The following is a 1,141,791-nucleotide window of genomic DNA, read 5'->3' on the forward strand; positions in this document are numbered from 1 at the left end:
CCGTCCACTCAGCCCGGTGACCTGGTACCATTTCCACCCCACAGGCTCCCCAGCCCCAGGACAAGCTGACGGGCAGGACTCGTGTGTATCCAGAGCAGCCCTGGGACAGAGCCTTTCACAAAAGCCTTCAGACTTCTTGACGCTTCCGCTGAAGGCTCAGCACGGTCTGGACCTGTCTGGGGAGTCTGAACCTACAGGCGTTAAGAGGTCTTCACAGTTACGAATGTCTGTGGGTAAAGGGTGCATCTTCTCGTGGCTGCCAGGGTGTAGCGGCAGAGGAAGTGGGCTCAGCCAGCAACGCGTGCCGTGCGGGGGAGGTGGAGGGTGGACACACTCCCTGGCGCCTGGCCGCCAGAACCTAAAAGAAGGTGGGAGCTATTCCAGAGCTGGTCTTCTGGGGCAAGGAGGATGAGGAGGACTGACATTCCCACTTTCCAAACTTCTGAAGGACGTGGATTCCTGAGGAGAGGAGGTGGGGTGTATGGGGGCAGGAAGCACATGGAGGGGGGCAGACAGGAGGAAGCTGTACAGAGACGGGGTGTCTCTCTCCCCTCCCTGCCCCCATCACTGTCCCAGATCACCCATCCCTTTCTGTTCCACTCCCCTCTGCATCCCTGGTCAGGCGCCAGAAGGGTGGACACCACGGGCCGGCTGTGTGGAGGAGAGGAAGGGAAAGATCATGATCTAGCCTCCTGGCCACTTTTATCCTCCATTCTCACTTCCTGCCAGGGCAGAAAATAGCCCTGCCCCTCTGACTTATCTCAGCAAAGAGTAGTGCCCAGCCCAGCTCAGAGGGCAATGGGACAGGTCCCAGAGGCCCCGAGGACATAAGGAACCTGGGCCCCGGGTGTGCAGGTGGGAAGCTGAAGGACAGAGAAGCGGCGTGGAGGAAGGTGGCCGTGCACCGTCTGGCGTGTGCGGGGTGTGGGGGGCTGGGATGTGGGCGGGGCCATCCCCAGGGCCTCTCTTTGCCTCTCAGCGCCTTGGGGCCGGGATCTGTTTGTGCACATCTGCGTGCGTGCGTGTGCTCCTGAAGCTGCCTGTCTGTCTGTCCGGCTAAGGATAATGTCCCTAAGCGGGGACGGTGTCTGCTTTCCTGCCCTGGCTCGGCTGTCTGTGCCTCCGTGCGTGCACACGTGTGTTACAGGCTGTGGATACACGTTGATACAGGCTGTGGATACACGTTGATTCGTATGTTACTAGGGATCTTGTGTGCACGTCGCTCAGTGTACCCTTACCTGCGTGTGGCCTTGCACGCGCATGTGTGTGTGTGTGTGTGTGTAGTGGTGTGCTCACATGACCTCCGGGCGTGCTGAGGTTACTGAGCCGGCGTGGGCCTCCACGTCCCCCTTCTCCCTGGTGAAATGAAATCCCAGTGTCTCTGCTTTTCTGGGGCACCGCTGCTCCTTTGCTTTACGTCTCCCGCGCCCCCCAACCTGACCTCTTGCTCAAGGCAGGGCTGAGGAGAGTGCCAGGCCACTCCTCGCCCACATCTAGAGCCCTCCTCCCACTTCTTGTTTGCCTCCTTTTTGGCAGTTCTTCCATCTTTGCCATCTGGCCTGGCACTGTGCCCATTCAGCTCCACTGATGGGGAGCCCTCGGGAAGCAAGCGGATCAAGTGGGGACCAGGGCAGGGGCCTGGCAGCTCTCAACAGCTTGGGCCATTCTGTGTGAGTCTGTTGGAAAGGGGTGGTTTTTTGACAGATAAACTCAAGGGCTTCTCCGCTTTGGATTGGAGTAAGGCGAGAGGATTGCCATCTACTCTCCTGAAGGATTCCTAACTCTCTACGTTTTAGTAGCAGCTCACCTAATACATGTTGGTCTCTTTAACATTGCAACTTTGTTGACGAAAGACTTGGGATTCTTGGAAAATAATTAGCCATTCACTCATTCAGTGTCTAGGATGTGCGGCCTAGTTGTAAGGAGCTATGGATGCTCCAAGTAGTGCTTAAGAATGATAAAATGTTACTGTGATTGTAGCTGTAAACTGTTATTGAAGTTTTAATGCAAGCTGTTTCCAAACGAGCCTTTCAAAAGGGACATGCCTTTCTCTGAGTTATATGTGCGGACAGGATAGTCAGGAGTGTGATAAGAAGTGGTTGGACTGATGCAAGAAATATTATAACAGGATTACAGGCTGGGCGGACATGGGGGGAGGGGGCAGATTTCTTGAAAGGCAGCCAGTGAATATCACAAGGGCCTGCTAGGTAGAGAGACTGAAGTGTGAGTGAGCTTGGGAAGAAAGCTGTGGAAGGTGTGGTCCGCACCCCAGGACCCTACTGTCTGGCTGGGGAAATGGGACAAAAACACATGTCATGACCTAAGGAGTTCAAAGGAGCAAACTGTTTCTGTAGGTAAGGGGAAATCATCAGGAAGGGCATATTCGTGTGTGCGAAAGAGAGATGAGTTTGTGTTGCCAGTGTTTGAAGTGGGAGAAAGAAGGAAGTGGGTTATTAAAAAGTATATGTTTCAATTGGACAAAGGAGGAAGTAAAACGATTCACCTATGGGCACAGATTTGATATAGGCAGCTATAAAAGTTAGGTGCTCTGTGCGGCATCCAGCCTCATACCCACCCACCCACTCTTGTTGGAAGCAGCTTGGACTTTGGAGCCCGGATGTCCTGGATTTGCGTCCTGACTTCACTCCTCACTGACTGAGCTCTTGAGTAAAAATCAGGAGAAGCTCCTACCTCAAAGGGCTGTTGGAAGGATTAGAGCTTGTGCGTGTAAAACACCCTGGGAGATGGTGAATGATCAGTAAATGGCAGCTATTATTTCTGACCCAACATTTATGGAGGGAGGGCTGGGGCTACACAGATGAATAAGTCACAGGCCCCAGGCCCTCCCTCAAGGAGCTCCCAGGCGGGCGGGAGAGGCAGACCAAGAACAGCCAGTTATTCTTGGTGGGATACAGGTGGGAACAGCTGACCTGTGGCCAAAGTGCTGGGAAAGCTCCAGTGAGGGGACTCGCCTGGTGGGAAGGGAGGGAGTCAGGAAAGGCATCACGGGGTCCTGAGAAATGATTGAGTTTGCCAGTTGGAGAATGGGAGGAAGGGCATTCCCAGTTGCAGAAACAGCACGTGCACAGACAGAGCCCTGAAGATGTAAGGTATGTGCAGAATTATCACTAGTTTGGCGTGACTGGAGCAAAGGAGCATGGGAGGTGGGCACGTTTCAGGAAGAGAGTCTGGCGTTACTTGCTTCTCAGCACGTTTAAGACCCACCTAGCATTATTTTCATTGATGAAATTGGTATTTTGCAGAGAAAGTGTTTCCTTATTCCCTTCAACTGTTGTACTATGCTTCTTACAAGTCTTAAACTGCTGGAGTCAGAGTCATGGTTGGAGGGAGAACAAACAAACGAACAAAAAAACCCTAGAAAACTTGTTATAGTCATGTCTACAACTTGGTTCCATGTAAGGATTTAAGTGGCTCCTTTTGAAGGGAGTATGCTCCGTATCTTGGGATAATCGCTCAGGGTCTCCGGATAACTTCTGTCCCTAAGATGGCCCATGGACGCTCATGTTCATTAGCATGATTCACAATAGTCAAAAGATGGAAAAACCCAAGTAACCATCAACAGATGAATGGGAGAACAAAATGTGGTGTATATATATATAGGAATATATTATTCAGCCATAAAAAGACTGTAATTCTGATACAAACTACAGCATGGACGGACCTTGAAAACTTTAAGCTAAGTGAAATAAGCCAGACACAAAAGGACAGATATATGATTCCACTCAGATTAGGTGTCTAGAATAGGCAAATTCATAGAGACACAAAGTAGAATAGAGGTTGCCAGGGGCTGGAGGGAGGGAGGATGGGCAGTTATTGGGTAATGGGTATAGAGTTGTTGTTTGGGATGATGAAAAAGTTCTGGAAATAGTGGCGATGGTTACACAACATTGCGATTGTACTTAATGTCACTGAATTGTACTCTTAAAGATGGTTAAAATGGTAATTTTTAAGTTATGTATATTTTACAACACACACAAAATAGATGGCGCCTGGGGGTCGCAATGCAGGGATGGCTGCTGTGGCCTTATGGCATTAAGGAAGGTGGAATCCTAAGACCAAGTCCTGTCTTCTAACTCCTCCGCCTCTGACCACATCCTTCCTCTGACAGCTTTTGCCTGGGGACAGCAGCAGCTGTGATCTGCCCTCTCCGGTAGCCTCATCAGCACGCACGGTACTTCCTTGTCTCACTGCCACCCTCTCTGGGCCCCCTTCGAGCCCTTAGGACGAAATAATCATCTGCCCCCATCAGGGAATCCCAACTAGGAAGGACCCGAGTCAGACTCTCCAGGGGAGCACCTGGAAAAGTTCAACCCACAGGGCCGTCCCCTGCCTGGAAGGACTGTGCTGGTGTGTGCGATCAGCCTACGGCAGCGGTTCCCAACCTTTCTAGCACCAGGGACCGGTTTCGTGGAAGATGATTTTTCCACGGACAGGGTGGGGGGATGGTTTCGGGATGATTCAAGAGCATTACATTTATTGTGCATTTTATTTCTATTATTATTACATTGTAATATGTAATGAAGTAATTATACAACTCACCAAAATGCAGACAGGAGGCAGAGCTCAGGTGGTAATGTGAGCGATGGGGAGCGGCTGTAAATACAGATGAAGCTTCGCTTGCTCACCTCCTGCTGTGTGGCCTGGGGGTTGGTGACCCCTGGCCTAAGGGACCCCCATTATATTACTGTCCCCATTTTACAGATGAAGAAACTGAGAGAGGTCAAACAATCCAGCTGAACCAGGTCGCTCTGACCACAAACCCAGCCCACACAGGAGCAATCGTGGAGATGAGGCTGGGATTTTGTCCTGTACTTGGGAGTTTGAACTTTATTCTTTAGATAACGGGGAGTCAGCGGAACGGGCTGGTGCCAGGGGAGGGGCTCCACAGTACTTCTCACCACCTGACATCATACCTTTTCACATGGACTTTATTATGTCTCCCTTCAATGGAAGGGAACATAGGTGGGGGCAAGGCCTTTGTTTTGTCCACTGCTGTAAACATGCCTGGAACCTTCTAAAGTCCCAGTAAGCATTTGTACAGACTTCTCTGGTGGTCCAGTGGTTAAGATTCCGGGCTTCCACTCCAGGGCGCACAGGCTAGAACCCTGGTTAGGGAACTAAGATTCCACATCCTGCATTTTGGCCGCGAGGCCAAAATGATAATAATAATAATAATAATTAAAAAAATAAAATCCTGGTAAGCATTTGTAGAAGAAAGAAAGGAAGCAAGGGAGAGATGTTAGTAGATAATAACAGTAAGCAAAGCACTTTAAATATATCATCTCGTTGAATCTAACGACCTCGTGAATTAGGGGCCCCTCTCCTTTTTTTTTTTTTTTTTTTTCCAGGTAAGGAAAATGAGGGACAGAGAGATTAAGTCACTTTTCTGAGGACAAGAGCCCAGATTTAAACCTAGGCAGGCCTGACTCTAGAGCCTGGGCATTTAGCACTGTGCCACAGAGCGGGCTGCAGAAAGCTGTTCTGGCCAGAAGGACGGTGGAGGAAAGATGTGAGGCTGAGAAAAGGCCCAAGAGGCCAGCAGGTTCAGCTATATGGCATTTGTGTCTTCAGCCCTTCCTTGCACAGTCTTGACTTCTGGCTTCCCTCCTATGCCAGGTCTCCACTGCGGCCGATGAAGCTCTGACCAAAGGCATCTGATCCTTCACAGCTGTCCGTCCTGCAGCCACAGCCCACAGGCCTATGCCCGGCCCCCACTTGCTCTGGGACTCTGTGCAGCCTCCAGGCCCCTGACCTGGAGACTGGAGATGAACGCGAAGCCAGGACGCGGGTGCGCCCCCTGATGCCCCCGGCCTAGCTCCTCCTCGCCCTTGGGCACGATGCCGGCCAACTCCTCGGCCAACGACTCTGATCTCAGGTGCCCGGACCACCAGCCCATCCACCACCTGCACTTGGTGGTCTACAGCCTGGTGCTGGCTGCAGGGCTCCCCCTCAACGCGCTGGCCCTCTGGGTCTTCCTGCGCGCGCTGCGCGTGCACTCGGTGGTGAGCGTGTACATGTGCAACCTGGCGGCCAGCGACCTCCTCTTCAGCCTCTCGCTGCCCTTGCGCCTCTCCTACTATGCGCAGCACTACTGGCCCTTCTCGGACCTCCTGTGCCAGCTGGCGGGCGCCGTCTTCCAGATGAACATGTACGGCAGCTGCATCTTCCTGACCCTCATCAACATGGACCGCTACGCCGCTATCGTGCACCCGCTGCGGCTGCGCCACCTGCGGCGGCCCCGCGTGGCGCGGCTGCTCTGCCTGGGCGTGTGGGCGCTCATCCTGCTGTTCGCCGTGCCCACCGTCCTGGTGCACCGGCCCTCGACCTGCACGCGCGACGGCCGCCGGGTGCACCTGTGCTTCGAGAACTTCAGCGACGAGCTGTGGAAGGGAAGGCTGCTGCCGCTCCTGCTGCTGGCCGAGGCGCTCGGATTCCTGCTGCCCCTGGCAGCCGTGGTCTACTCTTCGGTCCGCGTCTTCTGCACCCTGGCGCGGCCCTACGCCACGCGGAGCCAGCAGCGGCGGAAGACGGTGCGCCTCCTGCTGGCCAGCCTGATCATCTTCCTGCTGTGCTTCGTGCCCTACAACGCCACGCTGGCCGTGTACGGGCTGCTGCGCGGCCACGTGGTGCTGGCCAGCCCGGCGGCGCGCAACCAGGTGCGCGGGGTGCTGATGGTCATGGTGCTGCTGGCCGGCGCCAACTGCGTGCTCGACCCGCTGGTGTACTACTACAGCGCCGAGGGTTTCCGCAACACCCTGCGCGGCCTGAGCTCTCCGCTCCGGGCCAGGACCTCGGCCACCGAAGGGTCTCGGGGGGCACCCGCCGAGCCGCCCGCTGAGACCTCCCACGCCACCGTGCCGGCCGCCGCCAGCCAGGGGCTGCTCCGGCCCTCCGACGCCCGGGGCTCCTTCACCCGGTGCCCCGAGGACTCGTCCCTCTGAACGCACGTCGTGCCAGAGCGCGGTCCCTTCACCCCACCCCCGCGCCTCTCGCACTCGCAGACACGCAGGGGGTGCACAGGAGGGCTGTGGGTTGGGCATTTGGGCTTCTGAGCGGCAGCTCCAGCTCACAGATGCAGAAGGGAACAAAGTGTGGGGGGCAGGGGCACGGGGAAGGAAGAGCGCGGCTGCAAATGTCTTTAACTAGGTGGTGATGGCGAGCGCATAAGGACCCCTTCCTTAGTACCTAGGAAGTACTGCTGTGAGCCTGCCGGTGCAGAGGCGGGAGACTGGATGAAATGCCCTTGGCGGGGCAGGAAACACGGCCATAGCTGGTAGCTGGAGCAGAAGATGGGTGTCCTGCCTTTAGACCGACCACAGCAGTCTTCGGGCCATAGACGCCACCCACTCCCCTTTCCACCTGGTCTCTGCCTGCCCAGCACTGAGGCGTAATGCAAAAGCGTATTGGATGCCGGCTGAATTGGTTTCCTTCTTGTCTAGTGACTTTTAACAATTTAGATCTGACGCCCAGCGTGGGTGGGTGGGGGCAGAGGGGGTTTTCCTCCAAGTTCCTGGTCACTATTCCCCTTTCTAGGTCCTGCCTTCCCCTTCCACCTCACCCACCCTTTCAAAAGCTCCTCCATTCTAGAGCCTAAATCCACGCCCCCCCCCCACCGTGTGTGTGCGTCTCTGCTGCTTCATCTAGAATAAGGAGAACATTCTCTGTACTAAAGTAGTAGTTCTCCAATTTTTGGGTCTCAGACCCTTTTATACTCTTAAAAATGGAGAATTCCAAAGAGAGTTTGCTTATGCTTTGTTCTTTTGATACCTGACCATATTAGAAATCAAAAATAGTAAGTTTTTTAAAACAGAAATACCCAAGCACACATTCCAATAGCTATGAGAGCAAGTGTCATCACACTTCATGAAGACTCTGGAAAACTCCACCTTCTACTCGTGAGACAAGGAGTGAAAAGGACAAACGACATCTTAGTAGTAGTATTATGAAAACGGTTTTGATCTCGTGGACTTCCTCAAAGAATCCATCCCCAGATCACACTTGGAGAGCCATACCTGTACTGAAGTATTAGAGTCGTGTGTAAAGTCTTCCCAGGCCATTATGTACATTGTTTTTACCGCTGCAAGGAGAGGGCAATGCTCAGCAAATCAATTGCTAATTGTAGTCCGTAAGGCTTGGGGTTTTCTGGAGGGGCGGGCGGGTAGGAGCTGCACACCCAGTGAACACTACCTGGAGCTTCCTGGAGCTGCAGCGGGAGGTGGGGCTGGAACTAGTTGCACAAATACTCTGGAGGAGGTGGAGGGCTTCTCTGGGCAGGGAAAAGGGAACTGTGCCAGAGCCAGGCAAGAAGTTTATGGGAAAGTTAAGAGTGCGATGGACGGGAGGACAGGAGTAGGCTGACTGCTCTGGGCAAGCTGGAGGTAAGGAAATGGAAGTCTGGTTTACAGGCCACCTACTGTTTTCCCTCTTTAGCGGAGTCGGGGCTGGGAGGAATGGCGGAGTTGGCACTATGACATCTTGAGACCCTGACATTAGTGAGATTCGTGAGGGAGTTGGTGCTATGCACATGTCCTGCATGCATTTCTGTCCCTATGTCTCTCAATGCTGTATGTTTCTGTGTATGTGCGTGTGTGTGTGTGTGTGTGTGTGTGTGACAGTGTCAGAGTTTTCCCGGGTGTGTCTCTGTGTGTTTTAGTTCGGACTAAGCCTTTTGTGTGTCTTTACGTGATCGCTCCAGATGGTGATTTACAAGGGTAAAATGACCCCTGGTGGCCAAACCGGAGAACTGACCCAGATTCCTCAGTGGTAGCCGTGAAGTCGGGCTTTCCTCCATCTGGCCGGTTAGAGCCCTCACCTCCTGCTGCTCTAGAGGGGGTTTGATGGTTAGCACCTGCTCCATCTTGCTCCATCCTTAGGGTTCAGGACCCGTGCCCTTCCAGCCCTGGGGGCACCAAACGTCATCACCGTCCAAAGTCTCAGGGCTTTGCCCTATCCAAACTGAACAGAATACAATTTTTGAAAATTACTTGAGTATTTTTATATGAAGATAATGTGAATGAATTCCAAAGTAATTAAAACTCACATAGCAAGTTTCTTCTAACATACTATATAATTTACTTATTTATTTATTATAACTTTTATAGTTTATTTTCTGTCCCCCCCTCACCCCCCAAGTAGAATATAAGCTCCCTGGGGGCAGGGATTTTTGCTTGGTCCGTTCTCTGATGTATCCCCAGGATCTAGAACAGCGCCTGGCGTAAAAGAAGTACTTAATAAATATTTGTTGAATGATGAACAGTTGAATCTATTTTTTAATTTATTTTTTATTGAAGTATAGTTGAATTACAATGTTGTGTTAATTACTGCTGTAATGAACAGTTGAATCTTGCTGTGAAGTAGTTTACTATCTAGTGGGGACTACAGAACAAGTAAACAATAATTATCATTCAAGATGGAAGATGAAAGAATGCAAGGTAAGGCGCTGGCCATTAATTTGGTGGGCAGTGGGCAGCCTCTGGAGGTTCTTTTTTTAAAAAATATATTTATTTTATTTCTTATTTTTGGCTGCACTGGGTCTTCATTGCTGCGTGCAGGCTTTCTCTAGTTGCGGCGAGCGGGGGCTACTTTTCGTTGCGGTGCGCGGGCTTCTCATTGCGGTGGTTTCTCTTGTTGCAGAGCACGGGCTCTAGGTGCGCGGGCTTCAGTAGTTGTGGCACGCGGGCTCAGTAGTTGTGTCGCAGGGGCTTACTTGCTCCGCGGCATGTGGGATCTTCCCGGACCAGGGCTCAAACCCGTGTCCCCTGCATTGGCAGGCGGATTCTTAACGACTGTGCCACCAGGGAAGCCCCTCTGGAGGTTCTTGAGTGAGATTTTGCCCACCCTGACACGCTGGGTGGGATAAGCTGTAGGGAAATGAGGTGGGGAGAGTCTAAGGGGAAAGAAAGACTGGTGAGGGAGCTGGTCTAGGATAAGTGTGCTCGCGGCCTGTGGAGGCAGATGGAAATGAGCTTTCTCCAGTGTGGAATCTCCTCTGTTTAAGCTCTGGTGGACTGTTTCCCCACATTCAGTGTATCCAAAGGGTTTCCATCCTGAGAACAGAGAGGCAAGAATAGATTCAGGATGGGACTTCCCTGGTGGCACAGTGGATAAGACTCTGCGCTCCCAATGCTGGGAGCCCAGGTTCGATCCCTGCTCAGGGAACTAGATCCCACATGCATGCTGCAACCAAGAGTTCGCTTGCCACAACTGAGGAGCACATGTGCTGCAACTAAGGAGCCTGCCTGCCACAACTAAGACCCCATGTAACCAAATAAATAAATAAATTTTTTTTTAAAAGAATAGATTCAGGAGATGTTGCAGGCAGAGGAGGAATGAACAGAAGCTAACACTAACAGGAAGTTTAAGGAAGCCTGTAACCACTGCCTGCCATTTTCACAGGATCCCCCAACTACTGGGTGGCCAGTATGACGGGGGTGAGGTGTGGGAAATCCAGAGCCCTCACCCCGTGTTCTGGAGTTACTTACCCCTTTGAGGCTTAGGAAAATCCAAAGGAGGAAAAGGATAAAATCTTAGATGCTGGAAGAAGAGCGTTAACAAGTTGTAAAAATACTTGCTATGCCAGGACCTCAATTTAGTGCTTAAAATGAATTATTTTATTTCATTATTATAATAACCTTCTGAGTTAGGAATGATGATTATCTCCATTTTACAGATGAAATGCCCCGGAGAAGCTGAGGTCTAAGGTCACACAAGCAGGAAGTGGCACAGCATCTGTTAGACTCCGGAACTCCTACTCTTTGCAGGACACCCTACAGTATCTCCCCTTCCTTTACTGCCCACCTTCTCATCCCTGGTTCCCTTACACCCACCGCTCCCTGGTTTCCTTTCCTCTCCTTCCCTCCTCATGTAGGCCACCACTCTCTCACCTTGAGTCTACTGTGTCATCTCTGCCCACCTCGTGCAGTTTTTCCTCCCCACTCCTAACCCACGCACCCTACAGCATACCTGCCCCTTCCTGGTGTGGCTGTGTGAGCGCTGAGAACTGGGTTCACTCATCGTTCCAACGGTGGTGGGTCCTAAAACACACCGCATCGAGGGCTCAGAAGGGAGTGGCTCATGGGTGGCACCCAAGGCAGGATGGCTCAGCCTTCAGGCACTTGGCCATGACTCCCCTCCCCCAGCTGGGATGTACTCAACATCTCCAAGACAGCACTCCTGATTGTCCACCAACTAAACTGAAGAGGACACTTCCCCTTGGTTCTCCTCAAAGTCTGTCTCCTCTGTAGAACGGTCCCTCCATGCAGTGAGAGTAGTTGGGGGAAGATGAACAATCACTGGTCTTGAGATAAAACAAATTCAGGAGAACCAAGGCAAAGGTAAGGGATCCTAAAAGGGAAGAGATGCTTGTTAGCCCTGGACCATCCTGAGGGAAATCCCTGTGGGGATGCCACTTGGGGTCCCCTAGAAGAAATGGGGAGGGGGAGGTTAATCTCACATGGAGCCTTCCTTCTCCCTTCTTTCAGGAGACCCTGGAGACAAGGGAGGCTGGGGAACTGTCACCATGCTATCTTTTCCAGAGGAGCCCTGAAAACACTGAAAAGTGAAGTTTCTCCCAGGGGCTTGGGGAATCCCGAAGGCTCTCAGAACTTCGCAATCAAACAAACCTGGGTACTAATTTCAGCTCTGTCACTTCTTGGCAATGTGACCTTAGAAGCTATTTAACCTCTCTGAGCCTCCGTTTTCTCTTCTGTGAAATGGGGATCATAATATCTACTTATTGGGCTGTAGTGAGGGTCAATGAGGTCACCTTTGAAAGGCACCTGAGAGACACCCCGTAAGGTGGATCTCTCTTTCCAACCAGGGTATGGGGAGAAGATGCTGTTGGTAAAGTCTGCTTGTGATGCTCAGCGGGAGTGTTTCTGGAAGACAGCAAGGGTTCCAGGTGAATCCTCACCCAGACAGGGTTCTGCCGGCAATCAGAACCAGGGCCGGGGATGGGTGAGCGAGGCAGGCTGGGCCAGCTGCCATGGTGCTTGGTCAAGGAGGCAGGGGCAGTGACTGGCCTGTCGCCCTCTGGGGGCACTCTCTCCCCACCGGCCTTGCTGTCCACCCCACAGACAGAAGAGTGGGTGGGAAAGTGACTGAAAGGGAGAGGAGAGGGGGCATGGGATGAAGAACCAAGCCAGGGAGAAAGGGCAAAAGAGGAGGCTGGAGGGGAAGTGAGGGCCCAGGCAGGCACAGGGTGGGGCCGGGAGAGGGGCCCAGGGCCGGAGGGCGGGAGACAGCCTGGGAGGGAGAGCGCTGGGGAGGGAGGAGGGAGGGACAGGCAGGGAGACCGGCGGCGCTGACACAGCCTCGATGTGTGGAACGGGCTGGGGTTTGGCCCACAGGTCAGGCGTCTGGCAGTATTATGGGATGGAGAGGCCTTAGGAGACAGGGAGAGTATTATGGGCTGGAACAGCCTTAGGAGACAGGGGAATATTATGGGCTGGTGAGGCCCGGTTCCAACTGGAGGCGGGAGGAAGGGGTGCGGGGCGGGAAGGGGGGGTGGTGGTGGAAGGGAATATTATGGGCTGGAGGCCTCCTGCGACCAGAGGCAAGAGTATTATGGGCTGGCAAGGCCTTCAGTGGCCAGAGGGGGGAGCAGCGGGGGATGGCACCGGCTGCATGTGACCGAGGGGGGGGCCAAGTTGGGGGGGTGGCGAGTGGGGGTGGGGGAGCATATTATGGGATAGCTCTTTGTACCTACTGCGGGGACTGCTTCTCCAGAAGATATTATGGGATGTCGTGTGTGGGAGGGGGAGAGGGGCTGGGGGATTATTATGGGATGGTGGTGCAGAATGGGGAGGGCCTGAGGCGCTCTTCTCCAACTGCCCCCCCTCCCCCCCGACCCCTTACTCTCTTGCCATCCTCTCTGAGGTCTGCCTTCTTTCACAAATGGCCCAAGGAGAACACCTGAAATCCACTCCCCCCCACTCGCTCTGTGGGCACCTCAGCCCATCCTAGGCATCCCGCCTAATTAGCAGCCACTTCTCGGGTGCTGAGGGGGAAAGGAAGCCCCTGGGGATGGGGAGAAGGTCCCAAAGCGGGGATGTGGTGGCCAGTGGGCCACACCTCCCACCTGCCCGGCGTCCCCTTGGCTCCCCATCCCCGTGGGTCACTCTCCGTCCCCTTCTCCCTCCCTTCCCCAAAGTGGGGGCCCTCGATCCTCCTCCCCTTCCCCCTCCCCTCCATTTCCTCTCCAGCTCCCTCCACAGCCGTAACCAGTAAAACAGGCGGCCAGTTATTATGGGATGGCTGCTCCCGGCAGCTCTGCAGGGAGGGGGCGGTCACCGCGGAATGTCTCTTGTGGGTGGCTATTATGGGATGGCCGCCTCTCTTTTTTTGGGGGGGGTGGGGGCTAGCAAGGAGAAGGATTATTATGGGATGTGCCCAGCACAGCTGGGTGGGGCTGTCCTGGGTAGGTGAAGCTCTGGGGAAGGGGGATGGGGAAGGAAAGGAAGGAAGAGGGAGGGAAGAAGCTGGGGAGGGTGGGGTGAGCCCTGGAGCCAGACCTGAGGCCTGGCAAGAGTGACTGGCTGGAGAGGTTCTTCAGTGACAGCTGTTTGAAGAGGCCCCCGGGGGCAGGCTAGAGCCGTCCGGATCTGAGCCCTGGACACCTGGGTCCCTAAACAGCTTGTGAGCTACAGGGTCGCTGAGTCCAGGCATGCAGTGAGGAGGTCTGGGTTCTGGCTGTGTGACACACGAGGGAGTAAGTGCTCCTGGGTGACCACAGCACCAAGTACTCCCCTCCCTCCCTGCCTTCCTGGGTTTGAGCCTTGGGACTGTAGCTCAGGTAGGGGTCAGGCCAGGGGAGCTCTGCCTCCTTGCAGTCACACCCAAGGAGCTGAGACTGTGTTGGCTCCTGCAGGACACACGCCTGGGTGGTGCCCCCCAGTCCTGCACCATCTGCATCCTGTCTAGCTATCAGGGTGCACTGTCACTGTGGCTTTTCTGTCCTATGTTGCCTTCCCAAACCCCCTTTTCTGACAGAGCAGGAGAACCCTAGCCCCTTAGACGTCTTATGAGCGGAGTTTCTGGGACTCACAGAACAGAGATGTAGAGAGAAGAGCTATAGAGCATGTGCTGAAAACTCCACGGACAGCCCACTCTGTTATTCCAGGTTCTTCTGTACCATGGGACGGAAGCAGAACTCTAAGGTAAACAGCTAGAGAGGCTGTCCCCCTGGGTGCATTAATCAGGAGATTATCCCACCCTTAGTCTCTGTGGGCCAATCATGCTGGTGGTTTATTTATAATTTATCTGGGAGGGTAGCATGGGGCTAGGGTATGGAGGCGAAGCACAGAATCGTAAGGACCACAAAAGCAAAACACAAACACACACATCCTAGCCCTCTGGAACTCAAGAAGAGAGGAAGGGACTTTAACCTTCCCCTTGTGGTGGTATCATGGAGAGGTGGGGAGTGAGAGGAGCCAGGGGATAGGTGGGTACAACCTGCAGGAATGGGGCAGAGGGGCTGTGGTGGACAAAAGGGACCATGTTTGTAATCACAGGCAAGAGGCTGTGACTACCCAGTTACAAAACTCTCTTCCTGGTTTATATTATGAGTCACTGTAGTAACGTGGTACATATATGGGAAGGAGAGGGTATGGGGCAGATGGAGACATTACAGAAGGGAATTTGAGTCCTGGAGGCAGGCTGGATCCCCTAGAGGAATGGGGAAGGAGGAGGTCGTACTGAGTACCTGGCAGTTCATACACGAATGAGAAGCTTCTTGAAAGGAGGTCTACCCACATTATGGTATCTTAATGAAAGAGCTGCCTCCTCTCCCCCAAGTAAGGAGTACAAGTTTTCCTCTTAGTACTCAGAATAAGCATGGGGGAGGGTTTGCACAAATGAATGGGGCCCAATCTTGATGTCAAGAGAATTTAATGAGAAGACTAGGCAGCCTTGCAGAATGGGGAAACAGCCTGTGTGCCACAATGGATATGCCGAAAGGGTGGTCCCAGGAGTTAAGTCAGGTGGGAGCTGGGGGAAAGCCTTATCAGCATCACTGGTGGTCTCCTTGGAAGCAGAGGGATAGTGATTTCCCGAAGCAAGCTCTTGCCTCTCCTGAATTCATCTCTCCTCGCCAGTTCTCCAGTCCTGAGGTTCCCAGAGGAGGGAGAGTCATCTGGCCAGGCCCTTTCTCTAAGGAAGTGAGATTAGAAGGGCAATGCAGAGATGATGTGAGGTTCGTCCCACTCACTTCTGGTCAGGAAGGGCCTCTCCTAGGAGGAAGTTCTGGTTTCTCTTCAACCTGTCCTACCACCAAGGGTCTTGGACTTGTGTGAAAAGCAGAGGAAGATATTATCTGACTTTGGGGTCTGGAGCAGTGGCAGCAAGGAAGTGGCGCTGGGATATTGGTTTTCACCCAGGTTCTGGTTCTCTGGGGATCAGGAAGAGGGAAAAGTGACAGGCTATAGACTTAGGTTCTCTTAGGGCCAAAAGATTTTAAGATTGGGCTCTCTGAATTTCTTGGGCTGGGTCCCCAGTGTAGCTGCAGGGTAGGTGCAGTTAGGGAAGGGGATGGTATGTGTTGGGAGGCTACCTTGTGGCATAATAAATGAAGAAGGCATTCTGGGATGTTGACTTGTACACAGGAGGGGAAGACGGTGAACGTTATACAAAGATGAGGGTTTTTTTGGGTGGAGAATGGGACCTCAACAAGATGAGGATGGGGGCAGTTGGAAGTATTATGAGATTTCAGGATGTAAAATGAAAAAGTATATAAATAAGAAACATGGGGCATTGAGGGTAAGCAGAACTTGGTGTTCAAGCATGAGGATGACAATCTGGCATGTTGATGAGTCTCTCAAGAAGGAAGCACATGATGATATTATAGGATTTCAATGTTAGAAACGCTGGACGGATGAACATTGCTTTTCAATCAAAATCCTTTAGTATGTAGGGAGCAGATAGGAGATTATTTGACCATCCATCTATATATTTCAAATCCTTTTGAAATACCTTCCGGGCTCTAGAAGGACCGCTGAGAACTTCTACTGGGATCTGATCTCTCCTGAGATCAGCTGGGATTTGTTTTATTCTCTGTAACAGGAAATTAGGAAATAGCACTCAGTTTTCCATTGACACCAGACATTCTATCTCATCTTGGAGTTTGGTTGTTTATGCTTCTTGAAGGGAGGCACTCCCCATGGTGCCCAGCTTTGTGCCTTGCTAGGTACTCCGTCAACATCTGTTGCGTAAGCATGAGTAGCAGTGAGCAGAGAGAGAGCAGTTCTTGGATCTTTGTGTGTATATAGCGGGATCCTCAGTTCACACCATGGTGGGATGTCCATCCACAGGAATGGCCTAGGGGTGAGAATAGACCACTTGACCTGGGGAGGCGGTGTGGGAAGAGGACTGCTGGAATGTTGAGAAATAATCTTTAGTGGGAGTTTGTAATTATTATGGGATGCTTTGGGGTGAACTAAACTTTATGTGAATGGCTCATCTGGCCAGTACGGTATTTGGTTGGTCTTACTCAAACCTCAACTGGAGGTAAGTGTCTGGAGAACACCTGGATTTTGGTGGGATTGGGTGGGGCCCTAGGTTGACTCTCAGTTCCTGCGTGTCTGGAAATGATAGATAAGGGAAGCTAGGGTCCATCTTAGACATCAAGAGGCTTTGTGCCAGGACACTGCTTTGGCTCATTAAGGGATGAAGGTGTGTACAAGTTGGGGTGGGGGAGAGGGCAATGTGGGTAGCCTGTTTCATCCTCGCTGGTGTGGGTGTTAGAATAGACTGACAGCCTTGGAGACAGGGGAGGTATGAGTATGAATATTATGGGATGCCTGGCTGGAAAGGTAGAGGGGTGGTGGAGTGGAGATGAAGCATTATGGGATGTGACTCTGGGTTGTGCTGGGAGTATTATGGTATGTCTGGTTGACCACGGGTTCTTTGCAATTATTATGGGATGTCAGGGTGTGGGTGGGGGAGTAAAATTATGAGATATCTTTCCAGTGTTAGAGGAAAGGAGATTAGTTGTCCCTCCGTGGGGTGACAGTAGGGCTCTTGATCATTATGGGATATCTCTTTGATAGGGGAGGAGTGGTTATTACGGGCTGTGGACTTGAATGAATGTGTGAAGCTTGGGGGTCCTGTTGTGAGGATCTAGCCTGCAGGGGCCGAGGGCAGCGCCAGGGGGTTGGTTATTATGGGATGTCAGTATAGAAGGTGGGAGACATTATTACCGGATGTGTGTGGGAGGAGGCCGAAGTGTCCGTTGTGGGGGGGGTGGTGAGTTTCTGCCTATTATGGGATATCAAACTGGGGGTGGATGAAGAGTGGTTATTATGGGATGTATATGGGGGATGGGGATTGAGTATTATGGGATGCGAGGCTGAATGGCTGGGAGGGGAGCTTATTATGGGATGGCCATGGGGAGGGAGAGGTGACGAATTATTATGGGATGTTAGCATTAGGGCCAAGAGTGAAGAAGTTGGCAAAGGATGGCTATTATGGGATGTCTGGGGGGGGTAAAGGGTTAGTTGCAAAAGGTCGGCAATATCATGAGATGTCAACAGCCCTGGCATATATGTGTATGGTGTGTGCGTGGGGGTGGTGGCGGTGGTGGTGGTGGTGGTGGTGGTGGTGGTGGTGCTGGTGTCCGTGTGTATTATGGGATGGCCAGGGGGTGGGTTGTTGCCCGGGTGACACGCGCGCGCGCGCGCTCGAGGGGGGCGTGGTCAGTGGTTGCCGGAGCGACGAGGGGGCGGGGGTTGCCCGGGAGACCTAGGGAGGAGGGTGGCGGTAGTGGAGGGGGGGTTGGAGTTGGTTGAGGTTATTATGGGCTGTCCGTGGGGGGGCGGGGCCTGTGCGGTGGGATTTCCCGGCCGGTGTTTCGGGCCCTTTAAGAGGCGACGCTGGAGCCGGAGCCATTTTCCCCCCTTCGGCCGCGGCGAGGAGGAGCCGGAGCGGGAGTGACACCGGGCCGGACCCAGCGCGACCTGCGGCGGCTCTGGGGTGAGGAGAACGCGGGGTTCCCAGAGAGACAACCCCTCTCAGCCCGACCGGCCCCGAGGATCCTCCCTCCACCCAGCCGCCCCTCGGGCGTCCCCGGACCCGCGGACCGCCCCCTGCCCGGGGAGCCGACCCTGCCTCTCCCTTTCCTGCAGGGCGCCCAGCCCCCGCCCTCGTCCGGCCCGAGTCTCGCTCCCCGCGACTCCCACCTCGGGCTTGGCCTCCCACAATGCCCGGCGCCCCCCTCGCCCTTTGCTCACTTGCCCCCCGGGACACGTGGCCCGGCCCCCTGCCCGGTGGGAGCTCCGGCCCCCCACGCCCCTGCCTCCAGCCCCCTGGAGCGCCGAGCCTCCACGCCCCCTCGTCCCCGCGGCTCCTCCGGAGAACCCGAGTTGTCCCAGAGGACAGCCTTTGGAGAGCTACCCTGTCTGGGGATTGGCCCCTCCCCAGGCGCAGGGAGGCGCCCCCCCACCCCCCAGTGACCTTGTGTCCCCGAGCGCCTCGCCGCCGGCCGCCTCCCTCGGCCCCCCCGCGCCGCGGCCACTCGGACCCCTTTCCCCGTCACGCCTGGCTCCGTCCAGCGGCTTCTCCCCTCCCCACGCCGGCACCGGCCTGCCCTCGGGGGCGCCGCTCCCTCTCGTCTGGGGGGCTCCAGCCGGGGAACCGGCTTCCGGGCTGCCCCCGGGAGCGTGGAACTAAAGTTCAGCCTGAGTGGTTCGGGTGCCCTGCTCGGGTGGCTGTGGGGCGGCCGGGGGTGGGCGGAAAGCGCGGCGGGGTGGGGGAGGGGGCCGTGCGCGTCACTGACTGTTCTCTTTCTCTCCCCCCTCCCCCGCACAGTGACTCGGGCCAGTGTCGAGGGCCCCAGGCCGCAGGCAGGAGCAGCTGGGCCAATTCCCTGGCCAGGAGCGGAAGGGGATGGCGTCGGGCCTGGGCTCCCCGTCCCCCTGCTCAGCGGGCAGCGAGGAGGAGGATATGGATGCACTTTTGAACAACAGCTTGCCCCCTCCCCACCCAGGTAACAGCTTCCCCAAGGGCCGCGGGCAGGAAGGAGCCATCTGGGCCCTCCCTGGCGACTCTGGTGCGGCAAGGTTGAGTTTCTGGGCTTTCTCTGTGCAGTCGGAGGTGGAGGGCATCCGAAGGGAGTGGTTGCCTTCTGCGGAGCTGTTGTGCGAGGGGGCTGGAAGCCATGTGCCTTCTGGGCTCCGCGGACCGCGATGCAAGCTTGCTGCACTGTCTTCGGGAATGCTGTGCAGATCCCGGTTGAGGGAGCTCTCCGGGCTGGCAGGCTTTGCCTGGCGTGGGTCCCAGGAGGAATGCAGGTAGCTGGGACCCCTGGAGGCGGCGCGGCGGCGGCGGCGGCGGGGTTGAGGATTGCGGTTGGAGGAGACCAGCCGGGCATCTCTGCTAGTAGGATCCTGTAGCTGCTGCTGTGGAGAGGAAAGAGGGAGTGCGGGTTACTCTCTGATTATTTTTAGCTTCTGATCAGTTACCGGCTTTCTGTGCAGTTTCAACCGTGTGAAGTTTGAATTGCGCTCCTCAGCTGGGATCTAGAGCGCTTTTAGTCAGGCAGATTGCTGGAATGTTGAGTGGGGCTAGGGGTAGGATGTCATAGCCTGCAGGATATACTAGGAGGAGCAAAAAGAAGGAAGGTGACACCCTGGGCACCCCTCTTCCCCTGGCAAGTGGACTTAATCCTGGCTTTTTTCCCAGGAGGCTTCTGCCCTGTGCAGGTAGCCTGGGGTTTGGGCTGGTGGTGTGAAGTGTTTGTGTCGGTGTGTTGGGGGTTGTGCTGTCTGTGTTTTGGGGTGGCTCCTTGGACTGGCCGAAACCCAGTGGTTATAACCAGCCTGCATGATTGGAATGGCTCTTGTCTATCCTCAACTGATGATGGATGTCATGTTTCTAAGTGGATGTCTCGCTCCTCTGTCCATCGTTCTTCAGAGCGCTTAGCTAAGTCACCTACTTGTTTCCTTCATCTTTTGAGTTTAGTTTTTTTTTTTTTACATGCCATTTCTTCATCTTCCTTGTTTATATTTTTATTTTAATTCTGGAACCTGCTGGTCCTGTTTTTGTTTCCCATCAAACATCTTTCACTTTTGCCTTCTCTTTCCTTAGCTCCAGCTGCAAGTTGAGGTGGTCTGGGAGAGATGTTTCCACATTTGGCACTTTCTAAGTTGGAAGTCTTCACTTCAACCTGAGGCCACTTAGGAGAGGGTCAGTCTTCTTACTGAATCTTCAGCTGTTGGGATAAGAGTCTCATCACCGTGTAGGGCAAGGTGGTAGATTTCTGTGCTGTGGCCCAAGGTGGGGGTAGGGTGGTGGTAGTGGAGGTGGTCCCATCCTTTCTGTGCGGGGCATGAGAAGTAGCAGTGCCATCCAGCCAGTGTTGGTTCCACATCTTGGCTTCCCATTGGCCCCTTGGTCTGGGGCTGCCCCTGTGTTGACTGGGAGCCTGTGGGCTCCCAGGGTGAACTCTGCCCCAAGCTGTAGCGTGACCCAGTTTTTCCACTTGCCCCACCCCATTCCTGCCCCTTTCCCAAATCGTTCTCTATATCTCAGCCAGTTTGCCGCTTGCCGTGTCAGCACATCTGCCTGAGAAGTTTGAGGGTCTTAGGTGGATGGAAGGGTGTCCCCTTTGCCTCCGTGAGTTTGTCCTTGTCTCTACTTCCAGCTTTTATGGAGGCGTGGCTGATTGGGAAGGGGGGCACCACGGGAATTGCTGGGGAGAAGCCCTTAAGAAAATGATTCTTTCTGGTGAGATCCAGGCTGGTGTCCCATTCCCAAGGGAATGGGAGGGGCTGTCTTGTGCCTGGCCTGATCCTGGGCTGAGGGGGAAAGGGGGAGGCTGATGGTGCTTTGTCCAGCCCAGTGCCGCCTGTTCCCTAGTATCTGCCTCGCACAGGAAGGGCGGAGTCAGAGGCATTTTAGGGCCAGTTCTGGGGGTCAGGCGCAGAGAGCGTGTGTAGGAGAAAAGGAAGCGTTCTGTTGTCCTCCACTCTCTAGGTGCTGCTCCGTTTTTCTCTGTGTTGGATAGGTAGCTACCTCTACTCTGTTAGAGGTGGTTTAGGATCTGTGGCCTGCACTCTGGTAGAGGTGAGGGGGAAACTGAGTTTCAGAGGCGGCTTGTGGGCTCCCATTCCTCAAGGTAAATCTTCTGGGAGTCAGAAGGAAGGTTGTGTGCTCTGACCACCACTGAACTCTTGTTAAATCTAAGCTCCGATGATTGAAAGCATAACGATTGAGGGAGTAACTCAGCCCCTCACATGGTGTCACCCTTCAAGGTGTCTTGGGTCTCCTTGCCTAGGACGTTATGAGAATGGCCTCTTGAGAACAGCGTCATCCCACGGTAGGTGTTAGAAGAGGTGGCATTTGGACCTGGGGCCAGGTAGTAATTTGGGAAGTCTTCTGTGAGAGGGTAGTCTTTCCCCGGCTACCTCTCTCAACCGCATCCCCTCCCCTGCCACTTCCTGTCTGTCCTCTGTTGGCAGCTGGGTGCCCTGGGTTGGCTTCTGTGGTCAGGAGCCATTTTCCCTCTCCTCAGTGGGTGAGGCATTCCCTCCTTCACTCCACTCCCTTCTCCACTCCTCCCTCCTTGGGGGGGGGTGGCTTGGAAAGCAGGAGGGGAAGGAGGAGGGAGCCGGTGCGCTGGTGTGAATGTCTGTTACAAAGGAAACTGCCTCCTGGCCTTCTCCTCCCCCTCTGTGCCCCTTCCCACCTAGGCCTGCCCAGGAGCTCTCAGTATTACCCCAGGCTTTGTGTGTGCTCCCAGCCGGGGAGGAGGTGGAGCCAGATGGGGGGAGAAAGGGGGGGGATGGTGACAGCTGGGCTGATTTGGGCCCCTGGGGAGAAGAGGCTACTGACCCAGGAGAAGCTGGGGAGGAGCAGTGGAGCTGGAGATGGGGAAAGGAAATCAGCTTTGGGAGTGGGCGTGATCCTGGGCTGGCCCCCGAACCTGGGGCTTGGGAGGTTCTGGTTGTTTTGTGCAGTGCTGAGCCAAAAGGGTTAGTGAAGGGTGTGGCTTCTGGGACCCTCGAGCAGGTACTGTTCTGGGAATGTGCTGAGGGTATCTTCTTTAGTTTTTGCCTTCTGGGTAGGACCTCTTATTCTCATTTCCTGGTTTATGGAATACTTGGCGGCTGGTTATCGGAGGACTAGGCCTATTTCTCTTACTTGGTTAACTGTATGCGCTTGATTCAGCTGCGCTGGTGAACACATAGAGGACTCGTGTTAGGGATGAGGGAGAGGAGGCAGGGGTCTGGACAGCTGCCCGAGGTGGGCCTGGTCTGGCCCGGCCGGCCTATTTCAGGCATATACAGCTCTCTCTTTGTCTGTTTTTGTCCTGAGTATCAGCTTCCTTCTGTGGCGTGTATAGCAGTTCTCTTCAGTGGAATCTGGGACAGGAGGTGGGGGAATAAAGTCTAAAGCCTCTGGATTGGGCTCTAACCTTTTGCTATTGATCTTTTCCCTGCCTACCTTTCTTTGCCAAAATATATGTAGAAAACGAAGAGGACCCGGAAGAGGATTTGTCAGAAGCGGAGACTCCAAAGCTCAAGAAAAAGAAAAAGCCTAAGAAGCCTCGGGACCCTAAAATCCCTAAGAGCAAGCGCCAAAAAAAGGAGGTGAGTGGGTGAGTGGATGTTACGGGCGGCAGGAGGAAGATGGGAGGTGCTCCGTGGAGGGCTGGGGCCTTCGTTTCTTGCCCTGGGGCGGTGGGCCGGGTCCTGGGCGTGAGTCTCAGGGCTGTCCTGAGGTCAGCATGTGTGTAGCATGTGTGTCTGTCTCCCTCTCCCCCTTCCCGGCTCCAGCGTATGCTCTTATGCCGGCAGCTGGGGGACAGCTCTGGGGAGGGGCCGGAGTTTGTGGAGGAGGACGAAGAGGTGGCTCTGCGCTCAGACAGTGAGGGCAGCGACTATACCCCTGGCAAGAAGAAGAAGAAGAAGCTCGGACCTAAGAAAGAAAAGAAGAGTAAGTCCAAGCGGAAAGAGGAAGAGGAGGAGGATGACGAAGACGATGATTCAAAGGTGCCTGGACCTCCATCCTCTTCTCTGTACTTCTGTCCTTTGTTTCCCAGACACTCTGCTGCCCCTCAGAATGTTTTCTCTCCACCTGTTTCTAATGATTTCTTGTTAGCCCTCTTACCCTGGACTTGCCAGCCTTAGTTGCAACTCAAATTCCCTTAGGGAGGGTGGGCACTAGGAGTTAGGCTTTGACTTTGCTCTCTCTGCAGGAGCCTAAATCCTCTGCTCAGCTCCTGGAAGACTGGGGCATGGAAGACATTGACCATGTGTTCTCGGAGGAGGATTATCGCACCCTCACCAACTACAAGGCCTTCAGCCAGTTTGTCCGGTAAACAGGAGGGTCTTGGGGGCAGGAGATGGAGAGCGCTTCTGTAATCTCTTCTCACTTCCCCCACCTCCTTTATTTTTAAACTTTTTCTCTTTTTTGTTCCTGCCGTTTTTTCCCCCAGACCCCTCATTGCTGCCAAAAACCCCAAGATTGCTGTCTCCAAGATGATGATGGTTTTGGGTGCAAAGTGGCGGGAGTTCAGCACCAATAACCCTTTCAAAGGCAGTTCTGGGGCTTCCGTGGCAGCAGCGGCAGCTGCGGCAGTGGCCGTGGTGGAGAGCATGGTGACGGCCACTGAAGTTGCACCTCCTCCGCCCCCTGTGGAGGTGCCTATCCGCAAGGCCAAGACCAAGGAGGGCAAAGGTGACATGGGACTCAGTGGGAGTGGGGACTAGTGCGGGCTTGGGATGTCGAAGTTGGAGGAAGCGCGGACGCGCTATTCTGTCAGCCCAAAGATGGAAGCTAGGAGGTGGGAATGAACCGTGGATTAGGAGGGAAACTGGGGAAGCTGGCCACGTAGAAATATTTTAAGTGGGGAATATTTTATTGGGTTGGCCAAAAAGTTCGTTCTGTTTTTTCCGTAAGATGGCTCTAGTAAGCACTTAGTTGTCTTTAACTTCATTCGAAACAATTTCGTTAGGTTGTATTGTGACAGCTGTCATATCAGCGTGCATTAAAAAAAAACTTATCAAAATTGGTGAATTTTTGTGTAGCCATTTTAATATTGAAGATGGAAGAAAAAAAGCAACATTTTCGACGTATTATGCTTTATTATTTCAAGAAAGGTAAAAAGGCAACTGAAAGGCAAAAAAAGATTTGTGCAGTGTATGGAGAAGGTGCTGTGACTGATCGAACGTCTCAAAAGTGGTTTGCGAAGTTTCGTGCTGGCGAATCCTTGCTGGACGATGCTCTGTGGTCGGGTAGACCAGTTGAAGTTGACAGCAATCAAATCGAGACCTTAATTGAGAACAATCAACGTTATACCACGCGAGAGATAGCCGACATACTCAAAATCTCCAAATCAAGCGTTGAAAATCATTTGCACCAGCTTGGTTACATTAATCGCTTTGATGTTTGGGTTCCACATAAGTTAAGTGAAAAGAATCTTCTCGACCGTATTTCCGCATGCCACTCTCTACTTAAACGTAACGAAAATGTTGCGTTTTTAAGACAAATTGTTACAGGTGGTGAAAAGTGGATACTGTACAATAATGTGGAACGGAAAAGATGGTGGGGCAAACGAAATGAACCACCACCAACTACGCCAAAGGCCGGTCTTCATCCAAAGAAGGTGATGTTGTGTATATGGTGGGATTGGAAGGGAGTCCTCTATTATGAGCTCTTTCTAGAAAACAAAACGATTAATTCCAACAACTACTGCTCCCAGTTAGACCAACTGAAAGCAGCACTCGACGAGAAGCGTCCGGAATTAGTCAACAGAAAATGCATAATCTTCCATCAGGATATTGCAAGACTGCATGTTTCTTTGATGACCAGGCAAAAACTGTTACAGCTTGGCTGGGAGGTTCTGATTCCTCCGCCATATTCACCAGACATTGCACCTTCGGATTTCCATCTGTTTCGGTCTTTACAAAATTCTTTTAATGGAAAAAATTTCGATTCCCTGGAAGACTGTGAAAGGCACCTGGAACAGTTCTTTGCTCAAAAAGATAAAAAGTTTTGGGAAGATGGAATTATGAAGTTGCCTGAAAAATGGCAGAGGGTAGTGGAACAAAACGGTGAATACGCTGTTCAATAAAGTTCTTGGTGAAAATGAAAAATGTGTCTTTTATGTTTACTTAAAAACCGAGGGAACTTTTTGGCCAACCCAATATCTTTCCCATGTTCTGCTCTGTGGTGTGTATTTGGATTGTATGATCTTACCTGCTTTCTCCTGATTTAGGTCCCAATGCTCGGAGGAAGCCCAAGGGCAGCCCTCGTGTCCCTGATGCCAAGAAGCCTAAGCCCAAGAAAGTAGCTCCCCTGAAAATCAAGCTGGGAGGTTTTGGTTCTAAGCGTAAGAGATCCTCGGTGAGAGCCCAGCCTATCCCCTGGTGAGGGTGCCGTAGCTAACTGGGAGGATGTGGTCTTAGGTCAGGATTCAGGGTTCACGGTAGGTGCATAAGGATGTGGGGAGTTGGCCGTAGAAGAGGTGACTAGGCAGGCTCCCTTGCTGGGATTCCAGCACCCCTAGTAAAAGGGTGACCCCTTCTCCACCACCCTCTCCTTCCCCTTGGCCTGAACCTCTAACCTTCTCATCCTGCCAGAGCGAGGATGACGACTTAGATGTGGAGTCTGACTTCGATGACGCCAGTATCAATAGCTACTCTGTTTCTGATGGTTCTACCAGCCGCAGTAGCCGCAGCCGCAAGAAACTCCGGACCACGAAAAAGAAAAAGAAAGGTGTGTTTCTCTTCTGTATCAGTATGTAATGGAATGAGGGGGGAATGATTGGGGAAGCATCTCCCTAAGGAGATAGGGGTTGGGTTTAGGGGGGTGGGGGGAGGTAGGTTTTTTCTAATAACTGGGCTTTCCCTCTTCCTTGCCTAGGCGAGGAGGAGGTGACTGCTGTGGATGGTTATGAGACAGACCACCAGGACTATTGTGAGGTGTGCCAGCAAGGCGGAGAGATCATCCTGTGTGATACCTGTCCCCGAGCTTACCACATGGTCTGCCTGGATCCGGATATGGAGAAGGCTCCCGAGGGCAAGTGGAGCTGCCCACACTGCGTGAGTGCCCGGCCGTCGTGGCCCTTTGGGACCCTCGAGCGGAAGGGTGGGATGATGAAACTCTCTCGGGCCTGGGTTGGGGTGGAAGTGGTGGCATTGCTGGCTACGGGCTTTGGGAAGCTTTCAAAGGACTGATGGGCGTGGTTCAGACGGGCGGGTGGGGGTTGGTAGTAATCTGACTCTGTGGTCCTTGACTGCAGGAGAAGGAAGGCATCCAGTGGGAGGCTAAAGAGGACAATTCGGAGGGTGAGGAGATCCTGGAAGAGGTTGGGGGAGACCCTGAAGAGGAGGATGACCACCATATGGAGTTCTGTCGGGTCTGCAAGGATGGGGGGGAGCTGCTCTGCTGTGACGCCTGTCCTTCTTCCTACCACATCCACTGCCTGAACCCGCCCCTTCCAGAGATCCCCAACGGAGAATGGCTCTGCCCCCGCTGTACGGTGGGTGCCTGGCCCCAGCCGGTGGAGAGATGAGGGAGGTGTGGTCCAGCAGCAGGGTTTACCCCTCTTACGTGTAGGTGTCGTGAGGCTGAGGTGCAGGGGAGGTCACTGGAGAGCTAGAGGCCTTTTAGCCCTGAGGCACGGATTTTCCTTCCTCGTATAGTCATGGGATACCTTTGTCCTGGGAGACTGTAGGACTAACTTTGAACAGAGTTGATGCTTTGCCAGCTGTCCGAAGTGGGATGGAGCGGTGTTCTTTCAGGCCAGAATATCCTTTCCTGTCTTGACACCCAGCCTCGAGGTCTTGGTAGCTTGGTGATATAATAGGGCCACTGAATGCTGTTAGATTGCTTAAGAGAGGAATTCTGAGCCCCAGTTCTGTGACTTTTCTGTGCCTACTTGTTCTGGGTTATTGTTGAAGTCTAGCTACTGGCTCTGTTAGGCAGATAGGAGTGATAATGTCTCACAAATCCTGGATGAAGTCCAGAAACAGAGAGGGAATTCTGTTCTTCTCTCCCTAGAAGGGTCCTGGGATTAGGTCTTACTTGAAATGAGGTTTTAATAATCCTTTGATGAGGTTGAAGCTGCCTGTGGGCTATGCTGTGGTAATGATTCGGTACTGGATCATCTCTTTTCCTCTTAGTGTCCAGCTCTTAAGGGCAAAGTTCAGAAGATCCTAATCTGGAAGTGGGGTCAGCCACCGTCTCCCACACCAGTGCCTCGGCCCCCAGATGCTGATCCCAATACTCCGTCCCCCAAGCCCTTGGAGGGGCGGCCAGAGCGGCAGTTCTTTGTGAAATGGCAAGGCATGTCGTATTGGCACTGCTCCTGGGTGTCTGAACTGCAGGTAAACCTGGGATAGAGTAGATGTGGGGCTGCAATGAAGAGGGTAGTGAGAGAAAACAGCGTTGTGGGTAGAAGGAGTGGACGTAACTCCTTGGTGATTTCTTTCTCCTTCCGCTTGCAGTTGGAGCTGCACTGTCAAGTGATGTTCCGAAACTATCAGCGGAAGAATGATATGGATGAGCCACCCTCTGGGGACTTTGGTGGTGATGAAGAGAAGAGCCGAAAGCGGAAGAATAAGGACCCTAAATTTGCAGAGATGGAGGAACGCTTCTATCGCTACGGGATAAAACCTGAGTGGATGATGATCCACCGAATTCTCAACCACAGGTACCAGCGGAGCTGGGCCAGCCTGCGTCTGTCTCGGGCATACTGGAGGTGGGCAGCGTATCCGCGGGGGATCAATGAAGAAAATGGATGTCACCAGTAACTTACACTTGAATGAGACACTCAGTATGTTATTAACTGACTGAATCCTGGTATTTGAGCCATAGACTGTAGATTAGAGATCATTTTTGGTGCAAAGACTGGTAGACCAGATGTCTTTGGTTCTGAATACGTGTGGTGTCTGGCCTCCTTAGAGGTCTGATTTTTGAGAGGAGGTGAGCAGGGTGGCCTTCTGGCTCTGAGGGTTTTCTCTCCTTGACTTTGCAGCGTGGACAAGAAGGGCCATGTCCACTACTTGATCAAGTGGCGGGACTTGCCCTATGATCAGGCATCCTGGGAGAGTGAGGATGTGGAGATACAGGACTACGACCTGTTCAAGCAGAGCTATTGGAATCACAGGTGAGGGACTTTGATGAGTAGAGCTGCTGCTCATTGAGAAGGACTCCAGGCAGCTGTGTGACGTATCTGTCTTCTTTAGGGAGTTGATGAGGGGTGAGGAAGGACGACCAGGCAAGAAGCTCAAGAAGGTGAAGCTGAGGAAGTTGGAGAGGCCCCCTGAAACCCCAACGGTTGACGTGAGTCAGCAGGAGAGGGAGGGCAGTTTGTCTCGTAGGATGACGTGTCTTGTGTGCTGCAGTCTGACGGTGGTGTTCTAAGGCATGATCTCAAGTGATCACTGTAGCTAAGTTGCTTCACACAGACTGCTTCCCTAATTCTCCACATCTCTGTAAATCAGGGGGAAAATACTAGGATTACTTTATTTTCTCTCTTCCTCATCAGAAAAATAAAAACATAGATGTTAGCGTTTATATGACTTCAGGAGGTGTTATGTATGAAGGGGTCACATAGCCGAGCTTTTGTGAAACTTATTTTGGAACCTGGGTCTTCTGACCCTTAATTCATGGCTCAATTCTTCTGGGGTTTTGTGTAATGTAAGGTGAGTCTGGTTAAGGTTAAACGGATAAATCTAGAGGGGGCATAGGATCATTTGCCTGGTGGTTCCTCACCAGTAGAATTTACTGTACTGCCAAGGAGACTATGATGCGTCTTTCTTGGATGTCTGTAGGACCAAGATCTCCGTCTTGCCTTGCTTCCTGGAGGATCCTAAATAAAACACAAAGTTACAGTAACCATTAAGCACCTTTTCCCCACCATTTTTTGTGGCCCCCTCGAGTAGGATCTTGTGAGAGTGTGTCAGGAGGAGGCAGCTGCTGTCTTACGGAAGGAAGGGAATTCCTGGCCAGCTCTTGACTTCTTTATTTCATCCTTCAGCCAACAGTGAAATATGAGCGACAGCCAGAGTACCTGGACGCTACAGGTGGAACCTTGCACCCCTATCAGATGGAGGGTTTGAACTGGTTGCGATTCTCCTGGGCTCAAGGCACTGACACCATCTTGGCTGACGAGATGGGCCTTGGGAAGACCGTTCAGACCGCAGTCTTCCTCTACTCCCTCTACAAGGAGGTAGGAGAGCTGGGGCTGTTAGTTTTTTGTGTGGGTATTTTGTGTTCGTGGTCTTCTCTTACGCTCTGAGGAGACAGAAAAAGGAAAAAAAATTGGTCTCTGGCCCTGGAGAACAGTGTTGAGTGACAGTAAGATAGACGCAAGTACACAGAGACAGACTGGAGGGAATGGAGCGGTGGGTGGGATTAGTGGTGGGTGCCTGGAGCCTCGGTCCTGGGGGACGGATATGCGCTGAGACAAGCAGAACTGTGGGTAGAAGGAGTGTGGAGAGACGTTGAGCGGCAGGGGTGCGGTGTGAGCTCCCTGCAGGGCAGGCAGGGCGTGTCGGTACATGGAGAAGGGAGGGAGATGAGCAGCCGTGCACACGCCCGTCCTCCGCCCATTCCGGGGCCAGGCAGGGGCCGGGTGGGCGCTCGGGTCAGGTTGCGTGTGGGGCCCTCAGTCCTCACTCTCCGTCTCCTCTTCTTCCTCAAAGGGTCATTCCAAAGGCCCCTTCCTAGTGAGTGCCCCTCTTTCTACCATCATCAACTGGGAGCGGGAGTTTGAAATGTGGGCCCCAGATATGTATGTGGTGACTTACGTGGGTGACAAAGACAGCCGTGCCATCATCCGAGAGAATGAGTTCTCCTTTGAGGACAATGCCATTCGTGGCGGCAAGAAGGCTTCCCGCATGAAGGTACCTCAGCGGGAGGGAGACCCACCCTCGGAGAGGGGAGTTGTTGCTCTGGGCCCCTCGTGCCCCGGTCCCCGGGGTGAGGCGAAAGGATAACAGCTGGGAGGAGGGAGACCCCCCCGAGTCCCTTGACTTGGCCTGTACCGGCGGAGTTGGACAGGAGTGACCAGGTTGCCTTCTTGTGCAGAAAGAGGCATCTGTGAAGTTCCACGTACTGCTGACGTCCTATGAGTTGATCACCATTGACATGGCCATCCTGGGCTCTATTGACTGGGCCTGCCTCATCGTGGATGAAGCCCATCGGCTCAAGAACAATCAGTCTAAGGTGAGGGGGGGGGGCGGGAGGTATGGCCTCCAGTTTTAGTGTTCTAGTACTACCTACTCATTAAGGGGAGACCTAGGAAGACAGGAAGGGGAGAAAGGCTCTCTGCCTTCCTTCCTCACTCGTGATAGATCACCCTTGGAGGCCAGGCCTTGAAAGTAAGGTGGAGGGCTTCCCCGGCGGTCCAGTGGTTAAGAGTCCACGCTTCCATTACAAGGGGCACGGGTTCAGTCCCTGGTCAGGGAACTGAGATCCCGCATGCCGCACAGCGCGGCCAAAAAACAAGAAAAAAGAGTTAGTAACAGGAAAGAAGATAAAGGAAAAAAAAAAGTTGGGGATGGGGGCGTAACTGCTGGGCGGCAAAGCAGAAGTCTGTGGACATGTGCCGGAGCCCGCTTCTTATTGAATTCCACTTCTCTCCTGCCTCACCAGTTCTTCCGGGTCTTAAACGGTTACTCGCTCCAGCACAAGCTGTTGCTGACAGGGACTCCATTACAGAACAACCTGGAAGAGTTGTTTCACCTGCTCAACTTCCTCACCCCTGAGAGGTTCCAGTGAGTGTGTGCTTATCCATAATCGGCTCCGAATTCTCCTAATTCTTCCTTTTGCCCGTTTCCTATGTCCCTTTCCTTTCTTCCTTTCCCCCTCTCCAACAGCTTTTTCCTTTCTCTTTCTGAAGCAATTTGGAAGGCTTCTTGGAGGAGTTTGCTGACATTGCCAAGGAGGACCAGATTAAAAAACTGCATGACATGCTGGGGCCTCACATGTTGCGGCGGCTCAAAGCTGACGTGTTCAAGAACATGCCTTCCAAGACAGAACTGATTGTGCGTGTGGAGTTGAGCCCTATGCAGAAGTGAGTCTGAAGGGACGGAAGCGCTGGCTTCGTCTTGCAGACACACTTAGACACCTGTCAGTCTGCACGGTGTTTCCTTGTCTTCTCCATACTCTGCCGCAAGGCATGTGGTGACAGGAGCCAGCGAGGGCTAAAGAAACCTGTTGCCAGGTTGCTGGGGCCCAGAGTTCTTTTTTTTTTTTTTTTAACATCTTTACTGGAGTATAATTGCTTCACAGTGGTGCGGCCCAGAGTTCTTATTGAGTTAATCCTTACCTTGTTTAAAATGATGATAGTGGCGCTTCTTAGGTTTCCTCAGTCCCAAAGTGAGATATGTTGGAAGGAAGATCCCAGACCCTGGGACTGCGTTATGAGTCACATAAAGGCTCTTGAGCATGACTTATCTTGCTGTCTTGCCCACATAGGAAATACTACAAGTACATCCTCACTCGAAACTTTGAAGCGCTCAATGCTCGAGGTGGCGGCAACCAGGTCTCTTTGCTAAATGTCGTGATGGATCTTAAAAAGTGCTGCAACCACCCGTATCTTTTCCCCGTGGCTGCAATGGTACGTTGTGCCACCTCTTGTTCCTCCCTGGGCGGGAACTGCTCCATTTGGGGTTTCTTTCAATATTTTTTCTTTTTTGCTTCTTAGGAAGCCCCTAAGATGCCTAATGGCATGTATGATGGCAGTGCCCTAATCAGAGCATCTGGGAAATTATTGCTGCTTCAGAAGATGCTCAAGAACCTTAAGGAGGGTGGGCACCGTGTACTCATCTTCTCCCAGGTATTGTGTGGGAGCTTTTGGGGGTAGCAGTGGACAGCTCAGTGACATAGGGGAGGGATTGTCATCTGATTAATCCCATAATTAAACTATGCTCGTTCTCCAGATGACCAAGATGCTGGACCTGCTAGAGGATTTCTTGGAACATGAAGGTTATAAATATGAACGTATTGATGGTGGAATCACTGGGAACATGCGTCAGGAGGCCATTGACCGCTTCAATGGTGAGAGGGAAGGAGTGGCTTTGATCCCGGCATCCTCACTCACGGCTCTGGACCGATCACTTGTTCTTCTTGAGCATCTGCTTTTCTGTGTAGTGGTTTAGGGTCTTTTGTCAATTGACGTGGAAGAGTACTTTTGAATGTCTTGATTGGAAGGATGTATTGGATTATTGCTAGGAGATTGTTTATTCCCTTTGGAGTCTTTGTTCTCTCTGCTAAAAAGAAGGGCACTTTATTTAACCCTCCGCATTGCATCTTGAGGCCCAGGAGGGACCAGGACTTACCAAACCCAGATAGCAAGTTAGTGGCAGGCTTGTCTCAGTAGCCACTACCACCTCCTCTTCTTTTTTTTCACTTTTTAATTTGAAATAATTTTGAACTTTAAGTTCAAAAAATAATACAGAGAGTTGGTGTATACACTTCACCCAGCTTTTCTTAATAATGACTTATATAACCACAGTACAATGATCAAACCCAGGGAGTTAACACTGGTGTCATACTACTACCTAAACTGTAGACTTGAATTGAATGTCACCACTGTTGCTGTGTCAGGATCCAGTCCCAGATCCCACGTTGAGCGTAGTTGTTGTTTCTCTTCCGGTTCTTCATTCTTTCCTTTCCTTTCATGTCGTTGATACCTTTGGTGATGACTGGTCAGCTCTTTTGTAGAACGTCTCTGCTTTGTCTGATATTTTCTCATGATGAGATTGACACTAGACATTTTGGACAGGAATCCCAGAGAAGCGATGCTGTGTCCTTTTCAGTGCATCATTCCCAGGGAGGACATGATGTTGATAATGTTCCATTGCTGGTGTTAACCTTGATCACTTGGTTAAGGTGGTGTCTGTTGAATTTCTCCCATGTAAAGTTACTCTTTTTTTTTCATTGTGATTGATAAATATCTTGAGGGAGATACTTGAGACTGTGGTGACATCCTGTTTCTCCTTAAACTTTCACACTGATTTCAGTATCCATTGGTGGACCTTGCTTGTGAGTATTACTTATTAATATTATTAGTTTTGTGTTTGCCTAATGAGGTGTTTTTTTTTTAATTCAAATATAGTTGGTTTACAATGTTGTGTTAATTTCTGCTGTACAGCAAAGTGATTCAGTTATGCATCTATATACATTCTTTTTAAAATATACATTCTTTCTCATGTTCTTTTTCATTATGGTTTATCACAGGATATTGAATACAGTCCCCTGTGCTATGCAGTAGGACCTTGTTGTTTATCCATTCTATATACAATAGTTTGCATCTCCTAATGAGGTTTTACATTTCTGATATTCCTTAACCATTTATTAACTGGAATTCCAGGGACACCTCTAATGGTGTTTTTGGTTCCTCTCTTAGCACCAGGTGCTCAGCAGTTCTGCTTCTTGCTTTCCACTCGAGCTGGGGGCCTTGGAATCAATCTGGCCACTGCTGACACGGTTATTATCTATGACTCTGACTGGAACCCCCATAATGACATCCAGGTGAGCAAAGGTAGCAGCCTTGGTCTGCAGTGACTTTTTGGAAATGCATAGTGTTCTCTGTGAGGGCTCCACCGTCTGGGATTAGTTGTTTCAGGGGGAAACAATAGATTCTTTTCAAATGTCTTTTACCTTATTGTAAGCCAGAGAGTTTGGGTTAGCTATGGTCCTATTTTGGGTAACATGATAGAGGGTGGTATCTGGGGGTAGGGGTGCAAAGGGAAGTTTTGTGTGAGGGCAAGCTGCAGCTCCTGCCTTATGCTGGATTTAACTTAATATGTGGAAGTCAGGGCAAGAGTAGAAGTAAGGAAATAATGATTACTTCAATTTTTGCCTCCGTTTTGTGCACAACTCCAGGCCTTTAGCAGAGCTCACCGTATTGGGCAAAATAAGAAGGTGATGATCTATCGGTTTGTGACCCGTGCGTCAGTAGAAGAGCGCATCACGCAGGTGGCAAAGAAGAAGATGATGCTGACGCATCTAGTTGTTCGGCCTGGGCTGGGCTCCAAGACTGGATCCATGTCCAAACAGGAGCTTGATGACATCCTCAAGTTTGGCACTGAGGAGCTATTCAAGGACGAAGCCACAGATGGAGGTGAGCTAGGCAGGAGCTTGGTTTGGTGTGGGGCTTGGCTTCTCTAAAGGGTATCTTTGATACCTAGGGTCCTGAGACTCAGACCTAGGGTCCTCTGGGACTTGCTTTTTCCACTGCAGCTGCTGAAGTTAACTGGGGGTATGGACCCCTGATTCTTTATAGGAGGAGACAACAAAGAGGGAGAAGACAGCAGTGTTATCCACTATGACGATAAGGCCATTGAACGACTGCTGGACCGGAACCAGGATGAGACAGAAGATACGGAATTGCAGGGCATGAATGAATATTTGAGCTCATTCAAAGTGGCCCAGTATGTGGTGCGAGAAGAAGAAATGGGGGTGAGTATGAGTCCAAAGCAATGCTGTGCTTGGTGATTGGTCCGAAAATTGGAACTGAGACCACGATGGTATTTGAGATGAGAGGAGACCATCTGTAGGCAAATTAGTACGTTGCTGAATTGATATACCTCTTCCTTTGAAGAGAAATTCTGTAGTGTATGAGCAAATCACATTCTCATCTTTGACGTGGCTGTCTGGCCACTTTTCACACTCAAAACACTTGTATTAGCTCCTTTTTTTTTTTAATAACTATTTTATTTTTATTTTTGGCTGCGTTGGGTCTTTTGTTGCTGTGTGCGGGCTCTCTCTAGTTGCAGCCAGCAGGGGCTACTCTTCATTGCGGTGTGCGGGCTTCTCATTGCGGTGGCTTCTCTTGTTGCGGAGCACGGGCTCTAGGCATGCGGGCTTCAGCAGTTGTGGCTCGCGGGCTCTAGAGCGCAGGCTCAGTAGTTGTGGCGCACGGGCTTAGTTGCTCCGCAGCATGTGGGATCTTCCCAGACCAGGGCTCGAACCCGTGTCCCCTGCATTGGCAGGTGGATTCTTAACCACTGCGCCACCAGGGAAGCCCTATATTAGCTCTTCTTTATCAGAATCTCATCTTATTTTCTCTTATGTATTTTATTAGCCCTATAAATAAATTTTGGATTGCTATCTCAAGTCTCTCCGGAGAAAAGGTAGGAGATACAATACATACTTAGCCTATCTCCCTGTGCTTTTTTTTTTTTTTCCCCCTGTGCTTTTTAAAACTTTAGAATTGTTTTCCCTTTTTGTTTTCTTCTGTATTCTTGGTCTTTTTTTAGTAGAAAACGAAACATATTCAGTTATAAATGCTTGGCCTCTGTAATGAATTTTTTCCTCCTAATGATATCTAGGGTATAAAATGAAAAAAAAAATTGCTTTTTCTGGTGGTCCTTGCCATCTTTTCTCATCCTTCCAATTCAGAACCATCCCTCTTGCTGTATTTTTCTGATACGTATTATCTTTGTTCTTGAAAATGATGCTACTAACTTCAGTTGGGTGTAACTGTGGCTGAAAAGTCAAAACTGCCCTCCTGTCAGGGTGGTGAACGCATATGGGAGTGATTGACTGGGGCAGAATGTGCTGAGTGGTTGTAAGGGAGGGGTGGTACTCCCCCTCCCACTGATGACCTCTCCTGATGACTACACAGGTATACAGACAGCCCTCTCATTAGTGGCTGAGGCTGCTATTTACTTTATAATATTTTTAAATGTTATTTTATTTTTTTTTGAATTTTATTTTATTTTTATACAGCAGGTTCTTATTAGTCTTCAATTTTATACACATCAGTGTATACATGTCAATCCCAATAGCCCAGTTCATCACACCACCACCCCCATCCCACCGCGGTTTTCCCCCCTTGGTGTCCATACGTTTGTTCTCTACATCTGTGTCTCTATTTCTGCCCTAGCAAACTGGTTCATTTGTACCATTTTTCTAGGTTCCACATATATGCGTTAATATACGATATTTGTTTTTCTCTTTCTGACTTACTTCACTCTGTACGAGTTTCTAGATCCATCCACGTCTCTACAAATGACCCAATTTCGTTCCTTTTTATGGCTGAGTAATATTCCATTGTATGTATGTACCACATCTTCTTTATCCGTTCATCTGTTGATGGGCATTTAGGTTGCTTCCATGTCCTGGCTATTGTAAATAGTGCTGCAGTGAACATTGGGGTGCATGTGTCTTTTTGAATTATGGTTTCCTCTGGGTATATGCCCAGTAGTGGGATTGCTGGGTCATATGGTAGTTCTATTTTTAGTTTTCTAAGGAATCTCCATACTGTTCTCCATAGGGGCTGTATCAATTTACATTCCCACCAACAGTGTAAGAGGGTTCCCTTTTCTCCACACCCTCTCCAGCATTTGTTGTTTGTAGATTTTCTGATGATGCCCATTCTAACTGGTGTGAGGTGATACCTCATTGTAGTTTTGATTTGCATTTCTCTAATAATTAGTGATGTTGAGCAGCTTTTCATATGCTTCTTGGCCATCTGTGTGTCTTCTTTGGAGAAATGCCTATTTAGGTCTTCTGCCCATTTTAGGATGGGGTTGTTTGTTTTTTTAATATTGAGCTGCATGAGCTGTTTATATGTTTTGGAGATTAATCCTTTGTCCGTTGATTGGTTTGCAAATATTTTCTCCCATTCTGAGGGCTGTCTTTTCGTTTGTAGCTTCCTTTGCTTTGCAAAAGCTTTTAAGTTTCATTAGGTCCCATTAAATTTTATTTTTTGAATAGATAGTATAGCCCTCCATATCTGTGGTTCATCCACATCTGCACATTCAACTGACCATGGACCATGTAGTAACGTAGTATTTACTATTGAGAAATATCTGCATATAAATGGATTCATGCAGTTCAAACCTGTGATGTTCAAGGGTCAACTGTAATTCACCTAGTTCAAAATTCAAAAGCTACAGAAGTATCTCTTTCCCACTCCAGTCCTTTGGCTACCTAGCTCCCTCCCTGGGGATAAGTGATATTTATTTTATAAATTATTTTATGTGCACACAAATTACATATATATGTATATATACATACACATGTATATACACACAAACGCCTTTTTTCCTTTTCGTTTTAAGGAAAGTAGTTTTTTTTTTTTTTAATTGAAGTATATTTGATTTACAATGTTGTGTTAATTTCTGCTGTACAGCAAAGTGACTCAGTTATACATATACATATACATTCTCTTATTTTATATATACTCTTTTCCACTATGGCAGTTCCCTGTGCTATACAGTAGGACCTGTTGTTTATCCATTCTATATATAAAAGCTTACGTCTGCTAACCCCAGCCTCCCACTCCATCCCTCCCCCAACCCCCTCCCCCTTGGCAACCACCAGTTTGTTCTCTACGTCCGTGATTCTGTTTCTCTCTCTGTCCGTGATTCTGTTTCTGTTACATAGATTCATTTGTGTCCTATTTTAGATTCCACATATAAGTGATATATGATATTTGTCTTTCTCTTTCTGATCTTACTTCACTTAGTATGATAATCTCTACTTGCATCTATGTTGCTGCATAAGGAAAGTAGTTTCTTATACATGACATTCTGTACCTTATTTTTGTCCACCTAATAAATCTTGGAAGATTTCATCCAAATCAATACCTAAAGAGCTTCCCCCCCTCCCCACCCCTTTATTCGCTGCATAATATGTCCTCGTTTGGAAGTACCATAATTTATTTACTTTAAAAAATTGAGATATAATTTTTTTTAAATTAGTTTATTTATTTATTTTTGGCTGTGTTGGGTCTTCGTTGCTGTGCGAGGGCTTTCTCCAGTTGTGGCGAGCGGGGGCCACTCTTCATCGCGGTGCGTGGGCCTTTCACTGTCGCGGCCTCTCTTGTTGGGGAGCACAGGCTCCAGACGCGCAGGCTCAGTAGTTGTGGCTCACGGGCTTAGTTGCTCCGCAGCATGTGGGATCTTCCCGGACCAGGGCTCGAACCCGTGTCCCCTGCACTAGCAGGCAGACTCTCAACCACTGCGCCACCAGGGAAGCCCTCTTTAGTTATTTTGACTGCTAATCTAAACATAATTATGAGGAACCATGTCTTGTCAGTTAAATTTCTTTTAAGCTCTTAGGTCCAAGCAGGCACACCAAGTCTTTCAGAGTCCAGTCCTGAAGAGGAGCTAGCAGAATGGGAAGTGTGAGGACCAGGGGTAGCTGGTGGTGCTGACTTCAGCACCCCTGAGTCCTGGCCCCCGCTCTGTCCCAGGAGGAAGAGGAGGTGGAGCGGGAAATCATAAAACAGGAAGAAAGCGTGGACCCTGACTACTGGGAGAAGTTGCTGCGGCACCATTACGAGCAGCAGCAAGAAGATCTGGCCCGTAATCTGGGCAAAGGAAAGAGAATCCGTAAGCAGGTCAACTACAATGATGGCTCCCAGGAGGACCGAGGTGTGTGTGGCCGGCCCCGCCCCCCACCCATGGGCCGTTCCACTAGAGCAGTGGGCCCCGCTCATCTGCCCTCTCTCCCTCCAGATTGGCAGGACGACCAGTCCGACAACCAGTCCGATTATTCAGTGGCCTCAGAGGAAGGTGATGAAGACTTTGATGAACGTTCAGAAGGTGAGGGCTATGCCTTTCTGCTGGATTTTTAAAATATTGCCTTGTCTAATATCCCTATCAGTGTCGCTCACGCATCCTTTTCTTCTTGCAGCTCCCCGCAGGCCCAGTCGCAAGGGCCTGCGGAATGATAAAGATAAGCCATTGCCTCCTCTGTTGGCCCGTGTTGGTGGGAATATTGAAGTAAGTACCGTTCCGTTCTAGGGAAGGTTGGGTGAGTGCTGCTGTCGGGTCTTTGGTGGAGTAAGGTCTACTCCTTCTCTCACCTAGGTTCCTTCTCCCCCCAGGTTCTTGGCTTTAATGCTCGTCAGCGAAAAGCCTTTCTTAATGCGATTATGCGATATGGGATGCCACCTCAGGATGCTTTTACCACCCAGTGGCTTGTGAGAGATCTGCGAGGCAAGTCAGAGAAAGAGTTCAAGTAAGTTGAGAGCTGGAATGACTGAGGTAGAGCAAGGGCTTTTAGTCTCTGGTCACTCCACAGTACTAGTGCAGGCTGTGCAGGAAATCGGCTGTCTCCTCTGCTGACGTTGGCAAGTGAAGCTGTTAGTAATAGGGTTCTTTGTATTCCTTGCTTCCCTGGAAGAGGACCTGGGACATGGTGTGGGGTCTGGAGACCAGCTTTCAGTGCGATGGTGGGCTTTACCTCAAATGGAGCCATAGTTGTTGTCTGGGGTGATGCCTGACTGCAGGTGGGAAAGAATCTGATCTAGGAGTTGGCATGATTGCTGTTTAACCCATTTCTCTATTTGTTTACTACAGGGCTTACGTCTCTCTTTTTATGCGGCATTTATGTGAGCCGGGAGCAGACGGGGCCGAGACCTTTGCTGATGGTGTACCCCGAGAAGGCCTGTCTCGCCAGCATGTCCTTACTAGGATCGGTGTCATGTCCTTGATTCGCAAGAAGGTGAGCCCTGAACCTCCCTCCATCGTTCAGGGGTTTCTAGGTGAAACTGGAGAGCCAGCAGAAAAGGAACCTAGATGGAATTGGGTCTTCAGCGTCTTGTCCCATTGCTGCAGGTTCAGGAGTTTGAACATGTTAATGGGCGCTGGAGCATGCCCGAACTTGCGGAAGTAGAGGAAAACAAGAAAATGTCACAGCCAGGGTCACCTTCCCCAAAGACTCCCACACCCTCCACTCCAGGGGACACACAACCCAATACTCCTGCACCTGCCCCACCTGCTGGTAAGTCTGCCTGGACTGTTGTTCTCTATCCTCTTCTTCTTGTCCTGGCCTTTGCTTTTTCTGCTTCCCTGTACTCAGTTCTAACAGGGGAGTCTGGCAGGACACACAGCAATCTCCCTCTCAGTTTAGGAGGGCTGTCCTAAGAATAGGGCTGGCTCTTAAAGGCACGAGAGGACAGTTTAAGATGAGACAATCTGAGAAGGTGTGACCTTCTCTCTGATCTGGGACCTTCCTCCTAATGAATGTCTATTATTGGTACGCAGAGGATGGGATAAAAATAGAGGAAAATAGCCTCAAAGAAGAAGAGAGTGCAGAAGGAGAAAAGGAAGTGAAATCTGCAGCCCCCGAAGCCGCTGTTGAGGTAAGAGACGGGGGTGACTGGACGCCACACCAAAGGCAGATGGATAAGCCTGTTCTTCCTCTTGGGTGCTGGCCTGTCTGCTTCAGCTTCTTTCTTCTTTCCTTTGAAGTGTACACAGCCCCCTGCCCCTGCCTCAGAGGATGAAAAGGTCCTTGTTGAGCCTCCCGAGGGAGAGGAGAAAGTGGAAAAGGCAGAGGTCAAGGAGAGAACAGAGGAGCCAATGGAGACAGATCCCAAAGGTATGCACATTTTCACACACTGCAGATCCCTGTGAACCACAGTTGCTCTTGGACTTGCAGCCCGGCTGGAGGGAAGTCCAGAGGAAGTGACACGCTGAAGAATCTTGTACCTTTGATTTTAAACTGTGGGCTTTTTCTCTCTCAAGACATCGTTTATGACTTTAATCATCAAGATTTAGGTTCAGGATATAGTGTAGAACAGAGGAGAATACACTTCCTTAGATATGCTCTCAGTGCCATCTGTTCTCCCAGGTATTGCTGATGTGGAGAAGGTGGAGGAGAAGTCAGCAGTTGATCTGACTCCCATTGTGGTGGAGGACAAAGGTGGGTGTTTGGAGAAGCTGACTGTGCTTTTAAAAGGACTCTAAAGCTGAAAGGAAGGACTTTATCTCTTGGACACCCCTCCACCCCCAGGTTCCCCCATCCATACCCATATAATCATTATATCCCAAGCTAAAAGACTCCACCTCTCCCCACATATGGCTGTCAGTGGGCCAGTGGCACCTTTTCCTGGGTTTAAGAACACTTCTGTGGAGAAAGGGTGGAGGTAGATGGGTGTCTTGTAGCATATGGTGCTATGTATGGGTAAGGGCTATGGTGCTGGCTTCTGTCTGGAGCTGACATTTTTCTTCTGTGTGTCCTGTAGAGGAGAAGAAAGAAGAAGAAGAGAAAAAAGAGGTGATGCTTCAGAATGGAGAGACCCCCAAGGACTTGAATGATGAGAAGCAGAAGAAAAATATTAAACAGCGTTTCATGTTCAACATCGCAGATGGCGGTTTTACTGGTATGAAAAAGAGGGGCCCACTGGGGTTAGACGGATTCGAGGTGAAATCAGGGTTCTTGTCAGAAGCCAGGGTACAGAGACTTTACCTCTCCTAGAGAGAATGCCAGGCTGACTGCACACTCCTCTGGGGTCCATGTTAGAAAGCCAGAGGCATATTAAGTTGGTATCTGGGGATCAGGAATAAATAGCTCTTTGAATTCTCACAGATGTTTGCCTTTCTTTTTCTCCCCAACCTTCCTTAAATTCCTCTTCAGAGTTGCACTCCCTTTGGCAGAATGAGGAGCGGGCAGCCACAGTCACCAAGAAGACTTATGAGATCTGGCACCGACGGCATGACTACTGGCTGCTGGCTGGCATCATAAAGTATCCTTTGCCTGAGTTGGGGCCGAGGTCCTTGGTGAAGGTTTCTGAGGGTCCACAGTTTGAAGTTCTTAATTTCCTTGTTTCGTTTTTCCTGAGCAATTAATTTTCCAATAGCCATGGCTATGCCCGGTGGCAGGACATCCAGAATGACCCACGCTATGCTATCCTCAATGAGCCTTTCAAGGGTGAAATGAACCGTGGCAATTTCTTAGAGATCAAGAATAAGTTTCTAGCCCGAAGGTTCAAGGTGAGCAGGACGGAGAGGAATACAGCGTTGAAGTGGCGGCCTTTAAAGTGCGGAAGGGACTAAAGGAGGGAGTCGGCTCATTCAGCCATGCTGATTATTGTGTTCTCCTGTGCACTTCGCGTTGTATCCTGTGAAAGGCTTTGCTCCCAAGTATCTTAAATATTAGAGATCAACACATACAGACCTGAAGGTTAACCAGTTGGTTAAGGGCTGAAGGTGACTGTGCCTGATGCATGACACAGACCAGTGCAGTGGGTGTGCTGGGGGAACACGGTAGGCTGGAGTGTTCAGGAAAGATACAGAGGTGGGACTGAATTGGATCTCTGAGGAGGCAGGGCTGCCAGTGGGCTGGTGGTACTTTTTTCTGGGTCTGTGTGGATGAAGGGTGGGGTAGACGCAAAGGTGTAGAGCTCCATTTTCAGAATCACTAGGGCTGATACGCCCAGGACTGAGGGGGAGTTTTCCTCAGGAATTCAGCAAATGCATATTAAGGGCACCTTGTGTGCAGACCATCATAATGGGATACCATGGAGATGAGACACGTGGATCTTAACGCTGAGTATAATTGGGGGAATAAGAAATGTACACTAATAAACCTTCAAACATCATGTGCTAGGTAATGGGTGGGCCAGGGACAGGCCTGGTGCCTGTTCTCGGGGAACTCTCAGTTTAACGTAGAGGCAGATGTGTGGTCAAATGAATGTCATTCTTTGTGTTGTGACGGAGACTGCTAAATCCTTAAGAAAGTTCTCCAGAGGGAATGTGGGGAGTGGGGAGAGAGCTCACAAATGCTCCAGGGAGAAGATGCCATTGGAATGAAGTTTTGGTGACTGTAATAGCGATTGCCGGATAGAAATGGAAGGCCCTTTGATCAAAAGAATTAGGTTAGGCAAAGACAGAGGCTGTAGAGCTTATGGTGTTTGGAAACAGCAAATAATCCAGGTGGGGTGTAGAAGACACTTGTGTTGGTGATGGTGGGAGGTACACTGGAGAGAGAAGTAAGGCTGGAGGTCGGTAGGTAGGTTTTTGGCACCAGATAAGAGAGTTTGGACTTTACCTTATAGTTCATGGGCAGCCATTGAGGGTTTGTGAAGGGTTTTGATACAAGCAAGGGAAACTGAAACAGAACATTGGTGAGATTACAGAACTATCATATAGTCATGAGGTAGTAAGGGCTCGTCTGTGATGCTGGTTGTGGAAAATGAAAAGGATAAGATAAAGGGAACGAGGGACGTCCCTGGGGGTCCAGTGGTTAAGACTCTGCGCTCCCAATGCAGGGGGCCCAGGTTTGATCCCTGGTCAGGGAATTAGATCCCCCATGCCACAACTAAGATCCAGCGTGCTGCAACTAAGACCCGGTGCAGCCAAATAAATAAATACTAATAAATAAATAAATAAATAAAAGATAAAGGGAATGAAACACCAAGGAATTTACAGGATTTACTGATTTACTGTAGGGGTCAGCAAACTTTTTCTTTTAAGGGGCCAGAGTAATTCAGGCTTTGTGAGACACTGACACTCAACTCTGTCATAGTATGCAAGCAGCCATAGGTGAGAAGTATGAATATGTTCCAATAAAACTTTATTTATCGACACTAAAATTTGAACTTCATATAATTTGTATGAAGCATTATAAACTATTATTTTGACTTTTTTTCAACCACTTAAAAATGAAGAACCCATTCTTAGCTCTTGGACCATCCAAAAACAGGCAGTGGCCCAGATTTGGCCCACAGGCCATAGTTTGCTGACCCCTGAGTTGCTTTACTGAATTTGAGATACAAAGGAGTGAGACTCCAAAAATAACTGAAGTTTTGTGTCTGAGTCACTGAGAAAGTTAAATTATCATTGGCAGATCAGGGAAGTGAGGAGAGGGAGCAGTTTGTAGAAAAAAGTTAAGTTCAATTTTAGACAAGTCATTTGGTGTTTTTCACAAGTAAATATCCCCCCAGTACTCCCACCACCATTAAACAAGTGGGATCAAAGTGATCAAGCGTGCACGAGTGGGATCAGAACAATCAGTGCTTGAGATGCATGTCTGAAAAGCGCCAACTCATTTGTATAGAGGTGCTGGCTAATGCCAGGAGAGACGCTGATTCTGGAGAAAGCTCATAGTTTGGGGCAAGAGGGAGGGGAGCTGGTGAAGGAGACTGGGTGGTATATAGATTGAAAGTAGGTGCTTGGTCTGTTTGGGGATAAGTTAGTAGGCCTGAATGGAGCCAGGTCTTCTGGAAGAAACAACAGTCCATTATTCTCATACTGTCCTTTTTCCTGACCCCTAGTGGATTCATTCTTTTTAAGAACCAGTGGATACTTGAGTAAAATAAGTCTCATAAGTCATGAATCAACATTCTGTCCCTTGGAATGTATTTCAAAGGCCGTTTTACACAGCTCCATCAGGTGACATGTGCAAGTGTTCGTTGCATTATGATTTTTGGTGGTGGGGCCTGGAGGCACCCTAGATGTCTGACATTGGGAGTGTGGGTAGGTAAAATGTGGATTCACATCACCCAGCATTAAGAAACAGTTGGCAGCAACAAAGTACACGTTTTGTAACATAAATGGACCTTTAAAAAATATATATAGTGGGGAAATGAAAAAGCATTTTATAATGTACAGAAAAACATTCTGTAAATGAGAAATGTGCACATGAAACAATACTGTCTTCAAGAAAACCCACAAAAAGACACACAGTAGGTGTATTAGAAGGGTTGCCTATTGAGGAAGGAAAGGAATGGGAGTGAGAGAGAGAGAGAGATGAAAGAAAAGAAACAACAGGAATAATTTTAGAGAGTAAAACAACTTAAGTGATAGGGTAGGTATATATCCATAGGATGGACTGCCATGCAACCATTAAGTCATCTGTATTCTGTAATAACCTAAACGGGAAAAGAATTTGAAAAAGAATGGGGGAAAAAAAGCCATCTTTTATAAAGAGCAGCTAATAACAAGGGAAGAGCCTTACTATGTCACTTTGAGTGAAAACAATATAAATACATATATAGGATCTTAATTTTGTAAAAAACATGTAACAAAAAACCTCAAAATGTTAACAGTATCTCTCGGAGGTGGAATTGTGATTTTAATTCTTTATACATTCTGTATTTTCTAAATTGAGGATTTATCATTTTTGTATAAGAGTGAATCAATAAAGGGTAAAGAGCTTTAAAAACACAGACCTTCAAAGTGGGGTGAAAAAGGCAATGGAACGTTGAACTGGCCAGGAGTGGGTTCTGAAAGGCCCATGAGAAATGCCATCTCCTGTTTCTCTCTTGTCCAGCTCTTAGAACAAGCCCTGGTGATTGAGGAGCAGCTGCGTCGGGCGGCTTACCTGAACATGTCAGAGGACCCCTCTCACCCTTCCATGGCCCTGAACACCCGCTTTGCTGAGGTGGAGTGTTTGGCAGAGAGTCATCAGCACCTGTCCAAGGAGTCGATGGCGGGAAACAAGCCAGCAAATGCGGTCCTGCACAAAGGTAGCCAGTGGCTCCCCTGCCTCCTGTGGACCTGGCCTCCTTCCTCCTCTGCCCCTCCCTGACACACACCTGCTTCTCAGGTCTGAGCCTTTTTTGGAGCCCCTTTCTTTGTCTGGGAGCTTAGGGTGTGCTGGGGATCCTTGCGTTCCTTCTTAGGAAGCGAACATCTTAGAGACAGTCAAGGACAGTAGTTCTTTGCTTTTTAACTCTTGAATGTATTCCAGTTCTTGGAGGTGGAAAGCAAAGCAGAATAATATAGTGTGATCTGGGATAGTTTAGAGGTAACAGGGTGACTTAAGATCTTGTCAAATTCTAGACTGCTTTCAACATTCTGCTTTTAATTAAAGTTAAGACATTGTGAGGGGGATGGAGGGTGAAATGAGGAAAAGAAAGCTGTTATAAAGCAAGAGGGAGACAGCTCCAAAGGTGCAGAGGAAAGATAGTGAGAAGAGGAAACAATAGGAATAGCTATTGAAGAAGTGGAGGAAATAGAGGAAATGGGGATCAAGGGACAGGTGGCTTTAGAAAGCACAGAATCATGGACAGTTGGAACTGGAACATGAGGGACAGGAATTTGAGTGTGGTGGAGCCAGGTCAGTTGACTCGGTGACAAAAGACAATACTCCAGCACATCAGTCACTTGGTCATTGAGAAGTAATGGGTGGAGGGTCCACTTAACGGGAAGACGGACCTCGGTCTTGACCACCATGGCTCACCGCCTCTTTTTCTTCCCCCTGCAGTTCTGAAACAGCTAGAAGAACTGCTGAGTGACATGAAAGCCGATGTGACTCGACTCCCAGCTACTATTGCCCGAATTCCCCCAGTTGCTGTGAGGCTACAGATGTCAGAGCGTAATATTCTCAGTCGCCTGGCAAACCGGGCACCTGAACCACCTCCACAGCAGGTATAGGACCATTTTCATCTGGCCAGCTCTTCCAACGGAGCCATTCTAGAACCTTAACTCTGCTGTCTGTCCCTAGCTTTACATACTGGGCAGGTGGGGCTGGCTTACCAGTGAGTTCCCTTGGGATCAGGTGGGTTCCTGGAGTCTGGAATTCTGACTCCCTTGGCGCTCTCTTCCTATAGGTAGCCCAGCAGCAGTGAAGCTCCAGATGGATGATACCACCTCCACCGCTGAGCAGTGACCTTCCTCACCTTCCCTTGCCCAGCTTCTCCCCTGGGGGCCTGAGAGACCCTCTCCTTCCTTCTGCCCCATCTTCCAAGTTGTAGAGGAACAGCCCCGCTGAGCACTGGGGGAGGGGAGGGAGTGAGGGGCGGTGGTGCCCTTCCTGCTGGAGAGACATGCAGCAGTAGCGCCGGCGCCATCTGCGGGGAGCTGGCGGGCTGGCCTTCTGGGCCCTGGCTTCTCCCCACTGTAACGTCTGTTACACACAAACTGTTGCGGGTTCCCAACAGGCTTGAAGAAAATGATCAGAATTTCTTCCTCCTTTTGGTTTTATTTTGTTGGTTTATTTTGTGTTTTTTCTCCTTTTTTGGGGGGTATTCACAGTGGGCCGGGCCCCTGGGTGAGACACAGCTACCTCTGTTGGCATCTTTTTAATACCAGGAACCCAGCGGCTCCAGCCCCTGAGTGGCTAGAATTAAATAAAGCGGAAAAAAAAAAAAAAAAAAGAACCAAAAGCATAAAAAACCACAGCAAATTTCTTGACGAAAATTGAAAATAAAAGTTTCCTTGTATTTTAGTGCTCTCGTTCAGTCTGGGTGTAGGTGCAGGTGGATGAGTGTTTCTGATGGGAGCCCTGGGACATGTGTGTTTGGAGACGAAGGGTTTCCTTGTGTCCTGAGATTTCACGAAAGAGCCGAGTTCCCGCTGTGCACGTGCCCGTGCTGACAAGCCCACCTGGGCACAGCGGGGCCACCGGAGCCCCCGGGTCCACAGCCCACACCGCGGCCTCCTGGCTCCGCGAGGGTGCGGAAGCGGACTTCTCCGGGCTGTGGACGTCGCGCGTATAAAATGAAGGGGTCTTCCTCGCAGAGTTGGGAAGACGAAACCAATGAAGGGCTGGAACAGTTTTAACAGCTAAGCACCACCTTGCTGTCTCTTTGAAGAAAGGCTGAAGTCTGTTTTTCTGTTAACTTGCGTGAATGAAGTCAGGACGCGAGATGCCTTCCTCCCGACCTCCAAGACGGAAACCTGGGCAAAGAGGACCGTTACCTGAGGGGGAGCGCGGGGTCTGGGGTCAAGGAAGAGGGTTTCCGCGTCGCAGGCGTGGGGTCCCCCGATCTTGAGGCGACGTCGGGCGGAGGGGGGCCCGGCTCTGGCGCCTCCGTTCGAGGGGAAGGGGCGGCTTTCGGGTACAGTATTTCCGACTGAACTCTGCAGTGAGGCGAAAGGCCCACGCCCGGAGGGGAGGGCGGGGAAGCCGAAAACGCCTTGGGTGCACCGCATTCTCCGCCCGGGGGGAAAGCAGGGCGGTCCGCCCGAGAATAGTGCCCGGCCGCACGGCCCCCAGCCCCGCGCGGGCGTGGGGAGCAAACGTTCCGGCTTCCGCGGCGGACAGGAAGGCCGGAAGAGGCGGGGCCTCGGCAGGCGCGTAGGGCGCATGCGTGAGACGTTTGCGTGGTGTGGCGTTGGAGCGCCTGACCTGGGCCGCACGTGGAGTCCCGCGCCTGCTTCCGAACCCCGTCTCGGAGCTGGATTGGCTTCCAGGTGAGCCTAGGCTTCGGGCGGGTCTGGAGGAATTTGGGGAAGGAAGGGTGAGGCGCTGACCTGGACTGGGGCGTGGGGAGGGGGGCGGGACGCGCGGTACCTACGGCGTGGGATCCAGGGCCCGGGGCTCAGCGTGGAGTGGACGTTTGGCCAGGCCTCGAGGGGCTGTTGAGTCGAGGTTCTGGTGGAGGCGATACCCTCTCCCGCTCCATTTCGCTTCGTTTGCGTTCTGCCTTTCCCTTACAACACGCGCTCCTCTACTGTCTCCCGTTTTGTTTTCCCCAGTACCATGGGGCGTAAATTGGACCCTACGAAGAAGGAGAAGCGCGGGCCGGGCCGAAAGGCCCGGAAACAGAAAGGCGCTGAGACCGAACTTGCCAGATTCTTGCCTGCAGGTAAGGGTCTGGCGTGCTCCCTCTCCCGCTTCTCCAGCTTTTGCGCTGTTCTTTTACCTGTAGCGTAACTCTTCCGTTTTTTAAAGTCATTTTGTGTGTTCGTTTTCTGTTCAAGCGGAATTTTCTTTTAATGAGTTACTAGGAAATAAGTAGGAATGAAATACTCTCATTAGCGATTAGAACTTAGGGAAGATGCGACAGGGACACAAGTACCCATGTAAGGAGAGGTGTGGCTTAACACTAAGGGAGTTCAGAGGAAGGGGGATCCTACGGAGTTAGAGAGTTTGAAAAGATTTTGTTTGAAAAGATTTCGTGAAGCAGTTGGGTTTTGAAAAATGGGTGACATTTTAGCAAGTGGAAGTTGGAAGGGTATAGTCCAGTCACTGTTGAACCTCATTGTTGAGGGCATGGAGATGGGAAAGCACAGATCTGGTTCCTGCATGGTTAGTAGTCTACTGCATGGAAGACTGGGTGGGAGGGAAGAATGGGCAGGTAGTTTGTGTTGAGCATCATATAAAAGATGTAGTTTACTGAGGTGTTGGCAAATGCTAAACACTATACCGAAGCCTTTGGACACATTGTATCCTCTCATTCTCAGTGTCCTGTGAGAGAAGCCCTGCTAAGGAAATGGGTGCTGAGAGGTTAACCTGTAGATAATTATTAAATGACAGAGCTGAGATTTAAACTTTCTGTTTCTTGGAGAATATATATGAACAGCAGCAGTTGTAAAGGTAAAATCTATTGTGGTTGGTAACTGATGAGTTGAGAGTAAAAGAAAGGGCAGAAGAAAGTTTTGAATCTGTGTTACCAGAATGATGATGATGCTGTTTCTTGAAATCAGTCTGGAGGGAGGCCCAGTTTGGATTTGGCTGATAAACAGCCAGATGGAAGTCATCTCCTTTACATCTCTTATGCAGCTCCCAATAGAGCACAGTGGAGTGAGTTATAATCTACTGCCTCTAACTAGTGTTCCAATTCTCTTCCCTTTTACTTCCTTTCCCGTTGCTTTTTTTCATTTCCCCTGTAACCTCCTGTTCTGCGTGTTTTTAAATTTTTTTTTTTGAACAGGTAGTGATGAAAATGTAAAGAGGCTGTCCAGTCGTGCCCGAAAGAGGTGAGTGTGCATGTCCAGACTTATGTTACACAGATTAAATTGGTACCACTCATCTTTAGGCACATGCTCCCATGTGATCATGCTGATGGAAAGAGCTGTTAGGGACTGTCAGGTTTCCCTGCACTGGCAAGTGGCAGAGCCTAGAGATGTGTTCCATTTCCTCACTCCTTTTATGTTTTCAGGGCAGCCAGGAGGAGGTTGGGCTCTGCTGAAGCCCCTGAGATGAATAAGTCCCCTGGGGCCAAACCATTGCCTGGAAAGCTATCAAAAGGTCAGTGGAAATAGGAGCTGGGTGCCACGTGAGGAGTCCTCTGGGTCCTGGGTAGGGAGGGGCTTGTTGAGTATTTCTGAAGTGAAAGGAACAGCCAGAGGACGTTCTTGGGGGTAGAAAGTACAGGTTTCATCAGTGTGCGGCTGCCATCAGTCCAGGATTCTTCAAACCCTTTGGAATCTCTGCAGGAGCTGTCCAGGCACCCAGTAAGAAGGGAGCCCCGTCCTTATTTAACAGTGCTCGAGGCAAGAAGTGCCCAGCACCAACCCATAGCAGTGACGAGGAAGAAGAGGAGGAAGACTCTGAAGGGGATGGTGTGGTGAACCAAGGGGACCTCTGGGGCTCCGAGGACAGTGATGCTGATATGGTAGATGACTATGGAGCTGACTCCAGCTCAGAGGACGAAGATGAGGATGACGGTGAAGAGGTGAGCTTTATCTCTCGGGGTCTTCAGAAAGCTATCCTTGCCTTCTAGAGTCTTTCCAGATCCTTGAGACTATCTCTCAGTGACAAGGATAAGCCTGAGTGGAGAAAAGGGATTTTAGTGTTCCATCACCTTTCGTAGCACCTTACCTCCTCTCAGCGCGTGTGCAAGTTTAAAAGAGCCGCAGGATGGAGCACTTGAAAATATGACGATGCTCAGTGCTGGTGAGGATACGGTAAGGCGGACGCTTGTATGGCCTCACTGCTGGGACTAGAAGTGCACACACTTTTTTTTTTTTTTAAAGCATTTGGTATCTGAGAACCTTAAAAAGGTTTTTCCTTTTCACTTAGTAATTCCACCTTAGGAAGGTGATCCAGAATGTAGACAGAGGTTTACTTGCCGAAGTGTAAGAAGTTATTATGTATTATACAGTTTAAGTATATGAGTGTGTTACTAGGAAAATTCAAGCATAATCGAGTCATATGGAACAAAAAGAAAGTTCTCACTTTCACCCCTCTCCCCCAACCCCCCTTCTCTCTACGGAGCTACTGTTTTGCGATTTCCAGGCACCATGTGGACCATAATGCCAAAACTCTGGAAACTTCCAACATGCCTAATGTGCTTAAATGAACTATGGTTCGTTCGTGTGCTAAATTAACGTTTGGTCATTATGTCTGCGCAAATGCTTGTGATCTAACTGTGAATGAGAAAAGGCAAGAAACAGACTTGAAAATGAATCATGATTTTAACTATGTGAAAAATGTAGAGTAAGCGTGGAGGAAAATATGGCAAAATGGGCGCCCAGGGCAGTTTGTGTGTGTGTGTCCCGCCCACCCACCCATGTACATATGGGCATGGGAAGGACAATGTAATGAACTCTTTCAATCCATCATTTTACTTCAGTAATGGTGAATATTTTGCTAATCTTATATTCACTTCTTCAGGGTCTAAATTTCTTTCTGGAAGCAAGAATTATGTTTGTATTTAGGAAAAAAACAGAGGTAGGAAGTATTTCGTGGGCTGGTGGAAGGGCAAGCTTTGCATCACCAGCCTCTTGTCTCTTTATTCAGTTGCTGCCCATTGAAAGGGCTGCTCGGAAGCAGAAGGCCCAGGAAGCTGTTGCTGGGTGAGTTTTGGAAACTCTTAGGGTGGAGAGTAGGCAGCGGCTGGGATGAAGGAAAATTGACGAAGGAGGAGGTGTCTGCTTTGATCTGTGAACCACTCTGTTCTTGGACCTGTTTGTAGGGGCCAGTGGAGTGAGGAGGAGACCTATGAAGAGGAGGAAGAGGAGAAAGTGTCCCCTGAGTCAGGCCCCAAAGAGGATGATGAGATGGAAGGGGACCTGCGGATCAATGTGGACGAGGAGGAGACTTTTGTGCTGCCCCCTGCTGGGGAGATGGAGCAGGATATCCTTCTGGTGCAAGGGGAGCCGGAGGGGGATGCTTGGGAGAAGGCACTTCCAGGCCCCAGGAAATCAGGAAGCAGTTCCTTAACAGGTCCACATGCCCAGGTTCCAGACTTGCAACGAGTTCACAAGCGCATCCAAGATATAGTGGGAGTGCTGCGTGATTTTGGGACTCAGCGGGAGGAAGGTCGGTCTCGTTCTGAATATCTGCAGCGGCTTCGGAAGGATCTGGCCACTTACTACTCCTACGGAGACTTCCTCCTTGGCAAGCTCATGGACCTCTTCCCTCTGTCTGAGGTACCGACTTGCCGTTCTGATGCTCTTCATGCTTTTCTTTCCTCACCCTCTCTTCTCTTACACTGTGTAAGAAGGCAGCCAGCCCCCTTGCTCTCTGCTTTTCTGGCTGCGCCCCTAGGCCAGCCTGACCTGCTCCCTGCCATGTTCTGTCCCAGCTGGTGGAGTTTTTGGAAGCCAATGAGGTGCCTCGGCCCATCACCCTCAGGACCAATACCTTGAAGACCCGGCGCCGGGACCTCGCTCAGGTGAGGGGTGGGCTCTGAGGTTTGCTTGTCTCAGGGAGGCACTGGCTTCTGCGAATCCCAGAGACTCCCCCGTCCCACCCTACTGGGCGTGGGGGGTCTTAGTACCTAGGCACTTCTCGGTACAGGCATGGTCCCAGGAGGCAGACCTAGGCCTAGTGTCACGCTGGGTCTGTCTGGCAGGGCTGAGGACCTCTGTCGATTGGGGAGCTCGTCCCTTCAGCCTCTGCTCCCTGTGACAGGGCTGAGACATCCGCATCACGATGAAAGTGCCGCCGCACAGAGAAGTGGGAGGGGGTGGTCTGCCTCGTAGATCATTGAGAAGCTGGTGAGACTGTGATTCCTGTCCCCAGGAAAAGACGTGACACGCACGCACAAGCAGTATTTTAAGCTCCTCGTTTCCAAGGGTTCAGGGGCCCAAGGTTAAAACCCTGGTGCCAGAGGCAGTGGTGTGACCCTGTGTGTTGTCTGTCTCCTGGTGTCTATCTTCTGTTGTCTCTCCTGGAAGGTAACTTGATAATTATCTTTAAAGTTGCTATAACCAATAATGCTAAGTTTTAGGATGGCAAGGGGGCTGAGGCTCTTGGAAAATCGGGGTCCACTTCCAGGAGATAAAAGAACAGGAGCTGGCAGTGTGCTCCATTGGGATGGAGTTCAGACCTTGAGTTAGAACCTGAGGCTAAGGAAAAGGAGACCACGGGACGGGATGGGACAGACTCTTCTGTGCGCCTGTGATGATTGTGTCCTGACTAAGCTCTAGGGGTTGTGGTGCCACGGGCCTCCCGCCAGGACCAGGGTTTCACATCTCCATCCCCCTACTGGGTAGAGTAGCTTCCGAGGTTTTAACACTTTCATCCATCTTATCTTCAGGCGCTGATCAATCGTGGGGTTAACCTGGATCCCCTGGGCAAGTGGTCGAAGACTGGACTCGTGGTATATGATTCTTCGGTGCCCATTGGTAAGTGTTCCCCGCCCCGGAGCCCTTCCGCCCCTGCCCTCGTCCCAGCATGTCACAGGCGGGTCCTCATCCACAGGTGCCACTCCCGAGTACCTGGCTGGGCACTACATGCTGCAGGGGGCCTCCAGCATGTTGCCCGTCATGGCCTTGGCACCCCAGGAACATGAGCGGATCCTGGACATGTGTTGTGCCCCTGGAGGAAAGACCAGCTACATAGGTATGAGAAGGGCCGGCGGGGCTAGGCTTCAGCTGGCTCTCTGCTTATGAAAGGAGGTGGGGTTGCACAGGCGGTCAGCGGAGTGGGGAGCAGCACAGGTTCTGGAGTGGGCCCAGCTCCAGCCCCACGAGGGCCTCTTACTGCCCACGTGACCTTGGGCATCTGTGGAATGGCGAGGTGATGGTGCTCGTGTTGGCCGTTACGTTATGCTTGGGTCGTGAGGGTTGAGGTGCGCATATGCAAGTCCCTGGCACAGTAACCGCTACATATAATTAGTCGTAACCATTTTATTAAACTGTTATCCCTTGGAAGAAGTAACTTAGCCTGACGGATCAGAAGGGCGTTCAGTAACAATCAGAAAAGTCATCCTGGTGGGCTTGCTCGTCACAGGGCCAGTGCAGACTGGGTAGCCGTGGGGTTGCGGCTTATTTGGGGAAGGGGTGAGACTTCACAGGCAGATTCTTGGGCTAGAGGGTGGCCAGCAGGTGTGGAGGCGCCGGAGCTGCCGGCGAGCACTGTGCCTCCTCCCTTCAGCCCAGCTCATGAAGAACACAGGCGTGATCCTCGCCAATGATGCCAATGCCGAGCGGCTCAGGAGCGTCGTGGGCAACCTGCACCGGCTGGGCGTCACCAACACCGTCATCAGCCACTATGACGGGCGCCAGTTTCCCAAGGTGGGGCTCCCTGCTGTGCGTCTCTCCTGGGGCGTCTCACCTGCTCCCTTCCCGACCTCAGGGCGTTGAGACCTGCCCTTAGGAAATAATCGGTATGGTTCAGGTTGCCAAAAACATCCACTTAGCCTACTTTTTTCCCCAGGTGGTGGGGGGCTTTGACCGGGTCCTGCTGGATGCTCCCTGCAGCGGCACTGGGATCATCTCCAAGGACCCAGCGGTGAAGACTAACAAGGTGCAGGGGGTGGGGGACCAGCTGAAAAGTCTCGGGGGAACGGGGGCTGGCAAAGCGGAGTGGGAGGTGGGCAGCCAGCAGCTCACGTCTCCGGAGGCCACCTTGAGAAATTCCCACGCTGTGGGTCTCTCCGTCTTGGGACAGGATGAGAAGGACATCTTGCGCTGTGCTCACCTTCAGAAGGAGCTGCTCCTGAGTGCTATTGACTCTGTCAGCGCCACCTCCAAGACAGGGGGCTACCTCGTCTACTGTACCTGCTCCATCATGGTGAGGCCTGTCGTGGAGCGAGAGGGGGCAGTGCTGGCGCTGGCGCCCCCCAGCACCCCTTCGGCTCCAGCTCCGCTTTCCCTTCCATCTCTGTCTCCCCCACACGTCAGGTGGAAGAGAACGAGTGGGTGGTAGACTATGCCCTGAGAAAAAGGAACGTGCGGCTGGTGCCCACGGGCCTGGACTTCGGCCAGGAGGGCTTCACCCGCTTCCGGGAAAGGCGCTTCCACCCCACCCTGCGCTCCACCCGCCGCTTCTACCCTCACACCCACAACGTGGACGGTTTCTTTATTGCCAAGTTCAAGAAATTCTCCAGTTCTATCCCCCAGTCGCAAACAGGTAAGCGGTGTGCTCTTTGTACCTCTCCTCTCCACCTTTGCTCTTTCTACCGTAGCTTCAGGAGGCTTTCTAGTGTGACTGTGTGGAAGGGCGGATCTCGGCCTCGCTCTCCCGGCCTTGGCACGCTTGGGTGAAAGACCCCTTTTATCCCAGCTAGAGTTGTTCCCAAGCCTGGGCCCCATTCGGTACGTTAAGGGGTTCACGTGGATGGGGTCTTTTCCTTGATTCTGCCAAATGGCTGCAGTTGTTCGGCACTAAATGCATTCCCAGCGCGAGTGTGGTTTCTTGGCCGAGGGTTGCCTTCCTGGTAATAGACCTCTGCCGGTCCAGCCTTGTCAGCACTGGGTTGGCACGCAACTCCTCAGAACTGTCCGTTCTCTGAGCCCATCACACTAATTGCAGATCGTTTCCTCAGCCATCTTGAGGAGTCTGGCCTGGATCTCAAGGGGGGAAGGGTGGGGTTTTCTGAAACAAGCCTGAGGGCTCTGCCTGCTGGGATGCCACCCTGAGTTGAGTTGGAAGAGGGAGAGGCGGGCTTCTCTGGACACAAACCACGTGACTTATTGAGTTGATTTTTTTTTTTTGTCTTTATAAACAATGCCTCTTAACAAAAGTCACATCTGAATGTTAACAGAACAAAAACCTCTTTAAGAAGTAGCAAAATTTCCTGCATTTTTTTTTTTTGCTGTAACTGTAAAGATACATATTTAATATATCAGTCTTCATTAATGAAGACTAGCTTGTTTCTAGTTGCTCTGTGTGCTTTCTTATTTTCCTGCATCTCATCAAACTCTGCATGAAAAAAATATCTTTTCTGATTAAAAGAGAAGCCCAGTGCTTCAGGTTTTTTCAGGATTCACCTCCTCTTTAGAGTGTCTTGTTACCTGCTGGCCTCAAGGGGGCACAGCTTCCTCTGAAAACCTTTTGGCCCAAGGATGGGTAGTGATCCCTTCTCTTTAATACAGGGTTTAAATATGACTTGAGTAAAGACCAGGTGATATTAAGTAATATGAATCCAGGTAATCTGCTCTTAGGCACCGTCCCAATTGTGTGGAACACTTGGCCAAGAGATAGTACCCAGGCAGTTTCCTTATTTTAATACCTCTACTTACCTCCTCCACTAATGATCAAGACCCAGTGATGAGGCCTGTTTTCTCAAACCATGTGTTTAATTTTAACCTCAGGAAATTCTGTGATATCCACCCTTACAAACCTAGACTTGCCCAACCTGAAAGGGCAGGTGACCCCCCAGCCTGAGTGCAGCAGCCTGCCTGCCAAGAAGGCCAGAGTGGCTGGTCAAGCAAAGCAGCGGCTGCAGAAACGGCAACATCCCAAGAAGGCTTCCTTCCAGAAGCAGAATGGCATCTCCAAAGGGACAGACTCAGAATTGTCCACTGTGTTTTCTGTTACAAAGGCCCAAGCTTCCTCCAAGCTCCAGGATAGCAGTCAGCCAGCTGAAAAAGCAGCAGTGGTCAGGGAACCAAAGGTGTCTGGGAAACTAAAGCAACAGTCACCCAAACTGCAGTCCTCCAAGAAAGCTGCCTTCCGGAAGCAGCGTGCTGCTCCCAAGGGCACCTACACAGAAACACCTGCTGCGCCGTCCCTCTCCAAGACCCAGGCCGCTCTCAAGCCCGAGGACCGTGATCAGCCCCTTGGGAACGCCACCGGGGCTGAGGAGGTTAAGCAGCAGGTGCCAGAGCAGCCTTTCAAGAAAGCTGCCTTCCAGAAACAGAATGGCACCCGCAAGGGACCTAAGACTCCAATCATGTCCCCCCGCAGTTACAGCCGGCCCCCGCCAGCAAAGAGGAGAAAATCTCTGTCCAGAGGCGGCAGCCAGCCCCTGCTGTCTTCGATGGATGGTTGAACTAGACTGGGGTGGCTCATTGCCATTGTTACTGGGTTGGAACTCTTACCTCTGTGAGGATGGCTTCCCCACTGTGGATGTGAAATTTAATACACATTTTACAATCTCTGGCCACTGTGTTTTTTTGAGGGGACTGGGTACTTGCTTTGCTGCTTAAAGGGTAGAGGTGGGAGGGTGGGACAGGGAACCTCTGAAGAGGGGACAGTGTGGTATACTGAGAAATCAGGTCAGTTCCCAGGGACCCAGGGAAGGAGAGTCACGGAGTCAGAGCCTGGGTGTTTGGATTCAGGGGAGAGGAGGGCAATTGGGGTGTAGGCAAGGTGAATTTCGTGCCACCAGAACCATGGAGTACTGGAGGATCTGGGTTTTATGTCCTGCCACTCTGGCTGGATTCTGGGCATGGGCCAGGATCCGGTCGGCTCAAGGCTCAGCCTCAGACCCGGAAAGGTCGGTCCAGGTGCCAGCCTCCGAATGAGCCTTTCATTGGCCTCCTCCCTGGCTTCCTCCGCCCCTCTGACCTCTGCCCCTTCCGCCGAGCCGTCTGATTGGCTGCCCCTCGTCCCCCTGGCGCCTCATTGGCTCTCCTCCCTCGCCCTCCAGCCCTGCTCCTGCAGCGGTCTCCATCTCCCAGCAGAAGGCGCAGCCATGAATCCGTTATTCGGCCCCAACCTCTTCCTCCTCCAGCAGGAGCAGCAAGGCCTGGCCGGGCCGCTGGGGGACCCCGTGGGAAGCGACCACTTGGCCGCCGGCGGGGACGTGCCCCCGGCGCCGCTCGCCCGGGCCGGCCCGGCTCGCTACTCGCCGCCCGGGCCGGGCCCGGCGCCCCCCGCCGCCATGGCGCTCCGCAACGACCTGGGCTCCAACATCAACGTGCTCAAGACCCTGAACCTCCGCTTCCGCTGCTTCCTGGCCAAGGTGCACGAGTTGGAGCGCCGCAACCGGCTGCTGGAGAAGCAGCTGCAGCAGGCGCTGGAGGAGGGTAAGCAGGGCCGGCGGGGCCTGGCTCGCCGAGACCAGGCCGTGCAGACCGGCTTCGTCAGCCCCGTCAGACCCCTGGGGCTGCCCCTGGGCGCCCGGCCGGCTGCCGTCTGCACCCCGTCGGCGCGGGTGCTGGGCTCGCCCGCGCGCTCGCCGGCAGGCCCCCTCGCGCCCTCCGCGGCCTGCCACCCGGCTCCCTCCACCTCCGCCTCCTCCGCCTACTCCTCGTCGGCCCGCTTCATGCCGGGCACCATCTGGTCCTTCTCTCACGCCCGCCGGCTTGGGCCGGGACTGGAGCCCACTTTGGTGCAAGGGCCTGGCCTGTCGTGGGTGCACCCTGACGGGGTGGGCGTCCAGATCGACACCATCACCCCAGAGATCCGCGCTCTCTACAACGTGCTGGCTAAAGTGAAGCGCGAGCGGGACGAGTACAAGCGGAGGTAGGAATCGGGAAGGTGGGGACGGGGCTCAGCTCACGCCACACTGGGGCCAGGGCTAGGTGTTCGTACAGGAGCCGAGAGCAGCTGGGGCCCAGGAATCAGGGAGGAGTCAGTATGAGTAAAGTTCCTGCTGTGTAAGGAGGAGCTTGGAAGTCCACAGACGGAATTGGATACCCGGAGACTAGAATCCCTGGAGAATGCAGAAGTCAAGACTCGTGACAGGAAGGAGGCGTCTGGGAGCCGAATACTGCGGGGAAGCCTTGTTTTTCATCTGGGTTGCAGTGTTTGGAGGACTGTGTTAACCGTGGGGTTTTGCGACGTGTAAAAGAGACATGGGTCTGAGAGGTCACATCCGGGCTACTGCCTAATCCCCCAGGCTCAGCCCTCGGAGCGACTTTGTGATATAAGCTCCACATACTGATCAAAAGTTAGAGACAAAGGATGTAGTTTTAATTTGCGAGTCGAAGGGAAATGAGAAGGGAGGTGGAGGGGGGCTGCACCTTGCAGGTGACGATCCTGCCTCTGCCCAGGGTTTCCCAAAACGGCGTCCGAGGGCGCAGCGCGGCTGCTCTGGTTCCATCCAAACCAAAATGCTGTGGGGACCTTAGGGCATTTCTGGGAATAGGTCAGAAAAGGAGGGAGGGGGGAAGAAGGAGTAAAGAGAATTCCCTAGGGAAAGGGGAAGGGACTGTAGTTGGCCCAGGGCTAGCGGAAGCTGGGGGATCTGAAAGTGCAGAGCTGAAGGCGGAGGAAGTGTGAAGAGGGCAGCAAGGACCCGAGTAGGAGCAGGTTGGGAACGTGGACACACCACACCTTTGACACAAGCAGCTGGGGCAGGCCGGGTCACTCTGAAGATGAAGAGTTGGTTTTCTGCAGGGAGCCCTGCGGGGCAGCAGAAGGCGCCGGGGAGGGGATGCGACGCAGGAGTGCTGGCTGCATCCAAGTGGATCCCCTAGAGGGTTGGTATCCATGCTGTTAGGACAGAAGCGTGAGCACAGCCAGCACTTGGTACACTCTGTGCCTGGGATGCCATGGTTGGAGACGAAGGAGATGACAGGCCAGAAAGAGGCTTTGCCTTCAGGTTTAACCTCTTAATAAGCTACTCTGACCCCTTGTGGGCAGGCCTGGGAATTACCCTTGCAGCCCAGTGGAGCAGAGATTTGTGTCTGGTGGGGATTGGCTGAATGTTCAGGCAAATGACTACTGGGTCGGGTTGGGGGTCGGGGGGCGAACTTCAGGGATCTGTAACCCGCCCGAGTCTAGCAGATCACAGATCAGCAGGCTTGCTGAGGTGGGTCCTGTCCTCGTGCTGGCTGGCTTCCTTCCTTACTTGTAGTCCGTGATTGAAGTGTCTTTGGGAGTCTCAGTTATCCTAAAGCCATCATTCAGATGCCACCCAGAAACTTCCTGCCCCAGCCACTGCAGGAGTTAATTAATGCCGTCAGCAGTGGAACATGGACAGTTCTGGAATACATCCATAACCACAGGAACAACTGCTCTTGTCGGGGTGTTTTGTTTCTAACTGGAAGAGTGTTTGTCCTTGGTCCAGCTGTCCGGGGCAGCAAAGGGTTATTCCTCGGGGACTGATGAGCTCATATCTCTGCAGCACGCTGCTGTGCAGAGGGCCTCACAGCCAGACGTGGGTGGTACGTGATCCTGGCAGTTACTCATTCTTCCACCCCAGATCCCCTGCCCTTGTTCTCCTCTCTTTATAGCAAAGCTAACTCCTGTCTGTAGCCTGGAAGACGTGGGCATAGTATGAGCACTAAACTGGGAAGGAGCTGAGGCCTCCTGGTTCTGGGTTCAGCTCCCCTGCCTTGTGTGACCTTGGGTGGATCTCTTTTTCCTGGTCTCAGTTTTTCCGACATAGGAGTGGCCCCTGCTTCCTCACTTCACTCAGGGAGGCCGTTTATTTGGAAGAAAGATGTTTGCTCGATGTAGAATACATGGAAATTGCTCAAGTTCTACCCGTGTTTAAAGAACCTTGCGAGGGAGACCAGATTTAAATGGAGGTCAAAACGAACCCATTCGTGGGAATGTCTGGCTGGAGTACAAATAGAATTCTAGTGAGCTTCCAGATGGTTTATTTTCAGATTTTTTTTTTGTTTACCCTGTGAGATTTTATTAATCTTAATCCATACCTAACTTCCTTAAGTTTCTACCTGAAACAGTTGAGTTCACCGTCCTACCTTTCCTGATGTGTCTTCTCCAGGGCTATTGTCCCCTTGTCTGTCTTGCTTGCTTCCTCCAGGGATGCATGGACCCCAGGGGCATCAGGGTACTGCATCCCGTGCCCTCACGTTGTAGATGAAGATACCATGGCCCAGAAAGATAAAGGTCTTCTTTAAGAAAATACATAACCTGACACTGCTGGGGCACTTCGCTGGCCCCAACTGTCTGAATGAGAATGCCAGAGCGAGGGCAGGAGGATGTGAGGGCCGGCTGGGCGGGGAGCCAGGAAGGCGGGAGCGGAGCTGGGCTGCCTTCTCCCCGCCCAGCCGCCGGGGTGGGGGGGCAGCCACGGTGACGTCGAGGAGTTATTATTAGGAAGACTGCAGTGCGGATTGGAGCGGGAGAGCTAGGAGAGATGGGCCTGGAGGAGGAGCCCAGGGAAGAGAGCTGAGAGGCACCTGGGAACAGAGATGGAGGGGAGGGGAGGGGAAGACCAAGTCCTGGGCCTGCAGAGTGAGTTCTCCGTGCTGCTTCCTAACCACCTTTCTGGTGCTGAGGTTTCTCTCTTGGTGCAGTTCCCCTCCTTTCTCAGCCTGGAGGAAGCCTTTCCAGGATGGGGGAGAAGTGCTGGGCTATGTCATTGGGGTCTGAGGAGTCCTGCTGTTCCAGCCAACCTTGCGGGGCCCTGAAATCAATCCTAAGCAGGGGTGTTGCCCCCGCCGCCGCCCTCCAGCCTCTGTGAGGAGGAGGAGGAGGGCGCACTGGCCCGCTCCCAGCCTTGGCCAGGAGTGTCTTCTAGCCTACTCATGGTCGTAGGCTCTGCATGCTGGGGCCCAGGAGGTCCTGCCCCTAGCTGTCACCCACCACAGTCACGAGGCACTTTTCCACGCGCGTTTCCCTCTCCCTCTGGGCGTGGGTGCTTAGTGATCCCAGGCTCCTGCCCGCACCCTGGCCCCTCTCTGCGGCTCACCCGGGGCCTCTGGGTGGGCAGTTTCTGGAGCTTGTGGGGATGGACTTCAAGCATGTCCTACCAGGCTCTTGACCAACTTCGCTGATGCCATATGTGTCCTGCAGCTGCTTTTACAGGATTAATGGTACCACAGGAGGCAGGGCAGCGGGCTAGACGAGCTCTGTTCGGGTGCAGGCAGCAGGCGGGAGCCCGGATCTGAGGACCGGAGGTGGGAGACCGGGCCGGGTGGTGTGGGCAGAAGGAGGGGGACGAGGCCGGCCAGACAGCTGGTCGGGCTGGGCCCTGCGAGGGGCCAGAGCAGCCGCAGTTGCTCTTAAATGGTGCGAGGCCCGAGGCTCCGGGAAGGCAGCTGCTGAGCTGGGAGCTGGCGGGGAGCCTGGAGCCGCGCGCTTCTGCCCAGCCCCTCCCCTCTGGGGAAGCCGACCCAGGGCCGGGGCCTGAGCCAGACCGGCAGGGGGCGGGAGCGGAGGCGGGAGGACCCCGCACCCAGGCGCTGGCCCTTCGCTGTCTGCAGGTGGGAAGAGGAGTACGTGGTGAGGCTGCAGCTGCAGGAGCGCGTGAACGAGCTCCAGGAGGTGAGGGCCGCCCTGTCCCGCCTCGTCCCACCTTCCCCCACCCGCCGCCCGCCGCCCGCAGGCAGTGCCGCTCACGCCGGGTTTGCCGGCTTTCTCCCAACCGTAGGAGGCCCAGGAGGCTGACGCCTGCCAGGAGGAGCTGGCCCTGAAGGTGGAGCAGCTGAAGGCCGAGCTGGTGGTCTTCAAGGGGCTCATGAGCAACGTGAGTGCGGCCTCGCCACCCCTCGTCCCTACCTGCCGGGCCCGAGCCGGCCTTCTTATTTGCACCCACTTCACTGACCCTCCCCCCAGTGTATGTGCTTCCATTTTTTTTCCCCTTGCCCGCCCCCCCCCCCCCCCGCCCCAGCTCAGGAGAAGAAGAGAGAACAAAAGTCCCCGTGGCCTCCATCGTTACTCAGGGTGGTTTGCTCACAGTGTGGCCCCGGGTGAAGTCCTGATCCTCTCTGCCTTCATATCTGGGTCTGTGGAATGGGATAGTAGAGTACATACTTTGCAGGCTTGTTCGAAGGTTGTGATGTACTGAGTCAGGACGGCGGCGCTAGTTCAGTGTCAGCTGATGTTACCATTATGGTACTTTCTCCACTCTCATAGCTCCTGGTAGTCAGTCAGTCTCTCCTGGAGCCTCCTGAGTTCCAGGAGGGAGCCCCCTGCGGGTCCCAGCCACTGGGCCACGCCCTTCGGGGGCCCCGTCTGGCCAGGGAGCCAGCTGTCCTGGGCAGAGTGCTGGAGGGGCACCCAGTGTCTGGGAGGATGAGGGGACGTTGCCGGGCCCTGAGGACCCCCCTCACCGCTCCCCATGCTCCCCGCACAGAACCTGTCTGACCTGGACACGAAGATCCAGGAGAAGGCCATGAAGGTGGACATGGACATCTGCCGCCGCATCGACATCACCGCCAAGCTCTGTGACTTGGCCCAGCAGCGCAACTGCGAGGACGTGATCAAGATGTTCCAGGTGAGGGCGAGGGGCGCCTGGGCCCGGCCCCCGCCCCGTCCCACTGCCCGGTGTCCGCGCCCGCGCCCGAGCTCTGTAGGGGGGTGCGGGGCCGCGAGAGCCGGTCCTCCGCGAGCTGGGCCCGGCCCCTTCTCGGAGACCTTAGCGCAGCAGCCGGGCCCTGGCGGGACGAGGCTGGGGGGCGAGGGACAGCCTCTGGAGAGGAGTTTGGAGCCGTCTCTAACGCCGTCTCTCCCCTCCCCTCTCTCTCCCGTCCGCCTCCTCGCCTCTCTGCCTTTCATCTTCTCTTGCTTCCTCCACAGAAGAAGCTGGTTAGTTTTGCTCTCACGCAAGCTTCTTGCGTCCCCGGCCCATTTCTCAGCTCCCCAGGCCTCCTGACCCGCAGGGCTCTCAGTGCAGACCCCTCCCCTCCATCCTCCTGCTCTTCTCCTTTCTTTCTCTCCCCACCCCTCTCTCCCTGCCCCTTTCTCCCTCTCCCCCTTCTATCCCTCTCCCCCCTTCTCTCTCCCTCTCCTCCCTTCTCTCTCTCTCCCTCCCCTTCTCTCTCCCTCTCCCCCTTCTATCCCTCTCCGCCCCCCTGCCTCTTCCCCCTTCTCTCTCTCTCACCCCTTCTCTCTCCCTCTCCCCCTTCTATCCCTCTCCCCCTTCTCTCTCCCTCTCCCCTCTTCTATCCCTCTCCCCCTTCTCTTTCCCTCTCCCCCCTTCTCTCTCTCTCCCTCCCCTTCTCTCTCCCTCTCCCCCCTTCTCTCTCCCCCCCTTATCTCTCTCTTCCCCCCTTCTCTCTCCCTCTCCCCCTTCTCTTCCTCTCCCCCCTTCTCTCCTCCCCTTCTCTCCTCCCCTTCTCTCCCTCTTCCCCCCTTCTCTCTCCCTCTGCCCCCTTCTCTCTCTCCCTCCTTCTCTCCCTTTCCCTCTCTTCTCTCTCCCTCTTCCCCCTTCTCTCCCTCTCCCCCCTTCTCTCCCTCTCCCCCTTCTCTCCCTCTCCCCTCTTCTCTCACTCTGACCCCTTCTCTCCCCCTCCCCTTCTCTCCCTCTCCCCCTCTTCTCTCTCTCTCCCCCCACTTCTCTCCCCCCCCCCACCCGTTCTCTCTCTCCCTCCCCTTCTTCTCTCTCCCTCCCTCTCTCATTGTTTTGCCTCCATTTCTCTCTCTCCCTTTGCCCTCTGGCTTCCAGATCTGGATGTGTGACTCAGGTTCTGCTTTGTCAACTCCGTGTCTCCCTCCTCCTTGCAGCCTGAAAGTTCCCTCTCAGTTCAGTCATTTCACTAGAAGACTTTTTAGAAAAGAAATCCTCTGGGCCATTATGCACATCTTACTGTGGTCGAGGCCAGCCATTTCCCCCTTATCTTACTGCTCTGTTTTCTCTGTTTCTTGTCTGTCTTCCTCCTAGTCTGCAGCCCCGTCCCCATCTGTGTCTGTCTGCCTGTCTCGGTGACGCTGGTGTTTCTGTTCCGTCTTGTAACTGTGTCTTCTCTCTGTCTGCCCGCCCTTCCCGCTGGTCCATGCTTCCCTCCCCTGCCGGCGCCCACGCCCTTCTCCTCATGCACCCGGCCTCGTCTCTGTAGTCTCTGCACTTGTCTCCCATTAAGGTCCCGTCCATGGGGGGGCGGAAGCGGGAGCGCAAGGCTGCCGTCGAGGAGGACAGCTCCCTGTCGGAGAGTGACGGGCCCTGCCACCCCGACGGGGATGAGGAGGAGAGCACGGCCCTCAGCATCAACGAGGAGATGCAGCGCATGCTCAACCAGCTGTGAGTCCCGCAGGCCCCTCGCCGCCCCTCCCCCGAGGCCGGAGCCCCGCCCAGCAGCCCCTCCCCGCCGCCCGCCTTGACGCCGGGGCTCCCTGTCTCTAGGAGGGAGTATGATTTTGAGGACGACTGTGACAGCCTGACTTGGGAGGAGACTGAGGAGACCCTGCTGCTCTGGGAGGATTTCTCGGGCTATGCCCTGGCTGCCGCAGAGGCCCCGGGAGAGGTAACCGCCCTCCCAGCCGCAGGGCCCCGGCTCCTCCTCTCCGGGCGCCAGGCCCGTCTCCTCCCGGCCCACCGTCCACTCCGTGCTCTGTCTTCCCTTTGTGGCCACCATCCGTCACCTGCTTCTCCCTGGTCCTTTGTCCTCGTCCCCTCTCGCACCGGCTTCCTTTAACCTGACTCACTCTCTCCCTCGCCTTGCCTTGTGGTGCCCCATCCCACCCCTCCCATCTGGCCTCCCCCTGCTTCCCTTTCCACTCCAGCAGCCGGAAGACAGTTTGGAGAAGGTGATTAAAGATACTGAGTCCCTGTTCAAAACCCGGGAGAAAGAATATCAGGAAACCATTGACCAGATAGAGGTAAGGCTGTGCGCTGAAGATGAGGGCCCCAGGTTCCCGGTGGGTCGCAGGTGCAATGGCCTCACCCCTGCGGGACCCCAGACACCAGGGCCTCCCCACTTCTTCCTGGCGGGGGCGGAGTGATCTCCCCACTGTAGCACCTCTGGTGGGTCCTTAAGACCTCAGGCTGGGGAGGGCGGCCGACAGATGTGGGTTCAAACCTCAGCGCTGTCACTTACTTCCACTCCAACTTTCAACAGGCCTCTTCTCTCTGAGCCTGCTTCTTTATTTGTAAAGTGGGATTCTTACTAATACCTCCCTCAGGGTTGTTTGAAGGTCAAGTGAAAGAAGGCCCAGGCAGAGCGCGGGGCGGCGTCTGTCTCGTAGTCAGCACGGCATGTAGTCGTTGCTTTATTATCTTTGCTGTTATTATGGTTAGTGCTGTAGCGGAGTCCACTCAGGTGGACTTGAACTTTGCTGCTGCCTCGGCTCAACCTTTGAGCCAGTGGGGAAATCTCCATTCTTATTCCCTAGCCTTGAGGAACCTTCTAGAGATGCGAGTGGAACTGGTGCTTCAACTTAAACTCTAGGCCTCTAGGGGCGGCGGGAAGGATTTGTGGCACCTGGGAGGAGGGCCTATGGGATGAGGCTTGCATGTGATTCTCGTGAGCCCTCCTGCCCGAGCAAGCGTGAGAGGGTCCTTTCCACGCCCTCTGACTTGGGGATGAGGCTGGGGGCCTTCTGGAACTCTCAGCCTCTCTCCAAGCCCACTGCCCTCACAGCGGCAGTGGAAGTTGAGGAATTCTTTTCCTACATCCTCATTCCCCCAACACGCATTAGCTGGCCCTGCTCCTTTAAGCAAAACCTGCTTCCTTTTTTTTTTTTTTTTTTGCCCAGGCAGACAGACGCTCACTTTTAAAGGCACTGCTGGGGACTTCCCTGGCAGTCACGTGGTTAAGACTCCACACTTCCACTGCAGGGGGCGCGGGTTCGAGACCCAGTTCGATCCCCACTTCGGGGAACTAAGATCCCGCATGCCATGTGGCCAAAAAAAAGAAAAGAAAGGCACAGCCAGCTGTGCGCCACTAGCTGAGGAGCTGGGCGGGGAACTGCGCTCCGCTCTCCTGTTTAGGCCCATCCCGCCTTCCGCCTCCTCCCTACGCCTAGAACAGCCTTGCGGGGAGGTGTCAGGAGGGCGGACATGGTGGTGGTGCTCCTGGACATCCAAATGGGACACCTGAGGTCCCTTTAACTCAGTGACCTTTGATCTCTCAGGGGCCCTGGGATGGAGGCAAGGACCATTTCCATCATTGGATGGTGAGACCAAGGCCCAGGTGGAGGGTGGGCGGGAAGTCTTTCCCCCCACCCCTTCCCCTCTCCATCTGCTCCCAGCCTCACCCCTCCAACCTGCCCCGCCGCCAGCGTGTGCGGGGTTTTCAGTGTGGCTTTTGGGGTCGTCTCCTTCCTGCAGCCCTGCTCTGAATGTGTAGAGACTGGCGGCCGTCCTAGCCTCGTATTCTGCTGGAATGTGTTTGGTTCATTCCCTTGTTCCCTGCCCCACTGAGTGATGGGCTCCAGAACCCACCCCTCCTCTTTAATTCCGGCTCTCCTGAGGTGTAGGGATTGGGGTGTAGGTGGCAGCCAGTCTGGACAAGAGCTGGCGGCACCGTATTTCCCTCCTGGACTGAACAGTCAGCGCGTCCTGCCCCTGGACGTGCTCTTGCTGTGGGGGCCCCGACGGGGATCCCAGCTCTGGAACCGAGGCCGTCGTTTGAGCCGTGCTCACTAGGGCTTCTGATCCACCCAGGCTACCATCTCTTTGTCAGGCTCTGTGACTGTTTTCTTTTCTCTCCGAGTTCCCATCCTCTCTGCCCAGTTCAGACCATTCACGGGTGGTTTCCCGCCCTTTCTCTTTGCTCTCAGGCAGTCAAGCAAATCACCTCCGGGCAGTTTTACTCTGCCTCCCCTTGTGGCCCCTGTTCTTTGTGCCCAGAACAAAGAGAGGCAGCACATTGTCTGTGGCCCAGATCTTTCACCGCCTCTGCACCTGGCTCTCAGCTCTACCTCGAGCCTGTGGCGCAGAGGCGGGGTCTGGGAGGGAGACTGCGTTCCCTGGACTCCGGGCCACACATCATGTCACGCATGACGTGTCTTGAATCGGGCTACATCTCAGAGCCCGTCGGACATTCAGCGAGGCAGGCAGTCCTTCCGTTCATCTCTGAAAAGGGCTTACAAGTGAGAAAAGCAGTGAGAGGAAATAGGTGGTAAGAGAGCAAAGCGCCTTTCAACAGGGCCCAGCCGGCCTCTGGCCTCAGGGCCATGAGTCTCGTAGACGCTGCTTGAAGTTAACTAATGACTCTGCTGTCGAGGTGCGGGGCGTGCACGCAGGGATGAGTAGGCCCCGTGGCCAGCCCTGCCAGGAGCTCCCAGCTTGCAGAGGGGCACAGGCTGGGGGAACAGCGCTGTGTGGGGAGTGAGGACCAGAGTAGGCCCTGGGGGGGCCCCGGGAAGGGCAAGGCCATCCCCATGTGCCGCCCGAGCATTCAGGAGCATCCCTTCCTCACGGCTCTCGTCGGGAGTCTATTCCGAGAGCGCAGGCCCAGAGCAGATCCCTTAGTGAAAGCCTCCGTGGGAGAGACTCCTGGGGAAACTGGAAGGAATGATGGAGTATCAGGCACTTTCTGCCTTGCGCTGGTTTAGTTTAAAATCTGAGTCCTTCACTTCCACTCCGGCTGCCTGTGCCCCCGCCTGGGGTGCCCTTGGCAGGTTAGCCTCCCGGGGGCGGGGGACAGGGGCCCTGCTGACCCGGCGGCCCTGCCCTGCCCCCGCCACAGCTGGAGCTGGCCACGGCCAAGAACGACATGAACCGGCACCTGCACGAGTACATGGAGATGTGCAGCATGAAGCGGGGCCTGGACGTGCAGATGGAGACCTGCCGCCGGCTCATCACCCAGTCCGGGGACCGGTAAGGGCCCCCCGGGCACAGGTGGGGAGGGGACGGTACCCGGCGCCCCTCACTGGAGAGCCCTGAGACCCTCCGGCAGTGACTCAGGCCCGTCTTGCCATGGGGCTGCCCGTTGGAGGTCGCCTGGTCTGCTCGCCCCAGCCCAGCAGCTCCCTCCCCCTCGGCAGTTGGACTATACCGGCGTCCATCCGTGGTTGGACTGCCGAAACCTCCCGATGCCGCTGACTCTGGCGGTTCCCCTGGTTAGAAAGGCAGCTAAAAACTGACAAGGAGCACAAGGGGCAGATTTTCATCTAAAGTCAGGGCCACAATTTGTGCCTTTGACCCTGCGTAAGTTTTTTTTTTTTTTTTTTTCCTGCGTAAGTTTTTAAAAATCGCAAAACTACTTCATAGACGTGAAGCTGGGGCCACAGAGCCGGTGCCCTCCGGCTCCGGCAGCGTCTCCTACTGTGACCTCAGATACTTCTGAACTCAGCCTCTCCGAGTCCCCAAGTTAACGTGGAGACCGTTTCTTACCCCCCTCCCCCATCCCTTGCCCTGCGTCCGCCCTTGCCCTGTGGTCCTTCTGCCCTGCCTGAGATGCTGCTCACCTGCCAGGGGATCAGGCCAGGGGTGGTGGGCGTGCCAGCCTTGTCAGGATGCCTCCCCGCCCCGAAGTTACAACTGACGCTCTTTTCTAGAAAGTCTCCTGCTTTCACTGCGGCCCCGCTTAGCGACCTGCCGCCCCCGCCGCCACCAAGCGAGGCTGAGGACTCCGATCGAGACGTCTCATCTGACAGCGCCATGAGATAGGGGCCTCCTGCAGCTCGGCCCGCTGGGACTGACCGAGGCAGAGGGCTGGGTGGTTCACAGACGGGAACGCCGTTTGTCCTGCAGCACCGAGCCTGGCCCCAGGGATGGGGCGCGCCTCCCCAGCCTCCTCCCTTGGTCCTCGGCCTCTCTAGGGGTCTGGGGTGTCTGGAGCGAGGCTTGGCCTGCCCTTCCCGGGCGACTCCCTGCACAGCCGGCTCTCCTGCCTTCATGCGTGGGTGAATGCTACTTTCCCATCTTTAAAATGCTGCCAGAGCACTCGTGGCCCCTCACCCTCTCCACTGAGTAAGGAACGTGATTATCCTTCCTTCCGTCCCTGTGGCCTCGAGCCAGCTGGTTGTCTTGATTCTGTACTGGTGCTAACTGGCCCGGGCACTGGTATGAGGGGGCTTAGGCTGGACGTTCTGTGGCTTGTGCACCAGAGAGGGCTTCCCTCCGCGTCACAAGCGGAGGGAGCGGGCCTGGGCAGGGCGCTCTGTCCTCCCTGTTGTCCGAGCGCTCACGGCCGGCTGCCCGTCGACAGCAGTGGTGTGGCTGTGAGCCTTCCCTGGCGGAAGTGCCGCGCGTTACAGGGGCCTTAGTGCGTCCGGTCCAGCGGCTGCTGGGTCTGGCTGGGTGCAGTATCAGCATCGTGGAGGGAGACAGAAGCTCCTGCTTGTTTCCCAGTCACCGCCGGGTGACAGAAAGGTGAAGCTGTGTGTGTGTGTGTGTGTGCGGGCGCGTGTGTGTGCACACGAGCGTGTATGTGGGTGCACGTGCACTCAGAGTCTCAGTTTCTTCAAGCATCAGCTGCAGGTGTGCCTCCTCCGTGTCTGTCACACGCTGAGACCAACCAGCTGAGCGAGAAGACGTCCTGGACTCGGAAAAGCTTGGCGAACTGGGGCTACGAGACCGAGGGTCCCTCAGCATCGCTGCCTGAGGCAGGCTGGGCTGAGCTGATGTTTGTGTGGAATCTAATAATAATGAAACTGGCGACTATTTATTGAACACGCTTGTGTCACTGTTTCCAGCACTTTCTGGTGGTTCTGGTGGTGGTTATACAGTCCTCTGCGCAGAGTGCACTAGTTATCACTTCAAAAACATGCAGGTGCAAGGCAGGTGCGGAGGTTGTAAGTAACCTGCCCAAAGTAATGGTGCCTCGAGTGGCAGAGCCAGGGCCTCGGCCCTGGTTGGCGGCACCAGCTCTGTGCTTCTACCGCTAAACCCACGTGCATCCACGGGTGACATGACATGGGAGCAAAGCCATCCCCACCCTTCCCATGGACCAGCCTACTGTAACCCCTCCAGCGACACTAGGGCACCCACACAGCTGCACTGCTGGTGGTCACTGGGGCACTGAGACTTGTAGCCGCTGGGCAGAGCTGGGGCCTGCACCCGGCAGGCTGGCCGTGCTCCATGCTGCTGCAGAGGTCAGCTAACTGGCCAGAGGCCAGGCGGAGTCTGCCCTGACTTCCTGTGCCAGTGTCACCCTCCAGGGAGCTGCAGACAGAATGGCATCTGGATACGCGGAGCCAGGCCATTCCTGGGCTCGGCCACAGCCATCTGGAGCACAGCGAGTCCCCGTGGCACCCAAAGACCTCAGAGAGGAACCAAGGTGAGCTGAGGACAGGTGGCTCTTCAGGGGAGCAGTGTCCGCTCCCAGACCGGGGCGGGGCTCCTGGCTGGTTGCGTGCTATCAGCAAGATGTAGTTCTCCTTGGCCCCAGCCCAGCTCCCCTCCCCTTTATCCTAGACCCTGGAGCAAGACAAAACAGTAGCCTGGGTACAGTGTACTTTATTGATGGTACATGACAAGGTAGGGCTCCCTAAGCCCCTCCTCCTCCCCCTCCCCTCCCTCATGGGGTCTGGGATGGAAACCGTGTGGAGATCGGGAGATTCTCAAGTGTGTTGGAGGACGGAGTTGGGACAAGGACTCCCCAGCAGTGGAGGACCTCTCTCTTCCTCTCGTGCTCCTGCTGGGGCTGGTGGTCCAGGGACTCTTACTCCTTGGAGGCCATGTGGACCATGAGGTCCACAACCCTGTGGCTGTAGCCAAATTCATTGTCGTACCTGGAAGGAGAGGGAGTTAAGGGTTGTTTTCCAGAGCCGGCCACCAGGGGGCAGCAGACTCAGTCCCACTCTGACGCATCACCTCCCACACCCGCGCCACACACCAGGAAATGAGCTTGACAAAGTGGTCGTTGAGGGCGATGCCAGCCCCAGCATCGAAGGTAGAAGAGTGGGTGTCACTGTTGAAGTCACAGGAGACAACCTAGGGAGGGAGAGCCAAGCACAGAACCCAGTCTTGCTCACCAAGGCCACGTGGACACCAAGTTCCCTGACCCATCAGTACCTGGTCCTCAGTGTAGCCCAGGATGCCCTTGAGGGGGCCTTCCGCCGCCTGCTTCACCACCTTCTTGATGTCCTCGTATTTGGCCTGAGGAGGTAAAGACAGGCGGTTATTCAAGCTCCAGTCTTGCAAGCCCCAGCCCACCAAAGCTGCTCCAGGCCAAACTTACAGGTTTCTCCAGGCGGCAGGTCAGATCCACGACGGACACGTTGGGGGTGGGGACGCGGAAAGCCATGCCAGTGAGCTTCCTGTAGACACAAGTAAGCAGAGTCAGCACCAGGCATCCCGGGTCCCCGGGTCCCCAGGGCAGAAAAGCAGCAACGAGTCTCACCCGTTCAGCTCAGGGATGACCTTGCCCACAGCCTTGGCAGCGCCAGTAGAAGCGGGGATGATGTTCTGGGCAGCCCCTCGGCCATCACGCCACAGCTTCCCGGAGGGGCCATCCACGGTCTTCTGGGTGGCAGTGATGGCATGGACCGTTGTCTGGAAACAGGAGGGGGCGTGAAGGCCCTGCCTAGTGCTCACCACGCCAACCCCCTCCCTCCTCCCAGGGGAAGAACTAAGTGACCTGAGCAGATCCCTTGGAACCCCAGGGCCATGCTCTGGGAGGGAGAAGGGTCCCACCCTGGGTGTGGACTGAATGTGCTCTGGCAAGCCCCCCATCACTCATACCATGAGTCCCTCCAGGATGCCGAAGTGGTCATGGATGACCTTGGCCAGGGGGGCCAAGCAGTTGGTGGTGCAGGAGGCATTGCTGGAAAGAGGGAGGCAGGTCAAGGGCACGTCCATCATGTACCACGCTGCACGATCTGCCCACTTCTCCACGCCCTCTGCCGCGCTCACCTGACGATCTTGAGGTGGTGGTCATACTTTTCATGGTTCACGCCCATGACAAACATGGGGGCATCGGCAGAGGGGGCAGAGATGATGACCCTCTTGGCTCCACCCTTCAAGTGAGCCTGCAGCAGAGGAGTACTTACAAACCCAGGCTCCCCCTTCCGGGCCTAGGTCCGCTCCGCCCCATCTTCCCGTCACACCGAAGCCCAGGGTCAGTTCCCCTCCTCTTCCACCTCCCTGCTGCTCACCCCGGCCTTCTCCATGGTGGTGAAGACGCCAGTGGACTCCACCACATACTCAGCACCAGCATCACCCCATTTGATGTTGGCGGGATCTCGCCTACAAGGGAAGACAGGACAAAGCTCAGGGACGTGGGCTGCCACGGACGCAAGGAGGTCACCCCACTCCAGTACCTCCTCCGAGGCAAATTTCTTCCTGTTCCGTCTCCCACACTTACTCCTGGAAGATGGTGATGGCCTTTCCATTGATGACAAGCTTCCCGTGCTCAGCCTTGACTGTGCCATGGAACTTGCCATGGGTGGAATCATACTGGAACATGTAGACCTGCGGGGACCAGGGAGGGCGTCAAGGGGCTGCGCCTCAGCCAGGCTCTGCTCCCCGCCACCAGCACGGGTGGCACTCACCATGTAGTGAAGGTCAATGAAGGGATCATTGATGGCGACAATGTCCACTTTGCCAGAGTTAAAAGCAGCCCTGGTGACCAGGCGCCCAATACGGCCAAATCTGAGGGGGACAACAGGTGAGAAGGCATGAGAAGGGAGGAGAGAGTCCTCTTGGGTATGTAAGCAGCCCCAGGCCCCCCCACCCTCTTTCAGAGGGAAGAGGATGACACTTTGCTACCACCAGAAAAGTCCCAGGAGAGCTCACTTTATCTTCCTAAGCAACTCTGCCAGGACAGACTGGCTTCCCAGCACGGCCACAAAGTGAAGGCTCACATCCTGCCCAAGAGGTGACTGGGCTCAAAGACTTGCCCACCCGCTAGTCATCTGATATCCGTTGAGGAGTGACAGGGTGGTGCGCTGCTGCTGCCACCTACAGTCTGGGCACGTGGCAGGCACATGGCATTCATCACACCCACTAACTGTAAATGCTTGTTCCTGTCTGGCCCAGCTTCGGGCTACACTCTCTAGAGAGCAAAGAGTTGTACACTCAGCATCACCAAGCTCAAAGGGCAAGAGCAAAGGTCAGAAGTGAACTGGCCAGGGGAAACCCACCCCTTCCCCAAGTCCCTCCTACAAAAGGGAAAGAGACAGGGAAAACGAATGGTTTCTCAACCCCTAATCCCAGCATTCTGATTTGCTTAGTACCTGTCCTTCCTAGCTCTTTTCCAAAAATCAGCAGTGGGAGCAACAGATGTTTGGGTGTGGGGAGGGCAGGGGGAGGAGGTGGAAAAGAGCGGAAGCCCAGGACCCCAGCTGCAGAAAAGGTCAGGCAGCTATATTTAACCCCAGCTTAGGGTGGAGTGGGGATCTGGTTTCTGGAAGACGGGATGGGGAGAAGGGCAGGATGCCCGAGGCTCACGGACACCTAATCCTCCTGGTGACCTTTACAGCCTGGCCCTTAGGGTTGGGTCAGCTCTAGGCATGGAAGAAATGAGCTTCGAGGAGAGCCGCTGTGAAGACAGGGGCTGCAGCTCCGGGAGCCATTTTGTGGTGGAAAATTTCTAAGTACCCATGACTCAGCTCTCCCAGCGTGGCACCAAGCCACGGCTACCACACCTCTCCGGAAAAAGGAAAGGAAAAAAACCCCCAAAACAACACAAGACCACCCCCATAAACCCACGTTTTTGATTCCTCAGAGAACCATCTAGGAAAAGCATCCTATCATCCCTAGGGGGAAATTTGGCTGGCGGTTTAAGGGATGGTCTAGGGTTAGTATGGTCAGAGTTGAGGTCTAGTTGAACAAGAAAGGGAAAGCCTAGCCTCACCTGGCTTAAGGGATAAAGGCGACTCCACCCCCACGAGACAGGGGTAGGAGGGTTAGTCATAGGCAAGGAAGGAGGCAGGCTGAAGGGCTAAGGAAGGTTTCCTAACGGCAGTTCATTCATTTCCTTCCTAGTTGCAACATGGCGGCTGGTTACCGCAGATGACCGCCCCCCCCCGGCCCCCCCCAGCTGGTTCTGCGCGCAGCTGTGCCTCCTGCATCCCGGGGCTGCGCCCGGCCGGCGGCACGGGCTGGAGGTGGGGGACGGGCTCCTCCCCAGCACGTGACCGCGAAGGGCGCGAAATGAAAGAAAGAGCCCCAGCTGGGGGATTAGAGGATGGGTCCAGAGCAAGAATCGGAGACTCCTGTGTATCTGCCGCAGGCGGAGTGGAAGGCTCCGCAGAGGCGGAGTTAACAGGAGGCGCAACAGCCGGGGATGGGGGGCACGAGGCCTTGCGAGGGCCTCCTCCAAGTCTGAGCACCGACCTTGAGTTCTCCTTGGGGGGGGGGGGGTACGACCACCCCCATCCAGGTCCCGCACGCGCTGGCAGAGACCCAGTAGGGCAAGACCTACAGACGCAATTCGGTGGGGACCGCAGAACTTACTGCCCCACCCCGCCCCACCCCGTAACTCACCCGTTCACTCCGACCTTCACCATCTTGTTTCCGGGACGCAGCTGCGGGCAGAGGGAGGTGAGCATTAGAACGCGGGGCGAAGCGGCTGGAGTCCTGCGCTGCCCTCCCCGCCCCTCCCCCAAGCCTCCATCCCGGACCTGCGCTTCCGCACGTCCTTCCTCCCGCCCCCGCAATGCGGGGGCCCCGCCGGGCGCGACCCGGACCCCGGCCTCCTCAGCCGCACCCCCGGCCCGCGCACGCCCCTTGTCCCTTTCGGGACCGTCCCCGAGCCCTTTGTGGATCCTCTCCGCCAGGCTTTACCTGGCACTGCACACAAGACACAGCTGTCTGTCGAACGGGAAGGAGCAGAGAACGCAGGGGAAGGCTGCAGCCGGGATTTATAGGGAAGGTGAAGGGCGGGGGCGTGGTGACGCGGATCCGCATCGCCCAGTCCCAGCCCCGGGGTGCGGAGGCCTGAGCTACGTGCGCCCGTAAAGTCGCGAGTAGTCGGCCCTCCGCTTTTTTTAGACCAGCCTGGTTCTTCAAATGTGCGCGCACCTTGCGTGTGGGCTGAGGACGGAGAGGGGGAGGGGACCGAGACTGGCCCAAAGGAGGAGGGGACCGGTGATGGTGCTTGGCGGGGATTGGGGGCGGGAGGTTACTGCGGGATTCTGTGGACTCGGGGCCGGGGGCCCTTGTGAGAACTGAGGGATGCTGCACGGATGTAACGGGAGGACCTGGGGAGCCGGTTAGATAGGGAATTGGACCCAGAGCCAGGGACAGCTCGCGGCTGCAGGGTCCCCCTTCCTCCTCCTCCCCGCCCCCGCTCCCCTGCTTTCAAAGGCTGAGAGGCGGGAAGGCTGAGGAACTTCTCGAGGCTCTTCGGTAGTGACACAGGAACAGCAGAGGAAAAGGCTCGGGAGGGGCCTCCCGCAGGGCCCTGCCCAGCCCCCCTTCCCCCCTCCCTCCGCCCCCCTCCGACCCCGGCTTCGGGCCTCTCCGGGCGGGGGGCCGGGGCTGGGTCCTGGGCTGTGAGGGCCTGGAGAGGAAGGAGGCTCCGGGGGAGAGGTCTGCACTGAAGGTCACGACGTCCTGCGGCGCAGGCAGCCTGGAGACCTGAGAATCGGGGCAGACAAACCAGGCCCTGTGCGCACCACCTGCTCTCCCCTAGGCCCGGGCTGGGGCGTCGGGGCGGGAGAGCATCACTGCTGGGGGCTGGCCCGGTAGAAGGCCGGAGGCCTCCCACGAAGTCGCTCCTGGGAAACCTGAGGGCTGTGCCGCCCGGGCTGGGAGACAATGCCTCTTTCACCCTGTCCAGCCCGTCCAGCCCTGGGCCGAGAGCAGGACGTGAGGGCGGAAGTCCCTCCCCATCCTGGGACGTGCAGGCCAGCCCTGCAGCCAGTGCTTCCCCTTCACTGGCTGCGTCCAGGGGATGTTGGGGGCAGGGTGAGGAGTCCAGAAGAGGGAAGATATTGGGAGGTCTTGGGCACATGGTGGGAACAGGCCCCCAGCCCCTTCGCACACGTGATGTGGAGGAAGGAATCCATTCCTCTCCAAGACCAGTCAGTCAGAAGCCTGCACTGTGCTGGGTTTGTAAGCTGAGGATGGAGGAAGGGCTGGTTCTGGGGACTTGAAGGGTTGAGGGTTTAGAGGGGGTGGGGTGGAATGGACATTGCCCATCAGCAGGTGCTGGGGGACAGAATTGGGGCCTCTTTGCTGGCCCAGCGTAACCTGAGACCAGCCCCCTTTTCCAGCTGAAAAGCCTGTGGCTAAGTTTAGCCTGCATGGTGATAACCTTTGCTTAAAAGGCAGAGAGCACTGCCCTGCACCCCGACTCCAGCCTGTCTCTTGCCTTTCTGGGATTGCCCTCCCTCCTTGGGGCCCCAGATCCAAGGCTGGCTGTGGCTGGCAGCCATCTGCATGGTCCACGGCCAGACTTTTGCAGGAGCAGGAAGAGCAGGGCCACAGGGCAGCTAATGGTGGGAGGTGGGAAGCGCCTGAGGAGTCTGCTGGGTAAGTGGAGGGGGGACGCGGCCTCCTCCTCAGGCTCCACCAGGATGGCAGCGCTTTCCCTGACAAGGGCCTTAGGAGCCCCTCCACCCTCCTGTGCTACCCAAAGCATGTCCCCCTTTGCCGCATGCTTGTCATTTCTCATTACTGTCCTTTGCTGAAAAGAGGGCGCTCAGTGCTCTGGGAGCACGACTGATGCAGTGTGCTGTTGTCATGACAGCAAAGACACCAGTGTAGCCATGACAGCAGCCTCACTGCCTCCAGTTCAGGTGACTCAGCAGAGAGGAACTGGGGAGTAGGAGTGGGTGGATGGGGCCTGCATCTGAGGGGCTGACTTGCTGCAGACCCTGTAACGTGGTGAGGAATCCCTGGGAGACAGTCCCCAGAGACAGTGTCTAGAGCTGACGGGGAATCATGACCTGATCTCCCATCAGCCTGGCCAGGTCAGTCACCTATCTTTAGAGATGGGGTCAGGGGCACGAGTCAGGGTGAGGGCAGGACAGAAGCCAGCCCTTGGTGGAGAGGAGGGTTTCTCAACTTCAGCTTCACTGACATTTTGGGCCGGAGCATTCTCTGTGGTGGGATCTGTCCTGTGCATTGTAGGATATTTAGCAACATCCCTGGCCTCAGCCCCCTAGCTGCTGGTAGCACCCCTTCCCGCTGGGTTGTGACCACAAAAATAGTCTCTAGACGTTGCCGACTGTCCCCTGCAGGGCAAAATCGCCCCCAGATTGAGAAGTGCGGATCTGGAGTGTAGACGCTGCCTAATTCTGCACAGCGGAGCAATCCTGCCACGCGTGCAGGGTGGGGAGGTCGAGAGGGAAAGATGAGGCGCTGAGGGGGCGTGAAACTCAGCAGATGCTGGGACAGGCCCCAGACTCCTGGGCTCATCTTCTCCTTCTGGATCAATAACCCTCTATCTGCTGCCTGCCTCTGGGCTAACGAGAAAGATGAAACAAAGATGAGCTTAGGAAAAACCTCTAAAAGTGTATAAAAACATTTATTCATTGGAAAACTAGGAAACTGGCAAATGTATATTCCAAGGAAAGCAGCTCAACTCGGTTCAGTTAGGCTAGTTTAAGAGCAAAGCCGTCTGTTATAAAGACCATTTATGCATTAAAAAAACAAGGAGACAGGCAAACAAGTATTTTACAAGGGGAATGGAATTCAAGGTCACTCTACAAGACACCTGCACAGCAGGGTTGGGAACAGGCAAGGCTGCCCCTAGGACCTGTGCCTGTGAGTAGATGCTCGGCGGATGGGGGTGGTTTTCTTGGGTGTCTCATCGTCTGTCATCTCTGCTGACGGTTCTATTCAAAGAATTGGGGGAATAAGAAAAAGCTGAGTCCCAAAGATGGTGAAACATAGGTCTCAGAGAACAAACGGGACAGTCCCAGACCACACTGCACAGGGAGGAAGAGGACCTTGGGGGCAGGGGGCCTACGCAGCAGGACCCCATCAAAGCCAACCTCCCCCCCGCCCCCCGAGCTGTGCTTCTTCTGGGCCGGGTGTGGAAGGAAGCACCGTACCTTCCTCGCTGGACTCATCACTTGAAAAGATGATTCTGAGTTTCTTTCTTGAAACTCGCTGCTGGGAGTTTGGATGCCATCGGGTAGTACGGCGAGGCTCAGGTGTGACAAAGTCACTGTGTGACGCTGCAGAAGCCAGATGCCGGTGTCTAGAGACTAGAAAAGGCAGAGGCGTGAGTCCAAAAAGGAAAAAAAAAAAAGGAACCTCTATCTGAGAGGAGGGCCCCGCCTGGTCTGTCTTGCGAGGGGCTGCCTCACGTACCAGCAGGCTGTTTCCTGGCTGATGGGGCTCTCTGGCTACCCGCTTGGCCAATCTCAAGTTCCTCTATTGCATCCAAACCTCTGGTGTGACAGGCCCGAAGCTTCTGCTCAAATTCATCTATTACAGCCTGGAGGCAAAAAGAGGTGAAAAGCAGGCCTGGAAATATAGTTATTTCTATGATTAACAAGAAACAAGTCGGGGCTTCCCTGGTGGCACAGTGGTTAAGAATCCGCCTGCCAATGCAGGAGACACGGGTTCGAGCCCTGGTCCGGGAAGATCCCACATGCAGCGGAGCAACTAAGCCCGTGCGCCACAACTACTGCGCCTGCGCTCTAGAGCCTGCGAGCCACAACTACTGAGCCCGTGTGCTACAACTACTGATGCCCGTGAGCCTAGAGCCCGTGCTCCGCAACAAGAGAAGCCACCGCAATGAGAAGCCCACGCACTGCAACAAAGAGCAGCCCCCACTCGCCGCCACTAGAAAAAGCCCGCGCGCAGCAACGAAGACCCAAGGCAGCCAAAGAAAAACAAGTCCGTGAAAAGACATGGAGGAACCTTAAACGCATATCACTAAATGAAAGAACCCAACTAAGAAGAGTATGTACCGTGTGGGTGCGAAGATACGACACCCTGCGAAAGGCGAAGCTGTGGCAACAGTAAAAAGACCAGTGGCTGCCAGGGCTGCGGGGAGGTGGGGTGAACAGGGGAGCAGAGGATGCTCAGGGCAGGGAATCTACTCTGAATGTCGCGCAGTGGTGGGCACAGGCCACGATACATTCGTCTAAACCCTCAGCACGCACATCACCGAGAGTGAACCCTCCTGGAAACCACGCTCTCTGGGCGATGGTGATGTGTCAAGGCAGGTTCATGGATGTCCCGCTCTAGCCTCTGGCGGGGGATGCAGGTAACCAGGGAGGCTGTGAGGCTGTGCCTGCCTGGGGGCAGGGGGCACATGGGGGGACTCTATACTTTACTCAATTTTGCTTTGAACCTGAAACTGCCCTCAATAAAGTCTACTAAAGAAAAGAAAAAAGAGAAACAAAGAACCAGGAATTGGAGACAGAAAGATCTGGTCTTAGGTCACTCTGGTTACTTGGTTGCAGTCAGCTGGGGCTAAGTCAGAAATCCAGAGCCGCAGAACACCGGAATGAACTGCGGCTGGAACGAACGCAGCGGGTGCGCTCACCTTGCCCTCGGGCTTGGCTCCACGCCGCAACTTGCTCACAATGGACAAAAAGGCGCTGAAGATAGACTCGTCTGACAGTTTATCTCCAAAGCAGTCAAAGTTTTCCAGCACCTTGCGGAGGCCCCGCTCTGTGAGGGGCAGCTGTGACACGCAGTAGGCCAGGTCCCGGTACTGGCGCTCGGTCCTGTGGGCGGGACGGCTCTGTGAGGAGCAGTGGGACCCAGCAGGGAAAGGCCTCCTTCCTCATCAGCCTCCCACAGCCCCGGGGAGGCCCCTGGGGCGGGGGGTGGGGCTCTTTCCCTCTCTGGCACAAAGAGCCCTCAAGGAAGGCAGCGTACTGGGCCGTGCGGAACCGCTGACACAGCTTCTCCACCAGGCTCTCGGTCTGCTTGTCCTTGGTGATGTAGGAAAGGAGCTGCCTGCAGGAGGGGAGATGCGGATGTGCTGTCTCTGGGGGCAGCTCCGAACCCACCCACTGCCAACACCAGCCCCGTACCCTCCCCAGCACCAGCCTTCTGTCATCCTCCTGCCTCCGTAGCAGGCCCTTCTCTGCCACGGCCCATGCCCGGGCCTGTCCCTCCTGCCCTCTCTCACGCCTCGGGGAAGGGTCCACCTCACCCTCCTGAGGAATTTCACTGTGACTGGAAATTTATAACAAAAGCAGCTGCCATCCGGTGTCAGGACTTTTACCTTACTGAATCTTTTCAAGAACTAATAAAGGGGAAGTATTTCTGGCCTCCTTTTACACAGGAGGAACAGGCACAGAGAGGTGGTTACTGCTGAAGTCCACACGGCTAAAGAGTAGCAGAGCCAGAAATCACATACAGGTTTGTCTGATTCCTAACGCTGCTCTACAATGGAAAATGTGCCCCAAGGCCCAGGGAACTCTACTTCATAATGGTGTGGAAAGGCTCCTCCTCCACTCCTCCCTCAGGGGCTGACAGGCGGCTGATGATATCTGGAAGGAGGTTATAGATTGCATTGCCCTGTAAGAGAGAGAGTCACATCAGAGACGAGGTGACCTGCATGTCCCCCGGCAGCAAGCTCAAAGCTGCCCCCACCTCTCACCTTGTGGGAGAGCTCATTGAAGAAGTTCTTGGCCAGGGCAGCGATCTGAGGGGCAGGGTCGATGAGCAGCACGGCCATCTCGCTCACCTGCCCCTTCACCTTCACCATGTCCTTCAGGATCAGGTGGGTCATCACCAGCCCGGCTGTTTTCCGCACTTGCTGAGCGGGGTCCCGGAGACTAAGAATGAAATCTGTGTCATCAGGACCAAGACCATGGGCTAAAGCTGACGCTGGCAGAGAGGCCCTCAGTAGGACTCTATGGCCTCTTCCTAGTGCCATTCTAGAAGCAGTTAGAGGCTGTCTAGAGTTGAAAGCTGGGTTTGGGGAAAGAGGCCAAGGCTGTAACCAAGGCTTTAGACAAGAAGCATCAATCCCTTTGGGGCCACCCTCAGCCAGGGCCTGCACAGATGTTCAAGGGAACACTAAAGACCAGGGAACAGTTCTGGGGATTCTCACACTGACTTCACCACAGCCTCCAGGGCTGGCAGGGACGGTGAAGGTGCTGTGAGGTGTCTCTCACCGAGCATACAGATGAGGTGTCCAGGGGTCCACCAGGTTGGGGAAGCGGATGGCCAGATCCCCAGTAGCAATCATGAGGTTAGATCGAACGATGGGGAGTGACGACTTTTCTAGCATGGTGAACAGAAGCCGAAGCTGGGAGTCACAGAAAGTGGCACTAGGGGCAAAGAGAGGATCATCAGGGAAACCATACCATCCCCCATCCTCCTGGAGAAGGCGATGCCCACCCCAAGGCCTACCTGATCATGCAGAACTTGCCGAGGGCAAGTGAAGCAGCTGCAGAGAGCTCTGGGTTGCTATAGAGACCAGGGTTGTTGCACACTTTAAGCAGAAGTGGAACAAAGGCAGCCAGTGTCTGTTTGCCTGGTGGAGGAACAACTCTAGGTTTGGGACAGGCTACTTAGCCGGGGAGAGGGTCACTCAGCAATTCTTCTCACCATCTAGCAGCTCCAGCTCACAGATGCCGCGGATGAGTTCTGCCTCGGTGTCATCAGCCGTAGCCCCAACCAGCCCCATCTCCTCCTCCATGGTGGCCTCAGAGCTTGGATTCTGATGGGAAAGCAGCCAGGGATCATGGGTGAGCAGACCGTTTTGATTTCAGCCTACCCTTCATTTTGCACAAATGGATCTGGGGAAAGGCAAAACCATTCACAGGCTTGTCACGTGTATCCAAAGAAGGACTCCTGAATTAAACCGGAAAAGAACTAAGTCCGTCTGTGTTTAAGTTGCCAAAGCATCCCACTTCTCTTCTGAATTCCTCCTCACAGAAGCATATAACTTCCTATACACAGTAAACAGATGGAGCCTGCCAGACAATGGTTCAAAGTCACAGAGAAGGTCAGACTTTATCCCACTGCTGCAGGGCTCTCTCTCTCATTTGTCTGCCAGACATCACTGCCTCTAGTGGAGAGAACACAAGGTCCCATCAGGTGCTAGGCCCAGTCACCAAGGCTGCCGGAAAGGCCGTGGGAGTGTGCTGGTTCTAACAAACACTGCCTAGGGCACAGCGTGTGTCTTGCCAAGGTCCCTATCTCGATGCTCTGTATTTACCTAAAACCTTCCTTCCTGGGTGATCCATCTTTGTTCTCACTAATTGTTTCCAGAGTAGTAGCAGCTAGGAGGCAGTCTCCATCAGCTCATTTAACAGGAGAGAAGCGGAGATCCCCAGAAGGAAATGTGAAGGACCCGAAGGCCGGAAGCAAATCTGGGAAACGCCTGGGACCCAAACCCAAATGCCCACGCGTGCCATTCACCTTCTCCTTTGGTTCTTTCGTCTTATGTTCCTGTTCTTCCCGAAGAACTCGGCGCCGACAGAGCTCTCCACTCACTGCCTGCTCCAGATGCACCAGCTGCTGCAGAGCCACGTCCCCGGCCAGGGACAGCAGGTTCATCAACAGGAAAGTGGGGAGCACGGGGGTGTCCTCTGCAGGAGGGGGAGTGGGAAAGCAGGGAGAAAAAGACAATCAAATCTCACAGGCCCCCGCAATACTGATGGCCCCCTTGCTCACGCGCTCTACACCCCAGTGAAGGAGCAAGAGACGGGGGTGGAGGGTGTGGTAGCAGTGACTGGCCCGGCCTGAGTGACAGAAAGGGACAGCGTGGGCTGAGGGGGTCGGGAGTGGTTGTAGGAAGTGGTGGTGTCAGTGGCTCCTGGCCAGCAGGGACACAGCAGAAGCTGGCTGCTGCCCGCGGGCCCGCCGACCCTCTTGCCTACTTACTCGGGGCCTCCTGGGGGATGCTCTTCTCTCCCAGCTTCCCCAGGGCCTGCTTTGCACAGCCCTGCAGCATCCGGGCACAGATCACCTCGGGGCCCTCTGCCAGCTGGTAAATGAGGGTCACTGCCGCCTCCTTGAATGGGATCCAGAGTGGGTCTGGGCGGACAACGCCTGCGCAGCAGAAGGGAGAAGTTGCCACTGCAGACAAAGGCCCAATTCTGCCCGAGGCCCTTCATGGTGCTCACCTTTCGTGACCGTCTCCTGCAGTCGCTCAAACAAGCAGTGTTCCTGAGGCAGCCGGAAGGGAGGGTGACGTTTGCCCAGAGAAGGCTGTCCAAAGCAGGGAAGACAACGTGGGTGTGTGTTGAGGGTGGACAGAAGGACGCGCACCCGCCTTAGTTTGGACGTAACCACCCCACGTACCTTCCTCCTGTCAGAGATGTTGGCAATGGCATGGCACACCTGTTGGGCCAACCTGTAGTCCTGTGGAAGCTTCTCATCCAGCCCTATGCTCACCAGTGTGTCTAAGTTGCTTCCCACAATTTCTGGTTTTCCTCTGGGAGAAGGAAGCCAAAGCGTTAAAGCCACTCACGGACACCTCTGCGTGGGGGACACCACCAAGGGGGGTAGGAACCAGCACCCAACTCAGGGCTTCGAGCGCCTTGGAGCGCTACAGAGAGGCTCTGGCATAGGGCTGGCCCCTTGGCATCCCTCTTGCTCTGTTGACCCCACTGTTTCTGCTGCCTGGGGGTAGACTGGTACGGTCACTGTTTTATTCTCCATTTAGGTGGCTGATGCATGCGCAGAGCTCAGCTGGGCCTGACTGCTATTACTGAAGCAGTCTTAAGGGAACCTTCCCTTCCTCTCTCATCCTACCGCCTGCCTGGATCTGAGCCTCACCGTGCCATCACCCCAAGAAGCATGACAGAGGAACAGCGCTCCAGAGGAGAGCAGGGCACCTTCTTGGTTGCCCGCTCCCACAGCACTTGGGTCACTGCTGGTTTCAGTTCATCCTTCTGCACAAACTCACAGAGCTGCAGAGAAAAGAAAAAGGGCTCAGGCCAAAAAATAACAATTCCCCTGATGCTTGGTCCACCTCCTCTGAAGAGAATATCGAGAACCTAAGTAAGTAAGGCAATGTTTGTTTAGGAGTGGGAGAGGAAGGAGGCTCAAAATGTAAAGCAGGGTCTTGGGAGGTGCTTCCGTCTCCGCTACTTTTCTGCTCTCATGCCTTCAAAACTACGTTTATTAAGATGACATATTGAAACTGACCTCGTTGAGTTCATGTGGATCTGTAGTTTGGACTACATTCTGGAGATTTCTAGTAGGTTTTCTTGCTGTTACCACTAACTCAACATGTCTGAAATGGATGCCATCGTCCTTTCTTGCCTTTTCATTTTGCCAACGGCACCAACACCAACAGTCACATATGCTTCAAACTTCACAGTCACCTAATTTTTTATGTATCAGTCACTTAGTCCGACCTATTCTTCCTTTTAAAATTTATCTTCCATTAAAGTGCAATTCTACAGATTTTCCTCCCACCCCCAAAGTCTAGACTCCTGTCACTGCACATCTACAGCAGCCTCCAGGGACATCCCTGTCCCTAGCCTCTGTTCCAACCAACCTGTATGCTGTGACCTCCCCAGACGTCTATTTCATCATGCCACAGTTCTGCTCACCATGTAGAAATAGCTCTCCTCTGCCTGCTGTCTGGGCTCCTGGCCAGCAGCTACTCTACAAGATCTCGGGCCAAGTGCCACCAGCAGGCTCTTCTTTCCCCCAGTGAGGAAAAAACGTGGCCAGCGGTGATACTCCTCCCAGTGGACGCTGGTGGTCAGCACCACCTCTGCCTTTTGTCCCATAATCCAAACCCTTCAAAGCAGCTCTGCCTCACTAAAATGCTGGAGCCCCTGGCTGACAAGGTTCAGGTCCTAGACTCTTGAAAGGCATCCCGGGATCTTCCAGATTTAGTTCCAAACCACATTTCCAGCTTTCTATCTTTTCCAGATGACAGTTTTGAGCCAGAACACAATCGTCTTCATTCTACAACATAGGCAGTGCTCTTTCTTGGCTTTCTGTCTGAAATGTTTTCCCTCCTTTCTGTAATTCTCTAAATCCTACTCATCAAGACCCAGATTAAGTCCTGCCACCTTCAGGAAGCTCTTCCCTCGAGTATCCCATCTCACACTGCTCTCTTTCCCACTCTACTCATCAATAGAACATACCAGGTAAGAGGATGTTTTCTGCAACTCTTATGCCTGAGTTTGAATCTCAAACTTTGCCCCTAAGTAGCTGAAATTAGCCAAGTTCTTTAAGATCTCTGTGCCTCAGATTTCTCGTTGTAAAATGCTGATAATAGTATTGCCTCCTAGGGCTGTTGTGAGGATCAGCAAATTAATATGAGCAAAGTGCTAAATACAGTACCTGGCATAACGTGTTATTATTATTATATTACTATCGCTACTATAACCATTGCCTGGGCCACTTAGCAATCTGCTGCATTGCTCTAGAAATGTTTTGTGTTTTGGGCTGCCAACTAGACTTCAAAGCGAATAATCTTATACTTCTTTGCAGGGCTGAGTAACTTGCTGAACACACAGTAATTACTCACTAATACTTGCTGAATGAGTAAGTCAAAGTGAGGAGACTTACAATTTCCTCAAGACACTGAACGGTCCCAACTGAGGCATCCACTAGCAGCAAAGAGAGATTGTGAATCAAAGTCTGGGCCTTGGCTCTGTGGGAACAGCAGACATCAGGGGTCATTAAAAGACCAAGAAGCTGAACCTGGCAAACAGGTTATTAGGCAATCCCACCACAGTGTCAAATAATAAATAAGTGCTTTAGACTCACAGATATAAAGAACAAACTAGCGGTCACCAGTGGGGAGAGGGAAGGGGGAGGGACAATATAGGGGCAGGAGATTAAGAGGTACAAACTGTTATGTATAAAGTAAGCTACAAGGATATACTGTATGTGGGGAATATTTTATAACTATAAATGGAGTATAGCCTTTAAAAATAGTGAATTACTATATTGCACACTTATAACATTTAATATTGTACACATCAACTATACTTCAATAAAAAGAAAAACAAAAACAAACCAAATAACTGCTTAGGATGGGTTTCACTGGAAGTTCAGCCCCACCCCGAGCCCATTACAGACCTAGTGCCTCTGGAGCTAGAACTCCCCTAGAAGAAGGGTGCCCACCTCCCCCGCCCCCGCCACCACTCCTTCAGGAGGCGAGGCACAGCCTGTGAAAAGCTGATTTCAGAAAAGTTAGCAAAGGCAAACACAGCCCATCTACCTGGCAGAATCCCCCTGAGGTTTGAGGTACAGTTGGCGGTAGGCGTTCAGCACAGCTTCCCGGACACCAGGCTCCTTCGACCAGATGAGAGGCAGCATGCGGCGCACCCCGAACAGGGCCTGGGGTACCCCAAATTGGAACACCATCACAAAGAATTCAATCACCTCCTGTACCACTGAGAGGACAGACACAAATGTCACCTACCTGAGGACAGACACAAATGTCACCTACCTGCTTGGCAAAACTCCCCCAATACTTAAAGACAGAACCTTTCTTAATGTAGCAACATGCGAGCGGAGGCCTTCCTCCTTTTTCCCTGAGGATGCCAACTCCCCTAAACGCCCCGTGAAATACTGTGTGCACACTCTGCAGGGCTACACAAAGCAAACTGAAGTAAGAATCCGGGCCTTTCAAAGGAGCAGACAGACATCAATAAATACGGACAAGACCGGTTCTTCCAACTCCAAGACCCAGTCCTTGCAGAGGGGATGCCGGCGTACCTGTAGTTGTGTGTTCATACATCATCTTGCTTATGATGCCAATGGCCTCTGTGATCTTCAGAGAGAAGCTGTAGGCGTCCTGCAGATACTGCACCAGCATCTCCTGCTTCACCAGCTCATCGTTTTCCCTGCATTTCTCAGGCTCTGACACACTGGGCTTGTCTTTACAGCCAGTCTCTCCTGGGCCCAAGTTCCCCGCAGCCCCCTGGGGATTCTTCTCCTGTGTGGGAGCTGCTGGGCCTAGAGTTAAAGAATTACAGGATGGTTTTCGTTCAAGGGTATATGGGGAAACCCAACAGATCTAAACATCGCTGAATATTTGTTTCTACAATAGGAAAGCTTTTTTTTGCCGTGCTGCGCTACTTGCGGGATCTTAGTTCCCTGACCAAGGATCGAACCTGTGCCCCCTGCAATGGAAATGCAGAGTCCTAACCACTGGACCACCGGGGAATTCCCACTAGGAAAGTATAAATTTAGAATTTATTCCAAAATATGTTAGTTCATTTCTCAAAAAAGATTCCTCAAGTCCTCTACGGTTTGGAAATAAACTTTTATACCCTGTGACTAAATCTTAGGCCCGTGGGCTGCTTCCATTCCAGAGCAGAAGCACCACTAACTTCCCTCTAGCCTCTTTCAGCACCAGGGTGCCAGCCAGGCGAGTGTCTGACATAAAGTAAATGGTCTATAAATACAGTTGAAGTGTCTTGTTTGCTGACTGAAGGAAAAGGGATTTACCTTTGAAGATAGTTCCTAAGAGATTCAGGAACCCGGTCTTCTCTGACTCCTCTGGGTCCATATGACAGAAGGGTTCAGATTCCTGGAAGTGGCCTATGGCTTCTCGAGTGAGAATGATGGCCTGCCTGACAGAACATAACCTGTCACCAATCAGGCACCCATAAGAGTGTCACTGCAGCCTTGTGTCAGGCAGCCTATGTCATGATTCCATCAAGAACCTGGACCTACCGGTAGAGAATTCTGTCACTTGTATAAAAAGGGGGAAAAACACGTCGGTGTGTTTGAGTGTGTGACTACGCACTGTCTCTAGAAGGAGGCTCGCTAGGCAAAGGGAACTAACTGGCTGGAAAGCAGGTTTGGGAGGGATGCTTCATGGCACGTCCTTGGTCGCATTTTGAATACTGTGCCATGTGAACATACTGTCTAATTACAAAAAGTAGATTCCTGCTTAAAAAAAACCAAAAACCCCCAAAACTCTGCCATTAAACTGTTAAAAAGTTACGTTCTAACACGTTTAAATTTGTAACTGGAAGCCAGAACCTCAGCTATTAAGAACTTCACCCAGCACTGGCTGCCAAGGATTGCTGAAGGAGGAGGGGACATCTTTAACACGAGAAGAAGCCTTTTCCTAACTCATCACTAGCATGCTTGGAGGCAGAGCAGGCTGCCTTTTATGCTTTGGCAAAGAGAGACACCAGAGAGACGTAGGGAGTTAGAGAGCCAACTAGCCACCCTCTCTTCAGCCTTTCTGAGCAGCCTAATTAGGTAAGAAGTAAACTAATGACTTGTGGCTGAGGTTTAAGAATACCTGTGGACAGCTGTAAGGCTTTTGTTGCCAAGGTGCTCTCAAGTTCTAGTCACAAAAATCTTTTCTCTAAGATCAGGATTCATACCAGGTTGATTTAAAGATTAAGGCAGGATTGAGCACGTTTGTTATTATTTATCAGCTCACACATTTTGGAATTAGAAAGCCACTAGAGATCTTATGATCTAATCAACTATTTCTAAATAAATAATGAAACTGAGCCCCAGAAAGTTTAAGTAACTTACTTTATAGAACTAGAATTCTACTTACAGGTCGTCTTCTTCAAATGAAGCAGGACTTTGGTCATATTCAATTATAACATGATTTACGTTTAGTTGTTTTAGTAGTTTCTTTAAACATTTGTAAAAGCAGAAAAGCATGCTTAATCGTAGACTTTGCCTTTGGCATAAATCTGGTGTTCAGACTATTACTGCAATGAGAACACCTACCACCATCTGATGGCAGCATACCCTAAGTGCAGTTCATTTAAAAAAAACATTGTTAAAGAATGTACATATGTGTATCAACAGTCACTTTGCTGTAGAACAGAAATTAGCACAACACTGTAAATCAACTATACTTCAATTAAAAAATATATTGTTTCTCAAAGGTTAACTCTAAACCTAACAGGTCATGAGAGAATATCCCATTCTTTCACATACTTGTAACTAGCTTTGGCTAGCAATCGACGGATGCGTCCTTCCACCTCTTCCGCCGTCTCTGTTTCGGCAACCTCCTCAGGCATCCCCTCTCCTTCCTGGGGAAGCTTCAGCAGCTGCTGCAGGGTAGCCTTCAACTCTGGCAGCATGGCTTCCCACTCCTCCCCTGGGTCCAGCACTGCGGCTGAATGAGAAAGTCTCACTTAGACTCTCTTGCACTGAGTTTCCGGCTGCAAGGAGAAGGATGTCTGGGGCATCCCGCAGCAACTACTCACAAGCAGCTGCAGCTCGCCTCTGGGCCCTCATCTCTTGTAATTTCTGGGTTTCCTTCTGCAGCGGTCCAGCAAGGTCAGTATCACTAAGCTACCAAGGTAAAAATGAACATCAGGGTCACTGAGAATTTCACTGCTGTTTCCATTTAATTCCTTCTCTTTTGGGTGGCCCCAGACTACTTACCTTGCAGGAAAAGGGATTATTGGCGAGAAAACTGGCCAGCAGCTGGATGGCGTTTTTACAAACCAGCACCGACTTGTCTGCCAGACGCCCCACTGCTAAGGCCACCACTGCCTGGAAACGTGTCAGGGGCAGAGCCTATGTGGAACAGGAAGACAGGATCAGATCCCGCCCCACACCTTCCATTCTGCTCAAGATGATCGTGAAGTATGCTACATGAGCTAGCCGCTCATTCTAAGGAAACTTTCCTACGGGATGTGAATAGCTCAAGAGGACTGTCTGTAGTGGTTAAGACATACTGTAGTCCTTAAATGGAGCCCAGAATCCTTGTCCTTGATAGAGGAAGACCTTTATTACGGGTAGTAGAATCCTGAATTCTAGACTCCTCTTTGACATAGCTACTTTTCTTTTGACCCTGGATTCCTCTTTTCTTCGGCCTGTACATAGAGGGGTACCGTGTATCTTTATCATGTCAAAGGCCACTCACCTTCTGCTGGACGATTCGGGTAAAGAGTTGCAAAACACGGCTCCGCACAAAGGAGCTGACGTCGTGGCCGTGGGCCTGCAAGGTGTCCAAGAACTGGTCTCGGGTGTCTCGGGCTGCCGCCTCCAGCTGATCACCATTCAGAACCTGCAGCACCATCTCCGCCATGGCCGCCAGCACGGCATTGCGCATCATGTAATTCTGAGATGGATATGAGGCTGGTATGAGCCTCTGCACCCCCATACTGACTGTCCTTTTCCTAAACTCTTGTGCTCATCCAGGCACAAAGAAGGGGTAAGGCCTTTAGGCAAGGTTAAGCTTGCTTTTCTTAGCTCTGACTTTTTCTGGTCAACTGCCCAGCAGGTATTCATTGACTCCTGAGGTCACTAGAAAAACCTGAATCCCAGAAGGGCCTTGTCTGGTCAGAGGAGAATGTAGGGACAAAATAAACAAGAGCCCAGAGCAGTTTTTCCCCACAAGGCTCACCCAGGTAACCATGGTGGCAGCTGAATATGAAATCACATCCATCCACCAACACATGTCTGAAAAGCATTAATTACTTTCATCTGAGGCCTCAAAGCCTTTGATCCTTACTAATAAACACCGCCTTTCCCTCACACTTCCCTTCCCACATCTTACTGACAGGGAAACAGAAATCAGCCCTAGTGCCAACCAAGTCCATTACAGAATCATGGAGAATAGTGTTTGGGGTTTTTGCCAGGCCAAGAGCCAGAGAATGGGGTCTTGCATAAAAAGTTATAGTACATTAGATGAACAAGCAGACTGTCTTTGCTCCTGACATTCACCGAGGAGTGCCAGCATCAGTTTGGGAAGCAGTCAGGCTAACACTGAGGGATAAGACAGATGATGTGGGTGGATCTGAGTACCAGGTGGGCAGGAAGGGGCTTTATCCTGAGGAATGGGTGGGACCCAGAATCACAGCTGAGTCACTCTCACTAGACTTAAGCTGTGGAACTGTCATCTCCCCTACCAGACCTGGGTGAAACCAGTGTGATATTGAAATAGGATTAATAAGTGGCTCTTTATTTAATTCAATAAACTTCATCTGCTTCTCTATAGGAAGGAACTGCCACAGTGATTAGCCTAGACAACTTGACTTCACGTGAAAGCTTCCTTCTTGTTAAGAAACAGCCTTTCAACAATGCACTTAAAACCCCTAGAAAAACCTGAGATCCCCAGGGGACCACCTACCTCTCCATCCAGATGATCTAGTAGAATGCACATGCTGGACATCAGGATGGCCGGGACACGCTCTGCTAGTTCTGTCAGAAAGGCGGCAAAGCCCTTTGCCCCTGAAGGGTCCCGACTCAACTCCTGGGGACACTTCTGTCCAATCTCTCTACACAGGGGAATAAACATAGCCATAGCAGCATAACTTAATTACTCAGGTCCCAGTAAGGGAAGGTAAAGTTGGTATCTAATATCTGAAGGAATCTAATGTTACACAGAGAAGCAATTTCCAATCTTTATACTCTCCCTGAGGGAAATGAGAATTAGAAACTTAGAGAAGGAAGGGTCACCTTACAATCTCTCCTACTATGCTCTTCATTCCATAATCAGTTGCCCACAGACTCACAGCTGCCACCAGTACAGATGCCAGGTGTTCAAAGTGCTGCAGCATCTGGATGATCTTCACAGTGGCACCTGTGGAAGTACTACACATGAGAAATCACGGGCAAAATGAAAAGGGTGGGGCAAAGTGGAGGGCTAACTTACTCAGCATATGGTTATAACGTGTCAAGGCGACACCAAGCAGGTGTGTTATGGCTTCCCGGGTGGAGCGGTTCTTCTGGTGACTAATGGTGGGGTTCTCCAGGAGGCGGTAGCAGCAGCCAGTAACCAAACTGAGAAAGGAAGAGTTGAGATGGTGACATCAGCGGTCTGGACTCAACTACATTGGTCTTGCCTCATTCATTCCATCTCTGCTGCCCCAGTCAGGGTCTTCTAGTTTTCTTTATTCTATCGCCTTCTACACCAAGTTGCTTTGCTTTGCTGACCCCCAGATAGGTACTTCCTCCTTCTGGATTACCAACTTTCAACCAGTTATAATGTCTACACAGAAGCTGAATATATGATAAAAGACAGGACAAGATCACCACTGACTTCTCATTGTTAAATGGCCAACGCAGTCCTCATCTTTATTGACCTTTCAGCTGCATCTGACACAACTGGTCACTTCTTTCTCCTTGAAACATGCCTCATTTGGTACCAGGAGGCCAGACTCCCTTCTCAGTTTCTTCAGCTGGTTCTTCCTCCTCATCTCACTCTCCTGATGCTGGAGTGCCCCAAGGTACAGTCCTTGGACTTCGGCTCTCTTCTAGCTATGCTTACTGATTTAGTGACCTCATTCAGTCTCATGGCTACAAATACCATTTATATAAATACATTATATTCCCAAATGTGTGCTCTAGCTTAGACTGCTCTCCTGTCTTCCTTCAGCTTTGTACATTCCACAACCAAATCTGACATTACTTGGATGTCTAATAGGCACCTCCAGCTTTCTATGTCCAAAGCAGAACTTCTCCTGTCCCCCCAAACACGCTCCCACAGCCTTCCCCGTTATTTCAGTCACCGGCAGCTCCATTCTTCCAAATGCTCAGGCGAAAACCCTGGGTGAGTCACCCTCGACCACACCCTCCCTCAAACCTCACATGCATCTGTCAGCTCATCCCATAGGCTCTCCTTAAAGAACAAGTACAGACTGCATCCACTTCTCCCCATCTCCACCGCCCTCTTGGGCCTAAGCTACTGTCATCTCTTGCCCAAGTGACCGCCACAGCCTCCTTACTGGTCTCCCGCTTTCCTCCTTTCCCTCCAGAGTCTGTTTCAACACAACAGCCAGGATGAGCTTGTTGAAGACAAGCCAGACCACCTCACTGCCCTGCTCGGAACCCGAGTGGCCCCATCTCACTCTGATAAATGCCAACCCGTGATGGCCAATGAGGACCTGCAATTGGCTCCCTGTTGCCCCGACCTCCCAGCCTACCCCTCACCCTGTCTCAGCTGCCAGCTCTGGCCTCAGCGCTATTACTTATACGTGCTCAACACACTCCCTCCTGTGTCCTTGCTGTTTCCTGACCTTGCCCTTGCTCTCCCTCCAGATATCCTCATGGCTCTCATTACCTTCTCGAGGGCTTTGCTCAAATGTCACCATCTCAAAGAGGTCTTGCTAGAACAGCTGATAAAGATTACAACCCTTTCCCATCAAACTTCCCACTCCCTCCACTATCTTTCTCCACAGTAATAAACTATAAGACATACTATATATTTTTACTTATTTAAAAAATTGTCTTCTGATCTAAAATAGAAACTCTAAGAGGGCAGAAACGCTGGTTTTCAGTGACTTTAATGACACCAGCCATGCACCTAGGAGATTCTCAGTAAATACTGTTTCATGAATGAATAAATGGCATTAAAGATGAGAAATTCAAAGCAGTTTCTAATCTTCATTATCTACTTCTGAACAACTCAACGTAATGGGAATACTTCTGTGTATTACAGACAGAACTGAGGGATGAAATGAAGTATTTAAAAGGCATATCTAGTAAAGCAAATGTGGTAAAATGTCAGCATTTGAGGAGTCTGAAGGGTATAGAGGATTCTTTGTACTATTCTTGCAACTTTTCTGTAAATCTGAAATTATTTCAAAATAAAAAGTTAAAAAATTGAAAAACAACAAAACAAAACAAAACAAACAAACAAAAAGCATATCTAGGGCTTCCCCGGTGGTGCAGTGGTTAAGAATCCACCTGCCAATGCAGGGGACACGGGTTCGATCCCTGGTCTGGGAAGATCCCACATGCCGCGGAGCAACTAAGCCCACGCACCACAACTACTGACCTTGCACTCTAGAGCCCACGCACAACTACAGAGCCCGCACACCACAACTACTGAAGCCCACACGCCTAGAGCCCGTGCTCCACAACAAGAGAAGCCACCGCAATGAGAAGCCTGTGCACTGCAACGAAGAGTAGCCCCTGCTCGCCGCAACTAAAGAAAGCCCGCGCGCAGCAACGAAGACCCAACACAGCCAAAAATAAATAAATAAATAAATGTGTGTGTGTGTGTGTGTGTGTGTGTGTGTGTGTATACATAAAGCATATCTAGCAACAGAGCCTCATTCCGCATAGCCAATATCACCTATAGCAATCAACTACCCACCAGACAAACTCCTCTTCGATTATTGAGTGACTCCACAGGTGACGGATGTCCAACTGGAGCAGCTGTGTTAAAAGCTGAAGAATTGGTTGCCTCTCTTCTTCCCAGTCAAAGCCATGGGTTGCCTTGGCCCGGGCTTTCCTACCCTAAAAAAGGATATACTTAAGAAAAAATAAGGAAGCCAAAAGGATCATGATCTGCTAGTCTGAGTGCCCAAACTATCCAGTATTGAAACAAGGTAGAAGGTAAGACGGAAGTATTACAAGTTCCAAAATATAAAAGAGCTGCTTGTCAGCAAAAGATACATTGTGATACTTTTGAGTACCTCCTCATAAACCTTAAACATGGGTCAAGGGCAGAAAGGAAAAGATTCTCAGAATCACTGAATTCCATCTTTCCCACCAATTCCCGTATCTCCCCATATCCCATATCAAGTGAGCCAGGAATAACAAATTACCTTCCCACCAAGGTCCAGGTCCATGAGGCTTGTCTGGCTGGTCATGGTCTCAAAGGATTCCAAGAGGCATATGAGAGCATAGCAGTTCATCTTGAGGGCATTTAGGTGTGCGCTTCTATCTGACCCACTCAAAGTTGCATCATCCAAGATGGCGGGAAGTTCCTGGGAGTGGCGGGATACCACTGCGAGGGGCAGGATCTGGAGTCAGTTTCATTCACTTTCCTCATACAACCCAACTTCAAAACCCCTAGCACTTGCAGCCATCAGATTACCAAAGATCTGTGTTTCATCTCTCAGTGGCTACAACACAAGCTAAGTCCTCTGGGACCCCTGACCCTGATAGCCTGAACATGCCCTATCCCTACTCTCTCACTCCAGTTATCCCAATTTCTCTCTGGCAACAGGAAGAACTGCCTCTATTGAAGAGAGGCAGTTCAAGAGTAGGAAGAGTTTATTGTTGGTCTGCCCTTACAGTGAACACACATAACTCTGTATTGCCCACCAAGATTACAGACCTATAGGTCAGAGGTCCCCGGGCTTAGCCAAACCAACTGAATCACCACAGCCTTGATATCATCATGTGGCAGGAAACAGTAAACAAACAAACAGCAACACACACCTTCCATCCCCTACCCCCGACCCATAAACACCTTTTATCAGGAATTCCAGAGTATCTTCCTTGAGGCCAGGGTCTATACTTCGAAAGTGACTATGAGGGAAAGAAAGTGCGGGGGCGGGGGTGAGACAGGAACCTGCAGAGCCCATTCTAATAGATCAGATCGAACCTGAGGAATCTAATACTTAAAAAAAAAAACACGTGAAATTACTCGACTGAATAAATATGGTGGCAAGCTGGGGTAAATGCTCATGAGTAGAAATATCAACACCCAGAACCATTTATCAGTGAACTATAATTTGGAATTTCAGGACTAACATGCAAAGTTAGGGCAAATAGCCACCAGTTGTTTTTAAAGTATCAGAGGGGTACTTTACTTACTGCAGAATGCTGTAGATGGTATCAAAATGCTCCAGCATAGCCAGGGGCCCCTGAGCTCGAAAGGCAGCCTGAAATGCTATAGAGATGAAAGAAACTAATCAATACAGAGGGGAGAGGCCTTTTTGGTAAGTTCTATTCATGGCAGAAAATGGAGTTAATTGCTTTTCTTGGTAGAATCACAAAAGTAGACACTTCATTTCAATGTAATCTACTATTATAATAACATCTGACACTTTGTCCTGTTTTACAATTAAAGCCTTATTTGAGTTTTATTACCACATCTCTGAACGAGATGAAGCAAATAGTACTGTGCCTATTTTATGGGAAAATAAATTAAATGTCTGAGTAGTTATGTGACTTGTCCAACTGAGTAATGAACACAAACTCAGGATCCTTTTTTTTTTTTAATTTTGAAATTACAAAAGTAGCAAAAACAGTAGAGAGTTCCTGTATTTTTCACCCAGATAATGGTAACATCTTATATAACCATAGTACAAGGATCTATTCTAAACCAAGAAATGAACATTAATTCAATGTTATTAACTAATCTACAGATCTTACTTGAATTTTGCCAGCTGTTCTATTTTTGTCCTTTTCCCAGACCAGGAGCCAGCCTAGGATACCACAATGCATTGATTTGTCATACCTCCTTAGTCTCCTCCAATCTTTGTCTTTCATGATCTTGTATTTGCCAGTTATTCTGTAGAATGTTCCTCACTTTGGGTTTCTCTGTTATTTTCTCATGATTAGATTGAGGTCATGCACTTTTGGCTAGATCACTGAGAAAGGGAGGATGGGTCCTTCCGATGCATCATACCCAGAAGTAGGTGATGTCAATGTCTTATTACTAGTGATATTAACTTTGACCAGTTGGTAGTGTTTGCCTGGGTGTCTCCGCTGCAAAGTTACTATTTTCCCCTTTGCAACTAATAAGTATCTTGTGGGGAGATACTTTGAAAATCCTGTTTCTCACCACATTCTGCCCACTTATTTAAGCATCTATGGATGATTCTTGCCTGCCACAATTATTACTTTTACTAAATGGTGATTCGTCTGTTTCCATCATTCCTTTTATGCTTACTTAATGGGAATGCCAGGCTAAGTATGAGCTGTTACTTTCCCTTCTTTTATGTATCCAATTATTTGTTTATAACAGAATGGGCTCATGAAGGTTTCTTTTATTATGTGTTTTAATCCATTCTTCTTATTATTAATTTTGTTGCTCAGACTGTCCCATACTTGACCACTGGGAGCTCCTTCAACTTGGCCTGTGTCTCTGACATGCTCCCTTCATTCTTGTTCTCTTACTTTCTTGTACCACAAGATGTTCCAGGCTCGTCTCGTACCTTCCCTGGCTCAGTCCTGGAATCAACCATTCTCACTGGAGTCCAGGTTTCTTTTATGAGAGAATGGTATGTAGAAACCAAGTTCTAGGCCCTAGGTAAGATCACTGCTGTTGGAGCTTTTAGGCCCAGTCAGCAGAGAAAAGCAGGATATACATATATGTAGGTGTAAATGCACACACTCCTCTATTTTTATCTCTCTGTGTATATATTAAAAACATAAGTTCACTTATATATTTGCTTAATCCTAGTATACACATAAAACAGTTTCAGAATTGCTAACACACACCCCTTTATAAAATAAATTTACTAACTACCTTACGCTAATTGTGTAAAGTTCTTTTATATACAGTTCACGGTCAAAATACTGGACTTCCCTGGTGGTCCAGTGGTTAAGACTCCGCACTTCCACCGCAGGGGGCACGGGTTCGATCCCTGGTCAGGCAAGATCCTGCATGCCACACAGGGCAGCCAAACAAAGCAAAACAAAAAACCCGAAATACTGGGTTTCCTAGTTACTTAGGTTATTTTCTTCTGCAATCCTTTAGTGTAATTATGTCAAACATCCGTAATACACTTAGGTTCATTTGTTACTACAGATTTTCCTTGATTTATGTTGGGGTTACATCTTGAAAAACCCCCTGTAAGTTGAAAACATTGTAAGTCAAAAATTTAATACATCTAACCCACTGAATATCATAGCTTAGCCTAGCCTACCTTAAACATGCTCAGAACACTTACATTAGCCTACAGTTGGGCAAAATCATCTAATACAAAGCCTATTTTATAATAAAGTGTTGAATATTTCTCGTAATTTATTGAACACTGTACTGAAAGTGAAAAGCAGAACGGCTGTCTGGGTACAGGATGGCTCTAAGTGTATGAGTTGTTTACCTTGTGATTATGTGGCTGCCTGGGAGCTGCGCTTGCTGCCCAGCATCATGAGAAGAGTATCCTACTACATACTGCTAACCCAGGAAGAGATAAAAATTCAACATTCGAAATATGGTTTCTACTGAATACATATTGCTTTTGCACCATCATAAAGCTGAAAAATCTAAGTTGAACCATCGTAAGCTGGGGGACATCTGTACTTGTATTACATTTTGAAAATCCAGCATTTTTTTTTGGGGGGGGGGGTGGTGCTGTAGTTCCTCGACCAGGGATTGAACCTGGGCCACAGCAGTGAAAGCCTGAAATCCTAACCACTAGGCCACCAGGGAACTCCCTGAAAACCCAGCATCTTTTGATTCTCAAACTCAGTGCTCTTTTCATCTTCACTGTACTGCTTCTATATAAAAACTTCAGTATAAAAGGGAGTAGCAGCTAATTATGACTTACAACATGCAAGAGTAGCAAGGCAGTATGGGAGTTAATTTTTTTTTTTTTTTCCTGGCTGCATTGGGTCTTTGTTGCTGCGTGCGGGCTTTCTCTAACTGCAGTGAGTGGGGGCCACTCTTCATTTCGGTGTGTGGGCTTCTCACTGTGATGGCTTCTCTTGTTGTGGAGCACAGGCTCTAGGCGCATGGGCTTCAGTAGTTGTGGTGCATGGGCTCAGTAGCTGCAGCACATGGGCTCAGTAACTGCAGCATGTAGGCTCAGTAGTTGCGGTGCAGAGGCTCTAGGGCAGGGGGGCTTCAGTAGTTGTGATGTGCGGCCTCTAGAGCACAGGCTCAGTAGTTGTGACGCATGGGCTTAGTTGCTCCGTGGCATGTGGGATCTTCCTGGACCAGGGATCGAACTGTGTCCCCTGCATTGGCAGGCGGATTCTTAACCACTGCGCCACCAGGGAAGTCCCGGGAGTTAACTTTTGAACCAAGTTGTATATCTAGCTCTTTCTGTGGATGGGGAGGGAAAAGAATTCTACCAAATTCTTCTTTTCTGCAGTAAGAAGTTGGTTTGCCTAGAAAGTAAAGCTTGAACCTTGTACTACATTATCACTGCTGGCTCACTGACCTGATTCATCATATTGCAGTGTTATGCTGTCCAACTACTCTGCGATGTTTAACAAACTATTTTATTTCTCCAATTCCTACTGACACCCTAGCACTATACTCATAGCATGTTCCCCCCTTTCTTTATACCTCTTCTTATGCTTTGCCTTTCTTCTTTTAGTAGATGACTGCTTTCTACTTTACCAAAAAGAATGAGACCCAAAGCATGGGCTCCCTCATGTAATCCTGCCTCTCTGTCAACAAGTCATTCTGCCAACACCTTCCCATTCTTTGCTTCAGTCTCAAGTGAAAAGATTTTCTGTTCTAAAGCTAAGCTGTCTTCACTGCCCCCAAAGACTTGTCTCCTTTCTTTCACCTCTGGCCTCATCCTCTCTAGGGAATGCTCTTTTCCTGACGTGCTCAGGCCCCTACTTCTTTAAAACAAACAAACCAAAAACGATCAGTGCCTTTCATTTGACTTTGTGCTCATATCCCTTTAAAATTTTGTGTAATCTTTCTCAATTCCCTGAAACCTAGTTTCTGAGATTTACCAATCTAACAGCTATTCTCTCAAAGATTACCCATTACCTATTTTTTATTACATCCAATGATTCTCTCCATTCACATTCCTCCTTACTTCTCCAAAGCAGCACCCGCTGATCTAGTCTAGTCACGCTGCTTAGGTTTATATGTGGCTTGAACGTTTACTAGGCTAAGCTACTTAGCTTACCAAGTCTCAGTTTCTTCTTTTGTAAATTGGGAATAATAACAGATCATACCTCATAGGGCTTTTCAGAATTTTCTGGTAAAGATTAAGTGAGATAATCCACGTGAAACAGTCAGGAAAATACTTAGCACATAATGTAACTCAGTACTTGTAAGCTATCTCCCACTCTTATAAACCTCCTTCTGTAATCTGGAAAATATGGTAAAATGAAAATGAGAAAGAAATAAACACTGTTAACATCTGGCTAATTTTTTTCAGTTTATTTTCTATGCATACTATTTCTATTGTTGAGGTCATATCACGTATTCAACTCTGTTCTGTTTTTTAAAACAATATTAAAATAAGGATATTAAAAAAAACCTTTGTAATAGTTTTTAATGACTGCATAACATTCCACTGAATGTACCTCAATTAACTTACTGTTCCTCTATCATTAGACATTATGGTATTTCTAATTTTTTCCACTTATTATTAACACATTTACTCCCCTTGTAAATCTGGATTAAATCCCACTGACTGATTACTCCATTCATGTAACTACACAAAAAAAAGTGGCTCGAAAAAACATAAAACCAAGCCAACTATTCTCACTTTATGACCTCAAGTAGGCCCTTAGTATTTCTTAGTAAGCCTATAACAAGTTCCCAGGCCTATTTGCTTTCTTCTAGGCAATTATTTCACACCTTTCCTCTGTTCATAACATCAAGATCGCTTTCCCCCAACTCACCTTCAGTTAAAGGCTTCACTTCCTATCTCACTGAGAAAACAGAATCAGACAGAAGAGAAACTCCAACTGCGCCAAGTTCTGTATTTATTGGCAAGACCTGCATCTGTGCCCATAAGCTCTGACTCTTTTTTTTGCTGCTGTGGATAAACTGTCCATGCTCTAATTAAACCATCTCCTCCCCACCGAGCACCAGATCACATACTCTGACTCCTTAAAGGATACTGCTCCAACAGTCATTCACTCTCCCTCTGGCAGCATCAGCTTTCCCCTCTCTCTGATTATTCCCATTCAGCACATACACATGTAATGTTGCCCATCTTAAAAAAAAAAAGTCCTCCCTTGACTCTGCCTCCCCCTCCAGCTACGCCCTATTTCTCTGCTACTCCTTAAACCAAAACAACCAGAAAGGGTTATCTAAACTCATCAACTCTAACCTCTCTCCTCCCATTTTCTCATAAACATATTCCAATCAGGCTTGATTCCCACGGCTCTGAAATAGTGTTCAAGGTTACCAGCCATTGCCACATTGCTAAGTCCAGCAATTAAATGTGTAGCTGATCTCTCCTTTCCCTTTTGAAATTTCTCCTAATTTAGCGTCTTTGTTCACTTTCTGCCTCAACAACTAGTCCTTAGTTTCTTCTACTGGTTCTCTCTCATTTTCCCAGTCTCTAAATGTTGGACTGCCTTAGGTCTTATGTCTTGAAACTGCTTTTCTTCTCCATCAATACTTACTCCAATCTCACAGCTTTCAACACCCTCTACATGCTGAATATTAAATCCCGAATGTGTATCGTGAGCTGGCACCTCTCCCCTGAACTCCACAATCATTTCACCAACACTCTAAATGTGCTCCTCTCGTACTCTACCCATCTCAGTAAATGACAACTCCATTCTTCCAGTTGCTCAAGTCAAAAAGCCTTATTTATAATCATCCTCAATTCTTCTTTCTCGAACCCTGTAAATCCAATCCAGTCCATCAACAATCCTGTTGGCTCTACTTTCAAAATTCACTCAGGATCTAACCTTTTATGATCACCTCCACTGCTATCACCCCAGGTAAGCTGCCTGGTATTATTTTATTAGCCTCTTAATTAGTCCCCTGCTTCTACCCTTCCCCCTTACAGTTCCTGCTCAACACAGTAGATACACTTTTAAAATGTCAGATCATGTCACTCCTGTGCTCAAAACACAATGGCTTTCAAGCTTACTCTCTCTGAAGCTAAAGTCTTTACCATGACCCACAACACCCTAGATCAGTGCTTCTCCAACTGAAATGTACATCCGAATTACCTGGGGATCTTCTTAAGAAATGGATTTCTGATTCAGTAGTTTGAGGATGGGTCTTCCTCCTGCATTTCTAACAAGCTCCTAAATCATGATACTAACGCTCCTGGTCTGAAGACCACACTCTGAGGAGCAAGACTCTAGAATAATCTGTACCACTTCCCACCTGACTTCTCTTTTCCTAGAGCACTCCCCTCCAACCACATTGACATTTCCCCACCTCAGGGCCTCAGCACTGGCTTTCCTGTCTGCTTAGAATGCCCTTCCTTGAGAACCTGTATAGTTAACTTCCTCACTTGTATGGTCTCTGCTCATATGTCACCTATCAGCAAGCCTTCTCTGATCATCCAACATAAAATGCTAGTCCATAACCGGCTCACTGTAATCTTTTTTGTCTTGCTTTATTTTTCTCCTTGGTATTTACAACCATCTGACATACTCCATATTTATTTATTACTTGTTGAAAGCCTTGAGAGAAAGAACTTTGTCACCTTGGCTGCTTTATTTTCTGTTGTATCCCCAGTGCCTAGAACACTGCCTGGCACATAGCATAACACCAGTAAAAACTTGAACAAATTAAATGACCTGACCTTGTGTATTTATAGTAGAACTTGTATTTAGGGTTCTAAATACCAAAAGCAATGCAATTGTTATAAAAAGGACTCTTAAAAGGAACAAGCATTCATGTAACAAAGTGATACATAATAACAACTGAAGAACAGTTTGCTAGAGTGTGCAGCTTGTGCCATTGGTGATGCACAGATCCACGCAATATGGAGAGAATGGTCTCTCTGTGGACACCCATCAGTCAACTCCACACTCTGCCCTCTTCCTTGCTTACCAAATGGTGATACGTTCGGGTTTAGGGAAGCCTAGGTAATGATCTTGATCAGTTTAGCCAATCTGGATAATTCCATTTCCCTTACCAGTAGTTAGGGAAATAGGCACCTGATCCAATTCTGGCTAAGTCTGTTACAAGACTTCTGGTAGTTTTAAAACAAGAAAGAAGAAAAAGCACAAGTTAGAAAAATCCCTTTTTCTACTTCTGCACATCAGAGCAAGGAGCTGTCATCTGGCAACAATGATGGGAAGGCCAAGAAGAGACAAGCTGGAATTATATTATCAAAGTGCTTGATAATTAATGAACCCTACTTGTTGTAGGAGATAACAAACAAAGTAGGTTATTATCCAGATGAGGAAACCAAGGCACACAGAGAATCAGTAACTGTCCAAGGTCAGAGTAGTGGAGCCAGGATTCAAATCCGGGCAGCCTGGCTCCACAGACTTAACTTCTACTCTCTGTAACTCTCCAAAGCAATCTAACCGACACAAGACACTTCCAAGAAGTACAGTGACATTATGGATGGGGTCTTGTTGATAATGCATGAATTGTTCTCGGTCATCTCTAGGTTTCAATGGGCAACTGCACTGTACATGTATTGTGCAGTGTTGCAACTGTGCACATATGCTTTTTTCCATTATTGCACACTCTTGGAAATGTGATCTAGACTCTAAAAAAGTATTACCTGAAACAGGTCAGGTCAAGTCCCAGACATTCTAGGAGCTGTCTTCTCCTACAACTCTTAAAACCACCAGGACTTTATTTTGGCATATGGTAAGAAGTCAAGATCTAAAATAAAATTCTCCCCGAAGACTAACCATACACACCAAGACTGTTTATTGAATAACCTAGAGAAGGTGGTCAATGAATATACTCTTCGTGTAATGCAACGCTAGGGAGAAAACAGTAAGGAACAGGAAAGACATGTTCCGTGCCCCCATGGAGCTTAGTGGTGTAGTGGAACAGACAGACAATATAATCACATGTGGGTGGTTGTTTTGAAGTGCTAGGCACAGTGGCAGCTATGGACTCTTACCTTTAAGGTGCGATGGAAGCTGTCTGATGGACAGTACCTCTTGCACGACATACTGATTCACCCCTCCACTTTTCAACAACTCCTCTGGGGATAAGGGCAGATGGAACTCATACAGATGGGGAGACATCTTTCCCCCAGTGGCTCACAGGGCTAGAAGCCAAACAGCAAACAAGTCAGGGCCTATATCTAAGGGTCGTCTTTTTAATCTGGTTCTATTATTCCCCTCCTCCGATACATAACACTTTTTTTTTTTTAAACATTTTTTTTTTTCTACTTTATTTATTTATTTATTTATTTATTTTTGGCTGTGTTGGGTCTTCGGTTCGTGCGAGGGCTTTCTCTAGTTGCGGCAAGCGGGGGCCACTCTTCATCGCGGTGCGGGGACCGCTCTTCATCGCGGTGCGCGGGCCTTTCACTATCGCGGCCCCTCCCATTGCGGGGCACAGGCTCCAGACGCGCAGGCTCAGTAGTTGTGGCTCACGGGCCCAGCTGCTCCGTGGCATGTGGGATCTTCCCAGACCAGGGCTCGAACCCGTGTCCCCTGCATTAGCAGGCAGATTCTCAACCACTGCGCCACCAGGGAAGCCCCCATAACACTTTTTAGTCTTACATCAAGCTAATAACATTATCTTAGAGCGTGTGAGATTAAGCCTGGACTAGAATCTAATTCTAGTTGTGACTCTGACACTTAACCCCCTGGGCCCCATCTGTCAAACAGGATTACTGATCTCTGATTACTTTACAAAATTGCTCTCAGGATCAAATGAGTCAAGGGGTATTAAAGTATTTAAAGAACTGTAAAGTGGCATACCGATGCGCTAAGTTAGCGCATTGTTATTTCTGTTTTTATGGGCAAAACTTCTTAAGTATATAGACACTGTCTCATCTGAGGCCAGAACAGTGACCCAGTATGGGCTAATGGGCTTCCTGTCTCCAGAATGAGAGAACATGAACATCTACTATTTGTTTACTCTGTGCCAGGTTCTGTTCGGCTATTTGAACGTCCTATCTGATCTAAGACTCCAAATGCCAATCTCATGAAGGGCATAGTAATATAGCTCATTTTACAAATGAGGAAACTGAGACTAAGGTTAAGCGATTTGACCAAATTCCACTGCGGATCTGTGAGACTTACTGTTTCTACCACGTCGTACCACAAGGACACACCCACTAGACCTCCCAGCCCAATACCGCGTCCTACAGCAAGGTGACCGATTTTCCCGGCCTCTCCTTCCCCGCTCCCCCTGAACACCGCACCTTACAAGAGCACTTCGCCCGCCGTTCCTCCAACTCTGGCAGTGGGGCTGAAACGAAGAAAAAACCAAGGAGGGCACAAGACGCACCAATCTGCGAGGTGGCACTCCCGTGCATAGAGAGACCGACCAATACCCGCCAGGCGGAGGCAAAAATCCGCCTCCGAGCCGGGCGCCGCGCGGGAAAAGCCACAGAAATGCAGTTCAAATCTCAACGGCCGCAAGGGGGCCAATTGCGACGCTCGCTGCAGACACCGGCCAATCAGAGCGCAGGAACCGGAAGGTCCGAGGAGGGCGGGGCCTAGATTCCGGCTCCCACCCCCACCCCCCCACCCCCCCCCGCCGCCGTTGTCTCGCGGCCGCCTAGTTCCCCACAGGGTCCTCCTTTTCCGCGGTCGGTGGAGAGGAGGCCCTGGCGGTGCCTGCCGGAGATGCCGCGTTTGTAGCTGGGCAGTGGCCGTGCCCCTGGGACCGTGACCCACTCCGTCACCCCCAGGACAGGAGGCAAGTTCAGGCCGGCAGTTAGAAGGCTTAGGCTCTAGTCCAGGTTCCGCCACGTTCTCTGCCATATGACGTCCAGCAGGTCACTTCACTCCCTCAGCCTCAGATTTCCTCCCCTGTCGATTAGGGGGAATAAAAACAGCTACAGCGCAAAACTGCTGTGGGGCACAGAGAAAGGAAGCTCTGGGTTCCAGGTTCTGGACCTTCATCTCCCTCTGGAAACAGGAAAGGGTGAATTTGTTTGACCTTCAGCTTTGGGGGGCCCTAGGCAACGAGACGAATCCCTCAGCTCTTCCGGCGCTCCAAAACTTCCGGCGGGCAGACCGGAAGCGCCTCGGCTGGGCGGGGCGTCAAAGACCCTCTGCAACGGAACCTGGAGGGCGGGGCTCGTGGCTGGGGAAGGCGGGGCCAGGCTGGGTCTCGCCCGGAGCTGCCTGGGTAAAGCCCAAGATGGTTGCGTGCATGTAGTGTCCTCGTGAACCCAGCGGGGACGGTTCTTGTTCTCTCCTTGAAGGCCACGTCTGGCCCTCCCTCCTGTGCTTGTGAGGTGGGCTGTTGTAGGGGAGAGATGAGAGCAATGGCAGGGAGCCTCTCTTGGGTGGCAGGCAGTAGCCTATGGGGCCAGGTGCCGCTGGCCTGCAGAAGCTTCTCTCTGGGTAAGTGGCTGATGCAGTAGGACGCCCCGAGAACTACTTATCAGTAAGCGGCTCAGATTCATTCCTTTTCTTCCCCATCCCTAGGTGTTCCCAGATTGTTCCATGTAAGGGTCACCCTCCCGCCCCGCAAAGTGGTTGATCGTTGGAACGAGAAGAGGGCCATGTTCGGGGTATATGACAACATCGGGATCCTGGGTAAGACTCGACTCCGTAGTGCAGAATTTCAGAACGGCAGTTATGCCGTAATGGCTATCTTTTTTCACCTGTGTAGAAATGGTACCTTCGTCAATAGTAAGAACAAACACGTGGCTATTTACGTTGTGTTCGGCACTGTTCTGTGTGCCCCGCATGCGTTAACACATTTAAACCTCATAACCTTTTCACTTTGCAGGTGAGGAACCTGAGGCACAGGGAAGTTAAGTAGTTTTTCCAAAGCTAGTAAATGGCAGGGCCAGAATTTGAACGCCAAGCGGTCTTGCTTCAGAGCCTGTGCTCTTGATGCCGTAGCGTAATGTGTCTTGTCTCTAGGTGCTGCTCAGGGAGATGCAACCGTGTTGAAGGCTTAGCTGGTGTAGGCTGGGTTCTCTCCTATTGGAACTAATACCTTCTCTCACATTACACAGGAAACTTTGAAAAGCACCCCAAAGAACTGATCAAGGGTCCCATATGGCTTCGAGGCTGGAAGGGGAATGAATTGCAGCGTTGTATCCGAAAGAAGAGAATGGTTGGAAATCGGATGTTCATTGATGACCTGCACAACCTGAACAAACGCATCAGCTATCTCTACAAATGCTTTAACCGACATGGAAAGTACCGGTAGAAGAGAATACTGGGAACTGTGGAAGAGGTGTATCTATCACCCGAGAGAAAGGGAAAGTGCTTTTCCTTATGAGGAAAGGGATTTGTATGCTCTCAGGAATAAAATGGGACTTCTTTGAAATCTGTTATCCACATCTTTATTTTCCTCTAGATACTACTTTTACTCATTCATGCGACTAGGAAGTGGAACTCATCCCTAAGTCTTATAGTCTTAGGTTTGGACTTCACCACTTGCCCTTTGCAGTCTAGCCATACCTATGGTGTTTAAAAACTAAAAAAATATTGTTGGCATCTTTTGACGTTTGGCCCTTCATGTATTGAAAGTGGTAATTTTAAATTGCCCCACAGTGCCATCATGTTAAATGTATTTTTAAAAACCCTTCCACACTGAAATGAAATATAATAGAAAAATGGAATTATACTTCTGCACTAATCTTGTCAAAAAATATTTATTGAGTACCTTTTCTGAGCTGAGAACTGTAGGAAAACCAAAATGTAATATATCCTCCCCCCATGCTTTTATAGTTATGTGTATAAAGTTATAGTCTCACATGTACACTTGAATATGAGGCATTAAGTACCATATGAGTGGTTTGCTTGAGTGGTTCCTAAGCCTGATTGATCATCAGAATCTCTGGGTAGTTTAACAATTTAAAAAGTCTAGTCCCTGCCCCCAAAGATTTGTGATCTGTAGAGCTGAGCTGAGTCTTGTGGGTCTATGTGGGTGGGTTTTTTTTTTTAATAATTTTTTAAAAATGTGTCCATCAGTATAGGACATATAGACATCCATATAGGATATATAGACATTTCAAATTAAGAGTAATCAGGGACTTCCCTAGTGGCGCAGTGGTTAAGAATCCTCCTGCCAATGCAGGGGACACGGGTTTGAGCCCTGGTCCGGGAGGATCCCACATGCTGCAGAGCAGCTAAGCCCGTGCACCACAACTACTGAGCCTGCGCTCTAGAGCCCGCGGACCACAACTATTGAATTCCACGTGCCTAGAGCCCGTGCTCCGCAGCAAGAGAAGCCACTGCAACGAGAAGCCCACTCACTGCAACAAAGAGTAGCCCCCACTTGCCATAACTAGAGAAAGCCTGCGCGGCAACAAAGACTGAACGCAGCCAAAAAAAACAAACAAAACAAATTAAGAGTAATCAGATGAAAAGTTTTCTCACAGCTTGCTTTTTGTGCTTCTTGAGGCAACCACTCTTATGAGATTCTTTTTAATCGTTCTGGATATATACTGTACATGTACAAGCTTATATTATCTATCTATCTTCTTTATACAAAAAGTAGGATTCCATGCACACTAAGTTACATTTTCACTTAATGTAACTTAGGTATGGTTTTATATCCTCACGTTATGTACCATAATGATTTAACCAGTTCCATTTTGATAGACATTTAGATTGTTTCCAGGCTTTTGCTTTTGCTTTTTCAAAGTATAACTCCTCTAATTTTAGGTAGTTCTAATTTTAAAAGCCAGGTGATTTTAATTAGCTGTGTTTGGAAACCACTGATGTGGGTGATAAATAACCTAGATAAGAGAATGCGTTTGGCCTAATCAGAAGAGGCTTCATTGAAGAGGTTGGATTTCAGTAAGCAGAGAAAGAAGTAGAACATTTCAAGCGGGGAAGAGAAGAGTGATCCGCGGTACATGGTGAGGGAACATAGAATGTGTTGGGAGATGGCTGGGTAGGTCTAGCTATAATGAAGCATAGTATGACACTGTCTGCTTTTTCATCTTTTAATAATTTGCTTGGCCATAAATCAAGTTAAATAAGTTTGACATTACTCAACTGAGAGGAGAAAAATGTTGCTACAATTTTAGAACTGTGTATTGAATAGGGTTAAATTCAGTGTCTACAGAGCCTAGTCTATGTAAGGCTCTCAATAAATATTTGCAGAGTGAAGTAGGGAAAGTATATGAGGGACTTCCCTGGTGGTCCAGTGGTTAAGACTCTGTGCTCCTAATGCAAGGGGCACAGCTTCGATCCCTGGTTGGAGAACTGAGATCCCGCATGCCACAAGGCATGGCAAAAAAAAAAAAAAAAAAAAGAAATGGGCAAAAGGAAAGTATTTGACGTATTGCTTTTAAAGAAATCTTTTATGTGGGTTAAAAGTGCTATTTGTATTTCTTGGGAGGGTTTTTTAGGTTGATCAGAGTCTCTGGTATAGTGTAGACTATTGATTAAAAACATGGCCTTTGGAGTCAGACAGGTCTGGGTTTAAACTCAAGCTATACCACTCTATGTGACCCTAGACAAAGTAGGTAACTTCTATGAGTCTTAGTTTTTTTTAGCCTGTCAATTAAGAACAATACAATACTTTCCTCATAGGGTTACGTGAAGAATAAATGAAATTATGCATGTAAAATAGTACAGAGTTTGGCAAGTGTAAATGGTAATGACACTCCTCTGGATTGTGTGTAGTTGCCAAGAATTAGAAAAACCTGAAGAAATGAACGGAAATAGGTTTTTTAAATTAACTTTTCAATAAAAGTATTGCAAACTAAAGAAAGTGAATTAGTTATAGATATAAATTGAGATTTGAAGGTAAAGGAGTTAGGGTGATTAGGTCTCTTATTTGATCCAAATCCTTTAAAAGTATCAGTTTCGATTATATATTGTTACGTAATATTCCATCCCCAAACTTAGTGACTGAAAACAACAAATTATGAACTCATATTCTCTGGGTTATCTGGGCTCAGCAGGGCGGTTATGCTCCATTTGGTGTTGGCAGGGGTCAACCATGTGGTTGCATTCAGCTGGGAGCTTGGTTGAAGCAAGAATGTCCAGGATGTCTTCACTCACATGTCTGGTGCCTCAGTTGGAGTGGCTGAGATTTCCTTTATTTTTATTATTTATTTATTTATTTATTTTAGCTGTGTTGGGTCTTCGTTTCTGTGCGAGGGCTTTCTCTAGTTGCGGCGAGCGGGGCCCACTCTTCATCGCGGTGCGCAGGCCTCTCACTATCGTGGCCTCTCTTGTTGCGGAGCACAGGCTCCAGATGCGTAGGCTCAGTAGTTGTGGCTCACGGGCCCAGTTGCTCCGCGGCATGTGGGATCTTCCCAGACCAGGGCTCGAACCCGCGTCCCCTGCATTGGCAGGCAGACTCTCAACCACTGCGCCACCAGGGAAGCCCTAAGCTTTATTTTTTTAAAAATCAAAGTAATAACATACATATAGTTAATCAAAAAGAAGGGAAAGTTATATGACAAAAACAGCAATCCCCTGCCTAATCCCAGTCTACCCTCCAAACTAGCTTCCCAGAATGAAAGGCTTTCACTTCTTTGAACTATTCTAGTATTTGTCATCATAATTTGAAATAATATGCCCCCCTGCTCTTCATGGTTTATCAGCTTTAGACATCTATTAGCTTCCTGTTATGAAAGGTGAAGGTTTAGTTCTCTGTGATGATCTTAGTTGAATAGAAAAGAGAATTTAAATAATTCATCTCCTATTTATAATTAAAAAATAAAACCCTGGGAACAGAAGGAAATTTCCTTAATTTGGTAAAGGTGATATACTAGAGATCAACAACAGATATGTATTCCCTTAAGATCAGCAACAAGACAAGAATGCCCACTATTACTGTTGCACTTTAACTTAGTACTGAAGGTACTAGTCAGTGTTATAAAAAAAAGGGAAGAAAGGAGGGAAGGAAGGAAGGAGGGAAGGAATTAAATGGATACGAGGATTGGAAGGAAAGAGCAAACCGATCATTTACAAATTATATGAATTTCGTCTTTAAAACTTCATGCTGAGTGAAAAAACAGAATGAGATTTAAAACATGATATCATTTATGTAAATTAAAAATACATGTGGGACTTCCCTGGTGGCGCAGTGGTTAAGACTCTGTGCTCCCAATGCAGGGGGCCTGGGTTTGATCCCTGTTCAGGGAACTAGATCCCACATGCATGCCACAACTAAGAGTTTGCATGCCACAACTAAGGAGCCCGCCTGCCACAACTAAGACCGAGTACAACCAAATAAATAAATAATTTTTAAAAATCAATCCATTAAAAATAAATAAATAAATAAAAATAAAAACACACGTGCAGAAGACAGTACACATTTTACAAAAACACAAAATTATAAATATCAAACAATTTATAATGCTGTCTATGGCTGGGGAGGGGAATAAGGAAAAATGGAATTATAAAATGAAATGAAATCTTTCTGTGCATAAGTGGAGATCATGTGTCATGAATTGAAGAGTAGCAGTTAACTCCACCTTCTGTACCTGAGGTCCTCCAGAAAAACAATGTTCTATTTTTGTCTTCAGAGTGATTCATGCTTTAAGAAACACTCATATTTGTTTACTCCTGTTGGTTTCTTAAACTTACCAGTATTCATAACAAGTCAAACACTTTAGCACACTCGCAAGTCCCTTTTGGTATTTTCATCACATGTATGTGTAATATCTATGTATGATATTTGTTGTTTGTTTTGGGAATCTAACACATGTGCTGGTTCAAGATAGCTGTGTTAGTTTTCTGGGGCTGCCGTAAGTACCGTAAGTTGGGTAGCATAAACGACAGAAATGTATGAACTCACGGTTCTGAAGGTTAGAAGTCTGAGACTAGGCATCACCAGGGCTGTCAGGGAGAATTTGTTCCATGCCTCTCTCCTAGCCTTGGTGGTTTGCTGGCTATCTTTGGTGTTCCCTGGCTTATAGACATATCAGCCCAATCTCTGCCTTGATGTTAACAAGGCGTTCTCCCTGTGTGTGTGTCTCTCCAAATTTCCCCATTTTATAAGGACACCAGTCATACTGGAGTAGGGGCTCACCCTACAACAATATGACCTCATCTCAACTAATTACATCTGCAAAGAACCTGTGTCCAAATAAGGTCACATTCTGAGGTCTGAGTGTTAGGACTTAAACATAAAAACTTTTGGAGGATGCAACTGAACACATAACTAGAGCCTTCAGTCTCCCCAAGGTATTCTTATGCCTTTGTCTTTGTTAATTGTTGAGATTCATGATTCCTTATAGCTTCCATAGATTCTTCACGTGTGATTTTGGAAGAGGGAGCTGGTGGCCCTTACTAGTTACCTTGTTAGGAAACTGGATTTACACTCCCCAATGCCCTCCTTTCTTATAGCCCCTATCCCTCACACCTCTTCATTATAGTTATATCAGCATTTTGGCTTAAATCAGTAGACAGTGTTTACATTATTAGGACTATTAAATATTGTTTACTACTGAGCCAAGTGGTGTACTGTGGGATAACTTATGTTTCTTATATTTAAAAAAACCTCTTGATATCTTTATTGAGATACAATCCACATACAATTCACCCAATTCAATGGCTTTTAATATATTCACAGTTGTGTATCCAATACCACAATCAATTTTAGAACATTTTTAACGTTACCCCAAAATGGACCCCCTGCCCCTTAGCTGCCACCATCAGTTCTCCCTTCCTCCCAGCTCTAGGCAACCACTAAGCCACTTTCTGTCCCTGTAGATTCTTGCCTGTTTTGGATATTTCATCTAAACAGAATCATACAACATGTGATCCTTTGTGATTGGCTTCTTTATCTTAGTGTAGGTACAAGATTTCCCCATGTTGTAGCAAGTATTAGCACTCCACCTCTTTTATTGCTGAATAGTATTCCATTGTATGGCTATTCCACACTATATTTATCCATTTATCAGTTGGTGGACATTTGGGCTGTTTCTACTTTTTGGCGATTCTGAATGATGCTGCTATGAACATTCGTGTACTAGGTTCTGTGTGGGCACTTTCATTTCTCTTGGTTAAATACCTAGGAGTGGAATTGCTGGGTCACATGGTAACTCTGTGTTTAACTGTTTGAAAAACTACAGGCTCTTTTCCAAATTGGCTGCATTATGTTGCATTTCCACGAGCAGTGTATGAGGGTTTAATTTCTCCAACATTTGGTTTAATCCTCATCAACATTTGGTACTACTTGTCTTTTTGATTATAGCCATCCTAGTGGTTATAAAGTAGTATCTCATTGTGGCTTTGATTTGTACTTCCTTGATGGTTAGTGAAGTGGAGCATCTTTTCTTGTGCTTTTTGGCCATTTGTAGATCTTCTTTTGAGAAATGTCAGTTTAGACCCTTTGCCCATTTTCAAATTGGGTTATTCATGTTTTTATTACTGAGTTGGAAGGGTTCTTTGTATATTCTAGATACCAGTACTGTATCAGATACAAATATTTTCATTTGCAAATATTTTCTCCCATTCTGTGGGTTGCCCTTTCACTTTCTTGATCATGTCCTTTGAAGTACAAAAGTTTTACATTTTGCTGATGCCCTGTCTATTTTTCCTTTTGTTGCTTGTGTTTTGTGGTCATATCTAAGAAACCATTGCCTATCCAAGGTCATGAAGACATACAGCTGTGTTTTCTTTTAAGCGTTTTATAGCTTTAGCTCTTTGATACATTTTCAGTTAATGTTTGTGTATGATGAGGGGTAGGGATCCAACTTCATTTTCTTTTTTTAATAAATTTATTTATTTATTTATTTATTTATGGCTGTGTTGGGTCTTCATTTCTGTGCGAGGGCTTTCTCCAGTTGCGGAGAGTGGAGGCCACTCTTCATCGCGGTGCACGGGCCTCTCACTGTCGCGGCCTCTCTTGCTGCGGAGCACAGGCTCCAGACGCGCAGGCTCAGTAACTGTGGCTCACGGGCCTAGTTGCTCCGCGGCATGTGGGATCTTCCCAGACCCGGGGTGGAACCCGTGTCCCCTGCGTTAGCAGGCAGATTCTTAACCACTGCGCCACCAGGGAAGCCCCCTTTTTCTTTTTCTTTTTTTTGCTTGTTGCTATCCAATTATCCCAGCACCATTTATTATTTAAATATTTAAATATTTTATTTATTTATTTATTTATGTTGTTCTGGGTCTTAGTTGCTGCACTTGGGGATCTTCTTTGTGGCACGTGGGATCTTTGTTGTGGCATGTGGGATGTTTTAGTTGCGGCATGCATGCAGGGTCTAGTTCCCTGACCAGGCATCGAACCCAGGTCCCCTGCATTGGGAGCACTGCGTCTTACCCACTGGACCACCAGGGAAGTCCCCCAGCACCATTTGTTGAAAAGACTATTCCTTCCCCCATTAAATGGTCTTGACACTCTTTTTTTTTTTTAGTTAATTGATTTATTTATTCATTACTTTTGGCTGCGTTGGGTCTTCGTTGCTGTGTGCGGGCTTTCTCTAGTTGCGGCGAGGGGGGGGCTACTCTTCGTTGTGGTGCGCGGGCTTCTCGTTGCAGTGGCTTCTCTTGTTATGGAGCACGGGCTCTAGGCGCGCGGGCTTCAGTAGTTGTGGCACACGGGCTTGGTAGTTGTGGTTCGCGGGCCCTAGAGCGCAGGCTCAGTAGTTGTGGTGCATGGGCTTAGTTGCTCCGCAGCATGTGGGATCTTCCCAGACCAGGGCTCAAACCCCTGTCCCCTGCATTGGCAGGTGGATTCTTAACCACTGCGCCACCAGAGAAGTCCCGTCTTGACACTCTTGTTGAAAATCAATTAACGTAAAGGTGAGATAATTTCTAGTTCTTATTCAACTTTTTGTTTTCCCCTAAGTTTATAATTACCTCTTTTTCAAAATATAATTTTCTATGTATCTAGCTCTAATTTTTTCCGCGTGTCTCATCAGACTTGTAAAGTATTTGTTCATATTCTTTTTCAAATATTTAAACATGTCAGACGCTTTACAGGTTTTTTTTCCCCCTCTGGAGACTGTCCTGCAGTTTCCTCCTTCCTCCTACTTCAGTCAGGACAGGTTGTTTCTGGGTCTGTGGTGTAGCTTTCATTCCAAAGATTTCCTTCACCAGTTTTGGGTGTGGATCCAGCATTCCATTCCCTAGCTCTTCTGCCTTTCTCTTTCCTGTTTACCAGAGCACATCTTATAGTAGCCTACTTGGAAAGAGAAGTAAAAATTTTCACTCCTTGCATATCTGAAAGATGTCTGTATTTATCTTATATTGGTACGTATTGGTCTTATATTCGTTTGGCTGGTATAGAATTCTAGGGTAATGATCATGTTTCTTCAGAATTTTAAAGGCACTGTCATGTCATCTATCTTTTAATACTGTATTGAGTTGCCATTCTCATTCCTGTTCCTTTCTCTCTCTCTCTCTCTCTTTTTTGGGGGGCCACGTCGTGTGGCATGCAGGATCTTAGTTCCTGACCAGGGATCCACCAGGGAAGTCCCTTTCTCTCTTTTTGAAAGCTTTTAGGATCTTCTCTTTTCCCCTAATATTCTGAGATTTCACAAAGATGTGTCTTGACGTGATTCTTTTTCTTTCACTATGCTAGGCACATAGTGTACTATGTAATCCAGAAAAACTTGTTCAATTCGGAAATTTTTTCTTGTATTTCTTTTGTAATCTTTCTCTCTCATACCGTTTTCTCTTTTTAGAACTCCTATTAATCAGACATTGAACTATTTGGCTTGATTTTCTAATTTTCTTACTTCCTATTTCCATCTTTATTGGCTCTTGCTCCTGGTTCTTTGTTCCTTATTTGTTTCCCATTTTTGACCAAAATTTATTTTTCTTGGAACTGTATCTGTGGAAATTCCCCAAGGCCTAGATTGAAGATCAGCTCATCCAGAGACTATCTGCATTGTTTCGGCTGGTGCTTGGTGGCACTGTCAACCTGGAACCATTTAAAATTCTTGCTATTTTGTTTTTCGGACCAGCAAGGAATTCAGGCAGAAAAGCCACAGCTTTAATTATAAATTGTCTGCATATATTTAAAAGAAAAAAGAAAAGATCTCTAGTAGGCACTTAGATTCCAGATGAGCAAATTTTCCATGCAGTCCCCTAGGGGCAGTTCAGGTGTTAGCATATTTTAAATCCACTCTTACATGAGGATATAGTCCTCTGGGGTTCTGGTGTTATAGTGGGGGCCTTCTATTAGATTTCCAACCCTATGCAGGCCCTGGGTTCTGTCTCCTATGCCACAGTGGCACCCTATGAGGTCAACCATGCCTAAATTCAACTTTTAAGCAAACGCCCTCAAGGCAAAACAAGCTTCAGCGCTCAATTTACCTCTCCAGGTACCAGCTTTCACTTAGTTTTTTGGTCCTTAAATAGTCTATTTTCTTGTCAGTTTACACAAATGCAATTTTTTAAAAAATAAATTTATTCATTTATTTTTTATTTTTAGCTGCATTGGGTCCTTGTTGCTGTGCGCGGTCTTCCTCTAGTTGAGGCGAGCGGGGGCCACTCTTCATTGCAGTGCGTGGGCTTCTCATTGCGGTGGCTTCTCTTGTTGTAGAGCATGGGCTCTAGGTGCATGGGCTTCAGTAGTTGTGGCATGTGGGCTCAGTAGTTGTGGCTCGCGGGCTCTAGAGCGCAGGCTCAGTATTTGTGGTGCTCGGGCTTAGTCGCTCCGCGGCATGTGGGATCTTCCTGGACCAGGGCTCGAACCCGTGACCCCTGCATTGGCAGGCAGATTCTTAACCGCTGCGCCACCAGAGAAGCCCTACACAAATGCATTTTTTAAATGATCTATTAGGCAAAGGACCTAGAATTGCTAAACCATTTTGAAAAAGAACAATAAAGTGGGAAAAATAATTCTACCTTATATTAAGGTTTACCATAGCTACAGTAATTAAGATAGCATGTTATTGGCAGAAGGACAGACACATAGGTCATGGATCTGAATAGAAAACCCAGAAACAGACCTGCACAAATATGCCCAACTGATTTTTGACAAAAATGCAAAACAATTCAATGGAGGAAGGATTGCTTTTTCAACAAACAGTCCTGGAGCAATTGAACATACATTGACAAAAAAAAGGAACTCCGACCTAAACTTCACACCTCATACAACAATTAACTCAAAATGGATTATGGACTTACATATGAAACAAAACTGTACAACTCTTAGAAAATAAAATAGGAGAAAATTACGAGACTCTAGGGCTAGGCAAAGTGTGACACCAAAAGTAATGCATTAAAGGACAAGTTGATAAATTGGATCTTAAAATTAAGAACGTTTGCTCTACAAAAGGTTCAGTTAAGAGGATGAAAAGACAAAAGACAGACTGGGAGAAACCACTTATCTGACAAACTACTTTATCTAGACTATTTAAGGAATTCTTAAAACTCAAAGGTAAAAAAAAATGAACAAGCCAGTTAGACAATGGGCAAAAGACATGAACAGATCTTTCACCAAAGAGGATATATAGATGGCAAATAAACACATTAAAATATGTTCAACATCATTAGCCATCAGGGAAACAAAAATTAAAACCACAATGATATATCACTAAATAACTATCAGGATGGTTAAAATTTTTTCTAAAAAGTGACAACAACAAATGCTGGTGAGGATGTGGAAAAACTGGATTCCTCATACGTTGCTGGTGGGAATCTAAAATGGTGCTGTCATTCTGGAAAACAGTTTGGCAATTTCTTATAAAACTAAATATGCGGGGCTTCCCTGGTGGCGCAGTGGTTGAGAGTCTGCCTGCCGGTGCAGGGGACGCGGGTTCGGGCCCTGGTCTGGGAGGATCCCACATGCCGCGGAGCAACTGGGCCCGTGAGCCACAACTGCTGAGCCTGAGCGTCTGGAGCCTCTGCTCCGCAACAAGAGAGGCCGCGATAGTGACAGGCCCGCGCACCGCGATGAAGAGTGGCCCCCGCTCGCCGCAACTGGAGAAAGCCCTCACACAAAAACGGAGACCCAACACAGCCAAAAATAAACATAATAAATAAATAATAAATAAAAATTAAAAAAAAAAAAACTAAATATGCAATTACCTTATTACCCAGTAATTGGGCATTTATTCTAGAGAATATTCTAGAGAAATGAAAATTTATGTTCACGCAGAACTGTACATAAATGTTCATAGCAGCTTTATTTATAATAAGCCCAAACTGGAATCGTTAAACAAATTGTGGTATATCCGTACCATGGAAATACTACTCAGCAATGAAAACTATTTATACACACAACTTGAATGGATCTTGAGGATATTAAAAAAAAAGCCAATCTTAGAAGGTTATATACTGTCTGAGTCCATTTATGTAACATTCTTGAAATAAAGGTATAGAGATGGAGAACAAATTAGCAGTTGCCAAGGGTGCGGGATCGGGTGGGTGTGGCTATAAAGGGATAGCACAAGGGAGCCTTGTAGTAATGTAATAGTTCTGTATCCTGATTGTGGTGGTGGTTACAGGAATCTACACACACATTGCATAAAACTACACACACACACACACACACACACACACACACACACAAATGCATGTAAAAGAGGCAACATCTGAATAAGTTCTGTGGATTGTACCAATGTCAATTTCCTGGTTTTAATATTGTACTGTGGCTAAACAAGATGTTACCATTGGGGGAAACTGGGTGAAGGGGTACAGGGGAACCGCTCTGTACTTTTTTTTTTTTGCCACCTCATGTGAATCTGGTGGGCATATTTAGCCATTCATGCTGCCTGAAACAATTCCTTCCATTCTGTTTGTCTTTGAGGGTTTATAATTTGTTTTCAGTATTTACCAATTTTCATTTTGATGTAGTTTCAGAAGGGGCATGGGATAAACACATATGGTCAATACATTGTGTTTCTAATTGTTTAAAGGTTTTAAGCAGGGTTGTAACATTTGGGTAGACCATCCTGGTGGTTTCTTAGAGGATGGTTATAAGTGAGGGCAAGATGAAACAGAAAGATATTATATTTCATTAATTTTAAGAGGCACTTGGCACTTTTTTTTTTTCATTTTAACATCTAAATTGGGATGTTTGACTATAACTATTAGCCAGAACAGTCATACTGTATTTGTCATACTGGCTCATAAGAATCAAACTTTGCCAAATGGGTGTCTGAGGCTTGGAAGAAAATTCCAGAGACAGAAAAGGAACATTCCTTTAAGAAATGCTGCATCACCAAAGCCCCTGATGGCATGCACAGAGGACTACATTGTGTGGAAATCATGCACATGAGTCAAAAAAATGAATCATAAGAGTCAGTGTCTGAATGTGAAGTTTTATGAACACTGTTACCACGTTACTCTTTTCTGTTTTCCTTTTTATGTATTTTCAAGAGAGTGAACTATGATAAAAATCTACATCTATAGACACCTGCACTTTAAATAAATATAAAATAAAAATTCGAAGTGATAAGAAAGCATTATGTCACAGTTGATTTGCTACCTTTTTACTTACCGGGACATAAAATAATAGTTTTACAACTGATGGCGTCCAGGTAAGGGATAATAATCTGAAGCAGAACAGTGAGACGAGGGGAGAATCCTTGAAATACTAAGAAGGAAAACTTGAATTATTAGAGGACAGGTAAAGAAGAACGGGGAGGAAATCTACGATAGATTCCAGGTTTCTGGTTTGGGCAACTGAGTCGATGTAGTAAGCTACCAGGGAGGGATAGGAGGAGCAGGTTTGGGGAGGGGGAGTTAAAATTAGGATACACTGCGTGAGGGGCTGGTTGGCTGTGTAGAACGGATGAACGGAGCGCTCGTATTTACTTTGGCCACGGGAGCCTGCGGCTCTCCCTTGATGGATTCAGCCTCCTCAGAGCTGTCAAAGGCGGGGAGGTGGGGTGGAGGCCGGCCAGGTCCGAGCGCCAGCGCAGTACCTAGACCACCGAACCTCCGCCGCCCCCCAGGCTCCAGAGTCCAGGCCACAGCGAGCCGGGACCCGCCCACCGCTGTCAGCGGAAGCGGCGTGATTGGCTGGAGACGCCGGCGCCGGGGGCCGTGGGCGGGCCCGGGCTTAAGGAACTGCTCAGCGATTGGCTGGGAGGCACCAAAAAGGCCTAATTCAAATTGTTGGAGCCGCCCTTCCAGGGAGCGGGCGCCTAGTTCCACCCCGCCCCGTCGCTTAGTTAGACAGGTACGAAAACCAGAGCTGTATTGGCCAGATCCTTCCGGCACCGCTCCTTTCCAGAGTCAGGGTGAGAAGAGAGCTGTGACTGGCCGATTTTCAGGGGCGGGCACTCTATGCCTTATCCGGGCTTCGCTTCGGGACTGGCGCCTGTCCTGGGCGTGGATTGGGCCGCAGCGTTGTCAGCGTGATCCGGGGGCGTGGCCAGCGCTAATAAAGACGAGCGGGGGCTACAGCTGCAGTAAGTTTCACCGCAGCTAGAGCTCCGAGTGGCCGTCCAGAAGCGGAGCTCGGCGGTGCGGTCGGCTTCACCGCAGTGTTCCCCGGCCGGGTGTCTCGCCGCAGCCTCGGGAGAGAAGACGGACCTCTCCTCCTTCTGTCAGAGACATGTGAGTTGACCCTGGTTTGGGGGGGGCGCGACACCTTGCCAACTCTCACCCCCAGCGCCGGACTCTGCGGGACTGAAAATGGCGCATTGCAGCAGCTGCGGCGACGCGGGGAACCACCGCCGCGCGCCGCCCGCAGGCCGAGCCACCCCCGGGGAGGGGAGAAAGCACCCCATTCCTGCACCAGCCGCAGCCGGCACCCCATGGGCGGGGCAGGGGCGCGGGGGTCCCACATTCACTGCCCCCTCTCCTCTCACCTGCGGGGCTCCTCAGTCGAGTCTCGGGCGAAGGTGGGGCGCGGAGACACCCGGGAGGGGGCTCCAGGACCTTTCTTGTCGTTGATTGAAGCTGTGCTTGGGGCCTCTGGAAGGACAGTCATGGGTGCACCTGCCAGTTGGTAACTTGGGTTGCTCTGCGGTCTGTAGATTGTGTACGCCCCTCACCCCGACCGTGACGAGTAGCCCCCTCTTGGTAGTGAGCGAAAAGCTCCAGAAACTGATCTGCCAGTTCCCTGGCGCCAGGTGAGCGGCTCACAAAGACTCAAGGGGCAGTGGCATATGATTCCAAGCAGCCATTCATCCCAAGGCCACCCGTATAGGAGGTGTTTTCCTGTCATTGAGTCTTAGCCAAGTACTTGGAAGAGAAATAGAGCTAAGGATCCCCGCCTCCCCGCCCCACCACCTTCCCTCAATACATTCAATTTAGTCTCTAATCATCAATTTAGTCATCTGACCATGGTCACCCCATCCCAAGATCCTGAGGGAGAACTATAGCTAGACACATGAAGAACTTCCCTTTCTTTCTTGGAGTCCTGGCCTGGTCCTAGATGTATTTGTGTTGCTTCTCTTGGTGACAAAAAGGGAAAAGATTTACTTACATAAGGGTTATAACTATCCCTGGATATGTTACTCCTGCGTGTTCCCAACTCCCAAGAAGTAATAAGTGAAATGGTCCTTTCACATGCTTTATAACGATTTCCCTTTTTCTCTATTTGATTTCTACAGTTTTACCTGTATATGATATTCTACGCGTTTTGGCCAAGCCCTAGGATTCCTTGTGTTTTCATTTTGGGGAAGGGGAGCCTCTTCAGCTGACTGGCTCCCAGTAGCATCCATGTGGGATGAAAGGAAGGAGGTGGGGAAACCATGGTGACTAGAAGGGCATCACGAGGTCTCTGACCTTAATCTTGTCATTGGTGCCACCAGCCTGGACTGCTTCCAAGACCAAACACTGGCTACTTCCTACTCGTTGAATTTTCCGCTTTCTCCAGAGAACTAGATTGTGTGGCACAGTAGTAGCAAAGGAGTCTGGTGGCTGCCATGGTGTTGTATCTCTCCTTTGCCTCCTTTGTGCCTTAAAGGGAAATGGGAAAGCAATTCTTTTTTTTTTTTTTTTTAATTAATTTATTTATTATTTATTTATTTTTGGCTGTGTTGGGTCTTCGTTTCTGTGCGAGGGCTTTCTCTAGTTGCGGCGAGCGGGGGCCACTCTTCATCGCGGTGCGCGGGCCTCTCACTATCGAGGCCTCTCTTGTTGCGGAGCACAGGCTCCAGACGCGCAGGCTCAGTAATCGTGGCTCACGGGCCCAGTTGCTCCGCGGCATGTGGGATCTTCCCAGACCAGGGCTCGAACCCGTGTCCCCTGCTTTGGCAGGCAGATTCTCAACCACTGCGCCACCAGGGAAGCCCGGGAAAGCAATTCTTTTAGCCAGGATGAGTCAGGTGTAATCTGCTAGTATAACCTCTCTGAAGGGTTATTCTCTTTTGAGACTGAAATTTACTTACTTAGAGAGGAGGAACTTCTGGGTATTAGTTCTATTGTGAGTAGTCAAGGCTTTTTCTTTTCGGTGACTTTGTGATGGTTTCATCCGTAGTGCATTTACTCTTGGACTGCTCCTGTGAGGTAGGTTTTGTGAGATTCTGCTTCTGTTTGAGGAGTTCTTATTGTAATTTCTTTTCTCCATCAAATTGGAGAGATCGCTCTCCTACCTGTGACTTCTTCCTTGGCAGAGAAAATCTCATGCCTTAGGTTAGACTTCAGGGAATTCTTCAGGAGGTGAATTTAGCTTCCATGTTTTGGGATGTGGAGAGGAGTTTATTTTGAGGATCCCACACTGGATTATTCTCCCCTAAGGCTAAAGGAAAGGGTGTATGGTCTCTGTGCATAGCAGCGTAAACCAAGATTTCTAGTTGGGACATCAGGAACTAGGAGAGTCTCCTGAGACTGGATGCCAAATCTAAAAAAGGAAGGGACAGACTGTCTCTGGTGCGTGTACACTGAGGACCATTTCCAATATTTTTGCTCCCTGTCTATGCTCTTGGAACACTTTTGCAACACAATTGCTTTGGGCCCCAGTTCTATCTAAGTGAAACCCCAGTCTTCTCTGGCAAAAAACAAAGCAAGTAAACAGTCCTGACTCACTGCAACTACAGAGGCCCTTGGTGATTCTCCAAGTCGTCCCAACAGTGGCCATGATATACTAATCATTGCATGAAACAACCAATAACTGGCTCCCCTTCAGCAGAGTCTGTCAGCTTGGCCTCTCTTTTTATATTCAGGCTTTGCAAAAAAAAGAGTTGTTCAGTCTGTAAGCTTGTCCGGAGGGTTGAGTTTTTTTGTAGGTAAGTCTCCTGGATTGGAGTTGTCCAGTTTGACTTCATGTGAAAGGCTTCTGGGAGGCAGAGAAATGCCACTTAAGCCAAGACTGGCCCATTTGTCCCTATGGCCATTGTGCCAGAGGATGTGTTTGAGTTTGGGTCAGAGGATAGCCCAAACGAGAGCTCCTGATGCCACCCTGGATGTCGCTGAGCCCCATCTGTTACAGGATCTTTCATCTTTTGCTTTGGGCCTCTGTGCTGCATCTCCCCACTTGGTATTGCCAAGGAGCTGGAATCCCTTCTATTTGCACGTAACCGTATCACCCTTGCTGTGGTGATATGGGGTGAGAATGTATGTGATTCCTTTCTTGTCTTGGTCACTCTGTGCACTTCCCTCCACAGGTCTGCGCCAGCTCAGCCACCCACCGAAGGGGCAGAAGGGACTGCCCCAGGTGGGGGTCCCCCTGGCCCTCCTCCTAACATGACCAGTAACAGACGACTACAGCAGACGCAGGCACAAGTGGAGGAGGTACGTGGATAGCTTTTTCTCTAAGAGTTTCCAAGTCATGGAAGTTGGGAAACTTCTCTTTATCTAGAGGGGCAGCTAAAGGCTCTGGGAGACAGGGCAGGGCGGAGTTAGAGTTAGAGTTAGGCAGGGCGGACTTGCTGTTCTCTCCCCGGCTCTGGGGGAGCTTAGCCGCTTTGCTCCTGCGCCCTGCTCAGGTGGTGGACATCATGCGTGTAAATGTGGACAAGGTCCTGGAGAGGGACCAGAAGCTGTCAGAGCTGGATGACAGAGCCGACGCTTTGCAGGCGGGCGCATCACAATTTGAGAGCAGCGCTGCCAAGCTAAAGAGGAAGTATTGGTGGAAAAACTGCAAGGTGAATGTTCTTGTCCTCTCCCCCTTATTTTCCTGGGTCTCAACACATAGGAGGCGGGAAAACCCTCAGGCTCCACAATCCTTCCCTCTCGCGATCTGTGCCCTGCAGGAAGGACTCTTGGGAGGCAATCTGGGAAGCCTCCTTCTCGAGCTGCATTACCCGAATTGGCCACCAGGGTACGCTAAGGTGCTCAGAACCACTAACTGAGGGCCAGGGGAGACCCTGAGGAGTTTGGAGGGGTTAGTCAAGCTGCCTTTTCCCAAAGGACCCCTGGAAAAATTCTTACCTGACCCTTCCTGAGTTACACCAACATCGACACAATGGCTGGCGAAGCTATATATTTAAATACCTGCAGCTTTTGGGAGTGAGCTGAACACTTTTTGATGAAAAACGAACCAGTTGACTAAAGATCCAAAGTCTGCACCTGCTTTGGTGTTCCTTTAAAAGCCTCCAGGCAACAGGAACTAGGGAAGAAGGAGCAAGCTGCAGACCCTCTGATGTTTCTGAGAAGCGCCAGCTGTGGTGCAGGGGTTATTGTCTGATGGGGAGGAGCACGAGGGGTTGGGAGGCCTTCAGCTGTCCTGGGGGGCGTGTGGCTTCTTCCACTGTCCGAGTCCCTGGTCCTGGCTCCGTCCTCCTTCCCCAAATCCAAGGGCTTGTTTTTTTGTCAATGTTTCCTCAGATGATGATCATGCTGGGAGCCGTCTGTGCTATCATCGTGGTAGTTATTGTAAGTAAGTATCGCTGAGGTTGCTGGTGGGGTGAAGAGGTGGGAAGGTCCCGGCGTCTCCTCCCAGCCCTGCCTGCCTGCCTGCCTGCCTGCCTGCCTGGGGAGTGGGGCTGCTCTGACTGAGGTATGGAGATCGTGGCCAGGGAAGCATCATCTGGTTCAGGAGGGCGGAAGGGCAGAGGTGAGGGACTTCCTTGCTGGACAAGCCTTCACTCTGCAGGACTGTGGGGGAAGGTGGTAGCTCCTGTTCTGAGGAAGTGGGCTGTGCTCCTTCCCACTGGCTTGGGTCAGAGGGAGCCGTGGGGATGGGACACCTACAACTACACCTGAATGTCTAGTAACCTGATGTAATTTGCCCTCTTGTTTTCTCCTGTCTCTTTTCTCTTTTCCATCTGGGACTTCCTGATTCCTGTGTCCAGTCTACTTTTTCGCTTGAGAATGTGCCACCCCTGCCCTGTTCTCCATTGCCATCCAAACTCACGTCCCTGTCCTGCTGTTTCTCCCCAGAACTTCCCCATCTGCCTTCCTCCATCCCAGCCCTGCTTCTCCATCGCCCACTCCTCCCCTTCCGTTGCTTTCATTTGCGCTCTGTCCTACGACACTGGAAATGCTGCTCGTGGTGCAGTCTTGAATTAACTACCTGAAGAACAACAGCTGGCATCTCCTTCCTACCCTCTCATGTTCTCTCAAGTTCCCCCAAAGCCAAAAAGAGTTGGGAGGCCAAGGGATGGGGAAGGGGTGTAGCTGAGGTGACGTGCTCAAGAAGGGGCCAAGACTGGGACGAGGAGAAGAGTGTTGTGCCCATGGTGTTGCCAGGAAAGGCCAGGCCGCTGGCCGGAGGAGGCTGGGAGCAGCTGGGAGGAGGCCCCCTCACCTCTCCTGTGCCAGGCCTGCAGAGGAGCCTGGGCCGGGCCCCAAGTCCAGCTTGGTCCTGGTGCAGGACCCTTTTAGAAAGTCAAACCTGTTTTTCACAGTTATTTCCCATCTGTTAGTCCAAGATCTTCTATGTCTTCAGGGATCTTAACAACCTTTTACTTTGTCCTCCAGAGACCTAGAGAACACGTATTAATAGCGAAAATATCAGGACTCTCGTTCCCATCCTAGAAACAGTCCCACAAGCTCATACCTGGAAGGGGCTCTTGTCCACGTTTTCTACAGCATTCTGTATTGTTCGTGAGGGCATCAAATAATTTCATTTAGCCAAAGTTTGAGCCTCTCAATTTTAGTTATTGGCATAGATAATGAGAGAATGCCCGTTAGTTATAGAGAAACAGCGAGTCAAGGGCCTAATCTGAAAATACCAGGCTTGGAGGAAGCCACTTCTCACCCTCTTGTTACAAGCGTCCTGTACCTCCCTTGCTGTTGATGGAGGAGGATGAGATGTCGGAGTGAGGAGCCCTGGACCCTCTGGGAGTCCTTCCCCCGACACCACCCCCGTGTACTTGCCAAAGACAGGGATGAGGAGAGGGGCCCTTCCTGAGGCCCGGCCGCTCCTGAGCGTTGGGAGAGTCCGGGGCCCCCGCCAGCCTTGGGGTGGAGGTGGAGCCGTCAGCAGGCGGGCCTGCTCGTTGACTGCTGGGCCACCACGGCGCCTTCTCATCTGGAGCGGCCCCTCTGTTCTTCCCACAGTATGTTCCCCTTCCAAAGCACCCCTGCCCATCTGAATTCCCTTTCCTTTCCTCCTCTTTGCATGGTTTGTGGCACAGACAGTGGGACCTGAGGATGGAGCTGCTCAGCCTGTCTCGGGGGCCGGTGCTGGGCTTCAGGAAAGGGCACTCAGTGGGACAGACCCGGGTGAGAGGGGAGGAGGGCCGGCTGGGAACAGAACGGGGACCGCCCCACGTCCCGTCGTTCCTTCCGTCCACCGGTCCACCAGCAGGAGGCTGGGCCAGGCTCGCTTTCCACGCAGCAGCATTTCGTTCCGCAAAACCATCCTTCCTCTCCCTTCGCCCTGTTCCCACATTCCCTTCGTCCTGCCCCAGGGCGGGACGGAAGAGCTGGACGAAGGCAGTCTGTGTACCCTCCTAACGGGCCCCCTCGAAGGCCTCCACTCTCCTCTGGGCTCCCCTTGCCTAATGCAGGGGGTCACCGCTGGAGAAGAACCACCACTGTCCTCGATGTGTCCCAAGCCTGGAGCAAATCCGCCCTCTTGGCCCGCCCCATCACAGGAATCACTTCTGGGTTTCTGTCCCATCTGTCCCAGGTGTAGTTAGTTGGCTTTGTTCTTCTGGGGACGTTAGCCCTTCTACTCTCTTTCTCACCCTGCCCTGTACCCCCCTCTTGCTGTGTCTTTGCCGCCTCCCTTCCCTCCCACCACCCATGTGCATGAGCAAATATGCAGCTAAGCCTGGGGCTCGGCAGTCACGCGAGGCCGGGTCTCCACGGCCCCTCTTGGGTTTGCCGTGAGACGATGTGGCGTCCCCACTGTGTGTCTGTCATCACCTCTCTGTCTTTTTTTCTAACCCCACTCTCCTACTTGTACAGAAATAACAATTGTACTTCCACCAAAGGCATGTGGCGTATTTACCAATTTCCTGTATCTGAACAAAGGCAAAACAAAAATACAACTTCCTACCACTAAACCGACTTGGCTATTGTTTGGGTTGGGGTGACTGCAGCGGGGCGGAGGCGTCTTGTTTCTCTCTAGTTCCTTTCTGATGGTGCTCTGCGCCGGAAGGGCGGCTTACGGGTGCTGTCGGTCTTCTCGAGATTCAAGAGCCGGGTGCTGGCAGAGGAAGCGGTCTCCGCTCTCAGCCTCCGTGCCCGAAGCAGCCCAGCTCTTCAGGTGTGGGCGACAGGAAGCCATGGCAGGAAGCTGAGCGGGCATCTCACGGACAGACACCCGCAGATCTTCTCAGACATCTGCCGCCTCCTCCCTCCAGGTCCTGGGCCAGGCCCTGAGGAGGCCCCCAGGCGACACACCCTGCTCCCCACCGTCCCCATGCACAGCCATCTTCTGCCAAGTTCCACTGTGCTGACCAGGCCCGTTTTAAAATGACTGAAAGGAGACCTCTGTCCCCTGCAGCTGCGGCAGTGACGGGTGTGTAGGTGTCCTGAAATGCCCAGCAGCTGTCCAAAGGTGCAGGAGCTTAATCGCAGCTCAAGGTTACACTGAGCCACTGAGGGGGGGCCCCAGGGCCGCCTCTGAGGGTCTTCGTTTCACACCTCAAACACTTTGCCAGCGGAGCAGCGAGGCGGGGCGGGGCGGGCCCCAGTGTGGGGAAAGACAGGAAAGTGGAAAAGCTTTGCTTCCGAGGACATGAGGGCTTTTCCTGGGACAGAGTTCAACGATTGTGCGTGGCCGTCCAACCCCATCCTGTTCCACTGTCCCTCATCCGCTCCTTTCTTAATTTTTTTGTTATATTTTCCTACCACCGCGCCTCAAACCTGGCTCATGTTTTAACCTCCACCCAGACCTCCTGCCTTCCTGCCACCCTCTCACCTCTTCACGCTTTCTCCCTTGGTATATCAGCCCAGGGCATGCAGTGAAGGAAGGCAGAGGCCTGCAGAAATCCAGAGCCACAGTCAGTGATCTGTGCCTTCTTCGTATCTTTCTTGGGGCCTCTTTGAGCTCTGGGACTCAGCTTAGAGTCCTTCTGGGAGAATGTGACTCTCTTACATCTAAGGCAGGAGAGTGGCTACCCGGAGTGCCTCGGGGTCCTGGCAGGCCTTGGTGAGGTAGCTAGGAGAAAACGGGAGGGAAGGAAGTTGGTGTCAGTTGGGGTAAGCCCAGGAGCTGGGGGCTGGGGGGGCCGGCTGGAGCTCCGGATGCTTGGGTTTCATCCCTGGTCTGGGTGTGGCGGCACTTAGAGTAGCTGATCTCCAAGTGAGTTCGGTCAGGGCCAGAGCCGAGGGTGCCCAGGTTCTTTCTTACCTTGGCGTCTCTGCAGTCCCAGGAACAGCAGTGCCAGGAGGAAGAGGCTGCTGGCAAAAAGGACTCCAAAGGCCGTCCTCTGCTCTGTAGGGGACAGAGGTGTGGACGGGGCTCAGTGGCGGGAACCATACTGAGTGCTCACGTGCAGCGTCTGCCCCGGCAGGAAGGACCGGGCGCGCGCGCGCACGCGTTCAAGCGTCCCTGGTCGAGGAGCTCCCATCAGGTGTTCTCCTGCTCTCACCCAGGGACCAGCACACAGTGGCGCTGGGACCTGCTCAGGGTGGACGTCCGTGTGTCACTCCGCACAGAATCCTCCACCTCTTCCCACCTCAGGACAACCTTTTTTCAAACGGCTTTGCCCGGGAGATTTAGTTTAGATTAGCTGGTGATAAACTGAAATTTTGTAAACAACTGGGGAATGATGTAAGCTGAGGCAAAACCCCAGGTTCGGGGAAGCTTATGGTCTCATGAGCCACCAAGTAAGGCATTGCGAGGTGCCGACTCTTTATGGTATAAGACCTTTCGAAGACATTCTGTGGCCTCGGATGAAGTTCCAGCTTGAAGGCCTGTTGTTATCTGCCCACCAATAGCAGGAGGGGGTTGAGGCTCTAGGGGAATCAGCCTACCTATTTTTCACATTTTCTGTTTTACCATTTCCTAGGCAGGTGACCTTGGGCAAATTGCTGGACATCTGCAAGTATCAGTTACTCATCCCTAAAATGGGAGGAGAACCTGTGCAGGCCCACATCTGAGTGCTCAGTGCAGGACTGGCTTGATGCAGATGCTCAGTAAATACCATCGCCTCTCAAGCTTCACGGCCACAGCCCCCTTTCCCCACACACCCTTGCCTCTAGCCGTGCAGGCCCCCCAGTTCTTTTTAGCCTGTCTTATAATGAGGCCTTCACACGTGCCGTTCCTTCTGTCCTGGTGTTCCCTGCCCCCGAGCCAGCTCACCCGGCTTGCAGGCCTCCCCCAGGTCATCTTCCCTGACTGCCTAGTCTGTCCCTCCCACTGGGCTAAGCTCCTCGAGGGCAGGATGAGGAATTGTTCAGCCTTGGTCTCCAGCTCTCAGCAGTGCCTGGTACCCCAGAACTCGGGGGGGTAATAAAGTCTCGGAGGACGTGGGGCGGGACCCCTGGAGGCTGTCGCCTTGGGAAAGAAGCAGCCGAGACTGTGGGAAGCCGAACAAGGCCAGAGGGCAGGAGCCGTGAGCCCAGGCGTGGTGGTGGGGAAAGGAGGGCACTCCCATACCTGGTGGGGCAACCCAGGTGTCGGCCCCCAGGGGCTCCTCCAGGGAGACGTGGGTGACTTGGCAGGTGTAAGTGGCACCCACAGAGCCAGGCTCTGCCGTCAGGGAGGAGGAGATGCTGTAGGTGCCTGCCACGCTCTGCCGGAGGCTGGAGAAGGAGGCGCCAGAGACTGGGGCCGGGTCTCCACCCAGCTCCTCCCGGATCCACGTCACACTCACGTCCAGAGGGTAATAGCCAGTGACGCTGCAGATGAGGGTGGGTGGCAGAGCTTCGCTCGCCAAGCTCAGTAGTACTTTGGGGGCAGCTGGAAGAAAGGAGGAGTAATAAAATCCCACAGGCGTCACGGGGACAGCAGAGGAGCCAAGACCCTTCTCCTCCTGCTGAACGTAAGAGCAGGCTGTGGAGGCGGAAGTGTCCTCCTCAGTGAGGTGCCAGGCGGCAGGGGGGATAGTGGTGGTGAGGGGTCCACCTGGATGCAGGACGTAAGGGGGTACGATTCCCACAGGTAACTGAGAAACAACAGCAAAACCAACGAAAGGTTGGCTTGTTTCTTAGCATCATTACAAGCCAGTGGCCTTGTTGAAATAGTGCCCGCGGTCAGGACCGCCCCCACGCCCCTGCTTGGTTTGCGGCTGCTCCTCCTCTGGATGTGGTCCAACAGGACTGGGGTGACTGGAGACAGCCAGCCAGTGCAGGGCAGCAGGATCCTGGGCTGGGAAGCTTCTCAATGGGATTATCTAGAGCCTGACGGGAAACTCCATCTGATGCCATCTGCGCTTCTAGGATGGAGATGGCATTCAGGCTGCGGGAATGCAGTCTGCCTCTCAGGAAAGTGCCCTTGTGTTTGATCCCATTCTGGAAGACACTCTCAATAGGCGTATCCCTTTCCCTCTTCCCGGGATAACTGAGCCCTGGCCTCACCTTGGACGTCGAGCTGGATGATCTGCTGAGCTCGGTAGAGGGAGGTTGTGATCTGGCAGACGTAGGCCCCCTCATCCTTCAGAGTGAGGCTGGGTAGGGTGAGGGAGGCGTCCCCAGCCGTGAGCAGCTGCCGAGGCTCCAGGGTGGCGCCCTCCCGCTTGGCCCGCCCCCGCCCCGTGGTCCAGCAGTACACCAGCTGGCCGCTGCCCTTATGCTGCAGCCGCCACTCCACGCTGGTGATGCCCAAGCCTGGTGCCACGGAGAAGCCACAGTGCAGGGAGGCTGAGGACCCCAGCAGGAGATTCAGGGAGGGGCTCTGTGTTGTCACCTGGAACTCCACTGTGGGAGAAAGAGGGGTGATTGTGGGCCACTGCCTCCTTGAGGCCACCTGACCTCTGAGCTGTGGCAGGCTCGGGGTGTGTTGAGAGGCAGCATGCGTGCGTGGTACTCCTAACCATTTTGGAGTCACTCACCCCTTGCACAATCTGATGGAAGTTATGGACCAGGCAAATACATATGCAAAATTATGGCTTAACTGGGACTTCCCTGGTGGTCCAGTGGTAGAGAATCCACCTTTCAACGCAGGGAACGCAGGTTCGATCCCTGGTCGGGGAACTAAGATCCCACATGCTGTAGGGCAACTAAGCCCGCGCCGCAACTACAGAGCTCGCACGCCTCAACGAGAGAGCCCGAGTGCCACAAACTACAGAGCCCACGTGCCACAACTAGAGACAGAAAACCTGCACGCCACAACTAGAGAGAAGCCCACGCACCACAACGAAGATCCCGCATGCCTCAATGAAGACCCCGCATCCTGCAACTAAGACCCAACGCAGCCAAAAAAATAAAAGAAAAAATTTATATAAAAAAAAATTATGGGTTACTGTTGACCCTCAGGTAAGAACTACTGGAGGGGCTTCCCTGGTGGCTCACTGGTTAAGAATCCGCCTGCCAATGCAAGGGACATGGGTTTGAGCCCTGGTCTGGGAAGATCCCACATGCCGCGGAGCAACTAAGCCCGTGCGCCACAACTACTGAGCCTGCACTCTAGAGCCCGTGAGCCACAACTACTGCGCCTGCACGCCTAGAGCCCGTGCTCTGCAACAAAAGAAGCCACCGCAATGAGAAGCCCCCACTCGCGCAACTAAAAGAAAGCCCGTGCGCAGCAACGAAGACCCAAAGCAGCTAAAAATAAATAAAAAAATAAATTAAAAAGAAAAAAAAAGAACTACTGGAGTTGCAGTCAAAGCTTTTGGAAGCCCGGCTCTTCCACTTAACTCCCTCTGTGGTCTTGGGCAAGCCCCTCAGTGTCGCCGAGCTCATCTGCTTAGAGTAAGGCTGCTGAGGAGACTAAAGGAGACAGAGCTGAAACAAGCACACAGTGGTGGTGTCTGAGCCAAATGTGCTGAACCCCAGTCTAATGAGGAAAACAATCGGACAGATCCAAATGCTGGGACATCTACAAGACAGTGGCCCGGCCTCAAAATCGTTCAGGCTCTGAAGACTGTTCTGGAGTAAAGGAGGCTGAAGGGACAGGACAACTAAATACAATGCGCAATCCTTGTCTGAATCCTGGACTTCAAAAACCAAAGCAAACCCCCCAAGGCTATAAAGAACACTACAAGGGCAACTGGAGAAGTTTGAATTTGGACTTCATATTTGATAGTATTATTGTATCAATTTTAAAATGCCTTAAGTACGACAATCAGGGGTGGACCCAGCCATGGTGGGGGAGGTAAGGACGGTCCGCCCTGGCAGGCAGGAGTGTTTGATCACTGACGTGGTTCAGAACTGCCAGTGTAGGCTGATGGTGAGGATACGTTCTTCCGTTATCTGCACACTGCACCCCCCTTACTGCCCGCACCCCGGGTAGACCACTCCCCACCTTGGGTTGCTGCTTAGGCGATGGTTTTATGATTATGGAGAACATTCATGTCTTTGGTTATAAACTAACACATGCTATCCATGGAAGCATTTGGGATGAAGTGTAGAGATGTCTGCCGTTTACTTTCAATTAGTTAAGCGGAGGGGAAATGGAGAGAAGATGAGGGAGGGGGAAAGGATGTGCAACATGTTAACAACTGGTGAATCCAGGTGCACGGTATACAGGTGTTTATTATTCTTTCACCTTTTTTTGTAGGTTTGAAATATCCCAAAATAAATGAGGGCAATGCCTGGCCATGCTAGGACTATGGTTGATGCTGGACAGACATGAGGACTCCTCTTCTGATGTAGCAGGATAAATTTAGGTTGGACCACAGAATAATTTGAGTGTTCTGGAGCTTTCTAAGGATAGAAGGGTAGGCCCCTAATCTTCTCTGGATGTGGCTGTCTTTTCTTGGAGGCAAAATATTGGATTCCATGAACTTTGGAGCAACCTATCATCATGTTCTCAATTTTCTGTGCCCTCTGAGATGTGCAAGGTTGGAGAGGGCGAGGACCAGGTTCTACTGATAGGAGATAATGAACAAATTCTGCGGGCCTGTGCTCTCCTCTCTCATCTTGACCAGGCTAGCTGTCCCCTGGGAGAAGCCGGCGCTCGGCTCACTGAGACAGCTGTGGACAGCATACGCAAACAGAGCATCACAAGTCTTATGTCCTCAAGTCACCTGGCCAGGTGAAAATTATCCCCATTTGGGGTCTTTAGGAAGAAAGGACTGAGGCCTAGGGGACACCCTGAGATGACCAATGTGCACAGAGGTGGACTTGTCCCCTTCCTTCTCCTACTCTTCCCCCATTTCTGACCCCTTGAAAAAAATCAAAACTTTCTTTCTGCTACTTTTCATTTTCTCACCTTCAGTCCGCACAGTCCCCTGGGGGCTCAGGGGCAGTTTCAGCATGGGATGCAAGACAGACCCATTCTCAGCATCCCCAAGAGTCTTCATCACCATGGAGATACTAGGTCCCTCTCCAGACACTAGCACGTTGGTGATGAACCAGGCTGCCGTCTCCACCGTGGCCTTTGGCCTGGCCTGGAGAAAATAGCGGGAGATCTCACAGGTCACCTCTTTCCCGCTGCAGTCAGCATGGAGCAAGGCCTCGGCCTGGGGAATCTGTATCAGGTTCACTGGGGAAGAAGATGGCAGCACAGAGATGGAGCTGGATAGAGAACACCTGGGCTGATGGGAAGCAGGTGTGGGTGGGTGTCCTTGGGAACTGGGCTCAGGAACTGGAGGGAGCCCAGAAGGACTGGGACACAGGGTGGAGGGCTCTTACCTGAGGCCTCGAAGGTAATGAGTGGGTCGTCCTTGGCCAGTGTGCCCCCTTGGAAATCCGTGAGGCCTTCCAGGGAGCCGTCGTCCGGCACTGGCACCTGCTTCAGCACCAACAAGGCCTTCACCATGTTCTCACTGCTGGCGAAACCTCCACGGTGCCCACCTTCCCCCATCAGGAAGCAGTCCAAGATCACGTCCACTGGCCGCCACTGCCTTTCTACTGCAGGGAACAGGCTGGGGTGAGCACCCTCTAGCCCAGAAAGTTACTTCTATACTTGCTCCCCCCTACCCCAAACTGTCGAGTCATCAAGGGGTAATCTTCCCCTTCCCCGTTCCTAGCTGCCTCTGCGTCCAGCTCTGATCCTGTTTTACCCAGAACCAGCTTTCTGTGAAGCACCTGCTTCTCAACGTACATACTTCTTGGTGTGAATTATTTAAAGTCCTGATTTCCCTTGCTCAGATGGATTTATGAAGCTTATTTCCACCTATCAATGGAAAGCTATCTCTTCAAAGGAATTCTCGGCAAAAGCATATAAATGAACAAAACTGCATTGGGAGAGGAGACGGGCTTGGTTGCTAGGGCGTTGGCAGCCGTCTCAACTTCCCAGTCAGCCCCCAGGGTCTGCTCGCTCCGTGCTTTTACAGGTGGCCTTCCCCTCCCCCACCTCTGGGGAGCACCCCCCCCCCTCCGTGATCTCCTAGCTAGGGGCCCCCCTTCCTCTCCTGAAGGTGTCCGCTTCCAGGCCAGCTCCCTCTCCTGTAGGACAGCGGGCCCACCACATCCACCGAAGCGGCCCCTCATTCCTTCGTTTGGCCCTTTCCCCAGCGTTCTCAGTCTCTCTCCCCGGCACAACTGGTTCCTTCCGTTACCAGCCGCCGTATCTTCCACCTGTTGGGCTCAGAAGGCGACTGGAAGCCATTCCCGGCCCCTTTCCCCTTCGGCGACCTTGGGGAGGGTGGCGACCTTGGGGAGGGTGGCGACCTGATGCTTCTTGAGCCCGACACACCCCACCAGCCAGCCCCCGACTCACCGGCGTCTGCTGCCCCGGAGAGAGCCAAGCAGACCAGCAAGCACCACCCCTCGGAGCCCATGGGGGCTGCTCTCAGGCCCTCCTCCCCCGCCGGCCCTCCTCGTGCCCCGCGCTGGCCAGGTCCGGGCTGGAGAAGGGGCTCCAAACACGCCTGCCTGGCCGACCGCCTGGCCCCGTCAGTCCTCTCCGCCTACTTGGCTTTCGCTTTCACTTTGAGGAAGTGTCACCGAGGCTGCCTTGGCCTCTGGCTGAAGCCATTGGTGCTGGAGCCTGTTCACTGTTCTTTCTTTACACCTTCTCCCCCGCAAAAAAAAATCCCCCGGTGATTTCAGGACCTGACTTCACGGCGTGCGCCCTTTTGCCCTTTTGCTCCCGACCAGCCCCAAGAAAGTCAAGATATGGGAAGGGAGGCAGGGTAGAGGAAGGGAGAGGCTGACGACAGACTCACTCTCCCGGTAGCCGGGACCTTTCCCCACTTTCTATGGGAGCCTTAACTGCCCGCCCCGCCCCAACGCGCCCCAACGCGCCCCAACCCGCGTGGCCCCCAGCGCGCCTGCGCGGGAGAAAGCTCCGCCCTCAGATCGCGGGTCTGCAAGGAGGGTGGGCGTGGCCTGCGTGGGGAAACTGAAATCTCAGAGCTGGAAAGCTGCAGGCACTGAGGTCTGTCTTTTTATTTCGCCGAGTTTCTAGGTCAGCGGTACACTACGTGGGCCTACCGTAGGCGGAGGTATGTCTTCCACCTGGAGCCCGAGCCCTCTTGCAGCACAGGGGTGCAGTTGACACACCCGGGCTCCCGCTTCCCGCCCTCCACCTCGTTCCCCTGGGTCCTCGCCACTGCCAGTCTCGAAAAGGCACATAGGACAGTTTCCCAAGTCGGCACACACGAAAGGGTCCCGATGAGAGGGTGGTGCTGAAATTGGAGGTGCCGGCTCTCGATCCCCCTGGATGGCGGGTGGGTTGAGATGGAGGCTAGGACTTGACTGCAGTGACGGCCCCCCTCCGCCGAGCGCTGGCTCAGGGGTAGGAAGCGGGCTCTGGTTTTCGGTAATCCTCCTGAATGGGGATGGCACTGCCCTCTTCCTCCCTGGGGCAGCTGTAAGGACAAGGCTCTGCAGGCTCCACTGGACTTTCTCTCATGTCTGCAGAGGGAGAATCAGATGAGCGTTGATCGGCGGTGGAGGATGGGTGAAGGGAGAAGCAGTGAGCAAAGGCGGGCTGTCAGGAGGGCCCCAGCTTAGAGGAGGGGAAGAGAAGCCACAGGGTGCTAAAGATGGAGCTGGAGAGATTCAGTGAGGTTCCAGATTGGGAGGCAAAGCCGAGATGGTGGGGTGGGGTGCAGAAACCTGAATTTTGTCTCTTACTTAATCTATATTTTCTTTGTTGATGGAGGAACAGGGCTCCGACTATGGTGAAAGCAAGAAACATTCCAGAGAGGAGCACAAAGATGCGGATGCAATCCGCGCTGCACAGGGACCTTTGGGCTGTGATGGGATGGGCAGGGGTCACAAGGGGGTTTGGGGGAGGGCCTAGCCCTTGACTCCCCTCAGCCCAGCCCTCCTGTCACCCCTGCCTCTCCCCTTTCTCCACCTTCCTCCCCTACCCCCACCATTGGACCACGTCCTTTCCTAATCCCTGGACTCTGCTTCTCTCTCTTCTTACCCCTGTTCCTAGGAGCTTTCTGGCTGGCTCCTGGACCCTCCTGTGTGCATTCTCTCTCTCGGGGTGGGGAGTGGGGAGAAAACTCACGTGACCAGTGGGTAGAGAGAGTTGGGGCAGGCAGCCACCTGGAATCAGCCAGAGTCCGAATATGCTGGCCTGTCCTGGCCTCTGGTATCTCTGGAAAAACAGAGCCAAGATGGGCAGCCGCAGGGGGCCCCAGAGGGCACAAGGCTAGGCTGAAGGCTTAAGCGGGCCTGGGGGAGATGCGAAGGCTGAGACAGGCGGGCGAGGCAACGTATGTGGGACTGGGCATGGGAGAGGGGGTGCTGGTTGGGGTGTGACCCTTACCCCCAATGACCAGACGAAGGGTTGCCTAGAACTTACCTTCAGCATAAGGTGAGTAGGAGGGTTGTGGGTGTGGGTCTGGGGCCTGGGCTGCACCAACACACTCTGTACACTCCTTGTCCCTGCACTGCCAGCCCTCGGGGCAGGCACACTCCGAGTTGGCGGTGAGGGAGCAGTTTCGAATGAGAAGACCTGGTGACAGAGGAGAGGGAGGGAACACACAGGGTCCACTGGCTTAATCCCCTTCCCCCAACGCCCCCGGCCTGCCCCTCCCCCACTGTCACCCAGTGCCTTTGCCATTTGTGTTATTGTTATTCAATAAAAAACTCAGACCTTTTAGAAAATTCACGGTTCAGAAGTAGAAACAGCTTACATAATTCTTCCTCTCACTCACTGATGCTTTTAGAACTTCTTATTGAAGTCTACTTATAGAGAGGTATACATGTCACAAGTGTGAAGCTTGAGAACTGGGACAAATTGGACTCACAGGTGTAACCAGCACCAGATTAAGAAACAAGATGACCAGTCGTGTTCCTTTCTAGTCACTAACACCTTCCCCACCGAGAATAGCTACTGACTTCCTAACACCACAAGTTGGTTTTGCCAGTTTTTGAGCTATATGCATGAATCATGCGCGTGTGCTCATTTGTGCCTGGCTGCTTTTACTCAGCTCTTTGCCAGATTAATGCAGTGTTGAGTGTGATTGCAAATCGTGCGTTCTCACTGCCATCTAGTGTTCCCCTGTGTGAATACACCACCATTTATTCATCCGTTCTACTGTTGGTGTGCATTTGGGTAGTGTCCAGTTTTTAGCAATTGGACATGGTGCTGCTGTGGTCCCCAATAGGTTTTTAACTTTACTGACATCCTTTGCCTCTAAAATATAAATTGTATTCAAGGGTAGAGGGCAGGTGCTGCGTGGCTGCCAATTGGTGATACTGGGGGAGGTAGGTAGGAAGGGCGCTGCATGGGTTGGGCTCACGGGTGTTTGGGGGTGAGAAGAGAAGTGTGACTCTGGGGAAGGTGATGGCACCCGGATGTGGGCCAGGCCTGAGCGGGAGCCTGGTGGGGCAGGGTGCACTCATGAGAACCCAGGGAGAGGAGCCCTGACAGGTGGGAGAGGGGTGCAGAAAGGGACGTCTGAGGATACCAACCCTCCCAGTTTCTTTAGTGTGCGCCTTTTGTCAGGAAAAGGTGTAAATTCCTTCTCATCTTTATGCCCCTGTGGCATCTCCTTTCTGAATTCTGACTCATGGTTGCTACTAGAACTTGGTTTCCTTGTGGCTCACCAGGAATTGTGAGCCAGCCTGGACAAGGGTCTGCACAGGAAGGGCAGTGATGGAGGAGGGAATGGTGGTGGTGGAGACGGGACTAGGTAGGAAAGGTGAAGAAGATCAGGGAGGGTATCTGCCCAAAGGGATGGGAAGGGTTAAAGAAGGGGCTGGGATTGGTTAAAAAATGAGTGAAGTGCCATTGTTTTCAATGGAGTCTCCAGAAACCTGGGAGTTCTCTTCTCCATGTATAACCTGTGCACAGAATTCCATGCTGATTTCAGGCACTTGTCCATCTTACAGATGGGAATACTGAGGTCCAAGAGGACCAAACCCATTCAGCCTCTTTCCAGTGCCCTGCCTGAGTGCTTCAGGGATCTGTGGGCTGAATCTCACAGGGGAGGATCATGGGTTGGGCTGGTCTGGAGCAGAGTGGAGGGAGCTCGGACTGGCTCAGTATTGGGAAAAGGCCTTCCACTGGGGCCTGCAGAGTGAGTTGGGGAGGCTTTGACTTAAAAAAATACCAATTTTGCCCAGGTTGTTGCCAAAAAGAGAGAAGCATCCATGAACAATCATATCTGTAAGTTAAGTAGACTGAGGAACACCTCTCGTGTATTTCATATGTTGCCGTTTGACTGATTTGCAGCAGCAAACCCTTGTATTTATTTTCAAGAATACAGTATTAAAAGGCCTAGTCAGACCAATGCATTTACAGGCGAGTAATGTGGTTCAGCTAAATAGTCCTCCAAAGTGTCCTGCTGGAGAATATTTGTTCAAAGGGGCCACTTTAGATCTGCTGATCTATGTACACTGGTACATACATAGTTTCTAAAATTCTAGCTAAAATGGAGAAATGATGAAAGTATTCATAACACAGCTGCTGCTATTTCATTTCTTAATTTTAAAAAAGATGAAATTACAAAATACATAAAGACACAAGCCACATACACATTCATTTTCCTGAATTGGCTTTTGGACAAAAAAAGGTTGTTATCCACTGACTGGTATTGTTATGTCCTTAGAAAGATGTTTTCCAAGTTCCAGACAAATGTGCACTCTGAGAATACGGCCCGTTCATCAGTGGGGAGGAGGCTCATCTAAGATCTTGGGTCCTACAGCAACTTCCTACTTTGTATTGTCTTGATCCTAGCCATAGACCCCTTCTCAGCAGACCCTCAAATTCTGCTTGCCCCTTCCCTGAATCACTCCATCACAGCTCTCCCTACCACATCAACACACACCGCCCAGCGCGCCCCGTTTCCCACCACGGGCTCCACTTGCCGTAGCCTTGAAGCAACTGAAGCTCCTACTCCCCCCCTCTTTGCTTCTCCGTACCCACTCTGCTCCCCCAAATGCTTGCCCATCTCACCAGAGGTACAGTGCCGGCAGCTCTCACAGTGGGGCCGGGTGTGGTGGTCTGGCGAGAAGGAGACCCCCGGTGTACACGGATCACACTGTGTAGCCTTTTCATGCTGGTCACACTCTTTCACCAGGAATGTTCCTGTGAGCAGAGGTCCAGGGTCAAGGCCCAGGGAAGGCGGCTCCCTCACCCTCTTCAAGGTGCTGCCTCTTGGCCTCTGCAGGATTCTGCTCCTTGCTTGAGCTCAGACTCCCTCTCTGCGTCCCTCCACCCCAAGCCTGGTCCTCTCTCTCCATACTCAGCTAGACCCTGGCAAGGCTTCCTCTTACCTGGCTCACACATCTGGCAGCACCGTTCTCCCTGAGCCAGGTAATGCTTTTCCGGACAGCTCTTGGAGGCTGGGGTCACTGAGAGCCCTGCCAGGGTCCCCAGGACCCACAGCCAGCAGGGAGGTGGCCGGGCCATGGCTACTGCCCGGGGAGCTCTTCCTGCCCTGGCTGCCGACTTCGGGCCTTGGGGGAGCTGGCACCTCCCCAGCCAGGCGCTGGCGCCTCTTCTTTGCACCTCCCGGGCCTGTTTTCTCGGAGTTGTCCCCGAGCTGGGTGGCAGGCTGACCTTTGATGCAGTTGAAGTTCTACTGTAGCTGTTTCTCGCTCAGGCAGCTACCGCCACCCCTCCCCCTTTCCCATGCGCTGGGTACTGGGTGCTGGGAAAGCATTAAAGGGCAAACTCTGTCAGAAGACCTGCTCTCTTCAAAGACGCCCCCAACACGCCAGCCTCTCCGTGACCTCTGTCTCTCTTCCGCTCGTGAAGAATTTAACTCTGCCCGCCGCTTTTATAAAACGTTGGATGTGCGTGGACACGCACGCTCCTATTCAAGCACCTGCACGCAAAGATGCCCACGTTGCCCCCCTGTTCACAGCTGCGTGTCCCCACGCCTCTCCCCACACCGCTTCTTACACAAAGATCAGCAGTTTAGGGAAGGCAGGGAAACCAGAACTGAGTACGGGTCCGCACACTCTTATCTGAAACTCTTGGGGATCAGACACGTTCAGAATTTTTCAGATTTGGGGAAGAAACCAGCACCACACGACACCCTCACGGGGCTGGAGCGGCGCTCACCACCAAGCACAGCATTTCTGCAGCAAGACTGTTGACTCTTTCAGTGGGGATGGATAACAAGTCTAGCCAGCCTCACATCAACTGACGTCTGGTTTCATGGCCAAAAGAGTTTGCTGTGGGATTGATTGTTCAGAGTTGCAAACAAAGGACTTAAACCTGTGTCTCTTCTCTGTCAGGCTGTGTGCTAGGAGCTCACACATGATCATTTAACCGTCCTGCCAGCCTGTGGTGCGGGTGCCACCCATTCCCAGCTGGCCCCCCTCACCCTCCTATCGTCTTTATCCTCCCCTTCCCACCTCTGGCTGTGTTCGCCGTTGGTCCTGGAGCACCTGGGCGTCTGCTCTCCCAGCCGTGGGCACTTGGGATTAAATGTTGATCCTATGGGTCATTGTCTCCCTATTTCTGTGGTTCTCCTGGGAAGACTGATTTGGGGATATTGGAAATAGCTGGACTTTCCCCTCTTTGAGTCCCAGGAACACATGGGTCATACAGCCCACCCCCCCCCCCCACCCCTCCTCTTTCCCCAAAGACTGGCTTGTTTCTCCAGGCCATTTTTTCATTCAGGGGCTTTGCCGTTGTTTCCACACTGCTCATAAAATCTCACACCCCTGGGGCTCCTCTGTTAGATCTGTTCTCTGTCTCATTCTTCGGTTTCCTTTCTCTTCATTTTTTCCATCCTCCTGTCTTTCCCCGACCTCCTCTACTCTTCAGGACGGTCCTCTCAAGTGGGAAGCCACACAGGGGTGTGATTTGAAGAGTTACTTGTGCAAAACCATCCTTTTGACTATATCTGGCCGGGTGCCTGAATTCCCTCCTCAGAGAGCGTTACCCTTGGGACCTGAGGATTTTGCTGTCACGAACAGTCCTGCCCGCATTCCCAGATTATGGTCTATATCTTCACTGTCAGTCTTTTTTTTCAGCCACACGGCTTGTGGGATCTTAGTTCCCCCACGAGAGATTGAACCCAGGCCCTCGGCAGTTAGAGCTCAGAGTCCTAACCACTGGACCGCCAGGGAATTCCCTTCACTGTTAGTCTTTTTTTTTTTTTTTAAAGAAATCTCCATTTTAATTTTTATTTATTTATTTATTTTATTTATGGCTGTGTTGGGTCTTCGTTTCTGTGCGAGGGCTTTCTCTAGTTGTGGCAAGCGGGGGCCACTCTTCATCGCGGTGCGTGGGCCTCTCACTGTCGCGGCCTCTCTTGTTGTAGAGCACAGGCTCCAGACGCGCAGGCTCAGTAGTTGTGGCTCACGGGCCTAGTTGTTCCGCGGCATGTGGGATCTTCCCAGACAAGGGCTCGAACCCGTATCCCCTGCATTGGCAGGCGGATTCTCAACCACTGCGCCACCAGGGAAGCCCCACTGTTAGTCTTAAACTTCAAGGCGGGCATGGAGAGACGTGTGGGGATGGAGGAGACCCTGGAAGAATGACAAGGTGTTGGGGACCTTTAGGGAGAAACTTGCCAAAAGGGGGAACTGAGGATTCTGAGAACTAGCAGCCTCCACTAGACCCTGGGCTCCCCCTCGGGGGGTCTCCGTTCTCTGGGCCAAGGCCCATTCCCTCCTCTACTCATCACTTCTCTGGGCGGCTGGGGGGAGGGTAGGAGCAGGGTCTGCCTGGCTCTCCTGGAGTACTGCTGGCCAGGAGGAGGAAAGCCAGTTTTCTGGCCCTGTCTCTTTTCTGGATGAATGAAATGACTTCATCTGCCTTCTGTGCTTTTTGCACCAACTTCCGGTGGGCCTTGGCCTGTCCTGGGCTGGCACCCTGGACTGGACAGCCTTTTCTCTTCTCTACAGACCCTGCAGGTGCAGCCTGCTGACCTCTCTCCCCCCGAAGTTCTCCACCATCTCTTTCTCTTTTGGGGTTCAGCTTCTCCCCACTCCTGGCTGGGCCGAGATACATGGTCTCTTCCCAGCAACTCCCTCCCTTTCTTGAATCTATGGAGACAGGCCCACAGAAGCCCTTCACCTCTGACAACTTTCATTAGTTTTGAGAAGGTAATCTGGAGCAGGGGAGGCAGCCTGGATGTCAGCTGGGGTCCCCTTGCTCCTTATCCCTAGACAAGACACCCCGCATCTTCCAGTCAGGGCAGGTCCCGGGCAGAGTGGGAAGAGGCAGTGCTGTGGACTTGCACGGATTCCAGTGGGTCCGGTGTGATGGTCACCTCTGCTTCTGCTTCCTCTTTCAGCTGAAGCCTTGTGCCTGCCTCTCTGCTCCTGGGTATTCCCGTACCTCTGCCCCACCACAGGCCCCAGACTGGGGACACAGGGCTTTCTTGAATTTTCCTCTGAACCAACTATAAGCAGAAATCTGTTAGGTGTGGCAGAATTTTGCTGAAGCTTTAGATCTCATAAGGATACAAGTTAAATTGCATTTTGGATATTCTGGTTCTTAATGGTCCTTCCCACGAAGCAGTAGGGGCACCGAGCATCCTGGCTGTCCTCTCTCCTCCTTTTGCCACAGACCGCCTTTCAGAAACCTGTCAGGCAACATCCCTCCACTCTCTTCCTTCCCTAATCCCCATATCAGTCTTGGCCCTTTATAAATCTGTAATCAAGTCCTCAACGGAACTAAACTCTCCCTTAGAAGGAAGTTCTGTTCTCTTACATAGACATCAGAAATCATATTCCCCAGCCTTATCAACCAAACCCTTAGTTTTTCTAGTCTTCTTTGTCTTCCACTCCATTCCTTCTTCTCCCGACACCCCCAGGCCCCCAACACTTTAGATACTCCTTCCCAGCAAGGCTTTGAGACACCAGCTAGGCAGGACAGTGGGGTGGGCTGCTTAAGGGTCTGGGTGCTCACATCACAGTTCTGTAGTTTGCACCCCTGGGACTCTTTAGTCTGGGTGACACAGGGGACTGACCAACTCTGGGCAGTTCTTCCAATCTCTGACCACTTTTCAGTATCTCAATCCCAGCTCCTAGTGTCTCCTAGCATGTAAGGCACCTACTAAATATTAGATGGTCCAGCCTCAGCTTTGTTCCCTGGCAGTTCTATCCACAATTATAAAATCGAAGTTTTGGAGGGCCCAAGGCCACACTGACCTTGTAAATTCCACTCCTCATCCATTTGACAGGTATTTGTTTCATGTCCATTCTGTGTCAGGTACCGTCTAAGTAATGGGACACAATGATGAAAAAAAATAAACAGCTGGTTTCTGCCCTTGTGGGGCTGACACAACAGTGAGAGGCAGATATTGATCAGATAATCTCTAAGACACATGTGAAGTTCTTAGCAATGGCCATTATTGCCGCACCATGAAGGGGAGAGTCAGGGTGCAGGGATGGGAGGGTTGGCGGGTGTTTCAGCCAGGAAGCAGAGTTTAGCTGAGGTATGTGGGCTCTGAGCTCCCACCTACCTGAGAATTGTTTCTTCCTTTGGTTTGGGTTTCCAGACACCACCCTATTCTTCCTTTGACCACTTCTCTTCTTTTGATCAGTGGTAGTTTTTCTTTTCTTAAATACAGATTATATAAAATAAGGGTGATCTGTCCCTTGAAGGCCTGGTAGAATTGTGTGTGTGTGTGTGTATTTTGATCATAGATTTTTCACTACTGATTTAATTCAGATTTCCAGTTTCTTCTGGAGTCAGTTTTGGTAGGCTATATTTTTCTGGAAGATTGTCTATTTAATCCGTTTTAGATTTATGGCCATAAATGTTTAAAATCACCACTAGATCTGTAGTTATTTTCGCTCCCAATAGTTGTTTATAATTTCTCATTTTTTCTTGATACACTTTGCCAGAAATAAGTCTAATTTATTTATTCCTTCAAAGAACCACCTTTTGATTTCATTGTTTCCCTATTTTTTTTTGCTTTGTTTCATTTTACACTCTGGTCTAACTTTTATTCCTTCCTTTTACTTTCCTTGGGTTTATTCTGCCTTTCTTTTTTCTAATTTCTTGAATTGAATGCTTGGTTCATTAATTTAAAATTTTCTTCTTTTCTAGTATATACATTTAAGGCTATAAATTTCCCTCTAAGAATGGCTTTAGCTATGTCTCATAAGTTTTGCTACATTGTGTTTTTATTATTGTCGGTTTATTTTTCCCCATTATTATTTATTTTTGACCTAGGTATTATTTATAAGTATATTTTAAAATGTCTAGATTTAAGGTTTAAAATGTTCTCTTTTATATTAACTTAAATTTTATTTTAACATGGTCAGAGAATGACATCTATACGTGTAATACGGTAGGCAGAATGCTGGTCCCCCAGTGATGTCTCTAACTCTGGAACTGAATATATTTTGTTACATGGCAATGGGGAATTCAAGCTGCAGACAGGATCAAGGTTGCTGATCAGCTGACCTGGAGTTGGGAAGGTTATCCTGCATTAGCTAGGTGGACCCAATGTAATAGCAAGTAAAAGAGAGAAGGAGAGAGAACCAGAGAGGTGTCAGCGTGAGGAGGATTCAGCCTGATGCTACTGACCTTGAAGATGGAAGAAGAGGGCTATGAGTCATGGACACCTCTAGAAACTAGAAAGAGCAAGGAAACTGATTCTCCCCTGGAGCCTCCAGGAAGAAACACAGCCTGCCGACACTTTGATTTTAGCCCAGTGAGAGCCATTTTGGGCTTCTGACCTATGGAACTCTGATAGTAAATTTGGGTTCTTTTCAACTACTAAGTTTGTGGTAATCCGTTATGGCAGCTACAGAAAATGACAACATATAGATCCTCTGGCATTTGTTTGAGATTTGCTATGCGGCCTAGTATGTGACTGTAAATGTTCCATATGTGCTTAAAAAGAGAAGTATATTTCTAATTCATGATCTCCAAACTTTTTTGATTTTGTATTTCATCAATAAAATGATTTTGAGCATGTATCCTCAAATATATGCAATATTTAAATATAAATTATAGGGACTTCCCTGGTGGTCCAGTGGTTAGGACTCTGTGCTCTCACTGCTGAGGGCCTGAGTTCAATCCCTGGTAGGGGAAATAAGATCCCACAAGCCACGCGTCACAGCCAAAATAAATAAATAAATAAATAAATAAATAAATAAATGTCATAGATTATATACTCAAAGATATATAATAATATATAATACTCAAATATAATATAATATACAAATATATATTAGTATAAAATATAAATATAATATAATAATACTCAAATATAAATTTTATATTAGTATAGACATTAAATAGGATAAGATAAAATTACATAGTCACATATAAAAATATAAAAAGGATGAGATAAAGTTGGAGAAAACAATATTTAAAGATAATATTTTTACTGATTTACAACAAAAGATCTTTTTGTTCTCACTGAAATATTAATATATAACAAAATCTTATACAATATAACAATATTTAGTAATAATATATTTAGTAAGAGCAATGTGATTTAATGTGTTTCATTATTTTTTAAAAATCTCGCTACAATACTTTACATATAGTGACTAGGAGCTCGGGGTCTAAGTTCAAATATTTGGTTTTAATGCCTGACCTGGATGAAAAGGGGCTCTAGGTCAGACTGTTTCAGGTGAGTTTTCTGATCTTGAATCTTGAGTCCATCAAGGCTTTTTCTGTTGGAATACTCGGGGACCCAGGTCAAGGGCATGTTCCTTCAAAGTGGTTTTGCGGTTGATTTTACCAGACACTCAAGAGATATTACTGGCCTGAAACTAATTTCTATGTTATTTTCTTGGAGGCAGAGGAGGTTTCCAACCATGTGGATAATATAAATTCGAGGGCTTCCCTGGTGGTGCAGTGGTTAAGAATCTGCCTGCCAATGCAGGGGACACGGGTTCGAGCCCTGGTCTAGGAAGATCCTACATGCCGCGGAGCAACTAAGCCCATGCGCCACAACTACTGCACCTGCACTCTAGGGCCCACGAGCCACAACTACTGAGCCCGCATGCCTAGAGCCCGTGCTCCGCAACAAGAGAAGCCACCGCAATGAGAAGCCCGCGCACCTCAACAAAGAGTAGACCCCGCTCGCCACAACTAGAGAAAGCTCATGTGCAGCAACGAAGACCCAACGCAGCCAAAAATTAAAAAAATAAATAAATAAAATAAAATGAATTTGAACCCTAAATCTGAGTGAGCACAGGCTTATAGTTATACATTTTCAAGACAATTTTTCCTTCACCCAAAAGGCAGATGGAAACAGACAAGCTTCCTTGCTGAGGTTCCGTGTTGGTGAGTGGATTTCTCTAGAGTTCCCCTAAAGGTGTCAAGCTTTATGTGGGAAGGTATGTTTTCCAGCTTCCGGTCTGGCGGGGCCCAGGGTCTTCTCTTCTGGACCCACGTGGGTGTTAAAAGACTCAGCCCCCAGGGGACCAGAGCCTCTCTTTGGCAGCTCATGCACCTCCCCCAGCAACATCCATTTCTGCCTGCTTCTCTGGCACCTGGCATTTCCCTTCCTTTGTTGAGGGCTTAACTCTTCGTGTAAAAGATTGTTATGTAGCTTTTCAGGGCTTTTTTTTTTTTTTGCCGGAGCCAGAAGTCCCCTCTTCACAGGTGTTCTGTGGCCCTCTCCTCCCTGAGCACTCTTTCTGCTCTAGGGCTTGTGATTGTATGTGATATATGGTTTAAAGAATTAATTTTGGTTTAAGACAAAACTGATTTCTGGACTCAGATATTGTGTAAATTGACATGTAAGGTTTGAGTGCTGACTGTTGAGGTTTTCTGACTACGAGTTATAAAGCCACCAAAGGGCAAAACCAGTAAGGGGAAATTCTCAAAGACATCAGGGCAAGGGGACAGATGAGGGTCCCAGGACCCATACCCACCTAGACAGGAGGATCCTGGGGTAGGTGGAGCGAGTATGGCTTTCAGAATAACACAGATTGGTGGTCCAAAAGCACCTCTGCCAGTTACTACCTGAATCATCTCAAGTGAGTCCCAGGACCTCTCTGAATCAAGTCTGCATCTGCTTGGGGATTGTGTCATGTTGGGAGAATTAATTGTAACGATACAAATGAAGTGCCTTGCCCCCTTTGCGTACTCAAGAAATGTTCATTCCTTCCCTCCCTTTCTTGGTGTTTGAGGCCGCAAGTCCCAAGACACGGGGTTGAGGGAACAGCCAATTAATCTGGGAACGAACCAAAGGAGCATGAAAGAGACAAAGACCCACTAGGATGGGCAAGCTGGCCGCGCAGTATGTCTGCTCCACAAGTTACACTCAGGGGGCCCTGGTTATGCAGAAAAGTGATGTTGCAAGGGGGTGGGACCGCTACCCCGCCCTGTGGGCTCCTGCGCCCTGGCATTTCCTGGTTCCTCTTGCCCACCCAGATGAGTGACGACTGTACACACACCAGCCTAGTGATCTTCCCTGCTCGGAGGCAACACCGTGATTTCCCCAGACTTGCACCAAGTCTGAAGCACCGTGAGTCCTGTGAGCCACTTGCCTTCATTTCCCCCGCTGGTCTGTGGGGTGTCATCTGAGCCCTTACCTCTCATGGCTAGTTCATCTCCCAGTGGCGTGCTGAGTCAGCCAGCACCGTCCGGCCAAAGCCTGATTGTTACATTGTCAAGAATCTTCTGAGCTCGTTACACACTGGTAGCCTGAAATTGGCTGTGGTGGGAGTATTTACAGTCAAGTAAGTCAGAAAATGCTACAAATCAAGAGAGCAGCTGTTAACCATTTACCACCACATGGCTTCCACTGGCTCGCTAGGGCTGGGCCCCATCCTTGTGTTTAGTCCTCTTTTGGATCTTGGGAAAGCAGAGTTCTTTCCTATCCGGGCCCCAGGCCCTCTCCTTCTGGCTTCTAGATAGAACTGCTGGTGGTGAGCCCCTGTCTCACTACTCTGATCTGCTTAGGATCCCAAACTAGCAGAGCTGGAAGGGAGGTTTCTGATCCTGTGGGTCCATCCTCTCATTTTGCAGATGTCAGAACCATAGGCCAAGGAGGCAGGATGACTTGTTCTTTGTGGTGAAGTCAGGAGAACACACATGTCTCCTGAACCCTGGCGCAATGCCGACCATAGCACTTACAGAGCTGGCGTGTACTGGTGCTCTGTACACGCTGCTGGACTGAATTCATGCTTGCCGATACCCGCAGCCTGCAGACATGCCTCAGGCGCTCTTCCTGTTCCTTTCTGTGTCCCATCTCACCATTCACTCTCTGAAAACATCCCAATTTCTTTACTTGTCTTTTTCTAAATTGAAATTCAGTTATACAAGTAATATTGATATGTTCATAGCCTCTTTTTTTTTAAATTTTATTTATTTATTTTATTCATGGCTGTGTTGGGTCTTCGTTTCTGTGCGAGGGCTTTCTCTAGTTGCGGCAAGCGGGGGCCACTCTTCATCGCGGTGCACGGGCCTCTTACTATCGCGGCCTCTCTTGTTGCAGAGCACAGGCTCCAGACGCGCAGGCTCAGGAATTGTGGCTCACGGGCCCAGTTGCTCCGTCATAGCCTCTTTTTATAGAAAATTAAACCAGTAAAATCCATCAGTTCCACCAGAAATTATATGCACTACGGATTCTTGCACATGTGCCCCGGGAGATACATGCAAGAATGTTCAAGCACTAATATGTGTGATAACAAAAGAAAAAGAAACAAAAGAACCCATAGGTCCATAAATGGTAGATTGAATAATAAATGATAGTAGATTCCCCTAACAGAATATTCACCCAATGGAATACTTTCGAGGAATGAAAATGAGTGACCTCCATGAAGCCACATACGATAGTATGGATGAATCTTAAAAACATAATATTGTACAACAATGTGAATGTATTCCTTAATGCCAGTGAATCGTATGCTTAAAAATGGTTAAAATGGTCAATTTTATGTTATGCATATTTCACTGCAAAAAAACAAGTAAACAAATAAATAAAACCATAATGTTGAGTGATATTGAGTGAGGGAAGCAAGCCACAGAAAAGGATATAAGTAAGATTCTATATATATGAAGTATAAAACCAGGCAAAACTAAACAGTTTTGTTGTTCAGGGATACACACAATGGGTAGAACTAGAAAGGAAAGTAAGGGCGTGAGAGCCACAACCCGGAGCTGCCTCCCCTGCTGGTGGAAGAAAGGTATGATCAGGAAGCTTCTAAGTTTCTGCTGATGTACTGGTCTTAGCATCGGTTTTCATATCATTATTTCTATATACTATCTTTTCTTTTTTTTTTAAAACATCTTTATTGGAGTATAATTGCTTTACAATGGTGTGTTAGTTTCTGCTGTATAACAAAGTGAATCAGCTATATGTATACATATATCCCCATATACCCTCCCTCTTGAGCCTCCCTCCTACCCTCCCTATCCCACCCCTCTAGGTGGTCACAAAGCACCGAGCTGATCTACCTGTGAGATGCAGCTGCTTCCCACTAGCTATCTATTTTACCTTTGGTAGTGTGTATATGTCAGTGCTACTCTCTCACTTCGTCCCAGCTTAACCTTCCCCCTCCCCATGTCCTCAGGTCCATTCTCTACTATTTTGTATGTTTGGTATAGTTCACAATACAAATTAAAAAAATATATAAATATATTTATATATTCATACACATATACAAATAAAACACCTGATAGAATCAACTGCAAAACCACTTTGAAAGGACATGCCCTTGACCTGGACTTGCAATTTGAAATCAGAAAATGCACCTGTAACAGTCTGACCTAGAGCACCTTTTTTTCATCCAGGTCAGGCATTAAAACCAAATATTTGAACTTAGACCCAGAGCTCCTAGTCACTATATATAAAGTATTGGAGCAAGATTTTTAAAAAATAATGAAACACATTAAATCACAGTGTTCTTACTAAATATATTATTACTAAATGTTGTTACATTGCATAAGATTTTGTCATATATTAATGTTTGAGTGAGAGCCAAAAAGATATTTTATGTTGTAAATAAGTAAAAATAATATTATCTCTAAATAGTCTACTTCTCCCTGGTGAGGAGCTTACCCCTGCCTTTTTTTTTTTTTTTTTAATTTTATTTATTTATTTATTCATTTATTTATTTATTTCTTGGCTGTGTTGGGTCTTCGTTTCTGTGGGAGGGCTTCCTCTAGCAGAGGCAAGCGGGGGCCACTCCTCATCGCGGTGCGCGGGCCTCTCACCATCGCGGCCTCTCCTGTTGCGGAGCACAGGTTCCAGACGCGCAGGCTCAGTAATTGTGGCTCACGGGCCTAGTTGCTCCGCGGCATGTGGGATCTTCCCAGACCAGGGCTCGAACCCGTGTCCCCTGCATTGGCAGGCAGACTCTCAACCACTGCGCCACCAGGGAAGCCCCACCCCTGCCTTTTATACCTGAGATGGCTGTTGGCAAGGACACCTAATTTTCACTTTCTCTTTCTTATTTGGGAATGGGAAGGTACCTCTCTTCTCTAAAGGAAATACTATACAAGCCTGCAGTAATTCTCCTAACACAGAGCCAGAAAGAAAGCCTATGGAATGAGTCATGCATTGGTTCTCTGTACTCGCTAAAAATGATCTCTTGGAAATGAAACAGCCCAAGCCTGGCAGTTCCATGTTCTTCCTGTGTTGCTTTTAAAAGTCCATCTTTTTCCAGATAAAGAAAGGATTGTTAATTGGCCTGGTACCCCAGCCTACCAGGCAGAATTCTCCAAGGGCCCAGCACACTTGCGTTTTGGGTTGTGCTTTGTTTTTTCATAAATGATACATAGTACACATCCTTCTAAAATTTGCTTTTTAAATCCAGTAATATGTCTTGGAGATCATTTCATGTTATACATGTAGAACTACTAATTTTGATAGAGAATGGATGTATGTAGGCTTTTTAGCCATTCTCCTGTTTATGAATATTTAGCTTTTTTCCCAGCATTTCACTATTACAAATATTGTTGCATAGCATCTGCTACTTCTCTGTGCTTGTGAGAATGTCTCTTTAGAATAAATTCTGGGCACTGGAATCGTTGAGTCATAGGGTATGCACATTTTTCACTTTAATAGGTACTGGCGAGTTGCTCTCCAAAGTGGTTCTACCAATTCACACACCCAACAGCCATGAGACGAGAGCACGTCTGCTCACATCCTGCCAGCCTTTTATATTAGCAAACCATTTTAGACAATCGACTTGGGGGAAAATGCTGTCTCACTGTTGTTCAGTGTACATCCTTCTGATTACCAGTGAGCCCCAGCATCTTTCCATGATCATTGGCCGTTTGTATTTCCTCTTTGTGACTGATGTCTTTTCTCCCTGGGTCACCACCAGTGTCCTCAAGTCCACTCTCGGCTCTTGCCTACAGAAATCCTCTGTTTTGGGACCCAAACTGCAGGGCCTCTGCCAGTTCCATGGATCCCTTTGGATGTTTGCCATCGCTCTAGGGGCTGAGACAAGCCTCCTTGTGGCGGGCGAGATCACTCCTGTCCCCCCTACAAACCTCCAGAGACTTCATATCTGTGCGCAGGTGATATCCCTTACCTCATTTGCAAGATGCCAGTGGGACTCAGGGAACCCCCAGACCCTTCTGCTTCAGCACTAGACACCTTCCTAAGACTACACTTTCTTCTGGCCCAGACTGAAGGGCAACTTGGTGCATGTTGACTCTTTTAAAATTGAGATAAAATTCAACATTTTAACCATTTTATAATGTACAATTCAGTGGATTTTAGGATTTTTCCCAATGTCGTGCAAATAACCCCACTATCTAATTCCAGAACATTCCCATCTCCCCTAAAAGAAACCTCAGACCCACTAGCAGTCAGTCCCACTTTCCCCCTCCCCCATCTCCAGGCAATCATTAATCTATTTTTTAAATATATTTATTTTATTATTTATTTGGCTGCATTGGGACTTCGTTGCTGTGCACGGGCTTTCTCTAGTTGTGGCGAGCGGGGGCTACTCTTCCTTGCGGTGTGCGGGCTTCTCATTGTGGTGGCTTCTCTTGTTGCAGAGCACGGGCTCTAGGCATGCGGGCTTCAGTAGTTGTGGCATGCGGGCTCCAGTAGTTGTGGCATGCGGGCTCAGTAGTTGTGGCTCATGGGCTTAGTTGCTCCACAGCATGTGGGATCTTCCTGGACCAGGGCTTGAGCCCGTGTCCCCTTCATTGGCAGGTGGATTCTTTACCACTGCACCACCAGGGAAGTCCCTATTAATCTATTTTTGATCTCTATGGATTTGCCTATTCTCAACATTTCATATAAATGGAGTCATACATGGTCATCTGTCTGGCTTCTTTCACTTTAGCATAATATCTTCAAGGTTTATCCATGTTGTGGCATGATTCAGCTACTTCATTCTCTTTTATGGCTGAATAATATTCCATTGTATGGATATCCCACGTTTTGTTTATCCATTTATCAGTTGATGAACGTTTGGGTTGTTTCCACTTTTTGGCTGTTATGAAGGATGCTGCTATCAACATTCACATACAAGTTTTGTTTGAACATATGTTTTGAATTCTCATATTCCTATGATTGGAATGGCTGGGTCATATGTTAATTCTGTGTTTAGCTTCTTAAGGAACTGACAAACTTTTCCACAGTAACTGAACCATTTGACATTCCCACCAGTGGTACATGTAGTTTCTCTACTTGTTTACCCACACATGTCAATTTCCATTAAAAGAATTATAGCCGCCCTAGTTGGTATGAAGTAGTACCTCACTGTGGTTTCGATTCGCATTTCCCTAAGACTAACGATGCTGAGCCTCTTTTCATGTGCTTATTGGACATTTGTATATCTTCTTTGAGAAATGTCTATTCAAACCCTTTGCCCATGTTTAAATTGGATTATTTGTCTTTTTTGTTGAGTTATAAGAGTTCTTTATATATTCTGGATACTAGACTCATCAAATACGTGACTTGCAAATATTTTCTCCATTCTATGGGTTGTTTTTCACTTTCTTGGTAGTGTCCTTTGATACTCTAACATGTTTAATTTTGATAAAGTCCAGTTTATCTATTTTTTCTTTTGTTGCTTGTGATTTTGGTGTCATATTTAAGAAATCATCGCCTAATCCAAGGTCACACAGATTTACAACTGTTTCTAACAGTTTTATAGTTTTATTTCTTTGATCTATTTTGAGTTAATTTTTGTATATGATTTGAGGTAAGGGTTCAACTTCATTCTTTTGCCTGTGGATATGCATTGTCCCAGCACCAGTTGTTAAAAAGACTATTCTTTTCACATTGAGTGGTCTTGGCACCCTTGTCAAAATCAACTGGCCATAGATGTATGGGTTGATTTCTGGACTCTTGAGTTTACTCCATTGATCTGTATGCCTGTCTTTATGCCAGTACCACACTGTTTTGATTACTGAAGCTTTGTAGTAAGTTTTGAAATTGGGAAATCTGAATCCTCCAACTTTGTTCTTCTTTTTCAGGATAACTTTGGTTATTCTATATCTCTTTCATTTCCATATGAATTTTAGGATTAGTTCATTTATTTCTGCAAAACAAGGCAGTTAGAATGACAGGGGTTGCATTGGATTTGTAGGTGAATTTGGGGCTTATTGTCATCTTAGAAATACGAAGTCCTGGGACTCCTTTGTGGTCCAGTGGTTAAGACTCCACACTTCCACTGCAGGGGGCACAGGTTCTATCCCTGGTTGGAGAACTAAGAACCCGCACGCTGTGTGGTGTGGCAAAAACAAACAAACAAACCCCCCCCCCCAAAACGAAGTCCTCCAATCTCTAAGAACATTGGTTATTTTTCCATTTATTTAGATCTTCCTTGATGTCTTTCATCATTGTTTTGTAGTTTTCAGTGTACAAGTCTTGCACTTTCTTCATTAAATTTATCCCTAAGTATTTTATTCTTTTTGATACTATTGTAAATGGAATTGTTTTCTTAGTTTCATTTCGAATTGTTCATTGTTCATGTAACGATTTGACTTTCGAAGGAGGCAACTGTTTTCCCCACAGAGTTGGAACGTGATGCTTTGGGGGGTAGGTGTGTTACTGTTACATCCTGTGGGCCATTGCTTGGGGTTACCTGTGACTTATCTGAAGTCACAGATGGAGAATTTGATTCTGTGATGCAAAGGGAAACTTATCTGACTCATCTTCCCCACACTTCCTTTTCTTCTAATGTCTCCCTCTACTGGGAGGGGAAGAGAGTGGTTTGGTGGCAGGGGCCTCCCCATCTCTCACAGCTGCTTCCCCTGACCTTGGGTGCCTCTGATGGTGTTCCTGAAGGTCGAGGGCTGTGGCAGCTTTCCCCCTTACGTGTGAGTTAGTCCACAATCCTTCCTTCGTTGATGGGCATCTTGCCCATAGAGGAATGTTGAGGGTGACAGGCAAGGTCCTGGAGGCTGGTGGGGTCAGAGGAGTCTGGGGAGGGAGTATAACGATAAACCAGACGGTGAAAATCTGAGATGTGGAGGACCATTCAAGGTAAATCTGCTGCTTGGACCACGTCCAAGGCCATCTCTCTGCTTGATCACTTGCTGGCGGGTCAGTTGCTCAAGCTGAGTCTGTTTCCACTGTAACATGGGATGCTGATGCTTACCTCATAGGGTGGATGTGAGCTGTTCAGTGTGATAACGTGGGGGCACACCCTACACAGGGCTTGATGCAGAAGGTCCCAGTAAATGTTCCTTGGAGTATGAGTTGGTTATCAAGCTCTTTTCCTTCTTGGGGTTGGGGCAGTGTGAGAGCTCGGGATTCCTGAAGTGGTACAGAGCTCATAATGGAAGGGAGAAATCCAGCAGGAGGAGGTATATGGGACAAATCTCACCTTTACTAGAGCTCGAAATTAGCAATGGGAGCTTTAGGATGGGCAATGGGGAGGCTTCTGCGGCTGAGGAAACCCCATCACATTTTCACAGTAATGGAATGGGATAGGCTGGCCTGGCACAGCTGCAAGAAGCAGGATATTGCAAATTTGTGTCTTTTGATATTTGAGGGCACAGAATAAAAGTCTATGCATAGTTATTGGAATTTAAAAATAAATTAGTTTATTAAAGTAACCAATATCAAAATCTAGTTTCCCTTATGCTCTTTAAGTTCAACTTATAAATTTTGTTATTCTATTATGAATATAATAAAAATTTTAAATTCTTACTTATTCTTTTTCTTTAATTTCGACCAATAGATTTTGTTTGACTATTTATAATAGAGTAAGACAATGATATTCACTTTGTGTGTGTGTGTGTGTGTGTGTGTGTGTTTTTCAGAACACCTTTTCTGGTGTATCTTTTTTCTTTAAACATCTTTATTGGAGTATAATTGCTTTACAGTGGTGTGTTAGTTTCTGCTTTATAACAAAGTGAATCAGTTATACATATATATATATATCCCCATATCTCCTCCCTCTTGAGTCTCCCTCCCACCTTCCCTATCCCACCCCTCTAGGTGGTCACAAAACACCGAGCTGATCTCCCTGTGCTATGCGGCTGCTTCCCACTAGCTATCTATTTTACATTTGGTAGTATATATAAGTCCATGCCACTCTCTCACTTCGTCCCAACTTACCCTTCCCCCTCTCCGTGTCCTCAAGTCCATTCTCTACGTCTGAGTCTTTATTCCTGTCCTGCCCCTAGGTTCTTCATAACCACTTTTTTTTTTTTTAGATTCCATATATATGTGTTAGCATACGGTATTTGTTTTTCTCTTTCCGACTTACTTCACTCTGTAAGACAGACTCTAGGTCACTCCACCTCACTACAAATAACTCAATTTTGTTTCTTTTTATGGCTGAGTAATATTCCATTGTATACATGTGCCACATCTTCTTTATCCATTCATCTGTCGATGGACACTTAGGTTGCTTCCATGTCCTGGCTATTGTAAATAGTGCTGCAATGAACACTGTGGTACATGACTCTTTTTGAATTATGGTTTTCTCAGGGTATATGCCCAGTAGTGGGATTGCTGGGTCGTATGGTAGTTCTATTTTTAGTTTTTTAAGGAACCTCCATACTGTTCTCCATAGTGGCTGTATCAATTTACATTCCCACCAACAGTGCAAGAGGGTTCCCTTTTCTCCACACCCTCTCCAGCATTTATTGTTTGTAGATTTTTGGATGATGGCCATTCTGACTGGTGTGAGGTGATACCTCATTGTAGTTTTGATTTGCATTTCTCTAATGATTAGTGATGTTGAGCATATTTTCATGTGCTTATTGGCCATTTGTCTTCTTTGGAGAAATGTCTATTCAAGTTCTTTGCACATTTTTGAGGGTTTTTTGTTGTTGTTGTTTTATTTTGTTATTGAGTTATCAGAGTTCTCTCTATAATCTGGATATTAATCCCTTATCAGATACAGGGTTTGCAAATATATTCTCCTATTCTGTGGGTTGCGCTTTTACTCTGTTGATAGTGTCCTTTGATACACAAAATTTGAAAATTTCCATGAAGTCCTATGTGTGTGTATGTATATATATATATATTCAGATTATTTTCCATTATAGGTTAGTACAAGATACTGAATATAGTTCCCTGTGCTATACAGTAGGTCCTTGTTGTTTATCTATTTTATGTATAGTAGTTTGTATCTGTTAATCCCACACTCCTAATTTACCCCTCCCCTCCTTTTCTCCTTTGGTAACTATAAGTTTGTTTTCTATGTCTATGTGTCTGTTTCTGTTTTGTATATAGATTCATTTGTATTATTTTTTAGATTTCCACATATAAGTGATATCATATAATATTTGTCTTTGTCTGACTTATATCACTAAGTATAATATTCTCTAGGTCCATCCATTTTACTGCAAATGGCAATATTTCATTCTTTTTTATGGCTGAGTAATATTCCATTGTACATATACACCACATCTTCTTAAACCAATTGTCTGTTGATGGGCACTTAGGTTGTTTCCATGTCTTGGCTATTGTAAACAGTGCTGCTTGCTGAGAGATTTTTGATTACTGATTTAATCTCCTTGCTAGTTACAGGTCTATTCAAATTTTCTATTTCTTTGTGATTTAGTCTTGGTAAGTTTGGTGTTTCTAGGAGTTTATTCATTTCATCTAGGCTATCAAGTTTTTTGGTGTACAATTGTTCATAGTACTCTCTTATAATCCTTTTCATTTCTGTAGAATAGGTAGTAATGTCCCCATTTCATTTCTGATTTTATTTTCTTATCATTTTTGTTGGCCGCCCCTCGCAGCTTGCAGGACCTTAGTTCCCCAAACAGGAATCAAACCTGTGCCCCCTGTAGTGGAAGCACAGAGTCCTAACCATTGGACCACCAAGGAATTCCCTCATTTCTGATTTTAGTAATTTGAGTCTTCTCTCTTTTTTTCTTAGTTCATCTAACTAAAGGTTTGGCAATTTTGTTGATCTTTTCAAAGAACCAACTTTTGGTTTCAATGATTTTCTCTATAGTTTTCCTGTTCTCTATTTTATCTTTGCCCTAACTTTTTTACTTCCTTCTGCTAGCTTTGGGTTTAGTTGCTTCTTCTTTTTCTAGTTCCTTAAGTTGTAAAGTTAGGTTGTTGATTTAAAATCTTGTTTTTTTAATGTATAAACAATTCGCTATAAATTTACCCCTTAGTACTACATTCACTGCATCCCTAAAGTTTTGGCATGTTGGGTTTTCGTTTGCATTTGTCTCTAAGTATTTTATAATTTCCCTTGTGATATCTTCTTCGATCCATTGGTTGTTTAAAAATGTGTTGTTTAATTTCCACAATATTCTGAATTTTACAGTTTTCCTTTTGTTATTAATTTCTAACTTCATTCCACTGATCAGAGAAGATACTTTATATGAAATATATCTTTTAAAATCTATTGAGGGACTTCCCTGGTGGTCCAGTGGTTAAGACTCTGTGCTTCCACTGCAGGGGTGTGGGTTCAATCCCTGGTTGGGAAACTAAGATCTCGCATGCCGTGTGGCGCGGCCAAAAAAAAATTATCTATTGAGATTTAATTTTTGCCTAACATATAGCCTATCCTGGAAAATGATATATGTGTCGTTGAGAAGAATGTGTATGCTGTTGCTGTTGGGTGGTGCTCTATATATGTCTGTTAGATCTAGCTGGTTTATTTTGTTGTTTAAGACCACTATTTCCTTCAGTGGAACAGGATAGAAAGCCCAGAGATAAACCCACGCACATACGGTCACCTTATTTTTGATAAAGGAGGCAAGAATATACAGTGGAGAAAAGACAGCCTTTTCAATAAGTAGTGCTGGGAAAACTGGATAGCTACATGTAAAAGAATGAAATTAGAACACTCCCTAACACCATACACAAAAATAAACTCAAAATTAATTAAAGACCTAAATGTAAGGCCAGACACTATAAAACTCTTAGAGGAAAACATAGGCAGAACACTCTATGACATAAATCACAGCAAGATCCTTTTTGACCCACCTCCTAGAAAAATGGAAACAAAAATAAACAAATGGGACCTAATGAAACTTAAAAGCTTTTGCACAGCAAAGGAAACTATAAACAAGACGAAAAGACAACCCTCAGAATGGGAGAAAATATTTGCAGATGAATCAACTGACAAAGGATTAATCTCCAAAATTTACAAGCAGCTCATGCAGCTCAGTATCAAAAAAACAAACCACCCAATCCAAGAATGGGCAGAAGACCTAAATAGACATTTCTCCAAAGAAGATATACAGATTGCCAACAAACACATGAAAGGATGCTCAACATCACTAATCATTAGAGAAATACAAATCAAAGCTACAATGAGGTATCACCTCACACCAGTCAGAATGGCCATCATCCAAAAATCTACAAACAATAAATGCTGGAGAGGGTGTGGAGAAAAGGGAACCCTCTTGCACTGTTGGTGGGAATGTAAATTGATACAGCCACTATGGAGAACAGTATGGAGGTTCCTTAAAAAACTAAAAATAGAACTACCATACGACCCAGCAATCCCACTACTGGGCATATACCCTGAGAAAACCATAATTCAAAAAGAGTCATGTACCACAATGTTCATTGCAGCTCTATTTACAATAGCCAGGACATGGAAGCAACCTAAGTGTCCATCGACAGATGAATGGATAAAGAAGATGTGGCACATATATACAATGGAATATTACTCAGCCATAAAAAGAAATGAAACTGAGTTATTTGTAGTGAGGTGGAGTGACCTAGAGTCTGTCTTACAGAGTGAAGTAAGTCGGAAAGAGAAAAACAGATACCGTATGCTAACACATATATATGCAACCAAAAAAAAAAAAGGAATGGTTATGAAGAACCTAGGGGCAGGACAGGAATAAAAACTCAGACGTAGAGAATGGACTTGAGGACACAGGGAGGGGGAAGGGTAAGCTGGGACGAAGTGAGAGAGTGGCATGGACTTATATATACTACCAAATGTAAAATAGATAGCTAGTGGGAAGCAGCCGCATAGCACAGGGAGATCAGCTTGGTGCTTTGTGACCACCTAGAGGGGTGGGATAGGGAAGATGGGAGGGAGACTCAGGAGGGAGGAGATATGGGGATATATGTATATGTATAGCTAATTCACTTTGTTATAAAGCAGAAACTAACACACCATTGTAAAGCAATTATTCTCCAATAAAGATGTTAAAAAAAAAAAAGAATTGGGAGTTTGGGGTTAGCAAATGCAAACTATTATATAGAGAATGGATAAGCAACCAGGACCTACTGTATAGCACAGGGAACTATATTCAGTATCCTATGACAAACCGTAATGGCAAAGAACATGAAAAATAAGGTATATATATGTATAACTGAATCACTTTGCTGTACAGCAGAAATTAACACAACATTGTAAATCAACTATACTTCAATTAAAAAAAAAACCCCACTATTTCCTTACTCATCTTTTTTCTGGTTGTTCTATCATTATCGTGAGTGGGGTATTGACATCTCCAGCTATTATTGTAGAACTGTTTATTTCTCCCTTCAATTCTGTCAGGTTTTGTTTTATAAATTTTTTTTAATTGATTAATTGATTGATTGATTGCTATGTTGGGTCTTCATTTCTGTGCTAGGGCTTTCTCCAGTTGTGGCAAGCGGGGGCCACTCTTCATCACGGTGCGCGGGCCTCTCACTGTCACGGCCTCTCTTGTTGCGGAGCACAGGATCCAGACGCGCAGGCTCAGCAATCGTGGCTCACGGGCCCAGCCGCTCCGCGGCATGTGGGATCCCCCCAGACCAGGGCTCGAACCCGTGTCCCCTGCATCAGCAGGCAGACCCCCAACCACTGCGCCACCAGGGAAGCCCTGTTTTATAAATTTTAAAGGTCTGTCATTGGGTGAGTGTATCTTTATAACTATTCTATCTTCTTGCTATATTGAGCCTTTTATTTTATTTTTTTAAAATGAATGAATTCCCTCAAACTTTATAATTGTGTCAACACTTTTTATCCCCTTCAACTTAGAGTCATTCATTGAAAATAAATTATACAGGGCTTCCCTGGTGGCACAGTGGTTAAGAACCTGCCTGCCAATGCAGGGGACACGGGTTGGAGCCCTGGTCCGGGAAGATCCCATATGCCACGGAGCAACTAGGCCCGTGAGCCACAACTACTGAGCCTGCGCTCTAGAGCCCGTGAGCCACAACTACTGAGCCCGCGTGCCACAGCTATTGAAGCCCACGCACCTAGAGCCCGTGCTCCACAAGAGAAGCCACCGCAGTGAGAAGCCCGCGCACCACAACGAAGAGTAGCCCCTGCTCGCCACAACTAGAGAAAGCCCGCGCGCAGTAACGAAGACCCAACCCAGCCAAAAATAAATAATAAATAAATAAAATTTAAAAAAAATTTTTTTAATTAAAAAAAAGAAAATCAATTATACATTTTAATAGAATAATGAGGCTAATTTTATAGCTCTCCCATGCTAAACTCTTTTAAGCATTACAAAAACTTTAAGCAGTAAATATACACAGATTGTCCCAATGATTAAAATGTATATGAAGCTTGGCATGAGTTTGATTTGCTTCATCACTTTTGCTTGATATCAGTTAAGGTTTGACCGGAGAAGCAAAACCGCTGTGAGTGACATGGAATAAGGAACTGGTGAAGGGGTCTGTGGATGTCTGTTTCCTCTGTTTCTGTCTGTGGCAGGCCTGAGATCACCACAGGTCAGCTGGCAAGACGTGCTGGCCGTGAAGCGGTGGGGAGCTTGGAGGGACCAAGTGGAACCTGCATCTGTCCCTCACCACCTCCAGCCTGGATGACTTGGGTTGTCTGCAGAAGGACCTGGTACCCTCTGCCATGGGGAGGCACACATGCCCGGCCCAGGAGTCGGTGCAGCTGAAGGAGGAGACCTGACAGGAGCTGGAGGCCCTGCAGGATTGGCTGCTACCTGGGCTGAAAAAAGTGAACCAGCAGAGCAGCTGTGATGGGTAGGGGCTGGGGCGGCCTAGCACCCACGCTGACCTTCAGAGCGGCGGCTGCTGCTTCACTTCTGCCTTTCCACCTTTCAAACCTCACCCGCATTTCTCTCCTAGCCAGCCTTAACCTGAAACCACACAGGGAGGGAATTCCAAGAAATGTGGTTTCATCTTAGCTAAGTGCAATGCCACCACGGCAATTCCAAACCTTCCTGGAGTTAAAAGGACACCTGTGCACTAAGGGAGTAGCTTTACTATCTCAAGTGGACAATGTATGACCCTGATGTATGACTGCCATCTCAAGAAGGCTTAAGTTCTGTATTTGCCAGAGATTTGAGGCTGGGGTGCTAGACCTGGGGCCAACGTACATCTAGGTGAGTCTTCTCTCCGTTGGGTACACTAAGTTCCCGGAAATGTTTTAACCTCCATTTATAAATTTAATATTTTTTATTTTTAAAGATATAGATATTGCATTAAAAAAATAAAATACAATAAATAAAATAAAATCCCATAGAGGCATAGAGGCTGATGGAAAATCTAGAATTATTCCTTCAACTCTTCAATCTCATTCCGATTTTCCTTCAAAGCCTTAGTTATGATTTAACCTCCAGATACGCTTATAGACTGAATAAATATAATCCAATCTCTGAATACTTATTAACATACTATAAAAAGTTGATATAATCTATTATAGGATATGAAAATAAAATAAGTATATTCTTCAAAGAATTATTTGTCATGCTATAATTAGCAAATTTCTGAATATTTCTTTAGTGTTATTGTGCTCTACTTAAATTATTTTTAATAAACGAAGTTCAAAAAAAAATATTTTTGATTTTGTCTAAGTCCATACCCTTCGGATGGGTTTAGATATTCATCCTGCCTTCTGCACCCTCACTAGAGTACACGGCGGCCTGGGATCCCCACACAAGCCGCAGCTAATTTTTTTTTTTTTTTTTAATTTTATTTATTTATTTATTTATTTATTTATTTATTTATTTATTTATGGCTGTGTTGGGTCTTCGTTTCTGTGTGAGGGCTTTCTCTAGTTGCGGCAAGTGGGGGCCACTCTTCATCGCGGTGCGCGGGCCTCTCACTATCGTGGCCTCTCCCGTTGCGGAGCACAGGCTCCAGACGCGCAGGCTCAGCAATTGTGGCTCACGGGCTTAGTCACTCCGCGGCATGTGGGATCTTCCCAGACCAGGGCTCGAACCCGTGTCCCCTGCATTGGCAGGCAGATTCTCAACCACTGCGCCACCAGGGAAGCCCCGCAGCTAATTTTTGGTAACTCTTCCCTTAGGGCTCAGTGAATACTGGATGTTTTCCTTATCCTGTCTGAACAGGTCACAGTTCTCTAGAGGTGTTTTAATGATATCCATGGGCATCTGCACACCTCTGCAGGGCTCTGTTCACAACCCTGAAATCACGCTAAAGACTGAGCCTTGGGTGAGGACCCTGCAGGCCCAGGAGTAACCTGGGGAGTGGAAAGCAGAAGTGTGTGCTACGATTACCTCAGATCAGGATCTTCACAATTCAAACTACATGTTCCAGGCCGACCCCAGGGAGGTATGTGGGGTCCAGGGTCACCTCTAGGGAAAGGGCTGAGGCTAGCAAGAACATATGCAAAGTTTGCACCAAAAGGAGCAATGAGGCTTCCTGCGGGACACTGGGTGTGGGTAGAAGGGCTTTGTAGGCCGATTGTATAACCAGGAGCTTCAGGCTTTGGCTCAGAGCAGGAGAAGCTTCTCTGAGCCCAGGCAAGAGGCTCGTTGTCCCATCTGTCTGGGCATTGGGTGCCCCCTTGTGGCGGAATAATGATTCTGTTTTCAGAGGGTCCCATGATTCTCAGGAGCTCAATCTTCTGGCTCCAAGGCCATCGTTGTTAAAACATAAGGGCAGGGATGCCAGACAGCTGACATCCCCCCAAAACTTCCCTGTGTCTGCAGAGCAGGCGGGTTTCAGCAAGTCCCAGGGATTTGAGGAAGCCCCTGAGGGAGGGCCCCTGGAATGGCCATATGGACTCAGTTCCAAGGACTCCAGTCTATGGCTGTTGAGGAATCTGTCTTTGGTATGACCCTAAAGAGTATTATCTGATCTTAAAAGCCCTTGTACTCCCCAACCTACTTTATCCCAGACTCTAGACCAGTGGTTCTTACTCAGCTTTTCTGGGTCAAGGGGCTCCTTTGAGTGTCTGAAGAAAGATATTGATCTCTCTTTGGAAAATGCACACGCACACAATATTGTGAATAGAGTTTCAGGGAATTAGTGGACTCTTTAGGGATCCAGGAGATAGTCTGTAAAAGCCCTTACTCTAGACCTCTGCTTCTGTTAGCTTCTCAGAAGCTTGATGCCCTCCAATAGATTTGCTGCCTTTCTGGAGAAACTGACAACGTCTGCTTAAGGAAAATATCTCTGATCAGGGAGGAAGAACTCAGGGTAAAATTTCCTCTCATGAGAGAAGTAACATTAGCTTCAAAGAGGCTAAAGATCTGCCTAGTGTAGAGAAACAGTTGTTCCTTTTGTGAAAATATCTGAGAAAGATACATAACAGAAACAGTTAATGTACATAATGAGATGGAAGGCAATCTACTCTCTGGAAGGGTTTCCTAAAGCAGTTCCTCTTAAACTCTATTTCAGATGGTCTGAAATGTCTCTGAAAGGTCTCAGAGGCAAGACAAAATATTTAAGAGATTCAAAAAACTCACAGTAGCCTGCTTCTAGAATAGAACTTAAACAAATTGATCCATGTTCCTTTAAGCTGCACCTTTAAAGGGATTTTCTTTTGGTTGGATTCTATTCATCTGCTCACCAGCCATTTACTTAACGCATATTGGAAAAGAGAATTCTAGAGTTGGTAAGAACTTCAGGCATCTCTTATTCTGATTCTTTTATTCTCAAAAAAGCATCATGAGGACCAGAGAGGTAAAATGTCACTCATTTATTCATTCATTCAAGTTTACAGATCACTTCCTATGTGTTAGGAACTGGAATTTGTATGAAGAATAAAAGAGGAAAAAGCATTGAGAATAATCTAATGGGGGTAGGGAGGTATGTAGACAAACAACCATAATTCAATAAAGATAATTGCTTCAATGGAGGCTATTCCAAAAGCAGAGGAAGCTTAGCCAAAACCCATACTACATCTGCTAGAGGAAGATCACTTCCCAGCGGAGGTAGAGGTTGAGCTGAGACTTGGTGGATGAGTAGGGGGTTGTCAAGTGGGCTAACTGTGTTTGTTCCAGGCTTTGGAAATGGTGTGCATGTTGGTCCGTGCAATATGGTGCCAGGCCAAGGGATGAGAGGGGCCTGAAACCCAGCCTGCACTCCGCTGGGAAGAGGAGGTCCCTTTTCCTAATTTTCACAAAGGAACAGTATAGACTATCAGTCCTGAGATGTGGGCAGAAGCACAGAAATGTACAAGAGCAAGGTATGCTCTGAGAACTATTAGTTCTCAGAACCATAGCTCAGAATTGTTAGTATAAAAGAAGATGGAGAAAAAAGAAAAAAGAAGACGGAGAAATGAGGAGTCTAGCCAGGTAAGTCTGGACAGGGGTCTGGGCAGGTGAGTGAGGCGACTCTTCCAATCAAGTTATGGAATAGTTCCATCATGCAATGATGTTCCCTGGTGCTGGTTTCTAATCTACCTCCCTCAACCCCCTCATCTAAAATTAGATGATACAACCATCATTCTAGTTTTAATCACCATAGATTAGTTTTGCCTGTTTCTTCTCAGGCTCTATCCACCACCCCACACCGGCCACGCACTTCATGAAAACCTGTTTTTAAAAGCCAGTTAAATGTGGATCTCACCCGTGTTTTCCCTTCTTTTAAGCACTAAATCTCTTCCACTTTTTGCCCTTTGGGGCACTCTCCAATGTATTCAAGCAACTATTTTTAATATTTAAAAATATCTATCTAGGGGCTTCCCTGGTGGCGCAGTGGTTGAGAGTCTGCCTGCCAATGCAGGGGACGCGGGTTCGAGCCCTGGTCTGGGAAGATCCCACATGCCGCAGAGCGGCTGGACCCATGAGCCACAATTACTGAGCCTGCGCGTCTGGAGCCTGTGCTCCGCAACAAGAGAGGCCGCGACAGTGAGAGGCCCGCGCACCGCGATGAAGAGTGGACCCCGCTTGCCACAACTGGAGAAAGCCCTCGCACAGAAATGAAGACCCAACACAGCCATAAATAAATAAATAAATAAATAAATAAAAATTAAAATGAACGCGGCCTCCTACTTTAAAAAAAAAAATCTATCTATTATCTATCTATCTATCTATAAATATAAATATCTATCTATCATCTATTATCTATCTATCCATCTACCTATAGATAGATATAAATATTTATCTATCATCTATTATCTATCTACCCATAGATAAATATAAATATCTATCAATCTATCTACCTATAGATAAATATAAATATCTATCATCTATCCATTATCTATCTATCTATCTATCCAAAACAAGCTATTCTGCCATTTTCAGAACATGGTTTGATCTTTTAACAATGTTGTCAAACTTCAGCTAATCTGTGTACAAGAATATGGAAGAACTAGTTGGCTGTTTTCTGGACTAGAAAATTCAGAAAATCCTGGCAGAGTCTAAATCTTAAAGGAAAACCAGCTCATGCATCCATCCTTCTGACACACTTAGATTCACTAAGCACTTTTTGGCATCAGGCAATTTTACTGGAAGCAGGAATGTGTGAGGCACAATTCCCTTCAAGAACCTGACAGTTTAGTGAAAAACCAGCCAACAAACCAACACTTGTATGGTGTCTAGCAGTTTATGAAGCACATGCTCTGTCACATTTAATTTTCATTGTTCACTTCTGTTGTTCCCCCCACTTTACAGATGTGGAAACTCTGACCACAACCCCTGATTTCTTGCTCAACTGCTCCCTCTGTGCCTGTTCTTCACTCAGGGCTGCCAGTCTGTGGCCTCCTCTGCTTGGTTTCCAGACATCAACTCCCTCCATTTTCACTTCCCTTTCTGTCCATCTTAGATCCTACACTATTTCTGTCTCTCTCTTGTCAACACTATAAAACCCTTGCCTCTTTTTTTTTTTTTTTTTTTGGCCACATGGCATGTGGGATCTTAGTTTCCCGACCAGGGACTGAACTCGTGCCCCCTGCATTGGAATCGTGGAGTCTTAACCACTGGACTGCCAGGGAAATCTCTCCCTTGCCTCTCTGACCTTTAATCAAACCTTTGTAGAAACACCCCAATCCTGGATGAATGGAACTATTTCCATCTCCATGTGTGCAACTGGGTTTCTGAGCACCATGGGGCAGTCCACATGTCAGCATAGATCAGTACTTCAGTTTATCACCAAGTGAGTCCCCAACTCTGTCTGGTGACCCTGCTACGTCCTTCTGGTCAACCTGCTCTTTCCCTCCCTGCAATGACCATTCACGCTTCCTCTATTCAAACTTCCTAGCACTATCTCATTTTTTGACTCTCAACAGATAACTTGGCATCCATCTTTGCCAAAAATCCAAACACTACCAAATTAACAAATACACTTGCATTTGCACCCATCCTCACTCTCCTCTCCCCTTACAACAGACAAAGGTCCCTCCTCCAGTCTAAGGCCAGTTCCTCCACATGCACTCTGAACCCCATTTCTTGCAGTCTGCTTAGAAACCTTCTGCTATTGATTATTCCCTCCCTTCTGAGGCTCCAACCATTTCTTCTCTACTGGCTCCTTCCCCCAAACTTTAAAATATGCTCAAGCTTCTCCTCATCTTAAAAAAAAAATCTTCCACGCAATATTGTTAAGATTTCAGTTCTTCCCAACTTGATCTGTAGATTCAATGCAATCGCAATCAAAATCCCAGCAAATTATTTTGTGTATATTGATAAACTGACTTTAAAGTTTATATGAGAGGCAAAATGACCCAGAATAGCCAACTCAATATCAAGGAACAAAGTCACAGTACTGACACTTCAAGACTTACTATAAAGCTATAGTAATCAAGATACTATGGGATGAGCAAAAGAATTAACAAATAGATCAATGGAACAGAATAGAGAGACCAGAAATAGACCCACACAAATACAGTCAACTGATCTTTGGCAAAGGAGCAAAGGCAATTCAATGGAGAAAGGATAGTCTTTTCAACAAATGGCACTGGAACAACTGGATATCCATGTGCAAAAAACTAAGTTTAGAACAGACCTTACACTTTTCACAAAAATTAACTCAAAATGGATCATAGACCTAAGTGTAAAATTCAAAACTACAAAACTGCTAGAAGATCGTATAAGAGGAAATCTAGGTGATCTTGGGTTTGGCAATGACTTTTTTTTTTTTTGGCCACTCCGCGAGGCTTGTGGGATCTTAGTTCCATGACCAGGAATTGAACCCGGGCTCCCGGCAGTGAGATCCCCAAGTCCTAACCACTGGATGGCCAGGGAATTCCCTTGACAATGACTTTTTAAATGCAACAGCAAAAGTACTATCCATGAAAAAAATTTTGATAGATGAGACTCCATTCAAATGAAAAGCTGCTCTGTGAAAGACACTGGTAAGAGAATGAAAAAACAAGCCACAGACTGTGAGAAAATATTGGCAAAACACAAATCTAGTAAAAGACTTGTATTAAAAATATACAAAGAATTCTTAAAGCTCAACAATAAGTAAACAAACAAGCCAATTAAAAAATGAGCCAAAAAGGGAATTCCCTGGCTGTCCAGTGGTTAGGACTCTGTGCTCTCACTGCCGAGGGCCTGGGTTCAATCCCTGGTTGGGGAACTAAAATTCCACAAGCCATGTGGTGTGGCCAAAAAAAAGCCAAAAAAAAAAAAAATGGGCAAAAAGATCTTAGCAGACACCTCACCAAAGAAGATATAGAGATGGCAAATAAGCATATGAAAAGATGCTCCACATTATATGTCATGAGGGAAATGCAAATGAAAACAACAAGATACTATTGTACTACATAACTATTAGAATGGCTAAAATCCAAAACATTGACAATACCAATCACTGGTGAATATATGGAGCAACAGGAACCCTCATTCATTGCTTGTGGGAGTGCAAAATGGTATAGCTACTTTGGAAGACAGTTTGGCAATTTCTTACAAAGCTAAACATAGTCTTACCATATGATCCAGCAACTGCAATCCTTGGCATTTACTCAAAGGAGGTGAAAACTTATGTCCACACAAAAACCTGCACATGTATGTTTTAGCAGCTTTATTCATAATTGCCAAAACTTGGAAGTAACCAAGATATCTTCTATAAGTGAATGGATAAATAAACTGTGGTACATCCACACAATGAAAAATTATTCTGCAATAGAAATGAGCTATCGAGCCACAAAAAAACATGGAGGAAACTTGAAGCCATGTTGCTAAGTAAAAGAAGCCAGTTTGATAAGGCTACATACTGTATGATTCCAACTATATGATATTCTGGAAAAAGCAAAACTATAGTGACAGTAAAAAGATCAGGGGTTGCCAGGGGCTTGGAGAGAGGGAGGGATGAATAGGTGAATCACAAGGGATTTTAAGGGCAGTGAAGGTACTCTGTGTGATACTGTAATGATGGATATGTGACATTAAACATTTGTCAAAACCCATAGAACTGTACAACACAAAGAGTGAACTCTAATGTAAGCTATGGACTTTAGTTAGTAATAATGTACCAATATTGGTTCATTAATTGTAACAAATGTACCACTAATGCAAGATGTTAATAGTAGGGGAAACTTTGTGTGTGGGGGGGGAGAAAGCATATCTGGAAACTCTCTGTACTTTCTGTGCAATCTTTCTGTAAACCTAAACTTTAAGAAATAAAGTCTACTAATTCTAACAAAACAAAACAAAAACCACCTTTCTTTAATTCCATGCCCCCTTCCAGCTATTGTCATTTCTCTTCTCCCATCATAGCCAAACTTCTTGAAAGAATTTGTCTAACTTAATACAGAAAATAATAATTTACATTTGTTGAATTCTTATCATGTGCTAAACACTTTATGTAGACTGTTGTCTTTACTCACAACAATCTTATTGCATTGGTACTATTTTTATAGATTTGGATCTTGAAGTGCAAGAAGTTTGAGTTACTTGGCCAACTTCACATCGTTAGGAAGTGGTGGAACCAGTATTCGAGGACAGGCTGCTGGACCTTAGAGGTCGTGCTCTTCAATCACTCTGCTCAGGGTCTCCATTTCTCTCCAGAGTCTCGGCATAGCATGGCCCTATGGACACCATTAAACTGTAGTCTGTGTAAATGGTGCCTCCTGGGGTATAATCTGAAAGGTGACTTCTGCAGCTGTGCCATGTGGTGGCCCTGCTTACCTCCCACCCAGCCTTCATCTCACTCCATCCCCATATCTTCATTGGACCTACTCTTGCCGAGGTCAGTGACTACATAAATCCAATGGACACTTTCCAATCTTCATCTTATTTGACCTCTCAGGAGCATCCGAAATAGTTGACCACTCCTTTCTGTTTAAAACTTTTTTTTTTTTTCCCAGACAGCATATTTCCTTGGTTTCTTCCTACTTCTTTCACTATTCCTCTTCAGCTTCCTCTGCTGGCTCTTCCTCTTCTACCTGGCCATTAAATGTGGGAGCTCCACAGGGTCTTGCCCTAAGCCCCCTTTTCTTGTCACCTTCCTACATGCTGTAGGTGATCTTCTCTTATGCTTCAGTTATCATCTGTATATCCAGGACTCCCACATGTACATCTCCAATCTATTCAGCACCAACTTTTGATTGTCTCACAGGCACTTTATACTAAAATGGTCAAAACTGAATCCTTCGCCATGCTTAACCCAAATCTGTTCCCTTTCATTGTACTGTGTGAAATATACATCCTAGCAGAAAATTGCATAAGCCTGTATGTATAGTTTATGAATAACTATAATGTGAAATGACTATGTAATTACCACCTAAATCCAGAGATGGAGCATTACTGGAAGCTCAGAAGTCATCCATCCTCTTTGATCATAATCAACTTCTTCCTTCCTAGAACGATGACTACAGTCTTTGGTGATGATCATTTCTTGCTTCTTGTTATATTAGCTTCACCACTTATGTATGTATGCCTAAACAAGGTCGTTTAGTTTTTTAAACTGTATGAATGGAATCACACTGTATGTGTTTTCTCTTTTGTCTTGCTTCTTTTTTCTCAACAAAATGTTCATGAGATTCATGCATACTGCCATGTTTCACTATAGTTCATGCATTTTCAGCGCTATATAGCATTCCATTGTGTGTCTACACCATTATTTATGATGGTGAACGTTGGGTTCACTTCCTGATTCTATCGACCCTCGTGTATGTGTATACTGGTAACCGTATGCGTGGGTCTCCCTGGGTATATACCCAGGAGTGAACTTGCTGGGTCAGAAGGTGTTGGCAGCTTTACTAGACAATGCTAAACTGATTTCCAAAGCGATTGAACCAATCAACACTTCCTGGACTTTGTGTGGGAGTCACAGTTGCTCCACACACTTATCAACATTTGGTACCATGCATTGTCAGAGTTTTGAATTTTTGCCAATCTGGTGGATGTGGTTTTATTTGTACTTCTCTGATGTCTAACGAGGCTGAGCACATTTTTAAGTGTTTACTAGCCGTTTAGATTTCTTTTTTGGTGAGGCAAGGGTTTAAGTTTTTGCCATTTATATGTCTGGATTCTCACTGTCTCAGCTTTTTTTTCCTGGGTAATTCCCTACTATCTTGTCATTTCTCTGGTACTTTTTCCATGATTAAAAAAAAATGTCCATTATTTTTAGTTTCTTTCAGCCAGAGGTTTGTACTGCAAGACTTAGTCTGTTATTACTAAAAACTGGACTTCTGTTTTCTTTTAAAAAGTACTTTTAATGAAATATTTCTGGCATATAAAAAAAGTGTAGATAATAATATAACTAATCACACATGTGGCCATGACTCAGCTTAAAAAATGAAACATTGCTTGTAAAATTGAGGCCCATTTGTATATCCCTTTCCCCTCTCTTTCTCCCCAGGATAATAGCCTGAATTTGGTTTCATCATTTCCATGCATATTTTAATAATTTTCTACAAATATCTCTATAATCTATATATATTTTGCATGTTTCTTAACGTCGTATAAATGGTATTAAACTATGTGTATCTTTTTACCACCTGGCCTTTTGTTTTTTTTTTGTCTCTGCTACTTATCAACATGGGTAAATTTCAAACACAGATGTATATACGTTATATGTATGTATCTGTATATATATAAATATAATAGTAAAAATGAAAGAACTAAAGTTACACGTATCAACATTTTTTTACTATTTACTATATTACTACATTTTACTATTGTATTTTTTAAAATTAATTAATTTATTTTTGGCTGCCTTGGGTCATTGTTACTGTGTGTAGGCTTTCTCTAGTTTTGGCGAGCGGTGGCTTCTCTTGTTGCAGAGCATGGGCTCTAGGCGAATAGGCTTCAGTAGTTGTGGCATGCGGGCTCAGTAGTTGTGGCTCATGGGCTCTAGAGCGCAGGCTCAGTAGTTGTGGCTCACGGGCTTAGTTGCTCTGCAGCATGTGGAATCTTCCTGGATCAGGGCTCAAACCCGTGTCCCCTGCATTGACAGGCAGATTCTTAACCACTGCGCCACCAGGGAAGCCCTGTCTTTTTCTTACTGATTTTTTTAAAGCATTCTGGATACTAATTCTTTGTCAATTATATGAGTTGTAAATATCTTCTGCTAGTCTGTCCTTTATAGTGTCTTTCAAAGGACAGAAGTTTTACATTTCGATATAATCAAATGCATTAACCCTTCACAATGTTCTAGTTCAGTAAATGACATCATCACCCATTCAGGGCTCAGGCCACAAATCTGGGAGTCATCCTTGGCTCCCTGCTTCTCCCTTACTTCCCACATCCAATCAGTTAGCAAGTTCTATTTACTCTACTCCCCAAGTATCTCTAGAGTCCATCTTCTTTTTATCTCCACTGCTACGAGCCTTATCCAGGTGACCATCACCTTCTTCACATACAACAGCAATGGGCTCCTCCTAACATCTCCACACCCTTCCTCTCTTGCTGCCAACAAATCCATTCTCCCCACGGTAGTCAGAGTAGTATTTAAAGTTGCATATCTGGTGGTGATCATTTTGAAATGTATAGAAATATCGAATCACTATGTTGTGCACCAGGAACTAACATAGTGTTGTAGGTCAACTGTACTTCAGAAACAAACAAACAAACTCATAGAAAAAGAGATCAGATTTGTGGTTACCAGAGGAGGGGGAATTGGATGAAGGTAGCCAAAAGGTACAAACTTCCAGTTATAAGATAAACACTAAGGATGTAATGTACAACATGATAAATGTAATTAACACTGCTTATGTTATATATGAAAATTGTTAAGAAAATAAATCCTAAAAGTTCTTATCACAAGGAAAAAAATTTTTTTTTCTATTTCTTTTATTTTGTATCTGAGATGATGGATATTCACTAAGCTTATTGTGGTCATAATTTCATGATGCATGTAAGTCACATCACTATGCTGCACACCTTAAACTTATACAGTGCTGTATGTCAGTGATATCTCAATAAAACTGGAAGGGAAATAAATAAAGTTACATAGCTGATCATTTTATTCTTCTGCTTAACACCCTTTAGTGGACTTATGATCCAAACTGAAATGCTGGCAAGAGTATTGCTCCTATCTGCACAAGAAAATAGCTAGAAAAACTGCACATGACTTTTCTTGATCTCATCAGAGAACTGAGGTCATAGGACAAACAATTAACCTGGAATCTAGAGGGTGACAGGCACCTACATGGAGAAATAGGACCTGTGATTTGCTTATCTGAGAAAGAGGATTAAACTGGACTTTTTAAAAATTTAATTAATTAATTAGGCTGTGTTGGGTCTTCGTTGCTGTGTGCGGGCTTTCTCTAGTTGTGGTGAGCAGGGGTTACTCTTCCTTGCAGTGCGCGGGCTTCTCATTGTGGTGGCTTCAGTAGCTGTGGCACGCGGGCTCAGTAGTTGTGGCACGTGGGCTCAGTAGTTGTGGCTCGCGGGCTCTAGAGCGCAGGCTCAGTAGTTGTGGCACACGGGCTTAGTTGCTTCGCGGCATGTGGGATCTTCCCGTTCCAGGGCTTGAACCCGTGTCCCCTGCATTGTCAGGCAGATTCTTAACCACTGCGCCACCAGGTAAGTACCTAGAATTTTTTTAAACAAATTAATAAAGGCCTAAGGTTGACTATTGAGAGAGTGTGGACCCCCTGGGAGCTATAGACACAGAGGGGTTTACATTCCCTTTCAGGCTTTTCCTTCAGGAGCCCCACCGGTCACCCACAGGAAGACAGTGGAAATGGGGGAGGGTTCTGAGCACCTCCCCTCCTCCCCGCTGCTGGCTATCACTGTTAAAATTCCACTCCTCTCAGACAAGACTTCATCTGCACGAGAAAGGTCATCAAAACCTGTAGGCTGAGAGCACTGATGGAAATCGAGGAAGGGGATCAGGGAAAAAAAGAAGCTCTTCCTTTCAGGGAGAACAGGAACACATGCTGGGACCAGCAGTGTGTCTGGAGAAGAGGGGGGAACACTCGTGAAGGTCACTGCCCCCAAGACCCAGGTTCATAGTGCCTGCCTAAGACTGCCTGCCTAAGACTCTGGTGATAACACCAGAGAACACGAATCCTCCCCTACTTCCCACCACTGCATGAACAAGCATCCAGTCAAATTAACAGAAATACACCTGGGAGAGCTTGCAAGAGACAGACTCTCTCTGGGAAACAGCACAACAGGAAGATGCAAAGCCAAGTGGGGAGACACAAACAAGGTACCATGAAAGGAACTTGAAGACCCCAGTGCACTGCAGGTAACCATAGCAAAGCAAACTTCAAGCCCAGTCCAACTCCTGACTAGGTGAATGGAAATGAAACTGCACAACTTGGATTGGGACTTGAACGCGTGGGCTGGCACTCAAACCCAGCCAAAACCCAGATTGGGACTTGAACCCACTGTCTTTTAATTAAAATCACACAGCTCGTCTCAGGACTTAATGAAACTCAGGCGAGAGAGGCCCTGAAATATGGGGTGGTTAGTTTTTACAGGCTGGGTAATTTCATAGGCTAACAAGTGGGAGGATTATTTCAACTATCTGGGGGAAGGGGTGGGGATTTCCAGGAACTGGGCCACCGCCCACTTTTTGGCCTTTTATGGTTGGCCTCGGGGCCTGTGGGTGTGTCATTTAGCATGTGCTAATGTATTACAGTGAGCATATAATGAGGCTCAAGGTCCTCTGGAAGTTGAATCTTCCACCATCTTGGACCTAGTTGGTTCTAACCAGTTTATGTCGTATTCTCAACGACGATGTCATTCTTTTAGGGTTGTCCTGCCCCCTTCCCTCCTGTTTCAGAAACCCCGACACTTAAAGGGCTGGCAGAAGGAAAAGAAATGCTCATCTTCAAGCATAAAAAATATGTACATCAGTATCTATGGTGTTATGCAGCATGTCCAGATTTCAACAAAAAATCACAAGGCACACAGGAAGGAAAGATAAGACACAATCTGAAGAGACAAAGAATCATCACAACAAGACTCAGATATGATATCAGATGTGGAATTTAAAATAACTATGATTAATATGTTAAAGGCTTTAATGGAAAAGGTAGACAACGTGCCAAGATCAGATGGATGATTTCAGCAGAGGAAACCATAAGAATCAAATGGAGATGCTTAAAATAAAAACACAGTAACAGAAATGAAGAATGCCTTTGACAAGCTCATCAGTAGACTCTGTACAGCCAAGAAAAGGACTAGTGAACTTGAATATAAGTCTATAGAAATTACCCAAAGGAATACCAGGTACAGCTTTATGGTCATAAATTTGATAACTTAGATGAAATGGACTGATTCTTCGAAAGACAAAGACCAAAACTCACTCAAGGGGAAACAGATAACCTGAAAGAAATCGAGTTGATAGTTAAAAACCTTCCAGTAAATAGAACTCCAGGCTGAGATTATTTCACTGATTAAATTATACCAACACTTAAGAAAGAAATAATACCAATTCTACACAGTATCTTCCAGAGAACAGAAGAGGGAATACTTCCTCACCAATTTTACAAAATTAGCTTTACTATAATATCAGAAGCAGACGAAGAAATTACAAGAAAAAAAATTACAGACACCAGTATTCCTCATAAACATTGGTGCAGAATTCTTCAACAAAATATCAACAATCAAATCAAGTAATATGTAAAAAGGATAATATATTTGGTTAAACATTCAGAAATCAATCAATGTAATACATCACATCAATGGACCAAATAGGAAAAAACATATAATCATCTCAGTAGATGCTGAAAAAGTATTTGGCAAAATTTAAAATTCATTCATGATAAAAATCTTCCAGCAAACTAGGACTAGAGGGGAACTTCCTTAACCTAATAAAGAATGTCTATGAACAACCCACAGGTAACATCAAACCGAATGGTAACAGAATGAATAAAGATCAGGAACAAGACAGGATATCCTCTCTCACTCCAGTGACATAATAAGACATATGTGTTTGGTCTCTGCCCCCAGATCCTGACGCAGAGCTCCTAAAACCCTTTGTAATTTCCTGAGTGACGGGGCTGCTAGGAGCATCTTTTGTTCTAAATTTGGTCTTTGACTCTGGTTCCTGGCAGGACTCCTAAAACCCTTGGGATTTCCTAGGTAATAGGAGTGTCATTTGTTCTAACGAGGTGACTCTGGGTGGGCTCCTGGGTGACTTCAGGATGGGAACTGTTCACCAGAAAGACTAAGCCATGATTAGCAGCTTGGAACTTTCAGCCCTACCCACCCATCCCCCAGGAAGGGGAGAGGGGCTGGGGATTGAGTTAATAATTGATCATGCTTACATGATGAGAACTCCATAAAAATCCCTAAACCGTGGGGTTCAGAGAGCTTCCATGTTGGTGAACACATCCACGAGCTGGGAGGGTGGCACTCCCCAAGCTCTGTGGGGACGGTACCGCCTGTATTCTGGACACTTCCAGACTTTGTTCTATGTACCTCTTTACCTGGCTGCTCATTTTTATCTTTTATAATATCCTTTATAATAAACCTATAATAGTAAACAAAGTGTTTCCCTGAGTTCTGTAAGTTGTTATAGCAAATTATGGAACCCGACGAGGGGGTCTTGGGGACCCCTGATTTGTTGCCACGTTGGACAGAAGTGTGGGTAGCCTGCTAAATCTGGGTGCTTAGTGTCAAAACTGAACTAAATTGTAGCACACCCAGTAGGTGTGAGAACTGAAAGGTATCTTGCTGTGGAAAACCCGCACATTTGGTGTCAGAAGTGTTGTGAATAGAAGCAGATCTTATTAATCTCTGTCAGAGAAGTGGGATTTGCTAAAACAGCCTTGGCTCATGGAAAGTTGTGGTTTGGGAAAGAGAAGTATGAAAGGGTGCAGGATGAGGAAGCTTTGATCCCGGATGGCTACCTAGTCACGCATAGTCTGAAACTGTCACTGTGCTGCGATCAGTTACCACTGGGATTTAGAAATGGTGGTAGACTCAATTCCCAAGGAGTTGGCTTATTGGATACATAAGGAAATGAAAAACAATCAGAAGCATGCTAAATACGCAGTCCCTTAGTTATTGTTAGCTGACATAGTGAAAGTGAAAGTAAAAGAGAGTGCTACAGACTTGATGTTGGACCAAACTCAGATTGAGGTCAGTCTGAGATTTGGCCACCGGCCTCAAAGCTGCTCCCAAGGGAAAAGTTATACCAGGACAACAGAAAGCACCATAACGCCTCTGCTTATGGAGAAGGTAGTCAACATGGGGGGAGGATAAAATGAACAAGCTACTGAAACCAGGGAGTATAGTGAGAAGGAATTGTCTCATTTTGTAGACTGGTATCATCAACTTCCTAAAGAACGTTTACTGAGACAGATTGTGAGAGTATTTAATTTGGGGGCTGTGTCTTTGGTTTTGATGCTGCAGAGTGGAAGATCGTGTTTGGGTTGACACCGGACCACTGTTGAACAATCACAGATGGCTGGATGAAAGCCACTGTAAAGTGTGTCTATCCTGAGAGGAGGGACTACCCAGTTCCCCCTATAAATGCCAAGTGGAACACCCCAGATGAAGCAGCTTATATGCTTCATGTACAAGCCCTGCAGGACTGGCTTTGTGATGCCCAGGATATTTACCTTCTGATGATACTTGTTACCCAGGTCATAGGAAATGCTGTGATTAAAGGGACCCCTTTAGTAGGTACACCTCATATAACCTTCCTGTTGCAAAATTGGATGACAATCCCAGAAGCCCTATCAGACTCGCTGTCTCAACTTCCTTGTGTGATTTTTACTGATATCAAGACCATTAAAGTAATTAACAAGAAAATGGGGTGAGACAGAGGGGACCATCCAGGGCAGTCCCATCGGGGTGGAAGTCTTGAGATGGTTACTGAGAAATGAGGTGAATGATGGTGGACTTTCAACGGTGTTGAAACAAAGCTGTTGATAAATTCTACTGAAGGTTGGGTGGACCAATGGGATCCCCTGCTGGTCCCCTAATATTAAAAGACCCTAAATTAGTTTGTTCCATTTACCCCATTTTGTAGGAGTTTTGAAAATCGGAAGGCAAGGATTATCATGAGAAATGTGTGGGGCAGTGCTTAGCTTAATCAAGGTAAAGATTGGTGGAGAGACCAGGGTCTTCTTGGTTCCACCCCCCAACTGGGGACTCAAGGCCATATGCATGTGAGTGGATAAAATGGCTGGGGTAGGGGGAGGAGGCTTTTCTGGGCTTGACAGGAGAGCCCTATGCACTGTGATTTCAAAACCTGTTGGTGAAGTCATAACAGGGCTAAGATTAGATTAGGAGGATATGCAGATGCCATGGTTGATGGAATTAAGGTGAAAGTTTGGATGAAAATTGATGTTGATGGTAGTTCCAAAACAAAGGGAGTATCCTGCTTGGAAAGCCACATTAAGACTGTCGGACAGAAAGACTGATAGTAGAGGGTCATCTCTCATTGGGATGAATTTCATGCTGTTTTCTAGCAGTGATGAAAGAATTGAACAATGGTAAAAAGCCCTTATGTCTGGCTTTTTACAGACTCATGGGAAGTAGCCAATGGTTTGGCCATATGGTCAAGGTAAATGGGCAACGGAAGACTGGACCAATACGGGGGTGCCTGTATGGGGCCCGGCCAGGTGGAAATCACTCTGGGAATGCCCATCAGAAGAACCCCCTTCCAGATTCAGAAGGTGATTGGAACGGGCAAGCAGACCTTCTGATGCACTCCCTTGAGGGGTCCACCTGGGTCTATGAAATGAGCGGACATGTGGGTGGTGCAGCAATGCAGGATGGGCTGAATCTAGACAGAGTCCTCTTCACATTCTGAGGCACAGAATGCCAACAGGAACTGTCCTCTCTGTCAACAAGAGAGACAGACTGCAGAACCCAGAGACGGCTCTGGGGAGGATTCCCCAGGGAAGGCCCCACGCAGAGCTGGCAAGTGGATTGCATTGGACTAATGCAGGTAGCCCTGGAGGGCTATAAACAGGCCTTAAAAAGAATAGACACTCTGGACTAGGCTTTGCACACTCAGTGGTAGACATAAACGTTCAAAATACTATGAAAGAATTGGTACAGAAGATAATGTACTCATCTGGGCCGCTGAGTTCCATTTCTTCAGACCAAGGGATGTACTTTACAGTCCATCAGGTCCAACAGTGGGTAAAGAGATATCACATCAAATGGACAAACCATGTTGCGTTTCATCCTCAGAGTAACGGTCTAATAGAGAATTGGAACAGGTAGATGAAACATTTGCCATCTAGAACGCGGGAGATAACGGCATGAAGGGCTGGCTTACGTGCCTCCCTGAGTGTGCGCTCACGCTCAACGTGAGGGGGGCTAAGGGGGAGTCCCCTTGGATAGATTCCTCCAATTTCCTGGGGGATCGGGAAAGGGGGTGGGGGAGAATGCTGGTGACACTATACAGCTCTTCTCCATATCACCCCTACTTGCTTTTATCCTGCCTGCTCCAGTGGTCCCAGGGCCAGGGATACAACGGTGGGTGCTGGAAATGGGGATTACCCCTAAGCAAGAAACTGTAACTAAACCTTTAAACTTTTATGCCAGAATTCCTAAGGGCCTGATAGGTAACAGTGAATGCTGCTATGTTGCCTAGTGGTGGGAACAGCCCACTAGTTCTGTACCTGTGTCACCCTCCCCTTTACGAATAATGGGAGTGATTTGCTTTGTCTGGGGGATGGCAAATTATGCTCGGAGACAGAGATTGTCTTTGCCAACAGTTTAACACAGGTTCACTGCAGGAATCAATTTCACAAGGCAATAGCGTACAGGATAACGTCTCTTAATAAGCCAATAAACTTACATACTCCAAACAGATGATAGATTGATTACACTATTTTTTCCAGGACAGGGGGAGATGAAAGGAATAAAGTCCAAATTTAGTTTCAAGGTTTATTTTTATACAGGTTGGTACTCCGGAGAGACACTTGACCAACCAAGAGCTGACTTGCAGCTGCCAGCGCAAAAAAACGAAAGTCCCTACTGCTAAAGCATGTTGTTAGGGAACAAAGGCACCGGTGTCGGGGGCAGGTTGGGCTGCTCGGAGGGTTATCACTCCAGAGGCGGAGGGTTATCACTCCAGGGGCTGTGGGTTATCACTCCAGGGGCGGAGGGTTATCACTCCAGGGACCGTGGCTCTGCTTGCGACACTGCCTACGAGGAGTGCCTCATCAATGCAGGAAGAGGTGTCCCCTCTCTTCCTGAGACTGCTGCGGGTTTAATACCACTGCCCACCAAGAGCAGCCTGGCCACGGCAGGTGCAAGTGTCTCAGAATTGTCACAGAGCTGGATCAGCAAAGGGTAGCTTTTTCCTAGACCGAACTCTGGATATTCCTCACAAACTCTCAGTATTTACAGTCTAGATGTCCTCTTGCCATAGTTGCTTCTCCACGTGTTCTTACTGATAAGCCCCCAGTGGGGCCCCTCAGCAGCTGAGCTGAGTGGTTACCAAAGACAATAGATGAGAGGTTGACATCCTGACACAACGTACTTCATTCTTACATCAAAACAACTTTACTTCTTTTTAAATTAATTAATTCATTAATTTTTGGCTGCTTTGGGTCTTCGTTGCTGTGCGCAGGCTTTCTCTAGTTGTGGCGAGCGGGGGCTACTCTTCGTTGTGGAGCAGGGGCTTCTCATTGCGGTGGCTTCTCTTGTTGTGGAGCACGAGCTCTAGGCTCGTGGGCTCAGTCGTTGTGGCTCCCGGGTTCTAGAGCGTAGGCTCAGTAGTTGTGGCGCGTGGGCTTAGTTGCTCCATGTCATGTGGGATCTTCCTGGACCAGGGCTTGAACCCGTGTCCCCTGCCTTGGCAGGCGTATTATCCACTGCGCCACCAGGGAAGCCCTGGCCTGACTTTCTGACTCCATCTGGAACCACTTTCCTCTCCAGCCACCAGATTTTAGTCTAGACTTACAGGTGCCTAATTCCTCTCATGTCCCAAGGGCCAAGGGCCTTTGCACTAGCTGTTCCCTCTGTCTGCAACATCCTTCCTCGTGCTCTTCAGCTCAGATGTCACCTCCTCAAGAAGGACTTCCATGATCACTCAATCTCAAGTAGCTATAGGGTGACTGTCACTTTCCCTATTTCAGTTTGCAGTATGATACTTATTGTTCCTTATTTATTTATTTTCATTATCTGCCTCATCTCATGAGAGAAGAACTCTTTTTTTTTCAGTTCAGAAGGAAAGGTTTATTCTTTGATCGAAGAGTGGAGAGGTGTGAACTCCTGCTCTAGAGGACACACTATCCCCTGGAACTTTGTCATTTTAGCTCTGTATCTTCGATACCTAGAACAGTGCCTAGCACACAGTAGGTGCTCAGGGTAAATATTTGAGATTTAATGCATGAATGAATACCTCCATACCCAAGCTCTTTCTACCATGACAGTTGCCTTCCCAGCTGTTGGCAACCACAGGCTCCTTGAATCAGGTTTCTCCACAGACCACTTAGAGTTGGTCTGTTCAGAACAGTAGCCGCTAGCCACACATAGCTATTTAAATATGAAATTAAACTGAAGTAAAATTTCCGTTCCTCCACACTAATCACATTTCAAGTGTTTGTCAGCCATGTGTGTCCAGAGGCTACCATATTGGACAACACAGATATTACTTTTTATCATAACAGAAAGTTCTATTGGACAATGCTGATAGACCTCTATGAATAGGACTAACCCCAAAGGGAAGGTTTCGGCCTCAAGCAGGATTGCCTTTTGGGGTCTTGTTGCTCTGAAACGGCTTCTGTATAAGCCATCCTATTTGACTAATAAGCCATTTTATCGAACAGGTGTTTTGAGGGTCACTTCATGATGTGAGGACCTCAGAGGTATGCTACTTGGAACGAGTAACTCTTTTCATGGTAAGTGCATAAAAGTGAACAGATGCCTGGAAGAAGATCTCTTAACATAGAACCATATGACTTTGTGCTAAGAAGTGTGATGGGGGATGAGTTAAGAATGGGTTGGGGAGGGTGAGTGGGCGGCAGTCCTAGATATTAAACTGAATTAACTCTAAAGTATAATTCCTTTAGGATGGATTGTTACATCAGAAATGCCTTCAGGATGGACCTGGAGACTGTCACACAGAGTGAAGTAGGTCAGAAAGAGAAAAACAAATATCATATATTAATGCATATATGTGGAATCTAGAAAAATGGTACAGATGAGCCTATCTGCAAAGCAGAAATAGAGATACAGACGTAGAGAACAAACATGTGGACACCAAGGGGGGAAAGGGAGGGGTGGGATGAATTGGGAGATTGGGATTGACATATATACACTACTATGTATAAAACAGATAACTAATGAGAACCTGCAGTATAGCACAGGGAACTCTACTCAGTGCTCTGTGGTGACCTAAATGGGAAGGAAATCCAAAAGAGAGGGGATATATGTATACATATAGCTGATTCACTTCGCTGTACAGCAGAAACTAACACAATATTGTAAAGCAACTATACCCCAATATTAATTAATTAATTAATTAATTAATTAATTTAAAAAACCAGAAAGAAAAAAAAGAAATGCCTTCAGCTACGAGACCAATAATGTAGACCAAGCTCACTTATGAAAATATGAAATAAAATATTAGCAAACAGAATCCCAGAACTACATTAAAAGAAGAATACTTCAAGATCAAGTGTGGTTTATTCCAGAGAGTAAAGATAGTTTAGTATTAGGAAACAGATTTACGTAATTCATCAGATTAATAGACTTAAGGGGAAAAGTAGTGTAATTGTCTTTGTAGATGCTCAAAAGACATTTGTTTTCTTCTCATAAAAACTCAATATCCATTGTTAATTTAAAAACTCAGTGAGGGCTTCCCTGGTGGCGCAGTGGTTGAGAATCCGCCTGCCAATGCAGCAGACAAGGGTTCGATCCCTGGTCCGGGAAGATCCCACATGCCACGGAGCAACTAAGCCTGTGTGCTGCAACTACTAAGCCTGTGCTCTAGAGCCCGTGAGCCACAACTACTGAGCCCACGTGCTGCAACTACTGAAGCCCACGTGCTTAGAGCCTGTGCTCCACAACGAGAGAAGCCACTGCAATGAGAAGCCTGCACACTGCAACGAAGAGTAGCCCCTGCTCACCGCAACTAGAGAAAGCCCACGCGCAGCAATGAAGACCCAACACAGCCAAAAATAAATAAATAAAAATAATAAATAAATTTAAAAAAAAAACCTCAGTGAAATGGTAAGAGATGGATATTTCCTTAGCATAATAAAATAAATATATCTATTTCAACTCCTGCTTAATAGGGACATACTGAAAATATTTCCATTAAAATCAGGATCAAGACAGTGATGTCCATTAATGCCATTACTACTCAACATTCTTCTGGAGGTATTAGGCGATGCATTTAGACAAGATTAAAATATATTAGAAGCATAAAATTAGACAGCAGAGGTTAATTTCACATTTTTTATAGTTGATAATCTAAGAGAATCAACTGAAAACCTATTTTAGTTGATAAGAGAATTCAGTAGGTGGCTGGGTGAAAAGACAGAAATAAATTCCATTTCTAAGGCACTTACAAAGATGAAACATCTAGGAATGAATTTAAGAAATACTCAAGATCTATATTTTAAAAACATTAAACACTGAGATACTACTGAGAGACATAAAAGGAATCAACAAATAGAAAGGCATATCATGTTCTCGAAAGACTAGCACCAGAAAGACATGAGGGAGTTTTTTTTTTTCTTTTCTTTTCTACTAGATAAACTGATGTTCATGTGGAAAAACAAATAAGAAAATATGGTTGGGACAATTTTGAAAAAGGAGGTTAAAAGGAGCCCCATAGATATTAAGATATGAAGCTAAAATATATAATTGGAAGACTGTAGCGCTAACAAATTAAAAAGCCAGATCTAAGAAAGAGAATTGAAAATCCAGAAGTAAATTCAAATTCACACACAAATTTAGTTTATGATAATGGTAGTGTTTTAAATTAGTGAAGAGAAAAATCATTGTTCAGTAGATGATTTGGGGGATAACAAGATAATATTTCATAATTATGCAGTAGAAAAAAGGTAAGAGAAATGAACAGTTAGTGGAAAATAAATTACAAATGACTCTTTAACATATGAAAGTTAAAGAGTCACAATGAAATGAAAAACTTTACTCACAATAAAAAATGCAAATAAAAATGACATTGAGATACCATTTTTCACCTTTCAGATTGGCAAAGATTAAAATGTTTGCTAACACACCAAGGTTGGTATTTGTGTATGAAAATGGCACTTATAAACTGCTGATGTTCAATCGCTATGGAGGGCAATTTGGCAATATTTATCAAAATAAAGTATATGTATCTTTTGACCCCCAATTTTATTTCTAGCAAATTTTTGACAGCAATACTTCCACATGTGCAAAACGACATAAGTTATTGTAGAATTGTTTTTAATAGTAAAGATTGGAAATTAATTAAAAATCATCCAAGAGATCTAGTTAAATGGTGCAGATATTGGGATCCCATACAATGAGATACTATGAAGATATAAAAGTTAAGGAGGACGTTTTGATACCGATGTGGAATTATGGCCAAGCTATTTTGATAAATGAAAAAGGCAAAAGGAAAAATATGCAAAGAATTTGCTACCATTTGTGGAAAAAAAGGAGGAAGTTATATATGTGTATATATTTGCTTGAATATGCATAAATCAATAACAATAACAACAACATTGGTTGCTTCCAGGGAGGGGACACCTTGCTGGTTGAGGGGCAGTAGTGAAAGAGAAACATTTCACTGTTTACTCTTTGATACTTTTTGAATTTTGAGCCATGTGAATAAATTACCTACCCCAAAAGAGGAAATAAATAAAGTTAAAACTAAAAAAGAAAAGGAAAACTTGACTTACTGTGATTTACACATATGGGGGTTTGCTTTTTCTCTCACAAAAAGAAGCCCAGAAGTAGGTGTTCACTGACTGTTGGTTCAGCTGTTCAATGATGCCTCACAAGCCAAGCTCTTTCTTTTCTTCCAGGATTTCCATCCTCAGAGAATTGGCTTTTTATCTCCATGGCTTTTCTTCATGATAGCAAGATGGCTGCCACAGTGCAGGCATCATGTCCTCACACAAGCATCCCCCAGACAAGAAAGAAGAGACAAGGAAAGCCAAAAACTTTCTCCTGATGATACTTTTTGTCCTGAGAAGGAAGACTTCCCTGTCCATGTCATTGGCCAGAATGGATCCCATGCTTATCCCAAACCAATTCCTAGCAAAGGGTAATGGGTTTACTGGCCCTTGAAATTGGGGAAGGGCCTCCCCTCCTGATATCAAGGAGTCTTTGTCCTAGTACAGAAATAGTGTTCTGTTCCTAGGAAAGGGGCAGAAGTCTGTTGGGTGGGTAGTAGACAGAGTCCACTCAGCTGTCAATGTGAACCACTCCATCTTTTGAAAAGAGAAATTCTTAATTACCCCAAGACCACATACCGCCATATCTCCCGTTGCACTGCCCTACACTCGATTTCGTCCATCTCCCTTGTGGACTGCGGCCTTAGCCTCGCACTGGCCTCCTGCACCCATGTTGACATTGGCTGGACTCAGTGTTGGCTTTCTGGCCACCCTGCGTCGCATGCATGACCGTGGCCTGCTCGGTGACCAGGACGTGCACGGCCCAGTATCCGGCCCTCTGAGGCGCCCACCCGACTCGCCCCCAGCCCGCCCGCCCACCTCTTGGGCCGAGGCCGTGGTCAGGCCTAGCCGGGCACCAACCGAACCGTGTCTGACTTCGACGCCTTCTAGCAGGCATGACAGCGACAGAGAACAGATGGGGCCAAGAAGGGCTTCTCCTGGGACAAGACCCGAGATATGCTTTCGTCTTTGTTCTGCTCACAATCTTCATCATTATGGACTTTTTTTCTTAATCGCAGAGCAGAGGGAAGGCGAGCAGCCCCCAGCCAGCATCCCCTACCCCCAAGAAAATGGCCTTGCCTGTCATCTTGAACCCGTTGTCTTCCATTGGCTACCTCTGTTGGGGTCCGAAGGAACTGCTCTCCCCTTCCTGTTCCCCAGCCGGCCAGCTTAGCCATTGACCCCTCTGGTCCAGGAAAGGAGGCTTTTCCATGCCTGAGAAAGAGGCCCCCAGTGAAACATCCCCAAAGCCCGAGAGTGAGGGGTTTCCTGGAGGCTCTGGGGTGCCTGCTTCCAGATGTGGTCAATTTCTGGAACACTTGCTCTGGCTTCCTTGTAAAGCCCTGAGCAAGACTCGTCTGCTCCTGCTCCACGTGTGTAGCGTGGGGTCTTTTAACCCTGAAACGTGCAACGTGACCAGTTGTGGCTGCCAAAAGAAAAATTCTGGAGTGGTATGAAACTCGTCTTTCTGTGAGTTCCGCAAGCCGCGGATGAGACCTATTGTAGGGTAAGGATGTGATCTGTGGGAACCTGGCCATTCTTCGGTGGTCAGCCCCAGACCCCACTCCCCCTTCTGTTGGTGGCGTGTGGGAGTGGGAAAGAAAGCAAGGTCATGAGCATAAGGAATAAGGCTTCCTGTGCCCACGCTTATCTAGTGTATGACCTTGGAGAAGTTCCTCTGTGGGCATGATGGCAGAGGAACAAGTCGTTTGCTCTCTTGAGGTCTGCCACACTTATTATCCATGTTCTAATGGGCTCAGTGATTAAAATATGATGCCAGTAGAGTCAGGTTTATCCTCGGGACAGTGTGCCTGGCACCTGGTCATCCCTTGACCAGCCGGACCCATCACTAACTGTGCAGCCCATCCCTTCCCAGAAACAGAACAACAAACCGGGAGTTTGAGTTGCCTGAATGTGGGCAGACCCTGCAAGCCAAGTCCTTGAAACATGGTGACTTGAGACTGTGGGAACTGGGGGAGTTTGAGTAGACAGGACTGCTGAAGGAAACATGGTGGAAACTCACTTCCTTATTCAGAGCTGGTTGAGGATTTTTTTTTTAACCTCTATGCCTAATTGGTGCTAAGCAGTGGGTCATCACTTGGCTAGAGGTGTGATAATCAGCTCTCTTAACCCTGAATCACTGCATGTGGGGCGTGAACTAGCTGTGAGATGGTAGGGACTCTAGTGTGTATGCACTGTTGAGTGTAAAGCTGGGGTGGGATGGGGGGATAGAAAACCTTTGCAGGACATCTACTATAAGGGTGAGGGCCTAAGTCTAGGTTCTAAACAAAGCCAGAGGTGCTTTGTTACTATTAATACCAATTTCTGCACTCAGTCTTTTGTGTGAAATCCTTGTATAATTGGGGATAAACCCATAGCTAGTTCAACTTGGTCTCTTGGGAACCATTCTGTTTTCTCTAGCCTTGGAGGTTGGGGGCAAGCTCTTCGTCATGGCTTTACAGTGACCATATGATTCAGTAGTAAAGATTTAAGCCCACTCTGGTTCAGACATGCTGGGCTCAGCAAGCCTTAGTTTGGGGGGAAGGGCATATGTACTTTAAAAAAGAACATTTAATGCTATTGTGTTTCATATTTGGAAAAAAAGAGGGAAAGTCTGTTCTTTTCAAAACACAAACTACAGGAAGTGAAGCTTAGTAAAATGTACAGAGACTAGTGATTCTCAACCAAGGAGTTGTGGCATAACAGAGTGTCCCTGGGGCAAGATTCTATCAAAGTTTCCATCAAATGGGGTTGGGGTTCTTTGGGGGTTTATTTGTAAAAGCACTAGTGGTCTGTGATATCTGGACGTTTCTCATGGGCTCTTTGACACAGACCTCTCAAGTTTGTTTTCTCTCAGTGAAGATCACAGCCAAGAACATTCCTTGGGCCCCAGGACATGGAGGTAGATAGAAAATTCCAGAAGGTTTGGGGTGGGGGATGGGGTCCAGACTCTGTGAAACTTCTAGAACATTCCATGCAATTCCAAACAGGGTAGACAATAAAGTTTATAAACCATCCAAAAAAAAAAAAAGAAAAGACTAGCTGGATTCAGACTTAATTACCCCATTATTAACTACCATTTTATCCGGTAGTTTCATTAGCATCATTTCCTTAAAAAAATTTCCCTCCTTTTATTTTGTTGAAAAAGAAAAGTATGCATTTTTTTTTTTTTTAATCTAAGCACCTTGGAACAATGATTAAGGAATCACGTTGTCTAGTGCTAGGATATGGCAAGAGCAGGAGGATTTAACTCTCTAAAAATACAGCTCACATTATTTACTTCTCAAAAAAGGAAGTTGGATTTAGTACTTTCAAGGTCAACCTTAAATAACCCATCCGTATCCAACCTTGAATAACCCTTCCCACCTTGAAGGGTCCCAGCAAGAGAGTCATAACATTAGACCCAGATGGTGGCCTTTTATGGAAGGAGCAGGTCAGCTGGCAGCAGCTCCCCTCACAGTCCTTCAACCTAAGACCCAGCAGCGTGGTAGATAAACTCTGGGGGCCCAAACATTTACAAACAATAAGAGAGCTTGAAAGATTTAAAGTTCTTTTTGGGGAAAAAAGAAAATACAGGCATATTCAGAGATGTTGCAAGTTCCGGCCCAGACCACTACAATAAAGCGAATCACACGAATTTTTGAGTTTCCCACTGCATCTAAAAATTATACATATATGTAGTCTATTAAGTGTGCAATAATAGCATTATGTCTAAAAACCAATGTACATGGCTTCATTTAAAAATACTTTATTGGGCTTCCCTGGTAGCGCAGTGGTTGAGAATCTGCCTGCTAATGCAGGGGACACGGGTTCGAGCCCTGGTCTGGGAGGATCCCACATGCCGTGGAGCAACTGGGCCCGTGAACCACAACTGCTGAGCCTGCGCGTCTGGAGCCTGTGCTCCGCAACAAGAGAGGCCGTGATAGTGAGAGGCCCGCGCACCGCGATGAAGAGTGGCCCCCACTTGCCGCAGCTAGAGAAAGCCCTAGCACAGAAACGAAGACCCAACATAGCAATCAATCAATCAATCAATCAATAAATCTTTAAAAAAAAAATACTTTATTGCTGAAAAATGCTAACCATCATCAATAATGCAGGGTTGCCACAATTTGTAAAAAAACAAACAGAAAACCCCACACAATACCGCGAGGTACGCCTGCAAGATAAGAAGAAATAAAGTAAAAGTCACGAGTGCTCCTTCTGGGTTGAAGGAGGCCGGCCTCTATCTCTTCACCAACAGAATGTGAACTTGGCCTCTAAATTTATGTCAATTTATGTCTAAAGTGTGTATCTTTCCCTTCATCCAACCTTGCCAAATACTTTTGCACTTTGCCTTGAGCCTGGGGGTTTGAGAGTTGGCTGAGACTTGATGCCGGTGGGACATGCAGGAGGTCTGATGACTTCAGAAAACCAGCCCATTTTACCCGTTCAGAGAAACTCTCTTTTTACCCAACAGGCCTCTAGAGCCAGCCTAATGGGGGGGGGGGGCGGGGGGCTCATCACAGCCATGTGCAGCTGAACTGGGCAAGTGACTTACCCTCTCTGGGCCTCAGTTTCCTCATTTGTTAAATGGGAAGAGTCATCGTACCTACCTCCTGGGGGGGTTGTGCAGGTTGCATAAGGTCACGTTGCACAGCATTGAGAACACTGCCTGCCACGTTGTCAGCGATTGCTGGCCAATACTGTCATCACCTGAATTCCATATCCTGGCCTCTCACACAAATACCTTGTGGGATTATATTTTACAGTTTTGACCTGTGCCTTTGACATGGCCCCAGTGGAATAGTGTTCCTCTGTAAATCCCAAGGGACTTCCCTAGCAGTCCAGGGGTTAAGACTCTGCACTTTCCTTTTTTTTTTTTTTTATAAATTTATTTATTTATTTATTTATTTTTGGCCGTGTTGGGTCTTCATTGCTGCGCACGGGCTTTCTTTTAGTTGCGGCAAGCGTGGGCTACTCTTCGTTGCGGTGCGCGGGCTTCTCATTGTCATGGCTTCTCTTGTTGCGGAGCATGGGCTCTAGGCGCACGGGCTTCAGTAGTCGTGGCACGTGGGCTCAGTAGTTGTGGCTCGCAAGCTCTAGAGCTCAGGCTCAGTAGTTGTGGTGCACGGGCTTTGTTGCTCCGCGGCATGTGGGATCTTCCCAGACCAGGGCTCAAACCCCTGTCCCCTGCATTGGCAGGCGGATTCTTAACCACTGCGCCACCAGGGAAGCCCAAGACTCCACACTTACAAATGCACAGGTTCGATCCCTGGTCAGGGAACTAGAATCCCACATGCCGTGTGGCACGGCCAAAAAAAAAAAAAAAAAAAATCCCAAGGAAATCAATGATCTAGGTCTCCGTCTCCTCTTTATTTGCATGTGGTTACAACTCATAAATACACTCACCGTTTTCCTCCCCCTCCAAAACTCTCCCTTATACATAGAACCCCACCCAAGCCCCTGATTATAAGGATTCCCTTTCCTGTCTAGAAGGGGAGGGTGGTCCTCCTTGTCACTCCATCTTCATGTAGGGTCTCCCTCAGTCCATGTGAAGTGTGGGCCCTCGAAGGGCCTCTGAAGCTTGGGGATAATGAGCACCACGAATCCGCCAGAGGTCCCGGCCGTGCCCTTGAGCGACCACGTGGCTGGTTCCCTTCTGTGCCATGCTTGGGGTACAGATGCCAGGGGGGCAGCAGTTAGCGTCACATGTCCTGTCCGTGCCTGAGGCCGAGCTGGTGCTGCCCCAGTGGGCAGGGGGTCTGCAGTGGAGTCCCGGGCCTGCTCAGGCGGTGGTGACAGTCCTGCAGGGACACCATTCCCAGCCAGTGCTGGCCCTGCTCTCAGAGACGCGTCTGAGGCCCGGCCCCTCGGGGTCCAGCTCTCGGGGCCCTACCCAGGCCCTTGGTCAGTCCTGTGCGGGGAGGGCGGCCTCGAGGAGGAGGCGCTCTCAGGCCTCCCTTCTCCTGGCTTCTCCAGACAACATCAGGCGTGGGTGACGAATTGGGTCCTTGGCCCCGTTATAGGGTGTGGCACCCCAGTGTCTCTGTCTCAGCCAGGTGCCAAGCTTTGCCATCCTCCTGGTAGGGTGTGGAGAGCCCGGGAGGGCTAGGGGCACCCTCTTCAGGGATGGGGTACGGCGGATCTGGGGGAGCGGGGGGGTCTCCGGGGCCCCGTGCTCCCCCCAATACCGGCCCGTTGTAGATGTAGATGTTGCCGGTGACAGTCACAGACCCGCCTGTGACGTGAATGCCATTGGTGCCTGTGGGAAGGAAGGCGGAGTGAGAGGGGTGAGGGGCAAGTTTGAGGGGAAGGCCTGTGTGCCCCCAGCATTGGACCCCAGCTTCCCCAGGGCCCCTATCCGCCATCTCCCCTTCTGCTCTGTCCCCCTCCATCGGCGTTCTTGAGCTCTGTGTTCATTCCCCGGGTTCTCGGTTCTCAGTCTCTTCCCTTCTCTGTAGTCGGGACACTCTGGCTGCTGGAGCCTCCTCTTGCACCCGGTTTAGTCTCCTCCTTTCTGCCTGGCTCACACCCTCTCCCCCTGCCCACCCTCCCTCCCCACCCACTCTGCTCCCTGCGCCTGCCCCAGGCTCACCGTGGGCCACCTGGCCTTGCTCTGGGAGCTCAGCCTCCAGCTCCCTGGCCTGGCTCAGAGGACTCTGCTGTTGTAGCGCCTCTTCCTCCAAACCTGGGGTCGCCGGGACCCCGGCCGAGGCTGGGGTCAAGTCTCCAGAGGTGGGCAGAAGTGGCTCTACCAGGTCAGGGTACTGTGGGTTGACCCTCGGGGGCTCCCAGCTTCCTTCAGCAGTATTTGATTCCTCTCCCTGCAGGACAGAGGCCGAGAACCAAGCAATGACGTGGGCCTCAGACCCCATCTTTCTTTAGTTCCTCCCCCCTCCCCATCCCATGCTTAGGCGGCTCAGCGCCCTCTTCCGCTCCTCATCAGGCTCCCTGCCTCAGGGCCTTTGCACTTGATGTTTCCTCTTCCTGGAGCTCCTGGAGCACTTTCCCTGATACATCCTGACAGCTGGCTCCCTGTTTTCTTCAGCTCTCTGCTCAAATATCAGCTGATCACAGAGGCCCTCTCTGTCCACTCTAAGATAATATACCCCCATCTGTTGCCACTGTCACTGTCGCCCTACCATGCTTTATTTAGCAATTATCACTACCTGAGGTACAGCTGTCTAACTTTATTCTGGCTCCACTGGTTTGTAACTCTGGGAGGACGGACAGTTTGCTTTGCTCACTGCTGTTTCCACTGTGCCTTGAACAGTGCCTGGCACACCGTGTGCTCGATAAATTATTAGTTGAATGAATGAATGGTTGTTGAAGCTGCAGACTCTTTTCCTGCCTGCCCCCCCACCTGGTTCACCTGTCCCCCTGCCCCTCCTTGCTGCCTCCTCAGCCTTCCCCATTACCTCTGGATGTCTCTTGAGCAGGGATCCTGCAATAGAAAATGAAACGGCAGGCCTCAGACCCCCAGGCTTTCCCCCTCCACACACGCCATGATATGGCATTGTCCACCCTGGGCTCCCCAGAAAGATCAGGTTATCATTACCTTTATCTCCAGCCTCAGAATGGGGGGCTGGATGGAGGTGACATCTATGTGGGGGGCAGGTGTTGGGCATCTTGAGGGTGTGAAGGCGCAGAAGGGTCATCCCTGGGGGAGCTGAATATTCCCTCCAGCCCCCCTCCCCCATCTAGGTAGGCACAGACCCAGGCCTGCATCCCTGCCTGCACCCTGCTCCCTCCTACCCAGCTTTCTGCAGAGAGAGGGGTGGCTCTTCCAGGTGCAGGCGAGGACAGTGGTGAGGAGCAGAAAGGAGACCAGCGGCAGCAAGACGGCCAGCACCAGCATCGTTCCTGCAGGACAGCAGACAGGACGGGGCGTGAGGACCCGAGCAGGCTGGGGGGTGGGCAGCTAAGGAAGAGCTCTCCAGTTCTCCGGCCACCCAGACAGAAAAGGGAGAGCAGCTTTCCCCTTCCAGTCCCACAACAGTTCCTAAAGGAGGAGTTGGAGAAACTTCCCTCGGGTTACAGAGAAGGGGCACTAAGCCTGACTACGGGGGGACTTCCTGACAGCCAGCAGAAACTCTGCCGCGGATGGAGATGTTCGGGGTGGGTGCGGGTGGCCACCGGCACGGGGGGCAGCCTTGTGGGTGAGGACAGGCACTTGCAGGGGCTGAAAGTGGGAGTGGGAAGCAATAAGGGAGGGTGGGGAGTCTGTAAGCAGACTCAGGCCACAGGATAAAGTCACGTTTCTGCGGACTTGACCATCTTACAGAGAGACCCACAGCTGCGGGAGCTGAGGTTGTCCTTCTGCAGCTGTGGACGTGTTTACAGGGGTGACGGAGCCGGGATCCTGGCTTCTGAACTCTGCCTGTGGCTGTCTGGCACAGGAGGGCTGCCCGGTCTCCACCCGCGGCTCAGGGCAGGTCCCGGGGGGGAGGGAGGCGGAGGCTGGGTTTCTCAGGTGCCCACATGTAGCCATGGTAACTGCTGCCTTCCTATGGGCCTCATGCTGCCATCAACAGCATGGCGTCTACCGTGCCCGTCGCCTGTGTCACCTGTGCCTGAGGAAGATCGGGAGCACTTGGACATTTGCACACTGGGAGTTTGCCCTTTGTGATCCATCTAATCCCATGGCCTAAGGGAGTCCAGAATGGGAGGTGTGGGGAAAAATTAGACCCAGAGTCTTGGACACCTGGGTTCCTGCCCAGTTGTGTATTTTTCATATACAAAATGAGATTAGCTTACATACTCTCTAAAATTCCAGCTCTAAAATGCCAATCGTTTTTGATACACAGTTAAAAATTAATACGAGGATGTGGAAAATATTTATGATATAGTTGAATGAAAAATTAAGTTACAAACATTCAAATGACTGCACTTTTAGAAAAAAAATTATTTTTTTCTCTTGCACAGACAAATGTCTGGGAAGATATATTCAAAAGTGTTGAGTGGATATGCTAGGTGATGGTTCTGTGGGTGATGTTTAGTTTTGTTTATCTGAATTTTCTAATTTTCTGCAGTCTGCATGTATTATGGCATGGGCTTTGGAGTAAGAGAGACTTAGGTCTTCATAACACCAGTTACCACGTGGATGATCTTGGGCAAGTCACCTAACCTCTCTGGGCCTCAGTTTCCTCATCTAGTCAGTGAGGATAGTAATAAGACTATTTCATAGGATCATTATGAGGGTTAAATGAGTTATTGAAAGTCAAGTGTTCACAGAGTGCCTGACGCACTAGCTCTCAATAAATGGAAGCTATGACTATAAATACTTGGTAATTTTTTAAAGTTAAGGAAATAAACTTCCCCTGATTAATAACAACTACAGTCATTAGAAACATCCTGCAATCCTCTATTAGGCGAGGAAACCAATGACTCCACAGAAAAGACCAAGAAAGCATCAAGTGTAGCATCTTCTCTCGAATAACGGAGGGTGTAACCTACTACAGAGACTTCCAGTCTAGTAAATGGATTATGTGATGGTGGCATGTCCAAAACAATGACGGTGATGTCAGTTACAATTACATCTCCGTGTGGGCGTACTATTACATATAACTTATAAGTTGTGTGTAGGACATATAACTTAAAAAGTGTGTGTGTGTGTGTGTGTGTGTGTGTGTGTGTGTGTAATTAACCTGGCCCAGGGATACTCCAATTTCCCTTTGAGGAGCTTTTCTTCTTGCCTCAATTCTGACTGGAAAGGATTCATCATTTCCCCGTTTTTCTAGATGGCTAGAATTAAGGCATCTTCCCAGATGCCCCCTGCCCCTGCCCCTGGCCCCTCACCTGGCATCTCGGAGGGCTCTGGCGGATTTCTGCAGCTGGTGTCAGACCGGGAGGTGCCTGGCGCTGCCTCTACGAGGCCCTGGTCCTCACACCTGTGGAGGAAAGCGCCCGGCTCAGGTGGGCTCCTGGCGGGAAGTGGGAGGCGGTCCATGGAGCTGAGCAGTGGACGGGGCTGTCAGCAGCCGGGGCTGGGAGGGTGGGAGGAACACGGACCTGGCACCCTCACCTGGTGTGCGGCTGGCAGCGGGCGCTGGGGGAGGACGTGTTCTGGAAGTGCCCTGCCTTACAGGGGACACAGTTGCTGTTAGCCTTCCTGTCTTCATCTGGCAAGAGAAACGCATGGCCAGCCAGGGTGAGTGGGCAAAGGGGGCCCAGTTGTGGGCTTCCTTTATGCCCACTGGACGGCCCCCTCCCTGACCACCCACTGCAATCCGTAGTTTGCAGCATCTTTCCTGATCTCCGAATTGCCCGAGCTTCCTCCCAGGGCTGGGAGGACCCCCGAACCCTGCACCATCCCAGCTTCATTTCTCTGCAGGTCCCTTCTGTGAGCCTTGCTCAGGCAGGGAGAAGAGGCCTGGGGCCTCACCATGGACACAACCCCATGCACCCTGCCCCCTTCAAGATCACCCGCCTCCTCCCCCCGCCCCTTTGCCCCCAGTGACCTCTGACCTTTGAGCTCGGCTTCAGTGCCAGGCGGGCAGTGGGAGAGTGACTCGCAGTGTACACACTCAGAGCCCCAAAAGACGCAGAAGAGTCCTGGCTGGCAGCGGCACTGGGTTTTGTGTTTGCTAGTGCAAGGCGTGATCTCCACGAAGCCCAGCACTGGTGGGGAGACGGAGGGCTCAGCAGAGGGGCTGCGCTCCAGGAGACCCCAGCCCCCATCCCCGCCAGAACACCCCGCTCACTCTGGTCACAGGGGCGGCACAGCTGGCAGATGGAGAGATGGTTCCAGTGCTCGTTGTAGGAATTTTCGGGGCACGTGGCACAAGTGGTGTCCTGGTCGGGGCCACATTCAGCCGAGACGTGTGTGCCTAGGATGTGAGCGGGGCAGTAGGAGTGTCAGGGGACTCGGGTTCCACCGTCCCCTCTGCTGCTGGTTGTGTGACCCTGGGCCTGCCCCGGTGCCTACGCGGGAGGGACGGCCGGGGTTTCTCACTCTCTGCTTCTGCCAGTTGGTATTCCTGGAAGCTGGCGTCCACCTTCCGTCTGAGGCAGCGATGTGGGCTGGAGCCCCCTGTAACCCACCTCCCCGTTCCAGGCTTCCTCTGGCCCCCGCCTCTCACCTGGGGGGCAGCGGGAACAGCAGACGTGATGCTTGGGCTCGTAGTACTCCTTTTCCTGGTCCCGGCAGGTTTGGTTCTCCGTGCGGTATGGGGGCATCTTCAAGGGGAGATGGAGCGGGGGGAGAATTATTCAGGAGTCAGCTGGGAAGGGCAGAGAGACTACAGAGAGGGCGGCCCAGACCCCTCTTCCCTAGCTAAGCCCACCCCCACTCGCTGGCCTGGGTCCCTCCCTCACCAGCTGGGGCTGGGATGCTGCCAGGAGACCCCAGAGGCCCAATATGAGCGGCCCCCAGGCCAGGCCGCAGGGGGAGGCGGCCCACGGCAGGCGCATGGCGGCCAGTCAGCCAGCCGAGCAGATGGGTGGAGGCCTGGGAGGAAGGTGGGAGGCCTGGACGGCCCGGGCAGTGGTGGCAGCAGCCTCCCGAGCCCAGAGGCTGGGACAGGACTCGGCCGACTTGCCCCCGGGGGCCAGAGCGGCCGGGCCTGGCCTGGCCTCCAGGGCTCCAGCCGGGCTCAGGAAGTGGGAGTGGAGCCGCCGGCGCGGGGCGGGGACAGGGAGCGCTGGGAGCCGAGGCAGCTGTCTGTCGCAATCGGGAAGAGGAACAGGCTTGGCTGCCCGAGGCAGGGCGGGAGGGGGTGGCGGGGAAAGCACGTGAGGGCAGCGGGGCCCGGAACCAGGCCTCCTCCCTTCTTTGGAGGCCTGACTGGAGAGGAGGATGCAGGGACAGGCCAGGCCCAGCCGCTGGGAAAGGGGTAGCTGAGTCAGTGGACACTCCTCGGCTGGGCCCCCCGGAAACCCAGCTGGGAACAGATGGAGTTCCAGACACAGCTGTGTCCAGCCAGCAGGACACCAGATCCGAAAAATGGATGGGCCTGGACCGTCAAACTTGGAGGGTGCAGAGACCCACAGAGAGCCTCGACCAGCCAGTCCAGCATCTGGGAACCAGAAGTCCTGGTTGGCAGACTGTCTGGACTCCTGGCTTCCCACCCTGTTGTGTGACTTTTTAAGATAAACTGCAAAGGAGTCACAAGCCAGCCAGCACCCCCTTCCCTGAGTCAACCCAGCCCACACCCACCTCAGTGGACACAGGTCACCTACGAGATTCTCCAGAGGACGCAGCGGCCCCTGCTCCCCTGTCCTCAGAGAAGGCGGTGGTGCAGCATAGACCAAGTTCCCATGAGCAGGGCAGCGGGGCTGGGGCTGGGTGGCCACCACCCTCAGTCCCAGCCTCTCACCCAGGAGCCTTTGAATCCCTTTGAGCTGGAGGGAGCTGACAGCTCACCAGACCGGGCCCGTCACCTTAAGGATGAGGACACGGAGGCCAGGGTGCCATGTAGAGGAGACCAGCATTCCAGGGGGACTCGGTCTGGTCCTTGTCCCTTTTCTTCCCACCATTTCCCTGCAACCCATTAACAGTATCCCCGCCCTCCCGCACCCATGCCAGGATGTCTGGTCTCCAAGTTCCTGTGCTCCTGGCTCACTCCCACTTGTCCTTGAGGGTCACCTGGGCTCTGGGAAGCACCTCCACCCCGGGCTGCCCAGCACCCCTGCAGACCACTCCCTGTGACCCGCTGCTTGTCATCTGCTGGCCGCTGGGCCTTGAGCTCGGCAACGGCCTGCCCCAGATCTGTAACTCTGGGCTCCCGGAGCTTCACACAGGGTCTGGCATGAACCGCGTGTCCAGTACATATTTATGGACTAAACTGATGATGCCTCGCCCACGTCACACAGCCAGTCCGTGGCAGAGCCAGCCTAGAGGCCGGGGCTCGAGATGTCTGTGTCCCAGCGCATTCCAGCAACCAGGCTCCCTCCTCGTGACTCAGGGGTGCCTCCCTCAGCATGACTGGCCGTCTGGAGAGAGATCACCTGGGCACCATCCCTGCCCACTCCTTGGAGGGCTCTGTTCACACATCCTAACCCTGGTTGGTCTGACTGGCTGGACAGGCTCCTGGGGGAAGAGTGGGAAGTCCAGGTCAGGGGCGTGCCCCTGGTGGGGGGCGGATCACAAAAGGGCGAATCAGCCTGCCTGAGCTGTAGACATCTCTCTCCTCTCCTGGTGCGGGCCTAGGACCCGCACTCTGCCGGTGACCATCCGAGGCTGCCTGGGGAGGGAGGAAGTGTCAGAATGGCACGAACTGCTCAGGTCAAGGAAGTGGGGTCGGGGACTGGACACACCACTGAGCTCTTAAATGCAGAAAGGTCTGTGTGTGCACCTTAGATCCCTTTTTCTATTTTTTAACAAAAATTTAAAAATTGAAACTTAGTTGATTTACGATGTTGTATAGGTTTCAGGTGTACAGCAAGGTTATTCAGTTATATATATAACTGAACATATATTCAGTTATATGAAATATGAAACATACATATTTTCAGATTCTATTCCATTCTAGTTTATTATAAGATATTGAATACTATTCCCTGTGTTAGACAGTAAATCCTTGTTGCCTATCTATTTTATATATAGTAGTGTGTATCTGTTAATCTCATACTCCTAATTTATCCTTCCCCCATCTCTTTCCGCTTTGGTAACCATAAGTTTGTTTTCTATGTCTGTGAGTCTGTTTCTGTTTCGTATATAGATTCATTTGTATTATTTTTTAGATTTCCACATACAAGTGATATCATATAATATTTGTCTTCCTCTGACTTACTTCACTTAGTATGACATTCTCTTGGTCCATCCATGTTGCTGCAAGTGGCAATATTTCATTCTTTTTAATGGCTGAGTAATATTCTATTATATATATATATATCACATTCTTCTTAAACGAATTGTCTGTGGCTGACATTTGGGTTGTTTCTATGTCTTGGCTGTTGTAAATAGTGCTGCTATGAGCATTAGAGTTGCACGTATTTTTTTGAATTAGAGTTTTCGTCTTTTCTGGATCTATACCCAGGAGAGAGATTGCCAGATCATATGGTAGCTCTAGTTTTAGTTTTTTTAAGGAAACTCCATACTGTTTTCCATAGTGGCTGCACCAATTTACATTCCCACCAACAGTGTAAGAGGGTTCCCTTTTCTCCACATCCTCTCCAGCATTTATTATTTGTAGACTTTTAAAAAATTAAAAAATTAATTAATTAATTTTTTGGCTGTGTTGGGTCTTTGTTGCTGCGCACGGGCTTTCTCTAGTTGAGGCGAGCAGGGGCTACTCTTCGTTGCAGTGCGCGGGCTTCTCAATGCAGTGGCTTCTCTTTGTTGTGGAGCATGGGCTCTAGGCGCTTGGGCTTCAGTAGTTGTGGCACACAGGCTCAGTAGTTGTGGCTCACGGGCTCTAGAGCGCAGGCTCGGTAGTTGTGGCGCACGGGCTTAGTTGCTCTGTGGCATGTGGGATCTTCCCGACCCAGGGATCGAGCCCGTGTCCCCTGCACTGGCAGGCGGATTCTTAACCACTGAACCACCAGGGAAGTCCCATTATTTGTAGACTTTTTGATGATGGACGACTGGTGTGAGGTGATACCTTATAGTGGTTTTGATTTGCCTTTCTCTAATAATTAGCAATGTTGAGCATCTTTTCATGGACCTGTTGGCCAACTGTATGTCTTCTTTGGAAAAAAGTCTATTTAGGTCTCTTTTTAAATTATTATTATGGAAATCATGCATAATTTATACATATGCAAAAGAGGAGACAATAGTACTGTGAACTCCCAGCCTCAAATCAGGCGGGTCTTATTTCTCCCATAGAACCCTCTCCTACTCTTCTAACCTTCTCTTAATTATTTTGAAGCAAATCCCAGACATATATCATTTCATTTGAAAATATTTTAAGATTTTACTCAAAGACAGGGACTCTTTTTCTTTTAATTGAAGTATAACCTATAAATAACGAAATGCATAAAGTACACTAATCCTATGTGTACAGATCAATGAATTTTCACTTTTGTGTATTCCTGTGTATCTCCCAGAATATTTCCAGCACCCCAAAATGTTCCTGCATGCCCTTTACAGGCAAAGCTCCCTGCTTCACAGGTAAGCACCATCTCAGATCCTTTTAGCTCCAGCAGGCTGAAGTATATTCTTTCTGCTGCCAGCATGAGCTGTCACTTCAGCTTTCAAGGACTCTCTGGGTCCTATGGAAAGAGCCCTAAGATCTGGACTTTAATCTTGGCCCCATCACTTCACCTCTCTGGGCCTCTTTTTTTGTGCCAAATCAACTGCTGCTTTGCTTGCAGATCTGATCTGTTCTCCACCCTTCCCCTGCTCTGTTCTGTTCACTATTGGGAACTACATTTCCCAGAGTGCCTCCCTGTAGGCTCAGCCAATAGGAAGACAGGTGGGTGGAGGACAATTTGGTGGGAAGAGGGAAGAAGCCAGGCGGTTTCTATGCTTCTCTGCTTTCTGACACGGCGTGCAGCTGGTTGTGTTGCTTCCTTCCATCCTTCCACTATCCCATCCTCTGCCAGGCAGCCCCCACTATTTAGTTTCTGCCAAATAGCTCTGGAGGCTTCTGGGTCTGTAAGGCTGCTTTGTAAGTTTGCCTTTCCAGCCCTAGAGATGTAGCTGCTTCCTGCTTTGCTATTTTCTGGGTTGCCTTGCTGTCCCCCACTGGCTTCTCAGCATTTCCATCAACCATGTACCAATTCTCTGTGTTAAGTTTCTTCCATTTGGAAGACTTAGAGTGTTTCCTCTTTCTGGACCCTGATGGACAAATCTCATCCATAAATGGTTATCATGCCTGCCCAGCCTTCTCCGGGAGGATGAGGGGAGCCTCACAAGTCCATGAACTCCTCATGGGCAGACGTTGTCTCTGCTTCTTCCCTTTCGTGTTCTTCATCGGCTTCCTTGAGGTTTTGCTGATTTCCATGGGGCAACACCAGACCCCGACTGAGTGCCCCATAGACCCCCAGAGTGTGTGGGAGTGAGGCTCTTCTCCAGGCCCTCTCCAGAGGGGGTTGCTGGGAGATCCTTCTTCCCAGAGGCCCATGAGGAATCCAAAAGGAGGGTTGATGGGAATGGATTCTTTTTTTTGGTTTTTATTAGAGTATAGTTGATATACAATATTGTGTTAGTTTCTGCTGTACAGCAAAGTGAATCAGTTATACATATACATATATCCACTCTTTTTTAGATTCTTTTCCCATATAGGTCATTACAGAGTATTGAGTAGAGTTCCCTGTGCTATCCAGTAGGTCCTTATTAGGTAGCTATTTTATATATAGTAGTGTGTATATGTCAGTCCCAATCTCCCAGTTTATCTCTCCCCCTCCTTTTGCCCTGTGGATTCTTCTAAATACTCTTCTTTCTCCCCTCTTCCTCGTACTGCTCTCAGCCAACTGCTGTCCTTGAACAGGGTCTGGTACACACTGAGAAATGTGTAATTGATGAGGGTCGTCCTTCTCCAGAATATTTTCACTGGGGACAATCCCTCAGCCCAGTCGTCCTCAACTGGGGAGATTTTGCCCCCTTGAAGACATTTGGCAATATTTGGAGGAGTTTTTGATTGTCACAATTCAGGGGGTACTATTGGCATCTAGTCGGTAGAGGCCAGAGATGCTGCTAAACATCGTACAGTACACAGGACATGGCCACAACGAAGAATTATCCAAGTGTCAATAGTGCCAAGGTTGAGAATTTCAGCCTTAATCCAAAGGAATAAACTTCAAATGGTGAACTTCTAGGCATCGTGCCAGGTGACTGGACTAAGAGTGGCAGGGAGGGATTTTCTGGAACATTATTTTAGGTTAAAGAGAAATTCATACTACATAAACACAGGTAAAAGGACACTGTTTTCCACAGTGGGCAGCCCAGTGTGGAGAGGCTAATTAGCTCTAAGCAGTAAGAATAAAAAGTTACAATTACTTGAGTGACTCCTTTTTACCCTAGAAAGGATAGAGACTGAAATGAAAAGGTGAAGGAAATTTAGATAAATTAACAAACCACAAATTAATGGGTACTCAGAGGAAATTAGGATGTTGGATGTTTTGCGGATATCTTCATTTATTTTTTTAATTTTTAAAAAATTCATGGGACTTCCCTGGTGGTGCAGTGGTTCAGAATCTGCCTGCCAATGCAGGGGACATGGATTCGATCCCTGGTCTGGGAAGATCCCACATGCCGCGGAGCAACTAAGCCCGTGCGCCACAACTACTGAGCCTGTGCTCTGGAGCCCGCGAGCCACAACTACTGAAGCCTGCGGGCCTAGAGCCCGTGCTCCACGACAAGAGAAGCCACTGCAATGAGAAGTCCACACACCGCAAGGAAGAGTAGCCCCTGCTCGCCACAACTAGAGAAAGCCTGCGCTCAGCAATGAAGACCCAACGCAGCCAAAAATCAGTTCTGTATTTCTCTACTTATAATGGTGACTTACGACTCCTATTTCTAGATAATGAAACAAATCTTTTTGTTCTGCCCAAGTGACTCCAAATTTACTCATTTTTTACTAGCTTAATTGCTTTATCCTATGCATTTGAAGGTAAACTTCAAAATGGGTAAGAGCAATCTTTAGAATTTAATTTGTATCTATGTTATACCTAGTACAGTGCTTCAGACAATAAACTGATTAAAATTGTTAATGGAAAAAAAAATGTACTCAAGTATAGTTGATTTACAATGTTGTGTTAGTTTCTGCTGTACAGCAAAGTGACTCAGTTATACACATATATACATTCTTTTCCATTATGGTTTATCACAGGATATTGAATATAGTTCCCTGTGCTCTATAGTAGGACTTTGTTGTTTATCCATCCTATGTATACTAGTTTGCATCTGCTAATCCCAAACTTCCAATCCATCCCTCCCCCACCACCACCCCTTGGAAACCACAAGTCTGTTCTCTATGTCTGTGAGTCTCTTTTGTAGATAAGTTCGTTTGTGTCAAATTTTAGATTTGAGGATACTTTCTCATAGCACATCACTCTCTGTCAAAGATATACCTTGAGTCTTACCCAAGATGCTAATTCTGCTGTCTTCTGCAGAGGGGGGGAGTCAACAAAGAGGGGCCACTAGACCCTGGGGCCACTGGCAATAAACCTAGTGCCTGTCTTCAGAGAACTCATAATATGATCCGTGCATACGGAAACACACACATACACGCATGCACACACGCACACACCGAGATAAGAGTGTACAGCGGTGCGTGTTGGAGCGTAGGGGAGAAAGCGATCACTTCCACCATCTCCTGTCCCCGGGGAGCAAGAGGCAGGAAGACCCCCTGAACTCACAACCCTCATTCCACTGCAGACCCTCTAGTCTCCTCTCTCTCCCTGCAGCCTTTGCACAGTTTATGGCCAAACCACAGGGTTAGAGGATGGCCGGTCCTGGGAGGGGGAAGGAAGGGCTAGGGCTCTGGGAGAGGCTGGGGGAGCTTCAAGACAAGACCTACAAGGCCCCGATGCCCCCCAGAACAGGCCTCCACATCTCTGGAAGTCAGGGAGCATCACTGAGCTTGGAAAGGGGAAGCTCAGCTCTCCATCTGGCCCCACCCCCAACTCCCAGGGTGATGTGGGCAAGTCACTTTGCTTCTGGGACCTCAGTTCCCTGATGCATTAAGCAAGGGGCTAGATGCAGAGCCAGCTGGAAAGGGCTTTGGTGACCATCTGGGCTGCCTTACAACCCCACCCCCTCCCTTTCATTGAGAGCCCGGTGGCCCAGAGTGGTAAAGTGTCATTTTGTGTTTTTTTTACATTCTTTTTTTTTTTTTTTAATGTTCTTTTCCACTGTGGTTTTTCCCAGGAGAAACTATCATTTTCTAAGGCACATAGTTTAAAAGCCAACATGGAAGTCATAGAATAATGCCTAGACCATGGTCCCATTTATGGAAAAAAACTATATATCTTGTTTTTAAAAAATACATGTAAGTCTATAAAAGCACCCAAAAAAGATACAGATGGACACAAATGACAGTGGCTCTCCTGGGCCAAGGGGTGGGAAAGGAATGGGACAGAGGGAGACTTTTATTGTCCTGTAAACCTCCGTGTTGTTGGAAAATTGTGTTGTGAAAAAAAAACATGTTCAGGTATTTTTTTCTGCACCTTAAAAGATAATATTTAAAACAGAGCCATGACACAAGTGCAGGTCTCAGATTTCTGTTTTTTTCACAACAACAAGCTTGCTCTGGCCCGATCCAGATCTGGAATGCTGCTGTCTCTAAGCTACGGCACCCTGGCAGGTGCTGCAGGGACACTGCGCTTGCTCTCCGGCTCAGCCCAGGCCAGGCCTCTCCATCCTGCTCACCCAGACCTTGAGAGGAAAACGGAAACTATTTGCTGTGAGGCCTTGGGCCAGTGGTTGGATTTCAGGCACCAGCCGGCAAATAGAAAAGGCAGGAATGTGCCTCTCTGAACCTCTGAGATGGGACGAGCAGGGTGCTGCGTACCCCACCTGTAGGTAGGATGTCCCTTGGGAAGGCGGGGACGGTAGCGAGAGCTTCTCACGGAGCCTGGGAGATAATCCCGGACCCTGATGGCTGGTCAATCCGCGGACTCTCTGTGGGAGTGTGTGAACCTTCCTGGTGTTCAAAACCAGGTGCAGGGGAGCCCCAAATCCCCAAGAGTCTGTGGCTGGTCTCTCTTGGGGTGTGTGGCAAAAGCCCTAAGCAGACACCGCCCTGCCGAAGGAGAATTCGCCTCTTGTTCTTCACTCTACTGCTGTTTGGTTTTGTGTCCACAGAAAACGGGCTTATCTTTGCGGAGGGCAGTTTCTTCATCTGGAAAATAAAGAAAAAGCCAGCCTTTCCCTTCCGAGGGGAGTTGTCCCCTATACGTGTCAGGGAAGCAATGGGGCGCGTTTGGAATCCTGGTCGACAGCAGCTCTCACTTTAAGAGGCCACAGGAGACAGGCGCAGACAGGGCTGTACCCTGAGCCCTCTTGTTCTGCAAGACCCAGCAGAGATGCCATCTTCTCCGGGAAGCCTTCCCCCTGGGTGAGTGCCTCTCCCTCCCTCCCCGCCGCCAGGCTAGCTAGGCACTTGGCCTCCGCAGCTGTCACTAGGATCCTTGTCTTATGCTGTCGGGGCCTGTCCTCTCCCACCCAGCTACATCAGTGCTCAGGCTGGGTCCCGGGGCAGGCGGGAGAAGGCAGTGGACGCCTCCTGCAGGGACACAGCGGCAGACCTCTCACCTGGCTGTGTGGTTTGGTCTCTGTGCCTCCTGGGCCCTCTTTTTTGGGCCTCATTCTCTGATGCCTTCCCTCTTCACTTGGCGCTTCACTATTCTCTTGCTCGGTTGCTTGGGGCAGAGACTTTGGAGGAAAAACACAGCCCCACATTGAGCTTTTCCTTCCTTCCAGGGCTGGTGCGGCCTTGGGCCAGGCCCAGCCTCTTCCTCCGCATCTCCCTGCACGGCCCACATCCCTCCCTGTCTGCTCGGTGCCCCCTGTCCCTGAGCTCCCTGGGCTCCGGGGTTCTGCCCAAGTGCGCTGCCTGGCCCCTTCACCGAGCACACATTCCTGCAACCCCGTGACCACAACTGGGGACATTACACATTCCTGGCCTGGCAGCCAGTGATGTAAAAAAGAACAGAATGTCCCAGGGCCCCGCCCAGCCCCCAGCCCCACCTGGGCCCCTCCCTGGGCTGGACAAGGTAGGGGTGCTGGTGAGGAGTCATGAGGGAAGAGGCTGGCCCAGCTCGGACAGGGAGAAAGGAGCTCTGTGCCTGGTGCCAGGTGGGGCCGGAGGGGCTCCCACCTTAGTGAGCAGGGACGGAGGTTGCAGACACCCCTTCTCCTTCCTCTCCAAGGCCCGGGGGTGAGGCTGACCCAGGGGTACCTCTGGAGGGACTCCCCCGGGAGGGGCCCTGGCTCCTGGAAGCCCACGCAGGGGGGCCCTCCTGCTCTCCTTCAGGGGAGGGGCTCCTTTGGGGGCTGGCTCCCTCCTCCTCACCCCCCTTCTCTGCCTCTCCTCTGTCCCTCCCTCCCAGTCCCTCACCCTCTCCTGGTCCATCCACCTCCCTGCTCCTGCCTTCCCTGTTCTCCTGGTCTCCCCGCCTTAGTCTCACTCGTCCTAACTTGCCCTCTTTCCCATGCTTTGCCCTCCCGGCTTTGTGTTCAGGATCCTTCTCCTGGTTCGAGACCTCTGACCCTCCCCTGCCATTCTGTCTCCTGGTCTCCCTGCCTGCCAGCTCCCCGCCACTCCGAGGCCCCGACTCTTCTCCCGCCACCTCTCGCCTTCCCTGTCCCCGTGCTTCCGGTCACCTGCCCTCAGGCGCCCTCCTCCCGCTGGAGAGCTCTCAGCTCCGGCTCCTCCTCTGCCCCTCCCCCTGCCCGGCTCACCTTTAATTGAGATGCTAATGAGGCTTCTGTCGCTTCCATCCCTGGCGGGCGGGCGGGCTCCCGGGGCCGGGGCCGGGCTGCTGCACCTGTCAGGTGAGGGGGAGGAGAGGCCGGGCTGCCAGATCCAACTGGAAAGGAAGCAGTCCCAGTCCAGCCACAGCCTGGGAGTGGGGAGCAGGAGGCAGCCCAGGCCTCTTGGAGCCCTGCAGTCCCCGGGGCCGAGAGGCAGTCAGGCCACGGCCCAAGGTCAGGGCCAGAGACCGGAGGGAGGGGAGGAAAAGGAAGGGGGGCAGGACCAGAGAGGCTGGCGCCCGGAGAGGAGACAGGCAAGGAAGGGAGCCGAGAGACACCCAAAGAGAAGCAGAAGGCAGAGACAGGGACAGAGAGAGGCTAAGACACAGACGCCGGAGGAAGAAGACCAAAGAAAGGGATTGACTCAGCGGGCCAGAGACTGCAGTGGAGACAGAAGGGGAGATTCTAGGACAGAAAGCAAAAGGTGGCCTTATCGGGGAAGCAGAGAGGTCACTCCAGGGAGGCTTCAGCTCTTCTGGCCCCGACTCCTGCAGGTCAGCTGGCTCCTGGGGAGGGGGGCGGGTGAGAGAGGGAGAAGGTGGGCTGAGGGTGGGCTGAGGGCATGGCCCCGAGATGATGCTGGAGACACCCAGAACCCAGGACTCAGTCCTGCCCCTCGTCCTCCCCGACCCACCCAAGGGCTCATGAAGGGAGACAAGCGTGAGGAGCCTGAGCCGGGCCCCGAACCTGCGGCCCCCCCGCCGCCCACGGAGGAGGAGGAGGCCCTGCTGGAGTTCCACCACTCCTACCGGGAGCTCTTCCAGTTCTTCTGCAACAACACGACCATCCACGGCGCCATCCGCCTGGTGTGCTCGCAGCACAACCGCATGAAGACGGCCTTCTGGGCCGTGCTCTGGCTCTGCACCTTCGGCATGATGTACTGGCAGTTCGGCCTGCTCTTCGGAGAGTACTTCAGCTACCCCGTCAGCCTCAACATCAACCTCAACTCGGAGAAGCTCGTCTTCCCCGCTGTCACCGTCTGCACCCTCAATCCCTACAGGTCGGTCTCCTTCCACCGCTTCTCCGAGCCTGGGAGGGGGGTTCAGAGGGTACAGGGGTGCCCACTGGGCAGGCAGATGCTCAGACCCAGAGGTAGGAGACGACACTCCTGTCCCGAGACGGACCTCCCTTTGGGCAGGACAGGGAGTCCCCAACCTGATGGGCTGGCCTTCGCTCTGCCCAGTGACGCCTTCCTAGTGCCCGAGGCTTCTCCAGAGCAGGCTTGGGGCACCGACAACTTCCTCCTCCGGCCCTTCATCCTCCCGCAAGTGGGAGGGAGTGCTGATGAGGTCAAGATGCTGAGAAGTCCAGAAGGGCAGGCTAGGGATCAGCCCCTCCTCCGCGTCAGGCGATGAATCTGATGGAGGTTCTGCAGTAGGGCCATTGCAGGTGCGGTGGGGTGGGCGGTGGCAGCTGGCAGGGGCTGGGCCCTGGTATGGTGGTCTTGGTTGAGAAGGGGCGTTTGTTTTGGAGAAAGCAAAGTGGCGGGTGGTGGCAAAGCATTCCGTGAGCCCGGAGGCGGGGGCTTGGAGAGTCACAGAGCCAGGAGAACAGGACAGCCCTGGTCACGCTGTTTCCCCAGAGGCTCAGGTGACCCTACTGGGCTGTACAGTCCACCTGCCCAGGTGACTGACTTTTACGTACTTGGGTGTGTCCTGAAGTTTTGGGTTTCATCACTGTTCTTTGCCAATTTTCAGTCCGGAAGCCAGAGCGGGTGGAGGTGACCATAGAGAAGACAGGAGGGCAGGGCTGGGTGTTTACACACACCCACATTTTCTGTGTATTCACTCAGTTCTGCCACACCTTGGGACACCCGAGGCAGGCCAGACACGAGGCTAGGCACCCGGCAAATGGGTTCACCACTAATTCCTGCAGTTGTTGCCGAGGGCCAGGTACTCTGCTAGGTATTTGAAAGATAAGATGGAAGAGACAGGCATATAAACAAATAACTTCAGCTCACTGTGATAGGTACAATAAAAATCGTGAGGTATAGTCTCTGTCTTCAAGGAGTGTAAGATTTACGAGTGCACATGTGTGTGATCTCAGGAATGTGTGTGTGCGCAAACAAACGGGGTGTGCATGCGATTGTGGGTGACTGGGATTGGTCACACACTGGAGGTGGTATATTCTGTTGTGTCCAAAGGTGTGTCATGAACTAATAAGGATTGGGACCTCCTGTCCTACAGAGAAACATCGCCGGGCCATTTCACTGATTAACCCCCTTATAAGGTCCAGGGTAAGAGGCCAGTTACTAAGAAGCTGCCTCACGCACCAGACACAGCTAAGTACCCCACAGGCACTTCCTTTAATTCTCCCAACCATCCTACGAGGCAGGTACTGTTATCATCCCTGTTTTACACTTGAGGTAACTGAGGCAGAGAGAGATAAGGCACAAGGTCACAGAGACAGTGACTCCACTGTGACTCACCCTGTTTGCCTGATCGCAAATCCTGCCTCTTCTTAACACCCAAGATGTGCACGTGGAATAAATGGAATCTCCGCTCAGATGTTACATCTCTTTTCTGAGCTTGTTTTGTTCCCCTTCTCAGCCTTCTTTCTCTTCCCCTGGTCCCTGTGACTTTGCTTCTCTTCTTCCCAACCTCGGTGCTCCTCTGCCCTAATCTTTCCCCCCTCTTCCCCCACCCTCATCCCCTGGGGCAGTGGCGGAGGGGAGGGCAGGCAGGCGTGAGGCCTAAGCTCTCAATAAAATACTTGCGGTTGAAAGATGTGGGTGAGAGATGGACAGGGCAGGGGTGAATCTGTTGAGGCCTGCATATTTTCCAAGGTTCTGCAGGGAGCAGGGCCCTGAACAGTAGTGGAAAAAGCCCCCAGGGGGCTGTGAAAACCAGAGCCCCAGCCTCTGGGGCCTGCAGGCTGGGAGGCAGGTGTCCACACAGGAACAAAATCCCTCCTGCACGACTTAGTGGGGAGAGAACACAGCACCCTGGAAGGGAGGGGAGTCAGGGAAGGCTCCTCAAAGCCGGACAAGGGTATTGAGCATCTACTATGTGCTTGATCCTGCACTGGGTGCTTTAGGAGCACTACCTCATTTAATCCTGACAAGTCCATGGAGATGGGCATTATTATTTCCAGTTTTGCAGATGGGGAAGTGGAGGTGAAGTAACTGAGCAGGGTCAAACAGCAAATAATAAAAAAAATAACAACCATAATGGCTAACACATACAGTACTTAATATAGTACTTAATAGTACAAACAAATGAAAATTTTCTATTAATTAAATGATTTAATCTTCACAACAGACCTCTAATGTAGATACCAGTATTACTCCCATTTTATAGCTGAGGAAACTGAGGCCCAGAGAGGTTAAGTAACTTGCCCAAGTTCACACAGGGAACCGGTGGTGAAACTGAGGTTCAAAAATCCCCCCCCGCCCCCTCCCTCCCCCCAACATAGGAGCCAGTGCATCCTAGGTCAGCAGCTTGGTCACAAACCAAGTGTGTTGGATCTCAAAGCTCTTTCTCCCATTGCACTTTAAGGAGGAGCCAGGCAAAGGCATCCAGGCTTGGGGGGCTGGTGGGAGTCTGTGGGGAAGAGCAGCAGGAGTCCGGAGGGAGGAGGGAGGAGGGAGGAGGGAAGGATCCAGGCTATTGGTTCGTGTTCCAGGAGAGAGGCAGGGAAGGGTGGATAGGTTGATGCAGCCCGGTGGGGGTGGATGGTAACCTGAGTGTGACCCACGCTGCTGGCTGGCATGGGTACTAGAGGCAGAGGCAAGATGGGTGACTTGGACAGGGGAAGCAGGGAGGAGGTGGAAATCGTGACCAGATGCCCACCTGCAGGCAGCTGAGCGTGGCCAGCAGAGGGGGAGGAAGAAGGGGGAGGGTGGTTCTGGGCTGTTCTATAACTGCCAGAAAAGGGGACAAGGCTGAAGACCTTCGTGCTAAGCAAGGAGGTGCTGAGAATCCAATGCGAAAGGTCAGCTACAGCAATCCCCTCCTTTCTGGTTAACAAAGGGCTTTCTTCACCCCAGAGACAGGGCCAGGCATATCCACATCCATGGCAAACAAAGCCCAAGAACATATTTTTCATCCAGTCCTCGGAGGGATTGAGGCTGATTCTAAGGAAGAGCTTGGCATTCTTAGACAGCAAAGAAGGTCATGGAATCTTCCTTCCCAGAGATGGCAGAGCAGGGGGCATGGCAGTGAGGAGAAGGGCAGTGCCCCAAAGAGCTGCATTGAGGTAGGGGAAGGCTCTGAGCCAGGCCATCCGTCCCTGACCCTGGTCGGGGGTAGACCCTGCACTCACACAGGATCTGGAAAGAAGGCTCTGCATTGGCAGGGACAGAAAGCCCAGACTCTTAGACCTGACACTCTCCCAACCCCCTCCCAGGGATGGACTCCTTCACGTCAGGAACCTTACTACCTCTGTAGCAGCTGTTGCTGGAAAGTTCTTCCCTAGGTAAAGCTGCAGCTTACCTCATCGTCACTTCTACCCTCCGGTCCTGGTTCTGTCTCTTTGGAGAAACTCTAAAGACATCTTCGTCTTTGCCCGATGGCCATCAGTTCAGGTGCACCTGACCGTGCTGCAGTTTGCCAAGTCCACTATCGCGATCTGATCTTCATCACAAGCTTGCTGGATAAGGAGGGAACTGTCAGCCCAGAGTCAGAGGACAAGACGGAGGCTCTGAGACCCTGAAGGCTTTGCAAAGGTCACCCAGCTGCTAGGTGGACGAGTCAGAATTGGAATCTGGTCTTAGGCTCCACTTTTGTTAAGATCACAAAGTCACAGGGCAGGTGAGTGGCAGGCAGTGCTCCTCTGTCTCCTTAGCTTTCTCTGCTTCAACAATAGGTTACTATTATCGTCCGCATTAAAGAACAGTCATGGGGCTTCCCTGGTGGCGCAGTGGTTGAGAATCTGCCTGCTAATGCAGGGGACACGGGTTCGAGCCCTGGTCTGGGAAGATCCCACATGCCACGGAGCAGCTGGGCCCGTGAGCCACAATTGCTGAGCCTGCGCGTCTGGAGCCTGTGCCCCGCAACGGGAGGGGCCGCGATGGAGAGAGGCCCGCGCACTGCGATGAAGAGCGGTCCCCACACCGCAATGAAGAGTGGTCCCCGCTTGCCGCAACTGGAGAAAGCCCTCGCACGAACCGAAGACCCAACACAGCAAAAATAAATAAATAAATAAAGGATAGTCTTCTAATTAAAAAAAAAAAAAAAAAAAAAAAAGTCCGTAAAAAAAAAAAAAAAAAAGAAATTGGCTAAAAAAAAAAAGAACAGTCATGATTATAAAAACAACAGCCGCGGTTATACAGTACCCACTCTGCCAGGTATTTTCCTCAGTACTTTTCATTAACTCATTTAATCCTTATAACCACACTATGCAGCAGGTACTCCCATTTTACAGATGATGAAACAGAAGCACAGAGAAGATAAAGTAACTTCTCCAAAGTAACTTCTCCAAGGCTAACCATCTAGAAAGTGGTGAGGCTAGGAAATGAGCATGGAAAGCTGATTAGATCTCAGTTCCTGTAATGTTCCCTTTAACTGCTGTTCTTTTTTTTTTTTTTAATAGTAATCTTTTATTTATTTATTTATTTATTTATTTATTTTTGGCTGTGTTGGGTCTTCATTTCTGTGCGAGGGCTTTCTCTAGTTGTGGCAAGCGGGGGCCACTCTTCATCGCGGTGCGCGGGCCTCTCACTATCGTGGCCTCTCTTGTTGGGGAGCACAGGTTCCAGACGCGCAGGCTCAGTAGTTGTGGCTCACGGGCCTAGTCGCTCCGTGGCACGTGGGATCCTCCCAGACCAGGGCCCGAACCCGTGTCCCCTGCATCAGCAGGCAGACTCTCAACCACTGCGCCACCAGGGAAGCCCTACTGCTGTTCTTTTAATGACCAGTAACAAACAAATCTCAGAATGTCAAACACACACCTTCCACCTGAGCTACATTTTCTCCTATGAGAGGATGCGGGACAGCCGGCTGGACTTTTATGAGGGAGATAGTGGAGGAATGCTGTGAGGACGTGGACTAGGCAGTGATTGTTGTGGCTGCACACTAGGGCCTCCTGGGACTCTTGCAAAAACCACCTTGTTTGGGCCCCACCCGATCCCAACAAATCTGACTCTGGTGATCGAAGCCCTGCACTGATGGTTCACTTTTTCTTTAACTGAGGCAAATTTACATACAGTAAAATGCACACATCTTAGGTGCTCTTTGAGGCTTGGCAATCAAGATATTGATATTGAACATTTCCATTAGCTGGTGACCCTTTGTAGTCAATTCCTCTCCCACTATCATCTTCTGACTTCTACCACCATCAGTTAGTTTCTTCTGTTCTTAGACTTCATATAAACGGAATCACACACTATGAATTTTCTTGTATGTGTGTCTAGCTTATTTGGCTCAACTTCATGTTTCTGAAATTCTTTCATGTGGTTTTTTGTTTGTTTTTGCTTGGGTTTTTTTTCTGTATCAGTCCCTTTTTACTGCTGAGCAGTGTTGATGGACATGTGGGTTCTTTCAAGTTTTTGACTATTATGAATAAAGCTGCTATGAACGTTCACATACAAGTCTTTAGGTTTTCATTGCTCTTGGGCAGATAGCTAGAAGTGGAATTGGGTGAAACATCCAGAGGGTTATAAGGTAGATGTAGATTTAAGTTTATAAGAAACTACCAAACTGTCCTCCAAACTGGTGGTACCATTTTAAACTCCCAGCAGCAGCAATTCCAGATGCTCCACATTCTCACCAACATTTGATGTTGTCAGTCTCTTACTTTTAGCCTAATGGATGTTAAATGGTACCTCATTATGGATTTCATTTGCATTTACTTGAGGACTAATTATCTTGAGCACCTTTTCATGTGTTTAGTGACCATTTGTATATTTTGGGGGTTCATTTTTAAAACAATTTGTCTTTTTCTTGTTGATTCATAAGAAGTTTTTATATTTCAGGATTTCTCCTTTAGATATATTTTTTAAAATATTTATTTGGTTGCACCGGGTCTTAGTTGTGGCATGTGGGCTCCTTAGTTGTGGCATACATGTGGGATCTAGTTCCCTGACCAGGGACGGAACCCAGGCCTGATACATTGGGAGCGAGAAGTCCTATCCACTGTGCCACCAGGGAAGTCCATAGATATTCTTTATTCCAAGGAATTTTGCCCACCCCAAGGTCATGAAGATATCTTCTATATTTTCTTCTATAGTCTTTATGGTTCTGAATTTTTTGTTTAGGTCTATGATCCAGCTTGACTTAATTTTTGTATATGGACTAAGGTAGAGGTTGAGGTTCTTTTTTTTTTTTTTCTTTCTTTCTTTTTTTCATACAGTATCCAGTTGTTCCAGCACCATCTGTTTTAAAAAAATTATTTTCGCCATTGAGTTGAACTGGTACTTTGGTCAAAAATCAGTTGACCATATATGTGTGATTATATTTCTGGACTCTATTCTGTGCCATTGATCTTTCGTTTATCCTTACATTAGCACTACACTGTTTTGATTACTGTGGCTTTATAGTCTTAAACTCAGGTAGAATAAGTCCTCTAACTTGGCTCTTCTTTTCCAAAATTGTTTTGGCCATTCTAGGGTCTTTGCATTTCCATATCAATCTTAGAATCAGCCTGTGAATTTCTTCCAAAATGTCTGCTGAAATTTTGATAGACACTTGAGTTGAATCTAGAGAGCAATCTGGGGGACCTCATGAGTTTCTTTTTCTATTTCTTTTTTTTAAAATATTTATTTATTTATTTTTGGCTGTGTTGGGTCTTCGTTGCTGCACGCGGGCTTTCTCTAGTTGTGGCGTGTGGCGGCTACTCTTCATTGGGGTGTGTGGGTCTCTCATTGCGGTGGCTTCTGTTGTTAGGGAGCACGGGGTCTAGGCGCACAGGCTTCAGTAGTTGTGGCACATGGGCTCAGTAGTTGTGGCTTGCAGGCTCTAGAGCGTGGGCTCAGTAGTTGTGGTGCATGGGCTTAGTTGCTCCGTGGCATGTGGGATCTTCTCAGACCAGGCCTCGAACCCGTGTCCCCTGCATTGGCAGGCGGATTCTTAACCATTGAGCCACCAGGGAAGTCCCCCTCATGAGTTTCTGATCCATGAACATCTGCAACTCCTTTAATTTTGGTCTTGGTGGTTTGTTTCAGCAGGATTTTCAGTGTACAGGTCTTGCACTTCTTTCATTAGATTTATTCCCAGTGTTTGATGTTGTTTATGCTGTTTAATATGGAGTTGTATTTGATTTCATTTTCCAAATATTTGTTGCTAGTTTGTAGAAATACAATTAATTTTTGTACATTGGCTTTGTATCTTGCAACCTCGTTTAATTTCTAGGTGTTCTAAGTGTTTGTTTTGTTTTGGTAGATTCTATCCCTAAGGCCGTGCTACTCTGGACTTTCGTGATGCAGAATATAGGCCTTGTATTGAGAAGAAGGAATGTGAGGATTTATACTGGACAGTGTTTAACTTACAGTGTTTGGGCCCCACCCGAAACTCATTAAAACTGAGTCTCCTCTGGTGTACGGTGGGCAGGAGGGGGCGCGGCGTATGCAGCATTGGCATTGGCATTTTTTAAGTTCCTTGGAAGATTCTAGAAGTGCAGTTGAGAACCCCAGATTTAGAAAGGGTCAGGTGGCAGACGGACCCAAAAGCTACCCTCGCCGGGGCGGGAAGGGGCGGGGGAATGGGGCGGGATGGCGCGCGCACCGCGGGTCCCTGGAGTGTCTGGGCCCAGGCCGCCCACCCCCCTCCTGCCCTGGGAAGGGGCAGACAGGTTCCGGGTTCCCTTCCAGGCCAGAGCTAGGTGGGAGGAGAGCGCCTCCCGCCTCTCCCTCACGATAAACATGCGGCAATAAACGCCGTCACCGCCGGAGCTCACTGTCGCCTCCTATTATTCCGCGGACACACCTGTCTGCACGCCCCCTCGCCCCCGAGATAGCCTGGGAGACCCCAGAGCTATTCCCCTCAGGCTTCTCCGGGAGGAACCGGCCTCTCGGGTTACAGACAGGGAAACTGAGGCCCAGGGGGGCCGGGGATTGTCGCGAGGCCGCCGGCTCCTAGTCCGACCCTCTGCCATCGCCCCTCCCAGGTACACGGAAATTAAAGAGGAGCTGGAGGAGCTGGACCGCATCACAGAGCAGACGCTCTTCGACCTGTACAAGTACAACTCCTCCAACACCCTCGTGGCCCACGCCCGCGGCCGCCGCGACCTGCGGGAGTCCCTGCCGCACCCCCTGCAGCGCCTGCCGGTCCCGGCTCCGCCCCACGCCGCCAGCAGAGTCCGCCGATCCGGCTCCAGCCTGAGGGATAATAACCCGCAGGTGAACAGGAAGGACTGGAAGATCGGCTTCCAACTGGTAAGGCCCCGCCCACTCGCCCCGCCCCTCTGGTTCAGCCAGAGCCCGGGACTCCGCTCCGCCCCTTTTTCCTACCCGCCTCCGCTGCCAGCGATACAAGGCGGGCCCAGTCCGCTTGCTGGTAAAATGAATAAGGTAAATACTTAAATATGGTTTGAAAAATAAAATTAAATGGCATCTCTCTGGGCGCCAGCTTGTGGAGGCTCCTCGCTGGGGGCCTCTGTGGGAGCGTTTATGGGGTGGGAAGTCAGATCTACTGCGGAAAATGCACTTTCTGAATTCCAATCCCCCCCAGTGGGACTCAGTTGGGACCCTCCAGTGTGATGGGGCACTGGGGCTCCGCCGGCCTAAGACAGAGAATAGGGAGACAGTAACAAGGAAACTTTAAAAATAAATGGGAGAGAAGCAGAGAGAGAAGAAAGAGAGGCCCCTTTAGTGAGAGCGGAGCATGGTACCCGGAGACGGGGGTTCCAGTCCCCGCTCGGCTGCTGGGACGAACCACTTGATTCCTCAGTCTTACCATCTGTGAAATGGGGAGAAGAATCCTTGCTCCACCCTCCTCGGAGGCTGCATAAATGACCCCGAGGTGTGTGCAGCACCCCGAGGTGTGGTGTCCTCCATTAATCCCCTGCTCTCCGGGTCTGCTCTTCTCGGGGCTTCTGTTTCTTCCCACTCCTGGCTCCCCACCCCTGTCTATCGGTCGTCAGGACCCCAGACTATCCATTCCTTGACCTTGGCCCCGTCCTGCTTACCCTTGCTGCTGGTCCTCTGACTCTCTGGTCTCCCGTGTCTAGTGCAACCAGAACAAATCAGACTGCTTCTACCAGACGTACTCATCAGGGGTGGATGCAGTGAGGGAGTGGTACCGCTTCCACTACATCAACATTCTGTCCAGACGGCAGGACACCTCTCCATCGCTGGAGGAGGACGCGCTGGGCAAATTCATCTTCGCCTGCCGCTTCAACCAGGCCTCCTGCAATGAGGCGTGAGTCTGTCCCTGCGGCCTGGCTTCGTGCTCCCCACGGGGTCTCCTTCCCTGCGCCAGCCTGAGGCCCAGCATGGCCAGCACCCCGGAATGCTGGTTGACTAAATAAATGCCTGCAGGTGGGGAGGAGGGAGAAGCATTGACTTCAGGTCCAAACCTCTGCCCCAGGAATTGTCCTGCAGGATTTCTGCTGCTCCCTGCAGGGCTGGGTCTGAGTGAAGCAGCCTCAAATGGATGCCCTGGGAAGGCTGGGGTTGAGGTCCGGCTTTGAGAAACCAAGGGCTGGAAGCGTGGTTCCCCATTTTTCTAAGGCCTCTTTCTCACTAGCATCAAACTCCAGAGTGCCTGGAAGGTCATCTGGTCCCCTGCCCCACTTGCTCAGATGACGCGGCAGTAGTGGTGTAGTGGACACAGCATGGACTGAGTCAGGGACTAACCCTCAGTTCCTGCTCTGGCTCTGTTTCTTCCAGGCCAGGTGACTCTGAGCATTTCACATCACTCTTCGGAGCCTATTTCTTTGTAAAGTGGGGGAAATGAGATTCATTCAATGTTCATTGAACAAATATTTTTGGCTGTCTGGGCTATGTGGCAGTCACTGTTGTAGGCACTTGGGATACGTCAAAGAAGAAGAAGAAAACTCCTTGCCCTTTTGGCACTTTTTCTTTCTTTTTCTTCTTTTTTTTTTCTTTCTTTCTTTCTTTCTTTTTTTTTTTTGGCCACACCCTGTGGCATGCTGGATCTTAGTTCACTGACCAAGGATTGAATCCACTCCCCCTGCAGTGGAAGTTCAGAGTCTTAACCGCTAGACCTCCAAGGAAGTCCCTTGGCACTTTTTCTTAAGTGATGAAGATGATGATAACATCTATCTCCAAGTGCAAGAGATGACGAGTTGAGGGCACTTTACACACTGCAGTGAGTGGTGGGTCTCATTACTCCTGTGAAGTGACACTCACACAGACGAAGTGACTTGCCCTAGGCCACCAGGCCAGCTTGAGCCAAGGGTCCTCCCCACTCTACTGCATTGCTCGCCAGGCATTCTTTTAGTCACATCTCCTGTCATAATGTCCTTGCAAAGAGGTCATGGCAGCTGCCAGCTCTCTGAGGGCTGGGAGAGGCTAGGGGTAAAAGGAGGTCCCCTTCTGTAGCCTCTGGCCCCTCCTACCCCCGCCTTCCCCTCCCTATTCCTCAGTGTTCAGACACCATCTCCCTGCCTCTGCCTGGCTGAGGAAGGGTGTTCAGGCAGCATCTCCACTCTACAGGGACCCCTGCCCTTTTTTGTCACTAGGGCCACGTGTCACCTGCTTCTGCCACCACCCCTCACCTGGAGCACACAGTCTGCCCAGCGCACACCTTTGTTCCTGTCTCTCGTTTCTGTGTTTGTTTGAGGACAGAAGCTGCCACTGGGGAAGTGAGACCAGCACCTGAGCCTGGGTCAGCCCACACCTGCCACCGACTTGCTCTGTCACCCTCTCACTTTGCCTGCCCCAGGCTGCTGCCTCCCCATCAATGGAAAGTCCATCGTTCATCTCAGGCTTGACGCTTAGGTCGCTTCCTCAGTTCAGAGCCTCATCATTTCTCACCGGGGTTATTATAACCCTCCTAATTTGTCTCTCTGCCTCTCAATCCTCCCTTTATTCTGCGACTACAGGAAGCTTTAATACTTCAGGGTTCTGCCTGCACTTCACTGTACTTAACTATTCCAGTCAGGCCTGTTTAAAATCCTTCAGTGTCTCTCTGGCCTTCGGAATTGAGTTCAAGCTCTCTATCATGGCTTTCTCAGTCCTCCCCTCCCCCGTATCCAACACCCTTTCCCCTCTCTCTATAATCTTTTCTTTAATAACAGCTTTACTGAGGGACTTCTCTGGTGGTCCAGTGGGTAAGACTCCGCGCGCCCAATGCAAGGGGCCCTGTTTCGATCCCTGGTTGGGGAACTAGATCCCACGTGCATGCCGCAACTAAAAGATCCTGCGAGCCACAGCTAAGACCCAGCGCAGCCTAAATAAGAAAATAAAAAAATAAGTATCAAAAAACCCCCAGCTTTATTGAGATATAATTCGCATACCACAAAATTCATCCTTTTAATGGCTACATTTCATTTGTTTTTAGTATATTCACAGAATTGTGCAACTATTACCACTATCTAATTATAGAATATTTTCCTCACTCCCTGTTCCTTCCCCTCCTCCAAGCCTTGGCAACCACTAATCTACTTTCTGTCTCTATGGATTGCCTACTGGGGACATTTCATATAAATGGAATCACACAATATGTGGTCTTCTGTGACCGGCTTCTTTCACTTAGCATCATGTTTTCAAGGTTCATCCATGTTGCAGTGTTATCAGTAATTCATGCCTTTTTTTTTGCCCATGTCGAGAGCCATGTGGGATCTTAGTTCACCAACCAGGAATCAAACTGGTGCCCCCTGCAGTGGAAGCACGTAGCCCTAACCACTGGACCGCCAGGGAATCCCCCCCCCAGTTCCTGCCTTTTTTCTGACTAACTAGTTTTCCATTGTATGCATAAGCCACATTTTGTTTATCTCTTCTTCAGTGGATGGACGTTTGGCTATTATGAATAATGCTGCTATGAGCATTCTTGTACACGTTTTTGTATGGATGTATATTTTCATTTCTCTTAGGTAGATACCTAGGAGTGGAATTACCGGGTCACATAGTAAGTCTATATTTAACATTTAGAGGAATTGCCAGACTGTTGTCCAAGTAGCTGCGCTGTTTTGCATTCCCACCAGCGGTGTGTGAGTGTTGCAAATTCTCCCCAGCCTCCCCTCGTTATATCTGTCCTTTTGACTTTAGATGTCTTAACGAATCCCTATACTCTTTTTTTTAAATTAATTTATTTTATTTATTTTATTTTTGGCTGTGTTGGGTCTTCGTTGCTGCGCGCAGGCTTTCTCTAGTTGTGGCGAGCGGGGACTACTCTTTGTTGCGGCGCGCGGGCTTCTCATTGTGGTGGCTTCTCTTGTAGTGGAGCACGGGCTCTAGGTCTGCGGGCTTCAGTAGTTGTGGCACGAGGACTCAGTAGTTGTGGCTCATGGGCTCTAGAGCGCAGGCTCAGTAGTTGTGGCGCACGGGCTTAGCTGCTCTGCGGCATGTGGGATCTTCCCGGACCAGGGATTGAACCCGTGTCCCCTGCATTGGCAGGTGGATTCTTGACCACTTTGCCGCCAGGGAAGCCCCCCATACTCTTTTTTTTTTTTTTTGGCTATGTCACGTGGCTTGTGGGATCTTAGTTCCCCAACCAGGGATTGAACCGGCGCCCTCGGCAGTGGAAGCGTGGAGTCCTAACTACTGGACCACCAGGGAATTCCCCTGAATCCCTATATTCTTTTATTTATTTATTTATTCATTTATTTATTCATTTATCTATTCATTTATTTATTATGGGTTTTTTTTTATGTGGACCATTTTAAAAGTCTTTATTGAATTTGTTACAATATTGCTTCTGTTTTATGTTTTGGTTTTTTGGCCACGAGGCATGTGGGATCTTAGCTCCCCTACCAATGATCAAACAACGGGCCCCTGCGTGGGGAGCATGGAGTCTTACCCACTGAACCACCAGGGAAGTCCCTGAATCCCTATACTCTTTTTTTTTTTTTTAATGTATGTATGTATTTATTTATTTATTTTTGGCTGTGTTAGGTCTTCATTGCTGCGCGCAGGCTTTCTCTAGTTGTGGCGAGCGGGGGCTACTTATCGTTGCGGTGGCTTCTCTTGTTGCGGAGCACGGGCTCTAGGCGCGCGGGCTTCAGTAGTTGTGGCACGCAGGCTCAGTAGTTGTGGCTCGTGGGCTCTAGAGTGCAGGCTCAGTAGTTGTGGCACATGGGCTTAGTTGCTCCGTGGCATGTGGGATCTTCCCGAACCAGGGCTCGAACCCGTGTCCCCTGCATTGGCAAGTGGATTCTTCACCACTGTGCCACCAGGGAAGTCCCTGAATCCCTCTACTCTTAATAGCAAATTTATATAGCTCTTACTGAGTGCTAAGCACCGTTCTGAGTGTAATTTAATCCTCCCAGTATCCCTGTGAAGTAAGTAGTATGATTATCCCCATTTTACAGATGAGGAAACTGCAGCACAAAGAGATCAAGTACCTGGGCTGGTCCTCCAGCTAACACTTGTTAGAGCTCGGATTCAAGTACAAGTTGTTTTGTTCTGGAGTCTGTGCTCTTCACCATCACGTTATACTGCTTCTCATATATATATTCTCATAATGTGCTTACTGTGTTTCTCTTTGTATGTGTTTTTACCAAGTATGTATGTAATGTGGACATAAATGGCATTGTGTTATGTATCTCATGTCACTTTTTTTTTTTTAAACTAAGTTCTATGAGTTTAAGAACGATCCATGGTGCTCTGTCTACTCTGTTGATTCCACCTGCTGCAAACAGCCCGTGGTGTGCATCTGCCACTCTGTCCCTGTCCCTCTCCTCTGAGCAGGGCTCACAGGCCTTGCAGGACTGGCCGCTTCTTCCTTCCTCCCTCCCTGAGGGAAGCCTTTGTTCTGGAAATGCTGACTTCCTAGCCCTTCCCAGAATGTGCACCAGTACTTCACACCCCTGAGCCTTTGCTCTTCAAGGCCGATGGAGCATTCCAGATCATCTAGTTCCATCTCCTCGTTTTACAGATGAGGAGAGTAAGCTTAGGGAAAAATGGCTGCTCAAGGCCGTCCAGCTAGCGCCCCACTCCTGATATCCGTCCAGCCTTCTTCCCTCTCCTACTTTTCTTCCTTCCTCCTCTGCCTCTCTCGGCCCAAAGCCTCGTCCCCCTCTTCTCCCTGCTCCCCTCACTGGCTCCCAGAGGGCAGGGTCGTTAGAACACAGATCCCCTCTGTTCCCGTGTGGGCTCTGGCTGCAGCCCCGCACAGCCTCCCTGTTGGGGGACCTGTGACTTGCTGTCAAATCGTGTTCCTGTTGCAACACAAATCTGTGATTCCTTTCTCTCTGTTCCCAAACCTGTCCCAGCCCAGCTTTGGACCTACCAGTGGGAGGCATGCTGATGTGAGAGGCCCCGTTCCCGCCCTCGGATCTGACCTTCCTCCTTGAAGCTTTGTGCCCACTGGTCTCACGCTCCTCCCCCCGGACCCCCCTTCCCTTCCATTCATTTGTCAGCTAGTTGTTAACCATCCCCGATATCTCCAGTGTGCCGAGATCCACACCATTACCCCAGAGACGATTCGGACTCGAATGAGACGTGGTCCCTGTCCTCAAGGAGGTTATAATCCAAATGGGGGACTAAGAGTTAGACACGCGAGAAGCTAGGGACGCTGCAGGGGTTCATACTGCAGCACAGTGACGGGAGGGTCACAGGGCCAGTGAGGTCAGCTGGCCTGGTGGAAGGAGCCTGGGCTGGAAGATAGCTGGTCTGGGTTTGGGTCCCGTCTCATCCTTGCTGCTTGTGTGACCTTGGGCAGCTGCTTGATCTCTCCGAGCCCGTGCGTCCTCTTCTGTGAAGTAGGGATGATGCCCATTGGAGTGACTGAGGGCTTGTGGGCAAGGCTCCCAGCACTGTGTTGGCACATAGTAGGTGCTCAGGAAACAAAGGGCTCTGAAAGTCTTGCTCTCCCTGACCCTCTGCACTTTCCCCTCTGACCCCCCTCTCTCTCTCTCTCCTGCATAGGAATTACTCCCACTTCCACCACCCGATGTACGGGAACTGCTACACTTTCAATGACAAGAACAGCTCCAACCTCTGGATGTCCTCCATTTCTGGGGTCAACAACGGTGCACCATCCCTGCCCTCGGCCCCAGCCCCTCCCCCGCCCTGTTCACCCACATTTACCCACCTTGAGCCCGTGTCCTAGTGATGCTCGGGGCCTCACTGCAGCATGCCCACCTGTATCCTGGAAAAGTCCTCTTTGTTTTTTCTCCCCCGTGGGCATCACGTGGTGCATTCCAGGTGTGGTAGGAATCCTGTCCCAGTCCTGCCTTCCGCTGCCCCTCATCCCAACCCCGAATCCAGCTCAGGGGTTGCCAAATCCATGTGCAGGTCTTCCTGAACTTGCTGCCCTTGGAGGCTTAGAGACTAGGCAGGGTGGGTGGGTGGGAGGGTGCGTTTCCACCCCCTGATGCTTCTCCCAGACCCCCCTCACTCTGTTCCCTCCGCACCCCCCAGGTCTGTCCCTGACGCTGCGTACAGAGCAGAATGACTTCATCCCGCTGCTGTCCACGGTGACCGGGGCCAGGGTGATGGTACACGGGCAGGATGAGCCCGCCTTTATGGATGATGGAGGCTTTAACCTGCGGCCTGGTATGGAGACCTCCATCAGCATGAGTAAGGCAAGGAGGCTGACTGGGAGGCCTGGGATGAGAGCCTCAGATGAGGGGCGGGGAGAGGGCCTGGGGGGTGACAGCCAGAGAACTGGAAGAGGTCGCGCAGGGTGAGCCTCGAGCGCGTGGAGGTCTTCAGGGGTGAGGGGCCCGGCCGAGTGGGCGTCAGGAAGTAGGGATCTGGGGGGATGAACCTCGGGCGAGAGCACCGAGAAGGGGTGCGGGGCATGCTTGGGGTTCCAGGGGATGCTCCGGGCCCAGTGTCCTTGGAAGTAGTCGCGGGCGTGTGTTTTGAAATGGCGAGGCAGATAGGAGAGGAGGTAAGGTAGGACATACAGCCTGGGACTGAGGGAAGACAGAGGCCAGGAAGAGGCCTTGACCACCAGAGGTCTGACCTCTGACCTCTGACTTCTCCATGTCTCTGCGTCCGCAGGAAGCCGTGGCAAGACTTGGGGGTGACTATGGCGACTGCACCAAGAATGGCAGCGATGTCCCAGTGGAGAACCTTTACGGTACCAAGTACACGCAGCAGGTGAGGCTCAGCCTGTTTCTATGGCGACCATCTCCCCAGGCCTGCCGTGCAGGTCAGCCAAAGCCACAGGGTGTGTGTGATGGGTGATGGGGACGGGTGGAGAGAGGGCTGGAGGTGCATTGCAGGGACTGGTTTGTGCTCCCCTCCCCTGCCGTTTGGAGCTGCGTCGCGGAGGGCAGCCCTGACCCCCTCCCCGTTCATTCTCCCCTCCTGCAGGTGTGTATCCACTCCTGCTTCCAGGTGAACATGATCAGGGAGTGTGGCTGTGCCTACATCTTCTACCCGCCGCCCAGGGGTGTGGAGTTCTGTGACTACAGGAAGCATAATTCCTGGGGTGAGACTGCGGGAGGCCCGGCCCCACACCCCACTTGAGCCCCTGCACCCTCAGTGCCCTGGCTGTGGCTTCTGGCTCCCACGGTCTCCGGCAGGAGAACCTGCCGACTCCTGTGTTCCGGCCCTTCGATGCTCCCCCTCTCCGTTTTCCTCTCACTCTCTGTCTTACTCCTCTGTCTCTGTTCCTCCCTCACAGTTTCTCTCTCTCTCCGTTTTGGCTTCCGTGTGTTTATAATGGGATGGCCCCATTTAAAAATAACTCGCAGCAAAAAGGAAGAAAGAGCACATGAAGAAGATCTCCCCCGGGTTCTGCGCTCTGACTGTAGCTTCCCGGCTCACTCCCCAGGGCACCAGCCTGGCGGTGCTGGGCACTGGCGAGGCAGCACTGGGGGCAGGAAGAAAATACTAGAAGTTATGTGCACCTGCCTCATTCCCTAACATCTTCCATTTTATGTATGTTTTATAATGTACGTAATGTATCAGTTCAGTAGGAGTGGGTATGTCATTTAGAAACCCAATACATAGATTGGAATGGCTTATGGAGGAGTGTTTTACCTACAGGAGGGCACAATCAAAAGAATCTGGAGGGCACTAGATTCTCCTCCTGACCCTGGTCTAGGAGCCGACCAATCCCTTTTCCTTTTTTCTACAGCTGAGTTTTTCAGCAGGGAAGCTGTGCTTAGAGAGAAAGAAAATCCCCAAGAGACTAGAAAATAGAGGGCGGGCGTCCCTGTGCACATGCCCTTACCTGGCACAGCTGACCCCTCCGAGGGGACATGGCAGGGGTACAGCAGACCCTAGAGTTGCGTGCTGCTTCTGTCTTGGCTCTGCTGTGTTCATCTTTGTGCCTACTTTCTTTCCCGGCTCTGCTGCGCTCAGCTTTCCCCCTGCCTGTGCTCTGCAGTCGGCCTTCCGGCCTTCCGATTCCTGGCCCTCTGGCCTTAGAGCATGACAGCGCATCAGAGCTGGAGGGAAGCTCAGAGGGCGTCTGGCCTGACGGGCTTCTTTCTCAGATGAACAAGCTGAGGTTCCTGAGGGAAGACGCGATGTCCCAGGACACGCAGAGCACGGACTCTGCCCATTGCTCCCCCGACCCCCAAACAGTGATTGCTAAGTGGTTGTGCATTTGAAAAAGATCTGCGAGAGAAAAATAGCATTGCTGTTTGCTGAGAAGCTGTGAGATTGAGGGAGAGGAACTTGGCTGAAAACACAGTCTGTTGAGTTTCCTGAGGATGGCTTACTCCCAGAGAAAAGGGCCTAGCTGCTTCCCACTCTTCCTAATTAAAGATTAATTATGTAATTAATAATATAAACCCTGGTAGACAGAGAGATTTGGGTCAGAAATGAAGAAGGACTTCTGGACCGGTGACTAAAAGTAGCAAGAATGACAAAATAACCTTACTTAGAACTTGGGAAATAGGGGTGAAGTGCGAATTCATGGTCCCATTATTTTTTTTCTTGGTAACAGCTTTATTGAGGTAATTCATTTCCCGGATAACTCACCCAGTGAAAGTGTACAGTGGAACTTTAGTATACTTTCAGTTTTTAGCACAGTCATAGAGCTATGTATCAATCATCACAATCAATTTAGAACCTTTTCATCACTCCAAAAAGAAACTATGTACCCATTAGCCCTCTCCATCTCCCCTTTCCCTGCGACCACAGGCTCTCTCACTGCCTCCACTGTCCCACGCCCCTCATAACCACTAATCTACTTACTATCTACCATAAGATTTGCCTGTGTTGGACATTTCTTATATCACAATATGTGATCCTTTGTGATTGGCTTCTTTTCATTAGCCTAATGTTTTCAAGGTTCATCCACTTTGTAGCATATACCAGTACTTCATTCCTTTTTATGGCTGAATAATATTCATTGTATGGATGGACCACATCTTGTTTATCCATTCATCAGTTGATGGACCTTTGGGTTGTTTCCATTTTTTGGCTATTGTGAATAATGCTGCTGTGAACATTTGTGTACAAGTTTTGTGTTGAGTTTTCAATTCTCTTGGGTGTGGAATTGCTGGTGCATAGAGAAGTTCTATGTTTAACCTTTTGAGGAACCGCCAGACTGTTTTCCACGACGGTGGTACCATTTTACATTCCCAGCAGTGAGTGATGAGTTCCAGTTTCTCCACATCCTCACCAACACTTGTTATTGTCTTTTTCCATTATAGCCATCCTAGCTGGTGTGAAGGGGTATCTCGTTGTGTCTCATTATTCTTACACAAAAATTGTTCCCATTTCCTTCTTTGACTTTTAAATGTTTGTCCATATCCTGTGCATCTTTACAGAGGTGTACCCTCGTTGTTTTTATTTTTTATTGGACTTAGCTTAATTTCTTAAACATTTTCTGGTGCTGCCACTCAGGAGGCATCACTGTAACGCTACGTAACACTCTTGTGAAGTGGGCGCCAGGGATCTTGGGAGACCTCTTGGGTGTGGGGTGGAGAAGGTTGAGGGGGCCTAGGGAAATGAGCACGTCTCTGCACCCACAGGCTACTGCTACTATAAGCTCCAGGACGCCTTCTCCTCAGACCGCCTGGGCTGTTTCACCAAGTGCCGGAAGCCATGCAGGTGAGCTTCCCCACTCCACCCCCCCTGGAGTGCAGGGTGGGCAGCTGGCTGCTTGGCTGGGTAGAATACAGGGTCCTCAGCCCAGCTTTGAGTGGGAGAGCCTCACCCCCATCACTGAGCGCCTTCTCCATCCCCAGTGTGACCACCTACAAGCTCTCTGCCGGTTACTCACGATGGCCCTCGGTGACATCCCAGGTAAAGTGTGTGTGTGTGTGTAACATTGTGGTCTTCTGGGCATATGTTTATGGGTGTGTATGACCCCACACCATCCCCGTAAGCCTGAAGACTCTGGGGTGACCCCATTGACACCCCAATCCTTTCCCAGGACTGGGTCTTCAAGATGCTGTCCCGACAGAACAATTACACCATCAAGAACAAGAGGTCAGTCCTACCCTGGTTCCGGCCCCGGGAAAGGAATTTTTTGGAGGGAAAACAGACCTGGGAAGAGGGATCATTGATACGGTTGATTGGAGGGGGTGTTTTTGAGCGGCAGAGAAGTTAACCCTCTGCCGTTTCTTCCCACCCTCTCCCCCACTCCAAAGAGATGGGGTTGCCAAACTCAACATCTTCTTCAAGGAGCTGAACTACAAAACCAACTCTGAGTCTCCCTCTGTCACGGTGCGTCCTGCCTCACTGAGGCTGGGATTCTCTTGGGGATCTTAGCGGGGTGGCTGTCGTATAAACACAAGGGATGGCCTGTGTGGGCCAGAGGGTTTGGGCCTCGAAGGTGGAAAGGGGATAGGGCAAGGGTGAGGATTAGAAGGTTGGAAGGGGGATGCTCGCTGGGGGTGAAGTCTCTGGGGCAGGGGTTGCCGGATGATGGGGAGAAGGCCCCTGAGACAGGTCTGGGTTTCAGCCGTCCCCGTGGTGGCCTGGTTCTCAGCTTTCCCTGGAAGAAACCAACCAGTGGCCACGTGCTCCCAGGGGAGGCGAGCAGAGGCCAGGGGCCCAGGGAGCGGGAGAGGCTGAGCCGGGTGGCCGAGGGCCTACGGGCGGGAGGGCAGGGTTCCTCTGCTGAGTGGTCGGTGTGCCTCTCTCCCGTACAGACAGTCACCCTCCTGTCTAACCTGGGCAGCCAGTGGAGCCTGTGGTTCGGCTCCTCCGTGCTGTCTGTGGTGGAGGTGGCCGAGCTCATCTTTGACCTCCTGGCCATCACATTCCTCATGCTGCTCCGGAGGTTCCAGAGTCAATACTGGTCCCCAGGCCGAGGGCGCAGGGGTGCCCAGGAGGTGGCCTCCACTCCAGCCTCCTCCCTCCCCTCCCGTTTCTGCCCCCACCCCGCCTCCCCATCCTCATCCCCGCTGGGCCCTGCCACCTCCCTGGCCTTGTCAGCCCCTCCGCCTGCCTATGCCACCCTGGGCCTCCGCCTGGCTCCATCAGGCCCCACGGAGGCCAGCTCCTCTGCCCACGCTCCGGGGGAGCCCTGAGGGGAAGGACGGCGTCCCCTCCCCGAGGCAGGCACTTCCCTCGGCGGGAGGGGACCAGCCTCGGCAGGACTAGAGAATGTTTGGGGCTGCCTCTCGGAGCTGCCCAGCTGCCTGTGCTGTGGGGCAGGGAAGCAGGCTGGATAGGGGGCTGAGGAAATTGTCTGGAGAACCACGGGCAGCATGGCCTTGGCTCCTGCCCTCTACCCGCTGGTCCTGCCTCAAGAACACTCTGGTTTCCCCACCCGAGTGCAGACAAGTCCTCTTTTCCCTTGGATCAGCCAAGCCAAACTTGGATCTTTGACAAAGAACTTTCCTAGGAAACAACTGACAACCAGAACAAAACACAAACAAGGGCACACAAAGGCATGCACGGTTTCCTGCTCAAAGATGACTGGATTCAGCCCTAGAATGGCCCTCCACGCTGCTTTCCAGGGACACAGACATTTGCTCCTCTTCTTGAACTTGGGTGGGGAACCCCACCCAAAAGCCCCCTTGGTTAGTTGCTAGGCAATTCCCTTTCCCTGACTCCCAGGGCAGGGGCTGGAACAGCCCAGTGTAGTAAAGACTTGGCCATTCCCAGTCGGGAGTCCCAGGACTCTTCCAGCCTCACGACCCCGTGCCCCCACGGAGACACACCCCAGCGCCTCTGCCCTGCATCCCTGTCCTTTGGAACTCTGTGGATTTGCTCAAGCTATTTCCGTAGCCTGGAAGCTTCTCCCACCATCTGCTGGAGAACTCCTATGCATCCTTTAGACTCCTGCTCAGATACCATTACTTCTGTGCAGGCTTCTGCCCCATCTTGTCTTGCCCAGACGTGACCACTTCCCTATCCTGTGGACTCCCATAGCACACCATAACATCCACGGAAGTGCAGATGCTGCATTTTACTTTCCTGTTCATTTGTGTCTGCGTCCCCAACTAGACTGAGCTCGTTGTGGTCAGGGTTGAGTCTTGTTCATTTATGGATTCTCAGGGTCTAGCCCAGTATCCTGCTTGGAGCAAGTAGGCAGGTACTTAATAAATGTTGTTGCATAAAGAATGTCTGGAGAGCTGGATGGGGGCACCATGAAGGGGTCAGGGAGTGGATGCAAGTCCTGGGCCACCGTCCAAGCACCTGGGAGGTCCCGGCTTGGGGGAAGGGACAGTCTCCCATACCCCTGGCTGCACTACGGAAATGACCATTCTTCAGGGGCCTTAGGAGAGACAAACTGTCTTGCCAGTTCCTCCCTGGGCATTGCTGAGCATCTGCTATGTGCCCATCACCATGTTCAGGTGGGAGGTGAAGACAGGTGCCCTTCCGTCAGGAGGCCTGCTGTGCAGTGCTTGGGATGATGTGCTGCTGTCCACGGCCTGAGCCTCCCTTCCTTCCCAACCTTGGTTACCGCCATCTGTAACCCTCCTCTCCAGTCGCGGAGTACCACTCACCACCCAGCTGCAACATCCTCGTCCCCATCTGCCTCGTCTGCAGCATCCTCACCTGCCTGCCTCCCCATCAACCGCCCGGTAGTGGTGGAGGAGTATGAGAACCAGGCCAGGTTCCTAGGAACCTCAAAGACTGTATATTCTCACCCCCACGTCATCACAGAGAGAGCAGCATTGGGAATCTTCCCAGCTTTTATTTTCACAAAGGAGAAATTGAGGGATGTCTGAACGGAACCCCGGTTTCCAGACCCCCAGTTCCTTCCCCCATTCCAGCATCAGACCTGGAACTCAGAAGTCACCCTTCCTCACCCTCTTCGGGACCACTTCCCCTGCTGCCTTGGTCTTACTCCCCTCAATTGTGATCTCCCCGTCCTGAGGAGCCGTCAATCTTGGGAAAGAGGGGGGGATGGTGGAGGGAGCGGGAAGGTAGGAAAGGTCGTGACGAGGAAGTGATGTGATGACTCCTGACTTCCCTTTCCTAGACTCAAGATGATGAGGGGAAAATGCTGGTGTCACAATGGTTTCCTCTCAGAGCCCTCAGGTTTGGCCTGCTCTTGTGCTCTCTGGCCACAGCCTATCAGTCAGTCCTGCCCCAGTCCTCCCTGTCTCCGTCTCCCCTGGCTGCGTGGGCAGGACCTGCCGGGCACAGCTGGAGCTATTGTGGATGACAGCAATCAGCCACACTCCCCCTCCTTCCCCTTCTCCCCCAGCCTGCGCTGGAGTTTCTCCTGCCAAAAGCATGCCCACCTTGAGCTGTTTCCTTCTCTCCTCCATCCCTCATCTATGTGTTACTCCTGGACACTAGGGTTGGTTGTTTGTTTTTTTAGCTTTAAAAATAGTTTATTTCCTTCTTCACCAACACACAAAGACATGCACCTTCTGACCATTATTCAAGGCATCACAAATTCCATAAAAACTTGTATTAATGTATTTGTCTTACATGATTCAAGATAAAGTGGATTTTAAAAGCAAATGGGTGCCAGTTACGGGGGCCGGGAGGGGACTAGGGCAGGTACCAGTAATACAGGGCATGCGTTTTTCTAGAGTGTTTATTGAAATCGGCAGTAATCTGCACACTTGCATCATATGAGTAGTTATCCAAAATTAGCACATCCAGGAGAGGTGCTCCTAGTTTCTCTGTCCCAGGTTGATCAGACTGGTAGAGAAGAGAGTTCAAGTTGCCTCATTTTCCTTATTGAGCTTATCAGGTGAAGTGACTTGCCCAAGTTCATGATTCTTACAGAACCAGCTTGGAAGCCAGGTCTTCTGTGACTCAGCCTGTTTTCCTGTGACACATAGGGCTGGGATGTCAGGGGCTGGAACCCATGTCACCCTGACTGAGAGTTCAGTGCCCTTTTGATGACTCTGCTACTGTGGGGCCCGTGTGTGTGAGTGTGTGTGTGTGTGTGACACGTGATGGAGAGACGGGGCTCTGTTATCTAAAGCTCTTTATACGCTTTATCCTTTGCTTCATGAGCCCTAACAGCCAATCCTAGTTTGCCCCTGTCCTATTTCTCCATCTCTCCCATTGTCTCCCTCGCCATGATTTCTTCTTCCCCTGGAGGGATTATGTTCATACTCTCACCTCCTCCAAGAGACTGGTTAGCTGTTCATATCCCTAGATCCATGCACCTCTCACCATCTTTTTTTAAACAGAATTTTATTGAACTGTTGAATACCACGTGTCTCAAGACTTTAAACTTGCTGAGTAAATAGGTATTTATCCTAAACAATGAAAGAAATTCTCCTTTTGTGCTGGGCTATGTGTAATGGCATTGACAGTTGGCACAGACTACTAAAAATTCCTTGTAACATTAAAAAATAGGACATTGACACCTGAAACTAACACAACACTGTAAATCAACTATATTTCAATAAAAATTTTAAAAAATAGAGGACACTGAAGTTATTATTGTTAATACAAACTATTAACATTGCTACCACTGATTGAATGCTTAGTATAGGGCAAACCCTTGCTAAACACTTTACATGCGTTTGCTCATCAATGCGTGCCTCCCATTTCTTACATGAGCAGCCTGTGGCTCTTCTGGCTTCTTTACACTGGAAACTGGGAAATTTGACTCTTGCACTTTATTTCAGTGACTCTGCTTCTATAAGAGCTCTGCTTTGGGTCCATTCGTACTGTACTAGGAGCCTCCCTGTGTGTTGGTGGAGGTGACCTTCCTCTGTGTGTCCAGCTTCAACCCTCTTGTTCCTCAGAAGCTGGAGGATGGGGTGGAGTGAAGTCAGCCAGAAGTGGGGGCGTCCAAGCTCCGTTCACATCCACAGCTCCGTTCCTGGGATCACAGAGGGGCGCCAGGAAAGGGCCAGGGAGGGTGGATACCAGCGTGGGGAGTCAGCTAGTGGATCAAGAGGCAAAGGGGTGAGGAGCTCTGATGCCAAGTCACAAAGCCCTAGGACCTCACTCCTGTCTGGTCTCCCTGAATTTCCAGCAACGTCAGCGGCTGGAGGACCCGGGGCCTGGACTGGGTCTAGGGAAGGTCATTACGGCCAGAAAATATTTGGGTGAATGTTGTACCCTTGTTGTGGGATGCATTTGGGAGATGTCCTGCACAGATAAGCATGGCATAAAATACCCAAAGAGGGACTTCCCTGATGGTCCAGTGGTTAAGAATCCGCCTTCCAATGCAGGGGACGCGGGTTCCATCTCTGGTTGGGGAACTAAGCCCACATGCCGCAACTACTGAACCCGCATGTCTCAACTAGAGAGCCCGCATGCTGCAACTACAGAGCCCAAATGCTCTGGAGCCTGTGCGCCACAACTAGAGAGAAGCCCATGCGCTCCAACAAAAGATCCCGCGTGCCGCAACTAAGACCCGACGCAGCCATAAATAAATAAATAAATAAATAATTTTTAAAAATACCCAAAGAATCGGGGGGTGGGGTCTGACTCAGAAGGACTAATGGAAAGCGGTAATTATGTGTCTTAGCAAAATGGGCCCTTAGTCTGAAGTCAGGAGTCTGGGGGCTGGGCTGGCTCTGCAGGGCACATGACCTGCGTGTCTCTGGGCCTCAGTTTTCTCGATTATAAAACAAGGGGGCTGCAGTAGATTATCTCCGAGGGCAATTCGGATTATGTATCAGAATATTTGGGAAAGGGGCACTGGGAATGTACTAGTAATACCTGATGGAGAGAGCTGTAATTCCACAGCATTGTCACGGATGTGATCTCATTAGGCCTCATGACATCATCTTCCCCACGAAGGTAGGCCAGGCACTGTCGCTCTCATTTCAAAACCGAGGTCTTTTGAGAGGTCCCACCATCGTTTGGAGGCAGAGCCAGGATCCGCTGTTGGGAGCATTGCCCAGCAAAGACTGGATGAGAACTGGGGCCAGGGGGCGGGGGGGGGGGGGTGGCCGTGGTCGGGCAGGGAGGTGCGGAGCGGCAGGGCCCCAAGTCAGGGTTAGGCTTTACTCTGAGGTTTTGGTTGGAGGCGTAAATTCCTAAGAAAGTGAGAGATTATGGTGTCAGTGGAGAACTCTGGGGAAAGGGGAAGGGACAAGGGAAAGTGTTCTAAGGAACACTGAGGACTTGTCCGGCATCAGACGCTTACCTGCCGGTGTCAATAAATCCTGCCGGCAACCTCACGAGACAGCGGCTCTCCATTTTGCTAACTGGAACACAGCATCCGAGTTTGTCCAAGACGACCCACCTAAAAAGCAGAGAATCCTGAGCTGGAACCCAGCGAATCTGACTCCAAAACCCCGAGTCTTTCTACTGTTGTTCATTTGGGAAAGGTCGGGCGATGGGGTAAGGGGCAGGGGGCCGGCGCCCCTGGGTGTCTGGGTGGGAGTGGTCAGACCCGCGCACGTGGCAGGGCAGCAGGATCCGGGCGCCCGTGCCTCGGACTGGGTACGAAAGGTTAAGGCACCTTGGCCCGCCCCGCCTCCTCCCGCCTCCTCCCGCCTCCTCCCGCCTCCACCCCGGCTCTTCCTGCCCTGAAGTTGCAACACCCCACTCTCCCTTCCCCTCCCACCTCCTCTCTGCTTGACTTTTCTCGGAGTTCGAACTCAGGCTGCAGTGCCGGCCTTCCGGGTTTGAGGTCCCCGGGACCCGGCTGTGATCCCCGCCCCAGTCTCAACCTTCCACTCCCCTGCCCGACGCCCGGGCTCCACTCCGGACCCTGCTCATCCTGGGACTGTGTCGCTGCCACTGTCGCCTCTGTCCACCACTGCCTGAGCCCTGATGGGGGAGTGAGAGGCCACAGCTGGCCGGACATGGGCCTCCCCACCGTGCCTGGCCTGCTGCTGCTACTGGTGAGACGGGGGACGGAGGGCGGAGTGGGCTGGCGGGCGAGCGGCGCCTGGGGCGGGAGAGAGCCGAGGGCCGGGCCCCAGCCTCAGGCCTGCGCGGCCTGACCTCAAACACTGCCCCATTCATTCGCTGCCCTGAGTCGGGAGCAAGGGAGAAGTTTGAAAGGTAGGGAGGGAAAGGGGCTCCCGGGCTGCCAGGAATGTCGGGGCAGGTGCCCGCGGCGGGGGCGGGGGAGTTTGTTCGGAAACCGAAAGGAGTGGGAGAAAGAAGGTCTGTCCTCTCAGAGTCCAGATGGTTCTGAATTCTGTCCGGCAGGTCAGCAGTCTTGGGCCGTGGAGAGGCGAGGCTGCTGGTGAGCCCGGCTGAGCACACCCTGCTGGAGGGCAGGGACTGGACGCCAGCAAAGTGGGGAAACTGAGTCCGGGAGAGGCCCTGGCTTGGGGCGGGTAGGCTTGGGATGCTGTGTGTTGGAGGCATTTGGGAGGGGGATCGGTAGCCGGATAGGGACCCGGCAACCCCGTGGCCTCCCCAGGCCCAGGCCTCCCACCCGGGGGGCACTCTTCACCCTGGATCTGTGGCCACTGTCTGTGGGCCTGACCCTCCTCCCCCGCCTCAGAGCCCTGGACCTGCCCCCCAAGCCCTTCCAACGGACCCAGACAACAGAGCACTTGCTTTCTTCTTCCACAGCTCAGTTTGGGGAAGTTGGTAGACAGTTGTTTTCGTCACTGGAAAATGTCCCTTTCTCTTGTTTCAGCCTTGTTTCAATGTATCCCTGACCCCTCCACGTCCTGCAGTCATCCTGCGCAGAAACCCGGCCCCTCGCCTCCACCTAGCTGGGGGCACTGCGTTGGCCACTTTCTTCAGGGTTCCTGCTCTTCCCTGGCCCAGCTGCCACTCCCCACCTCTCCTCCCCCCACCCCTCCTCCCCCCACCCCTCCTCCCCCCACCTCTCCTTCCCCCACTCCTCCTTCCCCCACCTCTTCTTCCCCCAGGGTCTTGTACTGTGTCCCCAGATAATTCCTTTCTCTTCTGTCACATCTCCTCCGAGTCTCCTCTCTGAACCTTTCTCTCCAGTTCCTCCCGCTCCCTCTGCTCTAGTCCACGTTTCTAGACCCTAGTTCCCTGCGCAGCTCCCCGCCCCCTCCTGTGGCCCCAGGCCCACCTTTCCCTCCCCTGCAGGCTGTCCTTCCCACAGGCTCCCCCTGCTCCCCATCCAGCTGCCCTGCCTTCTCTTGTCTCCTGGCAGTAAATCACCCGGTCCGGTCCTGACTCCCTCAGGGACTAGCTGCCTGGGCTTGAACAGGTTACATAACCCTTCATGCCTTGTTGTTTCTTTATCTCTAAGATGGACAGAATCGTCACTACCTCATAATGTCGTTCTGAAGATGAAATAGATAGATATATATTAAGTATTCCATTCATTTGTGCCTGCTCGGCGCTAGATACTCTTTTAGGTGCTGGACTTACAGCAGTGAACAAAAATCTCTGCCTTCGTGGAGTCTCTATTCTAGTAGAGGAACAGGGTGTAGCAAACAGAAAGCACTCAATAAACGTTAGCTTTCATATTGTTAATAGTATCAGTAGTGGTTGTAATTAGTGGCTTCTGCGTTTGGGAAACGAGAGGTACGGGGAGCCTGAATGGATAAAGGAATGTGCCTGGGGCTGCAGCTGATCCAGCCCGGGTTGGGGTGTGACAGCTAAGGGACCAGGCTCAGCCTGGAGCTGCAGTGGAAACAGGAGGTGTGCAGTGCTGGGTGAGGCTGTCCACGGGCTTTCCAACTGCCCGCCACTCAATGGGCAATGCAGGGGACTGTGTGTGTGTGTGGCGGGGGCGGGCGTGGAGATGGGGGAAGAATGCAGGAGAGACTGTAACAGAGCACCTAAGATCTTGCTGCTCTCAAACAGCTGACAGTCTTGGAGCCAAGACAGCTTACAGCAAAAAATGATTTTAGAACACTCTGGGGGGAAATGCCCACAAAAGCATTGAGATGTGGTGCCCTGGAACACCCATGGGAGGCAGAACCGGGAGGGGTGTGAGTGCCGTCCTGCTGCCTTTTCTGCTCAGCAGATCTCAGCTCCAGCGTCCGTGCGCCCTGCAGAGATGCAGAGTCCACAGTCGCCCGTCTCTGAGCCAACTGAGAGCACAAGCCATGTATTCATCTCGGCATCCCTGCGGGACCTGCGCCTCTACCGTGCTCCTTAACTGTTTGTTGAATGAATAAAGGATGGAATGAGGGACGGAATGCCTCATAGAAGAGTGGTTTTGGAGCTGAGATTTAAAGCCACTGACTGGCAGCAGGCTGGAAAGAAGGGGGACTGGTTTGTGGTAGAGCGGAGGAACGGAGAGATGGGATTTTGTGTTGGGGGCTGGTGGTGGCAGGAAGCTGACCACCTCGGCTGCAGGCGAAGGACCCTGTTGAGGAACAAGAAGAAGCGAGAAAGAGAAAATTAGAGGAAGTGGGGGAAGCGATGGAGAGAGAATCCTGACTGTGGTCCCAGGTAGAGGAATTCATTTATTCATTCATTCATAAATGGTTCTCTCAGGGCTGCTGCACCTGGGCATGTGTCCAGAATAGCAGAGGTACCTCTGCAAGTTCTCATTCAGGGAAAGAGTGACCCATGGAAATGATGTTTGAGGTCCGGCCCCGGAAAGGAAGATTCCCACACCTGTGGGTGCAGGTTGAAGCTTGAATGCAGATAAGAAAGCGTGTAGGATGGATTGGAGCAGGAAAAAGGCGGGAAGACAGTTGCAGTGATCGGGTGTGAGGCAACCCCTGGACTTGGAAAGGATTGAGAGATGACGGGGGAGGTCTGGCAAGATGGACTACAGACTGGATGGCGGCACAGGAGGGATGGGGGCCTTGAGGAGAGAAGGGTGGCAAAGAGAAGTTGATGATGTGACATTTGTCCAGGTCAGGAGGTCGATGGATTTCCTTTGGGGCGTGTTGAGGGTCTGGAGAACAGCCAAGTGAAGTGAGCATCTAACAGGCTAGAGCAGAGGTTCTCAGACTCATATCTGCCTTTGTGTCGTTCGTAAGTGACACAAAACCTTCACTCATCAGGGATGCTGAAAAGGAGAGGAAAGCTTGTCAGCATCTCCTGGGAGGGTGTTTGCGATTGTGCGTGTGTGTGGGAAGGAGAGGGGAACTCTCCCCTGGAGATAAATCTATTCCTACAGGGAGGCACTGACTCCCATCGTCCCACTTTGGTTTTCACTGGCCTTGACTGGAGTGGAAGACAGATAGTCATGAAATCACCCAATCAAACCACATTTATTTCCCTCTTCCAGTTCTGGGTGCGGAGGATTAGACATTATCTCTGACCAAAACACTCTTTCTCATCTCTCATCGCATAGTTTATGGTCTGTTTGGGGAGATCATATGTACTCACCCGAGGTAGTTATGGTAAGAGCCCAAAATAGGTATAGTTAATTCATATATATTTTTTTTAATTTATTAGATGGATAGATGAGTATGAATGAAAGAATATAGGTATAAATCAGTGTTTTCGTAATGAATAGACTTTTTTTTTTTAAGTAATCTTTTATTTACTTATTTGTTTATATATTTTATTTTTGGCTGTGTTGGGTCTTCGTTTCTGTGCGAGGGCTTTCTTCAGTTGCGGCGAGCGGGGGCAACTCTTCATCGCGGTGTGCGGGCCTCTCACTGTCGCGGCCTCTCTTGTTGCGGAGCACAGGCTCTAGACGCACAGGCTCAGTAGTTGTGGCTCACGGGCCTAGTTGCTCCGTGGCATGTGGGATCTTCCCAGACCAGGTCTCGAACCCGTGTCCCCTGCATTGGCAGGCAGATTCTCAACCACTGCGCCACCAGGAAAGCCCTGTTAATTCATATTTTTAAAGTTCACAGGGTGGGTGTGTATCTCATGAGCTGGAGTCGGGGGAAGCCTCATTAATGGGGGGCTTCCGGGGAGGGAGGCCGGGTCTCAACTGGGCCTTGGAGGAGAAGCTGTCGTGAGCTCCCCAAAGATTTTGACATCAAATGAACACAAGACATTTTAAGTTAATGAACAAATTAACGCAGGACGGCACAGTGAGGCGGCTGGGTCGGAGCTAGACCACAGGGTCGCTCTGCTGTCAGCTCCTCCGCCCCCAAGCTGCGGCCCCAGCACAGGAAGTCACACTTAAAAGCCTCCCTAGGCGGAAGTTATGGGGGAGTTGGAGGGGTGCTGGGCCACCCCTTCAACTGTCTCTCCACAAGCACCCCAGCTTCCTGCCCTTCCCCTGCTCCAGGCCACAGGCACTCAGGCTGCCTGGGGTCTGGGCGCTCCAGAGTTCACCTCCTATTTCCGCTGTTTTGCTGCAAGATGCAGCGGCTAAGCACTGGAGACAGCCAGTGCCAAAGAATGGTGCCTGCTGGCTCCTGGGGTCAGAGTGGGCTGGCTCGGGGGGCTGCTGGGGACTGGGGGGGACCCGGGGAAACGGTGCTGCTTGTCTTTCTTACACCCCGTCTTGCTCGCTCCCTCCCGGAACTGGGTGCTCAGGGCTCTGGAGTTTTGCCTGTGCTGCCAGCGGGCTTGTGGGAGGGGGATGTGAAGCCTCAGAACTGGCCGCCTTTCCTAAGGATTGTCTCAGGACCCCAGGGAGGTCCCCAAGCCCAACCCAGCTGGCCAGAACCAGTCAGGCTGTGGGAAGGCAGTGAACCCGGGTGGGAGGGCAGCCTTGGTTTGCTCCCTTCTGGAACTGGGAAGTGTCAGGGGGGCTCACGTGAGAACCCAGGGAAAGGACAAACCCTTAGAGAGACTGGTTGAACCAGGAGGAGGAGCCTGGGCGGGGCTGGGTCTAAAGGAAGGATGCTGAGGGGTGGGAAGGAGCTGAGTGGCCCTCAGGGAGGGGCGGGTAGTGACCCGATGGGAGGAAGCACGGGGTCGGCCGAGACTTCCCTTTGGGATGGAATGGAATAGGGAGCCGTTTCCCGAAAAAGTGGGCCAAGAGGGACTGAGGCCCATTGCCTGGCTCCTGGGAGGAGGAGGGGAGGAAAGGGGGCTCTGAGTGGGGATTGGAGGGAGGGACCGGCCCACACGAGGATGGGATCGGATCGGGTCCCAGTTGCGGGCTGGTCCCTTCAGCCTTTCTGCTGACTCATGACCCTTGAGGAGCTGGGGAAGCTGCTGGTTCCTTCTCCCTCCCCTAGATCCCCTCCCTCCCTCTGGCCTGAGTCACCGGGCAGAGCTGCTGGGAAAAGATTTCCCTTTCCCGGATCTGACTTAACCCCCAAAGTGCTGGAGATCGCGGTGGGAGGCACGTGGCCTGAGAAGGCGCCTTTCCCTCCTTCCTGGGAAGGACCCCCACCCCCAGCCCAACCCGCCGCCGCCGCCGCCGCCGCCGTTCTTTTTCCTGATGCTGTCTCTGCCGGTTGGCTCTGCTCCCAGCCGCCTGGATGGAATTCCAAGTGCCAGTGACCTTAGGTGCTGTGAGCCCTTCTTCGGGGAAAGGAACCACACTTTCAGGACTGGGAAGTCCTTCCCATAAACACTCCAGACTTTTCCTGTTGCTCTGGAAGCCTCAGCCCTGTTCTCAGGGGAGGTGGCACAGTGCTAGAGTGGCCAGGGAAGGGTGCTGCCTCTGGGTGGGGAGGGCGCCCTACACCCCTGGGGGGTGGCAGCTGGGTTTCTGAGTGTGGCTTCCCCTGTCTGGGGCTGGGGCGGGGGCTTGGGCTTCCGGGCCGCTGCAGCGACACCTAGTGGGGGACTGGGGCGTGACCGGCCTACAGCCTTGGGCTACCAGGCCCTCCTGTCTTGGGCTGGGGTTTCTGGGATCTGATTAGCCTGTTGCTCCCAAAGTTTAACATCCTTGGAGGACATCCTCTTATCTTTACATAAGGCGGCCTTTATAGCAGAGCAAACAAAATCAAGGCCCAGGGAAAGCCAGGAAGAGGCTGGTAGGAGGTGAAACAGCAAAGTCTGGGTTGGAGCTCAACACAGCCTCCTGGCTGGGCCGTCCCAGCTCTGAAGCCAGGGCTGGGCGAGTGATTCCGGGGCGGTGGGCTTGGCCTGGGGCCGGAAAACAGGCTCCCGAGACACCCCGATGTGCAGAGGGCAGAGGGACTCCCTGGCACGCCCTCAGCTCCCGGCTCGGTGGCCTTTGAGCCGGGTCCCCAGCCTCCAGCCGGCTCCAGTTGCATGTAACCTCCATGCCTTTGCCCACTCCCGCCCCACCTAAACCTCATCACCTTTCTACCCCCATCCCTGACCCCGAACTTTCCCTTTTTCTCCGCTCCCCATTTGCCCTGGCCAACCTGGGGTATTTGTGCAGGTTTACTGGTGGAAGGGGATGCAGCCCGGAGTCTGAGGGCAGGATCCTGAGTGAGGTTTTGGTACAGATTTACAAAGAAACTCTTCCCTTGGCTTCTGCCCGCTGTCCAGGAATGGTCCCCACAGGGACGTCACTCACCTCCACTCCAATCTGATGTTACAAAAAACCTTTTTAATGGCATAACATAATACAGGAAAGCGCACAGATCCTAAATGTTCACCTCCGTGAATGTGCACGAAGTGAATACACTGTGAACGCAGCACCCAGATGGAGAAACGCCACCCCAATCTTTAGGGCTACTCGTCGGAAGGAAGGGCCTGTTCCCAACCCAGAAAACTCCTTGAACATCTGCCCTGTGTCCAGCACTAATAGCTGCTTAGGGGAAATAAGGATAAAATACGGCCCGTGCCTGGAGTTTACCAGCCTTGAGCTGGAAGGACAGAAATGAATACACAGGACCACCAGAGGACAATTAAGATGGTACAGTGCCGACAGCCTAGGCTTAGAGGAGAACGTGGCGTGTGAGCGGGAGTGGCCTGGGGAGAATGTTCTGCGGAGAAAAGACTTGAGCTGGGAAGGCTTTAGACTCGCTCCGAGACCCCGCCCCTCCCTCCCCTGACGGGCCTCCTCCATCTGACTCTTCCCCAGGTGCTCCGGGCTCTGTTGGTGGATGTGTACCCCGCGGGGATTCATGGGCTGGTCCCTCACCCCGGGGACCGGGAGAAGAGAGAGAGTTCGTGTCCCCAAGGGAAATATAGCCACCCTCAAAATAATTCCATTTGCTGCACAAAGTGCCACAAAGGTAGGAGAAAGGGATAACCGTGGAACTCCTCAGTTAGGGGGCCCTGCTTCTTCCTTTGCTTTTTCCAGATGTTCCAGAACGCGGGGTCCCTGACTTGGCTGCTTCTCCAGGGCTGGGAGTTTCTCCCTCCTTTCCTCTCCCAGGGACTTCGGGGAGGTGCCCGGGCCGTCCTGGGGCTGGGGCTCCGGGCTGCAGCCTAACCCCGACCCCCCAATCACAGGCACCTACCTGTACAATGATTGTCCGGGCCCGGGGCTGGACACGGACTGCAGGGTGTGTGCCCGCGGCACCTTTACTGCTTCGGAGAACCACCTCAGACAATGCCTGAGCTGCTCCAAGTGCCGGAAAGGTGAGTCTCAGCAGGGGGCGGGGCTCTACACCGACTGGGTCAGGTGGGTGTTCAGAGGGGTGTGCGCGTCTGTCTCCAGGGGAAGGTGCGAAGCTGTGCTGCTGCTGGTGGGCAGGGATGCGTGTGCACAAGTGAACGAATGCATGGGTGTGAGCGTGTGTTACCCAGAGAGACACACCCGGGGGGGACAGTGGGAGCTCATACCCTATCTACTCCCGTCACCAGAAATGTTCCAGGTGGAGATTGCTCCTTGCGCAGTGGACCGGGATACCGTGTGTGGCTGCAGGAAGAACCAGTATCGGAAATACTGGAGTGAGACTCTGTTCCAGTGTCTGAACTGCAGCCTCTGCCCCAACGGCACGGTGCACCACTCCTGTGAGCATGGCCCTCCCCACCCCGCTGGTCACCCCGTCTCTGGAGGGCGGTCTCCAGCTTGCTGTACTTCTGCCCCTCCTAGTTCTCCCTCCGGCCCTCGGGGTGCTGGGCCATCCTCCTTCAGCTGTGCCGCATCTCTCCCTACAGGCAAGGAGAGACAGGACACCATCTGCCACTGCCACGTGGGGTTCTTTCTAAGAGATGCTGAGTGCGTCTCCTGTGCTCAGTGAGTACTTCTGCCGGCTGCTGGGCCCTGGACCGGGAGGGGAGGGGGAGACTGTGGGAGGTGCTCTGGCTCCTTCCCGCGGTTTGGATGGGAGACACTTCATGTCAAGATACCAGACAGTCCTCCCTGCCCCCAACTTGTTCCTAAAATCTCATGAAGTCTCTGTGGATAGAGGTGCATACCCGCAAGGACTTGAAGTTCTTTTTAAACGTTCAGATGTTTTTTGGAAGACGTTCAGATTCTTGGGCAACAGGCCCTACTATGGATTCTAGGAATACACTTTTACATCTCTGAAATCATACTGCATCTTACAACAGTTGACGGTGTATCATGGTTCATTTGGCATGTGCATGTGTGTGTGTGGGATGTAAATCGTAATGTCTCTGATTATTGATCTTAGGTTTAATGCAGTATGTGCTTTCCTCCCCAGTCCTTTTGACCACACCTCCTCACTCCTTCTGGCTCTGCAGAGGCTGTTCTTGCACACTTGCTTGCAAAGAGGAAACTGAGGGTTCTAAAGTTGAATTGCCCTGGGTTTACATCTCAGGCTAGCCACGTATTGGCTGTGTGAGCTTGGGCAAGTGACTTAACATCTCTGAGCCTTAGTTGTTTTTACCTTTTTTAAAGTCTTTATGAGAATATGTTTTTACCTTTAAAGTAAGGATAATGACATCAGGTTGGCAAAGTTGTAAGAACCACAAAAAATAGCCACAAAGTGTCTGACAAGAAACTCTGTTCTTTTTCCCACTAGTCTCTTCCCCTTAAAAGCACTTCTACACCCCTTCCATGTGGTTCTCACCATGAGCTTGTGAGGTGGGCAAAATGACCTCTCCCTGCTTTCAGATTCCTGCTGAGAACTCACCTCCTCCAGTTCCTTCTAGGACCCCTGATGTAGTTCTCATTCGTCCATGCTGTCCAGTGCCAGCTCCAAAACGGGAAGATGTGCTTGTTCTAGAGTGTTCTCTGGCTGCCCCCAGCAAGATGTGTTTTTTAATTGTTCACATGCATGCTAGACCCCTCTCTCAAAGTTAGGTGTTGTCACCAGCAGTGTCATCTAGAGAAAAAGCCCTTTAACCTTTTTTTCACTGGATTCTCATCAGTAAAACAATGATAAAATAACAATTCAATGACAGTCAGCATTTGTCGAGGGCTTACTATATGTCAGGCATAATTATCTCACTTAATCCTCAATCTTGACAGTGGGTAGGATCCCTGTTTTACTGATGAGGAAACTGAGGCTTACAGGTGAACTGATTTGCCTGGAGTCACACTGCTAGCCAATGAATGGGGCTGGAATTTATACCTGACTGACTGCTTTTTAACTCTTTTCCTACATAGCTTCTTCAAGATCAAATCCAGCTCTAAAATGAAATGATTTTGGGATTAACTAATGTTTCTTTCCTCTGCATCAATTCCCAAGATAGGATTAATTTCCATTATATCAAGAGATAGCTAAAATATTTGTAAAGCCAAGAATTTCCAACAAGCTGTATGGTTTTTTTCTTTTTCTTTTTTTCCTGTATTCCTCTTACGGTGGGCCCCTACTCACCAGCACTCTCTCTTCTTTTAGCTGTAAGAACACAGAGTGCGAGAAATTATGTCCAGCTCTACCTGTAACTAGTAATGACTCTCAGGACCCAGGTGAGGAGAACTATCCTGGTGCCCATGCCCATGGACCCTTTCCTAGTCATGCCCCTCCCCATCCATCCCGCCCTGCTACCTCCAGAGCCCCTCTCCTCTGACCACAATCTGCTCTGTTTCCAGGCACCACAGTACTGTTGCCCCTGGTGATCATCTTTGGTCTTTGCCTGGCATCCTTCCTCCTCATTGTTTTAGCATGCCGCTACCAGCGTTGGAAGCCCAAGCTCTACTCCATCAGTGAGTGGGGCCTTTGGGAAGGGAAAGGGTGCTGGTAGGAATGCGGGAGGAGGCTTCAGAGGAGGCGGGAGGGAGGGATGCACAGGCATGGAGGGAGATGAGGAGTGTCCCCTTAGTTTGCTGGCGAGGACCCCACTGACACGAGGTAGTCTTGGACGGCTGGTGAGAGCTCGGCTGGTGAGAGCTCATACTGCATCAGTAGCTCTCTCGTCCCTGGGGCCACATAAGCCCTGAAGCATGTCACCACAAGTACCCACCGCCAGCCCCATGATGGGCGCCAGGGCTGAGAGAGGAAGTGAAATCTTTGACGCTTTGTTTCTTTTTTCTCAGTTTGTGGGCAGTCGGCTCCTGTAAAGGAGGTAAGATGAAACCGGGGAACTACCCGCAGTCTTCCCTGACTGTCCATTGTCATCTTGTAACGCCCAAATCACCCGGAATCACCCTTCGTCCTGGGGCTCCCCTGAGTCCCTCTAGCCCCAACTCCCATCCGGAATCCAGAAGAAGGAGGGATGGGGCTGTTTTTCCTCTTCCCCGCTAATGCTGTGCCTTCTCTCTCTCCCAGGGGGAGCCAGAGCCCCTGGCCTCGGCCCCGAGCTTCAGTCCTGCCTCCAGTCCCACCTTCACCCCCTGTGACCGGTCCAACTTCAGAGTCACATCACTCCCCAGAGAGATGGCCCCGCCCCACCAAGGGGCTGGCCCCATCCTCCCTGCGCCTCCAGCCTCCACCCCCGTCCTCACCCCTGTGCAGAAGTGGGAGGCCAGCGCCCACGGCGCCCCCAGCGCCCCCGCTCCGCTCGCAGATGGTGAGTTCCTCATTCATCCTCGCAGGGAACCCCGGCCGGGGAGGCGGGTGGGCGGGGCGCCCGGGGCGAGTGGGCGGGGGCCGGGCGGGGAGGGCCGCCGCTCCGGGCTCACCGCGCCGCCTCCCTGCAGCCGACCCCGCGACCCTGTACGCCGTGGTGGACGGCGTGCCCCCGTTGCGCTGGAAGGAGTTCGTGCGGCGGCTGGGGCTGAGTGATCACGAAATCGAGCGGCTTGAGCTGCAGAATTTGCGCTGCCTGCGCGAGGCGCAGTACAGCATGCTGGCGGCCTGGCGGCGGCGCACCCCGCGGCGCGAGGCCACGCTGGAGCTGCTGGGCCGCGTGCTCCGCGACATGGACCTGCTCGGCTGCCTGGAGGACATCGAGGAAGCGCTGGGCGGCCCCACCCCCCTCGCGCCCGAGCCCCGCCTTCCCCGATGAGGCCACGCCGTGCCCCCTGCGGGCAGCCCTGAGATGGATGCTTCCTGTCCCAGGCAGCCTGGAAGGACCTGCGAGATGCCCTCTGGACCCCCGTTTTTCTGGAGGGGAAGGGTCTTGGCGGAGCAGGCATGATCTGGCAGCCACTCACCTGGTGCTACTCCCTCAGTGTATATAGCCTTTCTCAGCTGCCTGAGCACTGCCAGCGGGTGAGCTGTGTGTAGTGTGTGTGTCAGAGTGTGTGTCTGTGTGATGTCGAGTGTGTGTACTCGTGAGAGAGGCTGAGTGTGCCAGGAGCCCAGGCGGTGGCTGCGGGGATGAGGGGCGCCATGCCTCATTGCCCATTTTGGACTTGGAGAACCCAGCAAGGCTGCTTGGGGGCCCCTGGTTGGTCCCTGAGTCTGTTTCACAGTAGATAAGCAATCTTTGTATCCATTATGTACACTAATAGAACCTTTGTCCCCCTGCCTGGACAAGCACAGAGTAAGCCGAAGTGTCCCAAGGCAGGGGAGGCACAGAACAAAGGGCCCTCCCGCTGGAGCTGTGGACTTCTGTAAATACACTAAAAGCACGGAATTAAAGCTCTGCTCCTGGAGGGAGTGGCCTTTCTGCGTGGTGCGTGTGGGAGGCGGGGCCAGAGCCAAGATCCTGGCCGGGGCGGGGAGGGGGGGCGGGGGGGGCGGGGAATACCTCAGCCGCGTGCAGCCCACTGACAGAGGAGTCACCTGTGCTCAGTCTGTGACTCCTCACCCCCCAGGTTCTCTTTGCTCCGCCCTTATCTAGTGCTGGCTGGACGGCCATATTTATGCACAACTTTATGTGGGACTCTGGTGTGTCTGTGACACATCAATGTACAGCTCTTAATCCCCAAAGTCCTCAGAGAAGGAAGGGCAGAGTGCCTGGGGAAGTGTCCTTGAGGTAGAATCCAGGGGTGGAGGTGGTGACCAGCACTCTTAGGGAGGTATTCCCTCACACCTCTCTGCAAAGGCAAGAGGCAGGTGTCAGGTAGGCAGACATGGGGTGAAGAGTGAAGCTAAAGGCCCCTCCCCGCCATGACCCCCCTCCGGTCCTGCCCTCCTGTGTTGACCCGCCCCCCAACCCCCCCCCCCCCCGCCCTGGCATGCCCTCTGGCTCCATACTGGCCTTCCCTCCGCTCCATCCCACGCCAGCTTCGCTTCTGCACTTACGATGTGGACAGGGGCGTGTCCAGGTGTACGACGTGAAGCCCCCGCATCCTCTGCAGTTGGACCCGAGTCAGCTTCCGAGGTCTGCTGTCCCCAGGCTCGGGGACGCTCTCAATCCTTTGGCTGGCCAGTTCCTCCCGGATCTCTCGGAGCATGTCCTCGGCCCGGAGCGGGTGAGGGGAGGGGCTGTAGCCGGGTCCCAGGAAAGGCCCCTCTTCTTCCTCGTCCCCTGAGGAGTCCCAGGGGCTTTCCCCAGCAGAGTCAGTGTGGGTCGGGGACGGGGAGAGCTGCCCCCGAAGTCGGGCCCTATGTAAGTTTTCCACTACCACATTCTCTCCAACCGAGGTCCCGTCTTCTTCCTCAGACGAGGTCGGTGGGTCTCCCCTAGGAAGGCTGCCTCCTTTCTGGACACTTTCCTCCGGCAGTTCAGGGGTGCTTCGGCGTTGGGGAGCTTGGGGGTCAGGAGGCAGGGGATGCAAAGGAACATCTCGGAGGTCCAGGGTGGAGAAGGTGAGGCGAGGGTCCCGCCGAAAGGCCCTGGAGCGTAGACGGTTTGGCGGGAAGTGGGACGCCTTGGGGGAGCCTGGGACCAGAGTGCCATAGCCAGAGTCCGAGGTATCATCTGGTACCGAGGGAGCATCTTCATCTGTGTCTTCTGTCACCACCAGCTGGGGGATGACGGTCGAGGACTCAGGAGTCCTACAGTTACTAGCAAATGGTCAGAGTCAGATGCTGAGGGGTCAAATTCAAGTCCAGGGAGTCTCCATTGATCCCTCCATCCAGAAATGGGCCCTCCTCCAAACTTATTTTGGTATCACTTTTACACTGCACTGATTGTTTTTCTCATCTCACTGGCTAGACTGTAAGCTCCTTTAAGGCATTTTAGCCCCTGCACTCAGTCCAGAAACTTGTTATCAAGTATTTGCTGAGTGCTTCCTGAGCTCCCCTGAGGTTATCCCCCAGTGATGGAGTCTTTTTTTCTTTATAACCATGCTGCTCAACAGCTGTGTTATTTTGGGTGAAACTCTCACGCTCTCTGGGGATTTGAACTAGCCGGGTCCCTGCAGCTCTGACATTCCGCAAACCCATACTGGCCTTCACTCTCCATCCCTGGCCTGGGGAACCTGATTCTCTCAGGGAATTTGTGCCTCTCGTGCCTGTTTCCTTCATGCTGTGCCAGGCCTAGGCTGGCTAACCCCATAGGCTGTCTCATGTGGCCTTTCGCATGGCTGGTGCCAACCTGTAGCCTGGGTTCCTCAGTCTGGTCCCAGTGTCCCCAAAAGCTGTAATGCCATTTCCCAACCTTGTGGGCTCCTCTGCCCTCCCTCCCTGCCTGCAGCCCCCCTCCTCTGGGAGGCCTTGTACGCCCTGTAGGTCTTACCTTCCCTCTGTGCTGCTCTCAGAGCCTTCCGCGGAAGGCGTGGAGGGCCTGGGGCCTGGGGACTCCCCGTCCCGGTCCTGATAGAGGGCCAGGAGCTCCCTCTTCTGTTGGATGCACTCCTCGGCCTTCAGCTTTTGCAGGGCGGCCTGGGGTGGGGATACTTTCATTAAGAGCTCTCATTTAGTGAGCACCTGCTGTATGCCAGGCACCATGCTAAGTGCTTTACATACATTATCTTGCTTCACCTTCACCACCGCCCTATGAGGCAGATTTTTTTGCTCCTACTTTACTCCTGAGAAACAGAGACTCTGAAGTTAAGTAACTGCCAAGGTCATGCCGCGGGAAAGTAGGACGGAGCCAGCATTTGAAATCTTGAGCTGGTCCTAGGATGTGTGGGGTAAACATAAGGCCCCTTTTCCTACCTGTACGTTCTTCCTGCCTCTCACATCCCCTTGGCAAGCCAAGGTCTGGTCTGTTTCTTCCTTCAGGAAGCCCTCCCTGATTGGTGGTGATGGTGGCATAATTGCCCTGAATGATGCTGGGCCCTCAGGTTACTCTTTCTCCTACCACCAGGGCAGGCAGGGGCAGGGGCAGGCTTTGTCCTGGGTTGAGGACTCTGTTGTCCTTCAGAGTTGACAACAAGACCATCCCAAGAGGAATGGAGAGAGGATGCATTATATTTTGTCTTCCTTAGCATTTTCATACAGGCGCCACCAGAATAAAATAGTGACATCTGAGAAGTGGTTTATCAAGCACCTCTACATGCAGGCAGTCATTTGACACACACCATCACCCTGCAGTGTATTAGCCAATTTTACAGATGAGAAAACGAGACTTAGAAAGATGAGTGGACCTGATCCAGGGCGCACAGGTAGAGAGAAGCAGAATTGGGACTGGGTCTTTCTCTGTGAGTCCTAGTTCAGTAACTGCACTATTTTTCAAGGGCAGCCTTAGAAAGGGTCAGGAATTACCAAAGGACAACTTTCTCTTGAGGGAGGGGAGGGATGGCAAGGGAACCCTTGGAGAGGCCAAAGGCGGAGGCTTGGCAAAAAGAGGTGGTGGAGGCTACTGGGGGCGGCTCTGATACCAGCACTGGCTGGAATGGCCTTATCATTGTGCACATATTGAAGTACTTTCATGCTGGTGAGCAAAGGGCTACTGCCCAAGCCTCCCACCTTCCTTCGCCAGGATTACCCTGCCCCCCAAGATCCAGCAGCAGAGGGATAACATCTGGCACAGCAGGGGGCCTCTAGGACCCCGCCCCCACCCCCACCCCCGCTCCCCAAGCTCTACTCTGATTGGTTGATGCCCATGCCATTCTGGTTACTAAGTAATTTGAATATCCCCCTCCCCCAACCCCTTCAGGTATATGAACCAGCAACTCTTAGGCAACTCTGGACCTTCCCAAAGCCTCTCCAGAAACACAACGGGGTAGGGGGTAGCTGGGTCTGTACAAGAGACATGTTGGAGAAAAGGATGAACAGGGACAGGAAAATGACCTCAGGCTTGTATTTCCAATTTTCCTGCCCTGGCTTCCCAGTCACTAGCTCATGCAAGGATTCTTAGCAGTCTCATAAGACTTGCTCTGTTGGCCAGAGCCAGGGATGATGGGGTCTGGGGGCAGGAGACCAGCACACCAGGCCAGGTCCTGTGACCTTTTCCGCATCTCCCAGCTGTGCAGAGTGTGGGGAGGAATAACGAGGGTGGGAGGAGCCGCTCTTGGGGTCAGGGCAGGGCTGGGGCAGCCTGCTGAGATGCCCTTTGGCCCCATATGACCCAAGTTCAAGTTTATCTTTGGGATGTCCAGGATAGAGATGGTGTGTGGAGGGAAAGAACTGGAGGAAGGTGGCTGGGGGGTGGTCTGGAAGGAACGTCTGTCCCATACAAGCATCTCCACTAAACTCTCCCGTGGGCCCACCAGGGAAGAAACAGGGAGGCAACGGGGTGGGGTGGGGATGGAGGACCCGACACCTCAGGTACCAGGGATCAGGTACCAGGGACGGGGCTGTTTGAAGGGCCCCTGGCCACCCCCAAAGGCTCTCTAGCAACCCTGGGAGGATTATCTCAGCTTGGGTAAGAGGAGAGACATGTTGGGGGCAGGGTGGGAAAGGAAGAGGAAACTGGTACCTGGGCCAGAATGTGACATCCCCACAAAGCCGGGAAAAGGGAGGGCTCCCCCCCCCCCCGACGCCATGGTTCTTCTTCCTTTGCCCTGGTGGGGAACTGAAGCCTTGGGAGGAAATGCCTCCTCTCCCTGCTGCCCCTGGAGCGGCTCCCAAATTCACCCGCTGTCCTCCCCAAGTCTCCCATCACGGACGAAAACCATCTCTTGAAGGTGCCCTCGGCCGGGCACCCCTGGCCTTTAGAAGATGTTGGCATCTTCTAAAGATGACAACAGTAAACACGTATGGAACCCCCATCAAGTGCCGGGCGCGTGTCAAGCAGCTTACAAACATAACTCTCCCGTCTGTCCTGCAAGGTGGTTCCCATTATCCCTGCAGTTCCCAGGTGGGGCCGGAGCTGAGAGAAGTGACGCAGATAATGAGTGAGAGCTGGGCTGGGGGACCTCCGAGCCCGCCTCTTTCCTCCATTCACCTCTTGGCCTCGTCTCTGATAGCTCCTTGTTCCCGGCACTGGTTCCTTTTCCTCTTCCCAGCCCCTAAACATGGACATTTCCCATGATGCAGTCTCTCTCCTCTTGAGAAGCTCATTTTCTCTAAAAGCTGAAGCCACACAGCCAGACCCGCTAGGAATAAATCTACATATGTACGATTCTGTAAGGCGGAGAAAAAAACACTCTGACCCCTGGGATCAGTAGGTATTCTACTGCCCTCTTCGGTTTACAAGGACTGGTGGTTAACTGCGAAAAGGATTCCCTAAGACTTTGGTGTGAGGCAGTGGCAGGACAAACTCATTTCAAAGTTTCAGGGTTCTTGGTTTTGCAAGGGGACGCGGGGAGCTTGTGCGCTGCTTGGTTAGGTATCGGAAATGACTTCTCCACCTCAGTTAGCGTGGAGTAAAACTCCTGGGGGCTAAATTATTTGTGTAATAAAATGCCAGCAATCTTTAGTGGTTCCCCTGGGGGTTCTAAGGAGAAGGTGGCAGGTCTCTTCTTGGGCTGGGGGGCGGTGGTGTAGAGAGAAGGCCCCACTGCACCGAGAGAGGAGACTCTGAGCCGGCCTGGAGCAGGGGTCAGGGCGGATGACCCACACCCTGTCCCCTACCTCTGGCTTCCTGGGCGCCGTCACCATCTTGTTTAGGTATCCAAGGAAATGACAGCCCCAAGGGCTGGAGGACACAAGACCTTGAGGTTCTGCCTTTCATCATTTTTTCTTTTTTTTTTTTTTAATGGCGAAAACCTCCTGTTTATTTTTTACTCTCATAATTTCGAATCTTTAAATACAGTGTTTAAACAGAGACTAAGCTCTGGTTTTCCTTTTCTCGAATAAGCTCTCCACATCTTGATACGATGCCATAGGTAAGACTGTGGGAAGAATGCTTAAAATTGTTTAAAGAACAAGACTCTTTTTACGCATCCTCCAAAGTTTCAAAGCCCTAATTACCTAACGTGCAAACGACAAATCATTATAATCTACTCATTAAAGCAAGTCCTATGAGAAGCGCTACTTTGATTTAAACTCTTTAAAAATAGTGCAGTTGCATTCTTTAGAAATCGTCTACACTATGATTTCTTAACTTGTTCAAAATGCCTCTTCTTTTTATAAAAAATTGAGGTATAATTGACATATTACATTAGTTTCACATGTACAACATAATGATTCAACATTTGTGTATATATGAAATGATCCACACAACATCTAGTGAACATCTGTCACCGGACGTTGTTACAAACATTTTTTTCCTGCGAAAAGAACTTTTAGGATCTGCTCTCTTAGCAGCTATTTTCATAGTTCACCCTCATTTCTCGCCTGAACTCTAGTCTGTGTTTCCATATTTCCACAAACCCCTAAGAGGTCTCCACTTGGCTGTCTCCCATTACCTCATTTCCAAAGTGCTTCTGTTTAAAACTAAACCTTGCTACCCATGCCCCATGCCACCCAGGAAGCAACAGACAACTAGACAAACAGGTTTCCCTTTCTAATGATTTCAGTTGTCATTGCCAAAGCAGCCTTTCACACAGGAACCTCAGGAGCAAGTCACCCTTGGCCTTGTGGACCTGAGTTACCAAGGCACCATGTTGCCTGCTTAATCTGAATGATTTCTTTGAATCTTCCCTATGAGACAAGGACTGTTATTATTTATATCCATTTTGCAGGTGAAGAAACGGAAAACTAGGGAGGCCACATAACTCACCCAAGGTCACCCAGCTAGTAAGAGGCAGAGCTGGGGTCTGAACCATGGGTTCGGTAGAGGCTTCTATCGGTCTCCCTAAGGCTCACCTGTCCTTCTTTCTTCTTCAGCTCCTTTCTTCTTCTTTTCTTCTTTTTTTGCACCATGTCCCTAAGGCTGTGGCACTCAACCTCTATGTTTCATACCCAAACTAGTACGGGAAATCTCCTGCCACCAATCTCTCCCTCCCCCGGCCCACCTGTCACATGCCGCCTGACAATTCAAGACAAAACACACGGATTTCACCATGGCCTTCCCTTGCTCAAGGATCTATGGTGGGGCTTCCCTGGTGGCGCAGTGGTTGAGAATCTGCCTGCCAATGCAGGGGACACAGGTTCGAGCCCTGGTCTGGGAAGAAGATCCCACATGCCGTGGAGCAACTAAGCCCGTGAGCCACAACTACTGAGCCTGCGCGTCTGGAGCCTGTGCTCCGCAACAAGAGAGGCCGCGACAGTGAAAGCCCCGCGCACCGTGATGAAGAGTGGCCCCCGCTTGCCACAACTAGAGAAAGCCCTCGCACAGAAACGAAGACCCAACACAGCTGTAAATAAATAAATAAATAAATAAATAAATAAAAAGAATCTATGGTGGCTCTGGTGTCAACTTGCCAACCCAATTCAATTCAGTCTCGTCCAGTCCGCACTCTTCTACAGGCCCTGGGGTCCCCTAGAACTTGGCGTCTCATCACTGGCTCCACACAAAACCCTTCCCTCCAGACTCAGACAGACATGCTGGTTGTCCCCCAAATCAACCCAGCCCAATTTCTCCCTTGAGTCTTCTGCTCAGGGTCTTCCCCATCCTTAAAGTCCAACTCAAATCTTCCCTCTTCTTTGGCAATTCTGCTCCTGTAGTGGGTTGAATAGTGGCCCCAGAAAGATGGGTCTAGGTCCTGACCCCCAGAATCTGTGAATGTGAGTGGCCTTGTTTGGAAAAAGGGTCTTTGCAGATGTGCATAGATCCTCAGTGCAGGATCTCAAGATGAGGTCATCCTGGATTTTGGGTTAATGACCGGTGTCTTTCTAAGAGACAGGAAAGGGAGATTGGGACACAGAGACACATGGAGAGGAAGACCACGTGAAGATAGAGGCAGAGAGTGGAGTGATGCTGCCATGGGCCGAGGAACACCCGGAGCCCCCAGGAGCTGGAAGAGGCCGGGATGGAGGCTCCCCTAGAGCCATGGAAAGGAAGCGTTGCCTGGCTGACATGTTGATTTTCAACTTCCGGCCTCCAGAACTGTGAGAGAATACGTTTCTGTTGCTTTAAGGCACCAAGCAGTAACCAATATGGCTCACACTCGGGTCTCCCTTCTTCTGAACTCCTTCGGCTTTTGTTGCATAAATCTGCCCCCCGCCCCGTCATTCCACTCCACTAGTTAACATTTTTACTGCCTCTGTGTCACGTACAGGACAAAGTTCAAGTTCCCCAGCACGGCATCCAGGGATGGGCATGATCTGGTGGCACCTCCCCCCGGCCCCTCTGCCGTTGTGCTGCCCTTGTGCTTGATGCCCTGGTAACGCCAACCACTCAGCTGACGGTGCTCTCAACGCACACAACTGCTTCCGATTCCCGACCTTCGCACACTCTGCTCTCCATCTGGAACGCCTTTCCTGCCCACCTTGTTGCCCTGACGTGCTCCGAGACATCCACCCGCGGTGCTCAGAAAGTAGCTCCTCTGTGAAGCCTTCTCTGTCCTCTGAAGCATCCTGGCCTCTGCACAGTCCCTCTCCCAACCAACCCACCAGACAGAGTGAACCATCCTAGCTCCATTCCGTCCTGCCCTGCCCTAGCTCCATTCCGTCCTTCCCTGCCCTAGCTCCATTCCGTCCACACGTTTCTATTATTTGTATACTTGTTTGCCTAGCTAGGCTGCAGCATGTATTCTGTGAGGGCAGAAATGGCGTTATATTCTTTTCTGATTCCCCAGCACCCAGCCTGTGCGCACTCAGCAGGTGCCCCGTTCATGTTTGCTGAACGGAAGCTCAAGTTCAGCAGTTTTGTTTCACAGCCTCGAAACCTTCAGGGGAGGCTGTCTTGGCTCTCCCAGGGACTGGTACCCTAGCTGGCCAAAGGCTTTCTTCTGTGCTCTTTTTTTTTTATACTTTTTTTTTTTTTTTGCCACACCATGCAGCTTGCAGGATCTTAGTTCCCTGACCAGGGATTGAACCTGCACCCTCGGCAGTGAAAGCGTGGAGTCCTAACCACTGGACCTTCAGGGAAGTCCCTCTTCCATGCTCTTAAGGTTGGTCAAGGCTGTGTCTCCCTCTCGAGGGAGCACCAGAGGGGCAGGAGGTCCGGTCTGAAGCTGTGTGCACCCCACCCTCTCTCTCCCCATCCTCCACTCTTGTGCACCGGATCTGAGCTCCGGGGCCCCGCCATCCCCCTGCTCCCACACCTGGCTTCACATACCTGGGCTTGCTGGGTCTTCTCCAGCCATAGGGCACAGTCTGTAGCTCTGGGACAGTGCACAGTGAGGGCGCTGGAGACACACTGGAATTCGGTGAGGTGGATAAGCAGGAAGCTGCCTGGGTGGAGGAGAAGGTCTGCTTCCAGGGCTGGACTTTATCTGATCCCCTTCCCAACCTCTCCTTCTCCAGCCGATGGGAAGGGAGAAGGAAAAGTTCCCCCCAGGAGAGACATACTTGGATCTCGGAGCGGTCGGCACACAAGCTTCTCCAGCATGAGGGGCGGGCGGATAACCTTGGCTTTGTCTGCCCTGCGAAGGGTCTTGGTCACCAAGAGCACATCAGAGAAGAGGAACAGGTACACATCCAGCTGAGGGCAAGCGAAGAGAGAGACGAGGGTCAGCTGGAGCGGGGGCAGGCGGGACAGGGGTTGGGGCTCACGCATGGGTGTGTGGGCAGGTGCAGAGCTGTGGGATAGGAGAGCTGAGAGCCGTGTCAGTTTGGGCCCATCTCTCACTTTATAGGCAGGAAAGTGGCTGACTCAGGGCCATGCCAGCAAGCAGAGCAAAGCCAGAACCACGCCCTCTTCCCAACACACACAGACACACACACATAGACACACACAGACACACACACAGATACACACAGACACAGACACACACACAGACACACACACAGATACACACATAGACATACAGACACCCACAGACATGCATAGATACACACAGACACAGACACACACACAGACACACACACAGATACACACATAGACACACACACAGACACACACATAGACATACAGACACCCACAGACACACACATAGACATACAGACACCCACAGACATGCATAGATACACACAGACACACACATAGACATACAGACACCCACAGACATGCATAGATACACACAGACACAGACAGACACACACACAGATACACACATAGACACACACACACAGACACACACAGAGACATACAGACACCCACAGACACACACAGATACACACAGAGATACACACAGAGACACATAGACACACACAGAGACACATACAGACACACACATAGATACACACAGACATACACAGACATACACACATACACAGACACACAGACACACAAAGACACACACAGACACAGACACACACACAGACACACACACATAGACACACACAGACATACAGACACCCACAGACACACATAGATACACACAGAGACACATAGACACACACAGAGACACATACAGACACACACATAGATACACACATAGACACACACACACACAGACACACACAGACACAGACACACACAGAGACACACACAGACACAGACACAGACAGACACAGAGACACACAGAGACACACACAGACACACATAGACACACACAGACACAGACACGCACACAGACACACACACACACACAGAGACACACAGAGACACACACAGACACACATAGACACACACAGACACGCACACAGACACACACACACAGATACACACAGAGACACACACAGACACACATAGACACACACAGACACACACATAGACATACAGACACCCACAGACACACAGATACACACAGAGACACACAGACACACACAGAGACACATACAGACACACACATACATACAGAGACACACACACAGACACACACACACACACAGACACACAGACTCACACACAGACACACACACACCCCTCTTCTCCCATTTCCAGCCTTCTGACGCATCCTGTGTCCCATCGTCTCTCCCTTCTTTCTCTTCAGTTCTCTCCCATCTTCTTCGCTCCTCCCACAGCCCCCTCACCTTCCCTTCTCGTCCCTCCTTCATGCGCACAGGCCCCTCAAGCAGCAGCTGCCTGGTGTGCTCAGAAGCAACCCCCAGCATGGGGGCCATCAGGTCCAACGTGGAGAATGGACGCAGGTTCTGAGGGGCGCAGAGAGCACAGGAGGAGGGCACTGGGTATCCCGCCTCTTGGAGGACAGGAAGCATCCCAGTGCCTTCGTTTTACCCCTTTGTACCTGGCCCCTGGGACCCTCACCCTCAGGAAGGAAGGATGGGCACACACAGCCCACGGCACCTCCGCCTCTCCCCGCTACAGGCCTCGGCTTCATCCCTGTTCCTGGGGCCCTGCTTCTTTGGACCCCGCTTCCCTCTGCCTCTCTCACCTTCTCCACCTCCTCGCTGGGCGGCTCCAGGACCTCGTAGGGCCCGATGCGCCGGGCGGCAGCCACCAAGCTCTCCTGCTCTTCGCCCTGGCGCACCCGCTTGTTGATGTGTCGGAGGAACGACTCCACCGCTGCGATCTAGGTGAGGGTGGGGTGTGGAGGGAGGACAGCTCAGCTCCTCGCCTGTACGTCCCACCCAGCCAGCGACCTCAGTGCCACGCTGGCACATACACGTAAGGAAAGAGGCCTCAAGAGTTCCTGGAGATCCGTTCCCACTCACCAGCCCCCGACTCCCGAGGGTACAGCCCTGGTGGCCCTACCATGGCGGTCAGGGCCTCCCGGGCGCGGGCCTCGGGGCTCCTCTTGAGCACAGCCTGGAGCAGCAGTGGGTACTTGGTGATGCGCTGGTGGGGCTTGATGAGGAGGTCCCCCAGCGTCTGCCTCCCCGAGCGCTTGTGCTTCTCACACCACTGCCAGGGCAGGTGGGCAGGGGTCAGGGGGCTGCAAGCCACCCTCCTGCCCCGCCCCAGGGATACCCTCAGCCTCGGATCAAGGTCTGCCGCATCCCCCTTCCCCAGCAGCCCCTCGCCCACCTGCACGAAGGTGTGGAAGAGAGGGCTGCTGTCCTGCTGCTCCCAGGCGTAGGCCATGGTCTGCTTCACTCGCAGGCAGTACAGGATGTAGGGCTGGAAGCGCTGGCTGAACTGGAGGGACAGTTGTGGGGCGGGGAGCGGGCAGGGGAAGGAGGGATGAGGGGCGGGCTCGGCTGCAGAACATGGGGAGCGGGCTGGGGACGGAGCCTGGCCTAGATCCTCAGTCCAGCTCCCGCCAATCCCAACCCCCACCACTTCCAGCCCCCCTCTCTGGATTCCAAGGAGGAGTTGAGGTCCCGAGGGGCCAACCCGCTGCCACCCTCTGAGCTCCATCCTCAGCCCCCACCATGCCCCGCTGCTCTGGACCTCACCCGTCATCAATAATTTAGCTGGACCGTTTTCAGGGCACTGTGGATCCCATTTCAGCCCGGCCATGGGGTGGTGACCTGAGGCTTGCCCAGAGCCCTGCTCCTGGGGAAGAGGGCCACCAACGGCCCCCAGGAGACTGTCCCCCTGCCTCTCTACCCCAATCCAACTCTGCAAGGCCACATTTCCCTGGCCAGTGAACTGGTAGAAAGTCGGATCCTGGGCCTCTTGCTTTCTCTTATCACCCTTCACGCTCTGGGTACCCTGTGGCCTTTCACATCCCCTCCCCCCAGGCCCCTGAGGGACAAGTCGCTTAAGCCCCTGCTGCTTGTCAATGGGCCTCTGTCCCGGACATAAGATTTCATGGTCGATGAGAACTTAGGTGTAGCCCTTCCCTGAGATAGCTGCCCTCTGTGGGCTCCAGAAGCCCAAAGAGCCTTTGGGACAGAGGTCATACTGGTGGAATGAAGGTAAGAGGTGAGGTGGTATTTAGGGGTAGGGGTCGTGCCCTTGGACCCCCTAGAGTCATGGCAGGATGCCAGTGGTATGAGCATTCCAGCGGACAGGACCCCTTGGGGCTCTCCCAGTCCTGCCCCATTCAGATGGGGCCCTTCTCCCCGCCTCACCGACAGGAAGCCGTTTTGCAGGCTGACAGGGTCCAGAGGCTGGCCCGAGGCTCGCGTCTCCTCCAGGGTGGGCCCCAGCACCTCTTCCCAAAAGCTCCGGTGGGCTCGGATCAGGCTGGGGACATTTCCAAACAGGGTCTCAGCTGACACCTGGAGGAAGGAGCAGAACATGCCTCCGCAGGTGACCTGCGGGCAGCACGGGCCGTGGGCAGGCAGGGACGGCTAAGCCCGAGTGGCAGGGGCTGGGTGGGACCTGCAACCTGCTTGGGGTCTAGAGCAAGGAGGGGAGTGGGGAGGGCAGGGTAAATGGGGGTGGCAATTCCGCTCTGTGACCCCGCCCCCCACTCCCTGGGTCCCACACCCCGAGTGCCCACTCACTTCCGTCAGCAGACCCACTCGTTGCAAGTTCAGCAAACCGGCGGCTAGGAGCTGGATGCAGAGAGGGCTTTCAGCACCTGACCTCCTCCTCTCAGACCCCAGCCTAGCCAGCCCTTCACAGCATCCCCACCCCCATCTTCAGTACCGCAAGCCTCTTTCCCAAGACCCCGGGCAGGGCTCAGGTCAGAGGGATCTTGGTGTCCTGCCCCTTCTCCCCAACAGCCGTGCCCTTTCCAGTTTGGAGAACGGGAGGGTGATTCGAGGGACACGGTAAACGGCCGAGGATGGGGTGGGGGGCCGGGGCTGCCAGGGATGGGGCGGGGAGGGCGGCTCACATCTGTCATGATCTTGAGCTTCCGCACGTAGATGAGCTCCGTGGTCAGTAGCTCCCACAGCGCTTCCTGCTGGTGGCAGAGCTCCCGGCTCATCTCCTGGGTGGGGATAGGGCTGGTTCAGCTGGGGAACAAGACCAGCAGCTGCCATCTGCTGAATGCTACCAGATCTGCTGCACAGAAAGCCTTTAACCCTCCCCCCATCCTCCAGTGTGTAGGGGGTGTTGTCCCCAGGTCACAGAGGAGGCGACCGAGGCACAGAGAGGTTTGCTGTCTTGACCGAGGTCTCACTAGTATGTGGCGGGGCCGGGATCTGAAGCTACAGCAAGATGCCTCCAAGTGCTGTCCCTGCAGACCCCACTGCCCAAGGCCTTTCCCTCCTCCGGGGCAGAGGTGAGGTGTGTGTGTGTGTGTGTGTGTGTGTGTGTGTGTGTGTGTGTGTGTGTGTGTAGGACCCCATGGGGACAGACACTGTGTCCCAGGCCCACCTTGTGCCCAGGCACCAGCTCCTTCCAGGACTTCTCAGTGGCCAGGCTGCTGTCACCGTCCTCTCCGATCTCCCAGTGCCGCCGGTCCTCTGGGGGCAGGCGGGGCATCCCAAACATGCTGAACGTGTGCAGCCTCACCTCCAGCTCGTGGGCTCTGGTGACTTCCTGGGGGCGCCGAGAAGGGATTAGTCCTGGCCACTTCCTGGCCCGGGAAGGGCTGCGTGCGTGCGTGTGTGTGTGTGTGTGTGTGTGTGTGTGTGTGTGTGTGTGTGTGTGTGTGTGTGTGTGGTGGCAAGCTGCCCTGAGCTTGAGTGAGGACACGCAGGCCCGAGGGACGAGGATCAATCCTGGCTGGGATTACAGGGTACAGGGTGTTGCCGGAACACGGATGGAGAGGCACCTTGTCTGCAGAAAGGTCCCTGGACAAAGGGGTCTGACCCGGGCTCCCTGACCAGAAAGATAGCTTCCAGGGCTCTCCTGAGACAGAACCCTTCAGAGGGACCTTCAGGTGGAGACCAGAACGGGACTTAGGGAACCAGTGGTCTCAGGAACATTTTGACACTTGCCCATCAAGCGGGCATCTTTACGAGGCAGCCTGGCTTAGAGATGCTCCCTTGAGAGGGTCTCTAGACAGAGCCGCACCCTGCTTCTTGGAGGGGCTCCCGTGTTCTCAGCTCTGATGGTCTCTGGAGGACATCGCAGCTCAGGCTGTGAGCTTGGGGATGGGAGGAGAGGGACCCCTTACCTTGAGTTTGGGGAAGTGAGGTGTCCCAGGCCCAAAGGGGCCTCCATGCCTCTTCTCGGGATCTGGTTCTCGCAGCCTCAGGGGAGACAGGCCTCGGGCCGGGCCAGAACCCTTGGTAAAGGGGACATAGCCTTGGAGGCGTCGGCGACTGGGATCCTGGAGGGGGAGTGGGGGAGTTATGGGGGTGTCCTCTCCCTACAGAAGTCCCAGACAAGCAGTGGGGCCTGGCTTGGCTCCGGACAGCATCCCCTATGCCGGCAAGTTGGGCCGGCTCACCTCTCCCCTCAAACCAGTTTGGTGAGAGCTGCTCTGGCCCTGAGTCACAGCAGCCACTGCCAGGGAGGCCGCTGGGCCAGGCAGGGGCCCACCAGGCCCGGGTCCCCAGGGGGCCCAGGGGGTAGAAGCGGGGCCTCATGCAGCGCAGGAGCACAGGCACGCACATGCCCAGGCTCTGCGTGTGTCCCAGCGTCCCCCTCCAACCCCACTCCCGTGTGTGCTCCCTGCACCATGGCCGTGCGTGCACAGCGCCCGGTGCACACGCGTTCTGGGGCCCTCACAGCCTCCCGCGCACGTGGGGATGGGGGCACTCACATACGCGGCCTCCTCCCCGGGGCATGTCCCATCCAGCTGGGAGTGGCAGCCCTTCCGTGTGAGATGTTGAGGCCTGGGCCAGAAGTCTCCTCCTGGGCAGGCCTGGTCACATTCCTTGATCTGCCCATGGCCTGATTTACCCCACAGACATCCTAGTCTCCCTTCCCACCCTCAGCTGCCTCCCAGGGCCAAACCCTCCTCCAGCCAGGCAGGGGATACCCCCGGCTGGAAGCAGAACTGACCTCAAGGTGGAGGGAGAGGCTGGAAGCTGAGGGAAAGACGGCTGTGCCCCCACGCCCATTTCCTTGGTCAGCACTGGAGGCCGCCAGGAGGGCGGAGCTGGGCAGGCCCTCACACCCCTCCCCATCTACAGAGTAGGAACACCTTGAACCTTTGCTCTTCTTCCAGGCCTGACTCAGAGGGAGGCAGGTTTCAGGGAGCCCACCGGCTCCTCCCAAGTAGAGGTGGGAGTCTGGGAGGTGCCAAACCCTGGGTTTGGTGACCTTCCCCACCAGCTCCGTGCCTGTGACCAGTCTAACAGCACTGGGGGCCCGGCCCCTCCCGGCTCTCTGCCTCACCTGCCCCGTCTGTCTGGGATGGGTGTGGAGTCCCGGGAGCCTGTCCCAGCACGGCCGTCCTCTCCCTCACAACCCACGAAAGAAGGCAGGGGTGTGGGCTAAGAATAGAGCAGTCCAAGGCCTGGCAAGGGGACAGAGACTTGAAAGCCTGGGTGTCCTCCCCCCTGCCCCACCCCGGTCACCTTTGGGACACAGCCTGGACTCACCAGCACGGGGCCTCCTCGGGGATAGAGACTGCCGGGAGTACTCAGGGTGGAGGCCCGAAGCCGGCCCCCATAGGTCTCAATGCGGGAGGCCACCAGTCCTTGGAGGCTACCCTCATTGGGAGGACCAAAGGCGTGCATCCCTTCTCTCCTGGGTCACCTCCCAAGGGTCATAACTCCAATGTTCAGGAGAAAGGGACCCGCTGAGGCTGCAGAGAGAAAATAAAGAATGGAAGGGCCAGCCCTGATCAGTGGTACCAGGCTGGAGACAGAGGGGGGGAGGGGGAGGGGAAGAGAGGGAAGGGGAGGGGGAGCGCCAAGACTACTTGCTGGGAGAGCACAGCTGCCTCATCTATGACTTGGTGGGGGTCGGGCACACGCCGACATGCTGGGTAGGAAGCCCCTTGGAACTATGCCCCCTCCCTCACATTTGCGCATTTGGGGTACCAGCTCCTACCCTGGCCTCAAAGGATGCTGAAGTCCTAAGAGTAGCTGGGAGCAAGGGTCCCTCGGTTCCTGGATGCCCCCAGGTGGGGGGATGCCCCTTGCACCTAGCTACACCCTCCCCTCCTCCATACACGGGAGTGCGGGGTGAGTGTCCAGGGTGCGGAGCCGCAGGGGGCCTGTTGGACACAGCCCCGCCTGCCACCTGTTTTTGCACCGCCCACAAGCTAAGAATGTTTTTTACATGTTTAAATAGTTGGAAAAAGTCAAAAGAAGAATAATATTTCACAACATACGAAGATTATTTGAAATTCAAATTTCCATGTCCATAAATAAAGTGTTATGGGAACACAGCCACACCGCCTCCTTGGCCAGTTGTCTGTGACTACGTTCCTGCTAGCTGTGACAGAGACCACAGCGGCTTCAGAGTCTGAAATACTTACTATCTGGTCTTTTACTGAAAAGCTTGCCCCACCCCTTACCTGGACCCTCCAGGCCACAGACAGCTATCGGCCGCTGGCCTTACACACGAGCCGAGTGGGAGCAGGCTCTATCTGGTCTTCCCCAGCCAACGGGAGCTCCTCCGTGGGGCTGGGAGCCGCGCGCGCGGGGCTCCATCCCCTCCCCCTAAACCTGGATAGAGGACCCGCTCTCTGGGGCGGCAGCGCCTGGAGAGGAGAGACCTCCTAAGCAGGTGCTGGTCTCCCTCCAGGTGCGCCCCAGAATCCCGCGCAGCCCGCCCCTTACGTTTCCTCTGAGTTATGAGCAGGGGACAACAACGTTCCTCGTCTCCCGGGCCCCCTCCCAATAATCCTCCCTCCTAGGGCTCTGAGTCCCTCTTCCTCCCCAGGGTCCTTTCCGAGCTTTGCCCCGGCTTCCCCTTCTCTCGGCCCCGCGCCCCCAGCCCCGGCGCCCCGCCCCCGCCCTCCCGCCACTCACCTGTGTCCGCAGGTGTCCCGGCGCCCGCTGCCCGCGCTGCCAGCCCCCCGGTCGCCGATTGCTCCCCCGGCGATGCCCGCCTCGCGGCCCGGCCGGGTCTGGGACCGAGCGGCCCGCGGGACCAGGACAGCGCGGGGCCGGGCCGGGAGGGAGGGGGCGGAGGGGCGGGGCCGCGGGCTGGCCCCTCCCTCTCGCGCGGGCACCGGACCCGCGGCGCAGTAGGCGCCCATGGGGCCCTGGGGACCGAGCGGCTCTGCCCGGGCTGCGGCCACCACCTTCCCCCGCCGAGGAGGGCTCGCTCCGCAGGGACCCCTCCCCGCTTCCCCTCGCCCCTGAAGTCGCCACCCACCCTGGCTTGCCCGCCGCCCTCGTGCGCTGCAACCCCCCGCGCCCCGCTCCCCACGGCCCGGCGGCGGTGACGACAGAGTGAGCCGCAGCGGGTGCCCATCTCGCTTTGCGCGTGCCGTGAGTGACTGACTAGCCCCCCACTGCCCTGGTCTCGGCCCCGTCTTCCTCCTTTAGCCAGGCAGGGGAGCAGGACCCACCGCAGAAGGGGTGTCGGGGTTCACGGACCCCGGGGGCACTGCCCCCCACTCTGGCTGTGGAGTCCAAAGTGTGACCCTTATCTCTGCTTGCCGGCTCCAGCCATCTGGTGGAAGGTTGGACTTCACCTTTGCTCTAGGGAGGGCGTCTGGTGCCAGGCTGAGGCTGACCCAACACTCCTCCCATTAACCAAGTCTGGGGGGGGGGAGGACAGGGGTATCAGATGGGGGCGCCCTCGCTCCTCACTGGCAAACAGCCACATTGAAGGCTTCAGGAAGGCGTCCCAGCACCTACAGCCGGCAGCAAAATAAAGGGCACATTTTCACATTCCCAGATCAGGACACATCATCTGACAGAAACGCCGGACATGGAATCAGAAGTGTCCATGGATGTGTGGTCCTTGTCTTCTCACAATCATGAAGCTGAAGACCCATTGCACGGGGAGGGGGGAAGGGAGCAGGTCTGAATGCCTCCAGCCCTCCACCCTGTCCTGGGTCTTCCTCCTGTAAAATGGGTACGCGGGGACTTCCCCGCTCAGTGGTTAAGCATCCGCCTGACAATGCAGGGGACACGGGTTCGAGCCCTGGTCCGGGAAGATCCCACATGCCACGGAGCAAGTAAGCCCGTGCGCCACAACTACTGAGCCTGTGCTCTAGAGCCTGCGAGCCACAACTACTGAGCCCACGAGCCACAACTACTGAGGCCCGTGCACCTAGAGCCCGTGCTCCGCAACAAAGAGTAGCCCCCACTCGCCGCAACTAGAGAAAGCCTGCGCACAGCAACGAAGACCCAATGCAGCCAAAAGTAAATTTAAAATAAATAAGTAAATAAATTTATTTTAAAAAATGGCTATGCGGTGAAGTGTACAGACATCCTCTCATTGTATCACTGGGGAAAGGGTGTCCAATCTCTCTCCTCTCTTTGCTGGCATATTAAACCCACAAATGATCTGAAGTGTTCCAATCCTCGACTCTGATGACTCTGTTTGATTTGAAAGAAGAATCTTTATCCTTTGATACTTTCTAATTTCGTCTGCCCTCCTCCTATTTGCCCTCCACTATTCTCCTGTTCTGAGCTTGCTGTTATGCGATTGCTCTGTTAGTTCAGAAGAGCTGTTGGCACCTCCAGCTCTCCGCATCCTACCTCCTGTTTCCTGCCTCCCAGTTGATACGGATCCGTTTTAGGGAGAGAAGTTGTGTGGGGCAGGAATTGCGGTGGACAGAAGCCCTTTATCCCATTCCTCGTGTGTGTGTGTGTGCGTGTGTCTGTGAGAGAGAGGCAGAGAGGGATCCAGGGATGACAAGAGTAGCCATGAGGGAAAGAGAGCCAGTAAACAGGAGGTGCTGATTACTGGCAGTATTAAATGACACCCCAGACACTGCTGGTGCCAAGGGTGTCCTCCCAAGTGGAAGGAGTAAGAGGGGAGTGGAAACTGAGAGAACACCAGAGGCAAGCCCGGACTTACAGGCGCTGAGAGAGCTGGCTAGACTGGGCCAGTGGACACAGGAGCGTTAACCCCTTCACTTGTCTCGAGGCTGAGATCCAACCTCCACCCACCACTGCCCCAGGGCCAGTCTCCAGCCTCTCTGGGAGGAGAGGTTCTCAGGGAATGCTGGAGTCTAGAAGCTGGAGGAGTGGCCGCAGGAACGTGTTGGGTGGGAACCCGGACTCCTGTGCTCTATCTGTTCCATTCCGGCCTCGTCAGATGGTTCGTCTCACAGCCTGCCTCGTCCCTTCTGCGCTGTGGAGAGAAGACCCCTGCCTGCGACAGGCTCAGAGGTGAACACAGCTCAGGGAGCTGAAGGAAGCCGGAAGAGTTGGCAGGTTGGCGGGTTGGCCTCTACTGGGGGGCACCTGGGTACGTGTCTTTCCTCCCACCCCGCCTTCCCTCACATTCCCCCCGCCCCACTTTTTTTTGGCCATGCCACGCAGCTTGTGGGATCTCACTTCCCCGACCAGGAATTGAACCCACGCCCTCCGCAGTGAAAGCAAGGAGTCCTAACCACAGGACCGCCAGGGAGTTCCCCCTAGCCTGAGTCCTATCCCTCCTCTGTGCCTCTGTTTCTGCCCCAGTGCAGACGGTCCTCATCAAGTCCCCAGCTGGACCCCACAGCTAGTGAGGTGTCTGTCTGTCCAAGAACAGAGCTCTGAGGACCAAAAGCCTCTGTCCAGCACAGCAGGAGGGTGACTTCTGGGGCTGGTGTAGTGGGCCCTTAGTCCCTTCTCCCCTTCCTCACAGGCAGAAAGGTCAGGGAGACTCCCTTGATCCCTGAACTCTGCCCAGCCCACACCTCTCAGGGCAGGGCAGGGGCCAGCTGGGTTAATGAGGTGCTAGCAGGCACCTGGCAGCGAGGCAGCTGATGGGAGGTGTGTCTTCCTCCCTCCAGAGCTGGGGGCAGGGGAAGCTGAGGGCTCCAGCTGGGAGGCACCAGGTCATGTGAGGCAGATAAAACCAGGAGGCCAGGCCATGGTGCACAGCTGACAGCACCTCAGACCAGAACTGATGCCCTCCATCCCTCCCCCACTTACCGGCAGTGTTCTCTGTGCAAGGTGCTAGGAGTATATAGAATATGCATTCCTAGTATGAGGACTAGTATAAGAATAGTACAATTCCTAGTATAGAGATAGCCCCTGACTTCCAGGAGATTACAAACTAATGGGGAGACAGATAGACTAATGGAGAACAGAACATTGATCTATAAGTTACATATAAGGAATGAGCCAAGAGCTGGGGGAGTACTTTGGGGGACTAATAACTACATAAGGGAGCCAGGGAAGGCTTCATAGAGGAGGTGAACTTTGTGCTGGGACTCTAAGGTTGAGTAGGAGTTTGTTGACCAGAGCAGGAGGGAAGGGCATTTCTGGAGGAGGGAACAGCATAAGCAAAGACACAGAGAAGTGTTTAGAAAGAAAGAGGGAAAGGGCAGGCTTCCCAAAGGCCTCCTGAGAGCCTCCCCTGTCCTGGGGACATCACACCGCAGTTGCCGATTTCTGGGTGGTGGCTTCGGAGGACAAACCTCTTCCTGGCATGCAAGGACCTCCAAGGCATGGCCCCAGTCATACTTCCTGCTTTCACTTTCTGCTTCCCTGCTCCGTCCCTGGACGTGTCCCCGTTCTCTGAATCTGCCTGGGTTTCCCTGGCTCCACGCCTTTGCTCAAGCACTCCCACCAGCTGGCATAACTAACGTTCCTGACCCCTTGTCCCCCCATCTCCACTTCTGCCTCCTTCAAGGCCCTGATTCCTTCAGGACATTTTCCTGATAATCCTCCAACCAGAGTGATCACTTTCCTCCCCACTTTCAATGCCTTGGCCATTGTGTTTCTTTGAAAGGCACCACTCACATTCTGCCTAATTCTGCTGCTGTTGGCTTATGTGCACACTCTCTTCACTGGACTCCTTGAGGGCAGGGAGCCCCTAGCACAGGAGCCTGTGCAGGCCTGGCATGGGTGTCTGTGGAGTTGAACGGCCTTGACTTGCTAAAGGACCCAGATAGAACGGACTTGCAGGTAGACGTGCCTACGCTGTCATCTCTCTGCCCCTGCCCAAAGGGACGGTCTTTGTTTCTTAAATACCTGGAATTCTTCCCTAACTTCAGTTGTGCATTCCTGGTTCATTACTGCCCCTTCAGCATTTCTTCGGTGGCACTCCTTCTAAAGGCTTCTGGCCCCTTAAGACAACCACACCACGTAAGTTTTACCTTGTGCTCCAATTCTGATGGATGAGTAGTGGGTGTCCTAGAATATCATGTCCAGAAGGATTCTGTGGATGATGAGGGCTCTGGAGAGAGAACGCCCTGGCTTAGCAGTGCCTGCCTTGGTGGGGACAAAGGGCTCCCTCCGCCTCAGGGAGTTTATCAGATGCTTTTCTCACATTAAGCCAAGACTGGGGCACTGGGGGAGTGTGGCCTTGGCCGCTGGTGGAAGGTGATGGGGAAAGTGTATAGGAGCGGAGCTGGGGGCACCAAAGGCCCTTCTTGGGATCTCCTGAGGCAGACCTCGGAGTCAGGTGTGTGACTGTCCGGGTCTGTGCTCTGACCAGGCCCCCTCCTGCTCGTGACACAATGGGTCGTAGCAAGACCAGGAGGGCCTCCGTGGCTCAGGATCCCCGGCACTTCCTCAGCAGGTGAGGCCAAGGCGATAGCACCGAGTCCCCACCTGTGGGAATGCTCCCCACTCCTTTCTCCTCCCAGGGAGCTCAGGCCTTCAAGAATGATGAGAAGGTACCAAAAGTGAATAATCTCTGGAGGCGTTCTAGTTCGTGGCCTTGACTTGCCTCCTTGTCCTCTGGAGCCGTGTTCTCCCCTAGTGGCAATTCCTGGAAGTGCAGGTAGGTTTGACTTGGTCTGGGGGCCAGGAGTGGCCTTTCCCAGCTGGATGGCAGCCATGTGGTCTCACAACCTGACACTCCTCCCTGTGCAGAAAGGCTGCCTAATGTCCTTGGCAGATGGTCCTCACTGCTGCCTGACAACCGCCAGCAAGGCTGCTGCCCAGTCTGTGCCTTTGTTCAAGTGGCTCTGATCAGTGACAGCCCCTTCCTCCAAACAGTCACTTGGTTTCCTCCCTCAGGTCTGTGCTGACACTGGGTGTCCAGCTGCTCAGCCCCAGAGTGACTCAAAAGCACACGGAATGAAGAATTTTAAGGCTTTGGGTCAGTCCTTGCACATGTTTTCAAAGCTAGATCAGCTCGCCCTGCCCCCTGCCCCCAAACCATGGTCAGCTTCTATGAGCTCTCTGGCCCTTGTCACTGAGTCCAGGCTCACAGCCAGCCCTTGCTGTGACATGTGTATTTTGAGGCTCATTTGCCCACAGAGACTGTGTGGGCGTATCTCGTTATGACACTTCTTGCCCAGCCCAGGAAGATGGGCAGATATTTTACTCCTAGAGCAGACGCTGGCACAACAGTCCCAAATTGTTTTTTCTAATTTAATTTGACAACCTTGAATTTCAGGAAGTTCTTTCTCATCACTGACCCAAATACCGCCTGCTCAAGCTTAAAGTAATTTCCTCATGCTCTGGGGAATACCCTTCTCTGTATCACAGGCCCCTCTTTGCATAACTGAACCACAATTCGGGTCATTTTAGCAGCATCCAGAAGCCTTGGATCCTCTCCCCATCCTTCAGAGACCCAGGTTCTCCGTTTGGGGTCACGTGGGCAGCCCCTAGGTCTCAGGAGCCATCCTACGTGCCCGGCGCTGTGCTCAGTGTAGACTAGTCAACCTCCTCAGCACAACCCAGTGAAGCAGGGCTGCTGGTATTATCCCGCTTGCTAGAGGCAAGAATGAGTCTCTGGGGTAAAGTAACTTGGCTAAGGACACAAAGCCAGCATGTGGAACAGCTGGGATCCAATCCCTACATCCAACAAGGCTTCAGAGCGGGCATTTGGTCCAACCATGAGCCTCCACCAGAAGACCTCTGTGAGCATTTGGGGCACATGTATCGTCCTCTGACCTTGCCCCCATTGTATGCTTGTCTCCACTCTGATTTTGCATTGATCCTTTCCATCTGCCTAGGTGACCTTCAGTCATGGCCTCATGTGTTCCTTCCTGTCTTTGTTCAAAGGCAGGGCCCTTCAGAAGGGCTTCTGGGGCAGATGAACTTGACTTCCCCAAGTCTCCACCCTTGTATGTAAAATGAGGATAATAATACTGCATTTTAGGATCATTATAATAATAACAGCTAACTTTTAATACTACATTTTAGGATCATTATAATAATAACAGCTAACTTTTTAATAAAGCAGTTACTAGGTGCAGGAATAATTTAGCACTTGACATGTGTAATTTCATTTAATCCGCACAAAAGCCGCACAAAAGAGTTAGATATTATCCTCATTATAACAGATGAGGAAACAGACTCGGAGAGGTTACATAACACGCTCAAGAGGACAAAGTTAGCAAGAGGAAAAGCCAGGATTTGAACTCACATTTGTCTGACCCCAAAGCCTGCACTTCTCACCGCTCTCCTGTAGAAAATAAATGGGTTACTGTGGGTAAGCCTGCCGTGGGGGAAGAAAATCAGAAGAAACAAGCTGCCTTGTTTCCATCCTAAAGGTCAGCTTAGCATTCAAAGAAACTGCCTTGAGCGGTGATGTTGGCCTTTGGTCAGGGCTGCGTCCTGGAACACAAGGACCTGCGGCTCACCACCAGCAAGATTTCCTTAAAAAAAGCATCTTCACGGGACATCCCTGGCAGTCCAGTGGTTAAGACTCCGAGCTTTCCCTCTCCTCGCTTCCACTGCAGGGGGCACGGGTTCGATCCCTGGTTGGGGAACTAAGATCCCTCATGCTGCGCGGTGCGGCGAAAAAGCATCTTCACACATCACCCCCGTCCCCAAAATATCACTCCTCACAGCATCTGTTCACTTCTCCGCTCTTCTGTCTCCTCCCAAGCCCTCTTCCTGATTGCCCGTCCCAAAGCCCCATCCCCTTGCCTTTATAAAGTCACCTGCCCTGGTCTTTTCTTCGGCAGATTTTTCTGGGAAGCCACCGTGCTTAAAATTGGGTAGTAGGGCTTCCCTGGTGGCGCAGTGGTTAAGAATGCGCCTGCCAATGCAGGGGACAGGGGTTCAAGCCCTGGTCCGGGAAGATCCCACATGCCATGGAGCAACTAAGCCCGTGCGCCACAACTACTGAGCCCGCGTGCCACAGCTACTGAAGCCCACACGCCTAGAGCCCGTGCTCCACAACAAGAGAAGCCACTGCAATGAGAAGCCCGTGCACCGCAACGAAGAGTAGCCCCTGTTCACCGCAACTAGAGAAAGCCCGCACGCAGCAACAAAGACCCAACGCAGCCAAAAATAAATAAATAGATTTAAAAAAAAACTGGGTAGTAAACTCACGTGAGAATGGAACATGCTTGTGCTTGGCATCTGGACTCAGTGCATTTCCAAGGCCAATAGGAAATCCTAATGACTGAGGGGCCAACCGAGAGGTGATTTAGAGAACTACCTTCCTCATGGGCCCCCTCCCCCATCCCATCTCCATTTTCCTTCCCCTCCATCAGAACCTCGCAGAGGGAGGAAGAAGGGGAGCTATTTGTCCCTCCTGACTCACCACAGGACCCATTTCTGCACGTTCTGCACCACCCAGATCAATGCCCGCCCAACCCTCGGGCCTCTGCAGTCCCCGCGCCCTTTCCTACCTTTGAGTCCTGTTGCTTTCATCACCCCTGCCACTCGTCCTGCCTTTGTTGTTACCAAACTTTCCGTGGCGGGTGTCGCGTCTCCTTAACTAGGCTGTGTGCTCCTCGAAGGTAGGACCTTGTCCCTTCCACGGAGCCCATGAAGGCGCTGGCTGCACCAGCTGACGGAACTTGAAATAGATACTAACTAAAGATTGGACAGGTAGGTGGCTGTGGGATGAGGGTTAAGAGTGAGGTCTCTGGAGTTTGCATCCTGACTCCATCACTGTGGTGGGTCATCCCCGGGTCCCATGCCTCCGTGGGGCATCCCCCCAGGCTGACTCTGGGCGTGGCCTGGTGATTTGCTTTGGCCAAAAGAGTGGAAGAAATGATGGACCAGTTCTGATCTTGGCCCTCAAAAGGCTTTGTGCACTTTCCTTCTGTCTTGGAACCTTCGCACCATCCTGAGGATAACCTGTAGAGGACCATGTGGAGGGGAGCCCTCCTAGGCCAGGCCAAGTAAAGCTTCCCATGGACACAAAGGCATGAGGAAGCCCAGCTGAAATCAGCCGAGCCTGGCCCAAGTCAGAGAACCACCAAGCTGACCTATAGACTCACCCAATAATTATTATTAATATTAATTATTATTAACCCAATTATTATTATTAATTATTAATTATTATTATTATTATTAATAATAATTATTATTGTTATTAGACTTTTGGTGGATGATTTTTCTGGGAAAATGCAGTATTAACGTGGCAATGGATAACTGATACAGCCATTTACCAGCTCGGTGACCTTGGGCAAGCTATTTAATCTCAACGTACCTCAACTTCCTTGTCTGTAGAGTGGGGATGTGGTGGCCGTTTTTGATAGCTTGCAATTGAGTCTCTTGTCTGGCGATTACTTCAGCCGAAGAGCTACCTCTCCCAAGGTTCTGCCACCTTCCCCAGGGCAGCCTGCATCTGGTGGCCGGCTGGTGTGTGTATAAAGGTCTGGCCCCCTTGTTCGGGATGAGTCTGCAAGGCCATCCTGACTCCAGAGCTGCCTGTGGGATCAGCCAAGCCTCTGTCGTGACTGTACTGTCTTCCTACTCCTCCCTCTGCCCAGTCCAGCTCTGTTTCTCCTCCACACGGGTTGAATCCAAGAGTGCTTCCAATAAACCTCTTCCATTCATATCTCCATCTGAAGGGTCTGATTTCCTGGAACTCACGTGTGAGAGCAAGGGACCACATGCCAAGTTCTGGCCAATGAGGTGAAAGCAAAAGAATCACATGACAGTTTCCGGAAATGTTCCTTGAGACTGTTGCCTTCTAGAGAACCAACTGGTGGCTGCCCAGGGAGGTGGGGGTAGGAGAGGGAGTGGGAGTTAGGGGTTAGCAGATGCAAACGATTGTACATAGGATGGCTAAACAACAATGTCCTGCTGTAGAGCACAGGGAGCTATATTCAATAGCCTGTGATAAACCATAATGGAAAAGACTATGAACAAGAATACATATATATGTATAACTGAATCACTTTGCTGTGCAGTAGAAAATAACACAACATTGTAAACCAACTATACTTCAATAAAATAAATTTTTAAAAATACCGTTGTCTTCAAACTCTGTGCTTGTTACCACTACGAAAAGAATTTTGGAAAACTGTATACATCCTTGCGTATCTTTTAGACCTAAAATTTTTCTTTAGAGTTTTAAACGTAAATTTAAAAATTTTTTAATCAATATTAACATTTAAAAGTAAAACTATTCACTTTTATTTTAAATTTTATATAAAAAAATAAAGTTTGTAAAAAACTTGCAAAATAATATAATGACTTCTTGTATGCCTTTTCCTAGATTCATTAATTATTAACGTATTAAACTTAAAAAGAAATATTTTGGGGCGATTGTACTTCCCCAGAGAGGTGGCCAGAGCTGCTCTTGACTTCCCTAAATGTTTTCAGAGAGGCAGCAATAGTACAGTTGTTTAGCTCAAGTTTGGAGTCAGGCAGCCTTGATTTGAACCCTAGTTCTGACACTTATTAGCTCTGTGGCCTGGGCAAGTTATTTAATCTCTCTGTATCCCAAAATCTATCTCATATGGTTGTGTGAGGACCCAAGTGAGTTAATATTATAAAGCACTTACAATGTTACCTGACATATTGTATGTTCAATTTATGTTTATGGTACAAATAAAATGCACCAATAAACAAACAATTATTTATTGTTAGAATAATTAGGCTTCAGAGCATATTAACAACAAGAGAAGACACTATAATACTAGTAAGTTGCAGGCTTACAAAATATGTACTTAATGATTGTTGTTAAATGCATTATTTACAGGAGAATCACATAACATTGCTGTTAAAGTTAATCTAATAAGAATATGGTAGGAATAAACAAATGAGCAGAGAAATGACTGATGATTGACAGCAGGCAGGAGACGTATCCAAATTTTTAAAAAAAGAATGATTTTCCATTATCCAATGATTTGGGGGCAAAAGTTAATGAAACATTTTTTCTACAAGTCATTAAATGTTTGCAAAAATATAGAACACTAAAGTGCCTCTGATATATGTTCCTTTTATTTAAAGACGTCGTGTTCAGCTGTTGAAAGTAAATGTGAAACTTTTCACTTCCTCCTCCTGGAAGTCATGCAAATATGCAAAGGCGAACAGACCCAGACAGGACAGCTGAGGGTGCCAGCCAAGCTCTTGCACGGCTGAGAATAGCCAGGGCGCGGGTGCGCCTCGCAGCAGATCGGCATCGAATGCCCAGACGCTCTTTAAGAATCATGAATATTTTTAAGACAGACAGATAAGGCACGGCGCTTGGTCATGTGTTTGTCACCTGCGTGATATAAAGTATGATCACCTTCAGAACTTCACCTGCTTTGTGCTCAAGGGATTTGCCCTCAGGAATCAGGCATTCTTAGACAATTGGGGGTGTATGGAAATGAGTACCATCATTGGGCTTCCCTGGTGGTCCAGTGGTTAAGACTCCACGCTTCCGCTCTAGGGGGCGCGGGTTCCAACCCTGGTCGAGGAAGTTCCGCATGCCTTGAGGCGCAGCCCCTCTGTGACATATCTGAATCCAGAACACCCCAACATGGGCCAAAGTATCTTTTTATTTTAGTTTTTTATTTTTATTTTTTAGCACTGCTTTATGTACTCATTTTCTATTAAATCCTTAAAAAAAGTTTTTTTTTATTCAAGTATAGTTGATTTACAATGTTGTATTAGTTTCAGGTGTACAGCAAAGTGAATCAGTTATACATATACATATACATATATCCACTCTTTTTTAGATTCTTTTCCCATATAGGCCATTACAGAGTACTGAGTTCCCTGTGCTATACAGTAGGTCCTTATTAGTTATCTATTTTATATATAGTAGTGTGTATATGTCAGTCCCAATCTCCCAATTTATCCTTCCCCTCCCTTCCCCCTGGTAACCGTAAGTTTGTTTTCTACATCTGTGACTCTATTTCTGTTTTGTAAATAAGTTCATTTTTACCCTTTTTACGGATTCCCCATATAAGAGATATCATATGATAGTGGTCTTTCTCTGTCTGACTTGCTTCACTCAGTATGACAATCTCCAGGTCCATCCACAAAATATCTTCTTTTTATTAATTTCACATTGTGCCCATAACAAAAATACATACATGACAGAGAAGACATGAAGATGTGTCATAGGCTTGTGGTGATTCGATTAAAAGAGGATTCATCAAAACTGATATTTTGGTGTCCTTTTGTTTGGGGCCACAAAGCTTTTGCATTCCAAGCATTGATAATAATTAACAATAATTCACAACAAAATCCAGGAGGGGTGAGAGGCTGAGGCACACCTGAAGTGTCTCGCGTGGCATGGATTAAACACCTTCCCTCTCCATTAGACAAAATTATTTTCAGCAATAATCATAAAAAGAAACGATGACATTTCATGTTTGTCCTGACTCAACAAAAAAAAGTCTAACCTGTAATTTGCCCTCCTTTTCACTGTTTAAAATTTTTAAACGCATATAAAAAGTCCAAGTAGACAGAGGTAAACAATTCATTTCTTTTGTCTTTATCGTCGAGGTGCTATCATGGTTTCCTTTGAATCTACTGTTCGAACACAGATACGTGTTGCAGAGATGGAGGTGCTGACCTAGCGTGAAGGGAGCTCAGATGATTCCGAAGGAGGGAATCCTCATAAACTCACTCTGGAAAGGGGTACATGGGGCTGAGTTGGTGGGTGTCAGGGGCCCGCTGTATAACTGGAGTTTTCAGGATTAAATTCTATGTTGAATATAATGTTTTTTAAAGGTTAAATTACACAAATACACCAATTTGAAGTTTACATTATCTATGATTGAAAGCCAGTGGTAACCACAACATTTGTGTAAATTCAGAACTTAGACCAACAAAATATTTTTTCAGGGAGGAATATGTTATCAATGAGGATGTTTATTTTTTTTTTTAAACACCTTCCCCCAATATTTATTTATTTATTTATTTTTATCTGGTTGTGCCAGGTCTTAGTTGTGGCAGGCAAGCTCCTTAGTTGCGGCTTGCTGGCTCCTTAGTTGTGGCTCACAGGCTCCTTAGTTGCGGCATGCAAACTCTTAGTTGTGGCATGCATGTGGGATGTAGTTCCCTGACCAGGGATTGAACCCGGGCCCCCCTGCACGGACAGCACGGAGCCTTAACCACTGCGGCACCAGGGAAGTCCCTACTGAGGTTGTTTAGAATAGCCCCGAGGTGATAATATAGAGCAGCCCATTTGGGGGCGGTTAATGTTTTAAAATTCTCTATGGACGGGCTTCCCTGGTGGCGCTGTGGTTGAGAGTCTGCCTGCCGGTGCAGGGGACACGGGTTCGAGCCCTGGTCTGGGAAGATCCCACGTGCCGCGGAGCGGCTGGGCCCGTGGGCCACAATTACTGAGCCTGCGCGTCTGGAGCCTGTGCCCCGCAACAAGAGAGGCCGCGACAGTGAGAGGCCCGCGCACCGCGATGAAGAGTGGCCCCCACTTGCCGCAACTAGAGAAAGCCCTCGCACAGAAACAGACCCAACACAGCCATAAATAAACAAATACTTTAAAAAAAAAAAAAAAAGTAAAAAAGTCTATTAATAAAAAAAAAAAAAAGAATTTAAAATTTAAAATTCTCTATGGACGATGCAGCCTATTGCCTGCCCACGGTGGTGGTTGCGGGGTCGGGGGGAGTCCCACTACCCTCCTCTTGCACACGGTTGATAAGAGGCCCACCTTTCCTTTATAAGGTGGCAGAACAGTCAACAGGCAGGTGGGACAGAGAACCAGCGGATACCTTGAGCGCAGGCAGGAAGGAGGGGATAGAGAATTTGAGTTGGTGGCAATCGATTCTCTTCCAATGGTGTGTTGAGTACTCCTTGGGCCGAGGCAGACGGACTTGCCCTCAGGCTGGCAGAGGGGGAAGGAGCCTGGGCTCTGGAGGACTCCATGGAGAGCGCCCTGATTTCACTGATGTGAGAAATAAGATTCCACTTTTCATGGGGTTTCTGACACTTCCAGGGGTCAGGGAAGGTCCCGAGATTTCAGAGGCCTGAGATCTAAAGGACGAATAGGTGTTTTCTGAGTAAAAAGAAGAGGGAAGAAAATTTCATGGAGCTGGAAGCTCAGATAGGAAAGTCAAGAGCCAAGAACCAGGGCTTCCCTGGTGGCGCAGGGGTTAGGAATCTGCCTGCCAATGCAGGGGACACGGGTTCGTGCCCCGGTCCGGGAAGATCCCACATGCCGCGGAGCAACTAAGCCCATGTGCCACAACTACTGAGCCTGCGCTCTAGAGTCCTCGAGCCACAACTACTGAAGCCCATGTGCCCTAGAGCCCATGCTCCGCAATGAGAGAAGCCACCGCAATGAGAAGCCCACGCACCGCAATGAAGAGTAGCCCCTGCTCACTGCAGCTAGAGAAAGCCCACGCACAGCAACGAAGGCCCAACGCAGCCAAAAATAAAATAAGATAAAAAAGAGCCAAGAGCCAGCGTGGTGAGTTTGAGGAATGGAAATAAGCTCAGGTTCGAGAGGACCTTGGGGGTCGTGAGCAGGAACTCCAGAAGAATGGCTAATGATTCATCTGGGTTTGTTGGCCTGGCCCAGTGCCATGGTCTGGGAGCTCTGTGTTCTAGGAGGTTCTCAGAGGCCAATCCAGAAATCCAGGGCCCTGCCCTCCCGGGGTTGCCCTGGGCAACCTCTGTTAGTAAAGAATCCTGTTTACTACCTTGTGACTCATACTCACCTGTGGTTTCTATAGTTGCCACGAACAATGAAGCATAAATCCATTCCTGGAGGGTGGGGTCCTCAGGGTGAGGCCATCCTCTTCCTTTTCTGGCTCAGAACCTGGCAGAGTTTCCCAGACTATAGCAGAGGGGACTGGGGGAGAGAGAGTTTGTCTACTGAATCTCAGGTGTGGGTTTCCTTGGGAGGGGAAGGAGCTGAGTGGGATAGAGGGACAGATCTCTGCAGTCGGGCCTGGGAGAACACTGAGTGCAGCCCCCAAGCTGATCAGAAGCTCCCTCTCTCTAGATAATTATGGGGAGAGCCCAAGAGATGGAGAGAGAGAGGGAGAGAGAGAGAGAGAGAGAGAGCGCCTTCGGGTACAGAAAAGTTACAGCAAGATTCAGGGGGAGCCAGGCACTTTCTTCACCAGAGACAAACGGGGTTTGGTCCCCAGGGTGGTGGTGGGATGATAGGCCAGATTCAGAAATGCAAAGCTGGGGTTGGAGGGTGGGGCGTGGGGACGTACACAAAGGAACCAGAAGAAAGGAAGCCAAAGGGACAGACAGTCTAAAAGACCATCTCAGGGAGATGCAAGAGGGAGGAGATTTGGGTATATGTGTATATGTATAGCTGATTCACTTTGTTATAAAGCAGAAACGAACACACCATTGTAAAGCAATTATACTCCAATAAAGATGCTAAAAAAAATAAAAAATAAAAGACCATCTCATATGTATAACTGATTCACTTTGCTATACACCTGAAACTAACACATTGTAAATCAACTAGACTCCAAAAAAAAAAAAAAAAAAACCACCATCTCATCCCATACGTTTGCACAAAGTCTTACAGGTTACAAAGCACCTGTGCGTCCACTTTCTCATTTGCTTTTCACAGAAGCCATGTGAGGAAAAGCCAGAGCAGGGAATACAATCTATCCTAGAACAGGGAGACTAAGGTTTATCGAAGTTGACTAACACAGTCAAGGTCAAAACCAAGACGAGAATCTAGACCTCCTGGCTCACAGTCAAGTGCCCTTTCCACTAAACCAATGTTTTTCAAACTTTGGCATCTACAGACCGTTTTAGTGGATGTCTGGTACACACAAAGTACTAAAATTTTTGATACATTTAAAAAATTATCACAAATTTTAAAGTAGCATAATGAAACATTTATTTTAAAAAGTAATAAATCAGGGACTTCCCTGGTGGCGAAGTGGTTAAGAATCCAGTTAAAAAATGGGCAAATGGTTTGAATAGATATTTCTCCAAAGAAGGTATACAAATGGCCAAAAATCACATGAAAAGATGTTTTTAACATCTTTAGTTACTAGGGGAACTTTAGTTACTCAGAACCACAATGAGATGCTACTTCACATCCCCTGGGACAGTTATAACAACAACATCGACAACGACAAGTGTAGGCGGGCATGTAGAGAAAGTGGAATCCTCATACATTGCTGCTGGGAATGTAAAACGTTTCCGCTGCTGTGGAAAGCAGTTTGGCAGTTTCGTAAAGGGTAAAACATAAAATTACCATAGGACTCAGCAATTTCATTCCTGGGAGAACTGAAAACATACGTTCACACGCAAGCTCGTACATGAATGTTCATAGAAGCATTATTCAAAATAGCCAAAAACCAGAAACAACCCAATGTCCATCAACTGACGAATAGGTAAACAAAGTGGGGTCTATCCATACAGTGGAATATTACTCAGCCGTGAAGAGGAGTGAAGTACTATTACGTGCTATGACACGGATGAATCTCGAAAGCATGGTGCTAAGTGAAACAAGCCAGTCACAGAAGGCCACATAGTGTATGATGCCATTTATATGAAATGTCTAGAACAGGTAAAGTCATAGAGACAGAAAGTAGATTAGCAGTTGCCAGTGGTTGGGGGAGGATGGGAATCTGGATTAACAGCTAATAGGTATGGGGTTTCTTTCTGGGGTGATAAGAATGTTCTGGAAGTAGATAGTGGTGCTGGTTGCACGACATAGTGAATATACTAAAAATCACTGAAGTGTACACTTTTAAATGGTGAATTATTATTTTTTTAATAAATTTATTTATTTATTTTGAGCTGCACTGGGTCATCGATGCTGCACGCGGGCTTTCTCTAGTTGCAGCGAGCGGGGGCTACTCTTCGTTGAGGTGCACAGCCTTCTCACTGCAGTGGCTTCTCTACTGCAGTGGCTTCTCTTGTTGTGGAGCACGGGCTCTAGTCTTGCGGGCTTCAGTAGTTGCGGCACGCAGGCTCAGTAGTTGTGCCTCACGGGCTCTAGAGCGCAGGCTCAGTAGTTGTGGCACACGGGCTTAGTTGCTCCGTGGCATGTGGGATCTTCCCGGGCCAGGGCTCGAACCCATGTTCCCTGCATTGGCGGGCGGATTCTTAACCACTGGGCCACCAGGGAAGCCCTAAAATGGTGAATTTTATGTTATGTGAATTATATCTCAATAAAATGCTAAAACTAAACAAGGCTCATGTGAACTCCTTTGCCCTCCAGCATCCGTGTACTTCCTAGGGGTTGCGGGTAGGAAGCAGGTTCTTGTACTTGCTGCCTATTTCTGTGACCACGTTGAAAAGAATGTGTCCTTAGTGACTGCAGTTTGACTCATGGTGAAATTATTTTCTATTTCCTTCAACACTGAATTGGGTTCAGGACACGTATTGAGGGCAGTCAGTGGTTCTCCGTGAATTAAACAGTGTTGGAACTGGAATTCATATGATGATAATAATAATAACTGACCTTCACTGAGTGCTTTCTATTCAATATATGCCAGACATTGCCCTAAATGCTTCATATGTAGTTCTTCACTAATCTTTACCACAACTGTATGAAATAGGCATTGTTATTACTGTTATCAACATCATTCCCAATTTTCAGAGGGAAAAACTGAAGCTCAGAGTTAGACAACCTCCTTTATTAGAATTTAGACCTCCTGCCTTCTTGCTCCCAAAGCCAGTGTTTCATCTGTCCTGATTCCAGTGTGTCTTTTTCATTTACCAAATAATCCCTAATAAGACAAAGTATTTTTCTCTTGCAGTAGAGAATTTTAGAGATAAGCGGAACAGAAACTCATTGACTACTTTGCCATCATATATGTTTTCCCCCTTCTGAAAGCTATTGCATCATCTGGATGTGAGGATTTTCACCAGCCACAAAGAGAACTGAATGCTGGCATCTGTACCTAATGGTGATTGCTCTTGAACCTGGTTTGCCATTGTTCTCTGACATCCAACAGTGGCGATAAAACTGCTTTCTAAGTATCTATGTCACTAACTTCACAACTGGTTTGTCTGTCTTCTCTGGTGTGTGTCTTGTATTCGTGTTTGCTCTGAAGAGTGAGGGCAACTTGGAGTGATGTGCTATATTCCTGGGGCCTTTCTCTCTATCACAAACTTAATTTTTTATTCTGGGAAATGCTATAGTGCACTTATTCTGGAAAAAATCAGTAGGCTCTCACTATGACCGATACACAAGCTTTAATGACTTTGAACCTCGATTTGACATTTTAGAGCTGATAATGCACTGGGGACAGGGGTGAATAGTCAATAAAACCCAGTTTCCAGATAATGTTTGTGGTAGTTCCTATTTGCAGTTTCTTTTTTCTTACTGTGCAAAATAATCACTCACATTTTCCTTCATCCCAGCACCTTTAGACATATTATATCCCCACTGAAACCCAGTTCACAGTTTATGAATGGCATTGTTCTGAGTTGTGAGATCCCTATTACTACCTTAATTGCTACATTTACAAGTCAAGGAAGCACTTTTGAGCCATTCATGAGTTTTTCTAATTTGGGGGTATAACATAGCACAACAGTATGAACATGTAAAGCACATTTTAAAAGGTAAACAAAAACATGCATATGACAGGAAAATGATTCACCAGAGTCTCCTGTCCCCATTAATTAAATCTTTAAGAATCTGAAATCTTTAGGATTGTAATAATTATTAATATAATGAGACGCTGTGATAGCTGTAATCAATGCCACATTTTGAATTTGTGAAAAGTGGGGAACTAAGATGCTTATTACTTTTTCCCTGAAACTACCAGTCTACCTGAGAGCCCAGTGATACAACTTTCCTTGGAAACATTTCAAGCCTCCAAGAGTTGTTTCTTTAAGAAAATTAATTAATTTATTTATTTTTGGCTGCGTTGGGTCTTTGTTGCTGCGCGTGGGCTTTCTCTAGCTGCAGCGGGCAGGGGCTACTATCCGCGGTGTGCGGGCTTATTGAGGTAGCTTCTCTTGTTGCGGAGCACGGGCTCTAGGCACGTGGGCTCTAGTTGTGGCGTGCGGGCTCAGTAGTTGTGCCTCCCGGGCTCTAGAGCGCAGGCTCAGTAGTCGTGGCGCACGGGCTTAGTTGCTCCGCAACATGTGGAATCTTCCCGGACCAGGGCTCGAACCCGTATCCCCTGCACTGGTAGGCGTTTCTTAACCACTGCGCCACCAGGGAAGTCCTCCAAGAGTTTTTGTTCGTTTGTTTTTGTTTGGTTTTTTTTTGGCTGCGCCACACCACATGCAGGATCTTGGTTCCTGGACCAGGGATCGAGCACGCGCTCCCTGCAGTGGAAGCACGGAGTCTTAACCACTGGACTGCCAGGGAAGTCCCTCAGTGCTCCAAGAGACTTTAAATTCCTAAGAGATTGGCTGCGGGGAAGGACAGAAGAAGGGTGGACAGAGGCCATCCGAGGTGCTGAGGGTAGGCTCGGAGCAGGGACTCGGAATCCCGCATTTCTCCCCCGGCCTGGGAATCCTAGGCAACAATTCTATCCCACCGCCAGGGGACGCTGTAGAACTAGGGATGGCGGGGTTGCTTTAGTTATTCCCCAGGCATTCTTGACCGCTAGCACTTCGCTTTGTTTTTCTCCCTTATATTCAGGTTCTTAACCTGGTGACTCTGGTCAGGCTTCTGATGGTCAGTGAACACCTAGAATTTATGTGTAAAATATGTGTTTAGCTTCATTTTTCTATCTAGAGGGAGGTTTTATAGTTTTGATCAGACTCAAAGTAATAGTATCCCCTTGAGAGAGTAGAATGCAATGATGTTAGGTACTAATATGCTGACATCTATCGGTGGCGAGCACTTGTTATATATAATTTAACACAATAATCCTCAAAATTACCTTGCAAGATATCCCCATTTTACAGAAAACAAAACCCCAAAACCCCTGAAGTTCAGAGAGATGAAAGTACTTTGCCCCATGACACACAGCTAGTAAGTGGTGAGGCTGGGATTTAACTCCAGGAATGCCTGCTTCTCACTGTGCTGTTGCTACACCGAGAAAAAAAGCCAGAGACTCACTCATTCATCAGCAAAGATGTGGGAGGGACTGAGTGTGTGTCCAGCACCCTGTACTGGGTGCTGGGGTAGAGGGGGATCGGACAGCTCTGCTTCCTGACTTCTTGGGGCTTAGTGCCTGGAGGTGATGGCAGCGATGGTGGTCATGTCAGCAGGAAACAGGCAGTAAACAAATAAGCCTGTAATTGCAAACTGAGAAAAGTGCTCTGAAGGAAATAAAGGGGACAGCGACAGAGAAAAATGGGGAAATCTACAGATAGTTTGGCCAGGGAAAACCTGAGCATGTTAGTTCAGAGTAAATGGTGGGGATTGCCATGGGAAAAGGTGGAGACAGAGGCTTCCGGGAGGGACGAGCCTGGTCTGGGTACGCAGAGGCAGCTGGTGCGGCTGAACAGGGGACCCAGAGCAGAGGTGAGGGTGACAGAGGAGTAGAAGTCATCGGGGCTTTCTAGACCAAGTAAGGAATTCAGATTCTATTCTCATAATAGGAAGCCATTCTAGGGTTTAAAGCAGGAGAGAAATGCCAGCTAATTTATGTTTTTCTTATTTTTAATTGTAAAAAACCCCCAACACAATGCCAAATTTACCATCTTAACCATTTTTTTAGGTTTACAGTTCAGTAGTGTTAAGTACATTCACATTGTTGTGCAATCAATTTCCAGAACTCTTCATTTTGTAAAACTAAAATTCTGTACCCACCAAACAACAACTTCCCATGTCCGTCCCCCCGGCCCCGCATTCCCTGGCAACCACGGTTCCACTTCTTTCTGTCTCTGTGGATTTGACCACAGTAGGGACCTCATGTAAGTGGAATCATACACTGTATGTGTGTGACTGACTTATTTCACTTAACATAATGTCCTCAAGGTTCATCTATGTTGTAGCGTGAATCAGAATTTCCTTCATCGGGGAGGAAGAGGAGCAGGATCAGAGGCTATGGTGATGGATGGTCCTCCCACGTGGATGTGGCCTGGCAGAGTGAGAGCAGAGTCACGGGGAGAGCAAGCATAGAGCCAGGAGCCGAGTCTTCAGGGAAGGAGGGGAAGTGGCCAAGAGGCCAGAGGACAACAGCAAGAAGGGGCACCAGGAAGAAGGGGAGCGGGAGCTAAAGCTGATCGCCCAGATTCCTCAAGGATGTTTATACAGGGGTGGCAGGGGTGGTGGTGGGACGACACTTCTAGAAGCAGCCATGAGGAGCCAGGGGGATGCAAACCTCACTTACTGCCCGTCAGGTATGTAGGGAATGTGAGAATAAAATCAAGGCTAGGTTTGGGGAAGAATTTTCTGACCTGGACAGGGTATGAAGCATGAAGACCGGCAGCTAAAGGAGCCCTAGGCGGCATCTTTTCTTCCAGGAGAGGTTTGGGAGCAGAACTGACCCCTCCACCACCCTTCATTTCCTGTCTCCCCATTTTTTTTTGGCGGAGTCTGAATCACTGGGCCGCCAGGGAAGTCCCTCTCTCCATCTCCTTGAGGCCTGTTGGGGCTGCCTGGCCTCTTTGGCAGAGAGGTTTCATTCATCTACGGAGCTCCATGAAATGTAGACACTCACTCTTCTAGGCACTGGAGAGACAGCGGTGAATAAAACAGAGGAAAAGAAATCGCGGCCCCACAGAGCTGGCTTCCCAGCAGGGGGATTTGTTTAGGTGGGTTCTCATGCAAAAGCATCCAGCAGGGTAACTTACTCACCGGTGCTGGAATCTGGATGTGGGCTGAGTTCAACCGTGAGTCACATGGGTTGCCTGCAGGAAGGGAGAGGGGGGATGACATTGAGAAAATGGAAAGAGCCCCAGGGCTTGGGGGCTGAGGCCTGGGTCCCAGCAACCTTGAACTAGTCATTTACTTTTCCTGGGACTTTACCTGTTAGCTGATCTGTAAAGGGGCAGGATAATCCCTCATTCCCCAATTGCTGTGGAATTAAAGTGCTGCCTAAACAATTAAGTGGTGTACAAATTGTCATTACAGGGACTTCCCTGGTGGCGCAGTGGTTAAGAATCCGCCTGCCAATGCAGGGAACACTGGTTTCGAGCCCTGGTCCGGGAAGATCCCACATGCCGCGGAGCAACTAAGCCCTTGAACCACAACTACTGAGCCTGCACTCTAGAGCCTGCGAGCCACAACTACTGAGTCCACGTGCTACGACTACTGAAGCCCGCGCGCCTAGAGCCCATGCTCCGCAACAAGAGAAGCCATGACAATGAGAAGCCCACGCACCGCAACGAAGAGTAGCCCCCGCTCGCAGCAACGAAGACCCAACGCAGCCAAAAATAAATAAATAAATATTTTTTAAAAAAATTGTCATTACACCATAACTTAAGCCTTCATTTCCTTCTCTGAGTATGGGTGCATAATGGCAACTGCCTCCCCCAGGGTGGCTGTGAGTATGAATTAAATGTATAAACTAAGCACAAAAGGCTTCCGCAGCTCCTCAGCTCAGAAGGTGGAGACGCGTAGGGGTGAGGAGGGCGGGGCCACGGGGCGGGGGCTGGCAGGGGGCGGGCGCAGAGCGCTGGGAGGGGCAGCGGGGAGTCAGGGCGGCCGCCAGGGGGCGCCACGGGGCGGCGGGGGCGGTGGGGGGGGTAGAGGGAGCGGGTCCCGGGGGAGGTGGGTGACTCACGGCGGCGGGAAGGAAGATGAGTCAGCCGTCCTCTGGCTTCCCGCGCCCGCCGCGCCCCGGCCGCCGCCCGCAGCTGACCCTCGGGAGGGCCCCCAAGGGCGCCGCCCTGCCGCCGGCCGGGCCCGGGCTTCCCCAAAGCGGGGGCGCGCTGGGCCCAGCGCTCGGCGTTTTCTCCTTCGGGGCCGGGGCTGCGGGAGGAGACTTCGTGCTTGTCTGGGCCCGGGCGCGCCCAGGCTGATCCAAGGGCGGCGGGTGCCAGCTCGGGAGCCGGCGGAGGCGCTGCCCGGGGGCTCGGGCTGGGCGGTGGCCCTTCCTGCGGGCGGGGGTGGAGGGGCGTGGTTCCCTGGGGAACCGCTCCCAACGAGGCGGCCGGGCCCTCTGGGATGCTCCGGGTGCCGGGTGGGCTGCGGGCGGCGCGGAGAAACTCGCCCTCATGCCAAAGCCACACGCAGAAAGCCGGCTCTGTACCTTGGCGTGCCGTCTGTTTTCGCCTCTTCCCAGACTAAGTCAGAAGGAAGAGGAACCCTGGTCCCGGCTGCAGGTTGACAGGTGCCCGGTGTCCAGAGAGGGTCTGGCTCAGCACCTCGGGGGTCACAGATGCCCGAGGCCTTGCGGAGCCTGGGCCCTGGCTTCGCTTGGGAGATCCGGCCCAGGCAGGGAGGTGATTTGTCCAAAGGCCTCAGAGAGGAGGCCGAGCTCCTGGGTCTGGACCTCCTGCTCACCAGGCCATGGAAAGTGCTTAAAATAGTGCCTGGCGCATAGTCAGACGTAATGTATAATAAATAATATATGTATATATATGTGTCTCATAGCTCATCTTTATGGGGCGCTTACTGCATGCCCGGTATTGTTGCAAGTGTTCTTCAATGGATTAATTGTTTGATTCTCACCACTGCACTAAGACATGGATACTATTCTTATCGCCATATGGCAGCTGAGGAAACATGCTCAGAGAAGTTAGGTAACCTGCCCAACATCACACAGCTAGGAAGTATAGTGTGGGAGTTAAACCCAGACTCCCTGACTTAAGAGGCCGTATGCATGAGGCTGACTTCAAATATTGTTGAGGTCCAGGTGTTGACACAGAAATTAACCAGTCGATCTAAGAAAGAAATGGGAAGTTTTATTCACGCCAAACTGACGGTTATAACCTGGGAACAGCCTCTCAGAAAGCTCTGAGAACTGTTTGGCCTGTTAGAGGTCAAAGCACAGTTACGTAAGTTTTGAGAGAGGGCTGTATATTAAATGACGTATTATTGACAGTTTACACAATCCAGATCCACTCATACAAAGCGTGGTCATGGGTCATCGTGGCCTCTTACAAGACTAAGAAGGAAGGTTATCTCTTAAGCAGTTGTGACCCTTTATGAGATTAAGAAAGAATGTGATCTCCAAAGGAGATCGGGTTAATGCAGATGCAACACACACACACACACACACACACACACACACACACACACACGAGGAGGGAGGAATCCCAGATGGGCAAAGAAAATTTTTATGTTTAAATTTTTCTTGTCTTACCATAAAATTTGAATTTTATTTCATCACCGGAGTATGCTGCAGATGGTTTGCTTCTCAGGGTGTCTGAAGAGCATAGCGTTAAACCGAGAGCTAGCTCCGTGCTGGGGTGGGGGAAGCCCTGCCCCTCCTGCTGGGGCCTCAGTTCTGCAGTTTCCCACGTGCCACAGTGCAGAAGAGAAGCGCTGGGCATCACTCTTGTCCAGTCGTTGGCTATCCCTATTGTAACCAAAAGTGGGGTCCGGCTGCTCGCTGCTCAAAAGCCAATAAAGAGGCCAGGCTGTTGGAGAGAAGAGTTTGCTTTATTTTGGATGCGGCAACCCTGGGGGGTGGGGGGGAGGGTGGACACCTGTCCAAAGACTGAATTCCCCCCTGCCCCGCCCCATCAATCAGGGGGCAAGAGCTTTTGTAGACAGAGGGAGGGGGCTAATGCAGAAACAGCACAGTCAGCTCTGGCAGTCATCTTGAAATTAATCATGAGGCGGTGTGACCAGCATCATCTTGATTGTTTTAAGTACAGTCAGTCTTCAGTTCCAGGGTTGGTTTGTTCCCATTTCCTTGAGGCCAGTTCTCAGAATTGTGGCAGCTTATGTCATGGCTACAGCCTGGTCATCATGTAGTTCACTTCTTCCACCTGGTGGAGGTTTCAGTATCTATAAGACAGCTCACAGGATATGGCTCAGAATATTATCTATAGCCCTTGAGGAGGAGCTAAAGGTCCTTGACTTTGCTTAATGACTAAATTATTATTATTTGGTCTCCTTTGACTGTTTTCCTTTGCTTCTGCATTTTCTCATTTCTCTGATTAAATTTATTCTTTGGCTAAAGTTTTTCCACAGACAAAAGGCAGGCTGAGGACATGGGGGGCAGGGAACATAGGGACCTACTCCGTTTCACTATGGCCCCAGGACCTGGTCTCCGGCCCCCACCATTCCCCCTGCTCAGTTTGATGGACCACACTCACTGCTTTGGGGAACGTTGCCTTTAGCAGAGCTTCCCAAATACCTGCCAACAGAGTGAGGCCTGCTTGGGGTTCTTTAGAATCCCAAGCTGGGGAGCATGTTAAACACACAGATCCCAGCCCATTGCAGAGCTGTGATTCTCAGCCTTGATCATACATTGATACTCAGTGGACTTGATGCCTAGGTCTTCCCCCACCCCGGAGATTCTGATTGAATAGATCTGGAGGTCCCCCTGGGTGTCGGGATGATCCTCGTATGCAGCTGAGATTGAGCACCGCTGCTCCAATGGTTGGGTCCGTAAGGTTGAGGTGGCCCTAGGAAGCTCTATTTTTAAGAACCTGCTTGTGTGATTTTCGGGTGCTGCCGTGTTTGCAAGCCTCTGATGTGGAACTCACTGTCTTCTGATTGGCTTTGAAGAGTGTCCCATATTCTTCTAATGGGACCATCTGCGTCACGTGTGGGAGCTGCTTCGCAGCTTGTCTCGGAAACTTTGCATCAATTCTCCCATGCAAGAAAGGGAGCAGGGTCCCTGCTCAGCCTCTCCTGGCCCCTGTCGCAGTTTACAGGATTTCGCTCCTTACCAGGCACCAGCATTCTTGCCCACCCAGTCATGTTCATTTCTCAAAGGTTCTGGGCAGGGTGGTCAGCTCCTCTGAGCTGGTGGTCACCTGGAGCTTGGGACCCTTGAACCCTTGAACACCAACCAACTGTGTTGGCAGCCCAAGAACCTTAGGGAACCCTCACTTCCATCCTCTTTCTCCAGGTGTTAGTAGACTGTGTTATCATGACAAGTGAGCTGGGTGAGTGACTGCTTCCCCCCCCTCCTCTGGGACATGTTGTTATCCCTCTTTTTCAGTGTTGCCTTCTGCCCTGAAGTAGTTACATCTGCCATCTCCCAGCTTGATAGCCTTTTCTGTGTCTTTGGCTACTATGTGTTCTTCTGGATACTTGGTGCACATGTTGGGTGATAGGCTTGGAGTCTGGGAACCTGAGTTCTGGACTGTGTGCCCCAGGTCATATCACAGCCCACCCCCCCCCAGTCCTCTCCACTTCACTCTGAGTTTTCTGGCATCTCTCTGCTTCTCCCACCCCAATCTCTGCCCCTGCCCAAGTGCTCCACCCTCCGCCCAGAGCTGCCATCCATTGTTCTCCTTGGGAATGGATGCATCATGGGAAATCACTCTGTCTGGGGCCAAGGAGGAAGGAAAGAGGGACGGGAATGGAATGGGCGGGTGATGGAAAAAGTGACTGCCAGCCATTCCCTGGACTTGGGCCTGGAAGGCAGCTCAGTGTGGTTGCCGTGGTGACAGTCAGACAAGCACACTGCTGTTTCTCTGTCCTCCGAACTGAAGAGTACTTGTTGTGCCTTTTCCTGCCTGTTCTGATACCCTCAGGCCCACATCTGGGATGGGGTACAGACCCCCAGGTTTAACTCTCGTGCCTCAGTTTCCCAGCCTGACCAAAGGAAGTTAAAGAGAATGTGCTGGGTATTCCATTTGCCCCTGCAGACCTTCCAACCTTCCCCACCTGCTCTGCACCTTAGAAGGCTGACCTTTGTGGACCCCTTCTCCTGGGCTCCCTTGTCTTCTGGCTTCGGGTCAGCACCCCAGGGGGCTTCACCATCCTGGCTGGTTTCTCTCAACCCCACCTGCCCCTCTGTGATTAACCCCTCCACCAAACTCTCCCTGATCACCCCTTTCTCTCTGTTTGCTGCTGGGGGCCTGACTACTGGAGAAGTCATCTTAACAAGGAGGAAGGAAGGAGGGCAGTCGCTTAAGGACTCCTTTCTCTGCCGTCAGGCTCTGGCAGGGTGGCTATGTGGGTGGGGTAGCCTTGTAGGTGTAATCTGAGATGTACCCAGAAGGCTGCCCTGCCCAGAAATAGCCAGGCTGAAATCCTGAAGTTCAAGGGTCACTCTTTGGGTTAAAAAGTTTCTCTGTAAAGATCCCACATTCCCTGGGAAGGTGAGCACATTACCTTCATTCATTTCTCAACATGTCTTAGTTTTAGCAGGTAAGAAGCTTGACTGTAAGCTTCAAAATGCAAGGACTGTGACTGTCTTCCTTGTGTAGACATGGGTGGCATGGGGCCTGGTGAAGAGTAGGCTTAAAATAATATCTGCTGAATAAATTCATTCCCCATTCAATACATGTTTCTTGAGCACCTACTGTGTTCCAGGTGTTCTAGGTTCTTGGGATACATTAATGAACAAAACCAATAAAGATCCCCCTCAAACAGAGAGGCAGACAGTACATTTTATATACATACATATACATATATGTATGTGTGCATGTGTCCAAAACCTGCCACCCTCTCTGAAGAACCCCACTGAACCCCACAACCCCACCCAGACTTCCTCTATCCCCACTGCTCTAAGCAGACCAATCTCTTTGTGTTTCCTTGGTATATCTGATCTCAGAGACAGTTGACAAGGAAAACAGAGGCTCCTAACAAATGAGACAATTGTGGATCCTAGGAGTTTTTAAAGTGGATATTTTATAATAAACCCCACATTGGTGAAATTTAATGCAGTATGACTGACTGTATTTAAAACACTCAGGTACTGGGACTTCCCTGGTGGTCCAGTGGTTAAGACTCTGCACTTCCACTGCAGCGGGTGCAGGTTCAACCCCTGGTCGGGGAACTAAGATCCTGCATGCCAAGTGGCCAAAAAACCAAAAAACCAAACCAAACCAAAACAAAACCCAAAAAACCAATCCAAGATGGAGATATAGGAGACTCCTGAACTCACCTTCTCCCACAAATACAGCAAATCTATAGTGACGTGTGGAGAAATTCCACCAAAAAATCCAGAAATCAGCTGAGTGACTTCTACACATTGGATGAATGAGAAAATATTCAAATCAAAATGGGTAGGAAGGGCTGAGACACACTGGCCATAAACCCCAACCTACACAATGCCGTGCAGTCAGGAGGGAGTTCAACCCCCAGTGTCTCCCTGAGGAGCCAAGGCTTTGGATGTAATATCTTGCACCCCAACTTTTTAAGATTTCCACCTTTGGGGGATGGACCCCCCAAAACACCTAGCTCTGAAAGTCAACGGGACTTGCATCCATGGGGCCCACAAGGCTATAGCAAACAAAGCAATAGTTCTTAATGAGTTACACCCCCCCACCCCCAAGGCTTAGTGCAGAGGGAGCAGACAGAAATGCCCATCTCCCAGTCTTTGCCTGAAGACTCCTATTTGCATATCTTAAAAAACTGTTGCCTCAGCGTCTGGCTTCCAATCAGTCTGCATCTAGATCTGCAGACTGAGATCTTCCACTTTGGGACACTGACAGTTCTTAGCACACCCTCAACTACTGGAAGCCATGGAGAACAAAGAAATCAACTTGGACAATCACAAAGTCTTGAAAGACAACCAAGAACTCAGGCTGAGCTGAATGATAAAGTTCATCTGCTACTTGAGACCAGCCTGTCAAGATTGGGAGAGATGGCTGTTCTGACTGTTGCACAGAAAACAACATGGAAAGTCAAGGAAAATGAAGAAACAGAAGAATATGTTTCAAACAAGAGAACAAGATAAACAAGTGGACATAATCAATTTACTTGATAAAGTGTTCAAAATAATGGTCATAAAGATGCTCAATGAGGTCAGGAGAACAACGCATGGCCAAAGTGAGAATTTCAACAAAGAGATAGGAAAATATAAGGAAGTACCAAGCAGAAATCACAGAGCTGAAGAATTCAATTATTGAACTGAGAAATTCAATAGAGAGGATCAACAGCAGACTAGATCAAGTGGAAGAAAGGATCAGAGAACTTGAAGACATGACAGTGGATTCCATCCAATTAGAGGAGCAAAAAGAAAAAAGGATAAAAAAGAGTAAAGATAGCTTAAGGGACTTATGGTACACCATCAAGTGGAATATTTGCATTATAGGAGTTCCATGAGGAGAAGTGAGAGAGGAAGGGGCAGAAAGTTTATTCAAAGAAATAATGGCTGAAAACTTCCCTCACCTGGGGAAAGAAACAGATATTCAGATCTAGTGAGCCTAGAAAGTTCCAAACAAGATGAATCCAAAGAGACCCACACTGAGACAGAATATAATTAAATTGTCAAAAGTTAAAGACAAGGAGAGAATTTTAAAATCAGAAAGAGGATCGCTTCTCGTCCTTTTGGCTAAGATCAAGTGTAAAATCAGCAAGAGGAAAAAAAAAAATACTTGCTACATACAAGGGAATCCCCATAAGATTACCTGCAGATTTTTCAGCAGAACTTTTCAGGCCAGAAGAGAATGGCATGATATTGATATATGCAAAGTGCTGAAAGAGGAAAAAAAAAAAAACCTGCCAACCAAGACTACTACCCAGCAAACTTGTCTTTCAGAACTGAAGGAGAGAAAGAGTTTTCCGGACAAGCAAAAGCTGAGGCTGTTCATCACCATTAGACTGTCTTTAAAAGAAATGTTATAGGGTGTTCTTCAACCTGAAATGAAAGGACACTAATTAGTAACAGAAAAACATATGAAAGTATAAATGTCACGGTGTAGGTAAATATATAGTTAAATTCAAAATACTCGAATGTAATGGTGGTGGGTAAATCACTTATAAATGTAGTATAAAGGTTAAAAGACAAAAGTATTATAAATAACTATAACTACATTAATTTGTTAATGGTTACACAAGGTAAAAAGATATAAATGGTGACATCAAAAACATAAAATGTATGTGTGGGGAAAGTAAGAATGTAGAGCTTTAGTATGTGTCCAAAGTTAAGTTGTTATCAGCTTAAAATAGGGTGTTATAAATATAAGCTGTTTTATGTAAGCCTCATGGTAATCACAAAGCAAAAACCTATAGTAAATACACAAAAGATAAAAAGAAATGACTCCAAAGATACTACTATAGAATATCATCAAATCACCAAAGAAAAGAGTGAGAGAAGAAGAAAGGAACAAAGGAATTACAAAATAGCCAGGAAACAATTAACAAAATGACAATAATAAGTCCATACCTATCAATGATTACTTTAAATGTACATGGACTAAATTCTCCACTCAAAAGATATAGAGTGGCTGAATGCCATAAAAAACAAGACCAACTATATGCTGCCTACAAGAGACTGACTTCAACCTTAAGGACTAATATAGACTGAAAGTGAAGGTATGGAAAAAGATATTCCAGGCAAATGGAAACCAAAAGAAAGCAGGGATAGTTATACCTATATCAGACAATATAGACTTTAAGCCAAAGACTGTTACAAGAGACAAAGGGGTCAATCCAACAAGAAGATATAACATTTGTAACTATTTATGTACCCAGCATGGGAGCACCTAAATAAATAAAGCAAATATCAATAGACCTGAAGGGAGAAATAGGCAGCAATATAATAATAGTAGGGAACTTCACTACCTCATTTTCAACAGTGGATAAATCATCCAGAAGGAAAATCCATAAGGAAACATTATACTTGAGCTACACATTAGACCAGATGGACTTAACAGACATTTACAAAACATTCCATTTAACAGTATCAGAATGCACATTCTTCTCAAATGCACATGGAAGAGTCTCCAGGATAGATCTTATGTTAGGCCACAAAACAAGTCAATAAGTTTAAGAAGATTGAAATCATATCAAGCATTGTTTCCAACCACAATGGTATGAAACTAGAAATCAATTATAAGAAGAAAACTGGAAAATTCACAAATATGTAGATATCAAACATGCTGCAGAACAACCAATGGGTTGAAGAAGAAATTGAAAGAGAAAAAAAATCTTGAGAAAAATGAAAATGGAAATACAACATACCAAAACTCATGGGATGCAGCAAAAGCAGTTCTAAGTGGGAAGTTTATAGTGATAAATGCCTACATTAAGAAATAAGAAAGATCTCCTATAAACAACCTAACTTTATACCCCAAGGAACTAAGAACAAGCTAAGCCCAAAGTTAGTAGAAGAAAGGAAATTACAATGATCAGAGCAGAAATAAATGAAATAAAGACTAAATAGACAATTAAAAAGAGCAATGTAACTAAGAGCTGTTTTTTGGGAAAGATAAACAAAATAGACAAAACTTTAGTTAGTCTCATCAAGAAAAAAAGAGACCTCAAAATTACAAACGAAAGAGGAGACATTACAACTGATACAAATGACCACACAAATACAAAGGATCATGAGACTGCTATGAACAATTATATGCCAACAAATCGGACAACCTAGAAGAAATGGATAAATTCCTAAAAACATACAACCTATCAAGACTGAATGATGAAGAAACAGACAATCTGAACAGACCAATTAGTACTAGTAAGGAGATTAAATCAGTAATCAAATCCTCCCAAGATGGAAAAGTCCAGGACCAAATGGCTTCACTGGTGAATTCTACAAAACACTTAAAGAAGCATTAATAAAAATACTTCTCAAATTCTTCTAAAAAATAGAAGAGGAGAAACACTTCCAAACTCATTTTATAAGGCCAGCATTATGCTGATATTAAAACCACTATACCACTATGGAAAATGGTATGAAGGTTCTTCAAAAAATTAAAAATAGAACTACCATATAATCCAGCAATCCCATTTCTAGGTATCTATCCAAAGGAAAGGAAAACAGGATATCAAAGAGATATCTGCACTCCCATGTTCATTGCAGCATTATTCACAATAGCCAAGATGTGGAAACAACCTAAGTGTCCACTGATGGATGAATGGATAAAGAAGATGTATATACAATGGAATATTATTCAGCCACGAGAAAGATGGAAATCCTACTGTTTGTGAAAACATGGATGGAACTTGAGGGCTTTATGCTAAGTGAAGTAAGCCAGACAGAGAAAGACAAATACTCCATGTTATTACTTATAGGTAGAATTTTAAAAAGAAAATGAAAGTCAAACTCATAGAAACAGAATGTAGAAAAGTGGTTGCCAGGGCCTGGGTGGGGGGTGGGGAAATAGGGAGAGGTTGGTAAAAGGGTACAAACTTTCAGCTATAAGATGAATAGGGTCTGAGGATCTAATGTAAAGCAAGGTGACTTCAGGTGATAACAATGTACTGTATAATTGAAATTGTTAAGACAGTAGAACTTAAGTGTTCTTACCGAAAAACAAAAAAACAAAAAAAAACAAAAGATAAATATGTGAGGTGATGGATGTGTTAATTAACTAGATAGGGGGAATCCTTTCATAATGTATATGTATATCAAATAACCACGATGTACTCCTTAAATATCTTGCAATTTTATATGTTGATTATACCTCATTAAGACTGAAATAAAATAAATCAGGTAGTTTATGTGTGTGTGTGTGTGTCAGTGTTCTTAGTTGCAAAATATAAAACTCATTCATGTTTTGGTAAGAAAAGGAATTTATTTTAGGATATTTGATTCCCAGGGAACTTCCAGGAGGACCAGAGAACCCAGCTTGCAGGCTACACAGACCCTATCTCTAACTAGATCAGCGAAGGCTTGTGTCCATCTCTGGTCATGGGCAGTGCATCTAGTATGGCCAACACTGGTCCCCCAGACACTGGAACCTCCTCTCCAGCAAGTCCCAGACCCCCATGCCTCTATCTCCTTCTTCACCAGGAGATGCAGCCCCACTGGTACCTGCTTCCTCACACTCTTTCTTCACCTCCCCAATTTTAAACCTCAGGTGGTTTCCTCTGGTGGGTGGAGCTTAGGTCACATGCCTGCTACCTAGCTACAAAGGAGGCTGGGAAAGCAAGTTTTCTGGCTTCTACCAGGCTCTGTCAGTCTGTGTGCTTGGTTTTAGCCAACAGAAACTGACTCTGGTTAACTTAAGTGGAGGGAATTTATTGCAGGAAAGACAGGAGGAAAGTGCAGGGAGAGGGAACGGGAAAGGGGGGCAGTCTTTTGAGGAGCATCTGTCATCTGTGCTCTGTCATCCGCATTCTTTCTTTTAATTCTCACATCAACCTTGTGAATTAGGTATTGTCACTCCCACTTCACAGATGAAGAAACTGAGGCTCAGTAAGGTTAAATGACTTGCCTAAGATCGTATAGCTAGTAAGTAGCAGATGTAGAGATAAAATCTAGAAGTTTCTGATTTAAAATCCCACGCTGTTTCTGGGGTTTACTTTTCTCTATTTTTGTGTGCATGGATTGCCCAGAATCTCCAAATACTTCCACCACTGCTGGAGTCCTGGCAACATCACCAAGTGGGGTGGCTGCCAGGGGCTGTGGCGGCAGAGGCGGCAGGAAGCTGGGTTGTGCCTGTGTGGGCCCTTTGTAGTCAGGTATTTATAAACCTGGACCTTCTCCCTTGTAACAAATATCAGAGGTATTTCTTCTGGCTCTCAGACTCGGGAAGGGTACCCTCCCCTCTGTTCATAGGGATACTTCCAGGAGAGGCAGTTCCCCAGGGGTCAGGTGAGGCCAGGCCAGCCTTGGGGGTGAACTAAGGCTCCTGGACGGCTAGGTATCCTCGGGATTTGGGATATACCATAGGACCTCCGGCTCACAGCCCCTTCTGAGAAATACTGTCCTGGATCATGTGGCCCTGTCTCCTTTGGCCATGGATGGGTGGTCCAGCATGAGCACCCACCTGAGGGCAGCCCCACCACAGACTGGCCAGGGGTCCTTGATGGGGCTTTGGTGTCAGGGCTGTGCCCACACCGGTGTGCTGGGGCTGGGCTGGGCCTTGTGGTAGAGGGGGGAGAAGCAGGAAGATGCCCAGAAAGAGCAGAAAAAGAGGCAGCCCACCCGAGAGGTGGTCGGGCTCTGGAGTGCCCTGGGTCCTGGGCAATGTCCCCTTCCTGAGTTATGGGGCCCCCAGTATGGCTGTTACTGGGGGTCCCTGGAATCCTTCAGACCCTTCTTACTGTGAATTCCTTACAAGTACATTTTTAGACCTAATTGAGTGAGTGACCGTGGTGACCAGACGAGGTGAATGAGGACAGTCCCAGATCACAGAACCTGATGTGGTCTGCCCGCCACATCCTTGAGGGCCGCAGCTGGGGCACTGGGGCTGCCCACACTTGGGTCCCTGGCTCCTGTGGTTCAGATTCACAGGGACGCCTCAGGGCCGGAGCCTGAAGAAGGGTAAGATGTGGAGTAGAAGCCCAGGGAGAGGGAAAGGAAGGGCCGGAGGGACCAGGGGTGGAAGGGTGGCCTCCAGTCATGACGTCACCACGGAGCTTGGCGGTGGGGTGTGTTTTCAGTAGAGTGTTACTCACCAGAGTCAAAGCACTAGCTTGTATTTTAAAGCGTATATGTACTCATTTAAGCATTTCAGAATTCAGAAGGCACAGAAGGGAATCCGCTGAAAGTCTCCCTCCTCCCCGTCCGCCAGCTCCCCTCCCCCAGGCAGCCATTGGAGAGTTGTCGGCACCCTTCCAGAAATGTCTCATGCGCGTAGACGCAAGCACACTCACATCCCCCTCTTATTACACAAATGTTAGCACACGATTCCCATTGCCCTGCGCCTGGTTTTCTTCATTGTGAATAACTGACTAACTTTCCCCCTGGGTGAGGGTAAATTCGAGGTCATTCCTGTAGCAGGGGCGGTTTCCCAAGCAACTTTCTGCCCGGCATGGTGGGCGGCAGCCCTTTCTGGCCAGGCCCTTAGGGAGGGTGTCTGTGCGAGTGTGTGTGTGAGTGTGTGTGTGTGTGAGTGTGTGAGAAAATGAGTGTGTAAAAGTGTGTATGTGAGTGTGTGAGAGTGTGTTATGTATGTATGTATGTGTGTGTGACTGTGTGTGCATGTGAGTATGTGTGTGTATGTGAACGTGTGTGTATTTGAGTATGGGAACGTGTGTGTATGTGAGTGTGTATGTGTGAGTGTGTGAGTGTGTATGTGAGTGTGTGTACGTGAGTGTGAGTGTGTGAGTGTGTATATGTGAGTGTGAGAGTGTGTATGTGAGTATGTATGTGTGTGTATGTATGTATGTGAATGTGTGTATGTGAGTACGTATGTGAGTGTGTGAGTGTGTGTGTGTGAGTGTGAATGTGTGCGTGTGCGCGCGTGCCTCCAGGAAGACCTCGGGAGAGCCCTAGTGCAGCAGCCCCACACTGCACTTTGGTTCTAGGTTTGTTGTCTTAACCCTCCTCGGACTTGGTTTCCTTCCCACAAGTGAGGGTGACAAAAATATCCCTGGGGCTGTCGCAAGGGTGGCATGAGGATTTGCTGGGAAACCGTCTTGTGACTCGTCGTGCCCGTGAGGGGAGGGGTTATTCTCGGCGGGACAGATTGGAAGAGGTTCTCCCTTTCCCCTCAAGGGCGGGTCCGCCCTTCTCGGCTGGCCTCCTGCCCACCTCCTCATTATCCGGACGGTGACATCATCTCCTCCGGGGGAGTAAAGGGAAGGTGGTGCCCCAGCCTCCCACTCCCACCCACCCACCTACCCACTGACTGGCATCTGCCCCACCTCGCCTCCCTCCCGCCCTCCCTTGGGCACCTGAAACCCTCCGCCTCTGCCCCCTCCTCCCCAGGTCTCCGCCTCTGCCCCCTCCTCCCCAGGTCTCCGCCTCTGCTCCCTCCTCCCCAGGTCTCCGCCTCTGCCCCCTCCTCCCCAGGTCTTCCACCTGCCCCTCTTTCGGCGCTCCTTCCACTCAGCATTCCAACATGCTCAGAGTTTTCCTGTTTTAAAAAGTAAACCCTCCCCTGACCCCCACATCACCATCAGCTGCTGTTTTTCTCCCCCACTTCGGAGTCAAACTCCTTGAAAGATGAGCTTAGGCTCAGAGCATCACGCCCTCCAGCTCCTTCACTCCTCGGCCCGTCATGTTTTTTAATCGAACGTTTATCGAGCTCTGTGTATCAGGTGCTGAATCCTCAGAACAGCAACCCAAAGAGGTAGGTACTATTACTAAGCCATTTGACAGATGAGGAAACCGAAGGGGAGAGGTTAAGTGTGGTCACATTGAGTACAGCCCACACCCGGGGAGCGAGTGGTTTCAAAACCAGGCCGTCCACCTCCCGTGCGCATGCGTCCAGGAAGCGGACGTGTGCCAGGCCAGCAACCAGCTCCTTGTCCAAACAACGGCACCTGTCGGTGAGTTTTGCCTCTCCCATCCTGCCTTGGCTTGGGACGCTTTGGTTTCTTAAATCTCGGTGTTCCTCTTTCTCTTCCCATTCTGCTCCCTTCCCTTGGGTGAGCGCACCCATTCCAGGGATCACTGTGGACTCACCGACCTCCTTCTTATGTCCCCACCCCAGCCCCCAGATCTGCCTTCTGACCCAAGTCTCTTGCTGCCATTGCCACTCTACTTGCCATCCTCCTTTGGATGTGGCAGAGATATTCTAAACAGCCCCCAACTGGATGCAGGCCGTGCTCAGAAGTTTGTATTTTCTGATTCAGGTGTGGGAAGCCAAGGAGGGCTGCTAGTCAGAGATGGGGAGGGGCCGGGGGCGGGTGGCGTTTGATCAGATTAGGGCTTTAGAAAGACTCCAGCCCTGCATTGTTCACCGTGTCAGTTAACTCCTCTGTAGCACCAGGGGTCTCAGCTTACAGGTCACTTTCTCAGGAGGTTTTTCCTAAGCCCGTCGTCTCCCTGTGTGCTCTCCAAGTCCTCGTCTGGCACTGTCAGATTGCTTCTTACCCTGGACTGTAATTGTCCATTTCCTGGTTTGTGGCCCCGCCCCCCATGTTTGGTGGGTTTGTGGCCCCCCCCCATGTTTCCCTTTAGATCTGATGGCACTATGCCTTACATGCAGAGAGCACTCCATAAATGTGTGCTGAGTGGCACTCTGATGACGCAGATCAAAATGTGGGAGGCAAAGGAGTTGCAAGGTGGTGGTTTAGGTCAAGAGAAATCAAAGTGGGGGAGGGATAAAGTAGGAGCTTGGGATGAACATACACACACCACTGTACATAAAATAGATAAACAAGGACCTACTGTATAGCACAGGGAGCTACAATCAGTATTTTGTAATAACCTATAAGGGAAAAGAATCTGTTTATTTTATCTCTACTGTATATAAAATGGATAAACAACAAGGACCTATGTATAGCACAGGGAACTATACTCAATATTTTGTAATAACCTATAAGGGAAAAGAATTATATACAATGTTGTGTGTATATGTATACACATATATATACACACGAAATATATATACACACAACATTGTATATAATACAAATCTGTGTCCAGCGTCTCTCAGCTTCCCCTTCAGGGGCCGTGAGAAGAGCCTGGGTTCAAATGGGGAGGATCTGGGTTCCTATCCCGCTCCACCACCTGCTGCAGTGTGATCTAGAGAAAGTTCCTTCACCGGTTTGTTTCTCATTGACATAGGTCACCTGAAACCACAGGACAACGGGCCAGGGCTCTGCTCCTGCTCTGTCCCCAACTGTCCTTGTGCAAATGGGCCCCCTCTCTGTTCCCCAACTGCAAGATGAGAGCCGTGGCCAGACCCTTTCCAAGGGCACTTCCGTGTTTAAGCCCCTTTACCTCCATGTATACTTAGATTTTTGCCTCTGAAAGTTCAACCCAGCAGGGAACATCTCTCCCGGAGGAAGAAGGTGGTGATGTTTCACCCGGCCATCGTACACCCACAAGACAGCCCGCCCCTGCCCACCCCAAGGAGCAATGACAGCAGCTGTTTACGCAGATGGAACAGCCCTCACCACAGAGTGTGTCATCCACCTGACCCTCGGGGCTGCTTGGGAATCACACTGACTCTGGGTACCTAGGCTGGAAGATCTGATAAGACCCACAGCTGATAGAACCCCCGCAGTTTTTGTGCAAAGCTTATCTCTTTCAGCTTCACAACAGCCCTGGGGGCAGTGACCTTGACTGCAGGGTGGGCTGTCAGCCTGGAGCCTCAGGAAGAGCTGGTGTTTTTGTTCAAGATTGAAGGCTGCCTGCTGCAGAATGTCTTCTTGCTCAGAGGAGGTTGGTCTTTTTTTCTACTCAGGCCTTCGACTCATTGCATGAGACCCACCCACATTATGGAGGGCAGTCTGCTTTACTCAAGTCCACAGATTTAAGTGTAAATCCCATCCAAAAACAGCCCCACAGAAACACCCAGAATAATGTTTGTCTGCATTGCTGAGCACTGCGGTCTAGCCACGGTGACACATCAAATTAACCATCGCAGGGGCTTTCCTGTTTAATCCCTACAACCCGGGAGGTAGGTATTGGGGTCTCCATGGAAGGTGAGGAAGCGGGGGCTCAGAGCAGTGATGAGGTTAACTCAGGGCTGCGGTGCACGCCGTCGCCCAGGGGCATCGCCCATGACTGCACTGAGAAAGGTCTCTGGGTGTTACTCGAAAACCGGCACCCAAGGTGCCCAAAGCAGGGACCCATGAGGTCATGATTAGAACCTGATGGAAAGGGATAGCCCTTTCAATTTTTATTCATGCCTCTCTGTTCCTTCTAAGACTGACAAGGGTCTGGGCTTGGGGATCATGTATCAACTAAACAATCTATCTATAATAATAATAATATCATCATCTTACTTTGATTTGGTGCTTTATAGTGTTATAGCTTCAGAGTGCGTTAAAGCTGAGCATCTGTAGTGAAGAGGGGAAAATACCTCTCTGCTCTCTGTGTTGTAGTTCATTGGAAGGAATCTGCATATCAATAAGCTAAGCACATCAAGACCACTTATGGTGCTGGAAATATTCCTAGTGGAGATAAGGATGAATCCTTTTTATTTATGTAACAAGTTTTCCCAGGCTTCATTGGATTGTGGGTACTAAAGAAGTGACAATTATGTTAGTAACTAAAGAAAAATAAAACAAAAACAGAAGGGAGGCTCTGGGCAGCTGGGTCAGCACACCTGTCGACATCTAGTTAAGACTGGCTGATTTCTTCATCCTCCATTGTGGAAAGTCCAACGTCTTCCCCACCGTTTCTAAGGTGGCCTGGGGTGGAGTTCGGGGTGCCTTCTCTTGGTCAAGTGACCCTGACTTCCTGCTTCTTCCCGGACAGTGATCCTGTTTGTCAACCTAGCAACCTTTTCCCTTTGTTTCAAAATCCACCTTCTCCCGCCCCACCGCGAGGCATCCGTGTCTGTGGCAGGCCTTCCAGGTGCCCAGGGAGATGGAGGGAATGTACAGAGCAGCAGTGACGGCTGCAGACTGGATATTAGCCCACGTGTTCTTATGAAACGAGCCTCTTGCCGCATTTCTGGCATTTCTGCAACCCGGCTCTGGCTCCGTTATTTAGAATCCCCCCCTCTTTCCCCACCTTCACTCCTCTTCCTTCCTTTGCCCTCTCATCACTATCCTCTTCCTCTCAGAAACAAAAATTAAATTCCTCCCATTTTCTTTTGTGGGGAAATTCCACCTTCTCTTGCCCAGAGCACTCATCTTGGCTCCAGGCCTCGCCCCTGCTGTCCCGGGAGTGGGCAGAGGCTTTCTGAGAATTCTTTCTGAGAGAGGCTGGCCTCCTCCCTCCTGGGTCCGGCTCCTTCCCCCACAGGAGCTGGCGCTGCTCTTCCCAGCACCGGCCAGGTGAGAAGGCCGCCTGTCTAGCCTGGGCAGGTGAATCTCCATTGTGAGGACAGATCCCCATCTGCCTCAGCTGGAGGCCCCCGGCTGTGACCCCACATGACTTTGGGATTCATCCTCCCCTGTCACTTGTCCACAGTGAGTGGGCACCCTGGCTTGAGGGCAGGAGGGTCTGGTCTGGAAAGTGCACTTGACATTCTGGTGTCCGGCCAACTCTGTGCTCAGGTGGGCACCCAGCACAGCGTCCACAGTATCCCCCTCCACTGGGAATACTTCAGGCTCTTGTATTCGGGGCCCCTCCTCTGCCTCTTAGGCACCCATGTACCCTGTTTCCTGTTATGGGCACTGAAGGCTGGACATCAAGCACCAGGGAGTTCAGATTCCCAGACTCCGGAGGCCTTTGCGTTCCTGAGAGGTGTGTGCCTGGCAGAGGAGGCTGGTACTGTGGGCTTTGGAGGCAAACAGACGTGGCTTAAATTCTGACTCCATCACTTACTGTGTGGTTTTGGGCGAATTACTTAACCTCTCTGAGCTGTAGTTTCTTCATTTGTAACAATGGGCGTTAGAGCATCTCTGTCATGAGTGCTGCTGAGAGGATCCAAATTGGTGAGATACGGCAGTATCTTGGCCCAAGACCTACCTGTTCAGGTCCAGGTCCAGGGAGCAGAGAGCCTGGACCCTGCCCTCTATAGCCTCAGAGAAAAGCCCCACGAGAGGCCATTGGGAGATCTGATCTGTGGTTCCAACCAAGCTCATTAATGAAGGCAGCGGGGGCTGTATCCCCTTGGAAGCAGTTCTATGCGGCCAACCTGAGCCCTGGGGGTCCAGGAAGCTCATTCATGCAAGTCAAGATGCTCCACTTTCCTGAATAATCCCCCCAGATAACTCAGCCTTGGGCGTGGCAGGGATACCCTCTTCTGTGTTCAGAGCCTTCCTCGCTGTGTGAGCTGGCAAACTGCACTCCAAGGTGGGCAGCCTTTGTTTAGGTGAATGCTTGTGGTCTCTTAGCCAGAGTTTGGACAGGAGAGGAGGTTAGAAAGAAAAAAATCAAGCTCAGTGTATTCTTGCAATAATTTTTAGTGATACCTTCTGTGGGTGAGGCAGTGCTACCTCTAGACTGGGGTGGGGGCCCCATTTCCCCGCTCCCCACCCAGTGTGCTCTTCCACCCTCTACCCCCTGCATGGACTTGACCCCAGGAGCTCTGGGCCCCGCGGCCAGGCCTCAGTTCCAGGGGTCAGCTTGTGCCGCTGGCCGGTGTGGGATCATGGGAGACTGAGCTGCCGGAATATTGCTGACATGCTGATTTTGTGTGACTCCGATTGTCTATCTAGACAGGAGCCCAGAAGAAGAATATCTGGGCAGGGGCTCAGCCATCCTGGAGGTGGCCCTAGTGGCAGGGCAATCCAGACAATGTCCTGCCCTCCAGGAGCCTATATTCTCCTTGGGGAAGACAAACTGGGGTGACTGGGCTGTGAAAAGAAAGAAAGCAGGTTAAGGGGGAGAGATTACAATGAGGAGGCCAGTTGGGGAGTCCCCACTGATAGGATGGCACTTGAAGAGCAGTGAGAAATATGCCGGTGTGTGTATCTGGGGGAGAGTTTTTCAGGCAGAAGAACAGGAAGGTGACAGCCTGCTTGGCCTGAGCCAGAGAGAAAACGATGAGGACAGAGAGGTAGTGGGGACCAGATCCGGCAGAGAGCTTGCAAGCCCTTGTAAAGATTGGCTTTCACTCCAAGAAAGATACAAAACCCTTGTGGGGTTTGAGCAGAGGAGTACATGATCTGACGTATAGTTTTAAAAGCATGACTCAGACCCATTTGTGTTCACTGCTACATAGTATTTTCATAATGTGACAAAAACAATTTACTTGTCCACTCTCCCGCCAGGAACTCTCTGGCTGCTCTTTGCAATAATAAACAGCCCTGTTAAGAACAAGGGTTTACACGTCTCCTAGCGCACCCATGTAAGCATTTCTGTTGGGTAGGTACCTAGGAGAGGAATCTCTGAAATATCATCTTATGATGTCATAAAAAAAATGCCAACTTGTTTTCCAAAGTGGTTGTAGCTATTTACACTTCTGCTGGCCATACCCAAGAGAGCTGTTTGCTGTATTTATCTCCCCGTTTAGAGCTCCTTCCCAGACTCCCCTCCTGAACTTCATATATTGAACTTCTGACTATGTATTCCTCTGTTTGGATTGCTGACTGATGTAGGTAAAATTCGATGCCTGATTCCCTCACCAGCAAATCTCTTCCTAAGGTTTGCCCTTATCAGTAAAAGGCAGCTCCACACTTTCCACTGCTCAGGTCAAACACCTTGGTGTCCTCCTGACTCCTATCAGCAAATCCTATTAGATTGACCTTCCTAATTAGATCCTCCTCCCCTACTACCCTGGTCTAAACCACCATCATCTCTCACCTGGATTAATCCAATAGTATCTTAACCTGCATCCTCTTCCTTGGTTTCCCTAGAATCTATTCTCCAAACAGAGGGAGCTTTTGAAGACCTGAGTCAGATCAGGACCCTTCCTCTCCCCAAACCCTGCAATGGCAGCCCACCTCATTCAGACTAAAACCCAAAGTCCTTGGAATAGCCTGTGAGACCATCTGTCTCCTGTTTCCTGTCTGACCCCCTCTCTGTGACTCTCTTGATCTCGCTGGCCTCTGCACTGTCCCTGGGACCCGCCGGCACCCTGCTGCCTTAGGTTTTTGCACTGGCTGTTATACTGAAACAGCTTCAATGTTCTGCTTTATTTGTTTATTGTCTGTTTCCCTCAATAAAAAGCGCTTCACAGGCAGGGCCTTTGTTTTTTCACTGTTGTATCTCCAGCACCTAGAACAGTGCTTGGTACAGTGTGGGTCCTGGGTTGCTGTTGATTGAATGAATCATTGAGTGGATGATTATTATGAGCTGTATAATCTAAACCAGACATCAGGAGGGGTGAGAGGCAGGGGCAGGTGGCAAGGTCAAGGGATGGGAGGCTCTGGGTAGGGTGGGAAAATGGTTGGATTTAAAGTTCTAGAGGAAGGAGTTTGAGAGACAGGAGGAGATGAGATGGTGCATACCTGGATTGAGTGATGAAGGAGCTTTTTGTTCTCCTGCCTCATTGGCTACTTCGTCTCAGTCCACCTTTGCTGGTTCCTCCTCAACGATTTGGTCTGTAAGACTGGAGCGAAGTCATGAAAAAAATCTAGGCCAGTGTTTTTCAAAATGAGAGACACAGCCCATCAGTGGATTGTAAAATTAAGTTAGTGCATCTATAAAAATGAAATAGAACAGAACAGGAAGTAGCAGAGATCATTGTGTGTAGGAAGGGTAAGTTTCATATGATAAAGCTTTATTTTATTGAGGTCTGTACACATGGTGCATGTGTGTCCTGAGTCACACATATGATTGGGTCATAGACAAACAAATTTGAAAGCCATTGGCACTGAGAGTGGGTAAGGAGGTGGAAGAACTCAGAGGCCAGGTGATTGGAAGAATTTTATTGTGAATCTTGAAATCACCAATGCTTCATAGGGGTAGTGCTGGAGAGGATACTTTACCAAGGTAAAAACTCTTCAAGAAATGCCCAGGAGTCTGAAGGTGGTCCTTCCTCCTTGCCCCAAGATTTCTGGGTCTAACTCTTTCCAGTGGTCCCCCAACCCTGAGCAGCTGCTGGCTCCTTGCCCACCAGCGATTCCAGCCTGCCTCAGTAACCTAGCAACCTGCCTCCAATGCTGGGTCACAGCCCCGGGGTGGGTTTCCTCACTCAGACCTCTCACTCTTTCCAAGTGTGTTCACTTGGACAGCAACACAATGTCAAGGTCAGTCACCATCTTTGGAGCCCCTCTATGTGCCTACAAGCAACCCTGCAAGGCACAAATTACTTCTCATTTTATAGGGGAGTCAGGAGTTCAGAGGTTGAGTGCCTTGTGCAAGGTCACTCAGCATCAGAGGCAGGATTTGAACTCAGGTCCATCTCACTCCTCAGTGTAGCCTTTGCAAAGCACCTCCCAACCTCCCCCACCAGCTGACTGATCTCCTCTTACAGACCATCCTCACAGCATAAGATTCAGATTTCATGCTTCAATACAACTACAAAGCGCCTATTTCATAGATGTTGGATTCTATAGCTCTGACACCGTTTCTCCAACAGTAGCTGGGTATCCTACAGGTCAACATCGTTCTGACACCATCTACACGGAGAGAGCATCGGATTCCACAGGTTGGGGGCTCAGTCCCACAAGACTGCTCACCGCCCCCCCCTCCACCCACTTCAGATGTCAGTGCACATCCAAGTCGTTAACTGTGCTCTGACTGACTGGCTATACCTCAGAGGTTCCCACTACCCCGTCCGTGGGTTCCATTAATTTGCTAGAATGGCTATGAGGACTCAGGGAACCAGGTTACTCACTAGACTATGGGTTTATTACAAAGGATATTAAAGCATAGGAATCAACAGCCAGATGAAGAGATACATGGGGTGAGGTGTCCAAGGCAGAAGCTTCTGTCCCCGGGGAGCCTGAGGCCCAGCGACTGGCTATACCTCAGAGGTTCCCACTACCCCGTCCGTGGGTTCCATTAATTTGCTAGAATGGCTATGAGGACTCAGGGAACCAGGTTACTCACTAGACTATGGGTTTATTACAAAGGATATTAAAGCATAGGAATCAACAGCCAGATGAAGAGATACATGGGGTGAGGTGTCCAAGGCAGAAGCTTCTGTCCCCGGGGAGCCTGAGGCCCAGCACGGCACACGTGGATGTGTTCTGGTTCACCAACTTGGAAGCTCTTCACACCCCATCCTTTGGGGTTTTTATGGAGGCTTCATTATGTAAACATGATTGATTCAATCATTGGCCATTGGTAGATTCAACCTCTAGCTCATCTCCCTTTAGCAGAGGTCAAGGGGTGGGACTGAAATGTCCAACCCTCCAATCACCTAGTTGGTTCCCCTGACAACCAGCTCCATCTTGAGGTGCATTCCAAAAGTCACCTCATTAACATAACCTCAGGTGTGGTTGAAAGGAGTTGGTTAAGACAGTACACCTTTATTGTTCTTATCACTAAGGAAATTCCGAGGGTTTTAGGAGCTCTGTGCCAGAAACAGGATGAAGACCAAATGCATTTCTTGTTATGAATCACAATATCACAGGTTCTCCCACAGAGCTAAAGTGTAAACATTAAAATTCTTGAATGGCTACTGTCCCGATGGAATGCCAGCCCTGCACCCAGAGCTGTGATGATGGGGATGCAGAGAAAGAGGGAAGACCTGGTCCTGGCGCTGCAGAAGGTTACCATCAGGGGACTTGAGGCCTTAGGGAGCTTCCACACTTAACAAGTGACAAAACTGAGGCCTGTGTCACAAGGCAGGAAAGAGTTAGAAGCCTCGGAGCAGGGAGTAATGGTCGTTGTAATTGTTTACAGACTCCTGGTCCCTCCTTGTCATTTCTTGAGGTTTTAGTGCCCTGTAACATACCTTTCCCTCCAACTCTGTCCCTATAACATCTTGGTGGCTCTTCAGAATCCAGGTCTCCTGCCCAGTAGCTTATACCTTTCACAGGTTGAGATGATAAAAGGAAAACATAGGACACATATGAATCTGATTATGGTGTTAGTGAAACCGAGCAGGACCCTGTGGGGCTCCTGAGCATGGAAGCCTTTCTGTGTCCCCTGTTTCTTGTTTGTAAGGAATAGACTCCAGCCTCCATGACCTTCCCTGAGTTCCAAAAGGCAGAGTCGAACTGTTGCTAGTCAGGGAAGGGAGGGGATGCAGAGACAATGGAGGAGCAGCAAGAAACAATAGTGCAGCCTTGGGGCAGGGTCCTGGTTCGCGTCAAGGGATACACATAACAATATGTTTGAAGATGTTAGCATTCTTTTTTTTTTTTTTTTTTGGCCCTGCCGCTTGGCTTGTGGAATTTTAGTTCCCCAGCCAGGGATTGCGGATTGAACCCAGGCCCACAGCAGTGAAAGAGCCAAGTCCTAACCACTGGAATGGCAGGGAATTCCCAGCATTCTTCATTGCAGAGAAGATCACAGTTTGATAACCTCAAGAAGCTCATCAGGAGACCCCCTGAGGCCATATCAAAGGAACCAGAGAAGTTCACCAAGAGACCACCTGAGACCAGATTAAAGGAATGCAGGCCCTGCACACACCCTGCTCCTTCCCAGCAACTTCACCCTTGAACCATTGCTATAAAACTCCTCACCAAATCCCCCTGGATTGGGACACAGTTTTTGAGGCACGAGCCCACTGTGTCCCCCTTTGCCTGGCAAAGCAATAAAGCTATTCTTTTCTACCTCACCCAAAACCCTGTCTCTGAGATTTGATTCGGCACTGGTGCACAGAGGCTGAGTTTTCGGCATCATTAGGGCCTGTCCAATACCACGTCCTACCCCAGGTGCAGGTGTCCAGAGGCCATGTGCCCCAGGTGAGGCTGGGATCCTTCCCAGCCCTGGGCCTGGGCCTGGGGAATGAGTCTGGTCTGACCCATTATGGTAATTCAGCTCCACGTGCTTTGATTTTAGAATGCGTATATGATCAATTCTGGCCAATGAGATGTGAGGGAATCTCTTCTAAGAAAATTCTGGGAATAGTTTTCATATTCTTGAAAAAGAGTCACAATGAGGAAGCATTATTTCTTCCATATTTTAGACAGAGACTTTGTGGGAGATGAAGCCCTGAGTTGCTTCCGGCACCATGTGACCTCGAAGGGACAAACCCAAGTGCAAACGCTATGGAACAGCTCTACCTCTGAACTTCCTGTCTGTGAGGCAAGTTCCTTACTGCTCCTGATATTTGTAGCCCACAGCTTCCTAACCAGCATCGGGTGGCCCTGCCTGTAAGGACTGTGGAAGGTCAAGCAGAGCGGGAGTCAGTGGCAGCTGGATCTGTGATGGTAGTGTGACCCGAAACACTGGGTTCACTTCTCAGTGGATGTCATGCCAAGACATAACCAAGGCAAAGAGCATGAGAAGGAAGGACTTATTATTTGCAGCAAGTAAGGAGAACACCGGGGATTTTCCCCAAAGCAGTGTCTCCCCAACAGTAAAACAGGTGAAGTTTTTTTGTTGTTGTTTTTTTTTAATTTAATTTAATTTATTTACTTATGGCTGTGTTGGGTCTTCGTTTCTGTGCGAGGGCTTTCTCTAGTTGCGGCAAGCGGGGGCCACTCTTCATCGCGGTGCACGGGCCTCTCACTGTCGCGGCCTCTCTTGTTGCGGAGCACAGGCTCCAGACGCGCAGGCTCAGTAGTTGTGGCTCACGGGCCCAGTTGCTCTGCAGCATGTGGGATCTTCCCAGACCAGGGCTCGAACCCGTGTCCCCTGCATTGGCAGGCAGACTCTCAACCACTGCGCCACCAGGGAAGCCCAAAACAGGTGAAGTTTTAAGCTGAGGGTATGTGCGTATTCATGGAGGGGCTTGGGTGGCTGACAGAGGCCAAGCTTCACTTGATTGAAGTCACAAGGGTCAGAAAAGGTCAACGTCATCCTCACTTAGGTTCCAGTTGATCTCGTGGTGGAGCGCTTCAGGCTAATCTTTACCATTGAAACAGAATGGGGAGTCTTTGCAACTGATGTATTATCTTTGCTATTGTTACTTCTCTTGCCTGATAACAAGCGCTGCATCCCTGCATTCTTTTGTTACCTTAGATTGTTAATTACTGAGACCTGTTCAAGGACACTCATGGTGGCCAGGCTTAGCTCCCCAAATGACTTGGGCCCAAAATGGCTTCTCTTTCTGTCCTACTTTCTCTGCTTACATAACCAGTTAAGGTGAAGCACGGCATCGGATGGCCCTGCCGGTAAGGACTGTACAAGGTCAAGCAGAGCAGCAACCGGTGGCAGCTGGATCTGTGATGCTAGTTGCTGTAATAGACAAGCCCGGAAGTCTCAGTTTTTGTACACAATATTTCTCACTGTGTCACTGTCACTGCACAGTCAGTCCTGACAAGGTGGCCTTTCCCGTGCTCCTTCAGACACCCGAGATCCTTAGTTCCTTCCTCTGGGTCCTTGGGGTTCTACCCATTTAGCTGGTGAGGAAAACACACCTGCTTCTTAAACACACGGCTACCAGGAGACTAGTTGGGCAGCCATTCAAGCAACAACTGCTTCCTCCGGGAAGGGAGCAGACCTCTGACCATCAGCGGGTGTCCTCTGCCACAGCTACTGTGGTGGGTGAAGAGGATCTGAGCTGGCCTAGAAGGAAGGAGGGACCTAGTGAGGAAGAGAGGGAGGGTCTTTCAGTGGGTAGTGCTGGGCCCAGTAAAGAGCTGATTGGAAGGAGACCCGATTGGGGTAGGGCCTGCATTTGGGGTGGAGAGGTATGTGCATTTGGGTAGAAAGAAAGAGACCAGATTATAGTGCCCTGAATGTGTCAGTCTGCTTTGTTTTGTGTTTGGAACTCTTATGCAGATGGGCTCTACCTGTAACAGGGAAGAGCCAAATCAGACTACACGTTGGATCTGTTTCTTTTACTTTAACCTTTGCTTTCCGCTGCTTTTGCTCACTGAAAGGATACTGTCTCTACATAATGGCCTGCCTCGGGGAACCCCGCCCCTCTGCCTGAATGTTAAACCAAAGTGCCTTTGTTTAGGGAAACATCCCGACCCTGTCCCGCTGTGGATGGCTGCAAGAAAGAAGAAATTAACACACCCCCTCCCTGAGGCTGGCCATTCCAGGGGATATTTGCAAAACTTATGACCTTTTTACTTCCTCATCTCCTCCCTCTCTCTGTGCTATAAAAGAAACTGCCATCCAGACCCTGATAAGATGGTTATTTTGAGACTTTAGGCTGCCAATTCACTGGCCTGTCATGTAGGGAGCAGAGTGAGCTTGGACTCAGTAACATATCTGCGACCTCACTGCTAATCACTGGGTTCTGGGATGAATCCCACAGTATCCCATGGCATGGATAAAGGAATGAGCTTTATTTATTTATTGGGGGGTGGGGGGGGGGACAGGAAATATTGACAAGCCCAGGGTCAGCGAGACCAAGTTGGCATGTTTCAGGGAAGAGCCCCTGGCCCTTTTTGTAGGGCAAATTCTAAAGCACCCTTGTTAGTGAAGACCATGTTTACCCCAAGTTCGTGTGCCTGACGCACCGTGAGGCCAAACATACCAAAACGTCGGAGTTTGGAGCAGAGAAAGGTGTATTGCAGTGCCATGCAAGGGGACGGGTGGCTCATGCCTAAGAAGCCCCGAGCTCTCCGAAGGTTTTCGGCAAAGCCTTTTTAAAACCCAGGTGAGGGAGGGGGCGTCACAGGGTATGTGATCCGCTTGTGCACAGTTCTCTGATTGGCTGATGGTGAGGTAGCAGGGCGGTGTCACAGGGGTTCACACGATCAGTCCTTGGGCTCCAGGAGGCCTGGGGCTACACGCTCACGGTCATCTGGTACTTAACATCTTCCGTCTGGTGGGGGGTTTCACATCTGCAAAACAACTCAGGAAATGTGCATCAAATACTGTTACATAGGTCCTTTAGAGGGGAGCTAAAGCAGAGGGTACGGGGAGGCCTGTCCCGGGAAGACCCCGTCCCGGGAAGACCCCATAGGGTCCTGCTCGGTTACAGAGCCGCAAGTTGCTTGGGGTCAGCCAGCCTGGGTTTCGGTGCTTGACGGGCACTGGGAACAGCCCAGCACCTGGAGACCTCGGCCTAGGACGCGGCTGTTCCCTGTAAGCTGTGGGAAGCTGAGCGTGGGGCAGCCCCTCCCGCTCAGAGCAGGGAATCCCAGAGCCGCTTTCAGACAGCCCTGCTCCTGGCAGAGCCGGGCCTGAGGATTTTGTAATCTTCGAGGAGGTGAAGTTCCAACATTCTCATGTTACCTTACCTTCGATGTAGCCTCGTGGGAGGAGTCAGAGCCCCGGGATTCAAAATAACAAATCCATCAGTGCGTGTCTGCTATGTGGCAGGCACCTTATATTTGCACTTAGTAGGTTAGCAGGGCCCGTGGGCTGCAGTGTCACAGCGACTCTGCCTTGTTCCTAACTTGTGCTCCGTGGGGCAGTTCTCCCTGGCCCAGCAGTGATGTGCAGTCCCAACACTTCCCTGATGACTTTTAGGATAAGGTCTACAGCAGCTTCGAGTTGCAAAACAGCCTTCATTCCAGAATGACAAGGTTCAGTCTCAGATAATAGCCACAGCTTCCAATTATAGTCAAAGTTATGACCGTTTTCTTTGGGCCTCGAGGGACCTGCCCCTGGTGGAGGGGCGTGGCTCACCCCTGCTCTCCTAAGTGCTTTTTCTGAGTTCCCAGTCGGTGAAGGTTCAGGAATCCTACGCCAAGGATCAGAGGTGTAGGATGTGGTACTCCCAAAATCAGCTTCTTGGCAGCCGGCAGAGGTACCAGCAGCAGCGGGGACGTGGTCCCTCCTCAGAGTCTGTCCCAGCTCTCAGGGCCCCTCTTCTGAGCTTCTAGGGCCCCGGGAACCCCACGTCTGCTCTCTGTTCCCCTAGCCCTAGGGTTGGTGGCTGTTTCCCGTGGTTATTATTATTGTTTTATTGGGGTATAGTTGCTTTACAATGTTGGGTTAGTGAATCAGCTGTACTTATACCTTTATCCCCTTTTTTGGATTTCCTTCCCATTTAGGTCACCACAGAGCATTAAGTAGAGTTCTGTGTGCTCTACAGTATGTTCCCATCAGTTATCTATTTTATACATAGTATTAATAGTGAATATATGTCAATCCCAGTCTCCCAGTTCATCCCACCCCTCCCCTTTCCCCCTTGGTTTCCATACATTTGTTCTCTACGTCTGTGTCTCTATTTCTACCTTGCAAACAGGTTCATCTGTACCATTTCTAGATTCCACATATATGCGTTAATATATGGTATTTGTTTTTCTCTTTCTGACTTACTTCACTCTGACAGTCTCTAGGTCCATTCATGTCTCTACAAATGACCCAATTTCATTCCTTTTTACAGCTGAGTAATATTCCATTGCATATATGTACCACATCTTCTTTATCCGTTCATCTGTCGATGGACATTTGGGTTGTTTCCATGTCCTGCCTATTGTAAATAGTGCTGCAATGAACAAAACTACAATGAGATATCACCTCACACTGGTCAGAATGGCCATCATCAAAAAATCTACAAACAACAAATGCCGGAGAGGGTGTGGAAAAAAGGGGACCCTCGTACTGTTGGTGGGAATGTAAATTGATACAGCCACTATGGAGAACAGTATGGAGGTTCCTTAAAAAACTAAAAATAGGGCTTCCCTGGTGGCGCAGTGGTTGAGAATCTGCTTGTCAATGCAGGGGACATGGGTTCGAGCCCTGGTCCGGGAAGATCCCACATGCCGTGGAGCAACTAAGCCCGTGCACCACAACTACTGAGCCTGCGTGTCTGGAGCCTGTGCTCCGCAACAAGAAAAAGGCTGCGATAGAGGCCCGCACACCGCGATGAAGAGTGGCCCCCACTTCACGCAACTAGAGAAAGCCCTCGCACAGAAACGAAGACCCAACACAGCCAAAAATAAATAAATAAATAAATAAAAATGAAAAAACAAAAAAACAAAAAAACTAAAAATAGAATTACCATATGACCCAGCAATCCCACTACTGGGCATATACCCTGAGAAAACCATAATTCAAAAAGACACATGTACCCGTGGTTATTATTTCTGCATTCCCTCCATTCTCTTTTTGATTTTTCAGTCCTCCAAAACTTGTTTAACCAATTCCCCATATTAAATTCTCTCTGATGAATTACCTATTTTGGATTCTGTCTTCTTGACCAGACCGTGATTATATACTGGTTATTTAACAATTTCCAACCCACCACAATTGAAAGCAGATGTAAATTACACTGAATATAACAACCAGTTATTTATGAAGGAAATGATGAAATATTTGCTTATGTCAGCCAGGGTTTGATAAAATACTACTCTCCAGGGGAGAGAGATTTGTACTTAACTGAATTGCTATGACCTTTCTTCTCTGCCTTTGCTTTACACCAAAAGTTGCCCAGAATGTCATTCATGGACCAAACTATGAACTGGACAAGAGCTGACGCCAAGTTTCAAAACGGCTTAAGCCACGCCCCCACCCCGTTACTATAGCGACCCACAGGTCAGAGATGTTATCTGTAGGGATAGTTAAGGAGTCAAAAGATAATTGAAGGCAGGTTACAAGCAGAGGGTTTTTGTTTTTTTTTTTTTAACAATTTGTTCCCTTACCTGCTGCTCTGTAAGACAAGCTCAAGAATTTCTGTTAGTCACCAGTTTCTGTTAACCCTGTGGGATATGGTTTCCTTTTCCAGAATGTCATGTAGTTGGAATCACACAGTTGGTAGCCTTTTCGGATTGGCTTCTTTCACTTGGTAATATGCATTTAAGTTTCCTCCAGGTCCTTCTGCAGCTTGATAGCTCATTTCTTTTTAATACTTTTAATTTCCAAAACTACCCCAGAGATATGTTTTATCAGCTCCAACTTAAACATGAAGAAACCAAGGCCAAGGACCATGTTTGCTGAATGCCAGGGACAGGTCTTTTGAATGTACATCTGTTCCAGTGTCTCTGCCCTGTGGGGGACCAGAATTTGTCACCTCCAAATGTGTCTCTTTGGCATGTTAATTTTTTTAAGCGGGTTATTTTCTAAGAAACAGGAGACCTGAAAGAAACTCTGCAAACCAAGGAGGAGTCACCCTTGTGTAAGAAACACTGACATTTATTTTTTTTTTTATTTTTCATTTTTAATAAGAATTTTCTTTTTCTATTTATTTATTTATTTATTTATTTATTTATGGCTGTGTTGGGTCTTCGTTTCTGTGCGAGGGCTTTCTCTAGTTGCGGCAAGCGGGGGCCACTCCTCATCGCGGTGCGCGGGCCTCTCACTATCGAGGCCTCTCTTGTTGCGGAGCACAGGCTCCAGACGCGCAGGCTCAGTAATTGTGGCTCACGGGCCTAGTTGCTCCGCGGCATGTGGGATCTTCCCAGACCAGGGCTCGAACCCGTGTCCCATACATTGGCAGGCAGACTCTCAACCACTGCGCCACCAGGGAAGCCCAACACTGACATTTATAAGGGAAATCTCCATTTCTAAGATGTCTTTCTTGTTGTACCAGGAAGAGAATGACCAGATCTCTAGAAACTCTAGAAACATCATTGGAGAAGCAATGACTTTAAAGTGAATCACAGGGGCTTCCCTGGTGGCGGAATGGTTAAGAATCCGCCTGCCAATGCAGGGGACACGGGTTCGAGCCCTTGTCTGGGAAGATCCCACATGCCGCGGAGCAACTAAGCCTGTGTGCCACAACTACTGAGCCCGCGAGCCACAACTACTGAAGCCCCTGTGCTCTAGAGCCTGTGCTCCACAACAAGAGAAGCCACTGCAATGAGAAGGCCGTGCACCGCAACGAAGAGTAGCCCCCGCTCGCTGCAACTAGAGAAAGCCCGCGCGCAGCAATGAAGACCCAAAGCAGCCAAAAAGATAAATAAATAAATAAATAAATAAATAAATAAATAAATAAGTAAACCGCATCACAACCTTACCCTTGTTTGCGGGCTTTTCCTGGTCACCCCCCCTAACTGGCTCTCCCCGCCCTCCTCATGCTCTTTTGTCTTCTGCTGAGGGTGGTATATAAGGTGAGGCTTACTCAGGTTTCCATCTCCCATGTAGGCGGGTTAGACACTTTTGTTTGATTTTCTCCTGTTAATCTGTCTCATATCAATTTAATTCTTACATCAGCCAGAGGAGCCTGGAGGGTAGAGGAAAATGTCTTCCTCCCCTACAGCCCCTCCCCCATGGCTGTGGGTCCTCTCTAGGCCGGCTTGGGCTTTGTGGTCCTGGGCAAGTCCCTGCCTTGTTTTTTTTTAAATTTTACTTATTTATTTATTTATTTTTGGCTGCTTTGGGTCTTTGTTGCCCTGCGCCGGCTTTCTTGAGTTGAGGTGAGCGGGGGCTACTCTTCGTCGTGGTGCGTGGGCTTCTCATTGCGGTGGCTTCTCTTGTTGCGGAGCACGGGCTCTAGGCGTGCGGGCTTCAGTAGTTGTGGCACGCAGGCTCAGCAGTTGTGGCTCACAGGCTCTAGAGCACAGGCTCAGTAGTTGTGGCACACGGGCTTAGTTGCTCCGCGGCATGTGGGATCTTCCTGGACCAGGGCTCGAACCGTGTCCCCTGCATTGGCAGGCAGATTCTTAACCACTGCGCCACGAGAGAAGTCCCATGCCTCTTTGCCTCTTGATTTCCCCATGTGTTGAGAATGTAGAATAATCCACGTGTCTCCCTTTCGATTGAAAGGAAAAATGCACAACCTAAAAGTTGAGAATTATGTTTTATTTGGTGGATTTTCTGAGGACTTAAGCTCAGAAGACAGCCTCTCAGGTAGCTCTGAGGGACTCTGAAGAGGTAAGGGGGGAGCCAGGATACACAGGAGTTTCTGCAAAAAAACCCAGGTAGTTGGAACATCAAAAATTACTGTTGGACTTCCCTGGCGGTCCAGTGGTTAGAACTCTGTACTTCCACTGCAGTGGGCACGGGTTCCATCCCTGATCAGGGAATTAAGATCCAGCATGCCATGCGGTGCAGCCAAAAAAAAAAAAAAAAAAAAAAGCTTACTGTTAATTAAAGAAAAACCGCCAGACATCTCAAGTTAATGAATTTAGTGCTTTTCTATGTATGGGAAGATGCAAGAGTCTGGGTTCAGTGAAATCCATCCCTTTGATATGCACCTTAACTATCTATGGCCAGTATATATCTAGGGCCTGCTTTTCTCCATCCTGAATCCCCTCTGGTTACAGGGGCCGCTGCAGTGGCTGATGGCTTGGCGGCCACAACATCCTTTGTTTACTGATATAGCAGGCAACATTTTTCATCCACAGGGAAAAATGAAGACTATAGCCTGGGAGACAGCCTCTCAGGTAGCTCTGAGGAAATGCTCCAAAGAGGTAGGGGGCAGGTCAGTACATGTATGATTTTAGTGAAGGGAGATCCATGCAGTGAAGCCCACATTTTGGCAGAAGGTTGCTGCTAGTCACGAGGGACAGATATCTCTGTTAATGATTTTAGTGCTTTTCTAGATATGAGAAGATGCAAGAAATTGGGCTCATAAGATCTTCTCCTGAAAATATCTAACTATCTGAAGGCCTATTCTGCCAGTTTTTCCCAGAGCACAGAGACCCTCATTCCTGATCTCCACCCTGGACACCTTTCAGGATGTGTTGAAGGTCAGTGGCTGCAGTGGCTCGCGACTTCATCCTTGTAGAACCAGATGGTGAGCGATAATTTTTAGCTGGCATCCCTGACTCCCAGGGCAGTACTGAGGGTCAGCTGGACAGCCCAAATTCTGCTGAGATCTGTGGGTCCTTGCAGGGGGTGTTAGAACAGCCCGCACTGGGTCCCTCGCTGCCTGACTTGGCCAAAAGGTCAGCTCTGCCTCCGTGGGGCATTGCAAAGTAGAGGGGATTCTTTCCTGGAATAAGATCTGATCCTGTCTGCATCGCCACAGGGGAAGCAGATGGTTTGGGGAAATCCAATTTGAAAGGACAGAAATTGAATTAGCTCTCCAGGGGTCTGCCAGCCAATGCCTGAGTGAAAACGATTACATTAGCTGCTCAGGCCTCTCCAAGCCAGCATTAAAATTGTGGGTGGGGTGGGCTGAGCCGGAGAGCAGAGAACTTAGCTTGGTGGAATAAAGTCCTAAGACTCCGATGATCCCTGGCTTGGGACCCCGGAACCTGCAGCTGACTCTGCCATTGACTTTCCACGGTTCTTAGACCCTCCCTGTAACTTCCTTTTCCCCAAGACCCACACGCATAATCCTAGCCCTCCCGGAGTGTGGTCACACTTATGTAACGAGAACATCCCTCAACAGGCTTATTTACTCTGAGTATTCCATTGAAGATCCCCTTGGGGTGTGAGTGCTATGGGGCGGGATCATCTAGGGAGGCTGTCCCAGGTGGTCCTTGAGCCAGTCAGCTCTAACCGGGAAAGGTGTCCAAGGAAGTTCTTTTTGCCTGATTTCCTGTGCTTGGGAGACGATGGGGCATCCTGAACGTGGACACTGCTCCCTTCACCATAACCCCTGGGACCAGGGATCAGTGTCCTGACAAGAGGTGCCAGTAGGGATGCTTCTTGGATAGTGCCAACTACCGTTTAGATCCGTTTTTTTGGGCTGCGTCGGGTCTTAGTTGCGGCACGCGGGGTCTTCGCTGAGGCGTGCGGGATCTTTCGTTGCAGCGTGGGCAATGATCTTTGTTGTGGCGCGTGGGCCTCTCTCTAGTTGTGAAAGGGCGCGTGGGCTCTGTAGTTACGGCACACGGGCTTAGTTGCCCCACGGCACGCGGGATCTTAGGTCCCCGACCAGGGATCGAACCCGCGTCCCCTGTATTGGAAGGTGGATTCTTTACCACTGGACCACCAGGGAAGTCCCTAGATCCTTTCTGCTAAGGGAGCTTCATTGTGAGATCAGAGAGAAGCAGAGATGCCGTATGCAGAGCTGGGATGAGCCACTGTCTCGGGCTTCTGTCAGGTCTGTTGTACAATCCAGACTAGAAGCACAGAAACACAGAAGTCATGGTGTGACTGCTGAGATGCTGAATATCCTCCCCCAAACTCCCATTATTTAAGGGTTGGGATGCTCTTTGCATCTTTGTTACCCGAAAAATGGGTTCTCTTCTTGGTGGGTGTCGAGTCAAAAGACTCAACCAAGCCAAAGAGTGGGAAAAGGAAGGATTTATTACTTGCAGCAAGTAAGGAGAACACCGGGGGTCTTTCCCAAAGCAGGGTCCTTTCCCAAACAGCAAAATTGGGGAAGATTTAAGCTAAGGGTCCATGCATATTCAGGAAGGGGTTTGAGTTGAGGAGAATTCAGCCTATTGGGGCAAAGGTGGACAGAGTCCCAGCTTTAGTTGATTGAAATCCTAGGGTCAGAAAAGGTCAACATCTGGGAGTTCCCTGGTGGCCTAGTGGTTAGGATTCTGGGCTTTCACTGCTGTGTCCCGGATTCAATACCTGGCTGGGGAACTGAGATCCCGCAAGACGCACGGTGCGGCCAAAAAGTAAAAAAAAGAAGGTCAAGATCATCATTCCGATCTCCACCTGTGTTGGGGCCTTAATTCAGAGGTATGTATCAGACTGTTATGCTCCTTGGGGAGGAACTAGGACCCTGTTTTATGGCTGAACTATTGTTTCTTGACTGCTTTTCTTGTGTTTTTTGTTCCCTTAAGATCATTGATTACTGAGACCTGTTCGAGGGCAAGCACTGTGGCCAGGCTTAGATCACAAAATGGCTTAGGCCAAAGACGGCTTCTCTGATGTCAAGAAAACCATGCCTGGTTCTCTTCCTCTGGGGACCCCCTACCCTATCTGCTCACATCTTGAACAGCCCAACCATGGCACTGAATATGGAAAAAACACACAACGATTTCAGAGATAAAGCATTATTTTGAAATTTTTTGGGGTTGTCCATGGAAATATTCACCATTCCTGTTACTTTAATCTTTACCAGAGGTCCTCCCCTCGCCCTTGCTCCCACCCCTGCACCCCAAGTGAAAAAAAAAATAGAGAGAGCACTGGTTTCGTGAGTATTCGCTGGGAGACCTACGTCTTTATGAGATCTCTAAGATGCAAGGGATGTAGGAGTTCCTCAAGTCCCCATCTCCAGGCTCTCCGGCTCCCCCACCGCTCCCCATAGCCCAGGGTCCACTGCTCTATTAAGACAGCCCTGGTTTCAGGGAGTTTTCTTGGCATTATGCCAAAATCTGTTGCCTGTGAGTTCCACCCACAAACTCTCGCTGTGGCCCCGGGGACGGCATATACCCCTGTTCCACCTTATAGTTCTCTAGATACTTGCAAACGAAGTTTGCTGTGTTGTTGGTTCCCCATCCTTGCCCAGGTTCGAATCCCCTGGTCCCTCACTCTCTTCTTGGAAGATAGGGTTCTAGGTCTGCCCCCTCCAGGTCTCTGGAGTTGGCCACCTTCCTTTTTGAGGAGGCCCCAGACCGGGGCATCGTACTGCTCTGGGGCCTGACTGCTGCATCCGTGGCTTTATTTTCTCCCTCCATCTGGACACCTGCCTCTCTGGATGGAGCCCAGGACAGCCTTACTTCACAGATTTGGCTTCTGTTAGGTTTGTGATAAGCTACATTTTCATGTCTTTTTCCATATGATATTGTTTTCTATCTTGTATTTATGGAATTGAGGTCTTCCAATCCAAAGGTGTTCCAGTATGTTTCTGTTAAATTTCCTCCTGCGATATTAATCCTGGGAGGTACCACTGTGTAAAATGTGCAATAAGACCAAAAAAGTACAGACCTGGATTCCAATCTGTATCTAGTATATTAACTGGATGATCTTGGGACAAATATGTAACTTCTCTGAACCTCAAGTTCTCCAGCTGTAAGATGGAATAAAACACATCTGGGAGTTCCCAGGAGGTCCAGTGGTTAGGACTTGGCGCTTTCACTGCCAGGGCCCAGGTTCAATCCCTGGTTGGGGAACTAAGATCCCGCAAGCCGTGTGGCACGGTCACAAAAAACCAAACCAAAGCCAACATCAGCGAGACACTCACATCTCATTTGCCCCTTTTCCGCTTTCACTATAGATTGGAAAAACTAGATACTCATGTTCTCAGCTTCCTTTATAGCTCTGAGTACCCATGTGTCAGATTTTGGCTAATGATTCACAAATGGAAGTTGGCTTTCAGTGTGTTGGGAGAAGCTTTTGCATTTTAGATAGAAAGGGTAGTTGTATGGAGCATTTGCTCTCCTCCCCTACTTCCTGCTGTGAATGTAGAGATGTTTGGAGTTGTGGCAGCTACCTTGTGACCATGGGGGACAAGCCAAGAGAATCACAGCGATGCCATTGTTGACAGTGCCTTGCTACTAAATCAACACCTGTGGTTGCCTCTGGACTTAACATATGGGGAATAAACACTATTATCCAACCAGCCAAACATGTGCTTAACTTACTCAGCTCCTTGAAGTGTAAGGATCAGGAACTCTGCTAAACGTATTATACTGGTTGCTTGATCTCATTTACTGATTATTTATTCCTGTTAAGATATATCCTTTGGGTGTTATAATCCATTATTCTAGACCCTGAGATCTCTTTGAACTATAGTTTGTTACCCAAGTTACTGGATAGTTCTCAGAGCTTTGTGAAACCTACAGTGTTTAATAATATTCCAAGTTATCATTAACAACATTGACCAAGGTAGGGCAAAGCAGGGCCCTGTAGCTCCCCAGTGGAGCCCTCTGCCCTTGTATGGGGGCGGGATTCACCCAGCTATGGATCTGCCTACTTGTGCTGTTTAAGTCCACTCATACTTTTCCATCTTGTGCCCAAGAAGCTCATAAGATGCCCTAGCCTGTCAGTGAAATAAAAATTCACTGTACCCCTGGAGCGTCCTAATGCACTAGTTAAAACCTCCTTCCCGGGGTAGGGAAACAACAGAGGCCTGGAACGAGTGCTGAGATACAGGGGGGGGTCTTGGCTCCACCCTTGCACCACTTGACTCTACTCTGGAGGATGAGGGATGTGGAGAGGTGGGCCCTTGTGAGGAGAGTGCCAGGAGTGTGGGGATCTTAAAGCACTTTCTGTCCTCGAAGGGCACCAGGTGAAGTAATAACCTTTTACTATCCAGCTGTCTCTATTCATATTTGTTGCCCTTGGGCTGCATTTCACAGTTGAACCAAGAGGCCAACATACCAGCTATATCCTCTTTTGCTCAAGGAGATTCTTTCTGGACCCACAGCTATTGTTGCTATTGGCTGTCTATTGCCCTTTTGTAACCTAAAACTTCCTGAAGGCCTTTGCTCCCAAAGCCCCCCAGGTCCTGAGAGCTCTGGGCCATCTTGGTTTCCCCTCTGCTGCAGAGCTTCCCCAGGTCCTGGTGGCCAGCAGTCAGGGCAAGCTCGTCCCGGCTGGACGGAGGGCGGCGAGCGCGGACCAGCTGGCTGCTTCCCGGGTGCCTCCCAGCTCTCACGATCCCTCCCCTCCCTCCCCTCCCAGTCCTGGGCCCGGCCTGCAGGTCGGAGGGTGGCCGAGTCCTTATGACATGTGCTGATCCCCCCACCTGACAGCTGACTGGTCAGGGGTAGATATTCCACTGCAACTGGGTCAGGCTTTCTCTCCTAAAAACTTCGAGTGGGGCTGGTGGTGGTTGTCTCTGTGTAAGCCTGGGAGCTGAACACCTGCTCTCTTTCCACGCCTCGTAGACTGAGTAGCAGACACAATTGGTATCTTTGGAGAGCAAAACACAGCACCCAGAAGAAGAGAGCTGCAGGAGTGCCCGGTCCGTGGTTCCAGGATCTTCTACAGCTTAGCTGTGTTTCCATGTTTGGGTTCCATGAGATACTACCTGTGTTGGTTTTTTTTTAAATTAATTAATTAATTTATTTTTGGCTGTGTTGGGTCTTCGTTTCTGTGCGAGGGCTTTCTCTAGTTGTGGCAAGCGGGGGCCACTCTTCATCGCGGTGCGCGGGCCTCTCACCGTCACGGCCTCTCTTGTTGCGGAGCACAAGCTCCAGACGCGCAGGCTCAGTAGTTGTGGCTCACGGGCCCAGTTGCTCCGTGGCATGTGGGATCTTCCCAGACCAGGGCTCGAACCTGTGTCCCCTGCATCGGCAGGCAGATTCTCAACCACTGCGCCACCAGGGAAGCCCCTACTACCTATGTTCTTAATAAACTGTTCGCTTTCGCTGAAGCTAGCCAGGTGGTCCATCATTTATGACAAACGGAAAGACAGGGCATAACTCTGAGGTATTCCTCAGTTTACGTAGCAGCAATCTGTTTTGCTGACTCCACTCTCTCCAGCAAAGAAGCCAGGACTGGGAAGTGTGTACATGGGACCTGCTTTTCCTAGAGGGAGCTGGCAGTCACGAGCAGGGTGGATATTACCTGGTTTTTATTTTTTTGGCATGTGGGATCTTGGTTCCCTGACCAGGTATTGAGCCCGTGGCCCCTGCAGTGGAAGCACAGAGTCCAAACCACTGGACGGCCAGGGAAGTACCCAGGGTGGATATTACCATTAATCAGGGATTGTGATGCCGTGAATTAAGACAGTCTCCTTCACTGTGAGAGAAAACAAACGATTGACCTGTTATTTCCACAACTGAAATAGTAGTTAGCCTTCAAGTGCTCAAATTAGTAAGGGACTGAGGCCACAGAACAGCAGAGAGACCCAAGGACGCTAACGCAGCTTGGATTTTTTTTTTAATTGTGGTAAAATAAAGCTAGCATACAACTTACCATTTTAACCATCTTTAGGTGTACAGTTTGCTGGCACTGAGTACATTTCACAGTGTTGTGCAGCCATCATCACTATCTACTTCCACGCCTTTTTCTTTATCCCACACGGAAACTCTGCACTCATTATACAATAACTCCCCATTCTCCTTTCCCCAGCCTCTGGTTACCTCCAATCTACTTACTGTCTCTATGAATTTACCTATTCTAGGTACCTCATATAATTGGGATCGTCCAGTATTTGTTCTTTTGTGTCTGGCTTATTTTGCTTGGCATAATGTCTTCAAGGCTCATCTGTGTTGTAGCATGTGTTGGAATTTCATTTCTTTTTGAGGCAAACTAATACAGTAAGTCCCCTACACACAAACGAGTTCCATTCCAAGACGACGTTTGTAAGTCCAATCTGTTCGTATGTCCAACAAAGTTAGCCTAGGTACCCAACTAACACAATCGGCTACATACCGCTGCTTTTACACTTGCTTCCGGACATCCTGGGCTTGAAATAAAAATACTGTACTACTATACTCTATACAGTACTGTACAAAGTACACAAAAGAACAACCACTTGTAGAGGATGCACGCACGTGACAATGTACGCCAGACAAGAGAACTAACTTAGGTGACTGGACATGCGAAGGCAAGTTCGCATCTTTGAAAGTTTGCAACTTGAAGGTTTGTAGGTAGGGGACTTACTGTATTCTGTTGTATGGATCTACCACATTTTGTTTATCCCTTCATCTGCTGATGGACATTTTTCGGTTGTTGTCACCTTTTGCCTCTCGTGAATAACGCTGCTGTGAACACTGGTGTTCTGATTTTTTAATGTAATGGCGTTCAGGCCCATTTTGGTTCTCTTTTTTTAATGTTGAGAAAGAGCCCAAACTGAATCAAGGAGTGGAAGAAAGAAACAGGTTTCCTACGCTTCTGTACTTCCCCTCTTGTGGTGTTTCTCTCACTCTGTCGCAATTGCTGGCTTGATGCTCTGAACCGCTCACTAGATTGTAGACTTTCTGAGTGAAGACTGTCTCCTGCACGGTGGCTTGGTGAGGGTGATTGACAGCCCCCAGCATGCCTCTTCCTGCTCCTTTCTGGTTAGCATGGAGCACAGCCGTAGGTGGAAACAGAGCAGCAGGCATTCCGCAGCTCACACGAATTGCTGCTGCTTTGCTGGCTTACTCAGGTTCTCCACATCCCAGCCGGTGTGTGTTCGGGTCCACCGCATCGGGTCCCGGCCTCTGCAGGACCCACACCACCATCATCAAGAACAAGAACAGACGCGGATCTGTCTGTCCTCGTGGGCTCCACGTTCTCGATCTCGCCCACGTTACATCCATCTGTCCTCCCTGACTCTCTGCCCGTGGGCGTCAAGTTCCAACGTCGGAAGCAAAGATCATAGTCTTATAGAGACTGCTTAACCAGCTCCAGCGATTGTGTAAGGTCAAATCCCTGTAAAAAAAGTATTTAATATTCTGCTTCTGTTTCAACCCTGATGAGTATACCCTCATTTTTTCAACCAACAAATCCTGAGTACCTACCATGCACTAGGCAATAGGTGCTAGGTGCTGAGGGTATAGCAGGGAATAAAACAAAGTCTGGGCCATTGGGGAGCTCATGTTTACTACTGTATCCTCAAGACACATCACATTGCTGCAAGAAAGAGTCCCGGGCTAGGCTCCAGTGTTGATGTGTGAACAACGGTGAGATCTTGGATCAAAATCCCTTCATCCCTCCATGCCCTGATTTCTTCACTAGTAAAGTAGGGAGACCAACCTTCCCACCTACTTCTCATGTACGCACAGAGCAAAGAGCAGGTGAAAAACATTTGAAAAAATAAGTAGCTCTAAAAGAAATTTAGGGAAGCAAAACCCCAGAACCACTTTGGGATGTTGTCATCATCTTTTATTATGTATCAAATTGTCTTTAACATAAGTTACAACCTGATTAAACTTGATAGACATTTTTTATCTATTTAAAGACACACACAAAAATCTCTTTTATATACAATATCTTTCGCCTAGAGTCTAGCAAATATAGTACCTTTCATTGCAGGATTTCTGCTTAACATAATAAGCAAAAACAAATGACCAAAAAAAAAAATAAACCGGAGCAAACCCAAATCCCCAAATAACTACAAATATCAATATTGAATAAAGCATTAAAAACACAAACGTAGAATAACTTTTTTGTTTAGAAATGCAGAATGAATACTAAAGTTAGTGGCAAAGACAACCAAAAAAAAAAACAAAACAAAACAAAACACAGAACCCCGAGAAAATAACCAACAGTCTTCAGGGGTGAACTTTCCTGCTCACGGCTGCAGCGCTGACTCTAGACCATCTCTCGGTTCCTGCGGATTGCACAGCACAGGATCATGCTGAAGATCATGCCAAATATCTGGAAGACAGGAAGGGGTGTGAGGAATTACGTGGCTCTGCTGCGGGAAGGCGGAGGGAGAGGGGAAGACAGGAGACATGCTGGCCGCTACAAATGACAAGGAGAAGGTGCCCACGAGGCCAAATGAGGTAAAGGGTGTGAAGCAGGAGAAATGTAAGTAAGACAGTGGAGGGGCTGCTGACCGGGGGGGATTCTGAGTCTGCAGCCATCGGCCACTGCAGGCCGCACAAGCCAGCTCCCTGGGAACTCTCAAGGTGAGCATTCTTAAACTGAATGCTCCAACGCCAGCTATTCCCATAGTGTCTAGAAGGCCAATACTTTCACTTCCCTCTTTGTGTATGTCTGTGTTTTCTATTCTAGTTTTAAAGGTATTGTCATGCCTTTTACTGAAAGCTGCTTCAAGCCTTTCCTAGACGCAGAGGAGGGGTGTCAATTACCACTAAGACAGGAACCGATTCTCTCTCTGGGGGAGTCTTTGCAAGGGGCAGAGGAAGGCTGTGTCCCCTATAGAGTCTCACCACTCCCTCGTGGGGGAAGACTGGTGACCCCAGGGAACCTGGTTGGCCCCTGGTGGCTTCTGGGGGCTCCTGACATGAGAGTAGATTGTTGCAAGCTTTCAGTCTCCTTCTGGTTGTCCACCTTTGGGTGTCTTTCTGACCGTAGTGGGAGGTGAGACAGTTCACCCATGTTGCTTTTACTGAACTACTTTCGTGGGGCAAAGAAAAGCAGGTGCATGGTGAAAACATGTTCTTAAGATTATCCCGGGATCACTAACAGGTCTGGGTGACCTACATCCTTGCTGTTCCAAGTGTGGTCTGTGGACCAGACACAGTGGAATCACCTTACATTTATCCCTGCACCTTAATGGTTATGGGAATGGATTCTGGAGACACAGTGAGTTCAAATCCCAGATGCTTCACTCCTGACCTCAGAGACTTTGATCAATGTACTCAACCTCTCTGTCTCTCCGGGCCCGAGTCTGTAAAATGGGAATACGAATAGTTCCCACTTCATGGATATGGCGAGGCTTAAATTAGTCGATAAATCAGTTGATTAGTTAAAACAGTGCCTGGCCAGAGCAAGGGCTTAATCAATCGTAATTACTAAGATTCCCTCCCGATGCCCCCGGCACTCACCATCACCACGGCAATCCCGATGCCCACGGCGCCGATGATGTGGAATTTGTTTTGGAAGACCTCTTCGATGGCCTCAGGGCAGGACTTGGGGGGGCAAACCAAGACCCAGGTCACACACGGTCCTGCTTCAGGCTCCCCCCTCCCCCCCACGGCACCCATCTCATACCCGGAACGCTGGTGGTCCCAGAGCAAGGGCTGGGGACTGGCTGGTGGATGGAAAGGAGAACCAGGAGAGAGACGGGAGGTGGGTCCCCAAAATTTGGGCAAGAAATCAGGGAAGGAAGAGGGATGAGCCCTTGCTTTGGGGTCCATGTCTTATCTGGCCATAGGGTTACCTCCTATTATTCTGAAGTTTGGACATTCACTCTAGCTCACAGTCATGAGCTGCTCACAAGTCTATAAAGCAGGAGTCCAGGCCTGGGAGCATTGCCCATGCACAATGGCTGGAGGGCCCAGTCGTTGCAGGGAGCTAGAACACTTTGTTATTTCCTTGGCCTTTGTTTTGCTGCCCTTGAGGAAACAGAGGCCCAGGGCAGGGGAGAAAGGAGATGGCCACCTTGGGTCCTTCCCATGGGGAAGAGGTGTTTAGAAAGCACTGGGATGCTGTCCTCCCAGAACAAGGGGGCTGAATGCAAGTCCACTTTGGCAGGATTTGCCCAGAGCAGCTGGGCCGGGCACAAGGGTCTTGCGCGTAAGCTTACCTTCATCGTGAGGTTCTCGAGTGTGTCCTTTTTGGGGCAGATGTCTGAGATAAATTGTTCCACTCCCCCAGCCAAACCACAACAGTCCAGCTGCAGAGGGAAAGACAGGGATGGGGGTGGGAGAGATAAATAAAGAGGACTGAAATAGAGATGCACACGCGTTCTGAAGAAAGGCAAGGAGAAGGGCAGCGTCTTAGCGAAGCCGGTGTACCGCGTAGTGGATGGCTTTCAGCGTCTCCCGCTGGGGCTCGTCCTTGTTTTTCAGCTTGTTGTAGGTGTCTCTGTAAAATTTCTGGACTTCCTTGATCACCTGGGATGCACAGACAAGAGAGGAGCAGAGATGGCTTCTTTATGAACAAACGTCACCTGTTCCGTCTTACTCACGTGCAGCCACAAATTCCTGGAGCGGACAAGCCACTGGTCTAGGACCTCCCCGCCTCGGGGCCTCCGGGGTCCCCCCTCATCTCCTCCCACATCCTCTAGGAACTGCTCCACCCATTTCCCCTTCTTTTTGCACCTTTGGTTGGTCCCTTCAGCCCCACTTGGCTCTTTCCCTTCTACCTAGAAACAAAATTAAATTGCCTCCATCTAAGGAACTAAAAACAAAAATCCTACTCCTGATTCGGCTAGTTTTTCAGGCTTCCATCTTTTTCTCTTCACTCAGAGACTGGGTGACTTTTGGCAAATTACCAAACCTCTCTGTACATGAGTTTCTGCGTACGTAGAATGGAGATTATAATAGTCCCCACCTCAGAGGTTATGGCGAGGATTTAAAGGTGATATTGCATTAAGCCTGTTGCACAGTGTCTGGTGCAAACAGGGGATAAGGACTAGCTATTATGTTATAATACGGAGGAAGTATCGTTATGCTTCTGCACCTGGGTGCACCCGGGTTTAAGAATGCCTGTACCCAATGTCTCTCTTCTTTTGCCCCCCCTGCTAAACACGACAAGACAGCCTTTCCTGAAACACTGTTCTGATGCAGCCCACCCTGGCCCCTGACTGAGCCCACCCTCAGCTGTGCTCAGACCCTTTCTTTGCTGGGAAGGCCCAGCCTCCACCAGCTTTCCTCCTGAAATCCTCTCTCTCCTTCTGGGTTTAGGTCAACACCCCTCTCTTTCCATGAAGCCAGAAGAGAGTCCCCTTCCCCATGCCGGCTTTCAAATCCCACGGGGCTTCTGATTATAAATGACTTCTGTGACACTAGTCAAATGCATGTCTTTCTCCCACATTAGGTGTCAAAGCTCCCTGAAGTGGGGACCACTGCCCACGCATCTCTGGACCCCCCAGCGAGCGGGGTACAGCTCTTGGCTGGTGGTGGCACGTATTTAGAGATGAGGGGAGGGAGCGGGGGAGGGGTGGGTCTGGGCCAGAAAGAGCCATTTTTCCCTGGCCAAAGTCATTTTTCCCTAAGTCGTGTTCCAGAGAAGTTGAGGGGAGGGCTGCTGAGGTGGGAGGGGCAGACACACTGACCCAACAATACTGCCCGAACACCCACTCCGTGCCAGCGCCGCCCAGGGCACGGGAAGCGGTGGCCGGCACTCACCCGCACAGGGTAGTGTGAACACTTGCATCCCCTTCCCTGGGGAGCTCCCGTCAGGGGCACGTCTGATGGCTGAAGGCCAAAGGCCGATGCAAGGGACCAGCTGGGACACCCTTCCACCACCATCATCCCATCCCCCAACTCCCAAGAGACCTTACGGGAAAAACCTACCTCATCCTTGTGGGAGTATCCCCAGATGGCCGCAGCTATTTCAATGGCAAATATCACCAAGAGGAAGCCAAAGAACTGGAAGGGAAAGGGCTGGGGTGAGGCACAGTCCCGGCCGGCCGGCGGGCCGGAACAAGCATCTGGGGGCGGGAAGGGATGCCTGGAAGGGGCGGGAAGAGGTCCACAGAACTGCCAGCGCTCAGCCAAGGCCAGCAGGGGAAAGCCGCAGGAGGAGAGAGTGGCACAGACCCCAGAACTGATATTTCTAAGGTGTCAACGAAGAGTTAGTGATAAAATACCCTCACCTGCTCACAAAAACCACAGAGATTTGAGGAAAGAAGGAGGTGAATACAATCCGGAGTTTGAGGAAAATGGTAACAAATTTTGAAACAAGAAGGGGAGGCGAAGGTACCTGTGGATTCAGGGAAAAAAAGCAAACGTGGTCCTCGAAAAGGGGAAAAACAAAGTCCTGGCATTTAGTTGCCTAAGGGAAGTGATAAGACAGAGGTTCCAGAAAGGAAGAGGAGCAGCGTGTCATCACGGGGCAACGAGATGACTCAGGGTCCTGGGCACCCGCTCTGCCCCGTCCCGCCCCCTGGTCTATGGGATCTTGGGTGGGGGACCTGGGAGACCAGGGTCTGTGGGCACAGAGGGGACACTCACCAATCCCAGCATGCACTGGGACTCCTGCACAGCCCCACAGCAGCCCAGGAAGCCCACCAGCATCATGAGGGCGCCGGCTCCAATCAGAATGTAAACTCCTGAGGGGACAGGGCAGAGGACAGGACAAGGAGCTGTGAGCGGGGAGGTGTAGGTGCTTCCTGATCCCGTTCCCCCTCTGCATCCTTACTGCCCCCCCCACCCCCGTCTCAGGGAACAAGAGTCCCATCCCCCAAACAGCCCCCTCCCGCCTGTCTCTCCTCTGGGACCCAGCCATCAAGCCCCCATTCCCACCTTACCCTCAGCCCTCCTGGAAGGTGCCCATTACCCCCGCCCTAGAACAGAGAACATCCACGGGAGCCCCAGATTCTACTCAGGACAGACCGGTGCAGGCTGTCAGCTGTCTCCAGCTGGATGCACCCACCCCCGCCAGTTAAATTAGACTCTCCAAACTCGGGCTAACTTCCTGAGGCTGTGACAAACCTCCTGCTGGCCTCTCCCTGACACAAGAGGCCAGGAGAGCAAGGCTTCAGCAGGAAGGGGTTGTGCACACGCAGACGCCCACGCTCTGGGCGGGCCAGCTCTGCCACATTCCCAGAGGGGACGCCTCCCCGCCCTGCTGGCTGGTGGCAGCCAGGCCTGCACCGTTAGTGACATCCGAGGGCACGAGAGCCCTGCTCGAGTGCAAAGAACAGCCTGGGTGTCAGAAGACCCTTGTTCTGGTCCCAACTCTGCTACTAACTGCTGCGTGATCTTGGGTAAGATCACAGTTTCCTTATTTCCTTATTAGTAAAATGAAAAGTTGGTTGCTAGAAAATTTCAGAAGATCCCTTACAGCACACCAGTGAGATCTTACAGCTGCAATTCAGTTACACCAGGTGAAGAGTGGAAAGGACCCTCCTCGCTAGAGGGAAGGTGAGTGACAAGGTTTCTAAGCACTCAGTTGGGGTGTCCAGTGGAGAAGCGGTGGTGAAGGGCTGTGAGTTCCGCAACTCTAGCCTGGGACAGGGGAACACAGTGGGACACAGCCCCGGCCCTAGTCATTCCACACTCCCCCAGGGGATGCCCAGAGGGGCCCACCGTGCAGTTATATTCTTGAGAAGCACAGCTGACCTGCGGTGAGCACCCCCTTCCCCGGCTTCCTCCTCCACACCCCACCGGCCCTCCCACGGGAAAACTGGCAAAGAAGTCCTAAGCATCCCTGGCATGCGGGCATGTTCTGCCCACTGCTGGGAGGGGCCTCCTGTCACACATCGTCGAGAGCCCCAAATGCCTGGGTTTGAAAGCCGGCTCTGTGACCCTGGGAAGGCCACTTATCTCTCTGTGTAACTGTCTTCCATCTGCAAACTGGGGACAGGAAAAATGCCCACCGCAAGGATTGCTGTGACGATTAGGCCATATGCTCCAAATGTCCACAACAAGTGCTAGCTACTGCTAATCTTTCTAACTTTAATTTAAAAACTTTTTAATCTTTTTATTAAGGTACAGTTGACGTACAATCAGCTACTGTCAATCTTCACAATACGAAGGACGGACGACAATTGTGAATAATCACGATTGTGACGCCGAGTTTCACAGCCGTGTTGCTCCCTCCCTGCTGTCCTCTCACTGGGAGCAGGGAGACCTCCCTAAAGTAGGGATGCTTCCCCACAATACACAACAGGACACTGAGATGAGAACCCCGGCAGGTGTCACAGTGATTTCACCGTCCCACATCCGTACCCTCCTCCCGGGCCGGAGCTGTGTAGGCAGCAAACCTCGCAGGGGGCCCGTGGCTGAGACTCCCCGGCAGCACAGCGAGGGGTGCACACAAGGCAGTGTTTGTCCTCTGCCCGTCCCCTCCCCGCATCTGTCGTGATGTCAAGTCACGTGGCCTTGCTGGCAAACCCCGATGAATATGGGTATTGTTCCCGTGCACGCCCGGCCCAGACTGGGCAAGGGGACAAATGCAGCTTGTCCTGGAGTCAAGTCCCATCCTCCTAGGTCGTCCACTCCATGGGGCCACAGGCTGGACCTGGGGAGGCAGGTCCGCCCCGCCCACACACGGGCACCACAGAAGTGGCAGCGCTTTCGGGTCTGGGCTCTGAGTTGGGGACCCCGGTGAGCGGGGGCAGTAACACAGACCCCGTTTCTCCCCGTCTCCTCATCTCTCCCCACTGGGGCAAGACAACAAAGGATGAGGTCCCTCCTTTGAGCTCCATCGCAGGGGCTGAATAAACAGGGGGTATCAAGAGATCAGAAGGATTTACAAGCACATAAAATAGCGTTGAGTGGGGCTGATCACACAGACGCGTTTTCTCTCCGTCCAGATCCCAGCCTGGCCAGGCGACCCTGGCACAAGGCAGGGGAGTCAGGTTGGTGGCAACAGAGAGCCACTAAAGGAAAAAGCATTTCCCACACAGAGAGAACATTCTCCTAATGGGCCTGTGGGTTAATATTAAATATTCGATCTTGGGCTCAGCAGATGAAGATTTTAGGACCAAGGGTCTTGCTTTTAAATCTTGCTTGGACAGCGGCAAGGTCTGGGGTGTCCTGGCTTCACTCTCTCCATCCAGTGGGGGATGAAGATGAGCAATTCCCTGGCGGCTGTTTATGGGGATTTTTGACAGCAGCCGTCAAGCCATAGGGCGGCCCAGCTGTGAGCAGCAAGCCCAGAAGCCTTCAATCCACTGCAGGGTGAGGGCTGCCGCTTCAAAGGGCCATCCAGGGCTTCCCCTTGGACAGGCTCCGCCTGGTCTACACCCCGAGCTTGTGAGCAGAGGCTGATGATGATAAATGACAAAGCATTCCCCTTTATGAAACAAGTGGTCTGACTCATGGAAAAAGTTATTTGTCACGGAGCCTTCTCTGGGATTACTGTATTCATTTGCTTAAGGGCTGTTTATTCTGCCTTTTTCAGGCTGACATTAGAGGCCTAGTCCAAAAAAAAAAAAAAAGCTTCTAGTGAAGCAGTAGCATCTGCCGTGTCCTTTACACAAAAGCCTTCTTTTTCACCTGTTTATTGGGGCTCTCGGCCTCGGGAAGGCAGGGGACACGTCAGCCTCCCGTCATCACCCCCATCCCATCTTGCAAACAGTGCTCCCCACACCCGTTCGTTGTGCAGAATAAAATCTGGCAGAGCCTCTGGCCTCCACTTGCTGAGAACAGTTTACTGTCTCCAGATAAGTCAAGCAGGGGTTCCGAGGAACCCTAAGTCTGCTCCCCGATGGCTCTCTCCCAGTCCCTCTGTCCATCCCACTGATGGCTGTTCTCATTCATAAGGCCACAGTGAACTCTGTTTGTCAAGCATGTAGGTGTCTGCCTGGAGAGGTGGGTGTACAGGCCCCTGCCGGTGTCAGGATGGGGAAAAGCGGGCACAGAGCAACAAAACAAACTGTCCCCGGACACGAGCTAGAGCCGGGAAGCCGCATCAGCGCCATCTTGGGAATGGTCCTGGGCGGTGGACATGCTGGGCCTCTGGTTGGCGCTCCCCAGATGCCCTCATTCAGTGGCTCTGGTTCTGGAAGGGCACCAAGGACTTAAGAAGGGCTGCTGGCCTGGGACCAGGAAGAAGAAGTTCCCCAATTTGTTTGCAGCCTGGGATTATGGATACTGTTGACGGCCTGAATCTCCAGGGCCCGAACTGGAGAGAAGGCCCATATAAGGCTGTCAGCCGTTCTGGATCCACTAGAGACTGTTCTGAACGTTGCAAAGTTTCTTTCTTCCCTCGCTTCTCTGCCTGATTATGCATTTGTTCTCTGCTGTGAAAGCTGTGGCCCGCTGGAGAAAAGACATCCCTGGGTCCTTCAGGTTTCCTGAAGGGTCAGCTGCATGGCCAGCCTGGCCTGTGGGTTGCCCTGCAGATGGTCTGTGCCCAAGTGCAAGGGACGGTCACCCCATGATGTCAGGAAGAGCAGCCAGGATGGAGCTGGCACTCTCTGCTGGAAGAGGGGCTGTGGGTCAATGCAAAGGCTGATGTCACAGCCCGAGGGGGAAGGGGACACAGAGAACGAAGCCTCCTTGGCCCTTTGCCCGGGGATGACAATTATTCAGTTGCCCAAAGCACTCAGCGAAGCGCGGGGCCCAGCCAGGCCCAAGTGGTCAGTCGCTGACTGTGTTCTATGTGATGTCACTTGCATCACCCTCCAAGCCCTGGGCTTCTGCCAGCAGAATGAACTCTTCAAAGCTGAGCCCTTTCCCAGGAATGGGGGTCCAGTGCAGAGGGTTTGTATCTGTCTATGAGAGCTCAGGGGGCAGTGGCCACTGGTCCCTGAGTAGGGGCTGCTGTGTCTCTTTGGGATGTGCCTTCAGACCAGCTCCTGGTCACCTCAGGTAGGACCACGGGCCATCAGAAGGACGCCGCAATGACCAGGGGACCTGAGTCCTGGGAGATTCCTGGAGGCAGGCCTGTCCCCTCTGGCTGTGTGCTTGTCACTCTCCTGCCACCTGCCTGACTTTCCTGACACCTGCTGGGCTGCTGGTGCTGGGGGCCTGTCTCTCCCGACCACAACTGGGGCGAAGTCAAAAGGCCTAGGGAGGGACTTCCCTGGCGGTCCAGTGGTTAGGACTCGGCGCTTTCACTGCCGAGGGCCCAGGTTCAATCCCTGGTCGGGGAACTAAGATCCCATAAGCCACGAGGCCAAAAAAAATAAAAATAAAAAAGAGTAGATATGTGTATAACTGACTCACTTTGCTGTACACCTGGAACTAACACAACATTGTAAATCAACTACACTCCAATTTAAAAAAAAAAAATACGCAGAATGAGCCAGAGTCCTAGAGAACAAGAGAGAAGCCGGTCGTTGGAAGCGACCAGAGGTACGGAGCCAGGCGCCTGCAGAGCGTGGGGAGGCCGGGGACTCGCTCTAGGACAATGCCACCTGCTTGCACACGCCTGCGCCCAGATCTGCTCTCCCCGCGGAGGGTCCCCAGCTCCCTGTTGTGACGTGACATGGAGAGCTCAAGGCCTGCCCTCAGCCCCCGCCTCCACCCTGCACTCCCACTGCCCCAGCTCACAGGGTGGCATTCCAGGCCCGCCGAGGTCGCCAAAAACCTCACAAAAGAATGCTGTAGCTAAAACAAGTCAGGGCCCTATGGAAACCTGCTCCCTAAAAACTCTGCGTGTGTAGTTTTCAATGTACTTTTTCTTTTTTTAAAATTTATTAAATTTATTTATTTTTGGCTGCGTTGGGTCTTTGTTGCTGTGCGCGGGCTTTCTTTAGCTGCGGCGAGCGGGGGCTACTCTTCGTTGCGGTGCACGGGCTTCTCATTGCAGTGGCTTCTCTTGTTGCGGAGCACAGGCTCTAGGCGTGCGGGCTTCAGTAGTTGTGGCGCGCGGGCTCAGTAGTTGTGGTGCGCGGGCTCAGTAGTTGTGGCTCACGGGCTCTAGAGCACAGGCTCAGTAGTTGTGGCACACGGGCTTAGTTGCTCTGCGGCATGTGGGATCTTCCCGGACCAGGGCTCGAACCCGTGTCCCCTGCATTGGCAGGTCGATTCTTAACCACTGCGCCACCAGGGAAGCGTGTGTGTGTGTGTGTAGTTTTAAAAAAAAAGTATGCTGTGCTTTTCTTTCCCTTACTTTCTTTCTGACAATAGGGAGACACGCCCTAAAAAACCCCAACTAACACCACCACCAAAAAGAGATGAAGGCGGGGAAACCATCCCCAGATCCAGGCGCCTGCGGGGCCACCAGCTGGAGGCTGGCCCTGGGAGGCGGGAGGGGGTCATGCACCACTGGCCACCGCGTTCTTCCTGAAGGTCTGGGTGATAACGCTCTTCAGACTGTTTGCTCCGTCTTTTTTTAAAAATAACTTCTTTGGTGGGTGGAAAGGAAGCGACCAAACTTAACACTTTGAGCCTGATGACATGACAGCATCCTCCTAAAAATAGGGGGCTGCTTTTGTTTCTCGCAAATGAAGTGTTTCCTATCCCCCAACCAGGCGAGGGGAGAGCCGAGGGGTCTGTGAGCTGACTCAGAAACCAGGGAACTGCCTCAGACAGGCCCTGGCCCTCCCACTCCTGTTAGAGGTGCTTACACGGCAATATTCTGGTGAAAGTGACAGAACGATGCTAGAAAAAGATGCCAAAGGACCCGTGTGCAGAAAGAAACCTGCTAAATCTATTATTCTTCAAACTGGAAGTCTTTGCCCTAAAGCAAAATCACTTTAGAAAACAGATAAGACTTAACATGCATGGCCTGTGCCCCAGTGCAGGGGTCTGAGGGGCTGGTGTCTCTTCTAGTCTCTCGTATTAATCTGAATGTTAACCAGGAGGCAGGACCTCTGGGTCTCTGAGACCCTGTCTGAACCGTGGGAGAAATGCTCCCTCTCCTTCCCCTGGCTCTGTGGGTCCCCAGGACAAAGTTTTTTAAATTAAAGAAATGAACAAGCCTTCTTAGACATGAAATTCAGAGACAAGAACAGAGGTTCTGAAACCCTCCAGGGTGGCAGCAGCTTTGGCAGAGCTGACTTTCACATCAGAGAATGGTCCCAATGCCAGGCTTGGTCAGCTTGGAAAAAGAAACTGCATCAGTCAAATGCAAATGCGTGGGCACAACTACACAAAAGCACAGCTGGAAAAGGACCCGACTGGCAATGCAGCTGGAGCAAAAGTCCTCCCCAGCCCAAGTCCTTGGATCAACACGGACTCTCCACAGCTGGAGGGAACAGCAAGGTCCCCCACTCACCTGTGTAGAAGCTGGAATTATTATTCTCTTGCTCGAAGATGCTCTTGGTCTGCGAGTCGAATCGGAGCCATAGTCCGACGGCGAGGACCGCGATCCCGGCAAGCTGCAAGACACACAGGACGTCGGCGTGAGCCTGGCTGTCAGGAACAGCGCGGTACCTTATCCCAGGTGAGCTGCCCTTGGCCTCTGCCCCTCACCGGGCACCTGGAAGTAGCAGCAGCCAGGTGGGGGTGGGAGCAGGGGATCGAGCCATTTGCTAAAAATACCAGCCAGTTGGGAATAAACAATTATCTACCAGCAGTACAGGGATGGATACCTCGTGGACAACAGAATATTATACAGCAGTGAAAATGAACCAGCCACAGTTTGTGCAATACTACGAGTGCATCTCACGATGTTAAACAGAGGAAGCAAAAAGCACTGAACACATACAATACAATTCCATACAGTTAAAAACTCTTGTTTAGGAGTGCATGTATATCATAACAGAAAAAGAAGGAAGTGATGATCATAAAGTCGAGTGAGTGGTGGCCTGTAGGGAGGGCGGGGTTTCTGATGAGGGAACAGCACTGGGGCAAAGAGGAGGGAGGCGGGTCTAGGGCACTGGCGATATTCTAGCTTTGACTTGGGTGGTAGTGGCCTGGATATTCACTTCACAATTATCCTTCACACTGTTTGTGTTTTCTGCACTCCTCTGTATATATACCAGACAATAAAAAAAAAAACAAAAAAGATCGCCCATCGCATAGGTACCTCCCCGGGCTGTGAGGGCAGCTGTGACTGCCGGACTAAACCATGCTGCTCAGTGAAACCTACCCACATCTGCCCCCTCTCTCCTCACGCAGGGAAGCCTAACAAGCTGACCCACCCGACTCCAGGCTTAGGTGGACAGTTACTTATGGGTGATCCTTGTAAACATCAGACAAGAAATCTCCAGAGGATTGTCTGATCCTATAATTTAGTGAAAATCCCATTTCATAGGTGGGCAAGTTGAGATACTGGACCCTAAAGGGCAGACTCTCCCAGTAAGGAAAGACTGAGGCATCAATCCTGGCCCGTCAGGCACTGCTGAACTTGATGCCGGGGAGGAGGCCCCCTGCCAAGCCCTGCCAGGCCAGCTGAGCTCCCCTCCCCACTGCTGCTGGCCTGTACCAGGGCTTGCTGGGGTGACTCACAGGCTGTGGGTGGTGGCCGGCTGGATGAGGGTGTGTGGGCTCAGGGCCAATGCCCAGCCCCAGGTTTCGCTGGCCCACCCTCCTCATTAGAGGCACCCTGTGTCAGAACCCTCCTCCTCAGGGAGCTGGGTTCTTTGCCCCAAGGGCCAGGACAGCCTGCAGTATAGATAGGCCTCTTCTCTCTCTCTGCTTCTCTCCTTTTCCCAAGACTTTGCAGCGGGTTAGGACATGCTGGGTGGAGAGTGGAGACAGCAACAGTGGGAGGGGCGACCCAAGACTTCACACTGCAGTAGAGTTAAAACCTTGTCTACAGGGAATTCCCTGGTGGTCCAGTGGTTAGGACTCTGTGCTTCCACTGCAGGGAGGGCCCAGGTTCAATCCTGGTCGGGGAGCTAAGATCCCGCATACTGCGTGGCATGGCCAAAAAAAAAAAAAAACCTTTGTCTATACCCGTAGTGGTGTCCACAGTGAGGGTCTGGAATTCCTTAGAGTTCTATTGCTTCAGTTCTCCCATCTGGCAAACAGGCGTGGTGAGCCCAGATGCTCTGGTTCAGTCTGGGTTCTCCTGACTCTCAGGACCTCTTAGAACAAGGGCCCAGCTGGGAAATCTCGGTGCACTGGGGACTAAGACCCAAGACCCTGGTCTAGCTCCCCTGGGGTCTTGGAGAGTTATAAGAAAGAAGGTAGTAGTTCCCCCTTCTCCACCCCCAACACAAGTAGGTCCAATCAGATTCCTGGAAAATGGAAGACAGAGGCCATGGGCTTCTTTGGGGATATGAAAGCATTAACCTGAAAAGCCTGGAGGCTGGAGCTTCTCACGCACTTGCAGGTAGTCCTAGATTGTGGTTAGCACTGAGCCACAAGCCCTGGCCTCAGTCTCCCCTCTCGCCCTTATCTTGGCAGGGCTGTCGCTGAGAGCACCTGGGCCTGAGAGAGCCGTGTCCTTTCACGTCCTTTCTGCTCTAGGCTGCCTGCACTTATCCAAGAATTATCCTCCAGTCATTCTCCCTGTGGATAAAGTTACTCATCCACCCCTTACTCTGCTGGAAAAATTCTTAAACGAGTCACCACAAGAAGAACAAAAACAATCCCATCCAAAAGAACGAAGCTACAAAAGATGATGACGTAAAGATAGTGGTTCTGCTCAAAACAAAACAAAAAAGATGATGACAGCCCCACTCTGCCCAGAAGGTTGTCAGTCCAGGAGCTGGGTCTCTTTGGGAGTGATCCCATGCATGGGTAACGGCACCCGAACGAAACTTCCATTTTTAGTTTTGAGGATCCTGAGCCAGTCATTTACCTTTTACCTGGTCCACACGCACAGGTGGCAAGAAGAACACTGTGTGGAGAACAGTGTCCCAGAAGGTCCCACCCCGGCCAAGGACAAGGCCAGATACAGGAGAGGAGTCCAGGGTCCTGCCACATCTGGACACCACCCCAGACCTAACATCAGGAGGAAGGAAAAGTGGCTGGCTCTGCAGAAGTGGAAAAAGCATGGGACTTCCCTGGCGGTCCAGTGGTTAAGACTCCGTGCTACCACTGCAGGAGGCGCAGGTTCGATCCCTAGTTGGGGAACCCACATGCCACATGGTGCGACCAAAAAAAAAAAAAAAAAAAGAAGTGGAAAAAGCAGTAATAGATCTCAGTTTCTTATGCCTAAAAACTCACCATGAGCGAGGAGGAAGGTTCAAGAAGCCCAGGAGGAAGGGAGGACAGGGGCGGGACTGGGAGACTCGGTTCACCAAAATCACAGAGAAATGAGCACTGCTGCCCGTTTTGTTTGAATTACTGAGTTAACTGGCCTGAAGGGATGCTGTCAACAGCTGCCCCGTTTTCTGGAACGCTATTGGAGAAAGTGCTTCAGTTGGCTGGAGGTCACAGGGCCATGACACCACTTAACAGTGGCCTTCCCGGTGTGCAGGCAGTGCTATCGGGGAGCTCAGAGCACTTCCCAGGAGGGCACACTTTTCGGTGTGCACAAAGGGGTCCCCCCAGCCCCCCACCTGGCTCTCGTCCCCACCTACTTGAGTCCTAGGAGAAACCAAACAGGAATGACCAGCAAGCACCAAAAAGAGCTTTAACCTTTAAAAAAGGGTGCCACCCCAATGTTCAAAGCAGCACCATTCACAGTAGCTAAGACATGGAAGCAACCTAAGTGTCCATCGACAGATGAATGGATAAAGAAGGTGCGGTACATATATACAATGGTATAGTACTCAGCCATAAAAAAGAATGAAATAATGCCATTTGCACCAACATGGATGAACCTAGAGATGCTCATGCTAAGTGAAGTAAGTCAGAAAGAGAAAGACAAATACCACATGATATCACTTACATGCGGAATCTAAAATATGACACAAATGAACTTATTTACGAAACAGAAACAGACACACAGACATAGAGAACAAATGGTTACCAAAGGGGAAAGGGGATGGGGGAGGGATAAATTAGGAGTTTGGGACTAGGAGATACAAACTACTATATATAAAATAGATAAACGACAAGGTCCTACTGTATAGAACAGGGAACTGTATTCAATATCCTGTAATAAACCATGATGGAAAAGAATATGAAAAAGAATATCTATGTATGTATAACTGAATCACTTCGCTGTACACCAGAAACTAACACAACATGGTAAATCAACTATACTTCAATTAAAAAAAAAAGGGTGCCCGCAAGTTATTGAGGGACTCCATAAAATAAGGAAATAGGGGTCTGGGGGCCCAAGAAGCTGACGGTTTCCTCCAGGGTTAATGAACCGCACGTGGCAAGAATGTCAGCCACGCAGAGGCCACGGCTGCAGTCCGCCTCTCACCCATCACGGCAGGAATAGAGCGCGCAGGCCGAGGATGCTCAGACACTTCCCTGCTCAAGGGGTCCTTGAAAGAGGGCAGCGACCTGCCCACCATCACCAACCGGTCTGGTGGGGACAGAAGTAGAAGGTACAGCCCCTCCACTCCCAGCCCCAGGCTCTGCCCAGTCGGCTGGTTACCGCTTGCCAACAAAAGCCAAAGGGACGCATTCCGCCTTCAGGCCAGAAAAGGTCCCACCCATTTGATATCGCAGGGAAGAAGGACAGCTTTCCCCCCGTCGTTTTACTGGAGATTTCTTTATTTCCTCAGGCGCGCTCAGTTTCTTCTTAGAAGACGGGCCAGGAGGAAAACACGAGACAAAACCTAACCTGTGGACATTCTACAAAATACTTGACCAGAATGTCTCAAAACTGTCAGGGTCATGAAAAATGAGGACAGACAGAAACTGTCACAGGCCGGAGGAGACGGAGGAGACAGGACACCCGTCATGTGGTATTGTGGGTGGGATCCTGGAACAGAAAGGGGACCGGGCTGGTAAATCAGGTGAAATCCGATTAAGTCTAGCTTAGTTAAGAGTAACATACTAATGCTGGTGTCTGAGCTGTGACAAATGTGCCCTGGGAATATAAGCTGTGAACAAGAGGGGAGACAGGGAGGAGTACAAGGGGACCCTCTGTAGTATCTCTGCAAATTTTCTGTACCTCTAAAGCTGTTCTAAAACTCTGTGTGTGTGCGTGTATGTGTGTAGTGTGTGTGTGTATGGTGGGGCCTCTCCTTCAAAGCTTCCAGTCTCCTTCAAGAACCTGCCCCATTAATCCACCTCTTTCCTGCCTCTGTTGTCTGTCTTGGCTACTGTTTCACTTTTTTTTTAAATTTAATTTTATTTATTTTTTATACAGCAGGTTCTTATTAGTTATCTATTTTATACATATTAGTATATATATGTCAATCCCAATCTCCCAATTCATCCCACCACCCCGCCACTTTCCCCCCTTGGTGTCCATACGTTTGTTCTCTACATCTATGTCTCTATTTCTGCCCTGCAAACTGGTTCATTTGTACCATTTTTCTAGGCTCCACGTATATGCGTTAATATACGATATTTGTTTTTCTCTTTCTGACTTACTTCTGCCAACACACATGGGCAGGTCTGTCTATCCAAAAAAAACCCAGAAAACAAACCGTCTCCTGCTCCAACTGCTCTGCGCTTTAAACCCCGAGCTTGTAGCTAAACCACCTCCATGTCCTCACTCAGTAAGGAGTCCCCGTGGGGCCCCCTGCCCTTCATGTAGGACAGTGGCCGTTCCTCTGAAAGGCTCAGATGGCTTGGGCTGTCACCAAGTGTTAAGGCTTCTACTCCATCCTCGCACTTTTGGATCTGTGAGCAGTAACAACATTGAACCCTGCCTCCTCCTCCTCTGCTCCTTAGATGGAATCCCTCAAAGTTTCCCAAATAAGTCTCGTAAATCCCGCCTCAGCTGGAGGGAGCCCCTCCTCCTGGAAGGCTGTCCCGGCCACCTAGGCCAGCTGCTTCCCCACCAAGACGTCCTCAGCTTCCTCCCCAGGAAACGCGAGCCCCACTCCGCACTGGTCCTCCCCAGAATCCTCGCTCCCTCCCTTCCTGTTTACACTCTCCTGGAGGGCAGGATGACTTCTGGGTCATTTCAGTAGCTCCCCTGCACCCCATCCATACTTGGGACCAAACAGTCATTAGTAAATCATTATTCAATAAGTGAAGGATGACTTCAATGAAAGAGAAGCTCTGAAGCCCATCAGAATCTCCTCTCCTGGGTCCTCTCACCTTGGACAAGCCTCCTTTCCCACCGGCTTGTCATCCAGACCCATCTTCCAACATCTCCCAACAAGGGTCAGAAACTACAAAGAACAACTACTTGCCCAGAATAAATACTGAGAAAGAGCCATGAGGGTATGTGATGCACGTCACAGTGAGATTTAGGGGCACGCCCACATCAAGTCTTTTGGAAAATGAGGGTTTATATTTATAAAAAGTCCATGCCCTGCTGTGCTCACCGCCCACCGAAGTCCAGTTAGACACTCCAATCCTTTTTTTAAAAAATGCATTCATTTTTTATTTAATAATACTTTATTAAAGATGACTAGATATAATTAAATAAAGTAAACCTTTAACATACATAGCTTTGGATATTTTTATACTTTTAATAGCAATATTCAAGTGGTGATGGGTGTTTAATTCTTTCACTCTAAAATATATGTGACTGGACTCCCCTGGTGGTCCAGTGGCTAACACTCCGTGCTTCCAACGCCCGGGGGCCTGGGTTCGATCCCTGGTAGGGCACTAGGTCCCGCATGCCGCAAGTAAAGATCCCCATGCCGCGACGAAGATCCCACGTGCCGCAACTAAGACCCGACAAAGCCAAATAAATAAATATTAAGAAGAATATATATATGTGACATTTTAGATGTCTGGTGATAGGTGTTGAATTCATCACTCTAGAATATCTGTGAATTTATGATTCTGAAGTTTTTCTGGATGACAGATGTTTGAGAATTGGGTGAAAGTCTCAGAAAAAGTCTGAAAAGCATCGCTATAATTTTCCATACAACCTCTAGAGTTCACACACTCTGAAACCATTCATAAAACCTGGAGTGTATGGATTCCACATTGTGAGTACTTGGATAGACCCTCCAATCCTTGCCGAGCACACAGGTAATCCAGTCACCTGGAGCAGATGCCAGCTGCAGGAGGCGTGAAAGTCCAGCCCCGCCCCAGGCAGGCCCGGCTTCCTGTCCTGTCCTCTTCTCTCCCCTGGCTGAAAGCACAACACGCCCAAGGCACCCACGCAGAGATGGGAATTTCAGTGAGTCACACCAGACCCATAGGGACAGGCCCAGAAATCTTACACTAAAACACACATCTGGGGTTAAAGGAAACGCCTCCAATTCCAACGGGCGAATTGAAAACAAATCCTAAGCAACAAATCCTAAGCGCAGTGTTACTTAGGGGCACCTGGCTTCTCTGGACCCCCTGCCGAGTTTGCAAAGCCGATTCCAGCTGGAGCCCAAGGAGGTGCTTGTGAACCCTGCTGCCCGAAACGCCAGAAGCAAGTGTGCAGAAAGGTGGGAGGTGACACGGAGGAAAAGGGCAATCGACTGACTGCAGAGGTTTCAGAGAGTGTGTGTGTGTGTGTGTGTCTGTGTGCGCGTACGTGTCACCTTGCATCCCATCCCTCAGGTGGAAGGAACCATGTCTCCCCGTGGGGCAAACCCCACTTCAAAGAAAAATCCTCCCAAGGCAAACACATTGGGTGGTCTTGGCTTGGCCCTCTTTCCTCTCGGTTCCCTCTGTCTTCTGTAATATGACCTGATGGGTCACACATTTTTTAAAAGGACAAAACACTCATGGACGCTTTCTCCATCCAGCTGTCTTGGCCCAGGAAGTGCAGGGCAGATCATTCTCCACAAGCAGTTTCCTTTGAGGCTGACCTCAGACTGCAGTGGTCCCGTCTGCCACTTTGGAAGCGGCTAGAGGTGGGCGGTGGTGACAGGAGGGGGTCGGGGGAGAAGGCAGTGCTTTCTTTCCTATGTCCCATTGTCCTTCTGTGAAGCCCTGGCTATTTGGTGACTTTGGTCAAAGGGATGCAGCAGACTTTTTAGTAAGGGACAGGTGGCATGACAGAAAGAACCGTGGGCAAGAAGCGGGGGGCCCTAGCTCTGCCCCCTGTCACTTGCACACCAGTGCCAGCCACGGGGCGATGTGAGAATCACCTGGCAGAGTTCTAAACACGTATCCGCCGCCGCTCCATCCCGGGGCATCCGAGCGCTCCCAGGAGAACGCACATCTCTGCTGAGAAGAGCTGCACGTGTGGACAGGAGCGTGGCCTCTGGGGCTAATTCCGGCGCTGCCACCTAGGAGCTGTGTGACACTAAGCACTCTCCGTAGCTTCTCTGAACCTCAGAGTTCCCATTTGTAAAAAAAGAGTTTGATACTTTCCTGCCTTTGACCCAGGAGGTTGAAGGGGAAGATTAAATGAAGTGATACGTGTAAAATACTCTGACAACCGTGAGTGCTAGAGCCAGCCAGATTCTGTGGGGAATATAATGATGACAACAATAATAATAAACCTTGCGAACGACACGAAGACAGAAGTGGGGAGAGTCACGGCTCTTGGCGGCCTCAGCTGTGTGTCCTCCTCTGATCTGAGAAGGCGGCTGGGTGGGCACAGGCGATTGAGGACAGTGGGGGTCTGTCTTCTGTGGGTCTGTGTGAGCGCGGTGTGCTGGGGGAGATGCCTCCAGAGCTCCACTAGGACCAGCCGGGATGGGGGGAGAGAAGTGGGGCGGGGAGGGTAAGGGACACGGCTGGCCGAGAGTGCAGGCCTCTGTCCTTCCTGGGATCCCAGGCTGCTTCTGTGAGCGAATTCACGCTGCAGGAAGCAGTTACTGAAGGAGCAGATCACAGAGAGGGAGGGGATTTGACCTCTTTACTTCCTTTCTTCGGTAAGATCCATATCAGCCCTGGATTTTTTTGTTAACACACTGGGCTTGGGAGACCTCAGCCTAGCTGCCCCTGGCCGCCCAGAGAGTCACAGAGGCTGAACCCTGAGGATGCAAGCTGCCTCACCACTCACGCCTGATGGACCCCCGGGAGCGCAGATAAGGGCCTCTGTGTTCACACGGCCTTTAGCAACAAGTCGGGCCACCTAGACCTGTGGGCTCCGGCCTCACCCATCTCCATGGCAACCCTGGCTCAGCACAGTGTGCCAAGCCTGATGGGCTGATTCACCGTCAGGAGCCTGGGCCGGGCACTGCTGGCAAGAGCAAACAGGAGCCGGCTCCCCAACGCCTCTCTCACCCTCTCCCGGCACCCTCCTCCCCTGAGCTGGTGTCTCTGGAAGGATGAAACACTTGGGCAGGAGCAGAGGTCTTGGAGTCCTGCCCTCTCCAGGCCCGCCGCACAGGATAACAACAGCTAAAACCAAACTCCATGCTGATCAGAAAAAAACTGCCATGACTTGCTTTCCTTAAGGATCACAAGTAAACTGTTAGGGACTTCCCTGGTGGCGCAGTGGTTAAGACTCCGCGCTCCCAATGCAGGGGGCCGGGGTTCGATCCCTGGTCAGGGAACTAGATCTCCCATGCATGCCACAACTAAGGAGCCCGCCTGCAGCAACTAAGGAGCTGCCTGTCACAACTAAGGAGCCCACGTGCCGCAACTAAGGAGCCGGCAAACCGCAACTAAGAACCCTGCGAGTCACAACTAAGGAGCCGCCTGCTGCAACCAAATAAATAAGTAAATAAAATAAATATTAAAAAAAAAAAAAGTAAACGGTTCGTTCACGGCAGAACTGAAAGATGCCAACCAGGGCATATTACTAACGTTAGTTTTATTAGAGATGAACAGAAAAGCCCCAGAGATCACAGTCCTGAAGAACAACTGTCCCTCACCTTCCCCGTGAGTATGATCATTCTGGGGGCCATCTCGTCCCCTTGGGGCTTCTTCTGAGCTGCACATCTACAGAAGCCTGTGTCCTCAAAGGCCACTGGGAGACTTTTTTCCAGGCCAGCGGTTCTCAACACATGGTCCCCAGACCAGCTGTAGTGGCAGCAGCGTCACCTGGGAACTTGTCAGACGTGCAAACTTGCTGTCCCCGTCCTGGACTTATTTGATTAGAAACCCAAGTGAGGTGAGGCCCAGTGATCTGTGTTTTTTCTTTTTTGGCCGCGCTGCGTGGCATGTGGAATCCTAGTTCCCCGACCAGGGATCAAACCCGAGCCCACTGCAGTGGAAGCACGGAGTCCTAACCACTGGACTGCCAGGGAAGTCCCAGCAATCTATGTTTTAACAAGCACCCCCAGATGATTCTGCTGCCCACTCAGGTTTCAGAACCACCGCTCTAAGGCTTTCATTTAAACACTGAACAATTGGAGGAATGGAAAAGCTCTTTCTGGGGGTTCTGAACCCAGAGAACAGCTTTTGAAACGCCAGTGCCAGAGGGCACGAAGCTACGGAGTGGGGGTGTGAGCCTCCCCTGGGCGCAGGGCTTCTGCTGGCACTGGAAAGCCAGGGAGGGGGACTGGGGCTGAGGACCACCTTGGCTGCTGAATGGTGACAGTTAAGGGGGAGGATACAGGACAGGTAAGCAGGAAGGAAGCAAGAGGTAAGAAAGACAGATACTGGCTAGACAACGCCCTCTTGAACCCACTGAGTGGGGAAGTCACAGTAAATGCTCAGGTCAGAACCTGCATTTGGCTTCTCCACGTGCCTCTAGCCACAGACTCACCTGGTGAAACCTCCTCCCTCAGACGCCAAAATGACTCGGGCAGCCCCTGCAGCAGGGCGCCCTTGGCAAAAACTTCCCCAATTTCTGCAGCCTACGTTCTCCCCAGGACAGGCTGCCGTTGTGTATGGAAGTGGAACTCTTCCTCAAATCACCCCAAATTCTAGGAAAACAACATTAAAAAAAAAAAAAAAAAGAGCACATGCAGAGGCTGACGGTCAATGACCTTGTAGGTTTATCTAGAGTTACTGTTGATTTGACTGTGGCAGGCTTTTCTGTCCATTAGTAACTCCTCCAGAGGCTAGGGAAAGGAAAATAAATAATATAATAATAGTAGCAGTCACTCTTTATGAGCACTCACTCGTGTCCTGCATCACAGGAGGTGATTTAAGTATATTATCTCATTTAATCTGCTCGTCACACTTATTTTATCGGTGAAACAGAGAGGTTAAGCAACTGGCTCAAAAAGACACAGCCAGCAAGAGGCAAGAGCTGACTCTGAACCAGATCCATGTGGCCGGCAGCTCAGAGCCGCACCCTTCCCAACACTGTGCTCCCTCCCTGCCAGCTGGTGAACGGCAAGAATGGGAACCCCCAAGAAAATTTTCTGGTGGGGGGACAAGAGTCTGGTCTGGACACCTTGAATTTGGCAGGATGCTCTGACCTAAACCTTACCCTGCCTGCTGGCTAGACGAGTCCAATTTAGGGCATCAATGCCGGCCAAGGCCAAGGCCAAGGGAGGGAATGACCACGGACTCCTCCTTTGGGTCCGTTCTCTCTCTCCCCTTCCCCTCTCCCTCTGGTGAGCACGGGACAGGTGGTGGCCTCAAGCCCACCCTCAGCGGGTCCCAGGGGAAATGAACCTTTCAGGGCCAGTTCTATCTTCCTTTCTTTGCTTCCCAAGGTGTCCATACAGAAGCAATGGTGACTTTGGCTCTGTTCCCTCTGGGACCTGGCTTCAAGGTGTCAAAAAGTTCTCCGTAAGAGGGATCCAGCCCTTTTGGGAAGTAGGAGGCGAGCGCTGAAGGAGAGGTGCCGAGGCCGCCCCTCTTGGGCAGATTCCACAAGAGGGGCCCCTGCCAAGTGGGCACCCTTATGGGCCACTCCAAGCAAAGTCCCAAACTGGTCCCTCCCTCCCTCACTTTTCCCAAACCAGGGGAATCTCTGAAATGGGCATTTTGTAGACGAAAAGATAAGTTGTCTGTTTCACCTTCTGAAAGAGAGGAAGCCTAGTGGTAAAATTTCCGCTTTGAGCAATGCCCTCAGTGACGCGGCTTCGCAGAGCTGAAGCAATAAGATGGGGACGAATGTGAGTGCTTAGGACAACTTCAACCTCTGAAAAATTCTAAGCAGAGGTAGCTCCTTATGTAATAGTAACTAAACAACAGTTGCAGAAGCTGACGGCTGAGCTCTTGCTATGAGCCAGGTACCATGATAATAACTTGACGTTAAATATCCCATTCTTGCTCCCAAAGACCTTGTATTGTTGTATGCAGGTTGCATGATTACCCTCATTAGGAAAGTGAGGCCTCAGGAGAGTCACCAACTGGCCGCCTCCCCCCAGGAATCTACATTTCCAACAATTCAACCCCTCCTTCCCCCAATAATCCCCCTGGGTCATAACGCCCCCTGCTGCTCTGTGTTGCTCTTTTACACAATGCAGCACCTTGAGGGGGGGAGGTCTCAACAGCAACAAAAACAAAATCCAACCATCCCCCCCCTCTTCTCCCAAGCCAGGACCTCAGGGAGGCAGACTTCTGCTATTTAGTGCCCTAAACACTGAGAAGATTGTGGTACCTACCCCACCGCCTAGATAATTCAACATTAAAAAAAAATAATAATAAAAGTTGTAGGATAAGTCTAAAGAATTAACTTTCCCCAGGTTCCTGAGCACAGGCTCAGCCTGTCTGTGGACCTCTTGGCCTCCCTTTCCGGTGAGGCTAATGCTCCTGGGGGCCTCCTGGGAGGACGCGGGGTGGTGGCTCAATAGCTACAGCCTGTGGGTGTCACCATCTTGCTCTGCTGGCCTCTTTTGGGCAACTGTGTTCAGCTTGCTAACAGGGGAACATTTCCTGGAAGCACATAGTGAGAGATTTCCCAGGGAGAAGAGGAATATTGGGAGACTAGAGTCCTCCTGTTAGGCCCTGCTGCCCCTTCTGAATCTGAGGATGCTGGTGGGACTGCCTTATACTCTTCGAGGTAGTTCCGATCATCCCAGCTTGAGATGACGAAACAGGCTCAGAGAGGTAAAGTAACTTGCCCACGGTCACACAGCAGGTATGCAGCGACTCAGCTGACAGTTCTCTCCCTCTGTCACATGCACAGCATGTGCCAGGCAGGTCAGTTACTTGACTGCCTGTCTCATCCCTGGTGGAAGGGAGGTAGCTTGGTCCCCTCTCTGGGGTGTGGCAGAGGATGAAAGACCTTGTAAGCGTCTTCTCAGCACACCTTTATGGAAATTAGGCAGTGACCTGGTCTGAACAAGTTCTAGACTTGAGAAATCCTCCCTCCTGAGGACTGAGCCAGCATCTTTTAAAAACCAGAGCCCTGGGTGGGACTTCCCTGGTGGTCCAGTGGTTAGGACTCTGCGCTTCCAACGCAGGGGGCTCGGGTTCCATAGCTGGTCAGGGAACTAAGATCCTGCATGTCTCGCAGTGTGGCCAAAAAACAAAAAAAAAAGAAAAAAAGAAAACCAGAGCCCTTATTCTGCCTAAGAGGAGAAAAGTTGTAGCTAATACAAGGTGCCAGTGTTAAGTCGTTTGGGGCTGAGGGATTGGGAGGGAGGCCTCTGCCCAAGGTAACCTCCTTCTAAACAAGAAGTTTCAAGTTTCCACTGCCTGCTGGCCAGACGTGTAGCAGACGTCAGCCAGCCCATAAATCCATTTTCTGCTGAAAGTAGGCATTCTGATCTTAACCAAAATCATCTGATGTGGGGGATTGTTTCGGGGCTGTTTTGCTTTAAATTCCAGAATACCATTGTGTTTTCCATTGTGTATGCCTAACTAAGATGCCTGGTGATCACACACACACACACACACACACACACACACACACACACACACACACACACACTCTCTTGCTGATACACTTTAGCCACACGGACCAGCTAGCTCTCATTCCATCTGTGGAACCTGTTACCACTTGCTCGCGTGGCCCCGAGTGGTGGGAGATGCCCCTTGCCCCATTCCTCTGCCACGATCCCCTCTTCATTTTAGTCTCGATGATTAAACAGCAAGCCCTCCACTGTCTGCTGTGTCCCCCGCCTCACCCGAAGCACTTCACTTGAATCATTTAATTTTCTCAACAGACCCACCAGGTAGGTAATATTAACTGCTGTTTTCGAGATGAGAAGTTTCAGGCACAGAAGTTCAGGAGCTTGTCTTGAGATCACATGGCAAAGAGGTACCTGAGTTACAACCTGGACCCAGAACAGTCTGACTGCAAAGCCCAAATTCTCAATCATTTTGCTAAGCTCAAAGGTCTTGTTGATCCATTCTGTTAATTTCAGGGCCAGAATTTTTCACTTTTATGCTTTCTCCTTCCTGGTCACAGCTTGATTCTATTTCAAAAGTGGCGTCTTCGATCCGTAAAGGCCCCAGGAGAGCCCACATGTAAGAGCAGAGGGCCTATCTTCTCACGACAGGAAGGTACCTGCCATGGCCACCTGGCCTGCAGGTGCCGTCGGAGTCTGGCGTCTCTCTGGGGGAGCCTGATGGACGGAGTCTAGAGAGCGAGCCTGGGACTCCTCTTGCTGGCCGCTGGCTGGAGAGCTCTGGGCACGTTCTTGCTGGCCGGCCAGAACTGAGTGTGGCCACAGCCCTGCTCGGGGAAACAGACGCTCCAGAGTAAGCTGGTACTTTCCCTTCTCGCCCCAGCTTCGCCACCGCTGCAAGCCTGGCAAGTGCAGACACCGCTGCAGCTGCCCATTGGCCACTGTCCTTGGATCCCTATAGGAATGGCCTGAAGGTGGGACCCAGAGCCTTTGCCCGCCCCTTACAGCACCATCCTGCCAGCAGAGGACAAAGGGAATGAGAGGGCATCACTGCAGGCCTGTCTTACAGCCCTGGGCATGGAGGCCCTGAGAGGCATGAGGATCACACCAGCTCCCCATTCTAAGGGTCCCTCCCCAGCTCTGGAAGACAATGTAATTTCTAGTTGAAATGAGTTTTCTGGTCTCTTAAGGGTTATCTGTCTTGGGGAGCCAGGGCTATAATTTGATTGAAGTGGGGAGTGTAAGTAAAGTAGAGTGTGGGACGACTTCCCCAGGCTTGTAGAAAGGAGGCTTTAAAAACTCTGAGCATAGGGAGGGCTTCCCCAGTGGCGCAGTGGTTATGAATCTGCCTGCCAGTGCAGGGGACACAGGTTCGAGCCCTTGTCCAGGAAGATCCCACATGCCGCGGAGCAACTAAGCCCGTGTGCCACAACTACTGAGTCTGAGCTCTAGACCCCATGAGCCACAACTACTGAGCCTGAGTGCCACAACTACTGAAGCCCACGTGCCTAGAGCCCGTGCTCCGCAACAAGAGAAACCACAGCAATGAGAAGCCCACGCACCGCAACGAAGAGTAGCCCCCACGCAGCAATGAAGACCCCATGCAGCCAAAAATAAATAAATACATTTATTTAAAAAAAATTTTTTTTGAGCATAGGGAAAATTCCCTGGTGGTCCAGTGGTTAGGACATCGTGTTTCCACTGCAGGGAGCCCGGGTTTGGTCACTGGTCGGGGAACTAAGATCCCGCAAGCTGCCCAGTGTGGCTAAAAAAACAAAAAAAAGTTTGAGTATAATAGGAACAGGTTGAAATCCATGGCCCTACATCACAAGAAGGCGCTTATAGTGCATCAGGGTGAGCAGGAGGAAGAGTCTTTAAGGGGGATGAGTTTCCTGTCCCTGCAGGACACATTCTGCTGAGGGTGGCTTCCCACACAACAGAGGGGGGCATGGATGTGAGGGGTGCGTGCAAACTGGTACACTGCAATTGTTCATCTAGATGGGAAGAGGTGTTTTTGATTCGGATTTGTAAATAACTTTGTCTTAGTCCATTAAGGCTGCTGTAACAAAGCACTGTGGACAGGGTAGAAGTCCAAGATCAAGGCACCAGCAGATTTGGCATCTGGTTTGGACTCGCTTCCTGGTTCATAGAGGGCTGTCTTCTCACTAGAATCTCACATGGTTGAAGGGAGAAGGGAACTCTGGGGCCTCTTCTTCTTCTTTTTTTTAAAAAATAAATTTATTTATTTTATTTATTTATTTTTGGCTGTGTTGGGTCTTCGTTGCTGTGCGCAGGCTTCCTCTGGTTGCGGTGAGCGGGGGCTACTCTTCGTTGCGGTGCACGGGCTTCTCATTGCAGTGGCTTCCCTTTGTTGCAGAACACGGACTCTAGGCACGCGGGCTTCAGTAGTTGCGACACGCGGGCTTCAGAACTTGCAGCACGTGGGCTCAGTAGTTGTGGCTCGTGGGCTCTAGAGCTCAGGCTCAGTAGTTGTGGCGCATGGGCTTAGTTGCTCCGCGGCATGTGGGATCCTCCCGGACTAGGGCTCGAACCCATGTCCCCTGCATTGGGAGGCGGATTCTTAACCACTGCCGTCACCAGAGAAGTCCTGCCTCTTCTTATAAGGGCACTAATTCCATTCATGAGGGCCCCATCCTCATGACCTAATCACCCCCAACAGCCCTGCCTCCAAATAAAACTGCATTGGACTTTAGGATTTAACATATGAATTCGGAGAGGCGCAAACAGTCTATAGCAAACTATCTTTTAAACTAAACTTCCCAAAGAAGACATACAGATGGCCAACAGGCACATGAAAAGATGCTCAACATCACTAAACATCAGAGAAATGCAAATCAAAACCACAATCAGATATCATGTTATACCTGTCACAATGGCTATTATCCAAAGGACAACAAACAACAAGTGTTGATGATGATGTGGAGAAAGGGAACCTTGTGCAGTCTTGGTGGAAATGTAAATTGGTGCACCCAGTATGGAAAAGAGTGTGGTGGTTTCTCAAAAGATTAAAAATAGAACTACCACATGATCCAGCAATTTCACTTCCGATTACATATCCAAAGAACATGAAAACACTAATTCGAAAAGATACATGCACCCCTATGTTCACTGCAGCACTATTTACAATAGCCAAGACATGGAAAGAACCTAAATGTCCATCCATAGATAAATGTATAAAGAAGACGTGGTACATATATACAATAGAATATTATTCAGCCATAAAAAAGAAAGAAATCACACCATTTGTGACAACATGGATGGACCTGGAGGGTATTATGCTCAATGAAATCTGGAAAACAAAACAAATGAACAAACCAAACCAAACCAAACCCATAGACACAGAGAACAGATTGGTGGTTGCCTGAGGGAAGGAAGGCTCGGCAGGTGGGTGAAATGGGCGAAGGGGATCCAGAGGTACAAATTTTCAGTTATAAAATAAATAAGTCATGGGGGTGTGATGTACAGCAAGGTAACTATAGTCAGTGATATTGTTTTGCAAATTTGAAAGCTGCTCTCATCTCAAGAAAAAAAAATTCTGTAACTTTGTATGGTGACAGATGGTAAGTAGACTTACTCTGGCAATCATTTTGCAACGTGTATGAATGTCAAATCACTACGTTGTACACTGGAAACTAAAGGAATGTTGTATGTCAATCATACTTCAATTAAAACACACACATGCTGTAGAGCAGAAATTAAACACAGCATTGTAAATCAACTATACTTCAATAAAATTAAAACACACACACACACCCCAAACTTCTATTCAATTGAAAAGCAATGAATTCGCAACTATGTATGATTTTGCTGATCTTTCATTTAAAGCTTTAATAAATCAACCTTATCATTTGCTACTGATTCAATCAGTGTAAGTTTAAAGATAAATTAAAACTAAAATGCTATAGAAACGTGTTTTGAATTCACTAAAACGGTCTAATTTACTTTATTATATTTTTAACCCCCAGTCAAGGATTTTCTATGACCCACGTGTGGTGTTGTTTCTGCCCTTGGACACTGACATGCAGCTCAGACTGTGAGGAAAAGGGGCCTCCTCTCAGCAGTTTGGAGGCAGGGGCTCGGTAGAAGTCATGGCCCCCATCTGCCTAGGTCTGAGAGAGGTGAATACTGGGACCTTGAGAGTGTAGCAGGTAGGCTGTGGAGGGTGACTTCCCTGACACAGCCAGGGACACCGTTTCTGCTCCCTTGCACAATGCTTGGCAAGAGGACTGAGCAAAAGGACTGACTGACTTTCTCCACGTCAACAGTCCACACACCTCTCTACGCAGGGATCTTCCCTGGGATCAAACAGATCTGGCCCCTCTCCTCCAAGTCAGCGGGCTTAGCCAGGCTGTACATCACAACTCAGAGGTCTGCGTCTCCAGCGACGCCCGGGAGACGCATCTCCCTTTCCAAAGTCCTCAGGGGCAAGGCCAGAGAAGGCCAGCCGAGCCTTCTAGTTTCCATTTGTGGGAAAGACAGGACCCTGCTCTTTCCCAGCAAAGACAAATCACCCAAGCTCCAGACAAATCGCCCAAGCTCCAGGACTAGGAATACAGAACACTCCTTAAATTAATCTCGAGTCCAAGCCACTCCTTGGGCGAGGATTAAGCTGACAGTCAGAGCAAGGATGGGTGGGGAGGCCAGAGCTCCAGTCAGGGCTGCCCTTGATCCTCGGAGAACTTAGGGGCTCTCTAATGCCCTCCTCAAAGTCCCCCCAGCTCCCCTGCGCAGTCCTGGAGAGCAGTGAGGCAACCCACACCTCATGGCAGAAACGTGGGATTCGGGACAGAGCAGGGGTTGCCTGGAAACCAATATGCGGTGTTTGATATAGGGAGGTTCATGGGTCCCTGGAGAAAAAAGCAAAAAAACGGGGACTGTGTGTTTCTGGAGGCAGGTCCCATTGATTTCATGGGATTCCCCCAAAATGTTCGGACCTGCCAGTCGAGGATGACAGCAAGCAGTACTTAAAAGCTATCCAGGGACGTCCCTGGTGGCGCAGTGGCTGGGAATCCTCCTGCCAATGCAGGGGACATGGGTTCGAACTCTGGTCCGGGAGGATCCCACATGCCGTGGGGCAACCAAGCCCGTGTGCCACAACTACTGAGCCTGTGCTCTAGAGCCTGCGAGCCACAACTACTGAGCCCATGTGCCACAACTACTTAAGCCCGTGTGCCTAGAGCCCGTGCTCCGCAACAGGAGAAGCCACTACAATGAGAAGCCCATGCACCTCAATGAAGAGTAGCCCTGGCTCGCTGCAACTAGAGAAAGCCTGCCAGCAACGAAGACCCAACGCAGCCCAAAATAAGTAAATAAAAAATAAATAAATATATTTTAAAAAAACCAAACAAAAAACTATCCAGAACTAAGTATTTCTTTGGTGGAGGGGAGGAATTACTGGATGGATGTAATTAAAATAAAATTATCTCATCTGGAGACAGGATGCTGCTTTCCACAGCTGCCTGCCATCACTTGACGGAAAATGCAAATGTCCCTGGACCAGCATTACTTTTTCCACGGAATGAAACAGGCAAGTGATCTGCAGTCAGACTTTAAAAACATAAATTAAAAAAATATATATTGTTTAGATTAGCGCTTTTGGTCTCCTTAATTCCCTCAGTTGCAAATGATTACCTCTGCGTGAACCTGGGTTCGACAGGCTCTTCCCCAGATTTTCAAAGCCCCAAACCATGAAGTCATTGCTCTTCTGTAAGTAAGAGGGAAAGACGGTTTCTGCAAGTCTTTGGTTAAAAAGACCTGAGGCGGCTCCAAATAAAGTTCCCCTGACCCCGCCCCCGGGGGGAGGCAGGAACATGGCACAAAAAACATGCAGCTTCCTGAAACTTTTTCTTCACGCTCCTCTCCCCAGACTCTCCAGAACATGCAGCCACCAAGGAGGCAACAGGACCACAGAAGCCACGGTAACCCGTGACGTCGGGTCCCTCACCCTCACAGCCAGACACACCCAAGAAAGACGGTCAAGGCTTGTGCTCTTTGGCAGAAAAGGTGCTTTTGTTAAGTCCCAGGCGTATTATTAAGTCCCAAACTGTGCAACCAATCCCCAAAACCGTGCCTCCTTGTAAAATGGAATCGAACAGGAAAACAGACAAATCGAACACGGACACACAGCTCTGTGTGTTAAGAGTGAAGATTTGCATCTGACACAAAAGGAAGATGTGAGAACGGTGATGTGTGAGGTCTGAAGCCGCAGAAGACTCGTTTAGCAGAGTAAGTGCTCGGGTGAGGACGGCCCTCGAAAGGGCTTCTTATCAAAGCAGTTCCAAACTCAGGTCTGAACCGGCAGCTGCTTCCTTTGAGCACAAGAGGGTAAGGTCTGGAATGGTGCCAGGTGAGTGTGCGTGTGCGTGCGCGCGTGTAGAGGAATTCTCCCCATCCCCCAAATCACGAGTCCAATCTGTTGTTGACAACCATCGCGGGGCAAAGTGGGGGGAAAGCCTCAGGAGTCCGGGCAGGGAGAAGTCTTATTTTCCTGAGCAGATGCAGACACCTGGCCTCCCCAAACCTGCCAGCCTCTGCGCAAACACAGCCGGCTCTCGCAGGGCTCGGGCTGTCTGGGTGCCAAAGGTGGAAGCCATTTCACGCAAGAGCCCCAGCTGCTTGCTCAGTCCAGCACTGAAGGCAAACGGCTTCTGGGTGAAGCAGCAGGTTGGGTGGGAGGGGCTTCTGCCAGTGCCACCCCGCTCGCCCATCCCCCGCCCGGACCCCGCATGCATCCCGGATTTCTCCGCACGCAGTTTTAGTTTCAGAAGTGGGGCTGCCCCACAGTCAGACGGGCGGCCACACATGAAATGGAGTCAGGGTCCTGATGTGGGAATCGCAGAGGTGTGTGGAGGAACGAGGCTGGCAGTGATGCAGGACGAGAAGGGGGGACGTGCGTGGACGTGGGGTGTGCACCTGGCTACCTCTCTCTGGTTTCAACTTCCACACTTCCTCAGGCCATTGCTCCCACCCTCCCCACCTCCTCAACCCCCTTTCCACACCGGGATACGGTTGGAAGTTTACTCCTCATCCAGGGCTAGGCTCCTGGGCTAAGTGCATCACGCGCATGCGCTCATGTAACCCACAGCAACCCCAGGGGGTAGGCACCAGCTCCACCCGGTGACGCGCAAATCCAACCCAGAGCCACTCTGACCACTGGGCAGCACTGCCACAAAAGGCTGAGGGCGACCAAAACAGAGAACCCCCCCAGGCAGAGAGACCCCACGCAGGGGGAGTGGAGGGAACTTGGGGTTAATGGGAAAGAGAGGCACGACTCAGGCCCCAGACGTCAAGAGGCCTCTGAATGAAATGAAGCCATGCTCTGAGTCAAGCCTGGGTACCCACTGCACACTTCCATTTCCTGACTCCTATTTTGGGTTGTGTGGGAATGTCCTTTGCTGTAGGCCCTGGGGGTGGGGCTGGTTTCGTAGACTGAGCTACTGAAGGGACCTTTTTGGACCATTTGCTCCAACCCACTGGTTTTACAGATGAGGAAACTGAGGTCTGGAATTCAAAAGTGACCTGCTCAAAGTGAACTGGGGGCAGAGCTGGACTAACACCCAGGTGCCTGAACTCTGGTCCAGGCCTCTGTGCCTGTTTCCGTGAAGCCTGCCTTGGGCCTGCGAGACACCATTTCTCGGGAGAGAGAAATTCCCTGCTATTCCCATCAGTGAGGGAGGAGACGGGTGAGAGGCAGGGAACAAAGGGGTGAGGGGTGGGGTAGAATGTGAAGGCCTTGCTCCTGGCCTGGACCAGCCCCGGTTCCCCACTGTACAGCTGAGGCTGCCCCTTTGGCATCGTACAATGTTTCCCCATGGAAATTTTTTGGAGGGTGGGTAGGCAAAGAGGTCTGAAGGAAACCCAGAAACAACTGAAAGAGAGCTGGGAAGTTAGGATCCTGGGGGCACTGGAAGAACAGCCTGACTGCTGGCTTAGCTGCAGGCACCAGAGGCCCTACTTGGGGAGGGCAGGCAGTGCAGGCTCTGCTGTCACTGAGGGTCCCACAGGGATGAGAGTGGGGGCCAGGGAAGAGGTACCCTGCTCCCCTCTCCCGCCCCAATCATCCCACTGCTGCTGAGGTGGGCTTCTCCTCTCTGGATCTCTGCTGGACCACCCCTCAGCATCCTCTGTCCATGAGGTCCTGGTGGCCCCTAGCCTCCCAACTCCTGCTCTTCAAGGCCCACATCAGGTCCCAAACACCAAGTTTATACATTCCTGGTCTCAAGGGAGAAAGGGAAGTGATGACGTCATAACAATCCAAGCAAGCAGTTCCCTCAGGTCATAGCTTCTCTTAAAAGTTATTTTTTGAGAGCTTGTTGCCACCCTCCTTTCATTCCCACTCAGCTGGGTACAGCAGTAGGTGGTGATGGAAAGCGTGCTGAACTTGGAGCCAACCAGACCTGCCTTCAAACTTACCTCTGATGCTATCCTGCCACATGACCCTGGCTGAGTCGTGGAACCTCTCTGGGGACTAGTTTCCTGGTCATCAGTAAAATGGGGATAATGCTACCTGCTCTGGCTGTACAATGAGATTTGGAAAAGGACTTTGCAGTAACACACTGCACAAGGGGATCATGGTGTTCCTTTATTCCAGCACCTCCTAGGAGGGAGATGAGGGCTTCATCTCTACAGGGACCTGAATACAGGATGACTGAACAGTAAATGATTCAGAGACATGAAGCTACTGCTGACCCCCATACACCACCCGTTACCAGGTCCCCTTGTTGGTTTTGTGATGGAGACGGAAGAGGACAGGACTTAAGGGACCTAGGGGTTGGGGTATTGGCTGGGTTCCCGTGACGCTGGGCAGGTCAGCCCCTCTCTGGTTCCCGCTTCCTCGCTGTGAAGAAGAGGCTGGACTGAATGACCTCAAAAGTCATTTCTAATTCTATACCCAGCCGTTCCCAGAATGAGTCATTTCTGTTTCAGATGACACAGCCCATCAGCAGCACCTAGCCCAGGCAGGGGCAGGTCTGGATACAGTGAGGTGGCAGGCTGGAGTCAGTGAGAGGCTGAGCAGATACCTGAGTGGCCTGAGAGCCTCTTGCCAGGCTTCTGCAGGTGCCAATGGGGCGGGGGGTGTGGAGGCGCCCTGGGAGTCCGTGGGTCCCCACGCCCCAAACCCTCACACAGCCTAGGCAGATAGCTGAGGAGTAACCAAGAGACTGGCAGGGGAGAGACAGCGCTAGGGAGGAGGGAGAGGAAAACTCCTTAAAGGACAAGGGCGGGGTGGGGCGGGGCTAGTCAGCCTTCGACGTTCTTTCCTAGAGCCAGAGTTGGGGAGAGGGGAGAGCCAAGGCTGGCAGCTAGCTGGCTGGCAGGGACACCCGGGAGGAGGGGGTGCCCACCACAGGAGGGTCTCTCTAGAGCAGACCATGGGCTGGGCAGGGCACACCTATGCACTGTCCTCACTAGAGCAGGTGTTGGGTGTGATGAGTCTTGCAAGGGCAGGTCAATCTCATACCCCGTCAGCTCCAGAGAGAGGATTAAATCTCAGGAGATTTTCCGTGGGGTTCATGGGGAAGCAGCTCCAAGGAAATAAGCACATTTTTGTTACAAGCCTCTGGTGGGTCGCCCCTGCTTCTACAGCCATCTCTATCGAGAGTGGCACAGGGCCCGCCTTTCCAAATGCTTTCCTGACTGCAAAGGGGCAAATACTGTCCACCTGTGAGCAGGGGATGTGGCCCGGGAACCCGGACACCAAGGTCCCCTATTCCTTGCTCCTTTCTTTGGGTGGCCCCTAATCCCACAAGGAGAGGTGCCGAGGGGCCGCTCCCCTTCCCTGCTGCCGGCCTTCGCCTTCCCATTTGCAGACAGGCTGAGAGTGGCCGGCAGCGGGAGTCCTGGAGCTCTCTGGCCTGCGTCCTCCCCAGGTGACAGTCCACTCCCTGTGGCCCCGCCCGGCTGCTGGGTGGGCTGGCGGGGAAGGGGGTGAGGCCGGCACCTGATCTCTCCCGGAAATGGAGAAACACAGGACTCATCCTACTGAGGGCGCCGATAGGCATCTGCCCCACCCCTCCCCAACTCTCCCGGAGTTCTCGCCAGCTCAGATACTTATCGCTCTTCGGGGAAAAAAAATCAAGACAAGCTAGTCTTTCAGGTAGTTTCGAGGGAGCTCGGACTTTCTCACGCCGGCTTAGAATCAGTCTGAGAGCATGGGGGCCTGAAGGTTCCTCCTCGGGGGTGGAGGAGGGATCCCGACGCTCATTCAAGGACTGGGCCCGGGACGCTGACCCCCGCGACCGGCGCGCCCCTTGCTCTCCGGCGTAAAGGTGCCAACAGACCTTCACTGAGCTCCTCCGGCGCCACCTTAGTCCCTTGGCGGGTCCGCATCCTCCCCTCCCCGCGGCCTCGGCCACTCGGGGGGACCCCACCCGGGTCACGAGCTGCACTGCCCGCCACAGTCCCCCTCGGGCAGGGCCTTGAGTCCCCAGCAGAGGGGGTGCTCCGTTTCTCCCTCCTGCACTCGGAGGGGATCGGGGTGGGAGCAAACACACACCCCCCCACCCCCGGCTCACTAGGGCCCCGAGCCCCCTGCCCGCCCCGCTTCGGACCAGCCCCGGACCAACGCGCCCTCCCAGCCAGTCTCGGCCCCCGCCGAGGAGCCAGCTGGCGGCCGCAGTGCCCTCTCCTCCGGCCAGGAGTCTTCCCCTGCGCAGGCGATGCCGGTGACCGGCAACCGCAACCGTGGACCGGGTGCCCGGGGCGGACAGGTGGCCCCGGATAGGAGCGCGCGGCAGTTGCGCTCACTCACCCAGAAGATGAAGTTAAATCCGAACAGCAGATATTTGATGCACTTGGTGCCTCCTTTGACCGGCATGGTGCGCGCTAGACTGGCCTGGGCCGGACTGGTGTGGGACGGGGGCGCTTGAGGCCGGGACGGGCGGGACCAGGCTTCGGACCGAGGTGCTGGCGGCTGCGGGTTGGCCTCAGGGCTGCACTTTTAAAAAGTGCCACTCCTCGGGCGCGCGCTGCCGCGGTGCGCATGTGCCGGGCCCCGCCCCCGCCCCGCCGGCCCCCGCCGGCCCCCGCCCGCCCCCGCCCCCGCCCCCGCCCCACCTGCCCCGCCCCGCCCCGCCCCGGTCCGGTCCGGTGGCCGCGGCCCCTCCCGCTTCTGGCTCAGCCCTTCCCACCGAGTCGGTCGGCCTTGACTTCCCGCCATGCTCCCCGTTTCCTCCCAACAGTCCTGGGGTCTTTCCAGTCCGTCATCTTCGGCTGCTTTCGTCCCAGAGTAAGTGGAGGCCTCGCCCTTCCGGTTGTCGCCTGGTTTCCGCCCTTCCCGAGCCCTCTACTTTGGGAGACCTTCCCCGGTGGTCGGGGCCGAGGTCCCTTAACCCAAGGCCGGCTGCCCGCAGAATGAGGGCTCTTCTTGCTTTGGCCTCGATTTAAAGGGAAGCTGCCTGGCCTTATGTCTCCCTGAGGCGGCTCCTTGCAAACCTTCACTCGTGAAGCACGCTGTTACTGGGCACATCATGCGGAGCAGCAGGAATTAGAAGCTCGCCGTCCAGGTGGGAAGGCCGGTCGGAGGCTTATGGGAGTAATTCTCAGTTACCATCACTGAATAGTAATATGTCTGAGGGCCGGGCAGTCCGGGAGTGCTTCCTGAACTTGAGGTTCAGATGGCCCAGAGGAGAAGACAAAGGCTGTAGCTTGGCTTCTGTTCTTGCCTCTACCCCCCATCACCCGCCCTCTTGCCCTTTGACTCTCTGCCCACTGCTACCTCTTTGATGCTCCAGTGCCAGAGTTCTTAGTTTCTCCTCCGCTCAAAAATGTCCCGCAAATGATAAATGTTGGCGAGGATGTGGAGAACAGGGAACCCTCCTACACTGTTGGGGGGAATGTAAATTGGTGCAGCCACTATGGAAAGCAGTATGGAGGTTCCTTAAAAAAATTAAAAAGAGAACTACCCAGCAATTCTACTCCTGGGTATTTATCCAAAGAAAATGAAAGCACTACTTGAAAATATATTTGCACCCCTGTGTTCATTGCAACATTATTTACAGTAGCCAAGATATGGAAACAGCATAAGTGTCCATCAATAGATGAAGGGATAAAGAAGATGTATATATACACAATGGAATATTACTCAGCCGTAAAAAGAATGAAATCTTGCCACTTGCAGCAACATGGATGGACCTAGAGGGTATTATGTGGAGTGAAATAAATCAGAGGGAGAAAACCAGATACTGTATGATTTCACTTACATGTGGAATCTAAAAAACAAATATAACTAAACAGAAACAGTCACAGACACAGAGAACAAACAGGTGGTTGCCACAGGGAAGGCGGGTAGGGGTAGGAGAGAATTAGGTGAGGGAGATTAAGAGGTACAAACTTTCACTTACAGAATAAATGAGTCATGGGAATGAAATGTACAGAGTGGGGAATATAGTCCATAATTATGTAATATCTTCATACGGTGACAGATGGTAACTAGACTTGTGATGATTTTGAAATGTATAGAAATATCGAATCACTGTGTTATGTATCATGAACTAACACAGTGTTGTAGTCAATTATAGTTCAAAAAGAAGCAAACAAACTCAGAAAAAGAGATCAGATTTGTGGTTACCAGAGGTGGGGAGGGGAGGGGAAGGGGAACTGGATGAAGGTAGTCAAAAGGGACAAACTTCCCGTTATAAGGTAAATAAATACTAGGGATGTAATGTACAATACAATACGTATAATTAACACTGCTGCAAGTTATAAAGGAAAATTGTTAAGAGAATAAATCCTGAGCTGTCATCACAAGGAGAAAATATAAGTATTTTTCTATTTCTTTAATGTATGCGTATGAGATGTGGATATTCACTAAACCCACTGTGGTAATCATTTCATGATGTATGTGAGTCAAATCACTATGTCGTACACCTTAAATTTACACAGTGCTGTAGGTCAATTATATCTCAGTACAGCTGGAAGAAAAAAATACTTTCTGCAGCTCCCCACATTCAGGAAGTTAAAATTCCTCATCTTGCATCTGTAGGGGACACTCTGCCCTCCCCAGCACCCCAGGCCTGCACGTGGCATGTGGTGTGTGCCCTCTGGCTGGCCTGCCTTCCCATCTTCACTTGTAGAAATTCTGTGGCCCCTTAAACGTTCCTTTCCTGTTTCTCACCAGAGGATGAGGAGATTCGCCCTACTTTTGAAATCCCAAAACCGTTTCGTATTTTTTTCAAAATGAAGTTTCCTTTGGTGGTGTTTTTTTAAATTACAAAAACGAAACCTCAATTACCGAAACATCAGAAAATACCAATGAGCAAAAAAAAAAAAAAAAAAAAAAAAGTAACAAAATAACACTCACGAGAAACAGCCAGCGTTACCACTTTGAAGTACATATTTTGCTCTGTTTATGATCGTTGTTAGATCTGTCTCATTGATTCATTCATTCGAAAACACCTTTCAGTATCCTGTTACGAGGGTATATCCTTAGGGCAGGAGGGGGATGACCGTATTACAGGAGGTCAAGGAGAGAGGCTTAAAGGCCAGGGGGGCTTAAAGGAGGGGCCTTTGACCCAAATTGGGAAGCATGCTGCAGAACCCCAGGAAAAGTGGTTGCAATCATGGGAGAATCAGGCAAAGCTGGGGCTGGGGCTGTCTGGGGTCTGGGCTGGAGCTCACAGTTGGGGGAGGCGTGTGGGGAGGTGAAGGTGGGGATGTAACTAGAGGTGCCTCATGGTCTTGGACTTTGCACTCGGGGGTGAGGGGTCACTGAAGGGTTTATAAGCAGGGAACCTGCGCTTTAGGTAGCTGGGTGGCTGGTGGCGGGGTGCTTTTGGGGGCTGAGGGGAGGAGGAGGCAGGAGGTTCCTTGAGGACAAGGACCATTGTCTCTATCTCCAGGCCTTGGCTCAGAGCTTTGGGGGGTTAGACTGAAAGGTGAGGTGTATCAGGGTACCTGCAATTGGGGAGGGGGGCAGCAGGAGACGAAGGTGAGCTGGGGACTCATGGAGGTACGGTAGGAGGCTGTCGAGTAGTTCAGGTGAGAGACCAAGGGGTGGGGCAACGGGGTGGAGGCTGGAGAGAGGGGGGCAAACCAGGAGAGGGGGTAGCGAGGGTAAGATCAGAGTCAGGCCAGCTGGAGCCGAGGAGGATTTCATTCATTTCTTCTTCCAGAGTTTCTGGAGGGCCTGCTCTGTGTCCTATACATACCCGATGCTAAGACGACATGCCTTCTATCTCACCTGGAAGAATCTCAAAAAAAAAAAAAAAAAAAAAAAAAAAGAATCTCAGTGCAGGCCAGACCAGTATAAGCCCCTGGGGTCTTTGCTTGTGGTGTAACCGAGCAGGACCCTGTGGGGCCTTCCTGGGACAGGCCTCCCCCATATCCTCTGCTTTAGCTCATCTCTTAAGTACCTACTAATGGTATTTGATGAACATTTCCTGAGTTGTTTTACATATGCTAAACCCCCCACCAAAGGGAAGACTACTTGATGACCTGAATACATAGCCCCAGGCCTCCTGGAGCCCAAGGACTGATCATGTTAACCCCTGTGACCCCGCCATCAGCCAGTCAGAGAATTGTGCACAAGCGGATCACATACCCTGCGACCCTTGTCCCTTGCCTGGCTTTTAAAAAAGCTTTGCTGAAACCCTTCGAAATCCTTCCGGGAGCTTGGGGGTTTTTTAGGGCATGAGCCACCCGTCTCCTTGTATGGCCCTGCCCTGATAAACCTTTCTCTGCTCCAAACTCCCACGTTTTGGTATGTTTGGCCTCACTGTGCGTCAGGCAAATGAACTCGTGCTAACAGGGGGGAGATGTGGCCTAGGAAGTAGCAGGGGCTGGGGTGAGTACCCAGGTCTGCCTGAGCCGGGAGAGGCTTCCAGCGAGGGGGACACCGCCGCTGACTTTGGAAGGCGGGCCAGCAGACCGAGGCTGGGGAGGGGACTCCAGGCAGAGGGAAGCATGTGGAAAGGCGCAGGCACAGAACCACAGGCAGCTGCTGGGGAAACCACCATAGTGGGTGAGACAGGGAAGGAAGGAGCAGCGGCGGAAGCAAAGTTCCTTACATGTCGCCAAAAGCGGCCACGGGCAGAGGAGTTTTCGTACCCTTTCCCGGGTCACTGCCCCTGACCCACCGTGCCCAAGGATGGTTGGGGTCCAGCAGGGTGTGGGGTGCTGAGGCCGGAAACCAGACAAGGTCTCACGGTGCTGTTCTCAGCCAGAGTCCGCCTGCCTTGGGAGAACAGGTCTAAGGAGAGAAAAGATTTTATCTTTTTTATATTCTTCTCTCCTCTCCCTGCCCCACCTCCTCATTCACAAGCCCAGATGGGAGGAGTTGAGCAAACATTTAAGCTTATGATAGAAACTCCTTCTAAGGGTAATTGTGAGCACTGACTGAGGTCATCCACCTGCCGCTGGAGTGCCCAGGGAATGTTGGCCACTGTTACTATTACTGTTACTGTTTACCCTCAAGAAACCATTGGAGGGGCAGGGCTATGGTGAAACATCAAATGACGTACAATCAAGGAGTCCTGAGAATGTGAGTGAGGAGATCTGAATTCTGTTCTTGATCCCACCCTTTGGTTTATTTTGGACAAGCCACCTCCTCTGTCTGGGCCTGTACAATGACATTTTGAATTAGGAGATGTCAGGTCCCCTCCATTCTGTGGTGCCCTGAGCCTCCGCCCCAAAGTGTGTTTGTTAGAGGCGTTGAGTCCTACAGGCAACCAAGAAAGGGAGCAACGGAAAAAATATGGTTTGCTTTAACTGGAAGGGGAAAATCTGGGTAAGCCCCTGAGTCAGAGATCACATGAAGGCAGTGAGGCCTTCCAGCCTCTGTGGTGATGGAGTGGGAAAACTTTTCCTCCCTTCCCTCAGGACATCCTGTTTCTGGAAAAACCCCTGCTCTGGCTGAGGGTTCACTTTGGCTCTTGTGCCCCACCTGGTGGTAAGATTTGAACACAGGGCTGGGGAGCTGAGGACTGGCCACGCCCGTCTGCCTGGGACCGTTCTTGCTTCCCGCTATGGGGGGCGGCTGGAGAACCCACTCTCATGGGCCACTAAGGCCTCCCAGCTGCCACACTGGTGGCCATTCCTCCTTGCCATGACCCTGCTGACCAGCCCTTCTTTCTAGACACCTCTCCCTCGCTGTCCCTGGGGTTGCACCATCTTGGTTCACTCCCTTCCCTTCTAGAAACGTCTTTGCTGCTCCTCTTACTAAGCTCAAATGTCAACCACTCTGTGAAGCCTTGAACACTCGGTCTTTTCCTCCATGGATTACCTTGTTTGGATCTTTGCTGCGTGACTCATTGGCCTTCATCGTAATCTCTCCTGTGTACACGTTTTGGAGGCGAGCTCCTCTAGATACGCGTGCATTTGGTTAGTTTCTGTGTTCTCCAAGCATCCAGTCCCTTGCTGGCCCGTAGGAGCTCTCTGCAAACTTGTGAAAAAACTGCAAGGGAGTGGGTCTCCCTCAGGCATGGCTCCTCTGTCCTCTGCTCCCCTCTTTTCCCTGGACGTGCATCCCCCCTTGTTCCTCCCACCATTTTTCTTTTGAGCTTAAATTCATCATGATATCTGAGGGCCTGTAGAGCATTTCCCTAACCCTGATGTCCCCGCAGATATGCCCACATCCTAACCCCCCAAATCCGTGAAGATACTACCTTCCATGGCAAAAGGGATTTTGCACATGTGATTACGTTACGCTCTTGAGATGGGGAGGCTATCGTGGCATGTACTCATGGGCCCAGTGTAATCCCATGTGTCCTTAGAAGAAGAGGCAGGAGCGTCAGAGCCAGAGAGGGAGACGTGGAGGTAGAGGCCGAGATGGGAGGGACGCAGGGCCGCAAGCCAAGGAATGCAGGCAGCTCCAGAGGCTGGAAACGGCAAGGAAGCAGATTCTCCCCTAGAGCTGCCAGAGGGAGCAAATGTCATCCTGCCGACTCATTTTGGGCTTCTGACCTGCAGAATTGTAAAGTCATGTGTGCTTATTTTTTTAATTTTTATTATTTATTTATTATTTATTTTTGGCTGTGTTGGGTCTTCGTTTCTGTGCGAGGGCTTTCTCTAGTTGTGGCAAGTGGGGGCCACTCCTCACTGCGATGCGCGGGCCTCTCACTATCGTGGCCTCTCTTGTTCCAGAGCACAGGCTCCAGACGCGCAGGCTCAGTAGTTGTGGCTCACGGGCTCAGTTGCTCCGCGGCATGTGGGATCTTCCCAGACCAGGGCTCGAACCCGTGTCCCCTGCATTGGCAGGCAGACTCTCAACCACTGCGCCACCAGGGAAGCCCCTGTTTGTTTTTTAAAATTATTTTATTTTATTTAATTTATTTTTGGCTGCCTTGGGTCTTGGTTGCTGCACGTGGGCTTATTTTAAAAATTATTTTATTTTATTTTATTTATTTTCGGCTGCATTGGGTCTTGGTTGCTGCACGTGGGCTTTTGGCGAGCGGGGGCTACTCTTCGTTGCGGTGCGCGGGCTTCTCATTGCGGTGGCTTCTCTTGTTGCGGAGCACGGGCACTAGGGCATGCAGGCTCAGTAGTTGTGGCTTGCGGGCTCCAGAGCGCAGGCTCAGCAGTTGTGACACACGGGCTTATTTGCTCCGTGGCATGTGGGATCTTCCTGGACCAGGGTTCGAACCCATTTCCCCTGCATTGGCAGGTGGATTCTTAACCACTGCGCCACCAGGGAAGCCCAGTAGTGTGTATGTGTTAATCCCAACCTCCTAATTTATCCCTCCCCACCCAAGAGAGAGGGATTTAGAGGAAAGAGCAGACCTCAGGGCTTCTGAGTCCAGCTCCGTGCTGATTGCTCAGCTTTCTTTCCTCCCGCTCCACCCAAGATGGGGCCATGTCCTCGAAGCCCTTCCTCAGTCCAAACACCTGTCCCATCCTCCTACCCGCGTTCCTGTCATTCGCTCATCCAGTCTGCACACATCACTGGACCGACTGCCTTGCCATGTCACTGGGCGTGGGCTGCCTTGGGCCGCCCTACTCCCACCATAACTTCTTTTCAGCGCGTTGAACACACGCATAGTCCATGTGGAGACCACCCACGCAGAGTATGGAGTTTATGAAGATCTCACGGAGAACTGGATGAGGGGTGACAGCTTGCATGCCAGAGAACACCATTCTCAAAATGCTTTTTGGATCTTTCTTCAAACTTCCATTCTGTGCAGCCACGCCTGCCTGGTCTCCTGCACCCCTGCCCAGCCCCTGCCAGCCTCCGGCCCTCACCCTCCGCTTCATGCGGAGCCGCGTAGCTCTCACTCGGCATTTCCAGTCTGATCCTCCGCTTCCCACTACCCCAGCGCAGCAAAACAAATCATATTTCTCAGGATCTATCCACTTTAGAAGATTGGGTGGGGGGCGAGGAAGAGTTGTAAGTAACTCATATTTAATATCATCTTTGTGTCATAACTCCTAAAGCTTTGCTTCGCTCATTTTTCCTGCTCGAAAACCTCTCGGCTCCACTTACTGCTGAATTGTTTGCCATCCCACTTATCACCTTCTAACAGAGGAAAGAATTTTCTTAGTATGTGTGTTGTTTATAATCTGCCTCCTTCCGCGGGAATGTAAACTCCTCTAGAGCAGAGACTGTGACCGTCTTGTTCTCAGAAGTATCCCAAGGGCCTGAACAGTACCTGACACAGAGCAGGTGCACAGTAAATACTTTCTGAATGTATGAAAGGCTCATGTCCTAATTCTAAGCTCATCATAAAGGCCCTCTGCTCTCTCGTCATAACCTATAGTATTTACAATTCTGTTCCCTCTCTTGGGACACTGCATGCACACCCACACCTATGGCTGGGTTCCCACCTCCTCTTCCCTCTGCCCCAGTCCCTGGCCCATCCTTTTCTCTTCTACCCCATAAGCAGCCCCCATCTTTGAGGCCAGCTCGGATCCTCGATCATCCCAGTCTGCACTGGCCCTCCGTCTCAGCGCTCCTGTAGCAGTTTCTTTCTGAATCACCCACTAGACTCTGATCAGACGTTGTCCTGGATGGTAATTTCATGTGTGTGTGTTTTTTTTTTGGCTGAGCCGCGAGGCATGTGGATCTTAGTTCCCCAACCAGGGATCGAACCCGTGCCCCCTGCAGTGGAAGCACAGAGTCCTAACCACTGGACTGCCAGGGAATTCCCAGTAATTTCATGTTTCATGCATCTTTTTAAAAAAATGTCCCCCAATAGATGATCAGCACCTGTAGTACCCACAGTAGGTACTCTGCAGACACTAGATGAAAAAATAAGCCCAAGGAACGAACACTTGGATGGGCACAACTGCTATGCGTAAACCCGTTTAATCCTCAAACGGCCCTCTGAGGTTGAGAGTCTTACTATGTCCATTTCACACATGGGGAAATGGAGGCCGCATGAATTCCCTTGCTAGGAAGCAGCGGAGCCCAGGTGGTCTGGCTCCAGGACCCGGGTGCTGAACTACCTCTGCACGGCGTAAGTGGCTGTGTTAACATTGGTGCTCTCTCTGTCTGTCTTGTCCTTTGGTTGTGGAGGTGGGTGAAGGGACTGCAGGTGACCCCCGAGGGGTTGTGCCATCTTGAAGGTGCCCCCAGCAAGCTGAGCGTCTGAGTCTTAGGGGCCGAAGACAGGTGGAGAGTCTGCGCCTTGGTCCTGCCTTTGCTGGAGGCTGTCCTTCTGAGCCTCCCTTTTCACAGCTGCGGAGCCGGGAGGATGACTGCTTTTCCTCCGCCACGGGGAATGGGGATGGCTGCTGACCTCTGTTCTGGGTGATGGTTCTAGATTCCTAAGGGGGATTAGAGGCTGGACACAGGGCCCCTCCTAGATGAGCTCTGTGTGTGTGTGTGTGTGTGTGTGTGTGTGTGTAGCAGACCTGGGATCTTTGTGTGTGTGTGTTCAGGCACATATGGGCAGGTGAAATATAGTTAAGATGAACATGAAGGTAAGAAACTGTGGCTGGTGTCCCCCTGGGGCCTGTGGGAAGGGTTCAGAAAGAGGGGACATCGCCGTGGAGTGCTGCCTGCAGAGAGATGGAGTCTGGACCCCGTGGTGGGGCACAGGAGGCCCCGGTAAGCCGGCCTCTGCCGATTCCCATCACGCATTCCCCCCTTCTGGCATCTTATATGCTTTAGCCATTTTACACTGCTCTTCTTTTTGTCTTTTTTCCTTCTCTCTCTTTCTTACTAACTCTTCTATTTTGGAATAATTTTAGGTTTACAGAAAAGTTGCAAAGATAGTACAGCTTCCCCCCAATGTCAACATCTGAAAAAAAACATGGTTTATTTGTCAAAACTAAGTACAGTACTATTAACTAAACTGCAGATGTTATTCAGATTTCACCTGTTTTTCCACTAATGTCTTCTTCCTGTCCCAGAGTCCAATCCAAGATCCCACATTGATTTAGCACTTTGAATTCGTTTTAATTCTCTGAACGCCCTGGGCTCATTCCCGCCTCTCTTCCTTTGACTCTGTCATTCTCTTCACTTACAGTAAATTTCCTATTCCCAGCAAACTCCTATTCATCCTGCAGCAACCCCTCTTTCAGTCAGGGATAATATGGGGAGTGGTGGTAGGAGTGGGGCTTTGGGATCTGGCTGTTTGTAATATTAGGTGGGGAGAATTTCCACTGCTCCTTCCGTACTCAGGATCTCTTTGACTCTCATTTGTTTTTTTGTTTTTTTTTTGATAAATTTATTTATTTATTTTTGGCTGTGTTGGGCCTTCGTTGCTGCGTGCAGGCTTTCTCTAGTTGCCGCGAGTGGGGCTACTCTTCGTTGCAGTGCATGGGCTTCTTTCTCATTGCGGTGGCTTCTCTTGTCGTGGAGCGCAGGCTCTAGGCACGCGGGCTTCCATAGTTGTGGTGTGTGGGCTCAGTAGTTGTGGCTCGTGGGCTCTAGAGCACAGGCTCAGTAGTTGTGACACACGGGCTTAGTTGCTCTGCGGCATGTGGGATCTTCCCGGACCAGGGCTCAAACCTGTGTCCCCTGCATTGGCAGGCGGATTCTTAGCCACTGCGCCACCAGGGAAGTCCCACTCTCATTTGGTTTTTATGTAACCTTCTTTATGCAAATCCAGGCACATGCTGGTGCATACTATTGCTCACTCCCCGCTCTCCCAGCCATGGTTACTCAAGGTGCTGCATCTGCAGGTGACCTTCACAGGACCCTGCAGACGGCTGAAGGCAGAGCTGGCACAGAGCTCAGGTCTCTCACCTCTGGGAGTTTCAGCGGCTCCTCTGTCCTTCGTGATTATCCGCCTCTATGTTCTTCCGCTGTCCGGTCTGGGGGTGCTTTGGTGTAACACTAGGCTCGGTTTGGTGGGTAGTGGGTTTCCTGTGGTTTCTCGGCAGGCTGCACATTTAGATAAGGTTGCATCATCCTTTTATTTATTTATTTATAAAGTCCCCTTTGGGGACTTTCCTTAGGATGCTGCAGCCTAGGCTGTCGCTGGTGTCCCTGCAACCCTTCCACCTACCTCTGCCAAGCAGACCAGGAAACCCCCCAGAATGTTGGACCCCTGGGCTCCCTGACTCCACCCACCTCCGGGGGCTTCGGCAGGGCCCCCCTCCCCCCTCCCCCCCGTCCTCTCTGCTCCTGAGTCCCCTGCTTGGGATGCTCTTCTTCACCCCCATCCTTTAACTCTCCACGCAGCATTAGATTTGTATTGTCTCCTGAATTTAACTTCTGTGTAGATCATTCATTTACATGATTGAGAAATAAAGATAGAAAAGTGTAGAGAGGGAAGAGTGTATCTCCTGGAAATTGTTATAGATTGAGAGAAATTTAGGACTCACCTCAACCCAGTACAGCATGAGGGCCTTGTCTGGGTCCTGATTCAAACGAACCAATTATTAAAAAAAAAAAAAAGTTTGTAGGCAATTAGGGAAATTTAAATATAAACTAAGTATTAGATGATAGTAAGAAACTTTTTTTTTTTTTTAAATTTATTTATTTATTTATTTATTTTTGGCTGTGTTGGGTCTTCATTTCTGTGCAAGGGCTTTCTCTAGTTGCGGCAAGCGGGGGCCACTCTTCATTGCAGTGCGTGGGCCTCTCACTGTCACGGCCTCTCTTGTTGCGGAGCACAGGCTCCAGACACGCAGGCTCAGTAGTTGTGGCTCACGGGCCCAGTTGCTCCGCGGCATGTGGGATCTTCCCAGACCAGGGCTCGAACCCGTGTCCCCTGCATTAGCAGGCAGATTCTCAACCACTGCGCCACCAGGGAAGCCCAAGAAACTATTTTTAAAGTTTATTAGGTGTGATGATGGAGTTGTGGTATACTTCTGAAAACCCCCTGTCTCTTAGAGCTACATACTGAAGTTTTTAAAGCTAGAGTGATACGATGTGTGGGATTTGCTATACATTTTCAGTCCTTTCCCAAAAGGTGGGGAGATAAATGAAACTAGAAGGCAAAACGGTGGTAACTGTTGATGCTGGGTGACGGGTAGAAGGATTCACTAGACTATTCTCTCTAGTTCTGTGTGTGTTTGAACACTTCTTTTTTTAATAGTTTTTTTTTTTTTTTAGTAATCTTTTATTTATTTATTTATTTTTATATTTATTCTTGGCTGTGTTGGGTCTTCGTTTCTGTGTGAGGGCTTTCTCCAGTTGTGGCAAGCGGGGGCCACTCTTCATCGCGGTGCGCGGGCTTCTTCACTATCGCGGCCTCTCTTGTTGCGGAGCACAGGCTCCAGACGCGCAGGCTCAGTAATTGTGGCTCACGGGCCTAGTTGCTGCGCAGCATGTGGGATCTTCCCAGACCAGGGCTCGAACCCGTGTCCCCTGCATTGGCAGGCAGATTCTCAACCACTGTGCCACCCGGGAAGCCCTGAACACTTCTGTAATAACACAAAATATCACCATCCAGCCTTGTCCCCCATCAGCCTGGTTCTCCTCCAATAACCAATGCTGGTTTTATGTATCCTTTATGCAAATACTAATACATATAATTACTCACTCCTCCCTCCCTCCCTTTTTAAGTACCTTGCTACTGGTGCATTTGCTTTTTCCCCACTTTATTATAAGTGCTAGGCAGAATAATGGCCCCTAAAATGTCCACACCCTAATCCCTGGAGCCTGTGAATGTGTTACTTTACATGGTAAAAGGGACTTTGAGATGGGGGGTTGATCCTGAATTATCCAGGTGGACCCAGTCTAGTCATGTGGATCTTTAAAATCAGAGTCTTCGCTGGCTGTGGTCAGGGGAAGATGTGAGTAAAGGTCAGAGAGACATGGCAAAGCTGGCTTTGAAGCCGAAGGAAGGGGCCACGTACTGAGTGAGGGTTGAGTATGGCCTCCTGAAGCTGGAAAAGGCAAAGAAATGAATTCTCCCTGGAGCCTCCAGAAGGGAAGACAGTCCTGCTGGCACCTTGATTTTAGCTCGCACTTCTGACCTACACAAATGTTATATAAGCATGTGTGTTTTGGTTTGTGGTAATTTGTTAAGCAGCCATAGGAAATGATTACGCTCTATCTTGGAGCTATTTCTGTATCAGGGCAGAGATGGCAGAAGCACCAGCTCCTCACTTGTACTCGGCGTTTGGAGTCTGACAGATCTGGGCTTGAGTCCCAGCTCTGCCACGTTCGCTGTGCAATTTTGGGCGAGTTACATCCCCTCTCTGGGCCTGTCTCCTTGTCTGTAAAAAGGTGATAAAAGCACCTGTCTCACAGGGGAGCTCTGAGCGTTAAATCCTACAATGCATCCAAAACATTCAGCACAGTGTCTGGCACATAGTAAATGCTCAAAAAAAAAAAAAAAAAAAAGACAGCTGTGAATAACACTATTAACACTATAATTATTAGTACAAGGCGCTTTCCCTGGGTTCTCCAGGTCCCATTGTCCTGTCTTTTGACTCCTTATAAACCTGGGAGGCGGCACATAAATTAGCCCTTGTTTCTGCAGCAAACATCCTCTTGCCTGGGTCTGGCGTGCTTGTTTCCCTTTGTGTGGGAGCGCTGTTGCCCTAGAAGGTGCTCAGCAGCCAGAGGGCCGGGCTCTGTCCCGACGGCTTGGTGCTGGATATTAGGGTCGCAAACTGCTTGAATGATTGATCCATTAGCAGGCAGCTTCCAGAGACGGTTCTCTTCTTCCCAGACTCAAGGTTCCCTCCTTCCCACACCAAGGGCAGGTCAAGGGCAATGTCAGACCCAGGCAGGGCAGGCTGCCGTGCTGCTTCCACGTGGCACAGACCCGGAGAGTGATGGGAACCTCCTGGATCCCTCTCCTGGATCCCTCTCATGGTCCCCAGCAGCCAGCTTTTGCGTGAGCTTGCCGCTTCCTGAGGCCAGCCACTTACTGTCGGGTAGTTCTGGTTGTTACAAAGGTTTCCTCCCCACCTGTGACCCCTGTCCCTGTTCTGCCCTCTGGGGCCACCTGGAAAGGGTCTGCTTCCCTTTCTGCCTTTTAGATGAGTAACAGGTGGCAGAGGAGTAGCAGGCTTGAGGGGCAGAGCCGTGGGGTCCAGTCTCAGCTCTGCCACTGACATGCTGGGTGGCCTTGGGATTATGTGAGTCTGTAGTCTTTTTTGAACCCTGTTTTTTTCCTTCCTTCCTTCCTTCCTTCCTTTCTTCCTTTCTTTCTTTCTTCCTTTTTTTCTTTCTTTCTTTTTTTCTTTCTTCCTTCCTTCCTTTCGTTCTTTCTTTTTTTCTTTCTTCCTTCCTCCCTCCCTCCCCCCGTCCCTCCCTCCCTCCCTCCCTCCCTTCCTTCCTTCCTTCCTTCCCTCCCTCCCTCCCTCCCTGCAGTGGCAGCACGGAGTCTTAACCACTGGACCACCAGGGAAGTCCAGAATCCTGTTTTCATAATCCGTAAAAAAGGAACGAAATACCCACCTTTCAGGATCATTGTGGGACCCTATGGAAAACACCCCCATCTAGTGAACACCCAGTAAGTGCTGTGTCCCTTCCCTCCACTCCAGGCCACTCCTGGGCTCCTTAACTGCTCCCTGGGGAGGAGGTTTGGAGGCGGCCCCACCCCTCTCTGCTACTCTGGCAGGGATGGGCCAGCCTCCAGGGCCGGCCAGCGGTAACTGCCTGGAGTCTTTCTTCTGCTGCCGACAGCCTTTGCCTCAGTCCTTCCCTGCCCAACTTCTGCCTTCTCTGGGCTTCGGCTTCCCAGCTGGGAAGAGGAGAGAGGTCTCCTCTTTGCGGGAAGCGTCATCCTCTCTCACTGCTGAGACGGAGGCCTGGCCAACCCCTCGCTCTCCTCTTCTCTGGCCTCACTGTGCCTGGGGGCGCTGAAACTCCCCTCTCCTCTGCCACAGTCCCACAGATACTAACGCCTCCGCTGGGCATAGAAACACCGCCTTATTTTTAGTTCTGGCCCTGGTCCATCACACTGTACCCCTCCCTGCGTGAACTTGTCCAGATCTGCAAGTTGTTTTCCCAAATCCTTAGAACCACAGGAATGCCCTCGGTCACTCCATTTACATGGGCTCTGCTCATATTTCTCTCTCTGGTGGCCCCGTTTGCTTGTACACAATCTGTTTCTGCCACAAAACGTCTCCAGTGTGCCTCCCAACTCCTTCCCCATCTCCTGTACCCGCCCCCTGCCCCTCCCTCCAGAAGAGAGGAACAGTCCCAGGAAAACCCCAAAGCTGGAAGGGACGAAGGAAGGCAGCAGTGTGTTGATGCACGCCCCGCCCCACACACGCGTGCATGCACTGTGTTCTGCTTTCCATGGCCCGGGGTTGGCTGTGGCTGGATCAGCTCAGCTCTCTGAGGCAAAGTGGTTAACCGAGAGATTACGACACTTTCCCCCTCAATTTAAATTTGTGATGAACAAACAAGCAAGCACCCGCTTTGGGGACAACGAGTCGAAAGCCGACCCTGACGCAGAACAGCAGGCTTCTAAACGGAGACAGGCAGTGTCTCCCCGGGGCTGGCAGAGAACACTCTTCTGTCTTGAGGCGGCGTTCCAAGAACCTTTAGCAGGAATCCCACTGTCAACATAGCCCCTGCTGGGGATTGTTCCACTTCTGATTCTAGATGGGAAGCTCCTTGAGGACATGGGACATTTTGTTCTCAACTTTTAAAATCTCCAGTTCCTCAGGGTTAAACCCCAATTCCTCAGGGCTTGTGATATGATGCCCACACCTTAACGGTGCATCTGGTCCCCACTCACCCTCCCCAACACACACACCCTGGACTCTAGGATGTTTCTTTTTTTAAAAAAAAACATTTATTTATTTATTTTTGGCTGCATTGGGTCTTCGTTGCTGTGCGCGGGCTTTCTCTGGTTGCGGTGAGCGGGGGCTACTCTTTGTTGCAGTGCACGGGCTTCTCATTGTGGTGGCTTCTCTTGTTGCGGAGCACAGGCTCTAGGCGCGCGGGCTTCAGTAGTTGTGGCGTGCGGGCTTCAGTAGTTGCAGCACGCGGGCTTCATTAGTTGTGGCTTGCGGGCTCTAGAGCGCAGGCTCAGTAGCTGTGGCGCACGGGCTCAGTTGCTCCACGGCATGTGGGATCTTCCTGGACCAGGGCTCGAACCCATGTGGCCTGCATTGGCAGATGGGTTCTTTTTTTTTTTTTTAGAGTTCTTTCATATATATTTTAAACATAGATGTGCAATACCTTAAAATATATAGAGATGTGTGAATATATATTTATATATATATATGTAAATATATATATATGTCTGTCTCACAGAGGGCATACATATATGCACACTCACATGTCCGTGCGCATACCCCAACAGGACCCATCTATGTGTAAACCAGATGCAGTCCATATCAGGCCAACTTGGACACAAATGAGAGCCCTGACTCAGCAGATTGCAGACTGCAACTGCATTGGAGGAACCCTTCAGTTTCTTCCACCAGGTGTAAGGCCATTTAGAAATACACTGAGAAGAGCTCCTTTGGGTGTGTGGCAGAGCCCAGGGCCCCTCTGGCAGTGCACAGTTTGCCTGAGTAAGGACTGCAGGATTGAGATATGAAGGAGCTATCAAGGAGGAGGGAATTGTGTTGTTTTGGGTCCTGAAACTAATAAGCAAACATCCATAGAATGACTTTAGCTCCAGGGACAATGCACTAGTGTCAGAATCCTTACTTATCTCAGCTTTAAGCAAATTTCAGGAGGGAGCGAAGAGAAGTGTGTGTTGCTACTCATCACCATCCAGCTTGACCCAGAGAACCGGGCACAGCTTTTAGGGGTGGATAAGTTCAAAGGTCAATCAGGCAGACTTGTAAGATAAAAAGAAGTTACTTAAAATGGAAGGACTTGAAAGCAACATAAGAGGTGACAGGTATTGGTTTGGGTTTATAAATGTTCCAAGAAGCCAAACCTTGTATAGGGCACCATTTGCAGCAATATCATTAACATTATTAATAATCATCATAACATATTTATATATACAAAAATAGAGCAAAGCAATTCTAGAAGAGGAGGTGAAAGTGAAGGTGAGGGTCTCTGTGCAGCCCAAATGTCAGCACACTTCAGGAAGCTTCAGAACTAACAAAGACTGAGTGGCATGTATTCCTACAGTATATAGCCAACAAGGGGACATGCAGGTTCCCTTCTTCTTCCCCCTGTGTATGACTATACATTTCCCCACCTTTCCCCCCTGTAATACATATCCATGCACACTTTTGTTTTTTTAATTTATTTATTATTTATTTATTATTTATTTTTTTGGCTGTGTTGGGTCTTTGTTTCTGTGCGAGGGCTTTCTCTAGTTACGGCAAGCGGGGGCCACTCTGCATCGCGGTGCGTGGGCCTCTCACTATCGTGGCCTCTCGTTGCGGAGCACAGGCTCCGGACGCGCAGGCTCAGTAGTTGTGGCTCATGGGCTTAGTTGCTCCGTGGCATGTGGGATCTTCCCAGACCAGGGCTTGAACCCGTGTCCCCTGCATTGGCAGGCAGATTCTCAACCACTGTGCCGCCAGGGAAGCCCCATGCACACTTTAAAAGAGTGACAGGCGGATTCTTAACCACCGTGCCGCCAGGGAAGTCCCTAGGATGTTTCTTGAAACTGATAGGCACACTGCACCTCTGACCTGGGCTCCTGCTGTTCCTTCAGCTGGATCCCTCTCCCCCAGGATCCTTCCTTCTTTGGGCCTGGCTCCAAAGGACCCTTATCGGAGATGGCTTCTTGGCTGCCCACTCCATGCATCCCTGTCGTCTCCCCTGCTTTGCTCCCTCTGTTGACTTGATCACCAGCTGACATGGTATATGTTGATTTTTCTGGTCTTTGTCTCCATCCACTTGAACGTGAACTTCACGGGGGCCGTGGCTAGTCCTTACGTTTGCTGCTGTATCTCCAGGGCCTAGATGGTGTCCACGGTGGGTGCTGATACTTATTTGTTGAAAGGGAAGCGAAGGCTCAGTATGTGTGGGTGGATGAGTGACTTGTAGCGGAAGCCTCTCAGGGCAGCTGGGCCCCTGGATAAGGGACCATCCAGGGAGGGACAGCTGGGCCCATGTGGCATCCCCCTACCCAAGAGGGCTGAGTGGCCACCTGCTAGCAAAGGCAGGACACGCAGAGAGGGGAGGGCTGGTGTGTGTGGGCTCCCCAGGAGGCTGTGCTGGGCGTGGCCAGAGATGAGGGGTCCCTGGTCGGCCGCCAGCCCTTGCAGCCCTTCCCTTCCTGTCCAGTGAGTCAGCCAGGCCCGGAAATGTGCTAGGGAAGTGGCCCTCTCAGGAGTACAGCAGGGCTAAGGGTCAACAAAACAAGGACCTGCTCAACCGCCCTCCCACTCTGCCCATCAGAAGGCGCCGACCCGCTTGCATCTCCATCTCAGACTGCTGGCCCCCAGAAAGTGAGGGGACGCATCCCCGGTGTTTCAGCCCCCAGCCTGTGGTCCTCTGTGATGCCCCCGGGGAAACAAAGCAAAGCCTCTCCTGCCCACTGATGCTTGTCTCCTGGTCCCTTGATTTCTGGAGCTCAGGCTGGAAGGGGAGGAGGAGCTGCCTGTTCAGACCCTTCTGCTTCTAGCTTTCTGCAGCTGTTGTCTTGTTTCCCCCTCCCCTTCTCCCCTTCTTTCGGGTCTCCTCACACAAATTGTTTCCGGTTCAGTATCTGTCGCCCCCTCTAGACTGTAGGTCCTTTGTGTTCATTCGCTGCTGTGTCCTCAGTGCGTGACACCCTGTTTGTAGATGAATGGCTATGTGAATGAAGGAGGAAGGAAGGAATTTTGTCCCCTTGGGCTGGTCAGAGAGGCATTGACAAATGTAGGTGCTTAATAAGCAGGGGCAGCAGGGTACCCCTCGTGGTCGCGCCAGCTGGTGCGGACCTCTCCCGTGAGGGGCTGTGCTCTGGAGAAAGTCCTGCTGAGGCAGCCCGCATAGCCCTGGGGCTCTGGGGACAGGGTAGAGGGCCTGGTGGAGAACACCTTTTCCTCAGGTCCACACAACTCACACCTATAGCACTTTCCAGCAATAGAAAGGCCAAGGAGAAAGGCTTCCCGTGTTATGTAAGGCAGAGCCTGAAACTGGATTGGGAGAGGAAAGTGCGGGGGGCTACTGGGGTACGTGTTCCTCTTGCTCTTTACTCCTGCCCGCGCTGCTTCTCTGTTGTGGGACCAGAAAAGGGCAGGGGGGGATGAGAAGGACACAGAAGTCTTCTCCTCTTTTATTCATATATTCAGTGAATATTTATGGGCCAACTATGTGCCTGACTGTGCAACTGAGCCAAGGACGGAGAGCTGAGTAGACTCAGTCCCCAGCCCCAGGGAGCTCACAGCTGGACAGGGAAACAGACAGGTAAACGGTCCCAGGACAAGGCCACAGCTGCTCTGATGGGCTCTGTGTAGGGATGCTGTGGGGACAGAGGAGATACTCTGAGTGTGGGACTTGGTGCAGTCTGCACGGAGGAGGTGCCATCAGAAAAAGGCCTTGAAGGATGAATAGGAGTTCGACATGTAAAGAAAGGGAGGGTGTGGGGAAGGGAGAGAGTATATTACAAGCAGAGGGAGTAGCAGCTGGCAAGGTGGGAAGTTGGGGAAGGGCTATGTTGGTCTGGGGTAAGAGGCTTGGGCGTCGGGGTGGTGAGAGAGGGGGACTGAGGTCGGAGGGAGAAAGTGTGGCCGGAGCACCTGCTACCCCAGGCTGAGAACTCGGGCTTGCTCCTGAGAGTGGTGGGCAGGGGTGAATCTAGGCCTCACCCTGGTGTGCTGGTTATTTTCTGTTTGCCTCCCTCTGCCAACCCTCTCTAACCTGCTCTGACCTTGTACACTGCTTCACCCGGCCTCCTGGACCATCTGTTTGGAGGGCAGGAGGAGACCGAAGTTGGGGTATTTATCCTCCGGTATCTCAAATTTCCTTTAAGACTCTCTCCCTCCCCACCCTCTCTCTGCCCCTTTGCTTTGGGTGTGGTTGATCCAGCTCTATAATTCAGCCTCATTGGGCAAAGCCACGATGGATCACCAAAGCCACAGTGATGAGTTTGGGGAGGGATCTGGGCTCCACCCAGAGCCAGTGAGACTTCAGCTGTGGTTTCTGGGGGAGAGGTAGGGGTTCCTCCCTGATGAACTTGAACCTGGATGCACAAACCCTGGAACCACAGTCTCCATTTGTTATCACATGTGGCCTGAGGAAGACAGCTGCTGAGAAATGGAGAGAAATCAGGTCTTTGAGGTCCCAGGCAGGCTGCACTGAAAGGCAGCCCAGCCTGACCCCTGGACCTTTCAGTTAAGTGAGCTCCTATTCACTATTTTGTTTTTGTTCCTCCCCCCCCCCTTTTTTTTTTTTTGTCACTTGCAACTGAGAGAGTCCTACATGAAACAACGGTCATCATCAAATTTTGGCTTACATTCTAGTTCTTTTGGCGATGGTGCCTCAGGGAGAAAGTACAATGGGATTCAGTCAGAACATCTCAATTCTCCACTTGGGCTACCCCTTCCATCTCGAGCCCACGTTTGTAAAACAGCACTAACTACACCTGCCTGCTTTGAAGGAAAAGTGAGAAAAGGAAAGGCAGACTGTAGGGCGATTTTCAAACTTTAGTTATTGTTGTTATATTTTACGCTCCTCGAGGGCAGAAACTGAGGTGGTTTTTTTGTTTGTTTTGTCTGTCCCACAGAGACTGCCAGAATCCCTCAAAGAAATTGGATGTTCTTCGTGCTTATACTCCCCATACGGTAGATGAAGACCAGGAGGTCACAGAGATGAAGCGTCAAGCCCAGGCCAGGCGAAGACTCAGGAATCCGGTGTGCCGACTCAGCTGAGGACAGCAGTGAAGCCTCTTTGCTCTGAGGTGAGGAAGAGGCACCAGAGGAGGATTCTGGCCCCAGGACCAGCTCTGTCACTGACCTGATGGGTGACTTGAGGTCACTTCAGCCCCCGGGCCTCAGTTTCCACATCATTCAAATGGGGCCAACCCTCACCTGCGGGGATCAGCGGGTTCTATGTTGAAGAGCACACGGGGACCCCCAGCGCCCTTGCTGCTTGCTGTGTGGAGCTGCGGAGCCGCAGGGCGGCCTGGGGAGTGAGAAAGCTGGGGGGCTGGAGGGCCCTCTGCCCCTCTATCCACCTGGGTTCTTTGATTCCTGGGGTGTGAGGGTTTTTTTTTTTTTTTTTTTTTTTTTTGATGTGGACCGTTTTTAAAGTCTTTATTGAATTTGTTACAATATTGCTTCTGTTTTATGTTTTGGTTTCTTTGGCCGTGAGGCATGTGGGATATTAGCTCCCCGACCAGGGATCAAACCCACACCCTCTGCATTGGAAGGCGAAGTGGTAACCACTGGACCGCCAAGGAAGTCCCAGGGCGTGAGGTTTTGCAGACAGGCCTGTTCTCCCCGGGACGGGGCAGGAAGCTGAGGCACTGAGGGGTTAGAGATTGCTCAAGGCCGTGCGGCAGCAGCAGGACTCGTGCCCCAGCTGGTCCAGCACAGGCCTCTGCCCACCTGTCTGGACAGCAGGTGCCCCCCAGGGCTGCCCACGAACAGCTGTGCTCCGTAAGTTCCGAGGGGTGGGCTCAGGGCCCTGCTGGCCTGGCCACTCTGAGGTGGCCTTGCCGCGGCCTGGCTGGTGAGGGCGCTGGAGGCCCAGGTTCCCTGTGGTTTCCTTGCGGGGTGGTGCAACCAGCGGTCCTGCGAGAGGTGGGGACTCCGAGGGGAGGCGCAGACACTGTCTGTTTTGCTGGGCCTGGGCCCCGAGTGGCTCTTCCGGCCATTGTGCTCTGGGTCATGAACAGAGAGCAGGATGCGTCTGTAGCCTTTGTAGTGGACGCAACACCCTGTACTTCCCGCATTCCAAGGAGGCCCCTGAGTGTGGTCACTTACGGGAGGTCTCCCAGACCTGCCTTCCTCCCCTTCCCCTGGACTCCATCCTCCTCAAGAGGACGTGACCCTCTTCGTGGTGGAGGCCTCTGGCCACTCAGCTCTCCCCATGACGGGCAGCCGTGCGCCCAGATGTCCTTAGGTCCCGGCCACACAACAGATCAACAGCACATCGAAAATTTTCTGACTTAAGGGCTTTACACACTAATCTTGTCAACAGTTCCACGAAATTGTTGCTGTAGTTACCACTCCTTCCCGTTAAAATGAAGGAACCTGAGGCTTAGAGGGGTCCAGTAACCCCCCCAGGACATAGCAGCAGTGAGTGGCAGAGCCAGGTCTCAGACCTCACGTGTCTGAGGCTGGAGCCTGCGTTCGTATCCGCCCGCCACTCTGCCCTCTAGTTAAGCCTAGTACTTTGTGCTTTGGAGGTGGGTAAGGATGAAACAGAGCCACTCATTCATAAGTCATTTTTTAAAAAATTTTTATTTTATTTATTTATTTATTTTTGGGTCTGTTGGGTCTTCGTTTCTATGCGAGGGCTTTCTCTAGTTGCGGCGAGCGGGGGCCACTCTTCATCACGGTGCGCGGGCCTCTCACTGTCGCAGCCTCTCTTGTTGTGGAGCACAGGCTCCAGACGCGCAGGCTCAGTAGTTGTGGCTCACGGGCCTAGTTGCTCCGTGGCATGTGGGATCTTCCCAGACCAGGGCTCAAACCCGTGTCCCCTGCATTGGCAGGCAGATTCTCAACCACTGCGCCACCAGGGAAGCCCCCATAAGTCATTTTTTTTAATAATAAACTTTTAATTTTAGAACAATTTTAGATTCACAGAATTACTGCACAGAGGTAGTACAGAGAATTCCTGTATACCCAACGCCCAGTTTCCCCTATTATTGACATCTAACATTAATGTGGTACACATGTCACTATTAATGAACCAATATCGATACCTTATTATTAAGTGAAGTCCACAGTTTATTCAAAGTTCTTTATTTTTCACCTAATGTTCCTTTTCCATTACAGGATCCTATCCTGGATCCCACAATACCTTTAGTCATCCTGTCTCCTTAGGCTTCTCTTGGCTGTGACAATTTTTCAGACTTTCCTTGTTTTTGATGGCCTTGACAATTGGGAGGAATTTTGCAGAATGTTCCTTAATTGGGATTTGTCTGATGTTTTTCTTATGATTGGGCTGGGGTTATGGGTTTTGGGGAGGAAGATGACAGAGGTCAAGTCCCATTTTCATTACATGTCAAGGGTATGTTCTATCACTGTGACCTATGATGTTGATGTTGACCTTGATCACATGGCCGAGGCAGTGTTTGTAGCTGTAAAGTTCCTCTTCCTTTCCAGTACTTACAGTACTTGAGTTATGCTTTGGGCACTAGGAGGAGAAGCAGCTGGTGACTCTCCTGGGACTAGGGAGAGGGAGAGAGGGCAGAGCAGGGTGATGGCAGGTCTCGTGGAACGGAAAGGGAATTTGCACCTAGCCAGGAGGAGAAGCGGATGGCCTTCCAGGCAGGCTTGATGCAAGAGAAGAGAGATTAGGTCCAGGATTCGGGCGAGAGCAGCCACTCAGCCAGGCTCAGCTGTAGGAGGGCGTCTAGGAATTCCCTGGAGAGCCGGGTGAGAGGAGCTTCACCCCTGGACTCCTGTCTCATTTTCATGGACTTCATCTCCCAACAAAGTGAGCTGCAATCATCACAGAGACACGCCCACAGAACTGAAAGAAGTCGCTGCTGTTCCTCTGTAAACTCCCCTCTATCTCCCCACTAGACCACTTTGCCTGAGAGTTCAGGATACGTGAATATTTGTTATAAATCCTGAAATTATTCTGAGGATCAGCACCATTAGATTGCATTATCCTTTGGGGTCGAAAGTGTAAACTTTGCAAGTAAATGTTTAAAATAGACCACAAGTTCCATAACCATGCTTGGGGCATTTCTTCATTATATAAAATATATGTACCGGTAATCTCAAAAGATGGAAGTGGCCTGGGCCTTCTTATGTGACCTCAGAGAGACCCTGCATCCTTCAACTTCAGGAGGCTGGTGAGGGAGGGGACTGGGGGGCCAGCTGGACCACGGCAGAGCTGGACTCAGTGGTCAGATCCTGTGTTTACATTTGTCTGTCTGCTCCAGAGTGTGAGCTAAACGGGTGAGACAGGATTTGGATAGTGGATCTGAGAGACTGTGGTCACAATTTTTTTTTTTTTTGGCCGCGCCACGCGGCTTGTAGGATCTTAGTTCGGCGACCAGGGATTGAAGCTGCGCCACGGTAGCGACAGCGCGGAGCCCTAACAATTGGACCGCCAGGGAATTCCCGAGATGCTTTGGTTTGAAGTGGCGTCTGTGATTTTCAGCACGGCTCTGAGCACCTGTCACTGTGCCTGGCGTTCTCTCTATTAGAGAGAAATACCTGTGGATGTTTGGGGGTCTAGGAGGTGCGCGTTAAATGCAAATACCCCTAGGATGGGAAATGACTTCAGCTGTTGGCAACTAACACAGCAGTGGAGGGCAATCAGCTTCTTGAGAAGAGCAAGGTCCTGTGAGAGTGGGACCCAGGACAGAAGTGTGGAGAAGTGCGGAGGGCAGGGGTGCGAGAGCAGGGGTGGGGGAGATGCGGCGGGGGGTGGAAGGGAGGTGCCAAGGGCCTTCACATCCTATTTATAGCCGAGTGACCTCAGATGAGTCACCCCCGTGATTCAGTTTCCCCACTTCTCTGTGACATGGGGAAGGTCAGCTGGTCAGGAGGGGACTCTTCACCTCATCTTCCCATCACACACTTAGTGCCACCACCGCTGCCGCCATCGGCTAGCAGAATGCACCACGTGCAGGAGGAGAGGGCGCTCTGGGCTGAGGGCTGGGCGTCCATTACACCTGGCTTCACTCTCACAACCCTGGGACACGGGTGCTGTTCCCGCCTTGGCTTTACAGATGGGGAAACCGAGCCTTCCAGAAATCGAATAACACACCCAGTGTCACGTGCCAGGGATGCGTGGGCGAAGGGCCGCCACAGCTGGGTCAATCCTGGTCAGGGGTGGGCACGCTTTTTCTATAAAAAGTAACTATTTTAGGCTTTGTGGGTGACACAGAGTCTTCTGTCCTCCTCCTCCTCTCTCTCTTTTTCTTCAACCGTTTAAAAGCGTACAAACCATTTTCAGCTAGTGAGCTGTACACAAACGGGCCGCTGGCTGGATTTGGCCTTCAGGCCGTAGGTTACCGACCCTGTTAACGGGTAAACAGAGGTGCAAATTGCTGCAGAATGGCACTCCTTCCCAGCTTTCAGAGGGGATGCCAAACCCACTCAGAGACTCCGGGCCTGGGAGGGTGGCAGGTTACCCGTCTGGTCCAGGTGGATGCCGGCTTCTCTGCAGATCTAGTGGGATGTGGGCACCAGGGTCTCTCTGCCCCTCACACCTGTCCCTCCATCTGCCCAGCCTCCCCTCTGCTCCCTGCTCACTGGGGCTGGGCCCCTCTTCCTCCTCAGCACCCATCTCGCCTTCCTTTCTCCTGGGACTTCTGCTCTCCGTTGGGTAAGGCCAGCCGAGAGGATCCACTTGTCCCCAAGCCTTTTTGCCAGACTGCCTTGGTGGCTGGTGTGGGGTGGGAGGTGCTGAGGCAGCGCGGGGGAGAGAAGGCCTGGGGGTGGGGTGCTGCAGCCAGAGGGAGGAATGCCCCAGCCCGGGCAGGAAACCGGGAAACCTCTTTGTTCCTAAGGCGTCTCAGAGTCAAGAGGTTTGGGAAAGGAAGCTCTGGTGTAAACACAGGCGATGATGTTTGTCTGCAGGTGGGGGGGAACCAGCCTGTGTGAGCCTGTGCAGAGGCAAGCATGGGAAGAGCTGGGGTCCCTGTTCTGGGCAGCGTAGAAAAGGGTTAAGCTAGGCCCACATGTGGGCTCAAGTCCTGACACCACCATTGACCCGCTTTGTGACCTGGTCCGGATCCTTAACCTCTCAGACGCTCCCTTTCCTCATCTATTAAGTGGGAATAGCAATATCCATCTCGGTAGGTATCCTAAAGCTTACAAAGTATTAACACCAGTATTCATCCAGTGCTTCCTACATGCCAGGCCCTGTTCCAAGGACTTCCTCTATACAGTTGATCTTCACTATTTGTGGATTCCGTATTTGCGAACTCGCCTACTTGCTAAAATTTATTTGCAATCCCCCGAATCAATACTCAAAGTACTTTGCGGTCTTTCAAGAGTGTGTGCAGAGCATTGACAACTGGCAGTTGCTGGACACTCATGTTCCCAGCTGAACGGGGAGTAGCTCAGCCATCTTGCTTCAGCTCCGTCTCTCCTGTTCACAGTCTATTTGGTGCCACGTTTTTCTCACGTTTGTGCTTTCTGTTGGTGATTTTGCTGTTTAAAACGCCCCCCAAGCACAGCGCTGAAGTGCTAAGGTTCCCACGCACAAGAAGGTTGGGACATGCCTTGTGGAGAAAGTACCTGTGTTACACCAACTTTGTTCAGGCCTGAGCTGTAGTGCTGTTGGCCGTGAGGTCAATGTTAACGAAGCAACAATTTATATTAAATAAAGTGTCTTTAGGGACTTCCCTGGTGGTCCAGCGGTTGGGACTCTGAGCTTCCACTGCAGGGTGCACGGGTTCGATCCCTGGTCGGGGAACTAGGATCTCGCAAGCCGTGTGGCGAGGCCAAAAAACAAAAAGTGTCTTTAAACAGAAACACACATAAAACAAGCTAACATATTGACTGGATGATGAAAATGTGACTGCTCCCGGGAACCTTGCCCTCCCTGATTTCCCCCCCGGGAACACTGGTTCAATATTCTCTAATTCAGTGTCCATAGTGACTTCATAGGACATCACCACCTAGAACGAGAAGAATCAACTGTACTAACTCGTTTCATCATCACAACAACTCTTTGGGGCAGAGTCTCATTATCCTCTATATTTTGCTGATGAGGGCATGGCGGCACAGAGAGGTTGCCTAACTTGTCTGAGGTCACACAGGTCTAGGTGGCAGAGTTGGGATCAAAGCCAGGTAGTCCCTTCTGAATTAGGTAAAGCAAGATGCAGAGAACCTCAGGCAGTGCCCCGCACATAATGTGTGCTCATCAGGCCTTTGCCATGTGGTACCACTCCGGCCGTGGTGTTGGAGGTCTCTAATGCCCATTCTGCTCTGATATTCTAAGGCTTTGTGATTTCTGCCAGTCCTTCCAAGCCTGCCCAGCACTGTAGGAGTGGACTAGGTCTGCAGGGTGGGGGGTTGTAGCTTCAGGAGTGGAAATTGGGATGGACAGGCTGTGGGTATGGGAGGAAGGATGCTGGGGGGCAAATGCCGAGGGCTCAGGTGGTGTCCCTGAGGAGCCTGGGGGAAACCTGCTGTCCCCTCTCTTGGTGCCTTCCTCCCTCCCTCCTTCCCTCCTCTCCTCCTTTCCTTCCTCCCTCCCATCCTTCCTTCCTCCCTCCCTCCCTCCCTTCCTTCCTTCCTCCCTCCCTTCCTTCCTTCCTCCCTCCCTCCCTCCCTCTTCTCCTTCCTTCCTTCCTTCTTTTATTTTTTTGAATTTTATTTTATTTATTTATTTGAACAGCAGGTTCTTATTAGTTATCTATTTTATACATATTAGTGTATACATGTCAATCCCAGTCTCCCAGTTCATCCCACCACCCCCACCCCCCTGCCACTTTCCCCCCTTGGTGTCCATACATTTGTTCTCTACATCTGTGTCTCTATTTCTGCCCTGCAAACTGGTTCCTCTGTACCATTTTTCTAGGTTCCACATACATGCGTTAATATACGATATTTGATTTTCTCTTTCTGACTTAATTCACTCCGTATGACAGTCTCTAGATCCATCCACGTCTCTACGAATGACCCAATTTCGTTCTTTTTTATGGCTGAGTAATATTCCATTGTATATATGTGCCACATCGTCTTTATCCATTCTTCTGTCGATGGACACTTAGGTTGCTTCCATGTCCTGGCTATTGTAAATAGAGCTGCAGTGAACATTGTGGTACATGACTCTTTTTGAATTATGGTTTTCTCAGGGTATATGCCCAGTAGTGGGACTGCTGGGTCATATAGTAATTCTATTTTTAGTTTTTTAAGGAACCTCCATACTGTTCTCCATAGTGGCTGTATCAATTTACATTCCCACCAACAGTGCAAGAGGGTTCCCTTTTCTCCACACCCTCTCCAGCATTTGTTGGTTGTAGATTTTCTGATGATGCCCATTCTAACTGGTGTGAGGTGATACCTCATTGCAGTTTTGATTTGTATTTCTCTAATAATTAGTGATGTTGAGCAGCTTTTCATGTGCTTCTTGGCCATCTGTATGTCTTTGGAAAAATGTCTATTTAGGTCTTCTGCCCATGTTTGGATTGGGTTGTTTGATTTTTAAATATTGAGCTGCATAAGCTGTTTATATATTTCGGAGATTAATCCTTTGTCCGTTGGTTTGTTTGCAAATATTTTCTCCCATTCTGAGGGTTGTCTTTTCGTCTTGTTTGTAGTTTCCTTTGCTTTGCAAAAGCTTTTAAGTCATTGGGTCCCATTTGTTTATTTTTTGTTTTTATTTCCATTACTCTAGGAGGTGGTTCAAAAAAGATCTTGCTGTCATTTATGCCAAAGAGTGTTCTTCCTATGTTTACCTCTAAGAGTTTTATAGTGTCTGGTCTTACATTTAGGTCTCTAATCCATTTTGAGTTTATTTTTGTGTATGGTGTTAGGGAGTATTCTAATTTCATTCTTTTACATGTAGCTGTCCAGTTTTCCCAGCACCACTTATTGAAGAGACTGTCTTTTCTCCATTGTATATCCTTGCCTCCTGTGTCATAGATTAGTTGACCATAGGTGCGTGGGTTTATCTCTGGGTTTTCTATCCTGTTCCATTGATCTATATTTCTGTTTTTGTGCCAGTACCATATTGTCTTGATTACTATAGCTTTGTAGTATAGTCTGAAGTCAGGGAGTCTGATTTCTCCAGCTCCGTTTTTTTCCCTCAAGACTGCTTTAGGTATTCGGGGTCTTTTGTGTTTCCATACAAATTTTAAGATTTTTTTGTTCTAGTTCTGTAAAAAATGCCACTGGTAATTTGATAGGGATTGCACTGAATCTGTAGATTGCTTTGGGTAGGATAGTCATTTTCACAATATTGATTCTTCCAATCCAAGAATATGGTATATCTCTCCATCTGTTTGTATCATCTTTAATTTCTTTCATCAGTGTCTTATAGTTTTTGGCATACAGGTCTTTTGTTTCCCTATGTAGGTTTAATCCTAGGTATTTTATTCTTTTTGTTGCAATGGTAAATGGGATTGTTTCCTTAATTTCTCTTTCAGATTTTTCATCATTAGTGTATAGGAATGCAAGAGATTTCTGTGCATTAATTTTGTATTCTGCAACTTTACCAAATTCATTGATTAGCTCTAGTAGTTTTCTGGTGGCATCTTTAGGATTCTCTATGTATAGTATCATGTCATCTGCAAACAGTGACAGTTTTACTTCTTCTTTTCCAATTTGGATTCCTTTTATTTCTTTTTCTTTTCTGATTGCCATGGCTAGGACTTCCAAAACTATGTTGAATAATAGTGGTGAGAGTGGACATCCTTGCCTTGTTCCTGATCTTAGAGGAAAAGCTTTCAGTTTTTCACCATTGAGAATGATGTTTGCTGTGGGTTTGTCATATATGGCCTTTATTATGTTGAGGTAGGTTCCCTCTATGCCCACTTTCTGGAGAGTTTTTATCATAAATGGGTGTTGAATTTTGTCAAAAGCTTTTTCTACATCTATTGAGATGATCATATGGTTTTTATTCTTCAGTTTTTTAATATGGTGTATCACATTGTTTGATTTGCGTATATTGAAGAATCCTTGCATTCCTGGGATAAATCCCACTTGATCATTGTGTATGATCCTTTTAATGTGTTGTTGGATTCTGTTTGCTAGTATTTTTGCAGCTATATTCATCAGTGATATTGGTCTGTAATTTTCTTTTTTTGTAGTATCTTTGTCTGGTTTTGGTATCAGGGTGATGGTGGCCTCATAGAATGAGTTTGGGAGTGTTCCTTCCTCTGCAATTTTTTGGAAGAGTTTGAGAAGGATGGGTGTTAGCTCTTCTCTAAATGTTTGATAGAATTCACCTGTGAAGCCATCTGGTCCTGGACTTTTGTTTGTTGGAAGATTTTTCATCACAGTTTCAATTTCATTACTTGTGATTGGTCTGTTTATATTTTCTGTTTCTTCCTGGTTCAGTCTTGGAAGGTTATACCTTTCTAAGAATTTGTCCATTTCTTCCAGGTTGTCCATTTTATTGGCATAGAGTTGCTTCTAGTAGTCTCTTAGGGTGCTTTGTATTTCTGCAGTGTCCCTTGTAACTTCTCCTTTTTCATTTCTAATTTTATTGATATGAGTCCTCTCCCTCTTTTTCTTGATGAGTCTGGCTAAAGGTTTATCAATTTTGTTTATCTTCTCAAAGAACCAGCTTAGTTTTATTGAGCTTTGCTACTGTTTTCTTTGTTTCTATTTCATTTATTTCTGCTCTGATCTTTATGATTTCTTTCCTTCTACTAATTTTAGGTTTTGTTTGTTCTTCTTTCTATAGTTCCTTTAGGTTAAGGTTAGATTGTTTATTTGAGATTTTCTTGTTTCTTTAGGTAGGCTTGTATTGCTATAAACTTCCCTCTTAGAACTGCTTTTGCTGCATCCCATAGGTTTTGGATGATGGTGTTTTCATTGTCATTTGTCTCTAGGTATTTTTTGATTTCCTCTTTGATCTCTTGGTTATTTAGTAACATATTGTTTAGCCTACATGTGTTTGTGTTTTTTACGTTTTTTTCCCTGTAATTGATTTCTAATCTCATAGCATTGTGGTCGGAAAAGAAACTTGATATGATTTCAGTTTTCTTAAATTTACCAAGGCTTGATTTGGGACCCAAGATATGATCTGTTCTGGAGAATGTTCTATGTGCACTTGAGAAGAAAGTGTAATCTGTTGTTTTTGGATGGAATGTCCTATAAATATCAATTAAATCTATCTGGTCTATTGTGTGTCATTTAAAGCTTTTGTTTTCTTATTAATTTTCTGTCTGGATGATATGTCCAATGGTGTAAGTGAGTTGTTAAAGTCCCCCACTATTATTGTGTTACTGTCGATTTCCTCTTTTATAGATGTTAGCATTTGCCTTACATATTGAGGTGCTCCTATGTTGAGTGTATATATCTTTATAATTGTTATATCTTCTTCTCGGATTGATCCCTTGATCATTATGTAGTGTCCTTCCTTGTTTCTTGTAACATTCTTTGTTTTAAAGTCTATGTTATCTGATATGAGTATTGCTACTCCATCTTTCTTTTGATTTCTATTTGCATGGAATATATTTTTTTTTAAATTATGCCAATGCAATAGTCTTTTTTTTTTTTTTTTAAGTGTAACACACCACTTCTTCTTCTTCTTCTTCTTTTTTAAATTTATTTATTTTTTTTACTTTCATTTTTGGCTGTGTTGGGTCTCCATTGCTGTGCACGGGCTTTCTCTAGCTGCGGTGAGCGGGGGCCACTCTTCGTTGCGGTGCGCGGGCTTCTCATTGCGGTGGCTTCTCTCGTTGCGGAGCATGGGCTCTAGGCGCGCGGGCTTCAGTAGTTGTGGCGCACGGGCTTAGTTGCTCTGCGGCATGTGGGATCTTCCCGGGCCAGGGCTTGAACTCGTGTCCCCTGCATTGGCAGGCGGATTCTTAACCACTGCGCCACCAGGGAAGCCCCAACATGGAATATTTTTTTCCATCTCCTCACTTTCAGTCTGTATGTGTCCCTAGGTCTGAAGTGGGTCTCTTGTAGGCAGCATATATATGGGTCTTGTTTTTGTATCCATTCAGTGATACAAAAGTTGTCTTTTGGTTGGAGCATTTAATCCATTCACGTTTAAGGTAATTATCGATATGTATGTTCCTATTACCATTTTCTTAATTGTTATGGGTTTGTTTTTGTAGGTCCTTTTCTCCTCTTGTGTTTCCCACTTAGAGAAGTTCCTTTGGCATTTGCTGTAGAGCTGGTTTGTTGGTGCTGAATTCTCTTAGCTTTTGCTTGTCTGAAAAGCTTTTTTTAAATAAATTTATTTATTTATTTATTTATTTATTTTTGGCTGTGTTGGGTCTTCGTTTCTGTGCGAGGGCTTTCTCTAGTTGCGGCAAGCAGGGGCCACTCTTCATGGCGGTGCGTGGGCCTTTCACTGCCACGGCCTCTCTTGTTGCGGAGCACAGGCTCCAGACGCGCAGGCTCAGCAGCCGTGGCTCACGGGCCTAGTTGCTCCGTGGCATGTGAGATCCTCCCAGACCAGGGCTCGAACCCGTGTCCCCTGCATTGGCAGGCAGACTCTCAACCACTGCGCCACCAGGGAAGCCCTGTAAAGCTTTTGATTTCTCCGTTGAATCTCAATGAGATCCTTGCCGAGTAGAGTAATCTTGGTTGTAGGTTCTTCCCTTTCATCAGTTTAAATATATCGTGTCACTCCCTTCTGGCTTGTAGAGTTTCTGCTGAGAAATCAGCTGTTAACCTTATGGGAGTTCCCTTGTATGTTATTTGTTGTTTTTCCCTTGTTGCTTTCAGTAATTTTTCTTTGTCTTTAATTTTTGTCAGTTTGATTACTATGTGTCTCAGCATGTTTCTCCTTGGGTTTATCCTGCCTGGGACTCTGTGCTTCCTGGACTTGGGTGGCTATTTCCTTTTCCATGTTAGGGAAGTTTTTGACTATAATCTCTCCAAATATTTCTCAGGTCCTTTCTCTCTCTCTTCTCCTTCTGGGACCCCTGTAATGTGAATGTTGGCGTGTTTAATGTTGTCCCAGAGGTCTCTTAGGCTGTCTTCATGTCTTTTCATTCTTTTTTCTTTATTCTGTTCCGTGGCAGTGAATTCCACCATTCTGTCTTCCAGGTCACTTATCCGTTCTTCTGCCTCAGTTATTCTGCTATTGATTCCTTCTAGTGTATTTTTCATTTCAGTTATGGTATTGTTCATCTCTGTTTGTTTGTTCTTTAATTCTTCTAGGTCTTTGTTAAACATTTCTTGCATCTTCTCAATCTTTGCCTCCATTCTTTTTCCGAGGTCCTGGATCATCTTCACTATCATTATTCTGAATTCTTTTTCTGGAAGGTTGTCCATCTCCACTTCATTTAGTTGTTTTTCTGGGGTTTTATCTTGTTCCTTCATCTGGTACAAAGTCCTCTGCCTTTTCATTTTGTCTATCTTTCTGTGAATGTTCTTCCTTCCTTCCTTCCTCCCTCCCTCTTTTCCTTCCTTCCTCCCTCCCTCCTCCCCTTCCTTCCTTTCTTGCTGCTCCACACAGCATGTGGGATCATAGTTCTCTGACCAGGAATCGAGCCCATGCCCCCTGCAGTGGAAGCACGGAGTCCTAACCACTGGACTGCCAGGGAAGTCCCTCTTGGTGTCTTTAGGGCTCTCTCTTCACCAGCTGGGAGCTGCTGGGAGGGGTATGATTGGCTTGTTTTCTTTAGTTGAAGTGCAACTTGAGAGCCTCTCCAGCATGACAGGACACTCTGGGACTCATGACTGGTGATAATAAACCTATTTCACAACTGGTTGGCACAGACGCCAACCCATAATCCCAGAGGCTGCTGTAGGCGAGGAGGCCGTCTGCCCTGGGCTTGTCAGCTGATGGGTACTGACGGCTTGATTCTGCGTCCTCTGCGTCCATGTCGCACACACTGGTGTGCAAGGGGGGTAGAGCCTCTTCTTCCACAAGCTTGATGGCATTGCCTGGGTTCTAGCAAGTTGCATCTGTCTCTTAGCAGCTATCTTTCCTGAAAGATTCTAGTGGTGGTGTTGGTGGTGGGGGTCACCTGTGCCCCACATCACAATAATAATCCATTAAATGCCCTGTTAGTGAGGAGTGAGGGCAAGGAATCTGGAGAGAAGGTCAGAGTTCAAACCCCAGAGGTCCACCAGCCTGCGACCCTGTGCAAACCCTCCCACCTCTCTAAGCCCTGGTTCTCTTGTGGGTAAAGTCTGATACAACTACCTCCCTAACAAGGTGTGGTGAAATCAAGTACAATTTCATAGGTGAACATGCCTCGTATGGTGAAAAATTCTGTACGAAAAATGAAAGGGATTGAGCTGGACCCTATCCTTAGCGGCTCACACAAGGAGTAGGAATTGAGCTTCAAGGCATTGACCTTCAACTGCTTTGGGGACCCACAGGCAGAGCTGCCACCTGCCCACATTCTCCTTCCCTTCCTCCACAGCCAGTGGATCCAGATGGGGACATGAGGTCCCAGAATCCAGTCTCTGTTTCCCAGCCTCCTTGGGCCATACAGTCCAGTTCTGGCCAGTGGGATAAAAGCGTGTCCTTAAAGGGCAGCGCTGTCTCTGCCACAACCCTGCCCACTCCTTCCTTCCCCCTCCTGGCTGTCCAGGGCACGGATGTGGTGAGAAGCTGTCTGAGACCATGAGATACGGCCAGGTCCCCGGGGGGGGAGGGATGGCAGAGCAGAAATAGATGGTGTCAGGTCTCTGTAGCCTGGATGACTTACCTACTGAGTAGTAGCCGAGGAGAAAGGCTTTCTGTCATTTCGGTTGTCTGTTACAGTGGTCAAAGCTACAGCCTAACCCTGTGAGGATCAACCCAGTGGTGAAGTAAAAGTGGTAAAACCAGTTCTCAAACAGGCTAGCACACTGCTTTGGTGCAAGGATGAGAGCTGGGGTTGGGACGGCAGACGGGTGTGAGAATAACCCCTGGGAAGGGCCGGGCCAGCCGCCAGTGCTCTTTGGGTCATTCTAGGAAGACTTTCTGGGGAGGCAGGACTTTGTGGATATCAATGGTGTGAGTACCCTTGCCTTCACCCACCCATCCCCCCAGGCCTCCCCTCTCTTCCTGGATTCCTTCCTCTGTCTCTGATCATTGGCCGGGCACTGTGCCCCCTGTCTCCCCTGAGGAATACAGTCAGGAAGAATAAGACAGGGTCCTGTCTTCATGGCATGATGTCATACAGACTCAAGCCACTGAGATCACAAACCTCAGGTCATCCTTGACCCTTTCTTTCTCTCATGCCCCATAAAGACTTCATCAGCACGTCTGGTCAGATCTGCCTTCAAAATAGAACCGGGGGAATTCCCTGGTGGTCCAGTGGTTAGGACTCTGTGCTTCCACTGCAGGGGGCACGGGTTCAATCGATCCCTGGTTGGGGAACTAAGATCCTGCAAGCCATGCAGTGTGGCCAAAAAAAATAAAATAAATAAATAAATAAATAGAACCAGGACCCTGATTCCACTGCCACTATCCTGGTCTGAGCCGCCACCACCACTTGCCTGACCTTTTATTTTTTTAATTTATTTATTTAATTAATTTATTTTTGGCTGCGTTGGGTCTTCGTTGCTGCACGGGCTTTCTCTAGTTGCGGTGAGCGGGGGCTACTCTTTGTTGCAGTGCGCGGGCTTCTCATTGTGGTGGCTTCTCTTGTTGCGGAGCACGGGCTCTAGGTGCACAGGCTTCAGTAGTTGTGGCACGCAGGCTTCAGTAGTTGTGGCTCGTGGGCTCTAGAGCACAGGCTCACTAGTTGTGGCACATGGGCTTAGTTGCTCTGTGGCATGTGAGATCTTCCTGGACCAGGGCTCAAACCCGTGTCCCCTGCATTGGCAGGAGGATTCTTAACTACTGTGCCACCAGGGAAGCCCTTGCCTGAACTTATGCGTTAGCTCCCTACCTGGTTTCCGTGCTTCTTCACACACCACCTCGCCCATTGTCTGTTCTCAACAGAGCCTGCAGAATGATCCTCTTAGAACATAAATCAGATCATGTCCCTTCCTTGCTCAAAACTTTCCAGTGGCTCCTCATCTCTCCCAGAATAAATGCTAATTTCCTTTCACCAGCCCATAAAACCCTTCATGATGGGTCCCCTGGCCATACTGGCCTCGGCTCCAATCATGCTTCTCTGTTCCCTTCATTTGGGGCTGCCGTGAGCCCAACGGGTGTGCACCCACTCAGGTATTTCTGTGTAGCTCTCTTTGCCTTGAATATTCTTCCCTAGATATTCTAAGACTCAGCCCTCATACAGGCCTCTGCTCCCATGTCACCTCCTCAGAGAGGCCCTCCTGACTACCCTCCATAAATACCACTCGCCCCCATCACTTGCTCCCATTAACCTACATCCTCTCCCTAGCGCTGTCACCATCTGACTTATATTGGCTTCCTCGTATCTTCGTCAGCTCGAGCTGCCATAACAAATGACCATGGACTGCGTGGCTTAAACAACAGACATTTATTTCTCACGGTTCTGGAGACTGGAAGTCCAAGATCAAGGTGCCAGCAGATTCAGCTCTTGGGGAGGGCTCTCTTCATGGTCTGCCTTCTCCTTGGACCCTCACATGGCCTTCCTGGGTGCAGGCAGGCAGAGAGATCTTGGGTCTCCTCCTCTTCTTATAAGGGCACCAATCCCATCGTGAAGGCCCCACCCTTGACCTATTCTAGCCCTAATTACGTCTCAAAGGCCCCACCTCCAAACACCGTCACTTGGGGGTAATTAGGGTTTCACCATATGAATGTTAGGGTGATACAAACACTTGTTCATCAACTTCCTCCCTCACCAAGTATAAGCTCTTGGAGTAGATTGTCCCACACTCTGGGTCTCCATCACCTACAATGATGCCAGCACCCAGACAAGGCTCAGCTGATGCTCCCTGGATGGGGAGTAGGGAGTTAGAGCTGATGGATGGCTCTAAGAGAGTGCAGAACAGAGCTGGAGAGGGTGTGGGTGTGGGTGGAGCCTTTCCCAGACTGTGGCTGGCGCTGGGTCCCGGAGTCTGCTGGGTGCCGGCTGTCCGCTTGTTTACTTGGCCAGTGGTTTGGGCAGCCTTGGGCTTTTCTTGCTGAGTAGTTCTTGCTGAACTCCAGGGGAGGAGTTAAATAAATACTGGCTCCCAGATACGGGAACCAAAATCCTACAGGAAATGTTGAGGTGGGAGGGAGGGAGAGGACCAGCCCTGGGCTTCCCCTGCCAGGGCCCCCAGGAGCACACACCCGATTCTTTTACCCCAGCTCACGTGGGAAGTGAGGCGGGTCATCCTGTGTTTTCCAGTGGAAACTTCTTGGTTCTTCTTTACAGCATTCATTCGTCCGTAGAGCTGGTAAAGATTTATTAAGCACTACCTGCCACTAACAAGTTAGAAATTCAGAAAACCTTAGTGGGGCAGAATTTCTATTCAATGTTCATAGCGTTCGTGTTCGGCAGTTCTTCCTTCTCTCACTCTTAAAACTTTCCCCCCTTCTGATCCCATGCCCTAGACGAGCGCTCTATATCCCAGAGCAGTGGTGTGCTTGATAAATGATTAATAGCCGGCTTTCTGCAGCCTCCACTTTGGCTACATTTTCGTGTTACTGATGTGATGTAACTGAACCAGGTTTGTTTACCCAACTCTCAGCAAGCCAAACGCCGAGACACCAAGGTTTGCAGCAGAGAAAGAGTTTATTCTCAAGGCAGCCAAGTGAGGAGACCGGAGAAAAAGTCTCAGATCCGCCTCCTCGAAGGCAAGGACCTTGGGATATTTATGGGATAAAGAAGCAGGGTATTCTTACACGTGGAAAAAGGTGATGGGAGGTAGAGAAAGGGTGAGGTAGTTGGTGTTCTGCGCAGGCATATCTGGGTTATGCTTCTTCATGGGACGCATATTCAAAAAATGGAGGCACTTAGCATGATCTGAGGGTGGAGTTTTGGGCCCTCTGATGTCAAAAGGTTGTTCATTGGACATTTGTGCAGGCCCAGTTTTAAGATCAGTGGTCCCAACCAGTCTTAGCCGTCCCGAACTGGACATGAGCTGACTCCAAGTTTCTGAAAAACAGCTTAAGCCTCCATTACTACGGCAACCCATGCGTCAGAGGTATTACTGTCTGCAGGGGTGGTTAAGGAGTCTTGCAATATATTACTAAGGTATATGAAGCATGGAGGGTAGGCAGTTAAAGAAAGTAAAAAACATAACTAAAGAGAGCTTAATCAGTAAAGGCAGGTTTCAAGCAGAGGGGTTTTAACAAGCTGTTCCCTTACCTGCTGTTCTGTAAGACAAGCTCAGGAATTTCTGTTAGTCACCAGCTTCTATTAACCTATGGGGTGTGGTTTCAATGTCACTGAATGCAAAATTGGAAAGAGTTGTGTAGTACCACACCATTGGATAGAATTCCCACTGTACTGATATATATGTACGTATAATCTCAAGAGTATAGATAATGGTAAAATGTGTAATAATTAGGAAATGATGAGTTTCCAGTATTTGTTATCTCTTTTAAATATAATTTATTTAATTATAAGTTTATATAATTAAATTTTTATTTTTTAAAATTTATTTTATTTTATATTTTAAGATTTTTTTTTGATGTGGACTATTTTTAAAGTCTATATTGAATTTGTTACAATATTGCTTCTGTTTTATGTTTTGGTTTTTTGGCCGCAAGGCATGTGGGATCTTAGCTCCCCAGCCAGAAATCGAACCTGCACCCACTGCATTGGAAGGCGAAGTCTTAACCACTGGACTGCCAGGCAAGTCCCTTAAATTTTTAATAATGACTACTTAATAACTGATTTACAAAATTCTTAAAAATACAACAATCGCTCTTGCAAGCCAGAATGAGCTGGTTCCAGTTATCACTGCGTGGGAGCTTGTGAGAGATGCAAAATCTTGGGCCCCACCCCAGACCTACTAAATCAGACTATGAGTATTAACACTTTTAACAATGTCCTCAGGTAATTTGTATACATGTTAGAGTTTGAGAAATGTGGCCCTAGAGGTAACCACTGTTTCTGATTTTGTTTATATCTTTTAGACCTTTTTCACAACACGGATGCATATATTTTGAAATGATTTTTTTCTGGCTTTTTCTTTGAACAATTTAAAATAGATTTTATTTTTAAGAGCAGTTTTAGGTCCACAGCAAAATGGAGCAGAAGGTACGGAGGTTTCCCGTATACCCCCTGACCCCACACATGCACGGCCTCCCCCAATATCAGCATCCTCAGCAGAGGGTACTTTTGTTACAATTAATGAATCTACATCGACACATCAGTATCACCCAGAGTCCACAATTTACATTAGGGTTCATTTGGTGTTGTACATTCTATGGGTTTCAACAGTGCGGAGTCTTAACCACTGGTCGGCCAGGGAAGTCCCTAGATTTTCAAATATTGATCTTATATTTGGTTACCTTGCCAATGTTTCTATTAATTTTTAATATTTTGTCTGTAGATACTTTTGGGACAATTATATTGTATGTTATTAATGATTCTTTTTTTATTTCTGATCTTTATGACTCTAATTTATTTTTCTTGTCTTGTTGCATTTGCCAGGATTCCCAATGTGATTTAAACAGAAGTGGTAAGATTGGGCATCCTTATCTTGTTTTTTATTTGAAGGGGACTGATGTTACATTCTTACATTTCCTCATTAGAATAGGTTTTCAGAAAAATTGAAATACAGTTGATTTACAATGTTATATTAGTTTCAGGTGTACAATATAGTGATTTGGTATTTTTATAGATTATAATCCACTTAAAGTTATCATAGAATATTGATTATATTTCCTGTGCTGTATATTAAATCATTCTATCTTGTTTATTTTATACCTAGTAGTTTGTACCTCTTAATCTCCCTGTATCTTGCCCTTTCCCCCACCCTTCTCCCCACTGGTAATCTCTAGTTTGTTCTTTGTGTCTGTGAGTCTCTTTCTGTTTTGTTGTATTCATTCATTTGTTTTATTTTTTAGATTCCAAGTGAAAACGTACAGTATTTGTCTTTCTCTGACTTCACTAAGCATAATGCACTCCAGGTCCATCCATTTTGTTTTAAATGGTATCCCATACATTTTTGTCAGTTAATCTTAGTAGGTTAGGGCTTTCTTGGTGGTGCAGTAGTTAAGAATCCGCCTGCCAATGCAGGGGACACGGGCTCGAGCCCTGGTCCAGGAAGATCCCACATGCCGCGGAGTAACTAAGCCTGTGCACCACAACTACTGAGCCTGCACTCTAGAGCCTGCGAGCCACAACTGCTGAGCCTGCGAGCCACAACTACTGAAGCCCGCACTCCTAGAGCCTGTGCTCCACAACAAGAGAAGCTACCGCAATGAGAAGCCCGCGCACCGCAACGAAGAGTAGCCCCCGCTATCCGCAACTGGAGGAAGCCCACGTGCAGCAAGGAAGACCCAACTCAGCCAAAAGAAAGAAAGAAAGAAAGAAAAAAAGAAAGTAGATTTAAAAAAAAATCTTAGTAAGTTAAAGTATTTTCTTCTATTCCCAGAGTTTTTATGAATGAGAAAATTTGTCAAATGGTTTTTCTGCATCAATTGAGATGCTCAAATTTTTATCCTTCAATCCATTAGGGTGGTATTTGATAATGATAGATTTTCAAATTTATTTGAAATTTATTGATAGACCACTCAAATTTCTGGAATAAATAAAACTTGGTCAGAATATATTTTCTTTTTAATATACTGTTGTATTCAGTTGCTAACATTTTGTTTAGGACTTTTTACTTTTACTTGTTACTCTATCTTCATGAGTAAGTCTGGCAAGGGATTTTTTTTTTCTCATATTCATGTCTGGTTTTGGCATCAAGGTTACATTAGATTTATAGTCTCAATCAGGGATAATTTTCTTTGTGGCAGAATCTGTTGCTGATTCTCTAATAGTTATTCTGACCCTCTTTCTTTAGCAACAGAACTCCAATTTTTAGCTGGACACATAGCTAAGGATTATTTTTCCCAGCCTCTCTTATAGTCCTTCATGTGACTAAATTTTGGCCAGTATCCCCTTCATCAGCACCATAGTAAGTGAACTCTTTATAGACCCAAATCCTGAGATTTATGATTCCTACTTTGACAAATAGGTCCCTGAGGCATTTATTTCTAATCATGACGAGTTTCATTAAAACTAAAAATATGATCTAGTATGTAGACTTCATATATATATTTATATTTATACATTTGGGTAGGATTAGAGAAATATTTTCATTGCTTCTTGATCTGTACTTGCAGCTTCTCTAGATAACTTAAGTGGAAAGAATATCAATTATTGAAGTCATTAAACTGGCCACTATTTGCATGAAAGAATGTCAGTTATAAACCATTTTCAGCTTTTAAAAAGATCTTTAAAGAATTTTTCTTCAGTTATAAGAAAGCTTTCTCCTAAACATGTGAACAAGCGCAACTTTCATATTAAACTGAAAATATTCCAAATTTTACATGCGTTGTAGCCAGAACCACAGAGAGAAGCTAACCAAATGCAGAGGAATATTTTTCAGTTTCTACAAAGAAATATGGCCTCTTGTTTTTCTTGAAACTCAGCTCTCTTGGAGTGTCTGATTTTTTTCCACGTTTGATAGAGAAGTGGCTACAAAGAAATGTTTCTGTGCTCTTAAAAAAAAAAATGATAAGGCAAGTGGAATGATAAATGGCAACTGATGATGGACCTCGTTGTTGGAGACAGAAGAGCAGGTGGAAGGGACTTGCAAATTTTAGAGAACCCTTCCAAAGAGGGAAGACCCTCATCTCCTGCTAATCGTTCCCTCATGAGAATGTGATCCAATCTTCCTGCCAGTCTGCTAAGTGAACCGGAAACCCACATTTTAATGTAAAAGATCCTGAGCTTTTAATATTGGCTCAAAATTTAAAAACGGAGACAGTAGTTAAACCTGCCCCCCACCTCACATCTGACTCTTTGGGGGGAAAGCGAGGGCCAGAGGAATTTTGTAACTTTCTCAAAGTGGAAGATGAAGTAAGCGGAGACTCTGACCTCCAGGACTCTGAGACTTCTTCCATTTCTGAGATTCTGTGATTAAGTATATGCAGCTATTAATTCCAATCAAGGGCATGATTATATTCTACTGTTTGCTTGTTGCAAGGGCAGGATCCTAAATGTCCGAGGCTTTCTCTTCCTGCAAGAGGCTCCATCCTCAGAAAATGACTTGAGGGAGGGGTGGTGACAGCTTGCTCAGGGCCCACGGTTTAGGATACATTAAGTTTTTCATGCAAATTATAGCAGGTAAACTCAGTCTCACAGAAAGAGAGAGGTTGGATGTTTAGGAGGACATAAGGATTTGTCCTTGAACATTTGTGGAAGAAGAAAGAGATACGTGCTTTTTCCTAAATCAACAAACGTTCTATAGTATGGGAGAGGCCATTTCACACAGAGAATGATTGTGTTTCAGGAAGGCATAAAGATAAGGGGAAAGTTCCTGTGGTACCCGAATGAGTGGGTAAAAGCTTCCTATGAGAGGATGTGGCTGGCTCACAAGAGGCATTTTCTGTGTTTCAAAGCAGACGTATGGAAACGTGGACTAACTGAATTCAAAGCAGGGTTGCTTGATCCAACCAAACCGTATCATCCCAAAGCCTTTTCTCACCAATGAAGTCTGAGGTCAAAGGATTCCAGCCCGTGTTTCACAGTAAACCAGGGAGAGCTCAGTCAGAGATTCTGGGACCCTTCAGCCCTTTCAGGATGCCCACTGGGAGAGTCCTCCAGAAGGTGCCCCTCCAGCTGTGAGACCCGGAGTCTCCGCTTTGGGATTTGAGGGTGGGGCCCTAAGCAGGCTCAGCTTGGACTGCAATACAGGGGGTGCAATGGTGGTGCAGGGCAGAGAGCAAGGGGTGAATTTGGGCTTTCCCACTTCCTCTCTGTGGCCTCTGGCAAATCACTTTCCTGAGCATTCACTTCTTCATCTGCAGATTGGGAACGGTCTTGCCGGCTCTTGCTAAGGCATGGCGGTGCCCTGAGGAGGTCATGTCTGTGAAAGTGCTCTGAAAACAGAAAACATTCACATCACATCTGGCACCTTCTTACCTCTCCAGCCTTATCACCTATCACGCTTCCCCTGTGTTCTCTGTTCCAGCCAGGCAAACCATCTTTTGGGTTCTTCATAGGTAGCTTCCTCCTGCCCCTGGGCCTTTGCACATGCTGGTTCCATGACCTGAAGTGCTCCTCCCATCTTTGGTTTGATTTTAGTCCTATTCATCCTAGAACTCAGATCATTGCCACCCCCCCAGCCCGATCAGTTTAGGTTGGAATCCTCTATTACAGGTGTACATCCACAGCGTCACTATCTTATAGACATAGGTCTCATCACCGTTTGTAGTTATGATTTGTTTACATTTATGTCATTCTTGTCACTAGACCATATGCTCCATGAGGGCAGGGGATGATGCGGTTCTGCTCATCTTTGTATCCCCAGACCCAGCCCAGATACCAGATAAATGTTAGGATTGCAGAGTGGTTTCAGGAGTGTAGGCAGCGGGGATTCTGGATTTAGGTGCCTGGTAGGATCCTCAGAAGGAGGATCACAGAGTGTCTTCTCTGAACAAGCCCTGTGTTCGCACCTTTTCTTCCCCTCCCTTCAAGCCACGCTGTGCCCCATCGTGTGGTGTCACCTTGACGTCCATATATGTTGCATACATCAAATTATGGCAACTAATTAGTAGTAGTAGGTGGAGGTGCCTCTGTGTGCATCAGGAGAGGCAAACAGCTCTGGTCCGGAGAACAGCTAGTTGGAACAGGAAGTGGGCTTCAGAACAAGAGGCACAAAATTAGTAGATTCTACCCTGTCTGGAACACTGCTTGGGAGATTTGAATTATTAATAAAAATTCTAGGAAGCCCAGTAGCTTTTTAGGAAACTTTATGCAATTAAGGGAAGATAAATTCCAAGCATGCTTCCAAGCACTATTATTGTTTTTTTTTCATTTTGAATACTTTATATTGATATAATATTCATAAAGTATACAGATTATAAGCACCCAGTTCAATACTTATTCACAGACGAAACACCCCCCTCATCACCAGCAACCAGGTTAAGAATTAAAACATCACCAGAAACCCAGAAGTTCCTCTCACGCTCCCTTCTAGGTACACCCCCCCCCGCCCCCCCCCCCCCCAACAAGGGAACACTCTTCTGACTTCTAACAGCATAGATCTGCCATTTTTTGGTATTCTACGCAAACGGAATATCCAGTAAGTACTTTCCTGAATCGAGCTTCTTTCACTCAACACTGTATTTGTGAAGTTCATCCATTCTGTTGTGTGTGGTTGTAGATCATTCTCATTGCTATGTGATAACCCATCGTGTGAACAGACCACAGTGTATTTATCCATTCAACTGTGGATGGACATTTGGGTAGTTTCCGGCTTGGGGCTATTACAGATAAAAAGCATTGCTAAGTTTGGTTCATTGTAAAGAGGTATTAAAAAGTAAATCCAACTTTTTTTTTTTTTTTTTTTAACTGTGCTCTTTTAACATTTTTCTTTCCCTTTTTCCCCCCCAGGGAAGCAAGAATCTGATTGGGTCAAGAAAGAGCCTATCCTTTTCCTAAGAATTCACAGTTCGTTCTTCCTCCTCAGATCTGCAACTTCACCTGTAAGCTAAATTCTCTGTAACCTTCTGTGTTTATTCTCCCCTCTCCTCCTTTTCCTAACATTAAAAAAGTAAACACCCCCTTAAAGACATTGTAAGCACATTGCCAAAAAAAGTGGGAACTCCAGAGAAGTTTAGGTAAGAAAGCGACAACCTCCTGCCATCTGGAGATAACAGTGTAAATATGTTAGCGCGATTCTCCCCAGTGTTTTCTTCTACATCTATTTCCCATAGTTGAGATCATCTCTTTTCACTTAAGATTATACCGCAAGTATTTCCCCATGTCATTTGTAACTGTGCCTCAACATTGTTTCTCCTGGCTACGTGATAATCCATCCCATGTGTATGCCAAAATTATTTGCCTAACCTCCTAAACTGGGACGTTTAGGATGCTTGCGCTTTCATTTTGACAATCAGAAACAATGCTGCAGTGATTATCTTGGAGGCAGATCGCTCTCCTCATTGTAGGTAACTTCCTTAAGCTAGTTCCTAGAGATGGAATTTACTGGATCGAGAATATAAACCCTTTAAAGAGGTGCTATTTAAATACTCCCACCAGCTTTAAGAACTGAGAGCAGGAAAGAACACATTTCACTACATCATCACACATTTTGAATATTGTTTAATATGGTGTATCTTCATATTGTATGATTTTAAGTATTTTAGAATTTCTCTTCTGATTTATTTTTTTGACCTGTGAGTTATCTGGAATATGTTTTATTTATTTAAAAAATTAAAAACATTTTAATACAATTTTTAAAGGTTACACGCATTTACAGTTATTACAAAATATTGATTATATTCCCCGTGTTGTACAATGTATCCTTGTAGCCTATCTTACACCCAATAGTTTGTGTCTCCCACTCTCCCACGCCTATATTGCCCCTCTCCCACACCTATATTGCCCATCTTCCCTCCCCGCTGGTAAACACTAGTTTGTTCTCTATATCTGTGAGTCTGCTTCTTTTTTGTTATATTCACTAGTTTGTTATATTTTTTAGATTCCACATATAAGTGATATCACACAGTGTTTGTCTTTCTCTGTCTCTTAGTTCACTTAGCATAATGCCCTCCAAGTCCATCCATGTTGCTGCAAATGGCAAAATTTTGTCCTGTTTTATGGCTAAGTAATATTCCATTGTATATATACCACATCCTCTTTATCCATTCATCTGTTGAGGGGTACTTAGGTTGCTTCTATGTCTTGGCAATTGTAAATAATGCTGCTAGGAACATTGGGGTGCATGTATCTTTTCCTACTAGTGTGTTTGTATTTTGGGGATATATACCCAGGAGTGGAAATGCTGGGTCATATGGTAAGTCTATTTTTAGTTTTTTGAGAAAGCTCCATACTGTTTTCTGGAAGTATGTTTTAAAATGTCCAAGTGTATAAGGATTTAAAAAATCTTTTAAGATAACTTTTAATTTAGTTGTATTATAGTCAGAGAATATGGTGTGTATTTTACCTGTTCTTTGAAATGTGTTGAGAATTGTGCATAATTAATTTTTGTAAATGTTAGGGTGATTAAACATCTAAATTCTTTGGGGGGGGCTGAGGGGTTTCCTGGGATAAAAGACTTTCAGTGCTAAAATTAGGAAAGTCCTGAGCAAACTGAGCTGGTTTGGTTCCTTATGTATACCTGAGAATAATATGGATTCTCTCATTATTGGGTGCAGAGCTCTAAACAGATACATTAGGTCAAGTTTTTTTTTGTTTGTTTTGTTTTTTGTTTTTTTTTTTTATTTACTTTTGGCTGCGTTGGGTCTTTGTTGCTGAGCACGGGCTTTCTCTAGTTGTGGTGAGCGGGGGCTACTCTTCCTTGCGGTGCGTGGGCTTCTCATTGCAGTGGCTTCTCTTTGTTGCAGAGCACAGGCTCTAGGTGCATGGGCTTTAGTAGTTGTGGCACGTGGGCTTAGTAGTTGGGGCATGCAGGCTCTAGAGCACAGGCTCAGTAGTTGCAGGCACGGGCTTAGTTGCTCCGCGGCATGTGGGATCTTCCCGGACCAGGGCTTGAACCCATGACCCCTGCACTGGCAGGCAGATTCTTAACCACTATGCCACCAGGGAAGCCCTATTTTTTTTTTTTTTAAACAATTTTTAGTTAAAATTTTTATTTTGAAAATTGTAGATTCGCATGCAATGGTAAGGAATAGCACAGAGAAATCCATTGTATCCTTTACAGTTTCCCTTAATGGTAACATCTTGCAAAACTATAATATAATATCACCACCAGAAATCGATGTTGATACAATCCACCCATTTTTATTCAGGCTTCACCAGCTTTACTTGTACTCATTTGTGTGTGTGTGTGTGTGTGTGTGTGTGTGTGTGTGTGTGTGTATTTAGTTCTGTACAATTTTATCACATGTGTAGGTTTGTATATCCACCACCATGTCAAGATATGGCCATTACAACAAAGGTCCCTCCTTTTGCCCTTTTATCACCACAAGTATCTCTCTTGTTCCTCCTCCCCCTCGCCCTTCTCTCCTACCCCTAACCCTTGTTAACCTCTAATCTGTTCTCCATTTCTAAAAGTTTGTCATTTCAAGAGTGTTATATAAATGGAATCGTACAGTACTTAACCTTCTGGAGTTGGCTTCTTTCACTCAGATAATTCTCTGGAGAACCGCACATGTTGTTGTGTATATATCAATAGTTTATTCTTTCTTTTTTTTTTACTTTATTTATTTATTTATTTGGCTGTGTTGGGACTTAGTTGCGGCACGCGGGCTCTTCGATGCTGCATGTGGGCTTCTCTGTAGTTGTGGCATGTGGGCTCTAGAGCACGCGGGCTTAGTTGCCCCGCAGCATGTGGGATCTTAGTTCCCCGACCGGGGATCGAACCCACATCCCCTGCATTGGAAGGCAGATTCTTAACCACTGGACCACTAGGGAAGTCCCAGTTTATTCTTTCTTATTGCTGAGTGGTATTTCATGTATGGATTGACCAGTTTGTTTAGCTATTAACCCAATGAAGGACATCTGGGTTGTTTCCAGTTTTTAACTACAGTATTATGAATAAAGCCGCTATGAACATTCATGTATAAGAGTTTGTATGAACCTAAGTTTCTATTTCTCTGGCATAAATGCCCAAGGGTACAATTACTGGGTTTAACAGTTGTTTAAAAAAATCTTTATTTTACCAAGTTTATCTGCTTGACTTATGGATAATTGAGAAAGACTTTAAAGTTGATTTATCAATTTATGTATTTTGAAGCTATTTTATAAGATGCAGACAAATTCAGAATCTGTAACTTTCTATCTGTAAAATTAGAACCCCAGCTCCTGGGATAGTGGTTCAGGAATCCTACTGGGCTACTAGGACCAGAAACTCCACAAGATGTAGTGGTTTGAGCCCTCTTTAACTCTGTGGCAATAATAATGTGGTGTCATAGTTACGGAGAACATGAGAAGATTAGTCTGCAGTTGTGCGTCCTTTTGATAGTAGGCATTTCATTACTTTGATGGTCATCCTGAAGGCAGGAAGTGAGCATACTATTTCGCCCACAGATGTCCCTGGAGGAGAGGAAGTGGAGGAGGACGGCTTCCCTTTAGCTGAGGTGCTGGCTGTATATGCTGGGAGCTGGGAGCCTGGCTTGAGAAATCTGGTGTGTTTGTTTATTTGGCATAAACTGACAAGAAAGTTCTCTTTCTTGTGGAGTTGACATAGGAGAAGAGATGCTACAAAAATATGAGAAGGCAAAGATGAGCCCTGCTAGGAAATCTCTCCCCCCTTGGAGTTCTTTTGCATTTGTGCCAGCTCCACCCTGGAGAACTTACTCCCCAGGCAGGCAGAGGTCAACTTATCCATCCCCCTGCCTCTGGGTAGCCCTGCCCCAAGTGCCTCTGACAGTCACACCTTCACATGTGAGCTTCTTCTCTGGTTGCATCTGTTCATCTTCCCAGCCCAGTTCTTCAGGCTCTTACACCCTGGCCCTCAGGGATCCCTCTTCCTTGAGCTCAGAGCACTTACTGTTCTCTCAACACCAATTTAGCAAAGCTGCCTGGAATCACCCCCCAAGAGAGCAGGGCACTCTGCCAGTGTGAGTTTCCTATCGCTGCTCTAATAAGTTGCCACCAACTTAATGGTTTAAGACAACAGAAGTTTGTTATCTTACAGTCTTGGTCAGAAGTCTGAAATGGGTCAAAGTCAAGGTATGGGCAGAGCTGTGTTCCTTCTGCAGGTTCCAGGGGAGAATGCGTCCCTTGCCTTTTCTGGCTTCTCCAGGCTGCCCTCACTCCTTGGCTCGTGGCCCCTCACAACTCCAACCTCTGCTTCTGCGACCACCTTCCCTGACCCTGACCCTCCTGCCTCTTGTGTAAGGACCCTCGTGATTAGACTGTGCTTCCCGGGACAATCTAGGATAATCCCCCATCTCAGTATCTTTAACTGAACCACATCTGCAAAGTCCCTTTTGCCCTGTAAGGTGACATTCACAGGTTTGGGGGACTAGGAGGAAGATGTCTTAGGGCAATCACCTGGTTGACTGTACCCGTTCTTCTCTTCTCAAGCCCATGGCCCTCTTCAGGCCCTCACTGTGCCTCTTCTGGAAGAGTCCATTAGCCCCCTGACTGGTCTCCTGTGTCCATCCAGCCCCTCTACAATCCCTTTCCACTGCAGCCAAAGCGTTTGGCCCAGAGTCTACTGGATAAACACAGACCCTTAACCCTGACTCAGGGTCCTTGACGAGCTGTCTTACCACTTTTTCTTGTCTTATCTCTCACTAGTTTCCTTTACATGCCTTAACTACCAGCCCATTACGGCATTTATTTATTCTAACATGCCCAGAGCTTTCCTGCTTCTATGCTTTTACTTCTTTCTTTGCATCTGAAATGCCCTTTGCCCTCATTTTCAGCTGTCACAATCCTATTTGGCCTCATCATCAAAGGTCTTAAAATGTGGATGACTGTTGACCCAGAAATTCCATTTCCATGTATAGGAATTTCATACTATGGAAATAATCCTGAGGGTTGTGCATAGATACAGTTTCAAAGATATTCACTGAAGCATTGTTTTTTATTTTACTTTATTCTGTTTGCATTGTTATTAAAAAAATTTTTTTTATTGAAGTATAGTTGATTTACAATGTTGTGTTAGTTTCAGGTGTACAGCAAAGTGATTCATATATATATATATATATATATATATATATATATATATATATATATGTATGTATATATTCTTTTTCAGATTCTTTTCCATTATTGGTTATTACAAGATATTGAATGCAGCATTGTTAACAAAAAGAAAAAAGTAGAACCAACCTAAATAAACATCCAACGATATGGAGCTGGTTAAATTGTGGAATAACAGTAAGTGAAATATGCAGTGAACAAAAGCCAAACACCCTAAAGTATTAATGCGTTGAAAAACACCTATGATATATTCAAAAGCAGATTACAAAACCCCCTGTATAGGAAGATTTTATTTAAAAATTATATTACATATACATTAAAAAAGACAGGGCAGCAGCATTCTAAACTGTTGATGGTGGTCGTTTCTGGGTAGTGGGATTATGGGTGATTTTTATTTTCTTATTTTTATTTGTCCATACTTTTTCTCCCCTACCATGACCACATGTTACTTTTATAATAATAAAAAAGCTATTAAAACTATTAAAGCAATCATTCTACCCACCCTACCCAGGCCAAGTCAACCCTGTCCCTCCCTGAAGCCTTCCACAGCCATCATCCTGGATGAATGTGAAGGCTCTGTCCCTTGACCCTCTCGCACTGTTTGAAGCTCTTAGCACGCCCCCTTTATTTGTATTTAAGAAGTTGCTACAGAGCAATGTCTGGGTGTGGGGCTTCATCTCCATGGTGTGAGGCTGCAGGGCTGCTCTGCCCTGGGGCGGTGCCCTAGCTAGAGAGGGGTGCGCCCAGACATCCCGAGCTGGGGCTGGGGCTGGGGCTCAGGGATTTGAAGGGTCACTTTTGCTAAGGGTCCTGTGTCTGGAGGCGGGGTGTCGTCTGGGAAGGCAGGCTGTTTTCAAAATTCCATTCCTGTTCTCATGGAACTGGTGGTCTGATTAGGGAGATAAGGCAACAGCACCTCACATGTTATGGGAAAATACGAACATTGCCGACAGATATCACGTGGGTCCTTGCCAAGTGAGTAGCAAGAGGGCAGAGGAGGGAGAGATAGCCACAGGTCAGGGCAGAGGAGGCGTGCTCTGGGCTGGTGACACATCCATCAGGTCAATGCAATTTTGCCCCAGACTTATGTAAATGTAACCCAAACACTCGGGTAGCTCAAGGCTGCTGTGGGCCACAGTCTATAGCTTTCATTTCAAATAGCACGCTTTTATTTAAAAAAAAAAATTTTTTTTTTCTAGATTGCGTGTGGCATGCAGGATCTTTGTTCCCCGACCAGGGATAGAACCCATGCCCCCTGCAGTGGAAGCGCGGAGTCTTAATCCCCGGACTGCCAGGGAAGTCCCTCAAATAACATGCTTTTATATACAAAGAACGTTACAGAATTCCAGGAAAACCAACAACCTCAGTGGAAAGAGTAACTCAGAAAAGGTACCCTGGGCAGTTTTCAAATGTGTTTACTGATCACTTGCATTTAATATATAAAATATCTATTGAAACCACTGGGCTTAAGCTGTCAAATGTAAAACTCGATGGCTTGGCCTCTGACTTGGGAATTTCCTGAAAGAAGTGGCTCTTGTGGTGACAGCAGGAGTCTAGGTGTGCTAAGTAGAGTCCGGCATTGAAGAGTTGATCACCCTGCAGCCCTGTGCCCGCAGCCCTGTGCCCTCTGCGCACAGCACCAGCGCACCCTCCGCTGCAGCTGGTGGTTTACACAGCTCCCTTCTTAGCCAATCGGGAATCCCAACTGTATTTATCTATGTTCCCCTGTATTTAGGAAAAATAGTCTTGATATTCCAGTCAAGAGTGTTATACTCTGACAAAATAGGAATTCCAGTGTCATTTAGAAATAGTCCTGGAGAGTCATACCAGTTACGGCTGCAGAATGACAAATGGGTGCACGACCCTGGTCTGATGTCACTGTCTGACGTCACTGTCCCCTAGCAGAGCAAACCCATGACTTTCCCTTTGCAATTTCCCCCGACCCTCTGGTGAGTGGTTTTCTTAAACTTCTGTGTTGACAAATTGGAGAGCAGCTGACAACTTCCTCAGATTTTGAGCAATTCTTTCCTTGTGACATCAGCCCTGGATCTACTTTTTAATATTTTATGCTAATGAAACAACACAGGGAGTTCATCAGGCATTTCTGGAACACTTATTATGTGCCATGCTCAGAGCCACGTACTTGGAAAATTACAGGGATGGTTAAGGCGTGGTCCGTCTTCTAGGAGAGCAAAGAGTAGAGGAGATGAGATACATCTCAGAGGAAAATACAAGGCAAGATGAGTTTCCCTAGAGACATCCAGGGTGGTTCAAAGATAGGAAAGTCGTCTCTAGACAGGTAAGTGGGGATGAGGGGAGCAGGAAAGGAGAAAAGCCTCCTGGAATAGTACACGTGTAGTAGAAAAAACATGAACTTTGCATCAGACAGACGTGGGTTCAGAGCCGGCTGTCTTTTCGTAACGGGGTGATCTTCTGCAACTTACTTAGCCTGTCTGAGCCTCAGCATCCTTATCTCTGGGGTGAATGGTTGTTAGGAGGTGTGGTGGGTTGAATGGTGCCCCTCCCCAAAAGATACGTCCACATTCTCACCCCCGGGACCTGTGAATGTGATCTTATTTGGAAAAAGGGTCTTTGCAGATAGACTTAAGGATATCAAGATGAGAGCACCTTAGATTACATAGATGGGCTCTCATGACAAGTGTCTTTTTAAGAAATACAGAGGGGAGACACAGAGGGAGGAGGGGAGACGGTGTGGATACGGAGGCAGAGATTGGAGCGATGCAGCGACAGCCAAGGAAGTCTGGAGCCCCCAGAAGCTGGAAGAGGCAGGAAGCTCTCTCTCTCTCTCTTAGAGCCATTGGAGTAGCTTGGCCCTGCTGCCATCTTGATTTCGGACTGCTACAGAACTTTGAGAGAATACATTTCTGATGTACTAAGCCACCCAGTTTGTGATAGTTTGTTACTGCAGCCCCAGGAAACTATACAGGAGGATTGAGTGTAAGAATCCATGTGAAGCATGTAGCAGAGGGCCTGGCACCAAAGGCCAAGGGAAGGATAATTAGCAGAGAGAAGGAATGGGGGGAGAGGGAGTGCCTTTTGGACGGTGACTCTGTGTGAGTGAGCACAGGAGGTGTCTGGGGAGCGAAGCCAGTGGGCGATGAGTGGCGTGCACGGTGGGGTCGGGTGCCGGTGCTCATGGGGGCCCAGGAGGAAGTTAAGACTGGTCATGAGGCCCGAGAAGGAGGAAGGTCCACAGAAAGAGAGGTGGTGGGGTCTCCGGAGGCCATTGGCTGCCAGACCCAGAGGTCATGCCAACAGGCCCTGGAAGTTGCTGGGCTGCTGGTCTTTAAAGAAGTCCTGTGGGAGGACTTCCCTGGCGGTCCAGTGGTTAAGACTTCGCCTTCCAATGCAGGGGGTGCGGGTTTGATCCCTGGTCGGGGAGCTAAGATCCCACGTGCCTTGTGGCCAAAAAAACCAAAATAAAAAAACAGAAGCAATATTTCAAATTGCTCAAACAAATTCAATAAAGACTTTAAAAACAGTCCACGTCAAAGAAATCCTAAAAAAAATAAAATAAAAGAAGTCATGTGGGCTTGGGAAGGGGGAAGCAGCGAGAGGGGTGGACTAAAGATTTGAGTTCAGTGTCTTCTGAGCCCTCCATAACCCCCCCCTGGATTCTTGTGTCACCCTGACTGTAAAGAAGGTTATGTTTAATTTGATTTAAAGACATTAAAAGGATGTGACATACCTTGCAAATGCAAGTTTGTGGGCTAAGATTCACATTCTCCACAACAGATTTGAAGATGAATGTTTAAAACTTTTGTAGTGTTTTTGGAAGGCTACCCAAGAAACTGGAGACAGTATTGCCTCTGAGAAGGGAACGAGGAGGCTGGTAGGGTGACCAACTGTCCCAGTTTGCTGAGAACTGTCCCAGTTTTAGTAATGAAAATCCCATGTCCCCAAAAGTCCCTCAGTTCAGGGCAAACTGGGACAGTTGGTCACCCACTAGGGAGAAGGGGAGATTTGATTTTTCACTGTTTCCTTTCAAACATTTTGCGTTTGTACTTTTACTTTGTATCCATGATACCTAACACCCCTCGCCCCCAGAACATCAAACAATCCCCCAAACCCCTGTAACATAAAAAAAACCACCATAAGTAAAAATTAAAGGTAAATGAAGAACTGAGAAAAACATTCACATATTAATGTGAGGAAACAAAAATATTATTCCTAATCTCTAAAGAGCTTTTACAAATCAATAGGAAAAGATAAACATCTCCATTGAAAATGAGCTAAAGACACTAGCCAGGGGACTTCCCTGGTGGTGCAGTGGTTAAGAATCCACCTGACAATGCAGGGGACACGGGTTCAAGCCCTGGTCCGGGAAGATCCCACATGCCACGGAGCAACTAAGCCTGTGCTATAGAGCCCTCGAGCCACAACTACTGAGCCTGTGTGCCACAACTACTGAAGCCCGCGCGCCTAGAGCCTGTGCTCCGCAACAAGAGAAGCCACCGCAATGAGAAGCCTGTGCGCTGCAACAAAGAGTAGCCCCTGCTCGTGGTAACTAGAGAAAGACCCCACGCAGCAATGAAGACCCAACGCAGCCAAAAATAATAAATAAATAAATAAACTAGCCAGAAATTCACAAAAGAAGAAATACAAATGGACAGTATTAGAAAACATCCCCCCAATATTTAAAGGGATGAATATTAAAAAATAATCTCATACCAGTTTTTGCCAGTTAAATTACTAAATAATAAAAAAATAACTCTTAGTCAGCTCAGGCTGCTGTAACAAAATACCATAGACTGGATGGCTTAAACAACAGACACTTATTTCTCACAGTTCTGGAGGCTGGAAGTCCAAGATCAAGGTGCTTGCAGATTTGGTTCTTGGTGAGGGCCCGCTTCCTGGCTTGCATATGGCTGTCTTCTCCCTGTGTCCTCATATGGTAGAGAGAGAAAACGCTGGTGTCTCTTCCTGTTCTTATAAGGGCACTAATCCCACCATGGGGCCCCACACTTACAACCTCATCTAACCCTAAATACCTCTGAAAGGCCTCATCTCCTTATGCCATCACATTGGGGGTTAGGACTTCAAAATATGAATTTTGGGGGACATAAACATTCAGTCCATAACTAATAAAATGCCATGGAAGGGTAAATTGATATAGTTCTTGGCAGGATGTATATAAGTCTTAACAATTTTTGTGACTTTTAACCCAGTGATTTTTTTCACATCTAGGAGTTTGCTTTAAGGCAGTAGGCCTTGTATGTGAAGATGGGTGTGCAAGGATGCTGGACCCTCTGCTATTTGTGAGGGCAAAGCCAACACGCCAAGGTCACTGGCATCAGGGCTTTATCTTGTAAGTGAAAATTTCAACTGTCCAGAAAACTAGAGAGGATAATATAAAGATACCCATGTTCCATCCATCTTTTTATAAAAATTTATTTTTTTATTGAAGTATAGTTGAATTACAATGTTGTCTTAATTACTGCTGTATAGCAAAGTGACTCAGTTATACATATATATATATTCTTTTTCATATTCTTTTCCATTATGGTTTATCACAGGATATTGAATATAGTTCCCTGTGCTATACAGTAGGACCTTGTTGTTTATCCATCCTATATACCAGTTTGCGTCTGCTAATCCCAAACTCCCAATGCAACCCTCTCCCACCCCCCTCCCCCTTGGCAACCACCAGTCTTTTCTCTATGTCCCTGATTCTGTTTCAGTTTCATAGATAGGTTCATTTGTGTCATATTTTAGATTCCACATATAAGTGATATCATACGGTATTTGTCTCTTTCTGACTTATTTCACTTAGTATGATAATCTCTGGTTGCACCCATGTTGCTACAAATGGCATTATTTCATTCTTTTTTTATGTCTGAGTAGTATTCCATTGTATATACGTACCACATCTTTATTCATTCATCTGTTGATGGACATTTAGGTTGTTTCCATTTTTTGGCATGTTCCAGCCTTCTTAATGTGTTTCTATGTTTGTCTCATATTTTTGAAATTATTAAGTAAATAAAACATATACAGAGAGATATAGCCCCTCATGTACCACTCCCTGGATCCTGTCTTCTCTCTTCCTCCCTAAAGGTGACCACTACCCTGAATTTAGTGGTTATCCACTGTACATGTTGACTTCTCCTGCAATTAAACATATTTATAAGCAGTAATATACTGTTTTATTTTACATGGTCTTTATTTAGCCTTACATAAATACTATCATGCTGTAGAGAGTCTCTGACACTTGCTTTTATTTTCTGCTCAACATTATTTTGGGGATTTATTCATGTTGGTAGATGTAGCCTTGATTATTTTTGACTGCTGTTTGGTATTTCATAGGATGAATGTATCACCATTTGTTTATTCATACTGTTGAAGTATATTTAGTTGTTTACATGCTTGTGAACTACATTCACTGCTGCAGTGAACATTCTGTGCAAGTTGCTTTGTGCACGTAGGTGAAAGTTTCGCCAAGTGATATGCCCAGGAGTGCATGTACTGGGCCATGGGAAGAACATCTTTAAATCTCTTAGCTATTTCCAGATTTTCCTCCAAAGTGATATACCACTTGTCCTAACAACAGCAAATAGTTCCAAGAGCCCCACATCCTGGCCAATGTGATGGGAAGATAGCTATGTGGTTTTATTTTGGATTTCCCTAGTGGCCAGTGGGGTTGAATGATTTTTCATATGTTTGCTGGCCAAATGGGTTTTTTTCTTTTCTTTGAATTGCCTTTCTATATCAATATCTATTGCTACTGGGTAGTTTGTCCATACCTTAAATTTTTTAAAAAAATTAAGATATAATTTAAAAAAATAAAAAGAAAGGAAATTCCCTGGCAGTCCAGTGGTTAGGACTCAGAACTCTTACTGCCGTGGCCTGGGTTCAATCCCTGGTGGACAAACTAAGATCCCACAAGCTGCATGGCATAGCCCCCCCCCCCCAAAAAAAAAGGTATAACTGACACTTAACATTATATTGGTGTCAGGTATATAATGTAATGATTTGATATTTGTAAATATTGTGAAATGATCACCTCAATTAGTCTAAGTAACATGTTAACATCTATCACCACATATAGTTACAGTAACAACTTTTTTTCTTGTGATGAGAACTTTTAAGATCTACTCTCTCAGCAACTTTCCAATACTGAATGCCGTATTGTTAACTGTAGTCGCCATGCTGTACAATACATCCCATGACTTACCTATTTTATAACTGGAAGTTTGTATTTTTGACCCCCTTCACCCATTTTGCCCACCCCTTACCCCCTGCCTCTGTCAACCACCAATCTGTTCTCTGTTTCTATGACCTTGGTTTCTTGTTTTGGTGTTGTTGCTGTTGTTGTTCGTTTTTGTTTTTGTTTTAGATTTCACAGATCGTTCACGTATAAGTGAGATCATTCACGTATAAGTGACATCATTCACATATAAGTGAGATCATTCACTTGTAAGTGAGATCATTCACGTATAAGTGAGATCATTCACGTATAAGTGACATCATTCACGTATAAGTGAGTTTTTGTTTTAGGTTTCATGTATAAGTGAGATCACGTATTTGTATTTCTCTGGCTTATTTCACTTAGCATAATGCCCTCAAGTTTCATCCACGTTGTTGCAAATGGGAAGATTTCCATCTCTTTATGGCTGAATAATAATATTCCATTGTATATATACCACATTTTCTATATCCATTCCTCTATCAACGGATATATCCGTTGTTTCCCTATCTTGGCTACTGTGAATGCTGCTCTAAGGTACATGAGGGTGCACACATTTCTTTGAAACAGTGATTTAATTTCTTTCAGATAAATACAGGGAAGTGGGATTACTAGATCATATGGTAGTTCTATTTAAATTTTTTTGAGAATCTCCATATTGTTTTCCATAGTGGCTCTCCCAGTTTATATTCCCACCAACAGTGCACAAGTGTTCTCATTTCTCCACATCCTCACCAACATTTATTATTTTTTACATTTTTTTTTTACCTTTTTGATAATAAAAACTTTGATAATAAAAACTTATCTTTTTGGTAATAACCATTGTCCATTTTTATTGACGATTTAACATTTGAAATTGTCTGAACTATTCTTAATCTTTTGCTTTCCACAAGGATTTTGTATCAGCTTGTCTAATTTCATGAAAAACCCTGTTACATTTTGATTGGAATTGCACTTAATTTATACACTAATTTGGAGATAATTGGTATCTTTACAATCCTGTGATTTCAGTAAGTATGAACACAGTGTATCTCCCTGTTGGGTCTTCTGTTATGTCTTGCAATAAAAGTTATGATTTTCTGCATAATGGTTGTGTGCAGATTTTATTGTATTTATTCTTAAGAATTATTTATTTATTCTTAAGAATAATTTATTTTTATTGTATTCTTATTGTATTTAGTTTTTGTTGTTTTACTAATAAGGTCACTTTGTTGTTTTACTAATAGTGTCACTTTAAATATTATATTTTGTAATTATATAGGAACATAATAGATTTTAAAGATTAGTCTTACTTTAGCAAACTGCTGAACTCTAATAAAATTCTCTTATGTAGAATTCTCTGGAATTTTTCTACGTAGACAGTCATATCTTTAAATAATAACTATCTTGCTGTTTTTTTTTTTTTTTCTTTTGCTGTACCACATGGAATGCAGGACCTTAGTTCCCTGACCAGGCATCAAACCTGTGCCCTTTGCGTTGGAAACACAGAGTCTTAACCACTGGACCGTCAGGGAAGTCCCTTTTGCTTTTTCTTTTTGAAACCATATACCTTATATTTCCTTTTCTTTTTTTTTTTTTTTTTTCTGTACTGGCCTGGGCATCTGATCCAATGTTGACTAGCAGTGATAATATTGGGCATTTTTGTCTTGTTCTGATTTTTAAAGGGAAACTGGCTTATATTTTTACCATAATTGTGAGGTTTGCTCTATTACTCAGGTCAAGGACACTCCCTTCTTTTTGTGGGTTTCAAAGATGTTTTTGTGTGCTTGTTTTCCATAAGTGGATGTTGTTGATTTTTACCCAAAGCTTTTTCCGCCTTGCCTTATAATTCAATAATTTTTTTCTTTATACATTTTGAGCTGATATTATGAAGTGCACATAATTATAGCTTCCTGGTACATTTCTCTTTTTATCTTCTTTGTATCCTCTTTGTCTGTAATAATGACTTTTTTTCTTAAGGTCTGTTTTGTCTGATAGTAGTATAATCAGCTTTCTCTTGGTTATCATTTGGCTTTTCTTTTTTTTTCCTTGAAGTATTGTGTCTTTATGTTTTAGGCCTAGCTCTTGAACATTGCTAGATGTGTGTCATCCAACCTGATAATCTGTTTCTTTTTACTGCTGACTATCATTGTTTGGATTTTTTCTATCTTATTTTATACTATTTATCATGCTGTTTCTGTGTTTTCTCCTGGGTCAGTCTAGATTTCTTTGTTTCCAGCTCCCCACCCTCCACCCCTCAATGGTTTGGAAAACATATATTCAATTCTATTTTTTTAGCATCCTCTCTTAAAATTTGACCGTGCATTCTAGCGACCACAAAGTCTACAGTTATCACCTCTTTCTTTCTTCTGAGCAATACAAGGACCTTACTACACTTCCACTCTCATCACCCCCTCCCCATCCTAGGTGCGATTGCTGTCTGGTATTTTGGTTCCATCTTATTTTTTAACTCTCCAGTTTATCCTTATTGTTGTTATTGTTTTATGCAATCACTGCCTGCTTCTCTTTACCCCCATATTTACCAATTTCTTTCTTTATCTTTTCCTCTGGCATTTTCTTTGTGGGTTTAATTTTCTTCTTCCTGAAGTATCTTCTTGAGTAGTTCTTTCAGAAAGGACTGTTAATAATAAACACACTGCCTGTTTTCTGAAAAAAATCTTTCTACTTTCTCCAATCTCTGAATGATAATTTAACTACCTAGTTAACCCCCTCACACATCCCCCTGACCTTAACCTTCATGTGCTTCTTCTAGACTGCCAGGGTCTGAACCTCTGTGCTCAAGGCCCAGAATATTGAGGAGTTAATGAGCCCAGGAGCAGCCCTTGACAGTTAAGGACCAGTGTAGGGTATTTTAGAAATGCCTCTGCTTTCTTGACCCAGGAGTGGGATAATTGTGTGGCATGTGCCTTAACCTTTCTCCTAGACTTTCCTCACGGATGAAGCTCAGCTGACCACGTGGTAGCTGGCTTAATAAACACCTTTTATTGGCTGTTCTCCCTTCCCTGTATCATGTCTCCACTTGACTGCCAGTGTTTCCTGCTTTCCCAAATAAATTATCTGCACTAAAATTCTCAGGGCCTGCTTTGGGGTTGGGGGAGGGAGTGGCATTCAAGCTAAGGTAGCGTGGATGGGAATCTACATCGAAGGACATAGTCTCAGCACTTCTTTTTGGATCTTCTCCTTCTATCGTTTTTCATCTCCTTATAATTTCCTAAATTCTATCTTCCAGCAAATTTTTCTTCTGAGATGTCTGGTGTTTGTATTGGAATTTAAAAAATTAATTTACTATATATTTTCACTTCTATAAGTTCTTTTTTTAAAAAAAATTTTATTGGATTATAGTTGTCTAAAGGTTCTTTTTCAAGTCTTCCTCTTCTTTTCTAGAGACGTCTTATTCTTTTGTTTTCAATTCCTGCTGTTTAGTCTATGATGATTTTTTCTTTCTTTCTTTCTTTCTTTCCTTTTTGGCTGTGTTGGGTCTTCGTTGCTGCACGCGAGCTTTCTCTAGTTGCGACGAGTGGGGGCTACTCTTCGTTGTGGTGCGCGGACTTCTCATTGCCATGGCTTCTTTTGTTGTGGAGCACGGGCTCTAGAGCGCAGCCTCAGTAGTTGTGGCGCACGGGCTGAGTTCCTCCTTGGCATGTGGGATCTTCCTGGACTAGGGCTTGAACCCGTGCCTCCTGCATTGGCAGGCGGTTTCTTAACCACTGTGCCACCAGGGAAGTCCCTAAACACCTGTTTTTAATTTTCCTGAGTATATACCTAGGAATGGAATTGCTGGGTAATATGGTATTATATGTTTAACTTATTGAAGAACCACCAGACTATTTTCCACAAGAATTGCACCATTTCACACTCTCACCAACAATGTACGAGGTGAGGGATTCAATTTTTCCACAATCTCTCCAACACTTTTCGCTTCTTACTATATCCATCCTAATGAAGTGTGAAGTGGTATCTTGTGGTTTTGATTCACATGTCCCTGATAACTAATGATGCTGAGCATATTTTCATGTATTTTTTGGCCCTTGTGTATATCTTCTTTGGAGAAACGTCAATTCAAGTCTTTTGCCCATTCTATTTGGGTCATTTGTCTTTTTCTTTTAAATTTATTTATTTTGTTTACTTATTTTTGGCTGCATTGTTTCTTCGTTGCTGTGCGTGGGCTTTCTCTAGTTGCAGCGAGTGGGGGCTACTCTTCATTGCAGTGCGCAGGCTTCTCACTGTGGTGGCTTCTCTTGTTGCAGAGCGCGGACTGTAGGCATGCAGGCTTTCAGTAGTTGTGGCTCACGGGCTCTAGAGCATAGGCTCAGTAGTTGTGGTGCACAGGCTTAGTTGCTCCGCGGCGTGTGGGATCTTCCCAGACCAGGGCTTGAACCCGTGTCTCCTGCATTGGCAGGCAGATTCTTAACCACTGCACCACCAGGGAAGCCCTAGCTGTGCTTTTAAAGAACATTTGTTGGGACTTCCCTGGTGGTCCAGTGTCTAAGACTCCGTGCTCCCAGTGCAGGGGGTCCGGGCTTGATCCCTGGTCATTGAACTAGATCCCGCATGCTGCAACTAAGAGGCACAGGCTGCAACTAAAAGAGCCCATGTGCTGCAACTAAAGATCCTGGGTGCCGCAACTAAGACCCGGCACAGCCAAATAAATAAATATTAAAAAAAGAAAAAGAACATTTGTTATATTTAACACAGCATTTCGAGATGTTTTGTAGTGGGTGGATTTTCAGGTTATCTAGTAAAAAGAAAAGTTGGAAATGGAAATCCTTAAGTGGCTTTTTTGCTATATCTTGCTAATTCTGCCTCTTCTGCCACTTCGTTCTTGGGAACATCTTCCTCTCCTGGGGCAGTAAAGGGAGTGGTGGGGTGTGAGGGGTGTGCGTGGGGAGGGGGAGGTTGGTTTCCCAGACTCTTAGGGCAGAAGCAGCAGGGTGGGCTCCTCACCGAGCTGTGTCTTAGGCTGCCTGTCACAGAGCCTGGGGTCCCAGCATGAGACTCCCCACCCTTCTCTGTTTTGTTGGCTACCTCTTTTAGCAAGAATTAGGCTCCAGGGAATTAGAGGTTGGCAAGAAAGATTGGTGTGTGTGGTGTGTATGTTTGTGGTGTGTGTTTGTGGTGTATGTGTATGTGATGTGTGGTGTGTGTATCGTGTGTGTGTGGTGTTTGTGGTAGTGTATGTGTGTGTTTTGTGTATATGGTGTGTGGTGTGTATGTGGTGTGTGCCTATGTTGTGTGTGTGTATGTGATGTGCGGTGTGTGTATGGAGTGTGTGTGGTGCATGTGGTGGTGTATGTGTGTGTGTTGTGTGTATGGTGTGTGGTGTGTATGTGGTGTGTGTGTGTATGTGATGTGTGGTGGGTGTATGGTGTGTGTGGTGTTTGTGGCAGTGTATGTGTGTGTGTTGTGTATATGGTATGTGTGTGTGTGTTGTGTGTATGTGTGTGTGTTGTGTGTATGGTGTGTGGTGTGTATGTGGTGTGTGTGTGTATGTGATGTGTGGTGGGTGTATGGTGTGTGTGGTGTTTGTGGCAGTGTATGTGTGTGTGTTGTGTATATGGTATGTGTGTGTGTGTTGTGTGTATGTGTGTGTGTTGTGTATATGGTGTGTGGTGTGTGCATGGTGTGTGGTGTGTGTGTATGGTGTGTGTGTGGTGTTTGTGGTGGTGTATGTGTGTGTGATGTGTATGTGGTGTGGTGTGTGTGTGTGTGTGTGTGTGTGTGTGTGTGTGTGTGTGTGTGTAAGGTCAGGGAGGAGTCAGGGCAGCAGAGGTGGTTGGAAGTGTCTTCGGGAAGAGTCCTAGCATCTGACAGTCCAGCCATCATTTCAGGAAGGCCTGGACTAGTGACCAGGCCCCTCATCTTTAACTTGTCCATTCTCTGGCCAGGACCCACACTGACGGTTCCCGTCGGGGCTGGAACTGGATCACTCACACCTAGCCGGACAGGAAGCATCAGCTCTCTCCTTTCTCTAGACACGGCCGCTAAATTGGCTCAGGTTGAGGTGTTTTTCCAAACTTCCCTGGAACTGGAGTCTGGCCCTGGAAACCGGATCCAAAAGCTCAGTTGCTCCAGTCTGGATTCTTCTCCGGCCTGCACCGGCCTGCCCCGGACAGCCAGCCTTCCTGGTCCTGCCGTCTGTGGGGCATTGTCTGAGGGGGGACCCGCGCCTGTGTAGGGGCGCCAGGAGGGCCAGGCAGCTCCTTAGGGCAGCTGCTAGGAAGTCTCCCACCAAAGCGTTCAAAGCCTTATCGCCTTGGAGGTGTTTCTAATACCATTTCCGTTCATTGTTTCCTCTCGGTCATTAGGAGGAGGCCTATCCCCTGTGGTGGCAGCTCACAGCTATTGTGGTGGGAAAGGGGGGGCTGACGGACGTCACAGCTTGGGCTTTATCTCCCCTCGGCCCAGGGTGTCCACAGCCCGGGGGTCACTCACCAGCAAGACAGTCCCAAGCCACAGAAGGTCCTGGAGAGCATGGCCTAGGTCTGGCGGCACCACTGTGGAGGCTGAGTTTCCCGAGGGACCTTGGAGTCACCCGCAGCCCCCATTTGCAGGGGGAAGGTATGGTCTTTGGGGAAGAGGGCTGGCTCATAGTGGGAGGAAGATGCAGGACTGATCCCCACCCCTGGGGAGCTGGGGTTCTCCATCCCTGGACTAGCTTGGGGGGTGATTCACAGCCAGGGACCCTCCCAACGCCACCTCCTCCACTTGCCTCTGGAGGTCCTGTGGCTGCTTCCGCTCTTGCCTGGGCTTTACTGCTTGTAATACTTGACCAGATGGGACAGGAGTGAGCTCTGCCCTCACCCCTGGGTACCTTCTGGAAGCAGCCTGATGTACCTGTGTGTTGGGCACCTGCTCCAAGACCAAGCCTTGGCCATATCAGACATTAGAGTGTACCTTCCACAGATACATCATGGATGGGGTTTACCTCTCCCTTGTTTGGCTGGATGGGGCAGTGGGTGGTAAAGGAGCTCCCCACCCCCGGGGAATCTCAGGTGACAGACTCTGCACTTAATTCTGCAGCTTTTCCAGAGGAGGGAGCTGTGGCAGGGGCCCTAAGGGACTCGGGGTGTGCTGTGCCAACCGGGGTCACTTGTCCTTTTCTGGGGCGGCCACACCACGGGGAACCTTGCCCACCGCCCAGGGCTGCTGGACTCCTGTCTGTTTATCAGATCAGCTCAGCAAATGTTGCCTGAACACCTCCTGGGTGCTGGGCACTGTGCTAGGTGCTGGGATGGGGATGAGAGAGGAGTTGGTGTACATTGTGGGTGATGGACCGGAAAGCCTGGCTCCTGAGTGTTCTCAAAGCCTGGCGCCCGTGGTAGGAGCAGAAGCGAGACAGTTCCTACTCCCCAGTTTGCTGCCGAGCGTGAAAGGATGAAGAGGAGGAGGGAATGAGGTGCCCCCGGCTCTGAGCGGCCGCGGGAGCTCAGGCGATGACACCTGGGGGCGTGTGGAGGCCAAGGCAGGGCTTTCCCCTCGGTGTGCAGCAGGGACCACTGTTTGGGGAAGGGTGCCCGGGGTCCTGGATCACAGTGATTATTACTCTTTGGGCCTGGCCACAGGCTTTTTTGGGGACCAGCAGTCCATGTTTAAGGGGCAGATGAGAGTGATTCTCTTCTCTTGCTTGAAAAAAATTCTCCCCACTTCATGCATGGCCAGGAGCACATAGCACCAGCCACCTGTGTGACCAGTGATCGCGAGCTCAACTCTCCTGCTTCTCCGCAGATGATCCCTGCCGGGCTCGCGAGGTTGCTGCTCGCTCTGGCCCTCACCTTGCCAGGTAGGTCCAAAGGTGCTGCCACTCTTCACTCCTGCCTCAGGGCCATTGGGGACCACCCCCTGCCAGGGAGGTGTGTCTGGAGCCCACCTGTGTGCCCAGCCCCACGTTCGGCTCATGCTGGGGCTGCCGGAGTCACTGGTTCCCTGGTTAATTCCTCTTATGAAGGTTCTGCAGAGCCCACTGCCCTGGACTTGTGTTTCTCAAGGACCAGGTGCCTGTAAATGTCTTCTCCAGTTGGGGAACTAAGAAGCACCAGGGCCACACAGAACAGTCCTGTATGCTGGGGATGGAGGATGGGGAAGAAGGAATCCAAGACTTGGGCAGATTATTAGCTTTAGAATAGATTGTGGAGCTCATCTAGTTGTACAGGTGTACATCCGATAGTACCGATGAAGAGACTGAGGGTCAGAGAGGAAAAATGACTGCTCCAAAGTCACACAGAACCAAAATCAGAGGCCAGCTCTCCCTCACTGTACAACACTGCCCTCCTTCCCTCACTGAGATGCTGAGTCTGTGAAAGGCAAGGGGGACCCTTTTCTGACCCTAGTCTCCATTTAGATGACTAGGCCAGCAGCGTCCAGCCTGCAGCTCACAGGTTGGTCTGGGGCAAAATATACATTCGTCATACCCTCTGCATCTTCCTACTAGGTGTGTTCTGTGCCAGGGGATCCAGAAAACGTAGAGATTGACAGCTGTGGTTTCCACCTGCCAACACACACACACACACACACACACACACACACACACACAGACACACACACACACACACACACACACAGTGTGAGAGTGGCAGGAGATAGCATATGACCCTGCAGGAGTCAATACTTCACAGATTCTATGTGTCAGGCACACAGGTTGATCTGTTTAGAATTCAATATATTCAAGATATACCAGTAGATTAATGTAGAAGGATGCTCATTACAATCTATGTACATATCAGAAAACTGGAAAATGCTAGAACCTATACCAAATACATTTAGATGCAAAATATAATGCAGCCACCAAAAATGTTTTGTAAGTATGGCATGATAAATTCTTTACAATATATTGAGAAATAAACAGGTTATAAACAGTTTGCTCAGCACGCTGACAAATTTGCAAAAAATCTGTAACTGTATATACACAGTAAAATAGAAATAAAAGATAAACGCTAAAACGTTAACTCTAGTTATTGCTGAATGTTGGTTACAGATGATTTTAATTTCTTTTTATTATTCTTCCATAGTCTCCAAATCCTCTCTAATGAGCACGCAGTACATTTAAAATCAGTGAATGTATGTCATTAAAATGAATAGGTTTCCTGAAAAACAGTTCCTCCATTATTGCTGAGTCCTGGGTCATATTTTGGGGCTGAAAGCAACAGCTTTACTGTCATTGAGGATGGAAAGTTCTTCCCCGGAGCCTGATTTCTAACAGACGCAGCCTCGTTTCTACCAGGCTGCAGTGGTTTGGGCTGGTGCTGCCAGCTGTGCTCACGTGTGGCCTTTCCCTCCAGGGGCCCTTTGTGGAGAAGGCACTCTTGGCAGGTCGTCGATGGCCCGCTGCAGCCTCTTCGGGGGCGACTCCATCAACACCTTTGACGAGAGCATGTACAGCTTCGAGGGAAGCTGCAGTTACCTCCTGGCGGGGGACTGCCAGACACACGCCTTCTCACTCATAGGTGAGCCTGGCCCCGGAGGGGGGGAACTCAGAGGCGGGTGGGGGGTGGGGACAGCACAGCTCAGCCCTGGCAGGTGAGGGCCTTGGGGATTGTGGGTTGGGATTTCCTACTCGTAGGACAGGGCCTGAGCGGAGAGCGTGGTGGGGAACGGCCTCTCCACAACGTGGGGATTCCCTCGGCTTCTCCCCGGGCCTCTACCCGTGGGAGCCTGGTGGATGGAGAGAGTCTTCGTGCTTCTCCAGTGGTTGAGTCTGTTGCTCTGGGTCCAGGCAATGCTCCGGAAGCCCCGAAGCGTCGAGAGAATTGATGACCCAGAAGGTGGTTTTTAATAGCAAAAGCCTGTAGAAAAGGGAAGGAAGGTTGCATGTGCTTGCTGGAACTCAAAGAGTATCAGCTGATGTTGAGCCCCTCCTGTGTGCCTGGCGAAGTGCTGGTATCATGCCCGTGTCATCTCTGCCCCCCTGCGGCACATGAGGCTCACCTGGAGGCTGGTTAAAACAGAGTGCTGGGGTCCCCCATCCCTCCCACCCGGCCCAAGGTTTCTAAGTCAGTGGATCTGGAGTGGGGCCTGAAATGTTCATTCTTAACAACTTCCCAGCTGCTGCTGCTGGTTTGGGGCCCCAAGTTTGAGAAGCACAGGCCTGGGGAATAGTGGAGTGCAAGACTGGGTCATGGGGGGAGGCTGATGGGGCTGCGTCTTGCTGTCTGATGGGGGAGTTTGTTTCTTGATTCAGCAGGCGACAAGGGGCTGGTGTAGAGCCTCAGCAGAAACAGGTTCTTTGCCAAGATGCTTCTGAAAGGGAGAGAAGCGGGATGCAGGGTGGCCTTGACCATGGTAACCAGGCGGGTGATGAAAAGGACCAGAGACACCCCTAGGGCATGATGAATTGAGGAAGTCATCCTGAACTCTGAACTCTGGGGACCCGTCTTGCTCCAGAGGCAGCAATGGAGAGAAAAAGCACCCCCTCACCTTCCCTGGGAAGCTGAAGGCCCCAGGTCCTTCCTCCTCAGGTGGTCCCAATGTTTATTTCAGTGGATTTCTCCACCTTAAAAGTCACAGTGCATTTGTTTTGCTTGCTTTTTAAGAGTCCACATGTGAGATCGTACAGTATTTGTCTCTCTTTGTCTTATTTCACTTAGCACAGTGCCTCCAAGGTCCATCCACGTTGTCGCCAATGTACCGTGGGCACTTGGGGGTGTGTCTATCAAAGTCAGGGTAACACTGACTCCTCTTCCTCACATCCACGCGGGTTGGTGTCAGAAGTCTGGCATCTCTGGCCATCCTTCTCTGGGTTTCAGGGGCCAAGGAGGAATGGAAGGGCTCTCTAGTTCAGAGCATCTCCGTGGGATACCCCCTCTGCGTCCTTCTCCTTTTCTTACAACAATTTGCTCTTGTCAAGTATCAATTTTCTGGCAGGTAGTTGGCTTAAGTCAGGCTATAGATCAACCCCATTTCAATAGATTGGTTTAATTCCCACCCAAAATCATGCTGCTAACATCAGAGAGCACGGGCAGCTACTTTTTCTGTTTTTAGGGGTGGGAGTGGGGTGTTGGCAGGAGAGGGATAATCTGAGGAGCTGGGCCCGGCAGAGTGGGCTGGTACTGCTGCTCTGGGGGCCGGAGGTGCCAAGGGGCGCAGCACCCCTGGACGCTGCCGTTCCATCCTGCAGGCACTCCATCCTGCAGGCACGGCTGTGCCCTCCCACACGTCTCTGCTCTATTGTTCTCCAATGACATCCTGTTTCCTCGCTTCTAAATTGCAAATTCCCGTTCCTCTCCTGTGAACCTTGTTCACATCCTGGGTAAAGTGTTTGTGTCGGAGCATGAAGGGCCACCTGGTGCCAAGGCGAGGCCCCTTGCCCTGGTGTTGGCTCCCGGTCCGGCAGGCTCCATCCAGGTCCCAGGTCAAGGCTCCTAGCCGGCCAGCACGGGGACCCGGGAGAGACCTCGGGAGTTCTGGTGGCCCCTGAGCCACCCTGCGGGAAGTGGCTCCCAAAGCAGCCCCGAGAGCGCCACGGACAACCAGCCAGGTTCTGAGTGAGCTCCCCAGCCTGAGCCTCTGCCTCAGTATGTGGTCAGGTCACACCAGATCGCTGTTGTGCAGCTTTTGGACGATGATCACCTGCATCAGAATCACAGGAGTGGAGGATGGTGTGTTTGTTAGAAACACAGAGTAGTGATTCCCACACTCTAGACTCAGAGGAAGCACTCGGGTCTGACTCTGCTTCCAGCTGCCACCTGCTTCCCTGAATGCTCCTCGCTCAGCTGGGGGAGGCCTTGTTCCCTTACTTAGAGCCTCAGTTCCTGAATTCAAGAGGCCAGACTGGAGATGGGGCCGCGGGAAGAGCTTCCCTGGCTCGCCTCTGGGATGGACACCTTGCCCATCTTCTGACAGTTACAGGAAGTGCGGGCCTGCAAGGTCTGCAGACCGTGGGAGTGTCCTCCCGCCCCAGGGCTCGCCGGCAGTTTCTTTCCTTTTTTTTTGGCCGCACCACGTGGCTTGTGGGATTTTTAGTTCCCTGACCAGGGATTGAACCCAGGCCCTCGGCAGTGAGCGCGGAGTCCTAACCACTGGACTGCCAGGGAAGTCCGTCGCTGGCAGTTTCTAATGGCTCATCTTCCTAATGGCTGCACGTCATCAGATGCCCTCCTGAGTTCTGCAGGGAGGGAAGGAAGCAAATAAAACATAAGGCTGATGGAGAGTTCTCTCCTGCACTAGTGGTTAACTGAATCCTGAGCACTCAGACGCCCCGTTAGGTGGCTTTGTGTTACAAAGGGAGGTTTGGCCTTGGAGTTAGAAAACCCTGATGTGGGCTCTGCCCGTGTTAGCGGTGTAAACCAGTAGTTCTCAACCAGGGTGATTTTTTTTCCTCCAGAGGACATTTGGTTGTGTCTAGAGACATTTTAGATTGTCAGAGCTTGTGGGGTGGAGGCTAGTGTCATCTGATAGGTAGAAGCCAGGGATACGGCTAATTATCCTACGTGCACAGAGTGGCCACCACAACAAAGAAGTATCTGGCCCGCAGTGTTAATAGCGCCGAGGTGGAGAAAGCCTGTTGTAAACTTGGGCCTCAGTTTCTCCAACTGTAGAATGGAGTCAGTATAGATCAGTGTTTTGCAAACTGAGTCACAACATATGGGTCATAAAATGAATGGAATGGTTGTAACCAGCATGAAAAAAAATTACGTGGAAGAGAATAGAAGACACCAGAAAGTACCAGAGAGCCTGGCACAGGGTTAGGGTAGGGATGTTATGTGAAATGTGTATGGTGCATGCGCTGGGTCGTGAAGTTACTGGCATTTTTACTCCACTTTCTGAGCAAAAATGTTCTTTTTTTAAATTTTATTTTTTTATTGAAGTATAGTTAAATTACAGTGTTGTGTTAATTACTGCTGTACAGCAAAGTGACTCAGTTATATATATATATTCTTTTTCATATTCTTTTCCATTATAGTTTATCACAGTGTATTGCATATAGTTCCCTGTGCTCTACAGTATAGGACCTTGTTGTTTAGCCACTCTCTATTTAATAGTTTGCATCTACTAACCCCAAACTCCCAATCTTTCCCTCCCCCTACCTCGGCCACCACACGTCTGTTCTCTATTTCTGGGAGTCTGTTTCTGTTTCTTAGGTAGTTTCATTTGTGTTGTATTTTAGATTCCACGTATAAGTGATATCATATGGTATTTGTCTTTCTCTTTCTGACTTACTTCGCTTAGTAGGGTAATCTCTAGGTCCATCCATGTTGCTGCAAATGGCATTATTTTATTCTTTTTTGATGGCTGAGTAGTATTCCATTATATATATATGTGCCACATCTTCTTTATCCATTCATCTGTCGATGGACATTTAGGTTGCTTCCATGTCTTGGCTATTGTGAGTAGTGCTGGTATGAATATAGGGGTGCGTGTATCTTTTTGAATTATAGTTTTGTCTGGATATATGTGAGCAAAAACGTTTTAAAGCCACTTGTTTAGATGGTCTCCAAGCTCCTTCATGCTGCCACAGTATGCTTTTCTGAAGTCTCCTCCTTCCAAACCTCCCCTTGCTGCCCGTGCCTTGGGTGTGGAATTCCACAGGGTCCTGCAGTTCTTTCCTCACTGAGGGTCCCGATCCCGGCACCTCTACCCTGACCTCCACCAACGGGCTGCTGCCTTACGCAGTGCTGGGCTCTGGGTGCCCCTGGCAGGCTCCTCAGCTTCCAGATGCCATCGCTCCTGGGGCCATGCAGAGCCCACCCTTCAAATGCTTAAACCAGCCCCCGGTCTGAGTCCCAATCCCGTCGTCACTCACCAGCTGTGTGATGACGGGCAAGTGACACCGAGTGTCAGCTACCTGGTGGACCCAGGTCCCACGGGCTGTGGAGTCAGGCTGTATCACCTTTTACCTGGAAAAGATGGGAGCTCCCATGCACCCCAACAGTGGGAGGCTCGGGGCTCTGTCACATTCTCCTGGTTCCCTTTTGATTGACTTCCTGCTAGAGTCTTGGCTGGCCCAGCCTTCAGGCCCTTCCTTCATAGTGGTAGTGACCTCTCGGCTTCCCCACGGCACCTGTTCAGCCCTGCTTCCCATGGAACAAGTGACTGTTGAGGTGATCTTACATCCTTGAAAGCCTTGAAGGCAACTGCAGGATGGTGGTTCACACCAAGCTGCCTGATTGCAGGCAGTGTTCCCCACCCACTCTCCAGCAAACACCGCCACCCCGCCTCCTGCCCCACCCCTGGCTGGCTGCCTAGCTCTCTCAGGCACCCTTTCTGAATCCCCACGATGGGGAGGGAGCACCTTTGAGGAGAGGTGCCCAGGGTTCCTCTCCTGTTTCCAGGAGGGAGATGCCTCTAGCTCAAGGTGATGTACGGGCTGAGTTGCCTAGTGAAGCAGGGGCAGAACCCTCCAGCCCTCTGGAGACTGGGGATGGATAGGAATTGTACTGGTGAGGAGGAGGTGGGTTCTGTGGCCGGGAGGAGACCCCAACCTCTTGGGCTCATTGTACCTCCGCCAGCAGGCAGGTGGTGAATAGGGCTCCCTCCAGGCTGGGGTGTGGTGGTCAGGGTCAGCCCCAGCAGAGGCCGGCGAGGGGTTCAGTCTTTGGCCCACTGTGAATGTCGAGGGGCCGGGAAGGCAAACTGCAAACTGAAGGCTGTTGCCGGGCTCTCCCATTTGTTTGCGTTTCCCAGCATTTTATTATGGAAAATTTCAAACATACGGAAAAGTTGAAACAATAGGACAATGAACACCCCTATACCCACCACTCAGACTCTACCATTAACATTTGAGTTTATTTGTCCTATTACTTATTTTTGTTTTTCTTCGGCTAATTTCTTGCTGTCAGAAAGTCTGTTCAACTTCTGAAAAATTTGCTTGCTACAAAAACTGTTGGAAATGAAAATGCAGTTCGGACAAGACTCCTCAATGGGACAGGACAAAACCCTTCCCCACAGTTGGCATCTCCTTTAACCCCTGCCAGCGTTGGTCTGGGGCTTGGCAGATTGTGGCTTGTGGGCTGTGGGTAGTCTCTGGGCCTTTCCTGGTGGCCCCTGAGCTACTAACAGTATATCATTCAAGACTCTATTCTTAGAATGGGCTTCTTAGTTACATGCCACGGCCCTCACTGAAATCTTACCAGAAACAAGTCTATTTTCTGGCTCATTCTGGTTGGTTCTGTGTGTGTGTGTGTGTGTGTGTGTGTGTGCGCGCGCGCGCGCGCGCCAGGTGTCGCTGTCCTCCAGCAGCCTGGGTCCAGCTCAAGCCCTGGTTGGAGGACGCCTCCTTCCAGACCTCTGATGGGCTGTCCTGAAACCACCCTTCTTAGCTCGCTTTATCGGTGGCCCCAGCCGTGGCAGCTGCACGTCACGTCAACAGACCTTCCGAGCCTCCTGCACTTGGTTCCATAGACATTCTTGCCTTCTCTTTTTTTTAATTTATTTTATTTATTTATTTTTGGCTGCGTTGGGTCTTCACTGCTGCGCCCAGGCTTTCTCTAGTTGCGGTGAGCGGGGGCTACTCTTCGTTGCGGTGCGCGGGCTTCTCATTGCGGTGGCTTCTCTTGTTGTGGAGCATGGGCTCTAGGTGCGCGGGCCTCAGTAGTTGTGGCACGCGGACTCAGTAGCTGTGGCTCGCGGGCTCTAGAGCGCAGGCTCAGTAGTTGTGGCGTGCGGGCTTAGTTGCTCCACGGCATGTGGGATCCTCCCGGACCAGGGCTCGAACCCATGTCCCCTGCCTTGGCAGGTGGATTCTTAACCAGTGTGCCACCAGGGAAGCCCCTTGCCTTCTCTTTTGCTGAGGAGCTGGAGCTACAGTCCCCTGACCCTTCCAGGAGCAGGCACATGTCCTCATTTCCAAGCTTAACCTTTCCACCTGCGTCCCCGCCCCATTTCTTCGGGAGTATGAAGACGTGGCGCCCCCAACTTTGACCCCTGTTTCTCCAGCATCTTCCCTCTCTGTCTTCACTGGCTGCCCTCATCTTCCCTATTTCCATCAACTTCTCAGTCTCAAAGGCTTGAGACGCAGACCACACTGTTCCTTCTGGATCCTTCATCTCCTGTGGCCACTCAGTTATCTTTGAAAACCAGTAGCCCAGCACAGGCGCCTGTTCTCCGGACAAGCAGTGGGGTTGTTAGGTCTTCATTAAGCTGCAAAAATGTCTCTTCCTGTTTTCCCGCTTTCATGTCAACTGCCATCACCCTTGCCTCTGCGTTTGCCCCTCACAACGGGAACGTCAGAGACCATTTGATCATGTGTTTGGCTATTCAGACATCTCTAATGGCAACATCTGTGTCCTTATTAAGTTCCCCGCATGGAGTGAGGCGTTTTACCTGTGGTATCTCTAAACCTCTCCCAGAGAAGCGAATTCAGTACAGTGAGGAGAGACGCACGCATCTCCATTTTATTTATTCTTTTTGAATTTTTACCAAAGTGTAGTTGATTTATGATGTTGTGTTAACTTCTGCTGTATAGCCAATTGACTCAGTTATACATGTATATGTATTCCTTTTCATATTCTTTTCCATTATAGTTTTATCATAGGTTATTGAATATAGTTCCCTGTGCTCTATAGTAGGACCTTGCTGTTTATCCATTCTATATATACCAGTTTGCATTTGCTAATCCCAAACTTCTAATCCTTCCTTCCCTCCCTCTTCCGGCAACCACAAGTCTGTTCTCTATGTCTGTGTGTCTTTTTCTGTTTTGTAGATAGGTTCATTTGTGTCATATTTTAGATTCCACGTGTAAGTGATATCATATGGTATTTCTCTTTCTCTTTCTTACTTCGCTTAGTAGGATAATCTCTAGGTCCATCCGTGTTGCTGCAAATGGCATGATTTTGCATTTTTTTAATGGCTGAGTTGCATTTCATTGTATGTGTGTATATATATATATATATATATATATATATATATATATATATATACACAACACATCTTCTTTATCCGTTCATCTGTTGATGGACATTTAGGTTGCTTCCATATCTTGGCTATTGTGAATAGTGCCATAATGAACATAGGGGTGCATGTATCTTTTTGAATTATAGTTTCGTCTGGGTATATGCTCAGGAGTGGGATCACTGGATCATACGGCAACTCTATTTTTAGTTTTTTGAGGAACCTCGTACTGTTTTCCACAGTGGCTGAACCACTTTGCATTCCCACCAACAGTGTAGGAGGGTTCCCTTTCTAAGAGAACATTTTAAATAACACATCCCAGAGTTCCTGTCACCAATAACTCACATTGTGGCTTTGATTCACTGCCTTAGAATGCATTCGACTCATGCTTATTTTATCTTTATACTTCGATTGTAAACTCCCAGAAGGAAGGGGTCAGAATTTTACATTTCTCTTTTGAGAAATATAAGAGACTACTAGAGGGCTATGTATCCAGAAGGCACTCAGTAAATATTTTTAGATGAATGGAAAGATGAGTGAGCCAATGAGATTTTTAGGGAAATTTTTGTTGCCCATTTGTTAAATCTTTGAGGGGAGTTTTCCACTGAGATAAGATTATAGAGATGATGATTATAAATAAATGTATTCACTTTTTGGGAGTAATAATTGCTACCCAGTTTAAATAATTCTTTTCTCTTTCAGGGGACTTCCAAGATGGCAAGAGAGTGAGCCTCTCCGTGTACCTTGGGGAATTTTTCGATATCCACGTGTTTGTCAATGGTACCGTGCTGCAGGGGGACCAGAGGTAAGTCGGAGCCCAGAAAGTTCAAATTAGAAGGGACCCTGATAATTCCCCTGTACTCCCCCATCGTCTTTCGGATGAAGCAGCAGGGCCCAGAGAGAGGAAGTAGATGTGCCCAGAGGAAGTGAGCAGGGTGGGCGAGAGTGGGGTGTCCCAACGCTTGGACTAGGCCCGCAGCCTCTGCTCCTCGGTCTGAACCCTGCAGCATGGTCGGGTTGAAGGGTGGAGGGACATCCAGAAAATGGACAAGAAGGCCACTTCCTGAGTTCCTCCTGTCCGTCCAGGGTCTCCATGCCCTATGCCTCCAAAGGGCTGTACCTAGAAACTGAGGCTGGGTACTACAAGCTGTCCAGCGAGGCCTACGGCTTTGTGGCCAGGATTGATGGCAGCGGCAACTTTCAAGTCCTGCTGTCAGACAGACACTTCAACAAGACCTGTGGGCTGTGCGGCAACTTTAACATCTTTGCCGAAGATGACTTCCGGACTCAAGAAGGTAGGCTTTTCTGACACACCGTTTCCCGAACGCATGGCTGTGCTGTCCTGCTCACCAGTCTTCACTATGACTCTTCCCCTGGCGTTCCAGCCTCCCCAAGTCCTCAGCTCAACTTATCCCGCCAACCGTATCTCTTAGTGTTCTACTTCGCTTCCTAGACCCCCCGGCAAATCAGATCTTGGGGGCTCCTCAGACCTGACGTTGTTCAACCTTGAATTACCCACGTGGCAGATGGTTGATAAATGCTGGATGGTTTGAACAGAGCCTCCTGAGCCACTGTGATGGAACTTTGAGGATGAAATCCATAAAGGGTGGTCCTGGGACTTCCCTGGTGGTCCAGTGGTTAGGACTCCGTGTTTCCACTGCTGGGGGCCTGGGTTCGATCCCTGGTTGGGGAACTAAGATCCTACAAGCCACGCAGTGTGGCCAAAAGAAAAGGGTGGTCCTCTACACTGTCCAAAAAGGCTAGTTTATGTGGCTGTGCGTGCATGTGTGTGTTCACAAGCAATAGGAAGTAATATGGACAATGCGAAAACCACTGCTAATCTTTATTCTTCTGATAATTTCAATTACATAAACATTTAAGTAGGGATGTTCTTTTGCAAAAGCTGAACATTTGTGTATAAGTTCTCCTTCTTTTTTACGGTTAAGGGGTAAGTGTGTCGAGAAACAGTTGATTATTCCTTTCATTGGACTGGAAAATAGTAAGATCATTTGCTTCTGTGTTCTCCAGCCCTGATTTCTTAAACTTTTTATTGTTCAGTATGTACATTTGAGGCTATCAGCTTTCCTTAAATACTGCCTTAGCTGTATCACACCAACTTTGATAGGTAAATATTTTCATTTTCATTGAGTTCTATGAATTTTCTACTTCCATTTTGAGTTTTTTCTCAACCTATTAAGTGTGCTTAAAAATTTTAAATGTTTAGAATTTTAAAAGCTATCTTTTGCAACTAAATTGATTTCTGATTTAAATTAGAAATTTGGGGAGATTTATTTGTGGCCTAGTACATGATCTTTTGTAATTGTTCTACGTATGCTCCAACAGAATGTTTTCTTATTTATTTATTTATTTAATCTCAGTGGAATCTATGGTACAAGGTGTTTATTAGAGATCAATATCGAAAGGAAGGGGAGGAAGGAGAGTTGAGTAGAGAGAGAGCTCTAGAGCAAGGGCTGCCCCTCAGAATGTTCCATACCAGGCTAAGAAGTCTGGGCCCCATTCGCTCACTGCATATCGACTGCCTCTAGAAGGGTATGACATCAGGAGGTAGTTCTCTGTAGCTGAGACAGACTCTGAAGAGCAAATCAAGTCCTGCGTGAAAGGGATCTGGGTAGCGCATCTCTGTTTCTACCTCAGGTGGGTTGCAAGGTTTTGGGCCAAATGTGTGAAGCAGGGCCTCATCCAGCGAAGATTACTAGTAATTGAAGTAGCCAACTATTAGTTCTTTGCCACCAGCATCAGCATGATAAAGCCATTTCTCTGTCATTACAGATGTAAAACAGTTTTCGGTGGTAAAAAGATAATGAATTATGGTCCTATCACATTGGTCATATGGGTGTAAAAACCTGGGCTGGACAGCAATGTCATAGATACATTTGCCTTTGGAATTAAGTGTTGGATATATTTTACATCTGAAGAAAAAGAAGAAAATAAATTGAAATATAAGACAAGAAAAAATTTATCTCAGAATGCAAATTGCTTCTTTATTTTTAAGTCTATTTTATCTGATATGAGGATTGCTACTCCAGCTTTCTTTTGATTTCCATTTGCATGGAATATCTTTTTCCATGCCCTCACTTTCAGTCTGTATGTGTCCCTAGGTCTGAAGTGGGTCTCTTGTAGACAGCATATATATGGGCCTTGTTTTTGTATCCATTCAGTGAGCCTGTGTCTTTTGGTTGGAGCATTTAATCCATTCACATTTAAGGTAATTATCAATATGTATGTCCCTATTGCCATTATCTTAATTGTTTTGGGTTTGTTTTTGTAGGTCCTTTTCTTCTCTTGTGTTTCCCACTTAGAGAAGTTCCTTTAGCATTTGTTGTAGAGCCGGTTTGGTGGTGCTGAATTCTCTTAGCTTTTGCTTGTCTGTAAAGCTTTTGATTTCTCTGTTGAACTCTGAATGAAATCCTTGCCAGGTAGAGTAATCTTGGTTGTAGGTTCTTCCCTTTCATCGCTTGAAATATATCTTGCCACTCCCTTCTGGCTTGCAGAGTTTCTGCTGAGAAATGAGCTGTTAACCTTATGGGAGTTCCCTTGTATGTTATTTGTTGTTTTTCCCTTGCTGCTTTTAATAATTTTTCTTTGTCTTTAATTTTTGTCAATTTGATTACTATGTGTCTCAGCGTGTTTCTCCTTGGGTTTATCCTGCCTGGGACTCTGTGCTTCCTGGACTTGGGTGGCTATTTCCTTTTCCATGTTAGGGAAGTTTTTGACTATAATCTCTCCAAATATTTCTCAGGTCCTTTCTCTCTCTCTTCTCCTTCTGGGACCCCTGTAATGTGAATGTTGGTGTGTTTAATGTTGTCCCAGAGGTCTCTTAGGCTGTTTTCATGTCTTTTAATTCTTTTTTCTTTATTCTGTTCCGTGGCAGTGAATTCCACCATTCTGTCTTCCAGGTCACTTATCCGTTCTTCTGCCTCAGTTATTCTGCTATTGATTCCTTTTAGTGTATTTTTCATTTCAGTTATGGTATTGTTCATCTCTGTTTGTTTGTTCTTTAATTCTTCTAGGTGTTTGTTCTTTAATTCTTCTAGATCTTTGTTAAACATTTCTTGCATCTTCTCAATCTTTGCCTCCATTCTTTTTCCGAGGTCCTGGATCATCTTCACTATCACTATTCTGAATTCTTTTTCTGGAAGGTCTCCTATATCCACTTCATTCAGTTGTTTTTCTGGGGTTTTATCTTTTTCCTTCATCTGGTACATAGCCCTCTGCCTTTTCATTTTGTCTATCTTTCTGTGAATGTGGTTTTCATTCCACAGGCTGCAGGATTGTAGTTCTTCTTGCTTCTGCTGTCTGCCTTCTGGTGGATGAGGCTATCTAAGAGGCTTGTCAGAATGTTTCCTGATTGGTGCCAGATGCTGTATCTTTTTGTTGAACTACCTTTGTTAATTGTGTTTTTCAAGTCTACTATTTTTTTTACTACCTTTTATCTGCTTCATCTACCCATTACTATATGAATAATGCCCTCATTGTCCCCCCACGTTTTTTTTTTTTTTTTTTTTTTTTAAATTTTATTTATTTATTTATTTATTTATTTATGGCTGTGTTGGGTCTTCGTTTCTGTGCGAGGGCTTTCTCCAGTTGCGGCAAGCAGGGGCCACTCTTCATCGCGGTGCGCGGGCCTCTCACTGTCGCGGCCTCTCTTGTTGCGGAGCACAGGCTCCAGACGCGCAGGCTCAGTAATTGTGGCTCACGGGCTTAGTTGCTCCGCGGCATGTGGGATCCTCCCAGACCAGGGCTCGAACCCGTGTCCCCTGCATTGGCAGGCAGACTCTCAACCACTGCGCCACCAGGGAAGCCCCCCACGTTGTTTGAATAACTACTAAATTTGGCATTATTATCATAATTTTACATAATTGGTGCTTCTTTGGCTATGCCTTCATGTTTAACAGGTTCTTTGCTCATAATTTCTCCTTTTATGTTACTATTTTTAGTAGGTTCAATTTCTATTTTTTTAAAAAACATCCCTTAGTAGTTCCTCACTCAGCATCTGGTAGTGATAACTGAAACAAACACTCCTTCATTCTTATATGATATGTTAGCTAGGTATAGAATTCTAGGACATTGGTTATTTCTCACAGTGCTTTGAGGATGCTGTTCCATTGTTGCTGTTGAGAAGTATGTTGTCAGTCTAATTGTCATTTCTTCACAGACAATGTGTCTTTTAGCTTTGTGTATAAGTCATCTCATTGCTTTTGGTATTCTGAAATTTCACTGTGCTATTTCTATGTGTGGGTTTTATTTTTATTATCTTGCTTGAGACTTTTTGTGACTCATGAATCTGCTGATTCCTACCTTTCATCAGATATAGGAAAATTTCAGTCATTTTCTCTCTTCTGTTAGACATATGTTGGATATTTTTATTCCACCCTATTTTCCCTCTTTACCATACTTCCACTTTTCTATCTCTTTATCCCTCTTTGTTGCTTGAGTGGTATGGTCATGCTGGCTGGTGAGAACCGATTGTGTGCATCTTTTCCAGCTCCATTTTCAGTAATGTCATGTTGGTAGCTTGAAACTGGCCATGGTGGGAGTATTTACACCATGGAAACAAGCAAATCAGGGCTTTGCTTTCCCCCCAGAGAGCTGGCTTATCAGCACATCACTATTTAGATCTATCTTCTAGTTCACTAATTCTCTCTCAACTCTAATTGACAGATGATGTCTAATCCATCAATTGACTTTTCTATTTCATTGACTATATTTGTAATTTTAGAAGGTAAATCTGGCACTTTTTCAACTCTATTATTTTTCTTATTGTCTTGTTCTTTTATCAAGTTTTGATTTCTTCTTTATAACAGCAATTTAAAATATATTTCTTTTATAACCTCTGTACAAAAACTTTATTATCTGAAGTTTTTAGAGCTTGAATCATGTTATCTTTATGTCTGCTGGGTCTTGCTTGAAGTAGATTGTTGTCTATGTTGCATAATTTTGGATTGTAAGCTCATCTGTAGAAGGGTTTTATGCTAATTTTTTAATATGGAGTTACTGAATCTCACAAGAAGTATAAATTGGAATCTCAATGCTAAATGAGGGCTTTCCTATCACTATAAATTCTCAGAGGAGACTTTTCCCCTCCTATTCAGAGTCCAGACCAAGGAAATAAACTTCCTTATTATTTTCCTACTTCTCAGAGTGAATTTTTTTCTTGTTAGCTTTCTCACGGAGGGGGTAGTCCTTCAAGACTCCCAGGTTCACAAAGAGGTCTAAGCCCATCTCCCTACATCATGCAGACCCAAGACTCATTTCCATCAGTCTCCAAGGAGCTGTTAAAACCCAAGCACATTAGTTGGCAATATTGCCACCCCCACTGTAATACCCTGTAGTCAGAACATTAAGTCATATTTGCCAGTTCTATTCTTAAACTTTCTTTCCTTGTTTTTAAACTTTCTTCCCTTCCCTTCCTCCTTTCTTTCTTCTCCTTCTTTTTTGTCCCTTGTCATTCCCTCTACTTTTTAAAATGGGATTAAACACAGATTCAACAGGATATTTGTCCTTTGCAGTGGCAGAGTTTTCAGATTTTTCTAATGTGCTGTCTTGCCAGAAATGGAAGTCCCAGCCCTAAGATGTCTTTTTCTCCAGGCTTTAAGATCTAAAAAACTAAAAATGGTTTGGGATTAACAGATACATGCTACTGTATAGAAAATAAACAACAAGGACCTACAGTATAGCACAGGTTATATTCAATATCTTGTAATAACCTCTAATGGAAAAGAATCTGAAAAGGAATATATATGCATATGTATAACTGAATCACTTTGCTGTACACCTGAAACACTGCAAATCAACTATACTTCAATTAAAAAATACTAACTAAAAATGGGACCTATGTTACTAGGGAGAAGGTGGTGCATGTTGGCAAAAAGTCAGGGCTCTGGTGATATTTTGGAAAGCACTCTCAGAGGACTGCAGGTTTATTTTTTTTTGGTTGGCAAAGACTCGACAGTTAACCCTGCTTCCTGACGTCATGGGAGCCTGCCCAGCTGGTTTTTAACTCTGGCTCTCAGAGATTTTTCTATAAGCGAGATGATTTGTAATTCCATCTATCAGACATCCTTATGTCTCATTTCAGATTTAGCCCATAGGGTTTCACTTCCTAAAAGGTCAGGAAAGGATCTAGAGGTCCTCTAGTCTAACCCATCATTTTACATACGAGGAATCAGGCTCAGGAGATTATGGGATCAGCCCAAGATCACACAGGGCGATCGAAGGAGAACTGAGACCAGACCAGGGGTCTTGATTCTCTCTCGGGCTTTCCCCACATAGCACAAAGCCTCTTCTCCTCCTCTTCCTTGAGATGGTATATTAGAAGGTGGGCAAGCCTGTGTGGTGTGGTGACTAAGAACCCAGAGAATGCCTATCATAATGGCTGGCACATAGTAGAAATGTCACAGATTTAAGTGCCCTTCCCTTTGGCTTCTCCATGTATTAGTTTCCTGCAGCTGCCAACAAATTACTGCAAGCTTGATGGCTTAAGACAACAGAAATTTATTCTCTCACAATTCTAGAAGGCCAGAAGTCCAAAACCAAGGTGATGACAGGACTACACTTCCTCCAGGGGCTCTGGGGAGAATCTGTGCCTTGCCTCTTCCAGCCACTGCCAGCCATCCTGGACCTGTGGCTGCATTATTTCAATCTCTGCCTCGGTCTGCACATTGCCTGCTCTGTGTGTGTCTCTGTCTGATCTCCCTCTGCCCCTCTGTCTCTTTTTTTTTTAAAGATTTTTTTTTTTGATGTGGACCATTTTTAAAGTCTTTATTGAATTTGTTACAATATTGCTTCTGTTTTAAGTTTTTGTTTGTTTGCTTGCTTTTTTGGGGCATGAGGCATGTGGGATCTTAGCTCCCTGACCAGGGATCGAACCCGCACCCCCTGCATTGGAAGGCAAAGTCTTAACCTCTGGACCACCAGGGAAGTCCTTACCCCTCTCTTACAAGGACGTATGTGATTGCGTTTAAGGCTCACTCAGTGAACCCAGGATAAGCTCTTCCTCTCACAATGCTTTATTCAATCACATCTTTTGCCATAAAATATTCACAGGTTCTGCGAACTAGGAAGTGGACATATCTTTGGGGGCCATTTTTTTCTGCTCACCACACCCAGAGGCCAACTCACTATACTTCCAAGGTCCTGCTTTTCTTTTTGCGGGGATAGTTTATTTTCTATTTCCAAGTGCATGGTCTGACCTTGAAGCGTGCTTCACTCTTCCAGATCTGGCTATGCAGGTGGACTCCTTGCCTTCCTGCTCCACTAAGCCCCTTTGCAATGAAGGTGCAGCAGTTCTATTTGGCACTGACTTGGTACCAGGCCATGCAGGCCCGGAAGGCCCTCACAGTCTCTTGTGGGTAGCTGATAGGAGCGTGTTTGCTCTGAGTACCAAGGCACAGATGCTCTGCGAGCACCAGGGGTGCAGTGATGGGGATGCTTAGGTTCATGCCACATCCTTACCTTCATTCTGCAAAAATATGTTGAGTATCCACCATCCAGCAGATGAGAGCTTAGAGATAAGAGGCACAGCCTGTGCCCTGAATTAAGGAGCTCACAGTTGAATGGGGGGTGAATATAAGCAAAAAGGATACTAACACAAAGGCTGATGAGAGCTTTGATAGAGGGATGGCCAGGGTGCCGAGGGAGCACAGAGAAGGGACACCCAGCCAGACTGGGGAGGGAGATAGGGAGTCAAGGTAATTCAGAAGGGCTTCCTGGAGGAAGTGGTTCCGGGGCTGCATCTCGAAGAATACATTGAGAGAGTCAGGGTAATAAGGGGGTGGAGAACATTCCGCACAGGAGGAGGAAAGGGAGCAAAGTCCTGAGAAGCGAGAGTGGGTGGACTGTTCTTCCTCGCCTTTCCTGGCGTCTTCCTCACTGTGCCCATCCGTCCAGCCGCCCCCCCGCCAGACGCTGGCTGAACCCGGGTGCCCGTGCCCCGTGGTGTTAGTGCTGGGGTACTCCTGCCACAGACGCCTGCGTTCGAATCTAAAGAAAGTTGACTCAGGTGACAACAGACCTAGAGCTCTCACTCAGAAGTCCCGGGTCTCACGACCGTGGCTTCACCCTCCTGAAACTTTCTCCACAGGGACCTTGACCTCGGACCCCTACGACTTTGCCAACTCCTGGGCCCTGAGCGGTGGGGAACAGCGGTGCCAGCGGGCGTCCCCTCCCAGCAGCTTGTGCAATGTCTCCTCCGAGCTGCAGAAGGTGGGTCCGCCCGGGCTTGATGTGGGCTGGGTGGTGCGGGGTTTCTGGAGTCAAGAGGCAGAACGATACGCAGTCCCAGGTCCTCCATCCAGGGGAGGAATGGGTCCCTCTGGGTGCTCCATGTCCCACGGGCCCCTTTCCTCCTGAAAACCAGCTGGGGCTAGAGTCGCGTGGACGCTAATCCTAATACTCTCCTGGGCCTGGAGCTCTGAAGATGGGCCTGGTCGAGTGAGTTGGTACCGCGAGTGACTATACTTTTCTGTTTTACGTTCCAACGCCCTCTCAGCCCCAAATATCACCATCATCACCTGCCACCTGTCTGAAATTCTGTGGTAGAAAACCATTCCTTTTTAAGGGCCCAATAAGTGGTTGTTATAAAGCACAAGTATGGGGCAAGGCCCCAAGGTCTCACCAGCACATCAGCAGGAAGGGGGTTACCTCCTGGTGGGGGAGGGAAGAAGGCTGGGGGGAGGGAGGAAGGTGGGGGGAGAGGAGGGGCAAGTCCTGATGTCCCCAGCTTGGATGTTGTAATAGTTTCCTGAGGCTGGAGTAGCAAATTATCTCAAACCCAGCGGTTTACAGCAACAGGAATGCATTCTCACGGGTCTGGAGGCCAGAAGTCTGAATTTGGTTTCAAGGTGTCTGCAGGGTGGGCTCCCTCCAGAGGCTCTAGGGGAGAGTCCCCCCTGCTTCTTCCAGCTCCTGGGGGCTGTGGGGTTCCTTGGCTTGTGGCTGCCTCCGCCACTCGCTGCCTCTGTGGTCTCATGCCTCCTGTCTGTGTGCTTCTGTCCGGAGACAGAGCAGATGGGGGCTCCTCCCGCCCCTCGCCGCATGGCCCTATTTCTCCCTGTACTTAGCAGCTCTTTCCCCTTCAGGGTTACCCTTTATGATCCCACTTGGAGAGGAAGGGGTCTGGCCGGGAGGGAGTGGGCAGGACTGCACGCTGTCTCCTCCTTTTGCGGGTGGAGATGGCCTTTGTGCTTCTGTGTGGGGAGTTGGGAGAATGATGCTTAAGGTGGGGAAAGACCTCCCTCTATGGACGACCTCCCTCTCCGCCTTTGGGGTCAGGCTGCCTGGGCTGAGGGAGGAGAGAGCGGCACGGCCCCAGATGCGGCTGGGCTCTCGTCAGCACGTGGAGGCCCTGTCCAGGCTGCGCTCAGAGACTCACCGTCTGCGGAACGGGTTCCTTGGAGGTGAAGTGAGGCAGGTTCCCTGGCAGCGGAGGTTTGTGGGCAGCGAGTGACCAGGGAGGCTCTCAGGGAGTGAGAGAGGCGGGGCTGGGCAGGGGGAGAAACTGAATACCACGTAGTTACAACCGAGGCCTCAGCTGGTCCTTCAAGGAGCTCTGAAAGCTGCACTGGCCCCATAGGGGGGCCACACCGACCAGTCGGTCATTGGATGCAGGCTGCCTCTGGGCAAGGAGACGGGGCGGCTCCCTGGGGCTGACGGCAGTGCCTGCAGAGTGACTCGGCTGTGAGTCCCCCCAGCCAACACCCTCAGCTTCCGGTGGGTGAGTCCCAACCCCCAGTCTACACGGGAGGCGTATACGGCACCCAACATCCCCCGCAGAGCCAGCTACTTGACAGTATCGCCTCCCTACCTTCCACCCCCCTGAGCAAACACGCTGCTCCAACCCACAGCCGTGCAGGGGGAGGGCGGCCCTTGCTTATCCCCAGGACTGTCGCCATGACGGGACTTCACAGGCCACATAAGCCCCTCGCCTGGGCCTGTGCGGTTCCCCAGGGCGAGGAGGAAACCAGAGCTGGCGCTGGCGCTGGGGGTTAAGGAGCTGCCCTGAGTCACCAGCTAGCATTGCGGAGTCAGGATTCACACGCTGCCCGCCCGCCCCCATCCCCCCTCTGCTGTTCTGTGTGTTTTCCTTCAGGAGCTGGGCTCCCTGAATCCTGAGGTTCCTTTCAGCTCTAAAATTCTTTGTGTGTTTCTCTGGAGTGGACTAAACAGACGGTTGATAATAAGTCTCACTAAATATTCAATGGATGGATGGATGCAAATTAGGTGGTGTAATTTATCTAGGGATTGGGACACCCCCACGATCATAACCCCGAATCCTTCATTTGTAAGACCAAATCTGCGTGTAAGTAGAGAAACTCCAGCCCTCTCCTACTCCAGTAGCTAAATAAAACACACAGCCACCTGCACACGCACACACCTACCTTAGCGTGAGAGAGCTTCAGTATTAGTTGCCCACTCTTTCTATTTTCATGGAACAATTTGATCTTCTGAACCAAGGAGTACGTCAGCACCAGGAAAATGCTCTGGGTTGTGCTCGATCCAGCTGCCTGGACCGTAAACACAATTTCCAGTTTATCAACAAGTACATTCCTGACGCCTCTTTTTCTTGGGTTTCCAGTGTTTCAGTGGTGCTAGGTTTTCCAGCTGGTCCGGAAACATCTCTGTCACCTGGAGCGTAGCCCAGTACTGGCAACTGACAGAGGCAGACCAAGTTCTAACCCTGGGGGGAAGGTGTTGTCCTGGGGAAGGGGGGTAGCTTCCTCTTCTTTCCAGGAAAACTTTGAAGTAGCAGCCGCTTGTTCTTGTAGCTCCTTAAGTGTTTCCCATCCCTGGGCCACTTACCGGCTTTGTAACTCTGGGCAAGACACTTGCCTTCTCCAAGCCTCAGTTTCCACATATGTAAAATAGGCACAGGACCAGTGCCTGCTGCACGAGGCCATCGTAAGGATAAGGGAACGCGTGTGGAGTGCTTCGCCCAGCGGGCTCAATTGTACGAGCTGCTGTTGTTATTATTATTACTTTTGTGTCTGTGTTTGCCCCTGGAGTGGCCACACTTCGAGAGTGGGAGTGGGAGAAGCAGGCCAAACACACACAGTACTTTAAGTGTAAGGTCAAAACTCATTCTTTCTCTCCTCCCCTCCTCCCAGCTATAACCCCATTCTTTTGGAGGCGGGGGATTGATCTGAGCACAGCTTGGGGTTAGAAGGAGAGCAAGTTGCCTACACACATGGACACGGAGGGGTGGGGAAGTGCAGGAGTCAACTTTTCTTCTGGGGCTTCTTATAACCCAGAGGCATTTCAGATTGAGGGCACTCCAGGAGCCCTGTGCAGCAGGGAGGGGAGGAGGAGGGATTTTATCCTCTCTTTCTTCTATTTCCAAACGTACACTTCCATAGATGGCTGTGGTTCGCTGTCTCCCGCCCCTTTCAGTGTTCTCTAGGCAGGGGTAGGATTGCGGGGTTGGTGGAGGGGAGGGGGATGGGAGGTTAGTTGGTGAGCTGGCGGGGGGGGGCGGGGGGGGCAGGTAGGTACCTCTGATACTGAGGGCATGGGCTTGTCTCACTTTATTTTGCAAACACAGGCAGCGCAGAGTAAGTGCAAGACAAGTGTTCCCACCCTCGGGGTACGAAGGAATACTCTCATTTGCCCCTAAGAAGTGGGAGGTGAAGACAGGATTTTCAAACGGGGAACCTGATACAGAGGCGGAGTAGAGGAGGGAGCTGGGCACTTTGTCTCCCGGAGACAGAGGGGGAGGGCCTGGGGGGTGGGGCGTTGGGGAGGTGCGGGGAGAGAATCCAGAGAGGCCTCATTTGTCTCCCGGGTGCCTTTGGAGGCTCCAGCTGCACACTTGCTACTCACTTTGTCTCCTGGGTGCCTCAAAGTTCTTACTAACCAGTGTCCTGGGAGCAGCTTAGGAAATTGGTTACCAAGTTTTCAGTGCTGGGCTGAGGCCCCCAGACACTCAGACCTCCCAAGGCACAAGCTCCTTCTAGGTCCGAACTCCTGTTTCAGGTTGTTTACCTGAGAAGAGGGGCCGGGCTTTGTCTCAGCCAATCAGGCTGTGTTTGCCCACGAACTGGGCGCCCCCCCTTGGCTGGGAAGCACAGAGACTTCTCCTGGGAGGTTATTGATGCCGTCTCTGGAACCATCCACAGCCTGCTTAGTCCCACTGGGTCCCTGGGTTCAGAAGTCAGGGCTGGTAAATGGGCATCATTTACAAGGGTTTGCCATTGTGGCTGCAAGAGCCGTATTCAGTGGCAAAGGGTTCCGTAGGGGAGCCGGCACTGGCTGAAAAGCTTTCCTTGAGCCGCCAGAATCTATTCGCCCACTTCTCTGGAACTTTCTGTCTTTCTAAGGTGGCAGCAAGGAGTCAGCTCATTCTGAGAGCCAGGTCATATTACTTATACGCAGGGGATGAATGTTTCCTTGTTATGCCAACAAAAGCCGGAGCCTCTCTGCTGGGACGAATAATGGCTTGTTTGCTGGCACACAGATTTGCGGGGGTTTTTTTCCCCAGCTTTTCAGAGGGCAGGACTGCTGGAGTCTGGGGCTCAGGGTGCAGACCTAGTAACAAAAAGCACCCAGCTATAGATGCTCAAATAATTGGCGTTAATTTGCAGGTAACTCGACTACACAATGAATGTTTGAGAAAGATCCTTAGGTCACTTTTAAAAAAAAATTTAAATTCTGTCAGTCTGGGGAATGTCAGCAAGGGCTGAACCTTACACAGGGATCTTGTTTGTGTCCTGTAGTCCTGTCTGCAACGTGAAGCCCATGGCTCCAGGAGGCTGGATGTAGGCTGCAGCTGGTCCATGCAATGCTCTTTCTTTTTTTTTTTTTTTAATTTTTAATTTTATTATTTATTTTTGGCTGCATTGGGTCTTGGTTGCTGCACACGGGCTTTCTCTAGTTCTGGCGAGCGGGGGCTACTCTTCATTGTGCTGCGTGGGGCTTCTCGTCGCTGTGGCTTGCCTTTGTTGCGGAGCACAGGCTCTAGGCGTGTGGGCTTCAGCAGTAGTTGTGGCACGTGGGCTCAGTAGTTGCGGCTCACCGGCTCTAGAGCACAGGCTCAGTAGTTGTGGCCCACGGGCTTAGTTGCTCTGCGGCATGTGGGATCTTCCCGGACCAGGGCTCGAACCCGTGTCCCCTGCACTGGCAGGCGGATTCTTAACCACTGAGCCACCAGAGAAGACCCCCAATGCTCTTTCTAATTAGAAAAAAGGCACCCCTTTCTCAAGACACTTTACCATCACCTGCTGGGAAATTGCCATGGTAAACATTATAAATGTACCTAGAACGTAGTACACACGTATGCTGTCTATCATGGGAACGGTAGCCTTGGGTGTGTTGCCACTGCACTGTGCGACTTGCAGAACTATACTTGATGGCCATGGACTTGGCCTCGCTTCCACTGGGAGGTGTAGTCGCTGCAGCCCTGCTCCTCCTCAGGGTCACCTCCTCCAGAGTGGAGGGCCGTCTCCTGCTTCTGCTGCTGACATCTGAACGTGAGGCCACTTCTGTTACCGAACTCAGGTCTGGCTGCTCGCTGCTTGAAAGTCGATACTCAAGAGGCAAGTGCTGGTAGAAACAGAAACGTTGCTCTAATCCGAAAGCCGGCAATCTGGGGAGAAGGCGGACTCGTGTCCCAGAATGGACACCAAAGGTTTTGCTTGGCCATGAAAGTTTTTAAAGGGAAAAAGGGCAAGTAATTTCAGTGAATCATTGAGATAGAGGGTCAGATTCATCGCCATCCACTGCGTGCAGGCTTGTCGACTCCTTGTGATCTTTCTTGGAGATGTTATATTGTTCACACAGTTTGTGAGATTGCTGAAGGGGAAGCTGGGGAAAAGATCTGGTCCCCTGTTAATCACTTATTCTTCATGTCTATTTCTTTGATCTAAGGAAAGAACAAACAGATTAAGCAAAGAATTGTGTGATCAAAAGATTTGAAAGGTGTGTTTGGGTTGGAGGTTAGTTAAAATGTAGCTTTGCTAACGTGACAGTACAAAAGGGGCCTCCTGCAGAGACCTCTTCCTGCAAAAAGCTGCTTATACTTTCCTGCTCCTGGCCCACTAAGTCCTCTCCATATCCCTACTCAGAATTGGTTCTCAAGACGACTAGTCTTTCTTTTCATCAATGTTAGGAATCTCAGGCTCATAATAACTCAGAGTGAGATGAGATTCAAGAAGCTATCTAGTCCAGTCCCCTGCCCATGTATATTCAGGTAGGCAGGTGGTACTGTAACCTGGACTTTAACACTCAAGTCTCTGAGACATCCTTGCTGGGCTCTTTCCAGCTGTTGTGCAGAGCTCAACCCTATGCAGCCCTTCTTGGCTCCCTGAGGAGAAGTCACCCCTTTCTTTTACCCCCAGTTGAAGATGAAGACCTCCCTCGGTGCCCTTGAATACTGGAGAAGCCAGACCTTGCAGCCTGGTTTTTCTAGGTCCTCTTCAGGACTTGGCTTCCAATGGTGCTCCCATCAGTCACCTAACAGTCCCAGGTTGGCTGTTTTCCACTGGCTCTGAATTTGACGTTTATGGGGAACACAATCCTTATTCCTTTTGTTCTGTTGCTGTTCATATCTGCACATTTTCTCCCCCTCTCCTCCTCCTCTGAAAGCCTGCTGTTCACCTGTAATTCCTCTTCCCGCCAGGAAGTCACCTGTCCCCGCTGGAGCTAATATTTATAAATACTCATGTTTACTTTGAACGACGGTAACATGTCCCCTCCACGGCACAGAGAGGCACACGAAATACCCATTCTGTTGGGGACAACGCAATTCACTCTTCACATCCTCGTGAAATATTGCCCACGCCTTTTATTTGCAAAATTCGTACCCAGCTCTTTCTCCTGTTTCTGCCCACAGTCGCCCTGGAAGGAGGCTCACAGGCCTGGAGGGAGGTGATTTGGTGGGAGAGGGGCTAAGTGCCCTGGCAGAGCTGGGGGCTTACTAACCACACCCACTCCTGGCATTCCTGCTTCCTCTCCTGGCCTCCTGCTTTCACTTAATTGGCCTGGAATAGACTTTTCTTGGAGACTGGGAAGAATTTTGGTACGTTCGTTTGCTTGGTAGAATAGTTGTGATTCATAGAGAGACCAATTGTGTGAGAGTCTGGTCCAGGGAAGGTCAGTAAATCTCAAGAAGAGATCCTTGTAACCCAGGACCCCCAGAGGAGTTAGTTGTCAGGTAACCTGAGCTGGTTCTGCAGATGGTGTCCACCCACTGTGTCCTAGTGATGCTTACATCTGAGTTGGGGTTTGAACACAAGTACACACACACACGTACACATACACCCATACACATACACATACACAGGCATACACATACACACACATACACATACACACACATACACATACACATATACACACATATACACACATGCACATATACACATACACATACATACACACAGGCATACACATACACATGCATACACATACACATATACACACGTGCACATACACATACACGCATACACATACACACGCATACACATACACATATACACACATATATACACACACGTGCACGCACACACACACATACACACACATATGCACACACATAGGCACACACACACATGCACACACACACACATCCCCCTTTTTCAGAGTGAGAACTGCTCTCTCAAGTCATCCGTAGGCTAAGGAATGAGGATTTATTTTGGGTACTTTGCCGAAATCCAAGCGTCCGGGGCGTGGGCCCTGGTTTGACTTGCTTTGCTGTGTCCTCACGTAGCTGCGTCCCTGCTCTGCAGTTCAGTGTCCCCTCTGAAGACAAGTAGAGCTCTGCCCGACACTGATGGAATAAGCACCCTTTTCCTTTCCAGCAAATTCCCTCACCCACCTGAGTGCAGGGCGGCAGAAGGGGCAGTGAGCCCCTGGGCTTGTGGTGGGACACTGACCTTGGCCACTCTGCCTTTGGGGGTCTAGCCTCACGGCAGAGATCGGGGGCTGCCACAGGGTTTCAACATTTCCCTCAGATTAAGCAGATGCAAATGCATCCCTAACCCAGCAGCCTCAAAATCCTTCCATGAAACATTTCCTCAGTGGCTTTCTTTCTCTTCTTCTTCTCCCCTGCGAGGCCAGGAATCTGAAGGTGCCCATCAGCACATATTTATTGAGATGTTTTGTGTCTTATCTCTGTGCAAGTCAGATTTGCAATCTCACTCAGAGACAAGACACATAGGAGATATTGACACAAACAACACATGACAGAGAACAACACAAATGCCATTTTGGGTTAGTAAAGGGTGAAGTGGTGCAGCAGCTCTTATCACACAGCTGGTTATCCTTCCTGACCGGGAGCAGGATGGGCGGAGCTGTTCCACCCCCAGAGCTTGGACAAACCCCAAAGTGGGAACCGGGGGCTGGAACTCGGCCCTTGTCCTCCCAGCCAGCTGGTCCTGCCCCGATCCCTGCTCAGATGCTGCCCAGGAGAACAGGGTGGAGGGGGAGAAGCGTCCTTTGGAGGACTCTGTGGCCATCTCCCTTGGCACTGGGGACTTCAGTGACATGTCCAGTTACCCTACTTCTCAAGAGGGCTGAACACCAGGTATCTCAGAGAGAGGAATGTTCAGCTCCACAAAACCCTTAGTTAGTGGAAATCATGGGGTCTTTTTGAGCCAGATCTTGGAATGTGGGTGGGAATCCCAGGCCAGGCAGAAGTTATAATTAGAATCAGCCACCCTCCCCCGTCCATTCTTGCAGGCTGACCAATGAGAAGCTGTGCCCTGCCACAGGGGTGAATTCCTGAACCCACTGCTTTGGACCAGTTCAGGCCCAGGCGCCTCTGGACCTCCTCCAGGGGCAGCCGTGGGACACCCACCCCAGGGCCTGGCTGAACAATCTTGCACTTTATATATGAGCCTCCCCTTTCTTTGTTCCCTTCAGACCTAGGAATGCCCCCCTCCCTTCTCCTTCCTCAGCTGTTTGGGAGCCAACACAATAGCTAAGCTCCAGATCTCTTGCTGCCCTTTCCTCTCCTTGAGCCCCCATTCCCCTCCCATCTGCCCCTGCGGAGATGTGCTGCTTTTCTCTCCCTCTCCCTCGGATCGGCTTGGCATCTCCAGGGAGGAGGCCTGGTCTTCTCTAATGAACTGAAAATGTGATTAAGTTGGGCTCCAATTGGGTCTGCACAGCCCCCCAGGCAGGGTGAGGTCATGGCCTGATGGAGCTGGGCTGGCGCTCTCTCGCCAGCCCCTGGCACCACAGACGAGAGATGCAGGAAGAGAGAAGTAGCTGATGCTGGGCATCAGAGCCAGGGAGATGCTGGAAGTGAATTAGCTGATCCTCTTTGTTCTCCCTGCCAGAATGGTTTAGCAGGGAGCTGAGGAGAAGCCATTTTCGAGCTGTGCAGCTAGTATTGACAATAGGCCAATGATAATAGTTACAGGCACTCGATTGCCCTCCCTCTGTAATGTCATTTAGTTTTTTTTTGCAGCAAAGTCTAAGGCAGGCATTGCTATCTGTGTTAGTTAGGACTAGATTCTCCTGTGCCAGGGCACCTAAAGTAGAAACAGCTTACACAGTATAGAAGTGTATTTCTCTCTCATTGTCAAGGAGTTCAGGGTGGGATGTCCAGTACGGATGCCATGGGGTTGGGATGAAGGGTCCTTCTGTCTTATTTCTCTGTTGTCCTCAGCCTCATGGCCCAAAATGGCAGCTTATGCATCAGGCATCATGACGACATTCCAGCAGTAGGAAGAGAAGCATAGAAAGAAGCACCCCCTGCTTTGGAGGCTGCTTCCAGGGAGTTGCACATGACCCTCCTGCTTATGTCCCGGGGGGCAAAGCTTAGTCTTATGGCCACTCCCAGATGTAAGGGAGGCTGAGAAATGGGATCTTTATTCCCAGGGGCTATGTGCCCAGGGGAAGATTGACAACCGAGGGTTTTCTGACTAAGAGAGAAAGGAGGAATAGATCTTGGGCAACTTTCAATCTCTTCCATAATCTCACTCTTTTTTTTTTTTTTAATTTGGGGGTTTTGTAATGAGAGTTCAGATAACAAAATCAAAAGCATGGCATAATCCATGGGAAAATAATGATGTTGAATGTTTGAAAGACTCTATTAAGAGAAAGAAAAGATACAGCAGAGCCTAGGCAAAATATCTGCAAGATACCCATTTGATAAAGGGGTAGTATCCAAAATATTCACGAGGAGGTGGCATCATGGGTGACCGGGGCACCGAGGTCACGGGTGGGGCAGAGCTGGGGATGTTGATTGCTGAATATGCAGGTGGTGACTGCTGGGGATCTCAAGAGGCTTGCTGGAGCCAGTCTTCTCTTTGGTACCATCTTCCAGCAATAGGCCCGTGGCCTTGTGAAGAGCTCAGTCAGCTCCTGGGGTGATAATGGCCTGGGTAGGTGGCTGGGTCCGGGCTGTGCTGCCTGAGTGGTCATCTGGCTTCTGGATCTTTTCCTCGCTGAACCTCTCATGGATGGCCGTCTCCTCTCTGCCAAAGATGTCTGTAGCGCTGCTCAGACGACTGTTTGGAGCTGCTCTCAATTTCCAGACCTGGTTCTTACCCCTCATCGCTCTGCTTGTCAAGGATAGAGAGGTCTCGCTGCTGCAGCCAGCAGGGATCTGGCAGCCTAATGAGCACGGGTTTTTGCACTTTGCTGCCAGAATCTTCTCCTCCTTGATGGGGACATAGGTTGCTCATCTGGAGCGGGGGCTGGAGGCAGGGGCCTGGAAGCTCACTTTTCAACAATAAAAAGCCTCTGTGTGCATGGCAGGCTATTCTTTTTAATGTATGCACTTTGTGCTATAACAGCCCTCTCAAGGCTGCTTTAGCCTTGTCTCTGACAACTGATATATTTTCACTGTTATTCATTTCAAAGTATTTCACACTTCCCTAAAGATTATCTCTTTGATACATGAATGAATCAGATCTGTTGTTTAGTGTTTTGAGATTTCCTTGTTGTCTTTCTGTTACTGATTACTAATTTATTTCCACTGTGGGTAGAGAACACACTTTGTATGATTTCAGTTCTTGTAGATATTTGAGTTTATTTTATGGCCCAGGATATAGTGTACCTTGTTATAAGTTTTGTCAGCACCTGAAAAGAACCTGTCTTCTGCTCCTGTTCATGGAGTGTTCTGTGAATTTTGACTGGAGCCTGGTGCATAATCTCACTCTTTTAAGGGTGAGGAAATAAAGGTGCAGAGAGGGGAGATAATTTTCCTGAAGTCACACGTTTTGTAAGTGATGGGGTTGGTGCTTCTAAAAACCTGCACTCTATCCACTGGACTACACTGTCTTCTAATCTGATTGGTAGGAAACAAGGTGGGGAGGGTGGGGGCATCGGGAACATGGAAAACCAGGTAAACTGTGGTTGGGTGGCAGTGATCTCAGGTGGCCTTGGCCTGCAGGGGCTTGAGGCAAGGTTTCAGTTCCTGGCCTGAGACTGAAGTCAGGCCTTGGCAGTGGGAGCGCCGAAACCTAGACACTAGACCACCAGGGACCAGTGGCCAGTGGCAAGACCCTGGCCTGTCAGCTGTGTAGAAATGAACTTCCACATAGAGATGGAAAGTAGTGAAACAAGTAAAGTGTTTATTAGGAGGAAAAAGGGTATGTGTGGATAGACACACGGGCGGGCTCAGAGAGAGAATCTTGCCTTTGTGGCAGTTTTAAATTTATTTATTTATTTATTTATTTATGGCTGTGTTGGGTCTTCGTTTCTGTGCGAGGGTTTTCTCTAGTTGTGGCGAGTGGGGGCCACTCTTCATCGCGGTGCGCGGGCCTCTCACTGTCACGGCCTCTCTTGTTGCGGAGCACAGGCTCCAGATGCGCAGGCTCAGTAGTTGTGGCTCACGGGCCTAGTTGCTCCATTGTATGTGGGATCTTCCCAGACCAGGGCTCGAACCCGTGTCCCCTGCATTGGCAGGCGGATTCTCAACCACTGCGCCACTAGGGAAGCCCCGCCTTTGTGGCAGTTTGAATCACTTTTTTTTTTTTAAATTATTTATTTATTTATTTTTGGCTGCATTGGGTCTTCATTGCTGCTTGTGGTCTTTCTCTAGTTGCAGCGAGCGGGGGCTACTCTTCGTTGTGGTGCGCGGGCTTCTCATTGCGGTGGCTTCTCTTGTTGCGGAGCATGGGCTCTAGTTGCGTGGGCTCTAGTAGTTGTGGCCCACGGGCTTAGTTGCTCCGCGGCATGTGGGATCTTCCCGGACCAGGGATCGAACCTGTGTCCCCTGCATTGGCAGGCGGATTCTTAACCACTGCGCCACCAGAGAAGCCCCGAATCACTTTTATGGGACATTTCTTCAGGGTTTCCTTTGGCCAATCATCTTGCTTTGCCTGGTTTTCTGAGTACGTATTTGGTTTATCTCAGGGTCCTCCCCTGTGTGCGCACGCATCTCTTAGCCAGGATGGATTCTAGCGAAGAGGCTTATGGGTAGGTTGACATCACTTACTACAGGGTGGCACCTCCTCCCTTTTTGACCCCCCGAGGAGCCTTTCTGCACATGCGTAGTCTGGAAGGTCTCCTTGACCTCAAGAATGAGAAATATGTGGTCTCTTGTCTGCGCAGGGCTTAGCTTCTCCTCCCTCCTGCTGTCTTGGAGATCTGCCCACAGGGTGCAAACTCCAGAGCCTGGGGCCCATCTGTCTCCTGCAGGAGCCTGACCTGGATGGAATCAGGGTTTGAGTCCGCTCGGTGACTCTTTCACCAGTACAGCCACTGGCAAACTAAATCTGCTGAGAGCCCTTTACACTCTTAAAAATGATTGAGGACATCAATGAGTCTGCTTATCTGGCTTATATCTGTTGATATTTGCCACATTAGATATTAAAACGGAAAATTTAAAACACATTAATTCATTTAAAAATAAGAAATATTATATTTAACATGAATACCATCATTTGAATAAAAATAGCTATAAATTCCAAACCAAACAAAAAGTTTGGGGAGAAGAATGGCATTGTTTCGCAGTTTTGCAAATCTCATTACTGTCTGGCTTGAGAGAAATCAGCTGGATTCTCTCATCCCTGTCTGCAGTCGGCCTGTTGTGATACCACACATCATGTAGCCTCTGGAAAATTCCACTGTGCATTTGAGAAAGAATGAGAGCATAAAGGTCAGATAACATCTTAGTGTGATTATGAAAATAGTTTTGACCTTGTGGATTCCTGAAAGAATCTTGGGAGTCTATAGGGGGTCCCTGGACCACACTTAGCGAACTGAGGACCTACTGAATTCTTTACTCTCTCCTTGCCTCAGTTTCCAAATCTGGAAGGCTGTATGCAGCCTTTCTCTGAGGCTTGTGTTTTTTGAAGGGGTCTTCAGGCCTCTGAAGGGCCCGTGAGTGGGAGTGGATGACGTGGTGGTCTCTGAAACAGTTTTACTTGTTGGGTTATGGAGAGTGCAGACCACCATGGAGGGGAGGAGTGGTTTGGTCTGCCTGTCCTTAAAGCCGGGAGATGGGTGGAGACTCTGTGGAGGACCGTCCAGCCGGGGGTTCTATAGGTCAGTGGCCCTGGGTGGGTAGTGAGAAGCCAGAGGAAGCTGCCCAGCTACCCAGCAGCCTGTGTCCCTCTGGCCCACCCAACGCTGCCGTGCATGACTGTGCCCTACTCCCACAGATGACGGGGCGCAGGAGACACGCCTACATCATGGATAGCTTGGGATCCAGGCATGGGAACCCAGGCCTGCTCACCAGACCCTGCAGTGGATGGAGTGGCCTGGGATGCATCAGAGAAAGGCACCTCCGAGTGCTTTACTCGGGGAATAACAAACAGAGGGTCTGGAGGCACAAGCTTAGGAGAAAATAGAAACTGATTCAAGGAGAGTCCGTAAGGTGGGGATATGACAGGGGCCAGAACTAGCTGCTAAGAGAAGCTGAGGCCACTGACCTCTTAGAACAGTGTCCCAGGGGCAGCTGTGCCTTTCTTTCCTGGGGGGGGGGGGGTCTGTTGGCAACACCGGGTTTGGCTCAACTGTAATTACTCTGTTTCTCCTCCTGCCTGAACCTGGCTATCAGCCTTGCCTGATGTGGCCTCCCTTCTGCCCTGAAACCAAATCCTGTGTAGCGTCCAGAGCCTGGTTCAGACTGTGCATCCTTCCCTGGTACCCCGGCTGCAGGTTCCTTCCTGCTGCGATTGGCCGCACCACTGGGAAGACAGCTTTAAATTGAGACCACGTCTTCTGGCTGTTATGTAAACCTTCCTTATGGAAACACCTGGTGCAGGTAGATCAAAAGCTCCCTGAGAACAGGAGGGTATGACTTTTTCATTGTTGTGTTCATGACTGTTGATCCAGCACTTTCTTATTGCCTGGTATGTGCGTCTTGGGGATACAGCTCCTGTCTTTGAAAAGCCTGCAGGGAAATAGGTAAGATGGCCCCAGAAATCAGGCAAGAGTAGATGCACCCAGAGGCCTGTGGGAGCATCTGACTCCGGGACCAAGTCAGCTTGCTTTCTATTGTGGGCCTTGCCTGGCACAATGCCTGGACATAGTAGGTGTGCAAGAAATTGAACGAGACATTGGGGTGCGTTCAGGAAACCATCAGTAATGTGGGACATGGGGAGGGGGAGGGGTGAGCCAGGGCGGGAGGCCAGGCCTCCCTGCCTCCCTCACGTGCCGGAACTTTCCCCTCCAAGATGGGGTGGGACTTAGACTTACCTTTTCTATTGACCACACGGCCAGTGCTTGCTGAGCAGAGATTTGTTCACCTCCTACTGGTCCGTGTCTCTTCACTGGCTCTGAAAGGACATCATAGCTCCATCTTGGACTTGGGTCCACGGAGATGTCCTGTCTCGGGACCTGGCCTGGCAGGGCTGCCTGTGGTGGATCAGGGAAGAGATCTCTGGGAGGCAGAGAGGGCAGGCTAGGTGTGTCACCCTCTGCCACTGCGGGGTGAGGCCGGATGGGCTGCAGGGGCTGGTAGACATCTGGAAGTCCTCCCTGACCTTCACACTGTGGTCACCCTAGTGACCAGGCTCAGGCCGGGGCTGACCAGAGGAAGGATGGAAAGACAGACTTTTCCTAGAAAACAGCCTTCTTGCTAAGGCTTTCTGTAAACCATTTAATACCTCCAGGGACCCCGGGAAATGTGCTGGAGTACTGTTCCCACTTTTCCTTTGAGCAGGGAAAAGACAAAGGTGGGCCAGCTAGAGACGGGCCACGCTGGACTCTGCACCCCCCGGCTCTCAAAGGGGGAGGGGGTGCCTGGACTCCTAGTTCTGTGTCCACTGAGGTGCCTGGTCCCTGCGCCTGCGAGAGCTGGTCCTGTGGTGCAGGGACGGCTCTAAGCCACTGTCCTACAGCCCAGGCGGTGGCAGCAATCACTAGAAAAACCCCATGGCGTTGCCTTTGGGAGCTCTTTTTCTGGTTCCAAATTGTATGGGGGGCAAGAGGTGGGCAAGAGCCAAGGCCCTGGCCCTCCTGGGGGTGCCCTCCACTGCCCTGTAAGAGTCCAATGACCTCACTTTCTGAGTGGCATTTCTGATGGGCCAGGCAGTGTGACAGAATGGAAGGAACCAGACACAGGCCTCAACCTCCTTCCCTGAGTCTCATTTGCCAGTGAGGATGGAGATTCTTAGACCTGCCCATTAGAAAGAAGAGTGGGTTCCTCCCTCAGCCCCCACTTCATTCTGGAGGAGTGTGACCCTCCCAGATAAAAGATCAACAAGAGCAGCCCTTTGTTCACCAGGGAGCCCCCAAATACTAGTGAATTGATAGTGTTGCCGTGGCAACCATTCATCCCCGTACAACCGAGGCAGATGGAGATGGGGAAAGGGACAAAGATGTCCTGTCCTGCTGGTGACCTGCTCACCATTCTGAAGCTAAACCTAATGGCAGGAAGGACAGTGGAAAGACTCTGTCTGGTGTCCAGGATATCGATGACGATGGTGATGATGATACGGGGTCACCATTTCTTAAATGGTAAAAGGCTAACCTTTTACGTGCATTATTCCATTCGGTCTTCATTTCAGTCTTTTCAGATAGGCACTGTTATTATTGTCCCATCCACAGAGGAGGCGGGGTTGAGTAAACAGCCAGGGTCACACAGCCAGCACGTGGAAGAGGCAGAAGCTGGGCCCGGGGCTGTGAAGTCCCAACAGGTCCAGGGCAGGACCCTCCCTGGCATTGTATTCAGAAACCTCAGTTTCCCCCGTGTGAAGCGCTCAGGTGGCAAATGGAAGGATGCTTGTCATCACCCGAGGCCTCTGTGACACAGGACCCACGGCAGCCGTCTTTGTTCATCAGCTGCTTGCTGGGCGCCAGGCTCCATGTGTCCACCTGTGAGGCAGTGTCTGTAGTTGGTATTCCCGTCTTACTCCAGGACGCCCTTCTCCAATGAGGGACGAGGCTTGCCTCCATCCCCGCCACTAGGCAGTGGCAGAGCTGGGCTTTAGCCTCTGCTCTTTCTCGGCCACGCAGGGAGGTAGCTCAGAAGGGTGGGGTCATGGAGGGAGGGAGAGCTGCTCTCAGCCACAGCTCCCAACATGCAGAGCTGCTAATTGTCCTGCCTGCTGCAGCAGCTTTGCAATTCAGCAGTCCACGCGGCTGCTGCTTTTCTGAGGTGCAGAGGGAAACAGCTATGCCCAACTGCTTGGGCCAGCTGGCCCTGGAGCTCCCCAGGTCCACCCCAGGGCCTGCAGTGATCAGGGGCCTGGTTCTGATGGCAGACTGTGTAGGCTAGGCAGGGGTAAGACACAGGTTTCCCTAGGACCACAGCATGGCCCTGGTGCTTCCCCAAGTGGGTCTCCTGGGTGTTGAGCAGCACTGGGTCAGATTTCTATTCCTCCAGAGGCCACAGGCCTGGCTCCTGGCTCTTGATTTACACAGCTTTGCTCTGACCATGCCTTGTACAGTTTGAGCAGATTGGATTTCCCTCTTCTCAAAACTGGTCACTTCTTTCCTTTTTTTACTGTCCCCTTTACGAACGCCGATTTGCTCGGATTTACCCTCCGGGGCTCAGCCCTTCCTTAAGATGCTCTCATACTCCTTTCATTTTAGGTGAAGTCCTTTCACAAACAGCTGGCTTCCATTCATTTGGAGAGCATGTCTGTGCATGAAAGGAATTATGCGCCCAGTGGGGATCACTAATAGCAACAATACTGTGTTGTGTTAAATCTGAGACAAAGTGTGATATCGATTGTAAGATGGACCCAATTTCAGAGATATTACATCATGAAAAAGATGTGCATTTAAATTACTAAAAGCACAGGGCTTCCCCAGTGGTGCAGTGGTTGAGAATCCGCCTGCCAATGCAGGGGACATGGGTTTGAGCCCTGGTCCGGGAAGATCCCACATGCCGTGGAGCAACTAAGCCTGTGTGCCACAACTACTGAGCCTGCGCTCTAGAGCCCACGAGCCACAACTACTGAGCCCACGAGCCACAACTACTGAGCCCATGTGCCACAACTACTGAAGCCCACGTGCCACAACTACGGAGCCCACGTGCCACAACTACTGAGCCCGCGTGCCGCAACTACTGAAGCCCACGCGCCTAGAGCCCGTGCTCCGCAACAAGAGAAGCCACCGCAATGAGAAACCCGCGCACGGCAACGAAGAGTAGCCCCCGCTTGCTGCAACTAGAGAAAGCCTGTGCACAGCAACGAAGACCCAACGCAGCCAAAAATAAATAAATAAATGAATGACCAAAACACAGAATGCAGAGATGCTCACAAATGCGGTGTGTAGGGAGGGGTTTGTGCTAATGTGTCCAGGAGTCGTCAGCGAGAACCATTCCAAACCTGCCTGTGTAATGGGATCGAGGCTGGCAACAAAGTGATAAAACCCAGGAAGGGTCCTTGCCTGGCAGCGCCCTGGCACACATCATAGAGCCCTGGCATGTTTTTGCTGATGGGAACTGGTCCAGTCTGGTCCCAGGAACCCCCTGGGGAAGGTTTGCTCACCTCCATCCCGGACACCCCGAGTTTAAATCTCTGTGGACGAGGCCCGGGAAGCTCTACTTTGTAAAACTCCTTGTGGCACCTCCTCATCTCCGGTGGAGGAACCAAGGTCGGGGAGGGGAGGGGACCGGGGCGTGTGGTGCAGATGCTGACTGGCCTTCCTAGACTCTGAGCCACGTGGCCTCCGTGAGAACTTCAAGTTCAGCTCCTTTCATGAGTGTCCCTCAGCTCTTTCCCTTCAGAGGACACTGCCTGCCAGTGGAGGTCAGGGCCGTGGCCTCTGCATTTCCAGGGTTCAGTCTAGGAGGTCGCCCTGGTCTCGGGCTGCCCCACCGAGCAGGGGTCCGACAGTGTTCCACTGACCGGACTGTTTCGCTTGACAGATGTTGACAAGCACCTACTAGGTGTGAGCGAGCACGCTTGGGCTTCCGGGCAGGGTGGGTCTCCAAGCACCAAGGTCAGGTGCGTGGGTGGTGCCCTCGCTGAGGTGGCCTCTCCCTCCTGCAGGGCCTGTGGGAGCAGTGCCAGCTTCTGAAGAGCGCCTCGGTGTTCGCCCGCTGCCACCCGCTGGTGGACCCCGAGCCTTTCGTGGCCCTGTGTGAGAGGACGCTGTGCACGTGTGCCCAGGGGCTGCTGTGCCCCTGCCCTGTGCTCCTGGAGTATGCCCGGACCTGCGCCCAGCAGGGGATCCTGCTGTATGGCTGGACGGACCACACCTCCTGCCGTGAGTCAGCATGGGACCCCCACCGGCGGGGGTGAGCGGTGTCCGTCTCGGTGCCACTCCACAAGCTCTCTGGCTGTCACACCCCCACCAGCCAGTGCCTGCCAAGACCCACATCCCGGGGACCGGCTCCCGCCCGGCTCCTGCTCTGTCCCCTGGTCACAGAGCGAGTCCCCTCCCTAACGGCTTTGAGGAGGCTTGAAAGGCCCCCCCTAAAACCCCCCATGTCACTTCTCCTGCCTCTGTTCTCACGCCCCGCCTTCCTCGCTTGCCCGTGCGCAAATCCATCCCCTGGACTCAAAAACCGTTCCTGGCTCCGAGGGGAATCTCAGCAGTTAAAGTCTGAACTGACCAGGAGCAGGGCGGTGGCCGAGTGTCCCTGGGTGATCTTGGGATCCTGGCAGGCTTTTATCAAGTTCCTCCCTTTCATTTAATCCCTTCTCTCTTCCTGCCGGTGCTCACCTTCCCTCCCCCTCTCCCTCTTATGTCATGCGTCCCTAGTCATTGTCATTGTCGCCACCCCCAAATTATCCTGATTAAGTACGAGCTTCTCCAGTCACCTCGCAGGCAGCCTCCTCTCCCCGCCGAGGCTTCCCACAGATCACAGGGGGCACAGACTGGAGGGGAGCAGCCCAAATACTTACACTGCGCACATGCCTTTCAGTTTGTGTTTTTCAGCTTATAAATTAGAGCTTTTCATCTTTGCTGTGGGGTGTGGGAAGGGCGGTTATTAGCAGCAGCCTTCTCCTCTGGAAGGGGGAGTGGCGGTATTTTTAGGTCTTTGAAGGAAGGATGGGGAGATGCCTGAGGTATCTTGGGGGAGAAGTGGTTTGGGATGCTGGGATGCTCTGGCCCTTCTGGTCCTTCAGCCTGAGCGTCAGTCAGCAGCAGGTGAAGAGAAGAGAGAAAGGAGACCTGTCCTCGTCCGTGAGGGGCTGGGTCCGGTGGGAGGACGGAGGCTTAGGTGATGCAGCTCCCAGGGCTGTCCTGCCTCAGTGGACGTAGATAGAAACGAACATCCCTTGTGCGGGGCGTGGCCGTGCGGCTGTGTGCCCAGTGCCGGGTGGGGCATCTGATTGGGCCCTATTTCTTGAGGAAGAGGAACCCTCAGAGGAGGGATGGGATGGAGGACACCATTTACCCCTTGCTTGGCCTTGGGGGCCTTGCATTTTCAGCCGGGGACATTGGCCCCTGGGGTGCCACTGAGGTGGAGATGGCCCCTGGGTCCCTGAAGACGGGGGCGGGGCAGACACAGGGGGCACAGGGGGCTCTGAGCACCACGTGGCTTGTGAGATGCTGCCCTGGACGGGCACAGCTCCGGGCAGACTCCTGAGTTTTCCGTTTCAGGACCGGACTGCCCCGCGGGCATGGAGTACAAGGCATGCGTGTCCCCCTGCCCCAGAAACTGCCAGAGCCTGCACATCAGTGACGTGTGTCAGCAGCAGTGCGTGGATGGCTGCAGCTGCCCTGGTAATGACTTCCCACCTTATTTACAAATCTGAGGCCTCGCCAGTGCCCTTGGCTTGGGGAAGCCAGACGAAGGCCACTTGTGCTTGTTCCCCATGGCCGACATCAGAGGCCTGTTATTTATTTTTTAAAAGTCTTTGTACGGAGTGATCAAGATCGAGCTGGTATTTATTTCTAATTTATGTTTTCCTGTTGTACTGTATCCATGAAAGCACGTGTGTCTGGGGAATAGAAGGATGGTCTGGGCTCCAAGAGTGACTTTGTTCGGGGAGCACGTGGCCCTTTCTGAGCTGCAGTATTTTCTCAGTTAAGTGTCAGGGAATTGTCTGGGAGAAAGATAGTCTAAACTGTTTCCTAGGTTTGTCATGTGAGCTCAGCTGAAAAAGAACTTTGCATCAGGAAGTCTTTCTCAGGAGAGACTTTGTGAGCTTTGGTGAAAAGTTCTGGTTAAGTACTGAGAGTGAGTGTTCTGTGTTTTGACTCACGACTTCTCTACTGGAGGAACTTGAACAAAACCCTTGCCTCCATTTCTTCAGCGAATAGGATGGAGATTAATAATCTTCCCCCTCTCTCCCAGTGCATTGCTGTGAGAGATAAACATAGCACAAGTTCTTTGAGCGTCCTGGAGGAAGCCCTGAGCTGGCGATCACCCCCGGGGCTTCTGTGGTTGTGAGATGAGTAGTGATGACGACAAGGTTGATCTTTTTGCCTTGTTGCCCTTGACCCAGAGGGACAGCTCCTTGACGAAGGCCGCTGTGTGGAAAGTGCCGAGTGTTCCTGCGTGCATTCTGGGAAGCGGTACCCTCCGGGCGCCTCGCTCTCGAGAGACTGCAACACCTGGTAATTGGGGCCGAGCAGTGTGGTCTGGGGGAGCTGCCCGGGTCTGTGGGAGGGGCAGCTGGGCCAGCAGGGGCAGTAAGGGCACGGGCAGGTAGAAGAGGACCTGGCCTGGGCTGGGGGTGGTTTGGGGAAGGGTGTGGATGTTGATGATGGGGAGAAAGGATTATATACAGATCGGCCTGGAGGAGTGGGGCTGGGGGGGGCGGTGAAGGCCCCTTCACATGCAGACAACATCTCTAGCTTTCCCCCCAGCCATGCTTTAATAAGTGACTCTCTCTCCCTGTTGCCCCTGCTTTGCTTGAGCCATTTCCTCCAGAAGTCCCTCTGGTGTTCCCTGGGCTGGGTTTGTCTGTCCCCTGCAAAGGGGGAGAGGAGAACGCCTCCAGACCTCTTGGCTGGCTACCTTTCCCTACTGGGCAGTCTTCCAGGAGTCTCAAGGGCTGCCCAGCATGGGCCAGGGTGTTACCCCTGTCAGCAGCCCGCCCTTCCTCCGGTCTTCTACCAGCTGTGTGTGTGTATGCATGTGTGCGTGTGCGTGCGTGCGTGTGTCTGTGTGTGTGTGTGTGTTTGGAATTTGACTGCTTAGTGCCTGGGTAGACCCCCTAGGTTTCCCACTTCTTCTATCTGTCTGTTTGGGTTTCTTCCCCTTGGCATTGTCTCCATGATTCCTCTGTGGCCAAAGCCCCTTCCTGTATACCTTCAGCCTCATGAAGCCCCCTCAGGTGTGAGCGCCTTTCTTCTCTCAGACCTCTCCCCTGGGGCTGTGGGATGGGCAGTGCACTCTCTAAATCCATTCAGGGAGGCCTGCGTTTGCAGACCCACCCGTAACCCGTGCTTCTCTCCCCAACAGCATTTGCCGAAACAGCCAGTGGGTCTGCAGCAACGAGGAGTGTCCAGGTAGGCGAGCTTCCCCTCCCCTCTGCCCTCCTCCCAGTGGAGAGGTACAGCCTCCCTTCCTCGGCTGGGAGGACCCCCTGGCCAGGCAGGGAAAGGTGGTCTCTGCACAGGTTGGATGCAACCCCCGACCACAGCTCCAGTGCAGAACCAGCTGTGCTAACCCTCTCTTCCCGGGCCGGCAGAGAGAGGTCCCCCAGCAGCCGAAAGGGGAGACTGCACCTGGGAACTCTTTCATTGTCCTTTTCCCTTCACCTGTTTGCCCAAAGGATTACGGTTGAATGTGCTGTGAAAACTGCAAGGTCACAGGTGACTAAACAAAGATGAAGCAAATTCCTTGGAAAATTAAGAGGAAGAAGGGCCTGGTAATTCTTTAAGCTAGAAGTGAGAAATTTCTGGAATTTTCTGGAATGCCTGATCCAAAGATCTTGGCAGGATCCAAGAGCTAGGAAAACCAGGTCATTCAATGATCCCTCCTACCCTGTCCCCGCCCTGGAAAATCTATTTAGGAAAAGTTTCCTTATAATTTCTGCCCTTTACTTTCTCCTCTGTTTAGCCCCAACTCTATTCTATCTACTGCAAATTTTGCCTGTTCAAAGCTCCCTTTGCCTCACCTTCCCGATGACCCTGGCTCTTCTCCTGATGCTTCTCCCCTTTTGGTCAGTCATGTGATGTTTGCTATGTGTTAGGCATGGTGTTCAGTACTTTACATGTATTACATCATCACCACAACCTATGAAGAAGGTGCAATTTATTCTCATTTTACAAAAGAGGAAACAGATCCAGAGAGGTTAAGTAACTCACCCAAAGTCACACAGCTGCTATGAGACAGAGACAAGATTCAAACTTACAACCACCTGACTTCTATTTTGCCTTTCCCTTTACCCTCCTTCCTAGTGCTTGATCCATCCCTTTGCAGGAGGATCTTTGCCATCGTTCATGAGCCCTGGAGAGGCCCCATGCTTAGTTAAAGACCATCTCAGCCTCATTCAAATGCTGGATACTACTTTGGGGATCCCCATGTTTGTAGAATGCAATAAAAGACTGCAAGGCAAATAGCCAAATGATAGGCTCCCCTCCTGTTGGCCCCAAGAGACCACATTGGCTTTGGTGGGCTGGCAGGGCATTGAGCTTACATAGCTGGGATCATATTTGGGGTCTGTGGCTTTAGAGTCACTTAGGACTTATCCAGTGCCCACTATACTGGGAAAATTCTGGAACTAGATGGAAACTAGATGGAAAGTGGGCCCCAGGACTAAGTCAATTAGTCTGGCCCAGGGATGGCCAACCAGCCGTTTATCTTCTGTGCAATTCTTGAAGGAAGCACAAAGAACAAAAGATGCTCTTGCAAGTGGTATCAGTGCTCCAATTTAACATAATCATACCCTGTGAAAGACCTAAAGAGTCATTTGAAAGCCATGAGGTCGATGTAATGGACCTGTGAAAAAACTTTTAATATCTAAATAATAAGCATTTATTGTATAAGATCTATGAGGTACAGTGGGTGGAATTAGGAATTTAGCTTATTGTGTTTTGTCAGATTGACCACTAGATTAGGAATTCTTAATAACAACTTTCTATAGGGAGGGTCTTCCTTCCATCCATCCATCCAACCATTCATCCATCCATCTATCCAATCACCTGTCCAACCATCTAACCATCCTTCCATCCATCCATCTACCATTTAATCATCCACCCAACCACCTAACAATCCATCCAACCAACCAATCATCCATCCATCTACCCATCCATCCATCCATCCACCTACCCATCCATCCATCCATCCAACCATTCATCCATCCATCTATCCAATCACCTGTCCAACCATCTAACCATCCATCTATCCATCCAACAATTATTTAAAAACCCACTGTGTACATGGTGGAAAGCTTGGTCTGGAGTAGACAATGTAATCCCCTGGTCTTCAATTCAAAATTTGGATGGTAACTTTGCTGAGGATGCATGAAATTTTCTTGATGCCTTGATGGGAAGAGAGCTAGTTCCAACTCTGAGGTCTACTGAGTGTTTTGATATTGTGCCAACACAACCAATAACCTCTTGCTCTGCACGTTCAAAGCCCTGACCCTCTTTTTCTAGATCTGGAGCTTAGTTGGTCCTTGCCTCCCTGTCCATTTCTACCTGTAGCACACAGCATATTTCTACACCTGCCGAGAGTCAGCTGGCAGGGGGGCTGTCTTATCTCCCAGGGTGAAGATTGCTGGCAGAGCTTCTGATGGGAAGGTTCTGGAAGGGAATATGTCTGGCTCTGCTAGTAAAGCAAAGAGCAGGCTGGGGCTTCTCTGCAGTCCCTGGAGGAGCTGACATTGTGATTCTTAGAAATAGAGATCTGGGTTTTGATTCCCTGCAGTAAGAAGAGAGTGTACTAGTTGTCTATTACTGTATAACAAATGGCCCCCAAACTTAGCAAACAACAAACATTTATTATCTCAGAGTTTCTGTACGTCTGGAATCTGCGTGTGGCTTAGCTGGGTACCTCTGGTTCAAGATTTCTCATGAAATTGCAGTCAAGTTGTTGACTGGGGCTGTGGTCTCATCTGAAGGTTCCTCTGTAGTGAAGGGAATCACTCTGAAGCTCACTCATGTGATGGTGGCCAGGCCTTGGTCCCTCACCTTGTGGATCTCCCCTTGGGGCTGCCTCATGACATGACAGCTGGCTTCCTCTAGGGTGAGTGACCTCAGAGAGAATGAGGCAGAGCAGCCAAGACAGAAGCCACAGTCTTTTAAAAACCTGCTCTCCAAAGTGACATCTTTCACTTCTGCTGTATTATATTTGCTAGAAACAAGACCACACGTCCAGCCTGCATTCAAGGTGAGGGCATCACACAAGATGTGAATACAGGAGGTGGGGACCATGGCGGGGGGGACCTTAAAGTCTACCTAGCACAGAGAACCTCGTGTTTGGGAGTGGGAGGGAGAAAAAGATCGCTGAGGAGAGCATCAGTCTGCATGGAGAGGGGCTGGAGCTTCTGTTACATGCTCCTTAGGCCTTCACTGCTCTTGGCGCACCTCTGTTCTGGTTAGGATTACGGCAGCCCCAGGTGCCTGGGGCTCTGATAATTTAGTTTCCACTGAATCATAAATGTTTGGTTGGGATCAATGAGGAAGGAGCATGCCTGTTAATAGGGACTATTCCTCAAACAAATAAAGCTCTGGTGACAGAATTTCAAACTCCTGACAGAAGAGTGTGGAAGATACTCTTCTGGAGCTGGGAAGTTTATTTGTGGCCCAAGTCCTATGAACGTGGAAAGGTAGCGTGGTCCTGGGGCTGGGAGCGTGGGCTGTGGACTCAGCCTGGTAGGAGTTCCAGTTCCACCGCTTACTAGCTGGGTGACTTTTGGCAAACTGCTTAACCACTTGCAGCCTCAGTTTCCTCGTCTGTCAAATAGGATGATAACAGCAGCTTCATCCCATGAGAGCTGTGGTTCCTTGACACACAGCAAGTACTCGGTAAACATTAGGTGTTTTCATCGTCACAGCCACAGCTGTTTCATTAAGCAGGGTCAGAGAAGGATGGCGACACGAAGGAGCCCGGGGTGGGGAGGGGCGGTGCAAAGCAGGGTGTGGCTGGGACAGGTGAGGCAGGAGGCAAGACGGAGCCTGAGCCTTCCCTGGGCTTGGTGGCATGGAGGCCCATGCGCCTGCCTGGTCTGCAGCGGGAGGGAGGACCTTGGTGCAACGCATTGCTCATTTGATTCGGGATAATTTCTGATGCCTTCTAAGACATCCCTGTCATTCAGCCTTGGGATTCAAGCTGGCTGTTCTGAAACCTCTGGGAAGGAAGATAAACTTCCTGTCTGGCTAAGGGGGAAAGTGATGAGTAAACGAGGATGGTGCCCCTCCAGTAGGAGCATGCTTTTCTAGGTACCTGGGCTCACCTGGGGGATCTGACCCCCCGAGTTCATGGCAAGTCTCCTGTTGCTGCCTCGGCCCACGTTGGGGTTCCTGGAGTCTCACCAGACCTCCTCCAGGCCAGGCCACGCATCGCCTTTTCCTCTGCTTTCTCCACGTCCAGACCTGGATGTACCCCTGCTCCTCGGCACTTGCCACGCGTGCCCAGTATCCCCATGAAATGAAGCTTATTGGAAACTGCAGCCAACCCATGCGGCAGTACTGGCCGGTGTCAAGTACTATGAACTCTGGAGTCTGACAGAACGCCCACGTTCAAATTCCTCTTGGGCCACTTTGGGGCCTTGGGCGAGATTTTCTCTGTGCCTCAGTTTTCTCTTCTGTAAACTGGGTATAATATTGCCAGCCTCACTAGAGCAGTAAATGAGGTAGTGCCCATAGAGCACTTAGAAATGCGTCTTGCATGTTTGGTTGAGATTATGTTCATGTGATTTAGAGGCAGGCTTTGGTGAACATTTATGCTGGGAGGAAGCCTGAGTTGCTTTGCAGAAGGCCTGTGGGCTGGCCTTTCTGTAGCCGCATGGGAAAGGGTAGAAGCCAATGAGCTGAGCAGAACAGCCCCGTGGAGGCTCCTTTCCTGCGAACAAAAGGGCTTATTTAGAAGAGGTAACATGTTTCCATCAAATGAGAGACTTTTTTTCTCTTCTCTTTTTCCATGAGGGAGGATTCTTATTCATGTAGTGGACTTGCTTTAACTTCTGGCTGTTCTTGGTTTTATGCTATTTGCTATTTTAAGAATCACCTGCTTTGCATGCATTCACCGAACTTTTATTGCCCACCTGCTGTGTCCGGTGGTGGCCAGCGGCTTGTCAGGCTGCCTTTTGCTGACCAGCTGGCTGGGAATGTCTTGGGCATTCTCTTGGCAGAACTTGGGCATCTTGGGGACCTCTGGGCAGAGCTTGGGCGAGTGTCACCGTGTGGCCCATTCTTCTGGCTCCTGTTCCAGCCCCCGGGCCCACGGCTCCCTAGCCCCTCACTCAGCTGTGTTCCTGGGTTTCCCGTGTGGTCAGCCCCATCCCTCAATTGTACCAAGGAGATAAGCTAAATATAATACAGTATTTAGATTTCTGATTCCTGAGAAACTCCAGACGGGGGAGGTCAGAGCAGGAAAGCAGATCAGAGGATTAGATTCTGACCCAGAAGTTTTGCTTTCGAATGTTTGCATATTTTCTCATTGACCCCTCTTTTCCTGAGCATTGTCAGAGATAATGCAAGTTTAATTTCTTGCTCAGATAAGAGTGCTGTTGAGAAAACAAAGAGAGGTTGGGGGAGGAATTCCCACCCATCGCACTGCAATGGGGTCAAGACATGTGATACAAAGGGCCGTGTCATTCTGTTTGTAGAATGATGGTGGCTTCCGAAAAATAGCCATTTAAAAAAGACTTTCTTGTGACACCCGTGGATTTGGAATTCCAGCGCGGCTACAATCAGTCGGGATGACCCTGGCCCCTAACTCATTGCCTGTTCTGCTCGGACTTCCACAAACAGTGACCCCTCACTCGTGCCCTTCTTGTGGGGCAATGCAATGGGGAGGCACAATCTGCTTCTACTCACACTTCTGACACCACATGTGTGTGTGTTTCCCCCCGACAACAACCAATCCTCCGACTTTCTGGACACCACCCGGGTGTCCTACAATTCAGTTCAGTTCTGACCCTGACGACCCAGAATTAGCACAGACCCCGCAGGTGAAGGGCTCCGTCCAAGTGCTCCTGCTTGTGTTGCCAGCTATGATAATTGCTAGAATGGCTCACAGAACTCAGGCAAACACTTTATTGACTATTACTGGTTTATTACAAAAAATATTATAGAGGAGACAAATGACCAGCCGGATGAAGATGTACACAGGGTGAGCTCTGGAAGGGTGCTGAGCACAGGAGCTTCTGTCCCTGTGGAGTTGGGGTGTCCTACATGTAAATATGTTCACCAACCTGGAAGCCCTCCCAACTCTGTTGTTTAATAAGAGTTTTTATGGAGCTTTTACTATATAAGCACGACTGATGATTATTATTTTTTTTAAGATTTTTTTTGATGAGGACCATTTTTAAAGTCTTTATTGAATTTGTTACAATGTTGCTTCTGTTTTATGTTTTGTTTTTATGGCCACCAGGCATGTGGGATCTTAGCTTCCCGACCGAGGGTCGAACCCACACCCTCACATTAGAAGGCGAAGTCCCAGCCACTGGACCGCCAGGGAAGTCCCTAAAAGCCTGGTTGATTATTAACTCAATCTTCAGCCCCTCTCCCTTCCCTGGAGTTTGGGGGATGGGACTGAAAGTCCCAACCCTCTACTCATACTTAGGTCTTTCTGTAACCAGTCCCCATCCTGAAGCTCTCGAGGGACCCGCTAAGAGTGGCTTCATTAGAACAAAAGATGCTCCTCTCAACCAGGACATTCCTAGGGCTCTAGAAGCTCTGTGTCAGGAATCAGGGACAAAGACATGTATATTTCTTCTCATCACAGAAGATGATGCTGGTGAAGATGATCTGGGGCCTCCCTATTTTCTCCTAATTTCTCCGGGCTGAGTGTGCCCTCCTGGCCCACGCCATCTTAAAAGGGGTTCGCTGCTCTGGGGACCAGGCAGAGGGACACTCACTGTAACCTGGGGCTACTCGCCCTCCCCCTGCCTTCCAGCACATACCAAGGGCAGGGCCACACCTGGACCCAAAGCTGGTCCTGCCCCTCCCCCCGGCCGCCCCCCCCTCCCACCGCCCCCCATGCCCGCTGTGTCTTTCAGTGCAAATCTGGGCATGAGGTGGCAGGCAGGGGGCCGATGGGGCTTGTCTTTGACAGGTGGACCGCTGGAACCCCTCTCAGGCCTTTGGGGACCCCCGACTGTGTGACTGGGCTCAGCGTCAGCCCCCGGAGATGGGTCCAGGTGGGACCGGCTGTAGGACCCTCCTAGGGGGAACCTGGGGTGCAGAGCAGAGTGGTGCTGTGGAGGTTGATTCTCTGCTGTTTGGAGGCCGGGGCGACTGGGAGGGGAAGGAGGGCCCTACTTGATGGAACGGCTGTGGTGTGTGTCTGCTTTTCTTTCTCTATAGAGTAGCAGGCAAGGAGGAGAGGAAACAGGTAAAGGGAGGCTGAGGAGGGTTCCAGATGCCGGCCTCGGCTTCAGTGGGTCCGCTGTGGGCTGAGCTGGGGTCGGGCCCGTGGGGAGTCACTGGCGGCATTAGCAAAGCCCCCTCCCCCAGCACGGACGACTTGCGGTCCGAGGTGCACTGGGCCAGCACCACGGGCCGGCACTGGGGCCTGGGAGGATGGAGTCGCTGTTGGGTGGGCGCACGTCGAGGGCTCGAGCGGCAGGGTGATGCCGGGGCGTCCTCGTACTCACCCCCAGACGCGTCAGCCTGGCTGGGGAGCTGGCTCGGGCCGTGGTGGGGTCCTGGGCCCCCACTGGCCCCAGCTGAAGTCACAGCGTGGATTTGCCCAGGAGGAGGCCTGAGGGCTGCCCCTCGGCTGGCGAGGGGGTGAGGATTGGGTCCTGGCCCCTGCGCTGCTGGGCTTCCCCTCCCCCCATCACTGCTCTGGGCGGCCTTTCTGCCCTCTTGCCTTCAGGGACTCTCGTGGAGGGGGGAATGCCCACAATGGCAGCGCAGAGAAAGGGCTCTGCAGGCCCGAGGCCCTTGGCCCCAGCAGAGCCAGAACCTGGAGCGGCCGTGGGGAAGCGCTGGGGGCCACGGTGAACCCAGAGCGCAGAGCCCGAGCCACGGGTTCTGGTCTGGCTCTGCCACTCCTTGGGTGTGGCTGTCACTCCCCTGAGGCGTGGAACTGACCCACCCGGCCGTGACCTCTCAGGGCCAGAGGAGTGGGGCCTGAATAGAGTCCTCCTGTGGAGACGCTTTACAGACTGTGGTGTGGGGCATCCATCCCCGGGAGGCGCCCTGCTGGGGCACCCACTCTCCCCTCCCCTGTGTCCCCCAGGGGACCTGCTGGGGCACCCACTCTCCCCTCCCCCGTGTCCGCCCAGGGGACCCGCTGGGACACACACTCTCCCCTCCCCCGTGTCCTCCCAGGGGACCCGCTGGGACACACACACACACACACACACTCTCCCCTCCCCCGTGTCCACCCAGGGGACCCGCTGGGACACACACTCTCCCCTCCCCTGTGTCCTCCCAGGGGACCCGCTGGGACACACACACTCTCCCCTCCCCTGTGTCCCCCCAGGGGACCCGCTGGGACACACACACTCCCCTCCCCTGTGTCCCCCCAGGGGACCCTCTGGGACACACACTCTCCCCTTCCCTGTGTCCCCCCAGGGGACCCTCTGGGACACACACTCTCCCCTTCCCTGTGTCCCCCCAGGGGAATGTCTCATCACAGGACAGTCCCACTTCAAGAGCTTTGACAACAGGCACTTCACCTTCAGTGGGGTCTGCCAGTACCTGCTGGCCCGGGACTGCCAGGACCACTCCTTCTCCATCATCATAGAGACTATCCAGGTGAGCCTCGCCAGGCAGCCCCAGGGCAACCGCGGGGGTGAGGGGGGCAAGATGGCCCCGTGCGCACGTCCTTCCTCTGGGCAACTGAGCAAAGGGGAGGACAGACAGGGCGCACGGGGCTCCCCTGAGGACCCAGAGCCCCTCTGGAACAACAGGTCCAAGGAACAAGGACAAGCAAGGCCTAGAATCCTGATAAAGGACCAGAGCAGGATGGCGCTGGGTGGGGGGAGGCCTGGGCTTTGGGCCTCTCTGTGGCATAACCCCAGGGCCCTTCCCAGAGATGGTTCTGGGACCAGGGAGTGGTTCCGTGTGAGAAGGGCTGCGTGGGTGGAGGTCTTTCCCCAAGTGGATGGGTCGGGGGCTGGGCTGCGGGGCTGGCGGGGGTTTGGTGACGTCCCTCGGCGTGCCCCTCCCGGCAGTGTGCCGACGACCCCGACGCGGTCTGCACCCGCTCGGTCACCGTCCGCCTGCCCAGCCAGCACAGCAACGTCGTGAAGCTGAAGCACGGGGGAGGCGTTGCCATGGATGGTCAGGACGTCCAGATCCCCCTCTTGCAAGGTGGGTGCCCTCCTCCCCCACAGGCCCCCCGCCCAGCTCACCCTCAGCGCCCCCGCCCCTCAGCAGTGCTCGCTGCCACCTCTTCTGCGCAAATGTGCAGGAGAGCTAACTTTGGAGGGCAGGCTCGGTGTCCCGGCCTGCCTCCTGCAAGAAAGGAAGGCTTCCTGGAGGAGGAGGAGGAGCAGAGGAAGCTGGCTGGGGGCGGGGTGGCTGGTGATGGGTCAGACCCCAAGATGTCATGGGGCAAAGCCAGATGACCCCGTGACCTGTGGGAAAACCTACCTGTTCAGTGACTTTGCCAGGTTGTTATGCTCCATTTTGCACAGCCTGTTTCCAACCTTCACCCTCAAAGGGGCTCCCAGACCCCTCCCCTCTTCTTCTTCTTCAAGACCACTGGCCAGCCCATGGCCCATTATCCCGGCTTTGCACATAGTGAACTTGAGGGTGCCTATGTGTGTTAATGCTATGTGTGTCTCTCTGGGAAAGAGGTATGCCTCCTACCTCTTCCCCAGAGAAAACTGCCGTTTCAGCTGTGCACACAGCACCACTCAGCCGTGAGGACTGAGTAACTTAGCCAGGAAGCATGTGCAACAGCAGAGGGGCCTAGGAAATGCTCAGGGGTTAGGGGTTCAATGGGAAACGGAACCAGGCTCAGGGCACCTGCCTCAGCTAAGGATGCAGGAGCCTCTGCTGCCTCCTTGTGGCAGTACAGGGAATGGCAGGCTACAGCAGGTATAGCTATGGAGGCGTCTTCCTCGGGGAGCCTGATTTGCACTACACCCACCCTGATCACCTTACCTCTGAGACCCCCCCCCACCTTAATCCTCATGGACATCCCCAGCTGCCCCCTAACTCACTGCTTTCATTGCTACAGTCTTTTGTGAGATACCCCATCTTTCCCTACGATCCGTCTGCCTGCCGCTCTCCTGCCCTCTCCCCATCTTAGCCTAAATCCCGTCCTTGCTGGGTTCCAGGTGACCTCCGCATCCAGCACACCGTGATGGCCTCCGTGCACCTCAGCTACGGGGAGGACCTGCAGATAGACTGGGACGGCCACGGGCGGCTGCTGGTGAAGGTAGGTGCCCCCCTGAGCACGGCCACCCTGGAGCCGGACCTTACAAAGTCCCCGTTGTGCTCCGGGGGGAGAGCTCAAGGGTGGGAGGGGAATTCCTTTCTCCCCCGGCCCTGCGCCCCCAGAGTGAGGAACAGGCCTCTCTGTGTATGAGAGGCTGGCGTTTGCTGTCTGGATGCCCCTTGTTCACCCCGGGAGTTCCCGGGTGCTGGGCTCTGGTACCCCAAGGGGCCTCCAGACTGGGTGGGCTCATGCGGGGCTGGGGAAGCAGATGATTTGCTGCCCAGGCTCCTGGCTGCAACAAGGCCTGGAATCAGGGGGTGTTCCCCGGGGCGGGGGGCCCACAGTGGGACTCACAGCCAAGACCCTGTGTCGTGTACCCACTGCCTGTGAAAGGTTGTCCTGGGAACTACCAAATCCCTCCCCTGGTCCCGGGGCCTCTGCAGCCTAGGGGCCACTTCCTCTGCTTTCTGTGGCCCTAGAGTCATGCTTGGAGAGGGAGCCGTATATTTCACACGGCTTCCAGATACATTTTTTCCCTCTGGAAATTCCCCTAGAAGGCATTGTCACTACCATTTCATAAACGAAGCAAGCAAGGCTCATGGGGGCCGGGAGACGCGCCCAGGACCGCGCACCCGATTAGCTCCCCGGGCAGTGTCGCCCCCAGTAGACCAGCGCTTCTCACTTTTAGGTCTTCAGATGCCTTTGCACTCTTCAAACTTATGGAGAACCCCGAGATCTTTTATGGAGGTTATAGCTATTGATATTTATCAGATTAGAAATTAAATCAGAGACATTTATTAATTCATTAAAAAATAACAAGAGTAAAGCGACTACACATTGACATAAACATTAAAAAATCTGTTTTCCAAAACAAAATTAGGTAGTGAGAATACCATTGTTTTATGTTTCTGCAAATTTCTTTAATGGCTGGCTTAATGGAAGACAGCTGGAGTCTCATCTGCGTCTGGCTTCAGTCTTCTGTAATATTACGTGTCATGCAGACTCTGGAAAACTCCACTGCGCACTTGTACAGAACGAGAGGGAAAAAGCCAAATAACGTTTTTGTATGATTATGAAAATAGTTTTGGCCTCGTGGACCCTTTGAAAGGGTCTCTGGGATCACCCCCTGCCATGGGTCCCACGTCCACACTTTGAGAACCCCCGCCCTGAGCACATTAGGATCCCTGGAGAGTCCCCTCCTGCTTCTGGGGGTCCCGTGTTCCATAGGCCCTCGGTATGATCCCGTGATGGGCGCCTGGGGTGTCCTCGATGACATCCTGGTGTCCTCCATCCACGTGATGTCATGTTCTTTCTCTTGTCTTTGAAGACCCTGAGAAAGTTCCAAATGAACACCTTTTTTTCCTTTTATAAAAAATAAAACTGTGACCACACACTATAGAACATGAAGGTTTTTGGAGATCTTATCAACCCCTCGAGTACAGTTGGAAATAAAGATCCTATCTTTTTTTTTTTTTATAAATTTATTTATTTATTTATTTATTTATGGCTGTGTTGGGTCTTCGTTTCTGTGCGAGGGCTTTCTCCAGTTGTGGCAAGCGGGGGCCACTCTTCATTGCGGTGCGCGGGCCTCTCACTATCGCGGCCTCTCTTGTTGCAGAGCACAGGCTCCAGACGCGCAGGCTCAGTAGTTGTCGCTCACGGGCCCAGTTGCTCCGCGGCATGTGGGATCCTCCCAGACCAGTGCTCGAACCCGTATCCCCTGCATTGGCAGGCAGATTCTCAACCACTGCGCCACCAGGGAAGCCGTAAAGATCCTATCTTTTCTGGAGCAGGAAAGTGACTTACAGTCATTTGGTTACGGAGTGAGAGCAGAACTTGGGTCTCCTGCACCCTGGTCTTCAAGGGAGGTGCCCCTGTTATCCGTCCCACTTTCTCAGGCATCTCCCACCACACCGAGAGGGCGCTCTTGATCTGTCCGGTGCCCCTCCCCACCTTCAGCAGGCACATGATATCTTGGTCTTGTCTTGGGTGGCTGACTTCCCTGTCTCAGGTTTATTTGTCTCCTCTGAGGAGAGAGGGGGGACTTGTTTTTGTGGGAATGAGATGCAGGGTTATCACTGGGGCTGTGTTTGGTCAGTTTGGCTAAAGAGAAGAGGCCTTCTCTGGTCAAGACTCAGGACGGGGCAGACGACCCCGGGGCCTGGGGAATGTCCTATGTGTTTCGGCTGGAGGAGGAAAGGGGGCGTTTGTGGATGGGGTGGAGGGAACGTGTCCCCATGCTGACCCCGGGGTTGGTGGGGACCGCCGAGGTGAAGACACCTGCTGGAGGTGGGACAGCAGGGAGCGGCAGGGCGGGCACCCCCCGAGGCAGCAGCCAGATGAGGTGGGATGAGGAGCTGCCGGGGGCTCCCCGGGTGAGGTACGGATCCCGAGGTCCAGGCAGCGGGGCCCTGCCGGCCGTGATGCAGGCCCAGCTCGGCATTAGGCCAAGTGGAGTAGAAAGGACTCTCTGACACTTTTCATTCTGTCAGAAGTGACACTGCTATTTCAGATAGCAAATAGCAAGTGCGTTCTCCAAGTCCCTGATCTTGGACAGTTGAGGCACTGGGGGCGGGGAGGAGGGCAGCCTGGCCTGGCTTCCACGCGCACACGCACTCTCCTAACCCTTGCTGAGCCAGCCTCTGAGACAAGCCCCAGGGACGGAAGGAGACAGCCTTAGAGAGTGGAGGAGGGTGGAGACGGCAGACCTGGCGGGTGTGCCAGAGGTGACTTGGGAAGCATGAGGCACTCAGGGCCTGAGAACTAGGAGGGAAGAGAGCGGACACTGAGACGGGGGTGAGGGGACAGACGCATCCCTGGCGTCACTGCTTCGCCGGGGCTGGCCTTGGGTGTCGGCGTCCAGAGGAGAGCCTCGCTCACTCATGAATCTGTCTGGACACTGTTCAACCATCCACTCACCGAACTGGTGGCCGAGGTACAACAGTGAAACAAAGCAGAGCAGAATCCTGGCTTCGTTTAGTTTAAATTCTAATGGGGGGAGGCCGACAGTAAGCAGAACCAACAAGGAAACTGTGTCACGTGTTAAAAGGTGATAAATCCTGGCGAGAGAGAGAGAAAGCAGAGGAGGGGCAGGAAGTGCTAGGTGGGAGGATTGACGTTTTCATTGCGAGGTCAGGGAGGGGCTGGTGCCTGACGTGCCAACACTTGCTATTTGTCAAGCAAACGAGGAAACGTTACTCCATCCTCTTTCTTATTAATGATATTTACTTGGGTACATTTTATTTGGGTTCGGAACCCTCACTAGATTGTTCGTCCTGCATCTTGTCAAGTCCGAGCTGGAAGGGGCTCCAGGAGATGACCTTACGGAGCCCGGCCCGAGCAGGTGTCAGAACACAGGGAGGTTCCGCAGCCACAGTTTAACTCTGGTAAATTGCAGAGCAAGAATCAGGGCCCTGGGGTCCCAGCCTTTGCTCCAGTTTGAACCAGGACCCTCCTCAATAGAGACCAGCAGATGCCCCCGGCTGTACCGTGTGAGAAGACACGCTCGACTCCCCAAAATGTTCCTGAATGTGCATCCCAGACTCAGAAGCATGGAGAACAAGCCACGTGCCGGTGGCCTGCATCCCCTCCTGATCACCCTCGCAGGCTGCCCTGGGGTCCTCGCTGACCCCCACCTCCTCCGATCATGATCACAACCCCCGGGGTCCTCTTGGCTCAGGGCCCTTTTTCCTCAGTGATGCTCAGTGGCCAAGTCAAAATCAAGAAGTTAGGAAGGGGGACGGTGGCTCAGTGTTTAAGAATCCGCCTGCCAATGCAGGGGACACGGGTTCGAGCCCTGGTCCGGGAAGATCCCACATGCCGTGGAGCAATTAAGCCCGTGCGCCACAACTACTGAGCCTGCGCTCTAGAGCCCGTGAGCCACAACTGCTGAGCCTGCGCTCTAGAGCCCGTGAGCCACAACAACTGAGCCCTCATGCCGCAACTACTGAAGCCCACGAGCCTAGAGCCCGTGCTCTGCAACAAGAGAAGCCACCGTAATGAAAAGCCCGTGCACCGCAATGAAGAGTAGCCCCTGCTCTCCACAACTAGAGAAAGCCCGTGCGCAGCAACGAAGACCCCATGCAGCCAAAAAATAAATAAATAAAATAAATAAATTTATTTAAAAAAACAAAAAGAAGTTAGGAAGGTGTTTTTCTTGGTCACCCAACGTTCTAAGAAGACTTGCACCATAACAGTTCAGCCTGCTTCGCCCATGTGTGTGGCAGAGATAAGTGTGCAAGAAAGGGGCGCTAGCTTTGCACTCCATGCCCCTGGGCATCTCCTCTGACAGGCAGGGTGACGGAGCTCCGCGCATCCACCAGTCACAGCTCTGTGACCTCAGGCAAGTCGCTGTCCCTCTCTGTGTCCCCGTCTTTAAGTGACAGGATAGTCTCTAAACCCTTTCCTGCAGGACAGGTCTCTGACTCTAAGGATTTAAGAGGGGGCACGGAGCTGCTGGTGAAGGTACTGCAGTTCCTGTTTTATTTTCTTTTGCAGCCTAGGGCTTAGCTGTGGTTTATTAAATTCATATCTATTTTTCACCTGGGGATCGCTTTTGACGAAAACCAGCTCATGAGAGCAAGGAAGCTGCGGCTGGTTTGGCGGCTGCTCCACGGTGGTGTGTCCCCCGCAGCTGTCCCCGGTCTACTCGGGGAGGACGTGCGGCCTGTGCGGGAATTACAACGGCAACCAGGGGGACGACTTCCTGACGCCCGCGGGCCTGGCGGAGCCCCTGGTGGAGCACTTCGGAAACGCCTGGAAGCTGCGTGCGGACTGCGAGGACCTGCGGAAGCAGCCCAGCGACCCCTGCAGCCTCAACCCGCGCCTGAGTATGTGAGCCCTGGACTGGGGGCCCCCGGAGCCCCGAGCTCCCTCGGGTTCCAGAGCATTCCATGGACGGTGCGCCCACCGCGGGGGGAGGGGCAGGCGCGCCCCCAGAACCCCGAGATTCCCCTGGGTTCCAGTGCATTCTGTGGATGGTGCGCCCACCGCGGGGGGAGGTGGGTCTTTGTTTTCACCATCAGCATTTGATGATCTTCATCTGGGTCATTTATTCTTCAAAGTCTCTTTATTGAGCACCCTCCGTGGGCCACACCCTGGGAAAGAAAAGAGTAGGGCGTAGTTCTTCCTCTGGATGTTCTCGGTCTCTCGGAGCAGCAATTAAATTATCGTAAGATAGATGCACGGGGCTGGCCATGGGCAGATTCGTCTGCGGTAGCGTCCTCAGGCCTACATCGACTGCTCCCCTTACCTTCTTACTCATCAGGGAACTGTTTCTCCCTAGGAAATGTGGTTGATTATGTATTTAAGCCATCAGGAAAGTATACTGGCTGCGGAAGAAAAATCACCATGATTCCCAGACCTGAGAGAATTTGTTTTTACCGCTGCCGCAGCGAGGGAGGGGCGGGGACGGGGATTTCGAGCCGGAGCCCGTGACCCTGGGGTCCGCGCGCGCATCGCCTGCGGTCGCCTCAGACCGTGCGGGGCCCCGGGCCACGCCGCTCCTCTCCCCACAGCCAGATTCGCGGACGAGTCCTGCGCCATCCTGACGTCGTCCAAGTTCAAGGCCTGCCACGGCACCGTGGGCCCGCTGCCCTACCTGCAGAACTGCCGCTACGACGTGTGCTCCTGCTCCAACGGCAGAGGCTGCCTGTGCGACGCGGTGGCCAACTACGCAGCGGCCTGTGCCCGGAGAGGCGTGCGCATCGAGTGGCGCGAGCCCAGCTTCTGCGGTGGGTGCCCTCCCCGCCCGCCGCCCCTCCACTGCCACGCCACCTAGCGGGATCCACTCGGATGCCTTGCGGCCTCCGCGCTGGTCCCGTTCAGAGCGCTGTCTGGACGGGCCCAGGGCATCCCCTCCCATCTCCTCTCGATTCTCATCTCCCCGAAGGACAGCGCGGTGGGGACGGACCTGTGCCTGGAGGGCAAGTTGACCCCCTACCTGGGGCCTAGAACCTTGCCGTCCCTGCCTGGCAGAGATTTCCTGTGGTCACTGCCACCTAGTGTGGGATGCATGTAGGGCCAGCTTGAGGAGTCAGTGGGCCTCTGCATCCCTGGAGGATCTGATGAAGTGATGGGAGATGCAGGTACCAATCCTCTGCTTATAACTTCAGGCAAACCATCAGGGCAGTCCCCGCCCACATCTCCAGCACTGTGTGAAGTCGTATAAAGTAGAATAACATCCTTGTCCCCAGACGACGTGAGAGTCCCACCCTGCACTGTTAGATGCCTGGCACCCGAGTTGGTATCTGCCCCGCACTCTGGTCCCTGGTTGGTTGTTACTGTCGCTCTGGGAACATTTGCCGAGTGCCCTGCGTGGCGAGGCTGTAGCAGTGCTTCAGGGCCTCGACCTTCCTTTTTGAGGCACAGGTGGAAGCTGCCTCCTTACTAGGTGCCTGTCACACTGAGCAAGAGAATTAGTAGATTAAGGCAGGGGCAACCAAGGAAGGCTTTCTGGAGGCGGTGCACTTGACCAGGCTTTTAAAAAGCACTTTCTTGACAAAAATGGTTTCTGTTGGTGGAATAATAGTTGGGATGCGTAGAAGTGAAGGCATTCAAGCAGGATAAGGTCTAGTGGATACTCTGATTTATAGGGTGAAGTAGATGCATTTGGAGACTAAAATGTCAGTGGTTCTGACAGAGCAGGAAAATAGGAACTACAAGAAACGGTAAAAGGACTTAATATCATGTATTTGAAGAGAAGTTTAGGTTTAGGGGCTCCAGAAGTGTCACTATTTGGGGTCAAATGAGCCAACTTATGATTCGAGTCTAAGCCACCCTATAAAAACAAGAAGCAGAGACAAAGTAAGGATGAAACGGAACAAGTGTTTAGATGTGTGAGGTTGTGCCCCTGTGCCTCTAGCCCTGGGGTGTCACGGGGTCACGGGCCAGCAGCTGGGAGAACTGAGGCTGGGACCTCGCTGGGCAACTTACTTCGAGTGCTTTACTTCACCCTCCAAAAACCCTTATTAGCATTTGCTGTTCAGAAACTGGGGGCGTAATTTGGAGTAAGTGGCGTCTGTCTGTGACTATGCTTTGGTTGTCCCCCCAATGTTAGCAATTATGCATTATCCCTGTGCTACAGCATCCGAGGGATTTCCTAATTTAGGACAGTCTCCCAGCATGCTGAGGGTTTACCGAAATATTCTTTAAACTTTAGGAGCAGCAGTTCTTAACCTCCACCCAGAACAGAACAAGAGGGGGTGAGCTGACCCCGCAGCAGCGGGCGCTGAGCTTTGTTTAGAGTTTCCTGGCTCCTGAGGCAGGAAGTGTGGGTGGTGGGAAGGACCTGTCCCTGGAGACTTTTAAGGACAAGAGAAGTCTGTCTCTATGAGTTGAACCAGTGAAAACCAGCCAGGTGGTCACGGGTTGTCCCTCTGAGGCCCGAGGAAGGTAGGCAGGATGCCTGGGTTCCTGCCTTCATCCTGCACCTCATTTTCCCTTCCTGAGAAATGAACAGGCTCCCTAAACCACTAACTCCATCCCCAAGAAGAGGCCACACCCACTGGGGGACACGCCCGGAGCAAGGCCTGATCGCATAGCTGCTTTGCAGGGTGCTGTGAGGAGACTCCAGAGAAGCAGAACACATGTTTTTCCTTGTAAACTGGTTATGTTTCCTTTGGAAAGACAAGACCACGGGCCCCTGGCAGGCAGGGACCAAGTCTTACCGTCTCTGCATCCCCCAGCCTAGCAGAACCCCTGCCACGCTGTGGACACACAGCCAACATCTGTTAAACCGAAGCACATGACCTCGGGACGGAGGAGAAATTGAACACAGGTCCGAGCCAGCTCCCCAGAGAGAAAAGCCCTCTGGGCTCCTGCTCCTCCTGGATGGGTGAAATTGCCCTCTTAGTCGTAGGCGCAATGGATTGAATGGGATTCCCATCTTTATGGCCCAACGCGTCCCATCTTAATCTGCCTTTGCTCTAAATATTCATCCAATGACCCAGCCTCTCCCCTGGTTCAGAGAAAAGCCTGTGTCTAAGCCCCTCCCCTCAAACACCACCCCCGGAGCAGTTGTAGGCAGGGAGGTTGCAGGGCTTGGGCATTTCTGAGGTTCATGGCCAGGCTTTCCCTTTACAGCTTCTGTGGGACACAGCCAGCGGGTTTCTGCCTGAGAAATGGCTTCTAACAGGGAGGGGAAGGGTTCTAATGGTCCCGGGAGGAGTGTCCCCAGAGTGAGATTCTCATTTCTTGGACGACAGCTGATCAGCAACGAGAAAGCGTTTTGAAAGAGCCAAGGGCCTCCCCCCACCCCCCCAGTAAAGAATTCCATCATCAGGCGAGAGCTCCGTGAGTGCAGAGTGGGCTGAGTGCTGGCCAGGACCCGCCGGCGCTGGGTCCTCTTAGGAGAGGACCTTTGTCTGGAGCGTGTGGAGCTGGGGCTGCATTTCCCCTGTTATCACAAGGGCAATAAAGCGGCAAACATTCACCACCTGCCAGGCACGGCTCTCAACTCACTTAACCTTCGTAGCGACCCAGGTGGACGTTAGTTTTATATTCCAGAGAGGACACTGCTAACTCGAGGTGGGCTGGGACTTGAACCCAGGAGTTTGGGATCCGGCGCCCACTCCCTCCCTCAGCTGCTCTGCCGCGTTGCCGTGCTTCCTGTCAGCCTGTGTCTGTTGTGCCGTTTCTGTGGGGGGGGCCGGGGGGTGGGGTGAGGGCTGTGGGTAGGTGGGCGCTGCCTGCTTTGCTGGGGCAGGTCCAAGGGTGTCCCTGCTCTTTGTGACTGGCACGTCCCCAAAGCCTGGTTCCTAGGGGACCGTTTCCTTTCTAGAGCATAACGGTTAGGAGCATGAGCTTTGGGGTCGCAGAGAGCTGGGTTCAAATCCTGCCTCGGCCTCTCCCTGGGAGGCGTGACCCTGATGCGTCACTAAGTTAAGTTTCAGGTTGCTTACCTCTGGGGGGGGCGGGGCTGTGAGATCTAAGGCATTGAGAGGCAGCCAAGGGCGTTCAGTAGGTGCTCAGCTAAGGGAGCTGTTATTCTTATTATCATCAGGGAAGAAATGCCCTTGCTTGTCCCCGCCAGCCCTTTTTAATGTTTACAGCCCTAAAATCCACCAGGATTTCTGCTATGTCCCAGGCTTTGAGAATTCAGAGATGACCAAAGCAAGGCCCCCCTGGTTAAGCAGAGGAGAAAACGTGTGCATCCGTGATTAGAACAGACATTCGTGAAAATAAAAACACACTTTGGCTCACGGTGGGAAGAGAAGGCGGTGACCGCACAGATATGACTGGGGGTCCCAGCGGCAAGGGGTGGCACCCCCGGTCCTAGAACCACAGTCCTGGTCCTCTTAATGCTTCCACTGAGGCTGTCCTTGCCCCGCCCTCTCTCCCCAGCGCTGAGCTGCCCACGAGGCCAGGTGTACCTGCAGTGTGGGACCCCCTGCAACCTCACCTGCCGCTCCCTCTCTTACCCGGATGAGGAATGCACCGAGGTCTGCCTCGAGGGCTGCTTCTGCCCCGTGGGGCTCTACCTGGATGAGACCGGGGCCTGTGTGCCCAAGGCCCAGTGCCCCTGTTACTACGACGGCGAGATCTTCCAGCCCGAAGACATCTTCTCGGACCATCACACCATGTGGTAAGTCGAGCAGTGGGGCTGGGGACCTCGGGAATGGCAGGGCTGGGAAACGTTCCTCCGTGTCCTTCATTTCATGGATGGGTAAACTGACGCCCAGGACAGGCAGTGCCTGTCCAGCGTTGCACAGCGAGTCGGGAGCAAAGCTGAGATTTCATCCAGGTCTTCTGACTGCCTTGCTGTGCAGGGCACTGGAGCTCCAGGCTGGTGGCAGAAGTAAGTCATGAACAGTAAGCCAGCTGTTACGTGTGGAGCCCCATTTCTCTGCACTAGGTCTCAGCTTCCCTTTTCTAGAACAAAAGATGGCAGTTCTCCTTGCCCCCCTCCCCTTCAGCCTCCTGTCAGTGTTCTCAGGCTGAAGCACTTGAGCCAGGAGAAGACATACCACAGCAACATTGCCTCAAGGGTGTATTGCTGTCCCGACTTGCTTCATGCTTTTCCCGAAAAACAGCTCCAGGTCATGCACGCTTCCTGCTGTCCTTCACCCAGGCCCTTGGTCATGGTCAGTTTCAGCAGGGCTGGCACGGTCGCAGAAGAAATTTGTAACAGAACATTTATAAACACCTCATTGGCACCAGTTCTGTCCCAGTGCCGGGCTAGAGATTGTAACCTAAAGATGAACCAGACACAGGGTGGGCCCCAGAGAAGCTGACAATCTACGAGGGAAACCAGTTGAAATGTCCTGATTATGGAAAATTTCAGACATCAAACTGGAGAGAATAGTGTAAGGAGCCCTAATGCATTCAGCCCCAGCCTCCATAATTATCACCACTTTGCCATTCTGATTTGATCTATCCCTTCCTCCCCTTTTTGGCTGGAATAATTTAAAGAAAACCTCAGATATTATTTCATTTCATCTGAAAATTCTTCAGTATGTATTTCCAACAAAGAAACACTTAAAAAAATAAATCTAACCATAATACCATTATTAACCTAAACATTAACAATCATTCCTTAATAACATCTAATATTCAATCCATGTTCACTTTTTCCTGATTGTCTCAAAATGTCTTTTTACAATTGGTTTGCCCAAGTCAAGATCCAATCAGGGTCTGCACGTTGCATTTGGTATGAAGCTTTTTCTCCTCACTCCAGTGAGATTAATTTGTTATCCTTCCCAATCTCCTATATCCAAAGTGGGTTGTTTACACTTGTATTAAAACGGTTATGGTCATTGGGCCTGGATTTCTGCAAAAATGTGTGAAATCTCCCCTCTAGACTGTGACCTCCTGAAGAGTAGAGACTGTATCTTAGGCCCTGATCCCTAGTAGCTAACCGTTCTGATACAAAGTAGGTACCATTCATGTTTACTGAGATGAAATAACTATATTTGGTAGACTCGCCATATCAGAGCCATAAAAACCCCTGCTCATTCAGAAAAGGGAAGGATCTCTTCCGTTTGGGAGGAATTGGGGAAGACTCAATGCAGGAGGTAACTTTTGAGTTTGAGGAGGATTCTGCTGGCAGAAGTGGGGTGGAGGGTTTTGGGGGTGGAGCTGAGGTCCAGGGACTGAAATGCACAAGGCCTACTCATCAATCACCAAGGTAAGTCTTCTGGGGGAACATATGTGTGCATGAGGGAAAGGTAAGACCGGGGGGAAGTTGGGACCATCATCAGGGGTCGGTCTTTGGAAGATAAGGTGAGGACTGATGCTTGAGCAGTAGGCCATAGGACCTCGGAGGGTTTGAGCAGAGAGCAAATAGGGTCAAAGTGTAGTTTTAGGGAGTAAGTTCTGGAAGCTGCATGAGTTATGAGGTCAGTTGTGGGAAGATGTTGACATAGTCTAGTCGGAAGGTAAGGCCCTGGGCCAAGTAATAGCAGCAAAGACGGAGGGGGTCAGGAGCTAGAGATGCTGGGAAGGTAAACAGACCAGTGGGATGTTTGGGAGGAGGGGTAGGTGTATTGAAGGTGGTCCCAGGGTTCTGAACTTGAATGCTTGGGAGAACAGCGAGACCAAAAACTGCAAGAGGACTCTTTGTAGGTGGAGGGAAGAAAATGAGTTCGGTTTTGGCCTCGATGACTTTGAGTGACCAAGAGGGCATCTTGGTGAATGAATGGAACCGATGGCTGGACTTATGGGTTTGGAGCTTGAGTAAGAGATTGGGGCTGGAGGTACCAGTTACAGCCGTGAGAGTAGCTAGGCTTCTAAGAGGGGAGGACCAAAGATGTGAGAACGTTCAGAGGACCAGGGGAGGAGAAAGGGGATCCCATGAGAGAGGCCGAAGAAAAAAGACCAGCGGAAAGGGCAGAACCAGGAGAGGCCCATATCATGGACATGAAGGGAACAGGGGAGTAGTACCATCTTCTGTTGGCTTGGGCATTTGGCCTTAGCCCAGTGGTTGTTTTACCATAGTTGTCGAGCTATAATATTCAAGGTGTTTCTCTCTGGGACCTTGAAACAACACTGTTAGGCAAGCAGGACTTGCTTTTTTAGTAAGGAATTGGAGGCTTAGAGAGATTATGACTTTCCCAAATCACCCAGCAAGTGGCTGGAACCCAGGGACCCTTGAACTCTTCATGTTACATGGAGAGGAGGCTGTTGAATTTGGCGATCAGAAAGTCACAGTGGTTCCCTTGTTTCATAGTGTGGTGAGGAAAGAAGCCAGAGGGTAGGGGGCTGGGGTGACTCGGAGGACAGCAATGTGGCTGGTATTGGTAAAAATAACCAATTTTACCATATCGGAAGCACAAGGAAGGTTGGGGGGGACAGCAGCTCCTGGGTGGGCAGGGGGCCAGGGGGTAGCCCTGGCTTCAGGCTCTTCTCAGGGTTTGGGCATCAGTGGCTTCTCCGTGACCACCTCCTCTTCCCAGTCTCCCCTTCAGGCACCAGGGCTGAAAGCTGTAGATCATCTGTTTTTTCACTTCATTTAGAAAATTGGGTTTCAGGGAGAATGTGAGCCAGAGGGAACTCAGGGCTTGTCTGTGGCTATTTATTTTTATTCTTTTTAATTAATTAATTTATTTGGCTGTGTTAAGTCTTGGTTGTGGCACATGGGCTTCTCTCTAGTTGTGGCACGTGGTCTCCAGTGCGCGTGGGCTCAGTAGTTGCGGCGAGCGGGCTTAGTTGCCCCGCAGCATGTGGGATCCTAGTTCCCCGACCAGGGATTGAACCTGCGTCCCCTGCATTGGAAGGCGGATTCTTAACCACTGGATCACCAGGGTTCTATTTTTATTTTTATTCTTCTGACAACACACTGCAGAATCAGCACAGCTGGGGCAGGTGCTAGTGACGCCCGTGGAGAGGTGGTAGGAAGGTGCAAGCACACGTGGCCTGGAGGTTTCTCCAGACCATTCGTGTGGTATCCAAACAGCCATCACAGTGTGTGCTCACTCCAGGTAGGCCAGCTGTGAGCCAGGAGTTGACTTTTAACCTACCTGCAAGGTTTTCTTTTTTTTTTTTTTTAAAGTAAAATTAAGCTTTTTGGTCATGTCCAAATGATAGCTGGAACATGGCATTTGGGGGAGGATCTTTTTAAGCCAGGTGTTAGTTAAAAACCAGAAGCGCAGAATCTGCATGTGCCCAGGGAGGGAAGGGCTGATTCCCTTGTTCATTCAACAAATGTTGATTGAACAGCAGTCACGTTAAAAATGTTCAAAATCATTATAATCAGCGAAACGCAAAATGAAGCAATAAACGTTACTGCATATCTGTTAGACCGGGGAAATTTGAAATCTGGGTAATGCCAAGTGTTGGCAGGGCCATGGGACATGGGGCCCCTGACCTGCTCCTGGTGGACACAGACTTGTTCAGATACTCCCAGTATTGTTTCAAAATCTCAATCTGATTATGTCACACTCCTGCTTGGAATCCTTCCAAGCCTTCCCCTCAACAGGCCTTAGGGTGAAGGTCAAATCCCTCCCACGGCCTCCCAGGCCCCATGGGATCTGACCCCTGCTACCTGTCCCCTCTCCAATGCCCTGGCCTCTCTTGAATCCTGAAGGTGCTTTGTTGCCTTCAAACCCAAGTCCAGTTGTACCTGAGAGAGCCAGGGGCACAGTCTATGCAAATTGGACATCCACACCTGGCAGTCCCACCTGGGCATATATATTAGAGTTCTTCACGTAGGGTACATGTACGAAGATGTCAATCACAGCCTTGTTTACGGTGGCGAGGAGTGAGGGACAATCTTCCATGGCTTCTACCCTCCTGGATCTTTTTTTTTTTCCCTAATTTTTGGCCACGCCCCTAAGCATGCGGGATCTTAGTTCCCTGACCAGAGATCGAACCTGCTCCCCCTGCAGTGGAAGCTCGGTGTCTTAACCACTGGTCCGCCAGGGAAGTCCCTGCCCTCTTGGATCTTATAGTCCAGTGGCAGAGAGAGATGTTAACCAAATAATAACTCAAATGCGTGTAAAGTTACAAGTGTGGTAGGAAGCAAAGTATGTGGTCTATGAAAGCTTGAAATGGGGTGGGGACAAAGACGGTTTTGTGTGTGTGTGTGTGTGTGTGTGTGTAAGTGATGTCAGGTCAGAGGAAACTGTGTGCAGGAGCGTTTGCATTTGAGTGGGGCAATGCACCTTCAAGATGAAAAGAAGGCCAGGGGGATGGATAGGGGACAGGTAGCAGGGCTCAGACCGTGTGGAGCCTGGGAGGCTATGGGAGGGGTTTGACCTTCATCCTAAGACCTGTTGAAGGGAAGCTATTGAAGGATTCCAAGCAGGAATGTGACATAATCAGATTTGGGTTTTGCAAAGATACTTGGGCTGCCACGAGGTATGTGTTTTGGAGGGAGGTGAGGAGAGATGCAGGACATCAGTCGGAAGGCTTCTGCACCATCCAGGTGACGGGGGTGGGGCTCAGCAGTGGAGATGGAGGTGGGTGTGGCTTCCAGCGATATTCAAGCCACCAAGCCCAAGGCTTGGATGCATAGGGTGTAGGGGGTGGGGAGAAGGCAGTGTCAGGGCTGAGCCCTGGGTTTCCGGTTTGTGAAACTAGATGGATGGTGGTTTCATTCGAAGCATCCAACCCCGGGGGGAGAATTGGCTTTGGAGGGGGATAGTGAGTTCAGTTTTGGACACACTGAGCCACACAGGTGGTTATCACATAAGCATTTGAATACGTGGATCTTAAGTTCAACGGAGAGATCGGAGCTGGTGACGTGAATCTGTGAGTCCTCTCTGTAGTTGAGGCTGGACTTGCAAATGGCAAACACAGTAGGAGGAGGAGAGGGGGGCTGGGATGAGTCCGCAGGGGGGCGGAGCTACAGTGAGCCTGAGAGGAGCAACCAGCAAAGTGGGAGGAAAACCAGGAGGGATGTTTTGTTTTCTTTTCGTAGAAGGATGGAGCAGGCAACGGGGATGACTAATGTGGAAGGAGGTCAAGTAAGAAAAGAAGTGAAAACAGTTGCACTGGGTCCAGTGGCGTGGAGGTCACTGGTGGCCTTAGCAGCTGCGTTTCAGCCGGGTTATGGGATGGGAGCCCGGCCGGAGGGGGCAGAGCACGCTGTGGGAGGTGGGGAATCCCTCTAAGTCAGGCTGTGACCTCCTCTCTGCAGCTACTGTGAGGATGGCTTCATGCACTGCTCCACGAGTGGAGCCCCGGGGAGCCTGCTGCCCGACTCGGTCCTCAGCAGCCCCATGTCCCACCGCAGTGAGTACCACCCGCAACGGGCTCTCCTCTGCCTCTGCTCAGGTGGGGCGGGTGAGGGAGCTGGCTGCGTTCAGGCACGCGTTTGTGTGTGTGACTTCCAGGCCTGGATGTGCCTTTGCATGTACACATCCCAATTGTTGAGGCAGGAGGAGTTTTATTTTGTGATGGGGAAAGACTGAATTGCCTGCAGGATGGACCAGGGAGATCTCTCTTCTGCCCACGGCGACCTTAACCCAGGGAGCAGCTGTGGGTACAGTGGTCCTTCATGGCCTCATTTTACCGAGGGACACGGTGACCGCAACACCTCTTTAGAAAGCTTCTCTGATGGATTTGAGACAGAGGGGTTTGGACTCGGTGCCCTCAGTTTGAAGGTCCCAATAGGTGCTGTGCTGTTGAAGGACAAGGCACAGGAGGGAGACCTGGTGGGACCATATTCCACGTTTGTGGATCAGAAGGGTCCAACGTCCTCGCTTAGAAAGGACCCTCCTAGTAGGAGGGAGCGAGATGCCTTTAGGCAGATAAATGGGCTATTTTCAACCTCCAGCTTGACCTCTTCGCCCTACCTCTCACTCTCCTAAGGCCCCCTCTCTCCCAGTGACACAGCTCTGTGCCTGCGTTTGTTTTCCGGCTGGTCCTGGTGGGGAGTCCAAGAACAGGATGCCCGCATGGCCGGGTGAGGGCCCACCTCTGGGTCCTCGCTGTGTGCTCACCTGGTGGAAGGAGCGAGGGAACTCCGTGGGGTGTCCTCTAAGGACGCTAACCCCATTCCTGAGGGCTCCACCTTCATGACCCAATCACCTGCCCCAAACCTCACCTCTTAAAAGCATCACCTTTGGGGGTTAGGATTTCCACATGTGAATTTTGGGGGGATACAAACATTCAGTCCATAGCAGACCTCAAGGTCACTCATCCCTCTGCCTCTTTCTTCTTCCCGCTCTCTCTCATTGTAACGTTTTTTTCCGACACTCCAGCCCTCTCTGTTGCATTCTGCCTCTTAGGTCTGATGCTTCTCTTGCCCAGAGTCTTCTAGCCTAGTGACAGGAAGGTATTTTTTTTTTTCAAAGTCAGGAAACTCCTAGAATTCTGTGCCATTTGGAAAAGCCATTTAACCTCTTAGGGTTTCAGTTTCCTAACAAAAGTTTCCATATAAAAACAAGGCTGGAAAATCTTGTCCATAAGAGATACTAAATGCTACATATGTATGTAAGATACAAATGCTATTCAATGCATCAGGGTTTTTGAAACACAGGTGCTGTGTCAGTTATCTGCTGTCATCATTTACTCAGTCAACACAGTGATACCTACTAATTGCCAGGAAATAGAACAGTGAACAAAGCAGACAAAAGTGATACCTACTAATTGCCAGGAAATAGAACAGTGAACAAAGCAGACAAAACCCCCTGCCTTCCTGGAGCCTATGTTCTAGTGTGTAGGTGGGGTGGGGGTGAGCAATCAACAAAGAAGGAAAATAAATGGTATATTAAATGGTGATGTCGGCGTGGAGAATGACAAAGCAGGGCGTGTAGGAGTGTCCAGGGATGGAGTGTTACAGGTTTAAATAGAGCCGCTGGGATGGCCAGGGGCTGGGCAGAGGATGCCATGTGAGCAAAGCCCCCTTTAACGTTGTTGTGATTAAATTAACTAATTTTAGGAATTTAAAATTAAATGTGTTGGAGCAAAGGTTCCTTTTAAGCACCCAAGCCCAGGTCCTTTAAAGCCTGGCTCTGGATGTTTTTGCAGTGCGTCCTGATTCAGTGCAGCAGGCAACAGCAGGGTCAAGGGGGCTGAGGACCGCGGGCCATTAGAGGGATGCTGAGCTCGGCAGGGGCATCTTCAGTGTAGGCAGAGGTCAGAGCTCAGATGAGTAGATGAGGCTGCCATTCAGGACCCAGCTGGAGGTCCAGCAGTGCCTTGTCCCAGGGCGTGGGCAGCCTGAGCCTCTGGGATTGAGTGACTGCACGCAGGGGGCAAAGGTGTACAGAGTAGAGGGCAGATCCATTCACCCCTTCGATGATCGTCTCTTTGGTTTTCCTGACTCCAAGGTAAAAGAAGCCTGTCCTGTCGGCCCCCCATGGTCAAGCTGGTGTGTCCTGCTGACAACCCGAGGGCTGAAGGGCTGGAGTGCGCCAAAACCTGCCAGAACTACGACCTGGAGTGCGTGAGCATGGGCTGCGTGTCCGGCTGCCTCTGTCCCCCGGGCATGGTAAGCCACCCAAGCCGCAGGGGGATGGCGACCTGCCGGGTTCCCGCGGGCAGGGGACAGTGAGGTGGGCTGCGGAGGCAGGGAGAGAAAGAAACAAGAGCTACACAAGGACGGCACTGGGGCTGCAGACGGGGTGCAGGCGGGGGCAGGGGTGAGTCCTCTGTGGCTGGGGCTGCAGACGGGGTGCAGGCGAGGGCGGGGGTGAGTCCTCTGTGGCTGGGGCTGCAGACGGGGTGCAGGCGGGGGCAGGGGTGAGTCCTCTGTGGCTGGGGCTGCCGCCGGAGGCAGGGGGAGAGCTGACGGGAGAGCTGGGGTTGATCTTGATCTTGGTGAGAGCTGACAAAAATACAAGAACTTAGCACGGCCGTGCCCTAGGAAGCAAGGCAAGGATTTCCAGAAAATACTTAAAAGTGCTAACGGGCATTTCCACGAGAATTCTCCCAAGGGCTCCATGCCATTGTACGAAGATGAGGAGACACATGCACGCACACACACACACATACACACACGTGCACACATTTCTGCGTATGATTTGCATTTATGTGTATAACTCTGTATCTCAAGAGAAGACACTGCCGTCAGCAAGCCGCGGGCCCACCAATCCCTTCCCCACACCGAGCCTTGTTTTCCTCATCTGCAGGGTGAGCCCTGAGGCCTCGGTCAGCTCCTAGCACCCCGTGTCTCTGGGGCTGAGGCTGCAAACCGTCGCGCTCGGCCAGCCCTGCCTTGCGGTCCCCCAGCTGCTGGTCTGCGGCCCACCTGGCTCCTAGTGCGTCCTGCTGGTGGCAATGGCCTGAGCACACCCAGGCCCCCTTAGCTCCGTCCCAAGTCTAGTCTTAGGACATCTGTGTATTAAATATACATGGACTCTTCTTGTCACCCTGAAGGATGCAGCTTCTGGATTCTTCTCTTTCAAATGCATCCCGTCTTCTTGCTTTCTCTAATTCCCCATACCCAACGTGAGCAGTGAGGGCTGGGGTGGGAGTCCTAGAGGCCAGAATTGGTGGGGGGAGGCAAGATGGCCCTCTTACGGCTGTAAAGGTCATTCATGATGCCCAGGCCTCGGCTTGGGGGCAAGTATCCTGGGCTGTGGGAGCTGGAAACTCAGACGCATCACCAGCGGCCCTCAGGAAGGCTGCGGACTGGGGTGTGTGCAGGGCACACGGTCTCTCTCTTTCCCTCCAACCCTCTCTCCTCCGAGACGGACAGACTAGCTGTTAACCATTCTCCCTGCGTGCTCCCTCCCCTCTGTCTTAGCCTCTGAGGATTCTAGAACTGTCTTTTCTAATGGGGGAGCTAGAGATTGGCCAGGGAACAGCCCCAAACTGGAAGAACTTGTTTGGTGCCTTAGCAGAAGGAGGTATAAAGGAGGGGGAAACTCAGACAAGAAATAGGAGCGTGGAGAGGAAACTTCCATATTGTTCTTTTCTACCCCGAGGGCCTCTTATTTTGACTGTTCCTTCTCCATACTTGGAGAAGAAATTCTCCCGACATCAGAGAAAGCTCTGGCAAAAAGAGGGATGCCACTCAGAAGACTGGAAGCATGAGGGGCTCTTTCAAACGAACTTTTTTTTTCCCCACGAAGGAAATAGTACAGAGAGTCTTAAATATTAGTAACCACAATAATTGCATTATTGCCCCAAATCCCCAGTGGAGAGCGAGGCCTTGAATGCAGGATGAGAACGTGTCGTTAGGGACTCGTGGGCACTCCTGCAGCCTCTGGCCTCCCGAGGACAGTCTCTGGACATCTGTCATGTTAACAAGGTGTCTCTCACCCCAACCGCACAGGTTGTGAACTTGAGGCTTGTGGGATAAGGGACTGGGCTGTTTTCACAACTGCTTCATTATGATGCCAGCTAACATGCAAGTCGTCGAGGCCAGATCTGCGAGCAGGAAAGTCTGGGTGATTTATGAAGTGCGCCGTGTGCTGGCTGCCGCCCGCGACCCGTGTTCTTGGCCTCCACGCAAAGGAAGAGGAGCCGAAAACACTGTTTGGGCCCATGGGTGCAGACATCCTCCGAGGGGGTGTTTCTCGTTCGGCTATCCCCTGTGGAAGGTGGGAGGCTGCGGCATGTCACTGAGGGTTTGGGGGAAGAGGTCAGGGGTTCTGAGGACTCGAGAGGGGGAGGGAGCAGCTCCTTCCTGGGGGGCAGATCCACAGGGAGCAGGGAGAGTAGGAACAGGGGCCCGAGGGCCCAGCTCCCAGCCCGGCCTCACCGCTTCCTGGCTCCTCGCTTTTGCACATTCACTTTCGCTGAGCCTCAGTTGCCTCATTTGTAACATGGGCACAGAATTCCTGCTCTGCCTTCATCACACATGGGCCTGAAGGAGTCGTATGTGAAAGTGCTTTTAAAACCAGAAAGTGCTATGGGATCATGGGAATAGCTTTAGTTGTTGTTTTCGTCCATAACCGAGGCTGTCTCAGAGGCTGGGCCGGCCCCCTCCTCTGGTCCATGGGAGAGACCCAGGAAGGGCCCATTTTCATAAATTTCCAATCTGTTGTGGACCAAAGCTTTTTTTTTTTTTTTTTTTGTAATGTCTGAAACATTTATATTAACATATTTCCATACATATTTCCATACAAATACAAATATAAGATTTTTAGAAATTTCATGTAATGTCTGAAACATTTATATTAACATATTTCCATACATATTTCCATACAAATACAAATATAAGATTTTTAGAAATTTCATGTAATGTCTGAAACATTTATATTAACATATTTCCATACATATTTCCATACAAATACAAATATAAGATTTTTAGAAATTTCATGTAATGTCTGAAACATTTATATTAACATATTTCCATACATATTTCCATACAAATACAAATATAAGATTTTTAGAAATTTCATGTAATGTCTGAAACATTTATATTAACATATTTCCATACAAATAACCCAATGAAAGTTTAGTATTAGTTGTTTTGTTTGTTTTTTTATACTGCAGGTTCTTATTAGGCATCAGTTTTATACACATCAGTGTATACATGTCAATCCCAATCGCCCAATTCAGCACATCACCATCCCCACCTCATCGCAGTTTTCCCCCCTTGGTGTCCATATGTCCATTCTCTACATCTGTGTCTCAACTTCTGCCCTGCAAACTGGCTCATCTGTACCATTTTTCTACGTTCCACATACATGCATTAACATACGATATTTGTTTTTCTCTTTCTGACTTACTTCACTCTGTATGACAGTCTCTAGATCCATCCACGTCTCAACAAATGACTCAATTTCGTTCCTTTTTATGGCTGAATAATATTCCATCGTATATATGTACCACAACTTCTTTATCCATTCGTCTGTTGATGGGCATTTAGGTTGCTTCCATGACCTGGCTATTGTAAATAGTGCTGCAATGAACATTCGGGTGCACGTGTCTTTTTGAATTACGGTTTTCTCTGGGTATATGCCCAGTAGTGGGATTGCTGGGTCATATGGTAATTCTATTTTTAGTTTTTTAAGGAACCTCCATACTGTTCTCCATAGTGGCTGTATCAATTTACATTCCCACCAACAGTGCAAGAGGGTTCCCTTTTCTCCACACCCTCTCCAGCATTTGTTGTTTGTAGATTTTCTGATGATGCCCATTCTAACAGGAGTGAGGTGATACCTCATTGTAGTTTTGATTTGCATTTCTCTAATAATTAGTGATGTTGAGCATCTTTTCATGTGCTTCGTGGCCGTCTGTATGTCTTCTTTGGAGAAATGTCTATTTAGGTCTTCTGCCCATTTTTGGATTGGGGTGTTTGTTTCTTTGATATTGAGCTGAATGAGCTGTTTATATATTTTGGAGATTAATCCTTTGTCCGTTGATTCATTTGCAAATATTTTCTCCCATTCTGAGGGTTGTCTTTTCGTCTTGTTTATGGTTTCCTTTGCTGTGCAAAAGCTTTGAAGTTTCATTAGGTCCCACTTGTTTATTTTTGTTTTTATTTCCATTACTCTAGGAGGTGGATCGAAAAAGATCTTGCTGTGATTTATGTCAAAGAGTGTTCTTCCTATGTTTTCCTCTAAGAGTTTTATAGTGTCCAGTCTTATATTTAGGTCTCTAATCCATTTTGAGTTTATTTTTGTGTATGGTGTTAGGGAGTATTCTAATTTCATTCTTTTACATGTGGCTGTCCAGTTTTCCCAGCACCACTTATTGAAGAGACTGTCTTTTCTCCATTGTATATCTTTGCCTCCTTTGTCATAGATTAGTTGACCATAGGTGCGTGGGTTAATCTCTGGGCTTTCTATCTTGTTCCATTGATCTATGTTTCTGTTTTTGTGCCAGTACCATATTGTCTTGATTACTGTAGCTTTGTAGTATAGTCTGAAGTCAGGGAGTCTGATTCCTCCAGCTCCATTTTTTTGCCTCAAGACTGCTTTGGCTATTCGGGGTCTTTTGTGTCTCCATACAAATTTTAAGATGATTTGTTCTAGCTCCGTAAAAAATGCCATTGGTACTTTGATAGGGATTGCATTGAATCTGTAGATTGCTTTGGGTAGTATACTCATTTTCAAAATGTTGATTCTTCCAATCCAAGAACATGGTATATCTCTCCATCTGTTGGTATCATCTTTAATTTCTTTCATCAGTGTCTTATAGTTTTCTGCATACAGGTCTTTTGTCTCCTTAGGTAGGTTTATTCCTAGGTATTTTATTCTTTTTGTTGCAATGGTAAATGGGAGTGTTTCCATAATTTCTCTTTCAGATTTTTCATCATTAGTGTATAGGAATGCAAGAGATTTCTGTGCATTAATTTTGTAACCTGCAACTTTACCATATTCATTAATTAGCTCTAGCAGTTTTCTGGTGGCAGTTTTAGGATTCTCTATGTATAGTATCATGTCATCCGCAAACAGTGACAGTTTTACTTCTTCTTTTCCAATTTGTATTCCTTTTATTTCTTTTTCTTCTCTGATTGCCGTGGCTAGGACTTCCAGAACTATGTTGAATAATAGTGGTGAGAGTGGACATCCTTGTCTCGTTCCTGATCTTAGAGGAAATGCTTTCAGTTTTTCACCATTGAGAATGATGTTTGCTGTGGGTTTGTCATATATGGCCTTTATTATGTTGAGGTAGGTTCCCTCTATGCCCACTTTCTGGAGAGTTTTTATCATAAATGGGTGTTGAATTTTGTCAAAAGCTTTTTCTGCATCTATTGAGATGATCATATGGTTTTTATTCTTCAATTTGTTAATATGGTGTATCACATTGATTGATTTGCGTATATTGAAGAATCCTTGCATCCCTGGGATAAATCCCACTTGATCGTGGTGTATGATCCTTTTAATGTGTTGTTGGATTCTGTTTGCTAGTATTTTGTTGAGGATTTTTGCATCTATATTCATCAGTGATATTGGTCTGTAATTTTCTTTTTTTGTAGTGTCTTTGTCTGGTTTTGGTATCAGGGTGATGGTGGCCTCATAGAATGAGTTTGGGAGAGTTCCTTCCTCTGCAATTTTTTGGAAGAGTTTGAGAAGGATGGGTGTTAGCTCTTCTCTAAATGTTTGATAGAATTCACCTGTGAAGCCATCTGGTCCTGGACTTTTGTTTGTTGGAAGATTTTTAATCACAGTTTCAATTTCATTACTTGTGATTGGTCTGTTGATATTTTCTGTTTCTTCCTGATTCAGTCTTGGAAGGTTATACCTTTCTAAGAATTTGTCCATTTCTTCCAGGTTGTCCATTTTATTGGCATAAAGTTGCTTGTAGTAGTCTCTTAGGATGTTTTGTATTTCTGCGGTGTCTGTTGTAACTTCTCCTTTTTCATTTCTGATTTTATTGATTTGAGTCCTCTCCCTCTTTTTCTTGATGAGTCTGGCTAATGGCTTATCAATTTTGTTTATCTTCTCAAAGAACCAACTTTTAGTTTTATTGATCTTTGCTATTGTTTTCTTTGTTTCTATTTCATTTATTTCTGCTCTGATCTTTATGATTTCTTTCCTTCTGCTAACTTTGGGTTTTGTTTGTTCTTCTTTCTCTAGTTTCTTTAGGTGTAAAGTTAGATTGTTTACTTGAGATTTTTCTTGTTTCTTTAGGTAGGCTTGTATAGCTATAAACTTCCCTCTTAGAACCGCTTTTGCTGCATCCCATAGGTTTTGGGTCGTCGTGTTTTCATTGTCATTTGTCTCTAGGTATTTTTTTATTTCCTGTTTGATTTCTTCAGTGATCTCTTGGTTATTTAGTAACGTATTGTTTAGCCTCCATGTGTTTGTCTTTTTTACGTTTTTTTCCCTGTAATTCATTTCTAATCTCATAGCGTTGTGGTCAGAAAAGATGCTTGATATGATTTCAATTTTCTTAAATTTACTGAGGCTTGATTTGTGACCCAAGATGTGATCTATCCTGGAGAATGTTCCGTGTGCACTTGAGAAGAACGTGTAATCTGCTGTTTTTGGATGGAATGTCCTATATATATCAATTAAATCTATCTGGTCTATTGTGTCATTTAAAGCTTCTGTTTCCTTATTTATTTTCATTTTGGATGATCTGTCCATTGGTGTAAGTGAGGTGTTAAAGTCCCCCACTATTATTGTGTTACTGTCGATTTCCTCTTTTATAGCTGTTAGCAGTTGCCTTATGTATTGAGGTGCTCCTATGTTGGGTGCATATATATTTATAATTGTTATATCTTCTTCTTGGATTGATCCCTGGATCATTATGTAGTGTCCTTCCTTGTCTCTTGTAACATTCTTTATTTTAAAGTCTATTTTATCTGATATGAGTATAGCTACTCCAGCTTTCTTTTGATTTCCATTTGCATGGAATATCTTTTTCCATCCCCTCACTTTCAGTCTGTATGTGTCCCTAGGTCTGAAGTGGGTCTCTTGTAGACAGCATATATATGGGTCTTGTTTTTGTATCCATTCAGCCAGTCTATGTCTTTTGGTTGGGGCATTTAATCCATTCACGTTTAAGGTAATTATCGATATGTATGTTCCTATGACCATTTTCTTAATTGTTTTGGGTTTGTTTTTGTAGGTCCTTTTCTTCTCTTGTGTTTCCCACTTAGAGAAGTTCCTTTAGCATTTGTTGTAGAGCTGGTTTGGTGGTGCTGAATTCTCTTAGCTTTTGCTTGTCTGTAAAGCTTTTGATTTCTCCATCAAATCTAAATGAGATCCTTGCTGGGTAGAGTAATCTTGGTTGTAGGTTCTTCCCTTTCATCACTTTAAGTATTTCATGCCACTCCCTTCTGGCTTGCAGAGTTTCTGCTGAGAAATCAGCTGTTAACCTTATGGGGGTTCTCTTGTATGTTATTTGTCGTTTTTCCCTTGCTGCTTTCAATAATTTTTCTTTGTCTTTAATTTTTGCCACTTTGATTACTATGTGTCTCGGCGTGTTTCTCCTTGGGTTTATTCTGTATGGGACTCTCTGCGCTTCCTGGACTTGGGTGGCTATTTCCTTTCCCATGTTAGGGAAGTTTTCGATTATAATCTCTTCAAATATTTTCTCTGGTCCTTTCTCTCTCTCTTCTCCTTCTGGGACCCCTATAATGCGAATGTTGTTGCGTTTAATGTTGTCCCAGAGGTCTCTTAGGCTGTCTTCATTTCTTTTTATTCTTTTTTCTTTAGTCTGTTCCGCAGCAGTGAATTCCACCATTCTGTCTTCCAGGTCACTTATCCGTTCTTCTGCCTCAGTTATTCTGCTATTGATTCCTTCTAGTGTAGTTTTCATTTCAGTTATTGTATTGGTCATCTCTGTTTGTTTGTTCTTTAATTCTTCTAGGTCTTTGTTAATCATTTCTTGCATCTTCTCAATCTTTGCCTCCATTCTTATTCCGAGGTCCTGGATCATCTTCACTATCATTATTCTGAATTCTTTTTCTGGAAGGTTGCCTATCTCCACTTCATTTAGTTGTTTTTCTGGGGTTTTTTCTTGTTCCTTCATCTGGTACATAGCCCTCTGCCTTTTCATCTTCTCTGTCTTTCTGTAACTGTGGTTTTTGGTCCACAGGCTGCAGGATTGTAGTTTTTCTTGCTTCTGTTGTCTGCCCTCTGGTGGTTGAGGCTATCTAAGAGGCTTGATGGGAGGCTCTGGTGGTGGGTAGAGATGACTCTGGACCAAAGCTTTTGTAAATATAACAGAAGTGAATTATCAGAAAAATGAAACAAAAGGCAATGACATACAAACACGAGTAACAGACAGGATATATTGCACATGATTTTCTAAACACCTACTACCCTCCAGGCTGCACTCACGTCCTCACAGACCTGCACTGGTCCTGAGGACCACCCCCCCTCTTTGCAGTTTGTTCCGGGCCTGGTACCCGCTCAGATCAGAGGCTTTCTGCTTCACTCTATCTGCTCCTGACCCTGGTGCCAAGGTCTCCTTGCATGGGACCAGGAGTGGGGATGCTTTCTGACCACCCTGATGGATGGCTGGTGCAGAAGCTGCCCCGAGCTTCCAGGCTTGAATCTGGGCTCCTGACGTTTACTTCAACAGAGTGGCAAGCCACTTAACATCTTTGTGTCTGTATTTTTCTCACCTGTAAAATTGGGTCAGAAGGGTTCTTGAGAGGATTGGAGGTGACAGTGGTGGGTACATGGAAGTCGCTTCGTAAGTGGTGGTTTAATGACCGCGGTTACAAGAAGTTCATGGAGGAAAAGCATGAACCATATTATGGACAGAGATGCTATAGGAAATTAGTGCACACTGGGGAGCAATTTTTTGGACCTCAGGATCCACATGTAAGACCCACTAGATCAATAAAATGAAGGGGTTGCCCTAGAAAATTTCCCAAGTCTTTTTCCATGGTTAAAAAATCCTTGAATGCACTTCCTGCCTTTAAATTAGACTATTACCTGCTTCCACCACGAGGTGGCAGCAAAGCACAACCCACCGTCCGGCTCACTCCGTCCCAGTCGGGGCTGTAATTGTCTCCAGGCAGAGCCAGGAGCCCTAAAGACTCACGCTTTCATCTTTCCCCCACCCTCCCGCCGCCCCCCACCCCAACCCCGAGGACACAGAAGGAGACCGAGGAGAGAAAGGACACAGAACCATTCAAGGCTACATAACTGTGTAGTGGAAATCCCGGCCTCCTGACTCCCAGTGTAGTACCCCTGTCTGGGAGATGCTCACTTATGCTCTGAAGTCCAGTGGTCACATTTTCCAAACTGGTACCCAGTTCTGCTGGTACTGGAAAAGCTCTCAGCAGCTGAGACATGTGTTCATTTCCCTGGTCCTTTGAGGCCCAGTTTTCTCACTGGCCCACTATGAAGCCTGAAAAGACTTTGGCGCTGCTATTTGGGTTTTTTTGTTTGTTTTTTTTTTAAATTAATTTTTATTGGAGTCTAGTTGATTTACAATGTTGTGTTAGTTTCAGGTGTACAGCAAAGCGAATCAGTTATACATACACATATATCCCCTCTTTTTTAGATTCTATTCCCATATAGGTCATTACAGAGTATTGAATAGAGTTCCCTGTGCTATACAGCAGGTTCTTATTAGTTATCTATTTTATATATAGTAGTGTGTATATGTCAATCTCAATTTCCCAATTTATCCCTCCCCCCCTTTCCCCTTTGGTTGGTGCTGCTTTTTGAAAGCTAGAGCTTGGGCTCAGGGACCCATCCAGAGAGGGCCTCTCATGTGTGCACTGTAAATCCTACGAGATGTAATTCTAAAAGGCCCGGGAAAGCCCTCCTGTCTCAAAGATATCTCCTAAACTTCCTATGATTTGTCACCTAATCAGGTTTACTGAAATATAATAGGTATGAATTTAGTTTGGTTAATAAAAAACAACTTTAAAAAAGCTTACCTTATAAATCCTCATAGGAAGTCATTTACACTTTAGCATGAGTTATTTCATCAGATTCTTTCCTCTAGCAAACATCTAGTTGAAGGCAGCTGCCATTGAGCTGGAAGTATTGGTGGGGAGAACAGAGGACAGCTGGAAGGCAAAAAAAGATTCTGGAGAATGGGTCAGTATGGCGGGGTGAAGATGGGGCCTTTTCAGAGAAGAGCAACAACGCCAATTTTTTTCTACTTCATAATTTTTCTTGGGAGCTGATCAAGACCCAGGACTGTGTTCTCAGCACGAGCCTTTCTTACTCAAGGTGTCATGAGCTGATGAACAATGGCGACAGCTATTTCTGCCTGTTTTCTTCTGAAGTCCTTGAAGGACATTCGTCAACTTTTGTCAACTTTATCTTATTATCCTTCTGGTGTCCTAAAGGGAAAAACACTAGGCAGGAATGGTTCTCTTCTTTTTAAACATGAAGTTTAAGTAAGTGACTTGCACGAAATTCACTTCGGGGCTGCTGTACTGGCCCACCCTACACGTGGACCCATTCTCATCTCCATCCCATCCATCTCCTGCATGTGTCTTTATCTTTCTATCTCTGTGGATACTTTAGCGCTTTAGGACTCTGGGTGCTTTTGGCTAGGCTGGTGATACTTGATCTTCTGTCCCAAGTCGGGAGCCTCCTGCTGAGAAACCTCTTCTCTCACTTTAAGGCTCCACTTTGCTTCCTCCAGCTCTGACCTAGGTCTAAACCTATGCCCCTGTCCTCATTTGATACCAAGGTCCTATTTTAATATCATAATCCATCAATTAGTCATCTCCTTTCACTAAAATAAGCAGGGCAGAGAGGAGCCATGTGGTTTGTCAGTGAGAGCTCGGAAGGAGGTGACAGTATTATCTCATGGCCAAGCTGGGATTTGAGTTTTCTGTCCCTTGGAGGCGGGCCGGGCTCCCTGGGACTCACCCCTGGCCCAGGTGAGGGGTAACCTGGGCCCTGGGAGTGCAGGACTTTTTGTCAGTGGGTTGTCCACCCTGGAGAGTGGTAAAAACATCCAGCACGCAGACCAAGAGGCCTGGGAGCCCTCCCCGCAGCCTGCTTCCGCTCAGGGGAGGTGAGCAGGGCCGCTTTCTGGAATCCATCCTGCATCGCTTCGCCTCACATAATGTGTCCCGTAACGAGGCTCCTTGTCTGGTTGGTCTCCATTAACTGCAGGAGCCGGGGCTGGCGAGCAGGTCGGGGGTCCCCAGGGAGGCCACGGTCATTCCCAGAGTAGCCACGAGGTGGCGGGTCTGGGACTTACATCAAAGATGACAAGCTTGGGGGATGCGGGGGTGAAGCCTGATGGCAAGGCCTTTGAAGACGGGGGTGGAGGGACGTTCCCCATCCTCCCTGTTCCCACCAGGCTGCCATCCTCCCTACTGGGTGCCTAAGCTCGATGTCTGCCGAGGACATTGCGGCCCCTGGAGGTAAGAGCCACCTAAAGCGTGGTCCCCCTGCATCTTCCTCACTCTAGCTCTCATCCTGCCCCTTCCCCTAGGCCCCGGGGACTCGGGAACACTCCAGAGGCTGCGTGAAGCTGGTGGCTGAGTTGTGGAGGTTCTTCTTCCCACCCCTTCCGACACACACACACACACACACACACACACACACACGCACATGCACCCACACATACACATACACATGCATGCACACACACGCAAGCTCACACCCACAAACACATGCATGCAAATACACATGCACACACACACTTGCATGCACACATATACATATGCACACACATGATTTTAGTCTGTGATCCTTGACATGAAAGCCCTTTGTTCAGCCCAAGACTGCTCTGTCCCAGGGCTTTGTCTGGCTCTAGGCCCAGGGAACCCAGGCTTGTTTGCGGAGTGACGGGATCACACAGGTGCTAAGGCACCCAGACCAGCAGCTTCTCACCCCTCAGGTGGCTCTGGAACCAGAGTGCCGTGGTCCCTTCACCCAGGGTCACGCAGAGCCAGCATCCAGGGCTGCCTCCTAGGGTTGGGACAGAAGCAGATCTACGTGTGGGATCAGAGTGGGTTTGGCCAGCTCTCCCTAAGGTCACTGGGGCCAGCGGGTCTTCATTCTTTTCCTCTGGCCCCGACACCCCTGAGGAGTATAACCTGTCCCATAGTTACTGCTTCGCTGGTGGGGGGGTGGGGAAGGAGCGCAGGCCCCGTGAGGGTGTGTTGGGCCGTCAGGGGACTGGGTGACAAGGGTGCACGTGGGGCTTGAAAACCCTCAGCCTCTGGTTCTGGTCCCTCCCTGCCTGTGGCCACTATTCAGCTTTCACCTCTAGGGCATTAAGTGCATTGTTCACTAATTAATTCATTTTATTAAATACATTATCCATTTTCTTCAACTACAAAACATAGTAGATGCTCAATGAAGAACATTCAGAAAAAAAATTTAAAAGCCAAAAAAGAAAATAAGATTCCCTTATCCTAGCTCATCAGAGGCAACTTCTACACTTCCCAAGCCCTTTGGAGGCAACTTATATATTTCCTTCAAGACTTTTTTTTTTTTTTTTTGAAATATATGCATATATATATTCATCATTGGGACCATATGTGTATACGGTTTTTTTCTCCCTTGTTTTAGAAATTAACAGCATAAGTAGTTCTCAAAACTTTTCAGATTTTAATGCGCTCCACAGGACACCATCACCTGGAGATTCCTTAATGGGTTTAATCATTTTCCTATTGTTGAACACTTGGTTGCTTCCATTTTTTTTTTTTTTTGGAATGATAAATAATTGTACATTAATTTTTGCCTATAACTCTATTACCTTTGGAGAAGTCCTCTGGAGGAATTACTGGGTCTAAGGAGATGCATGTCTCAAGGGCTTCTGACATGTGCTATCGGAGTCTCCACCAGGTCCCAGGGCTCCTGCCCCTGCAGTGTATGAGGGCGGAGGGGGTCAGAGTGTCTTCAGCTGAGCCAGGGGGACCCGTGTAGACAAGAGCCGGGATTCCAGCCCCAGCCTGGGTGTGGGCTCCCTGGGCCGCCTCTGGCCGCGGCTGTTGGATCACTCGTTACGGCCCCAAGACTCTTGGATTGCTTTCCCTTAGGTCCGGCAGGAGAACAGGTGTGTGGCCCTGGAAAGGTGTCCCTGCTTCCACCAGGGCAGAGAGTACAGCCCCGGAGAGACGGTGAAGGTGGACTGCAACACTTGGTGAGGCCGGGAAGGGTTCCAGGGACGCTGGGGACGGGGGACGGGGTGCTCTGGCACTTGCTCGCCTCCCACCCGTGGTAACGTGGTTGCTCCTTTCCTTTTCTCTGTGCCTCTGTTTCTCCATCTGTCAAATGGGAGACTTTATCGTCCCGTGTACTCACCCCACGGGGACACTTTCTGGACAGCAGTGTTTCCTGGGGAAGATAAGGGCCATATCCGTCACTGCATGTGTGACCAAGCTATTCCCAGGGCATGGGATCGGGGGTACTTCTCTGGCCTTGTCCTGTCCCCCAGCCATATTGCAAGTGTGCTTGCCGGGAAAGAGACCGTCCTTCACACAACCCCGGGCTCTGCTCACTCACCGTGCCTTTCTTTGGGGCAGTGCACAACTTTAGGGAAGGGCTACGGGGACAGGCAGGAAGGGGCTTAGTGTCTGGGGTCTGAGGTCTAAGCTTTCCACCGCTGCCACCCCTGTCGGGCTTCCTGATGTCGGCTCTGTTACTGGGCGGAGGGATGGGGCCATAGGGCAGCCGGCAAGTCGCTGTGGGTTTACACACATTGCTGCCCACCCTCTCCTGGCAGAAGCTCACAGCTGGTCACCGTTTCCCCAGCTCAGAATTTTCCTGCCATTCTGGACGTGTGTCCCCTTAGCCTCAGAGGGGCTATCGGCCTCAGTGTCTTTTCTGTAGAGACCCTGTGGCCCCTCCCAGGTGATGTCCTGGGAGGCTGGGCTTTGGCACGTCCGGAGCAGGTGGTGACAGAGTGTCCCCGGGTCACCTCGGCCAACCAGGGCCCTTCTTTGCCTTGTGACGGGGGGTCAGTGTGGCTTCCCTCTCCTCCTGGGCCCCGTGCTCTAAAAATGTGTGGGTTCGTGATGGCGGGGCCCTGTGAGGTCCGATCCACAGGCTGCAGACCACCCTCCCAACGCTTCCTGAGGCCTCCTGGAGGGTGGGTGGCGTCCCTGCGGTCCCGACGCCCGAGGGCCCCGCCCTCACCCCCCTCATCCTGTTCCCAGTGTCTGTCGGGACCGGAAGTGGAACTGCACGGACCACGTGTGCGATGCCACGTGCTCTGCCCTGGGCCTGGCTCACTACCTCACCTTTGACGGGCTCAAGTACCTGTTCCCCGGGGAGTGCCAGTACGTCCTGGCACAGGTGAGAGCAGGGGTCGGGGGGCGGGTGTGCTCCCAGGCCGGATGCCACCGTTCTGTCGGTGGAAACAGCTCTGGGGGCTGGTTTCTACGGGGGTGATTTTCCAGCCCCTGGAGAGGCAGGACCTCGAGACTCGAGTGACTGCTGGGTTCCTCCCGCTCGCCTGCACGCCTCCCAGGACGGGACGGAAGCTCATTCGTTGACTGGCCTTGGTGTGGGGCAGGCTCCCATCCGGCCCAGTCCCAGCACAGTGGAATGAGAGGAAGGCTCGCGTTCCTTCTGGCAGACACGGCCTCAGTCAGGGGACCAGTGGGGAGTGGAGGCCCAGCGCCCTTCCTGCCAGCCCCCTTGGGCAGTGAACCGCCCACTCAGGGAAGGTTGAGATGACCCCTGGAGTTTGGTTCCCGCCCTGTGATCCTATTCTATTTTACTCTGTTCTAGTCTATTCTTTTTTTTTTTTTTTTTTGCCGCACCTCGAGGCTTGTGGGATCTTAGTTCCCCAACCAGGGATTGAACCCGGGCCCTCGGCAGTGAGAGCGCAGGGTCCCAACCGCTGGACCGCCGGGGAAGTCCCCATTCCATTCCATCACATTCTCCACCGTTTTCATTTCTAACCTCTGCAGCTCAGAACGGGGAGGGGGCGAGGGGGTGTGGGTACAGAAGGTCCCGCTGCCCGGCAGGCCGAGGAGCAGCCTGGGGGAATCCTAGCTGCTGAGTGAAGGCTGCTTGGCCCCCTTTCCCGCCCACGGATTCCTGCAAGTTCCTCTTGCTGGGTGATACCGACGCGGGTGAACAAGGAGGGCTGAGCACTTTGTCCTCGAGGCGGCTGGCCTCTGCGCAGCTTAAACAAGCGTGGTCTCTCCGTCTCCACTCTCGGGAGCGGCAGGGGAGGGGGCTCGGTGTGGGCTGCAGGGAGGACCACAGACCCCAGGGAGCCTCAGCCCCAGAGACAGAGCTGCAGGGCCCGGGAGTCAGGCAACGAGGGCAGGGGCACCAAGCATGACGCCTGCCCAGCGCACGGGGAGCGAGCCCCCCGCCTCTGGCCCGCGCCCCAGGCTGGCCCCAGAGAGGTGGGCGGCGTGCTGGGGAGACGGGCCTGCACCGCATGAAATGCTTTTACCCACACCCAGGACCCCTCTAGGGCTTTCCCACACATCGTCTGTGGAAGCCCGTCTTTCTGTTATCTGTCTGCCTCCCAGCCTTGGTAGCAAAAGATGGGGTGACACCAGCTCTGGGGCTCCACTCCCCAGCCAGGTTCAGATCTGAGCACCCAGAAGACATGACATTTCAGCGCAACGAGAGGGGCCGGTCAGACCTACCGCCCCAGCTCTTCCTGCCTAGGAGAAGCTGGCCAGGTGGGCCAGTCGGAGCCCCTCCGAGTCGTGCCCCTCGTGGGGCTGCTTTTCCTGCCCCACCGCCAGTGCCGTTGTCCCCTCTGATACTTTGTCCGGGGTCCCCCTCCCTTTCCTCCCTTCCTCCTTTGGGAGGTGTTATCAGGACTTAACTCTTTCTCCTTCAGAAAACTCTCAGCTGGTGACAAAGCACTTGTACCTTCGTTCCCTCTTTTAACTTTCACAGTCCCATTAACCCAACACAAACCCGTTGAACCTAACATTCCTATTAACCCAACACAAACTCATTAACCTAACAGCCCCGTTAACCCAAGACGAACCCGTTTAACCCACCAATCCCATCAAGTTGGCGGATCCCATCTTACAGAGGGACGCATCATGTGTGGGGAATGTGTGTATGTGTGAGTGTATGTGTATGTGTCTATGTGTGTGCATGCATGTCTGTTATATATGTGTGTGTGTGGTATGCATGTATGTGTGTGTATGTGTCTTTGTGTGTATATGAATGTGTGTCTCTGTACGTGTGCCTCTGTGTGTGTGTGTGTGTGTGTGTGTGTGTGTGTATGAGGGTCACAGAGGTAAGTGACTTACTCAGTATTACCCAGTAAGTGGCAGAAACAAGGCCCACCCCTAGCTTTTCTGTGTTGGGTGTATTTTTTCCCATCCCATCACAGGAATAGCCACCATGGGAGATGTTTGCCGGAAACGTGTCCGCTTTTGCTTCTTTCCTATGCGATTCCCCAGCAAGGACCAGCACTCCCGCACGCTCTATTCCCTGCTGGGGTGAAGCTCAGGTCCGGCAGTCTTTGGTTACAGTTCTGGGCCAGCAGTCCAGAGGGACTCCACCGGAACTTAGGGCTGCCACGTGCCGCGTGGCTGGGCTGTGCTGGTTCCCCGGCTGAGGCTGGACTAACAGGCTCAGGGGAGCTGTAGGCTGACGGGTCCACGCTCCTTCTCCCTGTGTCCCTCCTTCTCTCCCTCCCACCCCTCACCCCCCCACCTGACTGTAGGCACCTGGTTCATAGGTGATGGCTGAGGATGACACACCTGTGAGTGTCCTCCGTCTCTGTCTGTCTGTCTCTCTCTCACACACACACGTGGACACGGCAACCTCCTGGAACACATCCTTCAAAGGCCTGAGGTGATGGGACGCCAGTCTGTGATCTGGGGAGGAGTAGCAGGGATAGTGTTTCTATCCTGACACCTGTCTTTCCCCAGGATTACTGTGACAGTAACCCTGGGACCTTCCGGATCCTGGTGGGGAACGAGGGGTGCAGCTACCCCTCCCTGAAATGCAGGAAGCGCGTCACCATCCTAGTGGACGGAGGAGAGATTGAGCTGTTTGATGGGGAGGTAAGTGTGGGCTCATCCCTTCACCCTCACGCCCCTCCGTCGGCTGATGAAGAGCACATGCTGAGTGTTCGTCCAGAACGTGTGTGGGTGGGACGTCGTGCAGCCAGTGGAGAGATACAGTAGTGCTGTATCCTCTGACCTTGCCTCGTCCTGTGAGGGGGGCAGGTGGCACATGGTGACAGATGACACGATCCATTTTAGTGGAAGGAAGTGCAGACACATATGTGGAGAAGGGTGTGTAACCATATCTGCACCAGCGTCGGGAGAGCCAGGGCTGACCTCCGGAGGCGCGGGGAGATGGGAGGGCGGGAGGACTTTCATATAGGAATACGTATATACACACACATATATACATATGTATTATATACACACTATATATACAAATATACACACACACACGAGTATATTATACATACACACATATACACACATATACATGTATATTATATACCCAGTTATATATATTATATATACAAATGTACACACATACATGTATATTATACATGCAAATATATCACACACACATATACATATATATTATAGCCCACATATATATATTATATATACAAATGTATACACACATATATACATATATATTATATACCCACATATATATATAAATATAATGTATACAAATGTATGCACACATATGTACACATACATTATAAATGCAAATATGTTATACACAATACACACATATACATATATATTAAATCCCACATATGTGTTATATATACAAATGTATACACACATATACACGTATATTATGCATACAAGTATACACACAAATACATATGTATTATATACCCACAGTTTTATGTATTATATATATGAATGTACACACGTACACATATATTATACATACAAATATACACATATATACCCACAGTTATATGTATTATATATACAAATGTATACACACATATATGCACATATACTATACATACAAATATACACATGTGTACATAATATACAGATTATATCCCACATTTACATATATATACAAATATATACACGCATATACACACATATATAGTATATACCCACATATATATTATATACAAATGGAGACACACATATACCCACTTGTATACATATATTATTTGCAGAAATATATACACACATATACATACATATATACACATATATATATATACAAGTATATACACACTTATACATACAAATATATATACACATGCATATATAAATATATATTTTGGGAGGTGATGGTGTTTGGGGGGATTTTTACCTTCTTTTATGTTTTTCGGTTCTTTGCACATAAAATCTTTTCTAAAGAGCTCAAAGTGCACAGACTCAGGCCCTGTGTGCTAAGAGCTCATGGAGTGGCTCTCAGAAGTCTACCCGAGAACCACCCAGGAGACCTTGTTTAAGACACCAACCTTCGGGTCCACCCTGAGGTCCTGGCTCAGGTCTGGGTGGGACCCAGGAACCTGTGTCTGAAGTGGCGGGGGTCCCTGGAGCACAGCTGTGCTGGGCTGGCCACATCGGTACCTGGGAGTCCTGGGTCTGGGCTCACCCCTTCCCCGTATCTTCATTTTGTTCCGTGGCCTCAGCCCGCATCCTGCCTACTGGCAAATACCCACCGCTGATACCAGGGGATGGGAGGTGAATTCTCCTCCCTTAGAGAAGATAGCTGTGGAGCAAGCAGGACCTGTTGACTTGGGTCAGCCGTGTCCATTTCAGGGACAGTTCTACTTAGGACAGATGACAGTGGTGACATAGAGTGGGAGGCTCTGCCTGTGGTGTGTCCCCAGGGAGAGGACCTTGGCAAAGGGGTGACAAGTTCTTAGCGTCAGCCTCAGTCTTATGGGTTAGATGGTCAGCCAAGTACCGTGAAACGGGTGGGGGGCGGGGGGCTCGGCATCGGCAGCGAGTCAGCCGAGTCAAGGGCTCAGGTCCTTTGGGGGCTGAAGTCTGGGATTCCTGCTTCCAGGGCCGAGCTTCCCCATCTCCCTGTTCAGCTCTGACTCCTGCTGACGGCAACTCGAGTGGGAGACGGGAGGAAAGGGGAGAATCTAGTGCTCGTTTTAATAAAGGGGTGGTTTTTTTTTTTTTAATAAGCCAATAAGGGATTTTATTTTATTTTATTAATTTATTTTTTTAACATCTTTATTGGAGTATAATTGCTTTACAATGGTGTGTTAGTTGCTGCTGTATCACAAAGTGAATCAGCTATACGTATACATACATACCCATATCTCCTCCCTCTTGCGTCTCCTTCCCACCCTCCTTATCCCACCCCTCTAGGTGGTCACAGAGCACCAAGCTGATCTCCCTGTGCTATGCAGCTGCTTCCCACTAGCTATCTCTTTTGCATTTGGTAGTATATATAAGTCCATGCCACTCTCTCACTTCGTCCCAGCTTACACTTACCCCTCCCCGTGTCCTCAAGTCCATTCTCTATGTCTGCGTCTTTATTCCTGCCCTGCCCCTAGGTTCATCAGTACCATTTTTCTAGATTCCATATACATGCGTTAGCATACGGTATTTGTTTTTCTCTTTCTGACTTACTTCACTCTGTATGACAGTCTCTAGGTCCGTTTTAAATCGGTTGCCTAGAGGTGCTTAAAATCATCACCACATTAAAAGCCTCTTTAGGGGACCACGTGTATTTAATGATCAAGTGTCCAAAAAATTTTTTTCATGACGTGGTAGGTGATCTTCTGCCAGTAGGTTTCATTGTATTTTTAATCTCGTAATTACGATTTTGCTGCCACCTCTTTATCCTAGGATTCTTGGAGAGAGGTAGGCAAGATGGACGCAGCTCTGGCCGAACGGGGCAAATGACCAGCGGCTCTGGAGGGCCGCGGGGCAGGGGGGAGCCGGGCCTTACACCTGACCATCACTGTCCTGGTCTCACTGCGTCCTCCCTCAGGTGAGCGTGAAGAGGTCCATGAAGGATGAGACTGACTTTGAGGTGGTGGAGTCCGGCCTGTACATCACCGTGCTGCTGGGCAAGGCCCTCTCCGTGGTCTGGGACCGCCACCTGGGTATCTCCGTGTTCCTGAAGCAGACTTACCAGGTGGGTGGCCCTTCTCCGCTTCCTGCTCGTCCTGTCTGTTTGCATCTTCAGCTTCCTGAGCAGCAGCCCGCGGCCCCTGCCTGCCGTCTTGGGGGAGGGGAGGTGGTCACCTAGTCCGGCCTCCCTCCCGATGCAAATAAGACTCAAGTGTTAGAGTTTGCCTTGGCTGTTTCCCGAGACAGGCTGCCTCTGAGAAGGATGGAGGGCTCCCGGACCCTGCAAACAGTCCCTTGACTGGCCTTGCTAGGCAAGCAGTTTATATCCACAGAGGAAGGAAAGAAAAGATTGGGCAAGAGCTATTCTTAAGGTTTCTTAACCTCAAGAGGCAAACGGTCATGCGTGATGTTATTATAACTCCGCAGAGCGTTCCGGGTGCGCCCTCCCACGGGGCCACAGGCCAGCACCGGCCGATGCCTGCGGTGAAGCTGCATGTCACCTGCTCTGGGGAAAGCTGCTTGCAGTATCTGCCCAGGTTCCGAGGGTTTGCTGGGACTTCACTTTCTCTAACTGGCATGAATGTGACAAGTGCTCTGGCTGCCCTGGTGGCAGGACCGACCTTCCCAGCAACTGTTCTAGGCACTGTGGACACAGCAGGGAAAGAACTATATATAACTGTGTGTATATATATATATATATATATATATATATATATATATATATATATATATATAGTTGTCATATATATATGTATCTCAATTTTGTATCAGTTTCCTATTGCTGCTATAACAAATTACGACAAACTTAGTGGCTTAAAAAAGCAACACAAATAGATTATCTTCTGGTTCTGGAGGTCCAAAGTATAAAATTGGTCGGCAGGGCTGCATTCCTTCTGGTGGCTTTAGGGGAAAAATCTGTCTTCTTGCCTTTCCTAGCTTCTGGGGCTGCCCGCATCCCTTGGCTGGGGTCCCATCCTCCATCGTCAAAGCCAACAGCATAGCATCTTCCACTCTCTCTGCTTCTCTCTGTCACATCACATTTCTCGCTCTGACTTCTGTGCCCCTTATAAGACCCTGTGATTACACTGAGCCCACCTAGATGATCCAGGACAATCTTCCCATCTCAGGATCCTTAATGCAATCACACCTGCAAAGTTCCTTTTGCCGTGTGTGGTAACATATTCCCGCTTCTGGGGATGAGAACGTGGCTATCTTTGCGGGCACCATGGTTTTGTCTACAACAACCTCGGTGGAGATCATATTCTAGTGGGGATATTGTGTGTTTTAGATTGGTTGGTCTGATGAGACCTGTCTCAAAGGGTGTGAGTGGAGTCTTTGTGGAAGGGAGGGAGGGAGCCCTGTAAATATCCTGACTCAAGAATTCAGGCAGATGGAGTAGCAGGTGCCAGGGCCCTAAGGTGGACGGCGTTTGTGTTTGGACACGGAGGCCAGGGCGGCTGGAGAGGAGGGGCTTGGGGTGACTGGTAGTTAACAAGGGCAGGGACGGGGCAGGGGCCATGCCATGGGGGCTGTTGGGCCATGTAAAGATCTTTGTCCTTTTGTCCATGTTTCCCAGCAAAATGGAATAAGTCACATCTCTTTGTCCCGAGGCAGGGCTCCAAATTTGTTCTAAGAGCATGGCATCTTTTCTTTTCCAGGCCAAATAGTTCCGGTTTTGTCCATGGTTCTTATGTGATGGTTTCCACCCAATCATTCATTAGTTGGTCAGGACTTGTGTCCTGCAGCCCATGATAGGTGAACATGGAATTGAGTAAGATATTATGTCAGCCCTGGTGGCATTGAGTGCTGGTCAGCCTGCTCTGAACAGGCTGCAGTTGTTTAGGTAAGGGACTCACCTGTCCACGGTCAAGTAGGACGAGAACGTTCCCTCCTCAGACTTCTTACACTCTCATTGGTGTAATGCTGGACCAGCTCCTCTTCTGCTCAGACCCTTACTGGGGAAGCTGATGGTTTATACTGCAGACGCCAGGGCCCAGGCAGCCGAGTTGGCCATCCAAGGGACATGGGCGGGCCGCCTCTCTTTGTGAATGACCTTGGTTTCCTTAACCTTAACATGAGGTCAGTGTGGAAGCCGGGAAAAGGCCTTGGCAAGGTCAAGACTTTGCTGATCACCCTGGTCTCCTTCTGCGTCTCCCTCCCTGTCCCCTCCCATCCTCCTCTTCCTCAGGCGAGCCTGCCTCCCATGCTGCCTGGAACCCTCGCTTTCCTGACTCAGCGAGTTTGCTCTGAGGTTTGCAAAGCTTATGCTCCCAACTGGTCCCCCAGGAGCGGGTGTGTGGCCTGTGTGGGAATTTTGACGGCATCCAGAACAACGACCTCACCAGCAGTAGCCTCCAAGTGGAGGAAGACCCCGTGGACTTTGGGAATTCCTGGAAAGTGAGCCCGCGGTGCGCCGACACCCAGAAAGTAGGTCGGGGTTGCGGTGTGGACCGTGGGCGGTGGGTGCTATGGCCTGTGGTGGGGGCAGAGCTCGGGGAGAGGGCCTCTTGGAGCCCTTCCGGGTTGACTCTTCCGGGTCCATCTGTGTACTCCTGCCCGGTTCCCCAGGTGCCACCGGACCCATCCCCTGCCACCTGCCACAACAACGTCATGAAGCAGACGATGGTGGATTCCTCCTGCAGTGTCCTGACCAGCGACATTTTCCAGGAGTGCAACAGGCTGGTGAGGGTGGCGGGGCCCCTGGGGGCAGGCACTTCTAGCTGTGGATGCTTCCAGGCGCCTCAGAAATCGTCTGCAGCTGCTCCCCTCTCTTGGCTTCAGGCTGGGGCACAGAAAGAATAATTGAGGGTGTGTGAGGAGAGCAATGCCCGGCAGATCATTTTTCTTCGGTGCAGTACCTGGTTCTCTGGGCTTCCAACGCTGCTGCTCTTCCAGCCTCAGTCTTAGGGTTTGTCGCCCACAGATTATCTTGTCTCCAACATTAGAGCGGGAGTTTCCTTCTCCCATCCCCACCGTGTCTCTGGCCCCGGGCACCCCGCCGCTGCCCCCGTTCCCAGGTCTTGTCTCGCGGAAACTCTTTTCTGGTCTTAAAGCCAGAATTTGAGCCCACATTTTATGGCTTCTTTTTGTGTCTTTTGTTGTTGTTGTTTAATTTTTATTTTATATTGGAATATAGTTGATTAACAATGCTGTGTTTCAGATGTACAGCAAAGGGATTCAGTTATACATACACATGTGTCTGTTCTTTTTCAAATTCTTTTCGCATTTAGGTTATTACAGAGTATTGAGCAGAGTTCCCTGTGCTATACACTAGGTCCTTGTTGGTTATCTATTTTATTTTATTTAAAAAAATTTTTTATTGGGGTATAGTTGATTTACAATGCTGTGTTAGTTTCTGCTGTACAGCAAAGTGAATCAGTTATACCTATACATATATCCACTTTTTTTTTAGATTCTTTTCCCATATAGGTCATTACAGAGTATTGAGCAGAGTTCCCTGTGCTATACACTAGGTCCTTGTTGGTTATCTATTTTATTTAAAAAAATTTTATTGGAGTATAGTTGACTTACAGTGTTGTGTTAGTTTCTGCTGTACAGCAAAATGAATCAGTTGTACCTATACATATATCCACTCTTTTTTTTTAGATTCTATTCCCATATAGGCCATTACAGACTATTGAGTACAGTTCCCTGTGCTCTACAGCAGGTTCTTTTTGTGTCTTTGTCTCACGTGGTGATGAGGAATTCCCCGAACAAGTTTCAGTGCAATTTTCTCTCTGTCTCTGTGTGAACGTATATACGCACACCTGTGTATGTGTGGGTACGTGTGTGTATATATGTACATACACACACGCACACACACAGCCAGGTACACACGCTGCTCCGTGACACCTCCCTCGTGGGGGTGACTGGTTGAACACCTGTGTCTCAGCTCTTTCTGTCCATCCAGTGATTTTTAATCCCTCAGGACCCGAAGGATGCTTAGGATCCCCTGGTTTGGTGGAGACCCGAGGCACCTGGGCTGGAAGGGCGGAGACAGTGAGAGGGTCAGGGAAACCAGGGCTGTTGGGCACAGTGACCGGCTTAACGTCCGAATTCATTCTCACCACAACTGCCCTGAACAAGGGTGTTGGGGGCACGTCTGGGGCAGCCGAAGGTGAGAGGTGGTTCCTGAGATTGAACATGGACCGAGGGTGGGCTTCCCCTCCGGGGAGATTGAGGGTCGGAGTTCAGGAGCACCAGGCCGGCCACGGTCCAGCACGCTAACCTGTAGCATCTCAGCAAGACAGTGTGAGTGGTCCTGATGTGTTTCCTCAGTCTCTTTGCTGAGTGGAGGCCAGGAAAGAGTGTGTGTGTGTGTGTGTGTGTGTGGTGTTTGTGTAAAACACGCAGACACCCAAGAGGGTGGGAGTGGCTTATGGCGATGGATGGATGGCTGAGCAGGTACGCGGACAGACGGACAGAAAGGAATGTTCTTCTGAAAAATTCTCAGACACATCTCTGCTAGGAGAGGCTGGCAGGGTTGCTTTTTTCCCCTTTTCTTGCTGGACTCCACATAAGAACGTAGGATTTCTGCCTTTTTACCCATTCCCTCCTTGGGACCATTGCCTCACATCTTTCCTTCTGCCCGGAGCCCCTGCCCCTCCTCTGACCACTGGAACATTCACGCCCAGACCAAGAGCCAGAGTCCCCAAGTGCAGCCCAGGCCACCTGTGTCTCCCTTGCAGGTGGACCCCGAGCCGTACCTGGATGCTTGCATCTACGACACCTGCTCCTGCGAATCCATCGGGGACTGTGCCTGCTTCTGCGACATCGTCGCCGCCTACGCCCACGTGTGTGCCCGGCACGGCGAGGTGGTGGCCTGGAGGACGGCCGCGTCGTGCCGTGAGTCCTGCTGCCCCTCGTGGTCCCAGACATGCCCCTCCCCCCTCACGCATCTAGACCTTGGGACCTCGGGGGGTGAGGAAGGACACCTTGGTGGGGCAGAAGACAGAGACCCATGCGGGGGTGATGGCCGAGGCTGAAGGGGGTTAGGACGTGCATGGGCATGAGGAGGCATGGGATTGAAGACGAGAGTAATGGGGAGAGAGATTGAAGACAGTAATGGGGAGAAATTCAGGGAAATGGAGAAGAGGGAGCAGTGACGAAGAGAAGAAGGTGGTCAGAGTGTCTGTGATTAGACACGATCACATTTGCCATCGTGGTCAAGCAGCTCAGACATTTATGCTGCGTCTTCCTTCCTGCATGTAAGTGGCTGATCATTTTTATAAGGAAAATGGAGTCAGAACCACTAGGTTCCTGGCTCAGAGGCTCTCAAAGCCTAGACACCTCTCGCGTGGGTGACTCCGTAGTTCCCCAGTACCATCATCCCCTCCTCGGAGCCATCTGTCTGGGTCTCCCGCCGTCTGTCCAGGGTTGCCCAGGGTTGCCCGGTGCTTTAATAACGGTCCTGCCTGTTTGGGGGTCTGCACAGCCCAGAACTGCGAGGAGCGGAACCTGCGGGAGAACGGGGACCAGTGTGAGTGGCGCTACAACAGCTGTGCGCCTGCGTGTCCCGTCACGTGCCAGCACCCTGAGCCGCTGGCCTGCCCCGTGCAGTGTGTGGAGGGCTGCCACGCACACTGCCCTCCGGGTGAGGCCCTGGCCCCCGCGGGGAAGGGGTGGAGGGCTGGGATGGTCCTCAGAAAAGCTGACCCCCTGCCCTGCTTCTCCTCGGCCTCGCCTGGCGGCGCCCTGTCCCAGGCCCCACTACCCTAGGTCCTGTTTCCACGTCCTTCCACCAAAGCCAGGCCAGCTGTGGTTTTTGTCAAGCTGAGCTCCCATGCCATGCTTCTGGGGTCTGTCTATGGGCGTATCATCTAGAGCAGCACTTTCTGGCAGAACTTTCTGCAGTGCTGGGAAAGTTCTATTCAAATGTGGCTCGTGTGTTTGAGGAATTGAATGTTCAGTTTTATTGAACGTTACTTAATTTAGATTTAAGTGTAACCAGCCACACGTGGTTACTGGCTACAGTACTGGATAGCACAGATCTAGAGTTATCAGATATCTTCTTCAGTGGAGGAGCAGAAAGACCCTTGGAGATAAGATTTGCTTTGTCCTGGGGTTTGGAGGAGGCGAGGTGGGGGAAGGAACAACCCCCTCCTAATTTTTCAGAAAGAAAGAAGCTCCCTAAGCGGTAAGGGGACCCTTGGGGGAGGCAGGCAGAGCTGGGACAGGCCTTTTAGCGCAAGGAGAGTCTTCCTTGTGGGAAAAGTGGGAACTTTGGCTCCTAACGAGAGGCTTCTCATGCAGGGAAAATCTTGGATGAGCTTTTGCAGACCTGCGTCAACCCTGAAGACTGCCCTGTGTGCGAGGTGGCCGGCCGGCGCTTAGCCCCCGGGAAGAAAATCACCTTGAACCCCGGGGACCCTGAGCACTGCCAGATTTGGTAAAACAGTCCCCCTGGTTGTCCGAAGTGATGGGTCTTACTGTCTAACCTGGGGGGCCTGCTCAGAAGTGTCGGTTTGGGGAAGAATGTCCTGTTCTTACTTACTTTGCTTCTGTGTCTTTGAGGACAGGCTATATTTCTTTTCCAGGAAATATCTCTCAAGAGATTTAGGTTTTTTTTTACCTCTTCTTGCTGAAGGAAGGACGTGGTCTCTTCTTATCCTTGGAGGTGGCATCTAGTCCGGGGACAGGCATCTATGGAAGTCAGATTTCTTTTTTACTGGAGGTGGGGATGCAGAGGAGGAAGAGAGGTGGAGCGCCTGACTCTGCAGTGGGGCACAGACACCTCGGGCCATGGCCAAGGTCCCAGGATGCGGCTCTTGTAACTGGGAGTCACGGGTCACTGCCCCCGGGCTCCCACCGGGCTTGAAGGAGAAGGTTCTAGCCTGTGTGGGTCTCCGCCACAGGCAGCTTGATTTCTCCTGTGGTCTGGCAGAGCCTGTCACTTTCCAGGACACTGGTGAAAGAGAGAAGTGACCAGGGGATTGGAAATTTGGCCTGGTGGGGTGAGAATTTGTGTGGGGGGCTTGGGGCTGGGTGTGGAGCATAGCTAGACCCTGGCACATGATGGGTGTAAACGGTGGGTCCATGGCAAGAAAGAATGAGTGAGTCACTGTCTTTCTCCGTCTAACATCTTGGAGACCCCCGTATACCACTCCCAATACTTTATTCTGCCAGATAAAGCTGGGATTTTGAATCTTTATTCATCTCTCTGAAATGATTTTACTCCAGTTTTCCTCTCTTCCTTAAGGCCCAACACGTTAACATAGTACAGAATTCATGCAGCTTAAATTCTGTTGTAATAAATACTGAAAAGCATTTATCTTTGATAGAACATTTATGAGGCCTGGTCAGCATCAACATTTTAGAGCAGTATTTGTCTTTGGAGATATTTGGGAGAAGGCTTGGACTATAATTAAATATTTATGTTGCTAGAGACATAGGTTGAAAATAAACCAACTTTGAATGGCTGTGTGGATTGCTAAGAAAGAAGAAAGATTCTTTTTCAGGTCCTAGGGTGGGTGAAAGCTTTGGCTTTCAAGGGGATCAAAACTCAAGGGAAGTGTGTGTGTGTGTGTGTGTGTGTGTGTGTGTGTAGGGGGGCTGCTTGGGGGCTATGTTAAACATGGTGTCTCTCTCAAGTGGGGAGCGTTCCTTGGGGGCTCGGGTTCAGTGGGCTGGGAAGTGCCCAGAGGTTCTTCCTGAACCATTTCGGTCTCTCCCCTCTTGCAGTCACTGTGATGGTGTCAGCCTCACCTGTGAAGCCTGCAGGGAACCGGGAGGCCTGGCGGTGCCCCCCACAGAAGGCCCGGTCGGCTTCACCACCACCCCGTACGTGGAGGACACGCCGGAGCCGCCCCTGCACGACTTCTTCTGCAGCAAACTTCTGGACCTGGTCTTCCTGCTGGACGGCTCCTCCAAGCTGTCTGAGGCCGACTTCGAGACGCTGAAGGCGTTCGTGGTGGGCGTGATGGAGCGTCTGCATATCTCCCAGAAGCGCATCCGCGTGGCCGTGGTGGAGTACCACGACGGCTCCCACGCCTACATCGCACTGCAGGACCGGAAGCGGCCGTCGGAGCTGCGGCGCATCGCCGGGCAGGTGAAGTACGCGGGCAGTGAGGTGGCCTCCACCAGCGAGGTCTTGAAGTACACGCTCTTCCAGATTTTCAGCAAGGTTGACCGGCCTGAGGCCTCCCGCGTGGCCCTGCTGCTCACGGCCAGCCAGGAGCCCCCCAGGCTGGCCCGGAACTTGATCCGCTACGTCCAGGGCCTGAAGAAGAAGAAGGTCGTCATGGTCCCCGTGGGCATCGGGCCCCACGCCAGCCTCAGGCAGATCCGCCTCATCGAGAAGCAGGCCCCCGAGAACAAAGCCTTTGTGCTCAGCAGTGTGGAGGAGCTGGAGCAGCGGAGGGACGAGATCATCAGCTACCTCTGCGACCTCGCCCCCGAAGCGCCGGCCCTCACGCAGCGCCCGCTCACGGCCCAGGTCACCGTGGCGCCGGAGCTCCCGGGGACGTCGACGCTGGCGCCCAGGAGGACCTCCGTGGTCCTGGATGTGGCATTCCTCCTGGAAGGGTCGGACAACGTGGGCGAGGCCAACTTCAACAGGAGCACAGAGTTCTTGGAGGAGGTGATCCGGCAGATGGACGTGGGCCGGGACAGTGTCCACGTCACGGTGCTGCAGTACTCATACGTGGTGACCGTGGAGCACTCCTTCAGAGAGGGGCAGTCCAAGGAGGACGTCCTGCAGCGGCTGCGGGAGATCCGCTACCGGGGTGGCAACCGGACCAACACCGGGCTGGCCCTGCAGTACCTGTCGGAGCACAGCTTCTCGGCCAGCCAGGGGGACCGGGAGCAGGCGCCCAACCTGGTCTACATGGTCACGGGGAGCCCGGCCTCAGATGAGATCAGGCGGATGCCCGGAGACATCCAGGTGGTGCCCATCGGAGTGGGACCGCGCGTGGACGTGCAGGAGCTGGAGAAGATCGGCTGGCCCCAGGCCCCCATCTTCATCAAGGACTTCGAGATGCTCCCCCGAGAGGCTCCTGATCTGGTGCTGCAGAGGTGCTGCTCCAGAGAGGGGCTGCCTCTCCCCACCCTCGCCCCCATCCCAGGTAGGCGGGCGCCTCGCATGGGGGCGAGGACTTGGGGGCACTGGGGGCAGCCTTGCTGGAGACGCGATTCTCAGGTTCAGATCTGGCTTCCCTGCTCTGTGCCTTCGGTCAGATCCCTGCCTTCTGAGTGTCTGCATTTCCTCACCTCCCGGGCAGGGAAGAGCACCTGTGATCTTTTTTGGGGGGAAGGATCTTTTCTTATTGTCTGAGTTTGAAAATTCAAAGGTAATGCAAGCTTATTATTAAAATTTAAGCAAAACCAGGATATGGAGTAAAAAAAAAATACAAGTCCTACTTTACCATATAGCCTCATCCCCACCCAATTCCTCTCCCTGCCTTGGAGGTAACCTGTTAAATTTGGTGACTATCAGCTTTTTTACCACACTGGGTGGATAAATTTTTTCTCAGCACCTGACATTCTTCGGGGCAAGGCCAGGAAGTCCAGTAGATTCTGGAGCCGGGCTGCCTTAGTTTGAATCTCACCTCTGGCACCTACTAGCTGGGTAATTTTTGGCAATTATTTTGGTAATAATTTTGGGGTAATTTTGGGCAAGTACCTCTGTGTCCATCAGTCTCCTCATCTGTAAAATGGTGGTAATAACAGTACTTGTAAAATGTTTACAGCAGTACCCAGTACTCAGCAAGTGCTCAAAAATGACTTAACTCCACTGCTGTTATTATTACCTTCTTAACTGATACTAACGAGACATCAATTCCTAGCTCTTCAACATCTTTATTTGGTGTGGTTGGGACCACCCCAGAATCACTAGCCTTCTTTTACCGCCTCTTGATCCCCACACTTGTTATCTGTGCCTTTGTTTCTTTGTTTTTGTTTTAATCAGAGCCACAGATTTATCTAAATTCTCATGCTATTTCAGTAATAGCATCATCAAATCTCAGCACAGTGTTTGGGCCAGAGTTTGTTTCCTCACTGCGATCGTGACCCTGTTCCCAAACATTAACATGAGCTTTAGGCATTTTTTTTTTTTAATTTTATTTATTTATTTTTGGCTGTGTTGGGTCTTCGTTTCTGTGCGAGGGCTTTCTCTAGTTGCGGCAAGCGGGGGACACTCTTCATCGCGGTGCGCGGGCCTCTCACCATCGCGGCCTCTCTTGTTGCGGAGCACAGGCTCCAGACGCGCATGCTCAGTAATTGTGGCTCATGGGCCTAGTTGCTCCGCGGCATGTGGGATCTTCCCAGACCAGGGCTCGAACCCGTGTCCCCTGCACTGGCAGGCAGATTCTCAACCACTGCGCCACCAGGGAAGCCCACTTCAGGCATTTTTAATCGGATCACCTCCTAGCTCCTTGCGTGCCCCGTGAGACCTGAGGACACACAAGCCCACCTTCCAGGGATGTGCTGCCCTGTTTCCTTTTGTCATCTGCCTGTTTTCTGCTCCAGTATTTCACTCAGTTCTAGAAGAGTTGCAGCCCCCGAAATGGAGGGAGAGGATGCCTCTTGCTTCCATCTGTAGCATTTAAGCTGCCTTTGGGGGGAGTTGGAGTCTCCCCAGTGCCTCCAAACCCCGGGGACTCACGGCCCCCTTCCCTGCTGCCTGGCGCTAGCTGCCGAGGTGCAGAACTGGGGGACACGCCTCCCCTTTGTGGTGCCGCGTGGTCGGCAGCGCCCTGCACACCCGTTGAGTGCGTGTCTGCTGCAGGGGCCTGGTGCCGGTCCCCCCTACCCCTGGTTGCTCCCCTCTGCCCTCTTTGCAGACTGCAGCCAGCCCCTGGATGTGGTCCTCCTCCTGGACGGCTCCTCCAGCTTTCCAGCTTCTTACTTTGACGAAATGAAGAATTTTGCCAAGGCTTTCATCTCAAAAGCCAATATAGGTGAGTGAGGCGCCCGGAGGGGCCCTTTCAGGGGCTCCTCCTGACCCAGAGCGTGACTTCCGTGCTTGCTCTCCCGTCAGGCCCGCAGCTCACCCAGGTGTCGGTGCTCCAGTACGGAAGCATCACCACCATCGACGTGCCGTGGGCCGTGCCCCTGGAGAAGACCCACTTACTGAGCCTCGTGGACCTCATGCAGCAGGAGGGAGGCCCCAGCCAAATCGGTAACGCGCTCGCGGGCTGGGGTGCAGGGGCCGCGTCTCGTCCCAGTTCTTCGCATAAGTGACCGAGTAACTCCGGCTGGCCACTTTGCTCCTTGGCCTTAGTTTTCTTTCCTGTAAACCAAAGGGCCAAGATGCTCTTCCCGACCTCACTTGTGTGTGAGACTCTCTGAGTCTCTGAGTTACTCCGTTTCGATGACCTAAGGCTCCCCCTGGAGACAGGATGCTCAGCCGGCCTCAGACGCACCTTCCCCACATCAGGACTGACCATGCGGCCCGTTCTCTATTCCAGGGGACGCGTTGGGCTTTGCGGTGCGCTACGTCACATCCCAAGTCCACGGTGCCAGGCCCGAAGCCTCGAAGGCGGTGGTCATCCTGGTCATGGGCACTTCCACGGACTCAGTGGCCGCGGCCGCCACTGCTGCCAGATCCAACCGTAAGTGTCGGGGCGCAGCCCTGCGCCCGCAAACTGCTAGCGGGTTCAGAGTGGGCGGCGGTTACTTTCCGACGTCCTGGCTGATTTTGAATACTTGATACCCACATGTGGCCTGGTTTCAAACAGCGGGAAATTGCCCAATCCCTGTGTTATTTGGAAACCAAGCAGTAATAAATGTGTGTTTATCCTTCATTTGTCTGCATGCTTTCAACTGTAACTTTTTTTTTATAAATGTATTTTATTTATTTACTTATTTATGTATGGCTGTGTTGTGTCTTTGTTGCTGTGCATGGGCTTTCTCTAGTTGCGGCGAGCGGGGGCTACTCTTTGTTGCGGTGCTCGGGCTTCTCACTGCGGTGGCTTCTCTTGTTGCAGAGCATGGGCTCTAGGCGCGCGGGCTTCAGTAGTTGTGACACGCAGGCTCAGTAGTTGTGGCTCGTGGGCTCTAGAGCGCGGGCTCAGTAGTTGTGGCGCACGGGCTTAGTTGCTCTGCGGCATGAGGGATCTTCCCGGACCAGGGATCGAACCAGTGTCCCCTGCATTGGCAGGCGGATTCTTAACCACTGCACCACCAGAGAAGCCCTTGACTGTAACTTTTAACTTCTCCAAATATTCCCTCTGTGTTCAGGGCTGGGTCATACCCCCGCGCCTGTGGTGTCCTTAGCCTCTCCACTCTGAGGCTAGAATGATTCATTTTGGGGCTTTGAGAGCCATCGGAGACCTTCCTGTATTCTGAGCCCCTGTCCAGTGCCAGCCTAAGGGGCTTGGGGGTGCAGGACGGACAGGAGACCAAGGCTGCTGCTTTAGGAAGGGGATGGATGCAGGTGTGCCCGAGCCTCGGTGCCTCATGAGAGCTTGTGCTGTGAGCCACCCGGAGAGTGGCTCACCTTTCAAAACCCTGCTCTGTCTTTCCTCTGATGTCTTCCCGGGAGTTGTTCACTCCCTTTTCTGTACCATTGGAACTACTCAAAATGTGCAAACCACATTGTTTTTATGTTATGTATCTGTTTCTTGCACAAACTAGGGATTCTGTGAAGGCATGGGCGAAATCTTGCTTATTTTTGTATCGTCTATGCATGATGCACAAAATAGGTGGCCATTTAACGTTTGTTAAATGAATGAATGTGACCTTTTGATGAAACCTATTATTTTAGGGAAAAGGACCCTGAAAGGGAAAGGATGTATGTTGGGGTGATACCACCAGCTTAGAAAAGCTGAAAAGCTGCTAGCAGAAAATCAGCTCTAATCTTAAGCAAACTGCCAATACCTAGAACTTTCTGGAGAACTAATTGGGGTAATTTTACGATGGAGACTTTTCTCCTTTAGTATCAAGAATCCAAAGAAAGACTTTCATCGAGAAAGGAAGCAGCTGTGGTCTGGAGGAAACAGACGTGATCCAGGGCATATCACTGGACCATTCAAAGCCTGTTTCTCTCCTGTAGATGCACGTACCCCGGGCTAAGCCCTGTGACTGACATTTTCTCTTCTCTTCGTACACTCACCTCCTGGGTGGTCTCATTCTGTGTCATTCGTCTAGATACATTTATGCACGATTGACTTAAGAATTCCTATCTCCAGTGTGGATTAGCAATTAGAACATCTCCATCTAGATGTTCTAAGAGGCAACTCAGCATAAACTGAATTACTGACTTTCATATCCAAATCTCCTCTTCTTACAGTCTATCCCATCTTAGAAAAATGGCAGTTCCATCCTTCCAGTTGCTCAGATCAAAAGCCTCAGGGTCCTTAATTCCTCTTTTTCTCTCATACTTCCATCCAATCCATCAACAAACTATAGTTCCGTCTTCAAAATACACTGAGAATCCCACCACGCCATATCACCTGCATACCACCTCCACCACTGTCTCCTAGTTCAAGCCCCCATCATCTCTCACCTGGATTATTGTAATAGCTTTCTACCTGGAACAGCTTTCTACCAGCTTCCATCCTTGCCCCATGAAGTTCATAATCAGCAGAGCAGCTGTAGTGACCCTTTAAACTTTGAAGTCAGCTCACCCATGTCACTCCTCTGCTCTCAAGTCTCGGCTGGCTCCCATTTCATTCAGAGAACATGTTAAGTCTTTCCCGTGGCCTCTGAAGCTCTGCATGATCTGTGTCCCTCTCCCGCTTTCTCTGCTCCGGCCTCCCTGGACTATGCAGTCAATTTTCTGCCCCAGGGCCTTTGCACTCACTGTCTCTGTGCTCGGGATGTCCTCTTGGCTCCTTCCGTCCGTCATCTTCTCACTGCACACATCTCCAACCATCCTGTATGAAACAATAACCCTCACCCCTACCCTTGTAACTCTTATCCTCCTTACCCCATTTTGTTTCTTCCTAAGCACTTATCCAGGTCTGAAATACTAGATATTTACTTACTTGTGGGGGAGTTGTCTGTCTCTCCCCAGTGTAAGCTCCATGAGGTCAGGACTTGATCTGCTTGGTTTACAGTATCCTCACTGCTTAGAATAGTACCTGACACAGAGCAGGAGCTCACTAACGTTTGTTGATTGACTGAATGCCCTCCTCACAGCGTCGGTGTGAGTGGCCAGTTTGGAAAACATGAGGCTCTATGCACACGCTGGGTGTAGCTTCAGGCCAGCGCATTTTGAGCCCACCTGACCAAAGGTTGACACAGACCCTCTCTTGCTCCTCTGTAACCCTAGGAGTGGCGGTGTTCCCCATTGGAATTGGAGATGGGTATGACTTGGCCCAGCTGAGGATCTTGGCGGGCCCAGGGGCCAGCTCCAACATGGTGCAGCTCCAGCGGATCGAAGACCTCCCCACCATGGTCGCCCTGGGCAATTCCTTCCTCCACAAGCTGTGCTCTGGTGAGTCTTGGGATGTTTTTCTTATTCCCCTCAAAACAGAAACAAAAGCAACCAAACACATCTAGAGACTCAGAGGTTCTCATATACAAGATTTGGCCTTGAAGTAAGTTTGTTTTATAGGCCGGGGCCTGTAAGTTTCTACTCGTGGAAGGTCGTAAGACAAACCTCCAAGGGGTTACCAGAAAGTTCTCTGTGTGTAGACCTCCGTCCATCCTTACTGTCCATGCTAACTTGAGCACAGGGCTCTTGGACAAAGAAATGGAAGACAGAGGCAGGGAACTCCAACATCCTTAGATCATGGACCTCTTCCCCGTGCCCTGCACTCACCGTCAGCATGGGTATAAAGGGCTTTAGAAAAGCAACAGGGATTTACCGTATAGCACGAGGAATTACATCCAATATCTTGTAATAATCTATAATGGAATATAATCTGAAAAAAATATAACAGTCCCTTTGCTGTACACCTGAAACTAACACAATATTGTAAATCAACTATACTTCAATAAAATACGAAACTGAAAAGATTAAAAAAAAAGAAATACAATAACATAGAATATAACATCAAACTACCATAGTTGAAGTTGACTTAAGGTTAGAAACTTTTTATTTTTACCATACATGCTTTTTTTAAAACCTGGTTTTATATATTTTCCTAATGTAATTAGCTGTGAGTCTAAACCTACTACAGAGTTATTGCCCTTTCTTGCTAGATGATAGCTCTCCGGGTAGGAATCTTGATCTCTTTTGTTTTCAGTCTCTTGCTGCATTTTTCCTCCTCTCACTAGGCACTGATCTATATACAAAAGAGGACAAGGAGATATTGATTGTGGTTGTTGCCATATTATCACTGTTGTGTCACTGTAATGACTACTAACCACAAAGAACCACGGGATGACATCCTCCTAATCTCCTGTACCTGCATCCTCACTGCTAAACCCACTCACGTTCTTTTCAGAGTTAATCCAGCTTCAAGGACCAGCCAGGTAGCCGAGTGAATGGCTCGGAATTTCTGGATGGTGGGTGGGAACAGAGATCTTGCTTGTGTCTGTTTCAGGGTTCGTCAGTGTTTGCATGGATGAGGACGGGAATGAGAGGAGGGTACGTTCATTTCCATTGACTTTGAAGGAAAGATCAGGAATGTATATTTGGGGCCCTCGTTCCCCTGGTGAACTCTTCCTCCTTTGGTCTGGGTCCAATTCTCCCTCTTACCATTATAGCCTTTTTTTTTTTTTTTAATTTTGGTTGTGGTTGGGGTGGATCCACCTGTAAATCCTATGTTCTATATCCTGTCTCCTTGCCATTTAGCCCCAAGGCCTAGTCTCTATGTTTTCCAAGGGGGTCAGTTGCCTGGTGGATGTTGAAGTGCCTCATTCCATTCCCTGCCTGAACCTGGTTCTTTCTCTGCAGCCCGGGGACATCTGGACCTTGCCGGATCGGTGCCACACAGTGACCTGCCTGCCAGATGGCCAGACCCTGCTGAATAGTCACCGGGTCAACTGTGACCAGCAGCTGCGGCCTTCCTGCCCCAACAGCCAGCCCCCGATCAGGGTGGAAGAGGCCTGTGGCTGCCGCTGGACCTGCCCCTGTGAGTCCTCTGCTTCTCCAGCTTGGACGGTGTTCAAGGGGCAGTGCTTTTCACTTGGCTGCGCAGAGAGGTAGACCAGAAGCCCGTTTCCCCCTCCACCCACGTTCCCTCCCTCTTGCGACCTTGGGACGTGTTTCCATTCAGTCCCAGGGCTCCCTGTTCCCTTCCTGTGCCTTTTGGAGGGCACTTTCCCAGATAATGCATAACCAGAAGGAAGAATTGATTTTCTGAGGTCAGAGCTCAGCTTGGCTGTTGACGAGTCACCCTTAGGGGGTCTAGGCAGTGCAGGTACAGCAGTGAGAGAGAAGCCCCCAGGAAGCTCCCGCATCATACCTGTAGGTGTTTGAGCGTTGGATGCAGGGTGTACCATCACGGTGGCCTGGTTTAAGAGGAGGACGTAGTCAACTCCATCACATGCAGACCTGTGGGGAGCATTCATCCGTGGGGTGGGCTAGCCCTCTGTCTCATGGTTGGGAGAAATGTTTGCTTATGGCAATCCCTGCTCAGCAGTGGATGGATCAAGATGATTATGATGAACAGACACAACTTGTGGGCTGAAATCAAAACTGTATCTTGTATCTCACTCTCCCTTTAGAATTTATTGAGTGGGATAAATTTCCTTTTTGCCTGGATGAGAACTCTACCAGACCTCATATCGTTTCTGTTTGTTTATAAAGAGTTCTGTGGTTGCTTTAAGTCGTAAAACACAGTCTCAATTTGGTCATTAGATGCCCACTCTCGGGTAATAATCAAGACTTTGAACTTGAGTTAGAGTTGAAACACCTCCCTAGTCCCTGTGTGGGCTCCTGGCCTCTGGGAAAGGGGTGTAGTCAGTCTCCCTCCAGCTTGGAGCCTGGAGAGGGAGGAGCTGGAAGTGGCTTCTCAAAGTTCTTCTATGACTGGTGCTTCTGTGAGAGGCCCTGCACTTACTGGCCGGGCAGGTGTTGAAGGCAGCTGCTTCTTCTACCAGCTCTCAGGAGTGGTCCTTTGATATCAGTTGCATATTCTATATTCTTTCGCTGTCTGCTGCTTCACCCTGCCATCCTTCTGGGTTTTTTGTTTTGTTTCGTTATTTTTGTTTATTTATTTGTTTGTTTTTGCATCCAACCCCTCATAGGCTCTCTTTCTCTCTCTCTTTTGACGTCCTCCTTACTGTGTAGCAGAAGTTCTCTTAGGATCACTTTTAAAACAACCCTGGGCCATCATTCCTCTGTAGACCCTACACAGAATACACGTACAGTAGTTTCAGAACTGCTAACCAATACCTTTATGAAAGACAAATCTACCAACTAGAGTACACATTTGTGCACAATTCTTTTTGTCTGTAGCCTTTGGGTATATAGTAAATTTTTCCCCGAAGTTATTTAGGCTGGTTTCCCCCCTCCCTTCTGTGTACTTACGTTATTCATTACTTACATTATTCTTTTAATTGTATCTGTTTGTATTCCATTTTGAATTTTCCTTACTGCCATCCTAGCTGATTCTCTTTGTTTGTTTTCTGTATGTGAAGCATTAACATGGTTTTCAATGTCAGAAGTCTATGGAAGGATGTACTCGCAAGTCTCCCTATCAGTCCAAAGAGAGCAGAGGAGATAGGAGAGGAAGTCTGGACGGGTCATAGCCATCCTTTGCTCTCTCCGTCCAGGTGTCTGTACTGGCAGCTCCACTCGGCACATCGTGACCTTTGATGGACAGAACTTCAAGCTGACTGGCAACTGCTCATATGTCCTATTTCACAACAAGGAGCAGGGCCTTGACGTGCTGCTGCATAACGGTGCCTGCAGCACCGGGGCAAGGCAGGCCTGCATGAAGTCCATTGAGGTGAAACATAACGGCCTCTCGGTTGAGCTCCGCAGCGACATGGAGGTAAGAGGGGCTTTCTGTGAGTCCCGTAACGTGGCAGCGGCAGACCCTTGGGGAAGCCACGTGGACCCGGTGGCAGCCGGTTTTAGCTGGTGCTCCTGTTGGGGACTCGGCCTCCTGCCCCATGAGCAGGAGGGGCTCACTGCTATCTCCCTCGTGGTGTAATTTCATTTTGTTTTGGGTCCAGATTTGGAAGAAAGGGTCCATTTTCGATAGCATTACATTGTGAATGTAGTGCCAGTTTCTGGCACTGGTCGAAGAATGGGGGGTGACACCAGGCTGTTTGCCCAGCAGGCATTATGTGCCCTGCACCCAGGGCCTGCAAACCTTCCAAAGGAAAATATTTAGGGCCTATGAAAATATTCTGGGCCCAAACAAAATGTGTGGACCCAAGATTCAAAAAGAAAACTGCAAAACTGATTAAAAAATAAATGTTTGATTAAATGTTTACAAGAGGTTGCTTTCTGCCAACTTCTTTACACGTTCATTTAGAAATCGTAAATATTTCATTACGTGAAAGCAGCTTATGGGTTAGATGTTCTCCTCTTGCAAGAATTCTTGAACGTGCACAGTGATTGCTGAAAAATCACAGCTTGTCATACATTAAATGAGTAGCTCATAGACAAAAATATAAAAATCAAAAGGATAAAAAGCCTTGTAAAATTTTTACAGCAAAAATTATATTCGTCGTGGGATGTGAGTATATTTTAATAGGTTTGATAAGATATATCGTGGGGCCTCTAAAGAGCTAGTCAATCAGATCAAATCAGATGCTTAAAGTAGTCCTATTAGATGCTCCTGGAGACAGCGCACTGACCAGTTGGCAAATAAGCAACTTTCCCAGCTTTTCTTGAGGAGTCATCTTCCCTGTCGGGTGACTCATGGTTCCTCTTAATCCTTGGGCTTTCGGGTTCCAGATGCATGGCTGTCTGTTCAGTGTTATGAGTCCACTCTTTTGCCAAGCTCTGCAAAGCCCCTTTGTCTTTGAAGAGCTGCTGGCAAACGTCCGGGTTTGTGGATAACAGTGGAGTTGAGCGGGGTGAATGTGTAGGAACTGTTGGGAACTTTGGAAAGTGGCTAAGAGTGAAATCCTAGGATTCCATGTTGCCATGACTACTGATGGGTGGTTTTCTTCTTTGGGCAGGTGGTGGTGAATGGGAGATTGGTCTCTGTCCCTTACATGGGTGGGGACATGGAGGTCAGTGTCTATGGTACCATTATGTATGAGGTCAGATTCAACCATCTCGGCCACATCCTCACCTTCACCCCACAAAACAACGAGTTCCAGCTGCAGCTGAGCCCCAAGACCTTTGCCTCAAAGATGTACGGTCTCTGTGGTAAGAATATCTTCTGACTCTCCTCCCTGACATAAACCCTCCTTGCTCTATCCTCAGGGCCCTTGGCCACTGCTATTTCTGGGTCCAGTAGTAAGGTTCAGACACTGGCGGTGATGGAGAATGGCCAGGTCTCCGGCATCAAGGGCTTGGCACCCTGGGCTCCTAACCGTGTCTTTCCTTGCTTCTCTAGGCATCTGTGATGAGAATGGGGCCAATGACTTCATGCTGAGGGATGGCACAGTCACCGCAGACTGGAAGACGCTGGTCCAGGAGTGGACGGTGCAACAGCCGGGGCAGACGTGCCTGCTGGGTCCCGAGGAGCCATGTCCCGTCTCCAGGGGCTCCCACTGCCAGGTCCTCCTCTCGGCGCTGTTTGCCGAGTGCCACGCGGTCCTTGCCCCGGCCACATTTCACGCCATCTGCCAGCAGGACAGCTGCCACCAGGAGCAAGTGTGTGAGGCCATTGCCTCTTATGCCCACCTCTGTCGGACCAAGGGGGTGTGTGTCGACTGGAGGACCCCCGATTTCTGTGGTGAGTCTCCTTAGGCACCCCCAGACGCTGTGAAGACCAGCGAATGGGGGACCTGCTCAGCCTCTCTGGGCCTCACGGTCTTTATCTGGGCAATGAAGACCAAAATCTCTGCATTTCCTGTTTCCTAGGATTCCATTCAGGATCAAATAAGATGGGAGACGTATAAGTAATTTGAACATAGAATTTCTGTGTAAATGAAAGCATGGTCCTTTCCAGCAGTAGTTCCGCAGTTCATACAAATGTGATTTTAATGGGTTAGACACACCCAGGCCACAGCGAAGTACAGACTAAGCAGTCACCTTGAATTTGGAATTGCACCAAGCTTTAGCAAAGGCTCGCAGAGCAGCCCATGCCTGAACAGGATTTTGAAGTGTGAGTGGAATTTTGCCATTTGAATACCAAGAAGGCTTCTTCATTACAAACACCACAGGATTGCTAGTGTAGACACCTCCCAAGGTCAGCTTCCTTACTTGGACTTGGCATGTATTTAATATTTAACATGTCAGGGACACCAAAATGAATCAGACATGGCTCCTGCTCTCAGGGCGTGCTGGAGTGATAAGAACACTGAACTTCAACATCCTCAGTTTCTAATGTAATCCCTGACCTTTTTTTTTTTTTTTTGAGGAAAATCAATGTGTACAAGCATCTCAGAGTCTCCAAGTTTATTATTATAATGCTGTCACAGCTTTAACTGGGGCTAGAGGACTTGGGCATCCTAGCCCCAGCTCAGCTGGTCATCAGCTATTTACTTAGTCTTTCTGGACCTCAGTTTCTGCATCTTGGAATGAGATAGTTGGACTAGATAACCCCTAGGTGTCTTTGGGGCTCTGGTTTTCCGAGTCCCCGTGGATGACACAGTCTCCTTTCAACCTGCCTGCAGATTAAGGGGAAAATGTTAGTTTCTGAGTTACCGATCACAGCTTCTCTGCTTATTAATTTGTCGACTTCCAGGCAATTTGTCATGCATTTATAGGAAAGTCTTTGGTGCTCTAAATCCTTGCAAACCTTCTCTACCACCTGCCTTTGCACCGTGAAAATGTGAGGAAGGGGTTGAGCAGGACCAGAGTGGTAGAAGTGGATCATTTTGTAGCTTTTCTCCCAGGGCAGCCCTCCATAGCTGTGGATTCCTTACTTAAGTTGAAGAGAATTTTCGAAGCATTAAATATAGGTGTATTCAAAGAAAAGAACCGTAGAACTTCCTAAGGATACACAGGTTCACATCGTCAGCTGGGATTAAATTTGGCTACAAGTAAGAGAGAAGTAAAATTCTGTGTCACACAGCTGATCAGAGGGAGGCAGTCCCAGCTCTTTCTGGGTCTCAAAGTGGATTCTAGTTCTTTGCTCCATCCTCACTTGGGTGTGCTTTTTCCTCACGGTTTAAGGTGGAGCTCTGGCCATCACATCCAGGTTCCAAGTGGCGGGATGAGGGGAAGGAAGGAAAAGGGCCAGAGACGCAGCTGTCTTTCAAAAAAATGATTCTTAGAAACTGCTGTTAAGAGTCTACACTTGCTCTTACAGTTCATTGGTCAGAATGTAATCACATGACTGCACTTCGTTGCAAGGGAGGTTGGGAAATGTAGTCTTTATTCTGGGTGGTCATGTGCCCGGCTTGAAGGTCTGTCTATTTCCATGGAAGATGGAGAGAATGAAAATTGGTGGAAACTAGCAGTTTCTGCCCCAGCAAGTTTGTCAGATGATCAACTGCCTTGAAGCTGAGCCGCTTCCCTCCGGTTGGTGCAGACCCTTGAGGGTGACCCCCTTCTCTGTCTGCAGCTGTGCCATGCCCGCCATCCCTGGTCTACAACCACTGTGAGCGCGGCTGCCCCCGCCAATGTGAGGGCAACGTGAGCTCCTGTGGGGACCATCCCTCAGAAGGCTGCTTCTGCCCCCTGCACCAAGTGCTGCTGGAAGGCAGCTGTGTCCCCGAGGAGGCCTGCACCCAGTGCGTCGGTGACGATGGGATCCGGCGCCAGGTAGGAGCCCTGGCCTCTCGCCCCCCGTGGGGCCAGTAGGGGGAAGTGTTCACCCGTGATTGGCCCCTTCTAACCTTGGCTGCATGGCTCTGCTCTCCAGGGGGGTTCCTGAGGGACGGGAAGACAGTATGGCATAACGGCTTTGGAGTCAGACACATCTTGGTTCAAATCCCGGATCTGTCATGGGTTAGCCGTGTGATCAAGCGCCAACAACACATTATTACCATTACTATATTTATCATTATATCCATGTTAGTAGACTGCTAGGAACCCAGGAGGGGATGGGAAAAGAATATTTTATATGGTGATGTCTACCATTATTAAGATGTATTAGGTACCTTACATTGTACTAAGCACTATATATTCATTATTTCAACATTTTTTTCAAAGGTGTGTTTAGCAGGCAAGGTATTGACAGTTACCTGTGGTCAAGAGGTTTTAAAGAACACCAGCTAAGCAAGTTAGACAGGTTTCTTTATTGCAGGATTCTTTAGAGCTTTTGATATGCTAATGTACATTGCAAGTTTTTGCTTCTCAGACGTATTAGACTATAGAATTGTGTGTGTGTGTGTGTGTGTGTGTGTAGTATCCCCTCTCATAAATACTCACAAAACACCCATGAGAAAATGAAGGCTTAGAGAGCTTGGTACCTTGCCCATGGATGCAGTTTGTAGGAGATGAGGTTGGGAGTTGGAGTTAGTATTTGAAGCTCTGTCTGATTCCAAAGAGCTTGCTGTTTTCGATACATGAAATTTCCCTTTTGCTAGGTCCCCTTTGCGCTGATTTTCTTGGAAGTCATTGAGTCATCAAGTCATCAATTCTCTTAGCCTTTTAGGAATCATTATTTTGAAAGGCTATTTATTTACCAAACTCCCTCTTCTTGGACTCAGATGGCAGTCATATCTCTTCAAAGTTGCCAATGTGTGTATTGTAGTACCTGGGGCCGTGTGTGTCTGTGGACCTGTGAGTGTGGGCCGTGGTCCTGCCTTTCAAACTGGCAGTGATACCACAGAGCCTGGTAGAGGGGGAGCACATTTGGCTTCTAGCAAAGGAGGATGTGTTCTATGACCATGGGCTGCACTCAAGACCTAACATCTCCATCATCACCAAGGAAGACCTTCGTCACTAAGTGGACCAGGTCAGGTGACTTAACACTGTGTTTAATCAGAAGTAGGAGAACACATGGTGAAGCTAGCTAACCAACTGGAGAATGATGAAAACAATCATTCCAGGATTACACTATTCTGTCCCTGCCATCAGAAGCTAGGAAATGGACCGTTTCATTTGATTCTCCCTAAAGCTCCATAGGGTAATTATTACATGTCCCTCTGAATGGGGAACTAAGGCTCAGATGGCAAGAGGTGATTTAAAAAGACCGTATTCACTACACCAGGTCACCCTATAGTGTCCAAGCCCTGCCACTGGTCCCACGGGAACCGTGAGCTAAACGCTGAGCTGACTGGGTGTCCAGGTAAGCATGGCACCAATAAGGCGATTACCTGGATGGTCCCACTGGCTCTGTTTTGTCGCTGGGCTTTATCCTAGTGGATCCCATTTGTTCTCACAGTGTAACAGGTAAACCAGGAAAGAAGTCCAGTCGCACTCTACTGCCATATTTCAGCTGGCCAAATTAAGTAACTGCCTGTACCATAATGTTCCCCCAAAGAGTTGACAAAACCTTACATCGCTCTCCCTGACTTGCACGGCTCCTGGGCTCCCGCTGGGCGCAGATGACGTGTACCAATGCCCTGGGGTGCTGACACCCAGTGGTCATTTCAGGCTGGTTTTGCCGTTGGTGGCAAGGTGTTCTCAGAGGCAGTCAGAAATGGTCTCTACCCCCTTCCTTGGCATCCTCGAGATCAGAAGGAAACTCAAGTTTGCATTTCTGGCTCTCTGTGAGTCAGGTGTCCGCAGGGACCCGAAGGCGGGAGGCTTGTGAATTTTATCCTAGGGTCTCTGCCCGCTTCCCCACTCCTCCTCCCTGACCCTTTTCCCTGCTCCCTGCCCCTTCAGTCCCACACATTGGAATATGCATCAGAGTTGTATGAAGAGGGCTTCCAAATAGTGCAGTATTTTGACATAGATATAGTCTGATAAATGCATTTTAAAATCAAGCAACATAAAATTAGTTAATAAAAAACTATGAAGGGAACACAGCCGGTTTTAGTTATTTCAGAAAATATAGTTTAAACGGATGAAGATAAATATCTAGCCAGTCCAGCTTTGACTTTCAAAGTAGAGAGGGAATAACACTCTAATATGAAGAACATTTCCATTAAGTGAATTTTCTTGAAACTGAAAAATAAATGCCAGAAAACATTTCTTCGGGGAAATAATCCAGGGTAGAAATCTCCTGTGGTAATTTTGGAAGGGCAAACTATTTACGTTTCCATAGCTCTTGTTTATTTTACAAAATGCACTCTGCCTTTGTAGCCGGCTCTAAAGGGATCCGGGGCCATGCATGAGCCGTCCCGCCTTGCCCACACACAGCCCGCTGTGCTGGGCAAGCGCTGCTTCACCTCCACTGGGGATTGCCTGCATCACCCAGACGGTCTGCTGAGCCTCGTCTCCTCTCTGTAGCGGTGTTCTGTAGCGGCTCAGCGCTGACATTTAATTTACATCTTCCCTCAAATCCTGGCCGGGGTGGGCAGTGCCTGGTGACTTGCTGAGTGCCTGCTCTGACCTTGGGCTCTGAAGACTTCAGTTTTCCCTTGCTGCATTCTCTGCAGGTCGTTCTCCTGTCATCTTTATTTAATCTTTAACTCCAGCCAGCTTGCTTACCTGTTCTGTCCAGGTAACAGTCCTGCACCAGGCCCTGGAACCTGGGGGCTGAGACAGAGCTGCCTGGAGTTGGCCTGTCCTGATGCAGGAGTGCCCTCTGCTGGCCGATTGGCTGCATAACGCGCCAGGTGTACTGCTGTTAAGAGCTGGCCGCGGGCGCTTTTAGAAGCTTAGCCTTTGCCAAACAGGGCTCTTTTTCAGGGGCCATAGATTCTTGTGGCCTGCCTCATTAAAGCTTCCTGGGAAAATGGAAATCCCTGGAAGAGGACGTTTAACACCTGCTTTTGGTCATCTATTGTGATGTTGCCAAGGAGAGTTGGAAAGCTGTGTAATTCGTTCTTGAATTTTAGATGTCTGGAGTTCATTTTTAAAAAGAGAAAAAAAAACCCTAATATATAAATATATATCTCCGTTCTTATCTCATCACTTTGCCATTTAAACGTCTAAATATAAATCCCTTGATTTATGGTTTTTTTGGCATCACCATCAGTGTAAAAGAGCAGGAAAGAGGCAGAGCAGAGAGAGACCTGGGGAGATGTGTGAGTTCCCCTGCCTTCCTCCACTCTGCCCAGCCTCGCCTGTCCCTGTGCCCCTCCTTGGGTCTCCCCAGCCCCTTGGAGAAGCTGGAATAGTAGCCGCTGCAGCCTCTGTTCTGTTTCCTGGTCCTCATCCCTCCCTCTCCACCCGCTCCCTGGCACCCGCTCAAGGCTTGTCCTTGTTGAACTTTCTTCCCTCTAAGGCGGGTCCTGCTTACAGAGCCTCGGGGCTGCACCCTGCCCGCCAGGTTAAGCACAGCCTCCTGCAGTGGCCACGTCCCCAAGGATGTGAGGCCTCTCTGGAGCCCACAGCCCTAGTGAACTCTTCTTTTGCACTCCTGGCACTCTTCTTTTAAAAATCACCTTTATGGAGAGTTCACAGACAGTAAACAGCACCAAATATAAATGTACAATCTGATGGATTTTGACAGGTGCATGAACCTGTAAAAACCGTCATCACGATCAAGATAATGAAATTTCCTTCACCTGCGAAAGTTCCCTGATGCCCCTGTTTAATACACCCCCAGTCCCCACCTCCATCCCCAGGCAACAACTGGTCTGCTTTCTGTCACTATAGATCCGTTTACATTTTCTGGAATTTTATGTAAATGGACTCATGCAGTATTTACTCCTTTTTTGCTTGGCTTCTTTCGCTCAACGTAATACTCTCGAGATCCATCCACACTGTACGTTCCGTAGTTTGTTTTTATGGCTGAGTAGTATTCCGTGGTGTGGATGCATCAAAATTGAGTGATCTCATTCACCTTTTCACGGGCAAGTCCTATTTCCTCGGCTTGACCGTCAGCCATTCGAGGGCTGGGACAGTGTACCCAGTGCCTGGCACTCCCACAGCCCCTCAGCGGGCTGGCCAAGCCTGGCGGCTGTGGTTTGGAGAGAGAGCATGTGGTGTGCAGGGCCAGGACGCCGGGTCCAAACCCCGGCTGTGCCACCTGGTCAAGCTCCTGGTCTGTGCCTCAGTGTCATCACTGGTCAGTGTAAGTAATGGTCGTACTCACCCGATAGGGTCATTAGAAGGAACATACAATGAGTCAGTGTAAAGCCTTTGGGGAAATATCTTGCACATGTTTAATGCTACTTATTGCCGGGAGGCAGCAGAACACAGTGATACAAAGTGGATTCTGGGTCCAGATCCCATCTCTGCCCTGCAACGGTGTGACCCCGAGCAAGTGCCTCCGCTTTCTTCTTGGACAAGTGGGGATAACAGTAAGAATGTCCCGGTCATGGGGCTACGGTGAGGATTAAATGAGTAGTTTACGTAAAGCCCTTAAACCGTGCCACGTGACACTTGCCCCTCAGATGTGGGCTGTTACGTGGATGCAGCAGAAGGTGTCGAGGGAAGCATCCAAGGTTTAATCCCGCGGGAGGACGGGCAGCCCAGGGCGGGGTTTAGCCGGAGATGTCCCATCTCTCTCCCTCTCCGCGGCACACGCTGACTGCGGACCGTGGAAGCAGACGGAATAAGTACGACCTTCTTGACCTGGGGACTTTTTAGCGGCCTTTGAGCTGCTGGATAAGGATGCGTTTATTCAGGGGTGACTTCACTGGAATTTCCCTTGATGGCCGAGCCCACAGGGACCCAGTCTTGGCTCTGCAGTCCCATCTGTGCTCTTCACAGCCTCCTGCTTCTTGCACAGTCCTGGGAGGCAGGCTGGGGGGCCCTCCCCTCGCCTGGGAGGAAAGCGGGCAGTGGCACGGAGGGTGAAGCCGACGAAGGAGTTGGGGGGCTTCCTGACTGAAGCCCTTGTGCAGTGGGGATGCCTGCTGCCCTGGTGAGCCTCATCTGGCAACGGCACCCTGATCTGGAACGTCACCACCAGTCCCAACAATGTGAGGGTTCTGAGAGTTCTGCTGTTGCCCCTTCAGCTCTTCCTGCCGCATAGTCTTAAGTCCATTCCAGAAATGAATGGCATCTTTCTCAAGCTGCAGCCCAGCTTCTCCTTCGGCTTGGGAAGTGGCCGGCGGGGTGACACACGAGTCCTCATTCTCTCGCCTTGCTTTGTTTTAGCGTCACCATCAGAAGGGCTGTGATGAAAGCTCCATGTTTTCTGAAACCTGTGGTTTGTCCTTCCCCCGAGTGTACAAAGCAGTACGGGCGCCCCCAGGCACCCCAGGGCTCCTCCAGCTCCCTCCTCCTCAGGATCCTCAGCATCTGTCAGCTTGTCTCGGTTCATCTGCGCAGCTCTGACCCAGGCGGGGCTCGGGCACTGGGCGTCCCCCGGGGAGAACGAGCCAGGGGTGGGGGGACCCAACTTCCATGAACTCCTGGGCCCTCCCTGAACCTCGTTCTCCCTCAGCTTCTGGAAACGTGGGTCCCAGACCACCAGCCCTGCCAGATCTGCACGTGCCTCAGCAGGCGGAAGGTCAACTGCACGACACAGCCCTGCCCCACAGCCAGAGGTGAGGCCCCTCCCTAAGGGCTCCCTCCAGACCCCAAGGCCACCCTGTCTTCAGACCTGGTGGACCAGATCCACACGTGGATTCCCCATGCCAGCCCCACCCTCCTTGCCTCGCCGGGCTGGGCTCCCCTTTCTGCACGGGGGTGGAGCTCTCGGGGGAGGGTGTGTGTGTGTGTGTGTGTGTGTGTGTGTGTGTGTGTGTGCGTGCGCGCGCCTGCCCTGCTGTCCCCTCCTTGGCCCTCAGCCTCGGTCTCCCGAGGGCGCATCTGAGGGGACAGCAGGACACACCGGGAGACTCATTCGTCAGCGGGCCTGGCTGGTTCCCGCGGCCGAGAGTCTGCAGTGGGTACCGCTGTCTCTTTCTCTGACCTCTGCGGCCTCTTCTCCCCCAGCGCCTGCATGCGGCCCGTGCGAGGTGGCCCGTCTCCGGCAGAGCTCGCAGCAGTGCTGCCCCGAGTACGAGTGTGGTATGTGTCACGCGTGGCATTTCTCGGGGTCCAACCCCAGCCCCGCCCCGGGGAGAGGGGGCCGAGGTGGTGGTGCTGAAGGGGCTCGTGGTCAGGAGCAGGGTGTGGACTTTCCAAAACCTGGAAAGAGTAGCCTCTGGAAAGTAGGATTTCTTAACTAGAAAGATTCTGCCGTGACTTCTTAAATGTAAGTTTTGAAAGCATTAAAAAAGAATGGGGTGCAATGTTCACAGCAACATTATTTACAATAGCCAAGATATGGAAGCAACCTAAGTGACCATCAACAGATGAATGGATAGGGAATTCCCTGGTGGTCCAGTGGTTAAGACTCTGTGCTTCCATTGTGGGGGGCATGGGTTCGATCCCTTGTTGGGGAACTAAGATCCCGAGTGCCGCGTGGCGTGGCCAAAAAATAGGAAAAACCCCCCACAAAACAGAGGAATGGATAAAGAAGATGTGGTACATACATGCAATGGAATACTACTCAGGCGTAAAAAGGAATAAGATTTTGCCGCTTGCAGCGACATGGATGGACTTCGAGGGTATTATGCTTAGTGAAATAAGTCAGAGAAAGGCAAATGCTGTATGATATCACTTATATGTGGAATCTAAAAGTACAACAAACTGGTGAATATAACAAAAAAGAAACAGACTCACAGATATAGAGAACAAACTAGTGGTTACCAGTGGGGAGAGGGAAGGGGGGAGGAGCAATATAGGGCCAAGGGAGTAAGAGGTACAAACTACTGTGTATAAAATAAATAAGCTGCAAGGGTATATTGTACAGCACAGGGAATATAGCCAATATTTTATAACAACTATAAACAGAGTATAGCCTTTAAAAATTGTGAATCGCTGTGCTGTACACAGTAAAAGAATGGGGTAATCACTGGTGGGGGAGGTGCAAGGGATTTACTGCAGAGCCAGTTATGCCAGAGTAACTGTAGAAAAGGCCACACATGGGCACCTTGACTCCAACACCTTATTTGTCAAAGGGTTTCATTATAGGCTTGCAACCTGCATCGTGAATAATGGGCTGAATAACGGTGTAATTAAATGAATCCAGAGCTGATGGAATTCTGAGTAACACGGCAGGAAGTCTCTAGTGCCTTGTCCCCGTCCTGTCCCAGGCGTTTATTAATTGTACAGATGAAGACATAAAGCACAGGCTTGTGAAGTTTGAGGCGATGAAACCTTTGAGGGAGAGCAGATAAATCAAGACAGTCCGAGGATCTAAAAAAGAAATCATCTGAGACATTGCTTTAGGCTGATGCGATTTATCGGGGATAAAGAGAAACCTTATGTGGCGGGGTGGGGGTGAGGGGCGAATCTGACTCGAGGACAATTTAGTAAAAATAGGTCTTAGGATGTTAACAGTGGAGGGAACTGGGGGTCATTTAGTTCAAAGACCTCATTTTATGGACATTTTGAAGCTTCTCCAACGTGCCAGGCACTTTGCCTTCATTATTTCAAGACATCAATAGACCGACCCTGTGAGGTAGAGTGCCCACCTTACAGAAGATGATCTTGCAGTCTAGAGGGTTCAAGTGATTGGCCGAGAGCTGGAGTCCCTGCAGATGACAAGAGTAATCAACATGAGTTTGTCCTATGGCTTGGATCTATCTATCTAGCTATCTACCTTCCTATCTATCTATCTATCTATCTACCTATCATCTTTTTATTATCTATCTACTGTCTAGCTATTTATCTATCATCTATCTATGTATCTATCATCTATTATCTACCTATCTATCATCTATCTATCGATCTATCATCTCCCTGTGTATCTATCATCTATTATCTATCTTCCTATCTCTCTACCTATCTATCTATGTATCTATCTGTGTATCTATCATCTATCTATTTATCATCTATCTGTCTGTGTATCTATCATCACCTCCCCCCGCCCCCTCCCTGTCCGTGTATCTCCATCTCTATCTCCACCTCTTCCCCTATCTTTTCATCTTCCTGTATCTTTTCCTCTGTCTCCATCTCTATCTCCATCTCTTCCCCTATCTTTTCATCTTCCTGTATCTTTTCCTCTGTCTCCATCTCTATCTCCATCTCTTCCCCTGTCTTTTCATCTTCCTGTATCTTTTCCTCTATCTCCATCTCTTCCCCTATCTTTTCGTCTTCCTGTATCTTTTCCTCTGTCTCCGTCTCTATCTCCATCTCTTCCCCTATCTTTTCGTCTTCCTGTATCTTTTCCTCTATCTCCATCTCTATCTCCATCTCTTCCCCTATCTTTTCATCTTCCTGTATCTTCTCCTCTGTCTCCATCTCTGCCTCCATCTCTTCCCCTGTCTTTTCGTCTTCCTGTATCTTCTCCTCTGTCTCCATCTCTGTCTCCATCTCTTCCCCTGTCTTTTCGTCTTCCTGTATCTTCTCCTCTGTCTCCATCTCTGTCTCCATCTCTTCCCCTGTCTTTTCCTCTTCCTGTATCTTTTCCTCTGTCTCCATCTCTATCTCCATCTCTTCCCCTGTCTTTTCGTCTTCCTGTATCTTCCCCTCTGTCTCCATCTCTGTCTCCATCTCTTCCCCTGTCTTTTCGTCTTCCTGTATCTTCTCCTCTGTCTCCGTCTCTAGCTCTGCCTTCATCTCATCATCTGCGTGAGTAGGAATGTAGTGTAGGGAGCCACTCACTAGCACAAGAGTAGCCTCGCTGAATTCTGAGTGCACGTCTCTCTCTGGGCCCTCAGTGTGTGACCTGGTGAGCTGTGACCTGCCCCCGGTGCCTCACTGCGAAGGTGGTCTCCAGCCTACACTGACCAACCCCGGCGAGTGCAGACCCAACTTCACCTGCTGTAAGTTCTCCCTCCGTGGGTGAGGACGGGGCGGTGCGGTCACTGTCCCCTGGTCTGGGAAGGCGTCCTGTATTCTAGTGAGCTGAGTCTGGGCTTGGGGTGTGTCTAGAACAGAGGGGTCAAGGTCACACGTGGACTGAATCCCCTAAGACTCCTCCCAGCCACAGGCTACGATGGGGAACGGGGTGTGTACACAGCTGCAGGCACCCCCCTTTTGGGCTTATTAGGTGGCATTTGGACCTGAGATGAAGAAGCCTCCAGATCTAATCTTTATTTTCTCCCACCCTCCCATAAGCCATGGAGGGGAAGGAATGTACCCTTGGTTTGTTCAAATCACTGGATCTTATTCCCAAATAAATTTATAGATTTTTCTTCCTCTGTATGTTTATGTATTTAATTTCTAAATACTACAATTTAAGCATAGGGTTGGACTAAAGACAGTTTCTGGACATGTCAGGAAGCTGAATTCTGTATTTAGTTACTGAGAATACCCACTTTAAGTCAATACCCACTTCTCATCCTGTTGACTGAGAATCTCACTAGAGTTCTGAGATGAAAGCCCTCGAGGGTGGGAGAACACATTGTATCTGCAGGAAGCTGGGAACAGGCAAAGGCATGGGATGGGAGTTGGCAGTGATTAAAGAGCATTGTGGATTTGACAAGATTGCTGTCATTTTTCATTCATCATTGTTGGAGGACCTAAAACTGTAGGTCATTTATTATTCCAGGTACTGAGGTTGGGGATAGGATCTCATAAGCTACCAGCTTATAAAAATGCTAACCAGTACCTATGTGCCCAGGGCTCTCTGGGTCTTAGAGATTCTACACCAGTCATCTCTGAGTATCTGCAGCTGGAGGGACCCCACCCTTTCCAGATGTGCCTGGGAAGGTGGTGGAGTGGATACCCAGCAGCCTTAGCGTCTCCATTAAAATAGCTTCATATTTCTCCTTTGGGTTAGTGTTCTTATTTTTCTGCAGACTAACCACTTTTTGGTATGGTTGACTATCCCTCAGCTCCTGAGCTGGGCTCACGTGTGTTTCTGACTTAATATTCTGGGGCTAGAGTTCCCTGGGACCTTATATAGTAGCTGAATGCTTAGGAACCCAGGCTGAGTGCAGCGCTCAGTGTGGCAGGACCGGGGCATCACCTCGTGCTGCCCCTCAGCCTGCAGGAAGGAGGAATGCCCAAGGGGGTCCCCGCCCTCCTGCCCTCCACACCGGATGCCAGTCCTTCAGAAGACCCAGTGCTGTGATGAGTATAAGTGTGTTTGCAACTGTACCAGCTCGGCGGTGACCTGCCCGCTGGGGTACCTGGCCTCCACCGTCACCAATGACTGCGGCTGCACCACCACCACCTGCCTGCCTGATAAGGTAGGGGCTGCTCGGCTCCAGCTGGGACAGTGGCCAGACACATGCTCCTTGTGGAAGACTTGCCTTCCTGCCCACACGAGTGCTGCGTGGCCCAGTGAAGGGGCATCAGCCTTCCATCTCAGCCTAAATCTGATTGGCTCAGGAGGTACTTACAGAGACGCTACCAGGTTCAGAGCATGGCTGGGTGCTATAGACGATTCTAAACACGTGAACGATTCTAAAACCTAAATTATAAAACAAGATGTCCTCCCAGAAATCTTACCTCTACCCTCACTTTCCCTACCTTGTTCCTTCTCTCGCTTCATAATTTATCATTTTCATTGGTGTATCCATCTGTTTTTCTTTTTGAAAATATGAGCAAATGTTATGAATTTATATTGCTTCCTATTTCTCACAGAGAGGGTAGCATATTATAAATTCTGTTTTGAATGTGTATTTTTTCATCTAACAATTTATAGTAGAATTATCCTCTGTCAGTATATGGAGATCTGCTTTATTCCTTTTCACAGTCTGAGAATTAGGGTGCAGCTTTCCGTGTGACACAGGAAGGAGTTAAATGCAGTTAAGGCAGCACTGATAGTGGGTCAAGGCGGCCAGTGTGTTATATCCCCACTTGAGGGCCTCGAAGGACTCAAAAGGAGCCACTCCCAGGGTGGACCTTCCTAAGGCAGGTGGGCAGGGGAGGGAAGAGGGCAAACTGTACTATGTAAGCATCCCTTCGTGTGGGCAGAGACTATGTTGCTTTCATTTATTGCTGTAGTCTCAGCACCTAGAGTAGCTTCCAACACGGCGTAGATGCTTACTCACTTCTTGTTTAGATGAACTGAGTCAGTTCACTCTTGGAAACCTTGTGTCTCCAGGTGTGTGTCCACCAAGGCACCATCTACCCTGTGGGCCAGTTCTGGGAGGAGGGCTGTGACGTGTGCACCTGCACCGACCTGGAGGATGCCGTGATGGGCCTGCGTGTGGCCCAGTGCTCTCAGAAGCCCTGTGGAGACAGCTGCCGGCCGGTAAGGGGGAGGAATAGGGGAGGGAAGTAGGGGAGGGGATCCCAGGAATAGGCCAGAAAGCCCCTTTAGGAACCTCTGGTTCAAGGCCAGAGGGGAGGGGCAAGGAGGGGAGTGGGGCTGGGTAAAGGAAAGAAGCATGAGGAAAGGATTGCTGTGTCATCCTTCTGTGATGAGTTCTTGGCTGATAGTCATGTCCGCTGTGCGGTCTTGAGTCCACAGGGCTGGGAAGTTGGTCTAAGCAGAGATGTGGATTAACTGCCTAGAAAACAGGGCTTGATTTTTTTTTCTATCTATCTCTTCCCTTTTCAGACATCTCCTTAGCCTACACCTAGTACAGACATATGTCCTGAATTTTCTGAGATGGTCCCCGTGTCAGTGTACTGTAGTGTTTCTACACAGGTTGGTGATTTTTCAGACCAGGTGTATCATTTGAGGTACAGAAGTTGAGCCATGTTTATAATTTGAGGTATAATTTGGGGGTTTGAAGCCCCCAGTCCAGGTTTTAATTCTTCTTGTGGAGGCGTGCCCCTACGGCTCCTGTGTGCTTGGGGAGCTTTATTCTTGCACATTGAAGACTGATCAGACTCTAGAAAAAGGGAACCACAGTCCGCGGGGGAATGGTGGGGTCAATTCCGTTTGCTGGTTTAATGCTGTTATTGTTAGCGCAAGTTCACGTGCCCGATGCACCGCGAGGCCAAACCCAAATGTCGGAGTTTGGCGCAGAGAAAGGTTTATTGCAGGGCCATGCAAGGGGACGGGTGGCTCGTGCTCTAAAAAGCCCCCGAGCTCCCAGAAGGGTTTCAGCAAAGCCTTTTGTAAGAGCCAGGTGAGGGAGCGGGGGTCTCAGGGTATGTGATCCGCTTGTGCACAGTTCTCTGACTGGCTGATGGTGAGGTAGCAGGGCGGTGTCACAGGGGTTCACATGATCAGTCCTTGGGCTCCAGGAGGCCTGGGGCTGTGTGCTCACGGTCATCAAGCAGTTAACATCTTCTGTTCGGTGGGGGGTTTTCACATCTGCAAAACAACTCAGGAAATGTGCATCAAATACTGTTACGTAGGTCCTTCAGAGAGGAGCTAAAGCAGAGGGTACGGGGGAGGCCTGTCCCGGGAAGACCCCATAGGGTCCTGCTCGGTTACATGACTATTATCACTGCACTGTTATCAGTAGGAAGTAATGATAAAAGAAGAGGAGCCAGGGCAGGCAAGTGCGCGCGGCTAGTGGTGCTTTTGTAGCAGCGGGAAGAGCAGGCTCCTGGTGCTTGTTTCCGGGAGTGTGTGTGGTTTGGTGACGGTGGCGGGGCCTGAGAGTGAATCCAGAAATGGGGGGGGTCTGTTCAGCTCACCTGCGCTCTACCTGCTTTGCTCGTGCTGAGGGGGAGCAGGGCTGCCGGGCCCCCTTGGGAGAGGGTGATGCCGTGGTATCCAGGTGCGCCTCTGGGGAACACTAAGCTCTGGAAACCCATCGGTGTCCATCTCCTCCCACAGGCCATGGGAGGCAGTGGAAACAACTTGCTGTCAAGTAAAGAGAGTGCTGTGTAGAGGTTGTTTTCATAAAATTGGCACCCAATATGTTTTGTGTTTTGGTAGGGGGTTTTGATTGCAAAGAATGGAATCCACTCAAGCTAGCTAAAATAAAAAGAGGGGGGAGGACTTCCCCGGTGGCGCAGTGGTTAAGAATCCACCTGCGGGCTTCCCTGGTGGCGCAGTGGTTGGGAGTCTGCCTGCCAATGCAGGGGACACGGGTTCGAGCCCTGGTCTGGGAAGATCCCACATGCCGCGGAGCAACTAGGCCCGTGAGCCACAACTACTGAGCCTGCGCGTCTGGAGCCTGTGCTCCGCAACAAGAGAGGCCGCGATAGTGAGAGGCCCGCACACCGCGATGAAGAGTGGCCCCCGCTTGCCGCAACTAGAGAAAGCCCTCACACAGAAACGAAGACCCAACACAGCCATAAATAAATGAATGAATGAATGAATGAATGAATGAATGAATCCACCTGCCAACGCAGGAGACACAGGTTCGAGCCCTGGTCTGGGAAGATCCCACATGCCACGGAGCAACTAAGCCCATGCACCACAACTACTGAGCCTGCACTCCAGAGCCCGCAAGCCACAACTACTGAGCCTGTGCGCCACAACTACTGAAGCCCACGCACCTAGCGCCCGTGCTCTGCAACAAGAGAAGCCCGCACGCCGCAACGAAGACCCAACGCAGCCAAAAATAAAATAAATAAATAAATTTAAAAAATAAATAAAAAATAAAAAGGGGATTTACAGGAAAGCCAGGGATCACTCAGAAACGAAGTGCAGGGCATGCAGGTGGGCCCCGTGGTTGTACCACTTTTCTCTCCGTTTGTCCCATGAGCCCCTGTCTCCACTTCTCTCTGCCCATCCGTCCGGTTCCTCACTGCGGGCCTGGGAGGACGTTTCGCTTTCTCAGAAGCTTCATTTGCACGTGGCTTTATGGAACCTGGCTTCAACTCAGGGTGGCTTTTCAGGTCCAGGGTTCACCCCGTCCAGTCAGACCTGTTCAATCTGTGTGCTCCAGAGATGAATTTCTCAAGAAGAAAATGTATGGGCTCAGCTCGGCCCATGGACTGGGTCCTCTGTCCAGTCCCCACTCTGGTCCATCAGCTGCTGGGGAGAATGCAGGGCACGGAGTGTGAACCTGGCTGTCTAGAGGCCAAGGCGCTGGAGGCGGTTCAGGAAGATGGTGGGTCCCGAGGGCAGGAGTGAGTGCAGGGGGCACCATGTCCAGAACTCTCGACCGGATAATGGCTCTAGGGTGGCGAGTGGCCTGTCTTAGAGACAGAATGTTCACACCTTCTGGGAGGAGAAGGAAGCACTGAGGTTTACTTACAGCTGAGAGGAGGCTGGGCTTTGGTCTGTATTGTGTGTTGAAGTGGGAGCTTCAGTGAATGGCCTCAGGCTTCGTTCTTCGGAATAGGGGAGTATCAGCTCTGGTCAGACTCCAGAGGCATTTAGGCTCACTTACCTGAATTCATTTGCTGTCTAGGCTGTGACAAAAAAAAAAAAAAAAGAACACTACCACCATCACCCTCTGATTGTTCCTTTATAAGCCACTGTCTGCAGAAATACGCTTTCCCCTACCATCTCTATAATTAATCCTCTACGCGTCACATCAGAAACGTGATATAAGATTAGCAAAGGGCATTGCTGGTGTCCCAAAGAATTTCATAGGTGTACTATGGCCTTGCTTCCACGTTGACAGCAAGAGGAATTCCTGCTCTTTTGTATAAACCTCAGAGGAGTTTTTCTTTGAAGGCTTATGACCCTTAGACCCCAGAGTCAGACTAAATTGTAGCTTCAGGAACTGTGTTCTGAGCGACTACATGCAGTCCATTATGTTTTATTCATCCTCGTGATACCCCTCCAGAAGGAAGAGGAGGCAGGGCTGTTCTTCCCACTTGTTAGAAAGCAGAGGATCTGCACAGGGAATGAAGTTGGCCACTGCACTGAGCCTCATCTGAAGCCAGCAGACACGTGCGTGTCCTGACTCCTAGGCCGGGGCCCCTGCTCTTAGGCTGGTACAGCTGGCAACACGGGCGGTGTGAGGGCCAGAACGACCCGGCCAAGAGACAGGGGCCAGCACTCCAGGCCTCCACCTCCATCTCAGCTGTGGCAATTGTGCTGTTAAATCAGTGAGGAAGTTATTTTCCAGTGGCGTCTGTTTCCACCTTGGGTGGATATCAGACCTACTCAGTTCCACTCTTAATTGGGAAACCAGTGAAAACAGGATAGAGAAGAGGGTAGGGAGAAAGGTCTGAGATGTCTATTTTGGACAGATATAAGCTAGAGGGTTTGGAGGAGTACGGGAAAAGAAACAGAGATGAAAATACAGGATGAGCCCTGGTTGTGCAGGAGGAAACTGTGGAGGGGAATCTTGCAAAGTCGGCAGCCCCAGAACCTGGGGGCGTGGCCGGGAGCACCTGAGCATGAGAAGCAGGTAGGGCTGTGGGAACCAGGCATCCAGCCTGGGTCATCCATAACCCGCAGTGTATTTGCCCGTGGTGGGTGGAGGCAGCAGAAAACAGAGAGTATGCACAAATCCAGACCACTCAGCACCCTGAGGGGGGTGCCCAAGAGTGACTCTAGATCCCTGAAGACATCGATGTCTCTGTTCTAGGCTCCCTCGTGTCTGTTTCTTTTGTGCCATTTTGTGTATCCTGCCTTGTAGCGGAGGGCGTGTCGAGTGTATCATCCTAATTTGTTGGCGCCTCCAAAGCACCTAGTACGTCACAGGTGCACGGTAACTAACTAGATCTCCGCTGATCAAGGACTGAGGACAGTTCACTGGGCGCCGCTGTGACGCAGGTCGGGGTGTAAGTAGGTCCCATGGAGATGCCACAGAGTTGAGCCAGGTCTCTGGGGTCCTTGCGTTCCCCCGGGAGAGGCACCACCTGGGGTGATACTGAGCGTTGAGTGCGTCCTCTGACTGGGCCCTGCTTGTGAGTGCTCTTGGGGAGCCGAGCGGGTGTGGTACCCACCCCCATCCCTCACGGCTGCGGCTGCAGTTCGTCCTTCTCTCTGAGGTGCTGCGCAGGCCCGGGTTCTTGCCCCTCGGCCCCTGGGACAGCCTCACGCGTCATTGTTTCGTCTGTTCTTTGTACATCGCTTCAGAGTTTTCATTGGAGGGTTTCAACCCAAGTTCCCGATGCTTTGGCCAGATTGGAGGACCTCCAAGAGGAGGGATGGGCTGGCGGACTTCAGACTTGCAGGATGCTGGCCTCCCTGGCAGGCTTTCTGGGGAAAGTGGGTCTCGTCTCTCTGTGCCCCGTAAACTACTAGGTAAATGTCAAGTGACTACCTGGGGAAGCCCAGCTCTGCACATTGCTGAGAGGTCCTGGGGTCAGGGCACTCATGTTGTGCAGGTAATTAGCCCTGTTAAGGCAGAGCCGGGACTCCAGGCTTCTGGAATGTTCTCCCCCGGTCAGTGGGGGGCCCTAGATTTGGGCCGTGATAAGCATCAGGGCAGCTGGCTGCTTCTGAGTGAACTCTGAGCATCTTTAATACTCCCATGGACCGGCTCTTCTTAAGCGGAAGTTTGCAGAGGGCAGGGTTGTGTCTCTTCGGCTGGTGTAAGACCCATAGTGACTCAGTGGGTGATGCTTCCTGACCACTTAGCATGACCGAGGGGCTGGTGGAGGGCAGAGATGAAAACATCCGGTCCAGCTGTCCCCCTGCAAGCCCCAGGGCTCCGTGCACCTGCCGAGTGGACCAGAACGCCTGTGTCTTTGCTGCCGGCCTGTGCTGATGCCCCGCCCTTTGTGTGTTTTCAGGGCTTCACTTACGTTCTGCACGAAGGCGAGTGCTGTGGAACGTGCCTGCCGTCGGCCTGCGAGGTGGTGACCGGCTCCCCTCGGGGAGACTCCCAGTCCTACTGGAAGAGTGTAGGTCTGGGCCAGGGTGGGTGGGAAGGAGGGCGGGGGCCTCACCAGCCTCCTCGTCCATCTGGGGTCCAGTGCTGCCCTTGGTTTCGTCCGTAGAGTAGAAGCTCATTCCCTGCCTTTTGCTTGCCCCACAGAGAGTTTAATGCGGCTGTTGGTTTATCCAGATATCGGCTGGGATTACCTTGCTCCCGGGGAACTAGTTAAAGTTGCCCCAGACCTCCCATTGTGTGGATTTTGGGAGAAGCCCAGTTCCCTCCCTCTGAGTTCTGTGCACGCCTGAGGGTGGGGGTCATGTTCTCCTGTTTAACCTGTGAAGCTGAGGACCTGCTTCCCCTGATGGGTGGTGCAGGGCTGTGTTGTGGGCCTGGCACCCTGCCACGCCGCACAGGCGGCAAATACTGCTCATGCCACACCGGCCCAGGCGGCGTCCTCTGACCGTTTCACTGGTTTCTGTTGGAGAAATATGTAACCCAGAGAAGCAAACTACATTTCTGTTCCCAGGGCCCCCGAGCCCCCTTCTGCAGCTCTGGCTGTAGCCCCTGAGCGTGTTGGCAGCCCCCATCTCCCCACCCTTGTCTTCTCCTGCCCAGCCCCCCACCCCCAGATCCCCTCCCCTGAAACAGAGCAGGGTAGCTTCTCCTTTGTGGCCCAGAGGCTCTCACTCTGACTCTGGATGCTCATAAAACCATTTTCTGAAGCACAGAGGATCCCTCCCCGGGAGTCGGTCTTAGCCCAGATGCTAGGATGCTAACAGTCCTTTTACTCTGATTGATCAGGATGAAGTGGAGGGGTGCTAAGCCCTGGAGTCCTCAGGACGTGGATGCTGGGAGGGGGTGAGGGGCGCCTAGGGACCTTCCCCTTCTGAGTCCTCCAGTGAGACCAAAACACACTCTGTTTAGAGGGAGGGCAAAGGGTTACCTGTCCTGCCCTGAACGTGCCCTGGCCCACCAGTCTCCTCCTCCTCGGTGGTGACACACTGAGTTTCCCACAGGGCTTCCCGCCTCCCTCTTCTAATCCTGGTCACCTGTGGATTTCCCCGCTGTGTCCCTCCTCTCCACGCTTGTAGCCGTTTTGCCCCCCACCCCATCCTGGAATCAGGCTGGCCTTGCACCCCCTCCCCAGGGCCAGAGGCTGCTCCATCCCGGCTGGGGCTGCCAGCTGGTCCCTGCGAGGCTCAGCGTCGTCCTCCTGCCCCCCACCCCGCCCCTGGCCTCTCATCTGCCTCCAGGGCTCCCTCAGCCCTGACCCCCATCAGTGTTCACAAAAGAGTTTCCCTTCCCAATTCAAGTCTCCATCTTACCTACAAGACCTGCGGGTCGGCAGTGGCTCTGGGGGGACAGGCAGGGGTGGGTAGGGACAGGCCCTCTTGATGCGCCCAAAGCTCGGCGGGTAAGTGATCCGAGTGGGGTGTGGCCCGCAGCGGGAAGGTTTGGTCAGGGTGAGTCAGAAGGGTGGTCAGGAGAGAGGCTGCAGTGTGTGGCACTTTCTGCTTCTCTTCTGGAAGGAGAAGAGAGGGAACAGGGGCCAAGAGACGTCGCTGGGCCTGGAGTGGGCCGGCCGGCTGCCCCCGCTTGTGTGTCTGGGAGCTGGCTCACACAGACCGTGCTCACGGTCACGCGTTGTCCAGGCAGAACCTCCGCAGGGACTGTCTGAACCATGTTCTGGACACTCAGTGCTCGTTGACCGTGGTGCCCTTGGGGACAGGCCCCCCGTGTGCAGCCTGGAAGCTCAGGGCAGATTGCAGGGCCGAGGGTCAGAGGCCAGCATCCCCGGCTCTCACCGGCTCCCTGTACCAGAGGGAAGCAGCACGAGGCTGGGTGCTGGGCTGTTTCCCTCCACGTCCCCCCTCCGCTGTCTCCGCATGCAGCCGTTCCTGGGCACTCAGCTCCCAGCCGAGCCAAGGGTGGAGGGAGCATCCTCAGGTGTCCCCAGGTGCTTCCTCCAGGGGCTCAAGACTCTGTCTTGGGAGCACACGGGGCTCTGAGCTAGGATCTTGGTCAGGGTGACTCTGACCCAGACTCACTGAAGGACCCGGATGCGCTGTCCCTCCCTCTGTGGGCCTCACCCTGTGGGCAGGGCTTAGCCGTTGAGCCGGGCTCACCTCCAGGACCCACACGAGCTCCTGAGGGGGCCGCCCACTCCCGGCGGGACCTGGGCCCCCTGACCAACTCGGGTGCTCCGACCACAGGTTGGCTCTCACTGGGCCTCTCCCGAGAACCCCTGCCTCATCTACGAGTGTGTCCGAGTCCAGGAGGAGGTCTTCGTGCAACAGAGGAATGTCTCCTGCCCCCAACTGAGCGTCCCCACCTGCCCCTCGGGCTTCCAGCTGAGCTGTCAGACCTCGGGCTGTTGCCCCACCTGTCGCTGCGGTAAGATGTGCTGCCAGCCCCGCCTTCAAGCCTCTCTTTCCTCTAAGGCCCCTGAATCCTTGCCTTTTGAGCAGCTCAGGGAAATGGGGAGGATCAAATCTTTCCATCCGTTTTCCTAGCGCTTTGGGGAGAAAGCAAATAAGATGAGGGAAGTGGGACAATTTCCTGAAGGTCGTCACTGTGTCAGTGCTGGTTTTGTACCTTGTCTCGTGTCATCCTTATGACAATCCCATGAGGGTGGGTACTGTTATACCTCCCTTTGCTCTTGTGAGTTAGTGAGTGGTAGAACTGGGATTGGACCCAGGCTTCTCTAATTCTAGAGACTCCTTCTCAATCATTCAGCTGGAAAAGGTATTCCAACTGCCCATCCCCTAACCCCACCAACCAACCAACCAACCAAATAAACAAACAAACCAATCAACCAACCAACCAGTCAACCAACTAACCAACAAACCACACAATCAACCAACCAACCGCATAATCAACCAACCAACCAACCAACCAACCAACCAACCAACCAGCCAAACAACCAACAGCAGCAGCAACAGCAAATAACTCTCGCCATCACCTGTCTTGAGTTCCTTGTGTGATTTTATCTTGGGACTTCAAGTTCCCAGAGTAGAATTTCTTTCTTTGACAAGCCCAAACATTCTCCCACTCACCTCTTGGATGTGAATCACTTAAACAAGTGCCCTCCCCTCGAGGACTCCAGGAACTTCTCCCTGTGGGCTGGATGGTGGGGAGCAGGCAGCTGCCCTTCCTCGGCGGGCCTGGGGTCACTGTGGCCACATGGGCTCTGGCAGGAGGACCCACAGAGCCTGGCGTTGGGTGGGGAGAAGGACCGGCAGGTGGAGTAGGGAGGCCCAGCCTGGGAGGAGCAGCCGGGTCATGGGTCTTCACCAGCTGTGCTCTGCAAACTCATGCCCTGTGCCTGTCTCTCCCCAGAGCCCGTGCAGGCCTGTGTGCTCAACGGCACCATCGTTGGGGTGAGCTGCTGCCTTCTCCTCCAGGGCGCCTGGGGGGCAGGGATGGGGTGCTGTGGGAAGGGTGTCATTCTAAAGTGCAAGTGAAAGGAACCAGGGAGGCCTGCTCCACCCACCCTTTCCTTTCCTCCAGAGCTTCCCAGGCATCCTGGAGTGGAACCCCTACCTCTCCAGGGCCTGGGCCCCGCCTTCTAGCGCTCACATCCCGGCCCCAGGCACTCGAGCATTTCTCCTGTGCACGCTTTGATCTGCCCCTCTCCCTCTGCCCCAGCTCCCTCTCTGCCGGGAAAGCCTTCACTCTTACCATGCCATCCTTGAGGTGGGGGTGGGGGGGGGGGAAGGAGGGAGCAGACCTCTCAGGACAGGAGGAGAATCAGGGTGATGGATCCTGGCAGCTTTGGACAGCTGGGCCCCCATGCCTAAGGCAGACGGCTCACGGGACTGAGGGCAGTGGAGGGCTGGGGGTGTCGGGGTGCCAGGAGGCCTGACCCTGGTCCCTTTGGTTCCAGCCCGGGAGGAGTCTGATGGTTGACCTGTGTACCACCTGCCTCTGCACCGTCCAGGCGGGGGTCATCTCCGGATTCAAGCTGGAGTGCAGGCAGACCACCTGCGAGGACTGCCCGCTGGTGAGAGAGGCTCATGGGGGCCTGGGGCTGGACTGGGTACTTGCGGGACCCAAGCAATGGGACCTCACCGGGCTCTTTAAATAAAAGCTTTCGTGATTTTCTGATTATGGACATATTTGACAACGGTAAGGAAGAGAATAAAAGTTGCCTACCCAAATTGCATTTCTCAGATATAATTTAGTTTTGGAAATTTAAACATTTTCTTCCTGTATTTGCAAGGCTTATTGATACCATATTTACAGATCTGTATTCCTTTTAAGCAACATACTACTGTTCTTTGAAAACATTAAAAATTAGTCAACAAATATTTATCAGTTACTAGTTAGTCGACAATTATTTATCAGACACTTGCTATGTGCAGAGTTCTATGCAACATTCTTTGAAGGGGCTCTGCCTCAACACATACTTTTATTATTGGACATTGCGTTTTCATAGTTCGCCCTGCCGGGTCACGATGACTCTGTTTGCTCAGAACATCTCCTGAGCGTGGGTTCTGGGACGTGGAATCATCATTTCTAGTTGGGTAGAGGAAAGCATGCACTGCACCCTTCTGATCATGACTCTCAGCCCCACCTCACAGCGCTGGACCCAACGCTCAGGACACCTTGGTTTCCTCCACAGACTGCCTTCTGCATTTGGGGCTCCTGCTGTCTTAGAAAATATGGTTGGTCAGACGAGTTTCTTGTGAGCTAGATGCACAGGATATAGTCATTGCTCTTTCAGATGGCGGGGCAGCGGGTGGGTTCTGGGCGGGGTCGGGGAGGAATCCTTCATCCAAGGAGCCGCATGGCGGCCAGAGGGGAGGGGCGATGCGGGGGTTAGGGACAAGGTTAGGACAAGCTGCTGGTGCGGTCAGCGCTCTTGAGGACGGGGAGTGTTCTGCACCTGTGCCCTTCATGGCACTTGGCACCGTGTGATGCTCCAAGTAGGGGCTTAATAACATATTTACAAGGGGAGTGAAGGGGTCCGTAGGAGACACAGCTACTTCTGATAGAATGGCTCAAGGAGAACATCCCCGCATCAGGTAGAAAGAAGCCAGAGAAGTAAGCCTTTTTGCTTTTTTTTAATTTAAAATCCCAGTTGTTTTAGGGTTTTGGATGCAGGGTGTGTGTGTGTGTGTGTGTGTGTGTGTGTGTGTGTGTGTGTGTGTGTGTGAGATAAATATGGGATGGAATGATGCTGTCTGGAGCCTTTGGCATCCTTTTACCTGGATGTCCATGGAACTACAGTAGATGCAGGAAGAGGTCCACACTAAGCTGTCCTGAAGGAGAGTGTTCCGGGGAAGGGGGGACGAGCCCACTGACTCTCTACCTGCGCCCTCTGGTGGTCAGAGTGTGGCACGGCCACTTCCTCTGCATCCATAGAAATCCAGCTTTAGAATCCAGTCTAGACATAGGTTTCTAAATATTTTAAAATTCATGGCCCCGTTTGGTCTGTGTACTCCTCCTCCTCGCCTCCAAAATTCCGCTGTCTCCCCAGGGATCTCCTCCCTCTTGAGATCCCTGAGATTAGCCCTGCTGTGTATCTCTCAGCCTTTGCTGAGCTCTGCCTCAGATGCCCCCATTCTAGCTCAGCTTACCTGGTCTTGTCACGTTCCTCTGCCATGAAGGGCCTCCGTGTGGCCTCCTGCAGGTGGGAGCTGTGGTGGGTCAAGTTTAGGTCGGTCTGTGTCTGTTTGAACTGCCGATGTCAGATGGAACCGTTAGCATCGTCGGAGACGTGGGTCCTCTGTCTCCTTCGGGGAGACGATCCTTATACCTGAAAGGAGCCCAGCAGCCGGTTCGTGCTGCGGGGTGGTAGAGACAAAGGAAGGCTTGAGGAAGAGAGGTGACACTGACCAGGAACATTGAGAAGGCCTCCCAGAGGAGCATGACCATGGGCTGACCTTGAGCAATGACCAGCCCCCCCAGGAGAGGGCACAGGGACAGACTGGCATTTAAGCAAGAGTTAGAAAAGGGCAGCGGGGAGATAAGACTGGGGTCCTTGAGCAGCCGATGCAGTTTATGAAAAGGGCTGGGAGACACCTGTGAGGAGAGCTTGGGGGGCATCCCTGGACGGGGGGAGCAGGGCTGGTTGCCTGCTCAGACCTGAGCGAGTGAGCCTGTGGCTGGCCGGGCACCTGGCTGCTCCGGATTGCATGCTCTGGCAAAAGCCTGGTCAGCCCTGCCCTCCGTGCCCGGCTGGCAGCTGTGCGGTGCGTACCCCGGCAGCAGTGGCTGGGAGCCCAGCAGGGCTCAGACAAGCCCGTCACCTGCGTTCTTGCCTTGCGGGGTCTGTTCTCTCTGTTTAGTCCTTCCAGTGGTTTCTGCCGTGTTCCCTCTCCCCCCGTCCCTCTTTCCCCAGTCCCACTGCACCTCTGAAATCATTGCCCCTCCTCTCACCTTCCACCCCCTCCTCCACCTCCTCCCGTCCCTTCTTCTCCCACAGCGCCTACCATCTTTCCCTGTTCTTGGCTTCACCGTGCCCTCTGCCCCTCTGGGGTGTGGATTGTGCGTCCACCGCCCCATCCCTTCACTTCGCAGACCCCTCCTCCGTTTGTCCCCTACCCCTCACTTCTCCTGTAAAGATTTTGGGCACGTTCTTCTCCTTGCGCCTGCTGAGTGGAGGGCATTTCCTAGTCTCTTCTTCTAACACTCACTAAAAAATGCCCCAATCCACGCTCCCATGAAATCGTGCCTGATTTAAGCCTCATTTTATTTCCTCTTTCTGACTGTAACGACTCACATACATTCATGCTGTTTTTCCCAGCTCTTTCTTCCTCTCCCATCCACCTCGGTCCACACCTGCCAGGAACTGTGCGTTTTTGAAAACACAGTTAAAGCTCACCAGTGAAACACTACCTGATGGCCTCAAATGTCAGCAGTGTCCTTCTGAGTGTGTGTGTGGCCTGGGCTTTCTCTGTGGCTTCCCTGATGAGTTCAGTGGACGCTCATAGACTCCTAACCTCCCCTGCTGGTTACGAGCTGTCAGTCGGAGTGCAGTAAGCAAGGGAGCAACATGAGAGGACCAGGTCTTCTGTCCGGGGCTCCAAATGACCTGCTAGAGATTCATAGTAGAAAAACCTCAGGACCCCAAGGAATGAATCGCTAAGTGGTCATTACTAAATGTAGCAAAATGAAAAAAACAATGACACCGTAGCTGGTTTTCACATAACTAAATGTATTCTTTTAAACACCCCTACCTTCACCCCATATAAGGAACCTGCTTGTCCCTGTTCTGGGGGCGAGCAAGCATGGGCACCTGTTACTTGTTCTCACTGCCCCTTGCTGCAGCAGGGACCCTAATAAAGCCTTGCCTGAAACAAACAAACAAACAAACAAACAAAACCAAAAAAAAAAACTTTACTAGATTTAGTTCTTTTTTTTTTTTTTTTTTTTCCGGCATGGTGGGGAGAGTTAAAAGAGCTTTAATTTTAATGCAGTGATGAGACAGCTGATGGTCACTTTTTGGTTTTGTTAGCATGGCTTAGAATACTTTGCAAAATAAAAAGTTGGTCACCCTATGTCGTCTCCCAGAGTGGGGGGGCGTTTTTGTGAAACAGTGAAATCCTTCTTCCGGGAAGCTGCTGGATTGGCAGGAATAGAGGTAGGAAGACAGTTACGACTGTGAAAGAGGCCAGCAGTGGATGATGGTTGCTTGGATCAGGTGATGACAGAGGACCCTGGAATGACAAGCTGTGGATGAGTTCACGATGCATTTTTTGGCAAGATCTGGTGATGAGTGGGACAGGGGGGATGAGAAAAGAAGAGAAGACAAGGATGACCCCCAGATTTCTAGTTGGAGCAACTGCTTAATGAAACCATTTACCATTTGGCCTACTTACGATCGGGATCTTCGGGGGAGGTTTAAACTAAGGCTGCTTTTTCTCCTGGTTACAGGGTTACAAGGAAGAGAAGATGCAGGGCCAGTGCTGCGGGAGATGCCTGCCTGTGGCTTGCACCATTCAGCTACGAGGGGGACAGATCATGATGCTGAAGGTGGGGGCAACTTGGACTCAGGAGTCTCCCTACGATCACCGTCTGGTTTCCTATTTGGGGATATTTTCTTCAAGGAAGAGGGACTAAGTTTGGGTCAATATTGACTTCCTTTTGTACCTATTTCTGATTTTATAAGGGAAAGATGCATAACCTTTAGGAGGTACAGAATTTTCTCTTTGATTTGGTTATTTTGTCACTCTCTGTGACAAAAGTTGGTGTAGGGCCCCATGATTGGGAGTGAGTTGATCTTTAAGATTTTCTCCAGCCTTGATTGTCTGTGAGACTGACCAGGCAATCAGGGTGACACAGACTCGGATCTATGAAAGCCAGAGTGGGCTGGTGGGGCTGGCAGGTGGCACCTGGCTCACCTCTCGTTCAGCTATTGATTGGCCAGTTTCCCTTTGCTGTGTCTTAATTCTTTAAGCTGTTGGGTGGTCAGTAGAGTTGAGGGATGCCCTACATTTATGCAGCCCTATTCCCAGTTAATAAGTTGTAAAACTGGACTCCACCTCCGTTCTGGGTTCTGGGTGTGGAGACTTTGCACACACTGCCTCAGTCTTGTTCCAAGGTCCCCTACATCGTCTCAACAACTCCAAGGAGTCAAGGTCATGGCTTGAAGTGGCTTTGTACCCCAAACACCGTCTTCAGATTTGCTCTGCCCACCTCCCCTCTTTCCTTTCAGCATGATGAGACTCTCCAGGATGGCTGTGACAGTCACTTCTGCAGGGTCAACGAGAGAGGCGAGTTCATCTGGGAGAGGAGGGTCACGGGCTGCCCGCCCTTCGATGGACACAAATGTTTGGCCGAAGGGGTGAGTAGCTGGAGCTCAGGCCCTGCTTTCCTCTTGACTGTCTCCATCTTTGACTCTAAGAAGAGGGTTCTTCTGAACAGCGGTCCAGCTCTGCTGTTGGACACGTGATTCCCAGTGTCCAAGGAGAACCCTGACCTAGTTTAAAAATGAACAAAATTACAAAATCAAAGCCCAATGGAGGGACAAAACTCTCTCAACTATACCATGCTTTAAGAAAATACCTTCCCTTAAGGGAGAATGGATCTGTGATCCTTGAATGGGAAGGTGAGAGATCAAACTGATTTCCAGCCTTCCCTGGGAATGATGATCCTGGTGACTCAACTGGAAGAGAATTCAGAATAATCAGAATCATTTCAGCCTGGCCAGGTGGGGTGGTCAGTCTGCTCACATTTGTGATGGGAAAGCCCATTCATATCTGGGGACTTAAGCTCAGGACTCTGAGTCCAGAGGCAGGACTTGGCCTGGAGTGACTGAAAGTGTCCACTATGTACTATTTGTGCCTAATCTGGGACTTTGCTGTTTTCTTAGGGGAAAATCATGAAAATTCCAGGCACATGCTGTGACACATGTAAGTACCTTACCAATAGCTTGTCCCTTGAAATCAATCAGGCCAAGTCCAGGGACTGTTCTTTTTTTTTTTTTTTTTTTTAATTATTAGCACCTTTATTTATTTATTTATTTATTTATTTGGCTGTGTTGGGTCTTCGTTTCTGTGCGAGGGCTTCCTCTAGTTGCGGCAAGCGGGGGCCACTCTTCATTGCGGTGCGCGGGCCTCTCACTATCGTGGCCTCTCTTGTTGCAGAGCACAGGCTCCAGACGCGCAGGCTCAGTAATTGTGGCTCACGGGCCCAGTTGCTCCGCGGCATGTGGGATCTTCCCAGACCAGGGCTTGAACCCGTGTCCCCTGCATTAGCAGGCAGACTCTCAACCACTGCACCACCAGGGAAGCCCAGGGACTGTTCTTTGGAATGAACTTTCTTCTAGAAAGATATTGCAGTCACTGTGTTCAATTCTGCAGGGAACTTCCACCCCACCCTGCATGTCCTTGGACTGCCCCCTGAAGCCCCCTTTCAAGATGCCTGTAAAGCAGACTCTTCCTCCTTCCTTCCAAACTCCTAACAATCACTAGCCTCTGACCTGCCTTTCCCCTTGCAGAGTCTTGGGTTGGTCATAGTCCTATCATGAGAGAATGTCTTCTCTCTGCCACCAGAGCTCCTGAAGACAGGCACCTTGATTCATGATCTCGACAGAGCAGACACTCAATATGCCTCTAATCTTTGGATGTCGTGCAGCTCTCCCAGAGAGAAAGGGAAGCCAGCAGCTGGCTGTGGGGCTGCAGAGAACACAGCCTTCTCGAGGATTTATGAGGCTGGTCTCAGTTTTATTAACCTCGTCTTCTTCACTCTCAGCTCCTCTTGACCTTGCAGTTGTGTTGTACTGGTTGGTCCCAATAGTTACGGCCGCAGCTTTGGAGACGGAGCTCAAGTCTGCCCATCAGACAGCATCTCACCACACGTTCTCGCGTTCTTGTTTCCATGAGCGCAAGTACCTTTCAGAATCCCAATGTTAGTGCTGTATTCTCTGAATGTAGAATTACTTGCCTGGGCTAATATTCTTTGTCTTTTAGTTTAGTTAGTTTTTGGGTTCATGGGCCCATGTTCCCACGTTTATTTTTGGGTAGAGAAAGGAAGAGTAAAAACACGAATATCTTCAGCGTTCGGTCATTCATTCTTTTCTTGATGGCTCACTCTGACAGTCCCTGTAGTTGCTGTAACCAAATTGCAGATTGTGGAAACACACTCTGAAAGCATCTTTTTCTATGGTTCTTGTCTGCATGGTTGAAGAATGTGGTCAGGAAACCATCAGAGGAGATGCATTCTCTCTAGGCGTGCTGCACATGGAATTGGGCCGAGGCTGTTATCTTCAAAACTAGCAGCGAGGCAAAAAGGGGCCTGTGTTGGTCTGTGCTTTCAAGAGGTGGGGACCTTCCATAAGGAAAAGAAGCCAGGCTCAGGGATTTAAATCTACAGCAAAAGAATATAGGGTGTTGACCTCAATATGTTTTCCTTATTCACCCTCTTAATGTGGTTGGCAGGCTTTCACTTTAAAATGACATTATTTGGGAGTTGGGAGCCCAACTCTTAGGTAGTTAAAGTTGATTTAGATTTGGAGCCATCCAGGAATGGAAAACTCCCAGTGTTTGGATGGGCAATAATGAGCTGGCATTAAATCTTAGAATTATCAGTGGGCCTAGAAGAGGTTCAGATCTGAATCCTTTTAACCCCTGTATATAAGGAGACCCATGCTAGCGACCTGGAGATAGCTATACCCAAAAGGAAGATTCCATAAGGGCTCCTAGGATCAGCTCCCACAGAGACAATGACATTTGCAGGGATGGATACATATTAATTGCATTTATTAGCTACCTCATTGCCCATTAGCGTCTGGATATTGTTATAAGCGCAGGAGGATTGCTCTGATCATTATGGGTTTTATTTTATTTTTAACATCTTTATTGGAATATAGTTGCTTTACAATGTTGTGTTAGTTTCTGCTGTATAACAAAGTGAATCAGCTATATGTATACATATATCCCCATATCCCCTCCCTCTTGGGTCTCCCTCCCACCCTCCCTATACCACCCCTCTAGGTGGTCACAAAGCACCGAGCTGATCTCCCTGTGCTGTGCAGCTGCTTCCCACTAGCTATCTATTTTACATTTGGTAGTGTATATGTGTCAACGCTACTCTCTCACTTCGTCCCAGCTTACCCTTCCCCCTCCCCGTGTCCTCAAGTCCATTCTCTACGTCTGCATCTTTATTCCTGTCCTGCCCCTATGTTCATCAGAGCCTTTTTTCCTTTTTTAGATTCTATATATATATGTGTTAGCATACAGTATTTGTTCTTCTATTTCTGACTTACTTCACTCTGTATGACAGACTCTAGGTCTATCCACCTCACTACAAATAACTCAATTTCATTTCCTTTTATGGCTGAGTAATATTCCATTGTATATATGTGCCACATCTTCTTTACCCATTCATCTGTCGATGGACACTTAGGTTGCTTCCATGTCCTGGCTATTGTAAATAGTGCTGCAATGAACATTGTGGTACATGACTCTTTTTGAATTATGGTTTTCTCAGGGTATATGCCCAGTAGTGGGATTGCGGGGTCATATGGTAGTTCTATTTTTAGTTTTTTTTTTTAAAATAAATTTATTTATTTATTTATTTATTTTTGGCTGTGTTGGGTCTTCGTTGCTGTGTGAGGGCTTTCTCTAGTTGTGGCAAGCGGGGGCCACTCTTCATCACGGTGCGCGGGCCTCTCACTGTCGCGGCCTCTCTTGTTGTGGAGCACAGGCTCCAGACGCGCAGGCTCAGTAGCTGTGGCTCACGGGCCTAGTTGCTCCGCAGCATGTGGGATCTTCCCAGATCAGGGCTCGAACCCATGTCCCCTGCATCGGCAGGCAGACTTTCAACCACTGCGCCACCAGGGAAGCCCTATTTTTAGTTTTTTAAGGAACCTCCATAGTGGCTGTATCAATTTACATTCCCACCAATAGTGCAAGAGGGTCCCGTTTTCTCCACACCCTCTGCAGCATTTGTTGTTTGTAGATTTTCTGATGATGCCCATTCTAACAAGTGTGAGGTGGTACCTCATTGTAGTTTTGATTTGCATTTCTCTAATAATTAGTGATGTTGAGCAGCTTTTAATGTGCTTCTTGACCATCTGTATATCTTCTTTGGTGAAATGTCTATTTAGGTCTTCTGCCCATTTTTGGATTGGGTTGTTTTTTTTTTTTGATATTGAGCTGCATGAGCTGCTTGTAAATTTTGGAGATTAATCCTTTGTCAGTTGCTTCGTTTGCAAATATTTTCTCCCATTCTGAGGGTTGTCTTTTTGTCTTGTTTATGTTTTCCTTTGTTGTGCAAAAGCTTTTACGTTTCATTAAGTCCCATTTGTTTATTTTTGCTTTTATTTCCATTTCTCTAGGAGGTGGATCAAAAAGGATCTTGCTGTGATTTATGTCATAGAGTGTTCTGCCTATGCTTTCCTCTAAGAGTTTTATAGTGTCTGGCCTTACATTTAGGTGTTTAATCCATTTTGCGTTTATTTTTGTGTATGGTGTTAGGAAGTGTTCTAATTTCATTCTTTTACATGTAGCTGTCCAGTTTTCCCAGCACCACTTATTGAAGACACTGTCTTTTCTCCATTGTATATTCTTTCCTCCTTTATCAAAGATGAGGTGACCATGTGTGCGTTGGTTTATCTCTGGGCTTTCTATCCTGTTCCATCAATCTATATTTCTGTTTTCGTGCCAGTACCATACTGTCTTGATTACTGTAGCTTTGTAGTATATTCTGAAGTCTGGGAGCCTGATTCCTCCAGCTCCGTTTTTCTTTCTCAAGATTGCTTTGGCTATTCAGGGTCTTTTGTGTTTCCATACAAATTGTGAAATTTTTTGTTCTAGTTCTGTGAAAAAGGCCATTGGTAGTTTGATAGGGATTGCATTGAATCTGTAGATTGCTTTGGGTAGTATAGTCATTTTCACAATGTTGATTCTTCCAATCCAAGAACATGGTATATCTCTCCATCTGTTTGTATCATCTTTAATTTCTTTCATCAGTGTCTTACAGATTTCTGCATACAGGTCTTTTGTCTCCTTAGGTAGGTTTATTCCTAGGTATTTTATTCTTTTTGTTGCAATGGTAAATGGGAGTGTTACCTTAATTTCTCTTTCAGATTTTTCATCATTAGTGTATAGGAATGCAAACCCTAGTGTGTAGGGTTTGTCATACATGGCCTTTATTATGTTGAGGTAGGTTCCCTCTATGCCTACTTTCTGGAGAGTTTTTATCATAATTGGGTGTTGAATTTTGTCAAAAGCTTTTTCTGCATCTACTGAGATTATCATATGGTTTTTATCCTTCGATTTGTTAATATGGTGCATCACATTGATTGATTTGAGTATATTGAAGAATCCTTGCATTCCTGGGATAAACCCCACTTGATCATGGTATATGATCCTTTTAATATGCTGTTGGATTCTGTTTGTTAGTATTTTGTTGAGGATTTTTGCATTTATGTTCATCAGTGATATTGGCCTGTAGTTTCCTTTTTTGTGATATCTTTGTCTGGTTTTGGTATCAGGGTGATGGTGGCCTTGTAGAATGAGTTTGGGAGTGTTCCTCCCTCTGCTATATTTTGGAAGAGTTTGAGAAGGATAGGTGTTAGCTCTTCTCTAAATGTTTGATAGAATTTGCCTGTGAAGCCATCTGGTCCTGGGCTTTTGTTTGCTGGAAGATTTTTAATCACAGTTTCAATTTCAGTGCTTGTGATTGGTCTGTTTATATTTTCTGTTTCTTCCTGGTTCAGTCTCGGAAGGTTGTGCTTTTCTAAGAATTTGTCCATTTCTTCCAGGGTGTCCATTTTATTGGCGTATAGTTGCTTGTAGTAATCTCTTATGATCCTTTGTATTTCTGCACTGTCAGTTGTTACTTCTCCTTTTTCATTTCCAATTCTGTTGATTTGAGTCTTCTCCCTTTTTTTCTTGATGAGTCTATCTAATAATTTATCAATTTTGTTTATCTTCTCAAAGAACCAGCTTTTAGTTTTATTGATCTTTGCTATTGTTTCCTTCATTTCTTTTTCATTTATTTCTGATCTGATTTTTTTTTTTTTTAATTTTTGGCTGCATTGGGTCTTCGTTGCTGTGTGTGGGCTTTCTCTAGTTGTGACGAGCGGGGGCTACTCTTCATTGCGGTGCGCAGGCTTCTCATTGCAGTGGCTTCTCTTGTTATGGAGCACGGGCTCTAGGTGCACGGGCTTCAGTAGTTGTGGCGCATGGGCTTAGTTGCTTCGCGGCATGTGGGATCTTCCCAGACCAGGGCTTGAACCCGTGTCCTCTGCATTGGCAGGCGGATTCTTAACCACTGTGCCACCAGGGAAGCCCTCTGATCTGATGTTTATGATCTTTCCTTTTGCTAACTTTGGGGGTTTTTTTTGTTCTTCTTTCTCTAGTTGCTTTAGGTGTAAGGTTAGGTTGTTTATTTGAGATGTTTCTTGAGGTAGGATTGTATTGCTATAAACTTCCCTCTTAGAACTGCTTTTGCTGCATCCCATAGGTTTTGGGTCATCGTGTTTTCATTGTCATTTGTTTCTAGGTATTTTTTGATTTCCTCTTTGATTTCTTCAGTGATCTCTTGGTTATTTAGTAATGTATTATTTAGCCTCCATGTGTTTGTATTTTTTACAGTTTTTTTCCCTGTAATTGATATCTAGTCTCATAACGTTGTGGTCGGAAAAGATACTTGATATGATTTCAATTTTCTTAAATTTACCAAGGCTTGATTTGTGACTCAAGATATGATCTATCCTGGAGAATGTTCCATGAGCACTTGAGAAGAAAGTGTATTCTGTTGTTTTTGGATGGAATGTCCTATAAGTATCAATTAAGTCCGTCTTGTTTAATGTGTCATTTAAAGCTTGTGTTTCCTTATTTATTCATTATGGTTTTTAGAGTCTACAATTACATAAAAGTAAGTCCTATCCATTGACATCACCAAAGCACAGTGAATCTAGGCTCCTCCTGCAATTAAAATTGTGCCATTATGTGAGTTAAACCCAGTGATAACTATATCTTTGAATATGAAGGGCCAGGAGAAGCTGAGGGGAACCAGGACCACTGACTTGCCCTCCCCATGGCTGGCTTTGGTGATCCAGTTACTGTGAAATTGACCTATTTCCAGTAAATGAGGGAACTGGGCTGGAGAGTGTTGTATGGAAGAACAGGTCCCATCTCTCACCTGTCCTATAGGTGAGGAGCCCGAGTGCAAGGACATCACTGCCAAGCTGCAGTACGTCAAAGTGGGAGACTGTCTGTCTGAAGAGCAAGTGGACATTCACTACTGCCAGGTAAGGGGTCCTCGGTTGGGAGGGGCAAGTTCTTTGTTTGGACACATCTCTTTAGTTACAGAGTCAAAGGATCTGGGAAATTCACAGCGGGGAGAAGTGAAAGGAACTGGGAGCTTTTAACATTTTTTTAAAAAGCCAATGTTTTATTGAAGTAAATGGGAACTTTTGACCCTGGAAGAAAAATACTGAGCAGTGATTCAACACGCCCTTTGAAGAGAATGGAGAGTTACTTAATGGAAGATGGGAGCTATGCTTCCTGAAGATCAATCACACAGGCATAGAAATTGCAGCTAGAGGGCTTGGGTGTGACAGTTCCATTAGGACAGGCCTTTCAGACCTCCCAAGAGCTACTTTTACACATTGTTTGGCTGTCCTGTGTTTCCCCGGGCAAAGCCAGACCTTCTTGATTGGAGGAGGGCAGGTGGAGGAAGTGGCCTGCCCCAGAGCCCTCCCCACCCTGGGACTCTCCACCGCCCGCAACGGCCGCCTCTCTCTGCCCCGCCGTAGGGAAGGTGCACCAGCAAAGCCCTGTACTCCATCGACACGGAGGACGTGCAGGAGCAGTGCGCCTGCTGCACGCCCACACGCACGGAGCCCATGCAGGTGCCCCTGCGCTGCGCCAACGGCTCCGTCATCCACCACGTGGTCCTCAACGCCATGCAGTGCAAGTGCTCCCCCAGGAAATGCCGCCAGTGAGGCGCGGCCCTGCCGCGGACACCCGTCACCACCCGCTTGGCGACCCCTGCTCGGCGCATGCGCGCTCTGCTCCCGGGCTCCCCCGGGCCCACAATAAAGGCCAATCTGTCATCTTGCCAAAGGCTCATGGTTCATCTAGGCTGAGGTGGCTATTGTAGGCTGGGCTGGAGCTCTGAGGCTGGTGCTGAAGGGGGCGGGGGGTAGGGGAGCACAGGCTCCATCTGGAAACACTTGAGCCCCGGGGTCTGCGGGGGGCACCGCCCACCTCGGGGAGAAAGTGGCATCTCAGCCTCCACGGGGAGGGAAGGGGAGAGTGAGCGCCAGGCCTCCTCGGAAACAGCCCAGTGGCTGAAGGAGAAGGGATTTGCTCTGGAACACTGGGGTCTCCAGTCTCTGAATCCAGGGGCTTCTGGGCAGAGCAGAGGGGGGCCCTGGAGCCAGGCTCCTGCCAGGCTGTGGCCAGTGTGGCTGACTTGATGGGGAAGGAGCCCCAGTGGGTGTGCAAGGGGTTCTCTGAGCCCTCGGCTGAGCCAGTGCCTGTGTCCCTCAGTGGCCCCCGTGGGAGGGTGAGAGGCTGGGGGCTGGGGGGCTGGAAACACGGTGCTGGGCATGTGCGGGAACGTGGTCCCTCGTGGCACAGGCGTGGCCGTGGCCGGGGACCCCCAGACTCAGGGGCGGCCCAGGTTCCACCCATGGCCTTCGCTGGACTGTGTGGCCTCAGCAAGCCCTGTAGCGGTTTTCAGACTTAGTTTCCTCAACTGGAACCAGCAACGTCAGTCTCACTCACTCGGTTGGGAGGGTCAAATAAGCCAGAAAGTCCGGGAGTAACTATGAATTGCTCTACAATAACGGAAAAAGTGACCAGAAGAAAAATGGGGAAATCAAGGTTCAAAGGGGAACCCTAAGTGTCCCTACCGTCAGTGGCAGAGCACTGAGGGTTTCCTTTGTTCTGAGGGGTGAGGGGGCTGAGTTCCTTTTGGGCTGGATGCTGGAGGCGGAGGCCCTGCCCACTCCAGGATCCTTTAGTGGACAGAAGAGGTGTAGGTAACGCCAGACCTCACCGGGTCCCCAAATCACTAACCACTGCTGTCACTCTCAAGGAGAGATCATCCTTTCTTAGACTTTTATGAAAAAAGCTTACATGTATATGCTGGCAAGATGGCAGAGACTCTAGGTGGGGAGAGCACACCCATGAGAATAAAGCAACTGTCCTGGCTATGAGACAGGAATTTGATGGAGGATTGACTTTCACGCCAGATCCTTCTAACCCAGGAGAGACTCAACTCATTGAACGTACTGGACGATGGAGCTGGAAAGGATTTAGACATTATCTCATCCACTGCCCTCTCCTGCCCCTTTGCAGAGGATGAAAGCAGCTCAGAGAACTTGAGTGACATGCCAAAGGTCACACAGCTGCTGGGTGGCAGGGTCAGGTTCAGAACCCAAGTACCTGGACACCTGGGCAAGAACTCCTGAGCCGGTCCATCAGAGCCGCACGTCCCTGGTGCTGACAGATCCGGCCCTGTTCTCACAGGAACCAGTGACGGCTGCATTTCTAGGTCTTTCTGCTTCTGTCACTGCTGGGGAAGAACCTCCAGGGAAGATACATTAAAGGCAAATGGCATGGGTTGTGTTGAGTCGTTTTGGTGGGGAGTTTAGCCGGGTAGAGGGAAGGAAGAATGGATCGAAGTTTTATGTAACTGCTCAATAATTCAAAGGCTGTCATCATCCATCACCCCGCCTCCAGCTTTGAGTGCCTCTATGGTCTCTGTAGGAAACCAGATCCAGGGCCAGAGAATTACCTGTCTCTCTTCTGACTGATCGCCTAATGCTCCACCTGGGGACGAGGTGCCGTTGGAGGCGTCGCCACAGAGACACTCGGCAGGGAGACCACCTCTTCAGCAGAAGGTGTCAATTTCCCAGCTGCCTCCATAGCCTGAGTTCTCCTCATATTTACTGATAGGACAGTTCGCTACCAAGAAAAAAGCTGAGTCAGAAAAATTGCATATTGTGATTAAAAAAAAAAATGCAGGGAGTAGGGTAAAAAGGAGAAACTGGTAGTGGGGGTATGAGCCAGGAGCCGTCCCCATTCTACATGTGTTCCAGGGCGGGTCTGCCTCTGGTCTCAGGCACTCTCCTTTTTGTCACCCTTAGACCAGATGGGACAGTCCCCAAAAGGAGAGTCTTAGGGGGAGTCTCAAGGTAGGAGTATGCAGGGACCAGGGGACTAAAAAAGTGCTGGAGGGAGAGAAGAGAGGGAATGGATAAGGAACCACCATGGTGGAAAGGCTTCCAATCCTCTTGGCATTGAAAACACATAGAGAAGGGTTCCCAGAAGTGAATGGAGAAGGGCGTTGTCTCAGGCAGCCAGGAACCAAGTGTTAGAGCACAGACTCTGGAGCAGGCACAGTCCTCAGAGGCACGGTGCCTGGCCGTTTACACTGCAGTCTCCTAATCTGTGAAATGGGCACACAGGCAGTAATTACCTCCTAGATTTGTTACTAGAATTAGATAATTCCTCTGGGGAAGGCTCTGAGAAGGATGCTGAGGGGGAGGAGGTCCACATCCACAGCAGCCGTGGTTACTCCTGGTGCCCAGGATACGGCCCAGGTTGGCACACACTGCTTTTGGATTTCCTTCTGCTCAGCCCCTGACTCCCCTTTACTGCCTCAGTTTCCTCATCTGTAAAGTGAGGAACAATCCCCACCAGCCCACCTTATCAGCATAGGAGATAGGAAAGTCCGTGGTCGTTCAGAGCCTACTTGACATATATTGTTAACATAATACCTTTTCATTTTCAGGGTCCCTGGTATTAATGCACTTGGTTAGCTTGGGGGCGTCTTGGAACTGTAGATTCCATCATCCAGAATGGCCCTTTGGAGGTCTTCTCTTCCATCCCCCTGCCCATGGCTAGGTACCAAAGCCATTCCGGAGAGATGGAACTCCTCTTTTTCCTGGGATGGAGCTTTCACCATCTACCTCCTCAAGGGGTCCCAGCGTCTCCCTGGGAAGCTTTGCTAAAACCTGCCCCTCCCCTTGCCTCCTGCAGCCCCTCTTCCTGTCCCCGGGGCACGATTCCTCCACTCCTGCTCCTTTTAGTCTAGAGAAAGGTGGGGACAGCTGGTGGCGGGTGGAGGGCAGGCAGGTGTGCTGGGGAGCCTCCCACCCCTACGCAGGCGATCAGGGCCAGGGCGGCGGGAAGCAGGCTTCCCCGGGCGGGATTGGAAGCTAATCAGGCAGACTGTTCACGAGATAATCCGGCTGAATGCTCACACCGGAACGAGGTTAGCAGGCAGCTCCGCGGGTGGGGAGAGCAGCGGTCTTACTGTCTCGCCCCTCAGCTTCATTAACCGGAGCGTGTCCCGGACTCCACCCGCCCCCGGGAACGCGCTCGTCTCCACGTGGCGCGACCAGCGCAGGTGCGCCTAGGGTGCAGCTCCGGGGAGGCCTGGTAGCCGCTGGTGAGGGGTGGGGGAGGAGGCAGCGGCAGCAGGCTGGGGCGGGCACGTCCAAACGGAGCTGAGCCGCGATGGAATTAGTCCCGCGACTGAATAAGCCAGTGCAGACGGCAGAGCAGCCCCGGCAGAGGGGCAGTCCCGGTTTCCTGGCCTGCGCGCCTGCACCATGGCCACCCGCGGGCTGAGCGGTGAGTACCCCCTGCCGGGGACCCTGGTCCTGGGCATCTGACAAGTTGTAGAAGGCAGAGGGGCTGGGAGTGAAGGAGGTGGCATCTTAACTCCTACCCGTTGGGATTTGTGACCCCGAGTGAACCTGGAGGGGGTGGTTGCAGAGCTGATCCTTCTCTCCCAGGGTAGGGAAGGCGAGGGATGCCTGCACACTTTCCTGGACACTCATTTCTAATCAAGGAGAGAAGAGGTCGGACAAGAGGCAGAAGATTGGTGCAGTGGCTTTTTGGTGATGAATTACCAATTCCTATCTCTTTATCTTCATGTTAAGTCAGGGGGTGTTCAGTTTAGTGCGTCTGAATGGCAAGCAAACACCCAGGGTTTAAGTCAGAAACAATCTGCTGAGGACAGAGGTTCAGATTCACCCCCTGCAATTTGACTTCGGCGTTCCTGGAGCAGCTTCACAGTTTCAGGAAGTCTCCTCCAGCCCTTATCCAAACCCACCCCCAGGAAGGACATTTACACCTCGGGGTGCAGGGAAACACAGGTGTGACTTTCCTGGGGACTTCTTTTTAGAGGAAAAGCAAATTGAGGCAGCGTTTAGGGGAGCAGGATGTGATCCTGCTGCACCTCCAAATGATACTGAGTAGAAAGACGTGTTTGGCAGGGTTGACCTTGCTTGGAAAGGGATTTTGTTGGGTGTCTTGTTTCTGGTGGTTCGTGGGAGAGGCGTGGAGTGGCGGGGGCAGGGTGCTCACTTCATTGGCATGAACGGTGGGCAGAAGGGACTGGAAGGTAGACATCAGCCACAGTCCTGAGACTTTGTGAGCAGGTGTGGAGAGACACCCTGGGACCACGTGGATGCGGGTCCAGGATAGAAGTTCCCACTGAGCAAGGTTAGGTCTCAGCCGGAAGGCAGGTGACAGGTGAGGGAAGATCTTACACAAGATAGGGCGCTTCTGGAGGATGACGAGACCCCGGGTCCCTGCACTTGCCTGGGCTTTGTGCTTGGGACCGGACATTAGAGCCCTGCCTCAGCTGCTGGGTGTCCAGGGCCCAATCTCCCCCTCACGGTGTCCTGTCATGCACCGTCATTTTGGGAGCCAAGAACCTGAGAAGGTCCTTTCGGGGCACCTGCATCGCTCTCTGAGTTGCCTCTACGTGGGTCCTGGGCCTCTTTGCTGGCTGATGGAGGAAGCTGTGTGAGGAGTGGGGATGGGTTCCAAACACCAGCCTCAGGTTCTGTCCAGTTTCTCTCTGCCCCTTCCCTGCCCTCTTCCACTACAGGGCACAGCTAGGCGGCCAGAGGCACTGGGGACTAAAGTGGAGCTTGTCTTTCATTTTCTTTAATGAGGACCTGATTCCTAGAGCACACGGAGAACAGAAACTTGACCACTAGAGATGAGAATCTTGCCTCTAACTACAAAGTAGAATCGGTCTCTATTTGTATGCAGGTGGTTGGGGAGGAGGAGTTTAAACAGAGATTGCATTCAAGGAAAGAACCAGCCATGTGGACACCTGGAGAATGATCTAGCAAAGGCAGTAGTGGCGAAAGACCCCATGGCAGCAACGTGCTTGGGCTGTCCAAAAAATAGGGGGGAAGCCCAGTGCCTGGAGGGAGAGGGAGAGAGAGAGGGTGAGAGTGAACCAGATCACGCGGAGTCTTGGGACTCAGGCCATATGTTTTTGACTTTTCAAAGAGAAAGGGAAGAGTAACATTTATCAAGCATCGCCTGTATACCAGACACCGTGCTTTGCTTCCCCCAAAATCTGGGGGTCAGTGTTAAGTCCATTTCATTGAAGAGGAACCTGAGGTTCAGAGAGGTTACGAAATATGTCTGTTACATTGTGTTAACTACCGAATCATCAGAGAAGGATGAAGTTGGAATTCAAATTCATTTCCCCGCCCCCTCACCTTGTTGCTTTTGTTCTGTTCTTAAGAAGCCATTAGAAGGGAGTGTAGATACCAACAAGGAGGGGTGGGTGAGAAATGTGGGTGGAACTGGGGCTTTTAGGGAGATACTAATTTTGCAAGGCTGGCAGGTGGTGCTGTGGTCATAGTGGAGGCAAGGCTTGCCTTGACACGACTTCCAATCTGGAATCATCATGGTTAGTTTACTTAGTGGGGTCAAGCCCAGGAAGGCAGGTTGTCACCACCAAACACCTAAGGCAATGTGCCACTGTGATCTCCACCGGGGACATGACTTAATGAGCACGGGTTATCTGAGTTCCACATCTGTGGTTCACAGGCACGTGGGAGAGACTGACCCACTGCGGGCAGAGGACTTGCCCAGTGTCTGATGTGCTCTAGCAAACCTGGCTCACGATCATTTCAATGGATCTGCACACCATGCACCTGTGCTTGCAGCTCACATCAGTTCAGAGCACACCTGCCGAGCCAGATGCTACACTCAGTGCTGGAGCTACAAGGATCAGCGAGGGCACACAGTGGCCTGTCAGGATTCTTGGTGCCCTAAGTTGATCCTAGGAGTTTAGCAACCACCACATCCACTGTTCTTGGACATGAGAAGGAGGAGCCAGGATCAAACCTGGGCTTGTTTAGACCAAACCAAAGAAATTAGCCCTGTCTATACTTCAGGTATTTCAAGATGTACTAGAGGTCTTTCTTAGGCTCCTACTGACAACCCTGCCCTTCCTCCAGAAACTCTAAGGAAATAATTTATGAGTCTGTCTGTCTGACAGCTCTCCATCTAGGTTAACTTGTGCTGAAACTACGAAAGGATGGCAATTCTCACAAGGAGCCAGGGTCAGATCCTCTCTCTGTGTAGCAAACACAGGTATAAAGCACCCTTGCATCTTCTGACTGGTTCACTGACCAAGGGATAATTCCCACTTTCTAGCCTGTTGTTCATCATTAACTAATTAAAATCGCTTAAAAATTAAAAAGTAATGATACAAGCCCATTGTGAAAAAAAATTAAATGCAAATAAATAAAATACCTGTTTTTAATATTTTGGTAATTATTCTTCACCCTAACTCCTTTTTAATCCATTTTTATTCTTGCCTATATCAGTAACTATTTCTATTTCTTATTTACTAATCTTCAAGCAAATTACAAAAAAGGAAAGCCTAGATGCAATAAAACTTAAATCAAGGATAAATTAGCAAATGCCAAATAATGAAAGATTAGGAACATATTATTATAGCACCAAAACCTAGAGAAGAATAGTTCCTGTAATTGAGTGAAAACTTACCTATGAGCCTCCTGACAGAACAGAAAAGAGATAGTAAGTTACGTGGGTCTCATTGCCTAAGAAAAGGAGACTAGTTCATCAACATTAAAGTTTAAGAAGATTGGCACAGTGGTATTTGTGTGACATATAAGACATTGCCTAGCATAATGGGCTGTAGTTTCATTAATAGCTTGTCAGAAAGAGTATTATTTTTCATGTGGGCATTTATTATATTGTTTCTGATTCTTTTTTTAAAAGAGGTGTTTCTGTTTTACCCTTTTCTGGTCCATTCTCTTCCATTATATTGAAAAAAATGCTGTTTTCAAACCATTAGATAACCAGCTATTGGGTTAAACCTCTAATTTGAAAAGTTGTGTCTTACAGCAGATAGAAAACTTAGAGGCTAATAGTCCGTTTTGACCAATGGCTCACAATCTCTTTTCCTCGCCTGTATAAGAAAGTGATGCACTCTTCCAACAGGTGCAATACTTTAAATTTATTTATGTATATTTATTTTGGCTGCGCTGGATCTTAGTTGTGGCACGTGGACTTCTTAGTTGCAGAACGCAGGGTCTAGTTTGCCGGCCAGGGGTCGAACCCGGGCTCCCTGCATTGGGAGCTTGGAGTCTTACCCACTGGACCACAAGGAAGTCCCAGGAGTAATTCTTATCCAAGTTTCTATCTGTTATCATTTCCCTTTATTGTGAAGAACATGCTTTAGCATTTTTTTAAAATTTTATTTTATATTGGAGTATAATTGATTTACTCCAAATTTTATTTTATATTGGAATATAATTGAGTATAATGTATTATTAGTTTCAGGTGTACAGCAAAGTGATTAGTTATACATATACATATATCCATTCTTTTTCATTTCTTAAAGTGCATTTCTGCTGGTGACAAATCCTCTCAACTTCTTTACCCACCCAAAACTCCAGAATTCCATACCACAAAGCACGGAAGAGGTGATTGGCCAGAAATCCCTCTCTGCTCATCTTTTCAGCATCTCAATTTTTTAATCCACCCTTTCCTCGAGCACCTACTATGTGCCAGGCTGCAGTAAGGATCGAAGGTGATATCCAGTCTCTACCTTTGAGAATCTCTCCCTGCCTGGGGTGTACAAGTGTGAGGGGGTTGTCCAGTCTGTCAAGTTGGGGGAAGTTTGAGCAAGGCTGTGAAGTACAGGTATTTGACGTGGATGGTATCTCCCTGGGCTGAATTACTGCACTTGTAAGTGGAGATATTTATTATTGTCCACATTAATGAAGGGTACTGTATTAGGGTAATGCTCTGCTCTATTTATTATTATTCACATTGATAATGAAGGGCACTCTATTAAGGTAATGCTCAGATAACTGCTCTGACGAATAGACTAAAAAATAAGGAGTAAAACACAACAAGAGTTTACTTCTTGTTAAGGTGATAGGCCTGGGTGGGTAAACAAGTTGGTGGGGTGACTCTTTTCCAGGAAGCTTTGCAGGGACCCGGGGTGATGGAGGCTCCTCCAGCTTCAACTATGACTTCCGAGGTGGCCCTGAGAATTGCCCTTCCAGTTATCTGAGCCGGGGAAAGAGCGTGCGGGAACACGCAGAAGCATGCATGGAAGGTTTCTATGGGACAGGCCTAGAAATAGCACATATCACTCTTCTCACATTCCTCTGGCCGGAATTCAGTCCCGTGGCCACATCTAGTTGCAAGGGAGGGAGGCTAGGAAATATGGTCTAGCTGTGTGTTCAGGGAGAAGAGGAAGACATGGATTTTGGTAAGCAGCTTGTAGTCTCTGTCATAGGGGCCTATCAAAAATGGTAAGTTTGGTGTGGTATAGTCACACTTACTCTACTGTATTAAGGTTACAGATTTAGACATTTGTCTCCCCAAGTAGGCTCTGAGATCTTCAAGTTTCAGCACCCAGGACAGGACAGGGTATGTGGTGAATGCTTATTAAATTGTTTGTGAATGCATGAATGAATGAATGAATGAATGGTGAGCTGGTGTGACAGTAGCTGACCAAAAGATTCTGCTGCTTCTTTATTATCTTTTTTAAAAATTGAAGTATAGTTGATTTACAGTGTTGTGTTAGCTTCAGGTGTACAGCAAAGTGACTCAGGTATACATATATATACATATTCTTTTTTGTATCCTTTTCCATTATGGTTTATCACAGGACACTGAATACAGTTCTCTGTACTATACAGTAGTACCGTGTTGTTTATCTATTTTATACATAGAAGTTTGTATCTGCTAATCCAAAACTCCTAATTTATCCCTCCCCCACCCGCTTTCTCCTTTGGTAACCATAAGTTTGTTTTCTATGTCTGTGAGTCTGTTTCTGTTTTGTAAATAAGTTCATTTATATCATTTTAAAAGATTCTACATATAAGTGATATCATATCATATTTGTCTTTCTCTGTCTGACTTACTTCACTTAGTATGATAATCTCTAGGTCCATCCATGTTGCTGCAGATGGCATTATTTTGTTCTTTTTTATGGCTGAGTAATATTCCATTGTGTGTGTGTGTGTATATATTTACCACATCTTTATCCATTCATCTGTTGATGGACCTTTAGGTTGCTTCCATGTCTTGGCTATTGTAAATAATGCTGCTATGAACATTGGGATGCAGGTATCTTTTCAAATTATAGTTTTCTCTGGATATATGCCCAGGAGTGGGATTGCTGGATCATATGGTAACTTTATTTTTAGTTTTTTAAGGAACCTCCATACTGTTTTCCACAGTGGCTGCACCATTTACATTCCCACAAACCGTGTAGGAGTGTTCACTTTTCTCCACACCCTCTCCAGCACTTGTTATTTGTAGACTTTTTAATGATGGCCTTTCTGACCAGTGTGAGGTGGTACCTCACTGTAGTTTTGATTTGCACAGTTGCTTCTTTTAAAATAATATTTAAGAAATTTAAAAAGTGACATCTGGCTATTTGAGTTAGAGAAAGCAGGTGAAGGTATTGTGAATCTTTCTTTAAATGTGAAATATATACTTCACTGGTCCTTGAAACTCAAGCAATTTGATTCTTTGCTACTCAGAGTTTGAATTTAATTTCTTCTTGGGAAACTCAATACTTTGCAGAATTTAAGTACACACCTTTATGAAATGAATACATTGGGTTAAAGGAAAGAGAAAAAGAGAAATTGTAAAAATAATACATGAACTCTAGAGATACAGCTGCATATTTTAAATTTTTTTTCAATAACAATTTTATTATGAAGGATTTAACCAAGGTATTTAGTTATGGGACTTGGCTATGATCCTCTGAAGTTAGGTGAAATGATAAAATTCTACCTGAGGGCCACCTTTTAAGAAAGCTGCTTTATCAATGTGTGCTGTATCATGATGGTGTTATATACTTATCTCCATGCTCCTCCTGGAAAATCACATATCTGTGTCGCCAATTTAGAGGAAGATGCTTGCCTTCCTGTTTGTTATGGCAGGTAGTTGTGTCTCCAGTTCTTCTATAAAATATATCAACTCATTCAGGCACAAGTTAACCACATTTAATGAAATTTAGCATTTGCCTTTACTTGGCATGTGTAGACCCATTCCTACCCCTTTTGATTCTCAAGCTGGTTTTATGATCAAGGCTCTAATGTATGCTTTAAAAGTCAGGGAGCCAAACTGAAGCTGCACAGATGGGTCCTACCCCAGGTAGAAGCACACACCTCTGCTGTAGCAGTGGGCCAAGCTCATGGGTGCCAAGCATGGAGCTTTTCCTTCTCCATTGACAGGCTTCCCTTGCTTCTAGGTTCATGTAGCACCCAACTTTTTTTTTTTAACACCCAGGTCAAGGCAGGTCTAGATCTAAACATTTACCTTCACTGTGCTAAGTGGCCCTTCGTTTTATTTGTCCTAAGCTTCCCTTGTTCGTGTTCTAGGTGATGGTTCTTCCATCTAACATTTTAGGACCTGTGACTGGATCTGTGCTCACATTTTTGATTCTGTTAGTGATTCTATAGACCAATGGTCTCCACCCTGGTGGCGCAATAGAACGCCCCAGGCAAATAAGTCCAGATCTCGAGGTGGAACCAGACATCAACCTTTTAACTTTCATAAGTGATTCCAACGTGCATCCAAGGCTGAGAACCACTCTCTGTGTCCATTTGTCCTCGCTTTTACCAATCGCTGGATCCTAGTATTTTAAGTCTGGCTTCCCATGGCAGGCTCCTCCCCACCCTCCCCATAGAGTAGCTCTTGGGTGCTTCTACTTATCCCTTTTCCAGAACTTCTTCTCCTAGTTCTGTCCTTTGGAATGTGGTGATTGTAACTTCACTGATAGTCAAATGAGGACACATCTGGTCTTAAGTGAGAGCAATCTGTATTTGGCTAGGACAGCAGCCTAGTAGAGGTGAAGTTATGAGACATTAAAAAATGTGTCTCCCAAGTGTTTCCACCACTAGTTATTACAGGATCTCCAATCCCCCTTAAAGTCCCACCCAGTAATTATGGGAGACCCTAGGGGGTGTCTCAAGTGTTTTCATGAACAGTTCTTCAAGATTCTACACGGTGTTATCGTCTCAAAGGATGCTGGCTGTTGAGACTTCTCGTTTCCAAAGCTATGGGGAAACACCTGCCCAACTCCCAGAGCTGATTACGTGCCAGTCCCCCTGTTAGGGCTAATGATTCAGTGGTGAACAAGACAGGCACGATTCCTGTCCTGAAGGAGAGTACAATCTACCAGGTGAAGGTTTGTCTACATGATATGAATTTACTCATATCTGTTAACAATGCTGTAACATAGAGAAAATTTCTGAGCAATTTCCTATAGACTATAAATGTATTTGGGGTATTTATAAAAATCTCAGGTTCATCCATATCCCTCACATCTGCTGAGTCCCTCTAGAGCTTTCAATGTCTCATCCAGACCGGAAGGCTCCAGCAGGTTCAGTGGAGAGCTATGATTGGAAGAGCTCTCTTGGGCATTAACCTCAGAGCCAGTTCATTTTGGGTAACAGAAATCCATTCCACCTTCTCTGGAGAGCAGGGGATAAGAAAGAGATCATCAGTCTTGGTGACACCCAGGAGGAAGAGAAGGGTCAGAGATGGGAGCTGTTTGTGGGTGGAGGAGGATGAGGGCTGTATACCCAAGAGAAGAGTCAGTCAGTCTCATGAAAGTGGGGCGTGTGCGTGTGTAGAGGGCTGGGGGAAGGAGTATGTTTTGCTCACAGTCGCATCGTCATGCTTGTTCTTGTCGGTGTACTTGCAAAACAGGTTATGACTAACCAGCTAACAGAACAGCTTTGACCAGTTATGTTGTAGATGCGTCACGTCCTCATGACACAGAGGGAGGGACGTTGATAACCTCAGTCTCATCAGTCACACACCAAACCACAGTGTAGGATGGGCTGCCAATGAGTAGGTTTCATCTGGGCACCTTATCCAAGTCCTGATCTGTGGTTTTTGTTGTGGAGGGAAGTACTTCCTGAAATGAATTTCTTGTTCTTTTTTTTTTTTTGTCCCTGGTCTTCATTTTTAGGACCTTGGATCTGAGCATTGAATGTAAATGCTGTTTGTTAAAAGTCCTCTTTAAAGAGGTGAGGGACGTTCAGAATGTCCCGGCAGCAAGGGACTTATGGGGTAGTCTGGGCTGTCCTTCTTCCTTTCGTACCGTAGAGCCTGCTGGTTAAAAGTGTGCACTGAGTACGTCACTTACTAGCTGGTGACCTTGGGCAACTTACCTGACCTCTCTATGCCTGTTTTCTCATCAGTAAAAACGGGACAACAGTAGTACCGACCTCAGAGTTATCATGAAGACGAAATGAGTCGTTACACGGAAAGCGCTCAGAACAGTGCCTGGCACATGTCAGGTGCCAGCTGTTAGTGCTGTAGTTGTTCTAATGATTAGGGCAGGTCTGTGCTCAATTCAGAGGGGACTCCACTCTGTTCAAAATTCACTCACAAGCAACGATTCTTTCATTCCCCACATTATTACCTCCAGATGTTTACTGAGCCCCTATTGCATCCAGAGTTCTGTGCTAGGAATACAAAGATATAAAAGGCAAATTTTCTGAACTTCTTGAGGATTTCCCTAAGTGGTTAGAAAAGGCTTGGTATAGGAATAGGACTTTAGCTGGATGGGATTTAGACAAGTGGAGAGAACATTCCAAGCAGGGGTGACTGTGAGCAAAGGCACGAGAGAAAGTTAGTTTGGAGATAGGTCTGGCTAAAAAGGAATGTTCTTATCTGATGGATGAATTAGGGAGGAGAGATATGTAACAGCCAGATATGGAAGTCTTTGAATGCCAAGTTGTTTGTAAGTCCCAAGACAATGAAGGTTTTGAGTAGCAGAGTGACCAGTGAAATAAAAGTGTTAAAAAGGGTCACATGTAGTGGAAAAGGAGTTAGGGATCCATCCATCCCATCATCCATCCATCCATCCATCCATTCATCCATCCATCCATCCAATCATCTCTCCATCCATCCAATCATCTTTCCATACATCCATCCAGCCATCCACCATCCATCCATCCATCTGCCCATCCATCCTTCCCCTGACATTGCATTTATCCTAACCATAGCCAGAGTGATCTTTCTGATGTAATTCTAACCATGTTGCTCTCCTGCTTTAATGTTATTATAACTTGTGAACACTGCGTGTTAACAGAGTGGGATTTGGGGTGGGTATAGCATTTAGGAGAGACGTATAGGGGCAGAAGGGAGAACCACTCCAAAGACCAAAGATCAGAAAAAGCAGGTCACCTTCTAGAAGCTGCGGGTGGTTCAGTCTTTCTGGGGTGTGTGTGTGTGTAGTGACTTGCAGGAGATGATTGATACTGGGAAGACTGACAGGAACGACAGTCAAGAGTCTTGTAGGCTACGTTAAAAAGTGTGTTCCATAAACTAGAAGGATCCTTTCTTTGCCCCTCAAATCCCACCGCATAGTTGGCCACCTCTTGGGACTATGTGGGTGGAGAAAGAGCAGGCGGAGGCAGGCAGTCCTTGATCTCAGGCGGTTGATGATCTGAAACAGCCAGGACCAGCGGCTGATTGCAAGGGACCATACAAATGATTGTCTTTCTCCTTGCAATCTCCTTTCCTCTCTTGCCCATTTGAAGATGCTTACTCATCTTTTCTGGATGCATCTCAAAAGGTGTGTGTGCTGGGGAGCCTTTCCTGATAGCTTTAGGCAGAGCACTTCTGTAGGTCTTTGTTCAGATTCCAACTTTAGCTCTTCTCTTATTCCTGGAATTATCTCCTCATTAGTCTATTTTCCTCGCTTACTAATCTGCCTTCCCTGTGGGCACCTAGGGGTTGGTGGCAAGGAGCATGTTCTGTTTACCTTGAGTTTCCAATGTATTATTCAGTGCCTGGGAAGTTAAATGGTTCTGGAATGAATAGAGGTGTGGAAGTTTAGATATATGTACACTCCCCCCGCCTCCCCGCACCCCCCCCCCCGACCCCAATGGCCAGTTGTACCTGGAGCACGACGTGAGAGTGTGTTCAGTGGAGGAGGGGCCGGGAGGGGGAGGGCGGGCCGTGGGTGGGTGCTGGGAGATGAAGCAGCTCAGACAGGTAGGTGGGGCTCAGATGATGAAAGGTCCTGTGCACCAACTAGACAATTTGGTCTTCTTTCTAAGAAGAGTGGGAAACCACCGCAAGGGAGTAACTTGGTCACATTGTTTCAAAATGGTAACACCAGCTGCATCATGAGCTGCAGGAGAGCTGCATTGTGAGCCTGAGCCGTGACCCGAGGATCAAAGGGGAGATCAGTGGCAGGGAGGCCGGTTAACTCTTCCTTATCCAAGTTCAAGGCAGGGATGCAGACTGTGGCTGTATCATCATCAGGAAGGGGGTGTTTGAACATCCGGGGAGAGAGGGCTGTTTTTGAGCGAGGCCGTGAGATGAGCAGAGCTGAGGAGACAGGTCTGCAGATGGTCCTTTCGTGGGGAGGGGACCGGAGGGTGGTCCTTCTGTCACTTTGGCCGCATTTGGGGGCTGAGAAAGGTGACATTCAGCAGGACCTATGGGGCAAGCGGTGGGGCGATCAGCAGGGCCATTGGGTCCAAATTTTGAGCTTAGAATATCAAATTTTGACTGTTGTCCTGGGTCAAATTCATGCAGGAAAGCAGGGTGAGACCTCGGTGGAAGGGTTGACTCTGAAATGAAATCCATCCACCCCTGGATTCTTGGGAAGGCTCCAGGTGAGCCTCTCAAAATCTGAAAGTGCCCAGGTCGCTCTGAGACTTCCCGAGGGCCTGCCTGTCAGTAGGACCACCCCTGCCCGGTGTCTTGTCCTTGGCCTGGGAGGGTGTGGATACTCTGTCCCCCTCAGGGCAGCCCTGGCCTGTCTGGTTTTGCCAGAAGTAGCGGCCTCAGAAGGCTGGTGACGGGGGCTGCCCTATTTTTCTGGGCATCTCACACTCACTTGCCAGCGGTTAGCAATGAGACAGCAATGATGCCATGAGGGAAACTTCGAGGATAAGCCCTGCTGCCCGGAAGTCCAGCTCCCACAGGAAACCTCTTCCTGCTGCTGTCTCTCTCGGAGGCTCTGGCAATTTCTCAGGCCCTGATGACTCTTGTCGCCCTCCTCTGTGCCTGGGGAACCCACTGCCTGCTCTTTCTCTGCCCAGCCTGGCACTGCCTTGCTCTTGACTGTGTCTCTTGGTCCCTTTGCTCCAGTTTTCCCACCATCACCTACTGCCTGAGCTTTTCTCACTCTCACTAGCTCGTCACATCCTCCTGTTGCCCTTCTGCCCTCCTAGCTCTGAACCTTTGCTGGGACCCAGAAGATTCTTGACACACTGTCTGAGAGGTGTGGCATGATTTGAAGGGTCTGGAAACCACTCCCGCCTTTCAGCACCTCCCCCTCACCTAACTGGGCGCACAGTGCCCGCCATTAGATGGTGTTCCTTCAGGCGAAGGCCCCTGCCCTGTAAACATGCGGGTCTAGTGAGGTCTGCAGAGCCTTTAAAGTTTTCAAAATGCTTTCACTCAGATTATCTCAGGATGTCAGCACGGGCTATTTGTACTTTGGGGTAGGTTAGCTTCTTTGCCATGGCAGTGATGGTTGGAAGCCCCTGGTAGTGGATGGGGGGTGGGGTGGGTGCAGGCTTACAATATGGGGACCCAGGCTGGGGAGGGGCCTTGGGCAGCCTAGGGAAGGGACAACAAAAGGGCAGGACCGAAAAACAAGTTCTTTCTGTTTTTCCATTTAGATTTGGGCTGTTCCCTGGCCCAAGACTCTGTTCTTTTCTCTCAAAATCTCCAATCCTGCTCCTTCTCCGTCTGCCTCCGTAGCACAACCTGAGGTGCCTGCAGGCCAGCTGGGTGATGGAGCTTAGATCCAACTAGGAGGGGTGGAGTTCATCTTGGAAATACCTGGCTCTCCAGGGTAAAGAAGTGTGTGGTGGTCCCAGATGAGTAAGGAAACCAGCTCCCCTGTAGTGATGGGGGTGGACAGCAGGGGCTTCTCCTGTCTCATCCAGGAATCCAACAGGAAGCACATAGTAACCAGCAGACGGGGGCAGCGGGGAGTGGAGCAGAGAAGTGTGGGTGGGCAGAGATGGATGGAAGGGCAGACACTACAGCCCCAAAGTGGGACTTGTTAACAATCCTCACATTTTCTGTAGCTCACATGCTTCTAAGGAATTTAAATCTTTTCTCTTGTTCTATCATCACTCTCCCCTATGAGGAAAGAAACAAAATGACCCCCTCCCCCCAATGATGGGAGGAAAAACTAAGCTCAGAGAAAAGACAGTATTTTTACACAACTGTGGCCATGCCAGGACTAGGCACCCAGGGTCGTCCTGGCTTGGTGTGGGGCAGGGTGCTGGTGGCCGCTCCTGGGGGGGGGTCATGGGGTGGGGGCACGTGGTGAGGTCGACCCTCGTGCTTCTCAGGTGGTCTGGGCTACCCCCGTGTAGTCCCAAATCACGGTCTGGCATTTATTAATTTTTTATTCTCGATCTGACAGAGACTGTCCACCGTGGCCTTGGCCCACCACTCGGACAGGCTGCAGGTGCCTCCAAACCGCAAGCCAAGACCAGGATGGCCCTCCTTCCCTTCATTTCCTCCCGCCCCGCAAAAGGGCAGCCCCCCTAATCACGCGCCCCTGTGGCTTCACTGGCCTTCAGCGTCTCCACAGATGGAGCAAATCGGAATATTCAGAAAAACGCAAGTTTCAAAGAGATGAGGGGTAGGAAGCAGGGCAGGAGCAAGGTTGGAGAATACATGTCCCAGCTTTCAGTTCATGGTAAAGATTTTATACTCAGGCAATGGGACCCTTTGAAGGGCTTTGAGAGGGAGGGTGGAGTAAAGTGAGGTCTCATCTTGAGGGATCCCTCTCAGGGTGGAGGAGGAGGAGGAGGGACTGGGGGGGCAGATGTGGATGTGCGGACGCGCTCCTGCCCAGGTGGGGCCACGCTGTCCATGCTCAGCGGGAGGCCTCTGGTCATTTCCATCTGGTCACACTTGGACAAGGTGTGGAGGGCTGTCCTCTCCCGCCACCCTAATGCTCCTGGAGGCTTATGAAAGTCCAGACAATTGGAAGATGGGCTACTCACATATGGGGTGATCAGTTGGGGTGGTCATTTGGGGAGCTGAGCAAAGGTTTGGGATATAGAAGGAGTCCCTTAGACTGGACAGTCATGGGTCGTCACCAGTGGGTTATCTTCCCTCAGTGACGCCAGACAGTCAAGGCTGCTGCTTGAGTCCCACCCTCTACGGCTCCCTGCTGACCAGTGGGGTCCACTGCCTGAAGCTCGGAGGCCTTCCTTGGCCAACTTGACGTTTGTCTGTGTGGCCCTACACCTCCCTCTGCACCAGCTCAGCTTGTAGCATCTCAATCATGTCTGGGGTGGAAGGAGATTAGCTCTGCTTGTAGTATCTGAATATTCCCGTCTCACCTTGGTTAGTAGCTTTCTGAAACAAGAATGTGCTGCGTTTGGGTTTTCTGGGTTCCTAAGGACCAAAACTGCAGGTGGCCTGGAGCTAGAGGAAGAAGCATGTTCCAGCCAGCAGGAGGAATCGATGCAAGATCCTGGCAGGGAGGCAGTGTGATGCGTCAGAGAGACTGAGAGCAGAACAGTATGGCTGGAACTCAGAGCTCCACCAGGACACGGGACAGATGAGGCAGAGACGTGAACAGGCCAAATTCCACAGGGTCTCACAGCCCAAGAACGTGGGAAGCACCAGAAGTCTCCACACAATAGGCGTCATGGCCTGATTGACATTTTGAAAGGACCCCCTTGTGGGGAACAGTGGCGGGGAGCAAGGATGGAAGTGGTGGGGTGTTGGGGGAGCGTGGAGTAAGACAGGTGAGCAAGGACGGTAAGTTGGACTAGACTAAGGTGGTCATGGACGTGGTGGAAAACAGATGGATTTAGGAGGTATTTCAGGGGTGAAATTCATAGGATCGATCACAGATCGGATCTGGGGTGTGAGGGATGAAGGCTATTAGGGCTGCCTTCAGATTTCTGGTTCGTGGACTGAGCGATGGTGGTGGCATTCATAGCGATGGGGATACTGAAAAAGTGTCGCGTTGTGGAGAGGGTCGTAAGTTTGGTTTTGGACGTGTTGACTTTGAGGGGCCTCTGAAACATCCAAGCAGAGATGCCAGGTGGGCAGCGGGGTGTATGGTCTGGTGGCTAGAGAAGAGTCATTGTTAAAGGTTAAATTTTGAGAGTCATCGTCATAGAGGTGATAATTAAAGTCATTGGCATGGATGCGAGTTCCCAGGAAGAGAGCTGAGTGTAGAGAGGAGGCCCCAGGTCCAGGCCTTGTGAAAATGCATCTAGTTGATCCAGAGACGGTAAGCTATGCCTCGCCCTCATGGGACCCTACCATTCTGATTCCAGTTCCAGTGTGTGGGGTTTTCCCCCACACCAAGCAGTTCTGCAACACCAGCTGGGTGTCCTACAATTCAACTCATTTCCGACACTGTCCAGCTGGAGACAGCATCGGATTGCACAGGTTAAAGGCTCAGTCCTACAGGACTACTCCCTACCCCAGACCTCCTTCAGATGCCAATTGCAAGTCCAGGTTGTCACCTGTGCTTGAGATCCACTGGCTGTAGATGGAGGTTCCTATGATCCCCTCCTTGGGTTCAATTAATTTGCTAGAGTGGCTCACAGAACTCAGAGAAACATTTTGTTGATACTTACTAGACTACTGGTTTGTTACAAAAGGATACAACTCAGGAAGCTCCACATGGAAGATGGAGAGGAGGAGGTATGTGGGAAGGGGCCTGGAGTTCCATGCCCTCTGGGTGTGCTATTCTCCCCACATCGCCACGTGTTCCCCAACCTGGAAGCTCAACGAACCCCCTCCTTTTGGGGCTTCATTCCATGGGCATGATTGATTACATCCTTTTGGGGGCTTCATGACATAGGCACAATTGATTAAATCTCTGGTCACTTGTGGTGACTGAGCTCAATGTCCAGCCCCCTCCCCTCCCAGGAGGTCAGGGGGCGGAAGGGGGAGGGGGGACTGAAAGTTCCACCCTCTCATCACAAGGTTGATTCCCCTGGCAACCAGCCCCCTTCCTTAGGTTACAGAGGGGCTTTCCAAAAGTCACCTCATTAACATAGGAAAAGACACCTTGATGTTCTCCACATTTAGGGAGTTCTAAGGGTTTTAGGAGCTCTGTACAAGCAACAGAATGAAGACCAAATTGTCTGTTTCTTATAATAAGTCACAATATCACACCCCCAGAGCCCAGGAGGGTAGCTAAGCCACAAACACCCACGGATCTCTTGCTCAAGGCAGCTTGTGCTAAGAGCCAAGGGAATGACGTGAAAGGAAAATCAAAGAGGAGTCGGTATTGCTAAGAGAGCTCTCTGGAATGTCATTATTGCCTGGAATGTCTTTCTGGAGCTGGAATGGCGGAACCATATGCTGTGCTGTAATCATTGGTTGTGGGGAGAAGGTGGGCGTGAGAACATGGCCCCAGGCAGCCGTGATCCACGTGTCAGAGGGCAAGCGGAGGGGCCAGCCAGGATGGCCTGCAGAGCCCTGGAGGCCAGCCTCCAACCCCAGGTGACACCTTTAGGGGATGGTGGCTCCCGCTCAGTGGTTTGACAAAAGCTTTAGGCTGACTCTGAATCTGAGCTACCCAACTCACAGTTGTGTGAATGTGAATTGCTGTCGAGGAAAGGTGGACGTTGACTGAGCATCCCCGTTATCACCTGCCCAGGTAGGCATCAGGATGGTCTCCGGCTGTTTAGACATGCACACGGAGGTTTCCAGGCCTTTCCTGGGGTGTAGAGGCCTGTTCTCAGTTCTGCCCTGGGCAGAAAGGCACAAGGGGAGAGGGATTAGCAAGACTGGGGACCAAGGAAGGAAGCCCGTCCCTGATACCCTGAGCCGGAGGCCCCCCACCCCCCGTCACACCACCAGCACGATTGCCCACTCCTGCCCCTCTGTGTTCTGTCCCCTGCCTTCCAGATGCTTCAAGACCCAGCTTCAGGTTTAATTCCTCCTGAAGCCACTTTGACTTTCCACCTTTCTGGTCTCCCTCAGTATAGACCAGAGCCCACAGTCTAGAAACAAATTATGGAATCTTTACTTGCTTGTCATAATTGCGTTTCCTGCACATCAGCGGTATCTTCACAAAGAGACGATACATTTCTTAAGCACAGGGACCCAATGTCCCAGTTATCCCGAAACTGCCTGGCAGAGAGCTGGGCGCATAGTGGTCTGCTCCACAACCCGGTAACTGACCAGAGGCTCTGTTTCAAGAGACCAGGAAGAGCTGCCTTTTCCACATCCGTTCGTTCGTTCATTCATTCATTCATTCGGCAGGGGCTAAGGGCTGAGCTGGATGTATAAGGTGTGATTTCTGCTCACGCGGAGTTTGAAATGAAAACATATGAACAATGATAATAACCACTTTTTTATTGCATACCTGTAGTCTAATGACTGTCCGGGTGCTTTGCATGTGTATCTCTTCTCATTCTCACTCTCACTCCATCCTACAAGTTTGGGATTCTCCTTATTTTACAGTTGAAGAAACAGGCTCAGAGGCCTCAGGGCCAGCACGTGACAGAGCTGAGGTGTCAGCCTAGGTGCCCTGAAGGGCTGCTCTGGGGGGGCCAGGGGGCAGCAGGGGCATGGGGACCCTTCAAGGGCCCTGGAGGTGGTGGCCCTTTGGTCAGAGGTTGCCCCTGCCCTGCACCCACTCTTGGTCTGTCCTCGCTGTCTCCTCGAGGGGCGTGAGGGCTGCCAGGGTGCCCGCTGGTCTTGCTGCCTCAGGAGGGACCCTGAAGGCTAAGCCTTTGGCATTAATTCAGGCTGGCTCTCCAGGCAGTGCCCCACCCACCCTGCCCCCTGGGTGCCACCCCTCTCCTCTCGTCTGGGAATCATAAGAGAGTATGGCAGCCGTCATCGGGAGGAGTTCCTGCTGGTGGCTGTGTGTGTGTGTGTGTGTGTGTGTGTGTGTGTGTGAGAGAGAGAGAGAGAGAGAGAGAGAGAGAGAGAGAGAGAGAGAGAGAGAGAGAGATGGGGACACCCCCAGCCCTGCGGCCAGCGTGAACCTGGCTAACTAAGCCTGTGAGGAGTGACCGGGGTGAGGGGACAGCTGTGGGGAGATGTGGCTGCCGTCTTAGGGTCGCCCTGGTGTCCCCGCCTCAGTTTCTCCGGGTCCCCGGGTTTCCCATCCCCTGAAGCTGCTGTCCCCCTTTGTCCTTGCCTCACACAGATATCCCCCTGCTCCCTGGCTCGCCACGCCGTCTGTGCCCCCCGACAGTGGTCAGAGGGGGCCAGGGCCCCAAACACGGACAGCAATGCCTCCAGGTGCCGGGTCCCGGAGTTCGGGGTCTCCAGGGCGGTCTCACCCGATGTTCCAGCCAGGCGTCCGGTGGAGGGAGCTCCCCAAACAGCTCTGCGAGTACTGGGGTAGGCGGATGGGCCGGCCTGTGCAGGGGTCCCCAGGAAGCCTGTGGACTGGGGGTTCCTCCACCTGGGAGGCAGGTGTCGGGGGAGGGGTTTCTGTTAGGACCTTTTCCTCTCCTGTCTCTCCGAGTCATGGTGACACGCTGTCCCAGCAGCGCCGGGGCCCTCTGGTCAGAGGAGGACCCGGAAGGCGGGCGTGTGAAAGGCCAGGGGGCCCCGCCTGTTGGTCTGCAGACTCCCCGGCTCCCCTCCCTCAGGTCGGAGGAACCAGACCTCTGCTGGGGCGGCTCCGAGGCTCTCTCCTGTGCCTGGCGCTTCATCTGGTTGCCCAGGTGACCTCTCAGGGGGCTGCAGAGGCAGCTGGGTATCAAAGCGGTAATAAACAGGGAAACACCCAAGGGGGGGAGGCAGGTCCCTCCCCCCACTCTGCCTCGTGCTTTCTCCTCCTCCTCTCTCAACGTCCCACCTCGGGGAGCAGACAGGAGTGGACCGCCGCCGTCTCTGGCAGGGTCCTCGCCAGTGGCTGGAGAGGAGGAGAAGGAGGAGGAGAGGGAGGAGGGGGAGGAGGGGGAGGAGGGGGAGGAGGTGGGGCTGTGAGGGGCAGAGTGTACAGTGAATCCCCGAGGGGTGGGGGCAGGGGTGGGCCAGGCGGCTAGAAATCGGCCTTTGTTCCAATGGATCCAGAGAACCTGCCGGTGAGTATTGCGTGTTTGCAGGAGGGCCGCACATCTGCAAGGAGGAGGGGGTGTCGTGGTGTGTGCGGGGGGCCCGCGTGTCAGAGCGCACTCGGGTGACGCGCGTGTGCACAGTGTGTGCGGGCGCGGCCGCAGGAAGGCCGAGTGCGGGATTGTGCGCACGGGCGGGAGCGGGCGTGGGGCTCGGGGCGCGAAGGGAGGCGGGCGGTGGGATGCGCGGCGTTCGCGGCGCCCGCGCATCCGGGTACCGGAGCGTGCACGTGTGCGTGGGCGCCGCAGCGGCGGGCGGCCGGGGCCCGGGCTGGGCCTGGGTAGGGGGTGGAGGCGCCGCGGGCCCGTCGTGGCCGATGAACTGGGGCCCCTCTGTCCTTTCCTTGGGTCCGGGAGGGCCTGGCTTCCAAGTCCCCCTCCCGGGGGTCCAGAGCACAAGGTCAGCCTCCCGCGCCTCTCGCCCCTCCCTCACTGGACCCCGCCGCCCGTGTCCTGTTCTCTCCGGCCAGGTCATCAACAACTATCTGGAAGCCAGCGAGCCGCTGTCCTGGGAGCCCCGTCTGAGCCGCATGCACTTCCACGACAACCAGAGCAAGGTCGACTACGTGCTCGTCTACCAGTACCGGAAACGCGGGGCGCACCCCGGCCACGGCTCCCCTGGCCACTCGCTGGCGATCGTCTCCAATGGCGAGACGGGCAAGGACCCCGACGCGGGGGCTGCCGGTGACATTGAGCTGGGGCCGTTCGACGCCCTGGAGGAGGAGAGGAAGGAGCAACGGGAGGAGTTTGAGCACAACCTGGTGGAGGCCGGGCTGGAGCTGGAGAAGGACTTGGAGGTGAGGTCGGGCAGGTGCAGAGGGTACGGGGTGGGATGGCTGAGCAGGCTGGGCTCCTGCAGGAAGCCTTGGCTTTGCTCTGGCGTTTGGCATTGTTTTTTTTTTTCTGGTGGGCAAACCAGATTTTCTTGCTCAAGGATTTGAGGAAGAGTTTTGGGATCCCCGGTGCTGGTGGTGGGGTGCCCATCTGCTCTGTGGAAGTTGGCTTAGTTAGAGACAGAAGACAAGACATTTCTTGCTGGCTCGCCATCCTCTGGCCTTTGTAATGGTTTCCTTCGAATGAAGACCCGGTTTGCCTGTTGAATTTTGGATTAAAATTTCTGTATAGAAGAATTACATTATTAAGGAATGTGTGGGAATTCCCTGGCGGTCCAATGGTTAGGACTCCACGTTTTTCACTGCTGAGGGCATGAGTTTGATCCCTGGTCAGGGAACTAAGATCCTGCAAGCTGCACAGCCACAAAAAAAAAAAAAAAAAAAAGGAATGTGCTTGCCTAGGGCCTTCAGGGAGTTGGTTATTTAGGAACTGAACATCAGATATGTTTTATCTACTTGTGAGCTATATGTATTCTGACCTCTGATCAGTAGCCAGCCTTTGGAAATCCATTTGTCTACGTATTCGTCCGTCCATGCATCCATTTTGTCACTCACTTCTCCATGCATTTCTTCACACCATACGATCCTTTAAAGATGACCTGCCTCGCCATTGCCTCCAAACTCATCTCCTACCCCTCCCACCCTCCCGTGCTGGCTCCAGCCCATGGGCCTTATCTGGGTTGTGTGTTGGTCACTGTTACTTCAGGGCCTTCGCGCTGGTTGTCCCCTCTGCCTTGGGCGCCCTTCTTCAGACCTGTGCATGCTCAGGCCCTCACTACAGACTTCTGCTCGAATGTTACCTCCTTCCAGACCTCTTCCTTGACCGTCTTAGGTAAAGTACCCCCAGCCCTATCATTCTGTTCCTTGACTCTGCTTCACTTTTCTTCATCATACTTAGCACCTGAAATATAACATGGTAGATTTGTTTATTTTTTAATCTGTGACCCTACTGGCTCCATGAAGGCAGGGGTCTTGTTTGGTTCACTGCTGTATCCCTAGCACCTAGGACAGAGTCTGGCACATAGTAGGAGCTTAACCAGTGCTAGATGAATAAATAAGTGATGTCCGTGAGTCTCAGGTTCCTCATCTGCAAAATAATAGACGTCCTGCAGGATTGTAGTTTTATATGCTCCCTCGTTAGAAGGGGCAATGAAAACATCTTGCACAATGTCTGGTACGCAGTAGGTGCTCAATAAATACTCGTTATGATTATTGAAGAGGGTGTCATGCTGAGGGGTGGGGTGACATTCTCCTCAGAAACCTGTTTTGTGAGATTCCCATTAATGCCATCCCCAAACTGGAAGGGACCCCCAGAGGTCATTCATCCATTTTTTATGTGGCCCGGCTCAGACCCCTGGTGCGGACCTGTGCTGCTCATTCAGACTCTTAAACCAGGACCCCTTCTCTCATTATTCTTTGCACCACTGTAGGGACATTGTGCCCTTTTAGGGCTACTCGGGGCTCCCTTGCTGTGGGAGTGCTGACTTTGACTTTTGGAAACCCAGAGCTTGCTTGGTGCCTCTGATTGGGGTCTGGTGGGAAGGTTTCTTTAGGTAGCGGTGTGTTTGGAGGGCCATACAAGGAGCTCTTGACACCACCACCATGGGAGGCTGCACCTTCTCTGGGTGTCAGGGAGTCAAGGAGGCTCAGGGAGCGGAGGCCTGGGCCTCGTGTGGCTGCCGAGTTGGGAGACAGCAACCTGCTCCAGAGCTGGACTCTGGAGTCTGAGTCCAGATGTTCACATCCCAGGCCTGGCATCTGCCAGCCTCACGATCTTGGGCAAGTGACTCGATCCTTTTGAATCACAGTTTCCTTGTCTGTAAAAAGGGAGTAACAATACATTCTTCATTGGTTTGTGAAGATGAGCTAAGACAACCAAGTAAAGTATCTAGAATAGTAACAATGAGTGTTAACTGCATTGTTGTTATTGAGAGTTGCCAGATTTAGCAAATAAAAACTCAAGATGCCTAGTTAAATTTGAATTCAGATTAACAGCAAATAATTTTTTTAGCTTAAGTGTGCCCCATGCAATATTGGGGGCATACTTGTACTAAAAAATTATTTGTTGCTAATCTGAAATCCAATGTAACTGTCCTTTAACTCCCTAGTATCGCCACTGTCTTTGCAGCCCTCCAGCGTGTTTCATTTTGGTTGCTATTGGATTTTCCTGGCTTTGGCTGGGAATTAGGAGGGCCCAGAGGTAGCTCTTAGGACTGACTAGTGTTAGGTGGGGCTGTGGAGTGTGTCCTGGACTGTTGTTCCTGTTGTGTACCCACCCAAAGCACCTCCTTCCTGGCCCCTACCCCGGGCTTCAAGGCTGACTTAACTGTTCTTTCTTGGGGCCTTTCCAAGCTACTCAGCCTTCCCCAAGTCCCTTCTGTCATTAGGGCTTCCACCACTCATGTAGCCATCGTGACCTACTATCTTACAGTGTTTTTTTTTTTTTTTCTTTCTCTTTTCTAAAAATTAATTATTCTTATTTGCTTTGGCACCTCTGATGCAGAGTTGAGTTAATTACAGTGCTCAGTCATGGTGCATTATTATCATTGGTCTGCAAAGGTCCTTCTTGTGACTTTTTTAAATACCCCCTGCCCTTCACTCTTCACTGCCTGCTCCTTCCACAGGCAATCATTCCAATGCCTCGTGTTTCTGGGAAATGCATAGTGTCACTTTCGCTTTATGCAATTCTTTTTTCATTAAAAAAATAGATGTTATTGTTTAGAACAGTTTTAAATTTACAGAAAAATTGGACAGAGAGCTCCCCTGTCCCACACACCCAGTTTCCTCTGTTATTAATACGGTACATTTGTCAGAATTAATGAGCCGATATTGATACACTGTCATTAAGGAAAATCCCTGCTCTGTTCAGATTTCCTTAGTGTTTACCTTCTCTCTTTTTCTCCTCCAGGATCCCAGCCCAGATCCCACTTTATATTCAGTGTCATGTCTCCTTAGGCTCCTCTTGGTGGTGATGGTTTCTCGGAACTGTATGCGTTTTTGATTTACATAGAGGAGCTCTGTTTTACAACCCATTCTGCTTCTTTCTTTTTCCCCCCAGCACTATATTTTTCGGATCATTCACATAGTGCACGTGCATCTAATCCCTTTTTTCTAACCGATGAACGCTTGTTTACCTAGTCGCTCCCCGAATGATAAAGAGCACCCAGTTGCCACCCAACAAGGTTGCGAATGAATAGTCACCTCCTTCAGGGTAGTGTCCCATGGTCTGCTCCATCTCTCACCCCCACCCCCCAGCCCACATGCCATGTTGGTGCTAAACCCTGGTTCGAGCTGGAGACCGTGAGGGTCTGAACAGCTTTCTCGGGGCCTGTTGGGGTCTGAACCGTTCTTCTGTGCGTCAGGATGCTCAGCCTCTGGCCGTGAGCAGCAGCCAGGAACTGGCGCCTCACGGGGGCGGGGACGTTGCTCGGCTTCACCTGGCGGCCGTTTGGAGAGCATGTGCAGCGGCCCCACCTGCGCGGCTGTCCCCACTCTTCCGGGCTGGACCGCCTCTTAGGCTCTAGTTTCACTTTGATTTGAAGACAAATGGAGAGGAAATGGGTTTCTATCAGACACCCATGAAGAATATTCACTTAACCTTACAGACTGAAAGAACTGTGCAGCCACCAAACTCTACTTGATTGAGTATCGTGGAGTTCATTTAGACCCTAGTTGGTATCTGACGGTGCTTTAGACAGGAGGAGAACTGATGTGTACTTTCCATTTGGTGTTTCACTTTTCATTTTGTGTACGTATTGCCGTGTATTGACAAGGTCCATGTTCATATTTTAAAGACTGTTCAGTATTTATTGGATGACTAAACCACAGTTGGCTCTGTTTTCTTACGTTTGGTCATTTGATTAGAATTTCATCTAAAGACCTTACTGGAGGGACTTCCCTGGCGCTCCAGTGGTTAAGACTCTGCGCTTCCACTGCAGGGGCGAGGGTTTGATCCCTGGTTGGGGAAGTAAGATCTCGTATGCCACGTGGTGTGGCCAAAAAAAAATAAAAAAAATGAGACCTCACTGGAGGTGCCTGTGGATGACAGAGACCCCTGCATCCTCACTGCCAGTTCGGATAAATGAGGGCCCCCTGTCGGGAGTTGAGCATCAGTGCTGAATGGGAGGCTAATGAAAGCAGTTGAGGGACTTACCCAGCCTCGAGCCTCCAGACAGGCTGTAGAGCGGGTGGGCTGAACACGGCCTCCTGGGACTCACCTCCTCCCGAGCGCTCCCAGACCTCCTACCCTGAGTGAGACTGAGCCCGAGGGACAGAGGCAGAGACTCAGATAGCACCAAGGGGAATCCAGAGCCAGGAGCGAGCCCCAGAGCCTGGAGCATGTGACGCACTTGGTGGGCCTGGAGGGCCTGCTTGTGGACTTGGCAGTAAAGACCGTCTCCCAGCCTGCAGGCCCGGAAACTCCAGCAGGCGTGGCCCCGAACTTCATCTCTGTGAGCAGCCAACGTTCCCAACTGGGAGTGGAGAGGGGGCATCGACAGGGGGACCAGGCGGCCCCTGCTCGGCGCTGGCCTCCTGGGATTAGGGCGCCAGAGGACCCATAGCAGGAGCTGCCTTTAATCAGCACACGGTCCTGCGTCTCCGGCAGCTCCGTGGGCTGCTTTTGGCAGAGTCAGGCGTAGAAGGGGCACAGTGCCAGCTGGGAGGTCCTGGAAGCCCACAGCTTCATTCAGGAGGCAGAACTCTCCTCTCTGACCTGGTGTCGGGTGGGACCCCGGGAATGACCAAACTCCTCTCTGCGGAGAGGAGACCCCCTCCCGCCAAGGCAAAGGATGACTCTGACACCTGACCCCTCACCCTGTAGCCCTGACGCCTGACACGTCAACCCAGATTAACTGTGCCGGCTCAAGAGGAGTCGTCTAGGGGGCCTCTGAGGTGTGCGACATTGTGACCTCCCAGTGGGGCTCATTTATGGGAGAAGCTGGCAGGCTGGGAAAATCAAACGCTGCCTCACTCTCTTCAGACCAGAGTCCACTGTTTCTTGACCTTTGTCATCACCCCTTTTCAGGGAAGAGTTTTCATACATCGGATTAAACAGCTGATGGGCACCTCCGTCCTCCTAGGCCCTCGGACAGTGGTAGGGCAGCTTTGGGAAATTGCTCTGTCTTTAGAGTGTGATGTGGTCTGTGGCTTTAAGGAAGGAAACTGTCTCTCCTGAGTGCCTTCTGTACGTCTCATAACGTGGGATCTTGCTTCCACCTGTGCATCCTCTTTGAGTCTCCGTGAATATCCCGCAAGGCGGGTGTGAGTCCCATCTTTTCGAGGAGAGGAGGAGACAGGCTGGGAGAGGCTAGTGACTCTGCCACGGTGACATCTGCCGAGTGATCCAGCTGGGATTTCAACCCCGGCGGAGACCTTCTGGGGGCTTTGCCATCCCAGGGAGAAGTGACAAGCCCTTGATAGCAGTTTCCTAATTTTCCTTCCCCAGAATTCACAGAGGTTCTCTGCAGGGGCCTGGAGATATTGATCTAGAAAAGGGGACTGCTTTAGGGGTGCCTTTGCTTTGTGCTCCGTTACAGGGGCACAGGGTGGGCGCAGAGCAGTGACCACCACCAGTCTGGGCCTTTTGCTCTCCTGAAGGCTGCGGTGGCCTCCCCGAAGGACCAGGCCAGCCCGGGTGACCATTTCTCCTCTTATGGTATCAGTTTGCAGCCCTGCAGATTATAGACTCTCAGACCTGCACTGTCTTCTCTCTTACGTGTATAATCTTGCTTTGCTGGGAAAACTAGGATGTAGGAGATTCCCTAATCCTTAGGAAAACCATGCTACTTGCTTTTCTAGGGCGACAGCGTCCCCTGGAGGTCTTCCTGTCCCTCGCTCTGCCTCAGGCCCCAAGCAGGCTGTTGGACGCCGGAGTGAGGGGAGCGGTGTATTTCTGCGGGCTGGGGGTTCCCACACCCCTGTTGACACCATCATAGGATTAGTCTGTTTCCTCCTCAGGAATGGGGTAGGGGTTTGCATTCTTAAGGAAGGCTATAGGGAGTGCAGGGAATGCGGCATCGAATCACGCGCCAGTCCATCCTGTTTCCTGGCAATGCTGCCGCGCTCTCACGGGTGTGCATGGCAGTCCCGCAGCTGTTGACTTGCACTAATGACTGGGGAAAACACGATGCTTTCCCCCTGGCTTTGGATGTGTTCCTGTCCCACTTGCCCCACTTGGAAGCCATGTGCTGGAGCCCAGGGTGTCTCACCTGCCTCTTTCCTGCCCCGAGGGAACTTCAGAGAGCACAACAAAGACAGCTCCAGCAGCCCCAGCCCTCTGGACCGCACAGCTGAGCAGAGCAGAGCTGGGTGGACCCGATCTCCCAGGAGAGGCCTCCAGGCAGCCTGGGGGTGGGGATTCAGAGAGAAGCAAGGAGGGCAAGTCAAGTCCCCCAAACCTGGGTGAATATCAATTTCCTTTTTCAGAGTTTGTGATTAAAAAATTAACATTCATGAACAGTATAGAGGTGCCTTAAAAAACTAAAACCAGAACTACCGTATGATCCAGCAATCCCACTCATGGGCATATATCCAGAGAAAACTATAATTCGAAAAGATACATGCACCCCATTGTTCACAGCAGCACTATTTACAATAGCCAAGGTATGGAAACAACCTAAAGGTCCATCGACAAATGAACGGATAAGGAAGGTGTGGTACATATATACAATGAAATACTACTCAACCGTAAAAAAGAATGAAATAATGCCATTTGCAGCAACATGGGTGGACCTAGAGATTATCATATTAAGCGAAGTAAGAAAGAGAAAGACAAATATGTGATATCACTTATATGTGCAATCTAAAAAAATGATACAGGTGAACTTGTTTACAAAACAGAAATAGACTCACAGACATAGAAGACAAACTTATGGTTACCAAAAGGTATGGAGGGGGAGATAAATGAGTTCGGGATTAACATATACATAGTACTATATATAAAATGGGTAAACAACAGGGACCTACTGTAGAGCACAGGGAACTATACTCAATATCTTGTGATAACCTATAAGGGAAAAGAATCTGAAAAAATATACATGTATAACTGAATCACTGTGCTGTACACTTGAAACTAATACAGCATTGTAAATTAACTAATCTTCAATTATAAAAAAGAAAAAAAATTAACATTCAATATTCTAATTTTATGCTCGTGGTGTCCCCACTGGGATGGTTGGGCCAGCTCTCGTCCCCTTGATGTAGGAACAGAGGTCTCTTGCCAGGCTGCTGGGGAACAGGGCTGTGCCTGGAAACCGGGTCTCCTACCTCCTGTCCCCCTCCCTTCTTACAGCGACTCTGCAGGGTGGTGTTTGGCCTAGATGGTCCCCCTGCCATGCAGACAAACGCTGCCCAGGTTATCAAAGAAATGGCTCTGGTGAAAAGCGGGCCAAGGGTTTAAACAGAGGTAGATGGAGCTGGGGGCGGCTCTTCCTCAAGTCCTTTACGTCCGGGTGTCTTTCATTGATCAGTGAGCTTCTAGCAGTCCTAGGATTCCTCAAAAGGGGCTGGAAGGAGGTTCTGGGCTTTGATTATCCCATTCCCCCCTGTGGTAGCAGAGGGCAGGCATCAGTGGTTGACCTGCTGAGGGCTTCCGGCCTGGGCACCCCTTGGCCTGCTTGTGTTTTGCCGGTTTTCTGTTACCAGGGGCAATCTGTGAGGTACCCGGAAATGGGGTCATGTGATATGTGAGCTGGAAGGGCTTGGAGTTTCTCTCAATTCCGTAAGAGGGTGGGAACCGCAGTCAAGAGGATGTGACTTGTACAAGCTCCCGCTGCTAGTTACATCTTCAGCAGATGAGACCCTGATTGCAGAGAGTCTGTGCAGACGAGTAAGTCATGCGGGAGATGACCTCCTTCTGGTAGGTGCATCTTGCTTGCAGCTGAGCTGTCATCTTCCTGGCGGCAGCCTGGTGTCTGGGCCTCTGCGTATGATTGTCGGGGGTCCGTGGCTGGTGCCTGTTCTGACTTAATGCTGGGCTCTGCTGGTGGTTCAGTATTTTGTGTGTCACTCCTGCTCCTCTCACTTACATCAGTCTCTGTGTCTGGTGAAGAGAGGGTCGGGGAACAGTCGGCCCCTATCCTGCTAACCATCCCTCTTCGCGGCAGTGCTAGATATTTCGGTCTCCGAGACAAGCATGGAGAAAGAAGGCCTTTCTCCACTGGTCGTTTGATAAATTCAAGGTCTTTGTCAGCCAGGGACTGCTTGGCTAGTCACTTCAGCTGTAACGATGCCCAAAAGGGAAGCAGCTGCCAGAGAAGACCCGCCGGGCTCCGTCTCTGGCCTCCTCTCTCCTGCCTCTCCCTTTAGCAGACGTTCACCTCCGAGGTGGGGCTGAGGCCTCTAGTCTGCTAGGCGAAGCAGACGTGACCACAGGGAGTCACACGGTCAGGTCTAAAAGTGCAGTTACAGAGGTGGGAAGAGAGCGCTGGGAGAGTGACCTGTGGCCTGGGTGACCGGGAGAAGTTCCACTCCTGCCCTGAAGCTCTGGACTGAATCACCTTCGCTCTCCCTGCCCCCAGATGCCTGGGGCCCAGCAGAGCTGAGTGTGCTGTATCTGCTAGTTTATCAGCGCTCCAGGGAAGATTCGCCCTCTGCCAGCTGGGACGCCGGGGAGGAGGTGCAGGTTCGGAAGGCTTAGCGGACCTGGGTGTTGTATGTGGTGAGGTCTTTCTTGGAGCCTTTGAGGTCTGGGGACACCATTGGTTATATCCGGTGCTTGATCGATGCTGAGGATGGTTCTGGGCCACCAGCCTTACGTGTCCCCCTCTCTTCGCTGCAGACTGTTTTCTCAGTGTTCTCAGAAATTGCACTGAGAAAGACAGTTTTCTCAATTTAAAATCGTTCTTATGTGTCTTTCCCTTCAGCCTTTGGGAGCTGTTAGCACCTGGCTGCCAGGGTGTACTTGCTGAGGGCAGAGGAAGTGGGTGAGGAGTAGAAGAATATTAATGGGAAAACTTAGAATTGGCCCATCACGTTTAATTTTGCATTTGATTTTGGTGGTGATTTTCTGTTGCCTATCCTATGAGTTCTTCCACTAAAATTGTCCCTAGTTTGAATGTTGGAATTAAGCATGTTGGTGTTTTAAGGACTTCCGTGAAGGGTTCTGCAAGGAGCACTGTGACCTGGGCAGGTGGTCCCCGCCTCTGAGGGTCTCCCAGCCCTGCCTGCCCTGGCGTCGGGGACAGGCAGCTCCTCGCTGTGTGTGCTGCTGAGGAGCCCGACTTTTCTGGATGAGCAAGGGGTGGGTGCGTGGCGAGTCTGAGTAGGGCTGTGGCCTTTGCCCAGGGGAGATAATGCACCTGTTTACATCCAGGCCACAAAAGCGACCAGGCCCCTGACGTGCTCCCTGCCTCCCCTGTTCTGTGCATCGGGACTTCAGGGAGGACAGGCCGAGGGGACAGCGGGAGCGAAGGGAAGGAGAGCTGGCAGGATTGTCAGCCGTTTGCCAGCCATGCATGTTACTGTCTTCTGAAGCAGACGGTGCACGGTGGAAACCCTGCCTGCCCCTCGGCCTTGTCCCTCCTCCTCGCCCAGGAGGTTGGCTGAGGCCAGAGTGTGTGAGTCTGCCCCGAAAGGTTCATGGAAATGGACGTGTGCTGCGTGGGGCTCCTGGGGGACTCTGGGTCCGTCCCCACGTCTTCTAGAATGTGATCACGGTCCCTCGGGCATCACTGGTTTGGGAGTCCCTCTGCTGCCTCCCACCCGTGACGGCCAGCAGCTCTGCCGTCGTGGGACCGGGCCCTGGGCCTGGGCTAGGTGACCGCTGGTATTCTTGTAACCGTCTTGTCGTGTTTCCGCTGGGGGATGGCTCGCTGTCAGGTGTCGCGAGGCGGGAGATGGCTGCCTGTGGACGGCTGCGCCCCCTCTCTGAGCTCCTCCAGCCCCGGGGGCTCCACTCATCCACCGGCCCTTGGAGGGTCGAGGTTTCCCAGGCCTGGGAGAGCGCCTGCGGGGTTTAGCACCTTTTCAGGATCGGGAAGTCGGAAGGAGTGGGATTTGCAGGGTGTGCTGTCGGGTTGTGTTTTCTTTGTCAAGTGCAGACTGGGGAACCACCAAAGGCTTCGGAGCTGAAGCCCGGGGCCCGGCCTGGGCGGGGCTTGCTGCCCATCCGCAGAGGACGCCGTGTGCGTTGCTATGTCCTGCCCTCCGGGTGCAGCTGGGGGGACGCATTCAGACCGGCTCGGGCCAGGGCCCGGGAGCAGGGCTGTGCTGGCAGAACATTTGGAAGACCAGTGGCTCTGGGTGGGAGTTATCTCCTGCTGTCACCTGGACTTCTGTGGCGGCAGAAGGTAGAGGGAAGAAATCTGGAGCGCAGAGGGCGGCAAGCAGGGGTCACGGGCGTGGCCTTTGTGCAGGTTTCTTAGCCACGCTGGGCCAATCTTCTCATCTGAGCCCTGGAGCAGCCCCTTCCACGGGCGAAGATACTTCACAGGCTGCAGAATGTCCTAGAAAGAAGTGCCATCACTTCCCCAGGTCTTTGTAGGAACAGTGTGGCCTTGCTTCTTGCACTGGGTTTTCCTCTTTGCCACGGGCCCAAGTTGGCTCTCCCACCTGCCACATTTTGCTTTAATTTTCCACGATTTTTACCCTTCCTGTGAGCTGGGTTGAATTTCTTTTCCATTTTCTGAGTGAATGAACGTGCTAATGTGTGGATTAGGCCTCCCCAAAGGGAGGAGGTGCGGGGCGTTTGATGTCTAGTTGGGAGAAGAGATGTAGTCACAAAGGCTTAGATGCTGATTGCTTCTTTTCTGGGTTCCTCTGACCAAAGGATCTCACAATTTCAGTTATTTTAGTACCGTGATCATGATCTTGAGTACCCCTGCTTACCTGTTTTCATGATAAATAGTAAATTGCCATTTACTATTTACACTGTTACTTGCTGAATGTTTTTGCTAAGTTGTTCACTTTTTAAACTTAAACTTATTTTAAAAGGAAATACTGTATCATTATTATCAATGGAAAACCAACACACCAATCAATAGAAAATAACTACAAAAATAAACCACAACAGAAACACAACAACATCACTAATTTCCAGCTGGACGCAGTTGGCTGCAGAAGGTCGGAGGCTGGCTCACTCTCTGTTGAGAAGGAGGCTTATTAGGTTGTACACTTGAAAGTAACATAATGTTATATGTCAGTTATACTTCAATTAAAAAAGTAGAAGAAAAGGTTAAAAGAAAGAAGGAAGCTTAGGTAGTGTCAGAGAGCTTAAAGATGTACTGACATCAAATGGAGACTTCATCTTTGCAGATAATTGAAAAGGGACTTCCTCACCATTTAAAAATGTTATCTCATGCTCTGTTGTGTCTGTCCTTAATCGAATGCTCCTTGTTCTTGGGCAGAATTACCGAAACACTTAGTTTTGCGCCCTCTGGAGCTTCACTTATTCCCAGATAGATTGAAGACTTTGAGAGCAGAGATTGTGTTTTATTCCTCTTTTGTTTGTACAGTGTCTGACACATAGTAGATACTCAAGTGTGTTGAATTGACTCAAAGCATAATGTGTAGCAAAGACAGTACACGGTGGAGTTCTTCAGGGGAGGGGACCGTCCCCAAGAGCTGGAGTTGGCAGGGAAGGCTTTCCCAAGAAGAGAGACCCCGCTCCCTTTCCCTGAGCCCTGCTCCCACTCTCGGCAGCCTGGAACCCTGCCCGCAGTTCCTTCCCCCCTCACCCCCTCTCCACCTTCCGGCTTCTTCTGCAGCAGCTTCCCCAGCCAGGGAAGAAGATGCCATAGCCTTCGGAGCCCCCCGCCCTGAGGGGAGGGCAGAGGGGAACAAAAACAAGAGGAGGGGGTGGGAGGAAGGGTGGGGGGGGCGGAGACAGACAGACAGACAGACAGACAGACACACACACACACACACACACACACACAGGGTGGGCACCGCTGGGGTAAACCTGAGTCCTTTCAGGCTGCCCTCGGGTCCAGCGTTGAGAGGATTGGTGACCCTCCTGGGGAAGGGGTTGAGCCCTGGGGGTTGTTAGCAGTTTCCCCTAGCTTTCTTCCCTCCCTCTCCAGGTCTCTCCCTTCTTCTTTCTCTCAGCACCTTCCAGCTCTGCCCTTGGGGCAGATCCCACAGCCCAGAATGATTACCGTTGCTGTGGACTTGTTGATGTTTGTGTTTAGGGCAGGCTTGTCTCCATGTGGTTATGAAATCCTTCAGAAACAGACACAGACACAGTTTCATACGGACCGCATGTCAGGAACTGTCTGCGTGACCGGGGCTATGTCCCCAAGGCCTGTCTGGCCCTGGGACCTTGCCTTCATCCAGTCACCAGAAATCTCCTTCTTGGTGTTGCCAGGAATACCTGTTCTCTCCCTCCTGCCACGGGGGCTGCAGGAATCTGGACCCTTCCCTCCTTGAGCATCTTAATGCTGCTTTTGAAGATATTAGTCCTGACAACAAATACTTTTACTGTGCTCGGTACATAAAGCAACTCATTGAATATTTGTAAAAACCCTATGAAAGATTTACTATGACGGCCTTTATTTTTCAGATAAGAAAACTGAGTTTACTTGGTCAAGGTCAGAGAGCTAGTGCCAGTGAGGGATTCAGACCCTGCACCTGAGTCCCAGTGACTGCAGCGCCCCACCTCCCTGGGGGTAATGCTTCTGCCCTCCGAGCTTGGTGAGGGGAGGGGAGTCCTCATCCTCACCATCAGGGTTGTCGGCCACCAGAGCACGTCCAGGAGAGGAGCCGGGAGCCTCTGAACTCGGCAGTGTTCTCTCCTTACCCCTCTGGTCCCTCTCATCCGCCGAGGAGGGCGGTCATGGGATGGGGGAACAGCTGGATCCCTGCAGATACCTTTCAGTTACCCACGGACCGTGTTTGCGGCAGGAATCAGTCTGCCCGGGGCTGCCTCTGAGACAGCTGGGTAGATCTGGACCAGCAAACAGGGTGAGAGGCGGCAGGGGTTCCCAGGAGGGCGAGGCTGGGGACCGACGCTGCAGGAGCTGGGGAGAGCGCGGGGCAGGCAGCGTGGTGTCTGGAGTCGCTTTGGACAGTGGGCCAGCGTGGAACATCCGCCCCCTGGGAGCAGGGCTGGGAGGATGCCGACGTGTGTGGGCTGCCCTCTCCTGCCCGTGGACATCAGGAGGGCTGATGGCGGGACCCGTGTGTCTTGGGTGCCCAGCCTCTCTCTTCCGTGGCTTCTCCCACCTGGTTCTCCCATCTCTCTCCCTGCTTTACATCCACTCTCAGGTCTTTCATTCAGACCCCTCAGGACAGCCGGACTTCTCAGCAGCTGCGTCTTCAATAGGGATCAAAACTGTAGGTGACGGTGGTGGGCTGGGCACCGGCAGAGGGAGCGAGGCTCCGGAAGTCACACCAGGGTGACCCTTTCCTTTATCAGGGACCACGGCCCCAGGCAGGCCTCCTGCCTTCCTTTACCCCCACCTTCACAAGCCACTTATGTCGGAGCTTAATGCCCGCCCGGCCAGGCAGCATTTGGGATAGAGAGTCCCTTGTGTGCGGAGGCCCGTGCTGCTGCGGGGTGAAGAGGAGGAAGGTGTCAGCACACTTGGGGGGGGTGGTCAGTGTTTAGCGAAGGGCACAGAAGGCAGACGGTTTCTCAGGGTCGTGCAGGGCGACCCCTGTAAACGTGCAGGTTATTCCACGTGTGGGCACGTGTGGCGGCGAGTGGTTAATCTGCTCACGGCCTCTTGCATTCTGGGTCATTCCCTCCTGCTGTTCGGATGCTCAGGAAATGGAAGAGAATTCTCTGTCTTGTTCCGCTTGGCCAAGCGGAACAAGACAGAGATGCTGGGATCTTCCTCCCCCAAACATAGAGTGTCCTCCTCTCCGGGACAGAAGGGCTGTGGTTGATTGGCTCTCCCTGCTTCCACTGGTTTGGGTACTTGCACGTGATATGCACAGACCCTGTTGCCCGCATATATGTGACTTGTTACAATGACTGGCACCAGGAGGGGCAGGGCTGGAAGGTTTCCTGAAGGAGAAAGTTCTGGTGTAAAGTGAGGTTGGAATCCCAGCTCAGCCACTAAGCGATGCCTAAACTTGAGCAGATTGTATGATGTCACCTGTCACTTCGGTTTTCTCATCTGATCTGTTTGAGTTGTTTTGAAGACAAGTGGCCCATGGGGGGTACTTGATAGTTGTGAAGGCAACAAATGATTAAATGAGGGGACGTTCGTCAGAGTGTCTAGAGCAGTGCCTGGCACATGTCAGAAGCTCAGCATAGCTGCTGTTCTAGTTCCTTCCTCTCAGGTCCAAAGATCCCTAAACAACTTCTGTTTTTTTCTGGTCTCCGGGCTGACCTGTCTGTAAATGAGCTGGACTCTCCCATCCTAATTATTCCCATTCCTCTCCTGTCCTGGCTTCACAGACCCACGTCAGGCTCTAACACCTGCTAGTGGTCCAGATGCCCTGGAGAGCCTCCTTCAACAAGTTTTTTTTCTTTTCTTCTTTCTGAAGTCTCTGGAAAGTTTGCCCAAGGGCTAAACCCTGGTATCAGACACCTCACCAGGAGGCCGACTGGTCCCCAGGAAGACTCACCTGGAATCACAGGGACCTGTGCACGGATAGGTCATCTATCTGTGTGCCCTGGTCTGAGTTAGAAGTCGCGCCTGCTACGCTGAACCCCTGTTGATAAAATTCTCATTAAAATTTAAGTATATTAATGTAGCTTGTTGCAGAGAGTCCCTTTTGAAAGTGAATAATCAGCCTAATTTATCTGCTCTCTAAACCCAAACTTCCAAACCTCAAGTTTGATGGAAGTGAGACACACTCGTACCTTTCTCACTGTGCTTCAGTGAGAAATGCGGTGGACCATGCAACTCTTTAAGCGCCATCTAGCCCGTGAACCTACCAGAGGGAAAGAGAAGAGAAACCGCCTCTTTTGCTTGCTTGCACAGTATCTCAAAACTCAGGAGGGAATTTCTTCTTGAGGTCTAACCTAACTGCCTCAGAGCAACCGTAAGTTGGTGAAGGAACGGGTCAGATGGCTTGCGTTTGATTGGCCCCGCTGGGTCTAAAGTACGTGGGGATTTGTCTCGGGAGCCTCGTTTTGAGACTCCCACGTCCTAGGCAACGGAGCCAACGGGAAGATTGGGAAATATCTTCCTTGCAAGCCCGAGGAGCGGGGAGTCTGGCCGTCTGCAGATGGGAGCTTTTTTCCCAGCTTGGTCTCAGACTCAAGACAGCTCATGTGACTTTCCCCAGACCTCAAATTTCAGTATTTTCAGTTGGTTTGGGCTCCTCCATCTCCTGTCTCCTGTGGCATCTACGGGCAGGTCAGCTCCCTGTTTTCTGCAGAGTCAGGTGTTCCTTGGTGGGCTGCATGGGGTGTCTGAAGGTCATCTAGGCCATGCCCCTGCCTCTGGGACAGGCTTCCTATGTCCCGGTGCTTCAAATATCTTCCTGGGGATTTCTCCATCACCTTGGATAATCTCTCCCTACGCTTCATAGTGACAAGGTTCTTTCTAGAGTCTGACTTGACCCTCCCTTGCTGCCATCTCCACCTTGTGGTCCACTTAGCCCTGGCCTCCAGGGAGGCAGAGAACAGCTGCTGGCCCCGCTGCTGTTCCTTCCTTGTTCTTGTTGGGGTAGCACCTCCATGCATCCAGCCTGTGAATCCCCCAGCAATTTCTTTGTCACTAGATCACATTGCAAGCTCCTGTCCAAATGCTGTCTGGCCGCTTCCTGTTCCAGGCATCTCCCTCCCACCTGAGTATTTGTGTTTCTGATTATTTAGCCCCAGAGGCAACGGCCGCATTTTTCCAGGTTGAATCTGCTCGTTGTTACTTCCTGCCCGGCTTTGCTAACATCTCCAGGTCCCTTTTGTAGCCGCTGCTGCTGGCTTGCTTGGCGTGGAAACTCGGGTTTTCAGCCTTCGGAAAGCAGACCCTGAAGGGAGTGGGGCAGGGACAGCTGGTTCCCCTGCTGATAGGGGCCCCACCCAGTGTGAAGTCAAGGACTCCCCAGGAGAACATCTGAGTTGATGAGCACAGAAAGCCATCGGGCCCTGCCAGCAGGGGGGCGACGGAGACCAAGCCCGTCCCAGCTGTCCGGCCTGCTCCTGTCTCCTGGGCCGAGAACAAGGAGACGCCTTCCTGCCCTCTCGACCTCGGCTCTTTCCAAACAGCCATAACCAGTTCTAATACTCAGCAGAGGAAGCAATGAGCCCCAGATGAAGGAGTCGGGATCATTTCCTGTCCGGGGAGGGGTCCGGGCCAGGATGGCAGGGGCCACAAGTTAAATGTAGAGCAAGCGTGGATGCACCCCCGATTCTTTTGGAAAAAGGGAGAGTTTATTTTATTTTAGTTTTTTCTATCCGATTTTATTGTCGGCCCTGATGACTCAGAAAGTCAGAGCTGGAAGGGACCTTTGAGAATCTTTCCTGCTTGTCTCATTTTACAGAAGGAGGCCCATGGACGTTTGGGAACTTTCTCAAGTCCACAAAAGCATTACCAGTCGTCCTCGGCCCTGTAGAGGGGTGCTGAGTGTGAGGTGTGGGAAGCGAAACCTCCCGTGACCAGGAGGGGGCTCAGAAATGGTTGTGTATCAAACGACCCTGGCTTGCCTGCATCTCTTTACCTGGAGCTTGAAGGCGAAGTTGGGAGCCTGGTACCTCTCCGGCTTCCCAGGGCTCTGGGTTCCCATGATTCAGTTGAAATACAGGTGTGTGGTTGGGGGTGAGTTGGATCCTGCGCCCAAGAGTTCTTTAGAACTTGAGTGGCAGAGGGAGCCTGTAAAAATGGAATTCCTGCATCCGTCCCCGTGGCCAGTTCTCTTCCTCCCCACCTCGCTGTGGAGTTTTCCGAGCATGTTGCTAGTTAGGAGGCTTCCTCGGAAGATGCTGATGAATTTGCAGTGATTTTAAAATTCATCTGGGGAAATAAACAGCTGCAGCTTGAAACAGAAACATACACACTTGTGCTGCTGTGTCCCTCTGCCCCCCATCTGGGGAAAGCACACACACCCAAACCACGTAGAAACACAGGAACCCACGTGAATGATCCGAACGAGCGCTGTGCAGAGGAGAAGGGATTCGCTGTCCTGCAGACAGATCGTGCCGCCGGGGTCTGCGGGGTCTTAGGAACATGCGTCTGGAATCCTAGGGACCTTTGCCTCTCTAGTTTGTGGAGCTCTTTGCAAGAACTGCTTCTCTCTTCGAAGAGGAGGACGAAGGGAACAAACATTTGTGGTCACCAGATTATATGCCAGATGTACATTCTCTTAACAAAGTTACTATGAAGAGGCGCTTACCGTGAAATTATCATTCCCATTTTATAGCAGCTGAGGCTTTCGGAGATTAAGCTGGGACTCCAAAGCAGAACGGGGCACTTTCTGTGATGCAGTGCTGCCACCTTCCTCCCCCGGGGTCTGTGGACTCACCTGCCTGAGGGTCTCAGCATCCATGGTCTCTGAGGGGCCCTGTGATTTTGGTGGGGTAACTGCTAACTCACCAAGTGCATCTGTTTCCTCCTCTGAAAATGGAAATCATGCAATTTGGCTAGTTGGTTGAGTTGTTAGAATTCGTAATTACATGAAGCCTGTAGGCCCCTGAGATGAGATCAGAAATGACTAGTAAAGAGGTAATTGCTGGCCTCCCAAGCTGGAAGCAGGGTCCAGAGGGATGGTTTTAATCAGGAGTCTGTTGGTCCCTACTAGGCACGGCCACTGTCGGGCAGGCAGCAGGGGGCTTCTCTTCCACCTTAGTGAGAGACAGCAAGCTTCTTGGGCTGCAGCTTGGTTTTACATGCTCACCTTTATTCTGTCTTAGAAATGCCTCTTTTAACCCTATTATCAGTTATGACCTGCTCACTCTTCCTCTTCAGCACAAATTTTAAGTGTACAACTTGATGAATTATCACTAAGTGGATTCACTTGTGTGCCTGCCACCCAGATGAAGACATTGAACCTTTCCAGCCCTTCAGAAGCCCCCCTTGGGCCTCTGCCCGGTCACGGACCCCCATCCAAAGGTCATGACTGTTCTGACCTTTAGCATCACACGTTTGGCCTGGTTTTTGAACTTTTATATAAATGGAATCATACAGTATATATTTTGTGTTTGCTATTTTTGCTCAACATTAAGTGTGTGAAATTTGTCTATATTGTTGTCTGTAGTGGTGGTTGATTTATTACTATATGGTGTTTATTTCATTTTCTTGAACAGACAGTTTACTTTTCTATTCTATTGTGGATGGGTTGTTTCCTGTTTTTTTTTTATTAATTTTTATTGGCGTATAGTTGATTTGCAATGTTGTATTACTTTCTACTGTACATCACAGTGAATCAGTTATACGTATACGTATATCCACTCTTCCTTAGATTTTTTTCCCATATAGGTCATTACAGAGTATTGAGTAGAGTTTCGTGTGCTATACAGTAGGTCCTTACTAGTTATTTATTTTATATATAGTAGTGTGTATATGTCCGTCCCAGTATCCCAATTTATCCCTCTTGCCCCCTTACCCCTGGAAACCATAAGTTTGTTTTCTACATCTGTAATTTTATTTCTGCTTTGTAAATAACTTCATTTATACTGGGTGATTTCCTGGTTTAGGTTATTATGAATAGTGTTGCTGTGACTTTTTTACAAGTCTTATGGTGAATGCATTTCTTTTTTTTTTTTTTTCAAACCTGAGTGAGAGAAAGAGTTCAGGAAGAGAGCTTTTTTTTTTTTTTTTTTAAATAAATTTATTTATTTATTTACTTATTTTTGGCTGTGTTGGGTCTTCATTTCTGTGCGAGGGCTTTCTCTAGTTGTGGTGAGCGGTGGCCACTCTTCATCGCGGTGCGCGGGCCTCTCACTGTCACGGCCTCTCCTGTTGCGGAGCACAGGCTCCAGATGCGCAGGCTCAGTAGTTGTGGCTCACGGGCCTAGTTGCTCTGTGGCATGTGGGATCTTCCCAGACCAGGGCTCGAACCCGTGTCCCCTGCATTGGCAGGCAGATTCTTAACCACTGCGCCACCAGGGAAGCCCGGTGAATGCATTTCTGATGGGTAAATACTTAGGAGCAGAATTGCTGGTCATATAATGTGTATATGTTTAGCTTTAGTAGACACTACTGAAGAGGTTCCAAAGGGTTTGTACTAATTTATACTCCCCATTAGTGTATGAGAGTTCCATTTTCTCCACATACTTGTCGACACTTGGTATAGTAAGTCATTTAAATTTTAGCCATTCTGGTACCTGTGTAGTGATATCTCAGCGTGCTTTTCATTTGTATTCCCTGATGGCTAATGAGATGATAGCCTTTTCATATGTTTTTTTTTTCCCAGCCATTTGGATATCCTCTTTTGTGAAGTGTTTGTTCAAGTCTTTTGACCATTTTAAAAGATGGTTTGTCTGCCTTTTCCTCGTGGATTTGAAAGAGTTCTTCGTATAGTCTTGGTACCGGTCTCATGTTGAATATCTGTCTTGCAGATATCTTCTTTCCACTCTGTGGTTTACCTTTTCACTCTTTAATTGTGTATTTTGGTGGATAGAGGTTCTTAATTTTATTTTAGTCCCATTAATTGATCTTTTTCTTTGTAATTAGTGCTTTTTGTGCTCTGTTTAAGAAATCATCACCTATCCAAGTCACAAACATATTCTTCAGTGTTATCTTTATTGGTTAACCCTGCACATTTAGATCTGCAATCCACATAAAATTGATTTTGTGTGTGTGTGTGTGTGTGTATGTGGCATGAGGTGTGAGTCAAGATGATTAATTTTTTTCCCACTTGGATATCTAATTGACCCAACATCATTTGTTGAGAGAGCCATCCTTCCCCACTGCTCTGCAGTGTTAACTGTGTCATAAATCAAGTGTGGGAGGCTGCTTCTGGACTCTATTTTATTCCCATGGTCTGTTTGTCCTTGTGCTAATACCTCGTCATCTTTTAATTTAATTTAATTTTTTAAATTGACATATAGTTGATTTACAACGCGGTGCCAATCTCTGCTGTACAACAGAGTGACTCAGTTATACACATACAGACATTCTTTTAAGATATTCTTTTCCATTATGGTTTATCACAGGATATTGAATATAGTTCCCTATGCTATATGGTAGGACCTTGTTGTTTATCCATCCTATATATAATAGTTTACATCTGCTAATCCCAAACTCCCAATCCAACCCTCTCCCACCCCTCACCCCCTTGGCAACCACAAGTCTGTTCTCTATGTCTGTGAGTCTGTTTCTGTTTTGTAGATGTGTTCATTTGTGTCATATTTTAGATTCCACATATAAGTGATATCATATGGTATTTGTCTTTCTCTTTCTGACTTACTTCACTTAGTATGATAATCTCTAGTTGCATCTATGTTGCAGCAAATGGCATTATTTTGTCCTTTTTTGATGCCTGTCATTGTATATATGTAACACATCTTCTTTATCCAGTCATCTGTCGATGGACTTTTACGTTGTTTCCATGTTCTGGCTATTGTGAATAGTGCTGCTGTGAACATAGGGCTGCATGTAATACCTCACCATCTTAATCACTGCATTTTATAATAAGTATCTCACACTTACAAAGTTATTTTTACTTTCTACTTCCATGTTTTAATCTCTTAGTCAAACTCTTTCAATCTGCCTTCTGTTCCCATTGCTCTGCCCCAAATGCTCATGTCTAGATGACCAGTGGCCTCTAGTTGGTGCTAAACCTCACAGAAATGTTTCAGTTCTCAGCTTCCTTAACCTTTCAGCAAGATTCAGCACAGCTGACCATTGCTTCCTCTTTGAAACACCATCTTCCCTGATGCCAGACTTCCCTGATTTCCCTCCTACTTCTCTGACCACTACCTTTAAGTCTTCTTGGCTGGGGTATTCTGCTCCATCTGAGTTTTAAATGTTGGGCTTCTTCAATTCTCTCTTCTAGGTTCTTCTTTTCTCATTTTACAGTTATTATCAAGATGCTTTATTTCCAACATTTTGGTTGCCATCTTTATGGTAAGAGAGCTCCCAAATTTATATCTCCAGCTAGAATTTTCTTTGGATTTTGAAATCATGGATTATCTCAATCAGAATTTTTTCCTTAGTGGATCTCTTCCTGAACTATTCTTTGATCCAGATTTTTTTTACCCTACTACCTCTTCTCTCTGCACCCAGATCAGTTGGGGCTTCAGACAAGGGATTTAATTTCTTTGAGATTCAGTTGCCAAAAAAATCACTACTTGGGGGGCAGCTATTTCCCTCCTTCATAAGGAAGTGGAGAGAATTACCTGAATTGTTTCTGTAAATTTCTTTTTTCTCTTTAGAGACAGGTAATATCTCTATAAAATGTTAGTTGTCAACCCACTTAGGTTTCTGTTAATCACCTCTCATCTTTGGTGTTACTATGTTCATCTCATTCTGACCTTCTAGAATGATGGGGCTTAAAAGAAGGAGTAAATGAAGGCACCAGTGAATTTCTCCCACCATAATTGGTGATCAATAAGCCTCTCAGTTTTTTTCCATCAGAGTCCCTTCTCAAAGAACGTTGGTGACCCTCAAAACCCTAGAGGTTCAAGTTCCAGTCTCCAGCGTTGATTACTATTCCAGGGGAGGGACTGAGCTGCCCTTTCACTCAAGTGTGGGATTGAGGAGCAATTCTATTTATTTGCTCATTGCTTAGGCTCTATGCTCCCCACCTGCCCCCGATACTTATCATACTCACTTCAGATCTTTTCTAGGCCAGAATCATTCCCTGTTTCTCTTAAAGTTGGAGTTTCAGTGTCATAAGTGAATACTAATCAGGATTTCAGTTAAATGTAAAGTTCTTTTCTGTAGCCCACTGGTTCTCAGTATGACCTCGAGAATTCATTTATGAATGTAGTTCTTTGTATGGTTTTATCGGTGGTTGCTCTAGGGATTACAGTAGATATACTTATCTTTTTCACAGTCTACTTAGAATCAGTATTTTATCACTTTAAGTGGAGTGTACAAATCTTACCACCATGTAAGTTCCTTTAACCCTTCCTACTTCATCTCATAGTTTTCTTATATGTTTCAGTTACATAATTGAAAAGCCCATCGGAAATGTTACAGTTTTTACTTTTAACTGTCAAAGGACTCAAGCATAGAATAATAGTACAATATATTTTATTTATCCAGATGTTTACCATTTTTGTGGCTCTTTCTTCATTCCTGATATTCTAAGTTTCCTTTTGGTAGCACTTCCCTCTGTCTGAAGAATTTCCTTTAGCGATTCTTTTAGAGCAAGTCTGTTGGCAATAAGTTATCTTAGTTTTCTTTCATCTGAGAAGCCTTTATTTTACCTTCATTCCTGAATGGTATTTTCACAAGATGTGGAATTCTGGGTTGGCAATTCTTTTCTTTTAGCATTTTCAAAATGTTGTTCTACTACCTTCTGGCCTCTGTGGTTCCTGATGAGAAATCTGTAATCATTCAAATCGCGATTTCCTGTTTATCTTTGGCTGCTTTCAAGATGTTTTTCTTTGTCTTTAGTTTTCAACAGTTCGATTAGGATGTATGAGGGTGTGGATTTCTTTGGGTTTATTTTGTTTGGCATTTGCTGAGTTTCTTGAATCTGTAGGTTTATATGTTTCACCAGATTCGAGAGGAAGTTTTCAGTTATATTTTCAATTTTTTTTTCCTGCACTGCACCAATTCTCCTGTCCTTCTGGAGGTTCAGTGGCATTAATATTAGATCTTTTTGGTATTGTCCCACAGATCTCCGAGGCTTGGTTTGTTGTTTTCATCTTTTTTTTTTCTCTGTGTTGTTCAAATTGGATAATTTCTATTGATTTCTTCAGGTATACTGACTCCTTTTTCTGTCACCCCCATTTTGCTATTGAGTCCATCAGTGAGCTTTTAATTTCAGTTGTTGTATTCAGTTTTCAGTTCTAAAATTTCTGTTTGGTTCGTTTGATGTCTTCTGTTTCTTGGCTGAGAATTTCTATCCTTTTATTAATTTCAAGAGTGCTTGCCCCTTACTTCTGGAGGCATTTTTATACTAACTACTTCAAAGCGTTTGTCAGGTATTTCAAGTATGTTTGTCATCGTGGAGTTTGCATCTCTTGATCATCTTTTCCCATAAAGACATTTCCTGGGTCTTTGTCTGCTCAGCAATTTTAGATTGTATCCTGGATGTTTTCAATATGATGCGATTCTGGGTGTTGTTTAAATCCTATTTGTGTTTTAGCAGGCAGTTGTTCTGGTTGGGTTCAGACTGCAAGTTCTGACCAGCCTTCTGTGGGCTGTGGTTTCCTTCTCGTATCAGTTTCATTTGCAAAGCCTTGTGCTGTTTGGCTCTGTTCTGCAGAAGCTACCAAGTGGCCAGTCTGGGACCTTGGCAGTCGTCCACCACATCGTTCAGGTTTAAAGTATGTGGTACACTACTGAGGGCCAGATCTTTGCCTGTGTGGCTCAGGGGTAGCTAAGGATTCATGAACAGCTTTGTGGGGTCACCTTGCTAAGATCCTCCCTCTCCATGGTCTTGCTAGTACACCCCAGGTTGCCGGGATCCCCTTTGTCACCCACCAGCCAACCTTGCATTCATTTACTCTCCTCTGCCACACACTTCCCACAACTGCTCCTGTCGGCGGGGGGCGGGAGGGGGCGAGTAGCGCGAGGACAGAGAGAGAGAAAAGGAAACGCCACCCACTTGGGGCACAGCTTCTCTGTTCAGAGGAGAAGGTTCTTTTCCCTTAGAATTTTAGGGGCTTGTGGGCTGGGGTGCAGAAGAATGGAGAAAACAAACAAGGGGAGCTTGCTTGCGCTCTGTCCGAGTGTGAACAGACGGGTCTTTTTTCTCAAGCCGGAATTAGAGGGCTTCTCCTGGGGCTCCTGCTGTCCACGCTGATGACACTCACTTTTGGGTTTGGACTGCCTGGAGACTAAGCAGGGGAGGTGCTGGAGGTAAGAAAACACCAGTTTGGTATTAGTTCAAATTCCCTTCTCCTTCCCCAAAATGCTTACTGCTGTTTACTTTTCAGAATTCTCAAATAGCTGGTCTGTACCGTCTGTTCAGGTTTTGTAGCTGCATTCAGAAGAAGAGACACAGGGTGTGTGCTTACTTCATTTTGCCCGGAACTAGAACTCCTGGTGGGCTTGTTTAAAACACAGCTTTCTGGTCCCCACCCTGAGAGTTGCTAATTCAGTGAGTCTCAGGGCCTGAGAATCTGTATTCCCGACAAATCAGCAGGTGATGTTGATGCTGCTTGTCTCAGAACCACATTTTGAGAAACATGGATGTAGTCTGTCCTTAAGATGGGAAAACTCTTTATCCAGAGTAGAATTCAAGTCAAGTTCCTTCATTTTAATAAAATTAAGCGCCGGGTGGTTTCCTGTTTAATAAGCTGAGGGTGAAAGGACAGTGGAAATCCTTTGGTCGAGCAGTGAGGAGATTAGAAGAAATAAAGCATTGTGGAGCTTACTGTGGGTTACTTGACCGAATAGGGACTATGGTTGACACTTTCCTAACAGAGAACTTAAAACTTGTGGAAATGATGTGATAGGGAATTTCTATTATTAAGGCACCTGCTTTGAATATAGTTTTTTCAAGTAAAAGGTCATGGAACCAGTAACTCTTGAATTCCTTTGTTTGTGGGATATGTCTTTGCATGTAGGAGAGACAATAAGAGGAAGTAGCTTTTTGTCTCAATTACGAATAGCAAAGAAAACTCTTGGCAAAAGAACCACCCCAGTTGCCCCTGCCCTCTTGGCAGTGATGCAAGGACAGAACATGGGGCGTGGGCAGATATACATACCACACTTGGCATATACTTTTTGAAATCAGAGAAAGGGTAGATATTGTCTGAATGGGTATCACAGAAATCTGAATTTTAGAAAAAAAGAAATTCAGTCCAACTCTCTAGTCCCTAGCACAGGATTTGGTAAGTGATGGCTGGGTTGATTTCTTTCTATCTCACACTTTAATGTGTGAAATCCTAGAAGACAGAGCTGCTCAACAATAATTAACTTCAGATTAGGGTATTTATAAAGACAGAGCAGTCTGTGGAACTGTTCTGACGTGTGCACCTCGGCCTTGGGCTGTGGGTAGAAGGTCCTCTTCTGATGGGGCCCCAAAAGGCTTCCAATAGGGTCTTCTTCTTCCGTCACTCAGTGCTTCCAGTGTGACCAGCTTGGAGCACATTCTCCTTTGGCCTGTGGACTGGCATGAGGCTGCCGGCATCCCAGAGCAGCTGCCAGACTAGAGGACTGAGCTCTCCAGCCACAAGAGGCCTTGCCACCTTCCCCAGACTCCTGGGGGGAATTTTCCATGCAGCCAAGGAGTCAGTACTGGTGGGAATTATCACCTCTGGGCAGAACTGGTGTTCCCAAGATGCAGATGTGGGCAGAAAAGAAAAGAAAGAGTGGAGTTTTAAACTCGAGGGGCCACAGACCAGAGGAGGCACATACCCGATGAGCCCTGTTTTCCATCTAAGTACCTGCTTTGCTTGTCCACAGACACATTGCCTCTGTCTTTCATTTCTGAACTCTTAATCCCAAGAGCTTGCATTATTTGCACAGTTGCCATGAGTCCTCCAGGCCAGAAGGAGGCAGTAAAGAGCCTTGGAGGGGCGCTTTGCCAAGTGAAATTCTATAAGCCTTGACGAGACAGTGTCCTTGTTAAAGAAGGATTTTCTTCTCAGTTCCCTCTACTCGGGAGCCCCACTTTGTCATTCCTGGGTTGCTGGTCCATCTGGTGGCCAGCACACTTAGCCAACGCTAGCCCTCTCAGCGTGACACGGGGCTGTGCAGAGAAGAGAGGACGTTGGTCCTGGCTCCCAGGACCAGGGGAGATAAAAACACCAGATATTTATCTTACAGTTTACGAGTGCCGACTTGTGGAGCCGTCCTGAGTCCTCCTGCCTGGGCTCCTGGGCACTCGTACCTGGGCCCAGATCTTAGCAAGTCTCTTCTGGGAGTGCGATGGCGTGTCTGTCCTCCTGTTCCCTAGCCACGCGTAAGGTCTTCGAGGGCAGGGATGGCGCACGGGGAGCCCATCTCTGCATCTCCAGGCATGAGCAGCGTAGAATAGGGGCTTAGCACTTGTGCTTTAGGGCCAAACCTGGATTCACATCCCTGGATTCAGTAACTGCCAAACGCTTTCTTTATCTCCCTCATTCAGCATTTTCATGAAAAATGAAACAAGTGGACACATCAGCAGTACCTATCCCACAGAGCTTCTGTGAAGGTTCTAGAAGGTGATGCTCATGAAGAGCTTCACCCGTGCTTGGCAGACGGCAGGGGCTCAAAAGAGTTAGTTCCTCTGCCCCTTCTTTCTCCCCCTCCTTCCCGCCAGAGCTTCACACAGTGCTTGGCTCAGAGAAGGTGCACATAGAACGTTAGTCGAATGACTAAGGAAGTGACTGAATTAAAAACCAAATGAGGCCCGGTCATATGGCTCATTGGCACCCCGGATAGTTGCCCCTCATCCCCCTGGACACAGGGGGCAGTGTCTGCAGAGGAGCAGGACCAGCTCCTGGGGGGGCAGAATCCATGTTGCGGAAGCAGTGGTTTCTCAGGGCCCCTTCGTGACTGATCTGCTTTGAATCATACCTTCTTACTGAGGGTGTTGCTATGTCAGGTAGGTTTGCTCACTTAAATAACTTAATATTGGAGGATTTAACTGTCACTTTCCCATATTTCGGTGAATCCATCATTACGTTTCGTTGGAGTTTGAGGCTCGTGAGCTCAACTCTTTTCCATCTGTGAATTTTATTAATTTCTTATTCCTTTCTGCTTTTTTTTTTTTCAAGAGTCAAACCTAATTCTTAATATCAGTAGATTGAAGAACACAGCATTTACTATGAGTTTTACTATTGTGGTTAAATGTGCGTATTTTGAATAACATATACACATGTGACATTACATGTGTAATTTTAAATCACATAAAGTGTACCATTCTAACCATTTTTACTGTACAGTTCGATGGTATAAAGTACAGTCACATTGCTGTGCAGCCATCACCACCATCCATCTCCAGGACTTTTTCATCTTCCCCAACTGAAACTTTACCCCCTGACAACCATCATTCTACTTTCTGTCTCTATGAATCTGACCATTCTAGGCACCTCACAGAAGTAGAATCATACAGTCCTTTTGTGACTGTCCTTTTGTGTCCTTTTATTTCACTTAGCATGACATCTTTAGGGTTCATCCACGTTGTAGCATGTGTCAGAATTCCCTTCCTTTTTTAAGTCTAAATATTTCACTGTGTGTATATGTCACATTTTATTTACCCGTTCATCTGTCAATGGACAGTTGGGTTGCTTCCACCTTTGAGCTAGTGTGCATAATGCGGCTATGAACATGGGGCTACTGATATGTATTTGAGTTCCTGCTTTTCCCCTCCCTGCTTTTAAACTTGCTTGGCAGGGTCAGAGCAGCTTCGATTTGTCGGCTGGGGGGGCTCATCTGTCTAGGGCCCCCTCCTCCTAAAATGCACGTCCCGAGTCCTGGATCAGTCCTCTTGGCCCACTCCAGGCATCTCCTGAGCTCCACTGGTAACAGGATCTGCAGTTACTTCTGGTTTTCCCTGTCGTGGAGAAGGGCAGTGGCACAAATCGCTAGAAAGAGACAAGGAGAAGCTTGCTTTGGCTTTGGATGCACTTAGCTCTGATGGAGGGTGTTCCATTTCCTGAGTACGTGTTGATTCGTGTCAGGGGCTGTAAACCAGTTGGAGGCAGGACTGCACTAGTCAGCGGTCTTCACTAGCTGTGACAATCCTCAGAATCATCCTCGTTGTCACTCACTGAGGATTGCATGGTTCTAAGGGACATTCCAAAGAACTCAGACCGTGCTGGTGGTGTTGTTAAGTGGTTAAGGACTTGGACCCTGGATTTTGATTGCCTGGGTCCAAGTCTTGGCTCTGCCATTTACTGATGCTCTGGGCACATTACCAGATCTTTCTCAGGCTCACTTTTTTTTTTTTTTTTTTCATCTATTAAAGTGGGAAGAAGAATAACGTCTACTTGCTGGGTTTGTTGAGAGGGTTAAATGAGATAATGGATTCAGAACCCTTAATACAGTGCCCAATATATGGTTAAGCTGCGCATTAAACATTAATTACTGTTCTTATCATCTCTGCTTTTATTCTTAACAGCCATCTCCCTTTATCCAGCTTTGGTCATGACTCACTAAGTACGAACCTCAGACAGAGCCTGGTCTGGGTCTTTCGTGCATTTTCCATTCAGTTACTCTCTTTCTGCAAAACCCTGAGATCAGCTCACCCAACGTGAAAGCTTGGTGAAAGCTCTGACACCTTGTAAAGCCTCACTCCTTCCTAATAACTTTCTATATGAGTCAGGGGCCACCCGGCGTGTTTACACTCTGGATCCCGGGAGCGGGGAAGGAGTGGTGACTGCCACTGGCTTTGTGAGCTCCCAGGCAGCCGAGGCCAACTGGAGAGGTCAGCCCCACCAAAGGCAGTTTCGTCCGGCTTCCACGGAGTAGGAATATTAATCTGACACGAGGCCAGAGCAGGCTGGAGCAGAGGGAGATGAAATAGTGGAGCAGGAATGTAGTGCTCTCTTGGTGGAACCGGGCAACGGATGGCTGCAGCAAATCAGAACCAGATTTTTGAACATGGCTCGGGTGGTGGTGGATAGGGAGGTGGTGGTCGTGCCTTGGGGTCCCCTCCGCTTCTCGCTAGCAGCCCTGCCCTGGGGCTGTGTGGGTCCTTTTCTTCACCAGGCTGGGGAGAGAGAGTGGGCTTGTGGACCTGCCTGCTGGCTTCCTTCCATTTTTGTTTGGTCCATTTTCTGTCCAGATGATCGAGAGCAATCTGTGGGCCCAGCGTGTTGTCCTAGGCCACAGGTCGTTGAGAAGGTCCTAAATAATTGCCGTTTCCTTCCAGTGCACCTTCCGGAAGCAGGGGCTGAACACCTTCACCAGGGCCCCCAGAACAGTTTCCTGCTGTTGGAGTTGGCTTTTGTCTGCTCCCCGCCTCTGGATGATGCAGAAAATGCCGGCTGTCCTGGGCCAGGACAGAGATGGGCTTGGACCCTGGTGCTCTGACCTGGACCTCAGGCCACCTTGCCCTCTGCAGTGAGTGCTCTTCATCGGGAGATGCAGCTCCAGCAGCAGGAAAGATGGGGACGGCGGCGGGGGTGGGGGGGGGCGAAAGGACATGGTTTGCACTTGGCATTGCGTCAGTCTGCATATGAGGCTGGTCAGGTGGGCGAGGACGACACATCTGAAATCCAAGCTGCAGCTCTGAACGGATGCCGGTCATTTCATTCTCTTCTCTCATGAATTTTACAAGGTCCTGTGGCAGCAGCTAGAATCACTGCCCACGCTGGCTGTGATCTAGTGCTTCCCGGCACCGTGACGGGTGACGGGCCCAGATTCGAAATGCCCTTCCCTTGATTTACTGCCGGCGGGGCCGTATGAAGTCAGAGTTAAGTGGTCAGGGTCTGGGGGTGGGCGGCTGGGTTTCCCATCTCCATTTTTTACCACCTGCCTGATCTTGGGCCACATTTTAAACTTTCTGTGCCTCAGTTTCTTTCTCTGTAAAATGGGGATGATAGTATACGCTTACCAGGGCTGCTGTTGGGATCAAGTCACATGACGCGTGGGAAGGGATTAGAGAAGAGCCTGCCACGCAGAGGTTGAAATTCAGAAAGCGCCATCCTGTAATTTCTCCTGGGGCGTTAACTGGGCGCTCATCTTTGTGAGATTTGCAGCTCTAACCGGCTCTCCAGGTACAGGCACGATGTTACAGAACTCAGACCTTTTGGCTAGGGGAAAAGCCACGGTCCGTCAACGTTAGCCATTAAAATTATTCATTATAAATGCCTGGTACGGGCTTCCCTGGTGGCGCAGTGGTTGAGAATCTGCCTGCCAATGCAGGGGACACAGGTTCGAGCCCTGGTCTGGGAAGATCCCACATGCCGCGGAGCGGCTGGGCCCGTGAGCCACAATTGCTGAGCCTGCGCGTCTGGAGCCTGTGCTCCGCAACAAGAGAGGCCGCGCTAGTGAGAGGCCCGCGCACCGCGATGAAGAGTGGCCCCAGCTCGCCACAACTAGAGAAAGCCCTCGCACAGAAACGAAGACCCAACACAGCCATAAATAAATAAATAAATAAATAAAAATTAAAATGCTGTACAACCAATTTAAAGAATAAAATAAAATAAATGCCTCGTACTGTTTAAAGTACGTTAAATAAACCCAGAAAATGTCAGAGCTAGAAGTGACCTATGACAGCAGTCATCTCATCCAAACTCCTGGTTTCACAGAGGAGCCAAGGCCTAGAAAGGCACGTCTCGCCAAGACCCCGACTCCAGGCAGTGGGAGAGCAGGGGCTTGAAGACCTGAATTCCCAGCCCAGCGCTCACAGTGTGTCCCTGGGCCTCTCCTCGAGCTGGGAGAGGGTCCTGCAGGACAGCCAGAGACCCGACAGCGAAGCAGACATTGCACACACGTGTGTGGCACAAACCCACCTGAGGGTCTGTGCTGTATTTCCGGTCAGTGGCATCAGTGACTGAGCAAGGGAAATTGCTCAGGATGTATATTAAACAAACAGGTAAATGACACTTCTGTGAGCATTTGTGCAGAGTGGTTGTGAATTGGTGAGTCATCTCTGGGGCAGACGGCATCTCAGGTCTGGGGCAACAACAGAGTGGCTGGACCTGGCCCTGGGGCATGGGCATCTTTCTCCTTGGGTGACCCTCTGCTCTACTGCGCTTAGCGTAGGCTCTGTACCTGAGCCTCGGATGTCTAATTGGCCTCAGTTTCCAGCCCCCTCCCTAGCTGGACACCGGCAGGAAGCCGAGGAAGGGCTGACTGAGCCTCTGTGGGACTTCAGGCTAGAAAAACTGTGTGGGCCCGTGGCCTCAGGGGCTTCCAGCAGGGTGTGTGGTGGGCAGTTACCGTCCCTAGTGATGGGGCTCACGCGAACCCTAGCGGGAAAGCCACAGGGCCCGTCTCTGTCCAGTGCCCCTCTCTGCTTTCCTGCGTCCCCATCCAGCTCTTTCTTTCTTTTTTTTTTTTATAAATTTATTTATTTTATTTATTTATTTTTGGCTATGTTGGGTCTTCGTTGCTGGGCGCGGGCTTTCTCTAGTTGCGGCGTGCAGGGGCTACTCTCCGTTGCGTTGCACGGGCTTCTCATTGTGGTGGCTTCTCTTGTTGCAGAACACAGGCTCTAGGCACGTGGGCTTCAGTAGTTGTGGCACGCGGGCTCAGTAGTTGTGGCTCGGGGGCTCTAGAGCGCAGGCTCAGTAGTTGTGGCACACGGGCTTAGTTGCTCTGTGGCATGTGGGATCTTCCCAGACCAGGGCTCGAACCCGTGTCCCCTGCATTGGCAGGCGGATTCTTAACCACTGCGTCACCAAGGAAGCCCCCCATCCAGCTCTTAACCTCATCCTCTTCTTGAGAATTTCTCTTTCGTCTCCTCCTCTTCTGCCCCCCTGCCCATCACCTTGCCAGCAGACAGCCCTCTCCAGAGACCACTCGGCAATGCCCCCGACCCCGGTGAGAGCGAGGTTTGACCCCGGCCTTTTCTCTTGGGGCTTCATCGGCTGCTGGGCTTTGAGTCAGGAGAACAAAGGCAGCTCTGTGTGGGCATGTGGGCGACTGGGCGCTCTCCTTTCCTCCATTCCTCTGCTCCTCCCAGGTGGCTCTCTCAGACCACCCAGCTCACGGCTCTCCCATCTTTTGATGTCGGTTTCCTCTGAACCTTGGAAGGAAGACCTGTCACATGGCACTGGTCCTTTGGCCACTGGTCCCTCTGATGTCTGACCAAGCTGTGAACATACTCAGTCCAGCCGGCGGGCCAGGACCTGGAGCTGGCACTGTGCCTACTCCCTGCCTGTGGGGAGGCGTACAGAGCCTTGCCTTTCTGTTTGAAGGTGTCGTTAAAGGCCACAGCTTTCCAAATTCCCTTCCTGGAGAAGACAGAGGAGCAGAGAAGATTCTGAAGCCAAGTGGTCCCAGGGAATCACTCCAAACTTGAGTTTCCCATTTGTAAAGTACAGACTGCATCAAGCGGATGCGCTGGGGCCCTGACAGAAGCTCAGGTTGGAGAGGAGCATTATTTCTTCCAGACCATGAGAGAGGTGACGGGCTGCGGTGACAGCCCCTGATACAGGTCAGGGCTGTCTAGGATGGCTGTCCTGAAACCCCAACATGAGATGTTTTTGCCTGTGACTTTCCTTCCCTTTCTTCAAGACCCGTGAAGAAAGAGTCTCCACGTTTGTTCTCAATGCTGTTCAGCCTTCCTCTTTCAATAGCGGTTTCCACTTGGAAATCTCTCTCTCTGCTTTCCCCAGTCACCCACCCCATCCCACCCTCACTCCTCCCAACCGTAGTCTGAAAGAGTTAACTCAGTCCTCAGCCCCTGCCAGGAAGTCTCTATTTGCCAGTAGAATCAGCCTAGTATGAGCATTATTGAAATCGCTAATTTATTTCTATAGCTTCAGTCTCCAGCCTGGAATGGAACAATGAGACCAGAAGTGTTGCAGACACATTGTTTAATAAAGGAACATTCCTCCAGCTGAACTGTATGGCTGTTGGATTTTCTGGTTTGATCGGTTAACCCTTGCAAGTGGTTTGGATTTCTCTTGTTCGAGCTGGTGGGACTGGGGGTGGGGAGGTCTCAGGGTCCATGAGCCCCTCTCGTTGCTGTATCATTACTCCCCTGACCCTGACCTCTTATCTAGTCAAAAGGTTTAACCTCTGTGACATTGTCTTCCATTGGAGAACTGGTTAAAGATGTAAATCTCACAGAAATGAGTGTGCTGTATGGTCCCAGGAGAGATGGCAGGATTGCCCCTTCTGAATTTCGACCCCGTCGGCTTTGAGAAGGCTGTCGATTTTATTACTGATCATTGAGTTTGATCTGATGCATCTCACAGAGACTTGGCTCCACGGTTGCTTGGCAGCAGCTATGCCGATGACGAGTTTTTCCGTTCCCCTCGCCAGATGCAAGAGCTGGTAGGGTAGACGCAAACTTACTCCTCCCTTCCTTCTGGAAAGTCTGATTTGGATACATGCATATGTGGGTTTCTTTGTGTTACTGATGGCATGCTTTAAAAATTGCTCTTGACATACTGCCGAGGCAGGGGGATAGATGGAATGACCTCTGGAAGACCCTTCTTGGTAAAAGAGCTGTGAGTTCTTTTTTCTTGTTATTCTGTGGACTGTACAGGTCTTTCTTTCTTTCTTTTTTTTTTTTTTCTGGAGATATACGTAGAACACTATATAACTTAGCCTGGAAGGGGTGCCCTGAGGTCACCTGTGTCCAACTCTCTGGCTCTGGATAGAACCATCGCAAATACAGTCTATGATGCAGAAAGTGGGTTCATCTGGGGGGAGTCAATATCCATCCATCCATCTGTCATTAATCAAATAATTGTTAAAATCTAGGAGCTATGCTAATATGCTCCCTATTATTTAATTTCTTTTGGTGTTTCTATTCAGTGAGAATAGAAGACCATTCCAATCCTTTTTCAACTTGATCTTTCTTTTGCACTTGACACAGTTGACCACTTCTTCCTACTTGATATTCTTCTTCCTAAGGTTTCCAGAGTCTGTGACACGATCTGTCCCTGCACGTCGGCTCCTGTGGGCATCCTTCTTATTCTCTTTCATGTGTGCTTTCCCCCTTTCCTACCGTTGGAGTATCAGTGTCCTCAGAGTTCTGTCTTTAGCTTTCTTTTTCCTTTCTTCTGCTCTTTCAACACTCTTTCTGGACAATTTCAACTGTGTCACCGTGTGTAAGTTATGATCTACCTGCATATGATGACCCTCAAATACTCTTTATTTAGCCTGCATTTCTGCCGTGTGCTCCCGGCTCTTGTATCTGTCTCCTGACCATGAATGCCTGGATGTCCAGAAGCATCTCAAACTCAGCATGCCCATAAATGAACTCGGCATCTTCTCTGTCAAACCCGTACCCTCATGATTCCCTGTCTTGGGGGATGTCCTCATCATTCTCCTTCTCAACCATGCCAGGATCTGGAAGCCTCCTTAGGCGTCTCCTTCCCCTCACACCCATGGATACTAAGTCGTATTAGTCCCATTTCCCATATCTGTTTCCACTGCACCTTCTCCATCGCCACCATCCTGATTCCAGCACTCACGATCTCCCCTTGCATTACTGCAGTGTCTCTTAACTGGTCCCTATATTTGCCCCTTCCAGCCATCTGCATGCTGTATCAGATTGATCTTACGAGGTGCAAATCTGATCAAGTCAATTCCTACTGAAAATCTTTCAGTGGCTTCTAAGCACCTAAGAATAAGTTCACACTCCTTAAGCGTGTTGTAGCAGGTTTCTATGATTCACCTCACTTCTTTGCTTTATCTCCACCCTCAGACTTCGCCCCAGACACACACCTGAGTCTCCAGCCATACCAAACCACTTGCCATGCTGCTTCTGCCTCCGGGCCTTTGCCCGTGCCCTTCCCTCCACCGGGGACGCTTTTCCCTCCCCCGATGTGCTGTTCGTAGCTCAAGCACCGTCTCTCCTGTGAAGTCTTCCTTGACCTCCTGGGATCCTCCTCCCCACGTCCATCGTACCTGGCACCTGTCGTGATACTTTGCTTTCGTGTCTGTGTCCCCACTAGACAGCGAGCGCCTGGCGGGGGTGAGGGTGGTGTCCTCTATCCCTGTAACCCCAGTGCTTCACACAGGCTTGGCCTGGAGAGAGCTCAGGAGCTGTTCCTGGCTATACAGCCCCTCAGATAATTTTTCCTCTTCTGTTGTGTATCTGAGCTACAGATGCTTCGTCACTTGTCAGTTTAGACTTTCTCTTCTATGTATCGCATCAGAAATCCGCCAGAAAGCACGAGGACTTCTGAAATGAGCTTTGTTTCTCGTGTTTGGGTGCAGTCAACTCTTATTTTTCTGCCTGCAGCTTCACCTGATGTTTTGATTATTCGGAGGAGAAATGATGAATATAGACTCGGCTTCACTTGGATCTTTAGCTCTGACCCTGGTGCTGTTTCCACCCCTCCGCCACCCCCATCCTCCTTCCCTGGGAGCAGGGGAGGCAAACAGATTTAATATCGGGTCATGCTTCCAATGGAGAAGGATGAAGAAACACTGCTGTGTTCTTGCAGGCCCTCCACAAGTGCGTGTGTCCACACAGGACGCTGTGTAAATCAGTGTGGGAATGTGATGTTCCCATAAATCTGTTGTCTTGTTTAGGGATCACTGTCTAGCTTTGTTGGTCTTGGGAACTTGTTTCTATGCTGTGTGGACCGAGCTTAAGAGAAAGTCAATCATGTTGATATCCAGGGCATTTATACTCTACTTAGTGAATTAATTAATTCATCAAATATTTGGAGCACTCTTGTGCTTGGGCTGGTAAGACAGCGGGGAGCAGAATTGGTCCCTGCCCTAGAGCGGGCAGCATGGTATTATAGAAAGGCATACCCAGGTCACGCAGACCCCAGTGTAAGCCTTGATTGCATCACCCCTTACTGTGTGATCCTGAACGAGGTACTCAGCCTTTCTGAGCCTCAATTTCTTCATCTAAAAAAGGATTATCCTACTTCCCTTAGTGTAAAAATTAGAGCGAGAATACCTCAAACATCATCTGTTTGCTACAGTGCCTTACACGTCGTAGAGAGGCATGATTACTCTCCACTATTACAGCAGTGATTGTGACAAATTGCAAAACCCAAACTCTCCAGTCTGCTTTAGCTGACGGTAATATCTAAGGTTTAGGGTGTACATTCCCTGATACAGACTCTGTTCTTAGCGCTTTACATGTATTAAGGCACTGAATCTGTACAGTAATCTTTTTAGGGAAATACTTTTGCTATTTTGTAGAAGGGTAAACTGAGGCACAGGAAAGTCAAATAGCTATTCCAAGGTCACGCACTTGGTGAATTGTTGGCTGGGGATTTGAACCCAGGCAGTTTTGCTCTGTATTACGTGCTCTTAACATATTACTCTGTTTCTCCATATTACTCAGTCTAATAATGTTTCTAGTGAATAATTGTATTTGTTTTCTAAGGCTGCCATAAAATATTACCTCAGACTTGTTGGCCGAAAACAGCAGAGATTTATTCTCTCACAGTTCTGGAGGCCAGAGTCCAAAATCGAGGTGTCAGCAGGGTTGGTAGCTTCTGGAGGTTCTCTCCTGGCCTCTGACGATTGCCAGTCTGTGCTGTCCCTCGGCTTGTGGCCTCACCACTCCAATCTCTGCCTCTGTCTTCACATGCCTTCTTTCCTGTGCGCCCTTTTCTCTTGTTTATAAGGACACTAGTCATTGGGTTTAGGGCCCACCTTCATCCATGTGACTTCATCGTAACTGGTTACGTCTGCAGCGACCCTCTTTCTAGATAAGGTGACATGCTGAGCTACCACGTGGACATGAATTTTCGGAAAGCCACTATCCAGCCCATTATAATAACCGTTGGCTCTTTATTTTAAAATGGGAGGAGTGTTTATTTACTGTCATTCCAAAAAACAAGGGAAATAATTAAAATTGTTATTATTATTAATTATTTATTATCCAAGAACCTGAACATGTATTAGAACACGATTCCGCCTGGCTTGGGCCATGGCCAGACGGTGGGACCCTGCTTCCTCCTCGGCTGGTCCTGGCCCTGCGCAAGCCGGATGCCGTGGAGGCTTACCCACACCCCGGCCCTGGATTTCCCGCTAGTCAAACGCCTTCAGCCATTTCCCGTCTGATGTAGCCCTGAGTTCTTTGACTTTTCTCGTTTCTCTCCTCTGAGTGGGCTCTGATTTGTCGGCCCCCTTGCCATGCATCCATGAGAACAGAGACACAGTTTCCTCTCTGTCTTTCTAGTTGTGGCCGAGGCCCTGTGGGCTTTCCGTGGTGGCCGCGTTGTGCTGGAGCCCCGGGCCTGGCTCTGCCTCTCACCGCAGTGATTTTGAGCCTCTCTGTGCACAGTCCGATCCTCTTTAGGATGGGGATCATTTCACTTAATCACGGGGCAGCTGAGGGTCGAGCGGCCCGACGTGTCTGGATGCGCTCTCATTGGCAGCGTGTGGACGTGCTGGGATCGAGACTGGGCGTCTGCTGCAGGTTCAGATGAAAGGGTTTGGGCGCCCGCAGACGTCTGGCCTCCATGGTTGACCCCGGTCCCGGGAGGGCTATCAGGCGGGGATAGTTCGCGTGGGAGGGGCTGGAGGAATGGGTCCAGAAGGTGGAGTGTCTGGTCCGAACTTTTGGTCAGGAGATGCGTCCTTTGATGTAGCAGAACGGAGTTCCTCCAGGAGCAGGGCCGTGGCCAGCGGGCCCGTTCGCCTCCCCTGCGTTCTCCGGCAGGTACGGCGCAAACTCGTGTGTCTGGGTCTCAGCCCAGGGCCATCCTCCCATTAGGGCTCGTCTGCCTCTTGCTGTCTATCTTGTGGTTCGTCCTAGTTGGCGATCTCCCTAGCTCGTGAGATGTGAAATGTGCCATCAGATGAGAGCATTAATAGGACACGTTTACCGGACGTCTGCTACATACAAGGCACAGTATTCGACTGGGGTTCAAGAGTGAAAGGACGTAGAACCAGCCTTCAAGGAGCTCACTCGCCAGTATAGCAGACAGACACGGAACAGTCACGGCAGTGAGAGAAGGGCCAGGTGGAGGTGTGACCGTCAGTAAGACCTGAACTAGATCAAGGGTTGGCAAACTAGATCAAGGGCCTGCAGGCCAAACCCAGCCCACCGCCTAGTTAGGTAAATAAAATTGTGGTGGAAATTTGGTACCTAAAATGTATTGTCTGTGCTTTTCCACTTCCACAGTTGAGTGGTTATGATACATAGCCAGCAAAGCCTACAGTAGTTACCATCTGCCATTGTATAGAATAAGCTTGCTGACCCCATCCCAGACGATGGGTTAGCAGGCAGAGATCCGAATGAGAAGTAGACACGGACCTCATCCTCAGGGGCTCTCTGGAGTTTTGTGTGTGTGCAGCTGGCACATGGGATTTGGAGAAAGATGACCTGAACGAGGGGCTTGGGGGGAGCTATGGATGTGTGTGAGGTTGGCCTGGGAATGATGTCAGAAAGCTTGCAGGTGGGCAGGAGGTCTGTGGGGCTGGGAGGAGGCTGGGTGCCTGGGGACACACTTTCACAGGCGCACAGAATTACGGAGAGAAAGAGAGAGAGAGGCCAAGGCTGGGGCCGAGCCAGCCCGGGACGCTGTGAGAACAGGGGTGGCATGGGTTCAATCAAGCATCAACGATGCAACTCAAGTTGAAGGGTCCTTACGGGTCATGTGACCCCAGCCTTCACTGTGTAAGGGAAGGGAGGGGTAGGAGGGGAGGGAGGGGAGGGAGGCCACGTCTCCGAGCTCATCCAGGTGGAGGTGGCAGCTCAGGTGGGCATCCTGCCTTCCTCCCCGATGGTGAGCTGAGCCCTGGGGCCCTGACCCCGTGACCTAGCTCTTAGGGGAAGGGGCTGAGAAGCGTGGCTCCTCCCCGACAGCCCCCCCCTCTTTTAAAGGTTCTGTAGCCCCCAGACTCCTGGTCTTTTTTCCTGGCATCTTGTAGGTTTCCGCAGTCTGTAAGCTCCTCGAGGGCAGGGTCTGTGTCTGGTTCCTCTTTGTGAGCCCCTCCTTGTTCGTACGGGGGACCCCGTGGATGTGGGAGAGCGCTGAGCTCTGAGGCCTGGCCCTCCGCCCTGGTTGCCCTGGGGGGAAGGCGATGTCACGAGGTTTCCGAGGCTGTCCCTGAGCCCTGGCCGGATTGGCAGCTCCCCGTGTGGTTAGTCACACACGCTCTGGCCACCTGCAGAGCTTTCTTCCAAGACGCTTCACCACCCCTGAGCAAGGAGCTTCTTTAAACGCTGAACGTCTCCCACGCAGCCCCGTCAGGTCGGGGAGGCGCCAGTCGGGATGCCACGCGTCTTCGGTGATCCACGGAAACGCCTCATTTGTCCCGACGTGTTGGCGGAAAGGCCGAAGAGCTGCCAGAGAGGACGCTTTGGCTCAGCCCATCTCTCATGCGCGGAATGTGCTCCTCCCGCCTCCTTCACGCTTCGAGTGGGCTCCCTGGGTTCCCCTGGGTGCTGGGCCGGCCCCGGCCCAAATCGTCCCGGCAGGGACGTGGACAGGGAGGGGAAGGCAGTGCAAAGCGAGGTGGACAGTATTTGCCCACAGAGTCTGGCAAATGATGGACACTATTTGCCATCTGCACGGCAACCCCAAAGCTGTCCGGCGTCGGAGGCTTAGCTGGTCCAGCAGGAGAGCTGGAGGATGACACAGGCCAGAGTTCAAGAGCCGGGGACACCAGGTGTCCTGAGAGTGAGAAAGAAAGAGGGCTGCTTTAGGCACTTCCGGGCACAGTTGCTCAGTTCTGACCCTGCAGGGCCTCCCACTCAGTCCTCACCCCCTCCCTTTCGCCCCTGTTTCTGGCCTCATTTATCTACAGTCGCATGGAAATGCGTCACTTATAGGAGCCTCGCTGCCCAGCCCAGGTTACCAAACATTGAAAAAAAAGGCCCCAGTGCAAAGAGTACCCTGTCACGGAAGAAAACGCATGACGTGCACTGCCACGTGGGCATCGTGGGCAGCGTCCCCACACCTCCTCACATCGGCCCTTCACGGTGGCCCCGTGAAGGGCGGCCTCCCCCCCCATTCCATGGACCAGGGCTCAGAGAGGTGAAATAACTGCCAAGGTCATAAAAAAATCATAGGGCTGTCTGGTTCCGGATCCTGTTTTTTTGTTTGTTTGTTTTCATTATACCAGCTTCCTCCCGGGACCAGGGGCACATTCTTTTCCTAAGAAAAAAGCTATTTAGGAAGCTTGTCCAGAGTCCTGGCAGGAGTGGCCCTCTTTGTGGGCAGAAATGGGGGTTTGGGTAGCATGATTCTTAAAAAAATTGAGATATAGTTCTTGTACTGTAAGATCCACCCTTGTGAAGTGTAGAGTCCAGTGTTTTAGTATACTCACAAAGTTGTGCAGCCATCACCCAGGTGGTATGATTTGAGCTTCTTTAGAAAGGCCCCTGGACCTTCACCCTCTCCCCCATCAGCCTCCTTGTACGCTGAGGTCTGTCTGCTGTGAGTCGCTGGTGGGGTAAAGCCTTCAAAGTCGCCATCTCAGTTCAGCTAGTGGAATCAGACCTTCATCGGCCTGTTATGCCTCAGAAGGGTGGCCTTGTCATAGATGGCCAAACTTGTCACTTGGAAGTCCCTGCATGTGGGCACCTGAGTTTAGACTATGAGCTTCCTGAGGACATCCCAGGGCCTCCATTAGTTGGAAAGGATGTGGGTTCAGTGATGTGCGAAAGTCAGCACGTAGGAATGCCCAGGGCACAGACCCTTCAGAGCAAGGTCAGAGGCAGGTGGAGGCGCCTATGGAGAGCTCTGAGAAACAGCTGGCTACCAGGAGGAGGAGAATTGAAAACACATTTTCTCTTGTCTTATTTACCTGGACCTGGTTAGAGCTGGCTGACATCCTGGGACTAGTTTCTGGACTGCTTCTCTGATTCTCTTGGTTGCAGAATGAACAAAAAGAGCTTAGAAGATGCTACATCTCCAGATTTCTCTGGCCTCAGAAACAATCATGAGGCTCCCTGAGCACGTCCTGTGTGGGAGGCCTGTGAAGGATTCTGAGTGGGGTATGCTGGCCTTTCCAGCCAGCCAGGGGCTCCTTGTGTGCTGGGGCTTTAGGAGACCTGGATTCTTCCACCGCCCTCTGGTAGGTTTCTGCCATTCCTCCGTTGGTTCCGTCGGTCCTGGTGGACTGTCTAGACTGCTTACTCCACTCCAGGTGCTAACGCTTGAACAAGACAGGGGCCAGTCTTTAAGACGTCATCCTTCTACTTGATCTTTTAAAAAATACAGGTATCCCTGGAGGGGTTCTGCTTTGGCTTACTAGTCATTTACAACCCATGTAGATGACTTTTTCAGATTATACTCTTGAGAGCAAGTTTTGCTTTGGGGCCGTGGAAAGGACACTAAGTGGTGCTGCCCCCTTTCTCTCTGGCCCTTTTCCTGTGGATCAGCATCTGGGGTTAAGACTGGGGCCACAGCCAGCCCGTATGGTATCTTCATGCCAGTTAGAAAGAAGCCTGTCTTCCTCAAGATGCTTTCCTTCCATTTTTGGAAAATTGTCTTAATATGATGATTTTATTTGATCAAAACTTTACTGCCATCACCAGAAAGCTGACCTAGTAAATAATACAACTCTAAGATATCTTCTCTATGGTTGGTGCCCCCTTACTGTAGCATCTTTGTGCAGTGCGTGACCTGCACAACTGCATGTGGCCGCCGTGGTTAGGATAAGCACTTGGTTAGGATAGTTACCCTTCTTGCTGGCTGGTGCCTGCTGCATTTCTCATCCAGCAGAGTGGTGCCTCCCCCTGAGTAGGGCCTTTGATCCTTTCAAGTTTTAGAATACGAGAACAGGGATGGGAGGCTTGGGGAAAGGAGACAAGAAGAAACACGGTTCTATCTAGATGGTGTAAGTCTCTGTGACTCCCGGGTTTTCCCAGGAGGCTGGGAGCTTCACAGCCTGTCAAATTACATTTGCAGTAGACGGACAGAAAGGCCAGTTCTTGAATCTAAAATGCTAAGAGAATTCCTGCCTTTCGTGAAGTCAAAGGATCCTCTCAGTGGGACTGGACTTTTCTGAGCTCAGCCCTGTCATTTCATAGGTAAGAATAAGCAGAACCCAGTGAGACGCAGGTGCGGCACCGAAGGCACAGATGGGAAGTGGGGAGCTGGCACAGGGCCTGGGTCTCTGTGTCTCATCAACTTTCCCCTTGTCTGTCCCCGCCCCCTCTTGGGGGCTGAGTGGTGCTCGGATAGTGTGGGTCCGAGGAGCGGGAAAGGCCGTGGGCTCTCTCTCCAGGGACCTCTCAGAATTGTGAGTGTCCTGTGGGCTTGGGTTCTAAGGAATCTGCTTTGCGTAGAAGGCACTCGAAAAACACCTTCGTCCCTGGCCTCTCCCAGGGAGATTTTCCAGCACTTTTGACATTTACTTCCCCTCCTGTTGTTCCTGATGCCAAAGGAGACTCAGCTTCAAAGCAAGCGTTCAGTGTTGGCTTCCTTCATCCCTTAAAGCACACACGTTTGATGAGAATTCTTGGGTTTAGAGGGGCTCCTGCCCTTCTCCATGGGAGCTTGACTTGGCAGTGGTCCCAGCAGCAGTGAGGTTTCTCTGCAGGGCCAGCGTTACACCTTCTTCTCCCGATTGCTGTTGATCATGGTTATTGGTTATGAAGTCTTCATGTGAAAGGAGGCAGGCACCCCAGGGAGACCACTGGAGCCTTGGAGAAGCCACTCCCCGCATTGTGGTGACATCAGAAGAGTCACTGTCACACGAGGCGGTGGGGCACATGCCTCATCGTGTTCCCCAGACGCGTCCTTTGTCCTCTGGCTCCAGGACCCTGAACAGCGTCTGGTTTGTGTTCTGGCCCGCAAAGGGTTAAACAGACAACGGGGCACCACGCGCTAAGTGTCACACCAGCATCAGGGGCGTAGAGATGAAGACGGAGACGCCTCAGATGTGATCTTGAACCACGAGGGCTTGCAGACAGAAATCCTTCTCTTTCCTATGTTGCTGGAGATGATGCAGACCCTCCTTTCTGTTGAAAGCCTCCCCCGGGCTTAGCGCTGATGCCGGGAGGAACCCGGTGAGCTGCAGAGCCGGGGCGTTTTCCCCCGGGGGGCTGAGAGTCTGGTGGAGACAGGGGAGTCGGATGTGGAAAAAAGATGCCCACCAATCAAACATGGGGCCACTTGTCACAGATGAGTGACAGGTGAGCAGTCCGGGAGGGCTTCTTGGAGGAGGTGTGAATGGAGGCCCACCTTGGAGAGTGCTGCTTGACCCTGCCGCCTGGGCCCCGGGCCTGGGTCAGCCACTGCTGCACACGCCCCATCTGGTCTCACCTGCAGGCTTTGAGCTCGGCTTGCTGCTGCTCCCTTCTTGCTCCCCACCCTTGCACTTGCCACCTGCCTTTCACCTACCCCAAGCCCTCAGCTCCTCAGCCTTTTCCCAGCTTCCCTCTCCTCCCCCTAGCCAGGGTCGATGTTTCTGATTGTTCCCCCCAGTTAGAATTACTTGCGTTCTTCTGCATCGACTCTCATTTTGTTATTTCCTGTCCTCTGTTTTCTAAACTCCCCAGGTCCCTTCTCGTTTATTTCCCCATCCTCTCTGGTGCTGTTGGCAGCACCGCCCAGTTTGTTATCATCTGCAGATTTAATTAGTGTGGTTGATGACCCTTTTCTTCCAGACTCGGGGCTGTGGGGAGGGGCGGGCGGCCTCCAGCAGGGCCAGCTCCGCGAGGTGTGTGTGCAGAGACTCGCGGTCGAAAAGCCTGTTTTGGCCACGTAGAGGGGATGTGTTCCAAACTGGGCTCTTGCCTCAGAGAGGGAAAAAAGTGCCCCGGGAGCCAGGTTTTTCTGGGAAAGAAGGGAGGATCCTGGAAACTGGATTGCACAAACCCCCTCGATTCAAATTCCTCTGGCCAGAGAACTCCGCGTGCAGAATCCAGTTACTATCGGCTCGAGCACCTGCTTATCCTGAGCCAGGTGCCTTTCTCATCTTCTTGCTCATCTTCACAAGCACGCTGTGGGGCCCCTGTTGCTTCTGGGTTATTATTTTTCTCTTTTACCAAAAAGGAAACTGAGTCTCAAGAGAGGCCGCTTCACATACCCATGATCACACAGGGAGTAAATGGCAGAGCGGGGAGTTGAAGCCAAGCCTCTCTGAGCTCTTCCTTTAATGCCCTCTGCTTCTCAGGGACCCCATCTGCTTTATCTCCTGGCCTCCAAACCACTCGAGGCTGATGGACTATTTTCATGGTACCCTTGGCAGAGAGGCTAAATTCTGGATATTTTTGGAAGCCCACAAAACAATCAGCTTCTCTCTTCTTTCATCATCACCGTCGATGGGTCTTTTCCTGAGTGTCCCTGATCAGTGCATCTGTATCGGGCCAAGATCTAGGTTTTAGTTAATCGAACAGCCTTTACTCATAAGCCGACTTCTCTAAGCTCTACCTTAATATCTTTCAAGGCTGAGTCCGGTGGGGAGGGGGGAGGTGGACAGGTGTGATAGTCGCTGACTCCGGCTTTTAGGTCAGGTCTGATGTTCTGTAGGCAGCACAGTGGTTTCAGTGTCCTCTCTCTGAGCTGTAGGGCAGTGATTCTTTTTTTTTTTTTTTTTGACTTAAATTGCCACAAGATCTTTTTTTTTTTTTAATCAGTCATCAGTTTTATACACATCAGTGTATACATGTCAATCCCAATCGCCCAATTCAGCACACCACCATCCCCACCCCACCGCGGTTTTCCCCCCTTGGTGTCCATACGTTTGTTCTCTACATCTGTGTCTCAACTTCTGCCCTGCAAACCAGTTCATCTGTACCATTTTTCTAGGTTCCACATACATGCGTTAATAGACGATATTTGTTTTTCTCTTTCTGACTTACTTCACTCTGTATGGCAGTCTCTAGATCCATCCACGTCTCAACAAATGACTCAATTTTGTTCCTTTTTATGGCTGAGTAATGTTCCATTGTATATACGGACCACATCTTCTTTATCCATTCGTCTGTTGATGGGCATTTAGGTTGCTTCCATGACCTGGCTATTGTAAATAGTGCTGCAGTGAACATTGGGGTGCATGTGTCTTTTTTTTTTTGGCAACATTAGCATCTTTTTTTTTTTTAAAATCAGTCATCAGTTTTATACACATCAGTGTATATATGTCAATCCCAGTCGCCCAATTCAGCACACCACCATCCCCACCCCACCGCGGTTTTCCCCCCTTGGTGTCCATACGTTTGTTCTCTACATCTGTGTCTCAACTTCTGCCCTGCAAACCAGTTCATCTGTACCATTTTTCTAGGTTCCACATACATGCGTTAATAGACGATATTTGTTTTTCTCTTTCTGACTTACTTCACTCTGTATGGCAGTCTCTAGATCCATCCACGTCTCAACAAATGACTCAATTTTGTTCCTTTTTATGGCTGAGTAATGTTCCATTGTATATACGGACCACATCTTCTTTATCCATTCGTCTGTTGATGGGCATTTAGGTTGCTTCCATGACCTGGCTATTGTAAATAGTGCTGCAGTGAACATTGGGGTGCATGTGTCTTTTTTTTTTTGGCAACATTAGCATCTTTTTTTTTTTTAAAATCAGTCATCAGTTTTATACACATCAGTGTATACATGTCAATCCCAGTCGCCCAATTCAGCACACCACCATCCCCGCCCCACCGCGGTTTTCCCCCCTTGGTGTCCGTATGTTTGTTCTCTACGTCTGTGTCTCAACTTCTGCCCTGCAAACCAGTTCATCTGTACCATTTTTCTAGGTTCCACATACATGCGTTAATAGACGATATTTGTTTTTCTCTTTCTGACTTACTTCACTCTGTATGGCAGTCTCTAGATCCATCCACGTCTCAACAAATGACTCAATTTTGTTCCTTTTTATGGCTGAGTAATGTTCCATTGTATATACGTACCACATCTTCTTTATCCATTCGTCTGTTGATGGGCATTTAGGTTGCTTCCATGACCTGGCTATTGTAAATAGTGCTGCAGTGAACATTGGGGTGCATGTGTCTTTTTTTTTTTGGCAACATTAGCATCTTTTTTTTTTTTAAAATCAGTCATCAGTTTTATACACATCAGTGTATACATGTCAATCCCAGTCGCCCAATTCAGCACACCACCATCCCCGCCCCACCGCGGTTTTCCCCCCTTGGTGTCCGTACGTTTGTTCTCTACGTCTGTGTCTCAACTTCTGCGTAGGGCGGTGATTCTCGATGGCGCGTTATCCTCAGGGAGGATAACTTTTCCTTGGCTGGGACTTCCCGGCACCTTGGAGCATGTTCGGCATCCTTCCCTCCATCCGCTAAATGGTAGGGATGCTCCCCAGTCGTTGTGACAAAAAAGCTCCCACCCATTTCCTAAGGGGATGGCACAGCTCCTGTGGTTTGCATAACAGAGACACGGAGAACATCTCAGGGCCAAGTGGGGGCGAGCAGGTGGAGCTCTGGCCTCCAGAGGTCAGCGCGGGTAGCCCCGTGCGACATCGGGTTGGAAGAAAGGGTTCTTTGGCCGAAGAGAGCTTGTAACTAGGTTGCAGAAGATTCTACAGCTTCTTTGTGCTTGCTCAAAGTCTGCCTCCCTGTGTAAGACCTCAGTTACGAAGGGTTAATGACCCCGAGAAGGAGTCGTCAGAGCCGTGCCTTCCAGAAGCCTGCTTCCTCTGACCTGGAGGAGGTCACGGCAGCACCGAGAGGCTTCTCCTTTATTCTGTTGACCATGACCTAGACCAGCGCCAGAGCAGATGGACGGTCACTGCCTGTCTGCTGCCCTTCTTGGTCTTGCTAGGAGGTGGGAAGCGGTTCCCGACTCCACTGAGAAGGAGAAGGAGGAGGGCGTTCTCTCCGGGTTCCCTGATGGGGGGGACTTTCATTATTCTTTATCCTGTGAAAGATACAATGCATCCAGGGGAGCGCACAGGGCTGACCCATCAGGGTCACTGTTGTGAGCTTCACGGGCAGCAGCAGGATTGTGGGTGGAGCGTCCAGCACGGGCCGCATCTCAGCCCTCGGCTCCCGAGCTCCACTCCCCTCCTGCAGCCTCATCTCACTCCTCTTCGTGCCACCCACAGCCTGTTGCACATGGAAATCCCATCACGGTGTTCGAAGTACCACTCAGGTTCCCTCTCCTCCAGGAAATCCTTTCTGGCTCCTCCAGCCTGGAGTCAGCTCTTCCACTGGTTTCTTCTATCATTGAGAACTCTTGGTTGCATCGACAGAAAACCCAACTCAACTGGTTTAAGCAACAAAGGAAATTTATAAGCTCATGTCATCAGAAAGGCCATAAGTAGGTCTGGTGAGGAGTAATCCAGCAGCTCAAGTGAGGTTCCCAAGGACCCCCTATTTCTCCATCTTTCTGCTCAACCTTTTGCAGGGTCCACTCCATCCTCTACTTACTCAGTGGTCCCTTGGCTGACCCAGGGCTTCCCTCGACTGCCACTCTTCTCCCCAGAGTTCTGGCAGAAAGAGAAAGCTGCTTTGTCCCGAAACCCTAGCCAACATTTCCTCACATCTTATTGATTCCGGTTGCATTACAAACATATTCCAGAACCGGTTGTTGTGGCCAGGGGGATGGATATGCCGATGGGCTCAAGCTAATTGGTCTGATCCCTGGAGTTGATGGTGGGGTCAGTTCTACCGAAAACATATGGCTGAGATCCGGGAAGAGTGTTTCTCTGGGCGCAAAATCTGGCAATTATTGATGAGTGAAAAGGGAAACAGCCAACCAATGGGCATCGACTAGTCGTCCTGTCCATTTGGACATTAATCACCCCAGTCATGATGTTATTCATCTGTCTTGTGTGTTAGATATCATTTATCTGGTGTTTAAGGAGACTGGGAGCCGTAGGATGGCTTGTATTTCTTCTGCGTGCCCTTAACTCTTAGCATATTGCTGGTCACACAGTTGTTGCCCAATAAATACTTGTTGATTTGAAATATGATGGGGTGATTGAATAGTAGGAAACAGTGGAGATATTCCTTAGGGGAGAGGTGAGTCACTGCTCAGACAAGGCAAGGGCACGTCTTTTGGAGGGAAGGCGAGGGGAGTTAATGACTGATAGCATGAAGGTTTTATAGAAGTGTCTTGAGGAGGGAAGACAAGTATCTAAATCAAAAAAATCACACAAGTTTTGAGTTAGGAGGAATACGAGAGAGATGGGTACTTCTAAAGGTAATGTGATGGGCTTTTAAACTCCTGGAAATGCTTTTCTCTGAGTGGGACATTTATTACACGGGTCAAAGGAATGCAGGTCCGGAAGGAGATACTGGGCGTTTCTGCCCAAAGGTTTGATGGCTGTTGAATTTAGTGGTGCTCATTGGTGATCCGTAGGGAGACTCTATGATTTATTGTCCAATCTGGGACATTTTTGGTAATACTAAAACGCTACACTGGATAGAACGATGAGGCAGAAGACATAACCTGGGACTGTCCCAGCACAGCCAGGACCTATCAGTCGTCTTTGGTCTAGGTCTCTGTCAACCGCCCAGCTAGGCGACCCTCTGCCCCTGCTCTGCAGCTGCCTTTCACTTCTCTGGGCCTTGACATGCTCGCAGTGTCCTGGTGGGGTGAGAGGTTGCTGAGAGCTGGTATCTGCAGCATCTGATTCCACTTGGGGGATGTCGACTGTCCAAAATAGTTCTCCTGTGACGAATAGGAAAGGGCGGCATTTTCCTCTGGTCTTTCCTCCAGTTTATCTGTGACCTTTTCCCCTCTGTGTGGGGCTGGGCCTCTGTGCCTGGGGCCTGGTCTTGGGAGAGGCCCTGTTCTTTCTGCCAACATCTTCAGGGCTTATGGATTTTTATCCTCTTCTATGGTAGAAGTCGGGTCTCTGGCTCCTGGATTCTGTTCCGCCTGTTACTTCCCACATTCTAAATTCCCAAGGGAAACATTCTCCTTCAGCTTCACTTGGGGGTGTTCAGGGAAGCCAGGAACTATTGCCACGGTGGGCTCAGCTATGATGTCTCTCAAGTGGGATCCAAGAAGCATGGTAGCCTCCCTGTGGAGGTCAAGGGCATGTGCTCTGTGGCCCAGGGGGCAGCAGGATGCCCTGCACTTTGAGTCCCAGGGCAGAGATTTGGCAGTGGCTGCCCCTGACCTTGCTCCTAAAAAAATCCTTTTATACACAGTTTAGAATTTGCAAAACGCTTTCCTGTGTATAATCTCATTTGATCCTGAGATACCGCAGAATCAGTACTAGCTTTTGAATACCTATTTATTAATTAAAAACTAACAGTATATAATATATTTTAAATAAATAACATGTTTATTTAACATAAATAACATTTTATGTTATAAATGACATTTTATATGTTATAAATAACACATTTTTATGAAAACAATATTTTTCAAAACAAAAAAGTGGTGAGAAATGTGGCACTATTTTACATTTTTGAAAATCTTTTTTCCCTAGCTTTATTGAGGTATAATTGATGTATAATAAACTGTACCTATTTAAAATGATCTGATCTGTTGAGCTTGGGCATATGTACAAACCCATGAAGCCATCATCATAATCAAGACAAAGAATATATCTACCACCCCTGAAAGATTCCACGGGTCCCTCATACAGTCCATCCTTCTCTCCTCCAGGTGGTATTATTATTAATCATTTCAGTTATTTTAACATTGCCTATGAGTTTCAAGAGCTTTGGTGACTCGCCAGAAATGGTATGGCTGGGAAGTGGCAGAGCTGGGGCCCAAGACCCAGTCAGTCTTCAAACCCTAATACCCATGGCCTTCCCATGACCAATCTGCCCCATGACAATGGTGAAGATTTCCCCCGTTTTCTTCTGTGGGTTTTTGAAGTGGAAAGAAGCCCAGGGAACACTTAATCCCACTCCATTGCTGACTCCCCATGAGGTCCCCGTCCTTCCAGAGTGCTGGGCTGCCCTGGGGGGCCCCTGCAGGTCAGGGATTAGGTGGGGCGCTGGCTCTCTCAGCCCTTGGTGTATGAGAGGGTCTGACTCCTTAATTTTTGCTGGGTTCCCTCCTCCCCAGTTCTTCACCTGGGCTTGAGAAGAGGTTTCCTGGGTGTCAGCTGTGGGGAATACAGTGAGGTGCGATGCACAGATTAAACACTGTACCACCGGGCCCAGAGGTCATGTCTTCTGGGCGCCTGTCCATGTTGGTAGCACAGAAGGCCATCCCCCACTTCCAGGAACTTCTGGTGACAGCTGTTTTCCTTTGACAAAATTAAGACAAGAGTGGCTAAGTTTCCATCGCCTTAGGACCCTGGCTGGGTTGTCCCCAATCTTTGCTTGGGAAGGAGAAGCCTTTTCTATAAGAGCAGTCTTGCTGCTGGTATTTTCTGGGGGGCGGGGGTGGTCCCTGGGGCAGGGTTCGGGGGGCATTTGGTCCTGCCCCCTCCGTCTTTGCTGATCACACTCACCCATCCTCCCCTTGGCCTGGGGAGGAGAGGGTTGGAGAGGAGAGTCATCTGGGGCCTCCCGGGAAAGCAGGTTTTCACCTTTTCCTCCTCCAGTTCTTCCCTGCACTTAGTTCCAAGCCCCTGTGTCTCTGGGTGGCCCAGGCAGACCCTGCTCCTGGACCATGGGTTGGAGGTTCCTGAAGGAAGTTAAGACTTTGGTCTTAACGATGACACAGATAGACCAGGGTGTTCCTCCATGGGGCCGTTGTGAGGACCTTCTCATTTTCTGCTCTGATTTCCTGCTTTCAGGGCTACACCCCACACTCCTCCTTAGTCTGCCCCAGCCACAGTCTCAGTACCGCCTGGTGTTAAGTCCTCCAGCTGTGTGGACGTCAACCTCGGTGATCCGAGAATGTGGGAGCCCCTGGGGTTTCGTCTCCCCCCCGCCATGGGACCGCATGCCCTTGTTCCTTGCGGATCCGAGGTGACCCAGGTTGGTGATATCTGGGAGGCGTCTGCCCCCCTTGGTCCCTCTCCATCATCTCCCTGCCCCCGCCCCGCGCCTGGCAGCCCGTTCCGGGCCGCAGTGTGCTGCAGCTAGTGTTCTCACGGCAGCCTGGGCCCAGAGCACACGCAGGCGTCCGGGGTCAGCATCTGGGTGGCTTGGCCGGGCTGCGGGGAAGGAGGCTCGTGGAGTATCGGGTTCCAGCGTTTGGCGGGGACTGCCTCCCATTCACTCTCGTCTCTGCGGAGGGGGGACGTGGTCTGGTGAAGCCACATGCGATCTTTGGAAGACAACGAGACATGAACAATACGGAAAATCTCACCAGGAGTGGGCGGCCTCCGGTCCCTGACAAGGGCTTTGAGCAGTGGCTGGAGCTCTAGGGAGCGGTGTCTGGGAGCGCGGCTCCCCCCACCCGCAGTCCCCTGTCCCCCATCTACTTAATCTCCCGTGTGTGGCGCATAGAACTGCCCTGGACGGGTTGGGAGCCCCCAGGGACATGTGACGCTGTCCCTCACAGGCACCGTGGCATGGACCCTGATGTCAGGAGACCTGGATTCCATTCCTGGCTCTGCCCCTGACTAGCTGTGTGTCCATAACCCAGCCACTCAGCCTCCTGAGCGCCAAGGTCTTCATCTGCTACTTGAGAAAGATGTGAAGCGTCGCTGGAGGGCTCTTCAACTCCAGCATCCTTTGGCCAAGTCAGTTCCTCTTCTGAAATGCACCGTGGTCGTCAGCTGACCGTGCTTTGAGCCGTCAGCGTGGGGGTGTTGAATGGTACGTGGAAGTCCGATGCCTGGCAGATAAAGAGACGCACGACTTCTGCATTTGAAGTGTCCTTTATTCTTCAGAGCATCCCCGATTCTCCTCCTTAAGCCTGCAACACCCTTACGAGCCTATAAGGCAGAGAGGTTCCAGGTACATCCAGCTGCGGTTCAGTTCAGGCTGTGTCTTGTGAACACCAGGATGAGCTCATGCCGATGCAGTAGACCTCTAGGGATGGGAGCAGTGCCCTGAAGATGCAGCGAGGACCCCAGGGCTACCGAGAGGAACAGAGACGACCTCCTGTGAGGTCTTTATAAGGTTCCTGGTCAGGTGGAAACTTGAACAACTTTAGTTGTGGGCACAAGACGAAGATTCAGAAATGACACTTAAGGGTAGCCAATTTTTAGAAACTGGTCACAGGATCTGAACAGAACCAATGAAATCTGTGTGTGTGCATGGAAGTTGTAAGACGTAGTTACTGAGCATTTACTGTGTGCCAGGTGCACGGTGGCTGCTGAGGACAAAGCAGTCAGCAGGACAGACGCAGTCTTTGTCTGCATGGAGCTTAGGTCTGGCCAGGAAGCCAGGCATTAGACACCTGCTTACAGTGAGCGCAGGAATGGTCAGTGCTAGGAAGGAGGGGGATGGGAGCTGTGCAGGTAAGAGGGGGACCACGCGTAACTTGGGGCTCAGGAAAGCCTGCCCCGAGGAGGTTCTGAAGTGAGAAGCTGGCTGGACCAGTTGGAAACCAGTGAGAAGGTCTGAGTGTCTGGAGTCCAGGGAGGAGGGCGGGAGGGGCTGGTGCCTTAGAGAACGTGCATGCGATCAGGTCTGCTGTTGGGTCAGCTTTAGAGAAGAAGGGAGGAAGGGAGAGACTGGCGGATGAGTTAGGGCATGGGTTCAAGGTGGGGACCTGACTCTGCCTCTTGTGAACTCAGGTTTCTGTTGGTTTACTTAGTGGTGAAGGAAACCAGCTGACACACCTTGAAAGACACTGAAAGAGCCGACAGTCATGTGATGGTTGAGGACTGTCCATTTCCTCTGACCAGAGTACTGACAGCCTCTTCTGGGGTGCTTCCTCCTGATACCCAGGAACTGGAGAAACAGAGTTTGTAGGGTTTTATGAAAATGGAATCATGGGGAAAAGAGTTACGTAGTTTTGTGAGATGTTTCAGTTGAGCTGGAGGGATGTTCCTGCCCCATCATGCATTTCATGTTTGTTACCCCTGGGATAGTGCATCCCCAAGATGGATGGGTTTGTGCTTTCTTAGAGAAACCTTTGTGCACTGGTTCTCCTTTCTCTGACGACCAGAACCAAATTATACGTTTCAGCTCATTTTACATGAACGTAAATTTTAGTTGTCTGATGAGATGTAGGAGCCCCTCCGCTCACCCTGATTACTTAGTTATGAAACCTCTTTTAGGGATGGATTATATGCTCTCATGCCTAATCTCTTATACTTCATGTTAAATTTTGTGTTGGTTTCAGAAAACAATGCTTTCTGACCGTGTCGTCAAATTCTAGGGATGAAGAATACTTGGAACCCATGGTTTCCTTTAGGTCCATGGGACATTTTGAAAATCCTACAGATAAAAACTTCAAGGCAGTAAACAAACCAAGATTTTAATCTAACAGGAACGGTTTTCCCTAAGTCTTTTCTATCAGTTGCAGGAGTTCTGTGAAGACCTACTCTGTATCCAGCCTGTGCCAGGTGCTTGAGGGACACAAACGAAGTGTCAGGTACTGTCCCTGTAGTCGAGAAGCTGTCATTTTAGTTGAGTAGAGCGAATCCCCATCATTGCAATGGCCGACATCTGTTGATGAAGAAACCGAGGCTCCCTTGGTTAAGTGACTTGCCCAGTGTCCTGCAGCTGTAAAATCCACGATCCAGATCCTGATCTATTTGAATCCAAATCCCAAGCTCCTTCTATTTCCCCTGCTATGCCTAAAGGAATCCAAATCCAAGGTAGAATGGAAGTTAGCTGGGCCTGGAGAACAGGAAATTTTTTTTTCTTTTTTAGTTCAATTTATGTTAACTTACAATTTTTCGATTTCTGGGTTAGTAAAAAGAGCTTCTGCGTTTGGTGATGGTTCTGCTGAGGGATTTTCAAGTATTTGTTTGTTTCTTTGTTTGTTTTTTCCGGGAGACATACATCTCGGTGTTCTTTTTATGAGAAGGTAACGATGTCGCACGGCATGAAAGAAACATGATGACTAGATGTTAGCACCAGCACAACTGCATTCCAGCTTTTTTTTTTTTTTTTTACCAGCATTTTTAAAAAAATTTATTTTATGTATTTATTTATGGCTGTGTTGGGTCTTCGTTTCTATGCGAGGGCTTTCTCTAGTTGTGGCAAGCGGGGGCCACTCTTCATCGCGGCGCGCGGGCTTCTCACTATCGCGGCCTCTCTTGTTGCTGAGCACAGGCTCCAGACGCGCAGGCTCAGTAACTGTGGCTCACGGGCCCAGCTGCTCTGTGGCATGTGGGATCTTCCCAGACCAGGGCTCGAACCCGTGTCTCCTGCATTGGCAGGCAGACTCTCATCCACTGCACCACCAGGGAAGCCCTGCATTCCAGCTTTTATTTTCCTTTGAAACAAGTTCCATTTGTGCAGAATGGTGAAGCAGCATGCTTTCCTGGAGGGAACGAATGCCCCGACATTGGGGAACAATTTTGCATCAGTTTAATACACGGTTGCGCTGCAATTGATAGAGCCTCTAAAATCATAGGGGCTAAACAAGGTGGAGTTTTACCTTTCACATAAAAATCCCGGAGACAGCCCAGGGTGGCTGAGACACTCCATAGAGTCAGGACCCAGCATCTCTCTTGATACTTTTCTGGCCTTGACTTTGACCTCGAGGTCTAAGACACTTGTATTCGTGTTTCAGGCGGTAGATCCAGGGGTAGGGAAGAGGATGAAGGGGCAGAAGTCATCCACTTGCATCTTTGTGGGGGGCTACCAGGAGCTGCTTCACCCCTCCACCTGTACCACATAGGCCAGGAATGAGTGTTACGGTTACACCTAACTTCAAGTGGGATGCAGTCTATATTCCGGAAGGCCGTATGCTTAGTTAAAAAATAAAAGGAGAATGGCTCTCAGGGGACAGCCAGCAGTCTGCCACCAAGGCCACGGGTGGACCCTGGCCCTCCCAACCCCCTTCTCAAACATCTGCATCCACTTAATGGTCATTTGGTATACACATGAGGCACCACTTCCAGATAAAGTTAAAAAACGGGGTTCATCACAATTTAAAAACAAAAATGAAACCAAATGTTTTAAAATCAACAATAGTCACGATTTCATCTTCGTGAGAGGGATGGTACTGTCTGCCATCTTTCACTGAAAACATCATTTCTGGGGCCATGATGGAGAGCTGGGACTTCAGGTCAGCTTCACAGATGGTTTCTTTTCTTCCTCTTTCTTTTCGCTAAATTAGAAAAGCTAAAATTACCGTTAGAAGTAGCAGCAAGTGATTGATGACTCTGTCTAGTAGTCCTGGTATTGCGGCCAGAGGTGGACAGAGAAATTGGGGCAATTTCTCAGTGAAAGCCGCTTCCAGGGTTTTGTCGGAACTGCGTCCACTTGGGAGCTTGAAGGCTCAGTGTTTCATCTTAGGACTGCCTCTTAGATTCCTCCCATCCTTTGATTCAGTTTTAGTGTAGAAGGCACGTCTTTAAGTTCTGTTGCAGCCGTCGGATGTGGTTTTTAACTATGCGTAGTAAATGTCCTGTCTGTCTTTGGGATGAGAGGAGAAAACCACCAGGTAGAGCATAGACTGCCTGGATTCGAATACTTTTCAAAATCATACTACCTGTGTAACTTTGGACAAATTATTGGAATTTTCCCTGCCTCGATTTCCTAAACAATAAAGTGGAGCGTGATAGTACCCGTGACTATTGTATGAGCCAAAACACACAACCTCCCTGCTCTGTCCAGGCACACGATTCACACTCAGTGCAGATGCGTCACAGTGATGGGGTATTATTTTCAGGTATTTGTCAACTCTAGACCATCCAAGACTTTCAGACCACAGTTCAGTCTTCCTGGGAAATCCTGGTTTCTTCTTCATTCTTCTCCCCTAGAAGTCAGGAGCTTTCATCCCCGAAGTGGGGGTAGCTTCTGGATGTCTGAATTATTGAAGAGATGGGTAGAGTGCCTTCAGAATCAGAGAGACAGTCTTCAGTTGCGTTACAAGCATCGTAAAATGTCTTTTTATCTTATTCATCATCTCAGAAACGCACGAGAGCCCCGTTGTAGACAGTGCACTGTGGTGGGGAAAGCAGTCTTCTCCCCGCTACCTGGTTCTCTGCCTGGCACACGGGGGGATGTGCTCAGATGCCTCCACGGGCATCTTCAGTGCTAAACTGAGACCGAGGGCGTATCGACGAACACCAGCTGGTCTTTGCAGATGACTTTGCAGAGGAATGTCACTGCTTTTCTGTGAGCAGAATCACTTTTGCTGCTTGCAGGGTTGGTGCCTTCTCAGTCCTGGCCTCCATACAGCCTGCTTCACGAGATGCCCAGGAAGCCAGCAAACCCGCCTTTCCCCTGTAGCGTGGTCTGCGGGGGGTGAATGCAACAAGAAACTGCGAGCACATGTCTCTGAAGGGCACACTCACTAGGACCCGGTTCCCACTCCGCCCTCAGCTTTATCCTAATTGTCAGTGGCACTCGGTCCTGCATCACATGGGTTTCTGTGACTCCCAGCGGTCATCGGATGAGGGATTTTGCTATTGGCTTGTTCTGCTTCCTTTGTGAACACAGTGTTTGTAATTCATTTTGCAGGTAGTTTTAGAAGCTTCACACCAATAATGGGGCTTTTGCCCATTTTTCCTGCTTGTTTTGGTCTTTTTTCATTTAGTGACAAAAATGAATTAAAGTGTTTTTTTTTTTTTTTTTTTCCTTTGTGTGCTTGTTCTGAAAAAAAATGGAGGTTTTCTTTGAAGGTGAGGAGAAACTGATGGCTTCATGTTGTAATCTGACCAGTTTTTATAGCATCCACTGTTCCCCGGGCCAGATGAGTTGCTGAGTCAATAAAACCTAGTTTTCAGATATTCATCGCTGTGTTTCCTTTCCTTACTTTCCATTTTTGGGTGAAATCAGTGCACTCACAGAATGACTTGTCCTGGGACCTAGATTCATAGCGGTATTCACGCGGAGCCCTGCCCAAGATCTATGTTTATGATATTATACTGAGTTGTGCCGTTTACGTGATTAGTTATGTCATTACTTTTAGGCTTAGATGACCCACTTTTGTGATTTGGGCTATGACACAGCGAAATAGTAGAACAAAAACACAAACTTAACAATGAAAATATCTGTATGGAGACAGGTTCCAGACTGTTCACTGAATCCAGCAGAGGTAAACCGACTAACCGCTGTAACTACTAAATATAAAATAGGTGATGAGAATATACTGTACAGCACAGGGGATTATACCCATTATCTTGTAATAACTGATAATGGAATATAATCTACGTAAGTACCGAATCACTATGCTGTATACCTGAAGCTAACACAATATTATAAATCAACTATACCTCAATTAGAAAAAAGCGTTAATGGGATTTCTGTGAAAATTATAATTGCTTACATTGCAAATCTCTGAACACAATTGTTTTAACTCCCCTTTTCCTCTGAAGCCACCAGACCTCCCGGGAGCACACTTTGGGAACCTTTCCCTACTCTGGATGAGAGCGTTTCTAGACCAGAAGTAGTGAATGGGGTATGGGTGGGAAGGGGCTGGCCCTGGGTGAGGTATAAAGAGAACAAAACCCAGAAACTGAAGAAATAACAGGTCTGGGCTTCTTGTTTGGGAGAGTTGGGGAATCAGGAATTTAAGCTATGTCTCCTAAGTGTTTCTCTTTCTTCTTCCTCGTCCCTTACAGAGTAAAAGCCAGGGCTCCGTCTTTGTCCGGATCCACGCCCCATGGCAAGTGCTGGCCCGAGAGGCGGAATTCCTGAGGATCAGAGTCCCCACCAAGAAAGTACGAGCGTGTTTCTGCTGGGTTTGGGGCCTCCTGAGGGCTGGCTGGGTGTGTGCATAGCGTCGGGAACGGGGCCAGGTGGGACGTGGGTCCTGCGGAGTTGGAATCACACGTGTCTCCCTGGGGACGCTGAGTTTGTGATGTGGAGGAGGCAAGGAAGAGATGGGCGGGGAGGGGCCGGGCTTGGGAGATGGTGTCGCCTCAGAGCACCGCCAGGACGTGCTCCGTGAGAAGCTGAACGTTGCCCTGGTCCAGCTTCTTGATTTCTCTGTGATAGCCCCCTTCTCCCTCCCTCCCAGTATGGCCAGGCATTTCTGTAGAGCGGGCGTAGCAATGAGAGCAGACTAGCAAGCCTTGCCACCTGGGCAGGCAGCCTGCGGGGAGAATAGCGCCAGGCTTGCCACGAAGACCCCTCTTCTGTTTGTGACTCTGTCACTAAGTGTGGTGTGACGGTGGGTTTCTGTAAAATAGAAGGTTCTTTCTCACTCGGGTTGATCAAAGGCACCTGGGGAAAGTGTTCACAGTGTTCATGCCTGGAGCCCACCTGGGAGTTTGATTTAATTGGCTGGTATGGAATGAGGCTTTGGCATCAGTATTGCGAAAAAAAAAAAATCCCCAGGAGGTTTTGATGCACATCTGGGTTGACAGCCACACGGTTCAGATGATTTTTGAGGTCCTTTTCAGCCGTTGTAGTCTATGTATAACTTAAAAATTCCCCAAGGAATTCCTGGGTGACAGTTGCCTTGCATAAGAAAATCCAGCAGATACCTGCAAAGATAAAAGCAATGTGTCCACAGATTCACTCTTCTTTTTTCACTAGGTATTTTAGGAGAAAGGGGTGGTTATTGACTTTGACTATTTGAGGCATCTCTAGAAAGGGCCCTGGGACAGGTGATACTCTAGTTTAACCATAAATGATCTATAGGTGATCTGTCTCTGTCTCTGACACACACACCCACACACCCACACACCCATCAATAGTTTTACTTCACAAGTGGTGACCTAGCTTTGCAGAGATCACAACTTCATCATTCTCACTGCCGTTACCATGAATGTTCACCATCCCCGTCATTAACAGAACTACATATTTGCTGCTTTCTACACAAGCACTATTACCACCCGCCTTCTCTCATCACCATCTCCACTATCAGTAGCATGGTTAGAGAGAGCAAAACATTTGGATTAGCATCATTGGCTATGTGTACACCATCTTTGCTACAGCAGATCTACTGTTCCCATCAAAAATCACTCATCAGATATCGTCATGTGTGATGCTGTATCATGCCTCCCTTATTCAAAAAGGATGAAGTCTGTGGGTTCTGTCCTTATACATCTGTTAAGGTGGATAACACATCCATGGCAGGAGGGCAAATGACTATTGAACAGTGAACAAGCATGAGCATGAATATTAGCTACAAACATCTTGCCAGTAAAAGGTACATGTTTTGGGGCCACACGCCTGAGTGTCTTGGTTTCACGAGGACCACGCTGTGACCGTCTCCCCTTCAGTTGCACTGCTCAGTTCTCTGTCTCCTGGTTTTTGACGCCTCACTCCCAACCCCGCTGTCCTCAGGTGCAGGCACCATCTTGGCTCTGGACCTGCGCCCCTCCTCTGCTGCTGGTCTCCCCATTTGATGGCCACGTGACCCCAGTCAGCTGTGGATGGAGACGTCTGCTTCCCTCTGGGGGTGTCCTCACTTAACCAACCTTCCCCTTTTCTTTCTCCTGTCTTCCTTCTGCCTTCACTATATATATATATATTTCTTCTCCTTTCTCTGGCTCATCTGAATATCTAACGTTCTCTTAATCTCTTCGGTTTGTAACTTGCTTCCTATGTTTTTATCTATGCTGGCTGATCCTTGGAAAGAAGGTGAGCAAACTTTCATGCCTCTGCTATTGCTTCTCTCCCCAGGACAGTCCTTTTTGCGGGAAATATAGAGACTTAGAAGAAGTGTGCCTCCTTCTTCTCTCCCCTCTTTGTCCCTTCTTCTCCTTCGCTGGTCTTCCATCCTTCCTTGCCCTCATGCTCTTCCGTCCCTTCTTCCCTCTCCCTTCCATCTCTCTCCTGATGCCCTGATGCCGTCTCCTAGCCTCCCTCTCTGTTCTTTGAACATCTGCCCACACCTCTCTCTCCATCACCTCCTCCTTCTCCTTATTCACGGTCTCAGCCCCCAAGTAGTGCTGGTCCTTCTGGTCTCTGCTTGTCCTTCCACAAGCTCATGCCTATGGGAGCATAGTTTTCCTTATGTGACACATCTGCCCCATACACTAAGCCTATTGGAACTTACCATCCATCGTTTAGGAAGTACCTGCACTTGAATTTGCAGTTGAGATGATTAGGACAAGGGCGTATTATGACGCAGCCATCTTTGAGTTGCCTTCCTTCTTTTTCTTTTTTGCATTTCTTTTTTTATAATTTAAATATATTTGACGTGTAACCTTGTGTAAATTTAAGGTGTACAACATGTTAATTTGATACACTCATAGATTGTAATATGATTGCCACTGTAGCGATAACTAGCATCTCTGTCATGTTACATAATTATCCTTTCTTTTTAGTGGCTGGAATCACTAAGTTCCGGACTCTTAGCATGTTTGATGGTTACGATACACTACTGTTGTGTATATTCACTCTGCTGTGCATTAGATCTCTAGGGCTCATTTACTACCTGTTGCAAGTTTGTACCCTTAAATAGCATCTGTCCTATCCCTCCACCCCCATTCCCTGGTAACCACCATTTTCTCCTTGTTTTAACAAGTTTGGATTTTTAGATTCCACGTGTAAGTGACATCATACAGTACTTTTCTTTCCCTGACTTACTCACCTGGCATAATGTGCTCCAGGTCCAGCCATGGTGCTGCAAATGTCAGGGTTTCCTTCTTTCTCATGGCTGAATGATATTGCATTATATGTATGTGTGTGTGTGTATGTATATATATATAATCTTTTTTATGCATTCACCTGTTGATGGACCCTTAGGTTGTTTCCTCCCCTCCTTCCTTTTTATTTTGGAGGCATAGGGTGGTAGACACTGCATCAGTCGAGTCCTCGGAAGACCGGGCTTCTAGCCTTGGTTCTGCACTCACTTGCTGTGTGATTTGGGGATGTCACCTCATCTTCCAGAGCCTCAGTTTCCTCATCTGTGATGTGGGCATAATAACACCTGCCCTGTTTTTCTTAGAAGGTAGCTGTAAGAATCCAGTTCTTGACTAGTGCTGTGGAAACACAGGAGTTTATTACCGTGTCTGTGTTCTCAAACATTTCCATGTGTATTCTCAATTCCTAGTTCCCTAGTCGCCTTCCCTCGTGACAGAATGGGCAGCCAACACTGATGGAGCTCCCAGAGGAAGGGGGGTCTGTGGAGAGACCCTGAAGGGCTCAGAAACCATCAGAGCCCTCAGAGTCTCCAGCCAAGGGCACAACGGGGAGAAGGCACACACCCAGACATCCCAGCGCGGATTAAATACTGTGTCAAGTAGCAGCCCATTAGCACAGCACAGATTCTGTCTGGGAAAGTGCCGGTCCAGGGAGTCTGGGAGAGCAAAGCCAGGTGGTGGCCCTGACGAGCATCAGATGTAACAGAAGGAACTTTCCCCACAGTGTCTAGGCCCCGGACTCCACACAGGTGGACCCTTCCGGCATCCTCTGCAGGCTCAGCCGCAGGGCCCCAGATCTCCTTTGTAGTCACAGAACGCAGCGGCTTGTAGGTGACCTCCCAGGGGGTGTCGTAACCACGAGAGGAGGATATAACTTGGTATGCCGGGTGGGATGCCGATTCCAGGGGTGGGTTAAACCCAGTTCCTGGGGTGAGAAAGGAGCATGGTGGTGAGGACGAGATGGGGCAGTCTGCAGGGCTAGCGCTGAGTCCAGTGGCGTTTTCCCCTCTTTTTAATGGGCTTGGGAAGTGACTGCAATGAGAGTAAACCACATTTGCAGACAGCCACGTCCTGGCGGCAGGGGCGGGCGGGGAGGAAGGCTGAGGCATGGGGTGGGGTCACTCAGCATCCTCCAGGCTGGTGGAGGCCGATGGAGGTTTGGCTCATAACTCAGCAGGGTCCGGAGAGACCGGGAAGATGGGGAGGAAATCACAACATCAAGATCTCCAACCTGGACGAATCCATAGTAATGCGTCCAGGGACACGGAGTCCTGAGCACAGATATTAACCGAGGGGGGGAGTCTTGGAAGGAAGCCTTCGTTTTCCAGAAACAACAACAGAAGAGCCAGTATTTTGTGAGGGACGCTCGGCATCCGTGCACAGGAAGGGGGCAGGAAGGCCTGGCCTTTGGCCCTGAGCAGCCTGGGACGGTTTGAAATGGATGCTTTCTCACCTCTGTTCTTTACCAAGGTGGTCAATATCTATGTTTATTTATCACTGACTTTTTTATATATGTGAACGAGCACCCCGCCTCTGGGAGAACTGACGAGGACGAGGTAACAGAGTCCGTTCTGGTCATATTAACGAAAGCGTGTTCATCCAGCCAGAGTCCGCTAATTTCAGAAGAAGGGACATGCCTGGGATGGGTGAAAATCACTTTCGTCCAGTCCGTCGAAGTTTTCGTAGCTTTGTTGATAGAATGATTGATATTACAGGGGTCACGTTTGCTGTTCCCAGGAGCCTGTAAGGACTTTATAGCTTACGAGTTCTTCGCATGCATGTAGATGCTGTTCAGCTCCAGCCAGTGGTACCTTTGTAGGAACGCAGGCTCAGAGCTCCCCTCATCTCCCAAACAGGAGTAGTGAGTGCCGTGGAGGGCTGTCGTACGGAGCAGTGACCACGTACTCAGAGGCCGATCACGGAGGCATAGCCTGTATTATTACTGTTTTCGGTATCGTCATTCGCGTGTGATGCGTGTAGGGCGCGCAGCTGGCACCGGATCGGGGCTGCTCCTCCCTGTGCTAGTTCCCGTCCCAGCAGCGTCTGCAGTGTTGGGTCCAGTTCCTTAAATCTGCCCAGGCAGCCAGCAGCCCGGACGGCTCGCTGGAGAGGCAGGAACAGGCGGCCCCTGGACGGCATGCTGGAGGACTCCTGTTTCTTAGAGCGCGGGTCCCTGGGGCATCGGTAAACATAATGGCTTCATGTGCGAGGTCTGCAGTGCGGTCACGGGGAAAGCCAGCAGGAAGACTGCTCAGGCCCCACGGCGCAGAGGCGAGAGCTCGAAGGCGCCCGTTTCAGAGGGTAGACAGCCGGTGGGACAAGTGGAGACCTTGAGCTCCACTCCTTGCTCTCCCTCCACGAATCTGGGTTATGTGATTCACATCTCAGCCTGTTTCCCCAAACGGGACTTGAGATGGATTACGACCAAAAGCATAAATACAAATGGATCATTCTGAAAGCGGACAAATTAAAAAGAATCATTAATTTGGGGGGAAGTGGGAAGTGCAGAGGAAATAATGATCATAGAAATAAAAAAGTAAGGGTGATGGATGCAAGTGAGACAAATACATTCTGAGCTTCCTGGTAGCCAAGGCAGAAAGGACTACGGTTTACATAATCTGCAGAAATAAGCATCTGTTTGGTGAAAGGAGGCGAACTTTTTCCTGTTGCTAAAGCATAATTTTATGTAAAGGACATGAACAATATAAGGGACATACTTTCAGTAAATATGAGTTTTATATAAGGTGCTGGAATGTTCTTCCTATGGCCATTTCTTAAACTGATTCTGGGTAAAAACTGAGGATGTCATGTTTAACTGTAATTCAGGAAAGGTTGTACTACCAAGTTATGTAGGTAGATTTCTGCTGCGCTAACTCAATTCAGGGATAAAGCTTAGAGCAGAAATGCCATTCAGGCTTTAATTCTCTCCGTGGAATCTATGTTTTGAAATATTTTTTTAATCTACTAAACTGCATTTATTAAGGAATAATTCATCTTCTCATTTCCATGAACTGAAAACATATAGAACTGCCGTTAAGCATTTTCTGATGAGTGTGAGAAAAATCAGTGTTAAAACCACGTTGGACTAATATAATTCCAGTTAAAAAGCAGAGAAACGTGACATTTTAGTTAGCTCGAGTGGCCCCTTAGGAGGAAAACATTAATTCCATTAAGCTTTGTAAATTATTGGAAGTTGTTCTCAGTTACCTATTACTGGCTTTCTAGACATTCTGATCTGGTAACCATGACTTTTGCAAAAGTTGCACGGGAAGACCCTCCCCCAGATTCTGGTGCCCACCCAGCTTCAGGGGCCACTCAGCCAGGCCAGGACCCGAGCACCTCTTCCGTCTCAGTTATCCAGATGTGAGGCTTGGATTAGTAAGGTTTCTCTAGAGAAACAGAACTAACAGGATATGTGTATGTACATATATTTTAGATATATATATATACTTATTATGAGGAATTGGCCCAGGAGAGTATGCAGGCTGGGAGGCCCCGTGGTCTGCTGCTGGCAAAGGTGGAGCCCCAGGGGAGCTGACGGTGTAAGTTCCAGTCCAAATGCCAGTAGGCTCGTGCCCAAGAAGAGCCGATGTTTCAGTTTGAATCTGAAGGCAGGGAAAGGCTGGTGTCCAGGTCAGCAGGCAGAAGGAGTCCCCTCTTACTTGCAGGAAGGTCAGGCTTTTTATTCTGTTCAGGTCTTCAGCCGATTGAACGAGGCCCACCCACATTGCAGAGGGCCGTCTTTTTCATTCAGACTACCCATTCAGATGTTAATCTCATCGGAAAACACCCTCAGAGACACACCCAAAAGAACGTTCAACCCAATGTCTAGGCACCCCTGTGGCCCAGTCAAGCTGACACGTGAACTTAGCCATCTCAAGGCTTGTACTTTATTTTATTTTATTTTATTTTATTTTATTTTGGCTGTGTTGGGTCTTCATTGCTGCACGCGGGCGTTCTCTAGTTGCAGTGAGCAGGGGCTACTCTTCTTTCCTGTGCATGGGCTTCTCATTGCGGTGGCTTCTCTTGTTGCAGAGCACGGGCTCTAGGCACATGGGCTTCAGTAGTTGTGGCACGTGGGCTCAGTAGTTGTGGCTCGCGGGCTGTAGAGCACAGGCTCAGTCGTTGTGGCGCACGGGCTCAGTTGCTCTGCGGCATGTGGGGTCTTGGACCAGGGCTCGAACCCATGTCTCCTGCATTGGCAGGTGGATTCTTAACCACTGTGCCACCAGGGGAGCCCAAAACTTGTACTTTTAAGGCCTGTAATCCTCTTTGTAGTGGGTTGAGTAGTGGTGTCCAAAAAAGACATGTCACAGTCCTAAGCCTGGAATTTGTGAATTTGATCTTATTTGGAAAAAGGGTCTTTGCAGATATAATTAGTTAAGGATCTCGAGAAGAGCTCATCCTGGACTTAGTGGGGGGACTCGATTCCAGTGACAGGTGTCGTTATAAGAGAAAGAGATTTGAGGCACACAGACACGGGGGAGAAGGCCACGTGAAGACAGGGGCAGAGACTGGGGCGATGCGGTCCTGAGCCGAGGAATGCCTGGGGCCATCAAAGGCGGGAAGAGGCAAGGAGCCCTTTTCCCTTAGAGCCTTTGGAGGGAACACAGCCCTGCCGAAATCTTGATTTCCGACTTGTGGCTTTCACGACTGTGAGAACGTAAACTTCTACTGCTTCAAGCCGCCCAGTTTGTGGCAGTTTGTTACGGCAGCCGTAGGAAACTATTACAGTGTTCCTCTGGGCAGGAGAGCAATAAGTAGACAGTCCTAGACCTGGTTCCCCGATAGGCCTGTTGGCTTGCTCTGCATCCCAAAAATCCACTTTGCATCTTCTAAGATTGCTTGAAATAGGCTTGCTCACTTCTTGATGCTGGGTTTTGGGGGTGTTTAGAGGAGTCTTTGTACAAGCGTCCTTCTGCATCTCCTTGGATGTCTCACATTCCGTCCGGCTTTGATGAGATTGGAGAGTCTAGGCGAGGCTCAATTTAGCACGGATTGTGGAAGGACACTCACTGTGGCTAAGAAGAGCTGCTTATTCAGTTCAACAACTGTTTTTCCATTTATAGTTCTGTTTCTAAGGATGACTGTTGGTTTAAGTGAAAACTTCTGCCTTGGTAAGAGGTATCTGTAAATAAGGATGTTAGCATGTTTTAAAGCTTGAAACATTTCATCATTTTTACCTTTGACTTTGAGGAGAAAGGTTCATAAAACCACTCTCGATGATCAGTCAGTGATCAATCAGAACAAAATATCTGAAAATGAAAAATCTTGTAACCATAGATATAAGTTGATAAATAGATAATTAAATGAATTGAGTTTTAAATATAGCTAATGCTTCCTATGTGCTGTGTGCTTTGGTAAGAACCTTACGTGCATTATTTGTTTTTATCCTCACAACAACAGTGTGAAGTAGGTACTAGCTTTAGCCCCATTTTATAGATGAGGAAACTGAGGCTCAGAGAGTTTAGTAAACTTATCTGAGGTCACACAGTTTCAAGGAGGTAGATCGAGGACTCAAACTCATTTTGTCTGACTCCAAAGCCGTGCTCCTACCCTCTCACTTTAGTGAAGAATCTCTACCTGGGCTGGAGGTGGCATGGTCTCAAAGTGTACTACTGTAGAATGATAGCTTTTTGTTTAAAAAAATTTCCATGGTCTGACAAACTGTAGAAACACTAAATATTAAAATTTATCTGACCAATTAAAAGTTCTAAAAACCCTGCAGTAAAGGAAATGGTTCAACTTCGTTCAGCCCTTTTCCTGCCGAATGCCTGTTCATATCTTGGGGAACCGGTGGTCTGTAGAATGTGCTCTGCAATAATCCTAGGCTGGAGTGAACCAGAGCTGTAGCTTTTCACACTGGTCAGTTGTGGATGGGACCTCCCGTTGCTGTCACTGCCTCTCCCCAGGCATTTGTTCTTAATGGCGATGCAGCCGAGAGGGTCGGGTTTATACTTGATATCTTTATATGGGCTTTTTGGTGTCTGCTCTTTGATTGCCATTTAAATAGGCTGGAAAGAGCGCAGAACACTTTGACTTACAGTTTTTTGTTTTCCGTAATGCTTCTCATCTTCAAAATTCAGAAAAAAATTAATCGGTGCCGCCTCCATGCCGTTGTTTCCCTGCGGAACCTGAGCTGGCTCCTGGCCAACTTCCGGACACGCACCCAGGCCTGGCAAGACCGCAGGCCACGGGCTGTTAGCTGACAGACCTGTCTCAGGGCTCACAGACAGGGATGCCCAAAATAGGAAAACGTGTAATGGGAAATGAACTTGAATTTTTAAAATTAACTTGTTTTTAGGCTCCTGATTGAAAAAAATTGAAAGAGAAGTGGCGCTTTTCTTTTTGAAAGCCTCAAGTCATGTCCAGCTGAACTGGGGCAGCTCCTGCCAGACGGGCTGGCTGGGACCTGGACCCTGGACCCTGTGCAGGTGGCGCTGAGAGCAGAGGGCAGTGGATAGAATTTGTCATCCAGTGTCGGGCCCTTCTGAGGGTGAGAGAGCTGCTAATAATCACGCCAGGATGACAGCAGTAAGCCAGGACTGCTGGGTAACTGGGCTCCTCAGTAGGAGACGTGGGAGTGGGCTGCCTCCGTGGGTGGATGGGGGGCGCCTGCGGGAGGGGAGAGGGAGAGAAGGAGGAGGAGGCGGGCAGCTTCTGGCGCCTGGAGCTCACAGTTTTCAGAAACTTGGCAGGCTGGTCTTTGCGCCATTGATGATTGAAATTGGCCATGCTGGGCGTATTTACACCACGGAAATCAGTGAAGGTTGCAAATCAGCCGCTCGACCCTCCACACCCAGGTGGTTGGTGAGCGTTTACCAGCTTGCAGTGGATCAGAGCCCCAGGAATGGGGACGGGTGCGCAGCCAGAGTGCCACCATGGACCAGAGCTGTCCCGTGTGGGGACAGGCCGGAACCCGAGGGTGTCCTGTGATCCCAGCCGTGGATGTTAAAGGGCTACTGGTCGGACAGGGGCTGGGAATGACAGTGTCTCCGCAGGGCCTCTAAATGGATGCTGTGTCTGTCACCTCTGACACAGAAAGGAACTTCCCACCACTGCCCACTTCGGCACTCCGCCCCAGGCACACCGATCCTCCAAAATACCAAGCCTGTTTCCCTCTCAGGGCCTTTTGCTTGCCCTTCCCTCTGCCTGGGGACCTCAGATACTGCAGGACGCACTCTCCCACCTCAACAGGGTCTCTGCCCGGACAGACATCCCCGACCGCCCTGTGTGAAGCGGACCTCTGTCTCTCTCCATCCTCCTTCTCTTGTTTTTTTCTTTCTAACACTCAGCGCTGCTGGATACTGAGTAGCATATTTGTATCTTTGTTTTATTATCCCCATCGGCACTACACTGGAAGCTCCAGGAGGGCAGGGGGGTTTCACCCTGTCGGCAGCACCTAGAACAGGGCCTGGTACAGAGCAAGCACTAAATCAGTATTTGTTAATGAATGAACAAATGGATCACACGTACCAGGCCTGATCCATTGGTGGCGGCTTACTGGAGAGAGACGCTGAGACGGGTTCTGGGGCTCCATCCAAGGGCATTGGAGGGAGTGCTGTGATCCCTCAGGGCTGTCTGTAAGGTCGGGGGAGCTAGCACCGTGGTACATGTACCATAGCGGCCGTCCCTGGTCTGGGTCCTCAGTAGCCCCTTCAGTTACCAAAAGCATTTAGGAAGAGTCTAATTGTACCCGGAATGGCTGTGTATAAGAGGTCCTAGCCCCTTGAAAGGTCACATTTTTCATCCACCCACCCATCCGTCCATCCATCCATCCACCCAGTGAATAGTTACTGAGTATCACTGTGTCTGAGATACTCTGCTGATGGCAGGTGATGCAGTGGTGACTACAACTGGTCCTGGCCCCATGTGGCTTCGGCGTGGGGAGGATTCAGAAGTCAAGTAGCTGTTTATGAGCTTGGAGGCACCAACAGAAGAGAAAGAGCAGGACAGACAAAGAGCCAACCCGAGAGACCAATTTTGATGGGGGCCAGGGTGCAAGAAGGGGCCATCTGAACCGAGACCAGAGGGCTGGGTAGGAGTTTACCAGCTGGGGGAGCAGGTGAGAACCTTCCTGGGCGAGGGAAAGGCATGTCCTCCAGCCCCAAGGTAAGAAAACCCCGGCCTGTGCGGGGAAGTGGGAGGAGGCGAGGCCAGTGTGCGTGCAGCGTGGAGACTGCGGGCGAGGGGGTGGGGTGGGGTGGGGGCTGGGCCTGTGGAAGGAGGCAGGAGGCATGGCTCAGAAGGCGCTTGTCAGCCATGTAAGTAGTTTGGAGTTTCTTCCACATCTTAAAAGTCAGCAAACATTCATTCATGTGTAGAGGACATACTGAAACAGAATTAAAAACCATAAGTGAATCCAGAGTTAGACCTCAGAGGATGTGCATTTTGTGAATATGTCACTGGCTGCGTTGGGCGTGGCCGCGGATGGGAAATGGACCCGTAGGTGCTGGTGGGGTTGGAGGGACTGAGGAGCTCCTGTTCTTGGTGCGCCCACAGAGGCTCCTTTGGGCTCCAGTTTGCAGCTGAGCTTAGTGGCTCCTGGTGCTGCTTGCATTTGGATTGGTGGGTGGTGTAACACTCACTCGCGTGGGTAACTGGGCTTGTGCACGGAACTCCTCAGATCCGGGTTCGGTGCGTGCACGTCTGCGTGCATCCCTCCCCCTGCCTGTCCCATCAGGCGCCTACGGGGCATGAGAACAGCGGACCTATTCTGCTGCATCTTTAGCTTCTCTTCCTCATAAGTTCTTTAGTCCGGAGGCGTCCACTCCGGTCCGGCTTGCAGAGGCACCTTCCACGCTGTTTGGCTTCCCTGTGTGTCTGAGCCTTTTGAAATGAAAGGTGAGCAGGTGATCATCTTCAGCTCAGTCAACCCTCAGTTGCCCAGTGACCAGAGGTGCAGAGGAAAGCACAGAAACGTTGAAAGGGGAAGACAGTCTGGATTAGTGTCTGTTGGGCCGTAGGGTGTAAGCAGACACACATGCTCACAGCTGGGCTTGCTCTCCACCTTTACGCCCGGTTGCTGCTTTTCCTGCTGACTTTTCCTACGAGTTGCAGAAAGAGGCCCTCTTAGATCACTGCAGATGAGGGACTCACGGATAATCAAGATTATTTTATTTAGATCTCATATGGTTATTCCCTTCCCTTGATCTTTGGGGGGGATCATTGGATCTCCTAGTGTTTGCGTGACATCGGGTATGCTAGTAAAACTTTCTGTGCCTGTTTCTTTACCTGTAAAATGGGGACAGCAGCCTGTATCTGTCCATGATAGACAATCACTGCAGCCTCAGTGCCTTGCATCCTGGGAAGGAACATGATTCCAATGCAGGAAGGAAACAAATTAGCCCTGAGACCGCACTGCCGTGCCCCTCTGGAGGAGAGAGGCTGAGGGAGACGGAGGAAGAAAGAAGAAAAGAAGGCCTTTCAGTAAACCTCTTAGCTTGTGACAATGAGGCCAAAGCGGACTTTTATGAGAACCACATTTGAGCCCTGGAATAAAAAATAAGAACAACATACTTTAAAAGTTATTTATGATTTTAAGCACATGAAAGGCGTATCGTGTACCCGGGGAGGGCGTAATGGGGAACAGCTGGTGAACATGTGTCTCGCCGTTTCTGAGGATGTTCCTCATTCTCCACTGTCCAAGAATAACAGTAATAACGCTGCTGCTGCTGATTGTATTAACAATACTAAAGAGGATCGGGGCGCCTTTCGTGGACCCTGTGGAACACGGGGGAAGAGCCGGGCTGCTGGGCTTGGTGGGGGCGGAGAGGGAGCTCCGGCCTTCTGCCTTCTCGGGGACCACGCAGCCCTTCCAAGGATCCGAGGTTTAAGAAGAGAGCCTGGATAAGGGGAGTCAGGAAACCTGGGTTCCGAGGCCTGGTTTCACCCCTGACGCTGGCAATTCCCTGCCCCTCTGAGTCTCAGCTTCCCTGTCTGTAACGTAGCGAGGCTAACACTGCTGGGTGGGCCGGGCTTGCCGAGTCTTCTGGACCCTGGTGACGTGGAGCCTGTGGGATCCCAGGGTGAGCATCCTGTGCGTGGAGGGGTCCTCCTCATCGCCGTGCTTCTTCAGCTTCTGGCACAATCAACCAGTCAAGCCCCAGGCTCAGCGCCTGGCACCCAGGAGGCGCCCAGGCGTGTCTGTGCTGAGAACGAATGTGTCTTTTTCATTAAATGTCTAAAGCCAAGGAAGGTTACACTTGGATGGTACTTTCAAAGCCATTTAGTCAAGTTCTGTCTTTTATGATTTGCGAAGTGGGTCTGGAGCGGGGCTCAGCCTCAGGCTAATTATGCCCACTGGTGAGCGGACCCCAGGACCCTACCCAACGCCCCTCGAATGGTGAGCTCTCCATCCTGGCTGGTGGGGAGAGGGGCTGTTCCCAACCCTTGCAGATGGGTTTTCTCCAGCGTCCGGTAGCTTCCTCCCACCCCGCTGCCCAGTGCTCCAGGAGGACTGTCTGCAGGCTTCTTCACAAACCTCTCTCCCCTTGGCTGTGCTGTCCTGGGAGCTCTGGTTGCCCTGGTCTCCCCAGACCTACAGCTAAGGCTCCTCAGCCCAGGGAGTGTGTGGGCCTCCACCTGTTTCCCCTTCCTGCCCCGCAGCCCTGGACCTCTCTCTAGGCGGTGAGCTGGAGCGATCCCAGGAGTCACCATTTTCATTTCCTGTCTCTCAGGAACTCGTTACTTCTCAGTGTCCAGTATCTTGAAAACTGCTTTCTTAGTCTGTTTGGGCTGCTCTAACAAAATACCACAGACTAGGGAGGCTTGTACACAACAGAACTTTACTTCTCACAGTTCTTCTGGGGGCTGGAAGTCTGAGACCAGGATACCAGCATGGTTGGGCGAGAGCCCCCTTCCTGGTTCGTAGCTGGCACTTTCTTGCTGTGTCCTCACATGGCGGAAGGGGCTGGGAGCTCTCTGGAGTCTATTTTATAGGGGCACCAATCGCATTCACAAGGGCACCACCCTCATGACCTAATCACCTCCCAAAGGCCCCACCGTCCAATAGCCATCACGCTGGGCATCAGGATTCAGGATATGAATTTTGCAGGGACACAAACATTCCGACCAGAGCAACCATTATTTCATGTTTTGTTTTTCCTCTGGGTGTTTTGGTTGGTTCAGGTGGGGTAAATATGGTCCCTGTTACTCCATCCTAGTGGGAAGTGGAAGTTCCCCAATTCTCTCTTTAGAGATGAAGAATCTGAGAGGGAGAGCCACTTGCCCAGGGTTACACAGTTCGTTAGCATCAGCAAGGACCAGGACCCAGGTCATTCACTCCGTAGACATTAACGTGCTCCTCCTGTGTGCCAGGCACACAGGGCGTGCTCCCTGCTCCCCAGATGCCCACAGTCTGCTGGGGAGACAGACGCGTGAACCACAAGTTAGAGAAGAGTGTGGCAAACGTTAGGACACAGGTATTCGTTCACAGGATGCTAAGGAAGCATGACAGCAGGCGAGTGGCTAAGGAGGGTTTCCTGGGAAAGCTGGTACTTGAGCCCAGTGGAGGAGGAGAAGGAGGGTAATTCAGGTGGAGAGGGAGGGGAGAAGTTCCAGGCATAGGTACGACACGTGCAAAGGCACAGAGGCAGGAAGCAGGTCCTTTGTCCTCCAAGCTTAGCATCCATGGTAGCGTGCACGGGGCCGCCGGCCGTGTTTGACTGTGGGCATGGGCCGTGTGTCTGCCCGGGTGTGTGTGTAGGGCCTCCATCAGGGCTGTGGGGTGGAGGTGGCCTTGACGGTTCTGGTGGGACTCTGGCCTTTGGCACCGTTTACTTTTTTCCTGGAGGTAAACGATGCTCTTTGTAGGGCTTTTGAGCACCCTCTCCCCATCAAGGAACAGTCAGAATTTATTCTGGTACCATTCCTGGTCCCTCCAAGGACATGCCACAGGCCCCATTCCCCTTAGACCGGTTCTGTGGGGAGCTCTGCCAGACCCACTGCTAAGAAAAGGTTCAAGAGCAGCTTGGAGGTGCTCAGCTAACCTTCTTCCAGGACGAGGCCCTGGGGCAGGTGCTGGTTGTTAATCCGCATGGATTGAATACAGGTCCTCCTGGCCTCTGCCAGGACTGGGCAGCCCCGCGCGCCCTTGCAGCTGGTGGGGACAGGCCGGGAGACCTTTCGGCCGGCCAGTGGCTTTGGGCTGTGGCTTTATTCTCCATCATGGTTTCTTTCTACCAGGGCCTGTTACCTGAGGACTGTTCTGTCCCCAGCCTGGGCTCCTGCAGTGGCAGCAACTGCTGTCATCAATGCTGGGTCCCCAGAGATTTATCATTCGTTTGTTTAACCATAGGGGATGGTTTGGACAGTGTCCTGCCTTCGTGGAGATTGTTTAGTGGGGCGGCTGGACATGAATCAAATAATCATTCACATAAATATAAAATCACAACTGTGATAAGTGCTGTGAAGGAGAGGCATTTGGGCCCTCGGAATGCTGTGAAGATGGGACTTGCTCTTGTCTGGAAGCCAAGAAAGACTTCCCCCAGGAAGTGACAACGGAGTGAGAACTCCAGTGTGAACAGAGGTTGGTGAGGGGGAGGGAGAAGGCGAAGGGTGTAGAGTACTAAAAATACTGCCCGAGGCTGGTGTCTGGGTGCTGTGAGCAGGGGACCGTGGGGCAAGGAAAAGGTGGAGACTTCTACAGGGCCCCCAGGCTGTGTGGAGAATTTTGGTTTTCATCATAAGAGCAATGGGTAATGGTTGAAGACTTCTCCGCAGGGAGGTGACATGATCAGATTTTTGCTTCAGAAACATCACTCTGGCTCCAGCGTGGAGACCAAATTAGAGGTGGACAGAAGTAGGGTTGCCAGATAAAATACAGGATGCCTAGTTAAATCCAAACTTCAAATAAACAATGAGTACTTTGTTTAGTATCAACGTAAGTATGTCCTAAATACTGCAGCGGACATACTTATACAAAAAAATTATTGTGGCTCTAGTATAATTTTTTTATGTAAGTATGCCCTCCAGTTGTCTTTTTTAATGAAAAAATTGTTTCATTAGAAGTTAAAATTTATTGTTTACCTCAAATTCACATTTAACCGGACTTCTTGCATTTTTATTTGTTAAATCTGGCCGCCCTAAGCAAGAGAGGTGGGAAGCCAGTTATTGCTGTAGTTGAAGCCTCCTTAGACTAGGAAACCAGAGGTGGACATGGGGAGAAGTGGACAAAGGAGAAACACCCTTGGTCGGTCCAAGTCTGTCGTTCCAAGGCATCTAGGATGCAGAGCCAGTCAACTTCCCTCCTGCTCTGAAACTTGAATTGCCACGCACACGCCCTTTAAAGACGCATGGTTACGGGTATGGTGAACACGCTGCAGGACACGTGCCCGGTTGGAACCTGCCCTAAATGACCTATGAGATGTGTTGGGACAGGGTGAAGGGGTCATCTTTCTGCCCCTGTCCCTCCAGGCCCAAGGATGCCCCAGAGGTGAGCTCTCTGCATCTAAGTGACCGATGGCAGGAGGGTCAAGAGCTTTATGACAGTAGGGGCAGTAGAGCAAGTTGCACACTGTTTTTCCCCGATGATCACTCACGTCGTGGCAGAGGAAGAGTAAAGTGAAGCAGCCAAGGTCGCAGGCTCTGCCACGAGGTTCCGAGGCTCCAGCACTTATTATCTGGTTGACGCGCTCTGTGTGATCTTGACTGAGATTCTTAACCCCTCTCGGTTTTTAGAGGCACGTCTTTAAGATTAGTGCTGATGTACGTCAAGCCAGGTGCGTAGGAGATGCTTAGAAATGGTCTGTGCTCCCAGAAGTAAACGGTCCCCTCGTGTCAGAAGGCTGGCTCCTTCTTTGTGCAGAACCCCACCTGATGAATTTCTTGATTCACAGCTCTGATGTTGTCCTTGTTCACACCCTTCACTGACTTCCTGTTGCCTCATGCAGCGGGATCTCCATGCACTGGTCTCCGCGTGCCTTTCTGCCGTGAACCGTCACGATTCCCCCATCAGAACCTGAGCACCAAAGAACCAGGCTGTGAACCTTTCTTAAATCCAGCTTGAACTTTTTTACTTTTTTTGTTAGCTTGGAATGTCTTTGCTGATATCTGTTCGAGCCTTATTCATTGAAAGTATGTATGAGGTGAGGTTAATAGAAGTATGATCAAAGAAGATAAAACACGTGTAGAGGCTAAAATAAATGCCCATCACTAGGGAAGTGACTAACAAATTAGAACTCGTGCCCACTGTGTCATATGGTGCCTTCACGAAGGTAGTTCTACGTGGACTGACCTGGAAAGACATGTACCCGGGATATATTGCTAAACGAGAAAAGCAAATTGTAGAATTATACGATCGTACCTGTGAAGTATGATCACAGGTGTGTTTGGAAAGGGATTCAGTTACATACAATATGTGTGGAGAGAGTCAGTATAAAACATACTCCAAATTGTGAATGGAGATTTCCTCTGGAGTGGAGGAGGGGATGGGATTGGAAGTGAAAGGAAGCTGTTAACGTTAGTTAATATACGTTTTGGTTTTGGTCTCTTTTTTCTTTTTTTTTTTTGGCCACGCCGCACGGCATGTGGGATCTTAGTTCCCTGGCCAGGGATTGAACCCGTGCCCCCTGCAGTGGGAGCATGGAGACTTAACCACTAGACCGCCAGGGAAGTCCCTGGTTTTGGTTTCTTTGTTTACTAGAACTGTGTTAATTTTGTGATTGAAATTAAGTCAAAATGCATAGAAAAATGTATCAGAAGAAATAAATAAACTGGGCTTATGTTTCAGTTGTTAGATTGGGGAGGTTCTCCCCCTTCCCACTGATTATCATGATTTTATTAAAGAACAAAAAAACAAAAGGAGGTTACCTTTCTGTTCAAGTCCCAACAGAAATGCTGCTCTCCTTAGGAAGCACTTTTCCGATTCTTCAGCTGGATGTGCTGTCTCCTTTCTTTGAGCCCTCAAAGCATTTTGAGTATCTTGTGGCATTTATCTCCATCGATATTACAAGTGTTTTGTACATGTTTTACAGCCTCTGTAGATTTAAGCATCTTAAGGATATCTTGATAGAGAACACAACCGGCTTTCAGGTCGGAGGATCCGGATGTGGGCCTTCTTCTGGTCATCTACCGCAGCAGGACAAATTAGCCCCAGCTTAGTCAGTAAGACACAGCCATTTTATTCTGTCTTATGAATTTTTGCTCAGTATCTTGAGCAGAGCTAGACGGGGTGATTCTTCTCCACGTGGTGTTGACTGGGGTCACTTGGTGGTATTTGGCTTGGGGTTGAACTAGACAGGAAGGTCCAAGAAAGCCTCCCTCACACGCCTGATGCTTGGCAGGGTAGGCGGAAGGTGGGGCTCAACCTCGTCCTTTCCCTGAGTGCTCTCCGCATGTCTCCTCAGACTTGCTGCAGGCGGCTCAGAGCTTCAAGAGACCAAGGAAGACCAAGGCAGAAGCTGCCCATCTTCTTAAAGGGTGGAACTGGCATAGTGTCCCTTCTGCTGCGCTGGTCAGGCAGCCCCAGAGCCCACCCAGACTTAAGGGGGTGGAAACAGAGATGCCACCTCTTGAATGGAGAAGTCGTGTAAAAAATTTTGTGGCCATTAATCCACCAGAGCATTGCTATGACAAGTACAACCTCTGTGTCTCAATGACAACATCCGTAAATTAGAAAGACCAGAAGCTATAATGTATGCAGACGCACTCTGTACGTTAGGAAAAACCATAGGTATTATAAATACCAGTGATTATCTTGGTACTAACGCAGTGCTTTACTCAAGGCAGGTACTCACTAGGTGCTTAGTACTTTGAAAGCAGACTCATTTATCAGATATCTCCTAAGAAGAGCACAAGAGAAGTGATGCTGGATCGTCACGTAGGGGCGTGGTCTGGTTGTAGAGTGCAGACTTGGGATTGGGTTGACATGAGTTAGATCCAAGCAGCCGCCCAGCTACTATCTGTGTGACCTTTGTTGACTCATCTCACCTTTTTGAGCCTTAATTTCCTCCTCATTAACAGGAGAGTAATATTATCTAGCTGGCTGGGTGCAGTGTGCATTGGAGCTCATTTGAGTAAAGCCCTTAGTATGGTGACGGTCACACAGTAGGTCTTCTGTGATGATATAACAAAGATGTATAGAAAGTTTGGACTCCTTTCAAACTGCGCTCCTCCTTCCCTGCACTGGCCACCTCCATTCGCACAAACAGTTGAGGGGGTTTACCGCCTTGTGAAAGCAGGAGAGGAAGGAGAGGAAGGGCAGAACCCTCCTGCTGGCTTCTCCAGTCTCGTCCTTTCCCAAGAGTGTCCCCTACGGGGGGAATCTGAGCCCCCTGCAGCTCTGGCTGTGAGTCCTTCTCCTCTGAGTGTTGGACGCGGCCTCCTTCTCACACCCGTGGCTTTGCCTTCGTAGACGTACGTGATCAAGTCAGAAGGCAGCATCACGAAGACGTTCAACAAGATCCTGCAGAAGCTGAGTGCACCCCTGAAGCCCCGAGTGCCCGAGCACAGTAACAACAGGATGAAAAACCTGTCCTATCCGTTCTCCAGGGAGAAAATGTACCTGTGAGTATTGGGACTCTGGAGGTGGGGTTGTGTGGGGGATGGGAAGGGACCTCAAGCACCACTTGGTGCCTCGGCTCAGGAGCTGAGTGCCCGGGTGCCTGGGGGATGGGGGAGGAAGCCTGCTCTCAGGGTGGAATACTCCCTGTGTCTGCCTTCCCACTCCCTGTCCCTGAGCGAGATGATCGCAGATAGCTCCTGAATATTCATCCCGTGGCTTCTGGGAAAACCTGCCATTTCAGTCACTTCGCATGATGGATGGAGATTCAGGGAGCAGACAACCAGAAACTTCGGGACTCTGTGAGCAAAGTGGTCCAATACCTGTTTACCTTCCGCGGGGAGACCACTCTGCTCTGTTCCCAGTCTAACAGGGTTTCAAGATATTGTGATAATCCAGAGAGACGGTGGATGAAGCTTCTGGACGTCTGTCTTCTCAGCTGCCAGCTCGTGCCCTCACTGACCCGGAGGAGGGGAGGGAATCAGTTTTCTTCTCAGGGATGCCCTTTTGGGAAGCCTTTGGAAGGGGGAGTCGTAGTTGGGAAGTGGGAGATGCAGAAGCCAAACACTTATTCTGTTTTAGGAGCTAATGATAAAATAAGAAACTATCAAGAGTGATAAGAGAATCGAGTGAGAGAGGGAAAGGAATGGGCTTGGAAAGGAAGAAAAGATACAGGATCTTTGCTTTTGGAGGAGATGGCATTGATGGGCTGTGTTTCTCCCATTCACTGGGTACCATCTCTACCCATCTTTGCCATGTTAGATAACAATTCTGTACACATGCATATGCTCCCTCATTGAATTCTTACCCCTCAACGATTCTGGTACCAATTCTGGTCACCAGTTCCAATGTGTGTGTGGGTTTTCCCGCACCACCAAGAAATTCTCCGACACCAGCTGGGTGCCCTACAATTCACCTCAATTCTGACACTGTTTACCTGGAAATAGCATCAGATTGCTCAGGCTGAGGGCTCAGTGTCACAAGACTGCCCCGCACTTCAGATGCCTAAGCAAGTCCAGGTTGTGACCTGTGCTTCTGACCGACTGGCTACAAGTCAGAGGTTCTCACGACCCCCTCCTTGCGTTCGACTAATTTGCTAGAGTGGCTCACAGAACTCAGGAAACCAGTTTACTCGCTAGATTACCGGTTTATTATAAAGGATGTTAAAGGATACAAATCAACAGCCAGGTGAAGAGATACATAAGGCGAGGTCCCAAACAAAGGAGCTTCTGTCCTCGTGAGTTTTGGGCTCAGCGTGAAAGCGTTTTGATTCACCAACCCAGAAGCTCTTCAAAGCACATCCTTTTGGATTCTTATGGAGGTTTCATTCCATAGGTGTGATTGATCAAATCATTGGCCGTTGGTGATTGATTCAACTTCCAGTCCCGCTCTGCTCCCCGGAAATCAGCGGGTAGGACTGAAAGTTCCAACCCTCTACTCCTGGTGGTTTCCCTGGCAACCAGCCCTATCTTTAGCGGCTTTCCAAAAGTCACCTCATTAACATAAACTCACTGGTGGTTGAAAGGGGCTTGTTATGAGTATCATGACACTCCTGTCACCTTTATGGCTCTGAAGCAATTTCAGGAATTGAGGACAGGAGACCAAATACTATAACAAAAGATGCTCTTATGGCTCAGAAAATGCTCGATGGCTCTTATGGCTCAGAAAATTCCAAGGGCTTGGGAAGCTGTGAGCACAGTGGATGAAGACCAAAATATATACTTGTTATAAATCACAGTGTCGCACTCCCATTGTGAAGCGGCCGTCCAGATATAACTATCCCTCTATTATGGAGAGGAAACCAAGGTCCAGGATCTGTCCAAGGTCATGAGAGCTTAAGTGGCTGCACTGGGATTGGCGTGTTGACCTCCTGGCCGGCTGTTGTTTTTGCAGTCTGTGCGTCCTCCGCATCTCCCCTTCCTTGGGCCCTTTCTCCACACCGGCGCTGGCATCTGACCTGCCACCTCCCACACAGCTCCATTCACTCAGCTTCTGTGATCCTTCCAGGCCACTTCTTCACCCCCAGCCAGAATATGCTTTCCATCCTCTGAGTTTTCATAGCAATGGTCTGCATGTGGTCACGTTCTCCTCTGCATCAATTGCTTGGAAACACCCCACCCCCCATCCCCAGTGGCTGGGCTCCCAGGGGGCCGGGGGCATGGTTCAGGTGTGTGTGTGCCCTCCAGCACATGCCCTAAGGACAGTCACACAGGTGTTATTTTTTTTTTTAACATCTTTATTGGAGTATAATTGCTTTACAATGGTGTGCTAGTTTCTGCTGTATAACAAAGTGAATCAGCTCTACGTATACATATATCCCCATATCCCCTCCCTCTTGCGTCTCCCTCCCACCCTCCCTATCCCACCCCTCTAGGTGGTCACAAAGCACCGAGCTGATCTCCCTGTGCCGTACGGCTGCTTCCCACTAGCTATCTGTTTTACATTTGGTCGTGTGTATATGTCCCTGCCACTCTCTCACTTCGTCCCAGCTTCCCCTACCCGTCCCCGTGTCCTCAAGTCCATTCTCTGCATGTGTGTCTTTATTCCACACAGGTGTTTTTTTGAGTGAAAGGTCAACATTTGAAGTTTACAACAGACACAGGTCTTGCATAATTGGGAGTTGGGTATCTAACTGATGCGGCAACATTAAATGAAAATTTGAGAAACAGTTGTAACCCCAGTATCCTGAAACTGCACTCTTTTCTGTTGTCGTGTCTTGTTTTTTCTTTTTCCCCAGCCGTGCCACGCGGCTTGCAGGATCTTAGTTCCCTGACCAGGGATTGAACCTGGGCCCTCGGCAGTGGCAATGCTGAGTCCTAACCACTGGACCGCCAGGGAGTTCCCCGTTGTTGTGTTTTTACTGTCTTTGTCCGCGCACAGGAATCCTTTTTATATACTTTCATTTTTAAAACTTATCATAGTATAATGTTTTTCTATCATAGTCTAACTTTTTCTACAGTATTTCTAAAGTTTTCATAATTATAATTTTCAACGGCTGTATGATAATCCATTCTTTAGGTTTTGGAATTGCGTCTTAGCTCCATAGTCTTTGTGATAAGTAAGTTTGCAATGAACATTTTAATTTATGGACCTTTTTGTTCCACTGAATTTATTTTCCCAGTGATACATTTCTATGATAAGTTTTCAGAATTACTGGGTCAGAAAGAGTGTAAACGTTGTGAGAGTGTGTGTCTCTTACACATCTTGCTATGTTGCTTTCTAGAGGTTTGCTCTGGGCCTGGGGTGACAGTAGTCCCAGAACAGGGATAATGAAATGAATTGACCTGCTTTCTTGGTGTCGCCAGGTACAACATCCAGGACAAGGACACCTTCTTTGATAATGCTACCCGTAGCCGCATTGTAAGTAAAACCGGTTAACCAGGTGCTTAACCAGGTGTGGTGGGCTCGGGAGGGGGAGAGGAAGCCTGAATCCCCTTTGGCAGGGCATCTCTCGCCCTCCCTGCTGCCTCCTATCATCCTTTGCTGGGAGTTGCCTAGCAACTGGAAGGAGCATCCAGGAGCTTCCCAATCCCAGTATCGAAATAGCCAACAACTCTTCTCACTCTTGGCTTGAGAGGGGGGTCTCATCTTCATGGTTCTCCACCCAGGCCCTTCTTGGAATCACAAAAGCAGGGAATATCAGAGCTGGGGGGGACTTTCAGCTAGTCAGGTGACCCCCTTGCTTGACGGTTGAGGAAACTGAGGCTCTGAGATGCAATGAATTGAAAAAAATTCAGGCAGATCGTTTGTGTCCAAATGAGGGCTCATTGCTGGGCTGCTGAGTTTCTTTCTTCATCCCCAAAGAAGTCCTGCGCGTTGCTGTCACAGGGAATGCTAGAGCTGGGCAGTTTGTCCAAGGACAGAATTACCAGCCCATTCAATAGGAAGCCAACATTTGTGACTGTAGCCATTCTTCTACTGTCTTTTTGCCTTTTGAAGTCAAGGTTTTGGATTTTGCAGGGTGATTGATTCCAGTGAAAATCTACATAGGGCCTGGGCCCTGCGGCCCCAGTCTGAGCTGTAGGGCATCTCTGTTCACTGATCCATTTATCCCCTCCCCACCTGGAGAGCATCCAGCTTATGGACAGAAGAAGGGAGAGAAAAAGGGGCTCAAGGAACGCTGGTCACTTAGGCCACAGTGGAAACATGGCAGCATGTTTCCATTGATCCCTAGGAAAGAACTTAAGTTTCAGCAGAATGAGGAATAAAAGTTAGGTACCTAGAGGACTTCCAAGCCAGCAGGGTGATGAGAAGGGTAAGAAGGGGCAGGTGATTGGAAGAAGACGCAGAACATTTCCAAGTCATGCTGAAAACACGGCCCTGACTCTTTGCTTGCAGGATGGGCAAGAAAACACCTCAGGTCCCTTCGCCTAGTGTTCTAGCAAGATTTAACACGGGCATATGATTTCTTTTATCTTCCTACAGAAAAAAGTGTAAACTTCCCATTGTTTTAGTTGATGATGTTACAAGCTGTAAGTCTCCCCACAGCTTGGGTCCCACGACTGGGGGGGACATTATAGGGCATTGTGGAAATTACCCGATAATTGCGAAGTGCTTGTAAAATAATAGACTGCCATATAAATGCTGTTCCTAATTATCACTGCAGTTGAATACTGCACTATATTATAAGTGAATTAAACATTCTTGGGCCCCATTCTGCTGGAAGTTATTTATTTACCACTCCCTCTAGGTCTGTGGCTGGAATGTGGGAGTGTAAATGATGATGGAGTAACACATCTTTTCTCGTTCTGGAAGCTTCTTCCTTCCCCTCCTGCCCTTTTCCCAGTCTACCGCACACTGTGACGGGGGGAGAAAAGGACCTTGCGTTTTGTCCTGGGGTCTGCTCTGCCCTGGGCTTTGGTCTGAGGACCTCGCCTGCATCTCCCTGTGCCCCCTTCCCTCTGGGCATCTGGGCAGCCCAGCTGTCTGTCCCAACGCCGACTTCCTTCCTGGAGCCGGGAGCAGGCTTGAGACCCCTTGGAGGGCACTAGTTGGCCTGCAGGTTTACTCTGCCCTGGGTCCCTGCTTCCTTGGCTGGGACGCTCTCAGCACCCCGCCCTCCTGAGTGAGCGACAGGGTCCCTGCAGGCCCCGCAGTCGGGGCTGTTGACCTGTTGATGTGCAGTGGTCACCGAGCAGCAGCCTGCCGTGTGTCCAGGATGCGCTATGACGCTTGGAGTCTTGAGGATGTGTGGGACCTGCTCTGACTGGGGAGGCATGATAAGGACTTGGGGGAAAAGCAGAGAAGTGATAGCACCAAGGACCAAGATGTAGGTGGCCCTTTTCTAGTTGCCAAAGCACTTTCATGGGTCCCCAAAGCAGCTCTGAGAGACAGTTCCATTGCAGGGGGGCCCACGGGCCCTCAGGACCTGCAGGGAGCTCGCTCAGGACCCCTCAGCGGCAGGGCACTGTCGGGGCTGGTGGGGAGGGCACGCCCCCCCTTGCCTTCCCTCCCGGCTTCCTCCTGGGCCCTCCAGAGGGATGTGAGTCTGGGCTCCCCTTCCCTCCTGTAACTGCAGTCAACTTATAGGCTTTTCTTTATTTTGCGGGGCGGGGTGGCAAACGGGGGGTGTGTGCCTGAGGGGGTTAGATGCTTTGTTGGAATGTCCGTGAGCTGGGCACATGCCTGCCCATCCTCGCCCCCGGGCTGGGGACGCACCATGTGGCCCAGACGTTCACAGCCGAACTGTCGTCTGTTTTAGGTACGCGAGATCCTGAAGCGCACCACCTGCTCTGGAGCCAACAACATGATGGGTAAGGACCCTCCCACCGGGGGCTGTGCTGACAGGGGCTGGGGCGCCAGGGAGACTGAGAACAAGACAAACAGACGCCCATGTGGAGGGGGCACCCTGCCTGCCCCCATTCCTCATGGGGCTGGGGCTGCCCCCTGACCTTCACCCCGGGTCTCTGTCCTTCCTCTCCTTTCCCTGGATCCTTGCTGACACCTTTCACTTGATCCCGAAAATTCAGCTCCTCTCTCTTCACAGTCTCCAAAAGGTTTTAATAACCACCCAAATCATGGCAGCTTTTTATTCGTTTGTTTTTAAGAAGAAAGGCATCTTCGAGGCCTTTTAGTCCAAGCCCCTCACTTGATGTCTAAAAAACTGACTCCCAGAGAGGGTGAATTAGTCTGCTGGTACCTCTTCTGAGTTCAGCATCCTTGTCACCACTAAACCTGTCTGGCTAAACCTGTCTGCCTTGTGGTTTGGTTTTTGAACCTGGGGGTGTTTGTGTTTGAAGCAGGACCCTCAGTGTTTGGGAGCTTGCAGTATAAGGCAGGCGGTCCGGATGCTGACGGGTGGTGGAGGGGACACAGGCGGGGGTGATACGCTGAGCTTAGGTCCACGCGCGGTGTCCACACGATCCCCCTGCAGGTGGAACACTCTTTCCAAAGGGGCTGCTGTCACTCATCACTCAGAACACACCCTGGGGTGACACACCTTTGGCTTTTGAGGCAGCTTTTCGTTGAAAAGAGTCATTTAGAGGCAAGTCTAGGGAATAAAGTAGGCCGTCAAGCTGAGGAACAATAACCACGATGGCAGTAATAATAGCTAACGTTGGAGAGTTTATGTGGGGTCCATATGCTGCCTCAGGACTGAGGGAAGGGGCTGAAGAGGGAATCAGAGCAGGTGCTGTGTTGTGACAGTATCATAGAACAGTGTGGGACCTCTCAAGGGGGCGACTGTATATGACTCTGATGTATTCATCTCACGACAGAATTTTAAATACCACTCCAGTGTTAAAAAATCAAATCTTCTACATGGTGTTGTCTGTCTGGAGCACGGTGCTGATGAGACGAGACTCTGAGTGAGTGAGGTGGGGCATTGGCCCCTCAGTCCCATGGGATGGACCGAAGCCCTCACTTTGAGCGCTTGTAGCCGAGGACCACCAGAGGCGTCAAGAGGTCTGAGGGTGTAGTTTGTATTTTCTCATGGCCTCTATCAGAGTTCTGGAATTTACCCTCACTTCTAGTCCAGTTCACTCCTCGGTTCCAGTAATCTGCCTTTTATTCACTCACACCCTCCTTGGATGGACCAGAACTGCTCCCTTGGGTGTCACAGGTGACTCCGTCCTGCCCGCGTTTCATGGCCTTTTCCTCCGTCTTCGTCTTTCTATATCCTTCCAAACCCTCTCACTGAACCTCCATCTTCTGATAGTGGGTATCCAGGGAGGATACCAGGGAAGATCCTGTTTCTCCTTCCTGGACCACACTTTGCTTCCTCTTCCTCCTCCCCCATTTTCAAGGTTGTCTTCTCCACGTTCCCTTGGCCTCCTCACTCTCGCCCTGCACAGAAGACATGCAGCCGTGAATTTCTATTTCCCACTTCTGTCCCCCATTGCACACCAGCCTTTCCAGCAGCCAGCTGGATACCTCCACTGAGATATTCCCAGAACCTTGAAATCAGCGTCTTGCTGTGCCCATTTCCGTCTCATTCCTCTCTCACGCTGTCCATCTCTCCTGCTTTTCTTCCTTTTAACGTGACCACTGCCCTCTCTGGTTTAGCTCCTGCTGTTCCCTTTGCCGGCATGTCCTTCCCCACGTCTCACCCGGGCCCACCCCCAGACCGAATACCTCTGTCCCCCAGGTTCTCCCGTTATGCCCTCTCCTCGGAACTCCCATCAAGTTTGATGTCTTTCTTGGTGATTATCTGTGTCCGTGGCTTAGACCCCCGAGACAGTCCTTGAGATGTGTCTGGATCATCTTTTATCCCCCAGTGCACTTGGCTGGCTGTCCTGCACGTTCTACGCAGTTGATTTGCTTTAGTGAATTAATTAAACGTGCTCAGCTGGCTAGTGTCATAGCAGTAGCTGGTGAGTTCCCTGTGATGTGTGTTTGTGGACAAATGACTTAACTTCTCTCCAACCCAGTTTTCCCTTTAAGGTAAGAATTACGTGTCTCGCAGAGTTTTTGTAAAGATTAAATGGGAAACTGTTAGTTTGTTTTGTAAACTGGGAAGTCCTTAAAAACTAAAGTTTGTTTTGAGGGACAGCCTCCAGATTGTTGAAAAGTCATTAGAGACCCTCTGCTTTAAGACAGCAGTTTTTTTTCCTTTGAGGATCTGTTTTTTTTTTTTTTTTCCCGATGTCACAAAGTCAGACATCTTAAGGATTTTGTTGTTGAGGAGTTTTCAAAAATTTCTTTCTTTTTTGACATTCAGAAAACATTTATTGAGCACCTGCTATGTGTCAAATGATGTTATAGAAACTGAGAGATGGCAAGATGAAATTGACCTACTTTCTGTTCTTGCGGGGCTCTTAGTTTAGCCATATGGACAGACACGCAAACAGATAATTATGAGATAATCGGGTAGGTATGATATTAGAAGCGTACAGAGGGCAAAGGGAGCACAGATTCAGAACAGCCAGCTCCCATGGATTCATCTAAGTATCATCATAAGTTATCCAGCGTTAGCTTCATGACTCACCGGGAAGGTCGGTGTGTCAGGAATGATCATCTCCAGTTACCAGGGGCACAGACAGGAGGGGTGGCTTTTCCAGAGCCACATACTGAGACATTGTTAGAACTGGGTCTAGAACCTGGGCTCCCTCCTCCGATCCTACTTCCTCTGCCTTTGGGATGCAGGGAACTCAGCGTGGCGTTTGGCTGAGTCTTTATGGGCTGTTGGTTCCACAGTAGTTGCTGATGATTTACTAGCTCCTAACAAGGGACTGAACTCTGCTTCCCAGGAGAGGAGAACGCTGAAGGCCGATTCTCAGGTTCTTTGACTTCCGCCTGGGAAAATACAGTACCCTTTAAGCTTTTTGGCCAACTTACCATCTTACTTAGAAGATCAGAAAGAATGAGGAATGTGATAACATTGTGAGGCCTCAGGATAATACGGACCTTTGAGCCATGGGTAAATTTTGATTTTATTGCCCTTCTCTCTGGTTTTATAGAGAAACACACATGGGCTTAGAATTGGCTTAGATTTCCTCCAGAGGAGGGTTGCCTCATAAAAATAAAAGAAAAAGGAAGAACAGGATCGTGTGCAGAATTGTTTTCCAAGGCATTTTCATTGATCCTTCAGTCTTAGAATTACCTTTTATGTGGTCATTACTTTTGTGACCAATTTACAAAGCTTTATTCCCTTTCTCATTGTCCTCAATTACAGTGGAAATTAAAAGATGGAAAAGATGATAAAGATTAGAAATAGAAGATGGAAAAATAAAACTAAAGATAATAATAATTCAGAATCACTCCCGTTTATCTGGTATTATCACTTCCTTCTTTGTAGAAAATACATTTTTTTGAATGCCTACTTTTGCAAAGCATTATGCTGCATACAAGATGTATGTATTGATTGATTTATAGTCCTGTCTTGTTCCACAAAATTTCTGAGGTGACTTACAAGAAAAACAATAAAACAGCATAATATAAATAATAAATAAAGAAATGAGAAACAGGAAAAACACAAATTAAAATAGAATGTTGAAACTAGGAGGAAAAAATAGGCTACAAATATGCAAACCATACGGCCCTCTAGCTTCTGCAGTTGGGCTGCAAATTTGACCTTGAACCAAAGCGAGAGGGGAATACAGTCAGTGGCGTAGCACTTAATGTCCTCAGCAACATCTTTTTATATCGAAATTTTTCTAAAGTCTCTCTAAAATTCCCTGCTTTCTTATATAGAATATATCAACATGTGGTCTCTATATAAAGGCATACGTAAGCTTTTCTGTAGGATTCAGGATTATCCTTGAGAATATAAGGTTATTTAAGTTTCCTCAAGGATTACCTAAGTATTATTAGGGCTGTTTCCCCACAGTCTCTGATGTTTTTGAATTCTCAACTCTGGTGACCTCCCTCCCTGAGTTTCGCTATTTCAAGGTTTGCCCTGCTATTTAGGACACAGAAAAACAAACTCATTAGAATTTGGGGTAAAGAGAGAGCGAAAAGGCATTGCAGGAGGATCTGGAGGATTCTGCTGTGGCTAGGTACGTAACCTTAGGGAATCGGTTGCCTGAGATTGAGATACTTTTTCTTCTGGGTTCTCTGTTGTGAGAGCTGAGATAACCAGATAAGAGATCTCTGTACACATGAGGTCTTCCTGTAACCAAGATAGTAAGGACCCCTTGCATGTGTGTCATTGTATGCTTTGCAAAGCACTTTCACACTCTTTATCTCCTTTGATCCTTTAACTCCCGTGCAGAGTAGGTTCAACAGATATTAGATATTAACCACTTTCCCAACAGAGAGATTGACTTCGAGCCCAAGGTTAGAGATTTGGAGCTGATGGAAACCCGAGTTTCTTGGCTCTTCTTCAGTGCTCTTGTAAATTAATCAGTTAATAAATGGATGAAGTTATTGGGAAAGGTTTTCCAGCGAAGGTGGAAGCTGAGGTCTTCCCCCTGTGACATCCATTCATTCAACAAATATTTATTCGTATTCTACGTATCATTCATGTTCTAGAACTGGGGACTAGAGTAGAGACTCAGACACAGATCCCTGCCTTTACGGAGCTCACATTTGAGTGGCATTTGAGAAGAACAAATAAGCCACATGGCTGTCTAGCGAGAGAGATGCATGCAAGGAAAGCAAATGATACCAAAGACAGGAAGGGAACCACTCCAGAGAATCAGGTTAGGGTCCCAACAGGAGCAAATGACACACTCACATGACCACCATTCAGGGCAGGAATATCAACAGAGAGACCATTTACAAAGGTGTGGCCTGGCAGTTGGGGATGCCAGGGTAGCATCGTGACCTGGAATTAGCGGGAGAGCTGTTACCATCTGTGTACATGGTTCCCTGTGCTCTACAGTAGGACCTTGTTGTTTATTTATCCATCCTATATAGACTAGTTTGCATCTGCTAATCCCAAACTGCACGTTTAACCCACTCCCCAGGTGACTCTCAGGGACTCTAAAGGTAGACAACGATATGAGTACAGGATGGGCTGCCACAGGCTTCTTGCCCTGCCTACGTCTGGGAGTGGGAAGAGTGGTCCACGTGCTGGTCTTCTGGGGATCTGACTGTTGCTTCTCCGAAGTCCTCAAACGAAACCAAGTCTTCTCTGTGAAGGGCTTAATCTTTGTTGCGGTTTTTCTAACATTTGCTATATGGACGTTCACCGTTTGGTCCCTTTCAATGTCCTAGCCAGCAATAGGGTCTCTTGGACTTCCTGTCGCCTTTTTTTCTTTTCTTTACTTTCTTTCTTCTTTGGTGAAAGGAGGGGCAGCAGGATAAAAATTAGCAGAAGAAGGCAAAGAAAGGGGAGCTGACCTTGAAAAAGGATCGGCATTTGGTGACTGTCTTAACTTTTAATTTGGGGTGGTTTGTTCTGTAACCTCCCCAAGAGCCAACTCACCCTTTCTCTTTTATTTACCTGGGAAGTGAGGGATGGTGGGCTGATACACACACCATGTCCAGAGCCTGGAAGTACTTGTGAGTTTGGGATCCGCAGGGTGGTGGTAGCCTGTAAGTCATCACAAACTTGGCCCAGCCCGATGGTGCCTCCTAATCAACATAATGTCAGATCAGTGGTTGGGTTCAGGACTGTGCCAGTTCACCCCATTCTGGAATGCCTTTCAAGTGTGCTTTATCGTGGAAAGAAGCCCAAGCTTCCTTCACTGACACCTTTCCTGTTCCTTCATATGAAAGTTGTTGCCTTTTCATGGACAGAAAATTACAGCTTGATAGAGCTACATTTTCATAGATATTTTGGCATCAGAGCATTTAAACAAATGTATGCTTTGGGCATCTCCCCTCCCTACTCAGGGGACGATGTCTTAATTATTTTGACCGAAGCCAGACCATGTTGTGTGATGTAAACATCTGGTTTATCATTCATCCAGCTGAACTGGTTTATATTTTGTTAGAAGAAAAGGCTTGGGATTAAAGGCATTTAAGTAATTAAGCACATGTCAAGACAATTTGGTGATGGGTAAATATAGTCTCTGTTCAATGCACTGTCTGGGGGGCTCTGGTTTAGATTTACGTCCGGCTGGAATACAGGGATGAAAGCAGAACGCCGGGCAGACTGGGCCCTGTTCTGGGGGGAATCAAAACCAAATGAGTTTTCAGGGGTTGAGCATCATGCCTCTAAGTACCTGTCCTGGTGTTTGGCCTGGAGGGGCACAGCTGCAGTTGCGTATCACTCGGCAGCACTTGCAGATTTTAGGAGATTCTCACTTTGGGAGGCGGACCAGAAACTGTGCTTTGGGTCAGGCTCTGTGTCCAGGAAACCAGAGATGTCTTGGAAGCTAAATGCGAAGCCTTAGGTTTTATATTATGAGGGTGTTTTCAGGTACCAGTCCCAGGGCCTGAGCCCACCCTGCTCTGGTCCTTGACCCTGACCCTGTATTTGCAGAGGACCAGTGTTGCTGGGCTTGGCTGAATCAGCAGAGCTGTGGCCATTGCTGGGCAGAGAGAAAAATGTGAGCCTTTTCCCTGGGGAATTGTGGTTCTAAGCAACAGATACGAAGTACCCGGTGACCTGAAGGGACTTTGGGGATCAGTAAAGAAGTCCTCGGTGGGCCATGCTTTGTTTGGGCCGAGGCACTGCTTCTCTTTGGGGCGAGAGGGGAAGGAAAATGTTCTCAGTGCTTTCTCCTTCTGGCTGGCCCCCCTTCTGGGAGTAGGAGGACAAAAGATTGGGTCTCTCTCTCTCTCCCTGGGTCTAGAGCAGAGAGGAAGGACTTTGGATGTCATCCTGAAGAGGAAAGCGTTGCCGTTATGGCCAGATGGAGGGTGCATGATGGAACCAATTAGCCCTTTTTGCTGAAAAGAAAGGAAAAATTCAGAATTTCAATGTTCAAAGCAGGGACTCTTTTTTTTTTTTTTTTCTTAAAGTTTGATTATTTTCTTCTTTCAAACTGATTTCCATGCTTGTTTGGGGGTAGAATCTTGGTGTCTGAAGTCTGTGGCTGAGAGGCCAAAGCAGTTCCCATTCTTGGGTGAAGTTGTGGATGAACAGTTACTTTTCAGCTTGCCTCTCCCCCTCCCCATTCCTCTTCCTTTCGTGTCCCATCCCCTCCCTCTGCCCAGCAGCCACTGACGGAATGGCGCCTAAGATACCACCTGAAGAGGGGGAGGTGCACAGCCATGGGGCAGAGACACAGTCAATGACAGCATCTTGAAGCTCTGATTATCTGGTTTAGGACAATTCAGGTTTGATGACCTGAGTCATCTTGGTTCCTCTCTTTAGGAAGCAGACTAGTCAACCAGAGTTTAAGTTTCCTTGATCAGCACGGGTTGCCAAAGAAAACTGGAGTAGCGGGTAGGTGGACGCCTGTGAATCATGGGAAGAGATGCTGAGATCACGTTCGCCACAGGGCTGCTTACTCTTTTGGGGAACAACCGTTATCCCTCCCGTGTTCCCAGCAGTGAGGCGGGAGCCATGGGAGACTCCTGTGAGAGGGGCGTGCTCCCTGCCTCGGGTACCTTGCGGGCCTTTGGAGGGCACCAAACAAGGCGTGAACAACATTCTAGAAGTGAAACTGGCATTCACTGCCAAGGAACTTTATTTCAGATGAGACGTAGGGTGCATAGCTTTAGACCTCCGACGATTCGAGATCTGTTTCGAAGCTCTAGTGGCAGGACCCAGGAGTTCAGGATGTCGGCCCAGTGCTCTCAGATGCTGGGCTACTCTCTAAGCAAAGCCGAGAACTAGCAGGGGAGCTCCACACCTGCTGAACTTCTCCACGCAGTTTGGCGACTGTCTTCAGGGTATATGCTGCCGCCGTGGCAACCAGGGGGTGGGTATGGGTGCAGGGACTGGGTTGGGTAGTGCGTGGGGTGGGGTCTAGCTGGAGCCCTGCCCGCCTGTGATGCTTCAGCCTGTATCCATGTTGACAGCTTTGAACCGCCCCCCGCCCCCTCCCGGCTTGGGATCCCTCCCCTTGATGATTGTAGGGTGGCTTCACATTGCTGTGGTTATGGCTCTTGAACTGATTAATGATGCTCAGAGTGAAATTGCAGTCCTCGGAGGAAGACAAATCTGCAGCTCCTTCAGCCCCGGGGCACCTCTCCCCAACCCGTACTCCCTATACCCGCCCTCCATCCCCCATCTCCCACCACCCCCCCCCCCGCCCCAGTTATTTCTGATGTTTTCTGTGCATGCCGAGGAGGAGACGTAAAATCAGGAAAGGACTGGCCCTTGGGTGGCGCCGCAACCCTGAAATCTCAGCTCTCAACTCACTGGAAGAGTGGCTGCTTCTCCCAGGCGCCCCTGCGGCCTCCTGAGGGCCTCTGCTCCCACGTGGGCCCCTGGCCAGCCGTTCTGGCATCCCAGGCAAATAGGGGCACGGTTTGAGGAAGAGGAGGCTGATGGAGGGAGGAGGATTGTTTGAGAACCTCTGAGGCTCCGAGCACGCGGTGGGGCCCTGACTGTGTGCGGGAGGTGGAAAACCATGAATTTTGACGCGTCACTGTCGTCTGGCTTTGTCACGCGGCCTGGCCGTCTCTCCAGAGTCGTGTGCAAATGCAGATCACTTAGCATTTGGACGTCATGCGTGTTTCCCTCCAAAATCGAATTTCTCCTCTTCACACTACGGTCTACAGTGTCTCCGGAAAGAATGGTTCAGGACAGAAAGCGTGCTTGAGACGAGGGAAATCATTGTGTATCAGAGACCCCGCCCCCTGCCACCCCACTGCCCCCCACTGAATGTGCATCCCCGCATCCCAGCATGGCAGGGTCCTCGAGCTGATGAGATATGATCCCTTCCATCTGGGAGCCAGCAACCCAGGGCAGACTGTCCTGAGTGACAGAACATACAGGGCACGTTGTAGTCTCTGAATCCAAACATGAAGGAAATGAGGGAATAATAGTGGCTCTGTGCTGAACATGAGCTTCTCTGCGGTGAGTGTATTGGAGTTACAGGGACGGAGCCGCTCCTTCACGTGACACCTATTTAGTAGGGTCTGCTGTGTGTGTGTCCGGTGCTGTGGAATACTGTCGGGGTTAAAAAAAAATGGATCCCCTGTTACGCGGTTTTCCAACTTTGTGGTCTCAGGACCTCTTTACACTTTTAAAAATTATCGAGAGCGCCTACAGGGCTTTCATCTAGGTGGGTTATATTGATCAATATTCATTATATTTGAAGTTAAAATCGAGAAAAGTTTAAAGCACAAGGATACACAAGCCCGCATTCCATTAGCTGTCCAGGGGTGATGTCATCACAGGTCACAAAACTCCGCTGTAGACTCGTGAGAGAATAGGAGTGTAAAAGCAGACAGTGTCCTAGTACTATTATAAAAATAGTCTGATCTTATGAGCCCCCTGAAAGGGTCATGGGGACACCCGGGGTTCCCCAGGTCACACTTTGAGAACCACTGCCCTAGGGATCTAAGGGTCCAGGCAGGTCAGTCGTGGACCATAATGCACGCTGCCTTGTGAAGGAACAGGGAGGGGCCAGAAATGAGTTCAGATGAAGTGCGGTGGGATGCTCTGACGGACATGTTTATTGATTATAATTACAGTAATCCCTGTGGTCATTCCTACGCCGGTCACTGAACACGGATATTCTCAGCGCACAGCTGTGGCCATGGAGGAGGTGGTGGTGAGGGTTCCGGGACCAGAGGGATCTGAGTGTATGAGGACAGGACAGGCGTGACGTTTGAGAGAGCGTATCTACTATTTAATCATAACTTTGCATTTGGGAAATGAAAAAAATACTGTTCTTATACTAAGAAGTCAAGCCCGAAAGGAACTTCTCGACTGGGAGGATCTGGAGGGGTAGGGGTTCTCAGCTGAGAGGTGGGGCTGGGGGAATTAATATTTATCAGAAGACCAAGGTCAAGTTGAGAAACCCCTGCCCTACAGTTACCGTTTTCATCTTCCTTCTTCTGCAGGTATTAATTCTCTGATAGCAAATAATATCTACGAGGCTGCCTACCCCCTGCACGACGTGAGTACCACCTCCATCAGTCAGAAGGGTGAACACTGCAGGCGACATGGTGGTGGATATACGGGCAGGGAGGCAGGAGGGAATGACGAACCACCTGGGCTGGCTCCGGACCACTTGTGAATGAAAATAATCCCCAGTTGGTTTTTGCCTGTTGTCTCAAACTGTTTCTGTTATTTCCCCGATGGCAGAACGAACTGGTTTTTGTCTGGGCTTCCCCGCACTCCCTGCCTTGATTTTGGGGAAAGTGTGAGAAGACAGATACGGCGTGTGGAGAGTTAAAGGGAGACGGGGAAGGTGGGTGGATAGCGGGGAGTGCAAGTCCCAGACCCGGATAATAACGCAGGCTGGACCGTCAGGCCCTCAAATGACTGAAAGTGATATTTTATATGTGATAGCTTTGTGTGGATGTGAAATTCCTCATTCTATGCGAGGATGTATTAAGTGTCAGATCTTTTTTCTATCTTGACATTTTTTAAGGATGTCTCTCAAAATCCCTTATACTGTTGTTTGGTTAAGAAAACAGAGAGACTGTAATTAAAGCTTTTCTTGGCTGAGAGTAATGTCATAAACTTCCTATAACATAATGCAGTCATATTCTTCAAGATGATTCGTGAGGAACTGAACTGGCCCGTGAACTCGGTGCCCCCAGGCTGCCCTGTCCACCCCATCGGTCGCTTCAGCATCTACCCCACAGCGGTACCAAATGAGACGCCTGGGGTGGGGACCCCTGAGTGCCCGCAGGAGTTTCCCAGGTGACCTTTTCTCCTCGCCAGCAACCTTGCTGTGGGCACACAGGAATTGAGGTTCTGCCGGGTACGGCCAGGGCGCAGGGGGGTTTTCCTGATGTGCTAGTCCGTTTCCAGGTCGGGCTCTGCTGTTGCATTTGCTGTGAGGAGGTGCAGGGGGGTCTCTGAGGCCTGTAAGGGGAGCCGCCCTGGGTGAGAAGCTGCCCACAGGAAACACAGCAGGTGCTGGTGACCAAGGAAGCGGACCGGTGTCTCCTTACGTGTCATGCCCTTGACCTTCCTTAAATGGAAATGAAAGAAAGGGATAACGTTAGAAAATTTAAAAGAAAACCCTTTCTCTGTTTTTGATCATTCCATTGGCCTTCTCCTCCTACAGGGTGAATGTGATAGTCCAGGGGATGACGTGAATGACCGAAAGGTAAGCCAGCCTGATGCTGTGCTCGAGGACCACGCAGGGGTGGGGGGCTGCGCAGACGTGTCCTGGGTGTTCTATTTACTGCTTATCTATTTCCAGCCGTTCTTCCACAGCTCCCTGTCCCCAGGCATTTGGAAACATGAGGGCACTTCTGGTCGCTGACGTGACTGTGTATGGGGGTGCTACTGGCATTTAGTGCCTGGTGGACCGGTGATGCCAGCCATCCTGAAATACATCCCACAGTCACACACACAGGCAGTATCCCTGCCCTTGATGACAGGAGAGCTTCGGCTGAGAAACACTGAGCATCCAAATCCCTTCATTGATAGATGGGGAAACTGAGGCACAGAACGATTGTGCACCTTGCCCATGAGAACACTGCTACCATAAACAGAGAAGGGGCTAGTGCCCCTCTGACCCTCAAATCTAGTGTTCCTGCTAAAAATATACCAGCATCCACGCCGTTATGGCTTGTTTGGGGAGGGTCACCCTTAAGTGATTCTTATCCTCTCCGTCGAGGCAGACAGGTGGGGTACAGCCATTCCCAAATGATAGATGGGAAACCTGCTGCGTATTGCGGGCAGCTAGAAATAGGTTACATTTAAGGGAGGGAAAGGGGTCCCTTTGGAGGATTCCCCCCTATGCCAGTCACAGCTCCTGCCTGGACAGCTCTTGTCCCCAGCCCTCCATCTAGATCCCGTTTCTTCTGTTTGCTGGTACTCTAGGAGCATGGGTACCACCCTTCCCACCACGGCATGATGCTTTGAGCATCACCCAGCCTCTTTAGTGGGGGCTGCCCGTCTGGCCATCACCCCCTCATGCCATCTCCCACCCAGGTTCCCCAGCCTTCAGCGACTCTGGTGAACAGAGGAGGGTGGGCGGGATGAGGAATAGAAGCCCGCGTACCCCCTCTCCCCGCCCCGGCTCTGCTGTCTGGAAAATCGTTCATCCCCCAAGTTGCTTTTGAGCAGCCTTCTTTTTATCCAGTCTATTAGTCCCTGTTATGAAGTGTTAAGTATTAAAAACATAAAAAGGTCTTTTCCAGAAACACTGCTGTGATTGCTTACATATGTCCCCTGCTCTGCCTGCCCAGGGAATCTGCTGTAGTTTTTCCATGTTTTAACCTCATCTGTTTTCTATCTGATGCTAATAGTCTCAGTGGTGTTTAATTTCCTGAAAAGTCCCGGATCAAATTTAAAGGAAAAGGAGGAAGCCTTTCTCCCCACATCTCACCTCCCTGGCCCCAGCCATTTTCTGTCCTCCTACTTTTTCTTTTCACATTACTCCCCTTTAAAGAGTGATCACCACCTACTGCCCACCTAAGAGACCTCCTGCTGGCTGGGTGGTAACCCTCAGCCCCTCAAGGTAGAACACTTTACAGGAACATTCCAGAGATCAGGAACACACATTACTCCTGGGAGAAATCAGCCAGCCCCCCGTTTACCTGCACAGAGGCAGAGAGAAGCAAATTGTAGACTATCCAAAATATATGTACCTTTGCCTGGAATGATATTATATTATTGTTAACAATAAATCCTTTTAACAAAATGTTTCCCTCCCAGGAATTGTTTTGCTTAGGCCAATACTACTTCCTCCCAGTGCACACCCCAAAGGATGGAATGGGTAGAATCTGGCAGGCAGAGGGAGACCGGCCAGGACAGAGCTGCATCTCGGTGGTTGCTCGGTGAAGGTGGACAAGTGTCTTGGGAAGACAAGCAACCCATTTCCTGTGGCTTTTCCTCGGGTTTGCCAGTCAGTCCTGGCCTCCTTATTTTCCTCTGCCAGGGTCATGGTTAGGGAAATAAAGTTTGCTGTGATGGGAGATAAGAGAAACCAGGAGTGAGAGTGAAAGCTTTTTTTCTGTCCATTTGGCTTGGGAAACGGATACCCAGCACGGCAAGGAGACTGGTTCCAATGTCCATGAAATGATTGTCCCGTCAGGACTAAAACGCTGGTGTCCAAATTCTAGCCAGTGCCACCGCCAGGTGGACACAGTCTTTGATGTATGGCAAGGGGACCTCTCACTGCCGTGCTGGCTTCCTTCCTAGAGCTTCAGAGGCATATGGGTGGGCCCTAAAAGGTATCTTGGAAGAACCAGCCGAAATCTCTGAATATGTGCAGCACGTTTATTCGTATGTGTTACATTGTAACAGTCTAGTGTTCTTCCAGAGGGCTGCGGGAAGGATTTTGGTGGGGTGCAAGGGAGAACCCTTGAATTTGGTGCTGGAGGAGGTGGAGAAGGGTTGAGAACTGATGGGAGATCGCCCCTCTGGGGGCCTTTAGGGGTGATCCACCCATCCTTCCCGTACCTGGGGTTCGCCTCCTTCTTCCCTGCGATTTGTGGCTGTTCTGGGGATATGCCTCATAGGCGGAGAGCAATCTCCTTCCCTGCAGCTCGCCTAGTGCAGCCTGCAGTCTTGAAGACTCAACCCCCTCCCAGAGGGTAATTCACGAGAGGCTCCCTCCCTCTGGAGAGCAGGGGTTTCTTGCCTTTCTAGAGAGCTGGGCTGGGACGGTGTGGATGGGCCCCTCCCACTGCCAGCAGCCACCTCATTCCACGTCCGCCAGACTTACCTGCTTTTCTCAAGCATCCCAGGGGAGGGACTGTCACCATCTTCCAAGGGCTGACTGAGTCCCACCAGCTCCCCGTGGCTTCCCTGCCCACTTACAGGGAACCCAAAGCACAGGCTGGAAGATACTCATCTTAAAGTTTAGAAACTTTAGCGGTTTCTAAACCCTTGGTCCTGAATTTTCCAGCTTTTGCAGATGATTATCTTCTCTAGTGGGCAGTTAAAAAGTCAGTCTTGTCTTTCTGACGGGAAAGGTACCTTTCTTCTTGGTTTCACTTGAGGACTAGTTTTCCCATCCTGCACAACTCCCGTTTTACTAACGGGGAAGTGACCTGCCAAAAAATCCAACAGGTCATTGCAGGATCCGGGGGTAGAATTCCGTCCTCTCCCATCCTGGTCCACCGTGTCCCATCAATGCCTCTAAGCCGGCTACAGCTGGCGTCTTTCTGTCTGTCCCAGGTCCAGCTGCTCTTTGAGGAGCTTGTGGCCTCAGGGAGGGCCCCGAGTCTCATGCATCTTGCCGTTCTCTGGCACTGCAGATGGTTTTAACAGTTGGGTTCTTCATAGTCTCATGAAATACTTAAACCAACTGACCCACTGTCAGATGTGAGCCTAGGAAGCCGACCTGGCCTCTTGTATGCTCTGATCCATCAGGTGGTGTGGTCCCCTTGTTGCTTCCTGCCCTAAAGGTTTGGGGTCAGACCCACGTGCTTGGAATTACGTCCGAGGCCTCCGAAATAAGGCTCTGTGAGGAGGAGCTGCAGAGCCTCCTGACTCTGTTTGCAGGCTTGGCCGGTAGGTGAAGAGGACATGGCGTAACTCTGAGGGAGAGAGTGTATTTGCTAGGAGCTCATTAGAAGGTTCTAGACTCTGCAGGGTTAAAGGGACTGTTGCAAGTCACTCTGGTTGTCCTCTTGCACTTGGCGCACACAGCCTCATCCCTGCTGACTGCTGGTCTGTCCCGGGACCCTGTAACCCGGGGCTTAGCCCGATCCACCTGGTCTCGAACTGTGTGATTAAACATTTGTAGAGACAGGGAAGGGTCTACAGCACCCTCCCTCCCCTGCAGGGCTGTGCGAGCTGGCCACCCGGGGGTCTACAGCACCCTCCCTCCCCTGCAGGGCTGTGCGAGCTGGCCACACGGGGGTCTACAGCACCCTCCCTCCCCTGCAGGGCTGTGCGAGCTGGCCACACGGGGGTCTACAGCACCCTCCCTCCCCTGCAGGGCTGTGCGAGCTGGCCCGGCAGAGCCACACGGGCGGTGTGCAGGCATCGTCGCATCACCTCCCAGGTTTGACGCCCTGGAGCTCCAGCTCTTCCAGGGGTTGCCTGGTGATCTCCTCTGCTGTGTCCATCTGGCCCGTCTGGAACCACTCTTGTCAAGATCAACCATGGGTCACTGGGTCCAGGGTCACTTCTTGGTTCTCATCCAGCCTGACCCATCAGCCATATTTGACCCAGATGCTCACCTTCTTCCCTTGGAATCCCATGGTCCCTTGGCCTCCAGGACACCACCCACTTCTAGTTCTGTGGCATGTCACCACTGTTCCTCTGCCTCTTCTGCTGTTCTTCAGTATCCCCTTGACCTCTGAACGGTGGAGCACCCAGGGCCCAGGCGTCACGCCTCTTCTCTACCTCTCCCTCTTTGACAGTTGCATCCGTAAGTTGATGACTTTACAAATCATGTCTTCTCTGACTCCGGACTCTTCTTTGAACTCCAGACTTTTAGATTCAGCTGCTCACTCTGTATCCCCATGTGCACATCTACATGGCATCTCCAACAAACACCTCCCAAATGGAACTCTTGGTTCCCCCTCCCTAGCCTGTTCTTCCCCATTTCAGTGAATAAAATCACCATCTACTTGATTGCTCAGGCCTCGTTCTCATTTTCTCTCACCCCACATCCAATCCAACAGTAAATCTTATTGACTCTACCTTTAAAATACAAGCCGAATAAACCCCTTCTCACTGCTTGTCTCACTGCCTTTGTGGTACAGGCCACCATCACCCCTCCCCTGGACCATTACAGTAGCTCCCCTACTCCTATACCAGCTCTCACTCTGTTCCCCCTGCAGCAGCCAGAGTGAGCCGTCTACACTCTTAACAGTACTAGATCATATCCCCACTACCGACCCCGCTGCTGCCAACGTCCTAATGGCTTCCTTCAAAGTCCAAAGGTCTTTGCATGGCCCACAAGCCCCTGACTGATCGGGCCACCCCAGTCCTTTCTAACTGGGGTTATGTCCCAAAATTCTCCCCTTGTTCAGCCCCAGCCTTCCGGCTTCCCTCTTCATCCTAGGACATGCCCTTTCCTCTAGGCCTTGGCACAGAAGGAGTGTTCTTCTAGCTGAAACATAACCCCCCCACTTCCTTCAGGTCTCAGCCCAAATGTCACCTCCTCAGAGAGGCCCTCCCTTGCCATCCTTTTTTTTTTTTTTACATACCTATCAATAATTACTTTATTTTTTAAATTAATTTATTTTGTTTTTTTATTTTTTAAATTAATTTATTTTGTTTTTTTATTTTTTACCTTTTTAAAAAAGATTTTATTGGAGTATAGTTGAGTTACAATGTTGTGTTAGTTTCAGGTGTACAGCAAAGTGAATCTGTTACACATATACACATATCCACTCTTTTTTAGATTCTTTTCCTGTATAGGTCATTACAGAGTATTGAGTAGAGTTCCCTGTGCTATACAGTAGGTCCTTATTAGTTATCTATTTTATATATAGTAGTGTGTATATGTCAATCCCAACCTCCCAGTTTATCCCTCCCCCCTTTCCCCCTTGGTAACCGTAAGTTTGCTTTCTGCATCTGTGACTCTATTTCTGTTTTGTAAATGAGTTCATTTGTACCATTTTTTTAGATTCCACATATAAGTGATATCATATATTTGTCTTCTCTGTCTGACTTCACTCAGTGTGACAATCTCTAGGTCCATCCATGTCCCTGCAAAATGGCATTATTTCGTTCTTTTTTATGGCTGAGTAATGTTCCATCGTATATATGTACCACATCTTCTTTATCCATTCCTCCATCGATGGATATTTAGGTTGTTTCCGTGTCTTGGCTATTGTAAATGGTGTTCCCTTGTCATCCTATCTAACATAGCACCCTACCCCCCTCTTCATATTTTACTCCCTACCTTGCTTTATTTTTCTCCGTGGCATTTATAAGTTAATATTTGTCTCTGCACACAAGAGGTAAGCTCCATGATGGCAGTGACTTTGTCTGGTTTACTGCTTTATCCAGTGTCTGGACAGGACCTGGCACAAGGTGGATATTCAGTCAGTACTTATTAAACGAGTGAATAAATGAACGCCAGGGCTCATCTGGCTGGACTCAGCAAGGCGAGGGAGTGAAGAGCGAGGGGTTTTGCTTGGTAGGTGCAGCACACCCAGAGTGTGATGAAGATCACCTTTATTATTTGGGGAGGAGAAGTCAGCTTCTACAGCCCCCTGCCTTTGGAGTCTCCCTGTGGATATCTCATGAGAATTCTGGAAGCTGGGCTTTGGGGATTCAGTTTTGACTTGCCAGGATGGGATTGGTGGGGAGGGGTGTGTGTCAAATGTTGACTTGCTAAGCTGAATTAAAAAAGGTGAATAGTTGCCTGCTTCACCTCTAATCTGGTTCCCTGTTTTTTTTTGTTTAGCTGCTGTATCAAGAATGGGCGCGCTATAGTGTGTTTTATAAGTTTCAACCTATTGACCTCATCAGGTAAGATGTGGGAGGGGACTCTTGGGAGGACCCAAAAGGCCTCTGCCAGCTGTCTTGGCTCCTGGAAGTGTGTTGGCCGAGCAGAGGGCTTGGCTGTCCTAGGCTGTGATGCCCCTGCTCTGTGTCCTACAGGTGGAGAGCCAGCTCCTGGGTGGGGGAGGGCAGTGCCAGCTGTGGGGCAGCAGGTAATGTAGACGGATGTTCCGTGACTTGCATCTTGGGGTCTTCAGCACTGTGGTCTCTCCCTGCCTGCTCTTGTGGGGAGGGGAGTGAGTAGAGTTCTCTCTTTTATTATCGTCCCTCAAATTTGCCTAGAGAAGAACGTGGGTGAAGCAGATCCTTGGGTCATTCCCAAGTAGCCACAGTATTGACCAAGAGAAGGGAAGACCCGACACATCATACAAGGGCTAAGCCAGCTGGTCTGCGCAGAAATGCAGGCTTTTTATGGCTTCTCCAAAAAATTGGAAGGGAGACGAGAACTGGGTCCTAAACCTCTGCCTTCAGCGCTGCTCCTAAAATGATGTCCTGTTGCCTTGGGAATTTCCCCAGTTTCTACAGAACATGGGTGAAAAGCTCTTTGAAAGAACTTTCTAGAAGGCAGTAGGTCTGACTAGCCTCAAGTGGGTTGAGGGCTCTAGGAACTCCACGGGCTGTTGAAACCCCACCTCTTTCCCAGCTGGCATGTTGGGGGGACCACTGGGCTGAGTGGGGGACCACTGGGCTGAGTGGGGTCTGGAGACTGGGGTCTTGCCCAGGCTTGGCCACTAGGGGTGATTGTTGCTCTGGTCAAGTCACGTCCCCTCTTTGGTCTTCGGCATCCTGGATTTCCGAAACTGGGAGCCTGAGCTAGGGCTCTACGGGGGAAATTTGACAGAGCACGCTTATTTGGAAACTATGGGGACCCTCGGCCCTGTGCCTGACATAGCGGACTCGCTGCCACTCAGTCACCCGTGGCTCACTTTAATGAGCTAGTTCATCAGCCAGCAAACTCAGAGAGTGTTCCTGGCTGCTCGCCCTGGGCTGGGACCGCGAGAGGGGTGGCCGCCAGAAGGATCGAGTCCAGAGGGAGGGATTCCAGCTTCTTCTTGGAAGGAGACAGCAGCCTGGGCGTCACAGTTTGGGCAGCCTCACCTCCCACGCAGAGATGGGACGGCCCTCCCAGGGAACTGGGAGCTCAGTTGGACAGCAGGTGTTTGTTCCAGCTGAAGACCGTTAGCCGAGGGGTTGGGGTCGGGGAGCAGGGCCACAAATGCCGGTGACCGAGGCCCCCTCACCCTGCACCTCCTGTCCCCTGGCGGCCTTTTGTGAGGTGCGGCCACCTAGACTGTTCTCTGGGCCACACCAGGGCTGCTTCCTCCGTGCCTGGTGGGCTTTGATCGTCCTCTCTGCCTCTCTGGTGGCCACCCACGCTGTCGCCTGTTTTCTCCAACTACTCACTCCTTTTGAAAAAATATGATGCCGGAAAATAAAAATTCTCCCTCCCGGAGAGCCCCATGTTTTTCTCGGGAGACTTCAGGTGACCGGCCGCCAGCTAAGTGGGCGACGGCTCCCGTGTGCACTCCGTTTCAGCCTCACCTGCGGGGGAAGAGGTGCCTTTGGAGCAGATCCTGGCTCTGGGGTCTGGCGGTTCCCGAGGACACAGAGCCCAAAGCTGTCCAGACGGGCGCAGTGTGCTGTGGGTCTGGGGGCTGTCCACTGCCGCTCGGGTCAGAGGGCTCGGGGGCTTCCACACCTGCTGCACGATGCCAGTGGCCTGGATGTGGGGCTCGGACGCGCCTGGAGCCTCGGGCATCTTTCAGACACTGGCTGGAGGGGAGGGGATGGGGCACGGGTAGTATGGGGGCTGTAGTGGGGGACTGTGGCCTACCCAGAGGGGTAAGGAACTTACTCTGCTGGAGAGAGACGAGGGGACTGTAGTGGGGAGAGAGGGAAGGGACAGAGGCATTGGGGGCATAGGTGGGTAGCAGAGGCAGGGCAGCCAGGAGCAGGCAGCTGGAGAGGAAGCTGGGGGGGGAGGGTGTGGGGAGAGCTCCCCGCGCTCAGCCGGCTGCGCCTAAACTCGTGTGTCCACGTCACCTCCTTCCTCTCCACCATCGGCCAGTCCCCGCTCTGACATCAGCTCCTGTGGGTGTGTCTTCAGCGCCACTTCTCTCTGCTGCCACTTCTTCTCCATCCTTCCTGCCTTCACCTCTCGGGACCTAGTGGCCCACAGGGCCCAGCCTGAGGCCACTCTGACCCTGTGGTTGCATCGCAGCTCATGCCTGTGAACTGCGCCCTCTTGGTGCTCACGTAGGAACTGCACCCGTGTGGTCAGTGCTGAAGCATCCAGAGGCAGGGGCATCCTGTCCGAGTTGAAGGTAACTCCTGCGAAGGCCCAGCAGAGGTATTTCCCGCCTGTCGCCTTGGGCCCCCAGCTCCTCATGGGCAGCACTGGGCGCTGTTCCTCTCCTGGTGCCCATGGTTTGGAACATTCGAAAGCACGGAGCAGCTGAGAGCCCAGCGGAGTGGGAGATCCGTTGGCATGTAAAGCTACCCTTCCCCTTCCGCAACCCTTCAAGCCTAAACTTGAGATTTAGGGTTCGAGGCTCCTTTCCCAGGTGTGTAAAGTGGACAGAGGGGGAGCAAGATGCCCCTTCCCTGCACCCTGCGCCCCCTCCCCCCCAGCTGCACGGCCATCCGGGCCCAGCAGGCTGCACTGTGAGATTGCTGATGGGGCCCCCAGCCCAGCAGAGCGCTCCACCCTGAGTCCTAGCCTTGTTCTAGAAACCTCGGGGCCTGCAGGCCTGAGTGGAGTGTGTGTGTGTGTGTGTGTGTGTGTGTGTGTGTGTGTGTCTATGTGTCTATGTGAGTTGCCTGGGAAGCTCCCCAGGGAGGTATCCAGTAGCGACCCCCCCCCTCACAGAAGAATCTTCTGGGAACTCCTAGCCCGAAGCACTTGTGCCCTGGAAGAAACAAGGTTTGTGTTGGAGCCAGTGGGGGAAATGATGTCTTAGCTGGAGGGAAATGGCCCTACTAGTCCCTTGGGGCCACATGAGTGTCCCTGCAGGCGGAGGAGTAGATTTCTGCCTGCACTGCCCTGGGTTAACTCCCTGACATCGCAGGAGGGAAATGGCCTTTATTTTCTGGGGAACCCGGGAGGCTGGGCCTTTTGGATTTGTACAGGGGTGATCCCATATTAGTCAGCGCCCTGCCCTGTCTTTTCACTAAAATGAGTATCTGCTCACGGGCAGATTTTCTTAGCTGGGAGGCTTTGATATGGATGAGATAAAACCACAGGCGTCGAACATCTGAGTTAGATTTAGCTACTAACCATACTTTGCTGAAGCTGAGATACAAAATTGTATTTTAAAGCATCTGCCGCTGCCTAACTATGACAGCATGTGGAGGAGAGGGGCCCAGAAGTCCACCGGGCTCAGGGGATGTGTAGCTGTGGGCTTTGGGGAACGGGCCAAGGGCGTCGTACACGGGCAGCATCCCCTGTGTCAAATCGGGATTGCGGTTTAGAGAGGCGTAAATGGCTCTTCCTCGTTCCCTCCTCTTTCAGGGATGCCATTTCACGAGGGAGGCTTCCTAAGATTAGGCCCTGGGCGTGAAACCCATCCCTGTGGCAGGTCTGGAGTCCTCTCAGAAATGTCCTGCTTCCTCAGTGACCTAACAGTGGTATCTGTGCCATCTCAAGAGCCTTTGGGCATCATCTGTGGATAGCAAGAGTGGTACTGTGCCTCTTGCTACACGTCTCTACCATCCTAGACTTCCAGCCCTCTCCAGCCCCACCTGGATGGAGAGCCCATCCAGGACCTGGGCATCACAGGAATTGGCTTTTCCTTCTCCTGATGGAAAGCAGAGGTGCTTGTTCTTGCCAGAATTCCCCAGAAAGGCCACTAGAAGGTTGCGTGGTTTGGTCCATCCCTGTGTGTCTCCGAGCCCCACTTCTAGCCTCCTGAAACGTGACGCATGCACATCCCTCCAGGAGGGAGATGGAGGAAGCCACGTTCTTTCTTAGGAGGCTTCTCAGCAGGCCAGGCTCAGGAAGGACCGGCTGCAGCTGGTTTGGGGGAGGGAACGGAGAGGAAAAAGTGTTGATCAACCTGTGGTGAGTTATTTCCTGAGCCCTGCTGCCTCCTCCTTGATCCTTCCCTGGGATTTATGAAGGCCGTTCAGCTCAGTGCAATAAACATTTACTGATGCTCTCAGTGAGCTAGTCTCTGGAGACACAGTGAGACGCAGGGTGGAGTTTGTGTCCTTACAGAGCCAGCAGTCACGTAGGGAGACAGACCCATAGGAGGCAGGATGGATTGAGGGCTTTTCAGGACTGTCATAGAAGCACTAACATGATAGGTTGGGACAACAGATGGAGAGTGCTTGCTACTAGCAGAATAAGGGAAGACTTCCTAGAAGAGGTGGTGCTGGAATTGGAAACATTGCTTTCTGAAAGGCTGAGGTTAAAGGTCCTGAATGTGTCTTTGTCACCAGCCTGGGCTGCCCCGAATATGGACTTGTTGTTGAGCCTGGTATCGATGGCCAGAAATCACAGTGCCCCAAAGCCAGGTCCCTCCTGACTGTCAGTTGGGAGAGGTCAAGTCAAGAACTTGACTTGCAGATCTCGCTCACCTGCGTGGACCCTGTGCCAACCTGGCCCTGTGTCCCTGGCTCTGACCTGTAAGTTAGCAGAGCATCCAGGGTTGGAAGGAGATGAGGCTGGACCCAAGAGAGGAAGCCAAGGAGAGGTGACGTGTGGGGCTAGCACCTTGGTATCTGCAGGTCTCAACCTTTGAAGCATTGGATTTAGCAGGGAAACATTATGCAGGCTGGAAAGAAGTCATGTCTCATGGGCCTGAAGAGGATTTTTCCTTTACCTCTGAGGGTGTAGGAACATAGTAGACAGAGAAAAATAGGCAGTAGCTGGTTGAGGCGAGGCAGAAACAGGGATAATGATGTTCCGTGCTGTTATATTCTGGCCCATTTTACAGACTGGGAAATCAGTCAGGCTGTTCATAAAATGTGAGATGTCCCACTCTGCTTTTTCTCCCCACTCCCTGCAGAGTGCCACTCCCCTCCAGGTCTGCACCCTCTAGAGGCGAGGAGTCGGCCTGGGGCTGCCAGTGGACCAGGAATTGAATACGGTGCCCCCAGCTCTAGTCCGAGGCTGCACCCGAAGGCCGTCCTGGTCCCCTGAGGCTGGCCTCCCTGCCTTCCACAGCTGGTGGCTCCTGGTTCAGATCAAACTGAATCTTCCTTCCTGGAGTATCAGCCGTATGGTACTTGGCGGCTCCCGTGGCACCCGGAGGCTGCACGCGTACCCCCGTGGCCGCCCAGGGTTGCACGGCCGGAGCTGGGACGGGCTGAGGGTCTGGTTTACCAGCTCACTGCCTCCTTGACTCCCTTATGTCACGTCCTATTTCCCGAGGGGGAGAGAAGCTGATATTAGCCTGAAAATATGTGACAAAGCTGTAATTTCCTATCCCCTTGGACCTTGTGTGCAGTAAACTCGCAGTTATCCAGAACCGCTGGGACCGAACCGTGGCATCACAGAGGTGGGAGGAGCTTAGATGCTGGCTCACCTCGGTGCCCGGCCATGGAATGGGGAATTGGAGACTTCCTCTCCCCGCATATTGATCGAGCAAATGCCCAGCCTCTGCATGATTTTTCTTGTAATGGGGGAGACGCCTGGCCTCGGGGGCAGCTTGTTTGTCTGCTGGACATTTTTAGCCACTAGAAATGGTCATGGAGCTAGAGCAAGAGCTCTGCTGATTTCCCTCTGTTTCAGTCCTGTTCTGAACAAGAGCATCCTATTGTGTAGGCCAGCCTTTAATTAGTTGAAAATAGCTCTTGTGTCCCTAACAGTTCTGCACGCATAACACGCCTGGCCTCGCTGTGTGTCCTCCTGTAACGCGGGCTCTTCAAACAGCTGCATCATCGTGATCGTCCTCTGTGGGACCCACTGGCCTGGCAAAGTCAGAGCAGGGCCCTCCTGCACGCACACCTCACCTGGTATAGCTAAGCTGACACCTGTTTGCACTGACCACATGTGAGACACTGGTGCTGGGGCGTAGAGATGAATGAAGCATGACCCCATTCTCAAGGAGCTCAAGCTCAAAGTCAAATCCCCAAGCGTGTAGACGACCACGCGGCTTTTCTGGGAAATGGAGGGACAGACTGATGGAGAAAATTTTCAAAGAGCAACTGTGAGGCTATAGAAAAACAGGGTATAGAAAAGATCATGGGGGTGGGGGGAAGCTGACCCCCAGACCAGTCATCTGTGACGAGGGGGCTCAGGGCTATCAGCTGTGCCTCGGGCAGAGATTTTTGGGGGTGACTCTTGACTGTTTCTGGAAACATCCGTTGATGCATGGCAGCACCCACAGACCCCTGAAAATCTCAGAAAACATTTTAGGATCACATGACTTAGGGATTTACCAAATCATGGCAAAACCTCATGTGTCCAAGTCAGGTTATCCTGCCTAGAGAAAAACCAGCCAGGCTAGAACTGTTTCAGGGAAGGAAAAGAAACGTGATCAAAGATGCGGAGAGGCAGCCGTATGAAGACAGACTTAAACAAAGAAGAGCTCCTCCTCTAGGAAGAAGTGGAGACGGAGTGAGGCTGCACTTGTTAACTTAGAAGATGGATAGAATGACTGTCCACATGTTTATCGAACCCCGAGGCACCTGCCTAGGGACATTCCTCTAGACTGAGAGCAGTGGGTTAAGGATGAGAAGAACTCGGTTTTGGCTCCAGCCTTGATCCCAAGTGATGTAATACTGGGGCAAGCCGTTCTCTCTCAAGCCTCCGTTTCCTCAGCTATGAAATGGGGATCATAACACCTGTCCTACCTGCCCCACAGTATTATTGCGAGGATTACGGTATAGTTGTGCAAAGAGCATGGTGATGGACACAGGTCTGGTTAGGTAGAGTTGTTATTTATCTGCTCCCTGCGGGAAGTTATACTATTCCCTAAACTACCAGAATTTTATATAGTTGTTTAGTTTGTCTTGGCAAATATTGTATAATCATAAGACTTTTTTTAACATCTTTATTGGAGTATAATTGCTTTACAATGGTGTGTTAGTTTCTGCTTTATAACAAAGTGAATCAGCTATACATATACATATATCCCCATATCCCCTCCCTCTTGCGTCTCCCTCCCACCCTCCCTATCCCACCCCTCTAGGTGGTCACAAAGCACCAAGCTGATCTCCCTGTGCTATGCGGCTGCTTCCCACCAGCTATCTATTTTACATTTCGTAGTGTATATATGTCCATGCCACTCTCTCACTTCAAGACTGTGTTTTTTTAAAATTGTAAGTCAGTGCACTGTATTCACGTTGCGTGTGTGTGCTCTGTGTCTCCTAGCGACCCTGCCAAGTGGATGTTCTTACCTCCATGTTAACAGGGGTGAGGGGGTGGGGTACTGAGCTCAGGGAGACAGGAGCTTCCCGAAGCCACAAGCCAGCCCATCTGGGATTTAAACCCAGGCCTGTCTGACTCCAGAAACTCTGTGTTTGCCCTTGTGCCACATGCCTGAAGGTGACCCAGAGCTTCGTCCAGCCGGACGTGGGGCAAGCTGGGTTTCCAGATGCCTCGCGTTAATCCCTCTGATCAGCAACCTCTGAGGGACAGCTGGTGTGGTCTGCGGAGGGGGGCGCGGGGCTCACTGACCAGGTCACCCCCTGCTCTGTGACGGGCCATCCTCGTGAACATCCCTGTCTCAGCGGGAGTGATGTGTCACTCGCAGGAGCTGTTTGTTAGGGGCCCCCTGAATGCCATGCTTTTCATTTCTCATTTCTACTTTTCATAGTCTTTCTTTTCCCTGACTTCTTCCATGTCATCAGGCTGTCAGCTGTCACTTCTTGCTTTTGTCAACCGAGTAGGTTCCTTCCCGGCTTCAGTTCGCTGCTCTGTCTCCGTTGCAGGTTTAGTAACCTGACCCCTGAGCAGGTAGCATTGTGCACCAGGTAAGCCTCTTCCACAGCCTGTCCCAGAGTCTGCCTCCTGGCAGGTGTGGGGTTTTGTGGAGGCTCTGCCTTTGTCATGGAAATGTCTTCCTGGTGTTTGCCAGTGAGAGTGAAATGGTGTTTCCAAGATGGGACCAGAGTCAGTGTGATAAGGCAGGTGCCTTTGCCGTGAAGAGCTGCATTTTGTTCCTCTTGCTTGTTTTGGGAGGTCACAAGAAATCCAGGGCAGAGCTCAGAGTCTGTTGACACAAGAGTCGATCCCTACATCAAGGGTCTACTGGATGCCAAGCTTTGTCGTGAGTGTGGTGTCAAAGCGAAAAGAAGGGGGAAAGCAGGAAGCTTGAAGTGTAACAGTGGGACCCCAGGTGCTCACAGTAGATCTGATGGAAGCCGCAGAGGTAAAGTGGTACCCAACAGGGAACCTGGGCACAGAGCTGTGCGTAGACGGGCTGGGGGCAAGGTGGTGGGCAAGGGGATGGGCCAAAGGTTCTGAAGGGGTTTGTGACTAGCTTTAGTGTGGTTGATGAGGGAAAGATGAGACTTACAGGACAGGCGAGTTTTGAGCAGAAAGTAGAGATTTGAAGGAAGAAGGAAATGTGGTTGGGAGATTTACAGGAGTCAGGTTGAAGTATTCTTGGTCAGGAAATGCTGAGGGAAGGGAAGGCTCAAGGACAGGTTGAGGCTGCAGACAGCTGAGAGGAGAGCCCTGGGGCTACGGGAAGTGGTTGGAGGAGGTATCTGAGTCAGTGCAGGGGGAGGAAAGCCTAGACAAAGGGGCCGTGATGATGGGGAGCCAAAGGAGATGCTGTCAAGTGGTTTCTCTGGGATTTAGGTGGCAAAACAGAGCTTTCGGGGGTTCAGGACTTGTGCGCTCCTAGCTGTGAGGTGAGGATGGACCGTCGGGAGCCAGTTTCTCGCTCACCGACTCTTGGGAAACTTTGGGCAAGTCATTCAGGCCTTTGGATCTGGTGCACATCCTCTTGCTGAGAGAGAGAAAGAGAGGAATCTTTGCATCTCCTCCGCAAACCCTCTAGGCTGTGATGGCAGGTGCCATCTGTCTGTGGGAAGCAGGACCTCAGGTGGATCCGAGGGGCTGATCTTGCCCTAGAAGGAAGGAGGGGGCTGGCCGGGGGATGAGTCACCATGGACACCGCCCAACTCTTTGATCCGCCTGAGCCACTGTTTCACCGCCTGTCTCTGGAACCCCTGAGCTCCCCATTCCTGCTAACGATACTCTCCTGAGTGATGTTCTCCACCCACGCCACATGGGTATGTGACCAACATAAACAGAAAACGTCTTGACACATTGAATAACATCGTTGCAACACACGTTACAACAGGGACCGCAGGATCTCTCCATCTAATTAGCTGGGCATGCCCAGGCGCTTCGCACAGACATATGCCTCTGTTTCAGGAACGGAAAACCACAGCATTTTGTGGGTTTGGAAGTCACAGACATAAGAAAAAGACAGACAAAAAGCTTCAAGATTGCTGCCTGGGAGACTGCTGTCCTCCAGTACCTTCTTGGGATTTTCTCAAGGTAGTCAAAGGTGTGGGTAGTTGGGTAACTGCCAGGGATGGCTGTCTGCCCTGGCAGAGTGGCTCACTCCGATGTGGAGAGGTTGTGACCCTCAGCCCGCATCGCCCAGCCCATTCCAGGGCCTCAGGAAGCCCTCCTTGAGGGCTCAGGACTCAGGGCTGTTGCCTCAGCCCTGTCAGTTTCACTCATAAAATCCGTGTTAACTGAACACAGGAGAGACAGAGATGAGATTGGAGGACTGGGACCTTGAACTTTTTATTTGGAATTGTAGTCTGGAGGAGGGTAAGGGCAATGGCTTAGTTTCCAGCAGTTATCAGTTCTGACAAAATGGCAGTGTTTCCTTAGGCTGACATGCAGCCCAATCCTCAGCCTTTGGGCAGGCAGGCAAGCCGCTCATTCTCCATGCTTACCCCCTGGTCTATTTCCCCTTCCTGTCAAATCCTAGGGGAATCACAGTGCTCCCCTCCCCCTACCATGGGCATCCTAACACTTCTCTAAAGGTTTAACCCTGGGGGTGAGGTTAAGCCCTCTGATGATCCAGCAGCCAGCTGGAAGCATCTCTCAGGGACATCATGAAAGAAAGAGGAGAGTCCCCAAACTCAGACCTCTCACCGTCCCGTTGGGAGATAGATTTAAGAGAATGTATAATTCAGTTCTGTTTAATGCAGTATATTTATTGGGCATCTTTGCTGTGTTTGTTTTATTTGTGTTTATTGTTTCAGGTGCTAGATAATCACTTTGGGTGATTAGATAATTTACCATCTAACCTAGGACACTCTTGACAGTGAAAGGGAGCATAATTAATCGTTATGCTGAGTGTACTAGTCAGCTACTGTCACAATAACACTGCATAACAAACCACCCCCAAATCTACAGCTTACAACAACGGCTGTTTATTTTTCTTGCTCAAGTGTCTGTAGGTTGAGTGGAAAAGGTCTGCTTCAGGCTGAGGGTCGGCTGGGCTTGGCTCCAGGCTTCAGACTGTGTTCAGGTCTCCACAGGTCTGCACGCTCTCCATAGATCAGAAGCTACCTGGGCATGGTCCTCTCATGGTGAGTCACAAGAGCACAAGGAAAGGCAGGGAAACACACACACACAGTGCCTCTTAAGGCATCGTTCACATCCCATCCGCTAGGGCTCCACTGGCCAAAGCAGTCATATGGCTGAGCACAAATCCATGTTTCTGGAAAGTATACTCTTTCTTAAGGGGAGAGGAGTCAATATTTGCTGAACGCCCATGTAACCTGCCCCAGTGAGAGAACAGGTATAAACCAGGACCGTTCCGGGAATATGTGGACCTGTGGTCCACCCTTGTCTGGTCTCGTGGAACTTATGAGCTAGCAGGAAAGGCAGATTATGTATAGTTTTTTATTATTATTTTTATTGTTTTAAAATTTTTATTGGACTATAGTTGATTTACCATGATGTGTTAGTTTCAAGTGTATAGCAAAGTGATATATAAAACTGAATATATCAATATATATGTTCTCTTTCAGAATCTTTTCCCTTATAGATTATTACAAGGTATTGAGTGTAGTTCCCTGTGCTGTGCAGTAGGTCCTTGTTGTTTATTTTATATATAGTAGTGTGTATACGTCAATTCCAAACTCCTAATTTATGCCGATAATGTATAGTTAATTGTGAGCGTGACATGGGTTACACTAGGAGAGTATGGGGTGTCATGGGCAATCTAACCTCATTGGAGAAGGCCAGCCGAGGAAGTGACATTTAAACGAAGATTTGGTGCATGAGTGAGCCAGGCAGAGGTGAGCAGAATAATGACAGTAGCTCATGGCCCGTGGTACTTCCTGTGTGCCAGGCGCTGTCTAAGCCCCGTGCACTTGCTAACTCACAGCGACCCTTTGGGATACACTGTTTCCCTCCGTTTACAGAGGAGCAGTTCAGACACAAAGAGGATGTTAAGTCGCCCGCCGTCACACAGCTGGTGTGTGAGCAAGTGGTGAGGTTTGAACTCCGAAGTCTGGCTCCAGAGTCAGTTCTCTTTGCCACAGGGTACGCTGCCCACAACAGAAAGAGCGGGCCTGGGGCGCCTGGTGTTAGGTCAGCAGTGGGGGGACTGATGGGGGTCAGGCTGGGGCGAAGCAGGGACCAGGCCCTGGAGGATCTTCCCAAAACCACAGGCCAGCCCAGCTGAGATTCAAACCCAGGCCTGTCTGACTCCAGAAATAATGTGTTTTCCCTGGTACCACGTGGCTGAAGGTGACACAGAGCTCCGTTCATTCGTGGGCTGTTTGAAGATTTGGGGCTTTATCCTGAGGAAAAGAGCCTGTCCTTGAAGGGTTTGGCTTATGTGGGTGTAGATGTGTGGACGGCCCTGATGTGGGCCGGTTGCTTTTACTTTGAAAGGACCTGAGGCTCCTCTGTGTGGGCGCTAGAAAGGACCCGAGATTGTACGTTTTGTGCCAAACAGGATGGAGGGAGGGTGGGGAGTGTAGGGAGAAGAACAGCTTCTCCTCCCGGACGCCCTCTGTCCTTGCGAGAGGACGTGGTGGGCATTCTGGGCAGTGGGTCTCTGAGTCCAGTCTTCTCATCCTCCACGTCCCAACTAACCCGCAGGTTTCACTGGGTGGTAATCAGTGCCTGGGAACCGTCTCCCCCTTCACCAGCGGGGATGTCTTTGTGGGTGTGATGGTGACCACGGCTGACACAGCACTTACCCGCGCTCACCGGGTACCGGTGTCCCCTCGCCCAGTGTGGACCTGATCTGGTCTCATCTTCACGGCAACCCTGTGAAGTTGGCACAGTCACTGTCCCCTGTTTTCAAGGTGAGGACACAGCAGTACAGAGAAGATAAGTCACTTGCTGCAGTTCTCAGGCAGGACCATTCCAGAGTCCATTAGTGTAACCGCTTTGCTGCACTTTGCGGGAGGAAACCGTGCTGGTGTGACACATGGGCTGCTTCTCAAATGGGGCCCCAAGGCAGAAGGTGGGGGTAGTGGATGGCTGTGGTCAGGTGCCCAGATGGGATGGTAAAGGGTTTCTAGGATCTTTTAGAATAAAACAGATCTGGTTCCTTAAAGAGGGTGTTACCGTAGATCGGGGACTCAGGAATTTTAGATCTGGGGATCCTTGAAAACCGTTCTCTTATTTTATACAAAAAAAAAAAAAAAAAAAAGAACAAAATCCTCTAGCAGGAGTAACAAGGCGGAGGGACAGAGGTATCATGTCTGAGGCCACTTCCCAGTAAGGAATCTTTAATACGTAACCTGCTGACATTTAATAGAGACAGCAGCGGGCTAGGAGGTGGAAGGACCTGTGGCATTAGAGGTGGTGATGATGCTTCAGGCAGGATTACCTGCTGCCTTCCTCGCCTAACAGGGGGGTTGGGCTAGGTGATCTGTAACATCCCTTCCGGGGCTAACTTTTTAGGCTGTACGGGATACCGTCTCAAGCCTGAAGCTGGTCTCGGGGCAAGACCCAAGGTTTCCCCAGGGGGCAAGCTGAATTTGGGGTTGGAACCCAGGAGTCTGGACCCCAGTCCTGGACTCCGTCCATTGGACTCGCCCCCTCTTAGGGGCACCCCCGTACCCACATCCCTGGATTCCTCTCTTCTCTCCATTAACCTCTCCCTGCTCCACGCAACCCATCTCTGGTTTCTTTTGCCTTTCCGGCTTTGGTCACATCTGGAGCATTTTGTAGAGTTGGTGAGTGTGTGTTTTCCTGTTAGGACACATGGTGTCTATCAGAGACACTTAAGAAGCCCGGATGGGTGGAAAAGTCTGCGTGGCATCTCAAGGACTGCTGGCCTGGAGGGTGGATGGCAGCTGTGTGGCAGGGGACCTGGCGTGAGGGCCAGCTGACCCTCGGGAAGGCCCAGAGGCCCGGCCTGGGGCCTGCTGTTCCACATGGCTGTGAGCTGTCCTAGTGGGTTGGTGGCTGCGTGTGTGTGTGTGTGTGTGTGTGTGTAAAGGCCTGGAAGGGCCCCTCTGCCTTGTTGCTATGGGATGCTGCCTTCAGTGCTTTGCTCTCCGTGGTAACCAGGACTCTTATCTGCACATCCAGGAACATAAGCCAAGTGTGTGTCCCCTCCAGGTCGGCAGTGGGTGATGGATGTGCTGTGGGGCTGAGAGGCAGCGTGGTGCTGTTTGTGAAAGGCGACGATAATTTCCAGTGAGCCGCCTGGCTGGACCAGTGAGCATGAGTGTGGATGAGATGCAGAGTGTGGGCTTCCCAGAGAGAAGGAGCTGGGAACGTGCCTGCCCCAGGCCCCAGGATCAGACCTCCCTTTGCTGTGTGTTACCTGCTCCCTTGGTGTTGGCCTTTAATCCCCGCAGTCCCGGGCGTGGGCAGGAGGGAGTGGGCGTGGTTCTACGCGGGTGAAGATGCTCTCGGCGGGAAGAGTGGTGGTGGAGGAAGGAGACAGACTTTATGAAGGTGATTCTCAAGGACTGAGGTCCCACTTGCCCTCCTTTTCTTCTCTTTCTCCCTGTTATGGGTGGAGGAGTAGTGGGTGTGCCCAGCGAACGCTGTGTACCTTCTGTTTGGAGCCTGACCCCCGGCTCCCCCGAGGCTGTCTCCTCCACCCTCCCCACACCCCCCAGAGGTTTTTATCTCCAGGCTTCACGGCTATGTGCATCCCCCTCGACCTCTGTGCTCCCCTTGAACTTTCTCCTTCTCTCCCCCGATAACCCTCGCATTTTATTTATCCCTTTTCCTTCCATCTCCTTTCCTTACCCAGCTCCTCCAGCTCTGCACACTCCTCGTGAGGTCTTCCAGATCTGGGGGCAAGGGACCCCCGGCTGGGAGTTCACAGGCCCAGGGTGGGGAGTGCCGGGGCCCGCCCCGCCGAGTTCAGCCAGGCAGCTTGTAGACGCGCCTGCAGGTCTAACGGAGCGCAGCCCTGTCTGTCCACGGCTTGAGCTAAAACGCAGACGCCCCTGGACTCGGTTGGGAACGTAAACAGCTAGTGGGTTGAGGACTTCAAGCAGCGAGCACACTGGGCAGGAGAGAGGCCAGGTGCAGGCTGGCCTGGGCGGATTTTCTCACGGGTGCTTCTCCAGGCTCCTCGACTTCTTGGATCCTAGGCTCCAGAGCACCTGTCTCAGGCAGCAGGTCCGGGAGTGCAGCTCCTCCTTGATCGTGTGGGGACAGAGGAGAGCAGGTGCTCTAGCCTTTCTTCCGTTCAACGAGTCCTGCTCGGGGAGAGGCCTTAGGAAGAGGGTGGAGAGAGAGCTGAGGGCGTGGCCGGGGGCGGCGCCCTGGGACGTCTGATGCTGGGACCCTGGTTGGGACTCAGAGGCCAGGAGTTGGAGCCCGAGCTCAGCCGGCCGGGCGGCCCCTCCCGTGGGGCTGGGGGCAGGCAGCCACGTGCTGTGACCTGCTTGTTCATCCGTTCCCGGGTCGTTCAGAGGACTCGGTGCTTCAGCAAACGCCTGTGCTGTGGCAGGAGCCGTCCAGGCAGTGGTGCTGAAAAGCCCTGGCCCTCAGGAAGCTTATAGTCAACCTGGAGAAAGGACAGGTCAGCGGGTGCCTCCAGAAGCGTGATGAACGCTCAGACGGAAGGTGTGCAGGGGGCTCGGGGAGGGACAAAAGAGGGGCTCCCTAATCAGTCAGGGGAGACCTCCTGGAAGATGCAAGGACGGAGCTGAAGTTTGAATAATGACTTGATGTAAAATGGGTGTAGAAGAGGGGGCTGGGTCTCCCGGGTCGGGAGACCAGCATGAATTGAGGCACGAAGTGGGGAAAAAGACACCATCCTTCAGGGGCTTCCAGGAGCTGAGCGTGGCTGGAATGAAGAGTCTTTGTGATTGGTGGGGGGGAGGTCTAAGGCAGGGAAGGCAGGGAAGGCAGGCAGGTGTCCGATCATCGGCCTTAACCTCTGAAGCTCAAGTGATGTGGAAGGACTTGAAGTGGGAAACTGGTGAGGTCAGACTCGAAGAACGTCATTTGAGGGATCGAGAAGGCTCCGCTAACTACTTTTCCCAGGAGAGTGCCACAGCTAGGGCGAAGCAAGGCCCGTGGAAATGGGGCGTAGTGTCAGTGGGTCTCCAGTGGAGCGAGGGTGTCAGGGTGAGAGAAGGAACAGAGCTGGGAGACGAGACCGCAGATGAGGAAACTGAAGCTCAGGAAAGGCAGGAGCCCGAGGACACACAGAGAATTAGCTCTGAGTGAGAGCTGAGCCGGAGCAGTGACCCCGCAGCCCTGCCCTAGGGTGGCTCTGTCTTCTCCATTTTCAGCACCACCTGTTACCTGTGGGAATGAGCAGGAGAAGCTTTCCTGGGGACGTTTCTGCAAAATCCACACACGAATTGCAAGTTCACCGTCACCCTGGCCTTCTGCCCTGATGCTTTCTAAGAGCTGGGTTTACCTGCTTGTGCTTCATCTCCTTCTGTTCCCGGTTCCCCTGGGGGTGGAGATTCTGAAGAAGAAAGGCAGCGCTGATTGGCTAGCATCCATCAAGGGGGCTGTGTCACAGGGTCTCGTCACAGGCTCCGGGTCCTTGAGAATGGGGGGCACACGTCAGATTTTCCATTGGTACACAGTTACCTTGAAAGACAACAGAATCTGGGACTTCCCTGGCGGTCCAGTGGTTAAGACTCCGTGCTTCCACTGCAGGGGGTGCGGATTCAATCCCTGGTCAGGGAACTAAGATCCTGCATGCCACGCAGCCAAAAAAAAAAGATAACGGAATCAAGATTCAAAGTGTTCTTGACAAGAGGGAGCCTTGAGTCCAAACCAACAGGTGAAATTCAGCAGTGGTGGCCGTAAAGCCTGTAAATATGGGACAGGACCGAGGGGATCTGATTTGGCGGGCGATTGTGTGAGAGAGATGAAGGCGGCAGTGGGAAGTTGGCCACAGCTAAACGTGAGCTCTCAGTGTGTTGCCAAACATGAACTTGTCTGACCCTGAAGTAATGAACTCATGAGGTATGTATGGGCTGTTGGTAATTATGGGGTCACCGCCCTTGAGTCCACCGTGGACAATGTGCTCAATTCTGGTGCCCCATTTAAAGAGGTGCATTGACACTGGAGAAGATTCATGACTGTTGCAAACAGGTGGCCCCAGGGAAGGTTTCAGCCAATAGACATTTAAAAATTTTTGGTCCACTATGTCTGTGAGTCTGTTTCTGTTTGGTAGATAGGTTCATCTGTGCCACATCTTAGATTCCACACTTAAGTGATATTATACGGTATCCGTCTGTCTCTGTCTGACTTACTTCACTTAGTATGACAGTCTCTAGGTCTACCCATGTTGCTGCAAATGGCATTATTTCGTTCTTTTTTATGGCTGAGTAGTATTTGTGGTTGCCAGTGGTAAAGGGGGGTGCGGGAGGGATGGATTGGGAGCTTGGGGTTAGTAGATGCAAACTATTAATATATATATTATAGAATGGATAAACAATAAGGTCCTACTGTATAGCACAGGGACCCATATTCAATATCCTGGGATAAACCATCATGGAAAAGAGTCTAAAAAAGAATGTATATATGCGTAAAAATTTTTTTTTTTGGTCCAGAAGATTTTTTTAAAAAACATTAAATGTGAATATTTTCAGTTGGAACCTACGTTCTCTCGTTCCCCACAGCTCCCAACATCCCCTGTTGTCTTATGTCCGGCAGCTCACATTTCCATGACGTGTCTTACCCTTTTCAACCTGTGCCTCTTGAGTTAAGGCGATGGTTCCCAGTTTTGGCAGCTCACTGGAAACTTGGGAAACCTGCTAAACACAGATTCCCTACTTCCACATGTAGCCATTGTGGAGTATCTGGTACAGGACTAGCTTTTCTGCCGTCAAGTGGAAAGCTAGTTAAGTAGATATGTAAAAACTGTTTTCAGATATTAGACAACAGGCAGGTAATCCCTGAAAGAATGAGGTTAGCACTACAGTTGCTCTGAACAAGGACAAAATAAAATAGCAAGATGGTAGACTTAAATCCAACCAAATTGGTAATTGCATTATAGTATAAATGGCCTCAACATCAAAAGTAAGACGTAGAAATTGTTAGATTGGATAGAAAAGCAATACCGAACTATATGCTGCCTACTGGAAACATACTTTAACTATAAAGGAACAGGTAGGTTAAAAGTAAAAGGATGAAAAGAGATATACCATGTTAACAGTAATCAAAAGAAAGCTGAAGTGGCTGTGTTAATATCAGACAAAGCAGGCTTTAAGGTCAGGAATATTATCAGAGATGTGGATAATATTCATATTGGTGAAAGGGCAACTCAAGAAGATGTAACAATTTTATTAGGATTGTGTGTACCTGATAACAGCTTCAAAATACATGGAACAAAAACTGACAAAACAGAAAGAAGAAAAGGGACAAATCCACAATTATATTTGGTGATTTAAACTCTCTTCGTAATTAAGAGAACAAGTAGACAATCAGTAGAGATGCAGACTTGGAAAACGTCATGAAGGCACTTCTCTTAATGGATATTTATAGAGCAGCGCACCCAAACTGCAGCAAACACAGTATTTTCAAGTGTGCATGGACCATGTACGGAGCTAAACCATGTGCTAGTCCATAAGACAAGTTCCAGCGGGTTTTTTTTTTTTAAATTTTTATTTATTTATTTATTTGTGGCTGTGTTGGGTCTCGTTTCTGTGCGAGGGCTTTCTCTAGTTGCGGCGAGCAGGGGCCACTCTTCATCGCGGTGCGTGGGCCTCTCACTATCGCGGCCTCTCTTGTTGCGGAGCACAGGCTCCAGACGCGCAGGCTCAGTAGTTGTGGCTCACGGGCCCAGTTGCTCCGCGGCATGTGGGATCTTCCCAGACCAGGGCTCGAACCCGTGTCCCCTGCATTGGCAGGCAGATTCTCAACCACTGCGCCACCAGGGAAGACCCCCAGCAGTTGTTAAGACTTGAGGTCATATGGCGTATATGCTCAGGCCATGGTGGGAGTGGAATTAAGTTAGAGCCCTTCACACAAAGGCCTCCCTGCAGCTCACCCTGCCCCCGCCCCCTCCTCGCGTGCAGGGCCACACCTCCTTCACTTTCTGCAGGCTGACCAAAGTCAGCCCGGTCATGCACCGTTCTTCTCTGATAGACACTGAGGGCCTTGGAAAAAATCTTGAAATAGGTGACATTCGTTAACAAGTGGGAAAAAAGATAAAGTTCATACGACCCGTTCGGGATGTCCCAACTGTTTATATACTTATATATAAGTAATATAAAAAATATTTACATTTTTTATTAATTTATATTTATTGATATAAAACACTTATGTAAGTAATATAAAAAAACATTCTTTTATATTCTCTGATCATCTCCTTGCATGAAACATTTACTCCAGGCAGAAACCTCAATTCTAGAGACATTACTTTGTTACCCTTATAACTAATATCTGGGAAACAGAATCCGGAGACTCAGCTAGACCTGGGGCCATTTAGGACTTTGGCCTAAGGCATCATCTCTAGAACCAGTGGGAGAGGCCTCCATGAAGATTTATAAGCAAGGATGGATGGATGTCTGAAATATAGTCTGTTTAGTCCACATTATTTGAATACCTCTAATTTCGCCCGAGAGTCCTTTTCTAACATTTGTTATGCTAGTCAACAGGCCATTATTTTTAACGATGAAAATTCATTTCTGACTCTCTGTATGCTAATTAACCAAGCTGTGCTGGTGGATAGAGATAGGGGAAGCAGGAATGCCACCTGTGAGCGCGGGCTTTCTGAGCAGAGCACCTGCTGGGCACCTGGGCTGTCTTGGCCGCCACCTGCATCCTAGCTTCAGTCCAGTAAGACACATCCTCTCACACTTTATATGATGAGGTGTCTGAAAGTAAATTCTACACATTGTAACATTTTCCTAGACGATGTCCCCTTCTTTTAAAGATGTCGAGGAAAGGATGCCCACTGGCTCCCCTGGTGACCTATTCCTATGTTTCCTGAAGTCATCAAGGTTTCCTTTTCCCCTTCCAAAATCTGCTTCCAGGAAAATCTTTATTCCCGTTTTCGGAGCGTCCTTCAAAATGTGCATGGCCCCCACTGCCTGCCCTGCCTTGTAACTTTAAGACTTGCGATTCCTGAGGGCAGAGAGTGGGTTTGACTGCATTTCCCTGCTGGTTATGTTTACAAGCGAAGGATCATCCTGCCCCCGCGTAAATGGCTATGAACTTTCTCTCTGTGGTTGTTGCACTAACTGCTTTATGCTCAGATAATTATTTCCAGCGATCCCTTTGTTCACTTGTCTTCTCTACTGAAGTCAAAGGGTGGATGGGATGTGTAGGGAGGTGGGATGAACTAATGGACGTTTCTCCGTTTTCTTCTCTGAAGCCTTTTTAAAAAATTTATTTATTTAATTTTTAAATTGGGGTAGAGTTGTTTTACAATGTTATGTTAGTTTCTACTGGACAGCCAAGTGGAGTTCCCTGTGCTCTACAGCAGGTTCTCATTAGTTATCTGTTTTATACATGGTAGTGTATATATGTCTATCCCAATCTCCCAATTCATCCCACGCCCCTATTCCCCCCTTGGTGTCCATATGTTTGTTCTCTACATCTGTGTCTTTACTTCTGCCTTGGAAACCGGTTCATTTATACCATTTTTCTAGATTTCACATATATGCGTGAATATATGATATTTGTTTTTCTCTTTCTGACTTACTTCACTCTGTATGACAGTCTCTAGGTCCATCCACGTCTCTACAAATGACCCAGTTTTGTTCCTTTTTAAGGCTGAGTAATATTCCATTGTATATATGTACCACATCTTTATCCATTTGTCTGTTGATGGACATTTAGGTTGCTTCCATGACCTGGCTATTGTAAATAGTGCTTCAGTGAACCTTGGGGTGCATGTGTCTTTTTGAATTATGGTTTTCTCAGGGTATATGTAGGTCCAGTAGTGGGATTGCTGGGTCACGTGGTAATTCTATTTTTAGTTTTTTAAGGAACCTCCATACTGTTCTCCATAGAGGCTGTATCAATTTACATTCCCACCAACAGTACAAGAGGGTTCCCTTTTCTCCACACCCTCTGAAGGCTTTTGAAGCCTAAGAAATGGGCGTTGCTACTTAGAGGACAGGGCATGGGCTAAATGACTCCTGTAAAATGGGGAGCAATTGGTTTTATTTGTTTCTTATTTTTTATTTTGAAACAATTTCACACTTAGATAAAAATTTCCAAAATAATACAAGGAACTCCCTACTCAGATTCCTCAGGTCATATTTGGCCACATTTGCTCTGTCATTTCCTCTTTCTCTCTATATATGAATATATTATTATTATTATTAGACCGTTTAAGGGAATGTGGCAGACATCATGCCTCTTTATCCCTGAATACGTCAATGTGTGGTTTCTAAAAACGAAGAATTTTTTTCTCACAGTGTAATTTTCAAAAGCAGGAAATTTAACATTGCTGTTATATCATTATCTAGTCTATGATACATCCTGAAACGTCAATTGTCCCAATAATGTCCTATACTACAATGTATAGTTAGCCTATCTTGTTAGTCTCCTTTAATTTGTAATCTCTTCTTTGTCTTCATGGCATTGCCTTTTTTTTTAAAATTTTTATCTATTTATTTATGGCTGTGTTGGGTCTTCATTTCTGTGCGAGGGCTTTCTCTAGTTGTGGCAAGCGGGGGCCACTCTTCATCGCGGTGCGCGGGCCTCTCACTATCGCGGCCTCTCTTGTTGCGGAGCACAGGCTCCAGATGCGCAGGCTCAGTAATTGTGGCTCACGGGCCCAGCTGCTCCGCGGCATGTGGGATCTTCCCAGACCAGGGCTCGAACCCGTATCCCCTGCATTGGCAGGCGGATTCTCAACCACTGCGCCACCACGGAAGCCCATGCATTGACATTTTTGAAGAATAAAAGATCGTACTGTCAGAGGTCTCTCAATTTGGGTTCATCTGATGTTTCCTCATGGCTGGATCCAGATTGTGCATTTTTAGTAAGAATCCTACATAAGTGATATGTGTCCTTTTCGATACGTCGCAACAGGAGGGCTGTGCTGTGTCCCTTTTACAGTGATGTTGGCTTTGATCACTGGCTTATGATCGTGTCTACCAGATTCCTCGGCAGTGAGGTTACTGGTTTTCCTTTGTAATTGTTAAGAAATTTATCTGGAGAGTCTTTGAGATGCTGTGAATATCTTGTCCCTCGTCAGATTTTCACCCATTACTTTTAGCATGCAGGAATTGTTTTTGGATTATTGTACTTATTGGGCAGCATTGTGAAGGAAAAAGGATTGGTCAGACTTCTTATTAAAGGCTCTACTTAGTGTGTGATCATTCCCTCTCCCCATGGTGTGTGCCCTGAAAAAAGTAGGCTTTTTGGATTATCTAAATTGAGAATAGAGAAGAGAGATTAATTTAATTTTAAATGACATTGTCTGTGTGTGTGTGTGTGTGTGTGTGTGTGTGTGTGTGTATTTGGGAAGGGAGGCAGTGAGCCAAAATGTGGAAGTTGGAGAAGGAAGCTAGATTAGAGAGGAGGAAGCAAACAAAATCTCCTTGTTGACTGAGCTCTTGATCTGATCCTGTCAATGCACAGTAAGTTTCTGTAATTAATCAGATAAGCAACCCATCAGGTTTCCGGTCTTGGATATAGAATCCTGGATCTAGGAGTGTTCTCCAGAGACCATCTAATTCAAATCTCTGCCTCTGGGAAGGAATGATTGGAAACATCAGATGAGTTGGGCTTTTCTTTCCTTTTTGATACTTCCAGAGGGGGAGACACCCGTGTTCTTTCTTGCATAATGCAGCACTGCAAACTTGGGGAGCAGAAAGAAAAAGTCCGATGAGCTTCGTACCTTTAGGGAACCTATATGCTCTTAGAAGAGAGATGCCTCAAATGCCCGTTCCCCATCCTCATCAAAATCCTTTCAGCGTTTAATCTAAAATTGATTCCACTGTTTTCGGACTGCTCTGTCTGGACTACAACACTTACCTTGTTTGACACTTAACATTCACTGTCTCATACTGTTCATTACACTTTCATCTGGGACTGGTCTTGCTTCGAGGTGATCATATCTCATTGATTCTAAGAGTCTGCCAATTGCAAGATGCACATTTATTTCATGGAATACATAAAAAAGGTGAACATTTAAATTGATGAAATAGGGTTTAAGAACACTGGTGGTAGAATCCATAATTTCTACTGGTTCATTCGTTCATTCAACATTTACTCAACAAAAATGATGTGCTAGTTTTTTGGGGGATGTACAAAGAATCCCCTTCAGCACTTAGCTGAAATTCAAGAAGATAAAGAAAAAAATTGGAATTGGATAAACTTGAGTTTGATCTTTTTGTCACCACTTCCTAGCTTTATAGAAGGATCTTGGGAACATCCTTCTCTTCCTCTGTGTCTCAGCGAAATGGGGTTGATCCTACCCATCTAGGAGTGCTCATGGGAGGCCTGGTAATAATATCTGAAAAATCATCTAGCTTAGCGTCTGACACATAATGCAACTCTTATTAGAGTAGGCACCCAATGAGTATTTGTAAATAGATTGATTTGTAGGCATGTGCTTAAGATGTTTGGTTATAAGAGCGCGTTGCAACTCGTCATTCCTTTTGACGTCTAAATGGCCTTCCCTCTGCCCTAACGGAAGCCGCTGTGTTCCATTGCCAGTGGAGATGGAGAACAGTGGGACATCTGCTCTTTGATAAAGTTTGAGGACAGAAGTGAACTCAGCCCTACACATTGATCTTGAAACTAGGGAAACAATGTGGCACCTTATGCATCTGAGGGTTGGACATTTGGGGCCATTTCTCCCAGTCCCCTCTGCCAAACGGCATGTCTGCTCCCACCAGATTGCAGTTACGTTCCCAGCCGTCAGTGTTACTGACGGGGCCGGGTGCCACTGCCATTTGAATGTGTTGACCAGCTCCAACTATTTTCCTAGCGTGTTCCAACCTTGCTTGAAGCCATGCTATGCATTTTGTTCTTTTTTTTTCCCCCCCTTTTCATTTTGAAATCTGTATGTGTTTTTCTGGCAGGAGGAGAGAAAGATGGGAGTGGGGAGATCCAATCAAATCCATATGTTCGCGATGCATTTGCCCTGAAATAATAAGAAAGCATTGTTGGGAAAGAGCCTCTGGCTGACTTAGGGGCCACTTTTACAAGCCCCGCGTTGGTGTCTTCATCTCCTCAGCTCATGCTACCGCTTGCCAGGTTTGGAGAGGATCAAGTTCACGTGGGGACTCTGCTCTCTTGTCCTCTCCCCTTTCTTGCTGTCTTCATTCCTAAGACCTTGTCTCCTTCTCTGTGTTCTCAGTTGAGGTGAGGACAGATCATTGAGTCTTCACTTCTCTGGAGCCTGTGTGAGGCTGTAGCTGATTATTGCTGCCCATGACCTCACTGCCTCGTTTAGAGACTATTCCTCTTAGCGTCTGCAGCGCTGAGGATTCTTGGTTCATGCTGGTGCCTCGAGCTACAGCTCCTTGGCCTCTGTGAACGCCCTAACTCCAGTGGCTTTTTTATTTTCTCCAAGCTCATGTCACTTTGCACATCAGATTATTTTTAAGCTCACTGTCATTCTTTCACCTCCGTACGTTTTGTATATATGTTAAAGAGCTATTTGTCCTTCATGCATTTGCTGTCATATGTCTGGGGTTCTGAAAGAGCGTGGAGGAAGGTTTGGATGAGGGAGACATGGTCTTTCCCTAAGCCCTGGAAGCTGAATTCTTTGGCACCTGTTGTGTTCCGGAGTCCTCTCCTAGACCACTTTGGAGTGGTCCTCCAGGCATTTTTCTCCACTCAGGTAGCTCAGGAGCCATGCCAGGGATCGGAAAGCATGTAACCTTTGACTCAGGCCTCAAGTTCTGCTGGGGTTCTGCATTTGTATAGCAATGAGAAGTAGTCACTGGGACCAAGATTGCATCTAAGCTCAAAGGAGCTCCTCATCCTCTAGTACTTAAATTAAAAGATGCTGATGGGGTCAGGGTGGGGCAAGGTCTGCCCCCATGTGGGTTCTTCCAGGGAATCAGGAGGCTGCTCACAGAGCCTGGAGCTACCCCTGTGTGCCTCGATTCCTAAAGGGCTTCCATGTCAATCACCTGACGCTTTCTTTCGTTCTTTTTTTTTTTAATTAATTTTTATTGGAGTATAGTTGCTTTACAATGTTGTGCTTCTGCTGTATAACAAAATGAATCAGTTATACATATACATATATCTACTCTTTTTTAGATTTCCTTCCCATTTAGGTCACCTCAGATCATTGAACAGGGTTCCCTGTGCTATATAGTAGGTTCTCATTAGTTATCTAATTTATACATAGTAGTGTGTATATGTCAATCCCAATCTCCCAGTTCAACCCACCTCCCTTCCCCCCCTTGGTAACCATAAATTTGTTTTCTACATCTGGGACTCTGTTTCTGCTTCGCAGATAAGTTCATCTGTACCATTTTTCTAGATTCCACATATAAATGATATTATACGATATTTGTCTTTTTCTGATTTACTTCACTCTGTATGACAGTCTCTAGGTCCATCCATGTTGCAGCTTGCTTTCTTCTACTTGCCGTTACGTGACACACAGAGGTGCTCATGTCACATGTTCATCATTCATGCGTTCAGCAGGGACTTATCAAGTGCTGGGAAAGGGCAGGGCCTTGTACGGTACCCAGGTGGAGAAGAAAAGATGAATAAGCGCTGGAGGTGCATGCAGTAAGGCTGGGGAGACAAGACACAACCCCGTAAATAACAGGAGAGCAGTTGAGCTGATCAAGCTCAGGCAACGGAGGCAGAGGACACGGTATCCGTCCCAGCATCCCCCGTCATAGTTATTTGGCTTTGGGGCAGTTGTTTACATCTGTGACCTTCACTTTCTTTTCCAAAGAGTGGTTGGGTGGATTGCCTGTGATAAGGTGTGTGAAGGTACTTTACATAGTATGAAGTGCTGTGCAGACTTTCAGTATTGATCGTAATCATAAAGTTGCAGTACAATGCAGAGGAACTGAGTTCTAGAATGTAACAGATGAGGTATGAAGACATATGTCTGCCCACGGCGCTCACTGCTGGTGTGGGGTCCGAGGAAGGAATGAGTGGGTTGAAGGGATGGAATGGGCTTGGGGGAGGATTTTTCTGATGGTCTCCCATGTATCCTGGGCATACCTAAACATCTTTACCCCTAATCAGGATATGTGAGGATGGTGTTCAGACGGCGTGAGTTTTGACACCTTTTAAAGCTGCTTTTATGTCAGAATGTTGGGCCCATGCTCCTCTGTTCATTACTATCATGTGTTGCTCTCCACACCAAAGGCTGCAGGGGTGCTGGGCAGGGCACTGGGTGGGAAGGGTTTCTGAGGTAAGGGAATATACCTTCTCAGGGGCAAAGGAGGTCCACCGGGGAGAGGTTAGAGGGGGAATACTGTGCTGACAGACTCCTAAAGAAGAGATTTATGGCACAAGATAATGTATCTTAATAGTTGGAAAAGCAAGTTGGAAGCTTTTCGTTTTTATTCTCCCATCATTTTTTTTTTAAAGTATTTATTTATTTATTTAATTTATTTAATTTGTTTATGGCTGTGTTGGGTCTTCGTTTCTGTGCGAGGGCTTTCTCCAGTTGCGGCAAGCGGGGGCCACTCTTCATCGCGGTGCGCGGGCCTCTCACTGTCACGGCCTCTCCTGCTGCAGAGCACAGGCTCCAGACGCCCAGGCTCAGTAGTTGTGGCTCACGGGCCTAGTTGCTCCGCGGCATGTGGGATCCTCCCAGACCAGGGCTCGAACCCGTGTCCCCTGCATTGGCAGGCAGATTCTCAACCACTGCGCCACCAGGGAAGCCCTCCCATCATTTTTAACATGACTTGTGGGCACATGGTGATCTTCTGGGTCAAGATGAAACAATGGAGATTTTTCCTATTTTGTAGGATTTCTTTCTTTCTCTCTCTCTCTCTGTGTGAGATATACAGCTATTACTATTCCCTTATCCATTAATGATATTCTTTTGGTGGAGGGGGGAGGTACAATTACCAATGGAAAGAAAGGGTTTGGAATTGGCAGAACATTGGGACAGTGGAAAGGATCAGAAACTCTCAAGATGGACAGACTTTGGTTGGAAAATCAGATGCGTAGTTAACCGGACCTTGGGCATGGGGTTTAACTTCATTGAGGCTGGTTTTCCTTATCTGCAAATTGGGGGAACAAGTCGCAACCCATAGGGTAGGGATTAAACCATCTATATATGTAAAAAGCAGTGCGGGTCCTCAGTAAACGTTCTTTTCCTTCCCTTTCTTGATGAATGAGACGGGAATTCATTTGGGAAAAGGGAAGTCACCAAGATGAGGTGCAATGCCCAGCGACAGAATGAACAGGGTTATTTTTAAGGCGAGAAACGCACCTTAAATTTGAAAGAGAACCAACCAGGGCGCACTTGGGATTTCACATGGATGAACCCTGAGGGGGGAACACGGACTGCAGGAGCTTAGGAAGCGCCTGGCCCATGTCGGTGATGAGCAGACAGAGATTGGGAGGGCTGGGCTCTGCTTCAGCTTTCCTGGAGTTGCCACCGTGGCGTAGGTATTCTCCAGAACATTCACACCAACATCTCCCACGAGCTTTCGGTAAAAGCCGGGCTTTGTATCAAGGCATTTCTTCATCAGCCTCTCAAGATAAACTGTAACTGGTTCCTGAGCATGATTGTCATATGTCGTCGTGCTCATCTTTCTTTCCTCTTGGGAATATTGAAGAACGCTTCTTTTAGTTGCATGGGAAAAAAAGTTTTATTTTTTTCTGCCACCTGCACACATTCTGGAAGAGCAAAGTCAAAACAGTTCTTCAGCCTCTTCTTAGCCCAGTCTCCGGCCTCTTTGCTTCCTGGAAGAGTGTGGAGTACGGCGGCCACGGTAATTTGTGCTGGCATCCTCTGCTTTCGAATTTTAATGGCACTTTTCAAATGCTGTCTCATCTGATATCTGCAGTCACGCAGTGTGATGAAGGTCATGTTCATGTAACAGTGACACCTCTTTGCTGGGGGGCCTTGAGGTAGGGCCGTTCTGTGACAGCTGTGCCAGCTGTTGACTGAACAGGTCTCCTGGCCGAGGGGGTGAACAGGGGCTGGAATCCACCCAGCGCTCTTGCCAAGCCGTGAGCCCCGGTGCCTCTTTCTCATGCACGCTGAAGGGGGCAGTGGGTCTGCCTCGGACAGAACCCTTTTGGGCTTTGGTTTCTCCATCTACCCAGTAGGATGAATTTTAGCATCCTCATGCTAGAACGAGTGCATTTTTTTGAGTCCATATCCCCTTCTTTTCTCAACTGGATTGGGAAGTAGCACAGGATGATGGTGGTGGTGGTGATGGTGATGATAGCTAACATTTCTGGGTATTTGCCATGTGCCAAGCGCTGTTTCAAACACTTCCTGTACATTAACTCACACAGATCTTCTAAGAGTCTAACGATATAAGTTCTCTGTTATTCCCATGTCAAGTTGTGGTCTCTAATTGTGGCTCTGCCCTGTTACTGGCAGTGATTTGTGACAAGTCTGGTAATGCCCTTCGACCTCAGTTCCCTAATCTGTAAAATGAAAGGATTGTAACAGGTCAGTAACGCCTAACTCCCCTCACCCCCTTTATTTGACTCTTGAACCTTGTACTTTTTAGGAAAGAGGTGACACACTCAAGTGGGTCATTGAGGGCTAAGGGAAATCCACAAGGGGCGGGGAAGCACCCCAGGGGTCAGCAACAGGCCCAAAGGGGCAAGAGGAGGTTGTGGTTACAGAGCCCAGAGACAGCACGGCTGACACTACTGTGTAGGTGAGGCCTCTGGCGGGAGCTGGGGACCCACTGCCAACCCAGGGCTCTGCGGCCAGACGGCTGGGGGAAATCAATGCCCCACTGTCCATATTCCCCCGCCCTTTGATTTCCTGTGGGTGCCTCCCACTGGCCAACCTGGAAGCCGGAGAGCCAGGGGGCCTGGTTGGTCACCCTCTTGGGGCACAGACCCGGTGAGGTGGCAGAGGGTGGGTCTGCAGCTCTCCACAAACCACCTTCACAGCAGCATGTGCTAGGCTCCTGAGCCCCCTTAGGAATTGTCTTTAAGTCAATATTATATGCAGTATGGTGGAGAAATCATTCTAAGTAAAAATATTTTATTTTAAATAAATATTAATGGATATTGTACTATAAAATTCATTACATATGATCTTTCATAATGTTCATTATACACGAAGACAAGTTTACCCTTTTCTTTTTTAACAAAGGTGGCACATACTGTTTATGTTATCACATTGAAATATGCAAGGAAAAAAACGTGTTCCAACAAATACATTTTAAAATAGCAGAGTATGTTATCTTTGGTTTGGGTAATGATGTATATAAAAACAGACTGAAATTTATTGTGATATTATAGCTTCGAAATAGACAAAACACCACTTTCATGACCTGAAATTTGGTAGGTCTGCACTTTAAAATTTAACTGGTTTATTATCTAATATTTATCCTTCACTCCCAAATGATGAGCTAAAAAGATAGTTTTAGGCTACTTTTGCAAAGACTACTCTGTAGACTATGCTTGATAGTTGGGGACAATCTTTATCTTTATTTATTTCTTCCAGTTTTTACTGATACATGATTGACATCCAGCACTGTATAAGTGTAAGATGTACAGCATAGTGATGTGACTTACATGCATCATGAAATGATGACCAAGTTTGGTGAACGTCCATCATCTCATATAGATACAAAATTAAAGAAATAGAAAAAAAATTTTGCTTGTGATGAGAACTCTTAGGATTTACTCTCTTAACAGTTGTTATATATAGCATACAATAGTGTAGATTAAATTTTCATGTTGTACATTACATTCCTACGTTACTTCTTTATCTTATAACTGGAAGTTTGTACCTTTTGACTGTCTTGATCCAATTTCCCCTCCCCACACTCCCTCTGGTAACCACAAATCTGATCTCTTTTTCTATGAGTTAGTTTGTTTTTGAAATATAATTGACCTACAAGACTATGTTAGTTCCTGTTACACAACATAGTGATTCAGTGTTTCTGTACGTTTCATAGTGATCACCATGGTAAGTCTAGTTACTGTCACTGTATGAAGATATTATATGGTTATTGACTGTATTCCCCACACTGTACATTTCTTACCCGTGACTCATTTATTTTGCAGCTGGAAGTTTGTCCCTCTTAATCTCCCTCACCTGTTTCTTTCCTCTCCCCACCCCCCTTGCCTCTGGCAACCACCTGTTTGTTCTCTGTATCTATGACTCTGTTTCTTTTTGTTACGTTTGTTCATCTGTTTTGTTTTTTAGATTCCACATATAAGTGAAATCATACACTATTTGTCTTTCTCTGACTTATTTCACTTAGCACAATACTCTCTAGGTCCCTCCATGTTGTCACAAATGGCAAGATTTCATTCTTTTTTAATGACTGAGTAATATTCCATTGTGTGTGTGTGTGTGTGTGTGTGTCTGTGTATACACTACATCTTCTTTATGCATTCATCTATTGATGGGCACTTGGGTTGCTTTCATATCTTGGCTATTGTGAATAATGCTGCAGTGCACATTGGGGTACATATCTTTCTGAATCACTGTTTTTGTTTTCCTCAGATAAATACCCAGGAGTGGAACTGCTGGATTGTGTGGTAGTTCTGCTTTTAATTTTTTGAGGAATCTCCATACTGTTTTCCATAGCAGCTGCAACTTACATTCCCACCAACAGTGCATGAGGGTTCCCTTTTTTCCACAGCCTCACCAACACTTGTTGTTTGTTATCTTTTTGATAACAGCCATTCTGACAGATGTGAGGTAAGATCTCATTGTGGTTTTGATTTGCATTTCCCTGATGATTAGTGATGTTGAGCATCTTTTCATGTCCTGTTGGCCATGTATATGTCTTCTTTGGAGAAATGCCTATTTGGATCCTCTGCCCGTTTTTTAATTGGGTTGTTTGCTTTTTTTGATGTTGAGTTGTATGAGTTCTTTCTATATTAAAAAAAAATTTTTTTTGTTTCAACTTTTCAAACATCTTTTTTTTTTCTTTGGCCACGTGGCATCTGGGATCTTAGTTCCCTGACCAGGGATCAAACCTGTGCCGCCTGTGGTGGAAGCACAGAGTCCTAGCCACTGGACCACCAGGGAAGTCCCTCTTTGTATATTTTGGATATTAACCCCTTATCGGATATATTGTTTGCAAATATCCTCTTCTATTCAGTAGGTAGCCTTTTGTTTTGTTGATAGTTTCTTTCAGTGTGCAAAAGCTTTTTTGTTTGATGTAGTCACATTTGTTTATTTTTACTTTTGTTTTCTTTGCCTGAGGAGACATATCCAAAAAATATTGCTAAGACCAGTGTCAAAGAGCTTACTATGTTTTCTTTTAGAAATGTTAAGGTTTTGGGTTTTACATTAAAGTCTTTTATCCATTTTGAATTTATTTTTGTGCATGGTGTGAGAGAGTAGTCCAGTTTGATTCTTTTGTATATACCTGTCCAGTTTTTCCAACACCACTTACTGAAGAGGCTATCTTTCCCCATTGTATATTTTTGACTCCTTTGTCATAGATTAATTGCCCATACATGTGTGACTTCATTTCTGGGCTCTCTATTCTGTTCCATTGATCTATGGGTCTGTTTTTGTGCTGGTACCATATTGTTTGAATTAATGTAGCTTTGTAGTATAGCATGAAATCAGGGTGCCTGATATCTCTGGCTTTGTTCTTCTTTCTAAAGATTCTTTTGGCTATTTGGGGTCTTTTGTACTTCCATACAAATTTTAAAATTATTTGTTCTAGTTCTGTGGAAAATAACATTGGTATTTTGATAGGGATTGCACTGAATCTATAGGTTGCCTTGGATAGGACAGTATTAATATTTTTACAGTGTTAATTCTTCCAGTCTATGAGCGTGGTATATCTTTTCATCTGTTTGTGTTGTCTTCAATTTCTTTCATCAGTTTCTTATAGTTTTCCAAGTGCAGGTCTTTAACCTCCTTAGTTAGATTTATTCCTAGGATTTTATTCTTTTTGATGCAGTGGTAAATAGGATTGTTTTCTTAATTTCTCTTTCTGATATTCATTGTTAACATATAGAAATGCAACAGATTTCTGTATATTAATTTTGTATCCTGCAAATTTACCAAATTCATGGGTGAATTCTAGTAAATTTTTGGTGGCGTCTTTAGGAATTTCTATGTATAGTATCATGTCATCTGCAGACAATGACAGTTTTACTTCTTCCTTTCCAATTTGGATTCCTTTTTCTTGTCTGATTGCTGTGGCTAGGACTTCCAATACCATGTTGAATAAAAGTGACAAGAGTGGGCTTCCTTGTCTTGTTCCTGATCTTAGAGGAAGTAGTTTCAGCCTTTCACCACTGAGTATGATGTTAACTGTAGGCTTGTCATATATGGCCTTTGTTATGTTGAGGTATGCTCCTTCTATACCCACTTCGTTGAGAGTTTTTGATCATAAATCGGTGTTGAATTTTGTCAAAAGCTTTTTTTGCATCTATTGAGATGATCCTTAATTTTTATTGTTTAATTTGTTAATGTGGTGTATGACATAGATTGATTTGTGGATATTCAACCATCCTTGCACACCTGGGATAAATCCCACTTGATCATGGTGTATGATCTTTTTAATGTATTGTTAAATTTGATTGCTAATATTTTGTTGAGGAGTTTTATATCTATGTTTTTCAGTGATATTGGCCTGTAACTTTATTTTTTTGTGTGATATCTTTGTCTGGTTTTGATATCAGGGTGATGCTGGCCTTGTAGAATGAGTTTTGGAAACATTTCTTCCTCTGCAATTTTTTAGAATCATTTGAGAATGATAAGTGTTAACTCTTCTCTAAATGTTTGGTAGAATTCACCTATGAAGCTATTTTGTCCTGGACTTTTGTTTGTTGGGAGGTTTTTTTGTTTTTATTTTGTTTTTTTATTACTGATTCGATCTCAATACTGGTACTTGGTCTGTTCCTATTTTCTATTTCTTCCTTGTTCAATCTTGGGAGAATGAACATTTCTAGGAATTTGTTTCTTCTAGATTGTTTATTTTACTGGAGTATAATTGTTCATAGTAATCTCTTAACGATCCTTTGTATTTCTGTGGTGTTGGTTGTAACTTCTTTTTCATTTCTGATTTTATTGATTTGGGCCCTCTTTCTTTTTTTCTTGATGAGTATGGCTAAAGGTTTATCAATTTTGTTTATCTTTTCAAAAATCAGCTCTTAGTTTCATTGATCTTTTCTATCTTTTTTTTAGTCTCATTTATTTCTGTTCTGATCTTTATGATTTATTTCCTTCCACTAACCTTGGATTTTGTTTGTTCTTCTTTTTCTAGTCCCTTTTGGTGGAAGATTAGGTTGTTTATTTAAGATTTTTCTTGTTTCTGTGGTAAGCTTGCATCACTATAACCCTCCCTCTTAAAACTGCTTTTGTTGTGTCCCATAGATTTTGGATCATTGTGTTTTTGTTTTCATTTGTCTCCAGGTACTTTTTAATTCTTCTTTGATTTCTTCAGTGACCCATTGGTTGTTTAGTAGCATATTGTTTAGCCTCCATGTATTTGTGTTTTTTGCAGTTTTTTTCCCCTGTACTTAATTTCTACTCTCATAGCATTGTAGTCAGAAAAGGTGCATGATATGATTTCAATATTTTAAAATTTCCTGAGACTTTTGTGACCTAGCATGTGATCCAGTATGGAGAATGTTCCATGTGCACTTGAGAGAATATGCATTTTGTTGCTTTTGGATGGAATGTTCTAATGGTCTAATGTGTCATTTAATGCCAGTGTTTCCTTATTGATTTTCTGTCTGGATGATCTGTCCACTGATGTAAATGGGATGTTAAAGTCCCCTACTATTATTGTGTTACTGTCAATTTCTCCCTTTATGTCTGTTAATATTTGCTTTATGCAATTAGGTCCTACTACATTGGGTGCATAAATATTTACAATTGTTATATATTCTTCTTGGATTGATCCCTTGATCATTATGTAATGTCCTTCTTTGTCTCTTATTTCAGTCTTCGTTTTAAAGTCTATTTTGTCTGATTTAAAATAGACTTTGTTTTAAAGTGTATTTTGTCTGATTGTATTGCTACCCTGGCTTTCTTTTCATTTACATTTGCATGTAATACCTTTTTTCATTCCCTCACTTTCAGTCTGTGTGTGTTTTTAGATTTGAAGTGAGTCTCTTGTTGGCAGCATATATATGTGTATTGTTTTTGTATCTGTTCAGCCACTCTCTGTGTTTTGATTGGAGCATTTAGTCCTTTTACATTTATAGTAATTATTGATAGGTACGTACTTATTGACATTTTGTTAATTGTTTTTGCATTGTTTTGTAATTCTTTTTTGTTCCTATTCTTTTTCTCTTTTTCCTTATGATTTGATGACTATCTTTAGTGTTATGTTTGGATTCCTTTCTCTTTTATGTGTATGTATATATTATAGATTTTTGGTTTGTGGTTACCATGAAATTTATATATAACAATCTCTGTGTGTGTCTCTGTGTGTCTCTCTGTCTCTGTCTTTCTCTGTATCTCTGTTGCTCTCATATATATACGATTATTTTAGGTTGCTGATCTCTTATGTTCAAGGGCATTTTAACAACCCTGCATTTTTACTCCATCCCCCATGTTTACTGTTTTTGCAGTCATATTTTACATCTCTTTGTTTTGTGTATCCCTTAACTACTTGTTGTGAATGTAGATGATTTTGCTTCTTTGTCTTTTAAACTTTCTACTAGCTTTATACGTGGTTGATTTACTACTTTTATTGTATATTTGCCTTTATCAATAAGAGTTTTCCTTTTGTAATTTTTGTATTTCTAGTTGTGGCCTTTTCTTTTTTGCTTAGAGAAGTCCCTTTAACATTTCTTGTAAAGCTAGTTTGGCAGTGCTGAACTGTTTTAGCTTTTGCTTATCTGTAAAACTTTTGATACCTCCATCAAATCTGAATGAAAGCCTGCTAAGCAAAGTGGTTTTGGTTTTAGGTTTTTCCCTTCATCACTTTAAATATATTGTGCCACTCCCTTCTGGCCTACAGAGTTTCTGCTGAAAAGTCAGCTGATAGCCTAATGGAAGTTCCTTGTAGCTTTTCCCTTGCTGCTTTTAATATTTTATCTTTATCTTTGATTTTTGCCATTTTAATTACAATATGTCTTATTGTGGTCTTTGGGTTGATCCTGTTTGGGACTCCCTATATTTCCTGGACCTGGATGTCTGTTTCCTTTCCCAGATTAGGGGAGCTTTCAGCTATTGTGTCTTAAATATGTTCTCTGCCCCTTTCTCTTTTCTCCTCCTGGAACCCCTATAATATGAATATTAGAACACTTCATGTTGTCCCAGAGGTCTCTTAAACTGTCCTCATTTCTTTATCTCCTTTTCTCTGTTCAGCCAGAGTGATTTTCATAAGTCTTTTTTCCAGTTCACTGACCCATTCCTCTGTATCTTCTAGTCTACTGTTGATTCCTTCTAATGTATTTTTCATTTCACTTATTGTATTCTTTATGTCTGTTTGGTTCTTCTTTATATTGTCTAACTCTTTGTTAAACTTCTCTCACTCTGTTCATCCTGTCTTCTCCCAAGTTCTTTAAACATCTTTACAATCATTACTTTGTTCTTTTTATATGGTAGATTGATTATCTCCTCTTCACTTAGTTCTTCATCTAGTGTTTTATCTTGTTCTTTCATTTGGAGTATACTTCTCTGTTGCCTCATTTTGCCTCATTTGCCGTTTTTATTTCTATGTATTTGGTAAGTTGGAGAAGTGGCCTTTTGTAGGGGAGGTCCTGTGCGTCCCAGCAGTGCCCTCCCCTCTGGTCACCAGAGATATATGCTCTAGGGGTGCCCCTTACGTGGGCTGTATGGGTCCTTCTGTTGTGGTGGGCTGACTACTGTGGGCGGTCTGGTAGGCGTGACCCCCCCAGTCCAGTTGGCTTCCAGGCCATGCCTTGTATGGAAGCTGCTGGCTGCTGATGGGCAGGGCTCAGTCACAAGGTGGCTGGCAGCTGAGCCTGGGAGGGTCCTGGCTCTAGTGCTGGCCTGCTTGTGGGTGGGGATGTGTTCGGGGTGGGTCGGTTGTGGGGTTGGAGGTCCTGGATCTACTGCTGACCTGCCAGTGGGTGTGGCTGGCTCTTAACACCCCAGAAGAACTGGCTAACTTCAGGTTCTGGGGTGTCTTAAAGCTGGTTTTGGCCTGCTGGTGAGTGGGGCTGGATCCTGGGCTGGCTGGCTGAGGGGTTCAGGGTATCTTGGAGCTGATGTCAGCCTGCTGGTGGGTGGGGCCAGGGACCAAGGTGTCCCAGAGCTAGAGCTGGTCCTCTGGTGGTCAGAGCCAGGTCCGGAGGTCTCTAGCTACAGGGCCATGGGGGTCCCAGGGCTGATGTTGGCCCATTGGTGGGCAGGGCTTGTGGGCAGGGCTTGTGGGCAGGGCTGGTTCCTGACACATCAGGCTGTGGAGTCCAGAGTGTCCCAGAACTTGTGTTGGTCCCCTGATGGGTTTGGCCAGATCCCTGGGTGGCTGGCTTGAGGGGCCCAAGGTGCCAGTCTGCTGGTGAGTGGGCTGGGTCCCGATATGGTGGGCTTTAGGACTGCGGTGGTCCTGGGGCTGGTGGGTGAGGCCAGATTGGGGCTAGTGCTGGCCCACTGGTGGGTGGTACCAGGTCCTGGGGTCTCTGGCCGCAGAGCCCAGGGGTGCTGGAGCTGGTGTGGGCTAGCTGGTGTGCAGGACTGAAGCCCAGAGGGTCCCAAGGCTAGTGCCAGCTCACTGGTGGGCAGAACCAGGTCTTGGAGGCTCTGGCTGCAGAGCCCTGGGTGTCCTGGGGCTTGTGCTAGTGCACTGGTGTGTGGGGCTGGGTCCTGGGACCTTTGTGGGGTAGGGCTAGGTCCTGGGGCAGGTGTAGTCTCAGGAGGTCTTAAGGCAGCCAGCCTGCTGGTGGATGGGACCGTGTCCCTGTTCAGCTGGTTGCTTCGCTTGGCCTGAGGCGTCCCAGTACTGATGCCAGCAGGTTGGTGGGGAGGGCCAGGTCCTGGCCCTAATACGCTAGAGGGAGGATTCCATAATGGCGCTCTCCAGTTCTAGTGTTCTCGTGATAGAAGGAGCTCCCAAGATGCCAGCGTCTCTGCCCCCAGGGTGAGCTCCAGTCACCTCCTGCCTCTCCGGGAGGCTCTCCAAGATCAGCAGGTGGGTCTGGCCCAGGCTCCTTTCAAATTACTGCTTCTGCCGTGGGGTCCTGGAGTGCGTGAGGTTTTGTGTGCATCCTTTAAGAGTGGAGTCTGTGTTTCCCACAGCCCTCTGGCTCTCCTGGAGGTAAGCCTTGGTGGCCTTCAAAGCCAAACATTCTGGGGGCTTGTCTTCCCAGGGCAGGACCCCCAGGCTGGGGAGCCTGATGTGGGGCTTGGACCCCTCACTCCTCGTGGAGAGCCTCTGCAGTTGTCATTTTCCTCCTGTTTGTGGGTTGCCTACCTGGGACGGGGGGTGGTGGATTGGACTATACGGGGTCTCGGCCCCTCCTGTCCGTGTCATTGTGGTTCCTTCTTTATATCTTTAGTTGCTGATGATCTTTTCTGCTAGATTCTGGTCTTTCTCATCAGTAGTTGCTCTGTGAATTGTTGTAATTTTGGTGTGCTCCTGGGAGGAGGTGAACTCAGGGTCTTCCTACCCTGTCATCTTGGCCATGTCCTCTGACAGTCTAACTCTCAATAAATGAAAAGCCAATTGGGTATAATTGGATATAATAGCTCCCCCTCCTTTATCATTGATTTTGGTAATGAGAATATCTTTATATATCATATAATAATTTTGATCAGTTGTATAAAATATATGGATCTGTGTGAATATCACGTAGAGGCATATGTACTGAATTCTTTCTTGCCATTTTTAGGCTCTGCATTAACACGTTATATTTCACCATCAGTGTTCCTTATGTTTCCATCTTTATTTGAAGATTGGTTGTGGGTAAAGAATAAACAATATTTAAGAATGAAAATGAAAACAATGTAAAATGGCTAAAACCACTAGGTGATGAATGGCTGGGGGACTAGGTGTGAGCATGTGCCTCTAATCACCACGTGATGTGTTCTTCGAAGCTCTCACGCCGCTCATTAATAAACAGAAAATGTCTAAATAATTATTTTATGTATTGCTTTTTTACAAATGGAAATTGGAACAGATGCCATCACTGCCTTTTTTTTGATGTGAATGAGCTTCTGGAGGTCATAGGGTTTTGTAAACCAGTGAGAGGAGAATTCCACTTTAGTTGATCCTTAGGGTCCCTTTCAGTATTTTATTAAAATCCTAGAAAATAAATCATAATACTTTGTAAACTGGGAGGCTCAAGTCTGCATTGTCCTCTACTGTGTTACCCAAGAGTTACACATCAGGGGTAAAGTGTAGGCTTGAAATCAGGCCTCTCTGAGTTGGAGTCTGGATTCTTCTCTCATTAGCTGTGTGACTTTACACAAGTTTCTCAGTTTCTCTGAGCTGTGCTCAGCTTACGCAAAGAAGAAGGACAGGCCCAGTAACCACCTAATAGGCTTATTGTCAGGACTTAGCATCCATTAAACAAATGCTTATTAAGCTACTGCTATGTGCCAGGCACACTCTAGGGACTAAGGGAACAATGGTGAGCAGGACAGAAAAAGTCTGCCCTCATGAAGCTTACATTCTAGCAGTGGAGATGGATAAAAACACAAATTTAGAAAAAATGTTAACGTTAAGTGTTACGAATAAAAATGAAGCAAGAGGAGAGGTTAGGCGCCCTTAGGGATGGGGTGAACCCAGGAGGCCTTTCTGAGGAGGCGACGCTGGAGCAGAAACTGAGGAAGTGAGGACATGAATGTGAAAGTGTGAGGATGGGGTTCCAGGCATGGGGCACAGCCGCAGCAAAGGCCCTGAGGTGCAAGCAGCTGGGGTGTGTTTGAGCGACGGTAAGGATCCGTGAGCTGGAACCAAGCCACAGAGGGGGAGAGCAGGAGAAACCGAAGCAGGATTTGTTTCAAGGCAGTCAGAGGTTTGGTGCCAGAACAAATAGGACCTTGTAGGTCATGAAAACAATTTGGGGTTTCATTGTACATGTGATATCAAGTCCTAAAACCATCTCAAGAAGAGGAATGCACAAATCCGACAGATTTCTAAAAGGATTCTTCTGGCTTCTGTGTAGCAAAGAGATTTCAGGGGCACGGGTGGAAGTGACCCGGGTGAGGGATGACAGCGGTTGGTCCAGGGGGAGTGATGGAGAGGGGGAGGCGTGGTTGGATTTGGTGCATTTTTGAAAGTAGCGTCTATAGGATTGGATGTGGATTGTGATAAACAGATTCAACAACGATTACTTCCGTGTCTTTGTCCGGAGCACCTGGATTGGGGTTCTGCACACTTAAATTCGGAAGATGGGGGAGGGCAATTTAAGTGTGTCAGGGGTGGCAGAGAAACCCAGAGTTCCACCTTGGCATCGTTGACCTCGAGACTCCTATTAGCCATCCATTGGGAAATGCCAAGTAGGCTGGTGGAATCGTGAGATTGGAAACCAGCAACGTGGAAAAACACAAATACTTTGCTTTTCCCTGGTTCCATCCCATGAACTGGGGATAAATCTCATAACTGGGAAATGAGCTTTTCTTAACTGTTTTAGGGTCATTGGGAATCTACAGCCATTTCTGTTAACTCTTATCTTATAAGATGTTGTTCTTTGCTTTGCGATGTGGTGTGGTAGTTAAGAGCGGGGGCTTTTGGACTTTAACAGAGCCAACTCTCTTTAACAGAGAGTTTTTGGATTGTCTGCAACCTAATGGCTTCACCAAGGTATTCCATCTTTACGTTTGCATTTGCTCATTTATTAGATGGGGCTATAATGCCTGTTTCTAGGACTGCCGTGTAGGCTTGTGAATTTCGTGCCTTGCCCATGGGTCCCTGGCTGAGGGGGCTTGTGGAGCCTGAAATCCCGACCACGCTCTGCTCCCCAAGCCTCATACCTCTATGCAGGGCCGTGCATTCCCGGAGGAAGGAAACTTTTCATTCATCCAAGGACTCCGTTTGCTTGCCAAGCCCTGTATCCTTTCACAGGATTCTTGTGAGGATCATTAGAGATAATGCACGCAAAGCGTTAGGCAGAGCCCCTGGGACAAAGCTATTTTATTTTATTTTGGGATGGGGAGGCATGGCTGCCACCCACCCGCCGAAGGAAATACACGAAGCGGTAGAAAGACTCGGGTCGGAACATGCCTTTAGTGTTTCTCCTGGATTCTGAAGACGATCCTGCCGAGGCTTTGGTTTCTGGAAGCTTGATTTCTTCCTGCCTCGTTTCTCTTGCTTTAACTTACTTTCTCAGCTTTGACTTCTCGTCTGCCTGGCTTTTCCACCTGCCACTTGCACCTCCCTTCTCTGGTTGCCCCTGGACCGGATGCCCCGCACATCTGGCCCCCGGCCCTCTTGGGTCTTTGGTCCTGTTCGCCCCTCTGAACACATCTGCTACGTGCAGGGCCTGGGATGGACCACGTCAGCTCTGCCGATTCTGGCTCCTGGTCCTGGTCCTGCATCCCATCAGCCTGGCCCCGCAGATCCTCTTGCTTCGTAGCCTGTTCTTTATTTGGAAGCCTTTTAAATGAGGGGATTTGGCAGGGGAGAGGGAGGCACTTGACAGAAGTCTCACAGGAGAGGGTTAAAGACTTAGGGTGCTCTGATTCCCAGGAGTACTTTTTTCCCTCTGGAACTTCGGAGCAGCTCCCATCCCGTTCGCTGGCGTCTGTGTTGTCTCCTAATGTTAGGACTCGAGCTAAGCCCGATTTTCACAGCCCTGCCAGCCTGAGCCCAGCCCCTTTTCATTGTACTTTCTGAATTTGCCCCATATTAGCAAAATTTTCTTTCCAGAAGGGGGCCTTCTCTTGGCCTCCCTGGGACGGCTAAGAACTCAGAGTCTCCTGGCCTCCGATGGTTGATCAGAGGAGCCAGCGGCTGTGTCTGCTGGCTTGTGCCCCGCAGACGCAGCCCGGCTCCTGCTGTCGGCTCTGTCAGAGGGGTGACAATCCAGCTGTTCTTCCCAACCACACACAGGGCTGGGTTCGGGCCCTGGATTGTCAGGCCGATGATGAGAAGGCAGACTTTGGGAGGCAGGTTGAGGGAGAGTCCTGGGGAACCTGCCATCCTGTGACTGCGGCGTGGGGATCCTTTCTCACGGGCACGTCTGTACTCAGTGCACAGAAGGACCATGTGCTGCAGGTCCTGGGATGGTGGGTCCTGGGGAAAGAAACTGATCAACACCATTCTTTAGCAAATATATCTGCCCCCCAGAGTGTGGAAGTCCCTTTGATATAGATTCTCTTCTTGGGTTTCTTTTCCAGCAGCCTTTCTGCCACCCCCTCTCCCCGCCCCGGGGCAGGTAAGGGGGAGGCATGTACTCTCTAGGAATGGGGTGGGAGTGGGGCTGGAAGGGATAAGACACGGGGGAAGTCCCATCACCCAGGAAGGGAAAATACGCTTTTCCAATGAGGGGAGGTTGTTATAAGGAGAGAAGAACAAGCGCACAGAAGGGGAGGAGTCAAGAGGTCATTATTCTGGCCCCTCCCCATCCTGGGGTCAAGCACTCCGGATTAGGAGCGGGAGTAGAGGCGAGAGGGATGGAGACACTTAGATACTCGGGGTGAATCCTAGCGCTCAGCGTTTCCACCTCATCTTAGGGTGTAGCCTTAGGAAACAGGTCCCATAGAGAAGCGCAGAGCCCAGCCTCACGCCAGCGCAGCCTGGGGCTGCCCGGGGCAGCTGACTGGGAACAGCCGAGGGAGGCGTCTAGGTACGTGGGCCTGAAATAGCGCCCCCTACAGCCCACAGCCCGCAAATAGGGCCTGGAGGGTCCAGAGGTTCTCATGGCCCGGCAGACCTGAGGAGGCGCAGGGGCTGGGACCAGGAAGAGGCAGCTCGAGCCGTAGGTGTCTGCTGGATGCCCCCGTAGGACCCTGCTGGCCTGGGGGCCCACCCAGCCCGGCTCAGCTCTGAGCAGCAGAGACCAGCACGGGGCTCCGAGGTCGAGCCCAGGACATTCCGGGGGACAGCCTTCCCCGGAAGCTGCCTCCCTGCCCCCATGGTAAGGATGCACACACGTCCTCCTCGCCTAGATGCTGCCTTATAAAGGGGCTGGTGGGGGAGACTCATTGTGCTGGAAGAGACCGTTCTCATGGGAGCTTGGACCTTGAATTGAGTGAATATTTAAGCCAGAGACTTTTAAAAAACCTGAAAAGACCCAGTCACCTTGAACCGTTTTGCACGTCTGAATCCAGCCTTAATCCTAACACTATTTTTTTTTTTTTTTTAAGGAACAAACCATCTTTTTTTTTTTTTTTTAATTTATTTATTTATTTTTGGCTGTGTTGGGTCTTCGTTTCTGTGCGAGGGCTTTCTCTAGCTGTGGCGAGCGGGGGCCACTCTTCATCGCGGTGCGCGGGCCTCTCACTGTCGCGGCCTCTCCCGTTGCGGAGCACAGGCTCCAGACGCGCAGGCTCAGTAGTTGTGGCTCACGAGCCCAGTTGCTCCGCGGCATGTGGGATCTTCCCAGACCAGGGCTCGAACCCGTGTCCCTGCATTGGCAGGCAGATTCTCAACCACTGCGCCACCAGGGAAGCCCTTCCTCACTCACTTTTATGGTGACTGCCTTTCCTTCCCATGCTCTGCCAAACACGAAACTGCCGTGTGTCCCATCTTGCCTTGGAGGAGCTTGTCATTTTTAAAAAAATTCAGCTCACCTGGTTACCTTGCAACGTCCACTCCCTGATGGGCTCACGAAAAGTTTTGATTTAACAGATTTTTGTTGTTAGGGTGGAAGCTACATTTCCTGGCAGTGTCTTCATCCTAAATGGAAGCAGCGTTCTGGTGGTGGATACATAGATTTTATTTGTTCCCCTTATTCTCTAGTCCTTCCATCAACGGGTGGGCTGGGTTCCCATTTCCCTCCTGTGGTTTATATCAGAGGCTCGTGAGAAATAGAATATACGTCTCCTCTGTGGGTTGTATTTTTCTCATCAGGCATCCATAATCAATATTCATCTAAGGGAAAAGGAAAACCCCTTTTTAGAGACTTTATGTGGTCATTTACTAACTTTATGAAGTGGGGAACAAAAAGGTATGGGTTAGTACCTTTTCTTTTTAAAAGAAATCATTTTTTATTATAAAAGTAATTCATGAACAAAATAGAGAGTTAAAAAATGCAGAAGGGCTTCCCTGGTGGCGCAGTGGTTGGGAATCTGCCTGCCAATGCAGGGGACAGGGGTTCAAGCCCTGGTCTGGGAAGATCCCACATGCCGCGGAGCAACTGGGCCCGTGAGCCACAACTACTGAGCCTGCGCGTCTGGAGCCTGTGCTCTGCAGCAAGAGAGGCCATGACGGTGAGAGGCCCGCGCACCGCGATGAAGAGTGGTCCCCGCTTGCCGCAACTAGAGAAAGCCCTCACACAGAAACGAAGACCCAACATAGCAATCAATCAATCAATCAATCAGTCTTTAAAAAAAAAAAATGGAGAAAGATAAAAAAAAAAAAGAAATAAAAACCACCCATAATCCCATCAGCCAAAGAAACCATGACTCATATTTTATCGAATTTCTCCCTGTCATTTTTCTATGAGAGTATCTATGTTGGTTTGTATATATCAGTATACATGCCCCCAAATTTGTGTGTTTTGTTTAAATAAGCTAGTTTCAAAAAGGTGTGTTTTTCTGTGGGTTGAGTACTATGGCACTCATGAAATGCCGATATGTTATTCATGTTTGTCTGGTAAAGATGCCAAAATGTATGGCATTTTTTTCAGTTTACTGTTAGGGCTGGATTCCTTCTTGCAGCTACTTTACACGAACAGCCAGGACAGGTGTGTATATGTGATTCTAATGGAATGTGATTCATTTCAGAAAAGACCAGTTGTTGATTCCTTGTGCTGAGGTCCCCTCTTCCCCATGTAACTTTTGTCCCTTTCCATTTTTTTCAACCCATCCTCAGGTTTAGAGCAAATAGAAAGAAGGAAACTCTATGATCATCTCGGTATGTTTTATTTTCTTCCTTTTCCAGAAAGTATTTTGGAGAAAAAATTGGACTGTACTTTGCCTGGCTGGGATTATATACATCCTTCCTCATCCCGTCATCCGTCATCGGGGTCATCGTGTTTCTTTATGGATGTGCAACGATCGAGGAAGATATTCCCAGGTGAGTTGATTTTAACGGAAAAGGCTCAGTTCCCACGTGTCAGTCGTTTGGAGTTTCACCCCAGTTGCAAGTACATTGTACATTTCAGACGCCTCCTTCCAAAGCCTCACCCTCTGTCCTTCTCCTTCCCGCTTTCCTTACCACACAGCAGGTCACTTGTCACTTCCCTCTTGAGAGGTCTGGGAGCAACAGATTCTGGGAACAGCTCAGAGCCACGCTGGGTGTGGCCACTTCCTTTCCTGGTCAAGCTCTTCTCCAGGACCAGGGTCTGATTGGGCAGGGTCTGACAACTGATGAAAAAGAAATCATGCCTGAGAAAAGCTTTTTTTCCCCTCAATTTCATGACTTTTTCCCTTTGGTTTCCCAGATGACCCAAGGCAGGAAGTGTTGAGTGGTATTGGATAGAGATGGCATCTATGTGGTCAAACGCTGCTGGGATAAAATCTGCAGAAGCAGGCAGCTCTGGCTGAGGATGTCAGAGACTGCAGGAGGTGACAGGCCCCGTAGCGGGGCTCTTGGGGATCCAAGACATGGAACAAAGGCTGATCCTGATGGAGAAGAGAGATCCTACAAAGAAAATAGGGACTTAAAAAGAGCATCCTTTAGGACTGAATGTGCTACATAGTAGATATGTGACTGGGTACCTCACTCCCTGACTCTTGGTTTCCTTGGCTGTGAAATGGTCATAATAACACCTACTTCATGGTGGTGTTGTGAGGACTAAAGTAGACAGCGTCTGGCACACAGCAAAGTATTAATAAATTATTGTTGAACAAATCAACATATGTGGAAATAGAGTTTGAGACACTTAGCCAATATTTAGATTTTAAATCTCTTGCCATCTCCAGAACTGGCTTTGCAAACTGAAGCATTCTTTATGCATTTTACCTTTTTTTTTTTTTTTTGGCCATGCCTCGAGCCACGCGGGATCTTAGTTCCCCGACCAGGGACCGAACCCGGGCCACCTGCAGTGGAAGCGGGGAGTCTTAACCACTGGACTGCCAGGGAATTCCCTTATTTGTGTATTTTAATACTCTTTCAGTGGCAAGTGATAGAAATGCATATGAACTAACGTATGCAAAAAAAGGGAATTTATCCTCAGGGTTTCGGGAGGGCCCTCAGGGGACCCAGTGGCAGGCACGTGGCTAGCCCAAGGGACTATGGAAATAGCGACTCCTTCTGTTTACGGCCTGTCTCTCATTCTTTCTAGTATTTATTTGTTTCACTGCAGAGTTTCTCCATTGGATGTAAACACTGCTGCTTGTAGCTCATGGGTGTCATACCTGAGAGCTTTATACTCGATTGGTCCCAAGTGAAAAAGTCCTGTTGACTCCTTTTGGCTTAGGTAGAGGCTCTGGGTCAGCCAGTCGTGGCTTTGGGGCAGGATGACACTGCCAGCAGGGATGTTCCCTCAGTAGCCCGGGGGATGGGGACACTGGGCAGCCTGCGGGTGTCCTCGACAGTTGGGGGTAGGGATGGGGGAAGTTGGGGCCACCCTGAAGAAACGGGCAAGAGCTGTGCTCTTTGAGGAAAGCGTATCCACCGGTGGCAGGAACCAGGCGATCTTCCATTATGTCACTCTATAGAAAAGCTCTTGCAAATTAGGGACACTGGAGATGGCCGTGTCAGTAGTTAGAATAAAGCTCAATACCTTGGTATGAGAGACAAGGGTTTGGATATGTTTGTGTATAAAAACTCTGGTGTCATCCGTTCAGGGTTCGGGACTGGCATTCTGGGACCTTTGTCACAAGAGCTATGTTTTCCGGGCTCTGCCTTCCGCAGCACGAGGGAAGAATGAATACTTAGCAAATTCCTGGTCTTAGTTGTACCAGGCATGGTGCTAGGTGGTTTCTGTGTGCTGTTTCTTTGATCCTGTAGAGATCAGTGTCATCAACAGTAGGTATTCTCACCTCAGAGAGACGGAGACATGGATGCTACCTGAGGTCACTTGTCCAACTTCAACAATGAATAATTGTCAGGGTTGGGATTTGAGTTCCACCTGCTCCAAGGTCTTTGCTTTTTCCAGTAAACGGTGCAGTCTTCCTGAGGGCTCTTACCCTCCTCTGCAGCCCAGGTGCTCCAACTGGCCCCACCTGGTTCAGTCTCAGAAAAAATGGCTCAGCTGCCCAGTTGTGATCCCTGGGGAGCCGGGCCTCAGGTTGATCCCAGCTGAGGACTCCATACCATGCACCTCGAACCAACTCAGCGCGGCGGGTAGGGCATCTGTGTGCTGGTTTACATCAGGACTTAGAACTTGTGCCCTGGTTCTCCACACAGGAATGCATGTGACAGTGACCACTGAGGCCGGAAATGACCATGGTCTACACAAGCTGCAAAGTCATTTATCTGTGCACATGCATGGACACTCATATATGTGCAGGTTTAGATGCATGTAAAATGTGATCATTATCATTGCAGACATCCTGGAGTGTGTGACGTTTTACGTACTGTGGATAGCAGCCCATTAATGGATTATAGAATCAATTTAATCGTTACCTTTTAAATGAACTAGAATAAGGTAGGACAGAGTAGAATGAAATATAATGTTAGTAGTCATCACGAGAAGGAAGTATCAGAATTGTTTCATGACAGTTAATTTAGTGATGTAAGTGTTTTTGTAGGGAGCGGGTACGTGTATACTCGCATACTGGAATCTGTGGTAAATTTTTTTTAAACATTTTTAACTTTCTATAACAAAAAAGTTTGAAATTGGCTGTTACAAAATTTGAAATTTTGATTGCCAGTTTTTCAGAGTCGGGTGTGGCAAATCAGGAAGGTGTAAATAGAAAAACTTAAGCATACTATGAAGAAGTTTTTGAGAACTGCTCCTTAATCATAATTGTGTGTCTATCAAAAGTCCAAGCTCTACACCTGATGAAAACTCACAAACTACCAATCCTCATCAACAGAGGAATAGCCTCTAAGTCCCAATACTGAATCCAAACGAATTCGTACTCTTCTGGGGTCTGTGTCTATCAGCCGGAGCTCCTAAGCATGATTAAAAACTTGCACTCTTCCTGGGATTATTTTAAAGGTTTCTAATTTTGGCATTAAGCCTGGAATTTAGTATCTGTGTATCACTTTAAAAAATGCTTTATTTTGAAAACAATGTAGATTCACAGGAGGTGGTAAAGATAGTGCAGAGAGCCCAGGGTACCCTTCATCCAGTTTCTGCCAGTGATTATGTCTTATATAACTACAGTACAGTATCAAAACCAGAAAATTTACATCATGTGGAACTTTAAATGGTACCTTTTATCGCCAAGAACTTTGTTATGTGAGACACAAGCGTCACTTGTAAATAAAATTCCATATGTGCACGATACATCTATAGAACCTTCCTTGACTTAGCAAGGGGTTGTTTGCATTTGTTCTCCGTTTGCTTACACGCATAGGAAAGACTGGAGCATTTTTTTAAAGTTGATTAATCTAAACCATATTTTCAAAAATTGGTTAGTTTAGATCTGAGACCTTAATAGCAGATGTTCTGTCTGAACTTCCTGAATATTTGCCTCCCTTTGTGGCTAGTACAGCCCTGTGTCACCTGACCTGTGAGCAGTGGGTCACTCATTGAGAACACCACCCACTCTGGGCTCTTGGTTCACCTGATGGTCAGCCCATTAATCAACCTTCTTCTGCTTCGTAGAGAAAATGATAGATTGAAGAAATACACCATTGCATTTATAGCCACTGCTACTTCAAGCTAGGAATCTGTGGTTAATGCAGCTAGTGAATGACCCAGACCTGACTTCACTTCTAGGGGAGCTTCCCCCATCTTTCAGCTTGTCTAGAGGCAGCCTCTTTCAGAGACTACAAAGTCCTTTTAATGTCATCCTAAGGCAGAATTTCTCCAGAATTCTGTTCAAATTGCTTGCATCAAAAAACCCAAAAGATGAAACAAAAAACCCCAACCCAATACACACAGAGCATTCTGACTTCAAACTTAAAAGAGGTGAGGAGTGTCCATGTACCATGGCTGCCATTTTGTACAAATGATTGGCAGTTGGCTGCATTCTAATTTTAAAACCAATAATGTACACAGCCCTTAAGTTTCAAAGTGCGCCAAGTTGGTGGCTAATACTGTTTTACTCCTGACCTTTTAGCAGTGACTAGTTTTGACTGAGATTAGGTGTTCTAGGATTCCCGCCCCCCCTTCTATGTGTAAAAAAAAAAAAAACCCTCTGCAGCAAAGATACGAGAAGAACTCATGTCTTCTCAGAAATGGCTTAGAAGCAAAGCTCTTTACTAGACTTTGTGCAGACCCACTGTTTTCCACGTGAGTCTGTTTTCTAAGAGGTACTCTCCTCTCCCAAAGCAGCAGCTCCTCCACCAGGCAGCCAACATGTGTCTGACCCAGAAGACTTAAAATAAACCTTACTCTCCGGTTACCAACAAGCGCATGCCTAGGTGAAGCTAGCACGGCTGAATTTACTATTAAGAAATTACTATCCAATATTGTCGATGTGAGCAAGTCGCCGCTGTTGACACTTGCCAATGGAGAGATTAGCGGCAAGTCAGTGGAGGAACTGGGATTTATCCTGGGAGACCTAGAGTTGCCATTCTCTCACACAGAAGGCCTTCCCTGCCGTGGCTCATTAAAAACAAGCCTGAAAGCTGGGACTTGACAGACAGTGACAGCCCTCGGTGAAACCTTTCGACTGCTTAGCGATGGGGAGCTAGACGCAGGCATCCTGCCAACTTCTGGGTTTCATCTAATCCCGGGCTTCAGCGCCCAGGTACCAGCTCCCTCCGCCGGCCGCGGCCTCCGACTGTACCGTGCTCGGTAGCGCCCTCTGCTGCCTGTTTCCGGAGGAAACCCAGCTGTGGTTTCAGCCTGGCATCCCCTGCGGCCCCATCACTGTGGTCCAGCTGCTCTGTGAGAACAGCCAGCGCTTCATTTTCATGAAATTGCCAGTTCTCCACCCTTTTCCCCCAAACCATGAGCTTAGCCATTTACCCATCCCCCAGGGGGAAGATTACACACCAGAGTGATGAGTTCATTCATTTTCTACCAGAATGTAGTGTGGAGGGTTACTGGGGAAGCCAGTTAGGGCCGAGAATACTTCGGTTCTTATTTGCAAGCACTCTGATGAGCCTAAATTTATTGGGTCCAGCTAATCACCTAACGAATGAATGGAATTTCAAATATATTCATGAGTCCTGTAATAGAAATACACTGAAAATAGGTGAGAATATAGGTGATGGTTATTTGACTAGTTCTTCATTCTCCAAGTATCTTGGAATCTAGACTTTGGAAGAATTTACCTTATTCTTCTGGCCTCCCTCATCCCATGATGGAAGAATTTACCTTATTCTTCTGGCCTCCCTCATCCCATTTCATGGTTATGATAATTCTTTTCTTTTTCTTTTTGCTTTAAAAAAATTTTTTTTATTTTTTAGAATTTTTATTGGAGTATAGTTGCTTTACAATGTTGTGTTAGTTTCTGCTGTACAGCAAAGTGAATCAGTTCTATGTATACATATATCCCCTCTTTTTTGGATTTCCTTCCCATTTAGGTCACCACAGAGCACTGAGTAGAGTTCCCTGTGCTATACAGCAGGTTCTCATTAGTTATCTATTTTATACATAGTATCAATAGTGTGTATATGTCAATCCTAATCTCCCAATTCATCCCACCCGCCCTTTCCCCCTTGGTATCCATATATTTGTTCTCTAGGTCTGTGATAATTCTTATGAAGTTGAGGTTACCAATCCCCTTTCTACAAACGGTCACATGGCTGATGCACTTAGAAATGGGCTTCCAGCCACCTGACTCCATTCTTTTTCACATGGCTTCTCCTGCCAGAGGAAGGAATTGTGTTGGTTCAGCTGCACACTCGTGTTTGTTCCTCTGTGTGCCCAGCCTTACTCACTGATGAGACAGCCCATGCTTGAATGGGGACAATGGAATCTAACCTCCGATGGGTGATTTATTCCCAGTTGTTGGTGCGCCCCACCAGCCCCGTAGACTCAGCACATCTTGAATGGACTTTATGTGGCATTGTCCAATGGACAGCATCTCTGATAGATGGTCACTAACTTTCTGTTGGGCCACTTTTAGTGACAGGGGGCTCCAGACCTCCAAAGGTAGCCCATTCATTTTTTAAGACAAGATATAAGAATAACACTTCCGAAGGGAAGAATCCAATTCCAACTCTCTAACACACCTCGCCGTTGGAGTTGATAAGCTCAACCAGGGATTCGGAAGTGGGAGCTGTTCTGGGGGTGATGGGCTTGGGAAGGGTCCTGCTGGAGCCCCCCTGACCCAGCAGCCTCTGTCTTCTGCAGCAAAGAGATGTGTGACCAACAGAATGCCTTCACCATGTGTCCCCTGTGTGACAAGTCCTGTGACTACTGGAACCTCAGCTCAGCCTGTGGAACGGCGCAGGCCAGCCACCTGTTTGACAACCCTGCCACTGTCTTCTTCTCCATCTTCATGGCTCTGTGGGGTAAGTTGTCACCATGAGGCTTGCTTCTATAGGCGGGTACCTTTAAATGGGTACAGTGACCAAGCTCTAAAGCCCATATCCTTCGGTTTACTTCCTTAGTATTTGGTCCTTATATCTTAAGAAGCATTTTAGGGACAATAGATTTTTCTCCTTTACTCATACATGTGAATAGAACTAAGAATATCCTCCGTGGCTTTATATATATATTTTTTTAAAGAGATAGAGTAATGGGAATCTGGTATTAATCTCATGTAGGATTTATTCGGAGATTGAACCCATGCGTGCTTTGGAAACCCCTAACACACTCAGAGGCACCTCCAGGTACATCTCCTAAGACATGGAAAGTCCTAGATGTCATTTGGTGTCACACTCAGAGTGGTGGGGTGACTGCCACAGTCACGGAGTTAGCTGGGGGAAAAGGTGGGCCCAGACCTGGTCTCTTGCCTCCACACTCAGTGCAATTCCCAGGACAAGGCGAGTGTAGACTGCAGAGATTTTACTTAATGCCAGAGGGATGTTTTCAATATTCCCACCAAAGGGATCTGTGAAAGAAGGAACAAATAGTTCCTTCATTTTCCTCCTCCTCCCTTTCCCCCAGAGTCCTGGGGTAATAAACTTTCTCTGGGCCACAGCTATCTGACTATAAGCACACGCATGCACACGTGTACACACACACACTTCTATTCTTACAAACTGGGATAACCTGGAATAACCACCCCGTGGTCACTGAACATTTCTAAGAAGACACACCCGCGGGCATTAAGGAAGGGACCAAGGGGATACGTTGCAGCCCGCTGGGAGTAGCAGCCTGCCTTTCACCCATCTATCCAGTGCGGGCCCTCATCTCTCCCATCGGATGACAGACCGGCAGGGCCACTGTCCTGCTGCACAAGCTGCCGGGTTTATCCCTGATTCCAGGGGGCCTGGAGGACACACCAGGACGGGGCCGTGAGTCACACGTCCCGGGAGTGTGAGCAGGAGAGAGGCGAGGTCTGTTCTAGCACCGCTGCCAGAACTCGTCCCAGTGGCCTCTGTCCCCTGTGGGCACCTCTGCGTGGGTGGAGACGGAAACGAGCTGGAAAGATTCCCGCGAGACCAGGCCACCGAGGAAGGTGTCCAGCAGGGACTCTGTTCTCCCAGGGAGAATGACCACTGCCCAGGAGTGTGGGCAGTGTCAGCCCACAAAACAGGGGCAGGGGGTCGGAGGACATGGCACTTGTGGCCGTGTAGCTCTGGAACTGTTCACAGGAAGGGTCAGGAGAACAAACTGAAGTTGCAGCTCGTGGCCCAGGCGGTGCCCGGCGGCTCTGTGCCTGCTTCTCCAAAGGCGGCGGCGTGTAATCACCCCAAATCCATCTGAACCGATTGGAGCGCAGAATACACACTCATGCTTTGATAGGCTGCACCCCTCATTCCCATGAATCTGTCTGGCAGATATTACTGTGACTGAGCAGCTGAAGCTTACTGACTCTGGTCCACAATCCCTCAAGACCTCTCCTGGGATGCGTGATTCCTTGTCGTGGGGAAACTTGGTTTTCAGCTGTACCTTCCCCCTTTCAAACCCCAGCAACTGCCCCTTTTCTCTCCGCGATGGATGAATAGATACCTCCCACCCCTTCTGAGGTCCGAGACCGTTTCACCACCCCCCAGCTCCCCTCTCTTCCTCTCACATAGCAGCAGTGCAGGGAAAGCAAATGCGGTGGGATTGTGTCAGCGCTTCCTGGCTGAGGGTTTGGTTTTGTTATTTTAACAGCCTTGCTGTGTGTTTTATGCAATTGTGTATTTGGTTACAGCAGCCAAGAGCCCCTAGGCATGGCTGCTTACAAATTACAATTAAAAATAATAGTAATGCCCCTCATTACATGATTATTATGATCAGTGGTACTGTGCTGGGTGGGCCTGGGCCAGGGCCCAAGCCTGCCAGGAAGAAGGCGTGATTCTCCACGGAGAGAGAGCGACGGGGCTGCTGGCGGGGCGGGAACAGGGGTCCCTGAGACGGGTCGGCAGGACCCGGGACCAGCGGAGCAGTCAGGCCCAGCTCCTCCTGGCTTCTGGCTTCAGACTCCAGGGAACTTTGGAAAGAGGGTGAAGCCCTATTGAAAAGTAGGGAAGGGAGAAATAAAGGGACGAGGTTAAGGGCAGTGACTTCAGGGTCAGGCAGTCCTAACGGTGGGTCCCAGTCCCGCCCTGGGCCAGCCAGCGTGACCGGCCCCGTGTTACTGACGTCAGCCCTCATAGCCGAGGTGCTGAGCAGCCTGGGACGGGGGTGCTCTTCAACCTTGGAGCTTCACGGTCCTCGTCTCTCAAGCGGGTGCAGTAATACCTGCACCCCAGTGTTCTCGTGACCGTCAGTGGGGCGAGTGTGCAAAGCCCTCCGAGTGGTTCCTGGCCGTGATTCCCACCGGGAGCTGTGAGCTGCTCTCCGTCGTCACGACGGTCCTCCGTGTCCCCGTGACTCCCCCTCGGTGACTCTGTTGCCCCGTCCTCTGTTCCCAGTGTGACTTCTCTCCTTCACGGAGACCTTGGTCTGTGTGCAGAGCCCTCCTCGGCACTGAGGACAGCGCAGGAAAAGGAGGGGCGCACTCCTTGTTCGGAGACCATCCCCAGGCCAAGGCCAGGGTCGGGAGGTGGGGCACCCACCCGACAAAGTCTCAGATCCCAGGGAGAAAAGATACAGATCCGTGTACCACGATGTAGCTAGTAGGCAGCATAGCGCCAAGTGAAACAAATGTAGCTTTAAGGAACCGTACATTCAGCCAGCAGGTGGGTGTTTGTTTTGCTCAGCCCGGTGCTGCTCCCAGGTGAACAGAGGCAGGTACGAGCCAAAGAAGAGTTTGTGGTCCTGTTACCACGCTGCAGACCTGAGTGGCAGCCGACAGTCCAGTGTGGCAGGTAGTGGAGGGCGCCCAGGCTCTTACCAGGGGTGCTGTAGACAGGTAGGGGTGGCCTCGGGGACTGCCACGCCCCCTCCTCTTCCAGGGCACCAGGTCTCAGGGTGTTAGGAGTGCAGAGGAGCGGGCGCCTGGGAGGCTGATCGTGTGGGACTTGGTCAGGAACGGAGGAGGGCAGCACTGGAGCGTAGCGGGGGAGAGGGGACAGTTTGCACAAGCTGGGGATGAAGAGGGCAGCGAGGCGGTGCCCTCGTCAGCAGTGCGGGTTGAGGTGTGTGCTGACAAACGGCGGGAATAGACGTGGACAGATGGGCGGGGCCAGATACCCAAGGTCCCTGTATCCAGAGGGAAGAGTCCAGACAGTAGGGACCCACTGAAAGTTTGGGGGTCTGTGTTGGGATCCTCTCTCCCTGCCCCTCTGCACTGCCCACATGCCATTGCCCTTCAAGACTCAGCTCAGGGGGCTTCCCTGGTGGCGCAGTGGTTGAGAATCCGCCTGCCAATGCAGGGGACACGGGTTCGAGCCCTGGTCTGGGAAGATCCCACATGCCACGGAGCAACTGGGCCCGTGAGCCACAACTACTGAGCCTGTGCGTCTGGAGCCTGTGCTCCGCAACAAGAGAGGCCGCGACAGTGAGAGGCCCGTGCACCGTGATGAAGAGTGGCCCCCACTTGCCACAACTAGAGAAAGCCCTCGCACAGAAACGAAGACCCAACATAGCCAAAAATAAATAAATTAAAAAACAAAAACAAAAAAAAAAACTCAGCTCAGATGCTCTGGCAGCTAGCACCCTCTCTTCTGCATGCCCACAGCCTCTTATCTGCGTCATTCTTAAGGCCCTGATCACATTACACCTTGTACTGTAGTTACGTAAAATCTCTTCTCATAGACTAAACAACTTGAGAGCAAAATCCACATCGGATTTACCTAATCTTCCTCACGATGTCTAGAACATTGTTTTGTATATTGCAGGTACCTTAGGTCTAGTTTTTTTGTTTTTTGTTTTTTTTTGGTTGGGAATTCATTCAAGCTTGCTCAAATAATAAGAGATTATAAGAAAGTAAGAAGCAAGCTCCTGGATGCAGGAAATTAAATATAGCCAGGCCCCTAGGCAACTGGAGCGGGAGGACCAATCAGAAACCTCTCTCCTTCTTTCACGTGCTGCATGGTTTGTCCCATTTCTGCTTCTCTTTGTGTCTCTTAGTTTCAGTTTTCAAAAGAGAGAATCTGATTGGCCCATGAGTGGGCTCTGGATCAGGTGTCCAATCCTGGCATAAGAAGCCATGGCTGTAGAGCAGAGGGGGCTGGTTCTTTCTGGAGCATGTTGGGCTGCCCTTCAAGGGCTGTTGGAGAAGGCAGGCTAACCAATGTGTCCGGATGGTAGGCATTCAACGAGTATTTGCCAAACAAATGGAAGAATGAATGAATGGCACTTTGGGGAGATGAGTCTTCCAGCCGCATGTGGGCTGGGGGGCGGGGACACTGAGACCCGGGACTCAGGTAGAACTACTCGGAGATGTTACATAACCTCAGAATGAGGTGATTTGGGCCCAGAGAAGGGAAGCTGTGCTGGGGACAGAAAGATGGAGAAAAAAGTGAGAGTGCTGAGAAAGGTGCAGGAAGAGGGAACGTATAGGGAAGACGAGGTTTGTCAAAAAAGACTACAAACCATCAAACCCTTCCATTCTTACTTCCTTTATCCTTCCTGTCTTCCTTCATTTATTGAGATCAGTGTTTACCCTTTTCTTATAACCTAGAAATAGGGGAAAGGGTGTGTGTGTGTGTGCACGCGCGTGCGTGTGTGTGTGTGTGTGTGTGTGTGTCTCCCTTTAAATATGTCTCTTGGGCTCTCCTGGATGTGGAGTATTTTGAGTTGTCCCAGCTAGAAGTTGGGGTTGGGGAAGGGCATCAATGCTTTAAAGAAAGTCCCTAAATTTGAAATTTATAAGTTTATCCTCCCTTGGTGAACCCTGAGGGTGCTCCAAATCAATAGAATTTTTTTCCTTTCTCTTTTAAGCTACCATGTTTCTCGAAAACTGGAAGAGATTACAGATGCAACTGGGCTACTTCTGGGATCTGACTGACATAGAAGAGGAAGAAGTGAGTTCTCCTTGGGTCTTTGCTTTGCTTTGCCCCTGGAAATAGATGGTCTTGAGTGAAATAACCGCTTACATTTGCCATCATGGCAACCAGTCACCTGCCGAGTCTCGCTGTGGCCCCTTTCCTAGCTTGCCTCCACGGGCCAAGCCAGGGTTGATAGGCGCTGAGGCCAAGAGTTGAAATCCTCTCTCTTCTCTTGAGCTGTAAGACTTTGGACTTGATGGGTAGCCAGATGTCCTTGTGACCCTCTCTGGGAAAAAATGGCATGAGAAGCAAGCCTCGTGGTGACCTCGAGGTTTAACTCAACATTCTTCCACCTCCCGTCTTGTTGGTGCTCGAGAGCGTGAAGCCAGAGAATGTGACGCAGAGCACGGACGTGTCTGGATGCTTCTGTGAGCCTGCTGAGGGTCAGGGGGAGGCATGGGTGCTGGGTCTCAGTCGCCCTGATGCTTATGGAGGAAGAAAGAACCACTGATCCGGTACCCTGTCAGCCAGGAGAGCATGTGTGAAACAGGAGCGTGAGCTAAGGGGAAAGGGTAGGTTTTTCCAGAGTCTAGTTGTATGGACAGATGACTTTAAAGGATGAAACAAATTGACCTTCCCTCGGGGCTCCTGTGAGAACTAGGGCCCCCTTTGATGTCGGCGAGCTGACGATGGCCAGTGTGGGCCCGGCTGCTCACAGTTATCTTTTCCCACGCGCTGCCATTGCCTGAACAGTGGACGTGAATATTGGATAGGGGCTCCCGATGCTGTGGGCAGTGTCGATGAGATGCTGGGGACAGTGTCCAGAAGGACCAGGAGGTGCCCCCAGTTGCCTGAGTACCACGCGCATAGGCTGGCTGAGAGCATATGGCAGCTGCGCGGGGAGCAGACCTCTTCTGTATTCTCCCTCATTCACTGAGGTGCCTCTCCTTGGACTCGGGGCCTCTGGCTTTGTGACCCTGACGCTTTGTGACCAAGCTAGTGAAATCCCCAGTTCGGTCCTGTTCTCAAGGCTGCGTGTCTCCCTTGTCTGTGATGTGACACCCTCTCCTCTCCTTAAAGCTCCAAGTCGTCAGCTTGCCCTTGAGCAGGTGGGCATTCCATGACCATGGATTGAGTTCACACATTCGCTCCATCCCAGTCCTGTGCGTTAATCAGATACCCGGAGGCTCACAGCATCACGGATTCCGTGGCAAATGAGAGAATGTACATATGAATTCTGACTTCAGAGACGATGCACATTAGTTGGGAAGATAAGCAACGGAGAATAATAAAGGCAGTTGCATTTCTTGGGGAAAGATGGCCAAAGTAGCGCTTCCAATGGAAAGAGGTGTCGAAGTTGGACCGTGTGGGTGATTTTGTCCTATTGGTTCGAGTTGATTCTGGGGAGAAAGAGAGAGGAGAGAGGAGAGAGCTGTGGCTGGGTGTGGGGAGGTGGTGGGCGTACAGGTCCTCCTCTCCTACAGCAGGGCCTACGAGGTCTCCAGGGAAGAGAAGAAGAAGCAGCCTGGCATCCAGGCCTGTGTGGGGACAGAAACAAGCTAAGTGTGTCTTCTGAGCAGCGCTGAGGAGGCCAGCAGGTCTGCCCGTGAAAGAGGAAGTGTAACCACACTCACACAGGGAAAGGCATCCGTTATGACTCAGTGCCCTTGAAATCTCAGTCCCTGGCAGGAGTGGGATGCTAAGCCATTTTGGTTTCTGCAGCCAGGTTTCCTGTTTCCTGTTTAACCCGATGAGCCACGGTCACTTCCTGGGAGGGGCGTGATTTCAGTAACAACTGTGCAGGCTGAGAGAGAGGCCTGGCCAAGCCTGGGTTCACCCCCGGCGCAAAGAGCTGGTCCTGCCGGGCTCTCTGTGTGAGGTTACTGGGGGCGGGGCAGTTCTGCCACCTCGAGGACGTGCCCCCCGTGTGCAAGCCCAGGGCCAGGTGTGGTTGAGAGGAGGGAGGGCAGCCGCGTTCGTCCTTCCACGTGTTTAGATTTTGGACTCGGATATTAAGCATGCTTTAAATTGAGTTAAATCTGAACATGACATCAGGCGCCTCCTGTGGACCAGGTTTTGGTTTGGGACGTGCAACTCCCTCAGGCGTAGTCTCTGAGCATCTCCAAAGGGTTGCATTCAACTAAGGGGTTGTCTGGTCTCTGAATAATTAGAATACAACGGTGAGTTGGAGAGAAATTCCTTCCGGTCTGAAAAATGTTTTGTTTTTTTAAAAACCAGGGTTTTGAAGACAGGTTGAATGTTAATGGGCAGCAAAGGGAGGAATGGGTACCCACAGGAGGCAACAGCCGACAGGAGCCTTGATCCAGGGACGCTCAGGGTGTGGCTCAGAGTCGGCGGGATACCTGGAAGGTCTAGCTGGCTGCAGGGAACAGGGGTTGGGCTGCAGTCGGGGGCAGAGCAACAAATGCAGGCTGGTGGCTAGGCCAGGCAGGGTCCCGATTGCTGGTCTGTATCTCCTTAGGTCACGGGAAGGCATGGAGGGCAGGATTGGAAGGCATTTGTGACTTGCCCTAGGCCTTAAATGAAGTGTTGTGGGCAGATTTAGCCTACGTTCAAATGGGGAGCAAGAGGATGGCAGACGCCACCTGGGCTTCGGGGAGGAGGTTGCAGGGGTCCTTGAAGGTCATGATGAGAACTTTTTTTCTGTTTTAACCAGATGTTGTCTCCAAGTCTCAGGGATGCTGCCACGGCCAGCTGCCTGTAACCCTCAGACAGCCTTCTTCCCTGCGGTCTTCGCTAGGAAGCAGCCTCTCGGGAGTGGGGGCAGGGTGCTAACTCACACGGGGGCCAGAGCCACCCACCCTCTGTCCCTCCCGCCTGGGGTGCGCGCACCACGCGGGACGCCAAGGAAAGCAGCAGGGGCGGGGCTCAAAGCGGGGAGGAGGGGAAGGGGGCTGGAGAACCCACCTCCTGGGGCAGCAGCCCCTGGCCCAGGGGCCTCCCTGTGGAACCGGCTGGGATGGCCCGAGAGACCCCTTTGAAGCCTGTCGAAGGAGGCCTGCCAGACCTCAGGAGTCTTCGCTCTGAGATGGGACGGCCTTCAGCTCCGTGGCCTCTCTTGCCCGGTTACCTGCTGCACTCAGGCCCCACATGTCCCTGGGACCCCTCAGAGAGGGTGGTCTTGACGCAGACGTCCTCCCATCCCTCTCTCTCCCGCCCCTGTCTACCACGTCAGGCTTAGCTGCCCTTAACAGCTTCCTGTCACATAGGACGCAAAATGCCTTGCCTTCCCCCCCCCCCCCCCCCGGGTGCATGGTGGTGTGTTCCTCCTCCCAGCCCTTCCCGCCTCGCGGGCCTGCGCTCTCTCCTGGGCTCCTTCCAGACTTTGCCCTGGCTCTTCCCTCTGCCCGGAAGGCTCCAGTCTCCACCTGCCCGAACCTTTCTTAGCTTTTCCATCCCAGCCAGAACGTTGCCCTCCTCCGGCTGGCCTTCCCTCAGTCCCCCTCCTGAAGCAGCCGGCCTGACATTCCTTCTGTCGCGCTTATCCCCACCTGCTGGTTTCTTATTTGTGGGTTTGTTTGCTTACCGTCACCTTCCTCCACTTGGAGATAAGCTCCTTGTTCGTAGCCTCAGAGCCTGAAAAAGAGCTCCCAAGAGCTCGGAATGCAGTAGATGCTTGATAACTCTTTGTTGGAGACATTTGTTGACTGGATCTCCGGGTTTACCTCTGTAGGTCAGCGAAGGCTGGTCCTGAGCTGGCCTGGGGCTTTCTTTCAGGCCAGCTCCTGAGGGGAGCATCCAGGTGGAAGTAGCTTTGTGAAATATTTCCCAGAGTCTTGGTGGGAGGGGTTATGTATTTGTGATGATTCGGCATCAGACCCCATCCAGGGAGGCCGTGTTTAAGGCTGGGTATATTGGAGCAACCCTCGCAGGGTCCAGATTCTGCTCTGGCCAGGAGCTCATTTGTCCAGGTCCCTGCCTTTGAGGAATCCTGTGACCTCACCCGACCTTCTTGGCTGCGAGCAGCGAGATCCTTGTCTGACCTGCTTCAGTTGGAAAGCAGAGCAGCCTGACACTCTGCTTTGAGAGCCTCGGACTCCTGTCCGTGTGCCAAGAGCTCTCAGCTTCTTCTAAACAGATGAGGAGGGTCTGAACTGGGGCCCAGAGTGCAGTGAAGTGGGCCACAGCCACCACCAGAGGGATGTGAGGACACTCCTCTACGTGATGTCATGTCTTTGGAAAGTCAGGGGCAGGTCGGGAGCACCCTACAGTCAGTAGGGAAGGCCCCTCAGCTCCTTTGCCGAGGATGACAAGATAGACGCAATTTTCGCTTGAAGGGCTTTAGAATCCAGAGGATGGTACAAAAAGACACGGCTTTAGTTCTGTAGTTAAAATCTTCCATAGGAATAATATAGAAGAAAAGCAACCAAGTTTCAGAGGCCATGGAGGAAAATGTCACAGCACATTTCTCCAAGTATTTCTGCAGGAGGTTAATTGTTGGAGGCGGAAGAAGTTTTGTGGGACGTGGTGGGTTGAAGAAGATTCAGCAGGTGTCTTTACAGGAGAACTTCTCAGAGCTTTTATTAGGCTCGCTGTGACTCTCAGGTGACACGTTGTATGGTATTTTCCAGTCTGTTAGACCCTAGAATCCTTTTTTAGCTGAAACCCTCCTGGCACACACATTAGGAAATGGTGCGTTGGAGGATGGATGAAGGGGAGAGACAAAATGAAGTGAACTTCGCAAGCGTTTAGAGATTTCCGTGTTCTCCCCGTGGTGCCAATTACTGCGAGAAACAAAATAATGGAGACCAAGTAGTGGATTCTTATCTTAGGATCAAAAGATTCCCACATGCAAAACAACTAGGAAATAATAAAAGAAGATTACGTAATCGAGAACTACGTGTCGTGTAAGCTATAAAACCCTAGAATATTTGAGAGGGGGAGACGCCGCCAGCTGTGTTTCAGCAGGCAGAGAGGGTCCCGTCTCCGCGGGTGGGACTGCACCGTGGAGCCCGGGTGATGGTGGACAGGCTTCACAGCTCTGGAGCGGCTCCTCCTCTGTTGTACTGGTTATTCTTACTGGTCACGTGCATAGTTTCTCCCCTCCAGCATCGTGGCATGTCTCGGGAAAGCCAGAGACAGGTCAGGAGCCTAGCCTGTTGGCTTTCAGAATCTCCGAGGCGTGAGCAGTGATGAGGGAATGTGCGTTCTCTGTGTCCGCTGGGAGCCAGCTCCGGAATCCCTGCCTGGGAGTTCTCGGAAAATGATGCAGGAATGTGAAGTCCTCACGCTGGTAGATATTAGTCCTTGGAAGCTGCAGGGAAGACGCACCAGTGTGGCCAGGTGTACACTGTTAAGTTCTCTTTGAAGTAAGTCACGCATCTTCCCGCCGCAGCGTCTGCCTTGATGGGACCGTGGTCCTTCTGATGAGCCAGGCCCTCTTTCCCATGCCTGGTGACTCACTATCCAGGTTTACATTGCTGAGTGTCCCTGTGCTGTCTCTTGAGCATCAGTGTGCTTGCCAGTGAGTTACTCACCAAGGCTGAATAGGAAACAGGTCCAGGCAAGGGAGTTTTAAGATTCCCTCCGGGCACCTTCAACGTTGATGTTTACTGGCGGCCGTTTTTAGCTTGCAGAAGAACGGCGCAGGGAAGACGTTTGGTCCTTGCCCTGACTCCCAGCTGTGGGGCACATCTGTTTGTCCAGCTGGGATTTGGCTCATTGCGACTTAAAGTTGAGGCCTGAGGATAGATAGTGGGATGAGCAGAGGTAGCCCCGGGCCTTTGGTCCAACTGCTGTGTGCAGCACGGGGCAGCTCCTTGTATCAGCTCCTAGTTAACGCTTCCTCTCTCCTTTCTCAACACTGGCGCCACCCCCAGGAACGTGCTCAGGTTTGGTTTTCAGTGTGGTGACAAGTGTTGTGTGTCCCCCTCTCCCGCCACGCTGTGCCCCTGGTCTCGACGCCTCGTGGTTGTGTGTAGTGTGGCAGCCCTTGTCCCATAGCCTCTGACCCCATGACCTGGCTTACTGTCCTTGTGGTGTCTGGTCACACCCCGCGGGCCGAGGTGGCCCTCCGCCTGTTTACTAACCGCTCTGTGACTCTGGGTTTTAGGAGCACTCCCGGCCTGAGTATGAAGCCAAAGTCCGGGAGAAAACGCGGAGGGAGAGCGGCAAGTCTCTGGTCCAGAAATTGGGAACCGGTGGGACTGAGGATGAGGTAAGACGCTGGCGCCTGGTGCTTGCCTTCCTTTTTATTTCTTAAGATCCTATTGTCATTTCACTGGGAATGCCTTCGCGGATGGAGGCTGGGCTGTGAGAAGGGCTGACAGCGGTGGGACAGGACGGAAAGAGAGCATGGCATCTCTCGTTGTCCCGTGGGCAGAGGTTGTGGGGAGCAGGCTTCTGCCATGACCTGATTTGTCTCTCCTTCCCGGGTGGCGATGTCTGGATGAAATGGGAGAGCAGGTCGGAAAAGAAAGAAACCGTTTCAGACCTGGGTCCTCTGGACTCTTATCACCTACAATCGAATAGCAATAGCAACCACCGCCAGACCAACCAGCGCTATGACAGCTAACCTTTATTCAGTCCTTGCTGCGGGCCAGGCACTGTTCTCAGCGCATTGTATCATTTTATTCTCGAAATAAATTTATGAGGCTGGCGCAGTTTTTCTGTAAATGAAAACTAATGACGAAAGTTATGTCCACAGCTTAAGTCGTTGACCGGAGGTCACCCAGACAGTGAATGGTGGGTGGATCTGGGATTCCAACCCAGATGAGTCTCTGACGGTCTGGGCATCTCACCGCTATGCAGGGATAAATCGAGAAATGGCCCTTAGGGCTGGCAGAGGCACGTCCATGCCTGTATTTGCCTGAGCTGCTCATACACTCTTCCTCACATTTCATTGTCTCTGGATAGGCCTCCAAAGTACGGAGGTGATTGTGAGTCGTATTTCTGAGTTTTATGGTGGCATTCAGACATCGAAACAGAGCTTCAGGATCTGTGCTGCGATCTGTAAATACTCGCAGTGCCTGTGGGGTGGGGGCTCCTCTTTGGCACTGCCGGTCTCCTCTGAGTGCCACCCCTTTTTGAAACCAAGAGTGTGTGTGTGTGTGTTGATGTCTTTCCTAATCTGGTTCCTGAAAAAATTCAACGAGATCGACAATCTGTTGTTTTTACACGTGTCTTTTCTCCATCTTGGATTCGAATTAAAATTTCGTTTAATTTTACATTCTTTAAGTTGGAACCATTCATGTTAACATGCAAATTTATTCAAGCACCAATACGGAGAATGTGGTGTTTTTAAGCCCAGAATACTAGCTGTCTTTCTTTCTCTTTTTTTTCCTTTAAGAAAGCAGGACTTAGAAGAGAAAGGGGGTGGCTGTCTAAGTTATTATTTCCCTAGAAAAAAGTAAGTCCAAGACCGCCAATTATTTGGGGAAAAAAATGAATTCATTCTTAGGAAAAAGTAATCATCACCACCACCCTCATCAGAAAGCAAACATATCGTGTCCTGTCGGGTTTGGCAATCCTATGCAACCTTCTTTCTCCACCCCAGGGCCATATACAATGGATAATTTTATGGAAATCACATGTAACTTTTAATGACCGCTGCCTCATTTAATTTTAATTCCATAGACGGGAATGCCGAGGAGCTGGAATTGCGTACACTGAGGCTGTGGTTCTGATATAAACACTGCTTGGATATATATGCACGATAGGTCAGATAACTTTCAGGAACCATGAATAATTGAAAAACATCTGAATGTATTATGAATGATACATATGTTTATGTGTTAGCATTCAACATCTATTTTCATTACACTGTTGAGAACGTAAAGCTCAAAGCATCTAATGCCTTATAGGCATTGGGGGGAAAATGACCTTCCCAAATGAGCAGTGTAAGATAAAAATGGCCTGGAATTTGATTGTCAGCGTCCTTCTTGTGTTCCCTCCATCCTGTTAATATTGGGAATGCTTCTGTTCTTGCTGTAAATCTAGCCAAGGGTGGGAGATGAAGGGAGGAGCACATGTTGCTGTCTGATGGGAGGGCTGCTTCTCTTGCCTATGGGAAGAGTTGAGGTCGACACCCATGGCAGAACAGGGCTCTAGGGTGGGATATTTAGGAGAGGCCCATTCTTCTGGGAAACAGACAAGGACCAAGAATCAAAGTCTAGATGATGGTCTTGGATGGGCTTCTTTCATCCCAGAGGCTCGCTGTGGTTCTGCCTTCTTTGTAACCCTGAGACTTCACGTCCCATCTCTCCTTATATTCCTTCCTCTTGAATGACAAAAGCTACCATTTATCGAGGCCCAGATGGTAGGGGAAGTTACCAAAGACCACATAGCTGGTTGTGGGAGAGCTAGCAGTCATACTCAGCTCCATGTGATCCCCAAGGCCCATTGCTTCTCAAAAAAATTTTTTTAAAGCTATCAAGTTCATTTTATAAAACTTCTTTATAAGTGATTTAATTCTCAGACCATAACATTCACCCATTTAAATGATACAATTCGATGGTTTTTAGTATATTCACAGTTTTGTGCTGTCATTCGCACAGTCTAAGTTTAAAATATTTTTATCACCTTAAAAAGAAACTCTATACCCTGGGAAGCAAGTTATCTATTAATACTTTGTTTCAATAGGTGTGCCTCTTCTGGACTTCCATGTAAATGAAATCATGCAAAATGTGGTATTTCTCCTCTTTCACTTAGCAAAATGTTTTCATGATTCATCCATGTTGTAGCTGTATCTGTTCTTTGTTCTTTTTTATTGCCAAATAATATTCCATATTTTGGATATACCCAATTTTATTTGTACATTCATCAGTTGATGGACAGTTGGATGGCTTTCACTTTTTGGCTATTATGAACAATGCTGCTGTGAACATTTGTGTACCAGGTTTTGTGTGCACGTATGTTTTCACATCTTTTGGATATATACATAAGAGTAGAATTACTGGGTCATATGGAAACTCTATGTTTAACATTTTGAAGGACTGCTATAATATTTTTCGAAGTGGCTTCACCATTTTGCATGCCAACCAGCAATGCATGAGGGCTCTTAATGTCTCCACATCCTCACCAACACTTGTTATCTGTCTTTTTTATTTTATCCATTCTAGTTGTGTGAAGTGGTATTTCATTGAGGTTTGAATTAGCATTTCCCTAATGACTAGTGATGTTGAACATCCTTTCACGTACTTATTGGCAGTTTTTATGGCTTCTTTGGAAAAATGTCTATTCAAATCCTTTGCTCATTTTTAAAGGTGGGTTAATTGTCTTTTCATTATTGTATGAAGAGTTACTTACATAATCTGAACACCAATCTCTTATCAGATACTATGGTTTAATATGATTTACAAATATTTTCTCCCATTCTGTGGATTTTTAAAATTTAATTGATGATACAGTTTGCTGCACAAAAGTTTTTTGATGTAGTTCGATTTAACTATTTTTCCTGTTGTCATTTGTGCTTTTGTGTCATACCTAAGAAACCACTGCTTAATCCGTTGTCAGAGATATACTGCCAGGTTTGCTTCTAAGAATTTTACAGTGTTAGCTCTTACATTTAGGTCTATGATCCATTTTGAGTTAATTTTTGTGTATGATATAAGTAAGGTGTCCAAATTCATCTTTTGCATGAATATTTAGTTTTTCCAGCCCCATTTGTTGAAAAGATTATTTTCTCCATTGAATTATCTTGTCAGCCTCATCAAAAATCAATTCACCATAAATGTAAGAGTTCATTTCTGGGCACTCAATTCTATTCCATTAATCTATATGTCTGGCCAATACCACATTGTCTTGATTAATTACTGCACCTGTGTAGTAAGTTTTGAAATTGGAATGTGACTGAATTTGTGCTTCTTTTCCAAAATTGTTTTGACAATTCTGGGTGTCTCACATTTCCATATGCATTTTATGACCAGCTTGTCAATTTCTGCAAAAAAAGCAAGATGGAATTGTTGATAGGGATTGAGCTGAATCTGTAGATTAATTCAGGTAGTAGCACCGTCGTAACAATGGTAAGTCTTCTAATCTATGAACATGTTTATATCTTTCCATTTCTTTAGATCTTCTTTAATTTCTTTCAAAAATGTTTTATAGTTTCAGAGTACAGGTCTTGCACATCTTTCGTTAAATTTGTTCATAATTGTTTTATTCTTTTTCGTGTGATTGCAAATATAATTGTTTTCTTAATTCCACTTTTGGATTGTTCATTGCTAGTATATAGAAATATTGTTGATATTTGTGTATTGATTTTATATTCCACAACTTTGCTGAACTCATTTATTAATTTTGGTAGTCTTTAGTGGATTCTTCAGGGTTTTTTTCTGTTTATAAGATCATGTCATCTTGAAGAGAGATAGTTTCACTTCTTCGTTTCCCAGCCTGGTTGCATTTTTCTCTCTCTCTCTCCATCCTCCGCCCCTTCCCCCTTTTCTTCCTAATTGCCCTGACTAGAATCTCTTGTACAATGTTGAATAGAAGTGATGAGAATTGACCTCCTTGTCTTGTTCTTGATCTCAGCCTTTCACCACTAAGTATGATGTTAGCTAGCTGCGACCTATTGCTCTTTAACTCTCTCTGTAAGGCTCCCCTAAGGAGAATTCACGTCATATCACCAGGTGGCCAAGCCCATCTCAGGTCTCTCCCGTCTCAGCTGTCACGTGGGGAGATTGGATTGTAGCCTCTGCAGTTCTGAGAGTCGGTACTTTTCTTTGCTGATGTGAAAGAATCATGTTGGTCATTAGCCCATAACTTTGGGGGACAGGCAATCTCTTATTTATTTTAGGTGGTGGTAATTTGGCCATTTTAATATCTACTGTTATGATTTTCAAGGGTGTGGGCACAGTGAGGATAGTAAAATAGTGAGGTTAGAAGTAATATGTATGGAGTGCTCACTCTGTGTGGGTCTTTACGGGTTTTATTTCATTTAAGTCTCAAAACCAGTATTATTTCCAATTTTATGTGTGAGGAAATTGAGGCTTATTTATCTAGAAAGAAGGAACTTGCTCAGTGCTTGCGTCTGGCCAGACGGTCTGACTCAAGAGCAATGCTCTTGATCTCTATGCTCCTCTGCCTTTGGAGTGTTTGCCCCTCAACAGATCCTCAGACACCTGTGAAGAATCATGGTTGGTTCTCTTCCTTATTCTAAAGGCAGGAAGGAACGTAGTATTTGTTGGAAAGAAGGGTACGAGACAACCAGCGACCCTACATTTTCTTTAGTGGTTTTGTGTAAACTTTGGTGGTTCCCCCACTCTTAGGGCTGGAAGGGCCAGGAGCGAGGTGGTATCACCAGAACCCGGTGGGTGCCGGTGCCCTGCAGGAGGTGCAGCTCTTTCTGGAGATGCCGTCTGAAGCAGGTAGAGGGGGTGGAGGAGAAACACCCCGAATTTCCCCCTCCTGTCTTTGAGTCGAACGCCGGTGCCCCCGTTGGCCAAGTCTAACCACAAGTCAGTTGATAAATCATTCTGGGAAATATGGTTTTTAGGGTTCAGCACCTGGCAGAGGAAAGGAACAGCGGAGCGTAGATCCAGGGGGCATTGGCAAAGAACTGGCACAGAGGTCCAGTCGTAAGTCAGCATCACTTTGGGACCTACTAGCCACTGATCCATCACTTATGCCAGGTCCTCCCACTGGGGAGTTGAGAGGCTGTTGGAGGATAAAAATGTGGCAGAAAGCACAAGAATGCTGCCCACTGACACGAGGAACGGATACATGAATGGTCAGGGACTCTGACCCTTCCCAGGCTGTTGAGAAAGTTCATGTGAGTGGGGTGGGTGTGCTCTGGTGTGAGCACGTGGGAGGGTGCCTGTGTGTGTGTGTGTGTGTGTGTGTGTGTGCGTGTGTCAGTGTGTGTGTCAGTGTGTGTGTGTCAGTGTGTGTGTCTGTGTGTGTCAGTGTGTGTGTCAGTGTGTGTGTGTGTCAGTGTGTGTGTCTGTGTGCGTGTGTCAGTGTGTGTGTGTCAGTGTGTGTGTGCGTGCGTGTGTGTCTGTGTGTGCGTGCGTGTGTGTCAGTGTGTGCGTCAGTTGTGTGTCAGTGTGTGCGTGTGTGTCAGTGTGTGCGTGTGTGTGTCAGTGTGTGTGTGTGTGTCAGTGTGTGTGCGTGTGTGTGTGCGTGTCAGTGTGTGTGTGCGTCAGTGTGTGTGTCAGTGTGTGTGTCAGTGTGTGCGTGTGTGTGTGTCAGTGTGTGTGTGTCAGTGTGTGTGTGCGTCAGTGTGTGTGTGTCAGTGTGTGTGTGTGTCAGTGTGTGTGTGCATCAGTTGTGTGTCAGTGTGTGTGTGTGTGTGTGTGTCAGTGTGTGTGTGTGTGTGTGTGTGTGTGTGATGGTGACATCGGAGTGACACAGGCGGGTCAGATACCGGAAGGCTTCAGTGAGGAGGGAAACCGTATTTTTGTGTCAGGGAGCAGGGAGCATGTGACAAGCTGGGGAAATGGCACTGGTGGGTCCTGAGAGAGTCTTCTACAAAGCCTGTCACTAAAGGGACTTTAAAACAAAATCCCACTGAACTAGTCCCAGGAGCTTACCTCCCGGGCCTTGCCGTTTATCCAGGGTGGGCCTGGAGCTGCCTGCAGTGCTGCATTTAATGAACGTTTTATGGGGAACAGTTGCCAAGAGGAGGCCCGTGGATGGACGGGTGTTAACTTACTGCTCAGCGCACCACCCTGGGGACAATTATTTCAAAACAAAACTCATCTAAAGTTAAAGTATTGAAACATTTACGACACATGCCAAATGGACATGTGGAATAAATTATGCATCGTTGAGGGCCTTTGCTGGGAGGCTGGGCAACAGCGGGAGGAGGCTGGGGGCTGTCAGAGCTGGGGCGCGGGGCTCAGGGTTCCCATCTGGGGGACCGAGGGGCGTTTGACAGAATGTCCTGTGGAACAGAGTTTCCTCCGGCCCTCTTTTGGAGGCACTAGAAACCTGATGACCATTGGAGGGTCAAAAAATAATAATAATAATGATTCTCCATAGCTCTCTCAGACTCTTCTTAGGGATGAAGAAGGTTCCTCGCTGGCAAAGGGAAACCCTGGGAACAGAAAGGGACTCAATTGGTTGAAGCACCACATAGCAAGGAGCTGAGGTAAAGCTGGACCCTGGGCCCATTTCTGGAAACGTTGATTTGCCTCAGTGCCCACGGCCTCCCCTCCTGTTTATTCTCTGCTGTTCCGTGGGCTCTCAGCGTGAAGGCTGAGCTCTGCACCTTGGGGCCGGTCTGGGTCTCCATCCTCACCCACAGTCCTCGGGAGCTGACGGAATAACCGGTGGGAAGGAGGCCAAAGGGCAGCCGGAGGAGCTGGGCCCATGGCTCGCAGACCAGCCCCTGGGCGGGCAAGGACTGACCGAGGCCTGGTCGGCTCTGAAACCCTGCCATTTGTGCTGCTGACCCCGAACTTCTCATGTTTGGTAAGAGGGACAGTGAAACGGGTCACTCTGTACAGTGTAGCTCCATGGGTGGAGCGCAGCTTACAAAGTAGAACTGCTATTGACGGCCGCCCCCAGCAATTTTGTGTACTTTCTTTTTTATTAATTTAACTTAAGTTTAATTTTATTGATTTGTTTATTGATTGATTATTATTTTTTATTCATTGTTTCCAGTTCTGGCTCCTCCGTTTCTGTCTGTCTGTCTCTCCGGCTCTCGTTCTGCCGTCTCTCAGGGAGTGGCCCGCCTTCGCACCCCTGGTTCCCCCCCACCCCGGGGCATCCTCACCCAGGGAAATGGGTCAGTGAACCAAGGAGCAGAGAAGCGGACGTGGCCGGGGACTGGGGAGTCACCCGTTTGACTGCAGAATGGGGACATCGTCTTAGGAGGGGCCGAGGACTTGAATTGGGAATTTCAGGGTTCGGCCTCCCTCTCCCTCACCGGGGGGTCCGGCCCCAGGCAGGCGGGGACGTGTGGACCTTGCCAGTTGCCTCCGGGCCACAGCTCCAGACCGGCCAAGGGACAGAGGCGTCTCTGCCACAGCAGCAAACGTGATGGGAGTGGAGCAGGCAGAGTCCCCGGAAAGCCCCCGGGGACGGTGGCTGCCACCCCGGGAATCAGTGTGGAAGGAAGTGAGGAAGGATGGAATCCTAAGAAGGAGCCTCTCTGCACAGAACTTAGCACCGGCGGAAGCGGGGTTGGAGGCTAAGTCGGTGTGTGGGTGCGTTAACATTGCAGGGCTTTTACGTATCACCATCTAAATTATACATGAGATCATTCTTCTCAAGAGGAATCCCACATTACAGTCTCCCTGGACTGCGTCTCTCCCAGTGTTAACTGCCCCCCTAGAGAGCTACAGTTAGCAGCTTGGCTTGTATCTTTCCAGACGTTTCCATACGCACTTTTATTCTTGTATGAACCTGTGTTTGCTTTGGTTATGGGTTTCTTTACACACACACACACACACACACACACACACACACACACACACTCACATTCAGGAGAGAGCCATGAACAAATGGTCTCATTATGTCAAGGAAGTTTCTTAAGTCAGGAAGACTGTTTCCCAAACTTTGGCCCCCCAGGGCACCCCGGGGTGCCACAGGGAACTCACAAAAGTCATGGCGTTTTTAAACACCTTTGAGGTCAGTCCAGCAGTACCTGGCATCTGTCAGACACTGCAGGAGCCGCTACCCCAGCAGGGTCAGCGTTAAAATGCAAGACACGCCCCCCCCCAGCATCACTGTGTCTTAGAGAAGCCGAGTTTCCTGTGGCAGCAGCACAGCTTCTGCACAAAGTTCTTGTGAAACAGAGGATGCGAATGTCAGGTCCAAAGGGATTCCCAGGAGGGGGGGAGCCGGATAGTGTCCTGCAAGTGGACACGTCCTTTCAGTGAGGAATTAGGGTGAAGAATGACATGCAAGGTCAGTGTTTCTTTCAGTTTCTGTGTATTTTTTCCTAAATGGCTACTAGGCTATCTGGCCATAAATACTTTTTAAGTTATTTGGACTTAACTCCTCCCTAAATGGAACTTTTAAGTCTTTTTTTTTTTTTTTTTTTTTGCAACCGAGGGGCATTGTGTAAACATGACCGAGCTGTTAAGGGTATAGGGAACTGAGAAAGTTTGGGGACTCCTGCTGGGTAAAAGCTTTCTGTCCATAGAGGCTTAAGAGTGAAGGAGACGGCCAAGGGCAGAGAAGTTTAAAAAGATACATAGAGAGTTTCAAAGACGCAGAAATTTACTTGGGGGCAACAGTCTGTGGCAAAGTGTGTGCAGAGGAAGTGCCGGGCGGGCTAGCTCCTTCCACACTGGCTCCTGGGCCTCTCACCCACTCCTCTCGTGGGCCTCGGAGGGGATCTGACCCAGCATCTTCTCCCTCTAACTCTGACTATTTCTCTCTCTTTCTCTCTGCATGTGTGTGTATATGTGTGTGTGTGTGTGTGTGTATGTGTGTTAGGAGGGGACTGACGGTTCCGATTATGGACATCCTTTAAAATCCATGAGATTTAAAAATAAACCCGACAACTCCTTATCCAGAAGACTTTGCTTGACTTACAATCTCCGGGTGGCTCTGGCTTCACAGAGAAGGATGCCAGAGGAGCGTAGAACGTGCCCATAAACATCTCCCTTTGTGGAGCCTGTGAATTATCCATCCCAAGGAGAGACTTCGCAGGTGGCCCAGGCCATCAGATGGCGGGGGCCCGGGGGCTCTGGCCCTCTTCAAGTGACAGCCCATTCTCAGCAGCAGAAGTCCTGGCTAAAATAAGACTTTCTCCTATGCTCAGTGTGTACATTTCTACTGGCCTGCGTCTATATTAAGACGTTACAAATAAGGAGAGTCCCAAGGCCTGGGTTACAGTGGAGAAGCTGGAGGGAGACAGGCAGCCTGGGAAATGAGAGCGCAGTGGGACGGTGGGGGGCCGGGAGGAGCAGCGGGTCTGCCTCCGAGCTAAGGCTGGGCAAAGTCACCATGGTATTTCGGACCAGACCCTCATGGAAAACACAAGGCCCAAATATGTGCAAGGATGGGGAGTGTTGGAAGAGCCAAGTGGCTCACAGAGGCCAGCACATACCACTGGGATGTGTGATGTTTGCCACGATTGACTCGCAGTTTGGACTTTTCTTTCTTCGTCTAAATGATTTTTCCATATACGGCCTGAAGCGCGTAAATTAAATCTGTCTTTTGCTGCCGGGGCCAAGGCCGTTATTTCATGTCCCTAGAATTCACTGAAGCACACATGAGCCTGTCAGGGTCCTTTGCTCTCTTGCCCTGCATGTGCCAGAAAAATCAAAGTGTTGGTTTAAAAAATTCCTCCAGGGTCAAAGGTGTTCTGACTCCGTGTGAGTCTTCGACATGATGTCCAGAAAGGAGCTTTCAAAGAAAACAGGTGGGATGGCTCTTTTGTGGATGGAGAGCCTTCCAGACTGTGCCCTTTTAGCCCTGATCTCCTGAGCCAGCGAGGTCGCCGGGGCCTCCGTCTCCGTACCCCACGGAGGCCTGGCAGCCGGGCTCCAGCCGGTGAGCAAGCACCTGCCCCATCGCCCAGTGGACGCAATGTTCTTACAGACATTACTTTCTTAACTTTCACGAAGAGTAAGGAACTAGGAAGAAAAGAAAAAAAGGTCCTCACTTTAGGTTGCTTCAGACGCAGATCCTGAGTCAGTGATTCACCTGCAAAATTCATTCGGTAGGGGGAAGCCCCGGTAGTGGAGTGGGACAGTGGCAGAGAAGAGAAGGCTGCCGATAAAGGGCGTGTCGCCAGTCATGTTACCGCTGTGGGCAGCTGGCTCGTCATGTCACTGAGAAATTCTGGGAGCTGACCGAGAACATGCACTTCACAGTTCTGCTGCCTGAGAGGCGAGAAGCTGGGTACATGCTGGTTCCACCAGTCACCACTGAGGGAGGCTGTGTGTGTGTATGTGTGTGTGTGTGTGTGTGTGTGTGTGTGTGTGTGTGAATTCCCCTGCACTTCTGGCCTGCTTTGAACATGCACGTGAGCAGAAAAGGCTCCGGCCGCCAAAAAAGTCTTCAGGCAAAGCGATCCAGAGACTGGCAGTTGGAAGGTGGAGCTCTCCACTCTGTGGTCAGGCTCAGGGAACTCTGGGGCTGACACCGGCAGTATGGCATTATCAGGATCCTAGGTCCTAAAGTGCTTCAGTTAAGATCTAGCCAGAAAATCAGAGGCCCAGGACTTCAGCAGAGGGCATTTTGTACAGGGAAAGTTAATTCAAAAGGTGTCAGGATTGCCGACGAGCTAAACAGAGGTGGTGAAGCAACACGGAGGTCAGTAGCAGCTGGGGCTGGCAAGCCAGGGCGGGAGGTGGTGTCCCCAGAGCCCAGGGCCAGGGCCACCTGGTGGGAATGGAGCCCTGGTTGAAGCTGCGTGCTAGGAGATGCCAGCCAGGGAAGGGCAGGCCAGCGGGCACCGGAAGGATGGAGGAGGTGCAGCCGCGACGTGAAGCAGATGGACAGACAGGGGGAATACTCTGGATCCTCCTTTCCATCCACCTGCCAGTCTCCCTCCACGGAGTACCTCCCATCGGCTGAATCTGGCCGGAAGCCAGTTGGCCAGGGAGTCTGGGAAGCCAGGTGTCTTCAGGGACCACCGCTCCTACATTATGAATTAGAGGGAAGAACGGGCAGATCTGAGAGGAAGCAGGAGAGACTGGCACGGGTCACAGCCCTGACATAACCCCATGCCTTCCTCTTCCAGTTCCACCCCTCTGTCTGCCCCATGACTCTGTTGCGTTTGTCACCCCCAAAGCAGAATCTGGGAATGTCTAAGGAGTTTGGAGGGACTCCATTTTGGGAAGGGATCAGTGATCAGTGGGGGGGGGACACACTCTACACCCTTGTTTGCCCCTGTTCTGAAGTTTCCTAGGGCTGTTCCTGTGCGTTTTGTTCTCCTATTCAGCCACAGAAGGACCGTCAATCCCTTGCCTCCATCCTGGGGGTCATTGAGGAAGCACCATATCTTTTTAGTTATATTGTAATGTATTTGACACGTAACATTGTGTAAACTTCAGGCGTACAGCATGTTAATTTGATACACATATGTCGTAATATGATTGCCATTGTAGCAATAATTAGCACCTCTGTCATGTTACAAAATTATCCTTTGTTTTCAGTGGCTGGAATCATCAAGTTCCAGTCTCTTAGCAAGTTTGATGGTTATGATACACTACTGTTGTGTATACTCACTGTACTGTGCATTAGATCTCTAGGGCTTATTAACTATGTGCTGCAAGCTTGTACCCTTAAACAGCATCTATCCTATCCCTCTACCCCGCATCCCCTGGAAACCACCATTTTACACTTGGTTTTTATGAATTTGGCTTTTTCAGATTTCACATATAAGTGATACCATATAGCACTTACCTTACTTCGTCTGACTTATCTCACCTAGCATAATAAGCTCAAGGTCCATCCATGTTGTCGCAAATGGCAGAATGTATTTCTTTTTCATGGCTGAATAATATTCCATTATATATATTTATATATATATATTCCATTATATATAGATGTATATAATATACATATTATGTATATTTCACATATTCTTTATCCATTCATCTGTTTAAGGGCACTTATGTTGTTTTCATATCTTGGCTGTTGTGAATAATGCTTCAATGAACATGGGGGTGCATATATATCTTTGAGATCGTGTTTTCATTTCCTTTGGGTATATACCCAGAAGTGGAATTGCTGCATCAGATGGTAGATCTATTTTAAATTTCTTGTGCAGCCTCTATATTGCTTTTTACAGTGTCTGCACCAATTTCCATTCCCACCAACAGTGCACAAGGCTTCCCTTTTCTCCGCACCTTTGCCAACAATTGTTACTGCTTGTCTTCTAGATGGTGGCCGTTCCAGCAGGTGTGAGGTGGTATCTCATTGTGGTTTTGATTTACGTAGGAAGCACCACATCTTGAATGCACCCTTTTGTCTGTTTAATTCTCCCTTAGGCTTGCCAAGGTTTGGTTTTTGCTCTGTGTCAGTGGGGTAGGTTTGCTTACATTTTGAGGGACATGTTTCAGAACCTGGAGCATGCTGCATTTTTTTTTCCTCTCCCAAGTTATTGCCATTTGGACATGTTGGCTTTTATCTGTTCAACAAGACAAAATGTCAGCATTACTAGAAAGAGCCATCTGAATAGATGCTAACCTTTTCTCTCCTCCTCTGCCCACCCTGAGAATCCCCCATGCTTTCAGTGCTTACCTCATTCCCTCTCCCAGCCTCCTGGAAAGAGGCATGTCCACGTTACTTCAGATGGGGCAGCCCAAATGAGATTTTCGGGACTAATTATGCACAAAGTCCGCAGCAAAGCTGATGGGGATCCCCACTTCTTTGGTTACCTCTCTGGAGTTGGGTTCACTTGATAGCTTGGACTTAATACATAATACACCCAAGAACGTAGTGATCCCTATTTCGATTTTTTTTTAAATTTATTTATTTATTTTTGGCTGTGTTGGGTCTTTGTTTCTGTGCGAGGGCTTTCTCTAGTTGCGGCAAGTGGGGGCCACTCTTCATCGCGGTGCGCGGGCCTCTCACTATCGCGGCCTCTCTTGTTGCGGAGCACGGCCTCCAGACACGCAGGCTCCGTAGTTGTGGCTCACAGGCCCAGTTGCTCCGCGGCATGTGGGATCCTCCCAGACCAGGGCTCGAACCCGCGTCCCCTGCATTGGCAGGCAGACTCTCAACCACTGTGCTACCAGGGAAGCCCCCCTATTTCTATTTTTTTAAACATCTAAGATCAGATCACTAGGTGTATTTAATATTCATAGGCTACTGCCTGCTATGAGAATGACGTCCCGCTCTCCCAAGCAGGCCAGATCTGGAGTTCAAGGTGACATATACACTGGAATGGGGTCAGTGGAGGTGCCAACCCAGAGGCAAAAAGAAGTCGGTCCTTTAATTGGAGCGGTGAGCAGAGACTGCTAACTTACTTACATGTCTTACACTGTCTTCACATTTGGGGGCCTAGGAGCAGAGTGACACAGGGAAGGAGGTGATCCATGATTTAATGGGCCTTCCATACCTGTAATCTCTGTAAAACAAACTTCTTTGAAGGGAGAAGCCCCAAGCCCACTCCCTTTGGACCTTTCTCATTTCTGTTATCTTGGCTTCCAGCTGAAATCCCTGAAGTGTGGTCGGAGGAGAGCCTCTGAAATGCAATTCCATATCTTCTGGGCTTACTCGGGCGTTCCATTTCCTCTGACAAATGAACACTGGCTTGTCCTCTGACTGGCAGGAGATGAGACAAGGTAGAAGAGTATCCCGAGCCTTGAGGGATACCCAGGGCCTCTCTGCAGCTCTCCACTGGCCCTCACAGCGGTCACGTCCTTTCCCCGTGTTGGAAGCTGGCTGCAGCACAGCCTGAGCTAAGTGCTGGCCTTTGCAAAGGGGCAGTGCTTCCACCAGTCATTCCTCATCCACAGATTGTCCAAAGTCAATTCCTCGTCTGGAAGCTGCTGCTGTTGCTTTTCTTCAGAAATACTCACGTTGTCCCGGCAATACCACATCCAGGATTTTCTGCATCAGGATTTTACTTCTGCTTCGTCTAGGGCTGGTGGGCCCGTACTGAGGATTTCCATGGCATGTTTCGACCATTTACATCCCTGTGGTGGAGCTACGTAGCCCTGGAAGGGTTAATACCCACCCAGGGCCAAGCCGTCCTGCTCATCAGTGGCCCAGAGTTTGCTCAACTCTGGGACCGTTGGACCCAGCCTCGTGGTCCCCCAGGAAGGCCAGACGAGGTGGCGTGCAGTTGACATCCAATTCGTTTTTATTATAATGGTGCACGGTCTACCAGCCAACTTCCATAACTTCTATTCTGAGCTTGGGCATCTGCGTTGAGTTTAGAGAATTTGCAGCAGGACGTTTGCCCTGGAAATGTACTCAGCCAAATATTCTCACTCCTTAGGGTGGGGCAACTCCCATGCAGGAATCTCAGAGACCTTGTCTATAAACATGAATGAATGAGTCCTCCCAACACCACAGTGTGCTCTTTGCCAGCTGGATTATTTTAAGGGAAGTCACCAGCTCAGGGGCCTGTAGTGAGTCATGAAAGATCTCGCTCGGAACCAGAGAGTTTGGACTTCAGGGCCCTGGGTGGAGTCAGGGACCGCTCTGGACTCTTCCACCCCCAGTACTTGGAGTGTCAGGATGGGGGGTCAGCAGTCAGCACAGAGACTCTGGGGATGCCTGGCTGCCTTCCAGCTCACCACCTCCTCCTTCAGGGCCTTCCTCACCAGCCCCCGCAAACCATGGCTTGGTCAAAAGAAGTAACTTTTGTTTTTTCAGTATATACAACTAATATATGCTAAATGTAGAAATTCTGAAAAGGGAAGTATAAAGAAGAAAAACAATTCATCCAATTTTTCATCTCCCAGAAAACCTATTGTAACCCTCTTTTTAATGTATATTGTCGCATGGTTGAAAAAAATCAACTGTATATTTAATTTTATATTATGATTTTTGTCAGTCTGAGAACAAGTCCCAATCTTATTAACTACCATTCTTAAGCATCCTTTCAGTGATTGCATAATATTTCATCATATGGATGCATTATAGTTTTCTTAACCTTTCCTTACCCTGTAGTTAACATAGGATGAACACACAGTTTTTTTCCTGAAACTTGGGTTGTTTGGATTAATACATCGTATGAATGTGTCATAGTTCTCTTAGTCTTTACCTCATGGTTGAACATATGATGACCATACTCGTGCTTGTTATTTCAGGCGGAGGAGGATTGCAGGTATTTCAGGAGGGTTCTATTAGTAGGAGACATTGCTGGAAGCTCAAGATCTTTACTCAGTTCCTGGGTTCCTAACTGCACATGTTTTTGGGCTCGGTGAGGGAACCCCGTAGATGCAGCCCTTGCACGTGACCATAGAGGCAGCTTTATCGTCATTGCCTGTCTTGTTGCCGCTCAGTCATTCACTGTAAGTGAAGCTGGATCGGGCCACTTAATTCATATCCTAGGACTCTTCCATCGATCGGGTACCCCTCTGGGAGAGCGGGAGGCCTTTGTTCTTCTTGCATGCGTGGCGGGCAGAGCAGATGTTCTGGCGCATAGGTGGGTCATTCTCTTAGGCTCTGGGGTTCAGTTCTGGTCAGGGAGCCATTTCTCACATCCCGGGAATCAGTGGGTTACTTGTATCAAATCCTGGAACTGTTCACATCTTCCGACCCCACCGTTAACGTGGAAAAATGATTCTGGGGCAATGGATGGGTCGTGAGTGGCTTCTCCAATGAACATGTTTCATCAGTTGAACTAAGGCCAAGTTTTGGCAGGGAATCAGTGGGACAAATTGTGAGCTATGGTTTTAGCTCCAAGAGGAAATGTGTCCTGGTTGGTAAATCATCAACCAAAAAAGCATGAAACTGCTTGTGATAAACTTCTGGAAGCAATTTAGAGGGCAAGTAGGGTCACTCTGACTTCCGAGAAAGGGAGAGGATTTCTTGTTATTGAGATGACGATTTTTTTTTCTTCCAGCTTTCGAACATGTACAGACAAACAGTGTTGACTTATGGAAAATATTATTAATCCACAGAAGAGCACTTGATACATACTTTAATACGATGTTCTTTACTTTAGTGCCATTTTTCATCTGACTAGGAACTCTCCGATAGTCACTTTATCTCCCTGTAATACCAAGGGTGGACCTTCACGCCCTTTTGATGACTCACGGAAATGCAGTATTAGCCCCTAAACTGATCTAAGAGGGCTCTTTGGATGTGGAGTGCATTTGGTGTCTTCCCCATCTTTGCTTTTCCAATCATATGTAGTTTAGGATAGTGGCTTCTTATTACTTCATGCTGTGATCCTAAACCGGGCGCCTTTGAAATTCAAAAAATGTAAATTCTTACTCAGAGTTAAAATAAGTAGATCTCATTAAAACAGAAGAAGAGAAAGGGAAGGGAGGGGGAGGAGGAGGGACTATAGGTACCACTCATGGATGACAGTGAGCACCATATTATAACCCCATTCTCGGGAATTCCCTGGCGGTCCAGTGGTTAGGACTCCCAGCTTCCACTGCCGAGGGCCCAGGTTTAATCCCTGGTCTGGGAACTAAGATCCTGCAATCTGTGCAGTGTGGCCAAAAAGAAAAAAAAAATAACCCCATGTTATTAACCCCATATTATAAAATAATCTCCATGTTTTTTAACCTTTATTCCATAAATGGAGTATGGGAGATATTTCTAGGTCTCTGGAGGCCCAGGTAACAAAACAAAGCTGGCAGTAGCACCAAGCCGATCAGCCTCAGGGGTTGGCGGATGTTTCTTGGGCCTGGTGCCCAACTTGCTATGACCTTAGCTCCGGCGGGAGGTCCCGGACCCAGCCTCCCTGACTTCTCCATCCTTGTCTAATCCACGTTTGACCAGCAGGAAGTGGAGCGAGCCCTTATCTGAGGTTCCTTCTTGACCTTCCTTTGGACTCAGAGCCTTGGACATGTAAGCGGAGACTGGGGACTGGTGTGAATTTGGCTAAACTGACTCTGTTTTTTAAGCCTTTGCTCATCCAGGGTCACTCTGGTGTGATCCGGTAGAGTGGCAGATAAGCCACTACATGGGAGAGTGAAGAGAATGGGCCAGAACTTTGGTGGGCCTACAAGAAGCAGGGAGGTTCCTCAAAGTCAGCAGCCTCTGGGCCAGATCCCGATGTGGGATCTTGTTTCTTCTGGCTTTAGCATCTTTCCCCCGGTCTCCTGGCTCTGGCAGAAGCTGGGAGCTGGCAGACAGAAGGAGGGCCTGAGGTGGGTCCCCAGGAAAATGAGATTAGTGTCTCTGGGCCCACTGAGTCCTGATAAGAAGGGTTGCCGGGGGACCCCGGCCCCCAGGCTTTTTTAGCCTATTTCTTGGATGATGGAAGAAGGATTCAGCCTGAGTCGTCCTTGTTTCAGATCCAGCAGAGGAGTTTGGCAGCTTGAGATCTGGAAGGTGGTCGGGCTGCCAGTGTGAATCACGCCACAGGGAACGTGGTAACAACAGTTCCGTAAACAAGTCAGGATCCCGGTCCCCCAGAGCCCCCGTGGGTCATCTTCCATACTTCTTCCAGGAAGCTCCATAAACCTTCCCTCTTTGTGCTGACCCCCTCGGCGGTTCAATTCGTGCATTGTCACCACACTGGTTATAACGTTGGCACGCGGGGCCCGGGGATTGAACATCCCCTTAACCACCTGCCAGAGTTTCCCCAAATGGGAACTGTACCTTGCCTGTCTGCTTTCTGCAAGGAAATGTTTAAAGTGCTTTGAGACCCCAAGAGACCTTAAAATTCCAAAGTTTATTTAATATCTATATCCTTGGGTTAAAAAAAATGAGTGAAACAAGAATGAATGCACGTGTTTTACTCTTGGTCAGTGACACCAGTTTTGAAAGACTCAGCGGTCTCAGCCAGAAGCCTTGGAGTCACCCTCAATTGCTCCCTTCCCTTCCCCCCCCCACATCCGAGAGCCCCTCGTCTGTCAGGGGCCACCCACTGAACGTCTCTTGTGTTTGTCCCTTCCTCTTCATCCTCTCATCCCATCTTCCTAGGCTACGTCAGTGACCCCCTAACTGGTCTCCCACCTCTTATCAGCCTCCCTTCCAGCCCTTTCTCTGCGTCTGTGTCAGAGGGATCCGTCCAGAATGCAAATCTGATTATGACACTCCCATGCTTAAAATCCTCTAATGCTCTGCAGAGTGTTTGGGATTATTTTCAAGCCTCTTGGCTTTACCCACAAGGCCCTACATGACCCACCTCTCCAATTTCATCTCCCACCTTCCCACATGACCTTCTATGCCAAGCGTTGCCAAGCCACTCACAGTTCTCTGGGTGCGTCTGGCTGTGTCATGCCCCGGTGCCTTTGTACGTGCAGGTCTCTTTGCTTGGAATACGCTTTCCCCCTTTTTATCCAGCTCACTCCTTCTTGTCCTAGAACACTCAGAATTAAAGTCATCTCCACGGGGAGCCATCTCTCACCCGCCCCCGGGCGAACTTAGCTGTTGGCCCTTGTATTCATATCCTAGGGCTGCTGTAACAAATTACCGCAACCTGGGGGTCTTAAAACAACAGAAATTTATTCTCTCATGGTTCAAGAGGCCAGAAGTCCAAATTAAGGTGTTGGCAGGGCCACACTCCCTCTGAAGGCTCTGGGGGAGAGTCCTTCCTTGCCTCTTCCAGGTTCTGGTTGCTCCAGGCATTCCTTGGCTTGTGGCCGCATCCCTCCACTCCCTGCCTCTGTTTTCACGTGGCCTTCTTCCCTGTGTGTGTCCCCTCTAAGGACACTGGCCATCAGATTTAGGCCCTCACACTAAATCTAGGATGAGCTCATCCCAGGATCCTCAACTTAGTTTCGTCTGCAAAGACCCTTGTCCAAGTCAAGTCACATCCGCAGTTTCTGGGGGTCAGGACTGGGATATATGGTTTGGGGAGCTACAGTTCAATCTACTACAGCCCTGTAACACCTGGTACACTCCCTTTAAGAAGGGAGTTTCCCAGAGATATTTATAAGCATTAATTGATACTCCTGTCTCTCAAGGTGAATTCTCAAAGAGAGATTTCTCTTCTGTTTGACCTTGTGTCTTCGGCTTCTAGACTGGCTGCATCTCACATGACCCTCTCATTAAAGTAAGAAGTAGCTACCTACAGGCTGCTGGTTGGTCCTTTTCTTTAGCTTGAGCTGATACAGGCAGGTTTATAGGCAGAAACCTGGACAACATCACCGCTGGGAAGCCCATCCAGCTCAAGGAACCTGTTTCCGAAGTTTTGTTTGGGTTAGAGGTACGTTTTTAGGCTAATTGAGTTCAAGGAATACCCAAAGGAAGGCCTTGGAATATTGCTAATCACAGGGAGAAGCCCAAACTTGTTCACCTACATTCTAATGTATATGGTCTTGAGTATGATGATTATGTGCACATTTTCTAAGTTACCAAATGGCTGAAAGGGAGCAGTTGAACATTTCTGAGCATGTCTGGGCTTTGCCTGGATTCCCCGTTTTTCAAATGAGAGCTTGGCTTTCGTAGGAAGAGCTGGTTTTAGGGACTTAGTAAATTAAAGTGCCCTGCGTTTATGAGATCTACAGCTTTTAAACTCTGGGCCTCAGTTTTTTGTTTGTTTTTATTTTTCTTTAAACAGAATTGATAAGAACATAACTTCCAGCTTCCTGTTTTTTTCTATCTGTTTGTGGTTAGAATTTGCCCCTTGAGTCCAAAAATCCCACCTGCCAATCAGTCTATAAATGATTAAAGTGGCCCTACTATGTGCTGTAAACTTCTCCATAGGCCTGGATAGATAAAGCCATCTTTTGACTATCTCATATCCTTCGGAAACATGAAGCTTCTGTGGTTCAGAAGGTTTTGTCTTTGGTTACATGAGGATGTGAAAAGAATTTGGCAAGAGACCTCCAGCTCCTGTTTCATCACTGTCTTCTCTCTCTGAGGTCTCCTATCCCAACCCACATTAATGAGGCTGTTTATGTGAAAGAACCTATAAAATCAAACTGTCCTTTTGGAAAAGGGAGGATCGATTAATTCGTAATGCTGGGTAAACTGTTTACGAAAGGCTTCAGTGTTATGGGTCATCTCTGCCCTTTGTCACTGACAGGGAAGAGTCCTGAGTACCAGGCCGCCTTCTCTTTGCAGAAAGGACGACACCATTTGCATCTCTGAGGAGGTCTTGCAGCCGACAGAACCTGGGCTCTCCCTCCACCGTAATCGCCCGTTACCCACTGGTCCGGAGGCCCAGAATCAAAGTCTCTGTTGTCTCGGGCTTTCAAGGAGGTCTTCCCATCTCTAGGAAAACTAATAATCACACGAATGTCACTTGCAACTTCTGCCCCCTTCTCAACACCTTCCTTCTTTCACTGCGTCAGCACCAATCTGCTGGCCGTTACTCTTCCTCTACCATGGAATCCTCAACCCCAGATTCACAGCTCAGTACACTCAACATAAGAGGTGTTCCAGGCCCTGCCCTCTAGCTCCATTCCCACTCTCATTTTGCAGTTTTCTCCCAATTCCCACCACTGTTCTGGATCCCCTGGACCCTCAGCCTACCCCATCCCTTCTCCTCTGCAGTTTCATCCATGACCCATATACCCTCTGGCCCAAGATGTCTCCCGTCCTTACAGAACAGTTGGTCTGGGGCATGAGTTCTGGGTACCGGCCAAAGGCACTGGGGCTGTATCCCCACGTCTCGATTGAGGTCTGGGTGCCCCCAGAATTCCTCGTGGTCAGATCACACTGATAGGACAGAGCGGGCAGGGAAGGAGGACAGTGGTGATGGTAATGGACTCACTCATTTGCCCTAAAAGTTGTTGCTTGCAGCAAATGCAAAGAGATTCTCAAAGGGATTGGCCAGGTTGTGTATGAATGCAGAGCCATGTAGGTGAACAAAGCTGGGGTGAGCCTCATGGGCAAGGATGCCGGGAGGTGTTTCAGGCCCCCTCACAGCTTCCCTGGAGGCTTCTGGTTTGTTGCTAAACCCTGGGTTGAATGGGACCTGAGTCTGGTCCAGTTCTTGATCTCTTTCTGGTTGTCAAAGTGAGGAGGTTTAAGTACTTAGAAAGAGTTGAAACGTAAAATATTTTGACAAAGAATACACTCAGGAGGAGGAGGACCACTGACCGGAAGGGCACCCTCCTCCCTCTTAAAGGCACGACCCAGAAGTTGTACATGTGAATTCCATTCGTCTCCCATGAGCTGGAACTCAGGCAGGGGGCCCTCCGAATGGGAAGGGAGGCTGGGGAGTGTGGGTTTTATTCTGGACATCCGTGGACCCAGCTAAACCCAGGAGCTCTGACATTGTGAGACAGGAGAATGGATTTGGGGAACAACCAGCAACCTTCATGGGCGACAATACAGTTAGTTAATACCCAAGTGGAGACTCTTGGAAAAGCCAAACTAAAGGGGGTTTGCAAACGATCTCAAGTGACATTTTGTGGAATCATTTATTCAGTAGCTACTTATTGAGCACCTGCTATGTGCCAGGTACAGTGCTAGGAGCTGAGGGTGCAAAAGTGGGTAAGAGACGTGCTCTCTGCCTTCATGAAGCTTATAGTCTGTGGGGAAGACAAACTTTCAATAAGGAAACGACTCTTTATATCGTAATTTTATTCAGTGTTGACAGTATCTTCTAGGACAAGGAAGTAGGTGTAGATACAACTCAAGATACTTAACAGGTCGGGTAAGTCAGATTTTTGGGGGGAAAAGGATAAAAACCATACACAGGTGTCTTGTTTGAACAGCTGGGAGGTGGGGATTAGGGGTCCCCCACTAAGATGGGGGACAAATCCTAGTTCAATTTTGGATATAGGGAATCAAGGTATTTCTAAAACATCCAGGTGGAGAAGTCATTCAGGCAGCTGGATCCAGAGCTCAGAGGTGAAGTCTGGACCAGAGATATAAATTTGACATTCAGATGGCATTGGACACATGCAAGAGGACGAAATTAGGATGTCCTGTCTGTCGATAAATATCTTATTATTTAGAATATATCATTTAGAAAGTGATGAACATAAGCCAGTTTACCAGAATCAAATAGAGTGTAAATTCCATATACGCCATCGTTCGGAGGGAAGAGAGACCAGTGGAAATCTGGGAAGGCTGGAAGAGTTGGAAGAGGTTTTAAAGATAAACCCTGAAGACTCACGGATTTCTGATAATCAGACTGATGCACTAGAAAGTTAATTGAGCATCTTCTGGGAGAAGAAAAAGATCTGACAACTCAATAGGTCTGGAGAGGACGTCAGAGCCTCGAACTGGCCAGGAGACTTGCTTCCACCATGTCCTAACTGGGTCACCTTGGGAAGGCACTTGGCTTCTCTGAACTACTAGGATTGACACCCACCCTCTCTAACATACAGGGTGGTGTGACTGTCAAGATCAAACAAGATACAGACCCAGATGAATTTTGTAAATCGTAAAGCTAGGTAAATTTGGAAAGATAGATTGTTAAATACAATTCAAGGTCCAGAGAGGACAAGTCACTTTCCCAAGGTCCCCTGGCTGGCAAGAGCAGGCATTGGGAACACAGCTCTGGCCTTCCAACTTTCAGAGGTGACTGAGCGTTTTGTGCTTCCCAGCTCCAAGTCCTCAGGAAATTTATTGAACCTCTCTGACTCTTGTTTTCCTCGCATGTGAGTTAGGCAATAACACCATTAACTCAAATATAAAAGTTTTTTGACTGTTTACTGTGTTCCGGGCACTGTTATAGACCACGGGATCACGGCCTTGAGCAAAGCAAAGTGCCTGTTCTCAAGGAGCTTCCATTCTGGAAGTGGAAGGGCAGACAATGACAGAGATGAACAAATACATATATTATGTATCCAAGGGTAGTGGGTGCTATGAAGCAGAGTCAGGGGACAGAGTAAGAAGGTGGAGGGAAGGGTATTATTTCTTACGAAGGTAGACAGGTAATGTAATGTCTGAGCAGATACCATCATGAAGTAAGATAGCAAACAGCATGGCTATCTGGGGAAAGAGCCTACAGGCAGAGAAAGCAGTAAGTGGAAAGGCCCTGGGGCAGGAATCTTCTTGATGTGTTTAAGGAGAGGTCAAGAGGCCAGTGTGACAGGAACAGAAAGGGCAAAAGAGAGAGTGGGGGAGTGGCCAGAGATGGGATCATGTAGGGCCTCCCCGGCCACAGCAAGGACTCAGATTTCCTTCTGAGTGAGGTGGGCAGGATTCTAAACAGAGACCTAAGTGATGATATTTGTCCCATTGGTAGAGTTTTTGTGAGGCGCAAATGAGGTAATGCATATGAAATTGCTTTATGAACCAGGAAGTTAGGTTCAAGACTATTTCCAGGGTCCTGTGATGGGCCAGGACGGCATCCCTGACCCCCGGGCCACCCCATCTTTCCATGATCCTGACTCAGTCTCAGAAAGCATGGGGCACAATGTGCATCTAGGACCAGGTTGAACCTTTGGGCAAAGTCAAAGACTCTTCTCCCGAAGCCAAAGGGCTTTGCAAACCTCCTGGATGTGGCAGCACTTGACTTTGGAAGGAGCTACATGGGGTTTGCCGTCTTAAATGGGTAGAAAAAAGGGAGCTGGAGCTGTCCAAGGCAGTTGGGGCCTGGACAGCAGAGACTGTCTTAAATTAAAAGCAGACTTCTGCTCAGGGCTGGACTTGAGAAGCTAAAACATCAGAACTGAAGAGGAAAAACCAACAGTTATGATAGGCTTTAGAGAATTCCTTTTATATCTATTTTGGAAGCCACAGAGTGGCCAGAAACAATAGAGCCAGAATTTGTAAGAATTCCTAATTTTTTATACAGTCTTAGGCATGGATTATGCAGAGGTACTAGTGCGTGAATTGGGGTTCGCAGAAGTGACCTTGAGTTACACACCCATCCGAGGACTAGATGATCACATCTGGCCGAGGGTGCTGCCTGGCCCTCCCCTTGTGTGATCCTGGAGGGTGAAGAGGGAAGCCCGCACTGCGGTTCTTGGCTGGGGAGCTGAGGGTTGGAGTTCTGGCACCCTTGCATCTTTGCTGTTTGTTTACGGTGGGTTGAGTTTACTCTCTTTTCTCTCTGCCCTCCTTTTTATTTTTCTATCCTTTTTTTCCCCTCTCTTCTTCTCTCTTGCCATGAGCAGAGGACATTAGCCAACGTTTGCTCTCCCCTCTATTAAAGTTACACTTGTTTGTAAGATAACCATCTACATATCACACACCCAGAGTTCACACCCTAAAAGAAAATATCACTTCATAATCTCCATTCCCAATAAAATATGCCATACGTGCCTACTAAGTGGGCCTCGTAAATCACTAGCCTTTTTTTTTTTTTTTAAAGTTTTTACTTGATTTTATTTATTTATTTATTTATTTTTGGCTGTGTTGGGTCTTCGGTTCGTGCGAGGGCTTTCTCCAGTTGCGGCAAGCGGGGGCCACTCTTCATCGCGGTGCGGGGACCGCTCTTCATCGCGGTGCGCGGGCCTTTCTCTATCGCGGCCCCTCCCGTCGCGGGGCACAGGCTCCAGACGCGCAGGCTCAGCAATTGTGGCTCACGGGCCCAGCTGCTCCGTGGCATGTGGGATCTTCCCAGACCAGGGCTCGAACCCGTGTCCCCTGCATTAGCAGGCAGATTCTCAACCACTGCGCCACCAGGGAAGCCCCAATCACTAGCCTTTAAGAAAATAAAGTGTCATAATTTTTTTCAATGAAACTTTGTTGAATTCCAACTATATAACAGCCATAATGATGAACAATCTGTTAGTGAAATTACGTTTCTTAACCAAAGGTACAATGTTCCCAGAAATGACAGGCCATTGATATTCCAATCTCAATTACTTTAAGTAGGTAAGTTTTAAAAACATAACCACCTTCATGTCTGTATTTTTCAAATAATGCTTGTTATAATCTAAGGTTTCTTTGCCTGTGGTTCCCTGATATCTGAATCTTGGCAGACTCAGAAGTGGAAAGGTTTCCTCTAAAAGCACAGAAAACATGGGGTACCATTGAAAATATGTATAAGAAATATGTATAGGATGGATATAAGACACACACACACACACACACACACACACACACACACACACACACACACACACACACACACACACACACACACACACACACACTTACTCCTGTACTTACTCTTGTTGGAGAAACTTTGGGGGATTCCAAGGGCAGGATCAGGTCCAAGCGGTGAAAGTTTCAGGGGAGACAGATTTCAGATTCCTTGGAGAAGAACTTTTTTAACAGTCAAATCTGCCCACCGACAGAATTGGCTGCATCACACAGTTCAGTACAAGGCTGTTTTTTTTTTTCAAGAACTTTGTAAATACCAGAAGCTTCCAGTGACAGGATTGTTATAAAAAGAGCATTATTTTATGCCTGCCCATTTAAAAACCGTGCTATTATAAAAAGGAGAGACAGAGCTGCTGTCATGGTACGTGGTGAGTGTGACTTTGTGAGCTGGGTGTGACTGGTCCGTGATGTCGCAGAAGCCACATGGCCGGGGGCGGAGACAGATTGTGATGGATGCCGATGGCAATCTTGGTAATGCAGGAGTCGCGAGGGGTCTCGGACATTTATGTATTCCGGCAAGTAGCTAATGCTTTGAAATACTTAATTGCAATTCCGCAAATGTATTATAGGCCGTGAATCCCTCCTTTTTTTTTCTTTCTTTTTTTTCCAACCTTTTGGCTCTTTTGGATCTAAGACTGAAAAATTCCAAAAATAGCATGCATCCTTGTCAGGTTAGATCCTGGGCTTTCTGAATAAATAGTCTCCCATTGTAGTGAGCTCCTCACCTCTGGAAGTGATCAAATAGAAGGCTATTGCCAGAAACATTAAACGAGGACTGTCTGCTTTGAGGGGTTAGAGGAAACTAATAATTTGCTTTTAAAGTTAACAGTGAAGTCTAAAGAATAAACGAATGAATACCTGTATCATCATGGCGCAGTTTTGCGATAACGGACATTTTGTCATATTTGCTTTAGATCTTTTTAAAAAAATGTCATTACAAATGCAAGTGAAGCATATGTATGTATCGTCCTTCTTTTTACACCCCTGCTCCTTCTCTTCCTAGAGGTTACTAATATTCTGAACTCTGCACTTACCATTTTCATGGATATTTTTGTGCTTAGTAAAAGCATACTTGCACCCAAATACTCTATAGTATTTTTTTGCATGTTTGTAAACTTTATCTGAATGGTATCATACTGTGCATGTTATTTTGTTGCTTGTTATTTTGCTCAGCATTGTTTTTAGATAGATTCACTTCCATATATGTAGCTCTACTGCATTCACTTAAGCTGAGTTACCGTATTCCTGAGATTAGCATCCCATCATCACCTATCTGTTTTCCTGTTTAAGGTATTGAGGTTGATTCTTCATTTTTTGCTACCAGCGGTGCAGTTATGAATCCTCTTACACATGCGTTTGGGAGCATTCATATAAGAATTATGTAGGAATGGAATTACTTACTCTTAGAGGACACACATCTTTACAGGATAAAGTCAAATTGTTCTCTAAAATGACTGAACTAATTTATACTCCTGCTAATTTATACATCCCTACCAGATCTTGCTGATAGCAGATTTTATTTTTGCCAGTTGATAATTATGAAATGGTGTTTCATTATAGTTTTAAATTTAAATTTAGTCAAATGTATTTTTTGCGTATGTGTGTGCCTCTTTCTGTTTTAAGAAATCCTTCTCTACCCCACAAGGTCATAAAGATATTCTATGTTTTTTCCCTAAAAGTTTTAAGATGTTGCTTTTCCACATGAATCTTTGAACTAACTGGAATTTATTTTTGTGTATAGCATGTACGAAATGGGACCAATTTTCATGGTTTTCTACATTATGTTTTTATTTTACATTTTCTGGGTTACTAATGAGAATGGACATCTTTTCCTTTGTTTATTCGTCATGTGAATTATTTGTTCTTTTAGGCTGCTTATTTTCCTATTGAATATTTTGTCCCTTGATTTATAGGAATTCTTTATATATCATGCATACTAACCTTGTTAGTCGTGTACTTTGCAAATATCTTCTCCCAGCCTGTGGCTTGTTTTCTTTTCTTTACCATGATTATGGCATCCTATGATGAATATTGTCCTTATTTTGATTGTCTGATAGAGTTTACTTGTAAAACCTGAATCTGGTATGTATTCATGTAGCAGTGGTACAGTTTTTTTTTTTTTAATCAATTTATTAGATCAAGTTTGCTAACTGTGATTTTCAAATTCTCTGTAATCTGCTGAGTTTGGTCTTCTCGCATTATCGATTACAGAGTGTGTTATGTTGAAATCTCCCCTGTAGTGAAACGTTTATGAAAATTGACCGTATACCAACCAGGAAGCAGGCCAGAACATGTTTTACAGAATTTATATTATAAAAATCATATTTCCTGACCACAATGCAGTTAATTCAGAAATACATTTTTAAAGATTACCAAAATTACCCCCACATATTTGAAACTGAAAAAATTTCTTCCAAAAAAACTCGTGGGTCAAAAAAGAAATGAGAAAATATTTGGAATTTAATGACAGTCAAATACTGAATTTGTCAATTTCTCATGTAGTCCTAACACTTTTTGACTTATTCGTTGCCTATTTAGTTAGAATGGGGAGATCGGTACATTTACCTAGAATTGGTTCTTTCCTTATTGCATCACCCGTTCAGGCACGCTTAAAGAAATTGTTTAATATATTTTAACAAGCGTTAGTATGCTTTCTGTTCTTGGAAGGGGTCTTCCCCACAGTGAGTGTACTGCTACCCAAAATGGAGTGCCCCTTACATTTTCTGTGTAGACAATCACATCTTCTGCAAATAATGACAATTTGGGGTTTTTTTCCCTTTCCAATTCTTACATTGTATTTGTTTTCTTATCCTACTGTATGGCCAGTGGGTTTAGTACAGTGTTGAATAAAAGTTTAAGTAGTGGGTATCCTTATTTTATTCCTGATTTTCAATGGAATGCTTTTAATAGTTTATCTATAAATAGGATATTCACTGTGGTATTCTGTTGATACCATTTAGCAGGTGAAAAGAAGTTCCCATCTGTTTCCATTTTGCTAAGGTAATTTAAATTATCAAATGCTTTTTCTATATCATTTCAAATAATCCTGTGGCTTTTCTGCTTTAACCTTTGAAATGTACTGAACTTCATTAACAGAGCTCTTAAGTTAAACTATACATGCATTCCTGGTAAAAACTAACTCATTATGTACTTATTTTAGTATATTGCAATATTTGTTTTGCTTGTATTTTATTTAGGATTTTTGCACCTATTAGTGAGGTTGGACTAGAGTTTTCCTTTCTTGGGCTGTGTGTCTGCTTTTGGTGCCAAGGTTGTAAAAGTTGGATGTCATGAGTTTGGAGTGTTCCTTCTTTTTTATTCTCTGCAATACATTATAGAAGGGCGGGATTATCTGTTTCTCCAAAGTCTGGTAAAACTCACTTCAGCAGTGTCTGGGCCAACTGCTGGGGTTTTGTGGGTAGATTTTTAATTTCGGATATTTTTTACTGGTTTTGTCCTATTCAGGTTTTTATTTTCTTCTTGATTCCACATTGTTAAATTATATTTTCCTAGGAAATGTCCATTTTGTATGTATTTTCAAATTTATTGGCATGAAATTCTCCATAGAATCTTCTTTTGAAGTTACTAACCTTTGTGGCATTTGCAGTTATATTGCCTTTGTGATTCCAAATATTGTGTGTGTTACCTTTCTTTTTAAAAATCTGATCAGTATGTCAGATGTTTATCTATTTTATTAGTCTTAAAAAATATTTTGGTTTTATTTACCCTTTCTATTTTAAATGGAATGTGATTCTACTGTTTGTTTTCTGTTTTATTTTTTGCTGCTCATCTATTATTTGTTACTTCCTTCCTTCTTTGGGTTAACTGTTGTTCTTTGTTGTTGGATGTTTAACTCACTAATTCCCTGTCTTATTTCTTTGCTAACAAGAGCATGTATACTTCATATCCTTTAACTTTCCATTTATTCATTCCTTCCTTAATTCAATAAATATTTTGTGCCAGGCACTGTTCCAGGTGCTGTGGATTCATCAGTGGACAAAACAACCCCAAAGCCCTGCCCTCATATTTTTAAAATTCTATTTTGAATTCTTTATTCCATGAATTATTTAGGAGTGTGTTTTACATTTCCATTGATGTAGACGTGGGGAAGTTGGTGTCTTGGCCATTTCTAATTTACTTGCATTTTGTTTAGAGAATGTGGCATGTATGATATTGATTTGGGGAGGTGCTTTTGAGATTTGCTTTATGACCTGGATTGTGTTTTTAATTTTTTTTTTTTTTTTTTGGGGGGAAAGTCCCATGTGTGCTTGAAAAGAATGCTGACCGATGATCTTAAGACTCTTTTCAACTTGGCGATTTGGTGGTTCCACGTCAGGGTCACTAACCCTCCTGATCTGACATGTTGATCGAAGCTGTGGTTAAAAGGGCCCAATTCCCGTTGAGGTTGACTCAGCAGTGAGTCGGGAGCCGTGCCTGGTGTGCTCTCTCTGCTCTAAGACAGCAGTATAATGAGGGCTGGTCCCTTTTTCTTCCAGGGAGCAGTGGGACAGAGAAACCCATTAGAGGGGGTCCATAGCAGCAGTCTGGCTGCTGGGTATGTTCCTCAGACACTTAACGTAGCACTTAAGTGTGTAGCAGCCAACTAGCACTCAGGCCCTGTTCCCCGTGCTATGCCAATACCAACGCACTCAATCTTCCTACCAGGCCTTGTAGAGTTTAGTATTATCCCTATTCCTCGGGCGAGGAAAGTGGGCCACAGACAGAGTAAGTCTTGAGGTCTCGCGGCCAGGGCGGAGTCAGGATTGAATTCCACAGTCTCTGACCGGGGGCCCAGGATGCCGCCTCCCGTACAGGCCTTATGTTAGACTCTTTTCCAGAATACCTGTCCCCGGCGCCGCTGCAGATGCCCATTATCCAAACCCCTCGCTGGGCAAAGAGCCAAAAGCCACACCCTTCACACCTCTCCGGGTTGGCTCCCGTCGGTAGCTACGTTTTAGAGCCACTGTCAGGCCATTTCCTTCACTTTACAGACGGGGAAACTGAGGCTGGAAGGGGGAAGGGATTTCGCTAGTTCATGGCATACGAAGGAGTAATCTGTTTCCTGAGACTTGCCCCTCTGTGACCTCTGGGCGAGGGGACGCTGGCGAGTTGGCGGTCCTGGCATTGCCTTGGGAAGCCTGGCCCACCACCTGCTTGTGGGTCTGATAGCTCATCCTTTCCTGAGAGACCCCACGGACCCTGGATCTTGACCTTCTAGCCTCCTCCCTCTCTCTGACCTTCTTCCTCTGTCCCTGTATCATTGTCTCTGTCTCTTTGTCTGGCCGTCCCTCTACCTCTTGAGTAAAGCCTTCCACTAAGGAATTGAAGCAGAGATTCTGGAAGCCTCGGGGGACGGTAGGGCTGTGGGGTACATTCTTTCTCTGGGGAGACGGTTTTAGAATCAAAGGGAGCTGGTGCAGGTCCCAGACCTGCCACCCTCTGGCTTTGTCTTATTGGACTGTGTGACTTATAATCCTCTCTTTCTCATCGATAAAGAAGGGAATAAAATACCGACCCTGGAGTATCTCGAGAGCACCAAATGAAAGCACGCTTGGACAGTACCTGGGTTTTGGCAACATCGGCAGCAGGAAAGTGTGGTGATCGAGGCCCTGCTCTCCACCAGGCACAGAGCTAGGCTCTGGGGATGCAGCCGTGGAAAAAAGAGGCAGAATCCCTGCCCTCAAGGGGTTTGCAGTCAAGTAGGGAGAGACAGACCACACGTGAGTAAGCAAATGTGTGTATCACGTGTTGAGGAGCAGCGTGCACCGTGAGGAAGGACAAAGCAGAGTGAGGGGCAGACAGTGAGAACCAGATAGCGGCGGCCTCTCGGGCACAGTGATCATTGAGCAGGAACATTGCAAGTGGTGGAACGAGGCAGCCGGTGGGGTTCCAGGCAGAGGGGCAGCCAGCGCCAAGGTCCTGACGTGGATCAAGCCTGCTGTGCTTGGGGAACAGCAAGGAGGCCAGTGTGGCCGGAGCAGAGAGTTCCCGAGAGAGGACGTGGCCAGAGGTGGAGGCGGGGAGGCAGCTGGGATCAGATCCTCCGGACCTTTGAGGACGGTGGATTTACTCTGAATGAGATAAGAGTTTTCCTGAGAGTCTGAGTGAGGATTGACATGATCAGACCAACGTTTTTGAATGTTCACCCTGGTTGCTTTGTGGCAACTAGCTTTTGGGGGGTCAAGGGCAGAGCAGAGAAACCAGTGGCCGCTGCGTGGTCCAAGGGGACAAAGCGGTGGCCTGAGCTAGGCGAGTAGCCATGGAGACGGTGATAAGTATTCATCTTCTGCCTGTATTTCAAAGGCATATCTCTCAGTATTTGCTGACGGCGTGAGTGTGAGGTGTGACAGAAATAAAGAAATCAAGGATAACGCCAAGATTTTGGCCCAAACAGTTGGAAGAATATCGGTCAAGGAGGAAATCACGTGTTCCGTGGTGAGCATGTTGCCTGGTGGCAGCTGTCGCCCATCCATGCAGAGGTGAAGAGAGGCGCCGGGAGCATCCGGCCTGCAGGGTCATCAGCATTTCAGTGACTTTCCAGCCATGAGATTCTTTGAGCTCACCCAGTGGATGAGTGTAGTTAGAGAAGAGAGATGCCCAAGAACGAAGCCTGGGCTTGTCTAAAGTTTGGAGACTGAGATGGGGAGGACCAACCAAAGTAACCAACAAGTGGCGAGTAAAATAGGAAGGGAACCAAGGAAAACTGGCATCCCAGAGGGTCTGGTGAGGAAAACGGCTCCGGGGGGAAGTGGTCATTGACTGCAGCCCTGTTGCTGGCAGACAGGATGATCCAGGGTGACTGGACCTTCTGGTCTGGGGATGGGGCACAGGGGATGATGGCCTCTTGTCATCACCTGCAGACCACCAAGGCCATTGCCGTCTTCCTACAGGACCAGGCCAGCTCTGGATGCTGGCGGTTCATGGTAAGACTCAGGGCAGGAACATGGCGCCCTACACGTCAGTGCTGTGAACCGCTGCCAGGACCTGGACTTAGGTTAATGCAGTCATTCAAGCCTGATCTTGGCCTAAACCCAGGCCTGAACCTAGGAGCTTTGAGCCCATGTCACAGAGGAGGGGCTTAAGGGAACCCCTAGTGGATCCATAAATTGAGGAGTCTGTACCTGTATCCCTGAATTAGCAGTAATTACCAACCTGATGTCAACCAACTAACAACTTATGGCTTAAAGAAGATGAGTGTTCTGCCTTAGATTACACAGCTCCAGACTAAGCATGTGTGTTCCTTGAGTACCTTACATTAAAAATATAATAAAAAGGATAAAACCTAGGAGTCCTCCTTGACTCTTTTTCGTTCCCTCGTGCCCTATAGCGTAAGTACCTTGGGCTCTGCCACTGCCATACATCCCTTACGTAAGCACCATCACCCTCCCCATCCCTGCAAGCCTAGTCCAACCCCCCATCACTTGTTGCCTGGATCACCTGCGGGACCCACCCACCTGCTCTGTCTGGGGTCTCGTTCCCTTGTCATCTGGTCTCTGCGTGTTACCTGGGTGAGCTCTGCTCACCCATGTGAGAGCCACTGGGGACTTCCCTATCAAGGCCTGTAAGACCCACAAGACCTGGCCCCCACCTCCCTCTCTCCTTCCGCCTTTTCACCTCATTCATCACTCTTGAGCTGCATTCACTCTTTTTTTTCCATCCCTCAAATATAATAGTTCATATCCAACCCAGGGCTTTGACGTCCTGTTCCTTCTTCTGGAAGGTTCTTTCTCACTGTCCCCTTGGGCTGCCTGCCCTTCCCATTCTGCTCTCAGCTCATCACCCTCCCAGAGAGATCTTTCCTAGCCCTGGCTGTAGTGGGCCTCCTGCCTTAGCCCATGTGATTTCCCCCACAGCATCCATCAGGACTGGCAATGGCCTTGTTTACTGATTTCTTACCTCCTTGTTTACTGCCTGTTCCCTCTACACGTCAGCTCCCTGAAGATGGAGAGTCTGTCGGGCCTGGCACTGCCCTGTGCTCCATGTCTGGAGTGGCGCGTGGCATAATAGGTGTTCAATAAATGCCTGCTGACTGATCGGCAATCTCAACTTCTAAAATTAATTTTAGGTCAAATTTCTGATTTTCGTTAGGTTTCCAGCTTTATTTTTATGCCCAGGGTGGGGTAACTTGTTCCAAGGACAATATAATAAAAGTTGTGATTCTGCCTGAACCTTTGAGCCAGTTGAAGTCTAGGGCAGGGGACCTTCCTTCCCAAGGTAGGAGCCGTGGGGTTCAGCCCCTTCCCCTCGCAGCCTGTGTGTCCTCACAACCCGTGCCACGACTCGAGGTGATGTTTGGGATGCTCAAAGTCTCCCTGGGACAGGAGGAAACCTCGGCAACCTCTCTTTGGAAACTCTCATCCCAGGGTCACTAGGCTGATGCCCCAGCTACAGCTAGAAGAGGCACAGAGCAAAGGAGAGTTTCGCCCCGTGTGGAGGATGCAGACCTTCAGGAATCCACAGAGCTGGCCAAATTGTGTTAACATGAATCTGGCCAAGAGCGTTGGCTGCCTCGTTTTCCTCCTGGAGATCCAAAGTCGGTAGCAACTGTGGATTCCCTGATTTCCAGCACTCACTCTTATTTGGCTTCTTTTTAAAAGAGTTGGTCGTTTCAAGGGCCGTGTGAGTGGGAAGACAGTGAGGCTCAGAAATGGGCAGTTCCGAAGCCGTGGGTTTTGGTCTGGCTTTGGGTCCGGTTCCAGAGAGGCTTGAGGCCCTTGTCACCTTGCCCTCAGCGTCTCCGTCCGCCCCATCAGGTAGTGCTGTTGAGGGTGCCCATGAAGGAGCATCTTCATCCTGAGGTCCAGCCGGTCCAGTGATTCTCAGAGCAAAAATCCGCCTGAGTGATTTTAAACTTGATTTTGCCCTGCTGTGTCTGGTTATGCAGGGTCCACAGAGAGCTGGCTTCTGTAAGTGGCCTGAGACTTAAACTTGTCACAGCTGAACTCACACACTGCCCACGTGGGGAGTCTCTTATGTCAGCATCTTACAGCAAGCAACGTTTTAGCTCCCTTGCTTGGGAAACATCATTTCCCAGTTGAGGACTCAAAGAAGGGAAGAAGAATGCAAAATAGGCCTAAGTTCAACAATTTCTTGAGCGTTTACTATGTGCCAGACACTGGGGTAACGACTCAACAAGGTCATATCCTAAGCTAGGCCACAAGGAAGACAAAGCCCACAGCAGGACGGCGTTTTGCCTTCAACCTGCCCATGGCCATGGGTACCCTGCAGGGGTCAAACTTCACCTGCTGTGTGTTCCACTGGCATTGGAGGGGAGCAGGTCTCAGAGGTGGGGGGAGCAGGTGGGTTTGGAGGGGATGTAAGAGGCCAGCGTGGGGGTTACCCAGAGCCAGTGAGCTTAGGAGCAGAACCTCGGTCACCGTGGGCGAGCCGGGAGCTTGGCTCTGGCGGTCACACCTAGTGAGGAGCCGGGAGGCCAGGCCATCCTTTAGAGTACCAGATTCCGGGGCCCACCAAGAAGGGAGTGAAATGACGCCAATTCTCACCTCCCTGTCTTTTTTACTCTAAATTGACCCCTTCTCTTTCATATCTGTAACTGTCAACTCCTCAATATCTCCCGTCCTCTCTCCAAAATGAGGCCAAAGATTCTGCTCTCCTCATCATTCTCCCTCAAACATTGAGCCCCTCCAGCTGCCTTGCCCTGGATGCCAATAGCACCCCTTTTCTTCCTGCCATTCTTCTTGAGATTCCCGCCTTGGCTGCCTTGCAGCCCATGTGCCCTTTAATAACCTTGCCGTTGTGGACTTCCATGGTGGTCCAGTGGTTAAGACTCCGCACTTCCAATGCAGGGGGCACGGGTTTGATCCCTGGTCAGGGAACTAAGATCCCACATGCTGCGCGGCACGGCCAAAAAAAATAAATAACCTTGCCGTTTGCTTTCCTCCCCAAATCGTCTGAAACTAGTCACGTGACCTTCCTCATCAATACACCTGTGGCCTTTGCTGTCCCCTTCCTCTTTCCTCCCTGCATCTCCATCTCACATCACGATTTGGAGCCTCGGTCCCTGGAGACTTTCCCTTTTTGTGTGTCGGACAGCAGGACGAGGAGGCTGGTGGCTCATCGTCTGAAATACGTCGGGCAGGAGATGTGGGGTCTCCCCGGCACTTGAAAAGCCTGACGAGGGGAGGGCGCTCCCAGTTCCGTGACAGGCGAAGGAACCGGAAGGGCTGAATAGAAGAACCCCAGCCGCGGATGAACCCGGTGCCACCCAGGCCCTATGATGCTTTGACCTGTTTGCAGAGTAATAGGCAAATCTGGATAAATTGGGGCGCCTCTGTCCCCAGGTTTGGGTAAAGCAGCTGAGATTTTCACCTCTTGGGTCTCAACCCGTTATATCCAGTTTCCCAAGGACTTGAGTAGGTGCAGATGGGATTAGTCAAGACTTGACACCTCCCTCAACCAGGAGGACGGGAGTCAAGCTTTTGTCTGGAGTTGGGACTTTAAGGATTGCCTGGAAGCAAATCCTTGTTGATGGTGGTAGCCAGGGCTTTGGGCTCATTAAGGGAGCGCCCAGTTAAGCAGAGAGAGGTGGCTGGTCTCGTCGTGAGGGACCATCCTTGCCAGGTCCCTTCGAACACTCGGCTGGCTTTTGCCTCCTGGGCTCCCTTTGAGGCCAGGCTGCCTTCCCTTCGCTGACTCCCGAGCATTGCATGTTCCAGAGCCTTCCCTGCTCCCCGAGGGGACTGACGGCTCAGCCCATTGCACAGGCCCCAATTCCGGGGTCGAATTTTGACATCTTTCCTACCACTGTTGTTGTTCCTCCGTGTTCTTCTTCATTTCTGTTCCCCTACAAGGTCCTAATCACTGAAGTAGGAACATGGAAGGAGCGAGCTTGGTGTGGTGATGAATACTATCTTGTAGTGGTCTTGTCAGATTTTCCTGGACATCCACGACCATAATACAGCAGTCCTCACAGTATGTGCATTTTCTTAAAGCTTTTAACTCTCAGTGGAATCAAGGCAAAGGCAGGAAAGGGAGCAGTTGTGGGACATCAGGCCGGACCTCCTAGGATCCTTCTCAGCAGGCCGGTATTTGCTGTGTAGCTTCGGGAAAGTTCCTCTCCTTCTCTGTGCCTGCTCCCCCACGTGTTTAACAGAGGTCATCATGCCGATCCCCTCCCTGCCTCAGAGGGAACGAGAGGATGAATGAGATCATGTCTGTAGTGCGTGGAATTCCTTGGAGAAAGGCACTGCGGAAATTCACAGATGTCGGGTGTTTGGGCAGCACTCCGAGTTCTTGGACAGCACGGCCTTGTGCAGGGGACACCTTGATGCTGCTCTCACTCGGCGACGGGCCACAGCATCCGTCACCCGCGAGGGGGACCGGTGTCCCCAGCCTCCGTGCAGGACCCCACCGGCCCAGCCCAGCCCAGGCTGATGGATGCCAACTGCATCCAGGGAGTTCCTTCAGCAAGGAAACTGCACATGCTTTGTTGGAAGCTTATCCGCAGTTTGAGGGGGGCGGTCTTCCCAGTGTAGAGCTACACGAACTCTCACTTCCTTTTGTTCCATGTTCCATGTGGCGAAAGAGCCGAAGGTCACTCCTTCATATTTATTTAGCATCTGTTCTCCGCCAGGCACAGGATCAGTGGTGAGCAGGACAGACCCTCTGAGCTGAGGGCCTGGTGCAAAAGGCATATAATTAGCGTGTAACATGAATTATGCATAATTCTCACAGGTGGAGATGGTACCTCGTCCAGTCGTTTATAACTCAGCCTGACTCAGGTGGTTACAACAATGTTTCCAAACCCTTCTCAGTCTAAGACCTGCCAAGTGCTGAGCTCAGTTGGTTACAATGTTTTTTGACTCTTTTTAGGTGGCCTCCCTCTCTTCCTTCACGTTCTCCTCCCCACAGTGGTGACTCCATCGCCCCTTCCCTCTGTCCATCCCAGGGTGAATGCATGCCCTCCCACACGCTCCTTGAGCCTCCTCTTCTCGAATTTGGATCTTTCACCCTTGCTGTCAAGAATGCCGTTGCATAGCACCCAGATTTTCAGAAACTCTAGGCGGGACTTAGTCGATGCAAATGAGGTCAGGGTAACAGAGTGGGATCACTGTATTTCCATGGTCTGCACAGGAAGGAACTCAAGGATATTTCTTGAGTAGATGTTATAAACCCCCAGGAAGACCGCGTTCCCACCAGTGACAGTGACCCAGTCCCCTGGGAGTCAGAACAGCTGGCGTCCTTGGCTGGCCTGCTTGCCGCCTGGTTTTGGTGCCACAAGCTAGCTTCCCAGAGGGCCCTGGGAAGGGATGGGTGGTCCTCCAGTGTAAAGGCTCCCAGTCTCCCCTTAAGGTGCCCCCAGACCTTAAACGGAATGAATTGCTCCTCCTTTGTGCTTGCATAGAACTTAAATATACTGCTATTTTATTGTTAGTAACAATCGACTGTTTGTGCCCCTGCTTAATGGTATAAGTTTGTTTCCCCTTCCAGACCATATGCTCCTTTGTTGGGGGCGGGGGGTGGCAAGTATCTAGTTTGTCTTTGTCTCTCCATTAATCGAGCATACGGTAAGTGCTTAATAAATGCTTGGGAAGGAAGGAAGGAACGTGGGAATTTTCTAGATTGAAATCCATAAGGAGAGCTTTGGAAATTCCTGTCCGTGGTACCTAGCTAGAGGTATAAGGAGATTAGTGTTTTAATAAAGAAGCTTTTTTATGCAGGTGATGTGCGTAGTAGTTCCGTAGGGTCAACGGAGCAGGCTGGGGGCCCGTGAGAACACATGTGTGCTCTTCCTTTCTTGGGGGTGCAGTGGGCAGGCAGAGGTGGGCTGTGCACGGGTCGGGGGGTGGGAAGGGAGCTGCCCTGGGACCTGATCCTGCCCACCTGCACGCTATGTAGAGGTCAGTCCACCGTGTCTGGGGGCTGGACTGTCTCTCTGGTACCCAAGCTGTGCCTTTTCCACATGGGAAAGAAGCCAGTCTCAATAGTGTGATCTCTTCCGCCACTTGGCGGGGTGCTGCTCCAGCTAAAGGCTGGGGAAACAGTCAGCTCCCCCGTGGGCAGAGCAGCTATTTCCAGAAGCCAGGCTGGCCTGAGAAGGCTGAGCAGTCGTCCTGCGCAGCCCTCGGCTCGCCCCTGAGGGCTCTCTCCTCCGACCTGGCTGGCGGAAGTGGGATGGCGAGGGAGGGCCGGTGGTGACAGAGCCTGATCTAGCTGGGTGGGGTGCGCCGTCCCCAGACCTGGCTCCTCCCATCCTTTTCCACGTTCACAGAGATGCCTGGGGACGCGCAAGGGTCTCCTTGGTGCCCTGTAAGCCCCCAGCTTTCCTACTGCTCTTTCCCAGTCCTCTGCTAAGGGGCCAGGTTCAGAGACAGCCCTGTACTTGCCCCCCTGCAGGGAGAGGGCCTACTGCTCAGGACCGCGCCACGGTGGGCATAGGTGGTCTCCAGATCGCACCGAGTCTCCGCTGTGTACCGATCTGGCATCAGAAGAACCCTGACCGCCTGAGGACCTACTATGTGCCTGACCCAGAACTAGACCTTTCCTCTGTATTGTCTTATTTAGTCCCCCTCACGTCATCCCTGGAGTAGATGCATCACACACATTGTATGGGAGGAAGGTATCTTCCCATTGCATGGGAAGATAGGTTATGGGCCAAATCTCCTAGGCTCTGAAGTAGTGGCGCCAGAATTTGCCCCGAGGACCCACGGCTCCAAAGCCTGGGCTTTGACCCACGGGTTCAGCGCCAGCCTCTCCGGGACCTCCAGAGGGAAGCAAAAATGAATAAACAACATGGGCCTTATTCTCAAGGGAGTCTCGGTTAGGATGGGAACCCCTCTAACCACATGGGAAGGAGGTACCCAGAATATCTGCAGGTGGGTGTGACGTGTCCTGTCCCACGCGCTCAGAGGGACGAGAGAGGTTCAGAAGGGACTGTGGTTAGTGGGGGTAGGTTTCCTAGAAGTGAGGTTTTTCGAGCCAGGTGGAAGGTTGGCTCAAAGGCCACGAGAGCTGTTGGGAAGACGTTGCCCTCCATGGACGAGTGATGTTCCCAGGTGGGAGGCCGGCTCCCCTTCCAACAGAGAGGGCAGCTCCCTGCGCGGCGCCCAGGCTCTGTACACCAGTTCTTGGGACTCAGCCATGTTCTTGCTGAATTGTCAACTCCTCGGTGGCCGAGACCTTTCCTGGTTTGTTATCAGATTGTGTGTCTGGCCCGTGGCAGGCGCTTGATGAATATTTGTGAGTTGGTGCTCTCTTCCCTCAAAAGGACGGTGGTGCCGCTGTTGGCCGTGACCCAGATGCTCCAAACTCGAGAGCAGCTGGCGTGTCCGGCGGGGCTGCCTGCCAACGGCCCCGGTGCCGTGAGCCGAGGAGCACCAGGGCCTGGCAGGGCTGTGGGTGGGACATCTGGCGTGGCGGCCCTGGGCAAGGGCCAGGCCCGCCTGAGCTCTGAGTGTGATGGGGCGATGGGCGGGGGGAGGGATGTTTACACTCTCCTCTCTCCACCCTCGCACCTGCCACGGTGAATTATAGATGTTGGGACACTGTGGCACGTGGGGGCAGGAGGAGGACCCGAGTGGAACGGGTTCAAAAGAGATGAAGCCAGGGATGGAGGTAAGACAGCTGGGAGGCTGAGCCTCGGAAGAGCCAGACTGGCCGGCATGCCCACTCGGAGCGTGATCCGCTGGCGTGGCCTCCGCCATGAAGCCCTCCCTGCCCTTCCCCTGCCTGCCGGCACTGAGCTCTCCCTGCTCCCTCCTCCCTCTGAAGTTCTCTTACCCGAGTCATCTGTTTGACTCTGGGGCACACAATTATGGTGACTGTTTTCTGAACGGAAAATCAGGACATGGGCTCGAACAATGAGACTGGTGGTTACGATTGAGGTCGTCCAGAAAAATCCCCTCTATATGACCAGCACAGCGGTGATTCTGTGGCTCTACCCTCAACCCCTGCCCCAGTGTCTGATTTGCCTGTTTGCATCTGTTGGGATTTGTTTTTAAAGTCCTCACTTGTCTCCTCAACCAGATTCAGGTCTCTCGAGGGGAGAGAGTATACGTGGCATTCCCTTGGGATTTTGGAATCTCTTGCAGATCTCTGCCAGTTCTTCTGCTTTTGAAAGTGGGAGAGAGACATTGGAATCTTTCCTTTGTTTCTTGATTTTTTTTTCCCCCCCAAATAAGATAATTTAGGATCTTGCCTGAGCGGTATTTTCCATCTTTAGCTGTGGGGTTCAGTAGAGAGAAGGGCATGAGAAGACTTATGATGATAATAGGTCAGACAGGTGAGATAGCATCTCCTACAATCCAGGAGCGGGATTCGCTTTGGAATCCACAGGGTAGACGTGTCCCAGAGCGCAGCCGAGAGAGGGTACCTCGAGGGGACCCCGGTGATGGCGTCCGGGCCCCCGGTGTTCACAGGGCCCTGTGGGCCACCGTTCCTCTGCTGTCTCCTGATGCGTTTAGACATCTCCGTGTGGCGAAGAAAAACTCAGTGTTTCCTTGTCCTTCCGTCTGCCCCCAAATAAGATCAAGCTTCACCCATTCCACTGAGAGGAGTCTCTTTCTTGGGTGCTCACAGAGGAGGTCAGGCAGATGGTTTGCTCGTTGAAGGTGGAGGACTGTAGTTCATCGTGTCGTTTCCCACCACACCGGGCCCGGCAGTAGACACACTACGGAATTCAGTAAACCCTTAACCCACGGGGGACAAGACGGCCGGCCCTTCTGTGCTGCCTGCTCCCCTGCACCATGCCTTTACAGTCTCAGGGCCCTTCAGCGCCCAGCGGTCTCTCCTGGCCTGCAGGACGTGACCTGAGCCGGGGGCGCGACGGTCCCAGGACATTGGCACTGAACAGCAGGCACCGCAGGGACTCTTAGTGTCTTGCCTCCTGCCTGTGTCTGTCTGTGGCTGCTGAGAGCTCGGTTCTCTTCACCCCAAACCCACCAGCATCTCATCCTTATCACCAACCTTCCACGTTCGTCGTCCCCTTTGCCTGGCTCCACCGAGGGTGGGGCAAGAAGGGAATACAGCCCATAACTCAATCAGGAGCATAAATATTTCTCTAGTAGATTTATTCCGTTATCTCTCAAAATCTCAAAAGACCAGAATTCACAGCCCACTTTTTGGTTTAGGAGCTTGGAAAATTTAAGAGTTCAGAACTGTGGAATAGGAAGCCTACAAAGAGAGGCACAGGTCTTAGGAGAAAGAATTCAAGGACAGTTGATCTACCCTTATCTCTTTGTATCCGTTTCCTCCCTACTTCCTTGGAAAAAAGGAAACTCCATTAAGAGGATACCATTTAAAACTTAATTTCCTAAATAAAGCAACGGGTCTCTGCTTCCAAAAGTTTTCTCTAATTATGCCTCCCACCCCTATGTTTTCCAGCACAGTCTATTCTTATCCTGTGGATTCATGAAGGAAACTTCCCAAGACTGACCCTCATCTTTCCTGGGGTTCTGTCAAAGGAAGTGTACGTTGCACAGGGAAGTGAGGGAAAAGAAGGCTGTCAAGGAAGAGATGTAAGAGCTGAAAAGATAGGCTGTTGACTCAAAAAAATAGCCATAGGGGCCTTTAAGTAGTAACGGGCTTCAGGGAGTACGAAGAGGCTATGAGGCTGAAGAAGGAAGGAAAAGGTTAGAGGAGGAGAGTGAATTTCCTCCCGGGTGGAAGTGACCCCAAGAGCAGTAGGGCATTTGTCCGTTAACCTTTGGTGGAACTTGCCCTTTTAGCATCATTCGCAGGGATGTGAGTGGGAAAGCAGACGGTGTCAGGACTTCTCCGCTACTGAGTCTCCTCTGTGCCATGACCTTGATGTCACTGGAACCAAAGTCACCAAACCCATAAAATGTATAGCAAATGAGAGAGGTGGAAGGGACCAGCCTTATACATCACCAGCCCCCCACTTCCACCCTCCCTTTACAGAAGAGGGCAGATGGGGGAAGTGACTTCCTTGAAGTTACCTGGCATCCCAGGTCTATTGACAGGGGTGCTGCCTGTTGTTCTGGCTTTATCTGAGGTCTCTTCCCTGCTTGGGGATCCCCTTTCCCTGTGGAGCACAAGATAGTGCCCTGGCGTGAAGCCCTTTGCACAGGTCCTGTGGCTGGTGCCAATGACACCAGGGTCTTGGACAAGTAACGCATGCCTCCTCCTTTCTGGGTGTGTCTCAGCTTGAACCTGGGGCAAAATAGCATTTCCACTTTCCCTGCAGAGCATGTCTGCCATCCAGGTGCTGGTACTTATAGGAGATGAACCTGTGTCCCTCCTTTACCCTGAGACCACCTGTGCGTCACCTGCCGTTAGTCCTCAAGGGAGAGTTCCGGGAGGGGGCTAGTTACCAGTATCCCCCATCTGCTTACCATCCCCTGGGATCCTCCACGTCATCACTGCAGAGCCCGGAGTTGAAGGGACCACTTAGGGGTTCCAGCAGTGTTTCTACCGTATCTCCGACAGGTGCTCATGTATCCTCTGCTTGAGTGCTTCCTGGAAGGGAGAATTTACTGCTTTACAATAAGATAACTACTTCTCCCTTCCGATCGGGAACCCCACGATTTCCACCGGTGGGTCCTGGCTCTCCGTGTCCATGCAGTGGGGGCACAGCCGTCCTCACGAGCTAGTCCCTCGGAAGTTGGAAGGCAGCTGGCCTGCCTCACTTGAGTGTTTTCCATTCCCAGCAAAGCAATTCCATTTACGTTATTCATTAAGGAATGACAGTGTTTACAGATCCTTTCCTGTTCTGGTCACCGTCTCGTATTTGCCTGTGTCCCTTTCAAGAAGAGGGTGCCTGAGAAAGACTCCCAAAGTGAGTACAGTTGGACCCTGATATGTTTCAAATATTATACATCTGTCAACATAACCTAAGTCTGAGAGGTCACGTTACACTGTTGGCTCATGCTGAGCCCAGATGCAACAGACCTCCCGAGTCTTGGCCATGTGAGCGGTCACTGGCTTGGCTGTGCTCACCCACATGCTTTTCGGAACCTACACGTAGTTCCTTACACTGGTGGGAGTCAAACCCAACGTGTTAATTTTCAGCTGCTCTTGCCAGGCGACTGAGAGCTTCATGGGCATGCCTCCTGCCAACCAGTGCATTATCTGCTCTTTCCAGCTTGGTGATATTTGCACGTTTTAGGCTTGCTGTCTCTGTCTTTATCCAAATCATGGATAAAAATATTGACCAGGAAAAGGAAAGGGACCGTAGCACACTCTCAAGGACCTTCCTTCTCTATTTCATTAATCAGCACTCCTTGGGTGTTTTCACTCAACCGATTACAAGCCCATCTAATTCCATATAGTACGGAAGATCCCTACGTAGATGGTGGTGTTCAGCCCACCTCCACGATGTGTTCCATTAAGTCCCTTGGAAAATTTTAACCCCACTCCCCGGTGTTTGCCTCGCTATGTCTCCTTCCACAGAGACTGTGGTCGCAGGCGTGTCAGTCTTTCCTTTGGCAGAGAGGGGGCTGGTGATTTGGCTTCCTAACCCAGAGGCCAGAGATACCCTCACCACGCAGTTGGTGCCCTGAGGATTTTGGCTCAAGAATGGGCAGGATTTGAGCCAACTTCCAGGCACCAGTCCAGGGCTCTGGTTGGCCAGCCCGTTAGAATTCCTAACATAAATGATCCTTTCACATCTGGTGGAGAGAAGAGGGTAGGGATCAAACTATACAGCTAGCGTTCCAACCTAAGAGTCTTTCTAAGTCAGCATCAGCGCATTCTCCGGGCCACCCCCAGGAAACACATGTCAAACTCTGCCAGCTTCCATGATCCAGGGGCCACTACCTCTGAACTGAGACCGGGAAGGGGGGCATCTCAGCAAGGATCCAGGTCCCATCAGGGCCTCAGGGGTTTGCTAGTTTCGGGGAGGAAAGCAATGTGTCCATCTTCTCACTCTTTCCCTGGGGTGGGTTCTCTCCCCCACCTCTGTCTGATGTGCGCTCCTGCTTATCTCATGCAAACTCTGCTGATTCGTTCTCACAACTTTTTGTTCTTTCTGAAATGCCTGTCTGATTTCCACCGCTCACACCCTCCACCATGGTCCAAGAGGGTGTGGATGGTGGGAGGAGAGACTGTCCAGGGGTATTGCTGCCACCCTGGAAAGGGGAGCTCCGGGGATGATGACCCTATTTTCCATGGAAGAAAAGATGGGACAGGTGTTCCTTCTCTCTTTCCTAGGACCTTTGGAAAGGTGTGAATCCTCACTGGTGGCCATTGCCTTTGGGTGGGGGTAGCCGAGTCTTCCCCTGTTTCTGGCGCTAGCAGAGGACCACGGGGAGGGTCATGTTGATGGCGCGGTGGTGTGTCAAGGGATGCAGCTGGGTGGCACCCCCGTGACCTCTGCACTTCAGAGGAAGGGACAGCATAGAGAAGCTCCCCAAAGCACCTGGGGCACCTGACCAGGGGCCTGTGCAGAACCAGAACATCTATCCTTCCCCTCTCTGCGAAGTCACCTGTTGCCAAAGCGGGGAAAAAGGGATGTGGAGAGGGACGATGGATGCTGTGAGTGGTCTTCTTCCTCAGAGCGGGACACGATGTACACATGGATACTAACAGAGTAACAAATAATAATTAATAGAAGTCTTGAATCTCCAGACTTCAGGGGTAGAATAATACTCCCCTTGCTTATATTCTGAGCAGTGAGTGGCTTGACCCTGTTGCCTTCTGGGGCATTTTGGTTCCATTTCCCATTGTCTCCTGTAGGTCTGACTTCTATAGGAGCAGGAATTTGCCCTCCGTGCCCTGTTCTCCTTTCCACTGGGTGCCAGGGACCTTCCCAGCGCCACCCACTTTCCCGGCCTGTCTCCTGGTGTCTTCCTTTTCCTGTGCTTTGGTCTCGTCAGTCCTGAGAAGTCCTTTTACTTCTCCAGCGCCTGCAACTCATATGTTTCCTTCTTTTCAACTTTGTGTCAGCTTTGTCGTACAAAGAACAGGGACCAACCTCATTTTTAGCATTTTTATTTTTCAAATCTTAGGTCAAGGGTCACTTAAAAATAACTTCCTATATATTTTTCCTCTTTATGAAACAATCCTTATTTACTACAGAAGGATCTGAAACTACAGATAATTTCTTTTTAAAAAAATTTATTTATTTATTTATTTTTGGCTGCATTGGGTCTTCATTGCTGCAGGCAGGCTTTCTCTAGTTGCGTCAAGTGGGGGCTACTCTTCGTTGCGGCGCGCAGGCTTCTCATTGCAGTGGCTTCTCTTGTTGTGGAGCATGGGCTCTAGGCACGTGGGCGTCAGTAGTTGTGGCTCACAGGCTCAGTAGTTGTGGCTCGCGGGCTCTAGAGCGCAGGCTCAGTAGTTGTGGCGCACGGGCTTAGTTGCTCCGCGGCATGTGGGATCTTCCCAGACCAGGGCTCGAACCCGTGTCCCCTGCATTGCCAGGCGGATTCTTAACCGCTGCGCCACAGGGAAGCCCCAGTTTCTTTTTTTAAAGCAAAAGAGAATCACCCTCACGTGATCACTGTTAACTTTTTGGCGAAGCGCCTTCCCGTCTTTTGTGCATTTGTGTGTCTGCTGTGTAAATCAGACGGGATGTATTTTGTGACCTTTCTCACCCAGTAATTATTGTGAACAGGGAACCACACTTCTTCTTGCTTTCTGATGTGACGTTCCTAAATCCAAACCGAGTGGCATCCTTTTGTTGTCCATCCCCTGGCTGTACCAGACGATGGCCCAGAATCTTTGTCTCTTGGCTGAGCCATGACTGAGGATTCTTTCCATTTCTCCCTGTACATCCATGAGAGCTTCTTTCTGTGGCTGATGCCCTTCCGAAGTTCCTTCCTTACCGTGGGGTCCAGGTGCTCAGTGAGCTTCTTCCCCTTCAGGAGGGGTCGTTGGTGGCTCTTGCTAAGAAGCCTGCTGTCCACTGGCCCCTCTCATCCCCATGACAGGGAAGAGCAGTGTGTCTGGTCCCTGGCGAGGAGAGAGGCCCCGATGAGGAAGGGGAGCAGAATGGTACCCAAAAGTGCCTCCTGGAAGAAGTGATGTAGCTCCAGGTCCAGGAGCCCTCTGTCCGGGAGAGGTCTGGGGAGAAATCACTGTGCAAACTCCAGGAAGGGGGGAGGTGGGACAGAGACAGACCTCCCACCTTAGGAGGCCTCTTCAGCTGGCAGTGGATGCATCAGGTTCTCCGTGGCCCTGAGGATGGGGTGCACACATGAGCTGCATAGACAGCCATGGCAGAGGAGAACATAGAGGTCACAGAATCTTTATTTTACAGACAGGAAACTGAGGCCCAGAATGGAGGAGTTCTTACAGCAATAATAGCAGATCTGAGACTGGGACCAGGACTCCTGGCTCCCAGGACAGAGTTATTGCTGCAGCTCAGCCTGAGAGCATATCTGAGAACTGACCTGGCCAGTGGAGAGGCATTGGGTCAGGTGGACAAGGGCAAATGTGGCTCCTCCTTGAAGAACACCAGGAGAGGGGTCAGTGCACTTCCTCTTTCCTATAAGAAAGGCCAGGGTTTGGGGACACAGGGGCCTAGAGCAGGTGATGCTGGCATCTCTTCCCCTACAAAGGAGCTGGTCAACCAGAAGTGTGCCTGATTTAAGCTGAGGCTGAGACTACGAAGCCCAGCCACTAAGACGTGGTCCCTGCCCTCAGGAGTCTCATCAGGTGCCCTATTGTGTGCTGGATACTTTGCATGGTGTGGAAGCACAGTAGAAAAAGATGGGTAATAATGAGCTGCAGCTGGAAGAAAACTTCTGGAAGAAGCTGGTCTTACAAGGATGAGTAGGGTTTGTGTATACGTAGAAGCAAGAAGAGTCACATCTAACAGTGGAGTCACACTGATCTAGGCTCAGATTCCAGCTTCTCAATTCCACCCATCCATCCATTTATCCATCCATCCATCCATTCACTTATTCACTTATTCAACTAATATTTATTAAAGGCAATGAACTGTTGTGGTCTAGGGAATACAAGAGTAGACACAGCAGACACCCCTGCTGTCATGGAGCTTATGCTCTCGGAAGGTCCAGAGTGACCTTGGGCGACTTTACGTTCCGTCCCTGAGCTTTAAAGCTTGAGCACTGATGCCCATCCCACGGGGTTGGTATAAGTGATTGAGAAGAGGATGGTGAGGACTGGGTGAGAAGGCAGGTATGACACCCTTCACAGTGCCCAGCACACGTACCTGTCGCCAGCAGGCTGTCACTGTTACTGTTATTGTGACGATGATGATGATGATGATGGTGATGATGATGGTGTTGATGGTGATGGTGATGATGATGATGGTGATGATGGTGTTGATGGTGATGATGATGATGGTGATGGTGATGATGATGATGGTGATGATGGTGATGATGATGATGGTGATGATGGTGATGGTGATGATGGTGATGATGATGATGGTGATGATGGTGATGGTGATGATGGTGTTGATGGTGATGATCATAGTGATGATGATGGTGATGATGGTGATGGTGATGATGATGATGATGGTGATGATGAGCGAATAAGAGCTAATGGGCAGACACTCCCCCAGTATCTGAGAGTGGAAGATGGCTGATGGAGAACAGGAGGAAATAAGGATGGGAATACAATATGGGAGGAAGCCTGGAGGGAGAGAATTAAAAGCCAGTGAGCAGAGTTCAAGCGTGATGCCATCGGCAGTGGGGATGGCAGTGGTGTTCTCTTCTGAACAGAAGCTGTGGGTTCCTAAGAGCCATAATAATGATGGTAAAGTAAGTACCATTTATCCAGCACTAGCAACCTACCAGATACTCTGCTGAACATTTTACAAGGATAATTTCACTTATTCTTTTTAATTCCCCCTGGAGGCAGAGATGAGGAAACCGAGGCTTAGAGAGCTGAAATAGTGACCCCAATTCAAGTGATAGAACCAGGATTCACACCCAGCACTCAGAACTGCTGCACTCAAGGTGGCCCGGCTGGAATGTGATGGATGCGGCTGACAGCTGGGTCCCAACAGAGCTCTGCACTTTTCACAGGGGAGGGGGTTCCTTCTAGGAGGAGGCAGCCACCACACCCAGCAGAAGGGGGAGCTGCAGGCCCCTCATGGCTCTTTTCTGTATTCAAGACGGTGCCCTTGCCAGAGCTGTGCAGTCCCGTCACTGCTGTGTCTGGGAGAGATTTTCCAGAGTCGTGTGTGTGTGGGGAGATTGACATGGTTGTGTGGAGGGAATGACTGGATTGGTTCCCTGAGGAAAGCTCAGGATGAGTGCCCAGGTCACTCTTTGGGGACGTGAACTGAGATTCTCTGGGGCCTGGAAAAAAAATATATGTACCTTGCAGATTAATTCAGAAAGTTACCAGCCCAGGGCAGTTGTCCTTTTCTTTCCTTTGCCCATTAGCTATGGCAGATTTACAAGGATCTCCACCAGTGAGTGGACAGTGGCAGTGGCCTACATCTAAAGCAACAGCTAATTCCCAGGGAGTCCTTCAGTTTTGGAATCTCCATCAGTATTTTTTTTTCTCCAGGGGTCCCCCTCTTTTGCATCTGACTAAAGCTGGTGTTAAGGAAATGTGATTTCCCACAGCATCTGGATCATAGACCAGAGATGCTCTGGTTGGTGAGGGTGCATTGGGGCCATGGTTGTCCCTGGAGAATTGGGAGGGGGCATTGATGGTGGCCCTTGGAGAGGGTCCCCATCCCTTCCCCAAGCCTGGCTCTGCCACATGACCCCCACTTGGATCCACTCTTCCAGTCAGCTCCATCCATGGGCCTGATCATTGCCAGCAGGTCACCATGAGAATCTTGTGATCCGCAAATGAATATTGAATACAGAGGAAACTGTGATTTCTGCTTCTCTGGCGGGTGAGTAGGAAGGGACCCCTGGAGTGGGAAAGGCTTGTGCTGGCCTGGCTCGGAAGGAGGATAGTTCCCTGCCTCTTTATGATTCATCCTCTAATCCAGGTTCTATTTCACTGGAATTTAGTGGTCATTCACATTTAACTAATATTTATTTTATGAAGTGGTTACTATATACCAAATCCTGAGCTGGGGCGTTCACATACTTAGGTCATTTAGTCATGTGAAGAGCAGAGGCCTGAAGGTTTACCTTTGCACGATGTATGAGAAAATGTTTTGCCGAGCAAATGAGTGGTGAGCGCAAGGTTGCCAGGAGAGACTTCAAACAACTTAAGAGGACAGTCTGCTTCCGAGCAGCCTGCCGGGATTTCAGAAGTGCTTCCTGGTATGGGCAGACAGCAGATCCAGAGATGGAGCGATGCAGTGGGTGGGACCCAGGCCAGCCAGTCAACAGAACTCAATTTTTTTGTCTGGTTCTGCGCCAGGTCCCTGCCATGGCACGGGGTCATCCAGTCCCCGTTTCTCCAGCTGGACCGTGAAGATAGCCCAGCCCTCCTCAAAGGGACTGGACAAAGCGTGCTGTGCGCTTCCTGTTGTGTAAGAAAGGGAGAAAACACGAATACACGTGCACACACACTTGTGCTTGCTTCTTTGTTCATAAGACATTCTGTAAGCTTAGTCGGGAAATGAATAATAGTGGTTGTAGCCGAGGAATGGAGAGGCAGATGGGGATGTAGATGGGAGGAAGCTGCCTCACATGGATGCACTGGGATTTTGATACATTACCTATTTAAAAATTAAATTCATAGGAACTTTCCTCAAATCCAAAGATGATATATGTAGAACTTCCAAACTGTAGGGGAGTTATCTTGGCATGACCTGTTCTAAGATACTCATGTTGGCACTTTCTGATCGTAATTTCTCTTTCTAACTGCCCCCACGCTATGTTTTAACTTGTTCATTTCTAGATTCCTGCCTGAGGTGGATGTTATTCCTCAGTGTCAGGTCACTTGGCAGAGATTTTCGATGTTCTGGTTCTCTGCTGCTTTCTCTGCTTCCTTATCCCTGCAACCGTGCGTGCAAGTGCACACACACACACACACACACACGCATACTTCCCCGTTCCCTCCCTAACCCTGTAACACACACATATAAAAGCTGACTCCCTGAAAAGGGAACGCTCCTACACTGTTGGTGGGAATGTAAGTTGGTGCAGCCACTATGGAAAAAAGTATGGGGCTTCCCTGGTGGCGCAGGGGTTGAGAATCTGCCTGCTAATGCAGGGGACACGGGTTCGAGCCCTGGTCTGGGAAGATCCCACATGCCGCAGAGCGGCTAGGCCCGTGAGCCACAATTACTGAGCCTGCGCGTCTGGAGCCTGTGCCCCGCAACAAGAGAGGCCGCGATAGTGAGAGGCCCGCGCACCGCGATGAAGAGTGGCCCCCGCTTGCCACAACTAGAGAAAGCCCTCGCACAGAAACGAAGACCAAACACAGCCACAAATAAACAAACAAATAAATAAATAAATAAAATTTAAAAAAAAAAAAAAAAAAAAAGAAATGGATATTAAAAAAAAAAAAAAAAAAAAAGTATGGAGATTTCTCAAAATACTAAAAATAGAATTACCGTATGACCCAGCAATCCCATTCCTGGGCATATACCTGGACAAAACTATAATTCAAAAAGATAGGCTTCGGAGGCTAGGAGCCCAACCAGCAGCAGCGGTGTTTGTTCAGTCGAGAGTGGGTTTCCAGGACGCGTCGGGAGCCAAGCTTGCAGGATCTTGGTTCCCAGGCCGGAAGTCAGGCCCAAGCTCCTGTGGTGGGAGCTCTGAGTCCAAACCACTGGGCTAACAGAGAACCTCAGACCCCAGGGAATATCAATCAGAGTGAGGCCTCCCAGAGGTCTTCATCTCAGCACCAAGACCCGGCTCTATCCAACTGCCTGCAAACTCCAGTGCTGGATGTCTCAGGCAAAGCAACCAGTAAGACAGGAAAACAGCACCATCCATCACAAAAAAAAAAAAAAAAAAATGAAACGACAAAAAATATGTTACAGATGAAGGAGCAAGGTAAAAACCTACAAGACCAAATAAATGAAGATGAAATAGGCAATCTACCTGAAAAAGAATTCAGAGTAATGATAGTAAAGATGATTCAAAATCTTGGAAACAGAATGGAGAAAATACAAGAAACATTTAACAAGGATCTAGAAGAACTAAAGAGCAAACAAATAGTGATGAACAACACAATTACTGAAATTAAAAATACTCTAGAAGGAATCAATAGCAGAATAACTGAGGCAGAAGAATGGATAAGTGAGCTGGAAGATGAAATGGTGGAAATAACTGCCAGGGAGCAGAATAAAGAAAAAAGAATGAAAAGAATTGAGGACATTCTCAAAGACCTCTGGGACAACATTAAATGCACCAACATTCAAATTATAGGGGTCTCAGAAGAAGAAGAGAAAAAGAGTCTGAGAAAATATTTGAAGAGATTATAGTTGAAAACTTCCCTAACATGGGAAAAGAAACAGTCAATCAAGTCCATGAAGCACAGAGAGTACCATACAGGATAAACCCAAAGAGAAACACACTGAGACACATATTAATCAAATAATCAAAAATTAAATACAAAGAAAAAATATTAAATGCAGCCAGGGAAAAGCAACAAACAACATACAAGGGAATCCCCATAAGGTTAACAGCTGATTTTTCAGCAGAAATTCTGCAAGCCAGAAGGGAGTGGCAGGACACATTTAAAGTGATTAAAGGGAAAAACGTACAACCAAGATTACCCCGAAAGGATCTCATTCAGATGCGATGGAGAAATTAAACCTTTACAGATAAGCGAATGTTAAGAGAATTCAGCACCACCAAACCAGCTTTACAGCAAATGCTAAAGGAACATCTCTAGGCAGGAAACACAAGAGAAGGAAAAGACCTACAATAATAAACCCAAAACAATTAAAATGGTAATAAGAACATACATATTGATAATTACCTTAAATGTAAATGGATAAAATGCTCCAACCAAATGACATAGACTGGCTGAATGGATATAAAAACAAAACCCATATATATGCTGTCTACAAGAGACCCACTTCAGACCTAGGGACACATACATACTGAAAGTGAGGGGATGGAAAAAGATATTCCATGCAAATGGAAGTCAAAAGAAAGCTGTATAGCAATTCTCATATCAGACAAAATAGACTTTAAAGACGATTACAAGAGACAAAGAAGGACACTACATAATGATCAAGGGATCAATCCAAGAAGAAGATATAACAATTGTAAATATTTATGCATCCAACATAGGAGCACCTCAATACATAAGGCAAATGCTAACAGCCATAAAAGGGGAAATAGACAGTAACACAATAATAGTAGGGGGCTTTAACACCCCGCTTTCACCAGTGGACAGATCATCCAAAATGAAAGTAAATAAGGAAACACAAGGTTTAAATGACACATTAAACAAGATGGACTTAATTGATATATACAGGACATTCCATCCAAAAACACTTTCTTCTCAAGTGCTCATGGAACATTCTCCAGGATAGACCATATCTTGGGTCACAAATCAAGCCTGGTAAATTTAAGGAAATTGAAATCATATCAAATATCTTTTCCAACCTCAACGCTATGAGACTAGATATCAATTACAGGAAAAAAAACTGTAAAAAATACAAACACGTGGAGGCTAAACAATATGATACTAAATAACCAAGAGATCACTGAAGAAATCAAAGAGGAAATCCAAAAATACCTAGAAACAAATGACAATGAAAACACGACGACCCAAACTCTATGGGATGCAGCAAAAGCAGTTCTAAGAGGGAATTTTATAGCAATACAATCCTACCTCAAGAAACAAGAAACATCTCAAATAAACAACCTTACCTTACATCTAAAGCAATTAGAGAAAGAACAAAAAAACCCCTAAAGTTAGCAGAAGGAAAGAAATCATAAAGATCAGATCAGAAATAAAGGAAAAAGAAATGAAACGAAAGCAAAGATCAATAAAACTAAAAGCTGGTTCTTTGAGAAGATAAACAAAATTGATAAACCATTAGCCAGACTCATCAAGAAAAAAAGGGAGAAGACTCAGATCAACAGAATTAGAAATGAAGAAGGAGAAGTAATACCTGACACTGCAGAAATACAAAGGATCATGAGAGATTACTACAAGCAATATATGCCAATAAAATGGACAACCTGGAAGAAATGGACAAATTCTTAGAAAAGCATAGCCTTCTGAGACTGAACCAGAAAGAAATAGAAGATATAACAGACCAATCACAAGCACTGAAATTGAAACTGATTAAAAATCTTCCAACAAACAAAAGCCCAGGACCAGATGGATTCATAGGCGAATTCTATCAAACATTTAGAGAAGAGCTAACATCTATCCTTCTCAAACTCTTCCAAAATATAGCAGAGGGAGGAACACTCCCAAACTCATTCTACGAGGCCACCATCACCGTGATACCAAAACCAGACAAAGATGTCACAAAAAAAGAAAATTACAGGGCAATATCTCTCATGAACATAGATGCAAAAATGCTCAACAAAATACTAGCAGACAGAATCCAACAGCACATTAAAAGGATCATAAACCATGTTCAAGTGAGGTTTATCTGAGGAATGCAAGGATTCTTCAATATATGCAAACCAATCAATGTGATACACAATATTGACAAGTTGAAGGATAAAAACCATATGATCATCTCAATAGATGCAGAAAAAGCTTTTGACAAAATTCAACACCCATTTATGATAAAAACCCTCCAGAAAGTAGGCATAGAGGGAACTTACCTCGACATAATAAAGGCCATATATGACAAACCCACAGCCAACATCGTTCTCAATGGTGAAAAACTGAAACCATTTCCACTAAGATCAGGAACAAGACAAGGATGTCCACTCTCACCGCTATTATTCAAAATAGTTTTGGAAGTTTTAGCCACAGCAATCAGAGAAGAAAAAGAAATAAAAGGAATCCAAGTTGGAAAAGAAGAAGTAAAACTGTCACTGTTTGCAGATGACATGATACTATACACAGAGAATCCTAAAGATGCTACCAGAAAACTACAAGAGGTAATCAATGAATTTGGTAGACTAGCAGGATACAAAATTAATGCACAGGAATCTCTTGCATTCCTATACACTAATGATGAAAAATCTGAAAGAGAAATTAAGGAAACACTCGCATTTACCATTGCAACAAAAAGAATAAAATACCTAGTTATAAACCTACCTAAGGAGACAAAAGACCTGTATGCAGAAAACTATAAGACACTGATGAAAGAAATAAAAGATGATACAAACAGATGGAGAGATATACCGTGTTCTTGGATTGGAAGAATCAACTTTGTAAAAATGACGTTACTACCCAAAGCAATCTACAGATTCAGTGCAATCCCTATCAAACTACCAATGGCCTTTTTCACAGAACTAGAACAAAAAAAATCTCACGATTTGTATGGAAACACAAAAGGCACTGAATAGCCAAAGCAATCCTGAGAAAGAAAAACGGAGCTGGAGGAATCAGGCTTCCGGACTTCAGACTATACTACAAAGCTACAGTAATCAAGACAGTATGGTACTGACACAAAATCAGAAATATAGATCAATGGAACAGGATAGAAAGCCCAGAGATAGGGCTCCCCTGGTGGCGCAGTGGTTGAGAATCTGCCTGCTAATGCAGGGGACACGGGTTCGAGCCCTGGTCTGGGAGGATCCCACATGCCGCGGAGCAACTGGGCCCGTGAGCCACAACTACTGAGCCTGTGCGTCTGTAGCCTGTGCTCCGCAACAAGAGAGGCCACGATAGTGAGAGGCCCGCGCACCGCGATGAAGAGTGGCCCCCGCTTGCCGCAACTAGAGGAAGCCCTTGCACAGAAACGAAGACCCAACACAGCCAATAAATAAATAAATAATAAATAAAGGTGCTAATAATTAAAAAAAAAAAAAAGAAAGCCCAGAGATAAACCCATGCACACATGGTCACCTTATCTTTGATAAAGGAGGCAAGAATTTACAGTGGAGAAAAGACAGCCTCTACAGTAAGTGATGCTGGGAAAACCTGACAGTTACATGTAAAAGAATGAAATTAGAACACTCCCTAACACCATACACAAAAATAAACTCAAAATGGATTAAAGACCTAAATGTAAGGCCAGACACTATAAAACTCTTAGAGGAAAACATAGGCAGAACACTCTATAACATAAATCACAGCAAGATCCTTTTTGACCCCCCTCCTAGAGAAAGGGAAATAAAAACAAAAATAAACAAATGGGACCTAATGAAAGTTCAAAGCTTTTGCACAGCAAAGGAAACCATAAGATGAAAAGACAGCCCTCAGAATGGGAGAAAATATTTGCAAATGAAGCAACTGACAAAGGATAAATCTCCAAAATATAGAAGCAGCTCAATATCAAAAAAACAACCCAATCCAAAAATGGGCAGAAGACCTAAATAGACATTCCTCCAAAGAAGATATACAAATTGCCAACAAACACGTGAAAAGATGCTCAACATCACTGATCATTAGAGGAATGCAAATCAAAACTACAATGAGATATCTCACACCGGTCAGAATGGCCATCATCAAAAAATTTACAAACAATAAATGCTGGAGAGGGTGTAGAGAAAAGGGAACCCTCTTGCACTGTTGGTGGGAATGTAAATTGATACAGCCACTATGGAGAACAGTGTGGAGGTTCCTTAAAAAAGTAACAGTAGAACTACCATATGACCCAGCAATCCCCCTACTTGGCATATACCCTGAGAAAGCCATAATTCAAAAAGAGTCATGTACCACAATGTTCATTGCAGCACTATTTACAATAGCCAGGACCTGGAAACAACCTCAGTGTCCATCAACAGATGAATGGATAAAGAAGATGTGACACATATATACAATGGAATATTACTCAGCCATAAAAAGAAACAAAATTGAGTTATTTGTAGTGAGGTGGATGGAAGTCTGTCACACAGAGTGAAGTAAGTCAGAAAGAGAAAAACAAATACCGTATGCTAACACATATATATGGAATCTTAAAAAAAAAAAGGTTCTGATGAACCTAGGGGCAGGACAGGAATAAAGACACAGACATAGAGAATGGACTTGAGGACATGGGGAGGGGGAAGGGTCAGCTGGGACGAAGTGAGAGAGTAACATTGACATATATATATAACCAAATTTAAAATAGACAGCTAGTGGGAAGCAGCTGCATAGCACAGAGAGATCAGCTCAGCGCTTTGCGACCACCTAGAGGGGTGGGATAGGGAGGGTGGGAGGGAGGCGCAAGAGGGAGGGGATATGGGGATATATGTATATGTATAACTGATTCACCTTGTTATACAGCAGAAACTAACACAACATTTTAAAGCAATTATACTCCAATAAAGATGTTTAAAAAAAAGATACATGCACCCCTATGTTCATAGCAGCACAATTGACAATAGCAAGACATGGAAACAGCCTAAATGTCCATCGACAAATGAATGGATAAAGAAGATGTGGTACATATATACAATGGAATACTAACTACTCAGCCATAAAAAAGGAACAAAATAATGCCATTTGCAGCAACATGGAGAGACCTAGAGATCATCATACTAAGTGAAGCAAGTTAGGAGGAGAAAGACAAACAACATATGGTATCACCTATATGTGGAATCTAAAATACGGCACAAATGAACCTATCTATGAAACAGAATCACAGACATAGAGATCAGACTTGTGGTTGCCAAGGGGGTGGGGGAGGGGTGGACTGGGAGTTTGGGGTTGGTAGATGCACACTATTACATTTAGAATGGATAAACTACAAGGTCCTACTGTAGAGCACAGGGAACTATGTCCAGTCTTCTGGGATAAACCATAATGGAAAAGAATATAAAAAAAAGAATATATGTGTATAACTGAGTCACTTTGCTGTACAGCAGAGATTGATACAACATTGTAAGTCAACTATACTTCAATAAAAAAATTAAAATTGAGAAAAAAGCGGACTCCCTTACACCAGGTAGCTGACGTCAGGGATCCTCCATACTAGGCACAAACCTGACCTGAAAGGAAGCATGGTTTCAGAGGAATTAACTCTTTAACCCAAGGCCTCTGCTTTCCTTTTCTTTCTTTCTTTTTTCTTTTGGTTTAGAACAACAGAAGTTTATTCTTTCACAGGTCAGGAAGCCAGAGTCCAAAATCAAGATGTCGGCATAATTGGGTCCTTCTGGAGGGAGAAACCATCCCACGCTTCTCTCCTAGCCTCTGATGGCTGCTGACAATCTTTGGTGCACCTTAGATTATAGATGCGTGACGCCACACTGGCAAGGCCTCTGCTTTTCAATCTAGAGTGTTCAGAAGGGCGGAGTGCAGAATGCTACCAGGCCTGTGTGATCTTTCCCCGCGCGGGGCATGAAGAGCTCCCGCCCCCGAGAAGGCACCGACAGCACCTTGTGCCTTGTAAAGGACCATAGTTATAGAGCTTAGCTTTGACTTTTGTGCCAGCGTCTTAAAGTTGATATATGTTTACATGCCCTTGGATTAGAGGGGGGTGGGCCTGGTCATGGGTTTAGCTCTTGCTCAGCTGATGGTCCCTTGGTTCTTGACAACCCTGGCGAGGCCACGGAGAACTTGGCACATGGGGAATCCAGGCATGGCTTGAAGAGTTCATTGACTTAGAAGGCAAGGTAGAACTTAAGAGTGGAAGAGTGGAGGGAACTTTCAGGGACTGTCCCTCCCAGCCCCCAGCCAGGATGAGACCCCCGGTGTAATGTGTGAAATGGCTTATCACACGGTAGGCACCAGTGGGAGTTTCTGAGGTTGGAGAGGTGATGGGCAATGTTTTCCAAGCTCGCTGGTGTGTTCTGCTTGGGCCATCCAATGTGTGGCTGCAAGAGCTTGAGAAAAAGTTAAAACACGGGATGAGCAAACACAACCCAATTGGTGATTTTCCTTGAACAGAGAGATTTCTAGCACATGGGCTTTGGCAAACTATGATCAGAGTAAAGAAAACAGTTGACTATGTCTCCATGCTTTTGAATACCATTGGTGTCACTTACACTCTGTTATTTTTCCCTTCACGGGGTTATTTGGGGAAAATTGTATACATCCCAGGGTTGAACTTCCAAACAAATGCAAGCTGCACAGCCCCAGAGCTGGCAGATGGGCACGTCCCGAGGGTGGCCTTTGAGAAATGTGTTTCTTTTTGCTCAGCTCCATCTGCCCCCTGCCTTGACACACACACACAGACACACACACACACAGACACACACACACACACACGCACACACACTGTTCTTCCTTTGCAGAAGCGATGGGCAGACCTCTTTCTCTCTCCATTCTAGAGCAAATCCTTTTGAGGATGAAGACTACTGTGGTGATATTTTTGTCTCTTTGTACGGTTAGCTAATAAATTAAAACATATCATGAGCAGATCTGAGGCAGTTGCTGAGGGGCAGGCCTGTGTGTCACACACCTGTGGAATCTCCAGCAATGCCTGCCCAGTGCCCTGGGGACTCAGCAGATGCTCAGGATGATGGTGGTGACTTTGAGGAGTCCCCACATTCCTTGAATTTCTCTAATGGAGTGTGGAAAGGGGTCCTTGGTGCAGGATAGAAAGGTGGAAAGCTGTTTCTCTCATCTCTTGACTTTTTTTAAAATATAAATTTATTTATTTATTCATTTATTTTTGGCTGCATTGGGTCTTCGTTGCTGCGCGCGGGCTTTCTCTAGTTGCGGCGAGCGGGGGCTACTCTTCGTCATGGTGCGCGGGCTTCTCATTGCGGTGGCTTCTCTTGTTGCGGAGCACAGCCTCTAGGCACACGGGCTTCAGTAGTTGTGGCACGCGGGCTCAGTAGTTGTGGCTTGTGGGATCTAGAGCACAGGCTCAGTAGTTGTGGCGCACAGGCTTAGTTGCTCCGCGGCGTGTGGGATCTTACCAGACCGGGGCTTGAACCCGTGCCCCCTGCATTGGCAGGCGGATTCTCAACCACTGCACCACCAGGGAAGCCCTCTCTTGACTTTTTTGCAATGATCCACCTGGAAGCAAACCTAGACCTTCCGAGAGCCCCTTTCTGAGGCAAGTGTGGTTCTGAGCGAGCAGATGCCAGCCACGCAGGCCCCTTGTCTCCCCAGAGATGGAGAGCTCAGTGGGCGGGGAGGTGGGAAATTGCATGGAAGTAGGAACCTGGCTCCTAGACCCACATCCACCTTCAGCATCCCATGGAACCCACATTTCTCCTCAGCTCTGAGCCTCTGTTTCCCACAGGTAACGTGGGACTCGTCAAACCCTCTTCACATTGTCGCCAAGAGGATTGTTTAAAACATGTGTTTTATTAGAACACGTCAAACACACCCAAAAAATAGAGGAAATAATAGAATGCACCTTCATCCTTCCTCACCCAATTTCAATAATTATCAGCTAACTCCTGGCCGGTCTTGTGTCCTCTGCACCCACCCATTATTACCTTCAATACCAGAATGTGAGGACTTCATGGGACGAAACAGTGGTGTGCAGGTACCTTTTAGGGTATCTGACAGGTGGTAGAGGCTCAGAAAATGTCTGTGGAATCTGAATTTGTAATAGTATGAGCTTTATACTCATTACCTCCTGACACCTGTGGGTGGCCAGAGGGCACAGTATTTCTCAGTGTCTCACAGGTGAGAAGACCTAGTCCTTAGGTCAAGGGACTTGTGTAAGGTCGTGTGACCACCAGGGAATTTGAGGCTGTCAGTGGAACCCAGATCTCCGAAATCCCACGTGAGTTTGTGGTTCTGTGCTCTGCCGCCCCTGTTGATTTTTCCTTTTGGATATCTTCTTAGGGAGGAATAGGAGACTTGTAAAATTTTATGTAGCCTCACAGTTTGAAGAGAACATGTTTATGGGACTATAATAACCACTTATGCACAGACACAACGGCTTACCGTCTTGGAAAGATCAGCAAATCCAGTTCAATTCATCAAATGTTTTGTGCGTTACTGTGTGCCTTGACTTCCAGAAAGCACAAGATAAGTAAGATGCAATCACTGCTCTCAGGGAGCTCCCCGTCTCATATGCACCAAGACACACAGATAATCAAAAAGAGCAGAAAGCAAAGAGTGTATATCAGCAGCACAAACTAAGTGCCGAGGGTGCGTGGAAGAAGTCTGTCGAACTCCTAGCTGCTGCCTCTAATACGGATTATCAGTACTCCCAAAACTTGCAATCCTGGAACCATGGCAATCTGTGCTTGCATTTACACAATTCTAAAAGCTGATTACCAGGTTTAAGGATGTCTGTACAATCTCTTCATGAATGAAGAGTCTTCATGAAGTCAGTTTAACAGACCACTAGTTTCAGAAAGCCTCTACCAGTGGAGGTACCACCTACTAATTGATTAATATTATTTGCCATAAAAAGTCAAGGCCAACTGGGAAGAGTTAGCCAGTTGTAAAGTTAGGAGGCCTGATCTGCATGAGACCACTCTCACTTCTGACACCAGTTGCAAGTTCGGGGGTCCACAAGACTATCCTTGGGCTTGGTAACTCGCTGGAAGTATTTGTTGAAAAACATTATACTCGCAGTTATGGTTTATTAGAGGGAAGGGATACAGGTCGACATCAGCCAAGGAAGAAGCTCATGGGTGGAGTTCAAGAAAGTACCACGCACAGAGCGCCACTGCCCTCTCCCCATGGCGTCAGGACGGTGTAACTTTCCCAGCAGCAGTGTGTGACGATACAAAGAATTGCCAGCCAGGGAAAACCCCCTGAGCTCTGGCGTCTGGAGTTTTTATTGGGGCTTAATTACATGCCATCTGCATGGCTGTCCTTGAGTCTCTGGCCCATCTGGGGGTAGAACCGATACGATGCAGCCCAGAGACCCCATCATAAATCACATTGTTGTGGACTGTCTGGTGGCCAAATCCCCCAGGCAAACAAAGACACTCCCATCAGGTGTGGCATTCTAAGAGCGTGGAGATCACCTCCCAGGAGCTGAGGGCGAAGGCCTGACCTCTCTTTGGTTGAGGTTCATTCTTTACCACACAACCACCACAGAGTTTTCATTAGACAACATGCCAGTGGCCCGCTTTGGGGGGAACCGGAAACTTTGGGGGTAAAAAGGAGATGCTATACTAATGAGCATAGTTCTGAAAATCATTTTACTTTTCAAGGTGAAATTTGGTGAGGAACTTAATTTTTTTTCCTTCTGGCTCACGAATGGTCACAGAGCAAATCAGTTGCAGAGCTGGGGCTAGAACCTCACTTCAAGAGTGTGTCCTTAACACAAACCAGTGGTGACAGTGAGCCTGCAACTCTAGGGCAGTCCTGGGGTAACTGCCTGGTATTTTTCTCCCCAGACTCAAGAAGGAGCAAGAAAAGAGCCCAGCAGGGACACCCCCAGACAGGAGAATTTGAGGCTTTCTTTCCTGCCCTTTTGTCTTCCCTCCTTCTCTCCCATCCATATTTATTGCCTACATGGTAAATAAGGATGGAAAGGGAGAGGAGGAGAGAGGAAGAGAGGATGATCTCCTGGTCTCCATCGGGCATTTGTTACCCTAGTAGCTTTCTTCTGGGTTGCCTGCTGTTTTCGGGGAGGTAGATTTCCCTTCTCCGTCTCAGCCTCAGTCTTCACTGTTCTGGTTCTGTATCAAAAACAATCAACATGTAATGCATCACCCTTCAGTTCTGTTCTGGCTTGTGTGGGGTCCCAGGGATCCCTGGTTGCCTCTTCCTGGGGCCTGGAGAAGGATGGATACTGGTGAGACCCGGGGGAGTGCGCTCCTGTGTTCAGCTGTGCCTTTTGTTCACTAGGTAAAGGGATGCCCTGTGCACCTTCTGGAGGCCAACTCCAGCCCCTCTTGGGGTTACACATTCGGGATGACTTAGCTCATTGGAAAAGACAATCCGCTAGCCGACAACAGGGAGGTGCTGGCCCCTGTGGTGCAGAATGGCGGGCCTGGTTGGAGCAGCTGAGGCTGCAGATTCCCAGGCAGTGACTTGAAGGCACTGCAGTGGGTCAGGGCCTGGAGCCCGAGGAGATGATGTGCGCTGACTCCCGGGGGGAGGCGGGGGGTGGGAACGTGGGGCAGCCACGGGATGGGGGAGGGGGGTTCCCCCAGGCGGACACGCCACTGTGTCACCCTTGGGCCCTGGTTCCTGGCTCTGGGTGGGGAGAGGCAGGGCCCGGTCTCTATGGGGCAGCAAGTAGAATCCCTTCTGAGCCTGGGGTGCTCATGCCTACGTTGGTCCTGCCTGTCTTGTCTCTTTTTTCAGAGAGAGAGAACTGTGAGAAGGATGGAAAGAGAAACTTGAGAGATAAGCCCAGATAACTACTCTCCCGAAGCTGAAGCTGGGAATGGAGAGACCGAGTGTAGAAAGCAAGGCTGTTGTCTGGACAGCCCCGCAGGAGACTCTGCGGTGGGGAATAAGGCGAGAACCACCAGGAAGATGGGTTCTCACCCTGGGCCGGTAACCGTTTACGGCTCCGAGCCGGGAGATGGGATGAGAAGGTTGTAGTGTACATGCAGTGCTGACTTGCAGACCGAACCTGTCACTTCTGCAACGTCTCCTGGGCCCTTTGCCCTCATACAGATGTGCGGGGAGAGAACAGAGGTGAGGGGTCTGTGGAAGGAGAGCATCACAGAGATGCAAGGGGATGGGTTGTTGATTGGCTTAAGGTCAGGTCATTGTTTGTTGGCAGAAGGAAAAAATACCTTGCTGGGGGCAGGAGTCCTGGGTCAGGATCCTAGGTCAGGTAAGGGGGTCAAGCAACTTTTCTCACACTGCCCTGGAACTGGCTAGTTTGCTACCAAAGAAGTTCCATGACCAGTTGAATCTGTGAATGCTGGATTAAACAAAGGTACTATAGGACTTCTCCGAGCCTCTGGTACGTGTTGGCAATTACAGTCCTAAAAAAGAAAGATTGTCCGTGTGGAACATCTGCAAATACCTGAAAAATACAGTTTTCTGAAGAACACAGTATGGGGAATGCAGAAGAGCTAAAAAAACCCCATTAGGTTGGAATTACTCAGATCTGGATTAAAATCCCAGCTCAGCTGTTTACTAGGGCACTAGTGTAACCCCCATCAAGTAACTATCCTTCTTGGATCCTAATTTCTTTGGGTATAAAATAGCACTAATAATTCCTATCTCATAAAGTTATTGGGAGGAATAAATGAGATCAAATACATAAAGAATCCTGAAAAGTACCTGTAACTTAGTAAGCACACAGTAAAGGATGGATGGATGGATGGATGGATGGTTGGATGAGTGGATGGATGAGGGGATGAATGGATGAGGGGGTGGATGGATGAGGGGATGGATGGATGAGGGGATGGATGGATGAGGGGATGGATGGATGGATGAGGGGATGGATGAGGGGATGGATGGATGAGGGGATGGATGAGGGGATGGATGGACGAGGAGATGGATGGACGAGGAGATGGGTAGAACTACCAGTCTTGGACCACTACCCCAGCAAGGTAGAGTCATTGTTCTGGGGCACACCCAGAGCACCAAGCATGATGGTGTGTGTGTGTACGTGCACGTACACACTTACACATAAGCACTCACGCATGCATTTTCCGGAGTCTTTTACAAAGACACAGCAGTTGGGAGCTTCTCCACCAGGCTCGCACAGCATCCTGGGCATGGCCACATCCTAGCCACTACTCCACTGCACTGTGACTGTCTACCCATCTGTCTCTGTCACAGCACTGACAGTCCTGGAGCACAAAGGCCGTAGCACAGTCCCCGGAACACAGTAGATGTTTATAAAATTATTGTAACAGGGCTTGTCAGGGCCCCTTCTCAGTTGCCTGGGCAGGTAGGGCCACCGCACCAGTGACATCTGAGAGGCTTGACCTCACCAGCCTATTAATATATCATAACCCCTTTTGAGGGTCAAAAATAAATCCTCAGAACTCAGTGCTGAACAGAGAGCTAGAGGGGGATGATGGCAAAGTCTGTATGTGGAGAGGGGACAGGATGAGTTCTGGGAGGTGCATCAGGGCGGGGTGGGGGGGTTCCGCTGTCCTTCCCTTTCTCGCCACGCGGCGGGGTGGGTAGTCACACGCAGCAGCCGCTGGGGCCCGCACACCCTGAGCCCACTCTGTAGCCCTCTCTGTGCACAGCCTCGGCCCGGGCCGCAGGGGGCGATCGTGACCGAGGAGGAGACCAAGCAGGGACCACCTGCACGTCCACCCACAGAGCATCCATCCTCCTCCACATCCTCCCCTTTCTGGATTTTTCTTCCTCTCTTTGGCCGCACTTTCCTCCCCGTGCCTGGAGCTGGTGAACCCAGCTGAAGGTGAGTGTGCCGAGGACGGGCTCTGTCACTGTCCCGTGGCCCTGGCCAGGGTGTCCTCAGCCTGGCAGGACAGAGCTGACTCCCGGCCAAGGAGAGCCCTGGACCCAAAGAAAAGGCATGCATGGCTGGGGCAGGATCTCCCCTCGCCTCCAGTGTGTGTGGGACGAACGACCCCTTTCAGGGCTTATTTCACTTACTAATTTCAGAACGGGTTAGTGAACGGCGTATGTTGGGGTGGCTCTGGCTCTGTCTCCAGGAAGTGCCAGGGCTGGCTTTGGAGATGACTCTTCTCCTGAAGGAGAGTGGAGGCCTCCTCCCTTGACCGGGGAACCCCAGGTTTGAGGAAGATCCAGGAAGCGCTTCTGCGCGTCTTACCCAGTTTTCCTTGCGGGGGTCCCTTTCCATTTGTCCCGGCCCTTCTTTTTAATGAAGAGGAAGAGCAACGAACCGCTCTTCTCTGTTAGTTAATAAATCTGCAGCCAAACCAAAACCACACGTGCCTGCTGGCGGCGTCCAGCATCACCAGACACCCTGAGGAGAGTTAATGACAGTGTCTTCTTGCCAGTTTACTGTCGCTGCAAGTCGCTGAAAGTGTTGTTTCCTATGCACTCCTAGTGAAAAACAAACCCTGTTTCAGATGTGTATCGTCTAACCGCCTACCCGTGGTATCACAGTGACAGCTCTGACCGTGGCGGAGGCCAGAACCGATGGATGTTGTAACAGAACAAGGGACAAAGCGTCCTTGCTCTTCTGGCCAAAACACATGGATGTTGGCGAGATTCGTGATTTATTCATTTGCAGGTGAAATCTTGTAAGGGCATAATAATCTTTAAATAGAAGTTACCAATACATTTCCTGTTGTCATTTTTTTCCCACGTCTGCTTTTGAGTGGAGGGCAGTGAGCATCTCTTAACAGGTACCCTATAAGGTGCTTTGTGCATAGTGGGGAATTTTAAAGCCCAGTAAATGCATGATATGCAAGGTAGCTGCATAGATCAAGGGAGGTAATGAGATGCTGTCCAGGCTTGTGTGACGGGTCAGACAACTGGTTTGATGATCGAAGTGCGCCTTGGCTGGGTGACCAGGCGGCGCTCCTGCCCTCAGTTCTTGCCTTCTGACTCCTTGAGTTACCGGGACAGCACAGTAGACCTGAAGGTTTTCCCTGGACTCGAGCGTGATCAGTGCAGCTCTAGCCCCACAACCAGCTTGCGGATGGGGGTGGGAGAGGGGCGTGGATGGGGGCCGGCAATGCCGCTGACGTGACGAATTCTGTGCCCACGCGGTACATGAGGGATTGTCTCCAAGCTTGTTTCTACCCTGTGAGCTCCTCTTGGAGAATCTGTTCACAGGGGGACAAGCCACAGGAATACGGGCCCTGGAGCAAACACAGCAGGGGAGGGGGCGAGTCTCGAAGAACAGGATTCCCCTAATTGGGCTGAGCTGGAGCATCACCCATAAAGCATTTTCAAAAACAGATTCTGTCACCCCCAAGATTCTGATTTAGTAGATCTGGGGCGGGGCCAGGAATCAGAGAAGTTTTGATTTTGAGAAGTCCCCTAAGTGATTCTGTGAGCAGCCAGTGTGGGAACCGGTGACATTGCCCGGGACGTCCCATTCCGAAACCTCCCCCTTGCACAGCGGCAGCCTGTCTTCTTTGTGGTCTGAGCCTCTGCTGAGGGCTGGGCCACCAGCTCTCTTCTTTCTGTCCTCCAGGGCTCACGGCCTGCTGCTTCCCCAGGCCCCCCAGCACAGTAAGGAGTGGCTACCCCCTTAGAGCATCATTGTGGTACAGGGGGAATAGATGCAGAGGGGAATGCAGGGCCATAGATTTCCTTCCGTATCTGTTTAGTAGGAAAAAAATTGCAATTACAAGTATTGAGCCTGAAGAGAGCAAGAAAAAAGGGGGGATTTCATGAACAACTTCAAGTTTGTAAACAAATGTTCTCCAGGTCAGTTTGCCATTCTGTGGGCTAGAATGTAAGGAGAAGGCCCCAAATTGAAGCTGGAGGCTTGTCGGTTAGACTAAGAAATAGTGTGTGACCTAAAAGGACAAGACACACGGGAAGGAGCTAAGTGACTGAAGGGTCTCTGTCACAGGTCTTCATAGCGAGCCCAGATGGCAATGGCCTCCTTGCCTAGAGGCAGGGCGTGGGTCGGAACACAGCTGAGTACCACTCAGACTGATACTCTTCCCTGTATTGTTTTCCATGCAAAAAGCTGTCCTTATCGGCACATGCCCGTGGGACATGTACTTGACTGTCTTTTTAAGTTTATTTTTTATTGAAGTATAGTTGAATTACAATGTTGTGTTAATTACTGCTGTACAGCAAAGTGACTCAGTTAATTACTGCTGTACAGCAAAGTGACTCACATATACATATATATGCATTCTTTTTTAAAAATATTCTTTTCCATTATGGTTTATCCCAGGAGATTGGATATAGTTCCCTGTGCTATACAGTAGGACCTTGTTGTTTATCCATCCTATATATACTAGTTTGCATCTGCTAATCCCAAACTCCCAATCCATCCCTTTCCAACCCCCCCACCCCTCTCCCTTGGCAACCACCATTCTGTTCTCTATGTCCCTGATTCTGTTTCTGTTTCATAGATAGGTTCATTTGTGTCATATTTTAGATTCTACATATAAGTGATATCATGTGGCATTTATCTTTCTCTTTCTGACTTACTTTACTTAGTATGGTAATCTCTAGTTGTATCCATATGGCTGTAAATGACATTATTTTGTTCTTTTTTATGGCTGAGTAATATTCCATTGTATATATATACCACATCTTCTTTGTCCATTCATCTGTTGATGGACATTTAGGTTGTTTCCATGTCTTGGCTATTGTGAATAGGACATGCACTTGACTATTATTCTTAAAGTGTGGAAAGGCTACCATGAACTACCTGCATTTTCTCCTTAGGTTTTGGCACTGGTGCATTGTAGCCCAAAGCAGGGGCACAAAATTGTTTTGTGGGCTCTTCCTGTGTGAAACTAGATTTGACCCACCAGAGACTAAACACTGCACCTAGATGAGCTAGGCTGTTGTTTCCAAATCAGTACTCACCCACTGAGCCACACATGCAAATGCATTCCGCGAGCCAGGCTGATCTCAGCGCTGGAGGTCCAGTGGGGAGCTACACACAGAGGCTCCCTGTCCTCATGGAGCTTCTGTTTCCCTAAAGGAGGCGGAGAGAAGATAAATAAATACATGAGATAACTTCAGATAGTGATAGTGGTGATAGAGAATAATAAGGGCCAGGGGATGGGCAGGGGCCTTGGGAAAGACCTCATTGGAGGGGCGATGCTAGAATTTGAGAACGGAGCAGAGGACCCAGCTGGGTAAAGAGGTGGAAGAGGAGAAATCTTATGAAGGTCTTGAGCTTGTCATGTTCAATGAACAGGAACAAGAAGGAAGCCGGTGTGGCTGGAATGGAGTAAGAAGGGGTTGAATGGTCGGAAATGAGGCTCGAGAGGGGCCAGAGTCCAGGTCATGTCAAGCCTCAGAGGCCGCGGCATTGGGTTTAGATGTATGCCAACCCCTGAGTCCATGGTCATTTGGCTTAGGTCTTTGTGTGATGTTCTAGATAAGGTTATAGGTTAAGGCTTCAGGCATATAGTACTCGCGGAGGGTGATGATGGCTTTGGCCCAGCCTCCTCCTTTCGCAGGCAGGGAGGTCTGGAGAGGGGCATTGACTTTGCTGCCCTGGGCTCTCGTACGTTGTTAGGGGCGGCCTGTCTGAGGCCTGTTTTTCCACGACCACAATATGCAAGGGGGTCCCCTTCAGAGAGTGAGTGGCGAGGGGGTGTCTGCAGTCCGAATCCAGGCTGGGCACACAATAGGACGATTGGGATTGGGGTAAGGGAGGGAGAGATGCTCAGCCTAGTACTGGAAGCTAGGAAGGCCAAGGCTGCCTGCTGGGAAACAGAAGAAGTGGAACAGCAAGCTGTCTGGGAGGGCAGAGGGAGCAGAGTAAGCAGGCTGGACCTCAGGAGGGGAGGGAGGGAACCAGAGTCTGTGTTTCTGTGTCTGCTAAAATAACCAAGCGGTGGGAGGGATAAAGAATGTTTTCCATCTGAGCCACAAATTACACTGCGCTCTGCCCTGGGCTTCATCCATGCCTGTAGCCTTTGGTGCCGTGCCACGTGACTGCCTTGTACCCCTTTGCCAGGATTGCCTTCCTAGATTGAGGCCCTTCCCAAAAGTCCGTCTCTATCTCTAGATGACTCTGGGGGTCAGTTACAGGTAAGCCCACAGTGCTGAGGGGTAGGACCTGGAGGTTCTCAGCCCAAGAGGCTGTGTGTGCTTGGGCTGTGAGGACCAACACCGTGCCGGGGACTGATATCATGGTGACTGCAGGGGGGCCCAAGGTCAGTGAAGGGGAGGGATGTGCGGTCAAATGCTGGCCTCACTTTTGTGATCAGTCCATGAAGACTTCCTGGAGGAGGAGCTATTTTAGGAGAGAGAACTAGAGAGAGAGAGAAGGTGGTGAAGTTGGTGGGATCTCTGTTTCTAGAGTAGGTGCTGTTTGTGAGGGGTCTTGAAGACTCACCCAGCAGAGGGAGCATTGAACAGCTGTGTCTGAGGGCAGAGTGGGACCAAGTCACATAGGACAGTTATGTGGCGTCGGAACAGGAAGAGTGGCCCCCGGATTTGTGCCGTAGGAAGCATTGCCCAAATCGAACTTGGGATTTCCACGTCACTTTGACAAGGGAACTTCACTTAATGTGTCCTGCTTAGGGCCAGGGCCCCTGGTGGATGAAACAATAATGATGGTGATGGTGACATTAGGTAACAAGTGTTGGGTTATCTACACTTGTGTGTAGCTGCCAGGCGCCTGTGCCAGACACAGTTCTATGCACATTGCCATGTGTCACCTCATTTCATCTTCACGGCAGCAATCTTGTATGTTGGGTACTCTTTTTGATCTCTTTTCTAGGGATGAGGAAACTGAGATGCAGAGAAGTTGGCACCACGCCTGAGGTCACAGAGTCAATAAGCTCAAAAGCTGGGAATCCAACCCAGGCAGCTGCCTGCAGTCTAGACATTGAGAGGCTCCTGGGGCACCACTGGCTCTTCTAACCAGGTTGATGGGATGCCCAGCTCTAGCAAGGAGGAAGAAAAAGGGAATGAGGAGAAGGAGAGAAAGCCAATAAATGAGCAAAGAATTTTTTTTCACAAATGCAATTTTATGGTCCCATTTCACAGATGGCTGGCCCCAGCCCTGAACCTCACTATCTTTTTCTTCTTTGTTTTATTTAACATATGTCTGGTGGGCTCCAGAAATTTACAGCATAACTCCTACCAGTTTATAGCTTTTATTTAGTGAAAGTGGCCTGAATCCCATCTCCGCCCTCTAACACATGCCATCCTGGGAGTGGCTGAATTTATGACATTGGCTGCCTCAATTATGAATCTCCATCTGAAACTGTGCTGAGGGGTCCCCCACGCAAAGGGATGCTCTCCGTGGGCCTGAGAAATGAAAATGCATAAAGCTCATTAACCCCGAGACCTGCAGCCACACAGCAGACCACGCTATGGCCCCTCACCTGCCCCCAGAGCCCAGGAGTCCCTGGGTCTTCCTGGATTCCCGTCTCTGACAGTGTCCCAAGGACCCTCCAGTGGAAAAGTACCTTGCCCTTCTTCTCATCATCTCGTTCTTCCGAGTGTTTCACCCCTTCTCAATCCACCATCCTCCACGTCTTCCATGTAATTTTGTCTCCTCCAACCAGCCAGGCCCAACTTGATCCATCATGAAGGCATCCAGCACAGAAACTCGGGAGTGGTGCTTAATCAACCTTGAGAACTTATCTTCTTGATAATGACACTGGAACACGCTACTGCAATTTGACCCTTACTCAGACACAGTTGAGCCCGGATCAAGATTTTTCTTTAGTTCTCCACCCAGACCCCATTTTATGTCAGCCTCCCAGTCCTACTCTTCCGTGGTACCTGCTCTCATCTGTCATGCAATTTAACCAGCCCTGGTTTACTCACATCGTTATGATTTCCCTCAGAAGCCCCATCCAGGCACTGCCCACCCTTCCCATCCCCAGTTCTCCATGGTTTTTCCCCTTGACCAGAACAGGGTTTGGCTTCACTTACTTCCAGGTTGATAGGAGACCTCCATCTGCTGTAATGGTTGGACCCCTTGTCTTAGGAAATCAAGGCAGACGAAGTGTCCCAGAAGACAGGGATGAGGAACTATCAGATTTCCCACCTACCGTTGGCCTCAGGAATTCTAATAGTGTCCAGGCCATGCCCTGCTTGCCGCCTGGCACAAAGAGGGACCCAGGTGAGGCTGGTTAACTGTCCCCAAGATTGTTTTCAGAGTTGAGGCTCATGAACTGATAGGAGACACATTGATTGCACGTTTATTGAGCTTACACTATGTACCTGCCACCGTGCTTAAATGCTAGGTATATGGAGATGAATAAAACCTGTCCTCTGCTCTCCTGGAGCTGACAGTCCGTGAGGAAGAAAGAAAATCAATAGTTACAGAAAAATTTATAGAGGGTAATGAGGCTGGAGATGTGCAGGGCCTGAACTATGGCATTGGCATTGGCAGTAGAGAGGAGAGGCATGGCAGACGGGGGGCAGGTTGTTGAAGGGGACAGACTCTGTAGGACTTGAGGCTGGTTGAGGTGTCTGTGTGGGAGGGAGTAGCCCGAGTGAATGCCTCAGTTTCTGGCTTTGTCTGCTCAAAGGTTCAGTTCACTGAGTTAGGGAATATAAAAGGAGAAGAAGGAGGTTTAAGGGGTGAGTTGATTCATTCTTTGGGGACATTTTGAGCTTGGGACATCCCACTGAAGATGTCCACTAAGTAGTTGGACAGATGAGTTGGGAGCTCTGCTAGAGAGCTCTGAGCTGGAGATAAAGATCTGTGATCCTCAACACGTGGGTGAACAGTAAAGCCAATATTGTAGTCAGGAAGAGGGTATGGCGACGGGGTGTACTAGTACTGAACTCAGCTCAACCCTTTGTTCTCAAAACTTCTTAAGAAAGTAGACTACGGCAGCTCTCTCTCTCCTCCCCTTCCATCCACTTTCCCATCGTTGTTTTTGCCCCGATATTCCTTTGAAACCTTCTCACAGGTCACAGATGACCTTCATGACAAATTCTAATGGATGCATCACGGTCTTAACTCACTTGATCTGTTAAGAAAACATGTGTCCACTTCTTGAACCTTCCCTCCCCAGGCTTTGGTGGCACTACTCTTCTAGTTTCCTTCCTATGTTGTGGCTACTCTTTGGTCCACTTATTGTTTTAGCTGGCAGAGCCCTGAAGAGGCAGCCTCACATAGGAGGCTGGTGAATGCAAGCGTGGACTCAGACACGCTAGACTCCAGAGCTGCAACTTATTAGCTTGTGACCAAGTTCCTTAACCTTCCGGAGCTCACGTCCTCTGGCTATAGAATTGGGATAATATAACTTCAGGGGCTGTTGCAAGAATTAAATGAGAGATGTCTCAGACACTTAGCTGATTGTCAGTCACATCGTAAGCAATTTAAAGTGGTAGCTCTTATTGTTCTGTGTGCTTATAGGCTGAATGGCAATGCCCAGCGGGAAGGAGATGGTTTAAGAGTGTGGTTACCACAATCTGATCCCCTGATCAGCCGTATCACCAGCACCAGCACCAGCACCAGCATTGCCTGGAAACTTGTTAGAAATGCAGAGTCTCAGACCCACTCCAGATCTACTGGATCAGAATCTCTGAGGGTGGGGTCCGGAGATTTGTTCTAATGTCTCAAGATGCACGCTAAAGGGTGAGAACACTTGTTTAAGGTAAGAAGGAGTGAAATCCTTGAGCGAAGTATGAGATCCGAAGGAAAGGTGGAGAGACTGGCTGTCAACAGGAGAGGAGGGACATCTCCCCAAGTGAGACAGGAAGGTCAGTGAGTTAACCTTCTCCCCTGCCTAAACTCTGCTGCTGTCTACACTCTACCCCCTTGTTACCCTGACCCACTGGATAGTACTATGTGTTAATGATACGTTATGACAGCTCGGAGCTTTTGCACCTGGCACTTTCTCTGGAATACCTTCATCTCTCTTTTCATCCTGGAAAACTTTTTTTTTTTTTAATTATTTTTGGCTGCATTGGGTCTTCATTGCTGCGCGCAGGCTTTCTCCAGTTGTGGTGAGTGGGGGCTACTCTTTGTTGTGATGCGCGGGCTTCTCATTGCGGTGGCTTCTCTTGTTGCGGAGCACAGGCTCTAGGTGCGCGGGCTCAGTAGTTGTGGCTTGCAGGCTCTAGAACGCAGGCTCAGTAGTTGTGGCGCACGGGCTCAGTTGCTCCGCAGCATGTGGGATCTTCCCAGACCAGGGCTTGAACCTGTGTCCCCTGCATTGGCAGGCAGATTCTTAACCACTGTCCTACCAGGGAAGTCCCCATCCTGGAAAACTCGTATTCTTTCATCACAAGTAAAATGTCTCTTCATCTTTGAAGTCTTCCCTTCTCCCTCTAGGCAGGTAGTTACTCCTTCCTCTGTGTTCCCGTGACATGTGTCATATCATCTTATGATTTGTGTTTGTCTTTCTCAGTTTCTTTTAGTGGTTGGGGCATTCCCTAAGAGCAAAGAATGTGAACTATTCTTCTCCATATCCGCAGTGCCTAGTGCCAGAACAATGCAGGGTACACTTTTGATGTTCAGTGAATGCTTCCTGCATAGAAACAGGAGTAGTAATAAGTCACAATTATACAGAACTTACAATTTTCCCAGTACTATCACACATGTGGTGTACTCATTGAGTGCTCAGTAGGGCAGGTTTACCAGTTGTCTGATTGAAGATGAGACTATGAGGGCGCAGAGAAATTAGATAATATGCCCAAGGTTTCTCAGCTAATAAAGAGGTAGAGACAGGGATGAAGCCCTGGTCTTGTATTTCCAAATGCACCATTCTTCCCTCTCCTTGACACTGCCCCCCAAGTATTTGCAGGAACAGAGGCTCAATGTCTGAACGTTCTAATGGAAACCAGAGCCTATCTATTCACAACCCTTCGATTATGAGCTGGAGGGGGTGAGGCAGGTGACGATGATGGTGCTTGGCTTCCTGCCCCTTGTAGCCTTCCCCAAAGAAAGAGGACCACAGCTGGTTTCCTTTGAAGCCCAAATCCAGTTCTGTCCCAGGCATGATGCTTCCTGAGCAGTAGGCATTTATCATCTTCATTCTCCTTTACTGAGTTCAGAGCAGTCTGCATTGGTTTCACATTGGTGTAACTGAGCATCTCTTTTCTACAGCCCTGCTTTAAGTAAATGTAAAATGTTATAAAAATCTGGATTAAAAGCTTGGAGGAATCTGCAGATACTACCCCATCAAGGAGGTAGACTGTAACTCCCTACCCCTTAAATGTGGGCTGTACCTAGTGACTTCCTTCTGAAGAGTAAAGTGTGAAAAGGGGGGAAAAGAGTAACTTTACAGCAGGGAAACCTGACAAACACTTACCTCCACCAAGCGATCAAGGTTAACATCATGAGTGAAAGGTCATATTATAGCCTGTCCCTTTGATATGATGAGATGAAAATGATACTTTACCTCTGTGGTCTTCCTCTCCCAAACCCATAACTTCAGTCTAATTAGGGGAAAAACTTCAGACAAGCCCATATTGAGGAACATTCTACAAAACCCTTGACCAATACTTCTCAAAAATGACAAGGTCATCAACAACAAGAGAAGTCTGAGAAGCCGTCATAGTCGAGAGTTGCCTATGAAGACTTGGTGGTTAAATATAATGTGGAATCTTGGATGGGACTGGAGCAGAAAGGGGATATTAAGTGAAAACTAAGAAAATCCAAATAAAGTGTGAACTTTAAATTCATAATAATGTACAAAATTGGTTCATTGGTTGGAAAAAATGTACTCATACTAACATAATAGGAAAACTGGGTGCAGAGTGTGTGTGTGTGTGTGTGTGTGTGTGTGTGTGTGTATATGCACACACATACATATATGCACACGCACACACATACTCTGTACCGTCTTTGAAGCTTTTCTGTAAATCTAAAACTATTCTAAAATAGAAAAGTTTATTTAAAGCAAAGAAAGTAGAGGAAGGAATTCTCATATGTTCCTGGTGAAAATGCAAAAATAGCACGGCCATTTTGGAAAACAGTCTGGCGGTTGCTTATAAACCAAATATACACTCAACCCATGATTCAGCATTTCCACTACTTGGTATTTCCCTAAAACCTATACTCACACCAAAACCAGTACAGAAATACTTCCAACAGCTTTCTTCATAATTGCCAACAACTGGAAGCAGTCTAAACATCTGTCAGCCAGGGGTGGTTAAATGAAACATGACACATCCATACGGTGAAATAGTACTCAGCCATAAGAAGGAACAAATTTCTGAGGATGCAGCAGGGGTGAATCCCAAAAGCAGTGCACTAAGTGAGAAAAGTGCACTAAGTGCACTAAGTCAGACTCAGAAGGGTCCCTACTGTGTGAATTTACTTCCATGACATTTTGGAAAAGGCAACACTAAAGGGACAGAGAACAGGTCTTGCCAGGAGCTGGAGATTGAGGGAGGTGATGGACCACAAAGAGACATGTGGGCAGGACTGAGGGGGTGATGGTCCTGTATCTTGATTGCGGTCATGGTTACATGGCAATACATACGTGTTTATCAAAACTCGCAGAACTGCACACTAATAAAGGTGAATTTTACTATATGTAAATTCATACCTTAATTGAAAAAAATACCAACTCAGGGATGATTGGCCACTTTTCAAGGTTGCCCTCCAAGGGATTTGCTTGAATAGTAGTCTCATCTACTGCCTGTACAGTGATTGCATTTCCAGCTGTTCAGTTTGTCAAAAGGACACTTGCGTGGTTTTATGTGGGTGTCGCCGTGCTGCTTCCTGTTTGGAGACGCAGAAGTGGGAGCCGTAGTCCAAGGACAAGGACACGAGCATGGACGACAGCTAGGCTCATGGCTTAACAATGGTGAATTAGCTGAGTGCTTCCTAGCCACCTGCTTCTGATATAACCGTGAAGCTGATTAGACCTTACTTTTGTGTGATGCCTTAGAGTTGACAAAGCTCTTTCCCAGGCGTTCAGCCATAGGGACCACACATGACCTCTGCTACGTTGGTGGGACAAGTGTTATCATCTCTGTGTTAAAAGGAGAGGGAGTGGCTGAGAGTTCTCGCTTACCTGTGTTTGCAGGTGCACTGGCTTGGTCCCTCCCAATTAGGGTTGGCTAATTAATATAAAACGCATGGCAATTTGGTGCAATAGATGTCACCATTTATACATTCTACAGATAAGGAATATAATTACTTTACAGATGAGGAAATGGAGGTTCTGGGAATTTCCCAAGGTCACTTGACTAGTAAGTATTAGAACCAAGAGTTGAATTCAGAAGTTCTGGTTCCAAGTTCTCCTTTTCTTCTACCATCCCGTAAGCTGGTTATGTGACTTTCACGCAGAGCGTAGTTAACTGGATGGTATTTTGCCATGAATCTTCACGTCTTTCATGTGCCAGTGACTGGAGATTCTAATTAGCTTCTGTTACCAGAGCCAGTTATTATACATAAAGGCCACTTGACTCACTGTAACCTTTACTAGTAACGTCGGGAGCTTGGAAGGCAGTCTGTAATCTCTGTGTTCTCTCAGTGCTTGTGTTTGGAAAGTGTCTGAATGTAGGAGAACTGTGTGTATGTTGGAAGCTATCACTTCTAGAAAAAAGGGCTCATCGGTGTAAACGTGGGTGGAGAGTGATTTTTCAGCAAATACCAGAACATATATATCAAAGTGAGTATTGTTCTTTTAAGATAGTTGCTTTGAGAGGATGTCGAATTCAGTTGCTTTTTAGTTACGCCTCATTTTTATGCAAAATAATAACGCCACCTTCCGTACTAGGATTAGCTCTGAAATCCTTCCCCGTGTTTTGTGGGTGGCAATGGAGCTCCTTCTGGGCAGGACAGAGACTTCTCCCCTCTGTGTCCTCCGCATCCGGCCCAGAGCCCGGCCCATCCCAGGCACTCAGACCACGTTTGTTGAGTAGAACAGAACCAAAACTCATTCTCCAGGACAGAGTTGTCACTGCGGGGTAGAGGCTGGTCCGAAGTCACCTCATCCCGCTTGGTCCCTGGCCTGAAGAAGGTGGACGACACCTGGCAGGAACCTTAGCCAAAACCATCTCAGCCGCCCGGCCCCTCCCTTGGGTTGATTAATCATCCTCTACGATTATACTTATTTCTGAGCCCGTTTCATCTGGGGCCATGTTTCCTGCTGTCTGCTTGTATTTCCCTTCCCCCCATCTCTTCCAGGACTGTCCGTCTCGTCCCTGAGGACCACTCTGAGCTTGGTCTCATCCTTACTGACTGCTTTCTCGCCCTTTCCTCTCATTTCACGGACCAAGCACAGGTTTTTTTTACCTCTCCTTGCCCTGCTCGCCACTCAGGGAGCCCCACTGGGGAGGAACTGGTGACACAGAACCGGTAGCTGGAGTTCCCCCTTCCCTCCCCACCGCTGGTATTTCTGAGCACACCTGGTTTGCTGATCTTTAAGGCGGGTCCTCTCATCCCCAGACCAGAGAGCAGGAAAAGAGTCAGAGAATGATCCAAACCTTCATTGTAGTGAGAGAGGCCTCAGGACGAGCTCCACCACACACCCCTGTACTTCTTTTCGTAATCCCTACGGGGTTATCATCTACCTGCCCATCTTCAGTTTTCCTCATCAGAATCTTAAAGGAAAATACCACTAGTGTGAGTGAAACTAAGAATGAACACTGGAAGAAAAGAGAAAGGCATGCTAGTCCCTTTTGATGTTTGGCCTCATTTGGAAGACTTGCTCCAGTCCTAGTAGAAATAGGTTTTTATAGTTCCACCTGTACATGGTCACGACCTGCAGTGACCTTGTTCTCATTGCGTGATAGAAAGTCTGTTGGGCACAGAGTCTGGAGACCTGATCCTATCGGGGTCTAGGAGAAACTGAGCATCCCTTGTTGACATCACGAGTAAATGAAAGCGCTCGTTACTGAAGGACTGCAGCCTTAACGCTCATTTCCACCCCCATTTAAGCCAGCTCAACCCTGTACTCAGCTCCAGACACGCCATGAGAAAGACACACCATTCCTTTCCTCAAATCCCCCCCAGGCTCACTCCCAGGATAACCTGCATTCCCAAACTGGCAAGCTCTTTTGGTGTGTGGGTGTCACCATCTCATTAGACTGGGAGCCCCCCAGGGGCAGTGACCATGTCCACGGTTCTCTGTCTCCCCACTGTGCCTGGCCCTAAGGTCTGCACACAGTGGGCGCACAAAGATCTTTAGGAAGAAGCCTTCGAGGCCAAGAAGGCCCTTCGCCCACAGCACAGGCTTTCAAAGACTAGATGGCACCGTTGCTAGAGCTAGATCAGGTGTGCTCTGAAATCGTGGCGAGGAGGGAAGAGGGAAACCGAGCAGGCCCTGGAACTCTCGCTTGCTGACTTAGATTCAGACACACTACAGAAATGCAGGGGGCCCTACCTCGCCAGCATGGAAGGCTTTGCCATTTTCCTGGCATCCTCCCCGGCATGGCTTCAGATGGTCTCCACGGCAACCTTGAATTGATACAGTGTCAGCAGGACGCTGTATCAATTCTAATTTTAAAGAACTGCAGCTCAGATGAATCAGGTGCCTGGGCTAAAATTATGTGGATATTAATCGGCAGAGGTTTTTACCACTCATACCTTGTTGGCATCACCCTACCAGATGAGGGTCCTTAGGGGGTGCTGAAGGAGGATGTGGTCAGGGATATGGTGGTCCCAAGGAGAGCAGCCTGTGGACTGGATCCAGTCTGGTTCTCAGCCAGACTGACAGCGAGACATCAGCTTAACCTGCATCTTGAATTGTCTGCATTTGTGACCAGGGGAGAACAGTTGTTTTGGAGGACACAGACGACAACACATACAGGTTGTTGAACAACAAAAATTGTGGGTAATTTGTACACTTAGGATCTAAGGTCAATGGTCAGTGTTTGATTTAAATGATGATCTGTTTTAGGATGCTGCCCTGTGGTCGTTTGTATCTGTCACCTGTCTCTTGTTTTCACCCGCTTCTCATTAAAATAAAAAGGAAACATATAAAACCATCCTGTGTATAAGCCAGGATGGGGGTCACGACTGTGACCACTTTACAGATGAAGAAATAGAAGGTCAGACACGTTAAGAGACACATCGAAGATCGCACCGCTGATGAGTGGTTGAACTAAAACTTCAGCCCAGTATGAGGCTGAAATCAAATATTGTCCTCTTTTCACCACAGATTTTCCAGGCTACCTAAAAATCACAAAATTAGGAGGGCTGTTGTTGATGTGGAGGGTAAGGCATCACAGACTAGAAAAATACCTACATAGAGTGATGAATGATTGCTAATATTCACATTTATGGGAAATCGAGAGACATTTTATATCTGTTATTTGTGGCGTCTGACGGTCACTGTTCTCCTGTTTCTCCCCAGGATGATGCAGATAAGCTGACCTGGAAAGATCGTCTCCCGGGTTACTTGATGAACTTCGCCTCCATCTTGTTCATGGTAATTTCCTGGCGGAAACACCTGCTCATGACGTGTGCGTGTGGATCCTGCTGTGTGAATGCTGGGGGTGTTAGTCTGTTATGCTGTGGGGACAATGAGGGACTAGTGAAGACGAAGCCATGGTCCTTCCAGAGGGACAGCATCTCCCGTGATAGCCAGGCCGTTGCTGCTCTTGGTTACCCGAAGCGGGGAAGGTGATTCCCTCAGACAGAACATCAGCCCTGGGAGGGTCAGTGGCCTTCAGTGGCCATAGAAGGGGGCTCTGTCTTCCCAGCCTTGACCACAGATGTTTGAAGATGGAGTTTCCAGGGGTGGGTTGTGAGAAGGTGTCTCCCACGTCGCGGCAGATGGAGACCTTGGAAGAAGGTCTTACCTGTGCAGGGAAGGCGGCTGTAGAACGGTGGCAGCCTGTTGGAGCTGCAGGCAGGCTCTCCCTGGTGGCTGGTGGGAAAGAACAGCTTCTGGAAGCCACAGAAGACAGCCGGCTCAGGCTCTGTAAGCCTGATTCTTTAGCCTCCCTGTAGTTGCTGTGTTTTATTTCCCTGTCTTCTCTCTGAGAGTTTGGAAGAGCCCTTTGGAGAGACCCAGATGGTCTCCACTGTGTCGGAGAAGGTGAGGAATGGGTCTGTGATTCATATCTGACTTGATCAGTGAAGTGGTAGTAAGTCATTCCTGGGAGCCACGAGAGGCGAGACAACAGGAACTGAAGCGAGGAGACCTCGGGAAGGGGAAACTCAGAGGACTGAGCTTGGGGCACAAAGACACCTGCCCCCCGTCTGTGGGTGGACTCCTTCTAGTATTCAAGATGGGAACCTCTGTCCTTACAGCATTTCCAAGCAGGACTACACGTTAGTTGTGGGGTTGGGGAGGGATTGCTTGTTCCAGAAATTGGGACTGAAATTATAATAATTTTCTGGACCCACTGGCCAGAGGTAACTCTGACCCTGGCCTGAGGTTACTATTTCCATTATTATTGCCATTGTGATCATTGAGGACGGGAACCGTGTCCTAATCTCAGAAGTTTAAAAAGTGAAAGATGCATGGGCACCATGTGCTTCAACACTTCTGAAGTGCAGAGGTGCTGGGTGCCTTGCCAGAGCTTAGAAGTCTACACTTGGAATCTCCTTATTGCTTAAGAAGAGTGGAATTTATTCAAGAATATGTGGTGAGTTGCAGTGTGTTAAGCTGGAATGGTATAAAGTTCAATTTAGCACTTCCAAGCCTCCCACAATATGTATAATGTTGTCAAAGAGTTTATTCATTCATTTAGAAAATATTTCACGGGTGCCAACTATGTGCTTGACACTATTCTTAGGCATTGGGCATAGAGTAGAAAGTAAAATAAAATAATCTGTCCCTTAAGGAGTTGACAGATAACAAATATGTGCATAAATAAGAAAACAGATAAGTAAAATAGACTTCCATCTCCAGCAGTGGTAGGTTAGGATATTTGTAGCATCCCATCTTGCTGAAAGTAGCAAAAAATTGTGGATAAATATATTTTTCAATCTTCTTAAAGCTTGAAGGACTGACAAGATAGGAATACTAGACTGAACTCTAAAGGAAAATGGGACCAAGGAAACAAATATCTGGGCACTAATGCTGCTTTTACCTTGAGGACATTTTCCCATCTAGGCAAACTCGGGCTTGGGCTTTGGTGGTTTTTATGGGGCAAGGAGGATGGAAATCAGGGGGTGTGACTGGCTCAAAGAGAGCTTCTAGCAGGAAGTCCTCACCAAATTAAATTGGAACACCAAAGGACTACACTCTCAGAATGAAGATGAATAACTAGCCACCCCCCACCCCCAACTTTGGGACTTCAGAGAAAATTGTTATTTTCTAAGTAGAATAGGGAGAAAAAGGGAAACAAAAGCCCTGTCCCCAAGAAGTGGCTATGGGCAGTCCCCATGGTGGATTTACAGCTTGGTTCATCACAGGAGAGGATCGGGAACCTCAGGTTGTGGACTTGGTCTGGAACTAGCAGTGCTCCCAGGTGCCCAGCAGAAGCAAATACAAGTTCTCTCTGGAGGAAGGCAGATTCATGCTAGGCCTCAAGAAATCCCCCAAAAGAATTTTCAAGGGCAACAAAGAGAATACAACCAATTACACAAGAAGCTAAAGCACCTTGAGAAAGAACAATGAGGACAGCAAAGACTAAAGATACTGGAAATACCAGTTACAAGTTAAAACATCAAGCTTGAAAAATCTGCAAAGAATAAGAAACTATTGAAAAAAACGGCTTCGAAGATTTGAAAACCAACCAATAAATCTTCTAGCAATAAATAAATACATGAATATGAAATACATATATATGAATATATAATATATTCTACATGTATATGAATGTTGTATGTATTATACATATATATAAAACAACAAACTAGACACAGGTGAAGAGATAATTTGTGAACTGAAGTATAGGTTAGAAGAAATTATCCATAATGCAGCATGGGGAGGCAAAAGATAAACTATATAGAAGAGAAATTAAGAGATTTGGAAATATTGATAGAATGAGATTTAACATACATTTCATTGCACTACTGGACAAAGAGGAAAGAGAAAAGTTAATGAATGAAATATAATGACTGATGGTTTCCTACTCTGCTACAGAATTCCAACCCACAGATTGAAGAATCCCTATGAAACCCAAGCAGAAAAAAATAAAATAAATCTACATCTAGATTCATCATAGTGAAATCACAGACTATATAAGACACAAGAAAAATCTCAAATGCAGTCAGAAAACAAAAGACAAGTGACCTTCAATAAAAAGGCTGTTAGATTGACCATTGATTTCTCATAGCAATTAGAAATGACATGTTATCTTCATGTGCTGAAAAGAAAACAATTACTAATCCAGAATTCTATAACCAGGAAGAATATCATTTAGAAATATCATGAGGATAAAATAAAGATATTTATAGACAAAAACTGAGAGTTTGCCACCAACTGAATCTTTTACTAAAGGAATTCTAATTATGTGCTTCAGATATGACCCCATATGGAAAACCATAGTTTTAAAAAGAAATGAAGAACAATCAAAGTGATAAATAAGTGGGAAAATCTGTATGAACCTCAACTGTGAAAACAATAATGATGACGGCTCATGGGATTAAAAATAAGGTAGAATTTAAAATATACACAACACTAGTCTGTAAGTTGGGCGGGCAATAAATAGAACAATAATGTTCTAAGGTCCTTGTCTCCTTGATGATGTATATGGAAGAGCAAAGGCTAGGAAGAGTCAAGACACTCTTGAAGAAGAATCAGGAGGGATATGGTGCTCTACCAAACAGAAACTTATTATAAAACAATAATAAGTATGACAATGTGGTGGTGGGGTGGAAATAGGGAATTAGACCAATAGAACAAAACAGAAAATCAAGAGTCAGATCCACGCAAATGACAATGCATATAAGTGCAGAAAAAGTAGACCCCAAAGAATTTCATCATGGGATGTAAAACAGAGAAAAGTCAAGGATGACTCTGAGGTTTTTATTTTCCAAAGGCTGGAGTTATCCCTAGGAATCCTGGAGTTGCCTGCATGATGGATATAAATCTGGAGTTCAGAGGAGATGCCCAGGCTGGAGCCCTAATCAGATGGTAGAGATGGTATTTAAAGCCCTGAGGTTGTATGAGATCCCCAGGGGAGTGAGGAGAGATAGAGAAAAGGTCCAAGGACTGAGTCCCAAGATGCTGTAATGTGAAAATTTGGGAGCACGAGGAAGAGCCAAAAGAGAAGGTTGAAAAGGAAGAGCCAGGGGAGAGGGGGAGGGTCCCCGAAGCCGAGAAGGTATTGCAAGGGGAGGGCCATCACTTGTGTCAGATGCCACTGATAGGTCTGGGAGGGAGAGGATTGAAAATAGAAGCTTATCTACTGCCTGAGAGAAGACCTTGTAGCTTCATCATGATCACTGTCTACAACAAGTAGACATCACTATTGACAAACACTGAAAATCAGGTCGATGGAGGGCTATCTCCTCAATGTTCTAATTTTTAAAAAATTCCGTGGGTGGGGCTTCCCTGGCAGTCCAGTGTATAAGACTCCGTGCTTCCACTACAGGGGCCATGGGTTCGGTCCCTAGTAGGGGAACTAAGATCCCCCATGCCGCATGACGTGACCAAAAAATAAATAAATCAATATTTTTAAAAAATTCCATGGAGACCTTCTAAAGCTAGACTCGAGGGTGGGAAAATGTTTTTGTGTCATTCCGAAATAATAAATGATTATTTCTTATCTTCCCTTTCGCAACCCCGCCAAACTCCAAATCTTGATAGCAACAGGAGATTCTGTATCAGAATCAAGAACTCATTGAGGCATCTCACTCTGCCTGGGGTCCCCCAGCTATCTATAGCCAGCAGGTGCTGGGAACTGGGAGTAGAGTGGTAGGAAGATCACCTCGTGCAGGCAGGTGCTCTGGACTAGTCCTGGCCTAGGCTTGTTGACTGAGATCATCATGACTAGCATTCCTTTCTACTTTCAAAAGTATTCCAGGTTGGGCAATAAATGATATAGTCCCCTACCAATTTGATTTTTTTTAAATCCTTATTTTACACTAACATTTTCCCCCATTTTTTAAAAAACCCAGTCTTCTCCAGAAAGGGGCTTGGCATTTCCCTAGAACAAGGTGTGGAATCTGAGATAAAGGAGTCAGGATGGTGTTTATAAAAGAGTGTTTTTTGTTATGGAATTAGTCAAAGGCATCTATGGCAACGAACTTGAGTATCCGATATCATTTCCTCCTTCACCCCCTGTGATGAAACCCTGGCAGAAGACGCCAGGACCACGACGATGAGGAGGGTTTTAGTGATGCCAGTCTGTCGTCAGTTGGGGATATTTTTCATGGGGTGACGAGAGCAAAGAAAAGCCCAGTGCAGTGTCCATCTTCCTCACCCGTGGGAGAGGCCAGGATGGACAAAGATGAATTTTCTCTTTCTTCTCCAACCCAGTGTGTTGAGCTAAAGTTTCTTTCGTTTTTGAATTAACCCGCTTTTTGTTTCCTTTTTATGTGGGAGGGGATTACCAGAGGCAATGTCCTGCCTCTAGAGCTGGGTGCCTGAGCTTTACTCCCACGCCCAAGACAATCATTGACTTCTGTTTGTATCTTGGGAACCAGCCATCAGAAACCCTCCTCCATCACCTGGATTATCACAGTGATCTCCTAACTCGTCTGCCTGTCTGTTACGCTGTCCCCCGACAGATCATCAGCCTGTTGATCTTTTTCAAATAAGTCATGTTACTCCTCTGCTCAAAACTCTCTAAAGGCTTCCCATCTCATGAAGCATAGAAGCCGACATCCTTATACTACAGTTCCTCCCCTCCAACACCCATCTTCCACTCCCACTCTCCCCTTTCGCTCACTGCTTCAGCCACCCCCTGCCTGAACCCCCAGCTCTCCGATTTCCTCCTTTAGGTCCTTGCTGAAATGTCACCTTCTCACCTATGCCTTTCCTGACCCTGCCCTGTTTTAAGTTGCAACCTATCTCTATGCTCCCGTTTTGCTTTATTTGTTTCTAGAGTATTGATCGCACCTGACATACTATCTTTGTTACCTGCTTATGAGTTTGTCTGTCTTTCCCCACTAGAAGGTCAACGCCACGAGGGCAGAAATTTCTGTCTGTTTTGTTCGCTACTGTATCCCTGATACCCAGAAGAGTAACTGGCACATAGTAGGGGCTCAAGACATGTTTCATGAATGACTGCATGAGAAAATAAATTAATTAAGCAGGTGCCAGAGACAACTTGGTATGTCAATGACAGAGTTGTTGGTGTGTGTATTTTTTCAAATTGAGCTACTACTGTGGGCTGTGCCCTCAACCGGGCCGCTCTCCCACTGGTTCAGCAGGGGTTGCTCTGCCTTGTGCATTTTACTTGCTCCTGCTTATTCTTTCCTCCAAGCTTTCCCCTAGGAAATGGTCCCACAGCTTCTTCTGTGGCGTTTTCTCTGACTAACCCCCCTGCTCTCTGCCCAGAACATTCTAGAAGCTCCTGAACGGAGGCCCGTCACTCTGTCCAGCTGCTACTAGGCTCATCCTTGCTGTCTGTGTGCCATGGTTTTCTCAGCTTCGACTCAGGGTGCAAGTCCTGGAGGGTAGGGACCAGACCAGCTCTCCTTCCCATCTCTCTCATAGTGTGAAATTAGGGATCTGGACTCTGTAGCCTGACTTCCACTGCTATTTGGCTGTGTCCCCAAGTAAAGGTATGGGATTCAAACAGCAAGAGCCACAAGAATGTATTGTACAACCCAGGGAATATAGCCAATATTTTGTAATAACTGTAAATGGAAAGTAACTTTTAACAATTGTATATATATAAAAAAAAACACCAAGAACCAGAGAGGCCATGATGCAGGCGACCAGGTGCAGGGGGCGAGATTGCCCAGAGCTGAGGGTCGGCAAGTCTTTGCCAAACAGGTTCCACACAGGAGGCACCTCTCTGCACTGGCATGAGGCACAGAGTGTAGTGCAAGACCAATCCCCACTCTTGGCTTAGTTGGGGGACCTGATCACATACATGAAATACACTTATTGCAGCACAGTAAGTGGTCAGAAAATATTTGTTGAATTTAATCAACAAAATCAATAATACAGCCAAAGTGATGAAAATAATACTGGGCTTGGTGCCAAAAGACCTGGGTTCTAATGTCAGGATGGGACTGTCGACCTTGCGGCCACAGAGCAGGGTTCAAATCCTGGATGGCACTGAATTGCATCTGCAAAAGGCGTATCTTGTGTGATTGTTGTAGGGATTCATGCTAGGGCAGATATGGCTCGAATCATGACATCAAGAGAGCACACGTGGATTAGCTGTTGGTGGTGGTGATGTTACGACCATGAGTATCTTGGCTTTGCCATGTACCACCTGGACCTTGGACCAATCCCATTGCTGCTTCTTGGGCCTCAGTTTCCTTGTATATGAGATCAAAGGCTGGACGTGGATGATCCCTAAATGCTAAAACTCTTTAATTCCTACAGTGATCTAGGAGGCTAGGGTTGTAGTCTATGCCTTGTGACCTTGAGCAAATCGCTTCACTTTCCACGCCTGTTTCCACATCTGCAAAATGGTCCTGGGGCTGGGGCTGGGTCGGTGCTCTCCAAGCTCTTCTGGCTTGAAAACTGTGAATCTTGAGGTGCTTGTGGGAAACACCGAAGGAGAGGCTCAGAAGTGGATTTCTATAGTGGGATGGAAAATCAAGATCAGAGAAGTTAGGATGGCAGAGCACAGCATCTGAGGGCTGTGGAGGGGCGTGGAGGTGCCAAGGAGGTGGGGGGATGGGGAAAGGGCTTCCCTGAGTGAGTGGAGCAGTGCCTCTAGAGGAATAGGAATCTTGTTAAATTGCATATTCTGAGTCAGTAGGTTTAGACTGGTGATTGCCATTCGGCCTGTTTCTCAAGCTCCCAGCTGAGGCAGCAGGTCCAGATCACACTCTGAGTGGCAGGGAAGCGTGTTCTTACCCCAACTTGGCCTCTTAGAGAAGGAGGATAGAAGCTGATCTCCTCCCCACCCCCTGAACCCCAAGGCAAGGGATGTTTCTGGCGTCGTCGTTTTCCCCAGTCATTCCCCCACACCCAACCCCAAATAGACACACACACAGTCGCTCTTTGATGCCCTGGCACGCCCCGCATCAATACTTCCATCACTGACCTTCACTGCAAAAGTGATCTGGGGGGAAAAGAATCTCACACCACATTTTCCAGGCCCATACTGTCTGGCAGTGACAATCCCAGAGGACAGGGAAGTGCAGTGTCTACATTGTTGGAGGGCGGTGATGTCATGTCCAGGTTTCCCCACGTCCATGGTAGTCATCCCTCCCCAGTCCTGGAGGGTGGGGTTCTGCGCCCACCTGCACCCCCATCAAAGGAGGGGCCTCCCCACAGAGCGTTTTTCCCATCTAACCTCTCCTCCACACACACACAGACACACACACACACACACACAGACACACACACACACACACACACCCTCTACCTGGAGGCTGCTGCCATCCTGCCTTTCTTACAGAGGGCTTCTTTTTCTCACCGTGGCCACAAGGCAAACACTAATGTTTGTAAAGCACTTGGGGACACACTGCTGAGGCTGCCACCAGCACCCCCAGAGGTCCGAAGACTTCCATACAGGGTCACACCTGCAACCCATTCCCCCTCACAGCCCAGCGGAGTGTCATTCACACTGCTTGCAAAGCACTGCCTAGCCAGAGTCCCCTCCCCACTCCTCCCCTCTCCTCCCACACTTCCCTTCCCTTTTTTCTAGGGAGAGGACGCCCATCGTCCAGGACAGTGTGTTTTTTCAGAGGAACCTTTCACCTGCCCCGTTCTCTCCCCATGTTTTCCGTTTAGTCCTCCACAGCCAGCACCCACCCCCCTTCCCCACCCCCAGAAGAAATGTGACCTGAATCTTTCCTTTGCTGCAGAAAGAATTCTAAGAAAGAAGACTCCACTGGACAGAAACGCGTTAGAACGTTTTGCTCTGAGCAGGGCGCACACCTTGCTCTTCCCTCTCAGCCCTCTGCCGGGCACTGTCTTCTCCTCACATCCTTGTGCTGCATGGAAATGGCCCTTCCTCCACTGTGGTGGGAGGGGAAAGGGAGCTGGTCTCTGGGAGAGCACCTTATTATTCTTAGGTTCTGGGAAAAGGAAATGGGGCTGGCCCTCGAGGTCAAGGGGCTGGTAAACTTGCCTTCTAAGCATAGTGCCAGAGGTCGCTGTGCCGGTGAGAAATCTGAGTACTCCCCTGCAAATTACCTGGTAGAGATCTGAGTACTCCCCTGCAAATCACCTGGTAGAGAAATCTTAGAGCGATGCTTTGTTCACCCTGAGGACTGAGAGTCTAAAAGTCTTGCTCGGGGTTTCTTTCCCTTTTTTCTCCTTTGGGCAGCCTTCCTGCACCCACCCCACCAAGCTCTGACCCCAACCCTTCCCAGCTCAAACATCTTCAAGGGCTCCCTATTGCCTTTCATCGAAGGCCCAGCTGAAATCCACTAGCTCCGCAAACTCTTCCCCGAGCCCCTCTGTACTCTCAGTCCTGTTCACAACTACCCTCTTCATTTGACACGACTACGTTATTTACTATTTATTATTTACTCTTTACTCTGGTTGAACTTATCCCCATAGTGGATTGAAAGCTCCCTAATGAAAGAAATCACACCACATTGTGTCGCACACACTACCATATCCAGCATTTCAGTCGTAGTTTCTCTTTTTTTTTTTACTTTTTTAGATATTAGTTTTTATTTATAAGACTTCTAAACAGGTTTTACAGTTTTTTGTAATTGAATGAAAGACTCTTTAAATTCTATGGTGCTTTACAATTTTCAGAAGTTTCACACACGTGACTTCATAGAATCCCATGATGACCCTTTTTTCCCCCTACCTCTGTATTCCCCACCCCCAAGGGTAACCTTAGTTTGTGGGTGTGTGTTATAGACCATTTGGAATCTGATAAACATGAAAGACATTCTCCCCTGGAAAATGCCCCCGTACCGGGAATTTGCATGAGTTCCGAGGTTGGCAGTGCCTCGTTGCCCACCAGTGGACTCCAGATTAATAGCACCCGACGTAGCAGACTCAAGTAATAGGTGGGCAGTAACTGCTGTCCACTGACATGTGACTCTCCCTGTTTTCCCAAACAGATTGCCCTGACGTTCTCCATTGTCTTTGGGGTCATTGTCTATCGCATCACAACCGCTGCTGCTCTGTCTCTCAACAAGGCCACACGCTCCAACGTCCGGGTGATCGTGACAGCCACGGCGGTCATCATCAACCTCGTGGTCATCCTCATCCTGGATGAGATTTACGGCGCCGTGGCCAAGTGGCTCACCAAAATCGGTACCGTATCACCACATTGCATGTTTGCCCCAGGCCCCCTTGAGGTGGTCAGTTCAGTGTGTGCAGGGTTTTTGGTGCCAATGACCCAACATAAAAAAAAAGGAAGTCCAGTGCACTTGGAGAAATGAGGAGGTGCAGTGTGTGTCCTTGTAGGGCCTCCGCCCCGGCGGGAATCCTTCCTGGAACATTCTCGATCAGTAGCCCAGGTGGATGGCCTTGTTATCCCCCAAGATTAATCATGGGGTCTGTTCTTTTTAGCTCAGCCTAGAAGCAAGAGGTGTTCAACACTTCCTACTAAAAAAAGGCAGAGTTTCAGTTCTCCTCATTTCCCCAGCAGTGTTTATAAAGTTGGGAAAGCCTCTTGACACTTGAGTCCAAGAGCGTCTTATCTATCCCCATGTTGTCAGAGGTCCCAACAAATCCACGCATACCCCAGGCCCTGAGCAGACTTCAAAGAGGTGTATCAGGCTTCCCAAGCTTCCAGCCAGTGAGAAAAATGCAGTGGCCTCAATATTCAGACGTGTCATTTGAGCCACAGGCTGCCATTGCTTGAGCACCGCTTTCTGGCACTTGTGCTTCTTAGACGTCGGGGTGGAGGGCGAGACCCTTTCCTCACTGCCTTCATCCTGGCTGGCCTGGAGGCATCTCTTTCCCTTGCTGAATCCAGGGACCAGCAGTCTCAGCCTCCCACTCACCTCCGGGGAGTTGAATTAATGATGGGATGTCTTTACTGTACTAACCAGTTGGAAGTGGACACTTGACAGGGTAACCCCTGTTCAAGAGAGCCTTTCCTGGAGGCTCAGAGAATCAGGAAAGGTTTCACTAATGCCAGTGACTCCTTCAGTGCCTTCCCTGGCGTGGCTGCTACTCACGGTGGGCACTGGCTTTGGTTTCTATGTGGATGTAGGCGATTTACCATCTGGCCGTTCCGCCGTCTTTGGGCATGTGCATGTTTATATAGAAGTGTTATCTGTGTTCCTTCATACGTTTCTTACGACAAGTGAGCAGAGAATTCCACTTCAGTGTGTTTGCTGGGATACAGGATTCCATGGCAGCACTTAGGACGAGCATCCCACACTCCTGGGGGCTCAGGAGAGGCTCCGGGTGAGGGCATCCAGTGGGAGAGCTCGGAAATAAGTGGACATGGATGTCAGGCATGTGCGGGGGGAGGAGGGGCTGGGCAGGAGGAGAGGAGGGCTCCCGGCAGAGGAAACAGAATGAGAAATCCGTCACTGAAGGGGGGGATCTGACCCATCAGGGTCAGGAAAGGCGCAGGGAGAAGTGGAGTGTGGGCTGGGCTGGTATGATGGGTAAAACTGGGGGGTCTAAAAGCCAGGGAGCCAAAGGAGCAGAGCTCAGCAGGTGGAAGAGAACACGAAGCTTGTCCAGGATGCCCGGGGAGCCCATGCGGTGGTCAAGGGTCCTGGCATGACCAGGGCACAGCATGGTGGGGAACTGGGCCCGGGGAGTTGGCTGAGCCCAGATATTTTGGTGGAGGACCTTGAATGTCAGGCTGGGGACCCTGCTTATTTTCACAGACAGTGGAAACGTATTTGCTGAAGTTCAAAGGGGCATCCAGTAAAGAGTACCATCTTCCTGGCCTGATTACTGAACCAGCTGAGAAGTAAGGCAAAGGCAGCTGGAGACAAAAGCTGAGATTTCACCTTCAAAGCTGAAAAAGGCTGCATTGGCGGAAGCAACTTAGCAGGAGAGCCAAATAGGCTTCCTAATCCAGAATCCAGACAGACTGGCCTCCCTGTGGCAGGCAGCAGCGGGCAGGGCAGTCCTGCAGTTCTTAGGACATTGCAGGGGTTGGGGCACGGGACTCAGAAGAGCCCCTCCTGCAGGCCGTTTGCTTCCCCCAAAAGGACAGAGCAGATGCCAGTGTTACCTTCCACACCGACCAATGGGCTAAGCTCTTCCCCTTCCCTCACCCGGGAGGAGAAAGGAGTGAGGTGGGAAGACAGGGCAGGGAATTACAACTAATCACACTCCCTTCGCATGGGGGAAAAGGCAGGAGTGCAAAGAAATGCCCTCCATCCCCTGAACAGCTCCCAACCTGACACTGCTGTGGGTTTTTTGTTTGTTTTTTTTAACATCTTTATTGGAGTATAATTGCTTTACAATGGTGTGTTAGTTTCTGCTTTATAACAAAGTGAATCAGCTATACATATACATATGTTCCCATATCTCTTCCCTCTTGCATCTCCCTCCCACCCTCCCCATCCCACCCCTCTAGGTGGTCACAAAGCACTGAGCTGATCTCCCTGTGCTATGTGGCTGCTTCCCACTAGCTATCTATTTTACATTTGGTAGTGTATATATGTCCATGCCACTCTCTCACTTCGTCCCAGCTTCCTCTCCCCCTCCCCATGCCCTCAAGTTCGTTCTCTACGCTGTGGGGTTTGAAGAGCGTGATGGGTTGGGGGGAACTGTTTGCCAGATGACTCCAGCAGGATGCCACAGAGTGGAGGGGGCAGGGGGTCTAGAGTAAAGGAGCCTGTTGAGTGTGTGGGCAGGAAGTAGGGAGAAAGGAACCGGAAGTCAGTGATGATGCAGAAACGTCTTCTTGCTGTCCGTCTGTGTTACATTATCCACTTATCTTGCACAGCTCCAGACAGGGGTAAAGATCCAAGATAGAGTGTCGACAATCAAAAACTCATTAACAAGTGTTTAGTGAGTCCCTCCCACGTACAAGGCTAGGCAGCTTCTCTTTGTCTTGGCCATGAAACCCTTTCCACACCATGAAGCTGTATCCACTGTTTCTAACAGCTCTCCCTTCCTCACCCAAAAGTTCAGACTCCTCCAAGCGGTTAAGCTGATGTCCTGTGGTCCATATGAAAGTCTGCGTGCCGGAAAGGAAGTGAAATTCTAACAAGTGCATTTTGTTCTTTGTGGTCGCGATACTCACTCATGAAGCATTTTTATCTTAAAAACGAATTTGGTTATTCCATTTCATCTTCACAAACTATGTGTGGTCAGCAAGGGAAGTATTCCATCCTCATTGGACCAAGGTTCAAACTCAGATTCTGCCCCTAAAATGCCAGTGTCTTCTGTGCAGTTTTGATGTGCGTTTCTCACTGTCTGGATTGGTGTATTGGTCTCTACCCTGGACCCCACGTGGGCATTGCTTGGGTTGTTGCTCTTGTGTATCTCAGACTGGATGTTTCCAGAGGGCTCAGAAGGTGTGGTGTATTGTGGAAGGACCATGGAACTGGGGAGTCCAGTGGGGAGAACCATGAATTCCAGCCCCGGCTCCTCCTCCCTCCCCCACCATCTGTGTGGTGTTGGGTGAACAGGGAACTTTGCTGGACCAAGTTTCATTGATGCTTCCTTCATCGTTGGCCTCCTTCCTGTCTCCTGATCACCACGCCCATCTAGACTGTTGTCAGAGCCTAATGACTGACTATGCCCTTGTCTTCAGCCTCTTCCTGGGGCCCTCAGTCTTGGAAACCCCACCCAATCAGCCTTTCTCAAAGAGTGCGCTGGGGATGCTTCCCTCCCAGTCGGGCCCCACAGGGAGCTTCCTTGCACCCTTAAGTCAGATCCAAACTAGCATCTGAGAGGCTCTCAACCACCTTCTTCCCAGTGTCTGCTTCCATCCCCTCAGACCACTTAACTTACAGTCACCCCCCATCACCCTGGGCCTCACTCAGGCTGCAGTAACCCTCAGTGACCCTCCCCTTAAGGGACCTCTCGAGGTTGCCTCCCTTGTGAATTTTTTTCTGGACACTCAGCCCTCAGGGGTTTTCCTCCACCCACTTCTGGGCTCCACGGGCGCAGACCGTTCAATCCTTGGTTCATCCTTCCGGTGTTGTTTGAGCGCCTGCTTTGTGCCAGGCCCCATTTTGGGAACACAGGTAAAGGGGAAAGGCGTGGTCCCTGCTCCAGCTGCCCTGACACTGCAGTCGGGGAAGGATGCACAGGAGACAGGGACATTTCACAGAGGGCGAGAGAGCAAAACAGGGCGATGTGGTGGTGGCTTGGGGCTGTGTACTTTGCACGAGGTGGTGGGAAAGGACTGTCCAGGTGGTAACATTGTGGCTGAACCCTGAGTGGGGCGGGAGGAGATCTAGAGGGAAGGCTCTAGAAAGAGGCTACAGCACAGCAGAGGCAGAGGCGAAGGCACAGAACAGCTAAGGCAAAAGCAAGGGCTTATAAACAAGCAAGGTGGCCAGAAGCTTGGGGTGCTTCCCAAGCAGATAAGGATCTGCTTCACTCCCTGGAAGTTTGTCACATAACCGACTGATACCATTCCTGGGTTTCCCACTCTTAGACCAGACGAGGCCTTAATCTTAGAATCTCAGTGCCATACCATGAAGGTGTTTATTGGTTCTCGCTGCGTGGTTGGGGTGACAGGGCAGGGTCTCTGCTTCATGCAGTTGCCGAGGACCCGGACCCGTGGAGGCCGCGTGGGCACCGTGTTAGGGACAGAGCGCCGGAGGGTCACGTCGAGGCTGTCACAGAGGCATCGTTCATCACCTCTGCCCACAGCGTGCCAGCTAGAAGCAACCTGATCAGGAAGAGGTTGGAAATGCGTGGAAGCTCGTGGACCTTTCATGAGCAGGAAAGTTCTCTGCCACTTGCTCCAACCAGGCTACAAAGCCCTGGAGAACAGCCACTCCGCCTTATGTTTCTTTTCTCTCCTCCGCAGCCTGCCCTCTGGTAGATCTTAGCCCACGCTTGTTGGTGCAGTTGTTGGTGAAATACATCTGTCTCTTCACTCATGCATTCAGATTCTTTTTCAAGGAATGCCCTTAACGAGGCATCCTGTCAGCCACAGGAGAGGCTAAAGTGAGTGTTTACGTATTCTTGGTTTCAACCCTGCCTGCTGACCAAAGGATTTGAGGAACTGTTAAGACGAATCAGGGAAATGCAAAGTTGCCACGATGGGGCAGTGATTGGAAGATGCAACAAAGAGATCCAAAGCCTAGAATTTTCCTTAATGGCAGAGTTCACACACTAATGAGATGGTCCTGCACAGCAGGGTGTGACAGGCCTACCTGCAGGCAGAGGTGTGGTTTCAGAGCTCCCAGGCTGCCACGGGGACATAAAGCTGTGGATAAGGCCACCTGATAGACCTAGGGTCCTGCCAAGCTTAGGGGCTTCCTTTGCCATTCTCATGCTGGGTGGTTTAATACCCGTCTGGCTTCCTGCCCCAGATCTCCTGATGGATGAGGAGGCGGTGACCACGTGCTTTGCTCACCAGGTGCAAACAGCTGGTGTAAACAACTCCAATGAGTTCCTGAGTGTTTCCTGCAAAGTTGGGTGACGGAAGACCCATTCCCTAGGAGGTCCCTCAACAGGCCCCAGTGTCAGGCCTATCTGAGGTCTGTTCTTGCCACAAATATTTGTGACAAAAGACAGAATTTGTTAAATGCCTTGAGTGTGATTAGTGATAGATAAAGACAGTAACTGTCTACCTGGTGGCCAGGATAACAACAGTCACGGGCTTGGGTGTAAGACACGCTATCATCTGGAGGCGACGCGGTCCTGGTGGCACAGGGACTGAGCTGAAGTCTGGGGCTGGGGTCGAGGTGGCTGGGGAAACAAAGATGCTTTGGGACCTTGTCGGCCAAGGCACGCTGTGCAAAGTGTGTAGCCTGGTTCAGCAAGTATCAGTCGCCGACATTTGTGAGGATCTCAGTGAACGGGTGGGACAAGGACTGTCTTAGTCCCTAGTGATCTGTTCTTTCCTGGAGGGGCCACAGGGGGTTATGGGGAAAGGATCCAGTTCCTGGAAGAGGAAGCAAGCAAGAGCTGGGCAGGACATTAGGACACCAGGCACCCAGGCAAACAGGATGGGGCTCGGGCATCTTGGGAGGCCAGGGTCTGAGGTAAGACAGCAGGGGTCACCAGGCAGACCAGCTCAAGGTATGCGTCTGTCTCAGTCTCTTCAGGCTGCTGTAACAAAATACCGTGGACTGGGTAGCTGATAAACAACAGAAACTCATGTCTCAGACTTCTGGAGGCTGGAAGTCCAGGATGAGGGTACCAGCATGGCCGGGTCCTGGTGAAAGCCCTCTTCTGGGTTGCAGATGGCTATCTCCTTGCTGTGTCCTCACGTGGTGGAAGGGGCAAGGGAGCTCTGTGGGGGTCTCTTTTATAAGGGCACTAATCCCATTCATGAGGGCTCCACCCTCATGACCTAAGCACCTCCCAAAGACCCTACCTCCCAATACCATCACCTTTGGGGATTTCAACATGTGAATTTGGGGGAACACAAACATTCAGGCCATTGCAGCTTCCTACTTGGGTCAGGGCACAGGGTACACTGTGCCCGTGAGGCAATGAGCTTCTGAGCCCAAGCTTGGGGAGTATGATGTCTAGTGCTCCTGAAATGGTAGGGTCTTGTCATGACTGACATAGGCATGGGTCCAGCTTGGCCTAGAAGGGGCCCCATGTGCACTCTAGCTCCAAGCAGAGTGAGGAAGGCAGGGCTGACACCAGGCTTCTCAGCTGAATAATCCAGCTGCCATGAACTTGTCTTTGTCAGCATCGTTCTCTGACCCCACCTTCTCCCCCTCCTCTCCTTCCCCCTCCTCTCCTTTCAAACTCTGCAAAGTGCTGGTTTGTGTGTGGGGCTATATGATTCATCTTTACTCTGCACTGAGTCTCTCCTAGTTACAGGGTTGGGCTCACTGTGTGTACCTGAGACACGATTATCGTGTCAAATCAAAGCCTCCAGTTCTTAGGAGAAGGCTGTGTTTGTGAGATGTTTAAATATTGCTGATAACGCTGCTCCTGAGTGTCGCTACCAAAGCGGGGGCAGGGAAGTGGCGAAAGGAGAGATGGGGAAAGGATCTGATTTACTGACACCCGTTGTGTACCAGGCACCGGCGGGCATTGTATGTACAGTGTTTCACCTAATTTTCACATTAGCGCCCGGAACTGGTTGTTTCTTTCACTTTATTTATGAGGGGTCTGAAGAGGTTTAGAAACTTGACCAAGACCCATAGTTAATAGTGGTGTACACACGCGCACGCACACACGCATGCACACACCCCCTGTGCCAGGCCCTGTTCAAAACACTTTATGTATATTAGTATATTTAATCCTCAAAATAGCCCCAAGGGTGAGGGTGGTCTCAACCCTCCCACAGGCCCAAGGTCCTCTGGCTGTGAGTGGTGAGGACCCTGGCCTTGGTGTCCTTGCTGAGACCACAGCGCCCCACTGCCTGGTAATACGTAGCTGTCCTTTGGCCTCGGGAAATTCTAAATGTGTTGGGAAAGCAGAAGAAAACACATCAGAGGCTCCAGAAGATTTAAAATGTGACGCACCCACCCATGAGAACAAGCGGGGAGACAGTGGGAGCCAGCCCCCCGCACAGGCCCGCAGGCATGAGGAGACCTCCACAGGTTCGCAGACTTTGGGGTCTCACGTGCTTTATTAAATTAAAAAAAAAAAACCTTTTTTTGAAGAATTGAAGTACCACCAGGAAGTCCTGAGTCCAGAATTGTGCGTCCAGTTCTAAGCCATCCTCTGCACAGGCTGCATCTGACCACTGAGGAGAGAAGAGAGGGAAGAAACGAAAAGGAGGGGGAAACTCAGAACCAGAGGCCGCTGGGACATCACAGATTCTTTAAAGAGGAACATTTTGGGTATACAGGAATGGATCTAATTTCCCATCAAATGTGCACGACGTGTGTATTCAGAGCGCAGGGTGAAGGGCTGCTTTCTTGGCTCTGATCACTGGGGCAAGGGGAGTGGGCTTCCCTGCGGCCTAAGCCTGCACAGGAGCGTGCTTCGGGAGCAGGGACCCATGTGGATGCCTGTGCATGCATGTGGATACGTGTGGATGTGTGTGCATGCATGTGGATGCGTGTGGATATGTGTGGATACGTGTGGGTGCATGTGCATGCGTGTGGATGCGTGTGGATACGTGTGGATGCATGTGCATGCGTGTGGATACGTGTGGATGCGTGTGCATGCGTGTGGATGCATGTGCATGCGTGTGGATATGTGTGGATGCATGTGCATGCGTGTGGATGCATGTGCATGCGTGTGGATACATGTGGATATGTGTGGATGCATGTGCATGCATGTGGATACGTGTGGATGCATATGGATACGTGTGGATGCGTGTGGATACGTGTGGATGTATGTGCATGTGTGTGGATGCATGTGGATGCATGTGCATGCATGTGGATACGTGTGGATGCATATGGATTATGTGGATGCATGTGCATGTGTGTGGATACGTGTGGATACGTGTGGATGCATGTGCATGCGTGTGGATACGTGTGGATGCGTGTGCATGCGTGTGGATGCATGTGCATGCGTGTGGATATGTGTGGATGCATGTGCATGCGTGTGGATGCATGTGCATGCGTGTGGATATGTGTGGATGCATGTGCATGCATGTGGATACGTGTGGATGCATATGGATACGTGTGGATGCGTGTGGATACGTGTGGATGTATGTGCATGTGTGTGGATGCATGTGCATGCATGTGGATATGTGTGGATGCATATGGATTATGTGGATGCATGTGCATGTGTGTGGATACGTGTGGATATGTGTGGATGCATGTGCATGCGTGTGGATATGTGTGCATGCGTGTGGATGCGTGTGGATGCATGTGCATGCATGTGGATACATGTGGATGCATGTGGATGCGTGTGGATACGTGTGCATGCATGTGGATACGTGTGGATGCGTGTGGATGCATATGGATAAGTGTGGATGTGTGTGGATACGTGTGGATGCGTGTGCATGCATGTGGATACGTGTGGATATGTGTGGATGCGTGTGCATGCATGTGGATGTGGATGCATGTGCATGCGTGTGGATGCGTGTGGATACGTGTGGATGCATGTGCATGCGTGTGGATATGTGTGCATGCATGTGGATACGTGTGGATGCGTGTGGATGCATGTGCATGCGTGTGGATACGTGTGGATGCATGTGGATACGTGTGGATGCATGTGCATGCGTGTGGATACGTGTGGATGCATGTGGATACGTGTGGATGCATGTGCATGCGTGTGGATACGTGTGGATGCATGTGCATGCATGTGGATGCGTGTGGATATGTGTGGATGCGTGTGGATGCATGTGCATGCGTGTGGATATGTGTGGATGCGTGTGCATGCATGTGGATATGTGTGGATACGTGTGGATACGTGTGGATGCATGTGCATGCATGTGGATACGTGTGGATGCATGTGGATGCATATGGATACGTGTGGATGCGTGTGCATGCGTGTGGATATGTGTGGATGCGTGTGGATGTGTGTGGGCTGGTCTGAGACCTATGCCTTCCGGGCGGGGAGACCACAGTGCTGGCAATTTGAAATCTGGCTTAGAGTCATGTCTGCTGGGTTGTCTTCCTGGTCTGCCACCAGCTCCTGACTGCCTGGGTGGCCTCCTGCCCGTCCCATCTGGGAGGCCAGGGGAAGGGTGTGGCCAGGGTGGATTCTGCCATTGTTTGAGGGCCCCCCTCTGTGATGTTGGCTTAAAGTAACTGTAAATGGTGTCTGGGAAGCAGAGGACATGGTGGGAGGCTGCTGCTAGTAACGCAGAAGACACGAGCAAGGTTATAGCCTGAGTTTGTGGAACAATTCATTCCAGTTTTATGGAACGATTATTAATAACACTGCTACTTTTATAATAGTTTAATACAACTGGCAAGAATTCCTTCCAACTTGAGCTGTAACTATGAACATGTCTCTCTCATTTTTCCAGTTAATCATTGAAGCACTCATCTCTCCTTTTAGCAAGAAGGCCCCATCTCTCCTTTTAGCAAGAAGCCCCATACATTCCTCTCCCTTTCTTTGAGTTTTCTGAGAACCCAGAGCCTGAATCCATGAGAAGCAAGGGAGTCATGGTGGTCATGCTCTGTTGGCCATGGTTCCCCTCCAGGCCCCTTCTCCCCACGCGTCCACCGTGGTCTGTACCCCGAGGCCCAGCAGATTCTATCACCAGGTATCCCCACGCTGACTGGTGGCGGGGCTTAGCCAATGGGAAGCAATGGAAGGAGCTTAGGGAGTAGAGGAGATGGAATTGGGGCCATTTCTTCCCTTCCCTTCCCAGAGGTGAGGTGATTTGCCCTCACCTCTGGCAAAACTGTGCCTTCATTAAAATCCCTTCCTCTGAACCATCTGAGGTAAACTCTGTTTCCTGGTGCAATGCTGACTAATAGAGGAGGGTCAGGCCAACATCCATGCTTCAACAGGGAAATACCTGGAGTATGACCAGCCCTTCGCTCCTTGTGTGTGTCATTGCTATACCACATTGCTGTCGGATGCTGGCCTTGTCTCATCGGACAGGAGAGGCTGGACCACTGCTGAGATGGTCCCTCCACACCGCCGGTCCCAGACAGGTCACTGGTCTCTTTAAGGAAGGACCGTCCTCTCCTTCAGAGGAAGCTCCATTGAGGGTCTGCAGCTATCAGGGTGCCCTGCAGCTATCAGGACACATAATACCTGCATCCGCATCTCCAAGATGTCATTCATCACACAGACCCAGACTCCCTTCTCCCTGGAAATCCACCCTAGTTGCATACAGCCTGTCTTCTTAAACTTTCAAAACATAGTAGATCTGATGATACCTCGTCCCACCTCTCTTTGAGGGAGGTGACCCTCAGTGACTAGGGGGCCCCTCATCACCCCAAGTGATGCCAGCCCACCCCAGCCTTCAAAGAGGTCTCGGTCAGAGATTCTCGGGTAACCTGATGGCATTTCTCTCACCAAAGAAGTGGAAACAAATGTACAAATGAAAAGTCTAATAGAGTGCCTTGCTACAGCGTCCTACTAACAGCAAGTGTTTGCGACCTTACACGGTGCTTTGTGCTTTCCATACTTTTGCTTGGACTTCACAACAAATGTTTCAGGAAGGTGCCGTTTTAGGAGTTAGGAAGGTGAAGTTCAGAAAGGTAAATCACGTACCTCTCTGCAGGAAAGTGGGACAAAGGTCTTCTTGCTCCCAGCCCAGGACCTCCTCTTCCCTTGTCACCGGCTCCTCGGTAGTGCCGTAGAACACAGAGGACCAGAGCAGAGAGGACCTGGGAAATCACCCACTGCCCGCTGTGGCTTGCCTGAGGATCTGATGCCTCAGAGCTGGCCAGGTGCTTCGGAGGATGGTTCTCAAGTCACACAAAGCCCCACCCACCTTGGGGCATGAGGACAGAAGCACACAGGCCCAATGACTCAGTGGGTCTAACTTTGAACTCTCCATTTTCCCTCCAAACCTGTCACTTTCATCATTCTTCCCATCTCAGGAAACAGCACTCACACGCTCTTACCAGACCCAAGCATCCTCTTGGATCGCTCTTTCTTTCACCCCTAAGCTCCCGTCTGGGAAGTATTGTCTAGCCCGCCTTCAGACGTTTCCCAGCTCTGGTCAGTTCTCACGAGCTCCCTCCTGACGTTGGTCGTGTCCCGCCTGGACAGCCACACAGTCCTGGTTTGTCTCTCTGCTTCCGCTTCCGTCCCCCACTCCATGCCCCCCCCACACGCTTCCTTTCCTGGGGTCCTGACACTCAGCATCACTCTGCCTCGCCCGTAAGGTGACTTCCCCACTGTGTGTCGCGTGAATCTCAGGTCCTTCCAGTGGCGACAGAACCACTTCCTCTCCATCCCTCTTCCTCATACTTTCTCGTCACTCCGAATGCTCCGGTCCCTGGGACTGTCTGTTCCACCCCTTCCCGCAGCTCCTGCTTCGGGTGTCAGCTGAGAGGTCGCCTCCTCAGAGACCTCCACTCCGACTAAAACAGTCTTCCTGTCACCTTTTCCTCATCTCCCTGTGGATTCCATCAGTACTCACTGCCCTCCGACACGCCCCCCTCCCTCTTCTGGACTGTACACGCCACATGGCAGGGGGTTCATTGATCCGGCGCACGGCTGTATTCCCAACGCCCAGTGCCTGGCACACGATGGTCACTTGGTGGACATTCGTTGAATAAAAAAAGATAATGATGGAAAAGGTAAAAACATTCCCTTTGGGTGATCTTCCCTTGGGAAGGCACCAGGGGATGGACTGAGATGGGATTACTCCACCTCTGCTCGCGGGGGGCTCGGTTTCTAATTTATTTATTATTTATTTTTGGCTGTGTTGGGTCTTTGTTTCTGTGTGAGGGCTCTCTCTAGTTGCGGCAAGCGGGGGCCACTCTTCATCGCGGTGCGCGGGCCTCTCACTAGCGCGGCCTCTCTTGTTGCGGAGCACAGGCTCCAGATGCGCAGGTTCAGTAGTTGTGGCTCACGGGCCTAGCTGCTCCGCGGCATGTGGGATCTTCCCAGACCAGGGCTCGAACCCGTGTCCCCTACACTGGCAGGCAGATTCTCAACCACTGCACCACCAGGGAGGCCCGGGGCTCGGTTTCTAGAGCAGTGAGTGTGTTTGCGAGGTGACCCCACCAGTGTTGTGTCTGCGGTTGTGACCCGGGCACACCGACCTATTCTCTCCCTGCTCCCTCACTGCCGTGAGGAGAGCATCCCCATACCGCGGATGGAACAGTTGAATGGGGACCCCGTGTCAGGTGTTGCACAGCGCTGTGGAGTCCTCAGGGATGCCCTGTAACAGAGCATTGCTCTCTGTCTCCCTCTCTCTCTGCAGGTGCTTGCTCCCTTTTGTGTCCCCTTTCCTTAAAATGTACTGTCACCAGGGGCGGGGCTGCTAGAGCACGGAAGGCCTGCCGTCCCTTTGTCTGGGGGCAGCCGTCATCTTCCTGACTCTGAGGGTGGGGCCCCTGTGCTTAGAAACTCTCTAGGGCTCCAGGGGTATCTCAGGGACACCCATCCATCATCTCCAGCTCGGGGGCGCTCAGTGCCCTGGGACAGTGCACTGGTTGCCTGGTTATCCAGCTGGCTGGCTTCTGCAGGGTGATTCCCTCCCCATGGCATAAACAAGGCAACAACGTCACACAGGAGGCTGGGACCACCTCCACCCCCAAACCCACACACCTGCCCACACACACGAACGGAGGGAAGCCCAGGTGGTTGGGCTGTCAGGAAACAGTGCTGTTTGTAAAAGCTGGATCTGCTCTGGGGGAGAGGCCGGGAGCGCCGCGGCGCCTTTGCTTTCTGACGCGGCCTCCATCCTTCCCAGAGCCGTGCCAGGGCTGGAACTGGTTGAAATTCACACCTGGACATCGCCTTTTTGTCTTGTCACTATCCTTCTGTATCTGCTGGATTATCAGGGACACCCATTAGCATGAGCTGCTCTTCCAAAATTCCGATTCCGCAGCTGACGTCCTCTCGCTCGCCATGCTGTTTCCATATGACGGGGATGGTGCTCTGAGGACTTTGAATTCTGAGCTGGCCCCCTGAGACTCACTTGGGCTTTCGTACTGATTATTTTCCAAGGCAGTTTACAGCTGGGTCATTTATACTCATGTTTTTTCATGACACGACGCATCAGAGGTTTAACACTTAAAAGAGAGGGGGCTGGGTAAGGGCACCACACAGGAGTTCTCTGACGGTCTCTCCTGGTCCTAGAGTCTGCCCTTTGTCCGAAATCTGCTCCAGCTGCTGGTGAGCAGGTGAAACTCTCAGATGGCCTCCAGTCAACCTGGGGTGGCTTCCTGGGAGAGGTGAGATTTCGGGAGCCTGTGAATGCTGGAGAGGGGTTGCATTCTCCCTTCTCACACTCTGTCCATGTTGACTCTCCTCCTCTCCATCCCCATAGCAATTGATATCTAAAGACACTTTATTTGGAGTTTTATGAAACACAAGGCTGGTCCATTTTCTCATGGGCTCAGTTTGGGACCACTCCAGATTCTGTGTCCTATCAGGGGATGGTGCCGTGTCCTGAAGTGCCCTACCTGTGCTGTAGACATCATCCCACCCCAGAAGGACCCTGAAAAACCTGTTCCGCGTCGCTGTTTTTTCTTTTTAATTAATTAATTTATTTTATTTATTTTTGGCTGTGTTGGGTCTTCGTTTCTGCGCTAGGGCTTTCTCTAGTTGCGGCAAGCGGGGGCCACTCTTCATCGCGGTGCGCGGGCCTCTCACCATCGCGGCCTCTCTTGTTGCGCAGCACAGGCTCCAGACGCGCAGGCTCAGTAGTTGTGGCTCACGGGCCTAGTTGCTCCGCGGCACGTGGGATCTTCCCAGACCAGGGCTCAAACCCGTGTCCCCTGCATTGGCAGGCAGATTCTCAACCACTGCGCCACCAGGAAAGCCCCGCTTCACTGTTATAGCCGGGCGAGGCTCCTCATGTTGGCTGTTGGAAGAGACCTATTCTAAGATGGGCACAACATTGTAAATCAGCTAATTATACTTCAATCAAAAAAAAAAAAAAAAAAGAGAGACCCAAATTCGCATGGAGCTCCAGGGCCCCCGTTCTCTCCCTCCCCGGGGCCGTGTTCCCTGGGACACCCCCCACTTCCCCAGAAGTCTCAGCAAAGCACCCAGCATGGCCGCAGAGCTTCTCTGCTGTGGGACCCTCGACTGATTTAGTGGCCTATCAAGGGGATTTGGATTGTTTATTGGAAATGCCCATTATTTATGGTGGCTCCTGGCCTTAAAAGCATAGGCACAGGCTGTTTTTAGAAATAAACCTAATAAGTAATAAACAGACCCATGATTCATCAGGATGAAGGAAGGGAGTCACTCATTTCCAGTTGGAGCAAAGAGCTCTGAAGGGACTGGATTCTCTTTCCAGAGAACTTGGAGGGGATTCCTGTAGGGACTGGGGGATCTGCGTACAAAGAGTTCGAAGGCAATTATAAAAGAAAATCAGACACATGCCTCTCTGTACCTCATCCTTAATCCCCTTCTAGCCACATTTACAAGGTGAGTTTTCCAAATTTTTAGATCCTCAGAGCTGATTACTTTTCAGGTGACCTCAGTTTTCATTTTCCTACCCCCAAAATATTTAAAATTGAGACACAAGATGTTATTAAGTTACTGTTGAATTGGTTGGGCAGAGGCTCAAACTCCAATTGAAAGTGATCCCTCCCGCCCTCCTTCCCTTCCGTCCCGCCTGCCTTCCTTCCTTCTGTCCACTGAAAAAAATGCACAAACTAAAAGTTGAGCATTATGTTTTATTCAATGGACTTTCTGATTACTTAAGCCCGGGAGGCAGCCTCTCAGGTAGCTCTGAGGGACTGCTCGGAAGAGGTGACGGGGGAGCCAGGATACACAGGAGTTTCTGCAACAAAAATCAGGTAGTTGGACCATCAAAAGATTCCTGTTAGTTAAAGAAAAACAGACAAGTTAATGCATTTAGCGCTTTTCTAAGTTTGAGAAGATGCAAGAGTCTGGGCTCATTGAAATCACCTCTTTGATAGGCACCTTAACTATCTAGGGTCAGTGTCCTGCTTTTCTCCGTCCTGAATCCGTTCAGGACGCTGATGAGTCGATGGCTGCTACGTCCTTTGTTTACTGATAAGTGGTGACTTTCTTCATCTGCCCTCCCTCCCTCCCTCCCTCTTCCCCTTCTCCTCCTCCTCCTCCTCCTCCTTTCTCTCTGCCTCTCTGTCCCCAGTCTCTCTCCTTTGTAACCCAGCTACAACAGGGTATGGCGGGGAGCCTCTGTTCACGCCCCTGTGCTCATCTTGAAGTCGGACTCAGTCCTTTGACACATCCCTCCCCTAAGAACCCATCCAGGATTCTTTGACACTGGTAAGGAACGCAGTTGTAATGCATCTTCACTGGAGAGTCTATGGAGAGGCAAATGAGGGGGTCACACTACAAATGACACAGCAGAAATTAATGGAAATTTCCACCAGGCACCCCCCACCTGTCACGCAGCAGCCCCCCTCATCCCCCTCTCCGCCCTTCTCCCTCCCAGAGCCCTGGCTCTCGCCCTTTATGGGTCCTGCATCTACCTCCAGCACCCTTATCTCTTCTCTTAAGTAGGGAATTTAACTCTCTCTGGCTGCTCCTCTCATATCTTCATACCGTTTTCCTGCTCAACAGACAGGTCCCTCCTTAGGCTTTGCCCTCCTTGCAGTGTGACAGGGAATTTTTAGTAAATGACAAATACTTCAGTATTTACTTCTTCCAAATAATGTTTTTTTCATGTCACGTCATGTCATTCATTAACTCAATAAACGTGCACAGGAGAGTACTATACATCTGACACCAGCTGTGGTCCTCCCAGAAGATGTATCTCTCTGACCTCACTCATTGGGAAAAAGCCATCCAAACCGTACATGGTGGGGGCGGGTGGGAGGGGGGTGGGGAAGGTGGTAAGGTTAACAGCCACTTCGGGGTTCAGAGTTATGAGATCTTAAAACCGAAAGTGACCTTAGAAATCGATGGCAGGCACTTCCACCTGGGCCTCAGAATTGTTTCCTCTAGTCAGAGCGAACAGAGTCAGGTTGAAGAAGTGGATGTGGATCTGGAGCTCGGGGAGGGCGTGACGAGTATAAATCAACAGGGTGGCCCTGGCCTCTTTGTAGGGCAGGATTTGTAGCAGGGAGGGGAAGGCCTTCTAGGTTAAAGTTTGAAGGGGCTTTGCTAACATATGTAAACTAAAGAAGAGCTGGCAGAAGTGGCAGTGTTAACCATAAATGGTGAGTACAAGGCATTATCCAAATGCTTACTGGGCTAGGCAGTGCGATTGCCCAGCAGTTTTATCCATGGGGTTGCACATGTGTCTGTCCATGTGTGGCAGGAAGGAGAAAACCACAAAGCCATCTATTGGCTGAGGGATATCATGGTAGACTTTTCCAACCTCATCTCCTGTAGAATTAATGACGATGTCTCCAGACTCCCTAGCCAGCAATGCTATTGCCAGAATTGTCTAGAGGACCTCAGAAAGCTTGGGCTGTGGTTCTGTGGGGTGGGCACAGAGGATCACCTACAGGTGATCTCTGCCAGCAGAATCCTCTTGCCAGCAGGATCACCTACCAGCCATGTTCTCCATCGATTGGTAGAAAGTGATCAGTAATCGCATGGAAATGATGCCTGGAACCTCAGGGGGCTAGTCATGTGCACAAACATCCAGCCTGTGATGGCCCAACTGTGCTGTGGAAAGCAGGGCTGCTGGACCTGCATGATGGTGATGATGATGATGGTGGTGATGATGATGATTGTGGTGGTGATGATTGTGATGGTGATGATTGTGGTGGTGATGATTGTGGTGGTGATGATTGTGATGGTGATGATTGTGATGGTGATACTGTGATGTTTAGGACAACATCATTGATTGAGGTCCACTATGTGCCAAGCACCTGGCCGAGTGCTCTATGAGCATTCCCATTGTGTCTTCGGGGCAACCCTGTGAAGGAGGTATCATTATCCTTTTTATATAACTTCACTTCTCTAATTACATCTAGCATTTGAACTCAAATATGTCTGATGCTAAAATCTGCTCCTACAGCCATCTCTGTAGCAAAACAAAACAAGGAAATCGTCCCTCCCCTCAACACACAGCTGAGAGGGAATGGGAGCTCTGTGGGTTCAGCATGGCCTGCCAGGGCCTCTAGGACTGTTTGCCAACATCAGTGAACTAAAGTGGGTTTTAGGATGGAGGGGAGATTGGAGAATGAAGAAGTTTTCAGTGTTGCTGGCTCTCCAGGACCGATACCACATTTCTCACGGGGACCAGGACGAGTAACTCTTCATTTTCCCTTCTTTCAGCCTTAGGGGAAAATCAAGGCCAGGATCACAATAGTGATGGTAGTCACTAAGCTTTCTCATTCTCAAGTCCCCTCCCAGGGCCACAGGTGCCCGGGGGCTCACGTCTGCCTGGGGCAATCTCCTTAGCCTCTGCTCATGCTCGGACCGCTGCTGACGCTCCGGGGTATCATCTGCCAATACTCAAGACTATGTTGTAGGATCACCAATGAGTGAGGGGCTCACTATGCTGTGCGGGAAGGCAGATCCTGGAAATGCAGCGTCCTTCTTCCTAGGATGCCCTCTGCCATGATGAGAGGGGAGGTCAGACCTTGCCACTCACAAGGGAACTCTGGAAGAGACTTGGCAGTTTGCAGAAGCCTTTCACAGAGACCTGGCTCAGTGAAGCTTCTGGAAGAAGTGGCGACGTCTTCATTCATCCTGGCAAGATGCAGGGGACACAGCCGGTGCTCAGTGAATGTGCACTGAATAGTGACAAACATTCCTTAGGTGCATGATGTCAGGCTGGGAGTGGAGGGTGGGGAGGTGAAAGAGGAAGTGTGGTGTAAACATTAATCAAAGATCCTGATTTCAAGGTGTAATGTAGTAAAAACTGTCTTTGGAGACAAGTAACTCTGTCCCCTACTGGCTGTGTGATCTCGAGCAAGGCTCTGACCTCTCTGGGCCTCAGTGCCCTTTATCCATAAAAGTGAGACGTAATCCCTCCCTCACGTAAGATGAAATGGAGAGCAGCTTGGAACTGACAGTCACGAGCAGCATGCACGTCCCTTGGCTGCCGCTAAGGTCACTGCAGCTCCCTGTCTGCAGGTGTTCCCTGGCTGTGGGAGCGTGCTCGGCCCGTGCATAGGATAAGCCAGAGGTGCCAGGGAGTCAAGCCCAGCAGAGACCTTCAACCAGCGAGGGAGTCCTACTTGCTCAGGCCTCAGCGTAATGATTCCGAGGCTTGCTTCACACAGTCTCTTAGAAGATCCCCAGTGGGACTGAGTCCCAGTTGCCTGCGGCATTAACCCGTTCATGGACACACCCAGATTGTCTTCCCTCACGTCTGTGTCTCACCACCCCCTCCCTTACCAAGCTTCCTGGGAGCACCTCCCAAATAGACTACTTACTCCCAAATCCTTGACTTAGAGTGTAACCCAAACTAAGACACAGTCAATGGAAGCTACTACTGTAGTGATTTTCAAAGGGCAGACGTGTAGATAATTAATACAGAGAAATGTAACGTACTGTAGAAGAAAACAGAGAGATTACTGCCAGCTGAAGGCGTCTGGGAAGGCTTCAGGAAGGAGGTGGTGGGGACATTTGATCTGGATGTCAAACGATGCAAGGGCTTTGTGCATGAGGAGATGGGAAGGGCATTCCAGGAGAGAGAACAGGGTCATATGTCCACTTTTCTTTTTTTTTTCTTTCTTTTTTTTTTTTTTTTAATCACGTCATTGTGAAAGAGGGAGCTTTTTTTTTTCCTTCTTCTTTAAATTTTATTTATTTATTTATGTATTTATTTATTTATGGCTGTGTTGGGTCTTCGTTTCTGTGCGAGGGCTTTCTCTAGTTGTGGCAAGCGGGGGCCACTCTTCATCGCGGTGCGTGGGCCTCTCACTATTGCGGCCTCTCTTGTTGCGGAGCACAGGCTCCAGACGCGCAGGCTCAGTAATTGTGGCTCACGGGCCCAGTTGCTCCATGGCATGTGGGATCTTCCCAGACCAGGGCTCGAACCCGTGTCCCCTGCATTGGCAGGCAGATTCTCAACCACTGCGCCACCAGGGAAGCCCATGTCCGCTTTTCTAATCCTGTGAAAGCTATTGGCAAGTCAGGTAGGCAGACAGGTCAGGTGGGTCCACACGTGGCCTCATCTGGACACAGAACTCCCTGGCTGCTGTGCACTTTGTGGTTTGGCCCTGGGCTCGGCACACTTTGGGGCTCTCGTCAGAGGGCACATGATGCGGGGTTAGTGCTTTCCTTCTGCCCCTGAAGAGTGTGGCCCGGTAACCTCTTATCTTTGCCAAGCTCTCTGTCGCGGTCTGTGGAGACCCCACTGAGCTCTCTGCCCAGCTGTCCACCGGAGCTCCCGTGGGTCTCAAGTCTTCTGAAGGCACCGATGAGGTTTCTGCTCGGTGTTTCTCAGGATCCCCCTGGGAACACTGGCTGACTCCCCTGCTTGGACCTGATAGGGCACACTGGCGCTGTCACCCCTGAGGCTGAGACCTTAGGCTCAGGCTGTGTTTGTTTCACTGGCTTATCTGATGAGCTGCCATCATTTGAGGAAGTGGACTCAGGATGCCTCAGCCTAGCCCGAGGGTGTCCAGAGGGGTGCTTTCCTGCTAACGGCAAAGGAAGAGAGAAAGAGCAGCAACACCCTGGTGCCCAAGACAGGCTTTTACTGCTTCTTGACTTCTGTTCACTGGTTAACAAGCCTTTCTGTCAGGGATGTTTGTTCAAGTAAAATCTCTGTAGGAGTGGCAAGTGTGCAGGTAAAAGCTGAACTCCTCTTGATGAAGCAAGGGTGGTGGGGGGACGTTCCGCTTGCCCAGACCCCTCTTTGAGGAGCCCAGTGTGAAATCATTGCTTGCGTGGATAAGAGGCGGGCAGCGGAAAGAGACAGGTGATGATCGTATGTACGCTTGGCCTTCCGTAGCCCCATATTACCTGGAAGACCACTTGGGACCTCCCAGATGAAGTCAGTTCTAAGGTGCGAGAGAGGTGGATCTCTTAGTTTCTACTCTGAAGGAGTAAACTGACAGATGATGGCTCATGTCACAGGGTCACAGCTCTGGAGAGGTGAGAAATCTGTCTCTCAGTCTGATCAGCTTTGCTCTTCTCTTTCAGAGGTTCCAAAAACAGAGCAGACATTTGAAGAGCGCCTGATCCTCAAGGCTTTCTTGCTAAAGTTTGTCAATGCCTACTCACCCATCTTCTACGTGGCCTTTTTCAAGGGGAGGTGAGTATCTTGGAGCCATACATGGAAGGGCAACTGGTCATGAAGACTGAGCCCTCCTCTGGAGTCAGCCTGTCTCCATGGTCAGTTTACACCCTCGGCCCCATTCCCCACTCCCTTTGCCACCTGGCTGCACTAAATCATTTTGGATTAGCATCTTCAGATTCTGATAACATGGGAAACTCTGCAGTGATTCGGCTCTGGGCCCTGAAGGGTTAGCGTTAGAGGAATTTGTGTCTCTCAACTTTGAGGCTGTGACAGGAGGGAATTTCACGTCTAGCCAGTGGCTCTTAGATCTTGCAATACAGGTCTGATGGCAACTACTCAGAGTCAGTGTGGACTTCACAGATTAGGAGCACAGCCTCCCACAAGACTGCCCTTACCTCACACAGTACTGCAAGCTCTGGGGCTCTCAGGCCACTGATGGTTCTGCCCAACTGGCTACAGCCACTAACCCCTTGGGTTTGGTAATTCACTAGAACAACTTATAGAGCTTGGAATGTGCTATTCTTAAAATTATGGTGTTATTATCACAAAGAGATACAAATACAAAGCGACAAAACGGGAGAGGCACATAGGGTAAGGTCTAGGAGCATCCTGAAAAGAAGCTTCCGTGTCTTCAGGATGTCCTCAGCATGTCAGTTTCCTGGCATGTCAGGGTGCGTCACCAACCAGGATGCTCGTCGAAGCTTCGGTGTCCATAGTTTTTACTGGGGTCCTGTTATACAAGCATGATTGAATGAATCATTGCTCATGTGATTGAACTCAATCCGCAGTCCCTCTCCCCCAGCTGAGGTCAGGCTGCTTTTACTGGGCTCAAAGCCCCAACTGTCTCATCACATGGTTGGTCTTTCTGGCATTGACCCCCCCCATCCTGAGTGATCTCGTTAGCATAAACTTAGGTCTAGTCCCAGGGGCCCACCATGAATAACAAAGACACTCCTATCAGGAAATTCCAAGGATTTAGAGGCTCCTCCCAGGGATCAGGGTCAATGACCAGTCATATTCTTTATTATATAACAGTCCTGGGTATAAAATCACTTCTGATAAATATTGTTCGTGGTCAGATCAGTTGGTTCCCTCCAGGATTTCCCAGTAGGCATCAACTATGCCAGGAAAGCTTCCCTAGAACTGAAAGCCCATCAAGCAGGCACTGATAGCAAGAGCTGTCATCGTCCACATTTTATAGTTTCCTATAAGTGTGTTTGTGACCCAAACCACAACCCCCTTCTCCGGACCTCTGCCCTTCATGCTCATGAAATTATAGTAGCAGAGAGGCTCTCTGTGTTAATGATTATATACTTCTTTGGTGATTTATGTCTAGATTTAATATAAATAGAAACTTGCATACATACGATATTCCAGGAAACAAATAATAGGGTTCTGACCCTTAGATCAACTTATGGTGAATTGAGAGAGATAGTCTTGGCAACAGCACAGTGTAATCTGCAGTAAGTACCGTAAAAAAGGTGCAAAGAAAGTGTTAGGGGAACACTTAATTATGAACAGAGACAGGGAGACCTCACCAAGGAGGAAAGTCAAGCTGAGCCTCAAATGGATGAGTAGGATTTCAATAGATGGGTGAGGGGATGACATTTCAAGGAAGTGGGACTCTTCTGATGACCTGTCTGGTTCCATGGTTGGCTGGTACCTCTCTGCACCCCCCATCTGCTCAATCTTCTTATCCCCCAAAAAAATAGACCCTTAGGTCTTAGAAGAGGAATGAGGCAGGCTTCTTGCGTTCCTCTAAGTATTTTCAGTAAGAAGTCTGGATTTTTCTTTTCTGGTCCCAGGAATCTCCACTTGCAACTTTAGTCCATCTTGGCCTTCATTTCCTGGGAAATCAGAAGCCCTCGTGGAGGAATTGCAGTCAGAACTCGATTCTTGACACGAGCGGAGGGAAGGTGGTGCAGGACAGTGCACTTAGAGACAATCCAGACTTCGTTGTGTTTAGGCTCTGAAATGATCACACACACACACATGAGTGCCCCAGCCCCACTCCAGACCCAGCCTCAATCCCCTACCCTTGGAATTTGACCAGGTTAAGAGCTACGAATGAACTTATCTACAGAACAGAAATAGAGTTACAGATGTAGAAAGTAAACTTATGGTTACTGGGGGGTAAGGGGCAGGGAGGAATACATTGAAGATTGGAACTGACACATACACAATACTATATATAAAATAGATAACTAATAAGGACCTACTGTATAGCACAGGGAACTCTACTCGATACTCTGTAATGGCCTATATGGGAATAGAATCTAAAAAAGAGTGGATATATGTATATGCATAACTGATTCACTTCGTTGTACAGCAAAAACTAACACAACATTGTAAATCAACTATAGTCCAATAAAAACTAAAAAACAAGAGGTGAACCCTGTGTGTTACGGGTGATTGTTAGCTGATAACAGGTATGAACTCCTTCCCAGGTGATGAGCACCCACCCTGGCCAGTCCTTTCCAGAACAACATTGGGCAGTGGCTGGTCCCCTCGGAAGACACGCCCTCAGGCAGTCCTGACTTCCTCTCTCTTCCCCTAACTCTTCCCACACTTCTCCGTTTCAGGTTTGTGGGCAGACCTGGAAGCTACGTTTATGTGTTTGACGGTTACCGCATGGAAGAGGCAAGTAGAGCCATTGGTGTTTCATGCCCGGCTAGGCTAGTGGTTTGTAGGTGCCCCGCCCCGCCCCACCCCGCCCCAATCCTTACCGCCTCCGCAGGCTGGCTTAGCTCACGCCCGTGCCTCTCTGAGCTGCGCCTGGTCTGACCGCCCCTTCCTTCCTCTCCCCCCTGCAGTGTGCCCCTGGGGGCTGCCTCATGGAGCTGTGCATTCAGCTCAGCATCATCATGTTGGGGAAGCAGCTGATCCAGAACAACATCTTCGAGATTGCAGTCCCGTGAGTAATGAACTCCGCTTACCCCTCTCCTTGCCGCCAGGGCTGAGCCCGGCAGTGCCAGACTTCCAGCAGGATCTCGTGGTCTCTCCTCTTCTAAGACAGATGGACTCTCTACTCCTCTGTCCACTCGCCAGTAACTTCCCCCTGAGGTAGGGCATCTCCCACAAGTCTTGTTTGCCAATCCAGTTCGGGATGTTTGAGGCTCAGAAGGATTAAGCACTTGCTTAAGTGCCCATAACAGAAAGGGACAGAGCTGGGAATCAGGTACCTCTGACCTCAAAGTGCATCATACTTTTTAAAAAAATTTATTTACTTTATTTTTGGTCTTCGTTGCTGCACGCGAGCTTTCTCTAGTTGCGGCGAGCGGGGGCTACTCTTCGTTGCGGTGCATGGGCTTCTCATTACGGTGGCTTCTCTTGTTGCGGAGCACGGGCTCCAGGCACACGGGCTCAGTAGTTGTGGCACGTGGGCTCAGTAGTTGTGGCTTGTGGCCTCTAGAGCGCAGGCTCAGTAGTTGTGGCACACGGGCTCAGTTGCTCCACGGCATGTGGGATCTTCCCGGATTAGGGCTCGAACCCATGTCCCCTGCATCGGCAGGTGGATTCTTAACCACTGCGCCACCAGGGAAGCCCCATCCTACTTTTAATGCTATGTCCTCCTGTAACCGAAAGTGGGGTCCAGCTGCTCGCCGCTCGAAAGCCAATAAAGAGGCAAGGTTGGTGGAAAGGAGAGTTTGCTTTGTTTTGGATGCCAGCAACCGGGATTGGGGGGGAGGGCGGACACCTGTCCAAAGGCCAAAACACCCCGCTCCTACAACCAGTGGGCAAGAGCTTTTATAGGTTGAGGGAGGGGGCTAATGCAGAAACAGCACAGTCAGCTCTGGCATTCATCTTGAACTTGGTCATTGGTGGTCTGACCAGCGTCATCTTGATTGTTTTAGGTACACTTAATCTTCAGTTCCAGGGTTGGTTTGTTCCCATTTCCTTGAGGCCAGTTCTCGGAATTGTGGCAGCTTATGTCATGGCTACAGTCTGGTCATCATGCACTTAACTTCTTCCATCTGGTGGAGGTTTCAGTGTCTATAAGACAGCTCACAGGATATGGCTCAGAATATTATCTGTAGCCCTTAAGAAGGAACTAAAGGTCCTTGACTTTGCTTAATGACTAAATTGTTATTACTTGTCCTCCTTTGACTGTTTCGCTTTGTTTCTGCATTTTCTCACTTCTCTGATTAAACTTATTCTTTGGCTAAAGTTTTTCCACAGACAAAAGCAGGCTGAGGACATGGGGGGCAGGGAACATAGGGTCCTGCTCCATTTCACTCCCAGTGAACAAGTAAAAGAGGAGTGGAGGATGAATAGGAAAGATTGAAACACAATGTAATCATTTAGAAAAATCTCTAAGGAACTGTGGAATATATGATCTTGGAAGGGGAAGGATGCATAGCTGGTGAAACAGAATGGATTTTCATGTTGATTGTCTCCCCTCCCCTCCCACATGGTTTTTTTAGAAGGACTTCTTTCATTAGGTTGTTTTTTTTTTAACATCTTTATTGGAGTATAAATTGCTTTACAATGGAGTGTTAGTTTCTGCTGTATCACAAAGTGAATCAACTATACGTATACATATATCCCCATATCCCCTCCCTCTTGCATCTTGCTCCCGCCCTACCAATCCCACCCCTCTAGGTGGTCACAAAGCACCGAGCTGATCTCCCTGTGCTGTACGGCTGCTTCCCACTAGCTATCTGTTTTACATTTGGTAGTGTATATATGTCCATGCCACTCTCTCACTTCATCCCAGCTTACCCTTTCCCCTCCCCATATCCTCAAGTCCATTCTCTATGTCTGCGTCTTTATTCCTGTCCTACCCCTAGATTCTTCAGAACTATTTTTTTTTTTAGATTCCATATATATGTGTTAGCATACGGTATTTGTTTTTCTCTTTCTGACTTCACTCTGTATGACAGACTCTAGGTCCATCCACCTCACTACAAATAACTCAATTTCGTTTCTTTTTATGGCTGAGTAATATTCCATTGTATATATGTGCCACATCTTCTTTATCCATTCGTCTGTCGATGGACACTTAGGTTGCTTCCATGTCCTGACTATTGTGAATAGAGCTGCAGTGAACATTGTGGTACATGACTCTTTTTGAATTATGGTTTTCTCAGGGTATATGCCCAGTAGTGGGATTGCTGGGTCATATGGTAGTTCTACTTTTAGTTTTTTGAGGAACCTCCATACTGTTCTCCATAGTGGCTGTATCAGTTTACATAACCACCAACAGTGCAAGAGCGTTCCTTTTTCTCCACACCCTCTCCAGCATTTATTGTTTGAGATTTTTTGATGATGGCCAGTCTGACCCGTGTGAGGTGATACCTCATTGTAGTTTTGATTTGCATTTCTCTAATGATTAGTGATGTTGAGCATCTTTTCCTGTATTTGTTGGCCATCTGTATGTTTTCTTTGTAGAAATGTCTATTTAGGTCTTCTGCCCGTTTTTGGATTGGGTTGTTTTTTTCTGTGGTATAGAGCTGCATGAGCTGCTTGTATATTTTGGAGATTAATCCTTTGTCAGCTGCTTCATTTGCAAATATTTTCTCCAATTCAGAGGGTTGTCTTTTCGTCTTGTTTATGGTTTCCTTTGCTGTACAAAGGTTTTAAGTTTCATTAGGTCCCATTTGTTTATTTTTGTTTTTATTTCCCTTTCTCTAGGAGGTTGATCAAAAAGCATCTTGCTGTGATTTATGTCATAGAGTGTTCTGCCTGTGTTCTCCTCTAAGAGTTTTATAGTGTCTGGCCTTCCATTTAGGTCTTTAATCCATTTTGAGTTTGTTTTTGTGTATGGTGTTAGGGAGTATTCTAATTTCATTCTTTTACATGTAGCTGTCCAGTTTTCCCAGCACCATTTATTGAAGAGGCTGTCTTTTCTCCATTGTATATTCTTGCCTCCTTTATCAAAGATAAGGTGGCCATATGTGCGTGGGTTTATCTCTGGGCTTTCTATCCTGTTCCATTGATCTATATTTTTGTTTTTGTGCCAGTGCCATGCTATCTTGATTACTGTAGCTTTCTGGTATAGTCTGAAGTCAGGGAGCCTGATTCCTCCAGCTCTGTTTTTCTTTCCCAATATTGCTTTGGCTATTCGGGGTCTTTTGTGTTTCCATACAAATTGTGAGATTTTTTTGTTCTAGTTCTGTGAAAAATGCCATTGGTAGTTTGATAGGGATTGCATTGAATCTGTAGATTGCTTTGGGTAGTACAGTCATTTCCACAATGTTGATTCTTCCAATCCAAGAACATGGTATATCTCTCCATCTGTTTGTATCATCTTTTATTTCTTTCATCAGTGTCTTATAGTTTTCTGCATACAGGTCTTTTGTCTCCTTAGGTAGGTTTATTCCTAGGTATTTTATTCTTTTTGTTGCAGTGGTAAATGGGAGTGTTTCCTTAATTTCTCTTTCAGATTTTTCATCATTAGTGTATAGGAATGCAAGAGATTTCTGTGCATTAATTTTGTATCCTGCTAGTCTACCAAATTCATTGATTACCTCTTGTAGTTTTCTGGTAGCATCTTTAGGATTCTCTGTGTATAGTATCATGTCATCTGCAAACAGTGACAGTTTTACTTCTTCTTTTCCAGTTTGGATTCCTTTTATTTCTTTTTTTTCTCTGATTGCTGTGGCTAAAACTTCCAAAAGTATGTTGAATAACAGCAGTGAGAGTGGGCAACCTTGTCTTGTTCCTGATCTTAGTGGAAATGGTTTCAGTTTTTCACCATTGAGAATGATGTTGGCTGTGGGTTTGTCATATATGGCCTTTATTATGTTGAGGTAAGTTCCCTCTATGCCTACTTTCTGGAGAGTTTTTTATCATAAATGGGTGTTGAATTTTGTCAAAAGCTTTTTCTGCATCTATTGAGATGATTATATGGTTTTTATCCTTCAATTTGTCAATATGGTGTATCACATTGATTGATTTGTGTATATTGAAGAATCTTTGCATTCCTCAGATAAACCTCACTTGAACATGGTGTATGATTCTTTTAATGTGCTGTTGGATTCTGTCTGCTAGTATTTTGTTGAGCATTTTTGCATCTGTGTTCATGAGAGAGATTGGCCTGTAATTTTCCTTTTTTGTGACATCTTTGTCTGGTTTTGGTATCACGGTGATGGTGGCCTCATAGAATGAGTTTGGGAGTGTTCCTCCCTCTGCTATATTTTGGAAGAGTTTGAGAAGGATAGATGTTAGCTCTTCTCTAAATGTTTGATAGAATTTGCCTATGAATCCATCTGGTCCTGGGCTTTTGTTTGTTGGAAGATTTTTAATCACAGTTTCAATTTCAGTGCTTGTGATTGGTCTGTTTATATTTTCTATTTCTTCCTGGTTCAGTCTCAGAAGGTTGTGCTTTCCTAAGAATTTGTCCATTACTTCCAGGTTGTCCATTTTATTGGCGTATAGTTGCTTGTAGTACTCTCTCATGATCCTTTGTATTTCTGCAGTGTCAGGTGTTACTTCTCCTTTTTCATTTCTAATTCTGTTGATTTGAGTCTTCTGCCTTTTTTTCTTGATGAGTCTGGCTAATGGTTTATCAATTTTGTTTATCTTCTCAAAGAACCAGCTTTTAGTTTTATTGATCTTTGCTTTCATTTCCTTCATTTCTTTTTCCTTTATTTCTGATCTGATCTTTGTGATTTCTTTCCTTCTGCTAACTTTGGGGGTTTTTTGTTCTTCTTTCTCTAATTGCTTTAGGTGTAAGGTTAGGTTGTTTATTTGAGATGTTTCTTGTTTCTTGAGGTAGGATTGTATTGCTATAAACTTCCCTCTTAGAACTGCTTTTGCTGCATCCCATAGGTTTTGGGTCGTTGTGTTTTCATTGTCATTTGTTTCTAGGTATTTTTGGATTTCCTCTTTGATTTCTTCAGTGATCTCTTGGTTATTTAGTATCATATTGTTTAGCCTCCACGTGTTTGTATTTTTTTACAGTTTTTTTCCTGTAATTGATATCTAGTCTCACAGCGTTGAGGTTGGAAAAGATACTTGATACGATTTCAATTTTCTTAAATTTACCAAGGCTTGATTTGTGACCCAAGATATGATGTATCCTGGAGAATGTTCCATGAGCACTTGAGAAGAATGTTTTTGGATGGAATGTCCTGTAAATATCAATTATGTCCATCTTGTTTAATGTGTCATTTAAAGCTTGTATTTCCTTATTTATTTTCATTTTAGATGATCTGTCCATTGGTGAAAGTGGGGTGTTGAAGTCCCCTACTATGACTGTGTTACTGTGGATTTCCCCTTTTATGGCTGTTAGCATTTGCCTTATGTATTGAGGTGCTACCATGTTGGGTGCATAAATATTTACAATTGTTATATCTTCTTCTTGGATTGATCCCTTGATCATTATGTAGTGTCCTTCTTTGTCTCTTGTAATAGTCTTTATTTCAAAGTCTATTCTGTCTGATATGAGAATTGCTACTCCAGCTTTGTTTTGATTTCCATTTGCATGGAATATCTTTTTCCATCCCCTCACTTTCAGTGTGTGCATGTCCTTAGGTCTGAAGTGGGTCTCTTGTAGACAGCATATGTACGGGTCTTGTTTTTGTACCCATTCAGCTAGTCTGTGTCCTTTGGTTGGAGCATTTAATCCATTTACATTTAAGGCAATTATCGATATGTATGTTCCTATTACCATTTTCTTAATTGTTTTGGGTTTGTTATTGTAGGTCTTTTCCTTCTCTTGTGTTTCCTGCCTAGAGAAGTTCCTTTAGCATTTGCTGTAAAGCTGGTTTGGTGGTGCTGAATTCTCTTAGCTTTTGCTTGTCTGTAAAGATTTTAATTTCTCCATGGAATCTGAATGAGATCCTTGCTGGGTAGAGTAATCTTTGTTGTAGGTTTTTCCCTTTCATCACTTTAAATATGTCCTGCCACACCCTTCTGGATTGCAGAGTTTCTGCTGAAAAATCAGCTGTTAACCTTATGGGGATTCCCTTGGATGTTATTTGTTGTTTTTCCCTTGCTGCTTTTAATATTTTTTCTTTGTATTTAATTTTTGATAGTTTGATTAATATATGTCTTGGCGTGTTTCTCCTTGGATTTCTCCTGTATGGGACTCTCTGAGCTTCCTGGACTTGACTATTTCCTTTCCCATATTAGGGAAGTTTTCAACTATAATCTCTTCAAATATTTTCTCAGTCCCTTTCTTTTTCTCTTCTTCTTCTGGGACCCCTATAATTCGAATGTTGGTGCATTTAATATTGTCCCAGAGGTCTCGGACACTGTCCTCAATTCTTTTCATTCTTTTATCTTTGTTCTGCTCTGCGGTAGTTATTTCCACTATTTTATCTTCCAAGTCACTTATCCGTTCGTCTGCCTCAGTTATTCTGCTCTTGATTCCTTCTAGAGAATTTTTAATTTAATTTATTGTGCTCTTCATCATTGTTTGTTTACTCTTTAGTTCTTCTAGGTCCTTGTTAAATGTTTCTTGTATTTTCTCCATTCTATTTCCAAGATTTTGGATCATCTTTAGTATCATTACTCTGAATTCTTTTTCAGATAGACTGCCTATTTCCTCTTCATTTGTTTGATCTGGTGGGTTTTTACCTTGCTCCTTCATCTGCTGTGTATTTCTGTCTTCTCATTTTGCTTAACTTACTGTGTTTGGGGTCTCCTTTTCACAGGCTGCAGGTTTTTAGTTCCTGTTGTTTTTGGTGTCTTCCCCCAGTGAGTAAGGTTGGTTCAGTGGGTTGTGTAGGCTTCCTGGCAGAGGGGACTTTTGCCTGTGTTCTGGTGGATGAGGCTGGATCTTGTCTTTCTGGTGGGCAGGACCGCATCCAGTGGTGTGTTTTAGGGTGTCTATGAATTTATTATGATTTTAGGCAACCTCTCTGTTAGTGGGTGGGGCTGTGTTCCTGTCTTGCTAGTTGTTTGGCATGGAGTGTCCAGTACTGGAGATTGCTGGTTGTTGAGTAGAGCTAGGTCTTAGCGTTGAGACGGAGATCTCTGAGAGAGCTCTCGCCAATTGATATTACAAGGGGCTAGGAGGTCTCTGGTGGAGCAATGTCCTGAACTTGGCTCTCTCACCTCAGAGGCTCAGGCCTGACACCCAGCCAGAGCACCAAGACCCTGTCAGCGACACAGCTCAGAAGAAAAGGGAGAAAAGAAAAAAAAAAGAAAGAAAGAAAAAAAATATATAGTTATTAAAATAAAAAATTAAAAAAATATTACTAAAATTAAAAAAATAAAAGGAATTAAAAAAAAAGAGAGCAACCAAACCAATAAACAAATGTACCAATGATAACAAGTGCTAAAAACTATACTAAACAAAAAAACGGACAGACAGAACTCTAGGACAAATGGTAAAAGCAGACCTATACAGACAAAATCACACAAAGAAGCATACACATACACACTCACAAAAAGTGAAAAAGGGGAAAAATATATATATATAAAAAGGAAGAGAGCAACAAAATCAATAGACAAATCTACCAATGATAATAAGCTCTAAATACTAAACTAAGATATACATATAAGTCAGGAACTAGTCAGTCGCATTCAGCAAACCCCAAGTCTACAGTTGCTCCCAAAGTCCACCGCCTCAATTTTGGAATGATTCATTGTCTACTCAGGTATTCCACAGATGCATGGTACATCAAGTTGATTGTGGAGATTTAATCTGCTGCTCCTGAGGCTGCTGGGAGAAATTTCCCTTTCTCTTCGTTCACACAGCTCCTGGGGTTCAGCTTTGGATTTGGACCCGCCTCTGCATGTTGGTCGCCCTCTGGCATCTGTTCTTTGCCCGGGCAGGAGGGGGTTAAAGGAGCGGCTGATTAGGGGACTCTGGCTCACTCAGGCTGCGGGGAGGGAGGGGTACGGATGCGGGGCGAGCCTGCGGCAGCAGAGGCCAGCGTGACGTTGCACCAGCCTGAGGTGCGCCGTGTGTTCTCTTGGGGAAGTTGTCCCTGGATCACAGGACCCTGGCAGTGGCGGGCTGCACAGGCTCCCAGGAGGGGAGGTGTGGATAGTGACCTGTGCTCGCACACAGGCTTCTTGGTGGCGGCAGCAGCAGCGTTAGCGTCTCCTGCCCGTCTCTGGGGTCCGCGCTGATAGCCGTGGCTTGCGCCCACCTCTGGAGCTCGTTTAGGCGGTGTTCTGAATCCCCTCTCCTCGTGCACCCCGAAACAGTGGTCTCTTGCCTCTTCGGCAACTCCAGACTTTTTCCCGGACTCCCTCCCGGCTAGCTGTGGTGCACTAGCCCCCTTCAGGCTGTGTTCACGCCGCCAACCCCAGTCCTCTCCCTGCGATCCGACCGAAGCCCGAGCCTCAGCTCCCAGCCCCGCCCGCCCCGGCGGGTGAGCAGACAAGCCTCTCGGGCTGGTGAGTGCTGCTTGGCGCCGAGCCTCTGTGCGGGAATCTCTCCGCTTTGCCCTCCGCACCCCTGTGGCTGCGCTCTCCTCCGTGGCTCCGAAGCTTCCCCCTCCGCCACCCGCAGTCTCCACCCGCGAAGGGGCTTCCTAGTGTGTGGAAACCTTTCCTCCTTCACGGCTCCCTCCCACTGGTGCGGGTCCCGTCCTTATTCTTTTGTCTGTGTTTTTTCTTTTTTCTTTTGCCCTACCCAGGTACGTGGGGAGTTTCTTGCCTTTTGGGAAGTCTGAGGTCTTCTGCCAGCATTCAGTAGGTGTTCTGTAGGAGTTGTTCCACATGTAGGTGTATTTTTGATGTATTTGTGAGGAGGAAGGTGATCTCCACGTCTTACTCCTCTGCCATCTTGAAGGTCCTCCCTTTCATTAGGTTTTGCACTGAGATAGTCATGAAAATAAATGCTGACTCATGAGCACTGGACCCAAAAGAAGAGGATGAAACAGGTGAAAATCTACCTTCAGGTCAAAGGAAAATGTGGCCCCCTCTGTCTTTTGTTTCTATTGCTTTTTTAGTTGTAAAAAAAGAAATCTGTTTCAGGGGGTGTTTTCAGCTAGCCTGGCATCAGAGAGCCAGGGAATGACAGAGAGGATCAGGGGTAACTCTTATAGGCTGGGCCAGTTCTGTTTAGGAGGACTGAATGGACAGTTTGTACCAGGCTCAGAGTTCTTTGCAAACTCCTTGCAAGATTATCCGTCCTGGGATGCAGTCGTCAGACAGTCCCCACAGGGTTAGGTGAAGACACTGCCACACACTCTATCTCCCTTTTGGAGATTTACTAAGCACATTATTTTAATGGTTCTGAGAAATCCTGCAATAAAGAAACTGGTTTAATCCCTTTATTTCCAGCTGCATTTGTTCATGTCATTGGCCTGAGTTCTTAATTGCAGACCTTGGAGTCCACTCTGGCTAGTTTAAGCAGCAAAGGAATTTGAGAACAATAAGTGACCAACAGAATATTCTATAAGGGCTGGAGAACCAGGCCCTGAGCTACATAACCAGGAATAACACTGTCCAGACTGCAGGAGGGCTTGCAGGGAATACCACTGCCTTCATCTCTTGGCTCATACGGCTCAGGTATTAAAAAATGAGAATTGGATACCACAGAGCTATACCCACAAAAACTGCAGTCTGAGCCTTCCCAGCTGTCTTCATCAGCTTGAGTTGCTGTAACACAATAGCATCGACTGGGTAGCTTATTTCTCACAGTTCTGGAGGCCATGAAGTTGAAGATGATGGAGCCAGCCGGTTTGGTCCTGACGAAGACCACCATCTCCCTGTACGCTCATGTGACCCAGGCTCTGTGTATATGTGGAGAGAGAGCTCTGGTGCCCTCTTCTTTTTTTTTTTAATTTTTATTTTATACTGGACTATAGTTGATCTACAATATTGTGTTCGTTTCAGGTATACAGCAAAGTGATTCAGTTATACATATACATATATAGTGTCTATTCTTTTTCAGATTCTTTTCCCATATAGGTTATTACAGAGTATTGAGTAGAGTTCCCTGTACTCTACAGCAGGTCCTTGTTGATTATCTATTTTATATAAAGTAGTGTGTATATGTTAATCCCAAACTCCTAATTTATCCCCCCCTCCACCTTTCCCCTCTGGTAACCATAAGTTTGTTTTCTAAGTCTGTGAGTCTGTTTCTGTTTTGTAAATTAGTTCATTTGTATCATTTTTTTAGATTATGCATACAAACGATATCATATGATATTTATCTTTCCTTGCCTGACTTATTTCACTTAGTGTGATAATCTCTAGGTCCATCCATGTTGCTGCAAATGGCATTATTTCATTCTTTTTAATGACTAAGTAATATTCCATTGTATATATGTGCCATATCTTCTTTATCCATTCATCTGTCGATGGACATTTAGGTGCCCTATGAACATTGGTGGCGCCCTCTTCTTATAAGGGCACCAATACCATTGTGGAAGCCCCACCCTCATGGCCTCATCTAAACATAATTACCTCTCAAAGTTCCCACCTCCTAATACCATCACATTGGTAGGTAGGACATATGGATTCTAGAGGGGACACAGACATTCAGTCCATAACACAAGGCTCTCTGTTTCTTTTTCTTTAACTTATACACAAGATTTGTATGCAACTAAATACAGAAAAATATATATGAAATGGTCCTTATCTCCTCAGAGATTAGTTTTTTTAGTTTGGGAGACAAAATAGACTGCATGTGACTGGGTGTTCTCTCTCTGGTGTAAACTCTGTCAGAATTCAGACAAGTAAAGGTCAGGCATTTTGGAGCAGTCAAAGAAAGCTTCGAAAGCAGGGGGCTGCGTCTATGCCTTGAAAGAAGGCTGTCGTGTAACAAGTTGATCTGCCATTATTTTGTTTAAAGAAACAGTTTCCCGGACTTCCCTGGTGGCGCAGTGGTTAAGAATCCGCCTGCCAATGCAGGGGACACAGGTTCGAGCCCTGGTCTGGGAAGATCCCACATGCCGTGGAGCAACTAAGCCCATGTGCCACAACTACTGAGCCTGCACTCTAGAGCCTGCACACCACAAATACTGAAGCCCGCGCACGTAGAGGCCGTGCTCCTCAACAAGAGAAGCCACCACAGTGAGAAGTCTGTGCACCGCAATGAAGAGTAGCCCCCGCTTGCCACAACTAGAGAAAACCCGCGTGCAGCAACGAAGACCCAACGCAGCCAAAAGTAAATAAATTTAAAAAGCCCAGTTTCCCTTGGATGCAGATTTATTTTCTAAACAAACAACAGACTGACTCGGGTTTATCAAAACACTTAGTGACTCAGGTGTTGCTTCAGGAGAAGATGAGGTAGTGGTGCCCTGACCAGTCTTGGGGCATGCCAGGGTCATGGCAAGGGCGAGAGCCCAAAATCTCTCTCAGTCTGCTTAAGGGTCGCTGAGCCTAGGTTCCTTGGGCTGATTGGAACCATTAGCAGATATACATGATCCACTCCTTTCTCTAGGGAAAACTACACCAGTCACTGCTCCCATGGCAGGCTGTGACTGTCTGACAGATCCCCAGAGAAAGCTATTCTTTGGTCTTTCTCAGAAACACAATTAGAGAGCTCAAGTTATGATGGAGACAATCGAATTTATCTGGAAGGAAAACCTGTTTTCATGAGAGCCCTACTTCAAGGAATGAGAATCCTGAGCATTCGCTCATAACACTTTGCCATCCCAGTCCTCAGAATGGGTCTCACCATCACCGGCCATCAGTTAGGCTGTTTTTCTGTCCCCACACTGGGGCAACCACAGGAGGCACTTGGGCACGTGATTTTTCTCGGAGGAGTTGGAGGAGAACATGGTCTGGGCATCTCAACCCTCTGAAACAGCACCCTGTTCTCAGCTTTCTGACTGAAAGTCACTCCGTGATAGTCATCAAACAAAGCTGGTGAGACACATGGTCACTGTGGTGTAGGAGCTTACCATCTCAGAGAGAACACATTTGTTATGGACAAACATCCAGAAAATGTACAGACCAAAAAAACAGATGTGCCGAAGCCACGTCTGGCCCCTTTGAAGCCGTGAGCCCATCCCCTCCACCACTGCTACAAAGGAAAGTCTCCAGTCCCCTCCAAACATCTGGGTGAACACACCTGTCTTTCCAGTACATTGGTTGGAATTGGAGACAGCTTGCCATTTTTTCATTCCCAGGCATCTCCTCTACCACTTGGCCCATCCACTCTGGACCCAGAAGTCTTTTTTAGAGTGTAAGAGAGGCAAGAACTCAGTCATTTGGACAGTATGTTGGATGTTCCCCACCCATCAACTCTTATCAGCTCCATGACAGATGAAACCTACACATGGCTGTTTTCCTTGAAGGCTAAATTTCCTTCCTTATGCTTGATGTGTGTTTACTATGCCACACTTTAATTGATGGCATTTGCATGTAATTCATAAAGCTGTGAGCAAGTCACTTCCTACGTCTCATTATCCTCATGTCTTGATGAAAAGCATATAATAATACATAATATATAACAGGATATAATACCTATTTAGTATATAATAATGTAATAATCTCTAAGGTATTGTTATTTCAGCTCTAGCATTCTATGAACCTCTCCTCTATTCAATGAAACTGGTCACTGCCGATTCCAATACAAGTCACTTGTCTTTCAAAATATTTTTCCTCATTTTAGTTCCTAATCTGTTAGTGAACACATACAACCTAATCATATAGTTGAAGTCAGGAATGTATAGCAAAAGTTCTTCCACCAAGCCCTATGGTATTTTATCTTCAAAGTTCTCTGTAATTCTACAGGTTGTGATTGAGTTTGTTCACCTGAAATCACCACGATTATGATTATTGGGTCTTCCATGCCCCACTCAGAGCCCACTCTCAGTAGATTAGACCCATCAATCCAGAGCTCATGCACCTGGCAATATCCTTATGTATGATAGAGAAACATGAAATAAGCCAAGAAAAAAGGGGAGTCTTCTATAGGCAAAAGAGAAATGACCGTTGAGCCTGACAGTAAGGAAGGAATAGTGTAAATTATAAAAACTAGACCCAGTGGTCTTTAACTCTTCCGTGGAGGCAACACATCTCTGTAGGGCAGTGATTGTTCAACAGATCTGGGTTTAAATCCAGGCATTGCAATATAGTCCCTGTGAGACCTTGGGAAAGTTATTCTAGAAAGACACACAGTTATGTAAAAATACAGCTTGCATATATGCTCAGGTCTCTAGAAAAGAGAAAATATGGGTATCCAAGAAAGGAAGAACCATTCCTGGGAGTACAGGTAGCCAAGGTGTTACTGAGTGTCATTGGCTTTTATGCTTACAAGTGATGCTCTCTGAGTGTTTCGAGTCCAGGGAGTGAGCTGAAAAGACCTTCTCAGGAACAGTGTTTTTCTCTTCTGTTCTGGGACCCATGGCTTGTGGTTCATGGTAGCTCTTCGGTGCCTTCAGAGCCTGCATCCAATTTTTCCCCTCAGGGAGATAAATATTAATCTTCGAGACCAGACTTGATTTTTAAAAACAGAAGCAAGTCTGAGGAGTTATGTAGGTAATCATACTGGATAAGAATATTTGGGGTAAAAAAATATGGTTATACACATAGATTGATCATTTTTCATGTTTGTTATTTATTTCTGAAAGCAATTTGCTGAGATTCTGCCAAAGAGAATTTAAAAATGTTAAAGACTATTGAACTGACTTTGCTGGTAAGCCAGGTAGTCGGCTGTAATTTATCTAACTCCCTAAGGGTGCACCGTTCTCCTTAGATTCTTTGTGTGTGCATGTGCATGTGCGTGTGCGTGCATGTGTGTGTGTTGCTAAAAGCACCACCACTACAAATTCTAGTGTCTTCTTGAGTCGACCAGTCCAGTAGGCTTCTTGCATTAGATTGTTTCCCAATCTTTAGTCATTTGTCAGCCAACTTTTGAATTGTTTTCCATTACCTATCTAGACAGCTATTTGCATATTAATTTCCTCTAAATCAATTCACTTTTTAAGTCCATCACATTTCTGAAAATGGAAAACTAACACTATCAGTTACCCTGAATAGCAAATAGTAGAAAGAAATACAATAAAACTGATCCATTATTAATCAATGAAGTTAGCCTAAGATCTGCATTCTCTTTATTGAAAAAGAAGTCGCACAAGTCCCGGGGAGTTGTTACAGGCATACCAGCAGCAGACTGGGGTTTTCTCCTGGACTGCAATCAGAGGGACGAGCTGAGAGCAGTAAAGAGAATAATTCTTCCAGGTGCTCTAACGAGATGTTAGGCCAAGTCTAGTGATCTTCCAAAAACATCACATGAGCTGCTAGTGGAACGTGTCCTTTGCTTGGGAGACATTGGCTTAGCACAATGTTCTTGCCTTTTAACCCCACAGGTCTCCACGGGGCTGGCACAGATACCAGGCATGTCCATGAATACTGTACACCTGTCCTTTGGGACCCGGATAAGCATCTTCAGCTTCCAGACCTCTCCCTTGCTACCCCTAAATCTGGCAGGTGCCCCGGACAGGGCCACCATGGAAGGCCAGCACCATCCAGACAGAAGCATGTCCCACTTTTGCTAGGCCTGCTTCAGAGCCCCTGGAGATGGAAAAATGAAGTGCTTTCAAAGGAAGCAGCAAAACCGGGAGCAGTAACTCTTTAAGGGCAATGAGGACATGACACTAGAAGAAACTGAAGTTGTGTGGTCTGGCCTTGAATTCTCCCCACTCACACAACCCCAGGCTCCTGGGGCCTGACACAGTTGTGACAGATGCTTTCCAGAGGGGAGCCAGGTGGTTTTCAACACAACAGGCCCCAGAATAATGCTGATTGGCAGCTCCTTCTGAGATAACTTCAGACGTGGCTGGCTTGCAGGGCAGAATCTGATCTTGTGCTATTTATTATCTGAGTCCTTTGATGGGGATTTTCCTCATCTCCCCCACCACACACACACACACACACACACACACACACACACACACCACCTTTCCCATATGTGTTTGTGCAAAATGGACTTTGGATCCACACGTCATGGTGCCCCAGACACGCCACAGCACATCCCAAGTCCTCGCTATAATTTTATCTCAAACTCAGCTCCAGTATTCCGCGAAGCAAAATTGGAAATGGCCCTTAATCATTCAGAGAGATGAATTTGTGTGTGTGTGTGTGTGTGTGTAATGGTAAATGCTCTTTTTCAGGTGCCAGATTCTTTCCTGAGCGACGTCTGAGATGGACAGAGCTGATGAATTAATACTTCCACTGGCAAAATGCTTCCCAGTCCCTATTCTTGCTAGAAACACCAGATCACACCCCAAAATAGCCACAATATACCCCTGCACACAGCCAGAAAGATTTCATAAACTTTCTTCTTTTTTTGATAAATGTGATAACTATTGTATTTCAAGACATAAAACAGTCTCTCTTTAAAGCCATCACAGGCAAAGGAAGCTGTGTGTTCCCCTCAATACAGTGGAATATGGCTGTGAATCAGAGGTTTGAGGAACAAATTTGAATCCTGTCCCGTGTCAAGAAGAGGAATACACAGCTCTGAGGTTGATGTGTTTCTCTTCTTCGGCCCATGGCAGGCTTGCTTCTGCCTTCTTTCACGAGGCTCGAGGTCTGTGAAGCCAGGGTCTGTGGAGGACTCCTGGGGCCTGGATCCTGCAGCCAGGAGGCCAAGGCGTGACCGACAGTCACCGTGATCTCAGGGTGAACCTGTGGGGCACAAGCAGGGGAAAGGCTCGGAGGCTTCTGGACAGAGTTTCTCAGACTTGTCATTAACAAGAGACAGAGAAAGAGCAGATGAAAAGGAGATGAGGGTAACATCAAAGGAGTTATTTTGACAAGCGAATGCATCATATGGTAGGAATCATAATCTGAAGTTTTCCAAATGCCCCATCTGTGTGTTATACAATGTGCAGGATTCCCCTTAAATCCTGCTCTCGAGGGACTTCCTTTATTAATGTTTTGAATGGTCACTGAGATCTCCAGGAGGGAAACTCCTGGTAAGGAGAGGTTCGTAAGAATTATTTGTGGACATTTGGACCCATCCACAGCGTATTGCATTCCCGACTGCGGTGTCCTTCCTGAGGCTGTCCTCTGCCCTGGCCTTCGTTGCCACAGGGTCTCACAGTTGAGCATCTCTTCCTGTGACTGCTCTTTCCTTGCCCTCTGAAGACTCCTTCCCCTCCGCTCCACCCACAGGAGGTATTCGTTGCTAGAGTTTCCATTGTTCTTTCCATGATGGTTCTTGGGTCTCTAGCTCCAACCCAGACCTGTTTTCAGAGCTCTAGACCACACATAACTGTTTACTAGACATCCCTACTTAATTGTCTCATGGAACCCTCCATCTCAACAACTTCTCCTCCCCTTCTCCTCTTGTGTCCCCCAGCTTAGCCAACTCTGCCACCATCCACACAAACGGCCAAGGACTTTGGGGGGTCATCCTTGGTTCATCTTCCCTTCCCAACTGCAATTCCCCCCCAGCTTCTTAACCCCACCTCTTCAGCGTGTCTTTATCTGTCTACTTCCCTTCATGTCCTTGGCAATCATCCTGGCCTCTGCTACCCTGATCTCTCACTTGAACCCCTGCATCCAGATGGCTTACAAGGCCATCTTCATGAACTTGTGCTACCTCTCAAGTCATCTTTCACCACTTTCTCTCCTACTCTATGCTCCGAACATTTTGAACTCCTTTTAGTCCCTGCAGTGACCATTCTTGCACTGTCTTTGGCTGTTGCACAAATAATTCCCTCTGCCTAGAACACACACCTTCCCCTTTCACAGCTCTCTCTCACTTTCCCACGCTGCTTCTATCATCTTTCATCCTTCGGTTGGTTTACACAGCTCTTCCCCAGGGAAACCTTGCAGGTTAGGTTGCCCATGATTCCCTAAATCTCTCCCTTTATAATACTTATTATACCATATTGGTGACACTTGTTTAAGTGTCCACTTTCCCAGCTTAATTACCTCATTAAACACATCAGATGTCTTTTATTTCTTACTTATTATTTTGGTTTTGCTTTATCATTTTTAAAAATTGAAATACAGTTTATTTACAATATTGTGTTAGTTTCAGGTGTACAGCAAAGCAATTCAGCCATATATATGTATATATTCTTTTTCAGATTATTTTTCACTATACGTTACTATAAGATATTGAATATAGTTCCCTGTGTTATATAGTAAATCCTTATTGTTTATCTATTTTATGTATAATAGTTTGTATCTGTTAATCCCAAACTCCTAATTTATCCCTCCCCCGTCCCTTTTCCCTTTGGTAATCATAAGTTTGTTTTCTATGTCTGTGAGTCTGTTTCTGTTTTGTGTATAGATTCATTAGTATTATTTTTTAGATTCCACATATAAGTGATATCGTATTTGTCTTTCTCTGACTTATATCACTTAGTATGATAATCTCTAGGTCCATCCATGTTGCTGCCAGTGGCAATACTTCATTCTTTTTAAACACATCAGTTGTCTTATTGGTCACATGTATTTTTTCCTGGAGACCATCCTCTAGGAACCCTCCATTATCCTGTTCAGACCAGAAGTGTTTGTTCACTAAACCTTCCATACAGCTATCAATCCCTGTTAGGTCCAACACTTGTTTTTCTGGTGGATTCTTTGCCAGATTCCATACTGTTTTCTCTATTGCTTTATATCCTTGGTTGGTGAAATTCATCCTCCAGGAACTTCATGAGAATGGAGGCATAGAAATACATCTTTTTTGAAAACTTGCATGTTTGAAAATGTCTTTATTCTGCCTTTGCACTCGTTGTATACTTTGGCTAGGTATAAAATTCTAAGCTAAAAATCATTTGCCTTCTCAATGTTAGTACATTTCCCTGGAGTTTTCTATTGTAAAGGGCTGATGTTGAGAATTCTAATATCCTTTTGCTTATAATTTTTAGAGAATCTATCTTTGTCCTTCTGGACCTGGAAGCTGTTAGAATCCTTTTTCTTCTTCTTAGAGTTCTGAAATCTCAAGGTGATATGTTTTGGTGGAGATCCTTTTCTTTCTTCATTTTGGTGAGTAGGTCCTTACAATCAGAGAAGTGCATGTCCTGGGACTTCCCTGGCGGTCCAGTGGTTAAGACTACGCACTTCCAATGCAGGGGGTGCGGGTTCGATCCCTAGTTGGGGAACTAAGATCCCACATGCCGTGCGGTGTGGCCAAAAAATTAAAAAAAAAAAAAAAGTGCATATCCTTCACCTCTGGGACATTTTCTTATATTTCTCTTGTAGTTTCGTCCCCACCATTTTCTCTGTCTTCTCTGTCTGCGTAAATGTTGAAGTTCATAGATTGATTAATTTCCTTCTCTTTTCTTTCCTCTTGCCCATATATTTGTCTTTAGTTCTATTTTCTTTTTTCCCTAAGAGGTTATTGATTTTTAACTTCCTATCATTTTATTGGATTTATGTCAGATCCAGAGTTTCCCTGGTTCATTTTCTTCTCTGAATAAACTTTTTGCTCCTGTTGGTGTTGGGAAGTGGTGGTCACTTGGGCAATATGGGTGGACAGAGAGATTAGGGTCTACTGTTCCTTTAATAGTGCATTGAGTAATCCCTACCTCCTGCCTTTGGTGATACCTGGTGCCTGCAATTCCTGAGCCTTTCTGAGATTTTTCAGCATGAGTTGACTTGCTTTTCCCTTCTGTCTTCCACTGTAGGTACTTGGTATTCAGCCATCACAGCTTTGCTAACTCCTTCATTCACTGTTCATCTTCCAAGATAGTCATTAATGTCTCTCATACTCTACTGTATTCATGACTATTTTCTTTAACCTCGTGGTTTTATACATTTTAAAATTCATTCACTATCATTTTAGTAGCATTTCAGAAGTGGACAGGGATATATGCATGTGTTCAATTTTCCATGTTTAGTTAAAACCATTTACTATTCTTTACTAAAGATGTGGCTGAGTTTTCTGATTACTGGTACTTGGCAGAAAAGTCTTAATTTGAGTTCTGGTTCTAGACCTTCCCTTCCTCCTTCCCTCTCTCCCTCCCTTCTTTTCCTTCCTTCTTTTCTTGTCTCTCTCTTTATGTTTTTTCTTCATCCTGTCCTTCTGTCCCGACTCACAGACAGGGTCTCAGCCACTTCATACTGTTTGGCTTCAGAATCTTTAGGTTCCATCTAGGCTTTTCTTAATTTCTTGTGATCACAGAATTATTGCTTGCTATCTTATTATGAAATATTTTATTTTACTGTTGCTTATATGGATCTCAACTCATTCTTTAGATCCTCCTGTGATGATGAGGATGAGGATGACAATGATAAGGACAATGATAGATATATTTATGGAGCTCTTGACATGTACCAAGCCCTAAATTAAGCATGTTACATAGATTATCTCCTTTAACTGACCCAATGGGCTAGTTAATATTTATTTTCTCATCTTATAGATAAGAAAACTAAAGCTTCTGGAGTTTTCATAACTTGCCCAAGAAAATATAGCTGTTGAGTTGTAAAACTAGGTTTTAAAGAACGATTTCCTGACATCAAAATCAGACTTTTACCCATACCACAATACTACAGGTTTCTTGATGGCAAGTGGTATTAGACAAGGCACCAATCAAAACATTATTTTGAACCATGGGATTCCCACTACTTGCCCGAACACTTTCTAACAATAGAATGAGATGCCTAATGATTTCATGAGTGCTCCTCTGGAAATAGCTACACAGGGGTTGGATGGTCTTATGTGAGGATCTGTGTGTGGGGAGGATTCCTGCATTTGGATGGAGCATGGACTTTACAATCCCTTTATTTTATTTTGTTTTTTTACATTAATGATAGTTAACATTTATTGAGCAGTTACCTTGTTCCAAACATGGTTGCTATTAAATTGCCTTTATATACCTTATCTCATTGAATTGACTCTAGGACCTATCTTTTAGCATCATCTTCATTTATTAAGGAGGAAACTGAGGCTAAAGAGATTATTTGACTTGCACAGGGTCACACACTAGGGAGTGAAGAGCTGAGATTTCAACTTATAATTATCAGGAACTATAAGCTAAAGACCAAGACAATCAGAGATTTTCCCTGAATGAACAATAGCCACAGCAAGTTTAAACAGAGGGGTGGCTGAAGACTCACATGGGAAGGAAAGTTGATCTTCTGCTTCCCATCCTCTTGGTTCCCCTTCTCTTTTTGGTTCTTGCTCTCATGAATTCCGTGTGCCAATCCCAAGTCTCCTTCATGGAGACCTTGACCATGAATTGTGGAGGGAAAGAAACCTGGGCCAGAGCCAGAAGACCTGGGTCCTTATACCAGGCTTTGGACTGCAAGCAACCCCCAGCCACTCTGAGTCTCAGCCCTCTCAGCTGTAAAATGGTAATAATAACCTTAAATTATAGGCACAATCCCTTTAAACATTTCAAGTTTATGCTTCTGACCGTTCTGCTGTTAGTTCTCCTTCCACGGTCTCCTAGAAACTTTCTCTTAGACCAATCAGCAGAATTGGGACCTCACTACTTATCCTCATTTCATTCTCTGTGTATTGTGTATCAGTGGGAGGTATGAAAAGATCGTACCTTCAGGCATTTAATTAATCTTAGCATTTAATATTAAAAATAATAATAGCTAGCATCTATTGAATGCTTACTATGTCCAGATATTGTGCTAAGGATGGTATAAACACTGTTTCACTTCATCCTCATACCAATCCCAAGAGGCTGGGCTATTATTATCTTGTTATCATTCTAGACCAAAAATGTCCTGAATGTGGTTGACTTCGTCTACTCAGGCTGCCATAACTAATACCATAGACTGGGGGGCTTAAACAACAGAAATGTGTTTTCTCACAGTTCTGGAGGCTGGAAAATCCAAGGTAAGGCCTGGCAGGGTTTGGTTTCTAGTGGGGGCCTTCTTCCTGGCTTTCATATGACTGTGACCTCACATGGTGGAGAGAGATTTCTGTCTCTTCCTTTTCTTACAAGGCAAACAATCCTTTGGGTTAGGACCCACCTTTATAACCCCATTTAACCATAAGTACTTCCTAAAAGCCCTGTCTTCACATATGGTCACATTGGGGCTCTGAGTTTCAACATCTGAATTTTGGAGGATACCATTCACCCCATAGCAATGGTGGACAACGTTTAGCTTGGCTTTAATGGACATACACTATTCATGTTATTAAGACATGAAAATGTTTGAGATGAGAAGATGGCATCTTTCTACTACTTTCTCGACACCCTCCCTTCCCCGTGAAGAGGGTGGGCAGATCACCTGTTAGAAAATAGGACTGTCTCCATGTTTGACAGGAAGGGCCAACACTCCTGTTGCTTATCAAAGAGCAGGAAGAATTAAGTTTCTTTGGGTTTGAAGAAACTTGGTCCTTTGTGGGATGATCCTTTTATTATCCCGACAAAGGACCTCCTGGGATTGTCTTTAAGAGAGAAGTAGTCTCCTCAGTGTTCCTCTCTCTGTCCTTAGATGAGAGATGGCTCCAGTATCAAAGCTTAGTTGTTTTTCTCCTTTCTGTCTGCAGCACTAACCCTCTCCTCCAGAGGCTTTTGGTGACTGGTCCCTTTCTTTTCCAGGAAGCTAAAGAAACTATTTCGGAAGATGAAAGATGAGACAGAGCCTGGAGCAGCTGACTCTGCCTGTTCAAAGCATCCAAAGCAGTGGGATCTAGACTACAGCTTGGAACCATACACTGGACTGACGCCAGAGTACATGGAAATGAGTAAGATCCCATGGGCTTTCCTTCCACTGGGGGTGGGTTCAGATAAGGGCTCAGGGAGAGGGTTAGGAAAACAACTGAGGCAGCCTCTGCTCCTTCCCGGGCTTCGTGGCGACACAGTGTCGCCTTCAGTGCCACGTGGAAGTTGAGGAGGGTGTGGGTAGAAGGAGCCCTGGGCTGAGAACCGGGAGCGTCTCATCACCAACTTGATACTCAAAAGGTGCCTTCTTCTTTTTGGGCCACCTGTCCTCATCTGTCAAATGACAGGTGTCGTCTCTCAGGTTCCTTCCCGTGGTTTCTACCATGAGAGGCAAATTGGGAAGTCTGATGATATTTAAGAATGGAATTTCCATTCAGAAAGAGTAAAGTAGTCCTCTGACACTTGGGACAAGGATATATAAAATCTCGACAAGGAGAATATAGGAGAGCCCCTCACTCTGATCAGGCAGGGCTGGGTAAAATGTCAGCTTTCCTCTAAAAATGGTGGGGATGTTTTGGGTAGGGGGTGAGAGGAAGATTTCTAGTTATAGTCTGATTGTTCTTGGATGAGGCCTAAGAGTAGGAGCGCGTGCAGCGCAGGCCAATAGAACACAGTCATTTCAGACATGGTTTGGAAGCCACGTGTTCTCCATCATGAGCAGTGGCCCAGCTTGGACCAGCTGCCTTCAAACACTTGGCTGCTTATTAATAATCCTGATGTTTCACTGGGGTGAATATTTGAGAAGCCTGTTTCCAAGACTTGGAACTAATGAATTAAAAACATAGGACCAAGAGGGCAGACATATCATCTAAACATTGACTCAATCTAGAGTGAACGGAGAAACATGAGTCAGATCCAACGAAAGAATCACTCAGGACTTCATATCATGGGACCCTCATTGTGTTTGCATAATGACTCCTGCCTTTTTTGGTTAATTCCTTTTAACGGGGGCTACTAATGCCTCTGTGTACCACGTACCTCACTCGTTATTTCTAATTGATATTTATCCTCTGTCTTCATAAGAGAGAGAGAGAGAGAGAGAGACAGAGTGTGTGTGTGTGTGTGTGTGTGTGTGTGTGTGTGTGTGTGTGTGTTAAGGGTAGAGGGATGGACAAGGTCTAGATGAGATGGCCAACAGAGTTCTGTTCTAGCTCTGGGGTCTCTAAAATTCCAGGCAAAGCCTGAGCTTTGTCATCTGAATAAACGCGCCAGAGAAGAAACAATCATTATGTCTGCCTCAGGAACAATAGACAAAGAAAATATCAAGACGCAGTTTGTGTAAACACATAGCTCTCTGATGCTTTTTGCCTCTTGCTAAGGACTACCTCTCATCCCTCTCCAACACTGAGCCCCATATTTACGCAGAGATGACCGCTCAGATTTCAGATGTCATTCTGCGTCTGCCATCCTCTCAGAAAGAGATCGCTGCCAGATTGAGGCTTCCATTCGGGAAGGGGCTTACGCTAGAACCCCCGTAGCTCTGTCTTTCAAACCCCACCCTCCATCTCCAGTCCCTCCCCACAACCACGCAGTAATTTGTGTAGGTGTTACATGCCTGTCTGCCTGTCTGTACAGAGAGCTGGCTATTTCAAAGCTCCCCGTCTTGAGTGATTAAGAGCAGAGACCCTTGAGCCATACTCCCTGGGTTCAAATCCTGGCTCTATCACCAACTAGCTGGATAGCTTTGGGTAAATGGCTAACGCTAACCCTAGTCCTAAGCCTAACTTCATGGGATTGTTGTATCAATATATAATGAATTAATGTCTGTGAAGTGCGTAGAAGAGTGTGTAGCACAAACAAAAGCTGTGTCAAGTGTTGTTGTTTCTCCTAATGGTCTTGAGGCCCCAGGAAGGCAGGGTATAGGAAAACACGCTGTACTTTGTCAGCTACTGTCACCAAACAGACACGCACTATGTCATGTTCAGACTCGGGCACTTACCAAGTAATGAGAAGACAGAAAAAACAAGAACTAGAAGACTTGGTGATTTTTGGAAGAAGTTCACCCCAAGATTGTAGAGAGTGAAATTCATTCCATAGATTAAACAAACAAGCAAAGTACTTACAGGTTATAAGGGAACAAAACAACCATAAAACAAAAAGTTTGAAAACATAAGGAAACATGTCTCCCAAAACTTTCCTCATTCAAGCCCAACTTTTGGTAGCATTTTGGTGCCATATCTTAGGCCCCTTTTGTTATTTTTAAATAACACATTTTATTTTATTTTTTTAAATAAAAATGTTCCTATTTATTTATTTATTTTAACATCTTTATTGGTGTATAATTGCTTTACCATGGTGTGTTAGTTTCTGCTTTATAACAAAGTGAATCAGTTATACATAAACATATGTTCCCATATCTCTTCCCTCTTGCATCTCCCTCCCTCCCACCCTCACTATCCCACCTCTCTAGGTGGTCACAAAGCACCGAGCTGATCTCCCTGTGCTATGCAGCTGCTTCCCACTAGCTATCTATTTTACGTTTGGTAGTGTATATATGTCCATGCCACTCTCTCACTCTGTCCCAGCTTACCCTTCCCCCTCCCCGTGTCCTCAAGTCCATTCTCTAGTAGGTCTGCATCTTTATTCCCGTCCTGCCCCTAGGTTCTTCATGACCTTTTTTTTTTTTTTTTAAGATTCCATTTATATGTGTTAGCATACGGTATTTGTTTTTCTCTTTCTGACTTACTTCACTCTGTGTGACAGACTCTAGGTCCATCCACCTCACTACAAATAACTCAATTTCGTTTCTTTTTATGGCTGAGCAATATTCCATTGTATACATGTGCCACATCTTCTTTATCCGTTCATCTGTCGATGGACACTTAGGTTGCTTCCATGTCCTGGCTACTGTAAATAGAGCTGCAGTGAACATTGTGGTACATGACTCTTTTTGAATTATGGTTTTCTCAGGGTATAGGCCCAGTAGTGGGATTGGTGGGTCATATGGTAGTTCTATTTTTAGTTTTTTAAGGAACCTCCATACTCTTCTCCATAGTGGCTGTATCAATTTACATTCCCACCAACAGTGCAGGAGGGTTCCCTTTTCTCCACACCCTCTCCAGAATGTATTGTTTGTAGATTTTTTGATGATGGCCATTCTGACTGGTGTGAGATGATATCTCATTGTAGTTTTTATTTGCATTTCTCTAGTGATTAATGATGTTGCACATCCTTTCATGTGTTTGTTGGCAATCTGTATATCTTCTTTGGAGAAATGTCTGTTTAGGTCTTCTGCCCATTTTTGGATTGGGTTGTTTGTTTTTCTGATATTGAGCTGCATGAGCTGCTTGTAAATTTTGGAGATTTACAAACAACCCATTCTGAGGGTTGTCTTTTCTTCTTGTTTATGGTTTCGTTTGCTGTGCAAAAGTTTTTAAGTTTCATTAGGTCCCATTTGTTTATTTTTGTTTTTATTTCCATTTCTCTAGGAGGTGGGTCAAAAAGGATCTTGCTGTGATTTATGTCATAGAGTGTTCTGCCTGTGTTTTCCTATAAGAGTAACACATATTTTAAACATTTAAGTATTTTAAATATTTATGAGTTAAAAAATAAAGTTGTGATCATATGCACACATTTCTCCTTTTCAGTTAGCCTTATATGAATAAATATTTCCAAATTGTCATATAATATTTAAAACAAACAGCTGCATAATAAATCAACCCTCTAATAAATGGATCATAGTTTATTTACCTATCTTCCAAGGAAGTGCCTTGGAGGCTCATTTTCCAATTTTTCCCCTGTTTTCACAAATCCAGTATATATTATTTTCGTGCATGTAATCTTTTCCACATTTGTAATTACTTCCTCAAGATATACTCCCCCAGATGTGATGGCTAGATCTAAAGAATGGCCATTGTATGGTTCTTGATTTATTTTACCAAATTGCTTTCTGAAAGGACTAGACCAATTCCCTTCACCATAGAACATGTACGAAATACTCTTCCAATGGGTACACATTATTTATTACCCTGAAGTCAAGTGATAATGAAAGAAAGATCAGTGTGCAGTCAGCTTGAGATTCCCAGCCACCATGCCCACCTCATTCTACCTGTTGACCTGAATATTCCAGACTCATCCTTTAAGACTTAGCTTTTCATGGTGCTTCCTCTGTGAAGTCTTCCTAGCCCCATTCCTGCTGAGAAGAAGCATTAACTGTTTGCTTTTCTGTCCCAGTGTTGCATTTGGTGCACACGCTGATGGTGTATCTTACAGAATTATGATAATAGTACTCATATAGCTGTTCTTTTGCAGACCCATCTAAAGAGCAGTGAGTGAGGACCATGACTTTTCATGTCTCCTAGAGCCCAGCACATTCCCTGGCGTGTGACAGGCACTCAACATGTCTGATAAACAAAGACGAGTGAGGGAATGAATGCATTTATTTATTCATGAGGGAAAGTTTCTTAACAGAGATAAGTTTTTAATAATTTTAAGTGGAAAATGAAGGATCGTTTTCAAAGCAGGGCTTGGTTGATGGTGGGTCAAGGATGTTCTAAAGAGGTTTCCACTCCAGGTAGGAGATTGGACTTGATCCACAAGGTCCCTTCTGATTCTGAGGGTCTACTTACTAATAATTTGAGTAAGGGAGAGCATTCCAAGGCAGAAGACAGGCAAGTCCAAAGAGTCTCATGGCCGTGAGTAGTTGTTGACAAAGCAAATGGTGGTTTTGGAGTAGGGAGGGAACAGAGGAAGACCAGGGATTATTGGAGAACTGTAAGGGGGATCTGACAAGTTTGCATTTTGCATCAGGTCATAGGGAGCAGGTGTAAAATCTTGGTCAATGCTGTGACTATGTTTGAACTCTGTTTCTCTTGAGGAAAATGGGCAGCTAGTGCAGGAGGGGAATAGAGAGGGAATGAGGAAGCACAGGTGGACACATTCATTTGTTCATTCATTCTTTCATTCATGAAACATTTATAAGGCACCCAGAGGGAGGAACAAGTTTAGAGACCAGGACAGTCTCTCCAGCAATTCAGGTTGATATTGATTCAGCCTTGTCTCGGGGGAGGAAGCCTGGACCACACATGGGCTTTCCATGCTGGGTTCCACAGAAACTCACAGAACCCTTTAGGCCATTTTGCTAAGTTATCAATCATTTTAGAGGCATGACTATTTTATGTTATATTTTCTGTAAGTACAAGGACAGTGTTTCTTTTTTAAAAAATTATTTATTTAGGCTGCTCCGGGTCTTAGTTGCAGAATGTGGGATCTTTAGTTGCGGCATGCAAACTCTTAGTTGCAGCACGCATGCAGGATCTAGTTCCCTGACCAGGGATCGAACCTGGGCCCCCTGCATTGACAGCGCAGAGTCTTACCCACTGGACTGCCAGGCGAGTCCCAGGACAGTGTTTCTGAGTTAGATGTCTTTCATCCCTAGTATCTCTGGATTATCCTCTTCACCCTTTCAGGGAGTATTTGATCCCATGTACGATCAAACACTAGGCTGCAGAATAAACTTTACCAAACGATGACTTCCTCTAGCAGTGTAGGCTACGTGTGGTTAGGGATGGGCTCTGGGGTCAACTGCCAGGCTTCCTGTCCTACATGGCTTGATGCTTCAAGTCAGCCAGGCCAGATTTCCTCATCTGAAAAGTGGCATCTTTTGATGAAATTAGCACCTACCTTGTAGGATGCTTCTGAAAACTAGGAGATGAATCTGGAGTAGTTAAAACACTTGGTCTGGATACGCTCTCAGTGAATATCAGCCGCCATTGTTAGTGTCAAGTGTCTGGTTTCTTTCTCTTTAATCTAGGAATTGACTAAAAACAGTCTGAAGCCCCTGCATGTAGTGAGCCCTGGAGGTTCCTCCCATCCCATCAGGCAGTAGGATCAGACAATAATGTTTAAAGACTGAGGGTACGAGATTCCAAGGCAGTCCCAAGAATCACACTCAGAAGCCTGAGATATAAACATTCCAAGATGCTTGTCCTTCCAGAGAACACAAAGGCCTTAGGGCCCTGCTTGTCAAGTCTGGCATCTCAGATGGGCTCTTTTTGTCATCTGTTTATCTCAAACCCACAAATGTTTGTTCCTCTAGTCATCCAAAAAATAATCACTATAGTCTTCCTGACTCAGGAATTCAATTATCCCTCTTAGAGCCTCCTCTGGTTTCTTAAATGCAGCCCAAGCTTTGAGGCCCTCAGGCCATTCATGTGGGTGAGGAGATGAATTTCTTCCTGTCATTACAGGGGATCTCATTTCTCTTAGTCTTGAGCTTACAGTTCTGTCAAACTCTGAATAGAAAAAGAGGTGCACTGGTGGTTGCACATTTCCTTATTTATTAGGAGTAAAAGTCAGATTGTTATTTTGAAGGGGCAAGAGCTGTCAGTCTCCCCTGCTCTCTGGATATACCCACCAAGACATGTAAGAATGACCTAGCTGATGGAAACACATGGGCAGGTTCCCCCCAGAGACCAGGGCCTCTACACCCTTGCAGCTGCATCGGCAAGTTGTCTCACCAAGTTGCAAATTTGAACTTCAGCATTCAGGAGACGCATCCATGAATTGGTGTAGACACTGACTTCTTTTCCGTGACTCCTTTCTGACTTCGCATCACATCTAGCTGGGGAGAGGCCTGCTCAGGATGATCAAGAGTCTTTTTTATCCATGGCTCCTTACCTCACTGGCTTTGCCTTGTCGACTGAACAAAAAATCGCACCACCTACGAGTTGAGAATTATGTTTTATTCGGCAGGCATGCGGAGGACTTTTAAGCCTGGGAGACTTTTGCAAAAAAACAAGAAAACAAACCAAAAAAACCAGGTAGTTGGAGCATCAAAAGATTACTGTTAATTAAGGAAAAAGCAGACATCTTAAGTTAATGAATTTAGCACTTTTCTCAGTACTGTACAGGAAGATGCAGGAGTCTGGGCTCATTGAAATCATTCCTTTGATACGCACCTCAGCTATCTGGGGCCAGTATCCTGGTTTTTTTCCCCATCCCGAATCCCCTCAGGGTGCCCAGTATGGGGACTGCAGTGGCTGGTGGCTTGATGGCCCCAGCATCCTTTGTTTACTGATATGACAGGGTGGCTTTCTTGGTCTACAGTCTCTACTAAGAATTTTGGATTTCCATGTAAGTCCTCACCGTTCCTCCTTTGAATGACTGCAGATACATCCTAACTGCTTCTTTTTCCACTCCCTCTTTGCCTTTTCCTTCCCAGCTTTTAAAATAGCTTTTCTAAAACGCAATCCAGACGTATTATCTTTTCTACTTAGAATCCTTCAACATTAGTTACTGAGGTCCTTGCAGATGAAGTTCAGACCCCCTAGGCACAGCATCTGAGGACACCCAGGTGTGCACATCTGGTGGGTCTAACCCGGCCTGTGTTGGCCTATTTGCTGCTGCAGGTTCTTGCTCTCCCATCCTCAGTTCTCCCATCCTCAGTTCCTCTCTTCTCCTGGACCCGCTTTGGCCCAGGAGGAAATGGCAGTGCTCTGGGGCAGACACTGAGTCTCACTCCTGTCTGCCTGCAGCACTCAGCCCTGCTCCTGGAACATAGTAAGGGCTCAATAAACTATTTCTTGAAGGAATGGCCCTCCCACTCCCTTTCCTTCCATGGCAGAGAAACTGAGGCCTCCTTGCTCTTTATCCCGTGATATTTGGGCCGGCCTCCCATTTCATGGTGGTCATATTTATTATTATTATTATTATTATTATCATTATTATTTTGGCCACGCTGCACGGCATGTGGGATCTTACTTCCCCGACCAGGGTCGAACCCGCGCCCCCTGCAGTGGAAGCGCAGAGTCTTAACTACTGGACCACCAGGGAAGTCCTTTTTATTATTTTTTATATGCAGCGATTTTCATTTCCCAAGACCCAAGCGAGACACGTGTATCATCGGAGTTTCCCTCCAAGAAAAGTCATTTCTGGTTTTCATTTGCTCCTTGGCCTTCAGGGGTGCAGTCACTGATCCCTGTGGAAGTGGGCAGAGGGCGGGGTTGCCCCCAGACTTGCACTGAAGCTCAGCCCGGTTTCACATCCTGGCCCCTGCAGCGCCCCTCCCCTCCCCGCCGGGGGCAATACTGTGTCAGGCCCTGAGCAGGCACTCGGGGCACAGAGGCAACAAAGGGGGCCGGGCCCTCCAGGACCTCAGGGTCTAGAGGCAGAGAGTGATGGGCCAGTGGTTACAGGAAAGGGCCTCCTTGTCACAGAAAAAAATGCAGCCCCCTCTGCCTGCGTCTGAGAGGCTGGGGGCCTCTGGCTGCCGTGTGCCTTAGCGGAGGTGCGTGACCGAGGGCCGTGCGTTCTCCTCTGCCCCCGGCCTGTGACTGCTCGCCCACCAAGCTTCCTTGGGTCCCCCAGAAAGTGCCGGCAGGGGCAGGACAGACTCTGCACTGGGAACAAGACTCTTGTCTCCCAGCTGCCACCTCAGGCTTGTTTTGAGACTTCAGATGAGGCCAGGAAGAGACTGCATCTCGGGGAACACACTTCTCAGCCCGTCTGCTCAGAGACTTTGTTCCGTGACTCTCTTCCGGGTTCTCTACCACATTTATGGTCTCGCCACCCTCCAGGCCCCTGGCTCAGAAGCCGGGACATCACTGTTCGTTCACTCTGCTGTCTGCACGCCTCCCCTCCGGCAGGGCTGGTCTTTCTCTGGAGTGTTTCTGGAAGTTGCTCCTTCCGTTCCCTTCAGCCTCTTATAGCCTCCTACCCCTGGTGCTTTCCCTGCCACACCCTCAGTGCCACCACTCACAGCCGCCAGCGTCTCCCTACAGCCTTCTGATTCTTTTCCTACGCTGGTGTGGGTCTTACCATCCATTGTTCAGAAGCCTCTGACATGCCCACATCCTGAGCAAGGCCTTGGAGAGGCAGCTTTTCCATTTATTCACCCTGAGATTCTTTTACACATTCTTAGTGCCGCCAGAGTGAACCCACCAAGCGCTCCTTACCCACAGCCCACACGTCACTCTGTTTCTGCCTGACCGTGTCTGTGCCCCTTGCCCTGGCATTCCCTGTGTCTTCTCACCCCCATGGACAAAACCGGTTCTGTGTCACCTCCTGCTCAAAGGGTCCCTTCCCTTCCCTCCCCTTGCCCCTCCCCCCGTCCACAGTATTTTAGTCCCCGCTCCCTCCCAGGTTTTCAGACAAGCCGCCTCCCAAGACAGCCATACCCTACTGGAAGCTAATTTCAGGGCCTTGCATGGGCCCTGAAAACACTGGAGAAGTCTGCAACGGGGTGACTGAATAAATGAGGGTACCCTTTATCTAGCTTTGGCCTATCCGGGCTGAAACAATCTTACTTGTAGTGGTGCTGGCGTCCACTCTCATATATTATTAACAGGCTGATAATCCCGTGAGTGGATTATCAAGAGTGGCGGTTATCCTTCTTTCTCTTTCTCTGCCTCCTCCTCCTTCCACGCCCCCTCTCCCCCTCCCCTTCGTGGCTGCCTTCTCCCCTCCCCCACCCCACGCCTATTATGAGCTCCTTTCCGGGGACTAAGCCAGGGAAACAGGAGAAGGAGTAATGTGAGCCCGTCCACGTCCATGCTGCTCACAGGTAGTGCGCTGGGAAAGAAGACAGAAGGTGGGAGAGAAGACAGAAGTCCAGATGTCAGAACCTTGCTGGAGGCAATAGTTTCTGCATCCCCCTGGGTACCTAAGGCTTGGCAACGGCAATCGTACCATGACTTCCTATTTCTCTGCACCCCTGTCTTCAAAGCCCCTTTGATCTTCAGATGATCCCTGTAAGGTAAAGGGAGCAGTATCTCTTCTTCCCACCTTCCCAGGGCTTCAGGGGTCTTGGATGTGAATCCGGCTCTGCCTGTATCCAGCAGGGTGACTTTGGACACGTCACAACATCTTTCTGGACCTCGTTTCCTCCTCAGCATCATAGGGAGTTAGACCACATGATGAGTTTTTCCTTGCAGAGGTGCAACCCACTGGCTTGCGGTCTTAACCAGTTGTGTAGTGTGTCACCAGTAATGTGCTGCTACTACTGCTAATATATTTCAAAAAGCATAAGGTAAAACAGGGTCAGTGTCACCCTCACCTTCTCACATTGCTAGATTAGTTTTGAGTGAGAGAGCAGGGAGGTGTCTGCAGGCACAAAACCTCACTACCCCAGTAGAAGCAAGTGGTGTGCAGAATCATCATTCATCGAGTGTCTTGATAAGAATTAAGACTTTCAAGCCAGGTCACCCCCAGGGTCCCTAACCTGGGCCAGATCGCCTCCAGGGTCCCTTTCCTGGACTAGGTGACCCCCAGGGCCCCTTACCTGGGCCAGATTACCCCCAGGGTCCCTTCCGGTGCTGACATCCTAGTTCATACGTACCAGCTCGACAGTGCATCTCAAAACCAAGAGGCCCAGGGTGTGATACAAGTTGCTTCGGGTCACCCCGAAGACCCATTAGTGGAACTGAGACTAGAGTCTTTTTCCAGACCATTCCACAGGAGAATCCCATCAGGACCAATAGGAACTTGGGCTTCAGTGGAGGCATGGGGCAGAGTGAGGTTTCCTCTTTCTGTCCCAATGGGCTAGACCTCCCCAGTCCCAGAAAGGCCCTTGTCCTGGGCTTTGAACAAAAATGAGAGCAGTGAAACCAAAGCTGCCCACTCCCTCTGGTGTGCCTGACACGGTGATCCCTGGCCCTGCTCTCAGCTGTCAGCTTCCTTCCCTGTGATCCCCAGGACCACCCATGCTGACAGGAAGTACACTGAGCCCACTCGGGGCCTGTTGGTTGTAATGGTGAGGCAGGTCATCAGAAGAGGGAGGCGGCAGGGAGAGATGTATTATATTTACATTTTTCTAAATTGAGCTGGAACTGGGGCCCAGCAGGCCTGGGGGGAGGGGCCACGAGGCGAAGGGGAGGCTGGGAGTCGGCCCGAGGAGGGGGCGGTGGTGGTGGGGAGCCCCGTCTGGGCAGGTTGGGTGGTGGGGAATGGGCTGGCTCCAGACAAAGAGAAACCCAAGAGGGAGAGGGAGGGATTAGACTGCAAAACCTGGGAGGGGAGCGGTCAGCTTTCGAGGGAATCTCCAATATCAAACCCTTTTCCTGAAGAGCTTACTAAGGACTTCAAGGGTAATCACCCTTCCCTGGCTCGGAGGGGAGGGAAGAATGCTGGCCCGGGAGCAGCCATAACATTAATCATCACCGGCCCCCACCTCAGAGCGGGCTTCAAACGCCTTCGCCACAGACCCCTCACAGCCCAGCTGTGGACTTTTCCTCAAGGCCTGACGAGAGGAATTTCTTTAGTCGCTTTAAGAGCTGTGAGCTAAGGCCTCCGGACGCTCACAGCCTTTGACTTCTACAGAGCGGAATTTGGCATAAAAACGTAGGCCGGAATTTAATCCTCTAAGAGGAGTTTGGTGACTAGTTCCAAAAGACTCTCTTGATTAAGTTTTATCACCATTTTATCAAATAAATAAGTGATGCAATTGAAGGCCAACAACTTAGCTTCCTGTTATTCACTAAATTGTGATGGGAGCTTCTTGTTGTGTCTTATTCACAACACCTGACCACAGGGCCTGGCATACAGTAGGTGCTCAATAAAAGTTTGAAGATGAAGGAAGAAGAATAAAGAATGAAAGAGGTGATCCTGTAGTGAGGACCTTGAAGACAAAGTGATAATTAGATACTACAGATATCACCATTTTCAAAGCTCTCCAGACACCCTGGATGTATTGATATAGCTGGGACAGTCTGTCTCCTCCTCCCCCTTCCCCCAGGGGCCAAGATTCCTTATTTTGAGGTGCTTTTAATTAGGGGATGCTATCCCACTAAGGGCAGGTCTCGTTCAGCAATACAAATGGATGGACTTGTAAAATTATCTGGGTAGGTCAGGCAAAATACCCCATGTAATAGTCAACTCCTAGTATGATAATGCTTTATAACAAATATCCCAAAGTCTCAGTGACTTGCAAATGAGCCAGAGAATAAAGAACAACAGAAAGAGCTGGCTACAGGCATCACTGAGTAGCCCACCATGGAAATGGTCAAGTAAACGTGGTCACTTATTAAATAAAGAGTAGAAGAGATTGAGGCTCCAGAGAGAATGATGACAGGTGACACCCAAGATTCCTTTCAGCTCTCATATTCTTTGGTCATGGACAGTAGGGACCACACTGGGTAATTTCCAAGTTTCCAAAAGAGACTGATGTGGAAAACCAGTCCCAAGGCTGCCTTAGCTGTAAGTGAAGAAATTTTCCAGAATATCTGTACAGCATCAGCACTGAAGCCTCTGTATTCTGTCACACAGCTCCGGGTGTGTGTGTTACAAAGGCAATGGCTCAGAGAATCAGGAAATTCCTTTCCCTGAGCCATCCTGTTTATACAAACTGAGTCATCCCACTGGATAATCAGGCACCTGCCGTCTTCTCCAAATGCCGTTTAAACGTAATTCAGGCAGCATCTAGGGTCTCGTTCCAGTATTTCTGGGGAGGAGGGTGAGTTGCAGGTCAAGTCTCTCCTTTTCTTTTGAAGCACACATTGCTTGTCATTGTCTGTGCTAGGAGCCCCTTTCCCCATGAAGACTTAAGAGAAAAGGCAAGAGTGTACTTGGATACCGTGCCTGGAAGGCTCCTGACGTAGAGGAGATGCCCAGTCAGTGCTCGAGAAATGCCTGTGTGAGTGAGTGAGTGAGTGAATGGAGGCAGTATTTTAGGTTAAAATACTGAGAACTCTGTCTTTCCCATTTCTCTTCTTGCTCTGTCAACCAGGAAGCTCAGAGTGAACTTTGTTGCTCAACTACAGCCCAGTTGTGGATCCTTAGAGTTTGCATATTTGTGTCTCCCTCCTTTCTCTGTTCTTTATTTCCTTTTTTCTAAAACACCGTAAACTTACTTATGTGTTCCTTTCGTTGACTTTGCCCCAGCCCTTTGGGAAGAGGTAAGGGCAAACAAAGGTTCTCAGGGATTTGTTACTTGGGAACTTCTCTTCAGCCTTGACTATTTTCATTGCTTTTCCACCTCACTGACTGCATTACCCCAGCCCAGATGGGTAGATGGGAGGATGGATGGATGGCTGGCTGGCTGGCTGGATGGATGGATGGATGAGAGGAAGGACGCGTGGGTAACTGGCCCTCACATCCCATTCTGCAGATGGAAAAAGTAAACAGGAGTGAGTAAGCCAGGCCATTCATTTGTTCACTCAATAAACATTGGCTGGAAATTCACCAGGTGGTTCTCTGAAAATCAGAAACGAATCAGTAGAGCTCACAAACTCAATTCTCTCTACTTTTAAGAAACTGATGTAAGAGTTTTGAGGTGCCACAAATGCAGGGCAGACAGGAGCGATGGCACAGAGAACATCAGGTTCAGCTGCAGTGTGCCCCCTGCAGAAGACACATGTACGAGAATGAAGACACTCTGGGGAGGGAAAACACCTGTACAGATTGGTGGGGATGCTGGTATCGATAAAAGTTCATTCTCTGACAGAAAGAGATCAGATCAGAGAAGATCCAATAAAGGAAACCTAAGATGCATGGGAGTGACTAGGCAGGGGGAAGGGGTGCTGTTGCCTTAGGGTTGAATATGTACATTTTGGTGCAGTGAAAGGACCTTGAACTTGGTTGGCGTCAGAAGCTATCTTTGTTTCCGAGCTTCATTGACCTCTGGGTGTGTGGCCCTGAGAAGATTACTTCACCTCTCTGAGGCTGTTTTCTCACTTGTACAATGGAGATAATAATACTTGACACTGAAGATTACTTTATGAACCAGAGAGCATTCTGCCTGCACATGGTAGGTGTTTAGGAATTGTTGGTTGAAGCTTCATGACTTCTGAGGGTTTGGAGTTTTTCTCAGAAGAGTTAGAAGAGGAGCAATGGGCACATTCTTCCAGAAGACCGTAGTCTCCAGGCCTTTAAGCTCCCTGTGGCTGAGAACCATGTTCTGCCTTTTTCTGTGGCCATCAGCGGGGTTCATGTCTGAAGACTCCCACGACCCTAAGCTCTGTTCCCAAGGCAGCGAAGAGGGCTGCTTATGGACTGGTCTGTATCCTACTATCAACCTAAAATCAGCTGTTATAACTAGACTCTGAGTTCTTGAGTAGTGGGACTCTCAGAAAGTCATTGGTCCTCCCTCCTTCAGCTGAAGGAGTTAATATTTCACAATTCATGTGGGAGTGAGGAAAGGAGGGGACCCAGTCTCCCTTAATCACAAAGAAATGGAGAAAACGTGCCTTGCTGATCTGTCCTGGTGCTGTGATGACTTGTAGGCAGTAAACTCTTAATACTCAAGCCGTGGCTTCAAGGCTAGTCTTTCCTGTTATGACTTCCAGGGTTTCTGAATTGAATCTGATCCATTATATAAACCCCAGGTGACCCTATGCAGATTGAAAGGGAATTCCACTTATTGTCTTTATTTCCTAAGTAGTCTGTGAATTTGGATGGGTGACTGGCAGGAAAGATGTTAATGACCAAACATCCAGCAAACCTTCAGATGCCTCTTTGACTTGTTCTTCAAGTGAAGCCCAGCGGTCGTGAGTCTCTGCAGCCTCCACGGGCCCGCCGGTGAGAGTGAGTTACTCCTGCCCTGGTACTCACTGCAGTCTGTTAATGCTGCCCTTAGAGGTCTAACTCCAACACACAGCCAGGATTTGCTTACATGTCCATCTTCTCCACTGCAACCTATGAGCCCTTGGAAGGATGACACAGTAATTATTCATCTTTGTTTCCTAGCAACGAGTACGGTGCTCAGTGTCTAGGATGTGCTCAATAAATGCTTGTTGGATGAATGAGTGAATGAATGAATAAGTGGTGAATGATGGACATTGAGAACCTTCTTATACTTCTGTAAAGACTGCTACTATTTTCCTAGGCAATAGAGGTCCATGCCAAGGAACCAGCTCACGGGCCTTCTTCTCGTTATCTCTTCCTGTTTACGTGGTCCATCAACACTTGCAATTCTTTTTACACCAGACACTCACTGCTGTGCGCAGTGTCTTCCCTTGCCCTTAGGAGAAGGGGATCACTGGGCAAGGGCTGGAGATACAGGCTGATGAAATAAACAGCGATGACCTTCCCGTGGTGTTTTTACCTACGTGTTTATGTTAATGGGCTGTTTCTAGCTGAATCTTTTCAGTAACCGCCTCCGGAGTGAAGAGAAGCTCACGCCAACATGTTCCTGAGTCCTTCCCTTGTGTTGCTTATTAGCGGTTCATGACAGGGAGGGTTCTTAAGCCCCCAGCTTTTAATCCCCTTAAGCCAGGGGTCCCCAACCCCTGGGCCACGGACCGGCATCAGTCCGTGGCCTGTTAGGAACCGGGCCGCGCGGCTGGACGTGGGCGGGGGGCAAGTGAACGAAGCTTCTTCTGTATTTGCAGCCGCTCCCCATCGCTCGCATTACCGCCTGAGCTCTACCTCCTGTCAGATCAGCGGCAGCATTAGATTCTCATAGGAGCGCGACCCTTACTGTGAACTGCACGTGCGAGGGATCTAGGTTGCGTGCTCCTTATGATAATCTAATGCCTGATGATCTGAGGTGGAGCTGAGGCGGTGCTGCTAGCTCTGGGAAGTGGCTGCAAATACAGATCATCATTAGCAGAGAGGTTTGACGGCACAGAGACCATAATAAATCAACTGCTTGCAGACTCATTTCAAAACCCTATCAGTGAGTGGCAAGTGAAAACAAGCTCCCACTGATTCTGCATTGTGGTGAGTTGTATAATTATTTCATTATATGTTACAATGTAATAATACTAGAAATAAAGTGCACAATAAAGGTAATGCACTTGAATCATCCCGAAACCATCCCCCGACCCCGTCCGTGGAAAAACTGTCTTCCAAGAAACCGGTCCCTGGTGCCGAAAAGGCTGGGGACTGCTGCCTTAAGCAGACTATATTATAAAATTTCTAAATTTACTAAATTATAGAAAGTTCCAAAACACAAAAAAGCGATAGTTATTTTCCTTAGAGTTAGACTTTCCTAACTGACTGGTTCTACAACCAACTTTCTTCGAACCCTTCTGTGGGCGTGACAGCGCTGAGAAGTGCCATGTGGATGTGTTGGAACCTAACGGCCCCCCTCGCTCCCCGTCACTAAGCACAGTGCTCTCCAGTCCCACATTGTAGCCGTCTCTGCCTCTTCTCGTGTTTGTGTTTACAGCTGGTGACAATGACTTTGTGTTTATGAAACAAGATAACCTCTAAACGTCTGCTATGGGACGGGCGCCTCACCAAATTGTGGGACCTCGGAAAAGAGTCAAAAATGTCCGTGGTTTCAAGGGGGTTGCCGTCCAGGGAGCAAGTCAACTAAACAAGTAGAGGGACACATGCAAGGCATTATGCGAGTGAGGAGGGGAGGTGCCCGTGGCTCCCAGTTCTCCCTGGGGTAGGGGAGAGCCTTCATGGAGAAGGTTAAGTTTGAGTTGAACCTGAAACATAAATGGTAATCCATCCAGCAGACAAGAAGAGAAGGAAATTGACAGATTGCCGTGGTACATACAAAGGCTCAGGAGTATGGGAAACTTGGTGAATTTGGGCAAGTCCAAATGGTTTTGAAGTGGTTGGAAAGCAGGACGACTTGATCTACAAACACCCCAGCTCAGTATCAGCCCTGAGCACAGGGGGTGGGTAGGGAGCACATAGCGTCTTGAAAAATAAGTTAGGGTCAGATCACAAAGGGTCTTGAGTGCCACACCAAGGATCTGGACATTATCGTGTGTGACGGGGTGTGGGTGTGCGTGTGTGACGGGAAGGTTGATATATTTACTGAAGAATTTAAATAACTGAATAACAAATTGTGTTCCATCAAGAGCTTTTCCACCAATCCTGGCCAGTCCACTCTATCCCACCTGATATATTATTTTCTTCTTTAAGCAGATTGTCCTGGAATGTCCTTTCTGGATGCCATCTTGTTGAGTGTAATCCACTCCTCTTTGTTATTTTAGTCTAAGCCCAGGTAATCAAGGCCAGGATTTTAATTGCCTCTGGCATCAGGCAGCGCAGGGCTGATAGTTGCGTATTTTAAAAGGAGCCTGGCTGGCTGGGGATTGAGAAGAGAAAACCCAGTGGGGTTTGTGCCTATGAGGGTTTCCAGTCTTCACACTTTCAACTTGGTATTTCTGGGACACTTTACAGCAGGCTTTGTAAAGATTTAGTTGAAAATCAACTTATGAATTCCTCCCTAATTGGCTTGGCCAGGTTTAATCTGTTATTGGTCGAGCCACGCTGGCTTGTATTATGCAGCCCAGTGAGGATTTCCGGCCTTGCTCTTAGCCTCTTGGAGGCTGGCTATTTTTAGAAGCCAGTCTTGGTGTTGCTGAAGGCTGGTATCATTGTGTCCTCTGAAGTGACCTCGGAAGGACGCCCACCTGATACAGCATTTAGACCTTTGACCAAAAAAAGCAAGTCTTGGAGTTGACATTTGTATGCCAGAGGTTTATGGTTTTGTGGGTTTTTTTCTCACCAAGATGAAACAAAGCTTCCTCTTTGTTTCTGCCTCTTTGGGTTGATTCCTGGAAATAGGCAGTGTACCCAGTCCAAGCAGGCAACACCTGCAGCAATGGGACATCTTCAGAGGGTGGTTTCCCTTGCCCCAGGATACCCTGTAGTAACATCAGAAGAGGCACAGGACTGTGGCCATCACTGGCCTTTGCTGAGTCCACGCTCTTAAGGTTGTCTGGTGCTGAACACACAGGCGTGCCTGGAAGAGGAAAGAGAAGAGACATGTTATGATGTTGGGATCACTTATGGGCACTATTAGCGTCAAGTCACCACTGGAAGTTGTGTGGACAGAGAGGGACCCTGTGATGGAGAGTTTGTGAAGGTGAAGAAGCAAACCATCAGGGCAGCCTCAGAGGAGAGGGTTCAGATCTGCCTTTGGAATTCATGTGAAGGGAAGCTGAAGAATTGGAGAGTCCTGTTTTTTCCTTCGCTTCTGGAAGGACATTGGATTTCTGAGTGCCATTTGCATGAGTGTGGAGAGGGCATGCCGTATCTATTTGTAGTCACTTGGAGGTAACTTGCCCCTTCCCTGCCCCATCAGTCGCCTCGCTAAGTCCTCATGGGGGCTTTGGAGGGTTTAAACAGTTCTGCCGGAGGAAGTCACTTATAAGAAGAACATTTGCTCTGTAGACCTGAGCTCATTAGAATCAAGAAGACCAACTTAGAACTCCAGAAATAAAGATATGTTCATCTGTATACTTAAATACAGACATGCATTTTACAGGTTTCACAAAACTAGTCTAACATCTGTTTTGCTTTCCTTGTTAATTCCATCCACCTCCACCCCCGATTGCCCTCACCCCACCCCTGACTCAGCAAAGCCTCCTTTAAGAGACGTGATAGACCCTACATTTTGAACTGGCTCCCAGAGCTCGTTTGGGAAAATTTCTTCTCCCCTTCAGCCAGCTAGCTAGCCAGGCGGTCATTCCAAGGACCCGGCCTTGCCAAATCTGTGCCTTCTGGTACGTCTTGTCACCAACTGGCAGCTGCTGGTCTCGTAGGGCCTGCCGAGAATCCACTGGGCGTCCAGGACCGTGGCTGTGATAGAGCTGGGTCAGCAGGAGCCTTAGCCCTCAACCTTGGGCCAAATCGAAAGCAGTTGTGCTGGGTGAAGTTCTACGCATGCTCTGTGTCTTGAACCTTCTGCTGTGGTTAGGCTTATCCCTCTGTGAATACTTTTTATTTCATTTCATTTCATTTCATTTCATTTCATTTCATTAATTTAAGTTTGGATCCTGGTCTTTCATTCTTTACTTGGATATCCTAGAATCTTGACATTTGTCCAAGAGAATAAGAATTCCAGCATCACAGCAAATCAGACCTGAAGGGAATTTAAACCGGTGTCTTCAACTTAAAGATAAGGATGCTGAAGCCCAATGAAGCAGAGAGAATTGCCCAGGGACCTAGGGCTGGTGAGAAACATATCCGGGGCTTGAAGTCAGGCCTCCTGACTCTCCCTCGGGGTTTGCACCTTAAACGTGTGTCTAAGGGGTCCATATGCAGGATACATTGCAGCCATCTGCACTCCAATAAGAGCAATGGTACACATAACAGGTAACATTATTGGACAGTTATTAAGTGGCAGACATCGTTTTGAGCACTCTATGTATGCGATATCATTTACCGTTTTGTCTACCTATTTGGTGGGTACTGTTATTATCCTCAGTTTATAACTGGAGTGACTCAGATGCGGAGAAGTTAAATAACTTGCCTTAATAAGAAGGGAAGTCCTATTAGACTGACTTTCCTGAGACTCAGGTCTGACTTTGCATCAGCAAATCTGTACTGAGCCCCTACAAGGGATGCAGCCCTGCCTTTCTAGCGGGAAATGAAGGCATGTGGGTAGTTGGATCACAGCGGTGCACAGCGGCGGCTGTAACAGAGGGTGGGGAAGGAGTGGAGGGGATAACAGGCTTCACCAAGGAGATGGCATTTGACTGTTCTTGGGGGCGCATAGGAGTTTGCTAGCTCCTTCCCTCGTGTGCCATCGAAGGGAAGGAGCTGACATGTCTGGGGAGAAATCCGGAGGGTGAGAAGCTCAGAGTCCGGGAAGGCCAGAAGCATGATGGTTGTGGAGAGATTCTGGGCGGCGGGGCTAGAGAGGTAGCTTGGGTGCAGATGGTCCAGTCCCTGTGTCCCAAGATAAGGAATCTGGATTCTATCCAGTAAACAGAGGGGAGCCAGCTGAAATGCTTGTGAGTAGGTTAAGTGATGGGATCAGATTACTGGGCGCTTGGGGCTGAACAGATGTAGAAGTGTGGGCAGATTGGTCACGGGGAAACCAGGTAGGAGGTGGATGCAATTGTCCAGGTAGAAACGATGGGGGCCTGGACTCCCTACGCCGTCTGATCGGCACAGGCCACCTCCACTCCTCTGCCCGCACTGCTTCCAGGGCTTGGATGCAGTCTGTAACGCACTCTGCCTGCAGCGACAGGCCCATCCTTCAAGTCTAAGCTTAGGTGTCCTTCTGGAGACTCCCCTCAGTCCCCACGCTGAGCAGGCTTGAGCCCTCTCCTCGCGGCCTCCGCTTTGTCTGGTACATCCTGCCTTCTCTCTTGGCACACGTGAAGTCTCCTTGCACATCTTTGTACATTCCTCTCTCTTGAAGGCTCCTTGAAGGCGGGTCCAGACCTTTGAAGGTGGGTCCAGACCTTTGCCTCCTTAAAGACTTTGCACAGTGCCTGACATTCACGGAGCTCTCGGTACATGTGTGACGAATGAATCCACCTTCTAAATAAAGGCAGCGACTGCGGATAGGGGAAGAAGAGGCCAACTTTGGGAGATGGTTTTGAAGTTACATCAGGGCTTGGCAAACAAATCCAGCCCACTTTATTTACTGCTTTTGTAAATAAAGTTTTATTGGAACCCAACCAAGCCCGCTGGTCTACGTTTGTCTACAGCTGCTCTCACTGCGCAATGGCAGAGTCAGCTCATTGTGACAGGACCATACAAAGATAGTTACTATCTGCTCAGCCATAAAAAAGGATGAAATATCGCCACTGGCAGCAACATGGATGGACCTAGAGATGATCATACTAAGTGAAGTGAGTCAGACAGAGAAAGACAAACATCATATGATATCACTTACGTGTGGAATCTAACAAATAATACAAATGAACTTATTTATAAAACAGAAACAGACTCACAGACACAGAAAACAAACTTACGGTTACCAAAGGGGAAAGTGTTGGGGGGAGGGATAAATTAGGAGTTTGGGATCAGCAGATACAAACTACTATATATAACATAGATAGACAACGCAGTCCTACTCTATAGCACAGGGAACTCTATTCAGTATCTTATAATAACTTATAATGGACACAACATAAAAAAAACCTATAATGGAAAAGAATCTGAAAAAAATACATATCTATATAAGAAGATATATATATGCATATATATGATTCAGTTTGAATCACTTTGCTGTACACCTGAAACTAACACAACATTGTAAATTAACTGAAGTTCAATTTAAAAAAAAATATTCACTATCCGGACCTTTGCTGAAGAAGTTTGTTAACCTCTGAGTTCAATGACCAGGATTAGTGACTGGAGATAAAAGGTAATGGAAAGGAAGGGGTGGAGACTTTTCCTTTTCTCGTATCTCCTCAACTCAACAGAGCTTTGCACCTAAGTGATGGCACTGACTGCCAGGCCTGCGGGTGCTGAGAAAGAAATGCCCCACCTGTGGGGCAGGACGGAAAGGGAGCCTGAGCCCAAGGTGGACAAGAGACCCCGGTCAGAAAAGACAGGGGCCAGAGCTGCAAGGCAAGCATACATCTAAATCTTTCTGTCTCTTGTGCTCTTCTCTCTCTTAGTCGTCCAGTTTGGTTTTGTCACCCTCTTTGTGGCCTCCTTTCCTCTGGCGCCGGTGTTCGCCCTCCTCAACAACGTCATTGAAGTGCGGCTTGATGCGAAGAAGTTCGTTACGGAGCTGAGGCGGCCAGATGCTGTGCGAACCAAAGATATCGGTCTGTCCCCTGCGTCACTCAGAGGCGACGCAGCCCATCCCCGTCCCCTCCCTCCGACCCTCCCCCTGTCTCCCTGGCCGCCCCCCTCACACTATGTCGGGCATCCGGAGGGCTGGAGCATCCCTTATCACCCCTTCGAGCCCCTCATCCTCATCTCCTCAGGTGCTGGAGGCCACGGTATCCCCCCTCCCCCCGCTGGCCCCCTGCTTTGCAGACAGGGGTGCACCTAAGCCTTTCCAGACAAGCCTATCCCTGGGGGGCCCGGCAGAGCTCCACTGGTAACTTGCCTGCAAGGCGGCACTCTGACTGCAGCCTTGTCATCCCTGGGCTGAGGGCGGGAGTGAGCCAGACGCCCTTTTTTTCCCCGTCTTACAGGGATTTGGTTTGACATCCTCTCGGGCATCGGCAAGTTCTCTGTTATCATCAACGTAAGTGCTTGCTTTCATGACACCCTCGTTCTGTGGGAAGGGCTTTCCCGGGGAGCTGAGGTCCTCAGGGCGGGAAACCTGTCCTGTTACCTCCCAGCTTCTTCCATTTGGAGCTCTGGTTAAGACAGCGCCCCGCGCCCACCCACTCCCCGCCCCCCGTTAATATCGCGTACACGCCTTCTAAGTCATCAGGCTGTTGCCAGAGATGTGCAGCTCTGTCGTTCATTTCGCTGAGAGCAAGAAAGGCAGTTACCCACCAGAATGCGTACCTTGGCCTTAAGAGTCCAGATCAGATCTTTCCTCGGAGCCAAGAATCACGAGGAGAGAACTGCACATATCTAGCCATCCCTTTCCTTTCTTTTTCTACCCCGGAGCTGAACGATACCTGGAGCATCGCCCAGGCTGCAGTTCCTAATTACCGTTTCTCCGAGCTGTCAATGTAAAGCCTTAATTATCCCTGGCGCTGCTTGGTTAAGGTAGGACGTGGAAGAAGAGGGGTCCTCTCTGCTCTGACCTCCTTAACTGCCTTGCCAGTCATGTCCACATTTCAGAGGAAATCCTGCTGGGCCCAAGCCAGCAGCTCCTTTGGCGTCTGCGTTCCATTCGGATGGTGGCCAGGCAGGGCTTCCTCTTCCATCTCCCGAGACAATATCTGCCAGCTCAGTGCACATCAAGAAAGCCACAGCCCCCTTTCCTTTGGGAGAGAAACACTGATTCTGGCCGTGACCTGGCTACCGACTAAAACACGTGAGATGACACGAGGTGTGCAGAGAGGCAGAGGGGATCAGCCCGTCACACGTGGGATGTTTGATGTAGGAAGTGCACGTCTCAAGGCTGAGAAATTAGGTGGAGTTTGATCAGTAGCTACTTTGGAGTTGTGTCTTCTAGAAAAGAGCCCCTGAGTACCAAGCGCTTTTCATCTACAACAGAATGACAGGACGTTTTACTTCCCTGGCCGTTCTAAGACTTCTTATCTGTAAGAAATGGGAGAGGATAAGAGTCTCACCAAATCGGATCAGTCTGGAAATTAAATGGGATGATGAAAGGACGTATGGCCCGTGCTCCGTTAATTACAGCTGTGATTACTAGAAGTCCGTTACTCACTCTCAAGTATAGTTATGGCCATGCACACTCATATATACATTTAGAAAACAGTACCTAAACCGCAATTTTTAAAAGGGCTTTAATTGTTGGTGGCGAGGACAGTATGAACACCTGCCAAAAAGATTTAAGATTTTCTTTGCAGAAAGTCTCCCCTCATCCAAGCAGGCAGTCGTTCATTTGTCGTTTGGTTTGCTCCACAGACATTTATAGAGAACTTAGATACGCCAGGCGCTACGTCGGGTGTGTGCGTTTCATCCAGCAGGACCTACTCCTTCCCTCTCCGTGTCTCACTTTTTCTAAGCAAAATGGATGAAAGAGCGACTTCCATTGCATGATGGGCTAAAAAGCGCTGAGAGATGATGGTCAAACTGAGGTTCACCGTGGAACCATATCCTCGGTGTTCCTGGCTTTCTCGTGTCCCTCAGGGGCAGATGTATTCAATATATGGCCATTTGGTATCCTTGCCCGTCACACTCAAGTGGCCCTCTCACCACTATCAGTAATTTTCTCGGAAAATCTTCCACTCTGCTTTGGCATGGCCAATGCCAGCATCAATTCAGATATCTCAGAGATGATTCATGCCCTCCCTCACCAAATGGTCCAAACTGGCTTAGCATCCTTTGCTTCGGTGGTTGTAATTCACTCTCTTGACAGCCACTGACTTGTGGGTTTCCTTACATGTATCAAAGATGGAAAAGCCAGGTAAGTCAGTGTTGTGAGCTCAGGGACAAGGACTCGGTATCCGTCAGAGCAGCGCCTCTGGATGGAGAGCCCAGGAGGGGACAGTCTCTTAGGCAGATGGACCTGTGTCACCCGGATGGTGTCCACCCTGCCAGTTCCTCAGGTGCTTGTGGTTCTACCCCCAGGCTTTTGTCATCGCGATCACCTCTGACTTCATCCCCCGCCTGGTGTATCAGTACTCCTACAGTCACAATGGGACTCTGCACGGCTTTGTCAACCACACCCTCTCCTTTTTCAACGTCAGCCAGCTGAAGGAGGGAACGCAGCCCGAGAACTCACAGTTTGACCAGGAGGTTCAGTTCTGCAGGTAAAGTAATTGGGAGCAGGAGGGCAGCACAGGGCTGGAAGCGGCAGGTCCAAGTAATTATCTGGGTGACTTAGAACTATATCATTATTCTCCTTTGCTTCTGGCTCCTGCTTCCAAACCCCAGATCCCTACAAGTCAATTGCAATGAATTGACCAATATTATTGAGTGCCTTTTGCTAGACACCATGGAGCAGATAAAAAAGTATATAGGTTCATCCTTACCATCAAGGGAAGGTCTGGTTTATGGTCTGGTTGGGAAGAAAACAGAACTGATAGGACCCTGCAGGTTATTCAGTGATTATGTCTAGTATGGACCATGAGCCTTACGAGTGTTCGAAGGAGAAGAAGAACAGTGAAGGCTGGAATGGAAAGGGTAGGCTTCTTGGAGGGGCCATGAGGAGTTGTAGGGCAAAACGAGAGAGTATCCTAGGTATGGAGTCAGCATGGGCCAGGTCATGGGGGTGGGGACGAATCTGGGGTGTTAAACACTTAGGGGCTAGTTGCTGGAGTTGGCAAGGAGAGTGCTTGGGAGATAATAATAGGGAATAATATAGGAAATACAATATAAAGAGCAACTCCTAGGGTAGTATAAGCCAAAGCATTGTTGAATTTGAATAGGTAAGATGAAGTAGATAATGGGAAATCTTGAAATCTTACAGGAATTTTAATGTGATGCAATAGGAAGTTACGGATTTTTAGAACCAGGGAATTATACGCTAAAGTGTGGACTTAGGAAAACTAATCCAGTCTCAGAGAGGAAGATGGGCTAGAATTGGGCTAACTCAAGGAGGGCAGCTGAGGTGCTGCATCATTCAGACATGACTGGTGGTAGGCATGGACCAGAGAGGTGGAAGTAATTCAGAGGGAGGGAGAAGATGAGCTACTTAATGTCATACAGTACAAAGCTGGGTACCAGAGACACGAGAGAGAGTGTGAGTCAAGGATAACTCCAAAGTTTGGGCTAAAGCCAGAGGACTGGGAAATTGTGGGTCCATTGACAGGGGTGGGGAAGATGCCAAGAGAATCTAATTTGTAATAAGTTAGATGAATTTGATTCCAATCATGTTGCATTTAAAATGATGGTCGGAAATCTAAGGGGCAATTTCCATCTAACACCTAGAGGGAATAGCTGGTATTCCTGAGAGGACCAAGTTAGCGTCATGATTGTAACTTGTCAGCACAGGGATCATTGAAGCTGAGAAACAGAAAACTCTCCACTACTTACCAGAGAAGGACAAAGAAAGAGAAAAAGAGCAGAGGGGAATAAATTCTTTAACCCTTTTGTACCTTGGTTAAGTGATAGTCCCCATAAAGGACTCGATCCAAGATCACACTGCATATATGTAAACAGAAAAATAACTACAACAAACCCCAAACCTAGAAAAAGGTATCAAAGGACACAAGTAGGGCTTTCTTGGACCATCCCCAGTAGTGTCTGATGTAAAAGCCGTTAGTGCTCCATTGAAGAAGCAGTAGCAGTGCCCTGGTTGTGTTTGCAGCAGTGATGACCCTGGGCGTGTCTGTCATGCTTTCCCACCTGGGATGCCTTGGTACCCACGGTCAGACGTTTGTAAGGTGGCTGCTTAGGTTCGGACTCATTCTGAACCACAAAAGGGAGAAAACGCATTGGTCTTCCCAACCCAGATGACTGAGTTAAACAACCTTCCCAATACGTGATTTAGATAGAAGGGTATTCTGGTCCCAGGAGCAATAACTTTAGGGCTTAACAGTAGCCAACCAGAAAGGCTCAAAATCAGGGACCGGATCTAAGAATAGATAAGTCCATTTATTCACAGATACTGATTCTTATAGCCTAGATGTTTCTAGCATTTTCGCATCTGGGACTATAAAGAGTCTAACTCTTGGACTCGAGCCAGGAGCAGGCAGATTTGCTGCCACCCTGCATTGCCCAGGGGCCACCGCGGGCATGCCAGACCGTCTGTCCATGGTGCTGGATTTTGGTCTGTAGATCCACTGTACAGTGGGGTCTGGACCAGCTGGTGGCCTTTCCTGATAGCATTTAGATTTGCTCCAGCAGGGTACGTGAAGTCAGTCAACACCTTCACATTAAACGAACGGACACTGAAAAGTGAGAAGGACAAAATCATTTTTGTAACTGGAAGGTACAGAAATCATCTTGTTGAAACTCCCATTCTACATAAAAAGAAACCAAGGCTTAGAAAGTTGAAGAGTTTTCCAAGATCACAGAGGTTTCTAGCAACAGATCGGGAAGCAAGCGAGACTCACGTCTCTCCAGGAACACAAGCTTCAACGCCCACGTGCAGGGGGGAGCAGCACGAGTGTGACTTGTCATGTGGGGAAGCAAGGTTAACGCTGTTCCTTTAGTTGGTCTAGAAGCACAAGTCTATCCAGAGCACCAAGGGACTCTGACCTTGTCCTTGACCATCACATCTTCCAGTGACACTATGAATGTGCTTTCCAGATATATCAGTGGCTTACACTGGCTTAAACACAAAGGGACTTTAATGCCTCTCTATTGAAAGTCGAGGGTAGTTCTAGTTGGGTAGATTTGATTCAATCTGCCCAAACCAAATCTTTCTCCATCTTCCAACCCTACTGTGGTCAGTGATGACTATAGTTTCAAGCACTGTATGAGTGCCAGCAGCTACAGGCCAGTATCATACTGTGTCCGAGTCCAGTGGGAAAAAAAGCCTATACTTCTTTCCCAACAATCTCAACAAAAGTCTTGCTGCAGCTTGTTGGCTGGGATTAGTACGCACTTCCTACCCAGAGCCGATCACTGTGGCCAGAAGAATGTGATGCTTTCCATGGTCTTTGGGGCCGTGGGGTTAGGGGTAGGAGGTGAAATGATCTCCATCTGAAGCACGTGATCTCAGACTAGGAGGTAGTTCCCTCCTCCTCTGAGATCTGAAGTCAAGATGAACGGATGCAACTCAGCCAAAACAACGGGTGCCCAGGAGACCAGGTGTTATTAGCACACATGGATCACATCGAGCTTTGCTGTATCTACCGTCAGAGTCACTGGACTTTCCAGCCAGCTGTAAAGCCCTGATAACTCTTCTCTCCATTGTTTCCAGGAAAGCAGATGGGATCGTGGCTAATCTGTGGCCTACTAAGTGGCAGAATTAACACTGGGTGCATGTGCAGGAAGTGCATGCTGTATTTCTGTCAAGAAAAATGTACCTGCAGAAAATAGATCATTCAAGAATCAAACCAAAAGCGTTCCTGGAGTGTCCACCATTGTTTCCTTACTCTGTACCAGTGGGGATCGTAGGTTCATTGTGCATCTGTTTTTGAGGCGTTATTATAGGCTTGGCATTGGTTATATAGTAGGGAACAAGACGCAGTGCCTCCCTCGAGGAGTCTAGATGGACAGGCGAGATGGGTATGCAATCAAGCGATGAGAACAGAGCTTCCGTATGTACAGTCGGGCGGCTGCAGGGAGCTCTCAGAGCCCTGAAGGAGGAGGCCGTGCACCTCACCCAGACCTAAGTGTCCAGTGCCAGAGTGGCCAGAAGGAGAATCCTCACTCACAGGACCAAGCAGGCCTGGGTGGGAGGAGCGGTGATGGGCAGCAGGGGGCTGTCAGGTGGTGACAGAGGTCCAGGGAGAACAGGGTGTCCCAGGTCGAGGGGCTAGATTGTGCTCAGTGGTCAGAGCTGGAATGAGAGGGGTGAGCTAAGAGAGATGAGGCAGGGAGAAAAACAGAAGCCAGACCAGGAAGAGCACATCGGTCACGGGGGGTGGGGTGTGGACTCACTTTAGGGCGCTGGGAGCCACTGGGAGCGGGGCAGGGGGGGATGGAAGGGACTTCTCACTGGTATCATCTCTGACTGCGCTGTGGAGACCAGTGGGTTACACTGAAAATAAAGAGCTGCCCTAGTCTGAAATGTAAGCAGGTGTCTGGAGAGCGGGGTCATCGGATCATCTAGCTATGCCGTCTCAAGTGGGTATACTTTGGGGGCTACCTATCCGAGGTGGATGAGGATTGCTGATGAAAATCTCTACCTACCCCAGGTAGGTTCTACTCACCGCATGCCGTGTGGGCCTGTCTGGCTCGCCATAGTCTCCGGAGATTGATGAAATGGAGGCATAAACTACTGATGTCTCTGTAAGCCAGGATTTGTCAGCAGCCGTCAGAAATAGAAATGAAGGGGGTGGGGGATGGAGGGGGCCGGGGGGAGAGAGAGAGAGAGAGAGAGAGATTGATTATGAGAAACACAGACAACGCTAGAACTAGCCCCAAAGCCCACGTTTAGAACCACTCCCATGATGGGAAATGAAAAGTTTGTCCTGATTTTCTGGCAAATAGTGTTGGGAACTCGATGACCCTTCTTATTCTTAGCTCTCCGTGACCCCCGGAGATAAATGTGGTCAAATAAAACTGAGGTCTCCGGCTCCAGTCCGGCCTCGCCAGGGATAGAGGTATCTTAAAAATAGCAGTAAAATTTAGGGCAAGTCTCCGGCTGCCCATTTGAGATGCATTCCCAGCATTTTTGAAACCACGTCTGCCTCAGCCATCTAACTGCCCCCGGCCGGGCTGCTCTGTAAACAGCCCCGTGACGTCAGTCTGCAGGCATGATTAGTGGTCATTTGACAGGGTCAAGGGGCCACTGTATCCTACAGGCTGGATGGTGACTCAGGCTCCTGGCTCAGTGGAGTGGAGCAGAGAGGTCAGTAGGGCGGGGCCCGGCCAGGGACCCGGGTCTGAGAGCTCAAGGAGCCCACCTGGGCTTGGGCAACCCACTGGCTCTGTTTGGAGATGCTGAGCATCCCGAAACAGCATCCTTGGATGGCTTCTGCAGGTTTTTCTGCAGGACCCAAGTTCTTCCCTATCCCAGGGTCCTGGGAGTTCCCTTCCAGGGTTTGTCTGCCTCTCATCTGTTTCTGGCCGAGACCGAAGGGAGAGCCAGCTTTCTGTGGTGGTGCCTTTCCTGATCTTTATCAACCACTGGATCAACCCAGGCCTGATTAGTTCGTAATGGCCTGTGCTGTTTTCCCTTGTTCAAGGTCAATTACAGAAGACACTTTTAAGCGGCTCAGATGGTACGAAAATACCGTGTGCCGTTGTGTTCAGCACTAATATGACATTACTTTCCATTGGGACTATTAAATTTTTTTTTTTTTACATACCACTGTTTTGAGTTGAGAAATGCATTTACTAATTGATTTATAATGTCACTAAAACATCATTTAAAAAAAAAAGCCATTTCTGAATGTCAGTGACCAACCCCTCAGTTTGTTACGTTGGCACCCTTCCTGCCCGCAGTGATTCTGTACTGTGACGAATTGTGGCCAGTTTCACTGTCACTGGTCACCCCTGCAAGTGAGGATGGGAAGGGATGTCTGAGCCAGGAGTCTCTCTTCCCACTGTGCACCTCAGTTTCCCCATCTGTAAAAGTGGGGACTTGGAATAAATAATCTCCAAAGCTTCTTTTCTACTTAGTGTAAAAATAGAATAGTGAATGACACATGTAATACAGTACTTTATTCCTGCAAAAGTTCTGAACAGTACAGGCAACCTCTCCAACTCTGTCCCACCTCCACTCAGCCCTGCCCAGCCCTAGACATCTTCCCAGCGGTAGCCATGGCGACACGTTTATATGACTCTTTCTCAGACATTGTTCCATGGACTAACATAAAAATGAATTTATAGAACCTTTAAGATATTTCACGGACTCGTTTTATAATGATGAAATATATTTTGAGTTAATAGGAACCTTGTTTCTTTAGGTAGTGTATAAATTCAACTCAATGTGATCATTTCATAGGGTTAGAACAATCTAGGTAAAATATGAATGCAGTTTTAAAGCTGAGAAAATGTTGATTTTTGTACCACTTCTACTTATCGTATGTGAGTCTGCCTCACTTAATACTATAACTTTGCTCCTGGAAGCTTAGTATAAAGATATATTGGAGTCAACCGAATGTTACCATTAACTGCATCCTTCTTTTGAAATTATGAACTTTTTATTATAAAAGTAATTCTATATAATGTATGTGTGTATATGCATATGTGTGTGTGTATATGTGTGTATATACATATAAAAGGAAAAGCCCCTCTTCTCAGCCCCCAGCCCAGTCATTCTCTCCCAGAAGAAACCGTTGTGTCCATTTCTGCCTCCAGAAATTACACTCACGTGTGCTGTCTTCTTTACTGCTCACTGTGTTTCCCTTTAACATTCAGTGCACACACACACGTACACACACGTGCGTGCGCTCATTTTCTCATGGTGGGCTGAGAGGGCTCTCGCGTGTGCACCTACTATACACTCGGCACGGTGATGCACGTTTTGTTGGCTCCATGTGAATTAGAACACTGAGGTCCAGGGATGTGGAATAACTTTCTCGGGTTCCTACAGTTAGTGGCCCAGCCACTCCAGTGCAGACATGCTTTTTAGACACTCTAGTCGTTTCTTTATTGGAAGACTCCCCTTATTACAAGACTACAGGGAACTCTCAAACTCAATGTTAAGGCTCAAAGAAAATAAAGGAAGACTGAAGGGATGAGGGTGAGATCTGGGAACCGTTCCTAAAATTATATCCCTGAGCTTCAATCCCAGCCAGCAGATGCAGGAAGTGAGCAGATGTGGGGTTCCCCCACTGCTTGGCCACCCAGGAGAGCCAGAGCTCTCAACACCAGGGGAAAGGGTATGCTTTGGGAAGCATCTGAGCTGATGGGAATGGAGCAGAAGTTCTCCTTCCCATCAGCCTGAGGCTTGCCTGCTTTGTGCCATTTACCTGGACCTAGAGCCTGAGAGAAGCCCCCTGCAGTTGGGCATTGGCTTTCTCTTTTTGATTCATCTCAGCATCATGGGAAATTCGGAGCATCCGAGCTTGAGTGCTCAGAAATCCTCCTGGAAAGCCAGGGGAACTGGGAGCAGGGATGTGTACGCTCCATCGTCTTTGAACAGAAGACGCGTATTTCTTAAGTCGCCTTCGGTTAAAGGAGAAAGAACAGCTCCCATTTATTGAGTCCTCTGATATGTCTGGTAGTGTGCTGAGTGGTCTTCGTTACAGCTTTGTGAGATGGAAAGTCCACATTTTATGGACGAGGATCCTGGCCATCAGATCTTTAGGTAACTGTCTAGAGGACGGAGAACTGAAATAGTGGGGGTGGGATCAGGCCTTCACCTGCTGACTCCAAAGCCTGTGCTTTTGCCAATGTTGTTCTCTGCTCTAGGCTTGGAAGCAAAATAGACAGACAGCTGTCACCAGGCTGGCCACAGTTAAGTCCACTAGCCACCCTGTCTTTTCTGGACATTCCTAGTCTTAAAACTAATGATCTCTTTGTTTAATTAGTGTCTTCTGATTACTCAGAAACATTTGATACGCTTGACTTCTTAGGATGAATTTTTTTTAAAATTCTGAAATCTGAGCTTATATTGGAATGTAAATAAGCAATCATCTACCTGGTGGCAGAGGCTTACTGGAATCAGTGTTTTTCAAACTATGAATTCATCAGTGAGTTAGGAAATCACTTTAGTGGGTCATGACCAGCATTTGAAAGAGTAGGATAGGAGAGGATAGCAGAGAACAGGAAAATATCAGTGCATAGCACACAGCAAGCATGAGTGTGTGTGTGTGATTTTTATTTCTGTGATACGTACGTACGTGTGCACTAATGTAAAATACATTGCTTACTCCAGGTCAGTTTTTTTAAAAAGTGAGCTTTGAAAAGAGAAATGTGAACAGATGTATAATTCATTAAATTGCGTGTTGCTGTTTTCTGGGCATAGCTTGCCCTGTAGTTACTGACAAAGCACCCTTAGTCCATTGGCACAAACGGATTGCAAGTCGAGCTTTCTGGACGTTTCTGTGTGTTAATCTTTCCCCAGATCCTTGATTCCATGGACGTGCCTGCCAGATTCAGAACATGTTTTGGACACTCGGAGGGCAAAGCGACATTTCCAAAAGCTGTAGTGAGTTAGTAGCAGAAGTGGGACCAGGATTAGATTATTTATGGATTCTTTGCAGACTGGAAATAAAAAAGAGGGGTGAGCAATGGCTGTCATACTGAGGTCAGTGAGCAGCTGTTCCCTCATCGATGGAGCTAGAAAACAAGGGAAATGAACTTTGCAGCAGCAGCAGGGATTGGGCTAGACCTGGGGAGGGATTTCCTCGCGGTGAAAAGTAGGGGAGGTGTGTATCACCCCTCCTCCAGAGGTCTTGAGAAAAGCAAGATAAATTCCCTTCTGCCATGGGGTTTTGGGGGGACAGCAGGAGGGTGGGCGAGCCTGAGTTTTTTCCCCACCCGAATGTCCTTATTGCCTTGGCCACACCCTCCCTCTCTCCCATGAGCAGGCGTGGTCTGGAGCTGCCTGTGTTTCTGTCCTCAGCCGAGGATGGCGAGGATGAACCCCGTGGTGTTTAGCTGGGTTGCAGTTAGCTTTGCATTGCATCCGGATGTCAAACCAGGCCTGCAACAGCTGTGATCAGCTGTTGGGAGAGAGGAGCCGGGTGAGGAGGGGGCAGGTCCTGGCCTCTCACCCAACCCTAGTCCAGCACTTAGCACCCACCTCTCCGCTTGCCTCTTTCTGCGGCTGACTCTTCCACTGTGACTTCTTCTGCCTTTTTCCCTGCATCTCTTTTCATCTTCCTCTGTTTTTTTCTCTTCTCCCCTTATCTCTTCTTGGGCCATCGAAAGCCACTGTGCTTCTATGAGGATCCTTTAGAGCAGCGGGTTCATTCAGCACAGGGGAAGGTCCAGAGAGCACCCGCTGCGGAATCCCCTACCCCAAACAGCAGCTGGTAGTCAGGAGCTTTCCGACAATAGGAGAAAAGCCCAGATTCTGGCAGACTTGGATTCTCACCTTGACTCCACTCCTTGCTGGCCAATCATTGAACTTCTCTGAGCCTCAGTTTCCTCCTGCGTTATACAGGGATATCCATGCCTTCCTGAGGATCTTGTTGTGAAATGAGGAAACCTCCAGAAAAGCTCCTTGCTTCGGGATGGACGCACACTGCACGTTCAGTCTATGCTTGTTTTCCTTCCGGGCCCCTCCTGAGACAGAGTTCCCTCCCCGCCTTCCTCAGCAGCCGTGCACCCCGCTTGGTCGCCTGATGCCACCCCACCTCTTGCTTCAGTCCGGCTTGTTTTGCTTTTACTGAGCATCGAAGATTTGTTGAATTCCATGGAGAAAACAGTTCCGTGAAGGGGCATAATTCTTCTGTACCAACTCTTGTTATTTTTCCAGGCTTAGAAAAAAAAGGGAGTCTGAGAAAATAAGCCGTTTTTAACATGAGTCATCCCAAGATGGGGGAAAAAGGCAATAGCCCGGACAAGCCCTAGACCTCTCTGTGGTCTGAGCTCACGTCCCGCACTGACATTTTATTTCTTAAACCACATGGGCAGGTGATAAAGATGGTTAGTGAAAGGGGATACTGCCCAACCGTGGCTCTTACCACTGCCCTCCTCCCAAAATTCACTCAGCCTTCAGCTTGCTCTGAATCAGCCATCAAGCGAAGCCGGCCCCTCTCATGGCCGTGGCCCCAGAGCAGCCGGCTGGGGAGGACACCCTTGACCGTCTGCCGGCACCTGCGTCTTCACTGAGCCCCGGGCTGCGGAGCAGTGTACGCGGTGTCCGGGGGTCTCCCGCCCCTCAGAGCCCACAGGCTGGTAGAGCCAGGATGGCTTCATAGTCCTGGGTTCCTCTCATGATTGCTGGGCTCCTCTGGAAGGAGAATCCAGAGGAAGCTTCTGGGGATGTTGGAGAGAGTAAGAAAGCCACTTCTAGGTTGATGTTGGCTTTTGTGGACTTTGGTCCTTTTTTGGACGTTGTTGGCTGGGCCGTGGACTCCTCACCTCTGCCTCCTACCCCCCCAAGTCTGAGAGCCAGGGGTTTGCCTGCTGCTTTGACCTTTGAGGTTGCACCAGAGAAGTAGCTCCTTCCCTCCGTCTCTTCCCAGTCGTCACATGACCTTTCTCTTTGGACAGGTTTAAGGATTACCGGGAGCCGCCCTGGGCCCCGAACCCATATGAGTTTTCCAAGCAGTACTGGTCCGTTCTGTCTGCTCGTCTGGCTTTTGTCATAATCTTCCAGGTGAGTTGTTCAGATAAGGCACAGCGGGTCAGGATCCGGGCTGCAGGGGTACAGATGGCCCCGTCTCCGGGTTTTCAGGGCTCTCTGTGACTCAGGGGCCTTCGCGTGCGGCAGGCAGCCCTGAGACCCTTCCCTGGGTGAGGGCTTTCATTAACGGATGGATTTGCAGAAGGAGGATAAAGTAGAGTAAGGTTACAAGACAAATGTGGAGTAAGGTGCAGGGTGGAGATTGATTCCCATTTAAACCCAAGACCAGAAAGTGGGGAACAGCATGGGAGACCAGAACCTCACCTCGAAGGCAGACAGACCGTCCCGCCTGGTCTCCGCACCCAAGAAAGGCCTTGAGTTCTGACCCTTTCTTCCAGCTCTCGCCCCTCCTTTATTGTGTTGTTTCGGCCCCTGAGACACGTGGTGGGAAAGGCCCCCAGAGCCCCCCGGCGGCCCCGGGTGAATAGCAAACCTGAGCTGACGATTCCTGTCTCCCACAATAGCCGAAGCTACAATTGCGTCGCCGAGATTCTCCAGGCTCGAGGCCCACCGTTCCCACTGGGGTCCTGCCAGCCTTGGAGCAGGGCTGGGGCACCAGTCCAGATCCCTTTCCCATCGCCACCCCTACCTCCAGGCTTTTGTATTCCCTGAAGGCAGGTCCCTGGAGGGCTCTAAGGTATCCTGACCCCGGCCCCCAGCCCAGGAAGTGAAGCCCCCCCCCCACCCCGGCGGCTAGTCTTTCACTTGGAGAAGCAGGCGTTCTTCCTCTGGAGAGATGAGGCGATATGTGTGCCCGATCGTCACCTGTCCCTTGGCTGCCCCGCCTGCAGAAGCCCTCCTTACTTTACCACGTGTCACATGTCACTTTCACTCCCCGAGAGGGCTTGGTTTAAAAGGCCAGCGTCTGACTTGACCAAGCAGCTCCAGGTCACTTACGGCACCCGGCAGCCTCTGGGGGCAGCCCTTGGTTCCCAGGTCTTCCCTGGGCCCTGGGAGCACGCAGGGTTCAAGGTTGAGCTGGAGGTGGGTTCAGAGCGTGGAAGACAGATGGCAGGGCTCTGGTATCTCTTGGGCTGTCACTGTCCTCCAGGTCTAAGGAGAGGGGGTGTGCGAGCATAAGATGGGCAGGCAGAGAAAACTACAGCTGGAGGGTGAGGGGCAGCCTGTGGAAGGCCTGGGAGGCGGAGCGTACGAGGAGCCGCGCTTTAGCGGGCAGTGCTGGCACTGCAGCACGTCTTCACCCACTTAAATAGAAAACGCTCCCAGGAAGGGAGGGGAGGTGGCTTACTGGGGGGAAGGAAGGCACTTACAGATGCGCACAAAACCTCAGAACCCATGCAGGCCCTTTGAGGCAGGGCCCAGGCAGGCGGTGAGACCAGAACGTGGGGTTGGCTGAGGTCGGAAGTCAGTGCAGAAACCAAGGGTCCACCTCCGATGTGGGGACGGAGGGACAGTTGGGAAGAAGAGAGGGGCGGTTGGTTCAGGGAGAGCCCTGCAGGGGCCGTTGGGCGTTATGGCTGCTTTCTTGAAAGCTCTGGAGCCCGGATCCTGGAGGCAAGAACAGGACACATGGGGGCAGGGGGCGGAGGGGAAGAAGCCAGTTAACACTGTCTGGCCGTGCATGGGAGGGGGGCTCTGGGAGATGGGCGCGGTCCCTACTCCACTCTCACCCGGGGACCCCAAGGGGCAGTGATGCTCGTTGGCTGAGATCAGCCGCTAGTCGGCTGAGGAGCCAGAGGAACCCAGAGGCCCCCTGCCTCCCCGGGTCTGGGGTCTGTGCCCTCACCCCTGCCCGCCCCGCCTGCCCTGGGGCGGTGGAGCCCTCCCGCCCCGCCTCTCCTCTCACCACCCCCCTTCTGGCCCTCAAAGAACCTGGTGATGTTCCTGAGCGTCCTTGTGGATTGGATGATCCCTGACATCCCCACCGACATCAGTGACCAGATCAAGAGTGAGAAGAGCCTATTTGTGGACTCCTTCCTGAAGGAGGAGCACGAGAAGCTCAGGCTGATGGAGGAGGCTGCCTGGAGGGGCCGGGGCCCCAGCCGGCGCAGCGGGACGAGCCCGGCAGCCGACCTAGTGCCCTCGGGCTGGAGCCAGCCGGGCAGCAGCGCGCCCTCGGGGTCCCAGCACACCAGCGTGTGAGCAGCCGGGACCAGCACGGTGTCGTGTCCGTCCTTGCGCAGGATCTGGCCTCAGGGGCCCTTGAGAAGGGCGTGTGTGTGTGTCTATGTGTGTGTGTGTGTGTGGACAGATTATTAGCGACAGGAGGCAGAGAATGGGCGCAGGAGGGAAGAGAATGATACTGCTTCTCAGAAACTTCAAGCTTGGGTTTCTTTTAGGTTCTCTTTTGAGCTGTATCCTTTGGGGGATTGGTACCCGCTTTTGCATCCACTGGTGAAAGAATTGGGTCTCTCCAGCCCAGAGTCCCAGGCACCTCGAGCCCTGCCCTGTGCCCCCTCAGATACCGTCCCCGAATTTCAGTGGCCGCGGGCCATGAGAAGCACAGTCCGGGCCCTGTTTCAGCCCCATCATAAGTGATCACCACCCCCCTTCCCACCATCACCCTGAGAAAACCCTCTGCATCACTGTCACAGCCTCAGTGGATGCAAATTAAGTTCCGTGGCTGATTGCTGTGGCCTCTGGACCCAGTGGTGAGGAGCAAAGGTCCAGACCTGGGCTTGTCTCCAGTTCATGTCATGGGGATGCTTTGAGCTAAATGCAACTAGACATCATTTTATGCAGGTTCAGGTTTAAAATAATAAATTGAAACATTCTTTATAAAGCTGCATCTCCTTGTCTTCGGTTCTGTCTCTCTTACTTCCTGCTGATATTTGTGGAGCCCCTGCTGGGTGCCAGGCATTGTTCTCAGACTAGAGATACAGCGGAGGACAAAAGACAGAATCCTGCTGCGCGGAGTTAGGTCCTGGGGACAGTTACGTCAGACAGTGAGCCGATGAATGCACAGCATTTCAGACGATCATAAGAAATATGAAATAGGACAAGGGAGGCAGGAAATGTGAGGGCATGGGAGGAGGGGCTTGCCATTTTATACATGAATTAATGACAAACCCAGGATGGTTCGGAGATCACCTCTTGCAAAGCTAATGTCATTGATCGGTAGCGGCCTCCCGAGCTCTGCGGGGAGATCTTCTAGTTGGAAGCAAAGGCCAGACGTCATTTATCATCGCCTTTCACACACCTCCACCCACCTGCTGACCAGAACCAGTGCGCTGGCCCTTCCCTTGGGACCTGGCCCCAGTTCCCTGCAGGTCAGTCTGACTAGCGTACAACTTGGTCCCAATGGAAGCTGCCGGGAGGGCCACACCCCAGAGGAGGTGTCGGTTACTTTAAGGACACGCTGAAGTTTTAGGTTGGTTTTCTAGTTTTTGAGGTTCATGCCCACCATCTTTTCTCAACATTTTACCTCCTTGTCCAAATCCTTTATGCTTTAGGAGTATGCTCTCCCCAGAATAATACGTTACTGTCCCCCCACCTCTCCATCCATTTATAATCTACGGTATATGAATCCAGCAGCTTCTAAACTCTTATAGGAATCCGTCACGGATAATCTGGAAGAGAGGTGAAGGCTCCCCCCAGCCCCCTGTAACCTTACTCTCTTGCATTTCCTGTGCCGCTGAAGGCTGTACCTTTTCCTGCAGTGTGTGTTTTCTGAGATACATTTCTTGCTAGTGAATGAGGTTGGCCTCGTCCATTCCTCTCCTGACAAGTACAGTTCTGCAGCTCCCAACAGCACGGCACAAATGAAGCGTATGGCTCAGTGTGGATGACTCAGCTTACCTTCCACGGATCCGTTCTACTCACCTTTTACAACCCCAGGCCCTGGGCAACCGTGTCTCGGATCTCCTAACCCCCTTCAGCCCAGGTAAGCGACGTCCAAATTTCCGCTCCTGCCCCGACCCACGGGGGTATCCGCTCCGCTCAGACACGGCAGAGGGCGCCAGAGAGCAGAGCCCACCCTTCAAGGCCGAGCCACGCGTTCTGGAAAACAAAGCAGATGTTTCTTACACACGCAGCCCTGTTGCACATCTGGCTCCCCTCCTGCTCCCCTTCCTCCTCTGCCCTGTCCCCTGCACAGCAGCAGATGGCAGTACCCGCAAAGCCACCTCCCTTCAGGACCAGCCGAGAAGACGTTCCGCCCGGGACTCTCACCCAGACACAGTGGATCCCACCGACCCTTCTGGCCTCCCCGGGGCTCCTGCAGTTTCATCTGCAGAAAGGAAGTGCAAGGCGAAAGCCAGATGGGAATTCCAAAAGACAGCTCCGCATATGAGTTCAGGAACCTTCATGTTTCATGAAGCTTCTTTCTCTCCCTTCCTAACAGAGGCCCGAGGCTGCCCAGCCAGGATGTCTTCCTCAGTTAGGGGGATGAAGCCACAGGCCGTAAGGGAAAGAGGCAGACTTTTGACATGGATCCCACATCATAACCTGCTCCTTGTTTTCCCCCAGCACAGTGGACTCTGGTTGGCCTGTCTCGAGTTCCTCAGAGAGTATGTGTCATCTTCTATCAAGAACCACATCTGCCTGGTCTGAGCGAGGCTGCTTGTTGGGAAACAGGTGAGGCCCCTGAAATAGGCCTCGTCAACCCTATTCCCCGGGCCACCTTCCTGCTACGCTCTCAGGAGCTTTGCTGGGTGTCTCCCTTACCAACTTCAAACTTGGTTTTCTCAGCTGTCAACCCCAGACTTTACTCCACCTGCCTCTTTTATTTATTTATTTATTTATTTATTTATTTATTTCTGGCTGTGTTGGGTCTTCGTTTCTGTGCGAGGGCTTTCTCCAGTTGTGGCGAGCGGGGGCCATTCTTCATCGCGGTGCGTGGGCCTCTCACTGCCGTGGCCTCTCTTGTTGCGGAGCACAGGCTCTAGGCGCGCAAGCTCAGTAGTTGTGGCTCACGGGCCCAGCTGCTCCGCGGCACGTGGTATCTTCCCAGACCAGCGCTCGAACCCGTGTCCCCTGCATTGCCAGGCAAATTCTCAACCACTGCGCCACCAGGGAAGCCCCACCTGCCTCTTTTGATTCTTTTCTTCTTGCTTCCATTTATTGCCCACTGTCTTTTCATGAGGCTGAGTTTTTCCATTTTATCTGTCTTCTCAGTGGCCCCTATCTCTTTTCAGAAACCCCTCGGAAGCTCCTCTCCATGTAGCTGGGCAACATATGTAGAGTACTTTTCCATATCATAATGTCAAAAGCAGGTGGTGTTATTAATATGGGCAGATCCTGGCTTTGTGGGGTCAGAAGCTTATACAATTTTAGGGACCCTCTTTAAGAAAAAAGTACCCCAGATTATGAAATAAAATTAGGTACAAAGGTGAATATTTATCTAGCATGAAGAGAGAAATCACAACAAAATATACATTTTAGGCTAACACCAGAAACACCCCAAAAGGGACTTCCCTGGGAGCCCAGTGGCTAAGACTTCGCCTTCCAATGCAGGGGGTGTGGGTTCGATCCCTGGTCGGGAGCTAAGATCCCACATGCCTCGTGGCCAAAAAACCAAAATATAAAACAGAAGCAATATTGTAACAAATTCAATAAAGACTTTTAAAAAATGGTCCACATCAAAGAATCTTTAAAAAAAAATTCTTAAAAAAAAAAAAAACCACCACAAAAGCCATAACAGATAACTTCATTTTTTATTAATTAACCAACTCGCTCACCCTTATAATAATACTGCTCCCTCCACACCACTGGCTGCAGGCTCTTTAATTGCCTTTTCATACCAATATTTCCAATAAGGAGAAGAGAAAGGAATCCAGTCTTTTCCTCTAGCAAGTTTGATCTACATTTACTTTCTATTTTGGATAGAAACTTAAAATTTTTCTTTCAGTTCTACAACTCACTGTTGGTCATTTCATGTGAATTTTAAGATTACGGTCAAATTTGGGAAAGCGTCTATCAAGTTTCTTTCATAGGTAAGCTCTAAGATTGAAAAAATGTTCCAGATATTTTGAAAGCAGTTCCACCTCTATTCTCTGTATATCCTTCTAGTGCTGGGCACCCTTGGAAGGGACCTTGGAGCTAAAATTGCATTAGCTTTAATGTCAATGTGCCTCTCATCATTAGCCCTGTTTTGATAGCCACTGAAACTGAAGCCTGGAGTTCACACAGCTGTAAGGACTTCAGCACCAGGGTACAGGCTTCTGTTTCTTGGATATCGTGACCCCTTGCTCAGAGGCCCACTGCCCCGGGTGCTCTCCTGGCGGCCCACGGCGTAAGGCCAGTGACAGCGCCAGTACTAGTAATGATATAAGGACAATCACCACCCACAGAGCAATTACTAGGAGCTAGTTCTTCTGCTAAGAACTGAATGCTCTTCACAGTCTCTAATCCGCACAACCTCCTGCAAAGTGTGTTTAGTCCCCGTCTTACTAAAGAGCCCTACCACCAGCTTGGATTGCAAGCCCTCCTTTTCCTGTGAATGACTGGAGCGCCCACATGATGATTAATAAAGCTGGACCAAGAAGCCATTGGTGTCTCCTTCTTGAGACCTCCTGCCTTGGGTTCCCCCAAGTTCTCCAGGGCCTACCCATCCCAAGGGGGCTTCCAGAGAACCCCTGAGGAGACAGCAGGGGGGTATTCCGTGCTCTTTGGCGAGTGTCACACGTGTGCTAGACGGGTCATCTGCCACTGCACCTTGACGCCCTCGCTGACCTGACTTCTGACCCCAGCAAAGTCGTGTGTCCCACACTTGGGCTCCACGATTATCCCCCAGGGATCTCGGCCTCACCACACAAGCACCAAATTCAGCCCCTCCTTGGAACTCCCAGATCTTTGTATCAAGCCAGTTTCCCCAGCCTGGACCCCGCTTCCAGGTGGGGACCTCCCTTCTGAGGCCTGGTGGTCTCTCCCGTCACACTGACCCACTCTCATAGATACTGATTTGAGATTATGAGTTGGGGGTCTCCGAGTGTTGAGAAGAATCAGTCCACTCCCTTCCCTCCAGACCAAGCTGAATCTAAGCGTTTGCCTCTCAAGCTGCAGAAGCTTCCATGCTTACTCTGCTCTGGGCAATCCCTCATTTACCCAGAAGAAAAGCTCTGTGTCAACCTTCCCTGAGCCCAGCGCCTCTAACCTCACTGGGCAGAGCTGGCGAGAGCGGTGGGGCAAGGGGTGCTGACACCAACACACACAGAGGAACACGGGGCTCCAAGAAGCTCTGTCTCCGCTCAGCTAGGAGGAGGCGGCACCTGCCTCGCCCCCGAGCCTGTGCCTTCACCTCTCACTGGAGAAAAGGAAAAGGCACATTCCTGAGCTGTCTGCTTGGGTACAGCCTCATGGGGACAGAGTCTTTCATGTGATGCCAAGGAAACCTACTCTAATAGGAAATGCACCCCTTTTGGGAGCCAGACATGGGTTCCAGTGTCCACTGTCCTGCGGGGCAAGCCCAAAGCTTCTCTGGGTTGCTTTCCTTGTCTGGAGCATGGAAATGATGGCGACCCGGCCTCCTCCTCGGGGCTGTCCTGGATAAGCCACAGAGCACAGGACCAATGTCCAGGGGTGGTATTGTAATGAACAGATCCATTTCTGAGATGCGAGAATCATCACCGATGGCTCAGAGAAGTGCAAGCCCAGTATAAGATCCATCAGTAAACTCTCATTGCCAGAAGTGAACTGAAAGTCCAGGAGAGGCCCTTCCTAGAGGGGGAAGCACAGACGCCAGGAAGTGCAGTGCTTGCGTGTTACTGGGATCATCCCTGCAGGGTACTCGGCACCACCTGTCAGCGTCCTTGACCTCAGCGTGCTTCTAAGCTCCATTTCAGGACTGGGTTGGAGGTAAATAGGCAATTGAGGCAGACCTCAGAGGCATTGTCACTGCCCAGGATTCACTAAAGAATTATTGTCTTCCCCCCCCCCCACTTCTGTTAACGTGCCTTGGCTTTTAAAACAAATGTCTTGCTTTGACGTCAAATAAGTGTGTAGTGGCTTTTAAAAAATATTGCACCAACTCCATTAGAAACATGTTAAGTGATGCCCAACTATAAGTTTCAGTCACAAGACCATGATTTTCAGAAAATGCATTAATCTCAACTAATTTTTCATGGTTTGTATGGTTTCCTTGAGTGGTTCCCTCTAAAAATCTACCAAAGAGAAGAGAGTTGATTGTGGGAGCAGGGGAGACTTCTGGATTCAAATGCTTCACCATCAAGACTGAAATCCCCTCAGAAGAAAACTGGCTTTTCTGCTGATCTTTGGATGATTTCTTCATGGTATCACAGCACATCTAGAATCCAAGATGGTGACACTGGTCATACCACTGCCTGTTAGGGATGCCGCGTACAGGCAATGATATTCCAGGATCACTAAATTAGGAAAGGCCAGAGGACGTCTAGAGAGCTGGCAACCAAGAATAGGCTTTCTGAAAAGTGCTTTCTACCTATTCGTGAAGGTCTGCAGTCTCATATCTGTTTCCAGTAAGAGTGGAAATGAATCAGATGCGTATTGGAAATCACCAACTCAGCTGAGAATTTATGTTGAAAAGACATTATGTGGGATTTCTCTGTCCCTTATTGGTGGGATGTCATTTGGAAAGCAAAGGGTCAGAGAAAAGCATGTCTCACTGGTAAAGAGTTTTTTTAAAAAACAGAAGCTATTTCTGTTTCTTTAAATGTCACCGTCTTTCAGCTCTGTTCGGTGTTCTGTAATGACCTATATGGGAATGGAGTCTAGAAGAGAGGGGATATATGTATATGTATGACCGATTCACTTTGCTGTACAGCAGAAACTAACACAACATTGTAAATCAACTATACTCCAATAAAACAATTAAAAAGATTTGAAGTTGCTATTATAATATTCAAGATAGTTAAACTAGAGTGAGAGAGAGATCAGAAATTCTATGCAGAGTGTGTCAGGCAATGCACAACAGAAGGATTATCAAGTCGCTAAAGTATTAAAACAACAGAGGCTGCATAGCCTCCCTGAATATCTAACTGGACCCCTTGAGGACGTGACCCCCACTGTTTGGACAGGAGTGTTGCTGCAGGCTGGCCATGGCTCCCAGCTGCCCAACCCCGGCCTGACCCTTCTCCTCGCCTTCTCCTTCATTGCCACTCCGCAGTGCCCTCTTCTCAGTTCTCACGCCCACAACTCCTCCCGCAAGCTTCCAGCAGCCTGGCCCCTTGTCCCTGGGCATGCCCTTCTGTGATGCTTCTCAGGACAGAGAGGGAGACTCCTGGTCCACTGGGGTCATGCCCCCTGGGCTCAGGCTTAGAGATCTACCAGCTCCCTCCCAGTTCCCTCTTTTGTTCTGCAAGGGGAACCACATATACATTGTGAGTCTGGGCTAGGAAGGGGTGTGGGGAGTGAGGGATGGACATGTAGGCATGTAACGGCCGCTCATGGGGACCTGTTTCAGACCAGACACATCATCTTCGTTATTTGTGATCCTTACAATGACCTGTAACAATGAGCCCATTTCATGTATGAAAACTTGGTGCTTTAAGATATTCTCCAAGCTGCTCAAGGACACCTAGCAAATAACATTCACGAGCCAAAGGTGAAACCTCGGTCTGTCCGGGAGGCCATGCTGTTTCCTCTATGCCAGCCTGCCATCCATCTTCCCCCCAGCCTTTCCCCCCGTTATTGTTATATAAATTCTCTACTTCTCCAGACTTATTCATTGTCATCTCTTCTGTATTCCCACATTCCTTTCCTGGGCTTTTGCTACATCTGGATGCTCATTTCTGGTTTGCCACCAGAAAACCCATGATCTTACCCTTGACGTCTGGTTCCTACTCAAGGTGACACACCTTGACTAGCCAGCCTTTTCTTCCTGCTGTATTTCATGGATGCAGTCCTCTCTCCCATGCCCAGGTCCCCACTCTTCCATCACCAAACCCCTGCAGCTCTGCTTGAGACTGGCAGGCTTAATGTTCGAGCACCCACCCCACGGAAAGGTACGCACGCTCGCTCGTGAGCTTGACTTCCTTTAAGGGAAAGGGACACGCGTTACTAATCTTTAGGATCCAAATCCTAGCATAGTCCCTGCACACAGTCTGCACTCAGTAAATGTTGATCACTGCGAGGAAGGAAGGCAGGGATGGAGGGAAGAAGAAACATGGGGCTGGAGTACCCGCAGGGGTAGTGAGGAGGTGGGTCAGCAAGGAGGCTTTCATGAGAAAGTGACAGTGACCAGCCACGGCTCTCCCCTCTCCAGGCCCCACTGTTTCACTCTCCACAGCTTTAACGCAGAGAATCAGAGCTGACATATCACTGACACACCAGCAAGGGCCAGGCCAGGGATGAAAGTATTAAAATAACTTTTTTTGGTTTGTTTTTTAACGAAAAAGAAACTAATATAACTGACAGTAGCATTGCTATTTTCCAGAAAAATATCAAGGCCAAAGATATAAACAGATAACTGATAGAGACTAAAAACATATAAAGGAGCAAAGCTCACTTTTGCTGGTATTTGTAACAAACTTGAGGCATTGACACCATTTAGATTGGCAAAATATTTTACAGTGTGGCTAAAACTGTTGTATAAACCTTTTTTTTTCCTGTGATATAATCAGCTTTATTTTAAAAAAATATATATGTATACTTGTTCTTTGCCCCCAGTTCCTGGAAAAAAAAAAATTGAAGTGTAGTTGATTTACAATGTTGTGTTAGTTTCAGATATACAGCAAAGTGATTCAGTTATACATATATATACATATATATATATATTCTTTTTCAGATTATTTTCCCTTATAGGTTATTACAAAATATTGAGTGTAGTTCCCTGTGCTGTAATATTGAAATAACTTTGTACTTGATTATAAATAACCACTGCTCCCCCCAAGTTCCCCAAGTGTACTTTCAGGCCACCCCAGTACTTCCTCCAGGCCCCCTGGTCTTCACGGTGATCCTGGAAGTAAATAAAAGAGTGATGCTTGTCACAGCAGGGCACCTGGGGACCCTGTAATCGATAGGCATGCAGGCTGTACCGCGTGGAAACGTTGAAATATGTCTGCATAAAATCACCAATTCCTGAACGCCTAATCCTGGAAGTCTCATCAGTTCCTGCTTGCCTTCCATCCTACCCACCCAGAGATTCCCCTTCAGCAGCTTAGAATCCTTGGATTTGCTCAGAGCCTCTGAGTGGAGGTTGCCCTTTCGTGTCTCAAGGCTCTTAAGCCATAGCGGGCGGCCAACGTAAACAAACCCAAGAGCAATTGGCTGAGTTCACGCCAAAGGAAACAAGCTGGGTAGCTGCCTACCCTTGCCTTGATTCCAGAGCATAAGCTAGATTCAAGATGGGAAAAGCTTTGGCGTCTGTCACATTGGCTTCTCTGTGGAAATCTCATCAAAAACTTTTGGACCTTCCAGATTTCCTGACAAGTCTGTAGCAAAGGCAAAGATGTGCATGTCTCCAGTTCCCTAGGTACCCCCCTCTTCCCTCTCCCCACCTCCCCCAATCCTAGTCTCTTCCTGAAGGAGAGGTGATTATCATTTCTAATCTGATCCCGAGAGAATATATTAATCACAGCCAACCCTTTTCCACATCCCCAAAGCCCTGGAGATCCTCTGCCTTTATTATGTTCTGGTGAATATACTCTGAGCCATTTCGGGGGCCTTTCCAGTTGGCTCAGAGTGTGGGGTCTAAGACCCATCTGCACTAAGGTAGCTTATGTTTTCTCAACAACATTATGATGGGCTTAAGCACCAAGAAGCCCATGTTCATGAACACCTGCTATCTTCTCCATGTGACACGTCTTTTCCAGGAGAGAGGAAACAGTGCTATTTTCCCTACCTACATTTAATTCAAGTCCATCCCCTCTCTCCCTCCTGCTGAGAAAGGACTCCAAGATGCAAAAATGTACCAAACTCTGGCCCCGATGGTGGTGACATGACTCAGAGACACACTGATAATCCCTGTGGCTTGCGGGTCCCTCCGGAGGTCACCTCACTCATCCCACTGCCTCCAGGCCAGGAACCATATCAAACTCATCCAAGACTGTATGCCAAAGACCAAATGGGCAAATGAGCCCGGGGCCTGGAATCAGTCAGTCGGAGATGAAAGGAAACCATGTTCCGGGAAAAAGAGAATGGCAACTGGGGCAGTCATGCAGACCAGCCTTCCGATGCCATATTGCCCATGGCCAGAGGTGGCCAGCCACAGGCCAGTATCTTTGCAGCCTAGGTCACCATTGATTGGTGTACGGAACACGCAAGAGGGGGCAATGGACTAATTAAGGAGGAATTAAATGTGGAATTTATCTAATTCAAAGTTGCTTTTAGGGAGTGGAACTGCACAACCACTGGGAAGGATGCCCCAGTGGCCTGGGGTGGCTTTGGTGGGAATTTTGAGGAGTGGGTTCCCGGGGGTGGGGAGCAGCCCCACAGCTTCAATCTTTTCTCACCCGAGGCCTCTGTGCTTGAGGTTCCTTTGCCTGAGGTTCTCATATCATTAGTTACCTCTCTTTGAGTCTCTGCTCAAATATTACTTCCTTAGAGTGGCCTTCCCTCACCATCCTCCAGGGGTGCCTCTGGACTTGGTGGGGGCACACCCATGTGGTGTGGTCTGCCGTTGGGAGGACAGACCCAGGAAAGGACACACCCTGCTCTGGGAATGGCCTTGGGCCACTTGGTCAGAAAACTGGGGTCCCAACATCTGCAAGGTGGTCTAGAAGGGGGTGCTCCTCACTGAATGGGGAGGGGCGAGGCTGGGAGACCACGGAGCAGACCCAAGTCTCCTCCTGACAGGTGGAGAGGATGGCACTGCTTCTCTCCTCAAGGCCACAGAGCTGCAAGATGGCCTCTGCTCCAGCCATCACTTCGTTCTAGGGAAAAAAGAGGGAGGGGAGGTAACAAAGACCCAGCAAAATAGCCTCCCTGTATCTGCAGTGTGCACCTCGCTGCCTGGGACTTACTCACATGCCACCCTATTGGAAGGGGAGCCTGGGAGATGGGGTTTTCTTTTGCTGGCACGTTGCCCACCTCCCACCAGAGTCAGGATTCCACTGGTCGTGGAAGAGGAAAGTATTTCTGCACAGGTGATTAGTACTGTCTGCCCCGCCCTTCCACATGCTCCCCCTGGGCCTTTGAATAAGGAAGGAGAAGGTCTAGCTTGAAGCTGAGAGTGACCCATGGACCCTCATCGAGGTCTTCCACCCTCCGTCTCTCCTTCCCTTCCTCTCCCCTCTTCTCCATTTCTATGGGGTGAGGTCAGGAGGGTATGGCTGAGGATAGTTCTGTGTTGACATCGTCCCAATTTTGTGACTGCAGAAAGAAGCGGGAGTCATTTTCCTGGCGTTTATACATGAAAACCAGGGAAAAACTCCGGTTGGGTGACAAGCCTATCCCTGGGCCACTGCCAGTCATCACAGGCATGATTTTCTATATTAGTCAAGTCTGGTCACAGAGGGATTCAGTCTGGCCCGCAGGAAGCTGGCATGTGGTCCCCAAGCTTTGCCATTTCTTCCAGGTGGCCTGAGGGTCCTCACGTAAGCTTGGTTCCTGGTGGCCATTCCTGACAGCCCCAAGTTCCACAGGCAGAGATGCAGCACAGTCCTCTGCAACCGCAGCCCATGACCGCACGTGCTCAGAAATGAGATGTGTCTCATCTAGAAAATGAAGAGGTGGTTCCAGATTGACTTTTCAGGTGCCTTCTGACATTCACAATCTGTGGATTCAGGATGCTGAAATCTTGGGGAGAGCAGATTACAATAATCCCAGGTATTAGTTTGGAATATGCTTCGTATAAAGCCCCTTGCTGGCAAGCCTGATCACTGCATCCTGGAAGCTGCCCTCCAGACTTCTCTGGATCCAATGGTGGCAGAAAGTCATCATCTGCATTTTATAGATGAGGTGCAGAGACTTACTTCGTTCTAGTAGGTGGGAAGTTGGCCCCCTACACCAGCACGTCCAGTGTTTTCTCCTCTCCAGCACGTGGGCTCATGCTCTTAGCGAGGTGGCTACAGCATCCAGCAAAGAGCTCTTGCTGACTAGCTAAGATCCTCTCCCCAACCTCAGAGACCACCCATCCTGGGGTCAACTGGTTTCCTCTGACACTTAAGATCGGGTGTAGCATGAGGGCTCTTTCCTCAGATCTCTCCCATTTATACACACACACACACACACGAGCTCATGCCGTGGGGATCATAAATCCCTTCTTCCCAATGTTCTCTCTGCTCAGATGTTCTTTCCTGGGTTGTACTTGTGATGACAAGAGGGAGATAAAGGGAGTGGGATGGAGGTAAAATTACCTTCTAATCTTGTTGTCTGTGCTGCCTGAATGTGTCAGAAGAGTTCCACTTTTGTTGAGTTCCCTGCTGATGCAGGCATGTAGGGGGTCATTGGTCCAGGGGATATTTTTCCATGAGTGTTAGAATCTCATCTTGCTAATCTATTAGTTGACAAGTCTGCACTGAGCATCTGCTCTGTGCGTGGTTTGGAACGAAGCGTTAAGGGGGTACAGAGGCATGAAGGTACTGGAATTTAGATGAGCAAGTAGATGCATTTGAGAAGGCAACATTATCAGGAAACAACGCCAAGTGCTAAATTTGTGAACGAGAAAAATCTTGGTGGGCAAAGAAAGGTTAGCTGTTGAGGTGCCATTTGAACTGAGCCAAGGAGGGTGACTGGGTTTTCTACAGACGGAAAAGTGGTGGCAAGCTTCCAGTTGCCCATCCAGCTAGCTGGCCGGGTGGGGCGGTAACTGCGGAGGCAGAGAGGGAGCTGTCGATAGACGATGAATAAGATATGAATTAGGGCGTGGCGCTTTGTAAAACTCTAGAAATCTCCGAGAAAGGGCTATGACTCAATCAACCAATCAACCGGCATTTACAGAGTTCCCACCATGTGCTAGTTGCTGGTGGTTCAGAAATGTGTAAGATGTGGTCTGGGCCCTGATATGAAAAATAGAATAATTGGAGAGGACATTTGGCATAATGAAGTGGATCTGGATAAATCAAATGGGAAGCCATGAGTTTTGCTGTAGGAATATCTGTGGTAGACCAAGCCATGCTCCCCACCCCCCCCCCCCACCCCACTTGCAGTCAGGTGTGGCTAAATAACAAATTTTCCTTAGTGGATTAATGTGAGTGACTCCCAGGTCAAGGTTTTAAAAGGAGGGTGTGCCTTCTCCACTTGGATGTAGAGCCACGAGTAGAAGGAGGCTGAATCCCTGAGTTGGAGTCCTGCTGTCACCAGGAGCGCCTTCGCTGGACTGTTACGAGACTCAGAGATATGCTTCTGTTGTGTCCAGCTACTGAAGTCTTAGGGTTGATTTATTAGAGCAGCTAGTACTTTCTTAGCTCTTTTCATTACGCATCCCCTGCAAGGAGATCAGATAATCCCTTCGCAGCATTTTCTGGGACCCTGTTCTAGGGCTGAGGACACACAAATGGGCTTACATGACAAGTGTGTGGAGAGTCGGAGCTTAGGTTGAAATGACTGCATCTGTCTCTCAGGGCGTTCTGACTCTTCCCTGCTCCCTCCCATGTGCCCGGTGGTGGGGGGGGGGGGAACGCATGCTCCTGCCCATCTCTTCCCCCTTTAGTGCTCAGAATAACCCAGACAGATCACGTGTTCCTCCTCCTGTTTCCCACAGACCTGCTCATTGGGAGAGTCTGGTCGATTACAGAAGGAGAGTCTCTAATCTTTTATTTTCTGCCAGTTGAGTATTAGAAGATCCTTGATTACGTGTAAATTTACTACCAGGTCATGAATACATTGAATACAGTTTCATAATTTAAGATACTACATGCACTGTGCAGCTTTCCGAAACGCTTTGTGCCATTTCCCAAAAAAGACATAATGAATGAATGATGATTAATTATTACTAATTATTCATAATTAATGAACCAGAAGTAGACCACAAGGAGAAGGGAAATAAGGGATGTGAGTGAGTGAATAGAGCGTGAGCATGCTCAGGCTTGAGGGCCTTCCCTACCCCACAGGCAGAGGGTCTGCGGGGCCAGCCTTGGTGGAATGGGGCAGCGTGTCTCTGGTACCCTTTCCCTTCCTCATCCCAAGCATCCCTCTGGACCATCCCTGGTCCAGCTGCTCCCCACTGCCCCCCGGAGCCCATAATATCCTATTCCTGGTCCCAGGTAAGCACGCTGACGATGGTAACTGTGCCAGGCTTAAATTATTTCTCTTCTCAAGATGAGAAAAGTTGTGTATAAAAGGGCCTTGTGAATTCTGAAAAATACTTAAGGCTCAAAAGAAGGAATTACTGTATAATTCAGCAGTGTAATTTAACACAACATAAAATGGTGTAACCACTTTAGAAAATTGTGTGCTGTTGGTTCAAAAGGTAAAATACACATTCCCTAGGGGTCACTCCTAAGAGTCCACTCCTCAGAATATACCCAACGGATATGCATATATTTGTGCAACAAAAGACAGTTAAAAGAACACTCATACCAGCACAATTCATAATAACAATGAACTGGAAACAAACTTCGTGTCCATCAACAGTACATGGATAAATAAACTGTGGTAAATTCACCAATGGAATACTATACAGCAAAGAAAAATACAAACTGATACATGCAACAACAGGAATGAATCTCTCGGACGTGACACTGAGCAAAACAAGCCAGACATTCTAGATATTTACAGTATAATTCCATTTACAACAAGATCAAAGATGGTAAAAAAAAAAAAGTATTTTTATGAAAAACAAGAGTACTGGCTATTTTTGGAGGTCAGTGATTGGGAGAGCAGGAAGGATGCTTCTGAGGGCATGAAGGTGTATTCTCAGGGCCCAGAATGTTCTATGCCCCTGACTTGGGGGGTGGTTTCATGTGCTTCAGATTTATGTACCTTATTGAGTGTATGTTGTATGCACTATAATTTTTCAGTGTTAAGATAAAAGAAAGCTTTGATAGTAGGGTTGCAGTCACTGTGGCAGGGGGCGGCTGAGGTGTCTTAGGGCTGGGGGTCACCAGTGGAGCAGAAGACACTGGTCTGCACATTGAGCTCTGGGCCCACAGAGCAGCCGGGGGCTCCATCATCCTAGTGTGCAAGGAGCTTTGGGCACCACGTGAGAAGCTCTGTGCTTTACCCTCCATTTCTTCTGCGTGAGAACTCACTACATCTCCAAAGGAACCAGATGTGTGAAGAATTGGACCACCCCATCCTGGACAGGGTAGCTGTGCTGTTTGCCTGATGTCTTCTCCTGGTCCATTCACTCTCCCACTTTGCGGAGTAACTATTTTATTTTCTCTTTTCTCCCCTCAAACCTTCAGTGGCTACTCCCTCATCCTCACCCTCCTTCACTGAGAAGGTAGGAGCCATTGGAGGACAACCTCTACCCCACTCCAGCCCCACATCCTCCAGCCCCAGGCCTCCAGCACTCTCCCAGCTGGTCACACCCCTTCATACCAGACCCCACCCTCTCTTCTGCTCAAGTGGGCAGCCAGCCCCTCCTGCATCGCAGGTTTTCCCCTCTTGGGTCATTCCCATCAGCACACAGACAAGGTGTAATACCTCCTATCTTAAAATAAAAATATAAAACGTCCTCCCTCCAATATTGTCCCATTTATCTGCTCCTCTTTAGAGCAAAATCCCTCCAAAGATTTGTAAATCTTAATTATCTCCACTGGGAAGAATTTTCTCCTTTCTCTCTTGAACTCTCAGCATCTGGCCCTTATCCCCACTACTTGTCAAGGTCACTCCATCCAATGATGGCCCTCAGTCTTCACCTTAGTTGATAACCAGCAGCATCGGTCGTTTCCCCCTCCTCCTCCTTGATGTATGTTCTTTATCTGGGTGCAGGGCACCCTTTCTCTTGATTTTCCCCCTTCTTCACTGATGACTCTTGCTTCAACTCCTTTCCGCCACTTTTTTTTTTTCGGTTTGGTTTTATTGTTTACATACACCCCCCCAGGCTTATTCCTTGGATCTTTTCATTTCTCTCCCTCCCCTTACTCCATTATTTCTCATCCAGTGTCAGGGTTTTAAATACAAACTCCAAACATTTATCTCTAACTGCCCACTGGGCGTGATATGAATATCTAATTTTGTCTCAAATTTAGTATCTCCCAAACCAAATTCCTCTTGCTGGATTCCCATCACAGTATATAGTGAACCTGCTCTACAATTGCTTAGGTGAAAAGCCTTTCCTTGTCTCAACCCTCCAGTGCCTTTCTCAGTCCAAAGAGTCTGTCTTTTATCCAAATGCCGGGCGAAGACTGAAAGGCCACCCACAGCCTTTCTCATCTCTGCTGATGGAAATTCCATCTTCGCAGTTGCTCAGATCAAAAACTTTGGCCTCGTCCTTACCTCCTCTCTTTCTTTCATGATCCACATTTGCACCATCAGCAAATACTGTCAACTCTACTTGCCAGAACCTGCTCACTTCTTGCCAGCTCTGCCACTTCTAAACCGCTGTCACCTCTGCAGGATTATGACAACAGCCTCCCATGCTCCCTGCTTTGGTGCATTCTCCCCCTCGCAGCTGGATCAGGCATTTAAACCTGGAAACTGTCCATGCCTTTCCTCTGCTCAGAACTTCCAAGGGGCCTCCCTTCTCGTTCAAAGTGAAGAACAAAGTCCTTACCACCCGATCTGGAACCTGCTTCCTCTCTGACTTTGTCTGCTGCACAGGGTGATATTCAGAATGTTAAATAGCACAAAAGATACCACGTGGGCACTGACTAACCTGAACAGGTGCCCACCACAGGGCTGGAAGAAGGACCAGAAGGTGTCCTGCTCTGCCAGCCCCCATAGCGGCTGGATATGGGCATTCCAAGGGGAAGGGCTTTGTAAATAAAGTCGTGGTGGGTGGTATTTAAGAGTTTGGAAAAGTGGCCATTTAACCAACCAGTTTGGAAGGTTTTCAATATTTGAATGATCAGGACTCCTATATATAGGTGCACGTTGGCTGAATATCAGCTTTGCTGCTCCCATTTTCTTCTCTTTGCTCTGCTCCTGCCCCGCTGGCCTCCTTCCTGCCATGTGCCAAACATCTGTGTGTGGGATGCTCTTCTCCACGTGTCTCTCCCCTCAGTCCTGCAGACCTCTGCTCAAATTTCATCTTCTCAGAGAAGTCCCAGCCCCTCCATCTCCCTGGTCAGTATCGTTCTCCAGAGTTTTCTCAACAACCTGATCTGCCCTCTATCTACTTGCTTATTTTTTATTTTCTGTCTTCTGCACTAGAATGTGGATTTCTGGAAGGAAGGAGCATATGACATGGGTCATATGCTGATTGGCTGGGTCAATGGACTCCTTATTCCTGAGCCCCATTTCCCTGCCATCATCCATCCACCCAGGAACCCACTGGCACTGATGATCTTCCTGAGCTGTCTCCTCTTTCCCCATCTGTTATTCACAGAAGGTTTGAACTTCTTTTTAGGTCCAAAAACTTCATTCTACTAAGATAAACAGAACACAGTACCCTTAGCTGAGAATTAGTGAATTGTCAGGTCCCCATATAAAGAGGTGGGGGCTTCAGAAGAGCCCAGGAAACTGCTGACGTCAGCATCCCAGTCCTCTGTTTCCACCCCTACTTCTCCAGTGACATTGGCAAGACTCCTTGGTCTGAAACTACCGGAGGAGTCGCCTTTGCTCTTTCTTCATTTTAATGAGATAGGTTAGGTCAGTGGAGATAGGAAAGAAAGATGGCAGAGTGGGATGTTCAGAATTGACCAAGAACACCCCTAATTTGGAGCTACTGAAGGCCAAGAAGTTCCCTCCCCTGTCTCTGTCTTGAGTGGCTTGACTCGAGGCAGGAACGAAGAAATAAAAATACAGACGTGCAATGAGCAGATACTTTCCTTGGCCCTGAGGATGCAACGATGAATAAGAGGATGACTCCCCTCAAACTCTGGAGAGGAAGATGAAATGTAACGAGTGAAAAGAGAACAACATAAAGGAGTATATTAATGATAACCTTTTAAGTTGCAAATGACAGAAACCTAATTCAAACTAGTTAAAGGAAAAAGTCATTTTTTGGCTTATTCATTAACTTAACTAGTGTGTTAGCTTTCCCTAGATTTTGTTGCAGTAACAACCAAAATCTCAGCATCTTATATTTACGAAGGTTTGTTTCTTACCCATGTTATATGTCCTCCAGTAGGGTAAGAAGGACCCAGACTTTATTACTGGACCAGATTGAGAGAGCAGTCTTTTTCTTGGTCTTGTGAAAGAGGAACAAAGCAATAGTGAAACCAGGGAAGTCTTCTTCAAGCTTCTGCTCAATAGCAGCATGTATCACTTGAGCTTACGTTGGTCAAATACCACAATGGTCAAAATAGTCACGTGGTCAAACCTGGTATCCGTGGTCGGGGGACATATCCTCCTCCTACAGAACAGAGCCTCATGGAGGGACCTGTCAGAAAGGGCCCAGCCCCAAAGGGCAACAATATTTTAGAGAACACTATTGCCTACCACAATGAACATGTGTCGAGCATCTATTTTGTGTCAGGCACAGTTTTAGGTGCTGGATATACAACAGTGAAAAATACAAACAAGGCCCCTGCTTTCATGAAGTTAACTAAATTCTTCATGGTGGTGGGGGTTGTGAGATGATAAAAAGAGACCGATAAACAAATAAGCAGAAGAATCAGATCATGGTAAGAATCATGAAGAAAATAAAGCAGTTTGATGAGATACAGGGCTTGGTGGGCTACTTTGGCTTGAGCTGTCAGAGAAGGTGATATTTCATATCAGATCTAAATGAAAGGAAAGACTTAGTCATGTGAAGACCCTTAGGTCTTTCCTCAAATTCTGGGGGGCTGGGGAGAGAGAGTTTGACCCTCTCCCTCCTAGCTCACGTAACAATTCCTGCAAAGGACTCTGAGTGGCCAGACGTGGGTCACATGCTCATCCCCAAACAAACTGGTCAGAGTAAGAATGCAGTCTTATTGGTCAGCATGGGTTGTATGTTTACCCCTCTGAGGGTCCCCCTAGATTGACAGCCCATCAAAATCACATGGAGTGGGGTGAGGAGCAAATCACAATAAGGAAGGAACTTGGGGCAGGAAAAAAACCCCAGGTGTCTCCTGTAGGGCACTGTGACAAATGCTGGTTGGTCAGTCACAGATAAAATGACTGTGATTCCAGACCAGGAGACCTGGACGCCAGCCACTGCTCTGACAGGAATTAGCATGGACCCTGGTCTCAGTTTCCTTACATGGAAAGTCTTGCATTAGACACTTAGTTCTCTTCCACTACACGACTGTGATTTTGAAGTACTCCCTCCTACCCTGATTCCATTAGGATGTTTTGGTTACATATTACAACCTTGACTCAAAAATTTTAAGCAATGAAGGCATTTATTTCTCATGTGAGAAGTCACAGCAGGGCCAGCTCTGTCGGTCAGGTACATAAACTATTATTTCATTCATACAAGTTTGAAAGCATGAAGAATTGAATGATTTACTGTGTAGGGACACATAGATATGTGAAAACAAGGAAAAGTGAAGAAATATTAGACAACATTTTAGATTACCTTTGGGGGTTAAGGGAGCATAATGGATCAGGGTGACTAATGTTCTACTGTTTGAGCTGAGTAGTGGCTTCATGAGTGTATTTATTTTTTTTGACACCATTTTCTTTGTGTTAGAAATATCCTTTGTATATACTCCAAATATGAAAATAAAGGTATGGAAATATATATCTCAAGCAAATATATATCAAAAACATAGCTAGGGTGTCAGTTTTTTTCAGACAAAATGGATTTTGAGGTGAACTTCAGCCAAAGGAACAAAGAGAGATTATATTCTATATCAGTAAAATGAAAACAAAAAGATAATACAATGATCACTAACATATATGCACCTAATAATAAAGCATTGAAATATATAAGTTAAGAAACTGAGACATAACTATTGAATAGATAAGTCATTTATTGTAGTTGGTAATTTTCTTTTTTTGCACCTTTATTATTTATTTTTATTTATTTATTTATTTATTTTTTGGCTGTGTTGGGTCTTCGTTTCTGAGCGAGGGCTTCCTCTAGCTGTGGCAAGCGGGGGCCACTCTTCATCACGGTGCACGGGCCTCTCACTATCGTGGCCTCTCTTGTTGCGGAGCACAGGCTCCAGACGCGCAGGCTCAGTAGTTGTGGCTCACGGGCCTAGTTGCTCCGCGGCATGTGGGATCTTCCCAGACCAGGGCTCGAACCCGTGTCCCCTGCATGAGCAGGCAGATTCTCAACCACTGTGCCACCAGGGAAGCCCTGTAGTTGGTAATTTTAACACATTCTTCCATGTAACTAACCAATCAAACTGACAAAAAAATTTTAAAAAGAGAAAGATATGGTAGATTTTAATTATACAACTATGCAATTAATAAACCTGAGCTTATACATATGTATTTCACACCTAATAAATACAGAATTCATATCTTTTCAAGAACACTTGGAACATTCACAAAAGTCAATATTAAACTTGAGTGACAAAGGAAGCCTCAATAAATTCCAAAGAACCCACATTGCACAAACTACAGTCTGACCAGAATGCTGTAAAATTAGGACTTGATAACAAAAGGATAGTTTTTAAAAATCCTATATGCTTGGAAACTAAAAAGCACACTACCAATAACTCTGGTGAAAGAGGAAATCACAGGGAAAATTATGAAGTACTTAAAACTAAACAAAACGAAAGTACCATATGTCAAAATATGTGGGACACAATTTCTTTGAGAGAAATTTATAGCTTTAAATACATTTATCACAAAGCAAGAAAGAACAAAAACAAATGAATTAAGCTTTCAACTCAAGAAGTTAGAAAAAGAGCAATTGTGTAAACCCAAAGAACTGAGAAGGAAATAGAACATCAAAATGAGGGCAGAAATCAACAAAACAATGAACTAAAAAAAGTAAAAAATTAACCAAACTAAAAGCTGGTTTTGTGAAAAACTTCTTATGTTTCTGAAAAGACATCAAAATTTTAAGAAAGGAGACAAGGGAATTCCCTGGCGGTCCAACGCCAATTCCCTTGGTGCTTTTTCTGCCAGGCGGGGTTCGATCCCTAGTTGGGGAACTAAGATTCCGCAAGGCACACGGCACGGCCAAAAAAAAAAAAAGAGAGAGAAAGGAGACGATACAAGTTTTAAAACAGAGAACGAATGAAAAAATAACTTTAGACACAACTGAGATTTTAAAACAATAGAAGAACTACCATGAAAGATTTCAGAAAAATATTTGAAAACGTAGGTATAATGAATGAAATTCTGAAAAAAGCAAAACCAGCAGAAGAAAAAAATCAGAAAATTGAATGAATCGATTGTTCTTTTAAATGTTTAAATATCTAATGTTCCCCACCAAATTCACACATGTGCCAACAAAGCCCCAAACTCAAAAAGTTTTACAGGAGAGTGCTATTAAGCTCTGAAGCTATATATAAAATCAGTTATGCATACTATTTCAGAAAAGAGAGAGAGAGAGAGAGAAAAAAAAAACTGTTCAACTTTTTATGAGGCTGCTATAACCTTGATTACAAAGCCAGCAAATGACCATTCAAGAGACTCATTTCATTTCTGGACATATATATGACTATTCAAACAAAGAAAAAGAAGTGTTTGTTAACTGGATCCAACTGTGTATTTAAAATAATACATAATGATCAAAGTGAATATTTTCAAGAAGGAATAACAATATAAAAATTCTTTCAAAGTAATTCACTGAAATAAAGGACTAAAGGAGAATAAAATGATATGATTATCTAGATAAACGCAGAAAGGGCATTAAATAAATCTCAACGCCTTTTTAGAAAAATAGTAAAAATAGTAATAATTCTCACAAAACCAGGAATAGAAGTCTTTTTATTTGATTAAGAATAGATACCAAATTCTCACAGTGAACATTATTCCCAAGAAAGAAACTTAAGACTTATTCTGTTTAAGCTGTGGTTCAGTATAAGAAATGCTCCTTATGACCACTTCTCTTTAATGTAGTACTGGAATACTGGCAATACAATAAGACAAGAAAAATAAACATTAGAAATAGTGATAGAAAAAGAAGAGATAAATTATATTATTGGTAGATGGTAGAATTATCCACATAGAGAAATCAGTAGAACTATCAGCCTACCTATCAGAACTAACATGAATTCACCAACATTGACAGGTGTAAGATCGATTTACAAAAATCAGTAGCATTACATTATTCCTGCAAAAACATTTTATATTATATATATTTTTACATATTAGAAGTACGTAAAAATAAACGACTTTATCAAAATTGCAGCAAAAACTAGAATTAGCTTTAAGAAAAGATTCATAAGATCTTTATGTAGATAAGTTAAAAACTCAAATAATAAGAAAGCATTGAAATAAATGAAGAAATGTATTTTATTCATGAATGATCAACCTAACTTTGTAAATATGTCAATTCTCTCTAAAATAATCTATAAATTTACTGCAATCCCAGTTTAAATGTCATAAGGATTTTTTGAGGAACATAAGCTTATTCCAAATGTGTATCAAATAATATAGACCCACAAATAGCTAATTAAATTTTGTGTAAGAAAAATAACTCAGGAGAGTCATTTTACTCAATAGGAAAATATGAAAATACTACAAACCCACAGTAATGTAATAATAAAAGAAATATAGTTTTGGTTCAGAGATAGGCAAAGAGACCAACACAATAGAATTCAATTCTAAAAAAGCCTGATCACATCCATATTGTATATTCTTGTCCTAAATATATAGGTATGAATCACCACAAAATCTTAAAAAAAGCAATAACATTGGAGAAAAATAAAATTGTATGCCTATCTCACCAAGAGTAAATGTGAACTTTTGAAAGATTAATGATATATATTTGAAAAGTAAAATTATAACACCATAAAAGAAATAGATAATATATTTATTCTTTTATTTTTTAAATTTTTAATTAATTTTATTGGCATATAGATGCAGAGTTGCTTTACAATGTTGTGATAATATATTTATAGTTTTGGGGTGGGGAAGGATATATTAAATAACACTTCCAAAGCACAAACTACAAGGAAATAAGAAAAGGCAAATTTGACTTTGTCAGAATTTTTGTTTAATCAAAGACATCACTGTCAAAGATAATAAGCCAGTAACAGACTGGGAGAAGATATTTGAAACAATAAAAAAATAAACATAGGATTAGTATCTAGGTTGTTCAAAAAACACAAATCAGCCACAAAAACATGGGTGCCCAGTGGAATAATCGGAAAAAGATATGAATAAGCAATCCACAACAGGGAAAACCCAAATGGCCAACAAGTATATAAAGAGATGTTAAACCTCAGTAGAAGTGGTAGTACTAGTAGCCATAGCAGCAAGTAATACTATTACTAGTAGTAATAGTAGTAGAAGTAATTACTAAACAAATATGCACCACACCTCATTAGTTCATTTACTCCTCATAATAACCCCATGAGGTAATTATATTATTACCCCCATTTTAAATGCAAAAACAGGCACAGAGAAGTGTCTTACCCAAGGTCATATAGCTAGTAAGTGGTGGAGTGAAGATCTGAACCCACAATCTTAACTACCACAAAACCCAAAACTTTGCTTTCATCACATTGTCAAGGATGCTGGTGGGAACCAGGGAACAGAAAGCTTTGACACTTCATGCACTGCTGGCAGGAGGGTAGACCGGGGCAGAGGTTCTGGAGAGAAATCTGGGGATAGTGAGCACAAAGTATGCTTTTACCTAATGACTCAAGCCCTGGTCACAGGAGGACGTGAACAGAGTTGGATGGAGACCAGGTCTACATCCCCAGGGGCCTGGACCAGTGAAAAGGGTGGGGCACCATGGAACACCAGGCCGTGGTAGTCAGAACCAAGACTTGGAAGGACATACAGCATTCCAGGCAGATCTTAAAAACAATTTTAAGTTATAAAAAAAAAATAAGAAGAAACAAAGTCCACAGTACACTGCCATTTATATAGATTATACATACACACTTACACAATGTATTTAAAATGTATACGTTCCTATTCAAGGATTTATACCTAACACAGCAGGGGTGAGTCAGAGGACTGGGGCTCAAGGATGAAAAGGAGAAAGATTAATAAAACAAAGCCAAGGAGAGTTTTGCATGTGCATAGCTTGCCACGGTCCGAGGAGGATGATTTACGTTGCATCCCCCATCTCCCAGGCAAGTCCTCGTTTCCAGATGCTGCCGGCCCCCAAAGCGCCAGTCTTATGGGTTCTGCCTGGTTACTGTGGCCAGAACTCAGATTTGCCTCTGTGAGACCATGGCTTCCCTCTGCTGTGTACTTCCTGGAACATGGAGTTTTGGCCAATTCCAAGGTCTCATGCCCCGAGGCCGGCATCTGGTGCTCAAAGGCCGGTACAGATACGGAACTCGGTTCCAGCCAGTGTGATGCTTCAGGAGAGCCTGGGTCCTCCTCCCAAGGCCCACCCTACTCCATCCCACTCAATGCTGAGCTCAGCAGGGCCTCCTACCAGAATGACTGCCCTGTCACTGCTGCCAGGCTCAGGGGACCACAGTATCCCGACCCGGAACCTCCTTTACCCTTTGCCTCCCCAATACGAAGGGAGACCCCCTTCCTGCTCCTTGCCCTGGGTGACACTTCTCCCAGACAGCCCAACCCTGCTCCCATCCCCTGTGCACCCAAGGCACCCTGTGCCTTGGGCCTTGATGGCGTCAGGGTCAGACTTCCAGGGAGACCCCAGTGTCCTTTCCCTGTGCTGCAGTTGTGTGGGCTTTCAGCATTCGCGTTTCTTTCTAATAAGGTCATCTCCCATGTATGCATTTAGTATTCCCTGCTAGAAGGATGGTTCTCGAGGGACAAGGCTGTCCCACCCCCCAATTTCCCAGAAGGGTGTAATGTGGGCCTTGGTATAATGTTAGTTCTGCTCTTTTTCTGTAGCAGATGCACTGGCTCTGAGTCAGGGCTACCTTGGTGTCACACCAAGCCCACCTGACAGGGATGTAGTAGGACCTGATTAGGAAAACCAACACAGCAAAGCGGGTAGAAATAACAACCCCTGCAAGGGACCTTACCGCTTACAAAAGCCCTTTCACATACACTTTTGCTTTTTTTTTTTTTTTTTTAACATCTTTATTGACGTATAACTGCTTTACAATGGTGCGTTAGTTTCTGCTTTATAACAAAGTGAAGGGAATAAAGACACTTTCGCTTTTAACTGTTAAACCTCCAGGAAGCCCAGGCCTCCAGAGACACACAGCTGTGGGTGCTGAGGCAGGGTGGAGGTCTCATCTCCTTGCATCCACCTTCAGGATTCTTCCAGATGAGCCGAGGCCACCTGACTGCTGCCTTTTTCTCACGTGTGGGATCCCAGTGGAGTTGGGCCCAGGCCTCCAGCCAGTCCTACCCGGCAGAAACAGGACTTTTTCCTGGCCACCTCACCAGGGGGGAGGAAGTGACCAGCTTCAACAGTGCTTTCCCCAAATGGCCTTTCTCCTAATCAACCACAGGAACTCCCCCCTTGGGCTGCAGGAGATGCTGACCCGGACACCCAAGTGCTCAGGGCCACACGGAAGCAGCTTCAGCTGTAAATACCCCAGGCTAGGTTTAGACATCACTAAAGGCTGGGTAGCAGCAGGAAGCCGGTCTGGGCCCTGACTCCATCCTGGTCTCGCTGGCTCTCTCCTCGCACACGCAGGACAGAATGAACACGTCTCCTGTGGCTTCTCCCTCGATGACCCATCCCATGTCCCCCAACTAGTGCCTCTCTATCCTTTGGGACATAGCAGGACTGGCGGGTGAGCTCTTGATGGAAATCGGGGTGCCTGCCTTCTCGGCCCCATCATCCCTCCCTCTTATCAGTTCAATGAGTGACGGTAGGAAGCCCAGCTCTAGGGCAGGGCCGGGTCCTAGTAAACAACTGTATTAGTTTCCTGTGGCTTCTGTAACAAATCACCACAACCTCGGTAGCTTCAAACAACAGAAATTTTTATTCTCTCACAGTGCTGGGGTCCGGAAGCCTGAAGCCGGTGTCACGGGGCCCAAATCCGGAGGCTCCAGGGGAGGATCTGTCCGTAGCTCTTCCGGGGTCTGGTGATCTGCGGCTGCGTCACTCCAGTCCTCAAGGTCTTCCCATCTGCTCATCTTCACGTGGCCTTCCCTGCACGTCAACAAGTCTCCCTCTGCCTTCCTCTTATGAGGGTACATGTGATTGCATTTAGGACCCTTCCAGATAATCCAGAAGAAATTCCCCGTCTCAAAATCCTTCATTTGATCACATCTGCAAAGACCGCCCCCCCGGCCCCCCGTATAAGGTAATATGCATAGGTTCCAGATACCAGGATGTGGGTATCTTTTACGGGTGTGGAGGGGAATTTTCAGCCTTGTACAACCACTAACTCCTCATGTTGGTTGAGAGGTTTGCTTTCCCTCTCTGGCCTCAGTTTCCCCATTTGTGAAGCGTAGGGCCTGGGTCACGTGGCCTCTGGGGCTCTTCGTTCACCTCCCCCCTTAAGCCTGTCCCCTGGGTGGCCTTTCCCTGGTCCCCCTGCCCCTCCCCGTGGCCCCGGAGGCCGCGTCTGCGGGTGAGGGCACCTCCTCCTCCCCAGCAGGGCTGAGTTTCAATGGCCCGAGGTGTTGGGCGGCGACTGAAAGCCCTGAGCAGCCCGTGCTCTCACCTGGCTCCTGTCAGACCTGTCAGCTGCCCCGCAAAGACACCTGCCACCAAGCTCAGGAGCTTGGCTCAAGGCGGCCGCCCGACCCAGGACAGTGAGAAGGAGACAAGGGCAGGGGTGGGAGGGCACACGGGCAGGACCCTTTCCCCTCTTCCCCACGCCTAAGGCAGCTTTGCTTGGGGGCCTCAGTCAAGTCCCTCTAGGCAGCCTGGGTCCCCCCAGGAGCACTGAGAGGGGGCCGAAACCCCCCCCTCCGCCGGCCACTGTCCGTCACCCCAGCCGCACGGCTCCCCATCGTAAGTGCATGACCTCACGTCTGGCGGCCTGGCATTCTGGAGCCTGTCCAAGGAGCCCAGGCAGGTGGTACCCCAAGGCCTCAGCTAGGAGCAGCTGCCACCCCGGGCAGCGCTGTCAGCCCTGCCTGTGCTCTGGGATTTTAAAGCTGGCTGCACGCTCTGGACTCGACTCCCTCTCTGCTCCTGTGATGTCGCTTAGGGTCTCCTGTGCCGTGAGGTGACCGTGCATCAACTCCCGCCAGCATCCCTGGGCCTCTTTTCTCCTCCCACCCTGGATCCCGGAACCCTTGGCGCCATCAGCCGTTATCTAATCCCAGCTCCGTGTCTGGAGTGCACACTCCTTCCAACTTACTCCTCAAAACACACCCAGTAGGTGTGCGTTACTCCTGCCGTTTTTACAGGTGAGGAATAGGGGCTCAGGTAAGTCATGGATTGGCCTGCGGTCACCAGCTTGCCACGTGGCAGCCTGGGATCTGAAAGTCACTTGGCCTCTCCCCCGCCTCCTCCTCTGAGCCGGTCCACACGCGGTCCTGCCCCAACCTGACATGCCTGCCTCACCCTCTTTGCCAGACACGTCCTTCTCCACCTTTCAAGCCTTGCTCACCTCTCACCAGCATCTCATGAGCGCTCTTTCCCAGCAGCCTCCTTACACCCGGGCTCTTTCCAACCTGCACCAGTCGTCACTGTCAAGTCCCCGCCGACACGGGTGAACGGTGGAGTCCTGGCCAGGTCTTGGCCTTGGCCTTGGCCTTCTGATCTGCTGGGGCCAGACAAATCTGTCGTCCTCTCGTCCTCACCACTGCCCTGACCTCCTTCAACCCCCTCCGGGCTTACCCACCGAGCCTGCTGGAGAGCGAATGGAGAGCCAGGGACCACCTCTGCCCTCCCCCACCCTCCCAGGCCTCGTGGTCACCAGCACCACCCTGGGTCTGGAGGGCTGGGGGGTCCCTGGAGCGCCTGTGTGGTCCTTGCCTCCCACACCGATGCCAGTCTGGGGGCACACCCCGTGAACCGGTTTCTGCCCAGCCGCCCTCTCTTGGCAAAGAGCACAGGCTTGGTGATCACGCAGACTGGGGTTTCAACAGCAGGTCTGCCAGCCAGCAGCCCTGTCCCACAACTTCTCTGTGCCGCGGTTTCCTCGCCTGTAAGTGGGCATCACGTGGCTTTGGGGCATCGTAAGGAGTGAAGGGGCCTATAGCACCGCAGCTCGTAAGGTAGGACTGGCTAAGGCTGCCTCCTCTTACAGCCTCCCCTCCCCTCCTGCCCCAGACCTAGAGCCTGCTGCATATCAGCCCTTGTCCCTGGGTCCAGCTGCTGCCCAAGGCTCTGAGTAGAACTCCCGGGACTGCTGACCCCCCTGGTACTGCCTGCTGCCGGACCCTGTCCAACTCCCTCTCTCCGGGATGAAGCCCAACTACCCTGTGCCTCGGGCCTCGTGCTTCTCGTCCTGCTGCCTCTGCAGGATCCAGTCCCATCCTGGCTTCGGGCCAGTGGCCTTCCACGCCACGCCCTCAACATCCACGTCCACTCCCTGGGCCTCTGCTTATCCCTTTGCCCCATTTCCCATTGGCGCCTCCTACCCCAGATCTTACAGCCTCCCCTCGGCCGGGTGGCCGCTCCTCGTGTAAAGATACAGCCCCTGGGGACCCCTTGCTTGTCTGCAAGACAGCAATCTGAGGAAGACGTTACAGCTGCACACAGGTGCCTTGTAAGCTCTTTCCAGGCCACCATGGAATTCTCAGCAGATGGAGAGGGTGCACGCAATGTTTCGGGTGTTGATATTAGGACAACTTTTCGATTCATTATGATTGGATTTTTACAGGGTTAGATGAGAAATTATGGCATCTCAAGCATGCAAACAGTCAAGACAGTGCAACCATTCCCATGGGGGTAGCAGTAAAAACAAGTCAGGACTCAGAACCGCCTTAAAAGAGAAACTCCAGGTCTTTACAGCTACCACAGCTGTCCCTATGCCATCTGTCCCTGAGCTGGAAAAACTCTCTCCCTCTCTGCCCTTCTATGAAATTCTGCTCCAAACCTACAGTCTCTAGAGCTTATCCCCACAGGGTAGGAGGGAGCTGGAGCCGGCCTGGGAGGATGCAGGTGACCACTCAGACTCCTGGCTCCTCAGCATGGCTTCTCCTAGAAATCACTGCAGGTGCCTGGAAAAATACAGATTCCAGGGTTGTGCTCCAAGCCCACGGACTCAGAACCCCTGGGGCAAAAGCCCAGGAAACTGGATTTTTCAAAGCTTCCAGGTTTTTCTCCTGAACACCCAGACGGTGAAACCGCTGGTCTGGCCCAATGCCCTCATCTCCAGGTGAGGAACCGAGGGGTAGGGTGGCTGGCTCAGGGTCAGAGCCAAGCACAGCAGGACGGAATAGAGCCCCAGAGGGGGCCCTGGCTGTCCCAAGATCCCATCCCTGTTGCCCTGCATCCAGCCTGCCTTGCGCTTTCTCACAGTTGTGTCTGTGGCCACCAGTGCTGGGGCCCTGAGGTCAAGTTGCAGCTCTAAGTATGTTTCATCTGTAAACTGGGAGCAGCAATGCAGTTTCTACTTTCCTCTGATTCTGCCCAGATGGCCCGGTACTGGGCTCTGCCCGGGGAATCCAACTACGGAATCTTCCCAACTGATTTTGCCTCTAGGAGAACTGGCCATCGGAAATAGTCCTCTGTCCCATTCCAATTTTTAGGTCATTTTAGAGGGGTCTACATTCTCCCATATTTCTGAACTCTGCTGTAGAATACACATCCCTCTTGGGACAGGTCACTCAAGCTGATAAAACCTTGAATCGTCAAGGCGCCTTTTCTCTTCTCCAAAGTGTAAAGCACTTTATTGAGTATCATAGCCCCTGCTTTGCCTGCAAGGACATTAAGAGACAACGGGGGACACAGATTTAAAATATCTCGGCAAAACAGGAGAAAGTTGGTATTCGAATCCTTAATTCCTTACTTCTGGACGGTAATATTCCATCCAACAAGGACAATTCACATGGCATCCTAAAGTAAGGAAAATATTTTCTGCATCTGATTTCATAGTAAAGAAGACAATATGGCCCCATAGCTTTTATGTAGTTTTCTGTTTGGAGGATGCAACAAGCACCAGCCCTCCCACTCCAAGTAAGCAATGAACAAGTTTCATAGTTTACAAAGTACTTTCAGATGCATTATTCTCTCTCTCAGCCCTCAAAATCCTGCGAGATAGGCACTGTCCAATCACCATCAGACTCTGTGCAGACAAGGAAACTGAGGCTGGGTTTAAGGGGCTAGAGGTCCTTCCTTCCCACCGCTTTTCCTCTGAAGGCAGAGCCGGCCCTCCTGGGGTCAGACCTGCCACGTTGGTCCTATGTGGTCTCCTCAGGACCCTGCTCACCCCCTCCCTGATCTGTAAGTCCCTTGCTCTGCTGCCAGCAGCGGTTACTTTCATTTCAGCTGTAGTATTGGCTCAAGTTTGGGGAACGCCTATTGTACCTTGTTCAGTTTACACACATTGCCCTATTTTCCTCATACAGAAACTTTGCTTTTTTTGAGTAAATCCACTGAGACTGAGAGGACATTCCGTAGCTTTTCCATTTGTTCCTATAGATATTTTCTCCACCCTTCTTCACCCTGCTCTGGGCTGCAAGGCTGTGCCCCATGAACCCACATGGATGACACCAATGGGCTCCCTTGCCCAGTGCCATGCAGACGGTTCCAGCCCATGCAGAATTCCTGCAGGAGATGTGAGGTCAGGATGCTCCCTCCCAGCCCCTCCCTGCGGGGTCCCAGCCCCTGTCAATCAGCCCTCTCCACTTCACACTCTCTGTCTGCAGCTTCCAGTAAACAGCCCCGAGCCTTCAGGCCAAGCGGTGGTCATGGCAGTAACCTGCAAAGCCATATTGGAGTCCAAGGCAACAGGAGAACTGGGTGCCCCTGTATACCTGTTTTTATATTGTTTTTACTGGCTACATTTTCTAGAACTTTAGCTGAAAAAAATATTGAAAAATTGAGAAGTGGGTATATAAAAAAAACTCACATTATCTTAAATTTAAATATTTTATTTATACTCCAGCTGAAGGTATTATAATTTTATTTCTGGCTCTAAAGGAAGCAAATTTATCATTAGTACTTTCAAAATCTATTTCTTTGCTTATCTTATTTTCAGTTGAGTATTGTGAGAACAAATGAGGGAAATAACTTTGAAAATATGTTTGAGGAATGTAAATCTTTATCAAGAGATAGGAGTATACTTTCTGAATTTAGAAGGAAATGAAAGAAAAAGGAAATTAGAAACATATGAATCATAGACAAGAGTATTAATTAGGATGAGACCAGTACATAGCAAATAGAAAGTAAGATTTTAGACGTCCTAATTTCATATTTGAAATGGAGATATAAAAATTAAACAAAGTACCTTTGGATTTTGAATTTTTAACTGTAAAAAGTTATTTTCCATTAATAGATCTGATATACAAAAAGAAGCCACTGACTTAGCTCTTAAATATATTGATGTAGAGATTTCATCAGAAATAGGTAAAACTAACACACAATATCAATCATTTACAATGTAAAATCAGTATTGGATTTGTGTCTTCTAAAATTAATTCATACATTTTGCTTAGTGCAATCTTGTCCAAATTTAGACATAGCCTTCAGAATTTTTTTGTAAACAATACCAGTAGTGTTGTCTTGCAAAAGAAGTTTTGGTGAGCTGAAATTAATAAAAAATTATTTAAGATAGTCACTTGGTCAAGAGATATTGTCAAATGTGGCAATTCTCTCAACTGAAACTGACATAAATCAACACGTGGCTTCTAAAAACATTACTGATGAGTTTGCTTCCATTTTAAGCCAGGAAAATAAAATTATAATACAGTCTGGTTTTGATGTAAAGAAAACAATTAAACTTAAAATAATGCTGTGAGTTTTATACACATACTTTTAATTTTCAATATCTTAAAAACTCCTTGTATGTTCTGGAAAAAAAATTAACCATTAAAACTGCACAGAAACATGTATATATAGGGACGCACCCTTTCCCCTTTTATTTAAGATTTCCCAAAAATCTTAAATAAAAATAGGCATTGCAGGAGCCTATTTTTATTTAAGATTTTGATATTTTGTTCACCATGGATTTTTGTTAATTTTAATTTGAAAATATTGCTTTGAAGTATTTTTTTAAAATCTTGATTGTGGCATTTTTTGACGTCCCCTTAAATTTTTTTTTAAAATTTATTTATTTTATATATTTATTTTTGGCCGCGTTGGGTCTTCGTTGATGTGCACAGGGTTTCTCTAGTTGCGGCGAGCGGGGGCTACTCTTTGTTGCGGTGCTTCTCATTGCAGTGGCTTCTTTTGTTGCAGAACATGGGCTCTAGAGTGCAGGCTCAGTAGTTGTGGCGCACAGGCTTAGTTGCTCCGCGGCATGTGGGATCTTCCCGAACCAGGGCTCGAACCCGTGTCCCCTGCATTGGCAGGCGGATTCTTAACCACTGCGCCACCAGGGAAGCCCGACGTCCCCTTAAATTTTGCATCGAAGTCCCACCTTCCCTGGGTCAGGGGGCCCTCCTGTCCCTGGTCCCCAGGGCTGCACTGCCACCTGTGCCCACACTTTTGTAAAGATTCCCTTAATACACTTCGCCTCAAATCACCCAATTTGACTGTCTCTGCTTCCTGCTGGAGTCCTGACTAATACAACAAGGCCACAGAACTTGCCCAAGGTCACACAGCCAGCAAGTAGCAAAATCCAGGTTCAAATCCACTTCTCCAAGACTGCCCGCCCCTCTGTGCTGTGGGGCTTCCCTGACGAGAGCAAAGATTTGCAAAAAGTAAGACCCTTCAGGAGGCAGCTGGCCTGCTGAGGCCCCTGTGCTTTCTTCTCCTGGCTGGAAGCGCAGCCTGAGCCGGGACAGGACACCCCTGGGTGGGCACCTGCTGGCTGTCCTCCCCAGACCCCAAGAGTGGGGACCCAGCTCCACCTGGGCGTCCCTGGGCCTTGAGCAGGCAGACTTCAGGAGACACTGCAATGCTGGGTTTTTGTTTTCTTTTCCAAGTCCTCCTCTAATTGAGAAGGACCCATGCAGCTGTCAGCCCCGAGGCCTCGGTGTCTGCACCCGGTCTGTGCCAATGACAGACACCCTTGTTGTGGTGACATCAAGCACACGCCCAGGGAGGCATTAACAACTGTCCGTCTGTGCCTGACCAGAAGGCGTTGAGTGTGCGGCCTTGGGGCTCCCGAGGGCTGGCCATGCTCCTAGGAACCAGCGACCCAGGGGCACAGAGGCTGTCTCATCAGGGGAGGGGACAGGCTGGGCAGAGGAGGGGACTGGGAAGGAGTACCACCCTCTCGTGTTACGGGAATTGATAGCATAAATGCAGGGTTCTGCCTCTGACATGATCCCCAGACAGAATTTGCCTCCTCAAGGTCGACCTCTTGGTGAGATGGCAAAGACCAAGGCTGACTTAACTTTTCTAGACCTCAGTTTCCTCACTGGTAAAATGGAAGTAACGATAGTACCTCTTTGGTTGGGACAGGGGAAGGCATGATTTGAAAAAGGAAAAACAGGTGCTTGTTTGTTTTTTTAATAGAGAAGTAATGGGACTGAATTCACGCCTTCTGAATTCCAACTCATGTTTGAGCTCTGCTACAGACTTGCCCATTCTCTTAATGATTATTTTACAAAATGAAACATTTTTTTCATTTTCTTTCTCTTTTAAATTAATTTTTATTGGAATATAGTTGATTTACAATGTTGTGTTAGTTTCTGCTGTACAGCAAAGTGAATCAGTTATACATATACTTGTATCCACTCTTTTTTAGATTCTATTCCCATATAGGTCATTACAGAGTATTGAGTAGAGTTCCCTGTGCTATACAGTAGGTTCTTATTAGTTATCTAAAAATGAAACACTTTGAACTATTAGGGGAATTATTGTGAACACATAGGCATTTGTTCCACAAATGTCTATTTCACAGTTGGGAAGAATAAGGTACTGTCCCAAGTTCTAGGAATCTGGGGACACCCAGGACAACCGAGACCTCTGCACTCAGGCAGCTCATATTCAGCAACAGATGAGCAGAGAAATAAATGCTTAATATAATAGAAGGTGGTGGTAAGCAGGTGGTAAGAGAGCAAAGGATGCTGTGGAAGAGAAGGGGCGGTGGTGATGGTGGTTTTAGCTCTTGTGATCAAGGAAGTTCTTTTCGAATAGGTAGGATTTGAGTAGAGATTGAAAAGTCACGAAAAATGGTCTGTGAGAAGATCTGAGTCAGGAGGGTCACAGGCAGAGCAAACAGCAAGTGCAAAGGCCCTGAGGTAGGGAGGTTTGGCAGATTAAGGAAAAGCAATACTGCCCATGTGACCAGAGCAGTGTACCAAGGGGCCAAGGGATGGGGGAATGTGGTTAGAGAGGTGGTCAGGGCCAGGTCATCTGGGGCCCGGGAGGCTCTGATGAGAAGTCTAAACTTTATTGTAAGTGGGTTGGGAAGCCATTAGAGGGTTTGGGGCTGAGGATTAACATAATCGGACTTACGTTTCATCAGGATCTTTCTGCCCACTGGTTAGAAAAGTATGTAGGGGAGAAGGATGGAATTAGGAAAACCAGTTATGAGATTTTTGCAAAAAATCCAGGTGAGAGGTATGGGATGGCTTGTGTGAGGATGGAGGTAATGGAGGTGGTGAGAACTGGTTGGATTCTGTATATGTCATGGGGGTAGAGTTACAGCATTTATAATAGATACAGTATAAAAAAGGAATAATAGAGCTTATATATAAATATATATAACTTAATTTTTACATGATATGCCTGTATTTTTGGCCTGAGCAATTAGGTAAACAGAGGAATCATTTACAGATGTGGGAGATCAGTTTGGGGACATGGCTGCAGATCAAGTTTGCCTTTGAATAGTAACGGTATTTGCAAAGAAAAGTGCAATTTGAGTAACATGTGGAAAACTATAAACTCCTAGGTAATGTAAATATCTTTCTCATTGAGATTTCTAATTGTTGATCATTGATTTTGGCTCTATCTCCAAACTTTTAGAAGGGATAACTAAATCCGAACCTAATGATGAAGGAGCACAAGCTCCTAGGGGTTTTCTGTACCTCTGGGATCATGAATTAGTAAGTTCTTGAGGGCAGGGGCTCTACCTAGTTTATAGTTTATAATAGACTTCTGACCAATGTTGATTGAACAGACCAGGGAAATGGAGTAATTGCACAAGAAAACAGGGTCAGCTGAACATGCCTTGGCCTGCTTAATTCCAGAGACCTCATGGACGCCTCTACCAGAGCATCCTGGCAAATCTGCACCCCCGGAAGAGTCCCTTCCCAAGCATAAAAGAGATCATTCCTGCCTCCGATTTCCCCTTTGCCCACTAATGCCTGCTGCTAAAACTGAGATGGGATGTCTGTTCATCCACCTGGTGTGTATAATCTGTATTGCAATTCAAAAGACTGATTCTTTAGATGTGGCACATATATACAATGGAATACTACTCAGCCACAGAAAAGAACAAAATAATGCCATTTGCAGCAACGTGGATGGACTTAGAGATTATCACACTAAGTGAAGTAAGTCAGACAGAGAAAGACAAATACCATATGATATCCCTTACATGTGGAATCTAAAATATGACACAAATGAACCTATCTACAAAACAGAAACAGACACACAGGCATAGAGAACAGAATTCTGGTTGCCAAAGGGGTTGGGGGTTGGGGAGGGATGGAGTGGGAGTTTGGGGTTAGTAGATGCAAACTATTACATACAGAATGGATAAACAAGGTCTTACTGTATAGCACAAGGAACTATATTCAACATCCTGGAATAAACCATAATGGAAAAAAATATGAAAAAGAATATATATATGTGTATAACTGAGTCACTTTGCTATACAGCAGAAATTAACATAACATTGTAGATCAACTACACTTCCATTAAAAAAATAAATTAAAAAAGAAACAACAAAAGACTGATTCTTTGGGCAACAATGTCAGATACTGGTTTTTAAGAGACCAATGCTAGCTGGTTTTTAAGAGACCCTGAAAAATAAAATTACATCATGTAGGCACTTGCACGTGTGCCTTGATGCATACTTCCAGGAGGGAGGTTGTATTTTTAAGAAACAATTAGGCAGTGCAGAATTAGGAAGGGCAGGTCATGGGCAAGGGTGCTTCAGGGTGCAAAATAAGGGAGGGCTGGGATGCCATGGGGGAAGACGCAGGGAATTTCATCAGTCAGCTACTGCTGCATAACAAGCAACCCGGAAACAACCACTTAGCATTCCTCACAAGTTTGTGGGGCGATGCACTGTTCTGCTGGTCTGATCCAGGCTTGACTGATCTTGGCTGAGCTGTTGGTTCACTCGTGTGTCTGGTGCTCGGCTGGCTGTTGGCTGATCTAGAATGGCCTTGGCTGGCCCGCTCACACTGTGCCATGTGTCCCATCCTCCAACAGGCTAGCCTAGGGCTACCTTCATGGCAGCGACAGGGACCTAAGAAGGAGAAAGGATTGTGCAAGGCCTTTTGTAACCCGGGCTCCAGATTCACACATTGATACTTCGAGAGCATCCTTTTGACCAAAGGCACCACCAAACCAGTCCAAATTTAAGGAGTAGGAGGCTAGGCTCCACCTCTTGAAATAGGTGTGTGAATTTACAGTACACTGCAAAGGACTTGGATACAGGATTGGGTGAACTGGGGCTGTTTTTGCAGTCAATCTACCTTGGGCGGTAACTCTGCTTTTCCTCACTTGTCAAAGAGGGTCCTCATGGTGTGTTGTAGCAACAGGGGACGCACTAGCCCCAGGGAACAAGCAGGGGCCTGGACACCAGGAAGAAGGTCCTCTGCTTCCTGTAATTCCTGAGGATGCTGGGTCCTGGGGCTTCTCCTCCCTTTGTGGATGTTCCCTGGGCGTGGGCATCAGAAACTCACAGCCCTCTGGATGGACCCTGGACACCAGCCAGCAGCATCTCCTCGCTTTACGGAAAACTGAGGCTCAGAGAAGGGAAGCGACTTGATCAAGGTCACACAGCTACTGTTCCCTGCAGGGGAATCTAGACATCTCTGGAGGGATGGGAAGTCTCTTCTTTTTGACTTTTAAAATGTAAAATGACACCCCCTTCCAAAGTGAGGAAGGAAGTCACACTTACTAGGTTGTAGGAAAACATTTTAGAAATGAGGCACGGATTTCAGGACTGCATAGGGTATGGATGTGATTTACAAAGGGAGAGAAAACTAAGGTCACGGATGCTGGGAGGCCATCCCAGTGTCTCCGAGCTGCCTGCCTGGCAGGAACCCTAATGGCATCTGATCTCAAGGTACTTATTTTTCAGCAGGTTATACTTGAAGGAAAAAAATGGCATTATTTTTCTTTCCTGATTCGGGTCCCTTCCTTAAGGCCCCACTCCACTCCACCATGTTACATTTTCTCCATCTCTTCATCAAAGAAAATGCACACCCCAGGTCTTCAACACCATTCATTTGTTCAACATAATAAAACGTATTTATTGAATGCCTGCGGTGTGCTGAATAGTCTTCGAGGTGCTGGTAATAATGCAGCCAAAAGAGCAGACACGGTCCCTGTTCCCAAAGTGCCTGCATTGTCACCGGCAGAAAGATATCGGAAGGGGGAACAGCGGGACGGTGGCAGTGACACTGGGTGGTCAGGGTAGCCCCCTGGGGGAGGTGACCTTGAAAGTTGCAATCTGAAAGACAAGAAGGAGATGGCTCTGTGGAAATCCGAGGAGAGGGATTCCAGGTGGACAGACCAGCCAGCGAGAGCCTCCCTAACAAACCCAGGAGGGGAAGTTTCCATCCGCATCTCAGCCTAACCTGTCACCTCTAACATGGAGCAGGTTTTGCTCTCCAAACAAAGAGGTATTTTTTTTTTTAACTTTGTCCTATATGAAAACAGACTGTCAGAGTTGGCTCCGAAACCATTTGCTAGGCTGATGGGGGATTAAACAGAAGGTCCCGGTGTCCTGATGGCCATGAGTGGAGCCAGCGCCCTGGTGTGTGGGGCAAGAAAGGGTTGGGACCTGGGGCCGCATCTAATTTCCCCTCCACCCCAGTAACAAGATCTCAGCTACTTGACGAGCGGTCCCTCTCCCTGCCCCATCGTCCCTGCCCCCTGGAATTCTTGGGTAGAACAGCTGCGCTGGGGTCTCAGTTTTCAATGAAACCATAAAATACTCCTGCGGGTCCTTAAGAGGATGGCATTTATGACTGGGCTGGGCCAGCTTCCCTGCTCAGACACCCCCTCCCCAATTCCCAGGCTCACCAGATGCCCACATGCCCCCCAGCCTGCTCTTAAGCCTCTGGGAACGGCAGCATGGGTGCCTCAGAAAGTCCGAGCCCAGAGCACGCTGGCAGAGGAAAATGACAGGGGGATCCAGCGAACAGGAGGACCTTTGCCCAGAAGCACAAGAAGCCATGCAGCAGGGCACCTGCTTTTGTCCTGCACCCCAACTAGAGCACCCACCGCTTCCCCCAGGCACACAGCTGCCTCGGGGAGACTCTCTGCTCCCGGCTTTGAGGACAGGAAAGCCGCCACTGGCTGTGAGAGGGGCAGCGGGTGTGACCCACATTCCTCTCCCCCTCCCTGCCCCTGCCCTGGGCTCTTCTTCTTTTTTTTTTTTTTTAACATCTTTATTGGAGTATAATTGCTTTACAATGGTGTGTTAGTTTCTGCTTTATAACAAATTGAATCAGTTTTACATATACATATGTTCCCATATCTCTTCCCTCTTGCATCTCCCTCCCTCCCACCCTCCCTATCCCACCCCCTCTAGGTGGTCACAAAGCACCGAGCTGATCTCCCTATTATGCGGTTGCTTCCCACTAGCTATCTATTTTACATTTGGTAGTATATATATGTCCATGCCACTCTCTCTCTTTGTCACATCTTACCCTTCCCCCTCCCCATATCCTCAAGTCCATTCTCTAGTAGGTCTGTGTCTTTATTCCCATCTTGCCACTAGGTTCTTCATGACCTTTTTTTTTTTTTTCCCTTAGATTCCATATATATGTGTTAGCATACTGTATTTGTTTTTCTCTTTCTGACTTACTTCACTCTGTATGACAGACTCTAACTCCATCCACCTCACTACAGGTAACTCCATTTCGTTTCTTTTTATGGCTGGGCTCTTCTTTTAACGAAGCCTTCAACCTTGGCCAGGGCTGATTTACCACCAGGAAGCTAAGAAGCTTCAAATCTCCTCACTTGCTCCAGCCCCTTCCAAAGGCTGGGAGGGGCCTCAGCAAATTATTCACATGTTACATGGTTTCAAAAACCTTGTAAAAGTAAGATTAAAATTATTCTGATATTAAGAAACAAATAGTAACAAAAAATTTCAGATCACACTAAAGTATTAATTCGTTAAGAGGAAGAAATAAATTTCCAATAGAAATGATACATTTCCTGTAGAAGTGATGAGTAGGACCTTAGATTGTTACATAATCCAATTAAAGGAAAGGAATTAATTATATGTTCATATTGGAAAAAGGATTTTCCTTCTTTTGCTGATTCAACATAAACTGCTATCACTGATAAAGATAACATAATCTTACAGTAGGAACAATGATGGCAGACTGGTTAATGAGCATTTAAGATTAATCACGTTAAAAAAAAAATAGAGACATCCTGACATTTTTCAGCTGCTATGTGGAAGAACCTTAAGAGAGGTTTTCCTAAATTTGGTAACAATTCTGAAAATGTACTGTTATTACCAAGGATACAACCTGAAAAGAACTTTCCTGAAATATTAATATTAAAAAACAAATTTTGATCAGTCACATTACAGGAGAAGCTCAATTCTCTTTCTATTCTCTCTATAGAAAATAATATTATAAAACTATTGTCAGATATGAAGAACATGCAGACAAAAAATAGGGGAAATCAAGTATTATAGATGTATTGCCAGGCAGTTAATGAAACTCTTAGTATTCGGTTTTCTATATTTTCTGATTTTTTAATTGCACCTGTGAGATTTTAACATTTATAATTTGCTGTGATTTATTTTTCTTCTTTAAGTACCTGTATTCATTTGCTAGGGCTGCCATAACAAAGGGCTTGACTTGGGGGCTTAATTTAGGGAATGTATTGTTTTACAATCCTGGAGGCTAGAAGCCCAAGATCAAGGTGTCGGCTGGGTTGGTTTCTTCTAAGGGCCATGAGGGAAGGATCTATTGCAGGCCTTTCTCCTTGGCTTGTAGATGGCTGCTTTCCCCCATGTCTTTAAATGGTTCATTCCCTCTCTCTCTCTCTCTCTCTCTCTCTCTCTCTCTCTCTCTCTCCCCTAACTTCCTCTTCTTATAAGGGTACCAGCCAGATTGGATTAGGGCCCACCCTAATAACCTCATTTTAACTAAATCACCTCTTTAAAGACCCTATGTCCAAATACAGTCTCATTCTGAAGTACAGGGGGTTAGGACTTCAACACTTGAATTACAGGAGGGGGCACAGTTCAGTCCAGAACAGTAATCCCATCTTGTGTTATTTATTCAGGGGAATCCACATATTTTTATAAAGTTTTATTTATTTATTTATTTATTTATTTATTTATTTATTTATTTATGGCTGAGTTGGGTCTTCGTTTCCGTGCGAGGGCTTTCTCTAGTTGCGGCGAGCGGGGCCCACTCTTCATCGCGGTGCGCGGGCCTCTCACTATCGTGGCCTCTCTTGTTGCGGAGCACAGGCTCCAGACGCGCAGGCTCAGTAGTTGTGGCTCACGGGCCTAGTTGCTCCGCGGCATGTGGGATCTTCCCAGACCAGGGCTCGAACCCGTGTCCCCTGCATTGGCAGGCAGATTCTCAACCACTGCGCCACCAGGGAAGCCCTATAAAGTTTTAAGCACCAGAAAAATCTGGATCCAGACACATGGGTATCTCTTTTGTTCTTAGAATCACCTCTTCTGAAGTTCATAACCTCTTGCATACGAGAAGTCTTTGTAATTCAACAGACATTGTTGAGGACCTACTGTGTGCCGAACACTGCTCACACTGTGACCTCAGCAAGGATGGCCACGCCCTGCTTCCCCAATGCCCAGGTGTGCTGAGTGCTGGGAGGGGAAGCGCCAGGTGCTCTGGAGCCCAGAGCAGGAGCAGGGTCGGCTTCACAGGAGCGGGACCTGGGCGGTGACACTGGGCCCTGCATGTAGGAGGGCTCTGCGCTTGGGGTTTAATGTTTGCTGTCACCATCTTGAAATTCTTAATTATTTGCCTTTTGCATGGGTCCCTGCAAATTCTGCAGCCAATCGTGGGGCGGGAAATTTATGCAGCTTCTGGTTACAGCCAGGTTAACTCTGGAAGGCTGGTTAGGGTTTTCCCTTGCAAAAAAGTAGCACCCTAGGAAGGAGAATCAGCGTGTACCGAGACGTGGGCAAGAGCCAGGGAGCGCTGCGTGTGTAATCTAGAATTCTCCCTCCTGGTGAGTCGGAGGAAACGAGCTCTGTGTGGAGAGCGTCCTGGTTTGAGCGCCTGCATTCACTCTCCCCAGGGTTCAGCATCTTCATCTGCCAAAGGGGGAAATTCACAAATCCAAGAGTCCAGACGTCACACACATGCCTCCTCTTCTTTTCTGGCATCAGTTTCGAGTCAGAGCAGGGAGAGATCCTGTGTGGGATGAAGGCTGTGGTCAGGGAAGGATCCAGAAGGGCAGGGGAGCAGAAGTGCCACGCCAGGGCGTGGAGGTGAGCAGGTCTGAGAAATAGGAATTCAATCAGTGGGGCCGTTCTCAGTGTTCCTGAGAGAGGGACATGGCCAGAAAAGGGGCTGGGCGACACTGTCAATGACCCCAAGTACCCAGCCAGAGGGCTTGGGACTCTGAACAGTGGGGGCTCCTGGAAGCATCTGGGTGGGACCTGATGAAAGTGCCATCTGATGAAAATTCGTGTCTGGGAGAAACCCCACACAGCTCCTTTCACGGTTGGATCACGGAGACGAACGCCAGCTCTGCTGAGGGCTCCTTAGGGTGGGGTGAGACCCTGCCTCGTCTGCCCCTCAGCGCAGGACACACCATGCAGAGGAATCCACGGGGCAGCCAGGAGCCTCATGGTCCCAAGGCCACCGGAGCTGAGCTCTGCCTTCTTCCCCCTGCCCTCCGGAGGAATCGCAGCCCGGCTGCCCTGGGGTGAGAGGGGAAGCCGAGGTTGCCAGCCCGGCACAGGGCCTGTGGGTCCCAGAGGCTGAGCGAGGTTGCACAGCCCGCCCCAAGGGGCTGACTCCACTGTGCTGATAGTCACACTGATGCACACGAAGCAGGGTTATGTCAAAAGTTCAGGAGGGGGCTTCCCTGGTGGCGCAGTGGTTGAGAATCTGCCTGCCAACGCAGGGGACACGGGTTTGAGCCCTGGTCTGGGAAGATCCCACATGCCGCGGAGCAACTGGGCCCGTGAGCCACAGTTACTGAGCCTGCGTGTCTGGAGCCTGTGCTCCGCAACAAGAGAGGCCGCAATAGTGAGAGGCCCGCGCACGGCAACGAACAGTGGCCCCCGCTCGCCGCAACTGGAGAAAGCCCTCGCACAGAAATGAAGACCCAACACAGCCATAAATAAAAATAATAAATAAATAATAAATTAAAAAAAAAAAAAGTTCAAGAGGAAGGATGACAGGATGGGGAGGAGAGGAAGCAATGCGGACAGCGCGACTATCCCGGGACTGAGACCCAGCGTCTGGACTTCCAGCTGCAGGAAACCAGGAAGGGTAGTGACTAGAACTGGCCCTCCCACCCGGCCAAGGGGACCAGGGCGTGGGCAGAGTGATGCGGAGTGATGGGTCAGGCCCAGATGAGGGGTGGAGTGGCCCCACTGTGTCCCGAGTCTCTCATCTACCTTCTCCAAACCTGGCTCTCAGCCTGCCAGGATGCCCCCACCCCACGTCTTCCCCTTCGTTGTGACTCCAAGCAAGTCCGTCCTCCAGAGAAGACGCAACAGAGCATCCTCGGATCTGCAGTGGGACCACCGCAGGGCTGCTCCTGCCCCCGGCAGGCCTGGGTCTGCACAGACGCAACGGGGCAGCCAGTGCGGGGGGTCCAGGGGAGCAGGGCACCGAGGGGTGGAGAGACGAAGCTTGGCGTCCTTCCTGACAGAAGAGGCACATCTGTGGAAGGCCCTTCTCCTGATTAACTCCCACAGGACACAGGTGCTCCTCTTCTGTAGGACTAGGTCCAAGCTGCCATGGCTTGGCCCTTGATGTCCTCAATCTTTATATCCCAACAACACAAACCTGTTAGCTGGCTTGAGGAAAAGAGCCCTTTATCTGTGCCCTAATGATAAGCTGTCATGGAAGCTGTTGGAACCCTGATCACATTGCATCACGGCTGTATGTGTCCATCTCTCCAGGGGGCTGCGCTGCATCTCTGTCCCCAGGCGGGGGTCGAACATGGGGCTGGTGCTGGGGAGGAGGGAAGGGACATGGCCCATCTGAGGCTGCGCAGTGGGACCAGGGCTCCAGGGTTCATACCCGCAGCTCCTGACGGGCATGCTGGGCTCTGCTTTTCTGCTCTCCATCTGTCTCGCCTCTTGCTAAACGGAAAGCACCAGGCTGGGGCAGTGCCTCGCCAGCAGCTGGAGGAGGTCCGAGCCCAGTGGAGCCGCTGTCTGCTGGAGCACGGGCAGAGGAAGGGGGGATGCAGCAAAGGAAGCCCTGGGACATCAGGACTCCCCCGCTTCACGACCTCCTTACCCATCCCATTGGACTGCGCTTTCAGAGCCTAGGGTATTTTTATAAGGGCTTTAGAAAGCTTCCAGATTTGGTCTGCAGAAAAGTGCTAGAAGATTGACTTAGACTGCAGCGTGAGGGAATTGGGCAAGAAAAAGAGACTCTTCCCTCAAATGAGGGTGGTCATGAGCAGCCAGGCGTGTGCGTCTGTGTGTTGGGGCCAGCTGGCTGGGTCCCATCTCTCCGGGGATTGGGACGGGGGAGCCAGTGTCAGGCGAGCTTCCGGGATGCCACGTGGGCCGCCAAGTGCCTTTCGTGTGTGTTTGCCTTCCATCCTGACGACACCCAGTGAGGTGGGCAGAGCAGGTGTCGGGCTCAAAGGTTTTATTAAAATACCAAACAACTGCTCTGCCAGTTACTAACTGGGGTCCCAAGCCCCCGAGGGATCTCCCACTACCCATTCCGTTCCCTGGGGGGTCTGCAGGAACTCTCTATTCTCAGACTCTCAAAGAAGGCCCAGCGGATGCCCCCACGACCCTGCTCTAGCCGACCGCTCTCCACTGGTCCACGCTGCCTGTTCCAGCTACAGACATTTTCACTATCACCCTGAGAGGTAGTTCCTATCATCAGCGTCATTTTCTAGGAAACTGGAGACTGAATGAAATCAGGAAACTTGCCCACACGATGACGGGTCACATGATTATGAAGGCAAGGCGGAGTAAAGGAGGATGCTCTGGGCTGGATGACAGAAGATCTGGTTCTCATCCCCATTCTGCCCTACGTGTTAGCTGTGCGTCGTTGGCGGGCTTGCCTAACCTCTCTGAATCTAGCTGGCTTTAGTAGGTTGGGGTGGGAAGCGGTTCTAGTGGCCTTTTTGGAGCTTCTCAGAGACCACTCCACTTGCCTCTCCTTCCATACTATCTCCAAGCTGGCCCCCTTTCCACATCTGTAAAGTAGGCTGGGCCTGCTCCCACGACACTGTGTAACTGATGAGGAATGTTTTTAGACCCACTTTTCAGGAAGCAAAACTGAGGGTTGTGGAGTACAAATGACTCAACTATAGTCCCAAGAAAAATCACTGTGATGGGATCTCAGGGTTAGTTTTCTTGAAGCACGTCTTAGATGAAAAGAAAGTTCTCTTAGAGTACCAGAACCAGAAACCTAGCCTTGGGTTGGGAAAACCTCCCCACCTACCCTGGTTGGGGAACTGCCAGCAGGAACCAGAAGCACAGGAATTCAGGGGAAGTGGCCCTGACCATGCTACCCCCCTTCCCCCGGCCTTTCAGATCTGCAGGGCACCAGGGCAGCAGGAGGGAGGGACCCAGTCTTGTTTCTCTGGAATGAAACAGGTCTGACAGGCAGAAAAGTCCCTCTGAGGGCGGGGAGGCTGGTGAAGCAGCACTGCAACATGCTGGCCTGTTAGGGGAGAAGGGGGCCCTGAGGTCCCGAGAGAAAGCTTCACCCTGAGAAACGCAGGGATGGTTCATGGACCGGGTCCTGTTTGTGCTTCTATTGCCAAAGCTTGACTTATGATTTTTTCGTTAAAGATCCTTTGCTTTAATAAGGGCCGTTCATTGCTCAGGGTATATATGAACATGTGTTTGACTTCCCTTAGGCATACTGACATTTCACATCTTGAATTTCACAGCAGCAAGCGTTTTAATCATGAAAATATATAGTGTCTCACCCCCACCATCGCCCTGCCCCCCACTGCCTGTCTACCCCACGTTCCTTCTCTATCCTTTTCACTGTTTTCCATCAATGTCTTCTGAGTGGTTAGCGTTCCCTGAAATTATTTTATATGCAGATTTGCTTATTTCTTTCTAATTTTTTTCTGTTACACCCTCTAGACAAGAAGCTCTGTTAAGGTGCGAGCCTCACCTGCCGGTTTGTCCCTATACTGATCCACGTCTAGGAGGAGAGTGGGCACTTAGTAGGTCTCTATCGACATTGGTTGAATGAACGTGAGCTTGAATGGATGGACACATGCTCAACCAGTACGTGGTGTTCTGTATCTAAGAGGCGTAAACACAACCCTGACTCCCGGCCTTGTGTTTTGTTTCCCTTTGCTCATGTGTAAAAGCTGTTTTCTTCCAATTCGAGTCCTCCCCCCAACAATTCATCAGTGTAATAATGGTGCCTCGAATGTTTGCACTGAAAAGGACGTTACGATTCTATATTGTTGAGCTTCTTGTCTCCCAGAAATACTCATCCACCTCATCATACCCATCTACGTAACTAAAGAGCAATAAAGCCTTCCATCCTGATCCATTCTCCCTTAGGTTGACCCAAACCCTTCCTGCTGTAGCTCCAGTTTATTAATGGGATTCATTCATCTGTTTGTATAACAGATATTGACTGCCTACTGAGAGCTTAGCACCCAGCATCCGGGATATGATTCTGACAAAACCACCATGATAGCTCCCTAGGGAGATCAACGCCAAATGGGGTGACATATCAAACAAGGACTTACACCAATACCCAGACACCTGTCATTTCAGTTGTGTCATGTGATATAAATGCTGTGCGCCAGGACGACATAAAAGGATGGGGAAGGCTAGACTCTAATGAACTCAGGAGGAGATGTCAGGAAAGGCCCCCCGCCACGGAAAAGGGATGGATGAACTGAGGTCTGGATTTATAAACTGAGGACTTTGTAAACTGAGCAGGAGGCAGCCAGACAAAGGGAGTGGAGGACAGAGGACCAGCACCCAGGCAGAGGGAACGGCATGTCTGGAAGCCCCGGAGCAGAATGGGGCTTGGCTCCTTCCAGGATTCTCCTAAGAGAGAAGGATCTTTTATTTTCCTGATTGACCAATAAGCTTTCAAGGAGCCCAGCCAACAACTGGCAAAGGTCCTAGCCTGGAAAATAGAACCACGCTGGGTCCTTTTGGGCCAAGAATCTTCAGAGTTTGGCTTCCCAACATCTGATTTTTCCTTTAAAATGTAACCTGACATGTCTCCGACAGCCCCATCCTAGAGCTGACCACTGAGCCACACCGCCATGGAGTGATGCTGGCGATGCATATTATTTCCATCTTCCGTGTCATCTCCAGTGGAGGTCTGACCCCAGATCCCTAGAGGAGTCCGGATTCCACAACCCGATTTCCTTCCACTAAGCTTAGGCTCGACCCATTTGTAAATGGTGAGGCTCACCTGTGCTGGATTATTTCGAGATGCGTAAGAGATGGTCTTTGATAATTTCAAGCACACGTCCGTCTTGACGATGAGTTGTCTATTGGATATCTCTACCTTAATATCCCATGGGTACCTCAAACTCCTTCCCTATCATTCCTGTCTTCAAACCCACTCATCTTGCAGTCTTCTTGACTTTGATCTAGAATCATCGTGCCTCCAGAGCACAGTGGTCACTGTCCTTATGTCTTCCCCTCTCATCTTCCACATCCAACTGGTTACCACATCCAATTGATGCCATCTGAAAAGTGCTCCTCTCATCCCAAGTTTCCCCCTGCCCCCTCTGCCTTGTCCTAGTCTGGATCCTTCCTTGTATAATTTATTGCTGATCTTCCAGCTCTCTCTCCATCAATCTGCCTCCAGCCCATCCATCAGTTATTCTACCACCAAAATCATCTTCTTAAAAAATCAAGGAAAAAACTCTTGTTGATTCCTCATTACGTAATAAACTAGTGATTCTCAAAGTGCACAAAAGCATCTCCTGGGGACTTGTTAGAAATGCAAAATCTCAGGCCCCACCCAGACCTAATCAATCAGAGGCTCAGGTGATGGACCCTTCAGGTGATTCTGATGCTAAAGTCGAGGGTCCTCAAGCAATCAAATCTAAACTTTACAGCCTTTCACACGTGGCCTTGAATTATTTGGTCCCAGCTTCCCTCTCCAGCTTCCTACAGTCATAAAATTCTCCTTACCCCAAACCTTTTACTTTTCTCTACATGTGTTAGACCCCTTCACCACCCTGCACTTTTGAAGGCTGTTCCTCCATCTGGAATATCTTTCCCCTCAGTCTTCCCTGTCAAACTCCTACTCATCCCTAAGAGCCAGCTCAGAGTTGCCTCCTCAGGGAAGCCTTCCCTGACTGTTCCCAGCAACATTTAGTTGCTCATTTTGTGAGTTCCTGGAACCCTTTTGCTGACAATCTAGTTACATCTGTTTTATCTGTAGATTTGGCTTCACCATAGGGAGTGGATTTCTATCAGATAATTAGAGCTGGTATAAAATAGCACCAACTCCTTGTGAGCAGGTGCTTATGGAGAGGACGTGAACGTTATCAAGGGTACTGTCAGCGGCTATACCTGAAGGTCGCATCTTTTCTACTCACTGTTCTTCCAGGAGGGATGGCATCTCTCGTGCTGAGCCCATACAGTCGAGCTGGGTGCCAGGCAACTAATAGGCATTCAGTGGATTAAAGAATGTACTGAATGGATAAAAGATGGATCTCTGATTGTAAGGGAGGATGAGAAGTTCCGTCCAAATTTGAAATTCCTGTCTTCTATCCTTTTGCAAAAGCCCCCAAAGGATATTACAGCCCTGCTGATCTTTACGTTTCAGGGCAAAGCGACAACCACCAATCCAGCTAGTACAGCAGTTGATGTTACTGGGTGGGGGATGGATGGTTTGGGGGGTTTGGGTGGGAGACCCGCTCCTCTTTCCCACCTACTGAATGTCCCTGCTGCAGGGAGCCTCCATGCTGGCGAGTCTGGCATCTCCCCCAGGTAGATCGATTGCTACGAGTCCCTGCTGTGTTGACCCCTTAATTGTTCCTTGTGCCACATGCCTGCCACCCTCCTCACTCCCCCACCTCACTGAAATTCAGGTCAAGGTCCCCTGAGGCACTCATCACCCTCCCCATTGCTGTCTTCCTCAAAGAGTGCAGAGCATGTGCTTCCAGACCACCCAGACCTCCCGGGCTCCCATCTGGACACGTCCCCTTACCCGCTGTACCACCTTGGGTAAGTTACTTAACTTTCCTTGACCAGTGTCCTCAACGGCACAAAAGAGTTAAAACTACTGGGGTGTACACGGAGCCTTACAGGAAAGAAGCAGCCAGTACATGATAACCATTACTATGATTATGTATTCTTCAGTCTGACCTTACCTTTCCACCCCTAACTCCAGCACCAGTTTCCAGCACTTTCCTACCCAATCAGAAGGCCCACATCTTCAGCCCCTTCTGTTTTGGCTGCTGGAATCTGCCTGATGCCTTTTCTGCCTGTAAATCCTCAACCCCGACCAGCCTGTTTTCCAGCCCCAAGAGTGTTCGTGTTCCATATGCTCCCCAGCTGGCTACCAGCTCAGTCTCCTAAAGGTTAAACTCGTGTTCTAGAACATTCTTTTCAAGCATGACCTTTCCTTAAAAAAAGACAATACATCAATGGTTGGGAAATCAAAGCAGCTACACACACACACACACACACACACGCACGCACGACTACGTGCAAGCACGCTCATGGGCGTCCACCCGCCTCCCTACAACTCCATGTGAAAAGCCATCTAACTCATTAAGCTGTGCTTCACCATTTCCCAGTAAACTTTTCTGTTTTCTTGCCACAGAGGTTTCTGTCACAGCACATGCAATGTCATTACTGACCCCTGTACCAATTCAACTCAGCCAAACTCCTCAGCGGTAGCCCGCCTCTAGAAGATTCTCTCATATGTTTGGGCCTTCGCCTCTCCACCTCGTGGGCCTTCCCCACCCCTGGCCCCCACCTCAGCCCATCTGTGCTCATCTTGTCGGCCTTTCGTACCAAATACAGGTCCAGGAAGGAAGGAAACAAACCCGCAGTCCTTCAGAGGGCTTGCGTCCTCGCCGTGGCTCTGCTCGTCTGAGCCGGGCCACCCTCCATCTGGAACCAAACAAAAGCCCCGGGGGTCCCGGTCAACCCAGAGGCGCTTGCCTTTCAGCCTGTGGTGAAACACGTGTGCCTCGTGAGCAGCCCTCCGGCCTGCTGTAACTTGAGAAGCGAGTGCAAGGAGTTTGGGAGGTCTCCTTAGATCTGGGGCTGGGAACCTGGAGGACGAGAGTTAGGCTGAAGAAGGTTCCAGGTCAGAGAATCAGTCCTCGGGGGCTGCGGCTCTTCCTGGGTTTGTGGAAAAAGAGCAAGGCCAGGCCTCACGGGGCAGCCGGCATGGCTTTGCACGGCCGGGGCCATCCGAGTTCGAAGCCTGGGGGATGCGTCTTCCTGGTGAAGTCAGACAAATCTCCAGGTAGCTGGGAGGTGACGACACGAATTTCATTCCTGCACACATGTTCGGAGGTGATAACATACATGCGTATGGTTTCTCCAAGCCCTGGTGGAGGGTTTCCATGCTGACTAAATGAACTAAAAAGCAGACGTACACACGCAGACATGCTCATACATGGATGGGGCAGGAAAAAACAACCAAGATCTTCAAAAATGACAAACCCTAAACACCAACCTGGAGAAAGCGTTGTTGGACGTGAGAGACAGACAGACAGACAGACCTATAATACAAGAACAAAGCTGTCCCATAAATTTGCAAGAAGGAACAAACCCCGTAGCCACCCATCCACACACTCTTCAGAAAATCACGTGTGTTGCTGGTAGGTCTGCTGAGCAGGGTTCAAGAGATCTGTGGAAGGGAAGTGGGTGAACTGGGGACTGCCTCCCATGGGGTAGGTGATTAAGACTCTTTAATTAGGATCAATCCTCCGCTGTGAAGTTGGGAAATTCCTACCGGAATTCCAGAGTGAAGCCTCCTGAAAATTTCCCCAAACCTAATCACCAGAGGTAACCCTAAAGGGGCTTCTGATGGGCCAGGAACTGGATATTTTCATTACATTGCAAAATGATCTTATGAAGTAGCCACTATCCTCATTTCATAGACAAGGAAACAAAGGCTCAGAGAGGTTAAGTAACTTGGTCAAGTTCACACAGCATGTAGAGGGGGGCGTCCTTATGAAAGGGCAGAGAGAAGCCCCCACCAATGGCCAACAGAGCTTCTGACTGTGGCATCCACCCAGGAAGAGAGGAATGGCAGCCCGGATAGTGCCCCTTTCTGCGGTAGGAGCTCGGGAGGCTGAAATGCCCACTTTGGGACAGATGAGTTAGCCAAGGTCAGGCCGCCACTGGCAACAAAGCCGGGCCAGAACCTGCCTTCCCTCCAGCCAGCCTCCTCACCCTGCAACACACCTATCTGTTTAGCGAAGCTCCAGCAAGAAGCCAGGCAACAAGGGAAGATGACAGAGAGCAAGTACATCTCCAGGAGCCAGACACCTGCCCTCCAAGGCCCTCCTGTCTCAGAGGTGAGTTGAACTGCCAATCATCTCAATGGCAAACGTGTGCATGAGATGCAAAAGGCCTCCCGTGGACCTTGCGGAAGGCTCTGCCCTGGCCCGTGAGTCCAGCACGTTGGCTTTGGCAGACCTTGGATGCCCTCTTATGCCAGTATAGCTGCTGAAAGGGAGCTGTGCTCCCCAGCACGGGGACGGAAATGGAGCTGCCCCACAGCCTGAAGCCCGGAGCTCCTTTCAGGCCTGTTTTCATCATCCCCGGGCTCAGCTCTCCCCTGAGCTGCACTTACCCCGGAAGCAAGCTGCTCCAGACTCACTCTCGACATGTAGGCAAACTCATTCCATTCCAGGTGGGGTCCAGGACTCAGCCCTGCTGTTTAGGAACTATGCCTTCCCAGGCTGGACTCCGGGGTCTCCGTCACCCAAGCCCGTCTCCCCAGGCAGCCAGACCTTCCAGACAGGCCCTAAACCCATTTGGAGTAGAAGTTCCAGAAGAGGAACATAAAGGCTCCTTAACTCCAAACTGAGAACCGGGCTTGGGTCAATCATAAGACTCCCAGTATCCTATTGGCGGGTTTACTGTGTTCTTGACATGGGCTCATGAAGTGGGAGCTTCCAAAGGTTTCCACACAGAGGACGAAGCTTTCCATTTCCCTAGGCCTGTGTGGTTCATTCTGAAATGCGCGGCTGCAGGAAGGGGATGGGAAGGTACTAGAGATGAGGAGACAGGACAGCGTCAGCACGCAGACAGGGATTTGCACCCTCCCTCTGCCACTTACCTGCTCAGTGGCCACGGGCAGGTTAAATCCTCAACCCTCAGTTTCGCCACCTGTAAACCGAAGATGACAATGGCTACCTCAAAGGATTTGTGACAACTTACGGTGGGTGGCAGCATTTGAAAGTGCCCAGCACGTGGTGGGTACGTGGTAAACTCCTCATTTCCTGCCCGCGTGTTCTGGGCATCCAGAATCGAGCGTGATCTGACGATGCTTGTCACCAAAGCCTGTTTCAAAAGGGTCATGTCCCATAAGGGACACAGATGCTGTTAGGCATGTGTGTCCTTTACGGGAGGCCAGATCTCGGGGCTCAGGCTGCTCCAGATATTGAGGGCACACACGGGCCTTGCATGGAGGCAGGGCAATGCAGAGAAGCGAACAGACAGGGTTTCAGGGCAGTAATGCAGGGTCCATAGTGGTATGGTGGGTACCTCGCGTCTCTGACCAGATGGGAGATGGGAGTCCTTAGGCTCCAGACCCTGGAGGGTGAACTGCTTCCCAGGGGGAAAAGCACTTGGAGGGCATCACTAGTGTCTGCCTTGGCAGGACAGGTGTGGCCATCACCAAGTGACCCCTCGGCTGTTGTGGACCCCTCCTGGGATCAGCAGGCACCCGGAAATTTCCCTCCAATTGGGGTTTTTACATCTAAGGGGATGAATCAACCAAAAATGATACAGAGCTCATGTATAGTAGACTCTAAAAATGCTGAACTCACAGAAACAAAGAGTAGAACTCTGGTTGCCAGGCGCTGGGGGTGGGGGAAGAGGAGATGCTGGTCAAGGGTACGAATTTCAAATTTTAAGAGGAATAGGTTTGGGGGAGCTAACGTACAGCATGGGGGCTATAGACAACAATACTGCACTGTACACTTGAAAGTTGCCATGAGGGTAGCTTCTAATCGTTCTCACAATAACAACAATGGCACTTGTGTGAGGTGAGGGATGTGCTAACTAACCTTATTGCGGTAAACATTTCGCAATATATATGTGTGTCAAATCATCACGCTGTACACCTTGAATTTATGCAATGTTATATGTCAATTATATCTTAATAAAGCTGGGTGGCAGGAGAACAAAAAAAAAACACACCAAAAATGAAAAATGATACAGAGGAACACAATACCTAAGTAAGGAGAGGGAGGGAAGGGATAAGGAACTTCGATTCTTGAATATCTACCCTCTGTTGGGACGCCTACCGCAGTAATATAGCTGAATCATGGCAACCTGTGGGGTAGGCAAGACCCATACCCACATCTGAATCTCTGACTCCAGGAAACCTGGGCTCAGGGAGCCTTCAAAACCCTGCCCACAGTCACAGCGGGTAGCTGGAATTTGAACCTAGGTCTGACTCCAAAGCACCAGCCTTTTTCAGTTCCCCCTGCAGCACCAAGAGGGACCAGCAGAGGAAAAGGAGGAGGGGTTCCAAGAGAATCTCTTAGGAGCACATTTCTCTTCTGTGTGCAGATGACTCAGGATCCGTTTCTGCTTCTGGGTAACCACAAAATTATTTCTGTTACAAATAGTTAAAAAATGTTTCCTATGTGCCTCAGAAAACCACTTCCAAAAAGCAAACAAAAACTGAAGCCAAAAAAAAAAAAAAAAAAAAAAATTCAACCCTTAACAATCTCAAACCCCCAAACAACAAATGTGCTGAAAATAAACTTCCAAAACGAAAATTGCCAGCTTCATTGTTATTGTTTCGGGACTGTAACATTGGAGCAAATCATAACTCTAATTGGCAAAACTGACAGCAGAGAAAGGCGAGTAGGTTGTGGGCAGCGAGCTTGTTGGCCAGAATTAAGGGTGCAGCTCCCAACTGCCAAGTATCACTGCAACGGAGGTGGTAACAGTTCTTTTAATTAATGAATCAACCATGAGGCATCCCCGGAAGAGGGGATATAACTGTGTCTACACACAACTCTGACATCAGCCGATTTTAACAAGTTTACTAAAACGACAGTCATGGCCTTGACAATACTGAATGCAAAATACTGGTGTACACAGATTTTACAGGGCGGTGGATCCCGAGAGCCGGGTTACAAGGATCAGGTTTAACAGATGGGAGAGGCCTGAGGGAAGGCAAGCACACGGATTTTATTGAGAAAAAAAGCTTATATACTGTAGGGTTGCTGAAGTTTAATAAATAAAGGTCAACTTATAATATATAAAAACAATATAAACATTTATATGCTACATGCATATTGTATAATTTAAAGTAATAATTTATATACGGGGAGAGATGCCAATTTATGTTCTTCCGATTTTTCTCGACAAGGCACACACACAGGATGTGTCTATCCGTATCCACCGCCAGCCGACCAGTTTGTTGTTTTCTGACGTCAGTGCCCGGACGTAGGTTTGGGAGGTTTTGCATTGAGAGTTCCAATGTTTATCGTCAATGCCTCTGCAACCGTTCTTGACAGGCCTGGCCTCTTTACACCTCGTCTCATAAAAATATTGTTTGACAGGAGAGTTGCCGGTTTTGATCTCCCCCAGCACCGTGACCTGGTGTCCCCGAATGTCGATGGCCGATGACTTGTCGGTCACCCACAAGCTCTCGCTGTCACACACGGAGTACTCCCCTCGGTGACTCTTGTGCTCCGCATACCTCTTCCTCCGCGCCGTTCTGTTGGTGGCCGCGGGGTTGCCCACGTAATCCTCCATGAGGTACAGGGGAGGGGGTTCCGTGGGGGTGCTGTCACTCAGCAGGACCCGGGGGGAGTTGTAGCGTCTCTGATGCTGCAGCAGTTCGGGGCCCATGGCCGTCATGGGCTGGAATTCCGGCTTGGCGGGCTCCCGGGGGGCCTCTGCTTTGGGCAGGGTGCTCTGGTAGTTTTCCTTAACGTCCACCATGTGCTTGGAGAGCTTGTTTTTTAAAATATCTGCCTGGATCAGCTTAATAATCAGGGAATTGAGCGAGTCTTCCGGCAGACTCCTTTGATCCATGCTGTTACCTTGGATGCCACGGAGATAAGCGAGAAATATCACATAAAACAAGATGGACATCACCTTGTTCACCTGTAAGATCTGAAAAGGAAACACAGGTGTTAACAGAAGGTGGTGGCCGCTGGGTCCGTGCCATCCTGAACCAGAGGCTGAGGATCCCTGTGAGGCAAGAGAGAGAGCAGGGTACCACCATCCTAGGGGAGCATCAAAACGCCCCTGTACTGGCCAGAGACAGAGGCTGTCTATGTCTCTCCCCTTCCCCTGGGAAATACTGCCTTTTACCAGCCCTCATTTCTCTCCTAGATGTCCAAGTGCCTTCACCTCAACAATCTTTCCTCCAGCATCGTGGCTGTGTGAGAGGGAAAGAGGTGTGTGTGTGTGTGTGTGTGTCTGTGTGTGTCTGTGTGTGTAACAGAGAGAGGGCAAAATCATCTTTATCACAAGGAAACCAAGAACATCGCTGGAAGGACTACAGCCTAGAAGAGTCAGGTCTTTCCCGAAGACCCGGGTCACAAAGAGGCAGGTGCGCTTGACTCCAGGCTTTCAACCTCCATCTCCTTCCTGGACAGACGGCACCTGTCACCTTTGCACCTGACGTCTACCATCTGCAGCCTTCTGCTGTGTGTGGATGACGTCCTGCCACTTTATTCTATTTATTTATTAAAAAACTTTTTTCCTGGCCGTGCCATGCAGCCTGTGGAATCCTAGTTCCCCAACCAGAGATGGAACCCGTGCCGCCTGCAGTGGAAGCACTGGAAGCGTGGAGTCTTAACCACTGGACCGCCAGGGACGTCTCCTGCCACTTCTTTAAAGGTGCCTTGAGCCTGAAAAGATCACATCCCGCTCCACCTTGGCAAAATATGAAGAAATGGAACCTGAAAATTATAAATGCGTACGTACATTTTTAATTAAAAAAATATCAGTGGCAGTAGCTTTGCAATTGTCTCAAGAATCATAGTTCTCTTGCCCCCTTCACTGCAGCCCCTGAGATCTCTCAAAGGAACAGATACCCCAAGGTTGGGCCAAGCCCAAGGTTGGGTTGGGCCAGTTACTTCTATATCCGTAGCATCAGAGATGGCTCGTTCTTGGCCAGCCTGGCAGAGCTGTTCTCCTGCCCTTGTAAATGACCATGTGGGCTGCGACCTATGCTGTGAGAGGGCCTGAGTGTCAGGTGCTGAGTGTCTGCCGACCTCTCCGATGGACATGCTTGCCAAGGTGCCCACCTGATCCCCAGACACCCTCTTCACAAGATGGCAGCCCCCCCCAAAGCACCACCTGTAGAAGATGGAGACATAGTTCAAATTAATGGGCTACACTTGCCCTGAAGTGCAAGATTCCCTGTTAATTTTTCATGTTTGACTTTTTAAGTTTCCACTATGAAATGTTCCTTTTAATGGTTCTGTTTCTAATTCTGCTGTCTCCTTGTTTCAGTGGCATCTGAACCCATCAACGCTCTCATTCTGTTGCCATAGTAGAACCTCGACTTGGGGTTTCTGCTGAGTCCTTGTGGAATTAGAGGGCCGATCTTGACATACCTTCATTGCTGGTCTCTCCCTCACTAGAGCACAGCCCTGATTTTCCGAGGGTTGGCACGGGAAGGAGATTTTTTCCGGTGGGGAGGGCTGGCTGCACTAATGACCCCTCCCATGCCCCGTGCTTCACACCACTCGCCTCGAGGTGCTTATTCTGTAATCACCATCGAAGCCACCTTACTGTCCCCAGGCCTTTCTCGTTTCCTCTTTAAAGCTCTAAGCATGGAAAATAAAATCCTTCCCTTGGTTCACCTTTGGTATTTCGAGAAACCCAGGGGGAGAATAGAAGGGAAATAAACAAATGTGGCACAAGACATAGAAAATCAGCCCTGCTTACCAAGTACCCCTGTCTAAGCCTGCCCGAGCTAACTCGCTCCCGGGACTCAGAGGCATACTCTTTCCCCATCTCGCTGGAAGAACTGCGCTCTTGTCCCCAAAGGCCAACAGCGTTGCTGTCACTTTCTTCCAACTTCCTCCTCCTGGCGCTCAGCCTGTCTCTCTGATAAGGGGACCGTCTTACTTGCATGGGAACTACTCTCTGGACAACTGACTCCTTCAAGGTCAAGGCTGAGAGAAGGATTCTAGCTGTGCTGCCCACCTCTAGAGATTGCCTCCAGGAATTGTATTATCCTGGGAAAATTGTTCCCACAGGATAACTGATCTCCCCCCTAACTCTGCATAAGAGTGACATCCCCTTCAATCTTGCAGGTCCAACAAAATCAAGCTTGAACACAAAAAGTGTGGTGTACATGCAACTAGAATTACACCCCCTTCTCCCTTCCAAAATAGAATACAGCTGCAATAAAAATAATTTGGGATGGAGAGGCTATCGAAAAACAATTTATGAAACCCCCCAAAAGCCCAGCCACTATCAACTAAGAATAAGCAGGCTACCTGCTCACAGGGAAATCAATCAAGTGTGGTGAGTGGAGGGAGGTCCCAGGTCCAGTAAGAGTCACGCCTAGATTAGTAAGGTCATTGCAAGGGTGAGTTGGTAGGAAGAACGTTGATGGATTGGCCTGCTATATGGGAGGTGGCCTGTATTATGGAACCAAAAGATGTAAGAAAGAGAAGGTTATTTAATCCAACTCCTTCATTTTATAGATGAGGAAAACCCAGACTGCAGTTTAAAGCAGAGGAGAGGCACACAAGGGCAGAGAGGGGGACTCCGCACTCTGGGCCCAGCATTCCTTTTCATCACGTCATGATCGGGCTCCCACGCCCCGCCCCTCAGCCCTACTCACTGTTCACGAGCTGCTTGAATAAGCTTTACGGCCCATGTGACCCTTCACCTTGCACACTTTCACAGCCTCCTCTCTGGCTGAAATTTTGCTCATTCTTCAGTGCCTGGTTCAGAAGCTAACTTTTCCACGATGCTCCCCTGATAGCGGCAGCCCGGCCTCCTTTGCGTCTCCGTGGCATGGTGGCAGGTGTCACAGCCCTCATGGCATAACGTGGTTTACTCCCTAGACTCTCTCCTCCAAGGCCAGGAGCCCCTTCCTCCCTGTTTGTGTCTGCCTCTCCCCTGAGTCCACACCACAGTGAATACAAAGTGGGTGCAGTGAGTCAGAGATGGACCGAGGGTGGCCGGAACGCCTGCCCTCCACGCACGGAACTGGCTACCTAGTCTGCAGGGCCTAGGGCAAGCATTTCTCACAGGCAGGATGGCGGCAGGAGGCGTGACCACGTTTGAGGCAATGCTCGGGGCCCCCAGGTGCATGCTCCATGGTCCCATGGGACCTCACTTAGAAACCCCACAGTCAGAAATACAATTCTTCCGAATTTCAAGATGGTAACCACAGAGCGTTACACCTTGAGTTTGAGGTCCCCTCTCTGAGCTCCAGACTCTGTGTGATGCCCCGGCTGCAGGAACTAAGACAGTTCGTCTTGGTGAAATTGTTTGAAAGTAAGGGCGGAAAGTTATCGTTGGTCAAAAGGGATGTGCAAAGCCCACAGGGTGCAGTGTGCAGGGCCATGGACGGGAGCTGTGACTTTAGTGCAACCCGGCAGGGAGGGCCCGGGGTTGTGGACAATGGGAAAGGCTCCTGAGACCACCTTCCTTGCTCCCCTGGGCGGTGAGGGATTGGGGGAGAGGTCAGGATCGTCAGAGAGGAAGACTTCATCACTGATATTGCAAAGAATCACCAAAGCACAGTGCTCAGATCGTACAAAGCAGACTGACTTGTAGTTGATTTATTATTGTTTTCAATTCTCTACAGAGAATTGTAGAGCCTGGACTGTTCCTACCATCCCATCTACCTGTGGGAGCCCCAAGGCAAACCCCAGTATCCCCTCGGGTCCCAAGCACACAAATTCAGCACAGAGACATCAGGCCAGCACTGCTGGTAGTGGGGTGGGACAAATGAACAAAATGAATTATATAAAAATTCCCAAATGCCCCTTAGCATGGGTCCTACCCATTTCTGGATCTGAATGGTTGCTTACCATCAAGTCCAAAAACTCGTCATGATACTTTGGAATAAGACCTGGGAGTAAATCATCTGCAGGCTGGTAAGTGTTTCTAGATATTTGCAAGGCTGCGTTAGAACCCAGCAGGCTTCCTGCGGACTCCACTTTGATAATCTGCTTTCAGGTTTTTCGCAGAGAGCAAGCCCAAGAATGTCGCTAATAAAATTCACCCAGACACAGATGTTGGAGTTGGAAGGGGCCATAGAGAACCACCTCGTTTTTACCATTAGGGACACTGAGACCCGGAGCAGTGTAAAGCGAGCTGTGTAAGGTCTGACTGCTACATGACACAGAGAGGGACAGGGGACCCTTGGTGATTAAGCGTAACAGAGATCGCATGGCCGGTGCATAATCAAGGTCATGGTCAGGGGTGAAAAGTGACATCATTAGGAAAGCACTTAGCACCGTGCCTGGCACGTAGTGATCCACTGGACAGGTTAGAGGAACATGAACCTCAGTTATCTGCGGCAGCAGAAGACACTGCACGCCTGCCCTCCATGCACACACACCGGGTAGCAGAGGACTAATTCCCTGGAGTGGGGAGTGGAAGGGGAAAGGCAGTACCAGGAAAGCGCATCAGTGAATGTTTCAATTTAGAGAGACTTCTATGCTCCTTCGCTAGTGGTGACTGCAGTTTATAGAGACCCCCGTTTAAACAATGATCCTACTGAGTTATCACTGTCTGAATGGCTCCTCCTGGATGACTAGGCCACGTCTTTCTCATCCCCCTGCCTCTGACGTCCAGCACAGGGCTGCACTGTTGTCGAGTCTCCAGGTCCATTTACTGAATGAGCACCTACTACGAGCAAGACCTACACAGCTTCCTGGCCTGGGATTCTGTCTGGGTTTCTGCCAAGCCTGGTTTGGAAGCCAATCAACTCTGCCTTCTTCTCCCAAAGAAAATACAGGCCTGGCTCTGAAGCAGGCCAGGGTCCCCAGGCTCTTCTCGGCTACAATTGGAAAAAGACCTGTTAAAGACCTCCGTTAGACCCCTTCCTGCACTCTCCCCAGTGCCCGTTTTCCCCGCTCAGAGTTTTCCAAGATTCTGACCAGCTTGCAGATGCTATTTTGCTCGCTTAGAAATGCTTTCCCACATATGGTGTTTTCCCAGTCCCTGGAGCAACATTCCTACAAGGTTTCACCATCCCTCAAAATACTCAAAAGAGAGCAATTTCTGATTCCTCCTTTTTGGCTCAGCGTACAATACACACAGAGGGTTTGGGGTCTGGAAGGAGCAGCTGAAATGGGAGAGAAGCCGGTGAGGACGGTGGTACAGGGTCTGAGGCCACAGCAACCAGGGTCTGTGCTGCCACACGCGGGGGATGGGGGCCATCACCGCTGAGTTCCAAGTCACCTCTCTAGGACTAGCTCCCTGGCACGTGCGAGCCACCGTCTGGCCATGAACCCCCCAGCCCTCGCTTGTTGCACGTGTACCGAGTGAATTTTGTAGCCTGGGCAGAGTGGGGTCACCAAGCACAAAGATGTTCTTGCCGGGAACTGACATACATTGCATCTTTCATCTTGGTAACAACCCCTCGGAGGTAGGTAGTTACATTTCCCATTTCAGATGGGGAAACCAAGGCATGGGGAGGTTTAATAACTAGTTAACAAGCAGCAGAGCCCAGACGGGATGGCCGTCTGCCTCTGGAGCAGATGCTCTGTGCTGTCTGTCTGTCCCGGCTCTCACACAGTCCAGAGGAAACTCGGCTTCCAAGCCTGGAGCCGGGACAGCTCCACCCGGCAGGCCGCGCATCCCCCCGAGAAGCCTCTAGGCAGTTCTTGGCAGTTTCCGGGGGCTGGAGGCCACCACTCCTGTTTCCTCCTCTCAGACTCCCCATGAAAGGAAACACAATTCAGTTTCCTCCCGTCCTTCCTGGGCCTGATGCCCTCTAAGGTCAGGCCCCTGCAGGTGCCTGTCCCACGCGTTGCTTCATACAGAGCACAGAATGTACCACCTCAGACCCTGGGTTTGGCCCCAGCGTTGGAAAAGGGGGTGAAGAACACAGAAGGCATAAAGGCTCTGTTCTAGCTTTCCTAGGGGAGGAGGTGTGAGAACAAAGGTGGAAGCACTTTTTTACTTGCCAAGTGTTGAATATGCAAATTCTAGAGATTTCATTATGTCCGGGGTAGCCACCTCCGCCGGAGGCAAGTGCACTTTCTGGCGGGGGTGACTGAGGACACTGGCCAGTTGTAGCCATAAGGACCTAATTCTCTGGAGAATTTCTGCAGCGATGACCTGGTCTCTGATGAATGCTAAGATGTCCAAAGACCACATCCTGCCAGATAACCCTAATATCTCGTTCAGGGAGTGGAAAGAGAGAGAGGTGGGGAGGCGATAGATTTAAAGCAGAATGACCAAAAGGAAAGGAATGTGGTGGAAACATTAAACTAAGGCCATATAAAAGGACTGGCCAGGCTTGTTCTCCTGTCTTAATTGCAAAATTAATTCAAATTGGCTTTGTTCTGAACACGGGTCCTGAGGTCTCAAAATGAGTCAGTCGGGGCCACATGAAGATGGTCTGACCCCTGACAAGGCTGGGAGCCGGGAGAGACACGTCCGGGTGGAGCCTCCGCTGGGGACTCGTCTGGCTTTGGTTAATCTCTTTAATAATGATCCGGAAGCAGGAGAGAGGAAAAAGTGGCAGGTTAATTGAAACGCACGGATGACGCTTGAAGGGAAGGCGCTACAAACACCGATGAGGACAAACCAATTATTCCCCAGCCCCCGTGTGGGCGGGGGGCCTGGAAGAAGCAGGATGAGATTAGACTGGAAACACGTAGGTTAACTCACTGGGGGCAAGGTGGATCCAAAACCAACAAGGGAGGGAAACGCTTGTGAAAGGATGGAGGGAAGGAGCGACTTGGGGTGGCTGGAAGGTACGGATTAGAAATGAAGTCGCAAGAACTGGGCTGTGTGGGGGTTCATGGCGCTCCTCCCCCGACGGCCCTGCGTGCATCCCTCAAACCCACCTCGCTCAGTCTTATTGCACTTCTGAGGGTGGCCACTCTTCCCTGTCTTAGGGAGAACAAGAACACATACATTGAGCTTTAGAGAGGGTAAGAAATCGAGCCGAGATCAGAGAACTAGTCAACGACTGTCATCAAAGATGCTGGTGAGCATGGTCTAAATCCCCCCACCCCCAACCAAAAAGGATCACCTCCCCGCTGTATTTAGTGAGACCTCATTTGAGATCCCTGATCCCTGGGCAGGTCTGCATCACATAGAGTCCGTACAGGTGACAGCAGAGGCAGGGAGATGGATTCCTTCCCTGTTCTCTAAAAGCCCCTCATTCTGCAGAGTTCCTCTTAGTGAAACTTACTTAACTCAGGGTTCTGAAACCGACTGACACAGACAACGCTTGGCCCAAGATCTGAAATAGGACAAGGTCCTCGGTTTTCAGGGGATGCTGGCTTCCCAGTGGAAACAAGACAACCTATCAACAAGGAAGGTGTGTTCTAGGGTGAAAAGAAATGAAATAGAGACCTCAGAAGGGTGACTCACCTCCCTCAGAAAGGAACTGCTGAAACTGGTTCCTCTTGGAGGTCAGAAAATGAAGACAAGAGACCCCTGAAAGGACAAGGAGCCGGTCTCCCAAAAGCAAGCTAAACACCCTGAGCTGGCAGTAAAAAGCTGGGAGTTTCTTTTTCACAGCTGTTGGAAGAGGAATTTTACATGGTTCAAAGCATCCACTCATCGGGCCCCAAGGTAGTGAGAGACAGAAGATACGGCACATGTCAAAACAATGTGCACCACAGCTCCGAGAAGAAGGTAGTACAGTTATTCCCCAGGCCAGGGAACCCTCTGGCTTGGCCCCATCTTGGCAGAGAGATCTGAAAGGAGCTTGGTATGCCGACGCAAGCCCCAGGAAACCCAGGTTTACTTTATCCTTTACATCCTACCAACTCTCATTTCATGGCCAGAGGCTGGGCAAGGAACAATCTGCAGAGAAAATCTGAGTCAATCCAGCTACCGGCCGTAACTGTGTTTATCTAGGAAATTCCGTTTTCTTTGTTCTGGGCACTAATGCTCATTCACCACTGTGCTTGAAGATGCACATGCATGGGTTTGTGGTGGGCTTGTGTGTGCATGTGTGCATGCACACACACATTATAGCCTCCCAAAATGAGGATGGGTTACAGTCGAGTTATTTCCAAATTACTGTATCATTTAATATTCTGAGACATCTTGATTTTGGTTTCATTTTCTGCATCTGGGTTAACTCCATTTTTCCAAGTGTGGAAACACACAAGGGAAGGTTGCTTCCATTACACAGCCAGTTGCGGGTACGGCTGGTGTTCAACTCTTAGCGTCAGAGAATAACCTCCCCAAGCAAATGAAACTTCTTGTCCTAGAGGTACTCCTCGTGTTTGAGTTGGGTTGATGTGTCAAGCATATGTATTACCTGTAAAGTGCTACCCAGCTGTAAGCTAATTGTAACAGAAGGCTGCTGACCGTCAATCTTTAATAATTATGATAAATAATGATGAGGATGATCAATTATCTACTTTGTCTACCCAGCCAAGGATGGGTCTCAAAATGGCAGAATAAGGAAGCTGGCTTTACCTTGAGAGCTGGGAGCGAAGGGAAATCCCAAATCAGGACTCTCATTCACTCTCCAGATGCCTCTTCCAAACCAAGACCACAGCTGCCTTGGCAATGCCCGGATGTGTGACTGCACCCGCCAGGGCAGCGGCAGCGAGGCCGGGGTCACCCCAAACCACCCTGGTTTGGCCTCACGAGGACCTGGCCGCAGTGAGTGCGGTCAGATGGCAGCCTTTCTCCTGCAGGCTTGGCGATGGGGCCTGTGTCTCCCGCTCACGCCTCCCCCAGCCCACAGCCAGCCTCCTTCCACGAGGATGAGGGACTGGCAGATGGTCCATGGCTGCCTTTGGTCTGGACGCCCTCTCCAGGAAACCACGCTGTCTGGGGACTCGGAGGGCCAAAGCCTCCTTCCACGGCTCACCCAGCCACCGTCCTTCACCTGAATCCCCTGCCAGACCAGGAAAGCAAGGCAGGAGAGGCGTCTGCACGGGAGATTTCCTGAGCCTCTTTGCTCCCCCTTGCAAAGGGAGGCTGGAATGGACACACAGGAAGAAAATCCATCTTCCACCCGAACCCAGGTGTGTGGAAGGCACTTCATAAACACTATGATCCAATCCCAAACCATCTACCGACTCTCGCTCTGGGCAGCTGGGCAAGACTAGAGACCAACCCAGAGTTTGTCCTCTGAATTCTGGCACCAACACTGTGGACCCAAAGCTGTCCTTCATCACAGACACTGTCATCATAACCGCTTGTATTAACAGCTAGTATTTACCGAGCCGCACCATATGCTGAGGACTTCTCCAGACTTCACATGGATCGTCTCAATTAATCTTCATGGATACGGTTATCATGCCCACTTGTCAGCTCAGGAAACTGAGGCTCAGAGGGATTAAGTCATTTTGTCCGAGATCACGCATCAGTTGAGAGGTGGAGCCAGGATGCAGACCCCTGTGTGACCCCCAGGTTGTACTTTTAGCCAGTACCGCAGACCACCTCCCAACTCTTTCCAGAGAGTTGAAGGCACCTGCCACTTGCTTGCAGGGAGTGCGGCACCAAGCCCCGCATTGATACATTAATGCTTCTTTCCTTGTTCTGAGAAAGAGATCTCCAAGACAGGTGCTCTGAAGTGCAAAGGGAACATTTCACCGTCCAAGGCTGGGCATCGCCAATTCACAGTGGCTGAGAAGCATATCTATGCAACACGGGGCTGACGGGCCCACTTATCTGTGCTTTAGTTTCCCCAAATGTCACACATTCCTTTCCTCTGTCCTTATTGGATGGTAAAGAAGACCAAGAACCCAGGGATTCTTTCTGAAATTTGCTGGAATTTTGAAGGCGAGACAGATTTCTGATTATTTGGTTTTCATAGATTTTTAGCGTATTGACAAGGAGAAATAAAATAATGCGGACTCTCGGCATGTCTCCCACTTTGATTTATGAATGAAAAGCATCTCTGTCACTGATCAGCTTTGTGGCTACAGGAGAATCACTGCTCGTCCTGGGGTCTCAATTCCTAACGGGCTTTCTCCTTAGGGCTGATGCTGGTATTTTGGGCAGGAGAGTTAGTTCTTCATTATTCAGTTTTGTCTCCCACACATGAAGCTCTGCCCCCAACCTACTAAATGTCAATCATGTCCCCAGTCACGGTGACGACCAAAAAAAGGCACTCACACTTTTCCAAATACCATCTGGGGAGGCCTTATCCCTCCTGGTTAAGAATCACATAACATAATGCTGGTGGACTAAAGTGGTTCTCAGCCGTTTCTGACCCTTTTTAGAATGTGATAAAAACTAAAGAAAGTTTCCCCTAAAAAAATGCATGTGCACATATCGGAAAAGTTTGCAAAAAAATTCGAGGCAGTTCACCAGCTCCCCAAAGCCTAACCCAGAGACCCATAGATCCTCGGTGAAGAACTCTTGAATTAAACAGTTTTTCACAGCTTCTTTCCAGCTTTAATATCCTGTGCTTCTATGACCCTCTGCTAACCCTGAGCCATTTCTTCACCAGACAAATGATCCTCAATACTGGTCTCATTTTCTGGTCCTTCCTACTTTTTTGTGTCCTTTTGAAACTACAGAGCTAGGCACTGGCATCCTAATCTACTAGAATTCTCATATAATGGGAAGGTTACAGCAGGAAAGTGGCCTGCCCCAAATGCAACAATCAATGAATGGAAGAGCCAGAACCAGAAGCCAGCTCTCCAGAGGCCCAGAGCTGTGCTGCCCATCTGGAACCAACACAGAACCATAAATATAAGGACACCCAGAGGGAAACCTGCCCACAAGGTTGCAGAAGGGCTTCTCTGGGAGGTGCAGCGGAATCAGGACCAGCACAGCATGTGGAACGCTACACTGTGAGAGGGCTGGAGCCCTCGCAGCCTGACTCAGCTCAAGAGGTAGCCCATGAGGCAGAACCCTTTCCTTCCTTTTACAAACATTTTTGTGGCATCAGCACCATTGTCTAGTGACATCTGCACTCCTCAAGAGCTTTGGAATGGCATGCCTTTTCTCTTCCATCTCTGGTCCTGCCACCACTCTGGATGACTTCACCTCCAACCTGATGGCTTTTGCATCCCTTTGGTTTCCCTGTTCCTCAGCGTACTCAAGACCAATGCTCTCCCTTGTCTTTGGAAACCTTGCTGTTTCTGAAGAGCTTCTCTGCGTTCCAGCCGACTGGCGTTATGACTGTGAGCGTGGCTGCACTCTGTCTCAGGAGAAGCTGGAGGAGGGAGGGGTGCAGGACAATCACAGAACATGGCCCAGGGGGACACCACGGAAGCCTGAGAGAGGAGGCTTAAGCACCAATAGAGGCTCTCTTTTATATCAGATGGCAAAAGTGGATAAGTTCATTGCTCTTGTAGCCAGAAGATACATTGGGATCAAATACTGTGCACAAGCAGGTTGCTAGTTTAAAACATGTTGATTTCTGACACTCCTCCCACCTAGTGGTGGGTCCATGTGCCCTTCTCTTGTAGGTGGGTGGCCTGTGCCCATTTTGATCAATACAGTATAGAGGAAGTAACATTATGTGACTTCCAAGGCTAGGCTGTGAGCGGCCGTGTGGCTTCTGCCTGTTCTTGGGGCCCCGAGCTGCCACGGGAGGCACTGACCTTCAAGGCCACCAGGTTGGAGACCCCCCTCACCGTGGTTTTCCAGTCACTGCTGCCAAGGTGCTCGTCTTGCGGGTGAACTGGCCTGGGTGACTCGTGCCAGCCCATCAGTCAACTGAAAACCACCAAGGACCTCTGTCAAGGCCACCTGACACAGAAGAATCTCCCAACCCAGCTCGACTCAGTTCCCTGAGCCACAACATCATGAGAAATGAGAAAACAGTGTTGTTTTTTTTTATGCCACCAAGTTTGGAAGAGTTTGTTACACAGTGAAAGACGGACAAACACCCAGAGCTGGAAAAAGTACAGAGGATGAGAGGTGTCACCTTTTAGTGCCAGTGATGCCATTTCACTAAGCTTGCTCAGAAGAGTCTGCGTACATTCCTGGAGGATGGGCTAAAATGGACCTCGGGGATCATTACTGGAGCTACGAAGAACAGGACCATCCCCACGGAAGAGGCGAGCCGTCAGGCACCTGAGGCCCTGCAGCCAAGGGTCTGACTGCAGAGGGGCAACACCGAACCAGGGGGCCATCTCTGCTCCTGGGGACCTCAGGGCAAGTGATTGTGGAGGGCTGGGGAGAAGGAGGGAGGGAGGGAGACACAGAGAGAAAGAGAGGATGGAGGGAGGAAGGCAGACAAGGCTTTCCTGAACAGGGTTTCAGCTGAGTCCAAGGCCCCTGCATGGTGGTTTTTGCCCCGGCTAGGGAAAAACGGGGGAGGAGAGACTGTCCCCCAAAACCACCACGACTGCCGCCCAGAGGGTGTCTGCATCTAGATCCATCCGTGTTAGGAACCACTCCACCCCGCCGGCACCCAGAGCTGGCTAACCCCACCCCAGCTGACACTTTCTTCCTAGCAGCCAGGGACACGAACACAAGCACGAAGGTGTGAGCACTCAGGGTCAACAAGTGCTTCCTGGCGGTGACACAGAATAGGCCACGCTCCTGCGGCCACTGGGACCTTGTCCCAGAGTGGCCGGGGCAGTGCCGACAGCTCTCTGCCATCAGAGCAGAGCAGAAAGAGGAGGAATTCCAACCTGTACGCGAGCTGCCGGGAAACAGGCCAGTAGAGCGTGTGTGTGTGAGGATATCTGTGAGTGTGCCTGTGTGTGTGTCTGTGTGAGTATGTGTGTATGTGTGCATGTACGTCTGTGTCTGAGTGTGTGTGTGTGAGTGTATAACGTGTTTATTTGTGTGTATGGTGTGTGTGTGAATATCTGTGAGTGTGCCTGTGTGTGAATGTGTATGTCTGTGTGTGAATGAATATATATCTGTGTCGATGTGTGTATGTATATCTGTGTGTGACTGTGTGTGTCTGTGTGTATGTCTGGGTCTGTATGTCTGGGTCTGAGTGTGCATCTGTGTGTGTGTCCACGTTTATCTGTGTGTGTGTGTCTGTATGTGAGTGTGTATGTCTGAGTGTGTGCGTGTGTGTCTGTGTGTCTGCGTCTTAGTGTGTGTGTCTGTGCGTGTATCTGTGTGTATCTGTGTGTCTGTGTCTTAGTGTGTGTGTCTGAGCGTGTATCTGTGTGTATCTGTGTGTCTGTGTGTCTGCGTCTTAGTGTGTGTGTCTGAGCGTGTATCTGTGTGTATCTGTGTGTGCGTGTGTGCAGTGGGTGGGGAGAGGGGTGCTGAGGAGGGGAGACGTCCCTAGGGTTGGAGGAACACAAGGCTGGGGTGCGCCTTGCAGCTCTCCCAGTCAGTCCCCAGGGGACCTCGGACAAGCCTTGTTTCCACCTCCCAGGCATCAGTTTGCTCTTCTACAAAGTGAGGGAATCCAGGTAAATCATCCTGAGATCTTCGCAGTGTCTGCAGTCTGCCTACCCACAGAGGGGCAGAGACAAGGCTCTGGGCTCCCTGCTCTCTCTCTCTCTGGTCCCCAGGGACACGGGGGTGGGTGGGCGGGAGACGGCTCTGGGGTCCTGCTGACTCCGCTCCCACCCCCCGCCAGCTCTGCCCATGTAAGGAGGAAGGCACATGGCCCCAGTGGCCCTCTCGGGTCCCCAGGAATTGGAAACATGTAAGGACAGGCTGGGGAGAAGCCCGGGAGATAGAAAGAGAAACTCTGGGTCAAGTTTGCATTTCTCATTATTCCTCCAACCCTTCTCAAATTCCTTTTGTTTAGAAACCTCCTTGGGTTTCTGAAGGCTGCCCCCTCCCCCATCCCACCCCTGGAAAAGTCTAGGAGTTCCTCCAGCCTGTAACCCTTCCCGATAACATGTTCCATATGTCGGTCACTCTCTGCATGAGAAGTGAGCACTCCCTTTCCTGGTCACCTCCTCTGTGGTCTCCCCACAAGCCTCTCCCTAGAACAAGAGGCAGCGAGGGTTTCCATCAGGCTGGAGCCCGCTGAACCTGGGGATTCCTGCAGCTTTGCCTCCGAGTGCCTGGGGCATGCTTGCCTTGGCCCCAGCCTGCCCACCACCACCGACAGCTGCACCAGACCCTCCTTTAAGCTCCGGGGCCAACTGAGCAGCGCTGACCCAGCTTGCCACGTTACTTGCTGAGAGCGTGCTTCTGCAGCAAAGCACACAGCCCTCTATTGTTTTCCTTTCCCACCCAGCTCCCCCTCCTCCTGTGGCTACCCACCGTGGTAAATAAAGGCTGAGGATTTTTCCAACACCACTTCCAATTCTTTTTTGCGGGGGATGCGAGCACACCTTCCATACCTCCTCCCCTGACCTCTACCCCACACCCCCCGCCCTCTCTGATGCATCTTTTGGTGATTGAGTTTGACTCTTGAAAAATGCAATGCATGGCTTCACACTAGTTCTGGTGGACTTCCCAAAAGACAGAAGAAGGTGGGTTTTCACCCCTCTGGAGGGGTTGAGTTGGAAAGGCTGAAGATGACCTCAAATAAGCACCAGTGAGCCTGAGAACTGTGTGGAGCTCGTCTTCCTCAAAAGCACAATTGTACTTAAAGGCTCCAGGCCCCCACGGGTGCCCAGGAGAGCAAGCAGAGGCTACCTTGAGACAGGCAGTGAGGCAACCCTTTAATCTAACAAACACAGCCAGGAGAAGTGGGCAAAGCGTCCATCAAGAGGCTCGAGGCTTTCACAGACACAGGTCGCGGGCAGAAAACATCTGGGGACATGGCAGAACCCCCTGATCTCCTAAAGGAAGGAAGGATGCTACACTAAGCACCTACTATAGGCCAAGGACTGCAACTTAATACTTACATCCTACTGTCTTTAGCTTTTTGGGTGGAGATGAAGTTAGGAAAATTATAAAGAGAGGGTATTGCTAATTTTAAAGCTGAGAAATTTAGGGCATAGCGTAGGTGAGTGATGGGCTCAAAGCTGTCACAGCCAGAACCAGAACCGTGCTTCCTGACTCCTGATCCAGCACTCTTCCTAAAAGATAACCTCTCTATTCTCAAAGCCCTGAAGAATCCAGAGGACAGACCATATGCCTGGGACCGCCCAGGAAGTAGAGATCCCACAGCTCTCTGGGAATTTTGGGAGAGTCCCTACAGCTACAAAATGCAGATTGCACTTTTCTCTAAGCCCACTGCCTCTTTGATGCACCAATTCATACAAAGTGGATCATTTCCAAAGGTGGGCCACCTCTGGCTGCAGGAGCCTCTTCCTATGCAGGGAGATGGGTGGGGCTGGTCCTTGGCTCAAGTTCTGCACCTACTTCTTTCCAAGCCTCCCCAGTCCCCCCCTCCCCCATTCCTGGCTCTATTCCGTCTGAAGATTTATTGTATTCTGGAGATCAAACAACTGGTTAAGCAAAACCCTGTGTTAAAAACAATCTTTCTCAACAATACCTGTTTTAAGAAAATGACAACAATCGTGAAGGAAAATGTGTTTGATGATGGGCATGAGACTAATGAGACAACTGAACTAGTATAATTGGGGGATCTCACTTCAGAAGCTCCAATTATGCTTGATGGGCTTTGGCAAGGAACCCTGCAATTTGGTGCTAATGAATGCATTAACATAGAGGGTAAGTTGGAACCCAAGAATGTGCAGGAATATGTCCTGACACTTTGCTGGGCACACAGTAGGAGGGCCACCGAGGACCTGATGAGCTGAAGTGGAAAAGGGTTGGAGACCTTAGGACAGGCAGTCATTTCTAGCCAACAGACCAGCTCTTCTGCCTCTGGACCAATTTGCAGAGTTTGAACCATCTACTTCAGGGAGATCTATTTTGGTTTACTAGAAAGAAGGCTCTAGTGAGTTTCCAGGCATGCCGTCGAAATGGCCAGATTCACTGGATTTAATAGAGAGGATTGCAAAACAGTTCTTTCCAGACCTGAGGCTCTGTGATTCTATGTAAAGGCAAAACGCTCCACCATGGGGACGTTGATGGGGCCATAGCGATGTGTGGGAACAGTCAATGACCTCCACCCTGAAGTGGGTGAGTCACATGGTGGAGAGGAGGGGATGGCTGCAGACTGTAGTCAAACTGAAGGGTCTGGAAATATACTGGCATTGATTCAGAATGTGGAACTTTTGATCCTATAACATTTTATATTCTAATTCCCCTTGGTGATGTTAATAATGCAGTTGGCTAGTGCCACACTGACAGAATTTATGAAGCAAAACTCACCCAAGAACAGGAAGGAATAACTTCAGTTTATACCCTACTTACGCCTCTGAAAAGGTTGAGTGCAAATCACATTTCTGTGAATTGATTTGTGTTTTAAAGATACTAGGAGGGTTTGCAACAAAAAATCTTATTGTGAATTCCTATGGAAAGCAGTAAATAACCACTCTTCCATTAAAAAAAATATATATCAGACTAGTTTTAGCTTAAAGCAAAGTACATCTTTAAATGTAGCGTAGCTATGCTGTAAATATATCACAATTCCACAATGAACGCACGTGCTTTGAGATTAAATTCTTCACCAAGAGAATAAGACTTAATCCTTTGATGAGCTCTTCAACTATCTGGGTGACCTGTTAACATGCATTATTCCTTTTGGCTTATTCTTCAGGAAACTAGAAACTGGGAAGAAGGAAAGAGGCGGGAGAATTTTCTGCTGGCAGTTCCCATTTTTTCCACTCCCGTGTCCTAAACAATGTCAACCTAAGTGCCCATAAAAAATGACATGTCTGTCTTCTTCTCAAGGTCCCAATAAGGAAAGGAACAGAAGGAAGAGAAAGCAAGCAGAAATCAAGCATTCTGTATGTAGCAAAGGCTCAAGAATAATTATGATATCAATAATGATGATAGCATTTGCTCCTGCCTGGAACTTGGCTAAGATTTAATTCTGCAACAACCCTCTGAGGCAGGTCCCACAGTCGACAGTCACTTATCTGAAACCCTGTGTATTGCTGTACATTACCTAACACTCTCCAGGGGTCTGGGGCAGCCCCCGTGATTAAACAAGGTAATATTTCTATTGCAAAATTATAAATACTCAAGAGAGATAAAGATTATGTCAATTCAGGTCATATCTTGCAGCCAAATAAATCTGCTGAAACTTTAAGAAGGGACTCTGGGTTTTCAGAGCTTTGTGGGTTTTGGAATTGTAAATAAGAGACTGTGGGAGTGCTTTATTCTCTCTACTTCGTAAATAAAGAAATAGGGCCCCAGAGAAAACAACTCGCCTCAGGTCACACCACTGCCATACTAGAGCTGGGATTCAAACCCAGGTGTGTCTGACACCAAAACTCATTTCTCAAACACCATGCTATCTGGGTGATGTTTCCCATCTAAGAGATCAAGAGAATACGGAGGCCAAATTAACCCGTGATTGCATACACCCTTTTTATGTTTAAAGAATTTTAAATAAATTTCTCTAGAGATTCTTTTTCCATGTTATAAAAGTAATAAGAGCATATTGGAGAGCATTCTAAAAATACAAAAATACATAAAGAAATCTATCAACTCCCACAAGTACCCAGCCTTTTCTAAACACATGCAAAGCTTTTCTAGGCATTACAAAGTTGAGATTGTTGACTACACATCCTTCTTTGACTGACTTACTTAATCGTATAATCTAAGCATTCTCCCATCATATTAAAATTGTACATAAACAAAGTTTTGATGGCTACATAATTAATATTCCATCCCAGGAAAGTGCCGTAATTTACTGGATTACACCCCCTTTGTAGGAAATGTATTATTTCCCATTCTCCACTCTCATAAATAATGCTGCAATAAACATCTTCCTGTGCAGAGGTGACCGTGGGTCTGAGTTATTCCCACAGTCCTTTGCTTCAGCACTTCTTCTACCCCACCCCTCCACCCTGGTCACATCTGCCCTGCACCTGCCCAGCCTCAGGTCAATCAAGCATCCATTTCTCCGGCTGATACTCGGGCTGCGGAGATGGGGAAGGGTGGCATGGACACTGTTCGGTGCCAAGCAAATTTATGTTCTCAAGTTTGGCTCAGCCCTTGCTGTAGATCAATTTTTTGCTATTCTTCCTATGTCAGGTCTTTCTTCTGTTCCTCACAACAGCTCTCTCAAAACCACATTTATCTCCTGAAGTCTCAGAGCACAGAAACCTTGCCTCCTACTTCAGAGAAAAAAAAAGAGAGGGTCCCACAGGTAAGAACTCCTCACTCTGTACACACATCTCCTTGAATGCACATAGCTGAAGTGACCAGATGCTTTATCACCCTAACCAGTAAACTTTTGAAAGTGAAAGGGGGTGCTATTAATCATTTGGTTGGGGTAATGGTTACACGGCAGGCCTGCTCTGGATCAACCAGGACTCCACACTCACACTGAGTCCAGCCATAATTTCCTCTGAGTGTCTGGGTGTCCTGGTCACATTCTCTCTCCAATAGTATCTACAGCGACATGCTGGTCCCACTGCCTCCCATTCACTCAGAAGCCTCCTTCCATCAGGGCCTCCATCCCAATCCTGTCTTCAACCTGCCCCTCTCTGCAGGTTTCCTTTCCTCAGTAGACACAGGCAGACCTCAGACATTGCTTGCCCTGTGGGTTCAGTTCCAGACCACTTGCAATAAAGCAAATACCGTGATAAAGCAAGTCACATGAATCTTTTGCCTTCCCAGTACATATAAAATTTATGTTTACGCTATACTGTAGCCCATGAAATATGCAGTAGCATTGTGTCTAAAAAAAAATGTACATGCTTTAATTAGAAAATACCTTCTTGCTAAAAAATGCTAACCATCATCTGAGTCTTCAGCGAGTTGTAATCTTTTTGCAATCGTCAAATCAAAAATCACTGATCACAGATCACCATCACCAATAATAATGAGAAAGTTTGAAATACTGCCAGAATTACCCAAATGTGACACAGAGACATGAAGTGAACAAATGTGGATAGAAAAATGGCACCGATGGACTTGCTCAAGGCAGGGTTGCCACAAACCTTCAAATGTAAAAAAGGCAACGTCTGAGAAGTGCGATAAAGCGAAGCCCAATAAAACGAGGTGTGCCCATAATGTTCGCATGTTACCAACCCTAAACAAGGAAAAGAAAATAGCTCTCCCCTAAGGACACCTAGCAGGTCCCAGTCCAACTTCATATAAAAGCACCTGCACTGCTTACTTCCACTTCCTCCACCCCCTCGAAACGGGCAGAATTCCCTCCATCCATCCTCACCACCAGCACCGGGCCCTCCGGAAGCAACCCTCCCAGAAGAGCCCTGGGTCCCTCATTTGAAAATCAGGTAGATGCCTCGCGGCCCTTCCTTCCTTAGCCTCCTGACCTGTCTCCTTAAGCTTCTGTGGCTCTCCCCCAGTTTTCATCCAGCCGCTTCTAAATGGGATCTTAGTTCCCAGACCAGGGATTGAACCCATGCCCCCTGCAGTGGAAGCATGGAGTCTTAACCACTGGACTGCCAGGGAAGTCCCATTAAATTCCAGTTGATTCTGCCTCCTACTTCTCACAATGCACGCCCCTTTTCCCTACGGCCCGTACTACCTCTCCTGCCGGGATTACTCCCGGGGACCCTTAGATGGTTTCTGAGACCCCACTTTCACCCTCTCCCAGACTCCCTCTCATTTCCTCTCCACAACTGGAACGGAAGGACCTTCTAAAGCGGAGCTTGACTGCATCGCTCCCCAGCTGGAGAAATTTCTGTTCTTTTCTAAAACCTTCGAGGTGAAGCCCAAATTCCTCAGCCTGGCATGAGGCCCTTCCCAGTCTGGTCTTGGGTGCGGGTCTCACCAGGAAGGGCTGCAGTTCTGCCAACCCGCCAAGTGCTCTCACCTCTTCAAGGATCTCTGATGACCCCCTTTGCCGGCAGTATCCCTCCCACCCCCGCCCTTTACCTGGTTGATTCCTATGTGTCCCTCCCACCCTGCTCCTACACCACCTCCCTAAAGACACTGCCTTTCAGCACATTCTTTTATAACCCTCCTTTTCCTTGTCTTTCTCCCACACCGGACTGTAAGGTCTCCTTCGAAGTCTGATGTCCTGAGTATCCATAATGGTGCCAGGTTCACAGTCGGTGTTCAGTAAAAGGTTCTGAGAAACACAGTCAATGGGCCAAAGGGATGGACCTCTTAAGAAGCGTGATCATTGATGATTTTGTCCTGGTATAATTATTATTAGTTCTCCCTTTCATGCTCACTTGTCTCCAAAGGCCCTTAACATGGACTAATTGCACCCTCTAAAGATACTTATTGAGTCAAGAGCAACAGAGTGGCTGGTACCACTCGGCTGAGGACGCTGTGAGGGTAGGGAGAAGGAGTTCCTGGGCGTCCTGGGAGCTGCTGATGACACGGGTGATCTCTCACACAACCTGTGTGCCAGCCACTGCAAAGGAAGGATTCGGATGCCGAAGAGGAAAATCAAAGTTTCATGTCCAGCAGTCCCGGCCCACTGCCCGGAAGCAGCACTGCTGTCTGTCTTTAGGAAGGAGAGGTGAGCAGGAAGGCAGCTCCCCCGGGGGTACAGAGAAGGACTCCTGCACCAAGACGTGAAGGGACACAAGTCCGAAGCCCCTCTGGACCTGCGTCTCCTTTCTCACACTCCACCTACAGATCTGGCCCAGGATCAGGATTAGATCGGGAATGCCCGGGGCTTGGAGAGAATGCACGAGACTGGAGAACCTGCAGATAATAGCACGTGGGAACCAGCACCCAACAGATCTCATGAAGATGAGACGAGGGCTGGGCCCAAACGCTCCTAAGCTGCTGCCACGGAGGCCAAGTCCCTGCTGGGGCAAGGCTCTGGGAGGCCCTCCAGCCAGGTCAGGGGGCCCCGTGGGGCTCTACATGACCACTGGCTTGCATTGTGCCGGAGGGCAGGGCCCATCTCATTCCGCTCTGCAGCTCCAGCCCCTAACACAGTGCCTGGAACAATGTGGGCTACAGGATGACATGTGTGGATCAGAAAGAACTTACTCCCAAACGACAGATAAGGATCTGGGAAGAGCTGGCCAAGCAAAAGGTGAAGAGGAAGCAGGCTTGACTCCGTCACGGTGACAAAAAGAAGGTTCAGGGTCATGTCTTTAGCAAGAGCTCTGAGGGGAGGGGAGACCGCTTTTGAACTAAGCACAACAGGAGCTCTGGTGGACCCTCCCAGGAATACATACACCTGATAAGTGGACCTCAGAGAGGGTGCGTGCTCTCGCCACCCAGAGAAAAACTAGGCTGGAGAGCTTTTTTTAAAAGTTCACTGAATAACAGCTCTGGGGGTAAATTAACACAGGCATCAACATAGAAATCTGAGGTGACTGATGCTCTAGAACAGAAAGCAAAAGCCTACTTCTGAGACCAACTCCTGGTCTCATATCCTGCCCCTTCCCACTGCCGTGGCTTTCTTCCTCAACATCAGCCTCCCAGGAACCCTGGGACCAGCGGGGAAAAGACAGGTACAAATGGGAAAAGAGGCCAGCCGTGATGATCACGCTGGCCTTGAAAAACTGCCCAGTCGCCAGGCATCACGGGAGAGCGGCACCTCCCCTCCCCCACCCCAGGCAGGTTCAAATGATAGTAACAGAAGAACTGACCAGAAAGAGGGGCAGAGAATAAGTAACCACTAAAGGGAAAAAGTGAGGACGTTGGCATTGGTGGCTCCAGATGTCACAATAAAAATTCCGAACATATACACTGTTCTGTATATTTTCGAATTGATTATTACAGTAGCTCAATGAGATATAAGGAGCAATATTTTCTTTATTTTCCGTTGAAGAAAACTGAATCTTAGGAAGATGAAATGATTGGTCCAATGGCAAACAGCCACTAAGTGACAGAGCTAGGCCTCCATCCGCATCCTCTGACTCTTATTCTTTTTCCTAAACACTTACACACACTCTGTGCCCGATCGTGTTTTTTTTTTTTTTTTTTAAACTTTGTCAAATCATGCTGGTTGTTTATTTTGTACTCTATCTTTCATACATTTTTACCAGTTGACTTTTTTTTTAATTAATTAACTAATTAATTTATTTATGGCTGTGTTGGGTCTTCGTTTCTGTGCGAGGGCTTTCTCTAGTTGCGGCAAGCGGGGGTCACTCTTCATCGCGGTGCGCGGGCCTCTCACTATCGCGGCCTCTCTTGTTGCGGAGCACAGGCTCCAGACGCGCAGGCTCAGTAGTTGTGGCTCACGGGCCTAGTTGTTCCGCGGCATGTGGGATCTTCCCAGATCAGGGCTCGAACCTGTGTCCTGTGCATTGGCAGGCGGATTCTCAACCACTGCGCCACCAGAAAAGCCCCCTGATCGTGTGTTGCCTTCAGACCACACCAACCCCCAGCTCTCTTTCCATCAACACAGTCCTGGGATTCTTACCTATTACATGGTATTAAAAAATACTTTCAAGTTATTCCCTCTTTAGAGCCTGATTACGTATAGATGGCAACCTGACCCTTAGCTAAATCACATACCTCTTGCGAGGTGATGCTTTCTGGACAGGATCTCAGAGATCACATTTATCAAAAGGAAACCAGGTGAACATTGACAATATGCTGACAAAGGTCCAGGCCCCCAGCTCGGTTTTCTGTCTTGTACATAACGCTTTCTTGCACCAGACTTGCAGGGTTCATGCACAGCACTGGGGAGAGGGTTTCCCCATCTCTCCGACCCTCCTACCGCCGACCAAGACATACCCTGTAGGATGCCTAATGCCCACTTTTTTCTTTCCACTAGGAGGCAGAGACTTTCCCACCAGGAGATCCACCCTGGAATTCTATAGAGATCCAGAGATCTATCCCCAGGGGGCAAATCCAAGTCTCATGCGACACTATTCCCCTCTCTACAATGCCTCTTCGTGCAGACTTCCTACCCTCCTTCACCAGCCTCCACCAGACGCTCTTCCTTATCTCCAAGAAGAGCTCCCGAGCAGTCGGGCCACAGAAGGAAACACATGTATTAGCCGATACCGAAACTGACTCTTCTGAAAGGCCTCTGGAAAGGGCCACAGCTACCATCAGCCGTCCATGCCCCTGTGCACCGAGGTTTCCCCCACCCTCTATCCCAAATCTTCCTACTGCAAATTTTAGTCCCTTTTCTTTGGGTACGGTCTTGGTGGGAAAAGAGTACCCACACAATCATGCTTCTGTATTTCAGCATTAGTTTCTAATTTCAATACACTATTTCCTGAGAGTTTCCCAAACTCACATAGGTCCTCTGGGCGAGAGATGAGGAAGCCCAATGAGAAAGTGACCCATTCAAGGTCCCTCCCCAGTTGATGAATCCAGGTGTCCTGAACCCTTGTGAATTGCTGTTTCCAAAGGCCGTCTGCTCCACATTAATAGCCCGTGAAACAGTCTATAAAAACCAGAGGAAGTTTTAGTGCCTTCAAGTCAGTGAGTCTCGACACAGACTATACCAGTGGATGAATAACTATTTAATTGCCGATTGCAGGACACAGTCACAGGGCGGAGAGGAGCCTGGGGATGGAGGAAATGAACTGCAGCTCCCGTTGCCAGAAGGAAGGGTGGGGACGGAAGCGGCTCCAAGCAGGTGTTGACAACATGCCCAGCTCCTGTGAACACCAGCAGCCAGAGACGGGCACTCTGCACTTCAAAATAACAGCCTTTATCAGAAGTCATCTGGGCGACATGCTCGTCTTACAGCCAGACTTGCTGGGGGAGAGGCCTCCAGGCTGGGTGGCGTGCTCGCAGGATGTCTGGGGCTTCGCCTGGGAGGGGAAGATGAGGCTTCTGGTCTCACGGCGCGGCTGGCCCGGTGGCGGCGGGCAGAGGCAGGGGAAGGAAGGACGGTGTCAAGAGGAATCTCTGGCCCCCGGCTCCCCCTTCTCCAGCCATCGCACCAGGGACCCTGGAGAAGGCAGGGCGTGCTCTCCAGAACGGGAGTAAAGAGGAGGGCACGGCCCCTGCCCTGCAGCTCAGGGAGGGTGGGTGGTGCTGGAGGCTTATCCACTGCACAAGTGGCCACTCAGGCTCCAAGCAGAATGCCCCAGGAACACGGATGACCTGCTTCCACCTGGGCATCCAGACCGTGACACAGGATTCAGCAATCAAACTTCAGGCTGAGGGGGTGTTTTCCGGCTGCAAAACTTGAATGTACTAGCTGCTCACTCTTGGAGCCTGTGGCCGTTAATCCAGCTTCCTGCTCACAGTAGAAATAAGAAAGAGCTCTTGTTCCCGTATCAGAGGAGACGAAGAATCCCAGCCATGTGATTCTTCCCCATGAAAACCTCTACGACACAAGTCTCCCCTTAAAATTAACTTGTGAACAAGTAACAACACCAGAGGGAAATGGGGTTCCTCTCATTCTGGTTTTTTTTTTTTTTAAACTTTGGGTTTATTTATTTATTTATTTATTTATTTATTTATTTATTTATGGCTGTGTTGGGTCTTCGTTTCTGTGCGAGGGCTTTCTCTAGTTGCGGCAAGCGGGGGCCACTCTTCATCACGGTGCGCAGGCCTCTCACTATCGCGGCCTCTCTTGTTGCGGAGCACAGCCTCCAGACGCGCAGGCTCAGTAGTTGTGGCTCATGGGCCTAGTTGCTCCGCGGCATGTGGGATCTTCCCAGACCAGGGCTCGAACCCGTGTCCCCTGCATTAGCAGGCAGATTCTCAACCACTGTGCCACCAGGGAAGCCCTCATTCTGGTTTTTAAATACGGGGGGGTCTCAATAAATCAGAGACAGGGATAATTAAAAAAATAATCGATGGCACAGGTCTAAAATTATCTCAACATTTAAAAAGAAATTAAATGCACGGTTCAAAAATTATTTTTATATTATTTTGGAATGTGAAAGAGACACACATTCAGCAAGCTCTGTGACCTTCAGGGTAAGTTTGGCCAGTGTTTCTACATTTTGCTTTGTTGGTCAGGGTTAGTTCTAGATTAATTGTCGAATCCCATTCTATGTTCATGCCTAAGCCAGCGAAGAAGTGCAAGCTTCCCCTTTGTCCTGTGCACTCTAAGATGATCGATGCACCCGGAAGCATCCCTGACTCCACCACGGTGAAGCCCTCCCCTCCCTAGGACTCTGCAGACTCCAGCCCTTCCCCGTCTAAGCTGTGCCCCTTCCCCTCCAAACCCTCCCCTCCCAGCCTGTTGTCTGGGAAAGTGGCTCTGATGTCCTTATGCTCTGAATCCTCTGAACTGTGGCTCTAAGAGGGTAAAGTTAAATTTTCAGTATTCACAAAAACTTTTGTCCCTTGAGTGGCTGCTCTGGCGATGAAAAGCTATGGCTTGCCATTATTGTCTGTTATGGATTTACAACATCGATTCAGCGATTCAATAGACTTCTCTTTTCTAGGTGGCCTCCACCCTCCTCTCTGAGGTTAATGACCCAATAGGTTTTGTTTTGTTTTGTTTTGGGGAGGGGGGCTTCACCATGACCCAGACTAGTGTCCTGTTTCATTGCCTCCTGGAATAAACAGGGCAGTGTAATTAGCAGGCTAGCAGAATTCAGTATGTGAGGGGTATTGAGATTCTACCAGTGAGCCGCCAATTCTGAGCTCCTATCTGTGTTGTTTCCTACGGTCTCCGTGCGTCACGTCTTCCCAGGGCTTCCTCACCTCTCTTCCTCCAGACACAAGAAAGGACTTATAACAGAAAAATGAATGAAGACTTAGGAGAAAATGCTCCGTGGTATCGGGGAAGCATGTGTCAAAGGGACAAGCAAATCTCCCACCTCACTCTTCACGACTCCGTTATGTGGATGGGATTTACACTGGCAGATAAAAGAAGTCTGCCCTCAGTTTGTAACTCGTTTGTGACCCAGATTTACATAGCTGTTCTTAAAAAATAAAAAAGAGCCCCTAGGGTTCTCACAATGAATCCAGTTGAGGTGACGTGCATTAAGATACGACTTGGAGAAGGATGAAAAGAAATTACAGGCGTGATGGAAAATGTATCCCTCTTTCAATACACAATATCCATACATTATATGTAATATATACATATATATATGCATTTGAGTGTGTGTATATAAAACAGCCCAAGGGGTGGAGGCCAGAGCGTGAATTACATGAACAAATCAAGGCAGAGTTGATATCACCGAACAGACTGTGATTATGTTGATTGAAACCAGATTTAAAGAACCCGGGGAATTTGTTTGGGAACAGAGAACAGGACCAAAATATTCCCTCAGAGAGGAAATCTCATCAGAGGAAACCGTGGTTGGGGGGTGGGGAGCAGGCGTGGGAGGAGGGGGCAGTGGCTTCATGGCAGAGTTTGGGAAAGTGGAAAGAAAAGGACGCATCTCTCCACTTTCACGGTGTACCGCGTACCCGGCATGATGGAGCCAGCAGAGAGGGCGGTGGACAAAGGAAATCTGGGCAGGGAGGGAGGGGGAGGGGAGGAAAGGCAGCCAATAAGGACCGGCCAGTCTATCCCTCTGCAGCCGCGTGCTGGGAAATAAATTCACTCCAATTTGGTGATTGAACAGTGAGACATACCTCATTTCAAACTGTCAGAATTCAAGGATGGACATTCATCACATGGAGATTTGAAAGAAGCAAGATTAATGGGCAGGTCTAGCAGGAACATCAAAAGAATCTTTTTTGGAGGAGGGGTGAGAGAGGGAGGAGTCTGGCATCTGGCCAATCCCTTGGAGAATTCAGAATTCCACCTTCTGAATGAGCCAAGGCCCTCGTAGCAGCAGGTGACCACAGCCGGACCGAATGCCAAACCCCTTCAGATACAACACAAGGCCATGCTCACCTGGGGGACCCCCCCCCAAATACATGCTTTGAAATGCTGGTGACATTTAAAAAAAAGTCCTCCAGAGCAGGATTTTAGCATTCAGAGGAACTTGGAAATCATCTAAGCCCTCAGCCTTCATTTCACGGATGAAAAAACCAAGGCCAAGGAATTATGAGCTGCCCAAGGCTACACAGCCAGTTAATGGTGGAGCCGGAACTGGGGTTTGTGCCCCCAATTATAAGATTCTACGGTTTTTTTTTAGTTTTTTTCCCCAAATTTTGTGCTGCTCTTGTGACCACTGTGTAACCCTCAGTAGATCGATGAAACCATAGAAGACACTCAAGGGAATACGGCCTAAGAATAGGGGCGTTAAATACGGAGGAGGACCCACCAGCATGTGAAAGGCCTCTTCCTCCCAGGCACTAGGATGCTGACATTTGGAGAACAAAACTCTTCTCTTTGGCGACAATGCTCTTATTCCCATCCCAGGGAAGGACAAGTGACATGATCTGAGGAAGATCACAGAACCCAAATCCAGGACCAACTCTTCCTAACACTTCCCAATGCTCCAAAAGGGGAGCCTGGTGGACAACACCCCACGCCTGGCCCCCGTCCCATTCAAGGGCACAGAGGAAAAGTGCAGGGGTGGTCCGTTCCGGCTGCTCCCTCCCTTCCCCCATTCTTCCCAGGAACAAAACAAGCAAGTACAGAGAGTTCAAGTTCCCTGTTCCGTCCCAGGGCAGACAGCTGCCAGCCCTCCTGGGAAATCCCAACCTGCAGGCTTTCTCCCCTGTTCATTTTGAAGTGGAGGAATTCCATGTTCAAGTTTGAACAAGAGACTGCTCCGAAAACAAAAAAAGGCAAATAACATTCCGGTCAGCAGTCAGCAGTCTCTGGATAGGTTTTTCTACCACATCTGAGCAGATTTAGAGTTCCTGTTTCTCCTCTTATCCCCTTTCCTGGATCTCCCTCAAGCATGTGTGCATACACGTCACTTCTGGAATGAACTGATGGCTAAAAAAGTCTGGATCAAAAGGAGCATTTGTCAGAAGAATTACGAGGGAACCAGAAGTTGTTGTAAAAGACCCTCCTGGGGCCGGCAGTACATTCTTTTGGCATTATCCTCGCAGGCTGAGTTTTGAAGCACAGGGAGGGCAGCGGGAAAGAATACCCAGAGCTGGCCTCACCACGTGCATCTCACCGCTGGCCAGGACAGAGCTGGGCTGGCCTTTCAGAAGAACTCACTTCAAGACGTATAAAGCTCTAGTATCAACCCCTGCCTGGGGTAGGCTAGAGGCAGCTCAGCCTGGAGACTGGGGCACGGTCCCCATCACGCCCACAGATCCCTGCCAGGCCCTGCTTCTGGCTACCTTGGCTGGGACACAGCCTGGGATGTTCAGCATCCTTTAGGCAGACTGAGCTGCATATGGTGGGCCAACAGCTGAGTCAGGGACCTGCCTTTTAATCCCAGCTGTGCCACTTACAAGTCAGATGGTCTTGAGCAACTCCTGTCACCTCAACAGGGAGCTAATTTTCCTGTGACAACGCTTCTTGAGCAGCCCCACCTGGTGCACACTTCCTAATAGATAAGTAGGGACGCTGGCCTGAGCGACACGGACGGCGTACCACGAGGGTTCCCTTGATGGAGAAGTTTAGTGGGGCCACTGGTCCAGGGCTCAGATCAGTTCCACTAGGTGAGTGGTACAGAGGGGACTTTGGGGCAAGCGGGTGGTCTGGGAGGTCAGACAGACCCTCACTCAGAGCCTGGCTCTGCCATCTCCTTGCCGTCTGACTGTGAGTAATTCACACACTTTCTGTAAGCCTCAGTTTTTCCAACCGTAAAATCAGGCTGACAATGCCTATCCCACACAGCAGTTACGGGAATCAAGGAAGCATTGCATGACGTACGCCCAGAGGGTACACTGCCTGGCACGCGGTAGGCGTTTGATAAATAGTCTTTCCGTTCATTTAGAAAAATGTCTGTCTTCAACCTAAACTTTCCCACTGGTACGGGGTAATAAGCCCTGCCTTCTTTCTGCCTCACGTGAATTCTGCGCAGATGAAATAACATAAACATACGTTGTCATGGCGTTACTGCCTTACAAGATGGATGTAAAGAGCTGTCGCTCTCAGCAGCCAGGATCATCCCAGATCAAAGCTGTGTCAGCCCCCCCTGCTCCTGGGACGGGCTCCAGCCAGAGTCCTCCGCCACCTTGAATTCAGCTCTCCCTGAAGCTTTCCCCAACCATCCCAGCCCACGCTGGCCTCTCCCAGCTCCAGGATCCAGTGCTCTGGGGGGGAGAGGATAGTTCTCAGTGGGGAGTGGGGAGCGGCAATGAACTGAGGGAGGAGTTTAGCTTTGCATCCTGGGTCTTACACTTGCTACTTCTGTGAGTTTGGATATATCGATTCACCTCTCAGAGCCTTGGTCTCCATATTGACAAAAAAAGAGATAAAACACCTAACCTGTTCACCTTAGGGGGGGGCTCTTTCCAATCTCAACTGATAAATCTCATGAGTTTTAAATGAATACTAAAGAGAATGGTGAGGATGGGAATGATGACATCACTTCATGGGAATGACTCGCCTTCCTAATGAGGTCGTCAGCTGTGCAGGAGGTCAGAAGTGGAGGTCTCACAATAGTCTAACTTAGAGTGTCCTTCTACACCCCCCACCTCCGGGATGTAGAGGTCCGTATCAAGTACATGGGAAAACAACAACAAATACTCAATAAATTCAAATAAATACAAGTAAGTACGGTAGAACACAGTCATTCTGAGTAGTGACAGCTAAGCATCTTCCTTGGACTGCAGCTCCCTAAACCTGGCCCAGCATCACAATCACCTGGAAGCAGTTAATATTACAGATTCTCAGGCCCTACCCCAGGCTTGCTGAGGCAACATCATTAATGAATGGGCCCAAGAATCTACGCTTAAGAAAACTCCTCCTTGGTGACTCTGATAAGCATTAGGTCTGGGACCCACTGCTCCCTCCAGGCTGACCTGTCTGCCTTGAGATGCAACTCCACACAACACCTAGCGTGGGTACTGCTCAGAAAGTGTCTGCTGAACTGAGCAGAAATTCCAAGTTGGTGGGCCTGCCACATAGACCCCACTGGGACCTCCCATGGGGAAGAAGCAGCTGTGCTGACTACCTGTGTCAGGGCAGAAAAAAACCAAGCCCAGCTCAGACCAAGCCCAGAACTGGACCCCTGACGTTCTTGTGGGAACGGATGTCACTTTGTTCCCACTCCCATCTCAAAGAGGCATGATTGACAAAGAAAGAAGGGAAGAAAGGGAGAAAAGAAGGAAGGAAGGAAGGAGGAAAGGAAGGAAGGAGGGAGAGAAGGAAGGCAGGAAGGAAGGGAGGAGGAAAGAAGGAAAAGATGCTCCCATCACCTTTTCACTATCATCACAAAATCATCGATGTCAGACCTAGAATCGGCTAAATGAATCTCCTGATTTTACGGGCGTGGAAACTGAAGCCCAGAGAAAGGCAGTAGCTTGACAAATCCTCACAGCAAGTTGGTACCCTGGGAGCGCGGTATAATGGAAAAGGGACTAAGCCAGCTCTGCAATTATCCAAGCATCCGCAGACCTGCCAAGATCCCACACAGGGCTTGTCCTAGAGCCATACGTACGTATGCTTCTGAAAGCATATGTACTGACTTCTGCTTCTGAAACCCGACCTCAGCAAAAGAAAGAGTCCTGCCTCTTAGGCCACACCCCTTACGTAAACCCATCCTCACTACAACCTGCACCCTTCAGGGCTCTTATGGCCGCATCCTCACGCTGGTGCCTTCTCTTGCCTGTCAGTCCTACTGCCCCACCCCTGCCCCATCCCAGCCCCATCCCAGCCCATTCATCTAGAGCTGCTGCAAGACTGATCTCAAGGGCTACAATTGCCGCCTCCTCCACGAAGTCTTTGGGGATCTGCCTCCTTCAAACTCCCAGGACATTCTGATGATCTTCTATTTTGCCATATCCTTTGTGTATTTCTTTATCCCTCATGACAGTTTTTAAGCTGTATAAGGGCAGGGACTACGTTTTACTCTTTTCAATGCCTCCCATATTGTCTGGCATACACGCAGGTAATCAATATCTATTTGTTTAATTACAATGAATCTTGCCTTGATGCAGGGATCTGGATCCTGCCCCTTTCATTCCAGAAAAAAAGGACCTGATGGCCTTGACTAATCCTTGGTATGAACTGTTCTCATTTGAGTGGAAAGATAAACAAGGAAAAGTCCAAAGAGAATCTGAAGCCACATGGAAGAGATCTATTCCACTCGCCTTTTTCATTGCAAATCAGTAGGACAGGAAGTAAAATGCACTACGTATAATATATATAATGAGAAAGGCATTTGGAAGTCACTGACATCTCAGGATGTGTGAATTTATGACCCTAAGGGTTCAGTTTGCTCAAAGAATGTCCCCTGAGGTTGCTGCTCTGAAAATAACGCCTCCCCAGTCTGAAGGCGGCATCCAGTGCCAGTCTGACATCATGTTGGAAAAGGCAGTCCTGGGGATGCCCTACACACCGCTCTGCAGTCTTCTGACCTTGGAATTGTTGAAGTACAGTGAAACCTCTTCCAAAAAAGCCTGTCCTACCACCTCCATGGGTCCCTTGTTCTCCGTCATCACCACCAGCCAGAACACTAGGACAATAAGTTGTACAAATATCTCAACCAAAATCTCTCCCAGGGCTTTCCTTAGTCACAGTGAGGATGCCCTGCACAGCCAAGGTCTAAAGCAGGCCTGGCGTCGGCACACAGCTACACATGCAGCATGGCAGGTCTTGACACCGGGTGTGAACACTGTCCTCCCAGGGTATCAAGGGACCATTACATTAGTTCTCGAAAGAGAGATTTAGTAAGAGTCTTAACGATGTGAAGTTAAAGGAGGCAGACAGAGCCCCAGCTGTTCCCCATCTGCCTTCACCAAGGACATTCAAAGTAGCAGCAAGGGTGGGAGAAGTACTATCTATTGTCCTCCACATGGGAGAGGGGGCATGTCCCACTGCAAATTCATATTTGGTCATCTCTTGCTGAGCTGTTACAATGTGCCAGGCTCTGTCCTAGACACAACCACATACATTATCTTGTAAGTTACATGTTACCTTAATTAACCCTTATCTCAGACCTCTGTGATAACCATTGTTTTCTTACTAGAGAGGAAGAAACTAAAATTAGATAATCATTACTAATAATTAATTACCAACAAGTAGTAGGTTGCAGAGTAGAATTCAGGTATTCTGACTCTAAGTCTAATGTTCTTTCCATTAAATGAGAGGTGCCAAATGGGTTTCAGTCTAAGTTCCAAATCCAACTGATTGATATATGGGTCCCTGGAGACCTGTGCTGAGGATTAAAAGGCCTTGCGAAGCTCAGTGGGAATGAGTGTAATGATTGATTAGTGATGTCTGCTATGGGCAAAGAACTGACAGTGGGAAGGAGTGCTGTGATTGATTAGTGATGTCTGCTCTGGACAAAGTGTAGAATGGTAGTACATGTGCTGAATTTGTCACCCTCACATTAAAGCACACTTCGGTGAAAGAACAGGTTACTCTGTTACAAAGTTTTACCACAAATCTAATTCTCCACCACAGCCTTTAAAGTGTTCCCATGCACATATGCCTCAAACATTTTCAACATTCTCTCAATTTTTTTCCCCCAGGTCTTCCGAGTTCTCCACATTTCTCTTTAAGTGACTTGCCCAAAAAATAAGTTTTGGATCAGCATGGCTTATGGACACAGACTTCCCTTCTCCAGGTTTCTTCCTTTAGGCTGCCCCAGTTCGACCTTCCTCATTATCCAGAAAGGCCCTTCGGGGATGGAAAACTTTCTCAAAACACAGAGTGGGGATGTTTTACATGACCTCTGACAACTATTTCCGGGGATGACCATTACTGATGCAGGGCTGCAGCTGCCAGGACACGAGGAATGGAGGCTGGGAGAGTGGGTGTGCCGACAGGGGAGGGGGGTGATGAGAAGGCAGGACGAGCCTCGGGGGTCAAAAGGCTGAATGTGGGCAGCTGAGAAGTGGCTTTCAGAGCTTAGGCAAAGCGGCACTGCCTGTTTTGAGTGGGGAGCTGATGAGGGCAGAGGGAAAGTTTAACAACCAATACCCATACAGCCTAGAAGTGATGTAGTGTCTTGTGCAGCCAACCATTAAAAAAAAATCAGGAGGAAAAGAGAGGGGGAAAACGCCTCTTCTTCAATTTAACTCCTTTGTCTTAATCGTCAAAGTCATGTGGATATCACGCTGCAGGCAGAACTGACCGCAGCCGAGAACTGGGAGAAACCAGATCCCACCCTGGGCCCCCTTTAAAGTGATTAAACTCCTATCAGACCAGGCCGGACACCCTGACAGCAGAGACGTCATGCTTGGAGCAGCAACCCTGGGAAAGCTCATTGGGCAAATCAAGACCTTAAAAAATAATTACGGTTCACACATCCTGAAGCAATAATGACTTCAAAACGGCCTTCACATGTGATTTATATATAAGCATATTTCCCCCTTGAAACTTTCCCACCCCCCTTCCCCTTCTGCTCACTCCACCCACATCCAAGTGGTTAGAAAGTCAATATTCTTAGGTCCTGCTAAAAAGTCCAGATGGAAAAACCCTGGTCATATCAGGAGGAAAAGAACTGCTAACACCACCTGCCATTAAAATTCTTCTACACCCAATTGTGCATGAATGTGAGTATGTGTGTGTATTCCAAGAGGTTCAAAGGGAAAAAGAGAAAAATTAATTAAGCCTACCCCTCTCTGCCAAGGAATCAAATGCTCTCTGGGGCCTGGTTTTGAGGCAAACAAATGTACTTCTACAGGGCTGTTGGTTCTGATCCAGTTTATTGTAGAAAGAGGGAATGAGGTTAAATCAGGGGCGGGGGCACTGGAATCGACCTTGCCCTCTTTTGTCGTCCCTGGGAAGGTGGCCCGAATCGTGGGAGGGAATGATCGCTAAATGTGCATCTGTTATCTGTCAGGCACTGGCCCACAGGGAGGTAGAAAGGAACACATAAAGATGGAGAAATCCCTTGGATCATTGGCCTTGTGGTGACAAAAGAACAAAACGGAGACCAGTTCTGTTTTCAGGGGGTCCCAAAGGGGAATTGACAGGTGGGATTAGGAAGAGGGAAAAAGCCAGAGGATAAGCTGGCCCCTCAGGACAAATTGCAACTTGAAATGAGCATCTGGAACAGCGAATCAAATATCTTTTCAACATCAGCCTTAAAGACGGAAACCAAGAGCTCATGCCTGGGAAGGAAGAAGAATTAGAGGCCAAGACCCCAAAGAGAAAAAAGGTGGTCCCACAAGAGCCCCGCTGATGAAATCAGCTCTCAGACTGCAGCCCCTTCTGGGAAACAACAGCCAAAGAACCTTGATTAAAAAAAAAAAAAAAAAAGCACCTTGTCTGGGACATCAGCTGGGCTCTGTCTTCTCATGCTGCAACTGCAGGTGTAAAGAAATGGAAATGAAATTTCACAGCCAGGCAAAGATCCCAGACATATGCTCCTCCCTGAAGATAACTGAAATACGAAAACAGCTCCAAAGAGGATGGAATCACTTCTAAGAGGTCCAGGAAATAGCCACTTGCTGGAGTGTGTAAAGGCAAGAGCCAGTGCCCATGTGTCACTCAAGCAGGGGGATAACAGCAATGTCTTTGAGAATGAAGGACAGACGCATCCTTAACAGGGCCTGGGGGCTTCCCAAGGCCTCTTGTCAGATGCTCCTTCACCAGCAGGAACTGGCTGCCTCTGGAGAGCCTCCAAGAAATTTTATGGGGGTCAAGGAGGAAGGGTGTGGCCAGTCTCCATCCTCTGACTTCATCCCATCAGAGAATCCAGAAGAGGAAGCGAAGATGAATTCTAAGCACAGAAAGCCAGTTTGGGGGGAGCCAAATCAGGTGCTAACTTTGGGGGGAAGGACAGTGTAACAGCAGCGCTCAGCAAACGAGAAGTGGGGGGCATAAAGGGAGCCAGCAAACCTGAGCTACAGCCTCACTGTCATGGTCACAGCTGCTTCCCCAGCTCTCGGGCTGATGGGATGTTCCCTGAAGAGCCCAGACAGAAGAGTGAGTACTGTCTCATCAATGAGAGGAAGGGTTTGGGCACGTCCACGTGTGGGCACGCTGTCTGTGTGTGTCTGTGTGTGTGTGTGCTGCACATTCCCTTTTTCTCCATCACTGGTCACAGAGAAAGAAGGAACCAGTCTGTCTACTGCCAAAATCATTTCAGAGCTTGTTTTCAGAGGTTTTCAAAAAAAGGAATAAGCTCCTCGTGGGCAGAGATTAAACCTCATTCAACACTTTACTTGGCTGTGTGGCATGGAGGGACTGTTGCCAAAGTGAATGGAGTTAGTCACCTGTGCTGGGAATGCCTAATGCCACCCTGAGGAAGTTGGTTTCTTAATCCCAGGCCTGATCTCTGATCCCATCCCAGGTTTCTGCCGGGCAACGCTTTTGTTTGTTCACCCTTTCATTCGACAACTGTGTACTGACTGTTTATTTGAAGCCAAGCCCTGTGTTCAATGTGGATGTGGATGGAAATGATGTTATGAAGAGTTCCTGCCCTCAAGGAGTCTATAGTCTAGGAAGAACGGTGTGGAACCAAGAGTTGTTAGAATAGGAAACATGAGGTGTTAGGAAAAGTCGAGGGTGCTTTGGGAGCATGTGGCAGGGAGCCCTTGTGAAAGACAGGGGATTAGGGACACCCTCCCAGAGGAAGTGGTGCTGAAGCTGACACCGGAAGGGTGACAAGAGTAGGCGAGAGGCATGGTGGGCAGAGGGATTGTTCCAGGCAGTAGGAACCAATACCTAAGTCCTGAGGCTCAGAGGCAAGACGGCACATGGTGTATCCTCAGAAACCACTACAAAACCCAGTAAGGCTGAAGGAGAGAGAGGGAGAAGGAGAGAGGGGAAGGGAGGAGGGGAGAGGACTGGAGAGGGAGAGAAGGAAGTATAAAGAGGATGGAGGTCATGTCAAGGGGAGCCATGGTAAGATTTCAAGAGGAAAAAATGACCCAGTTAGCTTTGCAAAGTGTGGGGAATGGCAAGAGATGAAGACGGTTTTGATCGGGGTTGTGGCAGTGGAGATGAGGGGACCTAGATGAACTCAAGGGCCATCTCTGAGGTTAGAATTCGGATGATGTGGAGGCCACCTGATCGTGGGGATCAGCAGTGAGACGAGCTGAGGAGGGTACCCAGGCTCTGACTCGACCAAACGCAGCAGCAGGTGGTCTCACTGACTAAGCTGGGAAACAGCGGATAACGTTCCCTGGAGGTAGAGCGGTTTGTAGCACAGAGGGACCCCATGTGGAGTTTGGGACACACCGAGCTTTCGGTACCCGCAAGACGTCTGGGTGGCGTATCTACCAGGCAGCAGGGTATATGGATCTGTAGCTTCCAAGAAAACCCTTGTATGTTTGGGAGTCGGCCCCAGGCAGATGTGAGAGACCACTGGAATGCTTGAGAGAGACCAATGCCTATGGAGAGCATGCAGAGAGCAGAGCCCAAGGCAGAGGAGAAAAAATCAGCTAAGAAACGTGGGAAGAGACTGCCAGAGGCAGGGTGGAAAGCAGGACCGTGTGGGAGATCCAGGGAAGAGAGAATTTCAAGAAGATGACAACATGGAAAGGTGCTCGGAGGCCCAGCAGGAGGAGGCCAGCCTCTCCGGCTTGAGAGAGGAGGCCGTGGGCCGAGGAGGCTCTGGGGCATGTGGGTGGTGGGACCGAGGTCGCGGGGCGTCTGAGCATCACGGAGATGGCGCCTCTGTGAGAGAAGTTTGGTCGTGAAGAGGACAGAGAGTCAAGGCAGGAGCGGGCAGGGAGGCCTCCCAGGGTGGCGAGAGGGGCACCGGGTGCGCAGACCCCTGGATCTTCCTGGCAATGACACTCACGACTGGATTGGGTTCATTTCCACCTTCTGACCGTGCCTGCGTCAAATCCTAATATGCCATGGATGCGTGCACTGCCTGTTCTCTCTGGAGTTCAAAACGCTTCATAAATATTTCCTCTTTGCTCCCATTCCATGCCTGTGCAGCCAAAGTAGCAAGACGACCATCTTCCCCATTCTGCAGGTGAGCAAACCCAGGCAGAGGCAGTGCCGCGCCCCATGGGTGGGTGGCAGGGCTGGATGGCAGCTCAGTGCCCTCTTCCCACAGCACCCATCTCTCCGACTAGCAGCTGCGGGGTGCTCGGCACACTGGGCCACTAACAGGGTCATTCGGGGACTCTGGGGAACTTGGGTCCAAATCACTTGACCTAAAGGAACTCACTCTGTTTCCCTGTCTGTTCGAGGAAGCCTGGTAAAAAGCCTGGTGAGTATCCGAAACCGAATCTGGTCCTCACCAATCCATCTGTGCCGAGCTGCTGAGAGGGAATCTCACACAAACCTCTCTTCCAATAGCCAGACACTTAGCAGAATAATGCTAAGGCTCCCACCCCGAATCACTGTTCCAAGAGGGAGGGGTGGAGGTGGAGGTGGGTCCCCAGAGTTCCCAGCTGGACCGAGGCAGAAGTAGGGCCACCTCTGCCCAGCGAGCGAGCTCTCTGCAGAGCACGCACAGCCCTGCCTGGGGCGGTGGGGTGCAGTTGGCCCCAGCAGCGGGGAGACAGATTCAATAATGGTGGCGAGGCTCCACCTGGGGCAGAGGAAGCTGGAGTTTGCTGCAAAATCACAGAAGGAGGATATCGTTCGTTCCTTCTCGACTCGTTTAATCAATGTGGGTCTATGTGATTCTCAGAAAGGGCTGGTACTGCCCCTCCTAAAGGGCACTTGGAAATGGGGGGAGGCTTTCCTGGTTTTCATGGTGATTGATGGGGAAAGAGGCTACTAGATGTTAATGCCTGAAGGGCATCCCGAACCCCCGAGAGAACCATCCTCTGCAAGTGATCACAGTATCCCTGCTGAGAAAAACACAGCATCCCCTGAACACCTGAGACCACCCACTGACTGCAGAATTCCCAGGATACTTGAAGGACGACGTCATTGATAAGCAAACAGCTTGCCTGCCCTGTGCCACCCTCTTTTTCTCCACTGGACCCTGCAGCACTGAGCCTTATCCAGTGGGCCACTATGACCCCCAGCTTGCCACAGATGGTCTGCTTGCCTAGACTTTGTGGACCATATGATTCTTACCATTGACCTTTATGCTTGAACCTTCTCCGGGGGTACCCTTCACCCTCTCTGTCAATCATGGAAAGGACTTCAGTAGAAGGATGACAGAGACCACCTCCTGCCCATCAGCATCTTTGAGTCAGCAGCGTGTTCCCAGCTGAGCTGCTGCATGCTCTGGGCAAGACTTCACCTCTCCGAGCCACACCCACCCTCCCCTTCCCCATTATCCAGTTAAACAGGATGCAGACCTGGGCCTCCGCTGCCCGGGGTGCAGGCAGACTAAACCGGAGGGCATGAGCAGGGCTTGGGCTCCTCTGAATACAGGGGAGGGTGTGTGTGTGGGGGGGGTGTGTGTGTGTGTGTGTTCGGTATTGAGGCGATCACGGGCGATCAGGACCCAAAGGTTCATTTAATCTGTTAGGACAGTACTTGTAGAGTCAGGGCCCAGGCCCTCGGCCCCCTGCCCCAGCTGCAGGCACCTTCCTCCCTGCTCCTGGCTCACTCACAGGGTCCAGCCCAGGTAGGCACGGGCCGTGTTCCAGAAGCTTGTAATAGCCTCCCAGGGCTGACAACGATGGAAGGCAGATGTGTGCAGTCCAAGAGTAATGGGAATCATGAAAAGGAGTAGCCGGCTTCCATGTGGGAAGAGACGGGAGTCAGACCGGGGTGGGGGTGGGTGGTGGATGGAGCGGGGTGCAGGAGCCAGATGTGTGCCGGGTGACCCTGGGCCGGGAGTCCCACGCGGAAGATGTTTCCACAGGAAGGGGGGCTGCACTCCCTGCAGGGGCCTGGCCCTGGAGCTCCCATCTGCTCCACACATCAGGCTCTAGCTAATTCTGTTCTGGTGGGAAAGGTGGCCTAGAGAGCCGCCATCGGCCTCCCAGCCTCACCCGTGGAGGTGCTGAGGTCCAGAGAAGCTACATGCCCAGGTCACGGGCACCCAGCCTAGGGGCAGAGCTGGGGCATGACTCGCGGCTGTGGAGGAAGCGCCTGTAGCCTCCCCACCACCCTGGTGCTCCATCACATCCCTTCCTGATCCCACCACCCCTTCCACTCTGCCCTCCCACACGCCATCCCTTTCCTCCACTCCTGACCAGCTGGCCTCCGGCTGGGCTGCTTTCTCTCCGGATCCCAGGACCCCAGAAATTCCCAATGTGTTGGGAGACAGAGGCAGGGGTCACGTGGGATATACAAACGTCTGGGCTGAGACAAGGAAGGCAAGACATCGTCCTCCTTGGCCATCACTGCTGCTACAGAGACCCCACTCAAAGCCTTGGCCCCGTTCATCTTAATCCTGAAAAGAGCTGACTGCATATTTGCACACAGCCTGCACTGCCCAGGGTGGGTGCACGGAGGGGTTACAGACCCCCAGTGTCTTGCCTTCCTGCCCTGGGTTGCACTGTGTCTCCCAAAACAAGACATGTTGACGTCCTAACCACCCCCGCCCTGCCAAGGACCTCAGAATGTGACCTTACTTGGAAATAGAGTCTTTACAGAGATAATCAAGTTAAAATGAGGTCATTAGGGTGAGTCCCAATCCAGTACGGCTGGTGACCTTATGAAAAGAGGAAACCTGGGCCAAGACAGGCACTCAGAAGACGATGTGAAAACACTCAGGGAGGGAGGCGGGTGAGGTGGCGGGTTCCAGTGATTTGTCTACAAGCCAAGGAGAACCTCAAGCTGCCAGAAGCTGGGAGAAAAGCATGACACAGCTTCTTTCCTAGAGCCTTCTGATGGAGTAGGGCCCTGCCAACACCTTGATCTTGGACTTCTGGCCTCCTGAACTGTGAGACAATAAATTCCCCGTGTTTTTACCCACCCAGGGTGTTATGGAAGCCCCAGGAAACTCACATGCTTCCCCACCCTCGTGGTCTTCCTGGGCTGCCTGCCATACCCGAAGCTTCTCTCTGTGTCCACAGCAGATGACGGAAGGTTGAGTTTTGTTAACAAGCCACAGAGGATGAGATGAGTCATGTATCTTGTGGATTGGAAGTGCTCCCGGACGGCGTCTAGGAACTCAAACTGGACCCTGCAGGGTCCCCAGCATCCCCCCCTCCTCCTGCTAAGCAGGTTCCCCAGAAAGTCTCAGTCGTCATGCCACTCTCAGTGTTGCCGGGCAAGGGAGACCTTCTGGACAGATGTCCCTGGTCTGTGGTCAGCCGGGTAAAGATCCCAAACAAACAAGGGCAGCTTGAAGGGGCAGGAGGCTAGGCCAACAGGAGAAGAAAATCCTCCAACCACCCCAAACATTTGTTAGGAGAACAAATACCCGCTCAACAAGGATCAAAGAGATTTCTAAGTCACGGAGAGAACAGTGTGACAATGCAGCACACAGGTAAAGCCAACGGGAAAGCTGAGGCCGGGCTCCAATTCCTCCTAAATGGAATAAATAAACTGACAAGGAGGGAAAGTCCAAATGGGGTGGGAGAGAAAAGCAAACACACGTGGGCAGATCGGGGAGCCTGAGAAAAGCCACACTCTGTAAAACAACAGTGTCTCAGGGAAGGGGAGAGGGAAGGATAGAAGGACAGGAAAGGAGGGAGAGAGCTGTCCTGGGACCGGAGGAAACGTCTGGCCAGTAAGTCCACACGTGCCAGAGTGCTGACAAGCTTGCGACACTTTAGACGGCAAAACAATATGAATATAGATAGGAATCATAATAATCTGTTGTCGATTTACCCAGCTTAAAATTTATTTCCTTAAAGCTGCCTTTTATTAAAGGTTTCCCACGTGCCATGCACTGTTTAAAGCATTCTGCATGATATGATCATTTCATCCTGTACAATTCGATGAGTTAGATTGTTATTCCCATTCCACAGGAATCTGAGGATGATAGATGACTTACTCAAGGTCACCCCACTAGTAAGTGAGGGAGTTGGGATTCAAAGCCAAGCTGGCCTGGTTCCCACACGCAAGCGCTTTCCCACTCACTGCACCACGTGACACATGCACTTCGCTGAAACGTACCTTCTAGAAATCTCCTCTAAGAAAGTAACCACACCTGTGCATAAACATTTATGTAAAAGGATGCCTAACTGTAGTATAAAAACAGTGGCCAAAAGGCAAACGTGCCACAGTCATGAAACGGTTAAAGGGTGGCACATGATGGAATATTATGCAGTGAAAATGATCTTATACAGGTAAACTTAAAGACACGGAGGAAAACATACAAAGCCACATTAAGTGGAAAATTCCAGTTAAAAACTGTTCACCAAGTATGATGAGCCCCCTTATTTAAAAAAGGAAACACACACACAGAGTCACATACACATGTACACACTCAAACACACTCAAACACACACACACAGGAAAAGAACTTCAGGGGATATACCCTAAAATGTTGATGGGATTTCTGGTAACTGTCTTCCTCTATTCTAATAGTTTCCTAATTCTCTAAAATGGACATATTTTAGAACAGCCATTTATTTCATAATTGTACAACAATGTCGTATGTTATAACTACTTCTGAAAGGACCCCCAAAGCTTCAGTTGTCATCTTTTCTGTTTCCCACTGACCAGACGCAGGAAAGAGCAGACTTTGAGTAACCCCAACCAGCAATATGGTACTCCTTTGGCCCTGATCTTAACCTAGGAAAAGCCCAAACTCTTGAATTAAGGAGGCGAATGGTTTGCATTTCTGATTAGATAAAATGACCAGATATGGAACTAAGCCTGGTGATTTAAGAGAGGATGAAGCAAGGACCATATTTAGAGGCAGAGGGGGATGAGGACACCAGGCAGAGGGGGACTGCCACTTACTACATCTCATAAATGACAACTGTGCTGTTCAATTCCAGCAAGAAGGGTGAAAAGCACTGAAAAGAGGGGTAGAGTGGGAGAAGGGGAATTGTTTATAAATAAACAAGAAGGCAGTGTGAAGTAGTGGTTAGGAACACAGACTCTGGAATCAGAAAAGAGTGATTCCAAGCTCGGCCACCACTTCCTAGCCATTTAACCTTGGGCAACTTATGTGGTCATTCCACAGATACTAACAGAGCAAGTGTCATGTCCCACAGAGCCTCTCAGGTGCTAGAGATACAGCAGTGCAGCAAGGATACAAAAAAGCCCTACACTCCATGGGATTTGTTAATACTAGGGAGAATAAGAAAATACATTAGAAAAACAAGTGAAATACACAGTTTCTCAGATGATCTTAGGAGCAATGTAGAAAAACCTGTCCGAGCCTCAGTTGCCTTGTCTGCAAAATGGAATGGAAATAAAGCAGCTATTTCCTCAAGTAGTTGGGAGATTTCCTGAGATCACGTATAAAGTACTGAGCGTGGTTCCCAGTTCAATAAATATTAACAATCGCCATTCTTTTGACATTAAGAGTCAAATCTACTCTTCTACTCTGAATGACGACACAAGAGTATCATGAGAAATGATTGCAACCATTCAGAAATTGCAAAAGCAAAGGGGATTCAACCCCACGTGATGAGGGAAAATTAAACCATCAACATTGTGGTATTGGGTTTCCTAATGGCTAGAACAAAGAGCAAAATTTTCCTCGCCTCCGGGTGTATCCAACCTCATAAGAAGTCAGAGGAATCCCTGATCTTCTTTTGATAAAGGTAATATCTGTTCTTTGGTTTCTCCTGCTTCAGGATAGAGTTTAAAGAAAGACACAGGATCCGGGGAGTTTCACCCACTCCTGTGTCTCGTAAGGATGTTACATAGCAAACTGTTCTTGCAGAGGCCAGGACGAAAGGAGGTTGGTTGCTCCTCTAAGCCCACACATTCCCAGGGCCATTTGGGAGTCATGAGATCATTAAAGACTCAAATGGGGTTCTCCAAAAGCCAGGTGGAGCCAGATGACACACCACAATACAGCCTCCCAGCCAGGCGCTATGGATGAACCCCCAGAAATCAAGGGTGCTTCTAATCCATGACCTAACCACTATCCAATGGCCAATGATTCCCCAGGAGAAGAAGGAAAGAGATGACATCTTGGTTAGGCAGAAGGAAAAGCTTTCCAGACGTCATGCTTTAGAAGCCTTGGACTCCAGCCTCCTGGAGAGGAAAGAAGTCATCAGAGGCTAGAAAAGGGCACGAAGAGATAGATGTGTGAATTTGTACGTGCAAGTGCCAGCCAATGCACGTGCAAGAATGTTTTAAGTAACGGGATGCAAAGCTTTAATCAGATGGATTATCCTGGGGCTTCACAAACCAGTGGTTTATTTTTCGTGCCCCTCAGAGGGGCTCAGGGATTTGTTTGCACTTGACACCAAAGAAGATAACTTGTGACGCTCTTCCTCATCTGTGTGAAACCAGGTTTGACAGAGCCCTGTAAACTCAGGAGCTGGAAGTGTTAGGTTTTTCTCTGAAGCCCTGCTCCTACACCCAAGGGAGCCCTTCCTTTCCTGGGTAATGGGATGGCAACAAAACGGCAGAACAGGTACCCGATGCTAATTCAGAGAAACACTTCAGGAAGGCAGCATCTCAAACACTACAACCTACAAAGCAGGACCCATGAGATGGAGCAAAGGGTTAAACTGGGAACAGATGAGGAGACCGCCAAGGGGAGTTTCCAGAAAGTTCAAAGAATGCTCTGAAGGGGAAATAATGCAAACCAAAAACAGCAAAAGGGAAGAGGAGCCATGAGGGGACGTAATAGAGCCTTTTCCCCAAACCACGTTGCCCTGGAGCGGGGGAGGAAGCTGCTCTGAGATGCAGCTCCTGTTACTGCTCTGCATAGACTTTCTCCCTTCCAGGCATCAGCAAGCCCCAAACGCTCCATGCCTTTCCCACCTCTGTGCTTCCATCTGCGCCATCTAGAGCTACCCGCTAATTCTCTTGCCCAATCCAGGGGGTCTCCTCATCACCCACCAGCAGTCTTTGGGACTCCAACTGCCCTCTGTGGGTAACAGTCCCATGGCCTTAATCATTTCTAGCTTGAGTTGTGTTTAGTTGGGGATGTCTTATCTCCCCAGATATAACATGAGTTCATGGAGGTGAGGAACCGTGAATTTTTGTATTTCCCATCAGCAAGGACACAATGCCTCACCACATCAAGTGCTCAGGGGCCAGCGGCTGGATGAGTGGGCTTTTCAGCACCTGAGTTTATGCCCGTTTAGGTCACCGACCTGAGTTCGTTTTTCAGATTAGATAAAAGAAGCATAGTGAACATTCTATTTTTCTTGCTCCTGGCCACAGCACACACAGAGTTCAGGCTGGAAAGTCAGCTTTTTCTGCGGGTCTTAGGAACGCAACAAGGTCAATGGCATGTCTCCCTTCCCAGACTTGGATTGTTCCTTCTTCTATTGACAGCTTTCTTTTTCTTACACTCTCTTCTCTCACTTGTCCATCAAGTCTTTCCAGTCCTACTTCCAAAACAGATCCCAAATCTTCTGGTTCTTTAACACCCCCTCACGACCACCGGAATCCAGGCCTCCATTCTCTCTTGCCCGCTGTATTGGCAACCGATTTGTCTCACTGCCTTTGCAGCCTGCCCCCGACAAAGCAGGCAGAGCAGCCTTTTACAAATGTTGAGCAGATGACACTATTCCCTGCTCCAAAGCTTCCAATGGCTTCCCAACACTCTAGCAGGGGAAAAGCTCTGGCTTCCCACCATATTTGGAGGGGGGCGTGGCTTCTAATTACACACCTCAACTCATCACAGGGATGAATTCTATAAGTGGTCTACAAGGCCTTACACGCTCTAGCCGGCCTCTCTCACTCTCTGTCCCAGCCACACGAGCCTTCTACTGTGTCATGAACATAACGATCTAAAATACCCTCTCCCAAAAGAATTTGAAAAAGAATAGATACATGTACATGTATGACTGAGTCATTTTGCTGTACCCTGAAACTAATGCAACATTGTTGATCAGCTATGCTCCAATATAAAATAAAAAGGTAAAAAAAAAAAAGGTAAAAAAAAAATACCCTCTCCCACTGTCTATCACATCACTTGATTTTATTAACCATCCTGGCACTAATCCCCATAGGAAAATTTCATTTGCCTATCTATCTATCTATCTATCTATCTATCTATCTATCCATCCATCCATCCACTTGTTTGTTTCTGCATTGAAGACTGTTTCCAGTGGAATCTAAGCTCCTTGATAGCAGAGGGTTGACCTTTCTCGTTCCGTGCTCAGTCTCCTGCACCAACAACAGTGTCCCAGCACATAGCAGGAGCTAACTAATATTTCTGGATAGAACACTCTTTTTGGACACTGATGTAAGAATCACCTGCCAGCAGAGCCAAGACTTTATAGCTCTGGCCAGGAATGAAGCAGCTGCTTTTTCAAGTTACCCAGCTGAAATTTCCCATGGAAAAAAAAAAAGGCAGCTTTTAAAGATACACTCAACCAAGACAGATCCATCAGTGCTGGAAAAGTCTTGCCAAATTCTGGGACCCCTCATGCCTCTGGAGTTCAGTTCAGTGTAACCAACATTTCTTACGCACTGTATTAGCTCCTGGTGGATACAGTTAGAATAGGGCCCTTACCTGCAAAAAATGGACAGACATTTGAGCATCTATAATGTAGTAAATGATATACAAGAGATATGTTTCTGGCCTCAGGGACGGCTTTCTGCATGAGCACTTGTAATGGTCAGCCAGACAAACAGTGTCAGGAGGTTTGGGAATACAGTAAGTTCCCTACATACGAATAACTTCCATTCCGAGAGTTTGTTCATGAGTCTAATTTGTTTGTAAGTCCAACAAGGTTAGCCTAGGTACCCAACTAACACAATCGGCTATTTAGTACTGTACTGTAATAGGTTTATAATACTTTTCACACAAATGATACATAAAAAACAAACAAACACAAAAAACAAAGAAAGCATTTTTAATCTTACTGTACAGTACCTTGAAAAGTACAATAGTACAGTACAAGAGCTAGCATACAGGGGCTGACATCGAGTGAACAGGCAAGAAGAGTTACTGACTGGAGGAGGGAGAGGAGGTGGGAGATGGTAGAGCTGAAGGATCGTCAGCAATAGGAGACGGAGGGCAAGCTGCACTTTCACTCACGCCTTACGTGGATGGAATGCACGTTCGAATATTTGAAAGTTCGCAACTTGAAGGTTCGTATGTAGGGGACTTACTGTAATGGGAACAGAAGTCTGGCTGTAAGAAACTCCCATGGAGGCAGGACACTCAGGCTTATCACGTGAGGCAGGGAGAGTGGGTCATGGGGCCAAGTGCATCATGTCCCAGGAGCTCGGACTGTACTTGACGGGGGATGGAGAGTCTCCCATGGACCTTATTTATTCAAACATACATGTGTTAGGTAGTGTGGATGCATTCACTCTTTATTTCCATGGGCAACAAAATTGCTCATCCACAAAAATCCCAGATAACGTAGGAAACAAAGAGAGGAGTGAGAGGAAAACCAGTTTTTTGTGTTGTTTTGGAACTCCCAACTTTTACTTGGTGTGATAATAAAGAAAATATTTTTAAAAACCAGGGTTGTTTCAGAAAAAGGGGTTAAAAACTTAAACTCAAAAATGAGTCTAACAATTAGATGAAAGATGACAAGAAGAGAAGAATTTCACCAATGAGATTGTGTGTTTCTGACAGAAAGGTGTGTGGTTTAAAGGAAAGATAAATGGCACCTGGGCAGATGAGGAAAGGTGGTGTCTGTGGGCAACATGTGAGTTGTGGAGTCAGAGAGCTCTGGCTGCTGATCAAGGCTCTGTTGGGCAAGCGGCTCAACTTCTCTGAGCCTCAGTTTCCTCATCTGTGAAATGGGGGAAATTACGTCTATCTTGCCGAGTGGCTAAGGGGATGGGATTGTGCACTAAAGCACCAAGCACAGTATAATACCCAGTGTCATGACCCCACATGCAAACAAACAAGCCAATAAATCCTGAACAAATCTTTAAAAATCATCACATTAAGAACCCTCCTCTTGGATCAGAAACTTGTTCTCTATCTGCCTAGGATTTAAGGATCTGAATCTTCACCATTTCAGATATTCCTAAGGCCTTCATTGTTTAAACTTGGGTTCAGCTTGGAAAAGGCAGAGAATTAAAGGGAAAAAGCTCACACAAACCAGGACCTGCATGTGTACCGTGAGGATCTCACTTTCTGAATGTAAGAGGCACAGCTTGGGGGGTGCTTTCATAGAGAAGAGCCTCAGATCTGCACTTGGGAAAAGCAGCTGAGCCAGGGATGCTGGCCTTTCCATGGCAGGCATGCTTCGGGCTCCCTGAGCTACACAGGGCATGTGGGGAAGGTGAGAGTACCCCAACCAGACCTCATCATGCTTCCCCAAACTGCGTGCAGAATTCATCTCATGCCCGTCTACTCCGGTGAAGACCCTCACTGGATTGTTACCCAAAGACAAAGTGAAGACCCTCACTGGATTGTTACCCAAAGACAAAGACCAGGGATGGTCCCGAACATGCCCTAAACTCAGCAAGACACAGAGTCTCGCGGGGACACGTAAACCTGTCCTCTTCATCCTAAGGTGATGCTCCGTGAGGCCTGCTTATTTGTCACTCATGAGTCTGCCCTTTGATCACTGCTTCTCTACCACCCTGCCCCGCACACACACTCACAGAAGCTCGATAATTTGGGGGTGAATGCTCAGGCCACAGGCCTGTGCTCTGAGAAGAGCTGCAGCTTTGTTGAAAGGGTAGTACTCTGAAGTTACGTGCCGCGTGACATGACCATACTCAATGGTCCCCAGCTAATGAGCTAGCATGAACCTCTGACCCCAGTTGGGCCAATCAGATCTCACCCTAAGGAATTTGAAACGGGAGCCCTGGGAGAGTCAGTTGGTAGGCCTAGAATGAGAAGTGGGGAAGCGGGGTTCAGAGGCAGAGAGAACAGGGCCATGTGGTCCTGTAGACGGAAAAGTGCCTCCAGGCTCCTAGGTTAGTCTCTTATGAAGCGTGGCTACAGTTCCTGCCCTTGGATTCCCTGAGATGGCACAATATCTGGTTATTTCCCCCTTTGGGTTAATTAATAATATCATGATAGTATCAGCTAACAGGTATTGAACCCTGACCACGTTCCAGACTCTCTGAGTCTACATGCTGTAACTTATTTAGTCTTTCCAAACAATGTAATATCTTTTTACCCTTAAGGGAACTGACTGAATCTTAGCAATACTGTCAAGATCTCACAGCTAAGAAGAAGTGGAGATGGGATTTAAAACCAGGCTGAGGCTCTATTTTAATTACAATAATATGCGGCTAACAGAACAGTTTTATCTACAATAAGCCCTTGCTATGGGGCAGGCACTGTGTGAAGTGGTCTGAGTTATATTACCATTATCTCCACCGAGGCTTAAATGTTTCACTTGGATTCTTAAGAACTTTGAAGGGATTCCCATTTCAGGACGGCAGACTGAGTGCCCACTTCAATCTTCCTCCTCCTCCTCCTCTATCAAGTCCATACATACAACAGAAAACACAGTAAAACTCCCTTCCTGTTTTCCAGCCTAGGCAGTTAGTTATACATTGCCTAGGCTGGAAAACAGGAAGGGAGGCTTTCATTGGCTAGGAGCTGTAAGGAATCCCTAAAAGAAGGTACACGTTCAAAAAGCCACAGATAATTTAAGAAGCTGAAGCCAAGCACTGAATCCACGTGCAAGGAATGTAGAAGAATCTGCCACAGACGATAACCCGGCAATAAGAATAACCAACCACCCTCCGAGGAAAACCAGCACCATGGAAAGAAACAGCAAACTCTACTACTGCAACAACTCAACCCCCAGGAGGCAGTGAAAAGACTGAAGAGAAAAGGACCTTGAATAGTTCATAATCTCAAAGATATAAGGCGATGCATCCACACAACAAGAATAGGGGTGTTTCAAGGGTATTTGCATAATGATGAGATAGTAAACAATAAGGCAGGGGAGGTCATCTCTGAGCTCTGCAACCAGATCCACGATGCTGCTGGGAGGGAAGTTCCATTTCGCAGATGCAGATATAATGGTGCAGACAGAGGATAACGAGAGAGCAAGCAGCTGGAGGCAAACTCGGGGGATGGCCTTGCAGACGGGAAGAGGAACCCACATCAACATCACCTCAAGTTTCCTGTACCACATCTTCAATGCCTCATGCCTGCCCGCTCCCAACATGCGGTCCCATCCGCCCCTCACGTGAGCTTACACCCCAGACGACGTCATCAGAAACAGGTAAAGGAATACATTGATGCTTCCAAGCCAGAGCTGTAACATTTCTTCCCATGGTGCCCCCTGAAGGCTCTCTCCCCGACTCTCAGTGCTGTAGCACGTCTTTTAAGGAACATTTTCCCAGACTGACTTGGAGGAGAGCCGCCTACCAAAAAGGACAATGTGCTATTAGCATCAGAATATACCAGTTTCAACCCTAACACAGAAAAGAAACTTATGGTTACCAAAGGAGAAGGGGGAGGAGGGATAAATTAGGAGTTTGGGATTAAAATATACACACTATTACATAAAATAGATAAACAACAAGGACCTACTGAACAGCACAGGGAACTATACTCAATATTCTGTAATAACCTATAAGGGAAAAGAATCTGAAATTGAATATATATATATATGTATGTATATACATATATATACATACATATATATACATATTTATATATACATATTTATATATGTATAACTGAATCACTTTGCTGTACACCTGAAACTAACACAACACGGTAAATCAACTGTATTTCAATAAAAAATTTAAAAAGAACCCAGATATAAATGCTTCAGCTCATCTCTTGCCCCACTCCTTGAAATACTACCGTCCCTTGAGTTAAAAGCAGAAAGCCATGGCCGAGGGTGACGGCTGTGTGATGCAGGGTCGGGGGGTGGGGGGTGGGGCCTACCTGTTTTCAGGAGTGACTTCAGTTCCACCTGCAGGATATGAACAGAGAGCCCTGTGGGTTTCTGCTTCCACTGCTTTTTGCAGGGCTTGTCTCTGTCTCCGATGGGGAATCCCCCAGCAGTGACTCGTGCAGAACGAGACCCCCCCCACCTGCCCACACCACCATCCAGCCTCCCCCCGACCCTGCCCGTCCCAGGGAACCACCATCCCGGGCCCTACATCCGGTCGGCACGGCTCGCTCCATCATAGCTTCCAACTGCACTCAGGCCACTCAGCAGTCCGGAGAATCCCAAATCCAAAGGCTTAGAGACACACGCACTTGATCATGGGCGCTGGACATCCAGCCCCAGCACGACTGCCAGCATCCACAGGGATAACTTCTCGTAACGAAAAACCCAGGGATTGCGATCATTCCACATGGTCCACTTTACGATTTGGGAACATGTGGTTGGCAATGCAACTGTTTCAGACCTCGCTAGTTTTTTCAGACCTTGATTTTCAGCTTCCTTCTCTGACCCTCCACTCCTCTGCCCTCCTGCAAGTCCTGGTTCCCTAACAGGAAAACAGCAAGAAAACGACTGCCTTCTGCCAAGGAGGCCCATTGGTTAAAGCTGGTCCTCAGGGTGGGCCTCTTGGGAGTCCTGTCGTCCTAAGCCTGGTGCTTGGGTGGATTCCCCAGACCCGAGAGGGAAGGAAGGTGCTGACTTTCCCACTGAGCCATCGGTGCTGGACATCAACGGCAGCCCTGCTCCCTAACTGCCCCAAGAGTAGGGCCTCTCACTGGTACGCAAATTCCCAGGGAGAACCAGGGCAGGAAATCTGATCACGCATAGACCACAAACAATTCTGCACTCTGAAAGCACTGTGGATGCCATGCCCTCCCGACTGGGATGGAGCTGTCTCTGGGGGGCAGTTGGGGGGATTTAATGAGATGACCTGTACAAAGGTACCTGCACAGGGACTTCCCTGGCAGTCCAGTGGTTAGGACTCCGCACTTCCACTGCAGGGGGTGAGGGTTCGATCCCTGGTCGGGGAACTAAGATCGCACATGCCACACGGTGTGGTCAAAATAAAATATAAAATAAAAAATAAAAAGGTACCTGCACAGCATTCAGGCCCTAGGAATACTGGTCTCTGTCCCTCTCTCTCTGCCCTGCTCCCTGCCCTCACCCTCAACACCGCCTTCAGTAGCTGGAGTTGAGCTGCACTTAGGAATCTGCTGAGCACCTGTGATCTGCCCTCCTGGTCTCCACTTTCCGAGGCAGATGCCGGATGAGTAGGAGCAGGAGATTCAGATCAAATGAGCTGAGCATCCCTCAAAGCAAGGGCCGACAGCCCCAGCCTTACGACAGTTAGACTTTCTGGACTTTACGACAATGAGAAAGTGATTCGAGTTCAGTAGAAACCGTACTTGGTGGATCTTGAATTTTGATCTTTTTCCCTGGCCTGGCTATATGTGTAGATCCTCTCTCGTGATGCCGCCCTGCAATCACGATACACTTTCAGCCATTCTGTGCCCAGATGGCCATTCTGTTTTTCACTTGCAGTACAGTATTCAATACATTACATTAGATATTTGACACTTTATTATAAAACAGCCTTTGTGTGAGATAATTTCGCTCACCTGCAAGCTGATGGAAGTGTTCTGAGCACATTTCAGGTAGGCGGGGCTAAGCTGTGATGTTTGGTAGATGAGGTGTATTCAATGCATTTTTGACCAACAATATTTTCAACTTATGATGGGTTTATGGGGACCTCACTGAATGGGACGGATGCCACGGCAAAGCCACAGAGGGGAAGGGACAGTGCAGAGGGGGGTTCCACAGTGAGGTCTTTGTTGAGCAGAGACCTTCGAGATGACACAGAATGTTCTCTTTGGTTCCCTTGCCTCCACCAAGGAGGATTCCTGCATTCTACCAGGCCAAGTCGCTGGAGGGCATGCCAGGTGTCTGTCTAGGTCACTGTCACACACACTCTTCTTATCTGTGCTAACCTACGTGAGCTTGCAAGTGACTCTCTATAGGGATCCACTACAAGCAAAAGAGGTTCTGTGGAATTTGGTAATTTTCAGGAGACTTTGAAATATACACACACACACACACACACACACACACACAAACACAAACACACACTAATCCATAGGAATCATCAATAGATGGATCTGATGTCCAGAATCTGGGACCTGCCAGATGCCCCAGAAAACTCACCATCTGTCCACATCCCACTTGGAGCCTATGAAAAGGTCTGTGAGCAAGCAGCCCCCTCTGGAGAAAGTCACCATCACAGTTTCAAATTTTCTCGGGTACAACTCCAAAAGCCACTTTCATTTTTGATCCGGAATGAAATCAAGTTTGGATGGAAATGTATAGAAAATGTAAACAGGTTGCGAGATCCTCCCACGGCCAACTGATCTCTCAGCGTTGTTACTATGCTGGTCCCTGTTTCCCTACAGCCAGAGCCACGCGAATCCATGACCTGTCGCCTATCGTCCCAGCCCGTCTTGTCCTTCATCTCCCCCGGAGCCAGCACTGGTCAGAGTAACCAGTGATCAAGTCCGGCTTGATCAAGCCCCCCCTGCAGTTCACTCATTTATTCGCTCATTAATTCATTTTTCCCATTGAACAACTATTTAGGAAAAGCCGTCTCCCGTATTGCATCAGAGTGATCTTTTTTAAAAACAAAAGACTGAATGTACCCTCCCCTGTGCCACCTCCACTGGCCCCTGCTGCTCTTGGGGTTGGGAGGGGGCTCAGTGTGGGCCCTCCTTCCTCCTATCTCCCTGGACACATCACCCCACGCTGTTCCCCATGAACCACGACCTGGGCGGCTTTCGGTTCTTTTAGCCCCCGGTTTCCCTCACCTGGGACCCTCTTTCCATCTGCACCTTCACCTGGAACTCTCCTCCCCCCATCTCCTCCTACTTTCTTTCACCCACGATAACAAATCATGTCACAGGTCATCAGAAAACCTCCCACGAAACTGCTGGGAACTGAGTCTCTCCCTCCACATTGGCTGCTCTTGGAAGAATTTCCCTTTCCATCTCTGTCCCAGCCTCTGCTTGCTCTCTCTCTTTAGGCAAGAGTCACAGACATCATTGTGCCACAGGAAAACACATGACAAACAACCCCTAACCCTTTTAGTAAAAGGGTTTAGTTCCCCCTCATAGTAAAAAATCAGACCTTCTCTAATGGCTCCATCCTTGACTGTGCCTCTGTTGAGAGGTCCCCCAAGAATTCAGGAGACTTTCTGCAGACAGACGGTAACTTAATACAGCAGCCCCAAAAGGAGATGTAAACACTGAAGGGGGACTGGGAAGAGACATTCCTGATTCGTACAAGAGCCAAAGAGTAAAAGCGAAATGTCAGAGGTTTAGAGTGACAATCTGAGGTCTCTCTACCAGTAACCCAACTCCAATTCAACTTAATTTCCTAGACTCGCTAATAGACCACAGTCTACAGTATCTTTCTCTCTTGTTCTTGCTCTCTCTCTTTCTTTCTCTCTCTCTCTTTTTCCCTCCCTTTCTCTCTCTTTTCCCCTCCCTCTCTCTCTCTTTCTCTCTCTCGCTCTCTCTCACACACACACAAACACGCACATACACATGCACCAGAAGACAAGTACATGGAATAAATACACTGAAGGTTTCCCTGATGATCATTTAAATGCTAAGAAAGAGAGAGAAAGAGAAAGAATGGGAGTGAGTTATGAAAAGCAACTTTTCCCCCATTTTAATCCACAGTCATCAAAAGTCTTAGATACTTTTTTAAAAAGCTCCACAAAAGCAATGGTAGAATGAATTCTAACATGAAGGAATCCTAGACCTGAGCTATAATCTACACTAGGATACTAATGCAGTTTCTTTTGGAAAAACTATCCTTGACTCAAGCACTATGCAGATGTATTTTGGAAGGAAGGTCCGGGGGAGATACAGAGAGAAGCAGCAGGCAGACACGTCCTGAAAGCCGTTCACCTCCTCATAGCTGTACAGCACCTGAGGTTACTCTGGGGACATTCTCTCCCTCCCACTGTGTGTGGGGTTGTCAGGACGGAACACACCTTGAGATGCCCTCCCTGCAGGGGACGCAAGAGGGACTCCGGCTCTACTGGTCCTTGACAAGATGGAAACGAGGTGCCACCTTCCTCTGCATGCAAATGTGGGACGCGATGCCGGGTCAGGGATGGGTGGGCCCTAGGACACTGAAACCAGCCCCCCTGGGTCACAGGGACCTTCTAGGTCCCCGAACTCCCAGCTCAGAGCCTGTTCCACGATACCACACAGCGATTTTAGGAGGCGCTCACCAAACCCTGGGGTTGCTAAAAGCAGACCCAGTCAAGCTGCCCACACTTGTCTTTCCCAATCACTCTGTCTACAAGGACCCCTCCTTCCCCCAAACCCCCAAAGCCTCTGGGGTCCCTGCCACTCACGTGCCACGTACCAAACATATCTTGCCGCATCCTATGGTCTATTTCTTTGCAGGTCTGTCCCGACTTCCAACTAGACTGCGAGGTTCTTGAAGGCAGGACTTAGCCTTCTTCGTCTTGGCACTCTACGCTGTACCCAGGTACCCAGCATGGTAACTAAGAAGAGTCAAGAGAGGCACGAGGCCCCCTTCAAATAACACTTTTGTTAAGCAGATAAGAAAAACATCTAACAGATGTGTTATGTTTTTTAGACGCCCCCTTCTAAATTCCAACGAAGTTACTTAATGAGGACCTGATGTCTATTCTCTTTCTGCTGGTATCTGGACCCATTAAAAACAGGACGTGAAAAAAATGCTGAGGAGCTCACTGAGCAGGAAGGACTCATAGAGGACAAGAGTGGACAGTAGATGGCAGTCTGTCCCTGTGTCAGGAGTGGTCACAGAGACAACACACAGTGCAGCCGGGAGAAGCAGCGCTTAAAAGCCTTGGGCAGACGCACCTCCCCCGCCTGGGCTGACTACAGCCAAGAGCGGGGCTACTTCTGGAAAGCAACACACACCTACACATCCACCCAGACCTAACACCTGTACATCACGTCCCTTCCCCAAACTCTCCCTGGGAAGAACCAATGGCTCCCATCACAACGGGCTCTGAGCTTGGTCAGGCCTTGGGAACTCAGGGACGAGAAAAAGTGAAGGCAGTTCATGGACCCTCCAGCCTGCTTCTGGTCCAGAGGATTCCCCATCATTATTCACACCAACACACAACCTTCCATCCAGGAACCCTGCACTTGAACTTCCATGCTCACACGGCCCCTCCCTAGAGCACAGTGATGTAACTGGCCCATTGCCCTCACCAGCTCCTAGACCCTGGAGCTCAGAGCTCAGCGTTCATCTCTGCATCTTCTCCAGCGTCGAGCCCAGGGCCTGAGACTCGGCAGCCACCAACAGGATGCTTAATGAACAATCTTTAAGCACGTGTTTTCTGAGTGTCTAGAGAGAGATGGCCCTAATTCATGTGCAGTGACACCCAATCTTCCCATGACCAAAACCCACATTTGCAGAAGGACTTGGCAGACTAAGACACAGGGGAGAAGGGGGTCTCTAAAGAGAGCAAGAACAGCCTTTCCTAGTGGGCCGGCAGCGAGCTTCATGACATCAGCCTCGGGACAGGCCGAAATGGGACACAGAGAACACGTACGGCTCTGGACCCTTGGGAAGGAGTACCACTTCTCTGAGCCCAGCCTCTCACCGCTGGACTCCCTGATAACCCACCTGTCATGCATTCACTCACCCAACACATATCAAGGTGTTGGGGACACAGAGATGAAAAGACCAGGTCCCTTTCTCTGCAGAGCCCATCTTCTAGTGAGAAGACAGAATACCGGGTGGTGTAACACAGGGAGACTGAGAGGGAGCCCCAGGCTCCCTGGGGGATGCAGGGAGGCTTCCAGGAGAAGGTAATGGTGAAGCAAAGATGTGAAGGATGCTTTCAATATCCCTGGTGAAGAAGGGAGAGCTTTCTAAGCCCAATATACACACAGAATAAGCCCTCCGTGACCATCTCAAATTCAAGAACAGATGTATATTTCTGCTACTCCTACCCTCTTGCCATCAGAGGACGTTTCCCTCTACATTCAAGCCCCTTATCAATCCATCCATCCAGGCTTTTCTACTAGCCCTCGATTCCCATAATTACTGATGAGTCAGGAAAGATTTGGGGGATCATCTAAGCCAGGAGCCTTTCACTCTCCATGGAGCAGAGACTCCCCAAATTGCACAGTGAGGCTCTGGGACAGTTTGGGGTGGAGTCTGGTATCTCTGCTCGTAGCTCAGGATCCTTCTGATTTCACTCACCAAGTTCAGCTACCCAAAGAGAATTTTATCCCACATAAACCTTTCCCTATGCTTTCAACTCCCAATCCAAGATCTGCCACCGATCTGGCAAGCTTGCTTCTTCAGCACTTTATAAACATGCACTCCTCCATGTGTTCAAGAACTTATCTGGCATCATATAACTTCATTTCCTCCTCCACCCCCTCCACATCTCTGCACATAAGTCCTCCAGAGGAGCAGGGATACCCAGAAATGCCAGGCATGGGCCACAGAGAGGCTTAGGGAGCAGCAGAGTCATGGAATATGTGACCTGTCATGACTGGCAGGGTCCTTTTGACCTTCCAGTGAATCCCATTCCCTCCTTTTCCGGAAGAGGAAACAGAGGCCCGTGGAGGGAGAATGCTTTGCTCAAGGTCGCACAGCTAGTTTGAGTCCTTTGCAAAGAGAGGTGAGGTGAGCAGTTTGGGGAGCAAAAGCTGGGTGTCAGGAGAGCTGGGCTCCTTCCCAATTACAGGACGCACGTGTTGGGTAACAGGTGATTTCCAGAGCTGCACTTTCCCTCCTGGACCCAGTGGAAGCAGGGGGTGGATGTGCCCCATGATCCATCAGGAGTAGATCTGCTAGACACAGAATGGAAATAATCCCAGACTGAGATCTTGAACTATATTCCCTGAGGGATGATTTGGAGCCAGAGGGGGAGGATATTTTTAAATGCCATGGGCTCAGACCTAAAAACAGAGGGGGGGCAGGGCAAGACTGGTCTATCATAAAAAAAAAAAAATGATAATAATAGGGCTGTGTCCTCTTACAAAGAAGGAAAGCATCACCCTACACGTGGAATGTTGTTTTAAACAAAGCAAACACATATCTTTTGAGCACCCACAATTTCATAGGCATTAGGTTAACGTTGTCCACTTATAAGCACATTGCAAATACCTTTCAGCAATAGAACCCAGTCATTCTCATTCATTGCTTTGAAGATGTATGTGTGGTAGTGGTGATGGGAAAGTCAGTGGAGGGAGAAAAAACAAGAGCCTTCAGTCACACCCTTCAGAGATGGTGGCAACATGCACCCCGAGAACACCTCTGGCTTCCCTACTTCTGGTATTGCCCAGAAGGGCATGCAGCAAGCAAGTGCCAGGGCTGGAAGACTCTAAAACTGCTCTGCTCTGCATCAAACAGAGCCTGGGGACCCCAGTCCTTGGCAGCAACTCCTGCCTTCAACCTCTCAGCAAGAAATACATGGCCCCTGTATACATGGAGGGAGTTCCCTAGTCTTTCAAGGAAAGCCATTTTCCAAATTCTGAAGAGCCCTCACATCCTCCACTCTCTTTTACTTTGATTCTGTGCAACCCTCATCACAGGACTCAAGAACGCTGGGACCCACCACCTCTCGTGGGCAAGTGGATCAAAACCAGATGTCCAGCTCCAATCTTATAGAGTTTACAAGGAGGCAATTGTGACTTAAATCAACATCCCCATTCTGGAAGGGCAGATTTCCTTGTCAACAAGACGGGAAGTAAAGGGGGAGGGCGATGGGAGCTAAGACAGATCTGACACATGCTTTCCAGCAGGTGGCCAGAAAGCCTCAGCATTTGTCTTGCACATGAAAATGAACCTTCCCGTGGAGCAAGTTACCCTGTGGGGTGACAGACTTTGCAGAGGGCTATCAAGCAATCTCCCATCTGGATGACCTCACAGAATGCAGAAACAGAACCTGACTGGCAGGTGATGGACTTGGGATGGTCACAGGCTTCAGGCTAGAATGTCAGCACATCGAGATCTAGCTGTGTACCCGTAAACATACCCCTTAACCTCACATAACCTCAGTCTCCCCACCTGCAAAAGAGATTATTTTGGGCACTGAGATAACACCATGTGATATTTACAGTAATGCCTGGCACCCAGTAAGTACTCAAATATTAACCATCATCATCATCAATCATCTTCAAAGTGGGTACTTCTCTTAGTCAGAAACACTAATAGGCGTTCATGTGGAAGCTGGATGATTAGCATCGGGTCTACCAGAAAGCCAAACCCCACCCCTTAGAGCTCTGTACACGCTGTGCAGGCGAAGCCAACTTCAAGAGCATTCTTGGCCAAAACAAAACTGTATGGCAAATTCTTTGCATGCCTTTCTGACTTTGACTCAGCCATTCCCCAAAGATAAAAACAGGAGCTCATTGAGGGTGTGCCAAGATGCACTCCAAGCAAAGCATATTAGCGCTGAGCGAGTAGGAGGATGGGGCTACTGTAGAATCCTCAGATGGTGCAGTTGGAATGGAACTTTGAGATCCTCTAGTTCAAGTTCTTCATTTACAGATGGGTACGTCAAGGCCTGGAGAGACTATCCAGGGTCACACAACAGCAGCCTATTAGTGATGGAGCTCAGTGGCAAGCTTGGTCCCCCACCTCTAAGTCAGCAGGCTTTCTGCTGCCCCAGGCTGTTTAAGAGGACCTTGGCCTGGGATCTTTTGAGATCAGTAAGATGCCATTTACTCCTACAACTCTGGTCTTGAATGAGCAAGAACCTCAACCCTTTCAAAAAATCTCTGACTGAACAAAATCCATAGAAGACTGGGGGCTCAACAAAAGTCTTTCCTGGAGATGCTGCTGAAAAGTGAGCAATCACAACAGACCACACCAAAGTTCACGTCAAAATCCTTCTCCAGCGAAACCACACTGGCAGGCAGAGGTTAGTCCTGTAAGGATGCCCAGAGCCACAGACAGCCTCTGGTTGTTCCCAGTTAGGACTGCTTGAGAAGGACCATGGCACAGATGTGGACACGACACAGCCAACGTATCCTCACCACCCAGAGGCGCGTGCACACTCAGCCCCTTGGTATTTTTAGGTAGAAGGAAAGGCTGACTTAAGGAAAACTATCAACAACACGAAAAGACTTTAAAGATCTTTGTCCCTCTACATGTGCTTTCATAGGTTCTAAAATGAGTCCTCTGAAAGGCTTCCTTTGTCCAGCCTTGATCTTAATAGAAATCTGTTCAGGCAAGAATGAGGTTCTATCTGCACTGGCCTCAGACTTCCTAAAACTCACACATCCTCCATTCCCCAGATACAAATGGTCTGAAAAAAAGCTGCTCCCAATTTTTTCCACAAGCTGGCTCTTCTGCAAGACACAATACGGTGATGGTCCAATCTGAACCAGGTGCCCATATACCTGCCACCCATAACACAAGCTCTAGGAATGCCTCCTGCCCACCCAGGGCCCCTCCTGTGCTCTCGTGTCCCCCAGCACACACACAGCCCTGCTCTCCTCTCTCTCTGCACACACCTATCCACGCACAAAGTACATCCACAGAGCTTATCAGCAGCAGCACACGGGTCTTAGGCTGGTCTCCGGTAGATTTGGTCCTTCTCCAACAAACTCAATTTTAAAGAAAACTAAATGGAAAACCCTAGCAACGGTCATTAGTTCAGCATCCCCACCACCAGAAACTGCCTGCCTCATTAAAGAGTAAAACAGCAGCTGGTGAGGTTGGGAAGCAGGGTGGTGGGTTTGAAGGATCTTCTGTGTTGGCCTGACTCCCTGCTCTCATTCCCGCCAACACTGGATTTACATTCCTCACAGTTGGGGTGGGAGCGCTGTAACTGCTCAGGAAACAGTCTGGAGAAGCCTGGAGCGGGAACCGCCTGCTGCATTCGCCGTCCTGGATGGAGGGGCGGCGGCGGGGGGGGGGGGGGCGCTGCACATCTGATCTGTCTGGGAGGGGAGCTGCGGAGATGGGAAATGTTATGTAATTAAACTCTGCTGGCCTGTCCCGCCTGGGGAATGTGAGAGCCATCAACAGTGACCTCTTCCAATCAACTTAATTGGCCCAATCTCGCCAAGAAAAGCAGCAGAATTGGTTTAGTGCCTCATGGAAATAGCTTAGCGCCTGACTATTTATGGCCACTGAACTCAAGGATGGATGGGAGCCTGATTCTGAGCCAGCAGTTCACAGCATGTGCTGACTTCTGGGAGGACTCGGAGGCTTGAGTGGGTTTCCTGGTCCCTCTTTTTTTTTGGTCTCCATTTTTGTCTCTGGGGAAAGTGGCTGCACCAACTTGCTGCATTGGGTGTCTGCAAAGATCCAAAGCCCATGCCCTCTTCTTACAGGCAGGCTCTTGCCTGCCAAGGACACGTAGCCCGGAGAAAAACAGACCTTCGTAGTAACCCGGGTTGGCTGGACTTCGCTCTTCTTTTATTCTAACACGCTGAGAACAATGACTATTTTCTCTGTCCTCAAATCTCATTTCTTTAGGCATTGTGGCCTGCAGAAAAGGGAAACGTCCGCGTTGGATAGTTAATAACACTGATTTGTGGACCACCTTTCTTCTGAATAGTTCAAAGACCTGTTATGAAAACAGATTGCCATCAACAGTAATCTAGGCTTGGCTGCCTCCATTTTATGGGCGAGTAAACTGAGGCGGTTATAGAAAGTTCTGTTTGCACCATGGATGAGCAGTAGACACTCAGCGGGCATTAAGACTGTTTTACCAACTTGCACTGTAGAGAAGGAGGTCCAGGACCCATTTTTACAATGGTTCACATCCATGCTAGCGCCTGTATTCAACTCAGCGTCACCTTTGAGTAAAGCTTAGTACCCCTAAACACACCAAGCTTTGAAGGGGAGGGAAGCAGAGTGAATTTTCCTCCTCACTGAGTCATGGCAGACAACGCCATTTTACACAGAGAAACAATGGAGGATCAGAGAGATTAGAAAAATTTCCCGAGGTCACCCTGCTCCAAAGTGGCGGAACTGGACTAGAAACAAGCCATTCCCAATGGGAAACCTTCCATCTCCACCACGCCATCCTCCAAAATACTGCCGCAAGATCCTCTGACCAAGGGTCAGACCTTGTATCAACACTCTTACACAGATGAATTTCCCCTACAAATAAGGCAGAACCTCAAAATGACACAGCCATCATTTCAGGAAATCAAAAGTGTCATGGGTCAAACAGATGAGGTTTATTCCCCCCAGACATATGCTCTCCCACGAATAGACCTAATAAATGAGGTTCCTGGTTAGCAGGTGTTTGCGGCCAAAGCACACCCCTCCCCCTGCTCTGTCCCAGTTACCTCCCCAGCTCTTGCTGGTATGAACCCAACCAACATCACATGCCCCTCCCTCCCCAAATGCTTCCTAATAAACCTGCAACCCTTCTTTTATCTGTACCTTTTAAACTCTGATACACATCTGAGCATCCAAGACGATTTTCATCCTTCCTCGGCCACAAAGAATTCCTGCAAAAACATACATTCCACTTCCTCCGCCAGAGCCAGCATACACGCCCCTCCTGTCCTCCAAGCTAGCCTTCCCCCAGTTACTTCACTCCAGACCCACGGCGTGTGCGCATGCATACACGCATACACGCACGCGCACACACACGTTAGCTTTACACTCACAGCCCAGAAGTCATCAAAGATTAACAAACACTCCCAACCTGCATCTCCCTGGCATCTTCCTGCTCACTGCCTCGCCCCTTCTCCAGCTCCACGTATGAAGCCGCGTCCCTGCCGTGCTCTCAGAAACTCAACCCTCCAGGGTATCAGCACCTGCATCGTGACCTGGCTTGCTGCACTCTCCACTCCCAGCCCACACCCCCTGCAAGAAACAGAAACAGCCCTCAGCTCCCTCCCCAACACACAAAACTATCCATCACCCCTATCTTTCTGCGCCCTTTTTACAAAACCACAGGTACATTTCAAATCAGCTTCCCTGTGGCCTCCGAGATCCATAAACATCTCTAGAAACTGAATTATAGTTCTTGAAAAAAACCTCGACTAGCACCGAGCTCTCCTCGTTCCTCCTGGCAAAACTGCGGCAGTCCGCTGAGCCCTGGGAAGAAATTGTTCCAGGGCACCGTGCCACGCCCCAGTACCCAGCAATGGGCTGAGCATCCAGTGGGCATTCCATTTCTTATTTCTTAAATAAGAAACCCATTATACAATATAATACTATGCGCATCCCTTCCCGGCATGCAAAACACATTTCTCCACTCACTCAGATCTCACTCACACACATCCCCACCCGGTACCAACACACAGAGGACTTTTCCCCTTAAATGTACATCCCTCATCCTAAGCCTTCTCCAATTTCCTGCCCTCTGGGGAGGTGGAGAGCGGGAGAAGGCAAAAACCACCCCAGCATCCTTCTCTGCAAATGCCCCATCTCTCCATAATGTGTCTGAGCCCACACTTTTCTGTTCCCCACACACCCCAATGCCCTCCTGGCCAAATTTCTCAGCACTCACTCATAAGGTTCACACTCTGCTCTTTGCAGATAATCTCCCCTCCCCATCCCTTCGGTAATCCACAGGCGCCTAGGCTAACCTTCCACACACGTCCCCCACGCGGGCGCCCTCCCACGCCACACCCACTCCGTGTGTCCGTGCAGGCACGCACGAGCCATCTGCTGCAACACACCGTACCTCTCCTCCTGCTCCGACACCCTTCGCAGGCACAGATTTCTCATTAGCTACACCTCTGTTCCCACATGCTCTCACCTGCTGCCTGTGCAAGAGAGCCTCAGAAACACACACCTCCACCCGCACACAGAGCAGGGCGAGCTCCCGCACTCTGGCCGTCCCCTATACACACCCTCACGCAGACACTTTCCAAAAAACCTCTTTCCCTGACCAAACAGAGCGCCCAGGGGTCCTGATCGCCCTCCACAGACGGCAGACACGTTCACACAGAGCCACAGCCTCCACTTCCAGCTACAAAACAGTCCACACCAGCACAGAACCGTACACGCTCCTTCCTGCAACCCCGCAGACTTCCTACTCTCCCCCAGCACCGTTCAGAGCTTGGTTTCTTTTCATCTCCTCCTCTCCCAGCGCCAAACCCAGGTCTGAGCGCTTGAGCCCAAGGCAGAGGCGGTTGGATTTTATCCCCTGAATCCCACCCCTCCACCTTCTTTCTGTCGGGGGCGGGAGGGGGGCAGGCTGAGGACCTGGGAGAATTTCTCAGTGCCGGGAAAACAGAACCGATTGCAAAGTTCCTTCCCGTTCCAACTTTCTCCATCCTGACATTTGGGGCAGAGGGTTTAGATGTGTCTCTGGCTCTCCGTTCTGCAGAGCGGGAGAGGACATCTCTTCATTACAGAGCACTTGCCCAGCACAGTGCTTAACCGACTAGAGTCCCCGGGGTGACACCCACTCCCTTTTAGCCCGCCCTCCCCACCCCCTGCTCCCGCCCCCTGCTCCTCGCGCACATAAACAAGTCCAAGACGCGCAGTCGCCAGCTCTCCAGCTCCGAGCTCAGCGCTCGGGCTGCGTCCAGGCAGCTGCCTGCACTGAGACTCTGAACGTGCCGCCCGCCGCCAGAGGTCGAGAGCAGGCTGTCTAGTTCGGTGTTTCCTCCACCTGGAAGCCCCCGGCCTCGGATCCAGGGAGAGGGATCCTTACTAGTCAGCAGCCCTCACCCGGTGCGGCTCGGGGGTCTCAGTGCTGTGCCTCTGGGGAACGCAGCAGCCAAACTCCCCCAGAGAAGCAGCATCTCCTCGCCGCGCACCCACTCGCGCCCGAAAGCCACAAGCAGAGTCCCCTCCCCCACCCCAGGCCCGCCTTCCCCGAATCTTCAACTCCCGAGCGTTCCAAATGTCCTTCGGAGTGTGAGTCTACCACCCCGAGCTCTAGCTCAGGGGCCACGGAGAAATTTGGTGCTTGGGGGTCCTCTTAAGTCCGACCTAGCTGCGCCGGGCCCCGGGCCTCCCAGCCTCCCGGTACCTCCGATTCCCAGAGCTGGCCCGGAGGAACCGCGAGGAGCTCCCCAGGGACCGCTCGGGCCCCGTGCCCGCTGCTCCCGGCGGCGACCCAGACGCGCGGGCCGCGCGCACGGCTCCAGCATCTGCGCAGAGACCCAGGGTTGGGTGGCCGCCGGCCAGGACGAGCCCGGGGTGCGGGGCTGCTTCCGAGGAAGCTCTGAGCGGAGGCAGGGGGCCTCCAGCAGGTAGCCACGGCACGCACGGAGTCTCAACTCCCGAAACTGGGAAGCGACTCTCCGGGGCCGGAGCTCCGCGTCCCCTCCCCACCCCCCCGCCAGCCCCCGCCCGGCCCGGGAGGGGGAGGAGAGCGGAGAGCTTGGCGAGGCGGCGAGCGGGGCGCGGGGGGCGCGTGCGGGGAGCGACGGCGGCACCCTCGCCTCCCCGCCGGCCCGGAGACGGCTGCCACCCCCTTTTGTTACGGGATGCGCGAGGAGCCTTCCCTGCGGGAGTAGACGGGTGCGTTGGTGAGGGGCCGGAGGTTTTCCCGAAGCCCTTTCCTGCCCTTCCGTCGTCCCCCTTTCCCCTCGCCTGCGCCCCCCACCATTTCCAATCCCGGTCCCTTAAACCCGATCACTTTCCCAGATATTGGGCGGTTTCTCCAGCAGCCGAGGCACGGGAGGGTGGAGGTGGGAAGGAGTGTCTGTGCGCGGGGGCGGGCGGGGGCTGTGATCGCACCTCGGCCTGGGCAGATCCGGGCGCAAACTTCGGGAAGGCACGAGCGGGGGAAAGTGCGGGAGCGCGGCGCGATGGGGTGAGGGCGGGGTGCGGAGCCCGGGCCCCGCGCGGGTCCCCGGCCCCGAACCTGCCCGCCCAGCGTGCCCGCCTCCCCTTACCGTGGCAGAAGTGACCATGGCATCCGTGTGACCGTTTCCAGGGACGTCGACATGAAGAGAAAGGTGGACGCGAGCTCGGTCATTCAAAGTCTCTCCCACCCCGCCGCCGCCGCCAGCCCCCAGCAGGGGACAAAAAGAGGAGAAAGGAGAGGGAAGAAAGTAGTTGCGCCGGGCTCTCTCGGGGGCCTCGCGCGGAGCTGCTACGATAGGGAGAAGAGCCTTCAACTCTGAGTCCCGTGAACATAATCTGCGCGGTTATAACCAGCCAACCCGGCCAGATGGCTCCGCGCTCAGCGCCTTAACCCCTTCGGCGCCGCGCCGTCCGCCCCCGCGCCCGGCCGGCCGCTCGAGCCTGCGCCCCAGCGCCCCTCCGGCTGGGGTTGGGGGTCACTGGGGGCACCGGGTCATTTCCCCTGTCCTTTCTTAAAGAAAAATATCCCCAACCTCCAAGTTGGTAGTAGACTTCAGTTTGCCCCTCCATCTCCGTTTTAGAGATCCAAGAAAAAACGAAATATTTAACTTTTCACACTGTGCTTTACACATTCATGCCTTCAGTCTGTCTTATTTGTTCTTTTTCTTGAAAAATCTTTTTGATCTTCTTTTTGCTTTTCATCTAAGGTTTTTCTTTACAAAGCAGAAGGGCCTTTCTTGCCCCTTGCCTCGGGAGGCTTGGGTCGAATGTGCGAACTTCTCCGAACCTTCGACCCTTAAAGCTCCAGATCTCTCCCCACCCCCTACCAAGAGCACCCGTCCATCCTTCCCGCTCCCCACCACCGGAGCACGCCCCGGGACACCGTTCCCTGGCGTGCCCGCCACTCCGGGGACCAGCACCCAAGGCGCTGCAGGCGGTCCAGGTGGATCAAGCCAGACAGGTATGGGGTCGAGGGGGGGGCACGGTGCGGGGGTGGGGGGAGGGCGGGTGTGTGCGCGCTTGTGTGTTTGTGCGAGCCTGAGCGTGGAAGGGAGAGGGTGATGAATCGGAGCCTCCCGCTCCACGAAGCCTTCAACTTCTTCTAAGCCCCTTCCTTCCGAATGAGGGTCGGGCCCTGCAGCCGAGCGCCCGCCCAGCACCCACCAGTCTGCACGCGGGGACAGCGCGGGAAGCAGAAAGGCAAGCTACAGACCAACCTCTCTAAGCGCTCCGAAAGGAGTGACGCCCACTTCCCCACCCTTAGATTATTCGAGGAAAGGACGGGGGAGTGCAGGGGGCAAAATCTCTTATTTCGAGATAACTTTAGCCGCCCATTAGACCCCGCTTGCGGTGAGCTCGGTCTCTCTAAATTTACCCTAGTTAATGCGTTTTGCTTTTGCCCATTTGCCATCAAGAGAAGTGGGGGGGAAATGTCACTGAGGGGTCAATGAGAAATCCAGAGCCTCGGAACAGAGTTTTGCCCCCCTGTCCTCCTCCTACCCGCTCCCCGGGCCTGAGGGGGGGGAATCTCATCTCCGATCCCCCCTCCCCCCCACTTCTTCCTCCCTGCCACCTCAGCCACCCCTCACCCCATCTCTTTCCAGGACCTTTGGACATGCGCGCCATTGGGGGAGGGGAGGGAGTAGGTATCGCTTCTCCCCGCGGCCCTGCCGTTCCGGGCGTCTAATAAGCAGTTCAGCTGGCGTCCAAGTACAAAAAAATCCAAATTCCTTTGACTTGTTTGAGAATTTAGTCAAACACCAAGAAATAAGGGCGCCGCACCTACCAGATCAGGCCGAACCCGACGCAGAGAGGAGGCTGCCGGTCCGAGGGGAGGGGGGAAGGGATGGGGAGGCGGGGGGCTGCGTACTAGGTAGATTGTACCTGCCTCATCATTATCCTGGCTGCTGGAGATTGCCTCATGGAAAACGGCCAGAAGCGCCTACTGAGGCCAAGGGGCGGCACCTCCCGGGGTCCCTGGGGAGAGTAGGGTCCTCCTTCCGTGCCGCCCTCGCGCCAAAATGTTCAGGTCCTCCTCCGGGCCAGATTAGGCTGCAGAGATGTCCCCTCCACCCGGAGCACGGCACCATGAATGAAGGTCTGGATTGGGCGTGCTCTGCTGGGTCCCGGTTTTCTCGCTCTGCTCTGGCCCGCCCCCCTGCCCTCCCCCACTGCCCGCACTTGCGCCCCAATCCCCCCACCCCACCCCCCGCTGCCGCGCAGTCAAAGGCGGGATTCAGGCCCCAGATTCAGCTCCGCTGGCCAGGCTCTAGGGGCTCTTCTCTGGAGCTCCAGGTCCTCCAGTAACCCAAAGATTGCAAGGAAAGAGGGGGTTGGCTCCCGCTGCAGCGAGGAACGGGTTAAAAACCTGTCCCGGCTGATCTGCCTGCCGCTCTTCGGTCACCAGTAGGATGGATGGAGGAGGGGAAGGGAGAGGGGCAAACTTAAATGTGAAAAAAGTCAGAAGAAAAACAAAAAAAAGAAGAAGACGAGGCAGCGTGGACCGATTTGTTCTGCAGATGCCAGGCGCTGACTGGCTATCTCGTTTTGCCAGGACCTAGGCGATCCCAGGAAAAGTTTGTGCCTTTCCCACCTCGAGGGGGTTTTGTCCTGAGCTGGTGGGTCTGTCTTTGCGTGCAACCAATACGCCTTGTAATATGAGAGGTGACACCATAATCTTGCCAAATATGCCTGGTGCCTTGGGGGGGGGGAGGGAAAGGGGGGGAGGGAAGGGAGGGAGGGGCTGAGGGAGGAGAGAGGAAGAGGAGAGAACAGGCAGAGGCCGAAAGATGCCCTTTGCTCACTTTTTCCCAAATGGAGAGCCACTGGCCCTTTCCTTTGTGGAAGGCCCTTTTCAGACAATCTTCCTGGAGCAGGCAAACTGCCTTTTCCTAACTGCTATCCTTTCTAGTTCAGAGCTAAGTGTCCTCTTCCCCCCTCTAAAGACTGATATCCAGGTCCTCCCTCTGGCTTCCAAGAGAGTGACCAGGTGATCAAGAAATAGGGTGGCCAGAAAAAGGAGTAGAAAGGTGTATTTTTTTAAAAGATAGAGGGAAAGATTATTGTGTATAATATGAAATCGTTTTAAAACTGCGGAGCATTGTGACTTCTAAGCAAATCCATTTTTCTAAATAGAGACAGATCTGAGTGTTGCAGACAGCTAAAGCAAGAACAGAGCTAGGAAGTAAGCTGGGGAGTTCGTGCCCCAAAGGCGGTGCTGGGTCCGGGGCAGTCGATCCAGAACTAGGTGTTTTGGGATCCCTTTCTCCAAGTTGAGCCTGTGGTGGTCGCAGCCTGGGCCTTGGCAGTCCATCTGTTGACTGTATTTTTAGGTTGCTGAACTTTCTTTTTCTCCTGGCTGCATCTGGGTGTCAGGCCCTCCTCCTGAAAGTGGTTTGTGAGAGCGGGGACTGGATCTGGTGTTTGGAGGTCCGTTGTAAAACTCTCTCCTAAAGCAAATTTCTAGAGCTCGCCTCCTGCCCACCCTTCTCTTTTGCAACAGCACCACTCTGTGGTTGAAACACTGAACAGAAACAGAATGAAAACGTTGGCCTGAAGCGTGCCTTTCCCTTGTAAAAAGCAGCACTTATGGCCTCGATGTTTGACTTAAGTGCACTGTGTGTTGGCGGGGTGGGATGCCCAGCGTGTGGTCTTGTGCTCTAGCTGCCTGTGGTTAATTCACTGTGACATGTTGACCCAGGAAATAAGAGAATTGGGCCGAATGGCCTCCAAGGACCCTTTCCTCTGTGACCATTCGTGGCAAAGACAAGTGGGGTGATTTTCCCCATGATCAGCTAGATAGCCTTGAACATTTGTCTTCTCTCATTGTTTTTTTTGTTTTTGTTTGTTTGTTTTTCCTCCTGCCTTGGAGATTGCTCCTCCACACCACATATGACCCTCAAATATTCGCAGGTTGCATCTTCTGCGGCTGGAGGGCACGGTGGAGAATTTGGCAGGATGCCCGTGACTCCTTTCTTGGGCCCTACCCTGTCCCTCCCCACCCCGACTCACTCAGACTGCTGCTTTGCCAAGGGAGCCTGAAAGTCTCTGTTTGAGAAACAATTAAGCGAATGCAAAAGGTGTTTGCACAGGGACTGGGAATTTAAGGGTCAGGGAAGAGCGTGTACGCCCTTGGCTCCTGGCACTCAAAAGATTCCCCGCTGCCCATCCATTACTGCACAGGTCCTAACCACAGCATTATTAACATCACACCCACGTGAACATCAGGCCCATTAGCAACCCTGCCCAAAGGTCCTGAAGAGTCCTGCGTGAGGCATCACTCTTTTATGCAAAGTAGGTGCCGCTGTCCACAGAAGCTGTGTGCCCAGGTCTTCCCTAAAATTTCTATCTCGAGAAAGTGCGGCTTTGCTGTTATCAGCACTGGTGTCTGGCAGAGCAGGGATCCCAGAGGTCATGTTCTCTGAGCCTCTGTGTCTTCACCTCGCATTGAATAGTTGAGGAAACTGAGGCTCGAGCCTGACCATGACGTTCCCCAGGGAAATAGAAAAAGCCTGGTAACAGATCAGGAGCTACGACTCATTGAAAGAGGGGATTTTGGACTCATCCAAACCCAGGTTTCATGCGGCCTTCTTCACTTCACAGCTGTGTGTCTTTGGGCAGGTGCTGAGCTTCTCAGTGCCGGCCTCATAGGAGTGTTATGAGGATCAAATGAACTTATTTATTTAAAACACCCAGCACAGTGCCTGGTACCACGTAAGCCCCAACTCCCAATCTAACGGTGCTTGCACTGAAATCCTGCCACCCCACTGGGGGCGGATCAGCCTTTAGAAAGACTGTCCTGTTTTTTGTAAGCTGTCTTTAAACATTTCATTAATGTAACTCCATGGGTATATATTCTCCCCTTTGGACAAAGACAGAAAGAAATCAGCAGAATGAAGTAGTGGACATATTTAGAATTCTAAGAGCTTCTTAATATGGACCTCAATGAGCATGGAAGACATAGCTGAAGGATTTCAAAATCTCATTTTATTCATTCTCTGCCTCTAAAACAGAACCACCTCCCCATTTTAAAGGAAATTCCAGTGTCCTTTAACTCTAAACAGCTTGCCTCGTATGTTCTCGGTTTGTTGTTCTTGCTAATTATGTTCTAGAGCTCACACTGAACAATATAATGAGTTACACTGAACAGTAATTGATCAACTCATTTTGTGAGATAGCATGCAGATTCATAATTATGCTTCAAAAAATTACCCAGAATAATAGAGGGAAGGTATGGATTCCTACCACACAGGTGGATATAGAAATCATAATACAGTCTCCTATTTCACCAGTCATGACATGAATTCCTCACCACCCTATAAATTAGCTTTACGTTGCACCAAACTCCACGCATAAAAAAAAATGACATGAAGGTTTCCTAGGTAACGAATGCATTTCCAGAGGGCATAGGCCTCAGGAGACAAAGGGGGCAGGGAAGGCGGTGGGGGCAGGGAAATGAAGAAAGAGAAAAAAAAAAACCTTCGATTAGACCCATGTGACATAAACAAAATATTTCATGGGTAAGAACTCATAAGGTTTTATTAGCTGGGTTTGACATAGCTATGGCACTGCCATTAATTCCATCTTCAGACAATAAAATACTCGCTAGACTATCCCCCTCATCACGTGAGCCAGCATCTCCTGGTCCAGGTGCAGAGTTACAGATGCTGAGAGTAACTATTCATCTGCTGAGCTATGCCCACTCACCAGCCAGCTGTTTCTTGAGCCCTCCAGGAGGTATTTAGACATCACCAAATGCTGGAAGTGAAAAACAGGGTCAATTTGGATGTTTCAAGAGATGGAGATGCATATGTGACAGTATAGACTCTGAGCCCCTTGGAGCAGGGCTGTGAGCCTCAGGGGAAGGCTGGGGTCCACGGGTTGAATGGACAGGGTCCATGTCCGATTTCCAAACCTCCAGTCTGGTGGTCTTCTCACTGCTGCTTCATCTGGGGAAGGGTCTGGATACTAAAGAACTCATGAATGCTTAGGAGGACATGGAAGGTTGTAGGAGGAGCTGAGGTTTCCATTTATGCTGAAAGAATGTTGGTTCATCCTGAAAGACATACAATCCAGGGAATCCAGGAACAGCAGAGAGAAAGCAACACTGTCACTGACTTTGTGAGCTCAGGGAATTCACTGAACTTTTCAGCTCCTTGGTTTTACCATGTATACAAGGGACTTGGCCTCACTTTCTTGTATAACGGGGAATATAAATAAGAAAACTAAAAAAACACACTGGGGTGCAGTGGAAGTTTTATATTATCTGCTCTCCTCCACCTTCAGTAATTTGAGTGACAGTGAGACTCCAGCTGGTTCCAAGCGATAACCAGGTGACCTCTCTGTGCAAAGCTTGGCCAGTTGCTGATTCCTGTGGCTGGAGTGTTCCTACCCATTACTACAGCGTAGAGTGAAGCTTGCCTTTTGCACTTTCCATGGCTTGCTGGCAAAAGGGCACAAAATACAGGTTCTTGCCTAGAAGGGCGACTAGAAAACCAGAGCCCTTTCCATCACACAGTCCCTTCCACTGGGTGTTGAAGTCATTTGGGGATTTACCCCTGGTTGGGGACTGGGATGGGATTAGGAAATAGACAAGTCTTCTGGCCACACCCTTCATTTACTATGCTTCCTGGGTAGTCAGGGACGGGGAAAGTCTAGGAGGCAAATCTATAGCAATCCAAAGGTACAGCTTTCCCAAGCATTTAAGGCTAAGTAGGGCAGGAACCCAGGTCTCCTTACTCCTAATTAGGAGCCCCGTCCGGTCAAGCCATGAGTATGACAGCGACATACAATAAAATGTCCTATGAGTATTCTCTTCCTGTACATCTCTCCTCAGAATTCCAGGCTGGGTGACCCAGCAAAGGTTACCTCATCCATTCTCCCTCCCCCAAGACCAATCCTCATTCACCACCAAAAGGACAGGCTCAAAATGTGCAGGATGGGGTGGGGGGCAAGGAAGGTTCATCCTGTTGTCCACGTCTCCTTGAAAACATTCTTCTCTCCAGCAGTCTACAAAACCAAGGACGGGGAACTAATCACTGAGCCCTTTCCTTTAAAGACCTTGTGCCCAGACTTCCCACGAAACACTCAAAAGGGATGTTAGCAGTTCTTGGGGGCCAAGGAAAGCCGAGTTCAAGTTAAAATAAGCTTACAAACCACTTCTCTCCTCCACACACACAAATATATACAGACACACCCCTGCAGGCACGCATCCGATGCTTTGCTATATTTACCAGTCCATTCACGGTAAGGTCTGCCCCTGTTCCCACCCTGAGAGCAGGCTGTCCTCAGGCCCCCATTCAGAATGCAAGTAACGCTCCAGCCACAAAGAATACCCAAGCTGGGGTCCCATAGAACCATAAACTCCCAGCGCAGGGAGAACTGTAGCAGGTGGGAACCTTCTTTACAGATTGTCATCGTCATCATCATCTTACTATTATTATTATTATTATTATTAACAATAGGTAACATTTATTGAGTGCTTAATGGGTACCAGGTACTGTTAATAATATTAGCATTATATACCGGGTACTTTTTTAAGCACCGTGGGTGTGTATGTGTGTGTGTATATATATATATATATATATATATATACACACATATATGTGTATATATATATGTACATATACATGCATGTACCTGTACCAGCATATATTCATATGTTATAGATATATGTATATCACGTGTCCTAGAACTGGACAAGGAGACAGAAAACCTGGTTCATGTCTGAGCTCCTGTGTGATCTTAGGCAAGTTACTTATCCCTTCCTAGTCCTCATTTTTAAAAAATCCATTAAATGGAGATAATAATCGTGCCAACCTGTAGGGTTTTTCTAAGGATTAAATAATATATAAGTAGGTACGATTATTGTCTCCATTTTATTGATTTAAAATATTCAGGTGTAAAGAATAACTTGCCCAAGGATACCTAGGTAGTGAAAGAGTTGCAAAACAGAAGTTTGAACCCTAACCGCTTGTCACCTCTACACCATCCGACCATGAGAGGGTGGTGTGTTTACAGATGAGGAAACAGGCCTAGAAGAAGACAAGCAACTTCCCTAGGATCACCCAGAGGAGCTCAGATGTGAGTTAGGTCTCCTGCCTCTGGTCCAGGGCCTAGACCAGCAGTATCAGGGTTGCAATATCTGTAGGGTTAATTCTCCTGGGCTCAAGGTCATCCTAGGGCAGTGAGAGAAGGAAGGAGATGGATGATAGGATACAGCAGGGTCAAGTCCATCCATGGCCCGGCCCCTCGTGAGCCTCTGTAGATGGAGGGAACTCATTCCAGATCAGTGACTTGGTACCTGGAAGAAAGACTGATTTCAGCACCCTCCCAGCTCCTCAGCAGGTCTCTTTGCCAGGGCACAGCTTAGATAACAACATGCCAGCCTTGGGTAAGAGAAATCCCCCAAGTAAGCAGGACAAACCCATGCAGTGCTGGGTTACTATGAAATTCTTCCAAGGGGGCAGGCCATTGGCTTTGCTCCAAAGATTAAAAGGCCTCTAATCCAAACTATTAGTGCTGACAGCATCAAGACATACAGGAAAAGAGTTGAGCCTTGAGTCTCTAATAAGTACTAAGTCTGTAAATTTCCACTCCAAAACCATAGAATGCTGGATTAGAACATTATGGACAACTGATGTATTGTTACATATGTTTCCTTTGAATCCCATCCAGTCACAAGTACACTCATGCAAACGTCTCCTCCTTTAGTTTAGACCCAGACTTGAATGCCACTTAGAGCTCAGACACAGCAGGCAAGCCAGCAGTCAAAACCTGCCTGTGAATGAGCTTTAAGGTCTGGAGCTGCTGCCAACAAAGTAATCATGAGGCATCAGATTTATATTTTACTGCTCCACCATGCCCAGCCTCTCTGCCTCCAAACAAGGATAAGAGAATTCCACTGGTCCTTCTCCCACTGCTTCAAAGGTCCTTTGCCAAAAGTTTTCAACGATGAGTCCAAAAGTTAGAAATTAGTTCCTGTGGCTCAAAGAGAAAGAATAACTTTGCAAATGATGACAGTGATTATCTTTCCACCTGTATCGATCTCCCCCCACTGACTTCATGGATATTTAAAAAATAAAGTTAACAAAAGAGATATATGACAAAGTTGGAAATAGTTTTCTTTCTATACATGGATATTAATAAACCTCAAACCATGTATTTTTCCCAGGGTTAGCAGGGAATCCATGGTTAAGATGGGAATGGACTCATAACTGGCAGGAGATTTACAGTATGAATCACTGGTCCACACTCTGTATCTCAAACTGGAAAACAGACTGGCTGCAATGTAGCATCAATGCATGAATGACTTAAGTTCTTTCAGAGTTGCGAAGTGCCTGAGATTCCCCTAGTGCAATTGCTCATTTTACAGAGAACATTATCAAGACTCAGGATAATGAAGGGACCAGCCAGAGAGCACACAAAACACGAGACTTGTCAGTGATAGTGTGGAACCCAAACTCATGACTCCTAGAATGCTGTTCTTCATCTGCTCTGTCTTTACAACCCCCAGGAAATAGACACAACTCCTGCTTTCCCTCTGGATATGCCCCTTTTCCCTCTAATTCCTTACCTTTACTTCTTCCCTCTATTTCATTATTTACTTCCACTTATTCTAATATTTCATTGTCTTTATTTTGTTCCCATTGTGCACTACTGGCAAGACAAGAGAAAATTAACTTAACATACAGCAGGCAAGGTTTCAGTAGGAAATGGAAAAGAGTTTTAATCACATAGAGGTTAAAAGACAGCTTCAGAAGTGGAATGGACACTTTCCTATTTTTGATGACATAAAGTCAGCCCTTTCTGAAGAGAGGATTAATTAGACGAACTCTATTTTTCAATAACATTATAAATAACCTTTTAAGATTCTCACCTGAATGAATCTTTTAAAAAAATCTTCTTTGCTTTGTATTAACGACAGCAAAAGTATCTATCTTTGCTAAGGGAATGTTTCTTTGGTAGAATTTTTAATTTTATTTTTTTCTTGCAGTAAAGCTATCAGTAAAATGTAGGGTCAAGTTCTTTGCTCTCCTATTTACATCCTAATTGCTTCTTTGTAAAAGAGCTGACACCAATATCTGTTATTGGCATTACGGACCTCAGGAGCTTAGGGCCATCCAATAAACAGGAGTTGCAAAGACCCCAATATCTAGAAGGTCATGATGTAAATTTTTAAAATGTGGCTGTTGTGGAAGACCCCAAAGGATAGAACTAGGATGGATGAATGGAATTTGCAGGGGTGCAAATTTTAAGTCAAGACAAAGTGATAGTTCTGACACACAGAATTTCCAGAATTAGAATCAACTGCCTCCATAGCTATAAGTCACTGGACAAATTCAGGCATAAGACTACCTTGAAACAATGTTGCGGAGGATGTAAGAACATACGATACACAGAGAAAAGATCTAATACACATATGATTAGTGTCCCATAAAGAGAGGAAATAGAAAATGGTGCAGTAGCAATATCTGAAGATTTAAGGGTCCAGAATTTTTGAAAATTGATGAAAGACACCAACCCACATATTCAAGAAGTTCAGCATACCTGAACAAGATAAATAGAAAGGAAACCACACTTGGCACACCGCAATAAATCTGTGGAAATCGAAGACAAACAGAAAAAAGTAAAAGTACCGGAGGGAGAAAAGACACATTACCTTCGATTGTAATGAGACTTATCAATGACTTTTTAACAGAAACTGTGGGACTCAGAAGACAAGAGAATATCAAAGTACAGAAGAAAAGAACTGTCAATCTTGAATTCCTTAGCTAGTAAAAGTATCCTTGAAAAATATGTGAAGTTATTTTCAGATAATGAAAATTTGAGATAATTCGTTACTGGAAGAGCTGCACTAAAGGAAATATTAAAGAGACTTATTCCTGAATGAGGAAAAAGACTGCATATGAAAGTGAGGAAATATAGGAAAAGTTAAATGTGTGGCAAATGTGACTGAATACTAACACTATGGAACCATAAAATATCTTGTAGAATTAAAGTCATGGCAGAAACAGCACAAAAGGCAGGACATTGTAACTAGATAAAAGTTCCAAGGTTCTTGTGTTCTTTGGAAAGCCATATAAGTACTAATGTATATTAAACTTTAATAAGTCAGAGTGACCTGTTGTAGTTTCTGTGATAACCACAAAATGAATATAGCAAATGAAGATGCTAATGTGGGGTTTGGGAAAAATATTAATTCCAAAAAAGGCCAGAAAAGAGAAAAGAAAGGAACATGGCACAGGTGAGAGAGAACTAATAGTAAGGTAGTAGGGAATTAGACCCAAATATGTCTATTTATATATTTATGAATGAATATATTGAAATAAAGTAATCTAACTACCTCAATTAAAGAAAACAAACTGGATTAAAAAAAAACATTACATGGCAATTACACCAAGAAACTTTAAAAGCAAGATGATTATAAAACATATACCATGAAAATATTTTCAAAATGAAAGTAGTGTAACTCTATTAATATCAGGTAAAATAGAGGACAAGGCAAGACTCATTACTGGAAATAAAGAGGGACATTTAAAAATATTAAGTTTCCATACACTAAAATCTAAACTTCCATGCACCTAGTAACATGTATATATTATACATATATAATATAGCACACACACACATGCACACACACAAGGGAGAAATAGACATATCCACAATCATAGTGAGAGATTTTAATACATCTTTCTCTGTAAGTGGTAGATCAAATAGACAAAAAAAATTAAGGTTATAAAAGATTTGTGCAACATGGTAAACAAACTTGAACTTACTGACAACAAATATTTAAAACTCTGCACCCAGAAATTTTTCCCAAGTGGACATGTAGTAATTAACAGAATTAACAACATGCCGATTCGTAAAGTAAGTCTCAAAAAGGTTGTGAGGTTTAAAATCATACAGAATATTTTCCCTAACTACAGCCCAGTAAAGCTAAGAAATCAGTAACAGTGAGAAAACACCTAAATATTTGGATATTAAGGAACATACTTTTATATAACTCATAAATTAAATAATTGCAAGGTCTATAAAATATTTTGAACTGAATGACAATGAAATATGATATGACCAAACTTGTAAGATACAGCTAAAGCCATGATTAAAGGAAAATATATGTAGCATTGAATGTATATATTAGAAAAGAATTAAAGGTAGAAATCATTTAACTAAATATCATCTCAAGAAGTTAGAAAATGAAGAGCTAATTATATGCAAGTAACATAGAAGAAAACAATACTCATAAGACCTGAAATGAATGAAAGAGAAAATAAAATTACTATTGATGGAATAAATTTTAAAGTTGTTCCTTTCAAATGTCTTTATAAATGACTAATTTAATTAATATTAGATTATAATTAATCCTAGTACAGCTAATCAATAAAATTATAGAAGGCACAAAATACTGATATCAAGAATGAAAAGAATCACAGATTCTAAGAATTTAAATAAAAATATTTAAGGAAAGAACATTGTGAACAAAATTATATTGATGCATTTGGAAATTTCTATAAAGTTTACAAATTCCTAGAAAAAGCACTCATTCCCCAAAATGATATAAGAATAAATAGAAAATGTGACTATTCCTATATCTCTTAAAGAATTTGAATCTGAAATTTAAAACCTTCTTGAAAGAACTCTCTTGGCTTAGATGGCTTCACTAATGAATACTTGTAAGTATTTAATGAAGAAATAACATCATTTTTACACACAATCTATCAGTGACTAAAATGAAGGAATACTTCCTAAATTGTTTCATGAGGCTAAAACCTGAAAAAGACACTACAAGAAGAAAAAAAAGTATAAGTCAGTCTCTCTTACCAATATAGATGCAAACACTTTGAAATACTAGAAAGTAAAATCCAGGATATTTTAAAAGTATAAAATCATTTCCAATTTTTGTTTATTCCAGGAATGCAAAATTGCCTTAATATTGACAACCAATCAATGCAATTTACCACGTGAAGAGAACAAAAAAGAAAAAAGATGATCATCTTAATAGATGCAGAAAAATTGTTTGATATAATTCAAATCTCATTCATGATGAAACCAGCAAATGTAGCAAACTAGGAATAGAAGGAAATCTCTTGAATCTGATAAAAGGCATCTACACACACACACGCACACACACCCCTACCTACAAACCTACAGCAAACAACATATTTAATGGTGAAAAATTGAAAGATTTTGCCTTGAGAACATTAACAAGACAAGGCTATCTGCTTAGTTGGAAGTCATACTCAGGATGATAAACAAATAAACAAATAAATAAAAATAAGGGTTGAAAAGGAAGAAATAAACTTGTCATTATTCATGGATAACATTATTGTGTACGTATACATTTCAAAAGAAAATCCTGATAATCTATTTAAATTCAAAAGTGAATTTAGTAAGATCAGTAGTTACAAGGTCGTCACACACAAAAAATCTATTTATTAGCAGTAAATGATTAGAAAATGAAATCTAAAAAATACCTTTCCAATAGAATAAAAACATTTGTATCCAAGAATAATTCTAGTAAATCTATGAAACATAAATAGGTACAATCATTTTAGAAAACTATTATGTAAGTATTTATTGAAGTTGAACATATAATTATCTTTGGCCCAGCAATTGCACTTTAAAGTATATGCTCAACAGAAGCATGTTGCACTTTGGCCCCAAAAACATGTGCAAAAATGCAGTAGCAATATTTTAGAAACAACCTAAATGCCCCTCAAATGTAGAAATAAATCAACTGTAGTGTATTTATACAATGAAATACTCTATAACAAGTGAAACTGATGAATTAATGCTGCATGCAAAAACAGAAAAATCTGGCTACCAAAATTTTGAACAAACAAATGAACAACAAAAAAAAAAGATACAAAAGATTGCATAATATCTAATTTCATCTTCAATAAGTTTCTAAAAGAAGCCAGACTAATTTGTGGTTTTTGAAGTTAAGATAGTGATTACCTCTGAGGACAAAAAAATATAGTGCTTAGAAAGAGGCAGAATGAGAGCTTCTGGAGTATTAGTGATCATTTCTTGGTTTGGATGATAATTACATCAGTGTTTACTTTTCAAAAGTTTATTGTCATGTATTTATCATCGGGGCACTTCTCTGCATGAATATTATAGTTCAATATTATTTTGTAAAAAAGAAAACATCCATTTAATTAAATAAAACAAATTAATCAATTTAAAGAAAAATTAAGTTTATAATAGTTTTAGTGATATGCGTATATGGGAAATTCATTATGTGCTTTGCAAAAGACAGACTTTTGGGAAATATTGAACTTGTGGCAACTTATGTTCTGCATTTCTCATCTTTCTTTTTGTTATCTTTTTGGTGTCTGATTAGGTTGAGGACAAAAGACAGTCTGTCCTGACTCTAGGTATTTCCAACCCCTCACTCTTCTGCTGCCTGCATGGCCACATTACACTTTAGAGATCGTCTTGTTTGATTCCTCTAATTTTGAGAGCAAATGTATTAAGAAACAGGGGAAGTTTTAAATTATATAACATCTCCAGTTGCTAGTCTAGCCTTCATTCTACTCAAATTTCAATAACGCTTGGTGAATTTGACATATACCTCCGTCCTCCTTCTGTGATATCCCTTCAGCCATCCATCCTGGATGACCTCCATCCTAAAATGGGCTAATATATGTGAGAGAGCTTAGGATAATTCAAGAGAGAAAAAAAAGAAGAGAGGAAGAAGGGAAGAAAGAGAGGAAGGAAGGAAGGGAGGGAGGAAGGAAGGAAGGAAGGGAGGGAGGAAGGAAGGAAGGGGAAAAAAAGAAAAGAAGAAAGAAAAGGAAAAAGAAAGCAAGAGCTTTAGAACCCAACTTGTTTTGAATCCCAACTTTCTTAGCCACTTTCTAGCTGGAGAACTTTGGCAAGATCATTAACATGTAATTGCTTCTCTGAGTCAATGTTTCCTCATCTGTAATGACTATTAAGCAGGATAACATATGTGAGGCCCTTGGCACAGTGCTTAGGATGTCAGTACCACCAAGTTATGGGTTCCGCATTTCCTCAGCATCTGATGCTTCAGTAAGGGATTAAGAGGGAAGAAGTGATCTTGAGGTTTTGTGTGTCTCGGGCACAGGGTGTTATTATTCATCACACACCACGCTGATGAGGGGAAGGGCAAGATTAAACTCTCCTGAGAAAATCTTTAATAGATCCCTCATGGGATCCATACTCCAAAAGGGTTTGTCGAAGTAAGTTCATGGAAAGACATCATCTCCAGAAGGCCCCTGTCCAAAAGTATAAATTGAGAGGGGCAATTTGTGCTCATTTGGGCTCATTGACACTTAGTGTACCAGATCAACTGGGTCAGGTAAGGAAGGTACAGTCTGCTGGAAAGAAGCAGTTACCCCTTTAGGGGGGCAGTGTGGTTGGTGTACCCCTAGGAGCCATAAGTGAGCAGGAGAGATAGTTTTGTCCAATGGCTAAGAACACAAATTCTGGAACCACTCTGTTTGGATTCAAATCCCTTAGCAGTTCTGCAGGTTTAGAAAAATGCCTGAACTTTTTCTCTGCCTCAGTTTCATAAAAGGGAGATGCTGGGTGGGTGGAGAGGATGATGGGGAGTAGGGTACAAGGACCATTCTAAGGAATTTCTACAAGAGTCGTGTTTGCTTCTACTTCCGGTTCCTTACTTACAATGTCCTTTCATAAACTTGCTTAAAGTTCCCTTACTGTTTTGCCAAAACAAGTTGCGCCATTGATAACTGTTTCCTCTGAAAAGCCACTTAGAATTTAGAAAAGTGATCCTGGAAATGGAAAGAGCATGAGATTAGGAGTCAGAAGACAGGTTTTAAGCTTGTCTCCATCATGAACACACCATGTAGTACTCATTAGGCCACTCCCTACCCCCCACTGTGAGTTTCACTTTTTATCTGCAAGATGAGGGGCTGTGTTAGAGAATCCCCAGATTCCCTCCCAGTTCTAAAATTTTATGACCCTTTTGAATTTGCCAATCAGTTTCAGGCTCTGAGGTGATGGATGGGTTTCAAACATGTCATGATCAGACGGTGTGGCCAGCTGACCTCATGGAACATTTTTCCCATTCCTCATCCTGGGTCTTGCGTGAATAACGAGAGTTTTCTGTTCTCCTTGATAAACAGATAGCGGGAGAGGTTTTCATGTGTGTATATATGGGAGAAATAAATAGATTCCAAATCTATTTGCAGCCTCTGTGGGGGAAGAGGCAAAGACACACAAAGAGGACACTCGGTCACTTTAAATTCAAATCTTCTGGCTTCACTAAACTACATATTAACATATGAAGTGAATTAGCATTTATGATCTCAGACGATTGTTTATAACATTTGAGATTCATGGAAAAAGGGACTAGATACTGGAAGTGGGCAAGTGTGTTTATTTTCAAAATAGGTGAGAAGGATGACTCAGGACACTATAGATGAAACTGAACATTCTAAAGATTATTAAATCGATGGCTTTGAGTGCTTAGGCTGGAAGGTGACAGTCTCTAGGATCTAGGAAGGATTCACTGAAAATGTGCTACAGAAGCTGGGCTGGTCATCAAGGAATTAGGCTGTCTCCGTGGGTTGAGGTCAAACTGCAGTCAAGTCCCAAGAGACGTAAACAGAGGACTGTGTCTGTATTCCATATTTTCCATCAGCGACTTGGAAGAAGATAAACGTTCAAGCTTTCCAAATTTGCATATTACTCCAGTCTTGGAAATATCTGTTGATATTTTCAATGGCAGAAACAATAGTCAAAAGAATTTGGAGACCTGTAATGCTATATGAAAACTAGCAATATCCAATTAAAAATGAAGGAAGAGGACAAAAATTTCAAGTCCTGCATTTCGATGCAAAGGCAATTCTGCCAGGATAAGAGTTCAGCGATTGGGCATGACCGTGAGTAGTTCCTGCGGACCAGAGTGGGAAGGTCAGTAGAACACAGACAGTACCAAGATGGTGATGCATCCATGGGCTGCATCAAATGAACTTGAGCTCCATTTCAAGGGAGCTAATCCCAGGGAAACAGGTCAGACATACTGGAGGTAGAGAGGAGATCGAATTGGTTGGCAGACGTGCTCAGGGTCCAAAGTCCCTCACAAAGGATAGTAGAAGAATCCCTGTGAGTCCCAGTGCAGTGTTTCATCTTGGTGCCTTCTGGCTCTGAGTGCAAGGAATTTCCTTTTCTCTCCACTGGATAGTTTATCTTGTACATGATTATGTCCAGAGCACCAGCCCATTAGCATGCCAAATAAACTCCACTGAAATTTCCCCTTTTATTGAATAGTTCCTTTAAAAAACATTCTAGCAGCAGCTCAAAAGAGCTTTTAGAGGCAAAGTGCTTTATCACTCAGAGAATGTGCTCAAGGGTCTGTTTCACACCCATGAGATGAAGCTGGATTCTGGCAGGCAGTCCTAGTCTGGAGTCTGAGACAACTTCGAGAAGGAAGGCAGAATCACAGCTTATTAAATAAGGGAGAGAGACCAGTGGTTAAGGGCTGGGATCTGCCAGTCAAGTCCAGGAATAGGGCCAAATCTCAGCTCAAGAACTTAACAGCTGTGCGACCTTGGGCAAGTCACTTGACGTTTCTGAGCTTTGGTATTCTCATATGTTAAACTGGGATGATAATATTACCCACCTACAGAGCTGCTGTGAAGCTCAAGTGAGACGATGTACAGAGTTCTTATCATAGTGTCTGGCAGCTTGTATGAGCTCTAACCCTGATAGATGTTCATCAGAGGGAATCGTACAATTTCTCTAGTTCTTTGACACATAACCTATTCTAAAATGAGGACCCTGGTTTCATGCCAAGAAACAAAAATATCATCATACCCTACACAGAATAGTGACTGCCTGTCTAGTATCCATTAACTGAGAATATTCATGATGACAGAAGGATATAAAGTCAACAGTTCTTTCAAAGGGATGTTTATTTTGACAATCCTAACATGCCCATGCCCCTGAAAAATAGTAGCACATAGATGTGCAAAACACACGTGTCTGCAGTAGCCCGTAACGCTGACCCAGGAGGACCACAGGTGCAGCAGTGTAGGGTCATATTTCCCTGTGTGCTTTGAGGCAGCGGGGAATGTGCTCTGCCCCTGCCCCGCTGTAAACATCAGGCCGTGGTGGGCTTTGCAATGAGTGTCCCCTCCCACTCGGATACCAGGACTACTGCTTCATTTCACGTCAGGGCTTTTCTCTCTCCCCTTCCTTTCCTTATGAAACATACCTTGTGCACAGTTGTCAGAGTACCAGGGAGTGGTCAACTGGACATGGGCTTTGGAATGACAATGACAATGCCCCTTGCTGTCTTTGTGAACTTGAGCAACTCATGTCACCTGTATCTTGACCCATACCATAGAGATAATAATATCTTTGTTTCAAAAATAAGTAATGTACTATATGCCAAATTTCCAGCATAATGCCTGGCAGTCACCGGAGGCTAACTCCCTCACTTGCTTCCCTCTCGCCCCTTTATGTGCCTTTTCATCCCCCTGCGGTACCCCAATCCAGCACATTTTAGATAAGAGATGGCTGATAAATGTCTGCGTGACTAATGGTCTGTCAGCTATATGTCTTTCCATATCATTTGGGTGAATGGTTATTCTAAGTGATTGAGCTGAAATAGTAGGATATGATTAGAATAAAAACATTCTTGGGGGCTTCCCTGGTGGCGCAGTGGTTGAGAATCCGCCTGCCAATGCAGGGGACACGGGTTCGAGCCCTGGTCTGGGAAGATCCCACATGCCGCGGAGCAACTGGGCCCGTGAGCCACAACTACTGAACCTGCGCATCTGGAGCCTGTGCTCCGCAACAAGAGAGGCCACGATAGTGAGAGGCCCACGCACCGCGATGAAGAGTGGCCCCCACTTGCCGCAACTAGAGAAAGCCCTCACACAGAAACGAAGACCCAACACAGCCAAAAATAAATAAATTAATTAATTAGAAAAAAACAAAAACATTCTTGGATTTAAATAGGCCTTCACCCAAAGACTTAATTAATGAATGTAGGAATTCCTGGTACCCCTATAGGCCAGTGAACCATACATTTGACTCCAGCGTCCTGGTAAATCATCACACCACGTACAACATGGGGTGCTCTGCCTGAGGAGAGTAATCACTTGGTTGTGGCTCTTCCACTGTGGTCCCCTTAGCTCATAGTTAAGGTAAGATGTATGTTATATGATGTTTCAAGTCATCCACTTGGATCTGCCTGGTCCCTATCAGATAGCACAAGACTTCTCTGGACCGGGTCATAGGCATCTCTGTACCACCAGTGTCTGTCATTAGCCCAACATACACAAGGTGCTTGACAAATGCTGAGTGAAGGAATGAAAAGATATAAGAAAAAACATCCAGTCACATGGCCCTCTTGAAACAGGAAAATGTTCCACTCTTCCACTCGCAGAAGGCAAGGTTTTGATCCCAGCAGTGAAGAAGCCTCATCTGGTCCAGCGGATGGACCCACCTGAGTCAATTCTCAGATGGAAGGTCTCCAGCACCTTACAGGGCTAGGCCTTGACATTTGCAGCTGGACACACCAGGCAGCCAGCAGAAAGTGCAGGCTTCTCTTGCAAGAATACTATGATGGGAGAGAGGAACTAGATCTCACTTTTCCAATAAGGAATTTAATTACCCAATAGCTGACATGTCCATGGAGACTCCCCATAACTTTTGGGGACCTCTGATCTCATTTCTTTTTTGCCCTCAGCATGGCTTTGGCTCAAGTACCAGGGAAATCAATGGCATTGTGCCTGTAAGCCAGTGACCTTCTCCCAAATCTAACCTCACTGGCATTTGTCTGTTCTGAGAGATTAAGAAAGTGTTGAACGGATCCCATATCTTTGCAATGAGGGCAACCTGGGCTCCCACCCCAGTGCCTTCCTAATTTCCTAAAATGGCCTGAATCGCTGCAGTCACTTCCTAAGTGGGCTCTCCGTCTGCACCTCTCCCCACGCTGGTCCTTTGTCCCCACTGCTGTTTCAGGAACATGCTTAAAACAACAAAGATCATCAAGTCAGAATAGCCTCCCTTCTCCAAGCACCACTCCTGCTGTTGAGCCTACAGGATGAAATCAGCATCCATAGCACATGTGCCCCACCCTCTCTCTACCCTCTGGGCTCAACCTACCTTTTCTGTTCTATCTCCTAACCCTTCCCCGTAAGACACTGTGTGCACACCCAACTGTTTCACTAGGACCTTGCCATGATCGTGCATTTGCATCCTCTGTTCCTTCTGCCTGGAATTACGTTACATATTAGATCTCTCCTGGAATAAGAAACAGAGCCTGCAGTTGTGAGGATTTCCCCAGATACTCAGAGGAGCTCATTTCAGCAAACTTGTATGAAGGTCCTATTCTGGCCAGAAGATGCATTCAATCTGTTGATCCTTTACAAAAATTGAAGTTTTATTTTTTCATGTGAATTGGCTTATGATATCTGTTTTACTATGAGTACAGGGAGCTGCTTTGCTATTATGAGCTGAATTGTGTCTCTCTCTCAGATTCATATGTTGAAGTCACAAGTCCCAGTACTTCAGAATGTGACTATATTTAAAGATAGGACCTTTAAAGAGGTGATTTAGTTAAAATGAGGCTGCTAGGGTGGACCCTAATCCAATCCAACTGGTGTCTTTATAAGAGGAGGAAATTTGGACCCACACACAGATACCAGAGTTGCACGCACACAGAGGAAAGGCCATGTGAGGACACAGCAAGAAGGTGGCCGTCTGCAAGACAAGGAGAGAGACCTCAGGAGATACCAGCCCTGTGGACACCTTGATCTAGAACTTGTAACCTCCAGAACAGTGAGAAAATAAATTTCTGTTGTTTAAACCCCCCCAGTCTGTGGTATTTTGTTATGTGAGCCCTAACAAACTAATACACTTGTGACAAGCAAAATGTTCTTATTCGTCTTTGAATTCTTTAAATTCTTAGTGCTTAGAGCTTCTTGGAACATAGCAGATAATCAATAAAGGTATATCAAATGGCAGAAAGAATCTGGGATTGGCATCACCCTACAGGGCTGGGATGTAAGCACCACAGTCTGGGGGAAAGGGCATATCCCCCTGCAGAGAGATCTGGGATGCTCCCAGGAGTCTAGGGCAGTAATAAAAATGATAGGGGTTCAAGGCAGTGCTGTCCATTGCATATCACCAGCTGGGCACATGCTCAGGGACCTTCTGAAGACATCTCTTCCCTCCTGAAGACCTTCATATCCCTTTGGGATGACAGTGAGTTTCTAGATTCTTGGCTTGGTTTTCTTTTATCATAAGGAAACAAGAGAAGGTCTTCTTTTTTTTCCACATCAGCATGTATTAGTATAACCTCCACCCCACGTACTGCCTTCCACTTCTTAAAAATAGGACATTCCTGTTTAGTGAAATAACATGCCAGCAACAAAGACAAATGGAGAGCAGCAAGAAAAAGAAGCGGGGAGGCTGTGAATTGCTTTTCTTTCTTTCCCATATAAATATAGTAAGAGAATGTCCGATGCATAATTGAGCTTTGGCGAAAGATCTCAGCCCATTTATAGGGGAAGAGTGAGGACTTTGTATGGAGCCAACTTCTTTTCTACTTGAGGAAAAATTGATGTTGGAGCCAAGTTATACCCAGCCTGACCTTTTCCCTCTCTTCCTCCTCAAATGATGATATTTCCAGACTGTTTTCTGGGATTAATGTTCCCGTTTCAACCGACCTATGGTAAAGTTCCTTTATCCATGTCCTCATAACATATTCACTTGCATAGTCTTGTGAGTACCTCCAATTTATACTTGTTAGTATATATATTTTTTACCAAGTTCACAAAGCTTTTGCTTCAAGGTATGACTGCCTGGCTTAGTGTCTAATGCCCATAGATGCTCTACAAATGTCTGTATGGGGGAATGAATGCGATGACCTTGTTTTCCCTACCTCCACCTTATGCCTAAACACACACACACACACACACACACACACACACACACACACAGATTGTATTTGTTGATTGGCTGTTGCCTGCAGCTGAAGAACACTGACCTGGTTGAATGTGTAACTCCAAGACACAGGGGTCAACAGAGAACTTAGAGAATCAGTTAAACCCTGAAGGTTAGAGCCACGGAGATGCTGAGGCCATTCACCTCATACTGGCAGAGCCAGAATGGAAGCAAGGCCTTGTGACTTTCAGTTCTGTTCTGGACCCAGCCATCATCTGCGGCTGTCTGTTTGCAGGAGACTAGTTCACCAGCTTGCCCAGTGAGTCTGAAAGTTAGCCAGTATGTTTTCAAGAAATTCTACATACAGTTGGGAGAAGAGAGAATATGGAGGTGGAGTGGATTAGAGGGAAGATGGCAGCAATCACTGGCCCTCCTACAAGCTCTGCTGGGCAGCCTGGCTGGGGAATTTCTCTTAGCCCCCTTCTCTGCATGCACGAGCACACACACACACACACAAACACACACACACGTACACACACACACACACAAATAATTCTCTATTCTACTCCCTTTTCTTAATAGCTGTTGTCAAACTTGCACCTGCCTGGCAGGGTGTCTTCTCCCAAGCTTGCCTTTAAACAGGGTCTCAGGACTTCTCCGGCGGTCCAGTGGTTAAGACTCCGTGCTTCCACTGCAGGGGGCACGGGTTCGATCTCTGGTGGGGGAACTAAGATCCCGCATGCCGCACGGTGCTGCAAACAAACAAACAAACAAATAAATAAATAAGTAAACAGGGTCTCATGCTCTGGGCTGCTAATTCTTTATCGATCCTACCAGAACTGCCCAATCTCAGCTCTTGTCATGTCAATTGCACCGATTCCAGAAAAAGAAATGTATTAGCCCAAAGAAATGAATGGTGGCATGCCAAGTTTTGCCAGAAGGCCAGTGGGGAAGAGATTATTTTAAGGGGAAGGAGATTCCTTAGATGACACCACAGGTGTTTCCTGTATTTTAAGCTGACTCTGCTTGGCACGTTGGGCTATAGACAGCTTGCTGCAGAATTTCTACTCTGATAAGGGTTTGGCGAGAAACCTTATTAGATTTAAGTCTTTAGTATAGTGAGGGGACATCTTATCTACTTTGGAAAACCTGTTCTCTTAGAGCTCTATGCAATGCTATAATTTACATATGGATCAATCTGACCATTTTGTATCCCGTCGATAACTCATTTAGATTCTGATTCCCAGCATCTCAGTGTACAACTCTGCAAGAAAGCAACACTGTGTCTCTGCTTGTCTTTCGGGGCGTGGAGACTAACAACCTCAAACTCATGTAAGCCATCCAGAGCTGAAGACAGCGGGTCCTCTATTGGACAATGCAGCTGATGGATGAGGCGACATTAATGAATAAGCCTAGAATGAATGGCTTGTGGTCATTCATTCGTTCAGCATATATTTATTCACAAAGCAGCTTGGTTTTGAGATTCTCAAGGAGCTTCTGACATCTTCTTGGAAGTATAGAAAAGTCCAAATCTGTTATTCTTAGACATAAAGGGCTAGAGAAGAAAGAGTCAAATTTAGGCTCCAATTTGAAGTCTCCTGGGTCAAAGCATGCCCTATGTCATGTAGGTATTATACTCCGCTTCTGTACTTCTTGCCACTTTCTTACCTGGGCTCAGGAAGCCCTGGGTTTTTGTTTGTTTGTTTTATTGGTTTTTGTTTTTTTTTTTGCACAGCTAATACAAGGATCCTGCAGTTCCTCCAAATTCATGGGTCTCAAGCATTCGTGGTAGGACTGATTTTTAAAAACCTAGCATCCTATAGAAGTGCAAAGAAAAAGGGCAATATTTTAAAGGGTCTCTCCCCAACTCAGGCAATTTGGAAACCGCTGGTTTTGTGAACAACTCAAGCTTCCGAATTAGTAAGACTTGGATTTCAGTGTTCTAGTCTGAGTACACTACCTCACCTCTCTGAGGCCTGTTTCCCACCGTCTCTGAAATGGAGATAATTACACCTACTTCAAAGAGTTGGTGTGTGCATATGTGTGTTTTGTAAAAAAAAGAGGAAATATCTATGAAGTGCTTATCACAGTAGGTTTTCAGTAACTATCAGTTCCTGTATCTTCCAAGTTTCAGTCCTGAGAATTGACTTAAGCCACACTGACCTCTCCTTCTTTACATCATGCCTGCCTCTTTGGGTTCTCAAAGGCCATTGCCAAGGGTTCCTATGCAGCCTCTAGCACGTACACTCTGAACTACTGACCGGTGTTCACCGAAACTTGAGACATTGCTCAGATTTGCTTCTGTAGCTTTATGTAATTCAAACATGATGATGGAGTTGGAAAAAAATGAGTAAAAAAGTCAGTGCACTTCCTTGCATCAAATGGTAAAAGAGCCCTTAGTTGAGAAGCATTTTCTGTCAAGGGAAGCTTCAGCCTTGTCCTCTACATAGCTGGACTTCTTTACTTCATACTTAATCACAACTCAGAGAACATTCTGGAGGGCTGCAGAATCCAGCCAAGGGTGATGATGCACTCACCTTGGAAATCTCCCCCAAGTATCCATCAGTTTCCCTCCAGTGAGGGCTGCCTGGCCTCACTAATTTAATCAGCCAGACAGGGGGAACAGAGGTGTTGCATTGGGCTCTGGGGGGTCTTCATTGTGCTGTGTCATTAGAAGGGAATAAATACTACCTTATGGGATAAAGTCAGGGACAGACTAGGGCAACATCGGACCGAGGAGAGTCACTGGTGACAATCCAGTTCAACCCCAGTCTTTAAAGAAGGGGAAACTAAGCCTCAGAGAGGGAAGGCTCTTTGCTCAGAGTGACACGGATACTGCAGCTGGTGACAGATCTCAGGCAACAACTCCCATTTCTAGTTTGTGTTGCTGCCTGATTTGGTTCTGGCACAACAATTCTGTGGTCTTTAGAATTCCATAGGGTGAGGTTTGTCTTCATCGTTTATTTTCAAACTTTGGTGATTCTCCTCATGACCCTTATTTCAGCTACCATTGCTTAAAGGTCACATTGAAAAGCAGGGAGAAGTGAATGAATGAGTCAGCGAATGCAGCTCTCAGCCCTCTGGCTGCTGCCAGCACCGCCCTAAATTAACTACACAGTGCACAATATTTGGCTTCACTGGGTGCCAGACAGATAACGTTCCTCCCCGCTCAAGACTTAGGAAAGCAGGCAGTTCCGTCTTTCTGGTCGTCATAGTGCCCCCTCCTGGAGCAGGGGTTCGGTGACATCTTGCTGAAAGAAAGAATAAATGAGCAAAGGAACCAATTGATTCTTACCTGTTGGAGTTCCTCTCTCTTCACCCTCACTCCCTGGTGTCCTTGTCCTTTTGTCCACAGTGCCTAGAATCACAGATTTTGAGAAAGGACTTTTCAGAAAGGAAAGGCTGGATAACCAGGTCCAACCCAGTCCCTTTCCAGAATGGATTACGTGCCTAAGGAAGGGTCACAGAGTGACCCCGTGTCGGGGCTGGGACTGAATCCCAGCTTTTGTGATTCCTGGTGCAGGAGCTAAGCTTTCCCTGCCCCTCTGTTCCTTCTATTCGCTTGTCCTCCCCAGGAACATCTCAGACCTTGGCTCTTAACCTGGAAGATGTGTTCCAGGAGCCGCTTTACATGCTCACCATACGATGCGCTCCAGGACGACACCCTCATTGAGAAAGTTGGCATAACAGTAAGTGTGCAAAGCATGGCTTATCCCCTACACTGACAGATAAGCATTGCCTTTCCTCTATCCTGAAGGACCACCCAGCTCAGCTGAGACTGGTTTATAAACATGGGGCTCCACCAGGGTCTCTGAGGACTGGGGCCAAGGACTGGGTGAGAAGCATCACATCATGCCTCACACTTGGTACATCTCAGTTTACTGTTATCATATTATGCCCATAAATCTCCTGTTATCTAAGAATATACCGCACATTCTTAAAGATGTGCAGACAGAGGCTCAGAAATTGGACGACTTGGCCAAGGTCTTGCCGTGGCTATGATGGAGTGAGGACTCCGGTACCTGGTGATGGATCGATGAGAGGCTATTAAAGTGGATGGATATTCTTTAGGCCGACCTCAACAGGAACATCCCCTGCCTTCCACATCGTATTCCTGGTCACCACAACTTGAGGGTGAGAATTAGGTTGAGAGAATTGTGAGTCTCAACACTGATGTTCTTAGTTCTCTTCCTAAGACTCCCGATAACAAGCCATATAAGTTAGGACATTTGCTATCACAAGGCAACCTGAAAATACAGTCTCTTAAATGAGATAGAAGTTTGTTCTCTCTTTCCTAACAGTCTGAGGTGAGCAGCTCAGACAGACAGGAAGCCTTGCTCTTAGAGGTTGTACAGGGACCTAGAGTCCCTTCATGCTGTGGATCTATTCCTTAGGGTGTGAGAAGCAGGCAATTGCCTTTAAGCAAGTGACATGAAATTCGCAACCTGTCACTTTTTCTTACTGGCAAGAATTTAAGTCATAAGGCTCCCTCGATCTGTGAAATCCTGAGAAATATAGTTTGTAAATGAGTGGGTGTGCGTGTAGTTAATTTTGTTTGTGAGTTGAGGAGTGGTTCTATTATTAAAAGAAAGAAGGGAAAATAAATGCCACGGACAGTTAGCAGTCTTGGGCACAGGGGCTAAAAAACCAGGTTCCTCTCTGAGCCTTATAAAGAAGAAGAGAAATCGGAATAGTGCACCTTTATTGACTACATACTGAAGGCCAAAGTCTGGGCTAAGAAGTTGATGCCTATTGTCCTATTTAATGCTCATAATAACCCTACAACATATGTGCTATTATTATTCCTGCATTCTGCATAAGGAAACAGGCTGGGATTACATAGCTAGTAAGGAAGAGCCAAGACTGGCACTCAAATCTAGCTGACACTTCAAGTTCGTGATCTTAATTTTTATGCTATATTTTCTTCTTCCCTACCATTTGAATTCCAAACTGGGAACTCCTATTTGACAGGATGGCCCAGGCAACCTAAAACACTCAGTCAAACAAGGAGTATATCCACTCCCCACTGTTCTGTTAATTATACTTAATGTATAAGCAATCCAAGGCGGCATTCACGGATAGATTATTCAGTCATTCATTCATGAAGGAAAAAAAGATTGGACACCTTCTAAGGAGCAGGTTTGAGGTTAATCATTTGCTTATTCAATGCTGAGAGAATTGGACATAGTGTCTGATTTTTAAGGAGCTTATCAACTAGAGAAGGAGATGGTCATTAACTCTGTAACGACAACCTATAATTCCACAACTATAACTGGTAGTAAATATATACTATAAAGAAAATGCCATAAGAGAAAACAATGGGAGGAAGCACTTACTTTAGACTGAGTGACCTGGGAAGACTTCTCAGAAGAAGCATCATCTCAGCTGTGCTATGAAATGTGAACAGGCGGCATGACAAGAGTGGGGGCTGAAGTCTCCAGGGAGAGGGACCAGCTTGGCAAAGACTTGAAGCAAGCGGGAACTTGGCATGTTCAAGGCATGGGCAGGGGACCAGCTTAGCTGGAGCTTGGCAGGTGGGGAAATCCCGTGGGAGATAAGGGTGTTCTGGAAGCCTCAGGTCAGACCAGGGAGAGCCTTGGAGACTGTGTTAAGGAGTTTGGATCTTTACCTTGATCCATGGGGACATTGGCAGGAGTGAAATGAACCATTTGTATTTTACTAAGACCCCTGTTGTGGATGTCTGGAAAATGGAGGGGGGAGAATCAAGAGAGAAAAAGGAAGGAAGGTCGAGAAGCTATTGCAATGGTTCAGGTGAGAAATGATGGTGGCTTGGACGAGGGAGTGGGGAGTGGGGGTGGAGGGTGTGGATTTGTGATCCATTTGGGGTTGAGTGATGGATTGGATTGGAGATGGTGGAGGGGATGGGGTCCTGAGCCGAGTTAAGAAAGAAATGACTCTCCCAGGTTTCTGGTTGAGAGACTTGGGGGATGGTGGTACCTGCAACTGACATGGGAGAGACAAAGAGAAGGACTAGTTGAAGGCAATGAACTAAGGTGATCAGCAGAGTGGGCAAAGATTTTGAAACAAGTATCGTGGCCAAGGGGCAACAAAATTAGGTCAGACCCACTCTGGGGCTCTGTGTGACCGTTCTACATGCAGGTTACACATGCACATTGAGAATTCCTCAGTGAGGGGCTCTTTGGGGGTGAAAGTCTGTTCACCAGATCAATTCAGGGATACTGTGGGCGGAGCTGCTCAAATTATACTCATCAAGGAATGACCCTAAGTCCGGGGAGAGTGATAGGGTACCCCAGGGGACAAATACGATAGGGAAAACAGGCTTGAAATTACTCTGTCTTTTGTTTTCTCATAAAAGCTAATGTGAAATTTTTTTCTATTCCATAATATATACCTGTATTTATGTGTAATATACATGTATGTGTAGATAATGTCTATTGTAATGAGATTAATATTATTAATATTAAATTATGTCTCCAATTACTTATAATCAAGTGAAATTGACCATCCAGGACAAAGTGTCTCATTTATACCTTGGTTTCATTTACCTCCTGGCATAAAGCCAGGCACTTTCCGAGGTATGTGTCTCCCTTTCTGAGAAATATGACTGTCAATGAATAAAAATCAGAGTAGGAACATGTAGGTATGCCTTCCCCATCATCTCCAGTCTTGGGTGAGATGGTTCCCATCCCTCGAACAATAATAATACTGTCCAGCTGCCCACCTGCAGTGGCCGACTTCACTGTGTCACGCACACACAGGTCATTCTACTCTTTATCTGAGCTGGACAAGAGGCACTGTGGCTTTCTGCCCCAAGACCTCGTGGTGTGTGAAGATCAAAGTAAGGTGACCAGGGGCAGCAAAGCTCTGACGATACCCCGTGCTCCTGGAACTGAGCCAGGACACACACCACGGACAGACACACACGGCTTCTTGCCTGAGGAGGAAGCTCTGTCCCCAGTCCTGGGCTCCTTGCATAGAAGTGGGAGTGGGAGGCCTGCCTGAGAATGACCTTCATTAGCTCTGAACCAGCTCTTCCGCCTCTCCCTTTCCCCCCTCAGAGATTTATTTATTCATTTGCTTTGGCGGAGTTAATGGGGACTGAGGCTGGGATGGCAGGTAGCCAGTAGTGGATGGAGAGTATTATATATTGCTTCCTGCAGGGTGACACTGGGGGCGGGCAGGGTGGGAGGAAGGGAGGGAGGGAGGGACGGGGCTAGACGGGCGGCTGAGGTCTGCTCTAATTGAATACCTAGAGAACAAGATGGATGGTCCCCCCCCCCCCCCAGGGAGCAATTAGAACTTGAGGTTGCAGGAAGAAAGAGGAAGGAAAAGGCTGGGTGGGGACGGAGAAAAGGAGTCAGGGAGAGAAAACCCCTGATGGTGTTGGATCTCAGAATAAGGCAGATACACCAGGCAATAGAGATGGAGGTGGGGTGGGGGGGAGTCCCTGTAGCACACACATCCCAACAGCAGGTCCAGCCCAGGGCAGAGGCGCTGGTGTCACTTAAGAAAGCCCTTCCGGTCTCCCCCTTGGACCTGGCATCTCCACGTTTGATGACACATGAAATTAATTACTTAGGCTGAGGATTTTGAGTCCCTTGTGGGAAGCAATAATTTAAGCTGTGATCATTGTTTTACACCACGGTGTGAATGAGCTGTGTGGTGGTGTGGTGGGTGGAGGGGAGTTGTTAAGAGCAAATTAATACCTGGAAAAAGCAAGTTAGGGGATATGAGAGGAGGATGAGGAGGAGTGAATGGGGTTGAGGACCCCAGAAGCAGATCGTTATTGTCTTGCCTATCACCCCAAGCTTAGTGCTCTATGGCTGAATTTGGAGGGTTCAGTGCCCTGCCCCAGAAACACAGGAAGAGATGCAGGAAAGATGTTTGAGGGAGGGTGGGTGGAGCTGGCATGGGGGAGGCATGGGCAGAGAGCATGCATAAAGATTTGGGGAGCTAGGCAGAAGACTGCTTCAGGGAAAAGTTATTACCAAGAGTGGAGGTTTTTAGGGAGAATTTGATAGAAAAAAATGAGGTTTGAGTGGCAGGTGGGTGAGTAGCAGGCAAAATGTGAAGGATCTTTATCATATGCTATGGAGTTTGGGCTTAATTTTACAGATCACCAGAAAGAACCACCAGCACTTTCTGAGCAGGGAGAAGAAGAGAGGTGGTTGAAGGGGAGGGTGCAGAAAACTAGCCCTCTGGACCTCATTTCATTTGGTCTTCCTAACACCCCAGGAAGGGAGGTCTTACCCTCTGATTTCTGCAGCTGAGGACCTTGTGACCTGAGAGGTTATATACCTGCCCAAGACATTCAGCTGCAAAGCACGAAAGCTGAGATTCAAATCCAGGTCTATCTGAAACCCAAATCTGTGCCATGACAACATATAGGCATGTTGGCGGGTTTTAGTGAGACTGAAATTCTCCACCAACATTGCCAGGTTTTGTTAGTGAGCATATTAGTTTCCTAGGGCTGCCATATGCATGACCACAAATTCAGTGGCTTAAAAGAGCAGAAATGGATTCTCTTCTGGTTCTGGAAGCTAGAAGTCTGAAATCAAGGTTCTCTCTGAAGGTCTTAGGGGAGAATCCTTCCTTGCGCCTTCCAGGTTCCCGCGGCTCCAGGAATTCCATGGCTCGTGGCAGCATCACAGGGATCTCTGCCTCCGTCTTCTCATGGCCATACCTCTGTGTCTCCACCCCTTCTCATCTTTTATAAGGACATTTGTCATTGGAATTAGGGCTCATCCTAACCCAGGAAGACCTTGCCCTCAAATCTTCAACCTTATTGCATCTGTAAAGACCCTTTTCCTGAATAAGGTCACATTCACAGTTTCTGGGTGGACAGATCTTTGGAGGTCACTACTCAACCTACTCCAGGGAGCTTGAGGAAGGAGAACAGAGCCCAGAAGCTCTGAGATACATCTCCTCCCCTTTCACCCCAGTCAATAGCTGTGTGGCTATGGCATCTCCTAGTGCTTTACCATCCACCGTCTTATTTGCTTTCACAACAGTCTGGCAAGGGGTCGAGAAGGAAGGGGTGGTTCTTGTCCTTTATAGGGATGAGGGAACAAGGCCCGAACCCTGAAAACTTACCCCGTGGTCCCACCCTCTGGAACTAGACTTTCGGCCGGCTGGGAGATGAATGAGTGAGTGAGGGGCCTATTTCTTTACCAACTGAAACAGTTTCTGGTTCCAGACTAACTGAAATAGTAGTGGCATCTCCTCTCCTGATAAGACCAGTTGTTGTCACCGCAGTTTGACCCAGTACCCTGTGCTCAGAAACCCTTAGCTAAAAGACCCTTAACAGATGGCCATGGTCACATGTCTGTAAGTAAACGAAAAGTTTTAATAACCTTGGCCAAAAGAAAACTTTGGTTCCTGGCTTTCAGAGAGCTAAGGGTTCAAGTGTTCCTGGCTGGCTGGTGCAATGGCTGTTGGTGGCTGGAGCCCCTCCTTGCTGGCCACCTTCAAGGCTCACCGCCAATCCCGGCGGGTAGTGATGTCTTACATTTGTGATCGGCCTAAGCAGGCCCTGAGTCCCGGGCCCCAGTGCTGCCTTCCATGTGGCCACACGGTGGGAGGTGCCCTGAAAGCCGTGGGCAGTGGTCACTGAGTGCGCCTGGGTGCGTGGGCAAGGAGGCCTGCTTTAGCATAAGTGTGTTTCATGTGTCAGGAGAGGGATTCGGGAAATATTTCAGAGGCTCCGCAGTATCCAAGTGAGGTGTCCAGCCAGCCCCTCACAGCTTGGAGGAGCTGCCTCTCTGTGCTAGGACGCAGATGTCTGACATGTGTTTGTGCGGAAAGGGTGGGGGGAGGGAAAGTGGAGCTGAGAAGGGAAGAGGAGGGGGAGGGGGGGAGGAGGAAGAGGGAGAGGATGAAAGAGAAATTGGTGGGGGAGTAAGGGTCAACCAGAGAAAGGCAGAGAAAGGTAAATAAAAGGAAGGGAGAGAAGAGTGAAAGGAGAGAAAAAAGTGGTTGGTTCTTGTGTGATGGGAAACGGGGTGACCCTTGACTGATTTGCTCTCAAGGATGGGCGGCCTTTGACCATCGCATCCCCCTGGAAGGATTCTCTTTGAAACCTTAAGCACCAAGAAATGTAGGATGTTCCCAGCCATGTCATTCCAACAATGAAGATAATAATAAAAAGTAAATTCACCCAAGTTCTGGGTTTTTTTTTCATGATGACTTTTTAAAAATAGCAAACAGGATTTCATGAGGTTTTACAATAGCAAATATTACCTTCTTCCAAAAAGTACATTTCGATGACCCTCCTTCGCTAGCGCTCCCAGTACGGGCTTATCAGGTAGAGCACACTGAACAGGTGAGCATCTGCAGAATGAGGGGGACGTCATTGGTGAGCGTCCTTGTGTTCATTTGGTAGTTCGTTTGTACAAAGCTATTTCACGCATGCTACAAGACTGGATTCTATGAGGAAAGATAAAGCAGGTTTTTATTTTTTAATTAGAAAAATGTGTGGCTAAAGAAAAATGAATCCTTCAGTCCCAGCATCCACCTCCTCCAGCTGTTTACATTTCTCCAGCGTGTCTAATGACTGTGCATACGTGAGGATGTTTATACAACACGAGGAAGGATGTTCTCCTTCAAAGATGTCCAAGAATGGAAGACCAGGACTTCCCTGGTGGCACAGAGGTTAAGAATCCGCCTGCCAATGCAGGGGACATGGGTTCGAGCCCTGGTCCGGGAAGATCCCACATGCCGCAGAGCAACTAAGCCCGTGCACCACAACTACTGAGCCTACGCTCTAGAACCCGCGAGCCACAACTACTGAGCCCACGTGCCACAACTACTGCAGCCCATGCTCCTAGAGCCTGTGCTGTGCAACAAGAGAAGCCCCTGCAATGAAAAGCCTGCCTGCCGCAATGAAGAGTAGCCCCAGCTCACCGCAAGTAGAGAAAGCCCGCGCGCAGCGATGAAGACCCAATGCAGCCAAAAATAAACAAATAAAATAAATACATTTATTAAAAAAAAAAAAAGAATGGAAGACCCTCTTCAGGAGCAAGGGAGTACTTGTCAGTAGAAGGTACTGTGGTTTCAAATGCACCCCCCCCCATCACCACCAAAAGATATATCCACATCCTAAGCCTCAGTACCTGTGAATGTGCCTTATTTGCATATAGGGTCTTTGCAGATGTAATTAAGTTAAAGATCTCAAGCTGAGATCATCCTGGCTTTAGGGAGGCCCTAAATCCAATGACTGGTGTCCTGATAAGAGAAAGGAGTGGGAGATATGGGACACAGACATGGGGGAGAAAGCAGAGACTGGAGTGATGCAGCCACAAGCCAAGGAATGCCAGGAGCCACCAGAAGCTGGAATTGCCGAGGAAGGGCTCTCTCTAGAGCCTTCAGAGGGAGAGAGGACCTGCCTGCCAACACCTTGATTTCAGACTTCTGGCTCCAAACTGTGAGCGTATACATTTCTGTTGTTTTAAGTGTCCAAGATTGTGGTGATTTCTTGCAGCAGCTATAGGAAACTAATACAGAGGGATCAAGCAGGGGATTATGCCTGCTTGGTAAGGATATCTCCAAAGGAATCTGAGAATCAGAAAAGGAGGTCGTTTGGCTGTGTGACTTTCAAGGTTCTTTCTAATCCTCAGATTTTATAACTCAGAGAATTTTTACTCAACTGCATTATGTACTTATAATTTAATATTCTGCTTTTATATTCAATGTGATTTTATATGACTGTGTATGTATATAATTTCATGTATTTGTCTCTAATGACTACATAATATGCCATCAAATGAAAGTACCACAATTTCTTAACTTCTCTTACTGTTGATGCAAATGGTTTGAAATTTTTTTTACTATTATAAGTCATGCTGTCTCAGGCCTCCCTACTCAAGCAGCTATTTTTCATTTGATGTCCTATGACAGTGGTTCTCAACCGGGGGGGTGAGACATTTGGCGGTGTCTGAAGACTGTGATTATTACAAGTTGTTGGCAAGGTTGCTACTGTCATCTAGTGGGTAGAGGCTGGGGATGCCGCTAAACATCCTACTTACAGGACATCTTTCCACAGCAAATACTATCCAGTCCAAAGTGTCAACAGTGATAAGACTGAGAAAACATGCCTTCCGATAAAATCTTGGGATGGAATCAATAGGTCCTTGGGTTTGACTCTTGACATGTGTTGGAAGAGTGTAAGCAACTGTCCGACAGTCACGTGCTGGCCAGTGGCAGAGCCAGGCCCACAACTAGGACAGACTGCAGTACAGCAGTGTCATCATGCCAGCCCAGTGACCTCTCCTCCATAGTCTACAACCAGGAAAACATCCAACGAGGTGTTTCGGGACCGAGAACCAACAAAAGATAAATATACCTGGACCTTTGGTGCTGAGGCTCTTGATGACTTTGGAAAAATGAAGTTTACCCCTCTTCTAAACAGAATGTTGATTCCCACTGTGTTAGGAAGACTTCCCTAAACACTTCAGTCCATACCACCCATCTCGTCATGAATGCCCCTCATTGCCTGCACTGATCATGAAAGCACTTTAAATGTTCTGGCACATGGTAGGCCCTTAATAGATGCTTGGAAAATGTCTGAATGATGATCAGTTTAATAGCTTTCTGTGAACTATCCTGGGTATGAATACAGTCTGGTCTGAAACAGTGACTGTAGGAAAATACATGCTCATTGAAACTTGAAATGGCCCAGGCAGAACCTCCAGCCTCTCCTTCATCTCCTGAGACTTGGAGGCTGCTCCCCATTGGATGGTGGAGGAACCCATTCCATCCGTGCTCTCGGAGCGTGATCCAGAGGAGGGCCCCTTCTGTGTCATCTGGGAGCTCATTAATAATGCAGGTGGCTACTTCACAGGTGTACAATCCATCATCTACCTAAAGCCCAGAGCCGTGTTTATATGTGGATGGATGAAGACGGCCCCGCTACCACCACAACAGCAGAAGGAGCTGGGATGTTCAAGAGAAGTGATCTGGACAAGACACTCTTCCTTGTCAGTGAATGTGATGAAATCGTGTAATAAAGCACAGGGCAGGGAAGGGGCACGTACTCCTTTAGCATAGTAAAGTGAGGATTATTATCTTGCAAGCCACATAAAATTAATACAAATTTCTCATAAAGACCAGACAAGAGTCTTGAGAATGACATTAATCCTCAGCATGGGATAACGTGCTAGTCTCAGATCCTTTAGGAGGAAAAATGGTCACCGGCCAGAGAAAAGCCTTTTGCCCTCATTTCTCTTCCTCTGCCCTTAAGCATCGTCTAGAACTTCCTCCCCACCCCACCGCTTCCTACCCTTTGGAAACCAGAGCGTGTGCCTTCTTTTTACCAAAGTAATAGAGATAGTATTAAAAAAAGTCACTGGGATTAAGAGGGTATTTCAGGCATTAGGAGGCTGTAGAGATGGGGATTTCATTACTCTATCAGGAGGATGACACATCCTGGGCAAGGGGAGGGGGAAGAGATAACAAAGGAAAAGGTCTTGAAGGAAAAGAGCTGCAGGAAGGGGTGCCTGTGCAGGAGGGGTCAGGAAGGGTCACCTCTGCAGGAGGGATGACTCCCCTCTTTGTGAGGTGGGAAGGGACCAGGGAGTGTGGCCAGGGGCTAATGCCTGAATCCCATGTCCCACCCTTTCCCCTAAGGCTGCATGAGTGTGACCAGATCCTTTCAGTAGGAAGCTGCTTCACTGCGTCCCAGAGTCTGTTGGATTGGAGGAAAGCAAGAGGAGAAAGAGAAGGAAGTCTCCACCTCCACCCCAACCCTCTGGTCATCTAACAGGTGTAAACCACACCCTCTTCATGGCTTATTGGGTGGCAAGAAGTACTTGCCCTCAGACTGTGAACCAGCTGGAAAAAAGGTAAATAAAATGCTCCTTAATTAGCATCACTCTCTGTGGGACAGTAAACAAGGGTCTACTATGCAGGTTCTATTGAGATAAGAAAACTGAGAACAAAAAGGTCTATAAATAGCTTCATGGTAAAATAGCAATCTGGGTCCAAGACACCAAGCATGTGCTCCTCCCCATATCTGACTATCTCTGTGCCCCTGGGAGAAGAGAGGGCACCCGCCTGTATCGTCTCTGGGGGACGGCGGTGGGTGCCAAGCAAGGGACACAGTGGTCCACACAGCCAAGGGGGAGAACATGACGTCCCACTCCGTGCACCACGTACAGTTCATACATCCCAGCATGTGATTCATCGCTCTTAACTTCTCCCCTCCGTGTTGTAGTGAAACTGAGAGGGGTTTTGCTCTCCAAAAAGTGTCTGGAAGTCTTTGAAAGGCATTGATCATGTCAGCAGGCGCGTGCCTCCCTGAAGGACAGTTGGGTTGCAGTGGATCAGAGTGAAGTGTGTGACATGGGCTGCAAATAGGGCGCCCCTAGCGTCTGACGTGCAGCGGGACGCGAGCCTTGGACTGCATTCAGAGGGAGTCTGCGTAGTCTTAAAGGAGCAAAAATGTCTTTCCTGCAGCAAAAAAATATTCATAATCCTCTTCTTATCCATCAAACCTCAATCAAAACTTAACCTCTTTCTTGCTGTTGTATTTATTTTTCAAGAAGTGAACATATTGGCTCACCTTACTTCCCTTGCCTTCTTTTCCTTACTTTCTTTGTTGGTTTTATCCAAAGTCGTGAAGCCTGGGAGGTGGACGTGGAGGAGGCAGTGTCCATGGCAATGAAATGATAGACTATAAGTAGTAGTCAAACATTTAACACGTATATTCACTCATGCACTCAACAAGTAAACATACTTACTGAGCACCTGGCATGCTGGCATGTGAAGGACAAGCAAGATGAATAAGGCAGGACTAGTTAACAAGATACAGCATGTATCCTGATTACTACTATACCAAGAGGAAAATCATTGCCCCAAGATGTACAAATAAAATAATATAGGATTTTGAGGAGAGAACGTTCAGCTTAAGAGTTCATGGAAGGCTTTGTGAGGTCTCAAGATGACATTTTGGTTGGGCTTAAAGAGGATTCAGGCATGAGAGCATGGACAGTAGTAGGAATTACTGGCAAATGAACCTGATAAAATAGTGACAAGGAATTCTAGGTTAAATATTGAGGATGGTAAATTATATAGGTTGAAGTTTAGGTAAAGTATAGGATGGGAAGTAGTGGAAATTGTCTTTGGGAAGATATGTTGGTATCAGATGGTGGACCATATTTGGTGGATTATGATGGCTGCAGAGGAGTAGAATATGATAAGTGTGGTCCTTCACCCACACTCACAGACACAGGTGAGTGGAATAGTTATAAAGAAGAACATTTATTACACTTTTTCAGTGGCCCAGAAATAATGATGAAGACCTGAATGACATCAATAAGAGTTGGAATGGAGAAGAGAGTTTGGCTGGATGATAAATTGCAGATACCGGATTGATAGGATTTATCACTGATCATTTGTCAAGCCGAGGGAGGAAGTGAAGTTCAAGATGACTTCAAGGTTTCCAGATGGTGAAGGAGAAATCAGAGGAATCTATTATGAAAAATGCGAAACAAAAGAAAACTAGCTGATTTTGGAGGGAAGATCAGATATTCAGTTTTGGAAACACTGAATGTGTCAGTCCACTGGGCTACTGAGGTAGAGATGTATAGCAGCTCTTTTTCTGCAATTGCAAGGTTGTAGTTTCAAAATCGGGAGTCTTCAGAATAGAGATTATAATCAGAGCAATCAAGCTGGCTGAGATTGTCAAAAACAAGTCCAGAGAAAGAAGAGGAGAAGAATGGAGTAGAAAAGAAAGGAGAGGTGAGGTCAGATCTTTAGATAAGCTATGGTTCAAAAGGCAAAAAAAGAAAAAAAAAAGAAAAAGAGAAAAGTTAAAGAGAAAAGAAATTGGAGAAGATAAGAAGGAGGAGGAAGAGGTTCCAAAAGGAGTAATTTGAGAAGAGGGAGGACAAAAAGAGCGCTACAGTACATTGGAAGCTGAATCAGATATGATATGATTAGGTTTGCTGTATAAAATGGAAAACCAAAATAACAGTGGTTTAAAATTTTAGAGATCTGTTTTTCTTTCACAGAGAAGAAATCTGAGATAAACAATTAATAGGCTGGCATGACTGCTCCATGCTGTCATCAAGGACTCTGGCTCATTCTGTGCTTCTGTTGCATAAACTTTTGTATATGGCTCCCCTGTTAAAGTTTGCCTCGTGGTCCAAGATGGCTGCTGGAGCTCCAACCGTTATGTCCACATCACAATAAATGAAAGGAGGAAAGGGCAAAAATGCTCGTGCCATGTTTTTGTACTACTTTTAGATATTCTCCTATAAGTCCTGTCAGACAACTTCTGCTTCCGTATTATTGGCTGCAGTTAGCAGCAGTGAAGCTGAGAAAGGTATTATTTGCGTTGCTGCCTGGAATAAACTCAGAGTCTATTTGTAAGCAAAAGGGGAAATAAATACTGGATAAGCAATCAGCAGGAGTGTCTACCATAGAGCCAAAGGTGTTTCATAGTCCAGAGGAGTCAATAGCAGTGGATTTAAAAGTGTGGTCACCAAACTAGTAGCTTTAGCATCACCTGTGAACTTGTTAGAAATGCAGGATCTTGGGCTCCGTCTTTGGCCTATTGAATCAGAAACTCTGAGGGCGGTGTTAACAATAATAAACAAGAAATTGGTGTCTTAATAACCCATCCAGGTGATTCTGATAATCCTTAATTTGAGAACCATTAATCAACAGGTTTAAATGCTGCCATTTATCCCAAATTGTTTGCTTCAATAATCATTGTTTGAGCAATTGTCATGTGTCAGGCGCAGTGTTGAGTCCCTCTATCTATATCATATCATTTAACAGGTGACTTAGTTAAGGGACCATGAGAGCAAATAATAATACTTAAAATTACACTAAAATGGTTAAAAGTTTCTTTGATGAGTTAAAAAGGCCTTATTATAATCCAATGACATTCTTCTGAATATTGCTTCTTATTTCAAAGGACTAAGCAAAAATCTGGTTGTGACCATTGTGTTTATCTGAATTTTTAGTTAGAGTTTTGACCAAAATGAACCTACTTGAATAACTGGTCAGGTATACAGTGTGATATGGTTCCCAATAGAAATAGAAATGGTTCCCTGTGAACCTCAATTGGTGATCATCCTGCTGCAGCCAATGAATGCACAGATAGCAATGTCTTGAACGTCCTCCGTTGCGTGCTTGCTGTAGATTTGCAGACTCATACCCAAGGGTTAACCCTGAACCATAACTATTGTTTTGGTCAAGTGTATGTGTGTGTGTAACATCTGGAGATCATTAAAAAAAGTCTAAAAACCCAACCCCATCAGGCTGAAACACATCATTTTTTTAAACATCTTTATTGGAGTATAATTGCTTTACAATGGTGTGTTAGTTTCTGCACATCATTGTTTTTAAAACCAGCTACCACATAAAAGCTTTCTTTGACTCAGAAAGGAAATATTTGTTCCTATACCTGCTGTTGGCTGTTACCAAGTGACTTCCTATGGTCTTTGGTCAGATGCATTTCCCCCCCTATTTTGACATTTTCTTCCCTAAGGTCATCCTGAACTCCTCCAAGACACTGGTTATACACAAAACATGGCGAGACAGTCCCATGACATTGAGGGGCTGGGCAGACCATTCCCAGGAGTGGGAATCTCCACTGCTTCTTCTATTCCCATTGTAGCAATGTCTACCCAGGGTGTTGTACTGTAATGAAATGACAGTACAATGTCATTGTGAATGAATGAAATGGAATGAAAAATAGAAGACCTGCAGGATGACAACGTGGTGTTGTGCATGGGACAGTAAAGAGTCTAGTCTACCGGAATACGGAGTGAGTGGTGGGTGGAAAGACAGAAATAGTTCAAGGATCTTGTATCTTAGGCTAAAGGGTCTGGATTTCCTTTGTCCAAACCAGCCACATGACCTTGGACCAATCATGTCCCTTCTCTGGACCTCAGTTTCCTCTTCTGTAAAAGGAATGGGGTTGGATTAGAAGCCTCCTCTTACAGATGATCAAGAGGGGGGCACTTAAAGCCATTCGATGGTGCGTCGGAAGGGTTTTTAGGGAAGATTCATCTGAACTGTAGAATGGATGGCATTGAGGAAGTGTGGGATGCAGGGGAACACAGAAGAAGTTATCTCAGGAGACCAGGCTTTCTGCTTGGTACCTGGCTCCTGACCCTTGGGTCTGAAGCAAAAGACATTGTCTCTCTGTTCCCATCACTCTGTTCTCTCCCTCCACTACTCAGAATTCCAAGTCAAAGGTAAGGCTGACTGATTGGTGGGGTCTTTCCTTGGTGCCCCGAAGAATTCAGCGTAACTCCTCCTTCTGGACAGCTGCAGGATGGGGTCTCGGGGGTAGTGGGGTCTTCTATCTCCTGCTCTGGTTCTCCAATAGCCAGTCAGAGCATTGGGCAGAAGCAGGCTACCGCCATCAGCATGAAGGATGGACCGTAGTTTGTCACTGAACTGAGTTTCTCAATTGCACGTGCAGCTTCAAGAGATAAGGAGAGGAGGGGGGACAGCCCTCCCCCTCTGGGCCTCTTGGCTCCTCTGTGGCACAAGGCCCAGCACCCTCCCCTGCCTTTGTCATCCATATTCACCAAACTTCTTTATAATAACATTTGCGTTTGTGTTGAATTTATACTGTCTGAGCTGACCCTCCCCGCAGCTCTGCAAGTAGGTGGGACAGAGTTTGCTGGATCCATTTAACTTAAGAGGAAACTGAGATTTGGTTTCAGGGTGACCTACCCAGTTCACAGAGCTACTGAGTTTCAGAGCTGGACTCCCCTGAGTCTTCTGACTCCAAATCCATTGGTTGATTCTGGTACCAGAGCCCAGTGAATCCAGCCAACCCTGGAGAGACTCAGCTATTGGGGAAGGAACACTCCAACCTCTCTCCTGTGCTCCAGTCTCCAGACAAGGACCCTCAATCCCGGGTACCAGTAGGAAGCTGGGTGGCAAGCGAGTCTGGGTGATGCTACAGAGAAGGGCAGAAAGTGGATCTGGGGGGCAAAGAGAGGCTCCCCATCACACCAGGCATCTCGTGCTTACCTCCACCATTGCATGAATATGTGTAGCAGTTTCCACTGAAAAATGGAATCCTCAAGCTGCCAGTATTTAGTGCCTGCTGCTCTAGGGTAGAAGTTCATAATCTTCTCGTATAATTCAGGGGATCAGTGAACTTGAGTTGGTAAAAATGACATTCTTTGCTTTCACTAAACGCTAACTGAAATTTAGCACTTCCTTCAATTATGAAATAGGCAAAAAGCCAAGGTAGAATTAGCAGTAACTGTGACATTGCCATCCATAAGATATTTTTATGTATATTACAGATTTTGCAGATATCTGGAAAGATGCTTTATATTCTTCACTACTTCAAAATTGCAGTAATTTTTAGACCTGGCTGTAGATCGTGTTATTTAATGTGTTATTAAAAAAAAAAAAAAGCTCATCTATTATTGTATCACACATTTGGTTTTTAAAAATTATTTTGACAACTGATTCTCAATAAAACTGGTATCCTTTTAAATCCCACATATTGCATGCACTTAGAAATTTTTTTCTGAGTTCATAGATTCATCAGACTGCCAAGGGGGTCTATGTCACAAGTAAGTTTCAGGAACCCCTACTCTCTGGGCCATGGCAGAACTCCTGGAGCAGAGGTCCGGGAAAGTCCTAGAAGACCGTGATTCTATTAAGAAAAACTCCTTAACACATCTTTGGTTATAGGTCAGATCCTATTCTGGAATGGAAAAGTGGTGTCATTGAGCTGAACTGTTTAGCATGGATTGCCCAGAGAAGCAGACATGATCATATTGTGAAAGTGTTGCTTCTCTGGGGGTTTGGGTCCCGGGCTGGGGAGTGAGGCTAGAGAAGGTGTCACCGGGTGGAAAGTCACAGCCTAGGACTTGAAGGGGAAGGTGGACGTGCTTGAGCGGGTGTGGTCACTGCTACCTACGTCAGGCTATGCGTTTCTGCTCTGCCCTCCAGATACGTTTGTTACAGCCCAGAGTTAGTTCTCACTTGGGGACTTAAGGGCAAGTGAGAGGAAGGGGAAATAGCCTGAGAAGCGATACTGAGCCCCGATAAATGGAATGGGCAGAGAGAACCCAGACAGAGGTGACAAGCAGGACAGATATGCTGGTCGTGTGATTCCTGGGGTGTTCCAGAGACCCTCAGGAAGAGAACCTGACAAAGCCTGGCTTCCCGCAGACACACAGCCTGGGACTTTGCTGTGTTACCATCCTACACAGACTCTAAAATCCCGAATGATTGTAAGATGACCGCAGCTCTGTGCACCACTAAGAAAGGAAAATGCTGCCGGTTACAGTTGTGAGACATCACTTGTACGATGGATTCTGATTTCAGACATCTAAATGTGAATAAATGTGTCGCTCAGAATTGATGAAATATGGTACTTTAATACTGAATTGAAGAGTGACTCTCCCCTCCAAGGTTGACAAATCCAGGGAAGCGGACGTTTTCTGTTGCAGCTGTTGGTAGCCTTGATTTTCTCCTCCATCCCATGAGCCCACTCAGAGAACCGGGGCTGTGTCCTAGCCATTTCTGTGTCCCCCGCATCAAGCACAATGTCTTTCTCCTGATAGATGCTACAAAAACGTGAGTTGTGTTGATTACTGACTGGCTGAATGCACTAATGAAAGAATGAATTCATGAAGAGTGTGGTTCAGGGGCGTATGGAGGTGAGGTGGGGAGTAGAGGAAGCCACCCACCCCAGCAGGAAGGATTGTTTTATCACTGACCTTTTTGTTTTTAATTTAAACTTTTAATTTTATCTTGGGGTATAGTTGATTAACAATACTGTGTTAGTTTCAGGTGTACAGCGAAGTGACTCACTTATGCATATACATGTATCTATTCCTTTTCAAATTCTTTTCCCATTTAGGTTGTTACATAATATCGGCAGAGTTCCCCTTACTATACAGTAGGTCCTTGTTGGTTATCCATTCTAAATATAGCAGTCTGCATTGCTGACCTTTTTAGATTGTTTAGCTCATGGCAATAATAAAAAGCAGATCAACTTTTTATCCATTTTATGATTGTGTTTAAATCCTGTGCCCACGGGTACGTCCCCTTACTGCCCCCACCCAGGGCAGACCACTCCCCGCAGCCCTTTCTGTGCGCTTCATGCAAACGTACGAGGTGGTGAAGCTCTGATTCACTGCACAATGAATCAAACCAGAATGCATGTGACTGAACGTCTCTGGTTGCCCACTTAAGCAGTCATGGCCTCCATTTATCTGAGATTTTGCCCTGAAACCCCGCAGACACTGAGGAGCACTGAGAAGATGTACTGAACGCAGGACTGAAACATTGAATGGACAAATGGACCATACTTGCTAAGCAGTTTCCATCGTACTCCAGATGATGCCTCCCCTGCCCCCTACCCCCCCCCACCCCATCTCACTGTGGCTGAAACAGCACTGCCATCTCCCTAAGGATGCCACACACCTAGGGAATGGTTCTCCGAGGGAGCCGCTGAACATTTGCTCAATGAGTTGTGAAATAACCTCTGCTTGGGGCACTGTGAATTGGGAGAGAAGAGCATCCCCATAGGGCGGTTGCCCCTGTGAGTGCTGTCTCCCAGCCGTGCATCCCTGGAGACCGGCCCAGTGAGCTTGGTGAAGAAATGAGGGATGGAGAGAGTTACTGGCTGCAGCCACGAGGCTTTTTGAGATGACTTGTGGGGCTTGGGATGGCTCTGTGTTCATGAGTCACTTTGGCTAAGTTTAGTGCTGGCTTCAGTGGCAGAACAGATGGGCAGTCAGAGCAAAGACCTTCTGCTGGACTCTAGCCCGGCATGACCCCATCCGATTGGTCGGCCAGATCTGAGCTGACACAGACTCAGGCCTGTGCTCCCAGGTCCTGGCAATGGCAGGCAGAGGGCAGGAATCCGTGACTGCCCATCATTCCTTCTATACACACTCATTCAGAAACTCTCAGTGAGCACCTGTTAGACAAAGGTAAATGCAAGTCCCTCCCTCAAAGGACATGGAATCTAAATGGCAGATAGACCATAACCACACAGTTATATCAAAGGGATCAAATAGATGGGAAATGGACAGGAAATAACAGTGACTGCAACTTGGATGGTGTTTTACAGTGAATAAAGAATCCTCTCCAATCTATCATTTTATTTGCTTCAAACAGTCATCATGGGGAGTTGTATTATTATCCGCAAGTGACAGATCAACACACTGAGAAGTGAAATAAGTTGCCCAACGTCCCAGAGGAAGCAACTGGGGGGAACTGGGAGTCCAGACCTCCTCCTTCAATTCCCAAAGCAGAGTCTTTTTCATACCACTCTGCTGTTACGTCAGCTTTTTTTTAGGATGAGATGTTCATTTGCTTGGATAGGAGAGAGTGTAGTTTAGGAGTCCTAGTTCAGAACAGCGTTGGTAATTTATAATCTCAGAGTCCCTGGCTTTACCATTCTTGCAGCCTCTGTCACTCTCACAACATTTCATTGCTCCCCCCAAGATGTTGTATTTTTTCCCTTCCTGCATATGGATGTGCTTTATCCTCTTTTTTTTTTAAATTGAAGTATAGTTTATTTACAATGTTTCAGGTGTATAACGAAGTGATTCAGTTTTACATATATATATATATATATATATATATATATATATACTTTTTAAGATTCTTTTCCATTATAGGCTATTACAAGATATTGAATATAGTTCCCTGTGCTATATATCCTCTTTTTTGGAAAAAAATATAATTTTATTGCTTTTATGATCATAGAGTTATCTCTACTAATAGAAAGGGGGAAAGTGGGAATACATTTGATTATTTTACTTAATAACTCTAATGCGGACAGGTAGATAGACAGGTATAGGTATACAGTAGTATTCTTTCTTATTATGACTACCCAATAATAAGAAGATAGAAAGCACTAGTGATTATCACATTTAATGGCATGTGGTTTAACAGCAATATTTGTGTATGATGATTTTCTGAGAGCTCTCTATGCTTATATTTTTTTAATTTTTAAAATTTTTGTTTCTTTTTTATTGAGGTATGATTGACATACAACATTGTATTAGATTCAGATATACAATAAAATGATATTTGATATTTGCAAATATTACAAAATGATCACCGCAATAGGTCTAGTTAACATCCGTCACCATATGTAGTTCCAAAAACATTTCTTTTTCTTGTGTTGGGGACTTTTAAGGTCTACTCTCTTAGCAATGTACAAATATGTAACACAGTGTTATTAATACAGGTGCCATGCTGTACATATAATCCCAGAGCTTATTTAAGTTAAACTGGAGATTTGTTTCTTTTGACTCCCTTCTCCCATTCTGTGTTTTATCCTTTTAATACCTTTTCCTGCTTCTTCAGGGATCATATTTCTCTCCACCTCTGGAAGGGGCTGTGTCCTGGACAAGGGGAATGGGCAAGATGGTGGGAAGGGGTGGACATGATATTTACGGAGGGGCTAGGAAAGCACTCTGATATACTCCTGGATGCCTTCATTGAACCTTTATTTCCCGCCCAGTATCTCTCAGGGTTGTGGTGAGGATTCAGCCCAGGGGGCAGGCATCTCACCCTGCATCCCAGAAACTCAGGCCCACATGCAATTTCTTCAGGGAAACCCACTCTTCCACCATGTAGGGAAAGCCCTGGGTTGAATCCCCTGGGTTGGAATCCAGAGAACAGGTCTCTTTCAAGTCTATTATATGCATTTTCAGGCAAGAAATAAGATCTTGTTGTTCTAGGGTCTGTTACGATCCTCTGATGGTCACCTTGTGGGTTTTCTAGCCTGAACTCAAACATGCTCCCTGGTTTCCCTTTAGATGTATCTTGCCATTTTCAAATTCCAGCTTTTAACACAAAACCTAAGTGTCTGTAAGACAAGCTCTGGCCATGCTTCTGATCTAGAGCAATGAATCCTGCTGGGTGTCACTTCCTAATGAGATGATTTGGGCATCGTTGGGATGTGGGGAGAGAGCGGGCTGGTGGGGAGGTGAAGAGCGTGGGTAGGGTGGTGTTGAGGTGGAGGTGAGAATGTCCACGTGGTTTATTGATAGTAGGCAGAATGGCATTCTTGTTTCATCACATGATGAGTGTTTTCAAGGCACTGAGCCAAGACCAGCCATAAACCTGTCAGGGGAAACATCTCTGTGAAATATTACTGAGTTCGCAAAGCAGATGTCCACAGAGGCAGCACAGCTCACCTGGTTCACTCCTGCAGGTGGTCACAAAGCATGGGATCCGGAGAAGGTGGAGGTGGGTGGGCTTCTTAGAGACAGCTGGCAACAGGGCCAAGATTGCAACCCAGATCTACTGAACCCTAAGTTCACGTTCTATTCACAGCCCCAGAGTGTACATGATCGGGTGATAGTCATTCTGGTTCTAACTCTGCCCCTAATTAGTTTCATGACCTTGGTTATGTTACTTATCCTCTCTGGCCTTCGGTTTCCTCCTTTGTAAGATGCAGTTTTGCAAAAGTTGACCTCTGGCTCCCTAGGGGCAGGGACTGTGTCCCCAGGGTATGGAGTGCCACCTGGCACTTAGTCAGTGCGACGTGAGTGCCTAGAGAGAATGAACCAATGTTCCACTATTCTATGAATGTCCATTCTTATATGAGCTCAGTGAATGAGAAATGTTGCCGCCATGTCAGTCAACAAAGGATGTTGCAGCCACCAAGCCATCACATTACAGCTGCCCCGACGGTGAGCCCTGACGGAACTCAGGATGGAAACAAGATGCCCACCACCAAGCCGTCAGCCACTGCAGCCCTCCACCCCCAACGGTGCACCCTGAGAAGACTCACAGTGGGAACGAACAGGATACTGGTCATAGAGAGGTAATGTGCATATCAAAGGAAGGATTTCAAGGAGCCCAGGCTCTTGCATCTTCCCATACACAGAAAAGTGCTATATTCATTTACGTGAGATATCTGGTTTTCTTTAACTAACAGTAATCTTTCGATGTTCCAGCTCCCTGGTCTTTGTTGCAAAAACTCCTATCAGAGCTACCTGAGAGGCTGTCTCCTGGGCTTGAAGTCCACTGAATAAAACACAATTCTCAGCTTTTAGGTTGTGCAATTTTTTTCAGTCGACAGCTCCATGTCTTTAAATCTGCTCTCGATTTGTTTATACAGATCTTTCACGCTCTGACTATTTTATAAGGTGAGCTGTTAAAAGGAAGAAACTTTTCCTAGTTCATTCTATCATCATGGTGCCCATTGCAATGCTCTTGTGGCAAAAGAGGCTTGACTTGTTCTATTAATGGTGATAATGACAGTGGTCATGGTGAGCATATGGAAATGAGGTGGTATGACCCTTTCCATCTGAATGATGGTCCTTTTCACACTTTCTCTTAAGTCTTGGGTCACTGGTTTGTATCACGTTCATGTTCACTTCATTATATGTTACTGCTTTAAGTGCATGAGGAAGTACGTATCCATGAGTGTGCTGTGTGCATCCTAGACTTCAACGTAGTGGACCTGTATTTTTTTTTTATTTGGCCAGGCTGCATGGCTTGCGGGGATCTTAGTTCCCTGACCAGGGATTGAACCTGCACCCTCAGCAGTGAAAGCACGGAGTCCTAACCACTGGACCACTAGGGAATTCCCTGGTGGACCTGTATTATTTTTGCTTTTCCAACATCTGTTTCCCCTCCTTCTTTTAACACCTCCATTTTCTTTAGGTAAAACCCCTTAGCCACTCTCATATTCTATACCATGAGTAGAGCTGACCCTACCTGCTTGTGGGCTATGGTTCAACCCTGGATATTAGAGCATTAAACCCTCCTGGCCACTGGGCTTTGTTCAATGATGGGCATGTGATTGGATCAGATCTAAAGAGACTCAGTTCTAGAACTTTTTAAAATTGAAGTATAGTTAAAAGAAAATAGCAAAAACAAAACAAACAAAAAAACGAATTGAAGTATAGTTGATTTACAATGTTGTGTTAGTTTCAGGTGTACCTTTGAAACGATTCATGCACCCCAAAGCTCATAGAGGTGCTATTTACAATAGCCAAGACATGGAAGCAACATAAATGTCCGTTGACAGATGAATGGATAAAGACGATGTGGTATATATACACAATGGAATATTACTCAGCCTAAAAAAAAAGAATGAAATAATGCCATTTGCAGCAACACAGATGGACCTAAAGATTATCATGCTAAGTGAAGTAAGTCAGACAGAGAAGGACAAATATCATGATAATCACTTATATGTGGAATCTAAAATATGGTACAAATGAACTTATTTACAAAACAGAAACAGATTCACAGACATAGTTTTAGGACTTTTGATGGAATTGCTGGGAATAAAGGCTTTATCTTTCTTCTGGGCTTAGAACTGTGTAGGTGTAGGCCTGTACTACCAGCAGCCAACCTTCTTGCCTCCACAATGAGCGGGCAATTTGTCTGAGAATGGAGGCTACACAGAAGAAATCAGAGCCTAAAGATAGAGAAAGATACTGTTTGAGCTCCTGGAGCCAACTGAACCTGAAGCCAACTCCCCCAGGGTTTTAGTTGTGTGAGCCAATCAATTCATAATCTTAGGCCAGTTTGGGTTTACCATCATTTGTGACTGAAGGTGTGATAACATTCCAGTAAACTGTGAAGCTCTGGACAGTCAGAACTGATTTTTTCCCTCTTCCCTCCTGAGTCCTGCAGAACTGTGGTGTGGATTAGGGATGCTGTATGCAAGATGCTTGGCACGTGATGTGTGCTCCAAATGGTGACTCATTGGGTAGGATGGGTGCTGGACCACAGGGCATGGACAGCCCTCAGTGAAGCAGTGCAGAGTGTGACGGGTGATCATTCTGGGGCTGTGGGTTACCATGTGCACTGTCCAGTGCTATTTATAAAACTGCTTGTTTTATAAATATAAATGATATATTTATAAATATAAATGTGGCGTTGATAACAGTTTGGGGACAGGATGCCATCTTTGCCTTCACACCAGTGTGGGCTTCTGATTTATTGTTCTCTCTAAGTGTCTGCCTGGGAACTAGATGGCATTATTAAGGAGTTGTCTTGGTTTACCACATTTCCTTTCATTTTTTTCTACAGACCTTATTATGAAGGTCACACAAGGCCATAGGCAGAACTGTGATCTAAGACAGAGGGACAGGATCTTACCATTCCTGGTAGAGCTAGGATGATGCCTCCTGAACGTAAGAAACCCACTGGTTTTTCTGCCTACGTTTCTCTCCACCATATTTTGTGGTAGACAGTGAGATTTTCCAGGTAATGAGCTATCCCTAATGCTTAACCCAGGCCTGGCCATGGGTGGGGCCGGTGCTTGGAGTTTCCTGAGGCGTCTGAAGGCTTACGTTGGCCCTGGATACTTCTCTCAACCAGTGAAGAATGTTTGCAGGATGGCAGGAGCATGGGGGCCCTCCGGCCCTGTCAGTGGCCTCTGCGTGGTGTGAAGATCAAAGGCCAAGGTGAGGAGCATGCATGGCCTCATTAAATATTAGATATGAAAAAGCACATCTTTCAAAATCCGTGCAGCAGGCCTGCCACAGTCACTGCAGAAAAACACAGGCTAAAAGCGCGAAGGCAGCAGAACAGGATGCAAGAGCACAGTGGGTTTATGAGGATGCACATCTGTCCCTGTGGGCTCTTTAAGCGTTGATTTCCTCGTCTGTGAGGTGGGGAGGATAATAGTACCTCCATGTGGTTCTGTTGTTAGGATCCATGTTTGTAGGGTGCCTGGTGTATTGTCTGGAAAAAAAGTCAGGACTCACTAAATGAAATCTGTTAACGTTATTTTCTTATAGTTGTGCTCGTGATGCTGGTACACACACATGTGCACACGCAACTAAGGGACTGTGTCATCATCCTCCAAGTTGTGACCATGGTCCTCATGTAGGGAAAACTAGGGACTGAACCTCTTCATTTTGTCTCCAGGAACTGGGCACCTGGAGGGACTTAATCTATTTTGTTGGGTTATAGACAGTAGGGTACCCGCAGACGTGTGTGGAACAGGGCTCACCCAGCGTTGGCCATCAGTACATATTTGTTGAATGAATGTAAATGAATGAACAAATCTCTTCTTGAAAACATCTTAAGGGACTTCCCTGGTGGTCCAGGGGTTAAGACTCCACGCTTCCACTGCAAGGGGCACGGGTTTGATCCCTGGTCGGGGAACTAAGATCCCACATGACGCACAGCTTGACTGAAAAAAAAAATAAAAAGAACTTAAAAGAAAATGAAAACAACAAGATCCTACTGTATAGCACAGGAAACTGTATTCAATACCCTGTAATAAACCATAATGGAAAAGAGTATGAAAAAGAATAAATATATATGTATTGCTATAACTGAGTCACTTTACTGTACAGCAGAAATTAACACAACATTGTAAATCAACTATACTTCAATAAAATTAAAAAAATATATTTGAAAAAAGAAAATGAGCTTGATTTCTTAGAAGTGAAATACAGATGAACCACAAACAATGACTTCCCAACCCATGACAGACTAGGAAAGCATTGAGAGAGGCTGTAAGGCTTTTTTCTGGAAAAAAAAAAAAAAAAAAAAAGGATGAATTCAGAAGCGGGAGAAGAAATAAATTAGCTTTCTAACCTCATATAGTCCTTGGACTTTGAAGACTCATTGATGAGAATCTTTGATATTGAAGAACTACTGAGATTTGGGTGTCTTCAAAAGTTATTTGTGTCACAAATTGAAAGAGGCATAGGACTTTTTGAAAGTAAATTAAAACAAGCCAACTACTCAACCCAAAGTAAGACAACCTAGTCAAAATCCTGTGCTTCAGTGTTAGGTCCTCTTGGAAGTCAGGGTCCTGGGTCCTCAGTTTATTCATCTGGTCAGAGTAGAGGCACAACCCTAACGGATGGAGCTGCGAAAATGGAACCCACAATAGCTTGTATTCTGTTACTTGTTAAATACAACCCTAGTTCCTTTGTTCCCACACTTATGTTGAATCTTATTGAATTCCCAGTTCAGGAAATTCTAGTATGGGCCAAGGAGTGAACTGGATTGGAGTTGTGAAAGAGAGAGGGTCTGCGGGGTCTGTGTGTTGAGGGGAAGGAAGTTGGCAGAAAGAGGCCTTGAATCTAACACTTGTTGACAATACTGCGCTATCTCCTCCAGCCAGGGTCACCCAATTTAGCACTGGATTATTCTTGAATGCTTCTGCACATTAGTTCCCTTCCCTTTGAAAGCAGAAAACACACCTTATACTCTCTGAATCTCTCCATGTGCCTAGCTCAGTGTAAAAAACAAGGGCTTACCGATTGCCATGGATTGCTAGATTTTCACTCCCTAGGTGTGGGCACCAGTAGGCCTTAGACCTACCATGCAACTGAGTATCAGATGCCAGCCCGGGCCCAGCATAAAAATCACCCATGAGAAGGAACTGACTTAGCCCCTAGAAATGTCTGGCATTTATGACTTCTTATTTTTGTCCTTGGTAGGGAGAAATATTAGGGAGTCAGGCCCATTGGGCTGTCAACAGGGAACTAGGAGGAATGGGGCATGAAAACAGCAGCTGTAAGTGTCTGAGGAATTTGGGTAGACATCTTTGTAGCAATGGTATTTTGAAGGAAGGATAGAAATATTGTGTGTACGTGTGGGCACCAGCAAGAATGTGTTTAAGGGCCTATGCTGATGACTTCTAGACAAGAAAATGTGGAAAGAAAATAAAATACTGGGGCACTTAATTTTTTGCAATAGGTCATATTTCTAAAGGAAAAAGATATGAGAATACTACTCACTTTGGGTATTTTTTTCTTTTTCAGTAGTGGGAGCATTTTTTCGGTACCTGCCCAACTATGTCCTTGGACAACAGGCAGGTCAAAGCTGAGATAAGACACCATCAAGTCAAAGGAGCCATGGGTACCTCAATGACACCAGTGCCACCACTCCAACCTCAAGACCCAAAGACCATGAAATCAAAGCTTGGCCCAATATGGAGCCATGGAATTCCTAGCCAGACATTGTTCTCACCTCAGAGGGCATGATGGGTAGTATTGGGCCATCTAAACAAGTAGAGCAAATATAATTCCTGAACAAGATCATGCTTTAGATGCCACACCATGGTCTTAAAACCAACCAGCATCCTTGAGAAGACTGTAAATGGCAGATATTTGATTTTTTGTTTTATCACCCTTCTTGAGCATTCTTGTTCTAAGTAGCCCAAGCTTATAGGAATGGCAATGCTCTAGACAGCCAACTGACATATTGTTAAATAGTGGGAGTCTGTGTGCATGTGTCATTGTGTGTATGTGTGTCAGGGCCAGACACACAAATACAGAGAGTGAATAGAGAAGAAATCTATACAATTGATCTTGAAGAACATTCCATAATGCTGATTTAACTACTTACTTCTTGGGCTCCCATGACTACAGGATCTAATTCTCTCCTTCTTTGTATTTTTTGATCATCGTTGAATCCTTTTCTCAGAGAAAGAAAAGATGAAGGCTTAGGTTCAGGTCAGATTTTATTATTTCATAATTGATCTAGACAAAAGGAAGTTTTTAAACTAGGCTTCACACAATGAGGCAGAATTTATGAAATGTCCCCTTGGATCTATTACCAGATACTTTTTTTTTTTTTTTTTTTTTTAAAGGATTTTCTTATTTATTTATTTATTTATTTATTTATTTTTGGCTGTGTTGGGTCTTCGGTTCGTGCGAGGGCTTTCTCCAGTTGCGGCAAGCGGGGGCCACTCTTCATCGCGGTGCGGGGACCGCTCTTCATGCGGGGACCGCTCTTCATTGCGGTGCGCGGGCCTTTCTCTATCGCGGCCCCTCCCGTCGCGGGGCACAGGCTCCAGACGCGCAGGCTCAGCAATTGTGGCTCACGGGCCCAGCTGCTCCGTGGCATGTGGGATCTTCCCAGACCAGGGCTCGAACCCGTGTCCCCTGCATTAGCAGGCAGATTCTCAACCACTGCGCCACCAGGGAAGCCCCCAGATACTTTTAAGAGAGAATTAATCATAGACGCCAGAGAAAACGGGCAGCTGGAGGGGAAGCTTGGGGGAGGGGTCGTGGCTGAGCTTGGCAGAGAGAAAGGAGGCGGTGAGAAAATGGGTGGAGAAGGAGGCTGAGGGCAGCATTACCTCATCCCTTTGGTCCTGAATTCCTTTGCAGTCTCTTCTGCTTTCCAGAGGGACGGGGCCAGGCTGTCCATCTTCTAATCTATCCTGAGCACCATGGCCCCATCCGTCCTCCTAAATCCCTGCTCACTTCTCATCACTCCCCTTGTAAGGAGTCGGAGAGGGCTCTCTGTTGCCTGCTAAATCAAAGGCGGCTTCTCTGCCTCACTTGCATTGACTCCCAGGACTCAGCCCTTCCCAGCCCTTCCCGCATGATCTCCCCATGGCCCTCTCCTTCTAGCAGGCTCCTTACTGCTTCCTGCACAGACCCAGCCTTCCCTACCTCTGTGCTTTTGCTCCTGCTGTTCTTCCAGACTGGAATATTGTCGGGAGTGTAGCTCAGGGGCAGAGCATTTGACTGCAGATGCAAATATTGTGCTGCTTCCTTCCCCCCACCCCCGAAGCCCCACTTCCTCCATAAATGTGCTCTTCTTGACTACTTCAGTCCTTTCTGAAGCCTCCCTTCTCTGAATCCAGTGATATGCTGGTAGACATTTAAGAACAAGCTCTCCAGAGGGGGAACTAAGTACATTCATATACACACATGAGTTTATTATAAATTTTACTGATATAAAGAATGGGTAGTGCACAATTTACAAGTAATACTAAAATACATAATACTCTTTATTATAAATTCTACATAGCTGATGTTCACAAAACACTTTCACTGATGTTCGCCAGAGTCTTGTATCTGTAGCCAACCTATGATTGCAATTGACAAACATGTTGTTCTGACGTGAATGCTGGTTGACATTTTAATGAAAAAATGAAAGTGAAACAACAAAGGCATGTCACAATCTCACTTGCTCAATGACTTGAGAGGCTTCATTGTTGAGTTGGAAAATAATTTTCAAATACTCAGGGTTTATGTGTGTGTGTGTGTGTGTGTGTGTGATTCACAAGGTAACAATTACACACACTCCTAATTTAGTTTGCATAACATTTTCTCCATCACTTTGTTAAGTCTAGACAGTCAGCAAAACAATAAACCAAGGTCTGATTAGTAGCATTTGCCAATTCCTATGGTGTAAATAGTGCTGCCATGACCAATGTCAAGCCCAATGTGACACTGCTGAGTGTGGGGTTGGAGGCATGCAACAGCACAATGTTACCCAGAATTTGTGTCATACACGCACAATAGGCATAAATAACCTCAAGTGCATAAAGATAGAAAAATGTAACATGATTAGGCAGTGATGAACTTTGAGTATTTATAACTTTTCCTTTGAATACATTTAATTGTAAGTTTATAGACTGTCATTTTTAATGTTGGCTGACAAAATTCCTGAAAATTTAACAATCAGGTCTCGAAAGCCAGCTCAAGTTGTCAGTACAAGTTGACTGAATCACAACACCGCCCCATTCCAATATTTAGGAAGCTATGAAGTGCCAGGCACCATGTGAGGCACTGGGATAAAGAGATGGATGACTCCGTCCTTGCCCTCGAGGATCTCACGATCCAATGCGGACCACAGATATGTTAACAGATCATGACAACAGATTTGCACTGTGATGGAGGCATGGGTAGAGAATGAGGATTCTGGAAGCCCAGGAAGAGGAGGCTGTCAATCCATGGCTGTAATCACAAAGGCTACACAGATATGATTTTAAATGGAATCCAGTAGGATGATGGGGAAGGTGCCAGGTGGAGCGGATGGGGCTGGACATGCCAAGCGAAGGGAAGCTCATGAACAAAGACTCATGTTCCTGCAATGTCAGGTAATTTGGCGTGGCTGGAGATGGGATTTGTGGTGGGGAATGGCTGGAGATGAGAATATTTGAGAGGGCTGGAAGATGATTACGAAGCGCTCATAATCATGACCATGCATTTCTGTGTTTAATTGGTCCTTAGTTTTTCCTGAGTATATATTTCCAAAATATTTTATTCTTATGAAGACAAATCTTAATTTCCACCCGTGTAATATTGACTCATTCATTCACCTGCACGCCTGGCTGTGGAGAGAGCCCAAGGAAGAAGTGTATCCCCACCTCCTAGAAATTTTTTGGATTATTGACACGTGGGACTTTGGTGGAACATTTTTTTCTTCTTGAATGCTCCAACTCCTTTGATCTCTTTTATTCCAGACAATAGGACAAAGATTTTTGCTCCCCACTATTCAGGCAGACTGACAGAGAAGGTCCAGAGTGGCAAAAATTTAAAAGAATCTTGAAAATCAGATATTTTATATCTTTCACAGTCATAAAATCACAGCCCAGTAGCAGAGCTGGGTGAAAGATCTAGCTATTCTGACTTTCTGTCCAAGAATCTGCCTACTAAACCCATGATTCTACCTTAATTTCAAATCTTAGCCACATGCCATTCACCCTCCTAGATAACTGTGTACTTTTCTGTGACATGGTGACATGGAAAACATTTGAAATGGAAAAGGATGTTACATGAATCAGATAATTGGGTTCGTTGGCCAGCTTGAGCAGGCAACACAAAAAATCTCTGAAAAACAGTCAAAATCTTGTCAGAAACATTTTGGAAACCAAAACTTTAAAACCCAGAACTGGAAAAGGAAGGTCTTGAAAATTGTTTTGCTTTGTGTGTGTTCAGTACGTTCAATTAATGTGAGAGCTTGGTTTCCAAACATACAGAAGAGATTTTTCAAGAAAAGAAGGACATTTTATTGGGTTTCAAATTTCTAACTGTTGCCTGCCACTTGATAGCGAATAACTCATTTTCAAGATTTTTTTAAACCCAGGGGAAAAATAGGTAACATGGCTTTCTCTCCTGAGATGGGACAGAGGTGTATGTGGAGGCTTATGAAGGACAGTCTCCTAGGGGAGAGGAGTCTTGTCTCCATGGTGAACTGTAGAAGGAATCCAGAAAGAAGAGAGCTGTGGAAACACTTGAGAAAAACCACCAGCTACACAACTACACGTATCAGGATTACCTGCATGGAACAGGTGGTAGGAAATGTTTTTATTTGCTGTATGGAGGTATCCCCTCAGCATCACTTTGACAAGTAGAAAACCCACCTCAGGGAGTCCTTCCCATTTATCTTCACAACCTCAAATGGTCCAGTTTGGTTTCCCAACCAACCACCCAGGATTATGCCTAGCAATCTCTTCCTGCATAAGAGGAGAAGTAAAGGGAAAATTGAGTGGCCTGGATTCCAGCTCTGACCCTACCTTGGGAAGGGATGTTGTTGTCAAATCCACTCACAGTTTGGACCCTGATGGTTGAGACCACGCCAGACCCTGGATCTGCCCACCTTGCATCCCATGCATACCTCCGTCATCATAATTATTACATTGCTTTGTAACTTTCTGATTACTGATCTCTTGCTCCACTGGACCATAAGCACCCTGACATTAGTCTCTGCCTCTCATCCATTTATTTCCAACCCCAAACACAAACTTACCCATTAAAGGATTTAATAAGTGTTGGATAAATGAGTTAGGTGACACTAGGCAAGTCATTTTTCTCTTTGGGACTCAATTTCTCTATTTTTAAGACAGATCGTTGGTATAAAGTCCCTTCCAACTGTCATATTCTATACTTCTCTCTGTAATGACTCTTCTCTCTTTCAGTATAACATAACTTTATAGGGTCAGAAATCATGTATTGGACTTCCCTGGTGGCGCAGTGGTTAAGAATCTGCCTGCCAATGCAGGCTACATGGGTTCGATCCCTGGTCCGGGAAGATCCCACATGCCGCGGAGCAACTAAGCCCGTGCACCACAACTACTGAGCCTGAGCTCTAGAGCCCGTGAGCCACAACTACTGAGCCCACGTGCCACAACTACTGAAGTCCGCGCACCTAGAGCTCATGCTCCACAACAAGAGAAGCCACCGCAATGAGAAGCCCACACACCGCAACGAAGAATAGCTCCCGCTTGCCGCAGCTAGAGAAAGCCCGTGCGCAGCAATGAAGACCCAACCCAGCCAAAAATAAAAATAAATAAATAAATAAATTTATATTAAAAAAAATCATGTATTAATCTTCTGAAGAAAGGCTTCTTACATGCTGACAACTACAACTGATGAGAAGGTGAAATCCTCACCATATATGCCCTTTGCCTTCATCACTCAGACAAAAGTAGAAAAAAGCATATGTAAAAGTGGCCAGAAATAAAAAAAAAAACTTCCTTTTGAGGCTTTTTTTTAATACATAGATTTTATTTATTTACTTATTTTTAGCAATTTTGGGTTTATAGAAAAATTGAGCAGAAAGTACAGAGTTCTCACATCCCCCCAACACCCCTGCAGGTTCCCTTGTTATTAATATCTCGGACTACTGGGGTGCAGTTGTTATGGTGATGAGCCATTGTTGTCATATTGTTATTAACTAAAGTCAATAGTTTACATTAGAATTCACCATATATTCTACTGATTTTGACAAATGTATAACGGTGTACATCCCTCGTTATAGTGTCATACAGGATAGTATCACTGCCCTAAGAATCCCCTTTGCCCACCCATTCATCCTCCCTCCTCCTCTTTTTCCTCTGGAAACCATGATGCTGAATCTGGCCTCTGTACCCCGACACAGAATTAAATCTTGGAGACAGAGTTTTGGGTGAAGTAGACAAGAATAACTTTATTGCTTTGTCAGGCCAAGGGTGCCAGAGTGAGCGAATGCCCTCAAAACCGTGTGTCTCGATCTGGAGGGGGTAATGAGGAGTTTTATAGTAATGGTTCAAAGAGGGTGTGATCAGCTCTTGGACATTCTTCTGATTGGTTGGCGGTGAGGTAAGTGGGAAACAGCATCATCAACCTTCTGGTTCCAACCGGTCTGGGGTCTACATGCTTGTGGGTAGCATGCAGTTAACTTCTCCCACCTGGTGGGGTTTCAGTATCTGCAAAACAGCTCAAAGATAGTGTTGTGTGTATCCCTTGAGGGGGAACCAGGACCCTGCCCCAAGGCTGCACTATTGTTTCTCTTGACTATTCCTCCCTTGTCTCGCTTCCCCTTCTTTCCCTAATTAACAACTGTTTGAATCTGCCCTTAGGAACTCAGGAAAGGTCATGAAGGCTGAATGAAGCTTATTTCCTGTAATCAAGAAATGGGGGGGGGGGGCTTCCCTGGTGGCGCAGTGGTTGAGAATCCGCCTGCCAATGCAGGGGACGCGGGCTCGAGCCCTGGTCTGGGAAGATCCCACATGCCGCGGAGCAACTGGGCCCGTGAGCCACAACTACTGAGCCTGCGCGTCTGGAGCCTGTGCTCCGCAACAAGAGAGGCCGCGATGGTGAGAGGCCCGCGCACCGCGATGAAGAGCGGCCCCCGCTCGCCGCAACTAGAGAAAGCCCTCGCACAGAAACGAAGAACCAACATAGCAATCAATCAATCAATCAATAAATCTTAAAAAAATAAATAAATAAATAAGCGGTTCTTTGAATGAGCTTTACCATCTTAAAAAAAAAAAAAAAAAAGAAATGGGGGACACAGAAAGGCTTTTGTGTCCAGGAGCCCCACAGGGTCCTGCTTGGTCAACCGCTCATCTTTTTCCTGTCTCTATAGTTGTGCCTTCTCCAGAATGTCATATAGTTGGAATCATACAGTAAGTAGCCTTTTCATCCTGGCTTCCTTCATTTAGCAATACCTGCATTTAAGGTTCCTCCATGTCTTTTCATGGCTTGACAGCTCATTTCTTTTTATCGCTGAATAATATTCCATTGTCTGGGTGTAGCTCACTTTGTTTACCCATTTACTGCAGAAGGACATCATGGTTGTTTCCAAGTTTTGGCAATTATGAGTAAAGCTATTACAAACATTCATGTATAGGTTTCTTATGTGGGCCTAAGGCGTCACCTCATTCTGGTAAACACTGAAGAACGTGATGCTGAAACACACGTTAAGAGTATAAATTTTGTAAGAAACTGCCAAAGTGTCTTCCAAGTGGTTCTACCATTCTACATTCCCACCAGCAATGAATGAATGAGAGCTCCTTTAGTTAATTTATTTTTTATTAAGTAGGTTGTCTTATCAACACTTCTGACTTCATATGTCTAAAACTGTTTTTACTATCTCCCTCTTCAAATCTCCTTATCTTGATGAATGGTCCCACCATCCATCCGGGGACTCAAGCCATGTCCTCCTCTCTCCTTCACCACCCAAATGAATTAACTGCTAAGTTCTGTTGACTCTCACACTTGCATTTCTCTGAGATTTGTTCCTCTTCTCTCTCCTTTCAGCCTCTATTCACGGAACAACCGTCCTCTGGTTTGCCCCTGCTCCACATTGCAGGCAGTTATCTTCCAAAATACAAAGTTGCTCCATTGTTAAAAAAACAAAAACCTATGAAGTTCTCCCACTGACTTCAGGTGAAAGTCCCAACCTCCCTGGATGGCCTGCAAGGTCTTACCCACACCAACTCCCTGCCAGCTAGCTATATCATTTGTAGTATTTGCGGTCCCCTAAACTCGCAAAGCTGTTGTGAACCATTGCATATGCTGGTCCACTGGATTTTCTCCCTGGAGAATTTCAACTCAGTTTCATGACTCAACTCACAATCACCCCCCTTGCCCACTGGGAGAGTAAGGATATCTTCCTTTAAGTCCCCATTGAGTCCCATGGTCTAGCTGAGTTTTCCTCATCTCACTAATAGGCATTTATTTTGTTTATGGGTCTGTCTTCCCCTTCCATTCCCATGTCTGTGAATTCCTGTATCTTTCAAACCTAGCCCACTTATACAAGTTTGCTGAAATAAATTTTTAAAAGGACAATGGCAGGAATGGGGGTCGGGAGGGCTAACTGTCCCTCCAGTAGAGCCCAATCATTTCAGAGAATGCACATCCGCTCAACCACCACTGGTTGATTTAACCACAAAGGACTGCGAAACAGCAGGAGAAAGGTCTCTGTAGCCTCCAGCGATATGTATTTTCCCCTTCTAACAATTTTGAATAGGTTCTGAGGGAGGAGAGCCCAAGATCATGCTAACTCCTACTCTTGTATGGATGGGGGAGGGAAAATTGTAAGATGTAAGACTTGCAATTAGTTAGATGGCTGCAGAAAGACCATAAAAATTACTCATTGTCACGGGAAGGATTTATTCTGCCTCATGAAAATTATCCTGCTTTAGGGAACAGGTTTGCAAGTCATTGCAACAATTCTGACTGGATCTCCGTGGGCTCGAAGCCTGGCCCTCTAGGTAATCTCTTGCAGGTGCCTTTGTGTGCAGATGGGCAGGGAGGGGAAGGGGCAGGGAGCACCTCTTAGGTGGGAAGAGCCATCCAGGTTCTGGGTCTTCCTGATTTTCTTGATTATCAGTAAAACTTCTCACGGTTAGCCAGTTACTTTTCTGTTTCTTTCACTGAAATCATTTTGATAATCTTGGAAATTGTACCCGCCCCCACCCCCGGGTTACCTAAGAAAAGTGCTTAGAATGGGGTGATGACTTGGCCACTTAGCCTGTCAAAACAAGCCTCAAACTCCGAGGTTCTCCTGAAAGCAGGGTTTGTCCTTTCTTTCAAGCCTCTTCCCAGCTCTTGAACACATCCCAGGAAGGATCCTTAGTTATCTATTTCATATGCTTCCTTGTTACATATTTTTTCAGCTGCTTGAAAGTCATCTCATTGAGTCAAAGGGATCTGAGTTGAAATCCCAGCTCTATCGCTTGCTGACATGTAACCACAGAAGCCCTTGAGATGGTTCTGGGCAGCATATTCAGGAACCGAACATGGTTTCCCTTCAACGGTGATGGGTTGAGATAACATGGCTTTGTTGCCTAGTGATTAGACGGGAGGGTTTCCTCTGATGGAATCCACATGTTTGACTGCAGAGCAGGGATGAGCTGTAGATGAGAGTCCCAGAGAGAGAGGGTTCTGGGACACAGTCTCCCTCATCTCTGCCAGAACATCCCACATCTTTGGGCTGCCCTGCCCCCAGCAGGACCCCAGAGCTTCTGACCTGGGGCCACCAGAATCCTGCTTTGCAGGCACATCTTGCTCCTTTGGTCCTCCAGTGACTTCTAAGGGTGCTAGGTGCTCTGAGAAATGGTGACCCTCTGGGGATAAGGGTGGCTGGGCACCCAGGGTGGGGAGAACAGGGGTGATGGAGGTCGTTAGTTTTTTCTGTTTGTCTGATCGTTGGGTTTTGGGTTTTGATGCTGGCTTGGGAGCTAAGTCCCTGCATTCTTTTTTCTGTTCTGAGGCCGACTTGCTTCTCTGAGATTTTGGTGTGCAAAACCCAACAACAAAAATGAGTGAGTTAAAATCATGCATAAACTCTTCACATTAAACTTTCTTCAGAAGATACAGAATCACCTACCCAATATTTCTGTAAAAATGTAATCTAGTGCTTATCAAATGCCAAGCACTGTAATAAGACTTGACAAATATTCACTCAGTTAGTCTTTGAAGCAAACTTGGGAGGTTGGTGCCATGATTATTCCCATTTTACAAAAGAGGAAAAAGAAGTATAAACCCCAAATCACACAGCTACTAAGTGGCCTATCGAGGATTCTCACCCTGGAAGTCTGGCGTTTAGTTTGTGCCCTTAAATGTATTATATGAAAAACCAAACCAAACCTATGCTATGCTGCCTCCCGATCTTAAACATGCCTGGATCTTCAGAGCTCTCATGACTTAAATCTCCACTCTGCTTCAGCCTTGCTCAACCAGACCTCATCCTGAGATTTTTTTTGTCCCTTGGAACTACTCTACCTCAGATTTTTTTTTTTCAAAAAGGAGAGTTTTTTAGAGAAAATAAGTATTTTGGAACCTTAATGCGTAGGATTCTTCTTCCAACTCTAAAAGTCTATACTCTTATGATCTATGCTATACACATTTGGGAACGGGATTGTCAGAAAATAAAATCACCCAAAGGAAATTTAATCTTACTTGCTCTATCTGGAAAATCTTCAAATGAGAATTTATAAGACGACTGTTTGTATTTAGTTTCATATTCACGCTTTATCACTTATTCCTCACTCTCCTCTCCTCCCAGACCCTGGTGACCAACGATCCACTTTCTGTCTCTATGAAGCTGCCTAGACACTTCATACAAATGTAATCATACAATATGTGGTATTTTGTGTCTGGTTCTTTCACTCAGCATAATGTTTTCAAAGTTCCTCTATGTATCATGTATCAGTACTGTATTCCTCTTCATTGCTGAAGAATATTCCACTGTATGGCTATATCACATTTTGTTTACCCATTCTTCCGTTGATGGACATTTGGTTGTCTCCATTTCCACTTTTTGGTGATTATGAATAATACTGCTATGGACATTTGTATACAAGTTTTCACGTGGGCATACATTTTCATTTCTCCAGGAGTGGAATTTTTTGATCATATGGTAAGTTTGTGTTTATTTTTGAGGAACTGACAAACAATTTTCAAAGCTGGCTGTACCATATTCCCATCCTCCCCAAAATGTATGAGGTTTCCAGTTTTACATCCTCACCAACACTTGTTACTGTATATCTTTTTTATTATTGCCATTCTAGAGGGTGTGAAATGCTCTCTCATTGTGGTTGTGATTTGCATTTTTGTAATGGTTAAAGATGTTGATCAAATGGACTTTTTTGGCCAGTTTATTTCTTTTTTGGAGAAATATCTATTCAAATCCTTTACCCATTTAAAAAATGGGTTATTTGTCCTTTTATGTCCTTATATGTCCTTTTATTGTTGATTTGCAAGATTGATCTATCTATCTATCTATCTATCTATCTATCTATCTATCTATCTCTCGATCATCTATCTATCTATCCATCTCCAGGATAAAAGTCCCATATCATATGTATGGCTTACAAATATTTTCTCTGCATCTGTGGGTTTTCTTTTCATTTTTTGGTAGTGTCCTTTAAAGGACAAAATTTTTCATTTTGAAAAAGACCAATTTATCTATTTTTCCTTTTGTTGCTTGTTCTTTTGGTGTCACATCTAAGAAGTCTTTCAAGGACTAATTCAAGGTCATAAAGATATATTCCATTGTTTTCTTCCTGGAGTTTTAATGTTTTAGCTCTTACATTTATATCTATGATCAACTTAATTTTTGTATATGGTGCAAGGAAGGGATCCAAATACATTATTTTGTATGTGCTAGATATCCCAGCACCAATTGTTGAAAAGACTATTATTTCCCAGTTGAATCATCCTTGCACTTTCGTTGAATATCAGTTGATCATACAGGAATTCCCTGGCTGTCTAGTGGTTAGGACTCCACGCTTCCACTGCAGGGGTCACGCGTTCGATCCCTGGTCAGGGAACTAAGATCCCACGTGCCACTTGGCACAGCCAGAAAAAAAAAAAGAGTATCAGTTGACCATAGATACATAGATTTATTTTGGGAATTTCAATTCTATTCCATTGATCTATATGTCTATCCTTATGCTAGTACTAGTACTGTTGCTTTGAAGTAAGTATTGAAATTGAGCAGTGTGAGTCTTTCAACTTTGTTCGGTTTTAAGACTGTTTTGGCTATTCAAGGTGCCTTGAATTTCATAGGAATTTTAGGATCTGCTTATTAATTTCTGAAAAAAGGCAGTGGTATTTTGATTGGGATTGTGTTGAATCTGTAGCTCACCTTGGAGAAATAGTGCCATCTTAGCAATATTTAGCTTTCTGATCCATGAACATAGGAGGTCTTCTTATTTATTTCAGTTTTCTTTAATTTCTTTCAACAATGTTTTATATTTTTCAGTCAACAAGTCTTGCACATGTTTTTTAATATATTAATTCCTTGTTATTTAGTTTTTTGATGCTATTATAAATGAAATTGTTTCTTTAATTTCATTTTTTGATGAAAAAAAGAAATTGTTCACTGCTAATGAATAAAAATCCAATTGGTTTTTGTATATTGATCTTGTATCCTGAAACCTTCCTGAACTGATTTAATAGTTTTCAGTTTCTTCTGGATTCTTCAGGATTTTTCTACATACAAGATGATCATATGATGTACAGATACAGCTAGTTTTACTTCTTCCAATCTGAATGCCTTTTATTTATTTTGCTTGTCTAACTTCTCTGACTAGAACATACAGTATATTGTTGAATGGAAGTGGTGAGAATGAGAATCCTTGTCTTCTTCTTGATCTCAGGGAAAATATTTCATCTTTTACTATTAAGCATGATGTTAGCTGTGGGATTTTCGTAGATGCTCTTTATCAGGTTGGGGAAGTTCCCTTCTATTCCTAATTTGTTGAGTGTTTTATCATAAAAGAGTGATGGATTTCATCAAATGCTTTTTATGTATCTTTTGAGATGATCCTGTGGTTTTTGTCTTTTAATCTATAAATATGACATACGTTGATGTTAAGTTGTCTTTAAATGATTAATGAGCTCTCTCTTCCTGGCCAGAAGACATGTTCTTTTCTCTGTACTCGTATGAAGAGAGAGGGATCTCTGGGGTTTCTTCCTCTTCTTATAAGGATACCAGTCTTATCAAATTATTTTCCCACCTTTATGACCTCATTTAACTGTAATAGTCTCCTTAAGGACCCTATATCCAATTAGGAAATTAAGGATTAGTTAGGGATTAGTTCTTCAACATATAAATTTTGAAGGGACACAGTTCAGTCCATACAGATCATTGGTTATTTAGGAATGTGTTGTTTAATTTCCACATATTTGTAACTTTCTGAAATTTTCTTCTTTTTTTGATTTCTAATTTTATTTCATGTGATTGGAAAATGTACTTTGAAAGATTCTTATCCTTTTAAATTTCTTGAGGTTTGTTTTATGGTCTAATGTATGGTTTATTCTGGAGAATATTCTATATGCACTTGAGAAGAAGTGTGTATTATGCTGTTGTTAGGTGGAGTGTTTTATAGAAGTTTCATAGATCTAATTTATTTATAGTATTGTTCAAGTGTTATATTTTCTTGTTCTTTTTCTTCTAGCTTTTCTATCCATTATTGAAAGTGGTTTATTGAACTCCCTACTATTATTGTTGAGTTGTCTATTTCTCCCTTGAATTCTGACACATTTTACTTCATGTATTTTGAGGCTCTGTTGTTAGGTGTACATGTGTTTATAATTATCATTTCTTTGTCATTAATTGACCCTCTCATCATTATAAAATATTTTTCTTTGTCTCTAGTAAGAATTTTTTTCTTAAAGTCTACTTTTGTGATATAAATAAAGCCATTCCAGTCCTCTTTTGCTTACTTATTGTATGGTATTTCTTTTTCTATACTTTCAAGTTTCAACCTATTTGTGTCTTTGAATCTAAAGAATGTCCCTTGTAGACGGCATACAGTTAGATCATTAAAAAAGTCCAGGGGCTTCCCAGGTGGCGCAGTGGTTGAGAATCTGCCTGCTAATGCAGGGGACACGGGTTCGAGCCCTGGTCTGGGAAGATCCCACATGCCACGGAGCAACTAAGCCCGTGAGCCACAACTACTGAGCCTGCGCGTCTGGAGCCTGTGCTCCGCAACAAGAGAGGCCACGATAGTGAGAGGCCCGCGCACCGCGATGAAGAGTGGCCCCCGCTTGCCACAACTAGAGAAAGCCCTCGCACAGAAACGAAGACCCAACTCAGCCATAAATAAATAAATAAATAAATAAAATTAAAAAAAAAAACAGATTGCCAGGGCCCACCCCCAGAGCTCCAGAGGTCTGGGGTAAGGCCGGAGAACGTGCATTTCTGACAGGTTTCTGGGTGCTGCTGGCCCCGGAATACATTTAAAAAAAAAAAAAAGTCCATTTACAAGTTTCTTTCTTTTGATTGTAGTGTTTAATCCATTGACATTCAATGTAACTACTGCTAAGGTAGGGTTTATATTTGTCATTTTGCTATTGTATTATATATGTCTTATGTGTTTTATTTCTTTATTCCTCCATTTCTGCCTTCTCTTTTGTTAAACAGATATTATCTAATGCTCCATTTAATTCTCTTGTTGTTTCTCTTAGTATATATTTTTGAGTTATTAGTGGTTGCTCTGTGGATTTTAATTAACATCTTAGTTTATAAAAATCTGGAATATATTAATACCAACCTAATTTTAATAGTATACAAAGACTTTGCTTCTTTATAGTTCTATCCTCTCCTTATGTGTTGATGTCACCATGACATCTCTATACAGTGGGTGTCCATCAACTCAGATTAATAATTAGTGTTTTTGCAGTTGTCTTTTAAATCAGAGAAGAGAAAAAAAAATGTTACAAACAACAAAAAAAATGCCTTTATTGGGCTACTCACAAGCTTGACAGCGAGAGTGTCTTCCCCCTTGAATTTTGCTCCCAAAGCATCTCACTTAGCTCACCCTGGTCTCAGCTCTGCTGCTCATTTCATCCTCCCCCAGCCCCTCCTTAAATGCCAGCATTTTTAATTTTCTTTGTTTTTCACAAGTGTGGGTGAGGGAGGCCGAATGTAAACAACTGAAGCAGTTCAGTGGCTCTCAATGCCACGTGCCTGCTGCAGACTCAGAGCAGACATCACCAGCCCTCTAACGAATGGTCCCTTGTGCATTGCTCACCCGGCCAGGGGCTGCTGCAGACAAAGGAAGGTGTGGAGTGGCAGGGGGAGGAGATTCTGTTGGGAAGGAGGTCTTCTGCTAGAGCAGGGTCCCTGTGTCAAAGGGGGTCCTTCTGGGAATTCAGCCCTATGGGACCACAGGTATGCACAAACAGAGAACAAAGAAATCAATGAATGTCTGGTCTGTGTTTGGGCTTGTGGAAAAGGATTGCATTTCCTTTCCTTTTGTCTATTCATAGATTCTCAGACCACTAATTCCTTTCATCAATAGTGAAGGTTTGTACCAGGCGTCTCAGAGATGCCAGCATTTGTTTGTTGCATTAATGCCACTTAATCCCCTCTCTTGCAGAGCCTGCTCAGGGACTCCAGGTAGAACCCACTTGGGGGCTGGCTTCTCCAGAGTGGTTCGGAAGCATGGGACCAGGGATATAGGGAGGCCAGCGGCCATTGCTTCTTTGTACAGAGCTTCCCAGTTTACAACACCCTTTTACATTCACATTTCAGCAGACAGACAGGTCAGAGGTTACCATATTTCCTAGAAACCAAGCAAGAAAAATGCTGCAAATTAAAATAGGGCACATAATTAATGACAAGATATATTCCAACTTCAGAGACATTAAAATGTGATTAAATAAATGTGTGAGTCTGTGTATCTTGGAATCAATGAAATTTAGTTCCAAGCCTATTTAACAGGCCAGAAAAACTAGGGTCCAGAGAAGGTAAATGACAAAGCTAGGCTCCTAGTTCACTAGTTCCTGGTCCTCTGGCTCCCAGCTCAGTGCAATTTTTAATACAAAGTCTGTAACACAGTATTTAAGGGCAAACCATATACCTACTCTGGGCTTCACTTCTCTCATCTGTGAAATCAGGATAAGAACATTTGGCTTCCCTGCCCCAGAGGGTTATTAGGAGGCTCAAATTAGATGATGTAGTTGCTTCTCCTATTTTTTCATCAATTGACCAAGAGTTTACTGGGTGTGTCCCAGGTGGTGAGCTCTGTGTCAGGTTCGAGGAGATAAAGGGAGACAGATAAGGCCCCTGCCTCTGTGAAATTTCAAATACTGCACTTTGTAACTTGCAGAGACAAGTTATACGAAGTGTACGAAGTTATACGAAGTATACGAAGACAATGAATTACTGTTGCTATTGTTACCATAGGAGATGCTGGCAGAAGAGCCCTTGAGTGGAGCCTAATGGGGTTGACAATGAAGGAGAAGGTGGTAGCCCAGCTTTGCCTAAGGGAAACCTCAGATATGGTGTCTAGAATTTTCCAGGGCGTAATGAAAACAGACTGAACGTCTAAAATTGGAATTCTGGCCCCAGTGCTCTTCCCGGATCCTCTCTTGCTTTGCGACTCTTTATTTCCTTCTCTAGTGCCCTGAACTTGCCATGGGCTTTCTCATCTGCACGTCTTATCCCCATCCTTTCATCTTCTCGATGCTATTTGGAAAAATCCTGCCCATCCTCAAGCCCAGGTTTTATGAATATTTTTCTAATCAACTCAGATCACAGTGATTTCCTTCCTCTCACTTCCTTCTGCATGTTTTCGCAGCCCCGGTCCTCCAGCATTCACCATGTTTTAATTCACTGACAATATCTCTGTGTTTGTCTTCCTACCTAGGGAAAGGACCGTGTCCTCCCTCAGAATCCATGCATTGATTAATTTATTGCTGGTTGAACCTTATTCCTCATTTTTTTTTTTGGCCGCACTGTGTGGCATGCGGGATCCTAGTTCTCTGACCAGCGATCGAACCCGTGCCCCCTGCAGTGGAAACACGGAGTCTTAATCACTGGACGGCCAGGGAAGTCCCTTTATTCTTCATTTTAAACTGCCTCAGCATCCTCATTCTTGGACTCTGTGAAGTAGACAGTGAAAGTCACCTTTTATAAAATGGAAAGCCAGGTTCTAGCAAAAGTTATCTGTGGTGAAATCAAAGCTAGAAACTGATGCAGCATCTCCTCCCAAGATGTTCTCCAAGTTGAAAGCTGGGGACAAGTGACAAATGATCTTCTTAAGGCAAGTATGATGGGCCCTGCTCCACTCTGCTTTTTGTTGTATTTTTCTAGCACACTCTCCATACTCTGACCTTAAGAAAAGAATGGAATTGGTATTTAACCCTAGGAGAGCGAAAAGTTAGCAAGGAAACCTCCTCAGTGCCTGGCAGTATGTTAGTGCTTACTAAATATTTGTTAAAGGAATGAAAAAATGAAAAAAAAAAACAAGAGCTGGGCAGCCCTGTGAGAGGGTGGCCAGGGGGAGTGGCATGGGCACCTGTTGTTACAAGGTCTGATTCCTTCTTTTGCTAATGGACTGTTGGTCCCATCGCTGTCTGGGAGACAGTTATAGGATCACAACATCTTAGAGCCTCAGACAGGCTATGCCCACTACCACCCCAGGACCTTCAGACAGCGTTGTTCTCACAGCCCTTGTGGGACCCTTCCTCTACATTACGTGTGTGGTTTGCTCTCTTACTTCATTCAAGACTCTGTTTAAATAAAATCTCAGTAGGGAGTCCTTCTTTCAAAGCTCTATCTTCAATAACACCTTCCATCACTCTCTATCTGCCAACCCACTTTCCTTTCTTCATAGCACCCATCGCCACCCAGAATGGTTATAATCTAGGTGAAGGCGCCACCTGGGAGTGTGCCGTGCATAGCCTGTGTGGCCATGTGCAGTGGTCTATTTTTAGAGGACATCTTATGTATATACTGGTTTATTTGTTCATGTCTGTCTCTCATCACTAAAATGTAAGCTCCATGATAAAGACTTGGTTGCTGTTGTTCGTTGAATCCTTAGTGCCTAGAACAGAGCTTGGCACATAGTAGGTATTCAATAAATATTTGTTGGGTGGAAGCATGGATAGATAGATGGGTGAGACCTGAGGCTAACTTTATCTTCACTTCTATAGAGTGATACTGCTCTCTTCCCTACATCTCTTGTTGAAGAATGGAGAGCAGCATTCTAACAACTTCATGGATCCATTTTATGTCAGAGCTTGTGGGACATTAGTGACCACCTCATGCAAACCTCTTATTTATATGTACAGAAACTGAGGCTCTGAGAGCACTGTGGTTCTTCCCAGCTCACCCTAACACGTTCACGGACCAGTGGCAGAGCTAGCCAGAACCCATGATGCTCAGCTCGATAATCTTTCATTCTACATTGTTGACACTCCCTCTTGAGTAATGGAAGATTTAATACCTCTATGGCATAAAGTAGACCTGTACTTTGGATCAGAATCTTCTTTTTGAAACAGGCAGTTGCAGCTAATTTTAATGGCCCAGGGTAGCTTTCAGACCATTCTGACCATCTGAACAAAGCCATACTCAGGTTGTTTTCCTAGGATAAATCTACTCGTAAGAAATATCTGACCTGGCATACAAGAAAGATCCATTCTGCCAGGATCTTCCTGTCAAACAATCAGAAGACCAGTAAATGAGCCATTCTTGGTGCAGACACCCAAAAGTATCATTAACAACCCCAGCATTATGTAGGCAGGTATATACAGAGAAGCCAGCCTTATGGGAGACTGCTCTGACGACCCATTCCAGGCTCATCACAGAAAAGAGAAGGTCCAAGTGTATTCAAATCCGTCAAGCCTTTATTGAGGGCTTCCTAGTACCTAACCCTAGGTTTCAATACAGCTTAAGACATGAGAGAAAAATCTCCAAGGATCAACCGTGATGAACTGTATGTGGGGTCAGAGAGTTCAGGAAGGGCTAGATGGGTCAGAGAACATTTCAGGGACAAGGCAGTAATTCCATGGAGCTTGGAGAGATTAAGTACATTCAGAATATGAAGAAAAATAAACAAAACCATGACAATGGGAATGGTCTAGGACCTGGACTCCAGGTGTATTTATAGGACAGACTAGGTTCTAGTGGAAAGTATTTTTATAAGTGGCAGAAGCACATTATGAAGAAATGGAAGTCAGGAAGAGGAATCAGACACGATACTGTAAGGGACAAATTGTTGTGAAAATATAGTCAGATTTTTGAAAAATGACATGATGGAAGGAAGGCAGTAAGCAGTTCAAACAGGTCGGTTTGAAGGGAAAGGGAAGAGATAACTGAAGGCAGAAAGGCCATGTCCAGAGCTGAACCAGAGAGGAAAGAGTTTGATTGACAGCTGAACACCATCTTTGCACACGGCACTCTCAGCCTCCAGCCTCTTCAAATGCATCCCACCTTAGGTGAGTAGATTCTATTCTTTCGAATATCAGAGAAATAGATCCTACAGCTCTCCTCCAAGCCCTGCCTCTGTCATGTGTGACCCCAGAGATTGGAAAGTTCTTCCTTTGGCTTAACGTTAATCTTTCCCATGGACATTTATGCTTTCCTTCCTCTGTTCCCAGCAGTGAGGGGAAAAGGAAATAAAGATTTCATAAAGTCATCCTAGAATGGCACTGCTGGAGGGGATCTTTGAAATCATTCAATTCTACTTATTTCTTGAAAAGATCAGGAAACAGAAGGGGAAGGCCTCACAGCTCCTCTGTGTCTGGACCGGGAGCACACAGTGGTGTGGTTAAGAATCCACCTGTCGATGCAGGGGACACGGGTTCGAGCCCTGGTCTGGGAAGATCCCACATGCCACGGAGCAACTAAGCCCGTGTGCCACAACTACTGAGCCTGTGCTCTAGAGCCCATGAGCCACAACTACTGAGCCCGCGTGTCTAGAGCCCGTGCTCTGCAACAAGAGAAGCCACGGCAGTGGGATGACCATGCACCGCAACAAAGAGTAGTCCCCGCTCGCCACAACTAGAGAAAGCCTGCGTGCAGCAACGAAGACCCAACGCAGCCAAAAGAAAAAAAAAAAAAGATGTCACCTACAATCTATTCTGCCATCTCCAGGGAAGGCTACAGTGTACCCAACAATCATCCTCTTCACGAGCCAGACGTGCTTGGATCTGAGACTGATGTTGTCACAGTGGACCCATTCCTGTAAAGGGTTTTGTCAATGAAGTTTGATTTCAAAAACACTGAAGGGAATAAAAAGACAACCCAGTTAAGAAACGGACAAAGGATTTGATTAAACATCTCTCCAATGAAGACGTACAAATGACCAATAGCACATGAGAAGATGCTCAACAACCTTAGCCAGTAGGGAAATGGAAATCAAAACCACAAAGATATACCACTTCACGTCCACTAGGATGGCTATAGTCAAAAAGATAGAAAATAACAAGCATGGTGAGGATGTTTACTTTCACACATGGCTGAAAGTATTTTAAATGGTGCATGCTATTTGGCATGCATTATAACCAAAAAGTGGACACAACTCAAATGTCCATCAATTGATGAATGGATAAACAAAACATAGTCTCATATATCCATACAATGGAATATTATTTGGTCATAAAAAGGAATGTAGTACTAACATATGCTACAACATAGATGAATCTTGAAAGCATTCATCTAAGAGAAGAAAGCCTGTCACAAAAGACCATGTCTTGTATAAATAATTCCCTTTATATGAAATGTCCAGAATAGGCAAACCCAGAGACAGAAAGTAGATTAGCGGTTGCCTAGGGCTGGGAGGAATGGGGAAAACTGCTCATGGACAAGGGGTTTCTTTTTGAGGTGATAAAGATATTCTGGAATGAGTAGTGGTGATGACTGCACGACTGTGGGTGTACTAAAAGTCACTGAAAGGTACACTTTCAGGTGAATTTTATGGTGTGTGAGTTATGTCTCAATAAAGCTGTTATTTTTTTAAAAAGCCATCACAGTCAGAAAGAAAGCACAAGAGGAAGAAGGCAGACTATTGAAAGGAACCAGGCAATGAATATATCATAAAACAAATATTTTACTTTTTTTGGTGAGTGAATTAACATATTCCCAATAAAATTTATGTATTTTTTAATGTTGATTGTTAAAAATATGTGATTTTCTCAAACTGAGGCTGCTCCAGGAGCCATTGCTAATGTGAGCTTCTGCCGCCTTTCCGACAGGGGCAGCCTAGCCAGCCCTATCTTAGGGCCTCTATTGAGTTTTCTCTTTTCACCTCCCCCCTTTTGTCTGCACCCCTGACAGGAAGTTTACACTTAGTTCTTCTCCCACAGTCAGGAGGAGTGAGCCAGAAACATGGGTTCATGTTGGATATTCTCCCAGCTAAGAGTTGGAAGTGAGGTTGGTTGTCTTTGATTCTTTCTTCCAGGGATGGGATGCTGTAGGGAAAGGTAGCCAGATCTCTGACTCCCCAATGGGAGTCACCCTGATTCTATTCTGCTGAGTGCTTTAGGGATTCAGAGACTATTCTAGAATCCAACGAGGAGGGTATTTATCATGGGGAAGGTTGACAATAGCAGCTAGAAGCGTGGTGTACAGAGCACACTACTTGACATCAAGAGGCCAGTATCTTGACAATCTGCATGACCTTGGACCAGCCATTTAATCACTCTGGGACTTGGTTTCCTCAGCTATAAAAATGGGAATAATAATTCCCCTCCTGCTTGAACGCCATCATCACAGGAGTTGTTAGAAATCATCTAGCACAGCCTATTTCAAATCTTACCCCCTCCTGGACCCTATCCCCAGTCCCGTTCACCCCCTTGTAGTTTTGACAAGTGACTGGCCAGTTTCCATACAAGTTGACTAGTCCTAAAAAGTCTACAATGTATTAAGCTGAAGTCTGTAAGTTTGCAAGTCTTCACTGAAACCCTTGGGCACCCATACTATACCTTCCACATGACAGAAGCTTGAAGACCAACATCTAGCCTTACCTACAGCTTCCCTTCTCCAGACTAGCTCCCTCTGCTTCATCAAAAGCTCCTCGTGTGGCATGGTTTCAAGTTCTCTGCCACCCTGGTTATGCTCTGAACACATTTCACACTGCCAGCTTCTCTAAATACTAACACTAGTACTGAAAAGTCTGCAGAGTAGAGAGTGGTTTCACCTTCCTTCTGGATAGTACCTTCTTATTATATTAGTATAAATGTATTAATATTAATATACATTTGTATCTGTTTTTGTGGCAACCATAGTCACAGGTAACTCACATATTACAATCTGTGAAACCCACAAGCTCTTTTTCACATGAGATTCTTTAGCAGAGTCGTCTTCAATCCTTTTGCTCGTGCCCTTTATTTTGGGACTAAAGTGTCAGATCTGATGTTTTCCCCATCAGGTCCAGTGGTTTCAGCCCATTTCCTGCACTACAGATGAGTATTTGGTCAATGGTTTGATGACACGGTGATGACAATGGAGAGATCAGGGAAGCACAGAGATGCCAGCTCTGCCCTTTAAGGTTCTCTGTCGAGAAATCAGTGCCTGCAGATGTAACCCCAGAGCCGCTAGAAGTATGCACACAGAGAGACACTCTACTCACCCAAGCCCAGGTTTCTGCCCTGTCCAGAGCCAAAATGATGCTAATGATCTGAACAAAATGGAAACTGAGGCCAACGTGGGTTCAATCAATTATTTGAAACTATACAACAGTCACTGAAGAAACGATGAGGTGTTAAGCTGCCCCAGGGCCATAAAGAATGGGCAAGAGAATCCAAATTTGTTAAGCAAAGAGATGTGAGAGCTAGTGGTATTTACAAGGACATGAATGGTTTTATGAAACACATATGGAGGAGTTGCTTTAACTAAAACAGAAGGAATTCTGGAAGGACATGAAAATCACTCCCTGGGTCATCAAGTATCTGAACAGTCTGCAGCTTCTCACCCTGCGGAACTTCAAATGAGACTAGAAACCAATGACCCTGGATGGTGAGTCAGTCAACCATCATTCCTGAGCACCTGTAATGTATCTAGCAAAGTGCTGGGTACACAAGAAATGCCATACACAACCCTGCCCATAAGAAGTAAACAATATAAGACAGCAGATAATTAATTTTCCCAAGGCATGGTACAGATCTACCCATTACAAGAAATAAGTAAAGGAAAATTCAGCACTGTCTGGAATTGCTGGGAAAGGCTTCAAGAACAAGTTTGGACTTGAGCTGAAGTATGGAAGTATGAAAAAGATTTGAATAACTCACATGATAGGAAGATAAGAAGAGATAGAAGAGAGGGAAGATGGGAAGGAGGGAGAAGGTGCATTAGGAGAGGCTGCAGTGTAAGCCAAAAACAATGGAATTAGCACACTTGGCCTGAGGAAGGGAGCTTGGTTAAAGACCGCCTTTCCCATCTCCCTCTTCTTTGGTCCTGCTCTGCTCTTCTCTTCCACGAAATCCCTCCTAACACTAGAACACTCTGAACTCCTGCCATACTCTCACCACTCTTGTATGTTTTAATAACCTGGTCTTACCAATGTCTGTATCATTTTATTTAACATTTTTATCTTTGCAACAGGATAGTAACCCCCTGAGGATGAGGATTATGCCCAGTATGTTTTGGCATTCACCCGAAACTCAATGCAACAAGATGAATTTTAAGTTCTTAGAATAAATAAATGGATCAGGTAGAATCTGGGTATCATTTCTGGCTCTAGCCCTCTGGGAGCTGCTGCCTCTTTAATTCTTAATTCTTCATCACAAGGCTTTGCTGAGTGAAGTCAGGTGGTAGGTGTGTGAAAGAGGAGCTGGAGACGCAGCCCCTCTGGACTGTATTTCTCTTGTTATGGTGGCGGCAACCATCTCAGCTCTGCTCTTGGTAGTAACTAATCCCAGTTCTGGCATCCAGACCTTGAGTATAAGTTAGGTGCACTCAACAAAAAGTCAGGAAGCAAGTAAAGATTTACATTAAAATTGGAAGGAAGGGCCCCCATTTCTCCCACTGTCTGTTGACATAGCTTCATGAAGATGCCAAGTCTGGGATGGAAAGAACAACTGTTTACAGAATATTAGCATACAAAAGGGCCTCCCCTTTGGAGCCATGTAGGAAGTATTGAGATTGCCCCATCACATCTATCCTGATGGTCTTCTCCTATCCTTTGCAAATCAAATTTTTTGGTGAGAAGACAGCCAGAAATCAAATGCATTTACCTCTAGAAAGGAAAACATCCGGAATCCTAGGATTAAAGCCGACCGAAAATATCTGCTGGTCTTTATTTCTCTTCTGGATTTGAGACCTCTTTGGCCCTACTGTGAATCTGGTTGCAGATTCCTGTGGCCATGTAGACCCCACACTTGGGCACACTGGTTGTGGCCCAGCTCAGCTGAGATGGAGAAGAAGAACTAGCTCCCAGGGAGTGGGGTTTAAGGGAAAGCTAAGCTTCTTTGGATTCCTAGTGTATTGGGTTCCACCCTCACAGCCATTTGTTAGCGGTGTGCCGTTGGGCAAGTTGTTTAGCCTGAGCCTCAGTTTCCTCATCTTTAAAATGAGAATAATAACAATGCAACACTGAATAGGTGGTTGCAAGGATGAGATGAGATCACATATACATGAAGCCTTGTACACAGCAGCTGGGCAAAGTAAGGACTTGATAAGTGACAGCTATTATAGTTATTATCAGTCGGTGCATTCTGGAGTGTCCTCCGCCACTCAGTCCTGCTCAGGATTGGGTAGAGCAGAGGGGAGGTGATGGGTCTGAGAGTGTGGCCGGCTGTGTGTGTTGGTCAAAAGGGGTAGGTGTGTCCTGAGAACACTGCAGTATCATGGGTGTGTCTCAGTCCCAAACCAGGTTGGAGCATCTCTGACACAGACGAGTCAAGTCTGAGCCATAAGGGATGCTCAGGTCCTGGGCAAACCCTGCTTCCCATTCTCCCTGCCGGACTGTTCTCACAGGAAAGGATTTAGCAGTCACACACCCTTAAATTTCCTGTATCTCTCTTTCTCTCAGTCTCTTCTTGGTCTTTGGACAAAGTGGAAGAGCTGGGGCCATTTTAGGGACCTCGCTTTATCCCCATTTAAAGAGCTGAGCATAGCCTATGCTTGATACACCTACTTGGACCTCCTGGTAAATGATCGGAAGCCATTCCTTGTTAGGTGGATCAGGGCAGGACTAATGTAGGGGTTGATACGTTCACCCATTGGGTATGATCTGTGAGAAATCACAAGCCTGGGCCAAACCGTCATGTCATTTACCTACCACAGAGGCAAAAGTTCTGCCTTACTAGAATCCTTCTTTGGAGTGATAGGTTTGTAAAGCTACAAATACCTCTGGGAAAGAGGATGCTTCCTGACGTCAAAAGCAGTCATTAACTTCTTTTATTTATTTATTTATTTATTTATTTATTTATTTATTTATTTATTTTTGGCTGTGTTGGGTCTTCGTTTCTGTGCGAGGGCTTTCTCCAGTTGTGGCAAGCGGGGGCCACTCTTCATCGCGGTGCGCGGGCCTCTCACTGTCGCGGCCTCTCTTGTTGCGGAGCACAGGCTCCAGACGCGCAGGCTCAGTAGTTGTGGCTCAGGGGCCTAGCCGCTGCGCGGCATGTGGGATCTTCCCGGACCGGGGCACGAACCCGTGTCTCCTGCATTGGCAGGCGGATTCCTAACCACTGCGCCACCAGGGAAGCCCGTCATTAACTTCTTGATGTACAATCGTTCACAGGGATTTCACTCATCATACAAAGAAAATATTACGAGACTACAAGAAATAAAATAGAAGCATTGAGTGGAAGGGCAAACAGGTGAGACGTAGCGAATGACTTCACTCCAGAGTGTGGAGCTCTGGGCGACAGGAAGAGGCTGCTTCAGGTTGCCTGGAGAAATCTATGGGAAGGGATGTGGGGAAGCTTCCCAGTTCTGCCGAGATTCTGAGGAATCATTCTTTCTGCCCCGCCTGGAATGGAGAATTCAAGTTTGGAGACATAAGGCAGACCCTTATCAAAGAGTGAACACATGTAGCAGGATTAGGGCCTGTGGACATGAATAACTCCACCAGGCTGGCCCTGATATCTTCCTGATCCGCTCTGAAGGGAGGGATCCGCGGGCTGAGACATAACCTCACCGCCAAAGCCAAAGTATGTCACGGAGCTTTTAATAACCCTGACTGTCCCTGCCTCCCTCACAAAGGGGAACAGCTGGCCTCACCCTCTCCTCTTTTCATTGTCACTTTCCCTCTGTGATTCTAGGACATTGTCTTCGAACGGGTGTCCCCAGGCTGAGAAGCATGTTTCCAGGATATTAGCAGCAATCATTTGATAATTTCTCTAATGCTGCTGTTGCTGGGATTGTCTCTCTACGTGATGGTTACGAAAGGCAGTTGGGGAGATTCGGTCTAATTAGAGGCCCATCGTTTTTTTCACTTGCTGGCGGTTTCAGTCCCACCCATGTTTGCCTGGGCCACCCAGGTCCCACGACACCTCCTGCCCTCAGCAGAGGAGAATCTCAACACAGTCTGGGAGTGCTTCAGACCAACGCCGTGGGCCGGGTCTACATTTGGGGTCTTCCCATCTCCCCATTCAATGCCTCTCCGTCCACTCGTGGGGACCCCCAGGAGGTCCACACTCACCCAGCAGCAAGCGCCAGCCAATTGTTCATTTCCAGGAATTTTGTGAGCCAGTTGACATCACACTGGCAGCTTGAAATTAGCCATGGTGCGGGGGGGTGGGGAGGTGTCTTTACATCGTGGAAATCAACAGATGCTTCAAAACAGCACACGGCTACCCTCTCCTTCATTCGGGACTCCTGTTCCTCCATGCAGCCTACCAAGGCCTTTTCTTCCTTTTCTCTCCCACATTCCATTTTCCCAGATATGTGGCCTTTCTCTTTTGCTCCTTACTGGCTCTGATTGGAAAGGATGTAAGAAAATACTTCCTGCTATTGTATTAATAGACAGTAATAACCTCTACCCCTCTGGTGACACCTACACTTTAGCTTCAGACAAATCCCTAAACCAAGGGAATAACCCTGTTGTTCTCTGCATGACATTCCGAATAGCTTGTTTGGGGTAGGGACCTTCCTAGAACCACTGCTCACTTGAAAATGGTCCCAATGCATTAGGTGGCAGGGTGATGTCCTCTCCCTGCCTGGAATGATGCCAGTGGCCTGGCCTGGAGCTGGGCAGTCAGGGAGGTGAGTCCTTTCCACCTACGAGCTCAGTCTTATGGCATGTTTTCAAATAAGTGGATCCCTCCATATTCAAAGCATAAAGATTGTGCCAGAATCTTAACCTAATTCTTCAAGATTCAGTATTTCCTTCCAGTTGAATTAAGGTCCCCAAGAAACAGAACTGGACTTAAGAAGTGGGTGTGGGTTGATGTTTTAATCCCTGAGATCCCTGGGCTGCTCCAGTCATATTTTGGTGTTCATGGAGAGAAGAGCCATCAGCCTTTAATGAAGGGCATGCGCTTTGAGACAGCAGGTCAGTTAACGCTCCGATTCTTGAGCCATCTTAAGTTTCCTTAACCCTTTCTCCAATCCTTTCAACCTCTCCAAGGCCCTTCCATATCTTACTTCAAACTCTTCTTGAATGATCAAGGAGTCCGGGCTCTGGCAAAGATCTGTCTAGGGCAGGAGGTAAAGGAAGAATTGCCCTAAAGCTTTTACATGTCATTTTTTAAAGGGAACACAAGCCCTGTCACATTCAGTCACACTATGCTGCCTCTCACAGGATTCTGCACTGGGGCAAGGCTTCATGTGATGAATTATGCATGATAATGGTCAAAGCCTTGACTTTTATATCTATATCCCAGAATCAGGTTAGCTTTGAACACTGTAGGTAGTATTGCACTTTACTATGATTCCTTGTTCTCTACCATGACACTTACAACAACTGTAATTAAAGGTTTGTGGGCTTACTTGTTTAAATTATGTCTCCTTCCTTAAACTGTAAGCCCCATCAGGGCATGAGGGTCATTGCCTGTCTTGTTCATCAGTGTGTCCCCAGCACCTGGCAAATCATGGTTGCCCAGTAGATGCTTTTTAAATGACCTTAAGATCTTTCTCAACAAACCAGAACTTCTTCCCCTATTTTGAGTTTTCACTTGTTTTTCCTCCTAGAGTATGGTAACCTGAACTTAACAGTATTGAAGTACTATTTAACCAGGAAACAGAGGGGTCTCAAAGCACAAGTCCTCTGAAGGCTTCTGCGTTTTGGTTCTACTGTAATTCTGTTGGAGAATCCCAACTCAAGAATGTAAGACCCCTATGATCCTTAATCAGGTTATTAACACTTTTTGTGGCCCAGTTAGTTTCAGGTGTACAGCAAAGTGATTCAGTTATACATATACATATATATATTCTTTTTTGGATTCTTTTCTCATATAGGTTATCACAGAATATTGAGTAGAGTTCCCTATGCTCTACAGTAGGTCCTTGTTGGTTATCTATTTTACATATAGTAGTGTGTATATGTTATACTGATCTACTTTCAACAGGGCATGTGCTGAAAGGTGTTTTCTCAGCAGCAGGACTGGGTTTCTTCTGGCTAATGCACTCTCTCTGACTAGGTTTTCTTGAGCACAATGGATCTGTAAGGCCAGGACTGGGTTATACACAGTCTCAACTGCTCCTGTTATCTGTGGCATTTTCTTAAATTCTGATGACATCTTTCAAGGTGCAGTTTCAGACCCCTGACTACTGCTCTTCCCAATCCCCGACTCTCACATAGAGCACATCTAAATCTGGTGCAGTTCCCGAAGTCATCTCTTGCTAACTAGTCCTTAAGTCAGTCCTGTAGGTAACAGTTTCCCAGGCATGACCATTAATATGCTGGGAGCTCAGCTGGTCTGGACAGAGGTTCTCAAAGTATGGTGCCTAAACCAGCAGCATCAGTATCATCCAAGGACTTGTAGGAAGGCAAATTCTAAAGCTCCACCATAGATCGATGTATCAGAGTCCAAAAATCTAGGTTTTTAACAAACTCTCCAGTTGATTCACATTGCAACTGATCTCAAGTTGAGAACCACTGGCCCATATTTTAGAACATATCTTAGCCTTGGAATTCTTCAAGTTAGAACTTGGAATGGAATTGAAACAGGAGGGAATGGGGCAGGGCACAATCTTTAAAAGAATAACATAGCCTTTGCACATACGACATAACTGGTTAGAACCGATTAGGCCCAAGATGGTGGAAGAATCGACTTCCAATATACCTTGAGCCTCATTATACGCTCATTGTAATACATTAGCTAAATGACACACCCACCAGTGCCATGACAGTTCCAAGGCCAACCATAAAAAGTCAAAAAGTGGGTGGTGGCCCAATTCCTGGAAATCTCGACCCCTTCTCCAAAGTAGTTGGAATAATCCTCCCATTCATTAGCCTATGAAATTACCCAGCCCATAAAAACTTAACTGCCCCATATTTCGGGGCCTCTCGCCTTCTGAGTTGGCCCATACTCTGCAGAGTGTGTGTCTCCCAGGGCCTCTCTTACCTTTTGAGACGGGCTGCATTCTGTCTACGGAATGTGTATCTCTCTAAATAAATCCACTTCTTGCCTATTGCTTTGTCTCTCACTAAATTCTTTCTGTACTGAGACATAAAGAACCTGAACTTCAATAGGTCCTGAGACCAGGTGTGTGATTTTAATTAAAAGACAGTGGGTTCAAGTCGCAATCTGGGTTGTGTGGTTTCAGAATTGTAAAAAGAGGAAGTCTTTTAAAATATCATATTGTTCATCCTCCTCATTTTTCAGGTGAGTCAATTGAGGCTGGAACGATTTGCCCAGAGATATGGTACATTCCTCACAGAGCCTGTCTCTCATGGGTTCGTATTCCGAGCTCTCTAAGAGTATAGATCAGAGTGTTCCCAGGAGGTTCGGCCTTGGAAACATGTTCGTGTCTCGTGTCAGGGCAAAAACCAACCTTTCTTGTGCTTTGATCTTCTCTGCTGAGATACAAATCCCTTCCTCCCTCTTCTTCCTCCTAATCTCTAATCACACCCCAAAGCAGAAGTGTCTTGCAGAAAAAAAAACAAAAAATCTCCGAAGACTTGGAGTAGAAGTATGGTTTCTCTTCCGGAGCTCCAACAGGTGATTCCCAAATGTAATTGTCACCCAGATTCCCTGCGTGCCTGAGAACAGATGGGCAGTCTGTAGAGGACTCCCTTCTGGAATTTTGGGAAAACCTATTCACAGACGTGGAGGAGGGGCTGCAAACTGTCTCTGAACCGGTCGGCTGGCAAGTTTCGCTCCCCTCAAAAAGGAAAAGAACTCGCTGTGTTTGGGGTTGGTCCATTATCACTTGGGGGGAAAAAAACAAAACAAAACCCTACACTGTTTTTTCCAGACTCTGCTGCTTATGTCCTTCCAACTCAGGATGATTGCCAGCTTTAAATTTCATCTATCATTTGAGACCATAAGTGGAAATTCTGATCCCTGACATTTTTATTTTTATCTCTCAAACTGAAAAGGCTTGTTTCTCTTCCAAACCATCTTATTAAAAAGGCTAAAGTTGACTCCAAGGGCTGCAGGCAGAATGGTGACAAGTGAAAGGGAGTGGGAGGGAGGGAGAGGTGAGTGCTTTGGGAAGGCCAGGGTTGCTGCAAGTCCTAGCCTGTCTCGGGCTGTCCTGGAGGGTGCCTGCATCATTCACAAAGACTCTGCTCACGCTCTTCCCAAGACCTTCAAAAGCCTTTGGCTTATACAATCTGTCTATCTCCTCTCCCCTAAACACAGTGCTGTGTGTTTCTCTATCGAAAGAGGTTTAAACAGTAAATCGCTGGACAAAAACTGGTTCCTTCTGCTTCCAAAAAATTCTTTTTTTTCTGTTTTTGTCATTGGGTGCCCTAGTTCTTTGCCTTCAGGAGATCTGTAAGTTAATATTTGCAAAGAAATGATCACTAAAAGCCAATATGGGTTATGTGGAACAAACCCCATCTCCTCTTTTTAAAAATAGTTACCAGGCAGCAAATCAAAAGAATGCTGTAGTTATATAGAGTATCTTCATTTCAGAAAGGCATTAAACAGTCTTTCATGGTAGCCATATTAAAACAAGAAAACAAAAAAAAAAAGAGAAATAAAGGTTGTCTCCGTGTCCTGGGTGTGAATTCACAGTGGTCATCATTCAACTTGGACCAAGGTCATTTGTGCCATGACCTGGGCCCTCCCCTCCATGCTTTGCTTGTCTCTTCTTCAGTGACTTCTACAAAAGCATAGAAGGGCTGTTTATCAAATTTGTGCAAGGGATAGCCCAGAGAAAGACGAACGCTTTAGATAACAAGATGAAGATTCAAACATTCTCAAAGTAAGAGTGTTTAACTTAAAGCTAAAAAGTAGAATTTTTAACCCCAAATCCTGCAATTAGTTACATAAAAAGAAGATGAAGGAGACTGGGCGGGCATAATAGTCATCAGCTAAAACAAACAAACAAACAAACTTGGTGTTCCCATTGACCATAAGCTCTGGCCTGCAGCTGCCAAGAAAGCCAGACATGTTGGGGTTCTATTAATAGAAGTATACAGAGCAGATCAAAGGAGACAATGGCCCCACTGCACCCTGCACTAGGCAGACCACAGCTGGACCATTGCCTTGTCCTCTTCCGCATGCCACATTCTGAGAGGGACATTGATGAATAGGAGAGAATGCAGAGGGCCGGAAGTGGGGTGGTGAACAGCCTGGAATCTGATTCATGGATGCTCCAAGATATGGGAAAGTTCAAGAGGTTACAGAAATTACAGAAAGGCAGATTTCAGCACGGAAGATTTTCTAATAATCAAAGCTACCCAATAACGGTCTATCTTTTTCTCATAAATTAATGAACTAATTTTCAAAGAAAATGCTCTAATTCTAGCTGTAAGATACATCTGGTATTTTATTGGGAAGATTTCTCTATGGCATGGGAGGTTATATTAAGATGAGTATGATGTCTAGGTCCTTTTTAAGACTGCTTCCAACCCAAAGATTCTGCATTTGGGCTAGTTTTTCCACCACATCAACACCCTGGATTGGGAACCATGAGATCTGGTTTTTAAGTATGATTTTGCCAAGATCCAGCTGGGCTAGTAACTTCTCTCTAGGCTTCATTATTTTTTTTGTTTGAAAAGTGGGAAGGATGAATTACATGATTTCTAAGGTCAGTCTTAGGAAGAATATTCGATTTATTTTATTTTTGAAATTATAAAAATTACTGAGTTAGAGGTGATCACTAATTGGGTGAAACAGACTCTTTGAAAACTTATCTTGCAAAGTGAATATTCCAAGATCTGCTTGAAGAAGTCATTTCTTCTTCAATTCCCCTGTCTCAGTCCCTGACAGAGGATTTCTAAGAAGGCTGCCCACTAATTTCTGCAAATGGACATTTTTCAGCAATGGTGGCTACAGGGCTCTTTTCCAAAAATGAAATTCTCATATGCCCATAGGAAATATTCAGTGCTTTTCTATAGTGTTGTAACACTAAAAAACTGTAAAAATCTTGACACAAAGCCTCATAAGCACTGTAGAGATGCCTTTAGTCCCAGCTGGTGGAGATCTAACTACTTACAGCCACTTCAAAGAGTGATTTAAATGTTTCTGTTAAAATTTAAAACAGTCTTATCCCTTGACCAGTGATTCCATTTCTCAGTATTGACCCTACAGAAATATACTCTCATGTGTGTAGAGGTCTGCATAAGAGTGGTTATTGTAGGTCTAGTTGTAATAGCAAAAGGCTGAAAACATCTAATTGCTCATCACCTTGCAAAAGGCTAAACAAGCCATTGTGTATCTATCCAAAGGACATTATGCAGCAGCTAAAGAGAGGGTACTGATGAATGAAGATCTACATCTCCTGCTAGTGAGTGGGAAAAAAACCAAGTTGCAGATGATATAGTCAACATAATAATATTCAACCATAGAGGATGTTGTTTGACTTGTACAGAATGTGTCCTGCACTTTGTGTTTGATTTTTCTGAATTGGTGGCTAATATTTTAAATTGAGGAATTCTACATTAAAATATAGACCTACTCTTTAAAAGAAAATTGACTTTAAATCAAAGCTGATAATTTATTGTGTATATAACATGTATAGAAATAAAACACATGACAACAATGACACAAAAGGTTGAGGAGGGAGAATGGAAATATAATGTTAGAACATTCTTAGAGTATACATTAAATGGTATAATGTTATTTGAAGGCAGGCTCTAACAATTTAAAGATGATTATTGTGAAATCTCTAGAGTTCACCTCTTAAAAAATTAAAGCAAAGAGGTATAGCTAATAAACTAACATTGTAGTTGAAATAGAATAATAAAAATACTCAGTGAACCCAAAAGAGGACCAAAAACAGAGGAGAAAGGGAACCAAGAATAGGTGGCACAAATAGAAAATAATTAAATCCAAACATTAAATACATTAAATATAGAAGGTATAAATACTCCAATTAAAAAACAGAGATTGGAAAACAAAACAAGACTTGGCTAAATATATTCTTTAAGAAATCCAATTTAAATATGAAGACACAGATAACTTAAAATAAAGGAATAGAAAATATACGCCATGCAAACACCAACCATAAGAAAGTTAGAGTGGCTCTGTTCATATCAAAAAGTAGACTTCATTAAAAGGATCGCAATGAAGACAAAGGATATTTAATAATAATAAATGAATCAGTCCCTTAAGAAGTCATAACAATCCTGAATGGGTATGCACCTAATAACAGAGTTTCAAAATATAAGAAGCATAAACTGGTAGAACTAAAAGGAGAGATAGAAAAACCCACTATCGTAACTAGATATTTCAACTCTCTTCTCTCAGCAATTGATAGAATGAGTAGAAAAAAAATAAGACTATTGAAGACAGCACTATCAACCAACTTGAACTAATTAACATTTATAGAACACTCTGCCCAACAACAGCAGAATACACACTCAGGACACATAAACATTTATCAGAATAAGTCATATTCTGGGCCCTATAACAAGTCTCAACATATTTAGTGGGGTTAACATAGTACAAAACATGATTTCAATCACAATGGAATTAAATTGTAAAATAGCTTTGAAGAATTTTTGATTAATTATACATGTATTAGGGGGATGGCTGGGAGAATCCAGAGATAAATTTGCTTCAAGTCTTCAAAAGTGTGGAACTGAACTTCTTGACTTTTAAGGCTGAACAAAGCATGATTGATTCTCTTACTCTTTTCAATTCCTTCAAGGCCATGTCATAACTTCCCTAGTCACTAACATATTATGTAGAGATGCTTTTCACAGAAGCGAAGTAGGCAGTTGCTCATATGATATGTTCTGAAACATACCATGAAAAGCCCCTGCCCTTTGCCCCCAAATATTTCCCTCTCTGCCTGTTGTGGTGACCACCTGTAAAGCTGAATTTGGACATTTTTTCAAGTATAAAACACTTGAAAACCCAAAAGAGATGTGAGTGTCAGTCACGAACATTTTAGAGTAGATCACTTTATCGTAGGTAAACAACTCAGGCCATTAAGGAACCGATGCATTTTTATGGAGGGAAATGAGAAAGCATCAGAGTGTCCAGATCATGGTCCTATCTAAGCTGAACAAGCCCAGACAGGATGCTTCTGCAGGTGCCCTGAAGAAACTTATAGGGCGAGCATCATCAGGAGAAAAGAAAGAGGCAGCGGACAGAGATCAGGATACAGTTTAGACCCAGGTCTATTCATGATTTTCTTAGGACCTCCTGTGTAGTGGAAAGGCAAGATGACTAATGCCAGCAAACTTGTTCCTACCTTCACTGCAGTACTGTCGTAGATCTGATGAGAATGAGGACCAACTCCCTCACTTTTCTGTGCCTCCCTCGGGGATGTGAATGACTGAACCATGTCCTGGCAGGCACCCCATAGGAGACAAGGCCTTTCCCATGGAATGTTCCATGACGTGGACCCAAAGGGGATATTTTCCTAAAGGGTCCCGGCTAAAATATTTATTTTGTTGGGTGGCATTCCTTTGTTTCCCATGGTCTAACTAGACGTCCTTGCTTTACCCATGTCCTTAACCATAAGCTCGTCTTTTGAGTTTGTTGTGGTCGTGGATAACCTCTTACATTCTGCATCATTGAAAACCGAGAGAACCTGACAGCTGAGACAACTGGTCACCTTCTGGTGTGATTTGAGGAGCCAGCCCTTCCTTTAAAGTCACTTCCTTCCCCCAAATCTCCCTTATTACAGTTACAGACTCATTCTTTTGACTGAAGCCAGTCAGTTGTACACTTCTGCAGGGCAAGATTTGAGCCTTATCCATCTTTGAATCCCCTTAAAGCAGGAGGGACAATTCTTTGTTCAGGACTCTTCCCTGGCAAGCACGCTCCATCAGTATTGGTTGGATTGTATTGCATTAAGCTCTCTCAATATGCAAAGCCTCTCGGAGGACTCTTATGAGTCAGATAGGAGTTACAGTCAGTATAGAGAATTCTCTAACAGGGGAAATTTGGTGGGAGGGAAAGGATATAAAGGTGGTAGATACCTTTTTGAAGAAGTCAGATAAATACTGAAGAGACGGAAAGGTATTTTGCTAAGGGCGATATGAAGGATGCAATAGAAGCTTCATGGTCATGGTAACAATTTTGGGGATACACACCCTGTCCACAGAAGTGCCCTATCAGTAGCCATGGTTCTGCTGTGTGACTCTAACCCCACAGCTATCACCAGTTAGATGGGGGGGTGACGACCAGATTGAAGATGAAACAGAGCTATCACCTTTCTCAAGAACTGACCTTAGGAACAAGGATTGGGAGATGGGGATGAGTCAGCATCCTCAACAGCACGGCACTGGGCTGTGTGTCCACTCACTTCAGCTGCCTCCAGCTCTTGGACGGCTGGGTAGGTCAGCTTCTTCGTGGATTCTATGAACTACAGTATCCTTCCAATCATGCTCATTTTTGCTTAAGCCTACTTATATGGATTTCTGTTACTTTTTAACAATAAACATGTAACCAGTACAAAAACAGATTTTGCTTCCCATTTTTGAGAGCAGGAGCCCAGGCTGGTGATTGGGAGGTAGCATGACCTGAAGAAAAGTACTCAGGCTTTGAAGTCAGACAAAAACTGGGTTGAGTCCCAGCTCCATGTCTTTCTATCAGCTCTGTGACCTCAAGGAATTTAGCTAAGTGCTCTAAGTTTCAGTTTCTTCATCTGCAAAATGGAGTTAGTGATCTTTATGTCACAGGATGGTGATGGGGCATAGAAAACCTAGTATGTGCAAAGGGCCAGCATATATAGTCGCCACATGAAAGCTAGTCATGCTTTTTTCTCCTGTTGCTTCATTGTTTCAGTCACTCATCAATTAATATTTCCACAGGCATTTAGACACTCTGGAGCTCTGAGAAACTTTCTCTTTAATGCTCTTGAACAACGTCTTTTGTTCTTCTTTCAAGTGTGCTGGTATAATCATGATAAAGAGCGTGGTGTGGGGTGATGGGCACCGAATCGGGGAGAGAAGAGCTGGTCCCAGTCCTGCCTCTGACCATGGACACTGTTTTTTCCGACCTTACACGTCATTGCCCCTCTCTGGGCCTGTTTCCCCATCTGTACAATAAGAAGGTTGGCCTAGACAAGCATTTGTTTCTTTTAAATTTTTTATTGAAATATAGTTGATTTACAATGTTGTGTTGGTTTTTGGTGTACAGCAAAGTGAGTCAGTTTATATATATATATATATATATATATATATGATATATATATATATAAAATATATATATGTATATATATTATATATATATATATTCTATATATTATATAATATATATTCTTTTTCATATTCTTTTCCATTATAGTTTATTATGGGATATTGAATATAGTTCCCTGTGCTATTCAGTAGGACCTTGTTGTTTATCTATTATATACATATAAACTAGAGAATGTGAATCAAGTGTTGTACCCTGCAGCGTACTGCCCTTTTAAGTGAGTTCATTCTTCTTTAAATGGGAAAGACTGGCTCTCATATTACACCATGTTTAGCATCCCTGATCCTCACCTTTCAAACGCTGATAGAGCCTTTGAAACCAAAGCATTGCCCAGGTTTGCAGAATGAGGCAGATGGTATTGCCTAAGTTGAGTATCACTCTGTTAAGCAGAAATAAAATAGTTTCAGTGATCCAACAGGTTTAGGAAATGTTGGGTTAAGCAAAGTTGCATAGGTTTCTTTAGAATAGGAGCTCTCAAAACACTTACTATGTGAATGTACAGAATGAACAGATCCAATTTCCCTTAACCCAACTCTTACTTGGGATCGAGCCTGGGGACACTGATAAAGGGCAGATATTTGTCCCAGGGAAATTGTAGTTTGGATCCTCACTGTGAACCACCAGCTTCTGCACTCCATGTAACCACCACTTCATGCCAGTCAAGAGCAGCACGCTGTCTAAGAAAGAGAAGGAAATAATGAAATACTTTTTGTTGTTATTAGAGAGGCCAATAAAAGGAAACTCTGGCTGTGGTACACTTTTTCTGTCGGTCTACGAGCAATTCCCTTATTGGGAAGGATAGTGAGAGTAAAAAAGTCCAAGTGGGAAAGCCAAACGGGATGAATACTATGGCTAGAGGATGAAATGGAAAAAATGGAGGTGCTCAGGGTCCACACCTCATTTGGATTTTACAGGCCAAGTTCACTGAGGCAGCCGCACAGAACAGTCAAAATTCCTCCACCGTCCTCACTAATTTTCCATTACCAGTGAAGACTGAATTTTACATTTTCAGCCCTCACTCCCCTATCCAAACATGGGCCCTGCTCCAAAGCTATACAGCTCAGGCAAGCAGTTTACAACTTCACCGGCCAAGTCTGTCTTGAAGGATTGGAATAGATTCTCTTGATGGCCATTAACATTTTCATCAAAACCGCACTATACAAGTTGGTCACTTTTCAGTTCCCCGCATCTCCTGTGACGGGTGGTGGCTGGTTTGATGAACAAAGGTGACCAGGGCTGGGGTCAATGAGGAAGGTGTTCTCAACAAAGTTTCTGAGGGACTTCAAAGAAACCTCAAGGAGCCCCAGGCAGGGCTGTCCAAACAGCTCCGGGAAGACTGCCTGCAGAGTGGCCGGGTTAGAACTGAGGCCATGAGTCTGTCAACTCAGTTTCTTTTCTTGCTGCTAAAAATATTTTTGGTTTGTTATTTGACTTATTTTCACTAATTAATTAACTAATTCGCCCACTCACTCACTGAACAAATACTTATGGAGAACCTACTGTGAGCAGCCCTGTTCTTGGTTCTGGGAAAATAACAGTCAACAGAACAGTCAAGGTCTCTGTACTTACTGAGCTTGCATTCAAGTAAAGGAGATAGACAATAAACAACTGAGCAAATAAAGATATAATTAAATGTCAGGAAGGGACAAGGCTAGGAAAGAAAATGAAGAGTCAAGGGTTAGTGGGTGATGAAGTGGGGCTAGACGTTTGCTATTTTATACAGAACTATGAAAGATAGCCTCTTCAAGAGGCATGAATGAAGGTGTGAGCCATCTGAAAGTTTGAGGAAAGAGCATTCTAGGCAGAGGGAACCATGAGTGTGAAGGCCTTCAGCAGGATTAAAGTTGATGCTCTAGGGAATTCCCTGGTGGTCCAGGGGTTAGAACTTAGCACTTCCACTGTCCTGGGCCTGTGTTCAATCCCTGGTTGGGGAACTAAGATCCCACAAGCCACGTGGTGCGGCCAAAAAAAAAAAAAAAGAAAGAAAGAAAAAGAAAGTTGATGTTCTCAAGAGGAGCGTGAAGGCCAGTGTGGCTACTGCAATGTAAGTCAGGTGGGAGGTGGCGGAAATGGAGAGAAGTAGGCAGGACCCAAAGTGTGTAGAGTCCTGGAGACCATGATAAAGAGTCTGGCTTTTGAGACTTTGTTGGTTAGGGAACAGAAAGTAGGAGATAGCAAGAATGGAGGAAGGAAGAGATCATTCTGGCATGGTTAGGAGCAGGAAGGTGGTTAGAAACCTACTGCACTATTTCAGGAAAGGACAATCATGGCTTGGACTAGGGTGATAGCAGGCGAAGTGGTAGAACAAGTAATTGGATTGAGATAGTGTTCCAAATATTTCTTTTTTTCCCTGTATTTCCCAACCATTCTGCAGTTACATTAGAGCCAGATGATTAGTTCAATGAGTAGAACTTGTGTGTGTCAAGCCCAGGCTGTGACAGTTAAGAGCAATTGTGTCCCCTCTATCTCTTTCCTCCCCAACCACAGCCGTCTGGGCATCACGTGTGCCAAAAGATGGATGAAGGTCTCCCAATGCATTTTCAGCCAACTTTTCTCATGTTGATTTAAATCTCATGAAAGTTAAAGTGCTTGTTCTGGAATCTCACATTGTTTATTCTGAAAAGTATAATATACATTTTGAAGGTGAATCTAGAAGGATATGTTAAGGGAATAAAGAGAGAAGACTCCAAGATAATGCCACACTTTTTTGGTGTTATTATAGGGTGAATTATGGTGCTTTTTATGCAGATGGAAAAGAGTTAAGGAGCAGCATGACGTTTGAGGGTTAAAAACTAAGGATTTGAGAATGGACCTGTTAAGTGAGATGCCCCAGGGATGTTAAGGACCATTTGGGCCCAAACACATGTTCCTATTGTGTCTTGTTTTTGCAAAGTTTTGATGGTAAGCATATTAAGTTCCTAATGGCAGTTGTGATGATTTCAGCCAAGTAGAATCTGCTACTTAGATACTTTATGATGGTAGCAGAGGAAGTCAGGTGTAAAGGGAAAAATACTATTTTTACCTCTAACAAGGTTAGACTCCCCTATAAAGAAATGTTTCTCTATATTTCACAGAACACTACTTTATATGATGTAACAAGGATTCAAAGGTCAAATAAAATGGAGAAAATGTAGGATAGTCTGCTCTTGAAGATTAGTAATTAATCTTGGAGATTCAAATTCATAATATGTTCAACGTTCAGTGAATCCTGTAGTAAGGAAACTTAACTTTGTAAAAGGTTGTGCTCACAATTATTTTATGAAGGAACCCCTTCCCCTCAAAGCATTTTTCAGCATGTCATGAAATGTTGGTATTCCTCAGAACACAGTTTGGGAAACTATGCCATAGAAGAGTACTTCTTCTTTTTTTTTAAATTTTATTTTATAATGGAGTATAGTTGATTTGCAATGTTGTGTTAGTTTCAGGTGTAAAGTGAAGTGATTCAGTTATACATATACACATATCCATTCTTTTTCAGATTCTTTTCCCATATAGGTTATTACAGAATATTGAGTAGAGTTCCCTGTGCTATATAGTAGGTCCTTGTTGATGATCAATTTTATATATAATAGTGTGTATATGTTAATCCCAAACTCCTAATTTATCCCTCCCCTCCCCTTTCTCCTTTGGCAACCATAAGTTTGTTTTTGGAGTCTGTGAGTCTGCTTCTGTTTCCTAAATTAGTTCATTTTTATCATTTTTTATATTTCACATATAAGTGATATCATATATTTGTCTTTGTCTGACTTACTTCACTTAGTATGATAATCTCTAGGTGCACCCATGTTGCTGCAAATGGCATTATTTCATTCTTTTTTATGGCTGAGTAATACTGCAATATATATGTACCACATCTTCTTTATCCATTCATCTGTTGATGGACATTTAGGTTGCTTCCATGTCTTGGCCGTTGTAAACAGTGCTGCAATGAACATTGGGGTGCATGTATCTTTGAGTACTTCTTTATCTGTGGTAAAAGAAAGTCTTTTTTAATGTCTAATATTTCATGGATTAACACTTTTATTTAAGATTACAATAAAAATGCATTGCTAGAAAAAAAAAAAGCAGTCACACATAACATGAGACAAATATTTTATTATTAGTAGAGTCAACAGTCATAGAATGACTTTGTCAAAATGCTGAAAAAGTTTCCAACTGTTCTCTACAGAAAGTTCCGCAGTTATTTCATTGCAGACACATAACAAACAGTTGGTGGACGGGCCCAGCCCATGGACTAGGCGTTGGTACCACTGCCATACAGCGTCATCTCCTCTCTTGGACCTTTCTTAAGATGGACTCTCCCATTCCTCACACCATGCCCTATGCCATGTTTTGTGGATTCTCATGATCAAAAGACCAATATTTGTATCAAAATACGACCTATGGCTTGGGCTTAACTCAAAGAAGCAAAATGAGAAGAAGCCAAGCTTGGTTTTGGAATTTATTTCTTTTAATATAAGAGAAAGAATCTTTGCCTAAGAACTGTAGTTAGCTGCCCTTGTTGATCTTTCATCCTTCTATTTAACTGATGATATATCCAGAGGTAACTGGGACCTTAAATGAAGAGAGAAAACAGACAATTTCAACCTGGAAGCAGAGTCCTTCTTGACATTCCTCTGGATCAGTCCAGCTTCCCTCTTCTGCCCAAGAGTTGACCCCACCTGTGTGACACTGTCACAGTGATTACCTTTGATAATCACCTGCACATTTTAATCTATCTATCTCTTTGCAGGTGGTCCACTGTTTATACCTTACAATACCTAGACTTTCACCAGATCCCTAGTATTAGAAAGACACCTCAATTTCCCTCTGCCTCTTTGGAATATAAACGTGCCAGCTTCCCAGATATAGATGAGAGGTACGTTCCTGGGAAGATGGACTTTGGGGGTTGATCCTGAGAAGGGAGGAATTGGGATGAAAATTCATCTGAATGTCAAGGTTGACACAGAGACCAAGAAAATTTGTCAGTGGAGGAGTTATTCAGAAGTGGGGCTCCTCCTGCTCTCAGAGGGGGGTGAATTGGAGGTATATAAGACAGACCCAAAAAGAGAACCAGCTTTTATCTTCTGTAACATGAACAACTAACTTGGATCTAGCTAAGATGGAGAACTACTCTGAGATAAGCCAAATAGTAAACACCTTGGGCTCTAACTAGTTACTTTTTAAAATCAGGCATATTAAGGTGGCTCTGCTATTAGCAGAAGGTGGAGAAGGATGTACTGAATGTGAGAAATTCCACAATTGCCCACCAGACCCCTCTGTTTTGGCAGAATCTCATGCCTCAGTCTCTACTGACCAGGGCTTAGCGACTGTCTCCCACCAGCCAACATAACATCTAATAAAACACAAGAGGGTAAAAACAAAACAAAACAAAAACCCAAAAACAAACAAACCAAAACCCCCACAAAACCCAACTATCTCTAAGCATTACGCCAAAATAAAACAGTGGAAAATTCCGATAGAAGGAGTTATATGCTGGAAGGGAATTAGTATTCCCTCCTCTTGGGCATCCTTCCAAATGGAGAGACATCCATCAGAACCTGAGACAGGAGATGTGACTTTTCTAGTCGGTGGGTTTGGGATGAGTAATTGAACCTGCATGGTTCATCTCTTCCTTCTGTGGGATATGCTTGCAGGAAGTTCGTGTCCTGAACAATTCTGAAACATTCTCTGTCCTTAGGGAGTGGACCTGTGGTTATCCAATGCTGTGTGTGCCTGAGCGGAGGTGACTGCTTAATTTGGGATTCAGTATTAGGAATCTCACTGTTGCCACACTTTTAAGCAATGTTCCTTGACAACTTTACTAATAAGAGGGGAAACATCTTATTCTCTAAATGTCTATTCTTCTATCTCAATTTGTCCAGCATTCAGGCTTGAAAATGGATAATGTTATATGTTGACCCCATCAGGTCTCCAAATAATGTTATTTACATTGTCTCTTTTGGAGGCAGGGTCTCTGATAGGATCACAAAACCTAACTTGTGGGGCTCTTACAGAATTTAATCAATCAATGTTTAAAAAGGCCCTTGTGAGTTGTGGTGTAATATACTGATGTACATAACTGGTAGTGATGACAAGGACGTCAATGATAATGACAACAACAAAGTCACACACGAACGTCTCCCTCCAGGTCCTTGCCACCAATTCCTTGCTCCCTCTATCTTCTCCACACCTCTACACCAGCCAACGTGTGTCAGGTAGATGGTGAATGCCCTTAAAGCATTTAAAACTGATGCATCTCTATAGATAAAATCAAATACTCTTTAATTTTTGATTCTAGGAATCAATTCTAGGAAAGGTAGTTACAAAGAAAACATTTTGGTAGCATTTACCCCACAATATTTGGGGCTGTGAAGGTGATGATTTTTTTTCTAACAAATTAGATTTTTAGGCAAGTAACAAATGGGAAACTGTTGGAATATTTATTGGCTTCCTAAGAGTTCCCAAACATTCTTGATCTGACAGTCAGAATCAAAACAAATGCCTCCATTTCTTAAACATTTCCTGGTACGATGAACATTTCCCTCTATTTAGAAGAAGAAATAGTTTGAGTTGTGAAGTTGCATTTAAATAGTGCTTTGAAAGAACATGCATTTAGTACTGCTTTTTAGAAGCAATGGGATAGACAAATTAAGATGCCTTAAATTTTCAACCTTTAAAAACTGTGGGGAGAAAAGTGTAGAAATGATATTTCTTTTCTCACAAGGCTGTCTTGAAAATTAATGAATTAGTGCTTATTAAGTACTTGGCTGAAAGGTGAGGTGAAAAATATCAATCATCTCTATTATTCTCTTCCAAATGTTCATCTGCCAGTAATAAAATCCTGAGCCCCAGGCACAGTCTTTTGTACTCTTGCCTTTGGAGAGAATCGCCTACAAGTTTTCTTTATCCTGGTGAAACATCATAATTAATAATTCATCCATTATACTATTGGAGACACAAGGTCAAGGATGCACCGCCCCGAGCGTTGGCAGGCTCCGCACTGCTCTCTCTTGCTCAGCTGCCTGTTATTTGTTTGTAGTGCAGAAACGTGGCCATGGCAAAGGCCCATGAGGCCTGAATAGGAGGCCAAGGGCACCCCCTTGGTTGATCCGTGACTTTGAAAGATGCTTTTGGCATCTTGCATGGAGATGACCAACAGTCATGGAGTCAGAAGACTTCAGGGGGCCAGAAGGATTAAATGGAGAGGGCGTGAGTCAGACCTGCACCAAGCCTGGAAACTAAGGGGGCACTTTTCCTAACTCTTCCTCTCTGAATTAAGCTGGACTTATTTTACCTGAAATGTCAGTGAGTCCCTACTGGACCCTGCCCATTACATAGGTCCCTCACTCAACAGAAACTCACATATTAAATTTCAATTGAAGGTATTGATGAATGGTCAGAACTTCACTATAAGAAACACATCCCCGGACTTCCCTGGTGGTCCAGTGGTAAGACTCTGCTTCCACTGCAGGAGGAGTGGGTTTGATCCCTGGTTGGGGAACTAAGATCCCACATGCCGTGCGGCGTGGCCAAAGGGAAAAAAAAAAAAAAGAAAGGAAAAAGAAACAGATCCCTCCTTCCAAAATTACAATATATGGGAAATCCTAGGAAATCATCATCTCTCTCCTCTGCCACCATGACCCCACATGCTCTGACTTTCCTCTGGCCATAAGCAAACCTCAGCTATTAGGCCAGGATTAACAACTGGATGTGTTAAGACAGGCTAAAAAGAGAAGCAGTCAGGAGCTAAAGAAACAGTCTATTAATCCAGGACTGAATAGGCAACAGGAACAACCTACTTAATCTGTCTGCTCTTGGCTGTCAGATGTTGGTCAGTGGCCAAACCTCTCTAGACAGACAACAGGGCAAGCTTCCATCCCATGGTGCTTTCTTTTTAGGGTCCATGTCATGAGTTGGTAACTACTGTAGTGTATTCCTTGATGACATATTTAAAGCAATAATAGGCTGGATGGGTCATGGCACTGATTTAGAAAGGCGTCATTTCAGATTTTAAGTTGCATGGGATCTGGGACATCATTCAGTGTAACTGATTTGTTTTATGGATGAGAAAACAAAAAGCTCGTAAAATGATTCACCTGGAATTGCACACTTGTTGGTACCAAAGTCAAAAGTCCCAGCACAGGCATCCAAGGGTATACCCATTACTCAAGGTCATACCTCTTAATTATGCCCTCCTAATTTGCCCTCCTCTTGCAAAGAACAGATCAACTGTCACCTTGTAGGTTTCCCCTCAAGCCCTATCTCAACCCCTCTTTATAACACTCCCACTCTGCAGATTAGTTGTTTACGTGTCTAACTTTGCTTGGCTTTCAGTCCAGGTCCCCACACACAATAGGCACTTAACACAATTTTATCTACGTGAAATGGCATCAGTCATGATATATGGAAAGAAGTCAGAAATTTCGAGTGGTGGGAAATGTACACAGCATGAAAGACTTGCCTTAAAGAGAAAATCAGAAATGTCAAGGAAAATCTGGTCCAACAGCTAAATCTCAAGGGATGGGTATAAGAGGCAACATCTTGGTAGCTATAATACAATAAAATGATGAGGGTTTCTAGTGCTGCGTTGTATTTCCACTTTCAGTTATTTTATGTTGCAATTCATTTTGAGCTCAACCCACTTTCATTGTCACGTTAAGTCTGTTTGAGAAAAAAATTCTCAGATAAAGATCAACCATATTTGGAACATGAAGTAATCCTATTCCTTCCTTGCTGTGACACAAACCCTAAAACAACATACAGAACGAAGAGCTTAGAGCTCTGTCCTACATAACCCCTACATAACCGTCGGCGGAGACGGATGTGAGTGAGGCACGTGCCAGGGCTCCCTGAGGCCGTATGTGGAGGCTCTGTGGTCAGGGGACAGAGTTCAGGATGGTGGTTTAGAGCACAGGCTTGGGACAAGGCCAGAGAATGAATCTTAAGTTGCCAGTTCTAGACCAGTGACCTTGGAGAAATGTTGAATGCTTTGACAATCTGATTTCACATCTCAGAGCCTTGTTCTGAAGAGAAATTAAAATCCTAGTCTCCATCTGCACACATGCAGTAAACACTCAGTGAATGGGTGCCGTGCTGATGGTAGTTGTTTTTGATTATGGAAGAAAGCCCAAGTTTTGTGCTTTTTCTCCTTGCCCTGCCTACATCCCATCCCGTCGTCCTCTTGTTATCTATCTACCCTGACCAGGAGAAAATCACTCCTGGAATCAGCATGGGTGTATTGTAGTGGTGATGAGTTCCAGCTCTTCAGCAAATCATCAGAGTTTAAACCATAATTCGAAAAGATCCATGCACCCCAATGTTCATTGCAACCCTGTTTACAAAAGCCAAGAAATGGAAGCAACCTAAGTGTCCATCGACAGATGAATGGATAAAGAAGACGTGGTACATATATACATCAGAATATCACTCAGCCATAAAAAAGAATGAAATAATGCCATTTACAGCAACATGGATGGACCTAGAAATTACCATACTAAGTGAAGTAAGTCAGACAGAGAAAGACAAATATCACATGATATCACTTATATGTGGAATCTAAAAAAAAAAAGATACAAATGAACTTATTTATAAAACAGAAAGAGACTCACAGACATAGAAAACAAACTTATGTTTACCAAAGGGGAAAGGTGGGGGGGAGGGATAAATTAGGAGATTGAGATTAACAGATACACACTACTATGTATGAAATAGATAACCAACAGGTCCTACTGTATAGCACCAGTATACAATATTGGTATAAAATAACCAATATTTTGTAATAACTTGTAAGGGAAAAGAATCTGAGAAATAATATATTTATATATATATATATATATTTATATATCTGAATCACTTTGCTGTACCCCTGAAACTAACACAACATTGTAAATCAACTGTATTTCAATAAAAAATAATAAAAAAACAAAAAAAAACAAGCAAACAAAACAAAATCTTGGCTTTGCCCTTTATTAGCTGTGAGACTTTGGGCCACTTATTTAACTTCTCTGTGCCTCAGGTTCCTTAATTAAAAATGAGGATGATAATAAAACCTACTTTACTGTGTTGCTTATGGATCAGATTAATCAACACATAAACTTTTTGGAACATGCTTGATTACAGAGTCAGCTAATTCTCATCTTTTAACTCTTTCAGAGTCTTCTGCCAATACATGTTTCCCTCCCTCTCAGGACCCTGCTGTTGACCTATCCATGAGCAAAAGTTATGAAAGAAGGGAGAGAATGTGGAGGGTACAGTCCTGGACTCGTGAACTACACAGAAGCAGGGGGTCAAGGCAGAGTCAGGAATCAAATCTGGGCCAGCACTCAGGACGTGGGGTGAGGTGAAGTCCAGAAGTCAAGAGAGGATTCCAGGAAAGCATCCAAGGGGGGAGAAACAGACACACCAGTCAGAACACCTAAAAACCTTGAAACAAAGGCAAAGCTACCCAAGGAAGAAACCCTTTTAGACAAGGGCTATTTTTAGAGACTTTCCAAGGCATGGTCCAAAAAAACAGCTCTACAGCCATGCATAAGAGATGTGGTTTATTCATTTACTTATTTATTTTTCAGTAAACATGTATTGAGTGCTTGCTATGTGCCAAGCATTGTTCTAGGCACGAAGGATTGAACAATGAGTCAAATAGACAGAACTCCTTTCTCTCATGGAATTTATATTCTATGTATATATTTATATTTATACTATAGTAATTTCTATGCAAGATACATTCACACATAGGATAAAATCTCAAGAGTAGATCCCGATTAAGAGCTCAATGCCAGGAAGAAGGCAATGGTTACGTACATTTACCTCCTCACACCTCCACTCCATCTGGTGTATTCTGTCCCTTTTCATCCCACTCAGGACTAAATATTGGAACAGGACATCATTCTAGAGGCCATCTTGGGTCCTCTCCAATTTATAGCTAAAATAAACAATTTGCTTGCAAATGTTGGTGCTTTTTTTTAAATTAATTTTTATTGGAGTATAGTTGATTTACAATGTGTTAGTTTCTGCTGTACAGCAAAGTGAATCAGTTATGCATATACATATATCCACTCTTATTTAGATTCTATTCCCATATAGGTCATTACAGAGTACTGAGTAGAGGTCCCTGTGCTATACAGTAGGTTCTTATTAGTTATCTATTTTATATATGGTAGTGTTTATATGTCAATCCCGATCTCCCAATATATCCCTCCCTGCCTTTCCCCTTTGGTAACCATAAGTTTGTTTTCTACATCTGTGAGTCTCTTTCTATTTTGTAGATAAGTTCATTTGTCCTTTTTTTTTTTTTTTTTAGATTCCACATATAAGCGATATCATGTGATATTTGTCTTTCTCTGTCTGACTTACTTCACTCAGTATGATGATCTCTAGGTCCATCCAGGTCACTGCAAATGGCATTTTTCATTCTTTTTTATGGCTGAGTAATATTCCATTGTATATATGTACCACATCTTCTTGATCCTTTTAGTAACAAAATTTTATCTTCACAACTCACACCTAATCATCAATCTTTTCCCACCAGGGATGCGTTTGGACACAAGGTCTTCTGGTGTATCTTATCGATACTCTTGGCAGATTTTGAAAGATTACAAACCCAGTCAAGAAAAAGCCAGGTTGGGGAGAGTGTGCATTTAAGCCTGGGGGACAGTTAAGGAGCATGCAGACCTGTGGAGAACGGAGGTATCCCTTCTCTCAGACCTGGTCAGTTACCACCAGCCATTCCAAAGCTGCTTTCCCAAGTGGCCTGTGCCTGGGCTGAGAAGCCCAGGGCAAGTGCATCTTCCCGTGCTGAGCAAGCATTTTTCTGCCCAAGTTTGGGGCTGCAGCCTTAGCATCTTGAAGTCATCACTGCCCCAGTCTGACCGCCGGCTCCCCAGAATCTCAAAATGAGCTGTTCCGGTCTCTTGTAGAGTTGGTGGGGATCTCTGTATTTTCCCAGTTACTATGTAAACACAAATAAATATTTGGATTAGGATGAGGAACAAACCCTCCTTAAAGAGCTTGTGTATTCTAGTTAATGCTGGAAGTATCTGAGCACAGCTCAGAGTGCAACTTCGCCGGCAGTAGCCGACCCTTTTCAGAAGGCGCGTTACTTCTCTTTGACTATGTGCTCCCGTTCCCTAACTCCTCCTTTCTCTCTCTTCTTCCTGTTCAGTTTCCCTTCTTTTAATCTTGGTTCTTTTCTCTTTACATTTTCTCTCTCCTATGCATCCCCTCGGCACCTCTTTTTCTCTTTCCCTCTTACTTTGCCTTCTCTCACTGTAAAGCAGAGCATATTCTGGGCAGCTAAATCTGCACGGAGCTGGTTTTGATCAGCCCTAGTCCTCGAGACCATGAGTGACATGTCACAGCGTAGGCCTGTGGCCAAGACCCACTTCCAGTGCTTGCTGGAGAGATGCTGAGAGGTCCTCCTGGCCGGAGCACAGATGGTGGGTGATGGAGGCCGGATGCCGAGACTTAGGGCAGGTCAAAACAATGATCGCTCAAGTGTAAACTGTGCTAATTGCTGGGGACAAAGGGAGAGCCAGGCCCCAGTGGAGTGTGTTTCAGGGCAGAGTCCCAAAGCAGAAGGTGGCTTCTGTTGCTGACATGTTAGTAGTAGGAGTCCTGGCCTAAGCTTCCAGATCGTCTTGTTTTTAATTCTCATTTTACTGATGTAGAGACTGAGCTGTACTATCTTACCCCGGCATACAAAATTTGATTTTGATCATTTATAGGTCCTTTCCCAATGGGGGAGATATTTTTCTTGAAAGACATCTCATTTAAAGCATTATAGATACATAGATAGATAATAGATGGATAGATGATAGATAGAAAGAATAGATATACATACATACAGATACACACACACATATATAAATACACAAATACTGTGTGTCCTGTGTACACACAGTACACACAGTGTGTGTATATACGCAGACACACACACATTTATTTTTTGTTTGTTGGTTGGTTTGTTTTTTGGCCACGTGGCTTGTGGGATCTTAGTTCCCCAACCAGGGATTGAACCCAGGCCCTGGGCAGTGAAATCACCAAGTCCTAACCACTGGACGGCCAGGGAACGCAAGGGAATTCCCCCCACCCCCACCCCACACACACATTTTGTTGTAAAATAAAACACAGAAACAGAAAACTTTACAAAACCATATCCTAGTGAATTATTATAAGGAAAGCACCATCAATCCACCCAGGTGAAGAAAGAACTTTGCAGCCCCCAAGTGACCCCTCCCTGTGCTTCATTCCAGACACAGCACTGTTCTACCTCTAAAATGAATCATTGTCCCATTTTACAGTTATCACGTCCTTGCATTACTTTATGGTTTTATCACTCGAGTGCATCCCCAAACGCTGTAGTTAAATCTTGCCCATTTTTAAAAACTTGCCCTTTTAAAGTTCCTTTAATCTGCAGTTTCTTCCTCCCCTCCCCTCACCCCTGTCATTTTCCTTACAATTTGTGTTGGTGAACCTGGCACGTGACCTGCAGTCTAGATTTGTCTGGACGCATAATCTTGGTGTTGTTCAACATGCTCCTTTGTCCTCTGCATTTCCTACAAATTGGCAGCTAGAATCTGAGGCTTGGTCAGACTCAGATGTGACCCTTTTGCAAGACTATGGTGGTGGCATATTCTTTCAACACAGCGTTGTGTCTGGTTTTCAATTTTTTTTTTTCTTGATGTTAGTAGCCATTGATGCACGATAACTAAATCCATTCATTTATTGGGGGTCGGTGACATCTTAATCTATTATTTCATTTTACATCTAATACCTCAGCTCTTTGAATAAGGAAACACTTTTTCTCATCCAATATTTTGTTACTCAGTGGCACAATTCATATAGGATGGGCAGGATAAATGTTAGAATCTTACCTTTTATTTACCCAGTTTTCAAGGTAATGAATTGGTTCCTTGTCACCCTCTGAAGGTGACCAATGGTAAATATTATAAATCTGTAGATTTTAAAATGTTTGATGTGTTTCAATTCATTGCAACTTTTTTCTTTATAGAGGCTCGAAGTGTCCCCTCTTTAGGTACTGAGAGCTTTTTCACGTTGGTGCCTAAGTCCTTTTGACGGGACCCTAGTAGTGGGTCATAGCTGTCATGCTATCTGGTATGGTAGAATGGTCCAGGCTAACTTTGAATATTCTCTGAGAAGCCCTGTTTTGTATTTCGTTTTTCACTTTTTAATGGGAAATAGTATTTCAAGGCCACAATGTGGTCACTAGAGATGCTTATTGCTACTGGGTTTTATATGTAGATATAGATAAGTAGATATAATCTTCTATACACACATGTAATGACCTCATATGTACATATAGTATTTCCATTTCAAAACCATGACTACATGGCATTTCCTCAGCCTCTTCTAAGTTATATATATGTGTCTCCTTCCATCCATGTTTATAATCCTGGCTCTCAAATACACCAAGAATGATAGAATTAGAATGTCCCATAATGATTCATTTGCTCTAGCCTACATTACACAAACAACAGTCTCAACATAACAATATTAATACTATCTCCATCAATTATGATTTCTAAAGAAGGTAAAAAAAAACTGTATATATACTTCCCATTATCCCTTTTGTTTTTTATGGTTATAATATATCTACATTATCTGAGCATATGTATCTATCTATGTATCTATACATCTATATATATCATCTATCTATTATCTACCTATCTATCTACCTATCTATCTTCCTTCCATACTATACTCATTCCTGCTTAATCCTTATTTAACCTCAGTTCTACAAGTTTATGTATTCTCAAGTACATGTATATGTAATTTAATGATCACTACTACTCCTTGTGTCTGTTTCTCTCTAGATTTTTTTTTGTTGTCTGAAGCTCATTATCCAGTAATTTCCTTAGGAAGGGCTTATGGATACAAAATTCTCTGATTCTTGATATTGCTAATGGATAGAAAACATTGAATAACCTAAATAAGTGACTTCATTTTCTTGGGGTACAAAAGTCTGAAGGTAAAATAATTTTTTATTCCAAGTAATGCATTATTTTTTACCTAGATGCTAACATAATTTTTTAATTAAAAAAAGTTAGTGATGTTATTAGAATACATTTTTATGATTATCATTCTGCATTGATATTCTCAGGTACATTGTGTACTCTTTCAATGTCTGGTTTAAAATACTTTTTAAATTTTAGGAATATTTTCTTGATTTTAGTATTTGTTTTTTCCCTTTGCTTTGCTTTTTTTCTTCAGAAACATCTATCATCGGTGTGTTGGATCTTCGTTGTGTATCTTTAATATTTGTCTCTCTGTCTCAAATATTTTTAATCTCTTCATTTATTCTGATTTAATTTCTTTTTCTTTTTTGAATTTATACTTCTTCTAAGACATTATCTGTTGTGTTTATTCATTCTCACGTTCCTTCTAGTTTAGTCTTCATTTCTAAACTAAACATTTCTATTTTTTCAGTTACTTTATTTTTGAGTTTTTCGAATTCTGACTTATGTTGTTTTCTCATATCTTGTCTTTTAGTTTATTTCGAAATCTTAAGTTACAGATTTAATCTTTTAAAACCATGTCTTTCTGGCATCTTTCATTGTCTGTAGGGATATTTTGCTGATCCTTCTCTTTTTTTCTCATAGTAGCTTTATATTGAATTGATCTCAACACGTGCTCATATGTTGTTGATAGGTTAAGAGTTCCTGACTATCTTCCCCTCTCCCACTTTTATTTGTGCCTTATCTTTCCTTTTTTCTCTATTCTTTTGTATTTGCTTAATTTTGATTTCACCCCAAAGAGCTTGTCCTCAGTATAGAGTCCTGTTCTATAAGAAAATCCTGGGGTTAGACTTCTATATGTCTTTCAGGCCTTACAGCAGGACTCTTGTACTCACCTGCTATTGGACTGAATAAAACTGCTTCCAGTTTCAACTGTGGTTCTCAAATGTGTTCGCTGTTCTTTGCAGTGATCACATATTGGCTATTTGGGATTCTCCTGTTTTCTGGTCAGTCAAGCACTCAATTTTGCCCTCTGATTTTTCTTGCATGGATGCTGGTAACTCACAGATCTTGTGGCTGTTGGTGGTTTGCCCCCGTCCACTCACATGTTGTCAACTAGTTTTGTTGTAAATGTTGTCCATGGGTTTTGGTCTTGCTACCTACTGACTTTATCTCTTTTTTAACATATGGATTTGGAAAACCCCCAAAATACGCTGCTGTTGCCACCTCTGGCTTTCAACAACTCGTCTCTTATTGCAAGCAAAGTCAGTGCATATGTGTCTCTGTGAGTGCTGCATGTGTGCTTCTTATTTTTTTTTAATTAAAATTTAATTTATATAAAATAACATGCATAGGCCTTGAGTGTTCAGTATGATGAGTTTTGAGAATTGTATACACTCTTATGACCACCACCCAAAGTTCCATCCACATGGAACAGTGGATAAGTTTCTTCACATCCCTTTCTAGCTGGTCACACTGCCTACCCCCAGCTCCCACCAGAGGCAACTGCTTTGTGATTTTATAACCACAGGTGAGTTTTCACCTGTTCTTAAACTTCATGCAAATGGAACCACCATTTTGTTTCTATCCCTAGATCATCGCTGAGGATTTTTTAAGTCATAAATCAATGCTGAATTTCATCAGATGTGTTTCCCGCATGTACGAAATTGTTATATGATTTTCTCCCCTGTTCTGTTAACACCCTGAATTACATTGATTTAGTTTAAAGTGTTAACACTGATTGCTAATATTTTGTCAAGGATTTTTCACTTATGTTTATAGAAATGTATTTTTCATGTTTTGGCTTCAGGTTTATTCTGATCTCATAAAAATGAGTTGGAAAGGGATATTTCTTTGCCTGTTTTCTGAAAGACTTTGTATAAGACTGGTATTATGTATACTGTAGACATTTCATTAAGTTCACCATTTTGTCCTGGAGTTTATCTTGTGGGAAGATTTTAGATTATGGATTCAATTTTTTAAAATAGATATAGGGCTATTCAGAGCTTTAAATTCCTCCCAAGTTTGTTTTGGCAAATTGTGCTTTTAAATGATTTTGCCCATTCCATTTAAGTTGTCAAATTTATTAGCATAAAATTATTTGTAAATATGCCCTATTGTCCTTTAAATATCTGTAGGATATTAAATGTTGATCATATTTCATTCATGATACCGATAGTTTGGTATTATT

General features: G+C 48.6%; 19 protein-coding genes, 6 long non-coding RNA genes and 3 other non-coding genes across 54 annotated transcripts; 14 read left to right on the forward strand and 14 right to left on the reverse strand.

Annotated features, from left to right (window-relative positions):
• The first annotated feature begins 5,858 nt into the window (after window positions 1–5,858).
• On the forward strand, window positions 5,859–7,007 carry LPAR5 (lysophosphatidic acid receptor 5). The gene has a single exon (XM_028163532.2). The coding sequence runs from the start codon at window positions 5,859–5,861 to the stop codon at window positions 6,960–6,962; it is 1,104 nt and encodes a 367-aa protein (XP_028019333.2). The 3' UTR covers window positions 6,963–7,007.
• Window positions 7,008–17,839: 10,832 nt separating this feature from the next.
• On the forward strand, window positions 17,840–46,884 carry CHD4 (chromodomain helicase DNA binding protein 4). 7 transcript variants are annotated; one of them, XM_057557585.1, is made up of 40 exons: window positions 17,840–17,985; window positions 18,820–18,997; window positions 22,480–22,601; window positions 22,788–23,003; window positions 23,210–23,328; window positions 23,450–23,691; window positions 25,232–25,359; window positions 25,596–25,731; window positions 25,879–26,057; window positions 26,258–26,497; window positions 27,141–27,344; window positions 27,465–27,670; window positions 27,995–28,126; window positions 28,206–28,302; window positions 29,000–29,191; window positions 29,667–29,867; window positions 30,052–30,189; window positions 30,619–30,740; window positions 30,866–31,039; window positions 31,444–31,585; window positions 31,673–31,804; window positions 31,908–32,025; window positions 33,377–33,501; window positions 33,856–34,093; window positions 34,256–34,431; window positions 38,180–38,357; window positions 38,442–38,528; window positions 38,620–38,708; window positions 38,813–38,946; window positions 39,288–39,432; window positions 39,546–39,711; window positions 39,975–40,072; window positions 40,182–40,311; window positions 40,564–40,635; window positions 40,958–41,095; window positions 41,350–41,458; window positions 41,573–41,705; window positions 44,986–45,184; window positions 45,922–46,085; window positions 46,268–46,884. In XM_057557585.1, the coding sequence occupies exons 2-40, from the start codon at window positions 18,898–18,900 to the stop codon at window positions 46,283–46,285; spliced, it is 5,739 nt and encodes a 1,912-aa protein (XP_057413568.1). In that variant the 5' UTR covers window positions 17,840–17,985; window positions 18,820–18,897; the 3' UTR covers window positions 46,286–46,884. The 7 variants fall into 7 exon arrangements, with proteins under 7 accessions (XP_057413568.1, XP_057413565.1, XP_057413567.1 ...); XM_057557582.1 differs by having other exon boundaries at window positions 17,841–17,985; window positions 38,177–38,357; XM_057557584.1 differs by having other exon boundaries at window positions 17,841–17,985; window positions 38,177–38,357; window positions 44,986–45,181.
• On the forward strand, window positions 39,751–39,890 carry LOC114236309 (small Cajal body-specific RNA 11). The gene has a single exon (XR_003622283.1). It is a non-coding gene; the product is annotated as a small Cajal body-specific RNA 11 (non-coding RNA).
• An 813-nt stretch (window positions 46,885–47,697) lies between the features above and the next one.
• Window positions 47,698–56,661, forward strand: NOP2 (NOP2 nucleolar protein). 2 transcript variants are annotated; one of them, XM_007170172.2, is made up of 16 exons: window positions 47,698–47,852; window positions 48,138–48,247; window positions 49,316–49,361; window positions 49,544–49,632; window positions 49,821–50,059; window positions 51,127–51,182; window positions 51,302–51,462; window positions 51,559–51,758; window positions 51,914–52,003; window positions 52,871–52,958; window positions 53,035–53,175; window positions 53,710–53,849; window positions 53,992–54,081; window positions 54,226–54,348; window positions 54,459–54,687; window positions 55,872–56,661. In XM_007170172.2, the coding sequence occupies exons 1-16, from the start codon at window positions 47,746–47,748 to the stop codon at window positions 56,549–56,551; spliced, it is 2,589 nt and encodes an 862-aa protein (XP_007170234.2). In that variant the 5' UTR covers window positions 47,698–47,745; the 3' UTR covers window positions 56,552–56,661. The 2 variants fall into 2 exon arrangements, with proteins under 2 accessions (XP_007170234.2, XP_057413572.1); XM_057557589.1 differs by having other exon boundaries at window positions 56,102–56,278.
• Window positions 56,662–57,167: 506 nt separating this feature from the next.
• IFFO1 (intermediate filament family orphan 1) lies at window positions 57,168–69,700 on the forward strand. 4 transcript variants are annotated; one of them, XM_057557252.1, is made up of 10 exons: window positions 57,168–57,969; window positions 61,626–61,686; window positions 61,793–61,888; window positions 62,498–62,638; window positions 62,941–62,949; window positions 64,200–64,381; window positions 64,484–64,604; window positions 64,864–64,959; window positions 67,773–67,903; window positions 68,584–69,700. In XM_057557252.1, exons 1-10 carry the CDS (start codon window positions 57,197–57,199, stop codon window positions 68,693–68,695), a joined length of 1,722 nt encoding a protein of 573 aa, XP_057413235.1. In that variant the 5' UTR covers window positions 57,168–57,196; the 3' UTR covers window positions 68,696–69,700. The 4 variants fall into 4 exon arrangements, with proteins under 4 accessions (XP_057413235.1, XP_057413232.1, XP_057413234.1 ...); XM_057557249.1 differs by lacking the exon at window positions 62,941–62,949 and having other exon boundaries at window positions 64,224–64,381; XM_057557251.1 differs by lacking the exon at window positions 62,941–62,949 and having other exon boundaries at window positions 64,224–64,381; window positions 68,588–69,700.
• Window positions 69,701–70,470: 770 nt separating this feature from the next.
• Window positions 70,471–74,896, reverse strand: GAPDH (glyceraldehyde-3-phosphate dehydrogenase). The gene is made up of 12 exons (XM_057557297.1): window positions 74,759–74,896; window positions 74,459–74,499; window positions 72,523–72,622; window positions 72,336–72,442; window positions 72,127–72,217; window positions 71,885–72,000; window positions 71,714–71,795; window positions 71,373–71,524; window positions 71,211–71,289; window positions 71,045–71,128; window positions 70,866–70,963; window positions 70,471–70,761 (listed from the first exon to the last, which is right to left on the reverse strand). Exons 1-12 carry the CDS (start codon window positions 74,879–74,881, stop codon window positions 70,692–70,694), a joined length of 1,143 nt encoding a protein of 380 aa, XP_057413280.1. The 5' UTR covers window positions 74,882–74,896; the 3' UTR covers window positions 70,471–70,691.
• Window positions 74,897–77,428: 2,532 nt separating this feature from the next.
• On the reverse strand, window positions 77,429–105,276 carry NCAPD2 (non-SMC condensin I complex subunit D2). Of its 2 annotated transcripts, XM_007170177.2 has the most exons (32): window positions 104,458–105,276; window positions 103,201–103,350; window positions 95,309–95,384; window positions 94,962–95,020; window positions 94,312–94,493; window positions 93,858–94,000; window positions 91,413–91,540; window positions 91,217–91,340; window positions 90,888–91,035; window positions 89,679–89,876; window positions 89,195–89,329; window positions 89,014–89,101; window positions 88,742–88,922; window positions 87,275–87,399; window positions 86,540–86,779; window positions 86,040–86,214; window positions 85,382–85,466; window positions 83,627–83,760; window positions 83,150–83,282; window positions 82,972–83,056; window positions 82,730–82,897; window positions 82,265–82,434; window positions 81,449–81,560; window positions 81,251–81,374; window positions 81,013–81,168; window positions 80,493–80,670; window positions 80,316–80,410; window positions 79,763–79,843; window positions 79,425–79,608; window positions 78,239–78,365; window positions 77,977–78,132; window positions 77,429–77,757 (listed from the first exon to the last, which is right to left on the reverse strand). In XM_007170177.2, the coding sequence occupies exons 2-32, from the start codon at window positions 103,325–103,327 to the stop codon at window positions 77,672–77,674; spliced, it is 4,203 nt and encodes a 1,400-aa protein (XP_007170239.2). In that variant the 5' UTR covers window positions 103,328–103,350; window positions 104,458–105,276; the 3' UTR covers window positions 77,429–77,671. The 2 variants fall into 2 exon arrangements, with proteins under 2 accessions (XP_007170239.2, XP_057412448.1); XM_057556465.1 differs by lacking the exons at window positions 103,201–103,350; window positions 104,458–105,276 and having other exon boundaries at window positions 94,962–95,111; window positions 95,309–95,370.
• LOC114236305 (small nucleolar RNA U85) lies at window positions 94,570–94,896 on the reverse strand. Its single transcript, XR_003622279.1, has one exon. It is a non-coding gene; the product is annotated as a small nucleolar RNA U85 (small nucleolar RNA).
• An 83-nt stretch (window positions 105,277–105,359) lies between the features above and the next one.
• On the forward strand, window positions 105,360–106,550 carry MRPL51 (mitochondrial ribosomal protein L51). The gene is made up of 3 exons (XM_007170179.3): window positions 105,360–105,610; window positions 105,695–105,805; window positions 106,234–106,550. Exons 1-3 carry the CDS (start codon window positions 105,523–105,525, stop codon window positions 106,428–106,430), a joined length of 396 nt encoding a protein of 131 aa, XP_007170241.1. The 5' UTR covers window positions 105,360–105,522; the 3' UTR covers window positions 106,431–106,550.
• A 12,920-nt stretch (window positions 106,551–119,470) lies between these two features.
• VAMP1 (vesicle associated membrane protein 1) lies at window positions 119,471–132,698 on the forward strand. 2 transcript variants are annotated; one of them, XM_057556668.1, is made up of 5 exons: window positions 119,471–119,659; window positions 122,656–122,782; window positions 122,977–123,135; window positions 123,818–123,869; window positions 132,051–132,698. In XM_057556668.1, coding segments are annotated over exons 1-5 (387 nt in total). In that variant the 5' UTR covers window positions 119,471–119,657; the 3' UTR covers window positions 132,098–132,698. The 2 variants fall into 2 exon arrangements, with proteins under 2 accessions (XP_057412651.1, XP_007170242.1); XM_007170180.3 differs by lacking the exon at window positions 132,051–132,698 and adding an exon at window positions 124,285–126,441 and having other exon boundaries at window positions 119,483–119,659.
• TAPBPL (TAP binding protein like) lies at window positions 126,365–134,656 on the reverse strand. Of its 3 annotated transcripts, none has more exons than XM_007170182.2 (7): window positions 134,157–134,655; window positions 133,127–133,342; window positions 132,705–132,977; window positions 129,911–130,249; window positions 128,991–129,293; window positions 127,740–127,823; window positions 126,365–127,547 (listed from the first exon to the last, which is right to left on the reverse strand). In XM_007170182.2, the coding sequence occupies exons 1-7, from the start codon at window positions 134,215–134,217 to the stop codon at window positions 127,504–127,506; spliced, it is 1,320 nt and encodes a 439-aa protein (XP_007170244.2). In that variant the 5' UTR covers window positions 134,218–134,655; the 3' UTR covers window positions 126,365–127,503. The 3 variants fall into 3 exon arrangements, with proteins under 3 accessions (XP_007170244.2, XP_007170243.2, XP_007170245.2); XM_007170181.2 differs by having other exon boundaries at window positions 133,127–133,345; window positions 134,157–134,654; XM_007170183.2 differs by lacking the exon at window positions 132,705–132,977 and having other exon boundaries at window positions 133,127–133,345; window positions 134,157–134,656.
• Window positions 134,657–135,170: 514 nt separating this feature from the next.
• Window positions 135,171–139,256, reverse strand: CD27 (CD27 molecule). The gene is made up of 6 exons (XM_007170184.2): window positions 139,121–139,256; window positions 138,801–138,932; window positions 136,200–136,352; window positions 135,903–135,992; window positions 135,518–135,637; window positions 135,171–135,295 (listed from the first exon to the last, which is right to left on the reverse strand). The coding sequence occupies exons 1-6, from the start codon at window positions 139,254–139,256 to the stop codon at window positions 135,171–135,173; spliced, it is 756 nt and encodes a 251-aa protein (XP_007170246.2).
• Window positions 139,257–188,547: 49,291 nt separating this feature from the next.
• Window positions 188,548–196,098, reverse strand: LTBR (lymphotoxin beta receptor). The gene is given in 12 exon segments (XM_007170185.2): window positions 188,548–190,457; window positions 190,459–190,481; window positions 190,483–190,700; window positions 191,034–191,262; window positions 191,857–191,882; window positions 192,194–192,301; window positions 194,237–194,328; window positions 194,463–194,559; window positions 194,906–195,058; window positions 195,142–195,267; window positions 195,520–195,616; window positions 195,755–196,098. Coding segments are annotated over 12 exon segments (1,299 nt in total). The 5' UTR covers window positions 195,851–196,098; the 3' UTR covers window positions 188,548–190,423.
• A 7,458-nt stretch (window positions 196,099–203,556) lies between these two features.
• SCNN1A (sodium channel epithelial 1 subunit alpha) lies at window positions 203,557–228,275 on the forward strand. Of its 2 annotated transcripts, XM_057557669.1 has the most exons (14): window positions 203,557–203,846; window positions 204,129–204,381; window positions 206,439–206,799; window positions 214,842–215,109; window positions 215,904–216,094; window positions 221,728–221,831; window positions 222,223–222,386; window positions 222,811–222,909; window positions 223,126–223,243; window positions 225,744–225,822; window positions 225,960–226,017; window positions 226,148–226,203; window positions 226,365–226,440; window positions 226,869–228,275. In XM_057557669.1, exons 3-14 carry the CDS (start codon window positions 206,444–206,446, stop codon window positions 227,247–227,249), a joined length of 1,950 nt encoding a protein of 649 aa, XP_057413652.1. In that variant the 5' UTR covers window positions 203,557–203,846; window positions 204,129–204,381; window positions 206,439–206,443; the 3' UTR covers window positions 227,250–228,275. The 2 variants fall into 2 exon arrangements, with proteins under 2 accessions (XP_057413652.1, XP_057413651.1); XM_057557668.1 differs by lacking the exons at window positions 203,557–203,846; window positions 204,129–204,381 and adding an exon at window positions 206,211–206,293.
• A 108-nt stretch (window positions 228,276–228,383) lies between these two features.
• Window positions 228,384–232,545, reverse strand: LOC103019536 (uncharacterized). The gene is made up of 3 exons (XR_449992.2): window positions 232,247–232,545; window positions 231,817–232,136; window positions 228,384–231,031 (listed from the first exon to the last, which is right to left on the reverse strand). It is a non-coding gene; the product is annotated as an uncharacterized LOC103019536 (long non-coding RNA).
• Window positions 232,546–232,632: 87 nt separating this feature from the next.
• TNFRSF1A (TNF receptor superfamily member 1A) lies at window positions 232,633–244,679 on the forward strand. 2 transcript variants are annotated; one of them, XM_057557259.1, is made up of 10 exons: window positions 232,633–232,949; window positions 239,867–240,020; window positions 240,241–240,369; window positions 240,595–240,744; window positions 240,892–240,970; window positions 242,541–242,611; window positions 242,735–242,848; window positions 243,179–243,207; window positions 243,411–243,651; window positions 243,782–244,679. In XM_057557259.1, exons 1-10 carry the CDS (start codon window positions 232,911–232,913, stop codon window positions 244,087–244,089), a joined length of 1,314 nt encoding a protein of 437 aa, XP_057413242.1. In that variant the 5' UTR covers window positions 232,633–232,910; the 3' UTR covers window positions 244,090–244,679. The 2 variants fall into 2 exon arrangements, with proteins under 2 accessions (XP_057413242.1, XP_057413243.1); XM_057557260.1 differs by lacking the exon at window positions 239,867–240,020.
• A 220-nt stretch (window positions 244,680–244,899) lies between these two features.
• PLEKHG6 (pleckstrin homology and RhoGEF domain containing G6) lies at window positions 244,900–261,991 on the reverse strand. 7 transcript variants are annotated; one of them, XM_057557651.1, is made up of 19 exons: window positions 261,852–261,991; window positions 261,395–261,580; window positions 260,472–260,677; window positions 260,266–260,386; window positions 259,688–259,779; window positions 259,097–259,252; window positions 258,352–258,516; window positions 257,867–257,962; window positions 257,532–257,582; window positions 257,154–257,339; window positions 256,162–256,272; window positions 255,889–256,038; window positions 255,569–255,706; window positions 255,207–255,326; window positions 253,641–253,773; window positions 253,408–253,523; window positions 246,652–246,797; window positions 245,274–245,978; window positions 244,900–245,065 (listed from the first exon to the last, which is right to left on the reverse strand). In XM_057557651.1, exons 3-19 carry the CDS (start codon window positions 260,607–260,609, stop codon window positions 245,056–245,058), a joined length of 2,634 nt encoding a protein of 877 aa, XP_057413634.1. In that variant the 5' UTR covers window positions 260,610–260,677; window positions 261,395–261,580; window positions 261,852–261,991; the 3' UTR covers window positions 244,900–245,055. The 7 variants fall into 7 exon arrangements, with proteins under 7 accessions (XP_057413634.1, XP_057413638.1, XP_057413637.1 ...); XM_057557655.1 differs by lacking the exons at window positions 259,688–259,779; window positions 260,266–260,386 and having other exon boundaries at window positions 245,274–245,969; window positions 257,154–257,303; XM_057557654.1 differs by lacking the exons at window positions 259,688–259,779; window positions 260,266–260,386 and having other exon boundaries at window positions 257,154–257,303.
• A 68-nt stretch (window positions 261,992–262,059) lies between these two features.
• On the forward strand, window positions 262,060–263,242 carry LOC130709259 (uncharacterized). Its single transcript, XR_009009777.1, has 2 exons — window positions 262,060–262,316; window positions 262,729–263,242. It is a non-coding gene; the product is annotated as an uncharacterized LOC130709259 (long non-coding RNA).
• An 18,377-nt stretch (window positions 263,243–281,619) lies between these two features.
• On the reverse strand, window positions 281,620–286,595 carry LOC114236301 (uncharacterized). The gene is made up of 5 exons (XM_057557567.1): window positions 286,545–286,595; window positions 283,667–283,979; window positions 282,735–282,791; window positions 282,339–282,612; window positions 281,620–282,019 (listed from the first exon to the last, which is right to left on the reverse strand). Exons 1-4 carry the CDS (start codon window positions 286,593–286,595, stop codon window positions 282,563–282,565), a joined length of 471 nt encoding a protein of 156 aa, XP_057413550.1. The 3' UTR covers window positions 281,620–282,019; window positions 282,339–282,562.
• Window positions 286,596–296,654: 10,059 nt separating this feature from the next.
• LOC103020361 (uncharacterized) lies at window positions 296,655–306,820 on the forward strand. 3 transcript variants are annotated; one of them, XR_449993.2, is made up of 3 exons: window positions 296,655–296,930; window positions 298,562–298,972; window positions 306,445–306,820. It is a non-coding gene; the product is annotated as an uncharacterized LOC103020361 (long non-coding RNA). The 3 variants fall into 3 exon arrangements; XR_003622269.2 differs by having other exon boundaries at window positions 298,842–298,972; XR_449994.2 differs by lacking the exon at window positions 296,655–296,930 and adding an exon at window positions 296,950–297,129.
• Window positions 306,821–323,596: 16,776 nt separating this feature from the next.
• Window positions 323,597–359,203, reverse strand: CD9 (CD9 molecule). The gene is made up of 8 exons (XM_057557183.1): window positions 358,993–359,203; window positions 334,979–335,081; window positions 328,318–328,415; window positions 327,658–327,732; window positions 326,155–326,253; window positions 325,944–326,033; window positions 325,243–325,326; window positions 323,597–324,106 (listed from the first exon to the last, which is right to left on the reverse strand). The coding sequence occupies exons 1-8, from the start codon at window positions 359,056–359,058 to the stop codon at window positions 324,041–324,043; spliced, it is 681 nt and encodes a 226-aa protein (XP_057413166.1). The 5' UTR covers window positions 359,059–359,203; the 3' UTR covers window positions 323,597–324,040.
• A 130-nt stretch (window positions 359,204–359,333) lies between these two features.
• Window positions 359,334–396,866, forward strand: LOC130709244 (uncharacterized). Its single transcript, XR_009009753.1, has 3 exons — window positions 359,334–359,469; window positions 379,166–379,339; window positions 396,781–396,866. It is a non-coding gene; the product is annotated as an uncharacterized LOC130709244 (long non-coding RNA).
• A 16,196-nt stretch (window positions 396,867–413,062) lies between these two features.
• Window positions 413,063–564,768, forward strand: VWF (von Willebrand factor). Its single transcript, XM_028163508.2, has 53 exons — window positions 413,063–413,183; window positions 421,467–421,619; window positions 422,721–422,841; window positions 424,337–424,501; window positions 432,585–432,687; window positions 432,969–433,177; window positions 440,986–441,107; window positions 459,239–459,455; window positions 460,800–460,922; window positions 461,648–461,759; window positions 462,610–462,656; window positions 470,890–471,026; window positions 471,446–471,584; window positions 472,559–472,659; window positions 477,293–477,488; window positions 478,176–478,391; window positions 482,002–482,242; window positions 487,736–487,830; window positions 489,873–490,033; window positions 502,871–502,974; window positions 503,990–504,128; window positions 506,696–506,830; window positions 509,727–509,873; window positions 512,096–512,236; window positions 512,378–512,491; window positions 514,498–514,654; window positions 515,244–515,402; window positions 516,062–516,197; window positions 517,490–518,871; window positions 520,588–520,704; window positions 520,785–520,925; window positions 521,215–521,358; window positions 524,022–524,186; window positions 525,241–525,284; window positions 525,594–525,771; window positions 527,417–527,637; window positions 528,779–528,971; window positions 529,162–529,503; window positions 531,280–531,479; window positions 537,112–537,214; window positions 537,606–537,680; window positions 540,380–540,484; window positions 541,650–541,855; window positions 542,716–542,865; window positions 548,163–548,273; window positions 550,462–550,642; window positions 551,588–551,628; window positions 552,135–552,251; window positions 556,130–556,228; window positions 556,911–557,039; window positions 557,568–557,607; window positions 563,860–563,957; window positions 564,465–564,768. Exons 3-53 carry the CDS (start codon window positions 422,787–422,789, stop codon window positions 564,651–564,653), a joined length of 8,442 nt encoding a protein of 2,813 aa, XP_028019309.2. The 5' UTR covers window positions 413,063–413,183; window positions 421,467–421,619; window positions 422,721–422,786; the 3' UTR covers window positions 564,654–564,768.
• LOC103020929 (uncharacterized) lies at window positions 549,617–555,033 on the reverse strand. Its single transcript, XR_449995.2, has 3 exons — window positions 554,980–555,033; window positions 553,831–554,037; window positions 549,617–549,770 (listed from the first exon to the last, which is right to left on the reverse strand). It is a non-coding gene; the product is annotated as an uncharacterized LOC103020929 (long non-coding RNA).
• Window positions 564,769–573,176: 8,408 nt separating the features above from the next.
• ANO2 (anoctamin 2) lies at window positions 573,177–920,922 on the forward strand. Its single transcript, XM_057557057.1, has 25 exons — window positions 573,177–573,235; window positions 586,121–586,317; window positions 587,510–587,836; window positions 644,836–644,934; window positions 664,166–664,317; window positions 667,618–667,672; window positions 670,014–670,065; window positions 680,105–680,160; window positions 681,283–681,324; window positions 687,544–687,608; window positions 731,016–731,150; window positions 737,440–737,600; window positions 742,510–742,592; window positions 748,630–748,734; window positions 827,450–827,524; window positions 837,154–837,349; window positions 857,705–857,816; window positions 860,384–860,441; window positions 860,615–860,715; window positions 882,128–882,273; window positions 903,454–903,606; window positions 903,982–904,034; window positions 906,005–906,186; window positions 916,106–916,211; window positions 918,069–920,922. The coding sequence occupies exons 1-25, from the start codon at window positions 573,226–573,228 to the stop codon at window positions 918,339–918,341; spliced, it is 2,994 nt and encodes a 997-aa protein (XP_057413040.1). The 5' UTR covers window positions 573,177–573,225; the 3' UTR covers window positions 918,342–920,922.
• Window positions 667,078–667,150, reverse strand: TRNAG-GCC (transfer RNA glycine (anticodon GCC)). The gene has a single exon. It is a non-coding gene; the product is annotated as a tRNA-Gly (tRNA).
• On the reverse strand, window positions 897,850–914,791 carry LOC130709245 (uncharacterized). The gene is made up of 3 exons (XR_009009754.1): window positions 914,688–914,791; window positions 910,201–910,277; window positions 897,850–899,834 (listed from the first exon to the last, which is right to left on the reverse strand). It is a non-coding gene; the product is annotated as an uncharacterized LOC130709245 (long non-coding RNA).
• A 50,664-nt stretch (window positions 920,923–971,586) lies between the features above and the next one.
• On the reverse strand, window positions 971,587–1,038,928 carry NTF3 (neurotrophin 3). 3 transcript variants are annotated; one of them, XM_057557622.1, is made up of 2 exons: window positions 1,038,806–1,038,928; window positions 971,587–972,682 (listed from the first exon to the last, which is right to left on the reverse strand). In XM_057557622.1, the coding sequence occupies exons 1-2, from the start codon at window positions 1,038,842–1,038,844 to the stop codon at window positions 971,903–971,905; spliced, it is 819 nt and encodes a 272-aa protein (XP_057413605.1). In that variant the 5' UTR covers window positions 1,038,845–1,038,928; the 3' UTR covers window positions 971,587–971,902. The 3 variants fall into 3 exon arrangements, with proteins under 3 accessions (XP_057413605.1, XP_007170256.2, XP_057413606.1); XM_007170194.3 differs by lacking the exon at window positions 1,038,806–1,038,928 and adding an exon at window positions 1,037,011–1,037,143; XM_057557623.1 differs by lacking the exon at window positions 1,038,806–1,038,928 and adding an exon at window positions 1,036,140–1,036,267.
• Between the last annotated feature and the right edge of the window lie 102,863 nt (window positions 1,038,929–1,141,791).

Source organism: Balaenoptera acutorostrata, chromosome 11 (assembly GCF_949987535.1).
Source record: "Balaenoptera acutorostrata chromosome 11, mBalAcu1.1, whole genome shotgun sequence".
In the NCBI taxonomy this organism is placed as follows: domain Eukaryota; kingdom Metazoa; phylum Chordata; class Mammalia; order Artiodactyla; family Balaenopteridae; genus Balaenoptera; species Balaenoptera acutorostrata.

Excerpts from the sequence above, each read along its gene's own strand:
- ANO2 (XM_057557057.1), top strand. Across the intron at positions 667,673-670,013 it reads ATGCTACCCGTAGCCGCATT|GTACGCGAGATCCTGAAGCG; the intron begins GTAAGTAAAACC and ends CGTCTGTTTTAG. Across the intron at positions 731,151-737,439 it reads ATCGAGGAAGATATTCCCAG|CAAAGAGATGTGTGACCAAC; the intron begins GTGAGTTGATTT and ends TGTCTTCTGCAG.
- GAPDH (XM_057557297.1), bottom strand. The coding sequence starts at position 74,881 with ATGCGGATCCGCGTCACCACGCCCCCGCCCTTCACCTTCCCTATAAAT. Across the intron at positions 71,290-71,372 it reads GTCATCCCTGAGCTGAACGG|GAAGCTCACTGGCATGGCTT; the intron begins GTGAGACTCGTT and ends TTGTGTCTACAG. Across the intron at positions 70,762-70,865 it reads TTTGTCAAGCTCATTTCCTG|GTACGACAATGAATTTGGCT; the intron begins GTGTGTGGCGCG and ends CTCTCCTTCCAG.
- LOC114236301 (XM_057557567.1), bottom strand. The coding sequence starts at position 286,595 with ATGGTCCCATTAGAAGAATATGGGACACTCTTCAAAGCCAATCAGAAG. Across the intron at positions 283,980-286,544 it reads TCAAAGCCAATCAGAAGACA|GAAGGGCCACCGCCCAGCCC; the intron begins GTGAGTTCCACA and ends CCCCGCCCGCAG. Across the intron at positions 282,613-282,734 it reads CCAGATTCCAGCACCGGTGA|TGCCTAGAAGAGTGAGTGTC; the intron begins GTAAGTTACCCT and ends CTGTCTCTCCAG.
- VWF (XM_028163508.2), top strand. The coding sequence starts at position 422,787 with ATGATCCCTGCCGGGCTCGCGAGGTTGCTGCTCGCTCTGGCCCTCACC. Across the intron at positions 471,585-472,558 it reads CCAGATCCCCCTCTTGCAAG|GTGACCTCCGCATCCAGCAC; the intron begins GTGGGTGCCCTC and ends GCTGGGTTCCAG. Across the intron at positions 487,831-489,872 it reads CAGCCCCATGTCCCACCGCA|GTAAAAGAAGCCTGTCCTGT; the intron begins GTGAGTACCACC and ends CCTGACTCCAAG.
- NTF3 (XM_057557622.1), bottom strand. The coding sequence starts at position 1,038,844 with ATGAGGCAATCTCCAGCAGCCAGGATAATGATGAGGCAG. Across the intron at positions 972,683-1,038,805 it reads CCAGGATAATGATGAGGCAG|ATCTTACAGGTGAACAAGGT; the intron begins GTACAATCTACC and ends TTTCCTTTTCAG.
- NCAPD2 (XM_007170177.2), bottom strand. The coding sequence starts at position 103,327 with ATGTCTCCCCATCTGTATGAGTTCCATCTGCCCTTATCCCCAGAGGAG. Across the intron at positions 89,877-90,887 it reads TAGATCATCTGGATGGAGAG|AATTACATGATGCGCAATGC; the intron begins GTAGGTGGTCCC and ends TATCCATCTCAG. Across the intron at positions 86,780-87,274 it reads CTTAGGAACTATCTTCAAAG|GCCCAGCAGCTCCCACACAG; the intron begins GTAAATCCCTTT and ends CTTTAACTCTAG.
- NOP2 (XM_007170172.2), top strand. The coding sequence starts at position 47,746 with ATGCGTGAGACGTTTGCGTGGTGTGGCGTTGGAGCGCCTGACCTGGGC. Across the intron at positions 48,248-49,315 it reads TGCCAGATTCTTGCCTGCAG|GTAGTGATGAAAATGTAAAG; the intron begins GTAAGGGTCTGG and ends TTTTTTGAACAG. Across the intron at positions 49,633-49,820 it reads GCCTGGAAAGCTATCAAAAG|GAGCTGTCCAGGCACCCAGT; the intron begins GTCAGTGGAAAT and ends GAATCTCTGCAG.
- VAMP1 (XM_057556668.1), top strand. Across the intron at positions 123,136-123,817 it reads ATTGGTGGAAAAACTGCAAG|ATGATGATCATGCTGGGAGC; the intron begins GTGAATGTTCTT and ends ATGTTTCCTCAG. Across the intron at positions 123,870-132,050 it reads CATCGTGGTAGTTATTGTAA|GTTTGAAATATCCCAAAATA; the intron begins GTAAGTATCGCT and ends CTTTTTTTGTAG.
- IFFO1 (XM_057557252.1), top strand. The coding sequence starts at position 57,197 with ATGAATCCGTTATTCGGCCCCAACCTCTTCCTCCTCCAGCAGGAGCAG. Across the intron at positions 64,960-67,772 it reads AAACCATTGACCAGATAGAG|CTGGAGCTGGCCACGGCCAA; the intron begins GTAAGGCTGTGC and ends CCCCCGCCACAG. Across the intron at positions 67,904-68,583 it reads ATCACCCAGTCCGGGGACCG|AAAGTCTCCTGCTTTCACTG; the intron begins GTAAGGGCCCCC and ends GCTCTTTTCTAG.
- TNFRSF1A (XM_057557259.1), top strand. The coding sequence starts at position 232,911 with ATGGGCCTCCCCACCGTGCCTGGCCTGCTGCTGCTACTG. Across the intron at positions 240,971-242,540 it reads GAGTGCGTCTCCTGTGCTCA|CTGTAAGAACACAGAGTGCG; the intron begins GTGAGTACTTCT and ends CTCTTCTTTTAG. Across the intron at positions 243,652-243,781 it reads CCCCGCTCCGCTCGCAGATG|CCGACCCCGCGACCCTGTAC; the intron begins GTGAGTTCCTCA and ends GCCTCCCTGCAG.
- SCNN1A (XM_057557669.1), top strand. The coding sequence starts at position 206,444 with ATGAAGGGAGACAAGCGTGAGGAGCCTGAGCCGGGCCCCGAACCTGCG. Across the intron at positions 221,832-222,222 it reads CATTTCTGGGGTCAACAACG|GTCTGTCCCTGACGCTGCGT; the intron begins GTGCACCATCCC and ends CGCACCCCCCAG. Across the intron at positions 226,441-226,868 it reads CTGAGTCTCCCTCTGTCACG|ACAGTCACCCTCCTGTCTAA; the intron begins GTGCGTCCTGCC and ends TCTCCCGTACAG.
- PLEKHG6 (XM_057557651.1), bottom strand. The coding sequence starts at position 260,609 with ATGCACGCCTTTGGTCCTCCCAATGAGGGTAGCCTCCAAGGACTGGTG. Across the intron at positions 256,039-256,161 it reads TCTTCCACACCTTCGTGCAG|TGGTGTGAGAAGCACAAGCG; the intron begins GTGGGCGAGGGG and ends CTGCCCTGGCAG. Across the intron at positions 245,979-246,651 it reads GAGAGCAGCACAGAGGGAAG|TAACTGTAGGACTCCTGAGT; the intron begins GTAAGACCTACA and ends ACCATTTGCTAG.
- CD27 (XM_007170184.2), bottom strand. The coding sequence starts at position 139,256 with ATGGCCCGGCCACCTCCCTGCTGGCTGTGGGTCCTGGGGACCCTGGCA. Across the intron at positions 136,353-138,800 it reads CTGCCGGCACTGTACCTCTG|GTCTTCTCATTCGAAACTGC; the intron begins GTGAGATGGGCA and ends CTCTGTCACCAG. Across the intron at positions 135,993-136,199 it reads CTACTCACCTTATGCTGAAG|AGATACCAGAGGCCAGGACA; the intron begins GTAAGTTCTAGG and ends CTGTTTTTCCAG.
- CHD4 (XM_057557581.1), top strand. The coding sequence starts at position 18,898 with ATGGCGTCGGGCCTGGGCTCCCCGTCCCCCTGCTCAGCGGGCAGCGAG. Across the intron at positions 25,360-25,595 it reads CTAAGCGTAAGAGATCCTCG|AGCGAGGATGACGACTTAGA; the intron begins GTGAGAGCCCAG and ends TCATCCTGCCAG. Across the intron at positions 41,459-41,572 it reads CTGCTGGCTGGCATCATAAA|CCATGGCTATGCCCGGTGGC; the intron begins GTATCCTTTGCC and ends ATTTTCCAATAG.
- LPAR5 (XM_028163532.2), top strand. The coding sequence starts at position 5,859 with ATGCCGGCCAACTCCTCGGCCAACGACTCTGATCTCAGGTGCCCGGAC.
- MRPL51 (XM_007170179.3), top strand. The coding sequence starts at position 105,523 with ATGAGAGCAATGGCAGGGAGCCTCTCTTGGGTGGCAGGCAGTAGCCTA. Across the intron at positions 105,611-105,694 it reads CTGCAGAAGCTTCTCTCTGG|GTGTTCCCAGATTGTTCCAT; the intron begins GTAAGTGGCTGA and ends CCCCATCCCTAG. Across the intron at positions 105,806-106,233 it reads TGACAACATCGGGATCCTGG|GAAACTTTGAAAAGCACCCC; the intron begins GTAAGACTCGAC and ends CACATTACACAG.
- CD9 (XM_057557183.1), bottom strand. The coding sequence starts at position 359,058 with ATGCCGGTCAAAGGAGGCACCAAGTGCATCAAATATCTGCTGTTCGGA. Across the intron at positions 326,254-327,657 it reads GATACTCCCACAAGGATGAG|GTGATCAAGGAAGTCCAGAA; the intron begins GTAGGTTTTTCC and ends TGTGCATCCCAG. Across the intron at positions 324,107-325,242 it reads TCGGGATTGCCGTGGTGATG|ATATTTGGCATGATCTTCAG; the intron begins GTGAGTGCCGGG and ends CCTGTCTTCCAG.
- TAPBPL (XM_007170181.2), bottom strand. The coding sequence starts at position 134,217 with ATGGGCTCCGAGGGGTGGTGCTTGCTGGTCTGCTTGGCTCTCTCCGGG. Across the intron at positions 129,294-129,910 it reads CATCCAGCTCGACGTCCAAG|CTGCCCCCAAAGTACTACTG; the intron begins GTGAGGCCAGGG and ends CCTTTCTTCCAG. Across the intron at positions 127,548-127,739 it reads GGGACTGCAGAGACGCCAAG|CTACCTCACCAAGGCCTGCC; the intron begins GTAAGAAAGAAC and ends GTTTTCTCCTAG.